The sequence below is a fragment of the Lissotriton vulgaris genome, chromosome 3_1 (assembly GCF_964263255.1).
Source record: "Lissotriton vulgaris chromosome 3_1, aLisVul1.2, whole genome shotgun sequence".
NCBI lineage: Eukaryota > Metazoa > Chordata > Amphibia > Caudata > Salamandridae > Lissotriton > Lissotriton vulgaris.
Window position 1 is genome coordinate 1252964752 of NC_141689.1, and position 863556 is coordinate 1253828307.

An 863556-nucleotide genomic window follows, 5' to 3' on the forward strand; every position below is an offset into this window, starting at 1 on the left:
TGTACCCATCCTGGTGGCGCTGACGGCAAGTTCTTCGGCGCTATACCTCCAGAGCATGGATCCGGAGCTAACCGAGGAACAGCAAAACACCCTAGATTCCTGCTTGAGGCCTCTTCAGGCCGTATTTTCCACCTCCTCGGGGAAAACCAACTTGATTGAGCATGCGATCATTACGCAACCCGGAAAGCGGGTGAGGTTACGTCCGTATCGCCTTCCAGACGCTCACAGACTAGCTGTGGAACAGGAAATAAATCAGATGCTGCAGATGGGAGTCATAGAGCCATCCAAAAGTGAATGTAATTCAACCATCATGTTAGTTCCAAAGCCAGATGGCTCCATAAGATTCTATATAGATTTTCGTGAGGTTAATAAAATCTCACAGTTCAACACATACCCGCTACCTCGCGTAGACGAGATGGTTGAGAGGTTGGGCAAGGCCAAGTACATCAGCACGCTAGACCTAAGTTAATGATACTGGCAGGTCCCCCTAACAAAATCAGGCAGAGAACAGACAGCCTTCTTGTTGGACCCAGCCCTTTTTGCAGGTTGACCCCGAAATGTTTTCCTTTTTCCTAGCCTATTTCTGTAACCTGGAGTTGGGGATTTTAGGCCTCTGCGCACTTTTTTACTGTGGTCCGGTGTAAAGTGCGTGCGCTCTCTGTGTATGTGTGGTGAGACTGGCCTGCCCTCCCATAGGATGCATGGGGAATATGTGTGTCCATGGTAGTTCCTGATGTGTGGGGAGTACAGAGTCGAGTTTGGTATGTGCGAACTCGTGTGATTAAATGCTGCGCGATGATGTGCGCAGATTTATTGTGTCTACTGTGGAAGTGCCACTTCTAGAAGTGGGCCTGTCTGTGCAGTAAATGTGAATTGGCTGTCTGGCTTGTGATTGGCTGGAGCTGGCTGGTGTGCCTGGCTCCAGGAGTCAGGATGGGTCTGCCCCGGTGGTAAATGAGGAGATCTGCATGTTGATGGCAGGAAGGGGTGCACCCGGGACCTGGAAAGGGCTGGGCTTTCCCTCTACAATGCCAGCTCCGCCCCCTATGGTGTGTCTGATGTCCCTGCCCTGTCCTGTGAATAGGGAGAGGGGCTGAGCAAAACAAAGTGCTCAGGAACCAGTTGCGTCTGGTTCGCCCCTTGCCTGCACCTTTGACAACAAAGGATTTCTGTGTATAAAAGGAGGCTGTGACCTCATGTTAAATGTTCTTGTTTTTCCTGACTTGAATCAACCAGGGGAGTGCTGCTGCAGGGGCCTGGGGCCTTTTTGTGCTGTGTCCCCGGGCTTGAAAGAATCTCCAAGGGCCTGAGAAGAGCTGGCTCCCTGTTTTGAAGTCCCAGGAACAAAAGGACTTCACCCCCTGCTTCCCTGAGCTCTACTGAGAGAGTTCTGTCCTTCTTGGAGTGCGTGGCCCATGTGGGTGCCTCTGGAATTTGTACCCGTGTTGGGAAGCCATAGGCCAGAGACGAGCTGGCTCCCTGTTTCGAAGTCCCAGGAACAAAGGGACTTCACCCCCAGCTTCCCTGAGCTCTACTGAGAGAGTTCTGTCCTTCCTGGAGTGCGTGGCCCATGTGTGGTGCCTCTGGAAGTTGTACCCATGTTGGTAAGCTGGAAACCAAGATTGGAGAAACTGTGCTACAGAAAAGTTATCGCCTTGCTCACTTGTGGGCCGCATCACGTCGCTTCGAACATCGTTGCAGAGCCATCGCATTGAGAGCTGTGAGAGCGGTCACCGCTGGATCGCGCATCGTCGCCCCTGAGATCTTCGCAGCTCTACGAGATCATCCCATCGTGCCTTTGCGTGAACAAACTTCCTACAGAACCTACGCACCGGAATCCATACAAGTGGCCTTCCTCCCCATAGAGACCGGACACGTCGCAACACGCCCGCTGCTGCAGCGGGGTTGTCGCGTCGCCTCCCCAGGTCTCAGGAGCAACGCATCGCTTGTTTTCCACCGCACCAGCTTCTGCTTTTTGGAACTTTGTCGCAACTAAAGGTACTGTTGGCTAAGAGTGGCGCAGTTCTGTCCTAAGGGCCAGTGAGGGCCCCTGTCGCAGTTTGCTTCACAGCTGCCCAGCAAGTAGTGGGCAGCTGCACGTTTAGGTTTTCTTTCTAGGGACTTGTCTCTGGACTAAGGAGTGAGTCGCACTCCTTCGCCTCTACTTTGGCCTTCCACAGCTGCGCAGCACTTAGTGCCAGCTGTAGCGTTTAGGCCCTGTTTTTGTCCTCAGCTGCCCAGCAAGTAGTGGGCAGCTGCCACGTTTAGGTTTTGGCGCAGTAGCGCAACCTGAACCTTGAGATGAGTTAGGGGCTAAATGTGATTTATATGCTAATGCTTTGGGTGCTAGGAAATGTACTGTGTGTAGTATGTTTGGTGCACCCTGTGTTCTGATACCTCTAGACCTATGTTTAAGCTTAGGAGGTTGTTTCACCTAGTATAGTTATGCTAGTGAATTCATGGTTCCCTGCGTGATATATGCCTAGGATGGTTAGGATTGCGTAGGATGCACTTACCTTCTGCCAGTGGTTACTGGTTGTGTGCTACATTTGCTATTTGGTGCTACAACTGTTTTATTTTCTAAGTGCTAGTTCTACCAAGTGCTTATTCCTGACAGTGGTCCTTGTGGCCCTGTCCTATGTACATAATCCCTTGTGAATATTGCCTGTGCCAGTTGGCACAATGTATATTGTGTGATTACTATCTGATGTATGTTGAGAATACAAAAGTTATCTTTATATGACCTTGTGTGGAGTTCCTTTTGTGGTGTGCCTGGGATGTTGTTGCTGTGTGCGTGCGCAAATGCTTTACACATTGCCTCCGGGATAAGCCTGTCTGCTCGTGCCAAGCTACCAAGGGGGTGAGCAGGGGTTACCTTGGCTTGTGACTCCCTTGCCCTGACTAGAGTGGTGGTTTCTGCCTGGCTTTGGCGCAAGCCTTAGCCAACCAGAAATCCCAGTTCTAACATTGGTGGTCAGCGGTGAGGATTAGGACTTTTGTTTGCACATTACCACAGCGACAACTGGCTACATTACAAAACTCTGCATTTTTAAATAGTCACATGTTGGGGATTATTGTTTGTGATTTTGTTTTTCCTCAAGAGTGTCATTTTCAAATGGTGTTCCTGCGCTTTATGTTTAGTGGCAGAAGAGAGAAAATGATAGGGCGGGACGCCAGTAGATAGGGAGTTCCTTCCTGGGTCCAATGTCCAATCCCTGTTCCTGTCTCCAGAGGTGTGGGTAGAAAGGAGAGAGGGAGTGTGGAGGAGAAATGGCTAGCTCAGGAGGGTGGTTATCGCCTGAGTGTAATGTGTGTGTGTCTGGATTCCCCAGTATGATAGGATCCAGTGGTGTCAGCAACATGTGTCCAGTGCGTGAAGTCCCATTCCCAGTTCCCAGAGTGGTGCCTGGTGCTCAGTAAGAGGGGTGCAGGTTGAGAGTCAGGGGCAGTGAGGAACTGCCCCACCAGTCCGGGGGGGGAGTGTGTGGATAAGTGGTGTGTTGCAATAGAGGAGTGGGTGTGAGTTCTTTGACAAGAAGCTTGCCCGAGAGGTGTACCTCTGGTGTGCTCGAGGTCCAGCAGAGGCACTGGACGAGAAGCAGGATCTCTGGCGGTGTGCTAGAGGTCTTGCAGAGGCATTGGAGAGTTATACCAACAGGAGTGGCTTGTGTATTTTCTAGTCCCAATGGGAGGAAGAGGTTCAGGTGTAGCACAGCTAGGTCCCAGTAGAATGGGAGGGGTTGTAGGAGCCCACGTCCTGTCTCTGAAGGAGAAGGAGTGGGAGGGACTGCATGTCTCCATGTGTGCCGAAACCCTGTCTCAGGGCCTGGAGGGTACCCAAAGGGAGTGCCAGGTCGGGGGCCTAGGCTGTGCTGGCAGGTCATTTGAGGAAGATCTTCCTGTGTCTAAAGGATGGGAGTTTTCTGTAACCAGAGCTCCGGCGGTCCTGGTGTTGGGCAGTACCGCTCCTAAGTGGAGGGTGCATAAGGCCTGGTTAAGGGCAGCACCGCCCTAAGTGGAGGGTGCATAAGGCCTGGTTGAGGGAAGAGAGGGGGACAAAAGCCCCAGTGGAAGAGCCAGTGGGTCAGGGGCCAGTCAGAAGGGCTGAGCCATCCATGAGTGACCATGGTGACGCCACTTCTGTTCTGAGTCAGACAGCATTTCGCCGACACATTGTAATGCGTCACCCTCAAAGGGGGGGCATGCGTGCTCCCCGTGAAGTCTTGGTTCGCTGGGCCTTCCAGAGGAGGGGAAGACCAGGTTCAGGTTGAAGCCTGACCTGGGAGGCAGGGCATCTGAAACCAGTGTCCTGGCTGGGTTGCCTTCAAGGGGTACCCCTGTGTGTCCCAGAAGGGGTGGTGCACGCCTCGCCGTGATCCTTAAGGTCCCTGGATGACTATGGTAGTACTACCCTGAGAGTAGGTGCGGCCCATCTTAAAGGAGAGGGACCCTACTCTACAGTGGGAGGGTGCAGAACTCTGGAAGGGGGTGCAGAGGGAGGGAGTCCTCGCCTCTGATCTCGGTGCATCCGGTGAATGTAGAACCCAGGTGGTAGACCAGTTGATGGAGAGAGGTCCTGATCTGGTGGGAGAGTTGTGTTCTGGTGGGTGCATCCCTGGGAGGGTGCGGAACCCCAGAAGTAGAGGTAGGGTGGGGCATTCTTGCCCGTGACCTCTGGACAGCCTGAGGGTGAGGACCCTAGGTTGAAGGATCAGTGGTAGTTGTATCTACACTGAGAGGGAGAGTGGAGAATGGCTATTGTGCTCCAGGGGTTACTGCCCCCACTCTGTAGATTGGTCAGGACCTGTGACATCTGGATGGCCTAGGTCCAGGTCCTGGCCATGGAAAGCTAGAGAGTACCAGTAGGGTATCCTAGTTGGGCCAGAGAGTTCTTGTTTAGAGGAAACCATGTGGGTTCAGAGTGGCGTAGAACCGGAGGGTGTCCCTGCCATGTGGGACCGGGTCCGTGTTCTATCGCCAAAGCAGGGAAGCCCATCAAGGGAGTGATTGGTCTACCCTGCGTTTTGATTGGAAGGGGGTTGTGTTGGACCCGGCCCCTTGGCAGGTTCACCCCGAAATTCTTTACTTTTTCCTAGCCTATCTCTGTAACCTGGTGTTGGGGATTTTAGGCCTCTGCGCACTTTTTCACTGTGGTCCGGTGTAAAGGCGTGCACTCTCAGTGTATGTGTGGTGAGACTGGCCTGCCCTCCCATAGGGATGCATGGGGAATATGTGTGTCCATGGTAGTTCCTGATGTGTGGGGAGTACAGAGTCGAGTTTGGTATGTGCAAACTCGTGTGATTAAATGCTGCGCGAAGATGTGCGCGGATTTATTGTGTGTAGTGTGGAAGTGCCACTTCTAGAAGTGGGCCTGTCTGTGCAGTAAATGTGAATTGGCTGTCTGGCTTGTGATTGGCTGGAGCTGGCTGGTGTGCCTGGCTCCAGGAGTCAGGATGGGTCTGCCCCGGTGGTGAATGTGGAGATCTGCATGTTGATGGCAGGGAGGGGTGCACCCGGGACCTGAATAGGGCTGGGCTTTCCCTCCACAATGCCGGCTCCGCGCCCTGTGGTGTGTCTGATGTCCCTGGCCTGTCCTGTGAATAGGGCTGGACTTTCCCTCCACAATGCCGGCTCCGCCCCCTGTGGTGTGTCTGATGGTGCACAGACATAATATTGAGTCCAAAATATCGATCTGACATAATATCGAGTTGTAAATATAGATTGGACAAAATATCGACAGGACACAATATAGATATCCAAAATATCGTTTTTAAGGTAAGTGATGTAATATCGACTGTTAAAAATATAGAAAGTTGGGGGGCGTGGCCAAGATGGCGGCGGAGTAGGACGCCTTTTCGTGCCGCTCCGGCGCTGATCCGACAAAGCTTCTAATAGCACGAATCTGAGGGAGCTCACCCACCTCAAAAGCGGTGGGGAAGTCCGTCTGACAGAGCGGTCGGCCCTGGTGTGGTGGCTGGAGCGGTGCAGCCCCGAGATTGCTCCTGAGATCGAGCGCACTCCGCGGCCTGCGAGACCCCGGGCTCTCCTGACATCGGCGCCCGGCGCGAGTAGTGGGCGGGGCCCTGAAGCTCGTCTGAAGAGATCGGAGCTGGTGGAAGGTGGAGGGTCGCTGTGATCCGACGAACAGTAGAACTGGCGGCAGATATAGTATCGGCTCCACTGGCCCCCGGGGGGTTGCCGAGACTCCTGCACTCCGAAGGTGTTGGCCTTGAGCGGCGGTGCTCTCCCTGCCCTGGCATGGAGTAGGGGAACGGTGTTGGCCCAACGGATCCCGGCGCAGCTTGCATCGCACGGAGGCCCGGAGGGTGCTTGGGGGCAGGCGTCAGCACCTGGACTTTGTCCTGCCTGAACTCCGGTGGGGCCCACGGATCGTACTGCTGTACACGTGGGGCTGGGTGCAGCTGGAGACTACAGAGCGAGAACTGGTGTGCGTTTGACCTGAACGGCACGGCCCGCCATTTACCTGGCCACGTGGCGCTGGGCCGGAGCACTGTGAGCCGCCATGTCTGCTGTGGAGTAGGGGTGCAGAGCTAGCCAACGGATTCCGGCGCAGCCTGTATTGCACGGAGGCCTGGAGGGTGCTTGGGGGCGGATGACTGCACCTGGACTTTGTCCTGCCTGAACACCGGTGGGGTCCACGGATCGTACTGCTGTGCGCGTGGGGCTGGGTGCAGCTGGAGACTACAGAGCGAGAACTGGTGTGCGTTTGACCTGAACGGCGCGGCCCGCCATTATACCTGGCCACGTGGCGCTGGGCCGGAGCACTGTGAGCCGCCATGTCTGCTGTGGAGTAGGGGTGCAGAGCTAGCCAACGGATTCCGGCGCAGCTTGTATCGCACGGAGGCCTGGAGGGTGCTGGGGGCGGACGTCTGCACCTGGGCTTTGTCCTGCCTGAGCACCGGTGGGGCCCACGGATCGTACTACTGTTCACGTGGGGCTGGGCGCAGCTGGAACCTACGGAGCGTGAACTGGAGTGCGTTTGGACTGAACGACTCGACCCGCCATTATACTTGACCACGTGGCGCTGGGCCGGAGCGCGGTGAGCCGCCATGTCTACTGTGCAACGCAAGCGGGGCCAGGGGAAGGATAATGCCCCGAAATCTTCCCAGCAGCCGGCTTCCCCTGGAGCCAGTGGGTCGGCGAAGCAGTCGGATGATGAGGCTCCGGCGACGAAAGCCTTCATGACCGAACTCTTTGCCTCCATTAAGGAGGACATCTCCGAACTTAGAGCGCAGCTGGCCTCCGACTTGCGGGAGGTGCGGAGAGACGTGGATGGCCTAGGCGAGAGGGTGGCAACCTTGGAAGATCGAGATCTGAGTGTGGCCACCGACGTCCACCTGCTACAGCAGGACATCATTCGCCTCACTGAGCAAAACCTAGACCTGCAGTTGCACACGGAGGACCTGGAAAACCGCTCCCGTAGAAACAACAGGCACGGGCGGTGCCATGGGACGGTGAGGCTGGGGACCTGCGGGGATATGTTCAGGACCTGTTCCTTCACATATTGGATGAAGAAGACACGAAGGAGATCCAGATGGACAGAGTGCACAGGGTTGGTCTGCCCCGGCGCGGGGGGGGGGGCCCCGACATCCTAGTGTGCGTCCATGATTTCCAGCTTAAGGAACGGATCCTACGCAAGGCCAGAACTCTCACAGCGCTGCAGTTCCGGGATCATCGACCTCAGCTATACCAGGACTTGGCGGCCTCTACTTTGCAAAAGCGGCGGGAGTTTCACCCGGTGACTGCATTCCTGAGGGAGAGAGGCATCGCCTACTCTTGGGGGCACCCTTTTAGGATCATTTTCAGGTGGCAGAATCGACTTGCTCAAATCCGCACGCTTCAAGCCGCAAAAGAGCTTCTAGGCCTGGAGGTTGTGCCGCCTTCGCAGGCCGCGACTGCTTCTCCGTCCCGGAGGCGCCGCCGTTCATCTTCCTGGCAAAGGGTTGGCGATTCGCCTACCCGACAGCGGCCGGATCTCTCTGCCAGCCTGCAGGAACGGGGTGAAGCAGTTGCATCAGTGGCGTCGGTCACGTTGGCCGACACGCAGCACAGCTCTGGAGCGGCGTGACCTCATGGAGTTGGTGGATCGGCGCCGGAGGGGCCCGGGCCTTCTGGTTGGGGGGTATGAAAGTACTCTTGGAGGAGACACCCTCGACTATGGCCTTGGGGGATAGTGTGTTAGTCCCCCCGGCCTGCTTCTTGTACGGGAGGCTTCCTACGAACTTCGGCCTTCTAGACATGATGAGTATTGTTTCTGCACTTTTGTTCTTGTTTTTGCCCCGTTTTTTGATTGCATATCATTTGGGCGGGGTTGGGAGTTGTGGTGTTTGGGATGTTGGGGGGGGACCCGTGACGGTGGGCCAAAGGGGATGTTTGTTGTGTGTCTGCTGCTGAGTGTGTACTTCACTGTTGGAGATGACATGCTGCGGCCGTTCTGGAGGCTATTGGTCATCTGTTGCTTGAGGGCTGGGCTGGATGCGGGGTTGGGGGCGCTTGGCATGCTGAGAGCAGTTTCTGGGATTTATATTCGCTATGCCGCTTAGCATAGGAACGTGGAATGTTAAGGGCATGAATTCGCCACAGAAGCGGCAGAGGGTACTGAAGTATGTAACGGACCACCACCTTGATGTAGTTGGATTCCAAGAAACACACTTGGCACGGAAGGATGAGTTGAGGCTCCGTCATAGGGCGTACCCCATTATTTACAGGTCCTCTGCTGTCACGAAACACAGGGGGGTGGCACTCCTCTTCAGGGCGGCGTTGCACTTTCAACCAGTGGAGGTTCGCCACGACAGGGAAGGCCGTTGGCTGATGGTTAAAGGGCACATACAGGGTCGATTGTGCACGTTTGTAGTGGTGTATTTGCCCAATGCGGGCCAGAACAAGTATCTGCAGGACCTGTTGGTAAAGGTGGGGGACTTTGCGGAGGGGCTCTTGTTCCTGCTGGGGGATTTCAATTTGGTGTGGGACAGGGATTTGGACAGCTCGGGGGGGCGCAGAGCGGATACAGGGGTCTTTTCTGATTCCACACAGCAAGGGGTGGGGGAGTTGGGTCTAGTAGATGGATGGCGATTTTTTCACCCTACCACGAAAGACTACACATTCTTTTCACACGTGCATCACTCCTATTCTCGCTTGGATCACATCTTCCTTAGTCAGTCCCTCAGGGGGAACATTCTGGATGCCGCCATTCTTCCGATCTCGGTGTCGGACCACAGTCTCTTGGTGCTTACTCTTCGCTGGTCGCCGCCTGACACCGCGAATCGAAAATGGTACTTTCCGGTGTCGGTGGTTAGGGACGAGGTGTCCGACCAAGCCTTGCGTCTGGCCATCCGTGAATTTTTCGATCTCAACCCCCCGTCGGATACTTCCCTGACGAATACGTGGGATGCCTTTAAGGCGACGATAAGAGGGACGTGCCTGGGCCTCAATTCGCAGCTAAACACCCTGCGTAGGAAGGAACGTGAAGCACTGGAAGCTGAGGTGCTCGAGCTCGAGAGGGCTCACAAACTTAACCCCTCGAGAGTGACCCTCCGCCCGTTGACGGCGGTTAGGGGTAAGCTGAAGGCACACTATGCCAACAGAGCCGAGCTTACTCTTCTTCGACTAGGGCGGCACTCATACTCTAGTGGCAATAAGATTGGCAGACACTTAGCCCGACAGCTACGGGACAAAAGAGAACGAGAATACATAGGGGGGATCAGGGATTCCGCCGGAGTGCTCCACCATCGCGACGGGGCGAAGGCGGACATTTTTGGCCGCTTCTACGCCGATTTGTACACGGGCGACGCGCTGGATGCTGCGTCACAGCGGGCGTTCCTGCAGCGCTTGCCGCTCCCGCAGGTCTCTAGTGCGTGGAACGACCTGTTGGAAGCGCCGATCTCAAGGGAGGAAGTTCTCTCCGCCATCAAAAATCTAAAATTACATAAAGCCCCCGGCCCAGACGGGTACACTGCGGTCTTTTACAAGACCTATGCGACTGAGGTGTGCGACTTTTTGGTTGCCCTCTTTAATGACATGGCTACATCCGGTGCGAACGCGGGGACCCTGGCGGAGGCAGTGATTACGGTCCTGCCGAAAACCTTATCACAGGCTGAAGTCACTCAGGCGAGGGCATCAACACCACTAGCTTGGGCTTCGGGCTCGATTCTTTACCTAGGAGTCCATCTGACCCCACGGTGGGTGGGTTGATCGCGGCCAACTTTCCACCCCTGCTGGCTAAGACGCGGGCCGAGTTGGAGAAGTGGAAGCCCAAATTCCTGTCCTGGCTCGGTAGGGTGCATGCCATCAAGATGGTCCTTCTCCCCAAATACTTGTATCTATTTCAGGCCCTACCGATTCCACTGGGCACTTCCTTCTTTGGCCAGCTCAAAACGTTGATCCTGAACTTTGTCTGGCAGGGTGGTCGGGCACGTCTCTCGTTTGCGCTCCTACGACGGCTACGGTCTGATGGGGGGGTCGGCCTCCCGGATCTACACCTCTATTATAAGGCTGCCCAACTCAGAGTCATGGTGGAATGGTCGCAACAACTCTCCGAGAAACACTGGCTACATATGGACCGAAGCGTGGCTGGTCGGTCCATTTGGGATCTGGCCTGGAAGCCGAAGCGAGATCGCCCGGTGAATGCGTACATCAGTACGCCCACGGGGACTACACTGAAAGTGTGGGACACTTTGGTAGGTGATGAGCGGTGGACGACCTTTCCATCTCCATTCACCCCATTGCATTTCAATCCGGCGTTCCCGCCGGCTCTCACCGAGGGCCCCTTTGATGCTTGGAGGGAGGGAGGATGCCGTGCGCTGCTCCATCTGTTTCACGGCTCTGACCCCTTGACCTTCGAGAACTGCATGCGGGACTATCAGGTGCCGCAAACTGATAAATACAGGCATTTACAACTGCTTCATTGGGCCACGTCGCCGGGAGTGCGGGAGGCAGCCACGAGGCCTCCCTCCAAATTTGAGGCCTTCCTGCTGAAAACATCCACTATGAAGGGAGCCATCTCCTTCCTATACCAACTGCTGCTTCAATCCGCCCTTTCTCCTAGACCGCGTTACATGGAGCAATGGGAGGAGATGGTGGGGAGGGACATCACCGATGGTGAATGGTCGGCACTATGGAGGGACCTGACTCAATTTAATCATTCGATCCTCCTGAGGGAGGCGCACTTAAAAACTCTCACACAGTGGTATATGGTCCCGGCCCGGCTTCATCGTATCTACCCGGCTGTCTCGGATAAGTGTTGGAGGGGCTGTGGCCTTCTGGGGGATTTCCGCCACATTTGGTGGGACTGCCCAATCATCAAACCCTTCTGGGATGAGATTCTCTCACATATTAAAGATATTTTGCGGTATCCTATTGACAACTCTTTGGCGTTCATACTCTTGGGCCTGAGGGACCCCGGCCTTGAGCACCAGACACGCGCGGACAAGAAGATTCTATGGCTTTGTTTAGGCGCTGCCAAGCTCACGCTGGCTGCAGCTTGGAAGCGGAAGGAGGCACCGGCGATTTCACTCTGGCACGCTAGACTGTGGAGGCTCCTGAGTCTTGAGAGAATGGCGGACATCTTCCTCGGCAATTACAAAAACTTTAAACACATATGGGGTCCCTTGGTGTCCTTTCTTTCTACTGGTTTACCCTCGGCAGTATGCCCCGCATCATTGAGGACCTTACACCTCTTTCAGCTTTAAGTATGCATGACGGATGAATGAGGAATGAGTGTGGCACCGTCACGGGGGGAGAGGGTGGGACGGGGGAAGTTATGTTTGTGTTCCCTTTGGTCTGCAGTCGGGGCACCTATGCTTTTATGGACGGGGCCTTTTTTTTGTGACTCTTGGCCTATTCCCAGCTTGATTACCAGAGACTTCCAGCTATGGAGCTACGTATAAGACTGCCTCTAACCGGCGAATGTTTGAGCCTAGAGCTTGCTTCTTTTTTTCGCACTATATTACTGCCTAGTCCTGATCTACTGTTTTTCCCACTGTGTGGGACCATCTATGCGCCCGCTGTGGTATATTATGTTTACTGTTCCTTTGTACTATGCAAAATAAAAATTTTACAAAAAAAAAAAAATATATAGAAAGTTAAAATATCTAAGTATATAATATAGATAGTTAAAAATATCGATTTTTTTAATAATATCTAATTTTTTTATAGTGTTTTTTATGTTATAATATGTGTGAAAAGTGTGTATTTATGTTATAATTAATTTTAATTAATGAATTTTGTTTTTATAAATATTGCGTAATTTAATTCTGTAGCGGGTTGTGGGTTTATAGGGGAATAGGGTGGGAAGTAATTTAATTATAATTAATTAAATATGTAAATTTATTTATTGGTCGTAATTTTTAATTCATTGTTAATTAATTTATATTTGTTAATTAATTACATTTTAATTGGTAATTATTTTTTAATTAATTGATTAATTGTAATTATGATAATTTTACTAATTTATTTTCTGTAGCGGGTTGTGGGTTTATAGGGGAATTGGGTGGGAAGTAATTCAATTATAATTAATTAAATATGTAAAATTATTTATTGGTATTTATTTAGAATTAATTATTAATTAATTTTTATGGGTAATTATAATTTTTTTATTTGCCAATTAATTTAATTTAATTGATTAATTGCTAATGATGTTAATTTTAATAATTTATTTTCTGTAGCGTGTTGTGTGTTTATAGGGGTATAGGGTGGGAAGTAATTTATTAATAATTAATTAAATAATTAAATTTATTTAATTGTATTTAATTCGAAATAATTGTTAAATAATTTTTAATTATTAAATAATTAATTGTTAATTTGTAATTAATTTGTATTAATAGGTAACTAATTGAAATAATTATTGTTAATTAGTCTAGTCTAGTCTAGTCTGGATATTTGTATTGCGCAACATATCACATCCCAAGGGAGTCTCATGGCTCATGCGGACAGACCTAAGGGGGGAGAATGAGTCAGGAGTTGGAATTTAGCAGAAGAGCCATGTTTTCAATTTTTTGCAGAAGCTCATGAGTTCCGTTGTTGTGCGTAGGCTTAGAGGAAGTTTGTTCCATAGGGATGGTGCCATGAAAGAAAAGGCACGACCACCATTTCTGGCAGTTTGAACTCTGAGCGGCGTGAGCTGTGACTTAGAGCTCGATCTCAGCTGTCGACCAGGCCGGTACCATGTCAATTTCTGAGTCCAGTATTTTGGTCCTGGGCCGTACATGTGTTTATAAACCAGACACATGGTTTTGAAAATGGTTCTTTTTTTAACAGGGAGCCAATGTAGGCTTCGTAGGCATGGCAGAGAGGGGGATCGTCTGGGTAGACCTAGAATCAGAGGAGCAGCTGTATTTTGTACAACTTGCAGTTTCCTGATATGGCACTCGTTTATGGCGAGGAGGAGTGAGTTGCCATAGTCTAGCCTATTTACTATGAGGCCCTGAACCAGAATTATGCGTGCTTCTGTTGGTATCCATTTAAAGACCTTGCGTAGACTCCGCATAATTCCGGAGCAGGTGCCCACCGTATGATTTACATGGTCCTTCATGGATAATTTGTTGTCCATGCAGAATCCTAGATTGCGGACTGATTCTTTTGGGACGGGACACTCCCCTAGTTCCGAAGGCCACCAGTCTTGGGTCCAGTGTTCACTTGCTGGCCCAAATAGCATGACTTCAGATTTGGTGCCATTCAGCTGGAGATGGTTTTGGCCCATCCAGTTTTTTATCTCTACCATACACATTTTAAAACGCCTTTTGGTGTAGTTTGCGTCAGGGCCAAGTGTGACCAATATTTGCGTATCATCCGCGTATGATAACACGTCAAATCCGTATGCCCCGATGACTTTGGCCAGGGGGGCCATATAAATGTTAAAAAGCGAAGGGCTCAGAATAGAGCCCTGGGGCACACCTCTTGTAACGGGCCGAGTATTATCTACTTGCAATGTAGTTGTTCGGTTAGTCAAATAACTGACAAACTATTTTAAAACCTGCCCTTTGACACCACACTCCCACAGTCTTCTAATCAAGATCTGGTGGGAGATGGTGTCAAAGGCAGCCAACAGATCTAAAAGCACAAGAATAGAGGATTGACGTTTGTCAAGAGCAAGTCTAATGTTGTCGGCAACTTCGATCAGAGCTGTTTCCGTGCTGTGGGCAGCCCGGAAACCTGACTGTGAGGGATCGAGCAAGTTGTTCTTCTCCAGGTAGTTTACCAGTTGTTCATTTACAAATGCCTCCAACACTTTCCCTGAGTATGGCAACAAGGAAATGGGGCGATAGTTTAAAAAAGTATTTGCATCATCGCCGTTTTTTTTTTAATATGGGTTTAACTCTTGCCGCCTTCCAAATTTTTGGGAATTCTGCTACTTTCAGGGATGTGTTCAAGAGGCCGGAAAGAGAGTCTACTAGCGCTGGGGCAAGAGTGGCAAATAGTTTGGAGGTTAGCTGGTCACTGGGGGAGCCTGATTTAATTTTACGTCCTAGTAGCATAGTTTTTTCGTTGTCCAACAAATCGAAAGTGGCCCATCTCGGGGGAGAGTCATTTGTGTATACAGATTCTTTCGTGTATGGATCCTGTTCTAGATATTGGAGGAATGTATTCTCCATTTCGAAGGATTTGCTTATGTTTATGATTTTATCATCCAGAAATTTGGAAAGGTCTTCCGTCCATTGATCAGTTTTTGGTGTTGCTTGTGGATTTTTAAAGGAAGTGAATTCCTTTAAGATGTGGTGAAGCTCCTTAGAAGAGTTCTCGGCTTTGGTTATTCGTTCGGCTATGTGTGTTCTTTTTGCTGTTTTTATTTCCCTCATATATTTAGTGTGTAGGGTTTGATAGATTTTACGGTCGTTTGGATCTTTATTTTTCCGCCAGGTTTTCTCCGCATTTCTTGTTAAGGTTTTGAGGTTTTTTAATTGATCAGTGAACCAGGGCGAAATGTTCTCCCTACAGTGCACCATTCGTAGAGGGGCTATCTTGTCCAGTGCCTTGCCGACGGCGGACTCCAGGTGCATAGCTGCAAGATTAACATTTTCCTTTGGATCTGTTTGGTCTATCGCAAAATTCTCAGAGAAGGCAGATAAAGTTATCTTTTTCATATTTATCATATTAGTAATTGTAATGTATTAATTATTATATTATATTAAATTGTTAATTATTTTTAATTAATTATTTATAGATATTAATTTATAATTTTTTAAATAATATATGAAGTATTTACTTTCCCTAATGTTGTATTCTCTGGAGTGGGAATAGTAATTTTAACCCTTACGCTATCCAAAGCTTTCCCTACTGTTGCACTCTTTGGAGTGGGAATAGTAATTTTGACCCCTACGCTATCCAACCCTTTCCCTACTGTTGCACCCACTGGAGTGGGAATAGTAAATTTTAACTATACGCTATCCAACGCTTTCCCTACTGTTGCACCCACTGGAGTGGGAATAGTAATTTTAACCCCTACGCTATCCAACCCTTTCCCTACTGTTGCACCCACTGGAGTGGGAATAGTAAATTTTACCTCTACGCTATCCAACGCTTTCCCTACTGTTGCACCCACTGGAGTGGGAATAGTAAATTTAACCCCTACGCTATCCAACCCTTTCCCTACTGTTGCACTCTTTGGAGTGGGAATAGTAATTTTTACCCTTACGCTATCCAAATTTTACCCCTACGCTATCCAACGTTTTCCCTACAGTTGCACTCACTGGAGTGGGAATAGTCATTTTTACACCTACGCTATCCAACGCTTTCCCTACTGTTGCACCCACTGGAGTGGGAATAGTAAATTTTACCTCTACGCTATCCAACGTTTTCCCTACTGTTGCACCCACTGGAGTGGGAATAGTAAATTTTACTTCTACGTTATCCAACGCTTTCCCTACTGTTGCACCCACTGGAGTGGGAATAGTAATTTTAACTCCTACGCTATCCAACATTTTCCCTACTGTTGCACTCTTTGGAGTGGGAATAGTAATTTTTACTCTTACGCTATCCAACGCTTTCCCTACTGTTGCACCCACTGGAGTGGGAATATCAAATTTTACCCCTACGCTATCCAACGCTTTCCCTACTGTTGCACCCACTGGAGTGGGAATAGTAATTTTAACCCCTACGCTATCCAACGCTTTCCCTACTGTTGCACTCTTTGGAGTGGGAATAGTAATTTTTACCCTTACGCTATCCAACGCTTTCCCTACTGTTGCACCCCCTGGAGTGGGAATAGTAATTTTTACCCCTACGCTATCCAATGCTTTCCCTACTGTTGCTCTCTTTGGAGTGGGAATAGTAATTTTTACCCTTACGCTATCCAACACTTTCCCTACTGTTGCACCCACTGGAGTGGGAATAGTAATTTGTACCCCTACGCTATCCAACATTTTCCCTACTGTTGCACTCACTGGAGTGGGAATAGTAATTTTTACACCTACGCTATCCAACGCTTTCTCTACTGTTGCACCCACTGGAGTGGGAATAGTAAATTTTACCTCTACGCTATCCAACGTTTTCCCTACTGTTGCACCCACTGGAGTGGGAATAGTAAATTTTACTTCTACGTTATCCAACGCTTTCCCTACTGTTGCACCCACTGGAGTGGGAATAGTAATTTTAACCCCTACGCTATCCAAAGCTTTCCCTACTGTTGCACTCTTTGGAGTGGGAATAGTAATTTTTACTCTTACGCTATCCAACGCTTTCCCTACTGTTGCACCCACTGGAGTGGGAATATCAAATTTTACCCCTACGCTATCCAACGCTTTCCCTACTGTTGCACCCACTGGAGTGGGAATAGTAATTTTAACCCCTACGCTATCCAACGCTTTCCCTACTGTTGCACTCTTTGGAGTGGGAATAGTAATTTTTACCCTTACGCTATCCAACGCTTTCCCTACTGTTGCACCCACTGGAGTGGGAATAGTAATTTTAACCCCTACGCTATCCAACGCTTTCCCTACTGTTGCACTCTTTGGAGTGGGAAAAGTAATTTTTACCCTTACGCTATCCAACGCTTTCCCTACTGTTGCACCCACTGGAGTGGGAATAGTAATTTTTACCCCTACGCTATCCAATGCTTTCCCTACTGTTGCACTCTTTAGAGTGGGAATAGTCATTTTTACCCTTACGCTATCCAACGCTTTCCCTACTGTTGCACCCACTGGAGTGGGAATAGTAATTTTTACCCCTACGCTATCCAACGTTTTCCCTACTGTTGCACTCACTGGAGTGGGAATAGTAATTTTTACACCTACGCTATCCAACGCTTTCTCTACTGTTGCACCCACTGGAGTGGGAATAGTAAATTTTACCTCTACGCTATCCAACGTTTTCCATACTGTTGCACCCACTGGAGTGGGAATAGTAAATTTTACTTCTATGTTATCCAACGCTTTCCCTACTGTTGAACCCACTGGAGTGGGAATAGTAATTTTAACCCCTACGCTATCCAACACTTTCCCTACTGTTGCACTATTTGGAGTGGGAATAGTAATTTTTACACTTTTGGTATTGTACATTAATAATATTGGATATTATTTAATTATATTTTGTTACTATATATATATGTTTTAACAAATATGAATAACATTTTTTTATAACTTTCATTCATTATTTAATTATTATAAGTTAATTTAAGTATTTTAAGTATATTTTAGTAATTAATTTTTAATATTAATTTAATTTAACATTGTTTTTAGTAAAGTCAATATTTTTTTAACTATATTTTAGTAAACGATATTTTTAACTCAATATTTTTGTACTTACCTGTTTGTAGTTAAAAACTCGATATTCTGTCTGTCGATATTTTTTCAAAGATAATCTTGATGGTCGATATTCTGTCCCTCGATATTATGTCAGTGATCCGTGTCTGATGTCCCTGGCCTGTCCTGTGAATAGGGAAGAGGAGCTGAGCAAAACAAAGTGCTCAGGAACCAGTTGCGTCTGGTTCGCCCCTTGCCTGCACCTTTGACAACAAAGGATTTCTGTGTATAAAAGGAGGCTGTGACCTCATGTTAAATGTTCTTGTTTTTCCTGACTTGAATCTACCAGGGGAGTGCTGCTGCTGGGGCCCAGAGGAAGGCTTGCCTCCCTGGGCCCTGCCCAGCCCCTGGATTGCTGGAACCCTTCTTGTTGTAGGGGTCATCTCTGGGGCCTTTTTGTGCTGTGTCCCCGGGCTTGAAGGAATCTCCAAGGGCCTGAGAAGAGCTGGCTCCCTGATTTGAAGTCCCAGGAACAAAAGAACTTCACCCTCCGCTTCCCTGAGCTCTACTGAGAGAGTTCTGTCCTTCTTGGAGTGGTTGGCCCATGTGGGTGCCTCTGGAATTTGTACCTGTGTTGGGAAGCCAAGGGCAAGAGACGAGCTGGCTCCCTGTTTCGAAGTCCCAGGAACAAAACCACTTCACCCCAGCTTCCCTGAGCTCTATTGAGAGAGTTCTGTCCTTCCTGGAGTGTGTGCCCCATGTGTGGTGCCTCTAGAAGTTGTACCCGTATTGGGAAGCTGGAAACCAAGATTGGAGAAACTGTGCTACAGAAAAGTTATCGCCTCGCTCACTTCTGGGCCGCATCACGTTGCTGCGAACATTGTCGCAGAGCCATCGCATCGAGAGCTGCGAGAGAGAGAGAGCCTCTGGATCGCGCATCATCGCCCCGGAGATCTCCGCAGCTCTACGAGATCATCCCGTCGTGCCTTTGTGAGAACAAACTTCCTACGGAGCCTACGCACCGAAATCCATACAAGTGGCCTTCCTCCCCATACAGACCGGACACGTTGCAACACGCCCGCTGCTCCAGCGGGGTTGTCGTGTCACCTCCCCAAGGTCTCAGGAGCAACGCATCGCTTGTTTTCCATCGCACCAGCTTCTGCTTTTTGGTACTTTGTTGCAACTAAAGGTACTATTGGCGGCTAAGAGTGGCGCAGTTCTGTCCTAAGGGCCAGTGAGGGCCCCTGTCCCAGTTTGCTTCACAGCTACCCAGCAAGTAGTGGGCAGCTGCCCCGTTTAGGTTTTCTTTCTAGGGACATGTCACTGGACTAAGGAGTGAGTCGCACTCCTTCGCCCCTTCTTTGGCCTTCCACAGCTGCGCAGCACTTAGTGCCAGCTGCAGCGTTTAGGCCCTGTTCTTGTCCTCAGCTGCCCAGCAAGTAGTGGGCAGCTGCCACGTTTAGGTTTTGGCGCAGTAGAGCAACCTGGACCTTGAGATGAGTTAGGAGCTAAATGTGATTTATATGCTAATGCTTTGGGTGCTAGGAAATGTACTGTGTGTAGTATGTTTGACGCACCCTGTTTTCTGATACCTCTAGACCTATGTTTATGCTTAGGAGGTTGTTTCACCTAGTATAGTTATGCTAGTGAATTCATGGTTCCCTGCGTGATATATGCCTAGGATGGTCAGGATTGCGTAGGTTGCACTTACCTTCTACCAGTGGTTACTGGTTGTGTTCTACATTTGCTATTTGGTGCTACAACTGCTCTATGTTCTAAGTGCTAGTTCTACCAAGTGCTTATTCCTGACAGTGGTCCCTGTGGCCCTGTCCTATGTACATAATCCCTTGTGAATATTGCCCGTGCCAGTTGGCACAATGTATATTGTGTGATTACTATCTGATGTATGTTGAGAATACAAAAGTTATCTTTATATAACCTTGTGTGGAGTTCCTTTTGTGGTGTGCCTGGGATGTTGTTGCTGTGTGCGTGCGCAAATGCTTTACACATTGCCTCCGGGATAAGCCTGTCTGCTTGTGCCAAGCTACCAAGGGGGTGAGCAGGGGTTGCCTTGGCTTGTGACTCCCTTGCCCTGACTGGAGTGGTGGTTTCTGCCTGGCTTTGGCGCCAGCCTTAGCCAACCAGAAATCCCAGTTCTAACACTTCTCGACCCCGGGAGGGTTATATCAATTCATAGTATTACCCTTTGTGTTGCACGTTGGCTGGGCAACTTTCCAAAGGTTAATGAATAATCTACTCAGACCCTGTGCCGAATACGCCGCAGCATATATCGATGACATAGTCATTCATAGTAGCACGGAGCAACACTCAAATAACCCAACCCCGGTCGTACATACTTTGGGAGAGGGTGGCCTTACTATCAACCCTACTAAAAGTCGGTTGGCCTCTAGGTCCATGAAATACCTTGGGTATTTATTGGGAGAAGGGCTCATTAAACCCCAAAAAGAAAAAATTGCAGCTATAGCAGACATCCCTTTTCCTCACATCAAAAGAGAACTGAGGGCCTTCCTAGGGATCTTAGGGTATTATCGACGTTTTATTCCCAACTTCTCTCAAACAGCAGCACTTTAACCGATCTCCTACAAAAACACAAAAACACCGAAAGGGAGTTACAACACCCCTCCACACATCTCCAACAAGCATTCCAGACCCTAAAACAAACCCTTTCCTCCAAACCCATACTCCTGAGTCCCGATTACCGAAAACCCTTCATACTTCAAACAGATGCGTCAGAACAAGGGCGGTGCTGTGCTGTCCCAGAAAGACCCCCATGGACAAGAACGGCCTATACTATACATTAGCTGAAAGCTTTTTCCCAGAGAAGAAAAATATTCTGTGATAGAAAAAGAAGCCCTAGCTATCAAGTGGGCAATTGAATCGCTCCGATACCAACTGGAAGGAAGAGAGTTTACCCTGTACACTGACCACACCCCCTTAGAGTGGTTGTCCCACAACACGGGTCATAACAACAGGGTCATGAGATGGTTCCTAGCTCTCCAACCATTCCGGTTTATCACTCTACACCGAAAAGGGAAGGAACAGGGTAATGCAGATTACTTGTCACGTGATCCCCTAAACCTTTTTTAGGGCTCGCCCCTTTCCTATTCCGGAGGAATAGGAAAAGAGCCCTAATGCAGCCAAACCATACTTAAGGCCAAGGGCTCTCCAGCGGATTTTGGGAAGTGCACGTCTCGTGCACGAGCTTGCCTGAGCATTCTGCCTATCAGCCTGCCCGTTCTCCTCCCCTAATTATTCACTTCACTCACTCTGGCTCTTCAAAGGCTCTGCTCCCCGCCCCGGCCTGCACTTCACGGCCGCTTGCCTTCTGTCCCTTAATCTCCGCGTGACTCCCCCCTCACCTCTCCCACTCCACTGCTTCAGGCCCCCACCATTTGCTCAGGACATTGCTTGTTTATTGCCGAGACCGTGTACGATTCAAATCTCACTCTTAAAAAATTTTGTAAGTTTGTTTTAGCTGAATGGTAACATTTAATTGGATGCTCCTGCTCTGTAAATGCGGGTCAACTCAAGGGTGGGTTAAATGCGCAAGAAATTCGCCAAAAATGCGTCCGGGTCTGCACTGTCTCAGTTCTGGGTGCTTTCTGTTCATACAGAAGAAGAAAACAACGTATCCTGAAACACACTGATCTTTCTTTCGGGAAGTAACTGGTGGTTTACTACTCAACTCTCTGGTCGATTTCATTATCACGTTTGTGTGGCTTGGATGCTGTGACAGTTACAGTCGCGCATCCTAGATGCACACAATAATCCTAGCTATAGATCGATATGATTAAAGCGCAATTTTTGAATATCCTCCGGTTCACTTTAACGTCTAAAACGAAACCTGACTTTGATGTCAAACGCACAAACCTTGCAACGTACAGTGTCACTTTTGACTGGAGTCGGGATAGGTAACAAATTAATAGGAAGAGAAGAGCCGTGTCAGTGGTCTGGCTTGGCACTAAGAGCCCATGTACGAGCTAAGCCATGAAAATGATTGGCATGTAATTTGTACAACTCATACGTGTAAAAATATGATAATGTCTCTTCAGAATTAAAAAAAAAATTGTATTTCTTTAATTGCCGCACAGAGACATTTCATGTTTAGTACATCAGATTATATCACTGCTGAGGCTTTTATTAAAAGCATTTTAAGAAAACTTAATTCTCTCCATGTGACCATGCCATTATTGATGTGCCATAAGAGTCTAGCCAATTCTCCTGTGCACCCTTTATGTGCCCTTGATTCTTATTATATATTGAGCTACAATATTATTAAACAAAGCACGTTTATTAAACACACAAGCGAGGTTTGATTAGGATCACACTGTTTGGTCAAACCAGCAAGCCAGGATTGACTTTAGGTTTTCTGGTTTCACACTCTGCAGTTCAGCCACTACACGAATCTCTTTCTTCTGTTTTACATCAAATGCTCATACTTTCGATTCAGTTACTGGTGCATGAAGTTGGAGAGTGGGAGGCAGGCAGAAGCCACATGAAATCTCATCTTGTTTGGGCTTGAGGGTCAAAGAAACAAAAGCTACACATTTTGGCTTGAGCCTTCAGTGCGTAAACCCAAGGCTCGCCCAACTTTACTTTTATCCAGCCCTGGTTCTAGTGAGGGAAAGGGAGGGCAGTCAGGCCCACTCCTCATTCCTCCACAAATGTGCCCATAGCCGACCCAAGACCCATTCTGAAGTGGAGAGCCACAGTTTGAGCTGTCTATAATGCTTCCTGTTTGGAAAGAAGTGCCTCTCTTTATCTAATCACTTCATTTTCATAATCACCCGAAATTACGTGGCCTGCTTTAAGTGCCTGGGGCAAGTGTGAAAAACAGCAGGGATGGAAGCTACTGATCTTGAGCACAAATGAACAGCAGAGGGAGACTGCAGACTCTCATCATAAGGAGCGTGTGAGGCAAAAAACATTAACGTAAGGAACAATTTGAAAGTGATTTTGCCTTCCTATGTGAAATTACTTATTTATTTGTGACGTGAGCAAATATATCTAATTTTCTTTTTTACTTCTGTAAGGCCATTCTTGACTTGTGGAGCAAGATTAACATTTATAACTTGTTTTTAAATAAAATGCTAAATAGCGGACTTCTGCTGTTGCTGGGTGCTGTAAAATAAGTTAATGGTGCTGCACAATGCCTATGACATCGGATTAAGAAAAGCATACTATGGATTTATGGCTTTATACATGATATGAGGTTCCTGGGTACATTGGAAGTACATTGCCCATTATGTGCCCTCTTTAGCACTTTGTAATTGGTAGGACCCTTGTTTAAATCCCAGAAAGGGAGTCTCAGCATTTCAGCCTTCTGAGATTGACAAATTGAGTATGACTGAATTGTCTTTGTCATAATCGGGCCTTCATAGAGCCAGGGCACAGCAGAGTTTCCCTCTCAGCTCTGGGAAGGTATTCATGCATTCGTTGTCCCACGGTGGTGGAAGGGACACATCGTTGTGTGCAAGTCTCTGTAGAGGCTTTGCCAATAGGAGTACATTGGGAATCAACTGACAACAGTAGTCTACCTTTCCTAGGAATATCCTGCCTTCTCTCTGTGTTATCGGGTGTTCAGTCTCTGGAATGTAGAGATTCTCTCTTGGAACACTTTCCTAGCACCTTTCTCAATATGATGTCCCAGATACAAAGTTCCCTCTGACAGTACTACAGTTTGTAGGGGATACTTGGTTCCCATTTCCTGCCAAATGGTTCAACTAGATTAGTGTGTTGTCTACATGCATCTTGTGTTGTCTACACCACCAGTAGGTTGTCAATATATTGCACCAGAAATTAGTTGCATGGCAACTGCAAGGTCTCCCGACTATTTTTCAGTACTTTTTTAAAGATTGAGGATTCTGTGTGCACTCATGTGGGACTTGCCACAATCCCAGTTTCAATCTAAAAATCATAAAGCGTAAATAAACTGACTATTCTCTTGTAGAGGAATGGAAAAGAACGCTTGAAAATGCCCAAATGCTATTCATCATCACAAGGGCTTTGAAAAAGTCTCAGAATAGGATTTGGTAACGCTTGATGAAATCTGAAACCTACCCTTTCCCTTTTTCTTTTTATATGGTTTCTACAAACCCTTCACAGGTGATTTGAAGGGACTCCCTAACATTTCCACAAGTTGCCTTACCGTGGCATGGATTCATTAACAGGTGTTGTTCCAGCCACTGCCTCAGGTGAGAGGTTGCATTGGGGCATACTCTGCATTAGGCTTCATTGTTATTTTCACAAGGCCGACATTTTGATCAGAATGATATCTTTGCTTGTAAAATCCCAGACTTCCTCCTTCACCTAATCCTTAGGTTGGAAGGTAAGTCTTTTCTTGTTAGGTCTGGGAATAACCGAGGGAGGGGCAACAGAAGACAGAGAAGAGGCAATACCTTCAATCAGGGCAATTCAACCCATGGTGGACTCCAAACCCATGGACTTCAGGTCAATTTCCTTATGCCCAACATGCAGGACCTTATGGCCCAGTACCATTTCCACCAGGCCAGAACATGCCTCCTTTTTTAGGGTTTGGCCAAGGGAGAACACGCGGCAGGAGACGAGCTCCACAGAGTCAAGTACAGTGGAATCTGCCCCCACAGTCGATGGACCTGAGGAGCGGGAAGAAAATGCCACAAGACCAGGCGGGAACGAGTGCGTGCACGGAGAAGGGCTCATAGTCAATCTTAGCTCACGAACATTGACACCCACAGAAGAGAAACTACTCAATCGAGGTCTTGGTTTTGTAGCGACAACTCCAGGGGATGCTTTTCAAACCCAGGTAGAGATCTCCAAATTCTTCCGAAAAATACGGCTTCATTTTTTCTTTTCGAAAAACAATGAGCAAACAGTGATTGAGAAAAACACTGGTTTTAAGAATCCATCAACGTTCACGCCTCTCAGTACCACTATCCCAGCGAAAGTCATGACTTTCGAGGAAGCTGTCCAACATGACATAAAAAACCTGTTTAGTGAAAGACAAAAACCTTTTGTCAATATCACCAAAGCAGAACAGCAGGCACTTCAAGAACTGTCAAAAGACCCTTCAATTACGATAAAACCGGCAGACAAGGGCGGGGCAACAGTCCTATTGGACACTACAACTTACAGGACAGAGTGTCTAAAACAACTGAGCGACATTCATTCATATCGTCTTTTAACTGAAGATCCAACACACAGATTGATGACACAGATTGGCCATCTTGTGGAAGAAGCCCTCTCGGAAGGGTGGATAACCCCGAATGAAGGCAGTTATCAATGCAGAACACATCCCACCATGCCATACTTCTATATCTTACCAAAGATACATAAAACACAGCGGCCACCCCCGGGTCGCCCGATAATCTCGGGTATTGGCTCATTGATGGAACCACTGTCATCCTTTGTAGATGTCTTTTTGAGACCGTTGGTACGTGTCATGCCGCCTTATTTACAAGACACCAAAGACATGCTGAGGCTACTACCAGAGATTGATTTTGACTCCACATCTGATATACTGGTGTCCTTTGATGTGGAGTCGCTCTACACCTCCATTCCACAAGACGAGACGCTAGATGTGATCGAACAACTTATGAATGCGAGTGATTTAGACTCCATCACGCCGGTCTCTCTGATCATGGATCTTGCATCCATAGCGATGAAAGAGAACTTCTTTCAATTTGAGGACAGTTACTATCTACAGACGTCAGGTACCAGCATGGGCAGCGTTTTCGCGCCGAGCCTGGCGAACCTCTACATGCACAAATTTGAAGAAGATCATGCATTGAACATCACAAACCCGTATCTACCATCTGTTCGGGTTTGGAAAAGATATATAGACGATATTTTGGTGGTATGGAGAGGCAGTATACCGGACCTTATGGATTTCCATGCCTGGCTGAACAACTTTAACAATTTCCTACGGTTCACTATAGAATACAATCACCAATCTCTTGCTTTCTTAGCTCTGCTAATAACCGTATCTCCAGAAGGATTGAGATCAGAGTTATAAAAGAAGCCGATGGCGCGGAACTCACTCCTAGAATATGGGAGTTGTCACCCCAAATCCCTTCGGGATAATCTCCCATTTGGTCAATTTTTACGTGTTCAACGTAACTGTTCAACGAAAGAGACATTAAAAAAACATGCTCAAGAACTGGAAGACAAGTTACTGGAGAGACAATATCCTAAGAAACTGATTCGAACATCTAAAAAGAGGGCTTCTAACAACAATCGAGAGGCTTTATTGGAACCGCCTCTACCCAAGGAACAGAATGAGAGGATAACGTGTGTTAACACGTTCAGTACCAGATCCAATGCCGTTCAGCAAATCATCCGAAAACATTCGAAGATCCTGAACACTGGCCCTGACAATTTGGAACAACCTTTGTTTGCTTTTATAGAGGCACCAGTATCAGAGATCAGCTGACGGACTTTGAAAAGTACTACTTAGCGGCGCAGCTCCAGACCTTCACCCAGGAGTTCGCCCGGGAATTCCGGGGCCCAGAAGACAGGAGAGGTATGGGTATGGCCAGGCATGTTCTCTCCTTCATAGCGCTGCGACAACGTTTGGCCTTACAGGACTTGTCGCTAGAGGAGAAGACCATTCGCCTGTGTTGGAACCGAGCTCACGCCCGGGGCCACCTGAGAATACCGTATGCGCCCGAAATACCTTTAGGGATGCTGACGGCCTTGCCCCATGGCGGTGATTGGTCGCGGTTGGCAAACTGGGAGGACGCAGGCTTACAATTGGTAGGTGACCTCTACGAGGACGGGGCGCTCTTGCCCTTTCAGGAGCTCATTGACCGCTTCGAGGTTCCTCGCGGCGACTTTCTATTGCACTCGGCCTTGGTCCGAGCGATCCAGGCGCACTGGAAATACGGGCAAGAGGAACCCCCTATATCTCCGGTGTGCCAATACGTCATGATGTCTGCGGGTACGGTGAAGGCGGTCACTTGCCTCTACGGTAGACTGATCAATGAGGGGCTGGCTCCCCTCACTACTCTGAGAACCCGTTGGGAGGAGGACATAGGCAAGGAGATCCCGGAGACGACCTGGTCCCAACTGGTGCGGCGAGCCTGGAAGGGCACACGCCACGCCCGCTTTCAATTGGTCCACTACTACATACTCCATAGGGCATATCTGACACCGGCGAAAATCCAACGATATTTTGCTACGAGCTCGGCGGACTGCCCCTGATGCCCGGCGCCGGAGGCAGACCTCCTCCACATGTTGTGGTCCTGCCCGGGATTGTCCTCCTATTGGATGGAAGTGGGGAAGACCCTGGAGGAGGTGACAGGGAGATCCTTATCGGTTGATGCGGCAGTGGGACTCTTACACTGGTTTCCACATACCCCCAAAAACAAAATTACCAGCAAATTCATCGATTTGGGGCTTCTCCTTGCTAAACGAGAGGTGACCAGGAACTGGAAGGCACGGGCTGGTCCGACAGGGAGCCGGTGGCACAGCGAACTCTTGAAGTGGGCAGCGGGGGAAAGCACACTGAGATACCAGCTAGCTAGGAGACAGCATAACGAGAAGGCACAGGAGGCAGCGCTAGAATGGGAGACGTTAGTGCAGGCCCTCAGGGATTATTGCGCCCCTAGCGACTCCGAAAGAGAGGAAGCAGCTCGCCCCGAGTCCCGATAGACGTTTGCACTTTACAGCTCTGTTGCTTTCCTCATGGGTCCTCTCACAGATCCTAATGCGGTTGTTACCGTGCACTGATGGCGGGGTTGGGTAGGGATTACTTTGGTTCATAGTGTTTTGAGGGTGGGGTTTTCTTTCTGGGTTTTGTAGGCTTGTTTGGAAAAGCAGATGACGGACAGTGGATCATCCGGACCAGCTTCACCTTCCTGCTGAGCCCCCATTGAATTTCGCCGCCCGACCGTAGGGTTGTGGGCTGAATGGCTGTGTAAGGGTACATACTGCTGGGGGACGGAGGGTTGCATTTCATTGATTTTGTTTGATCTATAATGCTGGTCGAAAATGTAACGATTTACTGATTCCTGCAATAAAAATATATTTAAAAAAAAAAAAAAAAAAATCAGAGATCAGCTGATACATACGAGACCACGTTCAGGTACCACTCACCAAGTCGGGACACTCTGGGACATGCCAGCAGTAACAGGACAACACCCTTGTGGAAACTGCGCAGCATGCCCACAAACCAAGAAATCGACGAGCATCGATATTGGGACTAACAGAGCTTGGGAACAAAGGCGCTTTACAAATTGTAATAGCAGCAATTTAATATACTTAATCACCTGCCCTTGCTCTTTGAGATGTGTCGGAATGACAACCAGGAAAGTTAGAACTAGGATCTCAGAGCATAAAAGTACCATTCGCTGCAAGAAACAGGCGACCAGACTAACTAACCATTTTTTGGAAGTAAACCACAAACCAACTGACTTCCAATGGACAGTACTTGAACAACCGCTGATTCCTACTCACATTACAGATGTGTCTAAACACCTTTTCAAAATAGAACAGAAATGGGGGTAAAAGTTTAACACTGATAAAGCGGTTCTAAATGAAGACATCTCATGGATGTCACTTTAACACATCCTGTATGAGTCAGAAACCCTACTTATCAGTAAGTAAGTCTCAGATTGAAACATCATAATAAGTTTGACAATAACTGATAAAGTTCCATACATCTAACCATCTCTGATGTAATAAAATAGCCTCTTGACAAAAATAGCCTTGTGACATAAATGACTTAGAGATAAAGGTTGACAACAACTAATAAAGCCTTATACATCTAACCATCTTTGATGTAATAAAATAACCTCCCGACACAAATGACTTAGAGGTAGGTCTATAAATATATCCTGATCCCTCGAGAAAATCACAACACTGATTCCTCCCTGTCATGCTGTTCTGTCTCACTATTCATAGATATATCAATTACTAGTAGAGCAGCCAATTATTAATCACCTCCCACTAAAACGTTCCCGTCACACCTTGCGGTTTAATTTAACACCTCTTGACAACCGTTAATAGGTCAATCGGTCGTATATTACCAATGAGTTTCCAGTATATCCTTAACAAGGTTCCACGATAATATCCAGTGGTTCTGGAGGCATCATATCCAGCGGGCTGCAGTGTAATATACCCAAATAGTTATTTACTCCACATTTCCAAATAATCATGATTGGGCCTAATGCCCTTAAAACATATTATCTACTATGTTTATCTTAGTCTTTTGACACACGCCACAATGGTAGATAGCATCGTTTTCAGTAACCATTCTGTAACGATTACACAGAGCACACAATCATACAGTACTCTGATACATAAATGCCGAACGTACTACGTTTCCCGGCATACTTTGTCGCATAAGAGCGACGTCATCTGCACACGCCACAATTGTAGATAGCATCGTTTTCAGCCGAACGTACTACGTTTCCCGGCATACTCTGTCGTGTACGAGCGACGTCATCTGCAACCAATCACGCTTGTCTCATTGAACATCAAGTAACGTGAGCATACGCAGCCCAGGCACCTCCCCATACAGCCCAGATGGCTGCAGAGTGTACCGACGGGCAGGTAAGCCCATAGAACTAGGCATTTGAGTGCTCGCACAAACCGCGAATGAAGTGCGCATATAGAAAGGAGCTGTTAGCTGTTGGTGGGGTTACGTTTGGGCACACTGTGAACCATAGCAGTATACGTTGTTCTTCAGTGTATGAACCGCAGTTTGAGTGGTTATGTTTATGATAGAAGAGTCGACATTCGGGCTCTAACTTGTCCACACCTTAGAAGTAATAATATGAATATATTCTCTCGAATTTAAACACAGAACTGCGAGAGAGTGAGAGTAATCGAATAGTGAGACAGAGAAGGATGGAGGTGTTTAAAAAGAAGGGATCCATTATATATAAAGTGTAGACACGGATACACAGTATCTCATTCAGACTTTTTGGAGCGCTTTCATGTCTGGCTCTTGCGTTGTTTCTAATTGTGATTTTATATATCACTCTCTCTACATCACAGAGCGGTGCACTATCTTCCTGAGCTGTTGCCAGGCGAGGAGTGGCACGTTCCTCTTACCCTATAGGTGAGCGAGAGGAGTCAATTGACACAGTTATTATTAGCTGATCACTAAGGATTGCCATATAATTAGTTGACGATATGAGATGACTTACACTAATCTTGGTAATGTCGTTTTTATCTTTGTATGTGTCTTTTATTTATGTTGTCTGTGTCTTGATGACGTCTTTCCTAGGACATCGACTGCACAAATTAGGAGGACTACCAGGTTTGAACAGGTGAAATCTGTATCAAAACATCCTTTTTTATATCGCACCATCGAGCAGTAGCAAATGTTATAGGTCCTGAAGAAGCGGGAGATACTCTTTGATCTTTAAATTACCGCAGAAACATGTCGACCATCACTTTGGGCCAGTAATTATTAGGGTTAATCACTGGCAACTTTGCACTGAATTGTTTTTAGATTTGGAAATGAACGGCACCAGAATAAAGTTTTTTTGCGTTCATTATTCAATTTTAGCATGGAGCACATTCTTCCTTTTTTGGTTTTCTCCACTCTGTTTTGCACTGCTCCTCAGTTACCACACAGCACTTCCCTTTAAGCCCACAACCTCACAACATTAGCCTTTCGCACAGAATGTGGCAACAACCAAGATTCTCCACTTCTGGGAAGTGTTTCAAATGATGAAAGGGCGGCAAAGGGCGAGTAACTGATGGATATCTTCCCATACAGAGCGATATCTTGTTGGGTGCTTTCCTAATTTCTCTTAAGCACTAACATGAGTCATTCAGACACATTTTGACATTTTGACACATAGTTGACCCACAGTTACTTTTGGTTGTATTATACATTGGTTATGGGGGCTGTAACTGCGTGGTCGGTAAATATTCCCTAGGACCCTCCGTTCTAGTTGTTTGTTGTTATTGTTCAAGTGCAGCCTTGGATGCGGGTCCAGACAAAAAAGAGTTCCATTGTGAACTCTATCTTCACAATCCATTTTCTTGTGAAGAGGAGAGATATATGTAGTCACGGAAGACCTCGCTTGAGGGCCTTTCATTGACAGCGCTTCCAGAGATACACAACCGAAATCTTGTCCAGGTGGTCTCACCAATTTTGAACTAGGTATTGCCTAGAGAAGATCCATTATGGCAACTAATCTAGGCTTGGCCTATGATGAGGCTGAGATACAATCAATCCTAGATGATAATCCGAGCATGCTGGACCTTATGCCCAAACCACAAGACTCTGGGGATGAAGGGTGGTCCAAAATACTCATTCTAAAAAAGAGCCACTCTCGCATTTGCATCCATGGTATTACCATGGCAGAGTACTTGAGAGGTAATGGTGCACCCACGGGCTTAATAGTAAATAATGCCCCTAGATTATTTCTAGATGACAAAGAATTCATCAGAGATTGGTACTTAATTGCATGGAAGTGCACGCGTGACTGGCTAGTTTTAATTATTAAAACTGCCAAGAAAGCTGCAGATAAAATCATGATTGAGATTCAGACTTTAGAAGGCCAGATAAAAACCACACTTTCATCCAAACTCTTCACCAAACAACAGGATGAGAACAACAAGGCAAATAAAGACTTTAAAGACTCAGTCCTGTTCTCCAAATTAGAGAAATGTAAAAAAGATCTAGCCAGGTTCTCAAAAGAAAAAATGTATCCCTATACTAGTGCCACATATACACCGACACCGTATAATAGAAATGGAAGGAGAGGCGGTTCGACCTATGGTACTTCCGCGTCAGAAGACCTCTCCAGTGACTCTGACTCCTCTAACCAGGGCACTCATATGAACCCCAACCGAGGGAGGGGCAACAGAAGACAGAGAAGAGGCAATACCTTCAATCAAGGGCAATTCAACCCATGGTGGACTCCAAACCCATGGACTTCAGGTCAATTCCCTTATGCCCAACATGTAGGACCTTATGGCCCAGTACCATTTCCACCAGGCCAGAACATGCCTCCTTTTTTAGGGGTTGGCCAAGGGAGAACACGCGGCAGGAGACGAGCTCCACAGAGTCAAGTACAGTGAAATCTGCCCCCACAGTCGATGGACCTGAGGAGCGGGAAGAAAATACCACAAGACCAGGCGGGCACGAGTGTGAGCACGGAGAAGGGCTCATAGTCAATCTTAGCTCACGAACATTGACACCCACAGAAGAGAAACTACTCAATCGAGGTCTTGGTTTTGTAACGACAACTCCAGGGGATGCTTTTCAAACCCAGGTAGAGATCTCCAAATTCTTCCGAAAAATACGGCTTAATTTTTTCTTTTCGAAAAACAATGAGCAAACAGTGATTGAGAAAAACACTCGTTTGAAGAATCCATCAACGTTCACGCCTCTCAGTACCACTATCCCAGCGAAAGTCATGACTTTCGAGGAAGCTGTCCAACATGACATAAAAAACCTGTTTAGTGAAAGACAAAAACCTTTTGTCAATATCACCAAAGCAGAACAGCAGGCACTTCAAGAACTGTCAAAAGACCCTTCAATTACGATAGAACCAGCAGACAAGGGCGGGGCAACAGTCCTATTGGACACTACAACTTACAGGACAGAGTGTCTAAAACAACTGAGCGACATTCGTTCATATCGTCTTTTAACTGAAGATCCAACACCCAGATTGATGACACAGATTGGCCATCTTGTAGAAGAAGCCCTCTCGGAAGGGTGGCTAACCCCGAATGAAGGCAGTTATCTACGCAGAACACATCCCACCATGCCATACTTCTATATCTTACCAAAGATACATAACACACAGCGGCCACCCCCGGGTCGCCCGATAATCTCGGGTATTGGCTCATTGATGGAACCACTGTCATCCTTTGTAGATGTCTTTTTGAGACCGTTGGTACGTGTCATGCCGTCTTATTTACAAGACACTAAAGACGTGCTGAGGCTACTGCCAGAGATTGATTTTGACTCCACATCTGATATACTGGTGTCCTTTGATGTGCAGTCGCTGTACACCTCCATTCCACAAGACCAGACGCTAGAGGTGATCAAACAACTTCTGAATGCGAGTGATTTAGACTCCATCACGCCAGTCTCTCTGATCATGGATCTTGCATCCATAGCGATGAAAGAGAACTTCTTTCAATTTGAGGACAGTTACTATCTACAGACGTCAGGTACCAGCATGGGCAGCGTTTTCGCGCCGAGCCTGGCGAACCTCTACATGCACAAATTTGAAGAAGATCATGCATTGAACATCACAAACACGTATCTACCATCTGTACAGGTTTGGAAAAGATATATAGACGATATCTTGGTGGTATGGAGAGGCAGTATACCGGACCTTATGGATTTCCATGCCTGGCTGAACAACTGTAACAATTTCCTACGGTTCACCATAGAATACAATCACCAATCTCTTGCTTTCTTAGATCTGCTAATAACCGTATCTCCAGAAGGATTGAGATCAGAGTTATACAAGAAGCCGATGGCGGGGAACTCAGTCCTAGAATATGGGAGTTGTCATCCCAAATCCCTTCGGGATAATCTCCCATTTGGTCAATTTTTACGTGTTCAACGTAACTGTTCAACGAAAGAGACATTAAAAAAACATGCTCAAGAACTGGAAGACAAGTTACTGGAGAGACAATATCCTAAGAAACTGATTTGAACATCTAAAAAGAGGGCTTCTAACAACAATCGAGAGGCTTTATTGGAACCGCCTCTACCCAAGGAACAGAATGAGAGGATAACGTGTGTTAACACGTTCAGTACCAGATCCAATGCCGTTCAGCAAATCATCCGAAAACATTCGAAGATCCTGAACACTGGCCCTGACAATTTGGAACAACCTTTGTTTGCTTTTATAGAGGCACCAGTATCAGAGATCAGCTGATACATATGAGACCACGTTCAGGTACCACTCACCAAGTCGGGACACTCTGAGACATGCCAGCAGTAACAGGACAACACCCTTGTGGAAACTGCGCAGCATGCCCACAAACCAAGAAATCGACGAGCATCGATATTGGGACTAACAGAGCTTGGGAACAAAGGCGCTTTACAAATTGTAATAGCAGCAATTTAATATACTTAATCACCTGCCCTTGCTCTTTGAGATGTGTCGGAATGACAACCAGGAAAGTTAGAACTAGGATCTCAGAGCATAAAAGTACCATTCGCTGCAAGAAACAGGCGACCAGACTAACTAACCATTTTTTGGAAGTAAACCACAAACCAACTGACTTCCAATGGACAGTACTTGAACAACCGCTGATTCCTACTCACATTACAGATGTGTCTAAACACCTTTTCAAAATAGAACAGAAATGGGGGTACAAGTTTAACACTGATAAAGCGGGTCTAAATGAAGACATCTCATGGATGTCACTTTAACACATCCTGTATGAGTCAGAAACCCTACTTATCAGTAAGTAAGTCTCAGATTGAAACATCATAATAAGTTTGACAATAACTGATAAAGTTCCATACATCTAACCATCTCTGATGTAATAAAATAGCCTCTTGACAAAAATAGCCTCGTGACATAAATGACTTAGAGATAAAGGTTGACAACAACTAATAAAGCCTTATACATCTAACCATCTTTGATGTAATAAAATAACCTCCCGACACAAATGACTTAGAGGTAGGTCTATAAATATATCCTGATCCCTCGAGAAAATCACAACACTGATTCCTCCCTGTCATGCTGTTCTGTCTCACTATTCATAGATATATCGATTACTAGTAGAGCAGCCAATTATTAATCGCCTCCCACTAAAACGTTCCCGTCACACCTTACGGTTTAATTTAACACCTCTTGACAACCGTTAATAGGTCAATCGGTCGTATATTACCAATGAGTTTACAGTATATCCTTAACAAGGTTACACGATAATATCCAGTAGTTCTGGAGGCATCATATCCAGCTGGCTGCAGTGTAATATACCCAAATAGTTATTTACTCCACATTTCCAAATTATCATGATTGGGCCTAATGCCCTTAAAACATATTATCTACTATGTTTATCTTGGTCTTTTGACAAACGCCACAATGGTAGATAGCATTGTTTTCAGTAACCATTCTGTAACGATTACACAGAGCACACGATCATACAGTACTCTGATACATAAATGCCGAACGTACTACGTTTCCCGGCATACTTTGTCGCATAAGAGCGACGTCATCTGCACACGCCACAATTGTAGATAGCATTGTTTTCAGCCGAACGTACTACGTTTCCCGGCATACTCTGTCGCGTACGAGCGACGTCATCTGCAACCAATCGCGCTTGTCTCATTGAACATCGAGTAACGTGAGCATACACAGCCCTAGCACCTCCCCATACAGCCCAGACGGCTGCAGAGTGTACCGACGGGCAGGTAAGCCCATAGAACTAGGCATTTGAGTGCTCGCACAACCGCGAATGAAGTCCGCATATAGGAGGAGCTGTTAGCTGTTGGTGGGGTTACGTTTGGGCACACTGTGAACCATAGCAGTATAGGTTGTTCTTCAGTGTATGAACCGCAGTTTGAGTGGTTATGTTTATGATAGAAGAGTCGACATTCGGGCTCTAACTTGTCCACACCTTAGAAGTAATAATATGAATATATTCTCTCGAATTTAAACACAGAACTGCGAGAGAGTGAGAGTAATCGAACAGTGAGACAGAGAAGGATGGAGGTGCATAAAAAGAAGGGATACATTATATATAAAGTGTAGACACAGATACACAGTATCTCATTCAGACTTTTTGGAGCGCTTTCATGTCTGGCTCTCGCGTTGTTTCTAATTGTGATTTTACATATCACTCTCTCTACATCACAGAGGTGTGCACTATCTTCCTGAGCTGTTGCCAGGCGAGGAGTGGCACGTTCCTCTTACCCTATAGGTGAGCAAGAGGTGTCAATTGACACAGTTATTATTAGCTGGTCACTAAGGATTGCCATATAATTAGTTGACGATATGAGATGACTTACACTAATCTTGGTAATGTCGTTTTTATCTTTGTATGTGTCTTTTATTTATGTTGTCTGTGTCTTGATGACGTCTTTCCTGGGACATCCCCTGCACAAATTAGGAGGACTACCAGGTTTGAACAGGTGAAATCTGTATCAAAACATCCTTTTTTATATCGCACCATCGAGCAGTAGCAAATGTTATAGGTCCTGAAGAAGCGGGAGATACTCTTTGATCTTTAAATTACCGCAGAAACATGTCGACCATCACTTTGGGTCAGTAATTTTTAGGGTTAATCACTGGCAACTTTGCACTGAATTGTTTTTAGATTTGGAAATGAACGGCACCAGAATAAAGTTTTTTTGCGTTCATTATTCAATTTTAGCATAGAGCACATTCTTCCTATTTTGGTTTTCTCCACTCTGTTTTGCACTGCTCCTTAGTTACCACACAGCACTTCCCTTTAAGCCCACAACCTCACAACATTAGCCTTTTGCACAGAAGGTGGCAACAACCAAGATTCTCCACTTCTGGGAAGTGTTTCAAATGATGAAAGGGCGGCAAAGGGCGAGTAACTGATGGATATCTTCCCATACAGAGCGATATCTTGTTAGGTGCTTTCATAATTTCTCTTAAGCACTAACATGAGTCATCCAGACACATTTTGACATTTTGACACATAGTTGACCCACAGTTACCTTTGGTTGTATTATACATTGGTTATGGGGGCTGTAACTGCGTGGTCGGTAAATATTCCCTAGGACCCTCCTTTCTAGTTGTTTGTTGTTATAGGTCTGGGAATAACCCAACGGTTGTCTCTTGGTTTTTCACTTCGAAGTCTAAGCCCTCATTGTGTTTCTGAAGTTCAACACATTCCAGTGTGCAGTAGAAAATACAATTTATTTGCAGAGATTCATTATAAACTGAGGTTCTTCTTTGAGAGGCCCTACATTCCACATGGACTTTACGCTGTCTATTGGAGATGACTACAACTTGGACTTGTTTTCCTGATTGGGCTAGGTTAGGTACCACTAACAGTAGAGCATTCTAACAGTAGAGCGGGTAGCTCCAGAATCGATCAAGAGTGAAAAGGGCTGCCATTCACCTCTCAATCTTCATATGGCCTACTCTGGTCTATTAAGCAAAAAGAGAGTCACCCCTTGTATTGAATATTCTAATAGTATAAAGACCACTCTCATAACCACTCCCTTTTCACTTCAATATCTACACACTGAACTTTACAATATGTAAATGGGTCTCATTTATACATTTTTTTAAGCGTTCTAATATTATCCTAAAACTGCACATACATGGATTTGTACTTGGTCACAAATGGAGTTCCTTAGAGTTGAGATCTAACCTATATTCCATCAGCATTAAAAAGACAATTCATATATTTCCCTAAATAATATCAGTAACAATAACACAGAACATGTACAGTTAGCTATATAGTTTCATCATCATAATACATTGAAAAATCACAATACAAAATTTAGAGTTGTTGACGCAGCGTTTCGGTGGTTTGAGCTTGATGAACATCACCTTCTTCAGGAAAAAATTTTTTTTGTCAACACAGCTCTCTATAACATATAAAAAATGTGTACACAATTACATTAATAATGGACATAGTCACATATAAAAGCTCAGTTATTCAAAACATTTGTTCTGATCATCAGTACTTAATCATACCAACAACCCCTTTCATGCCATTTCCCAGCTTCTCCTTCCCTGGGATGTATAATAGATTCTTGGGTTGGGTAAAGGGATCCTAATTGCCTTTAGCTCCAAGGTCTTTTTTATACATATTTTGTGGTTATGTTATACCACCCATTTATTAGAGCTTATGAAGTAACTTCATTGTTGGCTTGCAAACTCCAACCCCAGTTTTTAAATATATACTGGTATTTATTACTGACACTCTGTTATTCTAAAACCACTTCCTGTTGTTCCAGTTGAGTTTGGAGAATATTTTAAGGAATATTGTTTTCTGCAAAGATTTTAATATAAAACCTACTTAATACCTTTACAAAATAAATGATAACACATCCAACGTAAAAAGGACCCCAAATTTATACAGATTTACCTTATATTTATATCCTTATTGGACTATTCAAGGAAATTTCCATTAATTAATTTCTCTTGATGTCATCCACATGTTTCTTGTAGGATAAGTTACACTGTTATGTTCCTTGTAGGCACCCTAATATAGGCCTGTGTAATATCATACACCTTCACCTATATTACCTCCCTTACACTACACAGTAACACGCCTTTTATATTGAACCTTTATCTAGTTCTAGTCCTGGGCACAGAAGGAGGGTTTTCCCTGAACAATAGCGCCCTATAACTTCATCAATAGACTCGCACAGTATGAATGAATATTCATAAGAGTTCTTGGAAATCAGGCAGGGGCTACACCACCTGCATACTATCTACATACAAAGTTCATCCCATACGTCATCGTCAAATCCAACAATGGCTAATACAAGAAACGAGAACAAAGGAACTCTAGATACTTTTTAGGTCTCGCTGAGCAATGCGTAAGCATTGTGGCGAGATTATAGTAAGCGGTCCGAAAACCCTACCAAAACTGCGGATTAGACACAGTTCATGTGAGACAGGCACGTGCACAATGCCAGCCACGTCACACACCACCATTTGTCTGTGCCTCGGCATCAGACTTCAAAGGCTTCCGCTCCCCCCAATCAGACTTCAAAGGCTGCCACTCCCCCGCCCCCGCATCAGACTTCAAAGGAATGCGCTCCCGCTCCCCCACCACAGCAATGCAGAGAGCTTGTTTCTGGATGGAAGTGAAAGCCTACTCGTACAGTAGCCTTGCCCCTCAAATGCTGTTGCTGTGTTTCCATCTCTCTAGGTGCACTCAGCTTGAAAACACTCGACTTGCTAGCTGCAATGCTACATCCGTTATGCTTTGCCTTTAGACAAGTTGATCCCTCGCAGACTGTGCTGACTCTGCCCCTCCTGATTCTGAAACTGACCAACGCAGTCACCAGCAGTCTCTCATCTCTGTCTTATGATGTCTGCCCTGCCACCATTTACTTCAGACCCTCACCCTTACACACCCTCTCACCCTCACAACCTCTCACACCCTCACACCCTCACTCACCCTCACCCACCCTCACACACACTCACTCATCGTCACTCACCCTCACAACCCTCTCACCCTCACTCACCCTCACCCCCTCACACCCTCACACCCTCTCATCCTCACACCCCCTCACCCTCACACCCTCACCCTCACCCTCACTCACCTCCTCACCATCACACACCTCCTCACCCTCACACACCTCCTCACCCTCACACACCCTCACTGTCACACCCCCTCACCCTCACACCCTCTCATCCTCACACTCACACATGCTCACCCTCACACACCCTCACCCTCACACACCCTCACACACCCTCAAACACCCTCTCACCCTGAAACACCCCCTCACCCTCACATCCCCTCACCCTCCCTCATACCCCCTCACCATCTCACCCCCACACCCTCACACACCCTCACTCACCCTCACACTCCCTCACCACCCCCTTCCACCCTCACCCCCTCACCCTCCCACCCTCACCCTCACACCCTCTCACACACCCTCACCCCTGTCACCCTCACTCACCCTCACACCCCCTCACCCTCACGCCCTCTCACCCACACCCTCACACCCCCTCACCCTCACAACACCACACCCTCCCCCCACACACACTCACACCCCCTCACCCCCCACACCGCCATACCCTCACACCCCTCACCCTCACACACACCCTCACCCTCACACACCCTCACACCGCCTCACCCTCATACCCCCTCACCCTCACACCCCCTCACCCTTACACCCCCTCATCCTCACACCCCCTCACCCCTACATCCCCTCACCCTCACACCCTCACACACTGTCACCCTCAAACACCCTCACCCTCACACACCCGCACACACACTCACAAACCCTCACCCTCACACACTCTCACTCACCCTCACACCCCCTCACCCTCACAACCCCTCACACTCCCACACCCTCACCCTCACACCCCCTCACTCTCACACACCCTCACACCCGCTCACCCTCACACCCCCTCACCCTCACTCCCTCATCCTCACACACCCTCACTCACAAACCCTCACCCCCCTCACCCTTTCACACACCCTCACCCCTGTCACCCTCACTCACCCTCACACCCCCTCACCCTCACAACCTCACACCCTCACACCCCCTTACCCACACCCTCACACCCCCTCACCCTCACAACCCCAAACCCTCACAACACCACACCCTCCCCCCACACACCCTCACACCCCCTCACCCCACACACCGCCATACCCTCACACCCCTCACCCTCACACACACCCTCACCCTCACACACCCTCACACCGCCTCACTCTCACACCCCCTCACCCCCACACCCCCTCACCCTCACACCCCCTCACCCTTACACCCCCTCATCCTCACACCCCCTCACCCCTACAAACCCTCACCCTCACACACCCTCACCCTCACACACCCGCACACACCCTCACACCCCCTCACCCTCACACACTCTCACTCACCCTCACACCCCCTCACCCTCACAACCCCTCACCCTCACACACCCTCACCCTCACACACCCTCACACACCCTCACACCCACTCACCCTCACACCCCTCACCCTCACTCCCTCATCCTCACACACCCTCACTCACAAACCCTCACCCCCTCACCCTGTCACCCTAACACCCCCTCACACCCCCTCACCCTCACACCCCCTCACACCCCCTCACCCACCCTCACCCACCCTCACTCACCCTCACCCACCCTCACCCACCCTCACTCACCCTCACTCACCCTCACACACACTCACACACCCTCACCAGCATAGCATAACAAAACATAGCAAAGCATAACAAAACACAGCATAGCATAGCATACCAAAAAAAAGCATAGGATAGCAAAACATAGCATAGCATAACAAAACAAAGCATAAGGTAGAAAAATAAAACCTTGCATAACAAAACAAAACATAGTATAGCAAAACACAACAAAACATAGCATAACAAAACACAACAAAACATAGCATAGCATAACAAAACATAGTATAACAAAACAAAGCATAGCATAACATAACAAAGCATAGCATAACATAACAAAGCATAGCAAAACAAAATATAGCATAACAAAACATAGCATAACAAAACACTACAAAACATAGCATAACATAACAAAACATAGCATAACAAACCACAACAAAACATAGCATAGCACAACAAAACATAGCATAGCATAACAAAACACAGCATAGCATAGCATAACAAGACAAAGCTTAGCATAGCATAACAAAACATAGCGTAACAAAGCTGTGACGTGGGGGACCCGGACAAGGGGCCCCCTGGTATGCCTATTAATGTATCTCCTCTTTTTGTGCAGCACACCGAGGCCTGGAATACCCCGGATGTCATTGGATGCCGGCCCGGCGTGGAGTCCTTGTATCCCTGCACCTTTAAGGGGGCGGAACCAGACTGGAGACACTCCTTCCCTGCAGAGGTAAAACCCATCCCCGAATCCACGCAGGTGTGCGAGACACCCGGAGGCGGAGAAGGAGACTGGTGGCGAGAGTGGAGAGAGAGCGGAGCGGATTGGGTGGAGTGCGAGGACGAGGATCGGAGGACGGAGGCGGAGTGCGAGGAAGAAGATCGGCGGACGGAGGCGGAGTACGAGGACGAAGAGCGGAGGACGGAGACGGAGTACGTGGAAGAAGATCGGAGGAAGGAGGCGGGGTACAAACAGCGAGGTCGGAGGAGGACGGAGAAAGAACATCAGGTGAAGAGGAATTCAGAGGAGGCTACGGGAGAGACGCCGGCCCCACCAAAGGAGGACGACCGTGACGGCGACTACAGCTGCAAGCCAGGAGGCCAACGGGACCGCGCATCGCCCAGCCACACTTCCTCTGAAGTGTGGCTCGACCAGGTACGGTCAAGATTCAGCGGGTGGGCGGGCATTAGACGGGGCAAGCCTCCCTGAGGACACGAGATTCCCACTGAACAGACCCCCCCCTTGCACTGGGTCAGGTCACTTGTTCTGGGTACGAGTGTGCACGTGTGTTGTCCTCACCCCTTTTCCCTGTATGAACTCTACACAAAGGCAAGAGTGTCTCAGACCATTTCATTTCTCTTCCTTGCCGGTATCGTGAGGCCCTCGAGACGGCGGAGAGACGGCCTACGACTCCCAGGAGGCAGTGGGGAAGACGGCCCGGAGCGGGAAGAACCACCACGGAGGAAACAGATCCACCCCTGCCCTTCTACAGAGTGCCTGTACAAAAACGTAGACACTATAAAATAATAAAACCTTCACTACCCGGAAAACCTGTGTCAGTCAACCTCTTTGACAACCCTCCCGAAACCCCACAAGTGGTGGAGAATGCGGGCATAACGGAAGACACCATCAGGGACACAACGATGGATGCGATCCTACAGGCACTCGTGAAGGGACAGGAGCAGCTAGCATGGGCGATGGAACAGCAACTCGCCGCTGCAAAATTGGATAGGGACACATTTCGCAGTACCGTGGTGAAACAGCTGGAGGGCATGCGGGGCACGGGAGAAGCAGCCAGCATTCCAGCCCGTGAGAGTCGACCCCCCCCTACCCCCGCAGGCATTTCACTTCAGAAATATGTTAGCGGCGAGGATCCTGACGCCTTCCTAACCAATTTCGAAAGGGTGGCTCTGGCATGTGGTTGGCCTCTGGAGAAATGGCCATTCTTTTTAGCTCCATTGTTGAGCGGCGAGGCACAAGCAGCCTATCAGGTTGCTAATGGAAACGGCCAAACGCCATACGCACAGATCAAAACCATCATCCTTGATCACCTGGGTCTGGAATCAGAAGCGTATCGTGTACGCTTCCGGAAGGAAAGAGGGCAAGCCGGGGACAATCCAAAAACATTGTTTTTCCGCCTGAAGACTGCAGCAGACAAATGGCTTACCCCGACAACAAGCTCAAAAGAGCAGATAATGGACAAAATATATCTGGAGCAATACCTCAAAGCCTTCCCCTATGGGACACAGAGGTGGCTCCGCCAGCATTTTAACCTATCCACAGCCCAGGCAATGGAAATGGCCTCCACCTATGCCAGAGCCCAGCCACGGCTACACAACACCGAACCAGAAAGATCTGCGAAACCCCCCGCCAAGACCCGAACGCCGGATGAGGGCTCCCCCTGGGTTGCTTCCTCCCCCCCCTCGACCAACGGCCGCAGAACAACCACCTTTCCGGGGTCCGCAGTGCTTTGACTGTGGACAGTGGGGCCACATCGCTCGCCTCTGCCCCCAGAAACGGGCCCCGGAAGAACCTATGGACATCAATTATCTACCCAAGGCGGTCCTTTATTCAGCGGAGCTAGTAGGCTCCTACCACATGAGTGTTACGGTCAATGGGATGGTGGTTAGGGCACTCCTAGACTCCGGGTGTAAACAGTCAGTGATCCAAGGGTGCTACGTGAAGCCCCTTCAGGTAATGCCTGACGCAAGTGTATTCATTAAATGTGTCCACGGAGATGTGAAGGAATACCCGGTAGCTCACCTCCCCATTGGGGTGGAGGGAATGGAAACACTGGTTGTGAAAGTGGGGGTGCTGGACTCCCTGCCCGAACATCTGATCCTGGGTACAGACAATCCCCATTTCCTTGACCTGTTTAAAGGACGTCTGCACCAGGACAGCAAGGATGAGGTAGCGGTTCCTACTCTCCTGTCCACTGGTCCGTGGGAGGGTGACAGGAGTTTCCGCTTTGCACAGGCCAACGATGACACCTTATTTAATGCTTGGGAGCAAGCACACAGCGAACTGAATAACCCCCCTCACAGATACCCCCGTTTTTTGATCAAGGCAGATCTCCTATATCGACAGGCCTCCCAGGACGATCCGATGCAGTTACTGGTGCCAACCTGTTTTCGCGAACAGATCATGTTCTATGCACATACCCATCTATTAGCCGGCCATATCGGGAGCGAAAAAACCACGCAGAACGTGCTCAGGAACTTCTACTGGCCGGGTATATACAACGATATAAAAAAACACTGTCAAACATGTGATCTGTGTCAGAGGAAAAACACCCAGAGACCTCCAGCGGTGCCCTTGCAATCTCTCCCTGTCATCGGAACCCCCTTTGAGAGAGTAGGCATGGACCTGATCGGTCCGTTAACCCCAACCAAAAGGGGGTACAAATACGCCCTTGTCGTTGTGGATTACGCCACCCGATTCCCGGAGGCGTTTCCCCTGAAGGCCCCTACCTCCCGAAACATAGCGGACAAATTCTTGGAGTTGTTCTCGCGAGTGGGGTTTCCCAAGGAAATCCTCACGGACCAGGGGACCCCATTCATGTCTAGGGTCATGCAGGAAGTATGCCAGCTGTTAGGACTACACCAGATCAAAACCTCGGTGTATCATCCTCAAACCGATGGGCTGGTAGAGCGCTATAATAGAACATTGAAGACTGTACTAAAGAAAATGATAACAGTGAACCACACAGACTGGGACGCCCTTTTGCCTCTGGCCCTATACGTTATCCGTGGGCAAAGGCAAAGCAGTCTGGGGTGCTCGTCTTTTGAGATGCTCTATGGAAGACAACCCAGGAGCTTGCTTGACATGACGAAAGAAGTCTGGGAAACGGAACAGACAGGAGAGACCAGAAACCTGCTGGAATACAGTACAAACTTAAAGAACAAACTGGGAAAAATCAGAGAGCTCGCTTTTACTCATCTGGAAGAAAGTCAAAAACAACAGCAAGTGCAATACAACAAAGGAAAAAAATGGAGGTCTCTCAGTGTTGGCGACTGGGCCCTGGTACTTCTGCCCTCGACGTCCAAGAAGTTCCAGAACGAATGGCAGGGCCCCTACGAAGTCACCGAAACCATTGGTAGAACCACCTACCGGTTGCGTCTCTCAGCGAAGAAGACCCAGATATTCCATATCAATTTATTAAAGAAATGGCTGGGACCGAAGCCGGTGGCTGCCCATCTGGTAACCCCAAGCAACACCTCCCCGACGACCACCCTGGAGGATCTAGTTGTCAATGATGAGCTGTACAGGAACGAGCAGGAGGATCTACGAAACGTGCTACAGTCGTTTGCGCCTATCTTCTCTGACCTCCCCGGCAGGACCACTCTGGCCGAGCACAGGATAGAGACTCCCGTAGGTACCACGGTCAAACAGCGACCGTACAGAATACCCGCTGCCAAGAGGGACGCAATAGGGAGAGATGTGGATGAGATACTCAGATTAGGGGTGATCCGGCCGTCCAGGAGCGAGTGGTCCTCGCCCATAGTAATGGTGCCGAAACCTGACGGCAGTAGCCGCTTCTGTATGGACTTTCGTGCTTTGAACGCGGTGTCCACTTTCGACTCCTATCCCATTCCCCGAATCGATGAGCTCATCGAGAAGCTCGGGGACGCGAAATACATAAGCACATTAGACCTGACCAAAGGGTATTGGCAGGTGCCATTACGGGAGGAAGACAGAAAGAAGACAGCATTCGCAACGCCCGATGGACTGTACGAGTTCACTGTCCTGCCTTTCGGTCTTCATGGTGCCCCCGCCACCTTCCAGAGACTGATGAATACGGTCTTGCGGGGGCATCACCGGTATTGCTCAGCATACCTGGATGACATAATAATTTTCAGTCCATCGTGGGAGGAACACCTTAACCACCTAGGGATAGTACTACAACAACTGAAAAAGGCCGGACTTCATGTGAACTCAAAGAAATCCAGGATTGGATTCCAGAAGGTCAAATACTTGGGATATCTTCTGGGACACGGTGCCATAGAGCCGCAGATTGAAAAAGTGAGGGCCATCGTGGACACCCCTTTTCCCAAAAACATGAAAGACATGCGGGCCTTTCTAGGTTTGGTAGGCTACTACCGGAGATTCATACCGGCTTTTTCGGATGTAGCGGCGCCACTGACAGACACTCTCACTCTCAAGAAAACGAAAGCCAGCGTAGACTACCACAACCCCTCTCCTGCCATGTGGAAGGCGTTCCAGACACTTAAAAAGGCAATCACGACGAGCCCGGTTCTGACATCCCCAGATTTCGCTAAACCTTTCATTTTGCATACCGACGCCTCAGCCTTTGGCATCGGGCCGTTTTGTCTCAGGACACGGGGGAGGGGGGTGTGAAGCCCATCCTGTACATAAGCAGGAAATTGTTCCCCAGGGAGGTCAGGTATCCGACCATCGAAAAGGAGTGCCTTGCCATCCGTTGGGCAGTCGACAAGTTAAGGTATTATCTGGAGGGGCGTACATTCGTGTTGTACACCGACCACGCCCCCCTGGTATGGATGAGCAGGAACATCTCGAACAACCCGAGAGTCATGCGATGGTTCCTGGCCTTACAACCCTTTCGGTTCCAGGTCCGGCACCGGAAGGGGTCTGACAATATCAACGCGGACTTCCTGTCCCGGTTTCCTCTCCCCGATCGGGAGAATCCAAGGGGGGAGGTGTGTGACGTGGTGGACCCGGACACGGGGCCCCCTGGTATGCCTATTAATGTATCTCCTCTTTTTGTACAGCACACCGAGGCCTGGAATACCCCGGATGTCATCGGATGCCGGCCCGGCGTGGAGTCCTTGTATCCCTGCACCTTTAAGGGGGCGGAACCAGACTGGAGACACTCCTTCCCTGCAGAGGTAAAACCCATCCCCGAATCCACGCAGGTGTGCGAGACACCCGGAGGCGGAGAAGGAGACTGGTGGCGAGAGTGGAGAGAGAGCGGAGCGGATTGGGCGGAGTGCGAGGACGAGGATCGGAGGACGGAGGCGGAGTGCGAGGAAGAAGATCGGAGGACGGAGGCGGAGTACGAGGACGAAGAGCGGAGGACGGAGACGGAGTACGTGGAAGAAGATCGGAGGAAGGAGGCGGGGTACGAACAGCAAGGTCGGAGGAGGACGGAGAAAGAACATCAGGTGAAGAGGAATTCAGAGGAGGCTACGGGAGAGACGCCGGCCCCACCAAAGGAGGACGACCGTGACGGCGACTACAGCTGCAAGCCAGGAGGCCAACGGGACCGCGCATCGCCCAGCCACACTTCCTCTGAAGTGTGGCTCGACCAGGTACGGTCAAGATTCAGCGGGTGGGCGGGCATTAGACGGGGCAAGCCTCCCTGGGGACACGAGATTCCCACTGCACAGACCCCCCCCTTGCACTGGGTCAGGTCACTTGTTCTGGGTACGGGTGTGCACGTGTGTTGTCCTCACCCCTTTTCCCTGTATGAACTCTACACAAAGGCAAGAGTGTCTCAGACCATTTTATTTCTCTTCCTTGCCGGTATCGTGAGGCCCTCGAGACGGCGGAGAGACGGCCTACGACTCCCAGGAGGCAGTGGGAAAGACGGCCCGGAGCGGGAAGAACCACCACGGAGGAAACAGATCCACCCCTGCCCTTCTACAGAGTGCCTGTACAAAAACCTAGACACTATAAAATAATAAAACCTTCACTACCCGGAAAACCTGTGTCAGTCAACCTCTTTGACAACCCTCCCGAAACCCCACAAAAGCATAGCATAGCATAACAAAACATAGCATAACAAAACATAGCATAGCAAAACAAAGCATAGCATAATAAAACACAACACAACAAAACATAGCATAACAAAACATAGCATAGCATAACAAAGCATAGCATAGCAAAACACAACAAAACATAGAATAGCATAACAAAACACAACAAAACATAGCATAGCATAACAAAACAAAGCATAGGACAGCAAAACTAAACATAGCATAGCATAATAAAACACAACAAAACATAGCATAGCATAACAAATCAAAGCATAGAATAGCAAAACGAAACATAGCATAACATAATAAAACATAGCATAACAAAACAACACGTAGCATAACAAAACATAGCAAAACACAACAAAACATAGCATAGCTTAACAAAACACAACAAAACATTGCATAGCAAAACAAAACATATAATAGCATAGCAAGACATAGCATACCAAACACAAGAAAACATAGCATAACAAAACATAGCATAGCAAAACAAAGCATAGCATAATAAAACACAGCAAAACATAGCATATCATAACAAAACATAGCATAGCATAACAAAGCATAGCCTAGCATAACAAAATACAGCATAGCATAGCATAACAAATCAAAGCATAGGATAGCAAAACATAGCACAGCATAAGAAAACAAAACATAGGATAGCAAAACAAAACATAGCATAGCATACAGCATCCCTCGGCACCACCACAGCATCACTCAGGGGCACCACAACATCACTATGCGCTACCACAGCATCACTGAACGCTACAGCATCACTTGTTCACCATCACAACATCACTCAGCGCCACCACAGCATCAATTTGTGCAACCATTCAACAACACCTGGTTCACATATGTTCTCTCAATTTTCAAGCTTTAGTACAAATGTAACAAAAAGATGTTAATATTTCACATTTGTTCTTGGATTTTCGTCACAATAAAATACACTGAACATAATCTTCACAAACGTTATTTACAAAACTTTAAGCTATTGCCATTATAAATTACAATAACTTTCATTTAATTATTAATTATTGGAAAAAAATTAAAAGCCATTGTTATTTGTAATATCAATACATGTAAGTCATGTAAATACAACTCATATTGCATTACAAATGCTATAGGTGTCACATTTGCGAAAGTTATAACTATTGGCATTGTAAATGACAAAGCTATTAATTTTGCTATTTTCAAAAACAAAACACAAATAAAAAAAATTTCATTTACAATACCAATAGCTCAAACTTTCCTAATGCAAGACCTATTGCATTGCAAATGCTTGTCTTGCAGGCAAGAAAGTTAGGGAAGGGGGATGTGAGAGGGCTGACGGGACTGCCACGATATTGCTCCTGCCTTTATATCCCCATGACACTGCAACCACCGATAGCAACACACCAGGACTGGGGAAGCAAGAGTTAAAGCCATCCTCTTCTCCCTGCCTACAGGGACGTCACGAACAGCTGAGTGGGGAGGACCAATCAGGACACGGAGGGGCGGGGCCACGCCCACTAAAGACAGAGCCAGAAAACCAGGAAGGCTTTTTGGTGTGCTCAAAGGACGCATTATGGAAGAAAGACGCCAGGCTGCAGGAACTATATCGGGAGCCGAGCTGCACGGATGACGAGAAGGATACCATGGAGGGCTTCAACAACCAGGACCTAGAGGAAGACGGAGGACTCGACGCCTGGACGGAGAAGTGGTGGACACCCCCGGAGGACGCTAGAAAGCTGCCGCAGCTCAGGAGAGTTGCGGCTGACGCAGTAGGTGGCTTGGGAGGGAGTGCAGGGAGGGAGTAATGGGAGGGTAGTTTAAGGGTTCACTGCGTGTATTCACTGTGTACGTGTGTCCCCCACCAACCCCTACACCTACCCCGATCCCTCACGCCATATCACTTCATCCTGTGGTAACTCAGGTGGCTTTACTACTGTCAAGTGGGACTTCTGTGTTTGATCTGGTTGCGCCGGATCAGAAGTATCCCAGGGTGTTACACAACATTCAATCAAGACATTGGACCTCTGGGTTCTTGTTTTTCTTGCGGATACTTTATTTTTCCTTTGCTATTCAGTCCATCCTTCTTTTGTTTTCTTTGCATATGCTGCAACCCTACGGGCTTCTTTACAAATAGTGAAGGGTTCTGTCCTGCCAGACCAGTACAAGGACAGAGTGCTAACCACTTCTTTTTGTTGCTTCTCTCTCCTGCAAGCCTCCTGGGATATCCTCCCTGCCAACAGAAGAACGCCCAAGAACCACGAGACAGACGACCCAGTCACCATTCGGGAGAGAAGACTTTTTACATCCGCAACCCTATTCTATTGACTTTATTTTCTAATGCAGTCAACTCAAATAAAAACACCATCACCTAGTGTCAGAGGTGGGATCCGGGAAGATGGAGGCCGCGATGAAGAAAATAGCAGAAGGGCAGGAAAAACTGGGCTAGGTCATGGAGAGGTTCCTGGCCATCACTGAGGAGGACAGGGAAAGACTACACAAGACCCTGACAGAACAGAACCAAACCCAGGAAACCACGTTTGGTCGGTTAGCTGATACAGTGGGCCAATAGAGAGGCTTTTCCCCTCTACCATCGGTGGTCCTACAAAAATACGTCACTGGGGAGTACCCCGATTTCTTTTTTTCTAATTTTGAGTTCATGGCTTGGACTGCAGGATGAACAGAGGACAAATTGGGGCAGTTCCTAAGACCCCTGTTGACAGGCGTCATGCAGGCCGCCTACCAGGAGGCGAACCCTCTTGGCATCACCCCCTATGAAGATGTGAAAAGTGACATTCTGGAAAAGTTGGGATTGGACAAAGAGACTTATAGGATCCGTCTACACCAGATAAAAGAAGGTCCTTAAGAGACACCACGCACTCTCTCCTAAGGGATTTGGGACCTGACTAACCAGTGGTTGAAACCCCTGACATCGACCAAAGAGGCTATAATGGAGAAAATCTTTTTAGAACAGTTTCTCTCTTCCTTGTATCCCGCTGCACAGAAATGGGTTAGGTAGCATACTCAGTTAACATTTGAGAGAGTCGTTGAGATAGCTGGTGCCTTCCACAGGGCACAAGAGGTGCAGCGAAGCAAAGAGGAACCACATTAGAAAACGTCAGGCGGGGGCCTGCCTCAAACAAACAGACCTCCTCCACCACATCGTCCCGAAACAGTGACTATTGTACCCAGAGTGCTAACCGCATCTTTGTGTTGCTTCTCTCTCCTGCGAGCCTCCTGGGATATCCTCCGTGCCATCGGAAGAATGCCCAAGAACCACGAAACAGACGACCCAGTCACCATTCAGGAGAGAAGACTTTTTACATCCACAACCCTATTTTATTGACTTTATTTTCTAATGCTGTCAACTCAAATAAAAACACCATCATTGAGCCCGTAATCCGGCCTCCTAGTTTCTTCTTCTGCCCATCCCTCTCACATCAATGTTGCTTTTAATAAGATCTATTGAAACCCCATCAGGGCCAGGTGATTTTCTGCTCACGCTATCACTAACATCACCCTCAACTTCCTCTAGGGTTGTACGTAACGAGATTGTCACAGGACAACAAACCATGGGAGACAGCGGTAGATGCATAAAGGGTGTTTAATTGTCATTCTGTGGTCACTACAACGATCAACTAAACAGAAGGGGATCCAAGCATCCGCCTTTGTGGTAAGTCCTTGGTGCAGGGGCCTCAGGGTTCCTTCTCGAAACAGCTCCAGTTCGATATGTTTCCTTGCCATGCTTTCCCCCACGGTAGAAACAAAAACAAAAGGAAGAGGCTATTAGTGTTCTTGTCCCTTGCCACTAACACAGTAACAGATTTCCTCAGGGGTGTAGGGAGTGCTTGGGTCGGGGCTCTACATGTTACTTCACATGGATGGACAGTGGTAAGTAAGTGAAAGAAAAAACAGAACTACACGACAGTGGGATGTGAGAGAGTGCGGGGTCCGTTCCACTTCATGGTGGGGGTTCTCTCTGTCCTCAGACCTGGGTCCGGTTATGTCTCTGTTCTGCCTTTAGCTTGGGCCTGTTTATAGGCCCGTAAAAAAAGCATGGGTAAAGGCCCACCCACCCACCAGTTGCCTAGTTGTTTGAGCCACTTGCCTACAGCAGTGGCTACCTGATAGAGCCACCGCTGCCTCGTCCTTAGCGCCTTCCTCAGGGGATATGATCACCGCTGATCCGACATCGACTTCTTCGTCTCTCGTTCGTTCTGTGTCCTTTGCCCTCTCCTCTGCGTCGCTCTCCTGCTCCGTGTCTTCCACGTCGCTCGCCTGCTCCATCTCCTCCGCTTTTTCCTTCGCAGGTTTTCCTCCTGTTGCTGCTCGTTCTTTTTCGGCTTCCACCACCTGACCACCTTCCTTCTCCACTGTGGTGTAAGTCGAGGTCGCTTCCGGCCACACGTGAGGGTTGAGGCTCCGCCCTTCTGAGGATGCCGAGCACACCTCAGCGGTACCCCCGGGTTTCCAGCAGTCGTCCTCCGAGGGTGCCTTGTCGAAAGTGCATCCCGACAAGGCATGGCCGATCAGGCCATGAGAAAGCCGCAGAATGGTAGAGAAAGTCCACATTGGTCTGCTGAGAGCTAGGCTGGTGAGCCATCTGAAATGAAAGTGCTGCAGTGCAAGAAACCAACACAGGATACAGGCATTGGTATCCTTGTTCTGGGCCAACCACACCAGAGGAGCATGTTCTGTAAACAGCTGTAAGGGGAGACCCAACAAATAGTACTGGAGGGACTGGACAATCTATTTGATGCTTTAACAAGAAGAGAGGTAGGGAGAGTTGGTTGACACTCTTGTTCCCCGGTTAATTATCAATAAACAAAAAAAGAGTGTCTTAAGAAGTAGGCTAAACCACAGTAGGGAGCAACAGACTTAAGAGATTGGAAACAACCACACTGGGATGTTAAGGAAAGCCCTCACTCACCACCTAGTGATGACATGCTTCATCATCGGGCCCCACCAAAGAGACCGAGTGTCTCTTTGGTGTGCTACAACGCCAGATGTACTGCGGAGCGGGATGGTGAGTTCAGGACGTGTTGAGTGAGAGAAAATTAGTGAGTGATGAGGGTATTAAAATAGTCAGTAGTGTGTCAAAAGTAATTATTTATTCTATGACCACTAAAGACAGTATTTAAAATTAGATATGTGTAAGGAAGCATTCCACTGTTATTGAGTGGTGGAAACGCTTAGGAATCCACCACTCAATACCAGTGGACTGCTTCCTTACACATATCTAATTTTAAATACTGTCTTTAGTGGTCATAGAATAAATAATTACTTTTGACACACTACTGACTATTTTAATACCCTCATCACTCACTAATTTTCTCTCACTCAACACGTCCTGAACTCACCATCCCGCTCCGCAGTACATCTGGCGTTGTAGCACACCAAAGAGACACTCGGTCTCTTTGGTGGGGCCCGATGATGAAGCATGTCATCACTAGGTGGTGAGTGAGGGCTTTACTTAACATCCCAGTGTGGTTGTTTCCAATCTCTTAAGTCTGTTGCTCCCTACTGTGGTTTAGCCTACTTCTTAAGACACTCTTTTTTTGTTTATTGACAGTCTATTTGATGGCCAGCCATTCTTTCTCTGCCATGGAGTAACAAGCCTCCCGCGGTAGCAGCTTACGGCTCAGGAACACCACGGGGTGCAGGTCCCCAATCCCATCGTGATAGGATAAGACAGCCCCAGCCCCCTGTCAGAAGCATCGGTCTGCAGCGTAAATTCTTTTGTGAAGTCGGTACAGATGAGGACCGGGACTTGACATAACAACTCCTTCAGTGTCTCAAAGCTCTGCTGCTGACAGGGCGGCCATTCCCCTAAGGTGTTGGGGTGAGCTTTCCACAAGAGGTTGGTTAGTGGAGCCACCACCTCCAAAAACCAGGGAAAGAAGCGTCGGTAATAGCCAACCAAACACAGCAAGGCCCTTATCCCTTCTTCGTGGAGGGCATTTCCAGGGTTTTAATGGCCTCAACTTTGTCCACCTATGGTCGTATCTTCCCCTCCTGTATGTTGTATCCCAGGTCCCTGATCGCATTTGTGTTTAGCATGCACTTCATGAGGTTAGCAGTGAGCCCTGCATGTATGAGGCTGGTGAGAACCGCTCTAATGTCGATGATGTGTTGTTGCCAGGTGAGTATAAAGACCAAAATGTTGTCCAGATAGGCGGCTGCATATGCTTGATGTGCTCTTAACACCACATCCATCAGCCTTTGGAAAGTGGCTGGGGCACCGTGGAGGCCAAAGGGCAAGACCCTGAACTGATACAGACCTGACGGGTGGAAAAGACTGTTTTCTCCCGAGCTGAAGACGCCAAGGATATCTGCCAGTAGCCCTTGGTTAGGTCAAGCATGGTCAAGTATCTGGCTAAACCTAATTTGTCTATCATTTCATCCACGCACGACATGAGGTAAGTATCAAACAGGGAGATAGCATTCAGTCTTCTTAAATCAACACAGAATCTGAGGAAGCCATTGGGTTTTGGTACCAGGTCCACCGGTGAACACCATGGACTGTGGGAACGTTCTATGATTCAAGCAAACAAAAACTAAGTATCTGTGTAAAAGAAGGTAGAACCAACTAAACTTATCAAAGGGACCAATGAAATCGTACCTAGGGAATTCATTCTTTATGAAAAAATTCCCATCAGTATCGACCAAGAACCCCCTTCATCATCTGGGATCCTACACTCCATGAAGGAAAGACTGTATACCCACAGTGGATTGGCAGATGTATACGCCTAATCTAACCTGTGAGTCCCAGTGATTTATGTGATATGTAAGGGTGTCAGGTTCCAACTGAATAGCAGTGCAAGTAACGTGAAAAAATCATAAAGTGAAAAGTGTGTATCAACAGATAAAATTGGATAGTGAAGGGGTGGAAAACTTTAATGTGCACCTCTTCACTCCCAAATCATAAAAAGAGTGCGAAAATAGTAGTATAAACAAATAACTACTAATGAGTATGTTAGGTCGACATGTTTCTGCAGACTAGGCGGAGCCAAAAGGTATCCTGCTCCTTCATCAAGACCATTAACACTACTGCTATAACATTAAATACAAATATAGGTATAAAAAGGTATTTTATCACCTGATTGTGATTTCGATCAACCTTCTCCTGACTTCGTGGTCCAAAAAGTGCAACAAGGTGCCCAAAAAGCACACAAACAGATACATAAAAAAGAAACACACAACAGTTAGTCATGTTTTCGTTATTGCGTCTTGCACTTTATGAGGCAATGCTCGCATTTAAAGCACACACCCAATGTATGCATGCCTTCTCTCAAATAGGCACACATCCGTTCAAATGCGCACCAATGTACACTCTCACTCACCTCTGTGGCAGGAGAGGACAACTCCACCTCACCTGGCTACAGCGCAGGTAATGGGAGCACCGCTCTAATAAACAAATGTAGAAAAGAAAGGATTTAGAAAAGGGACGTAAGGATTATCAAATTCACACAGCTTCTATGGCACTGAGAATAGTGCGGTGACGTGTATTTAATTCTCTCTCCCTGGGTCCCGGTACCACTTCTGGGTAATGTAGTCCTCTTCAATTAAAGGTCCGTATTTACATGACATCCCGATCGTGTATGATGTGCAAACACAATCCTCGATTTCTCATTGGACCAATTTGCTGCCACCAAAGTGAGCTAAAAGGGGAGTACTGGTACTGACACCAAGGTTAATTAAAAAAGGTGACGAGTGTCTACCCTGCTGCACTCTCGTTGCCTAAGCTCGCAGAACGTGGACACAATTCGTTTTTTTATTTGAAAACCCTATTCAGTAGCTCGAATCATCAACCCTGTGATGTTCTATAGGGAAGTCCCATAGGATACAATATTTGCAGTAAGAAAAAAGTGTCCATATTAATACACTGAGTTTGCATAAAACTACGAGAAGTGGCTATATTGTTATGTTTAATAGTTGTCGGCAAACACGACAACAAGCTGTTCAAATAGTATAATCGGTTGTGAGACTCTCTAGATCACGTATACACTACCTTGCTTAATGTCGGATTTATGGACAAGTGCACAGTATGGTCCGTGGTTGGAGACAAGGTGCATCATGGGATATTCTCATTATGGGACTTACAGGTAATACCAGCCAGTGCATGAACTACATGATTTAACAGGGTTCAGCAGTGCAGAAGATCGAGTTCAGACAACAGGGATATAGCATTGTGATCAATAGGTCCAGAAATGCTAACTGGTGTTTGTTATATTAGATGGTAAACTTCAAAAACCGATTTCTCCCATTCAGCCATTCGTGAAAGTTCATTAACTCTTCAGTTGTCCCTCACCATATCACCAACATGTCATCTATGTAACGTTTACAGAGACGCAAACACCTAAGATAGGGGTTGGTGTTGATGAGGATATGATCCTGCTCAAACCTGTGCACATACAGATTAGCGAGACTGGGGGCAAAAACGCTGCCCATACTAGTCCCGCTAATCTGCAAGTAGACAGTGTCCTCGAACTGGAAAAAGTTCTCAGTCATAGCCAATGAGGCCAGTGTCATGATTATTCTGACTGGTGTAATAGAGTTCAAATCCCTGGCCGCGAGGAGAGTTTCCACTACCTCCAGGGTTTCAGTTTGAGGTATGGACGTGTACAAACTCTCTACGTCGAAAGATACAAGTAGGTCCAGATCTATGTCGTACTGTATATCAGGTAAGATCATAAGCACATCTTTGGTGTCTTTCAAAAAAGTCGGCATCTCTCTTACCATGGGTTTAAGAAAGAAGTCGACAAACGTTGATAAGGGTTCTAACAATGAACCTATGCCCGATATAATGGGGCACCCTGGCGGTGGCCGTTGTGTTTTGCGTACTTTTGGCAGTACGTAGAAGTATGGCATTACGGGGTTCACTACACACAGATATTGGACCCTATTCAATAGTCTGAATCATCAACCCTGTGATGTTCTATAGGGAAGTCCCATAGGAAACAATATTTACAGTTAAAAAAAGTGTCCATATTAATATAATGAGTTTGCATAAAACTACGAGAAGTGGCTATATTATTATGTTTAATAGTTGTCTGCAGACACGACAACAAGCTGTTCAAATAGTATAATCGGTTGTGAGACTCTCTAGATCACGTTTATACTACAATGTTTAATGTCGGATTTATGGACAAGTGCACAGTATGGTCCGTGGTTGGAGACAAGGTGCATCATGGGATATTCTCATTATGGGACTTACAGGTAATACCAGCCAGTGCATGAACTACATGATTTAACAGGGATCAGCAGTGCAGAAGATCGATTTCAGACAACAGGGATATAGCATACATTATCAGAGTGCAAGCTTGAGATGGCTGTCTCCATATCACTTCACAGTGACATCCAAGGAATGTCCTCGTTAAGCCCAATCTTATCTGAGTTTAATCTGTATACCCATTTCTGCTCCAGTTTGAACAGAAATGTACTGACATCAGTCACATGAGGGGGAATTAGCAGCTGTTCAATAACTGTCCACCTTAGGTCGGTGGGCTGATGTTTCGCCTCTATAAAGTGGTTCGTCAGTCTGGTTGCTTGTCTGCAGCATCTAATCGAACTTTTATGCTCAGAGAAGCGCATTTTTACCTTACCCGTGGTCATCCCTACATATTTCATGTTGCAGGGACAAGTGATTAAATATACGAGGTTCTGGCTGTTACAATTGGTGAACCTTCGTTTTTGCCACGGTCGGTTGGTGCCACTATCAATACTAGATGTTTTGATGTTTGGGGACAGACTGCACAATTGCCACAGGGGTGGTGGCCCGTGACGGCTGGCATATCCCAAAGTGTCCCTACTGCTCGGGGGATACTAACTTTCGGTCTTGCATGGACAAATTGGTCCTTGAGGTTTTGTCCCCATTTAAATGCGAAGAGTGGTGGTGGTAGTGTATCTGTTCCAGTGTTTAGGATTCCCCAATGCTTCCTGATGATTTTCTGTATCTGATTAGACTGTGTACAGAACGTATTCACACAAGTGATACGTTCTTGCTTTGGCTTTGGGGGTAAAAGCTCGAGCAGGCTTTCTCTGTTATTGTTTAAAGCCCTTTTCTTGGATCTGTGGATCAACCGTTTTGGATATCCTTTATCTGCCAAATTGACTTCAAGCGTCTTAGCATGGTTTTCAAAAGCAGATTTGGTAGAGCAATTGCTATGTATTCGCAAAAATTGCCCATACGGCAAATTGTCCCGCAATGCTTTCGGGTGACAGCTTTCGTTACTGTAAATATTGTATCCTATGGGACTTCCCTATAGAACATCACAGGGTTGATGATTCGGACTACTGAATAGGGTTTTCAAATAAAAAAACGAATTGTGTCCACGTTCTGCGAGCTTAGGCAACGAGAGTGCAGCACGGTAAACACTCGTCACCTTTTTTAGTTAACCAGGAAGGAGCAAACTCCTAGTAGTTCAAATATGGTACGATTTTGCGCTGAGTGAATCTTGACCGAACGAGGCAGTGCTGCAAACTGGCGAGGCACGGTATATTGGAGCTTGCTTAAAAGATACCATGTTGGTTGGAGTGTCGGTATAGCGCACGAGTGGACAGTGAGTGGGTGCCAGTAATTTTGTGTAACAAACAACGAGTATGCTGGTATGAAAAACGCTCGAGTCGAGGCACATTTTTGTAATCGGGCTCTCTGACAGTAACATGCATGCATATATATGCGAGGAATCGGCGGGCCGGTCTGACAGTGGTACCGGGACCCGAGGAGAGAGAATTAAATACACGTCACCACACTATTTTCGGTGCCATAGAAGCTGTGTGAATTTGATAATCCTTACGTCCCTTTTCTAAATCCGTTCTTTTCTACATTTGTTTATTAGAGCGGTGCTCCCATTACCTGCGCTGTAGCCAGGTGAGGTAGAGATGTCCTCTACTGCCACAGAGGTGAGTGAGAGTGTAAATTGGTGCGCATTTGAACGGATGTGTGCCTATTTTAGAGAAGGCATACATACATTGGGTGTGTGCTTTAAATGCGAGCATTGCCTCATAAAGTGCAAGACGCAATAACGAAAACATGACTAACTGTTGTATGTTTCTTTTTTATGTATCTGTTTGTGTGCTTTTTGGGCACCTTGTTGCACTTTTCGGACCACGAAGTCAGGAGAAGATTGATTGAAATCACAATCATGTGATAAAATACCTTTTTATACCTATATTTGTATTTAATGTTATAGCAGTAGCGTTAATGGTGGTCCTGATGAAGCAGCAAGATACCTTTTGGCTCCGCCTAGTCTGCAGAAACATGTCGACCTAACATACTCATTAGTAGTTATTTGTTTATACTACTATTTTCGCACTCTTTTTATGATTTGGGAGTGAAGAGGTGCACATTAAAGTTTTCCACCCCTTCACTATCCAATTTTATCTGTTGATACACACTTTATGATTTTTTCACGTTACTTGCACTGCTATTCAGTTGGAACCTGACACCCTTACATATCACATAAATCACTGGGACTCACAGGTTAGATTAAGCTTATACATCTGTCAATCCACTGTGGGTATACAGTCTTTCCTTCATGGAGTGAAGGATCCCAGATGATGAAGGGCGTTCTCGGTCGATACTGATGGGAATTTTTTCATAAAGAATGAATACCCTAGGTGCGATTTCATTGGTCCCTTTGATAAGTTGAGTTGGTTCTACCTTCTTTTACACAGATATTTAGTTTTCGTTTGCTTGACCCATTGCTACTTTCTATTGGTGTAACTGTTATGTTAGGGGTAGTAGCATTGTTTGGTCGTTATACATCCCCTAGGACCCTCCTTCCCCTTCTTGTGTCAACGTTCTATGATGCCATCGCGTAGCTTCTCCTCTACTTCTTCTTCCACTACCCCCCCGTCTGGCCTCGGGTATCCTATATGGTCTCAACCTAACTGGTTTAGTCCCGTCTGTTCTAATGTCATGGTGTATCAAGGGAGTCCTGCCTGGTGTGTGGGAAAAACGTCTCAGAAGGCATCCACTATTGAGTGGAGAGTCTTGGCCTGTGCTATGGTCAACTGGGCACCCATGGGGACATCCTCCGTTTCGGCAGACTCACCCTTGGAGGGAAACGGAATAGCCAGAGGTTGGGTGTCTGTTATCAGCAGGCTGGTAGAGGCCATATACGCCGCTTCTGGTCTGTCCACCCACCCCTTCAAGAGGTTTACATGGTATATCTGTCCCGCCCTCCCTGAATGAGGAACCACCACCATGTAGGTGAAGGGGTTGACCTGTGCTAGCACTGTGTAGGGACCTTGCCATTTGGCCAATAACGTATTGACTTTAGAGGGAAGAAGGAGCAGGAACTTGTCTCCGACCTGGAAGTGTCTTAGTAATTCTCTCTGGTCATTCCCACTCTTTTGTTTAACTTGGGCCGTACACAGGTTCTGCCTCACTTCCTCCCACAATGTGGATAGCCGTTTCTTTAGTTGAGCGGCATAATCAAGCACCCCCCTCCCTTCATCTTCCTCGTCTTCCCACCTTTCCACTTCCATTTCTAACAAGGTCCGGGGTTTTCTCCCAAACCCGAGTTCGAAAGGGCTGTAGCCGGTCGAGGACAGTATATGTGTACGGATCGCAAAAAGAGTTAAAGGCAGCTGTTTGTCCCAGTCCTTCCCATTTTCTAGGATGCTCTTTTTTAGAATGTTTTTAATCATGCCGTTGTACCCCTCCACCAGGCCATCCGTTTGGGGGTGGTAGACCGAGGTACGTATCTGTCATACTCCCTATACTTCGCAGATTTTGGCCATGAGACGAGACATAAAGGGGGTCCCCTGGTCAGTGAGGATTTCCCAGGGAAAGCCCACCTGGCTGAAGAACCCTATCATCGCCTGCACAACACTACTGGTTGTCATGCGGGTGAGAGGTATGGCCTCGGGGTATCTGATTGCATAGTCAACCAGTACCAATATGTAGCGGCACCCCGGGTGTAAGCGATCAAGGAACCATCAGGTACATTCCCACTCTGTTAAAGGGTACCTCTATTATAGGAAGGGGACAAAGGGGTGCCCCAGGAATGTGGGAGGGGTTGCACCATTGACACAGGGGACAAGCCGCACAAAAGCGCCGGATGTCAGGGAAGACCCCAGCCCAATAAAAGCGGCGCAAGAGGTATTCCTCGTTTTTTTCTCTTCCATAATGGCCCCCACCCGCTTGATTATGCGCTAAATGGAGGACCTGGTCATGAAAAGGGGCCGGGACTAGGAGTTGCTTTATTATCTCGTTGGTTTTCTCACCCTCCTGTACAGTAAACCCCTACCTGATCATCTTCCTCCTCCACTGTCTGAGCCCAGGGTTTCCCAAGGTGCGATCTTCCTTCTGTGCTGCTCTGAAGCTGTGAGGGGACCCCTGTTCCCCGTCTACAACTGAGGAAGTAGAAGGGTGGTCAACCAACCTGTTCAACACCACAGACCGGTTGTGGTCCCTTTTTTCCTTGCGGGTCTTCTTTGTCTTATAACTACCCCCTTCGACATTCTCCATGAAAAAGGGAGCCCCCTTCAACCAGGTATGTTCTTACCGCACGCGACAGCAGATCTGGGAACCCTACGTAGTCGGTGCCTATGATCATGTCCTCTGCCAAGTTTGGTATGCCTCTGACTCGCACATGTCTCTTTTCCCCTCTTTCCTCCATGTCCACTACCGGGTAGATTTCTTGGGATCCATGAACACAGGTGATGGATACCTTCTCCCCTTCCTGCCACTGATGGTCCTGTATCCGTTCTTGGCTGATGACGGAGTGGCGACATCCAGAATCAACAAGCACCTTGGTTTGACTCCATTCACAGTGCGATACAAGTGATAGGCCTTTTTTCCGACACCCGCCCAGAGCACTCAGCCTCTTGTATTCCCGACCTCCATAGGTTCGCTGGGATTGGACTTTAGGGGACAGTTCCTCGCAATGTGGCTCCACTCATCGCATTGGTAACACTGGGGTCCGTTGGTGCTCTCCCTCACGCTGGAACGAGGTGGGATTCTTGGATCCAGGAGGGTTAGTGAAGGAGGTATAGAAGGACTGGGAGTGGAGAACCTTCATTTCAGGGCAACCAGGGTTGGCCTCCGATGCATGGGAACCCTGACCTCTGGCGCTCTCCGTTGAGCTCAGGCCAGTTTGATGGCGTTGGTGACTGTGATGCTGGGGTGTTGTTTAACCCATGCTCTCGTGGGGCTTGGAAGTCCCTCCAGGAACTGCTCGAGCAGCATCCTATCCATTACCTCCTCCATTGTGGAGGTGTGAGGTTGCAACCAGATGGTGCCCGGATCCTGATCCTTTAGAAGAGGGAACAGGGATTGTCCTGGGGCAGCCATTTCTTCTTCCTGAATGTCAGGGGCTAGTGGGGTACAGAGCACGAGACCAGAGTAGTGATCTTGTTAAGGGTTTTATTATTGTAAATGAAGCCCAATGTTGCACCACACTACAGATCAGGGCTGTCAAGTTCTCTTCTTCTGTGGGGATTCTCTTGGGTCTTGGAGCCTCAAGGGGTGGTCTTGGTCCTTGGCGCCTCGGGGTTTTTTCCCGGTTTCTCGGAGCCTCAGGGAAAAGAAAACAACCGGGGATTAATGCTCTATTCAGCTTTCAGTATTGTGCTACCGCCACCAAAAAAAGGGGGGGGGGTGAAAGACTCACCTCGGACGTGCCCGACCTTCTGCCTCCCCAACGTTTATCTCCCCCCTCCCCACACACCCCACCAAAATGCCCCTTCCACCACACTTGCCTTGAGCTGTGGCCCGCCTCTCGGACCACAGCAGTAGGACGCGTGGCTTCTTCTTCCTCCAGCCCAATGGGTTTGGAAGCAGTGTCTGGAACGCTGGTCTCCTCTGCTCTCAGCACGCTCTCCCCTCTTCGGTCCTCCGCCTTCCTCAGGACGCTCTCTTTTCTTCGGTCCTCCGCCGCCGCCACCTTTCTCCACACGCTCTCCTCTCTTCGGTCCTCCGCCGCCTTTCTCCACCCGCTCTCCTCTCTTCGATCCTCCACCGCCAGGTGCTGCGCTACCTCCTCTCCGTCCCCGCACACCATCCGTTCAAAACCTCCGCCTTTTCTCCTCCCGGCTTCCGGTTGTTAACGTGACTCCTCCTCCTTCAGCTGGTCGGCCTCTAGAGCGCTGATGCACATTTCCTGGTTCCGATTTGGGGGCAACCAGGAAGCCAGGTGATGTTCCTGCTCACGTGACTCCTCCTCCTTCAGCTGGTCGGCGCTGACGCACACTTCCTGGTTCCGGTTCATTGGCAACCAGGAAGTCGGTGATGTTCCTACTCTTCGTGCTCCTGCCGCTCCTCCTCCTCACACTGAACTTCGCACAATTGTGTTCCTGATCGTAGCCCAGCCTCTCTAACATGGCCTTCTTAATCACACTATAAGGGGTGTTTACCTGCAGGGTTCGCAGCCTGGTAGGCAGTTTGTAACACCCCTGACAGAAGAGCAGCTATGTATTGGCCCCAGGGTTCAGCAGGCCACTGGGCTGTACTGGCCACTCATCGAAATTTGTGAAAAAAAGTCTGCGTCCTCCCTTGGCTGGTATTTTTGTAGCACAGGACTGGGCACATTGAAGTGCACCTTGCTACTAGCGATGGTGTCCGTTAAGCGTTGTATGGCAGGCTCCTGAACCGCCTGGTTCTGGGCGATGAGACCAGCTTGCGCCTGCAGAGATTCCTGTAGGTGTTCCCAGTCCCTTTTCGCCTCTGTAGTTTGTCCCTCCACCACTATTTAGAGGTGCCATTGTCCTTCGGCCAGCTGCTACAGAATGTCTTCCAGGCTGATTGTCTGGGTCATGGTGTTGTCCTGGGTTGGTAGGCTGAGTGGTGAAATCCCACTTCTGACATCACATGTTACAAGACAACAAACCACAAGAGACTGCGGTAGATGCGTAAAGGGTGTTTAATTGTTAGTCTGGTCACTACAACGAGCAACTAAACGGAAGGGGATCCCAGCATCCGCTTTTGTGGTAGGCCTTGGTCCCGGGGCCTCAGGGTTCCTTCTCGGGACAGCTCCAGTTTGATATGTCCCCTGGCATTGCTTCCTCCTCGGTAGAAACAAAAACAAAAGGAAGAGGCTATAGTGTTCTTGTTTTTGTCCCTTGCCACTAACACAGTAACAGATTTCTTCAGGGGTTTAGGGAGTGCTCGGATCGGGCTCTATGTGTTACTTCACATGGATGGACAGTGGTAAGTAGGTGAAAGAAAAAACAGAACTACACAACAGTGGGATGTGAGAGAGTGCTGGGTCCGTTCCACTTCCTGGGTGTCCCCTTCCAGGCTGAGGTTCTCTCTGTCCTTGGATCTGGGTCCAGGTATGTCTCTGTTCTGCCTTTAGCTTGGGCCTCCCAATACGCCCGTAAAATAAGCGTGGGTTAAGGCCCACCCGCCCACCATTCGACTAGTTGTTTGACCCACTTGCCTGAAGCCGCGGCTCCCTGTCAGAGCCACGGCTGCCTCGTCCATAGCGCCTTCCTCAGGGGAAACGAGCACCGCTGGTCCGACGTCAACTTCTTTGTCTGTCATCCATTCTGTGTCCTCTGCCCTCTCCTCCGGCACGCTCGACTGTCCCCTCTCCTCCGCGTCGCTTGCCTGCTCTGTTTCCTCCACGTTGCTCGCCTGCTCCGTCTCCTCTGCCTTTTCCTTCACAGCTTTTTCCTCCTGTCGCTGCTCATCCTTCTCCCGCTTCCACCATCTGACCACCTTCCTTCTCCACTGTGGTGTAAGTCGAGGTCCCTTCCGTCCATACGTGAGGGTTGAGGCTCCGCCCTTCTGAGGATGCCGAGCACACCTCAGCGGTACCCCCGGGGCACCAGCAGTCGTCCTCCGAGGGCACCCTGTCACAGAGATACTAGACAGAATGAATTCATTATTTTATTTGCATACTTACTTAAAATCATTGCAAAGTTGCAGTACGATATCAAAATTATTGTATAAATGCGTATCTCACACCATTATAATACATATATCAAATCATATATAAAAATAAAAAATATGATTTGAACACCAGTCACAGGCCATTTGTAAAAAGTGGGTATCACCCTAAAATACATTGGTTTAAAATTACGTTTGGAAATGTCCCTGTTCCTTATATGTTCTTGAAAAAAAAATGAAAAAAAGTCACTTAATGCACTGCGGTTTTGTGGGGACCATGTGGTCCTTTTCTGGAAGGGATACTCACCGTTCGTCTCCTTCTGTTACTACAGGAGTCTCAACAATTGCAACTGCACAATTTTCTTCTGTGCTGTTTTCAATGAGTACCTTTTGTGTCATATTCATGAATTTGCCAAATTTTGGCTAGATCTGAGGGCTCTGTGTAGGACTGGAGCAGGGCCACTGCGTCAATACATTTTCTGCGCCCATGCGTTAAAAACATTGCTTTTAATAATTTGAGTCGATGTTGGAGTAAGGCAGTCCAGCAACATATAAGCTGTATCAACGTTTCTGCACAATAATTGTACAGCCTGCATCTGGTTATATTGCTCAACGATTTCCAGCCCGGATTCTGTTTCTTTATTGGCAGTGGGACTAGGCACGCCTATTGAAAATCTGTCAAGCACTTCTATCCTAGGGGGTTGTTTGTATATGACTGAATTTTGTGCAACTCATATGCTTTAGTTAGGCCGACCAAACCTCTGATGTCCTTGAGTCTAGCTATATCTTCATTCCTTGATATCAGGGTGGTTTGTTTATTAAGCACCCTCTTTATTTCTGGATATTTTAGTTCCTCTTGGGACCAGGGCGCTGTGGTTATGTCCAACCCAGCCACTGTCTCCAGACAGTAATTCTGCCATGGGTTCGGTGTCCCCTGAAATATGGTTCTCAATACCTCCTTAAGGGATCCTTTCTGGGCTTTTACTGTCTTAAACCAGAATTTTACCAACGTGGTCCTGCATTAATATTTTTGTTGTACCAGGCCAAACTCAAGCCGAATCAGGCATTTCGTGTGTGTTTAGGGAGCCTGAAAAGCCTTTTATAGTACCGGCACTGTGCTTTTTCCATCATCTTTTCCATCTTTCCTGGGAATGCGTCAGATGCGTACCGAGTAACAGCGAGCAGTTTAGATTTTGTTACTCTCATAGTAGTTTTCGGGGTAGGGCTATGTAGTTTACCTTGTAGTTTGCACAGTGCATACATGGTGGCTTGTATTTTGGCTTGCGTTTTAGCCAGGTGCAAGGTTGCCTTGCCTTTATCATTCAACCATGCTCCTAGGTAGTGGTATGCTCTTTCTGTGGCTATGTTGTTACTTCCCAGTCTCCATTTTAAGCATGTTTTCTTCAAATATTTACCAAACACCACGACTTTTGTTTTGCCGGTGTTAGCCACAAGCTCGGTTTCCTGGTTGTAGATGTTTAATGCAGTCAAACCTCTTTGTAAACCTACTCTGGTGTGATCGAGAATCACCAGATCATCGGCATACTGGCGCACGATTAGTCTTTGCTGTCCAATTTTCGGGGTTGCCAAACTTGCTCCTTGTAGGGATTTCCCCAAGTCTCCGATGTAAAGGTTGAAGAGTGTTGGTGCTAAGACGCAATCCTGCTTTAGGCCTCAGTCAGTTGACAGCTTGTGTGTGACCGAATCCCCCGCCAGTTTGATTCTCACCCAAGAGTTGATGTACAATGAGGTGATTGCCTTCAGTAGTTTACCGGGGATCTCCCAGCTGGACAGTTTGTGTCATAGCTTTCTTCGGTTTACCCCGTCGAAGGCTGCTGAATAGTCTACAAAGAATGCAAATACAGGCAGATTTCTACAGGAATTTGCCTGTAGTGCTAGAAGCAAGAGAGCAATTATGGTATATATAGTAGAACAGCCTTTTCGGAATCCAGTTTGATAAAAAGGTAGTATTTAATTATCCTCGATCTAGGCTTTTAGGTCTTGTAGCAAAGTCCTAGCATATGCTTTGCCTTCGATGCCTAACAAGGCAATGAGCCTATAGTTGTTTGGGTCCGTTTTTGCTCTCTTTTTGTATATTGGCTATAGTACAGAGCCGCGCCATGCTTCCGGCACATCTCCCAGGGCTCTACATTACATGTACTGAGGTGACAGCAACTCCGCCCACCCCTTGGGGGTCCTGCTTAAACAGTCCGGCTGGTAGGCCATTAGGACCTGGGGCTCCATCCCTTTTTATCCTTTTTATGACTTTATGCTTTCTTTCGGGTCCTGGGCTTGGCCCACTCGTGTCTCTGGTCTTCTTACCCCACTTCAGCCCCTTTTGACTTGGGGGATCTACTGAAGTTTTCTCCTCTGGATTTCATTGTGTACATTTCTGCCGTATGGTCCAACCAGGCTTCTGTTGTAACTGCGTTCCGCCTGTCTGTTTTTGTGCTTTCCATCTTGGTTATATACTCCCAGAATTGCTTCTGTTTGTTGGGTTTGCATAAGTCAAATAACTTGATCCATTCCTTCTCCATCATCTGGCTTCTTTGTAAGCTCTTTCTGCCCCCGGGAGCCACTTTTTTGGCATGCCCGTCTGGCCTGTCTGAGGGTGCGGGTGATGTTCTTCAGCCTTTTATTGTATTTCCAGGTTCGTTCTTGATACCCCACAGGTTTGGAGGCTGTTTTTCTCGCCCCTTTCAGTAGGGCCGGCCGCAGTTCTTCAATCCAGGTGGCCCAGCTCTGGAGAGCTGGGGAGAGAAGCCTGCATGCTAATCCCAGCTCCTAAGACTCCCAATTCGAGACTGTGAAGTGGTTCCATCTAATTCTCTTCACTAGTTTGTACTCCTCCCACTCTTGTGCATTGCTTATTGGCACCAATTCTTCACGGCATTCGCACAGGAGATTAAATTCTGCGATAAGCATTGTGTGGTCACTTGTATCATGTTGATGTATCTGGAAGTCCAGAATTCTATTCCACATACTTTTCCTGATAACAGGTGACATAACATGTGTGTTTGTAAAGCGCACCATTACCCGTAGGCATCCTGGCGCTGAATAACAGATGTTTATTGTTACCCAACTCAATGGTACTCATTTTATTAAGCTCAGATGGATGAAAGGCTGAGTGGACCCGCTGGGATTTGAACCTGTGACCATGAGGTCAAACGCAGTCCCCTGCAGTGGCTGCTTTAGTCCACTGAGCCACCAGACCCGGATAAAGGTATAGTCAATTGTAGTTTGATTGTTGAAGGTGAAGATATTTGAATTATTGGGGCTATGTTGCTCAGTCCAGGCCTGAGCTGAAATCAGTCCAAACAACTTTAGAAAGTTATTGAATTCTCTTTACTCTGGTATGCCTTGACCATTGTCCGGACTCAGGTGGTGAAGATTAAAGTCCCCAGTAATGATCTGGTCCAGATGGGTGCATTCACAACAAAGTACTTCCTCTAAAATTGCAATAACCTGTTTGGTGTTTGCCGATTTTGGAGCTCCGTTATGATTAAGAGATGCATTGATGATTAGGAGCTCTTTTCTGGATTTACCATGCATTAGGTTTTCACAATACACTGTGCCATGTCCATTGGTTTCCCAATCTCTTCAATTGAGACCTCTACTGCATGTTTAATGTAGATTGAGAGACCACCCGAGGGCCTGCAGTGAGCGTGCAGTTTCCTGGCTGGCACGTGGATACCGGCAAAGCCTTGTAAGTGGACATCCTCTGTGGCCCACGTTTCCTGTAGGCAGAGAATGCCCCATTTGTGGACCTTTCCCATTGCTGATACACTATTTCTTGTGCTTAAAATTCCTGCTACATTCCATGTTATGAGCCTCAGACTTGTCTTGTGAGCTCTATTTGCTGATCCCACAAAATATTTTTGTAATGAATTGCGACTTTTGCCTTCTTTTGCGCTTTAGGGCTAGGAATACCGCTTGGTGTGACCTCCAGGCCATGTGGTGGCTTTGCTGGATGCCTTTCTTGTTGGGAGCCTGTGCCAGCTGTCTGCTGTGTTTCTTTCAATTACTTTCCTCTCACTGTGTCCCTTTGTTTCACTAATTTCAATTATGAAGTTATGAAAGCTCAATGGCGGGTCTGCGGGATGCGTCCCTTTTAGGAAGGTTTGTGAGGTTAGTGTATTTGAACCATTTCTTTGTAGTTCGTCAGGCCACTCCCCTGTATGACCAGCACATGTGGGTATTTTTCATCTTCAAACTCCTGGACCACTATGCCCCATTTTCCGAAGCGGGTCTTTTCTTGTAGAACCATGTCAGCTTGGGTAGTTGACTTCTATGTTCATATTGTATTTTCCGTGGTGGGCTGCTGCGTGTTAACCTCAAATTGTAGACTGAGGAGGTTCGTTATTTGAGCCCTGGGGTCCTCTTCAATGTTTGTCTGTGCTCCTGACACCCTGTTTTCTATTGAATGAACTAGGTTTTGCTCAGTTGATGTTCCGTTTCAGTTAGACCCTACTTCCCCTGCGGTCATTTTCTTTCATTCCGTCTGCTCTTCCTGCGACGCCTGGCAGGCAGCCTCTATGCCCTGAAGTCTTGTTTGTCTTGGGCTCCCTTTGATCGCGGCTTGCTTGGACGTGTAAACGAGTTTCAATCTACTCATAACTGCCCCTTCAGTTGGCCCTGGCTCTGTGCTATCACAAGTTTGGCTAGGCTTTGAATCCCTACATACTCCGTCATCCGCAGATGATGTTGGATCATGGATTTGTGTGTTCAACGTCGAGGGTCTTCTCTGTTGTCAAAAATCGGAAAGAGCTTCTTGCTGGGAGATATTTCGTTCATAGCGGTTGTCTTCTCTGTATTGCGGGGTTGCGCCCAGATCCTTTGTGCTTGAGTTTGCCTAATCGTTTTTTGTCTTTTCTTTAGTCTTTTTTCTCACATCTGGACAGAGGCTTGTTATCCTTAATAGTAGGGCTGGTGGACCTTATGCTGTGGGTGGGCCTGGTCCTGGGGGCCTCTTCCGTTATAACCCCCTGTTGAATCTGGGTATTAGTAATCCATTGTAGCAAATTATGAGTATTCTTGGAGTTCGAATTGGCAGTGATGGAGATGTTGGGACTGCTATTTCTGTTTGCCCTGTTCGTTGTTGCTTTGCACAGACTGTTGGAGGTTGGCTATTGCTTGAACCACCTCTGGACTAGCTTCTATCCTCGAGGTTATTGACAGTGCTTAATTTGTAAAAAATGAAGTGCAGGTGCTCAAATGTTTGTCGGAGACACTCGGGCCACTGAAATTATGGGATTGTGCGTGCGCAGTGATTTTTGCACAATTGTAAATTGACCGCATTTGCCCCATAATACATCATCTGCTGCACAATCTGGTGTTATTTAAACGAATGAACAGGCAGTGTTAACAATGACAAAATAATGAAGCAATACTACAGAAAAATGTGTTGCATTACGCAGCATAATTTGCTTAATCATGCCACATAATTTACTCAAACCTACCGCATGCTTTGGCCCTTCCATGTTGCATAATTCTAGTGGCCCTGTATATATATATATATATTTGTACACATTCGTACCTCTGTAGCATTTTAAATTAAAGACTCCCTCAGCCATGCTGTAGTGGTTTCCAAGGAAAGTTTTGTGACCCGGCCTGGGATGATGAGCTCTGCAGAGGTTTATCCCTCATTACATCCTGCTGTGCGGCCTCAATAAGGTCACGCCGCACAGCAGGAGACCCTGTCCCTGCTGTCATTAGAGGGCTGTAGTGTGAGACCCTGTCCCTGCTGTCATTAGAGGGCAGTAGTATCAGTGAGCATTCACAGCACACTGATAAATTGCAATTGCATTTATATAGCGCTTAAATGTGCGTGCTAAACCAGCCCTCTCTCAAAACGGGATATGTATTTATTTTTACGAAAAGTATTGAGTCGGGATGCCGAGGCCATTCTCAAAGCGCCAGCGCTGTACAGGGTAATCTAGGATGTCTGGTCAGTGTCACCCTATGCAGGCCTGCAAGGACAAGTGCCGGCAGTGGTGGGGGCAGGGCCGAGAGCTGGACCAGCCTGTCAGCAATGCTAGTGGGAGAGCGACTGTGATCGATCAGGGGACTGGAGGGGGCTGCTGAGCAGTGCTGTAGCCCCGAGCTGCGCCTTGCATTGTCCCAGTTCCATCGCAACCATTTCCTACTACCGCAGAGTATTTGACGCTGCGCCGCTTTTTATTTATTTTAATAGCAACACTTCAAACTTTGCGTGCCTTGTAAAGTTTAAAGAAATATTTGTGGTTACAGGCCCTCGGATATACAACTCCCAGGTAAGGCTGTGCAGCTCACAGAAACGAATACATTTGGCCTACCCTAGGCCACGCCTCGCTCGCCCTCCCTCACTTGTTGAGCAGAGCTATGCAGTAGTAGTCTGTCTAGCCAACCTTGATGTCGTCCAACCAGGTCCCGGCTGCGGCGTTGAAGTACTTCATCAACCACCAGACACTCGGTGGTCAGTGTGGTGCGGCCGTGCGGGTATGCTGGGGCGGGCATGCCTTAGCAAAATGAAAGCAGCGAATGCACGCACATTAAAAATCTGAGCACGCGTCGCTGCCTCTACCGCGCAAAGCCCCAACCCCCGCCGAAGAAGACCTGCCCAAGTCAGTGTCCCGCCCACTAGTGGGCCAGCAACACTGAACTGCACCCGGAACTGTCTTAAAGTGAAAGTAAATAAATTGAGAACGTCACGTCGTCACTGTTTAAGACACACAGCAAGTGTTTTGTCATCAACACGACGGTCACGGTAACTTAAACTAAGTAAGTTACAGCAGCAGCACTTAGTACTACAGCAGCAGCAGCACAGCACACGCTCTCTGTGCCAGTGCCACGACGGTCAATTACTGACGGTGCACTTAATGAGCGTGAGCTGCGTGAATGACTGTAGACCCGGCCCTGTTAATTAGGTGCCGGTGCTAAGCACCGGCAAGCTCCGGCTCAAATTAAGCCCTGGTTATTGAGCTAGATTGTTTCCCATAAACCTCCATACTTTCAGCCATGGCCATAGTTTCGGCCTTTGTTTCTAAACTGTTGTTGCATCCATTGTTTAAGTTGAATTTTTTTAAGTCTGTGATCAGTGCTGTCAGGACTTTTGGGAGCGTTGAACGCTTTTCCCACAATGGCTCTACAGTGGCAGTCCTTAATATTTGCTTGTTTTTCTAGCATTTCCAGCTTGAGGCTTATGTTAGCAATGGCCAAGGCTATGGTTTGCATTGTGTCCATTTGGACCTCTAATTTGTGTGACTGCCAGTTGAGGGCCTTCGTTGCTGCCATAAGTGTATCATTGATCGAGATACTAGACAGTAATCAATGATAAATGGGACAGATGGTAAAGCTGGAGCATAAATTGTAATAAAGTATTCCTGCCAGGTGCTACTAACAATATGACAGGAAATGGTCCAGATGGTATATTAATAATCTTTAGGGAAGTCATAGAAGCCCACAATGACTTACTATTCCCTATCTGTGATGCCTCATATTCCACTGTGCCAACAAGTAATAATTCACGTGGCTGACCCAAATCCCACTTTCAGTATTGGTATTCTGCAAAATAGGTCTTTGCTAACAAACAGCTACAAGCTTAGTGTTGCAAGACATAAACAGTAAGGGCAAATATACTACACACAGGCTCTTGAAAGGAAATTGCAACCCCATAATGATTGGGTATTTGGAAAGGAAATATTGTGGGTATCTCTGCTAAATACCGAATTGGTATGCAATGTGTCAGTGTATTTCAGCCATTATCTGGTTGTAAAACATTGAAAAGTTACTGACCCCCAAGTCGGGGTGGAGACCCATTCATAAAAGAGAAGGAATCCTCTCATAACCCCTTGCCTATTGTGAGTGTAAATAAGGTTCCAAAGAGAGAAGGCAGGCTTCCATGGGATACCTGCCAACTCTCAGTGAAACTTTTAAAAAATAATACTTTTTTAAACATTCTATTTCTTTTAAGGAAAAAGGGCTTCATTTAAAAACTTATCTTTATTTAACCACTTGACTGCTAGGGCTTCAATCCCGTACAAATCCTTTTTTAGAAGTTTGGGGTAGTTTGTATTTAAACATTCATAACTTTTTTTCCCCACAAAAAGTAACCACGCCAATTTTGCATCCTTTTTTCCCTATGTTCCTGGAGATTCTTAAGGTATCCAGGGGTTGTAGATTCCCAGGTAAAGAACCTAGAAAATAGCCAAACTACAGTAACATTTTATTGTTTAGGAAAATGGGAAAAAGTGCAGTGTAAGAAAGTGTATGCTATTGTTTTCAAAACGGGTTGCTAGACTAGGCTCAGCTTCTTCCTGGCTTTCAGAATCAAGCAGAGTTGTATCAAAATAAAGATTTTGTACCACAATTTTCTAAGAGGTAAATTCTTCCCTATTTTTGTGGTATTAACATACATACAGGTAGTAGTAGAAACAGGTGTGGAATCCATAGGTGATACCCGAAAGCTAAACATTTCTGAAAAGAAGATGATATTCTGAGTTCCTCAGGGAGGCATTTGTGTAGATCCCTGAATGTTTTTCCACAGACGCACATTGTTTTCTGGGTGGCAGATGAGCTGGGACCCAAATTCCGCAGATACCCACACTGTAAAAAAGAAAAAAAAAGTTGATCTTGCTGGGTGAAATGTGATTTCTTAAGGTCAAATTTCGGGATGTATTGTGTTGCAGCCGCTTGGCCCACCCACACAAATGTGGAAACGTTTTGTATCCTGAGACATGTGGGAACACAGAATAGTACAACATTTGTTATTACCCTTAGGATTTACTGCATTTTTGTCTTCCAAATGTAAGCCAGGATGGAAGAAAGTACTCATCTTTCAAAATGCTCTATGATTCACATGATAGTATTGGTATCCCCGAATTGAGATGTGTATAAATAACCACTGTTCCTAAACTCAGTATCCAATGCACATTTCAGAAATATGTAGGGTTCTTTCACATCGGTTTTTTATTAATTAGATTTTACCATATGAATTGTTGCATGATCGGTACATGATGAAAAATCATTATAAGCTGCAGCTGAGTTTTTGGCCCTGGGTATGGTGTATTTCTGAAAATGTACAAATTTCATATATCCTTGTGACATAACGGTATATTCGTTTTGTAAATAGGCCATTGTGACAAAAATTACAGATGCGAACATTGTCACTAATTGTTTTATTAAATTAGTTTCATTGTTTTTTTTCAAGAAACCTAACAAACTCAGACATTTGACTTGCCTTCATCCTCCAGCCTTTTCCTACCCACAATCTTTTCAGACCTCCAACTTCAGCAAAAAACATGCATTTTTTCTCATATTTTAAAGAGAGAAAGTCCTGAAATCAGCGGACTTCCTAAAAATTCCTACCACCCAGCGTTCCCACATTTCCCCCAATAAAAACATTACCCCACCTGTTTGGGTGGGCCACGACATAACAGATTCTAAAACACAATTAAGAGACATCAACATTTCCTATAAAAAAATCACCTGGTTTTGACAGTAAGAGTAGCTGATGATTTTGGGTTAAGGGTCAGCCGCCACCCAGGGAACGTACCAAACTCAGAATTTGTGAAAACTAGACACCCTGGAGAGTCCTGGTGCGCCTTGCACGGATCCCATGAGGCCTTCTGACCGGCATTACCATCCACACCTCAAGCTTTGCCAAAAATTACATATTTTCTTCACATTACTGTGATGTAGTGTTCTGGAATCTGCTGGGATCCACAAAATTCCCACCACCCAGCATTCCCCCACATGCCCTTATAAAAACATTCCCCACTAGCGAGCTGTTCACCAGGACTCCAATTGTTCCAGTTTTGATCCATTGCTGTCGCAGATACAAGGTTCAGCCACACAAGCAAGGTAGCTTTTTTATCGGGAAAACTGTAAAAACGCCAGGTGGTAGACATTTGTGGAACCTTGCAGCTTCTGGAAGTTTCTGTCATAGAAATGTGAGGAAAATGCGTTAATTAGGCAATGTTTTAGGTATGCAGAGCATTGTGGATCAGAAAACACTGCAGGATCTATGCAAGACACCATCATGGACTTCCAAGGGAGTTTAGATCTATTAAATGCCTTTAGATGATAGGATTCCCTGAGTGGTGGTGTAACCCAGGTGAAAATACCGCAGATACCGCTATTGCTTGTGTGTCTGCATTACATTTGAGGCCTTCTGTGTCGCGGGCACTAGCCTGAGTCACACAAGTGGGGTACTACTTTTATCGGGAGGAGTGTGGGAACGCTGCAAAGTAGACATTTTGTGAATCCCTGCAGGTTCCAGAAGTTTAGATGTTGAGATGTGCATGCCATTTTGGGTAACTGTGGGATCTATGCAGGACACACAAACGTAGACTCCCCTGGGTGTGTATTTTTCAGAAATGTCTCGGTTTGGTAGGTTGATGGCAGAATCCAAATAGTGCAGCCATTCAGCAAGTGGGACGAAATTGGGATATAGCCCCACTCTGCTGGCTCATATGTAAAATCTATGCATAAAAGAAATCCAAATATTCTCTCGCTTGCCATAGGGGTGGGGATGACTTAGCCCACCCAGAGGAGCAGACATGTTGCTGAGGCTTAAGGGTGTGGTGGGGTCTGATGATAGATTGAGCCAGACCCTACCTCACCCATGCAGGGAAAATGAGGGCTACTCTTCTCTCTCCCCCTTAGTGGGGCAGAAAGACTGGGTTGCCCCTTTTGGGGTGGGGAATGGCTCAAAGCCTGAGTAGGATGCCCCACTACTTTTTTTGCCCTAATGTACAATTACAGGTGTCTAGTGGAATTTTTAGGCCTGGCTGGCAGATTTTAGGAAAACTTCCAAATATGCAAACCTTCTAGCTGCTCCTTAGGAGGCAGAAAGATTCTACTGTCCCTGTTGAGGTGGGGTTATGGCCTGGTGCCAGAGTGTGCCAACCCCATCCTTTTGTTTGGCACCATTTTTAAATCCCTGGTATCTAGTGGCTTTCTTCCCCCCCTGGGGGCAAATTAGGGGCAACTTGTGACATAGGACACTTGAAATCTTGGAATGTTAGGAGGTCTGATATGGAATTAATGGAGCGGGAGGAAAGGCAATTGACTAGAGAATGTGGTTGAATGATGTGCATCAAATAAAGCTCAACCCAACTGTACCTGACAACTGGTTGTGTCTTCAATTAAAGGACTACATCACAAAGGGACCGATTTTGGTCCCAGAAAGCTGCACAGCCACCTATTGGCTTGAATCCAATGAATTAAATTCCTATTGATTCTTTTACTTGCTCATGTATTCCTTTTTCCTTTCATTTTAATCCTGGTTTAATCTTCTATTCAATTCATTTTATCCAATATGTTGTACCATCCAAATTCCACAAAATCTCAAAGGCATGGGTTTGATTTCATGGCATGTTTTAGTGCGTGAGCCCAATGCATTTCAGGAGTTACACTCCCTTCGTCAGGGGAATCTAAAAATACAAATCAATAAATACATTTAATCACATTATTCCGATAAATTAATTACGATGTGTTTTCAAGTACCCATGAAATTTGATTTGTGTTCATGAATTTCCATAATATCCAAACAGCCCTTCTTGAACAAGTTTCCAGAAGGAAAGATTTAATCAGATATGGATGTAAAACCGGGTGGTTATAGTGGTATGATAATTGAGATGTTGGGTTAATTTCAGGCTGGTATTGGGATTGGTAGGAGATGTATCAGAGGGAAGATATATGTGTCATGTCAAGGAGATGTTGGGCTGGGCTTACCAAAAGGAATTGGATGTGAGTCTACATCCTGACAAAATACCTAAAGTTCAGATTGATGAAGTTGAATTTAAAAACAGTAAATTTGTCAAGAAATTTGAAGAGATGTTTTTAGACAAACTATTTAAATTGCATGGATATAAACACAGGATAGAGTTGAGAGAGAATGCAAATGTAGCCAAGGTCAGGAGGATTCCCATTAAATATTCAATCTGCTGTGGAGAAAGAATTGGAAAGAATATGTAGGAATGGAGTGATTGAACCAGTTGAGGTGACAGAATGGTTGGTCCCCATAGTCGTAGCACTTAAAGGTAATGGGAATCTGCGTCTATGTGTAGACTTGCCGGCTCTCAACAGAGGGGTGATGGTTGATAAATTCCCGTTGCCCAATATTGAAAAAATGGTTACAATTTTCTCTGGAGCAAAGGTCTTCACTTCTCTAGATTTCGTTTCTGCATACCACCAGATGGAACTTGATGATTTTACAGCTTTTATAACACCACTTGGTGTTTATCGTTTCAAGAGAATGCCTTTTGGATTGATTTTGGATGCTGCAGTGTTTCAGAGAGTCATGATGAAAATCTTGAAAGGAATACTTGGAGTGAAGTGCTATCAAGATGGCATTATAATTTTTGGACCTACGAATGTAGAATATGATCACGGAGCAAGGGACGTATTACGCAGGTTACAGGAAGTGGGTCTCACTCTCAAAGCTGAAAAATGTAAATTTGGAGTCAGTAAAGTCAGCTACTTAGGTTATAAAGTTTCTGAGTCTGGGATTAAGCCACACTCTGAGCTGGTCAAAACCATAAAGGCCATGGAAGAGCTGAAGAGTATGTAAGAGTTGTCATCCTTCCTCGGCATAGTGGAATATTATAACAAATTTAGCAAAGATTTTGCTGGTAAGACTTTTAACAAGAGGATGCTATTAAAGAAGAGAGTGGAATTTCTGTGGAATAAGGAATGTGCAGATACATTTACAAGGGTAAAGAATGAACTGTGTGATGCTCCTTCATTACAAGCATATAATCCTATGTATGAAACCAAGGTTGGGTGTGATGCTAGTGCAAAGGGTCTAAGAGCTCTTCTCTTTCAAACAAAATCTGGTAAATAAAATGTGATAGCTTGTGTTTCTCGCACTTTAAAAGAATCAGAATGTAACTATTCCATTATTGAAAGGGAATCACTTGCTGTGTATTGGTATGTACACAGACTTAAGCTGTTTTTGTGGTGTATCAAGTTTGTTTTTCAGACAGACCATAAACCATTGGAGGACGTGTTTGCAAGGAAGGGTCTATACTCTATCTCGTCACAGATCCGGAGGTGGATTGTGGGACTGCAAGACTTTTGTCAGGAGGTGCAATATGTTCCTGGCGCTAGCGACTACTCAGCAGACTGTTTGGCGAGATTAGTTGAGATCAAAAAAGCCGATGTGGAAGAAACAGAAGATATTGATCTTGAAGATTTGGTGAGTGTATGTGAAGTTACTGAAGGGAGTATTACAGAAAGCGAATGGTTAGAGGAGTTACAGAAAGATGAAGAAATAAAACAGGTAATATGAGTGGTTAACCCTGGCATACCTAATGCAGCAGAGTTAAAGGAGCATTAAGGGAAATTGGGAAAATGATTGGATAAACTTGCGGTTAAGAAAGGGCACCAGGTTGATTCCAACAGCAACATTGAGATCCAGAGTTTTACAACTAGCTCATTAAGGGCACATGGGCATTGTTAAAACAAAAGGGGGACTTAGAAAATACTTTGGTGGCCAGCATTAGATCATGATGTTGAATGTATGGTGAAGGATTGTGTTGAATGTGTAGCATGTGATATAGGGCTGAGAACAAGTCAGCCTCCCAGGGTGTGTAGGGACTTACTAAAATTCCTGGGAAGAGGTTTCAGTAAACATTTTGGGACTAGTGAGAGGAGAACATGCTACTCCTTACATTCTTGTTTTTAATCGATTTGTACTCTAAGTGGGTTGAAGTGTCGTATACTCAAGATATTTCTGTCTCTGCTATGATTCAATATTTGGAAAATATCAAGAGAGTTACCCACGATACCTACTTGCTGATAATCGGGTACAGTCTGTTTTCAAGAGACTGAGGCATACTTAAAGGCATGTGGGATTAAACTCCAGAAGACAGCCTTATATCATCCAGAAACTAATGGGGCCATTGAAAGGATTGTGACGCTTAAGCAAGGTATACAGTTAGCAAGAGTTAATGGATTGGATTAGAAGAAGGAATTGTCTAATAGGCTGTCAGATTGTCGCTTATCTCTGCATGGTACCACAGGGAAATCCATTTTTGAGTTGTTCAAAGGGAGAGCGCCCTCTACGAAGGTATGCCCTGGTTGGATGTATTGGGGCAAATGTTGTTTTGATCATATATTGGGTGATTGGAGAGAGAGAGATAAGAGGAAAGTAGATTTCGATGGAAACAAGAAAGTGAGTGATATTGTGGTCAATTTTGGTGATTATGTAAAAAGCAGGGCACCTACAGGGTGTGCTGATTGGTCCATGTTTACGAGCAAGTTAAAAGTGATCAAATGTTTCAAGAATGCTATCAAAACACATGATGATGGCATTTGGAAAATGAATAGTGGTATTTCTTCAAAAAGAGGCAGACCAGCACCTTACATGTAAATCCTGGGTTAAAACAGATTGAGAAGTTTATCAGAGATCTGTCATGCCCCGATGTCCCACTCGAGCTGTAGCTTTAATTGCATAACTCTATTTAAGACGCGTTACACCAACGGAACGCCGCTTTGCGTTCTAGCGTCTAGCCCTTACTTCCAAGGGTTCTGTCCCGGTTCGTTTTGCCAGACTTCCGGTTTCCTGTTAGTTGTTTGTTTTCCGGTATTCTTCCTGCCTCCTTCGTGAGGGTGTTTCGTTCGGCTACTATACTGGGGCCGTACGGTCAGTTCTTTGTGTCAGTGTGCACAGTGTGGTTCGTGTAGGACCATTTACACCGGTTATTCATTCCGTGTTTGTTCTCTTTTCCGATTCCTAATCTCCTTGTGCTCCGCCCGGCGGCGGGTTTTTTCCCCCGCCATCTGGCCGGGCACAGCCAATCCATTCTCCCCTATTCCTGGTGCTCCGCCTGGCGGCCGGGTCTATTCCCCCAATCCGGCTGGACACTGCTTGTGTATCAAGGGAGTAGCCAATCCATTCTCCCCTACTCCTGGTGCTCCGCCCGGCGGCCGGGTCTATTCCCCGCCATCCGGCCGGGCACTGCTTGTGTATCAGCATTTGGATTCCCCGACCGAAGCTGTCTCCCATTGTGTGTATCCCCACACCATCCTTCCCTTTGGCAATATTATACATTTATTTTGGGGCACTTGCATGGACCAGAAAGTGGTGTAATTTCAAAGCCCAGCTACAAAGAATCACGGTAACAGCGCCTTGCGCTGCCTTTTCTTACAATATATTGGGGGGTTACAAGAGTGGATAACTAATTGTGATTATCATATGGCAGATAACCTTGTGCATGATTCAAGGTAGAGGCTCCCACACATGTATCCAACCTTGAAGAAGAATTGGATGTTCTTGCAGTTGTCTCCAGAGAATTGCAGAGTGAGATTTAAATATCATTTACTTTTACTTGCAAGCGTAGAGTGGGATAGAGTTTTATTATCTTTTGTCTTGTTGTGCACAGAAAACGAACACCTTATTCTACCCTTCAGACGTTTAGTTGTGGTAGGTGATGTTCATATGTATATAATAGACATTGTGCATATACATGGTGTTGTTATCAAGTATAGCCAGTAATATATTCCTTCCCTTACAGCCTGCCTTTTTACCAAGCGTCCATTCTGAAGTCCACTGCCAAGACCTGTTGTCTTCCCCAACCTTTCCTTGTTTTGTTTCCCTGTTTTCCCCTGGCGAGCCATTCAATACTCTAGAGTCTGATAGAGTCAAAAGGCCGTAGGGTAAGGCTGAGGATTATTCTCCGGATTCCTGACGCTCCTGCGGAACCAGCCTGGAAATCATTACAAGATCCTGGAGTGGGACAAAACACTTCAATGAGACATCTAGCCAGAGGAGGAGGAGTGTAAGGGATATTAAAAAACCTATATATCTCAAAGACTTTGTTGTTTCATAATGTGAACATTTTTATGTAGCCTACTTACCCCTATGGGTATCACATGCTAATGTTTTTATCATTGTATCACTATCTATAATTGCTTATCCATATGTGAAATCTAGTAATTTTTTGTGGGTTCTTAGTTTTTTTACAGGTATAGTAATTATTTCCCTTAAGAAATAAGAGGAAAGTTTTGGGAATGTAATTAGTAATAAAAGATGGTGGTGGGTATGGGATTTTGTGGGTGTTTTCATGTGTTGTAGGAGGGAGAAGTTTTAATTTGTTTTGGGAGTGAGAAGTGTGACATAGGACACTTGGAATCTTGGAATTTTATGAGGTCAGACATTGAATTAACTGACCGTGAGAAAAGGCAGTTGACTGGAAATTTCTGTTAGATGAGGTGCATCAAATAAAGCTCAACCCAACTGTACCTTACAACTGGTTGTATCTTCGGTTAAAAAACACCACACAACCCCCAATCTGTCTTGCAGGAGCAGAAATAATTTGTGTGCTCCTTTTGGAAACAGAAATACTTTGTTTGTTCCTCTTGGGAATGGTGATTGACCCAGTGCCAGGGTGGGATGTCCCACCACGTTTTTGCCCAAATATAGAATCCCTGGTGTCTAGTTGGCTTTCAACACTTGTAAGGGGCAGATTATGGGCAAACCCTCAATTGAGACAGACCTCCTATCTGCCCCTGGTGGGCATAAAGACTGTGTTTCCCCTTTTGGGAAGGGGTATGGCCCGATGTCAGGGTGGGCCATGTCTTTTGTTTGTTTTGATACCATTTTGAAATCACAGGTGCCTAGTGGGCTTTTCTTACCCCCCCCCCCGGATGAAAATTCGGGGAACCCCACATCAAGGCCCCTGGGGAGCAGAAAGACAATGTTACCCCTTTGGGGATGAAGGCATGTCCCAAGGACAGAGTGGGCCACACCTCAACATGTTTGTTTTGAAATAATAAAACCCCTTTTTCTAGTGGACTTTTTACTTCCTGATGGGCAGATTGAGAGCAAACCTACAAGGTTTGCCTCTAGAGGGGGTACAAAGATGTATATTCCCCACTAGCGCGGGTGATGGCCCTAAGCCAGAGGTGGCATCCCACTCTTTTTTGCTTCATATTCAATTCCCCGTGGCTATGGCTCCTCTGACCACCTTGGGGAGCCAAGTTGGAGACAGCTCCCCAATCTGCCTCCCCGGAGGGAAGAAATACTAAATTTCCACCTTTTGGTGTGGAGGCATGTAATGATTTGGGTTCTGGCACAATTTGGGGCTCATACCACTTACTAAACGGTCCCAAACCACTACTTACCACAGCCCTTCTCAGGACTCCTAAAAACACCACGCATAGACACATAAAATACCAACCTGAGAAAGAAATAATACAGATAATCATGCACACACAACTAAAAATACTGAAGATCTGAAGCCATAGTCCTGGGGGATATGTACAATAGTACAATAAGAACCAATGCCTTCCGGCAACACAACGCGCACGTAGCACGACATATCGCAATTCTGCGACTCAATGCCCTCAGGCAACACAACGCGCACGTAGCACGACACAACGCAATTCTGCGACTCAATGCCCTCAGGCAATACAACGCGCACGTAGCACGACACAACGCAATTCTGCGACTCAATGCCCTCAGGCAACACAACACGCACGTAGCACGACACAACGCAATTCTGCGAATCAATGCCCTCTGGCAACACAGCGCGCACGTAGCACGAAACAACGCAATTCTGCGAGGGAGCAACACCTATAATTTGGACATACCTGTTGGGAGCCGATTTCCCTTACATGGACAAGGGTCCCGACCTTCCCTGACAGAATGTATAAGATATAAATTGCATTTGCAATTATCCTCTGATTAGAAGCAGTACACCTCCCTTTCATCAGTTACCTGTAAGAAGGGAATCACCCATCCTTCTGTACGTCAGCACCTGGCTAAGAAGAGCCCACTTACTCCCTTTCAAAGGTAGACATACAAATTATACTAATGCACACTGGGGTCTCTTTATTACATAATGATAGAATGACAAGAAAGAATCTTTATTACACAATAATAGAATATAAATCACCAACACATACATACAGATGGGAAGCTGAAAGAAAAGTGATTAATTATGGCATACAAATAGGTAGCTGAAAGAAAAGTGATTAATTATGAACAGGTATAATAAAAACATTCTCAGAACACCTCACCATGTTAAGAAGGGTCCCCCTTTCTGTTTCTCTTTGGTTGGATCAGGACTCTCTGTCATCACCAAAGCACCAGCACCAACAGACCAACTTATGATGTTCCTCATGGCCTTTGCACTCCACTGGCTTCAGCCCACTCCAACTGACTCCCAACTGCAACTCACTCCACTAACTGTCTTCACCAACCGACTTCACCAACTCCAAAAACCAACTCCTCTCCAACTGCTCCAAAAACCAGCTGCACACTAACTGCTCCAAAAACCAACTGCTCTCCAACTGCTCCAAAAACCAACTGCCCTCTCTGCTTCACTGCTCTTCGTTAATATAGAAAGCGCGCTCTCTCATGGACATTTCCAGCAAGCAACCCGCCTCCCAGCAGATTCCTGCGCCACTCTCTGTGCCAAGGACGTACCCCCAGCCGGCCAAACTGTTGTTGCGTCTCCGAGCAAGTACATTTCTCCGATAAGGGCTGGTTCCTTCCAGTTTGCAAAGAGCGAACAACAAGTTATAACTAAAATACCACCCTTCACCTACAAGCGCTTCAGGGTGTCAAGGCAAGAAAGAATATGGAGTCTTTCCTGTATAGGCCTCTGGGCCCAAAAAGAGGCAAAAGAGACATAGAAGCATGTCAAAGCCAATAGGTAAACACTGCCACTAAGCAAGATATAGTCAGCAATATAGAGAACTTCAGGCCTACACATCCCCATGTTGTGTGACGATATCAAAGCATGTCACAGGCAATAGTCAGTGCTGTCTAAATGTCTACAATATGCCAATATGGTGTGAGGCAATGGTCAATCATCATACTAGTGAGTGCAAAATCTCTATAACTACAAGGCATGACGTAGTCCAGGATGGGCCCATGGGTCCCCAAACCCGTTTTCAAATAAAAAACCCTGGTTCCTTGGGCCTGTCTGCACTCATGGGGGTACAAATTGTGGGGTAAACACCACATCCGCCCCTCTCAGGGGGTGTAGGAGAGAACAAAAAGGATGATTGTACCTATGGAGGGGAGCAAAGACCTGTTGCCCAGAAGGGCCGCTCCGTCTGCAAAAATAATCTGCATAGTGGCATGGAGCTCCACTTGGGAATCACCCTCTGAGGGTGTTTCCCAAGCAGGCATCCACTAGGGAGGGATACCATTAGACAGGGGAAATTATTCCCTTCCAAACAAAACCTCTACCATTGACATCAGTGCTCGCTGGGCTGAGATACATCCAAAGCACCAGTCGGGCTCATTTCATTTTCATTTTGAAGTTGATGACATCTGCTCTGAATTGGAAAAAAGGCATTCCCTTTGGTGAAGATTTGAAGCACTATTAACCAGATGCAGTAGATCATAGCTGTCAAGTGAACCATGTCATGTTATGTTATGTTATGTTATGTGCATCAGTATGGTATATTTTAAAATTTGTTCTACCAGCGCATTTGGAATATGGAAAATTTTAACTTCAGGAGTGGAGTTTGTGGTCTACCGCCTTGTAAGAAATTGGATTATTATTTGGGGTAGGTGACATCCCATCTCAAGGAATAATCACAACTCTTGTCAGGATGAATACTTAAGGTCACTCTATTAACCTGAGCTCACCTTCTCGTAGCTATGGCACGAGCAGTAAGGCTTAACATAGGGAAATGTGTAAAGTATTTATGCAGTACCAAAACAGTAATAAAGATAAAATGCAAAACAATAAAATCCCAATTTTAAAACAAAATCATACCACAATGACAAACATCCAATAAGGGAAACCAGAGATATGATTTTTTAAAGTTTTAAATAGAAATAGTTCTAAGAAGCACAAAGCACCAATGATAGTCAATGGTCAATGTAAGGCTCAACACGAGGGAGCACAGGTCAGATACACCAACCAGGTTCGTCTTGGTCAAAGATTTTACCTTCTGACTTGGTGCCCGATTACGAGTTCGGCAGCCTGATGCAGCTGTGGTCTCCTGCCTGCTGTCTTACGATGTGACGCTGGCCCTGCAGCGATCTTTTCGACAGTGGTGTATATTTTTTCAGATATATCGATGCTCTTGTGTATATTTTGACAGCAGTGTACATATATGCATGACACAGGAAAAAATACCTACTACCAGTACTTTCCGATTGCTGGAGTCTGAACAATATGTGCCCAGTCCAGTCAATGGGTAAATACTGCAAAAAGGACTTATCTGGATTTTGGCACCAACAGGGTTGTTTTCTTCGGGGTCAAGATGCTGCTGTGAAGGAGGGACCTGGAGAAAGGGATTGACATGGGAGACTGAAGGGAAGGAAAGGAAATGGGTGCGTATGCACACCAAATCCTTCGATTGTGCTAACTTAAACCAGGTGGTGTCACCGCCACGATCGGCTCGTCGGAAAGCTAACTCGTAATTCAGACAGTGGCAAAAACTCTCTGTACATCCCTCTAACAGCTGCTTTCCCCCGATTGACGTCAAGGCCGACGTCAAGGCGGTCGGCAAACGGCTGTCGGTGTCGGTGGTGCGCCAGCAGTCTTTCAACAGCAATCCGACAACATTGTAATATGGCAATTAAGGAATAATTTCCCATTCATTACTATGTGCCAGGAGACCCATAGGAATGAATGGGAAGGTATTCTCAATTTGCGATTCGCAATTTGAGAATCGCAAATTGAGAATCATTTCAAGGGTGCAGGGGTGTCCAAAGGACACCCTGTTGCACCCCTGAAATTAGCATGGGTGCACATGTGGCACATATACATGCCCTAAGGGCATGTATGTGCTTCACATTGCACTTTGAAAGATGCAAAAAAGTGCATTTTTCAAGGAATTATCAAATTACCACCATTTGAAGTTGGTGGTAATTTTGCGATTCCTTAAGGCCAATTTGCATATTTTTAATGCTTCTTACATTGCATTTAAGGAATTGCAAAATTTGCGATTTCTTAAATGCAATCACAAAATAAGGGATCGCAAATTTTGCGATTCCTTATTTTGCACTCAATTTTGCTACATACATACCAGTTAGAGAAAATGAGTTCGCAAACGCTGAAATTCTGCGAATTTCAACGTTTACGAACCCATTTGAGCTTCATACATATGGCCCTCTGTTCTTTCCCATTCAGGTGTGCCCCCGGTGTCCTATGTGAACAAAGTAGACCTGCCAAGTAGAAATTGACACTCAAGCCATATTTGACACTGTAGTGTAAAAAAGGAATGCCCACTGCCCCATCCTGCATATTCAGTGGAGTTCAGAGTAGTCAACTCTGCCCATTCTGCTCAGCCTATTGTTTACTTTTAGGAAGCATTTCACTCTCTTTTTCCACCTGTTGAAAGATTAATTACTGGCTGGGAGACGCTGTGGAGCCAATGCGAATTGCCACCAGGAATTTCAGGCACAGACAAAATACCTTTCTATTTTTTTCCAACCAGATTTTATTGGTTTTCAAGACATCATCCATATATGTAAACATTTTTCATGTCATATCTAGCGCATATTGTACATAATATACTTAGTCGTTTTTCTGTGGCGTACTTCTCTTAACATTCCCTTAAACATTCCCTTATAACAAAACAGTCCCCCCTTCCCCCTTGAGTTGAACTTAAGTGGACATGCTACTACCTCTGTGTATTGTTGGGTTCTCGTGGGTCGATCTTCTGATTTCTATGTGTTGCGATGTCAGTCGTCCCTAGTCTAAGTGCCCCTCTTATCCGCTTTACTGTCCTGGCTCCACCATCCGCGGGGTGCTTGCCCCACTATTATTGTCCTGTCTGCTCATCGTCAGTTCACTCACTAGGCTTTCGCATGCTGTGGCCCTGTCTATTTTGCCACGGTTTGCTTCCCTGAGCAATAGTCTACCTTCTGCTCCTGCCCATTTTTCAAACTCTTTTTTCCAGAAACAATCCGTGGTCCTATCTGTGTTTTCCAGTTCCTGGCTATCTCTCTCTTGGCCAGGACATAAGCGAGGTCCTGGAACTTTCCAGTTGTTTTATTTTTGGCCATGTGGGGAAACCACCCTAACAGGAAGTGATCTGGGGTATGCGGAAGCTCTTTGTCGATGAGGTTGCCTATCACTTGTCTTATCTCCTCCCTATTTCTTGAGAATGGCCTAGTACCCAAAGAATGGAAGCATGTTGTTGTAAAGCCCCTGCTAAAAAAAACAATTAGACTCCGAATCCATGGGAAATTATCGTCCCATCTCAGTGTTGCCCATCCTGGGAAAGATTGTGGAGAAACATGTGAACAGTTCCATCTCGCAATTCATAGAATTCTGCATCAGTCCCAGATGGGGTTCCACCCTGAACACAGCACTGAGTCAGCCCTACTCGTGGTCACCGAAAAATTAAAATCCACACTTGATCAAGGAAGAGCCACCGCTATTCTGCTTTTACATGTAAGCGCAGCCTTTGACACGGTAGACCACAAGATTCTCATTCACCGTCTCAAGGAGATTGGGATTAGAGACAACCGATGGCTGGCCTTGTTCCTAAGTAATAGATCCTTTCAATGCATGGAAGCAGGTATCTTGTCAGATACCCCTCAGCCCCGTGTGGAGTACCTCAGGGATCATCCCTCAGCCCGACCCTTTTTAACATTTACATGAGCCCATTAGCCCATATAGTGCAGGAGTTCGGACTATCCATCGTATCATATGCTGATGATACCCAGCTGGTGGTCTCAGTGGCAGAAACTCCCAACTCCAATCACCAGCCACTAATCCCCTGCCTGGAAAAATAGGAGCCTGGATGGCCAACTGCAGGCTCAAACATAATGGGGACAACACTGAGCACATGCTTTTAGGTAATGGTCCAGGCCCACGACCTAAGATCAATTGGCCAGGAAACTGGGGACCTTCACCCACCCCGAAAACCTCTATAAAACACATGGGGATGTGGTTAGACCAAAACCTAACTATGGAAACGCAAACCAAAAAACTTGCTTGGACATGCTTTGGCATCTGTAAGGATTTAATTTAATTTAATTTAATTTAATTGCGGGTTTATATAGCGCTAGGAATCGACTCCCGGAGGAGTATCTCCACGCTTCGACCGCTGGGGAACCCATCCTGGCTCACCCTGAGAGATGGTCCCTGATGGGTATCTTTAAGGTGCGACCAAGCATCCCCGGCGGTCTGGGGGGGCCATTGTGAAGATGAGGCAAGCTGATGCCCAGAGTTGCCGAGTGTGGTCTCTGACTATAGTAGGCACCGAGGCGAGAATTATCGAGTCCGCTGACCCTGGTCCACGACCCTGCCGCGTCGGGAATCGAACCCTGGTCCCGGGCCATCCTCTGCTTACGGGTCTGCCGCCTCTAACCAGTGAGCCACACTTCTCCATCCTTCTTGGGGTTGCTAGGATATTGAGTAATGAGGCAAAGTCACAAATGACGAGTGCACTATTACTGGGGGTTTTATTATTTACAAAGAGGTATCAAAGTCTGTAAGTCTGCGTGTAGCTCCTTCTTCTTTCCTAACAGGACTTCCAAGGTAGATGTCATGCGGGAGGTCTTCTCACTCGTAGGGGTGTTTCACGGAAATGAAAAGAGAGAAAGAATACGCCAAATTACTGGACTGCACTATGTATCTGATGTGAGTGAGGGGCGGGGAAAAGGACGTGAGGGGGATCACCAGGGACCATCACCGTTTGCCGTACTTCCCTAATTGTGAGGCATTCTAGGCACTCCCGTCCCTTGTCCACCCAGCCGCCCTCTACCCGTTCCCTCCCTCTGAATGAAAGAGCCCCCGTATTCGCGCCCGTACCTTGGGGTGCCACACTTCTCCAGGTGAAGTGTGGCTGGGCGGAGCGTGGTCCCGTTGGCCTCCCGGCTGTAGTGCTGGCGGTCTATCCTCGGGTCCTGCTTCGGTCTCCCACAGCAATTCGGCTCCGGTTTCCTTCCGTCCAGCGGCAAAGACGTCCGATGCTTCCTGCTCTGCTACGGCATTCGCGTCCTTCCGCTCGAGATCTCGCGCTATCAGCGCCGTCGAAAGCGATGATTGGACATCTGGGGATGACGTCACTGTCGAAGGTCCCGCCTCCGGGAAAACCCAGGCGGCCGTAGAGGGGTTGCGGACATCCTGTGTGTGCCGAGGTGGAAATGAAGAGGGACAAACATCAGCGGCAGAGTCGTGGCAGGTAGGGACCCCCCGACACATCGCCCCCCCAGGATTTCCCCGATCGGGGGAAAGAGGGAACCGGGACAGGAAGTCAGCGTTGCCCTGGTCAAGACCCTTACGATGACAGACCTCGATTTGGAAGGGTTGGAGAGCAAGGAACCACCTAAGGATGCGGTTGTTGTGGCCACGGTTTCGTTGCAGCCACGTCAGAGGCGCATGGTCCGTATACAGGACAAAAGGACGTCCCTCCAGATAATATCGGAGCTTTTCCACACTCCAGCGGACAGCCAAACATTCCTTTTCTATCGTGGAGTAAGCCTGTTCTCTGGGGAATAGTTTGCGGCTGATAAAAAGAATCGTTCTTTCCAACCCGTCTGAGTCCTCTTGGGAAAGAACCGCCCCAACACCCACCCCAGAGGCTTCAGTCTGGAGAATGAAAGGTTTCCTATAGTTTGGTGAGACTAAGACAGGCGAGGTGGTAAGGACAGTCTGCAGTGCATGAAAAGCTTTGGTTTCTTTAGGACCTGGGGCTGGTAACCTAGGGGATGACTGAGATTTCTTTAACAAGTCTGTGAGGGGACTGGCTATGTCTGCAAATTGCAGAATAAACCTCCTGTAGTACCCCACTAGGCCTAAGAAAGCCCTCAACTCTCTTTTGGTTTTGGGATAGGGAAGTTCTAGGATAGCCTTCACTTTCTCTGTCTGTGGTTCTATAAGGCCATTTCCTAAAACGTAACCTAAGTATTTAACCTTCCTGAAGGCGACTCTGGTTTTCTTGGCATTAATGTGAAAGCCTGTGGTTCTTAGGCTACAGAGGATCTTCTCAAGATGTTCTTTGTGGTCTTCCCACGTCTTACTAAAGACAACAATATCCTCCAAGTAAGCGGAAGAGTACTGTTGGTGGGAAGACAAGACTGTGTCCATTGCCCTTTGGAATGTGGCCGGGGCCCCATGCAAGCCAAAAGGAAGAACAGTGAAGTGATAATGGCCTGAGGGGGTAGAGAAGGCTGTTTTCTCTTGGTCTGCTGGGTTTAGTGGAATCTGCCAATACCCCTTGGTGAGGTCAATAGTCGTGATATATTGGGCCTCACCAAGACGCTCCAGCAGTTCATCCACGCGAGGTAGTGGATAGGCATCCTGTTTTGAGACCCTATTGACAGCTCTAAAGTCGATGCAAAACCGGATACTACCGTCTGGTTTGGGAACAAGTACAACTGGAGAACACCAGTTACTATATGAGGGTACAATCACTCCGGAACGTAACATCTGGTTGATTTCCTCCTGAAAAGCATGTCTTCTGGCTTCAGGGATCCTATAGGGTTTCTGTTTCACTACGGTTCCGGGTGGAGTGGGAATGGAATGAACCGCTATGTTGGTTCTTCCGGGTTGGTCAGAGAAAACATCCTTATAACGGAGAAGAAGAGACAGGATTTCTTCTCGTTGAGCCTCCGTTATGCCTGGGTTGATAGGAGTGTCATGAACAGTATGAGGTACAGGGGTAACGGTTTGTACCAGTTGTGGAGGTTTCCCCAGCCACTTCTTTGGCAGGTTAATGTGGTACATTTGAGTCTTATTCCCTTTCACAAGTAGGATGTAGGTGGTCTTTCCTATTTTTCGGAGAACCTCAAAAGGTCCTTGCCATTCTTTTCTGAGTTTGTGTGTAGAGGACGGCAATAACACTAAAGCCCAGTCTCCCACATCCAGTTCCCTCCATTTTTTTCCTTTATCATAGAACGTCTTTTGTTTCTTCTGGGCTATGGCGAGGTGATCATGGGCCAGTGTCCTTAGTTTGTGGAGCCTAGTCTGAAGTTGTCGTGTATAGTCCAAGAGGGCCTCCGCCTCTTGGGCCCCCTCCTTTTCCCAACTGTCCTTTGTGATCTCCAGCAGGGTCCTTGGAGCACGACCAAACAGTAGTTCAAAAGGAGAGGTACCTAGACTAGCTTGTTTTTGGCTTCGGAGGACAAAAAGGGCCAAGGGTAACAACTGGTCCCAATTCTTGCCATCTCCAGACAAAAGCTTCTTCAGGGTGAGTTTTAGGCTACCATTATATCTTTCAACTAGGCCACCCATCTGGGGATGGTATACAGAGGTTTTAATGTGCCTGATTCTTAGTTGTTTACACACTTGGGCCATTAAACGGGAAACAAACGGGGTTCCTTGATCCGTAATGATTTCACGAGGAAAGCCCATTCTAGAAAAGACCTCCACTAACTTCTGAGCGATGGCTGTAGAAGTAGCTGCGCGGAGGGGGAATGCTTCGGGATAACGAGTGGCATAGTCCACTAAGACCAAGGCATACAAATGTCCTCTTGTAGATTTCGGTAATGGACCGATAAGGTCCATTCCAATCCTGTCAAACGGTTTCCCGATGATGGGCAGTGGATTCAGAGGAACCGGTGGGGGAACATAAGGATTCCTACACAGACAAATTTGACACTCCTGACAAAAACGTTGTATCTGTGCGTATACTCTGGGCCAGAAGAAGTGTTTTAAGATGGCCTGCCCTGTCTTTTCTGCCCCTGAGTGGCCTGCCAGTAAATGAGCGTGTGCAAAAAAGAGTATCTGATCTCTGAAGGCAACAGGTACTAATAGTTGTGGTATGTCATTGGGCTTAGCTAATCTGTACAATAACCCGTTTTTCTCAAGAAAGGTGGGAAATGTTCTCTGCAGAGGATCTTGACCAGAACGGGTGATTTGCCAAGCATTGGTAAGCGTGGCGTCATTCAACTGTGCTGTTCTAAAGTGTGTGTCTCTAGCCCAGGGTTCAGGAACAAGCAGTGCGTTACGTGGATCAGTTTGTAAGGCATTCTTTAGTAGAGCAGAAAACCCCGGGTTATCTGTTTCTATGATTACAGGTTCCGGTAGAGAAGGCATGACTCCTACCACTACTTCAGTTATAGTGCCTGCAGCAGTACATAGACTAACGGTAGCTAGTGGGTACTCCCTAACGTCCCCATGAACACAGCGTATGTGCACTGTTTTCCCGGCCATTAGACACGAGGGGGGTACCAGTTCCTGTCGCACTACAGAATGTCTGCATCCAGAGTCCAGTAACGCCCTCACTACTTTCCCGTGTATGGTCACACTCACATAAAAGACCGGTCCTGTTTCTTCTGCGAACAGAAGTGAATATGGAGCATAACTGACGTCCATGGGCTCTTCATCCTTCTCTTTTGGTTTTTTTCTGCAAAACCTCGCTATGTGTCCCCATTCACCGCAGTCATAGCATTGAGGACCAGGATTGGGTTGTACCTCAGGTTTGGGAAAGCGTGACGTGGGGGTTCAAATGGGGGTTTTGGATACTTCTTTTCGATCTTTCCTGGTAAAGGTTTCAAAGATTTTTCTGGTTCTTTAATAGGAGGACATCCTTGGGCACGGGCATAAGAAGTGGCCATTTCAATGGCGTGTTCCAGAGTCAGCCCTGCGTGTTGTTTCAACCAATGCTGCGTGCCATAGGGGAGTGCCTCGAGAAACTGCTCGAGGTATATTTTATTCATCACATCGTCTATGTTCCCGTCCTGTGGTTTTAGCCAAAGGTCGGCGGCTGCCTTCAATTTGTTGAACAGAGTCTTAGGAAGATCCCCAGGTGTTCCACGTTCCTGCCGGAATTTGAGCCTGTGGGTCTCTTCATCCACACCCAAACGGTCCAAGATATATTTCTTTACAACGGCATAAACCGAGGTGCCGTCTCTGTTGATCATTTGATAAGCGGATTGGGCTTCACCTGTTAACAGAGGTGCAAGGTAGAATGGCCACCTATCCCCAGGCCATGCGCTGGCCCTGGCAGCCCTCTCGAAATTGAGAAAGAAAGCCAAAGGGTCGTCTCCTGGGGTGAACTTTTGAAGAGGAACAACAGTACCTGGGGCATTTGTTCTACCTTGTCCCAACACAGTCATAAGTTGGTTCTGACCCTCAGCCAATTTCAATAGGTTATCTGCTTGAGCCTGTATGGCGTTGGAAAACGCCGTGCGGTCAGCGTCGGCCTGCGTAGAAGTTTGGCCTATTGCCCACTCGAGCTTGTCCTGGCCCTCTTTCATTTGCTGTATCAGGGCTTCCATCTTGTATCAGAGGACGGTTCACAGGGATCCGAGTCACGGCACCACTTGTAAGGATTGGGGTTGCTAGGATATTGAGTAATGAGGCAAAGTCACAAATGACGAGTGCACTATTACTGGGGGTTTTATTATTTACAAAGAGGTATCAAAGTCTGTAAGTCTGCGTGTATCATCATCATCATATCATCATAAGGGGTGCTTGTATAGCGCACTGACACCATGGGTTTCCTGGCGCTGGTGTAGCTCCTTCTTCTTTCCTAACAGGACTTCCAAGGTAGATGTCATGCGGGAGGTCTTCTCACTCGTAGGGGTGTTTCACGGAAATGAAAAGAGAGAAAGAATACGCCAAATTACTGGACTGCACTATGTATCTGATGTGAGTGAGGGGCGGGGAAAAGGACATGAGGGGGATCACCAGGGACCATCACCGTTTGCCGTACTTCCCTAATTGTGAGGCATTCTAGGCACTCCCGTCCCTTGTCCACCCAGCCGCCCTCTACCCGTTCCCTCCCTCTGAATGAAAGAGCCCCCGTATGCGCGCCCGTACCTTGCGGTGCCACACTTCTCCAGGTGAAGTGTGGCTGGGCGGAGCGTGGTCCCGTTGGCCTCCCGGCTGTAGTGCTGGCGGTCTATCCTCGGGTCCTGCTTCGGTCTCCCACAGCAATTCGGCTCCGGTTTCCTTCCGTCCAGCGGCGAAGACGTCCGATGCTTCCTGCTCTGCTCAGGCGTTCGCGTCCTTCCACTCGAGATCTCGCGCTATCAGCGCCGTCGAAAGCGATGATTAGACATCTGGGGATGACGTCACTGTCGAAGGTCCCACCTCCGGGAAAACCCAGGCGGCCGTAGAGGGGTTGCGGACATCCTGTGTGTGCCGAGGTGGAAATGAAGAGGGACAAACATCAGCGGCAGAGTCGTGGCAGGTAGGGACCCCCCGACAGCATCATTCGGATGATTTGAAAAATCCTGAGCCTACTCCCATAAAAATTGAGAAGGACGGTGGTACAGGCCTTGGTAGTCTCAAGACTAGACTACGGTAACTCTTTGTACCTCGGCTCCCCCAAATATGTCACAGACAGGTTGCAGGTGGTGCAGAATGCTGCAGCCAAAGTGCTTCTCAAAATCCCCAGACTCCAGTCAGTTAGATCATCCATGAGGAAACTACACTGGCTGCCAATCCAGGCCAGGATTAAATTCAAGGCCCTTTGCCTGGCCCACAAGGTCTTGCATGGAAGAGGCCCCATAATGTTACGAACCTTGGTCTCTCAGTATTCCCCCCATAGATGCCTTAGGTCAGCAGCTACATTTCTGATGAATACTCCAAAAGTCAAGCGAGCAAGATGAGATGGAAGATCATTTTCACACCTGGTCCCAAAGTCTGGAACAACTTGGATCTTGAATTACAGCTAACCAAGAACGAACAGTGCTTTAGAAAAAAACTCAAAATGCGTCTGTTCTCTTTAAGACCTTACATGATGTTGTCCCCTCTCTGTTCAGCGCTGGGATGCCCGTGGGTAGCTATGCGCTTTATAAATCCCTAAACGTAAACCTAAAGGATTGTAGAGTGGGGCAGCTCCAAAACATGTGAAGTATGTACGCCTCTCTCTCCCAGCATCTTGGGTAAGCTGCCGTTTCTGTACCAAAGTATTTCCTGATTCGGGCCGGGGTTAGGTACGCTCTATGTAGCACACAGAAATTAATTAATTTAAATCTCGCATTTCTAGATGCTTTTGGGGGTCGCTCCAGGATCTTGTCCCACTCTACCTCCAGTATCTGTTTACCCAGGTCCTCTTCCCACTGTAATCACAGGCTCTTTAGCTCATTGCCTTGTACAGGCAGGACACTGCCTTATTCCTCCCTGCTGACAGCACAACATAGCTACACCCCACTAGCGCCCGTAGTTCCATACCCCTAACAATCCAGTGGAAAAATACCTCTCTATAAGTTGTTTTTCCTTAATATTTATTAAAAACCAGACTTCACAAATTAATTGGATTTTAAATACCTTAAATAGTTGATTAATTTTTTTTCTAGCTTGTCCGTCCCATTCCTGAGATGCAGTATTAGTATTTTAATCTGCACTCTAGTTTTCTACAATGAAAAATACCTTTTTTTGGCTTTGTTAGTCAAGGGACATATTAATATAAATGTTTCTACATGTCCCACTTTTAAAACCATGCACTCTACCTTGTGGGTTACAAGGCTCATATAAGACTTAACTTACTAATATTTAAAGGGAATGTTTTACCTGTCATAAGGGTTTATTTTGATAGCTGTCAGTACAGGTTTTGCACTGTTACAGTCAGGTTACAATCGTAGGCCTGAAGCCATGTTTGCACTGCCACTATAATGGACGACACAATAGGTCCGCAACCTATATAAAGTGCTCTGATGCCTACGGGTCTAGCTAGCACTATATAAAACTTTACAAATAAATACTAGTGGCATTTAACTTCCAGGCCCTGGGTACATTTGGTTCCATATACTAGGGACTTATATGCAAGTAAAATATACCAATTCGGATTATATCAATTTGACCATGTTTAAAGTGGGAGCACGGGCACTTTAGTACTGGTTAGCTGAGGTAAAGTGCAAAGAGTTTAAAAGCTAGCATAAATATAGGATCCAGCCAAACGCAAAAAATCTGGGATTACCACACAGAATTTCTTACACTCCCGAAAAACGGCTCAGCACAAAACTTGACTTTGAAGCTGCATTCCTGTAATCTCACTCAGAGTCTGACGGAGTATCTGAGATATGGGATTCTTGGGGGTTCTTGGTGAGCTTGACAATCTGCATGACTTTCTTCAGTTTGGCCATAAAAAATTGTAGCTTGCAGCTACAAAGGGATGATTTCCTCTTGACAAAATCCAAGGTAATCAGTTAAGTCCTTGTCACATGCCTACTCACCACACCTGCCGCCGTACGGTGGGTCCTCCCGTCTCCCGCCATCCCGACCCTTCCATGGGCACTGCACAGAGCATGGTCGTGGGTGAACGGATGGTGGAGCTGACGAGGTGTTGAAGTGCTCTTTCGGCGAGTAGCACGCTAATCAGGAACCCAAGAAGGATTAATGGTGAATTAGTATAGGAAGAGATTACATTAATTTGAGCAGTGAACATTTGAGTTTGTTATTTGGATTGCAAAAGCATAGTTGTTACCGCCTGGTCTGCATGTTCGGTGTGCTGGCATGGAATGTGACTTCTAGGAAATCTGTCATTACAACTATGAGTATGCTCACATTGTAATTAGATCTGTATGCCAGCTTTATTGTAGATCGATTGCTTTGTACTCACCCATTTCTTTTCTGGTATTTCCTGCTGGTGTTCACCTTCTCAATTTGTGACGCGGGGGCACAACAATAAAATGAGCGTAATCCATTGCCTAGGTGCTTGGCTTAATGTTTATTCCTCCTACCGGGAGAGGGATTCTGGGTACAAGAATGTTGTTCCAGATTCTGGGTGCATTTATAGAAAAGGCCTGCTGGCTTGTGTTTTTTTACACTGATTAGTCTGCATTTTGATAGCATTCTGGACGCAGGTGTGCCGAAATCTACCAGAGATGATGAGCTTGTCTGTATGGGTCTTCATAGCTTTGTTAATGATTTCGGTGGTTTTGAAGATGGTGCGGGCCGGCAAGGGAAACCAATAGAGTTCCATCAGAATGGTTGTGATGTGATCATGTTTCTTCAGGCCCTGGTTGAGATGCGCTGCTGCATGTAGGATTCCCCTAAAGGGCGGCAGTGTAGCTTCAGAGAGGCTTTGGAGTAGGGAATTATCATCATCCAGGTGCAAAAGAACACTTGAAATCTCTTGTGAGCACTTGCCATAGACATAATAGTATGCCCCCCTCCTAATGCTCAGGTCGTATCAGGGTGCTGTTGAAAGAAACAGTGGACTAACAAGGCAGCATGAACTCACAAAGCACCTTCCCAAGAATGCTTACTAGAAGGATAATCTTTCCAATGGATCAGAAATTGAAGACAACCCTAAAACTCCAGAGAATCACACATGTCTTCAATCTCATATTCTGGTTGCTCTTTGTAAGGAAGTGCCTCTCTTTACATGTTCACCCCCATTTTTTGAAATGATGCTGCTTGTTTTTTTCGACTCTGAGAGTGCACTAAGGCCTGCTAACCAGACATAATTGCCAGTGTTCTTACCCATTACAAAGTGTATGTCGAATTGGCCATCCCTAATTGGCAAGTAGTGATGAACTTATAAGGCCCCAGTATACAGTACTCCGGGTACCATTGGGCATTTAAGGCAGAGTTGTCCACCCAGGGCTGCAGCATTGATTCTGCCACCCTGAATGTGTCAAAAGTACAAAATGTCTCCCAGCCTGACACTGCAGACTCAAAGGGCAGTGTCACCTTGCTAGTTCGAATTTGATGTTAAATCCAATGGCAAAGCAACCTCCTCCCTTAACATTCTACGTAAGTTTCCCATAAGGAAAGCCTATGGAGTCCTATGGCAGGGAGATGCATATTGTTAAATAGGACATAAAAACCTGTACGTCTAAACAGCAAAACCACAATTTTGCTGGGGAAAAGTTAGTTACCCCATTGGCTAACACAGTATTACCGGTTGGCACCCCAGCCTGGCTAATGTCTGAACGGAACTATCTAACTGGGTACTGCGAGGCATCCAACTAATCGTGGCATTAAACCCGACCTGATTTTCAGGTAAAATTTAGTGTCACTTATAAAGTAAAGCAACGTTTAGAAAGTTGCCATTCTGTGCCCCAGTGGTCCAGTGGCCTCTCACGGGCTGGGACTTTAGAAAGTTGCCATTGTGTGCCCCAGTGGTCCAGTGGCCTCTCACGGGCTGGGACCCACAGACAGTCTGCTGCCCACCTGGGGAGCTGTAGGAACGACTCCCAGGCTTAGGATCAGACACAGCCTGCCGCAGGGTGAGGTGTTACCTCCCCCTTGCAGGAAGACACTCAGAGTTTTAGCCCAAAAGGCAAGCTTCAAAGGGAAAGATGCCTTTGATGGGCAAATAATGATAACACTATTGAGTGGCATCCCAATGTTTAGGCAGACAACCTGGAGACAGTGACAGAGAGGGAGGACCAGAGCCCAAACCGATTTTCGTATGGGCGTGTAGCTCCCAGGTAGCTACACCTCTAGGGTGGGCCTCCGAGCGCCTTACTTCCAAGAAAGGGTCCCAACATCTTGAGAGTGGCCAGAATGGTGTACTATGGGAGTGCCAGATGCCACACATCACAGAAAGACATCACTCAAAATGAGGGGACCTGGTAGCCCATTGGCTAGTGTCTGTGTGGTCCCCTCAAAGCACTTTAGTAGGACACTGGCACCATGGATTTTTAGATCACTCTGGATTTGGAAAGTGGACAAAAAAAGAACTGACCTGCTGCTTTTGGAATTGCACAAAGAGAGACTGCACCTGTTGCATTTTGGGCTAGTGAATTTTGGAATGTGCCTGTGGCTCCTAGCTCGGGGAGAGGTTGATCCATAGCCTAGACCAAAACAGTGACATGAAGGATCAGTCTGCTAACCTCCTGGAACAAGTTTGAGGCACAAAAGAGCTGAAGTAGCCCAAACCGGCAAAATGCTAGCCACTGGAGAAGATTTGCTGCTAGCTGCTACTAAGAACCTCAAGAGACCGATCTTCGATGGCCAAAAGTTGCACAAGTCCGCTGGACTCAGTAGTGTCATCAAAGCCCGGATTGGTAACTCCAAAGAGACTCTAGCACCTTATAAATGATTTTGCACCAATCGTATCTGGAGACCAGAAGCCCAGTCGCTGCTGTCCTTTTACTGCCAGAAATAGGACTTTGTGGGACCCCGACCTCTGTGCCAAAGTGACCCCACATCACCCATGGACCGAGTAGTCAAAATAACTAATGAAAAGTTAGATAGAACCTGCCGAGTTGGTAAGTGATTGAAAAGATTCACAAGTGCCTAGTTCTGTAAATCCCAAAGACACTTTTCTGAAGTTTCAAAGTCTGCAAAGAGCCTTCAAGTTCAGGGAATGTTGATTCCCAGAACAAAGCAGTAACTCAAAGAATCAGACTGTGATCTCCTGAAACAGCTCCAGGAACAAAAGAATTGCAATAGTTCAAACTGGTAAAGTGCTGGCCACTGGAGAGGATTTGCAGCTAGCTGCCAGTGGGAATCTCGAAAGACTGATTTTCAATGGTCAAAAGGTGCACCTAAGTCATCTGCCCTGAGAGTGTCATCAACGTGCAGTTTGGTCACTCCAGAGGGACACTAGCCTCCACTAAAGGATTTTGCACCAATCATTGTATCCGGAGACAAAAGCCCAACCACCATTGTCCTTCTACTGCCAGAACGAGGACTTGGTGGAACCACAACCTCTGTGGCCAAGGTCGCCCCACATCACCCGTGGACCGAGGAACCAACACAAAGGCACCCCATTGACCACATCACAAAAGCATAACATCCATAAGGGGGCGTGGCCAACCGCCGAACATTGCGGACGCCTGTTAATGGAGCACCGGACCTGGGCTGCATAATCCAATTAAACAGCCCTTATTGGACATTTACTGGAGCCTGTCCATGACTGCACTGGGCCATCATAGAAGTGCCAACGAACGGGGCTGGCTCCGGTGGAGGGTGACCAACCGTCCGTAAATTTCACGGACAATCCGTAATTTGGAGCTCACGTCCTTTGTCCGTGAGGAAACCTTTTACGGGCGCCTTTTGTCCGTAATTTTGGCCATCACAGGGAGCAGCAGCACTGCTCTGTGTAAGAGGTCTCACCTTCCTGATGGGGTGCCTTGCGCTCCTCCTTGAGCAAAAGAGCAGCCCCTCCCCGCCATTGTCATTCTGTATGGGTCTGATGATTGCCACATACAGAATGTCAATGGGGCAGTCTGGGCTGGTAAATCATGTGGCGGCCTCCTCATGCCTCTGTGTATAGCAGGGCATTCTGTAAAATAAAAGGCAAAACGCTAATGCTGCAACTTTAGCAACGTAAGAAAACAGTTTATATAAAGAAGCCTGTAAAATAAGTTAAAAAGAACGGGTTATTGTTCTTTCACTGTCTCATCATTTTTTAAATGAAGTATTTTCAATATTATATCCAACAAAGCCATGGTTGCTGCTTTTTTTTAATTTTAAGCAACTAACAACTATTGACAAAGCAAATAGTCCTGTTTTTTGTTGGTGTAATGATACTTGCTGTATTATATATCTGGATGCAATGACAGAAACAACATAATACTAGTCGAGCGGAACACTACGCTAGCGCTCATTTTTAGCCTAGGTGTTTTAAGCTACGCCCTTCATTACATCGAACACCCCCTTTGAAGAGACGCCCCAGTTTTTTTTACACCACTTCAAGCCCTGGAAACAACACCATGTCACAGTCACCTCACATCCTGACACTGTGCATCATGTGTGACTCATGACTTCTACCTTTTCAGACTGCCTATGTGCAGGGGCATAGTGAACTTTCCCCCACCCCACCCCATCCCTTGCTTTAGGAACTATAGCAAGGTGAAGTTCTTGGTGGGCCTCTTCTGTCTGCAACTCTGTAGACAAAGGCTCAGCTCACAATGTGTAAAGGTGGGTGAGTAAATAAGGGAAGGAATGTGTGAATGGCTGGATGGATGACTGAAAGGATGAATGGATGAATGAAAGAGTGAATAGATAGATAAAAGAAAGGCTGGATGGATGAGTGGAAGTATGGATGAGGGAAAAGGTAAATAGATGGGTGGAAGGGTAGATGGATGGGTAAAAGGGTGGATGGGTGTATGAAAGGATGGATGGATGAGTGAAAGCTTAGATGATGGGCGAGTGAATGGGTGGATAGATGAGTGAAAGATTGGATGGATTGAATTGATAAGTGAAATGGTGAATGTATGGATGGATGAGTGAAAGGGGTAGATGGACAAAAGGATGAATAGATGAGTGAAGAAGTGAAAGGGTGGATGGATGAGAGAACGGATGGATGGATGAGTGAAAGGATGGATGAGTAATAGGATCAATGGATGGAATACATGAATGGATGAGTAGATGGATGGGTGGATGATGGATGGATTGATAAGTGAAAGGGGGTGGAGAGAGAAAGGGACGATGAATGACTGAAAGGGTGAATGGGTGGAAGGATACGTGACTGGATGGATGGATGAGTAAGTGAATGAATGAATGGCTGGATGGGTGAAAGAGTGGATGGATGACTGTACAGATGGATGAGGTGAAAGGGTTGATAGATGAATAATGGATGGATGACTGAAAGGGTGGATGGAGGGATGGATGAGTGTAATGATCAATGGAAGGATATATGGTGGATGGGTTTGTAAATGGTTGAATATGTTTGGATATAAAGGGGCACATAGATGCATGGACAGAATGAATGGTGAAAGACTGAATAATAGATAAAAGAACGATTACACCTTGTAGCATCCATTATCTTTAGTAGCATTTCCTATACATTGACTTTCACGTTAATATGAGTCATTGTCTCTATATAATGTGTGTGATGTAACGCACTCCGACACCCTGCCCTACATAATTGGGATGAGTAACACTATAAGAGAAATTAAATACACATGAGAGACGGTCTAAGTGAAGATGAGGGGCACCATTGAAGGGTGATAGCAAGGCAGGACTGGCCGAACCGGGCATCGGGTGTTTCCCTGGGAGGCTGGAAAGGGGGGGGGGAGCGGTTTTGTTACTGGGGGCTGGCACTGCAAAGTTCCTTATATATCCAGTAGTTTTCAATCAACACTAAAAGAGGTTTCACTTATATTCAGGTGTGGTTCACCATTGTCTGGTGATTAATGTACCTGCTGGAGCGGGATCCGAATTTTGAATTGTCTAAGGCAGCAAGCTGCAGCCATACCGAAAAACCGTGAAGTGCACGATTGTCTCAACCTAATATAAACCTATTTTGACTTGTACTTAGATGGTAGTCTATTTACTTACATATATACTATTGCGCGACCACCTCTGGCGTATCTGTAAAACTTACCTTTTGTCCCAAAGTTTTGTCCTGAATTTTGACCTTTTGTCCTGAATTTTTGTCCTGAATTTTTACACTCACCGTCCTGAATTTGCACCTATGCCAGTTGGTCACCCTACTCCGGTGCTGCCAGGACTGACGAGGGCGGTGAAATGAGAGCTGCGGCCTCGCTGCCATTGATATGGGGCGGAGGCGGTGGTGAGCCCGGGAAGTTCAGCGGGACCCTGACATGGTGACTCAACTCTCTTGCATGGGCTGCATCGGTCCTTTCCTTTCCGGACCCTGCCCCACGCCGATATTGTGAGCGAGAAGAGGCCTGTGGCACCGCAGCAGAATCAACGTGATTGATGCGTCATTGGCCCCGGACGGAATCTGCCGGGGAGGGGTGAGTGCCTCCACTTAAACACGGGGAAAGCTTGGCCCTCTCATACACACAGCGTTGCATGAAGTCCGCCTACCCCCGAGGTGAGCCGTGATGATCTGTGGCAGCACCACGTATAACAGCAGAAAGCAGCAGGGGAAACGTTTGGGGACATGTGAACCGCATGGTATACTGGCGGGAGGCCCCGATCAGCGTTAGGACACTCAAATTACACACTTGTCACCATCCTGCAAGGGAACAAACTATGTGACTTGCAGCACTGGCTGCCCTGCCGATTATAGGCGGCGCTGCATACCACAGACGTACGGCTGGAAGACACCAACTTGTGGCGCAGGCATAAAATACAACCAGTGAAATTGCCATCCGGCTGTCTACCCCAGCAGATAAATGCACGACTGTCGTACACAGGGGAGGAGGAGGCCTACCCCGAGTACTCACTGGAGTAGTGTTGCCTACGAGGGTTTCCCCAACCCCCCTTACCGGTGCACCATATCCACTAGGACTGGAACTCGCAAGACAGCAGTGAATGTGTGTTGCACAGAGGTGTCCTGCAGAGTAATCACTCGAGCCTGCAACCCGGTGCCTATAACCGAGGCATTCTATCTCTGCACCAGAGACACAGAGGAACGGGCTCTGAGCCTGGCCCGGGCCCACGCAGTGGGGCGATACCTAGAGTGGTGGAGTAGCGGAGTGCTGTGTCTGGGCACAGCGGCCCTGATTGTGAAGAGGGGACTCCAACCAAACATTCTCCCCAATCAGGGACTCGGACCGGATTGGCTGCAGAGGGTCAGGAACACAGTACATATAACTGCTAAAAGATGAAACTTCTATATAACTAGAACTAGCCTCGCTGACCACTGACATGGGGCACCCTAGAGGGAAGCCGCATGAAGCCACTACAAACACTGCTCACACCCCGGAAGACCCGGAAACCACCACAATCCCGATGTCGCTTAATTGCGCGCCACCAACAAATGAGGAGGTCCCTATGGATAAACTGTATTTGATCCTTCAAGAAGTTAGAGAATCCAGGAAGGCCATTGAGCAGCAAGTCCACGCTCTCACAACTGGGCTCACACTGCTCAAGGCAGATCATGCCAAATTGGCAGACAAGGTGAAAATCAACAGCCTGGTCCTGGAGGAGGTGGTTCCGCAGCATTAACAGCAAAGACTTTAGATTCAGCAACTGCAGAAACAAATCCCAAGCCTCCAAGATCGAGCGGAGGATGCAGAAGGAAGGGTGAGACACAACAATATACGCGTCATATGATTGCAGGCAAGAAGTGAGGGACTTGAAGCCGCTCCGTATATGGCACAATGGTTCAAAGACACTATCACGTTGGAAGGACTCTCGGATCAATTGTGCGTGGAGAGAGTGCATAGGATACCTACTGGGCAGCTAAAACCAGGTGTCCCTTCTCAGCCACTCATAGCAAGGATCTTGAATTACAGAGACCGGGACATTTTGCTCCAGAAGGCAAGAGAACTTTCCCAGATCAGATTTGAGAACTGTCACATATCTCTGTAACCGGACTACACGCTTATGGTACAAAGACAGAGATCTTCTTTCATCGGTGTCAAGAAGAAATTGAAAGACATAAGTACGCACTATTATTGCTAGCGCGTTTGAAAATAATATATGATCACAAGACATAATTCTTTGAGAGCCCAGAGGACGTTGAGGAATGGATTGAGGTTATGGACCCGGCAAAGCTGACGGGAGCCACCACCCAGAGCCTACCTAATAGTCCACGATGCGCCAGGAATGCACATCGCCGCTGCTTTAAGAAGATGACCCATAAGATAAAACCACTTAACCGAAAGGCCACAACAAGTGCAACAGAGCAAAGAGCAGGCACTTGAAGTGGCTACCACCTTTAGAGAAAGTGGACTTACTGCGGACACAGCATCATTGGATGACAACACAAATAGGTCGGACTCTGAGGGAAGCATGACCCTGTTCCGTACTGTGACACCACAGACGGCGGATGGTTTATTCGATTAAGAACCAGATGAAACTGCTGACTCCAGTGCATGAACTCATAACAGACTCTATATATCCTTTTATTTGTGATTTAATGATGGCTTTACTCTGTACTATTTCTTAGTCCCGGGCTCCCTTAGAGCTCACACACAGGTAATTACATCAACATGGACGACCCCCTATTTGCGAACACACTCCATACACAGTTACACAAGTTATGTTTAGTTGTTTGGTCCGGTGTAGTTCCTCATACATATTTCTACGAGGGACGTTGCATTGTCAACACGTTGTACTCTGCAGCATCTATGCTTCAAACTTTGATCAGGACAAATTCTTTGCTAGTCTTAATTCGGTTCTGGGAGGTTGGGAGATGCACCCGTGGATTATAGGAGGGGATTGTAATGCGGTTATGGACGTCACTTTGGACCGCTCTCACCCCCCCTGCATGGAGTCGGTTCTACCAAGCAGGCGCGGGCTCAGAGTGGTCAGAGGGTTGGGCACTGTGCGATGTATGGAGAATGCGACATCCGACCAACAGAGAGTACTCCTTTTACTTCCCGGTTCATGTATTACACACAAGAATTGACATCATTTATTGTTCTAGAGCGATGGCAACGCAAGTGAATCACACCATGTACTTGGCTAGGACATTCTCAGATTGTAACCCATTGGAACTAACTGTAAAATGGAACAGAATCCCCACTCCAGTCTCTACCTGGAGATTGTGGCCACAAACATTAGAAGATGCAGTGTTCCGTGCTGCAATGGCTGATACAATAACACAATACTTTGCAGAGAATAGCAATACTGTATCCACCATCTTGTTTGAGTGGGATTTAAGGCGGTTATCCGGGCAAGGCTATTAGTGCCATAGTGGGTGCTAGACAGGAGGTACACAAAAACCTCATAGACACTGAGAAAACAATGAACACTCTAGAACAGAAAGCCACACACAATTCTGACAAACGGGCCCATTTACAAGCCTTACGTATCTGACATGCGGAATTACTAGAATACCTTAGAGGAGAGGTCTTCAAACTTTTGTTGGTTGAGCTCCCCCAGCTGTATTTTTTTAGATGTTGGGCCCCCCCACCACCTGACCGTAATTTCTGGACTCGACCGCCACGTGCACATTCCGGGCATATTCATCACATCACTCGGGGACACCACCACATCACTCGGGGACATTACCACATCACTCGGGGAAACCACCACATCACTCGGGGACACCACCACATCACTCGGGGATACCACCACATCACTCGGCGACACCACCACATCACTCAGGGGCACCACCACATCACTCAGGGACACCACCACATCACTCAAGGACACCACCACATCACTCTGGGAACACCACCACATCACTCTGGGACACCACCACATCACTGGGGGGGACACCACATCACTCAGGCACACCACCACATCACTCGAGACACCACCACATCACTCAGGGGCACCACCACATCATTCTAATACACCACCACATCACTCAGGGACACCACCACATCACTCGGGGACACCACCACATCACTTGGGGACACCACCACATCACTCAGGGGCACCACCACATCATTCTAATACACCACCACATCACTCCGGGACACCACCACATCACTCTGGGGACACCACCACATCACTTGGGGACACCACCACATCACTCAGGGACACCACCACATCACTCGGGGACACCACCACATCACTCGGGGACATCACCACATCACTCAGGAACACCACCACATCACTCAGGGGCACCACCACATCATTCTAATACACCACCACATCACTCGGGGACACCACCACATCACTTGGGACACCACCACATCACTCGGGGACACCACCACATCACTCAGGGACACCACATCACTCAGGGACACCACCACATCACTCAAGGACACCACCACATCACTCAAGGACACCACCACATCACTCACGGGCACCACCACATCACTCAGGGACACCACCACATCACTCAAGGACACCACCACATCACTATGGGACACCGCTACATCACTCAGGAACACCACAAATCACTGGGGAACACCACCACATCACTCTGGGAACACCACCACATCACTCTGGGACACCACCACATCACTCGGGGTACACACCACATTACTCGGGGTACACACCACATTACTCATGGACACACCACATCACTCGGGGACACCACCACATCACTCAGGGGCACCACTCAGAGGCACCACCACATCACTCGGGGACACTACCACATCACTCGGGGACACCACCACATCACTCTGGGACACCACCACATTACTCAGGGGCACCACCACATTACTCAGGGGCACCACCACATTACTCAGGGGCACCACCACATCACTCGGGGGCACCACCACATCACTCTGGGGGCACCACCACATCACTCTGGGGGCACCACCACATCACTCTGGGAACACCACCACATCACTCAGGGACACCACCACATCACTCGGGGACACCACCACATTGCTCGGGAACACCACCACATCACTTTGGGACACCACCACATCACTCGGGGACACCACCACATCACTCAGGGACACCACCACATCACTCTGGGACACCACCACATCACTCTAATACACCACAACATCACTCAGCCCAACCACATCATCACTCAGCACCACAACAGCACTGTCTTTGCTTGTTATCAACAAGCATTGCCATAGCCAATAGGACTCGTATTAGGAAAGTGAAAGTTATTGGCTTTGTGAATAACAATGCTATTAATTTATATATTTTCAAAGCCAACACATATTAAAAAAAAATGTGTCATTTACAATACCAATAGCTCACACTTTCCTAATGCGAGACATATTGCATTGCAAATGCTTGTTTTATTTTTTTATTTTTTTATTTTACTGAGTTTTATATAGTGCAATCTTGACCTGATCAGAGCGCTTTAAATAGCTCTAGTTACATTACATGAGGACATATTCATTTTTTTGTTAGGCACGAGGAGATTAAGTGATTTGCCCAGAATCACAGGATGTTCAGCTTCATTGCCGAGACTCGAACTCTAGAAACTTTGTCTCCGTTCTGGGAAGAGCTAACTCTCCAAGGAGGGGTTAATTCATAGAGCTGAAATGTTTCAGCTGCAGTGTGAGGTGAGGGGTCTCCTCTGCTAAAACCAAAAGCGTGTCTGTTTGTTTGCTTTCCATTTTAGCAGAGGAGACTCCTTGCCTCCCACTGAAGCTGAAGCTGTCAGCTCTGTGAATTAACCCCCTCCTGGGAGAGTTAACATGACAAAAGAACTGGCACCTCCTGCCCCATCGATCTCCCCTCCCTCCCCTTTCCACATACCAGAATCCTCCAAGAAGACTTGCACAGAAGGAGGGAATCAGGGAACAAAGGTCAGATTGAAGTGGAGTGTGCGCCCCCACTGGAAAGGTGTCGCGCCCCCCCAGGGGGGCGCGCCCCACAGATTGAAGAACACTGCCTTAGAGTCATTGATTGCAAAAACCACACACAATTATGTCATACAGAAGCGGACAAATCTGGGACACTACTGGCCAAATTACTGAGGGACGATCCCCCTACCACCATAATCAGTGAAATCATCACTACTACGGGTGTGACAGTCAATACTCAACATGGTATAAATGAAGCCTTTAGTCAATATTATTCTGAGTTATATAATAAACCTGATACAAAAGAGAGCGCCAACATTGACGCCTTTTTAGCCACCCTGCCCTGTCACAACTGTCAACTGAAACACAGAAAACGCTGCTAGGCCCCATCACTAGGGCTGAACTCAAAGTAGCAATAAAAGGGCTCCCGCGCAAAAAAAATCCTGGGTTGGATGTGCTTCCGGTCGAATTTTATGACACATACGCAGAAGCTTTAGTCACCCAATTGGAAGCATTGAACAATAAATCGTTGGAACCGGGTAGCTTACCCCCTTCCACAGCGCAGGCGCTAGCGGTCTCACTCCCAAAACCCGGCAGGGGCTCAACGGACATGTCCGGATACTGCCCACTGTCTCTACTGGCGACGGAATATAAAATACTCAGCAAAGTACTGGCAAATCAGCTCCTCCCATACTTACATACACTTATACACATGATCAAAATGGTTTACTCCCAGCCCGTTGCACATCTTTAAATATTAGGAGACTACACCACTTAATTTCGACCGCCCTAGAACACTATAAGTATGCAGGCTGCATTGCACTGGACCTGTGGCAAGCATTTGACACGCTAACATGTGACTACATGTTTAAGGCACTGGGGAAGTTTGGTTTGCCAGTAAAATACCTCAAATGGCTACGGCTACTATATGGCGCTCGTACAGCTGGAGCCTGTACGGGAGCACACATTTCCAAAAAATATTTGATTTTCAGGGGTATGCGACAGGGGTGTCCGCTGTCACCATTATTATTCATTCTAGCACTAGAACCCCTAGCACTTAGAGTAAGTATGGAAAAGCCCCAGCTTGGAATATAAATAGGTGCCACAAAACACTTGTTCTCCACCTATGCGGATGATATTATTATATACTTGCGAGAACTATGTACTACCCTGGATCCCATCCCTGATATTTTTTAACGATTTGAACAGATATCGGCCTGGCCATTAATGTAACGAAATTGCATGTATTCTTCTTTCTAGAAGATACACACCCTGAGGAAATCACATTCGGGTCCTACTCACTCCCAGTAGAACAACACACCTTCAAGTACTTGGGAATACATATATATTGGATGCACGCAGATTTGTTGGAGGGTAACCTTAATAGAGTGATCAGATTCAAATGCTCAAGTATCACCTTTTGGACTGCAATATCTCTATCTCTTATGGGTCGGGCAGCTATTTCAAAAAGGGTGGTTCTTCCACGTCTTTTGTATTATTTCACTAATTTACCAATAATGATACCACCTGCCACCTTCAAGCTCTTTAACACAATACTTTCTGACCTTATATGGGGGACGGGTAGACGGAGAGTAAGCCTTAAGGAACTATAACTGGGAGCTGCCAGTGGCGGCTTGTGGGTCCCTGACCTTAAAGCATACTACTACGCGTGTCAGTTGCAGTGGCTATCTTACTGGACAGCTGGCCATAATTTACATGAAATAGGATACACAATACGGGACATAGTACAGGGTACTCTCCACATGCAACTACTGCCCCGCAGCAGAGCCCACCAAAATTTTAGCCTTTATTACGCAAAGCTCTACAGTGCTGGAAAGCGACCCTACATTACATGTCTAGTCATTCTTCATATGCAGGAAACATTCCGCTAATAGGGATTCCATTGGCCAGCGGCAGGGTAACGATGCGCAGTGTTGCAGCCTGGCATGAGGAGGGGATTAGCACGGTGGGTGATCTCTTTAATAATGGGATACTCATGGACCACGAAAACTTGGTGGGAGTAACAGGGCGCTGCACTTCTGCAATATGTAAAAACACATTGGGCCCCCCAACGGCAGGAACCTCCAACACACAAATTGGTTACGGCCCTATATTACATGGGTATAGGTCGGCACCTCATTAAATGGCTCTATGTTGGAATACGGGCACACGCAGCAATATAACTCACTGCACTACGAAATGCCTGGGAAGCAGACATGGGACAGGAGCTGACAGACAAAGAATGGGCTGGAATAATAGAGTATCCTAAACAACTGTCGAGAAACGCTAAATTTGAATTCATACAGATCATGCTTCTTCACAGAGCTTATCTAACGCCTAAAAGATTACACCGGATGTTCCCACATACACAGCACCACTGTCGTAGATGTCAATTGGAAGAAGCTGACTTGATGCACATGGTGTGGGCATGACCCCGTGTAAGGGGGTTTTGGGATTCTGTCAGGCGACACATCTTGGCAGTCATGCAAATAGACATAGGAGATAATGTAGAGGAATGTATCCTGGCTTTATGCAAACAATGGAATAAACACAAGGTACAAAATAGATTTACGGATCTCGCCCTAATAATTTTCAAAAGAGCCATCACTATTAGATGGAAATAGCTGAAAGCTCTTGATTTGGACTCTAGTACTCCTACCCCAAATGCACAACAATAATTTAACAATATACCCTGAATAATATGGATTTGTATTGACGCATTGACTTAACAAGTGACTGCTATTTTACAGGAATAGTTTCTATGCTGATGGATTGAGCTTTGTAAAAACACTCATAATTATTTTCAGTTGGGGGAGAGGGGGTTATGATGGCTACGGACTATGGTGACCCATGCTAGACTACTGTAATGATGGACATTTTGTGGACTGTCTCGACATTGGCAACGGCATGTCGTAGATGTTGACTTGTTAGCACCGTTAATATTTGATACGCACAGTATTGTACGGTTGTATATTCTAATTGGTGATACTACCATTTGATTTAATCCCAAAGCACTCCTAGCCATTGTGACTGTTTAATGAAAAATCAATAAACTCTCTTTTAAGAAAAAGCATAATATCCATAAGCATTTTTCAATCCTGCATCCCCAGTATTAGGACCACTCCATTATCGTCTATGAGGGTCGTGCTGTAAGGACTGGAAGTGGACTGCAAAATGCTCTAGTGGCCAGGTAACTGTCCACACCTACCTCATTGGCCCCCAGACCTCCCTCCTGTCAGATTTGCTGCGCTGTCGTAGTTAAACTAACTTTTACAAACTTTTGAAAAGTTTGCAAACTTTTTGTTGACCAATGCTTATTTGCGGTTGAATTTAAAAGTGATAAAACCTTTGAAAAATCTTATCTCCGGAACCCTACTGTCAATTTTTCTCATTTTGCACTGTAAAAACTCATAAAAATAGACTCTATGTTTATACATTTGTGTTGTGTTTCTTTCATGTTTTATGGCTTTCTTATTTTATTGTTTGCTACTGTTAATTGCTTTACAGTAAGTTCCTTAGTTCAAGCCTTGCTGCTCGAAAGCCATAGCTACCCACGGTTGAGCTTAAGGTTGTTCAAAAAAGTCTGACTGGACCCAATTATAGGTTTTGGAAGTGTATTCCATGATAAGGCCCCACAGCCATATCATATAATACACCCAGATACTCACACTCTTATACCACAAATGGTAGTAGTTCAGACAGGCCTATAACACTGATCTGGAACATATGGCTTCAGTAGGGATGAATGCACAATAGAATACATCTTTGAAGTATGAGTCAACTTTAACCAAAAGGTACAGGATTGATTTTATGAGTTATGACAACATTGGCTAAAAAATCATGTTCAGAATGTAACTGGCAGTGTATGAACAGGAAGAAAACAAGAAGACTACCAGACTTTCTCTCCATGAACAAAGGGAAGTTAAGTAGAGAATATCCTGATCTTTGTGTTCTATTATCTTGACTTTAGAATAGTGTTAACCTTTAGAAACAAGTTTCATATCCTTCTGTAAGTGATTCAAATAATCAGTAGCTGCTGGAACCAAAGGATCATTGCAATGAGAAGAAGGAAAAACTTGGGTGAAATATTTGCATACAAAAGAAAGGTGAAACCTTGTTGGCACTATTAGTTGCATTAATGTAGGAACATTCAGCAATTAATAAATAGGAAGGCTGTTTATTTTGAGTTGCATTACACCAGCATTGTATTTTTTTTAAAACTCTTTATTGTGTACTGTATGAAGAATTTACATTACATCAGGACATGTACACATCACAGTCTATTGTTTTCTTTTTTGCAGTATCATATGTAGACCCCTGTCTCACAATATATAATTACAGTCTCTAAATGACTTCGTAAGGAAGGCAAAATTGAAAGTGAAGGTCCATCATCAACAGTTGCCAGTTTTCCGCACTGACAACAGTTCATAAAACTTGCCACATACAGGAGCAATATTATTCTCACAACTATAAACTCCCACCCTCAACGTTCCCCCCTCCCCCTAACCCACCCACTCCTGGTCGCTTCAGACTACACCAGCATTGTAGATATTACTCCAGACTTTGATTAGCTCACTCTATTGGACCATTTGACTTGGGATGACAACCAGAATAGCTTGTTCAACTCCCAGTACCCCACACAGAGCTCTTCAGTATCATTAAACATATTGAGTATCTCTCCCCGAAATTATCGTATAAAGTAATCACTGAAGATGAAAATTACCAGACAAAAACATTGTGCCATTTCTTCAGCTGTTAGTAACTTGGAAAAAGGAGAAAATGGTTGATCCTTGAAAACGTGTCTACAGGAGCCAATATTGCATGATATGCTTCTGAAGCCAGAGGATACATTATAAAATATGTTGAAATCCTATGCCAAGGTCCAGGAGCCACTAATAATGATTGTAAATATTAAAAGGGCTTATAATCTGGACTTTCACAAACTTAGGTCCAAGACTACTGTACCCCTGCCTACTAAGGTCTTCAAGGAAGCCAGAAAAACCGCCATGATACTCCCAGAATTCACCAAAGCCTGTATTTCTTTGTTCCCAAGCTGGATGGACACTCTGTGCAAGTCACAAGCTACAGATCAATCTCAATCCTGAATTGTGACACAAAATTCCTGGCAAGGCTGCTTGCCAACCACTTGAAAAAAGTGATCACGTTACTTATCCATACCCACCATGTTAGTATTGTGCCTGGAAGGTCTTTGAGGAAACCATCTAACAATGTTGCTGCACCTCCTTTGGCAAATACTGAGCAACACATCAGAGAAAGGTACTTGGTCACTCGATGTGGAGAATGTGGTCGATCGAGTGCACTGAGGCTATCTGTTCGGGGTGATAACCGCATGGGATTCGGGACCATGTTCATTACAATGGTCATACTATTTTATACCGACCCCTCTGCTCAAATCAGCAACAGAGGATTCTTTTCAAACCATATCCTAATTGGCAAAAAGACTATCGACTCTTCCTGACTGCTTTGGATACCTTGGAGATTGCCAATCGCCATAACCCAGTCATAAAGGGGATATGTGCGGATAACATGCTGAATACTGCTTTTTGCACTGAAGAATCCATCCCTGAGCTATTTGGTCAAAGAGCGAGGCCATCTCCATGATCAAAACAACAATACACTTACTGGCAGGACTCACTTTCGAATAGATTCCAGAAACAATAAAATACCTGGGCGTCCTGGTGAGCAGAGACTTTCAGCAGATGGTAGAAGGCGATGCTGCAATATTTATTAACCAAATGCAAAGAGAATTACTCAAATGGAAGGACCGCCTACTGCCCCTTTGGGGATGAGTTCAAACTGTCAAGATGACTCTCGCCCCACATTGCAACTATGTGTTTGGTATGTTCCCATTGCCCATTCTACGTACCACCTTGCTTTCGACAGAGTGACAGATAAAAGCCTATGTATGGAATGACATGAAGCCCAGACTGTATGCCAGTACTGCTCCAGGTTCTCTATGTTAGAACATTAGTATGCAGCCCACCACATCTCACAACTTGCCTACCACTTCCAGGCTGAATTGGAAGCCCTGGACAAGGTCTCCATTGAAAGATCCCTGCAGAACATGGCACAGGGTGCACAAGTTCTGTACAAGCCCGTCACAAATTCTACATATCCTTCCAATCCGCTTGTTACACTCAGTACAGATGTGGAAGACACATGCATAACCAGCTGTAGTGTAGTTCCTATATTCCCAATAGGCTCTGCGCATTGGAATAACATAAACAGCAGTGTAGACGTAGGACTGAGGTCATCTAGGTCTCTACTGACTATGTTAGACTTATTTAGTTTTGCCAGCTAGCTCAGAGGTCACTAGAAACTTTCTCGAATGAATAGGGAGGGGTTAACTTCCCTGACTCAGACAAGAAGGGATTAGCTTCTGACAACCATATAACATGACAACTTTGCTCCCGCAGAATAAAGAGTGTATCTCTAGAATTGTGTGAAAACAATAGACAACTATTTCACTCAGTCAATCGTGCATGCTTAATTTAACCAGAGTGCAGAGAAATAGAGAGACGGGAGTTTTCAATAAAAGGTGTTATTTTATTGAGCAGTCCTCTTACTCATGCAAGAGAAATGAATTGCCACAATTGCAATACTTATCATAAAGTAAAGTACGTACAGTAAAAGTAGTATTATGAAATAATACTGTAAAAGCATTGATATGGTTTCTTAGCCATATGATACTTTAAAACAGATAAAATATTTACATACATAAAAACATTGACTAACAAACTCAACTGGTGTTTCTAAGATACGCCAACCCCGGTGTACCTGACCTAAGCCTAATACGTGGGAAGGAGTAAGTAAGTTGCAGTTCTTAAGTTAAGTTAGGTTTCTTTTTGCCAAGGATCTGAATCAAGAATCCTCTCTAAGGTTTTAACCAGCTCCGTACCTTGCTTATAGAATGAAGGAGGTCTTGTATCTCGTTTCTCAGGACTCGATCTCCCAGCAACCCGCGAGGGTGACTTGGGAACACCGGAGCTGGATTTTCTCGGCTGGAGAAAAAGACAGCGTCTCTCTCAGTGCGTCAAAGGGAGGGGTGATATCCTTCGGCTCTTATAACAGCTGGGCTCCCGGGCAAGTAGAACGTCGCTCTGCTCCCAACCACCGTGTGTTTGCTTAAGGCAACGTTAGTATATTTATACCTGAAAGGTGCCGGGTTTGACGTAAGGTTGGACATAAGACGTCACTAAGAACTAACAGTTCTTTCTGGACTCCAGGAGTTCTTGTGCAAATCAAAACAAAAGCAGGGGGTTTTCCCGGGCTGCTGGTGGCTTGGTTTGTTTAAAGAACGTGTTGTGCTTTCTAGGAGTCTATGGGAGTCGCCTTGCCGTATTTGGACTGCATGGGCTATTACTAAATATGGATGTGATTCCTATGCCTTTATAAGGATATTATTTGTTATAACCACATAAGGGCATGAATCGGGAATATCGAATTAGGGTCCTAGATAGAAACACAACACCTACTCCACGTATTAATGTCCATCATTACTAAATATTAAGCAATATAAACATATAACGATGCCTGTGTGTTTCCCAACCCACCCCAAAATACATAAATTGCATTTGAAATGGTGTATGGTGTATACACGAAAAATGAGTATTGGTACTGTATGCTTTTCAAGCAGGGTTATCATTCAGTTACATGCATATTTATATCAGCTGAATGAATTGCGAAAATTACACATGAAAAGGCTCTGTATACAGAAAAAAAGGTCGAGACCATTTCATCACATATATATACTATACTGTATATGTGCTAGAGGCTGAGGTAAAATATTGTCTCTAGTGTCTCTAAAAATAGAAGCTCTGTTCTCTAAGAATAGTTCTACTTTAAGCAGAGTACCATGTGCCAGAAAAAGGGTAAATATTTTTGAAGTGAAAGAAAAATAATTTTGCTTTCAGGGGAAAAAAATAGTCCCAAATGTTTTCAGTAGCTTTGTTTAACAAAATTGAAGGCCGAATTCAGAGTTCAGGGAACGCTGTGTTCTTATTATTTTTAAAAGTTATTCTCGTTGTTCAGGGGAGAACATCATATCAGACAGGCTCGCAAAAAATCGATCTACATCATAAGGTGAAAGTTCGACCAAGTTCGAAAATGTTGTAACTGTGCAGTTTGGAGCGTGATTGCTATCATCGATGTTCGGATCAGCAATGCTCACAGAAGGTTGTACCTGTTTGGTGCTGCTTTCCTCTCGTACTTCACCGCCACCTACTCGTAATGGTGAAGTCTCAACAAATGCCGTCATCAGAATAGGTAGCCGCTGGGGACAACACGTTGCATGAGTCGTTACCGGGCAAAGCAAAGCGTCGATATCCATTGGTACTGCTGATGGTAGTGTAAGACAGACGTTCAACATGCATTCTTCTCCGCATAGCAGACATCGAAGCACAGGTAAGATGCAATCCTGCCAGTTTGGTATGAATGAAAGAAACCAAGTTGCACTCAGACCTCTTACTCGGGCTAATCCGAGGATCTTAGTGATTTTTTCTCAGTAGCGTATTGCTAAGATTGTTCCTTCCATCGTTGCTGGAGTTTTGTCTGTGGCTTGACTTGCCATATCGGAGCAGAAGGAACAAAAATAAAATTCCTGCTACGAGTCCCAAAATAAAGATAGGCCGCCAAAGACAGAATGGACAAAATTCGGGAAGATGCCCAGAACTGTTTCAAATGGTGTTAACAGTCCCGAAAAAATCGTCTTAAATACATGTGCGATGCCACTGGTATCAGACATGTTTAAATTTTGACTTAACATTTCTACGAAATGCACGGGGCAATTTGTCGATAAAAGTGTATGTATCTCTGCTTCTGTCCTTGCAACTTGCAGATCATACGTTTCTTTGGATGAGGTCAGAGGCACAGTAGTCTGTAAAAGAATAGACTTCATTCTGCTTAAAGTATCAACTCGGATAAAAGAGATATTCACATAAGGCCATATTGCCGCCTCCATGTCTGGATTGCTGCTTGGATACAATACTTGCATACAGCAAACGACCCTGGAAGTAACAGTTACGAGATAGCATTCTCCTGGCACCATTCCACAACAGCTGTGGTCATTTATTAGAACATCGCTGCCGTTGGATAGCTGTCTGAAAAATGGCTCTATCTGTGTTGCAGGAGTGCCTTGCAGGTGACATGAAAGGTTATTTGAAGACCCTTCGCAAGCTCCATGCAAGTTAATACCTTGACACAGAAGTGTACCGCTTAGTGATTTTTTACAATTGTTACCACTAAGGAATACCTCCTTTTTCCCTTCACTATAACATTTGTGTGTGTAAGGTAAATCCCAGGTTGATTTGATGTATCCTTTACCCAACGTTTTATACTGGCCTGCTGGTATATATTCTTGGCAATATTTAAACCGGAAAGTTGTTATCGGAATTGTAATTGTTCCGTGTATTATCCATTCAATGACAGGTCTCTCTGACATTGTCAATGGTAATATCTCAAGTTTTTCAATGCTCAGAATCGTATAGTCTGCTCCTTTTTGTGCCATACTGATTTGTTTATCAGTAAGGTTAAAGATAGAAAATAATGAGGTTATGTTGATTAGACGCCATGGCACGTAGCCTGAACGCAGGTTTTGCAACGTCCAGCCAAGCTGTACAATAGAACGCAATTGGGACTGACCATGTAGTAACATTAGCAAGTCTTGCTCTATTATATCAAAGGCAGATGATACAATACTGTCCAGTGAATATATTCTGGAGGACAGAGTCGTTAACCCATTGTCCACTACAGAAAGTGATTTTTCCAAATTTATACGATCAATTTCTCGTATTTTTTCCGCTGTTTCAATTTGCATTACTTTCCAAGCTTCGTTGTATGCAGCGTATATACCGGCCGCTATGAAACATTTTTGACGCTGTTTGCGAAGTCCCATTATGAAATCTCGCAAGTCAGCACCTTCTTTAAGTAAAGTCAAGTGTTGCTTAATTTCAGCCAGTGTGGATTTCTGTAGCCACTCAAGGCATAATTTCCCTACACTGTATGTTGTAACTATCCCTGGATGTTGTCTCTGGGAATATCTTGGGTCTGGCCTGGTCAGTTTGAACCCCTGTGTTTTGTTCAGGAATCTATCTTGACAGTTATTTGTGTCTGTGGGCCAGATCAACCATTTTTTCCAATCAGGATTGGTTCTGTTTTGGTGAAAATTATGGGATACGTCTACTTCCACATCCGTAGTGCTATTACTATCAGGTATGGGCTTCGGAATAAACGGTTTGTTTAAGTCTTTTATCTTAGCTAAGCCAAGACAAGTAGTTTGTTGAATGGTATCATTCAGGAATATTATTTGTTCTGGGATCATGCAGGTTCTAAATAATGATTCTAGACCTTGTACCTGCCAGTCTTTTGTACCCCAGATGGTTTTTGTTTCAATGTTATTTTTCCAAAATTCAAAACCAAATGTAGACATTTTTCATTCCTGTCTTATTTAACATTTTAAAATAAAACGTTTCTGGATCACTGTTGTTAAACCCTGAGAAGTATGGAAATTTCTCATAAAATGTCTTCGAGCTGCCCTTTGGCGGAGTTGGACAATGTTCCCATTGATTATAACTAAAAACATTTCTAGGCTGAGCAGATTTATGCAAATAGTGATGACCATAGTGATTGTAACAGTATAATTCTTCATAATTTGATGAACCCTGCAAATAATCATGTTCTGTGAATTTAGCTGACATTACTAAATCTGACATCATATTATTAATATTTTCAAAGTCCCAATCATCAGAGTAAGTACTTGGTATCATAAAGTCACTTAAGGAAACCTTAAACTGGTGTGGATACTTCAAGAGCTCAATCGGGCCATAGATTTCATAATCAGTTCTGTCCCATGCTATACCACCAGGTATAGGCTTTCTGTGATGTTCACTGATGATAGTTCTCTTTTCTTGATGTGAGAAGATCTGTGAGACTTTAGGACCAAGTTGATGTTCTGACTTGCTGTGTCCATTGTACTATATTTTCCATCAATGAATTTACCCAAGCATAAAACCATGATGAGCCAAAGCAGGAGGAAAAGTACACCTAACACAATCCATAGTTCAATCCATGGTGAAATCAGATATGTTTCTTTTAGTTGGTGAAAAAGTTCGGTTATTTTTTCTTAGAAAGTTTTTGTTGCTGGCTTGTCTCCATGTTCACTTGGATCATCGGAAAAGTCATCGAAGTTGATAAAGTAGCCAGATGCAGTTCTGTCAATTGGTGGGATTGCTTCTGGATTTCCATTGATTTTTGTATTTTCTTTTGTTACATATGTATAGTCTGAGGCTACATCGTTGTAGATTGGTGTATCTTCACGAACTGTTGCAATTTGGGTTTCAAGAGGCACAAGTTCCATGGCTTTGTTGCATAGTCCTTTTTTATTTACTGCAGGTTTATCGAATGTGATTAGTCTCTCAGTTTGAACCTCTGGGATTGTAGCAAAGTTTGGTTTTCTGCTATTTCTTGGTAGTCCACTGTGCCTGCTATTTATTATCGGCCACATGTTTGTGGTTTCACCAGGTCAATGGAAACAATTCTTTTTTCCTTCTTACCAGCAAGTGGCAGTAGTACTACTGATCTTGTTCCGCTGACAGCTAAGACAGGTACTGCTTTTCTGTAAGAAGGCCCAAATTCCTTCTTCACCGCGATCTTTTCTCTGACCAGATCCCCAATCTTTGGAATCCAGACAGGTCTTGCTGGGACAGGTGGTTCTTCAGTGGTTGTTGGCTTAAACTTTATGTTACTTAGACTCTTTCTTGTTTCTTTCAAGTCCTGTAAAACAGCCAAACAATCTTTGATATCAAAGGTTTTTTCTTCTACCACTGAAGTTTGACGATCCAAATCCTGGATAATCATTCTAGTATCAAACAAAAGCTCATACGGACTGATACCTCCTAGAGAATTTCTTGGCATGTTATTAAGACTACGTTGGACACTTATTAGATGTTTGACCCACCCATCACCCGAACCTAATACCCTCGCTGTTATAGATTGCTTTATGTCACAGTTTTTTCTTTCCACTACCGCATTTCCCTCAGGATGAAAGGGAGAAGCGTACCGCAATGCAATGCTCATGCTGGCCATGGCCTCCTTGTAAGCCCGAGAGCTAAACGCAGGACCCTAGTCAGAATGTAGCATGCCAATTGCGTATGTGCCGATAAAGACTCGCAAATCTTTTATAACAGTTCTTACGTCAGCCGAGCGCTGGGGCCACATCTATAGTGAATCTAGTCTTAATAGTTATGGGGTCGCATTTCTCTGGCTGGATTTCTGCATATAGATCGCCTGATGCTTTCTAATAAAGGTGTCCTGGCAATAGTCTGGTCCGGTTCACAACTGCGATCTCTGTTGCAGTCTGGACAATCCATTGCAAATTTGTAAATTTGCAAGCTCATCCCGGCCACCAGTATTCTGATTGTAATTATATTAGAGATTTCAAGATCTCTTGGTGCCTTAGACCCAATCCCACGTGTGCTTCTTGTATCAAGAAGATTCTCCGGTTCGTGTTTGGAATTACCCTATCCCCCACTCCAGGGATTTGAGCAAAAGGAACGGAGTTTGCATCAATTATGTATGTATTACTGAGTAGATAGTTGAGAGGTAATGCTGCATAATCACCTATTAATGAGGCTTTTACCGCCAGCATGGTTTCTCCATCTATATGTTTTTTAGAGCGCTTTTTTGTGGCTACGGAAGCCGGTTGAACCGCTGCCGCTGTGGCTCTGTCAGCCAATGAATTCCCTGCAACGTGAACGCCATCACGTTGATGACTCAGTGTATGTATCACGTGAGTCTTTTGTAGTTCTTTCTGCAAAAGAACTAATTGTTCCCAAAGCGTTTTATGCTTTATTGTTGCACCTGTGTCATCTTTGTAACCGTTTTTGCTCCATGTCTGCATGTCACTGTTGTATGACTTGACGCAGTAATACGAATCGCACACTATCAGTGTGGGGAATTCGCGATCGGCATTTTCAAGCGCCATCTTTAAAGATCTTTTTTCAGCTCGCTGAGCTGAACAGTTTCTGAGTGATTCCGTTTTAGTAATCATAGGTTTGAATTTACCTGAGCGCCAGCGACCTTTAACAATCGCGCACGCTGCATTGTAGGATTTTATATCTACATCGTAGTTTTGTGCAAATCTATCCATATAGATCACACAGCTGTATTGTTTGAGAGGCAGAATTTCGATTGGCAGAGGATACTCTTGTTCATATTCTAGATCGTTTCGTTTTTTCATTTTCGGGTCAAAATAGTACTTCACGTATTCTGCAGCAAGAGAATTTTCCCATTGTATCCATTTTGTATCTAATACCACTGCATTCAGATTGTGTGGACTTGTTAATGCTTCTAAGGCTGATTCTGCTGTATAAACAGTTATTCTCTTGCCTTGGGCTAGGGCTCTTTCTCTTGCTACAGCAGTTTGAACGGCTGTCAGAGTTTTTTCTGTAGAACTGAATTTCATTTCAGCTTGAGTGTACAAATGTGATTTGTAAGCTATAGGTACCGTTTCCCCCTCATTAGAAGGCAGTTATCTGAATCCGCATCTTCCTGGGATGACTTGGATTACAAGGTTGCGTACGTTTTCGCGAATTTGTAATTTTGTTTTAGCTAACATGTCTGTTTGCAATGATCTTAAAATTTCTGTGGGTTTCTGAGTCCAATTTATTGGTTTGAAATCAGGTTTTATTAATTCATAGAGAGGTTTAACCCTCTCTGCATAATTTAGAATGTATGTTCTACCGAAATTCAAGAAGCCTAGTATTGATTGTAAATTTTTCAGCGTCTTTGGTGCTTGGAGTACTGCACACTTCTCTAAGAAGTTGTCTGCCAGGCTTTTGCCTTCACTTGATAATTCATATCCTAAAAATAGGACTGTTAGATGGGCAATTCTTGACTTTTTAAAGTTGAATTCGTAACCCTCTGATGCGAACTCAAGTATTATGGTGTTTACTCTTTTTAAGTGAGTCTCCAGGTCATCGTCTGTAAGATAGATGTCATCGACATAGGATAATGCCTCATCATCATATATTTGTAGTAACTCTGTTACCCTTGCTGAGAATAATCCTGGGCTATTCTTGAATCCCTGTGGGAGTTGGCAAAATTGTTTTTGCGACCCCATTATTGAGAAAGCGGTCAAATACCTGCTTTCAGGTGCAATGTTTTGACAGAAGAATCCATTAGAGATATCTAATGTCGTTTTATATTTTTTGCGCACGATGTTGTTCATTAGTGCTGCACTGTGTGAGTTGATAAGCGTGGCTCAAATCCACCCGAGTGACTTACCGCACTCACCTATAGTAATTATATAGGAAGTCAGCCGGACAGTGGAGAAGAATAAACAAAGTCTTTATTAGGCCAAACAACACTCATATGAGAGGGCCCTGTCCGACCTCACTCCTAGGAGTGCGAACGAGAGGACTGACTCTCTGCATCACAGCAATACATTATAATGCAACACAGTTCATTGGGGTACGCCCCTTCTGGAAAATTACTGAAACCCAGACCAGCGAACAATGCCATCATACAGCAGGCATCTGCACCTGCAAGGGATACATCGCTATCTTTACTCAAGGCCATGGAGCTAGGCTTCAGCGTCTCTGGTGCATGAGAACATTACTGATAAAGAGACTTGTTAGTTTCGGCCACAGTAAGCCGAGAAACGAAAACTGCTGTCTTAGTGAAATTCTCTATTCCTGCGGGAGGGGCAGATGAGCGAGTAAGGCTCGCGGTCACAAAGGAATACACAAAATGGTGGCACACAGGCTAAGCTAAGGAACTAATATGGTCACACGTACATTTGAATAATAAAGTAGCAAGCAGAATAATTCAACACAGGTGCATATACGAACTTCATTAGTTAGCCATATGATGCTAACTTACATATGAGAAGGGGCAGTTGGGGCGTCGAAAAGTGAATTCTATCAGACCCTCCTTTTAGCATCATTGGCTAACTGCGGCCACATTTATTTGCCAAAAGGTAGTGCCGGCATATCCATTCTAGGGGCAGAACACATTTTTTTTTCTTTTTTTCTTCCTTTTAGTCTAAAACATCCTCTGAAATAAACATCAACCAACTTGCATCAGCAGGAATTTCAGTAATCATTGAAGTGGCATATTGACCCGACACCTTCTTTTGTGGATGCAAATTCGTAGCACACATTGAGCAACATGGAGGGAGGCAATATACACAACATGTCAGTATGACGCTCACCACGCCAACCAAACCCATCAATATTTTCCAACCCCAGGAGGAGAAGGCACCCCAGAGCCACCCCTGTAAGGACCATGTCCCGTTATCTTGATGTAGTTCAGTCGCTAATCTATGTAATTTCTGTACTGCCAAGTTAACAGTCGGAGCTGAGTCAGGAATATACACACAACAAGACATCCCGATGACGCGACAGGCCCCGCCCCTATCTGCCAGGATGACGTCAAGCACCATCCTATTTTGAATCGTAAATAATCTCATAGCCTGAATCTCAACGGACATGTTAGTCGCAATGTCAGCTTCAGTAAGGACTACCTTTTCCATTACCCTGGACAGTCGTCGAATGGCTCTACTGTTAAATATCGGACCCCAGAAAGGTATCAGGCCCTTAGAAAAATCAGTCCATTGCTGGTACGAAGTGTCTTTCAGGTCAACGTCATCTACCTGAAGCTCCCTCCTTTTACGCTGCTCTTGTGGACTGGGAAATCTACGATGAGTTCTGTGGTAATCAGAAGGGGCCACATACACAGGAGGAATCATATAGACTAAATAACACACCCCACCCCAACCCTCGGGCAACCATAAGTATCCATTGTCTCCACACACAAAATAGATACTGGGGGGTGTAACCAAAGAGGGGCTAAGAGGCAAACGTATCAATGCAGTCACATTACAGGAGCTATTACCAACCTTTATTGGGCCCCTTCCCTCTATACAGAAAAATGGTGAAGGACCCACCACAGCCAGAGGTATCAGAGACTTGACACTGTTATTTCCCTTTGGGGGGTGTCTGTAAGACAGTGAGGAATTCAATTTCAGGAAACTTTCTCTAACCTTGTCAGTATCATTTGGTATCAGGAACCGGCCCAACTTTTTCTCACACGTCTCTATAAATGTCTGGTCAAAACGCCCGTCAGTATATACACGTCCAAGGGAAGATGGAGGCAGAGGTCGCACTCGCATTGTCATAGTCGACCCCCTATTCTGCAGTCTAGGAGTCAGGAAGTCTGGCTGCTGAAAATATTTAACCAGACCTATGAGAGTATACCACCCCACACAACTATTCACAGGAGTCAAAGGAAATGCTAGGAATCTATCTTTCTTGTAGGCGGCAGAAGGGAGAAGCCCACAGACCCAGCAGTCAGTCAAATTGGTGGTGGCATGTGCATGGTGCAAAGTCTTAATAAAAACATTTTCTTTGTAACCCTTCCTCAACATTCGTTCACCATAATCCACAGTAATCATGTTATGTTCAGGAACAGCAGTAGGTGTGGGTGCAAACACATGAACGGGGTAGGCTTTATCCAGGAAAAACAATATACCAAGAGTCACTATAAAAGCAATCAAAACAACAATGATGACCACTATTTTTCCTTTCCGGGAAAGGGCCAACCAAGGGGAATCAGGCATGGGTCTCGGAGGAGCCGCAAAGGGCTGCTCCTCATCAGGGATGGGGCGGCCAAAAGGATACATTCTCAAGAGCATTCAAAAATATATCAAAAATGTAAAAAGAAAAACACTTCTACTAAAAAAATAGTCCCAGACAGTCCGCAAAACCGGCCAGAGGGGTTCTTCAACCCTAAAAAGGGATCTTCTCCCTGTGTCCTTCAAAGCCTCACAGGCAGGCTTTTACCGTCCATACCTTATTCCAACGTCGCTTAACACACAGCAATTGAAAACAGGGGAGCACTTAATCCGGGCCCCGCACCACTCTATAGTCTCATAGAACACAATCTTCGGCTAAACACCAGGGCTCGTACAAGTCCATCCCTACCACTAAATCTTCGTATTCAGAAAGTCCACTAAGCCCTTCTTCCAGTGTTCAGTCCATCACATTTGTCACTCTTATTTATTTTCTTCGGGGCCGCAGATTATAGCGAGTGCTCCCTGGCATTTCGGGATCAATGAACAAACCAGGTGTATCTATGGCAGATGCTGGACTCTCTGATGTCTCTTCACTAGTAGCAACAGGAGTAGTAGAGCTCACTGAATTCTCAATTCCGATTTGCTCTTCTCCAATCAGTGAAGCATCCGAGAAGGGAACATATCTGGGTATTTGCTCGTGTTCCTCGTCAGCAATGCCTTCCTTTACCCATTGATCATAGGGTAGCGGCAGCGGGACCTTCTTCACGTGCGAGGCGTGGGTCCACGCCTTCCTTCCTTCAACCCGAAGCGCCGTACGCGTCGTGAGGAGCACCTGACGCGGCTCCGACCACCTGGGCTCCAGACAGGACTTCCGTTGATATCTTCGGACGACGACCCAATCGCCTGGGTTGATGGAGTGTCCGGGCCCCTCCGGCAACGGCTTCAGGGTGTCTGCTACCTGCTGATGAATAGAACGAAGATCTTTAGTCAAAGCATACAAGTAGTCTGTCAACAAAGGATACTGAATTTCGGAGAAGCACTTAGGCCTGGGCACTCCCCAGATATTGGCCGGGCGGCCGAATATCACTTCATAGGGGGAGACGCCCGTTTTCGAATTCACTGTTACTCTCGTAGAAAGCAAGGCTAAAGGAAGGGCATATGGCCAGCGGAGACCTGTACTCTCCTGTATTTTGGCCATTTTCAGTTTGAGCGTTCCATTAAACCGCTCCACAAGACCCGCTGCCTGAGGGTGTAGGGCCGAGTGGAATTTTTGGGAAATCTGTAAACCTTTACATATTTGTTTGACTAATTCTGCATTAAAGGACGTACCGTTATCACTCCAGATCACCCTAGGTAATCCGAAGCGAGAAAAATACTCCTTTATCAACATTTTTGCAGTAGAAATGGCCTTGCAGTCTTTAGTTGGAAAAGCCTCCACCCACCTGCTAAAAGCACATACAACCACAAGAACATATTTTAAGTTGTTGACCCTCTCCATTTCAATATAGTCCATCTGAATCACCTCAAAAGGGAAAGAGGGAGGTGCAAAATTTCCAGCTGGGACAGGGGTACCCTTCCCAGGATTGTGCCTCAAACACACCATGCACTGTCGGACCAAGTGGGTCGCCACTTTGGGGATATTTTTATTGCTCCACACTGGGTCCAACAATTTGCATATGCCTTTCGCGCTAATATGTGCAGGCCCGTGAGCCATCGTCACTACTGGGAGAACATATGCATTTGGGAGTAACCATCGTCTCTTATCGGTCACATCTGTCCAACATTCATCCGCATCCAATCACCCCTGCCCATCCTTCCATGCCCTCAATTCCTCTTCTGTCACTTTTTCTTGTATATTTTTTACACTCTGTACAGTATATGAGAACATATTAACCTCTGGGACCCATCTAGCTGGTCCTGCCACAAACATCCGTGGTAATTTTGTCCGAGCAGTCTCTTTTGCAGTTTCGTCTGCAAAGGCATTGCCTCGCCCTACGTCATCCACTATTGTCTTGTGTGCGCTACACTTTATAACAGCCAATCTTTTGGGTAACGTCAGTGCCGCTAACAGTCGTAGTATCAGTGGGCCATGTTGTATGCGTTGGCCGTGTGAAGTCAGAAATCCCCGTTCCGCCCAGAGTCGCCCATAATTATGAGCCACGCCAAAGGCGTATTGGCTGTCAGTGTAAATATTCACGTCCAGTCCCTCACTCAATTTACATGCTCTCAATAAGGCTATTATCTCAGCAGCTTGGGCCGAATTGTAAGGAATCCTAGATGTCTCTACTACTGTCTGCAACGTTGTTATTGCATATGCTGCTGTCGATGTACCATCTGGCAATTTGAAACAAGACCCATCCACATACAGCTCCCCGTCCGGTTCGTCTAAGGGCTTGTCTGTCAGATCCACCCTCCCCTTTGTCTCTTCTTCTGTCCTAAACAGACAGTCATGTATGTCATCGTCCTTTATATCTGTGGGGATGGGTAACAACGTGGCAGGATTCAATGTAGCACACCTTTTGATCGTCACATGAGGTGCAAAGAGAGTCATCTCATAACCGGTAAGACGAGCACTAGTTAAGTGCTGCGTCTGTGTTCTGTTTAGCAAAATGTCCACAGCATGCGGTACCATTACTGTGAGGTCTGACCCCAATACGAGCCCTGCCGATTGTCTTATAGAGACTGCAGCAGCCGCCGTGGTTCTCAGACAACTCGGCAGTGCTCTTGCCACATTGTCAAGCATTGCGGAAAAATAAGCGCAGGGTCTCTGTTTCCCCCAAAACACTGAGTTAGAACAGACAACGCGCAACCTTCCGCCTCATGTACGTAAAGAACAAAAGGCTTCTGGTAATCAGGTGTTCCAAGAACGGGCGCAGAACATAAAGCATCTTTTAGTAAATCAAACGCTTCTTGACATGCAGGGGTCCAGGGTAGGGGTTCGCGCACTTCTTTGGTAGTCAGATACAATAGAGGTTTTGTTAGTAACGCATAGTTAGGTATCCACTGGCGACAATACGATGTTATGCCCAGAAACGCGCGCACCTCTCGCTGCGTGTTAGGTACCTTCATGTTAGTGATAGCTTTTATGCGCTCTGGCGTCAATCTCCTCCCCACTTTCGAAAGGAGGTGACCGAGGTAGGTGACCTCCGTTCGACAGTATTGAAACTTTGGAAGGGACACTTTATGCCCCCTTTTTGCCAAATGGTGCAGTAATTTAACAGTAGCATCCCGACAACCCGTCTCGTCGTCCGACGCTATCAGGATATCATCCACATACTGCAACATGACGTTGCCAGGTGGAAGTTCCAGTTCATCCAATTGTGCCTTCAGAGCCTGACTATATATACTTGGACTTTCAGTGTACCCCTGGGGAATCCTCTTAAACCTGAAGCTTCGGCCAGCCAATGAGAATCCGAATAGATAACGGCTGTCCTCGTGGACTGGAATACTGAAGAAAGCATTCTTCAGATCCAGAACAGAGAAATATTTGGCAGAAGGGGGAATCATCGTCAATATCGTAGTGATGTCCGAGACCACCGGGTATTGTGGCTCCACTACTCTATTCACGTGACGCAAATCAATCACGAACCTATATACATCAGGAGTATTATCTGTAGCATCTGGCGATCGTCTTTTAAGGATAGGTAGAATAGGGCTGTTACATATGTTCGAATCCGTCTCTTCCACTACACCAGACCGAATCAAATCTTGTATTATTTGTAACAGGGCCTTTTCTCCCTCCCTAGGAATCCTGTACTGTGGAACCCGGGGCAATTTCGCTCCCACCTTTACTCTTATTGTCACTGGGGCTATATCCATTTTGCCTACATCTGTGTCATTTACAGCCCAGAGACTATTGGGTATTCCTTGGAATTCAGGTGGTAATGGGTTATCTTTGGAAAAACACTGTAGTGGGCGAGCGACATTTGGGCCTAACGTAAGATACACACCATTCGGGGAACAATATATAGTGGCGTGCAACCTCTTCAAAAGATCTAAGCCCAACAAATTTTCTCCACAATTCGAAGTCAATAGGAACGGTGAATCAACAGTAAAAGGACCAATTGTTAACGTGAGGGGTTTAGAAATGGGGCTAATCACCGGGGTACCTGCAAAACCCACAGAGATGTTATTCTTGCCAGACAGAGCCGCCCCAGGGACCCGAGAATGAGCCACTGAACTTTTCATTGCACCCGTATCCACTAGAAATTTTTGTTGAGACCCCAATAAGTCTGCCTCGACATAGGGTCCCCTTTGATCAACTTCCACAGGCACTGGTCCCTCGCTCTGTCCTACGCTGTCCTAGTTGTGGGAGAACCCTGTCAGGTCGTCTACTGAGTAATCATCGTTGTAGTACTGACCGCCGCCCCTCTGCAACTGTTGCCTGTCTGCACTGTTGTCAAAGTAATTGCCTCCCGGTCTCCCGCCTCCTTCCGACCGTGCAGCCTGTCTCCCAAAATCACCACTACCTCTTCCTCGTCCTCGCCCTGGACCGGCATTCGACTGAAGCAGTGGGCAATCCCTCCACCAATGACCCTCCTGCTTGCACTTCGCGCACTGATTCTGTCCCAGCCTTTCCCTACTCTCACCTCTCCCAAAGCCGCCACCACGACTCGGCGCCGCACCTCTTCCTCTGCCTCTAGCCACTTGCTGCAACAAAACCCTAGTCTTCAAATCCTTAGCCTTCTTTTCCTGCTTGTCCTTACTCTCATTTTCTCTGTGCTCATAATACTGTGCCATACTGAGGATACCTGAAGGAGAGGACGTGGTCCACGTGCTCTCCGACGCTTGCAATCTCGCTGAAATTTCGGGCAATAAGTTCATGACAAACCTATTGACAAAAAGCCGCAACCCTCCATCCTGTGACACATCCTGCCCACTAAAATCCATAAACGTTTCTTCAAACCTCGTAAAGAAGTCCGAGACGGCCTCATCCTTTTTCTGCTTACAAGCCGTCAACTTGTCACAATCTACCTTCTTCGGGGGAATGAGAGAATGCATGTATTTTATTATGCGCCCCGGCAAGGCCAAAATCTCAGCTTTCGGCTTTTCTCCTGGCTTACGTTCCTTATCCCAGTTCTGTAATTCCTGCCACGTACCTCCTAACTCTTCTGAATGGTCTGTACCTTTTACCTGCCGCCACACATCAACTGGGACCAAAAGTCCAAAAAACAATTCAACATCTGCCAAAGTCATTACAGTGGAAGACGCAGCTTCCGTTAGCTCTTTGTAGTAGGCAGTCGGATTCTTCCTAGAATCTGGGAGCTGAGCCTTCAATGATAATACCTCACTTCTCTTCCATGGCGTATACACCCATTGTTCCTGGAAGTGTGCATCTATCCTGTCCCTGGTGACAGCCTTCGTAACTGGATCTACCATTTCTGGGATCTCGGGATGAAAAATAGCGTGCACTTCACGCATTGGGTGTATACCTGGAAAATGGGGCGTACCTGCAAAGGGCAATTCATTTCTATACTGTAGTAGAGCTTTTAAACTACGCATCACCTCCTTCACCCCAGTATTCGTTCTGAAAGCTCCACTCTGTATGTCTCGCAAAGTCGCCGGAGCCACACCTCCATACCCCTGTTCCCATAGCGGTATCAATACATTCGACATATGCCACAAAGCGTGTTGTTGCATCAAGGGCTCAAAATCTTTCATTGTGGACCAAATATCTTCAAACGAGTAAATATTATTCCTCGCCCACTGGCATGCCTGATTAGCCACTATACTCTTCTCATCTAAACCAACTGTAGAACGCGTAAGCAACTTCCGTACCTGTGTGAATAGTCCGCTCCCTGCGCCTCGGCTCGGCGTTAACATCTCCTGACTGGGGGTGGTACTAGCTGAAACAGTAGGGAGTGCTAAAGAGAATTGGGAGGGTGCAGGTGAAGTGGTCTGGAGTAAAGAAACAAGAGGTGTCGGGGGCGAGGAAACTGCGCTAGGTTGAGGGGCACTCGCTGATGGACCTGGGACCCCACTAATGGAGGCCGGAGCTGGCAAGGAGGGATACAAGGACTGGGGGGCGTAAGGGGGAGGGGGTCGGGTATTCAAAATGTCTTCCATCTCATCTGGGTCATCCTCTCGTACTACATAACTTTTATTTTCTTTCAACCTGCAAAGCCTATCTACGCGCTCCAAACGCAGCGCGTTCTCATTCCCAACCTGTTCTCTCGCTTTCTGTGCCATAGTCTGCGTGGACTTTTTAAAAGCCTTTTTCTCGTCTCTCATCTTTCGCTTCCTGGCTTCTTTCTGCCACACCCTTAAAGAATCGAACATGCTTTGACGGCTACGCCTAGCAAACAATTTGTCCTGTAAATAATCCAATTTATCTTCATCAAAAGAACCCGTCAAAGGCCATTGCAAATCCACATTGTCAGCAGTGTACCGGTGCCACAAAGTACCAAACAAAAGCGGGACCAATCCATTATTGACGTACATATCAAAGCTTGGAGTGCCCTCAGGGGGTGCAGGTTGGCTCTCGGCCAGTCTAGTATCTGAGGGTCGACAACAACATCCAAAACATCGTAACTTGCTAAAACACGGCATTTTTTAAAACACTTCTCTATCAACAAACTTCGTTACCTTGAATCACTTAGCTCGAGCTCGTTCACACACACATATAATTATGCACTGGGAAATCACGCACACACATATACAATACCGCCAAACACGTGTTACCAAATGGGACAAGGCCCGTCGACCAAGTCCTGGGGAAGCTGGACCCTACCGCACACCGAACAGTACACTAACTGTTCTGAGGATGGGGAAACAAATCCGCTACCCGCGCGGCACTATGGATCACTGCGCACTTTACCATGGGAGACCCAGGTCTCACCTCCACTGAACCACCACTCTAGGAGTTCAGGGTAAGCACCGGAGTCCACCCGCAATGAGCCACGCCTTCACCACAGTACCACCCGGTCGGATCACTACAAACAATATCTAGACGTTCCCCCCAACCTCGTCAAGTCTGTCAGAGTGCCTGCTCGCACTCTGAGTTCCCCGGAGCACACTAGCCCCAGGAGCACACCGGCTCCTCAAACCTCTGGAGACACCCTAGTCTCCCGGAACACTCCAGTTCCTGAAACAATCACAGGTGGACCACTCACCTTCCGTAGGCGGCACCGACCTCTACCGTTCTCCACCTCCGGCTGCCAGGACCAACACGGTCAGCTTTGAGTTCCGCCTTCTGGACCCCGGCGTAAGATCCGAACCGGGACCTCTCCCGATCAGCAGGGTGGGGCAGCGCTGCGAGAACCAAGCTCGGCATCAGATGGGTACCCGGGCCCACCGTGCCGACCAGCGGGTCCCCGGTCTTCTGCTACCCCCTTACGGGTGAGAAAGATCCTTATCGCGGGGTCCCTATTCGGGCGCCATCTGATAAGCGTGGCTCAAATCCACCCGAGTGACTTACCGCACTCATCTATAGTAATTATATAGGAAGTCAGCCGGACAGTGGAGAAGAATAAACAAAGTCTTTATTAGGCCAAACAACACTCATATGAGAGGGCCCTGTCCGACCTCACTCCTAGGAGTGCGAACGAGAGGACTGACTCTCTGCATCACAGCAATACATTATAATGCAACACAGTTCATTGGGGTACGCCCCTTCTGGAAAATTACTGAAACCCAGACCAGCGAACAATGCCATCATACAGCAGGCATCTGCACCTGCAAGGGATACATTGCTATCTTTACTCAAGGCCATGGAGCTAGGCTTCAGCGTCTCTGGTGCATGAGAACATTACTGATAAAGAGACTTGTTAGTTTCGGCCACAGTAAGCCGAGAAACGAAAACTGCTGTCTTAGTGAAATTCTCTATTCTTGCGGGAGGGGCAGATGAGCGAATAAGGCTCGCGGTCACAAAGGAATACACAAAATGGTGGCACACAGGCTAAGCTAAGGAACTAATATGGTCACACGTACATTTGAATAATAAAGTAGCAAGCAGAATAATTCAACACAGGTGCATATACGAACTTCATTAGTTAGCCATATGATGCTAACTTACATATGAGAAGGGGCAGTTGGGGAGTCGAAAAGTGAATTCTATCAGAGTTTTGTACTGCAAAAGTTTTGCAGCAGGAGTTTAAATGTCTGTAGTCCAAAACTAGGCAATATGAATCGTCTGGCTTGGAGACAGGAAACAAAGGATTGTTCATTTGTGAGGTGCATGTTTCAATCACCCCTTGATATTCAAGTTGATCTAAGATCTCCCTGACTTGCTTTTTATCTTCTTGTTTAACTGGGTACTGCCTTTGTGCAGTGGGTTGATTTTTTAACTGGATTTTGTGGGGAGGAGAGTCCTCATCCCATCCTACATGATTTTTGTATAATGCAGGGGCTTGGGCCACTGCCCATTTTCTTGCAAATGTGTATTTTTTATGAATTGGAATATGATTTGAGAAGGCAGGCATAATAATTTCTTCGCCATGAGGGCACTCCCTGACAAACTCTGGTGGCCAGTCTTTTTCAGCTAACAGGATGTCATAGCCTTTCGAAAGGTTATCCCAAAAGAGACCCCCCACTTTCCTAGTCTTGTCCCCCTCTATGCGTAATGTTATTTCGTATAATTTATGGGGTTTGCTAACTCTGGTGTCTGCAGTTTCCTGTTTAATGTATTCATTCGTGTCCACTGTCTCCAGAAGATTCATCAGGATCTTGCGAGCTATGGTCACTTCTGCTGCGCTGTCTAGCATTGTCTGGGCCCACTCTCCGTTTTTCAGTTGTATCCTCAGATTCCTCGGCATGTTTAATTTTAATACTTGCTACCTTCTTTCTGGGAAATTGTGATTTTTTACTTTGATGACCAGGTTCTTTGTCTTTGGACTTGACGTGCTCTTCCTTGTGTTCTGACCGTCCTCTTCTTTCCGATTTCTGTGAGGAAGTCTGAAAAGATCGAGAGGGACGTGTATCAATATTTTGATATCTATCAGGTTTTCTCAATTTATCCCTATCTCTAAGGTTGTATCTTTTCTCAGAGGGTTCCCTTTGGGGAGACGTGCCTCCTCAGCCAGGAGATCTTTCTCTCCTTTGAGGAGACCTTCCTCTGGACTGGAATCGTTTTTCCTTGGGAGTGGATTGTTTACTACCATCCCAACTCTTTTTTGGAGTGTTTAGATTATTTTTAATAAATGTTTGTTCAGGATTTTCAGTTAGTTGGGGTTTTACTGGTTTCCCACTCAAACTATCTCTTCCTAGTTCTTCCTAGGATTTTTCTATGATTCTGGCAAGTTCAAATGGTTGGTCTGTTCTATCTGTCTCTTTCAATTTCTGCAGGTACTGTATATCGTCCATTGCCAATTGAACTCATTCTCTGTATGCCTTTGTTAATTCTTTTAGTTTAACTAGGAGTTCCTCGCTTGACATTGTTTCAATGTCTAGGTGTGTTGCGTAGCTGGCTAGAACCGGCCACGTGGCTCCTGGTCTACCTAGTGGACCGTGCCTGGTGATGTGATTTTGATGTTTTAGGGCGCCTTTAAACCAGAGCAGGTGCTCTTGGTAAGTTAGTGGGATTTCAACGTCCTCGAAAGGAGTGTATTCATCTGGAGTTTCCTCTATTTTGTAATAGTGGAAATCTTTTGTCACAGCGTGTGCTGCTGGAAAATTTATCCATGAATAGAATACCTCTGTCTGCCGAAACTCATGTGCCTCTATTACGAATATGACCGTACCACCTCTTGGTGATAGTCCATTATAAGTTTAAGAGTTATAGTTCTTCTTACATTAACCGGAATGAGTATGACACACGGGTCATTTTCTTGGATGGTTGTGTCATCCGCTAGGAGTTGAGCTGCTAATGCTTCTCTATCTCTTCTTCACTTTCCCCCATTTTACTAAAAGGAAGTTTTTTGTTGCAGATCAAGTTTCAAGAAAACAAAGATTAGGTGCACAATATTTTGGAACACTGTATCCTTCAACGTTGACTAAACCAAAAACGAATACATAGGATTCTCATCCTACTAAGTTCCGGCGGATATTAACCTTTCACCCCCTCCAGACATCTATTGGAGTTTTTACGGGAGAAAAGGGGTCTGTGTGAAAAGCACAACTGAGTTACTCTAGTGTCTTGCGTTAGATTATCGCCTTACCAAACGTTGGGCGCCATGTAGTGTAGTTCCTATATTCCCAATAGGCTCTGCGCATTAGAATAACATAAACAGCAGTGTAGACGTAGGACTTAGGTCCTCTAGGTCTCTACTGACTATGTTAGACTTAATTAGTTTTGCCAGCTTGCTCAGAGGTCACTAGAAACTTTCTCGAACGAATAGGGAGGGGTTAACTTCCCTGACTCAGACAAGAAGGGATTAGCTTCTGACAACCATATAACATGACAACTTTGCTCCCTCAGAAAAAAGAGTGTATCTCTAGAGTTGTGTGAAAACAATAGACAACTATTTCACTCGGTCAATCGTGCATGCTTAATTTCACCAGAGTGCAGAGAAATAGAGAGACGGGAGTTTTCAATAAAAGGTGTTATTTTATTGAGCAGTCCTCTTTCTCATGCAAGAGAAATGAATTGCCACAATTGCAATACTTATCATAAAGTAAAGTACGTACAGTAAAAGTAGTATTATGAAATAATACTGTAAAAGCATTGATATGGTTTCTTAGCCATTTGATACTTTAAAATGGATAACATATTTACATACATAAAAACATTGACTAACGAACTCAACTGGTGCTTCTAAGATACGCCTACCCTGGTGTACCTGACCTAAGCCTAATCCGTGGGAACGAGTAAGTAAATTGCAGTTCTTAAGTTAAGTTAGGTTTCTTTTTGCCAAGGATCTGAATCAAGAATTCTCTCTAAGGTTTTAATCAGCTCCGTACCTTGGTTATAGAATGAAGGAGGTCTTTTATCTCGTTTCTGAGGACTCGATCTTCCAGCAACCCGCGAGGGTGACTTGGGAACACCGGAGTTGGATTTTCTCTGCTGGAGAAAAAGACAGCGTCTCTCTCAGTGCGTCAAAGGGAGGGGCGATTTCCTTCGGCTCTCATAACAGCTGGGCTCCCGGGCTAGTAGAACGTCGCTCTGCTCCCAATCACCATCTGTTTATTAAGGTAACGTTGGTATATTTATACCTGAAAGGTGCCGGGTTTGACGTAAGGTTGGACATAAGACGTCACTAAGAACTAACAGTTCTTTCTGGACTCCAGGAGTTCTTGTGCAAATCAAAACAAAAGCAGGGGGGTTTCCCGGGCTGCTGGTGGCTTTGTTTGTTTAAAGAACGCGTTGTGCTTTCTAGGAGTCTATGGGAGTCGCCTTGCCGTATTTGGACTGCATGGGCTATTACTAAATATGGATGTGATTCCTATGCCTTTATAAGGATATTATTTGTTATAACCACATAAGGGCATGAATCAGGAATATCGAATTAGGGTCCTAGATAGAAACACAACACAGCAGAAGCAGGATAAATTGTTTTTATCTTGAGTTCCCCATCTGGCACAATGTTGGTATCAAGATAGGCAATATACCACTTCGTTGGAATGCCTAGGCCTCGAAGTGTATCCTTGAGGTCGGGCACCTCTCAAGTAAAATTCTACCCCACATCATGCTGATGGTAATGTGATCAGCCTGACTACAACATTGTCCATTTCCTATGGTCTTGTCTCTTTCTTGAGGCCGTCTGGTCTGATATCTGGAGCACCATGCACCGGATCCAATCAGTGAGCATGCAACCAACTCTAGACTTGTCTCTGGAAAACTGGGGAAACAACCAACAATGGACACATCATATGTCATCCATACCTATTTTCCCTAAGTGGAGCGTATACAGAAAATGAATATTTGACCTCTACACTACCATTATAGATGTCATATTCCTGGCCAGCTAAGAAACGCGTGCAGTGCATATAGTCCAAAGAATGCCAGAAAGTATTTGATGAAGTGTGGACAGCGATTCTGTCAACTTACAATAGCTTCAGAGAAGCCACCCTTAAATTTTATTTCTAAATACTCAATGATTGGCTTTGGTCTCCTCTCAAATTTTACCAAGTAAAACTCTACCCCACATCATGCTGTTGGCAATGTGATCAGCCTGACTACAACATTGTCCATATCATATGGTCTTGTCTCTTTCTTGAGGCCGTCTGGTCTGATATCTGGAGCACCATGCACCGGGTCCAATCAGTGAGCATGCAACCAACTCTAGACTTGTCAAAGCTACATCGTTTTGAGGATATGGATGATTTGTCTCCACAAAGGAGGAGGCATGTTGTTTCTTGACTGGCAATGGTTAAGATCTGTGTTATGAGAAAATGAAAAACGACCTCACCTTCATCCATCTCAGAATGATCCAAGGTTATATTGACTCTGGCTGCCTTTGAACCATTAATTGCTAAAATCATTGACCAACTACCAGAATTCAAGACCATGTGGAGTCCTTTTCTTAGTTGCATATCATAAACATTTGCACTTCACCGTGTACTGGCATAAGGTTTTCATAGAAAAGCAAGAATCTTTCTGAAACCCTAGGTATTTGAAATACCTAATTGTTATTAGAACACTCGGCTCTCTGAGTCCAGCCTGTAGGATATATTCATACTGGGCTGGGACACAGGGTTCATCGACTGTTTATATGCCCGTACTCCTGCTCTTCCTATAGGGAACTTGTATGCTTGCCTGTTTTGGAATGAGATGGACGAATGATAAACACCTTTACAGGGACTGCCATGTTACTAAGCTAATATTTACTTGTCTCTCCCCTTACCTTTTTCCTTTTGCAACTCCATACTTTATTACTGCTTGAAAGAAAACTGGGATATTAATTGTGCAGGATGTGGGGCCTGCACAAATATTAGGCCCACAATTACCCCCTCAGTGGAAACCAATCCCCCCACTGTAACGCTTGAGTCTCTCAGGGTAGCAAAGCAAAGCAGTCAAAGGCCTTCTCAGGGGAGGTGGTGTGGGCTGGTAATCACTTTGTTGGCACACAATAATAGCACTCAATAAATGACTGTCCAGTCTGTGCTTTTTCTTCAGAGAAAGAGAAGTACATTTATTACAATCACAGTACTAAATACTATGCAGTAATTTACAAATATACATAAGTCTGTTGGAAATTTCTTGGATCAGTAGTTCTTAACCTGTGGTCCGGGGGACCCCCGGGTGTCCGCAAAGCCTACTCAGGGATGTCCGCGACTGCTTAGAAAATTAAATAATATTAACAGATTAATTCGGTGTGTATAAATAAAGAATTAAAATAGTCAATTTTAAAATGTTCTGTTATTGTGAACTAGTTTAAAATTGGAGGCTAAAATTTAAGGGGCTGATTACGATGGAGGATTTTCCGCATCTTCCGGGCCGGCGGAAGCCACCGCCGGCCCGGAGGATGCGGAAAATCCTCTGTGGACCCACCAAAGACCCACCGCCACATTAGGATGGCTGGTGGGTCCTGGGTTCAGTACGCCGCTTTTCCGCCGCGGTTGGCTTACAACCGCGGCAGAAAAGGCCTAATATGGTGGCGGTGTCTCTCAGACACCGCCAGACATATTAGGATGTCTGAGAAAACATGCTTTTCCGCTGCGGCTTCTCCGCCGAGGAAAAGCATGCGGATCTTCACCTCGGGGGCCCGTGGCGGACCCCCTGGGTGAAGGGGAGGGGGGGTGCACATGGGGGGTACCTATGGTACCCCCCTGCATTTGTATGCAGAAATCGGCAGGCACCGCGCGGTGCCTGCCGCTTTCTGCATACAAATGCAATGTATGCATTTGTAACATTGCGGCGGGTGCAGCTTGAAGCCGCACCCGCCCCAATGTTACAAATAGAGGATGTGACCGCCAGGGTGGCGGTCACATTCTAATTGGATGGGAGGGAACTCTGCATGCCCATGCGGAGATTCCCTCCTCCTCGGTGATCGCGGACGATCATAATGGGCCCCTAAGTTAGTGTCCTCAGATCGATTTGTGGGACAGTGCAAGTGCATCAAACAGAATATAATATGCATGCTGGGCTGTACTAGCACCTAAAATGTGGGAAAAATCTGGCCCTAAACCATTCAACTCAAACTTACAGTTTGGACCCTCGAAATCCTGGGGCGTCCGACAGGTCGGATGGACCTTTGCCACCGTGTTTCGAATAGAGCTAAAACAGAAACAGTGGTCATGTACACCACCAACTGTCAGGTTCCTGATTTTCAGTCAATGACAAGAAGTTGAAAAAGTTTCCAAAAACCTTTATTTTATCTTAAAAGAATTAGTATGATTTTGTCATCTTTATTCCAATTAGTTCAAATTACAGAATTATTAAGAAAAAGGTTGATTAGTGATAGCATAAAACAGAGTGTTCCATAAAGGAATTTGTTACTAAACTAATTAAAGAGCCTAACCTACCCTATAGAGAAACCCTTCTAGAAAAGAGCTTAGATCAAGTCTTGAACTCCCCGTAACGAGTCATTCTGGAAACTCAGTCGAGTTTCCCACATCTGAAGTAGCAACCGTTAAAGTAAATCAGTGATAGAGGAATGATCGCAGCAGTAGCATTGATCTACAGAGCCAGAGTAAAAGAGTGTAAAGTCACCGTCAGCAGTAGCTTTCAGCAACGAGGAGCAAGTAAGTGAATCCGTCTCTCCTGTTCTGCAATCTCCTGTTGTCTGTCTTGTCTAGCTAGGAACACTCAATTATAATATAAAAATGCATGATAATGTAACGAAAATTAGTAGTTGTACATGGCTTTCAGCCAATGGAAACCACTCGTCCGATGGTGCAGTCGACATCCGTAAGCTTCTCTTCCTGATTCCCACTGTAAACATTCACATTGGTGCATAGTTAATCTAATGTATCAAAGTTTATTCCATGAAGAAAAGTTCTCATGAGAACCTTCTTACCTAAGCTGTTAGCTGCTTTCAATGACCCGTTGTGAAACAAAGGGCTAGTCAAATGCAATGAAACAAATCTATTGACAATGTCATGGTTAGGCATACATAAAATATATCTAAATTATTCTTTTTTGTAAAAGTCTATTCATTATGAATCCACAGCAAAGTTAATTGTTAAAGCTGGGTGCGGTAATATGGTATGGTGAAGCAAAATAACATAATCTTTAAGTTAGCACATTCTTTAGTAGGATGCTGGTGCTAGGCAAAATGTTTTACATAAAGTCTATTTATCTGTGAGCAAGAGTCGAAAGAAAAATGGTTTGGGCCTAGTTACAGAGGCACATTGAAAATTATAGCCTACTAAAGAAATTTTTCATGTTATTTTTCTTATACGTTTAAGCAATACATATTCCCTTCGTGTGATTTACTAATGAAACTCTTTAGCAGAGTTTTAAATGCATTCTAAAGTGATCCTTAAAAGTTTAAAGCAAGCACATTTTCTCAAATTGTTATTTATGTAGAAATATTTTAGCTCAGTTTTAAATGCAAGATTTCTAACACAGTATGCAAGTCGAAATTTGATTTTGAATTGTATTTCTAACAGCTGCCTTCATTAAATTTAGAAAAGCTCCAACCTTCTCATTAAAATTAAGACTGTCTTTTTTATATTTTTGAATAAAATAAAATAGTTCATTGTATTGTTTTCTAGTTCAAATCATCAAAACTTCTTAGGCTGTGGTCCCCGGTTTCCATTAATGACTCAGTGGGGGGTCCCCTGACTCTAATAATCATTACATTTCACCCCTAAAGGATCATTACATCAAAATCACAGTACCCTCCTCCCATGCCATAAAGCATATTGTCTTACAGGGAGGGGGTGTCACTTTAAATCGAGCAGGTCTATTGGCATTCTTAGGGTTACCACAGTAGGAGAGTGGGATCTGCTTACCCCCACTTTTTGCTGGTGTTTCACTGATTTGTCGACTTTAGCCTAGCTGGGGCCGTACTGACCAGCCCTCCAGCCTAGCTGCTTCCTCTCTAAATTGATGGCATGCACTTTAGGTACACTCCAGATCGGTTACTGGGTTATCCTTGTGAGTCCCTAGTATATGGTACCTTAGGTACCGAGGGCATAGGTACCCCAGAGGCATACCAGGGCCTGAAGAATGAATTATGCCACCCCTGGGAAGCCTTCCAAATTGGCACCACAGGTCTGCTTGCACCCCTTACTAGGATATAGTCTACCTATATCTACCTTTAAATACAGACACATATAAACCGATAAGTCATTCCTATGGCAGGCCTTAACAATCCTGAAGGCAGATTGCTTGATTTTGTGTGAGAGGGTACCCGAGCATGAGCTGAGCCCCTCTGCAGCTTTTGGAATCACTTCCTTTAGCTGTTCTGTGATACAGCCATACCATATACTCTTAAATGCATTATAACCTCGCAGTAAATGCTAACTTTGGAATGGCTGCATCAAAACATGTTGTGTTTGGTGTCAAACACTTTGGAATCCTAGCCCGTCCTGGCGGCGGGGATAGAATTCCACCCTTCTAGAGGGAGAAGACATGTACACCTTTACTTAACCGGTAATAGTTTAAAAGAGCCCCAGCATCACAAAATGGATGCTGCTGCCACAGACACGAGTCTGACCTCCTGCTGCTGGACGAAACTACGGCAGGGGAGGCCTGGACAATAGGTTTCCTGTCAAAGGGAGGTGTAACCACGTCCCCAGACAGGCTTAGTGTATTGGGGCTGGACGGGTGCATTAAGTGAACGCTTTTCAGACAGTGCTGGGGGCACACCTGGTGTCCATGTGCATACCCCAGTTCAAACCAGTTGCAGGGGCACTCAGCCCCTGCTCTGACGCGAAAATGGACAAAGGGGAAGGGGTGTAACCACCCCCTCCCCAGGTCCTCCCATAGGTGGGACCTTAGAGTTAGTCCAACCCCTAAACTTAGTATAAGTATAGGAACCCAGTCCTTAAGACTTTAGATTACCCTGGACCAAACTCTGCAACATATATCCTGGAACTTCGACATTCTATTTCGACTAGAAGAAGGAAGGATCTCCCTTGGGGACAAGGAGTGACTCCCCTGTTCAAACAGGCACCAAAGAAGCATCTTGCCGGTCTGCATTTCCAAGGCTCCCGCCGTATCCCGAAGGATTTGCGACATATGACTTGGACTTCCGGACATCTCCAAGGCCCACACAAGATCACAGCAAAGCTGAGACCTATAGCCATCACGAGAGACATGGGACCGGAACTCCTGGACACCGTGCACATTTGCTAGTGTATCTACTTCCCAACCTTTCCCGAAGTTGTGCATTGGGCTACTCGTAGTCCAAGCCCTGAGCACCATCTGCACTGAAGATTTTGGGCCTACACTCCACGAGTGTTCCGTGGGCCCGCTTCTAGCATTTCTGCTCGAGGACCCTGCATGATCCATGGTCCCTTGACTGGTGGGGCCCCACATAGGTAATTCTTTTGTTTCTTGGGCTTCCCTGGTTGCTCCAGATGTGCCCTGACTCCCCTCCAAAGGGTGTCTGCTCCGAAGCCAATCTTTGCATTCTGCGTGGGTGGCTGTTGCTAAGGCTTGTTGGGTCCAATCCAGATACGGACACAGCAGCACTCGACATCCGACGTGGGACAGCCCGAATCCAGCTGCTGGTTGTTGTCGAAGCCTCCTGGTCCTCGTGGCTGAAGAGTCAAGCTTCACCTCCTGCACCTGAAATTACCCAACATCGGTGGGCATCTTCTTCTTGCTTTCCTGGTCACCGACAAGTGACCCAGACTATGTCCCCTCTGCTTTCAGGTTCTTCAGCTCTTCGATCCACCCTTGGATCCATCCGGATACTTTTCATCTGGTCGCCTGCAGCACTTCTTTGCAGCTCCTTCTTTGCACAACGACAAAACCTGACACGAAAAGACACCTATGCACCAGGCTTCCCTGGGTGAGGTGACACGAGTACTTTGGTGCTCCTGTGGGTCTTGAATCTCGAACTGTCCAGTTATCAAGGGGTTTGCTCCTAGTCCTCTCCTAAGTGTCCCTATTCTTTGAATTTCTAATCGCAACTTTCTCCATAGAAGTCAACGGTGATTCGCGGCTGTGTTTAGACACTGCACGTGTCCCCCGTGGGTCTCCTGCATCCCTACCTTGGGTGGCTCCTGGTTGCCCCAGCAGTTCTACAGGCCCTAGGCCTTGTCTCTATGACTGAAGTGCTACATATACCACTTTTTTAGTATATGGTTTGCACGTATACTGTGCTAATTTACTGTGTGCTAAATAAGTTTCCTGTTTGTACTTTTGCCTCTAGCCTCATAAAGAGACTAGAGGGACGTGTTTAGATTAAATACATATATTTTATATATATACCTGGTGTGGTTCTCCTTTCATTTGGTCATTACATGAGATTATAAACTGGTAAAACAAGCTGCTTTACATTCCTTCAAGACTTAGCCTGAATGGTTCTCTCCACAGCTACCACTAGGATAGCTTTCTATATAGGTTTTCTTTAAACCTACCATCAATAAGGGTCGTTTGGACTGGTGCAAGGTGCCCACTAGAATAGAGGACAGCATATGCCAGGCCATCTTCTCACAACCACATTTAAAGACCAAGTACAACATGTTTTTTATAACGCATCACTTTATCACTGACTTCAGTAATCATATCCCATCAGCAGTCATTACAAATAATAAAGCATATTTGAATAATGCTTTCTAAAACAATACTACATTTGTCTGTGTCTTTCTATAACCAACATTAGCCTACAAAACCTGCAGCAATATAACCAATAGAGGATGCTGCACTCCCAGGCTGTAGAACAAAAGTTCCACCTACAGGAGTGCTTAACTTTGGCTCAAAAGCCAGAGAGGACATAATTCCTTTGCCCCACTGTAAAGTTAGGCTATTTGTTTTATTATTTTTTTTTGGGGGGGGAGCTACACTCCTGCGCCCCCACAATGCTCCTTTTCATTGTTTTTTTGTAAATTCCCCTTATTAAACTGTTGCTCAATACATCTTCAAATTCATCATCAGTATAAGGTATAATAAGGCACCATTGCTCGAAGGAGTGGTACAATTTCAAACAAGTAGGTCTCACAATTCCGGAAGCTTCTTTTCATTGTTGGTGGTGCCCGCAGGGCATTATTAGGTGCTCTGCGAGAAGCTGGCTAGGTATATGATGCACACTTATGTAAGTGGTCACCCTTCACTAATCCAGACAATACTCATGGTGATTTTAGTGGTCTTAGACAACCTTAGAAAGCTCTCTAAGTGGTAGCTGCGGTGAGCAGCCTTCAGGCTTAGCCCAGAAGGAGTGTAAAGCAGCGTGTTTTACCACAACATAATCTTATTGATATAGATTAAGTGAAAAAGAACCACACAGTGTATTTTATAAAAATATGTATTTATTATATAACACTTTGTAGCACATACAGTTATCACCTAACTGGAGATACACACAATGCACACAATACATTTTAACGCCTTCGACGCTCATGATGAGCTGAGCTCGTCATGAGCCACGGCGCTCCGGTGCTCATGATGAGCTCAGCTCGTCATGGCCCATGGAACGCTCAGGTGCGGGGAGAATTCCCCCGCTGTGCTGAGCATTCTACGGGAGCCGGTGCACCTGTGACGAGCTGAGCTCGTCATGAGCACAGGAGCGCCGAGGCTCATGACGAGCTGAGCTCGTCATGAGCATGCGGGCGCTGTGCGCGCCCCCTCCCCCCCAGCGCTGTGGGGGAATAACCCCCGCAGCGAAGGGGTTAATAGAAACAGGTAAGTAGCATGTAATACACAGTAGTCCCAGGGGGGACCAAACCATATACTAAATTAGTGGAATGCGAACCACAACTCGAGTCAAGACTGTGCCCAGAAGACGTAGAATTTCAGGAACCACCCGAGGTTAGTAACTAGGACCCCCACAGAGGTTGTGTGCTAAGTGGGAACACAACAGCGTGATCAACACAAGTCAATGGGTAAGTCCCGGTTGCAATTTTAAAGAAGGACCCTTCCCAGCAGACCCTGAAGCAACCCAGTGAAAGACAAAAGGTTAGAGAGCCACCCCACCCGTGGACACCTTAGGAACCAGGATACCTGCCCCAGGGAAGCCAGGTGCATAGGTGTGAAGTGGCATAGGAAACTGCCTTTGATTCCGATGGAAGACTTCAAAAAGATGCTGCTACTGGAGAAGGGGAAAGTGTCCGGTTGAACCCAAAGGTGGATTTAAGCTATGAAGAGCTTGCAAGCAGAGGGGACAGAGTCTATGCCACTCAGGAGGGACCAGGAGGCACGGTAGACGAATGCCCACTGATGTCGGGTGCTGCAGGGGAGCTGATGGTGACCTTAGAACTGCAACTGTGTGGACCAGTCAACGCTGTGGAAGACCAGCAGCCGTACAGGAGCTGTTCCACGTCAGATGTCAAGAATTAAGGGGTTGGTGTCCAGCGGGAGCACCAACAAGCTTTGGCAACTGTAACCAACGTGGAAGTGGAGAAAGGTGCAATGTCGGGACCAGCAAGGTCCAGGAGACTCACCACAAGGAGTGGAGTCAGGGCATGCCCCAAGCAATCAAGAGTACCTACAGGCCAGAGGCACTGGAGTCGCAAGAGGACCTCAAGCAGCTCACCAAAGATGCAAGCCCACAATGCAAGAGATGGAGTGAGGATGAAGGTCTTGGTCACTGGGAATGCTTGAGGTTGGGGATACTTGGAGCCCTGAGATCTTTATGGAAGGAAGCCAACAAGCCTTCGCAACTGCAAGTCGACACGTTACACAGGGGTTCGGTTCCTGCGACTCTGATGAGAGATACTGGCCTCTAACTTGGTGAGAGCGATGTGAAGAACAACAACCTGTGTTGCTGAGAATTTTGGAGTCTGTGGGAGCTCTGGATCAGCAGGCCGGGCAGCTTAGATGCAGTGCCTGCAGATGCATGGAAGTGACTCCTTCACTTCAAGGTAGATTCCTTCAGGTGGCTTGGATGCCCACAGGCCTTGGAAGGTTTCTGTATGGTGCACAGGCATGGACAGTATAGCAGAGGAGCAGGGCAACAAAATCAGGAGCTGCAGGAGTCTTCCAGGATGCAGTCTTGATGCTCAGAGCGAGTCCAGAGTGCCCAGACGGTCGAAGAAGTGGTGTCGGGAATGACTCCTGTCCCACGATGAATCTAGGGACCCATCGACAGGTATGCCCTTAAATACCCTAAGGAAAGGGTTGGGATGATTCAGGGGTTCCTCCCAAAGGAGGGGCTGGACAAGGGGGAGGATACTCCCCTGTCCTTTGTCCAGTTTCGCGCCAGAGCAGGAGCCAACGGCTCCCTGAACTGGACTATGCATGGAGGGCACCAAGTGTGCCCTGCATGCAGACTATGTGGCACTGGCGAGCGCTCCCACCCTGCCCCATTACACTAAATCCTGTCTGGGAGGTGGTCACACCTCCCTCTGACAGGATACCTATTGTTCTGCCTTCCCCTGCCTGAGCTTGGCTTAGCAGCAGGAGGGCAGAAACGTGTCTCTGGCCGGCAGCTGCCCTGGCTTGCTGTGCGGGTCTGGAAGACTGGTACCGGAAGTACTGAGGACCTAACGGAGGGTATTTCCAGGGCTTGGAATCATACCTCGGTGTGGGAGGATGATTGCAACATGTTTGATACCAAACATGATAGGATTCGTTGCAGCCAGTTTTGAGATGATCACAGCGTATTGACGCGGTGCCCATCTATATGTCATATGGCTGCCTCACTTAGAACCCGGGATAATGGGCGCTGTAGGTCGTAGGGGTGTCCTACTCATGCAGGGGCACCCTCACACTTAGAACTAAGCCACCTGCCTTCAGGATTGCAAAGCGGTACAAAACGGGGTTGTGATGGACGGAGCATCTGAACCAATCAAACACTCACACCCAGTCAACAGATCTGGGTTTAATCCATGACCGTTCTTTAGCCCACTCTGCCACCCCGGTTCAGACATGGCCATATGCAAATCAGTCTGACCCTGTGCCTCATGGGAACAGTCCAGCCCGAACTGCCAAGCCATGCCTTCCCTGGACCGGAAACAAGCTTCCTAGGACCGGTTTCTGGCATTACAGCTGTCTTAAGCCAGGCTTGCTTGAATCCAGTGGCAAAGTGAGCAAGGGACTTACGTCTGAGCATACCCTGCCAACTTATGGCGAACAAAGCGGTACAAAAGGGGGTGGTGATGGACGGAGCATCTGAACCAATCAAACACTCATACCCAGTCAACAGATCTGGGTTTAATCCATCACTGTTCTTTAGCCCACTCTGCCACCCCAGTTCAGACATGGCCATATGCAAATCAGTCTGACCCTGTGCCTCATGGGAACAGTCCAGCCCGAACTGCCAAGCCATGCCTTCCCTGGACCGGAAACAAGCTTCCTAGGACCGGTTTCTGACGTTACAGCCTTCTTCAGCCCGGCTTGCTTGAATCCAGTGGCAAAGTGAGCAAGGGACTCAAGTCTGAGCATAGCCTGCCACACTTATGGCGGCCAAAAGCGGTACAAAAGGGGTTGGTGATGGACGGAGCATCTGAATCAATCAAACACTCACACCCAGTCAAAGGATCTGGGTTTAATCCATCACTGTTCTTTAGCCCACTCTGCCACCCCAGTTCAGACATGGCTATATGCAAATCAGTCTGACCCTGTGCCTCATGGGAACAGTCCAGCCCGAACTGCCAAGCCATGTCTTGCCTGGACCGTAAACAAGCTTCTGAGGACCGGTTTCTGGCATTCCAGCCGTCTTCAGCCCGGCATGCTTGAATCCAGTGGCAAAGTGAGCAAGGGACTCACGTCTGAGCATACCCTGCCAACTTATGGTAAACAAAGCGGTACAAAAGGGGGTAGTGATGGACGGAGCATCTGAACCAATCAAACACTCACACCCAGTCAACAGATCTGGGATTAATCCATCACCATTATTTAGCCCACTCTGCCACCCCAGTTCAGACATGGCCATATGCAAATCAGTCTGACCCTGTGCCTCATGGGAACAGTCCAGCCCGAACTGCCAAGCCATGCCTTCCCTGGACCGGAAACAAGCTTCCTAGGACCGGTTTCTGGCATTACAGCCGTCTTCAGCCAGGCTTGCTTGAATCCAGTGGCAAAGAGAGCAAGGGATTCACGTCTGAGCATACCCTGCCAACTTATGGCGAACAAAGCGGTACAAAACGGGGTGGTGATGGACGGAGCATCTGAACCAATCAAACACTCACACCCAGTCAACAGATCTGGGTTTAATCCATCACCGTTCTTTAGCCCACTCTGCCACCCCCAGTTCAGACATGGCCATATGCAAATCAGTCTGACCCTGTGCCTCATGGGAACAGTCCAGCCCAAACTGCCAAGCCATGCCTTCCCTGGACCGGAAACAAGCTTCCTAGGACCGGTTTCTGGCATTACAGCCGTCTTCAGCCAGAGATGTGCTTTCCTTTGGCGAACACTGCTTATTGCTGACAAGGTGTTACCTTTTATCTGTGCGCTTTGTATCTTTCGTATTTGCATCTTTATCGCAGATAACAAGGAAATGTAATATAAATGTTATACAAATATACAAACAAAAGGGCTTAGAATTTATGTGGGGCACAAATAGAACAGGTGAGAATATAGTCTTTTTTTAAAGATATTTTATTGATTTTACAATATAAAGTACAAAGAATTAGTCATCTTAATACAGGCGCTTACTGTTCTGCAGTTTTTCCAGTTTGGCCAGCAACTAGTAAACCTTAGCTTTTGAAATAAATATGAATTATTTACAACAATTCTCTACTCTCCTCCTTTGCTCTTGGGCACCACAAATCAAATAATGCATTTATGCTTCAACCTGTATTGCCCTGCATTATTCCCAGGATTATCAGATTTTCCACCATTTCCTGGGACATACTATTTCCTCATATATTTATTTCTCAGCTAGCATGCACCAGTTCATGTCGTTCTTCCACAAATACTTGTCTGATGGGTTGCTTACCCGTATTTCCTCGCTATATTCTGTTCTGCTTCTATCAATCCTAAAACTACAAACACATTGATGTATTTTAGTGGGTCTCTCTCTCCCTAAATATTTAGTATGAGTATATTAGCTGTATCTTCTATGTACACCCCTTTTACTGTTTTGAGATATTCCATTACCTTATCCCAATACTGTTTTACTTCTCTACAAGACCACAGTGTGCTTATAAAGTTCCCTGCTTCAATGCATGCCCTATTGTAGTTGTCTGTCACCACTCTCTCCATTCTTCAGAGTGATATTTTGGTGTAGTATGACTTGTGAAGGATGTGTAGTTGACCTTCTTCTTTGGTGCTATCAATGCTTCTCCCCAATCTTATTCCTCAATTAGTCCAAAATCAGCTTTCCAGTCAGCGTTTAATTTTGCTAATATATCTGGGGAGTTGTTGTTAGAAATGGTGTCTCCAGATGGCAGAGGTTTGCACCCCATCCACCTAGGGATCACCACTCTAGTCAGGGTAAGTCAGATACACACCCTAAATTAACCTTTGCTCACTCTAGAAATAAAGAATATTTATCTGAATAAAATGACCAAAACGACAAAAATGCAATAAGTACAAGTCGAGATATGACTTTGTAAAGATTAAGTGTGAAAACAGTGCTAAGAAGTCACTAGCTGTCAAAAGGGTACTTTAAGTCGTGAGGGACTGGTGCAAATTCAAAGTTCAAGCCTACCACGATGGAGGGCAGGCTGGTTACAGAACACAGACAGGGCCCGCTGAAGAATACCTTGGATGGAGCTTTTGTTGACATCGAGAGCCTATTGCGTCTTCGTCGAGCTGCGCAAAGGAAGTCCGGCATCGCCCTCAAGCTCTGTTGTAGTGAATGCAATGCATCGTTTTTGAGCCACGCAGAGCATCGTTGTCGAGCCGTGCAGGCTGTGGATCATGCATTATCGAGCAGCCTCTGCGTTGGCGTCGAAGGGCAATGTGGAAGAAATTCTCACACAGTAAAGCCAATGCATTGGTTGTTGCACAAATCAGCTGCAAAACCCACTTCTGAGGCCCAGGACAGGAGGGGGCACTTAAGGCAAGGGTAGGAATCATAGATGGCAGAGTCCGGCGGCACCAGCAGGATTGCAGAAGTCCTTTGTGTCCCTGATACCTCTGAAAACAGGAGGCAAGCCCTTGGAGTCACTATGGGTTCAGGTGAGATGGGTCCAGTTCTTGTCTTCAGCAGGGCAGTGATCAGCAGGCAGCAGAGCAGATCAGCAAAGCAGAGAGTCTGTTCCTCAGAACAGTCAGTCACAGCAAAGTGGAAATGCTTACAGCAGAGCAGATTTTACTCCAGGAGAGTTCTTACCAGGTCCAGTAGTGTACTGCTTTGGTAGGGTCAGAGCCCTAATACCTATACCCAAAAGTACTTTTGATGTAGGGGGTAACTTCAAAGGAACTCTCTGAAGTGCACAAGGATCCCTTTCAACCCAACCCTGTCTACCAGGCTATCTGTCGGAGCAAATCAGCCCTTTGTTTGAGGACAAGACACAACCTATTCAAATGTAAGTGTGAGCCAACATATAGAGGGCAAGGCTGTGCTTCTACAATTGATTATATGTTTATCTCCTCTTTATTGGTAGACTGTCTGGTAAAAGCTGAGGTCATACAAACGTTCTTAGGTGATCACAACCCTATCGCCACTACTCTAATAGTTGCTCCCAGGCCAAACTTTGAGAAAGAATGTGGGGCTAGTAATTTAGTGCCTGCAACCGATAATTTAAGAGTGGTCCGGAGAGGTGTTAATTGTAATGACCTATTTTCTAGAATGATAAAAACACACCCAACAGTTATTGATAGATTTCTGACTGCAGGTGATCATAACCCTGAAGTAGTTGACGCATTTTCCCAACTGTGTGGGGGCATTAAACAAATGTTATCAAAATCAATAACTGAGGCCAATCGGGTCCCACGCTGGTTTGATAGAGCTTGTTTCAGAGCCAATGGAGATCTTTGTAAGGCCCTTGTAATCGAACCAAGGGATCAGACGCTTATAAAATTATTGAGGCACCAACACAGGATTATCACAAAACAACGGAAAGACGCTGTTTTAAAAGAGAAATGGGATAACCTTGCATGTGCTGCCAAACTTAATAATGGGACAGCTTTTTGGCTAGCAGTGAAGGACATGAGATCAGCGGGCCTTACATTAACCTCCATAAGTTGTACAATTTCTAGTGAAGCATGGGCATCCCATTTCTCTAAGATCTATCAAGCTACAACAGGGAATGAGGACCTACATAACCACCAAAGACCGGCTAAGATTGAGAAAACTGTATTTGTAGTTGAGAACGCCATACAGCAGAGCCTGGGTAATTAGCAGCCTGGTCCCTACGGGCTGCCAATAGACCTTATAAAACATGAACCAAATTGCTGGACACCCCTTCTATTAAATGTTTTTAATAACCTAACTGCTGCCTCAATTCCTTGCACATGATCTACTAGTATTATAGTCCCTATTTTTAAAAAAGGCGATCGTTCCAACTCGAACTGCTATAGACCAATCTCCCTGATTGATAATACACTAAAAATCTTTGGGAGAATCATGTTTAACAAAATTAGGACCTGGGCCGAGGATGAACACATTTTAAATTCCTGCCAAGTAGGTTTTAGAAGCAAATTAGGCACTGTCGAACAGTACCTAAACCTTAATTTAATTATTGCAAATATAGTGTGGCACGGAAATCTCCTATCTAACTGGCGTTCATGGATTTAACTCCCGCATTTGATTTTGTAAACAGGTCACATCTTTGGTCTATTCTTTTAATATACGGATTGGACGAAGTTTTAGTTCACTTTTTAGCGTATCTACACAGGGAGTTAAAGGCCCAGGTGCAGATTGGCAAAAAATGGGGAGGTGTCAGAGGACATTATTTTTCTTTTTTTTTTTTTTTTTTTATTTATTTATCAGAAAACAGCACATTACAATGCATACAGAGCTGTTCGCCTACATCCCATCACGGGCCGGCGGTAGGCCCGATCGTCATGTCAATGAGGTAGGAGTATGTCAGTTGAGAATCACAAAAAATGAGTACTAACAGAGGAACAGTCCTGTGTACTAGCCAGTCGGCCTCGGCTCCAGAATGGTGATACCATCAATAACGTAACGTGCACTGTGCAAAGTTTAACATATCCATAAATTTTACTTTTTCTCCCCCCCAACTCGTCCCCCCAACCCCAACTTCCAACCCCCTACAACTGGTCCCCAGTCTGTGTGTTCCCTGAAAGTTACGCGTGGTCTAATGGAGCGACATGGCGTGTGGTGTTTGGCACGGCCTACCGAGTGCGCGGGCGCTCGCGCGGGGCTGCTATGCTGGGAGAGGTAGAAAGCCTACGGGGTTTGGTGATGCTGGCCATGGAAGGGCGCCGCTGCTGGAGTCAAGGCGGGTCATAGGTCGCTGCGCCCCCCTGTTCCTCACCCTCCCCCGATGCTGTGTCATCCTCAACCACCCTGGAAGTGAGATAGGTCCGATAGAGTTCCCAGAAGTTCTTGGGGCGACTTCGGGGAGGGAGGAGTTCGCTATACGCCTCCGCTTGCGTGTTGCAATACAGCATGTCGCTGGCCCACCGCTTCAGAGTCGGGAGCGGGCCTCGCATCCAGCAAGACGCGACTACCCGTTTGGCTAGTAGCATGCCCATGCTGACCATTTTGCGCACCGGCGCCGGGACATTTCTCGCGTAGCCCAGGAGGGCGAGGGCGGGATCTACGTCCAAATCCAGGTCTGCTATTCTGCTCAGTTCTGCAAATATTTCGGTCCAGAATCTCTGAACACCCGGGCACAGCCAGGCAACGTGTATAAAGTCCGCCACCGGGGCACGACATCGCTCGCAGCGGGGCGAGTCGCGGAGGCGATATCGGTGTAGCCTTTCCGGCGTGTAGTACACTCGTTGTAGAAATTTAAAGTGAACCAGGCGGTGTCTCCGATTTAGCGAAATTCGCCTGGAGGCCGCGCAGCAATACGTCCACATTCCGTCGTCTATGTGTATATCTAAATCGGTCTGCCAGGCCAGTCGCGCCCTTGTGTATCGCTGTGCCGTGTGTGCGTGTCCCATGCTATAGAGTTTAGAAATAAGCTTCCTCGGAGATTCAGCGTGTATGACGTATTCTAGTTCCGGGATTTCAGGGGGTTCCTCCATGTCAGGGCCTAAGTGGTCCAGGAAAGCGCTGCGTACCCTGTGATATTGAAAGTGGTGTAGCATAGAGGGGGGATCGCGTCCCCGCACAAGCTGTTCCCACGTCTTCACCGTACCGTTTTCGAATAGATCGCCCAGCGTGCGTACACCCAGCTCACCGAGAGCTCTGTGTACACCCGGTTCTGTCAGTGTAGGAAGCCAGAGCGCCCATTGTGTCGGCATGCTAGGGGCGTACAACAATGCCTTATCTTGCCTCTGCACTATGGTATGCCAAGCGTGGTTAGTAGAGCGGATGGAGTCCAGTACTCCTACTCTACGGTCGCCAGGGCTACAGATAGTCGCCGGGAGCGGAGTAGGGGCAGCGAATAGGCGTTCCAGGATCACATGCGGTATGTCCGGGTTGCCATGTATCCAGGTATGGAGATGGGAGGCCTGCGCGATCCTATAGTAACGTTCAAAGTCCGGGGCTGCCAACCCCCCCTGCTCGTATGGGAGTTGAAGCACCGTCCAGCGAATTCTAGGCTGTTTGCCGGCCCAGGCGAGTCTGACAAGAAGTTTGTTTAAGGTCATAAAGAAAGCTTTAGAGAGGACGATCGGGAGATTATTGAAGAGGAACAAAAATCTCGGGAGGGCTACCATCTTCATCAAGGCTATGCGGCCCATCAATGAAAGTGGGAGCTTGATCCAGAGCTCGACATCATCCGCTAGTTTGCTATAGGCTACCCCGTAGTTCTCCCTCAATACGACATCAGGGTCCGTGTGTATCCGTATGCCCAGATATCTGATCGGGTCTACGGACCACTGTAGTGGATATTCCATCTCGAAAGGTTCAGTTACAGGGGTCAGGGGGAATGCCACGGACTTTGGCCAGTTGACTTTCAGCCCCGAGAGGGCCCCAAACCGTACCACCTCCCTTAAGACCGATGAGAGGTTATTCACTGGATCTCTAACGTACAACAGCGTGTCGTCCGCGTATGTGGAAATGCCGATTTTGTAGGTTGGATAGCTGATTGCCTCATAGGAGTGGTATTCCCGCATCGCGCAGGCCAGCGGCTCCGCTACCAGTGCGTACAGTAGCGGCGAGAGGGGGCAGCCCTGTCTCGTGCCCCTACTCACAGTAAAGGCCTCAGAGACCACATCGCCCAGTCGAACTCTCGCGGTCGGCCGGTGGTAGAGGGCGCCCAGCAGCTGGAGGAACAGGTCTCCCAGCCCCAGCTTTCTGAGGACTTTACGCATGAAAGGCCATTCCAGGGAGTCAAACGCCTTCTCCATATCCAAGAAGACTGCAATGGCCTTGGTATCATGTTTGGTGTGTTGCATGGCTCCCAGGACCGTCCTGATGTTGTAGGTAAGGTTCCGGGCAGGGATAAAGCCAGCCTGCTCTGGGGCCACCAGTTCCGGGGCGACAAGCGCCAGTCTGGTTGCCAGAACCTTAGCGTAGATCTTCGCGTCTACGTTGATAAGAGACAAGGGGCGGTACGATCCCGGAAGATCGTGTGGCTTTCCTGGTTTCAAGATCGTCACAATTAGTGCTTCCCTCATAGACGGGGGCATGGCGCCATATTCGCAGATTTCGTCGAAGAGGGTGGAAAGATAGGGCAGCAGTTTGTCTTTGTACGCCTTATAAAAGGTCACAGTTAGGCCGTCGATTCCAGGCGCGCTTTCCGACCTCATGCTGTCTAGGGCGTCCGCTATCTCCTCCCGAAGTATGGGAGTCGCCAGGAACTCCCTCTGCCAGTTCTCTAAGAACGGCATTTTGATGTAATCTAGGTAATTGTCAATTTGCCCCTCTACTCCCGAGATTTTGCTAGAGTACAGCTCCTGATAGAATCCCTTGAATTCCGCCAGGATATCCTCCTCGGCCGTTAACGTCGCCCCGTCCGCTGATTGTAATTCTGAGATTGCCTGTCGCCGCCTGACTCCCCGCATAATTCTGGCTAGCAGTGCACCCGGCCGGTCTCCCTCACCGTACGTACGGGCCGTCGCGTATTTTCCCAGATGCCTAACCTCCCTGTCTGCCTCCTCGTGGAACTCTGTCAGGAGCTCCCGTAGTATCTCATCCCCATCCGGAGACGGGTCTGCCAGCTGTAGGCGTTCACATTCCGCAATCCGACCCTCAAGATGTGAGAGTCTGTTCCTGATGGCTTTCAGGACACTGGAGTGCTTGGCCATGACCACTCCTCTAACGTAGACCTTGAATGTTTCCCACACCGTCCCGAAGCTATCCACTGTGCCTATATTATTAGAGAAAAACGTGTCAATGTCCTCCCCTAGCTCTGCCCGAAATGACTCATCCAGCAGGGAGTATGGCGGAAAGCGCCAGGTGAAAGGGGGTATTCTCGGTTGTGGAGTGTTCAGGACTAACAGTATGGGGGAGTGGTCTGATAGTGTCCGCGGGAGCACCCTGCAGTCTCTCACCTTATGCAGCAGGGGAAGTGCAGTCAGCCAGTAATCGATCCTGGTATGGATGTTGTGATACGCAGAGTAGTGTGTGAAACCCCCCCGCGCGCTGTGCCTCTCCCTCCAGACGTCTACCAGCCCCAGTCTCACCATTTCCGCCTGCATTCTCTGCGCAGCCGCTGCCGGACGCCTGAGGGGTCCCCCCGACCTATCCAGTTCTGGGTTAAAAGTGAAGTTGAAATCCCCCCCCCAGATCATGCTACCTGCGGGCCAGTCGACACAGTGTCCCGCTACTGCTGTATAAAAATCAGGGGTGTCATAGTTCGGGCCATACACATTCATGACCAGGAGATTATGTCCCTTACCCGTACATTTGCTCAGCACGAATCGACCCTCCGGGTCCGCTTTCAGCAGTTTGAGGGATAGCTTGGATTTAGGGTTTACCCACGTAAGGACACCCCTGGCGTGTGATGTGAAGCCAGCATATGTGGAGTGACCCTGGAGGCCTCTATGTGTGTGCATTCTACTGGTATTGGGTAGGTGTGTCTCCTGTAGCAAGGCCAGGTCTACGTGATGTCTTTGGAGATAGTGCAGTACCTTACGGAGTTTCCGATAATCATTCAACCCCCGAACGTTCCAAGTCAGTGCCGTAAGGGTTTCAGTGTCATTCAGCGACCCGCCGGGTAGTGTGTCAGCCATAGGGAGAGTAACAACATCTGATGATTACCAACAGTACCTGTCGCGCCCTCCGGCGTGTGCCACCACCTCCAGGCCTCTCCAAGATACATAACTGTGTGGAACACATTGTGGACCCCCCCCCCAAACACCCCCAAACTCAGAAAAAACACCCCAACCCTCCTCCCACAGCTCACCAACCCCAACCTGGTGCGACCGAGATCCTCACGTCCCTCCCCCCCACCCTTCAGCAACCCCATTCAAGAACTCCCCAAACAAGCTCTGTCCGAGCCGTAACAGCTAAAAGCGCCAGGGCAGAGGTAGCCTACTCTCTCCTTCTGTTGTGTACCGTCCCTTCCGGACCACCACACTATGAATGTAAGCTGCTTCCGCGGCAGCGCCCCGTTGAAGTAGTCCAGCAAGAAAAAAAAATCAAACATTAGGGTCCGGCCCATTGCCCGGGCCCCCGCCCCCCGCCCTCCAAACCGCATCTGACCTGTCTCGTGTCCAGCCCCAAGGGGGGAGATCCCGCCCAGGGCAGCATCGTACCGCAGCGTTGTGGGCCCAGGAGCACTAGTCCAGAACATTCGGATCTCACCCACTCGACGGTGTCCAGTAGATCAAGCAGACCCGTAACAAGGGCCAAGCGGGAGTCTGTCTCGTGTCTGGGCGGAAGGGCGCCCTGGATGCCCCCGTGGGAGCAGTTCACCGTTGTGCCCCCGTGCATGCTCCCCTTCTCAGTCCTGTTCCTCCAGGTCCTCGGCGCCAGATTGGTCCGGTGCGTGCGTCTCCGAATTTCCTCTGTTCTCCCTTATCCACACCTTCAGGGATTTTTGCAGTTCCTTGGGGTCCGTGAAAAAGTGCGAGTGGCCCTGTCTGTTGATGCGCAGCCGCGCCGGGTACAGCATAGCATAGTCCAACCCAAGGTCCCGCAACTGTTGTTTGTACGGGAGAAAGCGCCGCCGTTCCTCCTGCACTTTAGTGGTGAAATCAGGGTATAAGGATATGTGCATTCCCTCGTACTGGAGTGAGCCCTTCTCACGGGCCGCTCGGAGCGCTGCGTCCCTGTCCCTGTAGTTCAACAATTTCGCTATCAGCGGTCTAGGGTTTGCGCCCGGTGGAGGTCTTGGTCCGAGGGTACGATGGGCGCGCTCCACGATGAACATCGGGGAAAATGTGTCGTCTCCCAAAAGTGTCTTCAGCAGTTTTTCAACAAAGAGCTCCATCTTACCCGTTTGGGTCGATTCGGCCACTCCCGTTATGCGTATGTTGGAGCGCCTGGAGCGCGCCTCCAAGTCCTCCGACTTCTCCTGGATCACTTGGAGCAGGCGGCCAAGTTGCTTTCGGTCAGTGTCCCACTCCGTCTGCGCCTCTTCAGCCTCCGTCAGTCTGCGCTCGGCCATATCAAGTCTCTCTGCGTGCTTATCCACTCTCTCCGTCATGCGGTCCATTCGATACGCCAGCGCGTCTATCTTGTTGCCTATGGCCGACATGCCTTCCTGTAGGCCCTTCTCCATAGTCGTGAGCATACCTTTTATTTCCGCGCAGAGTGAGGAGCCCGGATCATTGGTAGCCCCTGAAGCCTGGGGGGACGGGGGGTCCGGTCCCTTCTGTCTGCGTTGGTCGAACGACAGTTTCGACTGGGTCCTGTCCCCTTTCACCATCTTTGCTGCCCTCCGACGATCTGGGGGCCTCGTGGGCGCAATGAGTGCCAGGCACGATCAGTCCGTGGCCCGCCCCCGCCGTGTGCCAGCCGCTGGGGTGGGTGCAAGGGTCTGCTACCGTGGCCAGTTGGACGTGCCAGGCTCCGCTCGAGGCGCCGGTAGGGCCAGGCTTCCGCTGGGCGTTCGCTCTCTTGACTCAGCGGCACTGCTCGAGTCCCCTGAACAGTTCAGGACAAGCGGAGGGGGGGCTCTCGTCTCGCTCCAGGCCGCTCTACAGGCCCCAATGCTGGGGGGGGCTCAATCGTTGGAGGGCCTTGGGTGTTCGTGTGTCGCCGGGATTAGACTGTCGCCATGAGGCGCGCCACCCCCCCCACAGCTGTGCCGGCGTACCTCCAATCCTCGTGCCTCCAGGAGCCCCCACTAGGTGTCTGACTGGGCACCCCCACGTGGCCGTGTAACTGTGGTGAATCAAAGGATCCAACTACGTTGGGACCCGGAAGGGGCCGGGTCGTCAGGTCCGCGTTGCCGCACGTCGGGTCACGCAGCCCGGTCTCGGTGCACAGGGGAGGTCGGGGATCCAGGCCTGGTCCCGCGTCACCTTGCAGGCGAGGAAAAGTGGTGTTTCCGAGCGCGGATCGCTCCCAAACTCCGGGCGGAGGCGCAGCAGGGGCTGGGTCGGCAATTGCTGCCGTTTTCGGCTGGGTTTCGCTGCTGGGTGAGGATAGTTGGCGAATATTCAATGGCGCCGCCGCGGAGCTCTGCTCTTACGCGTCCACCATTGACGCCGGCTAGCTCCGCCCCCGTCAGAGGACATTATTATTGGCAGAGGGGTCAGGCAGGGATGCGTATTGGCCCCACTGTTATTTATATTATACATTAATGACTTGCATATTTCCCTGTCTAAGCTCACAAATGATGTCCCTAATATTAATGGTAACACTCTTCCTGCCCTATTATATGCAGATGATGCGGTCTTAATGGGCCGCACCCCAAATGCACTACGCACTTTAATAAAGGGCTTTGTTAATTTTATGGCTGTTTTAGATCTATACACTAATTTTAATAAATCCTTTTTAATGGCATGTGGTCCAAAGTAGCACTTTATTACATCATTTGCCACAGGAAATGAACGTTTACAAAGCACTTGCACTTTTCCTTACTTGGGCATGGTATTTGCAGCTAATGGTCTGCGGACGACCCATGTGTCCCACAGCAGAGGCAAATTTATTAAAGCTATCAATTTAGTATTGTCATTACCCCAACCTAAAAAGGTCGAGGTAGTATTATCTATCACCAAAATTTTCAAATTACAATGTATCCTGGTTGCAACCTACAGGGCAGAGGTTTGGGGATATCCAGGCTGCAAGGGTATCCAAGGCGAGGAAAACAGATTTTGCAGGAAATTGCTAGGCGCCCAGATCACTGCATCAAAGTACATCTGTCATGGGGAGCTAAATTTGACCTATATAGAAGATTTTATCAGAGCCCGGCCAGCTATTTTCTGGCTGAAAGTATGGCAGAACCCAGCAGCAACACTAACAAGAAGTATAATGTCTGATTGCCTCAACTGCAAAAAGGGGATGGACATACCTTGGCTTTCGGCTGTACGAGAAAGTCTGTCTAGCGTAAATCTTGAACATCTCTTTCTAAACCCAAGTGATTTAGGTAGTGTAACAAAAAAATCACTTCAGGGGATGTTGTATGAAAAGTATAATACGTTAAGACATGATGAAGAGTTGTCCAAACCGTCAGTAGCAGGGTACATGTCAATAGAGAATATGTCACCTAATTTGCCATCAGGTTATCTCCTGAAGAATATTGACCGATGGGAAAGAGGATTATTGTTTTGCCTAAGAGCAGACACTATAAAATACATGCTTTGTTTTCCGTTACGGTATAGCACTAAACTCGAGCAAATGATGCGCCCATGTGACAACCATAGTAAGCATACCATGGCACATTTTTTTTATTCTGTTGTAATTTTTATCAAATGTACACAAAACTGTTTTTTAATTCTGTTTTTTAAGGAAACTGCCATCACCGACCATAAAATAGCTTATATTAAAATTCTTAGACTGGAAGACGATGCTTTGGTCATTCGAGTAAGATCCTTTTTGAAAGCAGCTGTTCGTGCACGTATTACCATGGGCGAAGAATGATGGTTGAATTTTAGCTTGTTTCCACAAAACATGGTTATAAGTGAGTGGCAATAACTAATTTATGTGCATATTCCACATGCCGTTCTCTTTTTCTTTTTTGTACACTGTATTTCTATGTGTTTTATAGATTTTAAAGTATCTTTAATAATTGACTTATTTGACCTGTGCTTTTATCGATACAATTTATGAATCTGAATAAAGATCTATTAATTGATTGTAAGTGTGAGCCACCTCTCCCCCTTCCTTCCTAGCAAGGCTATCAGAATGCAGATGAATGCAGACAAGCTCTCTGTCACACCCAGTCCTTCCCGTGTGTGTGGCTGTCAAAAGGGAATACACAAAGTGTAGCTGTCACCCAGTCCAGACGTTTATTGGAGACAGGCTGCAAGCACACAGAGAAATGTTAAGAGCAGAGAAATGTCCACTTTCTAAAAGTGGCATTTCTAAAATGGTAACGTCAAATCCAACTTTACCACTAAAGAGGATTTATCATTACGGTTCCAAAGATATTAAACCTGAAGTAGCTACTCCTCTCTCATCAGGAAGTACAGCTTAAGAGTGTTTTAAGAAATCCTGAATGCTGCCTAAGAGAGGAGTAGGCCTCACAGCTGTGGGAAACAAATTTAGCTGCTTGTCACTACCAGGACATGTATAATTTTAAAGTACATATCCTGTCTTTTAGTTACACAGCACCCTGCCATTAGAGTCACTTAGGGCCTACCTTAGGGGTGACTTAGGTGTAATAAAATGGGAGTTTAGAGCTTGGCATGTGGTTTTAAGTGCCAGGTCGATGTGGCAGTAAACTGCACACACAGGCCTTGCAATAGTAGGCATGAGACAAGTTTGAAAGGCTACTGTGTGGGTGGCACAATCAGTGATGCAGGCCCACTAGGAACATTGACATGACAGGCCCTGGGTATATGGTATACCACTTTACAGGGGATTTACAGGTAAACAAAATGTGCCAATTAGGTATATACTAATGTCACGTTGTTTTAGTAGAGAAGCGCATGCACTTTAGCACTGGTTATCAGTGGTAAAGTGCTCATAGTCCAAAAGCCAACAAAAAGAATTCAAGATATGTAGGTGAGCGACCCAATATACCCTTGCGGGCTGGGGCAGTACTTATTATAAGAAAGAAGGCCAGCAAGGGATTTTATTCTATTTCTATTTGTCAGCTTCGTTAGGGCCCGTTATAATAATCAAGGTGAATAAAACTGTTTTTAATCAGTAGCTGTGATGAATCATTTGCTTTCGAATTAGTCACAAAGGATCAATACGTACAGTGTTACCACACTAACACAGTAAATATAGTAAATAAATGCAAGAAACCAGGGTTTTATATTGTCTGAAGATTATTATTTGCTTTCAAGACAAAAGAAATTTTTATACAAAAAGAAAACATTCTTAAAAAGTAGGGTACATATACAGATATTGATTAGATATACAAGGTATTGGTTATTTCCTCCTTTGATATATCTAAACACAAAGTCCAGACTGCTAACACAAAATAACACAATGATTTGAACTAAAAGTCAGAAGAAAATCAAAGATGATATAATGGATCCTATGCAGAGTTGGACTAGATAGTCGACGTTTCGGTCTTTTAAGGAATTTTTCACAAGACCATCATCAGGACAGAGCAATTCTACATACAGTAGATGACCCTTTTTACTCAAAATAGAGATAAGTCTTTTCTCTAGTAAAGACGACAACAGCACTTCCAATTAGTTTGTTGGTGAAGGGCTTACAAGCCCTAACCCAATTCACTTGCGGTCCGGCGTGTTCACGACTGAGATTCCTTTTTCACCTTTGTGAAAACTGTATGGTTGCCTCTATATCGATCAGCGAATATTGGATACCCTGCTGACCATTTGATATCACTTCCGCATACAACACGAGTAATCTCTGGCACAAAAGGATTGATTTCTTTGCCCTTCACCAACAAACTAATTGGAAGTGCTGTTGTCGTCTTTACTAGAGAAAAGACTTATCTCTATTTTGAGTAAAAAGGGTCATCTACTGTATGTAGAATTGCTCTGTCCTGATGATGGTCTTGTGAAAAATTACTTAAAAGACCGAAACGTCGACTATCTAGTCCAACTCTGCATAGGATCCATTATATCATCTTTGATTTTCTTCTGACTTTTAGTTGAAATCATTGTGTTATTTTGTGTTAGCAGTCTGGACTTTGTGTTTAGATATATCAAAGGAGGAAATAACCAATACCTTGTATATCTAATCAATATCTGTATATGTACCCTACTTTTTAAGAATGTTTTCTTTTTTGTATAAAAATTTCTTTTGTCTTGAAAGCAAATAATAATCTTCAGACAATATAAAATCCTGGTTTCTTGCATCTATTTACTATATTTACTGTGTTAGTGTGGTAACACTGTACGTATTGATCCTTTGTGACTAATTCTAAAGCAAATGATTCATCACAGCTACTGATTAAAAACAGTTTTAGGCACCTTGATTATTATAACGGGCCCTAACGAAGCTGACAAATAGAAATAGAATAAAATCCCTTGCTGGCCTTCTTTCTTATAATAACAAAAAGAATTCAGCAAAAAGAAGAGGAAGGCAGAATGTTTGGGGTAACCCAGCTTAAAGGGCCATTTCCAACAGTTGTATACAATTGTCCTGTAGAAAATATCGATAGGCCTCGGTGTCGGCCAGCTAGTATTCCTGCTTAAGTATTTGCTCGAAGCTATTGGCCTCCAAAAAGTTCACAAAACTACCTGGTCCCGCCACTGCTTTTTCAATGCTTTCTCTGCCTGCCTAGTAGGTGGTCCGCTTGCTATATTTAGATGCTGGCGGTTCGACAGATAAAAGACCATCAGAGTGCCAATGACTCTGCCAGGTTTGTTCACTTGTGTCGACGGCGCAATAGGCAAAAGCGGCTGTCGGAGGGAGGACTGCCAGTTTGTCTGCCGAGGCAATCACTATGTGCCTTCCTGTCAACATGACCAGGGCGGTAAAACCTCCACACCTGAGTTGGTGAATTGGAAAGGATATAAAGTATAAAGTAGAAACTCACTTCTTCTCACTTCCACTCATCCTTTTCCGCCATGGACCCGATCTTCCAAGTCCTACCGCTGCTGCCTGATGACGAACAAAATCAACCCTGTGGAAGACACAAACATCAGCAAGCTCCACTTTTAACTGTTATCTTTTGACTTGTCTTTTAACATAAACACTAAACTTATGCATTTTTAAATCTCTCTTAAAAGCAATAGCATACCAATGTGCAATGCATATGTCTGTAACGTTGACGTTTAGGAAATTCAAAGAAACACACCTGTATGATCACATTGTATGTATAGATTTGGTGCAAGCTGCCTTAAAAAATGGGTACCTGCCTAATAAAGGATATCAATTCAAAAATCAAAAAGTCACCATACACGTGTGTTTAAATACATTTTGAACATTGTTATATTAAAAACACCTGCAACATATATCATTGGGATAACTTCAAGGTAACATGGTGTAGAAATTGCACTAGACATCGTGTAACCTTTATCTTTTAAATTACCAGTAAAATCAATGTCAATCCCAAATTTTAATTATTCAACATATACATCCATTTAACATTTCTCTTTGTCTAGTGCAAGTCCTGTACTGTATCCAATTTCAATAGTCACAATATTTTATAAAGTGTCAAGCATATGTGCTCATACTGATCAGTAACCAAGGTGAAAAAACACACCTTTAGTAAAACACCCCCCAAAATATCAAACATCAAGTGGCAATTACTATGCTGAATGCCTGCAATTAAATTCAAATGATCTTCACATACTATGTTAATCAGTGTATGCACTTATCAAGTAGAAATGTAAAAAATCTGTTGTATTACCTGTCATCATGATAAAGAAAAATAAGTACTTCACATTTTAGTAAGAAACATTGCTAGGAATTAAACAATTGCAAAGGAAAATGAATGCCAGGACTAAGTCGGTGAAATCAAAAATATGGATTTATTCTAAACAATGTGATGAGTTAATATAACTTACAAAATGGCAGTCCATATATTTCCCACAAAATCCTATGCACTGTTGGGCGGTGGCACAAATCTTACCTCTTAATTCACTACCAAGAGAAACCTACTCAGGAAGGGGCATCTAGTGGGCAAAGCAGGCTCCTCAAAGATCTTACTTGGGGGAGGGGGACGTAGGGTTTGTGGGGGGACATTTGGTTTTAGTAGGGGTGGTCTCTGTTTTAGGAGGGGTGGTTTGGGATGTGAAAGGGGTAGGTTGGGGTGTGGAAGGGATAGCTTTGCGTTTGGTAGGGGTGGTTTGGAAGGGGTGAGGGCAAGGGGAAAAAGGACATCTTCTATGAAAAAACTAGTATGATGTTCAATAGGGAGTAGGGTTTGGGGGATAGAGGGAGTGGCAGTGTCTGATGTGCGTGTGTCTATTAAGGATGCAGGTGCCTGTGGGCCTCGAGTATATTGTGCATGTTTGAGTGGTACATCCTCTGTATCATAAGTGCAAATTTTGCTCTGTCACATATACTAGGTCTACCATTACATCATCCACAATAGTGAAGGAGCATTACACCTGATATAATAAAGACTATTGGCGTATTTGGTACAACTGTCCCTTATAACATCAAACAACCTGATGTTTATGTGTAGTTTCGGCAGAAATGTGTCTGCTCAGAACAGTCCTTTGGTAGTAAACAGGAATCAGATGGAATCCTTTCCAACAAATATTAGACAAAGCACATCATCAAACACATTGTGCAAAACTTACACCTTCAAGACGCTTCGTTTGGCGACGTGGGTGTTTGGAAGCGGACTGCTTGACCTAGGAACCAGCGGGGCAGTCATTGTGGGTCCCAGCCCCTCCCTCACCACCGGCAGCACTAAAACAGCGCCTCGTGCCTCCCACTTCGTGGGAGACACTTCGCTTGGCGGCGAGGGTGTTTGGAAGCGGACTGCTTGACCCAGGAACCAGCGGGGCAGTCAGTGTGGGTCCCAGCCCCTCCCTCACCACCGGCAGCACTAAAACAGCACCTCACGCCTCCCGCTTCGCGGGAGACACTTTGTTTGGCGGTGACGGTGTTTGGAAGCGGACTGCTTGACCCAGGAACCAGCGGGGCAGTCAGTGTGGGTCCCAGCCCCTCCCTCACTACCGGCAGCACTACAGCAGCGCCTCGCGCCTCCCGCTTCGCGGGAGACGCTTCATTTGGCGGCGAGGGTGTTTGGAAGCGGACTGCTTGACCCAGGAAACAGCGGTGCAGTCAGTGTGGGTCCCAGACCCTCCCTCACCACTGGCAGCACTACAACAGCGCCTCGCACCTCCCGCGTCGCGGGAGACGCTTCGTTTGGCGGCGAGGGTGTTTGGAAGCGGACTGCTTAACCCAGGAACCAGCGAGGCAGTCAGTGTGGGTCCCAGCCCCTCCCTCACCACAGGTAGCGGCATTTAAGCAACTGTTCCCGCCCGCCTCGCGGGACCTGCGCGGGCGTGCGCCGGGCTAAGCCCGGGACAAGGGCGGGACCGTCTGTGGCCGTCCGGGGCCGGAGAAGGCCGGGACGGGCCACGGACCTTGGCTCTGCAACACAAGATACTTTTGTCCAAGTGAGACTCTACATTTCTCTGGTCCCTGTTATGGATTTGTCATTGTTTTTATCCTAGTTAACATACCTGTAAACCCTGGCACTAGGGTATACAACTCTTAATGCTTGCGTTGGGTCTTTTATCCAGTTTTATAATTTTATTTCATAGCTTTGACGGTGACCAAAGCTAAAACCGATAAGTCTGTATCTGGGGCAGGTACAATAGACAACTACTTGGTAAAAATGGTAAATAAAATTAATAACGACCGGAGAGCCTCGCTAGGTCGAGGGAGCCCACCTGCTCCACACCAAGATACTCCTAACCCCTCAGTGGAATCTTTAGCCGATGATACTCTTGAACTGGGTAATCGGGTGGTCATAATGGCTGAAGCGCAGGTCCATTCTGAGATGCAGGAGGAATTACCCGATATATCTATTGATACAATAGAGGAGGTCCCACCAGCCCCTAGACCAGTGAGAACCTGTAGAAAAATACAAATGAAACGCGGGGGAAGCATAGTAAAAAAAGAGTAGAAACTTCCCAACTAGTTCAAAACGGCTGTGCTTCTGGAACCGACCCACAGGAAGGAAATAGTGCAGCCAGTATTAACATAAGCCCGGAGCAACTTGCATTACTGGTCTGCTCCTTAGAAGCTAAGATAGAGGCTAAGATAGAAGAGTTTATCAAACCCCTAGTGCTCAAATTGGATACTGTCACTTCTGAAGTAAAGAGGCTAGGAAGTTTGTTAGCAACTCACTTGGCCTCGGTCGAAAGACCTAAGACTGTCGCAAAGGGTCCTGTTGGAGTGGGGCAGGGAACTAGTAAAGACAACCTGCAGCAATTAAGCTTGCAAACAATTGTAAGGGAAACTACTTCTCCTGATCCTACACCAATAACCTGTCCAACTAAACATCCTTTCCCAGGACTAGGTGGTACATCGGGCTTTAGACAGGTAAAAAAAGCAGCTTTATAAATCTTCCCCCTGACTGTGCACCCTATGTGGTTGTCCTAACCAATGTCCCGCCTCCTGACCACCATCCTGCTCTGTCCCATGAGGAAACACATGAATCATTAAAAAATGAAACAGTGTCATGGCTGAATAGGAGATGTGGCTTCCCAACAAAATACTCTGATCAAATACTGTCCACTAGAAGGGCAAAATGGATTGGCCCGTCCAGAAAGACGTGAAGTGGGGATTGTATAATTGTAAATTTTAAACACCCCCAACATGTTGCAACAGTTTTGCTAAGGGCAGCCTCTGTGGTCTATGATGAAAACAGTGTTTGTGTGCGTCCACTTGGTTATTTTCACACACATTTAATCAAAGCTCCTCCTAATCTTGGGAGATTTAGACCATTTACTCCTACTGAGCCTCGGGCCCCCGTAGTACCACATTTCCATAATGTTGACAACAACTGTAGGGATGGGCCAAATGTTGTGACACAAAATAGATTTGACTTACTCACGGGCCTAGAAAGCGTGCAACTGACGTGAGGACCCTGAGGGACAGGGAGGGGAGGGATTGGCTGACTTGGGAGGTATGGAACCCGCACAAGTAAAAATGAGCCGTAATAATATCCAACCTAAGTATGCAAGCATCACTGAGGGTGTGCGGGAAAAGGTAAAAATGTTAAGCTGGAATATTGCTGGTTTGCGGTCCAAAAGGGACGATAATGTTTGGCTAAATGTTGTGGAACAGTATGACATTGTTGCATTTCAAGAGACCTGGGACAAGGATTGTGATTTTTGGATTAATGGTTTTACATCTTACTATGTACCTGCCTTGAGTTCGTCAGCAGGGAGAGACAGAAGGGGACTTATGTTTCTGGTGTCAGTAAACATTGCAGGAAGAGTTAAAAAGGTCGACTGCACTTCCCCTAATTATCTAATACTAGAAGTAAGTTTAGCAAAAATACCAAACTAATTCTTATCAACTGTTATAACTCATTGCAAGGGGAGTCCCCAAACGAGCATCTCCATTTACTGTCAAATTTTTTAATTACTTATAAGGAAAATCAAACCACTTTTGTTCATTATATCCTGATGGGTGATTTTAATGTTCACTTGTGTAGTCTAAACTGTCATTATAGAGATAGTGATGGTCCTGATTTCAAAACCCCTCAACATTTTGAACACAGCTCCAAGGGGGAAGCACTGGAGGCACTTTTGTCTAATAATGACCTGTTTGAGGTGGGCTTTTCTGATGAGAGTAACCGTGTTCCTACGTACAGAGCTAGGGACTGTGAATCTATAATAGACTACATATTCTTATCCCTAGGACTTTTAAGTCATGTAATTTTTTACAACGCTATACCCTCTTCCTTTAGCGATCACAACCCGGTAGTGATCGAATTGGATAATGGCCTTTCCCTCCTGAATAAAACAGCTTCGTCACAAGCTGTAGCTGATGTAAAAGCTAAAGATCAAGGGAGGAGATTAAAATGGAGTAAGGTCACCCCTGAAGATTTTCTTCACACCATTACAATAAAGGTTGGCAAGGAACTAAATATATGTGCATACCCCATTAATTATGGGGGGGATGTAATAGCTTCATACGAAGTCATTTGCTTGCAAGTGGCTAAAGAACTCACAATTAACACCCGAGTTAAAAGTAATCCTGACTTAGGCTGGTTCGATCAGAAATGTACTAAAGCTCACAACCTACTTAAAAAGGCTCTTAATAAGACACCAAGGAATAAAAGGCTTGTAGCAAAGCTTAGGAAAGAGTACTCATTAATAGTTCAGGCACGGAAAAATGAAATCAAACAAGATGCATGGGCAGCATTAATGGAAAAAGCAACTATGAAAGGCAGTTCCAAGATTTGGGCAATTGTTAACAATCCTTTGTTCACTGGTACCCAGAACTCTGTATTAGAAGTTAACATCTCAGAGGAGGACTGGTTAAGCCATTTAAGAAAAAATCTATTGGAGTAATATTGAGCTGGAAACCTTTGAGGTACCAATTTCTGATCCCCCATTGATACCTATCAGTTTTAATATAGCGGAGGTTGAGAAAGCAATAGAGGGAACGGCAAGGCGTAAGGCGCCAGGCCATGACGGTGTGCCCTCTGATATGTATAAGGCTAACCCCAAATATTGGGCAAAAATATTGACGAACGTCTTTAATACATCGGCCGCCACAGGGTTCCCGAAATCATGGTCCCGTTCAACTATAATCCCTGTGTTTAAGAAGGGCCAAAGGGGAGACCCCAGATGTTATAGGCAAATATCTTTACTAGATTCCTCTATTAAAATCTTAGGGAAGGTTATTCTAGCTAAAATTACAGACTGGGCCACGGAGAATGACATCTTAATTAATGCCCAGTATGGCTTTAGATCTGGGAGGGGGACGGAGGACCAATGTCTTAATTTACATCTAATTGTATCTAAATACATGAAGGCTGCTAAGGGTTCAATATTCCTGGGTTTCATGGACTTGTCCACAGCCTTCGATCTAGTAAATAGATCGAGGCTGTGGACCATGCTGTTGGACCTAGGACTTGACCGGCCCCTTGTGTATTTTTTAGCCAAGTTACACAGAGACCTGAGAGCGTCAATAAGGATGACGAAGGAGGGGAAATGTACTGCAAGTTTTAAATCAGGTAGAGGGGTGCGCCAAGGTTGCATCTTGGCCCCTATGTTATTTACTTTATACATAAACTCCCTGGAGGACAACTTATTAACGGCAACATGAGACATTCCGCGCATGGGAGGAACATCCATCCCTGTACTCCTTTACGCGGAAGATGCCGTCTTACTGGCTCGGACCCCCCTTGGTTTACAAAGACTACTAGATTCCTTCGGGGATTTTATGAAATCACTGGACCTTGTGGTCAATAATGGTAAATCACACATTATGTCTCTAGGCACGGGGAAAAACAACATTAAATCCTTTTATTGCAACGGGGAAGCAATCTCAAGAGTGAAAGTGTTTACCTATTTGGGAGTTGTTTTTGACGACAAAGGACTCTGGGCCCCGCAGCTCTCAACTAAGGTAAATGCTGTGAGAAGCTCCTCAGCTGCAATATTAGGTTTCGCTAAAAGACTGGGGGGAAAGCCGTACGAAGCAATCCTAGCTATATACAAAGCAAAAACCATATCAATTGCTAGGTATGGGGCTGCAATTTGGGGGTACACTAAATCTGATTCCATCTAAAGAGAAGAAAATAAATTTCTACATGCCCTCCTTGGCCTTCCACAATCGACAGCGACCCATTCGGTCCATCTCGAGTTGGGGATAGGATATATTTCAGATACAATAAAAATGGCCCCAATCCTGTTATGGATTAGAACCTGGTTGAATCCGAATCTTACTCTGAATCACAAGATTCTGAAGGATCGCATGAAAATAGACAAAATGAAGGAAATCCAGTGGCTGTCCTATATTAAAATGTCAACAAGGAGACTGGGGCGCCCAGAGATTTTCTCCAATCCTGAAGGTCTATGTAAAGCTGATCTTAAATGGGTTCAAATAAATTACAATAAACTCAGCGAGCTAGAACAGGAAGCAGAAGAGCTAAGTAAACCTACAGTTAGGGCCCACTTCTTGCTTATTTCGTCTCTAGCCTTGCAATCGTACCTTTCCATCGTCACAATCCCTTTTCATAGATGGCTACTGACAAAATTTAGTTTCAACCAGATACACTTGGTATTAAGTGACGCACAGGGATGGAGCAGGCCTGAGGACCCGGCTCCTTGTAAATGCGATGACTTCTCCCCCCAAGATACCATGCATTTTATGTTTTTTTGCCCTCTGTATTATGAAGCCAGAAAAAGGTTTATTATTCCAGTACTGAAAGAGAAGGCTTTCATACAGTCTAAACCTGCATTACTGTTTTTACAATTAATGGAATCCCCTGTAACCATGTTTGGTGTTGCAAGCTTTCTTGTCGCGTCTATTAGGAGTAGGAGGATTAGACAGGACGCCCAACAGGAGAAGGAAAATCAGTCTTCATAAGCTTATCAATAGTGATCAACTGACTTTAACCATGAAATTGTTTTTAAAACTGTTTTTAATGGAATTTTATGCTTTGATATCATTTTAAAGTATACTTTTATGATTTTTAATAATTGAATAAAGTGGTTTTGACTTGACTTGACTTGACTTGAGTGCAAGGGGAAACAGGACATCTTCTATGAAAAAACTAGCATGATGTTCAACAGGGAGTAGGGTTTGGGGGATAGAGGGAGTGGCAGTGTCTGATGTGCGTGTGTCTATTAAGGATGCAGGTACCTGTGGGCCTCGAGTATATTGTGCATGTTTGAGTGGTACATCCACTGTATCATAAGTGCAAATTATGCTCTGTCACATATACTAGGTCTACCATTACATCAGCCACAATAGTGAATGAGCATTACACCTGATATAATAAAGACTATTGGCCTCTTTGGTACAACTGTCCCTTATAACATCAAACAACCTGATGTTTATATGTAGTTTCAGCAGAAATTTGTCTGCTCAGAACAGTCCTTTGGTAGTAAACAGGAATCAGGTGGGATCCTTTCCAACAAATATTAGACAAAGCACATCATCATACACATTGTGCAAAACTTACACCTTCAAGAACTCTTCTTGTGCATTGGATATGGGTCATCCTTATTGTTGATGGGGAAAATCCTGGCTGTAACAGAAAAGTGGTCATGTAACATTTCAAACTCAAATAAGAACTTACCCCCTTATTGCTGCTGTTGGGCTTCCAACTGCCCATCAATCTGGGGATAGGCCACTGCAAGAATGTGTGCCATTAGGGGGGTCAGAGTGCGCTGCAGGCGCTTCCCATGTTGGGAGGACTGCCCAAGCTGGACTTTGGATGACTTTCTGGTCCAGCGTCTTAGGTCCTCCCACCTCTACCTGCAATGGAGGCTGCGCCACTTGTAGACCCCAAGGCCCACACCTTCCAGGCGATGGCCTTCTAAATATGCCGCTTCTTATGAGCGTTGACTTGTATGGATACAGATATTAAAGAAAAAAAGAATGGTTTTGTGACTTTTGGTTTCTGTATTGATGTAACACAATTTTACTACTTCTATCACAAGCATGACTCATAGGTTACCATACGATATATGCATGTATTTTCACATGCTGACCAAAATAAATATATTAATACAGACATCTGTATTGACCAGTTGACTACCCACATCTCTTGTTATGTTATGTTACGTTATTTTATTTTTATATAGCGCAAATTACTGGTCTCTAAGAACTTCTAGAGAAAGAACAGGTCACTAGCGTAAGAAGGTCTAGTGGCAGCGGAGGCGGCACTTAAACCAATGTCATTGTCTCTCTAAACAGGTAGGTCTTTAAAAGCTTTCTAAAGGAAAGCAGAACCAATTCCTTTTGCAGGTTCTCCGGTAGATCATTCCAGATCTGTGGAAGGAGGACCGAGAATGCTCTGCCCCCTTAGGTTTTAAGATTATACCTGGGAGAGGCTAGCCTACAGCCCTAGGAAGAACGTAGAGCCCGTCCGGGAACGTACTTTTTCACTCGATCTTTTATATATTTCGGTGCATCCCCATGAATAGCCTTGTGGGCTATACAAAGACTCTTAAATTGCACACGCTGTTCAATGGGCAGCCAATGCAATTTATGTAGTAATGGAGTGGCTCGCGTTCTCCTAGGGAGTCTAAAAATTAGCCTGGCCACATCATTTTTTACACCTTGCAATCTCCTGAGGAACTTCTGGGGAATGCCCAAATAGAGGTCAGTACCATAATCCAGCCGAGAGATGACAGTGGCAGAAACAATTGATTGTAATACAGAAGTAGAGAGGTCTCCGCAGTTGCCTAAGTAAGCCCGTGCAGATGCCCACGACCGAAGAAACCTGGCAGGACATAGACAAATCTGAGTAAATTTTCAGTCCCAGGCTTTTTACTACTGACTCTGGGATTGGGAGAACACCCATTACTGGGGGCCAAAAATGATCACACCAAGGGCTATTTTGAGTTGGAATAATAAGCACCTCGGTTTTATCCGGGTTGACTTTCAAGGAATTGGCTGCCATCCAGTTAACAGTAAACCTAAGTAGATTTTTTACTGATTCTTGAGCCTGGCCAGTGTTGTCAAGCTGGACCAGGAGTTGGATGTCATCGCCGTAGTTAAAGACCTGGCAGTCACTGCGTGTTAGAGCCTCCACCAAGGGCTGCAAATAGATTTTAAAGAGGAGTGGAGACAATGCAGAACCCTGGGGGACTCCACAGGTCAGGGTGCCCAAGGTCGACAGCTGCTCACCCATTTGAACTCTCTGAGTGCGGTCAGTCAGGAAAGATCTTAGCCATTGAAGTGCTTGCCCCTTTATGCCCAGATTAGACAAACGGTTCAGCAGAATGTTATGGCTGACTGTGTCGAATGCTGCTGACAGATCTAATTAAATCAGAGCACTCTGCTGTCTGTTATCGGCCCTAACTCTGAGCTCGTCCAGAACAGATACCATCACCAGCTCAGTGCTATGGTGTGCTCTAAAGCCCGCCTGTCTGGTGTGGAGCAATTGGTGGTCCTCCAAGTATTTTGCAAGTGTTTTCAGGACGTGTATGTAGGAAGGTGGGTACCTGACTATGGTTACCCCAGATGTTTTGCCTAGTGTTTAGCTGGTTTTCGACTTAGTTGGCCTGGGATCCTGCTAATCAGGGCCCCAGGCTATCTGCTCTCTCTTTAAAAAGGACTCCATGTACACTAGGTACATCACAATTGGATATTGGGTCACCTTATGAGCCCCTGTACAGTGTACTATAGGTACCCAGGGCATAGGTGTATCCAATGCCTACCAGGGGCTGCAGCATATCTTGTGCCACCCCTGGCTGGCTATCCAAACTTACTCAACTGGCTGATCACTCAGCTGGGGCAAGGTCATGTAATCACCCCTTGCTTAGATATAGTATACCTATATCTAAACCTATATCTGGACAATATATACCTATAAGTCACTCCTATGGCAGGCCTTAACAATCCTGGAGGCAGAGTGCTTGGTTTTATGTGAGATGGTGCTCTAGCATGAGCTGACTCTGTCTGCAGCTTTCGGAACCAAGTCCTTATAGCTGTTCTGGGATATTGCTATACCATATACTCTTAAGTGCATTATGAACCTCGCGGTTCACTGCTAACTTTGGTTTGGCTTTATCAAAACATGTCGTGTAAGGTGTCATACACTTTGGAATACTACCCCCTCGCCAGTCCTGGCGACGGGTGTAGCATTCCACCCTTTTAGAGGGAGAAGACATGTTACTTTCCTTAAACGCGGTTAAATCTAACCAGAGCCTCAGCATCACAAAATGGATGCTGCTGCCACAGAAACAAGTCTGGCCTCCTGCTGCTGACCGAAACTCCGGCAGGGGAGGCCTGGACAAAAGGTTTCCTGTCACAGGGAGGTGTTACACCACCCCAGACATGAGATAGTGGCTTGGGGCAGGGAGGGCTGAATGAAACTAGACACTGCCTGGGGCGCACAAGGTTTCCCAGGCAAAGCCCAGTTCAAACCGGTGCTGGGGCACTCCAGCCCCAGCTCTGGTGCAAAACTGGACAAAGGGAAAGGGGTGTAACCACCCCCTTCCTGGGTCCCACCCATAGGAGGGACCTAGCAGGTGATCCAGGCCCTTGATTTGGAATAAAGGTAGGAGCTGTGCCATGGCACCTCCGATCATCCTGACTGAAACTTTGAAACGAAACTCTGGACCCTTCGACATCCTACTCGACGTAGAAGACTGAAGAATCTCGCTTGTGGTCAAGGAGTGGCCACCCTGTGCAAGCAGGCACCATCAGCGCTCAAAGGTTTTCTTTGCCGTTGCTCCTGCTGGAGCTCAAACAACAGAGGCCAACAAGACCTGGACTCCCAGACTTCCAACAGCCCGATCCCCAGTCCTAGTAAAGCTGAGACCCATGGAGGCGACGTGAGACGTGGGACCGGCCATCTTGGAAAGCCAGCGAAGTGCTTCCCGTGCAGCTCCTGAGGCCCCCTTGAAGCTGTGCATTGGGGTTTGAGAAGCCCCAGCCTCGAGCAGCCTGTGCACCGAAGATCACCTCTCCACACTCGCCGAGTGCTGCGTGGGGCCCTTTTGCACTTTTCCTGCTTGACGCGGTGTCCGGTCACTTGCCCGTTAGCTAGTGGCCTCTGTGACGACGATCCTTTGGATTTACACTGCTGGTCTGGTTGCTCCAGACAGGCTCCAGCTCCCATGAAAAGAAGCCACTGATCTGACCTTCCCGGTCCGATCCAGAAGCCATATTCGATTCCTGCGTGGGTTGCATTTGCCAAGGCCTATTGACTCCGATTCGAGAACCGACACCGCCGACAGCAAAAGCCTTTGTGGGACAGCTCGTGTCCACCAGCTGGTCATCCTCGATCCTTCCGGGTACACGTGGCAGTGGAGACAAACTACTCGACAGCACCTGATCGCAACCCAACAATGCCTGGTTCCGTCCTGGTTCCATCCTGGTCACTGGCTAGTGACCTAGACTCTGTCCCCTCTGCTTTCAGGTACTCTACACCTTCGATCCAGCCTTGAATCCAACCAGACTCTTCTCTCCTGGTCGCCTGCAGCATCTTTTCCTCCAGGCTCCATAGAACTCCACGAAGAAACCCGACGCACTTTGGCACCTATGCACCCGCTTCCTATGGGTGAGGTAAGGAGGGTGCTCTGGTGCCCCTGTAGTGATTTACATCCCTAGTGTCCTAGTTTCAAGTGGCTAAGTTCTAGTCCAGTCGGAAGACTCCTAAACCTATAACTTTCTGATTTTTACGCACCATTGACTTGTAACGCGGTTGCCTATAGACACTGCACCCGCATCCTGTGGGCCTCCTATGTCCTAACCTTCATTAGTCCAGTGTAGGCCCAGCGATTCCCAAGGCCCTAGGCCTTACCATTGTTCGTGACGTTGTACTTATACCACTTTTTTAATATATGGTTTGAGTGGCCACCCGGCCTATCCAAAATTGTGCAGCTCATTGTATGTTATATTAAGTTCTTTGTTTAACGCTTGTGCTTCTGTGCTCAGAAAGAGTATAGGGGATTATTCTAGAAATAAATACATATATTTTATAATATATAACTTGTGTGGTGTCCTTTCACTTGGTATTAAAAGGATTGCATATGGTAAAACAGCTGGCTTCACATGCCCTCTTGAGTTTGGCCTAAGACTGCTTTTGCCCATGCTACCCCTAGGATAGCTGGTCTATAAGGTTGACTTACAACCAATCATCATAAGGGTTGTTTGGACTGGTGCAAGGTGCTCACTAGAATTAGTGATCATCATATACCAGGCCAACTTCTCACAGTGTTGTTCCAAAATGATTGCTAAAAAGGGGAGCTGTGAGATGGGCCTGTAGTTTTTTAAGGCTGTCGTATCCGCCCCTGTTTTTTTCAATAGGGGTGTGACCCTTGCTTCCTTCAAATTAGTTGGTAAATAGCCCAGGTCTAAAGACTCATTGAGTAATCCCAGAGCCTGCCTTTCCAATCCCGGCAGGGCCATTTGGAAAAGCCTCGGAGGACAGGGGTCCATTCGAGAGCCTGATTTAATCTGTTTTGTTAATGCAGCCAGCTTGGCAGAATCCAAACTTGGGAAGCTAGACAACTGGCTGTTAGGACAAGGGGGGCTAATCTGATCCAGAGAGCTGAAGTCAATGGGGGTTGTGGTGATTTCCGAAACAATGTCCAAAACTTTCTGGAGAAAGAAATCCTGGAATCTATTGCAGTTCGGAACAGCGATTGTGGGCATTATTTCCCCTTTTTGACTCAGTTCCTTCAGAATGGTAAATATCTATTTTTGTTTACTTCCTGCCAGAGCAATCCTTTCTTCGTAAAATGCTGCTTTCCTAACTAGGATAGCTGATTTATACGTAGCAAAGAGGGCTTTATAGGTCTTTAGTTCTGCTGGCTCATAGTTAAGTCTCCACCGCCTCTCAGCTTGGCGGAGGAGTTGCTTTTTTCCCTTAGTGTATTGTAAAACCATGGGGCCCCTTTCCCTTTGTTTCTAACACTTTCTTTCCATTCAGGTGCCAGTGAATCAATGGCCTGCTGTAGCCGGGAGAATAGGGCTGCACTTTTGTGGTCCAGGTTGTCCTCACTCACCACAGGGAAATGAATTGATTGAAGCAGAGTTACTAAAGAGTCTGCCTCAACATTTTTCCACAATTTGACCTTCCTCCACAAAGGTGAAGGCCGCAAGAGTGGACTGTCACTAGGGACCCAGCATCTTAACAGTGAGTGATCCGACCAGGCACAGGGGCAGATATCAGTTATCTGTGCCCGCGGTTGTGAAGAACAGATTAGGTCTAAAGTGTGACCTTTAATGTGGTTAGGGCTATTCACCAATTGCTGCAGATCCATAGAGCTCATATTCGTCTGAAATAGAGCTTCTACGGGTTCTCTTTGCTTCTTGTCCCAATGATAGTTAAAATCCCCCACTACTGTGAGGTGTAAGGGACATAGGTCAGTTATAAGCTCCAGAAAACCTTCATTGAAATCAGGGGTAGATCTGGGGGGCCGATACACTACCATCAGTATAAGGCAGGAGGATTTCAAGGAAATTTGTATCCCCAAAACGTCCGCACTGTTACAGTTTTCCACCAGTATTTTGGTGACCATAAGGCTCTTTTTAAACAGAACCGCTGTTCCCCTGCCCCTGGAGACTCCTGGCCTATTGTGCTATACCGCATCAAAATCCATTGGGAAGGCTGCCACAATATATGGGGTAGATGTGTCCCCCAACCAGGTTTCTGTGAGTGTCAGAATATCAATGTTTCCCTCTTGTAGTAGGGCAAACACTTCGAGATGATTTTTCTGCAAGGAGCGAGTATTGAACACCGCTACCTTCAGCCCATTAACCGTAGGAGCTCGGGTCTGACCCCGAGTCCACAGGGCCCCCTCCGCCTCAGTGTGATTGTCCTTCAGTAGGGATTCAGCACGCAACCTTGCTTGCACACTTTCCTCTAACGCATAGTTACCCACCTTGAGTGCCCATAGTGTCTCTGCCGCGTAGGTCAGCACCCGGGCAGGGATTCTGGCCCCTGGTCCCAGCCGGGTGCGGAGGGGCACAGACGGGCTTGCCTCTGGCACGCCGTTGGCGCGCCCACTGCACGCTTCCATCACTTGTCTTTAAGTAGGCATGCAGCAACAATTTCCTCAAACACTAGTACGCGACCCAAGATGGCGTCTCGGGAGCGTGCAAGAAGCCCCTGGTCCCTCACACAAGATGGCGACCGGGAGCAAGGAGGCCAAGGATTCTCGCTAAAGCAGCGAGATGTGCAATAAATGTTTTAAGTGCGGGTATGCGGACCTGACCAGGTGGGACAAATTAATCAAAATGTTTTACAACGATTTTAAAATGCGCATCAAAGCACAAACTAAATTTTTACTTTTAAAAACAATTCGGCGAAAATGGTAAATAACGTAAAGGGAACTTCCCCCTCCAAGCGCAATAATCAGCGTGTGGCAGTTCTCAGTCTAGGTAGCTGCGCGCTTACATCCCTTGTCTTAAGTAGGCATGCAGCAACAATTTCCTCAAACACTAGTACGCGACCCAAGATGGCGTCTTGGGAGCGTGCAAGAAGCCCCTGGTCCCTCACACAAGATGGCGACCGGGAGCGAGGAGGCCAAGGATTCTCGCTAAAGCAGCGAGATGTGCGATAAATGTTTTAAGTGCGGGTATGCGGACCTGACCAGGTGGGACAAATTAATCAAAATGTTTTACAACGATTTTAAAATGAGCATCAAAACACAAACTAAATTTTTACTTTTAAAAACCATTTGGCGAAAATGGTAAATAACGTGAAGGGAACTTCCCCCTCCAAGCGCAAAAATCAGCGTGTGGCAGTTCTCAGTCTAGGTAGCTGTGCGCTTGCATCCCTTGTCTTAAGTAGGCGTGCAGCAACAATTTCCTCAAACACTAGTACGCGACCCAAGATGTATGAATGGGATCTAATAGTACGTGTGATAGAGTCTGTGTGGTATGTACCTGTAGCACAGGACACACCTTTTGCCATATGTGGTACGGTTACATAGGTTACACCAACATTTCATTGAAGGGCCTTTTGAATTTGGGGAATTTTAAAGTGCAGAGAAATATTGTACCAAACACTTCATATCATGGAACATTTTTCTGCTCTTTGAAATTCTCACATGTAAAAAAGGGCTGTATCTTGCATAAATACTTATGGCACAGCGAATACTGACCACTAGGAGCAAGGGGCATGCAGTTTAGAAATTAACCACTTTGAAATGGGAGTAAAATGAAATGAAGTGTTAGCTCAAGAAGTTATGTAACTCTCCATTTCAATTGTCGTCCATTTAAAAGCATTCAGGGGCATATTTCTGCACACACCTCCAAATTCGAGTTGACAAGGAAATATTTTATGACAGATATACCTCAGTGCTTCAGTTGTTTGCCCCTGTGACTCAGCCCCAGACTGGCCACTGATTCTGACTGAGCACAGCTCATTGTCAGGCCCTACTATCTCCAGCCTGATGATAATGATGTCAATTCAACACAGACTTCCTTTAACTTTTATATGAAAAAATTATCTTTTGCCCATCTAATAACTGACCTCAAGGATGTGTGCTACTCTGAAGGTTCAGGGATTGGTGGTCATTTGAATGTTTCATCTACCTAAGCTATCACTGACCCCTTTAATGTATTCTGTCTTAAAATATTATGCATCGTTATACCATGTTACGCCATGCTATATCTTTCGTGTTTGTAAAGCACTCTGGCACCCAAGGGTCTAGCTAGAGCTATATAAAACGTATAAATAAATAACTAAGGGGTCTGGGAGCTGTCAACTGTCTGGTGACCCTTATCTAGGCTGAGTGATTTGTGGGACGATACTCATAGTAAACATCATTTTCATTTGGTTTGTACAGAAAACATATATATTTACAGTTGTAAGAATATATAATGTGTTTTCTAATTTACATGATGTGAGATTTCTACATTTCACTTGTAATTAAAACATATATATATATATATATATATATATATATATATATATATATATATATTCACTGAAAAAACCATTGGTTATAGACCATATATAGTTAGGGATTAGCCTTTTCAAAACCTTATTTTACTCACACAAAACCATTGAAATTTCATATATAGTTAGTTCCACTAACTATATATCGCGCACCCGCAATCCACTGCTGATGATGTCACATATTACATCATTCATGACATGGTTAGTGACATCACTGATGACATCTCAAATGACATCACTGATGACAACATCCAGTGACTGTATGTTTCTGTAAAGTTAAAATATGTCTTACATATTGAAGAATGAGTGGATGTATAAGTGTCTGGATGAAGGATTTAGTAGGTGCATGACTGACTGTATGAGTGAGTGATTAAATGTGTCTCACTGAGTGCATGGGTTAGTGACTAAACTGTTTTAATTTGTGCATCATTATATCTGTTGTTCTACAAACTGCTGCATATGTTGATCAGTAGCTATATGAGTAACTGTATGGGTTATTCATTGGTTGTCCAAGTATTTGTATGGGAAACTGAGTGTGTGTGTATGGGTGGCTGGGAGGTGTGTGACTCTGTACATAGATGTGTGAGTAGTTGATTCACTATATGTATGGGTTCAAAAGTGCATGTGGAAACAGCTGTATGGGCGGTTGACTGTGCATGAGTGTATTAGTGAGTGAATGGATATCTCAGTGCTACATGTCAAAGTAAGTACATATGTAAAACACAGTACATGTGAGAGTTGACATATATAAATAACTGTGCATAAGAGCCAGTGAATGTGTGAGTGGCTGTATGGATCATTGTGAACATGTATCAGGTATTGTATAAGAGAATAAAGTAAATATGTGTTAGTATATGTTTGAATAAGTAAGGTGTGTATAACTGTATAGTTGAGAAAATGGAGGTGTGATTGATTTTTTGCATAACTGACTAGGTGTGTGAGTAACTCCATGGATGAGTGACAGTCTGTGACTGTCTGTGTACACTGATTGTATCTAAGGTTATATTAGAGTCTGAAGAGGTCCATGGTATTGAAGGACTGGGTTCTTTAAGACCCAGCGGTGCCAGGGCACAACACCTGAAACCTTCGTGGGTAACCTGCTCCGGCGTACGAATGACAGAGACACGGGACACTTCCTTCGGCGTCAAAGATTCAAGGTTTATTTACTGCAGGGAACACAGAAGTCACGACAAGTACAACACGTGCAACTTGGGGAGACTGCTTCAAATTGGTTCTGTGGATCGCTCCTTTTATACAGATTTTACCCATAGGACAACATGGTACGCAAAAGTTTACAACCCGGTTCCCATAATTATCCCCCAGAGGGGTCGCTTTGGTCACTTTGATACACATAAGGTCTGGAACATAAGTGCGGAAACATTTGGCGGTTCCCAACTGTAAAAACCCATCTTCCCAACATTAGTGCATTCCAATCGGCAGTAAAACAGATCGAAATAGGAACAAAGACAGGTGCAGAGGAAGACGGAGACAGTGGGGAGATCGGAAAGGGTGAAAAAGGGGAGGTATCGGGAAACACGAGATACAGGCATCAAAGGGACGTGCCTAATGAGATGCACGGCTGAGACAATAAACCAGCACGGCAAGATGAGCCTCGAGCGGGGCCATCTGCCTTACAGTATCATCCCCCTCGTCATAAAGACACTTACAAAGAACATGTGTCTTCCGCAAATATCTTGGGAGTCCCAGGGTCGCGAAGCGGACAGCGTCCGTTCGCTGGCTACTTGAGGGCAAGAGACAAAATGGATGCCGTATCTAAGATGGAACCCGTGGGTACAGACGAAAAACCCACATAACAAACGAACGGTGTAAGTTAGCACAGCGAAACTGCGCACACTTACTAAACTCGTTATTTGCGGTTCATAGATACCAGAATCGACCATATTCGTGCGAGTCGAAAACACTACTTACAATTGTCACGGAACCTCAGACGCTCCTTTTGCCCTCATGTAGGCAAGCACTAGTCGGAATCATATTCGATATTCATCAGACCATCGAGATGTTGCTGTAGCATAGCTCTGTCCAACCGAGTCCCCTTGGTAACAGGTGGCTGTCTCATACACGTTGTAGCACAGAGGCCACATAAGGCAGGACCGCACTGCACACAAAGGCAACACGTGAACAGGAACGCCACAACGACTCCGATGATCATCAGAATCTTCCAACCCCAAGTCGACATTAGGCCCCAAAACCACCCAAGTAGCGTCCAATCCCCTACATCCACGTGTATGGATTCGGAGATCTTATGCAACTTCGAGATGGCTTGATAGACAGTCGGAGCGTTATCAGGAATGAAAATACAGCAGCTCGAATGGATCACCTTACATACCCCACCTCGATCTGCTAAGATCACGTCTAAAACCATACGGTTTTGTAACGTCATAAGTCTATCCGCCTGAAGTTCAGTGGTGATATTACCAAGGGCACTGGCAGTAATATTAGCGGTCGATTCTACCACTCGAGTCAACTGTCTCAGGTTCCTACTATTAACCATAGGTCCCTAAAACGGGAGGAAACCCTTGAAAAAGTCTCCTGCCTCTTGACCGGCAGTATCCTCTTTGCTAATTACGCCTCTCACAACTCTAGTCTTGTGATAATCTGCATCTACAGTGAACGTCGGAGGCAACAAGTTTGCGATGAAGCATGAGCCCATGAAGTCAGAGGGCAACCATGCATATGCACGATCATGACAGATAAAGTATGTACCCTTGGCGGCCAGGAACACAGGGGACGAGACCATCGGCAGAATGTAATTTTCAGTGCAAGCACTCTCTCCAAGTCGGGCTTTCGATCTTCGGCCACGACCTATGAGACAAAAATTACCAATGTGGGGTACGACCCATATCGGGGGCGAGCTTTTAAGCTGCTTTTCACTAGTGAACACACTATATTCACCTCTACTTAGGACCCTATAGGCTTGTACCTCTTCTTCGGGAATAAGCGAGGGATCATAGATATCGCTATCTAAATCCTCTATTGCTATAGACAAAGGTTTTTGGTACGAGGTAGGACCAGAGTAGGGGGAACGTGGTTCTCGAATGGGGTGGAAACCCAGTGCGCTTCGAAACATTGTCTGAAATGCTCGAGCAGACCCTTGGGAACTATACGGTAACACCAGATATGGAATTCCCTTATCCGTAGTATGTGGCATCAACCCACACACCCAACAATTAGTAGTGTTAAACACTAACTGATGCTGATGTAGGAGCTGAATAAAGGAATTGTTGCGGAATTCTGCACGTCTAGCCTGCTCGTGTTCAGGTAAGATATGAAAGGAATGAGGAGAAGCAGTGGAGGTAAGTTTAGGGTCAGGGGTAGGAGTAGGTGTAGCAGTAGGTAAGAAGTAAAACATCGTGTAATACACCCCACCCGCCAATAATGCAGAAACAGTCAAAAACAACACGAATATTTGGAATATAAAACATTTGGTACGACTGAGTTGCTGCAGCTTGAATCTATGCGCTTGAGCTCCTTCCACATCCGTCAGCTTCGAAAATGCCATTCCCTATGACCGTCCGCAACGTTTCTTGACGCACTTCGTTCTGTGTAGCAGCAGTCAATCCCTAGGAGTTCCCAGGAACCGACGGTCTTTAACCTAGCGTCAAGACCTACTAACCAGAAGGAAGTACGCGCGCGGCCCTACGGCCTTTATTTCACAAGTGTATATGCAAAAACAATGTTTCTCAGCTGTGGAAGCAAAAAGTGTAAGGAACGAAGCTCAATGAATATGTACAAAATAATTACAATGGTACGAATGTTCAAACTGATCGTGGAAAACGGGATAATGCAATTATCAGGGGACAGAACAGGATCTTTTATTAGTCTTTAGTGCTGGATCGCAAAAAGTATCGGGTTTTCCCAGGATGTGTCTGTTCGTCAAACAAAGGATCCGTTGAAGGGACAACGTCCTGTTGATCAGCTGAATGTTCTGGTCTTGAGTCTTTTGCTGACAAATGTTCAACAGTGTCTCTCTGCTGCACTGAGGATTCTCCGACAGGTTGTGCGTCGCTGAAAGGTACAAACGCCGGCAATCCTTCGGTTTCAGTTGATGCAATGCCTTTCCTCACCCACGAGTCTGCTGGCAACGGGATAGGGACTTTTTTCGTATGGGTGGCATGCACCCAATTCTTCCGCCCCTCAAGACGAACTGCAGTTCTCGTGGCAAGGAGGACCTGGTAGGGTCCAGTGAACCTGGGATCCAAGTTGTTCTTGCGCGAGAAGTTGCGCGTCACCACCCAATCTCCGGGCTGGAGCTGGTGGCCTGGACCCTCCGTCTGCGTCGGCAATGCTTCGTGAACCTGTTGGTGAATTAACCTCAGTTTAGCAGTCAAGTCATGAAGATAATCGATCAACATTGGATACTCAAGATCACAGAAAATACCTGGCCTAGGAACCCCCCAAACATTCGCAGGACGACCGAACACTATTTCGTAGGGACTAAGCCCTACTCGGGAGTGTACAGTCGCCCTAGTTGACAGTAATGCTAGGGGTAAAGCGTCAGGCCACGAGAGACCAGTCGTAGCCTGAATCTTTGCTAGTTTTAGTTTAAGGGTGCCGTTATACCCTTCAACCAAACCAGCTGACTGGGGATGATTGGCGCTATGGAATTTCTGATTAATTCCAAGGCCCTTGCATACACTCTTCATCACACTCCCCACAAACTCACTTCCGTTATCTGACCACACGATTCTAGGCATTCCGTACCGAGGAAAGTATTCCTTCAGTAGGATTTTCGCAGTAGACAAAGCAGTATTATCTTTGAGAGGATAAGCCTCGATCCATCGGGAGAATGCGCAAACCACAACTAAAACGTATTTCAGGTTATTGCATCGCTCCATATGGATGAAGTCCAATTGAATCACCTCAAAGGGACATGAAGGGGGAGCAAAACTGCCAGGAGGAGTTGGGGTTCCCTTGCCAGGATTGTACATCATACACACCATACAGTTCTTAACCAAGCGTTCAGCACATTTCGTAATACCATCATTCTTCCACACAGGGGACAGCAACTTACAAATACCTTTCGCGCTAATATGTGCTAACCCATGCGCCATTGTCACAACGGCCAGCACATATGCATTCGGTAACATCCATCTTTTCTGATCCGACAAATCAATCCAACAACCATTCGCATCCAACTTTCCCGTACTTTCTTTCCACTTCGTTTTTTCAGTCTCGGTGGCCTCATTCTGAATGGGTTTTACACTCTCGATAGTGTCTTCACACATACTCGATTCTGTAGGCCACCTAACCGAACTCGTCACATACATTCGAGTGCTAAGGTTCCGGGCAGTCTCCTTAGCAGTCTCATCCGCAAACGCATTACCACGACCCACATCATCCGTCACCTTACGATGCGCACTACATTTGACAATCGCCACTTGCTTAGGCAACGTAAGTGCATCCAAAAGATCATTCACAAGCTGGCCATGCTGAATCTTCGTACCATGCGATGTTAGAAAACCTCTCTCTCTCCACAACCGTCCAAAACTATGTGCGACGCCAAATGCATATTGGCTGTCGGTAAACACATTCACACGTTTCCCTTTTGCTAACACACACGCTCTAGTGAGAGCGATCAGCTCTGCAGCTTGGGCAGAATTCTGATTTAATCTTGCAGTCTCAACAACAGTATTCAATGTTACAACAGCATAAGCAGTAGTCACATCGCCATTCGGCAACTTGAAACATGAACCATCCACATACAGTGTACCATCTGGGTCTTCCAATGGGGTGTTTTTAAGGTCCACTCGACCTTTCGTTTCCTCCTCTGTCCTCAAATAACAGTCGTGTTCTGTTATTTCATCTGACTCTGAGCTAATTGGTAAAAAAGTTGCCGGCTTCAGAACATTACAACGTTTTATTTGAATGTGGCTTGCCAACAGCGTCAACTCGTACCCAGACAACCTCGCACTCGTCAAGTGCTGAGTTTTCGTACGATTCAAAAGAGTATCAACTGCATGCGGAACCATCACCGTAAGCATGTTATCCATGACCAATCCTGCTGATTGTCGGATGGAGACCGCGGCTGCCGCTGTTGCTCGTAAACAACTCGGCAATGCTCTAGCTACCGGGTCCAAGGTCGAGGAAAAATATGCACATGGACGTTGCTTACCACCAAAAGGTTGTGTTAGAACACTCAAAGCACAACCTTCTCTCTCGTGAACATATAATGTAAACGGCTTGCTATAGTCAGGAGTACCTAACACAGGAGCCGAACACAATGAATCACGTAATTCAGAAAAACTTTTCTGACATTCTTCCGTCCATGGTAAAGGAGTCGAAACATCCTTGCACGTAAGGGCCACTAATGGTTTCGCTAGCAAAGAAAAATTTGGAATCCATTGCCTGCAGTACGACGTGATACCTAAAAAGGCACGCACATCTCTTTGGGTTGTTGGCACAGCCATTCGCGCAATTGCTGCAATTCTCTCTGGGGTCAACCGCCTTCCCTCCTTTGACAATAAGTGACCTAGATAGGTTACTTCTTGACAACAATATTGGAGTTTAGAAGGTGACACCTTGTGATTTAACTCGCAGAGATGTTGCAGCAGCGATACCGTAGCAATTTTGCAAATGTCCTGAGTATCTGCAGCTACCAATAGGTCATCGACGTATTGGATTAAGGCCGCACCAGCCGGCAACCTAAACGCATCCAGTTGACCCTTCAAGGCTTGACTGTAAATCGATGGACTTTCACAGTAGCCCTGAGGAGCGCGTTTAAACCGGAAGCTGCGTCCACCAAGAGAGAAACCGAAAAGGTCTCTGCTCTCTTCTGCAATCGGGATGCTGAAGAGCGCATTCTTCAAGTCAATCACCGAAAACCACGATGCAGAAGCTGGAATCAGAGTCAGTAGCGCCGTGATGTCAGGCACAACGGGGAACTGAGGAATCACAATTTTATTCACCTCCCGTAAATCGATAACAAAACGATAAACAGGTGGTTTCGAAGGATCAGTACGTTTTAGAATGGGCAGTAAAGGACTGTTGCACACGTTTCCCCGTGTTTCCTCAATAACGTCTTTCTCGATCAAATCATAGATGATCGCTAACAATGCTCGTTCACCATCAAGAGAGATACGATATTGGGGAATACGTGGCAATCGCACATTAGATTTCAACTGAACAACATAAGGTGAGATATCAAGTAGGCCCACATCATTTGGACCTGTTGCCCACAAAGACGCAGGAAGAGAACTCAATTCCGGTGGAAGCTTATCGAGAGACAAGTACATGGGAGAGACAACCCTCTCTCCCAACGTAAGCTTTACACCCGCAGGAGAACAATACAAAGTTGCATACAAACGTTTAAGCAAATCCAGGCCCAAAAGATTTTCACCACAACCCGTGGTCAAAATCAACGGAGCTTCTAGCTCACGAGGCCCAATTTTAAGGGGCAAAGGGCGCGAAACTGGATTGCTAATGGGGGCGCCAGAGAATCCAACGGAAACATTTGTTAAGCCAGACAAAGGTGCGCCAGGGAGTTTCGAATGCTTAATGGAACTTTTCGCTGCACCAGTGTCCAACAGAAAAGGCTCAACGACGCCCGATGTAGCAACTGCGACGTAAGGCCCTCTCTGATCAACCGGAACTGATACCACTCCCTCTCCTTGTCTATGGCTGTCCTAGTAATTACTGTCGTCAGTTCCCTGATCGACGTAATAATCGTCTACATTGTACTGCGCAGATCGTCCTTGCGACGATCCACGTTGATCAAAACAATTATCGGAATTTGATGAGTTATCTGAGCGATCGTTCTGGGCACCACGACCTCTACCACGTGGTGCCTGCTGTGAACCACCACGACCTCCTCTAGATGAGTTACCACTATTACGTTCGTTTAAAACAGGACAATTGAATTTGATATGACCCTCCTGTCTACAATAGGCACATTGATTGTACCCCAACGAGGATCTTTGGGAAGAGGAGTCATTACGAGATTGTGATCTATTCGATTGCGGCTGCGATCTATTTTGTTGCGAAGTATTCTGATTCGAACGTGGAGGATACGCTTGCTGAAGCAGCACTTTAGTTTTAAGCTCTTTCGTCTTTTTATCAGCACGGTCGTTCTCTTCTTTCTCTCTGTTCTCATAATATTGTGCCGTAGCCAATATCTGAGCTGAAGTAGAAACGGCCCACGCACTTTCTGAATTTTTCAATTTATTGCTCAAATCGGGCAATAAGTTCGAAACAAATTTATCCACGAACAACCTTTGACCACCCTCAGTGCTCATATCCTGACCACTATGATCAATGAATGCCTCCTCGAACCTCGTAAAGAAGTCGGAGACACTCTCGTCCTTCTTCTGCTTACAAGCTGACAATTTGTCCCAATTTACCCTCATAGCTGGCATAAGAGTTTTCATTAACGTTATTATTCTTTGAGGAAGATCAGCAATCAGCTGATCGGGTTTAGCACCACCAACTTGTCGGGCATCCGCCGCTACAATGGCCGCCCAAGCACCACCTAATTCATTTGGATGATTTTCCTGACGAATCTTAGCCCATACCGGTTGCGGTACAACATTGCCAAACAGCATGTCAATATCGGCAAGATTCATTATCGTAGCATCCACAAGCTGCGATAATTCTTTGTAATACCCTGCAGGATTCTTGCGAGGGTCAGGCAAAGATTGCTTTACCTGTAACACTTCCGAGCGTTTCCACGGGAGATGTATCCATACTCTCTGAAAATACGGCAGGATAGGTGGAACGTGAGCAGCATCACCTGGCATCAACACGGGTGGAACTTCACGCATAGGAAACTGACCAGACTCATCTGGCAGTCTTTCGACATCCTCAACAAACAAGGCTTGAGGTATAGGAGTGGGACGGAAAGATAACAATCGTTCAACAGCACGTCGAACATTGGTGTCCACTATCAGTCCAGCCGAGAACTGAAGCTGTAGATCAGACAAAGCGGTCAGCACCTCGTCAGGTGCGTCGGCCGATATCTGATCGCGAAGGACCTTACACATTTCCTCGAACACAAATCTCTGGGTTGGTATATTGAACTGACAAAATGTGTCGAGTACAATACGTGGTGGATTTCTAAGGGGGTGCGTCATCCAACCCATCGCCATATTATATAGCGAAGCACGTTCCCTATTACCAGGAAGCTGACTACGTCTCTGAGGACCATCGAAACCAGCGGACCCCAAAAAGAAGGTCCGAGCGAATGAAAGAAACTAGCCGCAAGAGGAGAATTACGACTACGAGTAGAGGGAGAAGTATAGGACACAGGACTAACAAGTGAAGGAGTAGAGACAGAAACAACAGCAGGGGTTAACAAAGCAGGAGCAGTAGCGTGAGCAGGAGTATGTGGAAGCGGAGGAGCAGTAGGAATAGCAACAGACGAAGGAGCAGGAACAGTCGGAAGAACGGGTGCAGGTTGAGGAACAGGCAAAGGAAGAATAGGTGCGGGAACAGGTACAGGGGGAATCACAGGGGCTGCGGTACCCTGTACGTATGGAGGTGGCGATTTCATTAGATAGGACATTAAAGGATCCTCAACTGACTCATCCTTCTTGTCCGACTCCGTAGGCAAAGCAGGATAGCACTTATCTATAGTCATACGCTGTAATCTGTCAAACACTTCCTTTTCCTTAACCTCCTTATCATGCTGAAACTGCTCTGCTTTCTTTACAATGGTAGCAACATTATCTCTCTGATTTCGTTTAGTCTGTCTGATTTCTTTCTGTCGGGCTTCTTTGCGCCACAACCGAAAGGCATCAAACATGGCCGGCCTTGACTTTCTTTCGAACAATTTAACCTCTAGATTATCTAAGATCGGGGCCTCGAAGCTACCATGTGGCGGCCAGCGAAGGTCACCATCCTTCTTCGTGTATTTGATCCAGTATTCATTAAAAGTAATCGGGCCTAGCCCATGTTTACTGTACAGTTCATAAGTCGGAGTTCCAACCGGAGGTATCGGACACGAGTCCTCCAGTCGGGAATCCACACCACAAGGTCTGAAACAACTGAACAAAGTACTACGACCAGGCATCTTGCACACTAGCCGAGTTTCACAAACTTCAAGGGTTACGGGATTTACCAAGTCCCAGCAAAGAGCTAATACCCTCGGTTTTTGGCGGCTGCAGTCGTCAAATAACACAACAAAGTACGCTAGCAAAGTGTCACCGACAAAAACACTCACACAGCGTCAACAACAAAAACACTCGCTAAAGTGTCAACAACCAAGGACTCTGGGAGCGACCCACAAATACTTAACTCAAAGATCGATGACGTCTCCAGGAAGGCCCGTCAATTGTCTCGCTATACCAAGGTCTACGCCAGGCGCCAAAACAGGTCTACAGTCAGGGCAGCAGTCCGTCGCAGCCGTCAGGAGGCGAGAATCTTCGCGGGAAAAGTCGTCGGGCCACTTGTTTCGACAACAGGATCGATGAAGCGGAGTGCACCTTCCCTCGGAGATTTCACACGAAGTTCCTCACGATCGTCGGGCTTGGACCGGTACCACTGATGCAGCCCCACGTTGGGCACTAACTGAACGACTGGGTTCTTTAAGACCCAGCGGTGCCAGGGCACAACACCTGAAACCTTCGTGGGTAACCTGCTCCGGCGTACGAATGACAGAGACACGGGACACTTCCTTCGGCGTCAAAGATTCAAGGTTTATTTACTGCAGGGAACACAGAAGTCACGACAAGTACAACACGTGCAACTTGGGGAGACTGCTTCAAATTGGTTCTGTGGATCGCTCCTTTTATACAGATTTTACCCATAGGACAACATGGTACACAAAAGTTTACAACCCGGTTCCCATAATTATCCCCCAGAGGGGTCGCTTTGGTCACTTTGATACACATAAGGTCCGGAACATAAGTGCGGAAACATTTGGCGGTTCCCAACTGTAAAAACCCATCTTCCCAACATTAGTGCATTCCAATCGGCAGTAAAACAGATCGAAATAGGAACAAAGACAGGTGCAGAGGAAGACGGAGACAGTGGGGAGATCGGAAAGGGTGAAAAAGGGGAGGTATCGGGAAACACGAGATACAGGCATCAAAGGGACGTGCCTAATGAGATGCACGGCTGAGACAATAAACCAGCACGGCAAGATGAGCCTCGAGCGGGGCCATCTGCCTTACAGTATCATCCCCCTCGTCATAAAGACACTTACAAAGAACATGTGTCTTCCGCAAATATCTTGGGAGTCCCAGGGTCGCGAAGCGGACAGCGTCCGTTCGCTGGCTACTTGAGGGCAAGAGACAAAATGGATGCCGTATCTAAGATGGAACCCGTGGGTACAGACGAAAAACCCACATAACAAACGAACGGTGTAAGTTAGCACAGCGAAACTGCGCACACTTACTAAACTCGTTATTTGCGGTTCATAGATACCAGACTCGACCATATTCGTGCGAGTCGAAAACACCACTTACAATTGTCACGGAACCTCAGTATTATCACATGAATGATATCATCAGTGATGTGATCAGTCATGTCAAATGAGATGTTATCAGTGATTTTATCAGTGATGTCATTTGAGATGTCATCAGTGATGTCATTTGAGATGTCATCAGTGATGTCATCAGTGATGTCACTAACCATGTCATGAATGATGTAATATGTGACATCATCAGCAGTGGATTGCGGGTGCGCGATATATAGTTAGTGGAACTAACTATATATGACATTTCAATGGTTTTGTGTGAGTAAAATAAGGTTTTGAAAAGGCTAATCCCTAACTATATATGGTCTATAACCAATGGTTTTTTCAGTGAATTTTCAAGGTTTTGTAAATGCAAATTCCTAACTATATATGGCCTATAACCTATGGTTTTTTCAGTGAATTTCATTGGTTTTTTAATAGCAAATATCAAAAGCTGTAAAATGTCAAGTACGTGATAGGTAAAAACTTTTTCGTGTTTATGCACGCTGATGTGCTTTGAACGCTGCCCCCCTCCCCTCTTTTCTCTTAGTAGTACTCTCTCTTTGCAGATAGTGAAGAGTAGTTAACGCAGGCCTTTACCCCCGTTGTAATCCGTCGTGCCTGCTTGTCTCTCCATTTGATTGATTGTTATCCAAGCATTTACTGTTTTACAATTGATTCTCTTTGGTTCATTCTCTATTTACAAACAAGCACAAAGTCGCAATACTCTGTTTAGTCTTTGCAGATAGTGAAAAATCGTGAAAAATCGTGTAAAAAAATAAAATTAATCGAGCAAAATCAGTAGGCCACTAATTGGATCTCTTTTTGACCTCGCTAAAATAGAAATATTAGGAACAACCCTTCATGAGAAATATGAAAATAGTGAGATGAACTGAGCTCCACACCATGAGGGCTGCAAGACAGCTCGGCTCCGTCACCCACCCCGCCCAAAATAACGACAAACCCTATGCAAATATTAAAAATATAGACAACACACCAGCAAAGAAACAGGGTAAAACATTTTATTAAATAACTATTTACATAACTATTTTATACTTTTTATTGCCCGATCCGGCTAGCTCAATCGATCGAGCATGAAACTCATGCACTCTGATAGCAAGCGTTGCTACTGATGCTATGCAGACCAAAACTGGTTTTCAGTTTGTACATTTTTCTAGATTTTTCCATCCAAGGTTGGTTGAGTTTGTAGAACGATGGCTTCAGATTTTCAACATACGGTGTGGTGGCGCGGACTGGGAGGGGGCGCTTCGCTCCTGCCCCCTCCCCAAGTAAGATTTTCATACGTGAAAGTACGTTAATGGTTTTGGTCCCTGAGTTGCTTCAATGTCACTGCCATTCTCAAATGGCATAAGTTCTGGATGTTGGGTGCCATAGTTCAGAGTTCTGAGCAGCGCTTGTAACACTGTCTGAAGCTTATTTCCACCTACTGCAGCTTCACTATTCTCAAAGTAAGTGAGTGTCGTTTGTGGACCTGCCTGCATTTGAAAACAATGTGATATGGTACCTCCCTAAACCGCTTGACGGAGGCCCCCGAGGGGCGGTGTGATGGCACGGACTCGGAGAAGACGCTTGGCTCCGACCCCCTCCCCAAGTCTTATAGCACCGGTTTAGCCTGAGATCGCCCCCGACATAGGCGGCCGGCTCCCGGGGTCCGGCGGAACTTTTTGCCTTTTGATGACTCTTCTATTCTGGACCTTGTCCCACAATCCGTTTGACCTGAAGACACGCTGTAGTGGGGCGCCCCTTTACCGTTTTAGGTGCCATTCTGCCCGCTTTTGCTACACTGTGCCTCTTCCGCCATTCAGCTGTTTACCGCCCGCTCTTGCGACTACAGCGTCTCGCTCACCATGTAGTTGAGTTGCTCCCGCTCTTGCGATGCAACGATAGGCGACTGCCACAGGACTCTCAAAATGGCGGCCGGCTCTTCAGATTTGGGGGTGGTCCACTAAAATGGCCCTGGGACACCTTGGAACTCGGACGCTTCCCTGATAGGGCTTGGGTCCCATTCTCGAAAGCGTCCCCTCAGCCGTGAAGATTCTACAAAAGTCTTGGGGGCCCCCGACTCCCGCAGGCTTCTGGTGGGGAGCGGCTGCCATGTCTGCTCGTGGAATGGCCACGACGGAGCTACGAGATGGTAGTGCTCTCATGCTGACGCCAGCTTTAGTCTGAAACATCCAGAAACACTGTAGACTACCAATTCGATCAGTTCCGGTAGCGCCCCAACATGACCCGGTAGAGAAGAACTTGCCCTCCCCTCTTTGACTGATGGTTCTTGTTGCCTGTCCCCTCTGTTGTCATTTTACAGAACTTTTTGGACTGCTGAAAGGGGTTGTGTTCCGAACGCTGGTTGGTGGAGACATTTTGACTATATTCTTGACCTACGTTGTAGCGTAATGCGTTATATGACACGCCGCGTTAGCGCACCCGGAAGTGATCCGGGGCGCGGCACGCAGCGCGTAACGTAAGCATAACAGGTCATGTGACTTGTTAATAAAACGTTTTATTGGTTCATTTTACTTTTGTTATTTTAATAATGAAAAGCTTGGTCATATAACCTAAAAAATACGCTTTTTATTGATTTCGAACTTTTTTTTTTATAACATATATGTTATAATATTCCAGGCTAATGTACTTTCCCGGAAAATTTACAACTGTCCTGCAAGTAAAATATATTCCTTTTTCGAGAAAAAGGGCGTTTCTTCGTTCCATGACGGAGCCGTTGAGTAAAAGAGACTCGGCCTGCTGTCTTACTCGCCGATACGCCTGATTATCAGATTCTTATCGATCACTTTATGTTGCAGGAGTGGAAAACACAACTGCCCTTGACCATTTATCTTTACTGCGTTCCTACATATTATACCTTTTATCCGTCATGTAATTGGACTGCTTTATTTCACTTGCCTTTTACTGATTCGAAAACAGTGACTAAAAGTAAAAACTTTACCAATGTAAATACTACTACCATGTTTTGTTTTAAAAACCTTTATTGTGAAAATGTCAGTATACAAATACGGGCCTATAACCACGTGGGCCGGCCACGGAGCAAACTGAAATCGTATATGATGAGGAGACATTTACATTATAGAGGAACGTAACGAACGAGCCATTAGGTTGCAAGAACTAAGGTGTCTAACAGTTGCGGAATCGGTGGACGTACATTTTGTAATAAAAATACGACAGGGCCACTTACAAAAAAGTTATCTAGATATACATTTGCGTGCAAGTACCATGGGTGACGTTAATTCGAACTTTCAATAGTACAGTAATCAATAACACATCAGAACTTAATATCAATAGGGATGTCGAAATATTCAATCAATTCTCGTCCCCGCCCGCCATGAGCATCAAAACTGCATTCATATCTCGTGATATCAACGTTGTTCAACCAGTACACAACAAGGAGTTACGAGTCCCATTTATACCGGCGCCATTTTGGGCGAGGCCGGGCAGGTCCAAGATATAGTCAAAATGTCTCCACCAACCATCGGCCAGACCAGAACCCCTTTCGGCCCTTTATGCTACAAGATGGTGTCTTCCATTCAGAAAATATTGTTGGCAGCATTTTGAAAGGAAAGATAAACAGCCGTTCTCCTAGTGAGTCTCACATTGTTACATTTAGGAAGAATGTTGAAGAGTAATATGTGGAAAATCTGAAGCCATTTTTCTACAAACTCTCAATCAGCCTTGGATGGAAAAAAAAATCCTGAAGAATGTACAAACTGAAAACCAATTTTTGTCTGTATAGCATCAACAGCAACGCTTGAGTCAGCTTTGTGTCAAGCCGCCATTTTCATTCAATCAATAGCGTCCCCCTGCACACATTCAGGGACCTGGTCGTGTCTTCAGGTGAAACGGATTGTGGGACAAGAAGCAAAAAGGAAAAGGAAAAAAGTTCCGCCGGACCTCGGGAGCCGGCCGCCTATGTCATGGGCGATCTTTGGCCACACCAGGGCAATAGTGAAGCTGCAGCAGGTGCAAATAAGCTTCAGACAGTCTTACAAGCACTGCTCAGAACTCTCAACGATGGCACTCAACATCCAGGACTTGCCGTCCGGATCTTGGCGCCTTGTGCTGGTTCCGACCTATTCACACATCGGTCCACTACTGACATCACCTCATAAGCCAACGGGGCACCCCACACCGACTTTCGGCGCAGCATTGTAGGATGGCCACACCAGTGCGGCAACTTGCTGGACACAACCTCGGTGCCATCCGGATCTCGGCGCGTTCGAGTCACTGTACCGCAAGAGTGACCGGAACTCAGCTGAACACGCCGTCTTTCGGCGCAGCATTGTAGGATGGCCACACCAGTGCGGCAATTTGCTGGACACCACCTCGGGCAATAGTGAAGATGCAGCAGGTGCAAATAAGCTTCAGATAGTCTTACAAGCACTGCTCAGAACTCTCAACTATGGCACTCAACATCCAGGACTTGTCATTCGGATCTTGGCGCCTTGTGCTGGTTCCGACCTATTCACACATTGGTCCACTACTGACATCACCTCATAAGCCAACGGGGCACCCCACGCCGACTTTCGGCGCAGCATTGTAGGATGGCCACACCAGTGCGGCAACTTGCTGGACACAACCTCGGTGCCATCCGGATCTCGGCGCGTTCGAGTCACTGTACCGCAAGAGTGACCGAAACTCAGCTGGACACGCCGTCTTTCGGTCAGCATTGTAGGATGGCCACACCAGTACGGCAATTTGCTGGACACCACCTCGGTGCCATCCGGATCTCGGCGCGTTGTGCTGCCTTCGGCCTACTGTAGCCGCAAGTGCGGACGCAACTCAGTTGGACGGCGAGTGAAAAGATAAGGGGCGCCGCACTGCAGCCGAGGAGCCTCCATCTTGGGGGAGACGCACAGCCCCCACTGACTGACGCGACCTCACAGGCCAATGGGGCGCCCCACGCCGACTTTCGGCGCAGCATTGTAGGATAGCCACACCAGTGCAGCAACTTGCTGGACACTAACTCGGTGCCATCCGGATCTCGGCGCGTTGTGCTGCCTTCGGCCTATTCGCACATCGGTCCGCTACTGACGCCGCCTCACGTGCCAACGGATTTTCTACGCTTTTTGTAGCCCTATGCCGCATAACAGGTCATGTGACTTGTTTATAAAACTTTTCATTGGTTCATTTTACTTTTGGTTTCCTAAAGATGGAAGGCTTGGTCATATGACCTAAAAATAACACTTTTCATTGGTTTAGAACATTTTTTTTTCCCAAACGATGAAAGCCCCACCTTGTTTCTGGATGATTCAGACTGAAGCTGGCGTCAGCATGAGAGCACCACCATCTCGTGGCTCCGTCGGGGTCATTCCGCGAGCAATCATGGCAGCCGCTCCCCACCAGAAGCCTGCAGGAGTCGAGGGCCCCCAAGACTTTTGTAGAATCTTCACGGCTGAGGGGACGCTTTCGAGAATGGAGCCCAAGCCCTAGCAGGCAAGCGTCCGAGTTCCAAGGTGTCCCAGGGCCATTTTAGTGGACCAGGCCCAAAACCGAAGAGCCGTCCGCCATTTTAAGAGTCCTGTGGCACCCGCCTATCGCTGCACTGCAAGAGTGGGAGCAACTCAACAACATGGTGAGCGAGACGCTGTAGCCGCAAGAGCGGGCGCAACTCAGCTGGATGGCCGCCACCTGGGGAGGCCCGTTCACGCCGCCTCCCCCACGCCCCCCCCGGGCCGCCCCACGCCAATTTTCGGAGCAGCATTGTAGGATACCAAAACCAGTGCGTCAGTTTACTGGACATCACCTGGGTGCCATCCACATCTCAGCGCGTTCTGCTGCCTTGGGACTATTCGCACAACAGACCGCTACTGACGAGGCCTCCCTCCGCACCACCCGGGACGCCCCACGCTGTTTTTCTGAGCTGCATTGTAGGATCCCAAAAACCAGTGCGGCACCCAGGTGACATCACCTGGGTGCCGTCCAGAACTCAGCACGTTGTGCTGCCTTGGGACTATTCGCACAAAAGACAGCTTCTGACCATTGTTGCTTTTTTTTGTCAAAAATGTTTAAATGTTTTTACAGTTTTTGTTCCGTTCGTTATATTTAAAAGTTAATAAAGTTTTATAATCCTACTTTGTTGGAGTGTTATATATTTTTAAAAAATCGGGTGAATGGGGCCTTGAATCGGGTTATTGTCATGTGTGGGCTTTGCAAGTGTACTGCTACAGGATCGGACATTTCAAACTCAAATGCACGTTCTTTTTCTTACCTTTCCGAAGCATGGAGCGCAATAGCAGGCAGAGAAAGGGTGATGCAAGTGTTGAACACTGCCTGGCCTGGCAAGTTGCTGGCAGTGACCCCCCCCCCCCCGCCCGCTCTTGAAAGAGGACACACACACGCCGCCGCCCGAGTACTTCACAGATCTTTAAAAGACCATGCGCTTGTTCATGAGGCTTAAATGGTTTATCACCCCTTCTAGAACCCCTGCATCGACCCTCTGACGTTTCCTGGAAAATTTACCACGTAACACAATACCAAGCCTTGTCAGCTGAAACCCCCGAGGAATCGTGGGGCATATTATCAAGGGGGTTTATCTCCGCTTTTTTGGCTTTAAAAGCCAAGAAAGCGGAGATAAAATTATCTCCCTATTACCAAGCTGTCGCTAACACCAGTTAGTGACAGCTAAAAGGAGATAGCGACCATCTTGGGCCCCGCTTTGCATGTCAGTGATATTTATCACTAATGACATGCAAAGTGGGCGTGCCAAGATGTTAGCGACTGGAAACAGTCCCTAACATCGCTATCTCCTATTACCAACTTTTGGAGATATTCGCGCTAAGCGCGAATATCTCCAAAAGCTAACACCTGACCTGAGCAGTTCTTAGCCATGTTATCCAATGGGAGGTGGATAACATGGCTAAGAGCATTTGCTCGATAATGCATGAATATCGCTGACTTTTCAGCGATATTCATGCATTGCGGCCATTTTTTTTCGCATTTGCGATAAACCTTGCTAATAGCAAGGTTTATCTGCGATAAAAATCGCCGATGTGCGGCGATAATTTTTGTCTCTAAACAAGTTAGAGACAAAAATTATCGCTAGTTGTTGGTAATATGCCCCCGGGTTTTTGCTTGCAGAAATCGGGAGGCGGGAGACTAGCACTGAAATTAGTAGTCTCACGCCTGAATCGGGAGGGTTGGCATGTCTGGATTCTCTACAGCTGGGGCCATAAACTACATCCGCAGGGCTAGGTGATAGCCTGGGACCGGCCTGGCATCTAAAATGGCTGCCGTGCACGACAAAATTGTGGCATTGGAAAAAAGGCAAGATGGCGCAGACAATGTTTATCAATAAGGATTCATTTATAACAAAATATTTTATCGCACTGACAAATTGGCGGTCAACACTTCCTGATTTCCATCGAATCGAACGTTAACAGACGTCACGCAGCAAAAAAAAAAAAAAAAGGTCACGCACAGCCGCTGGAAGACATATATCAACATATATGAGCCTCCTCAGCCACCCTCAGAAAACATAAGGGATTAGGATACGTCTCCCGCACCCCCTTATACCTAGTAATTTAATTAAAACGAAGCACAAAATGGCGAATTCCCGTTTCGCTACCAGTTTGCGGCCCAGTTCGCGGCCCGGGAAGCGCTTCTACCGTGAAAAATAATTTTTTTTTTTATTTTCCCCACGGGACCCTTTAATAACCCCAACAACATTCCTAGGGGGTCAAGAGGGGTATACCTTGCCCCCTTTCATTAAATTCCCCCTTCGTTTTTCACCTCTTCTTCTCTCTCGATCCTACCGAGAGATAAGATGGCGGCCGCTCCGGACTGTTTAGAATGTTGACAGACACCGGGGAGCCAATCAGCTTCGCATCGCCAGTGCTGAAGAACATCCAAAGCAATCCATACTCCTGGCAAGAAGAAGACACGCAAACGAAGACTAAAGAATTAAAGCTTCTTTATTTAAAGGGCCTCCTTCGACCCAGTGACTGAAGAGACGCAATCAATCCAAAAAGTGCATAGTGAATATTGCAATTAATGAAAATAATCTTTAAAATGCAAATTGCATTAACATCTACTGTATATATATATATATATATATATATATTACCTACTGGCGTGTCGCCAGTAGGTATATATAGTTAGGATTTTTTGTCTATGGAACTTTTGAAAATTCTATGTCTAATAACTTTGGCGTTTGTGGACGGAATCGGCTGAAATTTTCAGGAAAATGGCACATTTTGTTTCTGAGCAGCCCCTGAAAATTTGGGGGGGTTTCGTCAAGGGGGGGGCCGAGAAAAAAGGGGCTCCCAAAACGTGTTTTTCCCATGTTAATTTCCATAGGGCCTTTGGCCTCACTTTTAGCTCGAACGGCTGAATGGATTTGCACGAAACTTGGCAAAATTGTAGGGACTGTTAGCCCGATGTGCCTTTGCTAGGTCTCAATATATGTGCTCCAGTGGATTTTGAGAAATTAACGTTCAAAACAAGATATATATCTGTAACAGCGCTCCGGTCCGCTTACTTTTCGCGAAACGGAACTTTGCGATGCAAAGCTGATTGGCTCCCCGGTGTCTGTCAACATTCTAAACAGTCCGCCAGTAGGTAGTTATAGTTAGGATTTTTTTCAATGCAAAATCTCAAAATTCTATTGTGAATAACTTTGGCGCCGGTTGATGAATCTGCCTGAAAATTTCCTCAAATTTGCCTCGCGGAGCTCCGGTCCTTCCTTGAAAGTTTGGGGGGGATTCGTGAAGCGGGGGCCGAGATAAAAGGGGGGTCCCAAAACGTGTTTTCCCCATGTTAATTTCCATAGGGCGGTCGAACTCACTTTTAGCCCGAACGACTGAATGGATTTCCACCAAACTTGGCAAAATTGTAGGGACTGGTAGCCCGATGTGCCTTTGCTATGTCTCAAGATATATGCTCCAGTGGATTATGAGTAATTTAGGTTCAAAAAAATATATATATCTATGGCAGCGCCCCGGTACGCGCACCTGGAAGCGCTCTGGGTGCACCACGCGAGGTGCGCACGGAAAGCTGATTGGCTCTCGGTTGCCTGTAAACATTCGAAACATTCCGGAGCGGCCGCCATCTTGTGTCTCGGTAGGATCGAGACACAAGAGGTGGGAAAAACAAAGGGTGAAATGACCATAAGGGGGCAGAGTAGACCCCCCTTGACCCCCTAGGTTTGATGTGGGGGCTATAAAAGGGCCCCGCGGGTGAATAAAACATTTTTTTTTTATTTGCGCGGGGGGAGCGCCCGGTACGCGCACCGGGGAGCGGACCGTGGAGCATGCCATGGGGAAAAATGAATGATAGAGTTTTAAAAAAAATTTGCCTTTTTTTAGAAATTGGAGGTAGTTCTAAAAAGAACTGTTTTTTTTCTTCTTTTTGTTGTTTTATATATTTTTTTAATGTTTTTTTTTAAATTTTGTACTTTTTTTGGCTTTCATGAACTATTTGTATTTTTTTTGGTTATTTTTATGGGGAGAAACAAAAAACAGGGAATTGAAAATGGCTCAACAGGAGCAAAAAAAAAACAGGAAAAAATTAGGGTTTTTTGGGGCAATTGTGGTCGTCACCAGCAAGGAGGATGAGCTTTAGGCCCTGCTCCCCATAGGAGATGGTCTTACCACAAAAGATACAGGTGACCCTAAATTCTCCAAATCGTGGTTGAATGCAAGGGATTGTCTCCCTTGTCTCTGGTCCCGATGGAGTGGGTTGTTTTCGTTTGGAGGTGCTGGGTGTAGATTGGGGAGGGTTGCTGACCAGTTCTCTCATCTCTGCGGCAGCATAGTTGTTAGGATGCTTGCGCTGCATGTGCCTTATCATGGTATTGTTCCCTAATGAATATTTTTTATTTGGGTTACCCCTTGAGAGTTCCATGTCACAGATAAGGCAAGTCACCTTTGCCGCATTCACTTTCTTTTTTCCATCAGGGATGGAAAAAAACTCCCATACAATGTGTGGCTTGGGTTGGTATGGGGTATTGTGTTCTTCCAGCCACCTCCTCCTGCTCCCCTCCTCCTCTTCCTCCTCCTCCTCTTCTTCTTGACCACCAATGTGATGTTGTGGTGGTCCTCTTGGTGGTGATGGTGGTGGTGGAGATGCTCCAGCTGATGCTGCAACTGTAGCCATTTTAAAGTACAAAATATACCTCAAAGATTTCAAAACAGGTCTTCCTCAGTCAAAGGACAAAGTCAGAATAAGGAAAAAAGGTGGGGTCTTTCATCATTTGGAAAAAAAAATGTCCTGAACCAATGAGAAGTGTTATTTTCAGGTCACAAGACTAGGGATTTCATCATAATGAAACCAAAACTGTTCTGCACCAATTAAAAGTGTTATTTTCAGGTCACATGACCCGACGCGCTTACGCGACGCGCCCGTAGGCGCGACCCGGGTCGCGTCGCGTAAGCGCGTCGGATGTTTATGTTGCGCGATCGTATTCGCTCGAGTGCTTCCGGGTGCGCTTACGCTGTGTGTATCACGTGGACGGGCTACGCGATACGTCACAATGATGTTTTCGTTCGCGGCAATAGCACTAACGGGACGCTCTCCGGAGCGCGCCCTGGGGCGCTTGAAAAGACTACGCTTTCCGGGGCGCTCACTGGGGCGCGCCCCGGTAGCGCTCCAGGGCAAAAAAAAAAATATATATATATATATATACATTAAAAAAATTGTTTTAAATACAAATATAATATAGGATTCATTCATTCATTTTCAAAAATATTACATTTCATAGCTATAGACATTTGCTATTAACAAAATTTTGAAATTTACTGAAAAAAACATAGGTTTGGGGCCTTATATATAGTTAGGAATTACCATTTAAAAAACCTATGAAATTCACTGAAAAAACCATAGGTTTAACCAGTTATAGTTAGGAATTAGCATTTAAAAAACCTATTAAATTCACTGAAAAAACCAATAGGTTTCACACCAGTTATAGTTAGCTGGGAATTTTACTGACATAAAACCATTGAAATTCCCACGTTATAGTTAGTTGGACTCACTATAACTTGCGTGCCTGCAATGCACTGCTGATGACGTCACATATTACATCACTCATGACATGGTCAGTGACATCACTCATGACATCACTGATGACACCATCCAGTGAATGTGTGTCTTTCTGAAATATCAATATGTTTTATATATGTATTTGTAAAGGTAGATGGACGAATAATTGTTTAAATAAGTGTGTAAATGGATGTTTATTTTTAATAAAATATTGATTGGTTAACTGGCTTATAAAGTGTATCTTTGTGAATACATATATTAGCGAGTAATTTTTAAATATTTTAAATATATGTATCAGTGTTTCACTTTGTGTATAAGTGGCTGCATGGGTTGGTTACTGACTCACTGTTTGTATGTGTTTTTAAGACAGCGTATGTGCAGGACTGTATGGGTGGATGAGTGTGAATATGTGTGCGTTAGTGAGTGAATGCCTGCCTCACTAGTGTTTTTATGAGTAACTACATATGTTTTAATCTAGTATATGTGAGTATTGATGTATATAAGTGAGTATATGTGAGAGTGAGAGACTGATTTCCTGTTTAAATAAGTATGTGTTTCTATAAGTGATTGTTTAAGAGAGTAAGTATGTGTAAGTTTCCTTAGAAGTAATGTACTAGTGTGTGTATAGCTGTATATGCAAATAAATGCATGTTCAATAGTTTATTTGCATGTGTGAGTATGTGTGTGAGTAACTTTTGGATGCCTGTCGGTGTGTAACAGGATGTATATGTGTGTATCACTACATATGATGAGTGAGTATATGTATGAGTGACTATATAGAACTGTTGCTGAATGAGAGATGTGTATATAGATGGTGGTATTACTGAATTGGTTGTTGTAACTGGTATGGGTATCTCCATTTGTTAAAAAATTTTAGTTTCTATTTTTGAATATGTGTTTCAAGGGTTACATTACACTGAAAGGAGGTCTGTCACTCTGTCACAAGGATGGTGTCATCAGTGATGTCATGAGTGATGTCACTGACCATGTCATGAGTGATGTAATATGTGACGTCATCAGCAGTGCATTGCAGGCGCGCAAGTTATAGTGAGTCCAACTAACTATAACGTGGGAATTTCAATGGTTTTATGTCAGTAAAATTTCCAGCTAACTATAACTGGTGTGAAACCTATGGTTTTTTCAGTGAATATATATATATATATATATATATATATATATATATATATATATATATATATATATATATATATATATATATATATATATATATATATATATATATATATATATATATATATATATATATTCACTGAAAAAACCATAGGTCACCAGTAGGTAGTTATAGTTAGGGTTGGCTACCATAGAAAATTCCGAAAATTCTATTGGGAATAACGTTGGCGCCGATTGAGGGATCTGCCTGTAATTTTCCTTAAAATGGTCTCGCTGCGCTCCGCTCCTTCCCTGAAAGTTTCGGGGGGATTCGTAAAGTGGGGGCTGAGAAAAAAGGGGGGTCCCAAAACGTGTTTTCTCCATGTTAATTTCCATAGGACGGTCTGACAAGTCTACAGCCCGAACCGCTGAACGGAATTACGCCAAACTTGGCATAATTGTAGGGACTGGTACGCAGATGTGCCTTTGCTATATTTGGTGAAAATTTCTCCAGTGGTTTTTACGAAAATTAACTTCAAAAACACATATATATCTATAGGCGCTCTCTGAGTGTTCACAGGTGCGCGTACCGGGGAGTGCACCCGACGCGCTACGGGAGTGCGCGAGCGGAAAGCTGATTGGCTGTCGGGTGTCTGTCAATATTCTAAACAGTCCGGAGAGTCCGCCATTTTGTGTCTCGGTAGAACCGAGACACAAGAGGTGAAAAAGAAAGGGGTAAATAATTAAAAGGGGGCAGAGTAGACACCCCCTGACCCCCTAGGATTTCTGAGGGGGGCCTAGAAGGACCTTTAAGGGCTAACAAACTTTTTTTTTTTTTTTAAATTTTCGCGGGGTGAGCGCTGGCGGCGCTCCCCGGTACGCTCTCCGGTACGCGCACCCTGAGTGCACCACAGGGAAAACAGTGTAAAAAAATAGAGTAAAAAAATAATGTTGAGTGTTTAGAGGAAAGTGATGCATTGCTGGAGTGTGTCACAAAAAGTGACGCAACTCCAGCAATGCATCCTTTCACATGGGGTCAGTCCCATGTGAAAGGGCCTGCGTCAGTCTTACGGCTGCTGTTAAGCAGGCGCAAGATTTGGACGCAACAGCGTCATAAAAGTGACGCAGTGATATCTGTTAGATTTCACTGCGTCACCTCTACAACCCTTTCTTGCGTCAATACACCCCTTTTGTATACATTACAGCTGACGTAGGTATAATGTGTAATGTGATGCAGGGGTTTACAAAGTGACGCATCTACCTAGATGCGTCACTTTGTAAATATGACTCAAAAAGGTGCATTTTTTACAGCACTGGTGCGTCACAAAAAGTGACGCACCGGTGGCGTAAAAGTGACGCATGGCCTCATAAATGAGGCCTTCAGTCTTCTACTCATGTGTTATATTTAATATATGACGCCTTATGTCGCAAGTACTTACAAATACATCAGTATTTCTGACGTATCTGTAAGCACAAAAGTGATGCTTTGCTGGAGTGTGTCACAAAAGTGACACAACTCCAGCAATGCATCCTTTCACATGGGAAAAGTCCCATGTGAAAGGGCCTGCATCAGTCTTACGCCTGCTGTGAGACAGGCGCACGATTTTGACACAACGGCATCCTAAAAGTGACGCAGTGAAATCTCATAGATTTCACTGCGTCACCTCTACGACTCTTTTGTTGCGTCAATACAACCCTTTTGTATACATTACACCTGATGTAGGTATAATGTGGCGCAGGGGTGTACAAAGTGACGCATCTACCTAGATGCGTCACTTTGTAAATATGACTCAACAAGGTGCATTTTTTTACAGCACTGGTGCGTCACAAAAAGTGACACACCGGTGGCGTAAAAGTGACGCATGGCCTCATAAATGAGACCTTCAGTCTTCTACTCATGTGTCATATTTAATTTATGACGCAATATGTCGCAAGTATTTACAGCTACGTCAGTATTTCAGACGTATCTGTAAGCGCAAAAGTGATGCATTGCTGGAGTGTGTCACAAAAGTGACACAACTCCAGCAATGCATCCTTTCACATGGGGCAAGTCCCATGTGAAAGGGCCTGCATTAGTCTTACGCCTGCTGTGAGACAGGCGCAAGATTTTGACACAACGGCGTCCTAAAAGTGACGCAGTGAAATCTCACAGATTTCACTGCGTCACCTCTACGACCCTTTCTTGCGTCAATACGCCCCTTTTGCATACATTACACCTGACGTAGGTATAATGTGGCGCAGGGGTTTACAAAGTGACGTATCTACCTAGATGCGTCACTTTGTAAATATGACTGAACAAGGTGCATTTTTTACAACACAGGTGCGTCACAAAAAGTGATGCACCGGTAGCGTAAAAGTGACGCATGGCCTCATAAATGAGGCCTTCAGTCTTCTACTCATGTGTTATATTTAATATATGACGCATTATGTCGCAAGTACTTACAGATACATCAGTATTTCTGACGTATCTGTAAGCACAAAAGTGATGCATTGCTGGAGTGTGTCACAAAAGTGACACAACTCCAGCAATGCATCCTTTCACATGGGGCAAGTCCCATGTGAAAGGGCCTGCATCAGTCTTACGCCTGCTGTGAGACAGGCGCACGATTTTGACACAACGGCGTCCTAAAAGTGACGCAGTGAAATCTCATAGATTTCACTGCGTCACCTCTACGACTCTTTTGTTGCGTCAATACACCCCTTTTGTATACATTACACCTGATGTAGGTATAATGTGGCGCAGGGGTTTACAAAGTGACGCATCTACCTAGATGCGTCACTTTGTAAATATGACTGAACAAGGTGCATTTTTTACAGCACTGGTGCGTCACAAAAAGTGACACACCGGTGGCGTAAAAGTGACGCATGGCCTCATAAATGAGGCCTTCAGTCTTCTACTCATGTGTTATATTTAATGTATGACGCATTATGTCACAAGTACATACAGATACGTCAGTATTTCTGACGTATCTGTAAGCGCAAAAGTGATGTATTGCTGGAGTGTGTCACAAAAGTGACACAACTCCAGCAATGCATCCTTTCACATGGGGCCAGGCCCATGTGAAAGGGCCTGCATCAGTCTTACGCCTGCTGTGATACAGGCGCAAGATTTTGACACAACGGCGTCCTAAAAGTGGCGCAGTGAAATCTCATAGATTTCACTGCGTCACTTCTACAACACTTTCTTGCGTCAATACACCCCTTTTGCATACATTACACCTGACGTAGGTATAATGTGGCGCAGCGGTTTACAAAGTGATGCATCTACCTAGATGCGTCACTTTGTAAATATGACTCAACAAGGTGCATTTTTTACAGCACTGTTGCGTCACAAAAAGTGACGCACTGGTGGCGTAAAAGTGACGCATGGCCTCATAAATGAGGCCTTCAGTCTTCTACTCATGCGTCATATTTAATTTATGACGCATTATGTCGCAAGTATTTACAGATACGTCAGTATTTCAGACGTATCTGTAAGCGCAAAAGTGATGCATTGCTGGAGTGTGTCACAAAAGTGACACAACTCCAGCAATGCATCCTTTCACATGGGGCAAGTCCCATGTGAAAGGGCCTGCATTAGTCTTACGCCTGCCTTGAGACAGGCGCAAGATTTTGACACAACGGCGTCCTAAAAGTGACGCAGTGAAATCTCATAGATTTCACTGCGTCACCTCTACAACACTTTCTTGCGTCAATACACCCCTTTTGCATACATTTTACCTGACGTAGGTATAATGTGGCGCAGCGGTTTACAAAGTGATGCATCTACCTAGATGCGTCACTTTGTAAATATGACTCAACAAGGTGCATTTTTTACAGCACTGTTGCGTCACAAAAAGTGACGCACTGGTGGCGTAAAAGTAACGCATGGCCTCATAAATGAGGCCTTCAGTCTTCTACTCATGCGTCATATTTAATTTATGACGCATTATGTCGCAAGTATTTACAGATACGTCAGTATTTCAGACGTATCTGTAAGCGCAAAAGTGATGCATTGCTGGAGTGTGTCACAAAAGTGACACAACTCCAGCAATGCATCCTTTCACATGGGGCAAGTCCCATGTGAAAGGGCCTGCATTAGTCTTACGCCTGCTGTGAGACAGGCGCAAGATTTTGACACAACGGCGTCCTAAAAGTGACAGTGAAATCTCATAGATTTCACTGCGTCACCTCTACGACCCTTTCTTGCATCAATACGCCCCTTTTGCATACATTACACCTGACGTAGGTATAATGTGGCGCAGGGGTTTACAAAGTGACGCATCTACCTAGATGCGTCACTTTGTAAATATGACTGAACAAGGTGCAGTTTTTTACAGCACAGGTGCGTCACAAAAAGTGATGCACCGGTGGCGTAAAAGTGAAGCATGGCCTCATAAATGAGGCCTTCAGTCTTCTACTCATGCGTCATATTTAATTTATGACGCATTATGTCGCAAGTACTTACAGATACGTCAATATTTCTGACGTATCTGTAAGCGCTAAAGTGATGCATTGCTGGAGTGTGTCACAAAAGTGACACAACTCCAGCAATGCATCCTTTCACATGGGGCCAGGCCCATGTTAAAGGACCTGCGTCAGTGTTACGCCTGCTGTGAGGCAGGTGCAAAAATTAGGCCTTTAGTCTTCCACTCTTATTTTTTCTTTCACTTTCTCTGTTTCTTCACTGCCTTACTTACCTGGTCTCACACTTACTTGTCTTTATCCAGTCTGTATCTCCACTCTTTCCAAAACATCACTGCTATTTTCTTACCCTTCCACACCCCGTTCCTTTACTACATTTTCTTCGCATATCCACATTCCCCATGTTCACTCTCTTTCTCCTCACTCTCCTTCCCCACACTCACCTTCTTTCAGTCCCCCTACTTCACTTCCCTTCTCCTCTCGTCCCTTTCTGTGCTTTCTTACTCATTTTCCTCTCCTTTATCAATGTACTCCACTTCACTTACTCTTCTTCATTTTTTAAGAACACAGATCTTTGATGAGAATTGGAGTTAGTTCTGAAAAGAACTTTTTTTTTCTTCTTTTTTCCTTATTTAGAACAGGAACAAAAACAGGGAATGGGAAACTGCTCAACAGGAGCAAAAACAAAAAAAACAAATTTAGGGCTGGGAACGGCAGCGATGGTTCTCCAATGCTCGAACCATGAGCAGAACACTTTGTTCCCCATAGCAAAGTAGCTGATCACAGTCTCTGCATTTAAGAACGCCTTTATTAAAAGCAGGCTGAATGTTTGGAATCAGCTCTTGCGATCGCCCCCTCACCGATGTTGTTGGTCCTCCAGTTGAAGTAGAGGCCCCATCCCTGGGAGCCTCTTGTGCCAGAGCCCTAACACTCTCCCGGGCATAGTTCTGTGGTTGCCTCCTTTCGACGTGGCGAATCATAGTTGAATTACCAAAACTGTACTTCTTTCGGGGGTCTCCACGGGAAAGTACAGTTTGGCAGATTTTGCATTCAACTTTGGTGCATTTACTTTTTTATGCCCCTCAGGTATAGAAAAAAATGTCCAGATAAAATGTTCTTTCACCTTCGGCTGAGGAGGCTCTTCATCGATGAAATCATCTAACCCCTCACTGCTGTTGGATGGTCCGGCAGCCATTCTCTCCACAAATTCTTAGCACAGAAAAAAAGAGGTCTTGCTCTCACCAAAGTGAAAGAAGAAGTGAAGGAAAAGGGTGGGGGTTTCATTAGTTGTAAAAAAAACTGTTAGCAACCAATGAAAAGAGTTATTTTAAGGTCACATGACTTGACGCGCTTACGTTGCGCGCACCGAAGCGCTTCCGGGGGCGCTTACGCGGTGCGAACGTAGGCGCTTCCGGGGGCGCTTACACGGCGCGAACGTAGACGCTTCCGGGGGCGCTTACGCGTCGCGCAAGAGTGACGTTTTGATAGCTTTACGGAAATGTAAATTCATTTTCATTTCGTAAATTAAAAATATTGCTTTTATAAGTAAGGTACTAAATGTCTTGCGTTATTATTTACTTTTCATACATATTTTTTTAAACAAACGCAGAAATAGCGCTGTTGGTGCGCTCTCGGGAGAGCTTACCGGTGCGCGCACCCAGAGCGCACCGGGAAAAAATGTAAAAAAAAATATATACATTTAACAAATGTTTTTTTTAAAAAATATATATAATTAATTGTTGTAAAAAACAGCTAACAAAAAAAAATAATCGTAGGTTACAAAGTCGAGATACGAATGAATTAGCTTTTAAAAATACTATGAAATTCACTGAAAAAAACCATAGGTTTCACAAACGTTATAGTTAGGAATTAGCTTTTAAAAATCCTTTGAAATTCACTTAAAAAACCATAGGTTTCGCAATCGTTATAGTTAGGAATAAGCTTTTAAAAAACCTTTGAAATTCACTGAAAAAAACATAGGTTTCACACCAGTTATAGTTAGCTGAACAGTTTACTCATACAAAACCATTGAAATTCCCACGTTATAGTTAGTTGGACTCACTATAACTCGCGCACCCGCAATCCACTGCTGATGATGTCACATATTACATCATTCATTACATGGTCAGTGACATCACTGATGACATCACTGATGACATCACTGATGACATCATTCATGTGATAATACGATGCATCTCCTCACACTCTAATCTAACCTTTGATACACCCAGTGTTAAATACAAACTACTATTCCTGAAATTAATGACAAACCAAGAGCAGTAACTACATACGCACTCACTGATTCCTAGGTCTACACACACATCCACTCATTCACCCATAAAATCACTCATACATACAGACACTCATCAATACAACACTATCATATCCACTCAGACACCTATACAGACACTTACATGCTGACACTCATCCACAAAGTTACTCAAACACCTAGTCAGTTATGCAAAGAATCAATCACACTCCTATTTCATCAACTACAAACTTATACACACTAAACCTTACTTATTCAAACATATACTAACACATACTTACTCTCTTTTACAATCACTAATACAAGTACACATTGATCCATGCAGTCACTTACGCAATCACAGGCTCTGATGTTTAGTCATTTATATATGCCAACTCTCACATGCACTGTGTTTTATATATGTACTTACATGGACATGTAGCACTGATATATCCATTCACTCAGCAACACACCCATGCACACAGTCAACCGCCCATACAGCTGTTTCTACATTAACTTTTGAACCCATATACCTAGTGAATGAACTGGTCACACATCTATGCACAGTCACTCACCTCACAGCCACCCACACACATACTCACCCTCAAATTCAAATACTTAGACAACCAATCAATAACCCATATAGCCACTCATATAGCTACTGATCAACACATGCAGCAGCTTACACAACAACAGACATACTGATGCACACATTCAGACAGTTTAGTCACTAACCAATGCATTCAGTAAGACACATTTTATCACTCACTCATACAGTCAGTCACGCACCTACTAAATCCATCATCCAGACACTCATAAATACACTCATTCTTCAATATGTTAGACACATTTTAACTTTACAGGAACACACATTCACTGGATGTTGTCATCAGTGATGTCATCAGTGATGTCACTGACCATGTTATGAATGATGTAATATGTGATATCATCAGCAGTGGATTGCGGGTGTGCGAGTTATAGTGAGTCCAACTAACTATTTATATATATATATATATATATATATATATATATATATATATATATATATATATATATATATATATATATATACCTCTACACACACACCAAATAGTATCTAGGGCTTTAAACACACAACACATACTAGGGTTATTTTTTTAAATAGTTAAGTGCTTACAAATCCCCAACATCACTGTCCTGTATAAGGAACAAAATATATGGCACTTCATATCATTCACAACTCTTCACTCAGGAACCCAAAGGGACATTGTAGCTTGAGTTAATGGGAAAAAACTGTTAGACAGATTCACATTTACATTTCAAACATGTACCTGTTCCTCTGGTGAGCCACAGAGCTGGCTATACAGAGACAGGACATCCTTTGCCAGCAACTCCAGCTGCCCTGGGAAGAAGGCAGGAGCCCTGTCACCTGCTCGACCTGGCATAATTGCTCACAGAGGTCATAAACAGCAGCAAAAGTGGTGGAGGTCTTGAGGCTGCAGTATTAGGAGGCAAGTGAGCTTTTTTTCAAACCGCTGCATGCATGTATGCGACATACGCGATCGCCAGCGGAGATGGATAAAGCCATTGGTCTTTGTACATAGCAAAACTTGTTAACACATATAAAGCAGGAGCGTCTGTTATCTGAACAGATCTTATCCTTAGCAATCAATACTATATCATAGTAATCTTCATCAATTTCTCACATAATATTTCCAACATCGGTAATATCAAAGCATAATCACTTATATCCGTACTGTATATAATCAATCCAGCCCAGATCAACAGCGTAAATCAACCCCCTCCAAGTCAGGCGCCACATCTCTGGGTGTGTGCACTACTTCCTTGGCACTCAATAGTACAATTTTGCTGCCACCAGAGGGAGGAATACCTAAGCTTCTGGCTTTCAACTCCAACCCCCTCATCGTTCTCTCATGCTCAAAATGCATTCACTTTTCCTCCAAGGCTAACTTCTTCGTTTTTAATTCCATCCCAAGCTCTATTTTCTTGCTCTCTATGTCTTTCTGACCATCTATTTTGAGCCAGGATAGCTCTAACTTGTGCCCTCTTTCCCTCTCTCTGTCCTCATGCTCTCCTGGGGACAGACCCTTGGAAGAAACACTGCTGCCCGCCCTGGAAGGTACTTTCTCCCCGGTTGGGCCCGCTGGCCCCTCAAGCTGCCCATCTAAATTATCTGCCTCAACCACCGGCGCCTCAGGATGCTCACTAGCATTCCTAGATTCCAACAAGGCCCTCAGCGCCTTTTGGTATTCCTATTTCCTAGTGAGGCCTTTCACAGAGATTTTAAATTTCTTTCACAAAGCTTTGAGATGAGACACAGTGTAAGTATCAATTCTCTCTTCTTCCAATACGAAGTCTACAGATACTATGGATGTCGCCTTGCTCTTGGTAGCGAAAAGACTGGCAGTTCTCAGGAATCAAAAATTGAAAAGAAGGTCCAAGGAAAAATTCTCTCAAAGTATGTGGTTGCATTATGGTCTGCAATCACTAGTAGTGTACACCAATCACTGTATATGAATCACAAATGCAAGTCCAAAATCCTCACCGCTGACCACCAATATTAGATTTGGGGGTCTCTAGTTGGCAGAGATAGGTACCTTTGACAAAAAGGGACCCTTGCATCTAGTCAGGGTAAGGGGCTACACTCCTAAAATAACCCCTGCTCACCCCCTTGGTAGCTTGGAACGAGCAGGCAGGCTTATCTCAGAGGCAGTGTGTAAAGCATTTGTGAACACATACAGTAATACAGTGACAACACTACAGATGGACCCCACACAAGTTGTATTAAAAAAATAAGTATTTTTATATAGATTTAACACAAGACCAAACGACAAAAATACACAATACTGTACTCAAAAATAGATTTTAAAATGTTATAAAATAGCTCAGTTCTCTCAAGTTTTAAATGCGACACTTTACTCTCAATGTATCTTGAATGCGTAACGCAAAGAAAACAAAAGAGTCGCAGGGAAGGTGATGCGCCGGTTCCTTACACACAGGGGAGTGGATGCGTCGTTCCTTACTGCTGCGCAGGGGAGTTGATGCTCGCTTCCTTACTGTGTGGGGAGATGATGCATCGGTTTCTTACTGCTCTCCGGTACGATGCGACAAGATGGCACCTCGATGCGATACTCTTCTCCGGTGCGATGCGACAAAATGGCTTCTTGGTTACGATGCGACTCTGTAATGCGTGCACGCCCAACGGCCGTGTGGCGACTCTATGATCTTTGGAGCCGCGACAGACCCTGCAACGCGATTCTCCGATGATGCAACGGCGACCTCTGTGGTGGCGTCCCGCTTCTCCGATGATGCGCGCGCTTTGGCGATGCGATGATGACAGCAGCCGCGGCGGCTCGCTTCTTCGGCAATGCGACAACAGCTGCTGCGGCAGCAACACGCGTCTCGTTGTTGCGTTGCGCTTCAAGCTCCCAGCGACATGCAGTCTCTAAGAAGGCCAAGCACAACAGCAAGCACTTCAATTCCCAGCAAGGGAATTCAGGGGGGAGCTGGTTGGTGAAGTCTTGTATCCCTGAGACTTCAGGCAGGAGGTGTCGCGCTCAGCCCACATATAAACGACACAGGAGTCGGAGCTAACTTTTCACATCCTTCTTTATTCCCTGCCAGGATGTAACTGGCTTACAGACTAGATTAGTGTTCCTGTTCCTGTTTCCGCCTTTCCTCTTTCTGTCTGCCTGCTCTGTCCCGAGGCAGAGTCAGGCATGACGACATGACATCTCCCCCTTTTGTACAAAGTCCTACTGCTCCCTACATTTCTTCGACAAGCCGCCTAGGTCTTCTTACTTGACGTCTTGGACGGCTCTCCTGTTCTGGCGTTTGGCTATGCCGACTGGAGCTGCTGATAATTCTTGGAGAGTTGTGATGATGTGGATCGTTGTTGTCATTTTGACTAGCTGAGTCGCTCGATACTTGACTCGAGGAGGTTCCTCGGTGGTTTGAGGGAGTGTATCTCTTAAAATGCGATATGTTTCTTGTTATTTGCTTGTGGTCAGCTTTTGCTGTGATCATTGTTCCCTTCCTTTTGTAAACCTGCAGTGGAATGTCGAGGTATCGGCTATCTGCTTTTGTTCGCCGGTCACCTCGTACTATGACCCAGTCTCCTTCTTGGATGTCGACGTCCTTGGCGTGCCGGCGTCGGTCTGCGTACGTCTTCATTTTCTGTTTCTTCTCTCTGTCTATTTCGACCAGAGTGTTGTGATCGACGGTGATGGTCCGTGATTGGGACGTCGTGTTTATTGTGGGTAGTCAAGTGCGGGGTGCTCTCCCCAGCATTATTGTGGCTGGGCACTGGTTCGTGGTGTTGTGCGGAATGGTCCGGTAGGCCCTCAGCACCTCGTTCAGGGTCTGCTGGATGTCTCGGTGTGTTAGTTCCGCTTGCTGGATTGCCTTTTTCAGTGTCCCCATGAATCGCTCCACCATGCCGTTGGCTTGTGGCCATAATGGAGTGATTTTCTGGTGTTTAAAATTGAGGTGTTTCGCAAAGTCTGTAAACTCATGGCCGTTGAACGGGGGTCCATTGTCAGATTTAACCCTTGAAGGAATGCCCCATGCTGCAAATATTTCATCTAGTATGGGGATGACTGCTGTTGCTCTGGTAGATGGTATCATGTGCGCAAAGGGGAATCTTGAGTACTCATCCATGACAACCATGATGTACTGTCCTGATTGCAGTGGTCCAAAGAAGTCAACTGCGACTTGTTGCCACACTCCGTCTGGAAGTTCTGACATTTGGAGCGGGGCTGGGGGTTCCTCACGACTAACCAGTTGGCATGTCATGCAGTCTTTTAGGGTTGACTCTACCATCTGATCGAGAGAAGGGAACCAGACTCGTTCTCTCAAGATCTTCTTCGTGGCGTTTATGCCTCTGTGGCCTTCGTGGGCCAGGTTGATGATTCCTTAGCGCAGCTTGTGTGGGATCACAATTCTCCCCCCTCTCAAGAGGAGTCCATTGTCACTAATGGAGAGTTCGTCATGTATGCTTTGAAAGGCTGTGAGATCACGGAGGTGTGCATCCGAGCTTTGAGGTCTATTTTTGACATGTCGCCAGGAGTTCGCATGTATGTGGGCCATGACTGCTTGTATGAGTGGGTCCAGGTCGGATGCTTCTTGAATGGCCTCAAGAGGAACCGTAGGAGGGCATGCCGCATCGATGACAAAGTGGATATAGTCGTCGGCTAGGGAATGTGCAGTCGTGGCACTGGATAGGGGGTGCCGAGACATGTAATCAGCTGGATTTTCAGCTTTGCCAGGCTTGTGGACGATGGTGTATATGTAGTCTTGGAGACGCAACCCCCACCGCTCAATGCGTGGCGGCATCTTGGCGTTAGGATTGCCAAATATGGTGATCAATGCCTGGTGGTCGGTGACGATGGTGAAGTGTTTGCCATATACAAACAGGTGGAAGTGTTCGCACGCCCATACCACGGCCAAGCTTTCTTTCTCTGGCTGGGAGTATGCTTTCTCCGTATCCGTGAGGCTGCGGCTGGCGTATGCGATAATATGGCGTTGATCGGAATGTTCACGATATTGAGCCAAGATGGCGCCCAGGCCCACTGGACTGGGGTCGACGGTGATCTCTGTCCTCTTGTTCGTGTCAAAATAAGCAAGATTGATGGCTGAGCCAACAGCCTGTTTGATTTCCATGAAGGTTTGCTCGCATGCTTGTGACCACTCGAAAGGTTGTCCTTGACGCGTGAGTTCTCGAAGTGGGTAGCTGATGGTGGCGTAATCGCGGATGTAGCGTGCGCAGTAACTCGCCATCCCGAGGAAAGAGCGGAGATCACTCACGTCTCGGGGCGTCGGGGTGTCGGCAAGTGCAGCTACCTTGTCAGGATCTGGTTTCATCCCTTCGCTTGAGAAGATGGGTCCGTAGAATTTCAGGGTGTTTTTGTGGAACTCACACTTGTTGGCATTGAGCGTCAAGTTTGCATTCAGTAGAGCGTGGCATACTCTGTCCAATGCAGTATCGTGTTCGACTCGATCTTTACCGAATACTAGCAGGTCGTCACTATAATTGAATGCATTGGGGAATCCCTTGAATGACTCGCCGGATGGCTTCCTGGAAGATTTCGGCGGCTGACGAAATGCCAAAGTTCAAACGTTTGTATCGGAAAAGGCCTTGGTGCGTGGTGAATGTTGTAATGTACCTTGATTGTTCATGGAGCTCTAGCTGGTGGTAACCTTTGTTAAGGTCAAGTTTGGAAAATATTGTAGCGCCGTTGAGTCTCGTAATCATATCACTTATGTGTGGCCCCGGGTGGCACTCTCGCTCGATGGCGGTGTTGAGTGCGCGCATGTCCACACATAGTCTGACTTTATTGTCCTGTCCTTTCTTCGGGACCACCACGACTGGGGACACCCAGGGGGTTGGTCCTGATGTGCGTTCAATGATGTCCGTTTGTAGGAGATCGTGGAGCTCGTCATTGACGGCTTGCTGCAGGTGGAAAGGCACTTTCCTGTGATGCTGGGCAATGGGTGTTATACGTTCGTCAATGTGTAACTTCACCTTGAAGTGGTTTAGTTTCCCCAGGCCCTTGAAGAGATTTGGGAACTTCGCCACGATGTCAGGGGCATCTTCAGTCATGTACAGCAGTTCCACTAGTTTCAGTCTTTCGGCTGTTGGCAAGCTGAGCAGACAGTCAGCGACATCAGGTCCCTCTACCACATGGACGTATGCCGGAACTTTCCTGTCCTTGAAAGTCAGTGTGGTGTGAAAACGACCTAAACATGGTAGGGGTTTCCGAGACATCCATGTGAATATACGAACTGCTGCTGGCTCCAGTTTGGGTCGATGTTTCATGTTGTAGTAATCCAGCGCACAGATATAGTTTAGCGATGCTCCTGAGTCCAGGACGAACTTTGCTGGATGGTCTCCTATCATGATGTCTAGTTTGGGGTATCGTTTCAAACGGTCCGGGTCAGACACCATGCAGATGTATTCGTCACTGTCTTGCGACGCAGGTGTGTGTGATGATGAGTCACTGGATGTGGATCTGTGCGCTCGATGTGAGCTTGTCGAATGATGTCGAGAGTAATGCGTGCTCGTGGATCGGCTTCGCGGTTGGTATGAGCTTGTTGATCGGTTACTTGATCTTGAGGAGCTGGGTGAGTGTCTTTCTCTTCCCGTTACAGCACGTGCGTGGTGTCGTGTGCTAGGTCGTGGGATCGGAGACCGGCGCGTTGATTGTCTGGCTTGGCATGCTACCTCAAAGTGATTGTCTTTCCCACAGCGGTGACATCGCTGGCCAATTGCTGGGCATTGTCCGGAATGGGGGTATTCTTGTCCACACCGATAGCATGCAGGTGTCGATTTGGTAGGTCTAGTATGTCGTGATTCTCGTCTGGGTGATGTTTTCCGAGAGTTATGGTGGTGTTTGCTCGATCTGTGTGAGTTTGTCACGGATCGGGTGGTCTTGCGTGTTTGTACCCGGAGGGCGTGTTCTTTATGATCGGGCTTGTGAGTTTCCATTCGCTTGGCATGATCCTCCGCTTGATCATTGATTCTTGTTAGTTCTTCGATCTCTTCTAAAGTGTATGGTTTCTTCAAGAGTCGCCTGCGTAGTGATTCAGATTGACATCCATCGATGATGCGAAGTCGCAGTGCTTCTACCGTCTTGAAGTTTTCAAATTCACAGTATCGCGTCATCATTTTAATACGCACGATGAAGTCGCCCATGTATTCTCCTTTTTCTTGGGTGGCCAGGTTAAACACATATCGCTCGTAGTCCACGTTGCATTTGTGTAAGAATCGTCTATCAAGGGCAGCTTTTACTTCATCATAGGTGGCTGTTGCTGCGTCCGGCATCTCCTTGATGATTTGTGCTATCTCTTGGCCTGCTAGATTTCGCAGTGCAACCAGTTTATGTTTGGGATCTTGTACCAGGGAGCCTTCCATGTAATCTTCAAAATCCTCACTCCAGGTTTTCCATGCGGGCCCCAAAGTGTTGCCGGGCCTCAGTGTCAGCGGCTGTGGTTGTCGCATAAAAGGTGCCCCCACGGACGCCTGAGGCATCATGGCTGCGTTGGCTTGTGCTGCTGGGCCCGCTACCGCGTGTCTTCCAGAGGTACTGTTAGGCTCGGTGTCAGACATGTGAGGCTTGGATAATAGTTTGGCTAATTGAGAGTTTTATCCACCCTTTGTTGTTTCTCCCTGCTTTCTCGTTGTTGCTGGGGCTTGTTGTAGTTGGGCATGTGTTTCTTTTGCTTTTTCTTGCCCCTTTTAATGGCTGTAGGCTTGTTTTCCCGCTTTATTTTCTAGCTTTATGTCCTGGAGTAAGTTGTGCCTGATTCTAAGATGGCCGCCGCGTTTGAGGCGTGGGTTGTTCAAGGGCCGGCGCCTGACCTAAAGATGGCCGCCAGATGGGACACTGTCTTCTTGGCCCAGACACTCTTTGTCCACACGCTTGCAGTTGCTGCCACAATCACGCTTTCTTTGCTTCTGTCTTTTATTTCGCTGCAGCGGGACTCACCCTCGCATCTGCTCTTGCTTCAGTGTCTCCGCGAGTGGGCGGGGCCTCCACGCCTGCCGTGGTGCCGCTCGGTACTTGGGCTGCTCCGGGGATCAGTTGTCCGGTGATGCATGTGCACTTTCCTTGCTCTGTGCACCTTGAGTGGCAGCGCGACGTCGTCTAGCCGGGTCGCGGCTCCAGGCAGTTTCTCGCGCCTTTCTCGGCAGCCGGTGCGGGAAACCGCAGACTCGTCGTTCAGACTGTGCAGGCGGCTGGGCTACGCGACTCTGTTTGTGGGGTAATTGTGATCCCACCCTCGTCGCCAATGTCGCGCTCAGCCCACATATAAACGACACAGGAGTCGGAGCTAACTTTTCACATCCTTCTTTATTCCCTGCCAGGATGTAACTGGCTTACAGACTAGATTAGTGTTCCTGTTCCTGTTTCCGCCTTTCCTCTTCCTGTCTGCCTGCTCTATCCCGAGGCAGAGTCAGGCATGACGACATGACATCAGGCAAGCTCTAGTTCAAGCCCTTGGAGATTCTTCTTCAAGTTGATAGAAAGCACACTTTTTTCCTTACTTTTGCAATGAAGCAACCACTGCAGGCCAACCCCCAAACACACAGCACAGGGGTAGTCTCCTCCTTCAGCTTCCTGGTTCTTCTCCTCAGCAAAGGTCCGTCTTGATTCCCAGAAGTGATCTAAAGTTCTTGGGTCTGGGTCCCAATATTTATACTCATTTTCCCTAAGTTCTCTGAAGGCAGAGAGGCCTTTGCCTAGCCCAAACCAGTTCTGGTCAGTCCTGGAGCACTTTGTTTACAGGACTCCTTCTCTTCCTTTGACAGTGCAGACCAGGGACATCAGACGCATCACAGGAGGTGGAGCCAGCATTGTGGAGAGAAGGCACAGCCCTATTCAGGTCCCAGGTGCAACTCCTCCCTCCCATCTGCATGTAGATCTCTCTATTCAGCCCTGTGCTGACTCACCCTGTCTCCTGGAATCCCCCAGCCCCTGTCACTCAAACTCCAGACAAGTAATACACAACCTAGCAGAGGCAGGCTTGGATAGTTAGGCAAGATAATATTTTCAAACAAAGAATGTTAAAACCAACTTTGCTAAAAGATGTATTTTATCATCCTGAGTTTAGGCATACTAAACTCGAATTTCTACCTAGTTCCCTGAGTCAGTTAGGATTATAAGATGTTATAATCAAACTGCCCATTCTGGCCTATTGGGAACAGGTAGCCTTGCAATAGTGAAAAACGAAAATGGTTGTAATTCACTATCAGGACATAGCACACACATTAGGGCATGTCCTATCTTTTACCTACAATCCACCTTGCCCTTGGGCCTACCATAGGGGTGACTAAAATGTATAAAAGGGCGGGTTTAGGGACTAGCAAGTGGGTGCACTTGCCCAGTCAACATGGCAGTACCAGACTGCACACAGGCTCTGCAATGGCAGACCGGAGACACACTTTACAAGCTGCTCCGGTGGGTGGCACAATCCGTGCTGCAAACCCACCAGCAGTATTTGATTTACAAGCCCTTGGCACACGCAGTGCACTGTACTAGGGTCTGACAAGTAAACCAAATAAGCCAATCATGGAGTCACTAATCCATACATCAATTTACAATAGGGAGAGCATATGCACTTTAGCACTGAATAGCAGTGGTAAAGTGCCCAGAGTCATAAAACTGACCAAAACAGGTCAGAGAAAATACAGGAGGAAGGCAAAAAGCTCAGGGATGACCCTGCAAAAAGGTCCAAGTCCAACAGCTACCCAGGAGCCCACAAGGCCTACTATTCAGTATCGGCCACATAGTGTGGTTTGATCAGATTAATGGAGACAAATCTCTTCTTTTTTGCCGGCAAGAGGCGGAAGAAGTTCTGTTCTTGTTCCTTTGAGAGCCAGGACAGGTACAGGCTTTCTGTATGATGGTCCAAATTCTTTCTTGTCCTCGATCTTTTCTCTGACGAGATCACATTTTATGCTTAATTGTGTCACTTTTTGATTCTTTAAACCCATTTTGACATCAGTAGTGTAGATATGTGTTGCATGACTGGACACAATAAAAAGAATTGTACATAATCAGTGTAGGGAATTCCCGATCCGAATTTATGAGTTCCAGTAATAGGGCTTTTAGTTCTGCTATCTGTGCCGTGGAGTCTCCCAGATTCTGTGTCTTCGTATCTCTAGGATAGAACTTGCCATCCTGCATACGACCCTTCACAATCAAACGCGCAGAGCTGTATTGCTGTTTACATACTACAGCTGGCTCAGCAGATCCTTCAGTGTAAATTATATATTCATACTGATATAGAGGCATTATTTCATTTGGTAGAGGATATTCTTGTTCATATTGCAGGAATGCTTGTGTTTTTAGAATATGGTCATATCTGTATTCTACATCCGTTGCAGTGAGAGAATTAACCCATTGTATCCATCTCGGATGCAAGGCTTTAGCATTTGGAACGCTTGCCTTTGTAGCAGCCTCTAAGGCTGGTACCGGAGTTACGACAATTATTTGTTTCTCTTGAGCCAGTGCTCTTTCTCTTACCACAGGCAGTCTGTACTACTGTCAGGAACTTTTCTGTAGAAGCAAAGCGCATTTTAGCGTTTGTGTACAAGTGTGATTTGTATGCTATGGGTACCGTTTCTCCTTCATTGAAGGTTAGGTAAGTGTACCTGGATTGACCCGCTATAACACGAATCACCAGATTGCAGACATTAACCTGTGTCTGCAAATGTTTTGAAGCTATCATGTCAGCTTGAAGGGAATAAATGATATCTGTGTGTTCCTGTGTCTAATGCCTAACTGAAAAATCAGGTCTTATTAAGTCATAGAAAGGTTTTACTTTTTCTGCGTAATCTAAAGTGTATGTTCTGCCAAAATTTAAAAATCCCAATATGGATTGTAAGTTTTTCTGTGATTTAGGAGATTGGAGCAGCGCACACTTTTCTAAAAAGTTTGCTGCCAGGTTTTTACCTTCACCCAATAAATCATATCCCAAAATAGAACATTGAGGTGGGCTATTTTTGATTTTTTAAAGTTAAATTTGTAGCCCTCAGAGGCAAACCACAAAATTATGTTGCGCACCCTGGACAAGTGATCCTTTAAATCGTCATCCATCAGATAAATATCATCTACATAAGACAAAGCCTCTTCATCCAAGTTCTGAAGTAAATCTGTTACTCTAGCGGAGAACAACCCAGGGCTATTCCTATACTCCCGGGGGGAGTAGACAAAATTGACGCTGAGAACCTAGCGCTGAAAATGCCTTTAAATATCTGCTTTTAGGTGCTATATTTTGGCAGAACAATCCATTTGAGATATCTAGTGTTGTTTTATATTTTCTCCGCACAATGTAATTCATCAATGCGGTACTATGTGCATTCTGTACTGCAAATGTTTTAGTGCATGTGTTCAGATGTCTGTAGTCCAAAACTAGCTGATATGAATTATCGGGGTTCATTACGGGAAACAAATGATTATTCTTTGAAGAGGTGCAAGTTTCAATTACACCTCGGAACTCAAGTTGATCTATGATCCCCCTGACCTGTTTTTTCGCTTCTTGTTTTATTGGATACTGTCTCTGTGGAGTTAGAGTAGTTTTTACCGGGATTGTATGTTGAGGTGACTCAGTATCCCACCCAACATAGTTGTGATATAATGCTGGAGCAAGGGCTCCAGCCCACTCCTGCGCGTATGTGTGTTTTAAGTATATTGGAACGAGGTTGGAAAAAGCTGGTAAAATTACTGTTTATCCCTTTGGGCAATCCATAACAATTTCAGGTGGCCAATCTCTTTCAGCTAAAAGGATGTCATAGCCAAAAGTCAGGTTCTCCCTAAAAAGACCTTTAATTTTTCGGGGTTTGTCCCCCTCCATTTGGAGTGTTATCTCATGTAACCGAAGTAGGACACTTACCCTCTTATCAGGTGTTTCCAAGTGATATGCTCATTCAACTCAGCTGTCACCAGAAATGTAATTAACATATCACTGTCAAACACCTGATACCAGGGTAAGTGTCCCACATCAGTGATACGAAATAACACTCCAAATGGAGGGGGACATACCCAGGAAAGTGAAAGGTCTTTTTTGGGAGAACCTGACATATGGACACAATTTCCTTTTGGCTGAAAAAAATTGCCCACCTGAGTTCATTATGGACTGCCCAAAAGGAGAAGCCATAATATTACCAGCCTTCTCCGTCCTCGTTCTAGAATCACTTAAAAACACATACTCACAGGAGTGGGCAGCAGCACTAGCTTCAGCATTATACCGCAGTCAAGTAGGGTTGTATGCTGAGTCCCCTGACCATGAAATCCCAGTAAAAACTACTCCAACTCCACAGAGACGGTACCCACTAAAACATGACGCAAAAAAGCAAGCCAGGGAGATCTTAGATCAACTTGAATATCAAAGTGTTATTGAGAATTGCACCTCTTCTATGAATAATCCTTTGTTTCCCGTAATGAAACCGACAATTCATACCGTCTAGTTTTACACTACAGGCTTTTAAACACATGCAAGAAAACATTTGAAATACAAAATGCACACAGTGCCTCGTTAATGAAGAACATTGTGCGAAAGAAATACAAAACAACACTAGACATCTTAAATGAATTCGTTTGCCAAAATATAGTGTCTGAAAGCAGATATTTGATAGCATTTTCGGCCCTAGGCTTTCAACATCAATTCTGTAGACTGCCCCATAGGTATAAGACTAGCCCTGGGTTGTTCTCAGCAAGTGTATCAGAGTTGCTTTAAAATTGTGATGAGGGAGGTTGAGGAGCTACGCGACCAGACAATATGGCCGCGTGAGCCTATAGCTCCGTGTGACCCGCGCCTCGCCTAACATATCCTGACTGTATTCTGTGGATATTTGATCTCGAGTTAGGTGACAAAATGATGCACTTCCACCTGCTGCCGCCCACTAGGACTTTGGTATGATTGTCGTCTTTCAGGGCTTTGCCGGGGATATAAATGTAGATACCCTTTCGGAGGTCTTGATATATTTTTGCACGCAGTAGCTATTCTTTTCCGATACAGCTTTCCCTCAAAAATGCAAGACCGCCTGCAGTCTGCTTGTGAGTAGCGTGCCTCCGTCTGTATGGGGTTCTGTAACTCGAGATCAAATGTGGAAAGGACCTAAATAGGCCTGATACCATAATAACGAGATTTTCCTTATATTGTGGGAATGTTTATAATTTTATCCTGATGAAGGTGTTGGCTTGTAAACCAAGTTGCCAAAACCGAAACGCGTTGATGCCCTTGTGTATTGGGATACACTAAAATCATTGGACTATACAACGTCTCCAAACCAAAGATATCTATACTAAATTGGAGTATGATTTACATAAGTCAGCCTATAGTATCCCGTCATATTTCTTAACCAATGTGTTGTTTTGTTCCCACTTTGTGATTATTACCTGCATGTACTATATTAGGATATATTATTTATCCCTTTTATTGTGAATTTTTTAATGATATAATAAATTGTGTACTTTTGTATGATTTTTGACTATTTTTACATCATTTTTGATTGCTGCTCGAAATTGAAAGTATGAACTGACTAGTGTGTGTTATAGTTGCAAGTTTTTTGTCTGCTTAGAATCTGTCCAAAGGGGACGTTATTTTGTGACGAACATTATCCTCAACCACCTGAAGCCGAAAGGGTTAGGAAAATTCTTCACCATAGAACGTGCACATAGAATTCCGGGATGAAGATCTAAGCCAGGGGCCCGCCACGTCCAATGATTGCGTGGGTGCTTAACTTCAGGAATCGAGATGCTATCCTGCAGGCCTCCAGGACGGGAGAGCCTTTGCGATATGAGAACTACACCCTGAACTTCTTTCCAGATTTTACCCAGGCGGTCCAACGGCAGAGACAGAGCTTTCTTGGAGTCAAGCGGCGACTTAGAGAGCGTGGATTGAAATATGCTATGTTGTTTCCTGCTAAGCTTCAGGTCGAGGCTGAGGAGAAGTTTGGTTCTTCGACGACCCGGCAATAGTTTCGGACTGGCTGGACAGGTTTCACCCCCGAGAGGAACCCCGGGGGGACGGTGGTGAGGATGACCAAGATGCTCAGAGACAAGACTGATAAGTATCAAATACTATTAACACCGTGGTCTGGTTGTTGGTGATTCGTATACGAGACATTGCTGCAGGCCGGCATCTTTGCACTGAGTATTGCTGTGGGCGCAGAATGATACTGGGATGGGCGGGGGCGGGGTGGTGGAGCTTGTCCTCCTCCTCTGATCTATATTTAGATAGTAGGTTAGTTAGATGATGGGGCGACAGGCACACTGCGAGTTGGGGGTTGGCGCATGCCGAGAGCAGGGGTGCAGGGTGGGGGTGGAGGGATGGGATTGTTTTGGAGTGGTTGTGATTGTGTTTTTCTTTTTTTGTTTTTGTGTTTGTTATTTGCATGTCAGGTGACTAATATGTTGTGATGCGTTTCCTAGCCAGATTAAATGGCGCTGAGTAGTCAGGGGTCGGGGATGAAAGTGCGGAGTTGGAACGTGAATGGACTGGGAGACAAGATTAAGAGAGGGATGATCAGTCAACTGATTAGGAGACATCCCCGGATGTTGTCTTACTGCAGGAGACGCACCTGGTAGGTAACAAGTGTATGGCACTCCACAAAGGGGGTTATAAGTTTGTGGCACACGCTGGATTCACATCTGGATCCAGGGGGGTTGGGATTCTGGTGAAAAATTCCTTCCACCTGACGATCCAGGCTTCTTGGTATCATCAGAGGGTCAGATATGCTGGAGTCTCAGGACTTGCTGGGGGTAGGATCATCACTCTATTGTCGGTGTATGTTCCTCCGGGCCTCCAGTCAGACACCTTCCGGGATCTGGGATCTGTTTTCCTTGCACTACCCTTGGGTGATCTAGTGTTAGGGGGAGACTTTAACGCAGTGTTGGATGGAGAAGCTGACCGGAACCCCAACCGAGTGCTCAGGCAATCGCAGAGATGGCTCCCAGACTTTATTGAAACGCTCGGACTAATTGATAGCTGGCACGCGTGCAACCCAACACTGACGCATTTCACGCATGTATCAGCAGCACATGGTAGCTTGTCCCGCCTAGACTATCTTTTATTGCCGGCGGCAATGGCCCCTATGATTCAAGAGGTGAAGTATCTTGCTAGAGGTATCTCTGACCACTCGCCACTATGGCTACAACTCGTATCCGACAGGCCCGTGGCGGGTAAGATTGCTCCGCTTAGTGCGTGGCAGCTGAAAGACCCACTCATTAAAAAAGAGATACTTCGACGCCTAAACCCCAGTGGCAGTGGGATCGCGGACGCTGTGGCTGCATGTGGGCTGCCTTATTTTTAAAGTAACTGTGATTTTAAAACTGTCTGCTTCTATTTTATTTATTTCATTTTCGTGGCTTACCTTCGCAGCTGTCTTCCCTGTTCAGCTTCCAGCTCTCCTAGCCCCGGTCCGGCACGGCTGAGTGCCGTTTGTTCCGGAGGGCTGACGGGGCTGCTGGTTGCCACCATCTTTTGAAGGGCAGTCGAGGCCACACGGGTTAGCGCTGCAGGCATCGCGCTTCCAACCCCACTTAAGCACAGCCTCATGCGCACGCACAGCCGACGCCTAAACCCTAGTGGCAGTGGGATCGCGGACGCTGTGGCTGCATGTGGGCTGCCTTATTTTTAAACAAACTGTGATTTTAAAACTGTCTGCTTCTATTTTATTTCTTTCATTTTCGTGGCTTACCTTCGCTGCTGTCTTCCCTGTTCACTTCCAGCTCCCCTAGCCCCGGTCCGGCACGGCTGAGTGCCGTTTGTTCCGGAGGGCTGACGGGGCTGCTGGTTGCCACCATCTTGGGAAGGGCAGTCGAGGCCACACGGGTTAGCGCTGCAGGCATCGCGCTTCTAACCCCACTTAAGCACAGCCTCACGTGCACGCGCAGTGGACGTGCGCCACGGGCGCGCCGGAGGCAAGCCCGTCTGCGCCCATCCGCGGCCGGCCGGGGCAGGGGCACCCCGCTATGCCCGTTTTATCACTTATTCCTCTGAACAGCTGTGCTCATTCCAGGGCCTTTGGCCCTCCTGCCCAGCCACTGTTGCCCACATTGATACACTTGGCCTTGCCCGAGTTAATCCCACGCCTTCCCTCCCAGCTTCCTTGCCATTACTACCCTCTCCCTCCCCTGCCACATCAGGACCCCTCCCTGCGTCCACCCCTGCACCCACTATTTCAGCCTTCCTCTTAAACACCAGGTCGGCAGTGAAGCACCATCTAGAACTGTTTGTATTTTTAGACTCCTACAAACCCGACCTCCTGTTTTTGACTGAAACTTGGTTCTGCTCGGATTCACTGCCCAATGTGCTAGCGGCCCTTCCCTCCTCTTACTATGCCCTACGTGCAGACCGGCCCGAGGGGAAGGTGGGAGGTGGCATTGCCTTGATTGTCCGTGTCGGACTCCACTTTCAGTTGCTGTCATTCCCTCCCATCATGGCGGTCGACTGCTTGGTGGTGCGCTCTGCCTCCTTCCAAGTTCCTATGACTTGCGCACTAATTTACCGTCCTCCCCAGGCAAAGCCTAACTTCATTTCTGATATTCAGGACCTGCTAGCCACGCTGGCAGTTAACAATTCTTCTGTCCTCGTACTGGGGGACTTCAACTTTTGGCCTTCTGACCCGCGGAAGATGCCACCTCAAAAGAATTCACTGAACTTCTCCTCAGCCTCAACTTTGTGTCACATGTCCGCACTCCCACTCATATCCGAGGCCACACCCTCGATCAGATTTGGTCACTTAACGTTCCTGTCACTACTCCCATTGTTACGCCCTGCACTTGGTCCATTCACTTTTTGATATCATTTTTCCTTGATTTAAGTCTCGCTAAAAGACCCTCTTTCCCCAAAAACACTTGGGCTCGTAACTGGAATAAAGTGGATATGTCCACTCTTTGCTCCTCCCTCTCAGCTTCCTGCCCTGTCTTAGAGGACCTGACTACACCATCCCAAGTATCCACCATCAATAGTTGGCTCTCTAGAGCATGTGACCAAGTGACCCCCCTGAAGCGCGTCACTATTAGACGCGCCCATGATGCTAATAGATGGTTTAATGCCGATTTAAAGGCAAAAAAACTTGAAGTACGACGGGCTGAGCACACCTGGAGACGCGCCTATAGTCCAACGCTAAAATCTCAGTACATCTCCATTCTCAATCAATATAAAAAATCCATCCTTGCTGCTAAAACAGATTATTTCTCTAGAAGAATTCTCTTAGCCGAAAACCAACCCAGGGAAATTTTTGCCACGGTCCATGAGTTGGCCTCCTCTGATAGAGTTACCCTCAAACCCTCCCCTTCCCAATCCCTCTGCGACTCTCTTAATGATTTCTTTATCGATAAAATTTCGATTATCAAGGCCAACATATCACCACCCCCCCACTTTCCTCAGCCCTCAGCCACCGTCTAATACTTCTTACTTGGACCGGATACCTCTCCTGACCAAGGAAACCCTCCTTCCTTTGTTGGTCCGAGTTAAGTCAGGTTCCCCCTCGGATATTTGTCCTGCCCATGTTCTGAGAGAGATCTTTTTAGCCTGTCCTCAGCCCCCTCTTGTTTTTTTAAACGACTCCCTTAAACATGGTGTTGTTCCTAAACTTCACAAGTCTGCAACAATAATTCCCATCTTAAAAAAGCCCGGAACTGATCCTTCCTCCCTGTCCAACTATCGACCCATTTCCCTTCTCCCCTTTTTGGGTAAAGTCCTGGAGAGCCATGTCACTGAAGCTCTCAGTACCTTTGTGGAAAATAGTGGCTGTTTGGCACCATGCCAGGCGGGCTTCCGTCCGCTACATTCCACTGAGAAGGTTGTTATCTCCGTCATGGACAAACTTAGAGAAGGGATGGATGCTAATTCTCCCCAGGCCCTGGTCCTCCTCGACCTGTCCGCCGCTTTCGACACGGTTGATCACTCCATCCTTCTCACCCGTGTCGAGGCGGCGGGCATTAGGGGGCCTGCTTTGGCCTGGCTAAACTCTTTTTTGAGAGACCGCACCCAGGCCGTCCATCTCGCCGATTTCTCCGTTCCTCCACACAAGGTGCAGTGTGGTGTACCTCAAGGCTCTTCCCTTTCCCCCCTTTTGTTTAACCTATACATTTTCCCCCTCATTTTTGCTTTACAGAAGATGGAGGTCACTGTCTTCAATTATGCGGATGACCTCCAACTTATTTTTAATCTCTCCCACTCCCCAGGTTCTATCTATAATTTTCAATCAGTCATGGGACTGGATGAACTGCAATCATCTTAAACTCAACCCGGACAAAACTGAGCTAGTTCGCACCAGAGGCAGTCACAGTCCCTGGACCCCCATGTTCTGGCCCCTTTCTCTTGGCCCCCCTCCGTCACCTTCCTTCTCAGTTAAAACATTAGGGATAACGCTGAATCACCACCTCACGATGCACTCCCACATTAGCTCAGTAGTTTCATCTTATTTTTTCACTCTTCGCACTATTCGGAAGATTTCCCATTTTTTTCTTTCCCAGCCCTGAAACTTATTCTCATGGCAACGGTTCTATCACGCTTAGATTATGGCAACATCTTGTATAGTGGCGTCCCTGCTTATGCCCTCCGACGCCTTCGACTGGTCCAAAATCAAGCTGCCCGCCTCACTTATGTTGTCCCCAAATCTCACCACGTCACTCCCTTACTCAAGGCCTTGCATTGGCTCCCCATTAAAGAACAGGCCCCCTTTAAGCTGGGCTGCATGACCTTTCAGGCACGAGCCAGGACTGCTCCCGCCTTTATCAACTCTGCAATCAAAGTTTATATTCCCAGTAGGGAGCTGCGCTCTTCCTTCCAGTCACTTCTCTCTGTGCCTCGGTTTAGGGAAAAAAAAATCAGGAGGCACTAAATTATCCACCCTGGCTTCCATTTTTTGGAACACCCTCCCTCCACCTGTAAGATCGGCCGCCTCCTACATAGAGTTTCGTAGGGCACTCAAAACTTTTCTTTTTACACAAGCCTTCTCGCCTTAGCTTTAGCACTTCCTCTGCCTAGGGTTGGTATCCTCAGCGCCAAGAAACCGCGTGGTAGTCGTGCGCTTAATAAATACTTTTAAATTCAATTTAAATGCATAAATTCAATTTGAATGTCTGGCCAATACTTCCTGGAAAATGGCGGCTCAGTCAACTCTGCGCAGACTCTCTGGGAAGCCTACAAAGCAGTAGCAAGGGAGAAGGTATTGTCTTTAGTTGCAGGGAAAAAGAAGAGGATTCAGGCTGATATGGCACGGAAAGAGGCCGAAGTGATACGCCTGGAAGAGAGGCTGGCAGTGTCGCAAGTAGCGGCAGAGCTCCACCAATTGAGACTCCGGCAGGAGGAATGCAAGTCGCTGGCGAGAGATAGGGCAATAATCCACAATGCTGCTGTGCAGAGTCGCATATACGAGCATGGTGACAAAGCAGGCAAATTGATTGCATGCCTCAAGCACGGTGAAAGAGCCTCTAGGCTGGTACCGGAACTGGTGGGGTCGGAGTCGCATATGATGACAGATCCCCAGGTAGTGGCAGATGAGTTTTCAGCATACTACGAGAAGGTCTACAAGGCTGGTAGTGGATATTTCTGAGGCTGAGAATGGTGATATGATTAGGGACATTCCCATGCTGGCTCTGTCAGAAGAAGATAAACACTATCTTGATTCCCCTATCTCAGATGATGAAGTTGCTCACGCCATAAGGCAAATAAAATCGGGTAAGGCGACAGGCCCTAACGGGATACCGATCGAACTCTATAACCTGAATGCCAGCCGAATTGCCCCGGAATTCGATCTATGTTTATAGAGAGCAAGGAGGAGAGCAGACTTCCCTATGATCAACGAGTGTCAAATATTGTGGTGATACATAAGGCGGGTAAGCCAAAGACGCAGTGTTCCTCGTATAGGCCTATATCGCTTCTTAATGCGGAACCGAAGATCTTGGCAAAATTGCTGGCCATTTGACTGGTCAAGGTGATCACGTCTCTGGTTCACCCGGATCAATCCGGATTTATGCCACGTCGTAATACGGCGCTGAATCTGCGGCGGCTTCATGGTATCCTGGGCCGCTCCTCACAGATTCATGAACCATCGGTAGTGGTGTCCCTAGAGGCCGCTATGGCATTTGATAGGGTAGAATGGCAGTATCTGTTTGCAGTGTTGGCGAAGCTGGGCTTTGGGCGGGAATTTGTCATTTGGGTGCGATTACTATATGCTGAACCACTGGCCAAAATGGTGGTCAATAACTGTAGATCCAAAGACTTCCCCCTGAAGAGAGGCATGAGACAGGGCTGCCCGTTGTCCCCTTTACTTTTTGCACTGGCAATGGAACCCCTGGCGGCCTGGGTCCGATGGGACAGGTTGATACGGGGCCTACGGTGGACGCCCGATGGGAAGATAAGATATCGCTTTATACAGATGATGTCTTGCTTTACCTCACTAATCCTAGAGTCTCCCTGAGTAATTTCATGGATGTCCTTGATGTTTTCGGCAGGTACTCGGGCTTGGCCATAAACTGGACAAAGTCGGTGCTCTGTGTCCTGGTTGGAGATCCACCTATGGTCCCGCGATCATGTCCAATCCAGATTGAGAGGGTCGGTTTCAAGTATTTGGGTGTCAGAGACCGACTTATTCTGTTTCTGGAAAAAATTGAAAACTCTACTCTTTCAATAGACCGATCTGCCGTTCTAGCTGTTTCATGATACTGTTGTTGTGTCCTTACTTTCTACTTCAGTCTATCCCTTGCGCCGGGAAACCCACTGCGGGTAGCTGTTGCGCATTATAAGTTCAAATAAATAAATAAATAAATAAATATATCACGCTGAACCCGAGGCTGCGATATGCCAACAACCTGGCTCTCCCTTTAGTCAGATGCAGGAAGGATGTGGAGCGGTGGAAGGCTCTTCTGTTATCCATGCTCGGGCGAGCCGTCCTCTTCAAAATGATGGCCCTACCCTGGTTTCTCTACTGCCTGCAGAATTCGATGGATCCTGTGCCGGCCTCCTATTTTAAGGAGATTGAAGCTCTCCAGAGGCGGCTTCTGTGGAATGGTAGGCCCCGTATCGCGTTCACCAAGCTCACTCTTCAGTGGTATGATGGCGGGATTGATCTCCCGGACGTGCGGAGGTACTATTGGGCTTCGCAATTGGCGGCAGTGAATCATATTGTTTATGGCCCCCCGGGCAACCCAGGATTCACCATGGACCAGCGACAGGCGCCGGGTGGAATGTTAGACAGGGCTTTCTAGGCTAAAGTCAGGAAGTTTGCCTTGACCGGCTGACAGCACTTGCGGTACAAGTATGGCACGTGGCTAACAGAAGTTTAGGGTGGGACGGCAGATTAACTCAGGCAACCCCCCTGTTGAATTCTGAAAAGCTGGGTACCCTTTGGAAAACCAAGGGGTTCGATAAATGGGGCACTATCGGTATCACCCGTGTAAAGGATGTTTGGGGGAAGGATGAGGTGCTCACATTCGAGTCTCTACAAAAGACATATCGCTTACATAATAATGAGCGGTTTCGGTATCTGCAAGTGCGACATGCCCTTGTCACACATATACCCAGGGGCTCAGTTCTTCCAGAGTCGTCGCCTCTTGAGGATCGGGTGCTCGATGGACGCATTCCTGAGAAAACGGTTTCTCTGATATATAAGAAGTTGGTCAATAATATGGACAATCCCCTGGGACACATTAGAGATCAATGGTGTAGGGACGGGCTGGAACTGGATGATGAGGACTAGGTGGAAGCGATTTCTTCTCCTACAGTCATTGCAATTCAGATGAGGCTCCGACTTGTACAGTTGAAGATATTGCACAGGTCTTATATCACAGGGCCCCGATTAGCGCAAATGAAACAGGGAGAGAGTGCGGAGAATCTGGCACCCTGATTCATATCCTATGGCATTGTGTGGTGATACAAAATTACTGGATTAAGATTCATGATGTGTTGAGAGAGGTCTTGGGGCGGAGATATGGCCAGAGCCCGAAGGTGCTTGTTGAATGTGTTGGAGCCTACGGATCTGAATGAGTATTAGAAGCAGTGGGTCACTCTGGCATATATGGTGGTCAAGTGGAACATTGCCCGGCTTGGGGGGGCTAGCCAACCGCTCCGGATTACTCAGTGGTCAGAAGACCTTGACTGGTGCATGTTCAGGGAAAAGATGGTGTTCGTAGCCAGGGGATGCCCGAGGAAATAGGAGAAGGTGTGGGGAGCGTGGAATACTCACCGGGGAGAAATTTGTGAACCTCCATTGACGGGTTTGAGATTGGAAGCACAGGAATCCCCGTGACCCTCATGCTGTACGATGTTATTTTATATTCTGTATCTGGCCGGGATGATCTGTGTGTAATAAGAACAAATGTATCACCTGATGTTTTTATTGTTTTCCCTTTTTGTATTGTCTTTGTTCATTAATAAAAAGAGTTAAAAAAACATTCAACAAAGGTTATAAAGTATTTTAAAACTACAAAATAAATGTTTTATTTTTAGACATTTAAAAAAATTTTTTTTTTTTTAAACCAATTGTGATGAGGAGGCATTGTCCTATGTAGATGATATTTATCTGACGGACGATGAATTATTGGATCACTTGTGTAGGGTGAACAACATAATTCTAGCATTTGCTGCTGAAAGCTACAAATTTCATTTAAGAAAAATCAAAAGTTGCCCAGCCCAATGTTCTATTTTTAGGATATGAGCTCTCAAGTGAAGAGAAAAGCCTAGAAGCTAATTTTTTCAAAAATGTGCGCTGCTCCAACCTCTACAAACTCTGAAGAACTTACAATCTATTTTAGGATTCCTACATTTTGCAAGAACATACATTTTGGATTATGCAGAAAAAGGTAAACCTTTCTACAATTTTATTAGACCTGATTTTTCAGTCCGCCATTGGACACAGGAACACACAGAAATTCTCTGTTCCATACAAGATGACATGATAGCTTCCAAACACTTATACACACGTGTAAACACCACAAACTTGGTGATCCGTGTAATAGTGGGTCAATCAGGACACAAAAACCGAACCTTCAATGAATGCGAAACGGTACCCATTGCTACAAATCACATTTGTATACAAATGCAGAGATGCATTTTGCATCCACAAAAAAAATACTGACAGCAGTACAATCTTCTGTAGTGAGAGAAAGAGCACTAGCGCAAGGGAAAAGCATAATTGTCTTGACTCCAGTACCAACCTTAGAGGCTGTTACAAAAGCAAGTGTTCCAAACACAAAAGCATTACATCCATGATGGATACCATGGGCGAATTCTCGCACTGCAACAGGTGTAGACTACAAATTTGATTCCACATTGAAAACACAAGCAATTCTGCAGTATGAACAAGAATATCCTCTCCCGAATTAAATAAGCCTCTAGATCAGTATGAATACATCATCTACGTGGATGGATCTGCTCAGCTGGCCGTAGGAAGTAAACAGCAATACAGTGCGGCATGTGCAATAGTGAAGGGACGTATGCGGGACTGCAAGTTCCGTCCTAGAAATATGCAGATGCAGTCTCTCAGAGATTACATGGCACAGCTGGCAGAACTAAAAGCCCGATACAGGCATTAAAAAATACGGATCGAGAATAACCCACACTTATTGTGTGCGATTCATGTTCCTGTGTCCACTCATACAATATATCTTCACTATTGGGGCCAGAATGGATTTAGAGATTCCAAAGGTTGCACAATAAAGCACAGAATGCTTTGAGAACAAGTGGCAGAGCTGAAGAAACGCCTGCCATGGGCTCATGTAATTCACATAGTGAGTCATCATTCTGTTGGAGTGCACATTGAAGGGAATTCACTGGCTTATAAAGCTGGCAAGGTGTCAGTGCGAACTTCTGCCATTGCTGCAGTCACTCATTCTAGTACAAGGATAGAGGGACAGATAATGACAACTGTGAATGCTACTCACAACAATAACTCAGTCTTGCCAAAAGGTTTTCCACTCAAGTACTCCTACAAGTTAGAGTCGTAAAACATACTGTATGCTCAAATTCCAGTAGTGGGGGATAGAGTAATACCAGATATGGATCGCAGATTAGGTTTAATTCTAGCTGCACACAAGGGTCTGGGTTCAGCACACGCAGATATTACTGCAACGTTTCTCTATTGAAACATTGTTATTTGTGGCCAGGTCTTACGAAGCAGACCATGGGCTTTGTCCTTAAGTGCGACTTCTGTCAACAGATGAAGAGTTTCACTGTAGTACGTCCACCACAGACACCACTACTGATATCAGACAGACCTCTGGCATGTATCTATTTGGACGACAACAGCCCCTTACAATCTGATGGGATTTACAAGCATATCTTGGTGGCTGTGGATTCATGTTCTAGATTCCTGTGGGGTTGGCCCCAGCGCCTGACTGATGCTCGAACTGTTATAAAGGATTTGCGAGTCTTTATAGGGACATATGCAATTGGCATATTACATCGTCGCTGTGGGTGTTTCGCGGGACGAGGGCTGTGGATGGGCGCCGGCTGTTTTACTAGGAACGGCCTGCTGGAACACAGTGCCCACACCCTCCTCCCTTGGACTAAGAGGACCACCTGTCCACTACTATTATTACAAACTACTCAGTAGAAGGTTAAAGACAGACACAAATTAAGGTGGCAAGGACGTTTTCACTGCTCAGGAACCCTGTAAAGCACTGCCCTCATCGTCCACTAGCATGCTTACAGTTCAATCCTGTTAATTCGGCATTGGAATGAAATAATACACATTCCGGCTTGCACATCAGGATTACAGTGTCCGGGAAGGCGCCCCTTGGACCCCGGTTACCTCCCACATTCTCTCCACAAGCGACGTACCACAAACTTAAAGCCCTGAAGAAGTCCCAGTTTGGGACGAAACGCGTCGGCTGTATGTTTCACTGCAAACTGAAAATAAAGATTAACAGAAGACTATCAACATCTCTTTGAGAAATATTTCTTCATTGTGCTTAAATACCATTTGCACTTATTGTCTTGCTTTTTGTGGTGCACCTTTGCGGTTGTTTTATTGGCATATTACATTCTGACCGTGGCCCTGCGTTTAGCTCACGGACTTACAAAGTAGCCATAGGAAGTTTGGGTATGTTCTTGCGGTACTCATCTCCGTATCATCCTGAGTGAAATTCGAGTGTGGAGAGGAAAAACTGGGACTTTAAACAAATCCTTAATAGCAAGGTTATTAGGCTCAGTGGCAGTTGGGTTAATCATCTATATGGTGTCCATAGGGCAATATATATGTGCCAAGATGTTCCCTAGGACGCTGTACTCCATATGAGGTTCTATTTGGAACTAGAATGTGGGTACCCGACCTCGACTGTGGCAGCACAGTTGCAGATGAAAAAGCACTTGACATTAATGATCGTTTGGCTGTTTTACAGGAACCTCGTGAATTGAAAGAATTACAAAGCAATGTCCATGTAAAACGCACCGCCACTGGGGAAGTGAAAGCTGTTCCGGCAAGACCTGCCTGGGTCCTGAATATCAGGGACCTGGTCAGAGACAGAACAAAATGAATTTGGGTCATCTTACAGAGCACCTGTACCTATCCTGGCTGTCGAAGGAACAAGAACAGTACTTCTTATGCCCCTTGCCGGCAAGAAAGCAAATAGAATTGTCTCCATTGATCTGATCAAACCACACTATGTGGCTGATACTGAATAGCAGGCTGCGTGGGTTCCTGGGTAGCCGCCGATCTCCTCTCGCTACCATACAGGAAGTTCAGACAGAAATACAAATAACGTTTGAAGATTCTACTCTACGAAGTAATGGATTTACCAGCAATGGAATGGAACTCATGCCTGTTAAAATGGAACAAGTTAATTCTGAGATCAAAAACCTTCAATTATTTGTCTCTTCACAACCTAAGTTTTTTTTTTTTTATATATATCTCTCATTTGTTAAGACGTTCATCCAATGGTTATTGCCAAAATACAAATACAAATAAATAAAGACAAAAACACACAACAAAACAGTAATATAGTTTGTGAATTATTTTAAAGATCCTTTTTCTTTTTTTACATTTCTAAATATAAATCAGTTGACCAACAATATTTAATCTTCTAAGGATTGACGTGTGAAATTCCAAAAAACAAAGTTAGTAATCTAAATCCAGGAGGTCCAAATGTCTTATTGTTGTGGACCCTTGATCCAAAGTTTATGTAAGAAGCCCGATGGTTTATTTACAAGGAAAACATGGCATTGTCTTTAATTCGGCCTTATTTCCTTTTTCTGACACCAAATTAACAAGAAGCAAAGGAAGCCCAATTGATTTTTTGGCTTCAACAATCAATGATGCTCCTGGGAAATCTATCCATTCAGTTTCCAAATCAAAATCAGGTGCCGAAATTAATAATAACTGTCGACGCGTTTCGGCCTTTCAATTATTTTAAGGCCTCATCAGGACAAAGGGCAACAAAATATATTTAAATAATCCGAATGCTATTATCCAAATAACAGAAAGCATAGGGATAAGGTTTACACGCTGAGAAACAGGAGACTCTGGCTCGCCTCGTAGATAGGAGTTGGGGTCTGATACCCTGCGGTTGCCGGTGATTCAATCACTGGCTCCTATGAAATCTGGGCAAGTACTGGTGTGCCATATATAGGAAGTTCGTCCTGACTTGTGTGATACGTGGGAACCATTTTTTCCACATTGGCCAACCTTATCCCTATGCTTTCTGTTATTTGGATAATAACATTCGGATTATTTAAAAAAAAACTTAGGTTGTGAAGAGACAAATAATTGACCATTTTTGTTCTCAGAATTAACTTTTTTGTAGTAAATACCTTGGCATCACCTTTTTTGTAATTTATTGTTTTCACCCAGATGCCTTTTGGTTTACCGGGTACCCCCTGTTATTAAGAATGTTAAAATGGAACAGCAACAAAACACAAATGAAACACAGATCTCAATTTGGCCAAATACCGACATCTATGTGAATCTGTCTCAAAACAAGTGCTCTATCTCGAAATGAGTCATCTGGCAGTTCTAGAAAACCAGCTGAGCTCCCGAAAATAGATCGAACTGCATCTGGCTGCTTCATCGATTTTTATACTTTTTCTCTGGATCCAAGTGAACCCAAGTCACCACCAGCTCCTGTTTCCCACACACAAATTCGTGATTTCTACCTATGGCTGAAAAAGATTTACTTTGTATCTCCCAGAACGCTCCAGAGTACAACATGTGAACTTGGTCCTGAAACCACATACATCATCTCATCGGAAACAAAGAGACGTGTCCTTAGTGAACATTACAGCAGTTCTGGGTCCGGAACGAATAGTTTGGGATAGGGTTGAATATGATATATATGGTCCAACTGAACTTCAGTAGATAAGATATCACACTTGTTTACATTTCTTTCAAATGATATCATCGACCTCCAGTACTGTCTCTGATGGTTGGGACGTTCAAACAGTAAATACTATGCTGTCTGATTTAGAACAATCTGCTGAATTTTCCGATAATGAAATGTATGATGATACATCTGATTTTGACACTATGTACTATTACCAACACTATGGTCATCATTTCTTGCAAAAAGCAAGAAACCAGGGTAATGTTTTCACTTACCCTCATTGTGAACACTGCTCAACTTCACCGAAAGGTAGTTCACAAACGTTTGCATAGAAGTTTGCCTTCTTTTCCGGGTTTAACACTTCAGACCCAACCTCTTTATTATTATTATAAGTTTGCACCTACACCTGCAAAGAAAAACATGAAACAGATATACTCTGCTTCTTTATTTCCCAGCTGTCTTTACAGGGTTTCGACTATTGGAGGGACACCATAGAAACAAAATCTGTCTGGGGGACTAAAGATTGGCAGGTTCAGGGTACTGAGGTCTTATTTAGAGCATGCCTCATTCCACAGCAAATTATCTTCCTGAATGGCACTGTTCAACAGACTTCCTGTCTTGGGGTAGCCAAGATCAAGTAGTTGAACCCACCTCGGATTCCCTCACCTACACACTTTGAGAGGTGGGAAAATTACACAAAACACAGTGAGGATACATTGAATGACATTCTACATGATGGTTCGTACAATACTCAGACCCCAATTGGATAGGATGGTTGGTTTGGCCTATTTTTTTATACTGATGAAGTGAGATAGGTATCTTGCTTCTTGAAGGGCTGAGAGGGTTGGTTTGGCCTATCAACACAAATAGGTGTCATTCGAGATTTAGGGACACTACGGAAGGGGTTAGTACCCATAGGCTTGACTAATGCTACGAACAACTAGAACATTCGGGGGGAGTGACATCCTACAGTGTTTGGAAGTTATGACTAGATTGGTTGAGAACCTCAACACTTGTCCTTACTCTCAGATGACATGGATCTTAGGGATCTTTTATTAAGTCTTCATAAAAATAGAGGGTATGTAGTTCCTTATGCGGGTCTTGAGCAAGGTGAGAGAGCCAAAGAAACTATTACTACGGGGGTAGTCCAAACAATGTACCAAAAGGGAGGGTAATTCTTCCCTTTGGAACTAGGGCCCTCACACATCCAGACAGCTAGGTGTCATGCTTCATCATTGGGCCTGCTCCTCGTTGGGTCGGTGCTGCAATACCCGATGGGCACCCAATGAGGGGCTCTTTGGCGGAGATCTTTTGTTCCATGCCGTATGGTGTCGTGGGGGTGAGGGACCTAATAGGTGCAGATGTGGTGAATAAGTGCGTGCGGTGATTAAAACAGGTAAGGGAATCCAATAAGAGACCTTTATTCTGGTAGGTTCCCTGTCTGATTAAAATTAGGATAGAGTGGCGAATATGTGACAGTGATAAATCAGGATATTTACGCTCTACTCGTAATTATACAGGTCAACATGTTTCTTGCCTCGCTCGTCAGGAGGATCGTATGGCAATTCTTCAGGACCAAATGAAATGCATCTACACACCGTGGTGAGGTGGGAACACCTACCTCCCAAATATGAAACTGAGGGAAAAGTGCCCACAGAGGTGGAGGACGACCTGTGGAAGAGAGTTAATTCATACTGAAACACAAATTTGTCTATATCTATGTAGACGTAGTAACAATAACGTCTCTCTCAACACTAAAAATATTTGATATTAATAATAATGTAAATGTAAATGTAAATGTGTAGGCATTTATATAGCGCACTGCTACCCGTAGGCGTCCTGGCGCTTTGACCGCTGCGAAACCCTTCCTGGCTTCCCTGAGAGATGGTCCCTTAATGGGTATCTCCAGGGTGAGACCAGGCATCCCCAGCGGTCTGGGGGGCCGTTAGTGAAGATGAGGCAAGCTAGTGCCCAGAGTTGCCGAGTGTGATCGCTGATCAGAGTGGGCACCGAGGCGAGAGAATTATCGAGTCCGCTGACCCTGGTCCAGAAACCTGCCGCGCCGGGAATCGCACCCTGGTCCCGGGCCGTCCTCTGCTCTCGGGTCTGCCGCCTCTAACCAGTGAGCCACACTACTTCACATAATGACCCTTGATATGAGTAATCGTGCTTCACATTGTCGCACTACTCAAGTGCTGATGTTTACTGGAAGGTTTACAAAAAGCTCATGGTAAAAAGTCTAAAAACAGGACTCACAATAGTCATAAGATAATGGAAACAGTGGTAGATGGACTCAACTATTATTGCAAAAATCATGCCTCAGCAGTTGCTGGTGAGTTTTGGGAATTCTATCATGTAGTGACCTATGGGAACAGAATGGTTGAAGGAATCTCCAATTAATTGCAAAGACATTCAGAGTGAGGTAAAACCCTGTAGTTAAAGACAGCCTGTTGGTAGACGGCGGGGAGGGCAGTGTATTAAGAGAAGCGCACATCATCCCTCGGAGAGTTAGACAATGGCCCCCATACGAGCCGGAACACCGGGGAGCCACCACAACACCCGTCAGCTCATCGCTATGAACAATCTCTATGTAGGGTCCAAACCTAGAGGGTACAGGAGGATCGTCTCTCCATGCTCACGGCTCGCTCCATGGATGGCCAACTCTTTTATTAGGTCCCCAGAAATCACGCCAGAAGCACTTCTTATACGCTATTTATAACAATGTATGGAAAATCTCTCAACAGAAGGCTGCAGAGAGATTGGGGGAAATTGACAGGGTTAACCTAGAAAGGATCTGGCAGTGGTCACAATGGTATGACCCAACTGACGTGCAGGATTTATTCACTGGACAACATTGTGTCTGCTGCAATAGATATAACAGAAAAGGATCTGTCTATTCTTCAACATGGCAATCGCAGTTGCAATCCATTCTATTATATAGCTGGACGCTACGCTGATTGTGCTCTGGTCACATGCCCTGGCGGTATATCAACAGTAACTCTCTGTTTTCTGCATACAAACTGACAGAAAGACAGACAACTATGGCACAAAGAGATGCAAAATATACAATGAGGCACATTGAAAAATTGGACCAATTACCTTTTACCGGAGAATGGTTAATCCATGGCCACATTACAGTACCAGTCACGACATTCCAATTTCAATACTGTCTACAGTATCACCAGGAAGGCAAATACGAAGCAAAGAAAGAGAGCTACATTCATAAATCTTGGGAACTGCAATACAGATTTAGATGCAGGAATGAGGACACTGACGTTTTTCTCAGCTGTTCAGACTGAGAGTTCTTTAGGCGGGTCTCTAATTTGTCAGGATATTATGCTTAACGGAGCATGTAATGCCTCGGTTGCAAACCTATTGTGTTCATTGAAAGGATACATGTTTTATGGAAGTATTGTTTACACAGTCAGGGAAGCGCCGCTATTGCCTTCACTGAATGTTTTCTTTATACGGTTTGATTCTCTGAGCAGACGGAAAGCCATCCTTTAACCGAAAGATGTGGACTTAACCTTAGCCCAAGAGACTTTTGATTTTCAGGTTACAAGGTCCTTAGCTGAGATATAGGCACTAGTCCGAATGAACTTCCAGCTCCATTTTGGAGAAATGGAATATCGTATCTTGAACATTTTCGATGCAAGTGGGATAGTGTACCTATTTAAGAGAATAGGTTCTGGACTATTAAGCACCTTTCAGACGATCTTTGGAGTTATTCCATCATTTATACACACCATATTAGGAAGCATTTTTGGAAGGCTTCCGCTGGGCCTACTCCTTGTTGTAGGTATCCTGGTTTTAATTTTCCTGCTATGTAATGGACGTCCCACCCTCCAAAGAGATGGAAAGAACACTCCTGGTGCATCGTTGCCATGAACGTATGGTGCTTCATCTGGGCACACCTTGGCCTCTGGAGGTAAGCGAGCATTGGTTCTTATTGGTCAGATCAGTCTGGGTTGACTGTATCTTGCCTGTGCTCTGCGGATACGAACACATGTTGGACACGTCGTCTGCGAAGGCAAGCAACAGTGATGTGGCCTCAGTCTCCTCCTAATCGCCCCTCGTCTCCTGATAAAGACAGTATAGTATTTATTTTATTTGTACATGATTAATTGAAATCTTTACAAAACAGTAAAACATTGTTAAAAGTTGGTAAAAGATCATTATACGAGATTTCCTCAATTTTACAAGTTTGGTTAATATCAGTTTGTAATTGTCAATAAAATGTTTCACTGGCCATCAAACGCTCTTGTGTCTTTTTTCTGCTAAGCCAAATTTTTTTTACGACATGACAGTTTAATTTTTTTTCAGTGGGATTAAAACACAGTTAAACAGCCTGCCTGCATGTCCGGACGCCATGTAATTTAACCCCTTCGAGGCTAATGACGAGCTGGGCTCGTCATGGCGCTTACCTGTCGTGCGCGGATGACAAGGCCAGCTCGTCATCAGCCCCACCCTCGGGAGAAGCGCTGGCGCTCCCCCCGAGGGTCTGCGATCTTCGTTGTGCTGCTGGGGGCGGCAGCGGAAGAGCTTCCGCTGCACCCCCCGCCCCCCCCCCGTGGGAATCCCTGATGACGTCAGCGCGCACAGCGCGCGCTGACATCATCAGGGATTCCCTGCGCTCGGGAAGCCATTTGCTTCCTGAGCGCCGTGCAGCAAGGTAGGTTTTTCGAACTCCGGCGGGGGTTTGGGGCAGCGAAGAGGCATCAGGGGAGAGGAAAGAGATTTTCCTTTCCCCTGATGTCTCTTTGCAGGGCATTTCTGCCTCACGATCGCGCACAGCGTCGCGATTGTGCGGCGGAAATGCCCCCACTAGCACCAGGGATTGTTTATTTAGCTTTTCGGAAGCGACCCCTTGGGCAAGGGTCGCTTCCAGGTGGGCAACAATATAATTTTCGATTTTCTGCCCCCCCTGGGGGCAAATCGGCCCGTTTTTTCGGCCGTTTTGCCCCCAGGGGGGGCAGAAATTTCCCACTAGCACCAGGGTTGTTTTGTTAAGCCAAGATGGCGGCGATTGTTTTTGTTTACGTTTTTCTGTCCCCCCCTGGGGGCAAATCGGCCCGTTTTTTTTGCCGTTTTGCCCCCAGGGGGGACAGAAAATGCCCACTAGCACCAGGGATTTTGTTTTTAGCTTTTAGGAAGCGACCCCTTGGGCAAGGGTCACTTCCAGGTGGCCTCATATTTAACTTTTTGTTTTTCTGCCCCCCCCGGGGGCAAATCGGCCTGTTTTTCGGCCGTTTTGCCCCCAGGGGGGGCAGAAATTTCCCACTAGCACTAGGGTTTTTTGTTGGGGCAATGTGTTTGTTTTGGGAAGCGACCCCTTGGGTAAGGGTCGCTTCCAGGTGGCCATGATGGTTTTTTTGTTTTTCTGTCCACCCTGGGGGCAGTTTTGCACCCAGGGGGGGGCAGAAAATGCCCACTAGCACCAGGGAATTAAAATTTTGTTTTTAGGTAGCGACCCCTTGGGCAAGGAGTAGTGCTTGGCTGGCGGTGTGTGCGGAGTGGCGCTTGGCTTGCAGTGTGCGTGGAGTGGGGTTTGGCTGGCGGTGCGTGTGGAGTGGCGCTTGGCTGGATGTGCGTGCAGTGGTACTTGGCTGTCTGTGCACGGAGTGATGTTTGGCTGGTGGTGTGTGTGGAGTGGTACTTGGCTGGATGTGTGCATGGAGCGGTGTTTGGCTGGTGGTGAGTGGCGCTTGGCTTGCCGTGTGCGTGGAGTGGTGCTTGGCTGGCGGTGTGTGTGGAGTGGTACTTGGCTGTCGGTGTGCGCTGAGTGGTTTTTGGCTGGCGGTGTACGTGGAGGGGTACTTGGCTATCTATGCACAGAGTGGTGCTTGGCTGGCAGTGTGTGTGGAGTGGTACTTGGCTGTCTGTGCACGGAGTGGTGTTTGGCTGGTGGTGTGTGGCGCTTGGCTTGCGGTGTGCGTGGAGTGGTGCTTGGCTGGCGGTGTGCGTGCAGTGGTACTTGGCTGTCTGTGCACGGAGTGGCGCTTGGCTTGCGGTGTGCGTGGAGTGGTGCTTGGCTGGCGGTGTGTGTGGAGTGGTACTTGGCTGTCGGTGTGCGCTGAGTGGTGTTTGGCTGGCGGTGTGCGTGGAGTGGTACTTGGCTATCTATGCACGGAGTGGTGCTTGGCTGGCGGTGTGTGTGGAGTGGCTCTTGGCTGGTGGTGTGTGTGTGGAGTGGTCATTTGCTGTCTGTGCATGGAGTGCTGCTTGGCTGGCGGTGTGTGTGGAGTGGCGCTTGGCTGGTGGTGTGCGTGGAGTGATACTTTGCTGTCTGTGCACGGAGTGGTGCTTGGCTGACGGTGTGTGTGGAGTGGCGCAAGGCTGGTGGTGTGCGAGGAGTGCTACTTTGCTGTCTGTGCACGGAGTGCTGCTTGGCTGGCGGTGTGTGTGGAGTGGCGCTTGGCTGGTGGTGTGTGTGGAGTGGTACTTGGTTGTCTGTGCACGGAGTGGTGTTTGGCTGGTGGTGTGTGTGGAGTGGTGTTTGGCTGGCGGTGTGTGTGGAGTGGTACTTGGCTGGATGGTGTGCGTGGAGCGGTGTTTGGCTGGCGGTGAGTGGCGCTTGGCTTGCGGTGTGCGTGGAGTGGTGCTTGGCTGGCGGTGTGTGTGGAGTGGTACTTGGCTGTCGGTGTGCGCTGAGTGGTGTTTGGCTGGCAGTGTGCGTGGAGGGGTACTTGGCTATCTATGCACGCAGTGTGCTTGGCTGGCGGTGTGTGTGGAGTGGTGCTTGGCTGGTGTGTGTGCAGTGGTCATTTGCTGTCTGTGCACGGAGTGCTGCTTGGCTGGCGGTGTGGGTGGAGTGGCGCTTGGCTGGTGGTGTGCGTGGAGTGCTACTTTGCTGTCTGTGCACTGAGTGGTGCTTGGCTGGCGGTATGCGTGGAGTGGCGCTTGGCTGGTGGTGTGTGAGTAGTTACTTTCTGTTGGTCACTACACACATTGCTAGTTGAGTGACACTCTACGCAGTCCATCTTTTTCTGTAGTTGCTGTGTCAGATATGTGGGCGTGTGAAAGTGATGGGCCCTTGAATGGCGCTGGCGGTGTAAATGTTTTGTATGTGTCACACGTACAAAAGGTATATGAATGTCCTTACTGCCCCTGTGTGATGGGGGTACTGTTAGGAGCAAAAGACTGACTGGCACCAAAGGGGTCTGGCAGTAAAAAAAATTCAAAAAATTAACCAGTGTCTTGATGTTAAACCTCATCTAATCCCAATTGGTCTAAGCCCTATTTGGTGGCCCATCTTGCTGAATTTAAATTTGGGGGGCAAGTTTGTGTGTTGTTTTTTGAATTGTTATATTGTTTGTGAAATGTGGTAGTTATTTTTTTTTTCTTCTCTATTTTTGTCTTGTTTCAGGCTTTTGCTGTTTGGATTGTTGTAGGTTGCGTGTCTGTTAGCAGCTTGTGTAGTTGCTTGTGCTTGGTAAGTGAATGTATTTTGTACTACTTTCCCTTGTTGTTTGTCTTATTGAAAAAGGTTGTACTTCTACCAGTTTGTGTGGCTCTGGTTTTTTTTGTTTTCAGTATTAGTGCTTGATGTGTACTTTGTTTTCTAATCTGTCATTTCTTTTTTTCTTTCTAGTGGGATATCATTTCTTTTTGCTGTGTCTCAACAGAGTAGGTGCTGGTGAGTGTAGCTATATTTGGTTAGAGTGAAATAGTTTTGGATTGTATTTATCTGTTTGTGAAAGCCTTACCTTGTTTACTTCTTACTTTGCAAAGTGTAGGTTGTTGTTCACTTGTGTGTGCAGTCTTCTTGCTTTTGAAGGATAATGGCTAGTCGCAGGATTACTGCTCAGCAGGTTCTTGGTTTGCTTTTTGAGTCTTCCTCTGACCATGGTTCAGAGTCTGACTCCGATTTGGACTCCCAGGTGGGGGCAGAAGATTCAGGCAGTGAGTTTTCTCTTCGCATGGTATCATCATCGGAAGATGAATCTTCTTCTAGTGCTGATGAAGGGCCTATGTTAGAGGAGGACATTGTGATGCCGGTAGTGGGCCAAGAGGCATCTGTGCTGCTGCCTAGGGCCGCAAGGTTTCCTTTCTTTTTACGTCGGCAAGAGGTAAGTGGGCTGGAGCCTGCGCCCAAAAGGCTTCACATTGCTGTGGTGCGCAAAGAGGCATCTGGTGCTTTTCGTCTTCCTGCTGGTGTAGTGCAGCAAAAGGCATCTGTGGCTGTTAGGCTTCCCGGTGGTGTAGTGCAGCAAGTAGCATCTCAGGCTGCTGGGCTTCCCGTTGGTGTAGTGCATGATGCGCCCTCTGGGGATGCTATGTCTTCTGTTGGTGTTGTGCAGCCTGAAGTATCTGTGGCAGTTAGGCTTCCCATTGGTGTAGAGGGGCAAGAGGCATCTGGGTCTGCTTGGTTTCCCGGTGGTGTAGTGCAGCAAGAAGCATCTCAGGCTGCTGGGCTTCCCGTTGTTGTAGTGCAGGAAGAGCCCTCTGGGGATGCTATGTCTTCTGTTGATGTGCAGCCAGAAGTATCTGTGGCTGTTAGGCCTCCCGTTGGTGAACAGCAGCAAGATGTTTTGGTGCTGCAGGCTGGGGCGGCTGCTCCCCCCGTTGATATGGATGGCCTCTGGGTTCCCCCTGGCATGGTGCAGCCGGCATTGCCAGAGTTCACTGGTGTTCCTGGGTGTAGAGTGAATACTGAGAATTTTCTGCCAATAAATTTTTTGAGTTGTTTTTTGACAATGTGTTTTTGCAAGTGATTGTTGATCAAACCAATTTGTATGCCGAACAATATTTGAGGGCCAACAGTGCCAGCCTTAAGCCCCATTCTAGAGCAATCCGGTGGACTCCCACAAATGTTGAAGAGTTGAAAAAGTTTTTGGGATTAACTTTTTTGATGGGCTTGCTAAGGAAGCCATCGATTACTTCATATTGGTCCACTAGTCCCTTGATGGCAACAGCTATATTTCCAGCAATCATAAGTCGTGATCGGTATACGCTTCTTCTTCGGATGTTGCATTTTGTTGATAATAGTTTAGCGTTGTCACGCGATCACCCTGATTGTGACCGTTTGTTTAAAATTCGACCTGTCCTGGATCACTTTGTTGATCGTTTTTCTGAGATCTTTGTCCCTGGTAAAGAAATTGCAGTGGATGAGTCTTTGCTGTTGTTCAAGGGCCGCTTGGTTTTTAGGCAATACATTCCTAGTAAGAGGGCACGCTATGGAATCAAAATGTATATGCTGTGTGACAGTGAGACTGGATATGTCTACAATTTCAGGGTGTACACTGGTAAGGAGTCCAGCATTAACCCTCCTGGTTGTCCTTCTACTTTTGGAGTGACTGAGAAGATTGTATGGGAACTAGGTTGAGGATTATTTCACAAAGGCCACCATTTGTATGTAGATAACTTCTACACTGGTGTGCGGTTGTTCAAGGAGTTGGCCAAAGTGGGCACTGTTGCTTGTGGCACAATGCGCAGTAACCGGAAAGGTTTCCCAAAGGAACTTGTTTGCAAAAGGCTTGTGAGGGGACAGTCTACTGCATTGTGATGTGGGGAGCTTCTGGCTGTGAAGTTTTCAGACAAGAGAGATGTGTACATGCTGACTACTATCCATGACGAAAGTACTGTACCTCAGCCTGTTTTGGGGTCAGGGTGCTGAAGTGCGCAAACCTGTGTGCATTGTAGATTACAATAAGTTCATGGGAGGTGTTGACAGAGTAGATCAGAGGTTGGAACCTTATGCTGTTCTTCGAGAGGCTTACGTTTGGTACAAGAAGTTGGCTATCCATCTGTTCCACTTGGCAATTTTTAATGCTTTTGTTGTGTATCAGAAGTCTTGTCCTCAGAATAAGATGCCTTTTGTTAAGTTTCAGGAGTCTATAATAGGCAGGCTTGTACTTTTGGAGGAGGCAAGTGTTCCTAGATTTGGAGTGGTGGAGGAAGTGGCTAGATTGAAAGATCGCCACTTTCTTGAATCTATTCCTTCCACTCCCGCAAGAGACTTTCCGACTAGAAGATGCAGAGTCTGTTGGCGAAGAGGCGTGCGGAAGGAGTCTCGTTTATACTGTCCTGACTGTCCTTCTAAGCCTGCATTGTGTCTGTCAGGTTGTTTTAAATTGTACCACACGCAAAAGAAGTTTTGGGAGTTTGAATGAGCTCTAAATTGAATTGCCTGGTCTGCATTCTGTAAGAAATTTTTAGTTTGTTTCAAGGATTGGCATTAGTGCAAAGTGTTTAGTTTAAGAATTTGTGTTAGCTGTTTTGTAGGTATTTCCATTTGTTTAGTGTTTTTTTCAAAAAAAGAATTCTCAATGTGTTTGTGGTGTGTGCCGGCTGGTGCTTGGCTGGCGGTGTGTGTGGAGTGGCGCTTGGCTGGTGGTGTGTGTGGAGTGGTACTTGGCTGTCTGTGCATGGAGTGGTGTTTGGCTGGTGGTGTGTGTGGAGTGGTGCTTGGCTGGTGGTGTGCGTGGAGTGGTGCTTGGCTGTCTGTGCATGGAGTTGGGTTTAGCTTGTGGAGTGTGTGGTTTGGTGTATGGCTGGTGGTGTGTGTGGAGTGGTACTTGGCTGGATGGTGTGCGTGGAGTGGTGCTTAGCTGTTTGCATGGAGTGGTGCTTGGCTGGCGGTGTGTGTGGAGTGGTGCTTGGCTGGTGGTGTGTGTGGAGTGGTACTTGGCTGGTGGTATGTGTGGAGTGGTTCTTGGCTGTCTGTGCACGGAGTTGTGCTTGGCTGTCGTTGTGTGCTGAGTGGGGTTTGGCTGGCGGTGTGCATGGTCTGGTGCTTGGATGGTGGTGTGGGTGGACTGGCGCTTGGCTGGCAGTGTGTGAGTAGTTACTTTCTGTTGGTCACTACACACACTGCTAGTTGAGTGACACTCCACGCAGTCCATCATTTTGTGTAGTTGCAGTGTCAGAAATGTGGGCGTGTGAAAGTGATGGGCCCTTGAATGGCGCTGTCTGCTGGTGTGAGTGTTGAAATGTGATGGGTCCGCGGCTGGCGGTGTGAATGTTTTGTATGTGTCACACGTACGAAAGGTGTATGAATGGCCTGTAAAGAGGTTGGTGCCTTGACGTGGCTTTACAGCTCACGAGCTGTGAGTCAGTGGTTCAGTTTATCATACTTTCAATTATACGCAGTGTATTTCATTTTTTTGAAATTACTTGCGAATACAATTGTATGTACTGAATCATCACTCACCCTCGTGCCAAATCCAACCAGAATGTGTGTGTGCTTGCGGATTAGATGGCTGTGCAGTAATGTTTGTCTTTTATCTCTTTCTGAAGTAGGGTGTACCTTGTCTCTTATTGTGATTGTTGTAGTGTGTTGCTGTTCTTTCTGGATGGTGTCAATGGTCTGGTTTGTATCAGGTATGAAAGGCGCGTGAATGGCCTGTAAAATGGTTGGTGCCTTGTCGTGGCTTTACAGCTCACGAGTTGCGAGTCACTGGTTCGGTTTTTATGCATTTTTTTATTGACAGTGCATTTCATTTTTTGAAATATCTTGTTAATAAAATTTTATGTACTGAATCATCACTCGCCCTCGTGCCAAATCCAACCTGTATGTGTGTGTCTTTCAGGAATACTTAGCCGTGCCTTGAATGTTTGCCTTTTGAGTAACTCTGTTACGGTGAACATTATAGCTATAAATAACTTACTAAATTTAGTTATTATTGTTAAACCATGGAAGTATATGGTCATATCTTTCTGGTGAATTCTATTGTGGATTTTTATCCAGAATCTCCTGCAAACTTGAAATTGTCTGTCACAATTTCCTTGAATCACACGCTCTCAAATTGAAAACTTATTTTTCCACTGTATGATTTGGACCGCTTCCTGTTGCTGCCACTATGCCTACCCACGCAAGTGAGGTACCATTTTTATCGGGAGGCCTGGGGGAACGCTGGGTGGGAGGAAATTTGTGTGAGCCCAGTGATGCCACGCTTTCCCATGCAAAAAAGTGTGAAAAAACCGTTTTTTTTTTTTAGCTAAAATTGAGGTTTGCAAGGGATTCTGGGTAAAGGAACGTTGGAGGATCCACGCAAGCCATACCTCCTTGGAAGCCCCCGGGTGTCTACTTTTCAGAAATGTATGGGTTTGGTAGGTTTCCCTAGATGGCCGTCTAGCACGGGGCCAAAAACCCAGGTAACCCCTCTTGCAAAAGCTGGTTGTATTGAATGTCAATACCGCCTGCTTTTGCAAGAGGGGTTACCTGGGTTTTTGGCCCCGTGCTAGACGGCCATCTAGGGAAACCTACCAAACCCACACATTTCTGAAAAGTAGACACCCGGGGGCTTCCAAGGAGGTATGGCTTGCGTGGATCCTCCAACGTTCCTTTACCCAGAATCCCTTGCAAACCTCAATTTTTGCAGAAAAAGTCAGTTTTTTCACACTTTTTATGCGTGGGAAAGCGTGGCGTCACTGGGCTCACACAAATTTCCTCCCACCCAGCGTTCCCCCAGGTCTCCCGAGAAAAATGGTACCTCACTTGCCTGGGTAGGCATAGTGGCTGCGAAAGGAAATGGTTCAAATTGTACGGTGGTGAATTTACAATACCAAATTGCAAAACAACCTTGATTTTGGGGGGGGGGCACCTGAGTTTTTGGCCCGGGGCTCGGTGGTATTCTTTGGAAAGTACAAAACCCAAACAGTTCTGAAAAGTAGACCCCCGGGGGAGTCCAGGGAGGTATGGCATGCGTGGGTCCCCGAACGTTTTCCTACCCAGAACACCTTGCAAACCTTAAAATTAGGTAAAATAATCACTTTTTCAAACTTTTTTGCGTGGAATCACCGTGCCGGCAAAAATGTCCTACCACCCAGCGCTCCCCTTGTTCTCCCGAGTAAAAGGATACCTCACTTGTGTGGGTGCCCCAAAGCAGAACAGGCCAAAAACGAATGTTGAAAAAAGTAGTATTTCAGTGTAACAAATTAAGCCCCCCTGCCTTAGTCACAGGCCTTTGGCCCACCCACACAAGGGAGGTATCATTTTACTCGGGAGAACAAGGGGAACGCAGGGTGGTAGGACATTTGTGCCGACACGGCGATCCCACGCAAAAATGTATGGAAAACTGTTTTTTTAACCTAAATTTGTGGTTTGCAGGGATTTCTGGGTAGGAAAACATTGGGGGACCCACGCATGCCATACCTCCCTGGACTCCCCCGGGTGTCTAGTTTTCAGAACTGTTTGGGTTTGGTAGTTTCCAAAGATGCCCGCCGAGCCCCGGTCCAAAAACTCAGTCCCCCCCCCCAAAAAAAAGAAGGTAATCTTGCTATTGGTTATTGTAATGTCTCCAACGTACGATTTGGACCGTTTCCTGTTGCAGCCACTATGCCTACCCACGCAAGTGAGGTACCATTTTTATCGGGAGACCTGGGGGAACGCTGGGTGGGAGGAAATTTGTGTGAGCCCAGTGACGCCACGCTTTCCCACACAAAAAAAGTGTGTAAAAACTGATTTTTCCATCAAAAATTGAGGTTTGCAAGGGATTCCGGGTAAAGGAACGTTGGAGAATCCACGCAAGCCATACCTCCTTGGAAGCCCCCGGGTGTCTACTTTTCAGAAATGTGTGGGTTTGGTAGGTTTCCCGACATGGCCGTCTCGCACGGGGCCAAAAACCCAGGTACCCCCTCTTTCAAAAGCTGGTGGTATTGAATGTCAATCCCACCAGCTTTTGAAAGAGGGGTTACCTGGGTTTTTGGCCCCGTGCGAGACGGCCATGTAGGAAAACCTACCAAACCCACACATTTCTGAAAAGTAGACACCCGGGGGCTTCCAAGGAGGTATGGCTTGCGTGGATCCTCCAACGTTCCTTTACCCAGAATCCCTTGCAAACCTCAATTTTTGCAGAAAAAGTCAGTTTTTTCACACTTTTTATGCGTGGGAAAGCGTGGCGTCACTGGGCTCACACAAATTTCCTCCCACCCAGCGTTCCCCCAGGTCTCCCGATAAAAATGGTACCTCACTTGCCTGGGTAGGCATAGTGGCTGCGAAAGGAAATGGTCCAAATCGTACGGTGGAGACATTACAATAACCAATAGCAAGATTACCTTCTTTTTTTTTGGGGGGGGGACTGAGTTTTTGGACCGGGGCTCGGCGGGCATCTTTGGAAACTACCAAACCCAAACAGTTCTGAAAACTAGACACCCGGGGGAGTCCAGGGAGGTATGGCATGCGTGGGTCCCCCAATGTTTTCCTACCCAGAAATCCCTGCAAACCACAAATTTAGGTTAAAAAAACAGTTTTCCATACATTTTTGCGTGGGATCGCCGTGTCGGCACAAATGTCCTACCACCCTGCGTTCCCCTTGTTCTCCCGAGTAAAATGATACCTCACTTGTGTGGGTGGGCCAAAGGCCTGTGACTAAGGCAGGGGGGCTTAATTTGTTACACTGAAATACTACTTTTTTCAACATTCGTTTTTGGCCTGTTCTGCTTTGGGGCACCCACACAAGTGAGGTATCCTTTTACTCGGGAGAACAAGGGGAGCGCTGGGTGGTAGGACATTTTTGCCGGCACGGTGATTCCACGCAAAAAAGTTTGAAAAAGTGATTATTTTACCTAATTTTAAGGTTTGCAAGGTGTTCTGGGTAGGAAAACGTTCGGGGACCCACGCATGCCATACCTCCCTGGACTCCCCCGGGGGTCTACTTTTCAGAACTGTTTGGGTTTTGTACTTTCCAAAGAATACCACCGAGCCCCGGGCCAAAAACTCAGGTGCCCCCCCCCCCAAAATCAAGGTTGTTTTGCAATTTGGTATTGTAAATTCACCACCGTACAATTTGAACCATTTCCTTTCGCAGCCACTATGCCTACCCAGGCAAGTGAGGTACCATTTTTCTCGGGAGACCTGGGGGAACGCTGGGTGGGAGGAAATTTGTGTGAGCCCAGTGACGCCACGCTTTCCCACGCATAAAAAGTGTGAAAAAACTGACTTTTTCTGCAAAAATTGAGGTTTGCAAGGGATTCTGGGTAAAGGAACGTTGGAGGATCCACGCAAGCCATACCTCCTTGGAAGCCCCCGGGTGTCTACTTTTCAGAAATGTGTGGGTTTGGTAGGTTTTCCTACATGGCCGTCTCGCACGGGGCCAAAAACCCAGGTAACCCCTCTTTCAAAAGCTGGTGGGATTGACATTCAATACCACCAGCTTTTGAAAGAGGGGGTACCTGGGTTTTTGGCCCCGTGCGAGACGGCCATGTCGGGAAACCTACCAAACCCACACATTTCTGAAAAGTAGACACCCGGGGGCTTCCAAGGAGGTATGGCTTGCGTGGATTCTCCAACGTTCCTTTACCCGGAATCCCTTGCAAACCTCAATTTTTGATGGAAAAATCAGTTTTTACACACTTTTTTTGTGTGGGAAAGCGTGGCGTCACTGGGCTCACACAAATTTCCTCCCACCCAGCGTTCCCCCAGGTCTCCCGATAAAAATGGTACCTCACTTGCGTGGGTAGGCATAGTGGCTGCAACAGGAAACGGTCCAAATCGTACGGTGGAGACATTACAATAACCAATAGCAAGATTACCTTCTTTTTTTTGGGGGGGGACTGAGTTTTTGGACCGGGGCTCGGCGGGCATCTTTGGAAACTACCAAACCCAAACAGTTCTGAAAACTAGACACCCGGGGGAGTCCAGGGAGGTATGGCATGCGTGGGTCCCCCAATGTTTTCCTACCCAGAAATCCCTGCAAACCACAAATTTAGGTTAAAAAAACAGTTTTCCATACATTTTTGCGTGGGATCGCCGTGTCGGCACAAATGTCCTACCACCCTGCGTTCCCCTTGTTCTCCCGAGTAAAATGATACCTCACTTGTGTGGGTGGGCCAAAGGCCTGTGACTAAGGCAGGGGGGCTTAATTTGTTACACTGAAATACTACTTTTTTCAACATTCGTTTTTGGCCTGTTCTGCTTTGGGGCACCCACACAAGTGAGGTATCCTTTTACTCGGGAGAACAAGGGGAGCGCTGGGTGGTAGGACATTTTTGCCGGCACGGTGATTCCACGCAAAAAAGTTTGAAAAAGTGATTATTTTACCTAATTTTAAGGTTTGCAAGGTGTTCTGGGTAGGACAACGTTCGGGGACCCACGCATGCCATACCTCCCTGGACTCCCCCAGGGGTCTACTTTTCAGAACTGTTTGGGTTTTGAACTTTCCAAAGAATACCACCGAGCCCCGGGCCAAAAACTCAGGTGCCCCCCCCCCCAAAATCAAGGTTGTTTTGCAATTTGGTATTGTAAATTCACCACCGTACAATTTGAACCATTTCCTTTCGCAGCCACTATGCCTACCCAGGCAAGTGAGGTACCATTTTTCTCGGGAGACCTGGGGGAACGCTGGGTGGGTGGAAATTTGTTGATCCACGCAGATTCCGGAACTTTCCACCACAGAAATGTGAGGAAAATGCGGTTTTTTTTCCAATTTCTTAGCTTTGCAAGGGATTCTGGGTAAGAGAACCTGGGGGTAGGCAGTCGAGTGACCCCATCCTGAATTCCCCTGGGTGTCTACTTTTCAAAAATGTATAGGTTTGCTAGGTTTCCCTAGGTGCCGGCAGAGCTAGGGTTCAAAAACAAAAGGTAGTCTCTTTGCCCAAAACGTGCACAATTTCACTGAAAAATTGAGTTGTGACCACGTTGCGTTTTGCACTGTTTCCTGTCGCAGCCACTATGCCTACCCAGGCAAGTGAGGTACCATTTTTCTCGGGAGACCTGGGGGAACGCTGGGTGGGTGGAAATTTGTTGATCCACGCAGATTCCGGAACTTTCCACCACAGAAATGTGAGGAAAATGCGTTTTTTTTCCCAATTTCTTAGCTTTGCAAGGGTTTCTGGGTAAGAGAACCTGGGGGTAGGCAGTCGAGTGACCCCATCCTGAATTCCCCTGGGTGTCTACTTTTCAAAAATGTATAGGTTTGCTAGGTTTCCCTAGGTGCCGGCAGAGCTAGGGTTCAAAAACAAAAGGTAGTCTCTTTGCCCAAAACGTGCACAATTTCACTGAAAAATTGAGTTGTGACCACGTTGCGTTTTGCACTGTTTCCTGTCGCAGCCACTATGCCTACCCAGGCAAGTGAGGTACCATTTTTCTCGGGAGACCTGGGGGAACGCTGGGTGGGTGGAAATTTGTTGATCCACGCAGATTCCGGAACTTTCCACCACAGAAATGTGAGGAAAATGTGTTTTTTTTCCAATTTCTTAGCTTTGCAAGGGATTCTGGGTAAGAGAACCTGGGGGTAGGCAGTCGAGTGACCCCATCCTGAATTCCCCTGGGTGTCTACTTTTCAAAAATGTATAGGTTTGCTAGGTTTCTCTAGGTGCCGGCAGAGCTAGGGTTCAAAAACAAAAGGTAGTCTCTTTGCCCAAAACGTGCACAATTTCACTGAAAAATTGAGTTGTGACCACGTTGCGTTTTGCACTGTTTCCTGTCGCAGCCACTATGCCTACCCAGGCAAGTGAGGTACCATTTTTCTCGGGAGACCTGGGGGAACGCTGGGTGGGTGGAAATTTGTTGATCCACGCAGATTCCGGAACTTTCCACCACAGAAATGTGAGGAAAATGCGTTTTTTTTTCCAATTTCTTAGCTTTGCAAGGGATTCTGGGTAAGAGAACCTGGGGGTAGGCAGTCGAGTGACCCCATCCTGAATTCCCCTGGGTGTCTACTTTTCAAAAATGTATAGGTTTGCTAGGTTTCCCTAGGTGCCGGCACAGCTAGGGTTCAAAAACAAAAGGTAGTCTCTTTGCCCAAAACGTGCACAATTTCACTGAAAAATTGAGTTGTGACCACGTTGCGTTTTGCACTGTTTCCTGTCGCAGCCACTATGCCTACCCAGGCAAGTGAGGTACCATTTTTCTCGGGAGACCTGGGGGAACGCTGGGTGGGTGGAAATTTGTTGATCCACGCAGATTCCGGAACTTTCCACCACAGAAATGTGAGGAAAATGTGTTTTTTTTTCCAATTTCTTAGCTTTGCAAGAGATTCTGGGTAAGAGAACCTGGGGGTAGGCAGTCGAGTGACCCCATCCTGAATTCCCCTGGGTGTCTACTTTTCAAAAATGTATAGGTTTGCTAGGTTTCCCTAGGTGCCGGCAGAGCTAGGGTTCAAAAACAAAAGGTAGTCTCTTTGCCCAAAACGTGCACAATTTCACTGAAAAATTGAGTTGTGACCACGTTGCGTTTTGCACTGTTTCCTGTCGCAGCCACTATGCCTACCCAGGCAAGTGAGGTACCATTTTTCTCGGGAGACCTGGGGGAACGCTGGGTGGGTGGAAATTTGTTGATCCACGCAGATTCCGGAACTTTCCACCACAGAAATGTGAGGAAAATGCGTTTTTTTTCCAATTTCTTAGCTTTGCAAGGGATTCTGGGTAAGAGAACCTGAGGGTAGGCAGTCGAGTGACCCCATCCTGAATTCCCCTGGGTGTCTACTTTTCAAAAATGTATAGGTTTGCTAGGTTTCCCTAGGTGCCGGCAGAGCTAGGGTTCAAAAACAAAAGGTAGTCTCTTTGCCCAAAACGTGCACAATTTCACTGAAAAATTGAGTTGTGACCACGTTGCGTTTTGCACTGTTTCCTGTCGCAGCCACTATGCCTACCCAGGAAAGTGAGGTACCATTTTTCTCGGGAGACCTGGGGGAACGCTGGGTGGGTGGAAATTTGTTGATCCACGCAGATTCCGGAACTTTCCACCACAGAAATGTGAGGAAAATGCGTTTTTTTTTCCAATTTCTTAGCTTTGCAAGGGATTCTGGGTAAGAGAACCTGGGGGTAGGCAGTCGAGTGACCCCATCCTGAATTCCCCTGGGTGTCTACTTTTCAAAAATGTATAGGTTTGCTAGGTTTCCTTAGGTGCCGGCAGAGCTAGGGTTCAAAAACAAAAGGTAGTCTCTTTGCCCAAAACGTGCACAATTTCACTGAAAAATTGAGTTGTGACCACGTTGCGTTTTGCACTGTTTCCTGTCGCAGCCACTACGCCTACCCAGGCAAGTGAGGTACCATTTTTCTCGGGAGACCTGGGGAAACGCTGGGTGGGTGGAAATTTGTTGATCCACGCAGATTCCGGAACTTTCCACCACAGAAATGTGAGGAAAATGCGTTTTTTTTTCCAATTTCTTAGCTTTGCAAGGGATTCTGGGTAAGAGAACCTGGGGGTAGGCAGTCGAGTGACCCCATCCTGAATTCCCCTGGGTGTCTACTTTTCAAAAATGTATAGGTTTGCTAGGTTTCCCTAGGTGCCGGCAGAGCTAGGGTTCAAAAACAAAAGGTAGTCTCTTTGCCCAAAACGTGCACAATTTCACTGAAAAATTGAGTTGTGACCACGTTGCGTTTTGCACTGTTTCCTGTCGCAGCCACTATGCCTACCCAGGCAAGTGAGGTACCATTTTTCTCGGGAGACCTGGGGAAACGCTGGGTGGGTGGAAATTTGTGGATCCACGCAGATTCCGGAACTTTCCACCACAGAAATGTGAGGAAAATGTGTTTTTTTTTCCAATTTCTTAGCTTTGCAAGGGATTCTGGGTAAGAGAACCTGGGGGTAGGCAGTCGAGTGACCCCATCCTGAATTCCCCTGGGTGTCTACTTTTCAAAAATGTATAGGTTTGCTAGGTTTCCCTAGGTGCCGGCAGAGCTAGGGTTCAAAAACAAAAGGTAGTCTCTTTGCCCAAAACGTGCACAATTTCACTGAAAAATTGAGTTGTGACCACGTTGCGTTTTGCACTGTTTCCTGTCGCAGCCACTATGCCTACCCAGGCAAGTGAGGTACCATTTTTCTCGGGAGACCTGGGGGAACGCTGGGTGGGTGGAAATTTGTTGATCCACGCAGATTCCGGAACTTTCCACCACAGAAATGTGAGGAAAATGCGTTTTCTTTTCCAATTTCTTAGCTTTGCAAGGGATTCTGGGTAAGAGAACCTGGGGTTAGGCAGTCGAGTGACCCCATCCTGAATTCCCCTGGGTGTCTACTTTTCAAAAATGTATAGGTTTGCTAGGTTTCCCTAGGTGCCGGCAGAGCTAGGGTTCAAAAACAAAAGGTAGTCTCTTTGCCCAAAACGTGCACAATTTCACTGAAAAATTGAGTTGTGACCACGTTGCGTTTTGCACTGTTTCCTGTCGCAGCCACTATGCCTACCCAGGCAAGTGAGGTACCATTTTTCTCGGGAGACCTGGGGGAACGCTGGGTGGGTGGAAATTTGTTGATCCACGCAGATTCCGGAACTTTCCACCACAGAAATGTGAGGAAAATGCGTTTTTTTTCCAATTTCTTAGCTTTGCAAGGGATTCTGGGTAAGAGAACCTGGGGGTAGGCAGTCGAGTGACCCCATCCTGAATTCCCCTGGGTGTCTACTTTTCAAAAATGTATAGGTTTGCTAGGTTTCCCTAGGTGCCGGCAGAGCTAGGGTTCAAAAACAAAAGGTAGTCTCTTTGCCCAAAACGTGCACAATTTCACTGAAAAATTGAGTTGTGACCACGTTGCTTTTTGCACTGTTTCCTGTCGCAGCCACTATGCCTACCCAGGCAAGTGAGGTACCATTTTTCTCGGGAGACCTGGGGGAACGCTGGGTGGGTGGAAATTTGTTGATCCACGCAGATTCCGGAACTTTCCACCACAGAAATGTGAGGAAAATGCGTTTTTTTTCCCAATTTCTTAGCTTTGCAAGGGATTCTGGGTAAGAGAACCTGGGGGTAGGTAGTCGAGTGACCCCATCCTGAATTCCCCTGGGTGTCTACTTTTCAAAAATGTATAGGTTTGCTAGGTTTCCCTAGGTGCTGGCAGAGCTAGGGCTCAAAAACAAAAGGTAGTCTCTTTGTCCAAAGAGCGCAAGATTTCACTGGGAAATTGAGGTGCGACCACGTTGCGTTTTGCGCTGTTTCGTGTCGCAGCCACTATGCCTACCCACGCAAGTGAGGTACCATTGTTTTCGGGAGACCTGGGGGAACACTGGGTGGGTGGAAATTTGTTGATCCAAGCAGATTCCAGAACTTTCCTCCACAGAAATGTGAGGAAAATGTGTTTTTTTTTGTCAAATTCGTAGGTTTGCAAGGGATTCTGGGTAACAAGACCTGGTGGTAGGCAGTCAAGTCACCCCATCCTGAATTCCCCTGGGTGTCTACTTTTCAAAAATGTATAGGTTTGCTAGGTTTCCCTAGGTGCCGGCAGAGCTAGGGTGCAAAAACCACAGGTAGGCACTTTGCTAAAAAAGGGTCAATTTGTAACTGCAAAATTTAGGTGTCACCACTTTGCATTTTGCGCCGTTTCCTGTCGCAGGCACAAGGGCGACCCACACAAGTGAGGTACCGTTTTTATCGGGAGACTTGGGTTAATTCAGATTTGTAAATCAACTGTTATTACCAATTGAGCTTTTGCGCATTTCTCCCTTTCAATGAAAGACATTGTGTAACAAAAAAATAATTTTGAAAAATGACCAATAATTCTCATGCTAGTATGAGTATTCCCAATTTTGAAAATTAGCAATAATATACTGTTTCTGAACTCTATATTTTGTACCCAATTCAGAAATACATAGGTGTCTTTCATACAGATTTTTCCATGTATACATTTTCCAAGACAAAGTGCTCTATACCCAGTAAATGAAAAAATACCATTGCAAGTTGCTGCTCAGTTTTTGGATCTGGGTTCGTCGGGTTCTTGGTGAAACTACAAGTCCTATATATCCCCACAACCAGGAAGGTCTAACGGATGTAACGGTATATTGCTTTCTAAGAGCTGTCAAAACTAGAAAAAGTTATAGGTGAAAACGTTGAGACAAAAGGCTGTTTTTTTCAACAAATTTTCAATTATTCCAATATTTAACTGTTAGTTTCTATAAAGAAACCTTCATGGATTTAGACAAATGACCCCTTTCTGAATTCAGAATTTTGTCTACTTTTTGAAAATGTACAGCTTTCTAGGATCCATTATTGCTTTCAAACTCATTTCTACCATTAACTGGAAGGAGGTGGAAAGCTCTAAAAATAGCAAAAATAGGCTATTTCCCAGAAAAATGCCAAAACTGTGTGAAAAATGTCGGTTCTCTGACAAAAGACTGTCATTTCCTAAAAGCTGAGAAAATGGAGATTTCAGCCCCACAAACCCTTTTTTGATAACATTTTCAGGGAAAAACCCAGAGGCTTTCATTTGCAGCCCATTTTTCCCATTTTTCTGAAAAAAACAAAAAAATCACTATATTTTGGTTAATTTCTGGGACCCCTCCAAGGTAATCCACAAACCCTGGGCACCTTTAGAATCCACATGATGTTGGAAGAAAAGGACGCAAATTTGGCGTGGATACCTTATGTGGTCAAAAAGTTACAAGGGCCTAAGCGCGCACTACCCCAAATCGCCAAAAAAGGGCTTAGCACAGGAGGGGAAAAGGCCTAGCAGCGAAGGGGTTAAAGGCGGGACGTAGTAAGTTATACCTCAAGACCTTTAGTTCAGGACAGATGCACATGACGTGGGCAATATCTTCCTTGTAAGCTTTACACTGGTGGCACTGCTGCGAGAAGTTTTTTGTCACCCAGGGTGGTAGATGCGGGGTTACCGGGATTACGCTGAGGCGTAATTTTAAGAACTTTTCTTTTGTTTTTAGATTCATTCCAATACTGAGATATGCTTGTGGCTGCATTCTTCCGTAGTCACTGAGCGTAATCCAACAGTCTTCTATTTTTGTTAACACCTCCTCGTCCTCAATAGAAGAGATGATTTGTGCTGATTTTTTCGCAACTTTTTTGAAAGACAAGAGATCTGTTGAAGTGCCCCAAAGATCTGACAGACCCAGGACTTGAAGCGATTCAAATAAATAATCTCTAGCGGAGTTTAGAGAACCAACTTCAGCGCTGTAAATCTTGTGTCAGCTGACAACAAATGCACTCCAACTTTCTAATGTTTGTTTCAGAGTACCAAATTCTAACCGGATTTGTGCAGGCGAGACATATCTAGGCAGGTTAAAAATAGCCCTGTATGAGTTAGCTATTATTATGTCCAGTAATGCGGCGTCTTTCCCTTGAAAGGATTCACTCCCATATGTGAGAGTCGGCTGTAACTTTGCGCGCAAAACCTGAAGAAGAAGGTTAAACTTTAGATCAGGGAGTTTGGCTTTTAAAGATTTTATCGCCAGGTAAGTCACGGTTCCCTTTCCTCGCAAGGAGTCCAATTGAGCTTTAAACGAGTTTTGAAGTCCAGAATTACTCCCAAGTATTTGTAGGTGGGAACCAGGTCCAGCCCTTGCCCTTTACATGGCAGTTGCTTTTCCTTTTTTTTTTTTATAGTTCACTGCCATAACCTTAGATTTATTGAAATTTATTTGCAGGGCGTTCCTTTCTGAAAAGGAATGGGCTACGTTTAAAAGGTGCTGGAGGACTATTGGTGTTCGGCTTATCAGCACCAAATCGTCTGCATAGAGCAAATTGGACAGTGGAATTTTCCCTAGTTGAGGTGCGTGACAGAGGCATTTGTCTAGTTCCCCTGGTAGGTCAGCAAGAAAAAGGTTGAATAGGATCGGTGCTAACACACAACCCTGTTGTTGTTGGAATGGGTTTAGATAGATGTGTACCTGCTCCTAGTTTGACTTTAATCCAGGTGTTTGAGTGGAGTAATATCAACACGTCTAGAGGATGTTTGGGTATTCCCCAGTTGTCCAGTTTCTGCTAAAGTTTTTAGTGGTCCATGTGGTCGAATGCAGCAGTGTAATTGATGAAGGAAAGGAAGAGGGGCGATTTGGACTCTTTTGCTGCGTCCATCAATAGGGTCAGTGCCATGATGCTGGTTGTGGTTCCTTGGCCCCTGCAGAAGCCAGTTTGATTGATCGGGATTATTGAGTTTTCAGATGCCCATGACGTTAGCTCCTCCAGTATAGTTCCTGCAAAATACTTGGCCTCCAAATTTATGAGGGCAATAAGCCGATAATTATTTGGATGTTTCCTATTGCCATGTTTGAAGATTGGGCTGATTACTGACCCATGCCAGGACCCCTGAAGAGTCTGGGTGTTCTTTATGTTGCTGAATATCGGTGTTAGTGCTGCGCTCCAAAATTCCGCGTCTGAGTTGTACAGCATTGGTGGGATGCCGTTTGGACCGGGGGCACCTATCATTCTGCCTCTAGCTATTTGTCTTTTTTTGGGGGGAAATTTTTTTATTGAGAACAATAATAGGGCTTCTGACAGAAAAATGGTACATATAGCATGATAGACAATTCAATGTACAAGGCAGTGTCAGTATAAATTGTAAAATATTCAAATAACAGTGCTCCAAATCCATCGGTACAGTCCCACAGCCCCCCACCCCCTCCCGCCTATAATTCAGAATCACTTTCTTCATCTGGTCTCGGTGGATCGCACAGATGCCCTCTATAATTATTCCAGGCACCCCAAATCATATCCCATTTTTGGGGACAACCTCGGTGCAGGTATACCACTCTCTCTGCCAACATAGCCGCATCTAGATCTGTGCACCAGTCTCTCAACGTGGGTATCTCCTCAGCACCCCAGTATTTGGCGATATGTCGCTTGGCAAACATTATACCTAAAGTCACCCAGTCTTGAGCAGGGTGGGTAAGGTCATTCGGGTCCCAGATGTTTAATAAACAACACCGTGGCTCAGGTAACACAGAAGTTTTTACTACCTGCGACATCGTCCTCATGACTTTAGCCCAGTATGCAGCTACCCGGGGACATTGCCATATTGTATGAAAGAATGTTCCCTCCTCCCTGCAGCACCTTAAACAAAAGCGTTGTGTGGCACGTCCTATGGTGTGCAGAGTAGTCCTAGTGTAGTATACACAAATGAAGTATTTTTAACAGTATCAGGCGGAGCCTAGAGGGTATGGCCACTTCTCTCTGGGAAGATAGTGCTGTCTGCCAGTCCGCCTCGTCAAAGTCCCCCAAGTCTCCAGACCAACTGTGCCTTAATTTCAGGGTGGGATCTGGTAAATTGTTAACTAGCTTGCGATATGTAAAAAACGTCACTTTTTTATGCATATATTCAGTGAGTAGCCTGTCTTCCAACGGAGTTGCTTAAGGTAAATCAGTATTTGGTGGGATAACCGACCGTAAGGCATGGCTTACCTGCAAATATCTAAACCTTTCAGTGGGCGCTAAGTCGTATTGAGTTTGAAGCTGATCAAATGGTATGATTGTACCCCTCTTCCATAGGTCGCCTACCGAGGAGATTCCTATCCGGTCCCATGCTCTACACCCTTTGCTATTGCGTAATTTGCCCAGTCTGCGTGCCGCCCACAGTGGAGTCATTTAGGTAATTGTGTCTCTGCACTTGAGACGAGTTTGCGCAGCGTACCATATGCCCACTGTGTGTGCTGTTGGGCCTAGGAGGGATGATGTGCCCTTTTTGTCATACAGTACAGAAAGAATCCCAGCATCCCCAATCTCATATCTGTCAGCTTGGAAGGCCAGTTCCGTTTGCGCTGCGGGGAAGCCACTGGCCAGCTCCTAATTAACTTGCCACGTGACATCCTCGCCGTCTTGTTACCCCAAAGTAGACCTGAAACTAGGGTGTCTATTAGTTTGAAATATTTTACAGGAACAGGGAACGGGGTGTTTTCCAAGATATATAACAGCCGTGGAAGTGTCATCATCTTGTAAAGGGCCGCTTTACCCAGAAGCGTTAAAGCCAGTGCTTTACATCAGACCGGAATCGCTCAAGGGGAGGTTCCAGATTTTTAAGGAGGAAGATACTAGGATTAGGCGTTATCCACACCCCCAAGTATTTAAAGGAATCCTCCGTAACCCTTAAGGAGCATTCTGTCGGAAGTTGTGGAGGTGGGCCCTTGAGGACAAATAAGACAGACTTAGACCAGTTAATGGTATAGCCAGACACACGCCCGAATATCTCACAAATATTTTAGAGCTCCATGATGGACCGCCCAGGGGAAGTTAAGTATAGAAGGATATCATCCGCATATGAGGAAATGCGGTCCTCCCACGTTGCGGTCCAGTGTAGTACCCCTAATCATGCAGTCCCATCGAATCCAGGCCGCCAATGACTCCAACGCCAGAGCAAATAGCAAGGGAGACAATGGGCAGCCCTGGCGCGTGCCACGACCTAGTTCAAAGTCCCTGGACATATGGCCATTGGCCACCACGTGGGCCAGGGGGCACGAATATAATAATTGCACCCAGGCACAGAACTTGGGACCAAAGCCCAGATGCTCGAGGAATACAAATAAGTAAGTCCACTCCACCATGTCGAATGCCATTCGAGCATCCAAGAAAAGAATGGCTGCTGGTTCTTGGATACAGGGCATGCGCGCCACAGCCGCATGGACTATCCGCAGGTTAAGTGCAGTACTTCTATGGGGCATAAACCAGGACTGGTCAGGTTGAATAAGCGTTTCGAGGTGCGGGGTGAGGCGGGCAGCAATCATCTTAGCCAAAATCTTTGCTTCAGCGCTAAGCAGTGATATTGGACGGTAAGAAGAGCAGTCATCTGGGGGCTCTCCAGGTTTAGGCCCTGTAACTATAGTGGCTCTCTATTGGTCACGTGGCAGGACACCGGCCTCCAAGCTGTGCCGAAACATGGTCAAGTAATACGGGGCGGTTGAATCGGACGTACGTTTGTATAGTTCAATGGGGATGCCATTGGGCCCCCCAGCCTACCCGGACTGCAAGGAATGAATGGCCGTTTTAACCTCGTCAATCGTGAAGTCAGCCTCCAGGGTCAATGCTGCGTCCTCTGTAAGAGTCGGCATTTGAATATCTTTTATGTACGTACGAGATTCCTCTACTGTCATAGGGGAATTAGAGGTATATACCTGCTCAAAATAGTCAGCCAAGGTGCATACTATGTCTTCAGGTGCAGTGTCTATGGTACCAGTCAAAGTGTGAAGTTGAGCTATCGTTCTCTGCGTTCTGTCCCTCCTGTCTAACCATGCCAGGAGCCTGCCTGTTTTGTCCTAAACCTTGTATATGGTGTATCTCGTAGCTAGGAGCCGTAGTTTAACCTCCTCACTCTGATATTCCTTAAGTGCACACTGCTTGAGCCGCAAGCTCTGCGCAGTGTCTGGAGAGGGGTCCCGATCGTGTCGGTCATGAAGCATTGCCAGGTCAGCCTCTAGGGTGTCAATCTCACCCCTGGCCTCTCGCTTATAGCCTGTTATAGAAGCGATAGTTTGGCCTCGAACCACTATTTTATATGCCTCCCATAAAATGCCCGGGGACTGTACAGAGGTCTCATTTCGCGGAAGTAGTGCTTTGTAGCCCTTACTATATCTTTACGGATCTTGGGGATTTGTAAATAACCTGGGGCAATAGGGAAAATAAGTTTCCTCTTTTTGATATGTAATGTATACGTCAGGTACACTGGCGAATGGTCTGATATGCCTCGAGGACGTATCTCAACATCAATGACATGGGGAAGGCCTTCTGCAGAAAGGAGGAAGTAGTCAATACGGGAGAGACTATAATGCACCCCTGATTGATAAGTATAGTGTAGGTCTGTGGGGTGTCTATATCTCCAGGCGTCTGGGAGACCCAAGGCGTCAATAAATCCAGTCATGCGAGAACCACCCACCCCCGTGGGCCTACTAGGGTATCGGTCCCTGGCACTCTCAACCACTGCATTAAAACCGCCCCCTAGAAGGAGTTCTCCCTCCGGCAGACTTAACAGGAAGGCGCTGAGTGCTGGAAAACCTACAGAGTGAAGAGCTGGGGGGATATACACTGACACTATATAGAATCTTTTCCCTTCCCACTGGCACGAGACGGCTGCAAACCGCCCATGAGTATCTGAGCAGGTACGATGTATGATCAACAGGATTTGCTTAAAAACCAAGATGCCCACCCCTCTCGAACCCGATGTGAACTCAGAGTGTACCAGCATTCTGAACACCCAGCGGTCCAGGGCTTTACATGCCGAACCCACCAGATGCGCTTCTTGTAACAGTACCACCGCTGGCGCACAGCGCTTCAGATATTGCAACACCAGGCCTCTCTTAATTTTATCCCCCAAACCATGCTCATTCCAGGTAAGTATTGTTAAAGGGGCACTGGGGCTATAGCGGGAACATCAGTACCAATTTCGGAACACGCCGACACTGTCTCCCCTGCCATAAACACCACATCGTTTTAAACTGCTGCCAAGGCAGTGCCGCCACACAGCAGCATCACGTACATTAGCCGTCAGATTACGCCCTAAATTTGGAACTGAAAAAACATGAACATTACGTAAAGAACTCCCTTCCCCCTCCTCCCCCCTCCCTGCCTCCCAGCTTGACGGTACTAGAACTACCCGCCACCCCAACAAAGCAGAGTGCTTAATACCCATTCCCATTCCTGAATGGTGAGGGTGAGAGAAAGGTGCTCCAGTCCCCCACAGAGCCCTTGTGCTACAGCAGTATCAATGACCCAGCATCACGGTCGAGTGTCAGCAGCGGATGAAAGACTGCGGCAAAGTAGTCGTGCTATTGTCATTAAATCGCAGTCAGGCCAGGCCATCCCTCAAGGAAAACACCCTCCCCCCACCCCCATCAAACAGCGACCCAGGATGCGCACCCTATAATCAGTACATCCTCTTACACTTCTGGTCAAACCGAGTTACCAAATCTGGTGCAGTTCCGCCGGGTCACAGCCCAGGCCAGTCTTGCAGACGCTGCGTCGGACTCCCATCCTCAATGCGTTCGCTGTCTGCGATTCTCATTCACTCTCCGTCCACAGTGCACTGTCGCTCGTCGTGCTGTTGTTCACGGTGATCATTTTGGCCCTGTCTCCCCAACTTGCGCCATCCATCCAGCCAATCCTGGGCCTCTTCAGGTGTGAGGAAGAACCACACCTTTCCATCATCCTCCACTCGCAACTTGGCTGGAAATAGCATAGAGTATTTTATCTCCCGCTCACGGAGAGCCTTCTTCACTTCAAGGAACCCCCTGCGTTGTTTCGTGACTGCCGCGGTATAGTCCGGGAAGATTGTTATGTTGGCATTCTCGATGGCAATCGGCGGAGCCTTTCTGGCCGCTTGTAAAATGGCATCGCGGTCTCGAAAGTTCAAAATTATCGCCAGGATTGGGAGCGGGGGCGGCCCGGGTCTGGGTCTGCCACCCGGGACCCGGTGGGCTCTCTCCACAGAGAAAAAGTTCGATAATCCCCGTGGCTGAAGATGAGTCGTTACCAGGCCCTCCACAAAGAGATCAAGGGCCGGCACCCCATTTTCTCTGGCACACCAACTAAGCGAATGTTGTTTCGCCACGAGCGCCACTCCTGATCCTCAAGGCGGGCTTTTAAAAACTTATTGTCCTCTTCCAGCTGGTGGACTTGTTTCTTGAGGGTGGAAGTGTCCGTAACAAGGGTCTCCGTAGTAGTCTCGACGTCCGAAATCTTGGAGGACAGTTTAGTGAAATCAGCCCGGATTAGAGCAAGGTCGACTGCAAGCGTCCCCATCCTGGTGTCCACTTTATTTAAGGTCGCCATTATGTCCTTCAGGGTGACGTCTTGCTCAGCCCCGCAAGGCTCCTTCGCGGGTGGAGAAGCTTCCTTGTCTTGCGCCGCACCCTGTGGTTTGGCGAAGGCATATTTGTCCAATCTCCCCTGAGCGACCCCTCTTGAGTTTCTTCCACTCATGGCGGTAGCAGAATAGAGAAGTGGTATATGGGCGGGATCCCAGTGAGATGTGTCCGTAGGGTAGGTAGCAGCGGTCATTTCTGGCCGTGAGAGTCAGAGGCCCCCCACTGAAGAACATGGATCACCCACGTGTGGCCTCTCTGCAGGGCAGGCGGCAGCTCAGGCCCCAAAAGGGCAGAGTATCTGGGACACAAGAGGACACCAGGACTAACAGTAATATCGAGCTGTCCCACAGAGCGCAGCAGTGTCCCCGGGAGTCCGAGTGTCAATTCTCCGGGCAATTCAATCAAATGGTAGTGCAGCGTGTAGTGGCGGGGGGGAGGCCGTCCGTCCGGCTGAAGTAGCCTCCTCAGGGGTATGCAACCGTTACCACGCAACTTTTACCACGCATACTGTTACAACGCACACCATTACAACGCAGGATCCTTTACAACGAATACCTTTACAACGCATGACATTACATTGCAGATACTATTACAACGCATGCCATTACAATGTAAGTATAGGTAAGTATATCATTTTATTTAACCTATTTTTTAATTATCAAAATATTTAAAATAAATTAAATAAATTAATTAAAGTAATTTTATATATAGTTTGGGTTTTGGGGTACAGGGGTATTTTTAGGGTTCAGGGCTGGGTTTGGGTTTTGGGATACAGGGGTATTTTTAGGGTTCAGGGCTGGGTTTGGGTTTTGGGGTACAGGGGTATTTTTAGGGTTCGGGGCTAGGTTTGGGTTTTGAGGTACAGGGGTATTTTTAGGGTTCAGGGCTGGGTTTGGGTTTTGGGGTACAGGGGTATTTTTAGGGTTCAGGGCTGGGTTTGGGTTTTGGGGTACAGGGGTATTTTTAGGGTTCAGGGCTAGGTTTGGGTTTTGGGGTACAGGGGTATTTTTAGGGTTCAGGGTTGGGTTTGGGTTTTGGGGTATGTTTAGGGTTCAGGGCTGGGTTTGGGTTTTGGGGTACAGGGGTATTTTTAGGGTCCAGGGCTGGGTTTGGGTTTTGGGGTACAGGGGTATTTTTAGGGTTCAGGGTTGGGTTTGGGTTTTGGGGTACAGGGGTATTTTTAGGGTTCAGGGCTAGGTTTGGGTTTTGGGGTACAGGGGTATTTTTAGGGTTCAGGGCTGGGTTTGGGTTTTGGGGTACAGGGGTATTTTTAGGGTTCAGGGATGGGTTTGGGTTTTGGGGTACAGGGGTATTTTTAGGGTTCAGAGCTAGGTTTGGGTTTTGGGGTACAGGGGTATTTTTAGGTTTCAGGGCTGGGTTTGGGTTTTGGGGTACAGGGGTATTTTTAGGGTTCAGGGCTGGGTTTGGGTTTTGGGGTACAGGGGTATTTTAAGGGTTCAGTTTTATAAAAATACTTAAATTAAATTAAATAAATTAATTTTAGTAATTTTAATATTTTTTTTTAAAGTATATATATATATATATATATATATAATTTTAAAATAACAATGACATTAATAAAAAATGTATTTAATAAATAAAATCAATTCAATATTTATTAATTACATTTAAAAAAAAGATATATAATAATATAAAAAAATAATATACTTACCTATACTTACGTTGTAATGGCATGCGTTGTAATAGTATCTGCGATGTAATGTCATGCGTTGCAAAGGTATTCGTTGTAAAAGATCCTGCGTTGTAAATATTGCGTTGTAATGGTATGCGTGGTAAAAGTATGCGTTTTAACGTCATACATCCCTCCTCAAGTATCGCCGACACCCTCCGGGACCAGCGTTATCTTTCGTAGGGGTCCCCACAGGTATCCAAGCCCACACCCGCAATCGGGGCCAGGGGAGGGCAGACAGTGCAAATCACTGGAAAAGGGTTGGGCTCCGCCTCCACGCGGCAGCTCCGAGTCTATGTTTCTGAGCGCCCTCACGCTCCAGACAGTCAAAAGGGGAGGCAATCAGTTACTTAAAATGGCGGCCGAGGGGGTCTATCGGGCCCCCTCTTTGATCAGCTCTGCCGGGTCCCCCAGTCTCAGTGCTCCATCTGATTCTTGCAGCTCCCAAGTAGGTCAGGGTATTTTATTCTGCCGCAGAGTCCCTCACAGTGGCTGGCAAGCGGCCCTCAGCACGCTTCGATCGGAAATGGCGGCAGGCTGGTCCCCTCTACTCCGTCCCGGATCGCTGGCCTGATCTTACGGGACCGTCCGCCAGGGAACCACACCCGTCCCCGCACTGGGTCGCCAGTCCCTTCCGCGCTGCCTCCACTCACCACCCCTGAGGGACACCGGGGGGGGAGGGAGACGGAGTCTCCGAAGTCGCTGCCTGACCGCGGTCAGAAGATCCGGCGCGAAGGCCTCCTCTCTTGGGCACTGCTGGCACTGTGTGTCACGGCATTCACACGCAGGCAGGCCCCAGCATTTCCACGGCAACCACTGCTGCAGGCAAGGTCGCAGACCTCGGCGATCGGCACTGGACGGTACTGCACAGTTTCTGCCGCGATCCCCAAACTTTGGGGTCGGTGAGGATACGGATAATTAACCGGATTAGCAGGGCTCTGTGTTAGGTGCTCGGAGCCTCTGTAGGCTGAAGCCATATTTCTCGGCTGCTAGCCGCGCCCCCCAGCTATTTGCCTTTTGATATCGGCTGGCGTGGTTGCTGGATTACTAGACTCGGTGTGGATAAAAGAACTTGGGTCAGGCCTTAGTTTTTCCATTCAAGAGGGTTGCGTGGCTCCATTGGTGCTCGTTTCTTGGGTCATGGCGGTTGTATGGTAATTGTCTATTATTTCCCTCTGCGTTTCTTTGTTGAGCTTCTTTGTGCTCACCTCTTCAAGACTGTCCATGTTGGCAGTGTTTGTGTTGTTAAAATGCTTGAAGAGGTGTTCTGTCCATGCTTCCTCCGTTATATTTGAGTTTAGGCCAAGATGGTCTGGATTCTTTATTATTTTGATCATTTGCCAGAACCTTGAGCTATTTTGCCATTCAAGACGGAGTCTCCTTTTCTCCACTTGTCCCCTCGGAGCTCAGCTCAGCTGCAGACCGCCACTGACTCCGCTTACTCTACCTGCAGGAAATCACGGCAGCTGAGCAGTGTTTGATTTATATAGCCTCATTATTTGCTGGTTCCAGTAGGTATGCTGCCTGGGGGCGAGGCGGGGCAGGGGTGCTCTCTGTGGTGCAAGCCGCACTGGACACAATTCCAGTAGCTTCTGCACTCAAGGGGACTCAATCCTGTGCCAAAGAGAAATAACTTTCCTTGATGCACCCAAGTCACGCACCAGAGGCCTGCACTTTACCTCTCGTTTGCTCCCTGTTGTTACCTCCGCCACCTCCTCCTCCAGCTGCGTTTGTTCATACTTACTCAAAAGGTCGAGGTCGCCTTGTTATGTTATGTTATGTTAAAAGGGTGCTTCTATAGCGCACGGCTACTCCGAGGAGTGTCCCGGCGCTGTTGGAGCCTCACAAGACGAGGAGAAGAGCAGAGGAAAAATCAGGCAGTATAGGTCCTGAGAAACAGCCTTGCTGATCCTACAGGTCTTTCTGCTTGACTGCTGGAGCTGCAAGGCAATGAGGCAGGACTGGTTAATTTGCGAGCAAATAGCAAGCAAGTAGCAGGTCTGGCAAGCAGATTGCGTCCAGACAAGCCAAGCAATCAAAGCGTATTCGATTGCGTCAGGAAAGGATCAGGAAGGAGTCGGGAGGGCAGTGTTCTGTATAGTGTGATATGTTGTGTTATCTCAGCTCCACAAATTGAGTGAGCATCTTCTACCCCGGGGGTCGCCTGGATCTAAGCCCTCGGCGGAATCAAACCAGCAAGCTCCTAACGTCTTCTCGCTCCTCTCATGCTTAGTGCCGATCATGGTGTTAAAGTCAGAGCGCAGTGCATAGGATGTAAGTGGGAGCAGGAGGGCCAGCGGAAGAGGTGCGGGAGCAGTGGAGCTCTCTTAGCTCAATGCTCTACTCTGAGATCCTTCATATGTTGCGATAAGGCACCCCTGACCCCCTTATGCCTGACAACTCTGCCCCCTGCAGTCCTAGTTTCGGAGCACAGTGCTTGAGGCTTTTGGGATAATGACCAGTGCGCCAGTGCATAGCGTTTTGCTTCCACTCAAGCCAGTGTGCAGCTTTTGACTTATGTTTACCTTTTGAGGCTGTGTCTACTGTGCTGCACAGTATCATAAGGCATCGACTTATAGTCCAGTGTGATATTTGTGACTGGTCAACCCCCTCCTATTCACTTTCTGGATTCATATTTTGAGCACATCCCACACAAGGAATCCAGAGAAAGTATTATGAGAGACCAGTATTGATATCACAGCCATGTTTAAGTCAGGTGGTAATTGTGTTGCATTCTCTCTCATTTCGGCCCCTTCTCAGACAAATAGGGTAGGGTAGGGAAAAAAATCATGGCCCCAATGCACTGGAGAACCAGGTGCTATGCCCAACATATATCGATCAGCAACATAAATAAATCCACAATTGAATGCGCTATTATGGGCCCGCTGAAGAGAGACCTTAAATGAGAGATGCACTAACTTGAAACTTTTATAGCAGTGGAAACGATATTGGAAGGAGGTGAGGTTTTACCCCCCTTCCCCTCCCCCCACTGAGCGCCTTGAGACCCTCATGGATGAGTAGTCGTGCTTTATGAGATCAATGATTGTTTTTTGAGGGTGGCTTGAATAAACCTTTGTCTTCTCAATAAAATAATGCTCAGTATGTAAGGACTGGGACGAGGAAGAGGGACATGATTATCCTAGTGCAATTGTTTGGCAGTATTAGCACCCAACAGCACAAGCTGAATAAGGAAACAGACTTCTGAAGTCAATCAGGATGGGACATAGATATGTAGAGTGCAGACCCCATCATCTCCAGTGAGATGCTGCATCCCTCAGTGGGAAACAACAGCAACTGTGTGATAAGTACACACCACTGTGCGTAATAGTCACATACGAAGGCACGGTCGAACTGGCTTAAGGTACTCACCAAAAATAAGCAGTGGAATGGGGGTGGACCATGGGGCGGGGCTATATTATTTACCCTGCTAAGCTTTGTATGCAAAAAAATGCATGCATTGTAAGAATATCTAACCATTTATATAGTACTTACCAATAAGTCCTTAATATTAACCATAGTAAAACATTTTTTAGCAACCTTATAATAATAAAATATTGAGGGAAAAAACTGCAGGTTTCCTAATGTTTGCCTTATAGTTTGATGTGTATCTTTGATGCAGGATCATGAGTCCGTAAACTATATGACAAAGATTTTAACGTGTGATCTGCAGTAACACAATGATCTCTGCAGCAAAAACAGTAACCAACAAAGCTCTCTATATAAGAATAAATCTGTGATCTGCATGCCTCATGCTGTGCATTGAAGCAGGCACATTGATCCTCTATGCAATTTAATGTTCAGTTACACCTTTGATTAGAAGAATGCACACAGATATTTCCAACAAGAGCATTAACCACCAGAGTTATTAAAGTGCCATTGTACTCTGGAATTTACTGGATAACAAAGATCTCTGTACCAGGTCACATTTCGAAATGCAGCATGTTGTTATGAGTTAGGCAAGGCAGAATACATTTATTATCACATTTGTCTTCTTGTCAAATTCTTCGGGCAGAGTTTTAAAAAATAATTACGTTCAGACTTTGCTCTTTGTGACTGCGCCCACTTTCTGTTGCAAAGCCTTGGCCTTTGCCCAATTAATAAACCTAGAGTTGGCCTCACAAGTAGCTATTTTTAAAGTACACTTGCCTAGAGGTGCGTGAGCCACTTACAGGTAGAGCCAGGCGTGTGCCAGATGCGGGGCTCTGGATCAACTCAAGGTTCTCTTGGAACTTCAAGCCCAAAATATGCCGAAATTTCATGTGGCTTCTGCCTGCTGCACTCGCTGAACCCTTACGTACAAAGTTAAAAACAAAACATTAACATTTAATGTAATAAGGAGAGATAAATAGATACTCATTTAGTGGTTGATATGTACAAACTGAAACAAGAAAACCTGGGATATGTCCTGGCTTCTCCACTTAACCAAACTTTGTGATCTTAGCCAAATATTTTGTTTTACAAATCTCCCTTTTTCTTCATTATACCTCAATATTGTATAATGTGACCTATTATTTATAAAGCTGTACCATGTTAAAGAAATATGCTTTTTAATATTTTGAAGATACTTTAACCTATTTTAAGTGATGTTTGTTGAACGATTTTCATTCTAACAGTTCCAGGGTTCGGCTCAGGCATGTTCTCTTAGAGCCTAGCCATACCCTTGGCTCGGCTCCCCCTGTAAATTTGTTGGCTCCCCCACCACTACATTTGTCTTCTGAATGGTAAACCTGCTGCATCATTTGTTCACACAGCTGGCATTTTCTTAAAAAATAAAAACAAAATTTCACTAAATCATCAAAGAACAACATATAAATCACAAAATTATGTCTGGAAAAGATGGAGATGAACTTTTAACACACATTCTCTACACGCAGTCTAAATACATATGCTCCCTTTCACACACACATGCCCCCTCACACACTTAAAAGCCCATTTCAAGCTCTCTGAAGCAAATTTAGTTTCACACAAACATAAAGTACTACTTTTCATTCTCTTACCCATGCTTGCAAACTCACACACCTATTGCTTTTACTTCCTGGGTCTCTCACATTCTCTTTCACATGAAGTACCCGACAGTGGAGGCCTACAAAAACTTTAACAGGTGCAGCACAAAGTTGGGGGTCGCATTTTGTGCGATGTATGTATTCGCATATCGAAACCTTGTCAGAGACTGTCACAGGTGTGTTTCATTGGAAAAGAGATACTTAGGAGGTGACTTGGGTGCTGCAAATCACCTAAGTTTATAGTTCTATAACAAATGTTTATCAATAAACGGCACAGTAACAAATCAATACTAGTTCTGCAGTTTTTTTAAAATCATGACTGCATTGATTTAAGTCTAGAGGGCAGCGGATTTCTTTCATGCAAATCTCTTTCATTTAAAATTGTTGAAGGTCAAAGATTTGCGGGAGTTTAAAACAATGGGTATGCTATCAAGCTGTATTGCCTTGAACAATGTGTGCCACACTCGCGCCCTTTCGGTTTTATTGACACCTACTGACCCAGTCTATAAGACTCCCTGCAGCGATACTCCTCCTCTCATAACTTCCAGAGAGGCACACGCAGCTGTCTGTGTTCTACTGAAAATGAGCTGCAGTCCTGGAGCTTTTGAACCAGCTCAGCCCAGGCTTCATCAGCTCGGTTTGAAAGGCGCTTGAAACTATGCAGAAGGTGCTGCCAAGGATGGAGCTCAGGAGCGCAGCACCAACCGCATCAAAAGCATGCCATTATGAGTACAGGTACTCTCCTTGTCAGAGGAAAGGCCCCGGTACTCAAGGGGAGAAAATATAAAAGTGCCCGTACTCAGTACCAGTGAGTACCGGCCCATTTAAAGCACTGCCTATAGGGCAATCAGACAGCGTCCGACAGGCTGCTTTGAATGGTCAATGTTTGGACTGGTTTCTTTTACTCTTTGTGGGCCTGTGATATGGTCTGCTGGACTGGTTTTTACTGTTCATATCCCAGATGTTAAAATATACATTGCCAGCAGCAACCTCGGATACATACAGTTTTCCACGCCTTGCAAAACTTATACAACTTGTCTTAACAGGTTCAAAAGTAAAAAAGAGAGATTTCCCTTTGGTACCTATTAATTCACAAGAGGCAGAGCTCCACTCCCAATCTCGTCAATCAATCGAACCACTCACTCGTGTATCAGTATGCTCTACATATATCCACAGAAAAAGAATCAAGATAGAAAAAACACAAAGGACTTGTATAAGTGAAAAATGTATTCATATAAAAATACAGTTATAAAATATAATAAAAACAACTTATATTTCTTACAAAAGAGAAAGGGTGAACCCAATCTTATACCAGTTGGAGCAACTAAAAATATAGACCCTTATTTTTCCACAGCACAATCACTTTACACAATATAAAACACAAACCATAAAAAGATAGAACGAAAGAGACAATACAATTTGTCATTAGTATATACACATTCATACTAGCAATTTTATCCAAGGATCTGATGAGAACAATTCTACAACTATCTACAGATCTCGTTGCCAACAAGAATTGTGTGAATCTTGCATAAACGCTAGCGTGCTAGTGGTTCCTTACATCGACTTGAAAGGAACAAAAAACATATCAAATCATTACAGGTAATTTGTGCATGGAAAGTAGGATATACATTTTATGTTTACAAACAAGATGCAATAATAAGGCTAGAGTTCTCCTTAACAAGTTGAGAAAACTTCTCTTTTTTATAACTTTTAAAGAAATGATAACGAGGCAATGAGTGTGTGAACAGTTGAGTACATGATTTTCATGCTGATTCTCCTCTGTAGTTCTTCTTTTCCACGTTCATATTCTCTATTTTATACATTGTGGGTTTCTTTCTTCCTATTATTCTCTTGTATAGTTTAGATGGAAATTTCTGAAAAATGTCTTCAACAAAAGATTACATTATGCAGTTGGTGTGACATAAATGGTTTGCAGTGTCTTTAGTATATAGGCTATTGATTTCATAAATATGTGTTATACACAGGGTTTCAACAGATGCACAGATTGAGACAAAACGTATTCGTAAGATGCCATGTTAGTTGTTATAATTACACAAGTGCAATTCCATGAGTCTGTACGTATTTGTTTTAACCTAACACGATTTTAGATATTAGTCCTTGTATACATGTGGAAATTGCAAATATTTGTGTTGCATGTAATAAAATATGTTTATTTTAAATGCAGGATTGTTTGTGGTGCAACTATACCAGTGCAACATAAAGAGAGTGTATTAGTTGATCTTGAAAAAGATGGGAAATAATCGTTAACTCCATCGAAACGCGTTGACGCTAGATTCACACAATTCTTGTTGGCAACTGGATCTGTAGATAGTTGTAGGATTGTTCTAATCAGATCCTAGGATAAAATTTCTACTACGAATGTGTATATACTAATGACAAATTGTATCATGTCTCTTTGGTTCTCTCTTTGTATGGTTTGTGTTTTTTATTGTGGAAAGTAATTGTGCTGTGGAAAAATAAGGGTCTATATTTTTAGTTGTATCAACTGTATAAGATTGGGTTCACCCTTTCTTTTTCAGAAGAAATATAAATAGTTTTTATTATATTTTATAACTTTATTTTTATATGAATACATTTTTCACTTATACAAGTCCTTTGGGGTTTTTCTAGCTTGATTCTTTTTCTGTGGATATATGAAGAGCATACTGATACTCGAGTGAGTGGTTCGATTGATTGACGAGATAGGGAGTGGAGTTCTGCCTCTTGAAAATTAATAGGTACCAAAGGGAAATCTCTCTTTTTAGGTCTCGCTGAGCCAATGCACATGCGTTGCTCTGCGAGAGTTAAATAAGGGCTTTCAAAAATGCTCCCAAAGTCTGTAGGCGGATCGGGCACAGTGCATGTGTACTGGGCGTGCGCACCATTTGTCCACCTGCAGCCTTTGGGGGCACTTTCGCGGGCACGTTGATGTTCTTAGTGAGCCGCGAGGCCACTGAGAACATCAAAGCAGCCGTGAAAATGCACACCATTTGCCACCCCCTCCCTTATCCCACTTCCTGCTCGTTATGAAAGGCGAAGTATCCATTACATTGTACAGGCAGTTCTGGAGCTTGCTTATTTTCTGATAGCAAAAAATAACTTTAGGAGTTCATTTGTTAATTTCGTTTAGTAAATTTAACCTCTTGGTCTGAGATGTTTTATGTCAGACTCACTGTGGTTGGCAGTCTGATTAGATATTTCTTGTGATATATTGTCTTAGTTTTATTATGTTATAATGCCCCTTTTTGTTGCTCCCATGCTAATCTATATATCTACATATATACATTTTACGCTACCGCCGGACGATGTATATAAAATGAAGGTGTTGTGACCTTATGCATGCTCTTCTTTCCTACAAGAATAGCCCATTGTGTGCTGTGAGTGCCTTTTGTACTTGTGTTCGCAGGGGTAGCCTGTGCGTGGTGGGAAAGATTAGATCTGCCGAGCTTTGATTGTGTCCGTTATTCACTGCGAGCCTGCTCATTTCCAGTTCATGAACAGTCTGGCCAGCGTTCTCGCTTATACAGCTTGGCGTAAACCTCTGCTAAAACCTGCATCTTTGCATGCAAGCCTCTACTAAGCCCTAATTATCCAATGCTGTGGGCGACAGTGTGTACACACAGACCCACCCAGACGCCAAAGAGTCTTTACACAGCATCATAAACATTCCAACACCCGTTAGCGGCACGTCATGTTTATTTACAAGGGGAGCAGATGTCCGATCTTTTTTTTTTCTTTGACATTTATGGTATTTTTTTTTGTTTGTCAACTCATTCGCATAAATTAAATTGCAGCTAGCGCAGCGGAGAATTCCTTATGCACGTGCTAACACACTTACCGCATGTTTTTAAATTTAATGTGGAATTGAAGTGAAATGAATGAATTTTTTATTTTTTTTATTTAGACTATTTGTTCTCGTCTACTGGACGCATTACTTGATGGAAAAGATTTGCTTAGTAAACATGTGAAGTCTCTAAGCAGAAGACGTTGACCTCTAGTAAAGCACTCAGGAGAGGGTCATAATGCATATGCAATCAAGCTTTCAGGGCTCAAAATATTTACTGTTAGGAACTATTTAAGAGTTGAATGGCACTCAAACTAACTGACTTTGGGAATAGCTTCGGAGTGGTGGGGTTGAGTGGAGGGGCAGCACAAAACAGCATTTTAGTGCTAACCAGTCTGTCTCTTTGTGAGGTGGCGGCCCCGCGGGCCTCCCAGGACGGCTGTTCTACCCCGCACCTACCTCGGTCTCTTCCACTACCGGGACTACAAAAGCGCACACCATATCCTATGGCAAAGACAGAGCTCGGCAATCCGGCCATAACCCACGAGGCTCCGCCCTTCTCTCTTCCCCAGGGACCAACCAGAACCAAGAGCCCGGAGGAAGTATATCCCTCCGACCCCGGAAGTCCCGCCTTAGCGGGAGAGTCAGCACAGGATAAAAGCGGGATCCGAGCAGAACACCCTGTCGGAGTTTTGTGGCAGGAGATTCGGACTGGAGCTGAAGAAGGAGAGAAGACGTGTGACGGAGACGTGTGGACCGAAGAGTGGTGGAGCCCACAGGAGGTGGCTGAAGAGCGGCCGTAACTCACTTGGAGAGTTACGGCGGACCGGGTGAGTGTCTTAAGCCTTCCTTACCCCTACTCAATAGGAGTCCTAGTAACGCCCTGTAAATACACCCTTCTCTTTAGCATCACGTACCCCACACTGTAGCATATTTGTACAGCACTTGCACTGTTTGAAGTGACCCCGTGTCCCCGTTCCCACACACCCCTTCCCGACACCCTTTCTATAAACCCCCTTGTGTTCCGACCTCCCTACACCCTCCTTTCCTCACAATATCCTTTCTCTTCCCGCCCCCTCACGACCCGGGTGACGGTGTTCGATATAACATCTGATCAAGGATAAGACTAACGGTCCTTTGTTTCTTCTCTTACTGCCCTCCGTGGACCTCCCCTACACCGGAGCTGTCGGAGAATCCCAGACCCAGGACTACACCCAAGACCCGGAGCGGACTGCGAACCCGGAACCCTTCTTACCTTCCTTTTTGTTGTGACATTGATTCTGCCTCCTTGTATAAATAAACCTACAGAATAGCACACTACATACGGCCTCCTCGCCTGCTTTTCCGGCCCGCAGATCGCCCACCCTTACACTCTTCAAGTGCCAAATGTAACTTTTTTTAAACCCAGTTTTCTCCTTACCCTCTCCACGGCAAATACACTGTCAAATGATGTATTTTATTCTGCAGACCGTCTTGGCACAACCACAAGTAGTGAGGGAAACAATATTCAAGAATATAACAATGGTTATTTAGGACATTGCTGTCTTTGCAGGGTCCCCCCGTCTTTAGCCTCTGCTGCTGAACCCGTTTTTTAGGTCTCACTGAGCCAACGCGCATGCGTTGCTCTTCTAGAGTGGTGTCTTTTGTGAGGATGACTCAGTTTGGTCTGGGCCCCCGCAGGCTTTCAAGACCGGCAATTTGTGAGCCTACTGTGTGTAGTCTAGAAAAATGTCTGTTAAGTTTCAGCGTGTATCTATCTATCGATCTATCTATCTATCTATCTATCTATCTATCTTTCGGCTTCACTCTATCTATCTATCTATCTATCTATCGCCCTCACTCTATCTATCGCCCTCACTCTATCTATCTATCTATCTATCTATCTATCTATCTATCTATCTATCTATCTATCTATCTATCTATCTACCTCACTCTATCTATCTATCTATCTATCTATCTATCTATCTATCTATCTATCTATCTCCATCACTCTATCTATCTGTCTATCGGCCTCACTCTATCTATCGCCCGCACTCTATCTATCTATCTATCTATCTATCTATCTATCTATCTATCTATCGCCCTCCCTCTATCTATCGCCCTCTATCTATCTATCTATCTATCTATCTATCTATCTATCTATCTATCTATCTATCTATCGCACTCACTCTATCGCATCATCACAGCATCACGCAGCACCACCACAGCATCACTCAGGGGCACCACAACATCACTATGCGCTACCACAGCATCACTGAACGCCACAGCATCACTTGTCGCCACCGCAGCATCACTCGTCACCACCACAGCATCACTCGTCACCACAACAGCATCACTCAGCGCCACCACAGCATCAATCTGTGCAACCATTCAACAACAACTGGTTCAAATATGTTCTATCAATGTTTCAAGCTTTAATACAAATGTCACAAAAAGATGTTAATATTTCACTTCTGTTCTTGGATTTTCGTCACAATAAAATACACTGAACATAATCTTCACAAAAGTTATTTACAACAGTTTAAGCTATTGCCATTATAAATTACAATAACTTTTATTTAAGTATTATTAAAAAAATTAAAAGCCATTGTTATTTGTGATATCAATACATCCAAGTCACGTAAATAAAACACATATTGCATTACAAATAGGTGTCACATTTGCGAAAGTTAAAACTATTGGCATTGTAAATGATAAAGCTATTAATTTCTCTATTTTCAAAACCATCACATAAATACAAAAATTGTCATTTATTATACCAATAGCTCAAACTTTCCTAATGCGAGACTATTGCATTGCAAAAGCTTGTTTACTTATGATAGTACCCTATTCCCTTGTGCTTGAAAGGGGTTCCTCTCATTCAACATATACTTAAAAGGTTCAAAGCAGCCCGAATTTGCCAACATGGGGTGCTTTTAAGGTTGAGCATTCGAGACCTCTTGTATATACTTTAGTATACACTTATATGTGTATGTACTTTTTGGACTCTGGAGATCAGCCCTAGGACATATCTGTTTCCTCTTAGGGATGATTTTGGCCATGCTGAGGGGTGCTAAATTGGCAGAGACCGGAATTTTGTTTAAATTTGGAGATCTGAAGTTTTTAAAAAACAATCAGGCTGAAGGTTCTTCAGGGGGCAGCTAAGACTTGGGCCCAAATCAGGGGGGCAGTGGGGTTAGACTATTTTTCCAGCTTAGCTCCCCTTTGGAACTCGCCTGGCACCCAGAATATTTAAGGGACAGTTTGGCAAAATCCTTAAGTGATGCAGGGCTCTTGGTTTGGGGAGATCTTTCGTGGGAGGCACCCTCATCCCGTGGGAACATCTTCAGGATAGGGTTGGGGGAGGTCTCTCTCGGTTTAAGTATTAGCAACTTGTAAGTTGGGTGCTTTCTCACCCACGGAAGCAGGCTTTGGGTTGTGGTAGCATTTTAGAACACCAGCTTGTGACTAAGCCCCCAGTGAAGAAAGAAGTCTCCCTTTGGTAGCAAACCTTGTTGGAGGAAGTAGATGGCGAATTCAAGATAGCTGAGGAACTGTGGGGGGTTTTTGCCCACACAGGATTGTGCTAAGCTATGGCAGAAATCATGTAAGATCTTATATGAAGCTGTGAAACCTGATTGGCTGAAAAGAAATCACCTGTTCACCATCCACAGGGCCTACTTTACTCCACATAAACTGACAATAATTTCAGATGGGCCACCAATCAGTTGTATAAAATGTGATTTGGTCTCCGCCTCAGATATTCCTATGTTTTTGGAGTGCCCTTCTCTTGCTACTTTCTGGCAGGAGGTTGGAGACTTTTTGTCAAGTGTTTTAGGATGCGCTATCAACTTAGACTTGCCTTTAATAATATTTGGTCTTGCAGGAAACATCACTAGGCTTGCTGGAACTCTGCTTTTTAGGTCTCGCCTGAGCAAATGTGCTTGCGCATTGCTCCGCCTAGATTATAGTAAGGGGAAAAGAATAGTCTACCAAAACGGCGGATAAGACACAGTTCATGTGATCCATGCGCGTGCACAACGCCAGCCACGTCACACACTACCACTTGTCTGTACCTCGCATCAGACTTCAAAGGCTGCCGCTCCCCCCCAATCAGACTTCAAAGGCTGCCGCTCCCCCGCCCCCGCATCAGACTTCAAAGGAATGAGCTCCCGCGACAGCAATGCCAAGAGCTTGTCTCGGCCTCAGTGGCGTGGCTAGAGCTTCTGGCGCCCGGGGCTATCCCTCAGATTGCTGCCCATGGCAGGTAGCGAGGGAGGGGTGGGGGGATGCTGGGTAAAAAGAACGGCGAGCACTTGAAAGAGGTCCAAGCGACATGTGGTATCGCCGCTAATAGTTATCTCGATCATGCAAGTTACATGCACATACATGACACGGGCCAAGGCTACACAGTTGAATACACCGGCAGTACAAATACATACAATTGATGGACGGAATGCAGAACAAATCAGAACATTCTCCCACAGTCAAGGATCTGAATTAAAGCGATCATTCTTTTGCTCACTATGCAACCCCAGTTTAGACTTGGTCATATGCAAATCAAGACTGATTTGCATATGGCTGGGTGCAAACTCAATTGGCACAGGGAGCAAAAACAAATGAAGGCTTTAGGCCCAGATCTCTGTACTGGGGTGAATGTGTGACATTGTCTGCATTCTGCCCATCAATTGTTCTATTTGCAATAATAATATATAAGTACAGAGGTATCAAGGTTGACTTGTTAGCAACCTCTGGCATATTTAACCAAAAATATGACCAGAGCAATGGCAATGTGTTGGTCTGAATAGATGTTATTACACCTTCCTAAATTTAGGCTATTAATAACTCTTCGAAATGTTTATGATTTTGTGCACTCCTCAGGACTTTGAGTTTTAAAAAGTTCATGATTGTGTTGTATGACTGTCAGATGCTTGCTAACCAACATGATTTCATATCTGCGCTGTGTTTATTCGCCATCGTGGCTGCGACTCTCTCTGACATGGCTCACAAATATCACTGAACAGTTTCACTTTCATGCACTCTGTGTCCCCTGTCCAGCTTGCTGGCCTGGTTTCCCATAACTTGCTGGTGGCAAAAAATATCAAATAGCTTGTTTAAATATTCAGGGCTCTTCACAAATAGGGTTAAACCTAACAGTGAAACAGAATCCTAACGAAACCAGGTGTGAGAACAATTGCATACATTAAAGTAGATTCACATAGCCCCAACATCCGACTACAAGTGTCCTCTGCAATACAGGTTGTTTTGTGTTCAGAAAGTTACAGCTGGTAACTGTATGCACACAAACAACAGAAGCGAGTAGTCCTTTAGAATCTAAAATATATTGATATATGCAGAAGTCAATCAATGAATCAAAGTTGATACAAGCATGAGTGTACATCATTAAAAGTTGGAAGGATCAGATGCCTTTAAAGCACAACTGTTGGGCTCAAAACAGATATTAGGATTACGTGCATTAAGAAAACAATGGGCCATAGGCACAAAAATCTAGTCACAAAGTACTGGCTGCATATTAAGTTAAGCTTTTTAAGAAGTAGTACACTTCTGCCAAAGACGGTAAATGTGGCCCCTGAAAGCCTTATTTTAAAGAGGTCCCCTTTGCACACCTGGGACAAGGGAGGGAGGATCCGCCCTTAAGCAAGATCTTGACGGGCTGTTAATAAGGGCAGCGTATCCGGGGGCCTCTTCCCATAAAAATTAGCCCACAACAGACCCAGCACCGAGTCTCAATGTGGTCATGAGTTCCTGGGGGTTGACCTACTTGTAACTTGCCCTCTACTAGATTAGTAGCGCAGTGCATTTCAATCTGTCTTTAAAACAAAGATGTATTCTCTGTGCTGATGGGTACTCTGTGAGGTAGTTGGCAGGGGTGAGGGACCTTGACATGCCATCTCTCTGGGCTCTTTGTGTTACCCCTTGCACAGAAGTGGGTATCAGCTGACAACAAGGACAGCATTGAACAAAACATAGACGTGTACGAAAAAACACACCTCCTCTCCATAGCTTACCTGAGACATAACATGGGGAGAAACCAAATACTGTGGCGCCAAACTTATTATTAAAAATTCAAATATATATACATCCCTGCCTCCAGAAATCATGACCATTACACAACCTTTATAATCTAAGAAAGTCAAAATGTATTTCTGCATACATATTTTCTTTTTATTCTTTCACATTCTCCACTCCAAAGAATGTATATCAAACTGACTACACTGTCCTGCAACGTTCTGTCCTACTTGCAGTAACAGGATGTTGGCAAACTGTGCGGCTTTGCTCCTGCTGCAAAGCTCAGAGTGTGGTTAGTCAGGGAGGAGTCAGATCAAAAGATGAATTTAAACTACATTAACACTGTTTGACTATGCAAGCGTTTATATCTTTCTTTATTCTGTAAATATCATAATTCAATTGAAACTGTGTGTTGCACGCTGGGCAGACAACTGCCCATTGTGTTCTGGCCTGTTGCAACTCTCACTATCTGTGGCACTAATTTAAACTCCAGAACCTTTATTACTTAATTGAGAAACCAATCATGCTCCTCTATCGTCGTTATTCCATCCACGCTATGTGTCTGGATACAGGCTCAGCAACAAATGCAAACCCATTTCCTCACTTTTCCGGTTTAATGAGTTTTCAGGAGCGCTAGGTGTTTTCAGGAGAAGTCAATTCTTGACTTTGCAAATTAAACGCTTGGCCATTAAGGAATGTAATAAACTTTCCAGCCATTCATATCTGGGTTATAGCCTGCTGGAGGTAAGATAGTATTTCCTACAAGCCCCAAGAGTACACCTCGCTTGAAATAAAATGAAACAAATCAGAAGGCGCATTATATTTGTCATGCATATTCTGGTCCCTTATGTTATATTTTACCAAACGCCACTGATCTAGTAGAGTATTGCCTGTAGAGGCCATGGAAGAGACATGAATCCTCCTCAGTTTTATCATCTCGCACCGGGAGCTAAAGAATGGTGGCCATCTCAAAATCTTAAATTGTACATCAGTTAATTTATCTAAATGTTCTGAACATTCATTCGCTAATGTGCTATCAAGCGTAAGTTCTATGTTTTTCTATCTCATTCCCGTCCCCTTTATTACTTCTATCCTCTCATAATAATACCTTTACAAGTTTTATACCATCGCCATTTCCTTTTTAGGTCTCGTAGAGATCTTTTGTTGCTGACTGTGCTTCCCAGGAGACAGTGCCGGCCGCACACATCGCCTTGGAGGCGATTTGAAACTGCCACGCGCACGCGAACGCGCGCTGTGGCCAGGCGCTGTCTCCTGGGAAGCTCAAGCACCACACACGCATGCGCATACACACAGACACACACACAAGCGCCCACGCACGCACGCACATACATACATACAGAGACACCCCCCTCACACATACACACACGCGCGCACACACACACACAAGTGCACCGAGGCCCCCCTCCCCCGCCGTCACCGTCGCACACATACATACACACACGAGCATACACACACACACACACACACGTGCACCAAGCCCCCCCAGCCTTTTGGAACTTACCTGGCCAATGTCGGGGACTCTGCTCTCAGCACACAGCGCCCAACCTCCTGCTGGCGCGGCCCCGGGGCTCTACACCGCTCACAGGAGCCCCGGGCCGCGAGACGCATTGACTCCGCCTGCCTCCTCTTCCGGTCTGGACGTGGCCCCGCCCCGTCACAGGCGACCGTGCCTGACTTCCGGGGCGGCCGCGGCGGGATTCCGGGGGCATTTTAATAGCAGTCCGGTCCACCTTATAATGATCCTGGAACTGGAGCAGTAATACCCTTGAGAGTGTATTTTGTCAAAGAACATGGTCCTTAAACCAGTGTAGAAGCTGGTGCTAGCAGATGGACCACATCACCCTTATCCATGAGCATGTTTGGTGTCGGATAGCAATGGCTCCAGGTCGGCATCCACCCCATGTTCTTTTAACGTAAGCCAAGATACCTTGCAAGGAAATCTAGTCAGATTTATCCATAGCTGGCAGCCAAAGAGGGAAGGGTATTTTTGTATATATTAGCCATGTGTACATTAAAAGTGGTAGATGGGTTGCTGCAGATCTTGGTCATTATTTATGGAATGACTACATGCTGTTTCTTGGTCATCACTGGCAGACTGACCAAATATGGTGACACGGTCAGCAGTGGATAATTGGCATTGCACATCTCTGTCAATAGCACTTGACTTATCATGTCATTTAGACAACATCAGTTGAAAGACCATGTTCAGAGTCTGTAGGAAATAGCGGGGTCTGGGTAAGGCTGGCATTTTGGTCAGCAACTGCAGGATGGCTACCACCAGTAGCACAAAGGTTATTAGAAGACCAAGGTTACCAGTCAATTGTTTGTGCAGTGCCCCCTATACTGGTCGGTCAAAGCTCAGTGTATTTGTAAGGATTGGCAAAAAGCTTGTTTAGTTAAGGAACTTTCCTCAGAAGTTGATAGCCATACAATGTTTTCAACAGTTGCAGAAATTGCAGATCATAGATACATTTCTTAAGGAGTTGCATTGAGGAGTAATGTTGCATTATCACCCTTGGTGTCTTGTAAGGAAACACAATCTGTACAATGCAAGTTGCAAAGCCATTGTCACTTTTGTACATTACGAAATATGTTTTTGTGATCCCAAAGTCTACGAATACATGCTACATTGGCTTACAGATTGGCTTTGAGATAGCAAAACAGCTTTGTACATCTGGTCAATTCTGTTCATAAAAGACATAGGTCAGAAATGTTGTATTATAAAACATGTCAATTTCCTGGTAAGTGCAGATCTGCTGTCCATAGACCGTTCTTTGGGAATCCCCTTTTTATGTATTTATTTACTGAGTGCTGCAAAGCACTCTGTGCTCGCACACTCTGCAATACAGTGTGAATGGTGTATGTGCATGTATATGATGTATTTCTTTCTCCCTTCCTGGAGAATCCAGAAAGGACTTTTGGAACCCCACTTTAGCTCTGACATCAAGGAATCAGCAGGATTTCCAGCCCATAATAATGTTTCTTCTGGATAATCTGAAAGCCATACTCCTGTGGGACAGACATCACAGTTACAATATTGTTATCTGTTTATTCGACCTACCAAGATTCAGGGACGGCTGACATAGGTCAGAAAATGTTGTATTATAAAACATGTCAATTTACTGATAAGTCAGACCTGCTGTCCACAGAACATGTTTTGAGAATCCCCTTTTTAGGTCTCGTAGCGAAAACACAGCGCGTAAGCGCTGTGTCTCGCCAGAGATCTTTTGTTGCAGACTGTGCTTCCCAGGAGACAGTACCGGCCGCGCGCATCGCCTTGGAGGCGATTTGAAACTGCCACGCGCACGCGAACGCGCGCTGTGGCCAGGCGCTGTCTCCTGGGAAGCTCAAGCACCACACATGCATGCGCATACACACAGACACACACACAAGCGCCCATGCACGCACGCACATACATACATACAGAGACACCCCCCTCACACATACACACACGCGCGCACACACAATATTTCAATATTTCCGTTTCAATATCCGTTGTTGACTCTTACTGGTCTGAGATCCAGACGGACCGGGTCACTTAAAGTCCTGAGAGAACCGAATCTCAGCCGGCCATGAGACAAGCATTTGCAATGCAATAGGTCTTGCATTTACAACAGATTGAGCTATTGACATTGTAAATGACAATGCCTTTTATTCATGCTTTGTTTTTAATGCTCAGGTCATCCAAATTCCTGCACTCTGTACCATACTGCTTTCAAGAACAGCATACTCTTGCACACACTCTGACTGCTCACCAATTCAAAGTTTGCTAAAAAAGTTATGCAACGCATTGTCATACACAATGCCAATAACTCAAACTTTAATGCTGCGAGACCTATTGCATTGTAAATGCTTGTTGTTATCAGCCATCTCCAAAAGAAAGTCATTAAGCGCAGGGGCTGCTATTCGTTGGAGAGAAGGATCCTCAAATCTCTGAGGCCATGGAAGGCTATTTGCCACGCAGGTGGGAGCCCCTCTTGTGAGCACTGATAAATATGATCGTATAGTGCCTGATGTGCGCTTCCCAAGTCATGAGCAGTCTTAAACATATTGTACAGTGTACCCTCATGCATAAAAAGCTGAAAGCCACTTGTGGCAAGCTCCTTTTCTGCTAATTCAGAAAATAAGTTTCCTACATTTAGTTCTGGCACTCTGCATCTGGCGGATGTCTCTTCAATTTCACTAATTAAGTTCCCTTTGTGTCTCATGATGTTTGTGTATTGAAAACAGAGACAAGACAGGGTGGTTCACTGTTGCCTCTTGCTGCCGTTCTTAAAACTGTTGGCAGCTAGAGAAGTACATCAGCAGTGCAAGCTTTCTGGCCTCTGTACTCACGATGCAAGCTATTTGATTTGGAAGCATAATAACTAGGGGCTAGATGTAGGTAATTCCCATTTACAGACTCTTAAATACCGAATTTTACCGATTCGGTATTTAAGAGTCTGTAAATGGGAAGGGGGCAGATTTAGATAATTTTAAAATCTGAATGACCGAATCTGTAAAATTCTGTATTTACCCATTCTGTAAATACAGAATTGGTATTCCCCATTGATTCCTATGGGCTTTGAAGCCCATAGGAATCAATGGGAAATACCGATTCTGTATTTACAGAATGGGTAAATACCGAATCCTGCAAGGGTGCAGGGGGTGTCACTTTAACACCCTCTAGCACCCAAAGTACAGGCTTGTGTGCAATGTGGCACACATACATGCCCTAAGGGCATGTCTGTGTGTCACATTGAACAGGTGTGCATGCACAGATGTGCATGCACACCTGAATTCGGTATTTTACCACACAATAGGATTGTGTGGTAAAATACGGACTCTTAAGGGCCTGTGGCACTGTAAACTGTGCCACCTACATATGTAATTACAGAATCAGTATATTTACCGATTCAGTAATTTACCGAATCGGTAATTTTACCGAATCGGTAATTTTACCGAATCGGTAATTTTACCGAATCGGTAATTTTACCGAATCGGAAAATATACCGATTCTGTATTTTTCAGCCCCCTACATCTGAAAACCCTAATACCGGTCAGAAACGGTTGAAATCGTCCGTTTCCGATTTCGGCCGTTTCCGACCGGTATTAGGGCTTCTACATCTGGCCCTAGATCTGTTGCGTAAAAAATATAAGCAAAAAATACGAAATACCTCTATAGTAACAAACCGCTAATTCACTCTGACCACAATGGAAGTCAGTATATTAACTCTACTGTTCATACATCAGGTGGCAGTAGGGAAACAAACCGAACGTCATATTCAAGATCAACTCAGGCATTCAATCAGCCGGCAGCCTGTTTGTTAATTGAAGCAGAGTGTGCAGACTGCGGTCTAACATTCACAGGACACTGCATTTGCAACTAGTGCGCCGGGGCTGGCCAAAAATTATGCGTGTCCCAAAATAATAAACGCTGCCACCACGTGCCACTAGGGTAGCGTAACCACCGGCCGCTACCGCCCCCGAAATAGTGCCGCCTGGGGCGGGCCGGCCCCACCGCCCCCCTAGCTACGCCAGTGCTCCGCCTGCTCTCCAGTGTGCTTGCATCTTCCTTCCTTGGCCCTGTGTGTTTTCCGTGTTCTCCCATTTAGTGCCTTCTCAACCCTGTACTTGATTGCTGTCCAAGCCCCATCCCCCTGCTCTCCCGTGTGCTTGCATCTTCCTTCCTTGGCCCTGGGTGTTTTCCGTGTTCTCCCATTCAGTGCCTTCTCGACCCCGTACTTGATTGCTGTCCAAACCCCAGCCCTCGCTGCCTCTATCATTAGACACTCTCCCTGTGTTTTCCTGTTTCCCCTTGCTTTTTCCCGGCTCCATCATTCTGTGCTCTGATAAACTGAACGCGCTTTGTAGCACTCAACCCTGCGTGTTCTTAGCTTCAGTTTCTGTGCTGCTGCACCACATCACTCAGGTACACCACCACATCACTCAGGGGCACCACCACATCACTCAGGTGCACCACTCACGGGCACCACCACATCACTCAGGGGCACCACCACATCACTCAGGAGCACCACCACATCACTCAGGGACACCACCACATCACTCAGTAACACCACCATATCACTCAGTAACACCACCACATCACTCGGGAACACCACCACATCACTCAGGGGCACCACCACATCACTCAGGGGCACCACCACATCACTCGGGGACACCACCACATCACTCAGGGACACCACCACATCCCTCACAGACACCACAACATCACTCAGGGTCACCACCACATTACTCAGGGACACCACCACATCACTCAGGGACACCACCACATCACTCAGGGGCACCATCACATCACTCAGGTGCACCACTCACGGGCACCACCACATCACTCAGGGACACCACCACATCACTCGGAGACACCACCACATCACTCGGGGACACCACCACATCACTCGGGGACACCACCACATCACTCAGGGACACCACCACATCACTCAGGGACACCACCACATCACTCTGGAACACCACCACATCACTCGGGGACACCACCACATCACTCGGGGACACCACCACATCACTCAGGGACACCACCACATCACTCAGGGGCACCACCACATCACTCGGGGACACCACCACATCACTCGGATACACCACCACATCACTCGGATACACCACCACATCACTCGGATACACCACCACATCACTCGGGGACACCACAACATCACTCGGGGACACAACCACATCACTCGGGGACACCACCACATCACTCAGGAACACCACCACATCACTCAGGGGCACCACATCACTCAGGGACACCACCACATCACTCGGGGACACCACCACATAACTCGGGGACACCACCACATCACCCGGGGACACCACCATATCACTTGGGGACACCACCACATCACTCAGGGGCACCACCACATCACCCAGGGGCACCACCACATCACTCGGGGACACCACCACATCACTCGGGGACACCACCACATCACTCGGGGACACCACCACATCACTCAGGGACACGACCACATCACTCGGGGACACCACCACATCACTCGGGGACACCACGACATCACTCGGGACACCACCACATCACTCTGGGACACCACCACATCACTCTGGGACACCACCACATCACTCTAATACACCACCACATCACTCAGCCCAACCACATCAGCACTCAGCACCACAACAGCACTGTCCTTGCTTGCTACCAATAAGCATTGCCATAGCCAATAGGACTCGCATTAGGAAAGCGTAACCTAGTGGCTTTGTGAATAACGATGCTATTAATTTATATATTTTCAAAGCCAACACATATTAAAAAAAATTGTCATTTACAATACTAATAGCTCACACTTTCCTAATGCGAGACCTATAGCATTGCAAATGCTTGTTTACTCTGTGTTGTTAGCCAGGAGGCAAATCTGCATAAAGTGGACGGAATCTAGTCCTACTTTTGCGGACTGGCAGACATCAGTTCTTGCAGTCTCCAAACTGGATTTAGCCAGACAGGGAAGTAGCAAAGGGAAGGCATTCTGGAATCTTTTGCAACTTAGATGGGGATCTTAGATGACAATGAGAAATTGTCCCCCCCCCCCCCGGTCCTATGATTATGCTGTTAATACTCTTCTGGCTAAGCCGTGTGAGGTCAGGTATTATGGCCAATTATCGGCAAAAGTCAACTAGCCTTTGGATCTTGGTAGAAGAGGTATCTCAGTGGTTCCTTCATTCGATACCCAGGGTAGATCTGGTACTAGTAGGCGAGGCCCCACTCCAACAGCCTACTTTCCTCATTGTTGAGAGTGAGTACAGACTTCCAGGGTAGACATTGAAGTGAGATAGACGGCAAATGAGGACAATAAAAAAATAAAAAACAGCCCGTATTTGCAAACATGGCGCGCTTTTTAGGTCGAGCATTCGAGACCTTTTGTATATACTTTAGTATATACTTATATGTGTATGTACTTTGTGGGCTCTGGAGATCAGCCGTAGGACTTATCTGCTTCCTCTTTGTTTTTTTTCTGTTCAACTGACTCTATTTAACTGTCTTAATAGAAAACAACCAGTAGAGGTCAGTAAAATACCACAATTGCGCTCTACTTGTTCAACTGCCTCTATTTAACTGTATTGACAGAAATCGACCAGTAGAGATCAGTAAAATACCAGAGAATTGCTTTCTGCTTGTTCAACTGCCTCTATTTAACTGTCTTGACAGAAAACGACCAGTAGAGATCAGTAAAATACCAGAATTGCTTTCTGCTGAGGGACGTTCTTTTTTAAATTTTTCTGGCAACTGCCTCTATTTCACTTTCTTGATGTAAACGGCCAGCAGAGGTCAGTAAAATACCAGAATCACTTCAGCATTTTCTAGATTCAAGTCCATAGAAATTGTCTTCCAGGAGCACCCGTAAACAATATTTTTTTCAAATCTTGCCTTTACAGTAATATAACCACAGAAGGCCCTGATTGTATTGCAAAAGCTTGTTTAGCTATGTAATTCACCAATGGGGGTGGGCCACTTCTGTTCTAGTCCGACGCAATACTTACCTCAGGTATAAATTTTCCCAGGGTAAGTGTAGTTCCTGAATGTATTTGCTCAATTACGTCACTAGGACTTAACCATTTATCTGACAAATTCTAGGGGCTTGTTGGGCCAGCCCTTATCTCATTGACACGCCCCTACCTCCAAGGTGTACATTAAAAGGACAGTTAATAGCTATCAATAGATCTCTGCAATCTCATAGAACATACATCCTCGTATGCACCGCAGTAATTTGAAAATTATCATTTACATGCGTCTCGCTAATTGTGTGACTCTATTTTTTGTTTAAACCGTTATATTAGTTTCTATTTTCCTTCATTAAAAATGACCACTTAACCAAATTATTTGTAAAGGATAAACAGACATCCAGATCTCCTTTGCTCACATGATGAAGCACTTGTCAAGAAACTTGTCGAAGACAGTACTCTCGTTTGGGAACATTCTTCGTCAACTGACAGGTACATTCGGAGAAACGACTGAGCGTCCCAGCCCAAGATGGCGACGCTGGGAGAGGCCGAAACCCGGCCCGAAGCCGCCCCCCCTTGGACGACCGCGGAGCCTGGCACCGCCTCTCCTCCGCTGCCCTTCGTGTTGGGAAAGCAGGCGCAGCAACCTCTAGAGAAACAAGCCTGGTCCTGACCCCGACGGGTTCTGCTGTGCGAGTCCCTCTGCCTACAGTGGGCGGCGATAGGAGGCGGACCCGCCTGAGCTCCCTTCCATCCACTTCCTGCCGTCGCAGAGGAGTAGGCTCCTCGGTAGTCCCCTGCTCCTGGGCATGTCCGGCAGCTGCAGGATCCTCAGCACCCGCCTCCTGCTGCAGCTGCTCCGGGGCCGGGGCGCGGCAAGCGCTTGGCGGGGAAACTGCCAGGTACCGATTGTTGTTCATCCCGGGACCCTACCACTGGCATCTGCGGGCCTGCCCCTGATGCGATAGATTCTGGAGAGTTGTGGGGAGCAAGTGGTGATAACGAGCAAACTTTTTGTGGCTGAGCAGAGGGCCGTATCTGCCGCAGATGTAGTTTGTGTTCGCTGCATTGGTTATTGCTGAATACTCATGTTACAGTGAAAAGTAAAGTTTCGGCCCCTGCACGTGGGGGTCTGTTTCCATGAACATACAACCAGCACAGAAGCAATTTACCTTTATAGACCGAAGGTTGATCATTTCTTCACTTATTGGTATCATTCTTACTACTTCTTTTATTTGGAGACTGCTGATCGGTAACAGGGATTAAATGGAAGCCTGTTCGGGGCCAGCCACTGGACCGATTCGTTGTAAATTGTTGGACCAACAGCTTGGGCGTGACAGTGGCCTGGCACCTTATTTGTAAGAGCTCATCCTCTTTTTACTTCTGAAAGTATATATTATGTGGCAGTTCAGGACCTCATTATTGGGTAAGACAAGGCCAGTAATAACCCATATTTTTGGATTATTTGGTATAGTCGGCATTATCTAGCAAGAAGTAGATATTTCATAGTTTGATAGAAAAGGAATCCTAAAGCTATATCAATCAATCGGGGTTTATATTGCGCGCTACTCACCCGTGAGGTTCTCAAGGCGTTGGGGGGGGGGGGGTAAGCTCTAGATCAGTTAAAAGCCAGGACTTGATGTCCTTCCGGAATGTGTGCAGGGTTGGGGAGTGTCTGATGTTCACAGGGAGCTCGTTCCAGGTCTTGGGTGCAGTGTAGGAAAAGGCTCTTCCTCCGGCTTTGTTTTTCTGGATGCGGGGGACCTCTGCCAGGGCGATGGCGGAGCGGAGGTTCCTCTTGAGTACGTGGAAGGATACTTTCTTGTTGAGTTATTGGGTCTGATGTTGTTGAGGGCTTTGTAGGCATGGATGAGGAGTTTGAAGGTGACCCTCTTCTCGACGGGGAGCCAGTGGAGGTCGCGTAGTTTTTGGGTCATGTGCTTGTGCCGCTGAGTCCAGAGGACGAGTCTGGCTGCGGCGTTGTGGATGTTTTGGAGTCTGTGTAGAAGAGTTCTGTTGATTCTGGCATAGAGGGCGTTGCCGTAGTCAAGTCTGCTGGTTATGAGTGCGTGGGTGACGGTCCTTCTGCAGTCGGAGGGGATCCATTTGAAGGTCTTGCGGAGGCAGTTGAAACTGGTGGAGGCGTCAGCGTTGATCTGGCGGGTCATGGAGAAGGAGTCGTCGAGGATGATGTGGAGGTTCTGGGCGTGGTCTGTAGGGGTGGCTGGGGTCCCGAGGGCGGAAGGCCACCAGATGTTGTCCCAGGCGGTGGTGCAAGGTCCTAGGATGAGGACCTTGGTCTTCTCTGAGTTGAGCTTCAAGCAGCTGTCTTTCATCCAGGCTGCCACGTTCTTCATTCCTTCCTGGAAGCAGAGTCTGGTGTCTTCGGGATTCTTCATGAGTGAGAGGATGAGTTGTGTGTTGTTGGCGTAGGATACAATGCTGATCCCATGCTCTCTGACAATGGCATCAAGGGGGGCCATGTAGATGTTGAAGAGCGTGGGGCTGAGATATGATCCCTATGGTACTCCGCAGTTGATTTCAGTGTGTTCGGAGAGGAAGGGAGGGAGTCGGATTGTCTGGGTTCTACCCGAGAAAAAGGATTGGATCCAGTTGAGGGCGGCTCCTTGAATTCCCGTGTCGTGAAGTCTGGCTGCGAGCGTGCGATGTGAAATTGTTTCGAAGGCTGCATAGAGGTCTAGAAGGATGAGGGCCGCTGTGTGTCCCTGGTCCAGTAGCATGCTGAAGTCGCCAGTGGCGGCAAGGGGGGCTGTCTCGGTGCTGTGGTTGCTACGGAAACCAGACTGGGAGGCGTCTAGGATGGATTTATCTTCGATAAAGGCAGTCAGCTGGGCGTTTAGGAGTCTCTCAGTGACTTTGGCCGCAAATGGGAGGAGAGAGATGGGCCAGTAGTTTTTCAGGTCCGTGGGGTCGGCCAATGGTTTTTTGAGGAGGGGTTTCACCTCTGCCCGTTTCCAGTCGTCGGGGCAAATGCCGGATCTGAGGGAGGCGTTGATGGTACATCCTAGTTTGGGTGCGATGGCAGCGGCCCTTGTGGTATATGTGCGGTGGACAGGGTCCGTTGGTGCTCCTGAGTGAGTTTTCTTCATGGTCGTGGTGATGAGTTCCACGGTAGCGGGATCCCAAGACGTGACTGTCTGCTTGGCAGCGGCAGGTAGGGGGGTGGTGGTGTCTGGGGCTGGTTCGCTGAAGTTGTCTTAGAGGTCCTTGATCTTCTGATGGAAGTAGGAGCTGAGCTTGTCGCAGAGTTCCTGGGAGGATGTGATGTCTGTGGCTTTGGAGGCAGGTTTTGCGAACTGCTACATGACGTTGAAAAGTTCCTTGGCGTTGGTTGTGTGGGTCTAGACTTTGTCTTTTATGAAGGTCCGTTTGGTGTGTCTTATGCCCTGGTGGTATTCCTTCAGGGCACTCTTGTGTTTTTTCCGTGCTTCTGAGGTTTTCTGGTATCGCCAGGTCTTTTCTAGGCGTCTGCAGGAGCATCTGGCTTCTTGGAGTTCTGTGGTGAACCAGGCGGCCTTCAGAGGGTGTTGTTTGGCGTGAGGCGGAGCGGTGCAAGCTTGTCTGTGCAGCAGGAGACCCAGCGGTATAAATCCCTGGCTGTGGTTTTGGTGTCGGTCGTGGCGGTGGGGGTGTGTTGACGGAGAGTGGTGTTGAGGAGTTCCTCTCTGACCTTACTCCATTTCCGTCGTGGCATTTGTGGGGCGGGCTTGTGTGTGGTGGTGTTGAAGGTGAAGTGAACTCAGTGGTAGTCTGTCCAGAGTAGTGTGGCTGACGCAGTTGTTTTTTACTCCCGCAAAGATGGGGTCATGGGTGTGACCTGCTCTGTGGGTGGGTGTGTTGACGAGCTGCTTCAGTACTAGGTTGTCGAAGTCAGTGATGGAGTCGTGGTCGTTGCCTTTGTCGAGTTGAAAGTTCAGGTCCCCGAGTAGAATGTAGTCTGTGGAGGTAGGAAGTAAATAAGTTTGAAGTAAACAATACTTTAGTTTGTCTAGGTACCATTGAGGTAGATTGGCACTCTCCCTTTTCCATGGAGGTCAAGGTCTACCTCCTACGAAGCCCTCCGGGCCTGAAATGTGTCAGATGCGTTTTTCTCCAAAGTTTTATAGATGAACGTCATATTTTTTTAGTGGGTATTTAAAATCTGGAAAGCTTGTCTTCTAGTGGATCAAACTCTGAAAGGTTATCTTAGTGGGGTGGGTATAGTTATAGTGCATGATGAAGTAGATGGCAAATGAATTGTGTTCCAAGTAGGGCTAGATCCTCCTGTAAAGTATCAGACTTTCATGTATATTTAGGTATGTTCTCTAGTGTGGTAAAGTCTAATGTACTAAATTAAATCATATGCATGCGCACAACCGTTTTCCAACTGGAATAGTGTTAGTGAGTATCAATTGTTAATTACCAATTTAAATGAATTTTAGGTTGCTCCCAGGGTGAGGTTTTCCGTCCTGTAAACGTAGAGATAATCAACACAGTGGTGTGCTTCCAATGGACTTGGTTGCAAATCCCTTAATGGGGCACTCCTGTAGTAATCAATAAAGCTTCAAATGTTCAATATAACTTGAATTTTATTCATTCATTATATTCTTGGAATTAATTTTTTCTTTCACATCTTTCTCAATTTCATATGCACATTACTTTTCACCTCACTCCATAATAAATTGTGTTTTCCACATCACTTCATGAAATAATTTTTTGTTCTCCAATGCATTTCGAGCATGATATGCTCTTCCTCAGGGAGTGTACTCTAAACAAGCATTTACAATGCAATGGTCTCTGCATTATTAAAGGTAGAGCTATTGGTATTGCTCATGACTTTTTTTTTTTTTTAAATCATAAATAAATAGCATCGTCATTTACATTGCCAATAGCTTAATCGTTAAATAAATGGCATTGTCATTTATAATGGCAATAGCTTAATCGCTCGCATATGCATGACCTATTGCATTTACACCCACACAGAGCCACACACACACAGAGAGCCCCCCACGCAGAGTCATTCACATAGAGCCACCCACACACACAGAGCCACCTACACAGAGCTACCCTCACACACACACACACACACACACAGAACCACCCTCACACAGACAGAGCCACCCACACATAGAGCCACCTACAAAAAAAGCTACAGACACAGAGCCACACACACACACACAGAGATCCCCCCCCCCCACACACACAGATCCCCCCACACACACCCACACACAGATCCCCACACACACACACAGAGGATGGGCAAAGTCAGAGAGACGTTTTCATTTTCTACATTCATGCCTCTGTATTTACACCGTCTAATGTGTAAAGAAAAACCTGAAGAATAATTTTGTACATTCGATTCGCACAACCAACACACAGGGCCACTGACACTATGCAACAACGGAAGGTTTAATTATGTGGCAAGGTTCGCTAACTTATGCGAACAATAAAAGTCACATTATTCGGCACAACGTGGCATATTCTGTGTCACTATTGTACTTTTTTGAAACTTTAACAAACACTGCCTCGGCAATATTTTCCTTTCAATAGTACCAGTTTACAGCCGGAGTATAAAAATAAAATGATGATCAGCTAACATTTGCATAGGGTCTACATCTTTGGTACTTACTTTGAGGTACCTTTTAATATATTTGAGCTAAAAGCAACTTTTTGGGGGTGTAATGTGCAATTCATGCAGCGATGCCTGATGATTTGGCACATGGATAAATAAATATTTATGCAGAAAACAATGCAAAAGCAGAAGTGCATCATTTCAGTGGAGCCGCCTGTATGTCTGCAATCAAAACGACAAAGCACCTGTTTTGAAAACTGAATGCTGGCTTTAAATTGGGCAAAAATTCATAATAAAAAAAACATCAAATATGGTCATGGTGTTGTTAAAGTCAATGAAGAGCAAACAATTGGTTTATCACCACTTCCACGAGTCGACGAGCGCAAAGGAGAAATCAACGACTCTGGCTGATGAAGCACGCGTTAAGAATGCACCCTATACACCACTATTTCGGTTTAAGTGTGAAGAGGTGACTCCTCGTGTCGTGTTTGCAGCAGGATACTGACAACACAGCAGAACAGCCTCAATATTACATGTAGATGCTTTACTGCTGTATTTCTTTAACAATGTGTCTTCGTGTCATCAAAAAAACAATGCTAAAGCGGCTTTCAGAAACTTTCAGGAAAAAAAAAACGTTTAATTTTTGCATGTCTCTTACCTCTTCTTCGTGGGCCTCCCCGATGGCTGATCACTTCCTGGGAGACACAGACATGGGACGGAGCGACTTTTGGAGGCAGGCTCGGCTCTTCCCCTGGATGCCGACCGAGAGCGGGATGTCGGTCGGCGAGTGGGTGATCTCGAGCGAGATCTGGACCTCCGAGCAGAGGAGCGGGGCCGGTGAGGCGATGGGCTCCGTGTTCTCCTTCGGGGAGATGGGCTGCCGCGCCTTCCGCGGCTCCTGCTCGGTAATCGTGAACGCCGTCCTCGACCTAAAAACAATGTACCAGCACCCTTCTTCCGGAGCGTCTGTCTGTGATCGAAACTTGAATGCTGCAGCACTTACTGCACGTGATGTCCCGCAATTGCCGCCAGTGTTAGGCACTTAGACCAAAGACAGAATAAGAGCATCCCTCTGGTTAATCACGTACAACACCGAAATGAGTGGCAAATTGACCACACTTCAAATATAGCAAACTCTCACGGTATAGCGAGCTACCCACCAGACAATGAGCTTGGCACTTCAGAGATAGAGTGCTCTCTTCCTTGTAGTCACCACAGGCTCTGTGTAGCCTCTGGCAGAGGTCCCTTGCCCTGCAACCGGATTACTCTAGGCGCCATGTAGACTGTGCAGAGCTCGCCTGCAGCCTTTAGATATTGCAAGCTCCCTGCAGTATCATATAGAGCTCATGTTTAATCCTGCTACCTATTGTTATTGCTAGTTCCTCCCAGTGTATCCTACTACCTGTAGTAACTGTAGCAAGCATGCAGCATCAGAAATTCTGACCTTTAGTGTTTACAGGCTCCCTGTAGTCTATTGACAACGCCCTCATCCTGCAAGGTGTACCCAATGTAAGCTCCTTGCAGCCCCCTGCAGAGCTCCTTCATCCTGCAATCTTTGGTACCTACAGGCTCCCTGAAGAATAAGGAAGAGCTCTTTCATCCTGATACCAGTAGTCGTTGCTAAGTCATGTGGCCTCCATGCCTGCAGCACATGGCATTGCAGCCCTCTGATTGGGCGTGGACTCACCACAGACCCCCCCCACCCACCCCAGCCGGGACCTACTCACAACCCTGCTCTGTATGGACGCATGCAGTGGAAAACCGGGGCCGTCATTTTATTTATCTAATTAAGGGCCCTGGGGTCGTGAAAAAGTGACCCTGCAGCGTGGGCGTGAACATTGATTTGTCCCCCCCAAAGTCAGCGCCGCTGGGCCGGACTGAGCGCATTATTCCAAACACCCCCGTGGTGTCCCCACCCGGACACTGGAGCCTTGCAGCAGAGACACCGGGCCACAGGTAACGCTTCATTCATCCCAGAATACTTGCAGGCAGCGCTTGGCGGACTCCAACCTTCATCCTTGCAATGACGCTATTAATGAAGAGCCAACATGCTGACAGGCAACTGACGGCGAGCAGCCCACTCTCTTTTACTAAAAATCGAGGGGAAATTATGTAGCACACTGAAGTTATCTATACAGCACTTTACACAGCAAATAATGGGACAGGCATGTAAGATACTTTTTTTTTTTTTTTTTTTAAACCTTTATTAGAGCAAAAACCATACAGCAGTGCACATACAGATTGGTCACGAGATACAAGGCACAATTCAAGAGTCGAAAATAGATGAGAAAGCTCTCCACAATGGGCAGGCCACATTACAATCGCAGGTACGGGTCAACATATGAGGCAATGAGCATTGTACAGCAGGGTCAAGTTACAAAAAGAAAGGGGGGAGTATTACAGCCGATAGGATCCCAGCATAGTATAGCACACAATGTACAGCATCAGTAGATATTAAGAACTCTCAGCACTCAGTGATAATCCTAGGGATGCACATAGTAGTAAATGCACAGCGGATAGTAGCATCCCGGAACCCCCCAGGTATCAGAAGCCAGCATCCGTCGCAGATCTCTCATGACACTCCGGCGCAGGTAGCACGCATAGTAATCAATCATATCTCTCCATAACAGTAACGCATATTCACCAGGGATGCCACCCCTCACACCACGCTATCCTGGCTATCACCATCCGAGTCCGCCCGCTGTGCGGCCTTGGTCAGCCAGTAAGTCTGCAGTGGACTCCAGAAGTCTCTGGGTCTACACCGCACAGGCATCAAGTCAGCGTATACATTATATTGATCCTGAAAATATTCTATATCATCCAACCATTCCTTAAATTTCGGAGCTCTGCCTCTTCCCCACCTACAGGCTATCCTTCTTTTCGCTAGTAATAAAGCGATATCTGCAAACCTGCGGTAGGTCACCGGAACTTCCTTCGTGTATCCCAACAGCATAACCAGGGGATCCAATGTCACAGCCTCCTCAGTCATGATTTGCAGTACGTCATAAACCTGAACCCAATAGTCACGTATCTCACTGCACTCCCAAGCCAAATGAAGAAAGCCAGCTCCCTCCGCCCGACACCGAGCGCACCTGTCATCCTCTGCCAGTCGAAATCTAAACTTCCTAGCTGGTGTGTAGTATAATCTCTGAACAAATTTATAATGTATTATCTTTAGCCGGCAGCTAGATGAGATATTGGCAGTAATGCCACAGGAATAGGTCCACTGCTCATCAGTGATATCAACGCCCAATTCAAGACTCCACTGTTCCCGCGCATGACTGACCGGAGTCACTCGCTGCGTTCTAATGGTGTTGTACAACTTCGAAACCAGATGTCGGCCATCAGACACCAGCATATCATGCAGTGGCAGGGCTACCCCCGGTTCATCCGGGAACTGTGGAAGCAAACCACGGAGCCCCTGCCGGAGCCGTATGTAATAAAAAACGTCTAAAGGAGAGGGTCGTTTCCTCACGGAAGAACTGGTCCCTCGTACGAAGAGTACCCTCGAGAAATAGGTCACCCCACGTGGATAGCTTGTTTCGCTTGCACATGTTTTGACACCCCGTTTCCTGCAGCAGCGACAATTTGGGGTGATATGTAAGTGGCATCGCCGGCGAGTACAACACCGTGGTTCCCAAAACCTTTGCAATACGAGTCCACGCATCTATCGTGCACGTCACCGTGGTGGCCGGCATCTCCACATCACTAACTTTCCCCATTACCATGCCATTGAGTGGTATGGGATGCACAATCCATTCCTCAGCAGCTATTTGCGGCATAAAGGGCGTGGGCCGCATCCAATAATAGGCATAGTGCGCCTGGGTGTTCAGATAATAAACCTCAAAATCCGGGACATCAAACCCCCCTTTGTCATAAGGCAACGTAAGTATGGACCATTTCAACCTCGGTTGTTTGCCCCCCCAAAACAATCTAAGGAGTTCCGACCTAAGGCGTTTAAAAAAATAGGTGCCGGGGTGGTATGGGACACTCTGAAACAAGTACAAGAAGCGCGGGAGTACCACCATCTTCACCAGTGAAGCTCAGCCCGCCATAGAGAGCGGCAGGGACATCCATCGCGTGACATTGTCAGCCAGCTTAGAGATAGATAATCCGTAATTGAGCCTAATCGTCTCTTCTCTATTAAGTGAGATCACTATACCCAAATAGCGAAGATCGGTATCACACCATTCCAGGGGATAATCCAGCTGGAATCCCTCAACAGCCGCCGTGAGTGGGAAGAATTGTGATTTCTTCCAGTTCATGTGCACACCAGATATTCCCCCAAAAACAAGAAGCTCCCGCAGTAGCGGATTCAGATTCACCTGTGGGTCCTTTACATACAAGGTGATGTCGTCCGCGTAAAGTGACACACCTATCTGGCGCTGAAAGCAGTTGAACGCACTATGTTTATATAATTGCCTGATTCGACACGCCAGTGGTTCTATTGCGATGGCAAATAACAGTGGGGAAAGAGGGCAGCCCTGTCTAGTACCTCTCGTTATAGGCAATTGAGGAGAGCGAGTTCCGTTAACAATCACTCTGGCCACAGGTCGGGTGTATAGCAATTTCACCCACGCAATAAATATTTTAGGAAAGCCCATTCTCTGCCTTGAAAATGGGATCTAACAGTACTGAGGGGAACAATCTCCAGGGGGGCCGAGGTCTATTGAGACCCGGCATCGTCACGACAACCCTAACTGGGTAGTGATCTGAATAAGTTCTGGAGAGGTGCTCCACCTTGTGTATCCCCATGCTAAGCCCCCGCGACAGAAAACAATAGTCCAATCGCGCCCAAGTACGAGCATGTGTCGTGAAGTGTGTGCCTTCTCTACTGTCAGGGTGCGCAAAACCTCCAGCTATCTACCAATCCAGCCTCCTCCAGTATGCCCCTTAAGACGTCTCTCGCTTGAGTGTTATATTGGTTACTCCCGTCAGACCTATCCGCCACAGGTCTCAGTGCTATGTTAAAATCACCGCCCCATATAATATGTGTGGCGTCTATGGCAACGACGTGTCCCCAGAGGCTAACAAAAAAATCAGGAGTGTCAACGTTGGGTGCATAACAGTTCACAAGCACAACAGTATCTGAACCAAGCCTACCCCACAATATCACATACCGCCCACCAGGATCCAACTTCACTCCCAGCTCCTGGAAATTAAGCGTTTTTTTGATTCACACAGCAGTCCCTCGAGCATAGGACGAATATGATGAAAATTTCCTAACGAGGGCCCAATGACTAGCGAATTTAGGGTCCACCCGTGGGCGGAGATGTGCTTCTTGTAAGAAAGCTATCTGCACCTGATGTCTATCCAAGTACGCAAACACATTCCTACACTTTCTGGCATCGTTAAGACCCTGCACATTCCAGGACATGATTGACAGTTTATCCAGCGTGATGTCAGCCATTATATATGTTACAAACCATCACCGCAGACCCATCCATGTGCACAAACCGCCACCCAGGCGAAGAGCATCTTAGCAAAATAACATTATGCAATCGCATCCGTGTCCAATCAATACCACAATCATACCTCATGATCCCCCCCCTCCCCCAACTCGATAACACCCATCTATTACACATCGGCCCCACACTGCCGCAGAGCACAAGTCCACAAACTGGAACAGTGCGAGCAATGCAGACTGCCTAAGGCGAGGGCCCACAACATACCACCCAACGAGCACCCAGCAACATCCTGCCACCCAACGGCAGCAGGGGCGGACCTGAGCGCAAGGCACAAGACCTTCCCATAGCATGATAAAACAAGGGAGGTCTGTCACGGTACAAGTCCGTCTAAGCCCTCGGTCCAGAGAGTCAGCCATGAGCATAGCAGTGTAGAAAACAAAAAAATAAAAAAAAACAGTCCTAAGGGACCATCGCACTTCAGTACAAGTGCACCCTCCCGCCACCCACCTGAGCAACCCCAACCTGCCAGGACCCCCAGTCCTACATTACCACCGTAGTCCAGTGCTCGTCCAGTGTCCTCTGGCAGTATGCGACAAGTCCATCTTGCAGTCCTCCGCATCGGAATCAGACAAAAAAATAAAAGGAGAGGGAAAAGAGGGGAAAATGACGGAGTCCCCGAAGTACACTTTACAGACACCAAGCACTCAGTGTTCAGTCTCATTCATCTTCGTTGGCCGAGTGGAAACCTTCCTGTTCATCGTCTCCATCTCGTCGTCCCGCTGCACGCTCCCTCCTTAGTCGCTTCACAAAGTCCTCCACCTGTTGCGGGTTTGTAAAGAAATGCTGCTTCGCCTGGTGCGTCACTCTCAATTTTGCAGGTTACAACAGGGCATAGTCCACCTGCAGCTCTCTAAGCTTCTTTTTGACGTCAAGGAACTTACGCCTCTGTTCCTGTACCACAGGCGTGAAGTCCGGGTAGATGGAGAAGTTGACCCCTTCACATGATAGAGTGCGGGTGGCGCGAGCCGCTCAAAGAGCCGCGTCTCGATCCCGGTAGTTCAGAAGACGGGCGATGATCGGTTGCGGCGGGGTCCCAGTAGCAGGCCGCGGTCCAAGGGAACGGTGTGCCCTCTCCACTATGAATTGCTTGGAAAAGGCTTCCGGGCCTATCACTGCCAGCAGAATCTTTTCCACGTAGGTCTCCGTCCTACCCACAATGGTCGTCTCCGGCACACCCACTACGCGTATAATATTGCGACGACTTCTGGCCTCCAACTCCTCATTCTTTGCAGCTATGACCCGAAGCACATTGTCCATTCGCGCAAGTTGTGTTGTGTGGGCAGCCGCCGTGTCATCATGGTCAGATATACGTTGTTTGGCCGCTGTAATGCGTTCCTCATGAACGTCCAGTTTTTGCACCTCAGCATCCATTTGCGACGACATTTTGTCCACCTTGTCCACTATAGTGGCAAACCCCTGCCTCATTTCCTGCATCATTTGCTGAAAGTCAGGGGCAACAGGCTGGGAAACAGCATCAGATACAGCAGGGGGGGAGCGGGAGCCCCCCGCGTCCTGCGCATTTCGCAATCCTCTCTTGGCCGCCATTGAGTCAAATGACAGCTTCGGCTGTTTATTGTCCGGTTTACCCATGACCGGTCGTCCGCAGCAGCCCAAGGCAAGCACTGGGACACTGTTGTTACAAAAAACGGCCACCAGTCACAGGATAATGCAAAACCTCCTCCGTCCTCTAAGCACTCACCGCATGAAGGAAGATCAAGGGAAATCGCAGCATGCAGGTAACACCAACACCAGAGATGGAGCACACAAGCTGTAGTTCAGTCCAAGGGACAGCCAGCAAGGAGAGGGGTGGGGGGGTCGTGATTGACAGCAGCAGTTTTCTCCGTGCGCACCCCCCCCACTTCAGAAGCAGGTCACCAGTGCTGTAGCTATGTAGATGATCACCAAGCCTGTCGACCCCCTTCCGCAGCCCACTCCCCAGGTGACAGGAACACAGGCCGCAGGGTCAGCAGGAACAAAGTACAAACAGCGGCACGCCATTTGGCAGTCACAGCAGGTGGAAAAGTGCCCCGCAGCACTGCTGCATCACCCCAGGCCGGTTGCAGATAAATAGCAGAGTAGCCTCCTCATTATACGCCAGCAGTGTCCTCCGCTAGATCCACTAGTGGAGGGTGAAGACAGCACCGTCCTCAATGAGCGTCCTCGGTCCCACGCAGAGTCAAATGATAGCTGCACCGGTGTATAAAGGGCTCGTGCAGGGACTGCAGACAAAACTCAGCGCCGCTTCCAGCGCCCGGGATATCAATTCCGGCAGCCAAGCGCGAGCCAGCCAGGGGCCAGGGGCAGCGGTTGTCACCCGCAGTAAACAGGGGCACGAGCAGGCACAATACCCCGCCTCACCTGTCCCGCACAATGGCCGCCAGTCCACATGGCCGCCGGAGCCAGCCGCCACAACGTGGCTTTATAGGCGACAGCCGTGCAATGTATCACAGCGCCCCACCACTCGCACAGGCAGGATCTCCGCCAGTCGTCCTCTCGCCCCAGTGAGAAGCACCCAACGAGCAGCGCCGCATCTGAAGACTCCACCGGGAGTGCACGCAAAGGCCCACTCGCTTCGTGGTACGCCGCGGTCTCACGTAGATCGGCGGCCTGGCCAGCAGCATCAGGCGTCTCCAGGTCACCTCCCGGTCAGATCTGCCACCGGCTGTAACTCCGGTCAGCAGCGTCAGAGACGAGTGAAACTTGAACCGAAGGTGCACCAGGATAGGCTCAAGTGAAATTCACGGACAGAACGAGCACAGGTGGTGGTAAAGTAGGATAAGTAGCGGATAAGGTCTCCAGGCTGCAGGCGCCTCACATTAGTGCGCCCATGCTGCTAGTGCGCCCTCTAGCGCCCCCAGGCATGTAAGATACTTAAACTGCAGATATGGCGTAACGGCAGGGGTTGACCACTTTGGAGCCGGGGAACCAGGTTCGAGTCTCTACAGGCACGCTCAACGTCCTATAATTCGGGGCAAATCCCTTCATCTCCCCGTACTTAACCGAAAGCAAAGCGCTGCGCACAGCGACTAGAAACCGATCTTGTGACCACAGTCGAGAAACACCAACATTTACAGTTAATAACACGCTGATGCACTTTTTATCAAGATTTATACAAATATGAATTTTCAGGGGGAGGGAAGCCCACACGCATATCATTTAGTAGCGCTTGTGTAAATACTGTAATAGGCATTTTTCAAGCTCCTAGAAACTGATTGGGGCTGTCAGTGTTTGCTGTTCAGACAGAAGAGCTGTTGCTAGTCAGGGTCAGAGTTCAGGTTGAGTGCATTGCCGATAAGATTGCCAGAAATGCCATTGAATGGGCACAGATGTCTGGGTGGGGGCCTTGGAAGGGGAGAGGGGGGGCTGAAGGGGGGTACTGCACGACTGTCACTTTGTACAGAGGAGATATAATTTTTGAAGTGAAAGTTTGAAACCACTGACTTTGCATTTTCAAAAGGCACTGCCTGAGCTAATGTCTGACGAGTTCAGGGTGCAGGATTCGGTGGAGAGGCCTCGGCATAACCCTCAGGCGCCGGAGTGCGTGTCAAGTCTGCTTCTAGGTTTTAGGAATGATTTCGCGCTAACTCTGCGTCTTTGACCTAAAGAGGGCAGCGTATGGGGCAGAGACAGTGCGTGTCACATTTATGTTACAATCACATTTGTTCCCGTTAAAGCTATATGTGGCTGTTGTTTAGGTGGTATTAAAATAAGTACAATGGGTTAGGCAAGAACTGTGGAATAAGTCGCTAATAATTACAAGGAAGAGGTCAGTTCCAAATGTCCACTGTGTGCGAAGGCAGATGCATTTCCATAAGTGGACAGCCCTGCAGGCAGCTCCAGTTGGCCGTTCGATAACTCCTCTGCAGGAGGAGGTGATAGTTATTGCACCTTTTAAAATCCAGAGGGACCTCTTTGTGCAACGGGGAGGGATCTGAAAAGATCGGGCTGCTCATAATGAGAGCCTGCAGGCTCTAAATAGACCCCTTTTTACAGAGCAGGGCTCTTTAATTGCACAAGCTCTCCACTTTTGTATTTGGCTTTGCCGTGCTGACCTCTATGTTTTGGAGTGTCACCGGATCTCTTTTGCACCTGTGGGAGCCACCGTCTTATAGTTCTGCTTGCATTCAACATCACATTTTAGTGCAAATTAAAGCGAAGAAATGGAATGCACTCGGGCTTGGGGCTGTTCGTGCAAGGAAGTGAACTTTCGCTGTTCTTTCATTACACAACGCCTTGGAGTGAGTTGTGAAGATTGCAGGATGAACACAACTGTGTGCTCTGTGCTTTTGTTTGTAACAACGCCTTTCGTTGCAAGTGTTAAACAAATATCCAGTAATCATGCATTTAAGTAGAGCAGGCAGGGAGGGAAGGGATCACGTGTGGTGGCTCCCCAGTGGATCACACTTGTGGTGCCTCAATATGTGTTCGGTGCACACTGCAGGCACAGACTTAACTGGTCATTGTGCAAAGCGCGGGGATTGCGCATTGAGGGCTCGACTGGTGACCCGAGGCCCATTTTCACGTGCCCGCTGTTATGTTTGCTCACTATGATTTTAGCACTTTACACACCTGCAGCGTTGTTTTCTTCGGCATTCAGCAGCATAGTGTGCAATGAGACTGCTCTAAGAGCCCTGTGGGGTCGTATCCGAGGCTGATGACAGTGGGGAGACCGGCCGAGGGAGAGACCCGCAGCAGGAAGAACGGCGAGAGTGGCAGCGGGCGACCCGGGCCCCCTGTGCTATGCTGAGGGCTGTGGGCGGCGGCTGCCGGTGCAGTCGCAGCTTGGGGCGGCTCCAGGTTCCCTCGCAGTCTGCGCTCCAGAGCTGGCTGAACCAACTTGGTGCCAAGGGCTCAGCGTAGCGGCGAGGAGGAGCAGGATTTTGGCTGGATATTAGTCAGGGCCAGCGAGGCTGTTCCTGCAAGCAAAAACAAAAATAAAAAACGGCGGGCCAAAGCTCCGAAAATTTTCGGATTCGGGGGTGTGTTTGGCCGTCCCCAAAAGGGGCGGAGCTTAAAAGTGGAAAGAACAGAACCAACACGCCCCCGAATTCGAAAGAGACGGGGCTAAATTGGAGTGACCCCCTTCTCCTCCAATGGCTAGCCTCCGCTTAGGAAGCAAGCCAATGGATGAGAGAGGCGGGTTCAAGCCCCGTTTCTAAAAATACTGGAAGACAATAATTCTCCGACTTCCGGCTGGCAAGCCAGCCTTCGGTCCTCAACCTAAAAAAGTAACATAAACATCATATAATGTACAACCAAGGATAACTTAATCAAGTCAACATCTTAGATACTTCATGTTTACATGCATTTTGTAGCTAGTGGTTTGTGTATTTCGTGAACACTTGTGATATGGTGTTATAAATCATGTAAATGTACTCCCATATTCATGTTGGGTGTATCTATAGCTCTTAAAGGTGATCTATATAAAAGAAAGTGAATCAAAGCAAGTTAATTCAAAAACGTACGGTCCATGTTACTACCGCTATAACTTCAGGTGCAATGGTACCAATAAAGTACTACGAGTTCAAAATTCTTCGAATTAAAGATTCTTAAGACTTGTTAAACTCATATACACACCGCGCGCCATTTAAATGAGCGCTTCCCCACGACTAACGCTTTAAACAATCGAGATCCTCTTACCGAGATTTCTAAACTGCAAAGTCTCAGATAATTTCAAAAGCCTTCCTCGTAGTTCTCTGGGCACTTCTGTGTATGGATACTGCGCATGTAGCTTCTTACGTGTAAATTACGTCCCCATAGACATTATAGACAGACTACCAGATATGTGAAAAGGTATCTCGGCGGCTGCCATATTGAATGAGTGTTATCGGCGTGATATCTAATGTAGCCCATCTCTCAAATCCCTTCAGTGCCTTGACATTTGGCAGATATTCCCCTGTTCAGAGTGTAGTTTGCTGGATTTGTTTTTGTCCAATTCATCGTGTAAAGTGACTCTTACCCTCCCTCCCACAACATCACCACATTTCTAGTAGCTGGTAGGGTACGTGTCCTCCATACAGGATATGTATTCAGTTGTGCCTTCTTACACTGTTATAAGCAAGGACTGCCTCCACGTCAAAAAGCCAGTTGTTAAGGACTACGATGTGCGGCAACATCTAATAAGCCAAAAAGTCTCCCATACAGAGTCCGACCTCATGTTAAGGGTCTCATCATTTTGGGGCAAGCATTTAAATAATCTGTGTGGTTCACTGTGAGCGATGTTTTGAAGTAGATACAGTATCTTTAGGAACATGAACATTTTGACCTATCCTACCCTTTGCATCATTGATAGTTGCAACAGTGGAGAAGCGTGGCTCAGTGGTTAGAGGCGGCAGACCCAGAAGCTGGGATCGGCCGTGGACCAGGGTTCGATTCCCCGCCTCGGCGGGTCTCGGGCTCAAAAATTCCACGGAGTCGACAATTCTCGCTCTGGTGCCTACTCGACTCACGGGGTCACACTCTGCGACTCTGGGCAATAGCTTGCTTAATCTCCACTATGGCCCCTCGCGGCGGGATGCCTGGCTTTGACCTTGTGGATACCCGGCCGGGGTATCTCACAGGGGAATACCAGGACGGGTTCCCTAAGCAAGCGCCTTGAGGCCCCTGGGTTAAAGTGCGCTATATAAATCGAAACACATTTACATTTACATTTACAATCAAGAAATGATCTTTTAAGTGCCTCTATCAAGGGTGCAACATTACGCTCCCACATCCATGCTGCAATGTCTGAAATAATGATTCCAAGGTATTGTAGCCCCTCCTATGCAGCCATTAACCATGTCCTATGCAGCCATTAACCATGACCAGGAGAGCAAATCGCCCCGACTCTCCCCTCTGCCGTCCAAACGAGGTAGAGACTGGATTTTGCCCAGTTAACTCAAAACCCAAAACCCAAATAGATTTTGAAGTCATTCGGTACCTGCATAACATGTGGCCTAACCCCTCTGGCAAACAGTGGCCCTGCATATCCATTGGCATATATTGCTACTTGGTCTTCCACCTCTGGTATATATCTAAACTGTAAAATACCGTTGTTACTTTGTATTTTCTTGACCAAAGGTTCTGTTGCTATCGGAAATAAATATGGCTGTAGGGGACAGCACTGTTGTATGCCTCGCTGTATAGGAAATTACTCTTGCCTCTGGCTCCATATAGAGAAGTCGGGTGTAGTCCAAGAACTCCTCCCAGGCTCAGTCTCTCTAGCATGCAAACGAATGTTCCCAGGTCAGGTTTTTAAATTCCTTTTCAAAGCAAGTTTGAAACACTGAGTAGTAAGGCACTGAATATTATGTCTTGTTGCCTTGCGTGGTATAAAGTTACTGTGGTTATAGTGTTTCAGAGAGTAAATCCGGACTTGGACTGCCAAGGGTTTTGCTGTTGTGAGTTCCTTCGACTACACATTAATATGAGATCAATTAGTGGGTGGACCCAGTTTCAGTATTACAGCAATGACCACTCCTCTAATCTGGAGTGTACATACAGTACATACATAACAATTTAGCGAGAAAGTAGATAGACTGGGGTCCTGATTAGTAGGATCCCAGTCAGACTAGGCCAAAAACAGTGATATATCAGCAAAAAGTGGGGGTAATCATAAGAAGCTGATCCTACTTTCCTACAAGTCCCATCCTGCAAAGCCAGTCACAAGTAAAGTAGGCCTGGTGCAAGTATTTAAGATGTATGGCTCGGAACTTTGATGCAGTCGCGGCCTCTTGAGGAGACAAGCTAGCCAACCTCCTGTCATCTTCCTCTAAAGAGGTCAAGTACTGCTGCTCCCACATCTCTTGCATGTGAGCAAACTACTCTGGGGTACATGATGTCCCATAATTTTGAGCTACCTATGCTCTCCTACTGTTATAAAGCCCTGCAGGTCAGACCACTGCTTAAGCAAGCGCCCAGCCCCAAGCGGTCCATATAGCAGACCTTTCGAAAGAGAAGCAACATCATCTACAATATTAACCAAGCGAATGGGTAAATAGATGACAGGAAACAGAGGACTCCCCCTCCTATGCGTACTGTAATAACCAAAGGGAGTCCATCCGTGTTGTTTGGACTATCTTTCCACTATTTCTATTAAGCAGAAAACAAACAAAAAGTTTTCTTAAAATAACACTTGTCCACCATGATTTCCCTTGGTAGCATGCTTCATCATAGGGTTCTTCCCTTCCCGCTGCGGAACGGAGCGTTGTACGACTGAATACCTGGGAGTACTTTTGATCATATGAAGAATCGGAAGATATAAGAGTGGGAGTGTCTTATCTGCAGGAAGACGGAGGAGGGTAGGTCGAGGGATAATGTCCTGTGCTGTTCGCCTGTCCTGCAGCTACGCCAGGATTCTCTGTCTTACATAAGGGGCAATTACCTCCATATCTCCGGGTGGAATCCGCTCCCTGCATCTATTCAGGTGCAGTATTGTACTTCACAAATGGGCACCCTTTATTTAGAGGGTGTCTTATAAGGTAGGATTACTCCATTCTTTGTCCTGAAGAAATGCCATAGGACACTCCTAGCAAACAAAGGCATGAAACATGTTGACCATACTCTTGCACTTTAATTGGTAGCTATCATGGTACATTGTTACTAAAGGATAGCTCCTCTGTTTTTACTTGGTCAAGGTACCTGTACCCCATAAAACGTCCCTGTGGTTACCTTAGACTATTTTACACACGCTCCTATCACCACCCTATCTTTCACACAAGCCCTCTTCTCATGCATTCATCTAACGGTGACAGATCAAAAGATCTCCAATAAAGAGCTCCATGCCCATCATGCAATGCAGCACTGGTTTGACGAGGAGTGCCCAATGATGAAGCATGACACCCTACCAGGTGTGTGAGGACATTAAGATCTGACCTTGAGGATCCCCTGAGATCCCGGTGGTCGGCTTCTTTATTCCACCTCCCTGTGGACTTTTCCACTCACGAGGAACTGCTCCCCCTAATGTGTTTGACAGATCCTTTAACTATGAGCCATACGTTTTGCTTCAGTGCACTACTTTGTCTTTCCACTCTCTTTTCGCAGCGGCTCCCAGTTCACTTAATTTCCCTTGTCTCTCCCACAACACCACCTCCCACAGCTTGTTTTTATTCTCAACAGCTGCTCTTAGCTCCCTCCCTTTGGGTTGCAGCTGCATCCTTCTCCCTCCAACTTAAAAACTCCAAAAAGGCCAACTGGGCAGTCTGTCCTTCCACGGTTGTAAGCTGAGTAGCATTAAATGGGGCAGTAGTATTATTACCTGTTAGCTACAGCGCCTAGAAACAGCATAAGTGGGGCATTAAATGGTACATATGAAATTGCATTATGAAACTGGTAAGTCCCATTCTGAAGTGGGAAAAATCCGAGACTCCTGGTGTAGAGGGATTGGAACACTGGTATGCAAAATATGCTTTCACTGCATAGTGGTCAGAACCCTACCTGTACTACTACAGCATTTCCAGCATTAATAGCCTGTTTGATTGCTGACTTGGGGACCCCCTGTGCTACCTACCAGAAACGCTCGCATTTTCTTTGCTGCCAGTAAACCCAGTGGGGTGGTGCCTGAATTCTTCACCTACCGGCTGCCCTCCCTCCCGCCGCCGCCGAGTAACATCAGGTGGCCGCTGTGCGGAGGGAGGAGAACTACAACTCCCGCCATCCCCTGCGGGCGCTGACGCCCGAGACGCGCCTGGAGGCGCTCAAAAACACACGGGAGGGGGGGCGTGGCCAAGATGGCGTCGGAGTAGGACGCTTTCTCGAGCCTCTCCGACGCCGATCCTGCATAGCGGCTTATTGCGGGGTCCCAAGGCGTCCTACCTGTGCTGCTCGGTCGGCGGGGGCTGCCGATTGCTGGCGGTGTGCTCCGGTGTCGTCACCTCGGCGGAGGGTGGCCAGCAGGAGCCGATAGAGGGGAGCCGAGCTGCGGCCTATGAGGCGGCGGCCTCGCGTGATCTGGAGGCCGGAGGAGGCGGAGCGGACCCGAGCCCTGACGCAGCACCAGCGCTGGTTACATCGCGCTGAGCGGGTGAGGCGGGGAACAGGACTCGCCGGCGGAGGAGCGCTCGCTGGAAGGCACTGGGAGGAGCACTCGGCGGACCGCGCCGGTGGCTGGACGCCGCCGGGGGTCGACAGAAGGAGCCAGGCATTGAATCGAGGGGCGGCCCCCTGGAACTCGGAGCAGATCCGAGCGCTGCAGCACCGGCCCGACGGGGGAAGAGCAGGTGGATCCCTTATCTCAGAGGGCAGCAGACCGGTGTGCCTCCCAGCGGGGGAGGGAAGGCGAGGCTGCGAGGTGGCGAGGCCACATATCTGCGCAGGAACGCGCGCCACGTTGGTGCCTACAAGATTCGGCCCTGGTGGGTGAAAGTAGCTGGAGGGCCGGCGCATGGTCTTGCACACGCCTGCATAACGCAAAGTGGGACATAAAGCCTGGCGGCCGGACCACGGTAGTGGCGGAGCTTTGGACACCATCGGGGACAGTTGGCACTGCTGATAGACACTGTGGAGTGGCCTGGCGCTGCCCTTGTGGTGGGCTTTTCCGGCGGCGGCCTCACCGGCGCGGCTGCGCCCTTAAGCTGTGCATTGGCGCCTGGGGGGAGCGGAGAGTTCGCAGCTTGCAGGCACGGATTTTGGGGCACGGAGCGCCGAGACTGCCGACCACCTGGGTGGTGGGCCCCTCTTGCGACTGAGCGCTTGGCGCCAATTTGGAGGAGCCCTGACGTTGGCGGACCGGACCGGATTGTCCCTGGTCTTGACCGTTGGCGGGGACTCGCGCTGTATTGGGGTCCCACAAGCCCTGTGCCTGGCCGCCAGCTTTGAGGTGAAAGCCCTCCCGCCCGCTTTCTGCCCCTGGGGCTGGACAGTATCTTGAACACTAGAGGCATCGACGAGTCGTGGTGGCCCTGGAGAGAGCGAGGCCGCACTACCGACGGAGTGTACCTGAATGACCTCTGGAGAAGGCGAACAGCACCATCAACAGGTCGTCCTGACGTGGTGGGTCTTCGTTCCGAGTCTCACCCTCCCGGCGGCGGCTATCTAGAGCCTGAGTGAAGGAGTGTGGAAGCAGCTAACAGCCATGTCCAACTCGCAACGCAGAGGGGGGAAGACGGGGAAGGAGGTAGTCCCCAAACCATCGCAGCAACCGGCGTCACCGGGGGCCAGCGGCTCCTCCAAACAATCAGATGATGAGGCGCCGGCAACTAAAGCCTTCATGAAGGAACTCTTCGCAACTATCAAGGAAGACATTTCCGAACTCCGTACACAGTTGGCCTCAGACCTCAGAGAGGTACGGAGGGACGTGGATGGGATTGGCGAAAGGGTGGCGACGCTGGAGGACCATGACCTTAGCATGGCGAATGATGTGCACCAACTCCAACAGGACATCATACGCCTTACGGAGCAAAATCTGGATTTACAAACCCACGCAGAAAATTTGGAGAACCGCTCCAGAAGAAATAACATTCGTATTAAAGCAGTGCCATGGGACGGGGAAGAGGGGACCTGCGTGGGTACGTCCTGGCCTTGTTTCTCCAGATCTTAGAGGATGAAGAGGTGCGTGACATCCAGATGGACAGAGTGCACAGAGTGGGGCTGCCCAGGAGGGGCGGGGGGCCGCCTCCAGATATCCTCGTTTGCGTGCATGACTTTCAGGTAAAGGAAAAGATATTGAGAAAAGCGAGAACCACTGCCTCGTTGCAATTTAGGGGCCATCGCCCCCAGCTTTACCAGGACCTGGCAGCGACGACCTTGCAGAAACGAAGGGACTTCCGACCTGTGACCGCCTTTCTCCGGGAACGCGGTATATCCTACTACTGGGGCCATCCTTTCCGGATCATCTTTCGATGGGAGAATCGGCTCCGACAGATCAATTCCCTACGGGAGGCTAAGGATCTCCTAGGTATTGAGGAAACGGAACCATCGCAGGAGGCGCGTGGCTCTCCATTCCGGAGGCGGCGTCGCTCTTCCTCATGGCACAGGGTGGGCCCATCCCCAGAGCAGCGGCGACCGGACTCGGCAACTAGTGAGCAGGAGAGAGGGGCCGCAGTGGCTTTGGTGGCCTCCGCCACCATGACGGATTCCCAGATGAGCTCTGGAGCAGCGTGACCCCGATCTCATGGAGTGGCGTCGGAGGGGCTCTTGGCTTGAGGTCCCCGGGGTACAATGGTACTTTTGGAGAAGACACCCCGGATTTTGGACCTGGGGGTCCCCAGGTGGACACCCCTGCCCCGACCCCAGTCCAGTGGGGGACTTTTGAACCATGACCTACTGGAACTGAAGACTGCGAGGTTCAGGTTCAGTGCCTTGAGTTGCATTTTGTTGTTCTTTGTTCTTGGGGGGGTAGAGGGTGGGTCTGTTGGCGCTCTGAATATGGATGTCATGACAGGGCGGTTTGGGTTGGGGGTCCGGGGGGTGGCGGCGGCAGTGTGTGATGACTGTGTATTGAAATTGCTTTTGTTGACATTCTCTTCTATCTTTCGTATGTTGCTTCGGGATGTGCCTTCCTTGACCCCTGCGTACTTTAGGAGCATGGATGCCACGCGTGACTTGCGGAATGACCATGTGGGCCTCTCGGAGTGGTTGTGGCTGGGACCCTTCCCTCGAGTCCCTGTGTCTGTTTCTCTTCCTTGGGCTTGGGCCCTGATGCATGTATGGAACCGATGCGGGCACCGTGGCTGTCTGGTTGTGAGCATGGCGTGGAATCTGTATTGCCCCTTATGCCTGTCAGCATAGGGACTTGGAATGTAAAGGGCCTTAACTCCCCGCAGGAACGGCAGAAACTCTGGAAGTACATCATGAATCATCATTTGGATGTGGTGGCCCTCCAGGAAACCCACCTGGCTAGGAGGGATGAGTTGAGGCTTCGTCATAGGCAGTTCCCCCTTATCTACAGGGCCTCCACAAAGCATAGAGGGGTGGCCCTACTCTTCCGGGCTTCCCTGCATTTTCAACCCATGGGAATGAGTGTGGATAGGGAAGGCCGTTGGCTGCTGGTGAAGGGATTGTTGCGTGGCCGCCTGTGTACTTTTGCTGTATTGTATGCCCCTAATACGGGACAGAATGGCTTTCTGCAGGGTCTGCTGGACAAGATGGGGGACTTTGTGGAGGGTCACTTACTCTTGCTAGGCGATTTCAATATGATATGGGACAGGGGTTTGGATAGTTCTGGGGGCCGCAGGGCAGACGCTGGCGTCTTCTCAGACGAAACTAAACGTCAGTTAGGAGACATGGGGCTGATTGACAGTTGGCGCTTTCTCCACGCACAGGCCAGGGATTACACCTTTTTTTCCAACGTACATCACTCGTACTCCCTCATTGATTATGTCTTGGTTAGTCAGGCCCTTCGGGGGGACATACAATTGGCTAATATTTTTCCGCTCTCACTATCGGACCATAGCCTCGTGGTTCTGGGACTGCATTGGACCACCGGGGGGGACGGTTGGCGTAAGTGGTACTTCCCGGCAGCTCTGGTGCGAGATGAGGAATCGTGTAAGGCCTTACGCAAGGCGATTGGTGATTTCTTCCTCCTCAATCCACCTGCGGACACGTCGGTATATACCACATGGGACGCGTGCAAGGCCTCTTTACGGGGCACATGCCTCGCCCTCAACGCGAACCTGAACAAGCTGAGGCGCAAGGAGAGGGAGGCTCTGGAATTGGAACTGGCTTCTTTGGAACAGGCCCACAAGGCGAACCCTTCCAGGGTGACTCTACGCCCCCTGACGGCGGTGCGAGGGAAACTGAGGGCCCATTATAATAACAGGGCGGAGTTTACTCTTCTGCGACTTAGGCGCACCTCCTATTCCCAGGGCAACAAGATCGGGCGCCATCTTGCCCGGCAACTCCGGGACAAACGCGAGAAAGATTATACAGGGGGAATTCGCGACCAGGCGGGCTCTGTTCAGCATAGAGATACGGACAAGGCGACCATATTCTGGCAATTTTATGAGGCACTCTTCTCGAGTGACGCTCTCGATCCGGACGCACAATCCAAATTCCTGGAGGGTCTGTCTCTCCCGAAAGTCTCTAAAGAATGGAATGAATCACTGTCCTCCCCCATCACTCGGGAGGAGGTCTTAGATGCCATTAAAGGCCTGAAGCTGCACAAGGCCCCGGGGCCTGACGGCTACACGGCCCTCTTCTACAAAACGTTCGCCTCTGAAGTGTGCGACTATTTAGTCTCCCTCTTCAACGCAATGGCGGTTGATGGCAGAACCACGGATTCTATGGCCGAGGCACTGATCACTATTATTCCCAAGCCGGGGAAGGATCCTACTCTTTGTACATCCTACCGCCCGATCGTGCTTCTCAACTTGGACGCCAAGCTGTATTCCTCTATTCTGGCGGGTAGACTGCAAGATCTGATGCCTGCCCTGATCCATCCTGATCAATCGGGGTTTATTAAAGGCAGACAGACCCATGATAACCTGCGCCGCGTCATACACCTCATCGAAAAGGCGGAACGATTTCGCATACCTGCGGTGTTAGTAGGGCTCGACGCGGAGAAGGCTTTCGACCGCGTCGACTGGGGGTTTTTGCACCAGACACTGGTGGCCTTCGGTTTCTCGCCCTCTTTCGTACGGATGATTGAGGCCAATTACAGTGGCCCTACATCCCGAGTGTTGGTTAACGGCCATAGATCCACGAGTTTCCGTCATTCCCGAGGGACGCGCCAGGGATGTCCCCTCTCGCCCCTTCTCTTTGCTCTTAGTATTGAGCCGTTGGCATTGGCGGTGCGAGAAAACGAGAGGATTTTAGGACTTCCCTTTACAGGCGAGCAGCACAAGATCTCGCTCTTTGCGGACGACGTCCTGTTGTCTATCAGGGAGCCAGCGCTGTCGCTACCGCATGTCCAATCGGTGCTCTCTGCCTACGAGGAGGTGGCGGGCTTCAAGGTTAATTTCGATAAATCCTACATCCTAAATCTGACCCTATCGGCAGGGGAGGTGCAACTGACCCGGCTGCTTACTCCGCTCGCCTGGGCGTCTGAGTCCTTGCTCTACCTGGGCGTGCGGTTGACTTCCACCGTGAATGCCCTGTTCCACGCTAACTTCCCTGCGATGTTATCTTCCATTAGAATTGAGCTGGAACGATGGAAGCCTAAATTCATCTCGTGGGTGGGCAGGATACACGCCCTTAAAATGGTACTCCTTCCCAAACTGTTGTACTTATTTCAGGCTTTGCCTATTCCGATAGGGCTAGACTACTTCCGCCGCTTGAAGACCATGATGCTGAGATATGTCTGGCAGGGTGGCCGAGCAAGGCTTCCGTTTTCGGTCCTGCGGCGCCCACGCTTGGAGGGGGGGGTTGGCTTTCCAGACATGCATTTGTACTACAAAGCCGCCCAACTGAGGATCATCGTGGAGTGGTCCCAACAGCTGTCGGAAAAGCACTGGCTCCACATGGATCGGAGCGTTGCGGGCCGCTCCATCTGGGATCTGGCCTGGAAGCCTAAAGCAGACCGACCCAAAAATGCTTACATTAGCACCCCCACGAGCACGGTGTTGAAGGTCTGGGACACGGTGAGCGGTGACGATCGTTGGACCACATTCCCGTCCCCATTCACCCCGATTCACTTCAACCCGACTTTTCCCCCGGCCCTGGCGGAAGGTCCCTTTGACACTTGGAGGGAAGGTGGCTGTAGAGCCCTCACCCACTTGTTCCATGGCGTCGAACCCCTCACTTTCCACAACTGTATGAGGGATTATGGTGTTCTTCCAACAGAACGCTTCAGACACCTCCAACTCCTGCATTGGGCGACGTCACCTGCCGTAGTGGACGCGGCTACCAGACCCTTGTCGAAATTTGAGTCCTTCCTTCTTCACACCTCCACCATGAGGGGAACGATTTCTTTCCTGTACAAACTGTTGTTAGACTCTACCGTGACACCGCGACCGCGATACCAAGACCATTGGGAATCCACGCTGGGGAGGTACATTTCTACTAATGAATGGCAGGCCTTATGGAGAGATGTGACAGCGCATAATCACTCTACTGACCTCAGAGAGGCACATATGAAACTCATCTTTGATTGGTACCTATATCCCTCCAAATTACACAGCATATTTCCTACTGCGTCAGATAGGTGTTGGCGGGGCTGTGGGATGTTGGGAGACTTTAGCCATATATGGTGGGACTGCCCCACCGTCAAGCCATTCTGGGCTGAGATTCTATCCCACATAAAGGACATCTTGGGTTACCCGATCCCGGACTCCATAGCCTTTGTCTTATTAGGGCTTAGGGACCCGCTGCTTGAACACCAGACTAGAGCGGATAAGCGTGTTATGTGGTTATGTTTGGGTGCGGCCAAGATGACTCTAGCGGCTGCGTAGAAGTCCCCATCTACCCCAGCTATTTCTTTGTGGCATGCCCGATTGTGGCGTCTGTTGAGCATGGAACGCCTCTCTGACATCTTCCTGGGGAACTTTAAGAACTTTATGTACAACTGGGGCTCGCTTGTGAGATTTCTGTCCCGAGGCTTACCTTCGGCTGTATGCCCATCAACGCTGCGATCTCTCCATCTCTTCCAAATTTGATCTCGAGAATGTCTGTATTGCTTTGTATGCTTGCTGGTCGCCGCCACTGGGGGGAGGGCGAAGTTGGGGTGGGACGAGGATGGGGGGATAGTTGGGGTAATTGCCTTATGTTCTTCTTTTCTTTCTTCTCTCTTGTTGCGACTGGCTATGACTAGGGAGGGCTACTGGGCCATGGGCGGAGTTTGGGCTGTTCTTTCGACCTAAGAGTACCTGCTCTGGACGAGAAGCTGCACTGGGTGGAATCTCCCCCGTTGCTTGTCGAACTATTGTTGGCTTCCTGTGGACTATGGAGCCCTGTCGCCCTTCTTCTTTTGAATGAGCCCCTCCCTATTTTTTGCGCCCCCTGTGTGGGGTTTAGTGGCGGTATGTCGCCTGTCTTTCTCTTCTCTTCCTGATTCCCCTCTTACTGTTTCCCACCCCCTTTCTGTTTCAACTGATATACTGCAAAATAATTTTTTTTTTTTAAAAACACACGGGAGGTCCGGCAGAGCGGGCTCCCCTGTGCTACTTACCAGAAACGCTCGCATTTTCTTTGCTGCCAGTAAACCCAGTGGGGTGGTGCCCGAATTCTTCACCTACCGGCTGCCCTCCCTCCCGCCGCCGCCGAGGAACATCAGGTGGCCGCTGTGCGGAGAGAGGAGAACTACAACTCCTGGCATCCCCTTCGGGCGCTGACGCCCGAGACGCGCCTGGAGGCGCTCAAAAACACACGGGAGGTCCGGCAGAGCGGGCTCCCCTGTGCTACTTACCAGAAACGCTCGCATTTTCTTTGCTGCCAGTAAACCCAGTGAGGTGGTGCCCGAATTCTTCACCTACCGGCTGCCCTCCATCCCGCCGCCGCCGAGGAACATCAGGTGGCCGCTGTGCAGAGGGAGGAGAACTACAACTCCCGGAATCCCCTGCGGGCGCTGACGCTCGAGACGCGCCTGGAGGCGCTCAAAAACACACGGGAGGTCCCGCGATGCGGGACTGAGCCCGGGCAAAGGGCGGGCCCTCTGAGGCCCTCAGAGGACAGAGGAGGCCAGCCCTCATTCTTATTGCTCATTTTTGCCGTTCATTTCCACTTGGAATGTTTTAAAGCGGTGTCCCCGCAGGCTAATGCTTATCTAGTTTGTTTGTTGACCCTATTTTTACCAGTTGTTCCCAGGGTTATTCATCATACTCCTCCACTGTATCTCATAGTTATATTTTGTTTTGACTTGGAGGATGTTTTCTCCCGCCACTGTCTTACCTGCTGACGGAGGTGTTAAACGTGGGACACTGGATGGATTTGTCATCAGGACGGCCTCAACGGTCGATAGGGACCTAGCCTTAGCCGAGCGACGTGCCAACAGACGTCGATCGATTGAGCACATTAGGAGCAAAAGGTCCTCACTGGGTCCAACACCTTCAGGTTCGTCCCTGCTAATAGATATAGCTGCTGGCCCAGCGAGTCCGGAGCACTTGCTCGATTCTAGCATTCCCCTTTTACTCCAGGACAGGGTTAGCCCCCTAGAATCTCAGGCTGTTTCCAACTCTGTCATTAATCTTTCAGCCTCGCTGGCTAGTACTTCAGGCGAGGTTGAACTCATGACAGACTCTTTGTTGGCAACAATTGAGCCACCTCCTAAACCCAATTCACCTGCTGTAGCCACGGAAGTTAACCGTTGCTACGGTCCTCCGCCTAAGAAAAAGAGAAGGAAGGGGCAGGGTATAGCTCACAAGAAAGCCGCATTTTCCCCCCGCACTCCGCAGAGTAACCTCCCCCCTTCAGCCACTAACCCACAGTGCCCTACCCCCATTCTCCCCACAGACCATCATGTTCCCGACCTATTGGGAAGCATAGGAAAAATGATTAGATCATTTACCATGCCCCTGGTTGAGAGACTTAAGAGGATTACTGCCCAGCTGGGAGATTTAGAGAAGGCATTTAAGGCTGTACACATGAGTAACAAGGATCTAGGTGGGGAACCTTCTATTCCCTCCGTCACTACTGTCTCTCGGGGCTCTGCACCACGGATTAAGGATAAATCTACTAAGCAGCCCATCGGTGCCACGTCACAGGTTACTGTAGCTCCCAGGCGCGACACTGATGGGGCAGAAAAAGATACAACGGGAAGTGCGACATTCATCTGTTCACAACCCAAATCCAAACCCGTGGTCGCAGATGCTACTGTCAGATCACAAATCCCTAAAAAACAAAGAGTTAATCTGCCCCCCGAAGCAGCTCCCTTTGTGGTGGTTTTAACCGGTGTCCCGGTTTTGGAGCCGGGTAAGAGGGAAGACCAATTTCAACTTAAAAACAAGGCCATTTATTGGCTAAGGCAGAATCGGCCCCTACCTCCCCACTTAAACAGAGAAATTCTAATGGTTCGAAGGCTCGCTTGGCTGGGGTCTACCCAAAAAAGTATAACGGGGGACATTGTCATAATCAGCTTTAAAGATAAAAGGGCGGTTAGCCATATTTTAAACTGGTCCTTTCCCAATAGCAGTAGCTTGATTATTCCTCGAGAACTGCCCTACTTTTACCCCAGAAACCTGTTAACCCCAATGGCTAATCCCAGACAGCGGGCTTTCAATGCAGCTAGTACCACCAGGCCACTGATGTATTTGCAGGATAATTTTATGAGGGGACAACGTTCCCACTTTGAGGGTCAACCTTGTGCCCCTAGACCCCCATTCGATACACACTTGGCTAACTTTGCCCCTCCTGCCTACCCGCTCCACTTTGATTCTTGGCCCCAGCATTTTAATCATTCCCGTACAACATCTGTTCCCTGGACTCCCAATAGGTTTCAAATCCCCCTCCATAATCGTTATGAAAGTATACGAGACCTAGAGGGTGTAGACTGACTGAGTCGCGGTCTGCATATAACACCCTGTCATGTAGTTTCTACTAACCGAGTAATATGTGGCAGCAGCCCAGCTATTGATCCTGCGCTGCCTAATGTTACTGGTTCTACTTTTACCCCGGTGCAGTGTGACGTACTAGATCCAGCTTCTACCAGTAGTCCAGGCTTTGTCAACCTTGTAGTTTCTGAAGTTGAAATGGTAGTTACCCCAAGTAGTCCCAGCATTAACATTCTCGAAGTCCCTGATCCCAGTACTGCCAGTCAGATACATGAGCTTCCTGATAATTGCAGTAATAGGGGTCAAGATGTTAAATATAGCGTTCAAGGGAACATCGAGCTCCTATTCTGGAATGTTTCAGGGATCAAGGACAAGGTATCGGATTCCTCTTGGGTTGAATTTGTGGGGCCATTTGGATTTTTGTGTCTCCAAGAAACCTGGTTGATTGAGCCTGTTCACTTAAATTGGTTTAGAACCTTTCATGCTGCAGCTGTACCCTCAAAGCGTGGGAGGAACATGGGAGGACTATGCATATATATTTCAAATGTGTTGGGTGTTGTAAATATTAAAGTAGTCAAGACAGGACCTTGCCACCAAATCTTACTAATCCGGATGGTTTCCAAGGTCGACATTATCCTGGTCAATATTTATAACAACTTGCATAAACGTTTAGTCCCAGACTTGGTATCAGCTGTGACCAAAGACATAGACGGTATTTTTACCCCGAAAGGGAGGGATTGTATAATTGTCTGCGGGGGAGACTTTAACTACAATTTGTGTGTCAATGAGAGGGGGGGTTGTGGATTCACTGAGGCAGGGGAGGAGGCTGCTTCTCCACACTTTTCCCAACAGGAAGGTGGTGAATCCTTGAATGATATGATGGCATCCTTCAATCTAGACTTTGTTAATAGACTGTGTTCCCCCCGTGTAGAATTTGGTGCTACCTTTGTGGGAAGAGGGCTTGGCACCACTATAGACTTTATTGTTGCCTCGGAAAGCCATGCTACCTGGTATGCAGATTATTCCACCCATCCTGTAGGATTCAGCGATCATCTCCCTCTCTCTTTTGCCATTAATATACCTCAGGCTAAGTCTAGTTCACTGATAGAGAGATTGTCTTGGTTGAAATCCTGCGACATGCCTAGACAAAATGGTTATGCCATTAAATGGAGCCGGATTGACCCGGAGGCTATGTCTGCCAAGATAGTCAGGGGATCTTTGGAATCCATCGATAGGTGTTTAGACGTAGAATCCTCTCACGAGGAGATATTGGCTGCCTTTGAGGCTATCACACGGACTATACGAGATAACTTGTCCAGAAAGGGGAATGGCCCTACCACTAAGCTAACGACTAATTCCTGGTTCGACGCCCCATGCTCTAGGGCACATTCACATCTTATGGCCGCATTACACAACAAGATCAGGGACCCGGTCGAGGTAGCCAATTGTAGGAAAGCTTACTGTCTTTCCCGGAAGAACTGTAAGAACAACATCAAACAGGAGGCCTGGAACAACCTGGTTACTGCCGCAGAATCTAAGGACAGTGCCTTATTTTGGCGAGCAGTCAATGCACCCTTTTTCAATGCACCTAATAAAGCCCGGGTGGAGGTCGTCATTAACAAAGCTTCCTGGATTGACTTCTTTTCGGAAGTTTATAACCCGGAGGGGTTTCCAAAGCTTGTCGATATGGGGGGTCCATATAGGGAAGTGGCCCGGAACTTTCAACCCGTTAACTTGGCTATTTCAATTGGCGAAATGTCCACTGCCATTGGGCAGAGTAAGGGAAGCAAAGCCCCAGGAATAGACGGGGTCCCCATCGATTTATTCAAACATTCAGTTGATTTATGGGCTCCCATACTGAAGAGAGTTTTGGACGCTAGTTGTGTGCTGGGGTTCCCTAGTACCTGGTCTGATTCCATCATTATTCCCATCTTCAAGAAGGGAGATAGGGAGAGCCCTTCTTGTTATCGCCCTATCTCCCTTCTTGACTCCTTCATGAAGATCACGGGAAGGGCCGTCCTGAACCGATTATCTTCCTGGGTGGAGGAAGCAGGAGTGCTATCCCCGGTTCAGTACAGGTTCCGCGAGGGGATGGGAACTGTGGAACAGGTCCTGAATTTCCCACTTCTCAGAGGGAAATAGGTCCAGGCCAAGGCAGGCAAACTCTACGCGGCATTTGTCGACTTGAGTGCCGCATTCGACTGCGTGAAGCATGATCGACTGTGGAAGGTGCTGGAGGATCTCAAAGTAGAAGAGGCAATTATCTCTTTCCTTAGACAACTTTATGCTGGGGCAAGGGCAAGGGTGAGATATGGAACTAGCGGAGAATGCACCAAGCCGTTCCACGTGAAGTGCGGCGTAAGGCAAGGGTGTGTACTCGCGCCTCTCCTTTTTAACTTATATACAAACGATCTAGAGGAGGTACTGGCGTCCAAAGTTATTGACTCGCCTAGAATTAACTCCAAACAAGTGGTGTCTTTATTATATGCTGACGACGCCGTTATTATGGCGAGGACAGAGAGAGGTCTGCAGTCAGCCTTGGACACTTATATGAACTTCATGGAATCTAGGGGATTGTCATTAAACTTTAAAAAAACCTTTGCAATGACGTGCGCCAGGGGCAAGTCCAAAACTTGCAAACTGTTTGCACGCAAGGAAAAAGTGCAAAATACTAAATCCTTCTCTTATTTAGGAGAAGTTCTTGAGGGCGGGGGACACTGGGGCCCAGCAATAAGGAGTAGGACTCTGTTGTTTAAAAAAGCAACAGCAGCTCTTATGGTCTTCTCTCGCAAAATGGGCAAAAGACCCCCCGAAATTTTACTTAAAATTTACTTGGCCAAATGCGTGAGTGCAGCCACTTACGGGGTGGCGTTTGGGGTATCCAAGATACCAGGGAACTACAAGTTGTAGAAAACGCTTTTTTTAAGATTTATTTTAGCCATTCCATCTAGTTTATCTGTGTTCAATTGTCATGCCGAGCTGGGGGTTCGACACATCAGTGATTTGATTGCGATGCAACCTTTGTTACTTTGGCACAGGGTTTGGACGGTAGTGGACCTGGAACTCAATAGAGAGATTATCCACGATGTCATGGCTCTCGATAAATCCAATAACATAGCGTGGTTGTCATACATACAAAAGTTCTGCTAAGATCTAGGGAAGCCTGAGTTTTATACTTCACCCGAGGAGCTATCCAGGATCTCGAGGAAAGATCTAAAAAAACTGTTGCTGGCACCACTTAGAATCCTTGCGACTAGGTTCAGAGCTGAATAAGGAAACGGTTGTGCTGCACCAACTACTGCTTACCTCGGCTAATATGGAACCCTATCTGATCTGGTGTACTAAGGGCTTTGACAGGTTCCTACTTACCAGGCTTAGATTTAACATCTTTTTTCGCCTAGTTTCATTTCCACAAACTAATGACTGGTCTAAAGTGCTCACCAAATGTCCATGCGATGGGAGGGCAGAACAATCAACCCTCCATGTGATTCTCTTCTGTAAATTTTATCACAATGAGAGAGTTCGATGGATTAAACCACTCTTGAAGAGTCACGGAATTTGGTACCAGTGCCGCCCAGCCCTATTGTATCTTCAATCACTTAATAATGAACTGTGTGTGTCCACCGTGGTTGGCTTTTTAAAAAGTGTTTCTAGAAAAAGGAAAAGTTTAATATGTTTTTAATATTTGTATATATGTAATTTGTCGTAAATGCAATGTTATTTCTGTGTACATTATGTATTGATTTTCTCCTTGTTGTAGCTTTTATGATTTTTTAATTTACAAAAATCGAAATAAAGCTTTTCTACTACTTACTACTTACTACTTACGACTTGGGGACAAAATGGAGTTGTAATGGAAACTAGACATTGGAACGTTAACTCTCAATCCAGTTCTTTAGTGCCATAAATCAAGAATCTTTTGTGGGCTGGCTGGGCATCTTAGTTCACTTTAAGTGCTGAAATGATGTAGGTTTCCAGCCACAAGAATTTACGTCTGTGTTGTCTCTCCTTGCATGTATAGCTGCTGAGAAATTAGGACAAAGGGCAGACAGACTGCAGAATATTTGATATAAAGGTAGCATTCTGCCTAGAACCATTATCAACTACTGAAATCACAAAAGAACTGTGATGGCCAAAGAATCCGGAGACTGCAAAGCACTTGCAATCTCAGTCCCATAGAATAAGATTGTCCAAAAGCCTTATGTTATTTTTGTCTGTAGTGCAGAGTCTTATTTGTAAGTGCCCCACATTGCCTACATGCACATAAAACCAAGTGTGTTGATAAGGTACAGCTCTGAAGGCACATTAACGCTGCAGTCACACACAGTAAGGTCAAACTGACTTACGATCCTGCTGCCACATTGACTGCTTAATTTAACTTCTTTAAGATGGTCAAGTGATCAAACAGAGCACGTTGGTTAACTGCATAGAGTATAATAGTGCTTGAGGCAAGTCGAGAAGCTCGGAAAGGAAACTGAACTGGGACCTGTAGGCCATCCCTCAAGGCGAACCAAGTTACCAGAAGTGCCGTCCTCACCAAGCAAACCATCTGATATATTTTCTCATACTTAATTTTTCAACAGAAGGTCCAGGCCAACATTGCTGCAGTGTAGGAGACTCAGAATTATGTAGAGAGACTTACCAGGAAGCCTCAGTCTTACTAAGACTAAGAGTACTAATATACAAATGCAGTATCCAGGCAGTTACACCTTGAAGCACTCCACTGGCTGTCCACAGCCAAATGTTTCTCCTTCAATAAAGACACAGTGCATGGCCCACCAAACCATCCGGGAAGCTGTATCCCACGTTATGTGAAACCTCAGAAATACAATCCGAATCGGACCCTGCTCTCTAAACTAGCAAATCTACCAACCGTTTTTCAATAGCACTAACATTAAGGGATATCTTTCTCTGTTCAAGTGGAGAAAATCCGAAACTCTCTGCCAGCAAAGATATGAAGTATCCAGTATTACCAGGTATTCTGAAAGGCCAGGAAAGGGGTGAAAGTTACCAAACAGTTTGCACCGCCATCATAAAGTATTGTAAGACTGTATCCATCATACGAGAAGAATCAGTCACCCACAAAGATGATAGGTTTCAGGATTTTTAGATGTAGATCTCACTCCTCCTCGCCTAACTCCAGGTTTAAGCACAGCTACAAGAGCACCAAAAAATAAAACCTGAAATATGCACTAGCCACATGTGATGCCCCACTATATAAACACAGGTGAAGCAAGGTACCCAGCTACTAGTGACGTAATTGATATTGCACATTGGTAGTCTTATATTAAAAAAAAAAAGCAGTGGAAATGCAATTTGTCTAGCATCTGAGGTGTACACCTATTGGCTTTGTAAATGGCAATGTAGGTGAATATGCTATAGTTGCAGCAACTGAACACATTAATTTTATTATTTCCCCAGCATAATAAAAAGCAATATTCCATAACCATACAATCACCCCCTAGAAAACATCTCACTAATAATGCATTACCCTTCCCCCTAGGCCTTGTAAAACTTCAAAAAAGTTACCTCAAACACATCCTCCCAGCTGTAGAGCACTAGCTCTAACTATGGGAGAGTTGGTTTAAAATTCATCTCATAGTGGGAACGGCGATTATTTTGGACCCCCCACTTAAGGTGAGGACCCAGATGAGGACCTGGAAAGAAAAAACATGCAGTGTGGAATGGAATGAGTTTGTAGTGGGCCCCTCGTACTAGGACCACCACAGGCTGAGTTATGGAAAAAAATGTGTTTTGAATAAAGGACCTGCAAAGCATTATGGGGCGAGTTTCTGTAGTGCAGTAAATGTTATAGTATCTGCTCCCCTGCTGAGCCCAGGAGAGCCAAAGTAAAGTTTTCCTTTTCTTTCCTTTCTGTGGGTTCTCACCGCATTTCCCTTTGTTGAACGGGCTCACAAGAAAAGCATTTGTTTGTCAAGTTGAAAAAATTCTGTACGCTACTCTGCAACACTGCTCTTCTGTATGCCACTCTACGCCACTGAACTCTGCATCGCTCTTTATTACGCCTTTTCACTCTTCACCAATCCACTCTAATCTGCTCTGCACCACTGCACTCTACGACCTTCTACTCTATACCGCTGCACTCTACACCACTTCACTCTACTCTGAAACAATCTATTATATGCCACTGTAGTCTACGCCACTCTATTCCACCCTGCGCCACTGCCCTCTGCGCCACTTTCCTCAAAACCAATACATTCTGCACTCTGACACTCTACTCTGCACCACTGCACACTCTGCTACCGAACTCTGCCCAGTCTCCTCTGCCCCACTGCTCTGTACACCACTCTACTGCACTCTATGCCACTCTAGTTTGCTGTGCATCAGTGCCCTGGCACTGCACTTTACACCACTGCGCTCTATGCCACTCTAATCTACTCTGCACCACTGCACTCTACGCCACTTCACTCTATGCCTGTATACTTTACTCTGCATCACTCCACACCACTCTAATAATGCACTCTATGCCCCTACTCTATACCACGCCACTGCACTATGAAACAATCTACTCTATGCCACTGCACTCTATCCCGCTGCACTTTATCCCACTCTTCTCCGCCCCACTCCATGCCACTGCAATTAACGCTGCGCCACTGTATTTCACTGCGCTCTCCCGTGCTCCACTATATTCAGCCTTGCACCATTCCACTCCACTCCACTTTACTCTGAAACAATCTAATCTGTGACACTGCAGTCTAAGCCACTGCACTCTACGCTGTTCCACTCTACGCCACTGCACTCTATGCTACCCCATTCTACTCTAAACCACTGCAGTCCACGCCAATTCATGCTACACAACTTTACTCAAAGCCAATGCACCCAATGCCTCTGTACCTATGCCAGCTTCTTCACACAACTTCTCTTTACGCCGCTATGCTCTACAACATTTGACTCTATGCCACTGCATGCTACATCTCTAAACCATTGCGCTCTACTCCACTCTACACCACTCTATTCTATTCTGCACCACTGTACTCTACTTCACTGCTCTCTGCAACATTCTACTCTGCACCACTCTGCCACTGCGCTCTATGCCACTGCACCACTCTACTCTGTCCATGCACTCCGCACCACTCCACTCATGCCACTTCCCTAAGTTTCACTCTACTCTGCAACACTGCTCTCTCTGCTACTGACCTCACCTCTACGCTGCCTGGCTCCACTCTACGGAACTGTACTCTATGCCAAACCACTCTAAGCCACTCTAATCTTCTCTGCACCACTGCACTCTACGTCACTTCACTCTACTCTGAAACAATCTACACTAAGCCACCCTAGTCTACGCCACTCTATCCCACTCTGCGCCAATCCACTGTATGCCACTCAGCCCTACGCCACTCTATTCTACACAGCTGCACTCTGCCAGTCTACTCTGCTCCACTGCACTAAACGCCACTGTACTCTACGCCTTTGATTCTACACCACTCTACACTATTGCACTTGTCACTTTACTCTACACCACTGCACTCAATTCAAAAGTCTTTATTTCGATAAAAATCTTAAAAGACACATTTACATGACAATTTACATTTATGACTATTTTAAAACAATATCCAGCAGCAAATGACATCCAAAGAGCAGTAGAACATACATAAAGCCAGTCTCCATCATTAAAAATATAAATAATTTAATTAATAAAATAATTATGGATTTTTTAACCAGTTTGATAAAATCCAATTTTCCAACTATTAAAATACAGATAATTTAAAAGCACAGTAGTAATTTCGACTATGTAAAAAACTCACAATACACATTATATACAGAGACCTCGGACTCGTATAATCCACAACCAATGGAGGAATTTTGCAACAGCAATAGCCACAGGCAGTGAGTTGTTTGTTCGTAGAATCCTCAGTGCCTCACAACCTGTTTGTATACCTGGCTGAAGGCAAATAGGTCTCAACCATGACCTTCTAGGTACTTTATATTCGGGGCATACAAATAGTATGTGGCCAATACTTTCCCTTTCAGAGAGACAAAAGGGACATGTGGCACCGGAACCACTGCACCACTTGGCAGTGTAAGTGTTAATAGGTAGCGTGCCAACCCTAAACTGGTGGTATCTTTTCCTATCCTCAGGAACAGTTATGTAGTCCCAGTAGCCCTCTAAGGCTGCTATATGTTTGATGTCTAAAAAAGCAGCAGTCAGGGAAGGGCCACTACAGCGGCCAAATCTTTTCTGGGCAACCAGACTCCAATAGAGTTCCCTGAATCGATTCCTTGGTGGGAATACATTGGCCTCAGGGTCTTGCCAAAGAGGTAATAACCCCATTGCTTTATATGTTACCCCAACCTCCATCATCCATGAAATTTTATGGGCACTCTAAACCAATGTATTCTACTCTGTGCCACTCTACTCTGTGCCATTCTACAGCACTCTAGTCTGCATCATGCTAGGCCACTCTACTGCACTCTACGCCAATGCACTGTATACCACTCTAATCTATTGTGCACCACTGCACTCTGACACTACTTCACTCTACCCCTGAGTACTACTCTTCACCACTCTGCTCTATGCCAGCACTCTACTATGCACCACTCCAGTCTAGGCCACTCCAGTCTACTCTATGCCATGCCACTCTACGCCACTCTGCGTCGCGCCACTCTACTCTGAAAAAAATCTACTCTATGCCATTGCACTTTTTGCCACTGTATAATATGCTACTGTGCCACTCCAATCACCGCTTTGCCACTCATTTCTACACCAATCTACGCCACTGCGCTCTACCCTGCACCACTTCACTCTACTCTGAACCAAGCTGCTCTGTGCCACTGCACTATACACCTTTGCAGTCATACCATGCCAATGTACTTTTAACCACTTCGCTCTACCAATGCACTCTACATCTCTTTACTCAAAACCAATGCACCCTAAGCCACTGCACCTACGACGCCAGCTACTTTGCACCACTGCACTTTACGCTACTACATTCAACAACATTCTGTTCTATGCCACGGCGTACTATGTCACTGTACCATTGCACTCTACGTCACTTTGTTTATTCTGCACCACTGTACTCTGCACCACAGTACTCTGCACCACTCTATGACCCTGCACTCTGACCCTCTATTCTGCATGACTGTACTCTACGTCACTCTCTGCTGCACCACTCCACTCTGAGCCACTCCACTCTACGCCACTCCATTGCAATCTACTCTGCACCGTTCTACTCTCTGCTACGTCACTGAACTCTACACCAGTTTATTCTGCACCACTGTACTGTACGTCACTTCACTCTAGGCCACTCTACTGCACTTTACGACACTCCATGATAGTCGACTCAATGAGGCTCTGCTCCAATAAACTGTGCTCCACTGATACTCTCCTGCACTCTGCCATTCTACAACACTGCTCCACTCTACGACACACTGTGCAACTCCCTCTATGCCACTCATGCCACTTTACTCCACTCTATTCTGTGACACGGTACTCCACTCCACAACACTGTATGCTATTCCATGACACTCCACTCCTCTCCATGCCACTCAACTTTACTGTACGCCACTGACCGACACTACACTGTACTCCACTTTACTACACTCGAAACCACTTGTCTTTACCCCACTAACCTTTAGGCATATCGAACAGTAGCCATTCTAGAGCACAACATTACTAAAACATTGCAAACGCCAATAGCTCTTGCATAGGCGAGGCCTATTGGCTTTGCCAATGCTTGTTACTGTACAGCGAGTTCTTGGGGATTGTAGCTTTTGTGGACTTTACAAAGCTTGTCAATCTCAGGATAGATTATTTTCTTTGGAGGTTAACTCTATTTTTTCCCCAGAGGTTTCTTTCTGTAGTGCTTCACCACTTTTTTTTTTTATTCCCGGCGTTTGCCAACAACTGTTAAATCCCAAAGCTCCAGACATAGCTGGCAGCAGCCATCTCTAAAGCTATTTACGTGTGTAAGTTTGTCTTACTTGCGTAAAAGTTTGTTTTGCAATCCTTAAAAATTTACTAGCATGAAGATTTCATGTGAAATGTGCGCAAGTGCTGAAAACATACAAGAAGTGGTTGTTTCAAGACTGAAATGCCCGGTTGGTTTTGGGCACCTGCAGACTTAAATGTTTCAGGGGGATTTACCAACTTCTCTGCAACCCTATCTCTCTCTGGAAAAGTTTGAAATTTTACTCTTGGCGAAGGCAGGATTAAAACCTTTGTAGGGAAGGCAGCTTAACGCTGGAAAGTGGGGAAAAAAGAAGCACATTTTTAAGTTCAAGAAAAGGTTTATTGAAAAGATTAATATGATCATAAAAACAATTTAACAAGATAATTTGCTCTTGCTTAAATACATCTTCACAAAAGCAAATATATACCGTTCTATATTTACTAATGCCGAAATAAATTTCACAAATGTTTGCTACGAGTAAGCCTGGAAACCTGCAAATGTTTCAGGTTTCTGGGCATACTTATGTAAACATTTGTGAATTTTAGGAAGTCGTAACTGCAAAGATTTGTGGGTGCACCTTGGTCTCTTTCTTTAAGACTGGAGCCCTAATTAATTTTACTTGTTGCCCTAAATTGCTTTACACTGCTTTTCCGCTCTTACTGTCTTGTTTTGGTATTGGCATATATCCAACACATTTTATTAAATTATACCTTCAGGAATGGGATTTAAAGCTGATGGCAACATTTCACAAGTTGAGCAAAACTTAAACCTTTATATGTTCTTTTTTTAAATCTGTTAGTTTTTTTGGATACTTTTTATTTTGAGAGTAAATTGCACATCTGTTAAGCATAAATGAGAACTTCATCCTTTTTTTTCCTAAATTGAAAGTATTTTTAGGTAAATGTTATCTTAAAAGCAAGCAATCGACAATCATTCATCTGGATGTATTTGTATGTAATAAAGGAATGCTCTGGGAGCATTGTGACTAACCACAAACTGTTAAATGTTGCAAACTTCTATTTTATATTGAAACCACTGTTAGTAATGTAAAGCAGGCTTACCGCTTGCTCTTTTTAGCTCGAACCTAGCGCAGCAGGCATGTGCCTCCAAAGTTCCCCTAAACTTCTCCGTGTGAGTTTTGGTAACTCCCACACATTCTATTGGCCTTTGCGTGTGGCTTTCAATAATGAAAGCACGCAAATGGCCAAACGCGGGTGCATGTCCCACCTTTTCTCTAAAGGTTCCCTCCCATGGCCTTTGGGTCTCGGGAGCGAGCAGCGGCGTGCATTGTGCCAGCTGCATTCCTCCCTTATCGTGGCTCATGTTACTAATTAAACAGCGCGGTCGCTTTCATTTTCGCAGCCGCGCTTATTTAATGTTTTTTTAATTGCTCTGCTCCCGCCCGCCACCTGCTGTCCATATTCACAATGCTCCTACCCCCCTTCCGTTCTCTGCATTCCGTTTGTATCTTGAGAGGTGGCAACCCTATCCATGAGGTATGATACCACGCGGGTGGTTCTGGGGCAGGAGAAGGTGAGGAGGGCTGCAGTGTGCTCCTATTGTAATTGCTAATACTTATCTCACCAATCTCCCTCCAAATCATTCCCTCATTCAGAGCAGGGCGGAGGAATGCGCAGTCCTGGCTCCTATGGCCCGGTTAGCATCCAAACCGCGAAAGCTGCATACCTGGCAGAAGCTGAAAGGAGACTTCAAAGCCTGCAGGCGTCCTTTGAACACTGCTCCTCGTCCCCAACTCACTTCTTCACTCAAGAGGCTTCCCTGAGGATGCGCGCGCACGCATTTTAAAACCGTTTTAGCATGTCTGGCTGCAGTTGTGGGCGCACGCCCACAGTCCTGGCGTGATTCAGCTGTGCCAAACTGTTGGCGCTAGCTTGTTTCTCCGATCGGTCATAAAAAGGTATTATGAAGTTGGAGGCGAGACAGCAGATAATCGGGCCTGAGGGCCCATCCATCAGCCAACTTAGACGGACCTCAGTCTCTGAGGATTCCAGAGTGCACTACATACACACACTGTTCTCGAGGCCTTCATTTTTAAGGCTGTGCTTTTACCTGGTCATGCCAAAAGATTTCTGCTGGTTGTATTTCCATTTGTTGGTGGTGAAAGCTTTCGATATTTGTCAACTGTGATTGGGTTATAAACACCCTGGCAGTAGATGGAAACATTAACCGAGGGTGAGGATTATTAATATGGAGATAAAATTATGTCCATCTGATTAATGAAATTAAGCACACTTTTATGCATGTGTCCATCATTGTGTTTATTTGTTGTATAGCTCAAAAATTCCTGGTGACACACTACCCAGGATAATATCCTGCAAAGCTAAACACTTATAAGGTCCCAAAGGCGAGACCTATTGGCAATGCCAATGCTTGTTCTTTAGAGCGCTAACCAACTGTGAAGGCTTTGGATTGATGAACCAAATATACAATTTTTAACATTTTATACATATGGCTGCATATCTTGGATTCGCTGCAGCCAATCCTCTTTTTCCCAAACCCATACTTGGGCAATGTATACTGGCAGTCAAAACAAATAAATTCCCTTGGGTTGTGTACAGGAAAAGCTGAGAATTAGCTATGACACAGTAAAATTTATATCACACAAGTTAAAAATATAAGCAAAATTAAGAGTACATAACAGTTTATTGAAACATTAAAATAGCATACGGTACACTTCTAAATGATGTTAAAGAACAATTAAAAACAAATTTATAATTTTGTGACCTGCACAAAAGTATAAGACAGACAAAACTAAATTGTAAAACATGGGACTTGAAAATTACAAAGCGTACATTCACAGTAAAAGTTTCAAACAACCCTGGTGTTATAACCTCACAATCTTATATACATCGGGGAGGAAAAGCATGAATTGTACATGAACTTGCGTCGACGCGTTTCGGTGGTTGTACGTGTAATTGGGTGCCACCTTTGTCAAGACTGTTATTTTCGTTGTCTGTCATACAGTTGGATCCTCATTGATCTCCTGTAGGTTTCCTGTACGTGAAACTTTCCTATAAATTGTAGTGGCTGTGGTTGTCAGGTTGTCAAGTTGTTACCATCTGCAGGTTACTAATACAATTCCTATCCAGTAGAAGATTAAGGAATTGGTCCAAGTCCGTCAATCAGTGGACACTTTTATGCGACTGGACGACCGCTGTAAATAACATGCGTCGTGCTACACTTCTGAGCTGGTTTATAGCATTAGCCTGAGTAAATCGCTCAATATAAGGGGATAACTCGATATCAAGATTGTTTGTGGAGGCGCGGTGTGCTGCCTTGTCTTGGTTACGTGCTGGGGTATTTCAGGTCATTTAGATTGTAGTATCCCCTGTTCAGGCAGTAGCGTGGCTTCACTGCGGGTGTCTGTTTTCAAATGAGAGATCAATGTATACTGGCAGCCAAGACTTTTGCTGCAGAGTGTTGGGTCGACTTGCCCTGTAGATTCAATAAATATGATGGCTTGTCCTTGACAATGACGCATGTTCTAGGTATAGGGCGATAGGAATTCCACATGCTTGTTGATAGTACAGATTGAGTGTGTCCTGTCCTTAATTTCTTTCCTGTCTTTAACAAAGCGATTACCAGTGTAGATATGTAGTGTAGACCCTGAGATAGAGTATGTAAACTCTCAAAATTGTCACAAGTATGTGTTCACTAAAAGTACTACACCTAAAAAAGTGCGATATAATGTGGAGAGAAAACATGTGGTCAAGTACCACAAATGAGCACAAGCACTGTTACTTGCATAGGTGTTGTCATTAATACATGCTTCCATTGTCACTATTTCCTTTTCTGTGCTAATAATTTTAGGGCATTGACAGACTGTAGCTAATTTAATGTGCTGCTTCATTAATTAAGTTTGAAAAGTAATGTCAACTGAGTTATCCTCGTCTCGTACTTATTGCGGTTTCTTGTTCTTTTTTTTCTTTCCTTAGTGGACCCATGTTGGTTGTAAAGAGGAAAAATACCCTCCACTTCCACAGTACGAAAAGAGTCCTTCTCCTTCAACAATGGCTGTTGTGAAAGTACGGGGTTTGCCATGGACCTGCACCGTGGATGATTTGATCGGCTTTTTCTATGGTACGGTAATGATTTAAATAAATATTATAGTTTTTTTGTTGCCAAGTATTTTTATTAACATTTTCTTAAGAGAAACACATTGCACGAATGTACATGTAAATGACATTGTTTCGTGTGCTTCCGATCTGCGGAACCATGGTCACATCTCTAGGTTGATAGTTATCTAATACATAGTATAATTGCTGCCATAAACGATATCACCCAACTTTGCATATCTTTTCACATGAGGATATATCTCCTTCCCTTTTGTTGCCACTGTGTTGACTACTGGTTATGGTATTGAATTACTAACTGGGGAGTCCAACTGGGGTAGTGTTCTTATATTGCGGGGTATATGAGTCAGACAGGGCTTTGAGGCTCCTGTGTGTCCTTCTTATGCTTATGAGTTATGTCAATGGGTCCGGACCTGCCCAGCCACTACCATCTATCTTGTTGACCTAGTATGCGGGTGGTTGCGTTGTCGTGCCCAGTTACGTACTTGCAGTTGTGTGGGAACTACTGTGTGTGTTGCCGATCTGGGTCTTTGGTTGCAAGTTTATCGGAGTTTGTGGCGGGGTGTTGGAATTGCCTGGTGTTGTTTGCTGTTTGAATTGGTGTAGCAGTAGGGTCCACTCCATTAATATGGGGCGCTTACATATCCCCCTTACCTCCTCCTTCCAGAGCGTTTCTTCCTCCGCTGCTGCCCATTTGTTCACTGCTCCCACCCAGGCTGCTATCGGGGGGTGCCCAGGAGCTTGCCAGTACGTAGCTGTGCCTCTTTTTGCTAATAGTTTTGCTAGCGAATTGGTACTTTGTGCTGTTTCCATCTCTGGAAGATTCCAAGTGCGCAGGCCACCCATGTGTCCATGTTAGGAAGACCTGTGAGCAGGGCCGTTTCTACCATTAGTCAGGACTAGGCGGCCGCGTAGGGCGGCAAAAGGGGGAGGGCGGCAAAAACCATGAGTTTGGGAAATTCCCCTTGAATGGCTCGAAAGGTATTGGGTAGTGACTTCATGTTCACGCCACATTTGGTGCCAAGGGCTGGGGCCATGCACGCCATATGCGACTTCCGATCGGTGTCGGACCTCTGAGTGAGGTAAGAGTGCCTCGAACTCCCACCCGGGACTACTCCCCCCAACCCTCCAAATCTCTTCTTGTCAGTGGAGGTGCCAGTCCGGCTCCGGGGCGCAGCTCTCCGTGAAGGATGCAGGCCTGGAAGGATGACGAGGTTAATGAGGCGCCGCTGCAGCTTGTAGGCCATCATTTTCCATCTCCTCCTGTTGAGTTTTGGGGTTCATGATCTTGAAACTGACTATTTCGAAGACTATAAGTAGATTACCTAGAGTTCTGTGTGAAATAATCCCTTAGCTCTCGTCAGGCACGAGCGGCCAGGATACAGGAATACATTTCCCCGGTCACGGGGAATGGGCTGAATACAGGCAGGTACTCAGAGGGAGGGGTCCCAGTGTGAGTGTAAGTTAATGTAAAAGGATTAAAACAAATAATTAACAACACATTGGATGAGTCCACATTGTTTTAATCACAATGAGACTGGGTATATTGAATATACACAAGAACAGATCAGTAAGTACAATTGGTTGTACAGTGCCCCAAGGAAGGATAGGGATAGGTGGTGGTAGGTGATCAGGTGAGGGTAAGGTAGTGAAGAAAAATAAGTGACAGTAAAATCAATGAATCAAGGACGCTGTATTCGTGAATCATATACAGTATAGTAGACCAGTGGTTCATGACAATTAACTTAGGGGATCATACTTCACATAAAACAGTAAATGAAACAATTGGTGGCGTGAAGTTGATAGACCAATGGGCGGTTGTCGACGTTTCGACCCTCTAAATAGTGCAGGGGTTAGTTGAGCCCTTGCTGTGGGGTCTTCATCAGGACAGAAAAGAGGGGCAGGCAACCTTAATATGCGATGTAGAAGGGCGTGGTCTCAAGCCATCGATCGGTTGGGTCCTATCATGCAGGTAGTGTCCTGCGGTAATTACCAAGGTCGTAACTAAGTTGCAGCGAGGGGTTAATAAGGTGACTGTAGTTCCCGGGATTGGGACGAAGCGCCAGGGACCGGCCATGAATCAGGAATCCGGAAGTTTTGAAAAAATGCCGACTCAATCGTGCAACGGACGCTGCTCGCGCTTCAGGCAGGTAGCAGAGCTCTTTCAGAAAGGTGGGAGAACCCTTTCCCTCCTACAGCTCCACAACCAGTGACATGTCACTCGGTGCCAGAGGCAAGGCCTGATTGGACTTGTTTCAATTTACAACATTTCTAAATGGTCTCCATAGACAGGAGGAGGCACTTGACCTACACTCCTTCCTCCCTCTCCAAAAATAATGATTCCTCTCCCTTGAGTTCAGTGGTATCATCCGCCACTTTTACGACTTTCTAGGACTGTCACCTAACGCCATGTTGGTAGGACGCCAGTCCTCGGTTTTATTTTATTATGGTATTTAGAGGGTATGGGAAATACCGGGCAATTCGTAATCATGCCCCAAGTGGACGTGTGTTCAAAAGTCCAAGCATATTTCGCCAGGTTGACTGAGAGTGGCACACAGGATCGGGGGCACTTACCAGTCAGGCAGGATTGCTAGTGCAGTTGGTTCGATGTAAAGATACAGTACTCTATATTGAAGAATGAAATAATATTAAGGTATTCAAATGAAAGCTCAGGGTTGGAAGATGCTTGTCCTGCAAATATCAAGTGGGGATGTAACGATGTGTGTTATGTTTTTTTGCCTCAACCATTTTATTGTGTTACATCACATTCCGTGGCTTGGCGCTGTTTCCTGCGGGTATTGGAATGCCACTGAACTTGACAAACCATTGTTTGAAACTGTATGTCTTTTGCGAGTGTTAAAGTAACATGAATGCAACCTTGGAAGTTCTGTGTGGTGTCTTTCTGTAAATTGGTGGGTGTGCTGAATGACTTCTCTGCAGTGGTCCAAGTGCATTAAAAAAGTATGGGAACTGTGATGATGCGCAATGGAGGCAGGGGTAAGTGATAGTAGTAAAAGGGAGGGGGCGGCATTTTTCAATTCTCGCCTAGGGTGGCAAAACACCTAGAAACGGCCCTGCCTGTGAGTACCCCTAGTGTTTCGTGGATGGTGCGCCAATATGGACCTATTGTAGGGCAGGCCCAGAACATATTGTAAAAGTCTGTGTCCAGTATTTGACATTTGGGGCAAAGAAACTGAGTGGGTGGATAAAATCGCTGGAGTCGCAATGGCGTTTGATACGCTCTGTGTAAATGTAAAACTGTATGTTCTTAAAGCTTGCGTTTCGGGTAACCTTTTTGGAATATTCGAGCGCTTGCTCCCATTCCTTGTCGTGCAGCTGGCGCCTTAGCTCTTCCTCCCACTATACCCGTAGCGCATCCAATGGTTTATTGAGAAGCTCCCGTATGGCTTTATAGAGCCAAGTGACTAGGTGTCGACAGGATCCCATGTGCATGATTGCGTGAAGGAACGGATGTGTTGTTGGTTCTCCCTCTGTCAAATCATGTAGCGAGCTGTAGCTTTCTATGATTTGTCTGTGGAGTAGAAATTGGCCGGGGGGGAAGATCATAGTCTTCCACCAGCTGGTGGAACGGTCGCAGTTGACCGTCCTCGAAGAATGATTTAATCTTGGTGAGGCAGTGCTCCGCCCATATGCGGAGCATATTTGTCATGTAGTACGCCTCTCGTCTGGGCTAGCCCACCAATGGCAGTAAAGGAGAATACAGAGGCACCCTACGGACATTCTGTGTATCCTCGGCATGCATTTACAAACCACTGACACCTGTATTGGGTGAATGCCGGGCAGCAGCAAGCGGAATATTATATTATTGTTATGACTGGATTATTAATTAATTTGTTATGACCTGATGTTGGACAGTGAGAATGGATACACTAATAGTTAAAAACCTCCCTTTTCTTGACACACATTCACTGACACATAGCATTCAATCAATATATCTTATAGGTTAAACCTTTCTTGCCTATTAGCATGTATACAATTTCTCTAAACACTGACCACAGTCTTTACAGAAATTGTATACATGCTAATTGGCAAGAAAGGTTTAACCTATAAGATATATTAAATGAATGCTATGTGTCAGTGAATGAGTGTTATGAAAAGGAAGTTTTTTCTATTGGTGTATTCACTTTGTGATCCTGTCCCTTTTCGACTAACAGGGCACCTCTCCCATTTTTGCAGGGACAGTAAGAATGTACATCTCCTCTCCTTGCAATCTAAGATCTGTGTCCCAGCATGGAAAATGATGGTGTGTTTGGGTGACTGTACCTATTAGTGTGTGAAAGAAAGTTGGGTATTATTAAGATTTGAGTCTTTCGCAAGTAATAAGTCTGCAACCTTCAAGTAACTTGGTACTAAAAATGGCATTGTAGAGAGGCAGAGCAGCCAAGTCCTGAAGTCCCACATCATCTCTTCACCCCCTATCTTACCCTTCTGCACATCACTCTGGGACATTTAACTATGGCAGCATGAAGTGGTCTATTGATAGTACCTTCCCAGAGAGCTTCAGCCACACACCTAACTGACACAGCTGCCCGATACCTACCCATCAAAACCTTAAAGGGTAGCCCCTCCTGTGTTTGGCTCCAGAGGTTTAGCCTTTCTCCTTTTTCTGTGAGTGTGAGCTTGCACAGGCCAGATTTCCTCCCCACCCCTTCCTTTCCCAGAAATTGGGCCAAGCACTGGCAAATGGCTCTTTTGTATTTGGTGGCCTTTAATCCTCCGGCTGACCAGAATAGAAATTAAGTTGATTTTGTCGGGGAGGTGGCAGGAGGGGGCGCAAAGGCCTAGGATCGGATTTTGAGCTGAGTCAGGGAAATATGACTATTTTCAGAGTGTCATAAGCAGTACAGTCATTACAAAAGTGATTTTAGAACTGCAGTTAAGATACATGTTTTCCCTAGGTTCGATACCATGCGGTTTATCTAGACCTACATAGGGTTAAACTGTGCAATAGTGCAGGTTTCGCCCAAAATGTACAGTTCAGTAAAGCATCTACTCTTTTCATTTAAATTCTACAGCCATACGTTATGAATGCCCACTCACATTAAAAGGCCTACACCAGGTCCGAACCATTCCCTGAAGGGTCACTTCTGTAACAGGCTAACTGCAGAAACGAAGCTGAGCTTTATGTTGGTCTCACATGGTCCGCCTACACGTGGATGCACGCACGTGCAGACATGTTTTTGTGTAACTAGCCAAGAGCCTTTTATTCTAGCTGAGCAGCAGCGTTTCTTATCTTAAAAGGAGGGCACTAGCAGGTACCACTTAGTCCATTTCCACAGAATGTGCAGTTAGTGATTTGCACAGCAAAAGTCCAGCACCAAGCAGTCAAAAAGTGAAATATCCAGGGGGATTAAATGGGCAGAACCCATTTGCTATATTGTGCACGGATGTCGTACTATGAATATAGGTGCACAATCGTGTGCATGACAATGTGTGGTTGAGGTACATGAGTGCCCATGTGCTTTTGTGTCACTATCTCATGGCATAGATGGCCATGCATGCTTGTATAATAGACTAAGTGTCAGACCATGGTTGGTCAGATGGTGGTGTGTGATAATTTCGGAGTATGTGTCATTGTGTGATGCAGGCCCTGGGGGAATGGCCAGCTACCAGCTCTGTCTGCAGTTACAAACAGGGTGCAGGGTCAGCTTAAACAACGTTACTGCTTTTTTACTCTCATAAGAATGCCAGATGTTGTACGGACATAGGGTTTGTCGTAGAGAGGTAAAGGGATTTCAGAGAAGCTACAAAGAAGATCTTCAATAAATAAGTTATTGTTAACTGCAAATGACACACTTCCTCATAATGACAACATTAACTTCATGTTTGACTCTACTACAAAGCCACGTCCCACTCTGTGAAAACAGTTGTATCACTGAAGTTAAAACAATTGCAACCCAGCCCCTTTCGACCTTGGTATTCCGCCAACCGAAACAACGAAAAAAGTAAAAGCCACAAGCTTGAAAGAGTGGTGACTGCATCCTGAATTCTATACACAAAACCTATCACTAAGACTGAGTTACAAACAGTTCACCGTGCCTGCCAAATGAAATATCTTCAATGCACATCTTCAGCCTTTCTCTGATCTTCCTACGGCACTCTTTAAGTTAATTTATGCCAACATCTCCTCTCCAGCCAGACCTTACTCTGACAACTCTTCCAATAAGTGAAAAATCTGCTTAATCTTTTCTGCAGCAAAATCCTAGCCCCTTATTCCCCTGCAACGCAAAGGAGCTCTCCCACCCAGATCATGGAAAAGATTGCAGATACCTGGAATTTCTTCAGGCCAGTCTCATGGCACAACCTCTTCACGATCATCGAAAACCTTAAACCAACCGCCTACCCAGATTATCTTATATCAGCTTCCCCAATCAAGGCTAACTTTGTCTTTGATGCTGAAACACGGTGCAAACTCACAAATGCTTCCCTCAAAAAAATTTCCTTTATAAATATCCGAATTGTGACCATATCAACACCTACTCAAAACACCCATTTGTTATCCGAACCTTTAAGAAAACTACGGTCCCATCTCCAATTTCCCAATGGCTTCGAAAGACCATAGAAAAATGTCTCCCTACAGCTCACAGCATTCCTCAACAATGAAGACCCACCCGCAGTCCTCCTGTTGTGATTTTAGTTTAGGTCATGAATTTTTAAATTTCTTTGATAACAATAATTGATGATATTTATGAAGACTGGATGGTGGACTCTCATGCCTCCTCGTTCTGCTCACAGCTGCCTTTGACACAATGGATCAGATGAATGCTCTTCCTCTTTGAAAGCTGCTTTGGATTGAAGGACACTGTTCTCAATTGGGTTGCATCCTTTCTCTCTAATCACTCTCCGATTGTAAAGATGGAAGGTAGTGTCTATCTCTGATGCAGCACCAAGTATCTGTGGATTCCCACAAGGCTCCATTCTTGCTCCTACACTTTTTAACTTGTCCATGAGATATCTTGCTGTAAATGTGGTAATGAACCTGTGTCTCTGTTCATCAATACGCAGATGATACACACATTACTTAACGAATATGACACTGACATACTAACTAGCCCTTTGATTAATCTTCTGTAGTTTCAGACGTGGGAGAAGAATTTCCTCCTAAAATCGGAATTCGCCCTGTTCCCTCATAAACGCAAAAATCCTTCATTTCTGACCTACTGAAGCATCTAAACGAGAGGGCTTCAAACCGGGATGACTTAATTGATCCCAGGGGTCACACCAGTTTCTGCCAAGAGAAGCATTTTAGTGATAACAGTGCTTTGCTTTAAGTTAAAAAAATCAATTTGCTGCAACAAGGCACTGTGTTTTGATGCATCACCAACATCTTTTGTCATTCATATCCTGGTTGCGCGTAGGTATCAAAGGGGAAGAGAATTAAACTAATCCTCAAACCTCTCGCCCCCACATTTCTGATAAAGAATCACACGAAGATACTTTTACACTTTTGTAAGGCCTTGCTGACCATAATAGTATGTTGGCAATCTTGTATTTGATTGCATTTCTTAAAGGAATTACAGATTTTAACTGCAATGTTTAAGTATGTGTGTGTTTAATCTTGTGGATTTTTTTCTCACCAGGTTTGTGCAGCGTTCAAAAGTGGGAAGACCACTGATCTAAACATTGCAGGCTTGACTTCTCTTTCCTTTAGTCTCGTCCCTTGGAATCATGCTGGACTCATTCCAAAGTATGATGCCACATGTAAACGAAATTGCTTAAAAGCTCATTTCACCACCAGGTACCGAAAAACACACACTTTTTCAACCTCACCCCAAAACTGCAGCTCGCGCACTAACTGATACTCGTGTGGACTAAAGTAAAGTCTGCCCTTTTGCCTCTCAAAATTGAAATGTATACCATAGCCAGACTTCTATCCTTTACGAAGAAATTCATCTATATCTCTAAAATCCTAATGTAGCTACACTGGCTTTCTGCTGAGGCCAAAACTAAATCTGAACTGGGTTGTCTAGCCTACAAAGCAATCCACTGGACTCCCCACTATACGTAGCCAGTCTACTCAAGGTATGTGGCAGTGCAAGAAAGCTAAGGAGAAAAGTTAAACTTCTGAGAGACCCCTTATACAGAATTTCCAATGCTTTACATCCGTCTTTTATTTTTATTTTTAAGTCCTCATCACCTTTATTAAGTTAATGCCCAGTACTATAACTGTGCCGTATTGCTAAGTGCATCTCATGCCATAGTGCAGGTCCTGTACACAGATTACTCAGCCATGTCCGATTCAGTTTTGAATAATGGAGCGAATAATGGAATGGGGATAAGATTTTTCAAGCTCCAAAGTTAACTGAGTGGGCAGGGCGAAAAGGTGTTTAAATCAATGCACCCATTCTAATTTTTCACAAACCAGATAATCAGCCGAAACCAAACTCATCTTTTACGTTTTAAGTACTACCTCTAAACAGCTCACAGACATTGTAGTTCTGCATTTCTTAGTTTTTACACGTTTGCTACTAGAATCAATCCATCTGATACCATGCAAGCATCATCAAATAAAATGCTAAGTAGCGGATACATTTAGGTATTACTCCGGTCTCCTTTCTAGGTTTTCTAAAGAAAAATAAAACAGGTTTTACCTCCATATTCAGGTTTGACATACCTTTTATTACCTGGCCTACATTTCTTCAAATATTTCTCAGCTTTAGGCATTCCACGAACAGGATGAGGTCGTTTGCATCTGGGTGGCTGTGTTTCTTGTAGGTAACCAACTGCCATCTTATTTGAAATCTAGACAACCTTAAAGGTGTCTAAAACGCCATGTGAAGAGTGAACAGGTGATTCATCTTAAACGCAGCAGGCTTTACTCTCTTATATGTAAAAAGAACAATTGATGGACAGAATACTGATCAGTGTCAAGCATTCACCCAGTACAGAGATCTAGGCCTAAAGCAATCGTTTTTTGACCCCCTTGCCATTCCAGTTTAAACCCAGCCATATATGTAAGTCAGTCTTGACCCTGTTCCCCATAGGAACTGTTCAACCTGAACTGCCAAGCCAGGTCCTCCCTGGACCGGAAAAAAGCATCCTAGTCTCATCAGCCAGGCTAGCTTGACTCCAGTGGCATGGAGAGAGGATCAAGACTGATTTGCATTTGGGTAGGTCTAAACTGGGGTGGCATGGTGAGCAAAAGAACGAGGGATTTAACCCAGATCTCTTGACGGGGGTGCATGTTTGATTTGCTCTGCATTCCGTCCATCATCTGTGTCTTTAACTTTCTTGCCCTAAGTGCGGCGGGTATGCCCAGACGTGGGACCCCGGCTCACTGTGCCACTGGAATAAAGCCAGCCTGGCTGATGAGGGATGATGCCCCAAACCCACTCCCAGGATGCATGTTTCCGGTCCAGGGAGGACCTGGCTTGGCAGTTTAGGCTGGACTGTTCCCATGAGGAACAGGGTCAAGACTGATTTGCACATGGCTGGGTCTAAACTGGGGTGGCATGGTGAGCAAAAGAACGAGGGATTTAACCCAGATCTCTTGACGGGGGTGCATGTTTGATTTGCTCTGCATTCCGTCCATCATCTGTGTCTCTATTACTGTCTTCTATAGCATGCTAAAAGATACCGTGGAGAAGTGTGGCTCAGGGGTTAGAGGCGGCAGACCCGGAAGCTGAGATCGGCCCTGGACCAGGGTTCAATTCCCCGCCTCGACGGGGCTTGGGCCCAATAATTCCACGGACTCGATAATTCTCGCTCCGGTGCCTACTCAACTCACGGGTTCACACTCTGCGACTCTGGGCAATAGCTTGCTTAATCTCCACAATGGCCCCTCGCGGCGGGATGCCTGGCTTTCACCTTGTGGATACCCTGCCGGGGTTATCTCACAGGGGAATACCAGGACGGGTTCCCTAAGCAAGCGCTTAGATGCCTGCGATGTGGGTGGTTTGCGCTATATAAATACATGTACATTTACATTTACATTTACTTGCCATGAATCTTCACTGGTTCATCCTGCAAGCATCTTTTCCAAATCGTGAAGGGGGGGGGGGCAGCCTTTGATCTTCTGCTTCACACTGAGCACCATACTATTTTGCAACCTCCTTCTTTAGAGGAGGAATGTGAAGACTAGTTTTGTTGATGTCCATTTCCACCTTCCAGGGATGAATGGCAGCCTAAGACAATATCTGGAGACGCTTAAACTTTGAAGGTCTCTCTTTGGTGGTTCCCAGTACATCTGACTAAGTCAGTTGCCATCCATCAGGTTGCATCATTTTCCCATCACTGCCTCTTTAAGTGGAGCAGAGAGAGACTCGTGTAAACAGTCAGGAGTGCCAGACTAATCGCAAATGGGAGCTAATTCTGGATAGTAGGAATCCCCCATTTTTACCTCCATTTAGACCACAGTGTAACCACAGACTCCCGGGACATTCTCCTCCCCTTTTAAAAAACGCCGGTTCCCCAAACATGGAGAATGCCAACCAAGGCCCCACTTGGCTCTGTCATTACCTGCTACATGTTGCCCCTGCACATTCTTGAAGGTGTGCCAAGCCAAGGTCCTTATTGCTTTAAATTGGAATGCCAGGCAGTGTAGATAGCTGTAACCCCCCCACTTTCCAACTTCCTACAGAGTTTTTTCTAAGCTATTGTTTCTCCCTTTGCTGCCCAAATAAAGATGTTCATGTCCGATTGTTTTCCCTGTAGTACTTTATGATCCAATGTCAAGGGAATATTATCAAATAAAAAGACACCTGAGTAACAATGCTCATCTGAGTTTTACTCTGTCATAAATGGTTAATGGGAGGTTCTGCCATCTCTTAACATCTTTACTAACCCTCACTAAGTTGTGTTTAAGAATTAAACTTAAATTGTGGTTTATCAGGATGCCCAGATACCTTAACTCGTCCCTGATAAGCTCTGAAAGAAAAGACTGATTCCATACCATAATCTCAGTTTTATCTCTGTTTATAGCGTACCCCGAAAGTTCTCTGAATTTACTGGTCAAATGTGTAAATCTGCCCTGGGGATCGATGGAGTAAAGTATGAGATCATCGGTATAGAGGCCAAGTTTCTTTGTAAACCCTCGTACTTTGAATGGTTGAATCATTTAATCAGCTCTCACCCTGTGGGCCAACAGCTCAATGTAAAGATTAAAAAAGAGGAGACACGAGGCACCTTATACTAGTACCTCTTTGGTTATTCCGTTTGACAATAGCCCTTTTGCCAAGATTATAGCAAAAGAATGTGATCCTAGTAGAATGAGGATGTATTTTTGTGTGTTTCCTTTTATTGAGTGCAAACTTTGTGAACTTACCTGTTTTTACGCACGGTTTTTAGGTCGAGCCTGTCAATGCGCTTGCGAGAGATATTGGGGCTTAACCAGAGCTTAACCATCGGGCGATTTGATGCTGTGCCCGTGAAAAGCAAGCTCAATGCGCAAGCACATTGACCTAAAAAGCGCATGCACATCAAAGCCACCAGCCTCCCTCCCACAGGCATCCCCCAGCGTGCGCTGTGCCTCAGGCATTTCTCCATCCCTAATTTATTCACTGCCCACGGCTTTCACTTTGACGGCCGCCAGGCCGTCTCTCGCCTCACGCTTATCACACCCCCCGATTAGTTTTTTCGCAATCTTCTCTTTGCTTCTTTCCGCTCACCCTGTTATCTTCTTCCTCTCACATTCTCTTCTTTTTGTTAATGCCCCTCCGCCAGTCCCTCTATCCTCAGTCTACACCCCCTTGTGCTAATATTTTCTTTCCTTCGATCCTTTCTCATTCTTCCTCTCGCTCCTTTTTGTACCATCGTCCATCTCTTTGTGTTCTCCTGCGCATATGCCCCTCCGAGCTTACCCACCGAATTCACTCTGCATTCTCCCTTACATCTCCCAAGCTCTGTCTCTCTCGCCTCCATTTCCATTGTTGCCCAAAGTCCGAGGCTGTCTGACATCTTTACTGTGTGAAGATCAGGTGTGTGCAGCTAAATTCAAGGGTAAAATGATGAGAATGGCAACAAGGTCATATCAGTAAATACGAGTTCTTACTCTGTTGGTTCGAACAAGCAGTTGCATTGTACATCGATCTTCTATTGAATAGCCTTTCTTCTCCACGGTAGGGAAACAGTGCCTGGCTGGAACAACCACAGGAACTCACTTGTGTCTTCCAGGCGTATCTATTTGTGTCATTTGGAAATTAGATTGTAGAAAGCACCCCTCCTTTACTTGATTTATCTACAGCTGTTAGAAGTTGGCAATTCCAGTGATCGCCCAGATCTGAGCTCTTGCTAGGGCTTTGTTGAAGATTCTAATTCAGACTGACATTTTTGGAGGGACTGCTTATCTCTGGATCTTGCGGAAACGCCCCTTGGGTATCCTCGATCACTGCTGGCCTGTGACCCTTCTGTTTAAGTTGAATGGCTTGGATAAAATAATGCATAGAAGTGAGCTATAAAGAAATAAATCCGTCATTTTTACTAAGAACATTTTCTCAGTCCCCAAAATTACTGCGCCGATTTTTTAGTCTCTAGAAATGAAATCGGAGATCTTCGAAGACAATCTATGAGAAGGTGAAAGATCAGCCCGATCTTCCACCTTCTCATAGAAAATGTAATCTTATTACAGATTTTTTGAGGAAAGAATTTCCTATATTACCACCACTTGTTTATATGTACTGTTTAAAGCCTAAACAGGCAATTAAATAAGCAGGGCGGGGCGGGGTCTGTGTTGTGTATGCAGTACATGCGCTCACTCTGTGTGTATTGCTTTCTTAGTGTGTACATCATTGTCTCTGTGTGCTTCACTGTCTCTGTGTGCATATCACTCTTTTGTGTACGCATTTCTCTCTGTGTCTGCTTCTTTGCATCTGTGTATATGCGTCTCTGTATATGCGTCTCTGTATGTGCATCTTTGTATGTGCGTCTTTGTATGTGCGTCTCTGTATGTACGTCTCTGTATGTGCATGTCTCTTAGTGTGTCTCTGTCAGTTCGTCTATTTGGTGTTGCTTCCCCAGCATGGTGCCGCCAGCAGCTTCACTTGAAAGGGATCCGCTCCACCCCCTGCTGCATCAGAGGCTTTCATTTCTCACTTTTCACGGCCTGGCGGCTGTGTCACAATTCTCCTCCCCCCTCCTCACAGCAATGCCAAGAGCTTGTTTCACCAATTGCCCTGCCTGTCTCTTGTTTCTATCGCAGTCGAGTTCTCTGGTTACCTTCTCTTTTCCCTTTTTTTGCATCAGTGTTTTCATTCCCACTTCCTGTGCTCTCTCTGTAGGCAAAGTTTAAATGTGTTCACCCCTTATCTCCCTTATACATGCCGAGTTCTGTTTCTCGTCTTCAGCCTCCTCTCTGTGCACAGTTCTCGCTGCTTCCCTCCGTTCCACAATCTCTCTGCAGACTTTCTGATGTTTACTTTCTCATCTTTCCATACATGCACAATTCTCTGTGTATTCCTTATCTTGCTTCAATTTATTCGCTGCTCCCTCTCTTTGCACACTTTTCTGTACTTACCATCTGTTTAAACCCACCTCCCTGTGCAGTTTGTTTTCTTTCTTTCGCCCCGCCCTCCAACCTCACACTCCCACAGCTGTTAACTGATCCCAACTAGGGAATTGTTACAGTACTTAGCTGCAACCCTCCAAATAGGTGTCCCGAAGGCAGTTCAATACAGCTTTGTTATTTTGCCCATTCAAATAGTGGCCTCTCAGCTGATGCTCCTATTCTGCGGAAGTCAAGCAGAACGGAATATTCGCCCCTAATGCATCAGTACTAGCTTGCCTCCTCAGTCAGATGCTCACAGCGTCTTAGCGCTATCATGGACCCTTGACTTGCTTTAATTTTAACATCTCTCACTCTTTCAAGATGGGACTTTTTGGAACTTCGTGTGAAAGCGCCTCAAGGTCATTGTGACCCGTGTGTGCGCTATAGCTCAGCTGGCCCCTCGTACTTGTGCATGATGGTGTGATTCAGCTGGGAGGGTTTGGGGTTTTCCAGAAATGACAAGGCGCGCACCTGGGTAGCCGCAAAGTGTATGCTACTATGGAGTACAGCAGTCCAGGCAAGAAGGGCGGGCGGTAATCCCTCGTAACAGCTCAAGGTTGGACCTAAAAGATCCACCCAAATTGCACAATAACAACAAAGCCCCTGCACTGGAGACAAACAGTAATGTCTGGGTGATTTGTAGTTTCAATACGAAAGGTATACTGCACATCAAGATTTTCACAGTAAATCAACCATATAGTGCAATAAGAGAGTTCAAAAATTGTAAAGTTCTTGGTGTGTGACACCGGTTTAATGTTCCTCTGTACTGGCCAACACGTGTTTCATCGCAGGGAAACAGACTGCGAATCTTCAGGGCCTCATAAGTTATGGACCGGAAATGGTGATGTGGCCAACCCGATATGGGTGAGATAAGTAGAAAATAAACGTTGCTCGCGTTGTTCGGTAATTTCTCGTTAGTGTTCTAAGAAGGCCATAACCGGGAGGAGACGAATTAGCGCAGTAGCGCTCAGAGTCATAAACAGGCGGATACACCTGGCTAACTGTATTCTCCCTCCTGTAGTTCCCGGCGCCGTTTTTCCAAAGACGGTGTATGATGGTGGTAGGAGGTAATCTGCTGAAGAAACGTCCTCGTAGGCTTCAGAGTGTGAGTTTAAACCCTAGCAGGGCTGGCTGCGTGCCATCCTTCCACCGTCAGGAAAATGACTTTCATTGAGATGGGGGAATTGTTACAGTACTTAGCTGCAACCCTCCAAATAAAGGTGTCCTGAAGGCAGTTAAATAGCTTTGTCACTATGCCCATTCAAATAGTGGCCTCTCAGCTGATGATCATATTCTGCGTGAGTCAAGCAGAACGGAATGTATAAATTCGCCCCTAATGCATCTGGACTAGCTTGCCTCCTCAGTCAGATGTACATCGCGTCTAAGCGCTATCATGGACTCTTGACTTGTTTTTGTTTGTATTAAGCACATCATTCATACATTACCTTGCCCATGAGCATGCGTAGACACGGGCACAAGGACTAACAGACAAGCACACACAAAGCATTCCTCACACTTTGTTTAAAATACCTTCAGAGAAAGTCCCAATGCTCTCGCTCTCTCACTCTAAAGCAGACATTCATTCACACAAAAGGCTCACAGCGGGATTAAAAATGTTGTTTTTAATTCTTCCCTCCCACAGCTTTCTTCTTTCTGACTCTGAGCCGACCGCCAGGAATTCCAGTGTGTGCACAACTTCACACCTGTGATTTACAGTGCAGGGTCTGATTGGACTCTTATCACTCACAGCATGATACTGAGCTTGCCAGAATCTGAACACACTAACATAATGTAAATGAGCGTCTCCTCAGTAGGTCAGTAAGTCGGCACATGTCTAGAGCGGCACTTTGGCTGTCAGAGTAGCGTTCAGACAGCTTCTGCACTCACAGCCTCACCTACAGCAGCACTAGTACCACTGAGCCTACCAGTCATTGCTACTGGTACTCTGATTGGCAGTGAAATATTGCCGGTACACACGTCAGGCTACCTGTGAGGACCGGCCCATTTAAAGCACTGTCTTGCCCTTGAAAAATATCCGATGGAGAAAAATATGTGAAGGTCCTCAGAAATAAGTACCAGTAGCAATCACCGGCTCAAATTAAGCACTGGCCCTAATCCCACTCCAAAGTGAGGCACGGGTGCTGCAGATAGTACAAGCATTTTATGTGCCTTTCTGCCCTCTGTGAGACTCGGTTTTTGTGCCTTTCTGCCCCCTGTTAGACTCGTTTTTTGTGCCTTTCTGCCCCCTATTAGACTCGTTTGTTGTGCCCTTCTGCCCTATGTTAGACTCGTTCTTTGTGCCTTTCTGCCCTCTGCATGACCACATCATCACTCAGCGCTACCCCAGCATCACTCAGCACCACCACAGCACCACCACAGCACCACCCAGCGTCACCCCAGCATCACTCAGAGCCACCCCAGCATCACTCAGCGCCACCCCAGCAGCACTCAGCGCCACCCCAGCAGCACTCAGCGCCACCCCAGCAGCACTCAGCGCCACCCCAGCATCACTCATCCCCACCCCATCATCACTCAGCGCCACCCCAGCATCACTCAGCGCCACCCCAGCATCACTCAGCGCCACCCCAGCATCACTCAGCGCCACCCCAGCATCACTCAGCGCCACCCCAGCATCACTCAGCGCCACCCCAGCATCACTCAGCGCCACCCCAGCATCACTCGGCACCACCACAGCACCACTCAGCAGCATCACTCAGTACCACCACAGCACCACTCAGCACCACCACAGCATCACGCAGCGCCGCCCCAGCATCACTCAGCACCACCACAGCACCACCACAGCACCACTCAGCACCACTACAGCATCACTCAGCGCCAACCCAGCATGTATGTATGTATGTATGTATGTATGTGTGTTCTTATGTAGCGCTCGACTTACCCTAGGGCATCTCGGCGCTTGCATTGGGAACCCGTCCTGGCTTTTCCCTGTGAGATAACCCGTCCTGGGCATCCCCAAGGTGAAAGCCAGGCATCCCGCCGCGGGGGGGGGGCGTTGTGGAGATTAAGCAAGCTTAATGCCCAGAGATGCATAGTGTGAACCCGTGATTAGAGTGGGCACCGAAGCGAGAATTATTGAGTCCGTGGACAATTGGGCTCAAGACCCTGCCGCGTCGGGAATTAAACCCTGGTCCCAGGTCTGACCTCTGCTTCAGGGTATGCCTCCTCTAACCAGTGAGCCACACTTCTCCATCACTCGGCACCACCACAGCACCACTCAGCGCTACCACAGCAGCACTCAGCGCTACCACAGCATCACGCAGCGTCGCCCCAGCATCACTCAGCACCACCTCAGCACGACCACAGCATCACTCAGCGCCAACCCAGCATCACTCGGCACCACTCAGCAGCACCACTCAGCAGCACCACTCAGCACCACCACAGCATCACTCAGCATCACCACAGCATCACTCAGCACCACCACAGCACCACCACAGCACCACTCAGCACCACCACAGCATCACGCAGCGCCGCCCCAGCATCACTCCGCACCAGCACAGCACCACTCCGCACCACTCAGCAGCACCACAGCATCACTCAGCGCCAACCCAGCATCACTCGGCGCTACCACAGCACCACTCAGCGCTACCCCAGCATCACTCAGCACCACCACATTATCACAGCACCACCACAGCACCACTCAACACCACCACAGCACCACTCAGCACCAACACAGCACCACTCAGCACCACTACAGCACCAGTCAGCACCACCACAGCATCACTCAGCTCGCACTCTACCACCCACACACCACCTCCCTTGCTCTACCACTCTACCACCCTCACACCCTCACTCTACCGCCCTCACTCTACCACTCTCACTCTACCTATCTACCGCCCTCACTCTACCACTCTCACTCTACCACTCTACAGCCCTCACTCTACCACTCAACCGCCCTCACTCTACCACTCTACTGCCCTCACTCTACCACTCTACTGCCCTCCCTCTACCGCCCTCCCTCTACCGCCCTCCCTCTACCGCCCTCCCTCTACCGCCCACCCTCTACCGCCCTCACTCTACCGCCCTCCCTGCTGATCTGCTGCTCTCTTCTACATACATCCTTCTCTAACCACACACACACATACATACAACCACGCACAAACACATACAACCACACAACACATACAATCTCACACACAACCACACACACACAACCATACACACACAACCACACATCACCCCACAGACAACCACACATCACCCCACAGACAACCACACATCACCCCACAGACAACCACACATCACCCCACAGACAACCACACACACAACCACACACACACACAACCACACACAACCACACACACAACCCACCACACAACTACACACAACCACAACAAACACAACCACAAAACACACAACCACACACACAACCACACACAGATCCACACATACAACCACACACCCAACCACACACCCAACCACACACCCAACCACACACCCAACCACACACCCAACCACACCCCCAACCACACCCCCAACCACACCCCCAACCACACCCCCAACCACACACCCAACCACACACCCAACCACACACCCAACCACACACATCAATCTATCGCCCCACTCTATCTATCGCCCCACTCTATCTATCGCCCTCACTCTATCTATCGCCCTCACTCTATCTATCGCCCTCACTCTATCTATCGCCCTCACTCTATCTATCGCCCTCACTCTATCTATCGCCCTCACTCTATCTATCGCCCTCACTCTATCTATCGCCCTCACTCTATCTATCGCCCTCACTCTATCTATCGCCCTCACTCTATCTATCGCCCTCACTCTATCTATCGCCCTCACTCTATCTATCGCCCTCACTCTATCTATCGCCCTCACTCTATCTATCGCCCTCACTCTATCTATCGCCCTCACTCTATCTATCGCCCTCACTCTATCTATCGCCCTCACTCTATCTATCGCCCTCACTCTATCTATCGCCCTCACTCTATCTATCTATCGCCCTCACTCTATCTATCTATCGCCCTCACTCTATCTATCTATCGCCCTCACTCTATCTATCTATCTATCTATCTATCTATCTATCTATCTATCGCCCTCACTCTATCTATCTATCTATCTATCTATCGCCCTCACTCTATCTATCTATCTATCTATCGCCCTCACTCTATCTATCTATCGCCCTCACTCTATCTATCTATCGCCCTCACTCTATCTATCTATCGCCCTCACTCTATCTATCTATCGCCCTCCCTCACTCTATCTATCGCCCTCACTCTATCTATCTATCTATCGCCCTCACTCTATCTATCTATCTATCGCCCTCACTCTATCTATCTATCGCCCTCACTCTATCTATCGCCCTCCCTCACTCTATCGCCCTCCCTCACTCTATCGCCCTCCCTCACTCTATCTATCGCCCTCCCTCACTCTATCTATCGCCCTCCCTCACTCTATCTATCGCACCACCACAACATCACTCTGGGGCACCACAACATCACTATGCGCTACCACAGCATCACTCAACGCCACAGCATCACTCAACGCCACCACAGTATCAATCTGTGCAACCATTCAACAACAACTGGTTCAAGTATGTTCTCTAAATGTTTCAAACTTTATTACAAATGTCACAAAAAGATGTTAATATTTCACTTCTGTTCTTGGATTTTTGTCACAATAAAATACACTGAACATAATCTTCACAAAAGTTATTTACAAAAGTTTAAGCTATTGCCATTATAAATTTCAATAATTTTTTTTTTTGAAAGACCTTTATTCACACATGGTTAAGTTCACGGCTTGATGCCTACAACCCGGAGGCCGGCAGCGTAATCATTAGAGTAGGTGACGTTTAACACCGCCAGTTACCGACAACCTCCCAGTCCGGTGGCGTTTGTGAGGTAGTGTGAGTTGATGCAGTTTACAACAGAATTATATGATTTTTAGCGAATGTTCTAGTTAAACCCAGGCCTTTACTGTTTTGTATTTCTTTTCTAGTAAACAAACCAAAATAATACGTATGCAGGTCACATCAGGCACATGGAGCACACAGTAGGTCAAACTAAGGTGTTGCGGTGCAGCACTAGCACAGGAAGTATGGCGGCCGTATTCGAGAACATTGTCTCTCTGTCTCGGGCGTGGGGGTGTTGGGGATGGGGTGGTTCACAGATACCTCCTCTGTATTCGTTCCAATTGTTCCAGATCTCCTCCCCATTTGTTGGGGCATCCCTGGGCTACATAGACACTCTTCTCTTGCCAACCACACACATCAATCTATCGCCCTCACTCTATCTATCGCCCTCACTCTATCTATCGCCCTCACTCTATCTATCGCCCTCACTCAATCTATCGCCCTCACTCTATCTATCGCCCTCACTCTATCTATCGCCCTCACTCTATCTATCGCCCTCACTCTATCTATCGCCCTCACTCTATCTATCGCCCTCACTCTATCTATCGCCCTCACTCTATCTATCGCCCTCACTCTATCTATCGCCCTCACTCTATCTATCGCCCTCACTCTATCTATCTATCTATCTATCGCCCTCACTCTATCTATCTATCTATCTATCGCCCTCACTCTATCTATCTATCTATCGCCCTCACTCTATCTATCTATCTATCTATCGCCCTCACTCTATCTATCTATCGCCCTCACTCTATCTATCTATCGCCCTCACTCTATCTATCTATCGCCCTCACTCTATCTATCTATCGCCCTCACTCTATCTATCTATCTATCTATCGCCCTCACTCTATCTATCTATCTATCTATCGCCCTCACTCTATCTATCTATCGCCCTCACTCTATCTATCTATCGCCCTCACTCTATCTATCTATCGCCCTCACTCTATCTATCTATCTATCTATCGCCCTCACTCTATCTATCTATCTATCTATCGCCCTCACTCTATCTATCTATCTATCTATCGCCCTCACTCTATCTATCTATCGCCCTCACTCTATCTATCTATCTATCTATCGCCCTCACTCTATCTATCTATCGCCCTCACTCTATCTATCTATCTATCTATCTATCGCCCTCACTCTATCTATCTATCTATCTATAGCCCTCACTCTATCTATCTATCGCCCTCACTCTATCTATCTATCGCCCTCACTCTATCTATCTATCGCCCTCACTCTATCTATCTATCGCTCTCACTCTATCTATCGCCCTCCCTCACTCTATCTATCGCCCTCCCTCACTCTATCTATCGCCCTCCCTCACTCTATCTATCGCCCTCCCTCACTCTATCTATCGCCCTCCCTCACTCTATCTATCGCACCACCACAACATCACTCTGGGGCACCACAACATCACTATGCGCTACCACAGCATCACTGAACGCCACAGCATCACTCAACGCCACCACAGTATCAATCTGTGCAACCATTCAACAACAACTGGTTCAAGTATGTTCTCTAAATGTTTCAAACTTTATTACAAATGTCACAAAAAGATGTTAATATTTCACTTCTGTTCTTGGATTTTTGTCACAATAAAATACACTGAACATAATCTTCACAAAAGTTATTTACAAAAGTTTAAGCTATTGCCATTATAAATTTCAATAATTTTTTTTTTTGAAAGACCTTTATTCACACATGGTTAAGTTCACGGCTTGATGCCTACAACCCGGAGGCCGGCAGCGTAATCATTAGAGTAGGTGACGTTTAACACCGCCAGTTACAGACAACCTCCCAGTCCGGTGGCGTTTGTGAGGTAGTGTGAGTTGATGCAGTTTACAACAGAATTATATGATTTTTAGCGAATGTTCTAGTTAAACCCAGGCCTTTACTGTTTTGTATTTCTTTTCTAGTAAACAAACCAAAATAATACGTATGCAGGTCACATCAGGCACATGGAGCACACAGTAGGTCAAACTAAGGTGTTGCGGTGCAGCACTAGCACAGGAAGTATGGCGGCCGTATTCAAGAACATTGTCTCTGTCTCGGGCGTGGGGGTGTTGGGGATGGGGTGGTTCACAGATACCTCCTCTGTATTCGTTCCAATTGTTCCAGATCTCCTCCCATTTGTTGGGGCATCCCTGGGCTACATAGACACTCTTCTCTTGCAACATGCACCAGTCCATGTCCCGTTTCCACTCGATGAGGCACGGCGGTGTGGCCGCCCCCCAGAGTCTAGCTATGTTGCGTTTAGCCACCATTTGGCCGAGCGTTGCCCAGATCCTGCCCCTTGCCGGTAAATCCGTCGGCTCCCAGATGTTGAGGAGACAGCGCTTCGCCTCTGGGGGTATCTCTACCTCCCACACCTCCTGCATAGAGCGGGTCACCGCTCACCCAGAACGCTTGCAATAGTGGGCACTCCCACAGCATGTGGAAGAAGGAGCCAAGAGCCACAACCTTTCCTACACATGTCACTCTCACTTCTACCCATGCTCTGGAGCCTGGTACACGATATATACACCCGGTGGAGGATTTTGAGTTGAACAAGTCGCAGCCGCGACGAAATGGCCACCTCCTTAGGGGAGGCTAGCGCGCTCCTCCACTCTTCATCTATTTCCAGGCCATCTGCCTCCCATCTCCCTTTGAGTCCCAAGAGCAAATCGGGAAGGTTATTTATCAACTTCTTGTACGTGAGCGAGATGGCAGGTTCTTGTATATGGCCATCCAACAATCTGTCTTCTAGGGGGGAGGCCTGGGGGGGCACTGAACCCTGCGGGATCTTCTGTTGCAGGGCGTGGCGTATTTGAAGGTATCTGAAGTATTCCGTGTCCGCAAGCTCGTATGTAGACTGTAGGTAGGAAAAGGATTTGATCCCGCCAGAGTCCCAAAGGTCCCCTACCCGGGAAATACCGATCAGATCCCAGTTCCTAAACCCTTTAGAGCGACCTAGGAGGCAGAGTCTTTCCGAGGCCCAAAGCAGGGTGGCCATGGTAAGTGTGTTGTGCCATCCCATGATCCGTTGGACCATGTGCCACAGTTGCACCGAGTGGAGTGTGGGCCCCGTCGGAGCGTGTCTGCCCGGCCGTGAGTAAAGCGCCTCTTCATAGTTCCCCCCCGGTAGTAGCCACCTATCCATTCTATACGCCGGGTCATTACCGTCACTGTAGGTGCCATGGTTGATCGCCGAGAGGTGCGCCGCCCAGTAGTATCTACGGATGTCAGGCAAGGCTATACCCCCGTCGTACCAGCCCAGTGTCAATTTCTGCAGCGCTATCCTAGGTGCCCCAGACCACAGGAGGGTTCGCTGAGTCGCCTTCACCGCAGTGAAGTAGGGGGGTGGGACAAGGTCTGGGTAGTTCTGTAGGGCATAGAGAAAGCGCGGCAGCGCCATCATCTTAAATAACGCCGCACGGCCCAGTAGCGAAACGGGGAGCTTCTGCCAAGCGGCGGAGTCGCACTGGAGCCTCCGAAGGGGCGGAGGTTGATTGTGTTCATACATCGCCTCCTTGTCCTTGGACATAAAGATGCCCAGGTACGTGAAACCTTTGAGTGCCACCTGTAAAGGACAGTTTTGTGGCAGGATGGGGGCGCCTGCGTGGAGGACATACAGGTGAGACTTGCTCCAGTTGATGCTGTACCCGGAGTTCCTGCCAAAGCTGGTGAAGATGTCTAGGGCCACTATCAGTGATTTCCCAGGGCGGGAAAGGTAAAGGAGGATGTCTTCCGCGTAAAGGGAAATTCTATCTTCCCAGCCGTCTGCCCCCTGGAGTCCTTTCAGGGAGACATCCTGTCTAATCCAGGTGGCCAGTCGTTCCAAAGAGAGGGCAAATAAGAGAGGCGAGAGCGGACATCCCTGGCGCGTCCCCCTCCCTAGTGCGAACGTCTCCGACACTTTGTTGTTCACGACCACCTGTGCCAGCGGTTCCGAGTAAAGGAGTCGAACCCAGGCAATGAAACTGGGCCCGAACCCAAGTTTACGGAGGACCGCCATCATATACGGCCATTCTTCCCTGTTCAGAGTGCCTGCAATTAAGGCGTTCATGGAGGGCCTCAAACGAGTGATTCCACCAAGACACCCTCCTTCCCCTGTCTGGAACCTAAACGTCGTGTTAACCAGACTAATTGGACCACCTTTTGAGCCATTGCACTCCTCTGAGATACAAATCTTAACATGGAAGGTGGCTTTTCTCATAACCATCACTTCGCTTAGGAGAGTTAGTGAGCTGCATGCCCTAACTATTCAAGAACCACTCATTCAAATTCACGCAAATAGGGTCGTGCTTCGGACAAACCCTAAATTCATGTCTAAAGTGGTATCGCAATTCCACATAAATCAAACAATAGAACTGCCAGTGTTCTTCCCAAATCCACAATCAGTTCCTGAAAGAGCCCTGCACACACTGGATGTGAAAAGAGCTCTGCTATATTACATAGACCGGACTAAAGACTTTAGGAAGACAAAGCAGTTGTTCGTTGCCTTTTCACCACAGCACAAAGGTAACCCTATTTCAAAAAGTGGCTTAGTTAGATGGATAGTTAAATGCATCCAAATATGTTACATTAAAGCTAAACGTACTTTAACAGTGCCCCCAAGAGCGCATTCCACATGCAAAATGGGAGCATCTATGGCTTTCCTAGGGAACATTCCTCTAGAGGAAATATGTAGGGCAGCCACATGGACCACCATACATATATTTACCAAACACTCCTGCGTAGATGTACACTCCAAGCAGCTGTGGGACAGGCTGTTCTCAAAACTCTTTTTCAGACTGCTGCAGCTGGCACAGGTAGCCACCACTAAGGGAGAGATTGCTATACATTCTATGCACAGATATGAATTCAGCAGCCCACAAGCCTCGAACGGAATATGCTACTTACCAGTATGCATCTGTTCTTGGCGTGTAGGGCTGCTGACATTCGTATCGCCCACCCTCCTCCCCTGTGCCTGTCGCAGCTGTAGCATTCACTCTTACTCTTGCTTTCTTGCATGGACATCTCTTACTGTATCACACTCCATCTCTGCCACAATGGCGAAAAACAATCTGAGGATGGAGAGGATGCCCATGCGCACTGTAGTCCAGAGGAGGAGCCACCTATCTCGTGATACTTCGGATACTTCCTTTTTCCAGATCCCCGTGATCAAAGATTTTCTGGAAGGATTGAAGAAAGTATTCCCTCCTGTCAGGCTTCCCTCGCCTTCATGGGAATTGAATGTGGTGCTGTCCAGATTGATGAAGGAGCCTTTTGAACCTATTCATAAGGCTTCGTTGCAGCACCTGTCCTGGAAGGCGGCGTTCCTTGTGGCCATTACATCGGCCCGCAGGGTGAGTGAAATTCAGGCGTTGTGTTGTAATGAACCTTATACTGTATTTCATGCTGCTAAGATTGTTATGCGTACTCACCCTAAATTTCTTCCCAAGGTTATTTCTGATTTTCATGTCAACCAGACTATAACTTTGCCTATGTTTTTTCAGAACCCTTCGTCTCCAGCGGAGAGGTCTCTCCATTCCCTGGGTGTTAGGAGGGTGTTGAAATTTTATCTGGATAAAACCAAAGATATTCGTAGGTCTGACCAGTTGTTTATCAATTATGGATCGGTCAGGACGGGTCTTGCGACCTCTAAGCAGTCCATCTCTAGGTGGATTGTGTCCTGCATACAATTGTGTTATCAGAAGGCTAATAAGACCTTAGGAGGTAAGCCTAAGGCTCATTCCACCAGGGGCAAAGCTGCCACGACGGCTCTGCTCCGTAACGTGCCGATTGCTGAAATCTGCAAGGCAGCCACTTGGAAGTTGGTTCATACCTTTGCTAAGCATTACTGCCTGGACACTGACGCCAGGGCAGACGCTCAGGTTGGGCAGGCTTCGCTGCGGAATTTGTTCGCACAGTAGTGGCGTTATGTATTATTCTCCACCGCCGCTTTGGTGTGGGGATGGGCTTGCCATTCTATTCACTAGATTATGACTATACACAGAGATCCCCTACTACAGAAGGAGTAGTTTTTGTCCTGTAACTCCAGTTCTGTAGTAGGGGTATCTCTGTTATAGTCATAAGCGCCCGCTCTCCTCCCCGGTGGAGATTTTTCATCATGTAAAGAATGCGACAGGTCTGGCGTGCTTCGCCTTCAAAAAGAACTGAAAGTAGAGGGTCCTGCTATGCATTCTGGGATACTGGGAGAAGTTCTGGAAAGTTCTCTTAAAGGCACAGTATCCTATTTAAGCCACATAAGGGCAGCCTATGGGGCTTGTCTGTCCCTACCTTCCTCTCTATCATTCCAGAGTCTTTGACTGGGGGAGGCAAGTTTCTCTATGGTAGAAACTGGCAGGCTGTGCTGTGTGTGGTGTTTTTTGGTGGAATTTCTAGTTGAAGTACTGGACAGTGTAGCCTGTGGAGATAGGCTGCATTATTTGTCTTTAAATTCTCTCTTAAGTGTCTTTGCAGTTTCTGCATTATTTTGACAACTTAAGAGATTATTTTTGATTGCCGGGGTCCACGCACATGGGCGGGACTATTCACTAGATTATGACTATAACAGAGATACCCCTACTACAGAACTGGAGTTACAGGACCGAAACTACTCCTTCTCTTTTCTCTATCCCCCAAAGATAAACCCAGTGTTCGAGGCATGTGGGCTGCTGAATTCATATCTGTGCATAGATCGCTGCCTAGTGTTGGGTCCGGATGATGGCACATTGTTTTCCTGGAAGAGTCTTCGAAGTATCACAAGATAGGTGGCTCCTCCCCTGGACTACAGTGCGCTTCCTCTCCATCCTCAGATTGTTTTTTTCCGCCATTGGGTTCGGATGTACTTTCTTGACTCAAGTTCGGAATCAATATAAAACACTTTTCACAAGGCCAAAAGGCCTTCGGGGCGTCGGTATTGTCTTTCGTTCGGTGCCGCGTACTTGCTCCAGTTCTTCGAACAGGATGTCGAAGGCCGTTTGCTTTTTTCGACACCAAAGGCCCTATCAACGATCGACGATGGAACGGAGCCCGTTCAAACCATGCCCCGTTTGCAACTCCAAATACCCTCACATCGATGTGCACCCAGTGTGCAATAAATGCCTATCACCGGACCACGACGAGGCCAGCTGCATGGCCTGTTCTCGGTTCCTGTCGAAGAAGACATTTCGGCTTCGTCGTGCAGCAAGACAGTCGGCGCAGAAAACGGCGCCCGACCCGGAGAACATCTTCGAGGCCTATGACGACGAGGGCGTCGATGAAGAGGATCCTGAACAACAGTCGGATCCTGCGTCGGAGCACAAGTCTAACTACGAGGAGGACGAAGAAGAAGACTACGTCCATGATGAAGACGTCGTCGAGGTAGGAGACGACGCAGAGGCCATCGGAGCCGTCGATGACGACTCGAGCGATGAGCAGGGCCCAATACTGACACTGTACTTTCAAGAGCTCAGGTCGAGGCATCGCCGGAAGACCTTAGCCAAGATCTTACTCCACATTCTATAGCCCCGCGTCAAGGCCCGGCTAAGAATATTTCTAAGGAGCCATCGGTCGATCAACCACAATCAGCGGTGAAATCAAAACCGAAACCAAAAGATCCTAAATTGAAACTGCTAAAGACAGTCCTCGGATCGACTGCTTCGGATTCATCGGATCCAATCAAACCAAAGAGTGTCATCGACCCTTCAGGATCACAAGGGGGCGTCAGCCCGAAGATCGGGGCGCTGAAACCTGTATCTAAGGTCAAGCACGTCGCACTGGCGCTGTCAACGTCGACGTCCAAAGATGGCGACACTGACAAAGGACTCAAGGCTCATAAGACTCTCGATCCAAAGCTTCCAGCCTCCAAACCACTGGGGGTCAAGGCCTTCGAGTCGAAGACCAAAATCGACCCGAAAGAGCATGTCAAGTCGAAACAGAAGAGCGTGCCTTCCGCGCACCAAGAGCTCGAGTCTACGCAAGGCCACAAACAATCTAGTGATAAGACGAAGTCGGTCGGATCGAAGATGGCTCCACCCTCGAAGAAGGTCGGTCCGTCTCCAATGCTTACGCCACCAATTAAGTACGAACTGCCCCCGACAGCACGACCCAAGGCAATCGAGCCACAAAAAAGCACCGACACGGCCAAAAATGTGTCAGTAGTCTCAAGAAGCCGGCCCATAGAAGAGGACGTTGTGTTCCAAGCTCCCTCCTATGATAATCAGCCGAAACTATTCATCGACTCGGATTCTGGCGGACTCTCTATTTACAAAAGAAAGATCATGCCAGAACATCCTATGGAGTCATACAGGGTCCCACTCAAAAAGAAGAGGGACTCTGCCACTTAACCTGTTCTTTTTGAACCTGTGGGGTCCTATGGACAAGAAAACACCTATTCTCCCACACGTAGCAATAAAGATGTGGGGGGGGGGGATACAATGAGGAAGAATTTACTTATCCTATTGACACAGATCAAGAGGAGCCTCAACCCTGGACTGACCCTGTTGACCCTGGTGAGCCACACACCACGCCTGACACTCAGTCCTATGCAGTCAAAACCTCGCCTACTGAAGATACTGCTGCGTTTAACACATTGATTGAAAGGGCAGCCAATAACCATGACGTAGAAATGCACGCTGACCCGGTGGAGGAAGACTTTTTGTTTGATACTTTCTCAACTTCAGAAAGATCGGTTAAGACATTGCCTATGCTAAAGGGTGTCCTTCAACACGCTGGTGACATTTTCAAGGAGACCACAAGGGCAAGAGTTGTGAACTCAAGAATTGAAAGGAAATACCGTCCTGCGCCTGTAGACCCTACGTACATCAAGGGCCAGCTCCCATTGGACTCCCTAGTGGTGGCTAATGCTCGTAAGAGAGCAAACTCTCAAACAAGTGGTAATGCTCCTCCTCCGGACAAAGAATCCAAAATCTTGGAAGCTTCTGGCAAACGAGTAGCGACTCAAGCGCCAAATATTTGGAGAATCTCAAATACACAGGCCCTATTGGCCAGATATGATAGGGCTCATTACGACACGTTAGAGCAGCTACTACAACACCTGCCTGATGCTTATAAGGAGGGAGCAGAAATGCAGAGGGGAAGCTGATTTCAAATGCATCCATTAAATGTGCGCTGGATGCAGCAGACACAGCAGCTAGGGCCATCAACACAAGAGTGATGCTTAGAAGGCATGCCTGGCTACGCATCTCTGGTTTTAAGCCAGAGATCCAAACAACTTTACTCATTCAGCGGGTTAACCCTGACTTTCTATTTGGTCCTGATGTAGACACGACCCTAGAAAAAATTAAGAAAGACACTGAGACAGCAAAATGCATGGGAGTTCTGCAGTCACAACAGTTCAGTGGCGGTTCCTTTCGTCGCTCCGGTAACAGGGGAGCCTCGAGAGGTCAAGCATCTCAGCAAGCCCAATACAACAAAGGAGGCACACAGACCACCTATAACAAAAACAATAGGGGTGGATACCGTGGGAACAGCACCAAGGGCAGAGGACGAGGAAATAATAATGCAAGATCCTCCACCACCAACAAACAGTGTCGTCTTGTCACTGCCCCCAGACCATATAACACCGGTCGGGGGAAGACTTCAGCAGTTCCTGCCAGTCTGGGAAGGCATTACCACAGACAGGTGGGTGAGACAACTTATCTAATACGGCTATTGTCTAGAACTAGCATCCACTCCACCCAACATACCCCCAAGGCACCGTCCTATGTCCGCAGAGCACATGCACTTATTGCAGCAAGAAGTCATCTGCATGCTGCAAAAAGGGGCCATAGAACTCGTGCCTTTAGAACAACAGGGTACAGGGGTGTACTCACTGTACTTCTTAATCCCAAAGAAGGACGAGTCTCTCAGGCCCATTCTAGACCTCAGACCCCTGAACCAGTACATCCTGTCAGAACATTTTCACATGCTGACTTTGCAGCAAGTTCTACCATTGCTCAGTAAGGGGGATTTCCTAGCAACCCTAGACCTAAAGGACGCATATTTCCACATTCCAATTCACCCAGGACACAGGAAATATCTCAGGTTCACCATAAACAACCAGCATTACCAGTTCAAGGTCCTGCCTTTCGGTGTCACTACAGCCCCCAGAGTGTTTACCAAGTGCTTGGCGACAGTAGCTGCGCACCTTCGGAGACAAAACATCCATGTCTATCCTTATCTGGACGACTGGCTTACCCAAGCAAAGTCAGCCCAGCAATGTGCCAGCCACATGTCCTGCACGATTCACCTCCTGCACAGTCTAGGATTCTCACTAAATTACCCAAAATCTCATCTTCAACCCGCCCATGTACAACAGTACCTAGGAGCGACAATAAACACTCTGACAGCAACTGTGCAGCCAAACTCAGCAAGAATCAACAGCATGCGCTCGCTGATTCAGAAGTTCAGGCCCCAGCACTCACTCCCAGCGCAAGTGTTTATGCAGCTGATAGGTATGATGGCCTCCTACATCTTCATAGTCCCTCACGCGAGGCTACACATGCGTCCGCTTCAGGAGTGCTTAGCGCGACAGTGGAACCAGGCTCAGGGACATCTAAAAGACCTAGTGTTGGTGACCAGTCGTGCATACAACTCTGCATTGGTGGAACACACAAAAACTTTGCAGGGGACGACCGTTCCAAGAGCCTGTACCACAGATGGTGCTAACGACGGACGCATCTCTCCAAGGCTGTGGAGCGCATGTCCTCCATTATACAGTGCAGGGACTATGGACGACGCAGCAGCAGAAGATGCACATCAACCTGCTGGAATTGATGGCAATCTTCATGGCGATGAAGGCGTTCAAATTGCATTTGTGCAACAAAGTTGTGTTGATCCGGACGGACAACATGACTGCCATGTATTACATCCAGAAGCAGGGAGGGACACACTCTCCACAATTGTCACACCTAGCCCAGAGCATGTGGAAGTGGGCCATTCAAAGAAACATGTTCCTCATGGCGGAACACCTCCCAGGCAAGGACAACCAGATGGCGGACCTGCTCAGCAGGCACAGCCATCAGATGCACGAGTGGGAGATACATCCCTCGGTGCTCCAACCGTATTTCCAGCAGTGGGGTCATCCAAAGATAGACCTATTCGCCACAAAGGAAAACGCAAAATGCCAAACCTTTGCTGCCAGGTTCCCACACCCGCAGTCTCAGGGCAATGCAATATGGATGAACTGGTCAGGCAGATTTGCGTACGCTTTTCCTCCAGCACCGCTCATACCGCTAGTGGCACGCAAACTGCGGCAGCACTATAAGACGCTCATCCTGGTTGCTCCAACATGGGCAAGGCAGGAATGGTACACCACGTTCCTAGAACTTTCAGTGGTGCCTCACCAACGACTGCGACTCACACTCAGTCTCCTCACTCAGAGCAGTGGAGACATTCAGCACCCAGATCCGCAACAGTTGAGCCTTGCGATATGGCTCCTGAGGTCATAGAGTTTGGCTACCTGACCCTGCCCCCTGACTGCATGAACATCATCAAGGAGGCAAGGAGACCTACAACCAAGGCATGCTATGCAGTAAAATGGAAGCGATTTGTCATTTATTGTTCCAATAATGACATAAATCCGCTAGATGCGTCAACGCAAAACATTATATGTTATTTGTTGCATCTACACAGATGCAATCTGGCATATAGTTCCATCAGGATACATTTAGCTGCAATGGCAGCTTATCTTCAGAGCAGGCAGCATCTTTCCCTTTTCAAAGTGCCGGCCATTAAAGCTTTTATGGAGGGACTCAAAAGAGTAATTACTCCCAGACACCCACCTTCACCTGTCTGGAATCTGAACATAGTTCTCACCAGACTAATGGGACCACCTTTTGAACCTCTTCACTCTTGTGAGATACAGTTTCTGACATGGAAGGTGGCCTTTCTAGTAGCAATCGCATCGCTAAGAAGAGTTAGTGAGCTTCAAGCCCTAACTATTCAAGAGCCTTTCATACAGATTCATGCTAATAAGGTAGTGCTGCGTACTAACCCTAAATTTATGCCTAAGGTGGTGTCACAGTTCCACATTAATCAAACCATTGAACTGCCTGTTTTCTTCCCAAATCCAGATTCAGTGGCAGACCGGGCACTGCACACACTGGATGTTAAAAGAGCTCTCCTGTATTACATAGACAGGACGAAAGATTTCAGGAAAACTAAGCAACTGTTTGTTGCCTTCTCTCCACAGCACAAAGGCAACCCCATTTCCAAATCAGGTATAGCCAGATGGATTGTTAAGTGCATACAGATCTGTTATCAAAAAGCTAAACGCACATTAACAGTTCCCCCAAGAGCGCATTCCACACGCAAGTTAGGGGCATCCATGGCTTTCCTAGGTAACATTCCTCTAGAGGATATATGTAGAGCAGCCATATGGACCACCATACATACATTTACCAAACACTACTGCGTAGATGTACACTCCAAACAGCAAGCTGCTGTAAGACATGCTGTTCTCAGAACTCTTTTTCAGACTGCTGCAGCTGGCACGGGCAACCACCGCTAAGGAGGAAACTGCTATTTATTCTATGCACAGATATGAATTCAGCAGCCCACATGCCTCTAACGGAATATGCTACTTACCAGTATGCATCTGTTCTTGGCATGTAGGGCTGCTGACATTCATATCGCCCGCCCTCCTCCCCGGTGCCTGTCGCAGCTGTAGCACTCAGAATTATTCTCAGGCATGGTCATCACTTACTGTATTATACTCCATCTCTGCCACAATGGCGAAAAACAATCTGAGGATGGAGAGGATGCCCATGCGCACTGTAGTCCAGGGGAGGAGCCACCTATCTCGTGATACTTCGAAGACTCTTCCAGGACAACTTTGAGCAATCATCCGGACCCAACACTAGGCGGCGATCTATGCACAGATATGAATGTCAGCAGCCCTACATGCCAAGAACAGATGCATACTGGTAAGTAGCATATTCCATTTCGTCCCTTCAGTTAGGGTTACATAAAATCGCTAACTGGATGCACACCAATTGGTTAAAGCTAAACGGAGGAAAGACGGAGTTTCTGATCATGGGAAGGGAGAAAGATCTCTGGGGCCCGCACCAATGGCCACCTGAAGTAAGTGAAACCTCCCAAACCAGTACAGTCTGTACGCAATTTGGGCATAATGATTGACGACCAGCTGACGATGAAGCAGCAAGTAGCAAAGATCACTTCTACTTGCTTTATGATCCTCAAATAGCTCTGTAAGATACTATGGATGATGCCAGAATCTTCACGGAGAACAGTCATCCAGGCCTTGATCATGTCAAGGCTTGACTATGGCAACGTCCTTTATCTAGGAGCTAATAGGGACTTAATACGTAAACTGCAGGTGCTGCAGAATTCTGCAGCCAGGCTCCTTTGCCAGGTACAGAAAACTTCCTCCGTCACAGGCATTTTGCGTGATCTCCACTGGCTTAAGATTGAACAACAGATGAAGTTTAAGGCTTTATGCTATATGCATAAGATTAAGCTGGCACTGCTCCCCACTATCTGTGCTCGTTAGCTCAGGATTATCTTCCTTCACGTCTATTTCGTTCCACGTCCCAAGCCAACTTCATAGTCCCTAGATTTAGACTCTCACCCATTGGTGGACGCTCTTTCTCGTACCTGGCCCCAGCATTGTGGAACTCTCTTCCTTCCCCACTTCGCCACGAAATTTGCCACAAAAACGTCCGTAAAGGTCTTAAGACCTGGCTTTTCAATCAGTAACTAGATTGTTCACTTCCGCCTGCTTTCTGTCCTGTGCGCCGGGAAACCTCTGGGTAGCTGTGCGCCCTATACATTTAATTTAATAATAATAATAATAATAATAATAATTTACAATGCCAATAGCTTAAACTCATGTAACTGCGAGACCTATTGCGTTGCAACCACAACCCCTCGACCCTCAGAAGGCCCCGTTTACAAGGATACTTTCTTCAAAGAGAACCTCGCCCGAGCACCTCTTACCCTCACTCACTTTCCTCACGGATTACCCCGTTGTCAGGAGCAACTTCTCCACAAACGACCGCACCCTACAAGTAGCTCACCCACAAAGAAGCGCCTCGAGCCCTACTAGAACATCACCAGCAAAGCACCGCTCCACACTTCTCCATAATGGAGCCCTGTTCCTTCCACCACTAACTCCGAGGGAAACCCTGTGATGTAGACTTCATCACCATTGCCCCTTGAACATCTCCCAAATAGAGCATGGCCTGGTTTAAAAGCACCTCAAGCCGAGAGCACAAGGGGCCAAGCACGCCCAGATCACTCAAAGGACACCGGCCCCACAAGCACATCATTAGCAGAACACCCCCATATGAGAACAATACCACTTACCTCCATATGAGAACCTTACCCACAGAATCAGTGTCAGTCGCACGATCGCACGTACACCCACATCTACAAAAACAAACACGTACCCACATTATGAACACACTCGAAATGCCCCGAAGTCCACCCACACGTAGAAGCATACAGGTAGTACTGTAGAAAAAGATAAGTATCGCATCAACGTGCGCCGACAGCCAAACACACAGCTCACACATTTGCTTAACATACCCACAGACCGTGCCATACCTTGCACACACACACATACACACACGGCACCACCCCAGTACTCTGGTACACTCACCAACGCATGGAAAACAAGCTTCCCCACTCGGGTAACTGCTGGAAGTGAAGGTAGGCACATCGGGCATGAGTGTGTGTGGGGCTTCAGAATTGGCACTTTCCCCTGTATGACGAGCACTGCTAAAAACACCAGCATACGGACCTGGAACCCTTGGAAAGCTGCAGTTTCTAATAGAAAGCACAAGCCCGAGTCTAGGAACTCGGCAGCACCCTCCCCCGAACCACAATCCGCCCCCCTCCACAACTATGTAACACCCGAGATGTCACAAGACAGCTCAATAAATCCCACTGCACGTATATTCCGTGGCCGCGTGGACAATGCCACCTTTTCATACCCACATCTGCACATATCCCATTCCCCCAGCAGAGCCAGCGAGGGAACCAAGCCACCAGGGGCTGCGTCCGTGCACTCCCTGCTCCTCCCAGAGCACCTTTCCCTCTAGAACTATGAAACATCAGAAAGGGTTTCTGGCCACCCCAGGCCTGGCGTGTCTTACCCTTTCTGCCGAAAGCAAAAATCTCTACGGTGAACCCCGATTTTCTGGAACCATATACCACGGCCTCAAGTGACAAGCTCTGCCATGCGCCCTTTCCTCTACCCTCCCAACTCTTACAGTTTTTCTCCTCCACAGGCTGAGATTTTTTTTAAGTATTATTCCCCTCACCCATGGCCCAGGTCTTACCCCCCAGTCATGTCGCATCTCGATTCGAGGCTCTATCTCACGCCCCTTCCCGGTGCTAGAAACCCTTCTAAAGGATGCCCCCATCCGAAGCTCTATTTATCCACTGCCCCCAGAGAGATCCCACTCTAGTGAGACTGTTTCCTTGCCGTGTTGACCTGCCCCATCATATCTCACGTCCCCGCTCCCTCTACACTTCTGCACCATCTCCGTCAGACCTCCCTTCTCCCCCTCCTGCGAAGCCGAACACAATTCAAAGGTCACTTATTTTTAGTCTCCTTTTTCTACCACATGTAGATCAACAGACATCTATGCCACTGTCCTACTTCCTCTCAACCCCTGATGCATATATACACGGAGGATGCAGTTATGTCTCTTCCTCACACCTTCCTCGTCATTTCTCTGCCTGTTTATACCCTTGAGGGATTTACATTTCAATCCCTTCCTCTCCGCATAATGTGTGAGTAGAACTGTCTAGATGTCTCTCATAGCCACCCTCCATTGTAATTATATGATCAAAGTGCGTACATTTATCAGCCATGTCCCCTTCACCTCCCCCTACTGCATTTAAATCCCTTAGATCAAGGCCACTAGAACTATGGATTGTGTGGCGGTGGCAATGGTCACATTATTATAGATTTTCCGCATTTGCCACATAATCCATCATCTGCTGCATAATCTGCAGACTTTAAGAAAAACATTTCTTTGTTTCCAGCTCAAACGGTTCAAAAGTTCTTAAAAAATGCAGCCACACGTGTTGCCTCCCAGTGGAAGGCCCTTTGCAGAGCTGGACTGATCACCTTCCTGTTGCTTAAAGCTATATTTGGGGGTAAAACTAAGGCTAATGAGGTGCAACTAAAGCCCAGAGTATTACCAAGTTTTAAAAAGACAAAATAATAAAGTAGTATTATTACAAAAAGTGAGGTCTTATGTCGCATAAATTTACAATGCCAATAACTTAAACTCGCCTAAATGCAAGACCTATTGCATTGCAAATGCTTGTTAGGTCTCCCCTCTCAATGCGCATGCGCATTGAGCAGAGCGAGACTATAGGCACTTCGACAGACTTTACCCAACTGGCGATTTGGTGCTGTGCCCGTGCGCTTTTAGGTCATCCGGTGCCTAAGCTTGGCTCCCCAGTATGATCTACTGCTCTGCTAGGCCGTGTGGCCACTTTTCTTTTCGTGATTGCCCTTCTGTCAACACCGGGATCTTCTTGACTCATCTGTTCTACTTCATTCTGCGATTGTATTTCTTCAAAATGCATTGCCCTTTCAAAAGCTAAATGAGGTGGAGATGTGGCCACTGATGGGACAAACCAATGCGTTCTTAATCCTATTTTATTAGTCTTGGGTGGATTCAGAATATTTCAGGTCCATCTTTTTGTCACATGAATGTGACTTCCGTTTTATGGCTGTCACCCGAGGCTGCTTACTGATCCCGGAGTGCCTAATTGGCTTACTCAATTCTGGTTGGGTGATCTGTCCGCAGAGGAAACAGACTACTTTGCTTTCTCCTGAAGGCACTCTTTCTCGGGAGCACAGAAAATGGAGCTTTACCTCTGCCTGGCAAATGTCAGTTTAGCACCTTTGGTGTAGGTTGCGGTACTGCGGAAGAGCGGTGCTAAAACCAAAGGAAGTTCTTTAATGCGTGTTCTTTAACAGCAGACGTGTACCTCACTCTGCCATTCTGACTCCTCACTCCCACCATTACGCAATACTTCAGACTGCACTGTGTGGGTCCCTCTTATTTCTGCAGAGTTTATTTAGATTTAATAAACTGTACTTCCTGTTTGGACTGTTTTGCCCATATTATGCTGACTGTTCATTTGTAACTTTATTTTGTTTTTCTGCTGTGAGCAGTATTTGTTTTTTGATTATTTTGTTAGTTTGAACAAACTGTCCTTGTTCTGCATCGGCGACTTCCTTCCATAATTAATCTGCCAGTACTGAATAAGCGTCTACTGTTCCCTTCTGCCGACCTGTGCTTTAGAGTCACATTGTTCGAATGAAAACTCCGAACTAATAAACAGTGTTAACCTAGCACTGAAACTCTGTATTGCCTCCTTATCGGGTTTGAGTCTGTAGAATATGATGTATGTATGTTGTGTTCAGGTTGCCACATTCTTTTTACCCCCCTCTTGCCCCCCCTACAGCAGCAATTTAATCTGCTTTTTAAGTAATGGCTGCAACCAACTTGAGAGAAAATCAACTTTAGCCTCGTATCCTAAATTTATCAGAAAAGTTCAATAAGAACCGAGAGGAGGAGTGCGAACTTTGGGTCAGCTCCCTTCAGCCATTGGTTTCATGTGTTATGGGCTGCCATTGCTTGGATGAGCGGCCCACCAAGGTCATGTTTTTTTGAGGAAGGTCACATTGTATTATTATTGTTCCCATTAGGTTTTGTTTTGGGGGGTTTGGGTGGACCTTTTGTTAGACTGTTAATGCAACATGACGTATTGCTTGTAATTAAAAGCCATTGTGTGTTCTTTGATCTATTAACTTTGCTGACACCGTGCCATTATAGTTGCTGATTTATGTGTTTGTGCTGTTTGGATGCACAAGCACTGTTGTTCATTTGCTAACTACTTTATTGTACTTTGCTGTCATGACTATGTGTTAGATTTACAGTTTTTTTTGTGTTTGTTATTTGCAAATAATGTAAGAGCACGCACTCTCGAGCCTTTCTCAAGGACAAAACACGAGTACTGGCTCGTTGCCCAAAGCATTTTCTGTGCATTAATTTGCTAAGTAGGCCATGTTAGCAGTTTTACCTCGTCCTCTGCCTTATTTGTATACCACTCTTCTTTTTTTGGAAGAGCTTAAGTCTGCTAATAGTCAGTTTTGCCAAAGGCCCGCGTCCAGCTTTCATATAGCAGTAGCTCAAGATGTATGGAATTTTCTTTCTAGGATTTCTGTTGGCAGCACCCAGTCGCCCCACTGTGACTAGACATACCCATTAATAAAAAGCCAGACCTCTAGGCTTTACCAGTGCCCGTTTTCTTTTTTTTTTTCTTTCAACTTCCATAAGGCTGCTACTTTAGAGTAAATTGCAAGTTTTCATGGCTATTCCTACCACATCGACCCCTCCCGCGTGGGCAGAGCAGTTTCTTTCCCCTTGGACCGTTTATTCCTGGCTGGGGCAAAACTAGAAACGGGACGCCCCAAGATGTGTTGAAGTTAGAGGTTACGCCTTCCTTTGCCAGCAGTTGCCTTCGTATGCAGTAGCTTATCCTGACTTTCGGCTTTACAGAGGTTTGTTTACGTGGATTGAAACCGACTTATTCACTCAAACCTGTGTGGGTGGTGCAGCTGAAACCAGCTGCTTGGGCGTGTTTGAAGTCTGGTGCGTGGCATGCAGTTCTCGGGAGCGTCGCTGATATGACTACTGTGGTTGTGGAAAGTTGTTGCTGCGCCCAGCCAGACGTTCGTCCAGTAATATTGCTCAGTTTGCTGATGTTGTGCATTCATGATCTTTTCTGAGTTGTTTTTTGGTGCAGATTACCAACAATTGTACGTGAGGTCTTGTGTCTGGTGGATATTATAAACTCAGACACCCTCACACACCCTCATCCTCACTTCCCCTCACACTCCCTCCCTCTCACACACCCCCTCACATCCCCTCACCCTCACACCCCCTCACCCACACCCCCTCACCCTCACACCCTCTCAACCTCTCACCCCTTCACCCTCACACACCCTCACCCTCACACCCCCTCACACACCCTCCCCCCAACACCCCCTCACCCTCACACCCCCTCACCCCCTCACCCCCTCTCATCCTCACCCACTCTCATCCTCACCCCCTCTCATCCTCACACCCCCTCTCATCCTCACACCCCCTCTCATCCTCACACCCCCTCTCATCCTCACACCCCCTCTCATCCTCACACCCCCTCTCATCCTCACACCCCCTCTCATCCTCACACCCCCTCTCATCCTCACACACCCTCTCATCCTCACACACCCTCTCATCCTCACACACCCTCTCATCCTCACACACCCTCACACGCCCTCACCCTCACACGCCCTCGCCCTCACACGCCCTCGCCCTCACACCCTCTCACCCTCACCACCCTCACCCCCCTCACCCTCACACACCCACACACACCCTCACACCCCCTCACAACCCTCATACACCCTCATACACCCTCACTCTCACTCACTCTCACTCACCCTCACTCACCCTCACTCACCCTCACCAGCATAGCATAACAAAACAAAGCATAGATTAACAATACACAGCATAGCATAACAATAAAAAAGCATAGGATAGCAAAACATAGCATAACAAAACGAAGCATAGGATAACAAAACAAAGCATAGGATAACAAAACAAAGCATAGGATAACAAAACAAAGCATAGGATAGCAAAACAAAACATAGCATAACAAAACAAAACATAGCATAGCAAAACACAACAAAGCATAACAAAACACAACAAAACATAGCAGAACGAAACATAGCATAACACAACAAAACATAGCATAACAAAACACAACAAAACATAGCGTAGCATAACAAAACAAAGCATAGGATAGCAAAACTTAACCTCTTCGAGGCTATTGACGGAATGGTTCCGTCACGGCTCGCGGGTGAGCTGTGTTCACGACGGAACGGTTGCGTCACGGCCCGGCCACCGCGCCAGCGCGGCGCTGATTTCGCGCCTGCGCTGCACGTTTAATTGAGCGGGCGGGGCCGTGACGGAACCGTTCCGTCATGAGCACAGCTCACCCGCGAGCCGTGACGGAACGGTTCTGTCACCCGCGCAGCTCACCCGCGTGCCCCCCCCCGCGACCGTTAGCGCTGCGGCGGAATAGCCGCCGCAGCGAAAGGGTTAACATAGCATATCATAATAAAACAAAGCATAGGATAGCAAAACAGAACATAACATAACATAGCATAGCATAACAAAACATAGCATAACAAAACATAGCATAACAAAACAGCATAACAAAACACAACTAAACATAGCATAGCAAAACATATAATAGCATAGCAAAGCATAGCATACCAAACACAACAAACCATAGCATAGCAAAACAAAGCATAGCATAATAAAACACAACATAGCATAAAAAAGCATAGAATAGCGAAACATAGCATAGCATAACAAAACATAGCATGGCATAACAAAACACAGCATAGCACAGCATAACAAATCAAAAGCATAGGATAGCAAAACATTGCATAGCATACCAAAACAAAACATAGGAAAACAAAACAAAACAGCATAGCATACAGCATCACTCCGCACCACCACAGCATCACTCAGAGGTACCACAACATCACTATGCGCTACTACAGCATCACTGAACGCCACAGCCTCACTCGTTCGCCATCACAACATCACTCAGCGCCACCACAGCATCAATCTGTGCAACCATTCAACAACTGGTTCAAATATGTTCTCTCAATGTTTCAAGCTTTATTACAAATGTAACAAAAAGATGTTAATATTTCACTTCTGTTCTTGGATTTTCGTCACAATAAAATACACTGAACATAATCTTAACAAAAGTTATTTACAAAAGTTTAAGCTATTGCCATTAGAAATTACAATAACTTTCATTTAAGTATTAATTAATTAAAAATATTAAAAGACATTGTTATTTGTAATATCAATACATGTAAGTCACGTAAATACAACACATTGCATTACAAATGCTATCGGTGTCACATTTGTGAAAGTTATAACTATTGGCATTGTAAATGACAAAGCTATTAATTTTGTCATACAGCCTCCATCCTATTCCTACAAGTACTGCCTGAGTTTGTTCGATCATAGGCACCAGGAAAGAGGCAGTTCCCTGCGACTCCCCTCTCTCCCCCTGCACCAACAATGCAGTAATCATCTATTGGCATTACTAAATACACAAGTGCTGGCAAAGCTGGTTGTATACAGTTCTTCCTAAGCATATTCGTGAGATGTAAATACTGTGTGATGAGAAGGGGCGGTTGGATGACGCACGCGCAACTTGTTTGCAGGAACTCGGAGGGCATTATCCACCCCTCGGAGCGAAAACAGTCTGACAGCACTGAGAGGAGGGAACGGGCCAACGTATCCACTCCACAAAGTGCATGTGCTGCCGGTGTTCGGGCTGCCGGTACTCTACAGCAGAGCTGAAAGGATTCTCTACAGGCACGTTTTCCAAACTTGTCCCTCCACCAAATACACAGACACATGTATCACAAACACTTGCAGGCAGGAGGGCCTTCTTACTGAGGCACTTGACAGAGGATGCCCACAGGGATTTCTCAATGGGTGCCAAGAATATACCACTATCTGAGGCTCGGTGTGGTGAAGCAAAAACAGATGTCACAACAAAACAATCCCTGGGGACGGGCGGCAACCCCTCCAGGATGCCACCAAGCTACAGCGGGATGTGGCTTCCAAACAGCCCTGCCCACCACCCCATGAACCTCTGAACCAAGCACCCACTTCACCACCGCCACTGTTGAAATACACCTCCATTTTGGGCCAGGGATCCTCCAGACACACACACAACCACTCACACACAACCACTCAGTCAGTGCACACTTTCACCAGGCACAGACACCACCACCTGTCAGTGCACGCTTCCACCAGGCACACACCACCGGACGTCAGTGCACGGTTTCACCAGGCACACACACCACCAGCTGGCAGTGCACGCTTCCACCAGGCAGACACACCACCAGCCATCAGTGCATGCTTTCACCAGGCACACACCACCAGCCATCAGTGCAAGCTTTCACCAGGCACACAAACCACCAGCCGGCAGTGCACGCTTCCACCAGGCGCACACACACCACCAGCCATCAGTGCACGCTTCCACCAGGTACACACCACCAGCCATCAGTGCACACTTTCACCAGGCACACACACCACCAGCTGTCAGTGCACGCTTCCACCAGGCATACACACTACCAGCCGGCAGTGCACACTTCCACCAGACACACACACCACCAGCCATCAGTGCACAATTTCTACAGGCACACACACCACCAGCCATCAGTGCACACATCAATTGTTAACGCATCCACAATTAACTATTGTAGCAATTGCACTTTACTTTTAAACATATTCATCTAAAGCGCAGCATGCCACCATTGCTACAAAAAATAAATACACATTTTTTTGGCCTACAATTTATAGACTTTTGTTGCAATTGGTGTTGCAATATTTAGCAATGCCAATAGCTCAAACTTAATTAATGCGAGACCTATTGCATTGCAAATGCTTGTTTTTTAATGGCCGTGATCACTACTAGGTGCAGGCCTTACGTCGGAGACCTTCTTGTCATGCGCTCAGTCGCAGAGGCTGACCGGGGAGAAACATTATCTCCCAGCCCCAGCAAGCCCGCAGGCAGGTTACCATCAACAGGGCCACATATCCGCGCGCTCTCTTGCCCGAGCCTTCATTGAAGCATTCACAATTTAGCAGATACGAGGATATCTGAGAAGCAGGAAAATAAAGTAGTCTGCTCAGGATCACACAGTTTGCAGACCTCGCATGTGCTGGTGCACTAACCACTACACCCGTAATAGCCTTGCCGTAATAGGGTGCTGTTGGTACAGTTGGGGCTCACCGGGGTTCCAACTTTGGGGTGCCCTCTGCCATCACAAGAGAGTTCTCCTCCGACATGCCTTGGAATCCCTGCAATGGTCCGGCTGGAGAAGTTGTAGGATGGGAGAGGTTTTCCTGTGGTTTAGGACAGGCGCAGGGAGGTGGGTCTCATGAGATGGACCTTCCCCACCTCCTGATGGAAATATACTTTAAGACCGAGCAGCAGCAGGGGTAGGGCATGGGGGAGCCATCATTTGATCAAAGGAACGAAGAGAAAGAAGCCCTCAGCAGCGGCGCTTTACTCAAAGCAAACATTTCAGCGCTGACATTAACTAACGTGTGTGAATACCGAATGCTTTGTACTGTTGCCCTTGGTTATTTCTGCTCCACGTGCCGGATTTCACTGACCGGGACCTTGTGTTCATGCGTGTCACTAACTCACTTGCTCTCTCTTTTCAACTTCATTTTGCTACATAAAGATGAAGTCAAATGCAATTTCTTGTAGCGGCCACGCAACGCTCTTTGGTTAAGGGCAGGGCGTGCAATGCCTGGAAGTGAGATGGGGAACATAATAGGCACGCTTTGCACAAGCACTCGTGTGTACCACTGCCATTCTGGGACAATTAAACAAGGAGAAAGAGAGTTTGTGGAGAAGCAACACCGAGGCACATCCACACAAAGGGTAAGAGAGTTGCTATAACGATGGCAGTGCTGCAGCTGCTCTTTTACTCTTTTGGATCAGGGCACAGAAATATTCTCGGAACCCTTTTGCCGGCGCACTAAGTAGACGCTACTATATCTTTGTCACTCACACAGTCTGAAGTTGACATTTTGTAAGTGCCTGCAGTGTTTTTCCTGAAGGAATAGTACAGGCTACAGCAGGTAGTGATCCATGTTTCCAGTCTTTATTTTTAAGGCGCTGTGTAAGGAGAGGTGAGGGCCAGAGATGAGTGCGCGCCCGTTAGTGCACGGCAGCTGCGTGGGCCTCTAGAACAGTGCAGAGGGACCCACACACTTTGTTTGGAAGGTCATAGGCATGAGGGGGTTCTCCCGTCTCAACCCTTTTTGCGAGTACCGTGCCTTCATCTAGGTAACTCGGTGGGTTCGGTGCTTGCTGGAAACATCCACACGTTACAAGTTCAGACCATGAGATCCTTCCAAAGCCGGTATTCTTAAATTGTGACTCGAGAAATATAGAGGCCTAACCACCACCAATGAAATGCTGAAATTGGTCTCAGCCAGTCAGGAAGCATTATCTACACCCTCAGGCTGGGATGAAAGGGGGTGGGTGCTAGTGGGAGCAAGGGGAGTTCACATAAGGCCCTGTCTGCTCCATTATGGATCAGCACTAAATACACCGTGAGTGGCTGCTGATTGAATTACAACCCGGCAGGAAGGGCTGGGGAGGTGCAGAAGTTCCGGGGCTTTAAAGATAGTGCTTCGTTTCCTGGAGAACCAGTAGTGGTAACAGAGCTCTAATCTCTGCTTCAATTGTGTGATCCTGGCTAAGCGCTACAGGCCCTAACATTTTACTGCAGCTAAACAAACCTATCGCATTTCCAGTGAAGCTGCCAGGGGGCCATTAATAATAATGAGGTGCTGTATAAGGAGAGGTGGGGGCCAGAGATGAGTGCGCGCCCGTTAGTGCACGGCAGCCGCGTGGGCCTCTCTAGAACCGCGCCGAGGGCCCCACAAACTTTGTTTGGAAGGTCATAGGTACGAGTGTGTTATCCAGTTTCAACCCTCTTTGCGAATACCATTCCTGCTTGTGGGTGATGCGGTTCAACACTGCAAACTTTTCTGTACCATAAATTCAAAAAGCATTTGCAATGCAATAGGTCTCGCAATAGAAAAGTTTGAGCTTTTGGTGTGTAAAATGTAAAAAAAAATTAATTTTTGTTTGTTTTTCAAAATATAAAAGTATTCATTTTGTTATTAGAAATGCCAATAGTTATACAGTTAGCAAATGTTACATCTATAGCATTAGTAAAGGTACATGTTTAGTTTTCCCCTGTCTTACATGTATTGATCTGACAAATCACAATGTTTTAACAAGAACAGAAGTGAAAACATTAACATCTTTTTATGACATTTGTAATAAAGCTTGAAACATTGACAGAAAATATTTGAACCAGTTGTTGTTGAATGGTTGCACAGATTGATGCTGTGGTGGCGTTGAGTGATGTTGTTTTGGGGACAAGTGATGCTGTGGCGTTCAGTGATGCTGTTGTAGCGCATAGTGATGTTGTGGTGCCCCTGAGTGATGCTGTAGTGGTGCTGTGGTGGTGCTGCGGTGGAAGTGTGCACTGCCGGCAGGTGGTGTGTGCCTGGTGGAAGCGTGCACTGACGACTGGTGGGGTGTGTGCCTGGTGAAAGCGTGCACTTGCACTGACGCTGGTGGTGTGTGCCTGGTGAAAGCGTGCACCGACGGCTGGTGGTGTGTGTGTGACTAGTGAAAGCGCGCACTGATGGCTGGTGGTGTGTGTGTGCCTGGTGAAAGCGTGCACTGACGTCTGGTGGTGTGTGCCTGGTGGAAGTGTGCACTGACAGCTGGTGGTGTTTGTGCCCTGCGAAAGCGTGCACTGATGGCTGGTGGTGTGTGTGTGGCTGGTGAAAGCGTGCACTGATGGCTGGTGGTGTGTGTGTGTGGCTGGTGAAAGCGTGCACTGATGGCTGGTGGTGGTATGTGTGCCTGGTGAAAGCGTGCACTGACAGCTGGTGGTGTGTGCCTGGTGGAAGTGTGCACTGACGGCTGGTGGTGTTTGTGCCCGGTGAAAGCATGCACTGACGACTGATGGTGTCTGTGCCTGGTGAAACTGTGCACTGACGGTGTGGTTGTGCTTGTGGTTGTATGTGTGGTTGTATGTTGTATGGCGGGCGTGAAAAAATAATTGGGGGAGGAGAAGCCCTTTGATGTGGTGTCACGGCCTGGCGGCCGTGAAAAAGTGCAATTAGGAGAGGGGAGAGTGGTGAGGAGAGTGGTGTTGAGAGGGGAGAGTGGTGGGGAGAGGGGAGAGTGGTGAGAGGGGAGGAGAGAGTCAGGCCTGGAGAGAGTGAGGAGAGGGGTGAGTGAGGAGAGGGGAGAGAGGTGAGTGAGGAGAGAGAGGGATTGGAGAGGGAGTGTAGTGGTGAGTGGTGAGAGGGTAGAGTGTTGAGTGGTGAAAGGGGAGATGGGGAGAGGAGAGGGGTGAGTGAGGAGAGGGGAGAGAGGAGTGAGTGAGGAGAGAGTGAGGAGAGAGTGGGATTTGAGAGAGGGAGGGGAGAGTGGATAGAGTGTGATAGATAGACAGAGGGAGGGCGATAGTTCGCTCAACAGATTAAGTGTATTTATGTGGCATTGAGTAGAGTGTAATTATGTTGCGTGGAATCATGTGGCACCTAGTCCTATTTGGAGTGTATGTTGAATTGAGTGCAGTATAATTATGTGGCATGAAATTATGTGGCACTGAGTGGTATTTGGAGTGTATGTTGCATTGAGTGCAGTGTAATTATGTGGCATGAAATTATGTGGCACTGAGTGGTATTTGGAGTGTATGTTGCATTGAGTGCACTGTAATTATGTGGTGTGTAATTATGTGGCACTGAGTGGTATTTGGAGTGTACGTTGCATTGAGTGCATTGTAATTATGTGGCTTGTAATTATGTGGCACTGAGTGGTATTTGGAGTGCGTTGCATTGAGTGCAGTGTAATTATGTGGCGTGTAATTATGTGGCACTGAGTGGTATTTGGAGTGTGAGGGCGGTCGAGTGGTAGAATGAGGGCGGTCGAGTGGTAGAATGAGGGCGGTCGAGTGGTAGAGTGAGGGCGGTAGAGTGAGGGCGGTAGAGTGAGGGCGGTAGAGTGGTAGAATGAGGGCGGTAGAGGGAGGGCAGTAGAATGAGGGCGGTAGAGTGAGGGCGGTAGAGTGAGGGCTAACATGGCGGCCAGGCTGAGGGGTGAGCACATTCAGCGGTAGTTTAAGTATGAGGCTGAGGGTGTCACAGAGCCCTGTTTACCCAAAATATGTCTCAGAAGTGAAATTAAATGCCAGGACAGAAGGAGTAGAGTAAAGGCCGACGCCAATAAACTGAGGAAGATACTGGCAGGCATATCAGCACAGGGGCAGAGAGTGACCGTCAGTCACCGGTGGACCACAAACAGAAAGCAACAGGAACCGAGTGCCTGACAAATACACACCGATAGCTGCAGCGAAGTGGAAGCAGTGGAAACTGACAGCTGCTTAGATAACCCCCACGAGGCTGAAAGGCACAGGGGCGCAGGACGGCAGAGGCCAACCGACGGAGAGAGAAAAAGATAGAGGAAAAAAAAAAACAAGCAGTAAAGATTTGCGGATAGGTGCAAACCTAATACATCAGAGAGAGAAGGAGAAAGGCAGAGCTGCTACTAGAAAGAAAAAAAAACTGTTAGAAAGAAAGATAGAGGCTGGGGAAGACAAATGGAAAGAGAGATGCGATGTCAGAGAGGTTGGGGCTCAGATTTGCATGCAGCCACTGGAGAAGCCTGCTTGTGCGGACTGGGAGGAAGGGTGATGAGACGCAGGCCCTGCAGTGAATAATTATAGGAGGAGAGATGCTGGCCTGAGGCAGAGCGCACGCTGGGGGAAGGAGGCTGGGCTGCCTTTGATGTGGTAGAGGGAGGGGGTGGGCTGCCTGGTTAGTGCGTGTATCAACAAATGGAGAGTGAGAGCAATGAAGTTTGAAAGGGATGGTATCACTGAGTTCTGTAAGCACGACAAACATGCACACCCACATGAGTTGCTTTCCATATCATTAACTTGACATGAGCTGTAGACGCAATAGCAAGAACGCCAATGTTATGACTGTTAATATTGTAGCTATTATACATTCAGTCTGCAGACATGCACACAGTGTTAACTGAAGTTGGTGCCATTGTGGTACTGCTGTCAGTGCCTCCTGACTTGTTTCAGCTGCATGCCAAGGCCTGGAGTCAGCTGCGACGAGAGGCTCTCGCTGGAAGCAGAAACTGCATACAAATCAAAACAGACAACTAATCTCAGCGTGTGAGTTTAATGAAATACTGTACATATTTACTTACAGGGAAAAATCCAGTCTCATTAACATAGCCAGATAAGCGAGCACTGGTGCATGACAGCCCTCGGGGCACTGGGGGGGATGTGATCAGCCCAGTGATTCACATGCATGGAGGCTTCACGCTGAATGCAGCCTGTAGTGTTACACCAGCGCACTGCAGAAGAAACCTCTCATTAATAGGTAATCAACAGCTCCCCCCGACCAGCTCCTCGGCAGGAGTCCAGAACATCTGTTTCCCACTTGCCATGATTTAGTTCTGCTCCAAGTGTGGAAAACAAATTTGTGTTATTTCTTTTGTCATTAACCTTATTATGTACCTTCACCCTGAACTAAATGAGTGTGACAGAGATATGCTTAAAACGGCTTCCGATCTAAATTGCTATACATTTCTGCCTGATGGTGGGAGCTGGTAGCACGCGTAAGCCAAGCGGCGGCTTTCAGGTTTCATCCTTGTTAAAAAAATTGCCTTGCCTGGAGCTATTTGTCAGGGAAGCCTCTGCAAGAGCATCGCCTGCATTACTGATGCACACATATACAAGTGTGCCTTGGAGGCCCGAGGCTAAGTGATCCGTCTCGCGCTTTAGCAATTCTGCTTTCCAAGTTGCTCAGCATGTTTAATATTGTAAACCACTTAAATCACGTGCACGTGCGGTCGCACTCCCGCATGCGCGCACATACGTTACCTGAGCAATGTGTTTAGCATGTAAATAAAATCAACAAAAAGTTGTCAACATTGCATTACTTCCTCCAAATCCTGTCTTACTGATGTCATCATGCTTTCCTTATGGTGTCAGCAAAGACATCTTTAAAGTTCTCCAATGTGGCCGTAAGTGTATCTATGAAAGCACTGCTACTTATAAAGCAACACTTATACGTTGAGCAACAAGATGTTGTTCGTGTGGACATGGACAGATAAAGTTAAAACAAGCACTGGGGGGAGCAGAGCCTTTGAAGCTGCTGCCTGCTTGTAGGGACTGGGAACAAGGGTGACGAGACGCAGGCCCTGCAGTGAATGAATAATTATGGGAGGAGAGATGCTGGCCTGAGGCAGAGCGCACCATATGGAGAGGGAGGGGGGTGGGCCGAGTGCAGGAGAAATGCTGCTGGCAGGGGGAAGGCTCGTGCATGAGGAGCTTGTCACGTGATTCTTTTCTCGTGAACTGTTTGAAATCCGCCTGTTAGGAATTTTTTGGATTCACAGTAATAGGTTTGAGTAAACTCGACCTAAAAAAGCTGAATGCACAACTCTTTTCCACACGCTGGCAGCAGAGAACAGCACATGAAAGCTGAGAATTCACTGCATGACTAACTAGGCGCAATAACGGCATATTTAAAGGGACTTTTTACAGGACAGGCCTAACTTTCTCCACTACGGTCATAATAAACAATTCAAAGATCCAGGCAGAAACAAAGCACCAGGAGCTCAGGAGGAGCAGAGTTCCTCTCAGCCCTCCTTCGTGAGCTTTGGTTTCGTCTGCGATCTCTAAGCTTTATGGGGCCATGTGTTTCTAATTAACCTGGAACACTTGGCCCCATGAGTATAAGAAAGTGCTTTGTGACAGCAGCAAAGCAGGCGACCCAGTCCGAATCAGAGGCGAAAGGGCGTCACCAAAAAACCTGCATTTCTACTGACAGGCCAACGTTTGGTATAAACGGTGATGCCAGCCAATGAAAATGAGGGGCGGAGCTTCAAGTCCCCATCTCACATCTACTCTTCTACAAAGTCTCTCACCCAGTTAGCAGCGCTTTGTGCTGCAACGCCAGGTGAGACCTAAAAACTGAAACAAAAAAAAGTGTGATGTATCTAGTGCAGGCAGGTGTGTTGTTACTGGTGCAGACTGGACGTGCGGTCCCCGACTCTTACCTTTTGATTACGCTTCCTCTAATGCGCCCAGATGGACTGCACTGCTGCATGTTGTCACTCGTGGTAACCGGAAATGCCGTTTTCAGCTCAGGCAGTGCGCAAACAGGCAGCTGTCACTGGCGGTGGAGGACTGTGGTGTTAATGGCGCAGATAGGCAGCAGCTATGTTATGTTATGTTAAAAAGTTTATACCGCGCACGTACACCGAGACGGTTTCTTGGCGCTCATAACAGACATACCGAGCCAGGGCAGAGGGTGTTACTCTAAGGCCGCTTTGAAAAGGAAAGTTTTTTAAGTTTTTCTGAACAACTCATAAGAGGGGCAGTGGCGAAAGGAAGAAGGGAGGGAGTTCCAGAAGGAAGGGCCTAAAAAGGAAAAACGCATTCCGCCGTGTTTTTTGCGGCAGTTAGATGGGATACAGAGAAGATTGTCAGCAGAAGATCTTAAATTGCGGGTAGGGAGGTATCTCTTTAGCTTGGAGGAGATGAACTCGGGGGCGCGGTTATGAAGAGATTTGAATATGGTGCATCCGAGTTTGAAGGAGCACCGTTTAGCCACTGGGAGCCAATGGAGGCTCCTCAGAAGGGGGGAGACATGCTGGTGTTTAGGTTGATGGAACACCAAGCGGGCGGCCTGGTTCTGAATTAACTGGAGTTTTTGAAGCTGGTAGGCAGGAATCCCCACATACAAGATATTAGCAAAGTCAACCCTGGAGATGACCAAAGCCAGTATGACTAGTATGAGTGCCTCTCTGGTAAGAAATCAGCAGATCTTACGGATCCTGCGCAGTTGAAAAAAACAGGATGATGTAACAGCCGAGATCTGAGATTTCATAGATAAGTCCTCAGAGATGACCACTCCAAGGCTTTTCACAGAGCTGACCGGGCGAGGGGGGGTGCCAAGAGAAAGGGGCCAGTAATTGTCATCCCATGGATTGGTAGGACCACCCACCAGAACAAGTTCCGTCTTAGACGGGTTCAGCTTGAGCTGGCTGTGAGCCATCCAGTCAGAGATGAACAGCATTGTTGTTTGAAAATTAGAGCGGGAGGAAGATGAAGTGTCCAAAGGGAAGACAATTGCAGGTCGTCTGCATAATTATATATTGTGGCAGGGGAGTGACGAAGGGAGACCATAAGTGGTTGCATGTATAGGTTAAAGAGAAGCGGGGAAAGAGCTGAACCCTGGGGGACACCACAGGTGAGGGGGAAGAAAGGAGCAGAGAAGGTAGAAAGGTGGACTGCCTGGGAGCGACCTTGCAAGAAGGAACGAGTTTATGGAGCAGCTGCTCCATAAACTTTCCAACTAACTCTCCTTCCCCTTCCAGTGTGCTTTTGTGATCCAAGCTGGGTCTTTGGAGGCGATCTTGTGCACTGACAGCAGTGCTGCCGTGGTATTTTTTATTTTTAAAGCGTTTCAATACCTTCGGGTCGAGTTTGCGCTATCACTCCATTGGCCTAGATGGCGCAGGGGTGAATGTTCAGGGTAAGAGTGCAGCAGTGCTCAGCGGGTTCTGATTGAGGCACTGGCAGTCATATTTTCCCTTTGTATTATTATTCTTACACTGTTAATGCATGTTCTCTTTTAGCCACATGAGTCAGGAAACACACGCCACATGACAGTTTATCTGACGCCTGAGCGGGTTCTTTAATAAACAGCTCTCTTAGGCACATGTATGCAAACTCTCTAGGCATAGTACAATGCCTGTTGCTTTTCACATGATGTAACAGTAGATGCTGTAGCACCCCGAATAATGTGCGCATGATTAAATACTTATAGATCATAAAGGCGAGACCTATTGGCTATGCCAATGCTTGTTTTGTTTGACTTGCAGTGCTGCATATCCCGTAGGCCTAAAACTAAAGGCAGCGAAAATGTGTTTAAATGCAAAGGATCTGGAATCGTCCAACACATCAAAAGAAAAAGGAGCTAGTGCTCATTAAGGGAGAAATAGCTTTAAATATAGGCTATGCTCATCTGGCATTGACAAATTTCTTTTTAGGTCGCGCCTCTCAATGCGCATGCGCATTGAGGGGAGCGAGACTATAGGGGCTTAAACCAGGGCTCGAAAAATGTACTCGCCCGCTCGCAAATGCGAGTCAGTTTCTTACAGGGCGAGACACTTTTCAGGCCTACTTGACCGGCCTGGCGAGTGAGCTTTGTCGCTGTGCTAAAGCGCAGTACCGGTAGAAGGCTCTAGAGGGCAGCTGGGTGAAATGTTCAGGAACTGCCGTGATAAAATGCGGGAAAAGCAAAGGTGTTAATTGGCTGATTGCAACGCGGGTTCGGTCTGCTGAGGCCTAGTTGCAATCAGCCAATCAGATGGTAGCTATTCATCTGTAAAGTAAAGTTTACATGCTTCTCATTGGCTGATTACAAAGAGCCACAACAGGATATACTGTCTGAAAAGCGTGTAAACTGCCTTTGACAGCCCCAAAGGCAGACCCTGAACGAGACTGGTGCCCTAGCGAAGCAGAATTTCTCCTGCACCTTGGGTGTTTAACCATGATCCTGGGAGCCCTGCGAGTGGAGCTCTGGCTGTGATGTAAGCCTGCACCTGCCGAGGACGGCTCGATCTCTCTGCGGGGGACCCTACGGTAAGTGAGCTTAAATGGGAACACCAGGGGTTCTTGCTCCGATTGTTGGGGAGAGTGGCTTTGAAGGGGATTGACGCACAGCCGGGGCTATTGTCATGCTTGTTATTGTTTGAGTCTTCTATCCTGGAAAAGCACAAATTTACCGGCAACGTAAATAAACCTAGTTGACTAGAAATTAGGCATTAGACATCATTATAATTAACGTGTGCGATCACATTAGCACTGCAAACTGCCTGTGATCAGAGGGTTGATATCAAATAGCGAGCGACACAGGCAGCCAGAGGGCACTCACTGCTTGTGCCTTGTCAAATGGTAGCTCGTGAGGTGCCAACAAGCTGCCTGCAGTGCCCATTAAGGCGCCAGATATCAGCGCAGGACATTTTGTGTTTTGAATTACCCAGCTCTATAAAGGGGGTGCAGTCGAGGGTGCACAGTCTGGATGCAGAGGGTAAACAGCGCCCCAAGATTCCCTTTGTTATTTTAAGTACAAAAATATTTAGCTGTATAATACGAACTATAGTAAGGAAGGAGTGAATGGGTGGGTTGGCAAAGATAAAAGTGGTATAAATATAAGGAGACTGGAGGAAAGTGGACAAGAACAAAAATATATGTCCACTCCAAATTGTACAACCAATCACGTTAAACAAAACACATATCGTTTTATTTCCCGGGGTGATTTGCAATTAACTGTATATGAAGCACGGCCGTTCACAAGGAGGACCTGGCTGGCGCCGACTTCTTTAAGTTGAAAGGCCAAGCCGTGGAGCCCACCAGGAAGGGAAACAGGTGTATGGGCAGGTTATAATCCCAATCTATGGTGTGAAATCGCACTGAAAAGCTTCACCGTCGCTTGACAGACAGGTCCCCACGTCAGCAACCTGGAAAGTAGAGTGATGGAAAATGACGATATCATGTCACGAGCAAGCAGGGCAGTATTGTTTATGTGGCCTACTTGTGCTTACACAGCATGCCTGGTCTGCTAGCTGGGACATAAAATACAAATGCAAGTAAATAAATTCCAGTCATACAGTTACTTCTGTCCCAAGCCATGGTGCGAGCTGCCCTTTCCTAGGCTCTGCTCTAGTATGTTTAAGGTACAGCAGTGTACCGAGTACTGGGAAGAGTGTTTATCTGGGGCCGTGCTCTAAAATGTTTAAGTTACATCGGTGTACCCGAGTACTGCTAAGAGTTTTTTGTTGTTGCAGATTTATATAGCGCTTACCCGACCTGAAGGTATTGCAGTGCTTTACATGAGCACCAGTTAGGTTACACAAGGACACACTAATTTTTGTTAGGCACAAGGAGATTAAGTGATTTTCCCAGAATCACTGGATGCTGAGCCACCGGAGCCGTACTCTAGTATGTTTAAGGTACAGCTGTGAACCTGAGTTCTGCTAAGAGTATTCATCCAGGGCCACACTCTAGTATATGCAAGGTTTAGTGGTGTACCTTATTACTGCTGAGAGTGTTTATCCAAGGCCGTGCTCATAACTGTCAAAACATTGCAGTGAGAATAGTAATGCGGCTAAAAATTTCGATCATGTCTTACTGGTCATAGATCAACTGCGCTGCATATGTTTTGAAGTATTCAATTCAATTCAAATAAGCTTTATTCGATATTTCAAAGAATATCATACAAGCATTCATAGCAAAATAAAAATATACAACAAAACATTTAGTCAATTCATTAAAATAGATAAAAATAGAAAAATTTGTAAGAAAAATGATACCATTTTAAGAAAAGAGATCAGGGGAACCAAACTTTTCATAAATAAAAAGTAGTATACAAAATTCTAATAAAAAAACAGCATTTTTATGTTGGCCCTTGTAGGGATTTTCTGAATTTGATCAGCAATTTTAAATATTATTCCATGATACATATGACTTCTCTGTCCTCTAGCATCTGTAAGCGCTCATAAGCGTCCTTACAGGACCTCAGACCCCATCTCTTTAATAGAGGTTTCAATAATGTTTTCCTGAGGATCGCGTAGTAAGTACAAAATAAGATGGTGTGGATATTTGATTGCACAGAAGTGTCATCACACGGACAAGGACTCAGATTCCGGGACCAATCATTTCCTGATGGAAAAGTTATAAGACGGAAAAAAGAGCCCAGTCTAAATCTGACAACCAGCACTCTGGCATAGCAGGAGAAGTCAGTGGACAGGTATGCTTGAAGCCCCTTGTGCTGTGTCACCCTTTGGTACGCCTGGAGTGTTGTATTTAGTTTTTGATGGTTCCATCTTTTAGTCTCCAAGTGGTCCAATAGTGTTTTTCTCAAATTTTTTCTTGAAATAAAGTCCAAGGTCAAAGGATCAGAAAAGTACTCTGGGTGACCAATGTCCACAAAAAAGTTTTTAATGTAAGCCAGCCATTTCGTGTGTCTTACCCCCTCCTGTTTGAGAATGTCTAGTATTACTTCTCGGTTCAGATTAGTTTCAGTGGTGGTCCAGATTTTATGCCACAACATAGGGGGCTCCACTTTAATTAAGTCTGAAATGAATGGTAAGTCTAACTCGATATGCATCATATATACAGAAGTTGATTTAGGTGCTGCCAATAAATACCTTAGGAAGTTATTTTCCTCTATTTGAATAGAGGCAATGTTTTTTTCAATGCCCCAAAGGCCGGCCCCATAAATTGCTGTCGAAACACATTTCGCTTTGTAGAGAACGATTAGCTGTTTAACAGGCCTCCCTCCTATTCTTCCAGCAAAGTCTCTGAGCCCACCAACAGCTCTAACAAGGGCAAGTTTCCTCGTTTTGACTGCCGACTGCCAAGAAACATGTCGGTGCACGGTAATGCCCAAGTACGTGAAGTTGTCCACTGTCTCTAGTCTTTGCTCTTCAATATAAATGGGACATGGTCTTTTATTTATCTTCTTACTACAAACCATTAAGTAAGTTTTCCCAATGTTGACTTTCAGGCCCTTGTCGTACATAAAGTCTCTGAATGCCGTAACTGCCCTTTGTAACCCCACTCTAGTTTGCGAAAGTATTGCCGCGTCATCGGCATAGAGCAAGATAGGGATTGCTTGCCGTCCCACTTTTGGATAATCACATTCGATGGTTTTTAAGTGTTCTCCTATTGCATTAATATAGAGGGAGAAGAGCATGGGGGCCAATATGCACCCCTGCCTGACCCCTCTGTTTATGGTAAATCTTGGCGAGCATTCTCCTTTTGGGCCATATCTTACTCTAGCTCCCGCGTTTCTATACAATTTCTTAATGAAGAGGAGTATTGATGGATCTACTCCTAAGTGTTCAAGTATATCCCACAGTTGTTCATGGTGCACACAGTCAAAAGCAGAGCTTAAGTCTATATAGGTAACATAAAGGTTTCCCTTTTTTGTGTCAACATATTTGGACATAATGAGATGTAGATTCAGGGTCTGTTTAACTGTGCCTCTTCCAGATCTGAAGCCGTACTGGAGTGTTGAAAGTATGTTCTTCTCTACTGTCCAAGCTTCGAGACGTTTCAGAATGATACGACCCGCGATCTTCATTAAGGAATCAAGCAGGGAGATAGGCCTATAGCAAGATGGAGAATGCCTATCTCCCTTTTTGAAGATGGGTATCACTACTGCCTCATCCCAAGATGGAAAGTGGCCCGAGGCATTCGCAGAGTTCAGGGCAGAGGTCAATATTGGGGCCCAAAAGGATATTTCTGCCTCGAAAACATCTGTTGGAATGGCATCGGGGCCTGGTGCCTTACCAGATGGACTCTCCTTTATCGCCATCTCCACTTCTTCCCACGTGAAGACCATGTTGGAATGAGCTTCATCGAGAGAGTCTATGCTTGATGGAGTCTTTGGCTCTGGTATAGTCGGTGTGGGTTTACTATACAGTTTTTGAAAATAAGCGGCCCACGTCTCTCCATCAATCGCAAGGTCCATATTCCTCTCCGGCATCTTTACCCATGGGAGCGGGGTATTTATAAATTTCCAAAAAGCCGAGAGATCGCGGTTTTCACATGTTGACAACAATTTCTGCCATGCTTCTTCCTTCAATGTTTTTTTCCTATTTTTAATAGCCAGACGGTAGGTGAGTCTGGCCTGTCGAATCTCCGTGATTGGTTTTGGAGTTATATGCAATAGGTTCTTTAAAGACTTTAAAGCTATGGAACAATCTTTATCAAACCATACTTTAGGAGTGATAGTCCCTGTCTTGAACTGTCGTGTGAGTAATTTTCTAAGACTGGTCTGTATTTTCAAGAAAGCTTCTCGGATGGAATGGGGCTGTTCATTTAAGGAGAGGCAAATATGTATCTCCTCCCACCTCATCACCAATAAATCCTTCAAAAGACTAGCAGGATTAATTTTATCCCATTTGATAGTATAACCATTGTGAGCCCCCAATTCAATTGGTTGCTCATAATTGGTTTTGGGATTATTGTACATAGAAGCTGGAGACGGCAACACTATAGATAATGCTAGGGGATAATGATCCCCATATAGGTGGTCTAAAGTGTTCCAGGAAGATATTAGTGGGGCATACATCTGTGAAAAAAGAATAAAATCAATAGTGGAGTCAATGTCTCTACCGTGAAAAGTTGGTTTGAAAGGTCTACGAGGGAGGGTTAAATTATTTGCGAAATCTAAATTAAAAGAGGCCAGAAAGTTATTTAGTAATTCCCCTGTCTTAGAATGTATAAAATGATTAAGAATATCATTATTATTATCAGTATCCATTTCTATGGAGGTGTCACACGTGCCCTTCGAAGCATTTGGGCATATGTAACAGTTAAAGTCACCCATGAAGACTGTCACACACGCGCCCCCTCGTGTTTCTTTAATTGTGACAACTGAGCGGTGTAACTCTTCTAAAACTTTTTCCAATGGCTCTGGGGGCATGTTATTGTAGAAATTAATTATCAACAATGTCATGGAAGAGCCAATGTCCATGACAATTATTTGATACGAGGCCCTTAGTACCTTATGTTTTGAAGTAAATTAATATTCAACCAATTTGAGGGTCGAGTGCCTTGACGTTAGGTCGAGCAGAAAATTCTAGTCACTAGACCTGCAGGTCAAGTACGATTTTTAAGATTTGTCGAGCCCTGCTTAAACAGAAGTTTAACTAAACTGGTGATTTGATGCTGTGCCCGTGCGCTTTTAGGTCAATGCGCAAGCGCATTGACCTAAAATGCGCGTGCACAGCATCAAATCGCAAGCCATCTGTTCCCCAGCTGCTCTTCCCGCTCAGCCCCACAAGCTTCCCCCAGCGTGCGCTCCTTCTCAGCCGCACTCCTCCCACACCTTTTGAAGTGAAGCTTAGCTTCACTTCAAAGGTCCCTGCTGCTTCACACTATTAACGGCCGCCAGGCCGTGTCTCTCCCTCATCGCCGCTCTCCCCGCTCCGCCCCCTGCTGCGGCCATGTCGCATTTCTCCTCCCCCCTCCCCACAGCAATGCCCTCCGTCTTGTTGTGATAAACTACCCAAACTCTAAAACCCATTCAAGTGAATTGCATTTAACTGGGCGAATACACCTTGGTAGTAGCGCAGGAAATAGATAGTTTTCACTAAAATAAGTGCCACCAGAGATCTTAGCTGCCCTCTCTCTTCTATTTCCCACAGTGTGCCTCTCCTCTCTTTCTACTTCTCATCCCCCATATATCCCCACTGTTGCCCTTTCAGTCTAATCATCTCGCTTCTGTTTCTCGTTACCTCCTTTCTCCATCTTTTAATTGGCACTGCCGCTCGCCCCTGCCTGGTCCTTGTCTACTCGTTTCCCCTTGCCTCGCCTTTTCTCTCGCTCTCTGATACCGCCTTGTGCCCACCATCTCTCTTCTGCTGCCCTCACCCCCGTTGTTTTCCCGCCCGCCCTTTCCCCACTGCAGTCTTCGGGATTCCTCTGCTCTGCCCCGCTTGTAGCTGCTGCCGCTCTACTGCCTCCGTTTGTCGTGCTGGCGTGAGGGAAGCCCACATAGGCTATCCCGAGCTCGCATGGAGGCAGGCACACACCCACGTGCAACAGTGAGTAAATGGGGCTTCGTTTAAATAAGTGGAGAGGAATGCAGGATGGGTAGCAGCGCGGTGTTCGGAGGACCGTGCAGGCTTGCAAGGGAACATCGAATGGTCCTGGTTGAGCAGTGATGGTTAGGTTCAGACTGCCCTGGCTGTAAGCAGGGAAGGACACCAGAACTATGCAATTCTGCTGTCGCTGTGTTTTCCGCACAGTTACAGATTTGCCCCAGTTTCCACTTAATCCATAATCTGCTGTATAATCTGCAGATTTGAACCCCCAAAAATAGTTTGTAGCTCAGTCGCTTCAAAACAAAACATGCCGCATCACGTAGAATTATTTACGCTTTCTTATCACACAATTTAGTCAACATTGCCTCATAATTTGGTCCTCCCTTGCCTCATAATTCCAGTAGCCCTGCCTATAGGGCAGTCTGGCAGTGCCCAATGGGGCTGGCTTGACCGGTCAAAGTGTATAGTGTGGGCATGTTTTTGGGCTGCTTGCCTGTTTTATGGTTTGGTGGACTGTTTACTGTTAATTTCTGTGCTGTCTGCAGCAAGCACAAATGCATGCAGTCTACCATACTTTGCAAAACATCTATACAGCTCACACACCCTCACCTCCCCTCACCCTCGCACCCTCTCATCATCACCACCCCTCACCCTCACACACCCTTACCCTCATCTCCTCACCCACCCTCAGTCACCCTCACACCCTCACCCTCACACCCCCTAAACCTCACCCCCACCCCCTCACACACCCTCGCACCCCCTCACACACCCTCACCCTCACACACCCTCACCCCCCCTCACTCCCCCTCACCCTCCCTCACCCTCACACCCCCACTCACCCTCACACCCCCTCACCCTCTCATCCCTCACCCTCACATCCCTCACCCCCCTCACCCTCACACCACTCAGTGCTACAACACATATTGTGTTACAATAGGTGTCACATTTGCGAAAGATAAAACTATTGGCGTGTAAATAACAAAGGTATTAATTTCGCTATTTTCAAAACAAGCACATAAATAAAAAATGTGTCCTTTACAATACCAATAGCTCAAACTTTCCTAATGCGAGACCTATTGCATTGCTGTGCTTCTCTCCCCTGCTGCACTCTCCTGCTCTCTAGAGATGTGGCCTAACGACCAGAGCTGCCATCTAAGTCACGTAAATACAACACATGTTACATTCCAAATGCTATAGGTGTCACATTCGCGAAAGTTATAACTATTGGCATTGTAAATGACAAAGCTATCAATTTAGCTATTTTAAAAAACAAAAAATAAATAAAATATTTTTCATTTACAAGACCAATAGCTCTAACTTTTGTAATGCGAGACCTTTTGCATTTCCAATGCTTGTTTTTTCTCTCTTCTGTTTTTGTAAATTCTAGACTGCAATTAAATCCAGCGCACAACTAATTGCATTTCTGTACAGAACCCCAGTTTAAAGGTCCCCTTGCCTCCACAAGGGACCTCAGAGTTTGATTTATGTTGAGGTATGAAACCCTTTTTGCAAGATGTGGCAATAAGTCTTTTAATATGTACACGTTGATTGGGTGATTTGGGAAAGCTTGGAATTTTCAGGGAGCCTGCTAGATGGTTACTCAATCTAACAGAATTTTACCCTGATTCATCTTTTAGATTGTAAGATCCGAAACCGTGAAGAGGGCATACATCTTCCTCTAAACCGAGAAGGTAAACCAAGAGGAGATGCTGTGATTGAGTTTGAGTCTGAGGAAGATGTACAGAAAGCAATGGAGAAGCACAGGAAGTACATGGGTCAGCGGTACATTGAAGGTTGGTATGTTCTTTCCAGACATGTTATATTTTATTATGTGAATTTACTGTTTGAAGCAATACTCCTTACAGCGATTTGATTCTCACCTCATTCATGGCTTTTATTTGCATGTAGTTTACTTTCCTCTTTGCCAAAGTGTTAGTCTTTTTGCCACCTTTTCCTCAAAGGAATGCCAGTCATAATTGAATAAACTATACAAGGAGCTCCTTGGTGTGCAATCCTTCAGGCTTCTCCCAGGAGGAAGGCCATTGTGTATCCCATTAAACATTTGTTTACCCTCAAGTTGACTGGGTGTTCTAGTTTTAAGACCAGCAAAATGAGGGTAATTGGTACATAAATTAAAATCTTGCACACGTCATATGCTCAAAAGACGACTTCTAAGAAACCACTTTGTATTGATCTTCTGAGTGCTAGCATGCTGCTAGCACAGTTTCTTGTTAGGAAATGAATGAAAACAAATTGTCGGGTTGTTAAATCGAATTATTGTTGTTAATGATTGTGGCTAAGTTGCCAATGCAGTCAGCGTTTGTCATTTGGTGACGTAGCTATTATTTTTGACTCTAAAGAGTAATAGTTCACAAAAATGTTCTTTAAATTTTAAATTGGTTATTATATGTTGGTGTGATTGATGCTGAATGGGGAAGACCGTTGTCACGATTGTGAAAAATAAATGTGGGCGAGGGATATGAGCACGTGTGAAATCGAAGATGGATTGAAGGGGCTAATACTGCAAAGTGTTAACTAATGAGTACTAAGTTTATAGCAACTAAAAGAATGCTGGTCTTGTACCACATGCATGATATCGCATGGCGTTTAGCCCAGGTTCTTTTCCAGCTTCTAGGCACTTAAATCTGTACCTGTGAAAGAAGAGTTCCCTCCACTTTTTCAAAATTGAAGCAGCAGTCTATAGACCGATCTTGGCTTCCGTTTCTAAAACCAGAATAAGGAGGTAAATTAAATATTGATAAAATATTTATAAAGTGTTTCTATAGTCAGTCAAAACCACTTTATTCGGCTAATAATAGCCATAAAAGTACACAACAAACAACAATTGTCATACCAGCATTACAAATAGATAACATTCATAATACATTTTGGGATAGATAAAATGCACCAATTTCATGACAATAAAAAGTACAAATAAAAAGGATAGCTAGTAATTCATATGTCGAACAGCAAATACATCAATAAAACATCATCCTCCGATGCTTTTTTACAGATATAAAAACATTTGATAAGCAAATTATAAGCCAGGTTTGTATCGGAGTATATGATCAGCCATAGTTTAAAATGTCTAGCACCCTTTCTTCCTATGCCTAACAGCCGCCACAAAAAAAATTGCAACATTAAAAATCTCCCAAGGATCATTTAGCATCTGAAAATATAACAAGGCAGGTCTGACTTGTATAAAGCCTTTCCCCTTTAGAATAGGAATTAAAAAATGTCTCCGCATGGAGCTAAAATTATCGCAAAACATCGTAAAATGCATGGTATCCTGTATCGAGAAATTGTCACATGTACAAGGGCCTAGATAGTTTACCCTACTCATCTCTGCTCATCTGCTAAAAGTTAATGAATGAGATTGAGAAGAAATCTAGTTAGGAGAAAATGATGGAAAGGCTTCGTAACCATTATCGTATACCGTTCTATCTGCAAGACAGTTTTTGACAAAAGGTAAGCTCTCACAGTGGGTTTCAACAGATTTAAAAATTGCATTTTAACCCATACCAAGTCCCTTTTCACTATCTTTTCTGGAGAGGCAAAAAGTTCAGGTCATCTCAGTTTGTCTAGAAATGACTTAACATATTGTAGCTATTGAATTTTACTTGCATGCTCCAAGGCGACACAGTCCTTGGGAATTTCTCTTTTCAATGCCAATTCTAGGTTAGCCCAGATCGTTATCCATCATGCCACAAGGCCCAGACCTATCGGGTCTGTAACGAAGCCAGTGCACAGTTCTTGGTGTATAACTGAGGTAGGGGTAGATTGGGGAACCGCCAGAAGGTATCTTAAAAATTTATTTTCGGTTGTCTGGTGCCCCGCTGCAGATTTATATACCCAAATTGCATACCTTGCTATAGCAAATCATTTGGATGTATAGATATTGAGCAAGGCTTCAAGGGGCTTCGCTCCAAGTTGGGATGCAAAACCTTGGATGGCTGCTATGGATCTCGACATCACATGTTTTTTAGCTTTTTTGCTGAGAAACCCACGAGCCCCTCATCGAATGAGACTCCCAGGTAAGAGAAAGAAGAAACCCTTGTCAATTCTACCCCTTCACAATAAAAGGATTTAAGCTTTTTTGTCTTCTGCCCCATTGTCATTATATGCAATTTAGTCTTGTCAACAATTAGATCAAAAAATTGCATAAAGGACCCAAAAGAATCCAGGAGCCTCTGCAACCCAGCAGGCCAGCAAGACCGCGTCATCAGCGTATAGGAGTGCAGGGATAACCCTGTCTCCTTCATGTGGGATATCTAAACTAGCAGTATTAAGAAAGCTGTCTAAATTATTTATATAGAGGGAGAAGAGCAAGGGAACTAGGATATAGCCCTGACGTACGCCTCTATCTATTTTAAAGTGCTTTGTGCATTTGCCATCTTGGCTAACTCTAACCCTGGCATAAAGATCCTTATGGAGTTCTGCTAAAAAATAAACTAGGCAGCGATCCATCCCCATGCCTATCAATGTTGCCCATAGCTTTGATCGATTTACTAGAACAAAAGCAGAGAATAGATCCATAAAGGCCAACTGTAATGTACCTGTTTTAGCAGCTGTATATTTCTCGGCCAATAGGTGCAGGTTTAAACACTGGTCTAAAGTGCTTCTTTCTTTTTTAAAACCATATTGAAAATCTGTTAAAATTCTGGTGTCATCTAGCCAATCCGAGAGTTTGCTTAAAATCACTCTGCCTAGAACTTTAACTACTGAATCAATCCAAGAAATGGGTCTGTAGCAGCCTGGATCACCTCTCTGACCCATTTTAAAAACTGGGATGATGCGAGAGAGAGACCAGGATGGCGGAAATCCATGCTTACTGGCCAAATTTAATAGTTTAGTTAGAATTTTAGCCCAAAGCGGCGGAGTCTGTTTGTACAAGTCGTCCGGGACACAATCCAGGCTGGGAGCCATGTTATAGTCATTTGAATAATTGCTTTCTCCACTTCACATTCCGTAAAAGCCAATGCTGTATTACACTGATCTTGATCAAAAATAACTGGAGAACCCCTCCCAGTCACACCCCCGTAAATAGAGTTAAAATAGGAATACCCCTGATCCTCCGTGATATTATATTGTAAAGGCGTGTTATTATGTCCTGTAAAAAATGGTTTATTAACTATGGCCCAAAATCTGGAGCTATGGCTAAGGACCTCAACAGACAGCAAGTCATTCCATGCATTTTCTTTAATTTCATTTCTTCTGCAGTTCATCACACATTTATAAGACTGCCCCAACTGGACTATATAAGAGCAATCTCTAGGCACCTGTTTCATGGCAACGATAAGCTTTTGGTGTGCAATTGAGCAGTTATTATCAAACCATTTTTCACCCAATTCAGTGCGTCTTCTACTAGGCAATGTTAGGCCACAAGCCACCTGAGCACAGAGGTCTTCAAATGCCAGTAGAACCTCGGCCCCCTCATTTATAGGGTTAAGACAAATGTCGAAACTCTTCAGCATTACGCATTAAGTCCTGAAGGAAAAGCTCTGGCATTACTTTATTCGATTTTAGCCTATGTCACTGATCAGAGGTTTTACGCATGTATGAGTGGAGGGTTGTCCTTGTTTACCTTTTACTCCATTTGCCCCACCTAACTCAAGAGTGACGGGATTGTGATCACTGTAAAAAGACCATTGAGCACTGTAATAAACCACTCGAGAAAGCAATACGGGGTGATCAATACATAGTCAATTATAGAATCCTGCCCTCTTGCCTTGAAGGTAGGAATCCTCTCCTCCGTGATATATGTATTTGGCTGGCAAAGATCAATTACTGCCAGAAGATCCTCAAAACCTTCTCTTTGCAGAGTGTACTCAAAGTGGCAATTAAGGGAATCCTCTGGTCATAAATGGTCTACAACATGGCAATCCTTCATAGATAAATGAATAATAAAATCTCCCAAAATGATAATAGAATAAAAAGTGGTTTGTTTAAGTTTGTAGTTCTCTAGAAAACATTTTAAAGTACATAAATGTCCATTTGGAACTTTATACGCTAATGAATTAATAAAAATTACAATGAACATTTCCATTGAGTTGGCAGTAGTAATTTCTACAGCTAAACAATTACTGGAACCTGTGCCCACAATACAATGAGTTCCTATCAAATTTAATGATATTAAAATTAAAAGGGCCCCCCTTTGCTCAGCCCTAGACCGAGGGCCGTGCTGGCTCATTGGTGGACTTATACCCGTTCCACCCAAAAATGACCCTATCCGATGTCTCTCGTAAACCCACAAAATCGTGAACTTTTACCCCTTCCAGGCTCATGACGAGCTGGGCTCGTCATGGTGTAGCCTCTTCGCACGCTGATGACGAGCCCAGCTCGTCATGTAACATGGGTTTTTTTAAATCTCAGCATAGGTGCAGAATTCCACTAGAGCAGATGTGGTTAAGAAAGTCAAGCCACCTAGGTTCAGCACTTTTCATTCTAAGCCCTGCTATGTTCCAACTTAGAATCTTACAATTCAAGTTGGCTTCCGCACCCGACTCAGGGGCCCCTGCTCCCACCTCCCTTCCAGGTAATGTGAGGGACTTCAGTCAATCAGTTTCATCTACTTGGCTTAATGGAAGAAATCTATTTGAACACACTAAACCACTCTCCATTGCCTCCTCCCCAGGGGGTTTAAATAACGTTATGGGGGGAGTCGGGCAACTATATTGGGTCAGATTACGACACTGGTCATCTCTAAGGCTTAACCCTGGTGGTGAACCTGCCATCCTTTATGTTAATGCAGAATCCCCCCGCAGACTCCTACGAGGTAACTGAGCTGCGTGAGCCCAAGCCCCCTTTTTAGCGCCTTCTGGCGCGAAAACACACATTGGTGCCTCCCGGCTCTTGGAACTATGGGGGATGAAGTCCCCTGATGCGATAGCAAGCTGGTGGCAAGGATCAACAAACACGGGAGTGTTTCCATTATATTTAATCGCATACTCTATTTTCCATACAGACTTAGCAGACTTACCTAGATAGACAATGGGAATCTGTGCAGGTGCACCTTTAAATGCTCTTATAAATTACAAAGGTCTCAAGTTGAAACTTTTGCCGGACTGCTGCCCACTAATAAGTCTTTGGCTTTTGTTGTGAAGAAGTTACTTAACTTGGTAACTATTTATCTGGTAGAGACTGTTATCTAGCCGCAGATTCCTTATCTTAGAATATGCCTAGGCATCAGACTGGAACTGGAAGATTTTTGTGCTGTACCCCTGTGTGCAGGTAGGTGTCGTCATTTAGCTCCGCATCAGCATAGTCCACGCTGGAAGTGACGTGTCAGTTGCCTTTATAGACGCCACATCGGTGAGCTGACTTCTGTTACTGTTGTAGCTTTCTGGGCCCAGAAAAGCAGAGCCACGTTGAGCGCTGGCCACTGGCGTGACAAACTAAGTCCCCAAGAAGCATGTTCCCTACTCCGTAATTGGTTCACAGAGAGAATGGGATTGTCAGGAAAGAACCTTTGGCTAGGTAAAGTCTCTATCAGATAAAGCGTTGGTGAAGGTAAGTAACTTGTTCATCTGATAGAGACTTCTAGCAGCAGATTCCTTACCTTAGAATAGACACCCAAGCAATGCGTCCCTGGTGTGGAACTGCAAATCCAATTCAATCAAAGTCCTGTAGCACAAAATGGTGTAGTGACCATAACAATGGACCTGACTGTCCAGGCAGTAGTGTTTGGTGAGCGTGTGCATCAAGGCCCACGTTGCTACCTGACAGATGCCCAGGACTGGAATGTTGGCTTTGGCTCTGGTGGAGTGAGCTTGCAAGCCCCTTGGCCAATGCGTAGCAGATAATAATGCTGAGGACAATTGAAATGAAATAATGAAATGAAATATCGTACTTGTATAGCACACTGATACCCCACCTGTGGTGTCCAGGCGCTGTACTCATACCACTGTGGGACCCTTCCTGGCTTTTCCCTGTGAGATGTCCACTCATGGGCACCCCCAAGGTGAAGCCAGGCATCCGACAACCGACAACCCCCTCCCCCCTTATAGTGGGCATGCTTGCTCTGTCCCACTTGGATATGATGAATGGCGTACGGGGGAAACATATGTTGCAGGCCTTTAAAGGAACCTAGCCACAACAGGTGAGAGGTTAGTCTGGCAACCGTGAGAATGCTGGGATGGCGAGTGCCACCGTGGGTAACTGAAGGTCCAAGACCCCAAGCGCCCTATGTACCGCCACTGCAAAAGAGGCTCCCTTCTCTGTAGACTCGGTGGCGGCGGTGGCACTGGAGTGGGTGCCAAGGAAGGTCTCAGTCTCGCCGGTGGCTCTACGCCGGATCCAGCAGGGGATGCATGGGGCCTGAATGGTGAGGAGGATGAACCTGCTAGCTGTGGGTCAACTAGGGTCCCCTCCCGCTCCAGTGGGCCCGATTGTGCTCCAGAAATGTTGGGCTGCCCAAATATGAGGTGCAAGGCCTCCTAAAGCGCCTTCAGCTGGGCGGTTGCTCAGCCCCGGGAAAATCGGTGAAGTGCGAAGCTGACCTGTGTTTAGTTTCTGCCAACTCTTAGGGCCTAAAGTGTTGACGCTCCTGTGTCTCATCAGAAGACTTTGACGGATGAGGCGAAGTCGAAGACCTCTTCGACTTCTTTGACTTCTTGTGTTTGTGGAACTTATCTGACTTCTCCAACAACCTGAAATGCGATGACCACTTTCGGGAGGGGCTCTATGAAGAGTCCCAGAACCTTCTGCACAAACTGAACCCTCATACCAGGTGAACATTCTCAAAACAGTTAGACAAAACGTCTTAAATGCCAGTCAAAAAGTGACAGCGGGGTAGCTCAGACAGGATCAACGCTATCTGGTGTAGAAAGGAAATAAGTGAAATCCGCGTGCAGAGGATGTTCCTATATAGGTACTGCGCATGTCACTGATGGCATGGACCACGGCGATGCGGAACCAAACAATGTCACTTAACAGCATGCAGGGGTACTGCTCGAAACTCTTCCGGATCCAGTCTGAGGCCTAAGGATATTCTAATGTAAGGAATATGTGGTTAGAAGTCTCTATAAGATGCATTTGATATGAGTGTCAGTTGTTTGGATGTACTTGATGTCAGCTGCAGGGTTTGGCATCTGTCACAAAGCTCATTGTGGGTTGTGAAATTCCACTAAAATCCTTTGCCTTGGGGTCCGATCCCTCAAAGAGCTAGTAATGTGCTGCCACTGGTGATTACTCAAAGGAACAAAGAGGCATTCCAAAGGAGGCAGCATCAATCATAGAAAGACCATCTCATTGACGTGACAACTAGCATCTGCAACATTACAAGCCACAGTTAGTGGGCATAGTAGCTCATGCACATTGACACCAATTACCATAATGCCGGTGGATTAGAGAACTTGGTGCAGGGCCTAAAATTAACCAGAGTGGGTTTTAAATGTGCTCCGAGTAAAATCTTATGTTTTCAGTTTCAAATCTTTTTGTTGCTTTTCAAACATGCAGCGACCAAGAAGAGAAAAAAAACAGACCGTACAAGTAAAATCTAAGCTCCCCCAAAATATGGTATAGCTTAGATACAACAAGAGTAAAGACACCTGCTCCCTATGTAATGTTACGTTAATGAATAGTGTCCTGTTTGCTTATCGTTCTACTATCTGGAGTGCCCTGAGCGCATTAGAACATGTCAGCATCCTAGTATTCAGTGAAGAACTGTAGGACCGGTCTCCAGGTCTTTGCAAAACTTGTCATGAAGTGCAGCCATCATCTTATCCATTCCTGCCAAAGTCTGTTATAACCATCTCATATGGCAGAAGCCGGTGTCTTAACCAACAACACTACTATATGCTGCTTTGCTGTCAGTAATAGAGTATCCCACCTAGTATAATGCTACTCGGAAACTAGGTGATTGTAGCTTTGGTTATTTCCTCCGTATTTTTCAGCACATTCACCCAGAATGTTGACAAACACAGACACTCCGATATTGTGTAGGTCATTTGGCCCACCTGATTGCATCCTTTCCAACTGTGGGGGTCTCTGTTTTTGTCATTCATAAGATGAAGTCTGTGAGGGGGTCAAGAGCCATCGCAAGAGTATTTTACCAGCTTCTACTCTAACCAGCATGTTTTGCATGAGGTCCTAAATGTACTTTCCCACTGCTCAGGTATGATTTCCACCCTCCTCTATTTCTTCCTTCCCTCCTCTATTTCTTCCTTCCCTCCTGGGCCGCAAGCCTAGAGCTTGAGAGGCTCTTGATCAAAAGTTTATAGATCCGTGAAATCAGATGCGTATCTTCTAAAAACTTTTGTTAGTAGTTTTTCAGTCAGTAAACAGGCGCATAGTAGCCTTCCTGACCTAACCCAATGTCTAACCTGTGCATTTCGGAACTGCTCGTTTCCCCCCAGTGCATATACAGATCCTGCTGTGAAAAAAAAACGTGAAAGCATTCTCCCACTTCTTGGCGCTAGGCGTGTGTGGTAACTATCTAATCTAATCCTTAAAACATACTATATAGGTTTTCGTAAAGGGCTGGGTAAGAGGGAATTTGATGCCAACACTTGCAAAAGTAAATGCAGCCTTTTGTCTGCACATCCATTTAATGATCTATTTAGATTTGCTAACATTTATAACTTTAACTCGCGACAGCTTTTATGTAAATTCAAAAATTACAATCTGATGACTTGTCTGCATGTGTTAGAGTCTAATATTAAGTGTAACATGCGTGGCAATCAAGTATTGTACAGTGCTTACTGGCTATAGAAGGGATAAATTGCAAAGGGGCACAGGCTTCTTTTACCTCTGGCTTTTCTTCGCCCTTAGAATTGCCCTTGCTACCCCTGTTCTCGGGGACCATAAATGAAGGTTTAGAAATATAAAGTTAACATGGCTTTACCATACTTTACATGGGATTTTGTTTTCTGTCCTCCCCAATTTTCCTTTTAGGACTAAATCCCACCTGATATTGATGAACAAGCTCCTCCAACAGGGGTTGCAGCCAGTAAGCTGTTACTTTGGTGTACATTTTATAATGTGGCAACAGAGAGATCAGCTTGTACGAGCAACACTGTTTTGGGTTTTCACTTTACGGATATCCTTGCCTTGGCCATTGAAGGCTTACTGTCCTTCGATTAGCTATATCTTAAAAATTCCAACCAGGGTAGCAGAACCAGAAGGTTCTGTAAAAAGCCGAGATAAATCCATCAAGGGATTTAGATGTTTTGAGGGTTTTAACGGCCTAAATAAATTTCCTCCGGCAAAATGGGTGGTTCTAACTTATAACTTTGGTCATCGGTCACCTTGCTAAGATTGGATTTCTGCAAGAATAGGTCCACTGTAATGTCTACCGAGTCGTCACAATAGAGCTCTTGATAGAATTGAGCAAAAGCCCCATTTTGAAAACTAATAACTACTATATTGGACCAATTCCCCTTGCTATCTAGTGGCCAACAGCTTGCACACCTTTTTTGCTTTCTTCATAGTAAATATGTTGGATTTGTGCTAAGGAATATTCAGCTTTGTTTAACTTGAGGAGTCGATAAAAACACACTTTAAGAAAGGGGGTCTAGGGGATAATATTTAATGACTCTATAGTCTCTGCACCCCTAATCAGATACCCAAAATACAGAATAAGAGATTATAGGCCAATTCACCAAATCTGTCATATGAGCTTAAAGAGGATGAAAACATCAGCCCACCACTTTAGCGGAGCATCGTCATCTGGGAATTAGTGGAATGAAATCTGTGTGCCCAGACCAAAAGTGGAATGGCTGTATAACACTAGATTTCTGTCCTTAGTTGGTTTAGCCAAGGTACTTTCAAACCAATGGTACTGATGGTGTGCAGTGCAAAAGTGAGTGTGATAATTAAAAATGACTATAAGGACAAAAAAAATGTTTATTAAAAATCGTCCAAATGTCAAGAATAAAAACAACCAGACAGTGTGAAAAAATCACTATCCTTTAGCAATAGGTGGAAGGTCAACATGTTTCAGCCGTAAGGGTAGCAGTGACCGGCTTTCCTCAGGACCTACAAGTGATGAAATGCTACTGCAATAATATAGACTTTGTTTGACACAATTGTAAACATAATTAATCTTAAGAAAAACTATACATCAATGGTTGTGAACCACCCTACCAGAACCTGGTGTATGCCGTGGTATCCGGTAGGTCCGTATGTAATCTTCTTTCCTAAGATAGTGTATAAACGTGAATACGTGATATTAATAGATGAAAACAAATCCTCTTGAGCAAAATATACAGCTTAATAATTGTTTCTAAGGTAGAAAAATAGGCCCAAAGAGTAGCCAGTATGGCCAGGTCTGCACGACCTGATTATATTTTCAAAATCATTTAGATACTCACCCAGCAGTGTCAAGCTAGGGTTTTTATGCAATGAACCCTATGTGTAGATTCATATGTCTACTTTATGCAACATAAAGGGGTCAAATAGGCTTTGTGCAAGACCATCACCTGTATAAATCTGAACTTAACGTTCTGTGAAACCTGCCTTGGGTGTTCTAGGATCATCTGCCACTCTTTATCTGTGAGCATTGTGCCTGTGTCTTGAACCCAGGTGTCCCTAAGTGTCGTGAGCGAGATTGATGTGTGTGTTCTGACCCCTGTGTACAGCGGACTAGGTGTCCCCCTGCTCCCATGTAGTATAATAAAGCAACCAGTTCAGTCTGCTCAGGTTGGAGTTGTTGTGGCGCCCAAGTGGTTCTAATGTAATGCGTGACTGCGGCGTGTAACAGCTAAAGTCTGGGGGGGGGGTGAGCACCCGTAGCCTGTAGGAAGGTGTCATGATCCAATAGGTTACTGTCTCCAAAGAAGGGGCCCACTCCTGTTATCCCGGCCGTCATCCAGGAGCGCAACACCCTTTCCGTAAGCCTACCCTGTGGTGTTGGGATACCCAGTAGGGGGATGTTTGCTGCGTACGGTACAGCCGGTGAAGTGTATGCTAGGGCTCTCCTCCAGCACAGCAGAGCAGTGCGCAGAAACAGGTGACAGTCTGTAGGAATTCGACTCCTCGGGAGCAGCAGGGCGTGTAGCTCTCCCCGTCCGAATCTCTCCGGCGTGAAGTCAATTTCGTGGAGATTCCTACCTGCCGTCCAGTACGATAGCCATTGGAGTTGTCTAGCATAATAATAATAATAGCCCCGGAATTCTGGGGCTCCTAGGCCCCCTGATCTGATCCCTAGTTGCAGCTTACGCGGGCTAATCCGTCTCCTACCGACACCCAAATGAGGCTGATTAAGCGGGCATTGAGTGCATTAAACACTTATTGAGGTAAAATTACAGGGAGATTGACAAAAAATACAGCATGCGGGGAGCATGACCATCTTGGAAACTGTGACCCTGCCTGTAGGAAGGTGGATACCTGACTATGGTTACCCCAGATTTTTTGCCTTGTGTTTAGCTGGTTTTCAACTTAGTTGGCCTGGTTCCCTGCTAATCAGGGCCCCAGGCTATCTGCTCTCTCTTTAAAATGGATTCCATGTACCCTAGGTGCATAACTAAATTGGCTTGGGTCCCCTTATCAGCCCCTGTACAGTGCACTATAGGTGCCCAGGGCATAGGTGCATCCAAGGCCTACCAGGGGCTGCAGCATATCTTTTGCCACCCCTGGCTGGCTATCCAAATTGACACAACTGGCTGATCACTCAGCTGGGGCAAGGTGGTGTAATCACCCCTTGCTTAGATATAGTATACCTATATCTAAACCTATATCTGGACACATATACACCTATAAGTCACTCCTATGGAAGGCCTTAACAATCCTGGAGGCAGAGTGCTTGGTTTTATGTGAGATGGTGCTCTAGCATGAGCTGAGCCTGTCTGCAGCTGTCGGGACCAACTCCCTTAGCTGCTCCGGGATATTGCCATACCATATACTCTTAAGTGCATTATAATCCATCGCGGTTATGTGCTAACTTTGGTTTGGCTTTATCAAAACATGTCGTGTAAGGTGTCATACGCTTTGGAATACTACCCCCTCGACAGTCCTGGCAACGGGGGTAGCATTCCACCCTTCTAGAGGGAGAAGACATGTTACTTTGCTAAAATGCGGTTAATTCTAACCAGAGCCTCAGCATCACAAAATGGATGCTGCTGCCACAGACACAAGTCTGACCTCCTACTGCTGACCAAAACTTGGCAGGGGAGGCCTGGACAAAGGGTTTCTTGTCGCAGGGAGGTGCTAAACCTCCCCAGACAGGAGATAGTGTATTGGGACAGGGTGGGTTGAATGAAACTAGACACTGCCTGGGGAGCACAAGGCTTCCCCTTGCATAATCCGGTCAAACCGGTTCTGGGGCACACCAGCCCCAGTCCCAGCGTGACCCTGGACAAAGGGAAAGGGGTGTAACCACCCCCTTCCTGGGTCCCACCCATAGGAGGGACCTAGCAGGTAATCCAGCCCCCCAGTTTGGAATAAAGGTGGGAGCAGTGCCAACGCACATCAGATTATCCTGACTGAAACTTATGAAACGAAACTCTGGACCCTTCGACATTCTACTCGACGTAGAAGACTGAAGAATCTCCCTTGTGGTCCAGGAGTGACCACCCTGTGCAAACAGGCACCATGCAGCGCCTCACCGTTTGCTTTGTTGCAGTTCCCGCTGGAACTCGAGCGACAGAGATCGACAAGACCCAGCGTTCCTGCCTTCTTACAGCCCGATCCACAGTCCCAGCGAATCTGAGACCCATGGAGGCGACCTGAAGCGTGGGGCCGGCCATCTTGGAAAAACCACGAAGTGCTGACTGTGCAGCTCCCGAGGCTCCCTCGACGCTGTGCATTGGGGTTTGAGAAGCCCCAGCCCTGAGCAGCTTTTGCACCAAAGCTCACCCCTCCACCCTCGACGAGTGGTGCGTGGGGCCCTTTTGCATTTTCCTGCTCAACGCGTTGGTCCGGTCGCTTGCCCGTTGGTTAGCGGCCCCAGTACCGACGAACCTTTGAATTTGCTCTGTCAGTCCGGTTGCTCTGGACTGGCCCTCGCTCCCCTGAAAAGGAGCACCCGCTCTGACCTTGCTGGTCCGAGTAAGAAGTGATCTTCGAATCCTGTGTGGGTTGCGTTTGCCAAGGTTTGTTTGCTCCAATCCGTAAGCCGACACCGCTGACAGCGAGAGCCTTCGTGGGACAGCTTCTGGTCCACTCCTGGACATCCTCGGTGCCCCAGAGTCCACGTGGCAGCGGAGACAAGCTTCTCGACAACCACCTGATTGCGCCCGACATTGCCTGGTTCCTTCCTGGTTCCACCCTGGTCACTGCTGAGTGACCCAGACTCTGTCCCCTCTGCTTTCAGGTACCCTTCAGCTTCGATCCACCCTTGGATCGCACCGGACACTTCTCTTCAGGACGCCTGCAGCATCTTCATCTCCAGGCACCATCAGACTGCGTGACGAAACCCAACACACTTTGGCACCTATGCACCCGCTACCTGTGGGTGAGGTAACTCGTGAACGTCGGTGCTCCTGCATTGGTATACACCTCTAGTGTCTAAGTCTAAAGTTTGGTAATCCTAATCCAGTCGGAAGACTCCTTTAACAGTAACTTTGTAACTTTTACGCACCATTGACTTTGCATTGGTGCATGCGTGTGCTTTAAGCGCTGCACCCGAGTCCCGCAGGCTTTTCCCGACTTCACCACTGCTAGTCCCGAATAGCCCCAGCGATTCCCAAGGCCTCTGGCCTTACCACTGTTCGAGTAGTGATACTTATACCACTATTTTAGTATATGGTTTGCGTGGCCCCTGGGCCTCATCCATAATTGTGCAACTTTCATATGTTTTACTGTGCTTTTGTTTAAACGCTTGTGCTTCTAGACTCATAAAGAGTATAGAGGATTATTCTAGTAATAAATACATATATTTTTATAATATATAACTTGTGTGGTGTCCTTTCATTTGATATTACAGGATTGTGATTGGTAAAACAGCTGGCTTCACATGCCCTCTTGAGTTAAGCCTTTAAGGCAGCTTAGTCCATGCTACCCTTAGGATAGCTTGTCTATAAGGTTGACTTACAACCAACACCATAAGGGATTGTTTGGACTGATACAAGGTGCCCCCAGAATTGGAGACATCATATATCAGGCCAACTTCTCACATTGCCAATGACGGACAGAGGCAAGGAAGTCCAGAAGCCCACACTATTGCGAAGACGCGTAATAGCTTGTTTAATATTCCCGTCAATTTGGTCTTCTGGCGACCTGTACACTTGGATCGCCAGTTACTTAAATGTGATCTGGGCCACCGGGATCAGGCAAGCTCCAAAAGGAATGGAAACAGGACCTGGTGTTTCCCTGAAATAAAAGCCTTGCGATTTTTCTGGGTTAATAATAGCCAAACCTGAAATCTCATCAAAGTGGTGAAAGATATCGTAGATAGCAGTGTGATCTGTCTCTAGGTCATTGAAGTACAATAAGATACCGTCTGCGTAGATCGATATCAAGTTATGTGTTCCCCGAATCAAAATGCCCATCTGCTCTCCCCGGGCACGTAGGGCTATAGCTAGGGGCTCGAGGGTGAGGACAAATAAGATCGGGGAGAGGGGGCAACCCTGCCGAGTGCCTCGGCTTACTGAGTAGCTGTCGGAGACGTGCCATCCTGTGCGCGCCCTAGCAGTAATATCATTATAAAACAATCTAATCCACGCCAAGAAGGAATGCAGAAAGCCAAATCTTTTCAGGGTTGCAAACATAAATGACCAAGACAAAGAGTCAAATGCCTGTCTGAGAACCAGCGCTACACAGCCAGCCCTGGGGTATTCCCGCGGCGTGGTCGTCATGAGTGCGTGCAACCTCTGTGTGTTCAAGGAGGTACTACGTCCAGGGAGAAACCCACACTGGTCTCGGTGGACAAGGGTAGGAAGATAAAGTTGTAATCTTAAGGCTATTGCCTTGCTAAGTATTTTCTACTCTGTGGAGAGCATCGACAGGGGCCTATAGTTCGTCATGTCCAAGGTATCTCTGCCAGGTTTAGGTATAGAGATAACCAATGCCTGCATCGTCGACTCAGGTAAGGTTTTCCAGAACAGGCACCAGGTGTCAGAGTAGGTCGCGTAAAACTCCACGGGTAGCCCGTCTATACCCGGTGTTTTGTTGCGGTTAAGGGATTTAATGGTGGTCCGTATTTCACGCTGTGTGATGGGTCCTTCTAGTTCCTGTTGGACGTCAGCCGTCAAAACCGGGAATGGAAGATCGCGAAGGAACTCTGACACTCGGTCCGGATCCTCTTGGCCAGAGGGGGCGTACAACACTTTCAGATGGTCATGAAACGCTATGTTGATCTCAAACTGTGTGCGGACCAGGCTGCCCAACGGCCCACTTGAAGAGGATGGGATGATGCCTGAAACAGGTAAAGACCCACAAGCTACACAGTGTAAGACAGCAGTAAATACATATTTCAAGTTACACGTACCCCCTTTGGTATGCTAAAACATTGAGCCATAGATAAATATCAGAGTTTTAAGGATACGATATGTTTGTTTTACAAGTAGTCCGCTCCAATCAGGGCCATCCTCTCTCTCGATTGTCCAGCAGGTCATCTGCCGCTCGAGGCGTAACAGTAGGGAACAGGATTACACTATGGTCCGAGTGAACAGTGCTGTCCTCCGAGTCTTCCCGGAACGTGCCCACCATCGCCAAGTCTTCCATTTCATCTTCCTTCTGTTGTTCCCGCGAAGGGCCGTGTCGTCTCGACTCTGAGGACGCCGCATCTTCACGTGCCTGGCTATCCCTCGCTTCGCTGGTGGCTTACTCCTGAGTGACCTCCTGACTCCCATCAATACCCATCATGTCCAACCACTCTTCGACGTCCGATGGGCTTTCAAAGAAGTGTGTCTTCCTGCCATGGATGATCTTCAGACGGGCAGGGAAGAGGAGCGCGTATTTGAGCTTAGCCTTTTGTAACTTCCTCTTCACCTCCATGTACGAGGAGTGCTGTTTATGTACTATGTTGGTATAGTCCGGATAGAGTGAGATCCTTTGGTTGTTGTACTGGATGGGGGATTTCTCCCGCGCCTTCTGCAACAGAACATCCCTGTCCCGGTAATTGAGTATCCGTTCAAGAAGAGGGCGTGGGGCACAGCCAGGTCGGGGCCGACCAGTCCGGATCCTATGCGCCCTCTCTATGCAGAAATGTGGCAAGAGGCCTTCCGTTGTGATATGATCCCTGAACCACTGTTCCATAAAGTCTGCAACGTGGGCCCCCTCGCACCGTTCCGGAAGGCCTATGACGCGGATATTATTGCGGTGATTACGGCCTTCCGCGTCCTCCACCCTATCCATAAGGGAGGTGACCTGCTGTTGGAGTTGCTGAATAGAGGTAGTGTGGTGCGCTACCGCCGCGTAAGGTCCGCTATACCTAGGCCCTGATCCTTTACTTTATCCGTCAATTTGTTGTGGTCCGCTTTTAACAAGGACAAGTTCGTGGCCAGGGTGCCCATCTGCTGCTCCAACGCCGTCCTAGAATCTCGTATTTCTTTAAGGATTATATCCAGCTTGTCCACTGGTTGCTCGTCTCCATGTTGTTGCACGGAGGTCCCTGAGAGGACCCCTCCATCCCCAGCAGTCTGCACAGTGCACACAGTCATGGGACCACCCAAACTCTCTGCCACTTTCGCTCCCTTGCAGACCATGATGACCTGTACTAGTGTTCCCAAGGTACTCAGCACTGTAGGGGCCCCCGGGGAGGCCACCGCCTCAGAAACCGATCTGGCGCGAGGGATTCGTCTGAGAAACACCCCTTGGCATACTCCGGCCTGCCAGGGTCAATGGGTCCATATAGGAGACACGACACCTCTACAAGTTAAGGCAGTTGGGGGCCCGCCTCTGCAATCTCTGCCTCAATTATAATGCGTCCCCCTCTCGGGTGTTAGCAGCCTCCCTCCGGTGTCCTGCACTCCGATTCGAAAAGGGGCCTCACCTGGGGCCCTCCCCACCCTCGAGGTCTCAGGCCTCTTTGTCCCACTGCAGCGCCGCGTGTTTCACGCCCCAGAGTTCTGCCCAGGTCCGGGCCTCGTATTCGTCTGCGCTATCAGTGCGTGCTCCTAGCTCCCCTCTGTGTGTCGTGAGGGCCAGCGATGTCTCTCCCCCTCATGGGGCAGGCCCGAGCCGTGTCTGTAGCGAAAGGGGGGGAGGGGGGAGGGGGGGGGTCTCCTCCGTAGCTCCCCGCACCTGGCCGGGATCTCCCGCAGCTCGGGTCCGGAGTATAATCTCACAGGGAGGGGGGGGGGGGGGGCTATTTTCGCCGTGCCACCCCTCCGCCTCAATCCGCCAACTTCCTACCTCCCGCCGGCAGCGTCGTGCGGCCCTCTGGTCCCGCGGCGGTCTCCAACAGTGCGGTGTGCCGGCGAGCTCCTCCCCTTCTCCTCAGCAAGTACGGGCTATATGTCCGCCTGTCACCGTTCAGTGTCACAGTTTACACCTCCCAAATGGGCACCACGACCATCTCAGTGGTGTCACTGCGCCGCAGGGTCTCCAGGCAGGGCACTTCTGGTGCCGCGCAGCTCGGGTGTTTCGGCCTCTCCTCTTACTGTGGCTCCAGGCTTCGGTCATTCCACTCCTCAGCAGGCCCACTCGGTCAGCGCCAGATTGCACGGGACCTCCCCCGCCCGTCAGCGGGTCTCAAGGGCACAGCAGGGCTCCGCTAGTGTTCCCCCTTCCGTCGCTGTGTCTCTGGGGGACCCAAAGGTGCCGACATTCAGGATAATGCCCCCGTCGGCCCGGGAGCTCTAGCAGTACCCGACTGCCATCATGGCCGGCTACCACGCCCCCACCAGAATGGTGGAGTTCATAAGCTGCTCACGTATTGGCCTACTGCGCAGAACTTGTCATCTGTATCCCGCTCTGGTTGAAATGCGGGTTGTTCTCGATCTGTAGTAGTCAACGTTTCTACAGGGGATTAGAGTCCTTGTCATTTGACCCTCTAACTTTGGCAACTGGTTAACCGTCGTGTAACAGACTCTGCTGCTGATCAAATATACCACTTCAAGATGATGAAGGATGTTAAGATGTCCTTCTGCTTGTTGTCTCCCTTTTCTCCTGTGCAAATACATCATCAGGGGAAGACAAGTTTGCTTGATCTAAAGAATATAAAAATGTAATAATATTTCTTAGCTCACCTGTCCCATTAAGTCAATATGGGCTGTGTGGCCACAAAATCATTCTCCACTCTGGTAATGCTTTCAGATCAGTGTAAAAAAGAGAATTTAAATTGCATGATTCGAAATCACTGCCTCTTGTTTACTTTTTAAGACTTTTACATAGCAAATAGTATCCCACAGCCTTAACCCCTTCGCTGCTGGCCCGTTTCCGCCGCTGTGCGGTAAACAAATGAACAGGGGCGGGCCATGACGAACCCCAGCCGTCATCAGCACACGAGCACCGTAGTGCATGACGGCTGGGGTTCGTCATCAGCATACAAGGGGTTAAGGCGTGTGACATATATACTGACTACAACACAGGGGCGCCCCAGAGCAGTGTTTTTACATGATTCTCACACAAGTAAACACATTTGTAATACAGTGTAAACTGAATCGATAATGGTTAGAGCTACTTTTATGGTATGACCATACGTGCAAATGTACAGTTTCATCATTTATTTCAAAGCTTGTAAATTATCTGACTGATTGACAGTGCGCTTCTCTCCACTTTCTAAAATTTGGCCTGACTTACACTTCCATTCATCTGCACTTAGTGTATCAAAACTTGCTAGAAGGGTTCTAACAAGTTATCCCACCAAGGGTACTACCTGCCCCTGTCTGGAACCTTAATGTGATCCTTACCAGACTCCTAGGTCCTTGTTCTGAACATTCATGCCCCTTACAGTTCTTCTCCTGGAAGGTTGTGTTCCACGTTGTGATTAAATCTTTGAGATGTGTTGACAAGCTGCAGGCCCTCACTTTACAGGAGGATTTCTTCCACGTTCATAGCTAGAGTGTTGTCATCAGGACTAAGCCCAAATTCCTTCCGAAGTTGGTATACCCGTTCCATCCCAACCAGACCAATAAGATTGCTGTCTTTTTCCATCAGCCACAACCATTAGTAGAAAGGACCCTTCACACCCTAGATGTCAAGTATACCCTCATGCAATACATTGACAGATCCCAGTCCTTTTGCAAGATGCAGCAACTTTTTGTTGCTTTTGCCAAACCGCGCAAAAGCCATGTTGTGGCTAAGGTGCTAATAGCCAAGTGATATGTCAGGTGTATTCATACCTGCTCACTAAGGCCAAAATAACTTTGCATGGTTCTCCCAGGCAGCATTCCATGCGAAGGAAAGGAGCTACTATGGCTTTCCTTGGAATATTCCCAAAGTTGACATTTGTGAGATGGCTACTTGGTAGTTAGTCATGCTGTTCTAAGGAACTTGTTTTAATCTTCCTGAACATCCACCGGCTATCCCCCACTGAGGGGAGTACCGCTTTACAGCATATTCAGAGAATATGTATCTACAGCCACACATGGCTGTGAACGGAATGTTACCCTGTAAGCATCTGTTTGTAGTGTGTAGTGCTGCAGATCCACATGGCTCCCGCCCACCGCCCAAAGCCTTTGGTTGTTGCAGATATACAGATCTTTACTTAAACACTTAAACTCTTTGTGTAGAACTTCTTGCATGGTCACCAAACTCTTTGTATATAACTTCCTGCTTGGTCACCAACTGTCTTATCTACTGCTCCATCTCTGCTCGCAACCGCTTTGCTGAAAATCTAGCAAAGGAGCCGGTACCCATGTGTGTTACAAACTAAAGGAGGAGTCCCTATACCTCATGACTTGATAGATCTCTTCAAAGAAAAACAAGTGTCAACTGTTCAAGCCCAATACCAGATGGCAGGAGGCCACAGAGCATGTGAATCTATAGTATCATACGCTACAAACGGATGCTTACAGGGTAACCTATTTCATCCAAGAATAAGTTTAATATAAAAAGTTGGCTATTCTTTCTCAGTCGTAATAACTAGTACATCGAACTCTAATACATACAAGCACTTGTATCACCTATTAAAACTCTTTCGACCTCGTACAGACCTATTAGATCATTTAGCTTGCAAGCAAATTAAATACTTCATCAATTTTCCATAACTTATTAGGAGATGTTTAAAGTTTCTCATGAGTTCTGGTTTCTAGTCTACACAATCTTTGCTCACTGTGACTCCCACTCGGGTCCTCTGAGTGGAGTACCAACCAGCTTCTTGTAGTGATTGAGAATATTGGGGGACAGTTTGGAACCCTGGGGGATTCAGCAGGTGATGGTGATCTTATGTGACTTGGAGGTGTCAACGTAAACAAACTGCTGTTAGTTGAAAAGGTAGCAGGAGGACCGGTGAAGGGCCTTGTCAGTGAATCTCATTCGAGATTCTAGGGTGTATATTAGGGTGGGATGGTCAACTATGTCGAAGACAATAGAGAGGTCAAACCATTTCCAGAATCGGGGTGTAATGTTTATCTGTGGGTGAGAGAGCATCATATATGATGTGTAAGCTAATGGTCGCTGTGCTGTAGTGTGATCTAACACCAGATTGGTAGTCGTACTGGGGATGATTACCATTAATGTGATTTGGAAGTTAAACATAGATTTCTTTTTTTAATGAACAATGGAACAAGTTCTCAGAAGCATCCTGGCCCTCTGAACTTCTACACCCCTCCCTCGACACAACAGCAATCTCCAGCTTCAACGCCTGGAACACGCCAGCGCAAATATCCTGACTCTTCTCAAAGCTAAAAAGCCGCCACAACCAGACCGCAAGCAAGCTGGTACCCACATGATCTCCGCTCCCCAAATGCAACTGCAGGCAACTGAAACCCAGATAGTGACAGACTGACACAGACAAAAGCACCTACAAGTCTACCCTCAGACGATACCATCTGCAAATTAGAGCCACCAGAAGCTCCACGCTCACTGACCGCATCAAAAGCAGCACAATAACATGTGTACGTCCCCCTTTACTTTAATTATATACTTCCCTCTAGAAGTATGTCTTTGAACGGAACTATGTTTTATTTCCTTATGTCGTGATTTTATACTTTTGTATATACTTTGCTCCTTATTTTTGAAAATCTTAATAAAAATTAATCGAATAAAAATAAAAAAGCATCACAAGTAACACCAAAGAAATCTTTGCCATAGTAAAAGACTTTACCTCTCTGGCAGCAAGCTCCACTAGCGTAACCCCCCTTCTTTAACAACAATATCCCCCGCATCTATGTGAACTTTGAGCCCCTCCCAGAAAAACTCCCGCCCCCCCCCCCCCCACCTCTCCCCCCCTCTCCCCCCCCACAGGACACGTCATACACAAAACGGAGGGAGCTGCTTTCTACATCACTTAGGCCAGACGACTGGAGGGAATGCTGCACACTTACTGGCCAATTAACATCAAATGGTAATCTAAGGATTATACATTTTAAGTTTATGCATCAAATGTACTACACCCCGCTGTGTCTAAATAGATATGGCCTCAGGGCAGATGCGACTTGTTCCAGATGCAAAGTACCAGATTGCGACTTTATACATCCGGCCTGGAGGTGTTGGAGGGTGCACCGTTTTTGGACACAAGTACTGCGCACAATATCAGATATGGTGAGGGAGGCGGTGGAGTGTTCGCCGGAGGTGTGCCTGCTCGGGGTGTCCAGGGGAGTTCCTCTGACAAACCGAAAGCTGGAGGCAATAGCCATTTTAATGGGAAAAGGGAGGGTAGTGATCTACTGGGGAGGGAAAGGTCTTTCTGGGCACCTGTCAGGTGACAGACAGCAGTCAGTCAAATATACTTTTATTTTGATTTCATTAAAAAAATCATAAAAGGGTGGGAAAACCACCATAGATAAAACATGCAGAAGTGTACATTGTTGTTGTTATTAAAAAAGGTATAAAAAAGGCAATATTTTAAGAAGAATTAACATGTAAACAAGGCAGTCAAGGGATTTCAAAACCAAATGTTCTAGGACTGCTTGAGTTGGTTAGCAAGTTATGCGTTGGCCAGTTCTTTTGCCGCATTTTTAAAAAAGTTTATGGTTATGCAGGACTGTGGGATAGATGAGCCCCTAAGACAATGAATCACTGCTGCTCCGCAGGTTCTTATTGGTTCCTTCCTGAAAACCTCCCGAAAGCTCATTTTGCGTGTTACTATTAAAGCAGGACAAATGCATATTAGATGCAATAAAGACTCGTCCAAGCTGCGTATTTCCATTTAGGGGTTAGGTCCTTAGATGGATAAGACTCAACCCTTAGTAGCGTGAAAAAGTGCTTTTTCTGATGCGGGAAATGGTCTAGCAAATAAGGTTGGGGTTGCAACCTCTGGTATGTCTGTATCATCGACCAGGCATGTTTTTTTTTTTGCTAGGGTTGTTTTATCTAAAGAGAACGAATTCCGTTTTATGGCTTTGTTAACTACAGATTTGAAGCCCCGGGTATGTAGAGACTGTGAGCCAGGGCTTCTCTAACTTCAGTGCCAAGAGCGAAGCCTTCAGGGCTTTGAAGATTGAATTTTAGATTCTGGCTTGCTTTTCAATTTCTACCCAACAATAGTGGGCGAGTATGTTCTCCTCTGCGTCCCGCATCCTCCAGTAGTACTAGACTAATGCACCTTGTCTATCGGAGATCTGATTTCTTAGGCCATATTCCAGTCGGATTTGTGCTTGTGGAATATGGCGGGGTTTTGCGAACAGTTTCTTAAAAATAATTGATTGTGCTAGTCAGTCAGTCAGTCAGTCAGAATATCTTTATTCGACTTAATCAAAGTCATACAAAGAAGCAAAAGCAATAAAACATAACATAAAAAGCATAATTAGAATTCCTAGCATCTAAAAAACATCAAGCTCGATGTACATTATAAATACTATTTACACAATTTAAAAAGATACATTTATATATACGACAATACACATAATCTCATTACGATTAATAATCTTCTAGGGTGGAGATTGGCCGACAGCTTTCGCCCTTGCAGCGGCGACTAAAAAATTTGCAAGACTAAATGCAGTGCGTGGATTTGTCATAAGCTGTAAATAGAGCAGCGCGGGGCGCACCTGTGTAAACCCTGCATCTTTAAGTATGGGGAGCAAATATTTTTTCCTCTGCTCATGATATAAACTACAAAACATGACAAAATGCATTGTGTCCTGCACAGAGAAATGGTCGCAACTGCAAGGGGCGGCTAATTCTGGCTTCTGCCATCCCTTAAAAGAACCTAGGTGAAAATGAATAAGATTAAACCTGAGTTTAGTTAATAAGAACCTATGGTAAGGAATTGTTACAAAACGAAGATAAGGAGCCAGATAAGGATCGCTAACCAATAGGTAGTGAGCCCTAACTGCAGGTTTCTGCAGCTCAACTACCTCGCGGCATGCTTCCTTCCTTTCTTTGAAGGCCTTTTTTGTATAAGCTATGTCCAGAGCCCTAATTTTCTCTGGGCAGCGGAAAAGTTCTGGGCGACCCAATTCTATGAAGAATTTACTTAGATAGGCCAACCAAGGGATTTTACTATAGTTATCCAATGATAGGACATCCCTCAAAATTTTGTGATTCAGTGGAAGTTCGGCATTTAACCACATTTTCAACCACAAGATCAAGGGTGCTACGCTTAATGAATCCGACAGATATGGCAAGCCAACCTCCTTGTGGATTGAATAGGTTGGGGTTGATTGGGGGACAGAAAGAAGAGATCTTATGAATCTGTTTTCTGCTCTCTGAATGGGGTCAAGGTTTACATAACCCCACAGAGGAGATCCATATGAGGCAATGGCAACAGGTTTACTTTTATATATCTTCAACATTGCTTCCATAGGCCTGGCACCCAGCTTGCCAGCAAAACCCAAGAGTGCAGAGGCAGATCTAGTGACTGCCAGCCTCTTTGCACTTATCTGTGGACCCCAGGTGCCTTTTTGATCAAACAACACACCCAGATAAGGAAATGTGATTACCTCGGACACAGGGACCCCACTACAAAAGAATGATTTATGTCTTCTCTTCAAACACTCTTGGCCCATAACCATTGTATGGGATTTGGACGCGTTGACCTTTAGGTCCAGGTTTTCCATAAAGGAACCAAAGGAATTAAGAAGAACCTGCAGGCCAACACCAGTGCGGGCGATCAACACGGCGTCGTCCGCGTACAGGAGTGCCGGGATATGGGCATCCCCTGCTCGTGGGACGTCCGTGCCCGAGCCCCGCAGGTGCGCCCCCAGGCCGTTAATATAGATGGTAAAAAGCGTGGGGGCCAAAATGCAACCTTGCCGTACCCCTTTCAGGGATTTAAATAAAGGAGTACACCTGCCATTGTTGGACACTCGAACGGCTGCAAGAAGCTCCTGGTGCAGTGAGGCCATAAACATAACCAGGGCTTCATCGATTCCCAAATCCAACAGGATCGACCATAGTTTGGACCTATTAACGAGGTCGAAGGCCGACGAAAGGTCCATAAATGCCAAATACACTGAACCCTCCTTAGCCAAAGTGTATTTAGAGATGAGTAGATACAGATTAATGCATTGCTCGATCGTGCCTTTACTCTCTCTGAAGCCATATTGCAGTTCGCACAGCCCACCACATCCCTCGACATTCTCCCTCAACCTAGATAAAAGGACTCTTCCCAGAATTTTTACAGTTGAGTCCAAAAGGGATATAGGCCTATAGAATGCTGGGTCGTCCCGCTGACCTTTGTTTTTGTAAATGGGGACGATGGTGGATTTAGCCCATGAAGCAGGTGCTGAATTAAAATTAACTGCGTTAAACACGTTGGACAACACCCTCGACCACATTTTAGGAGAAAACATAAAAAAGTCGGCCGGAACTCCGTCCGGGCCGGGTGCCTTGTGTTTGGTGGTTTCCGCGAGTGCCTTTTCTACTTCTTGGGGATTAAAGACAATAGGGTGTACGGTCCCGCTAAGCAATGAACCCCTGTTAAAGTCCTCATCAACTACATCACCCCCATATACGTTTTTAAAAAAAGACAACCATTTTTCCTCAGTAATCACACAGTCCATTGGTAAATTGCTATCCTCCGAGAAAAGGGGCTGCTTGATAATTTCCCAGAATCTTCTGCTGTCCTTCAGCACCGCCGCTGAGAGAAGGTCGTCCCATGTTTCACGTTTTATGAATTCTTTGCGGCTCTTTACAGCGGTCTTATAAATTTTCCTTAACCTCGCGATTTCCTCTTTTACCCTCGGAACAATTTTTAGAGCCGCCAGCAAATCTCTGTGAGCCTTCGAACATGTAGAATCAAACCATCGCTTGTGACCCTGAGTTCCCCGAAGAGGTTTAGCTAAAAGATCGTTGGAGACCTGTACACATAATTCCTCATAAGCTGATACCATAAGGCTCCCTTGGGTGTCAGGATTCTGACACAGCTCAACCTGGGTTTTAATCTTAGGAAAGCATTTTTTGTAGAAATTTTCCGGGATCACCTTCGCCCATTTTACTCTTCTTTCTTGGTCTGTGGTCCTCAATGAATGGGCTGATTTTACAATTGATGGTGCTGCTCCCATATGACTACCCCACGCCACTTCAAGTAGGACTGGGTTATGGTCACTGAAGTGGGTTGCTACCGTACTATATGCGGTGGTAAGGGTTAAGATGCCAAGAGAAACAAAGATATAGTCTATCACAGACCCATGCTGGCCGCCGGTGAAAGTTGGCATTCTCAGACCGAAGTTGGGTTCATAAAGATTATAGGTAGCAAGTAGGTCTTCAAGCTCCTGACCCTCTGCCGAATGTTCAAAGTGAGGCACTACTGACGCAGCATCATCATCTTCCCATGCTCCTCTTCCCTTACAGGCTAGATTACATAAATGTAAATTAAAATCACCTAGTAAAATTGACTCAGATGCAAATGAGATGTTCTGTAAGACTGAATTTAAAATACTATCTAAACTGGCAATATTACGACCGTCATAGACGCTGTTACCAGAATTATAGAAGTTAACATATAAGGTCCTACTAGTTTTATTGATGACCCTTTCGACAACCAATATATTATCAGATTCGGACCTGATCTGCCTATAACTTCCTTTTAAGTCCAAGGCGAATAAGAGCGCCAAACCGCCTTTGGCCCTACCCGTTCTGCTAGGGACAGCAGGTCTTATAAAGCTGGTATACCCGTCCCACCAGATATTATTAGATGTGTCCCAAGTTTCTTGCAGCGCAATGATGTGGTACTTTGAGATAAAGCTCAACCATAAAGGGTCCTGGCGTTTGGTGTTTAAGCCTGCCACATTCCAGCTTATAATTTTACATGACTCCATAATAGTCATAGACTTGCTACCACTCACTGAGTCTCCTTCCGCTATTGCTTGTGCTATTGGAGCCTCGATTGAATTCGCGTGACGCCAACGCTGTGTCATCTCTCTAGTCATACCCATGTTAATGCCAGCCTCAGTCCCAAATGAGATTATTTGCTGACCTGGGATGATGGATGGTTGAGGCTCAGTGACAACGTTAAACATATGGAGACTATGGGGATCATCAGTACTAAAGCCCTCGCTACGCGAGTTTAAATTGATCGAACCTGCATTATTTTGGTCAGTTCCTGGTTCAAGTCAATCGCAGGTGTTGAGGTCAGATAAGGGGCCAAACCTGTTACCTGTGGTAAAGCCCCAATTGATTGTGCTAAATTCAGGCCTGTGGCAGCCTTGCCATTCAAAATTTCTGTCCCTTATGAGATGGAGGGCAAGAATTTTGCTGCTATGACCTTTAGTAGGTGACCGGTGGCACCGCCTGAAAGCTTGTTTAAGATTTTGACGGCAAACTGCAGCTGCTGAGATTTTGTGCGACCTTGGTGCAGATGTGTCTTATAGGTGAGTTTGCGATAAATTTGGAAGCCTAAGTATTTATATGAGTCCACCTCGGTCAAAGGTCGCTTGTCCAAGGTCCAAGTGAATGTGCAGTCAGCTTTATGGTGTTTGTTAAAGCATATCACCTTCGTTTTTTGGTGATTGATGGTTAGTTGAACTGAGGTGGTATAAGCTCCAAGTTTGGTAATTGATCGTTGCAATCCGACTGTCATCCGTGTATTGAAGGCTGTGGATGGGTATTGTGCCGAGTTTCGGAGGGTCAGATTGAATTGACCGAAGGTGCTCGTCCAGGGCAGCAGTGTAATTGTTGAAGAGTCAGGGTGCCAGCACACACCCTTGTTTTAACCCGTTAAGTGTTTGGATCTTCTCAGTAATGCTGCGCCCATCTCCTTTCCTGATCTGGACCCAGGTTTGAGAGTACAGGTTGATTATGGCCTCGAGCAACTTAGCTGGGACCTCCCAGTTGTACATTTTTGCCCATAGCTTGGCTCTTGAGACCTTATCAAAGGCCGCTTTGAGGTCGATGAAACATGCATAATGTGCCCTTGATTTTACGAGGGCTTTGTTGGCCAGGAGGGTTACAGCAGAAATATTCATCAGAGTGCCCTTCCCAGCCTTGAATCCGGTTTGCGTATGAGGGATCAGGTTTATTCGTGCCGCCCAGACCTCTAGATCTGCCAGAAGATTTGTAGCGTATATTTTAGCCTCCACATCAATTAACGCGATCAATCTGTAATTTGAAGGATCGGAACGAGAGCCGAATTTATATATTGGGCTTAGAATACTTCCCCTCCAGGAGTCAGGGATCACGTTAGAGGCTAGGATGTCCGAAAAAAGAGGAGTTAGGTTATCTGCCCAAAATGTTGGATTGTGCCGAAACAAGGCGTTTGGGAGGCCGTCAGGCCCAGGGGCACCCTCAGATCTGTTTTTTTCATTGTTTTTAAGACTTGTTCTTTAAGAATCTGGGGCGGAAGGTCTAAATCGGGGGGGGGGGGGTGTTGTTGTTTACTTGATCTCTGGCAATAGCTGCGTTATTAAGTTGGAAGCCGCAATCGACAATGCCTGGAGGTGGAGTTTCATTACTTAGTAATTTGATATGGGCTCTCCATGTTTCCTCCATGATGTCCGAGTTGTGGTGTCGGTTCCTGCCGTTGATTAACTGATTGATAATTTCCCAGAAGAGCTTGGAGTCTTTGTTTACAAGAGTAATGGAGTTTAATTCAAAGATGTTCATGGAATGCTTTCTTAGCTTCCTTAATGCCTCTTTTAAAGTTTTTTCTGGCTTTGGAAATTAGTAGCAGTTGGTCTTGGATGGATGATGAGCCCTGAGTTCTTAGTTGTCGTAAATATTTATTCAATTGTTGTTTTTGAATTATAAGGCTTTTGGTGAACCATGCTGCCCCCAATGGTTTTCCTGCTTTTCTGCCAGTTGTTTGTTTACAACACTTTTGATTTAGCTCTCTAGTAAATGACTCCCCGGCCTGGATACTAGATGGTTCGGTTTTGGACTTCATCAAGATGCTGGTACATTAATTCATAAGCTCGCTTATGTTGTCCTTTTTCCAGGTGAGGCGTTTAAGGTTATGGCAATGGAGTTGTTGCGACTTTGCGTTAATAAGAATTGGGTTTATGTTTTTTCTTAAGAGCGTGAAAGATTGTGGTTGGTGGTCGCTCTCTGCTCTATCCAAGATTTGAAAGTTTGTGATATGTTGAACGAGGTTGTGGTCTGTGAAAGAATAATTGATGATTGAGGCTGACTTTTGAGTGACCCTTGTGTATGCTGCTGGATTATCTGTCGGGCTGTGACCATTGGGCATTCGCATTGAGAGATCATACTAGTGAACTGCACATTGCTTGCCAAAAGTGTTGCGTCGAGTGTTGGCCTGAGTGTGCCCCCGAGTGCCTTTTGTTTCTTGCAGTAAGGTCATAATAAAGTCCCCTGACAGAATGATATTTGCGTCGGTATAGGCAAGTTTTAATGTGGCCAGTGAGGCTATTAAGTGGTCAAAACTTGCCCGTTTTTGTTTGGGCACTGGGTGTACATAGATGATCTGAAAGAAACAGGTTAGTATTAGATTCCTTACCTTAGAATATAACCAGGCGTCAGACTGGATCTGGAAACTTTTGCGTAGCAGTACCCATGCGCGTCAGTAGGCGTCTTCTGTGGCTCTGCGTCCGTCGTCGGCGTCGTTTGCGCCAGGATGACGTCGCCGGAGTACTTAGACACCGCCCTCGAGCACTGACGTCAGTTCTTCTTTTTTCCGCGCCAGCTAAGCGCAGATCCGGAGAAGTAGTACCCTTTTAGTCATTTTTTGACTAAAACTTTGATCTTTTGATCTGTTTTTCGAGTCGATTGACTCAGACGGTGCCGGTAGGGATGCCCGGGTTCAAACCCTGCTCCAAGTGCAGCCGATTGATGTCTGTTACCGACCCCCATCGCCGGTGTCTTCAGTGTCTAGACCTCGACCATGACGACCGAACCTGCTCCGACTGCCGGGCCCTGACTTCTAAGGCTAGGCGGGAGCGGTCCCGCAAGCGACTTGAGCTCCGTCAGTCGGCCCCTCGCCGTTCGAGGTCCCGGTCCCACAGGAGGTCGAGGGACCGGTCGCGGGGTCGGAGCCCTCGTAGCTCCGAGAGTCGGCATCGGTCTTCGGGATCAAGATCCTCAGGTAAGAGGCATGAGAGGGCAGAAAGGCGTAATCGCTCTTCCGACCCACCCTGATGCTCGCGCGACGCGGACGAGGGTTCGGGTGACACCACCCACGCGGCTCCGTCGGAGTCGCGGGCATCGCAACCTGCCCCATACCTTCCGGTCCCTGGGCATGACGCGACTCCAGAGGTGATAGAGCGGTACCTCATGGCCATGAGGTCTCTCCCTCCTCCGCCGGGTTCTGTGGCGCCTTCGGGCCCAGCGGCCCCGGCCGGGGGGGTCTAGCGGGTCGGGTGCTTCGGCTACGACGCCGCCGGCGACTTCGGTCCCGGCGCCGCAGGCCCTCACTGGATCCAGTTCCAGGTCTGGGTCGTCGCTGGTCGACCTCACCGGTGCCGGCCCCTAGGGTGTCGTCCCCGACGCCGCCTCCGGGCGAGGCCGTTCCCGATCCTCCCCTCAATCCGGTTCCGGCGCCGTTCTCGACGTCGTACGGAGACTTTTACTTCCACGAACCGGCCCCATCCTTTGAACCTGCATACCAGGAGATGGGTGACAAGGGGGATTTGAAGGGGTCTGAGGACCTTCTGACACGGGAGGGTCAGTCTCAGCAGGAATGGACAGGTGAGCTTGGGACTGCCAGTGGACTGGACACCTCCCCAGACACTGGTTTTGTCACCCCTCCCACCGTGTCTACGGAGGAGGGGGCTGCCTACAGTGTGGTGCTGACGTGGGTGGCCAAGGCCTTGGGCCTGGAACTCCCGGTCCCGGCTGTGAGGACTAACCTCCTCACTGAGGTCCTTAAACCGCAGTCAAGCTCGTCTGAGGCTCTGCTGCCGTGTAAAGAGGCCTTGTCAGATGTTCTTTTGGGCACGTGGTCCAAGCCCACTACAGGTCAGCCTGTAGATAGGAATGAAGCCAGACGCCACTGCCCCGCTCCGGGCGACTCTTGCTTCCTGTCCACCCACCCCACCCCCGAGAGCCTGGTCATCCAGGCCTCCAACTCCCAGAACGTATTCCCGATGGCCCCGCCCGATCGGGAATCCAAGAGGTACGAGCAATACGGTAAGAAAGTATTCTCCTCCCTGACTTTGGGACTGCGGTCAGTCAACACCACGTGCCTCTTGGGCCGCAACACCCACTTTCTGTGGGACACGGTCGCGGACGTGCTGCCACAATGTCCGGCGGAGGTCCTGACTAAACTCACCCAAGCCCTTGTGGAGGGTCGAGATTCGGCACGATTTTCTATCCGGTGTGGCCTGGATACCACCGACTCACTGGGTAGAGCGATGGCAACGACGGTGGCGATTCGTCGCCACGCCTGGTTGAGGTCCGCCAACTTTTTGGCCGATGTCCAGAACACTCTTATGGACATGCCGTTCGATGGCCGTCGCCTTTTCGGCGACAAGGCAGACCATGCGCTTGAGCGCTTTAAGGACTCCAGGGCTACGGCCAAGTCCTTGGGCCTCTCGGCCCGCGCCAGCAAACGGGTGCCTTACGCTCCTTTCGTGGCCAAAGAAGGGGCGCTCCCACATGTGCTGCCAGCCACACACCGCAGAATAACATCCAACGCGGTGGCAGCCGTGGAAACCGCCGTGGCGGCGGTCGGGGACAACGGCAAGGCCAGTCCACACCTTCCCCCGCAGCACCCGCCTCTAAAGCCTCCTAGTCAGTGCTTTTAGGCCGATGTGACGCCAGTGGGGGGCAGGGTTGGCCATCACCACTTCCACTGGCGCACTGTCACTTCGGGCAAGACCTCTGCAACTCCCTCGCCTCCTACTTCCACAAAAAGATCGCGGACATACACAACAGCTTCAGCACTCAACCGACGCACGCCACGACCGAACCCCCGCCCCCCACCACCACCCTCCGCGCCTGGACTCCGATCAACACCGAAGACACCATCCGCACGATGAACTCCATCCACTCCGGATCTCCGACCGACCCCTGCCCTCACCACGTCTTCAACAAGGCCGACGCTGTCATCGCACCCCACCTGCGGGACATAATCAACACCTCCTTCGACACCGCTACCTTCCTGGAGATCTGGAAGCACGCCAAACTCAGCGCCCTACTCAAGAAGCCATCAGCCGACCCCACCGACCTCAAGAACTACCGCCCCATCTCGCTGCTCCCGTTTCCTGCAAAAGTCATCGAGAAGACCGTCAACAAGCAGCTGGCCGCCTTCCTCGAGACGAACGGATCCCTCGACCCCTCGCAGTCTGGCTTCCGGGCAAACCACAGCACCGAGACTGCCCTGATCGCAGCCACCGATGACATCCGAGCACTGCTCGACAACGGAGAAACAGCGGCCCTCTTCCTCCTAGACCTCTCCGCGGCCTTCGACACGGTCTGCCACCGTACCCTAGTACAGCGCTTCAGCAACGTCGGAGTCCAGGAGAAGGCACTGGAGTGGATCATCTCCTTCCTCGCCGGAAGGACACAGAGAGTCCGCCTCCCTCCGTTCAGATCGGAAGCCACCGAAGTCATTTGCGGCGTCCCTCAAGGCTCCTCGCTCAGTCCAACCCTCTTCAACGTCTACATGGGCCCCCTCGCAGACATCGCACGCCAGCACAACCTCAACATCATCTCCTACTCCGACGACACCCAGCTGATCCTCTCCCTCACCAACGACCCCGCCACCGCCAGAGACAACCTACACAAAGGGATGAAAGAGGTAGCCGAATGGATGAAGAACAGCCGCCTGAAACTGAACTCGGACAAGACGGATGTCCTCATCCTGGGATCCTCACCCTCCGCCTGGGACGACTCCTGGTGGCCCCCGCCCTGGGCAGCGCACCCCAACCAACAGACCACGCACGCAACCTGGGCTTCATCCTGGACTCCTCCCTCTCCATGACCAGACAAGTCAACGCCGTCTCCTCGTCGTGCTTCAACATCCTGCGCATGCTACGTAAGATCTTCCGGTGGATCCCCACCGAGACCAGGAAGACGGTCACCCAGGCCCTCGTCATCAGCCGTCTGGACTACGGCAACTCCCTCTACGCCGGAACCACCGCCAAGCTCCAGAAGAGACTCCAGCGGATCCAGAACGCTTCAGCACGTCTCATCCTGGACATCCCCCGTCGCAGCCACATCTCCGGACACCTGAGAGACCTGCACTGGCTCCCGGTCAACAAGAGAATCACCTTCCGACTCCTCACCCACGCACACAAAGCCCTACACAACCAAGGCCCGGGATACCTCAACAGCCGCCTCAACTTCTACGCTCCCAAACGCCAGCTTCGATTGACCGGCCACGCCCTCGCCGCTGTCCCTCGCATCCGAAGAGCCACCACAGGAGGACGGTCCTTCTCCTACCTCGCCGCCAAGACATGGAACTCCCTCCCGACCCACCTCCGCCTGACCCAGGACCACCTCGCCTTCAGGAAGCAACTCAAGACCTGGCTGTTCGAGCAGTAGTGGACCCCCCTCCCCTAGCGCCTTGAGACCCTTTGGGTGTGTAGTGCGCTATATAAATGCTGTGATTGATTGATTGATTGATTGGGTGTTGCAAATCGTCCGAAGGGGCTACTCCCTCCCTTTCGAGACGACCCCTCCAGCCATGCCACCGCAATACCACCGCGTGTCAGGGGACCACTTGCAACTTCTGCAAGAGGAAGTTACGTCCCTCTTGGCCAAGGGGGCCATCGAGCGCGTTCCTGGGCCGGAAGTAGGGTGTGGTTGTTACTCCCACTACTTTCTGGTACCCAGGAAGGGCAAATGGGGCCTACGCCCTATCTTGGACCTACGGAACGTCAACGGCTTCCTCAGGAAAGAAGTTCAAGATGCTGTCACTGGCTCAGGTCTTAGCTGCCCTGGACCCAGGAGACTGGATGGTAGCGTTGGACTTGCAGGACGCTTATTTCCACATTCCCGTCCTGCCGGCCCACCGGCGCTACCTGCGGTTCACGGTAGGCCACGAGCACTTTCAGTTTACCGTGCTCCCCTTCGGCCTTACCAGCGCCCCACGGGTGTTCACGAAGGTGATGGCGGTGGTCGGAGCTCATCTGCGCAGGTTAGGGGTTTCAGTCTTCCCCTACCTCGACGACTGGTTGTTGATGGTGGGCTCGCCCCAGACAGTCGTCAGCCACCTCCAGACAACGGCAGACCTCCTGCACCAGCTGGGGTTTTCCATCAATGTGCCGAAGTCACACCTGCGCCCCTCTCAGAAGCTCCTCTCCATCGGAGCGGTTCTCGACTCGGCGCGGTTTCGGGTTTATCCTCCCGAACAGCGGGTTCGGGATATTCGGGCTCTGATTCCAATCTTTCAGCCTTTATCCCGGGTCTCGGTCAGGTTGACGCTGCGGCTTCTGGGGCTGATGGCCTCCTGCATCCTTCTGGTGCATCACGCCCGGTGGCGGATGCGGGCTCTGCAGTGGGACCTGAAGTTTCAGTGGGCCCAGCATCAGGGCAACCTGTCCGACCATGTCCTGATCTCGGAGGGCACTGCGAGACAGCTGCAGTGGTGGCTCACGGACCACGATTGGGTCAGCGGCAGGTCCCTCTCCTTACCCCAACCGGAGCCCGTAGTTGTGACGGGCGCGTCCCTCCTAGGTTGAGGAGGCCACATGGGAGAGGCGGATATCAGAGGCCTCTGGTCTCCGGTGGAGTCCCAGCTCCATATCAACCTTCTGGAGCTGAGGGCGATTCGTCTAGCACTGAAGGCATTCCTCCCCTCTGTCTGGGGGAGTGTAGTGCATGTGTTAACGGACAACACCATCGCCATGTGGTACTCCAACAAACAGGGTGGAGTGGGGTCGTGGACCCTCTGCCAGGAGGCTCTGCGCCTCTGGCAGTGGCTGGAACATCAGGGCATGACCCTGGTGGTTCAACACCTGGCAGGTTCTCTGAACGCCAGGGCGGACAAACTCAGCCGACGGTGCATGATGGATCATGTATGGCGTCTGAACTCGGATGTGGCGTAAGGCCTCTTTCTGCAGTGGGGAGAGCTTTGGTTAGATCTATTCGCCACAGAAGAGAACGCACAATGTCATCAGTTCTGCGCGTTGGAATTTCCAAGGCGGCACTCGCTCAGAGACGCTTTTCGTCGCGAGTGGAGTTGTGGTCTGTTGTACGCCTTTCCGCCTATACAACTTCTGCTCAGAGTGCTGAAGATCAAGTGCGACCGGGCCCAAGTAATCCTTGTGGCTCCGGACTGGGCACGAAGGTACTAGTATTCCGAGCTACTCAGTATGTCTGTCTGTCCCCTGGTTCGTCTGCCTCTTCAGGAGGACCGTCTGTCGCAGCAGCAGGGGACGGTCCTTCGCCACAGAAGAGAACGCGCAATGTCATCAGTTCTGCGCGTTGGAATTTCCAAGGCGGCACTCGCTCAGACACGCTTTTCATCGCGAGTGGAGTTGTGGTCTGTTGTACGCCTTTCCGCCTATACCACTTCTGCTCAGAGTGCTGAACATCAAGTGCGACCGGGCCCAAGTTATCCTTGTGGCTCGGACTGGGCACGAAGGTACTGGTATTCCGATCTACTCAGTATGTACGTCGGTCCCCTGGTTCGTCTGCCTCTTCAGGAGGACCTTCTGTCGCAGCAGCAGGGAACGGTCCTCCACCAGAACCTGTCCAGTCTCCACCTACATGCTTGGAGATTGAGCGGCGACAGTTGAGGCCATTTGACTTGCCTACTAAAGTCTGTACTGTGATTCTGGCAGCCAGGCGTCCCTCCACAAAGTCGGTATACGCCTGCAGGTGGAACAGATTTGTGGCATGGTGCACAGCAAAGGCTGTGGATCCTCTCTCTGCCCCTCTTTCTGAGGTTCTTGTCTTCCTTCTTTCTCTTGCCCAGCAGGGCTCTGCTCTGGGCACTCTCAAGGGCTACCTTTCTGCCCTTTCAGCCTTTTTAAGGCTACCTGATCAGCCATCTTTGTTCAAGTCCCCAATTGTGACTAGGTTTTTGCAGGGCATCACACACATGTTCCCCCCTGTTCCATTCATGATGCCTCAGTGGGACTTGAACCTTGTTCTTACCTATCTGATGTGCGCTCCCTTTGAGCCACTTCATAACTGTCCTGTTCGCCTTCTTACTCTGAAGACTGCTTTCGTGGTCGCCATCACCTCTGCCAGGAGAGTGAGTGAGCTCCAGGCTCTTTCTTCCAAACCTCCTTTCCTTTCTGTCCATCCGGACAAGGTTGTGTTGCGAACAAGACCTCTTTCCTGGCCAAGGTTGTCACAGCCTTCCACCTCGGGCAGCCCATCACCTTGCCCACCTTCTTTCAGCCTCCGCATCCCTCTAAAGAGGAAGAGCGGCTCCACCGTCTGGACCCAAAACGTGCGCGCTCGTATTATCTGGATCGCACACGACGGTTCCGGGTGCATGACCAACTCTTTGTTGGTTGCGTGGGCGCTAAGAAGGGACGGGCAGTACACAAGCTGACCATCTCTCGGTGGGTCGTGTTGTGTATCAAGGCATGCTACTCTTTGGCTAAGAAGGAACCTCCTGTTGGGCTGAGGGCCCATTCCACTCGGGCCACGGCGGCTACTACTGCCCTGGGTCGGGGAGTTCCCTTGCAGGACATTTGTCAGGCAGCTACGTGGGCCTCGCTGCACACGTTTGCAAGACACTACTGCCTGGACAGCCAAGTCCGGAGGGATGGCTTCTTTGGCCGTTCCGTCCTCCAGGACTTTCTGGTGTGAATATTGGTTCGCAGACCCACCACCGGGGTTGGTATTGCTGGGGTATCTATTCTAAGGTAAGGAATCTAATACTAACCTGTTTCTTTCAGATGAACAAGTTACTTACCTTCAGTAACGATATATCTGGAAGAAACAGTAGTTAGAATTAGATTCCTTACCGCCCTAACCTTCCTCCCCGTTCTGCGAACCGATATCTAGGGTTAAGGTCATCCCCTTACATGGCCTTAGTTTCATGGCACCAGTGTTAGTTTTTTATCATGGCTCTGCGTTTCTAGTGCAGAAAAGCTGTGTATAAGAACTGACGTCAGCACGCGAGGGCGGCGTCTAAGTACTCCGGCGACGTCATCCCGGCGCAAACGACGCCGACGACGGACGCGGAGACGCAGACGACGCCTACCGACGCGCAGGGGTACTGCTACGCAAACGTTTCCGGATCCAGTCTGATGCCTGGGGATATTCTAAGGTAAGGAATCTAATACTAACTACTATTTCTTCCAGATATATCGTTACCGAAGGTAAGTAACTTGTTCTTCAGGATCAAAAGGCCGGTGAAAGATGGGGTGTCAAGTTTGACACAATGCAACCAGTGGGAATCAAGATCTATGGCTGAAGCAAGTCCGGAAATTTCAATCGAGATCCCAATCTGTCCAAATCCCATTACCAACCATCCATGTCTCAAGCATATCTACTATAAACACACAAAAAGCTCTGGCATACCCAACTCCAGCCAGAATCCGGAATATACAAACCTGATGTCTCAGTTTCAGCCTCAGCGCTTCTTACAAGCTCGAGTGTTCATGCAGTTACTGGGAATGATGGCATCTTGCATTTTTATAGTCGCCTACGCAAGACCTCAGATGCGTCCCCTACAGGAATGCTTAGCACGTCCGTGTAACCAAGCTCACTGTCCGTTATTAGATCTAGCGTTGGTCGACAGCCGCACCCATCACTCTCTGCAATGGTGGAACACACAAACCTTTTAAAAGGTTGGCCCTTCAACGACCCAGTTCAATAGATAGTACTGACAGTAGACTCATCACTGACTGGTTGGGGTGTGCATCTCCAAACCCACACAATTCAGGGCATTTGGAGTTTGCAGCAGAAACAGCTTCATATAAATCCTCTAGAGCTGCTAGCGATTTTTCTAGCCTTGAAAGCATTTCAAGTTCAGCTAGTACGCAAGACTGCCCTAATTCGTACAGACAGCATGACAGCCATGTACTACAAAAACAGGGCGGAACACACTGTCCATCTAGCACAGACCATCTGGAAATTGGCCATACATCACAAAATATATCTCCTAGCATAACACCTTCCAGGAGTGGACAATCAGATGGCAGATTTGCTCAGCCGTCAGACACAGCAAATCCACGAATGGGAAATGCACCCTCAAGTTTATTCTCACACATAGACCTATTCGCCACACATCTAAACACAAAATGCCCAAACTTCGCGTCCAGGTATCCACACCCATTGTCCAAAGGTAATGCACTATGGATAAATTGGTCTGGGATATTTGCTTACACTTTTCCGCCTTTCCCACTCATTCCATTAGTAGTTCCGAAACTCAAACAAACGTCCCTGATACTAATCCTAGTTGCTCCCACATGGGCATGTCAACCTTGGTTCACAACCCTCTTAGTACTCGCAGTTCCTCACCAAAAACCACGTCTTATACCCAATCTCCTCACACAGAACCATGGAGACATAAGACATCCAGACCCCAGCCAACTCAATCTGGCGATCTGGCTCCTGAAGTCTTCGAGTTTGGCTATCTTAATCTACATCAAGAATGCATGAATATTATCAATGAGGCTGGACGTCCTACTACAAGAGCCTTCTATGCAGCAAAGTGGAAGCGGTTTGTGATATACTGTAATAACAACCACATCAACCCGCTTGATGCTTCTGAACAAAATATTTGTACATCTACAATGTTCAAATTTAGCGTCCTCATCCATACGCTTAAAACTGGCTGCAATAGCTGCATACCTCCAGGATAGACAACATCTCTCTCTACCTGTTATCAAAGCCTTTATGGAAAGACTCAAGAGTCATTCCCCCGAGACGTCTACCTGCTCCAGTGTGGAATCTCAACATTGTTCTTACCAGACTAATGGGTCCACCCTTTGAGCCATTGCACAAATGTGAACTGCAATTCATCACATGGAAAGTTGGTTATTGTTATCACATCACTCAGAAGAGTGGGTTAGCTTTAGGCATTAACTATAGAAGAACCTCTTTTTACAAATGCACCAAAATAAAGTGTTCTTCGGACTAATCCTAAATTCCTTCCTAAAGTCACTTCTGCTTTTCATATCAATCAATCTGTTGAGTTACCTTTGTTCTCCCCTCAACCAGATTCAGTAGCAGAACGTGCCCCACACACATTAGATGTGAAGAGAGCATTGCTTTATTACATAGAAAGGACAAAACCTTTCCATAATAGAAATCAACTTTTTGTCGCTTTTGCTCCACCACACAAGGGCAATCCCATATCAAAATCCGGTATTGAAAGGTGGATAGTCAAGTGCATTCAAATATGCTATGCAAAAGCAAAACAAACGTTAACAGTTCCCCCTAGAGCACACACTACACGCAAACTGGGGGCTTCTAAGGTATTCTTAGGAAATATACCCATAGATGACATATGCAAAGCTGCAACATGGTCTACACCTCACACATTCACAAAACATTATTGTGTATATGTGTTAGCAAGACAACAAGCTAGAGTGGGCCAGGCAGTTTTATGTACACTATTTCAGACCACTGCAACAGATACAGGTTAACCCTCACTTTGGGAGATAACTGCTATATAGTCTCTGCACAGCATATGATCTGCAGCTCATATACCTCGAACGGAAAATGCTACTTACCCAGTATGCATCTGTAATTGGCATATAGAGCTGTAGAGTCATATGCGCCCACCCGCCTCCCCTATACCTATATCTGATGCAGTAGCATCTTACTTGGATACATGCATTCATGGACATCTCCCTTTACTACTCTTATTAACTCCATTATCACCCTCTGCGGGAAAACAATCTAACAATGGGGTTGATGCCCATGCGCCTTATCACCGAAAGGAGTCACCACCTATCTTGTGACTGGAAAGACTTCTTCGGAAAAAAACAAAGTGCAAACATCTGACCCAACACTAGATGGCGATCTATGCACAGCGTAGGACTCTACAGCTCTATATGTCAAGATCAGATGCATACTGGGTAAGTAGCATTTTCCATATGTAGTCAACCTTTAGCTCGCACGGCTTGCTCCCCTAGAGCTGCTAAAAAATGTGAGGAGTATCCTTCTACATGTACTGGACTTATGCACCAAGTTTCTTGTAAACATATGATGTCCTAGCCAGATATGGTACTAACCCAATCAGCATTCTCAACCTTATTAAATAACCCATTCACATTCTATGTTGCATACTTAAACCTTTCGCCAAAAGGCTGACATACAAGGGCAATGTTTGATGCAGATATAGGTATATTGCAAGAGCTAAAATTTTCTTTCCCTGGTGCCTTAAAGCCTTGGCTGCGGCCAGCCCACAAATGGTGGGGGCCCGGGTGATAAATGAATGATCTTTTGGAGGTAGCTGGCTTGCCTGAATGGTTATGAAATCTCTTCTCTGATAATTCCTAGGTTCCCCAGCATACCTTTGATCGGGGTGAGTCATTCATTATCATCTAATGTACTCAGTGAGACTAGTAAAAAACAGCACCACATCAAGCAAAAAAGTGGGGGTAACCTTACAGGTAGATCCTACTTTCCTACAGCGCACAATAGTTACACTCTTTTTCTTGTGTTTGGCCCTCCCATGGAGCATGGTCCAAGTACTGCTTTCTTGCCCAGTGTGCTACCGCTACTATCCTGCTCTGTCATGTTGCTTATCCTCTCCAACCGCTCTCCTTCGTGTTGCTTGCCCCCTCCTCTTGCAGTCTGTTGTGTTGCTTGCCTCCTTTCACCCTTTTCCTGCTGATTGTCCTGTGGATTGCCCTCTCCTGCCCACCTTCTGCTGTCCGTTGTGTTGCTTTCTCCCTTCTGCCCTCAGCTGTGTTCCTTTACCCCTCCCGCTCTCCAATATGTTGCTTGCCATTCCCACTCTCCATATTGATTCAGCCTCCCACCCACTGTAAAAAAACAATGTGAGCATACTGGGTTTGTCAATGTTTTTTTTGCCATGTGTAATGCAGCGTGGCTGCTGTGCAGCATAGTTATCATAGCGCTTTTTTGCTTACTTTTAGCCATGCTGCACAGCTGCAGCGCTGCTGTACAACACAGCTAAAAATATAATTGACAAAGCCAATATCTGTCTTGTAGGCAAAAACTCCTGGCTTTGCCTGTGCATTTTCAGTGCCAAGTCATTTTTTAGGAAAACTTTTGCAAAAGAGTTTTAAACGTGGGACCTACCTTTAGATGGAAACAGATGTGAATACCACAATGTTGCAATAAAAGCTGTCATCCTTAAAACGAATGCAGACCAAGCAAAAGGTATCATTCCCTAAATAGGCCAAACACAAAGACCCACCAGCCAAACGACCAGTATCCCAGTATTCAAATGTCTGTGGTGTTCCTTTTGATCTGTGTTTTACTCACAAATGTTTCTGATGTACATGTTCACATCGTTTGTAATGACTGGTATTCAAACAGATAGGGACACAGTCCCCTAGATTTACTCACAGGAGTCCAGATATCAGTCAAGACCAAGCTGGTAATGCTGGTTGCTTTATAAACCAGAAGAACAATGAAGACAGTTTTTTTTTATTGAAAACAGATGTTATTGATTGCATGGTAGACACATGTCAAGTAATGCTCTGAAAGCCAGAGACAATCACTAGAAGCAAATTATCAATCACAGTTACATGCAATTATTTTCATAAATAATCAAACAATTGAGAAAAACAGGATATAAACAAAGGTGGCCCAACCCCCGCCCCTAATGGGGTTAGCCCCAACAGTAGTAAATGACGCTTATACCGATTGCCCCCCACTCCAGCCAGTACGTGAAGGAGGGCCAGCCTGGGATCTTTCTGAAGCACCCAGGCCAGGGCCTCATTCAAACATCTGAACACCCCATCCCAGAACCTCCTTATGACCCTGCACGGCCATACTGTATGCAGTAGTGTACCCACTTCTGATCCGCACCTAAGGCAATCTGGGGATGCTATCAATCCCGCCCTCCACAAGCGCTGCCTAGTGTAATACGTACGATGAAGGTCCCTGAATTGTATTAGTCGCAAGCGCGTGGAAATGGCAGCTCCCCTGGGTCCCTACAGCGCCTCCACCCAGTCCTCATCAAGCTCCCCAACATCCCGCTCCCACGTGGTCCTAAGTTGTGCAAGGTCTGTGGAGCAATGCCGCACTAAGGTTTGATAGATGCGGGATATCTTCTTGTCTGGTAGTTCTCCCATAAAGACCTTGGCCTCGATGGGACTGAATTCCGGTAGGTCCTCCACCCCCTGAAGATACAGAGTGAGTGCATGCCGGAATTGGAGGTATTTATAGAATTGGGTACGTGGCATCTCGAATTCCTCCCGTAGAGTATCAAAGGACTTGAGCACACACCCCAACATGACATCACCTAGTGTGGAGATGCCTATCGCATCCCAACCCCGGAAGCCCACCAAGGCAGCGAGCTGAGGCAATCTACCATTTTGCCACAATGGGGTTTCTAACGCCAGAACATTCCACCATCCCATCCTACGCAGGGCCTGCCGCCATACCTGAAAGACCACCTGTGTTATGGACGGTAGGGATCTCCGGAGGGATGCCGAGTATAGTAGCGTATGTAAGGAGGCAGTGCCCATCAGGGCTCGTTCCACTGCATATGCGGGATCTCTCCTGTCTGCATACCACCATTCGTTCAGGACCAGGAGGTGGGATGCCTGATAGTATGACAAGATGTCTGATGTGGCCAGTCCTCCCGTGTAAGTGGAGCGAAAGCAAGTCTGCAAAGCAACTCGCACAGCGCCCCCCCTCCCACAGAAAGCCGCTCAACGCCGTGTTAAGGCGCTGAAACCAATCTTGTGGGACTAACACCGGATGGTTTTGCAATTGATAGAGTAGGCGTGGGAGCGCCACCATCTTAAAAATGGCAAATCTACCATGAATGGAAAGCAGCATTCTGGCCCATGCCTTGAGGTCCTCCCGTATGCGCTCCCACACCGGGGCAATGTTACGCTCCTGGGCCATGGACGCATCCTCCGTGAGAAACACCCCCAAGTATTTCACTCCATCTGCGGCCACCTGAATCCCTTTGGCCCACTCTCCAACTGGCTGCGGACCCCCCAGAGTCCAGAGGGTAGACTTCCCGGGGTTCATATAGAGACCCGATGTTTCGCCAAAAATGTGTAGGATTCGCAGAATGCCTGGCCCGAGCGCTCCAGATCAGTGAGGAAAAACAGCACATCATCTGTGTATAGGGCTATCCTATCCGCCACGTCAGTCGCCCACTGGAATCCCTTTAGTTGAGCGTCGATCCGCACCCACGCCGCAAGGGGTTCCATCGCGAGTGTGCATAGGTACGGGGAGAGGGGGCAGTCCTGTCTTGTCCCACGCTGGATACTAAAAGAGCGGGATATTCCTCCGCCCACTCGCACCGCTGCCGTGAGGTCCGTGTATAGGAGCTGTACATAAGCCAGGAATCGGGGGCCAAGATTCAGACGCCCCAATAGGGCAAATAAATACGTCCAGCTCAGGGAATCGAACGCCCTATCCATGTCTGCCAACAGCAGCGCAGCCCGTTCGCCCAAGTCCCGCCAGTCCGAAATCGCAACCTGAGCTCGCCTGATATTTTGCTGAGTGGCGCGTTGTGGCATAAAGCCGGCTTGGTCCGGGTGAACCAAATCTGTGATGTGGGGCTTGAGTCTATTAGCGAGGGCCTTTGCTAGTATCTTAGCCTCGGTGTTGAGCAACGAGATTGGACGGTAGGACTCATGTCTCTCCGGGGGCCGCCCCGGCTTCAAGAAAACAACTACCTCCGCATGTCTCCAATCCGGGGGACAGCGTACCACTCTCACACGTCTCCTCAATGACCGGCCGAAAGTGGGGAGTCAACTGCGTCGCATATTGTCTAAAGAATTCGCTCGGGAACCCATTCGGACCCGGCGCCTTTCCCGGGTTCAATTCGCCCAATGCCGTGGCCCGCTCATCATCTGTCAATGGTCGGTCCAATACATCACGAACCTCATCCGTGACAGCCCTCAGCGGGGGGAGGTCATCTATAAACCGCTGCACCATTTCCGCTTCCAAGCACTCCCAGGGTGCGTATAAGGTCTCATAGTACGAGGCAAAGCTACCAGCTATCGCCTCAGGCTCCAAAAGCTGCTCCCCATCCGGGGTAGTTATTCGGGGCAGTGGCTGGGCATGCATGATGCCCTGACATAGGCGATGAAGCATCTTGCAAGATTTGTCGCCCCACTGATATATGCGGCTACTTGTAGCAAGCCAGGCCTGTCGGGCTTCATCCAACAGTACCGATGTGTATTTTTGCTGCGCCAAGACCAGCTGATGCCTCACCTGTCCGCCGTCCTCCCCCCGTCCCCTGCGCTCTAGATCCTCTAATTCCGCCTCTTGCCGCACAAGGTCCCTACGCTTTTCCCTACGCGCTGCCACGCACCATGAGATATCAATTCCCCGCAGTGTGGGCTTCATTGCTTCCCACAGCACTGCAGGGGATTCCACTGTGCCCGCGTTTGTGGACAGGAAGTGCGCAAGTTCGCAAGTCATGTGAGCGCGATATGGGGCCTGCATCAATTGCCAAGGCGACATGCGCCACCTGAACGGCTGCCGGGTGCGCCCAGTGTCGACCACGACATAAACCGGAGAGTGATCTGACAGTGCCCGTGGTAAAATCTCCGCTGACAGAACCCTGTTGGCCATTACTCGTGGAACAAAGATGTAGTCTAGTCGCGAGAACGAGTCTCGTGCTGAGGAAAAGTATGTGAATTCCCTACGCGCCCCATGTTTGTACCTCCAGGAGTCGACCCAATCCCACCCTGTGGCCACTGCTTTCAACCGGGTTGCCTGCCCTTCCCTCTCCGTCACCTCGCCAGCTGCGCTTCGCCATATGTCCCACAAGACCTCCATGACGTCGTTCCAGCCCCCCCCCCCCCACAACTGATAGGACAGTAGGCATGTCCACCCAAAGAGACATCAGCTTCTCCACCAGGGCCCATTGTAAGGGGGGCAGCGCATACACACTACCAATGACCACTACCTCGCCCCCAATCTCACCCTGTACGAACACATACCTGCCCTGTGCGTCTATGAGTAAAGGGAATTCTACGATGTATAAGAATGGCCACTCCTCGTGACCCCCTCGTAAAGCCAGAATGGAAGGCCTGAGTGAAGCCATTTCGCTGAAGGTAGAGCGCTTTGGTGCCCAACAGGTGAGTTTCTTGCAGTAACAATATATCAGTTCCCCTTCTCTTGGCCCAAGCAAACACAGCTCCCCTCTTTACCTTGTCCAGCATCCCTCGCACATTCCAACTCCGTATGCGTGTTCCGCAAGGGCCTAGCCGTGATCCCCCACTATCTGATGACATTTGTGTACAAGCATATGATTTGTAAACGCCCCACCGTAGGCAGCAACGGCAGTTCCCACCACAGATCGGAAGCAACATATTGCGCGCAAACCCTCCCCTTGAACTAGAACAAACCCAGACCCCAACAACTGAACCCGCCCCCCCCCCCCGGCACCTCCCAAACACGGAAGCACCTGTCGTGGTCGGAGTGTGATCTCGGCCCCAATCGGGAGCCAGGGAGCACCCCTTCCAATGGATCCCCCCCATCACAGCCCATGTGGAACTAGGCTGTCATTCCCTCCCTAACCCTGAGCAAGCGTGGCCTCCAGCCAAAGCGCCCTGGTCATTGTTAACAAGCAAATGTAATAGCAAATGTCAGTTCCCCCTACTTCAGGGCACATCCTCATGGGCCTCCTGCGAGTCCTTATCTTGACGTGTCTTTGATCTTGAGTGCGAGCTGCGGCTCGAGCACGATCTGCCACGGCGCTTTCGTTGGTTCTCAGGACCCTTACAAGAAGGACCCCCGGTTGAGGAGTCAGACTCCCCGCCTTTTGCTGTGTTGACGCGTACCTTTACAGTCTCGTCCTTCCACTGAAAAACGGCCTCCGGGGTGTCGAAGAAGAAGGTGCAGGACTGAAAGACGACCCGCAACCGCGCTGGGTAGAGCAGAGCATAGGGTAAGTTTAAGCCTCGGAGACGAGCCTTGGCCGCAGCAAACGATTTTCTCTGTTGCTGGACCAACTTCGTGTAGTCTGGGAAAATAAGGATATTAGAGTTCTCAAACATAAGTTGGCCCTTTAATCTCGCCTGTTTCAGGATAGCGTCTCTGTCAGCATAGTTTAATAATTTGGCAATCATGGGGCAAGGGCGCTCTCCCACCGGAGGTTTCTGCGTCAGAGCCCAATGGGCCCTTTCTACTACGAAGCAGCGTGAAAGAGTGTCGGCTGGCACCCATCCCTCCAGCCATTGTGTCAGGAAACGCTCCGCATTACCCTTTTCGCAATCTTCTGGAAATCCTAGGAAGTGAAGGTTGCTGCGCCTGGCGCGTCCCTCCGCTCCCTCAGCTCTCGATACCAGACCCTTCTGAATTCTTTCCAGGGCAACGACCCTCTTTTTTAGGGTAGTCATGTCGTCTTCCACTGCAGATATGCGCGTTTCTGCGCCTGTTATGCGTTCCACGGCGTTTCTCAAGTCCTGCCGAAGGAGCATAACATCCGAGCCCACAGCCCCAATCTTAGCGTCCAGGACATCTCTGGACTGCGTGATCGCAGCCAGGAGCGCAGCATTGTCCGGCACCTGAGCCTGTGCCCCCTTTGAGCCGGCGGCTTCAGTAAATTTGTCAATAGTGCCCTGTTTGCCCTGATTTCCACCTCCACCCGAGTCATGACTTCTTCGGGGAGTGAGGCCTCCCTCCGGCCTTCGTCCAGTTGAAGTCACCGCCGACACTGCCCAGCTACTGTCACTCACCGCTAGCTGCTCGTCGATGAGATGGCGGTATACTTGATCGATCCCGTACCGCCGTCCGCAGGTAGTAGCGTCGCTCTCCAGCCGGCTCCTGAAAATGTCTGGCCGGTAATGTCTGCTCCGCTAGGCCTCACGCCAGAGGGGAGTCACCACGCGGTCCGCTCCCCCGAGGCTGTGCGCCGTGGTCCGACCTGACCCCTGATAAGCTGTGGGACCCTGCCGCCCCTTCGTGCCTCCCATCGCTGGGCTAAACCGGACCCGCTGTGGCCTCTCGCATGTTCGGTCTCGGCCCCTCTCCTCGCGGGGCCGGGGCCTCCAGGACAGTGTGGGACGTCGCCGTTCAGGCACTTCGGAGAGATATGAGCCCGGGGCCCGGCCTGACCCCCGATAAGCGACGCGGCTTAGCGACCACCCGCCCCTCTCTCCGCAGGACACCACTCTGACCTGAATGCGGGGCAGCCGCTTGCTGGACCTGGGGCAGCCTCCCGCTTGGCAGATGCGGCTCTCCTCGAGTTGGCTCCAGTTCCTCGATCTTCGAAAATGGCGCCGGCGCTCACCGAGCGTATTCCGCAGCCGCGTCCCCTGTGGCGTCGGCAGGCGGGGATAACCGCCCCAAGGACCCAGGATCCACCAATATACAGCAGGGCCGGCACCTCTCCAACAGTCGGCGCGGCCCTTCTCGCCAGTCGGCTCACGCCGAAAATCGAGGTCCCGGCTTAGCAGGCCACTCCGGACAGCTCGTCTCGCGGTCCCCCTCCGGGTCGCCTCCCAGCCTCAGGAGTGGATTCGGGTGCCCCCAGCCGCAGTCTTCCGACGTCTCCGGAACCGGGAGTCAAACAGGGTTGCAGGGAACTGCAGGAGATAACCAGGGCTAGGATAACTGCTGAGGATTATTAAAGGCTGGTCGCAGCTCCGGCTCTACACGACCGCCATGTTCGCTGGCCAAGACAGTTTTTTTTACATTTGCATACTAACTATGGAGACCATTTTTTTCCTTCTTTACATTGCCTTTATATTGATATCTTCGGGTCGTAGTCCAGGTTTACCAGTAGTCGCAGCACCCAAGGGAATGAAGGCACTTACGAGGGTCAGAACCAGGACTGACTGGTTCCTCAGTCTTTATACTGATCCTGGTTGTAACAGTAAAGGCTAGAAATTTAATTAGATCTTTTCTTGATTTAGAGCGCTATTCTCTAGCCAGCCAAACCAGATTTTCTAGTTCAAAATATTTTATTGATTTTATGATAAAGTAGTAGACCTAACCAAAAAGAGCACCAAAAAGGTAAATAGAAATTTACAGTAATTCATAAATATAATGTATTGTACCTATACATTGATAACGGCAATGTAATAGACACTAAAACTAAAATAAAAAATAAAAAAAGAGGGAGACAACAGCTATTTTAGCAATTATATTATAACAGAGCTACATAATAAAATCTAAAAAACTTTACTTATTATATATTCTAAAACATTAATGATATAATGCTATATAATTGTCAGTTGGTTTACAAAATAACTGGTAAGTAGATGTGTTGTGAACAACACCCAACATATTCAAATCCGCTCCTTTTCTGGTAAAAATTATCCATAACCACCACATATGAAGTGACTATAATGAAGCGTTTTTCCAATTGGCAGTAATTGATTTTAGAGCAGCAGATATTAAGAAGTCAAGGAGCTTGTTATTAGAATCTGAAAGTTTTGTTGAAAGCAAAGTCGATTTACAAATTAAGATATTATGAGTTTATCCGATAAATTACATTGTTTCATAATAACATCCCAAACCTCATTCCAAAATTTAAAGCTAGTATTACATTCGAAAAGCATATGTTTTTTTAATGTCAAAACCTTTATTGACATATTAAGCATGTTCACAATACACTGTTGCGTCAAATCAAAGCATCTTACATATCAGGCAATCCTCAGAATACAGTAAACATTTGAAAAGTCTAACCCCACAGTTGCATTGTACTGTGCAGTACGACAGAGGCACCATAAATCCCAAAAAGCCAGAAGAGATGATATTGACCCTACAAGGGGGGAACATGATCCAGGAGGTAGGTAACTACTGTCTTGCACTGGCAGCCGCCGCCGCGGGTGAGTGCCGACGGGGAGCGCGGGAGAGGCAGTTCTGCTAGAGTGTGAACGTGAATGGAGATATGTTGCCATGGGGCCCCATATGTCATGAGGGCGTGACCTCGCAGGCATCGGGGCCAAGAACTCAGAAAACGGGGATTGGCAACTCGAAGCGCTTTCAAGCCAGTGGGCGAAACTGGGCGCCGGTCTACGACCCCAACAAATGGCCACCCTACACCTCGTGAGAACGAGCAGCATTGCCGTCAGTCGACGAGTGGAGTCCGGACAGAACTTGACAAAGCCCAGCAGGCACATCGCTGGGTCGGGGTTAACCTGGGTGGAGGTAATTCCAGAGATGACGGCCCAGACCTCCAGCCAGAAATCTGACACCCTGGGGCACGACCAAGCAAGATGAGTGAAGTCCGCAGCAGGGGCAGAGCAGCGCATACAATTATCTTTCCCTATGAGTCCCAGTTTGTGTAACTGAACGGGTGTGCGATATAGCCTGTGCAGATATTTAAAATGTAGCTAGAGTAATGTCCACACCTAACTCCGCGCCCCATGCCGCTCGTGCACGCTCGGTAGAGATGGAGGTGGTCGACAGCGTGAGGGCATATAATTTCGTAACCAGCTTACTGGGAGTGGGGGAGGTGTATATAAAATCAAGAGCAAGCTTCGAGAGTGGAGGTTGAGGAAACTTTGGAAGAAGCTCCCTACAAAAAGTCGAATCTGATAAAAAAGCAGTGTGTCCATTGGACCGAAATGCATACATTTTTAATGAACTTGGAATCAATTTACAGTGCCAACAATTCTGTGAATTTAATAGTTTTGCATTATACCATTATACATTTTTAACGAAGTCGATAAAGAATTGAATAGAATGAAGGAATTAGTTTGATTTAAGGACACAGGTAACCATCCAGAGACACTATTTAACCATATTTTCCTCCATACATCTTGAGAAAAAGATGGATTGCATTCATTATTCTACAATGAAGCGATAAAATCAATGTTTTTGTCACCTATGCAATTTTTTATAATACAATGACAGTGTGAGAGGAAGTAGCTATTGTTTGAATATAAGTCTCTAAATCTGATTCGTTTTCCCTTGGAAAATTGCTGAGAAATGAATCAAGAATAGAATTTCATAAAAGTTTGTATTTAGAAATATCTGATAGAAATAGGATACATTTTTGTAGCAATTCTTCAAAAGATAAAAAAGTATTATTACAATATATATCTTTTAAGTAAAAAATGCCTGCTTTTATCCAAGATTGCCAAAAGTTTTTCGATTGAATTTAATAACCGGACTTTGAAAAAGAGACTCTACATCCTACAATATTCATTTTGTAGATTTTAGCATTGCAGATCTTCGCTTTAAAGAGTTAGAAGAAGACATGGTAATTAACGTAGGCAACGGAAACGGTGAAATCAAACTTTTTTCAATGAGAAGCCATGAAGGTGTATTGTTTAACTCTGTATTCGTGAACCAAAAGGCGCTTTGTTTTAAAATAAACTCTTTATGATAATTTAAAAAATCGGATAAACCAAAACCACCATTACATTTTGCAATTTTCAATTGTTTATAGCTCATACGTGGTGTTTTATTATTCCAAAGTAATTTTGAAATTAGCTTGTCTAATGATTTATAGAACTTATGTGGTAATTGAGTAGCTATCATAGATCAAATATTTTTGGAGGAATAACCATTTTAACAGAATCTATTTTACCCCACCAGGATAAGTGTAAAGCAGACTTCTTATGAATTTTGTCATTAATATGGTTCTAAATACATTCACAATTCAGTGTAATCGATTGTTTAATGGTATGAGAGAATAAGATACCAAGATATTTAAGTTTGTCCTTTTGTCAAACTACATAATTTTTGGGAAGCATATCGGGGTTTCAAAGCACATTTAAGGGAAAATATATTCAGTCTTGTTAGTATTTAGAGAATAACCGGAGATGTGGGAGTATGTTGGCATTAGATTTAATAGGGGAGGAATGGAAGAATCAGGATTACTAATATATAATAATACTTCATCAACATAAGCTGAGGTTTAAACAGTAACATCATTGATAGTAATACCTTTTATTTCTATGCAGTGTCTGATGGAGAAAGAATAAAAGTGACAAGGGACAACCTTGATAAGTGCCTCTAAAAAGAAAAAAATTTTTAGACAGTTGACCATTCATGAAAAGTCTAGCAGATGGACCAGAATAGAGTGCAGAAGAGTGCAGAAATCATACAAACAAAGGAATGGCCAAAATTAAATGCAGATAAAGTATGGAAAAGATACTGCCAATGTACTTTGTCAAACGCTTTTTCAGTATCTATTGCAAGGACACCAGCGGGAAGATGCAAAGATGACACAGCTTCATTAACAAGAAATAATAATCTAGTGATATTTACAGAATGCCTATATTTCATGAAACCTGTTTGATCAACGTGAACAATAGCATCAAGCACAGAAGCCAATCTGATTGCAAGAATGTTTGCATAAAGTTTACAATCTTGGTTAATTAAAGAAATAGGTCGGTAATTTGAAACAATAGTGGGGTCTTTATTAGGTTTTGGAAGTAATATAACCAAAGCATCAGTAAAGGACCTTGAAGTACTTCCTGAATTACTAAAGTGAGGAAATAATTTAAGTAAATGTGGTAATAGGTAAGGAGAAAATTCGTTATAAAATTCAGCAGGAATACCATCTGGTCCAGGTGATTTACCCAGTTTAAGAGATTTAATAGCTAAATTAATTTCTTCTAATGAAAGTGGTACATCTAATTTTTCTTTCATGGTCTGTGTAATTTTAGGCAAGCCACAGAATTGAAAACAAATGATCAATACTGGACATATCTTAAGCTGGGGGATTACTGTATGAATCAATAGTAAATCAAAAATTAATACTTTCATTATGGGATAATGAAAATTTACAATTGGAGCCATGGATTGCATTAATTTAAAGTTAATCTATTTTAATACGTAAATAATTTGCCTAAAGCCATCCCGATCTAAAGAGACACTCATACTTTGCTATGTAGTTATCTAATTCTTTAAGTTTATTGTTAAAAGCTTCATTATCATGTGCCATAATTGATATTGTTGCCCCTCTGACAATCCCAACAATTTACAAGGGAAGTAGGTCCTTCTGGATTGAAATAAAAATAATCATGAATTGCTGACAAAAATGTGGATTTATAATTTTCTTGAAGAACAATATTCGTATTCATATGCTAGTGAGAGTGGGATTGTTGAATGGAACTAATTTGTAAAACACCTGAAATTAGTGCATGATCTGAAATATCAATATTATGAATTAAAGGATCAGAAAATGATTGAATTAATGAGTAAAAATTAACCAATAGTCAATTCAACAGTAAGAATTATGAGGATTAGAGAAAAATGTAAACGGTTTCTCTTTTGGGTGATGCAGATGCCAAATATCTACCAATTTTGTAAATTTAAAAAAACATTTTAAAGTGAAATAAGTTTAGGGGGGCGATATTTAGTTTGAGAATGTCTATCCAATAGGGGCTCATATATTAAGTTAAAATCACCACCAATTACCTCAGAAGTAAAGCTAGACCAAAATATAGAATCATTTGTCGGACCATACATTTTAATTATATGAAAAATGGTGGTATCAATTTTAATTTTTGCTATGATATATCGACCGCAGAACCAGGCGTTTGACCCTGGGGGTGTGAAGGGTGACTGCTACCTTGTTCTGGGGCTTCGGAGAGGAACCTACACACACCCTCTGGCTCAGTTTGCTCTGTGTCCACTATGACACAGATCATGTGAGAGAGGTTTTATTTTGTCACATGAAGAGAATTTGCAAAATGGGAAAAGAAATAGACATGTTGAAAAAATATTTGCCGGAGTATAGTGGAACATCATGTTCTTACAAACATTAGTATTCAATTAAGATCATTGTGTACCTGAGAGGGGCTCGGGCGTAACAAAGGGTTTGGCAAAACCTTGGATCTTGGTCACGCCGCAATAAGCTATGTCGTCCTGCCAATCCGGTTTTATCTGGTTGTGTACAGTTGTTGGTAACGGATGCTTGTATGCATCAAGTAAGTGGCAGTGATTTCATGATTATTAAGGGTTGGTCAGTGGCAGCATTATTGTCTGTCAAGACCTACACAAAGGTGGCACTTTAATTATTCTTTGTTGGTTTTATGGTCTTACAGTACATAAATGGGATAATCAAGTGCTTGTGTCCTGACGTCACAGTGCTGCAGTTCTTACTTTTTTTTTTTGCTCATCCCCATCAGCTGTTCACTGGTTCACCCCTAGACTGTAGCCACTACACTGCTAACCACTCTGGATTAAAGCTACCGGAATGAGTAGTAGCAGCTCTGTATTGAAAGTTTTTTAATGATCGTTTTGTGCTAGAGGAGTCTTTCATGAAACAGATGAGATTATTTACTTTGGGCAGTTGGTGAGTGTGCGGTCGTCCGGTTGTTGTTGTCATGCAATTACAATGAGTTTATCTGCAATTCATGTCATAAGTGGTTTTCCTCAGGCTGCTTTTGGCACATTTGTGCAATACTTATATAGTATTTATCTATACTAAACCCAGCTCCTTATCTTGCAGTATTTAAGGTAACCCCCCAAGATGCAGCGTTGTTGTTGAATCGCCAGCAACCTTCAACCCCCCAAACGTCAGACGGAGTTGTTCGTCTCCGTGGCCTTCCATACAGCTGCACGGAAGAAGACATTGTACAGTTCTTCACAGGTGTGCTTTTTTAAATGTTTGTGACTGTAGACCACTTATTTAAGTAATGTAGCCGGTATGATGGTGTGCAAGATACTTTAGTTTTAATCTTGATATATTGAAACATTCCCGTTGTAAAGGAGCGATGTCATTATGTTAAGTGTTATTTTCACCATTAGGTCATGGCGTTTATGTAATTATCTCTCAATAAAAATTGTTAAATTTCCATTTCCATTCCAACCCTCCCAAAACACCTGTATTCAATGTACAGAAGCAGAACATGTTCCAAAGTGGGCAATGGCAAATCCATGGTTATGGTTCACCCTGCTAGTCCATCGGGCAAGCATTTTTTTGATCATTAGTAGCGTTTGCGCTGGTTAATGAAAGTGGATTAACCCTAACAAAAAAAGCGAATGCACTTAAGTTTGATGTTTGCACAGTTGCGTTCAAATGGGGATGAGGCGTTCAAGACAGGAGGAGGGATCCTATATATGTATTGATAAACAACAGCGGAGGAGCAGCTCATGTGCCTCTTGCGTACTCCCCAGGTGTGCTCAATGGTCGGGGAGCAGACTTTGTGCACACTATAAATTCTCACCAAGGTGTGTGCCATCAATGGGTCACCTGTGCATGAGTGATTAGGTATCTAAGTTTGGTACCTTGGATTACAGCGGCACAGGATACAACAAATGCACAGTGGCCCCCTGGACTCCCCTCAAAGAGTGCGAGGCGAAAAAGTACATATGTATGCTGTTTATGCCCAAGTGAAAGGCAGAAAAAATCTCCATAGACCATGTTTTCCCGTCGTACATAGGAAAAAATCGTAATCGGGAGTATACATGATCCTTTGAGAAAAGAGACAGAACTCTGCGTGAGTCTACTTTAGTCAAGCACAACGAGAGTGAAAAAAAACTGCTTTCCCTGAAGAGTAAGTAGATCATGTATCACAAGCAGTTCTGGAATTGGAAGAAAATTTACTCCAGAAAACACTCATAAATAGTGGGTCAATGTGTGGCGGAGGAAAGAGGTTGTAGTGTGGTGGAGCTGAGTCATAAAAAGCAGAGTCTGACAGAAATGTTAAACGTTCATTACCAAAAAAAAGTCTGCTGGAAAGAAGTTGGCACCAAGGACAAATGTGACAGTAAATCTGTTCTGGCTTACTTAAATGGTCACAAAGAGGCTGCATTTTTAAAATATTTGACAGGTTTAGGTCACCTGCTGAGGAGATCTTTGTATGCCCAGCAGTTTATGGTGATTATAATTGTAAGATAAGTCTAGTATTTAATGCATTTCCGGAAGAGTTCTTTGTTTTGTCCAGCAACAGTTTCGACTCCTAAAGTAGCATAGAGTGGTAATGTGCCTGTTGCAAAACACATTGTGTAACATGCAGATAACAGATTTGTATTTTATGTGGATAGGAAAGTGGATTACTACTACTGACAACAGATCCTTGGGTTACTTCCAGTTCATAAGTTGTAGTAAGCTGTAAACTGGCACCAAAGAGCTGCTTGCAAACTACAAGGCATGGATTTATATTCGTATTAAATATTTTTGCCATTATTCGAAGTTTACAAAGAAGGGTTCTTTGGGTAGTAATAAAGTCTTGTTTTGCAGTGTGAAGTTTTCTGGATTCACATGCTGTGCATTATTCCACCATCTACTGGTTGGGTCCGGAGTAGTCTCTGTTCTTGTTTTTTAGGTCTCGCTGAGCCATCGCATACGTTGCACTGTGAGAAATTTAGTGAGTGGCTTTTTGAAAGTGCTACCAGAGGCTTTTGCTGGCCTCAAGCTCGCCTTCACGTGCGCAGCAGCCGTGTGGGCTTCTGTCAAAGCTCGTTAAGCCTTGCGTGCCTCTCTCCACCCTGCGTGTTTTTTTTTTCCCTTCTAAGTGACTTCTTTACTGTGTCTTCTTATTTTTATTCGCACTAAACAGCCACCAGATGGCACTGGTGACTTGTATTTCCTTTTGTTGCCAGCGCTCTGTATTAATTTAAAAATAGTCTTGCTGTATCGTCCGATGTATACGGAGAATTCAGCTTTTCAGAAAATTCAATTTAAACATTGCTGTGTGAATTTGTCATAACTCTGTTCTTACATAAACACTTGTAAATATGGCGGCCAACTGGTAAAGTTTACTGTCTTCAAAAGAAACAAACGTTTTTTTTCCCCCCAAAATAGCATTACTGCAACGACATTGCGAAATGAATGACCAAAGTAAAACAAGAAATCGTGTCTACTCGATATTTTGTTAAATACAAAAATGCATCCTTTTACTATCAGTAAATGTTTCACGACAAACTAAAGTATGGCCCTTCCAAGATGTTGTTCGCAATTGCTCTTATATCTCTAGTTAAAAGGGAAAAATGACTACAGGTGTAAACGAAACACGTTAGTCTCAAACTGAGAGAACACTTTAGAGTGGTGTTATTAATATTTACTAACGGTACTCATACTCATAAAAGTTCGATGTTGAATATTGTTCTTATATTTTGAAACACAATCATGAACACGTGGATAGTTTGTACCAGAGTAGTACATACCAATTTTCATAACTTGCTACAAATTGCAAACCATGTTTAACTATTTAAAATGGGATAGGTGTGCTATATGAAGTTCTAAATAACAAGTCTGATTTTGTCAGTGTTACTGGTGTGCTCAGGCACTCCGATTTTACATCTGGGAAGCACAGTTTTAATATTGGTGGGTTTCTACATCTGTACTCGCAAATTGTTTTATGACAGTGGTGAAAATCTATCCTTTGTTCCATTCCCGTACATGCAGTTCGCCTTTTACGCATTTTAAAAGCTGACTGCAAATCTGTTCTGGCAGACTTAGTGGATAATAGACATGCTGCATTTATAATATATTTTGGGTTTAGGGCAGCTGCTGTGGAGATCTTTGAGTATGAAGAAATTTCCAGAGTATGGTAACCCAAAGATAATCATAGTGGAAACTGCACTTGATAGAGAGCTCTGCAAGCTTTCTTTCTTATGGCAGGTGTGACTCATGAAATAGCATGACGGTGATAACATAACTTGTAACCTGCAAATCACTGATGTGAATTCTATATTGAGAGCTTAGTAGGTTACTTACTGCTTCTGTCAGAGACACCATGCTACCTGCAGCTCATACATTGTAACCCTTGTTATATAACACAGCATGTTATAAACCGCTATCTAAGAACCGGCTGCAAATTTATACTACAACACTTTTCATTTATTTAACTATTACGTCTGCCTTAGACGTTCAGCAGTCCAAAACAACGCCTCTATAGTTCAACAATTGGACATCGTGTGTTTCAAGCATCAACCAACCTCCGTACCCCATGAGATTTTTCAAGACTAATAAAAATATTCAAACTTGAAATCATATTTTCCTCTCTCCATCCATTCGTTTATGTTGCCTTTACCCACCCTCTCACCCGCCATCTGTGTGCCTTTGCCCTCCTTCCTCCTCTCTTTTACTCCTGTGACTTTTGCCCAATGGCGGCAGCCATGAATAAAGGGTGGTGAGGAGGGAGGGGGAGCGCAGGAGGAGTCGTCTGGGAGGTCGCTTGGGGTTTTTAGAAATATATTTTAAAATAAAAACTTACCTTCTGCCGACATCCCCCTCCAGTGTCGCGCCGCCTCTCTTCTTCTTCCTTCAGCTTCAGCCTCTGGGATAGACTCCCATCCAATCTCCGTGCTTAGTGTTTAGCCATGCAGCAGTTGATGTAAGGATATTGTGCTGCATAACTAAATAATTATAAGGTCCCAAAAGCGAGACCTATTGGCTATGCCAATGCTTGTTTTTCTTCTTGTTTTGGGCGCTGTCGACCACCATTTCGTGCGAGGTATGTCCCCTGAGTGACGTCAGATGGCGCTCTGGAGGTCGTTGTGCGTGGTAGCCATCCTCAGATTCTTTTTCTCGTTGTTGGGTCTGGAAGCAAGACAGGAAGCTCCGAAGTTTTTTCAGGATATCTCTGAAAAATAATAGGCAAAGCCGAAAAGTTTGATTGAACTTCGATTGACACCGCGACCGGAGATCAGAACAGTGTTCCGGAATCGGCACAATAGAAGACTTCTAATGTCAACAATGAGATTCTCCTAAATCGTTTAAAAACAGCAGAAATACATGATTCGGCATGTACCCTCATCGCATCCTACCTAGCTAACAGAACTTTCTCAGTAGAAATAGGAGGAGCGAAATCCAAATCTTTTAATCTACCATGCGGGATCCCACAGGGATCCTCGCTGAGTCCCACCCTTTTTAACTTATAGGTGGCCCCCCTTGCAGAAATAATAAGAAACTGTGGTTTCACCCCAATATCCTACGCTGACGACACCCAAATTGTGGTGACCATCAGCAAGGATGTAGAGAAAACAGCGGAAAAATACCAACTATGTATGACACAGGTCAGTCAATGGATGGAAAGGAATTGCCTAAAGCTCAACGGAGATAAAAGTGAAGGGATGATACTAGGGCGTGACACAAACATCTGGTCCCCCGCCTGGTGGCCCAAGGACTTGGGTAGATGCCCAGGATCATCAGAAAAAGTGAAGAATCTGGGATTCACTCTTGACATAAATTTATCATTTGAAGCCCAAGCCAGCAAGCTGTCAACAACACTTTGGTATATTCTAAAAATGATAAAAAAGTTACTTCCTTATCTACCACAGGATTCACGTAAAACAGTAGTGACAGCATTAGCCTTGGCGAGACTGGACTACGGGAATGGTCTATATGCCGGAGCTAGGACAAAAGTTATAGATAAACTAAAACGTTTGCAAAACGCAGCAGCCAGACTGGTTCTAGGCATACCTAAGTTTGAGCCAATCAGTCACAAACTAAAAACTTTGCACTGGCTGCCAATTGCAAAGAGGGTGAAATTTAAATCACTCTGCCTGGCCTACAAGGCATTTCAGGGAAAAGGATCACAATTTTTGAGGTCTCATCTGAAACAATATGAACCAACGAGACCTCTGAGATCCGGTCAATTGAAACTAATTACCGTTCCCCGATTTAGACGAGCCAGCTGGGGCGGTAGAAGCTTCCTTGTACATGCAGCACGAACTTGGAATCAGCTGCCTCTTGCCATAAAAACCTGCCCATCTTAGGAATCCTTTAAAAAGGAAGTAAAAACATGGCTGTTCTCTGCATAACTTTAGACACAGTTCAGGAGATAGGAGGATCTATCATAGCGCCAAGACGCCCACGGGCATTCGCGCGCTCTTCAAGTTGACAAATCAAATGGCAAGGTTGGGTCCATTGAAAATACCCCCTTCAAATTCTGCTGCGAGTGCCACCACAAGTTCGCACAACATGACCCACACGACATGTGCAACCTCTGCCTACCCAAGGACCATAAAGACAAAGACCAGGACTGTGAGGCCTGTGTGACGTTCCTGCCGAAAACACTCAGGACTCGCCGAAAGCAGAGAGGCCCACTACGACACAATGACTCAGACCGCAAAGAAAAATTCCCTTAAGGACCTGGGCCTTTCCAGTGATGACGAAGACCAAGGAGTGCCAGCAGATTCGACGCGCAAGGGATTGAAATTCTGGCAGTAGACTCTGAAAAACACAACGCCCACAAGAAGGCGAGCGACACAGGGAAGAAGATGGATAAGGTAAGATACCATACGCATCCGTCGGAACCGAAGGACCACATTAGTAAGGCGTAACCTAAGGCAGCCCAGCGCCGAACAAAAAGGCGATCGAAGATCAGCCGCGATCTAAGCAACCCCACAGAACCTTGCGAAGGGACACCGAAGAGGGAAAATCACATAAGATGCTGAAACCAAGGGCTCGAACACGACTGCCGGAAGGGAAGCGCAACACCGTCTAAACCAGATACAGGCGCGACCAAGAAGAGAAAGTCTTCCTCCGACTCTGAGAGAACCCTTGTGGTCAAAAAGAAGAGGAAACGACTGAAGGCCGAAATGGCGACGCTCCTCCAGAAAAAGCAGTTTGACGCATCACTAACAGACTTCTGGATTCTGAAAGTCCCAGTCACTGAACGAGACAACGTTGACGCTGAAGAAGTGGAAGACGCCGAAGGGGAAGTAAAGGATATTCTCGAATCACCTCCAACCCCCAAACCTTGCATGGAAGACCCCGAGGACTATGTAGACTCACCTGAAGGCGAGGAAGCCTCTGAAAATTTTAAGGACACATGGAACGACCTCAACACCGAAAGTCCCGAAGAGGAAATATGCTGCTGTCCGTCGAAGGCATCACCACCATATGATATAGCCTTCTAGAACGGGCTAGTTAAAAGGAGAGCAGATACTTTTGGAGTCTCCCTAGAAGAGGAAAAGGGAGACTCATGTTTCCCTTTAGAAACATAACCCCCTGCCAACAAGGGGACACAATATGTGCCAAAGCTACCAAGCATGCTAGACCAGGGAAAAGAAGCCTTTAAGTAACCAGCCTCAAGCAAAGGGGTAACACCAAGCATCGAGATAAAGTACAAGTCTTCCTCCCAGGACCCTAAATATATTCAGGGGAACACAGTGCCTGACTCCATCATCGTTGCCACAGCCAGGAGCTAATGCACTCTCTAACACTAGACCTCCACCAGAGAAATAAAGTAAGAGGATGGATATGGTGGGAAGAAAAATAAAGGAGGCGGATGCGATACTGAACAGGTACGGACACCAGCAGTGGGATGACATAAAGGATCTCATCAATATGCTCCCAGAGGAGGACAAGAATGGAGCAAAATCCATTGTCCAAGAAGGCAGAAACATTACCAACACATGCCTTAAATCTGCACTTGATGCACCAGACACTGCCAGCAGACAAATGTGCACAGGCACCACCCTAAAAAGATATGCCTGGCTTAGGATTTCAGGTTTCAAGCAAGAGGTACAAACCTCCATCAACAGCCCTTTCACAGGGGATGCACTATTTGGAAAGGAGGTAGACTAATCCCTCCAACAAATCAAAAAAAGATAATGAAACTGCAAGAGCAATGGGAGCCCTGAGGCAAAGGGGTACCTACAAAAGAGTTGGCTTCAACAACAGGAAGCCCACAGGAAGAGGTACATTTGGTCTTGGACAGCAAATGTCACAACAACAGGGCCAAGGAAATGGACAACAAACCAACCAACAAACAAGGTACCAAGGTTGGCAACAACAACTAAAGCAGCCCTTTTGAGGAAGGGCAGGGGCAGAGGCCAGCCCTCTATAGGAAGAGGAAACAACTCTAATTTTCTCCCACACGGGGAGGGGCCCACACCAAACACCAGTGGGGGGAAGAATATCCCAATTCTTACAACAGTGGCAAAAAAATCACAACAAACAATTGATATTAAATCTGGTAAAGTATGGGTATTGCATAGAACTAACAAAAACACCACCTGCAAAACCACCAAGAATTAGAACATTCCTAAAATCAGAACTCTTACAGTTAAATTCAGAGATCAAAGACCTACTCCAAAAATAAGCAATAGACTTAGTACCAAAACAAGAGATTTTCAAAGGAAACTACTCGCCATACTTCCTGGTCCCCGAACAGGACCTATCACTAAGGCCAATCCTGGACCTAAGGTTCATGAACAAGTTTATTCTAACACAACATTTCAAGATGTCTACTCTCAGGACAAAATCCCTCAAATCCAAAGGGGAGATTACATGGCAACAATAGACCTCAAAGACGCCTACCTACACATTCCTATGTACTAAAAACACAAAGTTTCTACGGTTCCTTCACAAGGGAACACACTATCAGTTCAAAGTACTCCCATTCGGAATAAGGTCAGCAACACGTGTCTTCACCAAGTACCTAGCCGCAGTGGCGGCACACCTGCGAAAGGAGGGAATACGCATTCACTCCTACCTGGACGACTGGCTGATAAGGGCAAGCTCAAAACAGAAATGCCTCTGCCACGTTCAAATAGCTAGCCACACGCTGCAGGGTCTAGGTTTCTCAATCAACCACAAGGAATCATCCACAAGGCAAGAAAAAGAAAAAACTTTCCTAGGTGCAAGACTAAACTCGAACGTGCAGCGTACCTGATGCAGAAAATGATAAAAGTGCTAAAACAAGAAACTTCCATCTACCAGAAGGGTTAATCTCGGACAGTGAGGAGAGTCTTTAAACTTATGGGTATGATGGCATCATGCATCCCACTCATTCCTCATGTCCGTCTACATATGCGCCCATTCCAGGAACGGCTTACCAACAATTGGTCTCAAGCCACAGGGAGTTGGGAGAATTGTGTGGTTGTTACACACAAGCTACAAGCAGAGATGCAATGGTGGGCATCCAACAACATAACACAAGGCAGACCCTTCAGGAGCCCAACTCCTTCTGTGACAATCACTACAGATGCATCACTCAACAGATGGGGAGCGCACTTCAAACAACTGAAAGTTGTGGTCAGTGGAACAAACAAGATTCCATAAAACACATCAACTACCTGGAAATAAACTGTTTCCAGCACTGAAAGCGTTCCAGAAACACATTCAAGTGAAAACGACTTTGATCCAAATGGACACCACCACCCCAATGTTCTACCTCAACAAACAGGGAGGTGTGAAATCATTCCCACTGAGCAAACTAGCACAGGATATCTGGCAAAGGGCAGTATCACAAGCAATCAATCGTCAAACAGTACACCTACCGGGAGTATACAACACAACAGCAGGTTGCCGTTGCGTTGACTCTACGAGAGCCGGATCACTGCACCTCATGTGTCTGTGCTCATCAGGTTGCATTCAGGGTTTCTGCCCCCACCCATACCCCCCCCCCCCGCTCAAGTGGTCTAGTTAGCGCAAGCAAGTACCGATCCGTGAGACGAAGTAGCAAGGGAGCGTAGACTCGAAGCACCGCCGCAGCACCTGTGTCTGTGTTCCCCAGGCTGTGTACAGGGCTCCTTCTCCTCTCACGCGCTGCTTGGGGATGATGCAGCAGTCTACATCCACGTGACATGCTTGTCCACCTCCGCTAGCGATCCAACAGCTCATCGGGTGAATCCATGCTCAAGCAGTGACACTCTGGGCGGGCAGGATGCAGCGGCAGTCAGCGCCACTCTGAGCTGTGCCATGTACCGGCAATCCATACAAGGGTTGATCGCAGCAGCCAGGCAGCTGACCGAAAACTCACTCACTGGTGTGTTCCCCGAGCGTCGCTTTTCCCCACACAGTGGCGGCACAGCTTGTCCCTCTGGAAGGCGACTTCGTGGCTCCTCTTCACACTGTTGGAGCACTGTTCTTCCCTCTGTAGAGCAGCTTTGGATTGCTCGCCTCATTGTGGCACACGTAAGGTCACCAGAACTCAGCAAACTTTCAAGTATTATATAGTGTACCTTTTATGCTTACTGCTTCATGCTAGAGGGAATGCCACCTCTCAATTTCTTCTTTTATGAAGGTGAATGAACTTGAGACCCCACCTGCTCCTGTTAATAAATATGTGGGCATTCATGTTCTTTGTTCCTGGTCTGTCACCAGCATTGTTCCCTCGATTTTTTGTTTTTTTCACTATGTGCAGCTGTGAATGCTCTGTGAACTGCTGCCAATGCCATATGCATCAGACTTGTGACAACTACCCTTATATCAAAGGGCCTTTTCCCTGAAGTTTTCTGTGATCTAATTATGTATAGATGGCAACAGAAAGGAATATGCTTCTTGGGAGATCTGTTTAATAATGGATTTCATTTCAGGATTTAATGAACACATTTTCTGTGGGAAGAAATGATTTATTTAAATTTCTCCAACTACAAAGTTTCTTACATAATCATCCTTTAATCCCCCCAGTTAAAGTCTCATTGTTAGAACTTTTGCAAAAAAAAAACCCGTATAGGAGTTATCTACTCAAGCTTAATTCAGGAATATGGAGATGATTTAGGACAATGTCAGCTGAAATGGGCTAATAACCTTGGTATACCTGATGTTGATATTTTGCTTTCAATTAATATGGCTGCAGATTGTTTAATAACAGGGATGATGAAATCTCAACATTTTATGTGTATTCATAATTTGTATTATACCCCTAGTAAAGTTGTTAAGTGGAGTACGACGACAGGTACAAACTGCAGTCGTTGCGGGTTATTTGCAGCTGATGAACTGCATATGTTTTTTCTTTGTCCTAAACTCTCTACACTGTTTCAACACATGGAAATTTTTTTATCTATTATTGTCAAATGTGAGATTAAGATAACGGCGGAATTGTTGTTTGTTAGGCATTGATCATACTGTTACTAGGTCAAGATCAATTTCTTTTTTATTTCTTTGTATGGCTGCAGCTAGATCTTGTATTACTAAGGAATGGATCAGCTCGGATCCGCCGTCATTCTTTATGTGGCGTGAAAAACTATTGTTTATGTATAATACTGAATCTGCTATATACAAGTTAAAGGGGGTTAAAAAAAGAGCATTGGGGGAGAAAATGTGGGCACCAATTGCCGAATGGATTTAAATTATTAAGTTGTTAGACTTATATTGATATTTAGGTTATAATACGATATATACTTTAAGAAAGATTTGTCTTATTTTATGAGCTATGTATTGCTGTATTTCCTTGCAATAAAACAATAATAAAAAAAACAGACTTGTGACAACTCACTAAACAAACAAGGGAGTGACCTATCCAAATCAGTGGTGTTTGCCAGAAACGAGAGAAAGTGGCATAAAGGCTAGAGCGGTCGACCTCGGAGCTGGCGAACCGGGTTCGAGTTTCGGCAGGGACACTCAACATTCTGTGTTTCTGAGCAAATCACTTTCTCCCCTTGCCTAACAAAAGTGAATGTGTCCATCTGTAATGTGACTGGTGCTCATGTAAGCGCTCGGATACCTTCAGGTGTAGTTTGCTCTATATAAAACGTCACAAAAAAAATATTATCAATTTAGCCCAAGATGATACCACAGTGTTGACCCCCGTGTCTGCCTCTCTGTAGCCACCTACTAATGAGTCAATAGGGCAAGTAGTGAACACTACAGAAAGATTAAAATAATTACTTGTTGTACTGCTGGTTTACTGACTCTTGAGAGTCTGGAAAATGAGGGTAGAACGAGGTGTATGAAAAGGCAAGTAGCAAATGTTTCTCTGTCCCCTACCCTCTCAAAATGACATCTATGACATGGGGGTAGTGTTGGCTGTAAGTTTAGATGAGTTGCCCATTCAATCCATGGCCACTCGGCAGAGACTTTCGAAGGATGTGTAGTTTCTGAATCAAACCTTATGTTTGTTTACGGGGGAAAGAATGTGAGAGGAGCTACATAGCAGTCAAAAGATACATTTTGCCGGAGCCATTTAGCCTCTGGAGATTCTGTTCCATGTAATCATTGACTGTTAATGAAACACAGTTGGCTCTTCCTTCAGCAGATTAGATCTGCACAAGTCAACGTCATGCCGAGTGCTTGTTCCGAGAGAAATACACCACATTTGTTTATTAGTGTTGCATACAAGGGTGGATGAACAGTTCAGCCTTAAAACTGAATGGTTCAAAGACGGACATTCTCCTTCTTGGCCAGAAAGGACTCACCTTCCCCCAGAACATCTGGCCTCCCTGTCTGGGCCCTCCCCCAGACCCAAAACAGGAAGTAAAAAGCCTGGGTGTATGGATCGAAACCGACCTTTCATTCACCGCTCAAGCGAAAAAAGTAGCCGGTACCTGCTTCGGGCTACTGAAATCAATGAGAAAGATTCTGCCCCTACTTCCACCCACCTTGCAAAGACTCCTAATCCAAGGTCTTATACTTTCCAGGCTCGACTATAGCAACTCAATCTACTTGGGCGCACCCGAAGCCACTCTGAACAAATTACAGAGAATCCAAAATGTTGCTGCCCGGATCCTCACGAACACCCCTGCCAGAGCTTCAGCTAAACCAGCACTGAAGCTCCTTCACTCGCTCCCAGTGAGGGAACGAGTGATATTCAAAGCCTTATGCCTGGCGCATAAACTACTGCAGAATCAAGGCCCTCCGATTCTGAGAAAATTCATTAGACCATACAAAGCCCCAAGATCCCTCCGATCGGACAAGGAGTCTCTAATCATCCTCCCCAGATTCAAGAAAGCTCGCACGGGTGGAAGACGTTTCTCTGTCCACACCGCACGCCTCTGGAATGCTCTCCCCCGAGACCTGAGAACAGAACCTAACTACTTACGTTTCAGGAAACGGCTGAAAACTCACCTGTTCCCTTAAACTTAACTTTCTCCCCCCGAACCTGTCTTCCCCACCCCCCACCCCCCCCCCACCCCCCCCCCTCCTTGCCCCCGGACCCACAGACGTAAGGATCTTCAGCGCTGGGATACCTCAGGGTGACTACGCGCGCTATAAATTTTTTTAATAATAATAAAATCACTCCAAACAAAAGAAAACACGGGCCCTGAAAAAGCTTTCCTGGAGACGACACGGCCGTCGCTGCCCGCGGAGGGCTTCCCTCCCCCTTTTTATTTTTTTTTGGGAGAATTTTAAAAAAGCGAGGAAGCGGGTTTTGATTGGGAAAACTCTGGTGTGTATATGTTTACAAGCACCGCGTGCGCGGCAGAGCCTCCGACAACAGACTGGGGAGAGCGCCCCCCCCTCCCGCGCAGAGGACAACTCCCTACAGGGGAGATAGGGACACGCAGGGGCCACTCGTGTTTACCTGCCGGGATTGAACCGTCCCTCGGCCCTGTCCTACCTATATGCGAGCAAAAAACAAAGGCGGAAAGGGCTGCTCTAGCCGGCACTCCCCGGTCACTGGGCGAGGCGAGCATTCTCGGACAAAGCAGATAGCTGGGCTCTGTGACTAAAACGTGCAGGCATCCGGCCCTGGACTCTCTTCGCCTGGTCTGCTTGGAGAAAGTGTTTTGAAAGGGGGTTGTCGCATTTCCTTCTGTACCACCGTGTTCGTAATTTTCTGCCTTTTTGGTTTGTGAAATCCCATGCTTCTCCAGTATTAGGGGTGTCTTTCATAGATTCACATGCTTGAATATTCCCCGTCGTCGAAGTGGGAGTCCCACGGTACATAAAATAGCAGTAATATATGCATGTATATATGAGAAATATTATAAATAAAATATACATACATATAATGCAATAAAAATGTAAACTTAAAAAAGTACCCTAGAACAGAATAGGCCCATTGAAAAGCCCAAGGGAGAATTCACTTTAGTAACTTATAGGAGTCATTATGTGTTGGTCCACATTCCAGCCAATCAGGCTGTAGCCTCCTCTAGAACCTTCTCCTCAGAAGCCCAAGTCCTCAGATTTTCTACCGCACGTCGTGTGAAGGGAGTCTCCCTGAGCTCTGCTCAGTTTCTTCAAGTTTCTTCATATTTTTTCTTCAAAATGTCTTCTTCAAAGAAAACTCTGTTCAAGGCTTGTCCATCCTGTGGGAAACTTCGCCTTTTTCATGAGGATCCACACAGTAAGTGTATTTACTGTCTATATCCGGACCATGTTGTCTCTACCTGCAGACTCTGCCGCAAATTTCCTCCTAAGACCTTGAGGGACAGAGAGGCTCGTCTCCTTCTGTGGCTACAGAAGTTGAAATCATCTGACAACATCGTGTCCGATGCTGAAAGTATGTCATCTGGTTTTTCGAAAACCTCTCAGAAGCGTGGGTCTGAGACTGAAGTCCCCTCTCCTTTTCTTAAGAAGAGTAAAAAGTTGGGATCTTCCAAGGATGTCTCCTCACAAGATTTGCTTCAGGGCGCGCCTACGGGACCTGGTTCTCTGGCGTCTCGTCCCAAGACCATGCCCTCCGTTTCTAAAACGGGCATTGGCTCGTCGACGGGCTAGTCGACGCGTCCGTCGACGTCTTCAACGTCTACGAAGTCTGTTTTGGCTTTTTCCACGTCGACGACTACTTCTTCCATGTCGACTAGTTCTGCCACGACGAGGATAATCTCGTCGACGAGCAGCCAGGAGGTGAGACCCATCTCATCCATTATTATGATCTCGTCAATCAAACCGTCGACGAAGAAACCACCGTCGACGCATCCATCGTCGACGGCTCTCCCGTCGACGAAGACCAAGGCTTCATCGTCGACGACCGGATCCTCGTCGACGACAGCCCCGTCGACGATACCATCGACGCAGATGATGAACCCCCCCGTCGACGGCTGCTCCGCCGACGACTTCCTCGTCGACAGCAAAGACTGCGATTCCATCGACGGCCTCGTCGACGACCAAAAAATCATCGACTACCAAAATTAAATTTCCTACGCCGGATGCAGCGGCGCCAACGAAAAAACAACTAGAGGGTGTTAAAGCTATGCCACTCTCGTCGACGGGCTCGTCGACGACACAGCAACCACTACAATCTACTACCACCTTCAAAGTGGTTTCTACTTCGTCCCTCAAGTCGGTCCCACTAATACAGTTAAGTCCTATTAGGAGTGGATCGCAACCTCCGGAGAAATTATTTCAATCTGGAGCAGAGGAATCTGGAAATGATTCAGAAGTGGATCAACTTTATCAACCAGCAACCAGTCCATCGGATTTACATATAAAGTGTCAGGACTACAGCGATGAGTATGAGTATGCGGATAATACCGTCGAAGATGGGAACGTCCTTTTTCCATTGGATAGCACACAACAACCTAATTACGAACGCTTTACACAAATTCCTATGTCTATGGTAAAAAACCTACAACATATGCTGGATGACTACAATCGTAGATTTCCACCATCGCTGCCGCCTTCCCCAGCACCCCAAGTGCAGCGGTCCCAGGCTCCAGCTCCACGCCCTCCGTCTCCAGTGCTTCAACCACAGTCTCCAGCACCTAGGCCTCGAGCTCAAGCGACTGTTGCACCTACGTCTCCTTTAGGTGCTGCTCCTGATACAGATAATGAGGGTCAAACTCCACAAAACACTGGAGATAATGACACTGATGATGAGGAAATGCAGGATTGGGACAATTATAGGGCACAGACACCCTCTACTCCACCAACATCACCAAGAACTTCGCCACCAGTGGATATCGCAAGTTTCCACAGCCTTATGGTTCGTGCAGCAAAGAGGTTCCACCTAACGTTAGAAACGCAGCAAGCAGAATGTTTTCTGTATGACTTTAAAGACTTGCCTCAACGCCAAACTCATACCATTCCTATTATTGATCACATATGGGAAGAGGGTCTGAAGTTGATGGAACGTCCTAACTCCATTCCAGCCGTTCTACCTAGACTGGACAAAAAATATAAGGCACCGCCTACTTCCCCGGCCTGCTTAGTTTCACAGCCTAAAGCAGACTCAGTGATCACTCAGGCGGCACAAAAAAGGTCTCGAAATCCTGCCATACCCCTAACTTCCCCCCCGGATCAGGATGGCCGCAAATTGGACTCAATTGGTAAGAAATTTACCACAATGGCAGCGACAACGGTACGAGCTTCCAACGCCTTAGCCATTCTGGGTCGTTACGACCGTCAAATGTGGTCCGAGATCGCTGGTCTACTTCCCCAAATGTCTGACTCCATCCGGGAGGAAGCACAGGCCATCATTCTCGAGGGAGAAAAGATTTCAACGGAAATTATCGACTGTGCCGTCGATATAGCCTCTACTGGATTCCGACAATTGGCGGGTGCTGCAGTTTTGCGTCGCCAAGGCTGGCTGAAGTCAACAACCTTCCGGCCGGAAGTTCAATCCAGAGTGCTTGATTTGCCCTACGATGGCGAGTCTCTGTTTGGTAAGCACGTTGATGATGCCTTGGAACTCATCAAAAAGGACACGGACACAGCGAAGTCCTTAACAACTCTTCAATACAGAAAGAGGCCATTTCGTGGGGCTCGTGGTAGAGGAGGAGGAACCTCTACTTTTCGAGGCACGGGCCAATATAGAGGATACACTTACGACAACAGGCAAAGAGGATCCTATCAGTCCCAAAATCGTTCATCCACCTCCAGGCCTTACCAGCGGAAGTCCAACTACAGAGGTGGTGCGAACACCAACAAAAAACAGTGAGAGGATTGTGCATCTTGGAGGTCGAATCTCGAAATTCTTCTGCAATTGGTCGAACATCACCAACGACCGATGGGTCTTGGATGTAGTTTCAAAAGGACACACCCTGGAATTTACGAAATTTCCCCCCGCTCGTCCGCCTTCGGGCCCACCTTCTCCCCATTTCAGGGAACTGTTGGCCCAGGTGCAGCTTCTGATCAGGAAAGGAGCCATAGAATTGGTACCGCAATGTCAACGCGGCAAGGGATTCTACTCCCGTTTCTTTCTAGTGAAGAAAAAATCAGGAGAGTGGCGCCCCATCTTGGATCTGAGGGCTCTAAACAAGTTCATCGCGTCCAAGACTTTTCAGATGCTAACCCTGCTTCAAATCTTGAATTTCCTCATTCCAGGAGAATTCTTTTCGACAATAGACCTTCAAGATGCATATTTCCATGTGCCTATCCACACCAGGCACAGGAAATACCTTCGTTTTACAGTCGGCCAATTTCATTACCAATTCAAGGTCCTTCCATTCGGCCTTCGATCGGCACCGAGGGTGTTTACCAAAATCCTAGCCCCGGTGGCCGCTTACCTGCGCTTACAGAACATCCAGTTTTATCCATATCTGGACGATTGCCTCATAAAAGCAAGGACTTTCCAACTGACACAAGAACACACACAAGTCTGCATATCCCTGTTCGAAACTCTAGGTTTCTCCATCAATTGCCTGAGGTCACACTTTCACCCTTCTCAACAGCGAGATTTTCTAGGAGCCTCGCTCGATTCTCGGCTAGGGCAAGTGTTCGTTTCACAGGAACGTCAGAGCAGAATGTTGCAGAAAGTTCAGTACCTGCAGTCAAGACAGTACGTTTCTGTCCGAATGTACAAGTCATTCCTCGGCATGGCTTCCTCGTGCATTAAACTGATTCTCAACTGCAGACTGCACATGAGAGTCCTTCAGGAAGAACGCGACAGCCAGTGGAAGCAGGTATCAGGGTCATTCGAGGACAAGATCCATCTAACGTCCCGCATACAAAAAGCTTTGGAGTGGTGGGCTCATCCTCCAAATATAGCCACAGGTCGTTCATTCAAGGACGAACAACCGACACTGACACTGACGACAGACGCCTCCCTAGAAGGTTGGGGTGCTCATCTCGACGGAATGTCCGTGAGAGGCAAGTGGACGGCGTCTCAGCGCACTTGGCACATAAATCGCTTAGAACTACTGGCGATTTTCTTGGCCTTGAAGTCCTTTCAAAGAGTAGTGCAGGGACAGACATTGTTGGTGAAGACAGACAATACCACCAGCATGCACTACATCAACAAACAGGGCGGCACAAGATCTCTCGTGCTATCACAGCTGGCACAGGAAATTTGGGACTGGGCTCTACAACGTCAAATACATCTCCAAGCTATTCATGTACCAGGTGTGGCCAATGTGCTGGCGGACGCGCTCAGCAGAGCCCTCTCGGACAACCACGAATGGGAACTCCACCAACCAACGTTGGATTACATCTTCCGACAGTGGGGCTGACCGCAGTTGGATCTCTTTGCAACTGTTCTCAACAGGAAATGTCTAACGTTTGCGAGCCGGCATCCACACAAGGAGTCGAGTGGGAATGCCTTTTCAATAAATTGGTCGAACGCCTTCAGTTATGCATTCCCTCCTCTGCCGCTCATTCCACGTCTGTTACACAGAATGAGATTCCAACCATGTCGGATGATCCTGATCGCACCCAAATGGCCGAGACGTCCTTGGTTCTCAGATCTCCTCCTATTCTCTCTGACACAACCGATACGGTTGCATCCTCTGCCACATCTTCTCACAATGCATCAAGGTCAAATATGCCATCCGGATCCAGCATACCTTCAACTTCATGCTTGGAACCTGAGTACTATGAATTTGCACACATGAATATCGACAAGGATTGTAGGGCAGTGCTATCAAATGCTCGAGCACAATCTACTGTCAAAACTTACCAGCTGAAATGGAAGCGTTTCTGCGCTTGGTGTTCCACTAGATCTCTAGATCCCATGTGTGCTCAGCCAGAACAAATTTTGCCATTCTTTTTGTCGCTAGCAAAATCAGGACTATCTCACTCCACCCTTAAAGTTTTTCTGGCTGCTATCTCTCGTTTCCGTCATGATGGCATAACATCTTTGTACTCTTCCAGGATCATAAGACAGTTCTTCAAAGGCCTTTTTAGGATGTTTCCTCCAATCCGTCGGCCTCCACCTTCATGGCGACTCAACCTAGTTCTGTCTCAGCTGCTTTTGCCTCCATTCGAGCCCATACATTCTTCCAATCTGAAGTTCCTCACGTGGAAAGTGGCTCTGTTACTTGCTCTGACCTCTTCTAGACGCGTCAGCGACATTCAAGCCTTTACTATACAGCCACCGTTTTTGCAATTTTCCAACGAGGCTGTCACCTTGAGAACAAATCCCAGTTTTATTCCTAAGGTTCCCAGTGACTTTCATCTCAATGAACCTATTGTTCTTAAGACTTTCTTCCCTGCACCTCAATCTGCAGCGGAGCGTTCCTTACACACTCTGGATGTGAAGCGCTGTCTTAAATTTTACATTCAACGCACAGCTGCCTTCAGAAAGTCTGATCAATTGTTTGTTGCATATGGCCCAGTATGCAAAGGACTACCCGTAACTAAACAAACTATCACCAGATGGATATCGTCTGCCATATCCTATTGTCATCAACGGGCTGGCAAGCCCCTTCCTGCTCCTGCTCGAGCTCATTCCACGAGAGCTGTGTCAACTTCTGCTGCCCTCTTTGCGGGGGTACCTCTAAGACAAATCTGCAGAGCTGCTACTTGGTCCAGCAGCCATACTTTCACGAAGCACTACTGCCTGCAATCAACAGATGCCGCGGATGCGGCAGTGGGTCAAGCGGTGCTGCGGAATCTTTTCCGATAAAGGTGAGCCTCTGTTGCTACCCGCCTCCAGTCATAAAGGTATTGTCATGTTTTGGTTTTTTATTGCTATTAAGTGATAAGTTATGCCTAAACGTAATTTGTATCTTCCTTTATGACTAATGTATGTTTTACTGCTTTCTATTCTTCAGTCAGTCATAAGCTTTTATTCGATATGCAGAGATATCTTATAAGCACATTCATAATACAATCAATACAGTATACAAAAAATTAATGCCACAAGAAGTCAGTAAGAAATATTAAAAAGTGATAAAAGGATATAAAGTCCGTTAATAAATTAGCTAAAACGAGGATTAAACAGCTACTGACAATCTCTTACATCGAATGAGCCAAAACTGCTTTAAAAATTTAGCTATTCCACAGACTATGGGGGGGGAAGTGTCCGTGCTTAGGATACGCAAGGCTACTAAATGACTGCGTGTGCCCATGTTACGGCAGAGTGGTTTCAGCCAAGAGCTCCTAGGCCTAGCATAATCCGGGCATTCAAATAAAACGTGCGCAATAGACTCAATCTTACTCGGGCAACATGCACAGTTGGGAGAAGTACGATCCGCTGTTGACCATTTCGATACCAGGGCACCTAGCGGGAGGGAACCAACTCTAAATTTAAAGTAAAGAGCACGGTCAAAGGGGAGAGTAATCAAGTCCAAGTAAGGTTCAATTGCCACAGTGTCTTTAATTTGTAAAAAGGTGGCAGTGGACCTGCAGTGATTGGAGCTAGAGATTAGACGCTCAGCAGTCCATTTCCAAAAAAGCGCCTTGACAACTTCTTTTGGAGGGGCTGAGCGGGATGACCAACAGTCCCCTAGTCCTATATTCTCCAACAGCTTTTTGGTGTCCTTTAACCATTTTATCTTGGCCCAACCCCCCTGGCTCATTATGTCTCTCAGGGCATCAGCATAGGATTTTAATTCTTCGCACCTCCAGATCCGTGTCCACAACAGGAGCGGGCGAAGCTGGGCCTGATCTTTAATGTTTTTGCATCCCGTGTCCATCCTCACTGGTACTGACGGTGTGCTCAGAGGAACAGCGATGAAGGATTTTAATAGCTTGCTCTCAGCAGTAACTAGGGCATCCAGTCGGCAGTGGCCCCACAGTTCTGCCCCATACAAGGCTGATGTCGCTACTTTAGCCTTGTAGATGTCGAGTACTGGGGTAAGTGATCTCCTAGTTGAGGCCCTGTATTCCCTCATGAGAGCTCCTCCTACTCTCCTGTGGTTAAGGACCATTTTTTCAATGTGGTTTGCCCAAGTCATCCTGTCCGTAATCCGAATGCCAAGGTAGTCGAATTCGGCTACTTTCTCCAGGGGAATAGAGTTGAGTGTAGGTGGGCGGCCCAATTTTTTAGGTGGGTTAACAACTAGGTATTTTGTCTTGTCCACATTTATTAGTAGCCCTTTTGCAACACAGAACTCCTGGAATCGTGTTAGAAGTTTCTGTAGTCCTTGTGGGGTCTTCGAAATCAGGAGCGTGTCGTCCGCAAAAAGCAGGGTTGGGATACGGACACCTCCAAGACAGGGGGCGTCGGCTGGTTCTTGTTGAAGGTGTTTTACCACCCCATTCAGATATAACGAGAATAGGGTGGGTGCCAAGACGCAACCCTGTCTTACGCCCCTAGACACTGGTATCTTTTCTGTGAGCTCTCCGTTTTTACCCCATCGGACCTGTGCAAAAGTGTGGGCATGAAGGCTTATGAGAAGGGACAAGATGTAAGGTGGTAGTCCCAACTCACAAAGGACCCTCCAAAGCTCTTCCCGGGGAACTAGGTCAAAGGCAGTCTTCAAGTCTATAAAGGCTAAGTAAAGACTACCCTTGCCTAGTTCCACCACCTTCCACCCCAAGAGGGACAACCTAAACACCTGCTCTATAGTCCCCATACCAGCCCGGAAACCTGCCTGAAAGTCTGATAGGATTTTATTCTCCTCCACCCAATGGAGGATCCTACCAAGGATAGCTTTGCCAGCTATCTTTTGGGTGGAGTCTATCAGACTTATTGGGCGATAGTTTCCCGGGGTTTCCCTGCACCCTTTTTTATAAATGGGGACAACCACCGCCCCTTTCCAGGATTCTGGTACTACTCCTCCCCTCATAATGTCATTTAAGAGAGCTGCTATGATCCTTCCCCATTCCGCTGGGTATGCCCTCATGAGATCACCCGGAAGGCCGTCCGGGCCCGGTGCCTTGCGTGGTGCCACCCAGCCTATAACCCCCTCGATCTCTAAGGGAGTGAAGAGGTCATAGGCATGAGGTTCGATTGCTAGTGTGAGATCCATCCCCACAGACAGTTCCCCATCTGGTGGGAGGTATAAAGACCCAAAGTGTTTTGCCCAACTTTGAGGCGGGATGTTGCAGGGTCTCATGGCCGCATCGGATTTGCTCCGTTTCCTTATGAGGTTCCAAAACACCCCTGAATCCCTAATTTTGCTAGCCTGGAGTAGGTCTTCCCAGTAATTTTCTTCCCACTCCCTTCTAGCCAAACTAAGGGTCTTTTTGTAAGCCTTCCTAGCTTCCTGGATCACACTTTGGGATTTAGATTTAACTGCCTCAACTAGCTTTGCCTTATGGGTCCTGCACGCTTGGGTATACCACCCCTCAACAGATTTTTTAGTTCCTGTATTGCCCAGCTTTTTAGAGTACAGGGTAAACACGTTGGTTAGGGCTTCAATCAGGGAGAGAAATATCCCACTCACTTTACCCACCCCTTCAAGCGAGCTTCCGAGAGATATTACCGCGTGGTTTAGGTGGGATTGAATTTCCCCAACCTTCGCCTCAGATAGGACCAGTTTCGCCCATTTAATTCTTCTACCACATGGGGAGACTTCAGATTCATCTAGTGGTACGAGTGCCTCTTTAATGTTGGCCTTCCTTAAGGGTTGCCACCGTTGTTCCATTTCTAGGGAGAGTGGGTTATGATCGCTTTCTGTCGAAGGGACCACCTGCATGTCCCTTACATAAGGCCATAAGCACACATCTATTAGGACATAATCCAGCCTAGAGGTGTGCCCTGGTCTGTTGTAGGTATGTGCACCCCCCCTATCCAAGGAAGTCCTCCCATTCGCTGCCCTTAGATTAAATTCAAGAGTAAGGGAGTATATTTGGAGCGCCACTTCTGTCTGCTTTCTATTCTTATTCAAGCATGTGAATCTATGAAAGACACCCCTAATACTGGAGAAGAACATAAGTTACTTACCTGTAAACTGTGGTTCTCCAGTATTGGTGTCTTTCATAGATTCACATGCGACCCTCCCATCCTCCCCTCAGAGGCTCTCTTCTCCTCAAGCATTTATACTTACTTGTGCTACGAAAATCTGAGGACTTGGGCTTCTGAGGAGAAGGTTCTAGAGGAGGCTACAGCCTGATTGGCTGGAATGTGGACCAACACATAATGACTCCTATAAGTTACAAAAGTGAATTCTCCCTTGGGCTTTTCAATGGGCCTATTCTGTTCTATGGTACTTTTTTAAGTTTACATTTTTATTGCATTATATGTATGTATATTTTATTTATAATATTTCTCATATATACATGCATATATTACTGCTATTTTATGTACCGTGGGACTCCCACTTCGACGACGGGGAATATTCAAGCATGTGAATCTATGAAAGACACCAATCCTGGAGAACCACAGTTTACAGGTAAGTAACTTATGTTCTTTCTCCAGAAGGGACCTTTTAGTGCACTCTGTGGGTTTTATTCCACATTCGTATGATTCTCCTGCACTGCTTGCTTCCCGGTCGTTTTTTTTTTAGGAAGGCGCCACACGTCACATAGGTCACTTCGGAACACTTATTTAATTGGTTTGGATGTCTCCGCATCCTGTTCTTGGGCAGTGTGTTTCAAACAACACGGAAGCGCCCCAGAACCGCTTGACCTTTGCACATCTGTTACCAGGTAGGCACTGCAGCCGCCCTAGCCTCTTTTTGCCCCCCTCGCCGGTCCGTGTTTGCACGTTCCTCTTCCTCTGATCTCCATGCCACTCCGGTCTACAGACTCAGCCCTGGCTTGGCGAAGTGACAAAAAAAATGGTCATGTCCTCTGTTTATTTCTGCACATGCAATTTTGGTTACCCATTTGTTTGCACTCGAACCCTGAACTTCCAGCGTGTTTCTTTATGTTGGAAGGGCTGGCTAGAATTGTCACCGGAAGATGAAAAACAGGGTTCCTTTTATTAAACAGAGGCTGGCTGTTGCCTGACTGACATGTCAGCTTTTCGTTGCACGTATTTGGAAAGTCTCGGTGAAGGGTGCCAGAATTCCTCTAACCCTGCCTTTCCCGAGGAACATAGGCCCCCTTCCCCTAAGAAGGCTTGTGAGTGGAAACAAAAATAAATAGGTAATCGGTCAGGACGACCTTTTGGGATGCAGTGCAGACCAGGGCAGTGCGAGGGGATGGTTCTGTGCGGGGGAAACCGCAAGGCTGGTCTAAGCTGTAGCTCTTTAAGCCCTCACAACCTCTGCTCTTTATAGTTTTTAGTCAAACGTAGTTTATCTGTCGAGAAAATATACATTCACAGATATATGTGAACATGTAAAGGCATCAACTGCTATATATTGCGCATGTCGATGAATGCATATGGTTTACATGTATAAATTCACGTATATGCATTCCCACATCTCATGAGCCTTTTCTGTAGGGGCATGCATGCCTGCATTTGTGTCCTCTCCAATTCATCCTACGTACTAGAGTACACACATTTTAAGACCATGTCAAATTGGGGGAACCACTTTGCCCAATGGAGGTACAGTCTTGAAATACTGACCCTTTTGGCCACTCTCAAGCAGTGGGAACTCCAAGGAATATTTTGCAATTTTATAACATTTGCCGGTCTAACTGTGTGTGTGTGTTTTTGAAACATAAATAAAACGCGTTATTTGCAATGTCAATAGCTCAAACTCGCGTAAATACGCAACCTATTGCATTGCAAATGCAATAGTTTTCGCATTTGCGTGAGATTAAGCTATTGGCATTGTAAATGACAATACCATTTATGTATCTGTTTTCAAAAACAAAGCATAAATAAAAATGTTGTGGTTTACAATGCCAATAGCTCTAACTTTAGCAAAGGCGAGACCGTTGCATTGTAAATGCTTGTTGTGACCTTTTCTGCCCTTTCTTGTGACCTTTCTGCCTCTGTGCCACTCGTTTCCCCCCGGTTTTTGTGACCTTTTCTGCCCTTTCTTGTGACCTTTGTGCATCTGTGCCACTCGTTTTTCCCCGGTTTTTGTGACCTTTTTCTGCCCTTTCTTGTGAACTTTGTGCATCTGTGCCACTCGTTTCCCCCCGTTTTTTGTGACCTCTTCTGCTCTTTCTTGTGACCTTTGACAGAGGGTGAGTAGAGAGAGGCCCTTTCGAGCCCCTTAGGGTGTGGCCACACTCAACTGTGGTTAGGAGTATCGTTTCAATAACGCAGTAAGAAAGAAGAAACAATAACGTGAAATGACGACTTTTCAAGTTGGAGTGGCACGTTTATTTTTACACACACACACGTATATCAATGAGGCATATTGCTAAAGAACACTCTTTAAGAAAACCTGGCTTCACTCTGCCAGAAAATGTGCAAGATATCAATTGCTTATAAAATGCTGCAAAGTGAACAGAAGTGACTATCTACTAAAATATAAATTTCAGTGTGAAATGGAGGCTTCAAGAAGGCATTAAATCCTGTTCAAGAAAATACTTTGACTACACACAACTCTCTTGAGGAGAAACATTATTGCAGGTTTAAGTACTCAAGTAAGAATAAAATATCAGAGGCTAACATTAAAAAGGCACAATTGAATTTTAGCTGGATTATACAGAGTACATTTCTATCAGGCCTAGTGCCTTGAAGCACCTATCTAGGGGGAAGAACCCTAGAGGATCTTATGCTAAAATGATACCTTAGAATGCAAGGAATTGGGTATGGATGAAAAAGCACCTGGCAAGTTAAGATAATGAAGAAGATTGAAAAGCTATCTTATTCAGGAAGGCATCACCTGGTAGAGTAGGTTCTGGCAGTCCCAAATCAGATAGTCAGTTGACCGGAGAACTGCCCAAAAGATCAGCTTGGAGAGTTCTGCCTTCTAATTGTGATGGTGGATCTTTTATACCTAAAATCACAGAAGTAACATGGCCTGGCGTACTTTCTGACGCAGGTGGCTTGACCGCATTGTCCTAGGACAGTGGGGGCAGTCAGGTGTCCTACCGGTTGGTTGGCCATGTTTGACCGCAGAACATAAACAAAGACTTCTTGTCCTGTACATATTTCTAAAAATATATGTGAGAGCGGAACTTACGATAGGTACTGCTATTGCGAGAGGTTGCGGCTTTTGCTTCGTGCAAGCAATGTTTCAAAATAATGTTTCAGTGGAAAGTCTCGATGTGTCAACCTTCCAAGATGTGTCAACCTGCACCAGCTGGGTCTTGTGTACGTGTGAGAGGGCGTAGGTCTTGATGCTGTGGAAAATTACTGTACTTCACGTCAGGCCAATTTGCCAAGTTGTTTTCAGTGCAACAGAAATGCATGTTTAACATCAGTGTGGGCCTAGTGCATTTTGTTACCCTAAGACATGTCTTTTTGGCCTTTACCGTGGGTCTATAACCCCAGGATTCAGGGAATTTGTGGGATTTAATTTGCTGATCATGCATAGCAAAATTGAGGGTTTTAAGCATATTTTCAGGTTCTCTCTGGTAGGGCCATATGTGACATTTTTGCTATCAAGACACATAAGAGGTGCTCTTTTTGGTAATCAGATGGTAGAGCGTGATTTTAACCCTTCATCACCTTTGTGGCTCTGTGCCACTCGTTTTGTCTTGTTTTTGTGACCTTTTCTGCCGTTTCTTGGGACCTTTCTGCCTCTGTGCCACTCGTTTCCCCCTTTTTTTGTGACCTCGTCTGCTCTTTCTTGTGACCTTTGTGCATCTGTGCCACTAGTTTCCCCCCGTTTTTTGTGATCTTTTCTGCCCTTTCTTGGGGCCTTTCTGCCTTTGTGCCACTTGTTCCCCCCCCTGTTTTTTGTGACCTTTTCTTCCCTTTCTTGTGACCTTTGTGCCCTCTGTGCCACTCGTTTCCCCCGTTTCTTGTGACTTTTTCTGCCCTTTCTTGTGACCTTTCTGCGTCTGTGCCACTCGTTTCCCCCGTTTTTTGTGACCTCTGCTGCTCTTTTTTGTGACCTTTGTGCCACTCGTTTCCCCTGTTTTTTGTGACCTTTTCTGCCATTTCTTGTGACCTTTGTGCCCTCTATGCCACTCATTTCCACCTCAATTGTTGTGGCCTTTTGCCTTCTGTTTTCTTTGTCGCCCCTCACCGCTCCGTCCCCTGATTGCCTATTCGCTGCCCCCACCTCCCGCCTCCCTGCTGCTCCTCCCTCCCACCTCCCCCTATAGGCCGGCCGCTGCGCAGTGATGAGAGCAACCCTTGACCCTTCTAGTTAGGCCGCTCCCCCTCCGCACAGCACCACCTGTGCCCGTTCTCTCCCTCGCTGCCCCCGTGTCTCTCTGCCCGGTTTCCCTTCTGCTCCCCTCGCTGCCCCGTGTCTCTGACTGGTTTTTCCTTCTGCTTCCCTCGCGGCCCCCTTTTTTGCCTTCTGTTGCTTAGCTGCCCATGCATTTATGTGACCTTTCTGCCTTCTGTGCCACTTGTTTCCCCCCGTTTTTTGGTGACATTTCTGCCCATTCTTGTGACCTTCTGCCCCACTCGTTTCCCCCTGTTTTCTGTGACCTTTATGCCCTTCCTGTTTCCTTCGTCGCCCCTTACAGCCCCCGCAACTGCGTCCCCTGACTGCTTGGACATGCTTGTGCCCCCGGGATTCACTATCATATACAAAGACAGAAAAAACCAGAGAGGTTAGGTATAGCAATCATACACAAGAACAGCATCTCTGTAACGGAAACTGACTCCCTCAAATATAACTCTTTTGAATGTCTTACTACAACCATAAAGATGAGTGACAACAACTCACTACTCTGTCACCTCCTCTACCATCCGCCAAGAAACACTTCCTCCTTTGGACAGCAGCTATCCAACCTAAAATACTCATTCCGCACTCCAGAGTCCAAACAGCATACTTCTAGGTGACCTCAACTTAAACTGGAAAGATGAAAACATTGCGCTAATCAAAACCCTCAACGATCTTATGAGCAACCTCAGTCTCACCCAACACTGCACAGAGGAAACCCACAACAAAGGTTCAATCCTCGATGCCATTATTGCTCATGCAGACTCAGTCTCTATTGACCAAACCTTGCCTGTGGACTGGTCGGGTCACCAGATCATATTTTTCCACCTAAACCAAAGGATCTAAGACAAGCCCGAGGCGCAGGACCCACCGGCTGGGTGCGAAATCTAGGGCAAATACTTCTTGCTGACCTGGAGGAAAGGGTAAGCTCCCTCATCCCCACACACACAGTTGATCTATCAGCAACTGAACTCACTTCTTAGTACAACTCCACCATGACCTCCATTATGGACCAAATAACCCCCCTGAAACTAAAGAGTCAGGAACACTCCTTCCAGATCATGGTTCAATTCAGACTTAAACTCAGAAAGAAGAGAACTAAGAACGACAGAAAGACTGTGGCAAAACAACCTATCCACAATCCTGCGAGCTGGACTCAAAGCAGTAAGAGGGAAATACAACAAACACATAAAAAATGAAAAAACATCCTTCTTTTGCAACTCCCTAGACGAAGCTAAGAACAGACCAAAGGAACTATTCAGCCTCATCAAGCGACAAACCTCCTACGACACATATTATAGCCTCTAAAGACCTGTGGGACAACGTTGCCAATTTCTTCAACGACAAAATCTCCAAGATAGAACTCTCCTTGGTCGTACTGAAAAGCCCCCTCAACAGCTAAGCGCCCGCTGAGGCAGAAGATTTCACACCTATTCACCCCCTACCTTTTGGAAATCCTTCAACCCCATCTCCGAAGCAGAGGTCATCAACATGATCTCGAACACCAAACCCTCAGCACAGGCTATGGATCCCCTACCGGCCCAACTAGCCAAAAAGCTCAAACTATGCCTAGCCCCGCTCTGGACTAAGATTATAAATAGCTCTCTGAGCACCGGAGTCATGCCTGACTGTCTCAAAATTGGCCAAGTCACTCCTCTACTGAAAAAACATGGCTCAGACACAAACAATCTGATCAACTTCAGACCCGTCTCTAACCTCCCCCTTCTAGCGAAAATTGTGGAAAAATGTGTTCTTACCCAACTCACTCAACACCTAGATAGCACCAACCTTCTTGATCCCCATCAATCAGGGTTCAGAAAAGGATGCAGTACAGAGTCAGCGATTTTATGGTTAAATCTTTTATTGAATTTTCACAGAAAACAAAACATGAAGGCTTTGCTTTGTCACACATCCGTAGCATGCCCAGAGATAATGTGCAATCGATACATCTGAGGAGTGCCGGCCAGGGCTGCTTAGTGGCAGAAAGCACTCGAAATGCCTTAAAACAATACCAAAACTCCCTCCCCTCTCCCCCCCTCTGTCCACCAAGAAAACTGTCAGCTCCAGCATAAGCTATAGGAAGAGATAAAGAAATACTTATTTGGGCTTGCGTGTCCGCGCTCTCTTGGGTACCTGCGGGTCTGGTAGCGGTGTGTCGGCAAATCGTAAAAGGTGTAGGTATCTAGGGCAGCTCAATTCACGGAATTTCCCTGTGAGTAGTGTCAAGAAGGGGCGCCACAGCTCCGGTAATTCCTCCCCCCTCCCGACCTGTACCAGCGATAATTTTTCCATTCCAAGCACCATCCACAACCTGTGTAACCAACCCACGTGATGGGGACTGTGCGGCGATCTCCAGTGTGCTAAGATATTTTGGGTGGCGGCCCCTAGGGCTATAGCGATGAGACGACCCCTTTGGGACTTCAATGGGTACATTAGGGCGTTGGGGAGGCCCAGTAGAATGTAGGCATGGAACCGGGGTAATTGCGTGTCCAAGTGAGTCTACCTCATCTATAATAGTGTCCCAATATTCTCGTATGAGTCAGCGATTTTAAATGTAATAGACAATATATGCACAAATCTCTGGACAAAGGCCAATGCTGTCTACTCATACTCTTGGATCTATCGGCTGCCTTCGACATGGTTGACCACAAACTCCTCATCAAAGCACTTCAAGAAAGGGCGGGAGGTGAGGAGGTGGTCCTACAGTGGTTCGCCTCTTTTCTACAAAACCGCACCCAAAATATAAAAATCAAGAACTTCTCCTCTGACCCACTCCCTGTACGTAGGGGTTTCCCTCAAGGATCAGTACTCTCACCACAACTTTTCAACATATATATGAAGCCCCTTACCGCCATTCTAAAAAAGAACAACATTCCCTTCCACCTCTATGCAGATGATACCCAAATTTACCTGGAAACCTCCTCCATCGAAGACATCCAGAGACTGAACGTCACTCTAGGAGAAGTCCAGCACTGGCTCTCAGGCAACCACCTAAAACTAAATCAGGACAAGACGGAAATCCTCCTCCTCTCCAACAAAGAGGAGAACACCCAAATCACAGAATGGATAAAAACCATTGAGTCTCTCAATCACAACCTCATCCTAGCCGATTCCGCAAAATTGTTTGGAATCACTCTGGACCCCAAACTAAACATGAACAAACACATCAAAAACACTGCAAAGAGTGCATTCCTCAACCTTAAACTTCTCAACAAAATTAAACCCTTCATCCCTCCTAGCGACCTCAAACAAGCCACACAATCCCTGGTACTGTCCATACTGGACTACGGAATTGCAAATCTCACAGGAGCACCAAAATCCCATCTAGTTCCACTCAGATCAACTCTTAATGCACAGCCAGAATGGTCACCGGAATAAAGAAATATGATCACATCTCGCCTGCAGTCAAAGAGCTAAAAAGGCTCCCTGTGGAAATGCATGCCAGCTTCAGAACTACTTGCCTCACGCACAAAGTGTTGCACACCAGGAAACCAGCCTACCTGGCAGCTAAACTAGAGAAGGCCGGGCATTCAAGAACCCCGAGGATCACAAACACTCTACTGCTTATCCCCCCGAAATCTCGCAGACAAAAAACCGCAGCTCGATCTTTTGCAGGAAATGCGCCGAAAATATGGAACTCCCTTCCAGTACAAATCAGGACTAACCCCTCATTCATAATATTCAAAAGGCAACTCAAGGTCTTCTTCCTAAACCGATCTCCCCCTAACGGATAGCTACAAGTTAGTTGCTAAATTCATACCAGAGTCGCACACAGAAACTTTTGCCTCATCGACCTCTACCTCACTCTCTGTAGTGACTACCTCTCGCCCCCCACTTACCGGCTGAACCTATCCGTGAGTTTTGGGTTTCCCTTCGACTACCTCATACAGTCCCTGTACAATCTACTGTGATATATTACTTATGTGTAACATGTTTTCTTTATATATACTAAATTGCTTAATGTATCCTATGATCGATCTTGCTGTAAAGCGCTCCGATGCCTTCGGGTCTGGCTAGCGCTATATAAAACTAATAATAATAAAAAATGTCAGCAACCCCGCCCCCCATCTGCTCCTCACTCCCACCTCCCCACACATGCCGGCCGCTGCGCGGTCGCGCTGCTGGCACGCGGCAAGCCTGTCTGTGCCTGGACCGCTCCCATCGCCAGTACCCCTGGCCCCGCACCCGACACCACTACGACGCCAGCACTCTACACGCTCTCAACCCCGGACGGACCCACAACTGCTTCAAGGCCGCCCCAAAACGCACACACGGTCCCTTCACCTGCCGGAACTGCAGCTACACCAGCCACAGAGCCAACAAACCACCCGCCAAGAAAGACCTCAACCACCTCTGATGCATACTACTGAACACCCGCTCTGCACGCAAACACGCCGTCGAGCTCTGGGACCTGCTCAACACAGCCTCCCCAGACGTCGCCTTCCTGACAGAGACCTGGTTGAACAACTCCTCTGCACCTGACATCGCCATAGCCATCCCAGATGGCTACAAGATCACTCGCAGAGACCGCACCAATGGAGTCGGAGAAGGAATCTCCATCATCCACAAGAACAGCATCAGGGTCTTGGCTAGCACCGGCGACGCGCTCAGCACCGCCGAACACATGCATTTCCAGATCCACAAAGACCCCAACCCCACCCTCGGAGGCACCCTCGTCTACCGACCCCCCGGACCCCGCCCCCAGTTCAGCGACTCCATCGCCGACTTAATCAGCACGCACGCTCTGACATCCACAGACTACATCCTACCCTTTCACCTTGAGAACAACAACGAAAATAACTCCTCAACCCTGATCGATAACCTCGCCAACCTCGGACTGAGACAACTCGTCACAACGCCCACCCACTCCGCCGGCCACACGCTCGACCCAGTCTTCTTCTCAAGCCCACACGTCTCAGTCATTCACACCACCGAACTCCTCTGGACCGACCACCGCTGCATCCACTTCACCTTCCAGAAACCCACCACACACCACCGCACCTAACAGATCCCCCGCCGCTGCTGGAGCAAAATCACTGAAGACCACCTATATGCAAACCTTGCTCTCAGCACACCCACCGAGCCCTCTAACACAGACGTCGCTGCCCACAAGCTCAGATGCTGGATCAAGGACTGCGCCAACACCCTTTCCCCGCTGAAGAAACCCCCCACTGAGACACCAGCAAGAGGGCCAGCTGGTTCACCCCAGAACTCCTAGATTCCAAGCAAGCCTGCGGGAAACTAGAGAAGAAATGGCACAGTGAACAAACTCCAGACAGCCACTCAGCACACAAGGACGCCGTTCGCAACCACCACCACCACCTCATCAAGGCTGCCAAGAAGACCTCCTTCAAAGACCGCCTCGACAACAACGCACACGACAGCAAGGAGCTCTTCAACATCGTGAACAAACTCTTTAACCCCAGCTCCAACACCAACGATATCCGGCCGTCTCAAACCCTGTGCGACTCCCTCGTCACCTTCTTCCACCGCAAGATAGCAGACATCCACGACAGCTTCAACACCCAGACAGCCACAACAGCCAGCAACACAACAGACCCTCCACACACCATCGACCACATCCCCTTGCTAGCCTGGACCAGCGTGAGCGTCGATGACACCATCATGACCATGAGCACAATCCACTCCGGCTCACCATCAGACCCATTCGTGCACCACGTCTTCAACAAAGCAAGCAGCTCCATCGCACCCCACCTATGCAACGTCATCAATCTCTCCCTTGAGACCGCGACCTTCCCAGAGCTGGAAACACGCCGAGATCAACGCCCTACTCAAAAAACCCAAGGCAGACCCAAGAGACCTCAAGAACTTCCGACCCATCTCTCTGCTCCCCTTCCCGGCCAAGGTCATAGAGAAAATAGTTAACAGGCAGCTAACCCGATACCTCAAAGAGAACAGAATCCTGGACCCTTCTCAGTCAGGGTTCCGCAGCAACCACAGCACCGAGACCGCCCTCATCGCCGCCACTGACGACATCAGGACCCTGCTCGACAACAGGGAGACTGCAGCACTCATCCTCTTAGACCTCTCCGCCGCCTTCGATACCGTCTGCCACCGCACACTACGCGCACGCCTCCATGCCGCAGGGATCCGAGACAAGTCTCTGGAATGGACCACCTCCTTCCTCTCTGGCAGAACCCAGAGCGACCGCCTCCCCCCGTTCCGAAGCCTCCAAGATGATCTGCGGCGTACCTGAAGGATCCTCCCTCAGCCCGACACTGTTCAACATTTACATGGGAATCATCCTCGACTCAACGCTCTCAATGACCAAGCAAGTCAACGTCGTCTCCTCCTCCTGCTTCAACACCCTCCGCATGCTCCGCAAGATCTACAGATGGATCCCAACAGATACAAGAAAGACAGTCACCCAGGCCCTCGTCAGCAGCAGGCTCGACTAAGGATACTCCCTCTACGCGGGAGCCCCGACCAAGCTCATCAATCGACTACAAAGCATCCAAAACGCCTCGTCACTACTGATCCTCGATGTACCACGACACGGCCACATCACCCCCCACCTGAGAAACCTACACTGGCTCCCCGTCAACAAGAGGATATCCTTCAAGCTCCTCATCCACGCACACAAGGCACTCCACAAGACCGGCCCAGCATACCTCAACAGACGGCTCTCCTTCTACACTCCCAACCGCCCGCTACGCTCCGCCGACCTCTCACCTGCCACCGTCCCGCTGACCTCTCACTCGCCACCGTCCCGCGCATCCGAAGAACAACCACCGGCGGGAGATCCTTCTCCCACCTCGCCGCAAAGACATGGAACACCCTCCCACTGAGCCTATGACAGACCCAAGACTTGCTGACCTTCAGGAGGATCCTAAAGACCTGGCTGTTCGATCAGTAGCGGCCCCCACCTCCCTTTCCCCCACCTCCCTTTCCCCCTAGCGCCTTGAGATCCTCGCGGGTATATAGTGCGCTTAACAACTGACTGGTTGATTGATTGATTGATTAAGCCCCAGACTTATAGAGGGCTCGGGGTCTCCTTCAGTGTGGGGACCACAATACCCCAGGAGGGTAGCGGAGGATGCCGGGATACCCAGAGAATGTAACCAGTGATGCTCCCTACCAAGAGGGTGTAACCTTAGACGTCTGTCCTCCTGGGGGACAGTGCCAAGAGGCCTGTCTGTGAAGGGAATGTAACTAGCACCTGCCTACAAAGGGAATGTAATGATTCAGAAAAGGGGGTGGTGATGAACAGAGTGTCTGAATTAAGCAGACCACTCTTACCCAGTCCAAAGATCAGGGCTTGATCCATCACCGTTTTTTAGCTCACTGCACCATCCCAGCTCAGAACCTGGCTACATGCAAATTCGTCTGTTCCTGTGCAAGTGCCTGATGGGAACAGGGCAAACCAAACTACCAAGCCAATTCTTATACTGGGAAGGAAACAAGCTAGCGGGGACCGGTTTCTGGCATTTCAGCCGTCGTCTGCCCGGCTTGCTTGAATCCTGATGGTGCAATGAGCAAGGGACTCACATCTGCGTATACCCTTCCACGCTTATAGTGGACAAAATGATTCAGAAAAGGGGGTGGTGATGAACAGAGTGTCTGAATTAAGCAGACCACTCTTACCCATTCCAAAGATCAGGGCTTGATCCATCACCGTTTTTTAGCTCACTGCACCATCCCAGCTCAGAACCTGGCTACATGCAAATTAGTCTGTTCCTGTCCCAGTGCATGATGGGAACAGGGCAAACCAAACTACCAAGCCAATTCTTATACTGGGAAGGAAACAAGCTACCGGGGACCGGTTTCTGGCATTTCAGCCGTCGTCGGCCCGGCTTGCTTGAATCCTGATGGTGCAATGAGCAAGGGACTCACATCTGAGTATACCCTTCCACGCTTATGGTGGACAAAATGATTCAGAAAAGGGAGTGGTGATGAACAGTGTGTCTGAATTAAGCAGACCACTCTTACCCAGTCCAAAGATCAGGGCTTGATCCATCACCGTTTTTTAGCTCACTGCACCAACCCAGCTCAGAACCCGGAAGCTTGTCTCCTTTCTGGTGAAGAATTGGCTTGGTAGTTTGGTCTGCCCTGTTCCCATGATGCACTGGGCCAGGGACAGACTAATTTGCATATAGCCAGGTTCTGAGCTGGGATGGTGCAGTTAGCTAAATAACGGTGATGGATCAAGCCCTGATCTTTGGACTGGGTAAGAGTGGTCTGCTTAATTCAGACACTCTGTTCATCACCATCCCCTTTTTTGAATCGTTTTTGGCCACTATAGGTGTGGCAGGGTATACTCAGACATGAGTCCCTTGCTCACTGCACCATCAGGATTCAAGCAAGCCGGGCCGACGACGGCTGAAATGCCAGAAACCGGTCCCCGGAAGCTTGTCTCCTTTCTGGTGAAGAATTGGCTTGGTAGTTTGGTCTGCCCTGTTCCCATGATGCACTGGGCCAGGGACAGACTAATTTGCATATAGCCAGGTTCTGAGCTGGGCTGGTGCAGTTAGCTAAATAACGGTGATGGGTCAAGCCCTGATCTTTGGACTGGGTAAGAGTGGTCTGCTTAATTCAGACACTCTGTTCATCACCACCCCCTTTTTAGGTCTCGCCTGTCGATGCGCATGCGCATCGAGCAAGGCGAGAGTATTGCGAGTTATCCACTCTTTATCCACACTGCAAGGAATCGTGGCGATTCCTTGCAGTGCCCGTGACTTTTAAGGTCAATGCGCATGCGCATTAAGCTTATGCGCATGCGCATTGACCTTAAAAGTCACGGGCGCGTGCATGTCCGTCTTTGTTTACCCGCTCCGCCCCCTCCCGCCGTGTCGCCTTGCCTACTCTCTTCCACAGCCTCCCCCAGCTCCGCCCCCTCACTACTTGATTGCACGGCCGCTAGGCCGTGCCTCCCCTACTCTCCTCCCCCCTCCTCCTCTCCTCCCCTGCCTGCCTGCCGCTAGCCTTGTTTCCAATTATTTCTACACGCAGGCTCCATATCCAGTAGCGCTGCCTGTAAATATCGCGAGCGTTCCTCAGTCCGCCACTGCGGCTGTCCAGGTAAATAAATACAAAATGGTTGCTTGGGCGGGATCGTTAATGGGGCTGCATAGTACAGCCTGCATCTCTCCAATCCATGCATCTCTCCCCTTACCCAGTCTTCGGTTTCCAAACACGCCTCTACTGGTGCTTGCTTTTACTATTGTGCCGAAGATTATTGTGTCGCCGATTTCACGAAGCGCCTTCTGATTTGTTTTTAAGGGTCAGCATTCTAGTGTTGCCTGCTGTACCAGCACGCACGCACCATAGAGTCTGGCACTGCGTAGACTTGAATGCCCTGATCACGTGACCCGGAAATACCGAGCAATCTGGTTTGGCGCGCTCTGGCTTACCTATTTAAAAATAATCGGCCAAGACAAGCCCGTGTACACATCGAGGGAAGCGGGCAGACACTTTTGGTACCAGCGGCATGTAAGTAACCCTCCAGATTGTCCAGCTTGCTAATCTCCATTTTACTTTGAGGACATAGTGCGAAGCCGCATCACTCAGTTAAATTACCCGCTATTCGTTAACACCCTATCTTGGATGTATTTGAGTATATGATCTAGCTGCACTTATTGTTTGCGCCACGTCCCCACCACATTCCACTGCTTTACAAATATTGTGTTAATCTCCTATTGATTTGGTTCAAAATCAATTGGCGCTCCAATCTTATTAGTGATCTGGTCAATATTCCTCGGTGTTGTGCCTCGTTTTATTAACCAGCGTGCGTTAGAGGGGTGTTTCAGTCTGCCGTGACAGCTGGTGTTGTGTGTTTTCGTTATCAGGGTCAATAGTACTTACTATCGACAATGGTTGTAATTTAAACAGTCTATAAGCAGTCCTCTGAAGTCATTAGATGTAGCTCACTCACCCTCACCCACACTCACCCTCACTCACCCTCAACCCCTCACTCACACTCACCCTCACTCACCCTCACTCACCCTCAACCCCTCACCCTCACTCACCCTCACCCACACTCACCCTCACCCACACTCACCCTCACCCTCACTCACCCTCATCCTCACTCACCCTCAACCCCTCACTCACCCTCACTCACCCTCAACCCCTCACCTACCCTCACCCTCACTCACCCTCAACCCCTCACCCTCACCCTCACTCACCCTCAACACCTCACCCTCACTCACCCTCAACACCTCACCCTCACTCACCCTCAACCCCTCACCTACCCTCACCCTCACTCACCCTCAACCCCTCACCCTCACCCTCACTCACCCTCAACACCTCACCCTCACTCACCCTCAACACCTCACCCTCACTCACCCTCAACCCCTCACCCTCACTCACCCTCAACCCCTCACCCTCAACCCCTCACTCACCCTCACTCTCACTCATCCTCACTCACCCTCAACCCCTCACCCTCACTCACCCTCACTCACCCTCAACCCCTCACTCACCCTCACCCTCACTCCCCCTCACTCACCCTCAACCCCTCACACTCACCCTCACCCTCCCTCACCCTCACTCACCCTCAAACCCTCACTCACCCTCACTCACCCTCAACCCCTCACCTACCCTCACCCTCACTCACCCTCAACCCCTCACCCTCACCCTCACTCACCCTCAACACCTCACCCTCACTCACCCTCAACACCTCACCCTCACTCACCCTCAACACCTCACCCTCACTCACCCTCAACCCCTCACCCTCAACCCCTCACTCACCCTCACTCTCACTCATCCTCACTCACCCTCAACCCCTCACCCTCACTCACCCTCACTCACCCTCAACCCCTCACCCTCACTCACCCTCACCCTCACCTTCACTCACCCTCACTCACCCTCACCTTCACTCACCCTCAACCCCTCACCCTCACTCACCCTCAACGCCTCACCCTCAACCCCTCACCCTCACCCACCTTCACTCACCCTCACACTCACCCTCACTCACCCTCACCCACCCTCAACCCCTCATCCTCACTCACCCTCAACCCCTCACCCACCCTCAACCCCTCACCCCCCCTCACCCCCACTCACCCTCAACCCCTCACCCTCAACCCCTCACCCTCACTCACCCTCAACCCCTCACCCACCCTCAACCCCTCACCCTCAATCCCTCACCCTCACTCACCCACACTCACCCACACTCACCCACACTCACCCACACTCACCCACACTCACCCACACTCACCCTCACTCACCTTCACCCTCACTCACCTTCACCCTCACTCACCTTCACCCTCACTCACCCTCAACCCCTCACCCTCACTCACCCCCACTCACCCCCACTCACCCTCAACCCCTCACCCTCCCTCACCCTCATTCACCCTCAACCCCTCACCCTCACTCACCCTCAACCCCTCACCCTCACTCACCCTCAACCCCTCACCCTCAATCCCTCACCCTCACCCACACTCACCCACACTCACCCCCACTCACCCTCACTCACACTCACACTCACCCACCCTCACTCACCCTCACCCTCACTCACCCTCACTCACCCTCAACCTCATGCTAAAGATTTACAAAAAAAACCATTAACAATTCTAAAAGCACTAACTCTAATGCTGCGAGACCTATTGCATTTCTAATGCTTGTTTGAATCGTTTTTGGCCACTATAGGTGTGGCAGGGTATACTCAGACATGAGTCCCTTGCTCACTGCACCATCAGGATTCAAGCAAGCCGGGCCGACGACGGCTGAAATGCCAGAAACCGGTCCCCGGAAGCTTATCTCCTTTCTGATGAAGAATTGGCTTGGTAGTTTGGTCTGCCCTGTTCCCATGATGCACTGGGCCAGGGACAGACTAATTTGCATATAGCCAGGTTCTGAGCTGGGATGGTGCAGTTAGCTAAATAACGGTGATGGATCAAGCCCTGATCTTTAAACTGGGTAAGAGTGGTCTGCTTAATTCAGACACTCTGTTCATCACCACCCCCTTTTTTGAATACAAAGGGAATGTAAGCCTAGATGGCTGCCTGCCAAAGCATTATTGCTGTAGATGCCTGGATGCCCTGAAAGTACTGTCCCAGATGTCTTAATACTAGGGAATGACTGTGGAATGTGACAATACTTGTGTACACACTGAAATTACTAGATGATGTAACCTCTACAACTAAGAATCGTAGGTGTATAAATGTCCTTGTAGTATGTAGCTGTATATATCCCGTTACGCTTGCAGTGTGACTACCAATGTCAAAGGTTACAAGGAAGCCTAACCACATAATTCTAGATTCTTTACGAGTGTGGAAATGTCATTAAAGACGGTTACACACCCAGGGAATGTAATTGCAGATGCCTCTTAAGCAGCTATTGTACATTTCTGGCGACCCATGGAGTGTTAGCGCAGCTGTTTGGGAATGTGCAGTGCTGCTGTGTTATTCACTAGATGTGCAGAGGTGGGGCAGCTGTGGGAACGAAGTGAGACAACTCGGGCAATGAGTAGGTAAGTAGGTGATCGGCCTAAACTGAAAATGACTGCCCGAATGCTGATTGACCAGCTTTGGAAATCTCACTGGTCATTGATTCAGAGAGCAGAACATGTTGCCGAGAGGAGAGAGGGGGCAGGAGGAAGGAGGGGGCAGATAGCCATGAAAAGGGAATACTGTGTAACCTGGTTCCTATGCTTCGAGCCTTTTTCTGGCTCTTGGAATTATGCTCTGGGGCTCTGTGTATGTGTGTATGTCTCTGTGTATGTGTGTATGTCTCTGTGGATGTGTGTATGTCTCTGTGTATGTGTGTATGTCTCTGTGTATGTGTGTGTGTCTCTGTGTATGTGTGTGTGGCTCTGTGTGTGGCTCTGTGTGTGGCTCTGTGTGTGGCTCTGTGTATGTGGCTGTGTGTGTGGCTGTGTGTGTGGCTGTGTGTGTGGCTGTGTGTGTGGCTGTGTGTGGCGCTCTGTGTGTGTGTGTGGCGCTCTGTGTGTGTGTGTGTGGCGCTCTGTGTGTGTGTGTGTGGCGCTCTGTGTGTGTGGCGCTCTGTGTGTGTGGCGCTCTGTGTGTGTGGCGCTCTGTGTGTGTGGCGCTCTGTGTGTGTGTGTGTGTGTGTGTGTGGCGCTCTGTGTGTGTGTGTGTGTGTGTGGCGCTCTGTGTGTGTGTGTGTGGCGCTCTGTGTGTGTGGCGCTGTGTGTGTGTGTGTGTGTGGCGCTGTGTGTGTGTGTGTGGCGCTCTGTGTGTGTGTGTGTGGCGCTCTGTGTGTGTGTGTGTGTGTGGCGCTCTGTGTGTGTGTGTGTGGCGCTCTGTGTGTGTGTGTGTGTGTGGCGCTCTGTGTGTGTGTGTGTGTGGCGCTCTGTGTGTGTGTGTGTGTGTGGCGCTCTGTGTGTGTGTGTGTGTGTGTGGCGCTCTGTGTGTGTGTGTGTGGCGCTCTGTGTGTGTGTGTGTGGCGCTCTGTGTGTGTGTGTGTGTGTGGCGCTCTGTGTGTGTGGCGCTCTGTGTGTGTGGCGCTCTGTGTGTGTGGCGCTCTGTGTGTGTGGCGCTCTGTGTGTGTGGCGCTCTGTGTGTGTGGCGCTCTGTGTGTGTGGCGCTCTGTGTGTGTGGCGCTCTGTGTGTGTGGCGCTCTGTGTGTGTGGCGCTCTGTGTGTGTGGCGCTCTGTGTGTGTGGCGCTCTGTGTGTGTGGCGCTCTGTGTGTATGGCGCTCTGTGTGTATGGCGCTCTGTGTGTGTATGGCGCTCTGTGTGTGTATGGCGCTCTGTGTGTGTGTGGCGCTCTGTGTGTGTGTGTGGCGCTCTGTGTGTGTGTCGCTCTGTGTGTGTGTGTGGCGCTCTGTGTGTGTGTGTGGCGCTCTGTGTGTGTGTGTGGCGCTCTGTGTGTGTGTGTGGCGCTCTGTGTGTGTGGCGCTCTGTGTGTGTGGCGCTCTGTGTGTGTGTGTGTGGCGCTCTGTGTGTGTGTGTGTGGCGCTCTGTGTGTGTGTGTGTGGCGCTCTGTGTGTGTGTGTGGCGCTCTGTGTGTGTGTGTGGCGCTCTGTGTGTGTGGCGCTCTGTGTGTGTGTGTGGCGCTCTGTGTGTGTGTATGGCGCTCTGTGTGTGTGGCGCTCTGTGTGTGTGGCGCTCTGTGTGTGTGGCGCTCTGTGTGTGTGGCGCTCTGTGTGTGTGGCGCTCTGTGTGTGTGGCGCTCTGTGTGTGTGGCGCTCTGTGTGTGTGGCGCTCTGTGTGTATGGCGCTCTGTGTGTATGGCGCTCTGTGTGTATGGCGCTCTGTGTGTGTGTGTGTGGCGCTCTGTGTGTGTGTGTGGCGCTCTGTGTGTGTGTGTGGCGCTCTGTGTGTGTGTGTGGCGCTCTGTGTGTGGCGCTCTGTGTGTGTGTGTGGCGCTCTGTGTGTGTGTGGCGCTCTGTGTGTGTGTGGCGCTCTGTGTGTGGCGCTCTGTGTGTGTGTGTGGCGCTCTGTGTGTGTGTGTGGCGCTCTGTGTGTGTGTGTGGCGCTCTGTGTGTGTGTGTGTGGCGTTCTGTGTGTGTGTGTGTGGCGTTCTGTGTGTGTGTGTGGCGCTCTGTGTGTGTGTGTGGCACTGTGTGTGTGGCGCTCTGTGTGTGTGTGGCGCTCTGTGTGTGTGTGGCGCTCTGTGTGTGTGTGGCGCTCTGTGTGTGTGTGGCGCTCTGTGTGTGTGTGTGGCGCTCTGTGTGTGTGTGTGGCGCTCTGTGTGTGTGTGGCGCTCTGTGTGTGTGTTTGTGGCGCTCTGTGTGTGTGTGTGGCGCTCTGTGTGTGTGTGTGTGTGTGGCGCTCTGTGTGTGGCGCTCTGTGTGTGGCGCTCTGTGTGTGGCGCTCTGTGTGTGTGGCGCTCTGTGTGTATGGCGCTCTGTGTGTGTGTGTGTGTGTGTGTGTGTGGCGCTCTGTGTGTGTGGCGCTCTGTGTGTGTGGCGCTCTGTGTGTGTGGCGCTCTGTGTGTGTGTGTGGCGCTCTGTGTGTGTGTGTGGCGCTCTGTGTGTGTGTGTGGCGCTCTGTGTGTGTGTGTGGCGTTCTGTGTGTGTGTGTGGCGCTCTGTGTGTGTGTGTGTGGCGCTCTGTGTGTGGCACTGTGTGTGTGTGTGTGGCACTGTGTGTGTGTGTGGCGCTCTGTGTGTGTGTGGCGCTCTGTGTGTGTGTGTGTGTGTGTGTGTGGCGCTCTGTGTGTGTGTGTGGCGCTCTGTGTGTGTGTTTGTGGCACTCTGTGTGTGTGTGGCGCTCTGTGTGTGGCGCTCTGTGTGTGGCGCTCTGTGTGTGTGGCGCTCTGTGTGTGTGGCGCTCTGTGTGTGTGGCGCTCTGTGTGTGTGTGTGGCGCTCTGTGTGTGTGTGGCGCTCTGTGTGTGTGTGGCGCTCTGTGTGTGTGTGGCGCTCTGTGTGTGTGTGTGTGTGTGTGTGTGACAATGCCATTAATGTATCTGTTTTCTAAACAAACAGATAAATAACAATTTTGTCATTTACAATGACAATAGCTCCAACTTTTGCAAAGTCGAGACCGTTGCATTGTAAATGCTTGTTTCCATTTTCCCTCCAGGAAAATCAACAAACCCTGGTACCTCTAAATCCCCATTATGTTGGAAGAAAAGGATGCAAATTTGGCGTGGATACCTTATGTGGTCAAACATTTACAGAGGCCTAAGCGTAAACTTCCACAAATAGCCAAAAAAAGTCTTAGCACAGGGAGGAAGGCCTAGCAGCGAAGGGGGTTAAGCCTGTTTATTACCTTTGTAGAGTTAGCATCAAAAATATTGTAATAAAAGTTAATCAACATTAAGTTGAATGATTTGGGGATCCTAAATAACAGCATTTGGTCACTTTTTTTGTTTTTGTTTTTTTAAACTTTATTTTATTTTTCAGTCACAAATACAAACCCGCAGCCATTCCTCCCTCCACCCCCCTCCAGGCATAAAACATGTGGGCACAGATCGATAGACTCATTACGGCACATTACAGGTGTGGACAACATCAGGAACAGCAAAAAGAGTCAGCAAGGAAGTCCATGTGATAATCATAGCATGAATCCAAGTATTGCGGACAACGTGAGGGTAAACAGTCAGGCCCCATGTCGTATATACTACAGGCATCCCCTCATCACTCCCCCCTTTGCTCCTCTTCAGACTCTGACCCTGGTGCGGAGAACAGTTTGCCACTGTTCCCATCCGAGTCACTATGTGATGATTGTTCGTCAGTAGTGAATGCCTCTGTACACATTATGCGCCATGCTAACAGATCATCCTGCAATTTCTCATCCTTCCGGGTGCCCTGCATGTGCGTTTCCTCCGCGAGTGTCCATTCCCTCACGTCCCTAAGCCAAGCGTCCATCCCGGGGGCCCTCTGTCCCATCCAAGTGATGGCTACTCGACGTCGAGCCAGCACCAACATTAAATGCAATAGTTTAAATGGGAGTTTCTTTTTTCTAGGTTTGGGTTCTAGTCCCAACAGGCAGTGTAGGGGGGACAGTTCAATTCGAAGGCCCGTTGTGGCCGATATACGACCGACTACCCTTGTCCAGAAGCTACCCACCAGCGGACATTCCCAAGCCAGGTGTAAGAATCCCGCAGCTCCCACTCCACACCTGGGGCAACTGTCTCTTGCATAACGACTCACCGACTTCGGGGTGAGGTAGGTGCGGTGCATAAAGTTGAAATGGATGAGCTTGAAGCGAGCATTACAAGACAGCCGCCAAATCAAAAGCCCTATACGCTTATGTTGCCCCTGGTCCAGGGGAGCCCCCAAGTCCGCCTCCCAGGCCGCCCACGCAGGTGGAACCGGGGGAGCGGAATCGGGTTTCATAGCTGCATAGAGAAAGGTTATCAACCTGCGTCCTTTGCCACAGGATAACAGGATATGTAACGTGTGGGTCATCGGGGGTATCTCCAGGCACTGCGGCCAGACAGAGCGCACTATTGAGCGCAGTCCCTGATAGTGTAAGTATCGACCTCTCCCAAGGGCGAACGACTCCTCCGCCTGCTCGGAAGTCAGAAAGCTCTCCGAGGAGTACAGGTCGGCAAGGATCTCACATCCCCCTTCCCTCCACGCCTGGAAGGACATATGCTGCTCTAGGTCCATCATAGGTGCCAAGATCCAAATCGGCAGCACCCTATGATTTGGGGCCCTGCGCAGGACCCTTTCGATGAAGCGTTGCCAAATAGCAGCGACCTGCCGCACAACATAGGGGAGTGCAGTGTCGGCTCCAGACCCTCCCTTCAACGCCACCCGAAGCTCCTGTGCCGAGGCTCTCCCCGCCAGCAGCTGTGTCTCCCATGTGTCCGCATCCACAAACCACCTAGCTGCGCCGCATAATAGTAGAGATCGAAACGCGGGGCTTCTAGCCCCTCCTCCTCGAAGGAGCGTACAACGGTGCTTAGGGCCACTCTACTGCCCTGCCCAGAGCAGGGACGTGAGCAATGTATTTAGGGTCCGGAAAACCCTAGGGGGAAGGGGACAAGGAGTTCTGGAGGACATATAACATCCTAGGCAGCATCACCATTTTGGCGATCGCTAGCCGCCCCATGAGGGACAGGGGTAAGGTGTTCCAGAATAATATGGAGTGTCAGATGGACCCGAGCACCCTATCCGCATTGCGGGCGAGGGATTGGTCCTCCGTCGAGGTCACATGAATTCCCAAATATCGGAAACTGGTCAGTTCCCATTTCAGTCCAAGCTCCAGTAAGTCCTCCAGCGGCACCGCTTCGAAGCCAGATAACGGGAAGATGAGGGACTTATCCCGATTAAGGCGGAGGCCTGACACGTCACCAAACTGATCCAGGAGGCGCAACAACCTCGGGAGTGCTTCCCTGGGGGTTTTTGGGTAAAACGGCGCATCATCCGCGTATAACGACGGAACATTACAGGTGTCGCCCACCTGAATGCCCCACTGTTGCAGTTCCGCACGAACCCGGACCGCAAATGGCTCCATGGCCAGGGCAAAGAGCAGCGACGTGAGGGGGCACCCCTGTCTCGTGCCCCTACCCAACCGCCACTCCTCCGACCTAGCGCCCCCCAGACGCACCCGCGCCCTTGGGGAACTATAGAGGATTCTGATCCATCGCGCAAAATCGGGCCCAAAGCCCATCGTCCGGAGGACCTCTTGCAAGTATCCCCAGTCGATGGTGTCGAAGGCCTTGGCAAGGTCTATAGAGACCAATACAGTCTGCTCTTCCCTGTTATGCACCTCGTGTTGGATGTGCGCCAGCCTCCTCAGGTTCATTGCCGTGTTACGCCCGGGGATAAAGCCACACTGATCTTGGTGTACTAGATACGCCATGTGGGGCGCAAGCCTATTGGCCAAAAGTTTCATGAGAATTTTGATATCCGAGTTTATTATTGTGATCGGCCTATATGAGGAGGGATTATGCCTGTCCCCCCCCTCCCCCCGCTGGTTTAAGGATCAGACAGATTTCCCCTTGGGCCATACTCTGCGGTAGTTCTTCTCTTTCGAACTCCTCCAGGAACACCTGTAGGAGGAGTGGGGCTAAGTGCTCCCTGAATTCTTGGTAAAATTCCGAAGGAAACCCATCGCTTCCCGGGGATCTGGCACGCGGTAGGCGGGCCAACGCCCCTCAAACCTCAGGCAAAGTAAGGCCTGCGTCTAAATCCTCCCTATCTGAATCCGAGAGGGTCGGGACAGGTAGCCCCTGTAGATAGGGGAGATAAGCGGCCTCAGAGATGTTAGCATCTACAGAGTATACCTGCTGCAGGTGGGAGTGGAGAAACCCCAGGAGGGTCAGCTCAGAGTGGACCAGCTCGCCGCTGCTGTCCCTAAGGGCAACAAGACGTTCTGGGTCTGTTCCTGTTTCAAAATCCAGGCCAAGAGCCTCCCCGACTTGTCCCCCTCTCTGTGGAGACGCTGCCGATACTGACCTAGGGTGTATTTGTTGAGCCTATCTAAGGTATCGTGAAGTTGCGTCCGGGCGGTCTGTTCTTCTCGCCTTTGCAATTCGTTGGGGTCTACCACCTGTTGGGCGCTCAGGAGGGCACTCTCTGCCTGCTGGAGATCGTGGAGCAGCTGCTTCCGGACCCCGTAGGTCAGTCCCATGCAGGCGCCGGCACCACCGCCTTTAGGGCTTCCCACTTTGTGGCCAGGGAAAGGTTTCCCTGCCCCCAATTAATCTCAATGTAATCTTCAATGGCTCTACCCATGTGAACTTTTCCCTCCTGGTCACGGAGGATGTCCAAGTCCCAGGGCGGACAACCCCAGACCCCCATTGCACCATGCAAGCCACTGGGGAATGGTCAGACAGGAAACGGGTGTCATGCGTTATGTCTACTGTCATGGAGGCATCGGCGTTTGCTATCAATACTCTGTCCAGGCGACTGTGTGTGTTATGTGTGAGGGAGAAGCATGTGTATACTTTCTGTGTCGGGTGTCTGAGGCGCCAGGCATCCACCCCCCCACATTTTCCATCAGCTCTTTAAGCTGTTTCGTCATTGTTAGACGGACCGGGAGGGTCGGCCGAGGTTACGGGGAGAGGTCTCCAGGGAGAGCCGTCTCCAACGACTGTACAGATAAGTAACTTCCCCCCCACAGACGGACACCACACAAGGTTGAAGGTTAACGAGACTTTATATGCAATTCTTAGGTTACGATGATGGATACAAGGAGGTCTGAACTCAGGGGTCCCCTCGGTTCTAGTCTCTGGTTTAGGAAAGGGGTAGCGGGACAGTCTTTGTTACCAATGAATGGAAAATAGCTCTCAATCCTCGAGCTCGGCGTTCTAGATGATCGGGCCGCGGCGGAGCCAGGCAGGTCCCGAGATGGATGAAGGAAAACGACGGTCCGCGGCGGAGCCTGCAGGTCCCGGTGAAGATGGCGGTTACAACGGTCCGCGGCCACGCCAGCAGGTCCCGACGACGATGAAGGTGATGAAGATTACGACGGCTGTGGCAGCGCCAACAGGCAGGACGATGGTGCACAAGACAGAGCTACGGCAGCGCCAGTAGTCCGTCCAGGATGAGTTCCTCTTTACGTCTCTCGACTCCAAGATACAACTGCCTTCCTGCTCTGGAGCTGCCCCAGTTATAGGGCTGGCGTGCTTTGATGTCCGGACCCTCGCACTTGGAGGTCGGGAGGTCCGGGATGAGGGAGTCCAGACACCCAGCAGGGGGGTGGAGCCAGCGCCCGGGGAGGTGATGGGCGAACGGCACTGGGTGGGGGAGAGCCATCGGCACCTCTTTCTCCCATTGACTTGCCAAGTAGCCCGCTCACCTCCTGGGGGGAGGGTGGTGCCGGAATGTCTGAGGCCGGGCCAGGCCCAGGGTTGAGGTCGATCGGGGGCCAGGCGGCCTCGTGGTGGAGTGTCCAAGATGGCGCCCCAGGCTGGGCGCGTGGGCCGGCAGTGGATCGGACCCACGAGGTCAACATGCTCGAGGGCAGGGGTCCCTGAAGGGACGGAGGACGTGCAATGGTGGTGTGTGGTACTTGCGGGACTGGACTCAGGCCTGGTTGGGCCGGGGGAGAGCGGCCCTTCATGTGGCCTGTCCAACATGCGTCCCCCCCAGCTGAAGGCGGGGAGAGTTACCCATCCTCTTGGGGACTCTCCTCGTCGAGGCGGAAAAACCGGGACAGGCCATCCGCGTTGGCGTGATCTGGCCCAGGCCGGTGTTCGACTGTGAAGTCCATACCTTGCAAGGAGATGGACCAGCGTAGCAACTTTGGGTTCTCCCCCCGCATATGCATCAGCCACTGCAGGGGTCGGTGGTCGGTCTGCACCCGAAAGTGGGTGCCAAAAAGGTAGGGCCGGAGCTTCTTGAGGGCCCATACCACAGCGAAGGCTTCCCTCTCTATGGTGCTCCAGCGTTGCTCCCGTGGTAGGAGTCTCCGGCTGATGAAGGCCACCGGTTGATCAAGGCCTTCGGTGTTCACTTGAGACAGGACTGCCCCAATGCCCTGGTCGGAGGCGTCCGTCTGGACGACGAACTCCCGGCTGTAGTCTGGGGCCTGGAGCACAGGGGCGGAACACATGGCGGCCTTCAACTGTTCAAATGCAGTTTGACACTCTGGGGTCCAGTTGACTTTCTTGGGCTGGTTCTTTGACGTGAGTTCTGTGAGGGGCCCCACTATAGTACCATAGTCTTTCACGAACCTTCGGTAATAGCCCGTGAGGCCCAGGAAGGCTCGTACCTCGGTTTGGGTGATGGGGGGCTGCCAGGCCTGGATGGCGGCAATTTTCAGCTGTAGAGGGGCCACTAGGCCGCTTCCCACCTGGTGTCCGAGGTAGGTTACAGACCCTTGCCCAATTTGACACTTGCTGGCCTTGATCGTGAGGCCAGCTCGCTGAAGGGCTTGCAGCACTGCTCGGAGGTGGTGGAGGTGCTCGGTCCAATGGTGGCTGTATACAGCGATGTCGTCTAGGTAGGCGGCGCTGAATCCTTCGAGCCCCGCCAGGACCTGATTGACGAGCCGTTGGAATGTTGCTGGGGCATTCTTCATGCCGAAGGGCATGACCGTGAAATGGTAATGGCCATCGGGGGTGGAGAAGGCAGAACGTTCTTGCGCCCGGGGTGTGAGGCCGATCTGCCAATAGCCTGCTGTCAGGTCGAAGATGCTGAGGTAGCGGGCAGCTCCCATTCGGTCGACTAGTTCATCTGCCCGGGGGATGGGATGCGCGTCTGTTCTGGTGACCGCATTTAAGCCCCGGTAGTCGACGCAGAACCGGAGTTCTGGTGTGGTGCCGGGGGCAGCTGCTTTGGGGACCAGCACGACAGGGCTGGCCCAGGGACTGTCTGAGTGCTCGATGACCCCGAGCGTGAGCATCTTGGCTATTTCTTCCTGGATGCAGGCCCGTACCCGGTCTGGCACGCGGTAGGCCCGGTGGCGGATAGGGGGGCTGTCCCCGGTGTCCACATCGTGCACACACCAGGAAGTGACACCTGGGGTGAGGGAGAACAGGCTGGCGAACTGTGATAGGAGGGCTTGACACTCTTGGCGTTGTTCTCTGGTGAGGGCCTCCGAGAGCCGGACCCCATCCACGGAACCGTCTTGCTCTTGAGTCCGTAGGAGGTCAGGGAGAGGCTCGGAGTCTTCTTCAACCCCAGTGTCTGTGGCCATCAGGAGGCTGAGCTCTGTTCGCACAAAGTGGGGCTTTAGTCTGTTAGCGTGGAGGACCCGGAGAGGGTTCCGGGAGGATTCCATGTCGATGAGATAGGTGGCAGGACCCTTGCGCTCTATTACTTTGAAGGGCCCCGTCCATTTGTCTTGTAGGGCGCAGGGCTCAGTGGGGGACATCACCCATACCTGTTGGCCAGGTTCGAATTCAATGGATGAGGCATTCTGGTCATACCATTTTTTCATGTCCTCTTGACTGGCCTCTAGGTTGGCCTTCGCTAGTTCTCTGAACCGCCGGGTCTGGTTGCGGAGGGTGAGGAGGTACCGGAAGACATCTGGAGGGTTCTTTAACGGAGGCATCTCCCAGCCTTCTTTGACGAGACTGAGCGGCCCTCGCACTGGGTGTCCATATAGCAGTTCAAATGGGCTGAAGCCCAGGGATTTCTGGGGGACCTCTCGATACGCGAAGAGGAGGCACGGCAGCAGCACATCCCACTGGCGACGGAGGGGCTCTTCCAACCCCCCGATCATTCCCTTTAGCGTGCGGTTGAACCGCTCAACGAGTCCGTTCCCTTGAGGGTGATAGGGGGTTGTGAATCGGTAGGTGACCCCGCACTGTTGCCAGAGGGACTTCATGTATTTGGAAATAAAGTTCGTGCCTCTGTCGCTGACGACTTCTCGGGGGAAGCCCACACGGGAGAAGATCCCCATCAGGGCCCGGCCGACTACCGGGGCTGTCACAGTTCGCAGAGGAACAGCCTCAGGGTAGCGGGTGGCGTGGTCCACTAGCACCAAGATGAATCGATGGCCTTGTCTTGTGCGTGGGTCCAAGGGCCCCACAATGTCTATTCCGACTCTCTCAAACGGGGTAGTGACCACGGGAAAAGGTTGCAGGGGGGCCTTTAGTTTGCGGCCGCTCTTTCCACTGGCTTGGCACGTGGGGCAAGATCGGCAATGCTGGTGCACATCGTTCCTCATTTTGGGCCAGAAGAAGTGGGTCACTAGGCGACTGTAGGTTTTATCTTGTCCCAGATGTCCTGCCAGGGGGACATCGTGGGCCAGGTTTAACAGGAAGTCTCTGAAACGGAGGGGTACCACTAGTACTCGGTTGCTCCCCAGCTCGGCGATTCTTTGCTCGCTGTACAGCAGATCATTGTCCCAGTAGACCCAATGAGTTCCGGAGGTATCCCCTGCGCTTTGGGCGAGCGCTTGCTGGCGGAGTCCCTCGAGGGAGGGACAGGTCTTCTGTTCTTGGCGAAATTGTTCTTGCGTGGGCCCCCCTTCTTGAGGCCACTGGTCAAGGTTAGCGAGGTCGGTAGGTTGAGCTGGTTCGGAGGGAATGTTACGGTCGGTGTTTTCGGCTGGGGCGACCGGAGGCGGTGGCGCCGGCCATTCGGGTTCTTCTGGGCGGTGGTTGGCACGGGCGGCCATGGAACGGGTGGTGACGCACACCCAGTCCGGGACGCCCAACATCCCCAGGTGTTCCCTTCGCTCCACGGCGGCCCACGGAGAGCTTTCCAGGTCATTGCCCAGGAGGCAGTCTACGGGGGCATCGTCTCGGACCGTTACTTTCAACATGCCGGAGACCCCCCCCCATTCGAAGGGGACGCAGGCCATCCGACACAGGCTTTCCGAGTTATCGGCTGATCGTACAGGGCAGAGAATGTTCGGTAGATACTGTTCTGGGGCCACCAGGTGACAGCGGACGGCTGTTACACTAGCCCCGGTGTCACGAAGGGCTTCGGCCTGGCGTCCATTGATGCTCACCCATTGGCTGTACTTCTGGGTGTTAGCGGGTAGGGGGACCCGCGGGACCATGTCTTTTCCCCCTAAGCAGGCTAGAGCCATGGCGGCTGGCTCCCACTCTTGATGCTCTTGTTCGTATTCTTCCTGCTCCTCGGAGATCTGTTCTTCCCCTAGGGCTGCAGCGGCCACTTGGCGGGGTCTTGGGCTCTGGTACTGCGGGCAGTTTGGGTCGTTCGCATAGTGGCCGACTCGTTGACATCGGTGACACGTGACATTGGCTCTGTACCCCGGTCGCGCTGGGGTGCTGCCCCGGTTGGCCGGGGGGGTGGTGTTGGTAGCGGGGGCGACCGGGGCGTTGTCTCTTCCTCGCCCTTGGCCCCCTCCTCCTCCTCTGGGTCGGTGCTGACCATTGTTGTTCCGGTTCTGTTCGTAGGACCCATTCCGGCCCACTCTGGTGATCTCCCACCGGTCAGCTTCGGCTGCGAGCTGCCGGGGGTCCGTTAACTTGCTGTCGAGGAGGTGCTGGCGGAGTTCAATGAAGCAATTGTTCGACAGATGCTCCCATACCATCAGATTAAATAGTTGCTCGTAGGTCGTGACGTTGCTTCCTCGGATCCAGCCCTCGAAGGCTCGGCTAAAGTATGTTACATAGTCCACCCAAGTTGTACCCGGGATGCGGGTGCAGTCTCGGAACCTCTGACGGTACATCTCGGGTGTGAGACCATAGCGGGTGAGGAGTGCCGCTTTCATATGGTCGTAGGAGGTCATCTGGTGGTCCGGGAGCTGTAGTAGGGTGTCGCGGCCCTCATTGAGGAATCTTCCCCAGAGACCGGCTCCCCAGTCGCTTCTATCGATCCGGTGTGCAGTCATAGCGATTTCATAGGCTTTAAACCATTGCTGGATGTCGTCCTCTCTGAAATATTCTCGGACAACATCCTTGGGGATGTGTACCTTTTTGTCTGTGGCCCCTGAGGTGGGGGGTCGCTCGGGCACCCCTGCTTCTTTATTCTGCTTGCGTAGGTTGATCTCGGCTAGGTTCCGTTCGTGTTCGTACGCTAGTTTCTTTTCCTCGAGCTCCCTTTGTCTCTGTTTCTCCTCTCTTTCTTCTCGGAGACGCAGGTGCTCTAAGTTGATTTTTTGTTCGGCCAATTTAAGTTCAACGTCCATTTTGAGTCGGGCCATTTCTAGTTCGTGTAGTCGGGTTCTTTCTCTTTCCTGGATCTCGTCTTGCGAGAGACCCGTTCTTTGTCCTTCAGGGGCCGTGGTCGTTTTTTCTGCGGTGCTTTGATCAGGGGTTCCGGCAGCCCCGGTCTCTGCCCAAGATTCTAGGGCATGCTTAAAATCGTCCTTGGTACTCAGTCCGGTGGTAGCGATACCCAGTTCGATGCAGAATTGTTTTAGTTCACGATGGTTGTACTCCTCCAATTTCTCCATTTGGAATTTCTCGGTTGATCCGCTCTCTTTCGTGGTCATTGTGACTTCGTCGTGGGGTGAGCTACTCTCTGTACGTTTATGCGGTGATTCGGATCGCGCCGCTGCCCACCAATGTTAGACGGACCGGGAGGGTCGGCCGAGGTTACGGGGAGAGGTCTCCAGGGAGAGCTGTCTCCAACGACTGTACAGATAAGTAACTTCCCCCCCACAGACGGACACCACACAAGGTTGAAGGTTAACGAGACTTTATGTGCAATTCTTAGGTTACGATGATGGATACAAGGAGGTCTGAACTCAGGGGTCCCCTCGGTTCTAGTCTCTGGTTTAGGAAAGGGGTAGCGGGACAGTCTTTGTTACCAATGAATGGAAAATAGCTCTCAATCCTCGAGCTCGGCGTTCTAGATGATCGGGCCGCGGCGGAGCCAGGCAGGTCCCGAGATGGATGAAGGAAAACGACGGTCCGCGGCGGAGCCTGCAGGTCCCGGTGAAGATGGCGGTTACAACGGTCCGCGGCCACGCCAGCAGGTCCCGACGACGATGAAGGTGATGAAGATTACGACGGCTGTGGCAGCGCCAACAGGCAGGACGATGGTGCACAAGACAGAGCTACGGCAGCGCCAGTAGTCCGTCCAGGATGAGTTCCTCTTTACGTCTCTCGACTCCAAGATACAACTGCCTTCCTGCTCTGGAGCTGCCCCAGTTATAGGGCTGGCGTGCTTTGATGTCCGGACCCTCGCACTTGGAGGTCGGGAGGTCCGGGATGAGGGAGTCCAGACACCCAGCAGGGGGGTGGAGCCAGCGCCCGGGGAGGTGATGGGCGAACGGCACTGGGTGGGGGAGAGCCATCGGCACCTCTTTCTCCCATTGACTTGCCAAGTAGCCCGCTCACCTCCTGGGGGGAGGGTGGTGCCGGAATGTCTGAGGCCGGGCCAGGCCCAGGGTTGAGGTCGATCGGGGGCCAGGCGGCCTCGTGGTGGAGTGTCCAAGATGGCGCCCCACGCTGGGCGCGTGGGCCGGCAGTGGATCGGACCCACGAGGTCAACATGCTCGAGGGCAGGGGTCCCTGAAGGGACGGAGGACGTGCAATGGTGGTGTGTGGTACTTGCGGGACTGGACTCAGGCCTGGTTGGGCCGGGGGAGAGCGGCCCTTCATGTGGCCTGTCCAACAGTCATCCTGGGTTTAGTGCCTGCCCGGGGTGGGTATCTATCTAATTCGGGATCAAGGATGCTGTTGAAGTCCCCAAACCAAAGCAACAGGGTGCCCAGGTCGTGAATCAGAGCGTTCTGCAGAGACCCGTAAAACATCGGGTCGTCTATGTTGGGTGCATAGGAATTCAAAATCACCAGATCCCTACCATCCAGCTTGGCTCTAATAAGCTAGTAGCGACCCTGAATGTCTGCCTCCATGTATTGAACCCCGGGCGCCACCCAGATCAGGACCCCTCTAGCATATGTGGAGAAGGACGAATGAAATTGCTGGGCACGCCATTTCTTCCCTAGTTTCTGTGCCCCGTCCTCCCCCAGATGGGTCTCTTGTAAGCAGGCTATGGATACCGTGTGTCGCCTGTGAAAGGAGAGGACTCTATATCTTTTAGCACATGTGCCCAACCCCCTCACATTCCAGCTCATGAACTTATACCCCATGATGTCCCGTAGAATCCACTCTCACTGAGTGTCCGCACCAGTGCCCGACCTGTACAACCAGTAATGCCTTAAACTTTACCCCTCCAACATCCCCCTCAAATAACCCCCCCCCCACCCCCCCCCCCCCCCATGAGCAAGATATCAGCAACAACCATAAACGCCAATATGCCCTTCCCTAGCTGGTGCCAGGACGTGCACAGCCTCCCCATTTGCCCAACGAGGCAAATAAACTCCAGCGAAGAAAGGAGAAAAAACCTCTCCCCCCGCTTCCCCCCACCCTCCCAACCCCCTGCCAACCCCACTGCTCACACAAAAACTAATGTACCGGGCTCCATTAGTCATCGCAAGCCCCAACCCACTCAACACTCCAGTCACACCATCCCCCCACCATCAGTCATTCACACAGGATACCCAACTTAGAGGCCATACTACAAAAGGATATGTTGCTCGGGCACCACATTACGGAAGGGGCACCAACACTGTTCGAGGATCAGCCACACTTCAAGTATATAGCATAGTCAGTCCATAGATCTTCTTCAGGGGGGACCCACAGCTTCGGTAGTCCCGGTCACCCCGGTCTCCGGGACCGCCGGAGCTGTATGCATAATGCTCTCCGCCGGGACCCGCAGTGTTTCCGGGACCAGCACATCTTCATGCTCTTGCGGCCTCAGGGTCTCCGGTTCGTCGTCGGCTCCCGACTGGGCCAGATGCAGTGCTCCATCGTCCCCCACAGTAACCCTGCGGCTACCCTCACTCTCTGAAGCCGTAGATCGGCGCCGTCGTCTGTTGGGACGTTTCCTCGGCGGCCGAGTCTCCCATCTCTCACGCGGTCCCCCGCGTTCACCCAGAGGAAGATCTCCCCTGATCTCCAGCCACTCCCAGACCTCCTCCGGACAGTCAAAGAAGTGCGCCTTTCCCTGGGCCAGCACTTTGAGTTTAGCCAGGTATAGTAGCATGTATTGTAGGTGCATCTCCCGGAGCTTTTGCTTAACACCCAGGAAGGATTTCCGTTGCTCTTGTACTTGTTGGGTATAGTCCGGGTAGATGGAGATTCTACTATTTTCAAATGAGAGATTCGCTGCTTCCCTCGCAGGATACAATCCCTGTCCCTATAATTCAGAATTTTGGCGATAAGGGCCCTCGGCGGGGCTCCCGGTCGCGGCGGGGGGACCAGGGCCCGGTGGGCTCCCTCAATAACAAAGACCTCTGACATGCCCCACGGGCACAACTGAGTGCGTATCCAGTTCTCCAGGAAGCGTTCCGCGCCGCCCGCCTCTGCCCGTTCCAGCACTCCAAGAACCCTAATATTGATGCGGCGCGCCCGTCCTCCGTGTCCTCCGCCCTCTTTTCCAGGGCCCCCGTCGTAGCCGTTAGCTGTGAAACAGTCTTCTTGAGGGAGGCCACCTCACCTTGTAGCTGTGCTATATTTCCCTTCGCGTCGGAAACCTTGTCCGCAACCTTATGGAGGTCCGTCCTCAACAGGTTAACGTCAGTGGGCACTGCCTCTATTTGGCGCTCAAGGGCAGTGTGGGACCCCTGGATCGCTTTTAGCAACTCCGCCCTGGAGGGCTCGCCGGGGGCCGCCGCTCCCTCGTCCTGCCCAGATTGTCTCGTAATCCGCAGTGACGGTAGACGCTGGGTGGTGTATTGCGTAATCGTATTGGGCTGCGTGGAGCGGGACATCCTGATCCTGTCCTTACGCATTACCAAGGTCCCAACCGCCTCAACCCAGGCCCCAGAGGGACGGCAAGGGCAATGTCCTGGAGCGCAGGAAGTCTCTCCAGGTCCCAATTCAGGCAGCAGCTCTGTTTTCGCCGATCCCCACTCCTCCGCGAGGCGTTCACGTAAAAGGAAGAGGGCGCCCGCCACCATGGAATACCGTCCATTAGGCCGCACGACCCCAGCCGGGGCCCAAGTATCCGTCTGCGTTCCCTATTACGAAGGGGGGTAGTACTGCGGGCTAAGTATTCAGGGGAGCCCCCAGGTGGACGGGCCCACACAGAATCTTCACGAGGGCGGGGCTGCCCCACTCCGGCCGGCGCCGTGGGCCCGCGCCACTCAGGGACCCCAAAGGAGAGGGCCCCCGCCCTCAGCGCAAGCCAACCCGGTCAGGGAGCGGCACAGCCAGGGGGCCCTCCGGCGGTGGCGCTCTCCAAGATGCGGGGATATGTCCGGCCTCCGTCGAGGCCAATGGTAGCAGAGACTACACCGGGCGTAAGGCCTCACACAGACCAGTCCTTCCTCCGGCAGCCAGAGCTGTCCCCCACTGTCCCGCACTCTCGGCCACCCGGCCGCACGATCCTCACACTAGCCAGAGGTCCAACAGGTGGCGAAGGCAAGCCGCGGCGGGGCACTCACGGGCAGGCCCTCCACTGATCCCAAGGGTCTCCGACCAGGGCCCGCCTCGGAAGCGGGCCGCTTCCAGTAGTGTTATTGTAGGCACCGGGGCAGTCCACCGGGGCCCCCCGGACCAGCCGGAGCACTCACCCTCCAGTCCGCGCCACCAAGTTCCACCACGTAGCCGGGGGGAGGGGCGCCAGGGACCAGGGCCGGTCTACGCACTCTCTCGCACGGCCGGGACAGGCCGAACAGGGGGCAAGTAGCCCCAGCAGAGCTCTCCTCCGCAGCAACCAAGACTGAGCCCCAGATGGCATCGGGCTCCGTCATCCGCCAGGTCTCGCCCCAAACTCAGCGTCCGCAGGCAGCTGTCGGCGCTCAGCTCTGACCCCCTTTCTCTCTCCCGGAGCAGGCCTCGATCCCCGGCCTCGCGATTAGGTGCCCGGGGCGTCTCCTCTGCGGTCGTTCCTGGAGCTATAATCGTGAAGATCTTCCACCGTCCGCTCCTCACAGGGGCCCGCTGTAGCTGGGGTACGAACGACCCCCGAATTCAAGTGCTTTGGGCCCGATCAGGATGTTTTTAGCAGGATTTTGGGGTTTATCGGCCGGGAGCTTGGCGGAGCTCACGTCCTGCCGGCCATGCTGCTTGGCCACCAGCATTTGGTCACTTTAACTGTAATTAAGGTAGCTAAACATCCTTTTGCTATACCTGCACAAGAGGAAATAGCTGGACTGCACACAGAATAATAACCATTTAAGCAGAAATGATCCAGATCCCAAGTTTCTTGACAACAAATTGTTAAAATTATTCACTTCTGTCAGCCAGTCAGGATTGGATACCTTTGAACGAATAACTGCCACTTTTAATTAAAGCATCTTAATGCAGAGGCTAGATACAGAGTTACCAATCAGTGATACCCCTGTAAAGTTTTCTGATGAGTCTTTTTGAGTAATGTCCTTAGCCGAGTCCCTCTGTGACCCCTAAGGCTGCAGGAACTTGGAGATATCAGGAGTATAAGTGTGTCCAGATTATCCATTGAGGCTAGGGCCTCATAACATTTCCTTGTTTCATTATTGTATATCAGCTGGCCATTGGGTATATTTGAAGTGACCGTTGAGGGGAGAGACTGTGATGCTTGGTCTATACAAATATCTTAGTGGCATGGCTTTACTAGAACTGGGAATGAAGGTCAATTGGTGGAGGCATTGTAGGAGATATGTCACGATAAGAGGATTTTCAAAATGTATATTCACGCAGTTCCCTGAGGATTCCTTTCCATGATTACCTATCCTGGGAGTTCTGACTGAAAGGATTTCTGCAGATAAATCATGATGATCCAGAATTACTTTTAAGCCAATGCGTTGTCTTATTCTTTTAATGCAGAATGATCTTCCCTCTATGAAGGTGATATTGTTGGTACGTCCTTCACAACTAGAATGATTGGTGTACATTTTGGGGCAAGTTGAGAATAAACACTACATGCCCTATATGTTGACCCTTGCAGTAGCAGCAAAGTTATTCTCGTGAGGAGGAGGATTGGAGATAGTTGCCTCTTGTTTCATCTGATGTGTAATTTACACTGAAGGGGACTGATGTACAAGCAAACCGGACTGGCTAGTTAGAGTTTCTTGCGGATTACTAATGAAATGGGAAGGTACTTTTAAGTTTATTTAGTTCGTCATCCATGGTATTTCTCAAGGATTGCTGTACAGACATCTTTTAACAAACCTTTCAGATTGTTGAAGCATTTGGAGCAATAATCCTTTAGGGTAGACTCCAACTCGGACAGATCCTTCGGGGTTGTTTTCACCAAGTTACTGCCTTGTTTCTTATGATTGCATCTAGTATCCACGTTCTTGATACCTGGTGTTTGACTTGTTTCCCCACCCTTAACTGTAGTTGCATAAACATCCTTTTTAGGTCTCGCTGGTACTGCATCCGAAGGATGCGTCCAGCTGGAGACTTATAGCTGCCCGTCTCGGGGGAATGAGGGACAAGAGGGTGCCACGCGCTTCTCTTGTGCTGGATTTGACTGCGTGCACGCGCACCCACACTCACGCATGCGCACATACACAGCCACACGCATACACAGGCACACCCCCACCCCCGCCGTTGCACCTACAGACACACACTAGCGCACCTACACGCACACACAGAGACCCCCCCACACACACATCAGCACACACAGACACACGCGCGTACACCCCCCTTCCCTCCCACTCACCGGGCTCTTTCGGCGTGTTCCGTGTCTCCTCTGCAGCGCTGGTCGGGCACTCACCGGGCTGTTGCTGGGGATCAGGCTCCTCTCTGCGGCAGTCTAGTCTCGTCGCGGCACCAGGGGGCAGGACTTCACTTCCGGGGCTCCCTCCAGCATCTGGGAGCCCCGCAACATTCTGGCTGTTTTGCTGTTGGCAGCCCGAGACTCTCCTCAACTCATGGGAGCCCTGGGCTGCGGAGAGGCCGTCAGTCGGCCGGCTTCACTTCTTCCTCTGCGGCGGGCGGGACTTCCTGCCGGATTGCAGGCCCGCCCCCGTCACGGCCAAAAGTGCCTGACTTCCGGTTTTCACGGAGCAGGGCTGCGGCAGTGATTTCTTTCGGGGGCAAGATCTGACGGAGTGCAGTCAGACACTGGAGAGGCCAGGAGTCGGCCAGGAGTCTGAGGAGGCGGCGGCCGGCCCATAAACAGAATAGCTCACCTCGAAACTGTAAGTGTCACATTGTAGACTGTGTCAGCCAAGTGTAAATCATCTGCACATTTACATTTTTAGCGGCAGCGTGTTTTCAGCTGCCAGTTACTTACTGCTAGCTTAATTCTGCTCTGGCTCGAGGCTGCAGCCCGTGGGCTGTGACCTTTAGAGTGTACCGCAGTCTGAGGCTGTATTGCCCAAATTCAATGGTTTGCAGTGGTGGCAACTTGTGGGAATGCTGCGTCAGAGGTATGTGAGTGCACATTTAGATAACCATGCGTATGTATTGTGGTACAGGTGATGTCACAATTTCAGGTGCACGTACATAAGCTACAGAGTGGGTGCACTGCAAGTTTCATGCTATCCTCACATGCAGCGATGCCAGAAGCATGGGTGCACATTCGTCAATAAACTCAGATGTGTTGAGGTCGATGCACAGATTGTTGTCTGTGACTGCATATACATTGAAGAATGTGAATTCAGTGCATTTCAGGTGAATGAATGCAGGCCGTGAGCTTGTTGCCACGAACACTATGTACATAGTGTTGCCTGGCAATTGACTCCTCTGCGAGTACATCTTAGTTTCAGCATATACTACTTCACCCCCTCGGTCAAACAGCTGTGAAATGCCACTCCTTGTGTTTGACCAGTTGGAGAGCTGTTCTCATGGCGACCATTGGGAGAGCAGACAAGCTTTTATAGGCATCTCTGCTGAGAAAAGACCTCAAAAGATCTGACTGCCTCCTGTGCCCTGTTGTAATAATAGGCCACTTGTTGGCAGCTCAAGTCTGATAATTCAGGACTTATGACATAATGTTAATTTACAACATTAATAGTAATGTGCACAAGGGGACAATATCACCTTTTTGTGAACAGCGCTAGTGATTAAGGGGTATTTGAAATGCTAAACCCCTCATAGTTGCAGAGGAAATAAAAGCAAGCTTTAGCAACGGAAGTATTTTATGATCATTATCTTCAGCTCTGACAAATATTAAAAAATACATGCTCACAGCAGTGTAATTCAAATAGGTTGCTCTGCCTGTATTAACCGCTGATAAGATTCCAAATTAAATGTGTAATGACAGCAAACTTTTCAGTGTTTTAAAATAGTCCCTCATGAAGTTAAAAGGAGGAGGGAGGGGTGGAATTTCTGCTAATTGTTTTTCCTCATCTTCATTGCTTAATTTTGCTCGCGAGAAAGTGTCACTCATAGTTGTTGAAATGTCACTCATAATTACACTGAAATTATGGAAATGTCACACTTAGCAATCTGAAACCTTGGCAGCTATGCAAGAGGGGTAGGCACCCTCGAATTAAAATATAATTATATATGCGAGGTGGGCACTCGCAAGGGACCTAAAAACGGGTCCCTTATTTAATTAGATAAAGTGCACTCGAGGCACTCGGGGCAAATGCCGGGTGGGCACCGGCCTGGTAACAAAGCGCTCTCAAGCGTACAAGCATTTGCAATGCAATAGGTCTCGCATTTATGCGAGTTTTAGCCATTTGCATTGTAAATGACAATGCCTTTTATTTATGTTTTAAAAACAAAAATAAAAGGCGTTATTTGCAATGTCAATAGCTCAAACTTGCGCAAATGCGAGACCTATTGCATTGCAAATGCTTGTTTTTCTTCCTTTTGAGTGGGGGAGAACTAAGCCTTGCTGTAATCACTGCTAGAGAATCAGCTGCAGAGTCCAGAGAGACCCGAGGGTTCCCGTTGTTGCCAGGTCACCCTCCTTCTCTGAGCCTGGAATTATCAGCAGCTTTGCCATTATCTTCTAGAACCCCCTGCACCCCAAAATGAGAATAGTACATGGAGACTCTACAGCTGGGATAAGCGATTGCCTACTAACTGCTATCATATACCAAGTTTATTTCAGTACTAATGGCTCCCATTACAGATGTCAGACAGATAGTAATTATTTTATTCACAGGGCCTGTATTTCCTTTACTCTCAAGGAGTGAGTTAGCTTTCCTTTTCCCCATGTTTATCAAGAGCCTTAAAAAGACTCTTAGCTGACTGGAACAAATAGAAAGAAAGGGAAATACCTTATAAATTCCTGCTGTCTTCTGTCCCAGAAGCAAGAGAAGAGCCAGTCCAGCCTCACCCGGGCTCAGACTGGCAAGCTGATGGCCTGGTCCTTGCCTGGGCATACGCCTGTTCGCCTCCCAAGCGCACGGACGTTTAAATAAGCATGCTTGGTGCTTCCGCTAAGGTTCCCGCCTCCTGGTGGCAGAAGGGACCAGGGGCTTTTAGCCTTTGCCCCAAGCAGAGCACAAGCAGTGCTTTAAATGGGCCGGTACTCACAGGTACTGAGTACGGACACTTCTTATCTTTATCACTCTGAGTACCTGCACTTCTCTACTGCTGAGGAGAGTACCAGTACTCATGAAAGGATAGGTGCATTGGCTGCTAGGGCTGGTACATGTCTATGACAGTCAAAACACTTTTGTAGCCCCAAGCCCTGCCCAGCCCCCGCTGAACTATTCAGTGTGGGCTCATTTGCATGATATCCGGGTGTTCACCATCATGCTGTGTTGTAAGAAATCGAGACAGCTGGGTGACAGTGCAATTAAGAAAGCCATGGGAGGTAAGGAGGTTAAAATGGCTTTATTCCCACCTGATTCTTTTGTGTGAGTGTCTGCTTATGTTTGTCTGTTTACCTGTGCGTGTTTTTGTGTGAGAGAAAAAAGGGAGGAAATCGAGACACTCTTGGGGAAATATTAAAGGAAATGTGTAGAATTCTTGGTGCGTGCACATCTTTCTGTGTGTCTCATGCTTGAGAATATATAGGGGGCCATTATGATTATGTGCGGATCGCCACCGGCAGTGGCGAACTGCCCGACTTCTTCCCTTCAATTACCCCCCGCCATATTACGATGACGGGGGGGTACAGCGGCGGACGGAAACGCCGTCCACTGCTTTACCGCAGGCAGGCAATCGTTACGATTGTTTTTTAGGAAAAAGAGGGCATAAGTGCACCCGGTTATGTGCCTGTTTAAATGGGAATGAGACGACGTTGTGCTAATAAATCAATTAACACTGTATGTGTTCTTGATATATACTAATATTTTATTTATTATTTCATCTTTTTTGTAGGAGATTTTTCACTAATAAAATCATCTATCTAAAAAAAGTGCTTACACATGTGACAAGTATATTATGAAAAGGTAATACAAAAATTTTGTATCAAAAAGGTCAGAATAATTCATAGAATACAGTAACACATTCCCATTCAACGTGTTTCGGCGTGAGCCTTCTTCAGGAAGTCTGTATTTCTTACACCTTAACGTTTACTGTTGTTTAGATGAATGTACTCTGAAGGTAATTATCGTATATAGTCGCATTATAATTTTCACATTGGTCCCAGTTTTACTGCTATGGAAAGAATCCTCACGGTATCTAGATAATACTTGGAGGGATTATCTAGATACCGCCAGGATACTTTGCAGTAGCAGAGCGCTCTACAAAACATTTTATAACATAACATTAAATGGGTCTGTTGGTGGGTGAGATTTTCATCGCCCGTTCTGTACCAAAGTGTAGCAGGACAAGAATGACCTTAGTTTGATGGACGATAACAGCAGAAAGAGAAATATTGCTTCTGCTCAGAATATATGTGTCCCATCATGGCTCTCTGGCTCGGAAAATTTGATAAAATCTGTCGGGTGCCTGGAACAGGTGTTTTCCAACTGATCCCTGCTAACCACAGGCAGGCAATCGTTACGATTGCCTGCCGTGCAGTCCTGGCCCATAATATGGTGGCGGTGCCTAGCAGGCACCACCCGCCATTTTATGATGTGAGCAGATTAGGGCCTTTCCAAGGTGGCAATGCCACCATGGAAAGGCATGCGGTCTTTTGCATTGGGCATGTTGCGGGGTGTTGGGGGGCATGGGGGTTGCACTTGGGGGTTACTGGCGGTAGGTCCTGTTTTCCGCAACGCTGGCGGGCGTACATCGTAATGTGCCAAGTAACAGCACATAACAGTATTCAATCTGCAAATATTACAAAACAAGGAAATGCTAAAATATCACTGCATCTGTCTTGTTTTGTGCAACGATTTAACCTATTTTGTTCGTACTAACCATTTCTCATGTGTTTTGATATGTGCTACAACTAGTATATAAGTCAATAAGAATGTCCAGTCTTGCCTTTGGCCACGCCCCCTCGCCACATTGAAACGAGTATCTGTACTATTTTTTTCCCATTTAAAGCACTGAGCACAAGTAACAATTTATGACATCAAGAATTTAAACCTAGCTCTGATGTTTTACTAGCTTTCTTCATTATAATAAAGCAAAATAACATGCCACATACCAGTATAGAACAAGTAAACCTTTGCTGGAGATGTTTCCAAGAGTTCAGATTCAGAATGTCAAAGAAGTTGCACATGCTCGTTGTTACGATGTTACATTACCTTCAGCTTAATATAAAGAAATAATAAAAATGCCGATACAAAGCCGAATCTTATTGGGTTTGCAAATAAATTAAATACAATTGTTTTTGTTAATTGATGGGATTGTGTTGCTTTGGAATTAGAGTGGCAAACTAATTGTGCTCGTTAACTGACACGTATTACAAAACCATCATTGTAAACGTTGCTCAATGAGTAGCTGCACATTTGTATTTGTTTTTTAACATTTCTTCCTCTGTTTTTCTGTATTTAGTTGTCTCTCTGTGAAAATGAGAATTTGCAATTAGTCCATTTCCAAATGTTTTTAACCCATAAAAGTACACTTACACGTGGGTATGCCATATGTAATAAAACCATGCACATTTGTAAATATTACTATTGTAGTACATACATACACACCTGCAGCTATTTAAGGAAATCTTATAATTGTTTCCCTCTTCCTGCTGCAGCCTCAACATATGTCAACCAAGTAGTATGGAGAGTCGCTCAAAATAATTATTTCTTTATTTATCGATTTACAAAATGAAATCCAGACGAAAATATATTTGTGTCCGTTTTTGTCTCTAAAACCAGTAAACATTGAAAAATGGGACCCTTGCTCATAAATAATGAAATTTCTTCGAATGAAAACCGCTTTTATATAAAAATTGTTTTGACTAGGTTTGTCTATAGCTGAAGATGGGATTACGTTTGTCCTGGATCATCGAGGGAAAAAATCTGGTGATGCCTTTGTGCAGTTCATGACAACAGAAATGGCAGATCGAGCTTTGCTGAAACACAAAGAGGAAATGGGAAATAGGTATGAATTTTGTATTACATAATAAATGTGGTTTTCTTTATTAAGCTGCAGCACACCATATACTTAAATACATTTTTTATATTTTCTCTTGAATATGTTGACATTAGTTTAGGGTCTTTAATACCGCCAGTTGGTTTACGAGCATAAGGGTATTGTGCCATGTTGCTGGTACTAAAACGTTTTGGAAAGTTAGAACTGAGCACATATTTATCACCTTCTGTGTGTCCTGATCCTGCCACCTACATGTGCCCCTCACTGTGCAGTTTGTGTGCAGTGCTGCACTTTATTGATAGGCAAAAGAATATTAAGTTGTTAGGTTTTTCGACTTTGTGACCTGTTATTGAAACTCAATCTGGTTTAAATGACTCCAGATTCTAGAAGCGTCTTGGGCCTCTTAAATTTTTAAACCCTGTAGGATTAGTTAAAATGTTGAGTCTGGCACAAATCAAGCTCCACCTCTAAGCTGGGAATAAGAGGATGCTTTCACTATTTAATTTGTGTAGTTGGCATTGTTATACTAAATCCTTGATAAGGTTAGTCGGACAATCCATTGCTGTTGCTTCCAGGCTAAATTTGTGCTACCTCTCTTTTCTAAGAGTAGTGATAGGTACTTTGGTGTGTGGATGGTTTTAACTCAACACACTAAAAGTTAATGATACTCCGGGGGATGTGGAATGAACTGGGATTAGAGACTGACCCGGCGAATCCATCATGAATTAGGGAATACCTGGGGGAATCAGTAATTTCTATTCTGATTCAACTGATGATTCCTCATTCTCCTTCTCGGTTTCCCCTTGAGATTTTGGATTCTTTCAGCGGTCAAAATCTTTGGGAGAAACAAGACTAATCAGTGATGTTTATACAAACCAGTAACCTGTTATCGAACCCTTTGGGAAATCCAGGCAACTCCTAATGAGGCCCTATATGTACACTAGTTACAGTTGAGTATTAAATCAGGGCATGTTTAAAAAAATGAACTTAGCTCTTCTTTAGATACCTTAATCAACTCGGTGAGGAATACCCAACTAATATTGGATGATATTATCTCGTAATGCTAACTTGCTCTGAGTTTTACAACCAACTTTCCCTATACTGGTTTTGGTTTTGGAAACAGTCTCTCTTCATTTTTACCATTGTTCGTGCACTCCTTGTGATGGTAACTTTAATGCTTTCCCACCCACCGGTCATCTTCACTTCTCTTAACGTGGCAGGCCTTTGTGTTAGGGACATTTCTATGGGACTAACAGATGGTGGATCGAGGAGGTGGGGCAAATATGCTGGCATTGTTTTTAAGAACTATCCCTTTATTAGGCATGTCTTGCCTTGAGAAGATGATAGAATTTAATTAAACGAAAGCATGTTCGATTTTTATATCAAAATGCTAGAATACTATATATAAACGTATGTAACCTCCATCACTAGTCCCCCAGAGACATCTGCCAGATAACCCGGTCATCATGAGCCACAGGTGGTTCTTTTCACATTTCGGGCCACAATGCCCTCGACAAGAAAGTACTCACTGCACCTGCTAAAACATTACCTTGGCTGTAGAGATAAAGATAATTTCTTTAGGGGGACTGCTTGGAGATAAAAGGGCCAGATCTAAGGATGGGGAGCAGCATAAGTGGTGGGAGAATGGGCTAAGAGATAAAAATGTAAAGAAAAAGTTAGTGAAGGGGAAGTAGTGCCAAACCTTTAATCACAGAAGTGTACCCCTCTGCAGTCCTAGTCATCCCTCCTATTGCCCAGAGTTTTCATCACCTTCTTACCCAATGTTTTCATCAACCCTCTCTGCCCCGGCTCTTTCCCAATATACTAAGCCTACAGCTTAAACCTCCGACGTCACCATACCTGCTGCACGAGCTTCTAGTTCCTCCCCAAAACTAGCTTGGTTTCATGGACACGTTCTTTCCTAATAATTTTTAGGTCGAAGCCTGAGTTGCAGCGCATGTGCTGTTGCAGGCGAGAGTTCTTTTAAGCAAGAAGGGGCATGAAACCACGCCTCTTCTGCCATTGGCCGGCCTCGCGAAATGGAGGCCTGCCATTGGACAATGCCCCTGTTTGGATGATTTGTCCGCTATACTCCCTCCTTTTGAGGACTCCGTGACCTGACTTATGGTGTCGCAAGCCGATTTCCTGAAACATTGCTATGGCAACCACAAGGCCGGTCACGGAGTCCTGGAGGGGAGGGATTCATTAGCTGTTTCGGCCCCCTTTTTAGGTTTCGCCTGGCATAGCACTGCGCAGCAGTGTTCGCGCAGGCGAAGTCTTATGTTAGAACAGTATGGGGCTTTGTCCCGCCTCTCTCTTTCATTGGCTAGCTCCATAAATGGAGGCTATCCATTGGAAGAGAGATGTGTCAATCTTCGCGGGAGCAGATTCGTGGGCGTTGCGGCGATTTTTTTTCACTCTCCGCCTCTTTTTGTACGTCATGCGGCGGTGGGCGGTTGTTGTTTTTTTTTTGCGCAAAGGTTTGTTTTTCTCATTCCTCCGAAGATGGCGCTGGGGCCCGTCGACTTCTCGCATCTCTTCCTGACCTCCTCTTTCGACTGGACCGTCAAGCTGTAGACTACAAAGGTGAGGCGTCCGGGGCCAAACGCCACCGCACACCCCGACATCCGGCAGCGGCCACAACTCCGGCTCACGTTGAGTTGCTTGTTCACTCCTGGTGTTTGTTTATTTACATTTCTGCACCTCACACGCAGCTTTTCGAGGACTATTCCTGTGATGCTTTAATTTTACATTGTGCGCGGCACTTCATTCAACATGTTAAGGGAACTCGTGGGGTTTCCACCCTTACAGACAGATCTAAAATCTCGACAGTAAAATTTCCACAGTATTAAAAACTCGACAGGACTAAATCTAATAAGAGCACTGTGTTAAAAGTACTGAGCCCCAATAAAGGGCATCTAAACGGCGGAATTTCCCGGCGCAAACCAACAGCACAGAGAGACCTCACATGAAAGTCTCCATGTGAAATGTTGTATGAAACTTATTACAATGCGCTCACCCGCTGCCTTCTACATTTATCGTCTGTGGTGTTTTTTTGTAAGTTTATTTTCTATGTATGTGACGAGCCATTTTTAATTTCCAATTGTTTGACCCACCGTGAAAAACTCCTTTCTGTACAGTGCTGTGCAATGTCCTCTTGGTGATATTTACAAGTAAGTCCCGTCTCCTTAAGACTTCTGCCTTTTTAGTTGTTTCATTTATTAATGTTTGTGTTTATGCTACACAGCGCAGATATTACACGAAGGTGTTGTAGCGTTTTACATATTGAATTTGCATTACAGAATTGGTTGCCGTTTGAGAGCAGTCGTTAACCCTCCGCATTTTGTTAATGCCTGTTGCATAGAATCAACAGTTGCGTAAAAGGAGGCAGCGCAGCCGTGACAAGCAGCAGCCGCGAGTGTGATTGACATGTGTGATGAGCATGCGGGCGGGGTGTGAGGGTCACTGCCCCACAGTGGGGCACTTGCCCCCTTCAGATGTTTGGGGTGTGGGGGAGGGGATGTCACATATTTTATTCACATAGTGGCAGCTACATGTTGCCTCCACTGGCATACCGTCCTAGAAGATCATTATAGTAAGCACCCTATATGCTTTATATGCAGGCTTCTATGAGCTAGAGCGATGCACAGGGACAAGTTGGACTGGCACTTTACCTACCCGGGGGTCGGCCTTTTCCTTTTCTGATTACAAGGAAGTTAGGGCACGTGTTCTGGTCATGACTCCACACAAGTGTTAACATTCTTTTTCACAACAAATTTTATTGATTGATCAGGTAAAGGCATATATACAGCTCTCCACAGTCAGGAGATCACTCCCAAATATCAACAAATGTCTCAATATCCTAGAAACCCAATCAATAAAAAGAACGACTCCCCCCTATCTCCCCCCACCTCCCACAGCCACCCAACAACCCCTCTACCCACCCCTTATCCCTCCCTAACCCAGTGCACGTGATCACAGTAAGCCTCCTGTAACTGCTGGTATCATGCCAGGTGCTATGCGCCTCCCTAGGCCTGAAGTCCATCGTCGAGATCCGGACCGTCGTCAGGGTCTGCTGGAGGCTCCAGAGTTAAACCCCTATAATCGGCCCACCTTTTCCAGATTTTGTAATGTTTTCGGGGGCATCCTCTGGCCTCGAACACTGGGCGCTCCAGCCCCATAAAACAGTCCAGTCCAGCCTTCCATGCACTCAGGGTGGGGCTCGCTCATTCTTCCATGCTCGTGCTGTGGTAAATAATAAATTACCCTATCGGAGTTTCTATACATTAACAAGGATCATGCATATAATGAGGTAGAGTCCGTGGTGTCCGATTCAGAAGGGCTTTATTCAATAGCTCGAGCTAAAGGAGAATCGGGTTCCATCTCCACTAGGGATCAGGAAGGATCGTCATCTAGATCTTTATTCACAGAGTACAATATATATAGTTAAAACATACATTGAATTGAATAAAGAAGGCGGAGCACTCCAGATGGAGCACATGAAAGAGAGAGATAAGAGCACATGGGCGTGAAAAAAGGCGTGAAAGGAGGTGTACACATGGGTGTGCACTTGATGAGTCATAGGTGTGTCATAGGTGGGTGGATGCATAGAGGGGGTCTGCATGGTCAGCAGGAACCTCTACCCTACCTGTGCGCGCAAAACTGGTCATGACGTGGAATTGACGTGTAACTGGGGAGAGCTGGGGTGAGCTGGCTTTTGTGCTAGTAGAAGAGTCTGGGATGTCAGAACGACCTGCACCTCTGGCATTATCTGGTATCTTGTGTTTGGAGGATGTCTTGTCTGAAGTAAAGGTCGCTCGAGCAAAGGCTGCTCATCGCTGAATGCGAATGTGTGCATATATTTCTTTGTGCATTGCGTGGGGGCCATGGGCCCTCTATGGAAACGGGTTCAGTAAATCACTTGGATGGAGACAGAAAGGCTGGGCTCTATCTTCTGCAGGCGGAATATGTTTACCCCTTACGTTAGACAGGAATGTGTTTCTGTGGAGCTGAACAGATAACTGTAGGCAAAATACTGTCTTGGCAGGCTGGCTGGGCACCTCTCGGCTGAGCAGGAAGTATGTGAGAGGTCAGGGGTACATAACTACACTGCAGCTTTCAGAGTGTCAAGAGGCTTGGAGCCTGAATTCGGGTCCTGGCTCTGCTGAGCCATGAAAAACGACTTCATCTCGACTTTTAAACGTGTACCATGTAAATACATTGGCAACATAGGCCTCAGTGCAGAATTAACATTTCATTCATGGAGGGCTTAAGAACTGACATGCTAACATTGAACGGAAATGCAGAGGCATTATTATTACAGGCATAAGAAGGGAATTGCATAGTGTCATGGACATACATGGGGCATAGGTACATACATAGGGTGCATGTAGGGTACACTCTGGCCACGTAACATTTCTATTTCCTCATTCCCTCCTTGTTCCCTACTGTGCCCTTCAGGACACGTCTATATTCATGAGACCATCTATTTGTTCATACAGCATCATTTGTTCGTCTTTTTTCATTCGTGCACGCGAACGTGGACGGGGAATACAGGCAGTGGCACACAAGCCGCAAATCGCTGGACATTGCAGACAGAGACAGCAACTGAATATGACTAGTAGTATTACTCCTAGGAATGACAGTACTTTCCATCCCCAGGCTGATATTACACTCCAGAGCCAACCGGACCAAGTCTATGTGCCTGGATTTTGATGTATCTCGTGGGCTATCTTATGGAACCTTGTTATTGCTGCATACACGGATGGCGCGTTATTAGGAATAAACACACAACAACTGGAGCCAATCACTCTACAAGCCCCGCCCCTATCTGCCAGGATGACGTCAAGAACAAGGCGGTTCTGAAGAACAACAAGTCTCATAGCAGACTGCTCCTCTGTCAAGTTTCCTAAAGCAAAAGTAGTCTCATTCACTACTGCTTCCAAAGTTCTTGTTAACCTACGTATTAGTTTACTGTTTTGGACGGGACCTATGAACCAGAAGTATCCTTTAATAAAATCTTTATATTGTTCCCAAGCTGACTCAGTCTGATCGACAACTGGGAAATCGGTCTCCCTCTTGTGTCTAACATGTACTAGTCGTGAATCTCGATGGTAATGGGATGGGGCTAGAAAAACAGGTGGCAGTAGGAACGCTATATAACACGTCCCACCCCAGTCTAAGGGCAGACGTACATAGGCTGTCTGACCACAAATAAAATAGGAATGACGGGAAGCTTTGAAAGTAGACTTTCCTTTATCATTAAACTCGACCACAGTATTACAATCACTGTGTCCTAAATGTACTGAGCCTTTCTTTCTAACGCATAATTCACCTTTTACTGGTAAGACTGTTATGAACGGTGACGCTATATTTGTCTCGGATTGGACATTCAGAATCATGAAGTTAAGGGAAACATTTCCTAGTTCATACACTTCATTTTCTAGATCTGTTCCTTTTCTTTGGGGAAAACCATCTTTGTCTGGGAAACATGCCTTATTCATTACTATGTTCAAATCTCCCCAGGTCCATTCACTCTGGGAATTCTCTGTGAACTTTCTGTCTTGTAATGATGACATTAAAGCAAACCATGCTCCGCACGAACCATTGTGCGAAAACGGATAAGGAAAGAGGGGCAGAACTCCCTTCGTTTTCTGATAAGGTGGGAGTCGGCCACATACCCAGCAATTCGTTACATTGCTGGTCTGGTGAGAATGATGTAACATGCGAATAAAAGTATTGTTGCGCAGTGCTAGTCGATATGACAGTTCATGGGGTGGCAGATCACTGAATGTGTGCTCTACAGTATCATTGAAGGAAGAATGTATATGTGAACCAAGAGGAGGAAAGAAAACATGTAGCGTCAAGCTTATACATATAATCGATATACTTAAAAAAACATAATGATCAGAGTTACTATGCATCTGCTGCGTAAGGATTTGCAATATTTTTCTTGTTTATCTCTCTGTCTATCTGGGTCTACGATCTTATACATGTCAGGAACCTGTCTAACCGCTTCACCCGAGGGGGACTTAAACAATTAAAGGCTGTCTGACTTACTAGACCGTAGTTTTAATTTGTACTCCTGCTGCGGAGTCTTTTCTAGCAAAGGGAGTTTCGAGTCACTGGTTTCTGGGCAGTCCTTAATCTCGTTTATAGTTCCGTGTCCATGGAATCTTTTGACGTGCTGGGCATGAATCCAGCCCTTTCTTCCCTTGACCTTGACGGCGGTCCTCGTTGTTAGAAGTACCAGCTTCGGTGCTTTCCAGCGGGGCTCGAGTGGACTTGAACGATCAAAATTTCGAACTAAGACGGTGTCACCAGGGACAATCGAGTGTTCTTTCACCTGGGTGTTGTCGGGGAAGGCAGCTGCAACCTGTGAACGACAAGAAAGGAGTGCAGACATCAAGGAAGCCAGGTAATCTGTCAGCATATTACAGTCAACATCGGTGATCTTTTTTGGCATAGGCGTACCCCACATATTCGGCGGTCTACCAAAAACCACCTCGTACGGGGACAGTCCTGTTCTGGAATGAGCTACCATTCGCATGTAAAAGAGGGCAACCGGCAAGGCTACCATCCAATCCACGCCTTTTTCTGCACAGACTTTCGCTAACTTTGTTTTGAGTGTCTGATTGTGTCTCTCGACGAGGCCTGCTGCCTCTGGATGCCGTACACAATGGAACTTCCACTGGTACCCTAACAGAAGAGATACTTGTTTCATTAATTCAGACGAGAATGGCTGACCGTTATCTGAGTACACGACACGGGGCAAGCCGTACCGTGGAAAGAATTCTCGAACCAACTGCCTGGCAGTGGTGACTGCAGTGTAATCTGGGACTGGGGAAGCTTCTGTCCATCTAGATAGTGCACATACAACTACTAGGACATACTTGTATCCTCTACATCTGTCCATCTGGATATAATCCATCTGGAGGACTTCAAAAGGGTGGTCAGGAGGATGAAATCCACCTTGTTCCACGGGAATGCCTTTGCCTGGATTGAACTGGCAACAGATCATGCAGGTACGCACTTTCTGTTTGGCTGCTGCACGCAGGTGCTTGTTGAACCAGATATTCTGTAAACTGTCTAACATAGCCTTTTCTCCTAAGTGTGCTGGACTATGTGCTGTATTTATGATAACTTGAACCATGGAGTCAGGAAGAAACCATGTACCTTTGCCTTTTGTCATCCACCCCTGGTCAGTCTGGACCCCTCCTTGTTCAGTCCATTTCTTTATCTCGTCTGGAGTGGCATGTGTCTGTATGTCGAGTACATCTTGCGAGGGATACCCGACTGTCATGCAATTTGTCAGTGATGGTACTTCTGTCTTTGTCGTGTCTGTTAGAACGTTGGTTGGAGTCTGGGCTGTAAGTTTAGCTGTTCGATCTGCCAGGTCGTTACCCTGGGAAATGGTGTCTGTGACTTTCGTATGTGCTTTGCATTTCATGATGGCTATGGCTGTCGGCAAGTGTATAGCTTCTAACAGAGCCTGAATAAGGGGACCATGCTGAATTTTGGCCCCATGAGAGGTCAGGAAACCTCTCTCCTGCCACAAAACCCCGATATCGTGAACGACTCCGAAGGCATACTGTGAATCTGTGTATATGTTTACTTTCATGTTCTTGGCTCGTATGCATGCTTGTGTCAGAGCAATGAGCTCTGCTGCTTGTGCGGACAGTGTGTCAATTTGTTGTGTCTCTATGACTTCTGTATCAGTGGTCACTGCATATGCGGCCACTAACTCTCCTGTGCTTGTTCTCATGCATGAACCGTCCACATAAAGTGTCAGGTCGGGGTCTGGTAATGCAATGTCTGTCAGGTCTTGTCTTGGTTTCGTCACAGTATTGATTACTTCCACACAGTCATGTGGTGCAGTGTCTGATGTGCTTGAGGGCAAGAGTGTCGCAGGGTTCAGTATATTGCATCGTCTGATCTCTATGTGTGGCTGGAATAACGTCAGTTCATATCCTGTCAGTCTCCCTATAGTCAGATGTTGTGTCTGTGTTCTGTTCAAGAGAACTTCCACTGAATGTGGAACCTGTACTGTCAGGGGATGCCCTAACACTATGGAATCACTCTGTCGTATTGCTAGAGCTGTTGCTGCAACTGATTTCAGGCACACAGGCAGAGCCTGGGCCACTGGATCCAATGTACTAGAAAAATAGGCACAAGGCTTGTGTTTTCCTGCTTGATCTTGTGTGAGGACAGACAATGCAGTACCTTCTCGTTCAGTGACAAAAAGCGTAAAAGGCTTGCTGTAACAAGGAGTCGCTAGACCTGGTGCTTGACATAAAGCTTTTCTCAATTCTTCAAATGCAAGTGTATGTTCTTGTGTCCAAGGGAGGACAGTCGAAGACGCTGCCTCCTGTGTTGTTAACTGTATGAGTGGTTTTGCTAGATATGCATATTGGGGAATCCATTGTCTGCAGTAAGAAGTGAGGCCAATGAAGGCCCGTACTTCCTTTTGTGTCTTGGGCTGTGAAAGATTTGCAATTAACTGAATGCGGTCTTGTGTCAGCTGTCTACCCCTCTTGGACAGCAAGTGTCCAAGGTATACCACTTGCTGTGCACAGAATTGTAACTTCGAAGGGGACACTTTGTGCCACTTGTCTGCCAGAAAGTATAAGACTGTCAGTGATGCTCGTTCACAGTCTTGCTCTGTTTGTGCTGTAATCAAGAGATGGTCCACGTATTGGAGCAGTGCAGTGTCGGTAGGCATGTGAATACTGTCTAGTTGTCTTTTCAAGGCCTGACTATAAATACTAGGACTTTCTGTGAATCCTTGAGGAGCTCTCGTAAATTTGAAGCTGCGTCCATTTAAACAGAATCCGAAAAGGTACTGGCTTTCTGGATGTATTGGGACACTAAAGAAGGCGTTCTTGAGATCAATTACAGTAAAGAACGTCGCTTCGGAATCAATTGCAGTCAGTAATGAAGAAATGTCTGGGACCACTGGGTACTGGGGTATTATGCATTTGTTCAGTTCTCGGAGGTCAATCACTAGTCTGTAGACTGGTGGTGCATTTGGGTCAGTTCGTTTAAGAATAGGGATGACAGGTGAATTACATACATTTGAATCAGTTTCTACAACCACTCCCTGTGCAATGAGTTCGTCAACAATTTTCAGTAATGCTACTACGGCATCAGGTGGTAACTTGTATTGTCGGATTCGTGGCAGTACTACTCCTGGTTTGAGAGTGACTCTGTGTGGCGTAATGTGCATGTAACCTACATCAGTCGGACCTCGTGCCCATAAATACTGTGGTACATTCTGGAGTCTAGAATCAAAATCTTTCAACACATAATGTCCTTTAAAATCACGTAAAAACAATTGCACTCCTTCCGGAGAACAACAAATCACTGCTCCTAGCTCTTTCAATGTCTTTATACCAAGCAAATTTTCTGGACATGAATTAGTAAGCAATAAGTCTGTGGTACGGGACAATGGACCAACTCCTAGGGAAACTGGCTTTGACACTTCGTTCACAATAGGCTTTCCTGAAAATCCCAGGGAAATATTCTGTGAGCCTGAGAGGGGTGCCCCTGGAACCTCGTCATGACTGATGGTAGTCCTGCTCGCCCCTGTGTCAATCAAAAATGTTCTGTCTTTTCCCAATACACGACTATGTACATAAGGACCTTCTTGACCTACAGGAACTTCAATAAGAGGCAAGCCAACCGCCCTCTCTAGGCTATTTCATGAGTACTGTTGATATTCTGGATAGTCTGACTGTGCGTACTGGTACATTTGTTGCGTGACATGTTGTGTGGCAGCTATTGGTTGCGGTACAGCTACTGTCTGTTGCGTGTTCTGTGGCGTTTGCGTGTCCTGCGGGGTGCTATTCTGTCTGGGAATACGTGGCCTTTCCTTTGTCTTGCCTGTAGCTATATTGCGTTTCAGGACAGCACATTCATTTACATAGTGACCTGGTTGCTTGCAATAATTACAGTTCCCTTTAACAGGTGCCGTGCCCTTTTTATGGCCATCAGCTGGTACTGATTGTGCAACTAGAACTTTCATTTTCGTATCTTTCATGCGTCTCTTTTCATGTTCCTGTTCCTCTCTAATTCTGTTCTGATGGTATTGTAACATTTGTAACATTTGGGAAGGGCTATTTGCTTGCCAGGTACTCTCAACCTTCAGTACTCTATTCTTGATCGGGGGTAAGGAATTCTCTACTAATTTGCTCACAAAAAGATGTGGGTATGATTCACTATTTGTCTTAAGGCCGCTATTAATAGTAAAACATTTTTCGAATCTAGAATAAAAATCTCTAGTGTCTTCATCTGGTTTCTGTTTACATGCTGAAATAGCATCCCAATCTTCCTTTTTAGTAACCAATAATCTCGGCAGAACCTGTATCAATAGTTCAGGTAGTGCTTTAGCTTTGTCCCCAAGACCAACACCAGGGCCTCGTGTTCTATCCTCGTCTTCCAATTCTGTCCAATTTATCTTTTTCTCTCCCACCTCCCATTCCTTCTCTTTAAGCTTTTCATAAATGCCTGCTGGTAACAGTACCTTTAACAATTTAATGATGTCAGCATATGTGTAATCTCCTATGCGGAGAATGTCTTTTAATTCACGATGGAACCCCCCTGGGTCTTTATCATGACAGGGCAGTAATTTTTTCATTTCCAATATTTCTATTTTCGTCAAGGGTGTATAAACATATACTCGTTGAAGCTCATTGTTTGTATTTTTGACGGGATGTACCTCACGTAGGGGGTTCTGTCTATCTATGTGCAAACTCTTTCTGTCGTGATGTGTGGCAGGAATCATGCGTGTGGTCAGAAAGGTCAAGTACTTATGTCGTTGGTCTAGAATGACATTAATTAATTCGGTACCTAGGCCTCTCCATCTCTCTAGGAGTAAATCGTCCAGTAATTTGTATAAGGGACCGGGATCAGCACGTTGACTCTCGTACAACGTGATCAGATGTTGAATCATGTAAATACCAGCTAAGCGCTGTTCTTCTGGAGGAAGACTTAAAAAGGTTTGCGCCACTACGTCATCATTATATATATATTAGAATTGCACGCCCATTGAACGGCTGACCGGGCTAGTTCCTGTTCATGCATAGTATGAGGTCTATCGTATTCTACTCGTCCTTTCAGTGCGTTCTCCGTAGCTTGGAATAGGTGTTCGAGAGAATATCTCTCCGGTATGGGGGTCCATGTTTACTGTAGTCGAGACCTTTGGGCCTGTCAAACTGTCTTGCTCTACCTACGTAATTCATTTTACTCACTTCCTCTGTTTCGGACTCAGGCTCATCTGATACTGAGTCGTCCTCTTTTTCGTCTGACTCTTTCCTGTGTATGTTTAGAATTTCTTTAAGTATTTTCCTGTACATGCATTCTATTTTTGACATTTTATCATGTTTACAAGCAGCTATGTTATCGCTCCAATCCATCATACCTTTAGTCACTTCTTTATTTGGCTGGTCTTGTTCCCTGATCAGACAATTAATTAAAAAACGTAAGAGTGCGTGTTGAATCTCCACTTTTCTTTGTGCCATGGCCTCATGTATACTCTCGGGTCCCTCCCCCGTTCTAATAAAATGGTATATTCTGTCTAAATAGTCCTTCATGCCTGGTAATATGATCAAATAGTCTACAACGCGTCTTAATCGTAATGAGATCATGGCCATTGGGCCCACACCTGGTACGGGATCATATATACAATGTGAAAGCGTTACATTTTGTTTAAGAGGTGTGGCTGTCAGTTTTGGCGTTCGTTGTAATGCTAATTCATGCAATGCTCGTGATGGAGGTGGTGTTCGCGGTACGTCTATAATGGGCCCCCCTCCCATGGCCCCTTGACTTGAGTCGTCCTTCACTGTCATTGTTACTACTGGTGTGAGTTGATCCTGTGATGCGGGCGGAGGGATAAAAGGATTATTACCAGGATTATTACCAGGAGGAGGAGGAAAACCTGCATTAGCATAATCTGGAGCGGCCTCTTCTAGATAGGAGGAGAGGAAAATGTCCGCTGCTGTCTGTTTATGACTACATACTTTAGTCGGGATCAGTAGTGACGGCAAATTACTAGGTACTTCCGGGGTCACTCTAACTGGTCCTTCTGCGAGGACAGGATACATGCCTTTGATGAGGGCAGTTCTTTCTCTGTCTGCTTGTTCTGCCTTGACCCGTTCACCTTCTTCCTTTAGCTCTTTTCCTCTAGCTTTTTCTGCTGCTTCTTTACTTCTCTCTGCTTTGTGGAATTCTTTCTCTGTTCTCCTATGCGCTTCCTTACGCCATAACTCGATGGCATCTTTCTGGGACGGTCTAACTTTCCTCTTCCATAGTGCTTCCTCTACTCTCATAATGCAATCAGCATCCCATGTTCCTGAGGCAGGCCATCTATATTTCTCTTCCAGATCCTTAGTGTAATCTACCCATAAGTCTAAAAACAGTATGGCGTCTAACCCGTGCTTCTGGTACATGAAATGGCCAGGAGTTTCTCTAGGCGGGACGGGGACTGCCTCTTCAAGTATCCCTTTCCTGGTCCCTATCTGACGTAACTTCGAAAACAGTGGCATGTTGGAGCTAACTTGAACGAACACACAATATACACAAGAATAGACTGGAAACAACCATTCACACTACATTCACACTACAACATTAAAACATTTAAAACAGATACCCTCCTAACTAGTACGTATCCTGAAAAACTGTTTACTTTATGCACTGCAAAACAGTACAACCATACCGGTCTCGTAAAGAGACACGTCTTTACCGCGTCCACCGAAATGGACACGTCTTTACCGGGTCTGTGTACCCAGACCCGTCTTTACCGGGCTCAAATAAATGAACCCGTCTCTATGCGTTCCCAATAACGGTACTCACCGGGAAGCAGAACTGGAAGGCCTCGGAAACTCGATGGTGCGTGACTGCTACTGCTGCCGTTGCTGCTGCGCATGCGCCTCGGAACAGGTGGGCCTCGTGATACCTCGGGCCTTGCTCTCTCGGCTTGGGCTCTGGTTGGGATGGTCCGCGATCCTCACCGCCTCGTGTGGATGCCTGGTCCCAGTCTCCGTCTCCTCCGTGGGCCTGAGGGAGTAGGCAGGAAGTCCCGCTGTCGTGTACACTTGTAGTCCGTCACGGCTGTAGAAGGGGGCAGGGGGCTGGACCTACATCGCCGGCGCGTGGGGAAGGGGACTGGTCCCTATTCGGGCGCCAGATTAATGTGGTAAATAATAAATTACCCTATCGGAGTTTCTATACATTAACAAGGATCATGCATATAATGAGAGGTAGAGTCCGTGGTGTCCGATTCAGAAGGGCTTTATTCAATAGCTCGAGCTAAAGGAGAATCGGGTTCCATCTCCACTAGGGATCAGGAAGGATCGTCATCTAGATCTTTATTCACAGAGTACAATATATATAGTTAAAACATACATTGAATTGAATAAAGAAGGCGGAGCACTCCAGATGGAGCACATGAAAGAGAGAGATAAGAGCACATGGGCGTGAAAAAAGGCGTGAAAGGAGGTGTACACATGGGTGTGCACTTGATGAGTCATAGGTGTGTCATAGGTGGGTGGATGCATAGAGGGGGTCTGCATGGTCAGCAGGAACCTCTACCCTACCTGTGCGCGCAAAACTGGTCATGACGTGGAATTGACGTGTAACTGGGGAGAGCTGGGGTGAGCTGGCTTTTGTGCTAGTAGAAGAGTCTGGGATGTCAGAACGACCTGCACCTCTGGCATTATCTGGTATCTTGTGTTTGGAGGATGTCTTGTCTGAAGTAAAGGTCGCTCGAGCAAAGGCTGCTCATCGCTGAATGCGAATGTGTGCATATATTTCTTCGTGCATTGCGTGGGGGCCATGGGCCCTCTATGGAAACGGGTTCAGTAAATCACTTGGATGGAGACAGAAAGGCTGGGCTCTATCTTCTGCAGGCGGAATATGTTTACCCCTTACGTTAGACAGGAATGTGTTTCTGTGGAGCTGAACAGATAACTGTAGGCAAAATACTGTCTTGGCAGGCTGGCTGGGCACCTCTCGGCTGAGCAGGAAGTATGTGAGAGGTCAGGGGTACATAACTAAACTGCAGCTTTCAGAGTGTCAAGAGGCTTGGAGCCTGAATTCGGGTCCTGGCTCTGCTGAGCCATGAAAAACGACTTCATCTCGACTTTTAAACGTGTACCATGTAAATACATTGGCAACATAGGCCTCAGTGCAGAATTAACATTTCATTCATGGAGGGCTTAAGAACTGACATGCTAACATTGGACGGAAATGCAGAGGCATTATTATTACAGGCATAAGAAGGGAATTGCATATTGTCATGGACATACATGGGGCATAGGTACATACATAGGGTGCATGTAGGGTACACACTGGCCACGTAAAATTTCTATTTCCTCAGTGCCAAGTCCCGCTTGGCCACAACCAGACCCAGTAACAAAAGGTGACGTTTGTAAACATTCCCTCCCACACCCTCAGCACATGGAGAAGACCCAAGCGATGGGTACGGGGGAGATCCCATCCCAGTACCTCAGACAGACAGCTCCATACACCATTCCAGAACCTAGTCAAGCCAGCACAAGACCATACAGTATGCAAAAGGGTACCCTTCTCAGCTCCACATCGCAGGCACTCCGGGGACACAATCAGGCCCGCCTTCCACAGCCGCTCCCGTGTATAGTAAGCCCTATGCAGATATTTGAATTGCATTAATCGCAGTCGTACCGCGATAGCGGTCCCACGCGGGGACTCCAAGGCCTCCCTCCAATCATCCTCATCCAGGGGTCCGACATCCTTTTTCCAGGCGTCCTTTAATGAAAGTAGGGACGAGGAACGGTGTGTGACTATTGTTTGGTAGATACGGGACACCTTTTTTATCCCCGAGGTCTCCCATGACTTCTTTCGCTTCCACTGGGCTGAATTCTGGCAGCGACTCCAAACTAACTAGACTAGGCGCGAGCGCGTGACGAAACTGTAGGTACCTGAAAAATTGGGTCTTGGGCATGTGGAATTCGTTCCTAAGCTCCTGGAATGACTTGAGAGTTACACCAGTCTTAACGTTTCCAAGCGAAGAGATCCCGATAGAATCCCATCCGCCAAACCCCGCTAGCGAGGCCAGCGCGGGGAGCCGCCCGTTATTCCACAATGGGGTCTCTGCCGTCAACCTAGCCCACCAGCCCATGCGACGCAGCGCTTGTCACCAAACCGCAAAAAACACTTGTGTGGCACATGGCAGCCGCCTCCGGAGTCTGGCCGAGTATAAGATTGTGTGCGACATATTGTCCTCCATCAGCAAGCGCTCTAGAGCATATGCCGGGTCTCCTCCATCTCCATACCACCATTCATTCAGTACTAGCAAATGGGAGGCCTGGTAATATGACAGTAGGTCTGACGTAGCAAGGCCACCACAATATGTGGATAGGAAGCATGTACGCAGCGCCACCCTGGCGGCACCCCCAGCCCACAAGAAGCGGCCTAGGACAGAATTGACCTGCCGGAACCACTGAGGTGTGATCAGGTGCGGATGGTTCTGCAGCTGATATAAAAGGCGCGGAAGTGCGACCATTTAAGTGTTAACATTCTTGACTTCGGAATCGCACAGGCAGCGGGAAATGGGTCTGAGTTAAACAGCAATGATCAATAGTCTTTTTCACCATTGATCATTATGGTAAAAATGGTGCCGGCTGAATTCTGGAGGCTTCTTGGGGGTAAATAAAAATCACGCAATAATTTCTCGCGTGGACAACATATTTAGATAGATTGGACGCTGAGAGCAGGCTGCTCCCTGTTTTGCACCTTATGGGATCTTAATAAAATGACAAAGGAAAAAAACTTTGGCGAAAAGTGGCGCCATCAGTTGCCATGAGACAGGCCTGCGCAGCGGCGTTTAAGTGCTCTTGGAAGACAAATAGACTCCTGTTTACTCGAGCTCCTTCCCTCACTGAGGTGCAGGCTGTCTCTAAGGTACCTAGGAGAAGGTGCCCCACTGGCTCTGTCTCTCTCATGCACACACTTTTCTCTCACAGACACTTTCTATTCTCTCTCTCCCCTCTATCTCACACACACCCTCGCTTTCGCTTTCTCTTTCTCGGAGCGCACCCCCAATTTATTGATCTTTCTCTCTCTCTTCCTCTCACATAAAGCCTCTATCTCTCTTGGTCGTAAGTTGTCTCTGCCCGTCAAAAGGCCCCTCTCTTTCTCTCTCTAAGGCCGCGTGGCCCCTCCTGGGTCCACGTTTGACGTCTTAAGGCAGAGCGCGTGCTCTCTTCCTCTCGGAGGTGCACGCCACGGGCTCTTGTCTCTCTAAAATGCTGTCTACTCTGAGGTGCTGAACGCATGCCCCCTGCTCGAGCTGCCTTCTGTGGCGCAGGTTCGCGTGCCTCTGAGGCGCAGTTCATTTTTGAGGTGCAGAGTTCAGCCTCACAGATTCTAGACCAGGGTCTCTCATTCTCTGAGCTATGGTTCCCTCGTTCTCTGAGCTATGGTTCCCTCTCTAAGGTGCAACATTTCTTTTCTTTTATTGTAATTATTATTATTATTAATTATTATTATTGTATGTCTCTGAGCCTCGAGGCCGGCCCCTCCTCCACACCTTGCAGGGCGCAGTACACTCCCCTACCCTACTCCGAGGCACAGGATGCTGGCGCCCTCCCCGAGGGGCAAACTTTCTGAGGCGTAAGCTCCTCACAGCATGAATCCTGAATAGTGAGTATTCGGTGAGGGTGGGGGCAGAATAGTTTGGGCATAAAGGGCGCATGAGGACGGTAGGCAATCGGGGAGGGGGACGAACATTTTGTAAATGTCCTACACGTAGTGTGGGGCGATAGCTGGTGGCCACATGAGCTCGGTCCTACCCCTACCCCGTTACTGAAGTTAAAAACCTTGGGGTGGGGTTTGACTCCCAACTGAGCTTCTCCATCCATACTAAAAAGACTGCTGCATCATGCTTTGGAATTTTGCGCCAGCTTCGGTCCACCTTTAAATACTTCGACGCTCCCACCCGACAACTCATAGTGCAAGCCATGATCTTGTCTAAATTAGACTATGCTAGCTCTCTTTTTCTTGGAGTCAATCAGGCTGAACTCTCCCGCCTCCAACGCGTCCAGAACGCTGCCGCCAGGGCTCTGGTTGGCTTGCCTAAATTTTGTTCAGCCAGGAAAACCATTTATAATCTCCATTGGCTTCCGGTGGCACAGAGAATAAAGTTTAAATCTCAGATTTTGACATTTAAAATCCTTAAACTTTCATCCCCTCAGATTTTGCAGCAACTTATCTCCCCCTACGTTCCAGCTCGCTCTCTGAGGTCCTCTGCTCTCCACCTTGCCATAGTTCCTCGTTTCAAGAGATCCAGGACTGGCGGACGCTCCTTCCGAGTCCTTGCCGCCAAACTATGGAATTCCTTGCCTGTCCATATCCGTGCCATCGATGGGCTTCTTGCTTTCAGGAAGGCTGTCAAAACCTTTCTCTTCCACTTAGCACCCTAGTTCTGTAGTTGTTTGTGTTATGTCTTCTACTTTTTGTCCGGTTTTTCTGTTCTGTATCAGCGCCAGGACGCCCCTTTGCTGGGGCATCTGTGCGCTCAATAAATCCGGATAACATAACATAACATTATAGAGCTTACAGGTAGGTAGGTTTTCCCCTAGGAACTGAGCTGACACCGACACACGTCCATTTGTTCAGTGTGAGTTTTCTTTGCGGTGGGACAGGTTGATTGTATCAATGCACAGTAATGGAAATCTGCGTCCCAGATTTGTTCCAGTCGCCTGCTTGTTGAAATACGTGCCAGTACCATGTATATGAACTCGCTGAGCTATCACACTCGTGGGTATTCCCTTGGTGACTCGAGTGATCGGTGTTGTCCTAAAGTTCCCAAGTGCTGTCTCCGAACAGACACTTACTAGGCCAGCTACCATTCCTAACTTTCTACTTATCACTCAGCTCTTTTTAGGTCTCGCCTGTCGATGCGCATGCGCATCGAGCTTGCGAGACTATGGGGGCTTAAACACTCTTTAACTAACTTGCAAGGAATCGTGGCGATTCCTTGCAGTGCCCGTGAAATTCAAGCTCAATGCGCATGCGCATTGAGCTTGAAAGCGCGTGCACATGCCCCCAGCCGCCTGCCTTGCATGGATTTTCCCTCAGGCGCACTCCTCCCACACCCCCGCTCCGCCCCCTCCCCTGCCTGCCGTGTCGCATTTCGTCACTTCCCTCAGCCGCACTCCAGGCCCCTGCTCTCCTCCCCCCTCCTCCTCCTACTCTCCTCCCCACTCTCTCTCTCACAGCCTCCACCACGCTGTAAATAATTCTTTAGAAAGCTTCCTTTTAATTTGCGGGTCTTGCTTTCTCCCCCAGCTCCGCCCCCTCACTTCTTGGTTGCACGGCCGCTAGGCCGTGCCTCCCCTACTCTCCTCCCCCCTCCTCCTCCTACTCACCTCCCCCCTCCTCCTCCTACTCTCCTCCCCACTCTTTCTCTCCCAGCACAACCTTGCCGCAACTTTAAGTATGTGAGACAGCATAAACAACCAGAAAGGGTGCAGACGCTTTGCCCAGCAGATGAGATGTTAACTACAGAAAGTGAGAAGTCATCAGTTTTAAAATGTCAACACACCAAGAGCCTATTTACTGTTTTTTTAAAGTCTATATTTACAGACCCTCAAATCTTACTACATAGCAGCCTGCATTTTTTGAGGCAACTGTCAGTGCTCACAAAGTTCCCCGCCAAGATTATGTGGGTGCAAACAGCCCACCTGGGCCCATATTGCCCCCCCTCATGCTGCACAATGAAATCCATTAACTTCAAAAGAACTGGCACTTTATCCAACGCGTGTTAGTGTCTACAGCGTGCCGCTTCACCGAGCAAACAGGCAGTACAATTAGTGAAAGGTCACACCTAGCATCTGTCGAGGGTTCACGCCGGGCGCCTTCCACGCTGTAAATAATTCTTTAGAAAGCTTCCTTTTAATTTGCGGGTCTTGCTTTATCTCCCCCAGCTCCGCCCACTCACTTCTTGGTTGCACGGCCGCTAGGCCGTGCCTCCCCTACTCTCCTCCCCCCTCCTCCTCCTACTCTCCTCCCCCCTCCTCCTCCTACTCTCCTCCCCACTCTCTCTCTCCCAGCACAACCTTGCCGCAACTTTAAGTATGTGAGACAGCATAAACAACCAGAAAGGGTGCAGACGCTTTGCCCAGCAGATGAGATGTTAACTACAGAAAGTGAGAAGTAATCAGTTTTAAAATGTCAACACACCAAGAGCCTATTTACTGTTTTTTTAAAGTCTATATTTACAGACCCTCAAATCTTACTACATAGCAGCCTGCATTTTTTGAGGCAACTGTCAGTGCTCACAAAGTTCCCCACCAAGAAAATGTGGGTGCAAACAGCCCACCTGGGCCCATATTGCCCCCCTCATGCTGCACAATGAAATCCATTAATTTCACAAGAACTGGCTCTTTATCCAACGCGTGTTACAGTGTCTACAGCATGCCGCTTCACCGAGCAAACAGGCAGTACAATTAGTGAAAGGTCACACCTAGCATCTGTCGAGGGTTCACGCCGGGCGCCTTCCACGCTGTAAATAATTCTTTAGAAAGCTTCCTTTTAATTTGCGGGTCTTGCTTTATCGGAAACGGAGGAGCTGTCGCAAACTGAATACTTTGCTTTCTGTGCGCAAGTTAATCGTGTAAAAAGGGTTGTTCTTTGTTAAATCCACCTTTATGTTTAAGCTGATCGAATTTCTTAGAGGTGAAAGTAATCTGGATACGCTAAGTCTAGAAGTCATGATTACAAGGCTATCTGTGTGCCACTTATGGGGGTGCCTTGTCACTGCCAGGTTGGAGCCTGTACCACGGCCTTGCGGCTGGCAGCCTTATCACAACTCCCGGAGGCAGTAGCATCTCTACCACAGCGTTCACCCCCCACCCCCGCTACTGTCACATAACATCCACCACCCCATCCACCACCACCACCACCGCATCCACCACCACCACATCCACCACCACATCCACCATCACCACCACATCCACCACCACATCCACCACTACATCCACCACCACACCCACCACCACACCCACCACCACCACATCCACCACCACATCCAACACATCCACCACCACACCCACCACCACTACATCCACCACCACCCCATCCACCACCACCACCGCATCCACCACCACCACTGCATCCACCATCACCACATCCACCACCACATCCACCACCACCACATCCACCATCAACTCCAAATCCACCTCCACATGCACCACCATATCCACCATCACATCCACCATCACATCCACCGCCACATCCACCGCCACATCCACCGCCACATCCACAGCCACATCCACAGCCACATCCACAGCCACATCCATCGCCACCAGATCCACCACACCTACCACCACTACATCCACCACCCCATCCACCACCACCACCGCATCCACCACCACCACCACTACATCCACCACCCCATCCTCCACCACCACCACCGTATCCACCACCACCGTATCCACCACCACCGCATCCACCATCACCACATCCACCACCACATCCACCACCACATCCACCACCACCACCTCCACCACCACCTCCACATCCACCTCCACATCCACCTCCACATCCACCACCACATCCACCGCCACATCCACCGCCACATCCACCGCCACATCCACCGCCACATCCACCGCCACATCCACCGCCACATCCACCGCCACCAGATCCACCACACCCACCACCACTACATCCATCACCACACCCACCACCACTACATCCATCACCCCATCCACCACCACCACCACCGCATCCACCACCACCACCACATCCACCACCACATCCACCACCACCACATCCACCACATCCACCATCACCACCACATCCACCGCCACCAGATCCACCACACCCACCACCACTACATCCATCACCACACCCACCACCACTACATCCATCACCCCATCCACCACCACTACATCCATCACCCCATCCACCACCACCACCACCACCGCATCCACCACCACCACATCCACCACCACATCCACCACCACATCCACCACCACCACATCCACCATCACCACCACATCCACCACCACATCCACCACCACATCCACCACCACATCCACCACCACATCCAACACCACATCCACCACCACATCCACCGCCACATCCACCACCACATCCACAAAAATAAAAGCCATTGTTATTTGTAATATCAATACATCTAAGTCACGTAAATACAACACACATTGCATTACAAATGCTATAGGTGTCACATTTGCGAAAGTTAAACTATTGACATTGTAACTGACAAAGCTATTAATTTTGCTATTTTCAAAACCAACACATAAATAAAAAAGTGTCATTTACAATAACAATCGCTCAAACTTTCCTAATGCGAGACCTATTGCATTTCCAATGCTTGTTACTATCTTGCAATTAGAACTTCATTGAAGGTAAAATTACGCATTTAACTTGTTGCCATTTGCACATTCTTGTTGAAGGTCTTGTCAGTATCGAGTCAAAGTTGTCATGGGTCAGCTGATTTCAAACCCCCCCCCCACACAGTTTCCATGACATGGAAAGCAACACTGCTTATGCTAGAGAGTTTATTTGCTTTCCACTGTGTTTATAGCGAAACCCGAGAAATTATTTTTATCTAATTGTGGTTGGATGGTGATTTTTTTATGAAGTGACTGCTGGCCTTTGGTACTTTTAAAAGTAGTGAACTGGAAATGAAAACGGAAACGAGTAGTCTTTCGCGCTCTTTGTGGCTTTTGGTTACAAACCTGAATAGTTGCAGATAAGTGAAGTTAGCGCAGAGATTGAAAAGTTGGTAAGCAGTCGCTCCCTTATATATTAAAGATTCTGGCTGCTCTACGTTTTCGACTAGTGTGCCCAATTCAACGTCTGTGTTATTCTTGAAGTTGTGATTAATATCCCCTGTAAACTGTGTTGAACTTTAACTGCCCTACGTGTGATTTAGTGTGGAACTTTGTAGTAGATATAATTCGAGCTTCATATCTGCTGAGTAGCGCTGTTGACTCTGACGTAGTGTGTTTTTCTCTGTGTGTGTTTTTCTCTGTGTGTGTGTGTGGCTCTATGTGTGTGTGGCTCTGTGTGTGTGTGTGCAAATGCAATAGGTCTCGCGTTTGCGAGAGATTAAGCTATTGGCATTGTAAATGACAATGCCATTTATTTAACTGTTTTCATAACCAACACATAAATAAAAATGTTTTTGTTTACAATGCCAATAGCTCTAACTTTTGCAAAGGCGAGAGAGACCGTTGCATTGTAAATGCTTGTTTTTTTGGTGCGTGCTGTTTTCTGTCATTGTTACCTCGTTCTCCTTGCTGGAAGGTGGCATTGCAGTGGTTGTATATACATATTATTCCCTTTAGGAGTTAGAGGATGGACCCTCCTTGTTTTCAGTTAAGAACGGTTAACCAGCCGCGACTCTCCGTAATTTGTATCCAGCCGTGTGCGCTTTAGTGACACAAATTCAAGCCACGCCCATTTTCTTTGTGAAAGGGCCCTCTGCGGCCATACTGGGGGGCCTGTATGTCAGAGTGCCGATGACACCGCCCCCTGCTTCCCGTCCCGCAGACGAGCAGAGGAGCCGCAGAGTATCCGACACCCGCGAAACCTAGAGCGGGAGCCCGAAATGAGGCGGACCCGAGCCGAGACCGGAGGTGAGGAGTACCCGGAGGAGCAAATCCACGGGCGGCGCGGGGTGGGGGCGGCCAAAGGGGCGGAGCGGCGGCAGCGCGAGGTAGAAAAAACATGCGCCTCAGGAGAGAAACACTGTGCAGCCGCACCCCGGAAGGTGGCAGACGGCGAGAACCACACGCGAGGGGCGGGCTAGGGCGAGCCAGAGAGGGGTCTGTGTACGGGAATCATGGGTAGAGGAGTCAGTGAGGGAGAATGACATCAAGAAGCGGGCGGGTAAAGTTCCACTGATATGTAGAGAGGTCAAGATTGTTCTAGGGTGAGAGATCAGTGTGTGGGTGAAGTCAGAACTAGAAGTCAACAAGAGACAAGACAGGGCTTTAGATCTCGGAATGACTTGCTGATGAGAGAAGGGAAGATCAAAATAAGGGAGAAAAGAAACCTTAGGATAGATCCTTCAGCATCGTGACGACAGGTATAGGGTTTAGTCGGATAGAGTAAATAAAGGTAGAAGTCAGTGTGGAAAAACTGCGTAGAATGGGGTTATTTGCTTTTATTTATTTAGCTGCGATTTTAAATAGCTCCAGTGCCTTTAGTGGGCTGGTACTGTCAGGGACTAGAGTGTATGAACACATTTATTTTGCCATAGACACAGAAGGGGTAAAACTGTTTGATACATCTGGCCCTGCATTTGTTTAGTCTGAGAGAGGGAGGGAGAGAGAGTACCTGCACTTCTCAGTTGATATGCAATACTTTTGATTGGAGATTACCAGCAGTTAATTTTAGTTTAACATAGCATAAATCCTGTATTTAAAAAATAGAAATATGGATATTCTGTGTTTCACTTCTGTTCTTTTTTCTCGCTGCTCCTTATATGCATTTTCATCTATACGTTATGATTGAAATAATACTTAAAAGGGACAGCCTAGTAAAACCAAGTTACATATAAGCTGGAAACTTCTGCCACAGGCAGGATAGCTACACAGATATAACCGGCTCATCCATCAGTGCTGCTGTTCAATTTTCAGAGATATTTCAGGATACGAAAGCAGTTGAGTTACACCTATCTTGCATGACCAGGACTCACACAGCAATAATGTAATAACAAGCGTTGGCATAGCCAATAGGTCTCGCCTTTGGGACATTTTAAGTGTTTAACAATGCACCAGTTGATGTTGTTGCACCAAGGATATTTTGCTGCATAACTAAATCCTTATAAGGTCCCAAAAGCGAGACCTATTGGCCATGTCAATGCTTGTTAAAATAGTCCCAGGGAGGTGGCTGTCCCCCAGACTGCGTGGGGGGCTGGAGCCCCCCATGTATTATTGTAAATATAGCCCTGGGGAGGTGGCGGTCCCCGGAGTTGCGGGGGTGGGGGGGCTGGATCCCCTCGCACATTCCAATAAAAAATATCCCTGGGTAGGTGGGCATTCCTGGGGCAGCGTGGAGGCCACATGCCCCCGCACTTCAAAGTATTAGCCCTGGGGAGGTGGCAGTCCCCGAGGGCCCCGGATCTCTATTTGTTATTACCCAAGGACCTGGCCTTCCCGGGGGCCTAAAGTAAACAAAGCGCAGGAGCCTGCTCTTTGATTTCCTGCCAAAAAGAAAATGCTTTTTTTTGGCCCTGGTGGTCCCTGTGGGACCCTCTGAATAAGCCTAGTGGGGACAGGGTGTTTCTGCTTGTGACTTGGTTTAAAGTGTTGGCAGCCAATCGGATCTCAGACACGCGATCGGGAGGGTTTGCGGATCCACCACGGCCACAGTTGTTTATCTGAGAAGACTTCACATTTCTTAGAAACTACTGAACGAATTTACACCATTTAACAAAAGAAGTGCTCTCAAGACCAAGAGCTACCTTTCTGGAAAATTTGGTGTAATTCTGTTCAGCAGTTAAGGCTCTAGCTGCTTCAACAATTTCCTATGGAAATTAACATTAAGAAAAGGTGTTTTGGGACCCCAACCCCCCTTTTTCTCCGCCCATGCTTGATGGACCACTCCAACCTTTTCAAGACAGCAGCTGACGAGACCGCCCCATTAGTTTTGAAAATTTCGCTAAGATTCGTCAAACAGCGCCAAAGTTATTGGCAAATCAAAAACCGAGTTTCCTATTGGAAACTAGGTTCTAACTATACCTACCTACTGGCGACACCAGATTCAATCAGACTGCTGAAATGTATTTACATTTTAAAAATTGGTTTCATATATTATATAAATGTGAATCTTTAAATGTGCAGTTCAGTGAAAGTAATGTAAATGTTTTGTTGTTTTCTTTTAAAAGTGTTATCTATAGTAATAAAAATGTTTTTTTTGTTTTTTACTTGTATAAATTTGAGCAAAGAGGCACACACTTAGTAGCAGCAATTCACTTCCTCTACACCATTGTCAGATATACTTGTATTCTGCCAATCACAGATTTGAAAGGTTCATTATTTTACTCTTCCCTTTCCTAAATTATCTTCTGTTGTGGAAGTGAGATGGTAGATCCTAGAGGCTAGGTACCACAGCTTCCAATTTATCATTTGTATCTTTAAAGCAAATCATGCCGTAAAAAGAAGTTATAATTTATTCAGTAGATACTGCACAGGCAGCTTGGTCTTCTAGCGGATGAATTTTCAAGTGGATTGTCAGGCACTGTTGTATATATTCTGTGGTCGTCGTCTATATCTTTGTGTCTTCTGTAACAACTGTCCACTAACTAGAACGTTTTTCAATGCTTTCGCAATTTTTCTTCATAGATATATAGAAATATTCAAAAGCAGGAGGAATGAAATCCAAACCTTAAGGTTTCCGTACAGGAAAAGGAAGGATGCAACCTTTTCTCCTACGAGTAAAGAGGAGGACTCTGTCGAACCAGTGACAGACAACACTGAACCTGCTCAGGACTTGAACTCCTTTTCTGATAACTACAAAGGTTAGCAATAATATGCAAAAGATGTGGAGCTGTTTGTTTTCCCTGACTTTTTTCTGCTAATTTATTCATTCATTATGGTTAATTTTCTTAATTTTTGAATGTCATGTTAACTGTGGGATAATAATAATAATAATAATACTGAGTTTTATAGAGCGCAACAGCTACCTCCGTAGGAAGTGTCCCGGCGCTGGCATGGGCAGTGAGAGTCATAATGCAAGAGAGAAGAGATTTATTGCGTGGAAAGCCATGTTTTCAGTAGGCTTCTGAAGCAAGGTTCGGAGGGTGCTTGTTGGATTTCCCGTGGCAAGGTGTTCCAAAGCCGTGCCGTACTTACGGAAAAAGTTCTTCCACCTAAGCGCGCCCTTTTCACTCGAGGAACGTGGAGATGGACCTTATAGCTAGACCTTAGGAGTCTGGCCTGAGAATATCTAGGCAGTCGTTTTTTAAAGTAATTTGGGCAGGTCCCATGAAGGGCTCTGTAGGCCAAGGTGAGCGCCTTGAATTTTATGCGACTTGCCACAGGCAACCAGTGTAGCATGCGCAAATGGGGAGAAATGTGATGTCTAAAAGGGACCTGCCTGAGTAATCTAGCCGCTGAATTCTGCACGATTTGCATCTTTTGCAACAAAAACTTCGGAAGGCCTAAATAGAGGCCATTGGCATAGTCAAGCCTTGAAGTGATTGTGGCGTGGATAATCGTTTTGCGGCAGCTCACTGGGAGCAGTCGGAGAAATCTGCGTAGGCTCCTCAGTTTACCAATGCATTCTCCAACGACCTTCTGTATCTGGGGAGCAAAGGATAGGCCATTATCCCATGTAACCCCCAAATTCTTTGCCTTTATGCTCGGAGATGGAGCGGGACCCATCTCTTCCGGCCACCAAAACTCAGCGGGGGGGTGGTCGCTTGTGCCAAAGAAGATCACCTCCGTTTTGCCTGCATTTAATTTCAGTTTGTTGGTATTCATCCAACAGGCCACGTCGCGGAGGCAGCCCTTACAGTTAGAAAATGCTGCCTCCGAAACCTCAGAGAATGGGAAGACCAGCTGGGTGTCATCAGCGTAGGAAATTGCAGTGACTCCCCAATTGGCAATCAGTGTGAACAGCGGGGCCAAGTAAATATTAAAAAGCAGCGGGCTCATGGCAGAGCCCTGTGGGACCCCGCAGTTCAAACTCCTGGAATCTGAGGAGAAGGTACCAAGAGCCACCTTCTGCGATCTGTTGGACAGATAGGAGTGGAGCCAGCCTAATGCCTGGGCTTGGAGGCCGATCCCAGCCAGGCGTTGTAATAGCCTGTCGTGATCCACCGTATCAAAGGCGGCCGATAGATCCAGGAGCACCAGCATTGCCGATGCTCCTGAGTCCAGCGACCACCTGACTGACTCGGCCACCTCAATCAGGGCGGTCTCGGTGCTGAAACCGGCTCTAAAGCCTGATTGTGTTTCATGCAGAGCGTTGCTGTCCTCCGTGAATTTATTTAGCTGCCGCTGGATTAATTTCTCAAGCATTTTACCCGGCGCTGCCAGTAAGGAAATGGGACGAAGATTACTCAAGTCTTCTGGGGCCCCGTTTGGCTTTTTTTTCAACGGGAGTAAAGTAGCATGCTTCCAGCACTCAGGGAACACTCCAGAAGAAATGGACACATTCCATATGTGCTGGAGAGTGGGTGCCACAAAATCCGCCATCACACTCCAGAGTTTCGGTGGGCAAGGATCATCAGGAGATCCTGATTTGCAACTGTTAATTTCCTGTATAACAGCATCACGTGTGATTGGTTGAAATTGGCCCAAAGTTAGTTGCGGCGCTCTATACTCCATGACATCAGATTTAACAGTGCTTACTGCAGGAGTGAAAGAGTCAGATACTTTCAGAATTTTGTTCTCAAAATATTCAGATATAGTATCACAGAGTTTGTCAGACGGAGTCACATCCAGCTCAATACATCTGGGTTTAAAAAAAGACTGCACTATTTTGAACACTTCTTTGCTAGAGTGTTCTGCTTGCTGGATGGAGGTGAGGAAAAAAAGTTTCCTCGCAATTTTTATGGATTTGTGCAAGGCGCGGATGGCGGCCTTGTAACGTGCCTTCGCCAAGCTGCAGTAGTCCACCCTCCAAAGTCGCTCTAACTTTTTGCAGGCGGACTTCTCCGCCCTCAGTTCCTCAGAAAACCAGGGAGCGGAGGGGGAGTCTCTGCGGGACATAGCCCGTTTAGCTGGCGCAATGGAATTCACCATATCGCCAATCCATTTTGACATAGCCACTGCATCCTTATTAACATCAGATGAGAGTACAGGAGGGTTGTGGGCCAGGACAGGGCCTATGTTTTCAGGGATCAAGCTTTTACACTGCCTCTTCAAAAAGGAGCGTCTCCCTGTTTTGGGCCCTGACCCGGGTAGCCTGACCGAGAATGGGATTAAAGCATGGTCCGACCAAGTTAGCTCTAGAGGTGAACCCACTACCAGATCATTCATATTGGAGAAGATTAGGTCAAGCATATGGCCTGCTTTGTGTGTGGGAGCTGTGCTGCATAGTGTCAAATTAGCGGCATTCAGTGTTGAAATAAGCCGCTCAGCAAGTGGACAAGCCGCCGCCTCAGCATGCACATTGAAATCCCCTACAGCTATAAAGTAGGAATGGAGGACAGAGCTTTGGACAATGGCGTCAATAAGCGCCAAAAGAGCTGTATCTGTGCCGTCTGGAGGACGGTAGATAACCATGCCTGCCAGGGATTGGCGGGGATTGATTTGTAGGCAGAAGAACAAGCCTTCCAACCCTACAATTGTAGTGGGTAATGAGGACCTGAGTTTATAGCAATCTCTGAAGAGAAGGGCCACCCCCCGCCTCGCCTCCCATCCCCTCTATTAGAGAAACACATTTAATAACCAAGTGGCACCGCTAGGGCGATGGTAGGCATAATGTGTTCATTCAGCCATGTTTCGGTTAAAAACATCGCATCCCACTCACCATCCTCAAGCAATAGCCAGATGTCATCGGCGTGTTTGGGCATGGACCGGCAGTTTAAGAGTCCCATTTTCAAGCTGCAACAGCTTGAGTCAGGCCGGTCAGCAGAAATGTAAGTGGAGCTAGAGCCAGAGAGAGTAACCCAGCTCAGCGGGAAACCGCACAGCGAGCAGACCTGCAGACTCTGATCAGCAGCTGGATCCAATAGGGCTTTGCAAGGCAGCTTCGTATTTAAAGCAACCAGCTCCTCTTTGGACCAGACAATCCTGGCTGTGTCTGAGATCAAACCATCAGCGTGGCAGGCCCTGGCCGCGGTCCGGTCGCGGACGGGCGCAGACGGGCTTGCCTTTGGCGCGCCCGCTGCGCACGTCCGCTGCGCGGCCGTGGACACATTCCAATATATAAGAAAGTGCCCCGGAAGTGAAACCAACAAGGAGGAGGAGTCGCGTCCCTCCGTTCAAGCGGCACAGATAGCCGTGACGGACCGGGGACCGACCGGGGAAGTGCAAAATAGGCAAAGTGCAAGGTGCAATAAACAGTTTAATGACACCAGTTCACCCACACACTAATTAAAAAATCGATCTTGATTTTAAAAGCACAGAATGTACAAATGCTAAAAAACGAGTTGTGGTACTTTTAAATAGCCACACGCATTAGCTAAAACCTCCTTTAAGCAATGCTCGCCTCCAGCGCCTGTCTCACGCTGCTCTCACCAGATAACTGATCTCATTCGATGTAGTGCATATATCACAACTCCTTATGCAGATTGTTAACCATAGGAAGCTGTAAAGTTAAGTTACATTCAGTATATTCCAAATTCACATTTTATGAATGATTTAATTTACTCTTTAATGTTTACTTCGTTCCTTCTAACTTGTTGGCTTGCTGCTTTCTCTGCTGGTCACCACGTGTGAAGAATATTTAGTACCAGATTAAACCTTAGCAAATGTAATACTCATCAGCTAATAACAACAATAGTAAAATAGTGTTAAATATCTGGAAACATTTTGCGTTAATGTTTCAGATTTGAAATTAACATGTTGGGTCCATTTTGACGCCTTCCATAAAATTCACAGGAACACACAAATATGTTGCAGTGCACTAAATTATTTTTACTTAAAAGTTCAAATAAAATACCTCTTATTTGTTAGTGTTTGTGAATGAGGTTCTAAAGCAGGGGCCACAAAATGTTCTTGCGATGTGCTTTATTTTGCTCTTTATAAACATCAGCGAAAGTCGCTGATCAGTTATTGTCTGTGTCTAGACTATGCCTTTATGTAAGGAGTTTCCGGACAGATGAACTGTCACTCAAGACAACATGAAGACAGTCATTAGCAGACACTGCATCATAATGATGAGAAACGTTAACTTTATGCAATACTTGGAAACCTGGTTAAAGGCCAGGATGATAGCATTTATGTGAGTAATCCTTTTATCCCATACCCTGTTAGAAGTATTGTGATTTTCAGCATTTGGCCTTTTCAATTCAGGTAAGATACAACTCCACACACTGCCTTTTGGAACAAAGCCTTAACCATTAAATATATCTGTACTTTAGGGGGAGAAGGGTACATTAAAGCATTCAGCCTAGATGGCCACTCTGATGTGAACTATGCTGGCAAAGAGGGAGATCTGCCGCTCTGAGAGCAGTAGGGGACCTGTTAAAACTAATTAGATGTCAGTGTCACAATCTCGGAGATCTTATTAGCACAACAAGCCCTCAAATATGCCAAAGAGAACAGAGCAGCAGATGAGATGTCTGTTACTGCAAGTAGGCAGGCAATCAATCAAATTAATCAAATCAATCAGGGAATTGTAAGCGCCCTACTCACCAGTGAGGATTTCAAGGCGCTTGGGAAGGGGGATGCTGCTCCGTTCAGCCAAAGAGCCAGTTCTTGAGGGTCTTCCTGAAGGTGTTCAGGGTGGGGGCGTGTCTTATGTCTGCCAGTAGGTCGTTCCAGGTCTTGGCTGCGATGTGGGAGAACTATCTTCCGCCTGATCTGGCTCTGTGGATGCACAGGGTTTCCGCCAGTGCGAGGTTGGATGATCGCAGGTTTCTTTTGGGTGTGTGTAAGTTTATTCCGTGGTTGAGGTATTTGGGTCCGTTGTTGTGCAGGCATTCGTAGGCGTGAGTGAGGATTTTGAAGGTGACTCTTTTCCACGGGGAGCCAGTGGAGTCCCTGCAGGTGTTGGCTGATGTATTTGTGTCGAGGTATGCCGAGGACGAGTCTGGCCGCGCTGTTCTGTATTGTTTGCAGAGTAAGGCTTTGTTGATGCCAGCTCCGAGTGCATTGCCATAGTCGAGTCTGCTGATGGTGAGTGTGTGGGTGACTGTTTTCCTTGATTTTGGGGGGGGGGGGGGGAGAGAATCCATTTGAAGGTCTTTCAGAGGATACAGAGGGTGTTGAAGCAGCTGGAGATGACGACGTTGACTTGTCGGTTCATAGTGAGTGATGAATCGAGTACGATGCAGAGGTTTTTGGCGAGGTCTGAGAGGATAAGTCGGGTTCCGAGGGCGGTGGGCCACCAGGTGTTGTCCCAGGCAGTGTAAAACAAGATGGGGGCACAGCTTGCCAAAGGCTGAAAAAAGCGACCTGCTGCTAAAAAATAGTAGACCATGGGTGCACAGTGCAAATCCTGATCCCGCAAAGCGAGTCTGAAAATACAGATACCCCTGGGTTTGATCGGTACTGCGGAGTCACAAGAGGACAATATTAGCAGAGATGCACAGCAGCCCGATGACCGAGCAGGACCTGATGGAAACCTAAAGAAGCTCAACGGTTCCCAGCTATCACTGTCGCCAGCAACTTCAGTACACTAACAATGCTGGCTATGCATGAGCGCTGCAGTGTCTTACTAACTAGCAATGACTGAACCCTATTTGGCTCCTGATGGACTCCGTATAGCTATGACGTAGATGTTAACAGTGGAATGGAATGAAGGCTTATTTAGAATGTGGAGTATGCAGTTTCACGCAGAAGAATAAGATGTGTAATACTTATCTCCCTGTGTGGCGTACTCGGGAAATGTCGACGTGATGGGCGATAAGTAACCTGCAGATTGACAGTGCTCTCCAGAGAGTTTGCTGTGGTCCAAGCAAACTACTTGTGATTGTCACGTGTGCCATTGGCGAAGTATGGAATCAACGCTTATCTCATATGGTGCCAAAGTGCAGCTCCAGCTGCTGTGAAGCAGTTGAAGACAATGAAAGCATTGCTGAGTCTACAAATTATTGGCTGAGAACCTGCTGGTCATGCCAATCATACAGGTACTACGCTGCCATGCAAGCTAGTCCTAGGTTATACCGAGAGCTGCTGTCAAAATCAGGTAAGTACAGATACCGAAAAGAAGTGCTAAAGATTGCAGTAGTCAAATACCTAAAGCCCTGGCTGACAAAACAATTGACAAGTAAGTATATTGTCATTGCTCTTACCAGAGACTCGATAAGGGGAACTGTACAACGTTACCACCTGCCGAAGAGACCCAAGAAGAAGCACAAGGGTTGTACTTACTGAGCTGTCCTAGACCAAGTGGCTCACAACAAAAGCTGCCAGGTGGTGGCTCGAAACAACTCTAGAGGTCTCCAGAAAGTGAAGGGCTCCGATGGAGGCAAAGGAGGAGGTCACCTTACCACGGACTGTCCAGGACGATCCGAGGGCTGACGATTACTGTGCCTCAGATGTTGCAGATGATGAAGGTCCTAGTGGACAGCTGACAAACTCTGAAAGAGCTCCACCCTCCATGTCAGCCACTGCTATAAATAGCTACAATGCTGCCGCCTTTCTGAAGTCACCACCATCTTTTGAAACAGCCAAAAAGTGAAATATGTGTGATCGATGGATTGTGTGGATAGAGATATTTGTAGATTTCATTGATGCACTAAGACTGATAAAAAGATTATTAAAATAATGAGATTCTTGAAGCGCCTGGTTACATCAAACTGTGTCTCACCTTGCTGGTGATGGTGTACAAGAAGTCATAAGGAAAATGCCATGACGTGACGAAGAAATCACATACTGTCAGATTAAAGAAACTTTTAATAGTAAGCTAATTCTAATGCCTAATGTAGATTACGAAAGATAAATTTTCAGTTAAGAACGACAGAAAGTTGGTGAAACTATCGATGAATTTTTTGGGAGAGATTCAACCATTCATCTAACACTGTAGGTTCAATGAATTTAATGATGAAAAAGCTGTCAGAGTTATTGATGGATGCTTGTCAGTCAGTCAAAGAAACTTTATTCGGTTAATTAAAACCATAAAAGCAGAACTTCGTACATGATACCAAGTTAAAATACAATTAAACATATATGAAAAAAGATTGCAACTCCTTCATAAGAACACAGTAAAGACTTTTTGTTAAAAATTTACCAAATTTAAAAATGAAAGATAGATATGGTAAGTGTCCCTTTCAGCGTGTTTAGGTAGATTCCAACAAAGATTGCAAATATCAAATTTGGTGATTCTTAGTAGCAGCAGTTCTTAATTTATTTTATTTTGTCTGGCAGCTGCTACCAGAAAACAGGCAACCCCATATGTGATCTGTACCGAACTCAGCATCTGTAAGTATAGTAATGCTGGCCGAACCTGGACAAAGTTCAGATCTTTCAGGATAGGGACCAGGAATTTTTTCCGAGCCACCAGGTAATGTTCACAGAGCATGACCAAATGAAGGGTATCCTGTATAGAAAAACAATCACAGGTACAGGGGGGTAAGTTTTCTGGTGAACCCCACTTTGACTGCGAGCCAAGCACAAGGTGTATTAGGTTGAACCTGAACCTTATAAGTAAAAAGCGATGATAGGGCTTGGTGACATATTTCAGATAAGGTTCCATGGCTGTAGTTGAGGAAAGTTGGAAAAGTGAACGTACCATTGGTTTGCCAAGTTCAACCATTTCCCTTGCACCCTCCAACAAATTTTGGAAATGCAGTTTAACCCATTTTACATCCTCTTTTTTTAAATTATGTGGCAGAGAGTACATTTCTGGACGTCCTAGCCTCGCGCATGCCGCTCTAACATACGCCAGCCACGGAATGTTATCGGCTTTGTCCAGAGACATGCAGTCTTTAAGAATACAATAATTTAGGCTGATTTCCTCGTTTGTCCAGGTTTTAACCCAGCATAACACTGGGGACATTTTTAGAAGGTCAGTAACGTGGCCCAGGCCTATTTCATTATGAATTGTATGTATAGGGGATGAATTTGGGAGTGATAACAAGGCTCGTATGAAGTTGTTTTCTGCGATTTGTATACCTGGACTTGCAACATAGCCCCATATAGCAGCTCCATAGGAGGCAAATGCCAGACATTTAGCTTTGTAGATGGATGCTTGTCAGATTTATTTAGAAGATGAATACTGAGAGAGACTCTTAGTCCAGAGCGAGTGTTAATGGCTGACAGAGCTGAAGAGGGTGGCGATAGACCAGCTGCCGACATGGAGGCAGGAGGTGCCCAGAATGAATCAGTTGTGAGTTTATAAAGTAAGCCAAATACTGAAGGACACAAGGTGATGTCTAAATGTAAAACGTTATATTTTAGATGTGGATTTTCGGTTCCACGCGAAGGTAAATGCCCTTCCATTGGACATATATGTAAAGGCTGTGGGAAGAAGAACTGTTTTGTGACGGTTTGCAAAGGAAAACGAGTGCGTCACAGCACAAAGTCAAAATGGCCGCCCAAGCATTCCAGAAGCAATGTTTGACGCATACCCACAATTCCAAGTAGTGAAATCAGTTAAGACAAATTGACACTGAACGAAGTAGATTGTGTTCTCAATCATTGTCAAATGGTTCTTCTAGATCAGTGTCAACTGAAAGTGAAAAAGTAGGCTGTGCCATGTCAATGTTTACCTCAGGAAAGCAGACCTATGGTGGACTGGCGGCCTGTAAGGAAACAAGTAAAAAAAAAAAGTTGACCTGCTAAAGCACAAGTCATTCAACATTGTCCAAAGATTAATATGAAAATAAATGGTTGTTTGATACATGTCATCGACAGGTATGCCTCGATAAACATTATTCCTGAGGATAAATATAGTGAATTTTCTTTTTTTTACCGCGACTGACGCCATCAAAGTCCAAAGTATATACATGGGCTGCATCAATGCCTTTAAAAAGTCAAGGTTGATTTGTAGTAATGATGAAGTACAAGAAAACAAAAATGCAGGCACCCATCCATGTGCGTTAGGGTACAGAATCAAGTACTTGTCGGCTCAGTTTAAGCACAGCTGCTGATATGGGACTGATTTCTGTAAACTACAACATGAATGCTTACCACGAAATAGTAACTCAATTCCCTTCATTATTTCATGGTTTTGGAAAGCTTAAGACTATGAAGGTAAAGCTGCATATTAATGAGGACGTCCACCCTGTTGCTCAAAGACAGACGGATTGCTTTTCATTTACAAGAGGCTGTTGAGAAAAAAACTTGCATAGTTACTTAAGCATGATACCAATGTGCAGTCCCACAGCAAGGGTTTCTCCCATAGTGGTAGTGCCCAAAAAGGATAGTGAGGGAGCTGTACACATTCATCAAGCCAGCAAGGCAGTTGAACGAGCCCGGGGACTCAAACCTAATAGGTAACGTCACGGGGAAGGACCCTTGATGGCAGTTTGACAAAAGGGCTACCCTGATCTCGGAGTCCCCTGAGGTACGTTTACTCTCCCAAGAAGGGATGGAGTGCGAATCAATCAATGATAAATAATCAGTGACTATTTAGGAGCAGCCATCTGCCCTAATAATAAAAGCAGGGTAGGTACCCCCCCCTTCCGCTCTATCCAAGGAGGATTATTGTATTGTAAGCCCTGAAAAAAGTTCAGGACCGCTTTGGCCAATTTAGGACTGAAACATGTTGGCACTAGGGTCATAGGACCATAAACCTCCTATTTGACCCCTATTAACTTTTGTTTTTACTATCCCCGACAGATCCACAAATAAAGGGAAACTGGGATCTGGCGGCAGGTTTCTAATCTAGAACTTCCCCTGCCCATCTATTTCAATAGCTCCCTGAAATACGGTCAAGCCCACCCTGACTTCTAGGCGTCAGGGTGACCCGATGATGAAGCATGACACCACTAGAGTGTGTGAGGGTAATATAAACAAAAGGATGTGTGTCCTTCCCTACTCTCTAGTGGAGTTCAGCTCATAGCTTTAAGAAGGTCCTTGCCATTTCTCACCAACCAGGGTCACCCTCAGGGAGTTGTGAACTTTGGTCACAAGACAGTGGAGTACTTTTTTGTGGAGTAGTGTTTACACACTGGAGGACATACTCCTACTATTGGCAGTCTCTCGACCCTTCTGGCACAGGGAGTTCCCTCTCCCTGGACGCCATCGTTTAGTTGAACGAGAACAACATCCAGGTCCACACATTGCTGACATGATAGCGCAATTAAATGGTGCAAAGGTCTTCTTTCTCCTTGATTTAAATAAGGTTATTGTTAGATCTGGGGGTCTCTAGTTGGCAGAGGTAAGTACCTTTGTCCAAATAGGGACCCTTGCTTCTAGTCAGGGTAAAGAGAAACACACTGTAGATAACCCCTGCTCACCCCCTATGTAGCTTGGCACAAGCAGACAGGCTTATCCCCAAGGCAATGTGTATAATATCTGCACTTAACTCACACAGTAATTCTAAAACACACCACAAACTGAGACCACACAGGTAGGTATATAAAAAATATAACTTTATCTGTTTTATGCAGTTAAAAAGCAGTTACAGGATGATTGCACGATATCTTCAGCTTCTCTTGGTAATTGTATCACTTCTAGGAAGGTTTCACACTTTTACTCTCCTTTTCAGTCTGGAATTTAAGCTTAATAAGCGAGTACACAATCTGCACAAGCAGTCTCCTCGTCCCCCGTGCTCAGCGAGGCTCTAAGGGTGCTGAAAGGTGATCAGGGACACAACTACGACCTTCGCGCTTCAACTGCTTCGTGGTGTTGCTCAGAATTGCCTACAAAGCGCTCCGCGTGGGGTTAACTGTATCTGCCCCCTTCCGGTGTCTACCCGGTTAATCTCCCCCCAGGCAAGGACTCACCAAGACTCGGGACGTAGCTCCGAGTCAGATACCTGGGGGCGGCTTCTCTGTGGAGGCGGGCAGTCACGCAGCGTTTCGGGACTTGATGGACGACTTGTCCGGCGGCGGCACCTCTCAGGACGAGACGCGAGCGCTGGACCAATCCCAGCATGGCTCGCACGGCGTGCCCTTCGTGACGCTTCGGCTCTTCCAGGAGTCAGCCAATCCCAGCGCTCCTGGACGAGCCCTTCTTGACGCAGCGGCTTCTACAGGGGAATCAACCAATCGGAGCACGGCTCCACGGCCAGGCCCTCAGCAATGGCCCAATCGGAGCGCGGCTCCTTCGGTTCTTTGTCCGCGGCCCTGGAGAGGGGGACACACAAGGGGAGCTTGGCCCTAGAGGACAAGTGGGGAGGCTGGGCCTAAGTATATGAGCAATCAAAGAAGAGTGCCCCACCACTTACATTTGCAACCACATTTATGGAAAGTTGAACACGCTGCTTGTCGTTATCAACTGGGTATTTTTATTTATACCGAATAATTTTTTGATTAAACTCTGTCAAAAACAACATATTATAGACAGACAAAAACATATGTACAATGTGAATTTGAACCAAAGTTAGACTTTTCTACACAACAAAGTGTCACAAACTAAATGTAGTCATTTTTGAAAAGGATAACTTGTATACCAGCATTCGCTGGCTGATAAAGAATCCTGAATTTATTTTCCCGCTCCTTTCCTAATTTCCCCCCTTTTTCTACTTTTCTTTGCTTCAATCAATGCTCTACTCATTTGAAAGTGTGTTTATCATTCATTGCCTTGCATATCTAATGTCACTGTCTGTTTTACATTGTTTTTCATTTTAGTGATTAATGACTACATTTAGTTTGTGACACTTTGTTGTGTAGAAAAGTCTAACTTTGGTTCAAATTCACATTGTACATATGTTTTTGTCTGTCTATGATATGTTGTTTTTGACAGAGTTTAATCAAAAAATTATTCGGTATAAATAAAAATACCCAGTTGATAACGACAAGCAGCGTGTTCAACTTTCCATAAATGTGGTTGCAAATGTAAGTGGTGGGGCACTCTTCTTTGATTGCTGGAGAGGGGGACAGCACCATCTTGGTCGATCTCAGGCCCCCAGGCAGCGGCGGTGATACTTAGCACGGCTAACTCAGAGCGCCACTTGCAAGCATGCCGCTCCTGAAGTCACTCGCTCTCTCAGGGGGATATGTCACGCTGGAAAGCTCACGATCTCCCGGCCACTGATAATCACGTGCCGATGAGCACGCCGATCCTCTGTCACAGCCGGCAATTGTCAGCGCGGCACTCTCAATCGGGTCAGAGAGCAGCCAGCGCGCTACACAGGGTCAACGGCAGAAACTCTGTCAAGTAGCCCACGATCTCTGCAGCACACAGCAGTCTCAGGAGACACAGCAGAGTCTTTCAGTCTTTGGCAACCTTTCTGTCCCTGGGTTGCAAAACAGGAGGCCAGCTCTTCTCAGGCCCTTGGAGATTCAGAGACACAGCAAAGTCTTTGTAGGTCAAGCAGGCAGGGTCACAGCACACAGCAAAGTCCCTCTTCTCCTCAGCTTCAGATGAACAGCAGAACAGGTCAGCCCTTGGAGCACACAGCAAGGCAATCTTAGTTCAGTTCCTTCAGCTGTCCTTCTTCTGGCAGAGATTCCTCTTGATTGTAGAATCTGATTGTCTGTTGTAGGGGTCCTTCTCTTATACCCCTAAAAGTGAAGTCTTTGTGGAAGTGGGCCCTGAGCCTGGTCTAAACCAGTTCTGGGTGTTGCTAGAGCACTTGGGCTTCCTGGCTTCTTCCTTCCTTTCAGTGTGAGGGGCAGAGGTGACAGCCGCACAGCAGGAGGTGGAGCCAGCATTGTGGCAGGCTGGCACAGCCCTATTCACTCCCGGGTGCTATCTCCTCCCACCACTCTAGTTGCAGATGCAGTCATTCAACCACGGGCTGACTCAGACAACCTCCTGGGGACTCCCCAGCCCCTGTCACCCTCAAACCAGACAGTCAATCCACAAGCAGGCCCAGGCACACAGAAAGGTTAGACAAGAGAACAGCCACTTTCTAAAAGTACTGTTCTCAAACACAGAATTTAAAAACAACCTTTCCTAAAAGATGTTATTAAATTCTGAGTTCAGGGATATCAATCACTTATGTCCCATCTTGTTCCTATGGGAAGATAGGCTGGTATCCATTGGGACCAGCCTTCCCCATTTTTTTTTAATTTTTTTAATACATTTTTATTGCAGGAATTAGCCAAAATTACATGACAGATCAGCGATAGTTCAGCGGTGTAAAGGAAAAGCAACCGATCCCCTGTGAGGGAACACCTTGAATACACAGCCATTCAGCCGACAACCCGAGGGTCGGGCGGCGTCCGTTTGTGAAATCGCTGGTGGGGATCCGTTGTAATGTCGAGGCTGATCTGGATAAACCAGCGACCTTCGTCTGCTTTTCTAAATCAACCCAAAAGAACAAACCCGCCTTAACACCTACTCAGCCTAACCCCCTCCTCCCGCCCAGCCCCGCCACCAGTATGTTGTGTGTGCAAGAGCCTGCTGGAAGAAACCTTAGGTAACTGCGTAGAGATCAATGTTATGGACATCTAACGGGACTCAAGGTGTGCTGCGTCATCACTCTCGGAATCGCTGGAAGCGCTGTAGTCTCGCAGAGCCTGCACTATTGTCTCCCATTCCAATGCTGTTTCCAGCGCCCTCTCATTCTGCTGTCGCCTCGCCAGTTGGTATCGCAAAGTGCTCTCCCCTGTGGCCCACTTCAGGAGTTCGTTGTGCCATTTAGCTCCCGTTGGACCAACTCTTGCCTTCCAGTGCCTGGTTATCTCTCTTTTAGCGAGAATGAGCCCTAAGTCTATAAAGTTGCTTGAGATTTTATTTTTAGGGGTATGCGGGAACCAATGTAGGATCCCCACCGCCGCGTCGAAAGTTAATGTTCTCCCAGTAACCCCATTAAGAGTGTCCCCTATCAGAAGCCAGTATGAAGACAGCTCTGGGCAGGACCACAGCATGTGAATGAGGTCTGCCTCAGGTGCTCGGCATCTGGGACAATCTGCCGTGTCCGTGGCGAAGTATTGCTGGATTTTCGCCGGGGTCAGGTAGGCCCTGTGGAGTACATAAAAATGAACCAATTGGAACCGGGTGTGGCGTGTGCCCTTCCACGCTCGACGCATTAGTTGCGTCCAAGTCGTTTCCGGTATCTCCTTCCCTATGTCGGCCTCCCAGTGGCTCCGCAGTGTGGCGAGCGGGGGCAAACCCTCGTTAATTAATCTATTATATAAGCACGTGACTGCTTTGACTGTCCCCGAGGACATCATAACATACTGGCACACCGGCGACGTTGGTGGCTCCTCCATGCCTCTCTTCCAGTGCGTCTGAATTGCTCTAATTAGAGCCGTATGAAGGAGGAAGTCGCCTCGGGGAACGTCAAAACAGGTCCAGAATCTCCAGGAAGGGTAGTAACACCCCGTCTTCATAAAGGTCCCCCACTAATTGCAATCCTGCATCCTCCCAATGCCTGAGGCGCGACTAGTCTCCCCCGTGCGGCAAGGCCGTTAGCATCCCCAACGGAATCTCCGGTGCATATGGGAGTTTTAGCTCCCCCCGGGCGTGGACGCGATTCCAACACAATCTAATAGTCCGTTCCTCGAGCGTAAGGTCTTGCAGGGCTAAGCGCTGGCGTAGTGCAACGTAGGAAATAACATGTCTGGGCATTCCCCTGCCCCTCCCCTCCTCCGGGCCTCGAAACTCTCTCGCTATCTCCTGGGTGAAGGTCTGTAACTGAGCCGCCAAATAATATTTTTCAAAGTCCGGCACCGCTAGGCCCCGCTCTGATTTTGGTCTCATCAGGGTCTTGAGTGCCACCCTCCGGCGGCCCGACCCCCAGAGGAACCCCACCACCATGGATCTCAGGAGTCGGAAGGTGGCCGGCGGAACCCAAATCGGTAGCGCTCTAAAATAATATATCAGCCGGGGTAATGCCACCATTTTCAACAGCGCTATACGCCCCGCCACCGAAAGCGGCAGGGTGGCCCAGAAATCCATGCTGCCTCGCAGCGCGCGAATACAGCGGGCTATATTGCCGTCTAGAAGATCGGCGGGGTCATGGTATACGTATACTCCCAGGTATTTGAGGCAGTCAGGTTCCCACCTAATCCCTCTGGTGGAGTCGGGCATGGGCTCTCCCCTACGATCCGGAAACAGGCAGGTCTTGGCCCAATTCACCTTAAGGCCCGAGATCTCCCCGAAGGTTGTAAGAGCCTCTGCAGCCCCATCCAAAGCCTTATTCGAGTTCTCGAGGAAGAGCAACAGGTCATTGGCATACAGAGAAATGTAGTGCCGGTCAGATAAGGTCCGCAGTCCGCCGAAAAAAGTTCCGGTCCGGACTGACAGCGCTAGTGGTTCCACCGCCAGCGCAAAGAGCAGAGGGGATAACGAGCATCCTTGCCTCGTGCCCCGTTCCACCGGGTATTGTTGAGAGATCAGCGGGCCCGCCCTCACCCTGGCCGACGCCGAGGCGTAGAGCACCATGGTCCAACTGACAAATCCCTCTCCCAGTCCGAAGCTCAGTAGTACTTTGCGCAAGTAGTCCCATTCCAGGCTGTCAAAAGCCTTTTCCAGGTCAACCGAAAGGACCAAGGGGCAGAGGGCCTCTGAATGCGACTCCTCCAGCAGACGAAATAAGCGCCGAATATTCATGGTCGTATTGCGTTTTGGGATAAATCCTGCCTGATCTTTGTGCACCAAGGAGCGCATGTGTCCCAGCAGCCTCGATGCCAATATGCTGCTTAGAATCTTATAGTCGACCGTTAACATTGATAACGGTCGATAGGACGCCGGGTCAGCTGATTCTCTACCAGGCTTGAGAAGGGGAACTACCAAGGCCTCGCACATCGAGCCGGGGAGCCGTCCTAAGCGTTTCGCTTCCTAGTAGACTACTAACAGTCGGGGCGCCAATAGGTCCACGTAGGTGGAGTAAAATTCGACCAGGAGCCCATCAAGGCCTGGGGTCTTATTTCTTGCCATCCCCTTTATGGCGCTACGAATTTCCCCAAGTTCTATATTGGTGCCCAGGGCCTTCGCCACGTCGGGTTCCAATGCGGGAATCTCTAAGGATTGCAAATAATCGTCGATCAGGGTAGGATCTCGGGTCAGGCTACTATGGTACAGCCGTTTGTAGTATCGCAAGTAACAATCCAATATTTCTGGTTGGGTATGCACCTCAAGTCCCTCTGCGGTACACATAGACATCGTCAGGGAGGTCCGGCGCGTGGGATTGGTCAACCAAGCTAAAAGCGCCCCAGACTTATCCCCTTCCGTGAGCGATCTGGTGGTATAGGCCTTATAATCAAAACAGCGCAGTCGTTCGACCTCCGCTGCCACTGTCTCCCTCGCCGCAGCAGTACGTTCCTGAAGTTCCGGGTGGCCGGGGCGGCGAAGTTCCATCTCGCGGAGCTTCCGGTCCGCAGTAGCCAGGTCATCGAGGATGATACAACGCATTCCCACTTTCTTGGATATGCAGTAGCCCCTAATCACTACCTTGAAAGCATCCCACTCCGATGCCCTCGACCCGGCCGTGCCCCCATTGGTCGCAAAATAGTCAGTGATTTTATCCTCCAGGTCCGCCCTGAAGACTATATCTTCTAACATCTCGGGCGCAGTTTCCAAGTAGGCACGCCGGGGACCCCGGGGAACCAACTGAAATCCGCCAGGAGGGGGTTGTGATCTGAGATGGTCCTGGCCAAGTATTCAGATCGTACAGTCGCGGAGACCAGTTCCGCCGACCCCAGAAACCCATCTAGTCGCACATGTTACTCGTGCAGGCCAGAGAAGTACGAATAATCTCTAGCATCGGGGTGCTGCGCACGCCAAATATCCGTCAGCCCCCAATGTGCCTGCCATTCCTTCCTGCCTTTAGCCACTCGTCGGACCGGGGAGTCCAGAAGGGGGGGATGTGAACGGTCAATGTCGACGTCTACCACCGAATTAAAATCTCCACCCAACAGGAGGGTTCCCGATAGAAAATGGGCCAAGGTGCCTGACAACCCGGAGAGGAAGGCAAGCTGGTCCACGTTAGACGCATAAATGCAACAAATATTCAGTGCCCTACCCCCCAATGTGCCAGAGATAGCCACGTAGCGACCCTCCGGATCCACCACCGATTTGGTAACTTGCAGGGGAGTCCCAGCCCTTATCCATACCAGCACCCCTCTCGCGTAAGCGGAGTACGTAGTGTAGTAAACCTGCCCCCTCCATCTACGCTGTAGCGCCGCCCCTTCCGCCTTAGTGAGGTGTGTTTCCTGGAGCAACGCTATTTGCACCCCTCTACGCACTAGATAAGCGTGAATTTTGTGTCGTCTAGACATAGTGTGAAGGCCCGCACATTCCAAGTGACGCATTTTACATTAGTGACCTCAGCCATTGTCCCGCATTGTCGCTCTCAGGCTCTCCCAACAGCGCTCAGGCACGGAGCAGTCAATATTCAAGTCAACACCAATGGCAAACACCCTCCCCAGCAACAACCAAACTTCCCCTTGAAAAAAAAACCCTCCCACCCACCCCAGAATAGGACCCAAATAGCACCATCTAGTTCCCATCCAAACTGTACCCTCAAACAACCCCCGTCTCCCGACTAATCCTGCGGTAGCCACCACAGGTATGTCTTAAGGGCCGAGTGCGGGCCGGGCGCCAGCAATGGGCCACCGAGTCTCGGACTACCGAGACTAGACCGAGCACCAAATCATAGGTATCAGGCAGAGCAAGGCCCCCCAACCCCATCGGTGATCCATAGTCCAGCGGCAAGTCCTGTAACCCCCACACCTCCCGCGATAGACCCCCGCCCAAATGGAATCAGCTCACCTGAGTTCATCCCTGCCCATCCAGCATGCCCTCAGCCGAGTCCGGAGTAACCACCGGCAGGTGAACACTATCAGTGTCCGAGTGAGCTCCCTCTCCGCCTTTGGATATTTGGATAGGTTTTTATAGAGCGCAAACGTTCGCTCCGGAGGGAGCATCTTGGCGCTGTCAAACCAGGAACCAAATCACAAGGAAGGTAGTGTGGGGCTAGATGGCTGCTTTAGTCCAGTCATCAGAGAGATTAAAAATCCACGTTTTGAGGTGCTTCCTAAACGGCTTCTCAAGCGTCTGAAGTCTGAGATGCCTTGGCATGCTGTTCCAGGCTCTAATAGCCAGGGTACTGAGTGTTTTACCGCCTTTAGACTTCAGATTGAATTTGGAGGGGGCCTCCCTGGGAGCCAGATAGGTTGGAAACCATTTCTAACACTCCTCGCCGTTCAGCTATAGTCTCTACCGTCGAGGGTTTGCCCGGTGTACCGCAGCGACTCCGAAGTCTCTTGGATCGACGCTGTTGTCCGGGTTCCGAAGTCGACTGGAAGGAGGAACCAAAGCCATCTTTGCCAGCCGTATACAGCTCAAGCCAAGTGCAGACGTCCTCCGGGGTATCAAAAAACTGTGCCTTATCATCCAGGATGATGCGGAGTCTCGCAGGAAAGAGGAGAGAGTATTGTATGCCCTCGCTCCGCAGTTCACGTTTGACCGCTAGGAATGAGGTCCGTTTCCGTTGGGTCTCATAGGTATAGTCCGGAAAAATGTTCACTTGGCTGTTCTCCACGTGATAAGGGCCGGTCTGGCGGCATTGAGGAGCAGATCCCTGTCTCGAAAATACAATAAGCGCGCCACCACCGGGCGCGGGGAACGGCCTTGTTGCGGCGGTCTTGCTGGCACTCTGTGTGCACGTTCCAGAGTGTAGAAGGAGGACAGACCCTCCGGCGCCACCACAGTTTGGAGCCAAGCTTCTAGATAGGCCACCATGTCCCCATTCTCGATTTTTTTCCGGTAGGCCCACCACGCGAATATTATTCCTTCTGTTACACCCTTCAGCGTCTTCCGCCCGTCTTTCCAAGTCACCGATTCGGTACAGGGCATCCTTCATCGTAGCCGCCAGAGTCTTCTGCTCCAGGACCTTCACCGAGCTCTCTACCTCTTTGACTCGGTCCGAAAGCTTACCATGGTCCGCCCTGAGGAGGCCCAGACTCGTCGCAACCTGGGCGATGTCTTGTTGCAGGGCAGATCGCGTATTCGCGATCGCTTCCAGGACCCGGTCGAATTGTTGCTGTAGGTGAGGGCCTCCAGAACTCTCCGGGTCACCTCGATCGTCCTTGTCCGGCGCCTCTGTGTCCGAGGCGGCCGGGGTGGTTCCTTTAGGTCCCCTCGGCTTTCCCATGGCGGACGTGCCCAGCAGAAGAAAGCTCGGCGGGTTAACCACCAATGATGGGCGTCGGCTGTAGCTCTCCCGGTGTGCAACCGTGGTGAAGAGGGCCTTCGATCGTCTTCGACTTGGCGGCGCCAAGTCCTGCCACCATTCCGATCTCTCGAGATGAAACCCCGCTGAGTCCCCGGAGACCACCAAGGGGGAAGTGGGGGCGATCAGCGCCAATCGGCAAGGTCCTGTTGGGACAAAGGAGACCTCGGGTCGCAGTCACCAATGCGGCAGGGATTCCCGCAGGGCCAAGTCGTAGTGTCGCCTAGGAAGTTCCTTGGGACCAGGCGAATACAGGATCTCGGCAGAATACAGCCGATCGTCGCGGGTGGTTCTGCTTTTCTGGCCAAGGACCCCGGCCGTCGGGGAGCAACCGGCGCCGAGAGAAAAACGACTATCGATCAGTCCGGAGATGTCCACGGTGTCCGGACCCTCCCAATCCGCCAGGTGGATGGTCGCCTTTCGGAAGGATGAGGCGCGGTTAAAGCACTAGCCGAGCTGGTGGACTTTCCTGGGCCAAGGGTCTCGGCAAGTCTATCGAGACGGTCCGGGCGCCATCTTGAGCTCCGCTCCGCTTCCTCCGCAACTTCGCTTTTTGACCAGTATAGTTGATTTTCGGGTTCACGTAGGTGCCTCACCAAGTCAACCTCAACTCGATCTTCGATTTGTGGGGGTCGGGGCGCCCCAAAACCCTCGGAATTCAGGATAAATGCGGGCTCAGTCTCGGAGCCGAGCTCTCAGGCGACCATCGCCATCGGCGTCCACCTCTGTTGTCCAGCCTCCCCCATGTTAGTCTATGGATCAAGATAACCTTGCAGCAGTGAGCACACAAAATGGCTGCTGCTCACTACTAGAGCATGTTACCTGCACTAGTACATGCTCTACCTTTCCTATACACTGCACCTTGCCCAGGGGGGTACCTTGAGCCTTCCATAGGGGTGACCAATGTGTATATAAAGGGAAGGGTTAGGCCCAGCCAGTGGGGACACTGGCCAGGAGGACATGGCAGTTCACTGACTGCACACAGGCTCTGCGGTGGCAGGCCTGAGACACCATTTTAGGTCTACTCATGTGGGTGGCACAATCAGTGCTGCAGGCCCAGTAGTAGCATCTGTCATCACCAGCCCTGGCACATCTAGTACACTTTACTAGGAACTTCGTGGTGATACAAATATGCTAATCAGGTACATCCAATCAATATGACCATTTTCATAGGGAGCACTTACACTCTGACACTGGACAGCAGTGGCAGAGTGTCCAAAGCATGTAAACCAGCAAAAACGAAATCCAGCACAGCATCAAAAATACAGGAGGCAGAGGCAAAAAGATAGGGGAAAACCACGCCAAGGCTGTCAGGTCTAACACGTGTCCACTCCAGCTGAAAGTGGGGATAACTACCCAACCTCTTGGGAGTCCTCTTCTCTAAGGCGGAAGAATCTGGACAGACCATCAGCGTTGGCGTGTTCTGTACCAGGGCGGTGCTCCACCGTAAAGTCCATTCCCTGTAGGGAGATGGACCACCTCAACAGTTTTGGGTTCTCACCCCTCATCTGCATTAACCATCTGAGGGGGTGGTCGGTCTGAACACGGAAGTGAGTTCCAAACAGGTAGGGCCTCAGCTTCTTCAGAGCCCAGACCACAGCAAAAGCTTCCCTTTCAATTGCACTTCATCTCTGTTCCCTGGGGAGTAGCCTCCTACTAATGAAAGCTACAGGTTGGTCTCCGCCCTCGTCGTTTATCTGTGAGAGTACTGCTCCCACGTCTTGTTCTGAAGCGTCTGTCTGCACAATGAACTCACTGGAAAAGTCAGGTGCCTTAAGCACCGGTGCTGTGCACATGGCAGTTTTTAGGGCATCAAAAGCAGTTTGACAGGCCTCGGTCCAATTCACTTTCCTGGGCTGATTTCTAGATGTTAGTTCTATCAAAGGGGCAACAATGGTGCCATATCCTTTGACGAACCGTCTGTAATTACCCGGTGAGACCTAGAAAGGCTCTCACCTCTGTCTGGGTCTTGGGGGGGTTCCCAAGCCAGAATGGTATCAATCTTTGCCTGTAAGACACCCCCGCGCCGCACGGCCACCAGCTGCTGCGTGTGCCCCCGCCTGCCGCTACTATCTGCCTGGCTGAGCCTTCCCGCCCTCGGGTCCGCCCTCAGGCCACGCCCCCCGCCTGTTGTTTTGCCGCGTTGTGCCACTGTCTAGCTGTACTCGTTTCTACTGTATTTTTAATTTTGTATTCTGTACCCTGTAACTTTGTTATTGTCCCCGTGCTGCTCTCTGTACCTGTATCCCACCCTGTGCTGCTGTCCCCTGCACCCGCTCCCCGCTGCCGATTCCCGCCGCCGGGGAGTGTAGACACGCCCACTTCCTCCCCGCTCCCAGCTGCCCCTCCCTCCCTGCACTTGGCCATAAATGGCGACCGTGCGGCACAGGTGAGTGTGACCTACTTGTAGGACACCCCCGCGCCGCACGGCCACCAGCTGCTGCGTGTGCCCCCGCCTGCCGCTACTATCTGCCTCGCTGATCCTTCCCGCCCTCGGGTCCGCCCTCAGGCCACGCCCCCGCCTGTTGTTCTGCCGCGTTGCATGCCACTGTCTAGCTGTACTCGTTTCTACTGTATTTTTAATTTTGTATTCTGTACCCTGTAATTTTGTTATTGTCCCCGTGCCGCTCTCTGTACCTGTATCCCCCCCTGTGCTGCTGTCCCCTGCACCCGCTCCCGATTCCCGCCACTGGGGAGTGTAGACACGCCCCCTTCCTCCCCGCTCCCGCCTCCCAGCTGCCCCTCCCTCCCTGCACTTCGCCATAAATGGCGACCGTGCGCACGTGCAGCGGTGACGCGCAGCGGGCGCGCCGAAGGCTCGCCAAAGGTAAGCCCGTCTGCTCCTGTCCGAGACCGGACCGCTCCCAGCGCTTGGACCCCTGGCTCCCGCCGACACCAGCCCACCCGCCGGACCTACAACGCCACCGAACTCAACGCACTCAACGCCAGCCGACTCCCGGGTTGCGATCGAGCCACCCCGAGACGCACCCACGGACCCTTCTGCTGCAACTCCTGCAAGTTCACCTGCATCCGGACCTGCACCACTCCAGCAGTGCCCAAGACCCCGACGAGCAACAACAGCAGCCACCTGAAGTGCATCCTGCTCAACACCCGCTCCGTCCACAGACACGCCGTCGAGCTCTGGAACCTGATCGACACCACAGCCCCAGACGTCGCCTTCCTCGCGGAAACCTGGATGAATGCCTCTTCAGAGGGACCGCGTCAACCAGACAGGAGGAGGCATCGCCATCATCCACAGGAACTCCATCCGCATCACGACCAACACCGACGACACCCTCGCCGCCGCTGAGCACCTGCACTTCCAGATCCGCATCGACCCCAAGACCACCCTCAGAGGCACCCTCATCTACAGACCCCCGGGACCACGCACACAATTCAGCGAGGACATCGCCGACTTCATCACCCCACATGCCCTCCCCTCCGCTGACTACATCTTCCTCGGGGACCTCAACTTCCACCTGGAGAACAACAACGACCGCAACACCACCACCCTGCTGGACAACCTCGCCAACCTCGGTCTCAAGCAACTGGTGACCACCCCCACCCACTACGCCGGACACACACTCGACCCCGTCTTCTCATCCAGCAAGGACATCGCCTTCAGCCACGCCACCGGACTCCACTGGACAGACCACAGCTGCGTCCACTTCAGCTTCAGAAGGACCACGATCCACCAGCAACAGGTTGCACGCAGAAGCTGGAACAAGATCGCAGCCGAACAACTCGCAACTTCCCTGAACGGGAGCCCACCCACCAGCGCAACGAACCCCAGCCAAGCGGCCACCAACCTCACGAAGTGGATCAGCGACTGCGCAGACGACCTCGCCCCTCTGAGGACCCCGCCTAGCAGACCCGGCAGCAAGAAAGCCCCTTGGTTCACCGACGAACTCAAGAGCTCCAAGAAGAACTGCCGAGCCATTGAGAACGCCTGGCGCAGAGACCCCACCCCGGACAACATGACTGCCCTCAAGCTCGCCACCCGAAAACACCACCAACTGATTCACACCACCAAGAAGACTGCATTCAAGGAACGACTGGACAACAACGCACACAACAGCAAGGAACTCTTCAACATCGTTGAAGAGCTCTCCAACCCCAACGCCGGAAACGACATCACCCCCTCGCAAGACCTCTGCAACTCCCTCGCCTCCTACTGCCACAACAAGATCGCGGACATACACAACAGCTTCAGCACCCAACCGACGCACGCCACAACCGAACCACCGCCCCCACCACCACCCTCCGCGCCTGGACCACGATCAGCACCGAAGACACCATCCGCACGATGAACTCCATCCACTCCGGATCTCCGACCTACCCCTGCCCCCACCACGTCTTCAACAAGGCTGACGCTATCATCGCACCCCACCTGCGGGACATCATCAACACCTCCTTCAACACCCCTACCTTCCCGGAGAGCTGGAAGCACGCCGAACTCAGCGCCCTACTGAAGAAGCTATCAGCCAACCCCACCGACCTCAAGAACTACCGACCCATCTTGCTGCTCCCGTTTCCCGCAAAAGTCATCGAGAAGACGTCAACAAACAGCTGGCCGCCTTCCTCGAGACGAACGGATCCCTCGACCTCTCGCAGTCTGGCTTCCGGGCCACCCACAGCACCGAGACCGCCCTGATCGCAGCAACCGATGACATCCGAGCCCTGCTCGACAACGGAGAAACAGCGGCCCTCATCCTCCTAGACCTCTCAGCGGCCTTCGACAGTCTGCCACCGCACCCTAGTACAGCGCCTCAGCAACGTCGGAATCCAGGAGAAGGCACTGGAGTGGACCATCTCCTTCCTCGCCGGAAGGACACAGAGAGTCCGCCTCCCCCCGTTCAGATCAGAAGCCACCGAAGTCATCTGCGGCGTTCCTCAAGGCTCCTCGCTCAGCCCAACCCTCTTCAACGTCTACATGAGTCCCCTCGCAGCCATCGCACGCCAGCACAACCTCAACATCCTCTCCTACGCCGACGACACCCAGCTGATCCTCTCCCTCACCAACGACCCCGCCACCGCCAGAGCCAACCTACACAAAGGGATGAAAGAGGTAGCTGAATGGATGAAGAACAGCCGCCTGAAACTGAACTCTGACAAGACGGAAGTCCTCATCTTGGGATCCTCACCCTCCGCCTGGGACGACTCCTGGTGGCCCCCCGCCCTAGGCAGCGCACCCAAACCAACAGACCACGCACGCAACCTGGGCTTCATCCTGGACTCCTCCCTCTCCATGACCAGACAAGTCAACGCCGTCTCCTCATCGTGCTTCAATATCCTACGCATGCTACGCAAGATCTTCCGGTGGATCCCCACCGAGACCAGGAAGACGGTCACCCAGGCCCTCGTCACCAGCCGACTGGACTACGGCAACTCCCTCTACGCCGGAACCACCGCCAAACGCCAGAAGAGACTCCAGCGGATCCAGAACGCCTCAGCACGATTCATCCTGGACATCCCCCGCCGCAGCCACATCTCCGGACACCTGAGAGACCTGCACTGGCTCCCGGTCAACAAGCGAATCACCTTCCGTCTCCTCACCCACGCACCCAAAGCCCTGCACAACCAAGGCCCAGGATACCTCAACAGCCGCCTCAACTTCTACGCTCCCAAACGCCAGCTTCGATCGACCAGCCACGCCCTCGCCGCCGTCCCCCGCATCCGAAGAGCCACCACAGGAAAGAGGTCCTTCTCCTACCTCGCCGCCAAGACCTGGAACTCCCTCCCGACCCACATCCGCCTGACCCAGGACCACCTCGCCTTCAGGAAGCAGCTCAAGACCTGGCTGTTCCAGCAGTAGCGGACCCCCTCTCCCCTAGCGCCTTGAGACCCTCCGGGTGAGTAGTGCGCTATACAAATGCTTTGATTGATTGATTGATTGATAGGGCCGCCACCTGGCCGCTCCCCATAGGTGTCCCAAGTACACTACTGATCCCTGCCCTATCTGGCACTTACTGGCCTTGATAGTGAGGCCTGCCTTCTGAAGGGCCTTCAACACTTCACAGAGGTGTTGCAGGTGTTCCTCCCAAGTGGAGCTGAACACAGCAATGTCATCCAGGTATGCAGTGCTGAATTGCTCCAGCCCGGCTAGTACCTGGTTGACCAGTCTCTAGAATGTGGCAGGGGCATTTTTCAACCCAAAGGGCATGACGCGGAACTGGAAGTGCCCCTCTTGCGTTGAAAATGCTGACCTCTCCTTAGCCCCCTCAGTTAAGGCAATCTGCCAGTACCCTGAAGTCAAATCAAAGGTGCTGAGGTACTGGGCATCTCCCAACTGACCCACAAGCTCATCAGCTCTGGGGATGGGATGCGTGTCAGTCTTGGTGACCGCATTGAGCCCACGATAATCCACACAGAAACGGAGTTCTGGAGGGCCACCGGGCGTAGCAGCTTTCTTAGGCACTAAGACCACTGGGCTAGCCCAGGGGCTGCTGGAGGACTCAATTGCCCCTAGCGCCAACATCTTGGAAACTTCTTCCTTGATGCTGGCTCTGACCTGGTCAGCCACCCTGTAAAATGTTTGCTTCACAGGCAGACTATCTCCAATGTTCACATCATGGACACACCAGTTGGTGATACCTGGGGTCAGGGAGAACAGGGAGGCGAACTGACCCAAGACCTGTCGACAGTCCCTCTGCTGCTCTGTGGTCAGGGTGTGCGAGAGGACCACACCATCCACTGACCCGTCTTGCTCCTTGGTTACCAGGAGGTCAGGGAGAGGATCACTATCCTCTTCCCCTCCAGCATCTGTAGCCATGAGCATAGTCACTTCAGACCTCTCATAGTGGGGTTTGAGGCGGTTCACGTGCAACACTCTCAGGGGCTGCCTGGAAGTCTTCATGTTGACCAGGTAGGTAACTTCGCTCTTGCGATCTACCACCTCATATGGCCCGGTCCACTTGTCACAGAGCGCACAAGGCTCCACCGGTGCCATCACCCACACTTTCTGACCAGGGTGCAACTCAACCAGAGTGGTATTCTGGTCGTACCATCTTTTTATTTCTTCCTGGCTAGCCTCCAGGTTCTCTTGAGCGAGCTTCCTGAAGCGCTTTGTCTGGTTGCGGATGGCCAGCACATAGCTGAACACATCCTAGGGGGTCTTTCCACTGGATTTCTCCCACCCCTCCTTCACCAGAGTGAGAGGCCCTCTGACAGGGTGGCCATACAGTAATTCAGAGGGACTGAACCCTAAGGATTTCTGAGGCACCTCCCTGAAGGCAAACAACAGGCATGGTAACAAGACGTCCCACTTCCGCCTCATGGGTTCTTCTAGGCCCATAATCATGCCTTTTAGGGTGCGGTTGAACCTTTCAACCAACCCATTTCCTTGAGGGTGGTAAGGAGTGGTGAACTTGTATGTCACCCCACACTCCTCCCACAGAGACTTCATGTACCTAGAGATGAAGTTTGTACCCCGGTCGGAGACGACCTCTCTGGGGAACCCCACTCTGGAAAAGATCCCCATTAAGGCACTGCCCACCACGGGGGCTGTGACTGTCCTGAGAGGGACTGCTTCCGGGTATCGGGTGGCATGGTCCACCAAGACCAGGATAAACCTGTTGCTTAAGGCGGTCTTGGGGTCCAGGGGTCCCACGATGTCGATGCCCACCTGCTCAAAAGGGGTGCTCACCACAGGAAAGGGTTGGAGGGGTGCCACGCACTTCCCTCCGCTCTTGCCACTGGCCTGACAAGTTTGGTAAGACTTACAAAAGGCACCGACGTGCTTCTTCATCTGGGGCCAGTAAAAGTGGGTGACAAGCCTGTGATAGGTCTTGTCTTGTCCCAGATGTCCTGCAAGAGGCACGTCATGAGCCAGACCCAGTAGGAAGTTCCTGAAGTGCTCGGGTACCACCAGCACACGGGCTGCACCGGGCTCAGCGAACTTAGGCTCACTATAAAGTAAATCATCCTCCCAGTAAATCAAATGTTCCTTGGACCCCAGGCCTGCTGCCTGGACTGCAGCCTGTTGCCGCACACCAATGAGAGATGGGCACTCCTTCTGAGCCTGGCAGAATTCCTCCCTGGAGGGACCACCCTCTTGCTGCCAATGGGTCAGCTCAGGCAATTTCCCCAGTTCGGCCACCTGCTCCCCTGTAGGTTCCAGGGCATCCCCCTTAGGTTCTGCTTCCTCCTGGACCGTGGGAACGGCGGGGACTGGTTTCCCGCGCCCTCTGCCCCTTCCTCTCCTGGCAGGTCCCTGGGCCATTGTTCCAGTTCTGCTGATTCACCCCTACTGGCTGCCATAGCACGTGTGGTCACACAAAGCCACACAGGCAAGCCCAACATCCCCAAATGAGTTCTGTGCTCTACATCCTTCCATGGAGAGCTCTCCAGGTCGTTACCTAATAGACAGTCTACAGGCAAGGCATCACTGACAACAACTTCCAAAATACCAGAGACGACTCCTCATTCAAAGGGAACACGTGCCAACTTGCAGAGGCGCACTGAACTGTCAGCTGCCACCACAGGACGGAGTACATTGGGAATGATCTGCTCTTCAGACACCCACTGACACCTTACAGATGTCACGCTGGCCCCTGTGTCTCTCAGAGCCTCTATCTCTTTTCCATTGATGGTCACCTTCTGCCCGTATTTTTTAGTGTTAAGGGGCAGCAAGGTTTCCTGGGCCATCTCTTGGTCTCCTAAAGAGACAAGGGTCATCACTGCTAACCCCTCCTCCCCACTGGAAATCAAATCCCCTTCCAAAGCTACACTGGCTAACCCCGGGGTTGGAGCACCAGTGGGTGCTGGAGGTTTGTTGGGACATTTAGGGGCGATGTGCCCCATCTCCCTACATGCATAGCAAGTAGGCTGAGATCTGTTGTCCTGTTTGCCCTTATGGGGCCAGGACTTCTTAGGCTTGGGGGGTTGGGACTCTTTTTCCTGGGAACTATTTTGGGGGCCATTAGAGAGCTCCTTTTGATTACCCTTGTCCTCCCCACTCTTCTGCTGGGGACCCTGTCCACCCTTGGCTGGGGTACTTACCACCCCCTTGTGGACTCTGGTGCTAGTCCAGCGGTCCGCCTCCTTAGCAAGCTCACTGGGATCAGTTAACTTGCTGTCTAAAAGATGCTGGCGCAGCTCTGGAACACATAGACTACTCAAGTGCTCCCAACTAGTCAAGTGACACAACCCCACATAATCAGTTACTTTGCTGCCCTTTATCCAACTTTCCAGTGCACGCGTGTACATACTCACACACTCCACCTAGGTACTAGAATCAAGTTTCTTGAAGTTCCTAAACTTCTGTCAGTACTGTTCTGGAGTAAGCCCATACCTGAGGCATAAAGCCTCCTTCATAGCGGGGTAGGGTAAGGTACCTGCTGCTTCTAAGGGTGCCAAGACATCCCTCCCAGAAGCCTCAAAATGCTTCCACAAACCTGCCCCCCAACTCTTCTCAGGCACTTCATTCATCTTCAAGGCAAGCTCATAGGATCTAAACCTGCATAGATATCCTCACCCCTCTGATAATTCTACACCAGATCTTTGGGTATGTATACCTTACCCACCTGCACTGGCTGTGCGCTGCCACCATTAGAACTGGACTCCACTTGTTTAGCTTTAAGGTCCAGCTCCCTCAGACTCCACTCATGAGCCAACTGGAGTTTCTTCTCCTCAACAGCGAGAGCATTTCTTCTCTCCTCCGCCTTCTTCTCACTGTCATGGCGTAACTTTCTCTCTTCTGCTTGAGCCTTGAGTTTAAAAAGCTCAATCTCATGGGCCCTAGCCCTCTGATTTTCCTCCAGCTCCTCTGGAGAAAGGCCCCTACTGGAATGGTTGCTGCCAGCCCTAGACGCTGGCCTATTCACTGGTAAATCCTGGGATTCAAAACCAATCTCCTGTGCATCCCACTCTCCAGTAACATCCTCAGGCTCAACATGTTTGGCCTCCCACCAGGCCCTTAGAGCTTTCTGTAGCTCTTCTTTGTTTGCACTGGCCTTCACTGGGCATCCAAGCTGCTTGCAGAACTGCTTCAGTTGCTCCTTTTTGTATGTGAGCAACTCCTTAACTTCAAATTGCAATTCCACATCTTCGCCTACTCCATTCTGAGACATGATGCTTCCTAGGCTTTCCAAAAATAGGTTTCACCAGAAAAAAATAGGTGCAATCTGTGGCTACTAAACTAGACTAGTGGTGTACACAAAATCACTGCAGGTCAAGTGCAAATACTTAGTTCAAATCCTCACCGCTGTCCAACAATGTTAGATCTGGGGGTCTCTAGTTGGCAGAGGTAAGTACCTTTGTCCAAATAGGGACCCTTGCTTCTAGTCAGGGTAAAGGGAAAGACACTGTAGATAACCCCTGCTCACCCCCTAGGTAGCTTGGCACAATCAGACAGGCTTATCCCCAAGGCAATGTGTATAATATCTGCACTTAACGCACACAGTAATTCTAAAACACACCACAAACTGAGACCACACAGGTAGGTATATTAAAAATATAACTTTATCTATTTTATGCAGTTAAAAAGCAGTTACAGGATGATTGCACGACATCTTCAGCTTCTCTTGGTAATTGTATCACTTCTAGGAAGGTTTCACACTTTTACTCTCATTTTCAGTCTGGAATTTAAGCTTAATAAGCGAGTACACAATCTGCACAAGCAGTCTCCTCGTCCCCCGTGCTCAGCGAGGCTCTAAGGGTGCTGAAAGGTGATCAGGGACACAACTACGACCTTCGCGCTTCAACTGCTTCGTGGTGTTGCTCAGAATTGCCTACAAAGCGCTCCGCGTGGGGTTAACTGTATCTGCCCCCTTCCGGTGTCTACCCGGTTAATCTCCCCCCAGGCAAGGACTCACCAAGACTCGGGACGTAGCTCCGAGTCAGATACCTGGGGGCGGCTTCTCTGTGGAGGCGGGCAGTCACGCAGCGTTTCGGGACTTGATGGACGACTTGTCCGGCGGCGGCACCTCTCAGGACGAGACGCGAGCGCTGGACCAATCCCAGCATGGCTCGCACGGCGTGCCCTTCGTGACGCTTCGGCTCTTCCAGGAGTCAGCCAATCCCAGCGCGGCTCCTGGACGAGCCCTTCTTGACGCGGCAGCTTCTACGGGGGGGATCAACCAATCGGAGCGCGGCTCCACGGCCAGGCACTCGGCAACGGCCCAATCGGAGCGCAGCTCCTTCGGTTCTTTGTCCGCGTCCCTGGAGAGGGGAACGGCACCTTCTTGGTCGATCTCAGGCCCCCGGGCAGCGGCGGTGATACTTAGCACGGCTAACTCAGAGCGCCACTTGCAAGCAGGCCGCTCCTGAAGTCACTTGCTCTCTCAGGGGGATATGTCACGCTGGAAAAGCTCACGATCTCCCGGCCACTGATAATCACGTGCCGATGAGCACGCCGATCCTCTGTCACAGCAGGCAATTGTCAGCACGGCACTCTCAATCGGGTCAGAGAGCATCCAGCGCGCTACACGGGGTCAACGGCAGAAACTCTGTCAAGTAGCCCACGATCTCTGCAGCACACAGCAGTCTCAGGAGACACAGCAAAGACTTTCAGTCTTTGGCAACCTTTCTGTCCCTGGGTTGCAAAACAGGAGGCCAGCTCTTCTCAGGCCCTTCGAGATTCAGAGACACATCACACAGCAAAGTCTTTGTAGGTCAAGCAGGCACACAGCACACAGCAAAGTCCCTCTTCTCCTCAGCTTCAGATGAACAGCAGCACAGGTCAGCCCTTAGAGCACACAGCAAGGCAATCTTCCTTCAGTTCCTTCAGCGGTCCTTCTTCTGGCAGAGGTTCCTCTTGATTGTAGAATCTGATTTTCTGTTGTCAGGGGTCCTTCTCTTATACCCCTAAAAGTCTTTGAATTTTTTGTGCAAGTGGGCCCTGAGCTCGGTCTAAACCAGTTCTGGGTGTTACTGGAGCACTTGGGCTTCCTGGCTTCTTCCTTCCTTTCAGTGTGAGGGGCAGAGGTGACAGCCGCCCAGCAGGAGGTGGAGCCAGCATTGTGGCAGGCAGGCACAGCCCTATTCACTCCCAAGTGCTATCTCCTCCCACCACTCTAGTTGCAGATGCAGTCATTCAACCACGGGCTGACTCAGACAACCTCCTGGGGGCTCCCCAGCCCCTGTCACCCTCAAACCAGACAGTCAATCCACAAGGAGACCCACGCACACAGAAAGGTTAGACAAGAGAACAGCCACTTTCTAAAAGTACTGTTCTCAAAAGCAGAATTTAAAAACAACCTTTCCTAAAAGATGTGTTATTAAATTCTGAGTTCAGGGATATCAATCACTTATGTCCCATCATGTTCCTATGGGAAGATAGGATGGTATCCATTGGGACCAGCCTCCCCCATGTTAGTCTATGGAGCAAGATAACCTTGCAGCAGTGAGCACACAAAATGGCTGCTGCTCACTACCAGAGCATGTTACCTGCACTAGTGCATGCTCTACCTTTCCTATACACTGCACCCTACCCAGGGGGGTACCTTGAGCCTTCCATAGGGGTGTCCAATGTGTATATAAAGGGAAGGGTTAGGCCCAGCCAGTGGGGACACTGGCCAGGAGGACATGGCATTTCACTGACTGCACACAGGCACTGCGGTGGCAGGCCTGAGACACCATTTTAGGGCTACTCATGTGGGTGGCACAATCAGTGCTGCAGGCCCAGTAGTAGCATCTGTCATCACCAGCCCTGGTACATCTAGTACACTTTACTAGGGACTTTGTGGTGATACAAATATGCCAATCAGGTACATCCAATCAATATGACAATTTTCATAGGGAGCACTTTTACTCTGGCACTGGACAGCAGTGGCAGAGTGTCCAAAGCATCTAAACCAGCAAAAACTAAATCCAGCACAGCATCAAAAATACAGGAGGCAGAGGCAAAAAGATTGGGGAAAACCACGCCAAGGGTGTCAGGTCTAACAGTTATCAACAGTTTGAAATCAAATTAAATTGCAGGTACATTACAACCTTTTCTACACATGTTGGTTTATTTTGGTGCAAAAGACTACGTTTTGGTTTGTCATCGGCTGCAGAAAGTTTCCACAACATTATTAGACGTATTATACAGCCTGTAATGAATGCGCTCAATTATAGCAATGACATATTCGTTTTTGGAGATTCGTAAAAAAAGCATAAGGCTCCCACACAAGTATCATGTTTACTTGCGGAGGCAGGTTCGACTTTGAATCTAGCTAAACACACAAATAAATCAAACTGAAATCAGGTTCAGTTTGATGGTTTTAGTACAAAAATGAACTATGACGAGATTATGCACAATATGATTGACACCTGCAAGATTCAGTATAAATCAAGATGACTGTTTTATCGTTTTCTATTTCCCAAGTTTTTAGTATTTTGGTCTATAGATTTTGTGATTCTGCTGCTATATTTTATAATGAATTACTGTAAAATTATGTTTTTAATTTTTTTTTAATCATTGATTTAAGAAATGAAATTATATTTAAGGTGGTTGATGCAAGGTGGCATAGGTATTCGCTTCTGTTCTGAACAAGAAGAAATTTTTATCACTTATTTAGAACAAATGATACACTTTTAAATAGTTCATTATTTTATTTAGATTAAAACGTGTTTGTACTGTATCATTTGATTCTAATATTTTATTCATGGAGTGAATTTTATCCTATGTACTTTTATGCATTTAATCTTTAAGGCAAAATAACGCTTATTTGAATCTTTGACTTTGAATGTAGCTAAATGTGAGTGCCTCAAGACAAAGTAAAACAAATTTGGCCATATCTTTTCTGACGGGGGTATGACACCAGATTCTGCTAAAATACAAGTACTGATCCTCACAAGATGTTTCAATGGAGCATTCATTTCTTGGTATGGCCAGCAACGGATATATATATATATATATATATAATACTTTGCCATTGTAAGTGTTTCATTGAGAGAGCTGATGAAGAAGAATGTTTCACTATATTGGTCACTTGAATGTGAAAAGTTTTTTAAAAAATCAAACAAGCCATTGAGAATGCTACTGAAATGGCATATTTCAGCCCTAAGCTTCATACAGAGACTGTTGTTGATGCTAGCCCAGTTGGGAGATTGCCATTCTTTCACAGCAGCCACCCATATGCTTGAAGGCATATTATGGCATATGCAAGTTGGAGTTTGTCCTAAACAAAACATGATATTCACAAGCTGAAAAAGAAAGTTTAGCCATGGTTCGGGCTTGTAAAACTTTCTTTGTATTCCTGTATGGAAACCTTTTACTCTGGTAACAAATCATCAAGCTTTACTAACTATATTTGCCAGCTCAATGCCAAGATACCTCCTTGCATTGAACGAAGGGAACTACGTTTACAGGAGTATAATTATAACATTGTGCATCGTCCAGGGAAGGACTACTGCTGACTACTTTTCCAGAGTGCCTATGTACCCCAGCCAAGACAATTGAAGCCTATATCAATTTCATTGTAAAATTAAACACACCAGAAGCCATTTCATTAACTCAGATTATCACTGCCACGAACCACGATAGTGAAATGCTAAAGTTGAAAGATATATTCACACACCAGTCATGGAATCAACATCCTTGACCTCTCACCAGTAAGGGTGAATATCAAAAATACATAAATGTCAAAGATGAACTGTCCATAATTCAGGAAGGAGTTATATTCGGAAGGTCGGGAATCCTGATTCTGGAGAGTCCGAGGCAGAAGATTCTTATAATGGCCCATGAAGGACATCATGGAATTGTTGCCTGAAAATTAGCTCTTCGAGACAGTCTGGTTTCTGTATCTCGATGTGCGGTTTTAGAAGGAACAAAAGGTCTATCATCTGTGCAACTGCCTTTCTAATAAAGTTACTTAACACACCTCAATCTTGTCAGAACTCCCGAACCATGTCTGGGAGAGAGCAGCTATTGACTTTCAGTCAACTTGACAAAGGACATCACCTGATGGTGACTGTGGACAAGTACTTACGATTTTCTTTAATTGAGGATTTCCTATACCACTGAAGACCAAGTCATTGAGAGACCAGATGGCATCTTTGTGACATGGGGGTGGTTTCAGCTGTGTTGAAATCTGGTAATGGTCCGCACTTAACAGTTGGGAGTTTACATATTTCTTAGAGCATATGAGTATAAAGCATCAGAAGAGCACACCTCTGTGGCTGCAGGCCTAGGTACTAGTTGAGTGTTTTATGAGTACATGGCGTATGCTGCCAAAAGACAGCTTGTGAAAAACGTTGTCTTTAGGAGAGATTAACACCTTGGCAGCTGTGGCTTTTCCCTTCCTGTGCTGTCATTTTATGAATACCATTGTTCATGATGAGCTCAGCTCGTCATAAGCACAGCTCCACTGTGCCTCATGACGAGCGGAGCTCGTCATGAGCATGGAAGGGGTTAAGCGCTCGCACGTCCGATGTGGAAAAGAAAATCTGATGCTCCATTTGGTGCAGAACCTTTTCAAGTGGTGTCTACAGAGGGACACATGGTGACTGCCCAGTGCCCTGGGAAGTCTAATACAAGAGACTCTTCTCACTTTCTGCATTTACCTCCTAGTTTGTCAGATCTACATGTTGAAGGAGACACTGGGTCTGATGTACCAGTGACTGTTACCTCTCCATCATCAATGCAGATCCTGGACATAGATAGTGACCGGTCCAGTTTCCAATTAAAGCGCCAAACAGATTGATTGAAGAAATGTAATTATATGTATATATTTTGTGAAAAAAATGATAATTTTTCATTTACAGAGTGGGAGATGTGGTGGCATGCTAGTTGGCAATGACCGAACCCTTTATGGCTCCTTATGGACTCCGTACAACTGTGACATAGGTGTTAAAGTTCATTGCAGTGAAGGCTGCTTTAGAATGTTGAGTTTGCAGTTACACTCAGAAGAATAAAGTTGTGCAATATTAAGCTGTGTGTGTGGCGTAATCATTTGCTGGTACTGAGGCGGGGGAAGTTTCTCTACAAGCGCTACTGGGTATTGAAAGACATACTGAAGTGAAAATGCATGGGGACAGGATATGCTGAAATAAAGCTATATGCCTGCATGTGGAAACCCCTTCAGTACCAAAAATGATGAATGTATAGTCAGGGGAGGTTGGGTGCTTAACAGACTTTTAACAAATTCTTTGACGGGACACAACACCTACCTCAGCTTATAATAGCCACAAGCTTGACTGTCGTTATAGGAGAATTTGAGTTCTCTTTACCCTCTGTAACTATCAGGGAGTAATGGGTCCAGCCGGAGTCATGGGTAGCAATAGCCCCTATTGACACACTGAATTTCCAACTGATAAGCGCTGATGAGTACAGACATAAGAGCCATCTAAAGGGGACCAAAAGTAAAAAGAACAGATCATGGACTGAATACTGAACAAACCAAACATTCACCACCAGTCAAAGATCTGTGTTTCATCCATTGTTTTTTTGCTCACTGTGCCTCCTCAATTTGGACTCCTCCATAAGCAAACCTTCCTTGAACCTGCTGTCCATGGGAACAGTCCAGCTCGAACTGCCAGGCCAGGTCCTCCGCATACTGTAAAGCAGGGAGGACCTGGGCTGGACTATTCCCATTAGGTGCAGGGTTGAGACTGATCTGCATATGGGTGAGTCCAAACTGGGGTGGTATTGTGAGTAAAAAAACAATAGCTGAAACACAGATATGTGACTGGGGGTAAATGTTTTATTCTTTCCATCATTTGTTCTTTTTGTTTTTGCCGTCTTAAGGGGATCAGCAACACTAGAAAAGTACAGCTAAGGAAGGGGACAAAATTGATGCTCAATATAGGGCCATTGCACCAAATGGGGAAAACTACTGATCCCAAGCAACCCAAAATACCTTTTGACGACAGTTCACTGGCAAACACCTGGACTCTGACACTGCGCCGGGGACCTCGGAGGCAGGGTGCACAAACATGTAATGAAGAGGAACCTGACATGAAAATGCTTCTCATGACTATGCAGAAAAGCCTCAAATACATTGACCAAAAATAGACACCCTCAGCAACCACATAGACCCCATGGCGACAAAAATAGACCAGCACAAATAAAGATAGACAGCTGTGGAAAAAAGAATTTAGACAGTGGAGGAGGAACACCACAATGACAGAAAAAAGCTACTGAAAATGAAAAACAGATCATCTTCAAACAATGCACAACAGTCCGTGACTGAGTTAAAGTCTAAGACATACAGAAACAATCCAGATACTCCCAAAAGGCCTACCAACTACTGATGGCAGATGAAGATTACGTGCAGGAATGTATGGGGATAGTGACGATAAGTATGCACAATTTTCAGGGAAAAACAGTCAATGTATTCCTATGGAGAAAAATGAAGTTAACGGTTTGCAGGTAAGTACTGATTCGAGGCATATGAGCTGCAGATCCTACATTTAGCAATAGATCGCCACCTGGTGTTGGGCTCGGATGATTGCAGGTTGTTGTTGTCTTCTTGGAAGAAGTCTTTTGTAGTCACGAGATAGGTAACTCCTCCCTTGGACAATACTGGGCATGGTCATCGACTCCATCCTCAGATTGTTTTTTCCACCACTGGGTTCGGATGAAAGTTTTCCGCTCCGGCTAGAAAAATACTTTTTCTGCATTTTCGAAGCGACAAACTTCAAACAAACTTCTTTCGACATCGAACAGACTTTCGACATCACCAGATACATTCCGGTGCATCGACGCGGGCCGTTGGGCCCATCGGCGCCGTGCGGCCTATGCCTCATGTAAAGAACTCCATTCAAGAGGTGCCCGGTATGTCGAGCAAAATTCCCTCATAGCGACCATCACTAGGTTTGCAACCTCTGTCTCTCGCCAGAACACGACGAGTCGACCTGCACAGCCTGTGCCTCCTTCTGATCGAAGAAAACAATTCGAGATCGGAGGGCCCGTCGACACGAAATGAGAAGATCAGCACCAGCACCGAAGGCCATCTTTGAAGAGGAGATCGTCGAAGATGTTGTCTCCGAGGAAGAATATCAAATCGAAGATATCTCCGAGGACAAGGCTCCACTCGGCGCAGAGGAGGACTCGCCTGATCTCCAGATAATATCGGGGCAGAGGATTCGGACGACTCAATCCCGTCTCGACAACCGGTGAGTACATCTGCCCCTGCACGACAGACATTACCCAAACAAAAGGCAACGGTCAGCACTCCGCCCATGGGGCCCAGTCGAGACCGACATTTACCCTCTAACGCCCCACCTTAGGGCCCGGCTCCGAGGAAAGACCATACGCCTTCCGGTGCCTCGGCACCGAAGAAACACCATGTGCCAGTTACACCTCCGCCATTGGCACCAAAACATCCTTCGACACCGAAGGATTTGTCGGCACCGAACGCAAAAAACATTTCGGCGCCCAAAGACAAAGACACTTCGGCACCCGTACCATCGGCGCCAAAGACAGAGACTGTACTAAACCCGAAAGCTTCGACTCCGAAACCTTCCGGTTCGAAAAAAAAAGAGGAGAAGCTAATTTCTGGCGCAACAGTACCAGCAAAACCTGTCTCCACGCCAAAAACTCTAATACCGGTACCGAAGACCCCAGATAAGGCTAAATAACATTCGGCACCGAAAACATTGCCAAAAGACTCAACAACTCCTCATAAGGCAAAAAGTACTAAACAACTTCTATCGGCTCCGAAAAGATCGACTCCGAAGAAGGTTATAGAAGAGGAAGAACTGTTTAAGCCAGATCCTAGACAGAAAAAAGTCCATATTAATTCAAAAACTGGACATGTGGAAGCAATCCCTTATAAGAAGAGACCAGCAGACACACCACTTACACCTGTGGTCCCTGCCAAAAAAGACTGTGCAACTTCTCCAATGCACCCTTCCTCCTTCACCTTCTTCCTCTCCTGTTAAATCATATGTAGAACCTATAACTTCTCCTATTCACTCTCCTGCATCATCACACCACACTGATGAGGAGTATGATTTGGGTGGAGGGGATGATGTTCCAGATACACATACATACCCTTTAGATGAGGATGTTAACGCAGAATACCCTAAGGATGATGAGGATGCATATAATTTTTCACCAAATAATGCACCAGACATCCTTGATCCTCAGTACTTCCCAACAAAACCTTCCTCTACAGAGGACAGTATTGGTTTTAATCATTTGTTAAACAGAGCTGCACCATACCATGGGGTTCCCATGCACTCTGATGCCATTGAGGAGGACTTCTTGTTAGACACTTTCGAACAGTCACAAAGGTCTACTCAAATATTACCAATGATTAAGGGAGTCATAAAACATGCTCCAGAGATTTTTAAAGATCCAGTAAGGTGTAGGGTGTTTAATCCTAGAATAGAGAAAAAGTATATGCCAGCATCAGCTGATCCAGTATACATTAAGGGTCATCTGCCACTAGACTTTTTGGTAGTGTCTAATGTGCGCAAAAGGGCCAATTCTCAGACTTCCTGGGACACACCCCCGCCTGACAAAGAGTCCAAGATCATTGATGCGTCAGGGAAACGAATTGCTGCACAAGCAACAAACATATGGCGCATGGCAAACACACAGGCTTTACTCTCACGCTACAACAGGGCCCATTACGATCAACCAGATCAACACAAGGATCTAGCAGCAGAACTTTTTCAGGAAGGCAACTTAATTTCAAATGCCTCAATTAAATGTGCACTAGATGTAGCTGACACAGCATCCAGGGCAGTGAACACTAGTGTTATTCTCAGGCGTCACGCATGGTTACGCATCTCAGGTTTTAAACCAGAGGTACAAACTACCATTCTAAACCAGCCCTTTAATCAAAGCCAGTTGTTCGGGCCGGAGGTAGATAATACATTAGAAAAGATGAAGAAGGATACAGATACCGCTAAGTCTATGGGGGCGTTACAATACACCCAAGCTAGAGGTTCTTTTCGCTGCTCCTCTTATAGAGGAAGATCCAAGCAGACCGGTGCAGACACAACATCATCTTTTAAAACACACACGCAGACCTCCTCTAATAGAGGGTTTTTTCGTGGAGGATATAGAGGCAATAACAACAAGGGAAGAGGTAGAGGTAGTAATAACAACTGCACCTCTTCCGCTCCTAAACAATGACTTCCCTCTGCCTCCCCTACAGCATTCCACTCCAGTGGGGGGCAGAATCTCACAGTTCCTACCTGTCTGGAACTCCATCACAACAGACAGGTGGGTAAGGCAAATTATCCAACATGGCTACTGCCTAGAACTCACAGCAACCCCCCCAAACATACCACCCAGGCAGCGTCCAATGTCTGCAGAACACATAACTCTGCTTCAACAGGAAGTTCTAGCACTCCTACAAAAAGATGCTATTCAAGTAGTCCCATTAGAAGAACAAGGAACAGGAGTCTACTCCCTGTACTTCCTAATTCCAAAGAAAGACTGGACCTTAAGACCAATTCTCGACCTCCGGCCACTAAATCACTACATTCAATCAGATCATTTTCACATGATCACTTTACAACAAGTACTCCCATTACTACAACAGGGAGATTTTCTGTCCACACTAGACCTAAAGGATGCTTATTTTCACATTCTAATACATCCTGCGCACAGGAAGTATTTAAGGTTTGTCATACAAGGACAACACTATCAGTTCAAAGTCCTTCCATTCGGGGTTACAACAGCACCACGAGTGTTTACAAAGTGCTTAGCAGTAGTGGCAGCACATCTCAGAAGACAACAAATACATGTCTTCCCCTATCTAGACGACTGGTTCATAAAGGCAAGATCGTACTACCAGTGTGCACAACACATAAAACCAACAATTCAAACACTGCACAACTTAGGGTTTACGATAAACTACACCAAGTCGCACCTAGAGCCTTCGCACGTTCATCAATATCTTGGAGCTACTATAAACACATCAGTAGCTCAAGCCAGGATTCAAAGTATTCAGAACTTAGTCTCCCTTTTTCAATGCCAGCACTCTCTACAAGCCAGAGTGTTCATGAAACTAATAGGGATGATGGCATCTTCATAGTTCCCCACGCAAGACTGCAAATGCGTCCACTACCGGAATGTCTAGCACAACAGTGGAATCAGGCTCAAGGTCAGCTCACAGACCTGGTGTTGGTGGACAGCCGTACATATCGCTCTCTGCAATGGTGGAAAACCATAAATTTGACAAAGGGACGGCCTTTCCTAGAACCTGTTCTGCAAGTAGTGCTCACGACAGACGCATCCCTCACAGGATGGGGAGCCCATCTCCTGCATTATACAACACAAGGTCAGTGGAACAATCAACAAACAGTTCCACATCAACCACTTAAAGCTGCTAGCAATTTTCCTAGCACTCAAAACTTTTCAAGTACAAATCCAAAACAAAGCTGTCTTAGTCCGAACGGACAATATGACAGCCATGTACTACATACAAAAACAGGAGGGGACACACTCTCTGCAACTGTCCCAACTTGCACAGAACATTTGGAGATGGGCCATTCCTAAAAACATACATCTGACAGTAGAACACCTTCCAGGAATCCACAACCAGATAGCAGATCTGTTAAGTCGTCAATCACAACTGATTCAGAAATGGGAGTTGCACCCACAAGTACTTCAACCATTCTTTTAAATGTGGGGGCATCCACAAATAGACCTGTTTGCCACCAACAAGAACTCAAAATGCCCAACCTTCGCCGCCAGGTGTCCACACCCACGGTCGGAGGGGAATGCAATATGGATGAATTGGTCAGGCTGATTTGCGTACGCTTTTCCGCCTCTCCCACTCATTCCACTAGTAGTACGCAAGCTCAGACAACAGTGCCTCAAACTGATACTAGTGGCCCCTACATGGGCACGTCAACCGTGGTTCACCACGCTACTAGATCTCTCAATGGTTCCACATCAGAAATTACAGCTCACGCCTTCCCTGTTAACACAGAACCATGGAGAAATAAGACACCCAGAACCAAGCCAACTGAATTTGGCGATCTGGCTCCTGAAGTTCTAGAGTTTGGTTATTTAAACCTACCACCAGACTGTATGGATATAATTAAAGAAGCTAGAAGACCCACTACCAGAGCATGCTATGCTGCTAAGTGGAAACGATTTGCAATATACTGTAACAACAATCACATTGATCCTTTGGACGTTTCCATCCAAAATATCATCTGCTACCTTCTACATTTACAAAGATCCAATTTGGCTTACTCTTCCATACGCCTTCATCTAGCAGCTATTGCAGCGTATTTACAAAATAGACAACATCTATCTATTTAGAGTACCTGCAATAAAAGCATTTATGGAGTGATTAAAAAGAATAATCCCACCCAGGTTACCACCTGCTCCAGTATGGAACCTAAATGTGGTCCTTACAAGACTCATGGGACCCCCTTTTGAACCGTTACATAAATGTGAACTACAATTTCTAACATGGAAAAATGCTTACCTTGTTGCCATTACCTCTCTCAGAAGAGTTAGTGAAATACAAGCATTCACAACTGAAGAACCATTTTTTCAAATACATCCAAACAAAGTGGTTCTTAGACCCAATCCAAAATTCCTACCAAAGGTGATTACTCCTTTTCACCTAAACCAATCAGTAGAGTTACCAGTATTTTTTCAAAAACCGGACTCTGTTGCAGAAAGAGCTTTGCACACCCTAGATGTTAGAAGAGCGCTACTATATTACACAGACAGGACTAAATCATTCAGGAAAACAAAACCACTATTTGTATCCTTCTCTCCTCCACACAAAGGCAATCCTATCTCTAAAGGAGGTATTGCTGGATGGATTGTTAAGTGTATTCAAATATGCTATCACAAGGCTAAGCGTACACTAACAGTTCCTCGTAGAGCACACTCCACGCGCAAACTAGGAGCCTCTATGGCTTTCTTAGGAAACATACCATCAGAGGATATATGTAAGGCAGCAACATGGTCTACAATACACACCTTCACTAAACACTATTGTGTTGATGTGCAAGCCAAGCAGCAAGCTGCAGTAGGCCAAGCTGTCCTTAAAACACTTTTTCAGTATGCTGCAACAGATACAAGCGGCCACCGCCAGGGTAGAGACTGCTGCACAATCGTTGCTAAATGTAGGATGTGCAGCTCATATGCCTCGAACGGAAAATACTACTTACCAGTATGCATCTGTTCTTGGCATGTAGAGCTGCAGAATCCTACATGCCCTCCCGCCTCCCTGGGACTTGTATCCGTTCCAGTACTCAAAATGCACACGCATGAACATCCTTTTCTCTTTACTTCTACTAACTCCATCATTTCCCATCATGGCGAAAAATAATCTGAGGATGGAGTCGATGTCCATGCGCAGTATTGTCCAAGGGAGGAGTCACCTATCTCGTGACTACAAAAGACTTCTTCCAAGAAGACAACAATAACCTGCAATCATCCGAGCCCAACACCAGGTGGCGATCTATTGCTAAATGTAGGATTCTGCAGCTGTACATGCCAAGAACAGATGCATACTGGTAAGTAGCATTTTCCTTTTGTGGTAGTTGGTATTCTGTGGTTAGAACCAGGGTTCCTCCAGGGTCAAGGATGCACTCTTGAAACATTCTCAGCTGCACTAGGGCGGCTGGGTGCAGAGTGCTGAGGCTCAATGTTATCCAACGGGGGATAGGGGGGCCTCTGCATTGTGGCTGCTCACCAGCATGCCACAGGGTTTTGGGAGCAAAGCTCCTGGTGATAGGCTCAGGTCAAAGGGCGATCCGAGTTAGCACCCAAAGTACACCTGCAGCAGCGCAAGGGCAGCTGGGTGAAGGGTGCTGTTTTGGCATCAGATGCACTGTAGTTTTCAATGGGGGTTCTCCGGTTGCAACAAAGACTGCAGGCTCTGGGACGAAGATCTTCTGGAGGTGATCACCGGTTGGAGAGGTAAGTAGGGATGCCTGAGCATGCTGGGACACTGTCGGTTGGGCCACCCAAGACCATGGGACGTCGAGTGCAGGGGGGTCTTTAGGCGTTGGTTTTTTTTACCAGCTCTGGTCTCGTTCGGGGGTGTCCTCCAGAAAGAGACTGAATACATCGTTTGGAGAGTTGTGGCAGCTCAAAGATCACCAGATCCCAGGTCAGAATCTCTGGGGAGTTCTCCTTGTGGTGTTGTGCCACTCGAACTCGGGCCTTAGGCGTCTGGACAGAGTGGTGCAGACTCACGGTAGACAAAGTCTTTGACTTGGAAGGCAGGGCAGGTCCTCCAGGTTCTTGAGGTTGCTCCTTGCAGGACACACCAGGAGTTCTCTGGAGAAGGTTTGAGGTGGGGACAGGCTGGTAGGGCAGGGGCCAAGTCACTGGGCGTCCTCCTCTTCTTAGTTCAGCACGGCTTCTTTGGTCCTTTTTCTTCTCTTATTCTTGTTGATTCTGGTCTGAGGAGGCAAGGTGCAGGGTTGCCCTTAAATACTAGACTTGGGGCGTTACAGGTAGGTAAAGGTTGGGACAGCTCATTCTGGAATAGGCATACAATCAAGTTACAGTTACATTTCCTCTTTACGGAATAAAATATCCTTTACTTTTATCTGCAATAACGTTGATCTCAGTTCCTACAGATATAAATAAGGCAGGGCGCCCGTAATCCATCTCCCCGTGGTATACAATTTCAGCTCCACCTTTCAACACCGCGATCTCTTGCTTTTCAGATGCATTAGTATAGTCAAATCAGTCTATGGGGGGGCTACGTGGATGTGCAATCAGGTAGCATGTCAACGGGGCACATATATCCCTGGGCCTGGAGGCTGTAGGCAATAATTCAACATATGTTGTGAGCCGTTCTTGGCAGATCACCAAATTATCGATCCAGCTCTTAAATTTGGGTGCCCGACCCTCCACCAGCGGCAGGCCACTCTTCTCTTAGCCATGAGCAATGCAATGGCTACAAATTTGCGGTGCTCCTCCCTTAAAGTTTTAACATAGTCTAATAGGGCCATCAGTGGGGTAGGTTCAAAGTGCATGTTTATCATCAATGCCAAAGCCTGGAAGACCCGCTCCCAGTAATCATACACCCCGGGACATTCCCACACCAGATGGAGAAAGTCCGCACCCTCGGCATGACACCTGTCACATCTGTCCGATTCCCTTAGACCAAATCTATGCATCCTGGCATTGGTGTAATACAATCTGTTTAGGAACTTATAATGAATTATGCGGAGCCAACTGCTGGCCGAGACCTGTTCGGTCTGTAAACAACAAAATTCCCAATGAATCTGGGGGTCTGCTGTGTGTTCTGGAACATCTGTTCCATAGTTCGGAATTGGCCATTATGGAATAAGTCCCCCCAGGTGCGAATATGTGTACGTTTTTTAAAGTTGTGAAAAATGTCTTCTTGCAGGAGAGGCATGCGCGGGTGATGAGTGAGAGGTAGCAACGGAGAGTAGAGCATAGGTGCACCTAGCATTCGTCCTATGTGCTGCCATGCTGAAATTGTGCATGTAAGGGTTGTCGGCATCTTGTCCCTAGTTCCCACAGTCTCATATATAATGCCTTCTATAGGTGTTGGGTGTGCAAGCCAGTGTTCCGCCGCAACTTGCGGCATATATCGCAGTTGCGCTACCCAAAACCAGGCATAGTGGGCTTGCGTGCTCATGTAGTATAATTCAAGGTTTGGTATCCCAAACCCTCCCCGTGAATAGGGCCTGGTCAGCACGCTCCAATGCAGTGTCGGCTGTTTACCGCCCCACCCGAGGCGTATCAGTTCTGTCCTCAGTGTTTTGAAGAAAAAAGCCCCGGGATAATACGGAATATTTAGAAAGAGATAAAGCAGTTGGGGGGAGTATAACCATTATAATCAAGGATGCTCGGCCCGCCATGGAGAGTGGCAAAGCTATCCAACGGGTGACGCATTCCGTTATGCGGGTCATGGCTGTACCATAATTCAGTCTCATGAGTTCTCCCCTGTCCCTAGTAACTCGTATTCCCAAATATTTCAATTCCTCTTCACACCATTTTAAAGAGTAGTCCAGCAGGAAGCGGATCGTCGCTGTCGTCGGAGGGAAAATATTTGACTTCCCCCAGTTAATTTGGATTCCCGATATTTTCCCAAATACTATAAATTCCCTAAGCACCGGGTTCATATTTTGCTGTGGCACCCGAATGTAAAGGGTGATGTTGTCTGCATAGAGATATATAAGTATTTGACGCAAATTACATCTCAGGGCCTTATCATTATGGTGTTGTCGCAGCTTTGCCGCCAGCGGCTCCACTGCGATAGCAAAAAGTAAGGGGGAAAGTGGGCATCCTTGACTGGTGCCTCTAGTGATTTGACATTTTTGCGAGGTATGCCCTTTAATCAGTACCGAGGCTCCCGGCAAATGGTATAATAGCTTGATCCACGAGAGAAAGAGGGGTGGGAAACCCATTCGGAGCATCACACCAAAAATGTAGTCCCACTCAATGGAATCGAAGGGCTTTGTGGAGTCTAAAAAAAACTGCAGCCATAGGTAGCTCTTGGGAGACATTATTCAAGATGGTAAAGAGTGTCCTCAGATTATGGGAGGTAGCTCTCCCGGGCACAAATCCTGACTGGTCAGGAAGGATCAAAGTCTCCATCAGCAAACTCAGCCGGGTTGCGATTATTTTCGCCAGTATTTTTGCATCACAGTTATGGAGGGAGAGCGGTCTATAGGAGTCACATTGTTGTGGCGGTTTACCTGGCTTCAACAGTGACATTATAAGAGCTTCCCTCATAGAGGCAGGGAGGCTACCTTCCTCTAGCGACTCCTCATACACCTCACGAAGAATGGGGGCAATGAGGTCTATATATGTTTTGTAGAATTCTACTGGAATGTCATCAGGCCCTGTGGCCTTCCCGATTGCATACTCATGATGACTTCCTTCACTTCAACTAACTCAAAAGGGGCACATAAGAATGTTCTCTGTACATCGCTTAGCCAGCCTAGTGTCACCTCCCCGAAAAAATTGTCTAGATCTAGATCGTCCACCCTATTCGTGGCGTAAAGCCGACGATAATGGCGCGTAAAGGCGTTAAGAATATTGGTCGTGTCCCTATAGACTTTCCCATCTAGATCCTCAATTTCCAGGACATAATTAACACAGTAAGGTTTCATAACTATTTGTACCAGGGCCTTGCCCGGCCTTTCGCCTTCTCCATAACTTCTGGCTACCAAGTATCTGCCCCGAAATCTCACCTCCCTTTGTGCCATGTCCATGTATTCTGTGAGCATGTCTCTAAATTTAGCTTGGGCTTCTCCATTCAGGCCCACTGCAAGTTCCCCTTCCAGTGTTTTGAGCTCTAGCTTCCGAATGTAGTTGAGTATATCTTTAAGGACCCCAGATCCCTTCGATATGCAGCACCCACGAATCGTGAATTTAAATGCCTCCCAAATTATTTCAACACTGTTTACCGAGCCTTTGTTACGAACAAAGACTTCCTGTATTTCTTCTCGCAACTCTTCCTGAAAAACAGTGTCTAGTAGAATAGGAGCGTGTAGCCGCCACCCACTTTGTGGCGTGGCATAATCCCGGGAAGAAAGCGTGAGCAGAACTGGGGCATGATCCAAGTAGGTTCTGGCTAAATGTCGCACTTGTGATACTGCAGGGACCATCCCTCGGGAAACCAACCAATAATCAAGCCTTGCCCAAGAAGCTGCCTGTGCTGTGTAATGCGTGCCCTATTGTGTGTGAAGGTGGATGTACCTCCATGAATCAACCAGCTGATCGGTGTCTATAGTGTCCTCCAGTATCGCCTGCGATTTGGTGTAATGGTGCGGAGCAGGATGTGATCTGTCCAAACTGGGGTTAAATGTGACATTAAAATCACTCCCCCCCCAAATTATGAGTAGAACCCACTGAAAAAATCTTGGCCCACAGCGAGGTATAATAACTCGGGTCATCTGTATTCGGCCCGTAACAGCAGGTCAGTGTGAGGGATTCGGATCCCAGTCTCCCCCACAGTAGGCAATAGCGGCCCTGTAAATCCCATGCAGTGCCCGCCAGTTGGAATGGTACCCGTTTCTTTGAGGATCGCTGTCCCCCGCGCGTATGAGGAGTAAGAGAAGATTCTAAGTTCTGCCCATTTACTTGCTAAGTTGTTAGATGTCTGTGGTGCGAAATGCGTTTCTTGCATCATAGCTATGTGCACTCGGTGTCTTATCTAAATAAACCAATATATACCTTTTCTCCCATTGGTCACCCAGGCCTCTAACGTTCCACGTAATAACATTCAGCGTTTCAGAACCTACGCTAGTCACACTCCCGGAAATCTCGCCTTATTCTGCACAGTATACATTGAATGCCACCCAATCCACTTGTACCAACGTAGAACATTCCTGTGAGACGCTCTTGACTCCTATTAAATACCTCAACTGTCAACTTCTCGCCTTTCTTAAGAGTGACATTCTGATGTTGACATCTAATACAACAATCCAACCAATCAACCCCCTTACCAGCCCCCACTGTCGCAATCCCAAGCATAACCCCCCTGTACCACCTACCACCCACTGAAGCTACCCCAACTTGCCAGCATTATTCTCCCACCCACCCCCCCTATCCCCAACACAATCTGCTGCAAAAACAGCACTACGGACTCTACTTGTGTCATGTAGTAGACAAGTCTTGGGGTACACCCATTGGGGGTCATGTCAGGGTGGCAACACAGAAGCCCCTCTCCCATCGAGCCCACCGGAGATGGAACAATCGGGCCCCATGGAAGACTGGGGTGCCCAGTGTGCAGTGATTGTAGCTTATTGGACCCAACATCTCATTCATCATACAGTCCTTGATTTCGAACCCCTCTCCTAATCATTTATACTACCAAATCAATATTGTAATCGTGTCTAGGCAGCGAGGTCGTGTTTCACTGCGAGTCATCCTCAGCTCCTGTCTATACAGATTGCTGTGACGCGGCATCAGCACCATCAGCCCGGTTTGTGCGTTTCAAATGCTTGAGGAATTCCTCCAGTTGCTAAGGTTTTGTAAAGAATCTTTGTTTGCCTTGATGCGTGACCCTGAGTCGAGCCGGGTACAAAAGCGCGTAATCTATCTGTGCCTACCGCAGCTTGTTTTTAACATCCAAAAACTTTCGCCGTTCCTCTTGCACCATGGGCGTAAAATCCGGGTAGATGGAGAATGTGTTCCCGTCGTATGACAGAGTCTGCTTACTCCGTGCCACCCGCAGGGCCACATCGCGGTCTCTGTAATTCAAAAGTCTCGCTATTATAGGCCGTGGAGTGGCACCAGGTGGCGGGCGCGGTCCAAGTAATCTATGGGCACGCTCTACAATAAACTGTCTCGAGAATGATTCAGCTCCTATCGCCGTCAGCAGCATTTTTTCCACATACTCCTCCATCTTCCCCGTATTGGTGGATTCCGGGATTCCAATCACGCGGAAGTTATTGCGCCTGCTGCGCGCTGCCAAGTCTTCGTTCTTGGCAGCAATCACTCTTAGTAGCTGATCCATGCAGGCCAGCTGTGTGGTGTGCCCAGACGCTACATCCTCTGAGTCCGAATACGCCACTCAGTTTCTTTTATCCGTTCTTTGTGCACCTCCAGCTTGTGCGGTATGGCATCCTTGCCTGATCTCCTTTAAGATGCTCTGTACGTCCGCTGTTTGTGTCGTGGCGCTACCCTGTGCCTCTTCGCCTCTATCTCGGTCCTGATCATTCTGCATGGTGTGGCTAGACCACTTTGCGGCGTCAAAATTCAATTTTGGTTGTCGTGTGTCCGGCTTCCCCATGCTGGCACCAGGGTGGGAATGACTGCCAATCAGTCCCGTCACTCACTCTTCCCAGCGTCGAGCTGGCTCAAACAGTTTAATCCCTGCTAATCAAATCACCGTAGCAATGCCCCTGTCACGGTCAGCCTACACAAACCGCCAATAGCGCCTAGATATATTGACTGCTAATAGCCTCACAGTCCACGTCGTGCAATTGTAAATAACAGTGGGAGGGAGCGGGACACACAAGAAGGCGGGTCTCTCAAATGCAGTCGAGTCCTGCCACTTCACCATCCAGTATCTCTAAATTATTTGTTGGACCCGGCCTTGTGGCGTGGTCCCACTCCTCCCGCATGGCGGGCCTGGGACGACATCAACCCCCGTCCCCCGGCCGAGGGCGACACGCTCCAACCTTCACGAGGGCCGCCCTCCGAGCGACCACCGGCTCTCCCCCTCTCTAGAGCTCGGCAACCCCTACTCGCCCCACTCTGCGGCTCCGACCCCTATCCCGGACCACCATCTCAGACCCCGACTCCATCTTGGATCCTCCACGACCAGGCCCCGTGGCCTCTGCCCGACCTCGGCCGCGGACCCAGCGAAGCCCCGACATCGAGGCACCAAGATCCGACCAGGTGGTAAAGCGGCCACTTGACGGATCAATGGGGAGAAGAGTTTCGATGGTCCTCCAGCCTTCCCGCGACGCCTGGTTTCGATCGCCCTCCGGCCTCCCTGGGCGCTGGCTCCACCCTCCTGCTGGGTGTCTGGACACTCTTGTCCCGGCCCCTCTGATCCCCAGGTGCGAGGGTCCGGACATCAAAGAACGCCAGACCTATATCTGGGGCAGCTCTGTAGCAGGTCGGCAGTTGTATCCTGGAGTCGAGAGACACCGAGACGAACTCATCCACGTGAAACCCGTAACCATCCTTGGGGCCCTGCTGGCGCTGCCACGGCCCATCTTCGCTGAAACCCTCCTTGGAGCCCTGCTGGCGCTGCCGCGGCTCATCTTCGCTGAAACCATCCTTGGGGCCCTGCTGGCGCTGCCGCGGCTCATCTTCGCTGAAACCATCCTTGGGGCCCTGCTGGCGCTGCCGCGGCTCATCTTCGCTGAAACCATCCTTGGGGCCCTGCTGGCGCTGCCGCAGCCCATCTTCGCTGAAACCATCCTTGGAGCCCTGCTGGCGCTGCCGCGGCTCATCTTCGCTGAAACAATCCTTGAGGCCCTGCTGGCGCTGCCGCGGCCCATCTTCGCTGAAACCATCCTTGGAGCCCTGCTGGCGCTGCCGCGGCTCGACCCTGAGGAACCCCCCAGCTCGAGGATTGAGAGCTGAGCGTAGGGTATCCCCGTACCAGGCTGGTACCAAGACTGTCCCGCTACCCCCTTCCCTCAGTGACTAAACCTGAAAGGATCCCTTGATCCAGTTGAACCTGTACCGCTACGATTACCTGCCTTAATTTTTGAGAAAAATGTTAAGAATCTATCCTTGTGTGGTGTCCCTTTGTAGTGAGGTGATTGCTCGTCTGTACGATCCTAGGGGAGGAACCTCGCCAGGAGGCCTCTCGACTTCGCTCGGCCTACTCTAAAACCCCCTTTCTAACAATTTACATCAATCAGACGCCTAGAACAGTTACTTGGTTAGTGGAGTTCTCGTGCTGACCACTGTGACCAGGAGGAGGAGGCACCAACTACTGGGTATCCACACTTCAGCAGGGCAGCCTGCAAATGCACTGTCGCTGGTAGGGGAATGCACCCCTCGTTACCAATATATTAAGTTCTCCGGGCCATCCTCCCGCCGTCCCCGCTCTAAAAATGGCACCTTTATTAATTTTAGCCGAAAATGGCACCAAGGTGGGCTAGCTGTCAGCCTCTAACTGCTCAGCAGGGTGGGGGGGGGGCCATTCCCAGCATCTGCACCCCCTCCTCACCTCAGTCAGGTATTAAGTTGTCCCACCACTTTTCAAAGCAGTAGTCCAGACTGTATGCGGGTCACAGGAGGGGGTGGGGGCGGCCCCAACGCTTACAGCTGCGTTGGTTCGCGCTGCCGCCTCACCCTCGATGCAACTGTAGCGCTGAATCTGCCCTCCAGCAGCTCACCAATGCAGACCGGGATGTTAACGTGCCTGTGGCCGCTCCGCACGGGGATTGAGACACTGCTCTCTCTCATCGTGTTGCGGGATGCCGGTTCCTGCGCCGTACTTTCCACGTCCCCTCACGCTCCACTATTACCTCCGCACTTCTCCGGCAGTGTTATCCAGGACTCGCAGCTCGGTCCTGGCGTCCACCGTTACCAGTCACCAAGCACTCTCCGCCCTGGCACAGGGCCCAGGGGCGCCGTTTCCGCGCTCGTCTTGCGGGCAGGCCTGCACGCCTCCAGCGCGTCCACGGCCTTAGTTAGCCTGCCTGTCCCCGCCTGCTGATCCAGACTTTAGCACGCCATATCTCGAGCGGGGTGAGGTCAATCTCCACAAGACTTGCAAAGAGTCTGCGCGGGGTGCAGTTCTTCCAGTAGGCAGCTGTTTTAGATGGTTTATAGTTCAAAAAGACGGATAAATAGCAGTATTATAACACTGGGCTGCAGGAGCCTCACATCTTGCTAGTGTGCCACCTAGCGCTCCCGCCACCAGTTTTAAATCCACCAGGGGGAGAGAAATACAGAACCATCACCAGTTTAATGACTATTTCGCCCACCCCATTCTCATTAGGACTGCCCCCATGAATACCCCTTCTACAGAATCGAACACTTTTTCTGCGTCCAAGAAGACTGCAGCAGCTCTAACTGAAGGGTTAACATTTTGGATTGTTCCAAAAAAAGTACATAGATTGTATGTTAAGTTCTGCCCCAGGACAAATCCCGCCTGTTCCGTGCTAGCCAATTTCAGAACAAGTGGCGCTAGACGATTAGCTAAAATCTTTGCGCAGATTTTAGTATCTAGGTTTAATAGTGAGACCGGGTGAAACGAGTAGCACCCATCCGGAGGCTTACCAGGCTTCAAAATGGAGACTATCATGACCGCTCTCATTGATGGTGGCATCTCTCCTGATTCACTAATCTCTTCGAATAGTTTCACCAGATGGTGCACTGAAAGGTCCCAGAATTCCTTGTAGAAAGCCACTGTTAGGCCGTCCAGCCCCCGCATCACTGCCCCAGCGCATACTCTTGAAATCTTCATAGATTTATCAAGCCTCCAGCGGTCACATTAAATATTCACTGTGCTCCATTTGTGAGCCAGGGTAAATTTATATATTCAAGATAGTCCTGAACCATGCTTTCGTCGACATGCGCACAAGAGCCATACAGTTCGGTGTAATACTGTCTAAATTGGTTTGCTATACATTCAGGGTCGACCAGCGACTCTCCTTCATCAGACCAAATTGTTGTAATCCTTGAGGCCTCCCTTCTGTGGTGCAGCAGCGCCGCTAGCGTGGCTCCTGGGCGTTCCCCCTCCCCATAGCTTCTACCACCGCATATTTACCCATATGTTTAACTTCACTGTCGGCAACTTCATGGAACTCTTCCAATGTCCTTTTCAACTCTTTAACACTATTGAAAGTCTCTCCACGTGGTTCCCGATAGACGTAGCCACGCCCCAGCTCAGGCAGCCAGGAAACTGGAATGAAGAGCTCAGAGTCCACAGGCACCCCAGGCAGTGCCCGCGCTCCCCCTGATCGAGGCTCCAACCAGGTCAGTCGCACCAATCAGGAGAGCAGGCACGACCCAACCCCAGATGCACCCACAGGGAGCTCACCCCGTCATGCAGTAGGCCCTAAAGGTGGCTTGGGCAGCCCGCCGCTTCTCAACGGATATTGCAAAGCATCCGCATTACTCTGCAGGCTGTTCTTGACATGTATTGATGCAGGAACATCTCGGCCACACAGGTTTCGCAAATCTGGATGGCGCAGTAGTCTAAAATGGCAGGATAATACTGAATAGTTTCAATGGCTATGGGGAGCTCCGCATCTGTACCCTCACCACTGGTATAGTGCAGCCAGCTAGAGTTGTGGCTGACCTATGTCAGGACAGTGGGTTGTAGGCATGGCACACTGGGATGTGTGCCATGTCGACTCTTCACTTTGTTCTGCACTAAAACAAGCAGCTTGCAATGGCAGTTTGTGTAAAGGTACAGGGCCTCTAAGGGTGGCACAATAAGGGCTGCAGCTCTTAGAGGCCTTCCCTGGCAACAGTGCTCTTGGCACCTATGGTACCATTTACAAGGGACTGACCTGTGGCCAAAGAGTGCCAATTGGGTTTTGTTTTTAATGCAGTTTGGGGAAAGAACATAGTGCCCTGTGCACCTGTTTGGCAGGAACCCAGGGTCCACTCAGTCCAAGTACTTCAGCAGTTTGGCAAACAGTGGGAGCAACCATGCAAAAAGAGGGAACTTTCTTACAACTACCACACTAAAGGCATGCATAGAGCAGATCACTATACATCAAGCAAAAACCCAAAAGGCACCCTAATGACTAAGAATATTAAAACTGATAGACCGTATTCCTTCTTAACCTTTGAGGCCTTAAAAAAGACCAAGAAAGGCAATACTGGTATTGCCTTACTTGCAGCAGAAAAAGGTAGATGTAGTTCTGCTACCAAAAACGCACTTGACCTAATTTAATGACGTAAAGGTAATTGGTAAATCGGCAAAGTTGTGCATAATGGCATCATATTCCACATATGCTAGAGGCATGGCCATGATCATAAGATGAGGTGTCACATTTTGTCTGACACAGAGTAACTGATACATTGTTTAGCTATGTCGTATTACAAGGTATCCTAGATGTGAAGTACACAATTATTAACACATATGGTCCCAACAGTGATGATCCTGATTTCTTCTTCTCAGTGTGTAGCAAAATACAGAAGATGGCACCTAAAACGTTGATATGGGGAGGAGACTTCAACATAGCCTAGAGCCTGAGGTAGATGGATCACACATGCCAGCAATAAGTCCTACAGAAGCAGCAGAAGTTGCGAGTGCAATTGTGGCTGAAAGTGCACTATTCGATATCTGAAGACAATAACATGCTGGGTTAAGCAAGTGCTGCTACTATTCGGTCACACACGTTGTCCAGACTAGATTGCTTGGTGACTCGGGCAGAGGCAGTGGAACACATGGCCTGCACTATAGCTGGTCACTCAACTGTGAAACTGACACTGCAAATATATGGCATGTGTAGGTGTGATTATATGTAGTTGCTATCCCTAAAAATGTTCTTAATAAACTGTTTAGGGACAGGATTAGAGTAAAAATCTAAAACTACTTTAAGACTAATCAACGGGCGGTAGAAGTAATAGTCACTTTCTTGGAGGTGTTCAATGAGGTCCTCATAAGTCAATGTATTGCCAAACAACGTGGAGTACTAAAAATCCTGAGGCAGCAGAGGGCAACACTAAAACCTGAGACCAAACAACTAAGAAGCCCTAATCGATCCACAAGAGGATATCTGTCTTGGAGAACGAATTAGAAGTAAAATATCACAATATGATAGGTGAATGAGAATCCATTTACCTGGGAAAGCATGCCAATAAAGGGCGTAGAGAGACAGAGAGGGAGAAATGCAAGGGAAAATATTAACTGCACTCATCAAAGAACCTGGGGCCGCAAATAATATGTTCGAGGCATGTGGGCCGCTAAATTCATATCTTGGGCATAGATCGCCGCCTAGTGTTGGGTCCGGGTGATTGCACCTTGTTGTCCTGGAAGAGTCTTTGAAGTATCACGAGATAGGTGGCTCCTCCCCTGGACTACAGTGTGCATGGGCATCATCTCCATCCTCAGATTGTTTTTTTCCGCCATTGGGTTCGGATGTGTTCCGTGACTCTCGTTCGGAACCTATAGGAAAAACTTGTTTTCTTCAGGCCAAAAGGCCTCTTTAAGCGTCGGTATTGTACTTCGTTCGGTTCTGAGTTAACTTATCCGGTTTCCCGGATACTTGAGCACGTGTGCTGCCACCTTTTTTGGACCGACCGAAGATTGACATCGACGATGGAATTCCAGGCCCCGTTTAAACGTTGCCCAGTCTGTAACGCTAAGTACCCTCTCTCAGACGTGCACCCTGTGTGCAACAGATGTCTGTCTCCAGACCACGACGAGGAGAGTTGTTTGGCCTGTTCGAAATTCAGGTCGGAAGAGGCGCTCACTCTTCGTCGTGAGGCGAGACTACCGGCGCGGAGAGCGTCGGATTTGGAGGATATCTTCGAGGCTTGGGACGACGAGGGTGTCCAAGAGGAGGAACCGGAGCACTTCTCCGACCCGGCCTCCTGTCAAGAATCTTACTACGGAGAAGAGGTAGATGATGAGAACATCGAAGACGATGAAGCCGTCGAGGTAAGAGATGATGGTATGGCTATTGGAGCCGCAGAGGGCGGCTCCAGCGATGAGCAAGACCCAACCGAAACTTCGGGGGTCGAAAGTGACACTGTCTTGTCAAAGGCTCAGGTCGAAGCATCGCCGGAAGGCCTTAGCCAAGATCTTTATACTCATTCTACAGCCCCGCAACCTGGCCCGGCTAAGAATATTTCAGAGCCTTCGGTGGGTACGCCTTCGAAAACGAAACTGACTAAAGACAAATCGAAACTGAAACTGGTCAAACCAGTATTCGTTTTGCAAAGCCTCGTTCCATCGGATCATAAGAAGGCTTGGCGTGTCATTGCCCCTTCGGGGTCACAAAGGGGTGCCAACCCGAAGATCGGTGCATCCAAGAAGGCCAACAGAGACGGTGCGATGTCATCTAAGGCTGCCCTAGGGGCGTGGACACTGAAGACGGACTTGAGTCGCAACCGCCCCTCAGTCCGAATGCATACAAGTTGATGCTGGTGAAGTTTCTCGAAGACAAGCACAAAATGGCCGCGTTGGAACGTGACGCATCAAGCCGCGGCCATTTTGGGAATCCCAGCGCAGCACCTGGCTCGAAGTTGGCGCTGGTCGTGAAAAAAGTCAAACAGCCATCGGGGCCTCCACCTATAGTTTTTGGACTGCCTCCGACTGCAAAACCTAAAACATCTAAGCCGGCACAGGGCACCGACCCTGGTAAAATGATGTCAAAACTTAAGGGACCGACCGCCACTCCTGAAGGCGTCGGTTCCACTCCACCTTCTTCTGAAAGCTCAAAGAAGTTGTACATTTACTCTGCAACTGGAAGACTCACCCTTTTAAAACGGAAGATCTTGCCGGAGAAGCCAATGGAATCCTATCAAATTCCACTTAAAAGGAAAAGAGACTCTGCTTCCTCGCCAGTTCTTTTCGAGTCCGTAAGGCCTTATGGACAAGCCTTTACACATTCCCCCACACGCACTGAGGATGGTGGGGGGGGGATGACCAGAATGACTAGCAATTCAACTATCCTGATGACTCTAATCAGGATGACTCGCAGGATGTGCTCGACGATCAAGGCACGGCGGACACCCAGTCTTACCAAGTAAAGACAGCCCCCGCAGAGGATACTTCGGCGTTCAACGCTCTGATTGAGAGGGCAGCGTTGAACCACGATGTGGTCATGCATGCGGACCCAGTTGAGGAGGACTTTCTGTTTGATACCTTCTCTACGTCGGACAGATCAGTGAAGACGCCGCCGATGCTGAAGGGTGTCCTTAAGCACGCCAATGACCTTTTCAAGGACACAACCAGAGCAAGGATGGTGAACCCACGTATTGAGAAGAAATACAGGCCTGCTCCTGTGGACCCTACGTATATAAGTGGTCAATTGCCATTGGACTCTTTGGTTCGCCCGGAAGAGGGCGAACTCACAAACAAGTGGTGATGCTCCTCCCCCAGACAAAGAATCTAAAGTATTAGAAGCCTGTGGGAAGCGGGTTGCTGCACAGGCGGCTAATATTTGGAGAATAGCCAATACACAGGCTCTACTGGCTAGATACGATAGGGCTCAATATGATACACTAGAGCAATTGTTGCAACACTTGCCTGATGAATATAGAGAGTGGGCGGACATGTTGATTCAGGAAGGGAAACTGATATCAAACGCTTCTATCAAGTGTGCACTAGATCCAGCAGACACTGCAGCCAGGGCCATTAACACTAGTGTAATGCTAAGGAGGCAGGCATGGTTACGAATTTCAGGATTTAAGCCAGAAATACAAGCAAGTTTGCTCAATCACCCCGTTAACATAGATTTCTTGTTTGGGCCTGACGTTGACACAATTCTTGAAAAGATCAAGAAAGACACTGAGACGGCTAAGTCTATGGGGGCCTTGCAGTCTCAACAGTTCAAAGGGGGTTCTTTTCGTCGCTCAGGTAGTAGAGGGCCTTCAAGAGGGCAAACATCTCAGCAAACACAATACAATAAAGGTGGTGCACAGACCACCTTTAACAAAAACAATAGAGGTGGATACCGTGGTAACAGCACCAAAGGCAGAGGACGTGGAAATAATAACACCAGGTCCTCAGCAAATACCAAACAGTGACGTCTTGTCACTGCCCCCGGACCATGTAACACCTGTCGGGGGACGACTCCAGCAGTTCCTGCCAGTCTGGGAAGGCATTACCACAGACCGGTGGGTGAGGCAACTTATCCAGTACGGGTATTGTTTAGAACTGACATCCACTCCACCCGACATACCACCAAGACACCATCCTATGTCTGCAGAGCACTTACACTTATTACAGCAAGAAGTGGCCAGCATGCTGCAAAAAGGGGCCATAGAACTGGTGCCTCTAGAGGAGCACGGAACAGGGGTGTACTCTCTCTATTTCTTAGTCCCAAAGAAGGACGGGTCTCTCAGACCCATTCTGGATCTGAGACCCTTGAACCTATACATCCTTTCAGAACATTTCCACATGCTGACTCTGCAGCAGGTCCTGCCATTGCTCAGTCAGGGGGATTTCCTGGCAACTCTGGATCTGAAGGATGCATATTTCCATATACCCATACATCAGACACACAGGAAATACCTCAGGTTCACTATACAGAACAAGCATTACCAGTTCAAGGTACTACCCTTTGGAGTGACCACTGCTCCCAGAGTGTTCACCAAGTGCTTGGCGACAGTGGCGGCACACCTTCGGAGACAACACATTCATGTCTACCCTTACCTGGACGACTGGCTTCTGCAGGCGAAGTCGGCCCAGCAGTGCGCCAGCCACGTGTCCCGCACAATTCATCTTCTGCACAGTTTGGGATTTTCTCTGAACTATCCCAAGTCGCACCTTCAACCCGCTCAAGTACAGCAGTACTTGGGAGCGACGTTGGACACTGTGACAGCTACAGCCAAGCCAAACTCAGTGCGAATCGACAGCATGCAACTGCTGATTCGCAAATTCAGACCGCAACACTCACTACAGGCGCAAGTGTTTCTGCAGTTGATAAGCATGATGGCCTCCTGCATATTCATAGTCCTGCACGCGAGACAGCACATACGTCCGCTCCAAGAGTGTTTAGCACGGCAGTGGAATCAGGCTCAAGGACAATTGCAAGACCTAGTGTTGGTGACCGGTCGTGCGTACAACTCTCTGCATTGGTGGAATCCACACAACCTTTGCAGGGGACGACCGTTCCAAGAGCCTCTACCACAAATAGTGCTCACGACGGACGCATCCCGCCTGGGGTGGGGGGCGCATCTCCTTCATTACACAGTGCAGGGACTATCGTCGGATCAACAGAAGAAGATGCACATCAATCTGCTGGAATTGATGGCAATCTTCATGGCACTGAAGGCTTTCAAGATACATCTGTGCAACAAGGTCGTGTTGATCCAGACGGACAACATGACGGCCATGTATTACATTCAGAAGCAGGGAGGTACTCACTCTCCACAGTTGTCACACTTGGCACAGAGCATGTGGAAGTGGGCCATTCAGAGGAACATTTTCCTCATGCCGGAGCACCTCCCGGGCCTGGACAACCAGATGGCAGATCTGCTCAGCAGGCACAGCTATCAGGTGCACGAGTGGGAGATTCATCCTTCGGTGCTGGAACCGTACTTCAGGCAGTGGGGACATCCAGAAATCGACCTGTTCGCCACAGACGAGAACGCAAAATGCCCAAACTTCGCCGCCAGGTTCCCACACCCGCGGTCTCAGGGAAATGCGATATGGATGAACTGGTCAGGCAGATTTGCGTATGCTTTTCCGCCAGCCCCGCTCATACCTCTGGTGGCACCAAAACTCAGACAGCACTCGATGACTCTCATCCTGGTTGCTCCAACTTGGGCGAGGCAAGCATGGTACACCACGTTCCTAGAACTTTCTGTGGTGCCTCATCAAAGACTGCGTCTTACACCCAGTCTTCTCACTCAGAGTCATGGCGAAGTTCAGCACCCAGATCCGCAACAGTTAAACCTTGCGATATGGCTCCTGAAGTCATAGTATTTGGGTATCTGAATCTGCCTCCTGATTGTATGGACATCATCAAGGAGGCAAGACGGCCTACCACTGGGCCTGCTATGCTGCCAAATGGAAACGTTTTGTCATTTACTGTTCCAACCATGACATAAACCCGCTGGATGCATCAACACAGAACATTATTTGTTACCTGTTACATTTATACAGATGCAATCTGGCATATAGTTCTATACGTATTCATTTGGTGGCCGTAGCGGCTTACTTACAGAACAGGCAACACCTTTCTCTCTTCAGAGTGCCAGCCATAAAGGCTTTTATGGAGGGACTCAAACGAGTCATTCCACCCAGAAGACCACCTTCTCCGGTCTGGAATCTTAATATAGTTTGGACCAGACTGATGGGACCTCCTTTCGAACCTCTCCACTCTTGTGAGACGCAGTTCCTAACTTGGAAGGTTGCTTTCTTAGTAGCGATCACGTCGCTGAGACGGGTTAGCGAGCTGCAAGCCCTAACCATTCAAGAACCTTTTATACAGGTTCACGCAAATAGGGTGGTACTACGCACCAACCCTAAATTCATGCCCAAGGTAGTTTCTCAGTTCCACATTAATCAAACTGTTGAGCTGCCAGTTTTCTTCCCTAATCCAGACTCAGTGGCAGAAAGATCACTGCACACATTAGGCGTCAAACGAGCTCTCCTGTACTATATAGACAGGACGAGGGATTTCAGGAAGACTAAACAACTCTTTGTTGCTTTTTCACCACAGCACAAGGGCAAACCCATTTCCAAAAATCCGGTATAGCCAAATGGATTGTTAAGTGTATTCAGATTTGTTATCAGAAGGCTAAACGCACACTAACAGTCCCCCCAAGAGCGCATTCAACACGCAAACTAGGGGCATCCATGGCTTTCCTGGGTAACATTCCATTAGAGGACATATGTAGAGCAGCCACATGGAATTACATACATACATTCACCAAACACTACTGTGTTGATGTACATTCCAAACAGCAAGCTGCTGTAGGACAGGCTGTTCTAAAGTCCCTCTTTCAGGCTGCTGCAGCTGGCTCGGGCAACCACTGCTAAGGGAGAAACTGCTATTTATTCTATGCACAAGATATGAATTTAGCGGCCCACATGCCTCGAACGGAATATGCTACTTACCAGTATGCATCTGTTCTTGGCATGTAGGGCCGCTAACATTCATATCGCCCGCCCATCCTCCCCGGTGCCTGTCGCAGCTGTAGCAGTCAGAATTATTTGTAAGCATGGTCATCAAGTATTGTATTGGACTCCATCTCTGCCACAATGGCGAAAAACAATCTGAGGATGGAGATGATGCCCATGCGCACTGTAGTCCAGGGGAGGAGCCACCTATCTCGTGATACTTCAAAGACTCTTCCAGGACAACAAGGTGCAATCATCCGGACCCAACACTAGGCGGCGATCTATGCACAAGATATGAATGTTAGCGGCCCTACATGCCAAGAACAGATGCATACTGGTAAGTAGCATATTCCTTACACAATTATGAACCACCATGGCAATTTTAAGTACGTATTGGAGATCGAAGAGGTGTTTGTTAAATGCTATAGGGATCTATATTTATTCAAATGCATTACTAGTAGTAAATGTTGGCTTTATTTCCTGAAGTGGTGTCCCCAATCTATCTTGGGCAGTCTGCTACTTTACCCACCTTCTCTCTGCCACCACTTGCTACCAAGAAGGAGGAGAGGGTGCATAGGCTGGACCCCAGATTGCGATTAGGTCTTGCTGCCTAAAAAGGGTCCGGTCTGATGACTAGCTCTTCATTTGGGTACATGGGCAACAAAAAGGAAGATGGTTCAAAAGAGAACACCTTCTCGTCGGTTATTGCTGTGCATCACAATATGCTATGCACTGACGAAGAAAGAATTGCCCAAGGGGGATCCAGCCAAGCCCACTCTCCCAGGCCAAAGTCTTCCCCAGTGGCTTTGGCTAGAGGCATGCCAGTGGTAGACTTATGTAAAGCGGTGATGTGGATTTCCCTGCACACTTTTGTCACACACTATTGTTTTAATTCTGCACTTAAGAGCTATAGCAACTTCACTTGATCAGTCCTACATTTTTTCCTTGTTTGAATTTTCTTCAGACCTACCTGCTGGGAAGGTGGGGGAGGGGGTGTATCCTGTTAGGAATGTATTCAAGGGTGAGGGGACATGTAGGTAAAATGATCCATTCCATCAAAGAAAGAGTTTCTTCCCCTTGGTAATGATATTAATGGTGACTACTCGATCTAACTGCAGATTCGTCACTGATCCCATTCTCCCATTTCTGAATTAAATGCGTAGGCCTCCTAAAATGTCAATTTAGTTTAGTCGCCCACACCTATTTCGTTGTAGACATTATTCTTGTCCCTGCCTTGAGAGATGTGGTTAAATGAAAATCATGAGCAGATGACAGACATTGCTGTGGGTGCTATATGGTTCCAGTGACATCACCACAGCTCCACTTCTAGTGTTGAGACGGAGCCATTGCGTCCTGCCGGACCCAGAGAGCTATGTCGGAGGTTTCTGGATACAGTCTGGCGACTGGGATATTCAGAGGGGATGTATCTGCAGATAGAAAGAGTATTCAACAGAAATGTTGTTCGTAAATGTAGGTAGAAAGAGCATTTACCAGAAAGGTTGTTATTGAAGGTAAGTAACTTTTTCTTTGACTTATTTGTAGACTGGTGGATGAGTACTTAAAGATAGTTATCCTCTCTTCCAGCTTTCAGTACACGTTTGTAAACCAGAGAGGACAGCAGTCCTGCTCTCCTGTGGTGCTCCAAACTTATTCTGCAGCCCTCTATATGACCTCCATATACAGGATTTTGAGCGGGAAGTGCCTTTTTTCAGCCCTACTGCCTATTGTCTGATTAAAAGTTCTGTGTGTGAGCTTTTCCCTGTTGGCCCTACATGCTACCCGTCTTAACGGGGGTGGGGGTGATTCTAAAAGGAAGTCCGACGGGAACCATGTCATGCCCAACCTTTCTTGCGGGCGAAGGGAGCGGAACTCCGTTTCTTTGCAGTATCAGAGAGTTAAGCACCAGAGATTGGTTTAATGACCTCCATTCATGTGCCGGATGTCCACCGGTAGACGGCAACATTGTCCTCGACTTCAGTTTTCTTAAGAACTCACATGGAGACCTGAAACTTTCCTTTACCAGCATGCTTGTCAGGACCCGTTTTGATTACATATGAGTTAAGCCCTGTGTGTTCAGTCTCCGATGACGAGCAAATGGTCTATGCCTTATTCCTGGGTTCCGGTTGTAGAACCAGAGTTTGCAATAAGTACAGCACTTGGCAGTTATGATGTGATAGGCTGTTCTTACAAACTGGTGAACAACAAACACAGAGGAAGAATGAACAATTGCGAACACTTGTTTAAAGTCCACACTAAATGGCGCAGACCCCACTACCCGCAGGTTACAACAATAATTTTGTTGCACAGTCCTGGCTGGGTAAAGATCTCCTGTTTTAAAATTGAAGTGCTGACAAAATGTATTGATTTGCCTTTCACAAGAGAGCATGTACTTAGTTCTCCAGCTAGTCCCGGGTTGAATCAAAAGAAAAAAGTCAATGACACACACGTTATGAGAACGTGGCAAGCACACGCTTCCTTTCACTGGGACTTCATCTGACAGAAGTGGACCTGGTAGGGCTCTCTGTAATACTATGCATCAGAAATTATCCAAATGCAGTCCCTCTCAAAGGTGTGGGACAATGGCAACCCACCACACAAAGCAGGCAGATTTTTGTTGTGGAAATGGAAAAACGAGAGGCCAGTCAAACAGAGGTAGATCCTTTTCCAGTAATTGTTGTTCTTCTCCTGTCTAAGATACTAAGCTGCTTTGTGGATTGTTGTCAAATTTGGTGGAGCCTGTGGTGCATATGGTGAGCTAGGAGCACCTGGTTCCTGTCCAAGATGGCCTTGTGAAAATTGAGGAGCAGGAATGCCAACTTAATCTATTTGAATCCATGATGTCGACAGAGGACGAACTGACAGCAGCAGCTTTGTCGAGGAGGGTCTTAAAACTCAGGAGCTGCTTTGTCTCTCCTCCCTGACTTGAATTGGCAAACTTAGGTGAAACAGGAACAAGCATTTGCAATGCAATGGTCTCGGCATCATTAAAGGTAGAGCTATTGGCATTGCTCATGACATTTCTTTTTTTTCTTTAAATCATAAATAAATGGCATTGTCATTTACATTGCCAATACACAGCACTCTGCACTCAACAGCACACACCACTCTGCACCTGCACTCACTGCTCTGCACTCACTACTCTGCACTCACTACTCTGCACTCACTACTCTGCACTCACTACTCTGCACTCACTGCTCTGCACTCACTACTCTGCACTCACTACTCTGCACTCTCTACTCTGCACTCTCTACTCTGCACTCACTACTCACTACTCTGCACTCACTACTCTGCACTCACTACTCACTACTCTGCACTCACTACTCACTACTGTGCACTCACTACTCACTACTGTGCACTCACTACTCACTACTGTGCACTCACTACTCACTACTCTGCACTCACTACTCACTACTGTGCACTCACTACTCACTACTCTGCACTCACTACTCACTACTGTGCACTCACTACTCACTACTGTGCACTCACTACTCACTACTGTGCACTCACTACTCACTACTGTGCACTCACTACTCACTACTGTGCACTCACTACTCACTACTCTGCACTCACTACTCACTACTCTGCACTCACTACTCTGCACTCACTACTCTGCACTCACTACTCTGCACTCACTACTCTGCACTCACTACTCTGCACTCACTACTCTGCACTCACTACTCTGCACTCACTACTCTGCACTCACTACTCTCTACTCTGCACTCTCTACTCTGCACTCTCTACTCTGCACTCACTACTCTGCACTCACTACTCTGCACTCACTACTCTGCACTCACTACTCAGCACTCTGCACTCTCTACTCTGCACTCTCTACTCTGCACTCACTACTCTGCACTCTCTACTCACTACTCTGCACTCACTACTCACTACTCTGCACTCACTACTCTGCACTCACTACTCTGCACTCACTACTCTGCACTCACTACTCTGCACTCACTACTCTGCACTCACTACTCACTACTCTGCACTCTCTACTCTGCACTCACTACTCTGCACTCTCTACTCTGCACTCACTACTCACTACTCTGCACTCACTACTCTGCACTCACTACTCACCACTCACTACTCTGCACTCACTACTCTGCACTCACTACTCACTACTCTGCACTCACTACTCTGCACTCACTACTCTGCACTCACTACTCACTACTCTGCACTCACTACTCACTACTGTGCACTCACTACTCTGCACTCACTACTCACTACTGTGCACTCACTACTCACTACTGTGCACTCACTACTCTGCACTAACTACTCTGCACTCACTACTCTGCACTCACTACTCTGCACTCACTACTCTGCACTCACTACTCTGCACTCACTACTCTGCACTCACTACTCTGCACTCACTACTCTGCACTCACTACTCACTACTCTGCACTCACTACTCTGCACTCACTACTCTGCACTCACTACTCTGCACTCACTACTCTGCACTCACTACTCACTACTCTGCACTCACTACTCTGCACTCACTACTCTGCACTCACTACTCACTACTCTGCACTCACTACTCTGCACTCACTACTCTGCACTCACTACTCTGCACTCACTAGTCTGCACTCACTACGCTGCACTCACTACTCTGCACTCACTACTCACTACTGTGCACTCACTACTCTGCACTCACTACTCACTACTGTGCACTCACTACTCACTACTGTGCACTCACTACTCACTACTCTGCACTCACTACTCTGCACTCACTACTCTGCACTCACTACTCACTACTCTGCACTCACTCTGCACTCACTACTCACTACTGTGCACTCACTACTCACTACTGTGCACTCACTACTCACTACTGTGCACTCACTACTCTGCACTCACTACTCACTACTCTGCACTCACTACTCACTACTCTGCACTCACTACTCTGCACTCACTACTCACTTCTCTGCACTCACTACTCTGCACTCACTACTCACTACTCTGCACTCACTACTCTGCACTCACTACTCTGCACTCACTACTCTGCACTCACTACTCTGCACTCACTACTCACTACTGTGCACTCACTACTCTGCACTCACTACTCTGCACTCACTACTCACTACTCTGCACTCACTACTCACTACTCTGCACTCACTACTCACTACTCTGCACTCACTACTCTGCACTCACTACTCACTACTCTGCACTCACTACTCACTACTGTGCACTCACTACTCACTACTCTGCACTCACTACTCTGCACTCACTACTCTGCACTCACTACTCTGCACTCACTACTCTGCACTCACTACTCTGCACTCACTACTCTGCACTCACTACTCACTACTCTGCACTCACTACTCTGCACTCACTACTCTGCATTCACTACTCTGCACTCAGTGTACAGTGTTCAGTGTCATCTTTAAAACACCATTGCTGAGAGCACGAGTTCTTTCAACAGATATGGGTTTGGTCCAGGCATTACTGTGTCACCTTCATATGATGACCGAGAGATGAGGCTTGTCAGGCCAGAATCCCATGCTATCTTATGGGAGGTTCCCTCCAGACGACAGAAGCGTGTGCTTTCAATCCTTATAAAACATAGATATGACATTCTTTTGAGGACATTACAGTGTAACATGGATCAGCTGCTCCAGATGTTTTGCAAGAGGGACAAATGCTCCTTTAGATGATGGAAGACTTTCTTTGTACCTTTCTGAAAAATGAGCCAGAGATAAATAGCGCGGTGCACTGTCACCCTGTGATTATGCAAACAGCTGCATGTGTGCACCATCTTTCTATCTCGGTTGAAAAGAACTCAACAGTCATTTAACAGCTGCTTGTGAATACATGTAGACTACCTCGATGATTGCCATTCACGTGGCATGTTTATTCATGTCGTGCTCATTTTAACAAATGCCATTCATCTTCCCATTGGTTTTCCAGTACATTTGCGTGATCGAAAGTGAAGAATGCCATTCGGGTCACTGTGCCCTTCTTCACGTCAGAGCTAAAACCAAACACAAAGATAACATGCACTTTTGACCAAAAATACTCAATCAATAAGAAAGGTAAAACTAATCAATAATGCACCATACTGCATCCAGTGACTGAGTTAATAATGCACAGGCTCCAACTCTCACCCAGACATATGGTAAAAAAAATGCCCCCCGGAAGCCCGCCGCGGCCGCCCCGGAAGTCAGGCACGGTCGCCTGTGACGGGGGCGGGGCCACGTCCAGACCGGAAGAGGAGGCAGGCGGAGTCGATGTGTCTCGCGGCCCGGGGCTCCTGTGAGCGGTGTAGAGTCCCGGGGCCGCGCCAGCAGGAGGTTGGGCAGAGTCCCCGACATTGGCCAGGTAAGTTCCAAAAGGCTGGGAGGGGGGCTTGGTGCACGTGTGTGTGTGTATGCTCGTGTGTGTGTGTATGTATGTGTGCGACGATGACGGCGGGGGAGGGGGGGCCTCGGTGCACTTGTGTGTGTGTGCGAGCGCGCGTGTGTGTGTATGTGTGAGGGGGGGGGGTGTCTCTGTATGTATGTATGTGCGTGCGTGCATGGGTGCTTGTGTGTGTGTATGCGCATGCGTGTGTGGTGTTGCTGCTTCCCAGGAGACAGCAGCTGAGCGCGTTCGCGAGCGCGTGGCCAGCGGAAATCACCTCCTTGAAGAGGCAATGCGCGTGGCCGAGGCTGTCTCCTGGGAAGCACAGTCCCTGACAAAAGATCTCGGCGGAGACGCGCTTCCGCGCGTCTTTAGCCGAGACCTAAAAACGACAAGCTGTAAACATGACTTGTTTAGAGCATGACTAGGAGTATTTGTGCTAGTTTCCTCTGGGCTGCAAATAGTTTGGGAGGGTGGGATTGTTTTTTTAACACACCCAGACTTCCTTAATAGTAGGAAGCTGCTGGATTCTGGCCCTTCTCAAGTTAGAGGCTAAGTTACTATTGGTCTCCATTCAAATACTGTGTGAAAGATCTTCTCATATGTGTCCAGGGATTCTTTTGGGTTTTCATTTGAGTGGTTGTTTAGGAGAATCTATTTTGGGTTATCCCAATGCCCTGTGCTCTTACTCCACCCCTGAAACTTCCTCACATCGTTGTGGCAGCTGTGAGTATCTGTGCTTGATTTGTTTCTTTTGGAAAGGTGCATTTTATTATGAGGTCTGCTCTACCTACATAACATATTCAGTTGGATAATTGTGTTAACTGCCTTTTGATATCGTCGTAATGACTACTGTGGAGTGTTTCATAATGATAATAAAAAGAGGTTTAGAAAATAACATAGCGTAGCATTCTCGAGCACACCATAAACAATAAAACTTAAGAAACTTCTTTGCAGGGAGTCAAGACTTCCAACTAGAAATTCAAAATCTACTTCTAAAAGTTAGTTATCCAGGAGGTACCACATCACAAACCAGATACAGGAGTAAAACACTTTAACTGGGAGTCCTCGACAGGATTTGGCATTGTTTGATCTGTTTCATGAACAGATTTATCAAAAAGTTCCAAGTAGCCCTCTCGAGTATTCTTTCCACCATTGGAGGAGAATGATTACTTTGCCTCCATAGACCCGAACTATGCGTGTTTTCACATTTTCATCCAGCACATTCAGAAATTTCTCAAGTTTGCCATGAAGGATATACATTACCCATTCAAGGTATGAACTAAGGCAGGGCTTTGTGAGCTGGGTCCTGCTGGTCCTCAGCACCGGCAGTGCTAAAAAGCAGGTGTTGAGACAGATCCCTATCGGGCTGTCCATTTTTGCCCTCATAACCTGTGGGATTTATTTGTTCAACTCTGCAGCAATACTACTGTTCAATGACTTTGATGTAATTCAAAGAGACTTGTTATAGTTCTTTCATAGTCTCATCATTTCGGAACAGAATCATTTTCAATATTCTATATTACAAAGCCATAGTTGTTGCTTGTTTATCTTATGAAACTAACAACCACTGACAAAGCCAATAATCCCTGCTTGTTGTCTGTATAATGTTACTTGTATTATATATCTGGATGCAATGACAGAAACGGCAAAATACTAGTTGGGTGGCACACTACGCTAAGTTTAGATTTTTAGCTTTGGTGTCTTTAAGCCACGTCCTTAATTACATTGGCCACGCCCGGAGTTTTTCATCCCACTTAAAGCTGGACTAAGGGTGTTTAGAAAAACAGAGAAGCGATTCATATGCATCCGTAAGAAGGGGATTGGATGGTCGGGACGAATTTATTGTTACAATCTCAACATAGTGGTTAGAGAGTATTAGATTTGTTTTACTATTCGGATCAATATGAAAAAGTTTTCTTCACTGCATAAGGAAAAGATTTTCTGGGGTCATATCAGAGTACCGATTTAGCTTTGGCTTTTCTCATACCAGGCAGATTATTAGCTTTGCATGAGCACACGTGTCTCAGACTTTAACAGTGATGACTGTGATGACATTGTTAGGAAAGTTTTTGTCATGTATTTATATTAGCCCCAATCCAAGGCTGCTTATGAGCTCTATTCTGAAATGGCTGTGCAGTCAGAGGTCTTAAGTAAAGGGGGGTGTTGGGAAAATCTAGTGGTTATATGCAAGGTGTAGAAATAATCAGAATTGTGTAACAAAAACATGTAAAACAGCATACCTTTCGCAATTCCACGTCCTAAACAAGAGTTTAAAATTGCAAATCATTAAGAAGGATGTGTAACCAGTAGGGTGTGGTGTGTGCCTTCACAATCAAAGCGAGGGGATAATTGTCAGAACAGGAACCAATAGAACATATAAATCACTTGAAGCTAAAGACTGTTTCTAGTTGAGAAAGCTTTCTAGAGCCAGATACATGGTACATCAGTTCAAATTATTATTATTATTATTATTTATTATAGAGGCTTTTGTAGCGCGCTCTGTTACTAAGAAAATAGTATCCTGGCGCGAGATGGGTGAGAGGCAGAGCAGAGTAGAACCGGTAAGATGAAAAAAGGGGGGAGACCCTATACAGTGATGTTAAAAAGGTGGGTCTTCAGACCCTTCTTAAACAAAGTGATGGATGGGGCTGTTCTTAGATGGAGCGGAAGGGTGTTCCATGTTCTCGCCGCTTTGACCGAGATGGATTGGCCACCGAGCCTGCTGTATTTAAATTTTGGGACAGTCATTTGGTGCAGATGAGTTGATCTGAGGGGGCGGTTGGGAACATATAGGGAAAATCTTTTCCTCAAGTAGACTGGGCCGGCTTGATGGACAGCTCAATAAGCGAGGACAAGGATTTTAAATAAAATCCTGTGGGCAACAAATACTTACGGACAATACAAAATCGATGTTCAGTCTGGACCAGTAGAAATTAGCTAAGGGGATTATTTCATTTAGTCAATGCCAGAAACCTATTTCTTATTGAAAATCACTTACAGGAGAAGAAAACATCACACAGACTTACCAAGCCACTTCGCATAACTGACCTGGGCTGAACTCTACTGACGGCCATTCAGCAGGGCAAAAACCTTGCTGGACTCACTCCCCCTGCACCGCCCGAGTCCTCCCGCTGCCGCCTCGAACATCGTAGGCGGCCGCCGAGTGGAGGACTCGGCTTCCCAGGACACCTTGCGGCGGCACAGACCTTGGACGTCACCCTCGGCGCCTGGAGGCGCGATAAAGGTCGGCGTCCCCCGACCAAGGGGTGTAATCCACTTCGCATAACTGACCTGGGCTGAACTCTCCTGACGGCCATTCAGCAGGGCAAAAACCTTGCCGGACTCACTCCCCCTGCACCGCCGAGTCCTCCCGCTGCCGCCTCGAACATCATAGGCGGCCGCCGAGTGGAGGACTCGGCTTCCCAGGACACCTTGCGGCGGCGCAGACCTTGGACGTCACCCTCGGCGTCTGGAGGCGCGATAAAGGTCGGCGTCCCCGGACCAAGGGGTGTAATCCACTTTGCATAACTGACCTGGGCTGAACTCTCCCGACGGCCATTCAGCAGGGCAAAAACCTTGCCGGACTCACTCCCCCTGCACCACCCGAGTCCTCCCGCTGCCGCCTCGAACATCATAGGCGGCCGCCGAGTGGAGGACTCTGCTTCCCAGGACACCTTGCGGCGGCGCAGACCTTGGACGTCCCCCTCGGCGCCTGGAGGCGCGATAAAGGTCGGCGTTCCCCGCAACGCGGGACGCCGGGCGAAGCCCGGGCAAAGGGCGGGCCATCCACGGCCGTCAAAGGCCGGAAGAGGCTGGGCTGGGCCCCCCCCTGTCATCTACAAGGTGGTCGTTTCAGGTAAGACACTTTCTTTCAATTACCATCTGCACTCAGTGCCGTAATTTTATTGACTTCCTTAAACAATTCTACAAGGCACAGTGGGTCATACCTCATATTTGATTTTCCAGACTGCAAGCTATTTTTCCCAAACTTTACGAACCATGAACACTATGGGAAAATCCCCGTCACTAAAAAAGGCAAATAAAGGAACCCTGGATCATTTTGTAACTAGGGTGATTCCGGATGCTGATAGGGAGGACTCTCTTGCCGAGCGACGGGCTGACGGGCGCCGCTCTATTGAGCATATAAAGAACACGCGCACATCCTTCCCATCTACAGATCTCATTACGCCGGTCCAGGATGGGGTCACCACATCTCCTGCAGCCTGTGAATCTTCCAGAAATAACAGTATTCCACTGCTTCTTCGAGACAGGCATACCTTAATAGACTCTATTAGTGACTCTATTAGTGACTCAATCAGTGAACTAAGTGTTATTATCTCAACTTCACAATGTAATTTGTCCCCCCTTCCTGAGTCCCAGGCGACCATTTCGTCATCTGTGGCAGAGATTTTCCATGTAGAAACCAATTCTATTAAGAACAACTCCGACCTACACCAAGGTCCCCCGCCGACAAAAAGGAGGAGAAAGTGTGGAGGTAGTACTACACGGGGTAAAGCGAGCAAGTTTATTCAAACGTCTAAGTCTGACCCTAAAATTAGCCTTGTCCCTCCTATCCTACAAACCCACATGTTACCGGCTCCGCATGCTTCCCAATTTCTTCCCTCTAAGGTAATCCCTAATTCTGAGATTGTGGGGTCTATTGAGCATATAGTAAGATCCCTCATCCTCCCAGTAATAGAGAGACTGAAACAAATGACTGCCCAGCTAGGGTCCTTAGAACAAGCAGTTAGGGAGAATATAGTAACAAACAAGGCCCAACCAGACACCGCTCCACCAAGGTTACCTTTGGTAAAGATAGTTTCGACTCCAGTACCTGTCACTCGAAAAAAGGGGTACCACCATCTTTGATATCCGCTCCTTTAAAACCTGCTCCTGCGGTAAAAATTGGTGTCAAAAGTAAAAATCCCACCCCTCCCCACTCAAAAGGTAAGGGCAAAGAAGATCATTAATCCTTCCAATCCAAATTCTGTGCAGACAAATGCGCCACAAGTATCACAGACCTGTTCTTAGGGCGAATAACACACAGGGGGGTGGGAATGTCTCAAAGCATCAACCCACGCCTGCCCAAGGTGTACGGGCAAAACATGTTGAATTAAGCAAGCCCAGGACCAGGCCTGTAGATCTCCCCCCGGAAGTGGTTCCGTACGTGGTCGTCTTTACAGGCGTTCCACCCTTAGAGGAAGGCAAGACGGAAACATTTTTCGAACTGAAAAATAAAGTCCTGTTTTGGCTTCGTCAAAATCGCCCACTCCCCCCGTCCTTGAACGGAGAAATCATCCATGTTAGACGTCTGCCCTGGCTGGGCCGTCGTAGAAAAGATCTACCGGGTGACATTATCATTGTTAACTTTTCAGATAGCAGAGCTGTGAAATACATTTTAACTGATTTTCAGGATAGTGGGCTAGGGGGTATTAAAACACGTGAACTGACCTTCTTTTACCCAAGATCAGCAGTAGAATTCATTCCAAACCTGGGATTACAAACAAGTTATCCTAACGAACGTCCTAGGCCCAGTCAAAATCGGTACTTGATCAGCAGTAATGGCTATAATGGCTATAACCCATTTCTTTGGTTAGAACCGTTCCAAACGTTTAATAGATTCAATCTTCTATCAGACCTGGATGCAAATGACTGACTGGCTCACTTACCAAAGCCTCCAGTTTGTTTGTTCCCCACGCTCCCGAAATGCATTAACAAAGAAAATCAAGTATTCCAACCTCGTTCCCCCAGCAGGGCTGTAGAGGAGACCCAGTCGTGTGAGCAGGACACTTCCAACTTTCTCCCGGTTGCAGTAACTCCAGACGAGGGGCCCCATAGGGCTATGACAAAACCTCCTGCTGTAGACATCATAATTGAGGGGGTTCGGCTATACTTGACCTATCCCTCAACCTGATATTCTGGAATATAAACGGTTTGCGTACTAAGGTAGACCTTCCATCTTGGCTCTTTAGTATCAAGGTACACAACATCATATGCCTGCAAGAAACTTGGTTAACTGTTCCCATCCACCTGCAAGGCTATAAAACCTTTAATTCCCCTGCCCAACCTTCATTATGTGGTAGAGCGAAAGGTGGCTTGGTGATATACGTCTCAAATGAATTGCAAATCACCAACATTAAAATAATTAACAGCAATCCCTACTTCCAGATCCTTAAAATAACGCCAAACAAAGCATGCGTGTTCTATATAGTGAACTTTTATAACAACTTGTCTTCAAAGGATGTACTTCCAGTTCTGGAAAATATTTCCCTACTTCTAATGGAGGAGCGGCTTAAAAACCCTACCTCTACTATTAGTATTGTTTGGGGAGGGGACTTTAATTTAAATCTTTGTAAAGATGGGGACTCAAACAATTGTGGTATTGTCGATGAGTTGGGCCTTAACCTAACACACTTCCCTCACACAAAACTAGGGAACTCTCTCACTGAAATAATGTTTAACTTAGACTTGGGCTTTGCAAACGAGCTAGTATCCCCTCCTGTGCCTTTTACCCCGACATTTAATGGCAGGGGTCTATCTACCCTGATTGATTATATCCTGGTGTCGCAAGCTACTAAAGAGCAACTATGTAGCTTTCGAACAGGTACCAACCCCAGTAGCGAACACTTTCCCAACACTCTCACTATCCCTAATATGCCTGCACTACGTAGTAAGCAAACACTCTTAGCGCAGGAGTCATTAAAGGTAAATAAACTGAATGTGTATGCAATTAAATGGGATAAAGTGGATCCTGAAAAGGTTACTTCTGCAGTACTGAAACGTACTCTCCCATTTGTCGAAGTGTGCCTAAGCCCACAGTCGGACCCTGCCCAGGTATTGACTGTTTTTTTTGCCATCGCTACCGAAATTTAAAAAGAGCTGTTTCGCAAAACTAAGGGCCCCAATCAAACAAAAAAGGGATGGTTTAATCCCGCAACAAGGAGTGCTTACCTCTTATTAAAGAAAGCCCTGACTAGCACCATAAGGGACAAGGGGGAAGTTGCTAGGTTGAGAAAGCTTTACAAGCAAGAACTTAAATCCTGTAAGGTGGATATTAAGAAATAACTATGGGGTAAGCTCCACCATAGCTGTTCCCTTAAGGATTCAGCCACTTTTTGGCAAATAGTAAGAACACCTTTCCTAACTGATCAGTAATCAACTCCCCGGATAGAGGTAGCAGTGGGTGAAGCTGCTTGGGTTGGCCACTTCTCCAAGATTTTTGGCATTTTGGGGGACCCCCCATTACAGCTCCCTACAGTCATTCAGGAGATGCCTGCTCCCTAAAATTGCCAAAGCTTAATTATTTCTTCTTATCTCAACTTTGATCTTGAAGAGGTACTTAATGCATTACAAGCCTCCAAGTGTGGCAAAGCCCCAGGCCCTGATGGGGTGCCCGTGAATATATTTAAAAATAATTTAGAACTATGGTCCCCCATCCTTACAAAGGTCTTCGAAGCAGCCACTAAAATCGGCCCACCTAAGTCTTGGACAACGTCTATTTTGCTTCCGATCTTTAAAAAAGGCGACCGTAATTACCCTGCCTGTTATCGTCCTATCTCCCTCCTGGACTCCACAGGCAAGGTTATGGGTCGGCTTCTCCTTAAGACTCCAAGACTGGGCCGAACGTAATCAAGTGATTTCTGACCTGCAGTATGGCTTTCGAGAGGGTCTGGGGACAGTGGAGCAGGCTCTAAAACTGTCTCTGCTGATAGGCAAATATGTAGGGGCAAAAAAGGGGAGGCTGCATTTAGCATACGTCGACCTTTCGGCGGCTTTTGATTGCGTCTCCCACAGTAAACTCTGGAAACTCCTTCTGTCTATGGGGGTAGATCCTCCCTTGGTATATTTCATCCAAAATCTTTACACGGGGGCTACAACTAAAGTACGGTATGGTATGGGGGGGGGGGGGGTTACAACATCTTTCCCAGTAGCTAAGGGTGTCAGACAAGGGTGCGTTCTGGCACCCTTCCTTTTTAACCTCTACACAAATGGTTTGGAGGTTGCGATGCTTGAAGGAAGTCAGGACCTGCCCATGATTGATCGTCGCCCAATACCCGCATTGCTTTATGCGGATGACGCGGTCATCATGGCCAGGACCCCACATCAACTCCAACTCCTTCTTGATAGATACAGCAATTTCATGGCAAGTTTAGACTTAAATGTAAACACGAAGAAAACATTCGTCATGCATTTGGGGAAATCCTTAAACACTCTGGCGGCGCTCAGATCAACAGTACTACCCTGGAAAGTGTAAACTCATACCCTTATTTAGGAATCCAGATAGACAATCCTTCCAGCTGGCGTCCAGCTCTTTTAGCCAGAAAGATGGGGTTCCTCAGAGCTACAACAGCTTTGGTTACATTTGCCCAAAATCTGGGTCAGCGCCCCTCGCGGGAACTGATCCAGATTTACAGGGCTAAGTGCTGCCCAGTGGAAACGTATGGGGCAGGGGTATGGGGGCATGTAAATACAGAACCTATCCAAAAAGTAGAAAACGGCTTCCTGCGGTATCTTTTGGCCGCCCCCAAAAGTTCCCCAACCTTCGGTTGTCATATGGAGTTGGGTGAGGACTATATTTCTGACCTTATTGCTGTCCAACCAATTCTTTTATGGCACCGTCTTTGGCAAACTACAGAATGTAAATTGACATGCTCACTTATTTGTGACTGCTTTACACTGGAAAACTGGAAAAACATCCCATGGTTACTTTATGTCCATAACTTTCTCAGAGATGTAAACATGGAAACAGCCTTTTTGCTCCCTGAGACTATAACTGAGGTTCCGCGCAAAAAGCTGAAAAATATATGTCTATCTCATCTTCGTGAGCTGCGTTTGGCATCTGAGATTTTAAAACCCACAAATTTCCATCTAGTCTGGGTGCAAGTCTCACATGGGATCCAGCCATACCTACTATCTAGTGTTAATGCTTATGATAAATATCTTTTGTCGCGATTCCGGTTTAATACCTTTCACCGGCAGTTAACTTTCCCGAAGACAAAAGATTGGTCTAGTAACCTCTCTCCTTGCCCATGTGATGGGCAGTCAGAGCAATTGTTATTGCACGTAGTCTTTTTTTGTCGCTATTATGAATTTCCACGTAAGCAGTGGATTATCCCTTTGGTGAAATTCATGGGCTTGCGCCACTGCCGTCCGGCCCTTCTTGCCCTACAATGCTAGGATATAGAGTATAACATCGCTCCAATAGCTCGATTTTTAAAAGCGTGTGTTAAATATCGCGCAAACTATGACTCCGTGTAAAACGATAGACTGTGCGTTGGGGTTGAAATAGAAACTAATGGCTTTATAAGTGTGCTGTTGTCTCTGTTTATGTGTGTTCCATATGAATCTTGCTGCTATTGATTGGTAATGGTTCTTTTTACTATAAAATGTGTCATACAGTTATACTGTGCACTAAACATTTTAGCGATTTTAAACAATGGTTTTTAAATGTTTGTATACTTTTATGGACACAAGATTGTATCCGAATAAAGTTTTTTAATTGATTGACTTACCAAGCACCCCTTGAGGTCAAGCACTTCTCATGAATGGGACCTTAACAAAAGGCAGTGAAAACGTTTTCAAGATGTGATGCAACCCAAACCTAGATGATAAAATAAAAAATAGCACACCACACACCCAACCTTTACTATCCACAGTTAAACAGGAGTGCAATTTTGAGGGGTTGATGCAGGATATTTGCGTAAACAGTTGAAGAGAAATTCCACAGCTCTTATTCCAGCTGTAAAAGAAATCCAGTTCAAAACGTCAAAATGAATCCTATGGCGATAGCAACAGCATGTATGTTAAATATAGTTCTCACTCTAGTACACTTGGCAAACCCAAATATCCCCAGTTCCTCTTCAAAAAGATTTATTAGCAATGCAAGGAAGAGGAACAAGAAGATCCTGATCCACAAAGTCTACAACTAGCATCTTGGCTGCAGTGGTGATATAATTTCAACATTTATGCCTTCTAAAATTTGTATGAAAGATAATATAGAAGCTAGAATGCAGTCAACTAAGAAATATTAAGCAGCAAAACAGCCTTGTTATTTAAAGTGATACTCAAAGAGTAACTGCCAGGAGCTGAAAGCTGCTGATCAAACAGTGTTGCACAAATGTCTAATAGAGTTATTTGCATGTGACTTTAGTTATGTACCACTAAGAGTACATTTGTCAGCATACAAAATGATGTAGCGATCAGATACACATTTGTTAAATACCAGTGATTAAAATATTTTTGATGGGAGCTAAAAGACGACCTGCCTTTATTCACAGATCAACAATTGAATTTAAATTTAGTTTACAAAAGATTAATGATGCCTCCTTCATCCTAAAATAATACAAAAGTTGGTTACTTTTTTATGTAAGCTCTACTAATTAGTTAACGTATTTAGAATTAAATTAATAAATGCAGTAGAGAATTCTTTGTACGTTGGAAGGGAAGTGATGGCTTACTTAAACATGCATTTACAATGCAACGGTCTCGCCTCGCCTTTGCAAAAGTTAGAGCGATTGGCATTGTAAATGACAATTTTTATATGTGTTGGTTTTGAAAACATAAATAAATGGCATTGTCATTTACAATGCCAATAGCTTAATCTCTTGCAAACACGAGACCTATTGCATTTGCACCCACACACAGAGAGCCACACACACAGAGAGCCACACACACACTGAGCCACACACACACTGAGCCAACACATACACACACACACACACACAGAGCCCCACACACACAGGTGATATATTAGTGTTGCTGGTGTGTAATTCTAATGGCGAGCCAGCTAGGTGTTTGCAACAGCGTGCATGCGAGTTCTGGCTGGAGGCAGTGCGATTTTCTCTCAGTGCCTGTCAGGGGCTATAAGATGCTCAGAATACGTTCTCATCCAATCCTTGGCCTCTTTAGAAAGTGCACAGAACAATGATCTTGTATACCAGTCGCAGTTGTTAGTCTATGCAAATGTGGGAGTACGGTGGCACTTAATAGGAATTTTAGTGTATATGTTTAAACCACGCCCATAATTATATAGGAGGGGTGGACTCCTGGCAGGAGGAGGAGGGGGGGGTGGACTCCGGGGCAGGAGGAGGAGGGGGGTATACGCCGGAGGGGGGTGGACTCCGGGGCAGGAGGAGGAGGAGGGTGGACTCCAGAGGAGGAGGAGGGGGGGGGGTGGACTCCTGGGCTGGAGGAGGGGGGGTGGACCCCGGGGCAGGAGGAGGAGGGGAGTGGACTCCGGGGCAGGAGGCGGAAGGGGGGGTGGACTCTGGGGCAGGAGGAGGAGAGGGCGTGGATCCAGGAGCGGGGGGTGTACTCTGGAGGGGGGTGGACTCTGGGTGGATGCAGGGGGTGGACTCAGGAGCAGGGGGGATTGGACTCGGACAGGAGGCTTGTGTGCACGGAAGGGACAAATATTTACTCTGCGGCGCATTCACTTCACAGCTCGACGTGTTCTCCGGAGCAAATAGGTGAGGAAGGGTCACATGGGAGCGGCTATTTACCGCCTCCCGCCCACAGTAGACCAGCCCCCCCTGAACCCTCCCCAAACACCCACACGGGGGGCAGGATTAAAAGGTGTGACTCCCCAAAAGGCTGTAGTGTTCATTCAACAGGTCTGTCTGCTGCTCAGGAGGTTTAAGTTAAATGCGGTCGACATTAAATCTGAAAAACGCACAACACAAACGTACCGTGCCTTCTCCACGTTCACTGCAATGCACACACACTTTATGCGAGTGGCAGTGGGTTGGGAACACGGCACCCAAAATTGAGGCCGGGCCGCGGGTGATGGGGTCCACGGGGCTGAAATCGGCCAGGAAGGAGGGCCGCTCGGTCCTCCTCTTTTCATGTAATCGGCCTGGGGAATGGGGCCACATGGCCCCCCTCCCCGGAAAAAAAAAGTTGCTCAGCCCCCTTTCTTCGCCACTCTGCAAATGCACTTGCTCTGCTGGTTGAGGGATGAAGTCCCCTTGGTTCCAGAGGATCCTTGGGGGCCAACTACCCCTCTTGTTACCTCCAGTAAGTTCTACTGAGCGCGACTGGTGTGAGGACTTTGGAGACCACGCCCCCTGTCTCCACCACTTTGCAAAGGCACTTTCTGGCGCAATACTGGTTGGGGGATGAATTCCTCTTGGATGCTGAGGGACTTAAGGGCCAAGAAGCACTCCTGTTACCTCTAGTAAGTACCTTACAGCTCAATTCCTGAGAGCTGGTCGGAGGCCCCCGCCCCCTTTCTCCACCACTCTGCAAACATGACTACCAGTTAAAAAAACATAGTAATTCGCATTAAAAAAAAACAAAGGTTACGGGGACGTTCTAGTTAGGTAATAGATTTCCCTTGTACAAAACCAGTAAAATTCAGCAATTATAGTTACCTGAGCTAAATATAACTTTAGCCCCCGCAATGCACTACTTATGACCTCACATATTATTTCACACAGAACATGGTCAGTGACATCACTGATGAAATCATGAATCATTTATGCGCAAACACAACCACATACTGTGGAAAACTACCAAAATATACATTTCCCAGGACTACTGCAAGGAAACTATCAACATAAGGAAAAACTTCCTAGCCCTTCGACCAAGGTTGCGCACGCTCAACTACCAATTCGGCTTTGTGGGCCCGGCGAGGTTCCGAGTAATGATACAGGGAGTTTCACAGATATTTACAGATCCGTCACCCCTGAAGAAATGTCTCGACTGCCCAGACGAGTCTTCAATGGAAACAGCTGCATCGGGTGCCCCGGCGGTGGAAACCTAACATGGACCATCATGGACTGCTCAGGCTGCCTACAACATATTTCACTAACGGGCCTGCTAGTGGTTATTACTTCTCCAACGGGAATCTGGTGGTCCAGGTCTATGAACCCATACCCTCTGTCTAAAGGTGTATATTACTGAAGGCTGTTTTGCTTAAGGTAGTATTGTGAATGCATGTTCGGATGTCCTAAGATCCTGGACGTGATCTACAGCATGGTAAGACATGGATTGTTACCAATTAATATTTGTTAACTCTTGTGTGATTGCCTTAGTCAAGGTTTTGATCCTCATCTAGGTAATGACTCCAAACACTTATAGCGGCTACACGTGATGAACACTGCACATGTCGGTGAAACACTCACAGTGATTATAGTTGTGGCTATGGTTATTATTATAGAAATTAAGCGCTATATCTGGGCTACGCTCTATACTAAGTTCTACTTGGTCTCCAGTGGAGTTCCACAACACCACCTGATGCTCAATTGGACGTAATTTTGTATTTCTGCATAGTCAGTGACACATCCATAGTACTTATGGCGGCTATGTATTGAAATTTCGCTTTTTCACGCGTTTTCACATGAAGCAATTATTGGAAATAATGTGGTTAAGTCACTTAACTCAGTGTTCTTTTGCACTTTGCGATGTACTTCAAAAATGTTTTAGCGCTGATCGTCTGACTGTATGCAATATTTCCAGCAAGTGCGCGTAGAATCTCTTATTGTCGATGTTAATTGTTGCAAAACCCTGTAATTATTAAGCAGGATATAATCTGCTATTGCCACTGGAGTGAGTCGTTGTTGCTGTTGCTCTTTCTCCTTGGTCGCCATGTTCTTAGAGTACTTTTGGCATGGGGAGGGAGGGTTTGTGGTGAGGGGGGGTTGATGGAGATTATTGTCCATATTGTTTTTTCTCCCTTTGTCTTTCTTCCTATGTTTAAATTTGTGTTCAAACAGCTGCTCCTCGTACTCCAGTGACAGTGCCCGATTTGTGCGTCTACTCTTGTGCTATGATTCACCAGACACTTATTTCCTCATGATCTTTTTCTCCGATTATTGCATGCCCCACATGTGGCCCTTTGGCCCTTTACGGCACGAACACATAGCACCTCCCACCATCCTTGACTCACGTACCGTGCTGTGCAATCAATCGCGCTTCTCCCCATATCATTGTCCCAAACAAGCAGTCCGTTAGAATCGTTTCACTTAATGTAAAGGGCATCAATCACCCCCATCAAGAAGAGAAAAATACTCGATTACATACACAGGCAAAAAGGTGATATTATTTTGCTACAAGAAACTAAGATTGACTCGTCACAGTTTAACTCAATAAATAATAAAATATACAGCGAGGCAATCAGCTCGGATGCCCTAGGAAAGAAGAAAGGGGTCTTAACCCTCATTGCAAAGAGAGCCAATATTGACTGCTAATTCCAAGGGTAGGTAGGTGTCTATAAATTGTTGAAGGATAACAAAGAATTCTATGTAACCAATGTCTATGCCCCTAACAAGGACGACCCAAGTTTTTGGAAAGAGCTATTTGACAACATTCACACGATCCCGGACAATGCGACTCACATCATGGGTGGTGATCTCAATCTACCTCCTGATCCACATCTGGATAGAGACTCTCATTGCCCCTTTCGCCCGAATAGCTCGCACAAAGCACTCCTCAATCTCTGCGCTCGTTCTAATCTGAACGATTCTTGGAGATTGGTGAATCCAACTGGGAGGGACTATACCTTTTATTCACCTCCACACAAATTGTACTCGCGTATAGATTACATCCTTATATCTGGTCACTCCTATGCCGATATTAAAGACACTTCCATTGAATCACGTGTAATTTCTGACCATTCTTGCATCACAATTACACTGGCAATCCATAATGAGATTAAAAAATCAAGTATATGGAGATTCAATAATGTGGTCTTGAAAAGTGATGTGAATAGGAAGGCTATCGAGATGGCTATACAAGAGTACCTTGTTCACAACAAGAAGGGGGACACTACCGACCTTACGAGATGGGAGGCCCTTAAGACCACCATTAGAGGAGTCATAATTAAGATTCGTGCAGCCATGAATAAAGACGCCAACAATAACCTAACACGCCTAGAACGAGAGATCTCAACACTTGAAAAGAGACACACGTTTTCTAAAGACCCTCAGACCCTAAGTGACATAATGACCAAAAAATATGAATATAGCAAGATTATTAGTGAGATAGCTGGAATCTGGCTTAAGAACCACAAAAACTTCAAATTATGCTAAACTAACAAAGCTGGTAAGAGCCTTGCATCTTATCTGAAATTTAAGTTACAATGCACTGCTCTTAAGAGCGTAGTAGGTAAATTAGGGACGTCACACACTGATTTCACCAAAATTGATGACGTACTTAAAGATTTCGAAAGTGACTTATATAGTATAAACTAAGAACTTAATAACACCAAATTAGGTACATACCTGGATAATTGTGCTCTCCCCTCCCTTTCGCTGCAAGAACAGGCGGACCTTAACCTTCCCATATCCGCTGCAGACATTGAACAAACCATCAAAACTCTCAAAACTGGGAAAGGCCCGGGACCAGATGGATTCAGCCCCATGTTTTACAAGAGATTCTCTTCAACCCTAGTAGAACCTCTTAAAGACTTATATACAGGCTTCGCTAATAGCAGGCAAGTCACTGGTACCCCTGCGGAAGCAATTATCGCGGTAATTCCAATGGAAGGGAAATATCCGACATCCCCGAAGAATTACAGGCTGATATCGCTGATCAACCTTGATTGCAAAATGTTTGCCATGATCCTGGCCAAACGAATCCAGAAAATCCTACCCAAACTCGTTCACCCATCACAGGTAGGGTTTCTCAAGAATAGACTATCTAGCGACAACACCCGCACCCTAGCACACATAATAGAGAAGGCCAAGCTAATTACCACCCGACCGTTGCAGTAACATTATATGCAGAAAAGGCCTTTGATAAGGTCGACTGATCTTATCTGGAAGCCACTTTGCACAAATTTAAGTTGGGAACAGACTTTATTCGTATGGTGATGGCCTTATATTCCAATCCATCAGCAAGAGTGCGTGCAGGGGGATGCCTATCGTCACCCTTTAACCTGGAGCAAGGTACGAGACAGACCTGCCCCCTATCTCCCTCCCTCTTTTTGCTCGCCATCGAGGCCTTCCTTTATTATCTTCGACATAATGATCATATTAAAGGTATTTGCTTTGATGATTATACAGTCAAAATTTCGGCCTATGCTGACGACGTCTTAGTCGTATCCGAGAATGCAGATTTAGTGATTCCGGCCCTGATGTCCTCTGTTGCAGATTTTGCCGAAGTGTCAGGCTATAAGCTTAACAAGGACAAAACAGAGGTGAAACTCATCAATAATATAGGTGATAGAAGCATTATAGGTAACTGGCTTATTCTGGCAAACTAAAATCTTTAAATATTTAGTTATAGAATTTGAAAAGGACCTAATTAGCCCCTCAAAATTAATGAACATACCCTTCATAAAAAGATATCCTCTCTCTTGGACGGTTGGTCACCCACATTTTTATTGTGGTGGGGCAGAGCGGAAACTCTGAAAATGATGATCACACCTCTGGTCAATTATCTGATAAGTATGCTCCCAATGCTACTATCGGATGACTTCCTCACCAAAATAAATAAGCTCTTCAATACTTTTTTATGGCAAGGCAAAAAACCAAGAATCTCCGTGAAGAAGCTCCAACTTCCGAAAGATAAGGGAGGCATAGGCTTACCAAATTTCAGGTGCTACAGACGGCATATTTGTGCAAACAAGGTGTGAATTGGTTCCAACTTCAATCCGAATACATTCCTGTTTGGGTTCATGTCGAAAAGGCCATCATTAACAACTAACCGCTACCAGCTCTAATGTCAATGGATATGGCAGCTTTTCCTCATTCCAAATACATATTTCTTAACACTAGAAGGGCCCTCCTGAACCTAGAGAGACATTTTAAAGTTATGCTTGGGGCAATAAACACAAGATTAGTGAATGAACATGACCGCCACCTCATGGATCTCATGCTTACGCTTGCTTGTAAAGTCATCTTAAGCAAATGGAAAAGTGCATCTGATGTTTCTTTCAAGAAATGGCAAGAATGGTTGGCCTCTTTAAGGGGCGCAGATAATAATGCACTCCACTCCTCACTGTGGCGGAAATCGCATGCCAAGCTCTGGAGTTCACTTGACTCTCTGGAACTTTGCTATGATCCGCCTTAGATTTGCACAGTGATCATATTCGCTGATATAGCACACGTTCCTGTCACCCATAAGAGTACAACATAGACTCTTTTACCCCTCTGTTATGATTTAAAGTACACAACATGACTTTATGTTAATTGCTGTTTCTGTTTTCATATCAATCTTGTCAATTTCGTTTTTCTTTCTTTCTTCTTCTTCTACATTTCTTTTCTTCTCTCCCTCTCCTCTTTCCTTCTTCGACTCTTTCGTTCTCCCTCCTTTTTCAATCACTCCTATTGCAACCATCCTTTTTTTTTTTTTTGAAAACCTTTATTGGAAGTCAGAACACACAGCTATTCAGCCTGACATCCCGGAGGCAAGGCAGCAGAAACAACAGGAGAGAAGTAGTGTCAAACAATTGAGACATAGTCGTCGAAGGTTAATTTTATATTAAGATGAACACAACAACAAGGCGCCCGCGGGCGCGAAAGTGGCAGTGGGGATAGTGTGTCGCTGGGTGTCGGGGATGGGTGAGGGAAGAAGGCAGGGAAATGTGCATCAAGGATAGGTTACAGGATAAGAAGGAGGAGGGAGGGGGAAGGTGACAGGAGAATACAGTACAATAGAGCTCAGTTGGCGTCACAGGCTAGGGAGACATATTATCATGCAGGCTGACTGATTCAGGCGGTAAGCACACATCTCCCCTGTATTCATTCCATGCTCCCCAAATTTTAGTCCAAGTTCGAGGTCTCCCTCTGGCCACATAGACTGTCTTCTCCCTGAACATGCACCAGTCCATGTTGGCCTTCCACTGTACCAGCAGGGGGGCCTCGGACGCACCCCACTTCTGGGCTATGTCCCTCTTAGCTACCATGTTCCCAAGGGTAACCCACCTAGTCTGCGCAACGTTATGATCGGAAGGCTCCCATACGTTCAGAAGGCATCGACGGGCTTCAGCGTGAGCAGCCACGCCAGTCACCTCCTCCATAACGCGGTGCACTCTCCTCCAGTAGGAGGCGATCACCGGGCAGTCCCAAAGGATGTGCAAAAAAGTGGCAAGAGCTCCGCAGCCCCTACGACAGAGACCGTCAGGCGAGAAACTCATGCGCATTAATCGAGGTCCTGTCATATACACCCGGTGCAGGATCTTAAATTGCACGAGGCGAAGACGGGAAGAAATGGCAACCTCCTTAGGGGAGGAAACTGCGCTCTGCCAATCCTCATCGTCCAATTCAAGGCCATCCGCCACCCACTGGTCTCTCAAACTAAGGAGGAGGTCCGTGCGCACATTGATCAATTTTTTATAGGAGAGGGAGATTGCGCTGTCCGGCATGTGCCCATCTAGTATCCTGTCTTCCAGAGGGGAACTCTCAGGAATGACGCCGTCCGGCGGAGAGGCCGAGAGCAGTGCGTGTCGCAGTTGAGCGTAGCAAAAAAACTCTGTCGCGCCCAGCTGGTACTCGGTTTGTAACTGGGGGAAGGTCTTAATTGAGCCCCTGGAGAGCATATCATCAACCCTGCTGATGCCGATAAGGTCCCACTTATCAAATCCCTTGGTGTGCCATAGTCTACCCAGGATGTCCGAATCAAAGAGGGGAGTGAACCTCGTGAGTCTGCCCTGCCACCCTTTTGCCTTAGTAACCGCCCGCCAAGTGCGGACCGCCGTACGGGTGGGGCCCGTCAACCGTCGGTCAAAAGACTTCGAGTATAGGGCCCGATAATAGTTACCATCGCCCATCAGCCATCTATCCATGGCATAGCCGGGGCTCCCCATTGGGCCATAGAAGCCGTGGTTGAGGGCAGCTAGTTGCGAAGACCAATAGTAGCGGCGCACATCTGGGAGGGCGATGCCACCGTCGTACCAGGGGAGTGTGAGTTTGTGAAAGGCAACGCGGGGCCGACCTTCCCAGAGGACGGTCCGGAGAAGGCCCTCAAGATCACGAAAGTAGCGCGCCAGGACAGGGTCCTGAGCGTTTTGGAGCGCGTATAGGAACCTGGGCAGGCCCATCATCTTGAATAGAGCGGCACGGCCAAGAAGGGAGAGCGGCAGTTTACGCCAGCTGTCCACATCACACCGTAACCGCTGAAGAGGAGGAAGTAGATTGTTATCATGCCTCAACTTGGGATTACCAGAGATGTAGATGCCCAGGTACTTGAAGCCGCGCGTGGCAATCTGAATCCTGCAGCCTCTGGGGAGACGTGGAGTATCCCCCTTGAGGACGTATAGGGAGGACTTGACCCAGTTGATAATCAGGCCAGAGTACCGCCCGAAAAGTCTGATCACATCACAGGCCACAATGAGGGACCTGCAGGGGGAAGTCAGATAAAGCAGGATGTCATCGGCGTACAGGGAGACCCTGTCTTCGAAGCCAGGGGCCCATGTAATGCCTCGCAGGTCAGGATGCACCCGCAGTAAAGCTGCAAGCGGTTCAAGGGCCAAGGCAAACAGAAGGGGCGACAGGGGGCAACCCTGTCTAGTACCCCGACGTAGGGGGAATGGCGCCGACAGGCGACCGTTGACCGTAACATTAGCCATCGGGTCCGCATACAAGAGCTTCACCCAGCTCACAAAGACAGGTCCGAACCAGAGTTTGGTCAGCACTGCCCAGAGGTATGGCCATTCGAGCGAGTCGAAGGCCATAGTGGCGTCGAGAGACGCCAGGACAGCCGGCTCTTCGAGGGTGTGGGCCCTGGCCATGACACCATGGAGGCGTCGCAAATTGAGGGCGGTGTTTCGGTGGGGGATGAATCCCGACTGATCGGGGTGCACGAGGTCGCTAATGACGCCAATCAATCGGTTGGCGAGCAGCTTGGCGAGGACCTTGGGCTCCACGTTAAGGAGAGAGATAGGACGGTACGATCGACAGACGTCCCGCGGCTTACCCTCCTTGTGGATGACCACGATGGTAGCTAGTCGTTGATCCAGAGGGAGACAGCCTCTCTCAAAGGACTCCAAGAACATTTTACGGAGGTGCGGGGAGATCGCGTCCGAGCGGATTTTATACAGTTCCACCGGTATGCCGTTAGGCCCGGAGGCCTTTCCGGTCCGTAGGGAGCGGATCGCAAGGTCAATCTCGTCAGCGGTGATGTCTCTATCCAGGTCCGCTCTCTCCTCCTCGGAAAGGCAGGGTAGGTCAATATCCGAGAGGAAGGCCGATGAGTCCACCTCCGAAAAGTCCGAGACAGACCCATAGACCCCCTGAAAGTAGCCAGCGAATGAGTCAACGATAGCACTAGGGTCCGTAAGGATCACACCATCATCTCCGAGGAGTTCGGGTACCACACGGCTGGCCATCTCCCTTCTGTCTAACCAAGCCAGCAACTTCCCGGCCTTATCGCCCACGTCGTAGATGCGGCCTCGCTGTTCCTTGGCTAGAGCGAGTGCGGCATTCGTGGCCAAGGCATGGTACTCCGCTTGTTTCAGCAAGAGGGTATGCAGGACAGAGGGGTCCGGCTCGGGCCCCAGCTGGGCCTCGAGTCGCAGGACCTCCTGCTCAACAACCAGCATATCAGAATCCCTAGTCCGGCGGGCCTCAGCGATGAGCGCCTGGGCCTCGCCACGGAGCACCGTCTTGAAGGCTTCCCAGAGTGTAACGCCGACCTCACCGAGCCCACGTTCTCGGAGAAATAAAGATCAATGGCCTTGGCCAGGAGGGAGCGGGTTTTGAAGTTCCGGAAATACCACGGATTGACCGCTGCCGGTCGTTCCGACAGGACCACCCCAAAGTCAAAGGAGACCCATAACGGGGAGTGATCAGAAATGCCCCGCGCCAGGAAGCGGGCTTCGGAAACGGCCAGTGCGTCCGAAGCCAATGTGAGGACATAGTCGATGCGAGAGAGACTCCCGTGTGCACCCAATAGGAAGGAAAATTGACGGAGCGTGGGATGCAGAAGTCGCCACCCGTCTACCAGACCCATGGACTCGAGAAAGGATGGCAGCCACATCTGCGGGCTACGTAGGTCGCGGGGCGGTTGGCGGTCAAGCTGACCAGAGCAAACTGAATTAAAGTCTCCCCCCACTATCAACCGGCCAGCCGGCATAGACAAGATGGCACCACCAAGGTCCTGGAAGGTACTAGATTGAAGCCCCGGGGGGACGTACACAGAAAACAACGTGAGGGAACGCCCTTCCCATCTGCCAGCCACGGCGGCGTACCGCCCCCTGTCATCAATCAAGGTGGTCTTTATCTCTAGGGGAAGGGACGCGCGCACGAGGATGCCCGCCCCCCGGGAGCCGGAAGAGAACCCAGAGTGCGCCACCATTTTGTAGCCCTTACGATTCAGAGCTTTACAAGCGTTGCCCACCAAGTGCGTCTCCTGAAGAAGGACAATATCTGGCATGTGCTGTTTAATCAGTTGTATCACCACCCCTCTCTTGATTCGGTCACCCAACCCGTTGACATTCCAACTGAGAATTCTTAACATCCTACCCCCCATCCCCCCACTGCCCGTCCCACCCGATGCCCAAAGACACCCGCATCAAAAACAGTTCAGGAGCACCAATGTCCCATTGCCACACAAGAGAGAGAAAGGAAAAAACAACACACAAAATAACTGTACCCAACAAACCCCCCACCCTGCACCCCTGCAGTAGACTAAAAAGCCCCCCCAACCAGCAGTGTGCCTGTCGCCCCATTAACTACTCTACGAAAGACCCAGAGGAGTAAGGAATCCCCGTGAAATCGTCCCGCCACCCTCCATGTAAATGAAGGAGAGATCATTAAGTAACAAGGCACCAGTCCGGCGGTCATTCGAGGCGGGGGTAGCATCAGCTCCTAGTTCAGTCTTGCCGCTCCGCCCTGCCCGAGGCGCCTCCAACTTCATCTTCTTGCTCGTCACGAGCAGGCGAAACAGTGTCCAGCCATTCACTGACATTTTCAGGATAGTCAAAAAAGAGGGCACGTCCCTTGTGTTCAATTCGGAGTTTCGCAGGGAACATCATTGAGTACTTGAGACCCAAGTCTCTGAGGCGTCTCTTCACCCCCGCGTAGCTCAGGCGCTGACGCTGCACCATCCTGGTGAAGTCCGGATAAAAGTGCACCTCCGCATTTTGGTAGTGAAGTGGTCCATGCGATCTGGATGCTTGAAGGATCGCGTCTCGGTCTCTGAAGTTGAGGAGGCGCGCCACAATCGGTCGCGGCGACGCTCCCGTTTTCGGCGGGCCCCCCGGTACACGGTGGGCACGCTCCACTGAGAAAAAATTACTCAGTCCAGAGGGCGCCAAATGAGTCTTAACCAAGTCCTCCACAAATAGGTCAGCTGCGTCATTCTCGGATCCCTCCGGTACCCCTACTATGCGGACGTTCTGCCGCCTGGCTCGCCCCTCAAAGTCCTCCAGCCACCTTGAGAATAGATCAGCGGTCGTCCGCAGATTGCGGACCTCAGTCTGTAGCTCGGAAACGTCCGAGGTTAGGCTGGAGGTCTTGATATCGAGAGCCTTCACACGCTCGTTGGTCTTGCCCAAGTCGGCCCTAATGAGGGTGATATCAACAGCCATGGAGTCCACTTTATGAGTCAGGGTCTCGTGCTGCTGCTGCATGTCGGCACGGAGGCTAGTAATGGCACCCATGATGTCCACGAGGGTGGGGTCCGATCCATCCGGCGGGCTCGTCGATGGGGTCCCTTTAGAGACGGCCCCCGATGTAGGTGGCGACTTGAGATTCACATATCGCTCCATGCGATTGTTCTGCGTTTGCGATTTGCCCCGACCACCTTTATTCGATGCCCTGTCCGGATCACCTCTGCCCGCCATGATGGGTACGTGAGAACAAATGCAACCATCCTTTTGATTAATAATTGCATATATTTATGTATGTTTTTCATTTACTTCATCAATAGAGATTCATTTATTTAAATGATCTTGATGCTGTTTATTTAAATTGTGAAACTCAGGTTGCATTGACACATGAATGTAATTAAGTGTATGTTTTTGTTTTCGTCTTGGTAAAATCCTGTTTCTCTTAATAAAAAAGATTTGAATTAAGAAATGGCAATTTATGTATCTATTGACAGAAGACTGCCTGCAAACTTTTTGGAGAAGCATACTCCGACCACAGTACCCATGGAGTCTCTCTGATTCGAACTAGAATGCAGTCAGAAAGTACTTGTGCGTTACTCTGGCGCTCCCCTTACACATATTTTTGTGTTCTATTTTGCAAGAAGCGCTTGTATGAACGCCACTGGAAATTGTGTCTTTCATGTAATTATTTATTTGCTGTACTTATCAAGTAATCTACCACCTGCTATAAGGATTAGCCTATTTTTCTCAAAAGGTGTTCCAACACCGTGGCACTTATATTTCTGGATTTAAGTGCTGCGTTCGATACTGTTTCCCACTCCATCCTCTAGAACAGCCTTCAATCATGAGGTATCACGGGCTCTGCACTTGAGTGGCTATCCAGCTTTTTACTGAACAGGACTTTTCAGGTCTTTTTTCCACCTCTAAATCTAAAGTTCATGTTTCCCTGTACGGAGTCCCTAAGGGTTCCATACTGAGCCAGCTGCTTTTTAAGATATATATATGTCAGTCCTTTAGCGGATATTGCTGAGCAAGCTGGGCTCACGGTTTATTCTTATGCCGATGACACCCAGCTTATTTTTTCACTCTCGGCTAAATCCAACAATAACATCTCCTTGCTCAGATCCGGGCTGACAAACATCGCAGACTGGATGCACACCAACAAACTAAAACTTAACGGTGGGAAAACCGAGCTCCTTCTCTTTGGGAATAATCAAACCCTCTGGGGCCCTCAACATTGGCCGGTACAGATTGGACCTCCTCCGTCTCCTGTGCAATCCGCTAGGAATCTTGGTTTCATTGTCGACAGCCAACTGGCAATGCAGCAACAAGCCGGCAAGGTAGCCTCTACTTGCTTTGTCATTCTGAAGTGGTTGCGAAAAATCCTATGGATGCTCCCACTGCCCACCCAAAAAACTGTAATCCAGGCTCTTATAATATCTCGTCTGGATTACGGAAATTTATTGTATTTGGGGGCAAGTAAGGAAGTGTTACACAGGCTACAGGTGGTGCAAAATTCCGCCGCAAGACTGCTTTGCAATCTTCCAAATCGCACTTCTATGTCTGTCCCATTACGTGATCTCCACTAGCTTAAGATTGAAAACCGGGTCAAATTCAAAGCTCTGTGTTACATGCATAGGATCAACTCGGGGGTAGCTCCCCACTATCTAAAGGCTTTAGTACATCAATACTGCCCCTCTCGCCTTCTTCTATCTTCTAGTCAGCACAAATTTCACATTCCTAGGATTAAACATGTCCGAATGGGTGGGCGCTCTTTTTCCCATCTGGCCCCATCACTCTGGAACTCCTTGCCTTTTCATCTGCGTATTGAACAACGCTACTACAAATTTCGCAAAGATTTAAAAACCTGGCTCTTTAATCAATAGACCAGCTCCCTTACTGTCTCATCTGGTTTTTTCATTCTTCTGCGTTTCTAGTGCCGGGAAACCTTCGGGTAGCTGTCGCGCTGTACAAATGCAATAAATAAATAAACGCGAATGAGTAACACGTTACAAGACCACTACATTCCTTACAGCACATGCCACATCCCACTCACCTCACCTCGACTTGTCTTGCACCAGTTTAAGGTGTTCTGGGGAAGGCAGAAAAATGAGCTGGGAGTCCTTAGTTTCTCCCAGACCCCTGAGAGGTGCCTTACAACCTGCGGAGCAAGAAGGCCAAAAGATGTGTGTGCTGAGGATGTGCATAACAAGGCCATCCCTCCCACACACGTTCCGTTTTCCAGATTTAGAGACCAAGGATTAGAGCAACACCATAACCTAATGTCAGCCTAAGCCCCAAATTGTACTAGAGCCTGGCTCTGGCTCAGCTTGAGGCCCTGTTGCTCTGTAATAACCCTGGCCAGTAAAGGTTTTCATGACAACTAATTTGCCTTTTAGTCACTCAGTTCATGTTTAAAACCATCACCATTAATAAATACTTCGCAGTGCCGTGCTATAATGTGACACATTAATATCCAAGTTTCCGCATTTTAAGGAAAAACACTTTTGAATGTTTAGAAACGTTGTCATATTTTTTGTGATCTGTATTATGTTATTTAACTTTGCAAATATATTCAGAGCTTGGTCATGTGCAAGCTGTTATGGTAGCTACAGTTCTTGTTGTTCAGAGACCCTATCTCCGCAATTAGTGGTCTTAGCCAGGTTAACAGAAGGTACGGTCAGCGGACCTTCCCAGTGCTATTCCACCGAGATTTCAACGCTGCCTCAGGCAACCTCTGAGTGTCAGAAGAAACCATTCACTCTATCGGTGGTGTGTGGTGACCTTTAAAAGTGGTGGGGACTAATCCTTGGTTTGAATTCCAGTGAGCTTCTTCTTGAAGAGTTCTCTCGCACTTTGACACTAAGCGCCACATTTACAAAGATCCGTATCGAGGAGATAAAGTGCATTCCTGTCCTTTCAGCCGTCTCACAATTTGGTGCTGAGCGCCAACACAAGCATCCTTGAGGAAGCTATTTTTGTCTCACTAGTTTTCATCTTTTCTGTGGCATCCCGTTCATTCTCATTTTAAAGTGATTTCACCTATGCACCCTACAAGATTAGAGACACATTTTGTTACATGAGAACATGAAAACGTGACAAAAATTACAATCTTCGCAAACCCGAAGAGTTGAGGTGGTAGTTAAGCAATGGGTTGGTAGGGCTAAAGGAAGCAATGCACAGGAATAAAGGTAATCTGAAGCAGAGAAAATCCCAGGGATAAAGGTCATCTGAAGCAGAGCAAATCCTAGGATAACGCTCATCTGAAGAAGGGAGCTAGGAAAGTGATAAGGAGGTGGGGGTAGATAGTAATTTAAAGAGCGGTTCAGAGGGTGCAGCAGAAAGATTACATGTCACAGGCATGATGCAAGATCTGACATAGAGAGACATGGGGGAGAGGCTTGGGGAGATGTTGGGCACGTATAGATGTGATATAGAGGTGAAATCGGTTGCAGTAAGAGTTGAAAGCAAATTAAGATCAAAGGTCGAGAGGCAAGCAGTTGTTTTGCAGTGTGAATCCTTTTCTGGATTCTTATGTTATGTTATTTTGTGTCTTTTATAGTGCTTGGCTACTCAAAAGAGTGTCCCAGCGCTTTATTGACAACCTGAAAAAGACAAACACAACATGCAGATTAAAAGAAAACAGGGTCAGGAGAATAAGGAAATCTAGGAAGCAAAAAACCAAGTTTTCAGGCCCTTCCTGAAGGCCAACAGATTTGAGGTGCTACGCAATGTCAGGGGCAGGGAGTTCCAAAGCTGTGGGGCCCGGAGCATAAAGGAACGACCTCCCATACGGGCCTTCCTCACACGAGGAACAGTGGCAAGAAACATCGACTCTGAGATCGGGAAGGACGATAGGAAACGAGCCTCTTCTGAAGGTATTTAGCCCCTGTGGCATAAAAGGCCTTGTGAGCAAGAGTTAAGGCTTTGAAAACTATCCGCTGTCGGATAGGCAGCCAATGAAGCAACTGCAACAAGCCAGAAACTCTGACTCGCCTATGCAGGCCAAAAATGGCACGCGCTGCCGCGTTCTGGACCACCTGCATCTGTTGCAGGAGATATTCCGGCACGCCAAGATATAGGACGTTGGAGTAGTCCAGTCTTGAACCGATCAAAGCCTGTACCGTAGTCCTCCTGTGGTCCTCAGAAAGCAAAGGGAAAAACTTCCGAAGCATGCGGAGAAGACCAAAGCAGGTGCCAGTAAGGGCGAGGATCTGAGATCTTAAAGTCAGGCCATTGTCAATTTTGATCCCCAAATTCTTAGCTGACTGAGACGACCGCCCCGGAGGAGACATGTCAGCAGGCCACCATACCTGCCAGTCCGGATCGGATTGACAACCGAAGAAGAGCACCTCCGATTTATCTGAGTTGCACTTGAGGCTGTTCAGTTGGAGCCATTTAAAAACAGCCCCAAGGCACTCACGGATACTCTCTCCATCAAAATCCTCTCCTTTCCGACAGGTAAAGAGCAGCTGGGTGTCATCTGCGTAGGATACGATCTGGGCCCTGAAGGACTCGGCCAGAGCCGCCAGAGGGGTCATAAAGATGTTAGAAAGAGTCGGGCTCAATACAGAGCCCTGCGGGACTCCGACTCCCAATGGCGGCATCTCAGCAGAGCTAGACGAGGCCCAGACCGTTTGTCGGCGGCCGGCCAGAAATGATGTAAACCAGCTGAGCACCGTCCCCCTCAGACCGATCTAATGAAGTCTGACTAGCAAATCCTCATGGGGGACGTTGTCGAAGGCCGCCGACAAGTCGAGCATGATCAGCATGTAATGCTGTGCATTATTCCGCCATCTAGTGGTTGGGTCCGGCATTGTCTTTGTTTTTTAGTTTTTTCTTGTTTTGGTTGCTGTCGACCACCATTTGGTGCCAGGTACGTCCCCTATGTAACGTCAGACGGTATCGTGGAGTTTCGACGTTCATGGTAGCCATCTTCAGATTCTTTTTCCGCCGTTGGGTCTGGAAGCAAGACGGGAAGCACCAAAGAAAATTCGAATTTTCCCCAAAAACTTTAAAAAAATAAGATTGTCGAAGAAATATATTCCGACATCGACGTCGGACAGGAAGAGGACCACTTCGGTCCGCAAATGGCGAGATGGGGTCATGGAGAATACCCGCTTCAAATTCTGCCCAAAGTGCCACCACAAATACGCACAACGCGGTCTGCACAACGTCACCAGAACAAGGACTGTGAGGCCTGCTCAGCGTTCCTGCCCAAGATGCTAAGAACATGACTGGTCCACTATGCCACAATGTCGCAAACGTCGAAGAAAACTTCCATGAGAGACCTAGGTTTCTCGAGCGACGAGGAAGAACATGGAGCACCAGCGGAGTGGACGCATGAGGAAACAGATGTCGAGGTCCTAGAAGGAGACTCCGAAAAGATCCACGCCAAAAAGGCGAAAGACCCAAAAAAGAAGACGAAAAAGTAAGACACCTTAAAAATCCATCGAAACCGAAGGGCCAAGATCATAAGGCGCACAAAGTAGCCCCGACGCCGACCAAATAGGCGATCGAGGGTCAGCCACAGTTAAAAGAGCCCCAAGGGACCCAACCGAGGAGGGAAAATCGCAACAGACGCCGAAGCCACTGGTCGTCACCGAACACACAAAAAAGGGCACATCACCGTCAAAGACAACCGTCGACGTCGGGAAGAAAAGAAAATCCTCAGACGCAGAGAGGGCCCTCAAAGGTTGAAAGGAAGAGGCTCGAGGAGGAGATGGCGGCGATCCTGCAAAAGAAAAAGGATTTTGATGCCTCACTAAAGAATTTTCGAATCCCAAAGGCACCGGTGAATGAACCGGACAACGTTGGCTCCGAAGAGGCAGAAGATGCTGAGGAAGAGGGTATTTTTGACTCCCCTCCAACCCCAGAACCTCGAGGCGAAGTACCTGAGAAATATGGAGACCTACCCAAAGATGAGGAAGACGCCAAAGATTTCGAGGATACATGGAACGACCTCGGCACGAGAGCCCGTAAGAAGAGATTTGCAGCTACCCTTCGAAAGCTTCGCTTTCAGGTAACATAGCTTTCTACTATGACATTGTCAAAAGAGCAAAACACACAAGATGATGGACGGAATGTTGCACAATGGCAAAACATTCACCCCCATTCACAGATCTGGGTTTAATCCATCGTTATTTTGCTCACCAAGCCACCCCAGTTCAGACATGGCCATATGCAAATCAGTCTTGACCCTGTGCCTCATGGGAACAGTCCAGCCCGAACTGCCAAGCCATGTCTTCCCTGGACCAGAATCAAGCATCATAGACTGGTTTCTGGCTATCAGCCGTCTTCAGCCAGGATAGCTTGACTCCAGTGGCTTAGTGAGCACAGGACCCACGTCTGGGCATACCCTTCCCACATAGGATGAACAGCAAAACACACAAGATGATGGACGGAATTTTACACAATGGCAAAACATTCGCCCCCAGTCACAGATCTGGGTTTAATCCATCGTTAGTTTGCTCACCAAGCCACCCCAGTTCAGACATGGCCATATGCAAATCACTCTTGACCCTGTGCCTCATGGGAACAGTCCAGCCCGAACTGCCAAGCCATGTCTTCCCTGGACCAGAATCAAGCATCCTATGACCGGTTTCTGGCTATTAGCCATCTTCAGCCAGGATAGCTTGACTCCAGTGGCTTAATGAGCACGGGACCCACGTCTGGTCATACCCTTCCCACATAGGGTGAACAGCAAAACACGCAAGATGATGGACGGAATGTTGCACAATGGTAAAACATTCACCCCTAGTCACAGATCTGGGTTTAATCCATCGTTATTTTGCTCACCAAGCCACCATCGTCAAAAGGGCAGCAAATCAATTTGGAGTACCATCAGAAGAGGAAAAAAGGGACACGTGTTTCTTGCTAGAAACACCTGCTCCAGCTACAAGTGGAACGCAATACCTACCGCTGCTGCCCAGTATCCTGGACCAAGACAAAGAAGAATTCAAAGAACCAGTTTCAAACAAGGGGGTAACCCCCAGAGTACAGAAAGTACAGACCCTCCTCAAAGGACCCAAAATATATTCAGGGAAGTACATTACCTGCTTCTATTATTGTCACCAGAGCCCGGCAGAGAGCCAATGCAGTCTCCACCACAGGACAACCACCTGAAAAAGAAAGTAAGAGGTTGGATATGGTGGGGAGGAGAATGGGGAAAAAAGGCAGCAACACAATGGCTTATTGCTAACTCAAATGCCCTGCTCAATAGATATGGCCACCAAGAGTGGGATGAGATAGAGGAAATATTGAACAAACTTCCTTAAGAAGACAAAAATAGAGCAACAGCTATTGTACAGTAGGGAAAAACGTCGCTAACACCGGTGTAACGTCGTCTTTGGATGCAGCAGACACTGCCAGTAGGCAGATGTGCACAGGAACCATACTGAGAAGACATGCCTGGCTCAGGATCTTAGGGTTCAAGCAAGAAGTTCAAACCTCCATCATTAACAGGCCCTTCAATGGAGAAGCACTGTTTGGCAAGGAAGTAGATAAATCCCTTCAATAAATAATAAAGGATAATGAAACCGAAAGGGCAATGGGTGCCCTGCAACAAAGAGGTCCTTAAAAAGAGGGGGGTTTAATTGCAGAAAGCCCACAGGTAGAGGCAGATTTGCACAAGAACAACAAATGTCTCAGCAAACTCATGTGCAAAACCCAAGCCTGCAAATGGGTCAGCAATCAGGATACCTAGGTTAACAACAAAAGCAACCCTTTCGAAGAAGAGGCAATGGAGGAGGAAGAGGCTAATCCTCTAGAGGAAATGGATCAAACTGACTTGCCCTTAAACAAAGACCCACACAGGGGGGGGATATCCTTCTTCCAAAGAGAACGGAAAATAACAACCGACAATTCGATATTAAATTTGATATAGTTATGGGTATTGCATAGAACTCACTGATGTACCACCTTCAAACCCACCAAAACCAAGAAAATTATTGAAGCCAGAACAAAAATTGTTAAACGATGAGATCAGGGAACTATGCCTAAAGCAGGCATTAGAAAAAGTACTGAGGCAGGAGTGGTTCACAGGAAACTATTCACCATATTTCCTAATATCCAAGAAAGATCTAACTCTAAGACCAATCATGGACTTAAGGTTCATAAACGAGATCATACTGGCACAACGCTTCAAAGTGTGCACGCTCCAAGAAATAATCCCACAGATTCAAAAAGGGGATTACATGGCAACAATAGACCTCAAAGACGCCTACCTTCATATCTTAATGAACAAAAAACACAGGAAATACCTAAGATTCCTGCACAACGGAACACACTACCAATTCATGGTACTTCAGTTCGGAATAAAATCAGCTCCGCGTGTGTTCACAAAGTGTCTGGCTGCAGTGGCGGCACACCAGAGAAAAAAAGGAATCAACGTCTACCCCTATCTAGACGACTGGCTCATAAGAGGAAAATCAAACAAACATGTCACTATCACGTGCAAAAAGTAATTCAAACGCTACAAACACTGTGTTTCCCCATAAACCACAAGAAATCTTCAACAGCACCAGAAAGAGAAAAAACCTTCCTGGGAGCAAAGTTAAATACTACAAAACAGAGGGCACACCCCAATCAAGCCAGGATACAGGCGATCCATGAGGAAACAAGACTTTACAAGATGGGTCAGTCTCTGCCAGTTGGGAGGGTCATGAAACTAATGGGCATTATGGCATCATGCATCCCACTAATCCCTCATGCCACACTACCTATGCAACCATTCCAAGAATGGCTTACCAACAGCGGGTCTCAAGCCACAGTAAGTTGGGAGGATCTAGTGGTTGTTACACAAAAGGTGCAAGCGTAGATATAGTGGTGGGCATCCAACAAAAACGCACAGGGGAGACCTTTCAGGAACTCAACTCTAACTGTGACAACCCCCACGGATGAAGGCCTCAACGGTTGGGAAGCGCATTTCAACCAGCTGAAAATACATGGGTAATTGAATAAGTAGGATTCCACAAATTATATCAACTTTCTGGAAATGAACACAGTATTTCTAGCTCTAAAAGCATTCCAGAAACACATAAAGGGGAAAAACATCCTGACCTAAACCGACAATACAACAACAATGTTTTATCTGAAGGAGCAAGAAGGGACAAACCCCTTTTCCTTGAGCTTACTTGCAAGGGAAATCTGGCAATGGGCAATAATTCACAAAATCAACTTACAAACTGTACATCTACCAGGAGTAGACAACATTACAGAAGACCAGCTAAGCAGACAGAACAATTGCTCCTACGAATGGGAATTAAAGAACAAAACAGTGCAGTATCTGTTCAAAATCTGGGGAACATCAGTAATAGACCTGTTTGCAACAGTGCAGAACAAAAAATGCCAGTCCTTTGTCTCGAGGTTTCCACACCACCTATCAAAAGGGAAATGCACTTTCATTCAACTGATCACAGATTTTGCTTGCGCCTTTCCACCAATACCCCTGATGCAAAGAGTGCTACAAAAAGCGAAAGATCCAGGAACAAATATAATTCTCATTGCTCCACTGTGGGCAAGGCAGACATGGTATTCAGCTCTCCTAAACTATCCAAAGGGGAAATGGTCAGGCTCAGGGGGGAAAAGAACCTGCTAACAATGCACCAGAGTCAGATCTTTCACCCAGAGCCAGCAACACTACACCTAGTGGCTTGGCGCCCGAATACATAGAATTTGGACACCTCAATCTGCCTCTACAAACCATGGAAATTCGAAAGGAAGCATGAAAATACTATTCAGCAAAATGGAAGCGATGTACCACATGGTGCACAGCTAACAATAAACCGAGTTTATTCACCACACAAGAAACAGTTATTACTTACCTCTTAGACAGTAACATCAACTACTCAAGCATAAAGGTGCACCTTGCTGCCATAGTAGCATACACAAGGTGAAAAACATGTAAAAGCTTCTTTACAAAACCAGTAATTAAAAGATTTTTGGAAGGAGCAAAAAGAATTGCACTACCTAGAGCTGCTCCTTTACCCACATGGAGTTTAAATACAGTACATTCGCAACAAATTGGAAAGCCCTTTGAGCCCATGCATTCACCGGACCTCAAGCACATTACTCTAAAAACAGCATTTCTCATTGCTATAACATCTCTACGAAGAGAAAGTGAACTGCAAGCTTCAACAATACAAGAATCATACTTACAAATCCACAAGAATAAGGTGATTTTAAAAACTAAACCCACATTTTGTGCCAAAGGTGGTATCGAAGTATCACTTAAATCGGAACCTTCTCTTACCTGTTTTCTTCAAAAATCCAAAGACTAAAGGAGAAAGAAGCCTCCATACCCTGGATGTATGGAGGTCATTATTGTATTATTTGCAAAAGACCGAGGAAATCAGAAAAACAAAACAATTCTTCATCGCACACGCACATAACACAGGATCACCTGTCACAAAGGCAACAATTGCAAGATGGATAGTACAAACCATCCAATATGTTATGCCAATGCCAAAAAAGAACTAACCATTCAACCAACAGCTCACTCCACTAGAAAGAAAGGAGCAACACTAGCCTTTATGGCCAATGTACCCATTGACTCCATTTGTGCAGCAGCAACATGGGCGTCACCACACACCTTTACAAAACATTATTGTGTGGATACACAAATGAATAAGGAAGCTCAAATTGGACAAAATGTGTTACAAAACCTGTTTGCAAGGCCTTCATTTCACCACAGCCTCCCAAACACGGCAGAAACCGCTAAATAATCTAATGCACAGCATGTGAATTCAGAAAAGTGTTTGCGCTGCAAAAAGAAATGGTTACTTACCAGTAGGAGTAGTTTTGCAGCTTGAAGAATTTTCTGGATTTATATGCTACCCACCCGGCCTCCCCTAAAAGGAAAACAAGTGATTCTCTGTGCAGTCTTCATGAATTACAGGCCAGCAGCTGAGCATAAGGGCAGCAAGGGAAAACAAAAAAGAGGATGACATTTCTTTAAATGACATGATATGTCAACACACATTTATGGTATAATGCTAGTATTTGCCAGTGGATGTACTGTTATGTAATATTTGGCATCTTAAATTGCTAAAAAATGACAGACATCAAAGTATGAGTGCTGGTCTGTCAGTTAGATAGATATGGAAATCTACAGTTTTACAACTTCATTAATACACAAAACACTAAATATGGATAAATGCAGATAAAATGACCCAAAAATAAATATGGATAAATACAGACGGAAATGGCCAAAAAATAAATACCATAAAACCGGGAGCCCTAGTTATTGTGTAACCATCTCAAGGATTACACTCAAAAATAAAAACGGGAAAAAAGAATTTGAAGATGGCTACCACGCACATCAACCCCCAGGATACCATCTGATGTCACAGAGGGGACGTACCTGGCACCAAATGGTGGTCGATAGCAACACGGACAAGCAATGGCATAGCCAATAGGTCACCCCTTTTGGACCTTATAAGGATTTAGCATGCAGCATATTATCCTAAGTGCTACAACATCTACTGTTCTTTAATTTGGAAGCTTTGCCAGTGATAGGTACATTATAGCACTGCATTGAGAAGTACTTAAAGTGCTATTTTTGTACAACTGGTAGTCTTAACTCGCATATCTGCTAGTGCTTTCATAAGCGATAATGAAGAAAAAAGATATTCTTAGTGAAATAAATAATTTACTTAATAACACAATTTAAGTGCGGAAGACAATGTGCCCAGGTAGCGAAGAAGACACATTGTGCCTAGGTTTTCTGGTTTAACTTTGTACAAATCAGCAAATAAATGGGTATCAATGAGACGTAATTGCTGAATTCTGATTCTAGAAGTGAGTGCAATTGTCTCTGATCTGCGATTCTACAAACACAGTTTGAACTGTTGGTCACTGAAAGTCCGGCTTTACATGCAAGTTTGTGGGAGCTCCAGGGTGGGGAGTGCACCAGATGCAAGAGTGCTCCAGTTTCTCGGCTGCTGGGGTGCTTCAAGGTAGCTTCTGTTCCAGAGTGTGAAGCTGCTCCAGGGTGTGCTGCCCGGGCATGGACGCATGGTGACTGACCACCACGGGCACTCAGTCAGGATGTGTCAGAGTGGCACAGACATTCGCCCGTTGGACACAATCCTAGCAAGGGCCATTGGGCACGAGAAGGCATGCTTCACGGGGCCAAGTTTTGAATGGGCACGGTACAACCTGGCGAGGGTATGTGTTCGAAGGGCACTATATCAAAGGAATGGCACACAGATGTGCCTGCACTTGGCACGCCAGCTGCATTTCACTGCTGGTAAGCCTGCAAACATTAACCGTTGGATTGTATGAACGCTGCCTAACTGGTGACTGTGGGACTCGCTTCCAATCTCCGCATCGTTTCAACAAATTGTGTGACCGTGTGCAAATCGGTTTATCCTCATATCCTATAACGCCAAAACATGGGAGGCGCTTGGAGACAGGATGACGGCAGTGACATGAGTTATTTCAAATTAAAAACAGACTGAGCTCAGAGTTTATTTTGATCTGTGCGAACGGATATTGTGTTAAATGGAGCGTTAGACGCACAGCCCTCACTAACGTACTTCCTGTATGAGAAAATGAAACAAACAACCAAGCGCCGTAAGACATCTCTCACCTTCTAGTTACCTGTGTCCGAGTCTCATGCCATGAAAAGGCAGGCTTTGTCTGGCCTTCTACTGCATGCACTAATCAACATATTTTGGTTTTTTTTATAGATATGTTAGTCATCTTTTGAAATCAGCGTCTGGACCGCATAACACCAAAGGTGAGTAGGGCCTCAGGGGGCGGTGTCATTCAATCAGAGACTTCTGGGCGCTAGCCGAGCATTCTTATTCATGGAGCACTAGTGACTGTGCAAGGCGCCCATTCAAATCTCAGACGTGAGGAGTCAGTGTGATGCGTCATTCCACTAAATGTCCGGCCTGGATAGGTGACGCCTGTTTCACCCTCGTGACTCATGCAGTCCAGATGAAGGTATCCCACAATCCTCTCTGCCCAGGTCTATCTGACTCGCACAGTGATGCATTCAAACCCTTAATCACGAGTTGGCATTTTCAGACATGACAGACATGAAAGGTGTTCCAGCAGTCCAGGCTGTAGAAACTTCCACCTCCAACTTTTCCATTGTCATGTAGAACAGCTCAGTGGGTTTTCCTCCTGCTGCTGGTATTGGCACTTCATCCACTGGTCACATGTTGGCTTCTGACACGATCAGCTCACTCTCTTATCCCTCGGAAATTGTTAAACGGAGACTGAGACAGTGGCTTAAATAGTGTAGTGGCGGACTTCAGCCTGGTTGTGAAGTGTGTTCGGTGTGCACTTTATGTCCTTAGTTGCAGGCGGTGGCAGTCGGCACTCTGGGAGCTGGGACTTCTTTCAACATCGCATTTCAACTGAGGGCGCAAGAGAGTCCAAGAGCCAGAGGGGGCTGGAGAGAGCTAGAGAAAGCCGGGCAGAAGAGGACGAAAGAGGGCGCACTGCAGGAATGCGAGGTATGAAGCTGGCATGCGGCCTCGCTGCTGCTCCCTCCCGAGCAACCTAGGCCGGGGGGACAGAGAATGCTAGACATGCACCCGCCTTGGGCCAAGTGCATATTGTCTTTCTTAGATAGACGCATGCAAAGGCCCCTTGAGGGTGATAAAAAAAAGCACATGCACGAGCGTGTGTTCAGAGTTTAAAAGCCATTACTAAAAGCCTCGCAGAGCAGCCCATGCGCGCTGGCTCAGGCGAGACCTAAAAAAGCAAAAAAACAGACAATTCTGGATCCAACCACTAGATGGTGGAATAATGCACATATGAATCCAAAAAATTCTTCAAGCTGCAAAACTACTACTGGTAAGTAACTATTTTGTCCAACAAAGAGGGGCAGGAAGAGTGTGCGGGAGAGAGGTATTCAGATGCTTGTAGTAGCAAATCTTGCCTGTGGTGACAGCCGTATATTATTGGATTAATGAAGCTGGGATAGGGGTCTTTTTCTATTTTGAACTCAGCCTTGTGAAGACGATTCCAGGCATTGCATGCTTTTGCAGTTGGTTTTCCAAGGATAGTCCATGTGGTGCTCCTGCAACTTCAAGCAGAATTAAGTTTCCTAGTGCATTTTGTGTTTAGTTAGTTTGATATTAGATCTAGTATTTGTGTTTTGTATTAAGAACCATAATTTCAAGTTTATAATTCTAAGTTGCCACCCAAAGACTGGTATCAACTGTGAATAGCGATGTATCTGCTTTTCCAAATACTGCTCAGGAAGTGCATAACCATGTTCTATTCATTCCCAATAGAAGACGCCAGTGATGTGTATTTTCACTGATCAATAAGAATACAGCTGAAGTTTTTAAAGTCCAAATAACCAATAGGACCTGTTGTGCGTTTCCCTTCTTCCTGTGGTATTGAAATGGTGATTTGTTTTATGCCATTGACGCCTGTATATAAAGTAAATGATAAAAAACAATTTTGTGCCATGGCATTTTTAATCACTACTTCTATTTCTGGTAAAGCATTATGTTTTAGTGGCTAATAAACAATGTATCTGTGCACTGTTGCCATGCAAGAAGTGATACATATTTTTTAACTTCACAGAATACTTTAAAGAAATTACTGAGAAGCCTTTGGATAGTCCAGAGTTTGAGAACACGTCGTATGTGCCTACTATCCACATGAAAGGGCTGCCCTTCCAAGCTTCAGCAGAGGATATTGCAAATGTATGTTATTGTATGATCTCTTGTAAATATTTCCCGAAGACAAACAGTGTGGGTGTCTGAGCAAGTGATACAAATGTTGTACATGAAAAGGTTTTGTCAGTATATGTGCCTACTCCACACGCGTGCGCGCACACACAAACACACACACACACACACACACCCACACACACACACACACACACACACCCACGCACACACACGCACACACACACACACACACACACACACACACACACACACACACACACACACACTGTTTTTCAGGATTTTTCATTGTTTGTATGTGGCAACCATCATCATGGTATTTCGGGAATATTGCCAGTGCCTTTTGTGTTAGTTAGGTTTGCTGATTGGCGATCAAGTAGCTTTTTGTTAAACTGCATATACAAAATATATAGCTTGTACTCAAAACCCGGTGTGTATACTTAGATTTCAAGTTTGCCACTTAACATGTAAACCAGATCTTCTGATGCATTTTTTAGAATTGTTTACTTTAAGGGTGCATTTGAACTTTGTTAATGTACTCAGATCACCACTAGGACCCTATTATGTCCCAAACAATTTTATATTGTTGCTAAAGATGTTGCTTTGTTATAGGATGTAGTCTAGGATAACTGAGGCGACCCACTTGGTGGTTTGATTTAACGAATACCTGCCTTGGTGCTTGGAGTGCTCCCTATATCACCTTTCGATTTTGACTTTACATGGGTGGGCTTGGAAAGCAGTTCTCCTGCTCAGTAGTACTAGTTTTTTTTTTTTTTAAATATACAAAATTGATTGATTTTTTTCCCCCCCAGGTCACAATCTAATTGATTGTTTTTTCCGTACAATCTTTATACTTTTAGAAGTTAATATACAGCAACAATTTGGACCGTGGAAAGCCAGGCTTTAACCCTCCTATGCTGCTCCTCAGTAATAATCTCTATAGACCATTCACAAACCCCTTCAGGAACTGCACGGACTGCCTTTTAAGTATGGGTCCTCTTTTAGTTTTGTTGTGTTCACAAAATCAAGCCAACGTGAAAGGTTTCATTGTTGTTCACTGTTGCACGTCTTTCTTGGATCCTGTTGTATTTGCCATCATGTTCATATGTTGGTCTGGCATTTTTGTATTGCTTAAACTTCATTTTCTGTCTGTTCCTTGGCCAGTATCCCACTATCCTCGGCTCTTGCTATGAAGTGACAACATTCATCATCTGTTTTTCATTTACGAACATTGCATTCTGTTTGTTACTACCAACGGGTTTGATTATTTAAATTATCATACAATATGTATTTGAGTGTACCCAAGCAAAGCATTTTAACATCCAAACTCTGCTAAACAGCCCTACTCCTCATGTACAATTCATAAAGCAAGTGGCACCATCCTTAGTCAGACATTTCATTGTAGCTCTCTCAGATGACAAGGAAGGAATCACAGCCCTCTCACCTGAGAAGTCATTCTTTCCCTAAAAAACACCCTACCCACTGCCTCCAGCCATTCCTCGATTGTGAGCTTTTGACATTTTCAGTGCCACTAAATTCTTATTATACCTGCTGCAATTTGGGCTATTTCTTAGTCATGATCTTCATAGTCCAATCAGTAGAAAATAATGTTTCAAAAAAAGATCTGTAGCCTGACAACCCTCAATTTATACTGAATGGTTAATTAACATCTTATGTTCAAAGTCAATAGTGTACTCCACATGGAGGGTAATGGCTTACCACAAAGAGAGCGTAGAAATATGCTTGGTAAAGATGTATATATCTATAGGCTTTTATGGAGTGCTTGTCACCAAAGGGCACCATGGCTCAGACATTGCAACAGTAGAAATCATATATATAGCCATTACTTAAACTGGTAAAGGATGGTTTACAGTGTGTCCTGAAGGCTAGGTAGAATTGAATCATGATACATAGCTAAAGAAACAAGCTTGCAGTGAAAGTCTACGACCACTGAGAAGGTGTGTTTCACTTTGGGAACCTGAAGAAAACATTTGCCTTGTGATCTTAACAGTTGTCTAGGATGTCTTGTAGGTCCAGATAGACTGTATTTCAATAGTCCAGCTGTTAAGAAATTCATAATCTAAACCTTACGAGAAAGTGAAAAGGTTCAGAAACTTTTTGAGGCTCAGCAGATGGTAAAAACACAAACTGACCTCTACTCCAATTGGGGGTTTGAGATCCGAATGCGAGTCACGTGGAACTGGGGCAAGGAGGGCACCCAAAACTCTAAATAGTCGCCAAAAAGACGATGAAGCATGTCCGTTTTGATTCTGTTAAATGCTAGCTGATTACAGCTCATCTCCACTTCAACCGCTATCGGACATGGCTGTAGATTTGCAGCACTTGTCCTTAGATCTTTCGTACGTTTTAGAGCAAGCTGAGTATTGTTGGCGCACATTAAGAATGTATAGCTGAACTGTTAATGTTATTGGGGTCACAACCAGTAGATTCCCTCAGCCCCACTCGTCTGTCACCCTTTTTAGAGAAAAGTAGTTGCATGCGTCTCTCACTCCTTCTCTAATGAGTTATGCTTTGTTTAGGAGTGAAATAATCCTGTCAGAGAACCTCTTATCTACAGGTGATAATAGAGTCCTTCCTGGATTTACTTAGTTTTATATAAATTACAGTTTTGAGGCATAGGGCCTGATGTACGACCACTCTAAATTGCGACTCGCAATTTGCTCTCGATTGCGACTCGCAATTTAGAATGTACAACAGTGTCAGAGACACTTAGCGATTCCCAACGAGGTTGCAAAATGCGAGGCTCATAAATATTAGTGAGCCACTCGCTATTTGCAACCCCGTTGGGAGTGGCCAGCACTCCCAGGGATGGTGGCCTTGCCGACTGCTTTTCAATAAAGCAGATTTTTTTTTTTACATGTAGCCCGTTTTCCTTAAAAGACATCGGGATGCATTTAAAAAAGAAAAAATGAAACATTTTTGTTTTATTTTTTAAGGGCAGGTAGTGGTCCCTGGGACCACTGCCTGCCCTTAAATAATATTTCAGAGCGGGGGCGGAGCTTGCCGGCATCGATGGTGGACGTCTGATTCCTCGGCTCCGCGCCATCGCTCCTAATATCCTCAATTAATCCTATCTCAACGCAGATTCAGCGACGGGAATCACCCCATCTGATTGCTAAAAGACTCCGGTGCCCTGCACGGGCAAATCGAAAGGCGCCAGACTCGTACGGAGCTTGAGACGTAAGGCCGCGACCACAGGTGAACAGGGCTGTAAGTCCCCGGCCTCCGGTTACAGGCACGCCGAGCGCCGTAACTCGACGTGCGGCCACACTGCGGCGCCCTGATCACTTGAGCGCCGGAGCACAGCGGCGAGTTTCGGAGCAGGCCTGGGGGCGAAGAGGAGCGGGCTGGGCTGATACCAGCCTTCAACATCACCACACCTGATTGGGACGGCGTGTAGCAGCAGACCAGTGGGGGTCTTCACGGAAGTGAGCGCAAGCTCCTGGGGGTGCCCTTCTTGGATTACCCCCATGCAACCTTGGCCCCCCTCGCTGGAATACGAAGCGCGAGCGGAGGGCTGAGCTGGCTGCTGCCCCTAGCAGCTCCCTGCGGAGCCACTGAATCCCTCGGGCCCGTAGTGCGCTTGGCTTCAAGACCCTTCGCGAGTGGCGGAGAGACACCCAGTTGGGCCTATACAACTTAGGAGGGTGCGACCAGTAATCAATGTAGTCGTGCTGTGACCGGCTGCACTGCGCAACACAGCGGAGTGCTGACTGGGACTCTTGACACACGTGCTAAGCTGAGACGAGGAAGGTATACTGCGTTACATCGGTGCAGACCTGCGGCGGAATACAGCTGGAGAGCAGTACAGAGGTGACGCCACTGTTGCCGCACGCACGGTGTATCTGGAACATTAAGGGCCTAGTGTCTGATTCCACCATGGGCAAAGGAGACAAAACCCAGAGTAAACTTCTCTTTGAGAGCCGACGTACTAAGTCCTCAGAGGCCCAGTACACGGACACTGCGCCCACACCCAGAGACGCTGAAGGAACTATCTACTCGGACATCAAGGCCCTACTTGTCACAATGGGGAAGGGTCTGCAAGACAGTATGGCGTCCATAGGCACTAAGATAGACGCCCTAACCTATCGGATGGACCGCATGGCAGAGAAAGTGGACATGCATGCGGAGTGTCTGGATATGTCGGAGCGGCGCCTGATGGAAGTAGAGGAAGCCCAAACTGAGCTAGACAAAGACCGCAAACAGATGAGCAAGCTCCTGCAGGTGATACAAGACAATTTGGAGGATTAAGAGGCCCGCTCCTGTCGCTCCAACATGTGTATCACTGGAATTGCGGAAACAACGCAGACTGGGAAGATGGAGCTGTTTGTCGAGAAGCTCCTCACTACGCTGCTGGGAGCAGACATCTTCTCGACGATGTTCATTGTGGAGAGGGCGCACCGCTCTCTGGGCCCACGACCAACCCCGGGGCAACCCCCGAGACCGATCATTGCAAAATTGCTGAATTATAGAGATAGTGACACTGCCCTGAGGGTTGCCCGGGAGAAAAAAACTTTACAGTATGAAGGCTCTGAAGTCTCTTTATATCCAGATTTCAAAGCAAAGGTCCAAGACGAACGCAAGCACTTTGCTCCCTACAAGATACAGCTGCGAGATCTCGGCCTGGACTATGCCATGCTGTACCCAGCTAAATTGAGAATCAACCAGCAGGGCCATTCCCATTTCTTTACGGACCCAAGGGAACTCCAAAAGACCCTGAAGGTATGGTCCAGGGAACGCCGAGATGACTCTAGCAGTCAGAGAGATGGGGAGGGCAGCAGCAGTCGGATAGAAGAGCAAGAATGAAAGCAGAGAGTAGTGTCATTTATGGACTCTCTGATGAGACTCTGTCCAAAGATATTTGCCCCGAGCTGGACCTGGAGTCCGGAATGGACAGGGACACCTCTCACACTCCTGTTGGATGGTTACACCTGATGAAACAGCTCGCCCACGATACCAGAGAGCCCCTAACTGATGGGTGAGAACAATCAGCTCAGTATGGCATTGGACTATCTGCATACAAACATGTCGGTAACTATGATCTTGCATGCTGAGCATTGCTGGGAGGGTTAGAGCACTGACCTTGTACACGCAATGGGAACTTTACTCGGAAGTTAAATTCAATCGGAGGTGTTCAACAGTAGACTGCTGGTTAAAGTTGAGATTGGAACATGCAGCAGTGGCGTTGAGGGTGGACGAATAGTCGTAAATTGCTAAAGTTACTAAGTATTTCCTGGCAACCTCGGCCCCAGCGCTGTATGCACAAACCGCTCCCTTAGGAGCTATTATATGCACTCAGGAAGTTTAAAATGGGGTGGGGTGTAGACATGCTAGGCCGAGTTGGGGTTGGTCTGCTGTGGGAGGGGGGTGGGTATGAGTTGAACTAATCTGACCCTTCACTCTATAACTGTGATTTGCATTGATGTGAGCATGCTTCATATATACCCAAGGGCACAAGGCTATTGCTGAACCCGCCACAGACAGCGAGTCACGACACTCGCCTAGATTAAAAGCACTAACTTGGAACGTTCGTAGCCTCAACGACCACCGCAAAATCAGGAAAGTCCTCAGCTATCTGCAGCGTCAAAATATAGATATAGCCCTGCTTCAGGAGACGCACCTTCCGTCACATAGCCACATGCTCAAAAGTAGGGGGCTTACGGGCAACATTTCCGTATCTGGATTCACCTCTAACTCCAGAGGGGTTTTGACATGGGTGAACCCTAGGTCCAAACTGCAGATACCAACACTTGAGACGGACACTGAGGGCAGATTTGTTATCTCTAGATGCCACAGCCAAGCAATGGATTTCACAGTAGTCAATGCCTATGGCCCTAACCTTGACTCACCGGACTTCTATAAAACCCTAGCAGCCAAAATTAAAAACCAGAGTAATATGCTACTGTGGGGAGGAGACTTCAACCTGAACATGGACCCGACCCTAGATAGATCTTCCGGCCCTGCTCGCAGACCGACTGCAGCAGCCCTGGAACTACAAAGCGCAATGACATGCCTGGGCTTGAGGGACGTGTGGCGCTCTCGCAATCCACAGCTGGGAGGGTACACACATTACTCAGCATATCACAATGTACACACAAGGATAGATTACTGGCTAGCCCCCTCCTCCCACCTGGACCGTATCAAAGAGTGCTGCTCAGGACGCTGTCTGATCATTCGCCAGTGCTGCTGGAATTACGCGCCCCAGGCAAGTCCATACCGCCATTTACATGGAGGTTCCCTCCCAATTCTCTCTTGGACCCAGTATTTAGGGGAGAACTGGCTGAGGCCATAGATGTATTTTTCGAAACCAATATTGGCTTGGTGGATAGCTTTCAGGTGGTTTGGGAGGCCTTCAAGCTATATATATCCGAGGAGTAGCGATGTCAAAGCACTCGGGCATCCTCAAGGCCATACGGCGGAGATTGGCAGATCTGGAGGATCAATTAGGCAAGCTGGAACGAAGACAGAGTTGCCTAGCGGACAGCACTGCGGAGGAAGAGATTAAGACCTTGCTCGCAGAATACCACGATGAGGCAGATAGGGAGGTCAGGCACATGGGCAAATATGCCACTGCCAGAGTTTATGGCGAGGGGGAACGGCCGAGCTCGGTTCTGGCCAACCTTATGAAAGGTGCAAAACGACGACAACATGTAACAGTGGTGAATTCTACCGCTAGGGAACCGCTCACGGACGAGAGAGACATAGCTGAAGTATTCAAGGCCTACTACTCTGATTTGTACTCCTCCAGGTGCGATGACCTGGAAGACGAAATTAATGACTATTTAGGCCACATTGATATCCCCACATTGTCCAAATCGAACAGAGAATTCCTCATGCATCCTATAGAAAAGGACGAGATCCTTGCACTGGCCGGCATGAGATCGAGCAGCGCCCCAGGAGCAGACGGTCTCCCGGTGGGCTTCTATGAAAGCTTCAAGAATCAACTGCTCCCGCACCTGTCGGCTCTCTTCGATGACATATGCGTGGAAGGCTGTATGCCACAATCTATGAGGGAGGCGCTCCTGATCGCGATATTGAAGCCGGGAAAGCCCCATGATGAATGCAGCTCATATAGACCCCTCTCGCTCTTAAACACCGACACCAAACTGTTCGCCAAGGTATTAGCCACCCGCTTAGCGCTCCTTGCTGATAGTCTTGTGGCCCCGGAGCAGGCTGGATTTATTCCTGGCAGGAACTAAGTATATAATATACGAACGGTCCTGGGCACCATACAACATGTCCGACAAGATAGACAAGTGCTGGCGGTATTCCTTGATATGGAAAAAGCCTTTGACTCGGTGGAATGGCCTTTCATGCGCACGGTACTGCAGCGTATGGGTCTAGGGCAGCCATTCCTACAAATGTTGGGGGCACTGTATCACGGTCCGCGGGCTCAGCTCCGCATGGGAGACCTGGTCACGGACTCTTTTCCCAACTGTAGAGGAACTAGGCAGGGGTGCCCTCTCTCGCCCCTACTATACGCCCTTGTTGCTGAGCCACTGGCGTGCGCCCTACGAGAGTATCTCGGCAATGAAGGCATAGGATTCCCGGGCTACAAGATCATAGTGTCGATGTACGCAAACGACACACTGCTATATGTGCGAGACCCCGATAACAACCTGACATCGGTGCTCAGAGAGGTGGTCCGATTCGGAGCGCTTTCTGGCTTGAGGGTTAATTGGACTAAATTGCTGGTCTTTCCACTGACACCGATCACTAAGCCTGCAGCAATGGAATACCCATTACAGTGGACCACAGACACGGTTCGATATCTGGGGATCCAGTTGCACACTGATGTGGAAACCCTCTTTAGAGCTAACTATGGCACCGCAATCAGTAAGTTGGAAGACGATGTTACAGCCTGGAGTAAACTTCCCCTGTGCTTGATGGGGCATATTTCAATAATGAAGATTGTAGTGCTCCCCGATTTTTATTTCTGTTCATGACAATACCAATGTCGCCATTGGTATTGTCATGACACTCCCCAAAATGTTCTTCGCACGGCTACAGCAACAGATGGTCAAGCTTGCCTGGGCAGGTGGGCAACCATGTGTCCGATGGACGATACTTGCCATTTATTTATGGGGGGTCTCGGAGCACCGGACTTTAAGGCATACTACCGAGTAGCCCAGGCGTCACACCTGCACACTTGGGTACACGGAGACCGGAACATACCGCATGTTCGCATGGAGACACTCTTCGCTTGCCCCGACTCACTCCCTCACACGTTATTTGATCGGACTGACCGCAGGACAGGTATATTAGATTCTATAACAGCCGCGAATCATGCATGGCACAGTCTCTTACACATTCAAAATGGCGCATTATTATACTCGCCGGTGATGCCTGTCGACTGGGCTAGATGGCTGCCGCCGCTTAAGGATAAGGGAGTAGTCTCTGCTTCACAGACACTGAACATAAAGACAGCGGGAGACCTATTCATTGACGGAGTGGCGAAGACATGGGAGCAGGCCCTGGGAAATAGCGACACGCCCTCGCTTCTGACACGTTTTCAATACCACAGGGTGCGCCTTGCACTTGGGGACCTGCTGGGCGGAGACATGGCAGAGCCTCCTGAGGTTCCTGAACTCTCATATGTACTCAAAACCGCTACTCCACGTAAACTGTTGTCTAATATATATAAACTGACCCAGGCACATAAGCTACAAACATACTCTAAGGCGCGCCTAGCATGGCAGACTGACTTAGACACTGTAATGGACGATGACACGTGGCTATATTGCTGCACTATTACTAAGAAAGTATCACTTAATGGCAGACATAGACTGGTTCATTTCAAATTCCTGAACAGGGTGTATTACACCCCAGCCAGACTCTGCAGATATGGCTTATGAGACTCGGCTCTCTGCGAGGGGTGTGGTGCCCCAAACGCTGATTTCCTACACCTCGCATGGCAATGCCCGGGTGTATGGGATTTCTGGAGGAGAATATTTGCAGATATTAGCGATCTGACGGAGGTTGCTATCACGCCTGACCCCCTGATGGCCCTATTAGGATACACCAAAAAGCTGCCTAGAGCGAAGAGACTCCTGGTAGACAAGGGCCTACTCGTGGCCCGCCGGGTGCTAGCATTTTGCTGGATGAGAGGCCCATTGCCCACTCCTAAGCGTTGGGCGAATGACATGCTATATTGCTGCACGCAGTCAGAAAATTATAGTGAACTACAACCCCCCACTAGCAGACCTAAGAACTTCTGGGGCCTGTACCAAAACTACTTGACTAACAGAGAGGGAACTGAAGGGGCAACAGAATGAAAATGTACTGTATGCTTAGACGACACAGAATGCTATAGAGAAGAGCAGAGGGGCTATCGTGGCATTGGCACTGGGAAGTGTGCGGGATACCTCTCCGCAGGAGTATACTTTTGCTATGATGGTGAATCGCCGCCTGCCCTGCAGTGGGATGTTGGCTAAATGGCTGTGTATGTACTAATTGAATGAAGGCTATGTCATCCAGTAAAGGGGAAGGTCAGCAATGTCAGATGGGGGAAAGGAAATGTACTGTTATTCTATCTTGATGTTCTCACTGCAAACGCAATAAAGAAACTTAAAAAAATAATAATATTTCAGAGCCTGTCACAAAGGGGAAGAGGTCTCGAAGAGGGTGATTATTTGTGAGTGTTTTGCGACCGCAATTGCGGTCCATAAACATTCACACATAGAACTGCGAGTCTCAATTAGGAAGGGACGCCCTTGGAACGCCCCTTCCTAATTCACTATTTGTTGAGTCGCATTTTTTTTGCGAGTCGCAAAATAGTGTTTGTACATGGCCTACAGTAATTTTGCATGCTCAAACGGGTTGAAAACCCATTTGCGCATGCAAAATCATGTTGTACATCTGGCCCTTAGACATCCATTAAAGTGATTAGAAAAAAAATCTTTTATTTATATATTTTTTAGACATGACAAAAAATTGCCAACATGTGTTTTCTAACAAGAACATTAAGTATGTCGCTTCAGCAGTGCCTAGTACTTACCAGAGCGTTTTGTATTTATTATGAAAAAACTGAAATTGTAATGTATATTTCGAGAAGGTATGCAACACAGAAAAATTATACATAACTCGTATTCATAAGAATCAAATTACTGACGTTCTAAAACTATCTTGACTAAGGCAGATTCGAGAAATAGCCCCATCATTTTGGTAATTCTAGTAGTCCAAGATTAAATTACGTCAAAGAAAAATATGTAGTCATGCAGGCCCTGAGACCTAGGCCCGGGATTATTGATTGATATGTTACAAGTGAAAGGGTGCATAGCTGGTAGGCGGACACTTGGGCAGGAAACTCTTGATGAATCCAACAGATAGGCGCAGTGACAGGGGAGATTTCCCCAATAAACCACACATGGCCGGAGGGAGTATTCATGCTTCAAAAAACACTGTAAAAAGTCAGATGGCGCATGAGTTAGGAACACATAGCCAATCGGAACGAAGCACACGTAGTGATGACTCGTGCCCCATGCCGAACAATTGTGCACATTATCCACCCTGTGTCCACACAAGGTCGAGACCCACCTATAGTAACCATTTGGGCATTAATTTATGACTCAATAGGCAGCCTCCAGCATTCATCACTGTGTATGGTACGCCAGAAACTTTGATAACCGGTCGTGTTTTTCTATAAAAGGAGGATATATACTCATAGTAAATTGAGACAGTCCTCAGACCTCGTGCCTGTAACTATTCTGCCGGCCGTAATGTTTAATTTGACAAACTGTTCCTGTTTTGCCAAAGGCCTCTTGTCTTCTATTTTTTTTAAGGTTTTTTTTTTCTCGAACAACATTCCCATAGTCCTCTGCCCCTGCATAGCAGTTGAAACAGGGGCCATTGGATTTTTTTGGAGTGGTGACTTATATAAGGAAAACTATAGATGGGTAAAAAAAAGCAAATTACGGGATGTTTTTAGCCTTTGGGTTCTGAAGGACATCATTAACAACTCGTGCTTCGCTCTGGTTTTCAGTTTCATGTCACTTCGAACCCCTTGGTGAAAAACATCTCTGTAAGTCCCTGTTACCCATCTGTCATTCAATATGTTATCTAGGAACTCATGGAGAGACAGTAGCTTGAATGCCACTTTCTAAATTTGTTAATTCACTGCTATGATGTAGCAATAGTTGTTAACAAACGCTGTTACCCACCGTTGCTACCTCATAAAGGAATTCCAGGCTGCGCTGATAGAGCTGTCACAGAGACTCAGAGGAGCACTGGAGGGCAGGGAGCACAGCTTCTGTTTTAGAAGGAAGGAAAGCCAGAGAGTGATGCGGGCGGGCAGGTGGCAGAAGGCCACATTTGTTTCACATTTGGGAGAGGGATGAGAGGCCATGTTATGCAAGACTTCCTCATTTCTCCTCTGCCACTGCATAGGAATTTGGGAACCATACAGAACATGAAATTATAGGTGGGTAAAAAGAGAATTGCATTAATGTTTTTCAACTTAGGGTTCCGAGTGACATGAACAATTCACTTTATGTATTTGAGATCAGTCAGAACTCCTTATTGTAGAACACTCTTGTAACTCAGTTACCCATCTATAAATTTCTATATTGTGTATGATATCAACTACTATAATATTTTTCTCTGCTGCTTTCTGCTTGATAGAAATTGTTTTCCTGCTCTCTACTTCATAAGCGGTTATTTTAGGTCTGGTTCCTCTTTGAGGGTGTTGGGGCATCGCCCCCCATAAATGTATCGAATCACTCCAGCCCCTATTTGTGCGCCTGATCCCCAGTATTAAAAATGTAAAAATACTAGATTGATTATTTTCTTTTCCTGGCCGCAGTGGTCCGCTTGTTTCAGCCGCCCTGGACCAGTTGTAAATTCCTGAGGAAGGTGTAAGGGACCTAAACATAATTGACAGCCTTTGTCTGACTCCACATTCACCTACCTTGTTGTCCGCAGTCACTCACTGTTTGACTTTTGAAAGTCGCAGTGCGCATGTCAGGTTGGACAGCAGCCTTTCTGCGGCCAGCCCGATATTCACACTAGAGGCCTCTTTTGCATGCTCAATGATTGATCCGAGGGGAATCACAGCTGTAGCCCTCGGTCTCTTAATGAGTGCTAACTTTGCCTGCCCAATCCAATTCTGGCACTGCTCTCATGCCGTGTTGATAACAAAAGCAGTGTCTGGATTGGCTTGGAGAGGCGTTTTTCCCAACCCTCTGGCGTGCACTGAGGCAGCGTGGGGCTGGGAGGCTCCGTTCAGGTCGACAGAGCTATATTCCGATCACTGCATGGCTTTAGAATGCTTTATAAAGCTATTAGACATCTCACAGTCCACCTCCCAGAAGGTCCGTTTGTGCTTCTTGCCCCTTTTTGTTTGGTGGACAAACACGTAATAGACTGAAGACATGGATCAGAATGATGCTGTGGATAAACCGCACATGGCGCTAATACCCACCAAAGCTTTCTGCCACAGCAACAGTGGTTTTCCTAGCTTGCTCTGCCATCGTGTGTTGTACCTCTTGATCATGCTTACCGTCTCTGCAAGTGACAGTTAGTGGTTAGAAAACCTTGAGCCAAGGGGAGAATGGTGCCTGTTCCAAATCCAAGACACATTCACATTTCGAAGGATCCAAACTGATAAGGGTAGACCCATGGGTTAACACACCTACTTCAGAGACATGGTCCATTCGCTCCCTTTTTTCAGATTCTACCTGTTTTAAAGCTCACACGTGGTGCTCAGAGATGAGTTAAAATTTTGTTTTTTCTTTAACTTAGCTTTTTTACTTAGACCCATTCTTTCCTGCTACAATGCGGTTTAACCCCAATTGCATTGCCCATATGTAGTCACCAAGACTTCAGCACTGGTCATCCAACCTTATGTCCCTCTTGTCACTCTCTTCACATGTAGTTGTCTTCTTTCCTACTCCCTGTCATCCTACCTTTTCATTTTTCTCAACTGCCCCTTTCCACCCTATGCATTTCACCTTTGTTTCGTTTCATATTTATCATTGTCTCCTTTTCTGAGCCTGATCTTCCCTGCTCTTTTTAAATTTCCTCACTACAAATGTAGATCAGAAGCACATACCAAAATGACATAAATACAATGAACATCAAGAAGATGTTCACAACAAATGGCACTCTGGGAAAGAAGACTGTGCACCATTGAGTGGGATAAGAAGACAGGGTAAATAGAGTTTTGAGCGTGAATCTTTTCTGGATTCACTATGCTGTGCATTAATCCGCCATCTAGCGGGTGGGTCCGAAATTGTAGTATTTCTTATCCTTTTTTTGTGTTGTTGGTGAGCGTCGACTTAGTACCATTTGGTGCCCTTCTGTGACATCGACGGGTTCTTCCGGAAGCTCCCTCCTCTGGTAGCCATCTTCAGATTCTTTTTTTCCGCCGTTGGGTCTGGATCGTTACGGAAGGAGCTCCCAAGATTGAAGAGAAGAATCGAGGAAGTACGCTCAGAAGGATCAGCACCCGGTCTACAACCTGTGCCTGCTGCTGGATCATCAGAGCGACGACTGTCTGCACAGTCTTCACCCCGAAGACGTTGAGGGTGAGAGAAAGGCAGCGACGAGCCAACAACAACATGCAAGGCCAAGTACCACCGCCATTGCTGCAAGACCTGGGCCTCTCCGGGAAGGAGGAAGATAATGTCACTGAAGGGCCAGAAGGTGACGAGGACAGAGATGTTTTGGTCGTGGAGGTCGAGAAGAAGACTTCAAAGGAGGTAAGAGGGTCGTTGTCCTCGGAAAAACTAGAAGAGTCTTGAAAATCAGACTCTAGATCTCCAAATGGATCCTCTGCGTGGGAAACGACCTTTACAATGCAACATTTACAACGCACTACCATTACAACAAAACTTTTACAACGCAACATCCATTACAACGCAACCATTACAACGCAACCATTACAACGCATGACACTACAACGCACACCACTACAACGCATGCCATTACAACGCAGTCATTACAACGCATAGCATTACAACACATAGTACCCTTACACTATCCAACACTTACCCTACTGTTGAACCCCATGGAGTTAGAATAGTAATTTTTACCCCTACACTATCCAACACTTACCCTACTGTTGCACCCCCTGGAGTTAGAATAGTAATTTTTACCCCCTACACTATCCAATACTTACCTTACATGCAATGCAATGTTATGCTTTGTAATGGTATGCGTTGTAAATGTAGTATGCGTTGTAGTGGAATGCGTTATAAAGGTAGTTTCAAAGAATTTGTTGTAATGGCATGCGTTGTAATGGTATGCGTTGTACTGAATGTTGCGGTGTAAACAATGCGTTGTAAAGGTAGGCGTTGTAAAAGTATGCGTTGTAACGTCATACATCCACTCGGCGTCGAAGCATTCGGCGACAACAGCGGTATCCAAACAAAAGCAAACCGTAGGATCCTTGGTTAACCGCATCGCTGCTGCGGTCATTTTTGCGCTGTGCGGCTGTTTTCGTAAAACCGCGTTACATGACGAGCTCAGCTCGTCATCCGCACACGCCACCCGTAGCTGATGACGAGCTGAGCTCGTCATCAGCATCGAAGGGGTTAAGGACTCCGGACCAGCATAGGTCCTCGAAAAAACAAAGACGTCGAAATACAGTCTGGAAAAGGACGCTTTGGCGTCGAAAAAAGAGCTTTTTGAAAAAAACAAGGGAACCCAAAGAAGTCGGCAAGGGACCTTGGGAGTCAATATTACTAAGGCAACAGTGGTCCCTTACAAATAATAATGCTTTATCAATTAATATAGACAAAGTCGTTGCTATATTTGAAAACGACATGCCCAGCCGGGCAGAGGTCTTGGTATTTACTTTTCAGTCAATGTAAAACATGAATAACACACACTATACAAGACAGGGCACAAGCCTGTACCGAGTCAATCACACAAGAAATATCAGGACAGGGAACAATTAAAGGGAACGAACAAAAGGGCTTAGGCAAGAGCTTAACGTTCTGTAACCTTGTTAATCGCACAGTTTTGATTATAAAACGGAACAATATTGACACCTTCACACTTTTAAAGGGCAGATAAAACATTCCATGTGTGTAAGGTGCTCATAGTTGTCGACAGCTTTTCGATCCGTTTAACACATTCTTCGGATCTCATCAGGACATTTAATGTATGCCTCATAGTAAAGCAGCCTCATTTGCCTAAAGGGAGGAAGGGAAGGAAAATACCAAACAACATCCATAAGGACAGTTCGGAAAGGACGCTTGTATACATAGCGTGAATTTTGTGGGCATGCACTCTGTGGGAGAAAGGTTCGAGTGCGACAGGCTGATGTCAAGTACTGAACAAAAATATACCTAAACACATGCAAGAAAACGAAAAAGAGGTCGGTGCATGTGCATGACATGAAAATTATATTCGACGCAAGGTGCGTGACCTGAAAATTACATTCGGCGCAAGTGCTGAAGCAGCTTAAAAGGGGTAAACAGCGGGTGACGACGCGTTCATCTAGGCTAGTGAAGATGACATTGGAGAGGTTAAATATCTATAGGAGAAGGCTAAAGCTCACCAAGAGGGAAGCCAATGGGTTCAAGGCTTATTGTGTAAATGGCGCCTAGCTAATTCAAATGCATTGTTAAACAGACATGCTTACCAACATTGGGAGGAGGTAGAAGAATTGTTAAAAAATCTACCAGAACAATTCCAAAAACAAATAGCCACCTGGTAGAAGCGGGTAAAAACAGTGCAAATACATGTCCAAATCAGCCCTTGATGCTGCTGAAACATCTAGCAGGCACATGATGACTGGCATCACAGAAAGGAGAAACGCATTGCTCAGAAACTCAGAGTTCAAGCCAGAAGTGCAAAGCAACATCATTAACTCACCATTCAATGGGGAACAGTTGTTTGGAAGTGTGGTTGATGAAAAGCTAAATCAACTAAAAAAAGAACAACGAAACTGCAAGATCCATGGGGGCTCTACAGTTCAGAGGCATGCGTAGAGGCACACCATCAAGGAGACCAGCGGGGAGAGGTACACACCAACCTGCTACCTCACATCATGGTTACCAACAAACATACCAACCGGGAAACAAGAGCACACAACAGGGACCGGAACAAAGCTGGCAAAACCAAGGAAGAGCATCCTTTCGAGGGTTTCCCTGTGGCCTCATAAAACGGCATCCAGGAGGGGACATACTCTTTGTGGCATTTTGGGAGCGGGCCTACACACCTTGCAGTGAGGGAGCCTTTTCCCGCACCCATTCTCTTTCTGGTTTTTCAGTCCAAGTTAGAGGTCGGCGAGCCGGCACCGTTCACATGGAGAATCGAGCTAAATAAAACGGAGTGAATGGTTGACCCAGACTCCAAGAGCCCATGTATGAGCTGTATGTTTTTAAATATGAACTGAGAAATCTGCTTGGACCCGCCCTGATGACAATGCTATTAGTGAACTAAGAGCATGGCCACTACAATCGTTCGGCAGGGAAGGACCAAGTGTGTTGCAGGGCTAATTGTTATGCAGCCTGAAAAAGGACATTTTGTGGCGTAAAGCAGCACATTTTGTATTAGTATCACTTCATTATTTTGTCATGGTCATTTTTAGGTCTCGCCTGTCAATGCGCTTGCGAGAATATAGGGGCTTATAAAGAGGTTAACCAAACTGGCGATTTCATCCAGTGCCCGTGAAAAGCAAGCTCAATGCGCAAGCGCATTGACATAAAGTGCGTGCACATCAAAGCCAGCCATCTGTTCCCCAGCTCCTCCCTCCTCCCCTAATTATTCACGGCTGCCAGGCCGTGTCTCGCGTTTTATTTTAACTTTTTTTTTTAACTTGTTTTAACTTGGCTTTTATTTGCAGCAAGCGCTCCCCAACTTTGCAGCCCTGTGCCACATTATTTTATCAACATGTCTCGTTGTAGAAAAACATCCAAAACAGAGAATTCTTTATGCACATTGCCCCCTAACTCATATTTTTTTTAATTTGGATTAACAACATTGCTGATGAAAGTAAATTTGTCGTTGGGGATATTTCCTAGCGTCTCTGTCTTGTTTTTTTTTTTGCTTTCCTCCTCCCTCCTCGTGTTCAGAGCCCTCTCCACCCTGGAAGCACAAACGCAGTTGTGGATTTCTCACAGAGGAGAGCCAACTCTGAGACTTCGCACTGCAAAACCACTCCCCCTACAGCACTCACACATTGCCTGCCTCTGTTTACTTTGGTGGCGCCGGCAGCATTTTCAGATCATTAACCCTTTCCCCTTCTGCCGATCCTTTCAACAATGTGCATTGCAATGCGCTCCCGCCCCCCCCCCCCTCCCCCCCCCAGCAATGCCAAGAGCTTTTTTTAATGTAATGCCCTTTTGTGACTGTGGTAGTTCAGCTTGTGTCCTACTAGTTGCTGCAGAATGTATTTTAAGCATGAATTTTATAATGGTCTATTTTTGGTAATGGATTTTAGGGAACGTTTTTCAAAGATTTGTATTAATCATACCATAAACGTGTTTACATTTCTTAATACTGTGCATAGATCTCATCTCATGTTTACCAGTTTTACACCCAAAATAGTAATAAGCAACAGAAAGGTGACCGGTCAGCATTTACAAAGGGCCTTCCACTGCATGGCAACATGTTGCTGGGTTTTCAGTACCTTTTGATCCTTCTGAGCTAGAAGCAAGATTTATTTTGTTAAAATCTGCAGATTACACAGCCGATGATGGGTAATGTTACAAATGTGGCAAATCCATAATTATGCGAAAAACACAGCTGCTGATAAATCACATAATTCCAGTGGCCCTGAGTAAGAGGCAAGACAGATGTGTACCTTACATGTGGGCTAGATTCTTCATATACGTGGAGCAAAACTATAGTCTGTTAAATCAAACAAGAGCGGTTTTTGTACATAAAACATCCTGAACTCGTGTTTGAAGATGCTATAATATGTGATGATGAGCAAAAAGAAGGATCATGAAATTAACTGTTTGCCTAAGATCACGCAGTTTCGTCAATCGAGGAAGTCTGGATTGAATCTTGATGTTTCAGACTGTGTAGTACCCACGAGATGGATATCTCTTGGACGGAGAGATCAGAGAGTGGGTGACAGGCATAATATAATTTCATTTTTAGACGATTTACATAATGCGAACCTTGCCTTCGGTTATAGGAGTGCTTCACAACAGACAGAATAAATGACATGTTTTTAAGGTCGAGCCTGAGAGTGCATGCGCGAGCTTGTGAGGGACGTTGTATTCAAAAAGGGCTTAGAACCCACCCATTGCTTACCACTTGTTTTCTTTCGTGTGCCTCTTCTTTGATGCCTCTAAAATTGGCCAGTGCTGGCCAAACATAATTTCTGGTCATTCCACTGGAGCATGAACCAAGCACAAATTGATCCTAGTTAATCAGTGCTTGTCCACTGCTCCCGACGTCATTGCAGTACTATTTTTCCTCTCTTCTACTCCCCCTGCCTGCTTCTCTCTACATAAAACTTGGGCTTTTCCCCTTGGTTTTAATGCACTTTGCCCATTGCGTTACAGAGACTGAAAAGGGGTGTGCCCCTTCACCAACCCTAGGCAGGCCCATTTGGCTAGTTTTTGTTTCCTACCTTATTCAAGCAGAAGTCCCTTGCTGTGAACTGGAGGGGGTGGGGATTCTTATTCTGGACCATCAATAGTGCTTAAAACAAACCTCCATTCCTTCCGAGTATTTTGCAAAAAAGAGGGAAGAATCGCTGTCTGCCGTAGAGTTGGGAGGCTGCAAAGGTTTCCCTCTGTCCTTTTTTATGTAATGCTATAACACATTATGCAGCAAATGGCACAGAAGAATGGCAGTGTGTAGTGGCTTTGAGAGCATGGGCCTAAGTGCAACAGAGTCGCATGCAGAGTAGTGTCATAGAGTGTAGTGGTGTGGAGTAATGTAGAGTACATTGGCCTAGAGTTGTGCACATTAGAGTAGAGTGGCATTGAGAGCAGTGCCGTAGAGAACAGAGGTGCAGAGTAGAATGGAGTGGTGAGTACAATGGTGTAGAGTGGAATGGAGAGCAGTGGCGTAGAGAAGAGTGTTGTAGAGTGCAGTGGCGTAGTGGGAAGAATTGCTATCTTGAGGCTGCAAATGTTTCCTGCCGTCCTTGTTTATATAATGCTACTACCACACTGTGCAGCAAATAGCACAGTATGCCTCTTGTAGCACACAAAGGAAAAGGAACTACCTCTAGCTACTGGGCTTTAGTGAATTTGCTTAATTATATGGGATAAATTGCAGGGTTATAGCTTTGAATAACAATCTGCTAGACAAAACATGAGAAGCTTAAAGGCAAGTTACCAAAGTTGAAGCAGTTTTTTTTCACTGCACTGGGAAATGCGAAGACCTTGTTAACTTATAAATGCCTATGACTTGCTCATCTATATTCTAGAATTGCTATAAAGGTCAATATTACCGACATCCTATATTTTAACATACCGCCCAGTTGTATGCTTTAGCTTTTCCTAAATCTCAGGACATTGCATGCAGCACCGCCTGACCCTGGTCCAGCCAAGTGAGACTGCCACATTTTACAGAGCGCCATCAGATTCCTTAGTCTAGTTGCATTGTCCTGAGCTTGCTGAAAAATTTGATGTACTAGCATCTTCACTGTGTGGTACATAAGGCCTGCAGTTGTGAGCAGCAGCAAGATTTACAATTAGACACAAAAGTATGTGGGTTATTGCATGAAAACCACATATGCTGTTAGAGGTGATGGTAAAATGATCTGCTGAAACAGTAGGTTTCCTTCCTCTTGTGATTTTACAACCCAAGTGCATAGATAACTCGTGCGCTGGACGAGTCAGTAAGAGAAACGCTTGTTCTCCTTTGCTGATTTGACATAATCCCTGTTATGGCACAGACCCGTTTGCAGAGTTGTGTGGAATCATCAGGCTCAGAGCAGACTTAAGGTCATAGAATAACCTGTGCTGTTAAGTGGCCTTTGAGGTGACAGAACGACCTGTGAGGTCATAGATAATCCTACATTTTCATTGAGTGGTCTGTGAGGACATAGGCCTGTGAGGTCATAGACTAATGAGCATCGGCATTGAGTGACCTGTGAGGTCCTAGAACATCATCTGGGGATATAGAGTAGTCTGTGAGGCGGTAGAGCAACCAGTGACGTCATAAAGTGGCCTATAAATTGACAGAAAAACTGCAGTCCTAGTGCATCTCATGGGGTGATAGAGTAGCTTAGGTTATACAATAGGCATAACGGTCAGGGAGTGATGTATATATTCCTCTACCTGCCTTAGTGGCCTTAAGTAATCCCAGCAGGTAAAACAGCATCCTATAAGGACATAGAGCTGTTAGTTAGGTCGTTAAGTAACTTATGAATCCACAGAACAATCTTTGGGAATTAAAGGGCAACGTGTGACGTTGAGGAGGAGACTGTAACATCAAAGAGCAGCCAGTCAGGTCATCAATCAGCCCATGAGACTGTGTGCTGCATAGTGTCAGCACAACAAACTAGGCACATACAAGGGACAAGTGGAGTATTGTATGATATTCCCACTCCCAACGTGAAATTTCCCATTTTACGTGGTTTAGCCTTTGTTGATTGTCCTCGCAAATTTGCACCAGAAGCTGCACTTGGAGTACAAATTTCACATTAGACACAGCAGTCTTGCTCTTGTTTCACTACACAACAATTGGCATCATGCTAAAAAAGCTTTTTTACACAGTTGTGGAGGTTTACATCATCAGTGTGTCACTCTGAGCAAATCTAGCACTGTACAATTCTTTTTACATTCACACAACACAGTGTTAGAAATTTTCACGCAGCACTGTGTTGTGTGAATGTTGATAAATACAAGCCTATTTCTATTTGCACATGTACTAATTGCATGCTTTTTGTTCTTCGGTGCGCCTCATTACTCAGCAATCATGCCCACTATTCCTTCTAACTGTAATGCACTCAAGGCGCTTTGTTCTCCTGTAATATTAAGCACCTGTGTTAAAGTTTGGTGGACAAGGCCCTCCATCACAGATGTGAAGGAGTGCCTTACCCACCAAACCCTCGGTTCGCCAATCATATGAGTCCAGAGGGCTGTCAGACACTTCAACACTCCACTCTGTGGCACACCACTCCACACCATTCTCCTCTGTACCATGCTGAAAAGCAGCCACGTTGGTTTACAAAATGGCTAACACACATTAGCAAAGCCAATAGCTTTTACATAGGTAAGACCTGTTGGCTTTGCCAGTGCTTTTTAGTTGTTTTTTTCTGTTTTTTTGTCCAAAGGAAATTTGCTGCAATTCACATGATGCGGAACTGTGGCCAAGGTTCAAACCTCGCCCCAGTGGTAGATGGTTGACAGCTGTATCCATTTTGCACATAGCCTCCCACAAAAGCTTGGTTCGTTTTGGACTTGAAGGTCCAAAAGACCTGGAGCTGAGCCAGCATCTGGCTCGAGTGTGGCTTGCCCACCTCTCGTCCTAGGCCATTGTCTGCAACAGTTTCACTGGCTCTGCCTGATGACTTCCTATCCTTCGTTAAGTTAATCTTGCCATTGATAGATCAATTGGTTCTGCCACTATCTGGTGGAAAGAAGAGACAGCACTGCATATGAAGGCCAACTCAATCTTCTTTATCAGGTCTGGTTAAACTCTATCCAGGAATGGCATTTTCAAGTCTGAGGAATGCTCTTATGCAATACCACTCCTGACAAGGCACCAAAAGCATAATTGCCATACAACTAAGATGTTTACACTTTATTGTAATTTGTTTCCATTAGCTGGTGAGATAATGGAGCACATCACGCATGCCGGTGTTTAAGGACCTATGTATTTCTGTCAAAATGGTTTGCAAGGATGTGTTAATAATTATTATAGGCTTCATTCCAAAAAAGTGATTGAATGGTGGAAAACATCTTCTGTGGTCTCTTTTACACTTTTTTCTCTATTGTGGAGTGTCTTTATTATATTCTAGGGCTTTACAAGACCTAAGCCAGCACCCCTAAATCAGAGATCTTGCCTTCGAACAGGGACTAATTTGAGGGTCAAAAGTGACTGCACACTGATACGTTCTATTCTTGTGGAATGGTCTTTAGTCAGTAAAAACTTGTACTAAACAGAGTTCATCTGTGCACTGGCATAAAGTCTTAGTTCAGTGATGTCTAAAGTTATGTTATTTAGGCTATCCCTTAAAAAGATACTGTTCGAGGCATGTGGGCTGCAGAATTCATATCTTAGCGCAAATCGCCGCCTAGTGTTGGGTCCGGATGTTTGCACTTTGTTATCTTGGAAGAGTCTTCAAAGTATCACAAGATAGGTGACTCCTCCCCTGGACTACAGTGCGCATGGGCATCTTCTCCATCTTCAGATTGTTTTTCTCCGCCATTGGGTTCGGATGCACTTAGACAACTCCAACTTCGGGACCGAAGTTTTCCTACTTTCTAAGGCCAAAAACCTTATAGTTTCGACTGTATTGTTTCTGCTCGGTATCCCTCGACTCAACAACTCTTTCCATCTATCTCTGGTAGTCGACGCGGGCCGTTGGGCCTATTCGACACCACGTGGGCCTCCTGCCAATGGAAAGGACCCCGTTCAAAAGATGCCCACAATGTCGATCCAAGTTTCCACATAGCAACAAGCATACAGTATGCAACAGGTGCCTATCTCCGGAGCACTACGAAAAAAACTGTCCAGAATGTGCTCAGTTCCGGTCGAGAAAACTATCCAGAACCGAAGAGCTGCTCAACAAGAGATGCAGCGACAGGCACCTGAACTGGAAAACATTTTCGACGACTAACATGAACTCCCAGAGGCAGCGGACTCCGACCTAGAACTAGTCACAGTAGAAGACCAGTCGGACTTCGATGACAACATCCCACCGGGGCAAACCGTGAGTACCAAAGCCCCTTCCTGCCTCCACCTCCAGACAAGGCTCAGGTCAAAGCATCGCCTAAAAGCCTTAGCCGCGACCAAAACACCGCTTCAGAAGCCTCGCCTTCCGGTTTGGCTCCGAAGACCATACCCAATCCTTCTGGTACCCTAGCACCGAACAAAACACTCACCAAAAAGGCCGACGACTCAAAAACTTCCGCAGACCAGGCGCCGACATTAAAAAAGTCGTCGACCCGAAAAAAGTAATCGACCCGAAAAAAGTTGTCGATACGAAGACTGCCACCGAGCCGAAGAAGGCCGTCGAACCGAAAAAGGCAGTCGAACCGAAAAAAGTCGTCGACCCGAAAAAAGTAATCGACCCGAAAAAAGTTGTCGATCCGAAGACTGCCACCGAGCCGAAGAAGGCCGTCGACCCGAAAAAGACCGTCGAACCGAAGAAGGTCGTCGAGTCGGCCAAGGCCGTTGAGCCGAAAAGAGCGGTCGGTCCGACAAAGGACGTCGAGCCGAAAAAAGCTCAACAGAAAAATAAAAACAAGCAAGCGGCCGATCCAAAAACATCGGCGCCGAAGCCACAGACAGTGGAAGAAGAGTTTTTTCAGCCTGATCCAGTGAGCCCAGACCAAAATAGACTGTATATAGAACCTGATACAGGACATATAGCAGTTTACAGTTAGAACAAGAGAAGACTGGACACTGAGGCTCCTTCTCCTGTTCCTCCTAAGAACAAGCATTTGCAATGCAATCGGTCTAGCATTAGGAAGGTTTGAGCTATTGGTATTGTAAATGACACATTTTTTATTTATGTGTTCGTTTTGAAAATAGCGAAATTAATAGCTTTGTAATTTACAATGCCAATAGTTTTAACTTTCGCAAATGTGACACCTATAGCATTTGTAATGCAATATGTTGTATTTACGTGACTTGGATGTATTGATATTACAAAGCAATGGCTTTTTAAAAATAATTAATACTTAAATAAAAGTTATTGTAATTTATAATGGCAATAGCATAAACGTTCGTAAGTAACTTTTGTGAAGATTATGTTCCGTGTATTTTATTGTGACGAAAATCCAAGAACAGAAGTGAAATATTAACATCTTTTTGTGACATTTGTAATAAAGCTTGAAACATTGAGAGAACATATTTGAACCAGTTGTTGTTGAATGTTTGCACAGATTGATGCTGTGGTGGTGACGAGTGATACTGTGGTGAGGCCGATAGAGTGAGTGAGGGCGATAGATAGATAGTGGGGACACGGCCAGTCAGAGGATGAAGTGTGAAGGGGTTGTGAGGAAAAGGGGGACACTTCAGGGGAGGGGAGAGGCGAGGGGGTGGAGAGATGAGGTGCATACGTTTAATAGAGGCTAGAGGACAACGTAGAAACTGTAAAACGCAGAAGGGAGAGGGGGGCAGTAATATGAAGGAAAATAGCAAAGGGGAATGGAAAAATAGGAATGACCAGCAGGATAGAGGAGGGATGGTGAAGAGGCAAAAATGGATGAGACAGCCTGAAAGGAGAAAGAAACCAGCCTGACCTAGAAAGGGCCAGATTTAAAAAAATGTCCTACAGCGTTCCATATTCTACAGATCCCTTCAGCATTTTGAGCCCCAGTTTAGCATCATATGAAGACTGCAACACATTTCACAGATGTACCTGTTTCCAGAAGAAACCTGACCACTAGGGGTGAGTTCTCTGTACCATGCATGCTGCATATCAGGGCTAAACACCCAGCGCATGTGTTCAAATTGACGGTTACATACTCTCTTTCAACATATTTATTCTTGAATTTTATTCATGACTATCAAAAAACACCCTGTCGCCTCGAACGGTAGCAGGGGTTCTGTGCACTAAAACTCCAGCAGTTGTACGAAAAAGCGTTACATTTGACCACAAATTAAAGTGCAATAAAATTATAATCAAAAGATTAGAAGCAAAATGCAATACAAAAGCCCTAAAAATATTGCTTCGAAAATGTTTGACAAATAGTTGTTACCGGTTAACAAAATTTGAGCTGTTCTAGGCCGGAGATTAACAGAATAGGAGAAATACACTGCTAGAAGCCTAGGTCTGGGGATTTCTAATTTAGGCAGCGTCTGACTGCGAGCCAACCTAGATGTATCCTTTGGACAGGTAGTTTTGGGGATAAACAAGCAAGTGGTTTTTGTGGGTAAGCACCTTTATGTTATCCATGTACATTTAAATTGGGAAAGGAAGTGCAAAGGCAATGGCGAACAATAATTAAACAAGTTTGAGCTATTGACATTGTAAATGACAATGCCTTTTATTTTTGTTTTTAAAACATTAATAAAAGGCATTGTCATTTACAATGCCAATAGCTTAAACTTGCGTATATGCGAGACCTATTGCATTGCAAATGCTTTTTTTCTTTTAATACACGTTTTTGCCCCAGTGTGTTATCGGCTCCAGTAACAGTATTGGATACATTACAGTGACCTATATCTGATATTGTGTGGTTAAATACGTTGACATCTGCAGTTTATAAGTACGGCTAAATGTACCTGTTTAAATATATTTATTGTCTTATTACTGTTAAATTAATTGGTAGAAGTAAGCTTACGTGTATAATGTGGTATTTTTAAACTAATTGATTAATTTAGGACTAAAATAAAGGCCACATATTACAATATACAGTATTTCGGATTCAGCCAGTGACGCACACGGCGTCAGAAGGTAACTCAGGTGGTTCATGTCAACGCCCCCACCCGCCTGCCAGGAATTGTTACTGAGAACCCCCAGAATAGCGGAGGTACAGAGCCCTTACACCCAAGCACACAGCGCTTTATGTCTGCATTAACCCCGGCGCAACTCTTGTCTTTGAGGGCGAAATAGATCAGCGGATTACTGTGCCTACTGCAGCAGCCTGGAAGCAGTTGCTTCGGCAGACCTTGCCACCATACAATTTATAGAGATCACCGTTTTCATTTATTTAAATGTTATCACACTTAGGGAGAGCTTTGGCCTGAAGGGGGAACCAGCGAGAGCTTTATAGCCACAACACATTAACACATTCTGTGCCTGGCAGACGGCGAGTGAAGGGCCAGCTGCTGAAACAGGGGCTCCCAGTATGCACTTGACGTCAAGGAACGTTACGGAAACTGTGGGTATAGAAGGATGCATGCAAAAATGTCTGAATGTCTGGAATTAGTGCAGTTGAACCTTTTTACTGTTTTTTTCTGTATTTGGAAAGTAGTTTTCCTTTGCAGAAACCCCGTGCATTACTTCAAAAGAATTTTTCGGGTGCTCTATTCTCGTTCTCACGCTGGAAAATGATTTACTCCTGCTCTCATCAGGAGTAAATCCCCAAATGCCTATAGACAGAGAAAAAGATGAATACTGACAGACTTACAAGTTAGTTAGCATGCTCAAACTTTCCAAGGCACCCCAACCCTGAAAGTGCACTCCTCGCCTCTAGTTCCAGATGAACTCACAAGTAAAATGACCCAAAATTGGCTAAGTGAGTGAAAAGATTTTTGTTTAAACTCACGTTTTATGAATATTAAAGGTCAATTTGCACTGGTAAATAATGGCATTTGAACGTGCCGGTGTTCTTAAGAGCAAATGTCTTTGTGAACTGGTGGTCTCTGTACTCAGTCTATCCAACACGGTTTAATTAAAGTGCATTCATTGTACCTTACTGTTCGTGCGTGATTACCTCAGGAAGCAAAAGGGCACGGAGTTAATTAAAGTATCTTTGAAGTGCCGTCTAACTTCCAACCATTAAATGCCTAACAATGAGTTCTCTCGGACTTAAGTACTGAAAAATATGACATCAGTGCCTGCAGCTGTCTCAACAAAAACAACTCCACAATAGGGGCCAATGTTAGTGCGCAAGAGATTAACTGGGACAAGTACAGTAATCTATTCATTCTTAAATATTCCAACAAAGTCGCACATTTCACTGTTATTAATCGACTGTTGTGCAACAACGTAATTGCTATTATATATGTGAAATCATTAAACTTGTGTTTCAACAACACCATTGAAAAATACATGCATCCGTAAAACATTTGTAAAGACTCGAAGTGAGAAGAGCGCTCTCCGAGGCGGCCTCGAGTCCTTGTTACTTTCAGAGGCTCCCGGTTCTCCTCAGTGAACTTCCCCCGCTCGGTCGGCGCAGCCCCGGTGCCTCTGCGAGTGGCGCACACTTCTCCCGCAGCCAAGCTAGCGCGCGCCGGAGCACTCGGGGTCAAGAGCACTGTCAATAGGCAAGAGGGAGCCAGGGCTGCGCGCGCTCGGCAGGACGAGAGGAGACATAGAAGAGGGACGACACAAGCTGTGACTACAGCGACCTGAGGACGCTGGCCTATAGCCATTGACATAAACATACTAGGCCGCGCCCTGGGCGTACCGACGTCAGCGCCGTAACGAGCATCCGTGAGAGCAGCAGGAGCCATGGAAGCCCGCTACAATCAGAAGAGCCCCGGTAAGGATCGGCAAAGTAGAGGGTAGAGGGCTGCGGCGGCGTGTGTATGCGTGCGTGTGTGTGTGTGCAGGGGGGGGGGCAGCGTGTGTATGTGTGCGCGTCAGAAGAGCCCCGGTAATGATCGGCAGGGTAGAGGGCTGCGGCGGCGTGTGTTTGCGTGCGTGTGTGTGTGTTTGCAGGGGGGGCGGCAGCGTGTGTATGTGTGCGCGCGCCTGTGTGTGTGTGTGTGTGTGTGTGCATGCATACAAAGGGGTGGGGGCTGGCTGTGTCTGTGCCGTTAATGCATGCGGGGGAAGCGAGTTAGTCTGCGCAAGCGCGGCTCAGAAGCGCGCTACCGCGGTCAAAACTGACTGCAAAAGCGCGCGTCTGAGTCGTGTCTTCATTCATAAATACTGGTAATAATAGGTCTGAAGCAGACACCATCAATGCTTACGCATTGAAGGTAGGTCTGCTCGACCTAAAAAGGACTTTTGGACATCTCCTTCTAGACCTTTCACACCTCCTCCTTTCACTCCTAACATGCCTTATGTTCCATATTCTCCTACACCTCCACACTATGATGAGGGAGAACACATGGGTGAAGACCCTCAACAGGATTTTATAAACCCTGATGATCAAGGAATCAGAATGACCCTGATGACCCATATGATACACAACCCATACCCGATCCCTCGCCATACCCCACAAAGCCATCTCCTACGGATGACACTGTCGCCTTTAACCAGTTGGTTGACAGAGCAGCTCAGTATCATGGTGTAAGCATGCACACTGACCCTGTAGAGGAGGATTTCCTATTTAACACCTTCCCAACATCAGAGAAAAGTGTACGTATACTCCCCATGCTAAAGGGAGTACTAAAGCACGCACCAGACATCTTTAAAGACCCAGCAAGTGCGCTTGTCCTCAATCCAAGAATTGAAAAGAAATCTAAACCAGCCCCTACAGACCCCTCTTATATCAAGTCTCAGTTACCTCTAGACTCTCTAGTTGTGTCTAATGCTAGGGAAAGGGCAAATTTGCAAACAGGTGATCCCCCCCCCCCTCTGACAAGGAGTCAAAAATCTTAGAAGCCTCAGGGAAAAGAATGGCCTCTCAGGCAGCAAATACCTGAATTGCCAATACACAAGCTCTCCTAGCACGCTATGACAGAGCACACTATGTTGAACTGGAGGGATTATTACAACACCTACCAGAACCCTATAAAGCAAAAGCTAATGACCTAATACAGGAAGGGAAATTCATCACTAACGCCCTCATAAAATGCGCCCTTGATGCAGCTGATACAGCCGCTAGGTCTGTCAACACTAGTGTGTTGCTACGCCGGCATGCCTGGCTCTGCATCTCGGGTTTTAAAAATGAGGTGCAATCTACCATACTCAATCAACCCATTAACCAGGATTTCTTGTTTGGCCCTGCAGTTGATACCATCTTAGAAAAGATGAAAAAAGATACTGACACCGCTAAGTCCATGGGTGCACTTCAATTTCAACAGTCTAGGAGCTCCTTTCGTCGCTCCTCTTTTAGAGGCTCAGGCAGAGGCAACACATCCCAAACTTCATCATTTAAAAGTACTACACAAGGCACCTTTAATAAAGGCTCCAACAGAGGAGGTTATAGAGGGAACAATAACAAGGGCAGAGGACGTGGTGGTAATAACACCAGAGCCTCCACCGCCAACAAACAGTGAATTGTTCACACTCCCTCCAGACCACTTAACACCAGCCGGAGGCAGAATAACACAATTCCTACCAGTCTGGAACGCCATTAAGACAGACAGGTGGGTGAGACAAATTATCCAGTATGGTTACTACCTGGAACTCACTTCTACTCCACCCAACATACTGCCAAAACACCGTCCAATGTCCAAAGAACACATCACGCTGTTACAACAAGAGGTTCTTTCCATGCTGGTAAAGGGTGCCATAGAGCCAGTACCTTTTCAACATCAAGGGACAGGAGTATACTGTTTATACTTCCTCATTCCCAAAAAGGACGGATCCCTCAGACCAATATTGGACCTCAGACCTCTGAACCAATACATACTCTCAGAGCATTTCCATATGATCACTCTACAACAAGTACTCCCACTACTCCAGCAAGGCGACTTCCTTGCTACATTAGACCTCAAAGATGCATACTTTCACATCCCTATACATCCAGCTCACAGGAAATAATTCAGGTTCACAATAGAAGGTCACCACTATCAATTTAAAGTTCTCCCCTTCGGGGTAACTACAGCACCAAGGGTTTTTACAAAATGCCTAGCAGTAGTAGCAGCACACCTCAAAAGGCAACACATCCATGTGTTCCCCTACCTCGACGATTAGCTCATAAAAGCTAACTCATACGCACAGTGTGCAACCCATACGTTGCAGACAATCCAGCTACATGCACAGTCTAGGATTTTCCATAAATTACCCAAAATCACATCTGCAACCCTGCCACATACAACAATATCTGGGAGCAACAATAAATACCTCAGTGGCGAAGGCATATCCAAATCCAGCCAGGATAGCCAAAATACAGTCTCTCATTCAAAGATTTCAGCCACAACACTCCCTGCCATATCGAGTGTTCATGCAGCTTATAGACATGATGGCCTCCTGCATATTCATTGTCCCTCATACTCTGCTTCAAATGCGCCCCTTGCAGGAATGCCTAGCACGGCAGTAGAACCAAGCTCCAGGACAACTAAAAGACCTAGTGTTGGTAGACAGTCGCACTTACAACTCTCTGTAGGTGGAACCCACAAAACCTTTCCAAGGGGCGACTGTTCCAAGAGCCAGTTCCACAAGTAGTATTAACAGCGGACGCATCACTGACAGGTTGGGGAGCCCATCTCCTTCAATACACAGTCCAAGGTCTCTGGACAGTCAAGCAAAAGACACTACATATAACCACTTAGAGGTACTAGCAGTATTTCTATCAATGAAAGCCTTTCAGAAATACTTGCGCAACAAAGCTGTGTTAATCCGGACGGACAACATGACAGCCATGTACTACATCCAAAAACAGGGAGGGACACACTCTCTGCAGCTATCTCACCTAGCACAGAGCATATGGAGGTGGGCAATTCCAAAGAACATTTTCCTCCTGGCAGAACACCTCCCTGAATAGACAATCAGATAGCAGATCTACTAAGCCGACACAGTCAACAAATACACGAATGGGAGATTCCCCCTCAAGTTCTACAACCATTCTTCCAAAAGTGGGGGCATACAGAAATAGATCCGTTTGCCACAAAAGAAAACTCAAAATGCCCGTCCTTTGCCGCCAGGTTCCCACACCCGTTGTCACAAGGCAATGCGATATGGATGAACTGGTCAGGCAGATTTGCGTTCGCTTTTCTACCAACCCCACTGATTCCATTAGTGGCACGCAAACTAAGGCAACAGTCACTCACAATGATCCTGGTTGCTCCCACATGGGCAAGACAGCCATGGTACACTACGCTCCTAGAACTCTCAGTAGTTACTCCCCAAAGACTGCGCCTTTCGCTACAATTGCTAACACAGAACCATGGAGAAATCAGGCACCCAGATCCCAATCAGATGAACCTAGCAATCTGGCTCCTGAGGTCTTAGTTCGGATATCTTAACTTGCCTCCAGACTGCATGAACATTATCAAGGTAGCAAGGCGTCCCACTACCAGAGCATGCTACGCAGCTAAATGGAAAAGATTTGTAATTTATTGTAATAATAACCAAATCAATTCATTAGATGCCTCCATCCAAAACATAATCTGTTATCTGCTACATCTTCAAAGATGTAATCTAGCATACTCATCCATAAGGCTACACCTTGCTGCTATAGCAGCATATCTTCAAAGCAGACAACGTGTCCCTGTTCAGAATACCACCTATCAAAGCTTTTATAGAAGGACTTAAAAGAATTATCCCTCCAAAGCATCCACCTTCACCAGTCTGGAACTTAAACATAGTACTTACCAGACTCATGGGACCACCCTTCGAACCACTTCATTCATGTGAACTACAATTCTTAACATGGAAGGTGGCATTTTTTATTGCCATTACCTCCCTCAGGCGAGTGAGTGAGCTACAAGCACTAACCATTCAGGAACCCTTCATGCAAATACACCACAATAAGGTAGTGCTTCGTACAAACCCTAAATTTATGCCAAAAGTTATCTCCGCTTTCCACATCAATCCGTCCATACAATTGCCAGTTTTCTTTCAAAACCCGCAGTCAGTGGCTGAAAGAGCTCTACACACACTAGACATTAAAAGAGCCCTGCTATATTACTTTGACTGAACTAAATCATTCAGAAAGACAAAGCAACTATTTGTTGCCTTTTCACCACAACATAAGGGTAATCCCATTTCTAAGACAGAAATAGCCAGATGGATAGTTAAATGCATTCAAATATGCTATCAAAAGGCAAAGCGCACTTTAACAGTTCCCCCAAAAGCCCATTCAACGCGCAAAATGGGAGCATCCATGGCTTTCCTGGGAAATATTCCCCTAGAAGACATATGTAGGGCAGCTACATGGTCTACCATACACACTTTCATTAAACATTACTCTGTTGACGTGAAAGCTAAGCAACAAGCTGCTGTGGGCCAGGCTGTCCTTAAAACTCTTTTTCAAACCACTGCAGCTGGTACAGGTGACCACCACTAGAGGAGAAACTGCTATACAGTCTATGCTAAGATATGAATTCAGCAGCCCACATGCCTCGAATGGAAAATGCTACTTACCAGTATGCATCTGTTCTTGGCATGTAGGGCTGCTGACATTCATATCGCCCGCCCTCCTCTATGGTGCCTGTCACAGCTGCAGGGTTATCTTCTTTACATACATTTACATGGTCATCTCTTACTTTCCTATACTCCATCTTTGCCACAATGGCGAAAAACAATCTGAAGATGGAGAAGATGCCCATGCGCACTGTAGTCCAGGGAAGGAGTCACCTATCTCGTGATACTTCGAAGACTCTTCCCAGACAACAAGGTGCAAACATCCGGAGCCAACACTAGGCAACGATCTATGCTAAGATGTGAATGTCAGCAGCCCTACATGCCAAGACAGATGCATAATGGTAAGTAGCATTTTCCTTCAATCCACCCAGTTTGTTGCACTTGATGTCTTTGCCGTCTGCTTCATACTTGCCGTAGCTCCCACCATAAAATTATTCCTAGTGGCAACGATCTCTCCAGTTATGGAAGTGTCTTCATGACACCCCAGTTATTCATAGAGCCATCCATTTTTACTGTTGAGTTGGATGATCTAATGTCACTACTCAACACCTTGCTTGTGTTTGTAATGAAAAAAATTGTAATTGTGATGGCACTCTAAATAAGTAGATTTTTTGACAACTAGCTCAGACCCGCTCAGCAGATTGGTTGTGCTGTACACGTCATAAGAGCTTGTTCTATAAGGAGGACTAGGAGTGTAAGCACCAAGCATGCAGAGCACAAATAAGATATGAAAAAATAGATAATTAACAGGCTGTGTGCAGCCGATGAACCTTTCCACATTGAGGTTTTCATAAAAATATTTTCATTCATCTTAGTTTTTCCATCCTTTGACCCCAATGAGGATTACAATGGATTACAACTCCTACGGCAAGTCAACGGGAGAAGCTATGGTGCAGTTTGCAACGCAGGAGGATGCTGTTTGCGGAATGGTCAAAAACAGGTCACTCATTCGTAAGTAGCGATACTGTTCCCAACTGAAAATGAGTGTCATTTCACATGTTTATAATGTAGCTCTTTTAAAATTTAATTGGATCATATAGCAGCAAAATTGTTTAATGTTGGAGTGAACAAAGTGGTACATTCCAATAATATCATGGTCGATGTGGTCGTTATTGTCACTTGTCATCTTAGTTGCCACCCAGCTTCTATCTGAAGCCCGATAAAGGACCTTGTATGTTTTTTATTTTTATTACTGTTTTACTGAGTAATCAACAACAAACATCTCAGCAATACGTAGTGAGCAGTGATAAGGTACATGCTGGTGCTAATAAGTCTCAATAATGATGACATTTACTAATCATAGAACTACAATAGCTACATATCTGAAAGAGACAAGTTAGTGATAGATTCCTTACCTTAGAATATCCCCCGGCGTCAGACTGGATCCGGAAATTTTTGCGTAGCAATACCCCTGCGGCTCCGTGTCCGTCGTCGTTAGCGCCGGAATGACGTCGTCGGAGTACTTAGACGCCGCCCATGCGGGCTCACGTCAGTTCTTCTTTTTTCCGCGCCAGCTAGCGCAGATCCGGAGAAGCTCTACCCCTAGTCATTTTTTGAATAAACTTTTGATCTTTTTTGATCATTCTTTTTCTTCGAGTCTTCGACTCTATCGGTGCCGGTAGGGATGCCCGGGTTCAAACCCTGCTCGAAGTGCGACCGACTTATGTCGGTCACGGACCCCCGTCGCCGGTGCCTGAAGTGCCTAGGCCTCGATCACGACGACCGCACCTGCTCCGACTGCCGGGCCCTGACGTCGAAGGCTAGGTGAGAGCGGTCACGCAAGCGGCTCGAGCTCCGGCAGTCTGCCCCGCGCCACTCCAGGTCCCGGCCCCGGTCCCACGGGAGGTCGAGGGACAGGTCACGAGGACGGAGTCATCGCAGCTCCGGGAGTGGACACCGGTCATCAGGCTCCAAGTCCTCAGGTAAGAGGCATGAGAGGTCGGAGAGACGTCATCGTTCCTCCGACGCTCGCACGATGCGGCCGGGGGCTCGGGTGTCACCGCCCACGCAGCTCCGCGGGAGTCTCAAGCGTCGCCGCCTGCCCCACACCTTCGGGGCACGGCACGGCGCGACGCCGGAGGAGATCGAGCGGTACCTCATGGCCATGAGGTCCCTCCCTCCTCAGTCGGGTTCAGTGGCGCCTTCGGGCCCAACGGTCCCGTCTTGAGGCCCTAGCGGGTCGGGTGCTCCGACGCCGCCGGGTGCTTCGGCCCTGGCGCCGCCGGCGACTTCGGTCCCGACGCCGCAGGACCTCACTGGATCCGCTTCCGGATCCGGGTCGTCGCCGGTCGACCTCGCCGGCGCTGGCCCCACGGGTGTCGCCCCCGGCGCCCGCTGTGGACGCCGACCCCAATGTTCCCTACGGTCCGACTCTGCCACCGGAAGGGCGCCGCTGGGCGCCGCTTCCGACAGCCTATGGAGATTTTTATTTCCACAAGGAGGCCCCGTCTACTAATTCAGTTTTTTTTGGTAACGGGTGACGTGGAGGATTGGAAGGGGTCTAAGGACCCTCTGGCACTGGAGTGCCAGTCTCAACAGGACTGGACATATGAGCTTGGGGTGGCCAGTGGTCTTGACACATCGCCAGACACTGGATTTACCTCGCCTCAGACTGTGGCTTCGGAGGAGGGGTCTACATATAGTGTAGTGTTGACAAAGGCAGCCAAGGCCTTACACCTTGAGTTCCCCGTCGCGGCCGTGAGGACTGACCTCCTCACTGAGGTCCTTAAACCGCAGTCAAGCTCCAACGAGCCTCTGCTGCCGTTCAATGAGGCCTTATGTGACGTTCTTGTGGGCACTTGATCCAAGCCCACCACAGGCCCGCCTGTGGATAGGAACGTGGCCAGACGCTACCGCCCGGCCCCGGGCGACCCATGCTTTTTGTCCACCCATCCCACCCCCGAGAGCCTGGTCATCCAGGCCTCCAATTCCCAGACGCATTCCCGTCGGCCCCGCCCGACCGGGAATCCAAGAGATACGAACAGTTCGGGAAGAAGGTGTTCTCGTCTGTAAGCTTAGGGCTGCGGTCTGTAAATACCGCCTGTCTCTTGGGCCAGCTACACCCACACTCTGTGGGACACGGTTGCGGAGGTGCTGCCACAATGCCCGGAGGAGGTCCGGGCTAAACTCGCCCAAACCCTTGCGGAGGGCCGAGATGCAGCGCGTTATTCCATCCGGTGTGGACTGGATACAACGGACTCACTGGGCAGGGCAATGGCAACGACGGTGGCGGTTCGACGCCACGCCTGGTTGAGGTCCGCCAACTTCTCGGCCGATGTCCAGGCCACACTTCTGGACATGCCGTTCGATGGCCGTCGCCTCTTCGGCGACAAGGCAGACCATGCGCTGGAACGTTTTAAGGACTCCAGGGCTACGGCCAAGTCCTTGGGCCTCGCGGCCCCACGCCAGCAAACGGTTGCTTTTCGCTCCTTTCGTGGCCACGGAAGGGGCGCCCCCACACGTGCTGCCAGCCACGCGCCGCAAAATGTTCAACAGCGCGGTGGTGGTAGTGGAAACCGCCGTGGCGGCGGTCTGGGACAACGGCGAGGCCAGTCCACACCTCCCTCCACAGCACCCGCCTCAAAACGTTCCTAGTCCGAGTTTTCAGGCCCATGTGACGCCTGTGGGAGGGTGGGTTCGCCATCACCTCTCCCACTGGCGCATTATCACGGCGGACAGGTGGGTGCTGCAGATCGTCCGAAGGGGCTACTCCCTCCCCTTCGAGGCGACCCCTCCATCCATGCCATTTCGTGTCGGGTGATCACTTGCAACTTCTGCAAGAGGAAGTCACGGCCCTCTTGGCCAAGGGGGCCATTGAGCGCGTTCCTGGGCCAGAAGTAGGGTGTGGATGTTACTCCCACTACTTTCTGGTTCCCAAGAAGGGCAAAGGGGGCCTATGCCCTATCTTGGACCTACGGAACGTCAACGGCTTCCTCCGGAAAGAGAAGTTCAAGATGCTGACACTGGCTCAGGTTTTAGCTGCCCTGGACCCAGGAGACTGGATGGTAGCGTTGGACTTGCAGGACGCTTATTTCCACATCCCCGTCCTGCCGGCCCACCGGCGTTACCTGCGGTTCACGGTAGGCCACGAGCACTTTCAGTTTACTGTGCTCCCCTTTCGGCCTTACCAGCGCCCCACGGGTGTTCACAAAGGTGATGGCGGTAGTCTCAGCTCATCTGCGCAGGTTAGGGGTGTCAGTCTTACCCTACCTAGACGACTGGTTGTTGAAGGCGGGCTCGCCCCGGACAGTCGTCATCCTCCTCCAGACTACGGCCGACCTCCTGCATTTGCTGGGGTTCTCCATCAATGTGCCGAAGTCGCACCTGTGTCCCTCTCAGAAGCTCCTCTTCATCGGAGCGGTTCTCGACTCGGCGCAGTTTCGGGTTTACCCTCCCGAACAGCGGGTTTGGGATATACAGGCTCTGATTCCCATCTTCCAGCCGTTATCCCGAGTCTCGGTCAGGTTGACGCTGCAACTTCTGGGGCTGATGGCCTCCTGCATCCTTCTGGTGCATCACGCCAGGTGGCGGATGCGGGCTCTGGAGTGGGACCTGAAGTTTCAGTGGGCCCAGCATCAGGGCAACCTGTCCGATCATGTCTTGATCTCGGAGGGCACTGCGAGACCACTGCAGTGGTGGCTCACGGACCGCGACTGGGTCAGTGGCAGATCCCTCTCCCTACCCCACCCAGAGCACGTGGTTGTGACAGACGCATCCCTCTAGGGCTGGGGAGGCCACATGGGAGAGGCGGAGATCAGAGGCCTCTGGTCTCCGGCGGAGTCCCGGCTCCACATCAACCTTTTGGAGCTGCGGGCGATTCGTCTAGCACTGAAGGCATTCCTTCCCTCTGTTCGGGGGAGTGTAGTGCAGGTGTTCACGGACAACACCACCGCCATGTGGTACTGCAACAAACAAGGCGGGGTGGGGTCGTGGACCCTATGCCAGAGGCTCAGCGCCTCTGGCAGTGGCTGGAACATCAGGTCGTGACCCTGGTGGTTCAACACCTGGCAGGCTCTCTGAATGCCAGAGCGGACGAACTCAGCCGACGGTGCATGATGGATCACGAATGGCGTCTGAACTCGGACGTGGCGCAAGGCCTCTTTCAGCAATGGGGACAGCCTTGGTTAGATCTATTCGCCACAGAAGGGAACGCGCAATGTCATCAGTTCTGTGCGTTGGAATTTCCAAGGCGGCACTCGCTCGGCGACGCTTTTCGTCGCGAGTGGAGTTGCTGTCTATTGTACGCCTTTCCGCCAACAACTGCCTTGGGCCGAGGAGTCTCCTTGCAGGACATTTGCCAGGCAGCTACGTGGGCCTCGTTGCACACGTTCGCAAGACACTACTGCCTGGACAGTCAAGTCCGGAGGGATGGCTTCTTTGGCCGTTCCGTCCTCCACGACTTTCTGGTGTGATTATTGGTTCGCAGACCCACCGCCGGGGTTGGTATTGCTGGGGTATCTATTCTAAGGTAAGGAATCTATCACTAACGTGTCTCTTTCAGATGCACTTGTGTAACGATATATCTGTAAGAGACATTAGTTAGTGATAGATTCCTTACCGACCCACCCATCCTCCCCGTTCTGCGAACCGATATCTAGGGTAAGGACATCCCCTTTCAGGGCCCTAGTTTCATGGCACCAGTGTTGGTTCTATCACGGCTCTGCGTATGTGGCGCGGAAAAACTGTGTATCAGAACTGACCTCAGCGCGCATGGGCGGCATCTAAGTACTCCGACGTCATTCCGGCGCAAACGACGCCGACGACGGACGCGGAGCCGCAGACGACGCCTACCGCCGCGCAGGGGTATTGCTACGCAAAAATTTCCGGATCCAGTCTGACGCCTGGGGATATTCTAAGGTAAGGAATCTATCACTAACTAATGTCTCTTACAGATATATCGTTACACAAGTAGTAACTTGTGCGTCACGGCACATTTGTAAACCAGGTGGGGCAAAACATCTCACTGACAGTCTTGTTTTCGTGAAGTACAGCTATTCTGTCCTGGTCAGTCTAAGCCCTCCTGTTCTTTCAATCTCCATATAGAGGCAATCTGAAAGAGACATGTAAGTGATAGATTCCTCACCTTAGAATATTCCCCAGGCGTCAGGCTGGATCCGGAAAGTTTTCTGCTTAGCAGTACCCCTACTCGCCAGTAGGTGGCGTTGTGCGGCTCTGCGTCCGTCACTGGCGTTGTAAGCACCGGGATAACGTCACGGAGACTACTTAGGCGCCACCCATGCGCGCTGACGTCAGTTCTTTCTTTTTCTGTGCCGAAAAGCCCAGATCTGGATTGAGCACGTACCTCGGTCATTTTTGACCACTTTTTTTGGGGGGAGACTTTTTTCCTCCTTCTCTTGACTCCTGGTGCACGTAGGGTTGCCCGGCATTAAATCTTGTGGGGCGTGCCGGCGTAATATGTCAGTGGTGGACCCCCATGATGTCTGCCTCTACTGCTTGGAGACCAACCATGACTCCCGGGACTGTCGCGAATGCTGTGCCATGGCCCCGAAGGCCTTGCGGGAGCGGCAGCGGAAGTTGCTGGAAGTCTGGCACTCCTCTCACCGATGCTCCGAGTCTAGGGGCCGTTCGCGGGACCGAGCCGTCGCTCCTTGGGCTCTAAGTCTTAGCCTTCAGATTCCGGTAAGCAACGCCATAAGAAGTCGAAGAAGTGTGTTCGCTCTCTGAGGTCCCCCCCCCCTAAGTCGCTCCTCGGAGGTGGACGAGCACAACAGGTTCTCCACCCCTGTGGTCCTGCGGCCTACCCGCTATACCCGGGTCCGTCGTCGACTCCCAAACAAATGCAAGAGTTTCTTGCTGCCAAGGACTGCCTGTTTAGGCCTTGGGCTCCCGCCGGGGCGATTGTGGGCCCTGCGGTCCAGTGTCCAGATCCTGTTGGCCTGGGGGCACCGCCTCTGGCTCCGGCCCCAGAGTCACTGAATCCAGCACCCTCGGCTCCGGCGCCGCAAGGTGTAGCGCCGCTGGCTCCGGCCCCAGCACCGCCATAGGCGGCGCACTGGGTGCCGTTAATCCCGCCCCTGGCCCGGTTCTCTGACCATTTCGTTCCACCCTGGGATTCACATTGGGATGCGGCTCCAGTTCGACCCCAGCCAGCGCCTTTCCCGGCGCCACTCCCTGGGCTGCTGGCCCTCTGACCGGCTCCATCTACTCCGGAGCCGGATGAGGACTGGGACGGCTACGAGGACCTCCTTGCGTGGCAGTGCTACTCCGAGCAGGATTGGGTGGATGACGTTCAAGATGCGGGTGAACTTGCTGTGTCTTCTGACCTGGGGTTTGCCTCCCCTCCGCCTACTATGGAGGAGGGCGCTTCCTACACTATGGTACTGCGGAGGCTCTCCATCTCCCTATGCTGACCCTTAAGACCACCCTCCTTACGGAGGTGCTTCAGACGGCGTCTACGTTGTTGGAACCGCTGCTCCCTTTCATTGAGGCCCTTACCGAAGTCCTCTTGGGCACTTGGTTGCGGCCGCCCTCGGGGGCGCCAGTGGATAAGAACGTCGCTAGGCGCCTGGTGATCCTGCCTTCTTGACCACTCACCCCACGCCTGAGAGCCTGGTCATTTATGCCTCGACGTCGCAGAGTGCCTTTCCCACGGCTCCGCCGGATAAGGAATCTAAGAAGCTGGACCAATATGGCAAGAGGTTGTTCTCCTCGGCCAACTTGGGGTTGCGGTCGGTTAATATCGCCTGCTTGTTCGGCCGTTACTCCCACTCGGAATGGATTCGGTAGCAGAGGTTCTGCATCAGTGTTCTGAGGAGGTCCAAGCTGTCCTTTCCCAAGCGATTGCGGAGGGCAAGGATGCGGCGAAGTTCGCCATCAGGTGTGGTCTGGACACGGCTGCTTCCTTGGGCAGGGCGATTTCCACGACTGTGGCGTTGCGGCGCCATGCCTGGTTGTGGTCTACCGGGTTCTCGCCCGATGTCTAAGGCTCGCTCATGGACAAGCTTTTTGATGGCTTCCGCCTCTTTGGCGACAAGGCTGACAGTACTCTGGAGCACTTTAAGGACTCGAGGGCCACGGCCAAGTCCTTGGGTCTTTCTACGAAGAGCCCTGCCACGCCTGGGTTTTGTTCCTTTTGTGGCTAGCGTAAAAGTACCCAAGCATGCTCCTCCACGAAGCCTGGGCAGAGCCAGCCTCAGCGCGGACGCGGCTTCCGCAGAAGCGGGTCTGGTAACCAGCAAGCTGGTCAGTCCACCTCCATCCCCGCTGCTTCCATCTCTAAGCCTTCCCTACCTCAACGACTGGCTCTTGAAGGCGGGCTCGCCCCAGGCAGTTGCCTCCCACCTCCAGACTACGTACGACCTCCTGCATTTGCTGGGGTTCTCCATCAATGTGCCGAAGTCGCAACTGAGTCCCTCTCAGAAGCTCCTCTTTATCGGAGCGGTTCTGGATTTGCTGCGGTTTCTGGTTTATCCTCCCGAGCCTGGAGTCCGGGATATTCAGGCTATGATTCCGCTCTTTCAGCCTCTATCCCGGGTTTGCCAGGATGAACCTCTGCCTTCTGGACCTGATGGCCTCCTGCATCCTGCTGGTGACGCATGCCAGATGGCAGATGCGGGCTCTGCAGTGGGACCTGAAGTTCCAGTGGGCACAGCATCGGGGCAACCTGGCCGATCGCGCCCATATCTCGGCGGGCGCTGCATGACCGTTACGGTGGTGGCTCACAAATCGCGATTGGGTCGGTGGCAGATCTCTCTCCCTTCCCCAACCGGAGCACACAGTAGTGACAACTGCGTCCCTCCTGGGATGGGGAGGCCACATGGGAGAGGCGGAGATCAGAGGCCTCTGGTCTCCGGCGAAGTCCCGGCTCCATATCAACCTTCTGGAGCTGAGGGCGATCTGGCTTGCACTGAAGGAATTCCTTCCCTCTGTCCGGGGAAGTGTAGTGCAGGTGTTCACGGACAACACCACCGCCATGTGGTATTGCAACAAACAGGGCAGAGTAGGGTCAAGAGGCTCTGCGCCTCTGGACATGGCTGGAACATCAAGGCATTACCTTGATGGTTCAACACCTGGCAGGTTCTCTGAACGCCAGAGCGGACGAACTCAGTCGCTGGTGCATGGTGGATCAAGAATGGCGTCTGAACTCGGAAGTGGCGCAAGGTCTCTTTCTGCTTTGGGGAGAGCCTTGGTTAGATCTGTTTGCCACCGAAGAGAACGCGCAATGTCATCAGTTCTGCGCATTGGAGTTTCCAAGGCGGCACTCGCTCGGAGACGCTTTTCGTCGCAAGTGGAGCTACGGTCTATTGTACGCCTTTCCGCCTATACCACTTCTGTCCATATTGCTGAAGAAGATCAGGCGCGACCGGGCCCAACTCATCCTTGCAGCTTTGGACTGGGCTCAAAGAGTATGGTATCCCAAGCTACTCCTTATGAGCGTCGATCCCCCGATCCGTCTGCCTCTTCGGGAGGATCTTCTGTTGCAGCAGGGGACGGTCCTTCACCTAAACCTGTCCAGCCTCCACCTCCATGCTTGGAGATTGAGCGGCGACAGTTGACACCTTTCGATCTTCCTCCCGAAGTCTGTGATGTCATTCTGGCAGCCAGGCGTCCCTCCACCAAAATGGTATACGCCTGCAGGTGGAACAGATTTGTGGCATGGTGCCCAACACAGGCTATGGATCCCCTTTCTGCCCCTCTTTCTGAGGTTCTTCTGTTCCTTCTTTCTTTGGCCCAGCAGGGCTCTGCTCTGGGCACTGTCAAAGGTTATCTTTCGGCCATCTCCGCCTTTCTACGGCTTCCAGATCAGCCTTCTCTTTATAAGTCCACGGTTGTTTACAGTTTCCTTAAAGGCCTTACGTATATGTTCCACCTGTGCCCTTCATAATGCCTCAGTGGGACTTGAATCTTGTCTTGACTTTTCTAATGTGCGCTCCCTTTGATCCCCTTCATAAATGTCCCTTACGTCTTCTCACTCTCAAGACGGCCTTCCTGGTTGCTATCACCTCTGCCAGAAAAGTGAGTGAGCTCCAGGCCCTTTCTTCTAAACCTTCTTTCCTTTCTATACATCCGGGGAAGGTGGTTTTGAGGACCCGTCCTTCTTTTCTGCCAAAGGTTGTCACGCCCTTCCACATCAGGTAGACCATCACTCTGCCCACCTTCTTTCCACCTCTCCATCCTTCAAGGGAAGAGGAGAGGCCCCACCGTCTGGAAACAAAACGTGCGCTTGCATTTTATCTGCATCATACACAGCAGATCCTGGTGGATGATCAGCTTTTTGCTGGCGACTTGGGCGCCGAAAAAGGTTGGGCTGTGCACAAACGGATCATCTCCCGGTGGGTCGTTCTGTGCATCAAAGCATGTTACTCCTCGGCCAAGAAGGATCCTTCTGTGTGGCTGCATGCCCATTCAACCTGGGCAACTGCAGCCACTACTGCCTTGGGATGTGGCGTTTTCTTGTAGGACATTTGTCAGGCAGCTACGTGGGCCTCGCTGCACACGTTTTCCAAGCACTACTGCCTTGACAGTCAGGTCCGGAGAGACGGCTTCTTTGGCCGTTCTGTGCTCTGTGACTTTCTGGTTTAATCTTGTTCGCAGACCCACCACCGGGGTTGGTATTGCTGGGGTATCTATTCTAAGGTAAGGAATCTATCATTAACGTGTCTCTTTCAGATGCGCAAGTTACTACTTGTGTAACGATATATCTGTAAGAGACATTAGTTAGTGATAGATTCCTTACCGCCCCATCCATCCTCCCTGTTCAGCGACCTGATTACTAGCGTTAAGGTCATCCCCTTTTAGGGCCCTTGTTTTATGCACCAATGGTCAGTGTCTTGCATGGCTCAGTGTTTCGGCACGGAAAGTCGTGTACAGACCGGACGTCAGCGCGCATGGGTGCCGCCTAAGTAGTCTCTGTGACGTCATCCCGGCGCTTACGACGCCAGTAACGTACGCGGAGCCGCACAACTCCACCTACCAGCGCGCAGGGGTACTGCTAAGCAGAAAACTTTCCGGATCCAGTCTGACACCTGGGGAATATTCTAAGGTAAGGAATCTATCACTAACTAATGTCTCTTACAGATATGTCGTTACACAAGTTAACTTGTGCATCAGGACCAATATGTTTTTGGGGGGGCTGGTGAGCGTTCATTTCCAACTCCAGGACCTTCCCCAGCATCAGCCTGTGTCCAAGCCCTCCTCAATCCGCCCTTGTATTAGAGGTTAAGTACGAATGCAGAGAGGGCAGAACTTTTTCGGTGTGCTGGTGTAGGACGGTGTAGAGAAGTAAAGTTCCAGTTGTTCCTGAAAGTGACCAAAGTGACCCATATCTGACCACCATTTTCTGACTGTGGGGGCCTTGTCCCTCCCTCAGGTGCATGCCACCCTCCTCTTAAGTAATTGCGCAGCAATAGTGACAAAGCGACATACGCTTCCCTGGATGCTGGCAGTATAGCCCAAGAATGTCTCCCTCAGGGAATACTCCAGGGACAGTTCCAGGATCCTCAAAAGTCTCCAGAAGACCATTGACCAATAGCAGTTTATGGCTGGGCAGTGCCAGGCCAGGTGTACAAAGTCTGCATCTCGAGATCTTCACCTCAAACATGAGGAGTCTGGATGCCATCGGAGCCTAGCAAGGCCTAGAGGCCTGCAGTAGAGACGATGCAGGAATTGGAACTGTATGAGGTGAAACTTGCCATTGGGGATAGTTTTCTGGCCTGGCAACACATTTTAAACACTCTTTATCCATGCTAGTCCCCCCAATATCCTCTTCCCAGCTGAATCTGGCTTTGTGGACCATCTCAGGAGTCTGTCTGTGTGATAGCATATAGAACAGTCTCTAGGTGTTCATTAGATGGCAGAGCGATAATCGCTTCTGGAGTCCCACGCGGCGGCGTTGCCTTCGGAAAAGCAGGATTATGAGATCTGCAAAGTGCTCTCACCAGCGGACATGCATGAATTGATCTAGTCCTGTGAAATCCACAACAGCAGAGATGGAGTCTTGTTCAACAAAACGTTTGTCATGGTAAACATTGGTCATTGTATGCAATCCCCAATTTCTAAGCCTACTAAGGGCCTGTGGTTCCTGGGTAAGTTTGATCAGCAGGTAATGGATCCGTGGTTGTGCTGCGGTATAGAATGCGGACAGTTTCACTCTACCACAGAGGCTTTCCCAGGCTTTTTGGATGAACACCACTGTGCTAATCTCAGTATGTCTGCACTCGGTCCATTGACCAGTCAAAGACCGCAGAGGGTATGGTAGTGCAGTGTCTTGTTCACTTGCCGCTTGTGCCATTTGCGACGGGGGCGCAGGCCACCCCACCCCGTAGGGTAATGTGAGCTTTTCCTAGCGAATCCACAGTTGCTTGCCTGTCCATGCAATTAAAATCAAAAGCGAGCAAAGTGTTATAAAGAATTGTTTGATCAGTAGAATTGGGACATTGTAGAAAAGATACAGTAGCCGGAGCAGGATGACTTTTTTTTGGTATGGCTAGTCTGATGGTATTGTTCGGATCCAAACATATTAGGCACCTTTCAGCTGTGGATTTGTCCTGTGAGAATATGCAATACTCCCCAATTAGAAGAAATTTCTGATATAGCTTATTTCACTTGGAGAGAAGTCATTTGGCAAATGTAAATTGTTTAGGTAGGTTAAACCTCTTGGTTAAAATCAGAAGCCTGAATGAGACCATAAGTTGTTTTGAGTTAATAATACAAATTTTGTACATTGAGCTAAGGCCTTCTGACGTTGATGTAGCTTTTAGCCGCCTGTAGATGGTTGCTGAAAATGTATTAATTGGAGAAACCTGTAAGATTTTGTCCTTGATACTAGATTGATACATGAAGCAAGTGAATTATACCCGGTAGATGTTCAAGGTAGTGAAATCGTAAGATTGCTTAGGGAAGAAGACAGAGGGGAGAAGGACAGACCGCCTCTGCTTTCACAGCCCTTGGAAAAGACAACCTATTTAGAAAGGTTATGTTTGCTGAAAGCGCCTGAAGTTTCAGGACCTCAGTTACCATCAGCATGAGGCAGCTATTGTTTCATCATATTGCCTCCACCCAAGGGATAGATTTTAATTTACAGAATTCTTTTCACAGGGTTATGCAGCAAATATCCAGGGAGGTAAATGTTTCTGTACGTGCTGCTCAACCGCCATATCCATACCTTTTTGTAATACTTGTATGACTTATTGCCGGTTGGTAACTCTTTAAGTTGAAACTATCATGATAACTTGCATAGCTGCACCTCTGACACCTGTCTGATTAAACCAAGCCCATCCTACCGGTCATTGTCAATGAAGAGGGGTACAGCACAGGAGGTAGAGGGGCATGCCTCAGTGTGGAAGAGAAAACCTGCCTAAGAAACAAAGGAAATGGGGTGGTGACCTCACCCAATCGCCACTTAAACTGGTTTTGGGGAGAAGGAAAGGTAGAGTGTATGTCCAGGATGGGATGTCCGAGTTGGATATCACCAGGCAGGCACAAAGGATGACCACCATTTTGTGCACCACACATACACATGGAGTTCTGTGGACCCCAGCACCACCCATCCATTGTTAACTCGCTCGTTCCAAGCCACTCAGCACGTCTACTTCCTCTTTTGATAAACATACCGGATTCATCCGAATGAGGGAAAGGTGTTGTTTATCCTTTTGGTGTTCACCCTTTGATCCTGATTTCTACCTTTAGTTTGTTTAGTTTGCCCGGCCCATCGATCAGAGTGATTATGCAAGTACATTTTGTATGTTAGAAATAGGATTTCTATTTTTCATTCAGAACCTTATCAATACGATCCCACCTAATAAATATTTGATTTTCATAGGAAATGATTAAAAAAACGAATTTTCGTGCACTTGTGCTACTTTGGAGCCAAATAATTATATTTGTAGCTGCTATCTAATCGATGTTTATCCAGTGTCCCACTTGCAGCCCATGTTAATCCATGTAAATATACCATTATGAACCATCTTCTGCATCTCTGGGCCCCCACGGCTTACTTTAACCCATCTCTACTGCTTTGAGGGAACAGCTTGTGATCCTCTGCATGCTGCTGTGCAGGGGTTAGCAGGATCTCAGTTGAATGAAAAATTTCCTAGCATACCGTTAGAAATTGTGTCTCTGGTTGGCAGTGTTTTGCACCTCACTGTAGTCCGGGTAAGCGAGTCAGGCTTATCTCAGATGAGCTATCCCATTCTGACCCTCTTGGTAGCTTTGCGCAAGCAGTCAGGCTTATCTCAGAGGCAATGTTTAAAGCATCTGTCCAGACACACATAGTGAAAGAAAAAAGAGAAGATGCCCACACCTCAAAATAGTACACAATTATTCGAAGAAGGCACGTGTAACTGAATTGCACATGTGAAGGTACATTTATTTATACCAACTACTAGTATTTTTTTGAAATTTTTTGGCAAGATGTTTTTTACAAAAGCAGAAAAAGGGGAAGACCCCACACAATCAACACAATAGTTATACAAATACAAACAATAATTATAAACAATAGCAATTGATGAGATACATAAGAACACAGAGGGAATATTAACACATTTAGTAATTCATGGTTAAATATGAATGCCTGTTTTGAAACCACCAAAGCGAAGTGAAAAGGGGGCAAGAGCTTACACAATGTCCATTAGCATAGATACATTTAATGTATTACTGTGCTCTTGCGTAATGCCGACGCGTTTCAGGTTCGAGCAGAACGTATTCGAACCCTCATCAGGGCTTTGTGAATAGTCTGTGTGAAAGAAATAAAAAATAGAGAACAGTTTTGAAAGCCAGGACTAAATGTGAAGCGGTTGAACTCATAGAGTTTTGAATAAGGAGGGTACCTGTGGTTATCAGGCTCCCAAGCACTGTTCAATGGACAGGGGGCGATGACACAAGGGTTTAGTTCTAAAATGAATAAAGCACAAAATGTTGTTTCACATAATTGCATATGCATCAAAAAAAGAATGGGAGAATCAGGATTTGAGCCTACCTCTATGTGCACCGTCTGGCGCCCCTTAGAGGGAGGAGATCGAGGATACAAGTCTTTGAGTCCTGTCAATTAAAAGCGAAGGCTTATGTTCAAATGTCAACCTCTGAAGGACAAGGTGTACATTATTTAGAAAGAAAGGGGCCCCATACCTTGCGTTTTGTGTGCAATAAAGCGGTGTCCCTCTAGGTTGAAATCAGCATGAAGCTCCTACATGAACAAAGTGAAAGCGGGCGTCAAACCGGTTGCACTTAGCCAATATTTAACCACTAAGTTACGGGCTGGTGGAAAGGAGCCTACCTGGGTCAGCTGCACGGATCATGGCGGCCCAGGGATCAGAAACCGGAGTGTTTTGATTTATCTCCGTTTCTGTGGCGCGCTGAAAAAAGGGAACAAAAGCGCGATTGAGATGCGCGTCTGCAAGCTGCCAGTTTGTACATAAATCAATGCTCCAGTACGAAGCGGGTTACTACGTGAATCACGGCTCCTGAAGGGAGCGCGTTTCTTACCTGTCCTCGGACAGTCAATGTTCAAATGGAAGGCTTCTCGAAGAATGCCTAACGTTACGTGGGGCCATTTTGGACTGCTAGAAAAAGGGACGACCAGCGTCCCGTTGCATTATGGGATATGAAGTCCCAATTTTGAAAAATTCAAAGGCGCACCGAGTGGGAATGAATTGGTATTTACACTCATGTCAGGGATGGAAGTTGGAACACGGAAGGCAAAGGGGAGCCAATGTGTAGGGCTCATAACGGCTGCATCGGAGTCCACCTTATGAATACAAAGAAGAAAAATGCAAGGCAGAGGGGGGGGGGGGGGGGGGGCAAAAAGAGCTAATCAAGGCTGGGTCATTGTAGGAAAAACCAGCTAAATTCTTGATAGTTCAGACATACTGTTAAGCCCTGTAAGGGTGCTATTGAACTTGAGGATCAGGTATGCTTCCTTCTGGAGCAACATCTTGTCGATGTCTGCCGGGCGCTGTGTTGTACCAAGTGTGAATAGTACTGACCACTTAAAATCCAATTCTGAATGAGAATTATCAATAAAATGTTCAACCATGGGTGCCGTAAGCACTTTCTTTCTAATCCTGGACCTGTGCTGACTGATGCGAAAATTAACTTGCTGGTTTGTTTTCCCGATGTAAATCTTGGGGCAAGGACACTGGATAACGTATATAACGTTTTTGGTTTTACAATTAGAGAAACCTGAATGCTTCCATTTGATCCCACGGTGTTCGAACTCATTGCCCTCGATCGTGCTAGAGCATGCCACACAGTTGCCACATCTATGGTGGCCGTCAATTGGTTTCAAATTCCAACAGGAAAAATATCTTGTTTGGATTTCGGTAATGACACATCTGCTCTGACAATTTGTTGTCCAATGCTTTTGTTTTTTTTATAAGCAAAAATGGGCCGGGGGAAGGGGCATTCTAAGCCATCAAGGAGGTGCCAGTTTTTGAGAATTGTTTGTCTCATTTTATGCGTGTCTGGACCAAATGTGGTCACGCATACCAACCGGTCCAATTCTTTCTTTTCTTTTATTTGCAGGAGGCATTCTCTCGGTGTACAACGAGCTCGTTTGTACGAATGCCTAAGTAGCTTCTTAGGGTATCCTCTGTGTGTCATTTCCCCACAAAAGATTTCAGCATGGTGATCGAAGTCACTGATCTCCGTGCAATTCCTGCGGATCCGCAGTAATTGCCCATAAGGGAGATTGGTCTTTAGATTTCTCGGGTGATGGCTGCTGTGATGCAGAATGGTATTTTTGTCCGTCACCTTCCTATAAAGGGAAGCCTTCAGGAGCCCATCCGAGCATGTGACTTCAATGTCCAGGAAGGTCATTTTAGTTTTGCTGGCTTCCATGGAAAATTTTATGTCGCTGTGCCTCGAGTTGATCCATTCGTGGAAACTACTGAGCTCGGTCTGGCTCCCCTGCCACAGGAGCCAGACGTCGTCAATGTAGCGCCACCAATGGATGATGTTGTCAATGAATGGATTATTGTTGTCGACAAACTTCATCTCATATTGTGCCATGTAGAGCACTGCCATTTCTGGGGCATAAGACACCCCATGGCAGTGCCCTTCACTTGCATGAAGAATTGGTCATTAAATACAAAATAATTCTTCTTGAGGGCAATTTCTGCCAATTTCAAGATGAATTTTGTGGGCACCCGATGGGGACGCTCTCGCTTCTCAAGGTACAGCTCGATGACTTCAAGAGCCTCTTCTTGAGGGATCTGTGTATATAAGGACGTAACGTCCATTGTTACCATTACTTGAGTGCAAGGATCAAAGGAAATGCCTTCTACCTTACTCAGAAAATCGGTAGTGTCTCGCAGATATGACTTGACGTCCTTAATGAAGGGCTTCAAGAAAAAATCAACGTATTTTGAAATAGGTTCTAGACAGGAGTCGACGCCAGATACTATGGGCCTCCCCGGAGGGTCAGCTAGACTCTTGTGAATCTTCGGGAGAAGATATAAGATTGGAATGCGTGGGAACTTTTTTGTCAAGAAATCAAATTCTTTGGGTCCTAGAAAGCCTTGTTCATGGCCCTCAGTCAGTGTCTGTGAAATGAGACCTTGTATATATTTCGTTGGGTCTTCTTGTAATTTACGGTACCATGTGGTGTTATTGACATGTTTCATCCCTTCACCAATGTATTGGTCCCTTGGCCACAGGACAACTGCTCCCCCTTATCAGCCTGTTTAATGATTAAAGAGAATCTTCTTTAAGGCTCTGAATAGCTGTACGTTGGTGCGGGCTGATGTTCTGTGGTACATATTTTTTTGGCTCTCTCCATTTGATTAATGGATGCTAATAGTACCTGTTCGAACGCCAGAACTTGTTTGGGGATGTTCTGATGTGGAACAAAAATCGATTTGTTCCTCAGGCCAGTTGTTTCTTTATCAACTGGTGTCGGTTGGTGAAAGAAGAAGGCTCGGAGTCTCAACTTCCTACAAAATTCAAGGGTCTCAATCTTTAATTTCGTAAAATCCGTCCTCTGGCTGGGGACAAATTTTAATCCCAAATTGAGTACGGACTCCTCGTGTTTTGTGAGGACTCTGTCAGATAAATTCACAATCACGTCTGGCTTCTCTATGACTTGTAGACCCTGTTTCTGGTTCGCATTTCCCATGCTGGCTTGAACCTGGTTTTTGAGGCTGGCCCCTGTCTAAAAAAGCTACCTGTTTCCTAGAGTTGTTACCTCTATTGTCTATGTCAGATCCTGATGAAGAGGTGTCTGAAAAGGTGGTGAATCTATTGCGTGATCTACCCTGGTAGTCGTACAGCGCCCGACGTGAGTCAACAAGGGAATAGTAGTCCTCTTTAAGGAAAGGATAAACCTGTTCGATTTTGAACGTCTTTGTATCGCGTTCGTATTTGGTGGTTTTTATTGTTAATGGTGATATCTCTGAACACTTGTATGTCTTTCTCAATTTTATCAAGTAACGCTTTAGCGTCTGCAATAGCTGGTTTTCAGCAATGGCCTTAGTTAGTTCCTCGATCTCCTCAACCTCTTTGAGGCATAGACGTTGTGCGGTCTCTATGGTGTGGACTCATAAGGTCCCTACTGCACTTCGTATTTATGAAACTGAATCCTATCTTATACTCTTCGTCCTCAGTAAAAATGACGGGTATATTATTTTGTATTTAATGACCAATTCTTCATGCAAGTGAAGGGCACTGCCATGGGGTGTCCTTATGCCCCAGAAATGGCAGTGCTCTACATGGCACAATATGAGATGAAGTTTGTCGACAACAATAATCCATTCAGTGACAACATCATCCATTGGTGGCGCTACATGACGACGTCTGGCTCCTGTGGCAGGGGAGCCAGACCGAGCTCAGTAGTTTCCACGAATGGATCAACTCGAGGCACAGCGACATAAAATTTTCCATGGAAGCCAGCAAAACTAAAATGACCTTCCTGGACATTGAAGTCACATGCTCGGATGGGCTCCTGAAGGCTTCCCTTTATAGGAAGGTGACGGACAAAAATACCATTCTGCATCACAGCAGCCATCACCCGAGAAATCTAAAGACCAATCTCCCTTATGGGCAATTACTGCGGATCCGCAGGAATTGCACGGAGATCAGTGACTTCGATCACCATGCTGAAATCTTTTGTGGGGAAATGACACACAGAGGATACCCTAAGAAGCTACTTAGGCATTCGTACAAACGAGCTCGTTGTACACCGAGAGAATGCCTCCTGCAAATAAAAGAAAAGAAAGAATTGGACCGGTTGGTATGCGTGACCACATTTGGTCAGACACGCATAAAATGAGACAAACAATTCTCAAAAACTGGCACCTCCTTGATGGCTTAGAATGCCCCTTCCCCCGGCCCATTTTTGCTTATAAAAAAAACAAAAGCATTGGACAACAAATTGTCAGAGCAGATGTGTCATTATCGAAATCCAAACAAGATATTTTATCCTGTTGGAATTTGAAACCAATTGACGGCCACCATAGATGTGGCAACTGTGTGGCATGCTCTAGCACGATCGAGGGCAATGAGTTCGAACACCGTGGGATCAAATGGAAGCATTCAGGTTTCTCTAATTGTAAAACCAAAAACGTTATATACGTTATCCAGTGTCCTTGCCCCAAGATTTACATCGGGAAAACAAACCAGCAAGTTAATTTTCGCATCAGTCAGCACAGGTCCAGGATTAGAAAGAAAGTGCTTACGGCACCCATGGTTGAACATTTTATTGATAATTCTCATTCAGAATTGGATTTTAAGTGGTCAGTACTATTCACACTTGGTACAACACAGCGCCCGGCAGACATCGACAAGATGTTGCTCCAGAAGGAAGCATACCTGATCCTCAAGTTCAATAGCACCCTTACAGGGCTTAACAGTATGTCTGAACTATCAAGAATTTAGCTGGTTTTTCCTACAATGACCCAGCCTTGATTAGCTCTTTTGCCCCCCCCCCCCCCCCCCCCCCCCTCTGCCTTGCATTTTTCTTCTTTGTATTCATAAGGTGGACTCCGATGCAGCCGTTATGAGCCCTACACATTGGCTCCCCTTTGCCTTCCGTGTTCCAACTTCCATCCCTGACATGAGTGTAAATACCAATTCATTCCCACTCGGTGCACCTTTGAATTTTTCAAAATTGGGACTTCATATCCCATAATGCAACGGGACGCTGGTCGTCCCTTTTTCTAGCAGTCCAAAATGGCCCCACGTAACGTTAGGCATTCTTCGAGAAGCCTTCCATTTGAACATTGACTGTCCGAGGACAGGTAAGAAACGCGCTCCCTTCAGGAGCCGTGATTCACGTAGTAACCCGCTTCGTACTGGAGCATTGATTTATGTACAAACTGGCAGCTTGCAGACGCGCATCTCAATCGCGCTTTTGTTCCCTTTTTTCAGCGCGCCACAGAAACGGAGATAAATCAAAACACTCCGGTTTCTGATCCCTGGGCCGCCATGATCCGTGCAGCTGACCCAGGTAGGCTCCTTTCCACCAGCCCGTAACTTAGTGGTTAAATATTGGCTAAGTGCAACCGGTTTGACGCCCGCTTTCACTTTGTTCATGTAGGAGCTTCATGCTGATTTCAACCTAGAGGGACACCGCTTTATTGCACACAAAACGCAAGGTATGGGGCCCCTTTCTTTCTAAATAATGTACACCTTGTCCTTCAGAGGTTGACATTTGAACATAAGCCTTCGCTTTTAATTGACAGGACTCAAAGACTTGTATCCTCGATCTCCTCCCTCTAAGGGGCGCCAGACGGTGCACATAGAGGTAGGCTCAAATCCTGATTCTCCCATTCTTTTTTTGATGCATATGCAATTATATGAAACAACATTTTGTGCTTTATTCATTTTAGAACTAAACCCTTGTGTCATCGCCCCCTGTCCATTGAACAGTGCTTGGGAGCCTGATAACCACAGGTACCCTCCTTATTCAAAACTCTATGAGTTCAACCGCTTCACATTTAGTCCTGGCTTTCAAAACTGTTCTCTATTTTTTATTTCTTTCACACAGACTATTCACAAAGCCCTGATGAGGGTTCGAATACGTTATGCTCGAACCTGAAACGCGTCGGCATTACGCAAGAGCACAGTAATACATTAAATGTATCTATGCTAATGGACATTGTGCAAGCTCTTGCCCCCTTTTCACTTCGCTTTGGTGGTTTCAAAACAGGCATTCATATTTAACCATGAATTACTAAATGTGTTAATATTCCCTCTGTGTTCTTATGTATCTCATCAATTGCTATTGTTTATAATTATTGTTTGTATTTGTATAACTATTGTGTTGATTGTGTGGGGTCTTCCCCTTTTTCTGCTTTTGTAAAAAACATCTTGCCAAAAAATTTCAAAAAAATACTAGTAGTTGGTATAAATAAATGTACCTTCACATGTGCAATTCAGTTACACGTGCCTTCTTCGAATAATTGTGTACTATTTTGAGGTGTGGGCATCTTCTCTTTTTTCTTTCATTAGATTATGGTCCAGCCCCCCCTCAGTCCCAATCAGGACCTAACTCCTTCTTTCCGCCAGACACACATAGTAGCACAATGAAAACACTACAAAATTAGTTCACACCAGTTTAGAAAAATAGGCAATATTGATCTAAAAAAAACAAGACCAAAACGACAAAAATCCAACATACACAAGCCAAGATCTCACTTTTTGAAAGATCAAATAAGTTCAGTCCGTAGAAATCTGTGGGCGTGTTTCTTTTAGCACAAAGTACCTTGGATGCATCAAAATTCAAAGACAAAACAGGCGCAGGGGAGGTCAAGTGCCGGAAAAGCAAATCGATTTGTCTGTTCCTTACTCCCAGGGGAGGTGATTAGTCATCCGTTCCTTACTGGAAAGGTAGGTGATGCGTCGGTTCTCTGGACTTTGATGCAGAGACTGCATCTAGGGACGATACGTTGAAAATCCATGTGCGCTGCGGCAAAGTGGCGGCGGCGATGCAGGCGTTGCATCGGTTTCACAGCTGCAAAGCAGACGATGCGTCGATTCTTCAGCGGTGAAGCAGGGGCTGTGTCTGAGTCGGATGGGGTGCTATGGACATTGGCGACACAGTGCTCGGGACTTGGGCTGTGGTGATTTTTCAGCTGCAAAACAGGTGCTGCATCGATTCTTTAACTGCACGGCAGGTGCTGGGTCGAGAAAACGAGTGCTGATATTCAATGCATGGATCTTCTCGCCAGGTTACACTTTCAAGGGCTCAGAACTGGATTTGGCACCACTTGCCAAGTCAGAGCTCTCAGCAGAACAGCCTAGGACTAATAGGTGAAGTTTTTGATGGCCCTGAGACTTCTTAATTGGAGACAAGTACACACAAGCCTTTGGGGAACCTTGGAAGCAGGATACAGAAAGCAAAGTCCAGGCATTTCACACCCAGGACAGAAGTAGCAAGAAGCAGGCCAGCACAACCAAGCAGCAGGCTGAGTGGCAGTCCCTCCTACAGCATCCAGCTCTTTTTCCTGGCAAAATGACCTCAGTCCAGAAATGTTCTCATTTTTGGGGTGTTGGATGTCCAATACTTATACCCCTTTCTGCCTCTGAATTAAGCAAACTTCAAAGGTATGTCTTTCTAGTGCACAATACCCTGCCTTTCCTTGACCTGGCACCAGACACACTACAGGGAGGTGGAGAAATCTTTGTGTGAGGACAGGGATAGCCCTATTCAGGTGTGAATGACAGCTCCTCCCACCACTCTAGCTCAGGAAGGACCATCAGCCTGGTGAACTCCCATCAGGATGTGCAAGGCACACCTCAGCTTTCTTTGTGTGACTGTCTAGAGTGAATGCACAAGATCCCAAATGTCAGCCAACCCAGATGTGGATTCGACAGATAGGCAGAGGCACAGAGCGGTTAAGCAAGAAAATGGGCACTTTCTAAAAGTGGCATTTTCAAACATGCAATATAAAAAACAACTTCATCAAAGAATGTCTTTTAAAATTGTAAGTTCGGGGACTCCAAACTCCAAATCTCTATCTGCTCTCAATGGGAAATTACACTTAAAAGATATTTCAAGGCAATCCCCATGTTTCCCTATGGGAGCGATAGTCCTTGCAATAGTGAAAAACGAAATTAGAAGTATTTCAAGATTAGGACATGTAAAACACCATAGCACGTTTCCTAACTTTTAAATACAGTGCACCCTGCCCACGGGGCTACCTTGAGCCTATCTTAGGGGTGAATTATATGTAGTAAATGGGAAGATTTGGACTTGGGAAGTAGGGCCAGTGGCCAGGCCGAAATGACAGGGTAAAACTGCAATCACAGACGCTGCAGTGGCCGGTCCGAGACATGTTTGCAGGGCTCTTGTGCTTGGCACAATCCGTGCTGCAGGCCCACTAGAAGCATTTGATTTACAGGGCCTTGGCACATGTGATGCACTTTGCTAGGGACTTACTAGTAAATCAAATATGCCAATTGGGAGCAAGTGCCCCACTTTTTGCTGAATTGCTGATGTGCTTTAACTGAGTGTGCCCTGGGCTCCTGCTAATCAGGTACCCAGGGCCTATGTTCTTTCCCTAAAACTGCAGTGAAGCTTAAACCTAATTGGCATCTCTGGCCACAGGTCAGCCCCTGGTAATTGGTACCACAGGTACTCAGGGCACTGTGACCAAAGAAGGCCTGTAAGGGCTGCAGCACTTATTGTGCCACCCTTAGAGGTTCTATACCCTTACACACACACACACACACAATGCCTTTGCAGGCTGTGTGTTTTGGTGCAGAACAAAGTGAAGAGTTGACCTGGAACACACCTCTGTGTGCCATGCCTACAACCCAACACCCTGGCATAGATCAGTCACCCTTCTAGCTGGGTGCACTATACCAGTGGTGAGGGTACAGGTTCATGAGCCCTGTACCACTGCAGTATCTAGTTCATTTTTAGACATTATAAGGGCAGTGCTGCCATTAAGAGTATATGGTGCTGGGAGTTTGTCATTCTGAACTCCACAGCACCATAATGGCAACACTGAAAACTGAGAAGTTCGGTATCAAACTTCTCAGCACATTAAACCCACACTGATGCCAGTGTGGGGTTTAATGCAAAATGCACATAAAGGGCATTTTAGAGATGCCCCCTGAAAACTAACCTACCACTAATGTCCAGGCTGAGTGGCTGCTTTAAGCTGCCACAACCAGACATGTTTCTGGACCCCTGAGTCGAGAGCCTGCTGCTCTCAGGGGCCTGAAACAATGCACATCCTGGGACGAGGGGCCAAGCCCGTCCCCCAGAATGGGCAGGTTTCACGAAGGGGAAGCTTCAAATGCTTGCCGCCTTTGTGATCTTCCCCAGGCCAGCAACTGGTCCCCACTGGTTCTGACCCTCACTTTGGGCAGGAGAACTGGTGGGAAATACAAGTGAGGAAGAGAGGTGTGCCCACCTCTGCCAACTCCACCTCTCAGGTGGGGGAGGCGAGGTGAAGTACAACTCCCAGTCCCACCATCTTGCAGATGGTGGGACTCAGCCAACCAGGGACAGGCTCTTACCCCATCCCACTGGAGGGTGGCATAATAGGGGGTGTACCCACACAAGGGAAGGGACCCATTGGTCCCTGCCTTTTACCTACCTGTAACACCCCTACATCTAGTATTTAGGGGCACCCCTGAACCTTGTTTCCTCGGACGAGAAGAAACTATGAGAAGAAGGACCAAACAGCCGTACAGCAGCTAACAAGAGGAAGACGTCCACTGACTTGGCCCCAGCCCTACTGGCCTGTCTCCCCCTTGAACCTGCTCCTGCAAAATCCTGGTGTGTCCTGCTGCCAGCAACCTCGAAAACCCCAGAGGACCTGCCTGCCTTCAACCACAAAGACTTTGTTTCTCGTGAACACTGGATTTGTTCATCTGCAACCCCTGGCTCCGGCCGTACCCTGCAAATTCGACCCACTCTACACCCGCCGTCCATTGCATGAGCTCGAGTGAGCAAACACCACGAAGTGGTCACCCCGGGGATCCTGACCCAAGATCCGGTGGCCCCTGACCTGCCTCAAGCCTCCAGCCTAAATCCAGAAGATCCTCCCCCACCGCGACCTGGAGCTGGTAAGAAGGTCCGACCAAAAAGGCACCTCTGCACCCGATGCCCTTCGGCCTTGTGTGCCCAAACCGATGGTGCCTAACCAACCCCTAACATCCTAACTTGCCTCTCGAAAGGGTGGTAGCACCCAGAACACCTTCGTCCCCAAGCCTGCAGTGCATTTGCAAACCGGACGTTCCCCTTTGAAAACAACAGGGCGCCCGACGTCGAAAAAGCACCCTGCACTTAGCCGCCCTAGTGCCGCTGAGGGAACACCTTTGGTGCTTCTCTGTTTCTCCATTTGCCCTGAGCTAAAGTTCGGGAGCTTTACTCCCACAGCCAAGTAGCCTGCTCGACAGCAGCCACTGACCGGAGGCCCCCTAGCCCCCATTGGATAACATTGGGCCTTAGCACTCTGCACCCTGCTGCCCTAGTGCCGCTGAGCGTGTAACTATAGTGCACCCTTGACCCTGGAGGACCCCTGAGTCTACAACCAGATCCTCAACTCCCACTACCAAATACTTACCTCAGAACCGATAACACTATGTTCGAGGCATATGAGCTGCAGATTGCACACTGTGCATAGACCGCCACCTAGTGTTGGGCCCGGATGTTTACAGTTTGTTGTTGTCCTGAAAAGTTCTTTGGAAGTCACAAGATAGGTGACTCCTCCTGTGGACCACATTGCGCATGGGCTCCATCCTCGAATTGTTTTTTTCCGCTATCGGCTGTGTTTCCTGCGCTCCGGTTTGGAACCGAATTTCCTTCGGCGCGCAATCCTCACCCAGTTCGACGGTTTTGTTTCGATCGCGCTCCACATAGACGCGATTCTTCACCACTTAAAAGTCTTCGATTCCGGTCGTCGACGAAGACCTTCGGGCCTACCTAGACCTTACTTTCTGGCTCATGGAAAGAACGCCATTCGAGAACTGTCCTCGATGTGAGTCGAAGTTTCCCCACATAGACCTACATGAGGTGTGCAACCTTGCCTCTCACTGGAGCACGAGGCAAAAGACTGTTCCGCTTGTGCCTCATTCCGCTCCAAGAAGACGATTCAGGACCGACGAGCTCTAAGAACTATGGCTCGCTTGCCAGCTTCGATCCCCGACGACATCTTTGAAGAGGGCATCAATGTGCCAGAACACCAGCACGCCGAAGAAAGTTCCAGCTCCTCTGATGGCGAAGACTGACGTCGAGGACATCACTCCAGCTCAACGGGTCGTAAGTAAGACCGTCGACCCTGACCCTTCCTCGACACCCTCAAAAAAGGCTTCGGTCACACCCTCACCTTCGGGCCCCGGGTGCACACCGAGAGACTGCTTCCCACGGGCCCGGCAAAAAAGCCTACTAAGCCTCCAGGTGGCTCGGGCTCGAGCCAGCATATTCCCGGTGCCGATCCTATACTGACACCGAAGAAGCCATCTTCCTCAAGCACGCCGACCGTTGCTCCGACACCTAAGCACACGGCGTCGAAGACTTGCAGTGGCTCATCAATTCCGAAACCGCACCTGGTGCCCCGTAAAAAAACGCCTTAAGTTCCAGATTCACATCCTTCGGAGCCGAAAAAAACACCCGGAACCGAAAAAACAAGTTCCGGTAAAAGACATTTCAAAAGGGCACACTTCTAAACCAAAAGACCCAAGACCAGCTACCTACTCGGTGCCGGAAAAACCCACGGAGCCGAAAACTTCGATGCTGAAGGATCTTCCCTACTCAAAAGAATTTTTCACACCAGATCCTAATCAAAAAACTCTTGTAGAGGATCCTAAGACTGGTCAATTGACTCTTAGCTCCAAGAAGAGACCACTTGAGGCGCCGGCACCTCCTCCTGCTCCAAAGAAGAGAGACATAGCAACCTCTCCATTAAGGGTCCCTTCTCCACCACCGCCCCATACTGTTCCTCCTCCTACACCACACCATCCACTAATCCAGACGATGATGTAGATACAGACTCTGATAACACAGGTGGGGGTGCACATGACCCAGCAGGGACCAATAGTCCCCGTCAGTCACCTAATCCATGGGATGATTACAATACCCCTGATGTGCCTTACGTCCCACAAGATGATGTATACCCTTCCAGACCCTCGCCACCAGAGGGCACTATACGTTTTAACCTACTAGTCCAAAGAGCTGCCCAGTATCATGGGGTTGACTTACACACCAATGCGATGGAGGAAGATTTCCTATTAGACACTTTTGATAGCACACAAAGGTCTACAGCCATTTTGCCAATGCTTAAAGGTGTCATTAAGCATGCAACAGAGGTTTTTAAGGATCTTCTCAGGGCTAGGGTCCTCAACCCTCGTATTGAGAAAAAACATAAAGCTGCCCCTACAGATCCAGTTTACATTAAAGGTCCAGCACCATTAGATTCTTTAGTAGTGTCTAATGCACGTAAACGTGCTAATTCTCAGACATCAGGTGAAGCCTCCCCACCAGACAAAGAATCTAAGCTCCTTGACGCCTCCGGTAAACGAACAGCATCACAAGCAGCTAACATTTGGCGCATTGCCAACACCCAAGATATGACTGGGCACATTATGATGAACTGGAGTCCATAATGCAGCATCTAACAGATAAATAGAAAAATAGGCCCAATGAACTTATACAGGAAGGTAAAAATATTACCTATACTTCCATTCGTTGTGCCCTAGATGCTGCAGACACCGCCTCAAGGGCAATCAATACCAGCACCCTTCTAATTAGACATGCCTGGCTACGTATTTCAGGTTTTAAACCTGAGGTACAAATTTCCATCCTTAATCAGCCGTTTGAGACACATTTATTTGGCCCAAATGTTGACGTGTCTTTAGAAAAAATGAAAAAAGACACTGATACAACAAAATCTATGGGAGTCTTGCAGCAGCAAGCTCCCAGTCGTTCTTTTCGTCGCTCATCATACAGAGGCAACACAAGAGGGCACTTCTCGGAAAGTCCCTCCACTTCTTACAAAACCCCTAGCCAATCCACATTTACTAAGGGCTACCAGAGAGGGGGTTACTAACAACAAAGGCAGAGACAAAACCAACCACTCCTGCTCTGCCTCCACCCGTACCCAATGACTTTCCTCCCCCTCCCCCCCCCCCCCCCCCCCCCCCCATTCCACTCCTGTGGGGGGAAGACTGCAACAATTCCTTCCTGCCTGGACCAACATCACATCAGACAGGTGGGTGCGACAAATTATTCAGTCAGGTCACTGTCTAGAACTAACATCTACCCCCCCCAATTTACCACCCAAACAGCGTCCAATGTCACAAGAACATCTATCACTGTTAAAGCAAGAAGTAGTATCTCTGCTATAAAAAAGTGCAATAGAACCAGTTCCTCTGCACCAACAAAACAAGGGGGTTTACTCTCTATACTTTCTAATCCCAAAGAAGGACGGCTCTCTAAGGTCTATTCTGGACCTCAGACCGATAAACATATACATACAGTCAGACCATTTTCACATGGTCACAATTCTAGCCCTTCCACTCCTGTTACAAAACGACTTCCTTGCTACTCTAGATCTCAAGGACGCATACTTCCTCATTCCCTTTCACAAGGCTCACAGGAAATATCTCAGATTTGTAATAGACGGACAGCACTATCAATTCAAAGTACTCCCATTCGGAGTCATAACAGCACCAACAGCATTCATCAAGTGCCTAGCAGTAGTGGCAGCGCATTTATGAAGACTGCACATCCATGTCTTCCCGTACCTCGACGACTGGCTCATAAAAGCCAGCTCATACAACCATTGTGTGGAACACACTCATGCCACGATTCAACTGCTCCACAACTTGGGGTTCACAATAAACCACACCAAGTCTCATCTGCAACCATCCAAAGAACAACAATACCTTGGTGCCACAATAAACACCTCAGCAGCGCTAGCTTATCCCACTCCAGCAAGGATAGCCAGCATGCAAACTCTTCTGACAAAGCATACTGTTTATTATGCCTTCCTTCGCAACTGTCAAATTTTTCCTTAGTCTTCCTGTGTAGATTTGTGAACCCATCAGAAAGGCAGCATTCACTCTTATCTCCCTTAATATTTATTGTAGTGTTAGCCCAATCTGATAGTTACCTAAACACTGCAGGCGCTCTCTTTTTAAAGGGCCTTATTGAAATCGCTGCTTTTTTTCTGATTCAAATATAACAAGAAGTGCCTAAACTGATAAACTTGTCAAAACATTAATTTAGCTCAAACGCAAGAACAACTCATTTCCACCGGAGCTTTGCTATTTAATAGCTATTTATTCATTTTAAATAGAAAGAATGCAATACAAAAATTCATGGCAAATTACATACATTGAATCAAAAAGTAAGTTGAACACAACACGATAAAGAAATAATAATATAAACGCATTTACACTAATCAGACATATCACAGTCATTCAATTCACATGCATCCACTCATACAAGACCTGACACACCCTAAAGTCACGGATGTGCCAGTGTGAAGACGAATAAAAACAAAGGTAGAATTGCTCTATAAATCAAACAAATGTTATAAACCGATATTTTTCAAGACGACAGTACACTCAGAAGTTTTAGTATCAGTAATGGTTTTCAACACAGTGTTTTAGTAGTAATATATACAATACAACTTGAGTGAGGTGTCACTCAACACTTGAGTTTATGTTAGAGCAATTCCTGAGACAGAGGCCTACGCGTTTCGAATACCAACAGATCACAAAAGGGATTCTCCTCAGGGCCAGCAAGTTTCTATCTGGTGTGTGAGGCGTATTTGAAGTGTTGCGTGACAGAGTTCTCACAGTGAAAAATGGGACAACCACGGCAAAATCAGTCTGGTCCTATACATGGGTCCACGGGACAACGTTTTCCGATTTTACATCGTGTGCGGTGGAAGGTTTCTAATTAGCGTGGTCCGTAGCGCTTATCCAAATGACATGCGCAGAAGCAGGGATTTCTGATGCTTGACAGATCATAGGCTACATAACGAAATATGCGAGTCAGGGGAAAGACATCTCGAGCCGCAAAAGCCGACCGGCGTTCTCGGACAGCGTCAAAGGAGCACTGTTCACCCGCGGAGGCGCCGTGGAGAAATGCATTGTAAAATCGGAAAACGTTGTCCCGTGGACCCATGTGTAGGACCAGACTGAATTACCTCGTCTATTCGCAATAATACAAGCTGCTCGCCGCCCCGTTTAACTTCACCTTGCCATTAAAAGAGAACCTCCGGACCCCCGCCTTCGATTTATAAATACATCGATGATTTCGCCGTGGTTGTCCCATTTTTCACTGTGAGAACTCTGTCACGCAACACTTCAAATACGCCTCACACACCAGATAGTAACTTGCTGGCCCTGAGGAGAATCCCTTTTGTGATCTGTTGGGATTCGAAACGCGTATGCCTCTGTCTCAGGAATTGCTCTAACATAAACTCAAGTGTTGAGTGACCCCTCACTCGAGTTGTATTGTATATATTACTACTAAAAAACTGTGTTGAAAACCATTACTGATACTAAAACTTCTGAGTGTACTGTCGCCTTGAAAAATATCAGTTTATAACATTTGTTTGATTTATAGAGCAATTCTACCTTTGTTTTTATTTGTCTTCACACTGGCACATCCGTGATTTTAGGGTGTGTCAGGTCTTGTATGAGTGGATGCATGTGAATTGAATGACTGTGATATGTCTGATTAGTGTAAATGCGTTTATATTATTATTTCTCTATTGTGTTGTGTTCAACTTACTTTTTGATTCAATGTATGTAATTTGCCATGAATTTTTGTATTGCATTCTTTCTATTTAAAATGAATAAATAGCTATTAAACAGCAAAGCTCCGGTGGAAATGAGTTGTTCTTCCGTTTGAGCTAAATTAATGTTTTGACAAGTTTATCAGTTTAGGCACTTCTTCTTGTTATATTGGTATTAGTGTTCAGCCTTACTGATTAGAGCCAGCTCTTCTTTGAATACTAGTTTTTTCTGATTCAGGCATGTGAAGTAAACCATGAGCTGCTGCATTTCAGCAAGCTGCAATGATAGCTTTCTTACTAATGTGTGAATACTTACTGTACCCAAAATAGTAGTGAGGTAAATTTGTAAGGAAATGCTAATATCTTCTATTTTGGGGTATTTGCTGCATGTATTGTTTTCTGACATTAGAGCTCACAAATGTTTTTCTTATTGCTTAATCCCATTAGGTACCAAGGCACTGCCTATAATGCTGTACAGCGAGTCCCTTAAGCTTGCCTCTCTTTTCCTCTTTCCGATTGTAAAATCTTTTCTCTTACCCATTATAGCACTGTGTCTGAAATCATGAGTTCTGTGGAGAAGATTAACCATTCCCGATTTGTCAGTTACATTGTTAATAAAGTACTTCTTTGTACCAGAAACATTTATCACAATAATATAATCCCTGATATGATTTTGCTTTTTGACTAGTGACTTTCTGTTTGTTTGTTTTTTTCTTTAGAAAATAGATATATAGAATTGTTCCTGGGAGCATCTCCGAAGGGACATTAACATTGGTGACGGAGATTGCAGAGACTCACTCAAAAGGTAAAAGGAAGCAAATATTTATAGTAGTTTACATGTTTTCTTTTATATTGTCACTTGCATTTATAGGTGAATAAGTCAAATTATGATCTTTTCACGAATTTAGTATTCTAATGGATACTTCTAACTGCGTATTGCTCACCTTATATAATACTCTGCAGGTACAAGACTGGATTCAGAAACGTTTTATAGCAGTGCACCTGCTTACCACTAGATGGCACCCCAGGCTGCTTCCATACCAGCTCAGAAGTGACAGCCTCATATAAGCGCCACCCCTTTGCTCTGATGTCAGTTTCTTACTTTCAGTTTCTGATCTAGAGCTCTGCTTCTAACTTTGTTGGTTTTCTGACAACTTCTAAATGATTTCAAACCAGTGTGCTAGGGAACAATGTCCACACACAAAACAACTGGTTGCAAGCCATGCCTAACTGCAGGAATCCGCACTGACTCTCACAAGGTGTTCCCTTCGTGTCTGTGCTCAAGTCATGACTCTGACTCATTCAATAAGTACTCCCTCATACACCCAAAAGCGATCTGAGACGAGGGGGAAAAGCCATACATTGCATAATACAAAAATAATTTATGGCATTTTCCTACTCCCTATGCAAATCGCAGATGCGGTCCTCATCCCAGGTTCGTTCCATTAACTGTTCCACTTACTGTTCTGGTAAGTCTAAATCCAAACAGAAACAAGAATTTACAATGCAACGGTTTCGCCTTTGCAAAAGTTAGAGCTATTGGCATCGTAAATGACAACAAAAAATGTATGTGTTGGTTTTGAAAACAGATAACTAAATGGCATTGTCATTTACAATGCCAATAGCTTAATCTCTCGCAAATGCCACACACACACACCCACAGAGAGCCCCCCCCACAGAGCCCCCCCACACACACCCACACAGACCCCCCCCCACACACACCCACACAGAGCCCCCCCACACACACCCACACAGAGCCCCCCCACACACTGCGAGCCCCACAAAGCACATATTACTGTAACCATTTGAGGAGATAATAGGTGCAGTAACAGCAAATTTCACAGCCCCTTACGCTGGGGCAGAACTAGCCCGTGAGGATGGCGATGATGCTCTGAATGCTAAACGAAAATGTAATGAAGGCTGGGCCCTACTAAAGGCGGTTTACTGACAAAATAGGCGTAATTCACCCGTACAGCCAAGTGTCTGCGATCGCCTACAAAAGACGGTGTGTATGCAGGCAGGCACAGGGGGGAGTAGGTAGGGGCACATCAGACATGCAGTGGGACAGGCTTCTCATGAGATGTCAGCTCTGTTGGTTGTGTGCTGCCAAGTTAAAAGAAATGACCCCCCGGCTGGGGTCTGCATGGGAAAGGCGCTGATTGCCCTGTGCGCGGTTCCAGGCACCTGGGGGTGCCCACTGTACTGCTCTCAAGCGGCAAGCCCATGTGCCTCCTGCAACCTTCCGAGCCCAGACCAGACCCTCAAACAGTCATGTATGCAAGCAAGATACACCTCGCTCACGTCAGAGAAGTGGCGGGGTCTGCAGCCAGTCCCGCCCTCCCTCGCAGCTGCAGCACCACCCGGCAGCTTTGATTCACGATTCTCCCGTCTCGTCTACATTCCCGGAGCTGGGGGAGGGGGCAACTAGGAATGTAAAATGTCACTACGCTTCAGTAAAATCTACCTGCAAGAGCTGCCGACTTTGGAACGTGAACCAGGTTCAGTCTCGGCGCCAGCAGGGACACGTCAGTGGCTGGGAGGCCGCAGTGGGCGAGCCGCGGGTTGTGCCCCCAGGAACACCGGGCGAGCCAGGCACAGGAGTGCAGTCCGAACCAGTCCCAGGGATCGCTACTGCCCGGCCGCCATCTTCGGAGGAATGACAAAACAAACCTTAGACAGAAAGAAAAAAAAAACATCCGCCCACCGCCGCATGACGTTGTAAAAGGGGCGGAGAAAGAAAAAATCAGCGGAACTCCCATGAATCTGCTCGGACAATTACAGACCGATCTCTCTTCCAATGGCTAGCCTCCATTTATGGAGCTAGCCAATGGAACAGAGAGGCAGGAGAAAGCCCCGTACTGCTAAACAAAAGATTTCGCCTGCGCGACACTGCTGCGCAGTGGACACCAGGCGAAACCTAAAAAGCATAGCCAGACTTGACCCCATCCTGCTACTCTTTACTCCAAGAGAAGGCACCGGACAGCATGAAGGCAGTAGCATTCTTGGGATTGTACCGACTCTAATAGAGATTTACACTCTGGCCCTGTGTTCCACAGCAGTCCCTGCTATACAGATTGCCTGCATCGATACAAGTGGCGAATGATGACCAGGTGCTGATGCCAATTTTGAACCTCAAACCGACATCAGCTCAAGCCCAACCAGTGTCTAATTATGAAATTCCTAAAGTGCAATCAGTCGTCTTGCAAACATGACTAAGTCTGTGCCTCTGCCATGTCTCACATACCAGCAAAGGCTCCATTATCTTTTTGGTTCTGACAGATCACTGTGCCGCAGCAAGGAAAATCACATGATGATGGTATTGAGGATGGCTTGCTTCCACTTTCCTAAACCCATGATGCGTTATACATTGATTTTCTAGAATGCCATTGATCATGGCACCTCGCCTGAGCTTGGCTCACCACTTGGGCGTGAGACCTAGCTTGACTCACCACTTGGGCCACTAGCGAAGAACAGTGCCTCATTTGCAATGGGCGCCAGAGGGATGTTGTTGTGATGGAATTACTGCAACCCTCCATTGAGACTATAAAAAATGTCTTGACCGCGATCTAATGCCTAGGCCAGTTACTTCTGAGCCCTTGCTTGCTTTTAGCAGTGCTCTCACTGATACTTTGAGGACTACTTCATCGTCCTTGCCCGTTGTGAATTGTCAGGTGGCCAAATGTCACAGACCAGCACCATGTGACCTTGATTTTCTAACCAATCAGCCCACTCCACAGAGCCTTATTTTTCAGGTCTCGGCTATTAAGGTCAAGCGTAACTCATTACCAACTACTCCTCGGGACAGTGAGCACGAGAGGATTGAAGCATTTGGCAAGGGCATGTTTTCCTCTCCCAGTCTAGCTACACACATGTCCCCTGGGATATGGCCAGCAAAATCTTGCCGGCAATCCCAGAAGACCATAGCGCTTCTTTGGCTTGGATGATTCATGATGGTCAGGATACACAGATCCAGGATACTATGGATTGCCTTAGGGGAGTGGTACTTCATTGCCACCCCTGGATGCATTCCACAGGATTTTCCAGCAATGTATAGGCCTCCCAGATCGATATGCCTTTGATGGATCCTTTTCAGTGAGAAGGAAGACTCTGTGTTGGAGCAAATTCAAGAATAGTAGAGCTATGGTGCACTGTTTGGAACTCTTGACCCCTGTTAGACCGTTCCTGTATCAATTCTGGAAGTTCAGGATCTATTGCAGAAGGCTGGCACACAGACAAGAAACAGCCTTCCCAACCAGTACAACAGGCACCACAGTCCTTTTGAGGCTGTGGATTCGGATTTAGCTGGCAGCATGCAAGACAGCAGGACATCAGTTTCTCCAGTTCCTCTTCCACTGCTACAACTGCCACTAACTCACAGTAGTTTTCCCTTAGTGGTGTATACCCTGTCAGTGGGGGGTAGGATTAAACATTTCCACCCAGATTGGTCATCTATCACCTAGCTATCCTCTGCATTTTTTAGGTCAAGCCAAGCACAGCGCGCACGCGCTGCTCTAGGAAATCGACCTCTTGGAATCAATCTGGACTTTTCACACCCTCATGTGTGTTTTTTTGTTGTTGCTTTTTTTCTATTGGGCTTTGCGTGTGGAGACCGCACGCGATTGTGCAAAGGCGGGTGCATGTCCCACCTTTCCCAGCAAATGTATCCACCCACGGCCTACGGCTTGTGGTTACGAGCAGCGGCACGCAGTGAGCCATCTGTTCGCGGGCACAAGCGCACTCGCGCGTAACACTTATTTCACAGTGCACTACGCTTGTGCCTTTGCTTGTGTGCTGGAGGCACATGGCACGTGTCCGCCAAGGGCTCTCTCCGCCTTTCATCTCACATAACGTCCGCTCGGACCCAAGAGACCCAGATGGAAAAATACGTTTCATCCTCCGATTGCACTCCACCGCTCTGAGTCACAGAAATGGCTTGCTTTTTGAAAACAATATTGATTAAGTCCTGGCGCCATGAGGAGGAACATGGGGATATTACTGGGAAAGCATAGATCTGATATCAGCCTCTTAATACGCTGATGCCACTCACGGTCCCGGCCTTCGTTTCAGTTTCCTTTCACTGCCTGGGCTCACACGCCACCCTTACTTGTCTCCTGTCATATCTCTGCTGCCCCCCCTCATCCTTCACCCTCCTATCCTCTTGTTATCTCGCTCCATCCTCAGAAATAATCCTCACTGGCTCTCCGTCCTGCCCTCCCCTCCACCCTCTATATGAGTCATCTCTGCCCCCCCTCTCCCCTTCGCATTCCCTTTCCCATTTCCTTTCCCCACTTCCTGCTCCGTTACCATTCCCTGGCTCCCCTTCACTAATCCTCACTCACTCCCTCACTAAACCTCACTCACCCCCTCTCCACCGACCCTCTCTCTGCCGGTCGGTCATTCCCTGGCCTCTCTCCTTCCTGCACACCTGTCCTCCCGCCCCCTTCCCTCTCCTCTTCCTCCTAGCCTCTGATCCACTCTCTGTCCTTCCTGTTCTGTCCCCCTCCACTTTCCTCCTCCTCCTCCTCATAGCCTTTTATCCCCTCCTGAACACCTGCCCTTATTTCCCTGAACCCTGATAATTCTCTCCCCCACCACCCCCTCATATCCCCTCCACCTAATCCTTTCTTTTCTCACAAACCCTGTATGCAGCTCTCCTTCTGATTCCTTCTCCCACGTCCCACCCTTCATCTGATCCTCTCTCCCGCCCTCCACCTCTCCAAATATCCTCTCTTCCCCTCCTCCTCGCCCACACTTTCCTCCTTCCGATACTCCCCACTTCTCTCCTCTCTACTGAACATTCTCGCTCTCCTCTGGATCCGCTCCTGTCCTGTCCTCCTGGTCCTGGTTCCATCTTCTTCCCTCCTCCGATCTCCTCTCTTCCCTTTTTCCCATACACCTGCCCCCCCCCCCCCCCCCCCCCACTCCTGGTCCCCTGTCCTGCTTCTAAAACACTCTGCTCCCCTCTTCCTGAAGACGTGTCCTCCATTCACCCAAACCCTCGTATGTTCCAGCTGGTGTACTTACAGTATGATGTGTTGCCACCATTTGCACACACCTGCATTTTACTACATGAGTGGAAGATATGTTTTTTTAACTGACCTCTCCACTGGTCGAACTGCATACACTGATAGTCTGCACTGACTTCTGCCGCCCAGTGTTACCACAGTACATTACAAAGCATGTTTCCGAAGGTGAGACCTATTGGCTATGCTAATACTAGTTTTCTTCTTTCTCACCCACTATCCCTTACACACTGGAGCAAATTTTAAGCGAGCACCTGTACATTCTATTAGAGAAGGTGTGGCTATTGTTCTCCAAAGTTGCCTTTGAGGGGGTTCCAGACACAGTAAGGGGAGGGGTTGTTACTCTACCTGTTTCCTCGTTCCAAGATGGGTAGGGGCTTCAGGCCTGTTCCGGATCTCCAGAAAAATTCAAGATGCTCATGCTGGCCCTGGTCCTGCCTACTCTGGATTCAGGTGCCTGGACAATGTCCATGGACCTGCAGGATGTGTATTTTCATACACCTGTCCTACAGTCCCACAAATTTGATCTATGGTTCAGGGAAGGCCAGAAGCACCTTCAGTTTGGTGTGCTCCCCTTTGGACAAATAGACTCCACATGGGTGCTCACAAAAGTGATGTCAGTAGTTGCGGTGTATGAGAATTTGGGTTACTAGTTGTGGGGTAGTGGTGGTGAAATCCTACTCAAGCAGCAACCACAATCCTTGTCAGAGTGAGGCGCAAGCAAATCTCAAATTAACCTGTGCTCAATCCTCTGGTAGCTTGGCACAGAGTAGTCAGGGTTAACTTGGAGGCAATGTGTATAGTATTTATGCTGCACTTCAAACAAAGAAAAAACACAACGCAAGAAAAATCCCACTCTAATTAAGCAAACTAAAGTAAAACTTAATAAATAAATCAAGACCAAAACAACAAGGATCCAATCAGTAGAACCGTAGATATGCCTATTTAAAAGATTAAGTCAAAATAGCGCCAAAAAGCCCAAAGCCCCTCTCCCGGCTATCTGGTTGTGCGAGACTGAAAGTCACAAGTTCAGGGAAACTGAGATGGACCCTGGGGCGGATTCAGGGAGCAGATTACTCTTCCTGAAAAAATTGCCTTCTCACTGTAGTGCAAAGAGTCCCGTTTGTGGTAGAGGGAGCCCTGAGGAGCAGGGAAGCGTCACATATGGTCGTCAATGAAGCGCAAAGAGGAGGACTGGCGTTGCAGACGGTCAGCTATGTAATGAAAAGATCCTGTTGTCGTTGCGAACATTCAGGCCGGAGCTTCGCGGTGGCTTGACCTGCGAGCAGTCGATGCTGTAGCACGAAGGATCAAGTTGACAGAACTTCGTGTTGGTGGGCAGCACTAGTGACTATTTTTTGGCGCCAATGGCCCTGTTCAGCAATGAACACGCCCAAAAACTTCAATTCAGCTCTGCTGAGGCCACACCAAGGGTCAAGGACCTGAGGGGCACCACCACGGTGTTAGGGGCTTGCTCCAGCTGTATCTGCATGCCGGTTCAGGTGGTTGGGAGCCTGTTATGTCCCTGTGGCTCTGAACAGGAGGTCAGCAGAAAAGCCCTTAGTCACTGTGGGAGCCCTGGGTTCAGGTGCAGGTCCAATCCCTCTGCCTCAGGCGGGAGTGCAGCAGGTCAACAATCCTGCAAGGCAGTACTCCAGTATGGTAGAGGTCCAGCAGAGTGGCAGTCCTTTCAGCAGGACAGCAAATTTACCCCCTGGCAGTGTTTCCCCAGGTCCAGCAGTGTACTGAAGAGCTGGTGTCTGCCGTCCAATATTTATACCTGGAGCCTCTCTTGAGCTGGGAGATGCTTCTGGAGGTTTTCCTTTGAAGCGCACAGATTTCCTGCCTCCTATGCCCTGGCTCCAGATGAACTACATGGGGTATGCAGCCCTTTGAGTGGAGGCAGGACAAAGCCTGTTCAGGTGTAAGTAGAGCTGTGCCCAGCTCTACCCTCCCTTCCTGTCCCCCCACCCCACCCCCGGCATACCTAATCTTTCTATTGTGTGTGACTTCCTCAGAGGAATACAGTGCCCAACTGTCGGATACTCAGTTATGTGACCCAGAGACAGGCTGCAAGCACTAAATGGCTAAAGGCAAGAATATGACAACTTTCTAAAAGTGGTATTTTCAAAATTCTAGCTTAAAATTCAACTTTACCATGAGAGGATTTTTCATTACATTTCCAAAGACACCAAACGTGAATGGTTTACCTGTTCCCATTTGGAGGTTTCAGCTTATTAAAGGTAATAAGGTAGCTCCAATGTTATCCTACGGGAGAGGTGGGCCTTGTACGAGCGAAACAAATTGTAATTCACTACCAGGACATGTAAAGCTTAAAGGTACATGTCCCACTTTTTAAATACACTGTACTCTAGGCAGTTCAGGACCCTCCCTAGGGGTGATTTATATATATATATATATATATATATATATATATATATATATATATATATATATATATATATATATATATATATATATATATATATATATATATATATATATATATATATATATATATATATATATATATATATATATATATATATATATATATATATATATATATATATATATATATATATATATATATATATATATATATATATATATATATATATATATATATATATATATATATATATATATATATATATATATATATATATATATATATATATATATATATATATATATATATATATATATATATATATATATATATATATTTAAAAAAATTGGGTCTGGCAAAGGTTTTTTTTGCCAGGCTAAAATGGCAGTTTAAAACTGCCCAGGCTAGTTGCAGGTCTGAGACATGTACAAATGGCTACTAAAATTGGTGCTGCAAGCCCACTAGTAGTATTTAATATACCGGCCCTGGGTACATGTAGTACCTCTTTACTAGGGACTTACCGTATTTTCCGGCGTATAAGACGACCCCCTACTTTTCTTCATAAAATGTAGGTTTCATGCTGTACTCGCCGTATAAGACTACCCCCAATTCCAGCGCAGTACTGTATTGCTGGCGGGAACTTTCTACAGTCCCCTTTCAATGCCCATGAACTGAGGAGATGACGTACGGTACTGACGCTCCTCTCCTTCCGATGAACGTGAGATTTACGGCCACATCGGAAGGAGAGAGAGACGCCAGATCAGCGCATGTGCCCGCTGTAGCTCTAGACTGAATACCTACGCCGTTCGAAAATACCGAAATGCCCTGTGAGATCCTGCTCCCATCGGCACTACTGCACTACAGGACTGTAAGAGACTGCGCACTATTGTCATTTTTGATTCGGCCCCCCACTACAGATCTATAAATCCCAGGCCAAGGGGGCTGTCATTTATGGATCAGAACTCTGGGGTCACGAAAATACATCTAAACTGCTGAAGGTGGAAAATAAATTTATTCGTAACCTTGTAGGGCTACCACCGAGCACCCCCCTTGTCCCCTTGAGGATGGACCTTGGCTTATGCCCGCTTGATGAGGACCTGGCTCTACGCCCACTGGCCTTCTGGCGTAGAATATGGACAACCCCAGAATTGGCCAGTTACAGGGAAGGACTCCGGGAGATCCTTGCCACTCCTGGTGCCGGAAAAATCAAATGGCTCTACTCTATTAAGCTTGAACTGGAGGCCGCAGGCCTCTCAAATATGTGGTCTGACCCCCAGAACGTGTGCCACATCCTCTCTAAAAAGGATCTAGCCAGGTCATACAGAGAATCCAAACTTTCCCTGATACTCAACCACCAACACCCCGGGTCCCTGACAGCGTCCTTTTTCTCTCATAAGGTGAACTACAACATGGAACCTACTCTAGACAAAATTTATCCCCCTGTACTGAGAAAATTATATCTCCAGTGGAGACATGGCTCCCTCCCCATCAAAACTTTTACAACCAAATGGAGCCATGATCCTAGCAGTACATGTCCTGCTTGTAGAAACTCGGATGAAAGTGAGCTCCACATCCTTTTTTTCTGTCCAGTTTACCATGGGATCCGTAGGCATTGGATTCTCCCTCTATGCAGAAATCTGGGATTTAAGAAGTGTCTGCCCGCTTACAGAGTCCTAAAAACTGACTTGTCAGACCATATTGTGTTCACTATGGCCAAGTACCTGGGCGCCCTTTGGTCCATCAGAAGGAAATGCCAGAAAACATAGACTGAGTATGGATCTGTCTTACTATATGAGGATTCCTCTCTAGTATTGTTTTTATGTATTTTACATTTCATTGCACAAATCATTTAAATGTATTGTTTTATGATTGTCTTTTATGGTAAATTTTTACCGAAATAAAGGTTTTTGAATTGAATTGATTCATGTGCCGTAACTCAACGTTACGTTTGCTTTTGTAATTTGTTCTGTTGTAATTATCTCCTCATGTATCATTACTAATCCTATTTTGAAGCGCTCTGACACCTTCGGGTAAAGTCTGCGCTATATAAAATCGCATACGGTACGACTCACATAAGCACGAATATGGTATAAGGGGGATCAGTAGCAGGGAGAGAGAGATTAGAGAGACGCCAGATCAGCGCAGAGAGAGACGCCAGATCAGCGCATGTGCCCGCCCGCTGTGTCTCTAGACTGAGCACGCAGTTCGAACATACCGAAACGTTGCTTCCACTCCTAAAAATTTGGTACCCTGCGTATAAGACGACCCCCGACTTTACAGAACATTTTAAGGGGTTAAAAAGTCGTCTTATGCGCCGGAAAATACGGTATATGAAAATGAAAACAGCCAAATTAATGTAAGCCACTTCTACCATGTTTTAAGGAGAGAGCTCAAACACTTTAGCACTATTTAGCAGCTGAAAAGTGTGCAGAGTCTTAAAAGCCCACAAAAATGGGTTCAGAAAACAGGAGGATGAAGGTAAGAAATTTGGCGATGACCCTGCAGAACGGGACAAATTCCAGCTTGGTTCATCTTCGGATGTTAAGGGATACCGGTTTTCCTGTACTTTGATGGCTGTCAATTGAAGGCAGCTTTGCTCATGGACTAACTCTGGAAAAAGGAGAACCCCTTGAGTAAAATCCTGAGGATGACTGGTGTTGAAAAGAACACCAGTACCCTTTTTAGGTCTTGCCTTGGCAGCGCATGTGCTGTCTCTTCGAGACATCTTGTATCTAGGATATGGGCTTGAAAAAAAAAGCCCATCTTTTTCATTGGTTCCTCTTGCTTTCCTTTAGAAATGCTTGCTTTTCATTTGTGAATACACTTATTAGTCCCGCCTTTCGGAATTTTGTATCCTCACATGAGGACTGGCCCTTTCAAATGTGTTCCTACTGTCAGGTTATTTATACTTCTAGAGAACTCTTTTTTTTAGTTGGTCTGCCTCTTTGCTCGTTACTGTTCAGTTTACTTATGCAATGAAACTTCGGTTGTTCCCACAACACTGCTTCGAAGGCTTCATTATCTCCATTGTCCCCCCCCCCCCACGACAATGCACGCAGGCCCCCACCACTCCTTTGATTCATTCCACTGCTGTTTTGTTTGCTTGTTTGGCTAATTTACACAGTCTACCCCCACCACCTTGCACAACACGACTAGCCCTGGGTGGAGTTCGCCGAGTTGCACTACGCGAAGTTACACGAAGTGCAAAAAACCTCCGCCGCACTACATGGAGCTCCGCAATCGGCGGAGTATGTTAGAAAAATGCTATTCGTCTGCATTGCACAGTGCCGGATGCTTGCCCACACTGTGCAATCATTGCAAACCGCACCATGCACAGCGCAAGCTTACCTTTTCTGCCACTCAAGTTGATTACTACTCGTGCTGCAGCTTTCTAAATGTGAACGGGCAGTTTCTCAATGTGAGTGGTCGCGAGCATGCACGACCACTCGCAATGAGAAACCTGACCCCCAACCGCGTTGAAAAATCTCGCTGGGAGGTGGATTTTCCTCGCTTGCCAACTTGACGTTGGTGAAGGCGAGCGAGGGAAAAAACTCGTAACACGGAGTGCGGAAAACTCTGCAAACTCCGCGAGCAGAGTTCATCGCCCAGGGTTAGACACAACACTGCTTGCCTGCCCTCGAGATCTCTGCTTTGACTTCATATGTTAATTTAAATTAGTTGCTTTAATTTATATAAAGTTTCCATGCCCTCAATGGTGAGCCGATACCAAACTTAACATCGGTCCCCAATTTCCCAGTCTGCAGCTCTCACAGCTGAGACAGGTCCTTTCCCTAGCCAAGTTGCAGAGTGCTGTACCACATGTGGCCAATAGAGGTCCTGGAGCGCTTCACTCCATCTTCTTGTTTATTTTGCCTATTTGTTTACATTTACGCTCACCACTCCAAACGTGGCGGTGCTTCACTCATGCGCCACCCCGGATTGCTTTCACACTCTCCCTTTCACTTTCAGTACATGCGGGGCTGCTTATATTGTCAAGAGAGAAATAATTTAAAGCATTTTCTGGGGAACCCTGCATACATATTGAAACTGTTTTTATGGAAATTTGCACACAGCAAAACATTCAAATGATGAAACCGACATTGGATAGCATGTTTCAGATACTCCAATATTCAATAGTGACGTTGTTGTGTTTTTTGCACTCTACGTGGACCTTACAACTGATGCGGCTGCCAAAAATGTTGGCTCCCCTGGTGTGCAGAGACCCAAGCAAACAAAGCTCTATGAACAATGTATGTTGGGTGACATCCATCATGAAATGTTACACTCTTCCCCACAGCTTGACTAATGCAACATGACATCATTCATCGCAGCAGCATGCACCGATAGACACACACAAGCAGGCTCTGCAGCAACATAGACATCTTGCAGGCTCTTTCTCTGCTTCTGTTCTTTTCATTACATTTCCCAGGATTTGTGTTTTATACCTTTTATACGGGGAAATGATGTGGCGTAACAGGCAGCGTTACCGATCTTGGAGCATCCTTTTTGTTTGCTTTAATATTGTTGAAAAACCCCGAAGAATAATTAAACCAAGGCGTGAAGCCGTAGCAAAATAGAGATAAAAACTAAAAAAAAACATCTTCATGGTTCTCCCCAGCACAGCGGGAGAGCTGCTGCTATAAAATTCACTGCACCATGGAGACTCGCCCCATAATGCTTTACAAGGCCTTTTATTTCAAAACTAATGCTGCCAGATCTTTGCCTGTGGTGGTCCTAGGATGATGGGACCACCACCAAACTGTTCAGCACACCATGCTCTCGTTTTTCAGATCAACTTCTGGGTCTTCAGTCTGGGTATTGGGGGGGGGGGGGGTTGGGGGGGTTTGGGGGTACGATTGGGGCAGCAAAATCATCAGCTCCCAAGATTGTTTTTTTTTTAGACATTTAATTTTTCCATATCTGGAGCTTTTACCCTACAGCTGTCAGTGCTATTTCCTTTAGAGCTTCTATGTATGGTGATTTCCTTTAGGGCTAAAATGAATTCATGAAAAGAACATCGTTGAAGCAGTTCTTATTATTCACTAGAAATTAATCTAAATCTTGCATCCAATACCTGTATGCTAAGGACCATACATTCTAAGTTTAAATGTTGCTGTCCGACATCTGGATTTATGGCTGAAGTGTTTTTTCCACCGCAAATTCAATTGTTGATGCAGTTCTGATTATTCTTTTAGAAATTAATCTAAATCTTGCAGCCAATACATGTAAGTCACGCACCAGACATTATTAAGTTTACATTTTGTAGTCCTACATCTTCTGGATATACGGCTGAAGTGTTTTTTTTTTCACCACAACTTCTTTCTTAATTTAAGTAAACCCGCTGAACCTCCGATAATTCCAGTTGTTTGTGGATACCCGGAATGGAAGCAAATAAATGGTATTCTCATCTCTGGATCAATTGAAAGATCTGTTTTTTTGCAGATACCCGAATTTAAAATGCATAATAGTAAGTTTTGTAAAAAGTTTTCAACAGCTACTTTCGGTTTGTAATTGTAAGGAAAGGTTGTTCTCAATTTTAGCTTATTTTCCCAGAATGTACACGTAATTAATTAATAACAAAATAAATGGTCTTATTTTAAATCAGTCAGCTGAAGTCTAGTGGATGACCTGTAGATCTCCGTTTATGAAAGGTTACATTTGTTCAATTATTCAAACATTAGTAAAACTGATTTTCCAGTTGCATGGTAAAACAAGCATTTGCACTGAAATAGGACTCACGTTTGCGACAGTTTGGGCTATTGGCTTTATGCCTGCAGTAAAAGAGGCGCTGTTACATCCCAATAGCTCAAACTCTCGCAAGATGAGAACCGTAACGCCAGCCCTGCATTTCAAAAGTAGGAGGGAGGAGGCGGTAGCTATAGCCGAAACAGACCTCAGTCTTTGAATGCTCATTAAATGTGGCAAGATAAGAGCAAGATTTACAGTCTTCTTTACAACAGATCTCTAACACATGAGCACTGGTCTCGACTGCTCTATCTTAAAGAAAGACATAGTGCTCAGAAGCTCTGAGTAACACATTTAACAGGGGCAGTCCTTAAAAACGGGCAGAGCTTTTAAAGCCCATATCCTGAATACAGCATGTCTTCAGAGACAGAGCAAGCGCTGCTTAGGCAAGACCTTAGAAAAAATAAAGTGATCAACCTGGGTAAAAGCTTCAAGTTCCTATCAGATATACTCTGTAAGAATCGCTGTTTTTTGGGTTGTTTTTTTTGCCAAGCAATGGTCTCGACATAGAAGCCTACAGTGAATCAATACTCTAAAACAAATTAAAAACACGGAAACCATATCAGTGCACCATGGACCTGCATGAGTGAACCCTCTTCAGGGAGCATAGTGTGCATCCTAGTATTTGTGATTACATGTCATTATGGCCCTCATTTGCATAGCTGCCAAGGTTTCAGATTGCTATGTGTGACATTTTTATGATGTCAGTGTAATTATGAGTGACATTCCAACAAATATGAGTGACACTTTCTCCCGAACAAAATCAAGAAATGAAAACGAGGGAAACATATAAATATTAGGAAATTACACCCATTAGAGCATCAAGAAACTCTAAGAAGATGATAACATTGCCGGAAAGCACCAGAAATGGAAGGGCACGCACATAGCTAGGGGGTCACAATTCGGCTGCAAAGTGTGATTTGTTTAAAAAAAGACACATTGAGCAATTTAATAAAAATCAATTTGCTGATTACAGTACGGCGCCACCAGCCATTATTAGCCTGTGGCTGAGAGTAAGTTGCAAGGCTATTTTAAGCACATAACATTAAAGTACAATGAGGCATGATTGGGAGGGGGTTAGGACAAGCCTCAGGAGACGAGGCTGACTGAAGCACACATAGCCTACGTATGTAGGCTGTATTACTTTAAAAAGACATTACCGCGCTACAGGGCAGAATGGTATCATTAGAGCACTCCCAGGGAGCTCCTATGCTCGAACCCGCAGTGGTGTCTGCTGCTTTGCTAGAGAACATGCTTGTGTCCTCGAACTGCTTACTTGTGCACACTGGATACCACACCCTCCTAGCTGTTCTGCCTGCAGCTGCCTAGGACTCACACAGTTTGCGGGGCTCTTTGTGAACTTGCCTTGCCACTTTGCACCAACCCCTGGCTAGACTCGTAGACCTGCTCTTCAATCCTCCCACGGACGGAAGTACCAACATTAAATATGCCTTGGGTGATCCCCCAGCCAGAACTTTGGCACCTGGCTGGGAATAACCACTGCAATCAGGCTCTACGTCTCTCCCCACTCCTGGCTGTGCACCACTGAATATTAACGTGCCCGTCCTGGGGAGCTGCGGCGCCAGACTGCTGCTGTGCCTGTCCCAAGTTGTTCAGCCTCCATAATTAATGTACGGGCGCTTGCTGCAGCAGTATTAGAATAAATACGTTGCACTCCTAAAATTAAATTAATTTGATAGTGACAAATTATAGTGAGCTCACTTACAGTGTTAACAGTTCATCTTCGCACTCTCTTCTCTTCCCAGGCTAAGGCAGCATGACTCTGCAATGGTGACGACAGGCCCTCAGCCTCTCACCGTGCTGAACTGCATCATGTTCCCTCGTGTTGGCCGGCCCGAGCTGCTGGCGGGCGGCGTGACATTTAGCTCCTGAGCCTTTCTCCCCCACATCGCGGGCAGCCCGGCTGGGCAGGGCAGGGCAGGTCAGGCTGAGTGACTGGTGCAAACAGCAGCGTGCTGTGTGGCCAAGCAGCACCTTGATTACCCCGGTCACCCACAAACAAGTTATTCCCGGCTGTACTTTCTTAAGCAGGACATGACGTGACGTCCTCCCGTGACGCGCTACACTGATCGCTGGGCTGGGCTATGGCGCCACTCAGGCTGTTTAGTGACTCAGAGCCCAGCTGCACGCCCCGCAGGAATGAAAAAAGATACATTGTAGCAGCACTGGCTGCCACTTTCGGAGGCTAAGCTTGAGTTGCTAGGATGGGTCCCAAGCCTACAGGAGATCAGCCCGTGCAAGGCAAGCACTGATGTGTGTCGCCAGCTGCGAAAACACTGTGTTCGAGGCATGTGGGCTGCTGAATTCACATCTGTGCATAGATCGCCGCCTAGTGTTGGGTCCGGATGATTGCACATTGTGGTCCTGGAAGAGTCTTCGAAGTATCACGAGATAGGTGGCTCCTCCCCTGGACTACAGTGCGCATGGGCATCCTCTCCATCCTCAGATTGTTTTTTTTCCGCCATTGGGTTCGGATGTTACTATCTTAGCTCAAGTTAGGAAAACTTTCTACAAAGCCAAAAGGCTTTCGACTGCGTCGGTATCGTTTTGTTGGGTACCGGTAACTTTGCTTCGAGAGGACATTGAGGAATCAGACGGTTTTTCTTTCCACACTCGACCCGATCTTCGATCTACAATGGAAAGAAGCCCATTCAAGAGGTGTCCACTTTGCAATGCAAAATACCTGCACATCGATGTCCACCCGGTGTGCAACAAGTGCCTGTCCCCAGATCACAACGAAGCCACCTGTATGGCCTGTGCCCGGTTCAGGTCAAAGAAAACTCTTCGGATTCGACGCGCGGCTCAATTGGAGTCGCAGAAATCAGCGCCTGTTCCAGAAAACCTCTTCGGGAACAAAGACGAAGAGGTCGTTGATCTGGAGGATCAGGAATACCACTCAGATCCGGCTTCGGGCCATGACTCCGAGTATGACGCCGAAGACGAAGAGGTGCTAGAAAAAAACGGAAATGTCGTCGAATAGGTAGGAGACGATGCAGAGGCCCTTGGGGCCGTAGAAGATAGCTCAGGCGAGGAGTTAGGCCCAACCGGCTATACGGGGGCCGACGATGACGCACTCAATAAGGCTCAGGTCGAGGGATCGCCACAAGGCCTTACCCGAGATCTACAGACTCGTTCTATAGCCCCGCATAAAGGCCTGGCTTCGAACATTGATAAAGAGCTGTCGATATCAAAACCGCCATCGGTCGATCCAAAGAAATCGAAACCGAAAGCATCTCTACCGAAACCAAAAGTGCAACTAACTCTGGTCGGCTCCAAGGCCTCAAACCCCTCGGAGCCGAAGAAACAGAAAATGGCTGTCGATGCCGAAAAACTCAAGAAGGTCGTCGAACCGAAGGTTGGGGCACCAAAGACCAAGGTCAAGGCTGTCGAACCAACTAGGCCGACGCCGAAGGGAGTCGACACACACAAAAGGCTCGACCCGAAAGAAGGGGTAGATCCACGGTCGAGGCCTGCGGACAAGACAAAGACTGGCTCCAAGGACCCTGTCGAGTCGACGCAGCCGAGTCCATTCATAGCCAAAGAAGTGTCGGAGTCACTCCAACGCATCAAAGATAAGGCTACAGCGGTCGGGCCGAAGAAGGCCCCAACACCAAAGATGGTCGGAAACATTCAAACTGCGTCGACACCGATCAAATTCGGGTTGCCACCCACGGTGCGTCCGAAGATGTTTGAACCAAAACGAGGTATCGGAGCCATTAAAAAAGTGTCGACAGACGTGGAAGCTACTGAAGAGCCTGAACAGGATTCGAGGCAATTCATCGACTCGTAAACTGGTAGACTGTCCATATATAATGGGAAAATCATACCAGAAACACCCATGGAGTCATATAAGATTCCATTAAAAAAGAAGAGGGATTCAACAACGTCACCAGCTCCTGTGGAACCCCTCCATTCCTATGGACAAGAACCTCAGAATATTTCACCCACATACTCAGCTGTGGATGCAGGGATGACGAAAATGAAGATGAGGCTTATCATGTGGACACTGATCCCGATGATCAAAACCAACCATGGGCAGACCCGGCTGACCCAAGGGATCAGCAGACTGCTCCTGACACACATGTATACAGTGTAAAAACATCTCCTACTGAGGACACTACTGCCTTTAACACCCTTATTGAAAGAGCGGCAAGTAACCATGACGTCCAACTACATGCTGACCCTGTGGAGGAAGACTTTCTGGTCGACACCTTTTCCACTTAAAAAGAACAGTCAAGGCCCTCCCCATGCTAAAAGGGGTCTTTAAGCATGCTGGTGACATTTTTAAGGAAACCACCAGGGCTAGGGTATTAAACCCAAGAATTGAAAAGAAATATAGACCGGCACCTGTGGACCCTACTTATTTAAGAGGACAGTTGCCATCGGACTCATTAGTTGTTTCTAATGCACGTAAAAGAGCAAACTCCCAGACTACAGGTGATGCTCCTCCTCCTGACAAAGAGTCGAAAGTACTGGAAACTTCAGGAAAAAGGGTGGCAGCGCAGGCAGATAACATCTGGCGCATTGCCAACACTCAGGCACTCTTAGCCCGATATGACAGGTCCCATTATGATACTCTTGAGACACTGTTGCAACATCTACCAGATCAGTACAAGGAGGGTGCAGAACTACTAATCCAAGAAGGAAAGCTTATAACCAATGCTTCCATCAAGTGCGCGCTAGACGCAGCTAACACTGCAGCCAGGGCCATTAACACTAGCGTCATGTTAAGGAGACATGCCTGGTTAAGAATCTCGGTATTCAAACCAGAAATACAAACTTCTATCCTCAATCAGCCAGTTAACCCGGACTACTTATTTGGCCCTGAGGTTGACACCACCCTTGAAAAGATTAGAAAAGACAAGGAGACTGCAAAGTCTATGGTGGCTCTGCAGTCACAGCAGTTTCGGGGTGGTTCTTTTCGTCGCTCCAATTCTAAGGGACCTTCAAGAGGCCAATCCACACAACAAACACAGTACAATAAAGGAGGTACACAAACCACCTACAATAAGAACAACCGGGGTGGATATCGTGGAAACAACATCAAGGGCAGAGGAAGAGGAAAAAACAGTTCCAGATCCTCTGCCAATAAAAAACAGTGACGCCCTGTCACTGCCCCCGACCATATAACACCTGCCGGGGGGGAACTACAACAGTTCCTGCCAGTCTGGAAGTCCATCACCACAGACAGGTGGGTGAGAGACATTGTCCAGTACGGGTATTGTCTGGAATTAACATCCACTCTACCCAACATACCACCAAGACACCGTCCTACGTCCGCAGAGCACTTACACTTATTGCAGCAGGATGTCATCAGCATGCTGCAAAAAGGAGCCATAGAGCTCGTGCCTGTAGAAGACCAAGGCTCAGGAGTGTATTCTCTGTACTTTTTAATACCCAAAAAGGACGGGTCTCTCAGACCTATACTAGACCTCAGGCCTCTAAACAGTTACATTCTGTCAGAGCATTTTCATATGCTCACCGTACAGCAGGTTCTGCCGTTCCTCAGTCAGGGAGACTTCCTCGCAACACTGGATCTAAAGGATGCGTATTTCCATATACCCATACACCCATCACACAGACAGTATCTCAGGTTCACTATTCAAAATCAACATTATCAGTTCAAAGTCCTCCCTTTCGGAGTAACGACGGCACCCAGGGTGTTCACGAAGTGTCTGGCGACAGTAGCAGCACACCTAAGGAGACAGCACATACATGTCTACCCTTATCTGGACGACTGGCTTATTCAAGCAAAGACGGCCCAGCAGTGTGCCAGCCACATTTCCCACACCATTCATCTTCTTCACAGTCTGGGATTCTCGCTGAATTATCCAAAGTCACATCTTCAACCCGCCCACGTGCGACAGTACCTGGGCGCAACAATAGACACTCTGGCAGCCAAAGCTCAGCCAAATTCAGCGAGGATAAACAGCATGCAATTGCTGATACAAAAATTCAGACCTCAACACTCGCTTCCAGCAAGAGTGTTCATGCAGTTGATAGGCATGATGGCCTCCTGCATCTTCATAGTCCCGCACTCGAGACTACATATGCGTCCGCTTCAGGAGTGCTTGGCACGTCCGTGGAATCAGGCTCAAGGACAGTTAAAAGACCTAGAGTTGGTGAGCGGTCGGGCATTCAACTCTCTGCATTGGTGGAACCCACAAAACCTTTGCAAGGACCGACCGTTTCAAGAGCCTGTGCCACAGATTATACTGACAACGGACGCGTCTCTACAGGGATGGGGAGCTCATGTACTCCACTACACAGTGCAGGGACTATGGACAGCACGGCAAAAGAAGATGGACATCAACCTTCTGGAATTGATGGCAATCTTCATGGCGATGAAGGCTTTCAAAGTACACTTGTGCAACAAGGTCGTGTTGATCCGGACGGACAACATGACTGCCCTGTACTACATACAGAAGCAGGGAGGTACACACTCTCCACAGTTGTCTCATCTGGCTCAGAGCATGTGGAAGTGGGCCATTCAAAGGAACATCTTCCTCATGGCAGAACACCTCTCGGGCAAAGACAACCAGATGGCGGATCTGCTCAGCAGACACAGCCACCAGATGCACGAGTGGGAGATACATCCATCAGTACTCCAACTGTACTTCCACCAGTGGGGTCATCCAGAGATAGACCTATTCGCCACAAGGGAAAACGCAAAATGCCAAAGCTTCGCCGCCAGGTTCTCACATCCGCAGTCTCAGGGCAATGCGATATGGATGAACTGGTCAGGCAGGTTTGCGTACGCTTTTCCCCCAGCGCCTCTAATACCGCTGGTGGCACGCAAGCTGAGGCAACACTCGATGACACTCATCCTGGTTGCTCCAACTTGGACACGCCAGCCATGGTACACCACACTAGTAGAACTTTCCGTGGTACCGCATCAAAGACTGCGGCTAACACCCAGACTTTTAACGCAGAGCCATGGCGAAATTCAGCACCCAGATCCGCAACAGCTCAAGCTGGTGATCTGGCTCCTTAAGTCTTAGAATTTGGCTACCTCAACTTGCCACCAGAATGCATAAACATCATCAAGGAGGCAAGGAGACCCACAACCAGAGCATGTTATGCGACTAAATGGAAAAGGTTTGTCATATATTGTAACAATAATGACATTGACCCACTGGATGCATCTATTCAAAACATTCTGTTATTTGTTACACTTATACAGATGCAATCTGGCGTACAGTTCCATTCGTATACATTTGTCCGCAATAGCGGCTTATCTTCAAAACAGGCAGCACCTCTCACTATTCAGAGTGCCTGCCATTAAAGCTTTTCTGGGGGGACTCAAAAGAGTGATCTCTCCCAGACACCCACCTTCACCTGTATGGAACCTGAATGTGGTCCTCACCAGACTGATGGGACCGCCCTTTGAACCTCTACACTCTTGTGAGATTCAATTTCTTACCTGGAAAGTTGCTTTCCTAGTAGCCATTACTTCACTAAGAAGAGTTAGTGAACTCCAGGCACTAACTATTCAAGAGCCATTCATACAGGTCCACCAAATAGAGTTGTACTACGCACCAACCCTACGTTCATGCCTAAGGTGACTTTGCAGTTCCACATGAACCAAACCATAGAACTGCCTGTTTTCTAACCTAATCCAGAAAATGTCGCAGAGAGATCTCTACACACATTAGACGTCAAACGAGCTCTAATGTACTATATAGACAGAACTAAGGATTTCAGGAAAACAAAACAACTGTTTGTTGCCTTTTCTCCACAGCACAAAGGCAACCCCATTTCCAAAGCAGGAATAGCCAGATGGATAGTTAAGTGTATACAAATTTGCTACGCAAAGGCTAAACGAACACTAACCATTCCTCCAAGAGTACACTCCACACGTAAGTTAGGAGCATCCATGGCTTTCCTGGGGAATATTCCTTTAGAAGAGATATGTAAGGCAGCCACATGGTCCACTACACATACATTTACGAAACACTACTGTGTAGATGTGCATTCAAGACAGCAGGCAGCTGTAGGACAGGCTGTTCTCAAAACTCTTTTTCAGACTGCTGCAGCTGGCACAGGCAGCCGCCACTAATAGGAGGGACTGCTATATAATCTATGCACAGATATGAATTCAGCAGCCCACATGCCTCGAACCGAATATGCTACTTACCAGTATGCATCTGTTCTTGGCATGTAGTGCTGATGACATTCATATCGCCCACCCTCCTCCCCGGCGCCTGTAGCAGCTGTAGCATTCAGAATTACTATGGAACATGGGCATCACTCACTGTATTACACTCCATCTCTGCCACAATGGCGAAAAACAATCTGAGGATGGAGAGGATGCCCATGCGCACTGTAGTCCAGGGGAGGAGCCACCTATCTCGTGATACTTCGAAGACTCTTCCAGGACAACAATGTGCAATCATCCGGACCCAACACTAGGCGGCGATCTTTGCACAGATATGAATGTCAGCAGCCCTACATGCCAAGAACAGATGTGTACTGGTAAGTAGCATATTCGTTACAGCATGCTTTCTGTGACAGCTCTCATGTGCAATATGCGTGACAATGCATTTCATTGCGGTGATGCGGAGATCCACACTGAAATACGTTAGTGTCACGTCTGATGCGTGATACTTGACAGGACTGCATTTGATAGTTCATTGAGTTTTGTAAACATGAATAAAGGTGCTAGTTCATATTTGGAAGAAGAGAGGCTCTTGTACTTCCACCGGTTCAGCATCATCCTCTGTTACATTTCTCTCTATCGGGCTTACCGGTTTAGTTCCTTCAGTCCTAGAAAAAGAACCACAACAATTTCTCTTTATCTGTCATTTTTATGGTCTCAAAAGACAGAATTGGTGAAAAAATAATCCATATTGTCTTACATACCTACTTTATATTCTGATCGGAGTTTTATTATATGTATGTGAAGTGTTAATGTAGCCTGGGGTCGAGGTAACGAGCAGCCAACAAGTAACAAACGGATGAGCAGATACTGTACCGGAGGGAGGCATGCTAAAGGAAGAGGAGTATGTTAGGTTTTAGATCTCTGAGAAACTATATTTAAAGACAAAGGTTTTTAAATGTTTCTTGAAGGAGAGGGTGTTTGCAGCAAGATGTGAAAAGTAAAGCATTCCAAATTCTGGACCATGAAGATGTCGTTGCATTCTGCATTTTGTCATTTTCATGATATCTTGCTTCTCTCGATCTAGGACTACTGGTAATATTCAGGTTTTGTTTCATTTAGGTATGTGCTTGTTGGAAGTAAATGCTTGAAAGTGATTTCAGTGACAGGCAGCACTAGACTAGACAGAGCATGTTCAGCATTTTGGATATCCACAGAGCCCATTTCCTTATCCAGGTCTTCGAGGCGCTTTATGAATGAGTTGAAAGTTTCATGAAATGCAGAGGATTTGATTTCAACGTGGAGTTTTTACGTTTTCCAACACTGAATCTACTTCTCGAGGACATCCAAACCTACTTTGGGTGCAGCTATACCAAATGTATAAAATGTGGGCCTAAAAGACAAGCCCCGGTGTTGTGGCCTGCATAATGGTTTTGACAGCTCGTTGTACGTGTGGGCGGTTCGATCCTTGAGACAACTAACAAGACTAGGCATAGCCCTGAAGGTTTTAGATGGTACACATTTAATTATTGATGAAGCTTGGGCGAGTACCAGTACAAGGCTTTTCCTCCTACACCCATCCTAGTTGCCAACGAGATAAATGTGTCTTTGTGAACAGTGAGACATAATAATGTACTAATAAACAAGCGTTCATGTTCACACTGGTTTCTGAGCATCATTCAAAACCTACAGCATCGTTCTTTAGTACATTGTCTGTCAGAAAGATGACTGGTATGGGCAGAGAAGGTTTTGTGGTAGTGCTTTAAAAGCTGGATTTATGTCTGTGCAATAACTGCAAATAAAAGATAATTAGGTGACTGGGCTTAAGTTACTGAGTGAGATTCTTTGGCCTAAAATGAGATTTGTGTGCAGAATTCAGGAGTGTCGTAATTTAGCTTGGTAAAGAAAGGAATTTCTTAGTTTTAGTTTGTGCCATTTTTAATTGAGAATACGAGAAGGGTGTGCATGATATCATCTAGAAGGTATAAATAAATACATGCGTGGATAGTGTGTGGAGTTACAAGAGAGAGAGAAAGAAACAACCTGGTACACTGTGATTTCAGGGGAGGGATCAGAAGTCATCTGGAGGCTGAAAACTCTTCTTCGAAGAAATATTACTTGCAGCGTCCAAGCATAACGCCAGATGGCAGGAGTGTGCACATAATGTGTAGGTTCGGCACTTCAAGCTGCAAACAGTGTGGTATAAGTTAGTAATGTTTCCTTATTAATTGTCCGACAGAATAAATCTGTAAGCATTTATCCTAATTCAACCTTTAAAGAAAATAGAAATGTATCCTTTGGAAATCATGAATCTATTCTGGTGCTGTCAACATATGTTTGGTATCAACACATAACCCCCGCACTCTGCCCCACTCCCACATGTATACTACATTCGCCCCTACTGTATTCCTTATCAGGACAAGAAAAGCCAACGTACACGTTCGTCTTGTGGTGGTCATTTGTTGGCCGCAGTTTATTAGGAATACAAGGAAACATGGTTATACTTTGCATATTTTGCATGTTATGTCATGACAGCTTCCTTGTTATGGTCTCTTGGCCCTTCTGGGTCGTTTTCTTTGGTAGGTTGGTTTTGCACTCACTTTGCTAGGGGAGGGAGTAGCTTCTGTCCCGGAGTTAGGCCACCTCGCTACCTTATCCGACTCTTGTTATGCCCTGCCTTCCAGCGGGGGCAGGGCTGCGGGCGCCGTCTGTTTGCTTCCCCCCCACCCCATCTTTGGTAAGCCAACTTCCCAGCCATGAGGCATCCCAGAGTGAGTGGTCCTACACACCTGTTCTTAGGCCAACTCGCCCAGCCATGAGGCATCTGAAGGTGAGTGGACCTATTCTGGCACACCGCCCTCCGGTGTGCCTCCATACCAACCGATATCAGTGTAGTACTTCACCACGCTTTGCCTGTTAATCAGCCCTGCAACATTTGCTGTTCCTTAGGTGTGGGTGGGTGGGACAAAGATTCGGGCTCCGACGCCGTTGCTGCTCCCCTGCTCCGAGAAGATAGGAGCTTGCCTGGGGAGCAGTGCTTATATGCCACCCCATTCGCCTTCCAGCCTCAGTAGGCCCCCATTTCCAATTGTGGGGTTCATATCCCGCCTTGGCCCCCTCTTCGGCAGCCCCCGCATGGGGGGGGGGGGGTGTTTCCTTAGCTCTTGGTCGCTTTGCGTGCCAAAAACCGGCCCCCACTAGTTTGTGTCTGTAGGGCATGGCGCTAGTTATGGCGCCTGCTCTCAAGCCTCATGACAGCGTCCTTGGTATTATCTCTTGCCCCTTCTGGGTCGTTTTCTTTGCTAGGTTGGTTTTGCGCTCACTTTGCGCGGGGAGGGAGTAGCTTCTGTCCCAGAGTTAGGCCACCTCGCTACCTTGTCCGACTCTTGTTGTGCCCTGCCATCCGGCGGGGGCTGGGCTGCGAGCTCTGTCTCAGTTTGCTATCCTCCATTTTCGTAGACCAACTTCCCAGCCCTGAGGCATCCCTGAGTGAGTGGTCCTACACACTTGTCCTTAGGCCAACTCACCCAGCCGTGAGGCATCTGAACAAGTGGACCTATTCTGGCACACCACCCTCCGATGTGCCTCCGTACCAACCAATATCAGCGTAGTTCTTCGCCACGCCTTCTGGGAGGCTTCGGTCTCCCAGCGGCTCCCCCCAACTAGGTCCTGTTCTCCATTTTTAGCACCCTGCCAAGATCATCGCACCCCACCAGTTGCCTTAAAACATACCCATGCCTTCCTCGGACAGGTGCACGCCATCGTTGGCATAGAATTCCGGGTGCCCCTGTGTATGAACCAATGTCTGACTGTACCCAGACCGCTTGTTCTGCAGAATTTGCTCACTGTGATGTTCAGTTTTTTACACGAGTTCTCAATACCTTTCTGGGATTCTGCCCCGCGCCGTTCTCTTCTGCTGATCAGCTCTGACCAGATAATGGCGGTGTTTCCGAACGTCCTAGCTGGGTCCGTGAGGTCCTTCTGGATCTTATGGAGGAGTGCCCTCCTCCAGATTTTGGCCAAATCGTTCCCCCCCAGGTGTATGATCAACACATCAGGATGCCACGCCGCTTCCACCCGCAAGTCCCTGAGAGCTGCCGGCAAACTCACTGTATGCAGGTACCCGCTGGTCGCCCTTTGATCGTTTGATCGCGTGGCCCCTGAGCTGCCACTATGCCTCCATCCACTTGATGAATGAGTGCCCCACCACCCACACCAGGCGTGGTCTTCTCCCTGTCAAAGTAATGCAAAAACCAGTCAATCCCCTGTTTGTCCTGGGAGCAGGGCACCCCTTCCCCCTGGTGCGCCCTGTTGGTCATAGCAGGTGCGGCCTCACATACGTTTTGTATGCGCGTGACCGCCATCTCCCAACTGCCTGTAACCCCGCCTCGTTCATGCCATGCTGTGCGGCAGTTGTGGCTGCCCCTATCCTGAATGAATGGGAACCAAAGCCTCCGGGGGGGGGCCCTTGCTGCGCGTGAGGCGCATCTTCGGTGTAAATTGCAACTTGCTCAGTTGCGTCTCATCTTTGTGTTTGAATAGGGGGCCACCGACGACCGGTTGCACCACCATGAAGGCGAGCAAGCAGCATACCGCGCAGCAGCTCGGTTCTTCAATGCATTGTAGTCTTACTACCATTCCTTTACCGGCCTGTTTTGTTTTAGACCATTTCTTTTTTTTAATTCAAGTCGTTTTTATTGAAGTAGAAAAACAAAAGGAAAGACATTACAGTAATTCTTCCGTTACAGAAATTATTTGATTCAGTTATTGATAAACAGTCACAAAAATGAAAATAATGAAAAGTAAATCAACTCTTGCTTGCAACATCGTAATACAGATACATATATAACATTCAGTGTGTGGAGGTAGCGGCATAGGCTCTAGTGGATGACAACAAATGTACTCTCAGATGACACTGGCCAATGTAACAGGATCCCCATATAGTGCATCAAGGTGGCTCATAGTGAAATGAGGATGCATCTAGTGATTTCCACAGCTTCCTATTAGACGGACTCCATGTAGCTGCCTGTAGCGCCAAATTATTAGCACCTCTCAGAAATGATAACCACTCCTGCCAGATTTTGAAGTTTACCTCATTCGCACTTTTCCATTTGCATAGAACCACTTTACACGCCAATGTTAGCATTAAATCCAAAAGCAGGAGGTCTTGATCATTTGATAACTGTGGGTCAAGCGCCCCCAAAATTACATATACAAAGTCCTGTACAGGCCTTATCTTGAATACGTGGTAAATGCAGTCAAATATTTTCCCCCAGTATATACTTAAAGAAGGACAGTTGAATAGCATGTGGGCAAGATCACCCAAACCTGACTGGCAGTTCCAGCATGTAGGTGAATCCCTCAATTTACATTTGAAGAGCTTATCTGGAGTCCAAAATGCCCTGTTTATTAGCATGTACTTTGTTTGGAATAGGATGGGTGAAACTTTGTGGGCAAGGGCCGTCTTATGAATCACATCCCAGTCGAAATCTATGCCTGTTAAATTTGGTTCAGCTTCCAGCTTCCCATTTCAGTTCCACCTTTCTGTGAGTTTTCTTGGGCAAGGGTAATAAAAGTTTATACACCTTAGAAACAAAGTGACCCGCATACATAAGACGTGGGAGATGAGTTATTAACCATGGTGTATAGGGAGAGAAATTACGGGCAGTAAGTATCGCTTTGATTTTCAAGAAATCATAAAAATCCATCGGAGTAAGATCATGCTTCAGTTGCAAAGTCGAGAACGGGAGTGGATCTTTGTCTTCGTACAGATCCCTCACCAAGTTAATGCCCTTCTTGGACCATGAGTCCCAGAAGAGTCTATTGCCATTATGCTTGAGATAGGGATTTCTCCACAGGGACATAAAAGATGATTTAGCGAATGTCAACTTAGTTTTATGTGTTTGGTCAAGTCTAAGCAGAGCCCGCCTAGTATTTAGCATTATGCATTTGGAGTGTGGTAAATGCGACAGGTCCATAGTGAGTAGGGTTTCAAGAGGAGCATGGTCCACTTGTGATTCCTCAATATTAATCCATATTGGTGTGTAGATTGGTGATTTAGTTAGCCACTGAGCTCCCTGTTTGCAAAGAAAGACTGTCTGATAGTTCCTGAACGAAGGCAGACCCAGGCCGCCTTTATCTTTGGCTAATTGCAGTTTCTTTAGTGATACCCTGGCTTTCTTACCCCGCCACAGGAAACTACCAAACAGCTGATCTACCTTAGTAACAAAGTTGTTCGAGAACGTCATAGGGAGCATGCTGGCCAGATAGTTAACCAACGGAGTAGACATCATTTTGAGCGTCTCCGCTCTACCCCACCAGGAGAGGAATTTTGGAGACCACCCTTCCAGTAGTGTGGATATCTTTTTAAGAGTCAGTTCTTCGTTTATTTTCAGGGTGGAGATCAAATCTTTATCAAAGTCTAACCCCAGATATTTAAAACACTTAGGCTGCCATGTAAGACCGGAGTCCCCAATGATTCCCTTATCACTAATATTGTTCAGGAGTTTGACCTCCGTTTTGTCTTTATTGAGTTTATACCCAGAAACCCTGGAAAATTCTTCAATATCAGTCATGAGCGCAGGTATGGCCTCTTCAGCTCTCTCTGACAGAACAAGCACATCGTCTGCATATGCCGTTAATTTAACCGTGCAGTCCCCAAATGGAATGCCTACGATGTTAGGGTCATTTCTTATATGATATAAGAACGGCTCAATCGCCAATAAGAACAATGAGGGAGATAGGGGGCATCCCTGCCTCGTACCCTGCTTTAGACAGAAGGCGGAAGAGAAAGATCCACCAGCCCTAACTCTCGCTGAAGGGCAGCAGTATAAGGACATTACTAGTCTTGTAAATGTTTCCCCTAAGTTAAACTTGTGAAGGACTGCTTCAAGGAAGGACCAGTCAACCTTGTCAAAGGCTTTTTCAGCATCCAGTGTTATTGCTGCTGTGGGTCTGCCTAGTAATTTCGCCTTTTCTAAAACATGTGCCAGAATCCTTGTATTGTCACTGGACAACCTATTTTTTTTTTTCAAAACCGTTTTTATTGAGAGTTCAAGCAAGGTTCAGGACAGCCCTCCACAGTCAGGAGGAGACTGCCAACAACACACACAGATAAAAGCATGGCAGTGAACCCAGAGTTTTACGAAAAGCACACCCCAATTCCCTCCCGACCCACCTATTCCCAACAACACCCCCCCCCCCCAACGCCCCCCCAGCTACCCACCCCTTATCCCACCCTAGCCCAGTGCACGTGATCACAGGTCAGCAACATGAGATGGAAATCAGAGTCAGTGTCGGCTAATAGCCTAGGGCACGGGATCCACATCAAGGACCAGTACATCATCAATATCAGCCGGGGGATCGAGGTCCAGACCCCTGTAGTCTGCCCACCGTTTCCAGATTTTGTAGTGTTTCCGGGGGCACCCCCTGGCCTCAAATACGGGTATTTCTAGACCCATTAGAAAGTCCAATCCCGCCTTCCATGCACTCAGTGGGGGGGCACGTTCGCTCTTCCATGCTTGGGCCAGATCACGCTTGGCCACCACCAGTCCCAACAGCAGCAAGTGTCGTTTGTAAGCGTTACCCCCAACATTTTCCAGAATATGAAGGAGACCCAGCCTAGGGGTATGGGGAATGTCCCACCCCAATACCTCCGACAGGCAGTCCCACACCCCCGCCCAGAATCGGGTCAGCCTCTCACAGGACCATACTGTATGGAAAAGCGTCCCCCTTTCAGCACCGCACCTCAGACATTCTGGAGCAGCTATGAGGCCCGCCCGCCACAGCCGCTCTCTAGTATAATAGGCCCTATGAAGGTACTTGAATTGTATAAATCTATGACGGACGGCTATAGCTGCGCCCCGGGGGGATTCAAGGGCCTCGCGCCAATCATCGTCATCCAAGGGGCCAACATCATTCTCCCAGGAGGCCTTCAATGTCGAAAGGGAGGGGGAGCAGTGTGTGACCAGGGAGCGGTATATCTGAGAGACCTTCTTGTCGCCCAGGTCGCCCATAAACAGCCTAGCCTCAATAGGACTAAAGTCGGGGAGTTGCTCCAACCCCACCAGGCTAGGGCCAAGGGCATGGCGGAACTGGAGATACCGAAATAATTGGGACCTAGACAGACTATATTCGGAACTAAGGTCCTGAAAGGACTTAAGTGTAGTTCCGTTAAGGACATTACCGAGGGACGAGATCCCGATCGCGTCCCAGTTGCCAAACCCGGACAAGGAGGCCAGCGCTGGTAGTAGGCCGTTGTGCCACAGCGGTGTCTCGGCCGTCAGCCTGCCCCACCACCCCATACGGTGCAAAGCCTGCCGCCAGATCGCGAAGACCACCTGAGTGACCCTTGGCAATGCCCTCCTCCGTCTGGCCGAGTACAGCAGGGTGTGGAGTGTGGCACCTCCCATCAATGAATGTTCCAGTGCATAGGCCGGATCACTACGGTCCCCATACCACCACTCGTTGAGCACTAGGAGATGGGAGGCCTGGTAATACGATAGTAGATCCGCGGACGCCAAGCCGCCACAGTAGGTAGAGAGAAAGCAGGTACGTAGTGCCACCCTAGAAGCACCCCCGGCCCACAGAAATCTACCCAGTACCGAGTTGACACTGCGGAACCATTGCGGGTCAATTTTATATGGGTGATTCTGTAGTTGGTAGAGGAGCCGAGGCAGGGCCACCATTTTGAATATGGCCGACCGGCCATAGATATTAAGGGGCATACGCGTCCAGGTCTTAACGTCTATCTGGACCCTGTCCCACACCGGCTGGACGTTCCGATCCCACGCCACGGTAGTCGAGGCGGAGAGGAAAACGCCCAGATACTTCATGCCATCGACCGCCACCTGAAGGGACGCAGCCCACTGGCAGCTCACCGAGGCCCCCCCCAATACCCACAGGGTTGACTTGCGAGGGTTAAGAAAGAGCCCCGACGCCTGACCGAACTCCCGCATTATCTCAAGAACACAAGGTCCTGTACGGTGTAGGTCAGTCATAAAGAAGAGCACGTCATCCGCATACAAGGCAATGCGGTCCGAGTGGTCCGTCCCCCACATGAAACCCCGATAGAGCGCGTCCTGGCGCACCCGGGCGGCCATAGGCTCCATAGCCAGCGCGAAGAGGTACGGGGAGAGGGGGCACCCCTGACGAGTGCCCCTGGCCACAGGAAACCGCGCAGAGATCGCCCCAGAAACACGCACCGAGGCGGTGACATTAGTATAGAGTAATTTCACATAGGAGATGAAGACAGGACCCAAGTTCAGTAGTGGCAGAAGGGCAAAGAGGTAGGTCCAGCTGCTACGTGTAGCCAGCCACGCCTGGCGGGCCTCATCTAACAAGACCGAGGAGTAAGACGTCACATCATCGGCCGCCTCCCTATGTCGTGCCTCCTGCCTTTCCACACGTTCCGCAGCAGTAGCAATACTTTCTTGTCGGGTCCGGCGAGCAGAAGCGCACCAGGCAATATCGACACTCCTCAGGGCAGGTTTCATGGCCTCCCATACCGTCACCGCATCAACCCCCTCGGTAAGATTGTCCTGCCAATAGTGGGCGATCGCGCCGCGCAGATGCCGGGAGTAGCCCGGTTGCTGCAGGTGCCACGTAGACATCCGCCATCTGAACGGTTGGCGCGCTTTACAAAGGTCAATCTGAACCGCCACAGGGGAGTGGTCGGACAGCCCGCGAGGCCGGATCGCCGCCCCCTTCACCCTGTCAAGGAAGGCCCCCGGTACAAACACACAATCCAAGCGCGAGAGGGAGCCATGCACAGCAGACACATAGGTGTATTCTCGTCGCTCTGCATGAAGATGCCTCCACACATCCACCCATCCAAGACCATCAATCATTGCACTCAGCTTTGTAGGGGAGGCCACAGCCGCGACCCCTCGCCCCCTCTTCCTGTCTAAAGTCATATCTAACACATCGTTCCAGTCACCACCAATCACAGCCAGGGGACGGGGAAGCTCGGCCCACAAGGCAAACAGCCGCTCCGCAAGGGCCCACTGCAGCGGGGGGGGGGGGGCATACACACTACCAAATATTACAGGCTCCACACCAATCTTCCCCTGTACAAGCACAAACCGGCCCTGAGGATCGAGCCATTGACGCTCATGAGTATAGGCTAATCGTTTGTGGACCAGGATGGCCACCCCCCTCGAGCCCCAAGCAAACCCGTCATGAAACACCTGGTGGAAGCCAAACCTCTGCAGACTCAGTGCTTTAGTACCCAGCATGTGCGTTTCCTGGAGAAGGAGCACATCAGCCAAGTCCCTTTTTGCCCAGCGAAGCACAGCCCCTCGTTTGATCTTGTCCAGGAGCCCCCGGACATTCCAGCTCAATATACGCATAAGAGTACCAGACGGCACAAGTCGTGGAGCATCAGCCATTGTCACGATGGGTCTGTTCCTGCAATCCCCGTAGCCCGACCCAGACTCCCAACCCTCCAGCTGCCAACATCATAAGAAACACGTGCACCCCGTAGAACACAACCCTGACCCCCACTACCCCGCTAAACCCGACCCAACCCACCAGAGACCAAACACCCCAGTACCCCCCTCCCCCACCCCCATACCTCAATGAACAATGAAGTATCTGTCGCGGTATACGGTACTTCAGGCCCAAAACACAGCGCCCAAAGCCAGCCATACCAATGGATCCCAACCAGTCCCCCCCCGAACTAAACAGACACGCTCCCAGAACCACCCCCCCAGTCCCAACAGGAGGAGGTAGCCCATAGTACGTGCCCCGAACCCCATCAAACATACGGCAAAGTCACAAGCAGAGCGCCACCTGGAGGCACCAGGCCACAAGGGCCCAAGTATACGCCAAAGAAGAGGTCAATACTGCACCAGCCAATGTCCGTTCCACCGACCAGGGCTCAGCAGCCGCAGTGCACAGTCACAGATGCAGGCAATCAGCAGATAATCCTAGCGAATGGTGATCAGGGGTCTTTGCCAGATTGGTCCGTATCGGGCTGTGTGTCCCCCAGAAGGGGATCCCGGGACAAGGACCTCCGCCGGGAGCGGGACTTGCGGTGCCGTTTTCCTTTGCCTGACGAGTTGCTCCGGTCCTGTGATGAGCCACGTGACGACCCGGAGTGCAACCCCGGCTGGACATGCGGTCGAAGTCTGACCGCCTCATCGGTCCAGTTGAAGACGGCCTCCGGTGTATCAAAGAAAAGAGTCTTGGAGTTGAAGATCACCCGGAGGCGAGCAGGATAGAGCAGCGAGTATTGAATCTTCAGGCCACGCAACTTGGCCTTAGCCGCCAGGAAGGAGTGCCTCTGCTGGTGGACCAGTTTGGTATAGTCTGGGAATATCATGATCTTGTGGTTGTCGTAAAGCAGAGTGTCTTTAAGCCGTGCCTCCCGGAGGATAACGTCCCGGTCATGGAAGTTGAGGAACCTGGCAATGATCGGGCGAGGCCGCTCCCTGGCCGGCGGTTTCTGCGTCAGGGCGCGGTGTGCACGCTCCACCACGAAGCAGCGCGACAGGGTGTCCGGGGGTAGCCAGCCCTCCAGCCATCGGGATAGGAAGGCATCCATGGGCCCTTTCTCGCAGTCCTCCGGAAAGCCAACAAAACGTAGGTTGTTTCGCCGCGCCCGCCCTTCGGCATCCTCCACCCGAAGCGCCAGGCCCCGTTGAGTCTGTTCCATGTCGGCAACCTTCCGCTTGAGAGCGCCAACATCCCCTTCCATCGCCGTGACCCTGGTCTCCGTTTCAGTAATGCGGGCGACCGCATTGCGAAGATCCTGGCGCAGCAGCATCACATCGGCACCCACCGCGCCAATCTTCGCGTCCAGCATGTCGCGGGACTGTGTAATGGCTGACAGCAACGCCGCGTTGTCCGGTCCAACAGTTTGGCCCCCACCAGCCGCTCCAGCCCCTCTACCAGGGCCGGTAAATTTATCAATGGGTCCAGTCTTAGTGGCGGCTGACCCCCTGGTCATGGCGGTCGCAGGGACAACAAATCAGCAGCACTCGCCTGAACGGGGTCGCACCGTGTGGTAGTCCCCTCTCCTGGTCCCGGGTGGGGCGTCCAGAGCACACCAAGCCGCTCGGCACCCCTTCACCAGCAGCCCGCAATTTACAGGTAGGCCCCCAGGTAGCACTGCTCACCAGCGCTCAGCAGATCGTTGCCGTCGACCCCCGCAGGGCAGGTCCCCAAGTGTTTACCCCTGCCGTCCGCTCCCGTGCACCCCCCCAGGCCCAGGGCACCGCAGGGGACACCTCCGGTCCGATCGGCTGGTTAGGGCCCACAGAGAACTCCCGGGGCCCCACGTCCCACAGCAGGTCCCGTAGCACGAGGTGGGAGGGAGGGGGGGGGCAGCACTCACTGTTCGATGGACACCCTCCGCAGGTCGGCGCCAGGCCCACACCGGGCCCACCAGTACTCCCGGCACAGCGCAGAGATGGGTCACTCCAGGTCAGTCCACAAGCTCTCCGGCCACTGCTCCGGGGACCACAGGGATAGGTAGGGCAACAGTTCAGGCCCAGCGCCCGACCGACCCCTCAGATCCGGGGGGCGCCGATGCGTCCGCACTTCCGGTCCAGAAGATAGGGCCGACGACTCCGGGCGGGGAACCACCAAACTCGAGGTCCCGGCTCCACTATGGCCGAGTAGGCCGCAGGTCTTCCACGGCTCCCACTAGTCTCAAGCCCCCCACCGTTGGAATGGTGGAGAGAGGCGGGGGACTCCGCAGTCGGTCGCTGGCAGCAGGCAGCTTCTAGCCACGGCCAAAGAACAGCGCCGCAGGCCCAGGATCGAGACCCCCAGTCCGGGTGCGCCAAACTTGAGGCCCCAGCTCGCCCGACTGGCACCAGGCCGCTCACCGCTCTGGATCGCCGCAGCGCCGAGAAAGGTCCCAGCGCGTCACTCTCAGCACCGAAGTGCTCCTCGTGTCATCCGACGCCGGTACCCCTGACCAAACACACAATACGGGTCCGGGGGCCAGGAGAAGTCACAGGATAAGTATCGGGCCGGCGGGAGCTCTTAGCAAGCTACGTCCGCCATGATCGCCCGCCAAGCCACGCCCCCTGGACAACCTATTTTTAACCCCGTCCACGCTGATGACGAGCTGGGCTCGTCATGGCGTAGCCTCCTCGCACGCTGATGACGAGCCCAGCTCGTCACGTAACATGCGTTTTAAAAAATCTCAGCGCAGGAGCGGAATTCCGCTAGCACGCATGAGGTTAAGGAAGCCTGCTTGAGATGGATGGACTAATTGGGAAGGACCCTCTGGAGGCGGGCGGACAGTATCATAGCCAGGATCTTACAGTCTATATTAATCAGTGAAATAGGTCTATAATTTTTCGGGAGCGACGGGTCTTTCCCATCTTTAGGGAGTACTGCAATTATTGCTTCTGCCAGTGTGCCTCTGACCTCACCTGAGTTATTTATTTCTTGAAATAGATGTAGGAGGGGCTCTACTAGTAGGGAAGGGAAGGTTTTGTAAAATTTAGCCGTGAAGCCATCCGGGCCTGGTGCCTTCCCTGATTTCAGACTTTTAATTGCATTTCCTATTTCTAGAGCACTAAACGGGCCATTAAGACTAACCTGGTCCTCAGCAGAGAGTCGTGGAAGATCACATTCATCTAAGTAACTCTTAATCCTGTCTTCCTCCACCGTTTTATTCTTTGCATAAAGGTCTTCATAGAATACTCTGAACACCTCTGTTATTTTGTCCGGGTCCGAGTGTGAGGACCCTAAGGTATCTTTAATGACACTAATTGAATTCTTTTGGACTTTAAACTTCAAGTATGAGGCTAGACTCTTGCCAGCTTTATTAGAATCGCAGATCTTAAATCTCCTTCTTTTATCAAGCCAAACACCCGCTCTCTCGCTGACTATTTTATTGTATTCGTATTTTTTATTCGCCAAGGCATAAAGAGACATATCATCTCTATCTTTCAAATGTTTACTCTCTAGTTTAACAATTTCACTCTGCAAGGACTCCAGATTCGCATTATAATTTTTGTTCATTGCTGATCTGATTTTGATACACACCCCCCTTATGGTACTTTTCAAGGTCTCCCATCTAATGAGATCAGATGTGTCCCCCTCTTTGTTGACCTGCAGATAAGAAGAGATCGCAGCTTGTATTGTGGCCCCATGCTGATCATTACTTAGGATTTCATCATTCAGGCGCTAAGACGTCTGACGAGAGGAGAGTTTGACATTAGCTATGGATAAGGAGATGCAAGAGTGATCAGACATTACTCGGGGTTCTATGGCAGTAGACTCTATTCTAGGGACTCCGTTCTGTGATATGAGGATGTAATCGATTCGGGAGTACGAATCATGTGGTGCGGAGTAAAAAGTATAGTCTCTCCCTGTGGGATTTTGAAGCCTCCACGCATCTACCAAGTGAAAGCGTTGACATAAATTGAGAAAGGCTTTATGTGATTTATTTGTTTTGAAGGGACAGTGGGAGTCTCTATCCAATGTTGCATCCATTGGAAGATTGAAATCCCCGGCCATTATGTGAACAGCATTATCCGGGATATTTTCAATATGCTTATTCAGATCCTCCCAAAAATTACGGTCACTAGTGTTAGGAGCATATATGTTCGTGACATAAAACTCTGTATTATCCCTAATTAGTTTGGCCGTAACCCACCTCCCGTCGTCACTCGCATCGGAGGACAAAAGCTCTACCTTAGATTTCTTCGCCACAAGTATCAAGACACCATTCTTTTTGTTCACAGCCTCTGCACCTACAACCTCATTATAAAACTTATTCCTCAGGTGGTAGAACTGCTTAGTCTCAAGTTTCGTCTCCTGTAGCAAAACAATGTCACCTCTCAATCTCCGTATATAGTCTAAAATCTTTTGTCTCTTGACAGGTTGGTTCAGACCTTTAACATTAAGAGATAATATCTTCAGTTTGTCCACATTACATACCCCCAACGGAGTATTGATTGTACTATGTAACATCAGTAGGTCGTACCTTCATAGCGATAATTATATATCTCACATGGTACAAACAGTAGCATGACAGAGAGACAGAGATCCTCGAGATCTATAAGGCCCATATGTACGGTAGTACTATAGTAGAGCCCACAACCTTCCCCACCACCAAGCATTAAAACAATAAAGAATATGCAAGCACGAAGAAGCAAAAGCAAAAAACATAGAACACACATCCCAACCCAGAATCCCCTCAACCCCCCACCCTCCCCACCCCACCTGTACGTAGTAGGCATGGTGACTGAAGAGAGATTGCAATGCATCCTCCCCGTGCGTGTACACTTCAGAAAAAGTTTGGAACAAATGAACTATCACAGCAGACCTGTGGTTTGCTGCTAACTAAGGCAATTTATGCAAAGCAACATTCTAGGAACCAACATCAAGGGACCTCTTGAGAAAGAAGTGTGAATATCATAGTTTCCTGCTGATCTTGGGGCGAATTAAGAAAACAACAACATTATCAACCATCATAGCCCTTCGGAATACCAAATGGTGAGCGTACAAACTTGTACACAGATTCTCATTATCTGACGTTCGTTATACTAGTAGTCAATAATAGAAACATTCTCCATATCCAATAGATCAATAACAATTGCAAAAATCAGAAAAGCCACTCAATTATAAGAGAACTTAAGCAGAGTCTAGTACTTTCAATACCCCTCCATAATGAGGGAAAGGAACACATATGAAAGTTGCATGGAAAGCGTGGACCAAGATCGTTCACTTGTAACCTGAGGCCGAAGCCTGGTCCGCTGAAACTTCGGGGTTGCTCGTTTCCATGTCTAGGTCCTCAGGGCCATCTAACATGCGTTTCAGTTTCAGAGGATCTGAAAAGATGTGTGGAGAACCTTGGATAATCACAGGATACTTTGCTGGACCCATAAAACCATATTGGAAGCCCCTTTTCTTCAACAGCGGTCGAAGTGCCAAGAACGCTTTTCTGACGTCCACCGTCTCTTTACTAAAATCCTGTGAGATGTAGATTTTAGCTGATTTCCACAGAATATGGTTGTTTTTCCGCATAAAGCTGAGAATTTGCTCTACATGTTGGTAGCGTAATGGCTTGCATACAATAGCTCTAGGTCCTTTTTGATTCTTATTTATCCTGCCCGGCACTCTATGCTCCCTATCAAATTCCAACGGGTGATGAAAGGTCATGTTCGTAGCTTGGGTGAACAAGGATTCTAAGAAGGCCACACAGTTCCCATGTTGATCCTCCGATCCTTCCGGATCCCAAAAATACGTAGATTCCCCCTTCTGTTCCTGTCTTCCCACTCCGCGAGTTTCCGTGTCGTTTGGTCCGCAGCTATGCACAGACGTTTGATGGCATCACATGACTTGACTTCCATGTCCTCGAGTTTGCTAATCCTTGATTCTGCTTCTACCAGTTTTGCATTGGTGTCGCGGTTATCTTGCCTGATCGCCGCTACTTCCTCTTTGGTCGCTTTTGCCAGATCCCTTACTTCGTCCAATCTGTTGAGTATCAGTTCAATCGGATCAGGGTTGTTTTTTCCCCCTTTGCTGGGCGAATTCGGATTCGACTGGTCAGATTTAAGCCTCTTCAAGCTTTTCGCTAGCTCTTTACTATCTGCCATGGCTGTTTGTGGCGTAGACTCCTTTAAGCGTTGTGCATGGTCTCCCTATACTTCCAGCCGCCCTTTATGGAGTGTTTACATTCGCTGGTCTCTCCGACTCCATCTTTTAGCTTAATACAATTAAATGAGCAGTCACCAATTAAATCCACCTAAGAGCTGATATGATGTTCGCTCTATCTGTTCGCTTCCTGTGATTTTTAATCGCCGTGAGGAAGTGCGCACATTCATATGATGCCGTAAGCTTGAGCCGCCATTTTGGGAGCCACCATGTGCGTGAAGCCTTGCACTAATAGAGACATGTTATCAGCCCAACTGTTGCAGTTAATCTAAATTGCGTCTCGAAAAGCTTGATTTTTAAGTCTATAGCCTCATGGTGCAGCACAGGACTCAGTCACAGGTCTACAAGTCCCCAATCATTGATTCCACAACCATTTGTCCAGCAAAGCAGATCCTGCTTTCGTGTGCCACAACAATCACAGTCGTTTACTATATTGCCGTTTCCGTTTTGATACCATACTGCTGCATTGCCTTACATACATGCCGATATTGCCACTATTGTGAAGATTGTACATGCGCCAGCCGCTACTGATCGGATGGGTGAGTCGACCTTATTTCTCCCCCTCATAGCGGGCGCCGGTAAACAGCAGCGCCTAAGTCAGACATTGCACTTCATAAGCTTAAGCCACCCTCCTGTGGTCGCTAGTGGCGCACACCTTTTATTTCTCTCACTGGCTGGAGATCGGCGCTAAATACATTCTATTCTTCGTGTGCCGATGCACAACCATAAAGAACAGGGAGTCCTCGCTCAAGAAGCAGTGTATGCCGCCATTTTGTGTGCGCGTGTAGCGCTAGCGTTTCCTCACGGGTCTAATGTCTCCCGTTAGCGGTTGTATTACTCACGATTCCCCCTGAGGTCTGTCCTTTCACCGCTGCTCCCAGCGATCATTCCCGACTCCAATCAGGATCTTGTATTTCGTCCGCCGACACTCTGGGCAGCCACGCGGTCTTCTTGTCCGCCTCACTCGCTGCAGCCACCGGAGCGGAGCACTCGGAGCAGCCGAAACACCACTTCCCAGCCACAGAAATCCTTGGGCATACCCTCTAAATGCTCCTCTCACATTCCGGATACCGATTCAACGACATGTATCGGTGTTGGAGCGGTAAGACACGTTCCACCTTCATTTATCGACCTCCGCACGGGCAGAGAGAATTACAGAGCCGCCATCTCTCTCGGCGTCCGAACCACGCCCCCTTCGTTTTAGACCGTTTCAACAGAATCTCTACTTCCTGTGCTCTGGGGACTACATCGCTAGCCTGTAAACAGTGTTCTGCCGGGCCCTCTCTTGCTGCTGCTACTAACTCGCTGAGGTGGAACGTCCCGAAGAAAGCGGTGGCAAATGCAACCCAGAACAGTAGGTGCTCGAAGCCATCAGCTGTTATGGTCCCTAATGTCCCTAACAACAAGCAAAGTTTTTTGAAGTTCATCGGGTACCTGGTGTCCACCCTTGGGCCCTCTTTCCGCCTCCACCCCCTCATTGCTGCTTTGATGTAGGGGGATGAAATTGGGTCCTGCCCGGTCTCCAATTTTGCATAGTGCGCAACGGCAGCTAGGTGGGCCTGTGCCCAAGACCTGGACTTCTTGCAACTAAATGGCCAGTGAATTAATTGTTCGGTTGCCCTACGTGTGTCCCCCCATCGCTTAGGGACTGGATGCCCCCCACCCTAATTACAGTCACAACGTACTTCCTGTATCTCTTTGCTGCTGCCGAGGAAAGGGTGAGGAGGGCCAGCTCTGATAAGTCTACTCGCCAGGTCCCACAGCTGTTTCGGGAAAGGGGTCATGTGCTGCTCTGCCCCAGACGCCAGCTCCCTGAACTTGTCCATCTTGGCTCTGGATAGGGCGTCTGCCACTTCGTTTTCCACTCCTGTGCCTGGCGTGCTCGTAGGTCTATGTTGCCCTGCAGCTGCAATGTAACCAGTCGACGCATTAGTCGCAGCGTGTCTGGGCACCCGGCAGATCCCTTGTTAATGGCCTGTACTACGCCTTTGTTGTCTGACCATAGCGTCAACTTCATATTCTGCAAATCTTTCTTCCAGATTGTCAGTGCCACTATGATCGGGAATAACTCGAGAAAGGTAATGTTGCTGGTTATGCCCTGTCTATGCCAGCTGCCGGGCCACACACCATTTGCCCCTTAGGATCGCCCTGAAACCTGTGCTGCCCGATGCGTCTGTGTATAGCTCGATTTGTTTACTAGTCACCCAACCTTCTCTCCAGATCAACCAACTATTAAAGTCTGTCAGAAAAGTGTCCCACATAACCAGGTCCTTCTTAATCTCTGTCCCTAGTCTAACATGGTGGTGCTTATGGGTGAGCCTGCGTGTTAATTGTGTCAATCGCCTGGCGAAAACCCTGCCTGCTGGGAAGACCCGGGGTGCAAAGTTGAGTTTGCCTATGAGCTGCTGGAAGTCCCTCAGCGTTGCCTTCTCGCGCCCCACAGAGGCTCCTAATGTCTTGCCTGATATCCTCCACCTTTTCTGGGGGGAGCCTGGAGGTCTCGGCCACGGAATCTAGCTCAATACCTAGGAACGTGATTTTTGTTGTCGGAACCACTGTCTTTTCCTGCTGAAAGAGGGATCCCTAGCTCTTTTGCCAAACCTATGAATGCTTTGAACGTGTTGATGCACTCCGCTGATGCTGTTGGGCCTGTTAAAAGGAAGTCCTCCGACTAATGGAGCTTCCTGCTCGACTGGTGCCTATCGTGGAGTGCCCATTCGATGAATGTGCTGAATATTTCAAAGTACGCACATGACATCGAGCACCCCATAGGCATTGCCTTATCGAAGTAGCGCTTCCCTTCCCATTGGAAACCTAACAGGTGAAAGCTTGCCGGATGTACTGGGAGTAGGCAAAAAGCAGACTTGATGTCAGCTTTTGCCCCTCAACCTGTTGCCCTCACCAAGTCCATGGCATCGTCTATCGTGGCATAGCTTACTGAGCAAACCTCTGTGCTAATCCCGTGGTTCACGGATGCACCCTCCGGGAATGATAGGTGGTGTATTAGTTGGAATTGACCTTTTTTTTTTTGGGAACCACCCCCAGTGGGGAGATTACCAAGTCTTTGCTCAACTGGGTGGTGATGGGACCTTCTATCCTACCCAAGAGCTTCTCCTTCTCTATTTTTGTCACCACCCCAGGGTGTTGTAGTGATGATTTTAGGTTTCTATCACTGCCGGGAGAGAGGGGGCCTGTGAAAGGGATGGGGAAACCTTTTTCGAAGCCGTGCACCAGTATCTCTGCGTCTGATTTGCTGTGGTATCTGTTGGCTAGCCTGCGCAGCCTGCGTGCCAATGGGGGACCATGCTAGCATGTATTCCTCTTGTCCTGCTGTCCTCCCTGCGTCCCCTGTGTCTGGTTCACTGCTTCTTTTTCTCCCTCTTGTCCCCTTTTTGGTCGTTCCTGCGCCTGCATCTCGCTGCTGTGTGCCCCCCTCCACATGTCGAGCATATGTGCTGGAATTTACACGCTGCCCAGTATGTACATTCGTTAGCTTCGAATTTTCAACATATGGCCGGAGGCCCACTCGCGTGTGTTCTTCTCCCTGTGCTGAATTGTTTGGGTCTTTGAAAAGGCTTCCCTTTCACCTTGTGGAATGGCCTGCGAAAAGACATCCTCCTCGTTCCATTCCATTTCCGGGTGCATCTGCATTTTTAACCTGAACCCTTGTCATACTCTAACCATGCGTCAACCGGGAATTGCTTCTGTGCCCTGTGAATGTTGGACTCATGGATCCATAGATGCGCAGCACGGGAACTTTTCCGCTATTATGCAAGCCATTATCCGGAATGCGTCTAACCAATTGTCAAAGTTCTCTCTTTGCGCTCCTTCCTCCTTTCCTTCCTATCCTCCTCTTTTTTATCACAAGTTGTCAGATCTAGCCCCTCTAACTGTATCTCTGGTAGGGAGAAAATGTTGATAAATTCTTTCTTTCAAATTCTCTTTGACTGCTAATGGTATGAGCCTCGACACTTTGGGGGACCCCATGTCCCTCCTTCCCCTGCTGTAGACTTCTCTCCCAAGCAGCGCTGGCGCGCTAGCCATAGCTCTAGCAGGTGCCATGGCAGCCCTGATGTTTCCTACTCTCCCTGGGTGCCTGGCGCCTCCTCCCCCTGAGAAGGCCCTTGCTGCCCATCTGCCTGTGACCCTGATGCCCACGCGCCTTGTATGCCTAAACCCTGCTGCAAAAGTGGCGCCATAGTCCTGAAGCATTCTTGTTTAATCGCGCTGATATACTCTCTATTTGTTACCGTGTCATTGATCCCCAGGCTCGGTCCCTCCGCTGCCGTGCTGGCAAAAGGTAGCTGGGTCCTCCTCTGGGGGGCTTTCCTGTGTACTGCTGCATCCGAACGCAAGTTTTGCTGGTGCCCTCTCTGTCTTTTGGCTGCTTGGGCACTGGTGGTTGCATGTTCCTTCCCCGGCCTCGTGCAGCATATGAGTCTGCAGCCAGTAATTCCCATGCACCTCCGATGCCGCCCGGATCCTCCTTAGAAAGTAGTCTAGCTCTTTTTGTCCTTGTCCCTTGCCTCCCTTCTTGGCCATTCCTTGTGCTATCCGGGCCTTTCCCAAAGCGAGGTTCAGCTGCTAGTGTATGCACCAAAGATTGGTCTCTTACTCTAAGTGGGGTGCTGCCGTGGTTGTATGCACCAAACTTACTTCCTGTCTTGGGTATGGTAGCTGGGTGGTGTATTTACTTCTTCCTGTCCCAAACTGCAGCTTACGTCCATTCTCCCCCTCGTCTGCACATGTGCAGGGGGGCCTGTCTTAACCCTGGGGCCCCTCAGCTGGCACTTGCAAGGTAAAGCGTGCTGCCCCAGGCACCCCCCGCTGTCGCTCCTCGCTGGCTCCGTATGCACAATGCCCCTGATGTCCAGGATCCGCTCACCGGTCCGAGGGTGCTGTCGCACTACTGCACTTCCTCGGACTGGGTATGCTCTCTGCTTGCTCTGGAGCCCGCCCCGAACTCTTGAGCTTCTTGCGCCCTGCCCGCTCACCTCGCCTGTTAGGCTTCTTTCTGCTTACGGAACGCTCCTCCCTGCTGGCTCAAGTGGCCACACGGCGCGGGAGGAGACGAAGTCGCGGGGTGGGCTCCCGCTTGCCTACCTTCTTTCTTGGCGGCTCGCTGATGGGGGGCGTGAAGGTCCCCAGCGCTGTGGTGCCTGTTGTCAGCGTTCCTCAGCTAACGACATGCTCCTATATGTTAGCCCAAGCGTCCACACGGCGCGTGGATAGACTGAGTCGGGGGTTGGCTCCCGCTTGTCTTCCTTTGTTGTTTCCCGCTAGCATCTTTCCCAGGTGAGGCGCCCCCTCCCCTCGATGACGCTGCTGGTGCTGCGGGGTGGGCTCCCGCTCGCCGACTTCCTGCTCCTCCGGAACAGGAGTTCTCGATGGCCACTCCTACTGCAGGTGAAACGGGGTGGGCACCAGACGTCCCTGCAGCCCCTTGTTCCTTCCAGGCAGCAGCCAGCTTCTTGGTCGGTCAGGGCGTCGACTTCACAAACTGGCTCTCTCCATGCAACGTCCACAAAGATTCGGGCTCCACCGCCGGTGCTGCTCCCCCGCTCCGAGAAGATAGGAGCTTGCCTGGGGGAGCAGTGCTTATGTGCCCCCCATTCACCTTCCAGCCTCGGTAGGCCCCCATTTCCATTGAGGGGTTCGTATCCCGCCTCGGCCCACATTGGGGCCTCTTCGGCGGCCGATGGGGGGCGTTTCCTTAGCTCTTGGTCGCTTTGTGCGCCAAAAACCGGCCCCCACTAGTTTGTGTCTGGGGGGCATGGCATTAGTTATGGCGCCGCCTCTCGAGGCCCCTTTGAAGCAGCCTCTGCAACATCATTTGGCGTCCAAGAGAGACATGGGTTTATCAAAATGATGCGTCTTTCTTTCGTTCAGCCTTTGCCTTCACATCCCACTGTTCCTACCTTCATGAACAAAGCAATGTGTTATAAAAGAGGAGGTTAGTCAGTCTAATGTATGAACACTGAACTCTGTACAATTTCTGCAATTGAGTACAGTCACTTTCCAGTCCAGTAGGGTCTGAATTCTACCAGATATGTGATAAAGAGGATAACAATAGACATATCTTTCAGTGGTGAGCTAGACCTTTCTCTTTGATCAGTCTGGTGTCTTACCCCATCTGACCCAGAGGGCCCGTTTTTAGGTTGAGCCTGAGCCAGCACGCATGCGCTGTTCTTCGAGGCTTCTTGTAAGCACTCTAAACTACTCTGTATGGGTCTGATTCCCCTCCCTCCCACGCATTGGGTTGGTTGTTGTCATTGTCATTTTGTCATCGTAGTCTGCAAATGCTAAAGGTGTGTGCATGTCCCACCTCTTTTGCAAAGGTTAGCCCCCACAGCATTTTGCTTGCGGGCGCAAGCAGCGGTGCACAGGGCAGCAGCTGAAGTGCCTCCTTGGGAGGCAGCTGCATTCCTCGTGGGTCAGGTTACCGTGCTTTCTCTTTTGTTTGTTTTACTTACATCTTTGTTTCGGTTTTGACTGCGCCCAGACCCAACACGTCGACGGAAAGGGGTTGGTTCTAGCTTTACGGGTGCACCCTCTGCCCCGTGCTTGCATTAATCCGCTCACTAGTACGCAGGTGCGCTCTAAGAACCTTCCCCGCCCCCGGGAAACACCTGGGTTCTTAGAAGTGAGCACCTCTCCCATTCCAGCACATCTCCCCTGGGATAGACATGTGCCTCAGGGCGCTAAGACAATCTTGTCACTAGTCACTGCTCCATGACAAGCCAGCAACAAGCATCACGTAGTTGCTGGTCAGTGGTGGGTGCACCAGGCGGGGAGGCGTGGCTTCCAGTGACCGCTCCCCACTGACTTGCTGTGTGGCAGAGAGCGCAGTTTCGGCGGATGCTTGTTACCATATCAGCAGAGCACGTCTATAACATAAGATGTATTTATAAAGTGCATGTTCCCTCACGCACGGGTATCTTGGTGTGAAAAACAGCCATCCACATCAACATATTCCTCCCGGCAGGCATAAAACAGGGTTGAACCTGTCTGTGATTAATGGATGTCCTTGAGAGCCGCAGTCTCTGACAAAGTCATCACTAAATGGGGGTGTCTATATAGTGTGTTCTTTTTCACTGTTTAATAGGTATGTGGACGACTATACTCTGCAGTGTCTATTATATTCATATCAGCGCCTGAAGGGGATTCAGTGCGCTATATAACTAAATAGTTCAAGAGAAACCCTACTCACTAAGGAACCAGGGTAATAGTTATATAGGAAAAACAGTGGTTCCTGTGGAATGATATACTATGAGGTTATGATACATAAGCACAATCGTAATATAGAGGGTTAGATAATGGCAGAACGTGAAGGAACTACTAACACACTCATTCCAGTGTAGTGTAGTACTGAATAGGGCATTTGCGCTCTATGGCTAATCAGGCTTTCTTATTTTTGAAACATTTCTATCTGTATCTGTCTACATTAAGTTTAACCATTTGTGTACGTCGGACTGCCCCCGGCCGTCTGACGTCACGGTGGGCGTGTGCGGAGGACGGCGAGGGCCGTCCTGACCAAGCCCAGTCATAAATCACCTGCGGTGGAATTCCCGCCGCGGTCAACGGGTTAATGAACGTCTTTTTTGTTTTTATCAGTATTTATTTTGTATTCGGTGACAAAATTAAGTTTCAACTAGAATATTTCCATTCTTATTTAATGATAAATGTGCACCCACCTAAGACTCCTGGCAGCTTTTAGCACAACAAGCCGCCCTTTTCATGCAGTACTGCACTTGTTTGAAAACATTAGATTTTTGTGCAAGTGTTCACTTTTAACCTCTTAGCAGCTATGGAACGTCCAGCTCCAGTGCTGAACGTTCCATTGCGCAGGTGAGGTTCGAACGTCCAACGGCAGCACTCCTGAGGTAGTGGTGCCGTCGGCCGTTGGAATAGGCGCAGCACCTAAGAGGCTAGTTACTTAAGGAGCATCCCTTCATAGTATATCATTCCACAGGAACCACTGTTTTTAACTATTACCCTGGTTCCTTAGTGTGTAGGGTTTCTCTTGAACTATTCAGTTATATAGCGCACTGAATCCCCTTCAGGCGCTGATATGAATATAATAGACACTTCCCTCCACCACCCCATGCTGCCAGTGTGCCCAGATTCTGGCCTGGCTGCAGATCCGAGGCCTCGGGAGACACTCGGAAAATGAACTGTATCTTCCATTAAAAGAAAATCAGTCCGGTGCAAACGAAGTTCAACATCTACGTTCATGTGTAATAATATGTCAAGTTCAAAAATATGAGTCTTAATGAACATTAATTGTTAAGGATTTTTCTTTAGATTCAGTGAACCCCTTTTGCAGGGAAACCTCCAGAGAGTACATGATGCATCCAAACGGTGCCCCTTGCTTCATTTCCGTCAGATGTCTTTTGAATAGCTCTACTGCGCTCACATATTTATAAAAGTACATTACTATATCCTAATTTACTTGGTATTATATATATTGGGCCTCTTCCTGGTACCATGAACTCACTTAAATTGATATATATTGGGCCTCTTCCTGGTACCATGAACTCACTTAAATTGTAGGTGTACAGCTGCTCTTTGTACAAGTATAACATGTATTTTGTTATTTACAAGATCATGTGACGTTACAAAGGCAAATAGATTTTCTCACTAGTACTCTTATGAGAGCAAGTTGTAATATTAACTGTGTGAATATCTACCCACAGTGGAAAGGAGTAGGTGTTGTGAAGCCTAGAAAGTAGACAAACACCCATAACTTGCTGCTTTCTTGTGTGTGCATCTACACATGTTTGTAAAGTACAACCAAGCTCTGGGTAACGTCGGAGATTTAAACCTGTAAAGGTAAGAGTGCGGAGAGAACAAAAAGGTCTTCCCACATCAAATGAAAAAAGTATTTGTGAAGTATTTACACGTGCCCCACTACACCTGTTTAAATACTGATTTACACGTGCACTGATGTACACCACGTGCACCACTACCCCCATGTAAAGTTAAAAAGATTTATAGAGCACATGGCTACTCAAAGGCTTCCCTGCGCTAGGAAGTGAACTAATAAAATGACGGCGGTAGAACAGGCAATTAGTTACCTTTGGTAAACAACCATGCTTTCAGTTTTTGAGGACGAGCCAAGCGCAGCGCACATGCGGTGCTCTGCAAGGCTTCTTGTAACTACTCTAAACTACTCAGTGTGGGGCTGACTTCCCCCACGCATAAGATTTGCTTTTGCGTGTGCCTTTCAAGAATGAAAGCACGCAAGTGGCGAAAGGTGGGTGCGTGTCCCACCTCTTTTGTGTTGTTGACTCCCACTGCGTTTTGCTCTCTGGAGCAAGCAGCAGCGCGCACGGCTGCAGCTGCATTCCTCTTGGGTCAGGTTACTGTTTACAGACAACGTGCTGTGCATTCGCCTTTTTTAATGCAGATTTAAGACTTAGTGTGTGTAACGTTAGATTACCTGTTAGTGGCATGTGCACTTGTGTGTTCCTCCCGCATTGTCACAGAAAGCAGCCCCAGCTATTAATTTCCCGACTTCTCCCCTAATTGTTCCTATTTGATTTTGGGGAACAATGGCCATGAGATTAGCATATTTGCAGTGTGAATTATTGTAAAAACAGCCCCTCGGAGTAGCCCCCATAACACGGATGTTAATATTGCATGCTACTGGCCCTAGAACTTTCACCATTAGCGATGCAGGATTGGAGATTGGCACTGATGAGTCTAAATAGGCTTTATAGTAAGGGTGGGCTCATTTAGAGAGTGTAAAATTATATGTAGGTGGCTCAACCACTTTGTAAGGCCAGAACTGATATAGTGGCGAACACTAATGCTCGGTCATGTGTATTGGAATAAAGTGGCAGACTCAATGTATTCACTTTTGATAAAGGAGGCCCGACGTGTCAAATGGCTACAGCCATCTCAACATTAGGTTGGTTGGGAACATAAGCTGCCATTCCCCTGTACTATTATTGAGTATTCACACCACTCCTAACAAAACTGTGTACGAGAATTTAGCTAATGCAACATAGCTTGTGTTCACCACATATGCCTCTGTTATTCATGAAAAAAGCGCACACACCCATAGGCGACGTAGGTTAGACAAGCTGGCCTTTGCCAGGAGAGATCTTGGTAATACTGCGTTATTTTCGGATTATGAATCTTTCCTTAGTCCGCCTTTTAGGTTGCCAGTTGTTAAGCTGGCCTTTTGATGGGATTTTGTAAAAGGGCTTCCACTTAGTTATCTGCCTAGAGGTTTCTTTGCTATTACAAAGCTTGCATGGCTGACTGGAAATCGATTTAGGTCTTGTGTTTTTAAGACGTAAGCTATTTCCAGAGGTAATGAAAAAACGGTGCAATGCAGGTAAAAGGGTATGGACCTTAAAGCACTCGGAGGGTTGCTAAGAAATTCACCCACTTTAGAGAATCAGCTATTCTGCAGTACGGGTTTCGTTGTTGGCAGGTAAGCATAGTAATTAAAAGTCTGCAGTTTGTTCTGACTTTCGATCGAAAATCAAATGTTGCCTATCTTTTGCATGGAGTGATTTTGTTAGTAGCTTTTTTTCTTTTTACGGAAAAGGCACTTTGAAACCTAATCCAATGATTTAGCCTGGCACATAAGACAGCCTAAAGTCCAGTTTACTCTGGACTAAGCTTGTGTATTACAACGTAATGCATTCTGGGTATTGTAGTCTTAGTGGACCTAATTAAACTTACACGTGATATCAATTATTTAAGTGTGAAAAGCACAGGACTAGAAACAGTGTATGTAGTGACATGGCGTAGAGTGGCCACCGTAGTTATAGAAGTTCATTTTCAAAAATGTTAGGAGTATACGTTTTAAAATTAGTGGAATCACATATGGTGGCAGATTGCAGTGTGCGCACACCTTCCTCTGTTGACAAGTGTAGCATGGCCAGTAGCAAGCCATGTGTCAGAGCAGTAGTGTATTGTGAGGGCCTCAGAATAAAATTAAAGATTATATTACCAGATAACCACATAAGTCCTCTGTGTTACTACTGTCCAAAAAAATGAGTTTTGTGCCAACTTTTTTATATCATTTACAAAGCCAACTGGTATCAGGAAATAAAAAAAACAAAGCCATTGCGAGACCTATTGGCTTTGCCAATGCTTGTTCTTGTACCTGGTGTCAGCTGAGGACCTGGTTAGATAGCCCAGAAGAAGCAGTATATTGGTTTGGTTTCATTGTCATTGAGGATTTCTTATTTAAGGTTTTAGAGCCCCAAAGTATTTTCATTTACATAAGCTTATGCAGCTCATAGACAGGCTGTCTTCACCTATAGCCTTGGCTGCCTCCTGACATGAAGTAGTTAGGAGTAATCAGTATAAAGCTGGGCTTTTTCTTCATTTTTTTTTATTTGGAGGCCAAGAGGTTCATGAAGCTTTGGAAAGCACCATGGAAGTGGCAGGTTTTTGGGGTGCTCCAAATTTCATATTTTTTGACCCTGCTGTGATAGAGTTTTACTTACTTACATTTCGTTTTAGGATTCTGGCTTGTTAGGAGTGTTAAACGAAGAGTTGTTAGGAGTGGTCAGTTATATGAGTTGGAAAAGTTATTTCTTCATTGGCTGATTGCTTTATTCTTGTGGAATATTTTTTTTTGTTCTATCATCCTTGATAAAGGAATATGCGTGGATGCTTGTCTAACTTGTAGGGATCAAAGGATGTGAATTTTAAAGAGGTGGGTAGAGATAGAAGCCCTCTGTGCTTCCAGCCTTAATTTGAATTGAAAATGTGACGTTTATAATGACGTCCCTGAATGCAATAGCATATCAACCACACACATTGCATTATAGTATAATACACAACAGCACACACACACCAATGCTTAACCCAATCTTGTGTAGCATACTTGGTTGTAGTTTGCATACTTCTTATTGGCTCGGTCCAGAAAAATACAACTGTTGTTCAAGTAGGCTTTTATTCATACCTTCTGTTACCAAAAGCTAGAACATAGCATTACACTCATTTGAATTTGGGTACCTGTAGTTTTGTATTAATAACTCTACTAAATGAAATCCATCGCTCTGATACTGCATGTCTGTATGCTATGGCATTGTCGTCTGCCAATGTAAAAAAGCTAAATGCAGTTGGCGTTGCATTCATCGCTTTGTTGTAACAGTCACTTTCTAAAACTGAATTTGGCTGCAAGGGCAAAGAGTTCACACCACAACCACAAATATAAAGTAGCGCCCTGTTACCAATGTGTGCAGAATGAATATGCTCGGTTACCTTGTAAGTTAACCTAATTTACTAAATTACTTGTTGAAGCAATTCAATATGTTTGAGTCTTTATTTCTGGTACATATAATGGATGTTCACCAAGTTATACTTGTAGTGTGTTTATTTCAAGAAAATCTTTTAATAACTGCCCATACTAAACGTATAGGAACAATGGTAACTGTGTTTTGTTACAAGAAAAATCAAAACTCCTAATTTGTGTTTAGTGGCAAATTATTTGAGTTTAATTTCAATACCGAACCACACATGCAGCCCCAAATGTGTGCAGTTTTCATGTATGGAAAGAAATGGCAGGCAAAGTTTCAGGAAGCCGCAGTAGCAGTTTATAGTATAATCTGCTTGGGGATTTGCAGACAGTGAACATACAGCCTTATATGTACTTGAATAATACTTTGAGCCCTCTGAAGACATTGGTGGGCGACTTTGAGCTCTCTGAAGACATTGGGGGACGGTATTTACTGAGCCAGTGTCTCCCTCGGTGTTTGCAGCTTTGCATACCAGTGATCTTGATCGGGAAGGACATCCAGGGGAAGGCACAAGAAGTCTGTAGGATACGTCATATGATAATTGATCAAAAGAAGTAGTGCCCCAGATTTCTTTGCAGCGGATCTGTGGATGTGACTTCTGGTCAAGAAAATGTGGTTGCATAAGGCTAACCCATCTGTTCATTATATTGCCATGGTAACTGCTATACTAATGTTAAGCTCATGGGTCGGCCTTTTGTTTGTTTCATGGATTTTGACTGCATGGTCAGCCCATTTTGTCATAAGTTAGCTACACTAAGATCCCTCCTGCTAGCAGCCCTTTATATATCATAATGGTGCTCTTGTGTTTTTTCTTATTTTTGGAGGGGGCGGGTGGTTGAGTGGACAGGAATGTATGGTGAGCCATTGGTGGTCTCACGAGACATACGTTCAGAAAATACCTTGAAACAAGGATGTCCGTTTTCTTCCTTCTTATTTTCCTTGTACTTATATGATTTTCCTAGAATAAAACCTGGAATTTTCCCCTTTGCTTGGATCACATCAATTGCACATGTTAATTTATGCTGAAAATGTACTTCTTTTCAACTATACACCATTGGATCTTTAGCATGGCCTGGTTGAATTATAAGATTATGATGATAGCACTTATGGAGATCTCTGTATATCCAAGAGTAACATCTTCACCCCTCTGGTAGATATACAGATATCTCATGTAGCCCTCTGTTTTAGGGCTCTGAATGATTTGTTGTGGCTGATATTTGTTGTATAATGTTAATATTTTAATTGTTTCCTGTAGATGATTATTTTACATGCAAAAAGGTTGTAGATAAAGGATATGGAACTGTTTTCTTCTTTTCACTCTTTAACGAAGATTGTTATATATGTTTTTGTGAACTTTGTATTTTGTAGACTTCAAGAGGACAAAACCAACAACGGTAAACTGAACTGATACTATGGCCCACTGCGTTTGTTGCCAGAGTTCAGAATTGATAAATGTTCATGCACAGCTAACTTATCACATGCCTCTTACTCGTTCGTTTTGAGGATCACTCTTTTTACTTTGAGGGACAATTTCCGATGTCCAGTGGCCATTGCTTTCAGCTGTTGGGAAGTTTGTTACTCGTCGGCAGTTTTATATATTTTATATATGCGTTCCTGACAACCAGTGTCCTTAATAATGTGAAAATCACTTTGGAGGCAACATACCTTGTGTCAAAATCGAGCAAGCATCTACAAATGGAACTATTTAAGTGTGCCCACCATACTGGAATTCACTTCTCAGTTCAGCCTCTTATCTGCTAATGCATGCTGTGTTGTGATTGTCCAGAAGCATAGTTAGATGTTTGACATGTAACTTGTTGGATATTTCTAGATATGGCTTCCTAGCCTTAGGCTAGATAAATGCTTAGCATATTTAGGAGTGTTCTTTCAAACGGGCACTACATTTCCAACCATTCTCAACCGGGATTGTGAATCACAACATGTTTTGAATACCTGGTTTAAACGTAGGGGTGCAATATGGGCCACTTAGCAAGCTATGATCCCCTGCAGTCAAGATGTGATCACATTTATGGTCAATCATTCAACATGATGCCATGAGAAATATGTTAGTACTGCACATTTTCGAAAGTGCTACGTGTAGGCATTAGTGATGGCTCAAGGCCCCACTTGGTTACTACCTTTCAGGAATGATTCAGAAAATTAAAGCACCTGTTGTGGGCAGGAAACTATTTAGTCATTTATTCCCTTTTTGTAATGGATAGCATGAGTCCGTTCACCTTACCATTCAGACCAGTCGATGTATAATAGAAGCGATACGTCACGTCTAAACTAGAGTTATCATAATTGTTGCACTTGATCCCTCAAGAGTTTATACTGTTATGTTTGGATGAAATTCGGACTGCCTTTGCATGGTAAAATTGTTATTATAACACTCTTCACATTTAATTTTAGTGAGTAAATCCAATGACATGCTCCTCAGACAGCATCCGTCTTTCAAATATTCATTCCTTGAGTGTTTTCTCGTATGGAGTAAATGAAAAGGCAGCATGTTTTTGACTGAAAGGGTTTGTTTTTTCAGATTGCATCCGCTAGTGACAGCCTCCTTTTCTTCTGAAGTTGTGTTCTTTGCAGTGCAGTTGGATTCATAGAAACAGCTTTGGAAAATTACTTTTTGAACTTTTTTAAATGTTTCCTGCATTGCAGTAATGTCGGCCTTTAGCTTGGATTCTAGGAGTTCACTCACTTTCATAACTAGAAGGGAGCAAGTGAGGTGCAACATGCTCGTGGGCTGTGGAATTACTCACTGGCAGTTACAAAACAAAGGGTATCCTGGCAGAGGGATCGCTCACTTTCTTGTGCTTAGAGCCGTCAGTTCCAAAAGAGGGAGGGCATCTCCTGGGATTTAAATGAAAGAAGTTGTAGTTCAAGTGTTTTTTTAGGGTTATATTTTCAAAACTTGCTAAAATCCTATTTAAACACTCTGTTGAAATATAGTTTGTGTATTCTTTGGTGTGTTTAAATGTATAATCTAGGTTGATGGAGATATGCTTTGAAACAGTGCCATCCTGAACCTCCATGCATTCTCTCTTGTTGCTTGCAATTTTGATTGTAACCACTATTTTAACTAACCAAAGTCCAGCCTTGCCAACTACTGCACTTCTATCAATCAATCAATCAAACGTTTGTAAAGTAGGATAAATCACATTAGAAGATCTTGAGGCGCTGGAGATGTTGGCTGCTGCATGTTGAGTTGTTCGTTCGAACATCCAGGTCTCGAGTTCTTTCCTGAATTGTTGGAGAGATGGCGCGGTCCTGAGGCCCAGGGGAAGGTTATTCCATGCCTTGGCTCGCAGGTGCAAGAAGGAGTGTCCTCCACTGTTGGTTCGTCAGATATGTGGGGTGTCTGCATGGGACAAGGAAGCAGATCAAAGGTGTCTGGTCACTTGGAGGAAGGTGAGGCGTTCAATGTATGCTGGTCCCTTGTTGTGCAGGGCCTTGTAAATGTGGGTCAGCATCTTGAAATGGAATTTCTTCAGGATCAGGAGCCAGTGTAGTTTCTTGAGGTGAGGTGTGATGTGGGTCCTTCTCGGGAGGTCGAGGATGCGTCTTGCTGCTGAGTTTTGTATTGTCTGAAGTCTCTTCAGGAGGCGTGCAGTGAATCCTACGCAGTGTGTGTTTCTGTAATCCAAGATGCTGGTTATAAGGGCCTGTGTGACAGTCCTTCTAGTGTTGACTGTGAGCCCCTGGAAGATCTTGGGGAGCAGGCAACGGGTGTGGAAGCAAGCGACTGAGACTGCGTATACTTGTTTCTTTATACATTGCTCGCTGTCCTGGATGATGCCGAGGTGGGCCAAGTTCCGCGGGCCACTATGCGTTGTTCCATGGCGAGGTGTTGTTTCTGAAGAAGAGGACTTCCATTTTGAGTTCGAGGCTGTTTTCCTTCATCTAGTCAGCGATGTTCATCATGCATCTGTGAAAGTTGACCCTTGTGATGGATGGGTCGACAGACAGTGAAAGGTGAGCTGGGTGTTATCGTGTAGGAGATGATGTTGAGCGGTACAAAAGGGGGTGGTGAAGGACTGAGCATCTGAATCAATCAAACACTCACACCCAGTCAAAAGATCTGGGTTGTTTTGTCGTAGACAATTTGCCATCTATGTAGATGCCCAGACTTTTCACAGCCAATGCTGGTTCTGGAAAGGGTCCTAGTTCATTAGGCCAGAATAAATCATTCCAGGGGCTGGATGTTATGGCATCGGCAACACCTCTGTTGTGTCCTGATTTATCTTTAGAGAATTAGCGGACATCCAATTAACCGTATATTTCAAAATATTTTGCAATCTAGCATGTGCCGAAGACGAGTTATCAATTTGGATGACAATTTGAGTGTCATCTGCATAATTATAAATCCGGCATTCCATCTGATTTAGTGCCGAGATCAAAGGTTGCAAATAAACATTAAAAAGAAGATGTGAAAGTGCCGAGCCTTGGGGAACTCCACAAGTAATGCCGGCTGGCGATGATACCAGGTCTGCCAATTGTACTCTCTGGGAACGGTTTTGAAGAAATGAAGTTAACCAGGCTTGCGCAGTTCCCTGGATGCCAAAATCCCCCAACTGCGACAATAATTGGTCATGATTACCCGTGTCGAATGCCGCGGAGAGGTCTAACATCACCAGGGCGCCCGGGATCTTCTTATCTGCTCTGTATCTCAGGTCATCGAGCACGGAAAGCATGACCAATTCCGTGCTATGATGAGCACTAAAGCCAGCCTGGTTCTTTTCTAGCAGCTGATTATTTTCAAGATGGCAGGAAAGATGTGTAAGAACATGTTGTTCAAGTATTTTAGCTAAAAAAGGTAGCTGTGAAATAGGCCTAAAATTTTTCAGAATCTTAACATCTGCACCCGGCTTCTTCAAAAGTGGGATCAAACGCGCCTCCTTAAAATGAGTGGGGACCAGGGAGCTATTGAGGAGAGAGAGGACATCGTCCTCTATTCCTGGTAGTGCTAACTTGAATATCCTGGGAGGGCAAGGGTCGGCTGATGACCCTGACTTTACTCGCCCCATCAGGCTTGCCAATAACTCGTTAGTAATCAGGGGCAGTGTACCGAGGGGGCGGGCAATCAAAGGCGCTATCGGGGCGGATTGAACAGAGCAGTCAAGTCTCGGGGTATGATGTATTTCTGTTAGAAGATCCGAAATTTTATTAGAGAAGAAAACCTGGGATTTAAGGCAGTCATCCTGCGAAAAAGGAGTCTGCTCCTTATTTTTCCTTAACTCTGTCAGGACTTTGAAAGTTTCCTTCTGGGGATCTTTTGCCACCGCAATTCTGCCCTCGTAGAATTCCGCTTTCCTAGAAATAATTGCCTGTTTATAGAAAGCGAATTCCTGCACTTACATAGGCCGTGCACTGGGTTCATACTCTTTACGCCAAGCTCTCTCAGTTTTGCGCAGAGCTTGTTTCCTTAGCCTAAGGGTATCATGAACCATGGGGCCCCTTTACCCTTATCCACAATTTTGACCCTACGGCCGGTGCAGTAACTTTAATAGCCCTTTCAAGTTTTAACATCAAATTGAGGCAAGTGGCGTATTACTGCACTCCGGTTCGGTATTGTTCTCGAACCCCTACGACACGCAATCCTCTCCTTAACTGTATTGTCTTCAATAGCGGTATCCCATTCGTCGCCCACCATCCAAACTTGAAAACCTTCGATCAGGAACATCAAGGTGAGCCGTCGGGCCAACCATGCCAGCAGTCAATGGAATGGACTCCATTCAAGCTATGTCCCCGGTGTCCTGCTAAATTTCCACGCACTGACTTGCACGAGGTCTGCAACCTGTGCCTATCCCCGGACACGAAGAATCATCCTGCGAAGCGTGGTGATCATTCCGATTGAAGAAGACCATCCGTGATCGTCTGGCTCAATGCCACAAGATGCAACGCGGCAGCGGCTCTGCACCGGACATTTTTGGCAAAGAACCACAACACATTCCTGCCGCAGATGCCGAACAACAAGAAGAACTGGTCTCTGTGTCCGAAGCCGACTCCGACATGGAAGAAGATCTGAGCGTCACTTCCGCTCAACGGACCGTGTGTACAGACCCCCATGTGCCCACTCAGGCTAAGGAACAGGCTCCGGTATCACCCGCGCCCTCCGGTCGACACCGTTAAAAGGTATCAGATGCCCTGCCCTCCGGCCCGGCTATGAAACACAAACATAAGCCTTCGGGCTCGAGCTGATCCTAGTCTGGTGCTGAACCAACACCCTCGGCACCGAAACAGAAGGACAAACAGGGGACTCCACCCATGTCGTCGATCCGAGGAAATCTTCGACACCGAAAGCCTCAGAGCCAAAACCCTCCAAGCCAAAAGAGCCAGAACCGAGGTAGTCAAAACCAAAATCCTTGGAGCCGAAAGGCTCCACAACTAAAAGCTCAGAGCTGACAACCTCTGTGCCCAAAAGTTCGGAGCAAAAACAAACCACTCCGAAGGCTACACCGCCTAAACCGGCTAAAACTAAAGAACTAGAACCCAAACACTCGGCACCCAAAGACTCTCAACAAAAACCTTTGATGCCAAAATCCACTCCGAAAGGAACAGACTCCTTCCAAAGAACTTCCATCTGGAGAACCACCTCTGGTTCCAAAACAGAAAATACTCAGTGTTGATCCCAACACTGGACACCTAATGGCTACTCTTCCCAAGAAACTGAAGCTAGACCTCACACAAGAGGCCCCTGTACCTCTTAAGCAAAAAAGAGACATGAGTACTAACCCTTCTCCCCTTTTATACCTCCATCTCTTCCTCCTATTCAAAACATCACACCATCAAATTCACCACCTCCATGGTCACCTGACTCACAGGATGACAATTTCGATGAAGGGGATGGGATTGGGGATGATCATCCTATCCCACAAGACCCAAACATACCACACAACACTGACCCATGGGATGACAATGATAAAGATCCAGATGTACCAAATGACCCTGATCTATATCCCTCTAGGCCTTCCCCACCTGATGACAACATTGGCTTTGCGCAACTCATCAATAGGGCTGCCCAATATCACTGGGGGGGAACTATATAATGACCCTCTAGTTCACACATTCCCAGTGGTCTACCAACACTCTACCCATGCTAAAATGCATGTAAAAACATACTAACCAAGTATTCGCGGACCCAGTTACAACCCGAACACTAACACCTAGGGTAGATAAAAAATACAAGGCCGCTCCTACAGACCCTGTATATATAAAAGGTTAGTTACCACTAGACTTTCTTGTTGTGTCTAATGCCCGCAAGAGAGCTACCTCTCAAACTGGTGACGCTCCTCCTCCTGATAAGGAGTCAAAATTTATCGATGCCTCGGGCAAAAGGGTAGCTTCCCTTGGCATATTGCCAATGCTCAAGCTCTATTGGCACATTCGACAGGGCACATTATGACAAATTAGAAAAACTTCTCCAACATTTGCCAGAAGAACATAAGGCCAGAGCTAACAACCTCGTTCAGGAAGGGAAGCTCATCACAAACACTTCCATAAAATGCACCCTAGATGCGGCAGACACAGCTTCACGTGCTATTAACACTAGCATACTTCTGCGGAGACGCGCTTGGCTTCGAATCTCCGGGTTCAAGCAGGAGGTACAATCCTCCATACTTAATCAGCCTTTCGACAAAGAACTTCTTTTCGGGCCAACAGTAGATACTTCATTGGAAAAAATTAAGAGAAATACTGACTCTGCAAAATCCATGGAGGGCCCTAAAGTTACCTTCTAGCAGGGGGTCCTTTTGTCGCTCCTTCTACATGGGTGGGTCAAAGACAATGTTGTCAGAAAATCCCTCCTCCTCTTACAAGGGGAACAACCAACCTAGCCCCTCCAGAGGCTATTTTCGAGGATGTTACATAGGAAATAATAACAAGGGCAGAAGAAGAGGCAACTCCACCCATACTTCCCTGCCAACAAACAGTGAGTTCACCCTACTACCCCCGACCATTACACTCCTGTCGGGGGACATCTCTCACAGTTCTTACCTGTCTGGAATGCAATCACCTCAGACAAGTGGGTAATACAAATTCTCCAAAAAGGTTATTGCCAAGAATTTACCAGCACTCCACCAACAATCCATCCAAGAGAGCGGGCAATGTCGCTAGAACATCTCATCCTGTTGAAACAAGAGGTTCTCTCTCTGTTAGACAAACATGCAATAGAATCCGTCCCCTTACATCACCAAGGGACAGGAGTATACTCCCTATACGTTTGATTCCCAAGAAGGACGGCTCTCTCAGGCCCATACTGGACCTCAGACCACTAAACCTGTACCTTCAATCAGACCACTTCCACATGGTCACCCTGCAACAGGTGCTCCAATTGCTTCAGCAAAGCGACTTCCTTTCCACCCTCGATTTAAAGGACGCCTACTTTCATATTTCCATTCACCTGACTCACTGGAAATATCTCAGGTTCTTGGTGGACAGACACTACTACCAATTTAAAGTTCTCCCATTCGGGGTCACTACAGCACCAAGAGTATTCACCAAGTGTCCAGCAGTAGTAGCAGCTCATTTAGGAAGACAACACATTCACGTCTTCCCTTACTTAGACGACTGGCTAATAAAAGCCAAGTTGTATCACAGCTGCTGCCACCACACTCACAAAACAGTTCAACTACTTCACGATTTGGGATTCACTGTCAACCTCACCAAGTCTCATCTGCAACCCTCCAACACACAAACAGATCTAGGAGCTACAATAGACACCCGCAAAGCTCTAGGGTACCCCAACCCAGTCAGAATACGCAACATACACACACTAATATCACAATATCAAACCGCAACACTCACTACCTGCCCAAGTGTTTTTGCAGTTGATCTGAATGATGGCATCTTGCATTCTAATTGCTCCTTACGCAAGACTCCAAATGCATCCCCTACAGGAATGCTTAACATGTCAGTGGAACCAGGCCGAAGGTCACTTAAAACAATCTGGTGGGCGCGTGGCCAAGATGGCGTCGGAGTAAGACGTGCTTTCGAGTCGCTCCGGCGCCCGACCTGCTAAGCATTGTACAGCATCGCCTTCAGGGCGCCAATCGGCTCTGACACGGTCGCAGAGGCCAGCGGCATCGAGCGGAGTGGCCCGGTGTCCCCGACGAGTCCCGGAGTGGCCGTACAACGCCACCAGGTGCACTTCATCATCGGGCCTGTTGAGCACCGGCCTTGCGTGGGAGAGACGCCGCCTTTGAGTGCAGTGACTCGGCGCCGGCTGGGCGTGGCTCGCGGAGTGGCGGACGTCCTCTGCCTCCCCTCGCCATCGAGGTCCCTCCTCTACACCTGGACACTGGTTTGATGGTGAGCTCCTTGCTGTGAAGGGCTGAGAGGCTCGGCAAAAGGCCGACCACGTGGAGGGTGAGCCTCGGATCTCTGGCGAGGCCGAGCGATCTGATCGCGGCTACTTCTGAACAACACGTCGGCGCCCTCGACGATCTCTGCTGGGTCGAAGGGTCCTCCCCGTTCCTGTGAGTACTGTACCGCCTGGGGTGGCCTCGTGCCCTGCACCGCCTGCGACTCGGGGTTGTTGGCCCTGCACGGAGCGCCCGGGCCTGAACATTGGTTGATTTCAGAGGCCTGCTCTGCCCACATTGTCCGGTGATAGTGGACTACGTTGTGCATTGGCGGTATCGAGTGGTTGAGTTTGTGGCCCGGCTGTGTGGGACGGGGACTCCGGACCTGCTGTCGTCCTTCTGGATCCTTGGCGGAAGGCTCCCACGCCGCCATCTTAACCGGGCGGCTGCTGCTCGTGACGCAGGTGCTTCTGAGCGGCCTACATCTTCGGCAGCCTTGATTCCACAGCTCCGCAGCGATGTCGAACTTGCCGCACAAGGGGAGGACGATGAAAGACGGAGCCTCTAAGGCATCGCAACCGCCATCTTCTCCCGGAGCCAGTGGTTCGGCGAGACAGACGGACGAGGAGGCGCCCGCCACCAAGGCGTTCATGTCGGAACTCTTTGCCTCTATCAAGGAGGATATCTCCGAGCTTCGTGCTCAGCTAGCGTCGGACCTACGGGAGGTCCGGAGAGATGTGGACGGCATTGGTGAGCGGGTGGCCACCTTAGAAGATCATCACTTAAGTATGGCGAATGACGTTCATCAATTGCAACAAGATGTTCTTCGCCTTACCGACCAGAACCTGAACCTGCAAGCATACGCCGAGGACCTGGAGAACCGCTCCAGGAGAAACAAAATCCGTATCAGAGCGGTCCCTTGGGACGGGGAGGCTGGAGACTTGAGAGAATATGTGCAGGCCCTCTTCCTACAAGTGTTGGATGAGGAGGAAGTTCAGGAGATCAAGTTGGATAGGGTGCACAGAGTTGGCCTGCCTAGGCGAGGTGGGCCCCCCCCGGACATCCTCGCGTGTGTCCATGACTTCCAAACGAAAGAACGTATCCTCCGGAAGGCTAGGGCCATCACCACCCTGCAATTTCGTGACCATCGGCCGCAGCTGTTCGAGGACCTGGCGGCGTCCACGCTTCAAAAACGGAGAGAATTCAGGCCAGTGACTGCTTTTCTGAGAGAGCGTGGCGTCTCCTACTCCTGGGGTCACCCCTTCCGGATTATATTTCGATGGCAGAACAGACTGGTGCAGATTCGCTCCCTGAAGGCCGCGAGTGAGCTGCTGGGGCTGGAGGAGGACCCTTCATCTCAAACGGCACAGTCCTCACCATCGCGGCGACGGCGTCGCTCTTCATCATGGCACCGGGTTGGCTCTTCCCCGGACCGGCTGCGTCCGGACCACTCTGTCAGCTTGCAAGAGAGGGGGTCAGCGGTGGCGTCGGTGGCCTCGGCCATGCTTGCAGACACTCAGCAGAGCTCTGGAGCGGCATGATCCCTGACTTCTTCGATGGTCGGGCGCCGGAGGGTCTCTGTCCCTACGGCCCTGGGGTACTATGGTACTTTTGGAGAAGACACCCCGGGCCTTGGCCCTGGGGGCCCCCGAACCGGTGCCCCACCCCGATTCCAGTCTGATGTGGACCTTGTGCCCTGTGGCCCATTGGAACTGCTGAATGTTCGATTCAGGTTACGGGCCTTGTGCTCTGTTTTTTTGGTTTTCGGGTTGTTGTTGGGGGGCGGGACAGTTCGTGCTCTGAGTGTGGGTACGGTGGCAGGGAGGTTGGGGTTGGGGGTAAGGGGTGGTGTGGTGGCGACAGTGTGTGATGGGTGCATGATGTTGGTGACTTCGATGCTATTTGCCTTTGCGTTTTTTCCTTCGCTCTATGATGGTGCTTCTTCAGCTCTTGCGCTCTGTTGAAGAGGGGCCGTCCTGGGAGGCTGGGGGAGAGTGCGTGTGGTCCCCCCTGTGCGGTTGTGGCTGGGGTCTCTTCCTTGGTTCCCTGTGAGTAGCTGTCCCCGATGGGATTGGGATCCGGTGTGTGCCGGTGGTCTAGGTGTGGAGCGTGGATGTCTGGACGTATACATAGCATGGAGTTTTAGTTCCCCATTATGCCTGTTAGCATAGGCACCTGGAACGTGAAGGGCCTTAATTCCCCACAGAAGCGGCAGAAGCTTTGGAAGTACATTTCGGACCATCACCTAGATGTGGTTGCTCTCCAGGAAACCCACCTGGCTAGGAGGGACGAAATGAGACTTCGCCATAGGCAGTTCCCCCTTATCTACAGGGCGTCCGCGCCCACGAAGCATAGAGGGGTGGCCCTCCTCTTCCGGGTTTCCCTTCACTTTCAGCCCCTGGGGGTGAGTGTTGATAAGGAGGGTCGCTGGCTGATGGTGAAGGGGACGTTGTATGGTCGCCTGTGTACTTTTGTCGTGGTGTATGCTCCAAATACAGGTCAGAATGGCTTTCTGCAGTGCTTGTTAGATAAGATGGGGGACTTTGTGAACGGGCACCTAATCATGCTGGGAGACTTCAACATGGTGTGGGACAGGGACTTGGATAGTTCTGGGGCGCGCAGGGCAGACACTGGCGTCTTCTCGGAGGAAACACAGCGTCAGGTGGGTGAAATGGGGCTGGTAGACAGCTGGCGCTTTTTCCACGCACAGGCCAGGGACTATACTTTCTTCTCTCACGTCCATCGCTCATACTCCCGCATAGACTATATTTTGGTTAGCCAGGCTCTCAGGGGGGACATACGACTGACTGATATCTTTCCGCTCTCGCTGTCGGATCATAGCTTGATGGTCCTGGGACTGCATTGGGCCGCGGGGGGAGACGGTTGGCGGAAATGGTACGTCCCGGCGGCTCTAGTGAGGGATGAGGTGTCCTGTAAGGCATTGCGGAAGGCTATTGGTGACTTTTTTATCCTCAATCCTCCTTCTGACATGTCGGTGTATAACACGTGGGACGCGTGCAAGGCCTCCCTGCGGGGCACGTGCCTCGCTCTCAACGCGACCCTTAATAAACTGCGGCGGGAAGAGAGGGAAGCTCTGGAGACGGAGCTTGCCACCTTAGAACAGGCCCACAAGGCGAACCCCTCCAGGGTGACCCTGCGCCCCCTGACGGCGGTGCGAGGGAAACTGAAGGCCCATTATAACAACAGGGCGGAATTCACTCTTCTGCGCCTTCGGCGTACCTCCTACTCTCAAGGCAATAAGGTTGGGCGCCACCTTGCTCGGCAGCTTCGTGACAAACGCGAAAGGGATTATATAGGGGGCGTGCGTGACCACGCGGGCTCTGTTCAGCATAAAGACGCGGACAAGGCAGCCATATTTGGTCGCTTTTATGAAGCGCTCTACTCGAGCGACGCTCTCGACCCGGAAGCTCAATCCAAGTTTCTGGAAGGTCTGCCTATCCCGAGAGTTTCCAGAGAATGGAATGACCTGTTGGCCTCCCCCATCTCTCGGGAGGAGGTTTTGGATGCCATCAAGGCCTTGAAGCTGCATGAGGCCCCTGGGCCTGACGGCTATACGGCCCTATTCTATAAGACGTTCGCGCCCGACATCTTCGACTACTTAGTCTCCCTTTTCAACGCGATGGCAACTGATGGTAGAACCACGGACTCTATGGCCGAAGCGTTGATTACTATTATCCCCAAACCAGGCAAGGACCTTACCTCCTGTGCTTCTTACCGTCCGATAGCGCTCCTTAACCTGGACGCTAAACTGTACTCCTCCATCCTGGCGGGCAGGCTGCAAGACCTGATGCCTGCTTTGATCCATCCTGATCAGTCTGGCTTCATTAAGGGTAGGCAGACTCATGACAATCTGCGGCGCGTCGTCCATTTAATTGAAAAAGCGGAACGGTTCCGCATACCAGCAGTGTTGGTAGGGCTTGACGCGGAGAAGGCCTTTGACCGCGTTGATTGGGGGTTCCTGCACCGAACGCTGTTGGCCTTCGGGTTCTCGCCCCATTTTATAAGGATGATTGAGGCCAACTACAATAGCCCTACCTCCCGAGTGTTGATTAACGGCCATAGGTCCGGGAGTTTTCGTCATTCCCGAGGGACGCGCCAGGGCTGTCCCCTCTCGCCCCTTCTTTTTGCCCTTAGCATAGAACCATTGGCTCTGGCGATACGGGAGAGTGAGCGGATTCTAGGGCTCCCCTTTACGGGCGAGCAGCACAAGATCTCGCTCTTTGCCGATGACGTCCTGTTGTCCCTTCGAGACCCGGCGATGTCACTACCCCATGTCCACACGGTGCTCTCTGAATATGAAGCGGTGGCGGGGTTTAAGGTCAACTTTGACAAGTCCTACATCTTAAACTTGACCTTGCCGCCGGGGGAGGTGCAACAGATCCGGCTGCTTACCCCGCTCTCGTGGACGTCATCATCCTTGCTCTACCTGGGAGTGCGGCTGACCTCTACCATAGGTGCCCTGTTCCAGGCTAACTTCCCCCCGATGTTGGCATCGATTCGGGCGGAACTGGACCGATGGAAGCCCAAATTTATCTCATGGCTGGGTAAGGTTCATGCACTCAAAATGGTTCTTCTGCCCAAGCTCCTTTACCTTTTTCAGGCCTTGCCTATCCCGATAGGGCTGGACTACTTTCGTCGGCTGAAGACCGTGATGCTGAAGTATGTCTGGCAAGGCGGCCGGGCGCGGCTTCCGTTTACGGTTCTCCGACGCCCGCGGTTGGAGGGAGGAGTGGATTTTCCGGACATGCATTTGTATTACAAGGCTGCCCAGTTGAGAGTCCTTGTGGAGTGGTCCCAACAGCTCTCGGAGAAGCACTGGCTCCACATGGATCGGAGTGTTGCGGGACGTTCCATCTGGGACCTGGCCTGGAAGCCTAAGGTGGACCGGCCCAGAAACGCGTACATTAGCACTCCCACCAGCACAGTGTTAAAGGTCTGGGACACGGTGAGTAGCGATGACCGGTGGACCACATTCCCGTCCCCGTTCACCCCGATCCATTTCAATCCGGCCTTCCCCCCGGCATTGACGGAGGGTCCCTTTGAGACTTGGAGGGAGGGTGGCTGTAGAGCCCTCACCCACCTGTTCCATGGCACTGAACCCCTCACTTTCCACAACTGTATGAGGGATTATGGTGTTCTGCCGACGGAGCGCTTTAGACATCTTCAGCTCTTGCACTGGGCGACGTCGCCTGGTGTGGTGGATGCCGCTACCAGACCCTTGACGAAATTCGAAACTTTCCTCCTTCGCACATCCACCATGAAAGGGGCGATCTCTTTTCTATATGGGCTGCTGTTGGACACTACTATGTCTCCACGGCCTCGATATCAGGATCACTGGGAGACCACACTGGGGAGGGACATTTCCGACAGCGAGTGGAGGAGCTTATGGCGGGACGTGACGACACATAACCACTCTACCGACCTCAGGGAGGCCCACATGAAGCTCCTCTTCGACTGGTACTTATACCCATCTAAACTACACCGCATATTTCCAACGACCTCAGATAGCTGCTGGCGGGGCTGCGGGATGTTGGGGGACTTCAGACATATATGGTGGGACTGTCCCACCATCCGGCCGTTCTGGGCCGAGGTTCTCTCCCACATTAAAGATATTCTGGGCTACCCACTCCCCAACTCCATGGACTTTGTTTTTACTAGGCCTTAGGGACCCATTGCTTGAACACCAGACTAGGGCGGATAAGCGGTGGTTATGTTTGGGAGCAGCTAAGTTGACCTTGTCAGCCGCTTGGAAAAGCCCGTCTGCCCCTGCCGTCTCTTTGTGGCACGCCCGGCTGTGGCGTTTGTTGAGTTTGGAGCGACTCTCAGACATTTTCCTGGGGAATTTTAAAAACTTTGTTTAATTGGGGCCCCTTGGTGAGGTTTTTGTCCCGAGGCCTGCCTTCGGCAGTTTGTCCGTCAGCGCTGCGGGCACTTCATCTTTTCCAAATTTGATTAAAGACGTGACTGTTGTGGACTGTGTGAATGTTGGTCGCCACCACTGGGTAGGAGATGGGAGGTGGGGAGGGTAGGGGGGTAGTTGGGGAAGTTGTTTCTTTTTTTCTCTCTCCTGATGCGACTTGCTGTGCCTTCGGAATGGACACTATGACTCAGATGGGGCTTGGGTTGCTCTTCCCGGCTGGGGGCAATGCATCAACTGTTGGAATTTCCAGGCACAATTTGGACACTGTGGCGGACGGGCCTTCTTGTCCGCACTTCTGCTGCTCTACCTGGCTACCGCCCTCTTTGATGCGGACTTTGATGCCCCATTGCCCTTCCCTTTGCGATCATGTTTTTTGGCACCCCCTGTGTGGGGTTATGTGGCGGAATGTCGCCTGTTTTTTCTTTCCTTTCTCTTTCTTGATCCCTTTGCTCTGTTTCCCCCCCTTATCTATTTTCACCTTGCATACTACAAATAAAAATTTTACAAAAAAAAAACAATCTGGTGTTCGTGGACGGCTGCACTCATCGCTCTCTGCAGTGGTGGAATACACAAAACCTTTCCAAGGGGATGACGTTCATCGAGCCGGTTCCACAGATAGTGCTAACAGCAGACGCATCCCTCATTGGTTGGGGAGATCATCTTCAAACACATACCATTCAGGGCATGTGGACTCTACAACAAAAACAATACCACATAAACCATCTGAAGCTGCATGCAATTTTTCTAGCATTGAAAGCTTTTCAAACACATCTAGTAGGCAAAGCTGTCCTAGTTCTTACAGACAACATGACAGCAATGTACTTCATACAAAAACAAGGAGGGACACACTCTCTACAACTTTTGCACTTAGCTCAAAGCATGTGGAGGTGGGCCATTCCTCAAAACATACACCTCCTTGCACAACATCTCCCAGGAGTAGACAATCAGATTGCAGATCTACTCTGCCGGCAGAAACAACAGATCCATGAATGTTAATATGGCATGCAGATTCCCTGGTTTAAAGAAGTGAAGTTCTTAAATCACTTAATGAAATTGGTAGAGGCATTCTGTTCACTGACCCAATGGCAATTGAACCAAAGGATAAATTAGAGGTACAAAAAGCACTTTATGCACTTTATCACAATGGGCGCATAGGAAGAGAATCTCAGAAATCAAGGGTCAAGAAATACATAGAAAATGGTCTCTGTATGCAAATTCTGCCGCCCTACCTTTCCCTCCCTATGTCAAACTGGGAGCGATCTTTATTGTTTCGTTTAAGGGCTGGAACTGTGAAATTTTTGCTGTCTTTTCCTTTGGGGTACCGACATAGTACAGATCTTACCCCATGCCCTTGCGATGGTACAAGCCCTCAAGATGACCTGCACTTTCTATTTTTCTGTAAATTTTATGTGAGATATATCAAATGGCTTTTAACCCTATATTTTAGAAAACACAGACCTCTCACACTCCAAGATTCTTATATGTTGCTGCTTACCCTGGATACCGATGAACTGACCTTTCGCACTAGCACTTTTCTGAGATTAGCCGTACGTGCACGCAAGACAATGGAAAGCCCCTGAAATCAGAAACTAGTTACAATGACTCTACTGCAAATTTTTTTTTAAGAAAATGGAATTTACTGCTCAATCACTGTATGAATTACTTTGTTATCATGGAATGCTATTTTTATAATTGTCTGTATTATATGTATATGTGTGTTTTTGCTGTGTTCGGTACTTTTATGAATTTTATGAAATTCGAATAAAGGTCTTTTGAACTTGAACTTGAATGGGAACTACATCCCCAAGTTCTCCTCCCATTCTTCCAAATGTGGGGCTACCCAGGAATAGATCAGTTCACTACACACCACAACGCAAAATGCTTAAACATCTTATCCACACCCATTGTTCAAATGCAATGCACTATGGATGAATTGGTCAGGGAAATTTTCTTATGCTTTTCCACCTCTAGCACTAATTCCATTAGTGGGTCGGAAGCTCACTCAACAATCCCTCACAATGATCCTAGTTGCTCCAACATGGGCTCGACAACCATGGTTCACCTCATCAAAAGTTACACCTCTTCCCCCAAGCTTCTCACTCAGAACCATGGAGAGATCAGACATCCAGATCCCAATAAACACAACCTTGGGATTGGACACCTGAAGTCTTAGAATTTGGCTACCTTAACCTCAGTCAGACTGCATGAACGTCATTAAAGAGGCTAGATGTCCCACCAGTAGAGCATTCTATGCAGCAAAATGGAAACGATTTGCAATATATTGCACTAAAAACCAAATCAATCCATTAGATGCTTCCATCCAAAGCCTCATTTGCTATCTGTTTCACCTACAACGTGCTAACCTAGCATATACATTTTGCTGCTATAGTGGCTTACCTACAAAACAGACAACACTTGTCTTTGTTTTGAGTACCCGCTATCAAAGCCTTTATGGAAGGACTCAAAAGAATCATTCCTCCTAGACTTCCATCTTCTCCCGCGTGGAACCTTAATATAGTCCTTACAAGACTCAAGCCCACCATTTGAGCCAATGCACAGATGTGAATTATAATTTCTTACTTGGAAAGTAGCCTTCCTTATAGCCATCACATCTCTTAGAAGAGTTGGTGAGCTCCAGTAACTAACCATACAAGAACCATTTTTACAAATTCACCAAAATAAAGTGGGTCTTAGGACTAACCTAAAATTACCCAAAGTTGTTTCTGCTTTTCATCTCAACCGGTCTGTTGTTACCCGTCTTTTTTCCTCAACCAGACTCCGTAGCAGAATGTGCCCTTCACACATAAGATGTAAAAAGAGCGATACTTTATTACATTGGAAGAACCAAACCTTTTAGGAAGACAAAACAACTCTTTGTTGCTTTCTCACCACCACATATGGGCAACCCCATTTCAAAAGCAGGTATTGCACGATGGATAGTTAAGTGCATACAGATATGCTACCTCAAAGCTAAACTCACCTTAACAGTTCCCCCTGAAGCACATTCTACATGCAAAATATGGGCTTCCATGGCATTTTTAGGAAACATACCCTTAAATGACATGTGCAAAGCTGCAACATTGTCTACACCACACACGTTCATAAAACACTATTGGGTAGATGTGTTAGCAAAACAACAAGCTAGTGTGGGCCAAGCTGTTTTAAGAACACTATTTCAGACCACTGCAACAGATACAGGTTAGCCACCGCTTGGGAAAGAACTGCTATATCGTCTATGCTAACGCATATGATCTACAGCTCATATGTCTCAAACTGAAAATGCTACTTACCCAGTATGCCTCTGTTCTTGACATATACAGCTGTAGATTCTTTGCACCCACCTGCCTCCCCGGGTACCTTTATGTTGCAGTATTATCTTTCTTTGATACACTCTACATGGACATCACTTTCTACTCTTTCTAACTCCATCATCACCCTTACGTCAAAACAATCTAAGGATCGAGTCGATGCCCATGCACATTTATCACCGAAAGGAGGAGCAACCTACCTTGTGACTACAAAGACTTCTTTTAAAGAAAAACAATGTGAAAACATCCGAGCCCATACCAGATGGCAATCTATGCTAACGCATTTGAATCTACCGCTGCAGATGCCAAGAACAGATGCATACTGGGTCAGTAGCATTTTCCTTTCGATTGTATCCAGCTTTCTTTCCCACTCAGGGACTGGTGTGTCATGTTCTAACAACCTCTTTGAGGCAGGGAGAGCATTTCTGAGCCTTCTGAAAGGGCTTCTGAGGATTTTAAGAAGACAGTTGGAGAAGGATCTCCAAGCATGTTTTTTAATGTACACAAAAGAGCAAAGGCTGGAATGCTTGAATTTGTCTCGACCACTGGTAATTACTTTAGGCCACATCCCAGTTCATCTTTATTTTGCACACAATGCCACCATAGTTTGAGCTCGGCAATAAGCAGATTAGTCCAACGGGAGCAGTCCTGCCAAAAGTCCTAGACCAGGTCCTCCCTGAACTAAAACACAAGCAACTCAAGACCAGTTTCACCCAGGTTGAGGCTCTTCAGTCAGGTGTAACTTCATTCCAGTGGCACAGTAAACAGAGTACAGACGTCTGGGCATACTTGTGGCACTGAAGTATACTACTCAGATATGATCTTGGGCCCTATTACACAAAGGGCGCACTTTCCCTCTTGGCGCCACAGCCCACCTTCAAACGGGCGCACTGTGCACAAATTGGGAAAGTGCGACCTATAATGTTGGATGCGTTGCCCACAGGCCACCCACGAACACGTGCTGCCCTTGGGGCAGCGCATGCAAGTGAAATACAGAGTGACTTTGAAGCAGCCACTCTGTTTCACTGTGCCGGTGGCAACCAACCTGCACTTTTAAGAGGGGAGCGAGATCCCCTTGCAGGTGGGTGCAGTGAGTAACTGAACCAGCCCGCAAGGGGTTGCGGGAGGTGGGGGACTCCATAGGAACCATTTAGCCCTCTACCGGGGGGCTGCCATCAGGGGGTTCACTGTCAGTGCTCCTCCAGACCGCTTCTATGCCTTTGTGCTTGTGTCCATAATACAGTGCGGGCACAGAAGCAAAGAGATTCCCTCATTTGCCTCGGGCCATGCCCCCATTCAAATGAGAAAACACCCTCTCCTGATAAAGCTGGCGTTACATGTTCACCAGTTCTATGATTATCATAGTAAGGGCCACACAAGTGTCTGCGGCCCCTTAATACCAAAGTGCTGATGGAGCACACAACATGGGCGCAAGTGCTTGTTGTGCCTCTGAGTCACTTCTGTAGTACGGGCCATAGTGCACAACTTAACCATGTTCTGATTTTCAATTCTTAACTTCACATCTACTTATATTGACATAGATGTGAGTATTATGAATGTTTATTTTCAGGTGGTGTTTATTGCTTTAGCAGTAGTTAGTTGTTCATGGTGCAAGGTGAGTGAGCGGAGTGTTCTCTTCTGCTCGGCCCCAAGCTCTCTGCAGTGGCCATGTTCCTGCTTTCTACATAGTCTTGTTTCCAACCGGGCTGCTCATTCACCAAATTATCATCATCATAAGGGTGCGATTCTATATTGCTTAAACTCCCATATGGTTACCTTAATTCTCTACATAAATTCCAAACTATAACACAGCACACTTTGTCCTCTCTGGGCTTTTCAGTGCCCAGAATGGATGTCAATCAAATTTCTTGTAATTTGGTAGGTAACGGAAGAACACTTACTACCATTTTTTTGTTTACGTAAAAACAAGGGTTGACTGCTTAATATTAAGAGAATGTGTGTTGTATCACGAGACATGTCTGTTTACCTTATGCTAAATTGCTTTATCTTTTTTTTTCAGGACCACTCAAGATGTACCTGATCTGCAATAGCTAATTTTGGAAGATGTTCGTTTCAATAAAACTGAAAATTTCATAGTTGAGCTTTTTGGACACCTTTACCAGTTCTATCTTCGTTAGTTAAACCAGTTGTGCGCACTTTTATGCCTTTAAAAAGGGTTTATCTACTGTATGAGATAATTTATCATGAGCCAAATTTAATTGATGACATTTTAAGAAACACAAGGAGAAAAGAGAGTGGCTTTTTTTCCAACTTTTGTTTTTTTGCTGTGTGCATATATTTATCGGCAAATAACCCTAAACTTGGCTCTGCTCTTAGGCTATTCTTTTTATGGAGTTTTTTTTTCCACGCAAATAAAATTGTATTTACATATAAAGCAATGGAAGATAATTGAATTAAAAATGCTTAACCCTGAAGCCTAAAACATACAGGTACACACTCCATTTTAGAATCGTTTGTCACCCCAGTGGGGTCTGGAAGTGTATTTCTATGCTCTGAATTTGTAACATTCATCTATGAATTGTGGCTTTGCATACTTGGGAAATAGCCTCAATATTTTTGCACTTATTCTGCGCATAATCTGGTTTTGAACATGATAATGTAGCGTCCTTCATTTGACCAGCACGGAGTCAGGTTGTATTGCATTGACTTGCAGGGGAAAATTGATAATGAGGAGTACACATTCAAGTTTGTCTGGAACACACCACTTGCTGTCATCAGAAGCACTGCCATAAGATCTGCAACTTGTTTCCACCCGGATCATGACGGCGGTGTCCGTCATTGCAGTTAAAAAATAAAAAAAATAAAAATGGCTGTGGGCTTACTACCCCATATTGTCAATGGAGGACACTACCAAGTCACCACAAGGATAAGAAATCGAATACTAGGCCTAAGCAATTAGCAGATATCTGATTGCAGAAACATCCATACCTATAGCTGTTAATGAAGAGAACTGTAAACATTCTCCATCAGACCTCACTTAGAGGTGCAGTCCTATCCATTAGATGGAATAAGCCAATGGCCCCCCATTAGAACCCATAATGCAGAGATCGATATCCACCATACAAATGCCTCTGAGGGCTTCCAAATCAAAGGGTATTACTGTGCCATCCGCCTGAAAGACACTATCTCTCTTCAGGCCATTAGCGTTGAAATATCCAATCATACCTGAAATGCAAATTCATTCTCAAGAGCATGCACGTTTAAAATATTTTAGGCAATAGAATTGGCCTCAAAAAGAAGATCTGCCTTAAGGTGGACATGCCGAAAAAGGGGATAGGCTATGATTAGAAGGTCACGATGCTTCACACTCATTCCATCTGAATTAGTTTTGAAACTGACTCGCATAGACGTTAGGCTCAGAATAATTTATATACATCCCAAAACAGGACATATTGTGGCTAAGTTGCTGCTTTCCATATGAAATTGAATGCAATTTCTTGCAGAAAAAGACAGAAAGTAGACTTGAAAAAGCCAAATCACCGAAATTGGTCACTCTTTTAATTATTCAAGGAAACGAGTTGGTTCAATACAAAATCTGTCAGAGATGGGAGGCATCTGAATTCCACATACCTGCGAAGCTGCTGCTACTTAAATCTGGGGAAGAGAAAGGGGACAAGGTGAAATAAGACACAGAAGCTTTAAGGTTTGTTTACAATTCTGACTTGAATAATTACCTGCTATAGGTGAAAGAGAAACTTCCTCACTGGTCCGAGAAGCACAACCATCAATTCACTTATTATAGGGAGTGCACAACTACAATGAAAACAAGGTTCCTGAGACTTCGTGTCCCAAGGCTGTCCCAAGAGATGATTTTTTACATTCATGGCCATGTGGAGCTGGGCTCCATTGTTTAAACACTCCCTGCAAGCATTCCCGAATCTATTTCTAACTGATGTTCCACGACCAGATAAAGGGAGCAAATTCATTGATCAGAGCGGCTATGTTTGGTATATTCTCAATTCCTAAGCCTCATTATGCTTGTGTGTTAGGTTTCTGTAGTGGTGTGTGTATGGGCAGGCTGAGATGGCATGCTGTACAATTTTGAGTGTGGATGTTGTGAGAATGTGTTTGGGTGAAGCCTGAGAGTTGTATTCGATTGGAAGGAAAACCGAACCCTGAGAGTGTAACTTAAAAGGCATAACATGAAATAAAGAACTTGCCTCCAACCCGTGAGCTCCTGACTCTTGTATAAAGACCTTCCACACTAACTACGTTTTGCCCACTGATTGTTCAAAACCTGTGTGGAGCTGGAGCAGGACTCGGGTGGCATTAGGGAGTTCATCCTGACAGAGGAGCAGCCCTGTCACCCGGGAGATAGTCTGGTGCCGCCCTCCGTCACATCAACTGGAAAGTGGTATCATCCATAGCTGCTGAGCAATGAGAGCCCAGTGATGAGTGAGTAACGACTACAGAGAAATAGAAGGTAGCCAAGTGGAGTAAAAACTGCTGTGCTCCTCTCTTTGAAGACCCTGAAGCATAAGGGCTGTAATATGAGACAATTAGAAGGAGCAGCAAGTGTGTGACGATGAACAGTTACCTGAAGTCTGGATGTTCATGCTATGCTTGTTAGGCAATAAATGCTTACTTCAGGCACTGTGCTCTCACAAGCTGTGCCAGGTGTGTGCCTAGTGCCTTGTAACAATGCTGTCCGGTGTGCTTCTACAACTCTAGATGGTGCATGAGGCCTGACCAATATTTGTGTGAGTCAGTGTGTGGTCACTTACATGTTATTAAAGGCGCTGATTGCATGGACATTGTTGTGACCAGGGCGTGATAATCTGGAGTCCTGAAGAACGGTGACCTGAGGAGCTGGAGTGCATGTGCTGCATGTCCCAATTATGACGCTCAGTGATTGTAAAGGGAAAATCGGCATGCACCCACAGAGGGCAGAGGTGGTTGGAATTTGGTATCATCCTTTTCACTCCTGTGTGAGTTGCCAACCATTGGTGAAAGGGGGCTAGTCAGTGTTCCTGGAGCGTAGCGGAGGACTGCTCCACTTTGTAAATATAATCATGGGAGTAGAGGGAGGACTGTAAAGCAGAGTCTGAAGATTTTGTGTTAGAGATACTGCAGCGACTCCAGGAGAAGCTCAACATCAGGAAGAAGCATCTCTTAATTCGTGCAGTGACCGAGAAGATCTCGGCAAAACTACCTCTGTTGAAGCCCTCTGGGACACATCCTTGCAAGAGAAGGCTTGCCTACAAAGAAGAACGCTTCTCAGAGGCCCCTTCAGAGTTGGCACTGGAGTAAGACCGGCAAAAATGCACAAGCCCCCCTCTTCCATATGTTCAACCGCCACCACTTCCCCCACCTCTACACTCACTCACCGCCTCCGCCAGAGTGACCCAAGGGTCTGCACCCACACTTTTTGTGACCTAGGAAATTCATATTATCCCATTGACCCATATGTCCATCCCCTATACTCTAGGCTTACGGAAGACTACAGTATTGATTCCTGGGGTATTCCTTATTTGTACCACTACTCCATTAGGGCATCCTGAGTGCCACTGCACATCATAAAATGGACATGCACATCATTCAAGGGGAAGACTGCTTCCCTAATGGAGAGTATTCCCAGGTACAAATGCTTAGTCAATTTCTTACTCCTACTTAAGGGCATGCTCAAATCTATCATAGAAAATGTCAAGGCACCAGTAAAGGCTAGGGTTGTAACGACTAAGGTAGAGGAAACATAATATAAGGCCTCATGCACAGACTCTGTTGTACTCCTTTCCTGGTACGACTGTGTTCTCACTGGAAGGAGATGCAGGAACTTGGGAAACACGTCACCGGGAAGTTCAGAACGAAAGGAGAGGAGATAGCATCGAAGGGCAAAATCATATTGAGCACCTACATTTGTGGCACAATCTGTGCTGCAGACACTGCCTCCAAGGGCTTTAACCCCAATATCCTCATCAGACGGCAAGCTTGGCATCTCGGGGTTTAAACCTGAATTCCATGAGCATCTCTTTGCCCCACAGGTTAACTAGAAAAAAAATGTAATGGACACAGAATGCCAAGCTTATGTGTGTACTACAGACTCCTACCACCAGAGGTTCTTTTTGGAACCAGCATCACTGGGAAGAGTCAAAGCTAAAGCTCCAGAACTGGCACACTCGCTAAAGACAGCAGCACACCTTACACCAGCAGCGCTTACATTAGGGGTGTGCATAGTGGGAACAGTAGAAGGAAGGACACTGGTGACTACGGTGAGATAGCTTCAATCTTTGAACCATGACTCGCTCCATCGCCCCTCATGATGTCACCTATATAGGGGAGAATGGATGATTTCCTCTCTCGACGAGAGGAAATAACATCCGATCAGTGGGTTTTAGTGGTGGTTTGTCAGGGCTACTGCCTAGAACTTCTCACAAGCCGCCCCAACATCCCACACTGAATGCATATCCAGAGCAGAGACCATCTCATCCTTTCAAGGCAGAGCCACATTTGCTCCTCCAGAAAAGGGCAATAGGAAGTGCCTTCACATCAGCAGAGGAAAGGAATGTACTTTTTACTTCCTCATTCCCAAAAAGGTTGACCCTCTCAGGCCCATCCTAGACCTGAGGCCACTAAATAAGTACATCCTGTCATAACTTATTTATATAAGAAGCTTGCAGGATGTCATCCCTTTGCTCCGACAAGGCAATTGCATATATAGCTCAACCTTAAGGACGCCTATGTGCAAATAACCAACCACCTTGCTGATCGTCTGTACCTTTGCTATATGGTGAGTGCACATCACTACAAATTCAAAGCACTTATTTTCGGGGTCACTACAGCTCCAAGGGTGTTTTGAACAAGTGCTTAGTGTTGGTGGCTGCCCATCTGTGAAGCGGGGGGGTCTCATGTCTTCTACCTCAACGGTTTTCTGCTCGAGATTGGAAGCAATGCCTATCCCACAGTCAAGCAATAATCTATCTGCTGCACAGTTTAGGATTTACTGTACATGCAACCAGGTTCTACCTCAACCACAAGACATCCAACCTTGGGATCTGTGTTGAACTCGGTCACAGGGAAAGGCTGCGCCAATTAACAGTGTGCTGGCATTAGAGCAGCTCGTGCCTCTTTTTCATCCTAGTCATCTGTTCACGTTCGAAACTGTGATATGCCTCCTAGGAATGTGGCCTCATACATCTATCATATCCCATGCCAGCTCCACATGCGAGGGCTTCGCAAGGCAGTAGTCAGAGGGTTTCTGGAAAGGTCTAGGTAGGTAAAGGCCAGCACTCACCGCTCTGCATTGGTGGAACAGCAAAAAATGTTTCCAAGGCATACTCAATTTTGCAGGTAACCATAACACGGACACCTACCTCACAAGCTTGTGGGGTTACACTTCAGTGTGATAACCCTACTAGGGGGTGTGGGCCCTGTAACATGAGGGACGCCAATTCAAAATCCTTGAACTGCTGGCCATATGCCTAATGTTTAAAGTTTTCTTCACGTCAATTTACCTGTAGAAACGACTGGCACCGCTCTCCCACTGTTGCAGGGAATTTGGCATTGAACATAAATCTCCCAACAGAACATCTCCTGGGGGCAGAGCTGCATAGTAAAATGCATGAACAAGTCCACCAATGGTAACTCCAGCCGCACGTCCTTCACAGGTCCTTCCAGCATGTGGCACCTTGCCAATAGACCTGTTCACGGCCCCCAAAAATATAAAATGCCCAAAGGTCGCCTCCAGGTGCATGCACCCACAATCCATGGACAATACACTATCGATGGACTAATCAAGACGAGAATCCCTAAAGTTCATTCTGGTAGCATTTACTTGAGAGAAGCAGCCCTGGTACTTCATGCTCCCGGAAATGTCCATCGTTATCCAGGGGAAGCTTCCACTCAGACCAGACCATTGCATTAAGAGACCAGACAAGCTATCCACACTGCAGGCAACTCAACCTAGTGATATGGCATCTGTGGTCCTAGAGTTTGGCAAACCCTCTCCACTTTCCCCTCCTCTGTCTTCTTTCCACTGCCAGATACAGTAGCAGAAAGAGTTTTACACATTTAAGAAGTAAAAAACTCATTAATTAATTAAATGATTTATAGACCAGCTCGGGGTCCCTCTAGCGGCTGTCCTGTGGGGGTAGGGGGTAGCGATTGAGAAGGGGAGGATCCACAGAGCAGAAATTGTAGTGATCCCTAAGCCGTGGAAACTCCCAGAACATTCTTCTATCATCCGATTTCTCTCGTAAACCCCGAGGTTAAGATTCTGCCCAAAGCCTTAGCTAGTCGCCTACTCAGTCATTACCCTCTTTGGGCCATCATGACCAAGCAGGCTTTATGCCCAGGCACGCTACCAGACACAAGTTTTGCAGAGTATACAATGCACTCGCCCTCTCACACCATCTAGTTGACCAAGCAGCATTATTACTGGCAGACATTGAGAAGCCATTCAATTTGTTCGATTGGCGCTACTTGCACTACCTCAGGAACTCCACCTTGGACCCAAATTTATCTAATACCTTAAGCTACTCTACACTGACTTGACTGCTCATGTACGAGTGGAACAGTAGTCTGAAACCCTTTCCTATCCGGCGGGCTCACATCAGGGATATCCCCTGTTCCCATTGCTCTTCACATTGGCCATAGAGCCCCTTCCTAAGTGGCTCAGTATTGACGTACAGGTGCAGGGCTTTGTTTGGGAAAGAGGTCCCACAGAAAAAATTGCGCTCTATGAAGTCCTGATATTCGTATGCGATCTGGAAACCCATGGTCCGCTGAGTCCTCCAAATCCTTCAATATAGCTAAATATTGTTTTCCCGGTTCTTTCCACCCTCATGACCAAAGATGGGCCACCGGCCTCCAAGTAGCCAGGCATAACTGCAGATATTTGGGAGTGCATGTTGCCCTCTGACTCCTCAGTGGCGTGGAGGATGTACATCCAACTGCTTTTAGACAGGCTAACTGCAGAAGTGAAAACTTGGTTTGCCCTTCCTCTGTCTCTCATGGGCACTCAGCCATATTCCCCCATTGTTTTGTCCAAATACTTTAAATCCACTTATGATGGGGGACTTGTGGCAACGGGCGTTGGATCCTATTATTTATCCTCCCATCTAATAATTATTAATGAATGGTGGCATGATGCCCAGGGGGACCCTGCCTTTGTATCAGATAAATGGGCGCTCAAAAACAACCTAATTCAACATCTTTTTTACAGAGGGAAGGCACAGTCTCAGCTGCCTCCGGTGCTGGGAGAACGCACTGGCAGTGATGAGATGGAAGCAGAATCTCACAGCACTGACCCCCTACTTGGGGTCGGAACAGCACTGAACCAAGTGGCAACAGAGGGCTTCTCTAAATGGGACGCAAAGGGATATCGCCCCTGGAAGATGTAATGGAGGGTGCCTCATAGGAATCATATTCTGTCCTTCAAAGTGAATTTAATTTACACCACAGTCAGTTCTACCGATACCTACCACTCCGATATGGCCTAGAGCCATAAATACAGGGGTTGAAAGAGCTTCCTAACAATAACCCCCTTGAGGTCAAACTACTTTCAGGAGAACTGGAAGCACATATGATTACCCAAGTCTTGTGCTCCTTAATACACCACATACCAGATTATTTTACTACTCTCAGCTCAGCCTAGGAACGAGACATAGGGCCTTACAGGATGAGGTTTGGCCAGAGGAGTCCCTGAGATGTTCAGCAATAGCGTCACGGCTACAACTCATACAGTTGAAATACCTTCATCGAGTATACATCACACTAAACAGACTGGGCCATGGGTACTATTGACCCCCCCCTCCCTTTGCTGCAGTGTCCGAGGGCATTTTCTTGCACAAAATGTGGGAATACAGGGTAATAAACATACTGAACTCAAGTCCTTGCCTACCTGGGATGGGTTCTGGGGCGCCCCATACCACAAGACCCTAAATTGATCCTTCTTCACATATCAGCAGAGTTCGAGGGAGACCGATATACAACCACCTTCCTGTTGCTGGGACTGACAGTAGCCAAAAGAGACATTGCTCTGTAATGGAAAGCAACCATACCGCCCTCAATTGCGAATGGAAGAAGGGTTTAGATTGGTTCCTCAATAGGGAAAAACCGGTATACAATGCTCGGGAAATTCCTCAAAACTATGTGAAAAGTATTTCAGAGATGGGCAGACTACAGGGGAATCGTCCTTGTGCGCCCTGTTACTTGTGTGTCTGCACTAGATACAGACATTCAAAATTAAGGTGGTCCAACATGCAGACATTGATATTGGCATCGATTTTGGGGACCACAACCCCAGGTATGTGTATCAGGCCTAGTTTGTCGAGAGGCATGTAACGGGTGTGTGGGAAGAATAGCGCCTTGTACGGCTATTATGTTATTTTGCTTCGTAATATTGTGTCTGCATCGAATCAACATAAAATCCAATAAAATGTGTTTTCAAACAAAAAGAAGCTCTTAACAGGACCAAGGCCTTTCAAAAGTCTGACCAGTTCTTTGTAGGTTTTGCAAAACCTCACACAGGTTATCCAATCTCTAGAGCACACATAGCAGGGTGGATTGTCAAGTGGATCCAAACCTACTATCACAAATCTAAGAGAAACTAGAACTGTGCATTGCCGGGGCGTGCACTTCATGGGCGAGAAAGGGGCAATCATGGCTTTGTTAGGGAATGCCCTTCTAGCTGACATCTGCAAAGCAGCCATCTCAACACCACACAGTTTTACTCAGCAGATGCAGCACGTGTACCTACAGCCACACATACTATGAATGAAAATGATACTTTGTTACCCTGTAAGCTTCTGTTCATGGCATGTAGTGCTGTAGATTCACATACAGCTAAGCTTGGGATGATTGTAGATCTCTTCCTTTTTTTAACCAGTTCACACTACACAATACTTTTGGCTCACCAAGCTATGCTCACTCAAATTGCAGACCTGTAGCACCAGGTCACACGAGGAAACATTGGAGGGGAGTGCTGTGCCCGCAGTATGCAATAGTAATACCATGTCACAGGAAGAAGCTTGTGGAAGTGTTGTACCTAGTAGCATGGGAAGGAGTAGTACCTTGTCACGATTGGAGATATGAGAAAGTGTACTAGCACTTGTGTTGTGGCTGTTACCCATACGTTTCACATGTGAACAGCTGACTTGGCTTCAGTGGGTTCAAATGTTGACTGTGACTTGAAGGTGCTTCCCTATCATGGCACAGCCCAATGTACTGATGTGGACTGGTGGTAGTACTGAATTGTACCAGTGTTTGAATGTTGTGTTTTCAGACTGCGCATACTGTAGTCATTGTGTGTGCAAGGCATTCCGTCTCAAGTTTGTGCAGCTTAAAGGTGTGGTGTATCTTTAGATGCTTTTTTCCAATCTGACTTAGGTTTATTAGTTTGGCCAGATAGTGTGAGGTTGGGGGAGGGGGAGATAGTGTGTGCCTTTGAAATGAAGAAAAAAAATTGGTGGTTCAGCATCAAATGACTTTGGTAACATTCCGAATTCTACCTTATCTAGATTGCTGTACCAAGGGATACAACAGATATGTTTTAATAAGATTCAGGTTTGGAAGTTTCCATAAGTTTGGTTAGCCACCCAGCAGTTAATGAGTGGTCCAGAGATCTTTGCAATTGCCCCTGCGATAACGTATCACCACAATCTACAATACATGTGACCCTCTTTTGCAAATATTATAAAGGGGAAAGGGTAAGATGGATATTGCCACTGCTAAAGTCGGGGGGATGGAAGCAATGCCGTCTGGCTTTTCTATATCTGCAATTACTGGAGAATGTTTACTGTGTGGGTGTATGTCTGGTTTCTTGAAAAATATATTGCGTGTAAGGAAACGCATAACAAGTTAACATCTATCAAGCTAATGCTTTTCCACTGCTCTCCTTCCCTGTGAATAACCTAGGGCCATAAGTATGAACAACCTGATTTGTGATTCTCAAATAGCGATTTTTTAGAAATCGCTATTAGAGAATCGCAAATAGGTATGTACAAAATCACAATTTTTTAGCGATTTCTTAATATTCCTTAATTGCGATTAGCAAATTGCGAATCACAATTAAGGAATACTTTCCCTTTCATTTTTATGGGCCAGGAGGCCCATAGGAATGAATGGGAAGGTATTCTCAATTTGCGATTCGCAATTTGAGAATCGCAAATTGAGAATAATTTCAAGGGTGCTGTTGCACCCCTGAAATAAGCATGGGTGCACATGTGTAGCACATATATGCCCTAAGGGCATGTATGTGCTTCACATTGCACTTTCAAAAATGCAAAAAAGTGCATTTTTTAAGGAATTCGCAAATTACCACCAAATTCAAGTTGGTGGTAATTTGTAATTTCTTAGGGCACAATTTGCATTTTTTTTATGCTTTTTACATTGCATTTAAGGAATCGCAAATTTTGCGATTCCTTATTTTGCACGCAGATTTCTTTGATGCATACCATTTAGCACTAATGCGTTCGCAAACGCTGAAATTCGTCGAATTTTGGCATTTGCAAACTCATTAGTGCTTGATACATATGGCCCTTCAGGTAGATGCATCAAGCATTTTTGTGAGCGCAAACGGTGCAAATCGCAAAATTCGTCCGTTTGCGCCCGCAAAAATGGCATTTGAGATGCATCAAGGGTTCATGCTCTTGCAATTTAAGAATTCGCAAATAATTGTGAGTTCTCAAATTGCGATTGCATTTAAGGAACCGTAATTTGCGATTCCTTAAATGCAATGCATGAACCATTCCAAGATTGCGAATTCGCAATCTGGGGTCGCTATTTACCGCGAATCCAAACTACGTGGTAAATAGCAAAAACTTAGAAATATGCACTTTAGTGCATTTTTCTAAGTTTTATATTACACACACACATGTCCTTGGGACATGTGTGTGCGCAACACCAGTGAACATTACCATTTCAGGGGTGCAACAGTGTGTCCTTTGGACACCCTGGCACCCTTGAAATTGCGGCACATTTGCGATTCGCTAATTCGCTAATCTTCTCTCTACCTCCCCACCCAGTCTGGGACCCCTCTGTTTGTAATGATAGGAATTATAGCTTTATTATTATATATTTTTTTGCATGGCCCTACTCACCATGGAAGGCTACAGATGTTTCCAGTTCAGGTCGGCTGTCAACAATATTTACTACGGTATGACCTACAGCAGTGGTTGATCTATATAACCGTGGATTCCTCACCTTGTGAATACCCCCAAGTGCCTGACTGGATCCGGAGATTTTTCACTGCAACTCCCTTGCACTCTGGTAGGTGGCATCATGCTAACCTCCACTCGTTGGTGGCAGTTCATTTCTTTCCAGACTGTATGCATCAGAAGCGGGTTGATTCATTGTGGTATCTACCTTGTCGCAGATGCTAGTACTGATTCAAACGGGACCCATGATTACAAAATGTTAACATGCAGAAGCAAATGGGGATTCTCCATTCTACTGTCAACCCAAGCACGAGACATTTGGCACAGAGTGGTACGAAAACAGATGCACATGGTATCTGAACATTTGGCAGGTATAAACAATGACTGATACTGATCACTTTCAGATATGCAACAGAGTGATGCATGGCAAGATTCGAGTAGTATTTTTACAATTGGGTCATATCAGGCGTAGATCTGTTGGTACCAAGCCAAAACCTTACCTCGAGCTGCAGATGCCTCGTCTACCTTATGTGGCATGCAGGATGTGGCAGACATCTGTGCCAGTAATTTTGATGGCGCCAACCTGGCTACGATGTTTTTCCTACCTAAAGGAATTCTTAATGTATCTCTGCAATAAAACTACCTTTGCATTTCAGTTTGCGCAACCAGGGTTTTGCATCCAAATCCACAGTAACTCAGCTATTCGGCAGCGCTTGAATTCATAGAACTTAGCTACCTTATACTCCTGAATGTACAAGCACATAGAAAGAGACCCCATGCCCCCAAACCATAGACATGTATGTGGATAAAAGCAAGGGCTTTTTCGAACCATTATTGACCAACTACATTATTTAATTAGAGACCTTCTTAAACAGTAGATTTCACTGAAATGTTCTCCCTTTATCATACGCTGAAGTTCATCTTGCAGCAACACTTAAAATCGGAGAACATGTCCATTTTCAATCAAAAAGTAATTAGGGTCTTTATGTATAACTTAAGCGCGTATATAATTATGTGAAGATGAATCATATTGAGTGTAGTGGTTTGGTGGGTTATTTATTTTGTGCTCTAGCCTCATGTTAGGTTAGGTGATGTCACGGTATCTTATTGAAGCCAGTTTTTTTGGTACGGAAAAATGAAATCATTGTATATACCTCTGCGTGAAACACCAGCCCAATGAATACTGTACACACATGCACCTTAACCTTGTAGTTTTATATGAACCCAGGAGCTCGTTAGTACTACAGGATGAGGTCCAAAGACCCACCTACGATGCATCTCAAATAACATGCTTATTCAAGTGTTAAGAAGGCAAAATCATTAATAAAAGGAAGCAATGTTTCAGCAGATTTTTTTTTATTTAGGTAGAATTCTACTTCTGCAACCTCAAGTTCTAAAAATACTACATAAGAATTTCACAATCAAAATAGAAGAAATTGGATTTCTCTGTACCTTTTACTGAGGCTCACATTTGGAGGAGTTCCGCACAGACCACAATAAAGCTGTTGGTTCAAATCTGTGATGTATAAAAAAAAAAATAAACCCCACACTTCCCTGAAAATGCATACATTCTCTAAGAATAAGCTGCGATAAAATCTTTATAGACGATTTCAAGTCAGCTGCTTATTAAATAAACCTATATAAAAAATGTGAATTTCTTACAGGGCACACAATACTAGGTTATGGACTTGGAAATTGAACAAACTGCGTTCTTTTCCAAAACAGACAGAAAGAACAGTGGTCAATTCAACCCGAGTAAGTGGGGTGGGGGGGGGGGGGGGAAATATAATAGTTCAATGATCCATCTTTCCTCTCCCATTAAGACTTTTTTTGTTGAAATATTTTTATTAACAGTTTTGCAACAAAATCATATTACATCTCATTATACTTATTGGATCGACAGTAGTAGTGCTGTTCAGTCGTAGGACGTGCATCCTGCACTCAGAGGGGGTATCTGTCGTTATTCCCTCTCCCAGTAAGACTTAATATGCCGATGAAGCAAACGCGAGCTGATTCGTGGAGTAAAAACGAAAAGTATCATCATAAACTGTCTCAAGATCCAAACGGACTCCTTGATCAGATTAGGCTTGACAAGTATGATATATAATGAGATTCAGGTAATCAAATTGGAGAAAGACCCATGCACTTTACTGACGCATGCCTTGCAAAGTTTGGTTATACTTATGGGTGACTTTAATACATAACTATGTGAAAAAGATGTTTTGGTGGTGTTACTTTGGGTTATGACCTACCCCAAACAGTTCTTAATCATTAAACAAAGTCAAGTTTTGACGGAAAATGTAATGAGAAGCTAGTCAATTTAGGGCTGGTGTGCTTGAATGGGAGATTCTAAGGTAATATTCTGGAAAAAGAACGCTTAGAGTAGAAAAATAGGACATCACATTGATTGTATATATTCTTATATGTAGTTTTAACCTTGTATTAAATTTGAGGGTTTTACAAGAAACTGGGAGTGATCACTGTGAGAAGTTGGCCTGGTATATGATGTCCACTATTCTAGTGAGCACCTTGTACCAGTCCAAACGACCCTTATTGATGGTGGTTGTAAAGTCAACCTTATAGAAAGCTATCCTAGGGGTAGCAATGGCGAGCAGTCTTCAGGCTAAGACTTCAGAGAGCGAATTAAGCTCGTTGTTTTACCAATTATAATCCCTCGAGTACCAAATTAAAGCACTTCACACAAGGAATATATCAAATATAAATGTATTTATTCTAAACACAACCCATCTGGACTCTTTATGAGGTCAGAGGTAAAAGTACAATACAAGGAACTTAATTAGCATACGATAAGTTGCACAGTATACGTTATGCCCTAGGGGCCTCACAAACCATATACTAAAATAGTGGTATAAGAACCATGTCTGGGATAGAAAGCAGGCCTAGGGCGTGGGGAATCGCTGGGGCTTCTATGAACAACCAAAGGTTAGGAAGTAGGAGGCCCACGGGAGACGCGTGCAGTGCCTAAACACAGCTGCGGGTTACCATTGACCTTCTATGGGAAACAAAGAAGTTACAAATTTACAATTTAAGGACACTTCTAGGTTAACTTCAATGGTACCCTTTTAGACTTAGACACTTGGAGGGCCCATACCCTCGAGACTGCCAGAGTACTTGTGTTACCTCACCCACGGAAGCTGGGTGCATAGGTGTCTTTTGGTGTCGGGTTTCTTCATCGATTTCAATGGAAAGCTGCGAAGAAGTGCTGCAGGCGACTAGAGGAAAAGTGTCCAGGTGGATCTAAGGGTGGATCGAAGATCTGAAGAACCTGAAAGCAGAGGAGACAGTGTCTGGGCCACTAGCCAGTGACCAGGGTGGCAATAAAAAGATGCCACCGGATGGCGGGTGATTTCAGGTGAAAAGGTGAAGCTTGTCTCTTCAGCCACGAGACCCAGGAGGCGTCGACGATGACCAGGAGCTGGATTCGAGCTGTCCCACGAAGGATCTAATTGACTGCAGTGTCGGTATCTGGATTGGACCCAACAAGCCTTGGCAAACGCAACCCACGCAGATTGAGATAGCCTTCGGTGCAGACCAGCAAGGTCTGTGGCGCTTCTCCTCTGCAGGGAAGCTGGAGCAGCCAAGAAAGCAAGTTTGATTCAAGATAGGTCTTCTTGGGGGCTCACTAGCCAATGGGCCAGGAACTGCAAAGACGAGTCGAGCAGAAATGCTCAAAGCGGGTCCACGGGACACTCATGGAGTGTGGGCCTCTGAGCTTCGGTGCAAATGGTGCTCAGGCTAGGGCTTCAAGCACCTCAATGCACAACTTCAGGATACCTCGGGAAGTAGGTGCAGCTTGCAAAATGCAGGATGTCCAGGAGTTCCGGTCCCACATCTCTCGTGTACGCCATGGGTCTCAGCTTTGCTGTGAGCGAAGGTCGGGGTCAGAGATGTCTGGAAGTCCATGTCCTGTGTCGCAGATTCTTCGGGAGCCTCGAAAATGCAGACCGGCAAAGTTGCTGTTGGTGCCTGTTTGAAAAGGGTGGTCACTCCTTGACCACAAGGGAGATGTCTTCCGTCTTCCAGTCAAAATGGAATGTCGAAGGTCCAGGATATATGTTTCAGAGTTTCGTCCAGGGTAATCTAAAGTCCTAGGGACTGGGGTTCTATACTTATAGTAAGTTTAGGGGTTGGACTAACTCTAAGGTCCCTCCTATGGGTGGACCTGGGGAGGGGGTTGTTACACCCCTTTCCCTTCGTCCAGTTTTGCCCCAGAGCTGGGGCTGAGAGCCCCAGCAACTGGTTTGAACTGGGAAATGCATGGAGCACCTTGTGCGCCCCAGGCAGTGTCTGAAAAGCATTCACTGAATGCAACCCACCCTGCTCCAATATACTAAAGCCTGTCTGGGGAGTTGGCAGCACCTCCCTGGACAGGAAACTTATTGTCCAAGCCTCCCCTGCCAGAGTTTCGTCCAGCAGCAGGAGGGCAGACTCGTGTCTGTGGCAGCAGCATCCATTTTGTGATGCTGAGGCTCTGTTTAACTTTAATCGGGTATACCAGTAACTACATGTCTTCTCCCTCTAGAAGGGTAGAATGCTACCCCTGCTGCCAGAACCGGCGGGGGTAGTATTCCAAAGTGTTTGACACCTTGCACGACCTGTTTTGATAAAGCCATACCAAAGTTAGCATTACCGCGAGGATTATAATGCACTTGAGTATATGGTATGGCTATATCATAGAACAGCTATAAGGAGATGGTTCCCAAAGCTGCAGAGGGGCTCAGCTCATGCTAGGGCACCCTCTCACATAAAACAATTCACTCTACTTCCAGGATTGTCGAGGTCTGCCTTAGGAGTGGCTTATATATGTATCTATATATGTATATAGATATAGGTATACTATATCTAAGGAAGGGGTGATTACACCACCTTACCCAGGCTGTAAGAACAGACCTGTGGTGTCAGTTTGGAAGGCTAACCAGGGGTGGCACAATACATGCTGTAGCCCCCGATAGGCCTAGGGTGCACCTATGCCCTGGGTACCTAGGGTACACTATACTGGGGCTCACAAGGGTGACCCAGTAACCAATCTGCTATGTACCTAAAGTACATGGTATCAATTTAGAGAGAGAACGGCTAGGCTGTAGGCCTGATTAGCAGGGCTACAGCCATACTAAAGTCGAAAAACCAGAGAATCACAGGAAAAAGTGGGGGTAACCATAGGAAACAGACCCTACTCTCCTACCCAACCCCCCTCCGCCCCCCAAACGCAGGGACATTAAACTAACCTTGACCAGTTGAGTCTTCATGTTCTAAATGGAAATATCTGGAGAGTCCATCTGCATTGGCATGGTTACTCCCAGGTCTATGTTCCACTGTGTAGTCCATCCCCTCTAGGGAAATGGACCACCTGAGCAGTTTTGGATTTTCACCCTTCATCTGTTTTAGCCACAAGAGGGGCGTATGGTCTGTCTGAACTGTGAAGTGAGTACCAAATAAGTGTGGCCTCAGCTTCTTCAGGGCCCAAACCACAGCAGAGGCCTCCCTCTCAATAGCTGACCAACGTTACTCTCTAGGGGTCAGCCTTCTGCTAATAAAAGCTACTGGCTGGTCTTGACCTTCATCATTCAATTGTGATAGCACAGCCCCTACCCCCCAACTCAAAAGCATCTGTTTGGACAATAAATTCTTTGGAGTAGTTAGGACTTTGCAGAATGGGTGCAGTGCACATTACCTGCTTCAGGTCATCAACTGCCTTTTGACAGCTGACTGTCCATTGCACTTTCTTTGGCATTCTCTTAGAAGTTAAGTCATACGGGGTTGTCACAATGGAACCATACCCCTTGAGAAATCTCCTATAGTACCCAGTCAGGCCCAAGATAGCTCTGACCTGAGTCTAGGTGGTTGGAGCAACCCACTCCATTATGGTCTGGATTTTGCTCTGTAATGGTTGAACCTGGCCTCCACCTACAAGGTGGCCGAGGTACACAACCTGATTCTGCCCTATCTGGCACTTGGTAGCCTTGATAGTTAGGCCTGCCTTTTGCAGGGGCTCCAAAACAGCAATATCATCAAGATAAGCTGCACAGTAGTCATCCAGGCGGCCTGAGAGGACTTTGTTCACCAACCTTTGAAATGTGACCGGTGCATTTTTCAGACCAAAGGGCATTACCACAAACTGATAATGTCCACCTGGGGTTGAAAATGCTGCTTTTGGCTTGGCCTCCTCAGCTAACTTAATTTGCCAGTAGCCAGCTGTCAGATCAAATGTGTTCAGATATTTGGCAGAGGCCAACTTATCTATGAGCTCATCTGATCTGGGTATTGGATGGGCATCTGTCTTAGTGACAGCATTGAGACTTCTGTAGTCTACACAAAACCTCATCTCTCTCTTACCATCTTGGGTGTGAGGTTTTGGCACTAGGACTAGTGGACTAGCCCAAGGGCTATCTGAAGGTTCAATAACTCCCAATTCCAACATCTTCTAGACTGCTGTCCTGATACAGTCCCTGACATGATCAGGTTGCCTGTAAATCTTTCTTTTTTACAAGCAGACTGTCCCCAGTGTCCACTTCATGAGTGCACCAAGTAGTCTGACTTGGAGTCAGTGAAAACATATGTCTGTATGTCTGCAGAACTTGTCTGCAGTCACTCTGCTGCTGGTCAGTGAGGCTGCCTGCCAAGGCTACACCATCAACTGAACCATCATCAGGGTTCTGAGAGAGCAGGTCTGGGAGAGGGTCACCCTCTTCCTCTTGTCCTTCGTCAGTAGCCATGAGCAAGCCCATGTCTGCCCTGTCAACATATGGTTTCAGTCTATTGACATGAAGCACCCTGTGGGGGCTCCTGGGAGTTCCAAGATCAACCAGATAGGTGACTTCTACCTTCTGTTCAACAATAGTGTGGGGTCCACCCCACTTGTCTTGGAGAGCTGCTGGGGCCACAGGCTCCAACACCCACACTTTCTGTCCTGGCTGGTACACAGGTAAACAGTCAGTACAGCCTTTTGGTCATGCCAGGCCTTTTGCGATTCCTGACTAGCCTCAAGGTTTTTGGATGCCTTTTTCATGTACTCAGCCATCCTGGAGCGGAGACTAAGTACGTAGTCCACAATGTCTTGTTTGGGAAGTTTTGAGAGGTAACTCCCATCCTTCCTTCACCAGACAAATGGGGTCCTCTTACAGGATGCCCAAACAAAAGTTCAAAAGGGCTGTAGCCAACCCCCTTCTGCGGGACCTCTCTGTAAGCAAATAACAGGCAGGGTAGCAGGATATCACATCTCCGCCTGAGCTTTTCTGGGAGACCCTTAATCATACCCTTTAAGGTCTTGTTGAACCATTCAACTAGACCATTGCATTGTGGGTGATAGGGTGTGGTAAACTTATAGTTCACTCCACACTCCTTCCACATTGTAGTCAAGTAACTAGCCATAAAGTTTGCACCTCTATCTGATACAACCTCCTTAGGGAAACCCACTCTTGAGAACTCCCAGGATGGCTCTTGCCACAATAGATGCTGTAGTGGTCCTAAGGGGAATAGCTTCTGGGTATCTGGTGGCATGATCCACTACCACCAGAATAAACCTGTGCCCAGAGACTGTTTGGGGATCCATTGGTCCAACAATGTCAATCCCAACTCTTTCAAAGGGAACCCCCACCACAGGTAGTGGTATCAGGGAGGCCTTTGTAGTGCCACCTGCTTTGCCACTGGCTTGGCAGGTGACACACTAGCGCCAAAACTCCTTTGTGTCTTCCGACATGTGGGGCCAGTGAAAGTGAGGGACAAGCCTGTCCCAAGTTTTGTTCTGGCCAAGATGTCCTGCTAAGGGAATATCTTGGGCTAGTGTCAAAAGGAAGCCCCTGAATGCCAAAGGTATGACCAACCTCCTGCAAGCACCAGGCTTGGGGTCTCCAGCCAGTGATTACAGGAGCCCTTCATCCCAATAAACTTTATGGGTTCCACTAGCATTCCCTGCAGCCTCAGCAGCAGCTTGCTGTCTGAGGGGTTCAAGAGAAGGGCAGTCCAACTGCGCCTGCCTCAGATCTGCCCTGGAAGGTCCCCCTGTCCCAAGAAACTCAACCTGATCAGGCTCAAGCTCTTCTAGGACCGTTCCTTCTTCAGGCCCACAATCAGCTTCCTCAGAAGGATGATCCTCACCCTGAGGCAGGGGGAAGGCACAGCCTTGATCCTACTGCTCCTTTTCCTGGAGGGCAACTGGTCCATTATTCCAAAATCCAGTGCCTGTTCAGTGTTGCAATTTTTGACCTGTGTCCTAGTCACAGCAAGCACATGTGCTGAGATGCCTAACATTTCTGCATGTGTCCTGAACTCCACTTCAGACCAGGCTGAAGTCTCTAGGTCATTGCCAAGCAAACATTCTACAGGGAGGTCGGAACTAACCACAACCTTCTTAAGGCCAGTTACCCCTCCTCAGGAGAAATTAACAACTGCCATCTCATGTATGGTAGTGACATTGCTAGCATTGGTCACTAGGTAAGTTTCACCTAGTATGATCTGTCCAGGGTCCACAAAGTCAGGTATCACCATGGTGACACTAGCCCCAGTGTCCCTGTAGGCGTGAGCCTCTTTTTCATTGACTAAAGGAGTTGGTCTGTACTTGCCCAAGTTATTGGGACTCACAAGGAAGGGCATATCCATGCCTTCATCACAGATCAAAACAGCTTGAGTTGGTACTCTGACTAGGCCAGAGTCCATCTCAGTTCCCAGAGTTAGCCCTACTACACCCTTCTGTTGAGATCACCACTTGGAGCTGAACTAGAGGGAACAGTTGCCTTAGGGGCAATGGTGGTTGGAGCCGTCTCCTTCTTGGCACAATCACTGGTCCAGTGAGTATTAATTTTACAAATCTTGCACCAAGGTTTCTTTGGACCTTCTTTTTTTTAGGATTGTTGGGAACCCCCACCATTAGAAGCTTTTTGGGGACCTTGAGAAGACTTCTGGTCTTTTGCTTTCTCCCCACCCTTTTGGTCTTGCTTCTTCTGGTCACCACCTTTGTTCTGAACCTTCTGCTTCACCCTGGTTCTGACCCATTTGTCTGCCCTCTTACCCAATTCTTGTGGAGAGGTCAAACCAGAGTCAACCAGGTGTTAATGCAATAGCTGGTTCTGACAATTATTAAGAATCTGTTCTCTCATTATAAGGTTATACAATCATGTATAGTCACTTACTTTACTGCCCAGTAACCAGCCTTCCAGAGCCTTAGTAGCACAATGTACAAAGTCTATGCAGCCTGTGTCTGTGTCTTCTGGGTATCTTTGAACAGCAACCTATACTGCTCAGTGGTTAGGCCAAACCCATCTATTAGAGCACTCTTCAGGACCCTGCAGTTGTCAGCATCCTCTTCTCTGGCAGCGTGGAGGTTGTCTCTACCTTTGTCTGCAAAAGAGAGCCACAAGATTGCTGCCCACTGACTCTGGGGTACCTGCTGTACTTTGCAGGCCCTCTCCAAAGCAGTTATCCACTTGTCGATGTAATCCCCAATCTGATGGGGAGGGACAATCTTCTTCAGGTTTCTATGGTCATGAGACCTATCCCTACCACTAGGGATATTGCTGCCACCAGTGGGGTCTAGCCCACACAATTTCCTCTCTCTTTCAAGAGTTAGGGTCTCTTTCTCAAGGGCAACTTGTTGTCTCTTGATCCTAAGCTTGACTTCTCTCTTACTAGCTTCATGCTCTCTTCTCTCAGTGGATATTCTCCTCCCGTGAGCAGAGGCAGAGGACCCACTGATGAATCTGAATGCCCAGACTCTCCTGAGAGAAAACTGTGCCTTCTGGGTACACCATTAGGCCTACGTGGAGGGATAGAGGGAGGCCTTCCTAGGCCCTCTCCACCTCAGGTAGTCCTGTGTTTTCCAGGTCAGGTTCATTAACCTATTCCTGGCCTACATCCTCCTCATCATCATCATCATCATCATCATCAGAGTCCAGTGGGGCTCCCCCACTAGGATCCTCTTCTGATGAAAGATGGCCCCGTCCTTGCTACCATGTGTATCTGGGTCTGATGCATTTTCCAAGTCATCTGCCACTAAAAGATCTACCGGGTGCTGGATGGTTGGACTCTGTCCTTGCTTTAATTTTCTTATGAGACACAATCCTCTCAATTCTTGGAAAGTGAATGTGTCATATTTAGATGTCTGCTATTTGCTGACAACTGGCAGTGAGCCACTAGCTCCTGCCTTTAAAGCCATGACTAGTGAGGTGTGGTGTGTGCACCTACCTACACTACTTTTTACCTACTAGAACCTCTCTAGAAGTTGTAGTCAGGGTGTGTGTGAGAAGTTGGCCTGGTATATGACGATCGCTATTCTAGTGAGCACCTTGCACCAGTCCAAACGACCCATATGGTGATTGGTTGTAAGTCAACCTTATAGACCAGCTATCCTAGTGGTAGCCTGGACAAAAGCAGTCTTAGGCTAAACTCAAGAGGGCATGTGAAGCCAGCTGTTTTACCATATGCAATCCTTTTAACATCAAATGAAAGGACACCACACAAGTTATATATTATAAAATATATGTATTTATTACTAGAATAATCCCCTGTACTCCTTATGAGCACAGAAGCACAAGCGTTAAACAAAGAACTTCATATAACATACAAAAGTTGCACAAATATGGATAGGCCCTGGTGGCCACTCAAACCATATACTAAAGTAGTGGTATAAGAACCACGTCACAAACAATGGTAAGGCCTAGGGCCTTGAGAATCGCTGGACTACACTGGACTAATGAAGGTTAGGACATAGGAGGCCCACAGGATGCGGGTGCAGTGTCCATAGGCAACCGCGTTTACCAATACAAGTCAATGGTGCGTAAAAGTTAGAAACTTACTGTTTTAGGAGTCTTCCGACTGGACTAGAACTGAACCACTTAAAACTAGGACAATAGAGGTGTAAACCACTACAGGAGCACCGAAGTACTCACGTTATCTAACCCACAGGAAGCGGGTGCATAGGTGCCAAAGTGCGTCGGGTTTTGTCGTGGAGTCCTATGGAGCCTGGAGGAAAAGATGCTGCAGGCGACCAGGAGAGAAGAGTCCGGTTGGATCCAAGGGTGGATCGAAGATGTAGAGTACCTGAAAGCAGAGGGGACAGAGTCTGGGTCACTAGCCAGTGACCAGGAAGGAACCAGGAAGGAACCAGGCGATGTCGGGTTGCGATCAGGTGATGTTGTGAAGCTTGTCTCCGCTGCCACGTGGACCAGGAAGGATCGAGGACAACCAGATGGTGGACACGAGCTGTCCCACGAAGGCTCTCGCTGTCGGCGGTGTCGGTTCTTGAATCGAAGTCAACAGGCCTTGGCAGATGCAACCCACACAGGACTTGAAGATGGCTTCTGGATCAGACCGGGGAGGTCTGATGGACTGCTCCTTTTCAGGCGAGCTAGGGCCAGTCTGGAGCAACCAGACCAGCAGTGAAAATTCGAAGGTTCGTCGTCACAGAGGCCACTAGCCAACGGGCAAGTGACCGGACAACGCTTCGAGCAGGAAAAATGCAAAAGGGCCCCACGCAGCACTCGGTGAGTGTGGAGAGGTGATCTTTGGTGCAAAAGCTACTCTGGGCTGGGGCTGGGGCTGGGGTTTCTCAATCCCCAATGCGCAGCTTCGAGGGTGCCTCGGGAGCTGCACAGGAAGCACTTCGCTGGCGTTCCAAGATGGCTGGTCCCACGTCTCTCGTCGCCTCCACAGGTCTCAGCTTTGCTGGGACTGTGAATCGGGCTGTTGGAAGTCTGGAAGTCCGGTTCTCGTTGGTCTCTGTCGTTCGAACTCCGTCGGGAGTAACAACAAAGAAAACCTTTGAGCGCTGATGGTGCCTGCTTTTGCAGGGTGGTCACTCCTTAACCACATGGGAGATTCTTCAGTCTTCTACGGCGAGTAGGATGTCGAAGGGTCCAGAGTTTCGTATCAAAGTTTCAGTAAGGATGATCTGATGTGCTATGGCACAGCTCCTACCTTCATTCCAAATCATGGGACTGGATCTCCTGCTAGGTCCCTCCTATGGGTGGGACCCAGGAAGGGGGTGGTTACACCCCATTCCCTTAGCCTAGTTTTGCACCAGAGCTGGGGCTGGAGTGCCCCAGCACCGGTTTGAACTGGGATTTGACTGGAACACCTTGTGCGCCCCAGCCAGTGTCTAGTTTCATTCAGCCCTCCCTGCCCCTATCCACTATCTCCTGTCTGGGGTGGTGTAACACCTCCCTGTGACAGGAAACCTTTTGTCCAGGCCTCCCCTGCCGGAGTTTTGGTCAGCAGCAGGAGGCCAGACTTGTGTCTGTGGCAGCAGCATCCATTTTGTGATGCTGAGGCTATGGTTAGATTTAACCGCATTTAAGGAAAGTAACATGTCTTCTCCCTCTAGAAGGGTGGAATGCTACCCCCGTCGCCAGGACTGGCGAGGGGGTAGTATTCCAAAGCGTATGACACCTTACACGACATGTTTTGATAAAGCCAAACTATAATTAGCATTCAACCGCGAGGTTCTTAATGCACTTAAGAGTATATGGTATTGCAATATCCCAGAACAGCTATATGACTTGGTCCTGAAAGCTGCAGACAGGCTCAGCTCATGCTAGAGCACCATCTCACATACGACCAAGCACTCTGCCTCCAGGATTGTTAAGGCCTGCCATAGGAGTGACTTATAGGTGTATATGTGTCCAGATATAGTTTTAGACATAGGTATACTATATCTAAGCAAGGGGTGATTACACCACCTTGCCCCAGCTGAGTGATCAGCCAGTTGTGTCAGTTTGGATGGCCAGCCAGGGGTGGCAAAAGATATGCTGCAGCCCCTGGTAGGCCTTGGATGCACCTATGCCCTGGTTACCTATAGTACACTGTACAAGGGCTGATAAGGTGACCCAATCCCAATTGGTAATGTACCTAAAGTACATGGTTGTGAATTTAGAGAGAGAACAGCAGGGCTGTGGGTCTGATTAGCAGGCCCGCTGCCACATTAAGTCGAAAACCAGTGAAGCAAAAAGTAGGGTGACCATAGGAAAGCAGACCCTACTCTCCTACATAACCCCCCCCCCCCAAACGCAGGGACATTAAACATAACTTTGTCCAGATAAGTCTTCATGTTCTAAGTGGAAATACCTCGAGACACCATCCGCATTGCCATGGTCAGTCCCTGGTCTGTGCTCCACTGTAAAGTCCATCCCCTGTAGGGAAATGGACCACCTGAGCAGTTTGGGATTCTAACCCTTCATCTGATTTAGCCACAAGAGGGGCTAATGGTCTGTCTGAATTCTGAAGTGAGTGCCAAACAAGTATGGTCTCAACTTCTTCAGGGCCCAAACCACAGCAAAGGCCTCCCTCTCAATGGCTGACCAATGTTTCTCCCTGGGGGTCAGCCTTATGCTAATGAAAGCAATGGGCTAGTCTTGACCATCTACATTAAGTTGTGAAAGCACAGCTCCCACCCCAACTTAGAAGCATCTGTTTGGACAATGAACTCTTTGAAGTAGTCAGGACGCTTTAAGATAGGTGCAGAGCACATGGCCTTCTTCAGGTCATCAAATGCCCTTTGACAACTAACTGTCCACTGAACCTTTTTTGGCATCTTCTTGGATGTCATATCATTGAGTGGTGTCACAATGGACCCATAATTCTTGACAAATGTTCTGTAGTACCCAGGCAGGCCCAAGAAAGCTCTGACCTGTGTCTGGGTGGTTGGAGGAGCCCAGTCCTGTATGGCCTGGATCTTGCTCTCCAGTGGTTGAACCTGACCTCCACCTAAAAGGTGGCCCAGGTACTAAACCTTGCTCTGCCCTATCTGGCACTTTGTGGCCTTGATAGTTAGGCCTGCCTTTTGCAGGGCCTCTAAAACCTTCTTCAGGTGGATCAGGTGATCCTCCCAGGTGGAGCTGAAGACAGCAATATCATCAAGATAAGCTGCACAAAAGTCATCCAACCCAGAAAGGACTTGGCTCACCAACCTTTGGAAAGTGGCAGGTGCATTCTTCAAGCCAAAGGGCATCACCACAAATTGGTAATGACCTCCAGGGGTTGAGAATGCTGTTTTGGCCTTGGACTCCTCAGCTAACCTGATTTGCCAATAGCCAGCTGTCAAATCAAATGTGCTCAGAAATTTGGCAGAAGCCAATCTATCTATGAGCTCATCTGCTCTTGGAATGGGGTGAGCATCTGTCCTAGTGACAGCATTGAGACCTCTATAGTCCACACAGAACCTCATCTCTCTCTTATCATCTTGGGTGTGAGGTTTTGGCACAAGGACTACTGGGCTGGCCCAGGGGCTCTCTGATGGCTCAATTACTCAAAGCTCTAGCATTTTCTGCACCTCAGTCTTTATACAATCCCTGACATGGTCAGGTTGCCTGTAGATTTTACTTTTCACAGGCAGACTGTCACCAGTGTCCACCTCATGGGTGCACCAGTTAGTCTTACTAGGTGTTAGTGAAAACATATGTCTATAGGCCTGCAGAACTTGTCACCAGTCCCATTGCTGCTGGTCAGTGAGGCTGCCTACCAAGGCCACTCCATCAACTGAACCATCATCAGGGTTTTGGGACAACAAGTCTGGGAGAGGGTCACTCTCTTCCTCCTGTTCCCCATCTGTAGCCATGAACAAGCTCATGTCTGCCCTGTCCACATATGCTTTCAACCTATTGACATGGAACACCCTGTGGGGGCTCCTAGGAGTGCCAAGGTCCACCAAGTAGGTGACCTCTCCATTTTTCTCAATTATGGTGTGGGGTCCAGACCATTTGTCTTGGAGGGCTGCTGGGGCCACTGGCTCCAACACCCACACCTTCTGCCCTGGCTGGTACTCAGTCAGCACAGCCTTTTGGTCATGCCAAGCTTTCTGAAGTTCTTGCCTGGCCTCAAGGTTTTTGGAAGCTTTCTCCATGTATTCAGCCATCCTGGAGCGGAGACCAAGTACATAGTCCACTATGTCAAGTTTAGGCTTTTTGAGAGGTAACTCCCATCCTTCCTTCACTAGACACAAGGGACCCCTTACAGGATGTCCAAACAAAAGCACAAAAGGGCTGTAGCCAACCCCCTTTTGTGGGATCTCTCTGTAAGCAAAGAGAAGGCAGGGTAAAAGGATGTCCCATCTTCGCCTAAGCTTTTCAGGTAACCCTTTTATCATCCCTTTTGGGGTATTGTAGAATCTTTCAACAAGCCCATTGCACTATGGATGGTAGGCTGTAGTGAACTTATAATTAACACCACACTCTTTCCACATTGCTTTTAGATATCCAGACATGAAGTTGGTACCTCTGTCTGAAAGTACCTCCTTTGGAAAGCCCACTCTGGAGAAAACTCCAAGTAGGGCCCTTGCCACAACAGGAGCTGTTGTGGTCCTCAGGGGAATTGCCTCTGGATACCTGGTGGCATGATCCACTACCACCAGTATAAATCTGTGCCCAGATGCTGTTTGGGGGTCCATTGGTCCAACAATGTCTATCCCCACTTTCTCAAAGGGTACCCCCACCACAGGTAGTGGTATGAAGGGGGCCTTTGTGGTGCCACCTGATTTGCCACTGGCTTGGCAGGTAACACAGGAGCGACAAAACTCCTTGGTATCTTCTGACATGTGAGGCCAGTGAAAGTGAGGGACAAGCATGTCCCAAGTCTTGTTCTGGCCTAAGTGTCCTGCTAGAGGAATATCATGTGCCAAGGTTAGAAGGAAGCCCCTAAATTGCAGAGGTATGGCCAACCTCCTGGAAGCACCAGGCTTGGGGTCTCTAGCCTCCGAATAAAGGAGCCCATCATCCCAATACACTTTATGGGTACCTTGAGCATTCCCAGCAGCCGCCTGCTGTCTGAGGGGTTTAAGAGAAGGACAAGTTAACTGAGCCTGCCCCAGATCTGCCCTGGAGGGTCCCCCTGTCCCCAGAAACTCAACCTGATCAGGTTCAAGCTCTTCCAGGACAGTCTCCTCTTGGATCACAGAACCATCCTCCTGAGAGGGCTGATCCTCAGCCTGGGGCAAGGTGGAAGGCACTGCCTTAACCCTCTTGCTCTTTCTCATGGGTTGTGTCTGGTCTATAGTTTCAAGATCCAGCACAGGTTCAGGTAAGCACTTTTTGGCCTATGACCTGGTCACAGCAAGGACATGTGTTGAAATACCTAGCATCTTTGCATGAGTCCTGTACTCCACTTCTGACCATACTGAGTCCTCTAGATCATTGTCCAAAAGACATTCAACTGGGAGGTCTGCACTCACCACACCTCTCTTGAGGTCAGTTACCCCTCCCCAGGAGAAATTAACAATTGCCACACTATGGGGAGTAGTGACATTGCTAGCATTGGTCACCAGGTAATTATCACCCAGTACAATTTGTCCAGGGTCCACAAAGTTAGGTGTCACCACAGTGACACTGGCACATGTGTCCCTGTAGGTCTGAGCCACTTTATCATTAATCAAAGGCGTCTGCCTGTACTTGCCCAAAGTATTGGGACTCACAGTAGTGGTCATAGCCATGTCCACATTACAGATCAAGACTGCCTGAGTAGGAATCCTGACTAAGCCAGACTCCATCTCAGTACCCATGGTTAGCCTCACTATAGCTTTGGTTTGGGGCTGCCACTGCTGACTGTACTAGGGGGTGCAGTTGCCTTAGGGGCTGCAGTGGCAGGGGCTGTACCTTTCTTAGTGCACTCACTAAACCAGTGAGAAACTGACATACAGCTTACAGTAATTACACCAAGGTTTATTTGGGCCATCATTCTTCTTCTTTTTCTTTTCAGTTTGGGACCCCTCCCCCCCCCCTCCCCCATTAGAAGTAGTTTGGTGGCCTGAAGAAGACTTCTGGTCTTTTTGTTTTTGATCTCCACCCTTCTGGTTTGCCTTTTTCTGATCACCTCCATGGTTCTGGGGTTTCTGCTTAACCCTGGTTCTGACCCATTTGTCTGCCTTCTTTCCCAATTCTTGGGGAGAGGTCAGATCTGAGTCAATCAGGTGTTGGTGCAACAACTGGTTCTGACAGTTATTAAGGATTTGCTCTCTCATGATCAAATTATACAATCCTGTATAGTCCTTAACTTTACTACCAAGCAACCAACCTTCCAGAGCCTTAGTGGCACTATCAACAAAATCAGTCCAGTCCTGAGTCTGAGCTTTTTGGGTACCTCTGAACAACAACCTGTATTGCTCAGTGGTTAGGCCAAACCCATCAATAAGAGCACTCTTCAGGCCAGTGTAGTTTTTAGCATCCTCAGGGCTAACTGCGAGGAGCTTGTCTCTTCCTTTCTCTGAGAAGGAGAGCCACAAGATTGCTGCCCACTGATCTTGGGGAACCTGCTGTACCATGCAGGCTCTCCTCAGAGCAGTCATCCATTTGTGGATGTCATTCCCATCTTTGTAGGGGGGGCACAATCTTACTCAGGTTTCAATGATCATAGGACCTGTCTTTATCCTTCGGGATACTGCTGCCACCAGTGGAATCTAATCCACTTAATTTATTTTCCCTCGCCAAAGCAAGTTTAGCTTGGGCCAGGGCTGTTTCCTCTCTCTCTATCTGGAGTTGGACAGCTCTCATCCTAGCCTCATGCTCTCTTCCCTGAGAGAAAGTCATTCCCCTTTGAGAAACCCTTGAGGCATTAGAGTGGTTAGATTCCCTGGAAGGAGATCTGCCCCTTCTATTGCCTGGGAGAAGCCTACTATTAGGTCTGGAGGGGTGATACCCTTCTCCATTCCCATGCAAGCTTAGGTTAGCCTGGCTAAGCCTTCTGACCTGAACCGGACAATCCCCCTGATCATCTGACTCTTCCCCATCTACTTCCTCCACTTCTGGAATGATGGTTTCATCATCTAGGGGGGCTCCCTCTCCTGTAGTACCTGAGGGACCTGCTCCAGGACCCCTCTCTAGATCAGCTTTCTCTAGGATATTTATCAGGATTGGGAGGGTGGGGTTATGACCCCTTTTCAGCCCCCTTGAGGTGCACAAGGCACTCAATTCTCTGAAGCTGAGTTTTTCATAGCTGGAGGGTGCCTTGGGAGGGTCACCCACAGGTAGAGAACTGAGTGGTTCACCTGCTCCAGCCATGACTAGTGAGGTGGAGGTGTGTGCACCTACCTACACTATGTGTTTACCTAGTTGAACCTCTCTAGGAGTTGTAGTCAGGGTGTGCTAAGCCCTTTGGTCTACAACCACTAAGTTCAGTAAAACGTAAGTATTTGAAGCTTTGTTTATATGTACATAAGGTACTTGATGTGATCTTTCAAATGATATTGTCAAAGATTACAATTGGAAAACAAGCAGCAAGCTCAAATCCCACCGCTGCACACCAATGTGAGAAGTTGGCCTGGTATAGGATGATCACTATTCTAGTGAGCACCTTGCACCAGTCCAAACGACCCTTATGGTGATTGGTTGTAAGTCAACCTTATAGACCAGCTATCCTAGTGGTAGCATGGATAAAAGCAGTCTTAGGCTAAACTCAAGAGGGCATGTGAAGCCAGCTGTTTTACCATATGCAATCCTTTTAACATCAAATGAAAGGACACCACACAAGTTATGTATTATAAAATATATGTATTTATTACTAGAATAATCCCCTGTACTCCTTATGAGCACAGAAGCACAAGCGTTAAACAAAGAACTTCATATAACATACAAAAGTTGCACAAATATGGATAGGCCCTGGTGGCCACTCAAACCATATACTAAAGTAGTGGTATAAGAACCACGTCACAAACAATGGTAAGGCCTAGGGCCTTGAGAATCGCTGGACTACACTGGACTAATGAAGGTTAGGACATAGGAGGCCCACAGGATGCGGGTGCAGTGTCCATAGGCAACCGCGTTTACCAATACAAGTCAATGGTGCGTAAAAGTTAGAAACTTACTGTTTTAGGAGTCTTCCGACTGGACTAGAACTGAACCACTTAAAACTAGGACAATAGAGGTGTAAACCACTACAGGAGCACCGAAGTACTCACGCTATCTAACCCACAGGAAGCGGGTGCATAGGTGCCAAAGTGCGTCGGGTTTTGTCGTGGAGTCCTATGGAGCCTGGAGGAAAAGATGCTGCAGGCGACCAGGAGAGAAGAGTCCGGTTGGATCCAAGGGTGGATCGAAGATGTAGAGTACCTGAAAGCAGAGGGGACAGAGTCTGGGTCACTAGCCAGTGACCAGGAAGGAACCAGGAAGGAACCAGGCGATGTCGGGTTGCGATCAGGTGATGTTGTGAAGCTTGTCTCCGCTGCCACGTGGACCAGGAAGGATCGAGGACAACCAGATGGTGGACACGAGCTGTCCCACGAAGGCTCTCGCTGTCGGCGGTGTCGGTTCTTGAATCGAAGTCAACAGGCCTTGGCAGATGCAACCCACACAGGACTTGAAGATGGCTTCTGGATCAGACCGGGAAGGTCTGATGGACTGCTCCTTTTCAGGCGAGCTAGGGCCAGTCTGGAGCAACCAGACCAGCAGTGAAAATTCGAAGGTTCGTCGTCACAGAGGCCACTAGCCAACGGGCAAGTGACCGGACAACGCTTCGAGCAGGAAAAATGCAAAAGGGCCCCACGCAGCACTCGGTGAGTGTGGAGAGGTGATCTTTGGTGCAAAAGCTGCTCTGGGCTGGGGCTGGGGCTGGGGTTTCTCAATCCCCAATGCGCAGCTTCGAGGGTGCCTCGGGAGCTGCACAGGAAGCACTTCGCTGGCGTTCCAAGATGGCTGGTCCCACGTCTCTCGTCGCCTCCTCAGGTCTCAGCTTTGCTGGGACTGTGGATCGGGCTGTTGGAAGTCTGGAAGTCCGGTTCTTGTTGGTCTCCGTCATTCGAGCTCCGCAGGAGCAACAACAAAGAAAACCTTTGAGCGCTGATGGTGCCTGCGTGTGCAGGGTGGTCCCTCCTTGACCACAAGGGAGATTCTTCAGTCTTCTACGTCGAGTAGGATGTCGAAGGGTCCAGAGTTTCGTATCAAAGTTTCAGTCAGGATGATCTGATGTGCTATGGCACAGCTCCTACCTTTATTCCAAATCAAGGGGCTGGATCTCCTGCTAGGTCCCTCCTATGGGTGGGACCCAGGAAGGGGGTGGTTACACCCCTTTCCCTTTGTCCAGTTGCGCGCCGGAGCTGTGGCTGGAGTGCCCCAGCACCTGTTTGAACTGGGCTTTGCCTGGGACACCTTGTGCGCCCCAGGCAGTGTCTAGTTTCATTCAGCCCTCCCTACCCCAATCCACTCTCTCCTGTCTGGGGTGGTGTAACACCTCCCTGTGACAGGAAACCTTTTGTCCAGGCCTCCCCTGCCGGAGGTTCGGTCAGCAGCAGTAGGCCAGACTTGTGTCTGTGGCAGCAGCATCCATTTTGTGATGCTGAGGCTCTGGTTATATTTAACAGTGTTTAAGGAAAGTAACATGTCTTCTCACTCTAGAAGGGTGGAATGCTACCCCCGTCGCCAGTACTGGCGAGGGGGTAGTATTCCAAAGCGTATAACACCTTACACAACATGTTTTGATAAAGCCAAACCATAGTTAGCATTCAATCACGAGGTTCTTAATGCACTTAAGAGTATATGGTGTGGCAATATCCCAGAACAGCTATAAGGACTTTGTTCCAAAAGCTGCAGACAGGCTCAGCTCATGCTAGAGCACCATCTCACATAAGACCAAGCACTCTGCCTCCAGGATTGTTAAGGCCTGCCATAGGAGTGACTTATAGGTGTATATGTGTCCAGATATAGGTTTAGACATAGGTATACTACATCTAAGCAAGGGGTGATTACACCACCTTGCCCCAGCTGTGATCAGCCAGTTGTGTCAGTTTGGATGGCCAGCCAGGGGTGGCAAAAGATATGCTGCAGCCCCTGGTAGGCCTTGGATGCACCTATGCCCTGGGTACCTATAGTACACTGTATAGGGGCTGATAAAGGGACCCAATCCCAATTGGTAATGTACCTAAAGTACATGGTTGTGAATTTAGAGAGAGAACAGCAGGGCTGTGGGTCTGATTAGCAGGCCCACAACCACATTAAGTCGAAAACCAGTGAAGCAAAAAGTGGGTTGACCATAGGAAAGCAGACCCTACTCTCCTACAGTGTGCAAGCCCTTACCACCTACAACTGCTAAGTTCAGTAGAACTTATGTACTATAAGACTTGATTTATATGTACCTACAGGTACGTTGATGTGATTTTTCAAATGGTATTCTCAAGATTATTTGGTAAAACAATGCAAGCTCTTATCCCACAGCTGCCACCAATGTGAGAAGTTGATGTCCACTATTCTAGTGGGCACCTTGCACCAGTCCAATCGACTCGTATTGATGGTGATTGCAAAGTCAACCCTATAGAAAGCTATCCTAGGGGTAGCAATGGCAAGCAGTCTTCAGGCTAAGACTTCAGAGAGCGAATTAAGCTAGTTGTTGTACCAAATATAATCCCCTGAGTACCAAATGAAAGCACACCACACAAGGTATATATCAAATATATATATGTATTTATTTTAAACACAACCCTCTGGCCTCTTTATGAGGTCAGAGGTAAAAGTACAATACAAGGAACTTAATTAGCATACTAAAAACTGCACCGTATACGTTATGGCCTAGAGCACTCACAAACCATATACTAAAATAGTGGTATAAGAACCACGACTGGGATAAAAAGCAGGCCTAGGGCCTGGGGATTCGCTGGGGCTTCTAGGAACAACCAAGGGTTAGGAAGTAGGAGGCCCACGGGAGACACGTGCAGTGTCTAAACACAGCCACGGGTTACCATTGACTTTCTATGGGAAACATACAAGTTACAAATTTACAATTTAAGGACATTTCTAGGTTAACTACGATGGAACCGTTTTAGACTTAGAAACTTGGAGGGCCAATACCATCGAGACTACCAGAGTACTCGTTTTACCTCACCCACGGAAGCCAGGGGCATAGGTGTATTTTTTTTTTTAAATATCTTTTTATTAAATAAAAACAAACAAAATACTGCTTGAATCTCATTTGGAACCTCACCTAGCTTCACAGCAACTTGGGCTCTCAAATAACAATGCGCCTATAGAAGAAGATGGGCAGCGGGGGGCAACAGCCCTTCCAGATTTTTACATCGGTAGTGGGGTTGATCCGGCTTTGACCTCCTATTTGCAATCAATGTTTTCATCTTTGTCAGTTGACATTAAGGAGGCTTTGAGGACTCCGCTTCCATTCAATCGGACATTCGGAATTTTTGCGAGTCCTTGGATAGGAAAGTGGGCACTCTTGCATCAAGAACAGAAGGTCTGGAAGACACAGTGTCGGGTCTCTCATTGCATCTGGATGAAGCCAAGACAGATATTGTTAAGCTTAAGAAGGAGGATCAGATTTTGTCAGAAAGATTGGAATCACTGGAGAACAACGCATGTCGAAGCAACCTCCGTATTCTTAACGTACCAGAGGGCAGTGAGGGGTCCGACTGTTTGAAACTAGATCAATCTGTGGAAGAATTGTCTGTGGATATTCAACGTATCCACAGAGATCCCTTCAGAAGGAACCCTCAAAGAACCAAGCCGAGGAAAATATTAATAAATTTCCACACCTATACTCTCAAAGAATCTATATTAGGTCTGGCACTAAAGCAAAAATCCTTAAGCGGGAAGGGATTCAACTTTCAAATTAGGTCCGACCTTTCGAGGGCAACGCTAGACAAACAATGGGAGTTTGGTAGAAGGCTTGAAGCTTTCAGGAGCCTAGGGGCAGTAGCCCATCTGGTCTTTCCGGCGGCCTTGAAAGTCATGCATAATAACACAATGCATAACATCAGGTCAGTGCAGGCAGCTGATGAACTCCTGCTGTCCTTGGGCAGAGAAAAAGATAAAGATAAAAACAAGGGTTCTTCAAGTTAACCAATTAGTCCCCAGGAGATTTGTATACTTGGGATAGGTAAGATCGCTTAAACCATGAGTTGGTGAAGGAGGTTTAGAAAAGGAAAAAAGAAAAGAAATGGAAAAGAAAAAAAGGGGAGAGGAAAGGATTAATAGAAAGGATAAAGAAAAAGAAAAAAAAAAAAGGATATACATCGAGAGATATAAAGAGGGAGAGAGAAGGAGGGGGGAAAAAAAAAGGGAGGAAAGAAGGGGAAAAAAAAGGGAAAAAACGTTTGCACAATTGGTTATGTCAATATATTAATTAACAAACTTAATATAAAATTTAATATCTATAATCCTCCTTCCCTTCCACTTGAAATAGCCCTGTGTTTTATTGTTTTTTCTTTATCTCCTCCTCTCTTTTTGGCCATGATTAAAGGTCTATATACAGATAGGACGGGAGCACAGAAGGGGTGCTATCTTCTGGTATATCCAGATAGATAGAGTAGGGGTTTCCCACGGGTGGGGGAGGGTTCTGGGGTGCTTACGGGAGGGGGGCAGGGGGGAAAATTTCTTTAAAAAGTCCTCATTTTTTGCTCAGTTCTACTTTTTATGTCCTTGTTGGGGAGAGACATATATTCTATGGCATACATTAGCTTTAATATTAATAATTTTACTCTAGGTACTGGTGATGGGGTGGATGTTCCTATGGAGAAGATAGGAATTCTCTCCTGGAATATAAATGGCCTACGCACTAGTCCCAGAAAATGGAAAATATTGCAGTATTTGCGAGACTCAGACGCTCAAATTCTTGTACTCCAAGAGACCCATCTTACAGAGACTGAGATCACCTCTGTTGTTAAAAAAAATAGATGGGTAGATTTTTGTGTGTCTACTACACAATCTCTAAACTCCAGAGGCGTGGCGATCTTCTTCAAAAAATCTTTAAAAGCAAGGTTAATTGATAAACTCGTAGATCCAGGAGGTAGATGGGTAATTGTTTCTGTGACGGTGGCAGGGGGTCTGATTACAATAGTAGGTTACTACGGGCCCAACCATGATGACCCCTCGGTATTGAATACGGTATTTTCTCACCTGCTTGCGTATCCGGAGCCCACGATACTGGCTGGAGATTTCAATATAGTTTTGGACCCTATACTGGATAAATCCCCTACTAATAGATCAGTAATCCCCTCAAAAACATGGGCCCTTTTACTTGACAAAATGAAGGAATTTGGCTATGTAGACATTTGGAGATTAAGATCTGGGCTTCAACAAGGTGTCTCATTTCACAACTATAAATACCACCACCAGTCGAGAATAGATTATATCTTAATCAGTCAGCAACTAGTTAAACAGGTACAAAACATCTCTCATCTCCCATTCCATTTTTCCGATCATGCGGCCATCTCTCTAGAACTGGGCGGGCTGCTGAAAAATACACCTAAAGTTTGGTCATTTGACCGTTCATTACTTACTGCTCCCGATGAAATTACCGCTTTAAAAATTGAAGCACAAAGATTTTTTGATAACAACATTGGGTCCGCTTCCCCCGGGTGTGTTTGGGACACATTTAAAGCCTTCTTGCGAGGCATAATAACAAACAAGGTCTCACATAAAAACAAAATCTATAGGGAATCTGTCACCTTATTGGAATCTGATATGGCTAGGGTGCAAAAGAAAATCTTGTTACATCCGGCTGTTCCTCCGGAAACTATGAAACGTTGGCAAGATGAGTTATCTACCCTAAAAGGAGAACTGGGCTCAATTATAAATACTCGAGTCCTTCAGAGATGGGAGGCAAGTAAGCTAGCACATTTTCAATATGGAGAGGGGGCCGGCAAGCTTCTGGCCTGGAAAGCCAAAACTGATCGAGTTAGAAATAACATAGCTCAAATCAACGTAGATCAGGCGACTTACTCAGCAGATGCTGACATTAGAAGTGCCTTTTGTGATTTTTTTTAAGAAAATCTATCACGAGGACAAACATGTTGAGGCTTGTCAGGTTGACGACTGGTTAAATAGGGTGTCTCTCCCCTCTCTTTCAGCTGAACAAAGAGCCACCTTAGATAGACCTATTACGCAGGAAGAGGTTAGCCGTGCCATCTTAGACAGCAAGAAGGGTAGAGCATCTGGTCCCGATGGCCTTCCTTCAGAGCTATATTTGACCTTGTTGACAATAATAGTTCCTCCTTTAACTTCGCTGTTTAATCAGATCTTTCAGGTAGGGCTGTCTCTCCCTAATTCGTGGAATGATGCTTCTATTACTTTGATTTTGAAACCAGGTAAACCAGCCTCAAGTTGTGGGTCTTATAGGCCTATTTCGATTTTAAATGCGGATTATACGTTTTTCACATCTTTTCTTGCCAATAGACTAGGGGTAGTGGCACCTTCTATATTACATCAGGACCAGAGGGGCTTTGTGAGGGGTCGCCAACTCTTTGAATTGACCTATGATCTTATTGGGGCCATAGATATGGCGACGGCGGACTCTCTTCCCCTTGCTGTCATCACGTTGGACGCCACCAAGGCCTTCGACAGGGTCAATTGGATGTTCCTGTCGGGGGTCTTGGGTAAATTCAACCTTGGGGGGGCTTTCCGCAGAGCGGTGAGTCTACTCTATCAGAAGCCTATGGCCTCTTTACTGGTTAATGGCGAACTTTCAGCCCCATTTAATATTACTCGGGGTACGCGGCAGGGTTGCCCCCTCTCCTATTTGACTTATATATAGAGCCCTTCGCCCAACGGTTAAGGGACGACTGTAACATCAAGTCTTTTTCATATATGGGTTGGGAGAGGAAAGTGGCCCTGTACGCCGATGACATTCTCATCTTCTCTTCAGACCTCTGTACTGTTCTTCCCTCTATAATTGCTCTGGCCTATGACTATGGGGAGGTATTCGGATACCAAATTAATGCATCCAAAACTGAGATGATGCAGTGGAACGACCCCGAGCCAGTGGCAGGGGTTCAATTGAGTCTTTCTATGCATTATCTTGGCCTCACTATTACTAAAAACATAGACAAAATTGCAACGTTGAATTTTTCATTGATAGCAAGAGAATGTAGAAAACTTATGAGGTCTTGGTCTACACTCCCGCTTTCTATTCTGGGTAGGGTTAACCTTGTTAAAATGTCTATTTTGCCCAAAATTTCTTTTTTGTTTAACACTGTTCCGCTTTTTTTTTGAGCCTTCTATCATAGCAAAAAAAAGTGATATTAGCTCTTTTATTTGGAATGACCTCACAGCTCGGATTTCATGGAAAAAAATCAGGCGTAGGAGAGAAAAGGGGGTCTTGCAGCTCCAGATTTACAACTATACGCGTGGGCTTTTCAACTCTCCCACGCCAGGATGCTGCTTAAGATGCCCACGAATGTGGGAATAGGCACTATGTTCTCCGCACTACTTAGAGGAGAGGGAGTTGGCCAACAGGGTTTTTTGTTTAAATTTGGGGACCCTAAGTTTTTTAAAAAGGTGAAGCTGAAGGTATTATTGGGATTGACAAAAACGTGGGTTAAGCTAAGAGGCTCCATAAAACTGGGATATTTTGCAGGCAGGTCTCCAATGTGGGATTCCCCGGGATGTCCAGGTTGGCTTCTCGATAGCCTGGCAACACCACTGAGGGAGGCCGGTTTGGAGGTTTGGGGGGACTTGTTTATAAATGGTTCTCTCCTCCCTTGGGAAGCTTTACTAGCTAGAGTAGGGCCGGGTCTTTCCAGATTCAAGTATATACAGATTGCGAGTTGGGCTCACTCACAGCGTTCAGCTAGGGGTAGATACCAACTGGGAGGAGACAGCAGCTTAGTGGCCCTGATGCTGGACAAACTTTCTGTGAGTAAGGAGATCTCAGTCTGGTATAACTTATTATTGGAAGAGGTTGACGGGGATTTCACCTTACCGGAGACACTGTGGAGCGCTTCCTTTATTGATCAGGACACTGATAACATCTGGCACGCCTCTTTTAAAATCTTGTGGACATAGTGAAACCAGCCTGGTTGCGTAGGAATCATCTTTTTACCCTACACAGGGCATATTATTCACCACAGCGGCTGTCGAAATTTTCAATAAACTCCCTTGTAGCCTGCCCTAGGTGTGGGCTTCTAGCAGACTCTGACATACATATGTTTTTTGAATGCCCACTCTTGTTCTCCTACTGGGATTCAATTAGTAAACTATTGACTACATCTTTAGGGGTAGCAATCTCAATCAATGCAATGACCGTAATCTTCGGATTATTTTCGGGAGTTCGAGGCCCTGCTAAGAACCTTCTTTTTTACTGCATGTTATTGGCCAGAAGGGAAATCTGCAGGAAATGGAAAGACCCAGCACCTCCCACGTTGTTAGACTGGCATATCTCAGTCCTGCAAACATCCAAAGTTGACCTCGCAAGATCTGGCAATCTCGAAAAACGTAAATTTTGGCTTCTCCTAAATTTGAATTAGTTGGCTTTTGACTGTGGGGTTTTTTTTTCCCCCCCACTGTCCTATGATTAAGCTGCTTGGTCTATATTTTTCTTTTCGGTATACCCAATGGTTTCCCCAAACGTCAGTGGGTATCGAATTGCAGCAACATCTCCCTGCTACGGTTATATCGGGGTGCTTTATGGAGAGATGTGATAATGCTGAGTGTCAACATTGAATTATCGGTGAAAGCACTACCAGTATATCTGTGGCAGTATATTCCTCTCTCCGATAGCCTGATGTGATATACCAAGGGCAAAAATGAGGACAAATAAATAAAATAAACAAACAAAAAAAAAAATAATACGTAAAAGCATCAGGTGAACAAGTCGTAGCAACACTGCAAGTTTAGAACTGTCAATCGTACAAATCTCAAATATAGTACAAGAAATTTTCCCCGGATTCACGGGGACTCCAGCGCCGCAACATCTAGCTGTCTCACCGGGGGTGTACACAAATCGCCACGGTAAGTATTCCAAGCCCCCCAAATCTTTCCCCACTTCTCTGGACAGCCCCTAGCCACATACACCGCCCTCTCTCTAAACATACACCAGTGTAAATCCTGGGACCACTTGGCAGGCTGGGGTGACGGGCTGGCTCCCCATAATTGAGCAATGTTACGCTTCGCCACCATATATGCCAGAGTCACCCGCTGTTTCTGATATCCATTCAAATCAGTGGGTTCCCATATGTTCATTATACATCTGCGGGCCTCCGGTCGCATCACCTCCCCCAGCACATCTTTAATCACATCATGTATTTTCATCCAATACGTTTGCATCTCCTCACAATGCCATTGAATATGCATGAAAGTGCCCAATTCACCACATCCCCTCCTACAGTCTCCGCTCGCAACTCTCCCCATGTGCACCAGTCTAGGCCCTGTGACGTATGTTCTATGTAAGATTTTAAGTTGCACCAATCAAAACCTCATCTGAATTGCGCCCACCTTGGGGGAGGAAACCGCCTCCACCCAGTCTCCGGAATCCAATTCCAATCGTTCCGCCTCCCACGCTTTCCTAATGCTCCCAAGTGAATCTTCCATATTATTAATTTGTTTCCCTAATGCTCCCAAGTGGATCTTCTATATTATTAATTTGTTTCAAATAGATCATGGATACGTTTTTTTCTAGGAGATAACCGTCAAGCACTCTGTCCTCAAGGGGGGAGGCCTCCGGTAGTTCTGTGGCTAGGGGTATGTGAGTTAGGAGGGCATGTCTAATCTGCTGATAGCGGAAGTGTTCATTATCATGTAGTCTATATTGTTTTTAAAGAAAATCGAAAGTCTGCACACAGCCTTTCCCCCATACGACCTTGATCTGACTAATTGCAATGAGGTCCCCTTTGTCAAACCCTTTGGTCCTCCACAGGCTCTCAAGCTTCTCTGAATTAAACAGGGGGGTTGCCATCGTCATCTTCCCTTCCCACCTCAAACCTCTAGTAGCCGCATGCCAGACGTGCACGGCATGTGCCGTTGGACCCGACAGTGTGAGTCTTCCCGGTCTGGCATATAATGCTCTAACAATATCTCCACCCGGAGCCTGCCCACAGTCCATGGCAAAGCCAGGGTCCCCCGGGGGGCCATAAATTACATGATTCACTGCCACAAGATGAGCAGACCAGTAATATTTCTTCAAATCTGGGAGGCCGATACCTCCATCATACCAAGGAAGAGTCAGTTTAACAAAGGCTATACAGGCCCTACCGTCCCAAAGAAGCTGCCTTTGGAGTGTCTCAATTTCCCTGAAATAGGTGACAGGCACTGGGTCCATAGTATTTTGGAGTACGTATAGGAACTGAGGCAAGGCCATCATCTTGAACAACACCGCTCATCCAAGCAAAGACAGAGGGAGGGCCCTCCAACGTTTCACGTCTCTTCTAAGCCGGTGTAAGGGGGGTTCCAAATTATTAGCATATCTCTCTTTGGGATCAAGTGTTATGTATATGCCTAGATATTTAAATCCCACCGGTTCGATCTTTATAGGGCATGTCTGTGGGACCACAGGGGGATCGCCTGATATAACAATCAATACTGATTTCGTCCAATTTATGGCAAACCCAGTGTATCTACTAAATATCATTAGGACATCTAAGAAATTGCTCAGGGATGCTCTGGGGTTAGTGAGATATAACAGGATATCATCAGCATAGAGCGATATTTTATCCTCCCATTCCGATGTCCACCGCAATCCCCGTATCGATCGGTCCCATCGGAGTTGCCCCAAATTTCTGCTTTCCAGAAACATGGCACAAACATGTGTAGCGCTTTTATGGGCATTTAGTTTGTATAGTTCTATAGGCAATCCATTAGGACCAGTCGCCTTCCCTAATTTTATGCTTCTAATTTCTTGCGCAATTTCATCATCCGTAATAGATGAATCTAAGTATTCCCTATGCTCTTCTGAGAGACTCGGCATGGCTATGTCTCTTATCATTTCACTATTTTCGATCTCTGTGAAACTATTGGCTGAGGCGTATACATCTATATAATACTCCGAGAATGCGTCTGCCACCGACTGCGGGTCCGTGATGTTATCGGGTCCCGACCCCTCTAGCTCAGGCACCAGACGAGAGGCACGCTCTCCACTTTCCAACCAAGCAATCAGCTTACCGGCTTAATCCCCGTGTTCATACACCCGGCTCCGCACGTCGTTATTATGTGAGGTAGCCCTTTCCCTAGAGAGGCCTTTGTATTCGCGTTGCTTCAGTTTCAACAGATGCGTGTCTCCCTGAGCTGCCTTATCAGCCACTCTTTTCTCCAAGTTGACGACTTCCGCCTCTACTCTGACCACATCTTCCTGGAGTGCCTTCTTTTTACCTGCAATCAGGGAGTGGACCGCACCGCTTAGTACATCTTTATATGCCTCCCAAAGGGACTGTGCAGAATCGACTGTACCCAAATTCTCCAGAAAATAATGTTCCGAGATTTGGCATACCTCTTTCTTTGTGGCCGGGTCCTTCAAGTGCCAGCCGGGAAAGCCGGGAGCGAGGCATCCTTTTTTAAAACTTTGAGTGTCACAGATTGAATTGTGTTTTAAACTTTAAACTGTCACAGAATACTTGTGTAGTTTTTAAAATTTCACTCACTTGTTGCTAGCAAGCAGTCACAGCGTAGCAGCGCTCCCTCGCGCCCTCGCCACGAGCGGAGGCCACGCCCCCTGCTTAGGCCACGCACCCAAGCCGCTTAGGCCACGCTCCCAAGCCGACCCCTCCCCCACCTGCAACGGTACAAATTATGTGCATATCTGGGTCGCGCAGCCCGTCTGCGCCCGTCCGCGTCCAGAACGCGGCCAGGGCCGGACACGCTGATGGTGAGAGCGCTCAAATAGATAGAATTGTCTGGTCGAGGGATAACCTATGGTCTCTCAATACTTTGGCGGAAACCTGTGCACACAGCATCGATCTTGGGTCCTCCACTATCCCTTATACCTGTAGGACATGTGGGCTACAACTAGGCCTACCGGCCAGTACAAATGGTGGAGGATCTACTACATCCAAGCCACCAATTAGTAAAAACCTTAGCGCGGGACTTGTGAACTGTAGATCCCTTGCAAAGCATGCAGATGATATATGGCTGCTGTTGGAAGGTCACCAATGGGACATATTGTTTCTAACAGAAACCTGGCTTAACGATGATAACATGACTGCCATTGCACTGGCTATCCCCTCTGGATATAAAATTTGTTTCTCCAATCGACTAGGTGATAAAAGAGGGGGGGAGTGGCAGTTATATTTAAAGAACAGCTCACACTCGCCTCCTCCGCCCCCATATACACCCAGGGTCTAGAGGGACTACACTTCTGCTTCCAGGTGGGATCTCAGCTATCCCTAGCAGGACTAGCTATCTACAGGCCTCCTAAGGGGAAAGAATCCAACCTCACTACTCTGATGGATATGATCATACAAAGCTCCCTCCTTCACCCTCAGTTTCTTCAACGTTCACATGGACAGGGCAGATTGTCCTTCAGCAAATTTATTGATATCTACATTGATCTCAGCTAACCTCAGACTCGTTAATAAGGCCCCCACACACAGAGCGGGCCACACGCTTGACCTAATAATAACCAACATTCCAAATGTGTCGGCAAATATACCGCTACCTCTAATTTGGTCAGATCATTTTCTGATACCATTCCTAATCAAAGTAACAGTTGATAAACCGGCGCAAAGCAAGTGCTCTTTTATGAAAAGACAGTGGAGCAAACTAGTCCCCGATATCATGGGTCCAGTTCTTGCCCAGAACCCTCCGACCCTCACCTCCAATGTGGAGACGGATGCCCGACTACTCAATGACTGGATTGGCAATATGGTAACAGATATTGCCCCGGCGACGGCCACTATATCTAAACGAGACTCTCCATCTGCTCCCTGGTTCTCTCAGGAGCTTAGACTACAAAAATCAGATTGCAAAAAACTGGAACGCTTATGGAGGAAAAACTACGAACCTCTACAGAAGACTTACTATAAGGAAGCACCCAAAAAATTGCATAGAGCTATTAGAAAAGCAAAAAAACAGTTCTATGCGAACTCTATTCAGCAAGCTGAACACCCAAACTTTCAAAATAGTACAGTCTTTCTTTAAACCTATGAGTGTTGAGAGGGATGTCCTCCCATCGGTCTCATTCTGTAACAGCATCTCTGACTTCTTTGATTCTAAAATAAAGAAAGTCTATGAGTCCTTTGGCCCAGAGAAGATCACGGAAAAAAACGATCTAGCTGGCACTACATCGGACCGCGTGATCTTGACACAATTTGCTCCGATAGACCCGAGTACAGTTAAGCTAGAACTCAGCCGATGCAAATCGGGCTCGCCGGACCACCCATGCCCTCCCAAACTTTGGAGTCGCATAGCCGACTTCGTGGCCCCCACTATTCAGCATATATGGAATTCATCCATCTCTTCGGGGACATTCCAGAATATCTGGAAACATGCTACTTTACTCCCCCTAAAGAAAAAACCAAATGGGGACCCCAAGGACCTCAACAATCTCCGCCCGATCTCCCTCCTGGCAGCGCCAGGCAAAATGCTTGAGAAAGTTATCCAGCGCCAATTGAATCAATTTATTGAGCAAAACAATATATTACACGAGACACAATCAGGCTTTAGACCCGGTTTTAGCACTGAAACAGCACTAATGGAGGTGGCCGAGTCAGTGAGGTGGTCGATGGATTCGGGACACTCAGCTATATTGGTGCTCCTGGATCTGTCGGCCGCCTTTGATACGGTCGACCACAATATTCTGCTGTTGCGACTGGCGAAGCTAGGCATCCAGAGCCAGGCTTTGGAGTGGATACAATCATACCTTACTCAAAGGACTCAGAAGGTGGCTCTAAAGAATGTCTCCTCTTCTCCAAAAGCCCTCAGCTGTGGTGTCCCCCAGGGTTCGGCCCTGAGCCCACTCCTATTTAATGTTTACCTTGCTCCACTCTTCACGCTAATTGCCAACTGGGGGATCAAGGCAATTTCATACGCCGATGACACCCAGCTGGTGTTTCCATATTCAGAGGTGTCAGAGACATCCTTTCTGAGTCTGAAGGGGTGCCTACAAGACGTGGCCTGCTGGATGAACACCAATAAACTAAAACTCAATGCCAGCAAGACAGAGGTGATCTTTTTCGGAAAAGCCCCCCTCCACCATCTGAACTATGGTGGCCGGCAGAGATGGGACACGCCCCCTCTCCCAGCCACTCAGCAAGAAATCTTGGAGTCCGGTGGGACGACAAGCTGTCCTTTGCTTCACACATCCAGCAAGTGGCAGGTTGCTGCATGAGCAAATTGAGAAATCTTCGCAAGATTCTCTGACTTTTACCAACTAGCTGCCGAAAAACTGTAATCCATGCCACAGTTACTTCAAGCTGGATTACGCCAATGGCTTGTATCTGGGCTTACCAAAGTATCTTATACGACAACTCCAAATGGTCCAAAATGCGGCTGCGAGACTTTTAATGAGGATTCCTTACAAACACTCTATCTCTACGCATCTCCTTTCCCTTAACTGGTTACCAGTGGCAAGCAGAATAAAATTTAAAGCACTCACCCTGGCTTTTAGATCTCTGTTCGGCAACTGCCCAAATTACCTGAAAGCTAGACTACCAAGATACACCCAAGCCCGGTCCCTTAGATCCAACAACAGTGTTCGCATTACAGCCCCTAGAGCAAAAAGAGCCAGGTTAGGTGGACGCACCTTCTCGGCCAATGTGGCGGTACTATGGAATTCGCTACCCCCTGCTCTCCAACAGGCTCCATCCGAAGCATGTTTTAAGCGATTACTGAAAACCTGGCTGTTTGCCCAACCACGCTAGGCACCACGTTAGACTCCAGCTCTTCTACCTAAACAGGCACAACACTGTTGCTATAGCACCGGGACACCTCCTCGTGAGGTAGCTGTTGTCGCTTTATGTTGGACAGGCCCCATGAAGGGCCGCTCTCCCCCGGCCCAACCAGGTCCGAGTCCGGGCCCGCAAGTACCACACACCACCATTGCACGTCCTCTGTCCCCTCAGGGACCCCTGCCCTCGAGCATGTCAACCTCGTGGGTCCGATCCACTGCCGGCCCTCGCGCCCATCCTGGGGCGCCATCTTGGACACTCCACCACGAGGCCGCCTGGCCCCCGATCGACCCCAACCCTGGGCCTGGCCAGGCCTCAGACATCCCGGCACCACCATCCACCAGGAGGTGAGCGGGCTACTTGGCAAGTCAATGGGAGAAAGAGGTGTCGATGGCTCTCCCCCGCCAAGTGCCGCTCGCCCATCGCCTCCCCGGGCGCCGGCTCCACCCCCCTGCTGGGTGTCTGGACTCACTCATCCCGGACCTCCCGACCTCCAAGTGCGAGAGTCCGGACATCAAAGCACACCAGCCCTATAACTGGGGCAGCTCCAGAGCAGGAAGGCAGTTGTATCTTGGAGTCGAGAGACGTAAAGAGGAACTCATCCTTGACGGACTACTGGCGCTGCCGTAGCTCTGTCTTGTGCACCATCGTCCTGCCTGTTGGCGCTGCCACAGCCTTCGCAACCTTCATATCCTTCATCGTCGTCGGGACCTGCTGGCGTGGCCGCGGACCGTTGTAACCGTCATCTTCACCGGGACCTGCAGGCTCCGCCGCGGACCGTCGTTTTTCCTTCGTCCATCTCGGGACCTGCTGGCTCCGCCGCGGCCCGATCATCTAGAACGCCGAGCTCGAGGATTGAGAGCTATTTTCCACTCATTGGTAACAAAGACTGTCCTGCTACCCCTTTCCTAAGCCAGAGACTAGAACCGAGGGGACCCCTGAGTCCAGACCTCCTTGTATCACATCATCGTAACCTAAGAATTGCATATAAAGTCTCGTTAACCTTCAACCTTGTGTGGTGTCCGTCTGTGGGGGGGAAGTTACTTGTCTGTACAGTCGTTGGAGACGGCTCTCCCTGGAGACCTCTCCCCGTAGTCTCGGCCGACCCTCCCGGTCCGTCTAACATTGGTGGCCAGCGGCGCGATCCGAATCACCGCATAACGTACAGAGAGTAGCTCACCCCACGACGAAATCACAATGACAACCAAAGAAAGCGGATCAACCGAGAAGTTCCAAATGGAGAAACTGGAGGAGTACAGCCATCGTGAACTAAAACAATTCTGCATCGAACTGGGTATCGCTACCACCGGACTAAGCACCAAAGACGATTTTAAGCATGCCCTAGAATCTTGGGCAGAGACCGGGGCTGCCGGAACCCCCGATCAAAGCACCGCAGAAAAAACCACCACGGCCCCTGAAGGGCAAAGAACGGGTCTCTCGCAAGACGAGATCCAGGAAAGAGAAAGAACCCGACTACACGAGCTAGAAATGGCCCGACTCAAGATGGACGTCGAACTCAAGTTGGCCGAACAAAAAATCAACTTAGAGCACCTGCGTCTCCGAGAAGAAAGAGAGGAGAAACAGAGACAAAGGGAGCTCGAGGAAAAGAAACTGGCGTACGAACACGAACGGAACCTAGCCGAGATCAACCTGCGCAAGCAGAATAAAGAAGTAGGGGTGCCCGAGCGACCCCACACCTCAGGGGCCACAGACAAAAAGGTACACATCCCCAAGGATGTTGTCCGAGAATATTTCCGAGAGGACGACATCCAGCAATGGTTTAAGGCCTATGAAATCGCTATGACTGCACACCGGATCGATAGAAGCGATTGGGGAGCCGGTCTATGGGGGAGATTCCTCAATGAGGGCCGCGATACCCTGCTACAGCTCCCGGACCACCAGATGACCTCCTATGACCATATGAAAGCGGCACTCCTCACCCGCTATGGCCTCACACCCGAGATGTACCGTCAGAGGTTCCGAGACTGCACCCGCATCCCGGGTACAACTTGGGTGGACTATGTAACGTACTTTAGCCGAGCTTTCGAGGGCTGGATCAGAGGAAACAACGTCACGACCTACGAACAACTGTTCAATCTGATGGTATGGGAGCATCTGTCGAACAATTGCTTCATTGAGCTCCGCCAGCACCTCCTCGACAGTAAGTTAACGGATCCCCGGCAGCTCGCGGCCGAAGCTGACCGGTGGGAGATCACCAGAGTGGGCCGGAATGGGTCCTACGAACAGAACCGGAACAACAATGGTCAGCACCGACCAAGAGGAGGAGGAGGGGGCCAAGGACGAGGAAGAGACAACGCTCCGGTCGCCCCCGCTACCAGCACCACCCCCCCGGCCAACCGGGGCGGCACCCCGGCGCGACCGGGGTACAGAGCCAATGTCACGTGTCACCGATGCCAACGAGTAGGCCACTATGCAAACGACCCAAACTGCCCGCAGTACCAGAGCCCAAAACCCCGCCAAGTGGCCGCTGCGGCCCTAGGGGAAGAACAGATCTCCGAGGAGCAGGAAGAATACGAACAAGAGCATCAAGAGTGGGAGCCAGCCGCCATGGCTCTAGCATGCTTAGGGGGGAAAGACATGGTCCCGCGGGTCCCCCTACCCGCTAACACCCAGAAGTACAGCCAATGGGTGAGCATCAATGGACGCCGGGCCGAAGCCCTTCGTGACACCGGGGCCAGTGTAACAGCCGTCCGCTGTCACCTGGTGACCCCAGAACAGTATCTACCGAACATTCTCTGCCCTGTACGATCAGCCGATAACTCGGAAAGTCTGTGTCGGATGGCCTGCGTCCCTTTCGAATGGGGAGGGGTCTCCGGCATGTTGAAAGTAACGGTCCGAGACGATGCCCCCGTAGACTGCCTCCTTGGAAATGACCTTGAAAGCTCTCCGTGGGCAGCCGTGGAGCGAAGAGAACACCTAGGGATGTTAGGCGTCCCGGACTGGGCGTGCGTCACCACCCGGTCCATGGCCACCCGTGCCAACCACCGCCCAGAAGAACCCGAATGGCCGGCGCCACCGCCTCCGGTCGCCCCAGCCGAAACCACCGACCATGACATTCCCCCCGAACCAGCTCAACCTTCCGACCTCGCTAACCTCGACCAGTGGCCTCAAGAGGGGGGGCCCACGCAAGAACAATTTCGCCAAGAACAGAAGACCTGTCCCTCCCTCGAGGGACTCCGCCAGCAAGCGCTCGCCCAAAGCGCAGGGGATACCTCCGGAACTCATTGGGTCTACTGGGACAATGATCTGCTGTACAGCGAGCAAAGAATCGCCGAGCTGGGGGCCAACCGAGTATTAGTGGTACCCCTCCGTTTTAGAGACTTTCTGCTAAACCTGGCCCACGATGTCCCCCTGGCAGGACACCTGGGACAAGATAAAACCTACAGTCGCCTAGTGACCCACTTCTTCTGGCCCAAAATGAGGAACGATGTGCACCAGCATTGCCGATCTTGCCCCACGTGCCAAGCCAGTGGGAAGAGCGGCCGCAAACTAAAGGCCCCCCTGCAACCTTTTCCTGTGGTCACTACCCCATTTGAGAGGGTCGGAATAGACATTGTGGGGCCCCTGGACCCGCGCGCAAAACAAGGCCATCGATTCATCTTGGTGCTAGTGGACCACGCCACCCGCTACCCTGAGGCTGTTCCTCTGCGGACTGTGACAGCCCCGGTAGTCGGCCGGGCTCTGATGGGGATCTTCTCCCGTGTGGGCTTCCCCCGAGAAGTCGTCAGCGACAGAGGCACGAACTTTATTTCTAAATACATGAAATCTCTCTGGCAACAGTGCGGGGTCACCTACCGATTCACGACCCCCTATCACCCTCAAGGGAACGGACTTGTTGAGCGGTTCAACCGCACGCTAAAGGGGATGATCGGGGGGTTGGAAGAGCCCCTCCGTCGCCAGTGGGATGTGCTGCTGCCGTGCCTCCTCTTCGCCTACCGAGAGGTCCCTCAGAAATCCCTGGGCTTCAGCCCATTTGAACTGCTATATGGGCACCCAGTGCGGGGGCCGCTCAGCCTAGTCAAAGAAGGCTGGGAGATGCCTCCGTTAAAGAACCCTCCAGATGTCTTCCGGTACCTCCTAACCCTCCGCAACCAGACCCGGCGGTTCAGGGAACTGGCAAAAGCCAACCTAGAGGCCAGTCAAGGGGACATGAAAAAATGGTATGACCAGAATGCCTCATCCATTGAATTCGAACCTGGCCAACAGGTATGGGTGATGTCCCCCACTGAGCCATGCGCCCTGCAAGACAAATGGACGGGGCCCTTCAAAGTAGTCGAGCGCAAGGGCCCTGCTACCTATCTCATCGACATGGAATCCTCCCGGAACCCTCTCCGGGTCCTCCACGCTAACAGACTAAAGCCCCACTTTGTGCGAACAGAGCTCAACCTCCTGATGGCCACAGACAATGGGATTGAAGAAGACTCCGAGCCTCTCCCTGACCTCCTACGGACTCAGGAGCAAGACGGCTCCGTGGATGGGGTCCGACTCTCGGAGGCCCTCACCAGAGAACAACGCCAAGAGTGTCAAGCCCTCCTATCACAGTTCGCCAGCCTGTTCTCCCTCACCCCCGGTGTCACTCCCTGGTGTGTGCACGATGTGGACACGGGGGACAGCCCCCCTATCCGCCACCGGGCCTACCGCGTGCCAGATCGGGTACGGGCCTGCATCCAGGAAGAGGTGGCCAAGATGCTCACACTCGGGGTCATCGAGCCCTCAGACAGTCCCTGGGCCAGCCCTGTAGTACTGGTCCCCAAAGCAGCTGCACCCGGCACCACACCAGAACTCCGGTTCTGCGTCGACTACCGGGGCTTGAATGCGGTCACCAGAACAGACGCGCACCCCATACCCCGGGCAGATGAACTAATCGACCGCATGGGAGCTGCCCGCTATCTCAGTATCTTCGATCTGACGGCGGGTTACTGGCAAATCGGCCTCACACCCCGGGCGCAGGAACGGTCTGCCTTTTCCACCCCCGATGGCCATTACCATTTCACCGTCATGCCCTTCGGCATGAAGAATGCCCCGGCAACATTCCAACGGCTCGTCAATCAGGTCCTGGCGGGGCTCGAAGGATTCAGCGCCGCCTACCTAGACGACATCGCTGTATACAGCCACCATTGGCCCGAGCACCTCCACCACCTCCGAGCAGTGCTGCAAGCCCTTCAGCGAGCTGGCCTCACGATCAAGGCCAGCAAGTGTCAAATTGGGCAAGGGTCTGTAACCTACCTCGGGCACCAGGTGGGAAGCGGCCTGGTGGCCCCTCTGCAGCTAAAAATTGCCGCCATCCAGTCTTGGCGGCCCCCCATCACTCAGACCGAGGTACGAGCCTTCCTGGGCCTCACAGGATATTATCGAAGGTTCGTGAAGGACTACGGTACCATAGTAGGGCCCCTCACAGAACTCACGTCAAAAAACCAGCCCAAGAACGTCAACTGGACCCCAGAGTGCCAAGCTGCATTTGAACAACTAAAAGCCGCCATGTGTTCTGCCCCTGTGCCCCAGGCCCCCGACTACAACCGGGAGTTCGTTGTCCAGACGGATGCCTCCGACCATGGCATTGGGGCAGTCCTGTCCCAAGTAAACACCGAAGGCCTTGATCAACCGGTGGCCTTTATCAGCCGGCGACTCCTACCACGGGAACAACGCTGGAGCACCATAGAGAGGGAGGCCTTCGCTGTGGTATGGGCCCTCAAGAAACTCCGGCCCTACCTTTTTGGCACCCACTTTCGGGTGCAGACTGACCACCGACCCCTGCAGTGGCTGATGCAGATGCGGGGGGAAAACCCGAAGTTACTACGCTGGTCCATCTCCCTGCAGGGTATGGACTTCACAGTTGAACACCGGCCTGGGCCAGATCACGCCAACGCGGATGGCCTGTCCCGCTTCTTCCGCCTCGACGAGGAGAGTCCCCAAGAGGATGGGTGACTCTCCCCGCCTTCAGCTGGGGGGGACGCATGTTGGACAGGCCCCATGAAGGGCCGCTCTCCCCCGGCCCAACCAGGCCCGAGTCCGGGCCCGCAAGTACCACACACCACCATTGCACGTCCTCTGTCCCCTCAGGGACCCCTGCCCTCGAGCATGTCAACCTCGTGGGTCCGATCCACTGCCGGCCCTCGCGCCCATCCTGGGGCGCCATCTTGGACACTCCACCACGAGGCCGCCTGGCCCCCGATCGACCCCAACCCTGGGCCTGGCCAGGCCTCAGACATCCCGGCACCACCATCCACCAGGAGGTGAGCGGGCTACTTGGCAAGTCAATGGGAGAAAGAGGTGTCGATGGCTCTCCCCCGCCAAGTGCCGCTCGCCCATCGCCTCCCCGGGCGCCGGCTCCACCCCCCTGCTGGGTGTCTGGACTCACTCATCCCGGACCTCCCGACCTCCAAGTGCGAGAGTCCGGACATCAAAGCACACCAGCCCTATAACTGGGGCAGCTCCAGAGCAGGAAGGCAGTTGTATCTTGGAGTCGAGAGACGTAAAGAGGAACTCATCCTTGACGGACTACTGGCGCTGCCGTAGCTCTGTCTTGTGCACCATCGTCCTGCCTGTTGGCGCTGCCACAGCCTTCGCAACCTTCATATCCTTCATCGTCGTCGGGACCTGCTGGCGTGGCCGCGGACCGTTGTAACCGTCATCTTCACCGGGACCTGCAGGCTCCGCCGCGGACCGTCGTTTTTCCTTCGTCCATCTCGGGACCTGCTGGCTCCGCCGCGGCCCGATCATCTAGAACGCCGAGCTCGAGGATTGAGAGCTATTTTCCACTCATTGGTAACAAAGACTGTCCCGCTACCCCTTTCCTAAGCCAGAGACTAGAACCGAGGGGACCCCTGAGTCCAGACCTCCTTGTATCACATCATCGTAACCTAAGAATTGCATATAAAGTCTCGTTAACCTTCAACCTTGTGTGGTGTCCGTCTGTGGGGGGGAAGTTACTTGTCTGTACAGTCGTTGGAGACGGCTCTCCCTGGAGACCTCTCCCCGTAGTCTCGGCCGACCCTCCCGGTCCGTCTAACACTTTATAAAACTCTGTATTATTATTATTATTATTATTATTATTATTATTATTGATCGGGAAAACAACACTGGGTGTGGGCTCCCCACAGTAAGGCCAAGCCTCTGTCTAACAACACAACTGAATAATTGCCAATACTGTCACCTCAGTACAACACCTCTATTCATTCGACATTGGAATTGAACTCAATGTACGGACAAGACTTGTAGTTCAGTTTGAATAGATAACCTTTTTTACTAATACATTTTCAAGTTCATTTGTTGGTCTGATTAACCGATTAAACATTGATAAGCTGCAACAGTACACACAAAAAGAACAACTTTGTAATAAAAACTAGCACCAATTCATACTCTACTTTCATTCCCTGTTGATCAACATTCCAGTACACATTCTCACACATACCCGACTATCAAACTTTATATACAATTCAATTTGCATTGATACATTTAATCATCACCATAGATAACAGTATTTTTGTTCAAAACAACTTTTTAAATTGGAATATGAGTTTTTGAAGATCTTATGGTGTAGAAATAACGGTCTACGCTTTTCGAACTCCTATTTAGTGGGGAGTTCTCATCAGGACCTCATAGCTGTGGGGGAGAAAAGAAATTCTCTGTCACTATAAGTGGAAGTTTCTAGAGGGACTGTTAGCCACTTTGCACTTAGTATGCCTGCCTCTTACCTTGGAGTTGTCTGTAGCATGACCCGACATCAAAACACTGTGAAAACAAACCAATTGCCCAATTATTCTAAAAGGACTAACATTGCTTTGATTCACTTACAAAAAACCTCCTTTATCGTCAGAAAAGCACCCATATTATGCACTTACATTGCCTGGTGTCTATCTCGTGTGATGGACCTTCGGGGAAAGATTTATCTAACATTATTCATGAATCAGGGATGTTAATTGTTGATGAACTTGGCTGAGTGGCGGGGTTGCTTACTTGTGTTTGTTCTTTATTGCACGGAGGTTCTGGGAACTCTATCTTCAGAACCTGTGGGTAAAAATATGTGACAGTGCTTAAGGGGTTGCCGGGTCCAAGTTCGTCTATTTTCTCATCAATAAAATCCTCCTTTGTGGTGTTCGGTCTCTTTCTTACCTTCAAAATAGCGCTGTAGCAGCCGTGTACTTTATCGTCTGAAAAAGCGGCGTTTTCTTAGATCTACGCGGCTCCGAACTCAATCGTCTGTCGCTTCCTGCGTCTCAGCTTGACGGAAGTGGGGGCATCATGGGAATTTAAGTCTTTCTTGTACTCCTACGTGATTTTCAATTGGCAATCATTTGCAGACCACTCCAGTATAGTCCAGCCTTGGACGTTCTGCCGTAATATATTCTCCTGGCATTTTGATAATGAAGTGTGCATTTTATATTATACATTGTTTATGGGCACAACATTCGGGTTGAAAGCCTTAGGGAGCTTCCTGGGTGAAACCATTCCGGAAGTCGGGGCATCATGGGAATTGGAGTTTTTTGGTATGCCCGTGCGGGATTGACTGTCTTAAAAAGATCCTCTAAATTATTGTGGTCTACTTATTACGGATTCTGATTTCCTATTGATGTTACAATAAATCGTACTTTATGTTGTACGTTCTTTCTGTCCCAAAAACGTCCTGATATTTTGTTACATGGAACTGCCTGAGGGAAATTGTCCACAATAGGTTCATAACATGGGCATAGAATTGCGTGTATGCGCCAATGTTCTATGCTGGCCCTGGTTTTCTGTTTGCGCTAGCATCCTCCAGTGTATCCAGGTGACCCAAACCCTGTGTATATTGATTTCCCAAATATGCCCTGGCAAGGATGAATTCTGCTTTTCTTAGTTATGAGTGAGTATACAGTTGCCACAGATAATGACTTTGTTGTTTCTTATACAATAGAAGATCCCATGTGTTCACCACACTTCAAATGTATCGCCAATTAGTTTAATTTATAGAGTTCGGATAATTCATTGAGGCCGTCTACGGCAGAATTGAATTTCCCAATGCGCATTGCCTCCCTTTTTGATGGTTTGGAGTCTAGATCGCCCCCTCTAAAATCCCGTTCGACCTTCGAGATGACCGTCCATCTCAAATCTCTCTCACCATGATTCATTGAGTGCCACTGGTTGACGAGGGGTGCTGTCTCAATCTTCCTCCTTATTCTTGATTTGTGTTGGGTGATTCTTGTCCTCACCTCTTGGTTGGTCTTCCCAATGTACAATAGATTGCATGGGCACTTGATCCCATATACAATGTAACGCGATTTACAGTTTGTGAATGAGTCATGTTTCCAATAGATGTTTTTATGTTTGAAAACAGACGCCTCTTCTGTTGTAGAGCAACATATGCAGGTACCACATTTGCGATGTCCGACAACAGGTGGCAAGCCCGCAAAAGATCTCATTGAAATTTGTTGTTTTTGTGGGAGCGGAGCCCTGACTTGCTGGTTGGCACTACTGCGATCTTTGCGCAATGCAAACAATGGTTTGCTATTTAATGATTCCTGTAGGTTTTTTACCAAGTGCCAGTTCTGGGCTATCACTTTTTTTTAGGAGATTTGAATTCGGACAGTATGTAGACACTAAAACAATCCTTTCAGTTTCTTTTTACTTTTGACTTCTTTCCAGTAGGCATTCCCGTGGTGTCCACCACGCCCTCTTCATTGACCTTTTTAATAGTTTTCTGGGTTAGCCTTGTTCCAGTAAATTTCCAGTTAAATTTGTCGCATGGTGAGTGTATTCCTCTTTAAAATGACAATTCCGGCGAATACGTAGATACTGGCCATATGGTAAGTTGTCTTTCATACTTTTGGGATGGTTACTCGTGTAGTGTAGTGACTTGTTCCGATCTGTCTCTTTTTCTATACAAAGTTGTTACTAGGCCACCATTGGAGGGGTACACTTCCACGTACAGAAAGGGCATTTTGTCTTTTGAATAGTTTAGACTGAATTACATTTCTTTAGTCCTGTTGTTTAGCCATTGGTGAAAACTTTTTAGATGGTCCTCGCTACCACTCCAGATGAAAAAAACATAGTCGATATATCGACTCCAGTTCGTAATCATTTGGGCAAAGGGATTGTTCTGATATATGAAACATAAAAACATCTATTGGAAACAGACTCATTCACAAACTGTAAATCGTGTTACGTTGTATATGGGATCAAGTGCCCATGCAATCTATTGTACATTGGGAAGACCAACCAAGAGGTGAGGACAAGAATCACGCAACACAAATCAAGAATAAGGAGGTAGTCCCAGCGGTGGCTCCCTGATTTTCTGGAAACATTGGGTCTGGTAGATAGCTGGAGGACGGAACACCCCACACAGAAACAATTCACTCACGTCTCTGCAGCGCATAGTAGCATGTCAAGGTTAGATTATATTCTTGTACCAGCCTCGGAAGCGGTGAACATCAGGGAAACCGGGTGCATGAGCAGAGGTATATCTGATCATTCCCCCATGTGGTTGCGGCTAGACCGTGGTGGTCCGTCGGCGGGTAAAGTTGCCCCCATTAACGCATGGTATCTCAAGGACCCGTGTGTGAAAAAGGAGACTATACGCCTCACAGATCAATATTTTAGTGAAAAAGTTGGTAGTGTAAGCTCGGCAGGGATAATTTGGGAGGCCTACAAAACTGTTATTAGAGGTGAGGTTCTGTCCCTGGTTGCGAGAAATAAAAGGAAACATCAGGCAGACATTGTCAGACTAGAGACAGAGGTGATGTCCTTAGAGAAAGAAATATCGGAGTCGCCGACTCAGAGCGGTCTCCACCCCTTGAAACTCCGTCAGGATGCGTATAAGAGTATGGCACAGGAGAAGGCAGTTGCCCAATACAACAATATACAGAGCAGGATCTATGAACATGGTGACAAAATCGGGGAAATTGATAGCTTGGCTCGAGAGGGGGAGAGAGCCTCTAGATTGGTGCAGGAGTTGTCTCTTAGTGAAGCGCGCAGTGTTACTGACCCGCAGGAGGTGGTGGAGGAGTTTGCCATATATTACAAAGGGGTGTACACCTCGGCGGCCTCTTACACTGAGGTCGAAAATAGTGCTATGATTAAGGATATTGCTATTCCGACTTTGTCCGAAGAAGACAGAAGGTATTTGGATTCCCCTTTTACTGACGACGAAGTTGCACAGGCCATAAGAGGCACGAAGTCCGGAAAAGCCACCGGCCCTAACGGGATACCGATTGAGCTGTACAAACTACACGCCCAGAGACTCGCGCCCTACATGCGCGCAATGTTTCTGGAGAGTAGGGATAAGGGTGAACTACCCTATGACCAGCGGGTTGCTAACATAGTCGTCATTCATAAGCCTGGGAAACCCAGGACACTCTGCTCCTCATACAGGCCCATCTCCCTCCTTAATGCGGAGCCGAAAATCCTCGCTAAATTGCTGGTTGTAAGGTTGGTTAAGGTGGTCTCTACCTTGATACATCTGGATCAGTCGGGATTTATGCCACGCCGCAACAGCGCTCAACCTGCATCGACTGCATGGGATCCTCGGTCGTTCGTCGACCTTGCAGGAGCCCGCGGCTCTGGTGTCACTTGATGCCACCATGGCGTTTGACCGAGTCGAGTCGTCTTATTTGTTTGCGGTGCTGGCAAAGTTGGGTTTCAGGGAGGAATTCGTAGGGTGGGTGAGACTCCTTTATGCCAAGCCCTTGGCAAGAGTGACGGTCAACAACCGTAAATCGGCTGACTTTTTATTGCAGAGAGGCACGAGACAGGGGTGTCCCTTATCCCTGTTACTCTTTGCACTGGCGCTGGAGCCTTTGGCGGCTTCGGTCTGCTGGGACTTAACAATACGAGGTCTGAGGTGGACGCGGGAGTGGGAAGACAGGATCTCACTTTACGCAGATGATATTATGCTCTACCTCACCAGGCCCAGAGCATCCCTGAAGTGTTTTTTGGACGTTCTGGCAATCTTTAGTAGATACTCCGGATTTATGATCAACTGGTCAAAATCTGTGCTCGTTGTCTTGTCCGGGGAGCCACCAGTAATCCCGCAGTCGTGTCCTCTTCAGATAGAAAAGGTGGGCTTTACTTACTTAGGCATATACATAACGTTTGATGCAAAGCTTAGATTTGAACGTAATTTGGGTTCCCCTCTGAGCCGACTGAAAAACGATGTGGTGCGCTGGAGGGCTCTTCCACTCTCATTGTTCGGAAGAGCGACGTTGTTCAAAATGATGTCCCTTCCTAGATTTCTGTATGCACTGCAAAATGCTATGGACCCGGTCCCCGTATCTTACTTTAACACCTTGGCTGCTAGGTGTTTTCCCCCCCTGTGCTGGAAATTACTCTTCTCCTGTATTCATGACGAGCTCAGCTCGTCATCAGCACAGCTCAACTGTGCATCATGACGAGCTGAGCTCATCATCAGCATCGAAAGGGTTAAAGAAGTAGAAGGATTGCAGAGGGAGCTTCTATGGGAAGGTAGACCGAGGATCGCCTTTCTGAAGTTGACCCTTCCCTGGTACGATGGAGGCATCAGACTCCCTGATCTGAGGAAATACTATTGGGCTTCCCAACTGGTAGCCATCAATCAAATTGTATACGGACTCCCAGGGGACCCGGGATATGCTATGGATAGGGAACAGGCACCAGGGGGAGATATCGGTAGAGCGTTATACGCTAGGATAGGAAGATTTCATTTGACGGGTCCAACCGCCCATGCGGTAACTATCTGGCACACTGCAAATAAGTCTTTGGGTTGGGAGGGTAAACTGACACAGCAACGCCATTGATCAATTCAGAACAATTGGGGAGCTTGTGGAAATCAAAAGGATTTGATAAATGGGAATTGATTGGTATCTCCCAGATGAAGGATGTCTGGCACGGGACGGAGATGCACACGTTTGAGTCACTGAAAGCAAAATATGAACTGAATGATAGTGAGCACTTCCGCTACCGCTAGGTCAGACATGCTTTGATGGCTCGCGTCCCGAGGGGTGAGGTGCTCCCAGAGGCATCGCCTCTCGAAGACCGAGTGCTCGATGGCCACCTCCCTGAAAAGACTATCTCCCTAATATATAGGAAGCTTGTTAATCATATGGATGATCCTTTAAAGAGGCTGCGTAAAAAGTGGAGTGAGGATGGTCTGATATTGGATGACGAAGATTGGGTCGAAGCGGTCTCCTCCCCAAAGGTAGTTGCCATCCAGATGAGATTCAGACTGGTTCAATTAAAAATCCTACATCGGATCTACATAACCGGGCCTCGTCTGGTTAAGATGGGACGGGGAGTGAGTAGTGATTGTAGGAGAGGTTGTGGTGAGCTGGGAACCGTCCTCCATGTACTGTGGTATTGTGAATATGTCAGCGCGTATTGGCGCAAGATCCATGAGGTAATGAAAGAGGTGACGGGGATAGTGGTTCCGTTGGAGGCCCGTCGGTGCTTGTTGAACGTGTGGGAGCCGACTGATCTGAATGCCTCGCAGAAGCAATGGGTGACTCTGGCATGTATGTTGGCAAAGCGAAACATCGCACAACTGTGGGGAGCTGCCCGAGTCTCGGACCTCTCCAAATGGTCCGAAGACCTAGATTGGTGCATGGTGCATGATGCGTGAAAAGAATGTATATGTAGCTAGGGCTTGTCCGGGCAAGTGGGGGAAGGTCTGGGGACTCTGGAATACATACAAGGGTGACCTTTGTGAACCGCCTGCTCCTGTATCTGCATTGGAAATGTCTGACTCCCCTCTATCCTAAATGTGATTATTACTGTAATGTATCCTGTGATGCGACGAAACCCCCATGCTATGTGACTCACCCAGCGTGCACAGATTGTTGAATCATGTTTTCTTTGTTCAATAAAAAACATTTATAAAACAAAAAAAGAATAAGGAGGAAGATTGAGACAGCACCCCTCGTCAACCATTGGCACTCAATGAATCCTGGTGAGATGGATTTGAGATGGACGGTCATCTCGAAGGTCGAACGGGATTTTAGAGGGGGCGATCTAGACTCCAAACTATCAAAAAGGGAGGCAATGCTCATTGTGAAATTCAATTCTGCCATAGACGGCCTCAATGAATTATCCGAACTCTATAAATTAAACTAATTGGCGATACATTTGAAGTTTGGTGAACACATGGGATCTATTGTATAAGAATCAACAAAGTCATCGTCTTTGGCAACTATATACTCACTCATAACTAAGAAAAGCAAAATTCATCCTTGCCAGGGCATATTTGGGAAATCAATATACACAGGGTTTGGGTCACCTGGATACACTGGAGGATGCTAGCGCAAACAGAAAACCAGGACCAACATAGAACATTGGCTCATACACGCAATTCTATGCCCATGTTAAGAACGTATTGTGGAATTTCCCTCAGGCAGTTCCATGTAACAAAATATCAGGACGTTTTTGGGACAGAAAAAACGTACAACATAAAGTACGATTTATTGTAACATCAATAGGAGATCAGAATCCGGAATAAGTAGACCACAATAATTTAGTGGATCTTTTGAAGACAGTCAATCCCGCACAGGCATACCAAAAAACTCCAATTCCCATGATGCCCTGACTCCCGGAATGGTTTCACCAAGGAAGCTCTCTAAGGCTTTCAACCCGAATGTTGTGCCCATAAACAATGTATAATATAAAATGCACTTCATTATCAAAATGCCAGGATAATATATTTCTGCAGAACGTCCAATGCTGGACTATACTGGAGTGGTCCGCAAATGATTGCCAATTGAAAATCATGTAGAAATACAAGAAAGACTTCAATTCCCATGATGCCCCCACTTCCGTCAAGCTGAGACGCAGGAAGCGACAGACGATTGAGTTCGGAGCCGCGTAGATCTAAGAAAACGCCGCTTTTTCGGAAGATAAAGTACACGGCAGCTACAGCGCTATTTTGAAGGTAAGAAAGAGACCGAACACCACAAAGGAGGATTTTATGGATGAGAAAATGGAAGAGCTTGGACCCGGCAACCCCTTAAGCACAGTCACATATTTTCACCCACAGGTTCTGAAGATAGAATTCCCAGAACCTCCATGCAATAAAGAACAAACACAAGTAAGCAACCCCGCCACTCTGCCAAGTTCATCAACAATTAACATCCCTGATTCATGAATAACATTAGATAAATCTCTCCCCGCAGGTCCATCACACGAGATAGACACCAGGCAATGTAAGTGCATAATATGGGTGCTTTTCTGACGATAAAGGATGTTTTTTGTAAGTGACTCAAAGTGATGTTAGTCCTTTTAGAATGATTGGGCAATTGGTTTGTTTTCGAAGTGTTTTGACGTTGGGTCATGCTACAGACAACTCCGAGGTAAGAGGCAGGCATACTAAGTGCAAAGTGGCTAATAGTCTCTCTAGAAACTCCCACTTATAGTGACAGAGAATTTCTTTCCCCCTCCACAGCTATGAGGTCCTGATGAGAACTCCCCACTAAATAGGAGTTCAAAACGCGTAGACCGTTATTTCTACACCATAAGATCTTCAAAAACTCATATTTCAATTTAAAAAGTTGTTTTGAACAAAAATACTGTTATCTATGGTGATGATTAAATGTATCAATGCAAAGTGAATTGTATATAAAGTTTGATAGTCGGTATGTGTGAGTGTGAGAATGTATACTGGATTGTTGATCAACAGGGGATGAAAGTAGAGTATGAATTGGTGCTAGTTTTTATTACAAAGTTGTTCTTTTTGTGTGTATTGTTGCAGCTTATCAATGTTTAATCGGTTAATCAGAACCAACAAATGTACTTGAAAATGTATTAATAAAAAAGGTGATCTATTCAGACTGATCTACAAGTCTTGTCCGTACATCGAGTTCAATTCCAATGTCGAATGAATAGAGGTGTTGTACTGAGGTGACAGTATTGGAAATTATTCAGTTGTGTTGTTGATGCATTGATCGGGGCGATTCTACCAACCGCTGACTGCCCAATATCGACTTGCAACCACATCGGGGAATGATCGGAAACAACCCTCCCCAGATATCTTGTCTCTGTAATCATATGTGCCATGGCTGCTGGAACCAGTATGTAGTCTAGTTTAGACATACTATTGTGTGTGGCGGACACATGGGTGAAGCATCTCGGGTTGCGCACTCTCCAACCATCTACCAATCCCAGGGATTCGAGAAAGGCAGGGAGCCCCCTCTGTGCAGTCGCATGTGGACGGGGCGGGAATCTATCCACCCCGCCATCCAGTACGGCATTAAAATTTCCCCCCAATACCAGAAGACCCAGGGGGAGGGTTAGAAAGATAGCGCTCAGATCTTTAAACTTGTCGGACTGAAGGCCAGGTGGCACATATATGGACAAGAAGGTGACTTATCTTACCCCCCAGTTGCCCCGAGATACCAATATATCTGCCTCTCTGGTCTGACCATGTAGCCCGCAAATTGAATGGGAAGAAGTTTTTAAGAAAGATACCAACCCCCCTAGACCCGGATGTAAATTCAGCATGTGCAACTAATTTGTATCCCTCTCTATGGAGAGCCATACACCGATTCCCAACAAGATGTGTCTCCTGTAACAAAGCAACCTCCGGGGATTGTCTTCTGATTAGCTGATTCAACATCCCTCTTTTGATCTTGTCGCCCAGGCCATTGACATTCCAGCTCAACACTTTCATCCCCGATCCCCGACTAGTACGAGACATTCACCCACACCACTAACATCAAAATACAATACTGCCACCTGATGCAAAGAAAAAATGTATAAACAAAAAAGAACCTGAAACTCAAAACAACTGTTCTGAACCCCCATCGCCCCACCCTGCACCCCTGCATGTAGCTAGCGCTCATCCCCAACTAGCAGTGTGCCTGTCGCCCCCAATCTAATGTATAATAAACTAAAAGTAGAAAAACAGAGGAGGGCCATCTGGCAGGTCCGCCACCCCTTCCCCCCCCTCCCAAGGCTCATCATAGCCACCCCTGCACTTTTCGATCCACCGAAATAATTTGCTAAACTCAGCTAGGCAGGGGATCCAATTGCGTGCCCCCTTCAAACCTACAGCCACTTACTACAAAGGATAGCCCCATTACATCCCGCACTTACAAAGTCATTGTTCATCCGCCTCTGCTCGGTCTTGAGTCTCGGAGCCTGACCTTTGGGCATTATCCAACCAGTCCGCTGCCACATTAGGCCAGGCCTTCCCGTTGAGCTCCACTCGAAGGCAGGCTGGAAACATCATGAAATACTTAATACCCTCGTCTCTCAGTTTCTTTTTTACCGCCCAAAACCCCTGCCGTTGCTTTTGTACCGTTTGGGTAAAGTCCGGGAAGAATAAGAGGGTCGCGTTTTCGAATCTCAATGGAGCTGTGGCTCGAGCCGTCTGAAGGATCACATCTCTGTCTCGGAAATTGAGAACTCTAGCAATCATAGGACAGGGGTTCGCCCCAGGTCGAGGTCTACCACCCGGGACCCTGTGGGCACGCTCAACCGTAAAGAAGTTGCTAGGACCTTTAGGTTTGAGATGGTTGAGAATGAGATTTTCAACTAATAGATCTGGCGTTAGACCCTCTGACTTCTCCGGCACTCCCAGTATACGAACGTTGTTGCGTCTTGCCCGTCCTTCATTATCGTCAAGTTTCCAGTCGGAAAGAACACTGGAGGCCCTAAGATCACGCACCTCTTGCTGCAACAAGTTAACATAGTCTATGAGGCTAGCTGTGTTGACTTCTAGTGATTTGACTTTCTCACTTGCTTTTGTGTGATCTGCTCTTATTAGCCCCACCTCAATTGTGACGGTATCCAGTTTATTGTCCAAGGCCTCCATCTTCTGGCCCAACGATGTCTGCACTCCAGTGATGGCCACCATGAGATCCGCCAGCATCGCCTCTTCTCTTGCAGGAGTGTCCTCGGCTCCCCCCGCGGGCCCCTTTTCAAGTCGATCGGAGATCCTTTAGGCAGGGTATAGCGATCCAATTTGTTGGATTGGATGTTTCTGGTCCTTCTAGTGGACTTGGGCAGGGATTTATCCGAGTCCACTTTTGACGCCATCTCACCCTCTGATGACAAGTACTCCTTCTCCATGTTCGTCGTCGAGATCGCAGTATCTCCCCCAACCTCCAATATCCAGCGACAGGCCGCTTCCAATCTCGCAGCACTTGCCTCTGCTAGGCCCAATCCAGTAGCCAATCCAGGTCGCTACTCTCAGACCGTGTCACGCCGGGAGAGTTATAGCCTTAGTCAGGGGTCAGAGGCCACTGTCAGAGCCTCCCCGACAGACAAATATTGTGGTTAGCGCGATAGTCCGGCAACAAACACTATCTGCAGGTGGGCCGAGGCCGAGCCGCACAGCAAAACAACAGCACCCACTAAGCAGTCCCTCAGGACGTCCAGGACCCACCGGGGACTCCCAGCCACCAACAATCGGGCAGACCCAATGGGCAGCGCAACGTCTGCGTCCTTCTGCTATTGCCCAGTCAATGATCCTGCGCCGCTGGGCCCGCCAGAAACCCTGCGGCAATCACGGCTCTCTTTCCACTCCACCGGGGGTCCAACACACAGATGGGCAGGTCCCGTGGACAGCCTACTTCTGTGCCTCAATGCTGTTGTATGGCAATTGTTTCTGTGATTTGGGGCCTTATGAGTATTGCGGGGCAATCGCGGTACGCTTGCCAAATCAGGCCGACTCCATCAGGGCAATACTGCAACTGTGCCCCTCCGCCAATGCCCAGCCGATGATCCTGTGCTGCGGGCCCGCCACATATCCCGAGGAAATCGCGGCGCGATTATCACTCCACCGGGCCCCATTCACCATCAGATGGGCAGATCCCGGGGGCAGGACCGTGTCCGTGTCCCGATGCTCCAACGATGTGGGGCTTAGTAGCAATTACGGTACATTTTCATCGTGGGTCTCTAGTCAGGCCGACCTAATCCGGCCCCCGGCGGCCGATGTTATTCCACTTGCGGGTGGCAACACTGCCACTCGAGGCCCCGGCTTCCCAGTGTGGTAGGCCGCAATCTTACGGACTACGTTTCGCAGCCGCCGGACCTCGGGAACGGCCCAAATCTTCACCCATGGGCGTCGCTGCGGTTCCCCTACCAGGGAGTGGGTTCAGGGCTAAGGATAGGCGCCAGGATGTTGAGCCAGGAGAGTTAGGTCGGCGGAGTACAAATCAGTCAATGATAATAACTAAATCTTGCTTAACATCAGAATAGCATGTTCAATCATATAGTGCAGTTGCAGAGCTGAATGTCTGATCTCCCATTGTATTGTGTCAAGGAATGGGACCTCTTCCATCCAATAACCCAAATTGGTAGGAAACAAGCTGGGCCTAATGTCTGCAGCAACGACAAATGACTGCTGGGGGCTGGGTGGTCACCCAGGCATCTTATGCAGTACTGGTATGTGCTTCATGTCATAATTAATGCTCACTACCAGATATAAGTATGATTCCGTCCAGATTATAAGCATCATCTTACATGTATCACACTTTATGGGCACCCTCAATTTCTTGGACGACTTTTGATGCCTTACTTCAACCCCCTAAAACCATTGTAGCCTTTAAATCCCAAGCAATAAATTTGGTTTGGAAATCCTTCCTGGTGGCGAAGAGGAAAGGTGGACAGCATGGGCGTGCAAAGAAGGTCAGAGAGTTCAGGAACTTCAGTCAATTAAATGAAACTGGCACCAGAGGGGTCTAGAAATATACAAGCAGCCACTGTTAGAACAAAACATTGTTCACAAAGGAGGAAGCCAACTGCATTTGCTCGAAACGGACCTTGAAAATGTCCCGCAGCATGCATGACCATGGCAACAGTGCTAATCAGCAAATCACAATAAACCCCAGTTTATGACTCTAAATTTAAGGAGCGGTAGGGAACCTAATAGCGAAAGTATTCCTCACTGCCTGCACTCTCCCCTCACACCTAAGTCCTACGTTCCCTCTTTGCCAAATTGAATGAAATTCACCACTGCATTTTACTTGTAACAGTGACTAGAATCTGTTTGTATGTATAAGAGAAGCAATTAAAACCCAGGTTCACCCTGATCTGGCACTATCTTACTGTTGTTACCTTTACTTCAATTTTGCAATTTATAAAACTTTCATTCATTCATTTCATAAACTTTTATTCGGTTACCACTCATTATTGCAACCATAAAAAGTACAAGAGAGATAAAAATATAACATTTTTACACACAAATCAATCACAAAAGTAAAAAATATTTAAAAGGAAGAGCAACGGGGAGGAGCCAAGATGGCGACCTGAACGGACGTGTGGTCGCTCGGCTCCACCGGCTCTGAAGACCCGTGCCTACATCCTGACTGCTATCCTGGGGTTTCTTTCGCCCGAAGTGTGCGGGACACGGAGCCGATCCTGACGGTGTCCCTCTGACCCCTCCGCCCGCCTGGAGTCACGAGTTCTGGGAGGATCGTCTCTGCCCCGGATCTCCGCCCGCTCCTCGGCGCCTGCCGGACCTCGCAAGCCCCGAGGGAATAATCTGTTGCGGCGGCTGCCTACAGCGAGGGAGTGCTTTCACCCGTCTGCAGTTTGGTCCATGCCGGCGTTCACTGCCCTGCCGAGATCACACGGAGCAGCTCCGGCACGCAGATGAGAGGGCTCGCACGGTTTCCTTTGTTTGTGGCCGCCATGATGCCGGTCGGCTTTCTTTCTAGTTGTGCTGGCGGCCGGTGAGCTTCACACGGCCCTGTTCGCCTACCTCACTGCCGGCTGCCCCTAGCTTCCGCGGCGCACAGGAGGGGGTGCGGATTGTTGCAGGGAAAACATCCGTTTCCCGATCGGGAACCGTAACCCCCGTTTCTCCCCCTCCCGGCACCCCGTGGACTGCTGCCAAGATGGCGATGCCTGATCACCAGCGCTGTAGAGATGGCACTGTGCCCTCTTCCTGGGGAGACGAGTGCGCATTGGCACAGGGGACCGTATTTGAACCTTCCACCGTGAGTAGAGAACCACGTGAATCGCAGCCGGAATGCACCTACAGAGATGTGTTGAGGATCCTGGGTGAGGTACGGTCGGAGATGCGGCGTACCTACAATGTGCTGTTTGAGACACTTGATGCTTGTATCCCTGCTGAGAGCCGAACGCAGAGGGTTCACCCCCGACAGGATCCGGGACTGACTTTGTTGCAGCTTGCCAGCCCATCGCTACCTCCTGTTGCTACTGTATCGATCGAGAGCACCACTGCTGGAGCTTCTGAAGATTTGTTGCCACTAGTCGAGACTGCTGCTGCAACAGTGTTTCCCCTTTGTTCCTCGACTGGCCGCCTGCCTCGTGTACCAGCCTGGCTGCGCAGTTCATCGCTAGCCTGTTCTCCTGCCCTGTCCCCTGCTCCTTCTTTGAATAGTATCATCTCGTCGGTCCGTGGCTTTTGTCACCTGTATGCCTTGGAAGTGCATTTTAATGGGGGACTACTATCTACGGGGGACAGGCGAAGCTTCCTCAGCGCTGGTGCACCTCCCCCATCCTCGAGGCGGCCATGTTTCCTCGTCGAAGCGGACTGCAACAGACTGCCAAGTTGGTTGGGTGACAGTAGGCCCTCCTCCTCGACTGTTCTTTTATGGGAGCCCAGGGATGGACTTTTCTCCTTGCTTCCTATATCACTGGCGAATTTTTCTTTTTTTCCTTCTTTCCTTTCACTATTTCTCTTCTCTTCCTAAATTTTGGGTTTTTTGGGGCGACAGACACTCTGCTGGGGGGGGGGCAGGCCGTAGCCTCTGCATGTGTGTAGGGTGGGGGGCAATATTTAGTTTTAGTTAAGTTTCTATGGTGCCTATGTATGATCTTCTTTTATGATTTTTCCTTTTTTCTGTCCTGAGTCTGCGATAAGGGTTTAGGGGGTGCGGGTAGTACTGTGGGTGGTGCGCAAATGCTAGCTGACTCTCCTGTTGTTATGTACTGTACTGCCGAACTGGTGGGAGATTCCCTATTATTGCTGTTACTTTTTGATGCTGCCTGCCCATGTGGTGAAGTAAATGTACGGACTCAGTACTCCTTGGTTCTATTCTTCACTGATTTATCTTTAGACTAAAAATCTTTAAATTTTAACCTCACTGCTCCTTTCCCTAGCGACAGGATTCTGCTCAGTGTAACTACTGTTAATTGACGCCATATTGCCTGCTGGCGCTGGGGGACCGTATAGTTTGCTTTTTGTGCATAAACGTATTGTGGCCGGCCTGACGGTTGTAGGCCCGTATTTGTACCATCCTTACTGCACAATAAAGGTTTTCAAAAAATTTAAAAAAAAAAAAAAAAGGAAGAGCAACAACTTCTAAAATAAGTAATTATAGTTACTCAATATTACGGCGATATTTGATACAGGATTTTAAAAAGTTAGCTACGCTCTTCGCTGTGTGACTAGTCTCAAAGGATTGCAGAGCCATAAATGCCGGGTGGCAGGACCTTTTACCCATTGCTCGCAATAGTGGCAAAATCCAATTTTTTTCGTGGAAAAGTATAGTATTTGCAGAAGAAAATAATATGTAATGTTGACTGAGGGGAAAGACCATTACAGGGACACGGCATAATAGTGGTGGACCAATCCTGGGGTATAGGAAAAGTCACAAGACGAAAAAAAGAATTAAACCGAAACCTTGTCAAAAGGTATTTTTCATAGTTGCTCAGGTAGAATGTCAAGTAGGGTTGAATACCCAAGTAATTCTGGACAGCAATGATTTGGGTATTTGTAGGTTTGACCAACTCCGTCAAACATCGGAGGTCTCTTAGGTGGCACAGGCACAACTTTTTTAGATCTTTTCTTGAAATATCGCCCATGCTGAGCGGATCCTGGAAGAAACTACAGCGACCCAAATCACGGCAGAAGTTCCTTACATATACAAGCCAAGGTATTTTTTCCCAGTTAGCTAAGTCCATGCAATCCAGAATTAATAGACGCGTCAAGTGACACTCCTCATTGGCCCAAATGCGGTGCCACAGAAGTATAGGTTGGCAGCGAATAGTATCCGTGATATAGTCCATACCTAATTCGGCAAGCGAGGCATAAGTTGGCGCACTTTGTGGTACCGCCAGCAGGTACTTAGCAAACCCATTCTCGATGGTTTGGAGTGATTTTATTGAGCCATAACCCCAGACCCCAGCACCGTAGGTAGCAACACTGTGACATTTTGCATAATAGATTGCAAGTAATTCGGGAGGAGCCGGTTTCCCCAGCTTTCTAGAAAGAGAGACCAGGGCTGCCGTTGCTCTATGCAAAAGTAGTTTTTTACTAGCCACAGCCTGCCGCCAGCTCAATGTGTCGTCCACCAGGATAGGGGTAGACGGCTGTTGTTTCAAGCCTGGTTTTGTCGACATAGATTGTTTTAGGATTCCTGATTTTGGGGCCAAGGTGCATAAACAAAAGTCTTTTTTATGTTAACCTTGAGGCCTAGGGATCCCATGAAGAAACAATATTTGTTGAGTTTTGCTTGTAGTTGCCTCAGCGTTCTAGCAAAGATTACGGAGTCGTCCGCATAAAGCAGCGTTGGGATTGGACGATGTTTAATTTGAGGAAGGTCCTGGCTCCCTTCGAGCATAGCCGCCTCGTGTTCGTTGGTGTATAAATTAAACAGGAAGGGAGCCAGTACACAACCCTGCCTAACCCCTTTTGTGATTGAAAAAGAGGGGGAAAGTTCTCCATTTATCCCGAACCTGACTCGCGCCGTTGCCTCTGAGTAGAGTTCACGCAAAAATACAATGAGAGCAGGATCAACCCCTATTTCCGAGAGCATGACCCATAGTTTGGAATGCAGGACACAGTCAAAAGCTGCGCTAAGATCGACATACACAAGGAACAGATGACCCTTTTTTGCTCCCACATACTTCCCGATCAGGAGGGCGAGGTTCAAGGCCTGCTCCACGGTCCCAAGACCGGCCCGGAAACCGTACTGAAGGTCGGTCATAATGTTGTTACTTGATGCCCACTCCTGGAGTCGTTCCAGTAGCAGCCGACCCGCAACCTTCCCCAGGGAGTCCAGGAGCGAGATGGGCCTATAACAGGCCGGATCGTTTCGGTCGCCCTTCTTGAAAATAGGAAGGAGTATAGAAGTGGACCATGAGTCAATCAGGCCTGTAGTTGTTGCTGCGGCCAGGACCTGAGTGAGAAGTGGGGACCAAAGGTCGATGTGAGTGAAAATGTCCACCGGGACCCCCATCTGGACCAGGCACCTTGCCGGGTTTAGATGCTTGCAAGGCTTTGACTACCTCTCCGTGCTCAAATCGGATGTTAATTGGGAAGCTCTTTGTATCAGACGCACTACCTAGGGTAAGTCCCTCCTCTGCAGGCTCTATACGACGTCCGCCAAAGATTTTTGAATAGTGGGCAACCCACTCTTCGGCGGACACTGCGACATCAAGGTGTTGAACAGTCGATGTATCTGCCAGGAAGGGGGATTTAACAACTCGCCAGAAAAGGCCGCTATCTTTGCTTCTGCAGCTGTCGTGTAGTTGTGACCATAGGTTAGTCCTTATTTCTTTCCTGCGTTCTGCCCTCGCAGCGTTATAGAGCTTCCTAAGTTTAGTAATCTCAGGGATGTTCCTCACTGTGTTCCGGAGGGCTGCCTTGAGGTTGGAGAGGGCCTTACGACACCGGGAGTTGAACCAACCCTCAGCTGGTATTTTTCTGCGTGTATGGGTACGAGATAATTCCTCCTTTATTATACCCAGGATCTTGTCAAAACTGTCCAAGATTGTTTGGGGTGGGGAATCAGGGCTTAGACAGTCATAGACCCATGAACTGGCTTTTTTAAGAACTGAACCCGTAACTACTTCTGGATCTATTTTTGCCCACTTTACAGAGAAGCCGTTCACTTTGTTCATGGATAGCGTTTTTTGTGATAACAAGCTTGTAGCGTTGGTGTGTAGTGCAACAGTTTTTGGTCGGACTAAAACACTTTTAGGAAAGTGGTCGCTGCTAATTTCAGATCCAGTATGGAATTTTGCCAATTGTCCCTTCATGCTCTGAGAACCCAGAATAAAGTCAATGGTGCTTGACAATCCCCTACCATGAAATGTCGGAGAGAAATCAACTTGCGGGTCAACCAATTCATTGGCAAAATCCATCTTCAGTGAGAAGAAACTCTCATTCAGGCAATTCCCATTTGTGGTGTGCGTGAAATGAGCCAAAGGGCAACCATTCTCATCAGACAGTCCACAGTTACCATTTCTATTGTTAGTGCATAGTGGAATATTAAAATCGCCACCCCAAATAACATACAGGGACAGACGATGGCTTATTCAGTTGCAGTACTAAAAAAGTGTTAATTTCGTTTAACATCTTCACACACTCAGGTGGTTGGAGATTGTTATATAAATTTATCAGAAGATAAGTAAAACTCTTGTTCAGGCGTATTTGCAGAATTTGGTAGCACTCTTCTTCTTTTAATCTAGTAGTTGTTATAGAGGAGTGGTTGTTTGCTACGTAAACTGCTAGACCACCCTTAGGTCTACCAAGCAAACCCTGTCTTGCTGGGGTATGAAAAGTTTTAAAACCCAGTAAGTGAACGGGGACAGTTGACCATGTCTCCTGGAGACATACTACGTGCTGCTCGTTTACCGTGTTTACCCATGATTGTAGATTGATCTTAGAGCGTAGGCCAGCAACGTTCCAAAATAGAACGGAAAAGGTTGTTTGTTTATTTAGAAAAGAATTACGTTTATGGCCATAGAGGTTATCTGTGCAAGCACTGTCGGTTGGGTGCATCGAGGTACAGCTCGTCGAAAACGCAATTGGAGAGGGGGACTTGGAACCCTCAATCTGAGGGGACAACGGGGCAGCTAAGCTTGCAAGTTCCCCCGGGGTACAACTCGTGGAGTGATGGGAAAGAGAAAGATCTAGTAAGATTTGGGCGCAGGTAATAGTTGGCGCAGACAATGCTTCGCAAAGTTCAGAGTGAGTGTTGTTATGCGACTCTAGAGCTCCCTCTACCAACTTAGCAGACCCTGGGACCCCCTGAATCAGGTTACTGCTATTTAAGGTGGCTAACGGTCAATCGACCATTTCCAAGCAGTCATATCTGTTTCTGATTGGGATACCTCGCCATCCCGCCACTGAAGGCTGTTCCCTGTTAGGGTACCAAAGCCGAGATTCCCACTCCCTACTCCTGCTCCTCTGAGTGTGCCAGAGACCCACTTGGTTCCATGTACACTCCGGGGGCTGATCCCAATTTAGAGCTGGTGGATATTGATAGCTGTGTACTGGTGGATAAAAGAAAGAGGCGATATGCTTCAATTCCCCCCTTTTTGGCCAGGGCTGGCCATGAGCAAATATAGTCAACAGTGGCTGGATCGTCACAGTTGACTATAATGCAGTCACCCCAATCCACGGCATTCTACGCACGGTAGAAATTCTGCTAGTGTATGGGGGTTGTAGGGGCCTATTTAAACTGAGCCACTGTAAGACCTTGTTTCGAAGGGACTAGGACGGTTCCTCGGTAGTTACTGGTAGCTCCGGGACCCCAGTGAGAATAACAGTAAAAGGAGACGCTTCTGGAGGTAGATGAATGGGGCGCTTAGGCCTAATCCCCTTTTTACCCTCACCCAGCAAATTAGATGGTGGTTGCTGAGGCACCAAGGATGGTATGGGTTTCTGGATTGATAGCTGGGCGGGACCCTTATCGAGAGTAGACTGAGAAGGAATAGTGACCGGGGCCTTAGTCATAGGCCCACCTCCAAGAGTGGGATGAGTGGAGGGTTGTAACATATTGGGCTTTGCTTGGATATTTTGGGTTATTGCAGTTTAGGGCGGCTTGACTCGGCAGTCCGGCTGAGCCCCTTGGACTCTTGACCTAGAAGGATTTGTTTGGCCCCCCCTAAATTGGTTTGGGCAAGGCTTTGCTGATTAGATGGCTTTAGGGAAAGTTATGCTAGTTGTTTTTCTATGGCCGTTATGCCCAGTTCTAGGGGTTGGAGGTGGTGTTTTAGGAGCTCCCTGATACTAAGTAGAAGCTGGGTGTTTGCAGTACATGATCTACAGGTCCCTCCCTCGGTGACCTTAATGGTTGGATTAACGGTAGGTTCTGTTCGAGTGATGGATGAGGTATTAGAATCATTTAGGTCGCCTTGCAACAAATGAACAGTAGCCCCCTTCTTGATAGCTGAGGGAACAGGAGGAACGTGGGGCTTTTTTGGGTTACCCTTTTTCTTGTCTTTGCCCCGCTTGGGAACAGCGCCCTCCTTCGCCCCCATAAGCTGTTTATCAGGGGCTGGGTCTTGGGTTTGAAGTAACTGAAGATCTGGAGTATTTTCAAGATTGCCCGTAGAATCAGGGTCAGAAGAAAGATTGGTGGCAGAGAGATCAACAGTATTCGGGATGGAGTGAATCTCCACTAGGACATTTGATTGCAATAGCGCAGGGATAGCTGTCACTGATTGTAGCGGGGATAGTGCAGAGGCTAGGGGGCCCAATGATGACCTTCTGGCATTGGCAAGATCTTGAGAGACCCTACGCTCCAAAAAGGAGATGCTTTGGTCGATGGCCTCGTTTGCTCTTGAAATAAATTGGTCTATGGGACCGGTAATCTGGGTTGCACTCATGGCTGTCTTGCTTCTAGACCCCCTTGTCATGATGGAGAAACCTACAACTTTGGACAAATGATGGAAAGAACTGGCAAGAGAAAATGGGAGTGAGCAGTTATACCAAAGAGAATAAGGAGTATGCGGACCAGTTGATGAGGCCAAAAGGGGTGGCCCAGCCCAGTCTAGCTCGGACTAGAAGGGGCTAAAACGGGCCCGGCTTCGCCCGGCGTCCCGCGAGACGGAGTTAGTGTCGCTTTTATGCGCCTCCTGGAGCTAGGTAGTGACGCTGGAGACCTCAAGGGCTGCCGGGAGTTGTAGGCAGCCCCTCGCCACACTCCACTCGGCGGCCCCGCTCAGGATCGTGACAGAGCGGCTGGGCGGCGGGATGCAGGCGGGAGGGCCGGAGGGTCTCGTGAGCCAGGTAAATATTCTGCAGAATTTGCACACGGTCAGCGGATGTAGGTTCAAACAGGGAAGCCCTGCTCCCCGGAGCTAGTGTCGCTTTTATGCGCCTCCTGGCGCTAGGTAGTGACGTTGGAGACCTCAAGGGCTGCCGGGAGTTGTAGGCAGCCCCTCGCCACACTCCACTCAGCGGCCCCGCTCAGGATTGTGACAGAGTGGCTGGGCGGCGGGAGGCAGGCAGGAGGGCCGGAGGGTCTCGTGAGCCTGGTAAATATTCTGCAGGATTTGCACACGGTCAGCGGGTGTAGGTTCAAACAGGGAAGCCCCGCTCCCCGGGGCTAGTGTCGCTTTTATGCGCCTCCTGGCGCTAGGTAGTGACGCTGGAGACCTCAAGGGCTGCCGGGAGTTGTAGGCAGCCCCTCGCCACACTCCACTCGGCGGCCCCGCTCAGGATCGTGACAGAGCGGCTGGGCGGCGGGAGGCAGGCGGGAGGGCTGGAGGGTCTCGTGAGCCAGGTAAATATTCTGCAGGATTTGCACACGGTCAGCGGGTGTAGGTTCAAACAGGGAAGCCCCGCTCCCCGGAGCTAGTGTCGCTTTTAAACGCCTCCAGGCGCTAGGTAGTGACGCTGGAGATCTCAAGGGCTGCCGGGAGTTGTAGGCAGCCCCTCGCCACACTCCACTCAGCGGCCCCGCTCAGGATCGTGACAGAGCGGATAGGCGGCGGGAGGCAGGCGGGAGGGCTGGAGGGTCTCGTGAGCCAGGTAAATATTCTGCAGGATTTGCACACGGTCAGCGGGTGTAGGTTCAAACAGGGAAGCCTTATAAAACTTTCACCTTTTGTCAACGTCCCAGTCCCTGTTGTACATTTGAGATCAATGCCTGCAGACCATAAACCTTTCTGGCCACTCCTTTTATCTTACTCTGTAACCACTGGTAGTTTTCCTTCTATCTTTAACTCTGGCCACGAGCTTCCATCACTCAACAAGCTTAACCTGGAAACTGAAAACCTTGAGAACCTCTGTCCCCAAACACGCCCGTCTTTCCCAAGTAAGCTTCGAACGGCTTTAATTTTTGCAAAGAATACGTTGAAAACCTATCAATGTGGCTTCCAGGCTGCCATTGACAGACAGACAAAACTCAGGCGGTGGATGATCCCAGGCGCTAAAGACCTATCCTGGCGTCAGTAGTAGGCCAGCACTTCCAGGGTCTACTTTTTGGTAGCTGATGTCCAAGTTGAAACAAATATGCACCTTTCTTTTATCATGTCGCTCCCTGCAGTTAGGGGGGCACCTGATCACAAAAATGCTTGTGACTAAAGGGATTTGCATGTCATGCACTGGAGTATACCGTGGTAGGCAATTTTTTTTAATCTAAGCAGTCTGAAAAGCATTTACCAGTTGGACCAGTACTGAACACGTTTCAACAAACAGTGGGAGTGAGCTAAATGTGGAGTATCAATATGAAGGTAAAACAGATACATATTTTAGACTTCAGTTTAGTTTTTTGGAATGTTAAAAATTGTCCAGTTCTGGATTACACTTGTTAGGTCTCGCATGAGCCAGCACATGCGCTGCTCTGCGAGACATTTAGTAAGTGGGTTTTGAAAGTGCTACCACAGGTTTTTGTTTGCCTCAAGCTTGCGGTTACGCGCGCAGCCGCCATCTGTCTTTCCTCCGTCACCGGTCATTAAGTGCATCACAATCACTTTCACGGCAGCGCCACTTTCGCGGCCGCGCGGGCCAATGCTTGTCAATTGCTTGCGGTTGTGTCTTAGCTTTATAATTCCTTATCACATGGTCTCCATCATTACAAAGTAATGGTTTCTGGCAAGGCTTCATGCAGTGACGTGCCCGGTTTTCTTTTCAGGGCGGACTTCATGTTTCAGAAGCAGAAGCTGCGACCGATGAGGGTCTGGAGATCCGCTTTCGCACCCGGCAGGCACTAGTAACCCATCCTGCTCCTTGGCCCCCTTCCCTTGTATCTTTACTATTCTCCCTCTCCAACTCTTTCCCTCTCCCCTCAGACTCCCTACAGCCGCTCCTTTCTCATCCCTGCCCGTCTCTCCTCCTGCCCTTTGCCTTCCAACTTACAAAGTAGTGTGGCACAATCGAGGCCCCTCCGGTGACCGTTCACACGATGGCGCACACATTGTGTGACACAAATGTAGTGTTTGGAAAATAAACAGTAACCAGTTAGTGCAGATTGCAACTCCGGGGCTGTCACTCCCTGACCGGGTTGCTGCGGGACACAGCTCAGCGTGCAGTTGTCTGCTCTGTTGCTCTTGGCGCCACCGCTCATGTCCTTCCCCCATGCCTTTTCAGAGATGATCACACTCTTGCTACTTTGTGATGCTTTAGAATCTCACAGTGTACCAAGTCTTCACCATAGTATGTGCAGCCGCTCCCTTGTTTATCTGCCTGCTGCTTTCTTGTTTATCCTCCTGCCGCTTTCTTTCTAGCCTTCCTTTACTCCAGTGCTTAAAATGGAAATACGGACGTGCAGGTATTCGCGATTTAAAATACCCGTTTGCTCCAGAGAAGGGCTGGTACTTTCCCGTCAAATGTATTGCAGCAGTGCTGAGAAATGCAGTACCCGCACTTCTTTCAAATTAAAGAAGTGGGGGTACTGAGTACTGGACAGTGCCTGCCCATTTAAATCAATGCTTTACTTCCTTGCGGTCATTTACTTATTCTGTTCCCTCCATCCATCTTGAATTCTCTCCCTGTCATCCGGCCCTTTGACTCTACTCTGACCCTAGCTCGTATTCTACTATCTCACCCGTCTATGTCTCTGTCTTCTCTGGCCTTTTTCTCCCCCTCTCGCTTACTTTTCCCTCTCCCCTCTGTCTTTTCTCTCCCCTCTCTGTCTTTACTCCCACCTCTCTGTCTTTACTCCCCAGTCTCTCCCTTTCCACTGCATTATCCCCTTCCTCCATTCTAACCTCAACTCGTATACTGCCAGCTGTCCCTATTTTCTACGTCGTCGTTGCAGTCTCTCCCCTCTTGCTCCTGTCCGTCTCCCTTCTCTTCCTCTTGCCTCTCTCCCCTCTGTGCTCTCCCCCCTATTCTCTCCAATCTGACCCCTCCACCCAGCCTTTCTTCCCCCTTTCATTCTGCCTTTCCTCTCCATCTGCCCCAGCTCATATTCTGCTACCTCTCCTTTTGTCTTCTGTGGCCCCAAGGGCAGATGTCTCCCCAGTTCTCCATTCTGTTTCCACCACTTACCATGTGTTCTGTCTCGCTTTCATTCTGCCATTTCTTTCTTTAGCTTCTGACCCAAATTCGAATTCTGCCTTAGCTCTCTATTCATATTTCTTCTCCCATTCGGTTACACTTCCGGTCCTCTTCTGTTTTATTGTTGCCTTCTCCCCTAACTCTGCCCTCTTTGTTCTCCCGGGTTTTCTATGGAATCTCCTCCACCCAACCTATCTCTTTCTATTATTCTTCCCCTCTACCTATTCAAATTATTTCTCTCCTCCTTTTCACCCTCCTTATTCTGTTCTCTATCTGTATCTCAATCCATTCTCCATTCCTTGCCCTTTTTTCACTTTCACCCCGTCCATTTTGTCCTGCCTCTTCATTCTGCCCCAACACCCCTATTCTGTACTCTGTTCTTCAACTACATCCTAGAGCTAGGTGCAACCAAACACCAACAAAACCACACACACTAATACACAATGGTTCTTGCAGCTCAAGTGATGGACTTGCAGATCCTTAAAAGAGTGTCCAAATGGATAAAGTGCTGAGATGCCATAACAATTGTGGGCAGCGCTATACAAATGCAAATTACATCACATACTATTCTTTTCCTCACTCAACCCTTAACTCTCTCTAATCCTTCTTTTGTTTCTGCTTCTACAATCTAGTTCCTTTGCTGGCCCGTAACCGTCAGGATTTTTTAAAATTCTTATATTTGATTTTACGCTTGGTGAGCCTGGCCCTTTTAGGCTCCCAGAGACTTTGCCGTCATATGTCAACCTGTGCATACAAAATTAAATGCTTACTTCGTCCCACAATATTATCACTCTTGTGTGTACAACCCAGAAGAATGACATTATTGTGAGTAGAACGTCTATAATGATAATGGTAGGAATGCCCTTGAAGTACAACATTAAGCCTTGACAAAGCGGTTGCATGGTACCACAAAGCTAGTTTTGTGTACAAAAACTAAATCCGCAAGAGGAAACCTATCTAATTGTGCGCTGTTGTTGGTGCCTCCAAGCTGTTTATTTGCTACATCTAACTGGTGACACTGAAGGGGGGCTGGTGTTTGAAGGGCTCCAATCACTGTGCCCTGTATCTGTGTACTTCTCCCCTGCGTTGTGTATGCCTCCATGAGGTATATGCTCTAACGCCATATAATTCTGCCCAGTCACTTCTATTTGGCTGGTGGCAGGGTGTGTACTTGGTTTTGTGTGGGAAACTAGTGTCCAGACAATGTGGCGTTTATGCCTTCCTGCGGACATTTCAACTTTTACACTGTCACCATTGTCTGCCTGGACTCGGCTTGGTCATTGTGAGTGCCCCACCGGAAAATCTCAACTGCAGCTGATAGATCTTTAGTTATTGGCAATTAAATCGAGGCACCCTTGGCAATCTATAGTGGAGCTGGTCGACTGTGTTCCATTGTCACCAAACAAACAAAGAGGCGTAATTTGAGCCTTTAATAGCCTCCTGGATTCGAGCGAACTGGACTGTGTCCCAAACCAGACACCTGGACACTGCAAGAAGCGGCTAAGGCTTTTTGTGGGTTTCTTGTTAATAGCGTGAAGGGATTTGCAGGCTAGCTATTTCTTTTATTTACTTGAAATGGTCTATTTTTCGTTTGTGCATTCTTTGAGTACCAAACTGGTACATCAAAGAACATTTCAGATTAGACTATCCTTAGCTGTATCCCCTCAATCACTACCCGAGCCCTTCATATGGCAACAAAAGAAATATAAAATTAGGAAGGTGACTGTAAAAAGTTCATGCTCATGTCTCGACCCCAGATGGAGCAATTATATTCTAGTTTCCATTTGTTAACTCAATATCAATTGTTCTAATAAAAGCACTTTTCGTTTTTTGTAGCAAAGCACTCACTGGACATTGAAGTGATCGGGTACTGTTTGATGTGTCCTACTGAATCAGATCAACCCAAAGTATAATCCCAAAATGCTTTGACAAAAGGAAGATGTGGCTCTGTCCAAATCATTTCATGGGGGTAATGTTGGTTTGCACCCTCCTATTAGTCTACGGGCAGTTTAGTAAATAGATCAGTTGTCCAAGACGAAGTTGTTATGTTGGAAATCTGTGCAAGTGTTTGAGGCCATATAAACATGAACCTGTAGTTTAGTTAAGGTTCTGGACCCTGTGCTGCTGTTTTATTGTCCCCGGTTTTGCCTTGTTGGCAGAGGTGATATATTTAGGCAATTCTTGTGAAGCTGGCTCTTGCCTAGGGTTCTGGATCTTGTTCTACTAATCCATCTGACGTCACAGGTCGACAAACACATGAGTCTGACCTCCTGCTGCTGGACGAAACTCCGGCAGTGGAGGCCTGGACAATAGGTTTCCTGTCGAAGGAGGTGCTAGTACCTCCCCAGACAGCCTGTAGTGGATTGGGACAGGGTGGGTTCAATGGAAAGATGCTTTTCCAGACACTGTCTGGGGCACATACGGTGCTCCATGCATAGCCCGGTTCAAACCAGTTGCTGGGGCACTCCAGCCCCAGCTCTGGCACGAAACTGGACAAAGAGAAAGGGGTATAACCACCCCCTTTTCAGGTTCCACCCATAGGAGGGCCCTAGCAGGTAATCCAGCCCCTTAGGTTAGTATAAAGATAGGAGCTGTGTCTAGAGACATTAGATTATCCTGGAAAGAAACTCTGAAACGAACTCTTGGACCTTCGACGTTCTATTTCGACTGGAAGACTGAAGACATCACCCTTGTGGTCAAGGAGTGACCACCCTGTGCAAACAGGCACCATCAGTAACTTGCCGGTTTGCTTTGTCGACACTCCTGCCGGAACCCAAAGACTCAGCGACTCAGGAACTGGACTTACAGACTTCTCCGACTCCAATCCACATCCACAGCAAAGCTGAGACCCGTGGCGGACACGAGAGAGTGGGAAGGGACATCCTGGACTACTTGCTTTTTGCTAACCATGCAGCTTTAGAGGTACCCTCGAAGTTGTGCATTGTAGTTTGAGAAGCCCCAGACGCGAGCAGCATTTGCACCGAAGCTCAGCCCTCCAAACTCCACGAGTGCCGCGTGAGGCCCGCTCCTGCATTTCAGCTTGACGTGTCTTACCGGTTGCTAGCCCGTTGGCTAGTGAGCCCTATGCAGACGAATCTTTGAATCAACAACGCTTGCCTGGTTGCTCCAGTCTTGCTCCAGTTCCCTGTGAAGTAGAAGCTCCCCTGACCTTGCTGGTCTGAACAGAAGCCAATCTTCCCAGCCTGCGTGGATTGCATTTGCCAAGGTTTGTTGGGTCCAATCCGAATACAGACACCGCCAACAGCTAGATCTGTCGTGGGACAGCTCGACCCCAGCTCCTGGTCCTCGTTGACACTTTCTGGTCCTCGTGGCTGCAGAGACAAGCTTCACCTCTTACCTGATTGCATCTAGACATCGCCTGGTTCCTTCCTGGTCACTGGCTAGTGACCGTGACTCTGTCCCCTCTGCTTTAAGGTTCTTCTCGACTCCGATCCACCCTTGGATCCACCCGGACACTTTCCTCTGGGTCGCCTGCAACACTTTCTTGCAGCTCTCCATAGGATTCAGCGACGAAACCCAACATGAAAGAACACCTATGCACCCGGCTTCCCTGGGTGAGGTAACGCGAGTACTCCGGTGCTCCTGTGGGTATTAACTATCCAAGTGTCCTAGTTTAACAGGGCTTTCCCGTAGTCCATCGGAAGTGTCCGAAATCTACTACTTTATAACTTTTTCGTTCCCATTATAACTCTATGGTAACTCGTGTGTGTGTTTAGACACTGCAGACGCATCCTGTGGGACTCCTACTTCCTAACCTTTGGTTGTCCAGCGTAGCCCCAGCGATTCTGTAGGCCCTAGGCCTATTCACCTTTCCTGAAGTGGTTCTTATACCACTTACTTAGTATATGGTCAGTGAGGCCCCTAGGGCAGAATTGTATTTGTGCAACTTATAGCATGCTTATTGAGTAACTTGTGCTGTATCTCAAACTCTGACCTCAAAGAGTGCAGAGCGGTTGTGTTAGTAATAAATACATATATATTTGATATATACCTTGTGTGGTGTACTTTCATTTGATATTCAAGGGATTATAATTGGTAAAACAGCTGGCTTCACATGCTCACTGAAATTTAAGCCTAAGACTGCTTTGTCCATGCTACCACTAGGATATCTGGTCTATAAGGTTGACTTTACAACCATCACTATAAGGGTGGTTTGGAATGATACAGGGTGCCCACTAGAATAGTGGATATCATATACCAGGACAACTTCTCACAGTGACCCTATCCAGCCAAGGAGAGGCATGATTTCAAAACATCTCTTTTCTCTTGGAATTGTGTGTATTCAGCCAGCCAACATATTTCAATGTGATCCGTTGAGCAGGACCTCTGTGCAGGGGCAGGGGTATAAGGTCATGAGCCAACGCCACTATGTAGGGCACACACGAGGCTTTCAGAAATGAGGTGCTTCACTTGAATGTTCATATACCTCTAAAAGGGGTTTGATGCACTTAGAGTAACCATCGTCTCTGTTTATGAGGGATACACCAATTTTTTGCCAAACGTTTTGTTTATCTTGGTCATGAAGTACAAAAACGCCTCTAATAATCAAGTCTAGGAGCAAAAACACACAACCAGATATTTCATGTAGGACATAAACTAAGTAGAGGGTAACAAAAAATTCAGACCATTCAAAAGGTCCATAAAACAAAGCAAACATACCAATATCTAATTAGGAAAACACCAACATAAAATTCAAATCACACGACAACACCATTAAGTGCTCATTAAAAACCGGTTTTTAATGCATGATAAACTGGTTAAGGATCAAAAAAAAGACCTAAATAATCTTCGAAAGTGGATATGCGCGTGCTCTTCTCTTGTATGGCTTGGCAGACTGCTTCACAATTTTAGTGCGAGAACAGAAACTCTGTTATCATTCCTCCTTTTTAAAATGTGAATACGAGATCAATCAAAACCTGGTCTAAAAAGTCTGTGGATGCATCTCATTTTAAATTTTTTATTTTCCAAGTATTTGGGAGCCCTTATGCTTACAAAAAAGCACAACATAGAATGAACACTATTCTGGCCTCTGCTGGCAACCAATGAAATCGAAGCAGGGACATAACACAGTCCCCCGCATTGAATTGGGACCTGTCCCTCACGCGCCCTTATGACCCATCAGAATCCACAATAATGGAAAAGGACAGCCTTCCGTCCTATCTGATCTTCTGATTGGGCATAAGGGTGTGAGCCTTGCTCTGGCGCACTTTTTACTGAATCTGGGCAGTTGGGAATCGTGAAGTGCATGTCAAGAACTGCCTCGGTTAAGTTTCACCTGATGTGAATGTCCGAGAGCATGTACACATTGTTTCTGTTTATCTGCAAGCCTTCACCATTGTATGTGTATTTGAAAGTGTGTATGTGTGACATTGTACAAAGTTGTATCAGCATACGTTTAAACAAGCATTGGCATAGCCAATAGGTGTCGCCTTTGGGACCTTATCAGTGTTTAGCCATGCAACAGTTGTTGCACCAAGGATACTCTGCTGCATAACTAAATACTTATAAGGTCCCAAAAGCGAGACCTATTGGCTATGCCAATCCTTGTTTTTATTGTTGTAGACCATTATTCTTAGGATGCCTCAGCAAAGAGTTTTTAAAAAATTTGAGCCAACATTTGCCACATTTTAAAAGACGGTTAATTTCAGGTTACCAAAAGCAGTGGAATACACAAGAGTAAAAATAAGATGCCAAGGTAATGGTGGGAGCAATGGTATAGGGACAGCATGCCCCATTTTCTCTGTCAAATTTTCATATGGGGCAACAGGCACTGCATAGCTGGGGGTAGGGGCAAGTTTCAGCCCAGATTGCAGGGAAGGGGGTTTGGAGTTTCAGTTAGTTCCTAGACATAGTTTAGATGACACTAATGCACAAAGGGAAAGGGTAACATGCAGCTCCTCCAACACAAGCCTAGGAGTGAATCCGACAGCCTGTGCCCAGGTATTCGTTAAACTTGCAAAAGAGATTTGGATGCTCAAAAGACATGTCTCTCCCCACGCTGTCCAAGGAAAACTCTGTCAGGTTAGATTACGAACTCGCACCAATTGAGGTGGAACGAGCAATAGGTGAACTACAATTCGTGAAGGCTATGGGCCCTAAGCTAGCCCCCAGTAAAATAGCTCCACGTTTAGCTAAGACGTTTGCAGGGAGCGAGGGATACTTCAGTTCGATCAAAGACTAGCCACTATAGTGGTCATCCACAAAAGAGGTATGCCCAAAAATAAATGCTCTTTGAACAGACCAATATCCTCGCTTAAAGCGGAGGTTAAGATTTTGGCCAAATTACTGTCCACTTGGCTACTTGGGGTCATAATGAAACTGGTGTACCCTGACCAGTCTGGCTTTATGCCATCCAGAAATACCTCACTTAACCTTCGACGGCTGCATTGCGTAATAGGCAGGACTGAGAAGATGCAGTGGTGGTATCATTAGACACCTCCAAGGGGTTCGACACAATAGAATAGCCTTATATGTACGCAGTCCTAAAAAGGATGGTCTTTGGCCAAACTTTATCAGCTGGGTTAAACTTCTGTATAGTGAGCCGCAGGTACTAGTCAACAACAGCAAATTGAGTTTTTACCTTACAAAGAGGGACTGGACAGGGCTGCCTCTCTCCCCGTTGTTCTTCGCACTGGTGCTGGAACCCCTGGCCCAGTGGGTAAGGAAAGATCTAGTTATGAGTTGATTGCATTGGGCGGAGACATGGGAGGACCATATCTCCGTGTATGCGGATGACATAAATCTCTACCTTGTGTCACGAGAGCCTCCATAATCAGAGCACTCCACATTTTTACAAACTTTGGTAAATACACTGGATATACCATAAACGGGTCTAAATCAATCATTTATGTTTTTATGGGGCGACTTCCCCTGGCTGCCTTGGGGATATGTACTAAACGAGGCAAAAGAGGGCTTTGGGTACCTCGTTATATACGTCACCATAGATTCAGTACGATATTATGAGCAGAACCTCTCGCTCCCACTGCTGGGACTTAAAAGCAATGTTCGTCACTGGAGGTCTCTTCCACTGATACTGCTGGGGGGCGCTGAATTATTCAAAATGATGGCACAGGCCTGATTCACATATACATTGCAAAACTCACATGACCAGTCAGCAAAGACTATTTCTGGAGTATTGAAGGTGCACAGAGGGAACTGTTGTGGGAAGGAAAACCGCCACGGATAGCGACTCAAACTAATAAGGGGATGGTATGATGGCGGTACAGGACTCCCTGACATTAGGAGATATTACAGCCAGCACACTTGGTACCGATCAATCAATGGAAGATCCTACCATGACCCAGGTTACAGAATGGACAGATGGCTTGTCCCAGATGGGACCTATTCAAAGGTGCTCTATTCTAAGTCGACAGGTATTAAATTAACTGGACTAACCAAGCTAACAGTTCAAATATGGCACACAGTGAATAAAAGTATGGCATTGGCTGGGAAAATAACGCAGGCCACGCCCCTGTGGGACAAGGAGGCATCGGGCATTTTGAGACACACAAAGGGCTTTGTTGGCTGGGACCTGATCGGGATATCCTGAGTGGGTGACTGTGGAACGGAACCTTCCCCTACCTCTATTGGGCGATGGCTCAGTACTGACTCTCTGGCCTCCGATGATGATCCCACCGCGTCCCTGGCAACCCGGCATACTCCCCTTTCTCTTTCCATGCAGGAATCGAACACGAGTGACGGCAAACCGGAAGTACCTGTCGCTGACCCCGGAAGTCCCGCCTATGGTCCCGGACCGGAACCCGGAAAAGGACGCCGCGGAGAAGGAGCAGAGTTCTTGACGGCGGACTCGTGGCAGGAGACAGCATACCAAGAACTGGAGGCGGTGGACGGAGAGAGCGGAGACCAAGGAGAAGCGAAGACCGGAGGCGAGGAGGAAGAGATCTGGAGCGAGGACTGGTGGAGTCCCCAGGAGGTGGCTGGAGAGCGGCCGCAACTCGGAGAAGAGTTGCGGCGGGGCATGTGAGTATCCTGTCTCCTGAACTTCAGGTCGACTTGTATAGTAGTGTATATAGACCATCCCCTCACCGTATAGCACTCCTAGGAGCACTGTATATACGAACACTCCCCGAGACACTGTACATAGAGAATTCCCACACCGGATCCCTCACTACTTTCACCCTCTGCCTTCCCGCTTGTATTCCCTCCCGTCTTCGACCCTTCCAAACCCTCCTCACTCTCTCCTTTCTCCCACCACAAACCGGGTGTTGGTGTCAACGGTCAGAATCCAACGACGAGGTATAAACTGCCCTGTTTTGTCTATCTTTAACTCCGAGGGCCACCGGATCCCCAAGCCTAGAAGAAGAAGACGTACCACGCAAGCTCATCCCGGATTATTCCTCCCTGACGACTACCTTCAAGGACCTTCCCTCTTCAATCCTTTGTTGCCTGTACCTCTACAAACCCTACATCTGTGTATGATAATAAAAACAGCTAAGACATAGCTCACTACATACAGCCTCCAAGCCTGTTATTCCGGTCCGCCCATACCCAAAGCCCACAGGTGGTGTCAGAAGTGGGATACACCGGAAGCATGGAGGCGGCAGTAAAGAAGCTGGCTGAATCCCAGGAGCAGATGGGAAAGCTCATGGAACAATTCCTAAAGACTGCCGAAGAGGATCGTGGGCAATTACACGATGTCCTGAAAGGTCAAGGCGCGGCACAGGACCAGGCCCTAGGAAAACTAACTGACGTGTTGGGACAACAGAGGCCCGTTACCTCCCTTCCGTCGGTGGTCCTACAAAAGTATGTCCCAGGCGAAGATCCGGACTTTTTCTTTACAAACTTTGAACGTCTGGCTCATGCTGCTGCTTGGCCAGCCGACCGCTGGGGTCACTATTTGGGTCCTTTGCTTACCGGAGAGTTACAGGCGGCCTACCAACAGGCCAACATCCAGGGACAGACCCCGAATGCTGATATAAAGGCATGTATTCTAGAGCGGCTAGGAATCGACGAGGAAACTTATAGGATACGCCTCAGACAAGCGAAGGAAGGGCCGCAAGAAAACCCCAGGGCTCTCTCCTTCCGTATCCAGGATTTGGCTAATCGCTGGCTGAAGCCCGCCACCTCCTCCAAAGACGATATTTTGGCTAAAATATATTTGGAGCAATTTTTGGCTTCCTTACACCCCTCCACGCAGAAGTGGGTACGCCAGCTCGCCCGCCTGACGCTGGAATCGGCCGTGGAAATCGCCAGCGCTTTCAGTCGTGCCCAGGAGACTCAGAGGATAAAGGATGAACACCCAACCCGAAGCCATCACCCCAACCACATCCGAGCCCAAAGACCTTCACTACCTAGCTAAGGGAGGAAAAACAAAAATGCAGGCAAGCCGAAAAAAAAATGGAGGAAACACAAGACCGAGGAAACAAGAGCGGTCTTCCATCAAGCTCAATCTCAATACTATAAAAACATCAGACAGGCTAGGAAAAACCGTCTTCTGCAACAACTAGAAGAAGCTACTAACTGTCCTAAAGAGCTTTTTAAAATCCTCCAAAATTTTGTCAAACCCGCCGCATGTGAAAGCTCGGAAGAATTCTCACAGACCCTATGCGACGAGATATCATCCTTCTTTGAGAGTAAAATCAATACCATATATGAAAAAATAGTGGCTGCCAATAATAGTACGAATGGCACTAACAGGATCACACCTTCAAACCTGCCTAAAGATAAAAACAGTGCAAGCCCCATATCACACTTTCCCCTCATTGAAAGTGCTGACTTCCCTCATCTCATTACTCACATCAAATCAGGGTCTCCAAACGACCTCCTTCCTGCTAAGATGGTTCCCCCCCTGATCCCTCTCCTGGGCCCCTTCATACAGAATGTCATCAATACATCTCTTACAAAAGGACAAGTCCCAGCAGACTGGAAGAGGGCGGTGGTAAACCCAATACGCAAGAAAGCTGCTTCCCCATGGACCGACCTTTCTAACCTGCGTCCTATTTCACTCTTACCTTACATCAGTAAGATAGCCGAGAAGCATGTGAACACTCACTTGTCACAACACCTAGAAGCGACGGAGGGCCTGGACTACTCCCAATCTGGTTTCAGGCCAAACCACAGCACCGAATCTGCCCTCCAAACAGTGACCAATAACATCAGAATGGCACTGGATGGGGGCAATTCTATGATTCTGGTGCTGCTGGATCTCTCCGCCGCTTTCGATACGGTGTCTCACAAAGTACTTCTTGAGCGACTAAAAGACGTAGGTCTGGAGGGCATGGCACTGGCATGGATGGAAAGCTTTCTGTCAGGACGCTCTCAAGAGGTTAGGCTGGGCTCCCACAAATCCATCCACAGGGAGCTCAATAAGGGAGTGCCACAGGGCTCTTGCTTAAGCCCTACACTTTTCAACGTGTATGTGGCCCCCCTAGCCAACCTAGCTAGAACATTTGGGTTTACACCAGTGTCGTACGCTGACGACACCCAACTCCTCTTTCCCTTTAAAGAACTGACACCTGCGATAAAAAAATCTTTCGCAGAGGGAATGAGAGCAATATCTGCTTGGATGTCAGCAAACTGTCTCCAATGCAATATAGGAAAAACGGAGGTCATGCTGTTTGGACAAGCTGTAACACATTGGACACCGGATTGGTGGCCCCTGGAATTAGGTCCTGTTCCCAGTCCCAAAAACACAGTGAGAAACCTAGGAGTGTTATTAGACCAAACACTTACCTACAAGGACCACGTAAACCAGGTGGCGAGCACCTGCTTCCGAGCCATCGGAATGCTAAGGAGAGTGTTTCCCTACCTGCCAGACTGCCATAGAAAAACACTAGTGCAGGCATTAGTTATCAGCAGAGTGGATTACTGCAATGGCCTTCTTCTGGGAGCAAATGAAGGGCAACTCAAAAAACTGCAGGTAATCCAGAACACGGCAGCTAGGATTGTCCTCAACGTCCCCCCCAGGACTCCCTCCCTCCCACTGCTGACTAAACTCCATTGGCTACCAGTGAGGAAGCGAGTGCACTTCAAGACCTTATGCACAATCCACAAAAGTGTGATAGGCAAAGGCCCTAAATATCTCACCAACATCTTCCTGCCATACGCCCCTGGGCGAACCCTGCGCTCTGGTAGCCAGCAGCTTCTGCAGGTGCCTAGAATAAAAAGGGCCAGACAAGGAGGGCGAGCCCTGGCCTATCTTGGACCAAAGCTTTGGAACTCCCTACCCCTTGAGATGAGATCATTGACCAACCATCTGACCTTTCGTAAGGTCCTAAAAACATACTTATTTCCCCAGTAACTGATCCCCCTCTCTCAAAACGCACCATACAACTCTTCACTACCATCTAAGGCTATTCTCACTGGTAAAGCGCGGAGATACCCCTCCGGGGGTCTAGTCTTGCGCTATAGAAGAATATAAAATAAAATAAATAAAATAAATAGAAAACCAGAACCGACTCCCCTTTTTCCCTACCCAGTCCTACCACGACAACCGACCCCAGGGCTATCATTGTGGGGGTTACGGTCACATCACCAGAGTATGCCCCCAGAAAGAAGAACCCATGGAGGTAGGGCTGGTTAGAAATCTAGTATGTGACACCACGGAGATGGAACCACCTCGTTTTCACTGTCCGGTGAGGATTGACGGACAACCATTAAGCGCTCTGGCTGATTCCGGTTGCCGGCAAAGCGTATTGCGCCCTCAGGAGCTGCCGACTCGCATAGGACCAATGACCGGTACTGTTGCCATCCAATGCGTACACGGCGACACCAAGACTTATCCCACCGCCAGGGTACGGGTACAACATCATGCAGACCAAGGAAGCCTTCTGAACGTAGGCCTGGTACCCAATTTACCGGAACAAATAATTCTGGGCAGTGACTACAGCGGACTCCCTCACCTCCTCCAGAAAACAACAGACTCACTTGAGAAATGGTGGGCAGAAGCACCGTTTCCCCAAACCAGTAACAGTACGGAAATGCCGGTTCAACCCTACAAAACCAAGAGCCAAAAGAAGAAGGAGAAAAGAAATCACACTACCGCATATCCCATTCAAGTGAACGACCATCCCTGGGAAACTGATAGGGAGTTCCGGGCGGCTCAGCAGGAAGATCCCACATTACAGAATGCCTGGAACCGGGCTCTGGATAATGAAGACCCTCTTCAAGTAGGTCCCTACTTCTATAAACGGAATGGACTATTGTACAGAAAGGGCAGTCCTCAGCAAGCCTCCCAGTTGTTAATCCCCGGCCCCTTTCAGGAGAAAGTGTTGTTCCTGGCCCACAGCCACCTATTAGGGGGACATTTTGGCGATATAAAAACGGGACAATCCATCCTAGACCGGTTCTATTGGCCGGGGTCTATCAGCAGATAAAACGATACTGCCAGGAATGTCCCGTCTGCCAGAAAAACAGCCAATATCGCCCACCCCGAGTACCCCTCCAGCCTATGCCCCTCATAGACGTTCCCTTTAGTCGGGTCGGCATGGATCTTATAGGTCCTCTGCTTCCTTCTAGAAGTGGGTGTCGATACGCTCTGGTCTTGGTCGACTATGCCACTCGTTTTCCTGAAGCAGTGGCCCTACTCCAGCCTACAACCCAGAACATTGCAAAAGCCCTTATTTCAATATTTTCACGAGTAGGTTTTCCCCGAGAGATCCTAACGGATCAGGGGACCCCCTTTGTCTCCTCCCTTATGAAACAGGTATGTTCACAGCTTGGTGTAAAACAGATAAGGACCTCTGCTTATCACCCCCAGACCGATAGACTAGTCGAACGCTATAATGCCACCCTGAAAACCACGCTAAAGAAACTACTGGCCCTCGAAAGCAAAAGATGGGAAGAGATGTTACCCCTAGCCTTGTTTGCAATCCGATGCAAGGTCCAAAGTAGCACTGGTTTCTCCCCC

At 47.4% G+C, this 863556-nt stretch overlaps 1 protein-coding gene across 1 annotated transcript; it reads left to right on the plus strand.

Annotated features, from left to right (window-relative positions):
• Nucleotides 1-290599: 290599 nt before the first annotated feature.
• Nucleotides 290600-775325, plus strand: GRSF1 (G-rich RNA sequence binding factor 1). The gene is made up of 10 exons (XM_086961766.1): nt 290600-290979; nt 334322-334466; nt 393762-393917; nt 446831-446971; nt 510069-510207; nt 536553-536728; nt 640462-640583; nt 673365-673500; nt 703925-704010; nt 774951-775325. The coding sequence occupies exons 1-9, from the start codon at nt 290887-290889 to the stop codon at nt 703972-703974; spliced, it is 1158 nt and encodes a 385-aa protein (XP_086817892.1). The 5' UTR covers nt 290600-290886; the 3' UTR covers nt 703975-704010; nt 774951-775325.
• The last annotated feature ends 88231 nt before the right edge of the window (nt 775326-863556 follow it).

Excerpts from the sequence above, each read along its gene's own strand:
- GRSF1 (XM_086961766.1), top strand. The coding sequence starts at position 290,887 with ATGTCCGGCAGCTGCAGGATCCTCAGCACCCGCCTCCTGCTGCAGCTG. Across the intron at positions 334,467-393,761 it reads TTTGATCGGCTTTTTCTATG|ATTGTAAGATCCGAAACCGT; the intron begins GTACGGTAATGA and ends TTCATCTTTTAG. Across the intron at positions 510,208-536,552 it reads AAAGAGGAAATGGGAAATAG|ATATATAGAAATATTCAAAA; the intron begins GTATGAATTTTG and ends TTTTCTTCATAG.